Source organism: Uranotaenia lowii, chromosome 2 (genome assembly GCF_029784155.1).
Source record: "Uranotaenia lowii strain MFRU-FL chromosome 2, ASM2978415v1, whole genome shotgun sequence".
Taxonomy (NCBI): Eukaryota; Metazoa; Arthropoda; class Insecta; order Diptera; family Culicidae; genus Uranotaenia; species Uranotaenia lowii.
Genome location: NC_073692.1, coordinates 148935099 through 150088531, shown reverse-complemented (window position 1 = coordinate 150088531; position 1153433 = coordinate 148935099). Strand labels below are relative to the sequence as shown.

The following is a 1153433-nucleotide window of genomic DNA, read 5'->3' as shown; positions in this document are numbered from 1 at the left end:
GTGCCATCTTGGGCTGTGTGATCGCGCGAACTCATCGTTCAACAGAGCTGGTCCATTTAACAGGAAAACGGTAGCTGAACAACTACTATACCTTCTCAAGACACAGGGGAAAAAAAAGAACTCCCGGCTTATATTGCTAACGAGAAAATTGCAGTCTCAGGTGGTTTGCTACCGTTCTTTATTTACAGTGACACTTTGGAACGAGCTAACGTGTTTTCTCATCGCGGACGGGACAGTATAAATACTTGCTTGCTAGCTCCTTCAAGAAGACCCGTGCCGGCCATAAGAGTTTTGCCAAGGTAGCAGATGAGAAGATAATTGAGTCCTTGCGGAAACTTAAGTACCCCATTACGGAGCTTAGCCAGGTGCCAGTTGAAGGATGGCGATGGATTAGCTCGGAACGGAATGGAATGGACAAGTCTCTCGATAAATGCTGCGGATATTCGATGGAGCCGTTTGAAATCATATGCCGGATCTGTATTACCACTTGTGAAATTGATATTTGTGAATGACAAATTTAAATCTTATTATCAGCTTCAACAATAACCTTACCTTACAAAAACAACAACTCATCGATATTCCAATTTTTTTTTATCTTATTACCCTTAAAATTATAGTCTCCATATCCCGGTAACTTTAGCGTTCGCAACAAAAGCGCTAATCTGCTTATCGCTAGTTAGTCGGCTAATTTTTTGTTTGCGCTTAAATTTTGATGGTAAGATTTGATTGATCTAGCGAACATTCGCTTTTTTTTGTTTCGCTATTTGAAGACCGCTAACTCCCATATATTTGTATCAATCTCTCGAATTATAAGTGATAGAATTACCTTTTTGTCATTAATCAAGTAAAAGGGACATTTGGCATAATTCTGATTGCTAAATTGAATTCATTGGAGGAATGCGTATTGAAGCTAGAGAAAAGATTTATTAAGTTTCAATTGTCCCTCTTTTAGCACTTTTTTCGCAACATTTACAGAAGAAGATTTCAAGAAAATGTTTTAAACAATTTAAAACTATGCTAAACATATTCATTGAGCTTTTTTTTTTAAATTGGTTGATATACAAACACTTTTCACAATACAATTTTTTAAGAGATTTTTCAAATCAGTTCTTATAAAAATAAGGTGAAATCACCATAGAATGAATTGACATTGTTAAGTTGTTAAAATTTATTGAATCTTTTTGTAGAGAAATGAAACCAACTGTGTTATCTAACACAGTTGGTTTCATTTCTCTACAAAAAAAGTTTCGCTGACTGAATGTTTGAGTCAAGACCCATCTTTGGGTCACAGTTTAAAAATTTATTGAATCTTTCTTGTTAAGCACAAATAGAAATGGTATAAATGTTCAATTTTAACAATGCTCCTGCAAGTTCGAATAAGGGGAAATCTTTTGCTCTACACAGCAAAAATTATTTCCTGTAAAATTACGCAAATGTCCTGTAACAAAAAGGAGCAGGACATTTACCGTAATTTTACAGGTCGAAAAACAAATTACGTGACATTTAATTTTCAGTGTATAACTTTTTTACAGGACATTTGCTGTAATAATAAATGAATCTTCGTTAACTTTCAAGGAAAACAAATTAAAATTACAGGTTTTGTTAATAACAGGTTTATTTATTTTAAAGGTTGCAGTTTCAGTGACACGTAATAGTCAAAATTTTTTTCTGTGTAGTTATTGTTCGAATACTCGTTTTTTTTATTCGTAGAACACAGGGAGGTGATAAAACTCTTATCTTTGACAGGTTTGTTTTGCTCATGAAATTGTATGAAAATTCTATCACTTTATCGAGTTTTCAATGAAATACTTGAATCTTTATTTATTTCCCCTTGAGGAGTTGAAAAATACAAATGGGGAAGGGCGTGATAAAAGAAAATTTGATGTTTATTCAGGCCTTAATGTTGGTCAACGATTAATGGTTAGCCGCGTTGTTTCCCATGGAAGCAGAAAGGGAAACATCATCGTACAATAAGCATTCAGACAAGTGAAAATTAAATTCCATAGTTTGATCAAAAGGAGTTCATGTTGGAATCATTCAACTCATATGAAACTTTAGATTAGACGGACCAAGTGTGATTTTTTTTATGAGCATTTCAAAACCCAAACCCGTATTCAGACGGGATTTACTGTAAATCGGCATAAAACCAAAGCCAAACATTTAACCATGAGTTGTCAAATATTATAGCTTAGAGAAGCTTGAAAACCTCAGAAAACTGGAAATGGATCATTTTTTTAAAAAAAGATATTAATTTGGTACTTTCAGAAATTCTTGGACCATGTGTTTTTCGATCTTAAAAAATTATTGGCACTAAAGTATAAGAGAACAACCATTCTGGATTGATTTTTGGTGGAAAAATAATCCTAAGTAAGGTTAAAGAAATGAAATACAAACCACAACTAGTAGGTACAATATTTCATTTTCGTATAAGTTGAAATTTCTCAGTTATTTGTGGAAAAATTTGATTATAAGCCCGTCTAAATACCCAAGCAACCAAAAGTCCCTGAAACAGGTACAAAAACAGCTTACTCAGGCCCATCATTGATATGACGTACGTTCTATGCATCGGTTCAGATCACCTTCTCTTGATTATTTACTATGTTTTCAGTACGTGGTGCTGCCATGATACCACGCGCCGGATTCCAAACTCGACAAATTGCTCAATTGCTTCTCTCCTACTTTTCCTACATATATCGCATCTGAATGGTCACTCAAGTATCAAATTGCTTATTGAAACAAAAATTGATCGGCTCGGAGATCGAGCCCCGACCTTCGTGGTGAGAATCGAACACACTACCACAAGACGCCTAGACGTTGTTCTAACTGAAACTAAAACTTGAAGTAGTAATGTGATTATGAAAGCTTTTTTTGTTCCGTGGTAAATCCCGTTTTGCGCATTTTTGTGCCCTTTTTGTGACTTGAGTTCCTTACAACGTACATGAAGATCACTTTTGCAACTTTCAAGCTCATTAATGAGTATATAAAGTTCACTCATGGGAATTGGGCAAGATAATTCACATACAACGTAAATATTAATCACTATTGCAACTTTCAAGTTCATTATTGAGTACATAAAGTTCACTTAAGGGAATTGGGCAGTTGATTCTCTTTGTCAGCCAATATGTAACTTTCAATGCCTTAATTCAAGTAAATATGTGACTTTTGGTTGCTTGGGTTTGTTTCAAAATAAAGAAAAGTATGGTGGAAGTGTGTCAAAACTACTAACGAAACAGAAACTGGAACTACTCCTGAAAGTGACGTTCTTTAGTCCCTGTGGTTAAAGTTTTTGAGAAAATTGTCAAAAAAAAATTTCCTCATCGAAGAAGTTTTGCGTAGAAAAGAAGTTTCTGGTAATCATAAAAATACGCTTGTGTGAACGAAAAAAACGTTGGACTTTAAAGGGTTGAGCTCCCGATGAAATGTGTATTCAATATATTCCATGTATTTGTTAGGCTTCAGTCTAAAGACTAAAGTCCAAAGAATAAAATCTTCACTAGCCTTAACAAAATGTATAAGAATAAACTGAAATAAATCTGTTTTGGGTTTGTTCTCTGGAGATTTCAAGCTTTATTAAATACATTAACGTTGCTAATACAATGAGGTTGCCAGATGGCTCGGATTTGTCCAGGTTTTCCCGAAAATTTAATTTAAAACTTGGGAACAGTCCGGCCCGGCACGGTTGCCTGGATTTCATTGAGAAATGCCCGAATTTTGCCCCGGATTTATTCACTTCATTTGGCATATCCCACAAAAAAAACGAATAGTTTTGTAAATTTTTTTTAATTTGTGCCTAAAAAACGAATTTTTTTGACCAAGTTTTATAAAAATTATTATAAAAGTTTTTTTAAGCCTAAAACGATTTTTGTTGAGTAGTTTCTGGGTTTTTTGAAAAACTTTGCCCGGATATTGCCCGGATTTTAGTCGTCAACTTTGAAAATTACATGTCCGGATTTTGCAGGTTTTTATACAAAATTTCCTGGATTTGTCCTACCCGGATACGCGCTGATAAAATTCTAGCAACCTTATAATACACAAAATACTGGTATATTCTAATGCAGTTTAGATGAGACCAACATAAATCGTGACGATGGTATAAGGATTGTCCAGCTCGTGACAAATTCTATTTACTATACTGTTTGACATGTTTTGAAAAGCTGAATTTCACATCCGAATCAACGACTAAACCCTTTACCGATGATGGTTCTAGCAATGGTGCAGCTATTCTCGAAACGATACTCATGCAAGATGTTACTCATCTTCCGGGCAAAGATTATCACGATATATTTTGAGGCATTGACTCATTCGAAACAGTGATGAAAAGAAGGGGTCCCAAGTGACTCCCGCTGGCTCTCGCATTTCCTAGCTTCACGAACTGGACTTTTTCAGTTTGGTATCGACAAATCCACTCCTAGAAAGCACCGGTGATCCCATTTTTACGAAATACTGACAGGAGAGCTTTGAGCAACATTTTCTAAAGGTCCAGTCTAGCCTAGTTGCCCAGATTTCGTTTAAAAATGACGGGATTTGCCCCGGATTTCGCCAAATCAAACAAAAACCTCAAATTTGGTGAAACATTTTGTGTAGCCAAAATCAAATGTTGCCGAATTTTCAGCCATTTTCACACATTTTTTAATGATAATCTCTATCATGTTTTTGATGTATTAAGAACTGTGTTTTCTATAATGCTTGGTTTTCATTTTTTTAAACATTTTCTGTCATTTTAAGTCTTTTGTTTGTATTTGTTAAGATTATTAATAATTTTCGTCTTTTTCTGTTATTTTAGAGAGCTTCATATATTTTCTGAATTTTTGTATATGTTGTTGTGCATTATCTCCATTGAAGAACATATTTATGGTGTTTGTCTAAATTATATTGGTCCTTGCGAATACTATAAAGTAATGGTGTTTTAAAAATCCGTTACATTTTGGCGCATGTGCCAAAATCGGATGTTACCAAAATGGTATGAGGACAAAATCGAAAATTGCCTAAATAAACGGGGTCTGTATTTTTTTTTTTTTTTTGAGTCCCAAAACGGAAATAATTGAGTTTGTTTTATCAAATTAATCGGAGAGAGATAATACGTGGTTAAAAAATTCTGGCTTCCATATTCTAGAAGTTGTACCGTACCAACATGTACCGTAAAATAGAATTAACAGGGGAATAAAGAAAGATTTTTTTTACAGCCATTGTAAAAAAATTAGGATTTTAAATTTATTCCGGCCTCATCAGTAACAAAAAAATAGGCATTCAACAAAACAGCAATAAAATAGATTAAACACAGCTAGCATAAGTTATGTTTCTTGTGTTATAAAAAGGTCAATTGAGACAAATAGGAGAGAATAGGGATACTTGATCCCTTTTTCTTATTTTCATAATATTTTTTTTTATAATTTGCAGTTCGTCGTCTTTTGCATTTTTTAACAACGTGTAATTTCAAGTTTATATGTTGTTAAAGTTAAATCGATACATGTGCCCGTTATCGTGGGACTCAAAAAAGGGATTTTTTGAAAGTTAAAAAAGACTTGATCCTTCAATAAGGGTGCCCCATGCTTTGGCAAAAATCATACAACATCTAAAGATAAAAGTTCCATTGACTTTTTTTTGGCCATATAAGTTTTCATTTCACAGTTTATAAGTGTCAGACAAAAAAATCTAAAAGTTTGTCAACTACCCACTATTCATTGCATACTTAAAGGAGAAATTTTCTAATTTTTTGGATTACAGCACTTAATTGAGTCCTTTTTATTAGGAAATTAGGCTTGAACAAATATCAATTTCTTCTTTTGTCCCCCCCCCCCCCCCCATTCGAAATTTCCAAAATCCCGAAGGGGGGAATAAATAATGTTTGAAGTACTTTAAGTAAATTTCAAATAAAAATTAAAATATCTGAAAGATTACAAGACCAAGAACCAAATTTTGGTAGATGGAAATTAATTCACATTTTGTATTCTCGATTTTATTGAATTCGTGCTTTCGTGCAATTTATACCAATTTATTTGTTTTTCGCAATGTTTTTTACTGTCCCCCTCCCCCCTCGCGATGTTCTGGCTCCAAGTGACAAAAGAAAGATTTGAAATTTGTTTCGGCCTTATTGGATAAATATTAAAAGTTACGTGCTTGACAATGATAACCATACATTCAAACGAAAAATATATCTGTTTGGACTCAAGGGATCAAGTGAACCCATAACATACATTTTGGAATACTTTTTCTTAAAAAATTGAGAGTTTACTATTGCTTTGAAAATATGGTATTAAGAAGTTCATATAATACTCATACGATTGACATATTTGAATAAATATTTTTATTGTAATTTTTTCGTGTGCGAAACACTTGTAAAGTGAAAAAAGATCTTCTAAACACATTTTTTAGATTTTTTAAACAAAGTTCAATAACTCAAAAAAAAAATATTTTTTATAAATTTTGTTAAATAACAGGTTTGATATTTTGTTAAATTTGGCATATTTTTGGCCTTAGATCTATGTAAGACATTCCAGTTTCGAGATATAGCTAAGGAATTAACTCAAGGAATTCTCAGGGATCGATGAGATAAAACCCATGAAGATTTTTTCCATGTACAGTTTTCACCGTAGTAACGGAAAGTTACTTTATCTTAAATGTATTTAAAAATAAGTGTTAACAAGCAAGTCAGCAAATTTTCTCGCCTCCGGCGGAATTTAGTCTTAAATCACCCTTGGCTTAAGGCATTTCGATCTACGACACTATTCGACGTTTACGAATTGAAACTAACTTTGATTCTTAATTGCAATTCAATTAATCTTATGAACAGGAGCTCAAAGCTTGATATACAAAAACCCTACCTCTTAAGAATGGGTTTTTATGAGGAATTGTAACTAAAAAAGAACAGAGTTTGTGTTTTTTGTTCCTATAAATGCTCAACACAACACATAATTTACACAAGGCCACTGACGTGCAATGAATTCAAAAGGTAATTTCGACTAATTTGGGTACCCTGAATCTAAATATGCAATATTTCTATAAGCTTTTGTTATTGAAACGACTTTATAAGTTCAAAAGTATTTGAGAAATTTCTGCTCTTTTTTTTTCAAAAACTCAAATAAAAAAAATCATTTATAATTAAAGTTTAAAATATATTAGAGATGTACCGAATAGTGGTATTCGGCGAACGGCCGAATACCGAATATTGACCTTTTCAACTATTCGGCCGAACGAATACTCGGTCGAATATTCTATTGAGTTTTGAATGAAAAAAATTTTTTAGCGATTATTTCGATGGTTTCCATATTAACCCTCATGTTTTTTAGTCGACAATTTTTAACCAGATGATATAATCGGATGATGTATTACAAGATATTTTTAAGTAGGGGTCTTTCTGATTTTCCAAATGTCACCAATAACTAAAAATACATCATATGACTAGTCGCTTCAAAGGCGTTTATCCCCAAAGAGATTGAGTTCCTGTGAAATCTGGAACAAAACATTACGAAACAGGTGCCAAGCTATTTGAAATTGCTTCTTTGATATTGAATTAGATAAATAAAGGTCGAATTTGAGCAAGATATCTTCAAAATAGTTGTTGAAAAGGAAGATGATTTTTAACCTTAAGCATACCTACTTTCAACCACACGTATCCCCACGGTTATTTTTAAATTTTTATTTTAAATTTTTTAAATATTTTTAAATGTTTGAAAAATTCTTATTGGAGATATTGAAGAGAAATTTAAGTTTTTCATTTGATTTAGCAAATAATCTGAAAAAATTCGGGAATTTCAAACAATATCAGGACATCCTGGCCAAATTTGACTTTTCTGGTATCTTTACTGGACTTATGGACAAGCCTGAATATATCCTGAAAATTTGGAATAAACTAAAATAAAAATATAAAGCGATACTTGTCAGTATTCTCCTGTACGATCTACAGTGAAAGATACGCGGGTACACCTTAGATGTTTTGTTGAAACCATAAGTTTTTAATGATTGTGTAGCTTTAACAACATTTCTTTTAAATATTTTATACATTATACAAAATCATTTGAAAAATTTTGCACGTCTGTAGTAGATATTCGGCCTTTTCGGCCTTTCTGCAGTAATGTCAAAAATACTTTTGATGATATCTTTACATTTTTAAAATTATTGAAGTTTCCATTTTCAGATCATGAATCATTTTCATCATAATATTGTTCCTTAATTTGATTAGATATGATAAACAGATTAAGAATCAGATATTTATAAATATGTTGGTTTGTTGGTTTGTTCCATTTTTATTTAAACTGATACATTTTAAAAATCCTTATCATCAAAACTAAAAGGCTCAATTAAATTATGCAAAAGCTTATGATGAAACGTGTTTATTAAAGAAAAACCTTCGGAAATGTTTCAAAACACTTATAATTTTCATTTTCATATTTTGTTGAAATTTTCAAATTAATTTACCAAATTTTAAAGTACAGTTTTTCTTCAATTCTTCATTTAATTGCCGATTTTTTTAGTCAAACTATTTAAATTTTAGAAATATTTTAACATTTTTGTCTTTGTTTTTTTAATTATGAATGTTTGTGTACTTGACACATAGTACTTAAATCTAAATTTTCAATAAGAAAAAATAGTTTCAACCTTCTGTTCTTTCCAGGACACATTATTTTAATCAAAAGTGACAAAATACTTAGAGCTTGCAATCTTAAACTTTTAATTCTGCAGTTGAAAATTTAAAAACATTTTATTAATTTTTTTAAATATAAAATCGTGTGTTATGAATCATCAAATGATTTTCAAATTAATCTTAAAATGATTTAAAAAAGATTCGAAGAAGCAACTTTAAACTTAATTTTAATGCGAAATGATAACTAACTTTGTATTTGCTTTGTTCTTTCAATATTTACAACAAAACTTGGAACTCCTTATTATTAATTTTTAATAAGTTTTCATTGATTATTTGCTAAATGACTTATTTCCTAACATTTCCTTTTTAGTAAAAAACTGGAGGATTTTTTTTATAAAAAGATTTTATCTCTAACTTCTATCACTGGCACTTTTCAAATTATAATAAATATATTCTTCTTTTCATCAAATTAAATTAAACCATCAACCATTGAATAAACTCTCTAGAGTTTAAACTTAATTTTTTATTGTTTTTTTATCAGTCAGTGTGTGTGGTAATCGTGAGTGAGAATGGTTATCGTGATTGATACACGGTGTTAGAAATTCCATTCATTTTTATTGTTAATTTTTGGAATTGTTATTTTTTTTTTAGCTAAATTTGAATTTCGAAACCCCCCCCCCCCCCCCCATGAGTAGGTATGTTTAAAAACGGAAGAAAATGAACTTATATGTTGATTCCATAAGATGATGGCATCCTGCTATCGCTTCTTTAAAAAAAATTTTGAGTTCATTTGCCACTGGATTTGAGCATCACCGTTAATTTTTCTTTGAATATTACCGTGGATGATGGAACACGGTGGTCAATCCGGATAAAAAAAATTACAAAAAATGCTTTTAAGCGGAAAATAACGCACTGTGTCACATTTTAGCTAGCGGAAGATAAATCTTCAGATAAATCTCCTAAAGCCTTCTAAAGCAAATCGTTGACAGAAAAAGCTGCACTTGACATAATTTTTTTGAAAATAATCAGAAAAATGTACTGGTTTAAACTATTGTATGGCATTCCAATGAAAAATCGATGATATTTGGAATCAAAATTTACAAAAATTTGGGTTTGAAATGGTTAGTTACAGGGAAAAAACTGGTTGAAAATTGTTTTGGACCATAAACGAATAAATTTCGAATGGATCTCGATCCATCCGTAACAGGATTCAACATTAAACAGCGCCTCAAGCGGTGGGAATAGTAAACAATCATGTTAACCGATAGTTGCATGCAGCTTCGCTTACAAGCTTGCAAACAAAATAGCGCACAAGTTTGATATGCTTTATCAAAAGCTTTGGAAAAAAGCGCATTTCATAACGCTGGGTAAGAAAAACAAAACGCTTACCATGTTAACCCATTATGTGCCGTTTGCAGTTCTCGAAAGCTTTATTTCTAACGAGACTTTGGTGACCATTTGAAAATATCTGTTTGAGTATCCTTAATTTTTGTTTTCAGAAGGTAAGTGTTAGACATAAAATAGTAATAGGAACTAGGAAAAATCATCCAATAAAGACTTACGGAAATCTTCTTTAACTCTTAAAAAATCAATCGTTTGATATCTTGGTGAAATGTTAATTTGAATTTCAAGCTTCTCTTTTTGTGCCAAATATTATCATTGTATTTCCTACATTTCTGCTGTGTGTCTTTATATCTCACTAACCTTTTAGTCGAAGAATTCAAAGCTCAAACTCAAAAAAAGTATCACCTGCCGCGCCTTTGGATCGCTCCTTCAAATGCATCGCAACGATATGGTAAGACGATGCATGCCATACAACATTCTTTATGGCGATGGTTCAAGATTATTTCCTTGATCTTGAAGTTGTTGATAGAGCCTCTCAACAACACTCAGTTCAACACTATGAGCTGAAACGTAAAATGCGTTCTCAATCCGTCATCAATCTGTTAGCATGTTAGAGAACTGCGGAAAGATGTTAGTAGAAATACGTACACCTTCCCTCCGAGAAGAATAGAAGAGTTCGAAAATTGGTAGGAAATTTGGGTTCCAATCAAGGCTTCGTGAGGTCAAGCGTGAGGTACCTTTATGTAAATCGACAAGAAAGAAGCATGGAAATTGCAAGACATATTAAAGAAAAATTGTTGGATTTGAAAGCTTGAAAAGAGTGCTATGAATTAATTTATTGGATCAATCGAAATCTGGTATATTTAATTAACATGTCTTCTCTGGCGTCATTTTCTCAAGGATCTGGTTTTTGTTAGTTTAACTACTTAATTAGCATTTCAAAACAAATTCAACCTTTCTGAAGCTATTAACCTCGGAAGTTTTATTCAAAAATCTAAGATGATCGTTGTAAGTTAGCCTTACCCAACCCAAGTTTGTGAAATAAAAACACAATCAAATGACTCAACTAAACCTCAACGTCTAAGCCACCGAATGATCCACAAAAAGCTATTCAAAAAGGCAGCCGCAGATGAATACGGAAATTAATTGTTTTTTGACTTCTTCACCGTCAATGAGGAAACGCGTCACGCGAGCTCAACATCAATGGGCTATGCTAATTATGACGCTGTGAATAATTGTCCAAATCGCGCGGAACCAGAGCATGGCGCATTCAATTATTAGCCGAGTCGATTATTTAAAGATCTTTACAAAAACGTACCACCACCATCATCAGCCTGTATACAGCTGACCTGAGCGCGACTGATGTCTGTGTCGAGATGATGATTTGACTCGCGACTTGAGCTATGTTTGGAGACCTTGCCCGGAGTTGTCTGGAAAATCTGTACCCAGGTGATCTACCTGTCTGTCGCCTTTTGACCGCATCGTCGTTCTATCCGCTGATTCCAAAAAAAAAACCGGCCGGCTTTATGAAGTTGTATGCTTTAAGCGTATGCCTATATGGAACACACTCGCTCGATCACTTAATAGCACAAAGTTCTAAACATCGACTCATGTGCTGAGCTGATGATTTGTGAAGTCGAACAAGATACATCTACCTCCTTTTTTCATTCAGTTCTCTCAGAACTTCGTTGTCGGTGCTGTGTTTATTTTTGCAGGTCAACAGGTTGAATCCGGTTGACCCTTGTTGATGGAAAAGATTCGATCGCTGGCAACAGAGGTACTTATTACGAGTGGCTGCATGTCACAAGGCATGGGGATAGGGCCGGATTAAGCCACCGAAGGGCCGGGGCAATTTTTTTTCGGGGGGCCCCTATAATTCGACTTTTTTTTCGAATGCGTGAAAAAACCGGAGATGAGTTCAGTATACTGTCTTCAAATTGACATGTTGTTTGCGTAGAAGAAAGTTGTTTGTGGTATACTCAACTAAAAAATGATAATTAATCACGTTCAAACAATCCGGATGATTTAAGAAATTTCTCATAAATGATAGCTTTGATTTGAGCTGCGAAATGCAAAATTCAAATGTTATTTTTTAAAATACCCTTATCACCAAATAAAATTCTCTGATTAAGAAAAATGACCGGATAGATATTTTAAATGTTTTTAATTCCATCATTGATCGTCTGGTCTGTGTTTCATCGAGAAATATATACCTACTGACAATTGGGAAGTATCATGAAGACTTGAAACATAGAATACAAAATTCAAAAAAATAAACAAAATAATTAAATCCAAATCAGGATATATTCAGAACCATAATTCAGTGTCCCAAATCTAAATCATAAATTGAAATCAAGTTTTGAGAAACAAAATTTAAATTAAAGTTATAAAAAGAGACTCAGAGATACAATCAGAGTCAAAGCAGAAGTTGCACCATAAGTGTATTTAAAATTTGAAACACAAAAAAAAAAACATTTTATGACATGACATTAAAAACATGAGATGTTTATAAACATGATTCTCATGAGATAAAAAATTGTTATTGTGCATGCGACAAAACTTTTATTTGATGCCCTTAAAGCCAAAAATGATCGTTAAAAAAACGTTTCAAAATAGGTAGTGGTTAAATCAGATAAGGATTCCAATAGAGATTAGTACCTTAAACAAAGACCCTGAGTTCTCGAAGTTCAGAAAAACCAAGGGACAGAACTTCAGTAACTGAAGAAACAACACAAGAATTGAAAATCTCAATGAATTGAATCTGGAAAAAGAAACTCAACTATGGGATCGTTTTAATGATAACTTGAGAAAGATAATTTGGAAAATGGTATGCTGAATTCAGAATACTCATTAAGTAAATAATAAAATTTTGGTTAAATCAGTTGAAAATGTTTCTATACGAATTACAAGTCTAAGACAGAAATAAGGATGGAAATTCAATAAATAAACTCAGTACTGTCGATTGGTCCTATTTAAAGGTTTTTAATAGATTTTATTTTCAAAAAATGCGAGGAAAAAGGGTTGAGAATTTATAAACTAACGGAAATTTTAATAATAATGATTGAAAAATAGAAAAATTATAATAATGCGTGATATTAACTCCGATACTGCCAAGGTAAAATTCTTAAATGTTCTCTCTTAGCACTGTAAGCCAGTTTTGGCGAAATTACCTGCTATCTTAGTGCAGTAACAATAACGTAATAACAAATATTATAATTGTGCGAGATGTTTGTAAGTAATGAAAATGGGGAGATGTTTTTTCTTTATTTTACCTCTTCTGTTCAAAATATTTTTACTAGTATGATTCGAAAAAAAAAAAAGAAAATTTGTGGTGTTTTGCCTTATACTCTTCTTGATTTTTTCGATTTTGTTTTTCGAATTCGGTTTTGTCCTGATTTTGGGTTGAAAATTTAAAAATTCAATGCCAAGATTTTGATATTCTCAGCTTTCAAAATGCGCGAGAACTCCTTCACTACTTACTCTAGAGGGGCCCCCTTAACTTGTTTAAGAGAAAAACTATTCTAGACATTATTTCATTTCGATTTCATAAATTTGTAGTATTATGCTTAAAGTATTGTTAAACTTTTTTTCCCTCAGGAGGGCCCTTGAGCCGGGGGGCCCGGGGCAATCGCCCCTTTGAGTTGATTAATGTTTGCTTGAGTTCATTAGTGATTGAGTTCATTAGTGTTTGCTTGAAAATAAGTTCATTGTCATCATTTGTGAAATTTAAAAAGGACTCAACCCATTTTTTCGATTTCACCTTGTTATATGAAACTTCAGCATCTGTTATAAACAATTTTAAAACATCATTTGTTCTGTTAAGGAAACATTCCACTGCAGCTGCATATATTGCGTTATTGACTCGAAGTACTATCATTTGATATTTTTATGTCACTTAATGTTTTATACTGAATGCTATTTATCACGAGCATACACTTATCCTGGTTCCTAAGTTTTAAACATACAACTTCAAGATATGATCTTTAAACGCCTAAAACTGTTGTTATCTCTAATCTACCATGTTATTGAGTTTGAATTCACAAGACAGTATGGTCATAGAAGACAACCCAAGTAACACAGATAAGCCAATTGGTTTTTATGAGTTTTAATAATGTTTTATTAAGAATTTTCGATGGCATCCAATTTTTAAAACGGTTTTATTGAAACATAGGAAATGCTTCATTTATCATGTGTTTTAAAAGAGCCCTGAAAGTTTTGCTAAAACTTGAATAAAGCACATCTTAAGAGTGTTGTAAAAAAGTTGCAAAACTATTGCTAAAGATTCAAAAAACCCAAACTTTCCTGTTTTTATTAGAGCTTGGGTACCAGTTTTAATAATGCGCTCAATGCGCTTTTAAAACTAGCGTTCAAGCCAAATTGAAAAACTGTTTTATTGGAACATTGGATGTAGGCATGATAAAACTAAGTTACAGATGATTTGACAATCGAGAAGAACGTATACACGATTAAACTTTTTTACTTCTGTTTGAGATAGCATAACCTGTTTTGAAAGAATTATCACTCAAAATTGAGAAAAACGTGCTATCAAAATGATATGAAATAACACAGCTAAATTTATCTGAAAAATAAAAACAACTTTGTTTCTACCGCATTCAAATTTCAAAACAACCGCAAAGCAGTCAACATCATTATTCGCTCAATTCTTAGGGTTCGAATTAAAGCACACTGTTAATAAACGTTTTTTTGTGATTCGAAAAGAATAAATGTATTTGAAAATTAATTTACAAGTACGCCGAATAAACTACTTGTTTTATTTATCCATCCCTGTCTCTCAATGCGAAGTTAATCTATATTTACGTCATCCAATCAAGAGTTAACTAAATTCTTTCCGGATCAACCGGTATTGAAAAGTTCTAGAAGACTGCAGCCACCGGCTTCTCCTCAGCAAAGACGGAGAAATTGAGCTTCATTACAAGTGAAAATGCTCATTCTATACTTTCATTAGCCTCAACAAGTTTCAGATGATATAAATAGTCAGAATGAATGGCCGATCATTGAAAATTACAATTTATTTGAAGCGTAACGTAGTTCTGATTATCGTAAGCATCGTTTATCTGAAGCACGTTTTATCGCTTCCAATTGCAACAATAACCATTATAGTTTGATATGTTGCATAAATAAATGCATAAATCGTTAGCATACTGTTTGCAGAAAAGTTTTCCCATACAACTGTTTTAACAGTTTTTAACAGTTACATAACCTAACTACATATTCAAAGTACAATAATTTCGGGATTCACGATTCAGGCGATGTATTTTATAATTTCTATATTCATTTTCTAAACGTGCTATTGCGCTTCATCAAATCGTCGTTTGACGATTTAAGAAATCGTTTGGTTATAATCCTTAATTATACGGGTTATTATTAAGCTTGAAGGCCAGGCTTTTGATTACATAAAATAATGTATTCCTAAACAGTCTAAGATTATTTGACATCAATACCTTATTCTTATTTAAAGGTAATTGACCAGCCTCTAATCATAGTCAAAAGGAAAAAAAATGAAAAGTTTCATGAATGCCTTTTGCCAAGCAACAAATCGAAATGTTCTCAATTATTGCGACAAACTTATCTTACTCAAAAATGGATAAATCCATTATGAGCGTGTATTCCAGCTGTGGTTCAAGGTCTGTTAGAACCATTTTGAAACTGTTTGGTGAAATTGTTTTATTACAACATTTTTCAAACTGGTAAGAACAATTTTAAAACTTTTTTACAACTGCCTTATGATGCTCAAAATTAACTTACTGAACGCCATGTTGATTGTGAAATTGAATCGAATTTACTGACGCCATATTGCTGGAAATAATAATATAATACCTACTAAAAACTAGACATTTTCAACAAATTTGACAATGATTGCGGTACTATTTGTTGTGAAGGTAATGAATTTCAATGCAAAACAAAAATTGCATAATTTGAGCAAATGTAAATGTTACTTAAATTATTATTTTTAAATTAAAAATATTCTTAAAATTGTGTCAACCGTGATTTTCTTTGAGGCGCGCATATTTTTTGATGCTATTTTGTATATATTTCACCAGAAATCTGAGGTTGCAGGAAGTTGCATGATAAGACATTAAAAATAAAAATGGAAATATTTTTAAAATAATTCAAATGCAATCTCCACCAATCACCAAATGTTTGGGAGAAAAAGTGATAACACGAGAAAAAAACGGAAGAGAAAGCTCCCACAGTAGAGTATCTGTCAAATTTCACAGCTCCCACAGTAAAATTCCCATTAGATTCCACAGCTCCCACAGTAAAATTCCTATCAGATTCCATGACGTAGTTTTAAAACAGCTGTGGAAAGTCTTAAGAGAGCTCTGAAAGGTTTCTCAAGGCTTAGTCTATAAGGTCGAATAAAACTATTCTGTTGGTTGTTTTATTATAGCGTATAGAGTTAGCTTTAAAACCGTTAACAAAATAGGGCCTTTTTGGCCATATGTTAGTTTTAAAGTAGGTGTGCTAATAGCGTAGAATGCGCTTTGGCTTATTAAGTAGCTTAAGGAAATAGTCTTAAGCAAACTATTGAGGTTGGAACAAAACTTAAATTGTTACTTAGGAAAGATGATACTATGCTGAGACTTTCCGCCCAGGTACTAGAATTGCATTGGTTCGTTATTTAAAAAAAAAAAATGAAAAAACGTTAGTCTTAGTTATAATTTGAAATATTTTTTTCTGTTTGAACGATTTTTTTGAAAAAATGTATGAAATTATATTTAAAACTTATGTTTTTCTTATTCTTTGATCCTCATGTTTCTCTAAAATAATCCATCATCTCGGAAATTTGATTATTTTCAGTTACGGAGTGTACCAAGACAGAATCATAAGATTTTATCCCACCAAGTTTATAACCTATTTTGGTTGAATCGTGCCATAACGCAAAAACTGTGGTGGAGTAATTGGAAGACAAATATGATATGTTTTTTTTGCCGTAAGAGGACAGAAGGCTAAATTTGTCATAACTTTGATCAAATTAAAATTTTAGAGATATATTAAAATAAAGCTTCAGAAATAGCAAACGTAATAAAAAGAGCCTTTATTTGGAAAAAATTGGGTAATCGTATACAGCATAGATCTATCTGAATGTCACAATGGACTTGACAGAATGTCTCAAAAATTTGCAACATTATTAGGCAGCTAAGCTAAAAATTATATCAACATTCATTCATGCATTCAAAACTTATTCACAAAACAAAGTGTTGCATTTTTTTTCGAATACACTCGTTAAGTTTTGACTGATTCACACTTTACTCTTTTAGAGCTATGATAGGTCCAATTAAAGCTAGTCAACAATTTTACCTTTAATTGCATTTGCAAGTTCATATTACAGTCTTTACAATATAATAAACGGGAGTACTGTTTTTGTTTTAAGCGTTTAGGTAATTGTTGTTTGACCTTTGGTAAAAACTTCTAAAATCTCTTAAAAAATAGAAAGAATTTGTATTTGTGTTCTTCAAGAACTCAGACACCACTAGATCGTTTGATGTGAAATTTGGCATAATGTCGTGATGTTTCGAATCCCCATCATTTAAAGGAAGGAGGACTCTCACACAAAATAATCGAAAAATACGATAAAATTGATTATAATTTCAATCAATTGACAAGTGGTTTTCATCAAGTTTTGTGAAAATGCGTACATTTGAATGCTCGGATGATTTGTAGATCACAAAAATACTTACCTAACCTGAGGATCTTGCGCCGACTGTCCGATGCATTGGGCCAAGATCTTTTATCTTTTATCCATCTTCACTATTTGATAACATTTCAAAAATATGATTATCCGTCAATTGAAATAAAAAATTTCAAGTGATTTTTTTTTTAAATCAGTTGATATTTGAAGAAGATAAAGTTACTTTCCTACAACAGTAATGTATGCATTTTTAAATAATTTAACTTGTTACTAGAGTTACAAATCTAAGTATAGGAAGAATAAAACATGATAAATCTTACTCGTGTTAAGCTATATTCACATGCCAAATTTCAGCATGATCTATCCATGGGGAAGGATTGCCTTGAGCCTCAAGCGTAAATGCAAATTTAGGTATTTAGCTCGTGAGTAGCAAATACTACTTAATTTTCGTTTATAACTTTTATCTTTACTGGTCTATTCCTTTATCTGAATAATTTTTCAAAGCTTGACCGCAACAAGATTGAAATTAGAACGAAAAAGTTAAATTTACCCTGAACTAATAACGATCAGCTAAAGTCATGTATGTTATAGGGTGGTAGCCAAGGCTGGATTAAGGGGGAGGGAAGGGAAGAGAGAGGGGGGGGGGTAAAAAAGGGCAATTGCTGCAGGCCTCTCGGCTCAGGGGGTTGAAATGAAAAAATAACATAACTTCTATCACAACTACTTCATGTTTTAGGAGAGATACACTCTAATACATATAAGCTAAGGCGTCACTAGAGCAGTAATTGCAGAAGGATTTTTTTGAAAACCTGGCCAAATTTTTACATTTGGACTAAAATTTCGAAAAATTTAGATCTCAGTAATCTCAGTAATCTAGTAGAATAATCTCAGTAGAATCTAGTTATTTTTGGATAAAAAATTAAAAATAAAGTGGAGAGAACCCCGAAAACATCCCTTCTTTATGTAAATATGCAAGCCTTGTCCAAATAGTTCCGAATTCCAAGAAAGAAACAACTAAAAATTTATTTAAATTCAGGGAATTCGTCCAGAAAAATACGAACTTTTTTTTTTAAATTTCCCGGCAATTGGGCAAAACCGCAGTGTGCTTTACTTATCAACTTTACTTCGACAAATCGGGCATGTCCGAATAGTCGATAGAATGGTAAATGATGTAAGCATTCCACTTTCTCTTTATTATTGAATTATAACCACATGAATAACCAGCGATTCCAACAATACATTTTTTATGCCTTAAAGCATAAAATATTTCCTCCACATTTCAAAATTCAATTTTGTGGCTTTTATGGCGGTTGAAATAACTAGTATATTTAAGTTTTGTCGAAATTATATTGGGTAATGGTTAAAAAGTTCCCCAACCTCTATTTACGAAATGTCAGAATAGTTGTAATACCAAGAATTTTTTTTAAATGTGTTATTCAATATTCTCGTACGTTGTCAATGAAGAAATTGTTACTGAACGAAGAGTTAACTTTCTTTCAATTTAAACAGTCCCTCTTCTTCTTATAATTCATATTTTTAAATTCATAACGAACCAAGTAGAAGCCATGATTATCAATTATAATTTCGACTTCTGCACCCTAGCTAGAATTAGAATTCTAAACCTACCTCAAGTCAATCGATAGGTTACCTCACAATTCCGGTTTAATCGTACTCTACTATGTGTTTCAAGATTTACTCACATTACTCATGCAAGCCAGCTCGCTGGCTACTTCAGTTTAAATCATCGGTTTCGTACTCACATGCCGCAAAGGTGAGATTCTACCATCAGTCTGATATTTAGAATGCTAGTGATCATGAACTTCCTCCATCAATTGGTACCTCCAAAAAATGCCGACTACGAACTAGATAAAGTAAAAAAAAAGTCTGAAGATCCCAAACGAAGCATCGAGTTTATCGGAAACCAGACGTGATGGCGTGTCTTTAGGAAATGATTATGAGTTAGCTGATGTATGATGCATTCTCAATGGAATAATTCATATGGTAAAAAAAGAAGATCCGTCTTGAGTCGATCTTTATGTGTAGGTTCAATTGTGATTCGAAAAAAACCAGAATCAACAACGCGGGATGAACAACAGTCTGCTAAACAAAAAGTGTGTTTACCTTCCTTGTTATGTTTTCAATAAGCTTTCATTGATGATGATGCAATTTTATCCAATACAGAACTCTGGCAAGAGTGGTTTACCTAGTTCACTTCAAATATTTGCGGCTTGTTCTATATATCAGCTTAAACGACAAGATTAAAAAAATTGGAAAAATTTTGATTACATAACACTTTGCTTACAATTTCCTAGTAGAAATCACAAATTTATGCACATTTCAATTCAATGCATTTAAAGATGACTTATTTGAAAAATGTGAACATTAAATCAACGATTACCATACACATCATACACAACTTTAAGGCTAAAGATTTGTTGATGAACCAGTCAATGCAGGAACTAAATATTTAAATTTTTTGACAGTGAATGGGAAAACGGTAGAATCTACCTTTTTTGCTTAAGAAATTGGAAACATATTAACTCTTCGCTAGTTTTGAAGTTAAAATGTTAAATAATAAACCCTTCAGAGGATTTTCTCCGATCTCATCAGATGTTGCTTTTTGATTCTTCGGAAGTTTGACACCAAAATCCGAAAATTTGTGATATTTTGAAAATAAAATATTTTTTTATATCAAATGAATATTTTCGACCGTGATTGACCTTTAATTGTTAATTTGGCTATTTTTTTGGTCGAGGGATTCAATCAAAGAACTTATCTTTTGAAATTCCCGAAGTTTCAACCATTTTTGGTAGTCTTTTTCAAAGGAACTGGAATGTTTTTTTCATCATTAGGGCGTTAATACCATTTTTTCGCTTACTTCTACCGCTTTGCCATCTCCGGAAATGTTGTAGCCACAGAAAATTTTCTAGTAAGCATCATGTATAGGAATTTCATTTACCTTGCGTGAGATCAAAATATTCAAAAAAAATAAAAAAAGGGATGTTTTCAGAACAGCTATTTACGTCTTTCCATGCAAAATTTCAAATCAAATCCCGGGTACCTAAATCTTATTTTAAAAATCTGCAGAAACTCTGTCATTCGTTTTGATAAAAATGGAAACTTTTAAAGTATACAAGTATTTTTAAATTCAAGAATAATCTACCTATGAGCATCGAAGATAGTTTGAACATTAAAACTTTCAAGAAACTGATAATTGGATACATAAAACAGACTTTTTGAAACAATGACTAATCCTAAAAAGGATCATATGGAGATGATGGGAATCTGACGAAGAATCAGAAATAATATAGTACGATGATGGACATACGTAAGACGAATAAGTCGCACTGAAATAGAATAAATAATGTTTACAAAATTATCCATGCTTCAAAATGTCCCTCCCACTTCTAAAGAAGCGTATGGGGTGGTGGAAGGACCCAAAAGGGCACAGAATTTGTTGAAACTTTCTCACGAACTACCTTATTTTTACTCAATTGTTCAATTCAATTCAACTCCTTGTTTGTATGGTAGCCTCTCATCTATAAGGGATAGGGTCTATTTACTTCACAGAAATATTTCCCTTCTAGCTCCAAAAACTTCTCTACGCTTATTTTTCAGTAGCTTCCGAATTTATCCGAACACTGTGCAAACTAATGGCAAAATCATCGAAAAGATTCCGTTTTAAACCCGAACTGAGTGTTTAGAGGAGCCAGCCTTAATGTATGGATCGGATTTTCGAAAAGGGACTAAATTTAAAACAGTCAAAATCGAATCCATATAACTCTAACGAGCCTATAGTAAACAAAGAGTCGAAATGTCACGATTGGAATTTTCGATTTTCTGTCAGTGTCATTCCAATCGAGCAAAACTAAGCAGTCTTAAAGGCAGCCCTACAGCAGAGTTGCAAGCTTATTTTTTCAAAAGGGACCAGACTGCACCTTTTTGTATGTAGCCTCTTTATATAACACAATCCCCCTTATTCTGCGCCGCGCGTGAGGTGACGATAGTCGAGTCGAGTCGGAGTCGCGTGAGTCTTGTCACCTTATTCCCGAAACCGATGTGACAGGGCATACGATTTGTCACTCACGGTGACTACTAGATTAGGATAATAACTCAAAAAGTTAATTCTAAAAGACGTTTCTCACCTACAGCGACTACTGGAATCGGGTGACTCGACTATCGTCACCTCACGCGCGGCGCAGAATAAGGGGGAATATCTCAAGATAGATAATTTCTGGAGGATAACTCAAGAAAACACCCTTTCGGAGTGTCAGATCCTTGTTCGGAATTGAAAGCAGCGATTGTTGCATCTTGGTATGTGCAGTGGACTTTAACTCACGTTTTTGGACGTAAAGTAAAATTCGAAGTGCTATGTCAGTCAATGCCGAGAATATCGACTTGACCATTTCAAATTTAGCTAGATGTGTACTGAGGTTGTTCAAAAGGGATATGTTCCGGGATCAAAATCTAGAAGCTCTAAAATCGTTTCTTGTCCATTCACACTAAGGTTGTCAGAATTTCTTCAGCATGTATCCGGGCTGGTCAAATTTTGGCTTTTTAATCTATACACCTGGCAAAATCCAAGCATTTGATTTCAGAGTTGTCGACCAAGAATGCGGACCAATTTGGTCAAAATCCAGGAACTATTTACTCAATAAAACCCAAGAAAAAATACTAAAAAGCAATATTTTTTCATCAAAAGTTCCAAATAACCGTCCAGGATATTTTTTTTTTAAACTTTCTCAATAAATTTCGATTTACACGCATAAATAACATTTCACAACACAATTTGTATATTTTTATTTGATTTAGCAAATAAATTAAATAAATCCGGGCCAAACCCAGGATATTAACCAGGTCGGATGGTGATGTAAATTAAAAAAAGCATAATATATGACAATACTTTCAGTGCTAGTTGAATATTACACGCAAGTTAAATTAGTTTCGTGTAAAATAAAAATGACTTAAACTATAAAACCACTGGAAATAGGAAGAAAAACGTTCCAATAGGAATATCTTTTGATTACATTTTTGTAATAATGATTCAACAATAAAATTTTCTTATCTCTTTGTTTAAAAAAAATAAAACTATAACAACTATCATTTGTTTTGTTTAGCGACAAAGATTTTTTTCATCACACAAATTTTTTATTAGGAGTCATTTTCACACTTCCACTTTCTTCCCGAAGTACCGGATCCAAAATTGAGTAACGTGAAGATCTCCAGGAACCAACAAAATCGACTAACATACCCGCGGGGAAACAGCTTTAATAAAATACTCTGGTGCACGACTTGACATAATAATTTGTTGATATTTGTGTGTGCCTGTTTTGACAGTCTGCATTTTTACATAACACTATCACGTTCAGTGAATTGTAATATTAATTGAATTCAAATTCAATGTCCTTAAACCGAATCAATCAATTCCTATTAAATAGTCAGTTATAGAATGAAACACATCTTATCTGTCTGACGCTTATGGGTTTAAAACCCGATTAGATTGCCGATACCGGAAATCGAACCCAGTACGCCTGGCATACCGATACCAGACTCGTGCCTGTCTATCCGCTTGACCACATCAGCGCTAATTCTTATGTGATAGAAATTTTCATAAAATAATCGTAATCCTTGTCAATTAATATTTGTATCATTATAATTAAGTGCTGTTATGGATTCTACATTTTGTAGTCTGTAAATTTTCATTAATAAATCGCGTTCTACGTCATGTTATATTAAAAATTTTCAGTATGGTTAAGGATTCTAATTTTTTGTTGTATAGAAGTCTCTATGCCCAATTGCCGTTCATCATGCATCAATTATTTTTTCTAGCAAAACTGCAAAATCTATTTTTTTTTAACTAACATTTATGCACATGTAATATAATTGTTTGATTTTCCTCATCTACACCCTTAATCTTTTCTCCTGTGGTCAGAACGATTTCGTCCTGTATTTCAACAGCTTAAATTACAGAACGATTTCAGGACCACAAACAGCTCAGGAAAACAACTGTCAAATTCGCCTGTATTTTCGAAACGGTTATCCCCCGTAACTTGTAGGAACTTTTGAACTTTTCCTGCGAGCTCGAAACGACTTCATATTGGAATTTGTAGTGAATTCTGATACCCTTTCCTCTGGTTCGATTTTTTTTATGTTGAAATAAATTCCAATGCAATGTTTAAAAACTGAGACACAGTTATTGTAAAAACAAGTTCAATATACATATTTCAAGCAACTTTTTCTTCTTTTGTACCTTTTTCTTCGTTTGTACATGCTCACCTTTTTCGCACATTTCACCATTCTTCACTATCATAACACATAGACAATTTTTTCTGTAGGTAGAAAAAAGAAAGATTTCTATTATTTTCATTACCGGAAGCTGGATGCCAAAGAAACTTACCGATGCGCCTTGCGAACCATGAAATCTATATTCTTGCGCTCCGGGTCCATGTCAATATCAGCTATCTTAATAGATCGATCAAAACTCCCAAATCGGGGCGAAAACATACCGCATCAGCCGTAGAGTTTCTGCACGCAGTTCTGCGATAACTACGATCAAAATTTGGTGAAGGGAAATCACGTGTAAATCGGTGAAATCGTTTATTTAAAAAATCAAATTAAATTTCTTTTTCAAGTTTAATAAGTATAAAATTCAGGAAAAATATTCAGTTAGGCTTCCGCTTTTCCAAATCCGAATTGCCGGCCTTACGCTTAATCCCTTCCATCAGATTTTGTACAGCCACCTTGACCTTCTTCTTCGCCTCAGAAAGCCAGTTTGCCTTGAACTGCTGCTCGTCCTTAGCAGTTTTTTTGGTCTTCTTTAGGTTCCGCTTGACAATAGCCCAGTATTTCTCAATTGAGCGGAGCTCTGGCGTGTGGGGAGGGTTCTTGTCCTTGGGAACCACCTGCGCGTTGTTGGCGGCGTACCACTCCATGGCCTTTTGACCGTAATGGCAAGATGCCAAATCCGGCCAAAACAGTACGGAACAACCGTGTTTCTTCAGGAAAGGCAGCAGACGATTATTCAAATCCTCTTTCACGTAAATTTCTTGATTGACAGTCCCGGAAGCTATGAAAATGCTGCTTTGAAAGCCACAGGTAAAGATGGCTTGCCAAACCAGATATTTCTTCGCGAACCTTGACAGTTTCATGTGCTTGAAAATATCTGCTACCTTTCCCCTTTCTTTTGCCGTATAAAACTCCTGTCCCGGAAGCTGCTTGTAGTCGGAATCGCGCTTTGGCCGTCGTATTTTGTTTATCATCGCGATTTGGAGTCACTACCTTCTTGTAAGCCGATAGTCCAGCTCGTTTTTTGGCTCGATGCACGGTTGTAGACGATACACCCAGCTTATTTGCGGCATCTCCGAGAGAGAGGTTAGGGTTTCGCTTGAAACTACCGGCAACTCTCTTTGTCGTCTCAGCGGCTTCCGGTTTTCGATTTCCCCCCGATCCAGGCTTCCTGGCTGTCGACAAAAGTTCCCCAAACACTTTAATTACATTTGTAACGGTTGATTTGGCAACTTTTGGCGATTTTACCAGCTTTCCGTGCGAGTAGCTCGGATTTTCGCGATGCGCGAGCAAAATTTTGATACGCTGCTCTTCTTCCTTGGACGGCATTTTGACAACTGAAGAGTGAATTCCAAAATCAAAATAGGAGCAACATTCTACATACTCACCTTCAAAATGAGGGGTGTTCATTTTTTTACGACGAAATACGTCAAGTTGATATTGATCAAATTTTGACCGTATCACCCTTTAGGGTAAGAAATAAGGTTTATCAATCTCATTATGCATACTCGCAAGATTCTGATCGCTATTTTCATATTCCGGTCGACTGCCAACATATTTCTTGCAAGTAATCTTAAGTTATTATCTTTAATTACTGAACTCAGTTATTTATCTTTATTTTATTATTTCGTCATCCGAGAACAGTCTTTTTTTAATGCATTCTTTAGATCATTCGACCGTCATAAACTTGTTTAGTTTGATGAACGGTTTCTTTTAAAAGTAAACTGGTGCTTTCGTAATCGCTCCCACTGTGCTTCAACTGACCAATTCATTGAATGTTTTACTCCGCCACGAGTGTTAGTTCTGGTTTGTTGTTTGTATGCGATGTTGGAGCACCGTACCGGCTGGCTAATCGATTGATGCTTGATGCAGCCATACTGTGGCTACAAGCTCCAAGAGGGGAACATTTCCAACTTACTTCTCTCAGCTCAACTCAGCAGCAGCAGTGCAGTGGCGAGCGTCGTCGGGTAAACATCGCTTTTTCGTGGTGCAACGTGGTTGTTTGTTGTTCGGTCGAGCGCGTGCCGGCGTGAGTTGGATCGATTTTTTAAGTTTGTTGTTTTTGTTTGGAGCTAGCGCAAAAACAACAACATAACGACATCGGATGCGTAGTTGTGTTTGTTGAACAGTGTTGGTCGAATTTAATTAGTGGTTTTTGTCAAAATTATTCGTTATTTGCTTCGTGATATCCCAATTATGAGAAAATACCTTATAACAATGTGTACCGGAAACCGTCTGATTCCGGATATCTAGTTAATTATAACAACTTCTGAATTGAATTCTGGTCTTTGTGATATCCTAAAGAATGCTTATGCCACATCCTTTGTAATAGTCGACAATGGCAAACCCTTTATGTATCCACTCGACGGTGAGTTCCCCAGTCTAGCTTAAACTTGAGTTCGGTTCGCTACTGGGATTACACAATGGCGATCCTGCCATTTGTGATTTCTGTCTTCGATAGAGAATCGATACAAGAACCGGACATAACAAAAATGATACTCATTATGAAGTAACCTTTATTTGTATTTCTCAAACTATTTGACCAATACTGTAGACAAACACAGGCAACAACGTCAGTGCGGCTGATTCGTACGCCTCAACGCGACATTTGCGTAGTGTAGTTGGAGCCATCCACGAGGAGGCTTATAGATTAATGGTGTTTTTTTTCCACTGTTGTTTCAATTCTCTGTTTCCAAATGTTTACATGCGGTGAATTCCAGTAGTGAAATCAACAATCCCAACACCCCGCTAGGTATTGTGGTCGGTGTGGTCAGCTGACATTGACTGACGCTCTAGGTTCGGAAGTAATTACCAAAGAGAAGCCTCATCTCTGGACGCTAACGGTAGTGTCTCGAAGTTTTTTTTTGGCTCAGTGAGTCCGGGTTTTTTTTTTCGATTAGGAGCCAAGAAGAAGTGTTAATCTCGTCCGGATACCATGTGGCTTTCGGGGGCAACCCTCGGGTTGCTGCTGGTGGGTTTGGTAACAGTGCTACTCTGGCTGTACGACAACCTGAAATCTCTGGTGCAGATTGTGACGTCAGTGCTGGCTCCTTACTTTGTGCCAGCAGAAAATAAACCTCTTGCCGAACGTTTCGGTAAATGGGCAGGTGAGACATCGTATCGCGCGTTTGGATTTCCGGGGGCAGGACACGAACAAGCCGGTCATGCGTGACCGTTGCCCTGCATTTTGATTTCGGACGACCCAAATGGTGAAGTGGCTTGGTTGGTTGAGCTTTTGCTGGTGCTGGCGCACATGTTGGGTTTATTGTGATTGATGGGTATAAGTGAGGCGTTTGGAAGATTTGAAGGAAAATTTGGAGGCTTATGTGAGTCTGAGAGTCTTGTAGCAGTGAAGAAAGTTTTATGAAACCAGAGATGGTGAAAATCAAACTGCCAAACTTTCCCAAAATTTTATACGCTCAGGAGTGCTCAGTAATCAAGTTATTGGCCGTATAAAAAGCTTTTTAAAGGCAACTGAAATATGATTTACAATCAGGTTTGTGGTGTAAGCAGATTAATACAATCAACAATAATACATCTATTCCAAAGAGTTTTAATTTTATGAAAATATATTATCCCTGAAATCGGAGTCTAGTAAGGGTGTTCAGGGCGTCCTTAGTTGTTATGATCTCATTGTGTGATAAAATCGCTTTCCACGCATGACTTTTTTTTACGTCTGCTAGCAGTCGATGATAGTCGCTAGAGACTAAATCTAGTGATTTCGATAGATGTTCTAAAAATAAAATCATAAATATTGAATGAGCTGACTACAAGAAGTAAAAATCCATCCAAATAAAAAAAAAGTAGGGAATAGTGGTTTTACGTGGGTCATGGGAAAACGTGGACCATTCTAAATATCTCAGCTGTGTGTTGACATAAAAATCTCAATCCATCTGTTAACTTTGTCGCTCTGCGTAAGCATATATTGCTATACGTCAGGGATGAGCAACCCGCGGCCCGCGAGCTGCCTGTGGCCTGCGATACTCTTTTGTGCGGCCCGCGAAGCTTTTTTTTAAATTTTTATGCCTAAATTTTTTTTCTACTATGGGTTGTGTGGAAAATTTTTGTGAAAATCATTATATTCGTTTCAAGCATAAATAAAGTTGGAGGATAGATAATATGCTCAGCAGATATATTTTTTTGAACTATATATACTGGCAAAAAAATTTAAACCAAAACCTTGAGAAATATTTTTATTTCTGAATATTCACGAAAATTACGAAAGTTTAATAACAAAGCCTGGGTGGATGATTTTAGATTTTTTTAACAACATGAATCAGCTGTCATCAAAGTTGCCGACAAAAATTATTAGTTTTTGATAAAACAATAGATATCTGAAATTCTGATATTTTATAACAAACATCTATCAATTGAGTTATTTCACTTAAAATACACATTCCATACTAACAATGTCCAGAGGCCGGCATTAAAACGCTATTCGCTAATTAGTTTGCTACATTTTTGATTGAATATTTATTTTTTTACTTTATTTTTAGAGAATGATGGATGAACAAACTCCAATGCCTTGTGGAAAATAACATTGCTTGAATAATTGCATTTAGTGGAGTTTGAATATTCATTGCTTCACCAGAAGTCTCGTGAGAGAATAAATTTGTAAACATAAAAGTAGCGGACTAATAAGCGATTAGCGATTTATGGCCAGACACTAGAGAAGAAACATGTATCAGCATTCTTCCTTGACTGATTGCTTGTGGTCGAGTTTGTCTATCCGCTAGTACAAAAGTTTGGTGAAAAAAATAAGTAAAACTGAAAGTTATATAACAAAAACGGAGCTGATAAATTCGCGATTAGCGTTTTTATGCTGAACACAGCCAAAGTCATAATAAAGTTCTGGAAATCCTATCCTTTTGATGGTTAAATAAGATTGAAAATTATGAAAATCTTAAATATGTCAATTCTAGATTCAAGAATGTAATTTTGAAGATAGTTGCTCAAAAGTATATGAAATTGAACATTTTTTGTGATTTCGGCAACCTTGCTCAACATCTCAGTGCAATTATCCAATAAAGGGGTTTTTTCCCGTTTTTATTTAGGGAAAAAAATCTTGCTTCGAGGAGTCTAATTGTTGAAAAAATCACAGAAAATCAATTAGCGACGTTCAACGCTAAGAAAACGGTGATTTCTTATAATATATATTTTTAGTTATCACTGTGGTAAGCTCCAGAAGATTTTTAAATAGAACTGATGACAAATAATACCATTGGTTGTATACATGAATGTTCACCAACAAGTACTATTAAAAAATTAAGAGAATTTAAAAGTAACAAAGATTTAGTGATGTCCCTTTTCAATATCAGGTATTTAAAAATTCGTGTTGAAATTATGTTTTTAAACAAATGAATTCGTTTTATCTTCCCTTTTTCTGATTTGTTTTCGCCAAAAATTTTAAATTATAAAAAAACAACATGAAGCTCTGCTTATTTTATGAAAAAAAGTTATTTTAAATGAGTGCGGCTCGCCGACAATATTTCAAATTTAAATTTGGCCCGTTGGTTCAAAAGGTTGCTCACCCCTGCTATATATTGTTGACTTAAATATGCATCGTGCGCTTCTTTTATTTGACTAGCTTTAACAATTTACTTACATAACTAAACAAGCACCCGAAAATTCCATCTATAATGTATTGGATTTAGAATATTTTCGCTCAAAAAACTTGTTGATTCGCGAGAGCCGTGTAGAAGAATCATATCCATGGCAAAAAACCGCATAAAAAGAAGCCGTGTTATGAAAACTGAGCAAAATCAAACCGCGTAAAAAAAGACCTTAGTGTACAGTCTTATCTTGCTTTTTTACATGGAAAAGTAATTTTTCATTAATTATCAATAAGTCACTCAAACGCAACCAATTTGCGAATAATCTCTTGTGGGGAATCATGGGTCAAATAATGAGGGGTATCTTGGGCCCAGTGATGCCATTTTCTACCGTGACAGACGGAGAACGGAGAATAAAAAACCGCCGTGCGATAGACGCAACACACCCTGGGAAAATTTTTTGTTTCTTCCCACACATTATTCGCACACAGGTTTCTTGAGCAACTCACACCAAATTCCAATAGCTCTCTGTAACTTACATCTTAAGAGAGAATAGAGGATCTCAAAACCGATTTAGTAGAGTTTTTTTTATGGATGGACTGCTTCCATAATATGGCAACACTAATTTTGATTTATTTCATAAAAATATAAAAGGCATAGATTTTTATAAAACTTCAGCTTTGTCATTTGAAAATTATCAGTTTTTGCTGTATTTAGCATTTTGAATGAAATTATATGGAAATATTGCCATAAAAACATTACCCACAACATAAATGGGTGTATTGAATCCGCACGGTTTGAGGTTCAGCATTTTAGACAACAGTTATGATAAATTCGTTTTCTCGAAAACAGAAGGAGTTTTGAATATAAAAATTTCTCCAATGTATAGAAAACAGATGTCTGCTCATGTGTATACAAATATTGTAAACATAATCGATATAGTTTTTGATTAAATCAGTATTCTGCTTAGTAAAGCTTAGTTCTTTTAGAAATGGGACACTTTCATTTGCTAATAGCTCGTTAACTAGTTATTGGATATTAAAAATTTTGACAGCATTTTGTTGCCTGTAAAAAGTACTATTCGACCTATTTTTTTCAAAATTTAAAATTTACGCGTTTTTGAGATATGTACGATGCAAGAGAAAAAGAAAAAAATAATTTTGCACAGTTTCCTTGAAAATACGTCATTATCAAATTGATAGCTGACAAAACCGTTGATTATTCAAAGAATTACTGAGTTTTTGTGGTGGATAAGTATGCAAACACTGTCAATAATGTCCACAAAGTTCAAATCAAGCATTGGAGTGAAGCACATGATCGGCAACAACGGTTAAGGATCATCAAGGAAGTCAAGTCTCATACCAGCATTTTTAATTTTCAATGAATGAAAAACTAAGGGTAGATCGCTGAAATGTCCAAAACATTTTTCTCCGATAAGCTGATAGTGTTGCCTAGTGATGACTCATTGAAATCCAACCTCAAACATCTATTTTTTGATAGTTCCAAAGCTCTTAAGCTGTAAAACCGGTACCGAAAAAAAACGTTCAAAAATGTGGTAAAAAATAATCAAATTTGTTCATTTCGAAACAACTGTATCCACTTAAATGCTTCCAGTTTCCAGTTTCCAGAGAAGTATTGGACCAAAAAGTATCAGAAATTGAAGAAGGAGGGTGAAGCCACCTAAAATATAGATTTTACGAAGTATAAGTTGGAGAAACTGATCAATACCATGACTGAAAAAAGTGTGCGCCGGCCAATGGGAGATACCACGAATAAAGTAGAAATTTCTTTAACAAAAAACGGTAAATATTTTTTTTTCAAATTTTTTCATAAAAGATCATAACATAACCTTCTTTTTCTTCATAGAAAGTATTTCGTTCAAACGAATGGTTTTTTAGATACAGGCATTCGTAACTGTCCCATTTCTAAAAGAACTAAGCTTTAGGCGCATGTAGCCTGTTTCTCCCCTACAGCTAAAAATCTCTGCGATATGTTTCAGAGTATCTCTACCGAAAATCGAAAACCAAGCATGTCGGTGATTCTCGTTGTAGAAATTGCACGCCTACTTGAGCCACCTATATTTTGGTGTTTTTATCAAATTTATGACAAAAAATACGTTTATCTTAACTTTTAAATTAAATTTTTTAACGCCAAATGAAAAGTTATGAGAAACAATCTGTCAATTTTATTCAATGCAAAAGGGACGAACATTAATCTTTAAGAAGAAATTTTATCAAAGCGTTCGCAAGCCAGGTTTTTGAAACTATTCGATCATACAAAACCCTTATTTTTATTTCTTTACCTGAAATTCCTTCACAATAACTAAATGAAAAATGAAATTACAGTTCTGGGTCAACTCATAAACTTTGCATGTTAATTGATTTGATTTGATAACCAACGATTACTCACCATTTATCCAAATCCAAAAAAAATCCTTTTTTCAAAACAGTCAGAACTGGGGGAAAATAATTTGTAAAAACTTGAAAATAATTTGCTCAATGATACGTTGGAAATGTAGAAAACCATTCCTTTTATTTTTACATTTTATGTTTGATAATAAAGAAGTTATAGAGCAAAAAAAAATTGAATTTATGCTTTGTACCTGTAAATAATCACATTTTCACAAAGCGATTTCATAACATCAGTATTGATTTCATAACATCAGTATTGAATTTAAGCTGTTTTAGAAATGTTCATAAGTCTTGATGAAGTTGGTGGATGAAAGAAGGATTTTTTACCTAGCAAATCTAATGTTTCCTGAGGTTTGATTTTTCTAAATGTGTTCAGAAACAAGATTTTTTTTTAAGTTTTTGTTTAATAAGATGGCAAGGAATTGCCAACTCAAAAAACACCTTCTTGATCTTAATCTGGACATGTATACGATCCGAAGCTGGCAAACACAGTTCGCATTCAGACATGCGTAAACTTGCGTCGGAAAAAATCGTTCTGCTGATTTCTTCCGAGTTTACCGAACACAGAATGCGCGCGAACATTCGTTGTCCGACAAACCGAGCGAACAGTACCTCGCACCATCCTCTCACTCATTTCCAGAGATGCCAATGTGCCTGTTTTTTTCAGGATTTGCCTGATTTTTCGAGGCTCAGCCTGAAAACCTGATAAGCCATTGAGTTTCCCTGAATTTTCATTTTTAGAAAAGGGAATTGAAGGGAATTTTTCGATTGCTTGATTCAGTAGAATTATTCAACCAAGTAGGCTCACAACACATATCCCTTCCACAACACATGTCCCTACCACTTTTAGCCACGCCCCGCTGCGTTGTCCGATTGATGTGTTCGGTTGCCGAAGAAAGACGAGTTTGAATTTTGAATTTGCAGAACTATACGTTCGTCTTTTTGATGTTTCTGTTGATTGCGGTAAACTCGACCAAGTTTATCCGAAGCTCACTTACTGATGCTTTTCGAGTTGAACCTATCGAATCATTGCATTTTTTTTTCAAAGGAGTTTAACCCATTTAGGTCATTCTTCCTCGATCATTGCAGTTTGAGTGTAACGAAATAAAAGCGATCTGCAAATTTTGTATCATGATGATAGACTTAGAAGGTTATGAAAAACGCTCTAAGTTTACCTGATTTTGATGCACTCGAAAGTGATGCTAATCCATAGCACTAAGACCTTATGACAAATTCGAAATTTAAGAGTAAATTTACTAAAACGTTCATAAAAACATAATGTATTTTTGATTCGTGAGAAGTGAAACTAGCGTTGGATTGGAAGGACGTGTAAAATGTTTTATTTTCGTGGCAAAAAAATATATGTTTTTGAATTCTCGATTTCGATTTTAATTGAATTTTAAGTAGTATAGTAAGTGTAAGCAGCCCAGGGATGACCAAGCTTAGGAACCTGTTATCTTTTATGCGGTCGATTTCTCGAAAAAATCTTCATTGAGCAAAAGTTCAACACACAACCAAATTTTCTTTTATTATATTTTTTTCCTAAAAGTTATTAATTCATAAGTAATAATCATAAATTGACACAAACATTCTTGAATTTCACTACTAAACATTTTTATCATGTCATCATTAAGTACCATATTGAGAAATTTGCATTTTTATTATGTGACTTAGATTATGAATCTGATGGATCCTTTCCAAATGATTTTTAATTTCAATAAAACCAAGTTTACGTCATTTATTCAACTTTATAAGCAAATAATCAACGTTTAGGTGTATTTTCGAAAATATGAAATCTCAAAAATCCGAGCTTTGATTGCATTTCAATCTTAGCAAGATCATAAATCGTAAAATTCTATAAAATATTAAATATGTTGAAATATATGAACTCAACAAAAGTTTGTCAATTGCAAACGGACATGTAAAAAACAATATAGGAATATATGATAGATATTAGATATATATGTATATTTCCTTATACCACTTTTAATTCAATTCAATGTGAAGGGTAAATCATACTTCATTTACATCATAATAATACCTCTTTAATAAATTTTAGAATTTCATTTGGAAAAATTGAAAATTTGACGTAAAAATTAATAAAATCAAATCAAAACAAGAATTGAAGAGTAAAATTATAAAAGATCCTTTTTTTATAACATCACTTTCATAGTCCAGTGGTCGTCAACCTTTCGAGGCAAAAATAACAAATTTTCAAAATTTCTCAATTCGAAAGAGTCACACTATAGATTTTTTAAATAATACATATACTGCCGCTGGAAGCATAATTGTCACATGTTACATTTTGATATGTGCGGTATTTTGGTGTCTAGCGCCTCATTGCGAAGATTATTTTTATAATATTTAATAAAAATATGTTTTAGAGTGAATTTTATGTTTCTATCAAAGAACGGCAAACAAAAAACTTGAAATATGTCCTCTAGACACCAAAAAGTAAAAAATTTCAGAATGTAACATGTGACAATTATGCTTCCAACGGCAGTATAGTTCCGTTAAAAAAAGATTGAAATAACGTCTAACAGCGCTCACTTTTTCCTAATTTTACAAGCAAATGCATGACAACCCAGCAAACATGAAATCGCATCAGAACTGCATAGTAAAAAAGATCGTAAAAAATGTCGTCTGAAGTCAGTTTAAATCGGATATGATAGAAAGTTCGCCAAGTTTGTGAATTTTAAAATGATTTTGCTTTCACGTGGGATTCAAGTGAGAAAATCATCGTCATTTTCTCGCTACAACCAGAAGTGCATCCAGATGGCTAAAAATCAAATGGGTATTGAGTACCGTAAACTGGGGGAACTTTGATCACTTTTTTCATTCATTTTCGAATATTTTGGAAGGGGTTGCTCTTTCGTAATACCTCAAAGCTTTAAAACCCTAACTGAGGTGAGGAGTATTAAACATGATCATTGATTGCAGTTAATTGAAATGACATTGGTGGTTATAATTAAACGATTGTTACAAAACCAGATTTCGAGTTTCGGGGTAATTTTGATCACTCTGGTTTATACGTATCTCAACATCATCATATTTATTGTTTTGATGCCATTAAGCACACAAGGCTCAAAACATCGATAACTGTATTTTTTTGTTTGGACTCAATTGAATTTTTCAACGTTTTCTTTCAAAAACAAATATACTCGAAAGATGGACAACGTTGCTGCATACATTTAGGGGCAAAAACTATAAACCTTTCCTGATATTTTTTGGCTTCAAAAACAAATAAAATTTTACCTTCATGCAATTCCCCAAGTCCTCGTTCTATTCCCATGTTCTTTGTTTCTTCAAAATGAACCATTTGATAGGGGTTTTAGCCATTTTTTCTATTCGGGCTTTTTCATGGAAAATGACCGTTCGTTTTCATTATCCAAAAATTATCATCAAATGACTATAAAAAATACCACTTAAACTAAACCTAAACCAAGAAAAAATTTGAACTTTCACATAAAACAACCCATTTGCTCCTCAATGCTTAAATTTGATCAGGAGAGATGTTTGTTTGTAAGCCTTAAAAAAAACAGATTTTTTAAGATTTTAAAATGATATTTTAAGTAATATAAAAAATTGCCTAATAAAAACCAAATTTAGGTTAATGGTAACTCAATTTACAGGCTTTCAAACGTAGAAAACAGTTTGTAGATATTTTAACTTTATACATAGTTAATGATGATTATCTGAAAAAAAAATTCATGTTGATCAAAGTTACCCCGCTGATCAAAGTTCCCCCAGTTTACGGTACCTAATATTGACTAATGAGAGAACTGGAAAAAATTGTCGCTGGCAACGATTTGAAGGCTATAAGAGCAAAATCTTGTGCTCTCTTGCATTTTGTCCGATAGGTAAGTGTCAGATAACATCCAATTGGTGTAGTTTTCGTCGCTTAAGAAGAAATAAAATTTATGTTTCTATATTGCCTCCACCTTGAAAGATAAATTCTGTTTTCTCAACTATTATACGATCATTCTATAGTGTTTATGGTACGTATATCAAAACAGCATTGAATATAGCTACAAAAATGTTTGCAGGAAAACCGCCAAAATTAACTACTTCTTGCTTCAAGAATATGACAAAGATTTTTTATTATTGATAGAAATTGGGTTGCCAGATTTCATTTTATTCACCAAACTTCGTAAACTTTCAGATAACTGCCCATATATTATGAAATCTGTAATTTCTTTTCCAATGGTTTAGCTACAATTTTGCAAAACGAAAGTTCTAAATAAATGAGTTTTTTTTAACCTAGTTTTAAATTGAAAATTTTGGAATCCGATTTCCAGATATTGCCGGGTTTTTGGGTTGAAGTGCCCGAATTATCCCATCCTGTATACGTTTGAAGAAAAAAAAACTGGAAAGCTTATTTTTTAATCATATTTATCATGAGATACGAATATTGAAACAAGTTCAGTAGTATTAAAAAAGCTAATCCGGATCTTTTTTACCCTAACCGGCTATTTTCATCTTTTTTCAACCCAGAAAAAATACAGGAAATACACACTCTAAACATTTCGGGTTGCACGATTTCAAATACATTTTTCGTTAAGTTGTAGGTCGGAATGAAGCGCCGATGTGGTCTAGCGGATTGGCTGGCACGAGTCTGGAGATTTGTCAAACTTAAAAAAAAAAACCAAAATCTGAACCTGAAATAAATATTCGGTCTATTCGCTCAACTATACGGTAAGCCGAATACTCAGCTTAACGGTTTTTAGGCGATATTGGGCTTCGAATATACAGTATTTTCGGATAAATTCGTAGCATGGATAATGGGCAATTTAGTTTTCAGGTGTACACTTATGTGGTTCGAAAGATTTTTTCGCAGGGTAGAAAAAATCACTATAAAACTAAAACAATCTATTGAGAGAAATAAAAAATGAAACGAGTTATTATGATGCAATGTGTTTTTGGTAGTTAGCTTTGTACTGATTTTATACCTTAAACATCTTATTTGATTCATAACTTTGTTCCCATGGTATTGTTCTGGTCCCAGAGTGAATTTTTCTTGTCTTGGCTAGATCTTTCTAAGCATATTTTTTACATCGATGTACACCAGAAAACCAAATTTCCTATATTTTTGGCCATTATCCTTCGTAAACCGAAAAAAAATTTGAACAAAAAATAATGAAAAAATTAATCGAAAACGCTCACTGAAGAAGGTAAATAGTTGCTATCGAAATACCGGTATATGAACTTTTCATTTACCGTGGTTGAATTGAAAGGAATCTTTCGATTGCTTTGATTCAATGAAACTTCTTTTGTTCTTTTTCTAATGGCAAGATGACTTCTAAAGGAAAATAATCATGATCACTCTCAAAATTTCTGACCATTCGAATACTGCTGGGTAAAACGTACTCCACCTTACCATCGACTGTATCATTTCGTAAGGACATCATGCTTGTATCATTAATTACGGTATAAAGCGGCTGCCGGACGGGCGGTGTATTGTAAGCGTCAAGCTAGGCTGATCGTGTCCGATACGGTGAATTTGATTATCGATAGCTCTGCAAGCTTATAGTTACATATTGATTGTCCAGGGTTCTAACCATACAATGTATCACATTTCAAAGTAGGTAATAATTAAGGTTGAAGAAGTTGATGGTAACTGGGCTTAATTAAGTCGAGATGAGTCATACAATTAACTTGACAAAGAAGTAAGGACCTCAATCGGAAAATCCTTGAAGAAAATAAATTGATTTTTTCTGGTGAGTCCTGCTGTTTTAAACACAAAACCTTATGTTAATTTGTGTGTGGTTTACTTGGCCAACCAATTTTTCAATCAGCATGACCATTTAGTGGAACAAGTTGATAATTTCCGCTTCCCATTAGAACAGCCAAGTCAGCATGGCTGTTCTCAAATCAAAGATCTGATTGGAAATCGAAAATTAATTTTTCTATAAGGGAGGGAGACCGCCGACCACAAATAATGGAGCCCAACCAAGCCAAAACCACCATCTATTGGATTGTGTCGAAATCAGCTCAGCGTGGATAGTACTTAGCTACAATTATAATCAAAATTGTTCTTTTCCTTTTTGTTGGGGTATCACCGTAACGACAACAACCCAGTGATTACCGGCAGTACCGATGGCATCGGCAAGCAATACGCCTTCCAGTTGGCCGCCCGGGGTCTCAACATAGTGCTCATCTCACGGACCGCTGAGAAACTGATGGCCGTGGCGGCGGAAATCGAACAGCGGCACCAGGTGAAGACCAAGTGGATTGCGGCTGACTTTGGCCAGGGTCGACCCGTCTTCGAGAAGATACGGCAGGAGCTGGCCGGTGTCCCGGTGGGAATTCTAGGTAAGTGGCATGGGGTTTTTAATTTTGATATCTGAATAGTGTTTTGAGTATTTGGAGACATATTTTTTAAACATGTAATAGAGAACCTGTATCATAAGAGAAGCAACAAAACACAAAAGAGCTGTAAAAATCGATTCCCATCGATCCGAGCTTTCACACTAGAGCTTTTTGTTCTCAAGTTAAGAATGAAGCAAAGGAGAGTATTCATTCATAAATGAATATATGATATACGGAAAATAATAAAAAGGTAAAATTTACCTTTTTGCGAGGTGATTTTTTTCCACCCCTTTTTCGAGGTGAATTTTACCTTTTTTTCATTCACCTAGCAAAAAGGTAAATTTTACCTTTTTTCAATTCACCTAGCAAAATGGTAAATTTTACCTTTTTCCCATTCACCTAGCAAAAAAGTAAATAATATCGTTTTCCCATTCACTGATTTGAAAGGTAAATGCTTGTTGGTTTGGTTGGTTTCTTCAATAAAAATGAAAACAAAATTAATTGAAAAATTTATATTTATTTTATAAATAAATAGGGACAATTCATTATATTATTTTTTAAATATATCACCTTGTTAAAAAAAAATTATTGAGGTAAGTCCTTTTTTCGCCAGGCTCGTGGCAATTCGACTTCTCGTTCTTCCGCGCCATAATGGCGACTTATCCAGTCAGGTCCGGCTTTTCCGGAATGATATCTGGAGGATGACGTGAATACACCTCGAAGCTGGGACAATCTGAAACAAAAGCAAATTATTATGATGAGAACCAGCACAACTAAATAATTGCTAAGAAAACACTTACCACTCTGTTCCGATTTTTCCATATTGGCACGAAACAAAACTTCCCTTCTGAACGACAAAACAGCTTAACCTCAATAAACGGATTCGGCAAATTGATACTTTTGTTCGAGATGAATTGTACCGTTTTGTTTAGCTCAATCCAGGTCAATTTCACCTCGCTACGAGGTAAGTTTTACCTTATTTGGATTAACCTTTTTTCTAGGTGAATTATACTTTTTTATTGAGCTCAATTCAGGTGAACTTCACCTCGCTACGAGGTAAGATTTACCTTTTTAGGATTCACCTTTTTTCTCGGTGAATTGTACCTTTTTTCCAACCTCGATTCAGGTAAATTTTGCCTTGCTGTGAGGTGAGTTTCACCTCGAAGAGGTAGAAGTTACCTTTTTGGCTTTCACGAGCGTTCACCTTTGCTAACTCGGTAAATTTTACCTTTTTATTATTTTCCGTGTAAGGATTGTAGGAGGGTTGTATACACCAGTGGTTGTATTTGGTTGAGAATGAATTGATCAACCTTCTCTCGCTCAACGCTTTACTCGGAAGCAAAGGTTGCTTTGAGGCAGCGAAAACGACAAAACCGATGATGCATACGCTCTCAACATGGCCCGCCTTCACGAAGCAATATACATTCGAGGCAGCGAATCCAAAAAACCAAACGAATGTCTCTCACTCATCTCCTGTACATTCTTGAGGGAACCGAATTCAAAAGGCACAGCAAACCCGAGTCTCCTCGTTTGTGCCTGGATCGAATACCTGAGGTTTTTCTGCTGTTGCTATTATTGCACAGCAACCGCACGCAGGCAGCTAGTGTTTCGTCTCTTTTTCCTCCCCCCTCCTTGCTCCATACGTTGCGGACCCATGCAATGCAATAAGCTCGGTTGTTGTCGTTGTTGCCTCAACCTTTGCGGCGAGGATGAAGATGTTCTCCTCAACGCAGCTATCGGCTTGAGTCCATCAAATTCAATAACGTAAATGAGTATGTGTGCCTCGTCTTCTTCATGCATCATGTAGCAACCGAACGTTGAGAGAGTTCGTTCGTGGCAGCAAACGAATAGTGTCTCTCAGAGCAGATCCTCCTCATGGGGGGAGGTTTGAATGAATGTATATGTATCGTCTCCTGTATTCCTATGCGAGGCCTCAAAGGGTGTATTTTGAGAGCCTCTGATGAGAAAATTGGTGAGGATTTCAATCACTGGTATACACAGAAAGAAAACTGTTTGGATTTTATCCAAATTTAATTTGTTCGTACCCTAGTATTAAGATCCACCGAGAATCAAATGAACTGTTTTTTTTTGTTGTTGCATTTATTGAGCATTCACTTTAGAGCATGGGTGGCCAAACCTTGGCCAGTGGACCACATGTGGCCCGCGACTAACTTTTTGTGGCCTGCGAAGCTCTTTTTGGAAAAGCCATGTCCTAAAAATTGAACATTTTTCTGGCCTGCGCCCGCGTGTTGATAAATATATCTGAATCTCCACTAGATAAATTCAAAACAAAGATCTGAAAATCTCTTCAATGATGTATTAGCTAAAGGGGTTAAAGTGTATAATAACTTATTTCAAGGAAAAAAAACACGCTTTAAAATTGTTGTGTTTGGCCATTTTCCACACATTTAAACATTTGCTATTTTCTTTCGAAAGTAAAAGTATGCAAATATAGTTTAAAAAATCAGAAAAATTCACCAAATATATTTTGAAACATGAAGAATCGTTTGTCATTATTTACTCTGAATCGATCATTTTTGCACTTATATCCCTTCGGTTCTGAGGCCCTCAATTAATTTTACAAAAAAGGTTATTGTTAATGAACATAGATACAGCAATTACAATAACAATACTTAAATTATCAAAATAGTACGATATTTGACACATTCTCTGTATATTCTTGAATACTAGGTAAATAATTAAACGATTAAATGGAAATACGATTGATTCTGGTGATTGCATATCATTGCACAGTGGTGCAGAACATCAATCTAGCTGTACGAAATTAATAGCGCCCAGAGATGAAAAGATAGACATTTGATGTCTTCAGCAATATTGTTCAGTTTTACATGGAGCACATTCTAGTATCAAAATTTTTGCCGAGGGGTCCACCGATAGCGAGATTAAAATGCTAATTTTTTTGTTTTTCAAGTTAGAGCTTTGATGTCTTCAACAAAGTTGTTTATCTAATCAAAATATATATCTTTGTTGAAAATGTAAAAATCCTATCACATCACCTTCTGGAGTAACAGTCAAAGTGAAAAAATAACTTGAAAAAACAGTTTTTTGAACCTGACACGTTGTAGGTTGGATAAAATGGTTCGCGTTCTTGGAAACAAAGTTGTAACAAGCCACGATCTACAATTGTCTCATACTTTATGATGGGTTTAGAAGTTGCTCAAGCCCTATAGAAAGCATTTAGTGGTTTTTATTGGCAATTTTGGAAGGCTCGTCCATCAAACAGTGCACATTTTCGCAACAGCCTCTTTTTTGTGATTATTTTTTATGATAAGCGAAACCATTTCCATTTGAAATTAGCGAAAAAATCGGTGGAACTAGTGGAGATTTAAATGCTTGAAAATACACTTTTTATATAAATAATACATATTTTACTTATAGAAAAAACGTTGAAAACATTAAATTTATTGATAAAGTGTTTCAGTTTTCGTTTATTTATTTTGTTTTTTTGAAAGACATTTAAATTCAAATTTTCAAACCATTCAAACTCAAAAAACTTATCTGTTAAGTTTGGTAGAGCACTAAATAAGTATTTGATATCATATAATTGAATAATAGAACAGGTTTTGCCAGTACACAGTAGTGCTCTACTAAATTTAACATATAAGTTCCATTAATTTTTTTTAAGCTTTAAATGATTTGAAAAATCAAATTGAAATGTCTTATAATAAAATAAAATATATAAAAGAAAACTGCAACACTTTTTTAATAAACTTAATGTTTTCAACGTTTTTTCTATAAATCAAAAAGGCATTTAAAAAAAATAAAAGCTTTTTTTAATCATTCAAATCTCTACTAGTTCCACCGATTTTCTCGCTAACTTCAAATGGAAATGGTTTCGCTTATCATCAAAAATAATCACAGAAAAAAGGGTGTTGCGAAAATGTCCACTTTTCGATGAACGAGCCTTCCAAAATTGCCAATAAAAAACACTTAATGCTTTCTAAAGGGCTTCAGCAACTTCTAAACCCATCATTAAGTATGAGACAATTGTAGATCGTGGCTTGTTACAACTTTGTTTCGAAGACAGCGAACCATTTGATCTAACCTACAACGTGTCAGGTTCAAAAAACTGTTTTTTTCATGTGATTTTTTTCACTTTGACTGTAACTCCAGAAGGTGATGCGATAGGACTTTGACATATTCAACAAAGATATGTATTTAGGTTAGATAAACAACTTTGTTGAAGACATCAAAGCTCTAACTTGAAAACCAAAAAAGTAAGCATTTTAATCTCGCTATCGGTGGACTCCTCGGCAAAAATTTTGATACTAGAATGTGCTCCATGTAAAACTGAACAATATTGCTGAAGACATCAAATGTCTATCTTTTCATCCCTGGCCGCTAGTAATTTCGTACAGCTAGATTGATGTTCTGCACCACTGTGCATTGGTATGGAGAACATTTGAGGTCTAGTTTTGAAAGTTTTAATGTTGAGGAATTTTGATATTCCCAGAAAATCGTAAGATCGAATCAATATTGTTTTAAAATCGAATCATATCAACATCATAAATAAAATTATACTTTTACAAAAACTTCAACCATTCGTAACTTGAATTCTATTTCAAAACCTTGTTCATCCATCCATTTTTAATAACTTTTGCAAATTCTATGAATATCGAATGTTTGCTCTGTATTTTTTTCCAATTTGTTTTTGTTTGCGAAGTTTCAACAGAAAATTGTATATTCATGAAAATTAAATAAAATCCAAATAAATTTTAATTGGCAACTTGTATTTTTGTACATCAATAATGAAAAACTAGATGAAATATACAGTTTGATAGTAGAATTCAACTCGAACCGGTTTGGTACTGACAAAGCTCCCAGAAGAACGACGTATTTTTTGCAACGTTTTTACTTTAAAAAGGTTCAATGATCATTAAAAACTTAAATTCGTATTCATCCTGATTATAGAAGGCCTCCGCAATACACTTGTAAAATCTTGGTTTGAAAAGAGTTGTAGTTTGAAAAATCAAAATTATTTAAGTTGTAGATAGAGTTCGTTGAAAAAATTATTCTTTGAAATGTCAAAAGCTTTTGAACGTTACTTTTTTTTCAAAAATTTCACTCTGCGAAAATTTGTCTAACAATTTTTTTTTAAGGAGGACGGTGAATTTAAAATCTTCAAATTGATCTAATTTCCATTGCAGTCTCGTGATTTAACATTTCTGGGATGAATTAACCTAGGAGGTTTTAAATGTCTTGAAAAGATTGACGTACATATATAGGTTTTGAGAGATAATTCATTTCGTATTGCCTAATTTTTCTTCTATTTTTCAAATGTAAAAAAATTTGTTGAAATAAGCGAGTAATTTAAATGACTTTTTAAGATGAATTCATACTAAGATTGCCGGATTTTTTCAGTGCGTATCCGGATCGGACAAATCCGGGCTATTTTATCTTAAAACCTGGAAAAATCCGTGCATTTTTTTAATACTCCTGAACATTTAATTTTTTTGGCCCGCCAGTCAACTTCATTTCTGAAATTCGGCCCGCCTGTTGGAAATTTTGACCACCAAGGCTTCAGAGCTTAAAAATTGATCTAAATAACAGAGCTGAGGATTTTTTGATCAAAACTTTGGGCGTGTAGGGTAGGGTTACCATATCCCGTGACACCATAAAGCAAGTTTCTAGCAAATTTAGAGTATAAATTTGAGAAAACGTCAATTTAATAGCTTAACAATATATCGCAATAATGAAACACATTTTTATAAGGATTTTGGATAAAAATGGTGGCTCGGATAATGCGGAAGCTCGGATAAGCGTGCTGTACATATTTCGTGCTATCTGAGGTGGCACCGAGATATTTCAATTTAATCAAATACTGTTAATGTCTTGGAGGTTATGTGACTTACATGACAATAATGATTTTCTTTCAAAATATCTTAAATTTTGTGCATTTTAATTACTGTTTGCATACTCAAAAACGCTCATCTTGCTCACTGTTTAAAACGACTAAAAATGCATGTTTATTAAAATATAATGATAAAGTAATTTGATATAAGCTGTATTTTTCGTAGTTTTGCATAAGATATGAAAAACTTCATAAAATGGAGGAAAAACGTTGGTTTTTCTGATCAAATGTCTTTCAACAAAAAAAAGAGTACATAAGCTTTAATTTCACAAAAAAAGAATACATCCATTTTTCGTTCGAAAAAGAGTACATGTTCTCTTAAAAAAGTACGTAAGGTATCGCTTGTATAGGGATCTTACACAGTGCATTAGTGTATTAGTAAGGCGTCCGGCAGACAAAATCAACAGTTTCATGCAAAATGAATACGATTCGAAATAAGAAAGTAATTTTTTGAGTTAATTTATGAAAACTATCGCAAATTTTTCAATATACAGCACATTTTTGAGAAGCCCATGCAATTGTTCATATGTTTGCAAATTTGTTTTCTGATTTCGAGTCAGGTTCTTTGAATAACAAATGAAGATTCTGTACAGGATACGATCGTTTCCTAGGGAAGCAGAAGAAATATTGCAATCTTCTACAAAAGTTCTGGGAGAACCGTTAAAAGTGCCTTTCAAACATAATGGTTATTATTTTTTTTGTTCTGCGTGTTTACGCACTTCTACCCGATCAAACATTCGAATAATTGTTTCCACTTGATTCGTAATACACCTGTTAACACTTTTTTTTTTAGAGAAAATGTGCTTTCATTTAAGTTTAGAAAACATTCTAGTTGAAATTAGCTTTTATTTTAGCAATAATTTAACGGAAATTAGCTTTTGCCGCATATTAAAAGCATGGATGTGTGCCCAAAAGACCTCTTGTATGTGTGTGTAGCAAGAGCCCTATGGCCACCCAGATTGGTTCGATATTCATCCGTTCATCAGGAGGATCGGTTCGAAATACTGTTTTGGTCCAAATTCGCGCTCTTATGAAACACATTTCCGGACGACGGTCAAGACGGTCAAACTGGCCGATTTCGAACTAAAACCTAACCGAATCATCATAAAAACGTTTATTTTTGGCAGTGGACCCATGTACAGTAGACTGGCCCATAACAAAAAAAAAACTTTATATTCCACGCGGCACCCCCTAGGTTGGTGTATTTAGGTGAAAAAATGACTTTCTTAAAGTTTCAGGTCATTTGGAAGAAGCACGAGCTGGCGCAAAGGAATTGAAATTTGTATGGAGATTTTCGGCAAAATGTATGAAAAATCCACATACTTTCATTTTTTATATTCTGAAATATGTTTCCAGTATGCAAGAAAGCTCAGAATTTAGAATGTAGAAGATTGTGACACGATACGAGTTGACTGTGATGAGTTATCTGCAATTGAATGTGTGATTTTTTCGCATTTCATGATATATCGTGAACGGTGTGTAGGTGGATTATTAATACTAACTTGATCGCATTGTCACACAATGAGAATTACAGATTGAAAATTTGTGTCTTCGGCAAAGTTGTAGCTTATTTTATAACAAACATCTTTGCAAAAAGTTGAAAGAAAGGTTTGAAAAACTATAAACTGCTGCATTGTGCGGCGACGCGATAAAGTTAGTGCGATTATTAGCCCATACACCGTTTACGATATATCATGAAATGCGAAAAAAAAATCACACATTCAATTGCGGATAACTCATCACAGTCAACTCGTATCGCGTCACAATCTTCTACAAATTTGTTTGTCATTGTTTGAACTACAATTTCTGAAATTCTGAGCTTTCTAGCATAGTGGAAACATATTTTAGAACGCCAAGAGTGAAAGTATGTCGATTTGTCATACATTTTGCCGGAAATCTCCATACAAATTTCAAGTCTTTTGCGCCAGCTCGTGCTTTTTCCAAATGACCTGAAACTTTCAGAAAGTTATTTTTTCACCTAAATGCACCAATCTAGGGGGTGCCGCGTTGAAAAAAATGTTGTAAAAATCATCCCATACAAAGTTGGGCCAGTCTAATGTACAGGGGAGGGGATTTCATAAATACATGTTTTCTCATAAATAAATGGCAGTTTTATGTTTTTCAAACATTTAATTTGTACCTAGTTGATTATCTTCTCTGCAAGTTTATATGAGAGTTTGGTTGGTTTTGGTTAAAAAGTATCCGATGTAGAATGGTTTAACAAATAGTTTTACATTGAATTCTTTTGTTATATTAAAATTCTGTAATCTTCCATTCTTAGATTCAATCATTTCGTATCTTTACCGTTTTAAATATCCTAAAATTTCTGTAATCTTACTGAATTTTCTGTTAATGTTGTGTTTGTGGTAGTCATATAGTAAATAGAGACTAATAAAATTGAAAAGGGAAGATGAAGGGAAAATTGAAAAGGGAAGATGATTTGTCCCAGATCCGTAAACTCTAATCTCTATTCTGACTAAAGGCCTTGTTAATTTTTTCGTTAAATACTCTACAGGGCAAAAAAAAACGACGATTTTACTCTATGGTTCTCAAAATGAAAAAGCAACGATAAAGTTTTCGATTGCTCTAGTAAAAAGTTACACAAAACATTAATAATAAAAGTGATCGGTATTGCAACTAACGCAATACTAATTTCAATAAAAGATACATTAGCCTCATAGATTTTTAACTTTTATTAAAATTTGCGTTTTTTTATAAGGTTGAAGGTTTCCAACAATTGATAAAACAATTCCTCAACACACATTTAGAATTTAGTAAAGAATATCAAACTTTTGTTTGTGAATATTTAATCACTTTTGTGAATAGTTTTAAATATTGTATTTTGAGCATTAGTGCCAAAAGACAGTTGCATAATTTGGAACTTATTCAAAATACCCCTAAGCACTTGTTGAAACTGTTTGAAATAAAAGAAGATAAAAATTAAAAATAAATTGAATACTTAGTTTTGCATTTGGCTAGTGAAGTAGACAATGTGCAACTCGAGACCCCATACACCCAACCTTCGGGTAGTGGTCATATCACCTCTTGTCTGCAACTCCGATTCTCTACCTCCCCGTGGTACTAGCTGGGGTGCGAGCAACCTTAGCGGAGATCGGGTACCCAACCCCGGTGGATGCTTTGGTCGCATGCAGAATGAGTTAGGGGGCTTCGTACGCGTCTGTTCTCCATGTTAGGGGCGGCGTGCGGAGTGCAACAACGTCCTGGTGGTGTTCGGGACCCAAAACAGCAACATCACAACGGTCCTCCTGCGAGATAGTGGGGTTAGCTGCGGGCCTTGCGAGCCTGTGACTACTAAAAAACATAAGCAACGAATAACGAACAACAAATTTCGGATGGAAATCGGCAAAGACCCACGCGACGAAAAGGGACTAGCGATTGGAAACTTGGAACATGGAACTGCCGATCTCTAAATTTTGTGGGCAGTACCCACGTGCTCTCCAACGAATTGAAGAGCCGCAAATTCGACATCGTAGCACTGCAGGAGGTATGCTGGAAGGGCTCCACGGTACGAACGTACCCAGATGGTCGTGCCATCTGCCAGAGCTGCGGCAACACACACGAGCTTGGAACAGCTTTTATAGTGATGGGAAAGATGCAAAAGCGCGTGATCGGGTGGTGGCCGATCAACTCACGAATGTGCCGGTTGAGAACCAAGGGCCGGTTCTTCAACATCAGCATCATCAACGTGCACAGCCCTCACCTCGGAAGTACCGGTGACGACAAAGACGAATTCTACGCGCAGCTGGAGCGTGAATACGACCGTTGCCCAAAACATGATATCAAGATCGTCATCGGGGATTTCAATGCTCAGGTCGGCCAGGAGGAGGAATTTAAACCGACAATTGGAAGGTTCAGCGCGCACCAGCTGACCAACGAAAACGGCCTCAGACTCATTGATTTCGCCGCCTCCAAACGAATGGCCGTACGTAGTACCTTTTTTCAGCACCGCCTCCCACACAAGTACACCTGGAGATCACCGTACCAAACTCAATCACAGATCGACCACGTTTTGATCGACAGCCGGCACTTTTCGGACATCATCGACGTCAGATCCTGTCGGGGCGCCAACATCGAGTCGGACCATTATCTGGTGATGGTGAAGATGCGCCCAAAACTCTCCGTAGTGAACAACACGCGAAACCGGCGCCCGCCTCGGTTAAATATCGCGCGACTGAAGCAACCTGAGGTCGCGGCAGACTACGCGCAATCGGTCGAAGCAGCGCTGCCGGCAGAGGGCGAGCTTGACGAAGCCCCTCTCGAGGACTGTTGGGATACCATCAAAACAGCCATCAACAGTGCTGCGGAGAACGTCATCGGTTATGTGGAGCGATCTCGACGGAACGACTGGTTCGACGAGGAGTGTAGGAGGGTGATGGACGAAGAGAATGCCGCGCGGGCGGCAGTAGTGCAAAGAGGCACCCGTCGAAATGTGGAAAATCACCGACAGCGGAAGAGGCAGCGAGTCCGACTTTTCCAGGAGAAAAAGCGCCGCCTGGAGGAGGAGGAGCTCGAGGAGCTGGAGCAGCTGCATCGTTCCCAAGAAACACGAAAGTTCTATCAGAAACTCAACGCATCCCGCAAAGGCTTCGTGCCGCAAGCCGAAATGTGCCGGGATAAGGACGGGGGTATCCTGACGGACAATCGTGAGGTGATCAAAAGGTGGAAGCAGCACTTCGATGAACACCTGAACGGCTCACATGCAGGAGATCAAGACGGTGGGGGAAGGTACATCGCCGGCGTAGCCAACGACGAAGACGAGCCACTCCCAACGATGAGTGAAGTTAAGGAAGCCATTCGCCAGCTGAATAGAAACAAGTCGGCTGGGAAGGATGGCATCGCAGCTGAACACATCAAAATGGGCCCAGACAGGTTGGCCGATTGCCTACACCGGTTGATAGTCCGGATCTGGGACATAGAACAGCTACCGGAGGAGTGGAAGGAGGGGGTAATATGCCCCATCTACAAGAAGGGCGACAAATTGGACTGTGAGAACTACCGAGCGATCACTGTCCTCAATGCCGCCTACAAAGTGTTGTCCCGAATCCTACTCCGCCGCCTAACGCCACAAGCAAACAGATTCGTGGGAAGTCATCAGGCCGGCTTCATGGAGGGACGGTCTACGACGGACCAGATATTCACATTACGGCAAATCCTCCAAAAATGCCGTGAACACCAAGTCCCTACGCATCATCTATTCATCGACTTCAAAGCCGCATACGACACGATCGACCATAACGAGCTATGGAATATTATGGACGAGAACGGCTTTTCCGGGAAGCTGATCAGACTGATCAAGGCGACGATGGATGGAACGCAGGGCTGTGTACGGATTTCGGGTGAATTGTCGAGTTCATTTGAATCGCGTAGGGGACTTCGACAAGGTGATGGTCTATCCTGCATGATGATCAATGTGGTGCTAGAAGGTGTTATTCGACGAGCGGTGGGCGAAATGCGGGGCACGATTTTCAACAGATCCAGTCAACTTATCTGTTTTGCCGATGACATTGATACCATCTGCGGCGGTGGAAGACATCTACCGCAAACTGAAACGCGAAGCAGGAAGGATTGGGTTGATGATTAATACGTCCGAAGTACGAAGTACATGCTGGCCTGCGGATCCGAGACCGACCGAACCCGCTTGTCCAGTAATAACAAGGTCATGATCGACGGCGACGAGCTGGAGATAGTCGAAGACTTTGTCTATCTCGGCTCACTGGTGACCGCAGACAATGACACCAGCCGTGAGATCCGGAGGCGAATTATCAGCGGAAGTCGTGCCTACTATGGACTCCACAAGCAACTGCGGTCGAGAAGACTTTGCCCTCGTACGAAGTGTAACCTGTATATGACGCTTATTAGACCGGTTGTTCTCTACGGGCACGAGACATGGATATTGCTCGAGGAGGACCTGCGTACACTCGGAGTATTCGAGCGACGAGTGTTAAGAACCATCTTTGGCGGCGTACAGGAGAACGGAGTGTGGAGGCGAAGGATGAACCACGAGCTCGCGCGACTCTACGGCGAACCCAGTATCCAGAAGGTGGTGAAAGCTGGCCGGATACGCTGGGCTGGACATGTTGCGAGAATGCCGGACGACTGTCCTGCAAAACAGGTATTCGCTACGAATCCGGTAGGAACAAGACGAGCGGGGGCGCAACGAGCGAGGTGGTTAGACCAAGTGGAGCGTGATCTGGCGAACGTGGGGTGCCCGAGAAATTGGAGAACGGTTGCTATGAACCGAGTGAATTTTAGGAATTATGTTCGTCAAGTTATGTCGTGAGACGGAATACTATGTAAATAAAATAAATAAAGTTTTGCATTTATGAATTTTTAGATCTCAGACATCCTTGGTCGTTATATGTTTAAGGACTATCCCTTTCCTGTTATTTGCTGAATGTCCTGCATCTGATATCCCAGAACCTGTCAGTATCCCTTTAAGCCACTTCAAATGAATCGAATCATCCTTTACTGCGCTTGAAATTTGCAGGCTCCATTGTACTGTCAGCTTATTCTGTCTACTTTAAAGCGTAACTCTGTTAGTACAGGAAAAATTGAGATTATTTAGTCAGATAAATAGGTAATTTCGTAATAATTGTAAAGGCAAAACTAGAACGAACGTCAATTGTTGTTTAATTATTCTACGAAGAAACTTTAACCATTATCTCTTTGTTCAGGGTTATTCCGGAAGTCGGAGTCCCAGAAATCAAGTACTTCAAAAAATAAAACTGGTAATTTCACTTTGTTGATAAAAAAAAATCCACAAAAAATTCATCGTGGTCTTAAATTCACCATTGAAAATTTCCAAATGGCCCAAATGGTTAAGAAGTTTAAGGAGCCACCCTAGGATCCACACGAAGTCCAAACTAAGCATCAGAGTGGAACCCTTATGCTTTAATATGGTAAAAAGTCTATGGTTAATGGGAATAACTGAATGCAGACCCCTTAAATAATGCGATAAATCCATTTCCAACAGGCAAAAAGTGATGCCTGATTAGTAGACACCATGTAAATAAATAATAGTGAGCAGTTCAATAGATTGCAATCTGTGCAACCGATTTTTACGCAATGTGATTGATGTGTTCTGATGGACAAAGAAATGTATGTTAAAACCGGATTTAAGAGATCAAATTCTTCAAGATGCCTACTCTTGAAAAGGTTCCAACTAGATTCGAATTGCTTTTTCCAGGTGAGTTTGTGTGAAATAAAAAAAGTAAAAAGTAAGAGTATTTTTTGAAATCATTGATATTTTTTTAAATGTTTTTATATTAAATGTCATATTAACACGTTCATTTCCTCTATAGGAAGTTTCTCGATCAAATGGATAGTTTTTAAAATACACACGTTTGTAACTGCTCGGATTCTAAATGATCATAGCCTTATGTAGATAAAATCTACTCAGCGCAATTTTTTTTAGCAATACAAGCTCAACTGTGTAAGTGAACACGCTTAGCTCACCAAATCCTACACACCTGATGCTGCTATCTACCTATCGGCAGATATGATCGCTCTTTCTCTTCACCATGATGTGGTGGTATCACGGAGGGAAAAACGATCATATCTACTGATAAGTTTAGGGGAGTAGCATTCGAGCATCTGAGATTGTTCTGTTTGTTGTTTTATTTCTTTTTATCCTTACTCCTTGATTAGGCTTTCCAGATAGCCTACTTTGGTAGGAAATTTCTGTGCCGATTGGAACAAACTCTATGCCTATGCATTGCTATATTTTATACTAATCGTGAGAGAATAAAGATTAAAAAATATAAGGTTACGTGAAGTCGTTGTTATCGTGTAGGTTTCACAAAGAACATGTCTTTGTTCGATTAATCCCTAGTATAAAAGATTTCTGCAAAGGTACAAAGTACTCAAAACGGAAATAAGTGTGATTTCCGCTATGCGTAAGCTTGCGAAGAGCCGACTAATCAACAATGATTGTATGGTAAAATGACAAAAAAATCATAAAAATCACTTATGATTTTAATCGACATTGAACTCTACAATTGATAAAGACTTCTGATTGCATGGACGACCTAAACATAGCTTCACTAATCCGACACTAAATGCCGGAATTTTCGCTGAACCAAACTTGAACAATTAAATTCAAAGGTTTGTTGGGCGATAGTTGTCGAACTTGACCATGGCTTTTTTTTCTACATTGAACCGCCATTCTTCGTGCCAATTGCATTCTCCCATTCGGTAAAACAGGTTCTATGAGTGAGTCTTCATCCCCTCGGTTGGCTTCTTTTGTTCAATCGTGCGTTGATCACCCATCAGGTGGTGGTGTCTTGTGAGGAACAATTCGGGCCAATGACACCACCAGATTGATTTGCTACGTACAGGTGGGGTTGAATGTTATGAATGGCAATAAAAATAATGTTCCATTGATTAATCGGTCTAGATCGAGAACGAGGTGTAAAGTATATGGGAGCCTGTTTATGAATTCAAGCGCTAGGGTGATTGATTGACGTGGATTCAAAGTATTAGTTGGATTGTTTTTCCATTCATTAAAAGTTACGTTAAATTACTCTTTTCGAAATTGTTGTTTGTCAAAAAATTAAATGATGAAACTTAAACCGAAAATTGTCCCCCTATACCGTGACAACTGCTCGCCATCGATGACATAATCGGCAGTTATATATACTGATCGGAACATGGTCGGTCAACTACCTGTAGAGACAAACATCCATGATCTTTTCGACTGTTGTTTACCGATTTTTGATGTTTTGTTTTGCTTTGCTTTGCTTTTTTTTCCACCGTTCGCCATACAGTCAACAACGTCGGCACCAATGTGGACTTTCCGGACGATCTGGACCAGGTGTCGGAGGAGAAGCTGTGGGACATTATCAACATCAACATCGGTGCGGCCACCATGTTGACCCGAATGGTGCTACCGGAGATGAAGCAAAGGCGGCAGGGCGCAATCGTCAACATTTCCTCCGGCAGCGAACTGCAACCTTTGCCGTACATGACGGTTTATGCCGCCTCGAAGGTATGTTCCCAGGACTTTTATACCTACCTAATCTAGCTTCTCATTTAACCGGTTAAGATCAGCTGTCATCTTTGTGGTAGGATCGCCAAATCAATTAATTATTTCGCAAACATATTTTGTTGACAATTTAATTTGATAAGTCGACTTAGAAAATGATCGCTTGAAATTTATGATCACCTTCATCTTAACATTCACCTAGAACAGCGGTGTCAGCGATCGCTAACTAACTTAATAAATCTCGCTCGAATCGGTTAGAATTTAGGTCACAAAACAAGCTCATGCGAATCAGCTGCAAAGAAACCGTAAGCAAAAAAGTTCATATTTGCATACTTGCAGCCATGACATTTCATTCATCCCATCTGATCGAGCATATCGTATGTTTGAAATTTATCGCAAGTGAACCACACAGATATGCCGAAGTGGAAACCTGTTTCGGATCGTGTTCCTCACGGGTTTTCCTTCGCCCCAAGAACTAGAACCAATTGCTGCATCCAAAAGAATACGAACAATCAATGTCTAACATTTTTGTTGGTTTGTTTTCCTCCTTCTTCTCCTTCTTCGAAAACAGGCCTACATCCACAACTTCACACTGGCAATGCAGTACGAGCTGGAGCCGTTTGGCATAACGTGCCAACTGGTTAGTCCACTATTCGTCACCACCAAGGTGAGTAGAAGTATATGAGTATGGTTTTAATACACTGTTGTATGGTTTTACGATATGCGCTAAAGTAGTAGGCAGATGCGATTGTCAGCATACGATAATTAGGTGGCACAGTGAGATTCTTTAATTCTTTATTTTTTTTTTATTTCTGTCGGAAAGATAACAAAAATTATCAACAAAGTTTGAAATTCTATACCTTAACAACTACTGAACAAAATCTAACAAATTCAGTGTTATTGAGTCCTATAATGTTTATTGATTTATATTGGAGAATGAAGATTTGAGATAAAATTGATAACTAAAAATTTACCTCGCAAAGCAAATTATTATCACAAATAAGCTTTCTTAGGTGATACATATGCAATTCACCAAAAGTTCCATAATACAGGCTCTAAGAAATTTATTTAGCCTTGTTGAACGAATGAATAGCATTCTACTCAGCTTAAAATTTAAGTTCCTCGCAATGCTAAAAAGTGTGCAATGAAAAAAAATCAAATAAGTAAAGATAACTTAAGAAAAAAAAACTGAAATATTCAAAGTCATTTAAATTCTGCAAAATTGTTGGTAGTAATAGATTTGACTAAGCATTCCAGATTGCTTGGTATTATCTGAGCTAGGCCGGGTTTACAAAGAAAAAATAAGAAATATCCCGGTTGCCCAAATATCGAGGAAAATGCCCGGATTAATCAAAAAACAGGTGCAAACATTTTTCGACAATATAAAGTTTGAACTCAACACCGCTTCTGTGACTCAATCAAAAATATGTTTCATGTGTTAATTTTTCACTTTTTCTCTAGAATTTTCAAATATTGAAAAGTTAGGGGCTGAATATTCCTATTTGGATTATTCGAAATAAAAGTAGTATTAGATGTTGTTAACGCCAAAACCAACAGCGCGAGCCAGCAGAAAATCTTTCCCACTTTTACATCACAAGCAATTAATACTCTGTATCCCTGCCACACGCATCTTCAGTGATCATGTTGTGCGTGTATGCAATTAGTGTGGGCAAAGGAATGAGCGATAGTCGATCGTCTAGATTGGCTATTGTAAGCTGCTGTTAGCCAAAACAATAGTACCTAAGTTAGAAGCAATAAAGCACCGTGTCGAGCAGTCGTTTAGATATACAGTCCACTTCTATGTCTATCGTTGAGTGTTGGATCAATTAAGAATAAAATTGTTCCCTCGTGACCGTATCACAGTATCGCGTAGTGTCCAAAATTATCGTCCGAACATCCTAAACGTCTGGAAACTTCCGTGGGTTAACCGGACCAGCGAACTTTTGAGGATTGGCCTCAACATTTGATGTAAAAGTGGGAAAGATTTTCTGCTGGCTCGCGCTGTTGGTTTTGGCGTTAACATACCGCCCGCCTTGAGTTCACTCAATACAAAATACAAAAATTATAACGAAGTTCAGGATATCTAGTCGGATTCCTTCAGTTTCACCACTGACATCTTGGAGTTCGGCACCAGAGGTTGCTATAGACTTCTTAGGCAAGTCTTTGGACACGCTAGCGTTGCGCTGAATCAGCTGGTGATGGCGGCAGGTATGACTAGGTTGATTAATCACCGCAGGCACCTCTCAACGAACAATCAACCATAATCTGCGATGGACCATCAGATGCATGTGTGTTTCCTTCGTCATAAGCCATAGTACGCCCCTTTCGGGGGCTGATGATACTCAGAGTGTTCAGACAGTCGATATTCCAAGGCGTTCCTATAAATGAAGGAATCCGAGTGAGTTCCGCGCAAATTCCTAAAGCTTAGTTCTTTTAGAAATGGGACAGTTACGAATGCCTGTATCTCAAAAACCATTCTTTTGAACCAAATACTTTCTATGAAGAAAATGAAGGTAATGTTATGATATTTCATGAAAAAATTTGAAAAAAAATATTTACCGTTTTTTGTTAAAGAAATTTCTACTTTATTCTTGGTATCTCCCATTGGCCGGCGCACACTTTTTTCAGTCATGGTATTGATCAGTTTCTCCAACTTATACTTCGTAAAATCTATATTTTAGGTGGCTTCACCCTCCTTCTTCAATTTCTGATAATTTTTGGTCCAATACTTCTCTGGAAACTGGAAACTGGAAGCATTTAAGTGGATACAGTTGTTTCGAAATGAACAAATTTGATTATTTTTGACCACATTTTTGAACGTTTTTTTTTCGGTACCGGTTTTACAGCTTAAGAGCTTTGGAACTATCAAAAAATGGTTGTTTGAGGTTGGATTTCTATGAGTCATCACTAGGCAACACTTTCAGCTTATCGGAGAAAATTGTTTTGGATATTTCAGCGGTCTACCCTTAGTTTTTCGTTTATTGAAAATTAAAAATGCTGGTATGAGACTTGACTTCCCTGATGATCCTTAACCGTTGTTGCCGATCATTTTCTTCACTACAATGCTTGATTTGAACTTTGTGGACATTATTGACAGTGTTTGCATACTTATCCACCACAAAAACTCAGTAATTCTTTGAATAATCAACGGTTTTGTCAGCTATCAATTTGATAATGACGAACTTTAAAGGAAACTGTGCAAAATTATTTTTTTCTTTTTCTCTTACATCGTACATATCTCAAAAACGCGTAAATTTTAAATTTTGAAAAAAATAGGTCGAATAGTACTTTTTTACAGGCAACAAAATGCTGTCAAAATTTTTAATATCCAATAACTAGTTAACGAGCTATTAGCAAATGAAAGTGTCCCATTTCTAAAAGAACTAAGCTTTAGTATGGATGAACTTAACTTATGGTTCGGCCCCTGACAATTACGACAGAAAATGTCGCTAGCTGCCAAATGCCCTGTTGGGGCCAGATTACTTATAAATTCGATGAATTTCATACAGACGATGAATGTGTTGACCAGATTTCGTGGATCTCTGTTGAACGAAATAATATGACAGTTTCCTCTATTTTTTGAAAACGAAAAAAAACATAACTTTTGCTTCGCCCCCTGGCATTTACGGCTAATATGCCGCTCCTAGCCTTTTGCGCCCCTAATGGGGGCATACTTATCTGACGATGAAATTTGACCTCCATAAGCTCTTTGATCCGGTCTGGTCTCAGTGGATACATGGTTATAATGGACAACTTCGAGGAGAAATCATTCTGGTAATTTGAGCCAAACGTTGTTATACAAATCCTGTTGAAGGAGAAACACTGTAGGTTTCGCAAATAGAAACATAGGGTTAAACGTAACTTAACGCTTGGCCCCCTGGCAAAACAGCTGATGCGCTGCCAGTGCCAATAATGCCCCTCAAGGGGGCGTAAAATACTTATTTTAATCAGCTCAACCACGAATGAATGATGTACGAAATGATGGAGATAACGATGACGACGGCGTAGTTTTCAACATGTTGACAATTCTGAACAGCGAGAATGAACGGCGATGTACAACCCTGGCGGAGGAAAAACAATATAGGTTCCGCAAACAAACAGGTGGGATTGAACGTAACTGAATTATCGGCCCCCTGGCAATTACGGTAACATATGCCGCCAGTGCCAATAGTGCCCCTCACGGGGGCGTTAAATACTTTGTTTTATTACAACGGCTGATCAGAAATTGTAGCGATACTGGTTGATTGTTGAACTGTGTCTGACTGCATGGGGTTGTGGGTCCTTCCATCATTATCGTCGAATTCATGGATTTTGCATGCTTTCACATCTTTATGTTGAAATATTATCCATCGAAGAATCGAAAACTTGTAGAATTCCGACAGTTTGTCCTTAAAATTCAGCTTAAGCTGTTCATTTTTACAGGATTCATCACAAGAAAACTTTACTTTGTAAAGCTCTTGGAGAAACATGTTTACTATTGCAATTACTGCAGTCGTGCAAACATAATAATGAAGCAAATGGGCCGCAACCAACACCAAGACTACGTGAATCAGGTTTTTCATCATTACTATTCTTTTCGAGAATGGAGCAGCCAATTTGTCTCGATTAGCGGTTTTCTCGAGAACATCTCCATATGTTGACTCTTTCATCGGCAAGCAGCTTTTCGTTTGAGGAGACTCTAATGCACACAACTTCTTTAAATGATAGCGTTCTCCATCAGTGGAAACTTCGGGTGAGATGGCGCTGTAAGAAACAATTGGTGTTTCCGGAAGCTCTCCTGCTACGATCCATCCCAACTGCGTGTTTTGTAAAATAGGACCACTGTCGATGATCCTCATTTGCTCCGCTAACAATAAATCATAAAACGTGGAGACTCCTATGACCAGATCAACTGAGCGAGATTCATTGAACATGGGATCTGCCAGGTGGATAGATGACGGTAGTTTGCAGGTGCTTATATCAAAACTTTTTTGGGGCAAATCCACCGTGATTTGAGGCAAAACAAAGAATTTCATTTCGGCAATACAGTATGATGATGTGCTTGATTCAATACGGTCTTTAACAGACTCTGTTGATACGCAAATGGACCCTCCAACGCCTTTTACAGGCAAACTTTCTCGAAAACGTTTAAATTTCAACTTTTTCGAAAGATTCTCTGTCATCATGTTTATTTGAGACCCATTGTCTAACAATGCTCGGGCTAAAACTTTGTTTCCGCTGCTATTGACCAGCAAAACAACAGCAGTTGATAGAATTGCAGTGTGGGTGTGTCGTTGTGTACTGAGTAGAGCAGTAGTGTGGTGACTAACGGAGGGCGTGTTTGTGGGAGGTGGCTGTTGTGTAGATTGGGGGTTTTGGGATATTTGATTGCTATTCGTCCGAGACTGAGTATGTTGTGTATCAGGTTCACTGCATGATTGACCCTCATCCTGGAGAATTTTGGGCATTGCTCTGCTCTGTGCGGTCCATTCCTGCAGATGATGCACAATCTCTCCGAAGCAATGGTACTGTGACTGATGGGGGCACTGAGATGCGGTTGGTCATGATTTTCACTTCGACTGACAGTTGATTGTAGAATTGTACATTGGGTATCCAAGAAAACAACCATGGCTTCATAAGAAGGCACGGTTTTAGACGCATGGTGTGTCTCCCACATACGGTATGTTTTTGTGTCCAACTTTTGCGAGAGCATGAACGCCAAAAGAGTGCTCCAACTGTTGGTTTTCTGGCCCAGCTTCTCCAACTGTTGGAGGTTAGTTTTGAAAGTTGTCAGCAACGAATTCAACCCTTCAAAACTTTCCGTCCGCATGGCAGGTGCTGCAAAGAGTGCTCTCATATGCTCTTGAGCTATCAGCTTATGGTTCTCGTACTTCGATTCCAATGTGCTCCAAGCTAGACCGTAATTAATCGCTGATACTTGAATCTGATTGATCTGGAGCAGCGCATCATCTTTCAGGGAGGTTCGAAGGTAGTTGAATTTGTCCATTTCATTCAGTTGCGCGTTGTCGTGGATTAATGAACGAAAGTTGTCTCTGAAATTAATCCAGTCAGAAAGTTTCCCGGAGAAGGTTGGTAGTGTAAGCTCTGGATACTTTGTGTGACAAGGCAAAACTGAGTCGGAAACAGAGGATCTGCGTTGGACTGGTGGAGCAGGGATCGATTCAATCTTCGACATAAACTGTTGTTTTATTACAAAATACCGGTTAACGAATTCCTTGAAAACTTCCTTGTTTTCCTTATTACGGGTTTCTATTCTCATCGTACGTTCCTCGTCGTCGTTGTCGCCTTCGTCGTTCGTTAAATCCATATCTTCCCAAATAGATTCTATCTCAATCCGCACTGCACAAAACGTATCGTAGGCCTCTTCCAGTTTGATTAACCGTGGTTGCAGTGACCCTTTATCTCGAAGATCGTCGTACTCTTCTAAGAATTCTTCCAAATTTTCTAGTAAATTTTCTAAAATTCGTTCTTTCTTGGACAAACGTCGGAGATCGTCAGCCATTTTGAATCACTGGACACTTTTTACGAGCACTTAGTATAAAATCACTCCCGAGACCTCAAGCGTTGACGAATTGACTAGTGACGAAATATTAAATATTTAATGTATTTGATGTTTGAACGTATCAGTAGTTGCATCAGTCAATCATAAGCATTTCTTGCACTAAATGGCTGCTAAAAATTAATTTGAACATACACAATTGATGTTTGCAAACTATCAAAAGATGTTGCACATCTAGTAATTTCCAAAGTTGAGCAAATCCAAATATATCTAACTAATCATTCAAAATTCCTCCCCACATTCAAGCCACCTCGACCACTCAAAAATCATTCACACGCACACTCTATCTACTAGTACTTATCTGCTTTTGCTGAAACGTCCTCCAGTCGACGTAGAATCCTTCCAAAGATCTGCTTAAACTGCTGAACTGCACAGCTGTGAAATACAACGAATCCGTTCGCCGCTTTCAAGTTGCACTAATCGGGAATCTGGTTCAGGAACTTATCACTCACAGTTTTGAACACATTAATGTTTGTAAACGGCTCACGACAAGTTGGTTTATTTAAACCATCGAATGTTCAATCACTAAATTTGCACTCCAGCTGTCGACCACTTTATTTTCTTGGCTTCACAATACATATCAAAAGTGCCAAGTGAAGGAAACTCTTCTTCCGTGGTGATTTTCAAAATTGTTTGCCCGATATATATACTCAATGCCCTCAAGAGAACGAAATTTCCGTTCCGAAAACACAGCTTAATCGAACACTTTCTGCTTTTTACTAGCCGCCCGCCTAGGCTCCTCAAGCGCACTATATCACCAAGATTAGGGCAACCCAAGACAGCAAGCACTAAATCGGATCAACCCAAGCCACCCAGTCATGAACGGATCTTCACAAAATGGGGCAAACCCAAGCCAAGCCGCCTAACACAATTAGTTTCACAGGACAAAACGTTCACGCACAATAGAAGTCCGATCACAAACGCGCACGAAATTCGCGGTTAATCCGGTCGCTAAGGACCAAATGTTGAGGCCAATCCTCAAAAGTTCGCTGGTCCGGTTAACCCACGGAAGTTTCCAGACGTTTAGGATGTTCGGACGATAATTTTGGACACTACGCGATACTGTGATACGGTCACGAGGGAACAATTTTATTCTTAATTGATCCAACACTCAACGATAGACATAGAAGTGGACTGTATATCTAAACGACTGCTCGACACGGTGCTTTATTGCTTCTAACTTAGGTACTATTGTTTTGGCTAACAGCAGCTTACAATAGCCAATCTAGACGATCGACTATCGCTCATTCCTTTGCCCACACTAATTGCATACACGCACAACATGATCACTGAAGATGCGTGTGGCAGGGATACAGAGTATTAATTGCTTGTGATGTAAAAGTGGGAAAGATTTTCTGCTGGCTCGCGCTGTTGGTTTTGGCGTTAACAGATGTTATCCTGAAAAACCATACCAAACACGATAAAATACTTGAATTCAAAAAGAGATTTTAGACGCGCATATTTCTTTTGAACAAATAATATGTTAGATTTGTGTGCTACGAAGCAGATTGTGGATTAAGGGGTTGTGGGTTAAACCGAAAAACCATAACCCTAAAATCATCCCGATCGGAAAAATTATTTGATTTTTTGCACTATGTATCATGTTTAGGATTCTCGATTTCGATTTTTGTCCAATCTACTCATTGATTATAAATAATAATTTAAACGAAAATTTTATTTTATTTTATAAAACTCCAGATAAATTGCATCAAAACATGCGTATTAAATTCAAATTGTTCACTCATAAATTTATTCTCAAATCAAATAAAGAAATCAGTTCGATTTCTTCAACTGGGAAATCTATAATTTTCCCTCCGAAAATACCGGGCGAACCTTCAAAAAAATGCCCAAAAAAAGTAATCTGGGCAATATTACAATTCATTCTATCAAAAAAAAAAATGTTCGCAGATAACGCAACACATTTTGTAGGATTAAAGTACCAAGAAAATTGAATAGATCTCACCGGAATTTTTCAATATAAGCAGTTTTGCTTATGGTCCTTTCAGGCTTTCAGATTTTGAAATCGCTCCATCAAATTTCTATAACATCTTCCATCTGATTTCTGAACACTTTTCTATTTTCTATTTCTAAGTGTCCAAATGAATATAAAATTATGTTAAAAACTTTTGTTAAAAATTTCACTGGAGCCCAATTTTTCCCAAACTTCACCGTTAAAGCACATGCCTACTCTTCCATTTTATCCATAATTTTTTAAACTCATACGCAATAAAATATTAATTTACCAAATATGAAAAACCACAATATTAAGGCTATGATCATTTACAATCCGGGCAACTACAAACGCGGTTATTTTAAAAACTATTAGTTTATTCGAAAAACTTGAGAATTGTAGTGAGTCTCCTTACACTTTTTATCTATTTGGTCAAAAAATAAAATCAGAAAAAAATCAACAGTTCATGAGTTTTCAAGTCGGAAATGAAAAAATTCTTTCATGTTCATATTCGAGAAAGTTCGGTACCAATTCCCTTAGGAACCTTTATTCAGCGAAATTCGAACTTTGGCACGAGTTTAAGTAGATATGGGACTTTTGGTTGCTTGGGTTACAACGCTATCTACTTGACCACCCAGACGTACTAAAACTTGAATATGGATCGAGATTGTAAGTATCAAAATTGAACCGCTAAAATTCAATCAATTTATTTTAACTTTTCAAATTTAATTTATTTCCATTAGAATCATTGAATTTTCTCGAGGGTTTGGTAGAATTCGCTTTTTTGAGTTGAGCATAGAATAAGTTTTTTTTAGACAAATCGAAGGCTTTCTTCTAAAAATTGATTATTTGTCAAAATCAAAAATGTTAAATTGACCAGATTTTAAATCAAATTTGAAGATATCATCCCCATCGATAAAAATTGGTTCTCTTATCTATATATATAAAAAGCAATTTCTGTGGGTTTGTTTGTTTGTTTGTCCTCTATAGGCTCAGCCGTCTTAAGAGCTAGAGAGGTGAAATTTGGCATGGATGCTCATTAGGACCAGGAATGATGAAAAATGTTTTCAGAATTCCAGATGACCCTTTCTGAAGGGGGTCGTCCATACAAGACAAACATTGTTTTTGCGTTATTGGCGTTATTTTTCATCGGATCGTGATGAAAATTCGCACATGAGGGTTTTGAGAGATAGGAAATCGATTTCAGTTATTGAATTTTGGGTCCGGGGTCGGCAAAAGGGGTCGGCAAAAGGGGTTGTCCATATTAATTTTTCCATATATTTTTGTGATATTTATGTTAGTGTCCATCGGATTGAGATAGAAATATGCGCTCGGATGTTTTAAAGAACGGGCAATCGATTGCCGGTTTCAAATTTTGTGTAAGGGGCCAGCCAAAGGGGTCGTCCATATTAACTGTTCGCTATTTATGCGATATGGGCGTTATTATACATCGGAAACAGATGAAAATTGGTACATGAGATTTTTGAATGACGTTCAAACTATTTCAGGTATCAAATCCGATGTAAGGGACCGGCAAAAGGGGTCATCCATATTACTTTTTCAATTTTTTTGTGATATTGACGATATTATACATCGGATTGAGATGAAAATTTGCACATTGGAATAATTAAGGACGAACAATTGATTCCAATTATAAAATTTTGGGTTAGGAATCGGCCAAAGGGGTTGTCCATATTAACTATTCACCTTTTTTTAGGAATATTGACGTTATTATGTAATGGTTTGGTTTGAAAGTTTGCACACGGGAGTTTTGAGTGAGGAAGGAATAGAATTCAGAGATCAAAGTTCGTAAAAGAGGCAACCGATCTGCAATGATCGAGTCGAAATTTATATACGGGGGTTGGGACGGTCAATTGATTCCTGATTTCAATATTTGTATCAAATGACAAAAAAGAAAGTCTTCCATATTAACTGTTCAACTTGTTTTTGCATTCATAATATGAATTTTTATCGCATTGATATGAAAATTTTAGACGGGTTTTTTTGCACGGTCTATTGACTCCTGATTTCAAATTTAGTAGTACATAAACGACAGAAAAAGAGATAGTTCATATAATGTTTTCAACATTTTGCAATTATTCTTTAACAATGCATTTGGAAATGCATTTGTAAAATTAATACAAACTGTTCATAACATATTCCAAGTTTAAAGCGAAACGGAGTTCGTATGGGATCAGCTAGTTTGTTACTAAAGAATTCCTTATTCCAGATTTTCAGATAAATTTTCAAATCTGCCTTTGTAATACATAAAACTTCTTATGTAAAAAAAAACTTCAAGATGGTTAAGTAAAAAGTAATGAGAAACATTTCCTTGATTATTTGTTACTTCGTGCATTGCTCGAGCAAATATATAGGGTCAAGTGGGGTAATTATGAACACGGGGTAATTCCGAACAAGTGCCATACGCGCTGCTGTGGGGGATGAATTAAAACAAAAAGTTCCAAAAGTGGTAGTTTAACATAAAATTGATAGCTATAAGCTGTTTCCGATCTATTTTCAAATCCTTATGATATCATTTCAGAGGTTTTAAAAAACCATTACCTCGTGAAACGGAAATCGTTTTCGACAATGTTCAATGTTTTGAATATCTGATCTTAGGAAATCCAGCTGGAATGTTGTTATCACCTGTTTTACATCCAGTTTATGATGCTTTATCTTGATTTTGAAAATTTTTTGAAAAATTTTATTCGCACTGGTGCACAGATGAGTGTTCATATTTACCTCATAGTTTTCGTCCTATGGGGTAATTATGAACACACATTTCCTGACATTTCTTTGGCTTTTTGATGGTCAAATGTTTTATTCATCAACTTAGGGGGCCATTCATTTATTACCCAAGCATTTCCAGACCCCCTTCCCCCTCCTCCCCTTGTAAGAAATTTCTCACAAAACCCCCCCCCCCCCCTCCAGTAAAATCTTAACACAGGACCGTGAAGAAATCTTAGCCAGGAAAAATTAACACTCGGCATTCTATATCCCAGGAACTTACTGGACCAAATTTCATAAATTTCATAATTAAATTAGGTCCGCAATGTGTAAAGTTTTGAATTTTTGAGAAATTGATTTTTTTTCTTCCAAAAACGAAATTCGGATTTAGAAAAAAAGCTATGCCAGTTCTTTTCAGTCTTTGAAAAAATGTTTTGCACACAATTTTATCAAAACTTAATAAAACTTCAAGAGTGAAAAAAGTTTATAAAACAGAAATTTTGAAAAAAAACTAAATCAGCATCTAAACGAGTCTTAATTTTGTTTAAAAAATAGTGGTGAGAACTTGCTTTTAGTTGATAGAAAAAAATGCGGTCAAATATTTGCTCAGGTTTAGTAAGTGGTGCGTACGGATAGTAATACCGAAACCGAAAACCTGTATCCCAGGAACAGTTTTCTAACACCGAATAAAGGTTTTAAGTCCTTCCAAAACCAGTTTTTTGGTATTGATAAATAACAAGGTTATAAACTAGACTTGGAGAAATTTTTATTTTTTTATTTTATTATACTAAAAATAAAATTCATAATTTTCTAACAAAAGGTTTGCTGGTAGAGCTTTTATATATTAGCGCGCGAAATTTAACATTATTATTAACTTTCTCTGAAAATCTCTGTGGTCAACAGTAAAATATATGAAAAACCATGATAAATTTAATAGATGAATAAGTCCACAAAACAAAGATCAAAAAGATGAACTTTCTTGTATGTTTGGACAACGTGCTGCTATTGAGAGCATTAGAATTACAGCAAAGAATAATTGTTTATGAGTTACATTCGGATAACAAAGATCCAAAATCTATTTTCTTGCAGTATTATTTTTATACTAAGTTACTTTTTTCAATCTTTATTTGTTAGAATACATTTTTCTAAAATTTAGAACAAAATGAAAATCTTTTGTTTGAAGATTTTCTTTTTCAGTTTGGTGATGAAAACTTCTGCAGTAATAATTTTGTTTTGAGAAAATAGAGCTACTAATGTGAAATTTCGTACAGGTAATAAAAAAATTAATAAGTGTAAATATTTTTAAAAACAGTCGATCATATAGAATTGACAAGCCTTGCAAAATATGACTGTTCACTGATCCAAGAAGATTTTAATGGGTGGTTTTTGTGAAACAACCATCTTTCAAAAAAATTAGAATTTTCTGTATATGTATAGGCTTCAATTTCATGATATCTCGCACGTACGTGAAAAGCATAACCTACGACATTTAGGTGAAAACTTGATGTTTGCTGCGTAGGACATTTAAAACGGATGTAAAAACTATCGAGTAGCCTAACTCGCCTAAAATTTCACACGTATGGAGAGGTCCTATCAAAAAAAATGATCTGCAACGACATAAAGATATGAAAAAAAAAAAAGAAACCAACCAAAACGTAAAAGATGCAACAAAAAATTGAACTACCGAAACAAAAGATAGGAAGAATCAATACAAAAGAACTCTAAATAGCTATTTTTGCGTTGTTTTACCTCTAAATTTTGATTACATTTCTTTAACTTATAAGTTTTATACATGAATTGAATTCAGTTTTTATGAAACAATCCATTTTCTTATTACTGCTAATTATTTTCATTATTTGGTGTTGAATTGAGATTTTCTGACACCATATAAATCATATTGGACAAGTCTCGGGGTAAATATGAACAGCGTTCGGGGTAATTATGAACAGGTTTTGGGGTAATTATGAACATAATTTTTTAAGAAAAAAATCACCATACACTGCTTACTAGGTGTAAATGTAACGTATAAATACTGTTACTTTTCATAAATTTTATACCAAGTCCGTAATCCGTGTTCATAATTACCCCCTAGACAGGGGGGTAAATATGAACAGACGGGGTAATTATGAACAGACGTCTCAAGGACGTGGGTTGCGACCAAGAAAAAAAAAGTTGCTCTACAGAATGATGAAGAGCACGGAAACATTCAATATTGGCCGGTTTTCAGAATTTATGATAAGAAATAAACATATGGTGGCTGTGAGTGTGCCAAATGAAGAAATTTTGTTCATAATTACCCCACCTAACCCTAATAGACTAGCTGATCCTATACAAACTCCGTTTCGCTTTCAACTTGGAATATGTCATGAACAGTTTTTATGAGTGTCAATGGCCAAGCATTTTACAGGTGCTTTTCCGAATGCATTGTTTAGCAATAATTGCAAAAATGTTGGAAGATCACTTTTTCGTCGTTCGCAACTTATTTCGGTGGCCTCTGTGAAAAATTATTATGGACGTCCCTATTTGCCGCCCCGACCCAAAACCTGAAATAAACTAATCGTCCCTTGAAATTTCCATGTACAAAGTCTCATTTCAATCTGAATCAATTGGCCATCTTTCACAACACTCATGAGCAAATTTTCATCACAATCCAACGAAAAATATCGCCAAAACAATATCTGTCTTGTATGGACGACCCCCTTCAAAAGTGGTCATCCGAAAATCTGAGAACATTTTTCATCATTCCTGGTTCTAATGAGCAACCATGCCAAATTTCAGCTCTCTAGGTCTTAAGATGGTTGACCCTATAGAGGACAAACAAACATACAGAAATTGCTGTTTATATATATATCTATACTAGCTGATCCCATACGAACTCCGTTTCGCCTTCAACTTGGAATATATCATGAACAGTTTGTATGAAAGTTAATTGCCAAGCATTTTCCAGATTCATTGTTAAGTAATAATTGCAAAAATATTGGACGATCACTTCGTCTGTCATCTGCTACTAAATATGAAATCAGGAATCAAAAACCACGTGTATAAATTTCGCCTAAATCATTGCATAACAACGCAATTATTGCCAAAAATCTAAACCCCTTTGAGGGGCTCTCATATAAACTTTGATATCTGAAATCGATAAGGGCAACCCCTCAAAACTCCCGTGTGCAAATTTTCAAAGCAATCTATTGTATAATAACGTCAATATTGCTAAAAATAGTGAAAAATTAATTTATATGGACGACCCCTTTCGTCGACCCCTGGCAAAATATTTGACATCTGAGATCCATTGTCCGTCCCTGTGTGGAAATTTTCATCCCAATCCGATGTATAATAACGTCAATATTGCAAAAATATTGAAAGGTTCATATGGACGACCCCCTTTGCCGGCCCCTTAAACTGAATTGAATACCTGAAATCCATTGCTCATCTCTCAAAACTCTCGTGTACCAATTTTCGTCTGAATTCGATGTATAATAACGACAATATTGCATCAACAGTGAATAGTTAACATGGACGACCCCTTTGGCCGACCCCTCATTTTAGTTTGGATAAGTGAAATCATTTATTTTTCCCCAATAACTTCTATGTGCCAATTTTCATCCTGATCCAATGTATAAAAACGACAATATCACTAAGATACTGAAAATTTAATATGGACGACCCCTTTTGCCGGTCCCTTACAGTAAATTGGATTCCTCAAATCGATTGCACGTCACTCAAAACTATCGTGTACCAATTTTCATCTGAATACAATGCATAATAACGTCAATATCGCAAAAACAGCGAACAGTTAATATGGACGACCCCTTTGGCTGTCCCCTTACACAAAATTTGACACTTGAAATCGATTGCTCGTCTTTTATCACACTCATGTGCAAATTTTCAACACAATCCGACGAAAAATAACGTCAATATCGTGAAAACAATATTTGTCTTGTATGGACGACCCCCTTCAGAAGGGGTCATCCAAAAATCTGGAAAGATTTTTCATCCTTCCTGGTCCTAATGAGTATCCATGCCAAATTTCAGCTCTCTAGCCCTTAAGACGGCTGAGTCTATAGAGGACAAACAAACAAACAAACAAACAAACATACAGAAATTGCTTTTTATATATATAGACTAGCTGACCCGGTGTGCTTTGCTACACCTTCCAAAATTTATTAAAATTTGTGGTTCCTAGTTATTCAACTTTTCATTTTTTTTGCACAAAATTTTAATTTAAATTGAAAAATCATTGTGTTTCATCGAAATAAAATTGCAACCTTTTGATTTTAAAAACTTCATAATTTTTTTTTAAATCCATGTTTCGATCCTTTTCTCTGGATCTTTTTGCTTCATAAGTTTATAACTTATGCCAAAATATTTTGGTTATGGATCTTCGCTGTACCTTTTTATTATGGAGGGGCTCTCAACCTTTCATAGAACATTTTATGAATCAAAATAACGTCAAAGGACATTTATTTCACCCATTTGTTCTCGAATTATTATACAAATTGTGAGAGTGACCCCCTTGCCCATTCCTATATCCCTAATGGAAGGAAGGGGGGTCTCATAACAACAGAAAAAACACTTCTTGTATACAAATATGATCCCATGTCATATATGGCTCCCTTCTCTAAAATATCTCGAGATATTCAAAAAATGGATGACCCTCTCTCCACTTTATATATATACGATAAGGAGGCCTCAAACCATCGAAAAAACATTGCCCGTACACAAATATGCTCCCATGCAAATTTGGTTCCATTTTCTCGATTAGTTATAGAAATATTAAAAAAAATGTATGAGTGACCGATTTCCGACTTTTAATCGTTCCACTGAATAGAGGGATGGGTGTTAAACCATTGGAAAAACATTTCTTGTGTTCGAATACCTTCTCATGCTAAATTTGATTCCGTTTGCTTTATTAGTTGTCAAGTTATGATATAAAATTTGTATCGGAGCCCCTCTTCCAACCTATCAAACCTACCTGGAAGGTTAAGATCTAGATCAAACATTCCGTGTATTTAAATACACTCCCATGCTAAATTCTGTTCCATTTGCTCGATTGTATGTTTGTTCCCAAGTCATATTTGGGTCCATTAGTTAGATAAGTTCTTGATTAATGCATAACAATCGTTTGTGCCGTCTTCCCTATCAGGTATCAGAAAAGGGGTAGGCTTAAAGCGGCACGTTATCCAAACAAACGGGAAAATTGTGCCTACCCTTTTTTTCACAGATTTCATCATATACCTGAGAAACCTGAAAACCACAAAAGGATCCGAAAATAAATAAGTATTTAGGGCATAAAGCCGATCCACGTAGGGAAACCATTTCACGTATCCAAATGCTTTCCCATGCCAAAGTTGTTTCCATTTGCTCGATTAGTTCTCGAGTTGTGCGAAAAAATATATTAAGGGATCCCCCCCCCTCTCCTTCCAATCACCCCACTGGAAGGAGGCAGTAGTACCAAATATTCACAGAAACATTCCTTGTGCTCAAATTCCCTCCGGAACCAAATTTCGTCCCATTTGCTGGGTAAGTTCCCTTGTGATGAAACAAATTGTATGGGAGCACCGTCCACTCTTAAGATTTTTCGACTGTAAGAACGAAGGGTTCTCAAACTACCATAGACCCATTCCTCGTAATCAAATACCTTCCCACGCCAAATTTGGTTCTATTTGCTTGATTAGTTTTCCATTTATACTGAAAATTGTGAAGGAGGTCCCTCCCCATTTTCTATTTCCTCACTGGAAAGAGGGAGGGATACCAAATATTCATAGAACTATTTATCGTACCCAAACACCCTTCCAAGCCAAATTTGGTTTCATTTGCTCGAATAGTTTTCAAGTCATGCAATAAAAATGGTATGAAAGCCCCCCCCCCTTCTCCCTGTATCTCCACTGGAAGAAGGGAGGGGTCTGAAATAATCATAGAACCATTTCTCGTATTCCATTACCCTCCCATGCCAAAATTTGGTTCCATTAGCTTGATTAGTTCTCCAGTTCTGTACAAAACTGTAAGGTAGCCCCCCTCCCTTTCTATCTCCCCACTCGAAGGAGGGAGGGGTACCAAATATTTTTAGAAACATTCCTCGTACCCAAGTTCCCACCCGTACCAAGTTTGGTTTGATTTGCTTGATCAGTTCTCGAGTTATAAAGACTTGCTACTTTAAAATGAACGACCCCCTCCCCCCTTCCAAGAATAGGGAGGGTTCCCAAACTATTATAGGAACCTTCCCTGGCCTCCAATACCCTTATACGCCAAGTTTCACGCAAATCGGTTCAGTAGTTTTCGAGTCTATAGGGAACAGACAGAAAGACAGACATACAGAAATTCATTTTTATATATATCGACTAGCTGACCCGGTGTGCTTTGCTACACCTTTCCAAATCAAATGATATTTTCAAAAATTATTAAAAATTTTATTGTTTTATTGGTATTATTTTGAATCACATTATAACATAATTCATAAGCAACCGCTATAAAACGAATTGCAACACAAAGATAACTTAAACTAATATTCTGAATCTTGCTCTATAAATTTGTGTTAAAGATCTAATAATTTTAATCCGTCTGGAGGGTCTCTAATTAATCGTACGCAAACAATCCAACTTATTAAATATGGTTGTTTTTGCTTGATATGCTCTGGATTTATGCTAAACTGATAAAAGAGCCCCCCTGCCTTTCCCTTCACCCCCTGCTGAATGGAGGTCGTGATCTTTAATAATCATACCAATTTTTTTCGTTCCCAAAAATCCTCTTATATCAAATATAGTTCCATTGGTTAATAAGTTTTTATGCTTTAAAACAAAATTTATATGGAGCGCCTTCCTTTCTTTCCCTCTCTACTCTGTAAAGCGTAAGGGTCTAACAATCGTAGAAACATATTCTCGTAACCAAGTACCTTTCCATGCCATATTTGTTTCCATTTGTTGGCTTCGAAAGCATAAATTGAGAACTTATGCTAACAAAATTGTATTGAGCTCACCTTCCTTCTCCCATGTACCTACTCACTGAAAGGAAGATGGTGTGTCAAATAATCATAGAATCATACCAAAATGATTTTCCATGTTAAGTTTTGTCCATTTCTCGGATATTGTAAAAAAAAGTTAAATGTAGGCCTTCACTTCCCTTCCTATATATCCAATTTTATCATCCTTCTGCAAGAAAGGAATTGTTTCACATAGAAAAAGTATTTTCGTACTCAAATACTTTTTGATGCCAAATTTGATTTCATTTGCTCGATTAATTCTCAAGTAATGCAAAAAAAAATGTATGGAAGCCCCCCTTTCCCTCTTTATGTCTTTCCGCTGAAAAAAGGTGGGGCTTTAATTTATAATAGAAACATTTTTCGTATCCAAATACCCTCACATGCCAAATATAGATCCATTTGCTCGATCAGCTCTCCAGTTATAAAGAAAATTGTAAGAGCGACCTCTCCTTCACCTTTTCATCCACCTTTTTGAAGGAGTGAGGGATATCAAATATTCACAGGAGCATTTCTCGTACCCAAATATCGTTCCATGCCTAATTTGGTTCCATTTGCTGTTGTAGTTCTCGAGTTATGCAGTAAAAATTGTATGAAACTCCCCTCCCTCTTTCATTTCTCTTCGCTAGTAGAAGGAAGGGGTCTCAAACAATCATTAGAACTTGTCACGTTCCCAAATACCCGCCCATGCCAAGTTTGATTATATTTGCTTAATTAGTTTTTGAATTATGTAAAAATATATAAAAGAACCCCCCCCCCCATTTTAAATCTCCCTTCTGGAAAGAGGGAGGGGTCTCAAATAATCATAGACATATTTTTCGTATCCAAACACCCTTCCATGCCAAATTTGGTTCCATTTGCTTTATTAGTTTTTGAATTATGTAAAAAAATATTAAAGAGGGCCCCTCCCCCTTTCTACTGCCAAGATGGAGGGGTCTCAAATAATCATTGAAATATTTTTCGTATCCAAATACCTTCCCATGCCAAATTTGGATCCAATATCTTGATTAGTTCTCGAGTTATATGAAAAATTGTAAGGTAGCCCCCCTCCCCCCTTCCTATCACGCCACTGAAAGGAGGGAGGGGTACCAAATATTCATAGAAATATTTCTCGTTCCCAAATACCACCCCATGCCAAATATGATACCATTTGCTTGATGGGTTCTCGAGTTATGCAAAAAATTGTCTTTTGTTTGGGAGGCCCCTCCCCCCCTTAATGAGAGAGGGAGGGGTCTCAAACCACAATAGGAACCTTCCCCTGCCTCCAATACCCCCACCTGCCAAGTTTCACGCAAATCGGTTCAGTAGTTTCCGAGTCTATAGGGAACAGACAGACAGACAGACAGACAGACAGACAGACAGACAGACAGACAGACAGAAATTCATTTTTATATATATAGATATAGATACTAGCTGACCCGGTGTGCTTTGCTACACCTTTCAGAATCAAATGATATTTTCAGAAATCATTCAAATTTTTATTGTTTTTGGTATTATTTTAAATCAAATTATGACGAAATTAATAAGCAACCACTATAAAATGAGAGCTCCAGCTGGAGTTTCAAATTGCAACACAAACCATAACTTATATTCTGAATCTTGATTTATAAATTTGTTTTAAAGATCTGATAATTTTCATCTGTTTCCTTAAGTTTCGCCCAAAAAAGAAGGGTCCCAAATTAATCGTTCGCAAATAATCTAACTTATAAAGTATGGTTGTTTTTGCTTGATATGTTCTGGATCTATGCTAAAAAACTGATTAGAGAGCCCCCCCCCCCCCCTGTCCTTCCATTCACCCCCTGCTGAATGGAGATTGTAATCTTTAATAAACATTTTTTTCGTTCCCAAAAATCCTCTTATATCAAATATAGTTCCATTGGTTGATAAGTATTTAAGCTTTACAACAAAAATTGTATGGAGCCCCTTTCTTTCTTTCCCTCTCTACACTGTAAAGCATAAGAGTCTATAACAATCGTAGAAACATATCTCGTAACCAAGTACCTTTCCATGCCATATTTGTTTCCATTTGTTGGCTTCGTAAGCATAAATTTAGAACAAATGCTAACAAAATTGTATTGGGCTCACCTCCCTCCTCCCATGTACCTTCTCACTGAAAGGAAGATGATGTGTCAAATAATCATAGAGACATACCAAAATGATTTTCCATGTTAAGTATTGTCCATTTCTCGGATTTTGTAAAATAAAAGTTAAATGTAAGCTTCCCTCTTCCCTTTGTATATTCCATGCCATGCCAAATTTGGTTTTATTTAAGTAGTAATTTTTTGAGTTATGTATAAACTTGAAAGGGAGTACCATCCCCCTTTCCGTTCTCTTCTTTCAATAGAGGGGTGATAACTTAATATTCATAAAAGTATTTTTCGTACTCAATTACTTTTTGATGAAATTTTGTTTCATTTGCTCGATTAATTCTCGAGTTATGCAAAAAAAAATGGAAACCCCCCCTCTTCCTTTATATCTTACCGCTTAAAAGGTACGGCTTCAATTTATAATAGAAACATTTCTCGTATCCAAATACACTCACATGTCAAATATAGTTCAATTTGCTTGATCAGCTCTCCAGTTATACTGAAAATTGTAAGGGAGACCTCGCCTCCCCCTTTTCATCCACCTCTTCGAAAGAGTGAGGGATACCAAATATTCATAGAAGCATTTCTCGTACCCAAATATCGTTCCATGCCAAATTTGGTTCCATTTGCTGTTGTAGTTCTTGAGTTATGCAGTAAAAATTGTATAAAACTCCCCTCCCTCTTTTCTTCCTCCCCGCTGTAAGAAGGAATGGGTCTCAAACAATCATTAGAACATGTCACGTTCCCAAATAACCGCCCATGCCAAGTTTGGTTCCATTTGCTTCATTACTTTCTTAGTTATGTTGAAAACTATAGAAGAGGCCCCTCCCCCCTTTATATCTCTCTACTGGAAAGAGGGAGGGGTCTCAAATAATCATAGAAATATTTTTCGTATCCAAATACCCTCCCATGCCAAATTTGGTTCCATTTGCTTTATTAGTTTTTGAACTTAATAAAAAAATATGAAAGAGGCCCCTCCCCCTTTCAACTGGAAAGAGGGAGGGGTCTCAAATAATCATTGAAATATTTTTCGTATCCAAATACCTTCCCATGCCAAATTTGGATCCAATATCTTGATTAGTTCTCGAGTTATATGAAAAATTGTAAGGTAGCCCCCCTCCCCCCTTCCTATCACGCCACTGAAAGGAGGGAGGGGTACCAAATATTCATAGAAATATTTCTCGTTCCCAAATACCACCCCATGCCAAATATGATACCATTTGCTTGATGGGTTCTCGAGTTATGCAAAAAATTGTCTTTTGTTTGGGAGGCCCCTCCCCCCCTTAATGAGAGAGGGAGGGGTCTCAAACCACAATAGGAACCTTCCCCTGCCTCCAATACCCCCACCTGCCAAGTTTCACGCAAATCGGTTCAGTAGTTTCCGAGTCTATAGGGAACAGACAGACAGACAGACAGACAGACAGACAGACAGACAGACAGACAGACAGAAATTCATTTTTATATATATAGACTAGCTGACCCGGTGTGCTTTGCTACACCTTTCCAAATCAAATGATATTTTCAAAAATTATTAAAAATTTTATTGTTTTATTGGTATTATTTTGAATCACATTATAACATAATTCATAAGCAACCGCTATAAAACGAATTGCAACACAAAGATAACTTAAACTAATATTCTGAATCTTGCTCTATAAATTTGTGTTAAAGATCTAATAATTTTAATCCGTCTGGAGGGTCTCTAATTAATCGTACGCAAACAATCCAACTTATTAAATATGGTTGTTTTTGCTTGATATGCTCTGGATTTATGCTAAACTGATAAAAGAGCCCCCCTGCCTTTCCCTTCACCCCCTGCTGAATGGAGGTCGTGATCTTTAATAATCATACCAATTTTTTTCGTTCCCAAAAATCCTCTTATATCAAATATAGTTCCATTGGTTAATAAGTTTTTATGCTTTAAAACAAAATTTATATGGAGCGCCTTCCTTTCTTTCCCTCTCTACTCTGTAAAGCGTAAGGGTCTAACAATCGTAGAAACATATTCTCGTAACCAAGTACCTTTCCATGCCATATTTGTTTCCATTTGTTGGCTTCGAAAGCATAAATTGAGAACTTATGCTAACAAAATTGTATTGAGCTCACCTTCCTTCTCCCATGTACCTACTCACTGAAAGGAAGATGGTGTGTCAAATAATCATAGAATCATACCAAAATGATTTTCCATGTTAAGTTTTGTCCATTTCTCGGATATTGTAAAAAAAAGTTAAATGTAGGCCTTCACTTCCCTTCCTATATATCCAATTTTATCATCCTTCTGCAAGAAAGGAATTGTTTCACATAGAAAAAGTATTTTCGTACTCAAATACTTTTTGATGCCAAATTTGATTTCATTTGCTCGATTAATTCTCAAGTAATGCAAAAAAAAATGTATGGAAGCCCCCCTTTCCCTCTTTATGTCTTTCCGCTGAAAAAAGGTGGGGCTTTAATTTATAATAGAAACATTTTTCGTATCCAAATACCCTCACATGCCAAATATAGATCCATTTGCTCGATCAGCTCTCCAGTTATAAAGAAAATTGTAAGAGCGACCTCTCCTTCACCTTTTCATCCACCTTTTTGAAGGAGTGAGGGATATCAAATATTCACAGGAGCATTTCTCGTACCCAAATATCGTTCCATGCCTAATTTGGTTCCATTTGCTGTTGTAGTTCTCGAGTTATGCAGTAAAAATTGTATGAAACTCCCCTCCCTCTTTCATTTCTCTTCGCTAGTAGAAGGAAGGGGTCTCAAACAATCATTAGAACTTGTCACGTTCCCAAATACCCGCCCATGCCAAGTTTGATTATATTTGCTTAATTAGTTTTTGAATTATGTAAAAATATATAAAAGAACCCCCCCCCCCATTTTAAATCTCCCTTCTGGAAAGAGGGAGGGGTCTCAAATAATCATAGACATATTTTTCGTATCCAAACACCCTTCCATGCCAAATTTGGTTCCATTTGCTTTATTAGTTTTTGAATTATGTAAAAAAATATTAAAGAGGGCCCCTCCCCCTTTCTACTGCCAAGATGGAGGGGTCTCAAATAATCATTGAAATATTTTTCGTATCCAAATACCTTCCCATGCCAAATTTGGATCCAATATCTTGATTAGTTCTCGAGTTATATGAAAAATTGTAAGGTAGCCCCCCTCCCCCCTTCCTATCACGCCACTGAAAGGAGGGAGGGGTACCAAATATTCATAGAAATATTTCTCGTTCCCAAATACCACCCCATGCCAAATATGATACCATTTGCTTGATGGGTTCTCGAGTTATGCAAAAAATTGTCTTTTGTTTGGGAGGCCCCTCCCCCCCTTAATGAGAGAGGGAGGGGTCTCAAACCACAATAGGAACCTTCCCCTGCCTCCAATACCCCCACCTGCCAAGTTTCACGCAAATCGGTTCAGTAGTTTCCGAGTCTATAGGGAACAGACAGACAGACAGACAGACAGACAGACAGACAGACAGACAGACAGACAGAAATTCATTTTTATATATCTATATATATAAAAATGAATGTTTGTCTGTCTGTCTGTTCCCTATAGACTCGGAAACTACTGAACCGATCATCGTCAAAGTTGGCATCTGAGGGTTTTTGGGGCCTGGGGTGGTTTCTATAATAGTTAAAACCCCATCCGACTTAAGAGAGTGGGGGCTTCCATACAAAATTTGTAGTTTTTCGAATCAAATCAAAGTCATGACATCCATTTTCTCGAGATTTTTTTTTGCTTCGGACGGTTTGTTTTTTGTCTCTATGGTCGAGGCGTCGCGTGCAACCATGGCATAGCATACTGATCAGTGGGAATATTTAGGCGCGTATTTCTCAACCAAGCATATTTTCAATGCACGTGGTGGCGATATGAAGCCTTGATGTGATTTTTTTCTACTTGATTCCTTGCTCATTTGTACAGCACATAGTTATGAATGATGCCTAGATGTGACCCAGATTGACATTTTGCCGATCGATTTTTTTGCCAAAATCTGAAATTGAAAAGTCATGACATCCATGTTCAGAGTTTTCTTTCCTTTGAGGGGTTTGTTTTTCGTCTCTATGGTCAAGCAAACGTCGTCGCGAGTTTATTGATCGCTGGAAAAATTTAACAATAAGGCGCCTGTTTCTCAACCAAGTACCTATATTTCTTATGCACGTGGGGGTGATATGCAACCTAGATGTGTTTTTCTTGCTTAACTGTACACAGCACGTGGAAATAAATGACGCCTAGAGGTGACACGGATTGGTATTTTATCAATCGAATCAAAACCAATTGAAAGATTTGCAAAAATACTTCCATATTTAGTTCGTGTTAATGTAGGTAGCATTTGTTGTCTAAAAAATATAAATTTAGTTCTGATGCTAATGAAATAACGGTATGGCACTTTGCGGACAAATGAAAAAAAAAAACAGAAAGTAAAGAATTTACGTACGACTTTTTAACCCATTTGAATTATAGTGACAACTGTAATATGAATAAGATGTTTTCTACAGAGGTAGATCGGAATCATTTGGTTGAACATGTAAAAATGTACTTAACTGAAGTTTTATCAAGCGCCATTACATTTTAAATAATATCAAAAAAATACAATCCGACCCATGAACTGATCAAGAGCCTTTTCTTTTAATTAGATAAGATATGACTGAAGTGTGCATAAATAAGTGAAAGGTATCCGTGAAATAAACTGATTTTTAATGGCCAACAGTGAGGGAATTCATTTTCTGAAAGAATTTTCATTCAAGGATAACTAGAGAATGATCAAACGTTCAACTTTTCTCTGTTACAAAAAAAGGGTTTATGTGGTACATGACTGCATAAAAGAGACTTTCGATCAGCTTCTTTTTTGAAAAGTGAGACTTTCGAACTGATATTCACCTGGAAGCAACATTTTTATGAGAAATGTTTAGTATACCCTTAAAGTGTTAAAAACAACTTACACTTTGGGGCAAAAGAAAATGTCGAACTTTTAAGAAATTCATCTTCAAAATGATTCTATATTTTGAAAAGCCCAGAAGGGGTGTTTCGAATGTTGAAATTGAGCGGATATTTAAAATTCTTAAATGTCTTTGTAAATGAAGGTCATTTGCTTTGAGCAGAATTCGTTAAAAGTGGAGTAACAAATATAAATTTATACTGCAGGAATACTGCGTAATCAAAGAAACTTGATAAAACAAACAAACGTAAATACGTATTAAATCCATTTTTTTAAAGACATACACCGTCTAAGCCGATTCAGGCTTTACAGACTGCATAAATGACAAGGACAACTTAAGATTAACATATTTTAAAGCCATTACTCTGACGCATCTGAAAATAAGCTTTGCATTTACACTTGCCCCAATATACGGAGCAAATATTCACTTTGAAATTTGTTTTTGCCAACATTTTTGAATATTTGACTTTAAAAGAGAAAATAAAAATCGCTGAGAATTTGTTTAGTGATACAACTGATATATTTTTTTTTAATTCATATTTTTTTTGCTTTAATAAATTTATTTTAAAAAAAAATTGCACTGTATAAAATCGATAATGCTGTTTGAAAATGGTTATAAAAAATCCTTTTCATCAATTTTTTTTTTTAAATTTCTATAGCTTATTTTTTCAACTCGAAAAAATACACCATCTAAAGCTAATCAGGAGCAAGAAGTGCTCATAACACAGAATATTAGAAATATACTCAAAAAACTGTCCCGCTTTACGCTATTGACCTGTTTTCTAATTTCTATCTCCATAAAGTACAATAGGCAATAAATTCCAACATGCGAATCTTTTTCTTTCAATTAGAAATTTATGTAAACTCGAGTCGGTAAATCAGCCTACCTGCTTCAAGCAGTGGGGGACAAAATTGGAAAAGATGGAGGAGCTTTCATGGTAGTTTAAGATAAAGAGCTTTTCAAAGAAGAGACCATATTTTAAAAGAGGATTTTTTTCCTACGGATATTTGGCATAACTCAAAAATAGGTGTGACAAATGATTTTATGGAAATTCGTAACTTTCCACAATGTGAATTTAGGTGGAAAATCCATAAATTTTGACATTTTTTAAGTAATTGTGAAGACTTAAACAAAGTAACAATTTCAGATCTTGAAAAACAAATTTAGAAATCAAGTTTCAGTAAATAATATATACCGGAAATCCAGCTGCAGCTTTCATTTCAAAGTTGTTGGTTCTGAACTATAATGAGGTTTGATTTTAAAAAATGCTTACAAAAATCTGAATTTGAATAAATTTATACAAAATACATTTATTTTTGGAAGGTGTAGCAAAGCACACCGGGTCAGCTAGTAAAGATATAAAATAAGTAACAAACTAACCAGTCAGATGGTTTACTTAAATATTTGGTAGGAATTGCGATAAGCATTAACATTGTTAACGATTCGAGCTATCATTTTTAATGCAATTTTGTGTTTGCTGGGTAGCTTGTTTTCATGATGGCAAAAAATGATGTGTAAGAATAGGCAACACCAGTAATTGAAGACAAACTTCATTTCAAGCTAATTTGAAATTTCTGGACAAGTTTATATGCAAACATTTCTTCTCCCATACAAATTTCCACATAAAATTGAAACGCGTTGCGCTAACTTAGGAATTAACCTAATCATCTAAAATTTTACTCTGATGTTTGGTAACCCTAAAGGCATCGAAAAACAAATGGGAGCAAAAAGTCAACTTTTGCAACGGTCTAGTGAACAGCTTAATGTCGTGTAAAAGTACACAGAGATTTAAAATTTCAATTTTTTTTCGGGATATTGACAGTTTTCATGGAATATTCAGGATAAAGATATTATGCATCTTTTGAAAAGAAAAAAAAAACCCCTCTAATTACTACATATTTAAATTATAATAATTTAATAAATACCGTAAATAGGGAGAACTTTGATTACCCGGGCAATTTTGATCAATATGGACATAATTAACTAAGTCTGAAGTTAAAATTTCTGAAAACGGTTTTCTACATTTGAAAGCCTATACATTGAGTTTCAATTACGCTGAATTTGGATTGTAGTTGGAGATTTCTATATTGCTTGAAATGTAGTTTTAAAGTTTTAAAATATCTTTTTGTTCGAAGACTCACAAACAAAAAGCATTTAATAACAAATTGGTTGTTTTATATGAAAGTTCAACTTTATTCCTTCGTATAGGTAAAGTTTTAGAGTTGTTTTTATAGTTATTATATGATAATTTCGAATATTTTTTTTTGTTACGGTTATAGTCGTTTAACCATCTTTTATGGCATTCGCGACTTTATATCAACGTTGCAGTTGGCGGACAGTTACTGAAAATCTTATCCGGTACAACTGTATTCGATGTTTGCTCTTGGGCTCGAACTAACGGACATCGGCTGAAGAGGCAACTGACTTGCAAACTGAGTTATATCCCAAGGCCTTTTTCGGATATTTAAAAAACGAACATTTTCAATGAGAAAGTCTATGTAAAACAAATGGCTAAACCCGATATAATGATTAAGTTCCAATAAAAAAAAGAACATATAAAAGTAGGAGCACCTACAAAATTGCAAAAAGGTAGAATTTCATTTGAGCTTGAGGCCAAAAAATTCTGAGAAATGTTTATAATTATTGCCCCTAAATGTTTGCAGCAAAATGTTCCATCTTTTGTGTATATTTGCTAAAAAAAAGTGTGAAAAATTCAATGATTCCAAACAAAAATTTACAATTACTGTTTTTTAAGGCTTCTCTGCTTATTGGCATCAAAACAATCATTTTGAAGATGTTGAGATACGTTAAAACCTTTGTGATCAATGTTTCCCCGAAACATGAAATCTGGTATTGTAACAAACATTTAGTTCTAGCCACTAATGTCGTTTGAATATTCTGCTATCAATGATCATGCTTTATACACCTTACCTCAGTTAGTAATCTAAATTTTTTACGTGTTACAAAAAAGCAACCCCTTCCAAAATGTTCGAATATTGATTGAAAAAGTGATAAATGAGCCCCCAGTTTACGGTACTCAAAATCTGGTAAGCTTTGCGCAGTGGCGATTTCGTAAACAATGAAGTTCTACTGAGGTGCGATTATTGCTAGTTGAAAACTATATATATAATATTAGCTGACGGTAGATGTTAGAAAAGTTTTTAAAATGCAGATTCACAAGGAATACAAAAAAACACATTTTTTAACCGTCACCATCAAATTTCTTTGTTACAGATTTAAAAAAAAAATCCATACTGTGCCTATAAATTCCAACTTTGAAAAACGAATATCATACTTGTATACCGTTCCTGGTACAATTTTAACTCATGATTGATTGAAATGTTTGGTTATCGATCGAAAAATACTTTCTCAGATCAATCAAAGTTTGGTTGAACATTGAACTTCAACAGAGAGCAGGGCCGTAGGAAGAAACGACTCATGGGGGGGGTTTTATGACTGATTTTTACCTATGATTTTTTTCCCAACAATTCACGAATACAAAAAAAATCAAAACAAATTATGTTTGTATCTATATGATTATGAATTTTTAAGTACTCATTAATAGTTTTCATATTAAATCGTAACTTCAGAAAAGTGGTTCTTAGCCTAAGAGGTGAGCTAAATTTTTATAATGAAACTTTTAGCAACAAAATATGGAATTTGTTTTCAACGATGGTTAATATTTTTGAATTTGTTTAAGAGTCTGGTAGATCATAGTTATTTGATTTGAGCATTAAATAAGTTATTTTTAGGGAAGCTTTCAATTTCTTTTTAAAAAATATTCTATACTCAAAACAAACATGCTCAATCTTCCAAATTCTTTTGCAAGTTCCAAGATTCTAACCTTCGATGAAAATAAATCAAATTTTCCCAACAGACAGTAAGAGATAAAAAATATCGGGATTAAATTTGCTTGATGTAAACTTGAACTAAATTTATGATTTTATTTTGAAAATTGGCTTAAAAAACTGCAATATCAATGATGTTATACAATTCACCGAGAAAAAATAGGATTTGGTGCAGATATTTTAGGTAAAGATTGGGTACATATTTCTTATACAGCGAATATTTTTCATAAAGAATCAATTCCATATTGAAAATCGTAAGGATGATTTTTTTTTAAATATAATTTGGGATATTTTGCATAAAACAAAGCTTAGCAAATTAACTCAAATTCTACTTTATATTTATGATCTTTTCCGATTGATGATTCTCGGCGATCATTCGTAAAAAAAGGAAAATAAGGATCATTAGTAAGTGCTGTGATCAAGATAAAAAAAAAACGTTATATTTGTGATTTTATGATGAAAAACGCATTTACAAGCTTAATCTTTTTCTGAATTCTAATCCTGAATTCTGAACCTGATTTCAAAAACTGAACTTTGAATCTGTTTCCGAATTTCTATACGATTTCTGAAATGTGCAAAAAGTACTTTTTCCGAATCTTAATTCCAGATAAGAATTTTATGAGCCAAGTTTTAGAGCCCGCAATCATGAATCTATTATTTCAAATCTGAGTTCTGGTTTAATCCTAATTCATCATTTTTATGATTTATTTTTAATCTGTTTTGTAAATCTGAATTAGAATGTGAATTTCAAATTATGAATCTGAATCTAAGTTTTCAATTTTGGATCGCCACTTAAGGAGCTTTAAATGTTTAAATTTGGTGTTAGAATAAAGTTTAAAAACTACGAATTTGAATAAAAAACAAAAATTTTCTTTTCCTCATATTCTTATATCAAAACGTTGAAAATGCATACGATTTTCAAAACACATGATTTAAATTTGATGTGAAATGCAAAACCGAATTTGAACCAGGATTTCAAAACAGCTTTTTATTCCTAATTTCTTCTGATTATTCGGTCTAAAAATCAAGAATCCTAAACTTGATACAGAATCAGAAATACGAAATTATATGGAAATTCCATTTTGTTTATGGGAATATGAACCTCCAAAATGGGTTTAGTTAAAAAATTTATATTCAGACCTGAATTTCTATGCTAAGATTGCCAGATTGACCGATTTTAACGGTATTGACCTGGATAATGAATATAAAATTAGGAAAAAAAATCGGTTCGACTCGGTTGCCGGATTCCATTGGAAAAGCCAAGGTTTTGCCTGGATTTATTCTCATTCTCATTCTTGAATTGTTTTTTAATTTTTTTTATTTATGCGTCCAAAATTTTTGGAGCAAGGTAAAAAAAAAATTATAGAAGGTTTTTTCATGTTTTTTTTTCTTGATTGTCGATGAATAATTTCTGGGTTTTGACCAAAATTGGATATTGCACGAATTTTGGTCGACAATTTTGAAATCCAATACCCGGATTTTGCAAGGTTTTTATGTAAAACAGCACGGATTTGTCTGGCCCGGATACGTGATGGAAAAATTCTAGCAACCTTATCCTATGAACAATTGAGAAAATTTTGAGAAACTGTAGCTGAATTTTGAACTTGCGATGGGTTTTTGAGGTTTTGGCATTAGGTTTTAGTCTAGATTGTTACTCTTGAATAACTTAGCACTTGATTATAATTTGATTATGAATTTAAAATTTGGAGTGTAGAGTATAATACCTCGCTTGCTTTTTTGGACCCTCATGGGGGGGGGGGTTTAACCCCCAAAACCCCCCCCGTTCCTACGGCCATGACAGAGAGAAACATAAAAATCAATGAAAGGAAGAAAATAAGCCTACATCATCATTTCGACAATGATTCAACGTCACAACAATAGGATTTTTGGGTAAGAATTGTAGCAAAGAAGTAATCAGAACATTGGATTTTATTGACATGCGGTAGTTTAGATATTGATTTTGAAAAAAAGGCCAAGAATAATATTTAATCACCATTTAACAGTGTCCAGCGAAACGAAGTTTGAATGAGATAGATTTATATATATAAAAACAAATTGATCAATGCACTTTAGTTCACTGTGCAATATATTCGATAAATATCAATGGGTGTAAACAATCACCTTTGCATAAAGCAAACCCCCTGAGCAGATTTTATGAGTCAGTCCATAGACAGGCTGATTGATCCTCGAAGACTGATACCGGACAGTTCTCGGTCGAGGTCAAGGGGGGCTTGCTAATAGTTTTTCTAATGTGTGAGAGATGCTGCCATCTGATACTTATTGACCACTTACTTAATCGACACAGTTTCGGAGGGTGGCCAAGAGATCAATTTTCTCAGGAGTCACTGGCTTGGTTTAGTTTGGTGCTGTTTATATGTCTTTTGTAGCCACAGCTATAAAAATGTATGAGGGTGATGTTAAGTTTGCTTTTCGCTAAAGGATCCTGTTGGTTTAGACAAAATCTCATTTGTTTGTATATTCATACTTGATAGAAATTGAAATTGAAATAATAAGATTTATGCTTTTTTAAATAGAGCATTAAAAAAACAATTAACGAAGAGGACAAGTAAACAACTCATCAAAAAAACCGTAAATCATGAAACAATCTAAATAGCTCATGAGGTATGTATTGCAAAACGACATTGTTTATTCATTGCATAACAGTTAAGATAACTTTCTCTGCGTCGTAGAAAGTGTTTTATTTAGAGAATGGAAACTAGGCTAATGATTACTATGCAAATGTCTAGATAGTCTCAATTTTCCCATCATTAATTCAAGCTACAATTCAGACAGCGATAGACGATATGATGTCATGTCTTATTTGCTATTATTGAACAATAGTGAGAATGAATGAATTCAATAACGGTAAACGACATTTAGTTTTCCTTTTTTTTTCAATCATTCAAACAAGTTTCATCTTCCTATTGTTCTACATTAAATAGCCTGATGCTGTAAGAAATTTACAGTAATAATATGGAATAAAGACTGATCTTCAATTTCCATTTATTATGAGAAAATTTAATTTTGTTAGAGTTTTTTCAAAGTTGATAAACTGAACAAGAAAAAAAGAACATGCCAGTAAGCAATAAAATCCAATGGAAATAGTTTGTTCATTCGACCAGAGTAACTATATTTTTTTCAATGATGTATTTTTTTTTTCGAAGAGCTACGGGCTTTAGTCCGTAGAATGAACTGTACATGCGGCCACATACATATGTTATCTACGGTGTGATTGATTTTTTTTTTCATACTAACGCTTAGATCGGTGAATGCTCTTGAAGTTTATACATATGTAAAGTTCCAGCAAAGATAAAATTGAACAAGAATTTGATGTGTTTAGGTTTTTTTTCCTATCTACCCATAAACCTTTCGTGATGCATCACTCGCTCGCTTAACAGCAAAACGGCTGGCAACGATGTGGCATTTGGCTTTGAAGCCGTTTAATCAAGCCGTGGGAAGAATGAAACATCGCTTCTCGGTTAACAGTTTGTTTTTGCTTTGCTAATTGATGTTTCGGCTTAATAATATACCACGTTTGGCTCCGAGTGCCGGCAGATGAAATGTTGATGACAGCTTTCGACGAAACAATGCAAGTCCATTTTGAGATTCCGAGATGCCATTGAACGGTTTTGCAATGAGCTGAGGAAAAAAGCTCTTCTTTAGCTTTGTTGTCACTTTTTTATTTGATCTAAAGGTTTCTCGTGACCCTGTATAATAAGCAAGTAGCATGACATTCTGTTAACACATTAATGACCGCGGAGAAATCTAAGCCGAGACACCGTCGAGTTCGAAACTCTATATCTCAAAACTCCAAGGACCTTACTCCGAAAATATCTCGTATTTGGTATTTTTATTGGAAGTGATGCGAATATTTAGAAAAAAACTTTACTAATCAACTGAGCGTTTAGGATGGAATGGCAAAATTATTTCCACAACGAGGATTTAATAATTCCAGCCATAATCTGCCGCTTCTCTTAGTTAGGCTAAGGTTGCCAGAATTTTTTCAGCACGTGTCCGAGCCGGACAAATCCTGCAATTTTATACAAAAACCTGGCAAAATTCGAGCTTTTGATTTAAAGTTGACGATAAAAAATCCAGGCAACATCCGGGCAAACTTTGTCAAAATTCAGAAATAACTCAACAAAAATCAAGAAATAAAAACTGAAGGAATTTTTTTTTATCAAAACTCTTCGTCATGCCTCCAAAACCTGCTTTGATTTTTTTTATAAAACTTGCTCAAAACATTTTGTTTTGAAGGTATGTACAAATAAAAAAAATTTCAACAAAATTTGTTTATTTTTCGTTTTATTCGACAAATAAAAAAATAAATCCGAGCATTTTTCAATGAAATGCAGCAACAAGGCCGGGGCGGGCCGAACTGTATCCAATTGTTAGATTAAATATCCGGGCGAACCCGAATAAAACCGGGCAACCTGGAAACCTTAAGTTAGGCATATACTCACTCATACTATAGGATTACAATGATGTATTTATAATTCAAATTATTATTAATATTTTCTTTCACATTCGGATGTGAGCTTCGCGCTCTTATTTATACCAAATATATTTTTATTAAAATTGGGAATCGATAAATCTGCTTTACACCAATTTTCATTCATTTTTGAATTCATTTTCAAATTCTGTTTTAAATACATAACATGCCATAATAATGAAAATTTCAGATTAAAAATTAAAATTTTAGCATTAAAACAAATCAAATATTTCTATTGGAGGATTCAGTTGATGGTTCAAAAATTAGAATGATATCAATGAATTTTTGGGGATCGAATTAAAACTTTAACTTTCAAATGAATAATCTAAGACAAATTTTTAACCAAAAAGCCAGATGATATACAATATTGAGTTCACTTGAAAGATCTTCTTTGGATTTTATAAATTCAAATACAATTAGCAAAAAATCTAAATGTTTTTTCAGATACCAAGTTTTTATTTGACGAAATTAGAATCTGTTTCCCGTTTCCAAATTTAAGTTTTAAAATACACGACATCCTTTATGAATCATTGTTGAGCTTAAAGTTTAACAATTTCAAATAACGGAGTAAAGAAAATAATTCAGAATGAATAGCCCCAGATACTACCAACACATATTGATTATTATCCTGAACATTTTAAAATTTCATTACAGGATTTTGTTTTAGGTTCTGATTCGAGCTCATGAACGATTATAATGTGGAATGAAGGCTTAATTTCAATTTCAATTTAATACGGCAAAATACATATGAGCAATACTTATTTTTCAAAACATGGTAAAATGAATGCGATGAACTTTGTTATGTCCAGACCAAAGATGGACTATTTTTGGATGAAAAAGATATCTAGTCTAGTTATCGTCCAAAACTTTAAGGGGAGTTTTATTGGTCATCGATTAATTTTTACAATTTTTCCCGCATAAAAATTTTATCTAATATATAAAGATGAGTTGGACTATATATGTTTGTATGCACCTTATACAAATCCACACCGCTTAACCGATCAGCCTGAAATTTGGTACAGTTATGTGCTTGGACCATGGTAAGGTTTTAGTAATAGTTTTGAGTCCCTCCCACCTAAGAAAAGAGACCCTCCCATATAACTTTCGGTTTTATTCACACGAATCAAAAGTCATGGCACCCATTTTGTCAACCGACTTTTTTCCCCTTGGCGGGTTGTTTTCACCATCACCATGGGCCGGGCATTAGAAACGATCGTCCTGAGTTCACATGCAGTTGCTGGAAAGCAAATCGAAGCTAGCTAAGCTTTAAAGATTTGAATGGAGAAATTTTGGCGGGTGTTTTTTTTTACATTCTACTGGTACGAGATTTTTTTATGCAATAATGAGCTTTCATTTTGGATTGAAAATTACAACAAGCCTGTTAAGTATTTATTGACTAGAACTGAAATGGTTTTCAAAATGATGGGGGGCTTCGAGAGTCTCATTTCTTTTGGCGGGTTTATTTTCACCATCACCAAGAATCGACCATCCAGAGTTCACGTGTGCTGGACAACAAATTTAAGCCTGCTAAGGGAACATCCATAAATGACGTAGCATTTGGGGGGAGGGGAGGGGGTTTGACTTTGTGTGACGATGTGTGACGAGAGGGGGGGTAGGGGTTTGAAGTAAAGCTACGTAGCTTTAATTAAATATCGAAAAAAAAATCAAAATTGTTTTGAGTAATTTAAAAGAGGACACGAAGTGAAAGGACGATAGAGAGTGGGTGGAGGCAGTTGACATCGCAGATGCAATTAGTCCAGCCGAACAGACGATGGAGGACAGCTGCCCAACGATTTCATTGGAATCCAGAATGGAGATAATTTGGACCGACGTAACTGATTGAATACTTAAATACTAGCTATCCTGTTCGTTGAAAGGTAGCTTGATTTTTTTTTGACTGATTGATATGCTTTTTTAAAATTCCATTTATAACTTCTTTCCCTTATTTTATTTTTTATATTATTCCTACAAAATGCTGAGGGGCCGTTCAGGTTCCACATGGACAGACAAATGAGATTTTTGGCACCTTTCTCCCCCTCCGTGGACAAGCGTGGAAATTTGGCAAACCCCTACCCCCCTCCACAGATGTCCACGTGAACAGATTTGAGAATGTATTTTTTCTTAATCTAATTTGACCGTTAAAAAACACAACTTTTAGCCGTTTTGTTATTGAAATGGCTGATTTAAGCATTTCCTGATATAAAATAATTTTAAATTATCATATATATAACTTGCTTTTAAATGGCTACTAATTGTTGAAGCTTAAACTGGAAATCTGTGATATTTCGTTATTTTGATTTAAACATCTTAATATCTATTCATCTTTAGAAAATATTTTGGAAGTTAGTATTTCCACGTGGACATAACCCAAACCCCTATCCCCCTCTCCGTGGACAAGCGTGGATATTTTCATACCCCCCCCCCCCTTAAGGTGGCCACGTGGTATGTGAACAGCCCCTGATAATAAAAGTAAAAATTAAAAACCGATTTTTAAAAATTGGGGGGCGGGTTATTAAAGCTACGTTATTATCTAGGGGGGTCTATGACTTTGTGACGAAATGCTACGAGGGGGGAGGGGGGGTATAAAAACTCCAAAAAAGCTACGTCATTTATGGATGTTCCCTAATGATTAAAAATTTGATAGCAAAGTTTTTGGTGGACTTTTTTCGTCTACTGATGTTCGTAGCACAGGGCACAATCACGTGGTTCTTGGATGAAATAATAAGTCAACTTTTGGAATAAAAAAAATACTAATCGCCTGTTAGGAACATATTGATCAGAATAGTGGTTTTCAAAGTGGTCCTAACCGCCGCTGGGAGGCGTTGAGAGTCAACAAGAATATGCAGTGTGTGATGAATGGATACAATGATTTACCTTCATTATGAATTGACTTCTACAGTTGAATAACTTTTTGGAATAAAAACTAATGTTCCAGCTTTTAGGAACCAACCATTTTCATATCTTTGGAATTTCTCATAGGGAAAGAAACTAAATTAAGGGTAGTGAGTTGAATGCTGCAATCTCAATGCTTTGATTGCTGTCTAGGAATTTATTCAACAGGCAGGTTAGACAATTAAACGTGCATATTCTGGAAAAAATTGAAACCAAATCCAACGCATTAAACTTTTTAGTACTTAAATCCGAAGTTGTTATTTCATACAATTTAATTTCATCGGTCAATTTATAAATGTTGAGTTATTGTTGGTCATCAATGTGTTCAATTTTACCATCTAATATGAGAAAACTAGAGCCTTTAGAAGTGCAAATTCAAACGAATGAGTTCTATGTTTAAGTTTAAGTTTATTATTCGAAATTACGGTAGCCTCAAAGTTACATATAACTGTTGTACAAGGTCAAGGATTTTTAGGATTTTTACATTGATCACTCTTCAAGATAATTAATGTAAAAGTTGTGTCAAAGAAAAGAAAAATTGAAATGTAACTCAAATAAAATTGTCATAATGCTGTAAAATGGGTGATTTCGGTTCCGAGGTGATGTGTTTTTTGATAACTTAAAAACTATTAATGAAAATTTTAACATCTGAAACAACTTCTCATTCTCATCATAAGTACGAATTAAGCTCGAATACACTATTCTACGACAGATCATTCATTTCAAAAAGTGGGATAATCTTCAAAAGAGATCGTGTACATATGTTTACAAGCCTAAGATATTGGATTTTCATTAGAAAACACATGGACAAGAAAAAAAATACATTGTTAAAAAGACTAAATCTTTTCAGGCTTCCCAAAAAATTACGGGTTGATAAGGTCGCCAGAATTTTTCCGGACGTATCCAGACCGAAAAAATCTGGGTAATTTTCTATAACAATCCGCGTAGTTGTTTTCAAAATGTGTAACCAAAAATCCGGGCAATATCCGAGCAAATTTGGTCAAAACCACGGAATTATTCAGTAAAAATTAAGAAGAAAACACTTTTAATATTTTTTTTTCACCAAACCACTTCATCGAATGTATTTTAGACTTTCAAAACAAGTCTGGATAAAATTTGCCATAAAAAATTTCCTTTCTGAACGTTAAAATGAAAAATTAAAATGGAAAATCGGAGCATTTTAGAAACCTTAGTTTAAAATGTTGTTCGTGATTCGATGAATAGGCATTCAAGGGAAATTATTTTAGCTAATAACTAATAACCTAATAACTATTAGTTTTTCAATAATATGAAAACGATAAACTTTGTTAAAAATCAAATCAAAACTTTAAATAGGCTTACAAAACCACATGGTCAAACAAACATGGCCAAATTTGTTGAAATGATTAATTAAAAGCTTTCAAAATTTCGAAAAGTCAAATCAATTTTGACTTATATTTAATGTGAACCTGAGCAAGGCCGGGTAAATCAGCTAGTATTGTGATAAATGTAACCGTTGCATAGTGGTTCAAAACTCGAAAAATGTGATCATGGGCTTTTTGAAGGCTTAAATTCCAAATTAGCTTTGTTATATGTTCTACAATGTTTCATAGTTTTAAAATGCGCATATTTATCGTAATTTTTTCTGATCAATTCACCTACAAGTGAGATAATTTTTTGTAGTTATCAAAATTCGTTTAACTTTTTTCGAAGCGAGTTTTGAGACCAACTTTGTATGAGAGAGTTGTGATAATTGTAAAACTAAACAACTTCATTGAAGGTGTCAAGTCACTATTTTGAAGTAAAAGAGTACTTTTTGGGAGATTTCTCTTCAAAATTGCATCTTTTTATTGCTCAATATCTCTAAAAGTTGCAAACATACTAAAACAAAAATATAAACATAGAAAGGGCAAGCTTTCAATTTGCTAAAAAAAATGCAAATATTTACCAATCTACCATTTTCAAGTTAAATTATTTAGTAATTAAACCTCATGCATACAAATGAAACTATATGTCCATGAAAGTTGAAAGATATCCCTTTCTAATGTAATTTTTTGTCTTGGTATGTTTGCAACTTTTAGAGATATTGGACAATAAAAACATGCAATTCTGTACCTTTTAACATGAAAATAGCAACTTGACACCTTCAATGAAGTTGTTTAGTTTAACAATTGTCACAACTCTCTCATACAAAGGTGGTCTCAAAACTCGCTTCGAAAAAATTTGAAAGAATATTTCTTTTTTTGAGGTAAGTTTTTGAAAAATATGTCTTTCAATCATGTTGTTTCAAAAGATAGTGCTATGACGTCTTCTACAAAGTTTTTCAAAATATGATGATCTACAACTTTTTTGAAGACGTCACAGTGATCAAATGATAGATACAAAAAATAAAAAAAAATAACTCACTTGTAGATGAATTGATCAGGAAAAAATTTACAATTAAATATGCGCATTTTGAATGAATCATTGTGGATGTTATAAAGCTATTTTGACATTTAAATCTTTAAAAGCTCATGATCACGTTTTTCGAGTTTTAAACCACTGTGCGTTATGGTATTTTCCAAATTAAAAGAAATATTTAATAGGAAATAACATTGCAAATGATGTCAAATTGTTGTCAATGATTATTCTTTTATTGAATTTTCTTTTATCATCACTAATGTGCTTTTAAATCACACTATTATTCCAACTGTTTTTGTTTTCAGAACATTGTCATCCATAACAGTTTTAGGAGAGTCTGGAGCCAAATACCAGAAGTGGTATGAAAATGCCTCAAGAGCATTGATATTTTGGGTGTATCTTAATGAGTTTATGATTTTGGGAGCCAAGTCTTGCCAAGATAGCAGTTTTCAATTCATTGAAATTGGTTCGAGCTATCACACAGTGATTCACACGTAATGGATACATAGATAAGACCAACACTGTAACATTGTAAACATTTTTATGTCTGGATGTAAATATTTACGTTTTAAAATTTGACTTAAACAGAAATGTTTAATATCTGCAACCGCCTTTGGAACTGTTGTTTTTAATTTAAAAAGGTTTTCCAATATTACAAAATTTAAAAAAAAATATATGCAAGACAAAATACAATTATGGAAAAAGTTCGAATAAGGCAGCCGGTACTAAATACAGTTGAAAATAACTGGAAAGGTATACAAAATTGTGAAGTGACGGTAGCAAAAAAAAAACTATAGGATGTGAATAGAATCAAATATCCTTCAAAAATATCGGTAGCAAAAGATTCCATTATCACCTGCTTGGCTCCCACCATCGTTAGATGTACCTACAGTTCCGAATCAGCGAAGAATGTATTTTGTCGACGATAATCTGTCTTATGAGATCCAACCTTTTTACGATTCAGGACTTTTGCAGTACTATATGATTTTTATATCAAGTTTGGTAGGGAACTCCACGCTTTATTCCTACCCTTTTTGCAGTTTCTTTTGCGATATTTACCACATGGTTGGCCTGGCCGTGATTATCTTTGCAATGCATATTTAAATGTTACAGATACAACGCTGAAAGGATGCTTACATGATTTGGTGTTTTTGGTTGTTTCTGTTACTTTTTACACGTGCGTCAAAATGATTTATTCAACGAAGTTGTTCCCCACATTAAAATCCTAACGTCACAAAGTTTGTGTTGTTCCGCAGTGTCGCTAGAACTAATTACGATATTTTTTATTGAAAATTTTCACTTTTCCGTATGGTAAGCAATTTCTGGGTTTTGACAAAATTTGCCCGGATATTGCTCGGATTTTCGATTGACAGTTTTGAATCAAATGCCCGGATTTTGCCAAATTTCCAGATAAAATATCCCGGATTTGTCCAGCCCGGATACGTGCCCGAAAAATTCTGGCAATCTTACCTCAGAGTTATCCGCATGAGCTTAAACTTTGTTAGTAGGGGAGAGTGGGGATACTTGATCCCCTTTTCTTATTTTCACCATATCTTTTTGGAAAAATTTAGCAACTCGCCGTCTTTGACATTTTCTGGCAGCTTGTAACTTCAAGTTTCTCTGCTCCAAAAATTAGAACGATACTTGAACCCGTTGATGAACTAGAAGCATTTTCGTGGGAGTAAAAAAATTGCGATTTTTCTGAAGTTAGGGGAGACTTGATCCCCGATTGAAGGAGACTTGATCTTTTATTCAGGAACCCCTAATCCTTGTATAAAAATCAAACAAAACCCCAAGATAGAATGTTAATTGACTATTTTGGTCATGTTTGTTCTCATTTCACAATTTATAGCAGACATAAGAAGAAAATTCTAGAACTTTGTCCTAACGCTAAAAACATTGCATACTTAAAGGCGCTATTTTTCATAATTAAGAGAAAATTAATTATTTTTGCTCTTTTCTTCAGACAATTGTTTGATAAATATTAGTTTTAGGATAAATATTAGTAATTTCGTAATCAGCAATCATAACGATCAATTCAGAAGAAGAATATGCCGTTTGGAAGAGGGATCAATTGTACCCAACTCTAGGGGATCAATTGTACCCATAATAAACATTTTAGAAAACTTTTTCTGAAAAAAATTGAGAGTTTTCCATTGCTTTGAAAATATGGCATTATGAAGTTCATTTTACACTCGAACGATTGATACATTGGAACAAATATTTTTTTTCATAATTTTCCCATGTAAGGAACATTTTAAAGTGATAAAAGAAGATCTTCTAGTTACATTTTGTGAAATTTTTCAAACAAAGTTCAACTACTCAAACAATTATTTTGTCAAAATTTTTTAAACTACAAGCATTGTTATTTTGCTCATTTTGGCACATTTTTCTAGAACATTTGATCTTTGTAAGACATTCCAGTTTCGAGATATAGCTAAGGAATCAAGTATCCCCAGGGATCAAGTATCCTCATTCTCCCCTACTGTTTTATCATTGATTAGACCAAGATTGGGGTATGCAAGCTAGGTTTCAACGAAGTTGGTAAATAAGGCCCACCCTAATGTACAACATCAAGTTAAGCAAAATATAAAATTATAAGTCGTTGTTGGTTATTTCTTACAAATTTAAAATTTTCTGTAGTTTTGTTCTCATTTTCTTAGAACTGTTAATAAAACCAAAAAATAAAATTATTTTCTAACGTTTTGACTTTTTCCTCTTCCAGATGAACAACTTCTCCACCACGGTGATGGAGGGCGGTCTTTTCATCCCTGATGCCGAGTCTTACGCCAAATCTGCGGTGTTCACCCTGGGCAAGTCGAAGCAGACTACCGGCTACTGGACTCACGGAATTCAGTACTGTTTCATGCAGCTGGCCCCGGAGTGGGTCCGGATTATCATCGGAGGCATCATGAACAAGCGGTTCCGGAAGGAGTATTACCATAGTCAACGGCAGGTTCAATCTTCCACCGCTAAGGTGGAATAAAGCTTCTTGTAGGGAAAGAAATTAAAAGTTTAATTAATTGGAACCTTCACAGCAAACGATTTCGGGTTATAAAAACGTAACAATAATTTGACCAAAAGCATGTAACAGACTTGCTACATAACATCACATCAGTATATTTTCGGTTACCCTCATTTGAGCAGTTTTTGATCGAACGTTAACCCCTTATTTTTTGCTGTGTAATACAACTGTTCAGTTCGTACTAATGTTCAATTCCATGTTCATTGAACTGGAATGATGTCATGTGTCCGATGCATTTCAAATACCAGTTATAGCAGATTAGTATAAGTCAATGCGATTTTCCTGTGTATTCAGGGGAAAATATTTTTAATCACACTTAGATATACTCGGGTTAGCGAGATTATAATAAATTAGTTAATGAGAAATCCGTTTGAACCTATCTCTTTTGAAAGAAAGCCTCTTGATGAAATAATGAAATAATCTGAAAAATAAAAAAGCTTCAAATACTCGTTAAACTTTATGCAAAAAAGTGAAAGAAATTCTTACGCAAAATTAAAACATATACATAAATATATTAACAACTTTGAATATTCAAGCTAAAATTTCGAATCCTGTCTGCAGGTTTTCTTTCTTTTTACTTCAGTACAATTTGATCCTGACTTCAACACTTATGTACATCATCTTCTCAAAACATACAAGTTTTGTTCGACCATCGCGGTGTTTCTTGGAAAAAAGTTTTTTTTTTAATAGGCGTCAAAAGTTTTCGTGAAAATAACAGGTTAAAGGATCAAAACTAGTTAAAAATAGAGTGTAACATTCAACCAAACATGCTGTGACACATTACACTTATCACAAAATTTGTTGGACACATTTTCTAGTTCGTGTATAAAATTGGAGGTTAATGGGGTACGTTCTAAAATAAATTAATAACCTTGAAGAGGAATAAAAGCGCTACATATGTATTAATGTTAAGATCTGTGAAGTATGATTTATTGAAGTCGTTAAAACACAATTCGCTTATTATTCAGCTTTTTCTCTTTTTAAATAAACATGAAGTCAATGATTTAAATTAAAAAAAACTATCTTAATTTAATGATGAAATGCAAAGATTTCAAAATATTTTTTTAATTGGGGATCAGAACTTTCTGTTTGGTGACTTATCACTTGACAGGTGAATGCAAATATAACATCTATTGATTTACATAAATTTCAACACAACAGCCAACAATAATAATAAAATAAAAAACTGAGTAAACTATTGAAACTATTGAACTTAGGCCAGCTTAGAAGCTGAAAACATATTTTAATAATTTATTTTTACTAATCGAATATAGAAAATAAAGATTTTATCGAATGTCAACTTTTTATTACTTTTATTTCCACCGGCTTTTTGGGATCACCGCACTGTGCGTATCCCTTCATGTTTCTTAAATTTTGATAAATTTTACTAGGCATACTCAATACTAAGTTCGGCTGCCGAACTCGAATTTATCCTTTTTTTCGAGGGTAGCTTATTTTCAGGGAATTAAAGGATGATTAAAATTTGTTGTACCCGGATGTTGCTGTTTCGGTACATTGCATTGCAATTGCAGAGCAGTGGAAAGTTTTGACACTCCCAGTCAAAGAAAACTCCCGGATGTTACTTCCTACGGGAAGTAAACAACATCCGGAAGTTTCCGGACATTCCAAGCCGCTCACCGTATGATGACAATGACGGACAGAACTTTACGCTGACACGGTGAACATGCATTCCATTATGAAGTTCCTTCATAGTATTCCGGTAATTGTTCCGGAACGACCAAATTTTGCGACGTGTTCGTTGGTTGCTGTTCCATTTCGAACTGAACTCGCTAAGTGTTCAAAGAGAGTTCAATTTTTAGTTCATAAGGTCGAACTCAGCTTTGCTCCCTCGCCGAAGAAAAAAAAAGGATCAATTTTGAGTTCGCAGTTCGAACTCTACTTTGAACCATCGCAAGGAGGAAAAAGGGTACTTAACTTTAAGTTCAAAGAATCGAACTATGTTTTGAACCTCGGTCGTACTTAATTTTGAGTTAAAATAAAAAAGCGTGTACTTGACCCGCCAAACTTGACTGATTCTTGCTGCAAAAATTTGAAAAAAAATGTGAAAGATTTCTCACTATCGACAGAAGTTAGTTAGCTAGACTTCAGATTATTCATCAAATCTCGTACGATAACTATCATTTTCTATTCGTAGCGATTCCAAATTGGAATTGTTTGGTTTTTTAGATTTTTCGTCAATTTTTTACATTTAAAAATAGTTTTCAAACGAAAAAAATATTTTTCTGTTAACCAGTTTTTGAAAAACAATGTTTAGGTGTTAGAGACATTTCAAAGAAAAATTATCATTTTTCTTGCCCAATCTGATCCATTTTTTCCGATGTGTAAATTTTTAGTAATTTAGCATTTCTATATTGCCTTCGAGAATTCTCGGGATTTTTAGTCGTTTGCTGGAAATCGGGAATTTCCGGTATTTTGTATTTCCGGGAATTCCGCGTCGGGAATAAGCGCAGCGTGTTTTAGTTTTGTGTGGAAATTTGTATGGGAGAAGAAATTTTTGCATTTAAATTCATTCAGAAAATTCAAATAAGCTTGTAAGAAGTTTGTTTTTGATAATTGGTTTTGTCTATTTTTAAGCTTTATTTTTTGCTAACATGACAAGAAGCTAAATAATTCATGTATAAAGCTATATTTAATAAGGTTGCCAGATATTTTTCAGCACGTATCCAGGCCGAATACATCCGGGCTATTTTATCTCAAAACATGCAAAATCTGGGCATTTCATTACAAAATTGTCGACCAAAATCCGTGCAAAATCCGGATATATTTTGTCAAAAATTAAAAAAAAAAACAGAAAATAAAATCTTTTTTCATAATTATTTTACAGCAGATTTGAAATTGTATTTTAGGCTTTCAAAAAACCTTTCATGATTATTTTTAAGAAACTTGCTCAAAAAATTCCTTTTGATCGTAAAAATAAAAAAATTGCATTTTTTTAAGAAAATATTTCTTTTAATGGTATAAATTAAAAAAAAATCATTTTTTTTTAGTTTGATTTGACAATGAGAATGAGAATTAACTCGGGCAAAATTCGCGCTATTTCGAGGAAATCCTTGAATCCTTGACTTTTCCTAAATTTTATATGAAATATCCGGAAAAAATCGGATAAAACCGAGCAATCTGGCAACCTAAAGCTTTAACCATTTAAAAATTAAAAATCTGAATCCATTAATTTTATGAAATAATTGGCACAAAAATTTATGAAGCAGCGCAGTGATCTTGTGCTCACGTTTTTAGGAAACGGCCCTTTAGCTATTGATTGTTGAGTATTTAAACCACAGCCTAAGTGTTCAGCACGGTTTATGTAGGGGAGAGTGGGGTATCGTGAGCCATGGGGAAACGTGAGCCACTTTCAATATCTCAGATGTTTGTTGAGCTAAAAATCTCAAACCAACTGTCATCGTCGTCGCTTTGCGTGGGCATATATTCCTATATGTTGTTGACTGAAATACGCATCATATGCTTCTTTTATTTATCAAGCAAAAAAAAGTTAGAAAAATTTACTTACATAATTAAAAAACACTCGCTAATTTCCTCGATGGGGAACCTAAAGTGCAAATCAAAAATATGCTCATACGCTTATGATCTTAGTTTTGTCATGATCTTTCACGTGGAAAGGGAATTTTTGATGAAACATCAATAAGTCACACAAACGCAACCAATTTGCAAATCATAGCTTGTGGGGAATCGTGGGCCACACATCTTGAATCAGCTATATTTTTATGTTTTACTACACATTCAGAACTTAAAAAACGTTTTACCTATCTGCAAAGTTTTCTTATGCCAAATGAAAAGTTATGAAAAATATTTTGTCCATCCTATAAAAGAAATTTTGCCAAAACGTTCGCGAGCCAGATTTTGGAATCTATGCGATCATACACACCTCTCTTTTTTATTTCATCATCTGAAATTGCATTTAAATAACGAAATGAATTAAGAAATCACAGTTTTGGGTCAACCCATAAACTTTGCTTTTTATTTGGTCAATTTGGATTTGGTGGCCCACGATTCCCCACCATTTTTCAAAATCCAAAAAATATTGCTTTTTTTCAAACAGTCAGAATTTGGGGAAAATAACTTATTAAAATTTAAAAAAAAATACCTTATGATACCTTGAAAATGTAGAAAACCATACCATTTTTTATTTTCATTTTATCTTTTATAATGAAGAAGTTATGGAACAACGAAAAAAAGTGGCCCATGATTCCCCACTCTCCCATACAATTAAAAAATCAAACATAAATTTGATCACGATTTTCTGAAATAAAGGCATTCATCGAGTCTCATTATAACAAAATGGCTCATGCTTACCTTGTAAATTGAGTACATAATTCAAATTTTGAGCAAAGTAAATGAAAGGACTTTAATTTATAATATTTGAGACCAAGAAACAATTTATTAATTCCTTCTTTCATTTCAACCCAAAGTTTAAATAATCCACATGGAAATTAAGTCAAAAAATCATTGTTAAAAATCTTCCATCCTTTCTTGATGATTTTTAAAGTTTATACTTTCTCATGTGAATTGGTTGTTCAATTTTTAACTCGGAATCCACAAGGATTTTAAAGTGTTATATATAAATATATATATATATATATATATATATATATATAATATATAATAATATAATATAATATATATAATATAATATAATATATAATAATAATATATATAATATATATATAAATATATAAAAACGTATAACCTTTTGTTCTTCTTTCGGTTCTTCGCTCAAAGGCTTCTACTTAATTTCTGTAACTGGAAATTAAGAATTAAACATCAAAATAAATCTTGGAAAATGATCTCCAAACTTTATGTTTTGTTACGAATATATTCAAATGATCTAAAAAAAAATTAATTCAAAAATCTGAGGGAAATCTGACCTCTAGTTTTTGGAGATACCCTGTCCGCAAATTTTGGCCGATTTCGAAGATAAAAGGTTCATCGTAAGAGCACCTGTATCCGTGGTCCAAATAGCCGGTTTCACTCAAATTCCGACCCAAGCAACCACATCCGTGTTCCATTATACCATTTTAATCTCAACATTTTTTAAAACCGGTGTAAAGATTGCTAAGAGCACCGTGATCTATTCTTGGGTCTAATTTATACAAGAATTTGACCAACAAAATCAGACTCAATCTAGTGAAAAAATGGCAATCCCGTTAGTGATCTATTTACTGTCAATTTTTTTAGAACTGCGTCAAATTGAATTCAATTCTCATCAGTTTTGAAGGAATCCTTATACCGGTTCTAAAAAATGTTGAGATGAAAATGGTTTAATGGAACACGGATGTGGTTGCTTGGGTCGGAATTCGGGTCTAAACCGGCTATTTGGACCACGGATACAGGTGCTCTAAGGAACTAAGGAATAAGAGCACCTGTATCAGTGGTCTATTTTTGGGTCTTATTTGTACAAGAATTGGACCAACAAAATAGGATCCAATCCAGTGGAAAACTGGTAACACAACTCGTGGCCCATTAACTGTTAAACGGTTCATATAACTACGTGAAATTGTCATCATCAATTTTGGAGCAATACATATACCAGTTCTAAAACAAGTTGAGTAAAAACTTGTATAATGGATCTCGGATGCGGTTTCTTTGATCTGAATTTTGGACTAAAACGGCTGTTTGGACCACGTATATAGGTGCCCTAAGGAGATTTTGATCCAATTCGATGCAGGTCTAAGCCGTTTTAAAGTTAATGGAACACGAGTGGGGCTACCAGATTCTCACTGGATTCATTGTTATTTCGTTGATACAATTCTGAATAAATTAGGCTCAAGAATAAACAACAGATACAGGTGCTCTTATACCACTTTAAAAAATGAGTTGAAACTGGTGTAAAGGATCACCGGAGGGTTGCTTTGACCGGATTTTGAGGTTTAAACTGGCTGTTTTGCACACGGATACAGTTGCTTTAAAAAGTCAACAATACCCGCGGACTTCGATAAACTCCATTCGTTATTGGCAACATTCCATTTCGACAACATTTGATTTTGGTAACATCCACGTTGGCCGAAATCTAACGGATTTTTGGAACGACATTAACTTATAATTTTTGCTATAACAGGTCCAATGGAATTTAGACATTCATCATGAATACGTTTTTACGTTCTTAAATGGTGGTAAAATACAATACCAAAAAATTTAAAACTCAAAAATAACTTAAAATTTGAGAGTTTCATAAAATAGAAAAACGAATACAAAAACTAAAAATTACGAAAAATAAGTAAAAAATGATGGAAAATGACAATAAACAAACTAACATTATAAACAAAACGAGAAAAGTGCTAAATGCATCAAAACGTAGTAAGAAAAAGAACTGATGTGATATCCAAGATCTCCGTTGTTGGAAGTGAATGAATCAAAGGGGCTGGTACTACGCCTCCAGACCAGTCCAGGACCGTTGTACCCCCAGAGCATTATTGGATTTCAATTGTAATCTAGACTGGTTCTGAGTTCAGACCTTTAAAAAAGTACCAGTTTTTCATTTGGGTGAAGTTGTTCTTCTGAGCAGAGCGTAAAAAATTCACCGTCATCAGTCATAAAACTGTGACTGTGAAAAAGTTAAAGCAGTCGCATACATAACAGGCGCATTCAAATGAGTAACCAAGCAAACAATCTCGCCTCAACCTTCAGTCAAATGAAGCGTCGGAATAATCATTGTGGCCTTCAGTCCGTCGTCGGCTTTTTGACTGTGATGGGATATTGTTTAGATGAAAAAAAAAAAAACATTCCAAGACGACGCCGAAAAAGACAAGTACGTCATTAGTCGTGATCGTGGCTGAAACTAAATCCGAAAACAACGAACAACGTTTCCGTTTTTGGAGATCAGCCCAGGATAGTAGGGTATCGGGACATAATTTAGGGACTAGGAAAAATTCGACCTCGCTGCTTTTCGACTTTTTTTTTATTTGTGCAAAAAATTTGGCTTTCAAAGTGATCTAACATATATAAAAAATTCTAATGAAACATTTTAAATCTTCAATTGGTAGTATTAATAAAATCCGAATTTTATTTATTTTCGACTCTGGTAAATCTCCCAACTCATAAATACTTTGAACCTACGCCCGTTCACTCGTTTTGACGAACGTGGTTTGAAAAATAACAACCGTCACACGAACAGAAATCCAGGACGATAGTCAAGCTTTTCCAGTCCCTTGAAGCTTGACTTGTAATCAAATGAGATTTGAAACGTGATGATTAAGGAAAATCAGCAACCATGTAAACTATGATGTTTGAAAAATGTATGCTCTGCTTCTGAGTACCTATATTGATTAACTTTGATAGGACAAGTTCCAATTTTTATTTCTAAACATACCGTAATCCGGGATAATATTGATCACTTTTATCAATATATTTAAATTATTTTTTCTGTTAAGAGTAATGTGGCATGTTTTATATTTTTCAAACCAGTACTGGACTCCTATGAATGCAAAACGTGGATGAAGAATTTTTTTAGACTACTTTATTTTTGATTTAAAAATCTTTTTCGTCTCTGTTCAGATTTTGATGCTTTGAGGTGACATTGATTAGTCTCTATTCTGACTGTTTTAACAAGATTTTTTTATCATAAAGGATACAAAACATCTTCATAATATTTACATATGCTAGTTTATCAATCTAACCTTGATTTTTAATATTTTATTTTTAAAATTTTTACAATCGAAAAAGAACTATGATACTGCCTATATTTAGGGGCAAAAATTATAATAGTTGCTAAATAGTTTGAGCTTCAAGATACTAATGAAATTTAAGAGGAATAAAAGGTTGTACATTGATCCTTTGAAGTATCCTACTAAAAATCCTTCCTCCATTCCTCATTGACTACTAGGACGTGGCCGGCGCCGTTATTGATTATTTTCAAAGAGAGAGCATGAGTTGCATGAGTGCATTATGAATGTACTGCTAGTCCCAAGCACCATTCTTTTGGCTCTTGCGCAAAGCTGATGGCCTCGATCAATCACGGAGTAGCAACCATTGGTGAGGTAGAACTTGTTCTGCTTAGCCACGCCAGCGATCATGGAATTTGAAATGCGAAAGGTGAACAAAGTCTAATAAAAAAATGTTATCTGAAGTTTCGAATAAATGATCATATCTAAGCACTTCAAGCTCAATGATTTAAGGTGGATATGAGAAGTCAACTAAGCTAAGCTAAGCTAAGCTAAGATACTAATGAAATTTAAGTTTCACACATTCCCCTAGGCCCTCCCACTTTTTCCATTTTTATTATTTTTTCAAAGTTGATGGTTTGATAAGGTTCTTATCAATGTTTCCAATACGGGCTTACTCTCGGAAATTGTCCTTATTTTTTAAATATCAAAAATTTATCATTAAATGACTGTAAAAATAGCGCTATAACTGTTCATATACCGTCAACTGGGGCAACATGCAACAATTTTCAACTTCAAAGGCTTCTAAAATCTTAATGCTTACAGATAATCAAGAGGTATGATGCATCAAAAGTTTTAAGGTTGATGGGACACCAATTTTACGTAGTCAGAAAAATTATCGGTTTAACCAGTTATTTTTAAATTTACAAAAACATACGATTTTCACCCTACTAAGAAAAAGGGGTAAGTTGCAACAAACTCTGTAATTAATGAAATATCAAATGAGAACGTTTGAAAATTTATAGTTTTTGATACATTTGTGATGTCATGACGCATAAAGCACCAATTGCAGTAATTTTTGGTTTTGTTCGAATTGAATTTTACATTTTTTCTGTCAAAAATGTTTTTAAGAAAAGAGTGTTAATCTGCTGCATACATTGAGGGGTAAAAAATACTACAAAATATTATATTATCTTAAATCATGTAAATAAATCTTAGGATGGATGAAATTTTAATGATAACAAAAGCATAATGCAAAACAATCATATTCCAGCACATGGAAACGCGATTTATGAGATTTAGTTCTGATTTGCATTTTGTTGCATTTTGCCCCAGACGGCTAACTGAATTATAAAAATATTTATTTTAAAAAATTGGATATTGTCCGAAAAATATTTATACACCAACAGTGTTGGTATAGGGTAATGAAAGCAATATAAAGTTTGTAGGTGATATCGTTAACCCAATCCGTCATACTAGATAAAGTTTTTCAAGGCATCGAAAAATGTAAAAATTTGTACATCTATTACTCGATTTTTTAATTTTTTTATGGGAATCAAAAACTTTAAAAAACTCTTTCACGATGTTAAAAACTATGTCATCATCAATTTGTTATCATTCAATAATAACTTTATTACAGTATATTGAAATAAAAATTGAATAAGTGTTGTGGTATACAAATGTTGCATCTAACCCTGCTTTTGCATGATGCCCCGTTTGACGGTACACTGCCGGCCGGGTTTGGGATCACCCGCTGAAAAACATGCAAATTTTGATCGTTTATATCTCAGCCGTCTTAGGACATATTGCAAATCTTCTGATCTCATTTGAAAGATAATGAGCAATAGCTATTTCGGAGGTATTTTGCCCATGTATAATATTTTAGTTTTGCACCTAAAACTTAACCTAAACTTAGAGCATTTTCAAAAAATCGCACTCAATATTCAAAGCCGATCATCTTGGGATAGGGTGGACCAAATTTAAAAATTTCAGTTGCATTAGAATCCTTATTGTATACTCCTCAAAACACAATCAAAAAATTGTGTGCAAAAATTTAAGAATGTACTATTAATTAATAAAATAGACACTTAAGTTATCGTCCAAAAGTTTGGGATCACCCCTCAAATGAGATCAGAAGATTTGCAATATGTCCTAAGACGGCTGAGATATGAACGATCAAAATTTGCATGTTTTTTAGAGGGTGATCCCAAACTTTTGGCCGGCAGTGTACAAAGAAAAAAGTTGTTCTTTCACATTAAGCAACCCGTTTGCTTCTAAATGCTTTTTGGAATCATCAGGAGAGCTGTTTGTTTGCGGGCCTTGGAAAATATAGATATTTAAAGATTTTGAAATTGAATTTTTATTAATAGAAAAAAAAATTCCAATACAAACCAAATTTTGCCTATTTGATACTTAATTGATAGGCTTTCAAACCTATAAAACAGTTTTCAAAAACTCAAACTATAGACTGCGTTATTGATGATAATGTGAAAAACTTTATTGTTGGTCAAATTTAACCCGGTGATCAAAGTTACCCCGTTTTACGGTACTTGGTTTTACAGTTGGGTAATACTTTTATTGAAAATTCAAAATATTTCTCCACTGATGGTATAAACACTTGTTCATAAGTATTATTGCTACCTAGAAGCTTCTGAAGTTAACGCAAAAGATTTTTCAGTACTTAACGTTTGAATTTGATTTTTAATTCCGAGGATATCGGATGAAGTTATAAAAAATAGCTGGACGATAAATATATGTAGGTACATGATAAAGACCAATTTTTATTTATTTCAGACTTGTTTCAGTTTCCCCTAAGGGATAATCTCCAGTGATCTTAGAAAATAATCGCCAAACAATCGGTCTTTAATCGTATCGAGTATCCATAAGACTACCGCCAGCAGAGGAAAATAGTAAATCCAGAACTCAGTTACTTTCTGCCAGGTTGAAGAATTGTACAACAACGACGTATGTCTGTCACCGGATCCACCGATTGATAAATCTATCTTAATCGTCACTTCATCACTTCCGTTTTTAGTCCAAGCTTTCTGGTCCTCTTCCATATGAAAGTAGGCAGCATTAAGGTTTTCAATTTTCAGTACAATTTGTTCCGGAAGGAATTCATCAATGGTGGTGAAATTTTCCGTTGGGTAGTAATTGTGATCGAAATGTGATTTGATCGAGCGCATAAAAAATGGACATTGCAAATATTTCGATTGGACTGCCTTCAGGTGGCCTCGATGCTCTATGGTTCCGGATGTAAATGATTGGTGTGGAGAAGCTACTTTGTTCAAAGCCACTATGGTCGGTAATTTAAAGCTGCACTGGCTCTAGAATATAAATCGAGACAAAACCAACTAGAAATCAAAGGAAAATTTATGATTAGTGTTTGCATACCGTAACTTCTGCATCCAGGAAATAGTAGAATGTATAGAACATCAGTCCGGTGGAACCTTCCGGCAGATTGAAGCTTACCGATGCACTCAACCGATCGATTTTTCCATCCATGTCATCGTCGCTGCTGACTACCTAAAAGCAAAGGCAGTTGAACGTACACCTTCATTAATTGTCAATTAACATCGTCGATGAGAAAACAACAACGACAAATGGGAAACGATCGGCAAAATCAGCAATTATCTAGTCGTCACCCACGCTATGCCATTTGGAAAATCATTCATTCATCTACCTTTACCTACCTTTATCGCATTGCACTCTTGCCATTCCTCGGTCAGTGAATTGTACGACTCGAAAGAACTGCAGCTAATGATATCGGTACCTGGGGCTGATGACGTCTCAGCCGATCGGCCAACTTCCGCCAGCAGCAGATATCGGTAAGCGAAAGCGACATTGGGCTGCTCGTAGACCAACCGGAAGTGATCCCGCAGGGTGCTGGGATTGACTTCGAGAAGCAACCAAGCCGGTAGGATCAAGGCTAGTACGGTCAGCACGATGACGATGAGCGTAGAACAGGAGCACAACTGGTTCCGATAACGAACGTACACGAACTTCCGGTGCAAAGTAAAGAATTGCATTCTGGTTCCGGAATCGAGGCGATTGTTGCAACTAATTGGTTTGTTTTGAATTCGAAAACGGAGTACTGAAATATGTTTGGGGAATTGGTAACCATGGAGATACGGTTTATCAAGAATGACAGAAGCATGTTTGGGTGCATGTTTGGGTGATACAAGTAAACATTACCCACTTTACCACTTAGAGCAAGTTCACTGGTGTTGGGGAAAAGTGGTAGAAATTTTGACACTTTTTGTACATTTTGAAAATTTTACCATTTTACCATACAAACACATTTTCAAGAAATGTGGCCTTTAAGTTTTTTAACAATACGTGTTGTAGTTTCGCAAGCTGTGATGCAATAATAGCATTATTTCTATCACATACAGCTGAAATAGAAACGGTGCTGTACAAAACTACAACGCCCAAAGATCTTGAAAACATTTTTGCATGGTAAAATTTTCAAAATGTCAAAATTTCTACCACTTTTTCCCAACACCAGTAAATTTGCTCTTACTTATAAATATTACGCGGGGAAATTTCCCTTTGAAAAAAATAGTTTATTACACCAGGTTGATAGTTTCTGAGTTTTTGAAAGAAATACTCTATGGACAAAAAAGTTTATGGATTGTAAAGAATTATAATAACTAAATGGAACAATCCAAGGAAGAAAGAAAATTTAATCAAGGGGGGTGGGAAGGTTTGCTGACAAAATGTTTGTACCGTATTTTTTTTAACAATTGTTTGACTATGTGGGGCTTACTGATAATGGTGAGTATCATCTTTTATATGAACATTGAATTCTAGATTCTATTAAAAATACATATACGATTCAAATGTTCGTGGTCAAAATTGATGTAACACATCGGTGGCTTGGACAAAGTTTCTTGACTGTATTGGGCTATCTACGGATTGATTTGAATAAGGTACCTTTTTCTCCGCTAGTTGGCGCAAAAACGAACTTTTTACAGAAGCATGGTTTAATCTTCAAGGTGTTGATTTTGTCTTTCATATCAACTTTGTAGTACAATGTTACGCTCTACATTGTTTACTAACTTGGTAATAATAATTATTGAAAAAGCCTGAGAAAATTGTTTTGATTTACTAATTTTCGTTTTTCAGCTGTACAATACCTCAAAGTTCTACAGATATCGTTAAAAAAAGACTTAAAAGAGATATTCTAATGGAAAACTTATTCGTTTTTCAGATTTTTTTCTGAAATAATCGCAAAAAATAGGTAAAAATTTTAGGAGAGAGTGGGGTACCGTGGGCCACTTTTTTTCTTTGCTTCTATATTATAATACAGAAGTTTTTCGATTTTATCACTGTTCAATTTTATGAATACTCGCCAAATTCAAGCTCGATTTTATCACGGTTATGGTTTCTATTTTATCACGCTTTTTTAGAAAACATTCAGAAACCATTTCCACTGCCTTATATTTTGTTCAAAAGCGTAGAGAGTCTTTGTTCATGATATTTTTTATGGTTTATGTTATGGTATAGAGGTAGTCAATAATATGAAGATGCCATTGAACTGCATGCTTTAGCTGTATAGTGTTTTAAATCATCATTTGGATTTTTAAAACACTTATAATAATCGACATAAGTATTTTAACGTCACGCTAATGCTAGTGTTGTTGTTTCTTTGTTTTTGTTTATTTGAATGGGTGGCGTGCGCAATCCTGATTGGACAGCCTTTAGTATTGTCTGAATGGATAATTTTGGAAGATCAAAATGAAATTTTGCTTACTTTACCTTAAAATATGTAAAAAGGACTAAGATTTCTGTTTTTCTACATATGAAAAACAAAGGATTATCTGCCCATTAGCAAATTTTGAGAAACACACTTTAAAAGTCCAAGTTGAGCAAATTATAAAATATTTTTCGAAAAGGTAAATTTTTAAGTTAATAATAGGTGTGAAAATTAAAATATTGAAATTTGAAATTTGCTGAAGAAAATTTTTGGTGAATTGTTCTTTGAACTCTTTTTCAAAATCGGCACAAGGGAAAACGACTGTTTAATTTCCATAAAAACATAATAATTTACTTTGATTAGATGTTCACCATCAAATTGATATTCTACATGCTTTTATTTTAAAAAAATCTAAAATTTGCTAAAGAGAAGAATAATTTGAACTAGTAACGTTTTTTTGTGTTAAATAATCTTCGATAATATGAACATCTTATGTTCAAAATTTATTGATACAAAACGTTTTTATTGCTGAAATCATTATAAATTATTTATTAAAGACAATAAAAATACATTTTTCCACTTTAATTTTAAGTTTCGCCAAATTTACGGTTTCGCCATATTCACGGTGGATTTTTTTTGACCGTGATAAAATCGAAAAACTACTGTAAATAAAATGAAAAAGATATATGGTATGGTTTTTTACATTCTCAATGTGATCTGGAGGGTTGAAAAAACTTTCAGGGCATATTTCTCTTTTGAAATTTTACAAAAAATAAAATTTTATGACGTTAATTCACTCATTTGAGCTGTTGTAAATCAGCTGGATTCCAACCGAATTCAATTAAAGTTAAGTTTTTCAGAAGATCTTTTTTTTTGTTTTTCAATGTCAATGTTTTCTTGAAAAATGAATTCACACATTTGCGACTGATTTTGTTCGCTCTTTAAAACATTAACATTGAATATTTAAAATATCTTTTTTCAACACAATGTAGCATTTTTTTATTGGCTACAATATTTATTAAGAAAATATCAACAAAAAGATCAATCCATATATTTGAATTATTTATTTTATGAAAGTTGTCTACATTTACCTACACTTTTTCCAACAAAAAAAGATTTTCAAAATAATATCAAACATGTAAAAGAATTTTTTTTCTTTTCTTTAATAGATTTTGTGAGATTTTAATTATCAAAATTATTGAAAGTTATAGATTTTTTTAAACGCTAACGTATAAAAATCACTGGTATAAGCGCGTGGGATGTTTCAACAGGAAGTATGATTTCAGGCTCCAAAATCCGGCTAGAGAACAGAGAAGAATATGGTTCAAGACTAAGTTTCAAGTCTTATCGGGTATTTTTTCTTCAAAAGTAACTGACAGGTTATTGGGGGAAATAAGGGCATAATGACCACCATAAAAAGGATTCTAATTTGACCATGGAAAACAGCTATCACATGTGAGTTACTTCATTGTTTTGTATTCAGACACAAAAAATAAGCAAACTTTAAAAAGTAGATAAAATTGTTTTAAAAAGCATTTTTATTTTATTTTTTTTTTTTTTGCCAAGAGCTGAAAATCAGTCACTGTAAGGGCATAATGGATCAGTATGAGCACCATCAACCAGGGCACAATGAGCATTTTCTGCCGACGAACCCGATGATGTCAACTGATTAAAGAGCTACAACTCGACTTGGAGAATAATTAAAAACATTTTTCCTTCACATTTTGGAGAAATGTTTTTGTCGATACAATTGTTTGATGATTGCTAGTTAGAGCAATTCTTTACCCGTTTATTCATGTGCTTTTTTTGAAATATTTTGTAGTTTTTGACATTCAAAAAGACAACATATATGATTTACTCACTAAAAGAATACTTGTTTCAGAATTTTTAACATTGAAGTTCAAGAGTTGCTTTCGCCAAACCTGAGGGTTCTGCTGGTATCATAACAATTTTATATTTAAAAAAAACTACAATTCATTATCTTCAAATTATCTAAGAAACTATTTTCCGAGTTTGATAAAATCTCTTACAAATGTATCTTTTGACAGCAACTTTTAGAATTCTTTCAAAAACCAAACCTTCTTTGGAAAAGAAGCAGATTGAGTACATTCCCGCGATTCGTTTATTCACCTTCACCTTCCTGAAACAATTCATGCGCATGTTTTAGAGCATGTCCCTTAATAAAATTTACAATTTTGATGCGTTTATACATGACGGCATCCAAAACAGGTTCTTATTATCTGACCATAAGGGCCTTACGTTGGATCATCCAGTGAGTTATTTTAATATTAAAGTTTTTTATTACGTAAGAGGAATATGACACAGCATAACTGGAGCTCAAAGTGTGTAATTTTAATACCTCAATGGGAAATAATTCCATAATTCAATCACTGCAAAGGACGCGTCCAAGGGGGGTGGGGGAGGGGAGGGGTTTAGGGTCGAATTTCATATTTAAGAAAAAAGAGAACCAAAAATTTCCAACAAATAGAAAATTGATTTCTTAAACAATTTTCAAACTCATCACCATTGAATAACTCGAAAAATCTATAAATTTACTGATACGATTCAAAATAAACCAGAATAATAACACTAGTTAAAAAAATTCAAAAAAAAAAATCGTGAACTTCATCGACTGGCCCTCATCTTTTATGTAAAATCGGCCGCTTAATCTGAATATGAAATTCAAAAAAGTCTCAGTAGAACAGTTTTTGAATTATGCTTTAAATATGAAATTTTGGAAAAATAAAATAAGGACTGGTACTTATAATCCAACATCTAGGACTGCATAACGTTCATTTTTTTGTTCATATTAAAGGTGAATAAATTTGTTATCGATCGTCTGAACTTCATTGTTGCTTATGATCAGCAAATTTGTTGATATAAGTGAAATCGTGATAGAAAAACTAACGAAAAAAATTTTTTTTTGGAAAAAAATTAGTTTATCAACAGTTTTAGACTCGAAGGTAACTTGGCTTCGGCTTCGGTCATAAGAATCAGTGCACAGAAATAGAATACATCAAATATAACACCAGGTTTAAAAAGAGACTAAAACCGAATAAAAAAAGTCAGACCAGGTCAGAGATTAACCATGATTTTAAATTGTTTACCAAAATGATAAAAATTGTTAATTTTAATAATATTTATTTACATTTCTTTTCTTTGTTTTCAGTTGAAGAGTGGACTGAAAAATCCTCCTTAATTTGAAATAGGAATATTGAACCACAGTTTTTAAAGTTATTTATCGATAAGGAAATAAAATCATTTTGAACTTTAGAGAATTTATTAAAAACACATTGATGATGATGGAACTGAATTAATTTTTTTTTATTTCAGGAAGCGACGTAATTAAATCCTCTGGTACTCAGCGATATACTCTTTTTCAGTTTTAAAATTCTTTCAGTTACCAAATAAAAGGCTTAAAAAGATCATGTTGATTGAATTCGCAATACCAACTTTGTTTATTTAAAATACAAAATGTTCAATTCAGCCTCACTGACAGAGTACAGATTCAAAAATAAATGATTTCTTGGATGATCAAATACGGAATGAAGGAGGAAAAAAGGAATTTCAAGTTCTGTTGTTAATATTGAAGGCAAAAGGCAATACTAACTTACTAATTTTAATCACATTGCGCATTAAAATTAAACTGTGAAGTTGCAACTTCGAATAATTTAATAATAAAATCATGATCGATTAGAAAAATATTATTTAAAATAATAAAAATAATTGAAACGTTTTTTCAAAATGCAAAGTTATAGTTTGAAATTTCAAGCTCTGAATATTTTGTCATATTTAAAATTTAAATTTAAATTCTTCCTAGAACATTATGTTTTCAGACCACAAAAATCTAAAGTTGAAATATTTCTTAATTTTTATTGGAAAATTCAAAAAATAAACTTAATAATAAAATTTGGTAAATTTATTTGAAAATAAATATTAAATGAATGCTTTATCGGTAAAAGTAAAGCTTTTTTGTAAGAACATTTCAAGATTATGAAAATGAATTTTTACACGAGGAACTCATTGAGGACATGTGATTAAAATTCGGCCAAACGAATTCTACTCGCTCAATTCTATCAACCAATAATTTTCATACTTTTGAAATGTTACTTCTTGAAGAATGCAACTTTCACCGATAAGATCGATAAATTAAATTGAAAAACAAAATTACGGTGTTTCAACTTTTGAAAAATTTATATATAATATGAAGATGAAAAGGATATGTTTTCAACAATTAAGATTTTCTTTAAAAAAAAACGTCTGACCATTTCCAAAATTTTTTTATAGAATTTATTTGATCAATCAAGAGATAGCATAATAGAGCCTATGTTTTGATGATTGATTTAGTTGATATTGGTGTCTTGAACTTGAATCTGTTGTAATATTTTGTCTATAACCTCTCGTTTTGGCGATTTGAAGTTTATAAGTTCAAAAAAATCAATTTTAAGTGATATCAATCATTGATTGCTAATGAGCTCACTAATTCAGGCGAAAAAAAAACCGATTCTGAATTTATTTATTCAATTAAAGAAAAATATTTCATGGTGGTGATGATGAAAATTGATTAAAAAAAAGATTTGATTTTGTCACCTAATAATATTTGAAATCCAATGTAGTTTATGCTGTTTTGAAAATTCATCAAAAATCAATATTTTTTACAGAATTTGGAAAATAAACCAAATATAAAACTTCCATAACTTTTTTAGCAGTCAAAATGACTTGCGGTCATGGGGGAAGTTTATAAGAACCTTTATTTACATTTTTTTTTATACATATTTGAATAAAATCAGAAAAGTGCAGAATTTTCTAAAATAATTTTCAACCTATTTTCAAAAATTTCAGAGCTCAAAAATTCTACAAATTTGACTCTTGAATTCATTTCACCTCAGAGAAATGTAAATTTTGTGGCCTTGTGTAATTAACCAAAATTCTTTTGAATTTGGAATTGAGGATATAGAAATACAAGAAACACAAAATAAAATTGAGGCTGAAACTAGAGTTTATAAGATTATTTCAAATAAGCATTTAAAATCAATTTTAAGACAAGATAGGATTAACTTAAGGCTGCCAGAATTTTTTCAGCGCGTATCCTGGCCGAACAAACCGGGAAATGTTTCTATAAAAACCTGGCAAAATCCGGGCATTCGATTAAAATTGACGACCAATATCTGGGCATCTATTCTCAAACTTAGAAATTCCTCAACAAAATCAAGAAAAAAAATGAAAAAAAAAATGTTTTTCATTTAAACTCATCAAAAGATTTTTAACCGTATTATTGGCTTCTAAAACTTTTTTTTTCTGATTTTTTTCATAAAATTTGATCAATAAATTTCGTGATGGAGGTGTTTGTTGTTTTTTTTGTTTAATTTGCCAAATAAAGTGATAAAATCCTGGTGAAATTAAAATTTCGCCAAAAATGATAACAATACCAAAAATACACATTAATAATAATGAAATGGATTTTAATTCCTACCCTTAATTACCACACCACACAAACACAAAAAATATTAAATTTTACTGATAAAATGAAGCGAAACTTCCAAAACAAATCACAATGAAAGTTTAAAATCAAGATATTTTTGGAGAGTCATTGATATTTTTTCTTGAGTGATTATTTTTAAATTCTGGACTGGAAATTTGCTTCAAAATAATTTCCTAGTGGTCTAGTTTGAAAATTTTAAATATATATTCCCAAAACTCTGTTTTGAATGTAAAATCTGACATTTTTTAATAAATGTCAGACCAGGTTATAAATTAACCTTGATTGATTGATAGAAAAATGATAATAATTGTTATTTATTATTCAGCTCAATCAACATTTCTTTTCTACATTTTTAGCTGAAGGGTTGATCGAAAATTTTGAAAACAAAAATCGCGATTTGAAATGTGAATTTTTGATTAGGAAGAAAAACTTATGGTTTATGTTTTTAGAAAACCAAACAATAAAATTGAAAGTCAAACTTATCAAAAATGTTTCTAAAAATTTCAAAAGTTAGACTTTAAAGTTCGTTAAATTTATTTGAAAATTCATAAAAACTGCACTATAAAATTCGATAAATTCATTTGAAAAAATAAAACAAAATTAAAATTATAAAGATAAACCACCATTTAAGAAGGATTTTTTCCAATAAACACGTCTAACCATTATAAAAACTTACTTATAATAAAATTGATAACTCAAGGGAGCAGCATTTGGGTGCTAATGGTTTAATGTTTGAATTGGTAGATTTTAGCGTCCTAAACTCGAACCGTTTGTCAAATTTGTACTATCACATTTTGTTTTGGTGATATGGAGTTTTAAAATGTGATAGTTTAAAATGAAATCAAACATCGGATTCAGATCTTATTTATTATTCCTCATTTAATAAAGGAATGGTATTTCGATGATGATTAATATGCATGATCAAAAAAATTAGAATTCAACAGATTTTTTTTAATTCTGTCATAAGGTACAGGTTTCTTTGACATTACTGCATAAAGTTTTAAAAAAACTTGAATTCATCAAACAAATTTGTTGAAACCTGCAAAACGATTGGTTTTATGTTAAAAACATCAAAAATTCAATTTGGTTTTAAACTTGTTTGAAAATTCGTTGAATGAGGAAAAGTAAACAAATAGAAAACTTCTATTTATAACTTTTTTTTCTGAACTCGAAATTACCTGAAGTCCTGAGAAAAGTTGATAACTAATTTAAAACTTTTATTTTGAAATGTTATGGTTTTGTTTTAAAGTTTTGTCAAAAAAGTGCAAAATTTTCTTATATAATTTTTAAACTGTGACCCAGAGATGAGTCTTGACTCAATCATTCAGTCAGCAAAACTTTTTTGTAGGGAAATGAATCCAACTGTAAGTCGAAATTTCAGGGACTAGACTAGATGAAAATTAATGTTGAAAAACATGCGAAAAAATTCGCGTTGTCTAGGAACCCACATTCAAGTCCTACCGGGAGAAAAGGCGAATTTTTTCGCATGTTTTTCAACATTAATTTTCATCTAGTCTAGTCCCTGAAATTTCGACTTACAGTTGGATTCTTTTCCCTACAAAAAATATCTTAAATAATTTTAACCGATTTTCAAAAGTTATTTCAATATCGAAAGCTGATAGAAAAATTGCATATTTTGATTCAGGACACCCAAATTGGTCAAAATTACGTTTTAAATTCATTGCAGCTCTGAAAAATGAATATTTTGTGGCCTTGTGTAATTCATTAAAACCTTTTTAAATGTGATGGTGAGCATTGAGAAGAACAAGAAAAATAATTCATTGAAGCTGAAATTGGTTTCTTGAAGAATATTTCATATCAGCATAACCTTTGCAATGACATACACGTTTTTTTAAATCAAAATTTTGAATCATATGGTAGAGGATAGATATCTATTTGATTTTTGATTTTTTTGCTAGTTCTTTGGACCATCGTAAGAAATAAATGCCTGTTACATGGTTTCCAATTTGTCGATGTTTAAAATAAGTATTCGACATTTGATGAATTAATTTTGAATGGTTCGTTTAAAACTCTGTTCTTGTTTGGCTACACTTTTTATTAAAACCCCCCTCTAAAGACGAGGTAAGGTTTTTGAACGTCGAATTACGAGTTTTAATACAAAAGGGTTATTGAATTGATAATCAAAATTTGCAATTTGAAGTTAATTTCAATTCGTGAACGCCATAAAGTGTTGAGAAATAAAATTTCTCAGATCTGGGGTGATTTTGAACAAAATTTTGTCGGAGGTGAGCCAAATTTATGACATGCTTGCTAACACTTTTTATGATTAAGAAATTTCCCGATACTACAGTGAAAATTTTTTCTTGCAAAAATTCTCCATAGGGGGAGTAGGGGAGGGGGGTTTAAACCTCTAAAACTCCTCCGTTCGAACGGCCTTGGCATCGTGATTTAGTTTGCGAAACGGAAGCTCTGTCGTCTTTATTGTCATTTTTCCCTCTCATCACTAGGTTTTTGAAAGAACAAATGCTTTCTCTTAAAACTCAATGTTTTATTTTAAAAAATATCTTAACTTTTTTTTTGTATCAAAATAGTACAATAATTTTCCGTGTTGAATCTGGCTCATTTTTCCCACTTAGGAAGCGTACTTTATTTTAGAAATTTGTCTCTATGACTATCATTTCTTGGCACTTGGGAACGCTCGGAATTTGTATACTCCTTGTAATACCCGAGATGGGCACTCTATCTATGTTATTTATTTTTGGGTACAAGATAATAGTAGCATATATTTCAATTACAAATCCAAAATTTATCGTCGTCTGAGTTTATTTTATCTTATTATAATTTCTTCATGAAGCTTTTTAATTTTAGTAAGGAATTGCATTAAGATCCCTCAGTTATGGATCGCTCATTAAAATATAAAGTTTATTTTTCAAGAAAAATTACAAAGAAAAACCAATATCCTGAACAACGAATTATGTACCCTGTTTTCCACCAATGTTTGATTGCTGGATGCTCTTATTCAAATGAAGATCTTTTTGAGCAAGTGAATGTGTTTGAGAAGGTGCTGCAATTGAACTCCATTAGAAGGTTTTAAAATTTCGTCAGTCAACATGGAAAAAGGAAATCGAAAAACGAATTCAAATCAAAATTTATCATGATAAGTCTCTAGATCCAGTAAGTAAAATAGGAAAATAATAAAAATTATACTTCAACTTTTCAATATTAAAAACAACAACTCTTTCTTTGCGTGAAAACCCAGGGATTTTTTTTTGTTTAAAAAAAGGGATTTCAGTGCTTTGCTGTTGAAATCATTTCTCCAACATTTCATCTCATTACTAGAGCTTCAAACACTTTTAAACTTAATATATTTACAAAATATGACATAATTTAGTCGACACATTAGAACGTGAGCTAGAAAAGAGGCTGCAATGGCTGACCACTCTTGGCAGCATCCTGCTGCAGTCTGTTATCCTCCAGGATGATCGTTGTGTGGGGATAATAATCGAGCTGAACAAACAGATACCGATACTCATAGTCGCCTGAGTCGTTCTAAAAATATTTGTAGAAAATTAAGTTAGCTTATCAATCAAACTATTTTTAATTTTTGTTTACTATACCATTTTCTTTTCTAAATGTACGGTCGCTTTATTGCGGATTCCTTGCACGTAAAACTGCATCCGAATGTACTGAACTCCATCCCTGACGTAGGAAGTGTGGGCTACGTGATTCCGTCGGCCTCGCCGGCTTTCCTCTCCGAAGCCCTTGATCGGAGCTCCCAAAGCATCCTTAACTCGATTTTCGTGCTGAATCCTTTCCAGCGCTTCCGTGTAAATGTTGTTCGGGCTATTCGAGGAAAAAAGTTCCCTGAAAATGGCATAAAAAAGAATCCCGGTAACTCCAACGCCCAGCAGGATCACGCCCATGTAGCTGGCAGTTTTGGTGTTTTCCTTCACCCGCTCTCCGATTGGTCGAACATCGGTGGACACGTCGGTTCTTCCGGATCCGGTTGCCTCAGGGGACAGGCTGGAGGCCTCCTTCCGGTGCACTGCAGCATAGCTACGAATTGATTGCTTGGGAAATGGGATTCCGCTGCTGGATGCCAGCCGATACCAAATTGAGCTAGCCGTCGCGGGTGGCCACGTGGACGGAAGTCCATTTCTTAAAAGCAAAGGTCGCAGCGTCAGTAGCAAGGACATTCTGGAAATAGAAAATGAGACGGGAGGCGTGTTGAGGGGTTCTTGAATGATAACTATTTGCTACTTTAAGTTTTAAGTTGTTTTAAAAATGTGCTTTTTCAACAATTAGAAGATCAATAAAATTAGCAAGATATAATTATTCGTATACAGTTTCGTAAAATTTTAGAACTAGACATGCCTCTGGAGTGGAATACATAAATTAGGGTAATAAATAAATGCCTGTTGAGCAATTATTCAACTCAACATATAACTAGACATTGCGCTCTTTAGGTTGGAAACTCCTTGGAAAAAAGGGATAAAAATACCGAGCTTTTGTCGGTTCCATAAAGGAAGTCTAGACACGCGATTTTTCCATTGCCAGTTCCTTTTTTGTGCATAATCAGCAAAAGAAAAAAAAACTTTGACATCTGGACGTGATTTTCCGAAAGTTCTATACATACATTCTATACAACCCGCGGCGGAGGAAGAAATATGCAGATTATATCGATAAGTTATTTCTCACTAATTATGTTTATTTCTAGATATTCAAATCGACACAATGAGAGCAAGCTAAAAATAAAGTTTTATTTTTAGTCTCATCAAAAGTTGACTCCAGTTAAATGTCAGTAGCTTATTTTGTGATTTGTTTCTTAAGAATCTATTAACGACAGAAACAAATCTTGAAGGTGATGATTTTTTGAATGCATTTATGTAGGCTGGAATTGTAATCGAAATTTGTTAACCGGTTATCAGAATGTAGAAAATAGGTTTCAACAAAAGTCCTAATTCTGATCCAAATTTAAGTTGGCATCTGCATTCTGTAGTCTCGAATTGAAAAAAAAAGTTTGTGTCAAAAATATAAATTCTGTCGTTTTACCTTCTTTATGGCATTCGAGACCTAATCAACGTTGCAGTTGGCGGACAATTTTTGAAAAACTTATCCAGTACAACTGTGTTTGGTGTTTACTCTTAGGTTCGAACTCACAGACATCGGCTCCGGAGGCCTGCAAACTTAGCGATATCACAAGCCCAAACAATATGATATATGGTTTGATTTAGAAGGTATGAAATAACAATAGGTTTAATTTCCTTAAAAACAAACTTCTGAATTTCGAAAAAAAAATTTTCGAATTTTCGAGTAATTTTTAATGCATATTTTTTACTGAGTGATCTTCAAACAGACTTAAATTAAGAATCAACTTGTTGTGTCATTCAAATGAACAATAAAGTTGAGAGTATCTTAATTTGTAGTTGATACCAGTGAAAAAACTAACATTAACAATTAGGTAAATTAAACATTTTTTTCAAATAAAGTGTCAACTTTTGGTTCCTTTAATGGGTCTAAAACATTTTCGAAATGAGTCAAGCTCATTTCATCTATCATTACCAAACATTAAAAGGACTTATGTATGTCAACATAAGAGAAAAAAAAACCAGAAACATATAGGAATAACGATCGAATCAAGGATCGAAACATAAATAGCATTAACTATCGAATCAAGGATCAGATATGACCACTTATGGAACTTAAGTAATGTTAAAGTTCCATATTTTTGCCTATAACTGTTGCTCTTTGGAGGATTCTTGAACCGCCTCTAAAAAATGGTTCATTGAGTTGAAGTTGAACAATATATAAGGTTAAGGTTTTCGGTTTTTCAGCACGTGTCCAGGCCAAACAAATCCGGACTATTTTATACCAAAATCTGGCAAAACCCGGGCATTTGATTTCAAAATTGACGATAAAAAATCCGGGTAATAGTCGGGCAAATTTTATTTATTTATTTATTTATTTATTTGGTAACAAATCAACGGATCACATGTTGATCCCAATGATTAAATGGATACAAAACAAAATAATTAAAAATATAAAAAAAAGTTTACACAAACTACCTTGACCTAAACGCTATTAAAATTTTTCTTCTAAAGGAATCCCTCGATGTACCGAAATCAAAATGTTCAGAGTAACGGTTGAAAGTCTTGATCACACCGATCAATGCACTATTTGCCCCGTAGTTGTTTTGACGAAGGGGAGTGTAGAGCTGTAAATTCCTGTTCCGTAGTCCTTGAGGTCTGATACTAATGTTGATTGATTCCAATAGCGAAGGGCAGTCAATTTTCGTTGTCAGGATATCGGAGACAAACAAGGCCCGTGTGACAGCTCGACGGGCTTGTAGCGTGTCTAGGCTAATGAGGTTGCAGCGGTTCTCGTAGCTTGGAAGGTTGAACGGGTCAGACCAGTTCAAATGGCGTAGAGCATATCGCATAAACCGTCGTTGTAGAGCTTCGATCCGATCAGCGCCATTCTGGTAGAAAGGGCTCCAAACTGCCGATGCATATTCCAGGATGGAGCGAACGAGGCTGCAGTAGAGGCTTTTCAAGCAGTATACGTCTCTGAAGTCCTTCGTCACGCGGAAAATAAAGCCTAAACATTGAGAAGCTTTATCCACTATATAGTTTGTATGTGTCTTGAAGTCAAGTTTTTGATCAAGAATCACACCTAAATCTTTGATGTGGCTCACACGGGCAATTAAGTGGTCCGAAAGGAAATAATCGGCGGAAATGGGATGCCTTTTGCGCGAAAATGTTATGACGGAACATTTATTGCGGTTCAACGCCAGGCAATTGTTGTTGCACCAGGTAGCGAAAAGGTCGAATTGCCTTTGTAGTGCAGCAGTGTCTTCGGGGCCTTTGATTATGTTGAACAATTTCAGATCATCAGCATAGGCGAGTTTGGGTCCGTCGAGCAGTAGAAGTGCGTCATTAAAATAAATAAGGAACACAATCGGTCCTAGATGGCTCCCTTGTGGAACACCGGAAGTAGCAGGGAATTGTCTGGAATACGAATCCTTAGTTCGAACGGTCAGTTTCCTTCCGATCAGGTAGCTACGGAACCAATTCAATAGGCAACCACAGATTCCAAGACGTTCGAGTTTTGCAATAGCAAGTTCATGATTAACTTTGTCAAACGCGGCAGACAAATCTGTGTAGATTGCGTCGGTTTGGATACCCGCTGTAAAACTTTCTTGCACATAGGATGTAAAGTTCATTAAGTTCGTACTAGTTGAACGCTTGGGCATAAACCCATGTTGGTCATTGGAAAAATACTCCTTGCAGAATGAGAAAATGGGGTCCAGAATTACCAGTTCGAGTAATTTTGCAATTGCGCATAAGGCAGATATTCCTCTGTAGTTATTTATATCCCTTTTGTCACCTTTTTTGTGAACAGGAAACATATAAGCATCCTTCCACAGCGAAGGGTAAACTGCTCTGTCCAGCGAAGCTTGAAATATTCGTTTAATTGGAAACAATAAATGGGGCATAAGGCGTTTCAGAAATGTGGCAGGTATTCCGTCCGGTCCCGAGGAGAGAGAGTTTTTCATTTTTGCAGTTGCCTCTAAAATAGTTTCCTCTTCAATAGCAATCATGTTTAAAGATGCGTTTAGGGAAGGAACGTTTCGAACAGCGTTAGCTATTTGATCGGCAGAGATTAAACCAGTGGTAAAAACACTAGAAAATTTTTTAGCGAGCAGATTACATATACCGAGATCCGAACTTGCAGTTTCTCCCTCCAAGAACATGTTGGTTGGAAGTCCAAATTCTCTCCGCTGATCTTTAACATGTTTCCAGAACGATTTCGGACTATTCTTAAAGTTTCGTTGCAGTCGCGTCAGATAGTTCCTATAGCATCGGAAGCTAGCTTTTTTATACGCAGAATTAAGTTTACGGTAATGGTCTTTAGCGTCTTGTGTTTTGTGCCTATTATAGTAGCGGAAGGCTTTGCATTTTAAAGTTTTCATCTGGCGTAATTCTTTGGTGATCCAGGGAGCTCTTGAATTTTCATTCACCAAACGTTTCGGAACATGACGATCAATAGTGTAATTGATGACATGTGAAAAAGTTTCAGCCGCGGCATTGGGATCAGAAAGTGTAAGCTCGGATTCCCAGTCTACAGAGTCTAACACTTCAGAGATAGCTTGAAAGTCTGCGTTTTTAAAATCGAGAAAGAATGCAGCTGGTTTTCTAGACGAAATATCCAAGCCGGAAACTTCAATTGAGATGAGCAAAGCTGGATGATGACGAACCAATTTGACCAAAGGCACAGGAGCTAATTCAATTGTCGGCGTTCTAATTCCTTCATTCACGAAACATAGATCAAGCATACGTCCGTTTTCATTCTCGACGCTATTGATCTGACGGAGAGTGGCTGTGCTTAAGGAGTCAAAAATAGTTTCGGAGAATGCCGAAAATGAGGAACGAGCTGGGTCAGGATATAAAAATCCGCCTTGAGAGGGACACCATTTGATACCCGGTAAATTGAAATCACCGATGATTAATATGTCGTCTTCAGGTGAGGCAAGCGACGTGACGTTGGTGAGGCAGCTGGAAAACGAATCGGCAATACTCACATCTCGTGTACGATCCGGAGGTATATAGACCACACACACAAAGAGCTTCCGGTTACCGAGATCGAGGCGGACCCACACAATTTCCAGATCATCCCAGGAATTGTCGTCGATAGACACAGCTTGCAGGGTTGATTTGATGGCCAGTAAAACTCCGCCTCCGGTTGACTTCAGACTGTTACTGGGGCCACGATCGCAACGAAACACGACATAGTCAGAACTAAAAACCTGACTGGTGAAGGTCCTGGCGTTCAGCCATGTTTCGGTTAGGGCAATAACATCATGGCAGCAGCAGGAAGAGGCCAACAAATACTCATTACTCATTACTCAAATACTCATTTTGTCAAAATTCAGAAATTACTCAACCTAAATCAAGGAAAGAAATTAAAAAAAAAATGTCATCAAAACTCTTCGACAGATTTTAAATTGCATTAAAGGCTTCCTACCATTATGTTTTTATAAAACTTGCTCGAAAAACTTTGTGTTGAAGGCAAAATAACACAATTTGATTTCTTTCGTTTGATTTGCCAATAAAGTGAATAAATCCGGACAAAATCCGGGCATTTTTCAATGAAATCCGGACAACCGGGCATACCTCGTTTTTAGAATATTATTTTTTTTAAATAAGTGTAACCAAACAAGAATTTGAAACCAACCATTATTACCATTATTAGTTTCTTAATCTTCTAAATAATTTGGAACTTACTTTGATAAAATTGGATGCCCTTAATCAAAATGCGCAATTAGTTTTTAGGTAGACACCATGAAAGGAAATTCGACAATTTTTTGAAAAAAATTTAAAACTTTTACATTCAAAATTATAATAAACGTTTTCAATTGATTATCAACATTTCCTAAAACCGCAAGTAATTTTGACTTTTGCGAAAACAAGTCAGAGAAAATTTCAATTCGTTATATTTCCCCATTCTGTAAAATAAAACAATTTCCAAACTGAACATCTGATATTTGAAAAAGCAAAAATCAAATCATTTTGCAGGCTTGATCAAAAAGGTTAAATTAAATAAAAACTCCTTTAAAACTTTCTTCAGTAATGTCAGATTTACTCGTTATGATATCTTTCAAATTTTTAAAAACTGATGGACTATGCTATTTCTGATCATCATCATCATCATCATGATCAAAATAATTTTCCTTATTTTTAAGAATTATGAACGAATTTAGAGTCAGATTTTTTCTGTATTGTAGGTTTGTTAGTTCATCAGTTATGTCAGTTGCATTTTTAAACTTAAAAACTCGATATCATTAAACCAGAGGCGATAGACAAAATCTAAGTAAAGATTCTATTTCAGGATGCCAAAATTAACCAAATCAACACAGGCTCAATAATGCTGTATTCCTGAGTTATCAATAAGTTTCTACAAACAAGTTTTTGAAATAAAAAAGAAGTTTTTATTGAAAAATTTTCATCAAAAATGTTAAAAAATAACTTATCTTTTCATCTTCCTTTTTTGTTTATATTTTCAAATAAATGTATCGATTTTTAAAGCATGGTTTTTGTGGTAAAATAAATTGACCACATTTAACTGACAAACTCTTTTTTTTTTTTTTTAAATATCTCTAAAAAGTTTGTCAATGTTTTTTTATTCTGAATTTTTGTTTTCTGAAAACATTATTTTCTTTGAAGTTTGATTTGAAAAACACAGTTTCTACTTTTTGTCACTGTCAGGACCCAGTGTTTTAATAACGGCGGAAAAAACAGAGCTTTAAATTTAAAACTATATTTACGTTTAACTTATTAACTTATTAAAGTTAAACGTTTATATAGTTTTAAATGAATTTATTATTATTATTTGTTTATAATCATCTTGTTTGAATCGATCATGATTTTTAAGCTAATCTATGAAAAGTTCCAAAAATAATTCCAAGTAGCGACTTTAAAGCTTAATTTCAACACTTTTGAAGTGCTCTTTCAATGTGTACAACAAAACATGGAAATGTGTTTTCAATTTCTAAAAAATTTTTATTGACCATCCATTTCCCAACCTAAGCTTTGCCACTATAAACTTTCAATGATGAATTGAACATCTTGTATTATAAAACCATCCATTTCCCAACCTAAGCTTTGCCACTATTAACTTTCAATGATGAATTGAACATCTTGTATTATAAACACATAAAGATATTATTGTGAAATTAAAAAATCAACTTTTATATGAAGAATTTGATTTAATATATGACTTTTTCTTTTATTTTCTTCACTGACACTCTTGAAAAAAATTCTTATTTTTTTCAATGAATTCAATCATGAACTCTGTGCTTTGAATGAATTCTCTTGTTCAAAATAATTTTTTTCACCTCGAATATTCCCATTTCAAAAAATGGTTTAAATTTTTTTTTCAAAAATTTTTTTTCAAGGAAATTTTGCAATCAACCCTTCAATTAAAAATACATAAAAGAAATGTTTTTGCTAAATCAGCTTCCATCATGGTTAATTGCAGATCAGATCTGAAGTTCATTTAAGGATTCGGATTTAATTTTTATTGAAATTTGGTGTTATAATTTTGAATTCTATTTCTGTGCGCTAAATTGTTATATTCGAAATTTAAAATCCAACCAAATTTCTAGTTCTCCTTCTTCTTTCTGATTTGGAGCCTGAACTCCTTGGGGAGAGCTTATAACTGGATTATGTGCTTAAATTAAGGTTCAGAAAAAGCAACATAATTTTGAATTGTTTGTTGTGTATTTTTGTATTGTTATTATTTCTAGCTATATTTTAATTTCAAAACCCCTCTGCCCCCTTGGACGAGTCCTTCGAACGGGCCTGCTGCATGGTTAAGCTTGCCAGAATTTTTTCAACACGTATCCGGGCCTGACAAACCTGGCAAAATTTGGGCATTCAATTTAAAATTGACGACCAAAATTCCGGGCAAATTTTGCCATGATTCAGAAATTCCTCAACATAAATCAAGAAAAAAAAATAAATGAATTTTTTTTTTCATCAAAACTCATCGATAGATTTTTGACCCGTATTTTAGGCTTCCAAAAAACCTTTTATGATTATTTTAATAAAACCTTTTAAAAAAATCTCGTTTGGAAGGTGTTTGTTTTTTTTTGTTTAAATTGCCAAAAAAAGTAAATAAATCCGGGCAAAATCCGAGCATTTTTCAATGAAATCCGGACAACCGGGCCGGGCCGGGCTGTTCTTAAATTTAGTATTAAATATCCAGGCTAACCCGGATAAAACTGGGCAATCTGGCAACCATATGCATGGTAATCTTGAAAAACTCACTTAATTTCTTTCATATAACATTCATTTTATAAGGCAAATAAGCAAAATGATGGTGGAAATTGTTCGTGGTTACTAACTTTAGTCACTGTCTTTATGTTAAAACTATTGAAAATAAATGATATCAACAGTTATTTCAGATATTTGTAGATATCACTTATTCGGTCAAAGTTAGTGATTACTTATCAAAACCGCTTTATCATGTATAAAAATTATTTATATCTAACACAGAAAAATGACGTACAATCTTGAACAAAAAATCTTTAAAAAAGTGTGTAAAATTTCAAATGACATCCAAAATCTATTGCCGCCGTTCAAAAGTTACAGATCAGTTTTTGAAAAGGCATAATCGTAAATGAACCCATTAATAATTAAATTGATTCCGCTCTAAAATAGACGGGTTCAATTTATTGCAAGAAGCGCTACTTTTGACTGGACAGAATTTCACTCCTTTTATTTTTGCACTACTGAGGCAGTAAAAATAACTAAGAGGTTTGGAATAAATTTTTGCACTTCTTTATTGGTTATCGTTAGAAGACGAATCGGCTATTTCCAGTCAATTAGGAACATTCTTGACGATCAGTCTTATCGATCAGAATTGATTTTAGACATCCCAAAGCGGGTAACTTTCAAGCATCACTTTTGCATCCCATTGTTTAAAATTCAATACTTATAGCACTGACCACACTGACTTGACTCTTAGAACAAAAATTCGACCATTTTCTGTCTAATTTTTTGTTGTCAGCTTTTGCAGGTTCGCAATACCGACGGCAGTTGGCGAACCTGAAAAATTTGATAAAAAATGCCCTGTAGGAAAAATGGTCCTGTTTAGCCCGATTTTATCGTAGAAATTGCGTGTTTTATTTTTAAAGTTGGGTGGCATTTCCTAACTGGGATAGCATTTCTTCAAATCGATCGATGCGCACTCTGGAATCGACATTGCGTACTGTTGGAAAAATGATTTATTTTTTTTTTCTGGAAAAATTATCCAGAAAACGAAATCGAGTGTCCAGTCAGTATGGTCAGTACTTATAGCTTGCAGGAAATAGCGATTAACTTTTAAGGTATTTTTTCATTATGCCACGTGACGAAAGTATAACGAAACTTCAAAAAACGATTTTCTCGAAACATGCCAAACAATTCATACGACCTGTTCAAAACTGACCAAAATTTTGTTTTTTTTCTTTATTTGATTTTGACAGTTCTCTTTGGTGAGTTTGTAGACATCTGGTGGTCTAGCCAAAAAACAGAAATTGGTTAAAAACGGTCGTTCGAAATTTTACACCAGTTTCACGGGTTAGCTTGTACGTCTGTTCTTTGTGTCTCTAATGCAAAGCGCTAATCGCCAAACAAAGGTATTTTTTTCTCTTTATTCCTTAATTATGTTTTAATGCTTAAAAACTCAAAACGGCAGCGCGAATATAATAAGCTAAAAAGTAGAACCGAGGACTTCTAGACGAGCAATATGAAAACGCGTCCGCACGTGTTGGAGTACAAAATCAAAGGGAACTTTATTACGTCAACTGTGGTATAATGTGTTAACTGTCAGAGTGGTACAACAAAACTAGGGGTGATCAGTTGGATGAATACTACACTTTAATAAAAACTTAAGTTTTGATAACAATGTAAGTGATAATGACAAAATTTCTCGCATCTTAAGCTAGTTTTATTATTTTAACATTTTTCGATGCCGTAAAAAACTTTACCCAGTATGACGGATTGGCTAAATAGTATCATCTATAAACTCTTCACTGGTTTTCTCATCCTTTACCAACAATGTTGGTGTCACGAGAGTGTTATGAGACTCATGGCTTCGTGACTTGTAAAAAATACACCCTCTTTTAAGCAGTAGAACAGCTCAAAGTTAAAGAATATATTTTAATGAAATTATTATAATAATAGGAAGTGGAACTCACAATTTGGTGCTCTGAGCAATCTTCCGGGAAATAATATTTTTCGGGAAATAAACTTCGTTTATAGGAATCGACTATCTACCACGTTTTATAATGCAGTGATCTTTGGAGTCGCAAGGCTGAACGGTATACTTGTGGATATAACAGTTTGTGTAAACATATTTTTCGATTAATCACACAACTTTTTAAATAAATATTTTTATAATTCAGTTACCTGTCTGGGATAAAATGCACCAACATGCAAATCAAAGATACGCCTTTTAAATCTCGTTTCTAAATGCTGGGATATGATTGTTTTGCTTCACGCGTTTGTCAACAATGTCAACAAATTTCTATCATCCACACATTCATTTGTAAAATTTTGGCTATCGGAGTTTTTGTAGTATTTTTTACCTTTAAATGTATGCAGCATCCTTATATTCAGAAAAAAATTCTTAGAAATTTGTTGCTGAATTTTTGTGTTTTCTGGCTTAAATATTTTACTGCTCCTTTATATGTTAAGCTGAGAATAAAATAAGTGCAATTATCATCAAAATCCATGTTTGAAGATGAATTTTTTTTTAAATTTTATATTTTTTTCGGGAATTTAACAGCAAGCTGTCATTTAGCCCTATGAATTTGATCAATATTTATTCTTATTCTTATAGGAAATTACATAAACAAAAAGCCAAAAATGCTGAACAGTAGCATTTGTTATTCTAAGAACGACAACCTGTACATGTTTTACTTAATTTAAATTTAGCAAACCGAAATCTCTGTATCTAACTTATTCTATTGATTCATACCTTCAACTAAACAATGTTTTCAGTAACTTTTTATAAATATTCACTGTTTTCCGGCTTTGGAAGAGCACCAGCCATCGGTGTTTTTATTTTGCTCACGATTCGGTTGGACTAGATTTGACAGTTGATATTTGACTTGTATCCAATGTTTTGTGCAACTTTATAAACTTGTACGCAAGACAATTGTCTTTTTAAATAGACGGGTTCAATTTTGTATCCCTTGAAATTGCTCACACATAAAGAAAAACTTATCAATACTTTAACATTTCTTGAAATAAAAAAAAATCAGCTGAGGTTTTTCTGCCCATAAGATTTTCAAACTAACCTCTTATAATCCTAAAAAACGGCGTTTCAGTCAAACACAGGTGTCGTCAACCCAGGATATTCCGTCGCCTTTATTTGCCGTCTTCTTTGAAGTCTCAATGTTCGCACTTTAAAATCCGAATTAAGAATGACCTTTCCGCACGCGCGCTGTTCTTTTTAAAGGAAATTTGTTCGCGCATTTCGCTGAAAATATGAAACAATCTAAGCAATCCGTGCCTTCCGATTATCTCATTTTATCTGTCCGTCAGATGGTCCCAGAACAGAATCAAAATCCATGAATTTTTGGCTCTGCTCTTTTCACTGCCTAATCTGTATCCTTTACAATACTTCCCTTCTGTTCTCTTATTACAATTTTCATTTTGGTATCATAGTCTGACAGTGCTATAAGCTCCGAGGAAAAATATTTTGTTTTCTATATTTTCTGAAAACCAAATAGCCTCCAGAAAACTTTGGGCATTCAAAATTAAGGTCTTCGTACTCAGGTCTTCGTACTCAGGTGATAACTCAACATTTTAAAATTCCTACACAATTTCTTCATGCACTTTTCATAAACTTCTACCCTTATTTTAACGGAACTTTACTTCCGTTATTATCAGTTTTGATCTAGAGATTGAAGCACTAAGTGATTTGATAGCTGCTTGACTATCTGAACAGAAACAAATTGTTATAAGTCTTATTTTCTTTTAGAGTGCAATTTTAACTCCATACATAATGGCATATAGCTTAGCCTAAATCCCTGTACAACATCTTCCTTGAGGTTATGTTCTATATTTAACTCGTTACAGTAAAAAGATTCCTAAACCAGTATGACCGTTGGATAATGCACCGTCATGACAGTCAAGTTAAACGCACGAATGTTGTCAAACTTCATGTTTTGAACTTTTCAAGTTCGTCGAACGATCGAATTCCTTCAAATTTGCTTTGGCTGGAGGAGTGGGTGCAGTTCTATTCTGTACCAAAGCAAAACTTCAAATTTTTGACAAACATATATGACATTTACGTTGTTAATGCTTGGAAGCCCTTAAGATTGCATTGAAAACCGATATAGGGCCTATTTTGAGGCTTGTATCTTACAGTGCTTATTGACATTTCTTAATACTTTTTGTTGCTATTTGGCACTAAAGTGCTGTCATTTGCCCCTTTTTGGCTTATAACAGTGCTCAATGGTTTGCTGGGATGGCTTTAAAAGGAAACATTTTTACAACTCTTTTGGGTAGCCTTTACTCAGCCAAATGTGAACTGTGAATGCTTTAAATTGTCAATCTCAATACGATTTGACATAAAAAATAAACACAAAACAACGGTAAACAAAGAAAAAATCTGGTACCACGATCTACCATTCTGTTTTGCGCAATTTGACAGTTTCTCCCTCCATTCGCGGAGAAACAGAAGAAGAAAAAGAGCAAACAAAACAACAACAAACCTTCGCTCAACAAGCATTCGTTGAGAGAGCAAACACGAAGAGAGATGTGGAGCGAGAAAACAAAACGTTAAGAGAGAGCGACCCTCTTCAAAACAGGAGTAGAGAACGAAGCGATAATGATATCACGCACGCAATCGTCTATTTGCTTGCTGCTGAAGGAACGCCTCGAGTTTGAGTTAGAAGCAATCGTGAGAAACCCGTCGATTAGAACGGTTTGAACAGTGCTTTAGCGGCTTCAGAGCTGTCGGAAAACACAATTTTCTGTGTAGCTTCTTTATCTTCGTCGGTCGGAGAGAAAACGCGAACTGAGGAGAAACGAATTCGCGAGTCAAAAGGGAAGACGCGTTAAAGTGAGCACACGGTAGAAAGACAATTTAAACAGGGGAAAGACGGAATTAGATGATGCTAGTAGGTGACGGTGGAAAAGATGATGAAGCGTTTGGATAAGGAAAATTTGCACTAATTTTAGGTGGAAAAGTGAATTGAAAGGTGCGTTTTTTCGGTGTGAGTCGTGAATTGGAGGAGGAAGACACGGTTTTGGTGAAAATTTCAAAGTTTTCTTTGGCTGGTTTTGGATGTGATTTTCGAGTCGCGGTGGGCGAGTTTTCCACAGGCCAAACTCTCCTGACTGGGGTCGAGTATTATGGTGATGGTGGCGTTTCTGGAGTGTCGATATTATTGTTGGTTTTGACGGATGAAAATTGTGTGTAAATAAGACGAGGGCCGAGGAAATAAATCGATTTGGCGACAGATTGATTGCGGATAGGAGCCAAAATTTTAGTGGGAAATGTTCCAAGAATGGATGATTTGGGAACGTTCGATCTAGCAAGCGTTGGCTGAGGAAGAAACCTCATCCAGTATGTGAAGTGCTCGGTGTATTTTTTTTTCAACTTGCGCTCTGGTGCAGGCCAAGATTAGCCAGATGTGAGTGGTGGAGTGAAGATAAAGCTTAGTGTTTATCTGTGGCTTGGTGCTCGAGCTAGCTGAACAGTGTTACAGAAGCTGTGTAGGCCTACGCGAATTGCCTTTATTGGCGTAATTTATTTTCTTATCTCGACTTGTTTTTGTTTCGTTTATTTGAGTTGAGCTTGTGAGTATTTTTTTTTCTTTTTGTTCAACCGGATCATCTTGTTACACTCGACGGTGCGATCACAAAGAGTATCTGTCCGTGTAGAACTAGTGCGCTTCAGTCTCGAGCGAGCAGTCTTGGACAAAGCTGCTGTAGCCCATACGTGGGGGAAGAAGAAAAAAATAATCTCAGTGTTTTCCCTTGTAAGGGCTTGTGCATGACGAGTCGGCAACTCCCATTCGACAGCTGATTGCTTCCAACTACGGAAACTACAACGCAACACCTATGGGCTAGAGGACCCAAGTGCTTCCTGCAACATCTTTAAGCCGACCTGTTGTAAGGCTTAAGCAAAGATTACCTTCTACCCACCACAACGTCATCGCGCTCGCTTAGGAGGAGTCTGCGAGCAGCATGGATTGGATCATCAACGATGAGCTGGGCCTTACGGTTGGCCACGTCGTGGGCTACGTGTCCGCGGCCTTCATGGTCGTCGGAGGCGTTCTGCCGTACGTTCCTCAGTACAAACAGATCAAGCAGACCCAGGATCCGGAAGGGTTCTCGCTGCACGTCTGTCTGGCCCTGCTCATAGCCAACAGTCTGCGGATACTGTTCTGGTAAGTTTTGTGTTAATTTATTGCGCTGGCTTCGCGATGCGTTAATTAGTACTTAGGTCCAAGCGGGCTGCCAAGTAGCGGTAATCACGCTTCAATGATGATAGGCCTTTTTCCTAATGATAACGCTGATGCTGGTGCGCCTAGACTTTGTTTGATTGTGGCGTAAGAGGTATCTTTTGAAAATAAGTTTCAAAGGTCTTATTGATGTTATTCCAAAAATGTTTGAATTAAATTGGTTTCTTACGACTTTTCGGATGTTTACCCCTTTATGCTTTGTGCTCTAGTGACCATGAATAAACTCCCCATTAGCGTTGATAACGCGTGGAATTCATTATCACTCGTACGGGGCCAATAGTGCCACATTGTGCTATCGCTACCAGACTCAAACTGAATTCGGTAGAACTACTTGTGCTATAGAATCAGAAATATTTTGTAGCATTTTTAATTTTTCTTTGTTATTTAACTTCTGTAAATAAAAATCAGGATTCAGTGGCAAAATTCAGAACCGAAACAAGGAAACGTTAGTTATCCGATTTTTTTTAACATTTTGATTCACTTGATGTGATTTAAATAGTTGGAAATGAGATTGCATCCACAACCGAATGATTTGTTTTACATCTGTTGCATTCGTCTTTTACCACAAAAAAAAACTATTGTTATTATCATTTAAGTTATTTTTACACAATTCCAACGATTTTCAGATTGATTTTATTATGTTTTGATGCATTTAACACTTTTTTTGTTTCTTTATAATGTTTGTATTTTTATGTCTTATTTGCTTTCTTTGACATTCTTCAATAGTATTTTTCAAATCATTTTTGGTGTTTTGTTTTGTATTTTTTTAAATGAAATTTTCATCTTTTGGTCATTTTTGAGTAACTTTAATTTTTTTGGTTTTTGTTGTTGTATTTAATAAACACTATAGAACGTTAAAACATATTTATAGTGCTTTTCCAAATTATATTTGGTCATGTAAGAGCAAAAACTATAAGGTAATGTTCTTTCTAAAACCCATTCGATTTTGGCACATGTACCAAAATTGGATGTTGCCAAAATCGAATGTTGCCAAAAACGAACAGGTGAATTTAAAATCCATATCAAGCTCATTTGAATACTTTGCATGATGTTAAAGTAAAAGTTGAACATACATAGCTTAGGTTAAGCTGAATATTTATAATTTCTTCGCCAAAGAAAATCTTTAAAAAATTTCTTCAAGTTGTCAAGTTTTTTCATGACATTTCCCAGTTTTAGCTAATTTTTTCCATAATCCAGAAGTATGGGGCTAAATTCAACTGTAATTGATGTAGCCAAATTGATGATCCTGATGACATCAAGCGAACGTGTCCCCAGAATTTTAGGCTTCTCTAAAATTCAAAAATCTCATTTTATGTCTCATGTGATTCTTCAGTGTTGAATGAAATTCAGTACATTGTTGAATATTCATCAATGCTTGCTAGGGCATGGATTCCTAGAAAAAAAAATCTTTGTTTTAACCGGAATAGATCTGGGATAATGTGAATTCGTTAGAAATTATGAAGTAACAGTACATTTTAACTGGCAAGATCCGTTCAAGGATACTTTTGAAGTTGTCAAACAAAAATTAACAAAAATAAAACAACGGTGATTACCTAACTCTCAATAAAAAATGAAAATGTCCGTTTATAAAAATTTTAAATCATAAATTTGTTCAAAGACAAAAGGTTTACTTTTTTTTTAAATACATACGATGAAATTATAAAAATTATTGCTTGAGGGTGTAATGGTCAATTTGGTTATTGATAACAAGTAATTAATCTGTGATAAAGTTTCCAAATAGATTTCCATAATGTAAATTTTCATTCCTTCTCAATGCTGATTAAAGTAATTTTAATTTGATATTCTCAATTTCCAGAAAGAATTCCTCTTTCCAGATTTTTTTTTCTGTATGTATCCTGGGCGAGCAAATCCGGACATTGAGTTTTTAAATTTTATCGTAATATGCGGGAAGATACAGAAAAAATCTAAGTATTTGCCTGGGTAAGGCAAGAGAAAAGCTGAAAAGTAAACATACGGAAATTTTTTTTAACCAAGGCACATCAGCGGCGTTCAAATCGTATTTAACCATTCCAAAAAATGCATGCGAATATGTTTCGCTAAATCAAAATTAAATTGGATTTTTCTTAAAAATTGTGAATAATCCGGGAGAAAATCGGGCCTTTCCTCCGAGCAACCGGACCGGACCGGGCATTTTAAATTTTTTCTCTGACATCCGGGCATCCGAGCAAGCTCGGTTGAAACCGGGCAATCTGGAATGCTTATGATATATCTATATTCAGGTACATTAAATTAACGTTTTAAATTTAATTGAATACAATTTTTCAATATTTTACGAAATGGTTGATTAATTCAAATATTTTTGGAAATTCGGAATTTCGTAAACTGAACATTTTTCATGAATGGCAAAAAAGTGATTGCGATTGGGAGCGCTTAAAATATAAAATGTGTTGGTTAATAATAAAACAGAGTCTATCTAAGAACTGCTTTTTTGTAAATGATAAACTTTGATTTTTTGTTAGCTACAGCTCAACTGTGTTCGATTGATTCAAAAATTTACACGCGTTACGGGATCAAATAGTTTAATTTTTGTCTTCGTTTTTTAAAACAACAGTTATTCTTTGCATTTACAGTAATTGAAAATAAAAGCAAAAAATTATAAAATAAGGCTTTAAAAAAATTCAATTTTATAATTTGTTTCTTTTCGCTTGTTCATACAGCGGATGTAATTAAAAATTTGACTTATGAAAATCCATGTGTCAGGTCACAACACTCAATTATTGGTTAAGCATGATTTTAAAAATATTTTATTCAAAAATAAATATAAAGTATTTGCGCAGTGAGCTGAAGGGCTGCAGTTTGATATCCAAAGAACCGCATGCGAATTGCGAGCCGCAATTTACCTATCTATGATCAAATATAGTGGTTTTCAAACTTTTTTCACTCACCGCCCCCTTATGTTGGATTTCCTTGCTTAGCGCCCTTCTAAGCAAATTATGTAGATAACATTATCCACTACTCGTTGAAGTTCTCGAAAAAACTTACGCCTGAAGAATATATTCGCGTGGAGCAAGGCTCTAAATTTACTTTAACTCATAAAATTATGCTTTCAAGTATTATAGAATTCCAGAATTCATGTTTAAGATACAAATTTGTTTAATCAACTGTTGAAACTTGAATTATTTCTTCTCAACTTTTTTTTGACATTTAATATTTATTATATTTGAATATGCGGAAAATTCAGTAGAAAATAATCATTATTAAACCTTCATAAAGACCTTAAACTTGTTGTACTTTTGATGTTCAACTGAATAAGTAACCCAACTTTTGTTTTGAGATTCTGTACTTACAATTTTAAAGGCCAAAATATAACATCAATAGTTGTTTAAATTATGGTTGCCATATTGCCCAGCTTTATCTGGGTTTGCCCGAACATTTAATATAAAATTTGGGAACATTCCGGTCCAGCCCGGTTGACCGGATTTCATTTTTTGTTTGAAATTTTTAATAATTTATGCGTTACTGTCCGGATTTTGGTCGACAATTTTAAAATGAAATGACCACATTTTCCAGATTTCTAGGTAAAATTTCCCGGATCAGTCTAACTCGGAAACGTGCTGAAAAAATCCTGACAACCTTAGTCTATACCATATATGATTTTTTTTCCAAATTTCGTATTTTCTTGAAACTCCTTAACTTGCCTATAACCCTGAAAATGCATTGATTAGATTTGATGTTTCTTTCAGCCATTATGTGAAACGGCTGTAGGTGCATTTAACTCGATAGTAACATACAAGATCACTTTCTCCTACTGTACTAGTTTGGCATCATGATTTGCTATTTCAAAATCAATCCGTTGTTTTCGCCAACAAATCGTTCAAACAGTTCTTCACAAACATTGCAGAGAATATGTTCATATCGATTAAGTGCATAACGGTTTTATTTGAACTTTCGTACATGAACATTTAATATGGAGTCAAGTCATGAATATGGATAAGTTTTTGTTTCGAAATAGACAATAGGATTAAAAGCTTCCTTTAACTCAATCGTAGCCATGTTTTCTTTAAACTGTGGAGCTTCAAGAGTTTTTCCAGGAGTCCTTCGGGTTTCTTATGTAGCATTCTATAAAACCTTTCAAAAAAAATTTTTTTTTCGACGTGTACATAGATAAAGATTTAAAATACAATACAGCTTAAAAATATCATTCATTTTACAGTTCGTTGAAAATAAAGTAAAGATAAGTATTAAGATCTTTATTTGACGTTTTTATTTCAGAAACATGCTACAACATCGATATAGTTTGGAACACTTTGACTATGTCCAACATAAGGAACGCTCTAAAAAAAGTGATCCAAATTATGGACGTAGCAACTTTTTAAATTTTTACTTGAAAAAACGTGGTTTAAAAATTTTCATTACAAAAACCATGGTGATGAACAATCTGACATTTTCAAAAAAATTCGGTTGAAAAATTCAGCTTTAATCTTAAATTTGTAAAACTGTGCTTTTTTGAACACGCTAAGAACCCCCTTGCAATTGGGAGTTAGAAAACTTAATTGTATGTTTGATTAAAGTTCAGATGATTCGTTACATAATCAATTGTTTTGTAATTGTATTATTTTTTTTTTTTTTTTTTTTATAATATAAGTGTTTATTAAGGCCTCTTACTCAGAAAAGTTTTTATGTGCCGAGTGTATCCAGTTACATAATAATTTAGATAACAATTTTCATTTCTTATATTTAATATTGTTAGTAGGGGAGGAGGGAGCCGTAATAGTCGCGGCGACTCAACATTGTTATAAAACTCTAGTTTTGGGAAGGGATAGGTTATAAATTAAGGTTTCTCGAGATAACAGTTTTCATATGAGTTATCAGGCGGGTCACGGTGGTTATAGTTTCGAATGCTTCTGATTGCTGTCGTTAGTTGTCTATTGGCCAGCCATATTTTTGACAGCTCGAACTTGTTGTATCAGGCGTTTCTAATAATAGAATAAAGCAGAAGAAGTTAAGAAGTTGCAGAAATAAGGTGGATTAAATGACCAAGTTAGTTGACTTCAGAAATTTGTAGATAAGGAATAAATATTGAAGATCAAAGCTTGCCAAAACGTCTCGAATTGGAACCTCTGGTGGTCTACCTCGGGCCCTAAGGGTATCCAAAAGACAAGCCCTCGATCGACCATATGCCTCGCACGTCCAAACAACATGATCGATGTCGTGGTAGCCATTCCCACAAACACAAACATTGGTGCTAGCGAGTCCTATACGGAACAAGTGCGCGTCAAGCCGGTAGTGATTTGACATGAGCCGAGAAACTACGCGAATGAAATCGCGACTCAAGTTGAAATGCTTAAACCATGCCTTCGTCGGAACCTTAGGGATAATCGAATGGAGCCAGCGTCCCAGTGTGCCATTATGCCAACTAAACTGCCAATCATTAATCGCTAATTGGCGAGGTATTGAAAAATATTCAGTATAAGTTATTATCCTCTCAAAAAATTGCCCCTGTGAAGTGCCCATCTTAGCTAGTGAATCCGCTTTCTCATTACCCGGGATCGAGCAATGAGACGGGATCCACACTATGGTAATTCTGTACGAATTTTCAACCAAAGTGCTTAACACTCTAGCTATTTCCTTCAGGAAATAGGAGGAGCACTTTATCAGTTTCATTGATTTAATCGCCTCAACGGAGCTGAGACTGTCTGAGTAGATGAAATAGCGGTCTACGGGTAGTGACCGTATGTGTTCCAAAGCTATGTAAATCGCGGCTAACTCGGCAACGTAAACGGAGCATGGCTCTCGAAGCTTGAATGAAGCTTCAAAGCGCTCATTGTACACTGCGAAGCCAGTCGCACCGTCGATTCTAGAACCATCTGTGTAAAACATTGTTGTAGGATCAATTCCTCGTATTTTCGATTCGAAAATTGGATGGATAACGTGTGACCGGACGTGATCTGGAATCCCACGGATTTCATCGGTCATGGATAAATCGAATTTGATTAGGGAGCTGCTTGATGGGTAAAAGTTACTCGTATCTGTATTCAAAGAAGTTGTATTGATTTCTAGTTGAATAAATGTGTGGTAAATGTTCATAAATCGGGTTTGCGGGTTCGTGTTCAAAAGCCTTTCAAAATTTTCGATGACCAACGGGTTGATAGTCCCACTTCGAATAAGAAAGCGTAATGACAGATCAAAAAACCTATATTTCAAAGGCATTACTCCCGCCAGTACTTCGAGACTCATCGTATGTGTCGATTGCATGCAGCCCATGGCTATACGCAAACAACGATACTGTATACGTTCAAGTTTAATCAAATGGGATTTCGCGGCGGACCTAAAGCAAAAACTTCCGTATTCTATGACCGATAGTATCGTTGTTTGGTATAATCTAATGAGGTCTTGGGGATGAGCACCCCACCAGGTTCCAGTAATCGTTCGAAGAAAATTGATTCTATTTTGGCATTTTTGTGTCAAGTATCTGACATGTTTTCCCCAGAGGCATTTAGAGTCAAACCAGACACCTAAATATTTATAGGATAGTGATTGAGTTAGTGTTCTACCCATCATAAGGAGCTCTATTTGCGGAGGGGAATGCTTTCTTGAAAAAACAACTAGCTCAGATTTATTCGGAGAAAATTCTTAGATTCGACCCATTTATCTAACCTAAAGAGAATCATTTTTTCAAGCAATTTTCGTAGACATGAAAGCATAGCAATCGGCCTATATGAATTGTGATCGGAAATTGGTTTACCTGGTTTTTGTATGGCAATAACTTTCACTTGTCTCCAGTCATGCGGAACAATATTCAGCTCAACACACTTATTGAAATAATTCAATAAGCGCTTTTTTGCTGAAATGGGCAGATTTTTTAGCAAGTTGAATTTGATTTTGTCCATCCCAGGCGCTGTATTGTTGCAAGACAAGAGAGCAAGTGAAAATTCCATCATGGAGAATTTACCTGCTGCTAAGTCATTGTCCGAACAGGTACGATAAGTTTTCAAGGCTGGTACTGCATCCGGGCAGACCTTTTTTGCGAATTTTATTAGCCATCGACTCGAGTTTTCTTCGCTTTCGTTCGTTTGGGTATGGTTTCTCATATTTCGTGCCGTTTTCCAGAGAGTGGTCAAAGATGTTTCCCGAGATAATCCCTCTACGTACTGTCGCCAGTATCCGCGTTTTTTAGCCCTGATTAAATTTTTGAAAGTGCGTTCCAAGGCCAAATACCGTTGAAATTTTTCAAGTAATCCGAACCGACGATATTCGATAAACGCTTTATATTTTTTATTGTTCGCCAATGCGCATTCCTTATCCCACCACGGCGTTAGAAACATTCTCTGAGTCGAAATTGTGTCACTTATCGATTGGGCCCTAATAGCACAATCCGTTATCGTGTTTGTAATAAAATTATATTCGTCCTCCGGAGGAAATTCTTCTGTCAAATTAAAAGCTTCGTTTACTTCCGACGTATACTTTTTCCAATCAATATTTCTTGTAAGGTTGAAGGGAATATCAATTTCTTCGGGTTGTCTACGACCAGTGGTTATTGAAATATGAATTGGCAAATGATCGCTGCCATGAGGGTCTTGTATCACCTTCCATATACAATCCAGCGCCAAAGAAGAAGAAACTAATGAAATATCTAGAATACTATGCTGTGATTGCAATCCATTGATTCGAGTCACTTCACCCGTATTCAAAATACACATGTTAAAATCGTCACACAGTTCATATATCATTTCCGCTCGTTTGTCATCACATCGGCTCCCCCAGCCCATGCCATGAGAGTTGAAGTCCCCTAGAACTAGTCGGGGTTCCGGAAGAACAGAAACTATATCCGCTAGTTGGTGTCTGTTCACTCTGATATTCGGTGGGATGTAAATTGAGGCGAAACAGAGCTCCTTACCTTTTATTCTTGACTGGCATGACACGACTTCGATACCTGAAGGCATCTGATGTCGGATACGATAAAATGGAAAGCATTTTTTTATTCCTAAAAGAACTCCACCTCCTCTTTGAGATTCTCTATCCAGGCGTATAATATTGTGACTGTGAAAATTTAAGACTGTATCTGGAGAGAGCCACGTTTCGCACAATGCAAATACATCGCATTTAAAGTTTTGAACTAGAAATTTCAAAACATCTAATTTTGGAATTAAGCTTCTGCAGTTCCACTGCAGAATAGAGATCATTTCGTTACCGTTATTGGGTGAATTATCCATCGAAAGAAACAAAGTCATTGATGAGGGTCATGGTGAGAGCTTTTTTCTTCAAAAAATCTTTTAAAAGGGGAACAAACATATTAACTATTCTTCTCCATATTTCAGGTACTTTAAAAAAGTCTAGGATAAACGATACTATATCTGAAAATTTAATCTTACCATCATCAGAGAATGCGGGAAAGTTCTTTGAAGATGGATCGGAGGCAGCTTCGTCGGAAATTGTTGGATTTTTATGACTAAATGATGATTGTGGATTTGTATTTAAAAGGGGATTCTGGGGTTTTGGTTTTCCAGAAAGTGGAGGAAAGTCCTTTGGGGAAGGATAAAACCCTGTAGAATTATCAGCTGGTGTAACTGAAGGCCTATTTCCATTTAGAGGATTTTTAAAAATTTCGATGGCAGTCTTTTTTGGTTGTTTACAGATTGTATGTTTGCGTTTTGGAGCCTGTGGCGTCCTTCTATAGACCAATGGTTCAGTAGATGTACCTTCTACTGGATCCTCCCCTTCGGATTCAATTTCGTTTAAAAGGTTATACTGATTTTCCGAGATAACTGGTAAAGACTTAAGAACCATATCTCTGTAAGACAGTTTAGTTCTTGTTTTAAGTGATGCTTTGATTTTTTCCTGACGTTGTTTATACTTCGGGCATGCAGAGACCGGATGTGTTGAAACCCCGTCACAATAAAGGCATTTACTTTCTGTGGTTATTTCACAGGAGGTTTCGTTATGCTTCTCCTTGCATTTTGAACAGCGAGCTTGATTGCCACAGAAGGCAGCCGTATGACCTAACTGTTTACAATTGTTGCAGTGCATGACCGAAGGTATAAATAATCTTAAGGGTAAACGAACCTTCCCGATCGCGAGGTAGTCAGGTAGAGTAGTCCCTGAAAAAGTGACACAATACGAGTTTGACGGAGAAAGTTTGCGATTCTCTCCCTCACCAGATGCTGACTTAAGCTGACGCGCGTGCAACACTTTAACAACGGGAAGACCAGGGTCCTTGAATCGGCCGACCCCAATCTCCACCAGGTCATTGACGGTCAATCCCTCATCTGTCACGACGCCCTCTACCTCTACATCGCGAGCGGGAATGTATACGCGGTACTCAAGAGTAAATTTCTCGGAAGCAACAATGGCGTTTGCTTCCTTTAAGCTACCAACGACAACTCTCATTTTGTTACGACTCATCGATTGACAGCTGATTACGGAGGCAAATGATCGATCGAGGTCTCGCGATATGGAAACTATGTTAAGACGTTTCTCGTTTAATTTCGACCGGAAGTAGACCACCCATGGCCCCGTTGATTCGTTTTGATAAACCCGACAGCGAGGGAGAGTGATTGGTGTTTGAGGCTTATCACATTCCATTGAAGAGTGAGTAGGTGTACCAGAAGAGGAGGGAGCCAAATTCAATCCATTATTATTTTCAAAATGTTTGTTAGTTTCAGTTTCAGAAAGAGAGGGGTGTGAATTTGCAGAATCTACCATGTCCATTTCTTGTGAAGGAAAAGTGGGTGAAGGATATTCTTCGGTAACATTCCGGACATTACTTTTTTCCAAATTGGTAATAGAATCGATTTTAGAAAGAAGGGTGTAAGGATTTTCGGTTATTATATTTTCATCTTGCAGAAGATTAATGGGGGATGGAGGGTATTCAGATTCAGAGATCACTTCTTCAGAGATAATCTCTCCATGGCTTAGGGAGCCATCGTCTCCCTCACTGTCGTCATCCATTAGTTGAACAATTTTCCAACTAACAGGCTAAAAAGATAGATGAAATGTTTCTAGAAGTGTGAAAAGGGAAAAGGAGTCTCAAAATCCTGATTATTAAACCCAGGCACCAATAATAAAAACAACAAGAAAGAGAAAAATAAAATAAAAAGAAACTGATACTTATACTGCTGGTAACCCTGTACCAAGAACTTATTCGAGATCGAGCCAATCAAAAGTGTTCCTTTGTTCAAGGTTCCGTACTTAAGCCTTAGGCACCGATCGACTGCAACCGCCGTTGGCTTTGTTCGTCTCACGAAAAACCTGCTGCTGTTAATGGTTTCCAAACAATAGATCATAATCCAAGATGGGATGGGGCAGCGTATTATCCACGCTGGGAAAGGGCACTTTACTGCAATCTTCAATTCGGTTGAGTTTCACTTGCCGGTAAAACCAATTGGTGATAATACCACTCACGATTACGACACGGATAAACCCAGACGGAATACACATCCGGATATACCCGGGCTAACTTTTTCCGTACGATGATACTCGCGATGCACTTGCCAGAACAAAACAAAAGCACAACCGCTCACGGCGAGTGATACGAAACGAATCTCGTAATTGTATTAATTTGAAAATAACGTAACAAATAGTCAAAATCAAATGGTATCTTAACATCAGGCACACATGCCAAATTAGGCTCCACTATGTTTTTAACAGGACAAAATATACAGAACTAAATAAATTGTAAGACACGAACTCCATGAAAGTGTTAAACTGTCTCTAATTAAGCTAAAAATAAATAAATAAATAAATTATTAACAAAACTTTCAAGCCTGAATTCAAGTAATTATATTGATAATCAAATAAGCCATTTATAACCAAAAAGTATAAATCCAAAAGTCGTCAATTTTATGTTAAAACGCCAAACAAATCTTGATAGTTTTTCTTAAACTGGTTTTTATCGCCATATGTTTTTCATTGATTGAACACTACAACTCTCTGAAAAAATTATGGAAAAAGGACAAAATGAAATGTTTGAAGTGCGTCTTCTTGAAATTTGCTGTAGGCATTTAAAATTATTTCACATTTTTTTTAATCGATAAAACTTATAAGAGGTCAACGTTAGAAATGATATAGGCTAAGGTTTCCAAATTGCCCAATTTTATCCGGGTTTGCCCGGATATTTAAAATAAAATTTGGAAAACTTCCGGTCCGGCCCGGTTGCCCGGATTTTGCCCGTTTTTTTTCTCATTTTCATTCTTTTATCAAACTTCAAAAATACAAATTGTGTTATAATTTTTATTTATTTATGCGTCCGAACGAAATTTTAAAAAAAATTCATGAAAATTTAGGTGAAAATAATTTTTTTTTAATTTTTTTTCTTGATTTTTAATGAGAAATTTCTAGTTTTTGACGAAATTTGCCGGATTTCCAGGATTTTGGTCTACCATTTTGAAATCAAATGCCCGGATTTTGCCAGGTTTTCAGAAAAAAACCCGGTTTGTCCGGCCCGGACACATGCTGAAAAAATTCTGGCAACCTTAATATAGGTGCAATATTTCAATCAGTGTTTTCATACTTTCAGATGATAGAGAGGCAAATTTTAGTAACAAATGTAGCAGTGTGAGTGTTTTTTAAAAATATCTTTATTAGAGAGATGGTGGGGTAGATTATTTTGATTGCGTCATAAGCATTACAACATCAAATGTCACGAGTATATATCAATAATCTGGGATAGAAAGTAACCGCTAAGCTTTTATTCTGAAGTCAAAGAAAGTTAGCCCAAAGGTCGAATTTATGTCAACGTCCTTTATTGTATAGCGACATTTTTTTTGATGAAACAATTGCTTAAAGGTGTTAAATAACAATTTAGAAAACCTCTTTTCAGTAAAGAAAAAACCTTGAACAACTTGATTAAAGATTTTTTAAAGAAGAAATCCAATTTTGTTCTATGAAAAACCATATGTGATTTATCAAGCAAAATGTTTTTAGGCAAGTTTTTTATTTCATCATTTTTTTATCAACTTCGGTTAATTTTTTTTTACTCCAAAAAATCTATACAGAATCTTTTCTAAACTTAAGGTTACAAATTTATAACATTTTTTATTCAGAAGGAAAAACCAGATGAAAATGCTTTCTGAGACTTATTTAAAAAATGGTGATTTTTGGTAAAATGGTTCATTTTCTCGTTTTTATTTCTTTTTAAGCTTCTCTTAGCTATAGCAAATGCCACGTGCATGTCAAATAGCTGTCACTATTAAACAATTTTTTTTATCATTTTATACATTTTTAACGGTTGATAAATTTTGATTTTGTTTAAGAAACATTGGTTAACATATTTTCCTTGCAGAATTAAATCGTCTATTGGGTGAAAATGAATCTCAATTTCAAACCAGCACCATTTTTGATTGCATGAATTAATTCTGGGGAAATTTGGTAAAATATCAAATATTTTGAATGAAAATTTTCAAGAGTAGAGGGAATTTATTGAAGCAATTTTTTATTTCTCTTTTTAAGGGAAATAGCTGTTGACACATTCCACGCGCTTGTACCGCTCACAAGATATTTTTATCCGTTAGCGTTCGAAAAAATTCAAACTCGAACACAAAACCTACGAAAAAAGAGGTTTTATATAATTTAGAAAATTAATTTTTTCGTAGGAAAAATAAATAATAAATTAAAAGCCATTTAATACTGCTGCATTGTGTAGAAAAAAAGATTTTTTAATATCCAATGACGTTGTAGCAGAAAACAAGCAAAGTCCCAAATGAGTGAATTTACGTCACAAAAAAAGAAACCTTTTAACTGTACGAGATAACTTTTACCATGTTCAACAATAAAAAATGAGATAATTTTTTTTTTGAAAGTGATGAGACGATTCTGAAAAACAAAGTTTTATAGAGATCGGTTGGAAACTAGCTGAGCTACAACAGCGCGAATAAAAGAATTCACGTCAAAAAATAGATTTTTGTAAAATTTTATAAGGCAAATATGCTCTGAAAGCTGTGTTGACCTTTCAGATGGTGAGATTTTTACAAAATAAACATTATTTAGTAGATTTTTTAATTTTTGTTTTTTTTTTTTTCAAGAAAATAGAACAAACATATTGAAAAACGTTAGCTTTTTTTTAATCTTTAAATGAAGACTGAAAGAAACAGCAATTTTAACGTAAGATTGCTTAATACGGTTGCTATTCAAGTGCCAGTCAAAATAAGTAAAAATTTAGAAAAAAAATGGTTAGTTTTTGAATGTACAAGTCGGAATAACAAAATATTACTTTTAGAAGTGTACATAAAATTTAAAGGCTCTAAAGAATTGTTCAGAATAACTTGAAATTTCGTGAAGTTAATTCAGTCTACTACCCTGTTCTGTTTCAACTGAGTAAGTTCACGTCACAACTTTAAAGAGAGATTACTTTGTTCGTTGTATTTCAATCGAGATGCTGCGTACATCAAATTGTGAGTAATTGTTTTCACTCTAACTTATTTTAAGACACCGATATCTTATTTCCATAAAGAGAACAGGAAATCGAAGAGGTATGTACTAAAGTCAAAAATGAACAATTTTAGCGGGAATTCACGTCAAAAAATTAATCGATCACAACAAAAACAACTTAAACTTCAAGTTGATAACATTATATTCACTTTGAAGGAAATTTAATTTGGGACCATTTGTTACTATTTTTTTTCTTTTTCAAGTAAATTGGTTAACTTCTAGAATGATAACACTTCCGAAAAGTCCAGAAAAGCGATTTCATATCACGGTGGAATGTGTTTGTATCTTTTTCTATCAGTCATTAGTACAGTCTTCATTTTTTTTTGGAGCATTCGTTGGATAGTTGAACTAAATTGTGTTAAAATTTCATGAAAAAATGTCATGCCAGTCAGAGTCGGCAGCTTGTCAATTTTGGCAGAGTGTGTGCTGCTTCACGCAAATCCATTCATTTTTGAACGCAAAGGTTTTTTTTCTTGATTATTGCCTGAGGGTTCATGGTCTTGGGTAACATAAGTACTGTTGTTCACGGCGTTCTTAGACTTTTTAGTCCATTTGTTAAAATTTTAAACTTTGGAGCGACAGGGTGTTGCCTTTTGTAAGACACAGATATAACAAAACTTCAAGCCATTCAAATATTTAAGCTTTTATTTGAACTTGACCGTAAATATAATTTCTTGCATTTTTCTTCTTTGAAAAAAAATCGATGCGAAATTATTGCATCAAAAAACATCTATCTGATAACTGTTTCTGGCATTCTACCTACTGATGTTCCGTCTGCAATTTTATGTTCTTGGCACCACTTGGACGTTAATATCTGGTATGCCGTTATTAACGTCCAAGTTGTGCCATGGTGTTATGGTATTTTTTTAACCCTGATGTAAGGATGTTCTCATTTATATAGTTCCTTTGTTTGTAATACCAGTTGAAACTCAAATGTAAAATAAAAGTAATCCGGACACTTTAACTATTAATGTAGGACACAGATGATTAAAATTTATTTTTAGAACTTTTTTTATGCAAATTTTTACATTCAAGCTAATGGAATAACACTGACTAAAATCCATAAATATTAGATCAAAAGATATAGAGATTACAGTAATCCTCATATAGGGCAGTTTAGTTTTGCGTTTAATACTGATTTTCAGTTGAAATCAATTAATAACCCTTGCATTGCTCCGTTTCAATACTAAATTTGAAGACACCATAATTCCAAATTCAATTAAAGCAATAAATATAAGCAAAACTGTATTCAGACACGTTTGCCATTGGTCTTTTTTATTTTACATTTCATGTATGTTTTCTTTGAAACTTCAAAGGAGAAAAAAAAGTAATATTTTTCTTTAAAATGGATTAAATTATAGAAAAAGAATGAGCTACCTTTTAATTTATTTAGTGCTTAAAATACTCTGTCCCAAAATCAAAACAGATACCATTTAGCCCTTTTGAAAAGACAGTCAAATCAACGTGAGTCTACGGACGCAGAAAATAGTCCTCCAAATTGCAAATAGTCGGAAGCAAAGTAAAAGTCGAAGAATAAAAAAAAGTCTGAACAAAACCGAAGAAATTCTTTACCATTTGTGTGTCGTCGTCTTCTTGGAAGGAAGTTCGATACCAGCCAATATGCAAGGTGGACAAAACAACGAAACGAATCAACGAACGAGGGGTTCAAAAGAAGACTCGAAAGCACAAATGGTCAGGTGCACACTCGTATGCAGATCCACAAAATAGACCAAACGATTATTGAACGACGTGGATCGATTCAAGGGTCAAAGCACGTACAAATTTCGGATAATGGCAAGTGGGCTTGACAAATTGATGAAAAATTAAATCTGTTTTAATGACTTTGGAGTCCTAAAATCGGGAATCATTGTCTAAATACTTATAAAAATAACTTCATTATACTTATAATTTCGATATTAGATCGTAAATCATGTGAGAGTGAAATTGTTTCAACAGTAGATTTGAAATGGCATAAAGCACGTTTTATGACATTGAACCAATCCAATATGCAAAAAAAAGAAACCCAACCATTTGCCACATGGTTCAACAAGACTCCTGACGATAGTAGTAAGAACAAAACAACCTCGATTCAGACAACTGATTGGAACCAAACGGTGGACACAAACCTATAAGTAGCATTCTCAGCATGCTGTCTCAGGCCAAATCGTGTGGCAAAACACAATATTTGCACATTCGAAACGAAAAACCTCATTCAAGACGAACTGTTGTTTTTGTTTTTCTTGTTTACGGGTAGACCGACGACGATTGGATGGAAAGAAATGCCAAAATCCATACCCCACAAACAAAACTGACTTCGAGAAATTCGAACCGTAACCGTACATTGACGTTGGCCAAATTAATGGTTAACCAAAATTTCGGGATGTTGGCGTTAATGTGCGTGAATGAGTTAGGAATTTGAAATTTCACAGGGAACAAGGCGATGCGAACCGCATGTTAAACGATGATGAAGGAAATTTCGCAGGTGCTTAGCCTAAGATTGTAAGTTGAAGACAAAAAAAACACTATTTGACATGATCATATTTGGCATGTGACTATTGAAGCTATTTTTAGTTTTACTAACGAGTCATTTGGACCTGATATTATCAAATACCATTGATGATCAAAAAGTGTTAAAACATAACAATTCCTCCAAAGAGTTTACTAATCAAAACGATCAACTATTGAGCTATGGCGAGAAATTTGAAGGTGACAAAAGATAACAAACAAAACTATCTAACGCACTCCCCTTCATAGTTAGTCTGGGGCAGCATGCAGTCTTGATTTTTGATTGTCACCCACCATCATCCATTCAAGCTTCTTATCTAATCTGTTCAGCACACAGCAATCCAAACAGCCCCATTCAGTCCAGATATGATTTACAAATTACCACATCACTTGTTCGGTGATTTGTGATGTTTACAAACAAGACAGCGCGCCTGTATCTTTGCCGTCGTCGTCCAGATGTGATGGCAGCTGAAGGTTGTGGAATCAACTTGTTGAGAATACACTGTATCATTTGTGATTGTACAAGAACAGGGATGGAAATGGACGATCACGCTGCCATAATTTCTTCCTTACCTTTGATAATCATGAAATTCCAATACACAACACAACCAGTTGAAAGTTGAAAGTAACAAAAACAAAACAAAAAGAAACTGTCAAAAATATTCGATTCTTGTTCTCTTTAGATTAAAATGTAAATTAAAAAAGTAATCGAGGGACTACAGCAAACGAAGCTCTCATTGTAGAATGACAGCTTCGGATTATACAATCAACAGTCAGTGACAAACGTAAGTAACAAGTATAAATAGCCGTGTAAGGAAAAAGAGATAATTTCATCAAGCTTCAAAATCTATCTAATTTATCTAACCCTAATACTAACCTGCCCAGCGTTGTTGCTTTAACTATGTATGAGTTCATAAAGACGATTGTGCCATTTCGAAAACTGAGCGCTTTAAATGTTGACTTGAAACTTTTGGACAGCGCAATAGATGGCACTGTTTCAAGTCAATTTCACCGTATGGCGGGCCTCAAAAAACCTTTTTACTTTGCTGCTACTAGCCTGATTATAAAAAAAAAATCCTTTGTGCTATGGAATAAAAGATAATCAGCATCCTATTAAAAATCTCTCTTATAATTTGTTTAATGAGAAATTGCCAAAAAAAAGCTTAATATATTTGATCTCCGAAAAGATACGTCGAAAATCAAAAAATTAAATCAAGTTCTCTCTTTATTTGTATACAGGAGATAAGGGAATAAGAGTCAACTTAAAGTGAACGCTTATTTAACCATGGAAACAGCTAGAATATGTAGATATGTAACATCACTGTTTCGTGTTACGACACCAAAAAAGTATACTTCCTATCAAAATTTTGTTGGTTTTTGTCCCGCTGACTTTCTAGCAAAATTTGCAAACATTTATGTTGGATTCCAGCAATCCAAATTGCTTGAAACAAAAATAGAAGAAATAGTCAACACATTCGGCTGTTTTTGGTATCAAATTTATATTTCAATTCGAAATTGATAAGCAATAAAAAACAATTATTTTCTTCCATTTTTCAATTATGTTTATTCCCAGAACCATATGCTTTTTTTTTTAATATACCAAAACCGACTCTGGGGCGGAAGCTTTGTTCCAAAGTGTTAATCATTCGCCACCTGAAATAGAGTTTTGATTAGAATCTTTCATGAAATATCAACCTATCGAATAAAAACTCACCCTTGAGAAGATGTCTGGTTGCTAACATATAAAGAAAAATAGGAATAATTGTATAAATCTAATCAAAGTTCGTGAAATGACATCTCACCTTGCTTCAGCTTACGAAAACAAACAAACTCCAATTTGACAACTTGATTGCTGATAGTAAAATTTTGGGAAGTCACATGAACACAACCGAATGCTGAAAAATCTAGCAATTAGAAAACAGATTACTGGTTTCCAGGAAAAAAAGCTATTGCTGAACGTTTCCGCCAATTTTATTTGCTGAGAATCGAGGCAAAAATTTACTGTGTTTGCTCCATCAATCGGGGCACGATGCGCATTTCTACCGTAAAATCTAGCAGCGATATCGACTGAGTGAAGTCAAATCAATTATTGTTGTACAGCTTGAGATATTTCATCTGACGATTTCACCTAGTGGCAAGGTGTCGGCAATGTAACTCAGACGACTCGAGTTCAATTCCTGAAATATTTTTTTTCCATTTACCAATCATGATCGATGCATTTTGCACTAAAAGGTTAGTCTTATCATCCACCATAAAAAGCAACAACAAAAAATGTATGTCTGTTTGTAGAATACATATAATTCACATACACTCATACATTATTTTACTGTTGCTTTGTTTGGCAGATGATGCGAATCAGGCTCGTGCGAAAGACCCGTCTATGAGGGGGGTTTCTAAGTTCAAGTTTAGCTGCAAATAATAACAATATCGAAAATACACAATAAAAAAGAAAATTTGTTTCTTGAACCATTTTCTACTCATGACCATCACACAAACTCGAAAAAAAACATTACTGATACTATTCAAAATTAATCATAATAAGAGTTTCAAACCAATGTTATCCCCGGAAAATTATTAATTAATATTTTAAAATTATGTTTCTTATTCTAAACAAGAATTTTTAAGGGAATATTTTCGAAACACCAGAAAACGTATGCGAAACTTTTGATTAAAAACAGAATTCAAAGTTTCGAAATAAGAATCAGTGCAAAGTTTTTCAGATAAATTTTAAATAAGGTCAGAAATTAAATATGATTAAAAAAATTAAAGAAAAATTGTATTTATTGTTCATTATTAACCATTTTAATTTACATTTCTTTTTTAATTTTCAATTGATTGATGGTTCAATTGAAATGGGTTGATTCAAACTTTCTCCTGTTTTATCTCAATTTTAAAATAATATTCCATCACGATTTGAAATGTTAATTTTCTATAAGGCAAAAAACCATTTAGAACTTAAGAGAATTTATTTAAGAAACACATACATGATGATTTAATTGCATTTGATAAAAAAGATATTATTAAATTTTATTTCAATAGTGCTAGTGGTTAAAATCATAGAAAAAGATCTTTTTAATATTGATATCTTCCAGTTATCAAAATAAAAGGCTACAAAAGTTTGTTTTGATTTTCATTAAGTTATTATCGAGTCCAAAAAGATGAATTTAAACATTAAAAGTAAGTGAAACGTTTATAAATTTTCAACTGCAATCAATATTGAAAATTTTCAGTTCTGAGTATTTTGTCGTAGTCAATTGAAATATTGGGCCCTGGACTGGAATGGAAAAAAGGTAGAAACAAGGTTTTTCTTATTAAAAATCTAAATCAATAAGCTTCCAACGAGATGTTTGCAGAACACAAAAATAATGAGTTGAAAAACGAAGAAAATCTTATAAAAAATATTTCTAGAAATGCCTTAAGTTTGACTATAAAATTCTATAAATTAATAAGAAAATTTAAAAAATGTGAATTCAATTTATTGGTCACTAGCTGATTTTAGCCGGCCTTGCTCGGGTTCACATAACTTATAAATCAAAATGAGTCGTATGAATTGTTGAATTTGAATTTTGGAAGCTTTATATTCATCATTCTGAGAAATATGTTTGTATTTTTAAAGTTTTTTATGAGATTATTCACTGTGTTTATCGTTTTCACTGCGTTTATTCGTTTCATTTCGTCTTATGTTTTTTATCTTCAAATGATAATTTTTTTTGATTTTTTCCTACCTCCCATCTATTGAAAATCTCTTAATTTTCAAGATGGTTCCTTGTATAGGTTGTACTAGTGTACTACGATACAGGTTTAAGTTTTATTTGAAAGAAAAACATTTTTCTTTGGCCAGCCACACTCTCCCATACCAGAAAACTCATCTGAGTCCCCTGTTAATGGACACTCCAGTTCTCAACATGTCTGGCAACAAAAAATTTACAATTGAACGCGAGCAAAAATTTAAGTATGTTGAGAACACAAATATATTTAATGCTACGAAATGTTTATGTAGATCAAAGTATTATTCTAAAGAATGGATTTCAGTTGTAAATATGTTTCCTTTTAAGAGATCCTGATAGCTTAAAAATAACAAATCAGAAAAATATATATTTAAAACAACATTACACAATTGCTAATCAATAGTATCAAACAATGACAAATTAAAAAAAAAAGAAACACAAATTAAAAATACCACAAATAAAAAAAAACTGGCATGATGATTTTTTATTATAAGTTCAATGTTTCCTTAAGATGTTGAATTAGTTTCGTAGTTGTACATGTAGAAATTTCAAAATAAACTTCCAAATCTTCTTGAACTATGTAAGACACTCACTTTTCATGTTTTTAATTGTATGTTTTTTTTTCGCTTTTTTTCACAATGTTTTATGAGTACTTGTTCTTAAATGTTGAAAGTTCCACTAATAGATTTTTGAAGTTATCGAAAACGAATCATCTTAACCGAAGTTACCATTATAAAATTATGAAAAACGTTTATTTTGAGATTTATTTCAATGTTCCTATTCTTGGACACAATCATCCGATTAATTACTGTGAAGAGTGATCAATGGTAAAATTTTAAGATGTCATTTGTTTGAATTTGCAGTACCAAACGGTTGTATAATAAGTCTTCTCAAAATTGGATGTTAGAGTTGAACACGTTGATAACGGAATTTTAATCTAAAATTATAAATTGACCAATGAATATTAAATGTATAAAACTTAAAATCTCAGATTCAATTATCTTATCAATTTCCTAATCCCCCGTTTAAATTTCCCGATGACTATCAAAGCGTTGAAATCGAAGCTTTCAACTTTGAACTGTGTATCTTATCATTTTTTCTCTATAAGGGAGTCTTAAAAGATGAAAATAGTTTGTTCTTAAAACCTGAAATTTATAAAAATCTGTTCAATAGTTTTGCAGCACTCAGTCCAAATAGTTATTCAGCTGTAGAAGTCAATTCACTGTTCACTATTTAGTTCATTATTTATTCTTGTAGACTCTCGAAGCCCCCCCCCCCCCCCCCCGCACTTTGAAAACCACTGCAATTCTAGTCAATAAATACTTAACAGGCTTGTTGTATTTTTTAATCCAACATGTAAGCTCATTATGGCATTCAAAAATCTCGTACCAGTACCACATGCCTCCAGCAGTAGTCTGTACAAAAAAGGCCCGCCAAAATTTTCCCTTTGAAGTCTTTAATGCTAAGCAAGCTTTGATTTGCTTTCCAATACATGTGAACTCTGGACGGTCGTTTCTAATGCCCGGCCCATGGTGATGGTGAAAACAACCCGCCAAGAAGAAAAAAGTCGGTTGACAAAATGGGTGCCATGACTTTTGGTTCGTGTCAATTAAACCGAAAGTTGTATGGAAGGGTCCCTTTTCTTAGGTGGGAGGGGTTCAAAACTATAACTAAAACCTTACCATGGCTCAAACACATAACTGTATCAAATTTCAGGCTGATCGGTTAAGCGGTGTGGATTTGTATAAGGTGCATACAAACAAACAAACATATATAGTCCAACTCATCTTTATATATAAGAATATAGGTAAAAGTTATGTTGTTTGAGTTAGAACATTAGAAGATTATGAAAATGAAAATCCGTTATAAATATCTATTAATTGCTCCTAACTTTCTATTCATCTGTAATTTTCATTATCTTGAAATGTTCTTACTAAAAGAATATAACTTTCGCCGATAAGGTCGGTACATTAAATTCACAAAAATAACTAACGGTGATCAATTTTATCATGAGTTGAATATAATATGAAGATGAAAAAGAAAATTTTTTGGTGCCTATGTTTAAATGAACGATTTGTCAATCATTGAAATTATTTATTATGCTCTGTTTAATTAAGGAATAATATTTCCATGATGATGATGATTTTGCATGATTTTACAGTTTTTTTAATTTTCGAAAGACAAAATTTTAGTAAAATTCTACAGTTTTTTTTTAATTTGGAAAGACAAGTATTTCCGACATTACTGATGAAAGTTTAAAAAACAAGATTTTTTTTCATTTTATTTATAACAAATTCGTTGAAGTCTTCATTTTTTTTTTATTTTTGCTTTAAAAAAGTTAAGTTCAATTAAGTTAGGTAATACTTCTTTAAAAAAAAATCGTTAAAAATCTGTTATTTCACAGAGTTGGGAAAAGTAAACAAATAGAATACACTTTTTTCGCAGAGGTTTGGGAGAAAGTAAATAAATACCTTTATTTAACAGTTTTTTTGCTACTTTTGAAAGAATTGTCGGAAAAATGCAGAATTTTCTAAAATACTTTTTAACTTATTTTTAAAAGAATTAAAATTTTTCAAAACCCTTTCGAATGTGAAGTTGGAGAACAAGAAACACAAAACAAAATTGAGGCTCAATTTGGTTTCTTGAAAAAAATTTCATACTGTATTAAATTTGATATAAACGATTTTTTTAAGATGTGCGTATAATGAAACAATCAAAATAATCGATAATGGATGGTAAATGAAAAATGAAATTGCCAAGGTCAGGAATCAAGCTCGAGTTTTCTGATTGCCTCTCCAAAACTGTACCACAAGTCCAAATCGTCAGGTGAAATTTGTCTAGCTGTAGCTCTTTAATTGAGTTGACTTCAACGAGTTCAAATCGCTGCTAGATGGCAGAAAATGCTTACCGTGCCCCGATCAATAATGTTCTGTTCGCCTCGATTGAACTTATAAAAGTAAAAACGCATTTTAAAATTGGTTAAAGTGAAAATTCTTAATTTTAATGATAGTGAAACCCGCGGAACAGTGCCTAAGATCCTAAGAGCTTATTTACGGCGCTCAGAACTTATAATATTCTCGTCACTTGAGGATAGTTATATTCTTTAAAAAAAGGGAGATTTTTCTTTGCATTTTGTGCCAATTGATAACAGACACATTCCACGCGGTTGTACTGCTCAAAAATGATATTTTTCCGAAATCGAAGTTGTATGTACTAAAGTCAAAACTGATTCATTACAGCGTGAATTCACGTCACAAAAGTAATCGATCACAACAAAAACAACTTAAATTTTTTTTAATGACCAGTTATATTCATTTTGAAGAAAATTCAATTTGCGACCATTTCTTACAAATTTTTAATTTTCAAGTAAATTGGTTGTCTTCTAGAATGATAACAGTGCAGAAAAGTCCGGAAAAGCGATTTTTGATGGTATTTATTTAACGTATCTATACATTAATACGCAACAATTTTAGAAAGTTTTCAAAGATCATATAAGGCATATTTCTAAGATCACTAAAAACAGTCTTTGAGCATTTTATAATGAAGATTTTCACTTTAACTTTTCCGAAGACAAGAAATCGATGTGACTTTAAAAATTATCTTTATGATAAATTTTTGTTTAAAATATTTTCAGAATTTCGTCAGTTTTTCCCAGGTCTTGTAGAAATGTAGAATTGGGAATCATAAACGAAAAAAAAATTTTTATTGCGCGACCCTCAGTAAAGCTGATTATTGAATCAAAATATTTAATTTAAAAATATTTGTAATGTTCTACAGTTTCTACAAAAAGTGGATAGATTTTTTACGAAATTTATCTATTTTCAAAAGTTATTATAAAAAAACGAGCGTTGCTAGAAATTATGAGTTGCATATTTTGAACCAGCACTCCCAAACTAGTTAAAATAGGTCTTTAATTCTTTGAACTTCGGAATAATGTAAATTTTGTTGCCTTTTTGTTTAATAGTAAAGTATAAATTTGAATTCAATAAATTTGATAACAAATTTTTATTCAAACGCTTCTGTTGATTTGCGGTAAGGGAAATGCTCAGTTGAGAATTTTGTATGCTTTCTATTACATTTACGGTTATGCTAGACCTTAATTCGTCTTATTACATATCATAATGAAATTTTCATGTAGAATATACTCAGGTCTACTGTCCTACCACTAAGAGTGCCACTTCAAATGGCCGAGTTTTGAAATATTTGAACTTAAAACTTCTAAGCTAAAAAGTATTTAGTGTAAAATATAGTGGAAATTTCAATCAAGATTAAAAGTAGGGTTTCGTGGAAATTTTTTTTTCAGAATTCTGACGAACGTGAAAGTATTTTGTACAAAAACATTAGAGTCCAGACGCAAGCTAAGTGTTTTTTTATGTGTTTGAAAGCTGCTATTATTTTTATATATATGTTTAAGTAAGAATGAGAGTTGGGCACAGTGGGGTAATTTCTTTTCCAGATGTCTGAACATTATCTCCCGAGAATTTCAATTTCAAAATTTCATATTTTTAAGAACAATTTCATGCAATTTTTTTTTAATTTCCACTAGAATTTTTTTTTGTAAATCAATATTATTCAACACCAACTTTCCTTACCGATAAAATTGTAATAACAAACGCTGCTTTAATTTTAGATAAAGATTCTAGATCGGTATAATGCCTTGTTTCTGGAAAGCATAAATTTAAAATATTCTTCTGAAAATTCATAAAAGGGGTATTGCCAATCTTTTCTAAGGGCCTGCCCTTATGTGTGCTGTAGTGAGTTTGAAGGAAGTTTTTTTTTTATTTCGCGTTCTAAGTCCGATAAAAGTTCTGGTGGAATTGATAGTTGAAAAATGATTCTGTAAAAATAATAATGGAGTTAGACTTTTCCAGGTCATTTTTTTAATGTTGGGGAGATAAGGGCATAATCACCACCTTTAGGAAAACGCTTATTTAACCATAGAAAACAGCTGTAGTATGTGAATTACATCATTGTTTCGTGTCTAACACTAAAATAGTCTATTTCCTAATTGGCTTAAACTTGAAAAATTAGGTAAAGACGTTAAAAAATGCATTTTGATTTTTTTTGCCAAAAGCTGAAAACTAGTCACTGTAGGGGCATAATGAGAACCCGCCGTGGGACAGTATAAGCACCATTAATCGGGGCACGATGAACGTTTTTTGCCGGGGAATCTAGCAGCGAATTCAACCCGATGAAGTCAAGCGAGTCGTAGATTCATCAAACAAAGCAATAACAAAATAATCTAGGTCTGTTTGTAGAATACAAACAGTTCACTCACGCTCATAAATTATGTTCCTGGTGGTTTGTTTGGCGGATGATGCTACAATAAAAATAAATCGATCATGAATGGTAAATGGAAAAAATCACCTCAAACAGTAATCGAACAGTAGTCTTTTGATTACCTCTCCCACACCTTTCCAATAGGCCACAACGTCAGATGTAAACTAGTCAAGTTGTAGCTCTATAATTCAGTTGACTACATCGAGTTGAATTCGCTGCTTGATTATATGGCAGAAAACGCTCATTGTGTGTGTGTGTGTCAAAAAATTCAAGTAAAAACGTGTTTAAAAAATGATTAAAATAAAAAATCAGAAATTTTATGATGGTGAAATTTGAGAAACAATGTGTACGTCATGTTGAAGTGCGTTTATTATAGATCAAGATGATTTAAAGATCATAAGAGCTTATTTCGGGGTGCTCAAAAATTATAATATTTTCGTCACTTGAGAACCTAGCTGGTTTTTTTTAAATATCTCTGTAAAGACGGTAATGAAATTCCTTTTTTTTTGTGAAAAATGAATACTTTAGGAAGTACTAAACAAATCCTCATGAAAATTTATTTAAGAAAATACGAAGTTTTGTAGAAAAGAGGAGTGCTAATTATGCCCTGGGTGCTCGCTATGCCTTTATCTCCCCTAGGTTTCGCGTGAATGTTTGATTTATGATGATTGCTAAGTCAACAATGACTCAAAACTGGTCGGAAATGGGAAAAGATTAGGAATTTGTCATAATGTACGATAAAACCCTCGTGGAAATGAATTTGAAATTCAAAATTGAACTTTTAGACTGTTACATAAAACTTGACTCAGTAGTATTGATCTAAAGCTTGCAAAGTAATTGAAACTTAGATAAAGTAAGTTAAAAGAAATACTTCCGGTCTTTTCATCTTATTATGGAGCAACTCAGTTGAGACATTAAAAAACCAACTGTAAACAAACAATTTGACTAGGCTCGGGCCATAATCGTTCAGTTTATGAACCATATCATTAGTAGTTTGCCGGGATGATGCGAGCATTTCTTGCCATCAGCAAGTCGTACTTTTGTACATATGTAGGTCTAGCAAAGCTGTAGCTACTGGATATCCTCTGAGGTGTTTTCATCGTTTATTGACTAGGTCGTAAATCGGCTGCTCACAATAATACTTGCGGCTGTAAAACAAATTACCATTCATGTGCTTCATTTATTGCAGCTTATGGCGCATGCATGTGTGTTTGGCTGATCGGTTATAAGCATAATTGGGATTACTCTGAGAACAATTCTAAATTGAAGTTGATGGAATGATACCAACGTTTTTTCGATGAAATATATATGTAAGTTGATATTTTCATGACTTTCATAAAATGATTAAAGAGCTTCCCCCAAGTTTTAACAGAAAATAAGTAATTTGTCAAAACATAAGTGAACCTTTAAACAAATTTCAATTGATTCTTCCATCAAACGTGATCCTTTCATCACTGAAGCTTTCATTGTTGACCGGAGACAAATTGTGGCTAATTTAGCTACAATCAAGCATTCTATCGATGCGTCTCAGGAAATGCGGAACGCAAACTATTCAAATTATTTCTCTCCAGCTCCAGCTGGATGACTAATGATAGTAGATTTGAAAGGAATTTCATTGAGCAAAACAAAAGTACATCAATCTGGAAAGCATGATTTGGTTTGATATGGAACAGATAGAAATTTGAAAACTGGAACATTGAAACTGTTGTACAGTTTTAAGAATGATATTTATTATTTTTTTCTGCTATTTTTTTTTTTGCTTTTTTTTGTATCAGAAAATGGAAATTTACTGTTTAAGTAGGGACTTAAACCCTTGTAAATTTGGGGTAGACTTTCTTCACAAGACATAATTTTGTTTTATTAGAAAAACAGTTTTTATTTTCGTTTTGTTGTTATAAAAACTAGAAAACTATAAAAATCTTCAAATCACAAAGAAATGGAAAACTAGTTGCAGCAAACACCATTGACACCCAAGACAAGCATTCTCAATCAGAATCAACAAGCCATATCTACTGCCTACAAGCAAGGAATCGATTGGCGGAATCATAAAAATCGATTTGTGATTGAATCATTCAATTAGGCAGCGCATTTGACAGCTGCTTTGACCCCGATGATGATTTGTTTTATCGGTTTTGGTTTTATTGATAAGTGAAACATGCATTTTGTTTGGGTTTTGAACTGTTCAAGCTTGGCTATGACTTTTTTTTTCATTATAGACACTTCTCACATTAAGCTATTTGGGAAGCAAAATCTGATTCTAGATCTTGCAAAATATTCTGAATGATTCTGAAATTGATCTAAATTCGACTTAAATGGTCAAAAGATGGAAATTTGATTGGCCTACAGTATTAAAGATATAATACTTGGGCTTATGTTTATGATTAGGTAGATATTGAATTAGAATATCGCCAAAAATTAATGATATTTCTGTTTATGAATATAGAATCTGAATAATTTTTAAAAATTTCAAAAATTCAGAAAAATATTTCTTAAATTATACTTAAAAACGACCATGTAAGTACCTACTGCGTAGTGTAGACGAAATCCACTTCCATTTGCTTGTGCAAATATTTGCGCTCAAATGTTTGCTGCTGTCAAAAACAGAATGATTTTGTTTTGCTATAAGAGGGTTACATTTACATAAACGTTACAAAAACAACACAATCCAATATAGAAACGGAATCTGCTGTCATCTCTGCTCCAACTGCCCGTTCAGATTCTTAGCTTCTCGGTCAGAAACAGTGCAATAAAATGCATCTGATTGTCCATCAACATCGGAAGAACGTCGTTTTGCAATTTCTTGGCTCCTCTCTTCTCAGCCGGTGTCTGATTTGATTGACACACACTGACGTAAGTCAGAATGGTGCTGTGCTGTGGCTGTGATATGGAGATAACAATAAAAACAACTCAATGATTGAAGGAATTTAAGGTGTGCTCAGCTGTGTGAGCATTCTTTTCTGAAGTGAGGGCACGTGGGCAGAGCATTGTGTGCATACTGTAAACAGCAACTGTAAGATATCTGTACAATTTTTGAACAGTTTTCATATTCTGCCAGTCGAACTTGTAGATCGATGTGAAGAATGTGGAAACAAAGAAATTATTTTTTTTATCCAAAACAAACGAAAATTATTTAAAGTCTAGAAAACCCATAAAACAATGCTAAATTTAGCAATGACTGATCCATTCGGATGACACTGGTTTTCGGTCAAATCGACAGGTTTGGTTTAAAGCAATGCTGAAAATAATAGCTTTGAAGTAGCAGCAGCAACAGCGTAAAAAATGTATCATTTTTTTGCGTTTTACGATTCTTTGAACGTGTCTGGCTAGCGAGTGATTTGCGTATTACATTTCGGTTTCACATTTATTTTCTTTTTAAGACGCACAAAGGAAACCCCATGGTACGATTTTTTCAAACAATATTTTGAATTTTAAATTTGTATTTGTTTTATTTTGTTAAATATTGTTGTGAAATATTTCAATTTTTCGGTTCTGTTCAATGTACATTAGACCATAATTGAATAGAGATCCCATAGATAATACTTTTCAAAAATTTCAGACATGCTTATTTTATACTTCAACAATCACTCTGAAAAAATATCACACAAACTCCAAAAATAATAAGGCCGAAACAGATTTCAAACCCTTGTTTTGTCACTCGGAGTTGAAACACCGCGTGGGGGGGGGGGGGGGTGTATAATAAAAAGGAATGCAAAAAAAAATTAGAATAAATTGCACGAAAGCTTGTATGCAACAAAGTTGAATACTATATCATTGCACAAAACCTAAAAATGAATTTTTTTTATCGAAATATTCAATGAAATCAAGGATATAAAAGGTGAGAAAACTCCCATCTTTCACAATTTGTTTTTTGCTTTTGAAATCTCTTTGCTGAACTTTATTTATACCCCCTTTCATGGTTTTGGAAATTTCGAAGGGGGGTGGGGAGGGGGGTGGAAGGTAGAAGAAGAAAATATCAAAATTTCCAAAACAAATCACAAAAAAATGGATATTTTAGGGCAGTCATCGATAATTTTTTTAATATAATGTCCCTTATTCTAAACTAGAAATGTACATGTACTTAAAAATATCTTCTTAGTAGACTAGCTTAAAATTTTATAGAACTATTTAAAAAACACAGATTTAAAAAAAATCTTAATGCTAAATTTAGTCAAAAAATAATCATAACCGATTGTTTTTTTTTTTATTCATCTTCATGTACATTTCTTTTCATCATTTTTAACTGGAAGGTTGATTGAAAAATTTCGCTGCAGTGTTTGAGATTTGGAAAAATATAATAACGATTGAAGAACATCAAAATTCAGAATTGAAAAACATGGACAAACTTATCAGAAATATTTCCAAAAATTTAAATAGTTTGACTTGAAAATTCTGTGAATTTATTTAAAAATTATAGAAAAGCTTTACTAGGAAATTCGGAAAATTTATTTGAAATTAAATCCCACTATGAAGATTAAAAAGTGTGTGGTGGTAGATTCAACTCTATCTACATCTACCATTTCATAGTAGTTGGTCCATGCTGAACAAAAAATATGGGATGATAATGCTTCTAAAGAAATTCTACCCGCTCATTTTCATTTCTTCTAACTTTCTTACCATCTATAAAATTTCATAATCTAAAGATGTCCCTAATAAAAAGGACATCACTTTTCACCGATAAGGCCTATGAATTATGTAACAAACATACATTACTGTGATTAATCTCTTCATAAAATTGAACGAGATAATTTTTTTAACATTTTGTGAAAAAAATTCTCAATGAACACGTCTTATTATTATAAAAACATATTTATAGTTTTTAAGTGGTATCAGAACAGAAAATTTGGAAAGATATTATTACAAATATCTTTTGACAACTCAACAGAAAGATTTAAATCGTATTTAATTTGACAAATTTGTTTAAACCTGCAAAACGATAAGATTTATGCATTCAAAATAATCTTAAATTAATTTTGGTTTAAAACTTCTTTAAAAATACGTAAAATAAGAAAAAGTATACAAATACAAAACTTAGAATACTTCTTCACAGAACTCAACATTACTTGCAGTCTTTGAAGGTTGATAAATAATCTAAATTGATTCAAGGGAAGAATGCCACAGTATGGTAAATTCATGGAAAACAATGATCTAAACTTATAATTTTAAAATGTTACCTTTTGAATTCAATGCACTTCGGAAAAATGTAAATTTTGTTGCCTGTAATTTATCAAAACCTTTTTCGATATGATATTGAGCATTTAGAAGAATAAGAAAAACAAAACAAAATTGAGAATAAAGTTGGTTTCTTGAAGAATATTTCATATCAGCATTAAATTTGTAAAGACATTAGAAAAAATTTCAAATAAAATTGGATTAACAATTTGTTTTCCCTAATTCTATTCTATTCTCATCACAGAATCTGTGTAGCAGATCACAGAATTTTAGGAATATTCACAGATTTCACAGATTTTTTTCAATTTTGCATTTTTTTTACCAAAATTTTAATTTTTGAAGTCAACACACATTTTAAATTTCTAAACTTAAATTGGAAGAATATGAAAAGATTACTAAGGTTAAACGATTTCGCTCAAAACAATATATAAAAGATCCAATTTTTTATTAACATTCAATGAAACTTAAGCATGTAGCGTCAGTAGCGTCAGAAAACCATCACAGAATTTCTAGGTAAAATCACAGAAACTCAGAATTTTTTTCGCCATTACACAGTATTTTTAGGCCACCTTGAACGTGAGAGGTAAACGTATGTTGCAAGGTGGAGCTTTTCGATATATAAAATAAGTATTCGATGAAAAAATTTTGTAGTTAGAATGGTTTGTTTAAAGTTAAAATGGATCTTGTTTAGTCACATTTCTTAACAAACAGCCTTCTTAAGACCAGGTAAGGTTAAGGTTAATTAAAAATTAGTTTCTATTCGTGAACGTCTTATAGTGTCTTAAAATAAAATGTCTGAAGCCTGTCTCTTTTTAAAAATCCTGGAAATTCCCGAAACTGATATTTTTCCAAAATTTATCCGACCAAAATTTAAAAAAAAATGAGTGAGATTCAGCAAGGAAAATGAATACTCTACATAGATGTATGATTCAGACTGAAATATTTTTTTTAGTTTCAAGTCGTGTGCTGAAAAAATGAGTTTTTTATCGAGTTGCGTACACAATTTTAAGCGAAATCAAAAAATTCTCTTGAAAATCCATTAATCTACCAACAGGAGGCGCAAGAAGGTACATTTTGACTGTACATTTCGACATTAAAAACTTAGAATTTCCATTGCATAAACTGTGAACAGTAGAAAAATCATCGTCAGAGAAATGATACTATTTGCAACAAACAAGCAGATCTGATGATTTAATTACGAACTGCCTCTTATCGAAAGTGAGTAATCTTTCTTGATTTTGTCAAAGTTTTACAGCAAGAAGCACCAATTTGTTGGATTAAGTCTTGAACGTTTTAGTTTTTTTGAGTTCATATTTTTCTAAATACATTCATAGTTTTTTATATGTTTTCAAATAAAGTGCAGGGTACTATACTGTTAAATATGTTTTAACCGTCTACAGCATAAGTTATGGAAGAACTAATTTCATTGTGTTTATTATGCAATGGAGCTTAAAAACCTCCTTCTTTAATAATTCCCGGGATCCCGGGAATATGGTCTGTTTTTTCGATTTCTGGGAAATGGAAACTCCAAACGAAGAAGGCACGCGAAAGCTTAAAAGCCCTGTGTGATTACAAAAATTTCAATTTCAATTTTCAACGAATAAGAACACATAAAGGATCTCAATGAAACGTTATGTTTCCTAGGAGGGATTACTTTACTTCCTTTTACACATGCTATAACCACCAACCCACAGAAAGGGTGCTGTGTTTGCCGTGACCGGGATTCGATCTCAAGACCGTTGACTTAGAAGACTTGAAGGCTTTCCTCTACGCCACGGGCTGTGACTGCAGTGCCGTCGACTCAATTTATATGAATTTAAAAAGATTACAAAAGTTGAAGGTGTTGACGGATTATTCCAATCATCTCAAACTGATGATCTTTGTGATAGGAAGCTTTAAAGTTACTTCCAATTTACAGAAGCCTTTTTTAGAAATTTTTAAATACTTTTATGATGAAACTCGTTAATGCACCTAATCATTTTGTTTTTTTAAGGTTTTATTTATTTGTACTTAAACGTTAATGAAATTATTGTTTTTTTTTTCTCTGACCTGACGCCTAACATAAATTTAAGAAATTTGATGAATATCTATCCTATCCAAGACCCTGCGAACGAGGAGGGGGAAAGTTTAGGGGTTAAACATAAGGTTGCCAGATTGCCCGGTTTTATCCGGATATTCAATACTTAATTTAAGAACAGTCCGGCCTGATCCGGATGTCATTGTAAAATGCCCGGATTTTACCCGGATTTATTCACTTTATTTGGCAAATTCAACAAAAAAAAAAAAAAAAAAACAACAAACACCTTTTAAACGAAAATGCTTGAGCAAGTTTTATAAAAATAAACATGAAGATTTTTTGGAAGCCTGAAATACGGTTCGAAATTTATCGATGAGTTTTGATGAAAAAAAAATTTTTTTTTTTATTTTGTAGTGTGAGTTTTGACGAAACCCGTATATTGCCCGGATTTATGGTCGTCAGTTTAAAATCGAATGCCCGGATTTTTCCAGGTTTTTATAAAAAAAAATGCTCGGTTTTTTCGGCCCGGATACGTGCTGAAAAAATTCTGGCAACGTTTGTATAACACCCACTTCTCCCCACCAATGGCGATTTTTCCAAATCGAATTTTTAGTTCTAGAAATGAAACTACCGCAGAAGTGGGAAATTATTTGTTCCAGAAAGGTGTAAAAAAAGGTTTTATCAAACTTGTCAGAAAATTTGCTCCGGCGAAGTTTAATCCCATATCACTCTAAGACCTACAATCTGGACTTTTCATTTTGTGGTAAAATATGGTATTGTTAAATCATTGCAATTCTTTTATACGCATCGTCTGGGGTGACGATTTTGCTCGTTTATGAAAAAAAAGGTTTGCTACTGTGCCAGAGGAAAAAACAATTTCAATACCCCTAGCTTGCCCTAAAATGGTGTTTTTTTTTAAGTGTGTACAAGTTCAGAAATGAGACCAACTATTTTAACTTTAGTATTTTTTAGTATTATTCATGTGATTCTAATTAAATGCATCGACAACGTTGTATCCGTCTGACTAATGTTTAATACTAGAGGCAGTTTACGGAATGGCCAAAAATAAGCAGAAACCCCATCATTAATTTCGATTAATTTAAGAAATGAAAAATAAAAGATATTTGTCATGAAACGTATTTTTACGATTAACATAATTTTATGAGCAAGTTTTTTTATGTTAAGAGTTATGATAATTTATGAAAAAGTTTTTTAAAATTGAATAACATTTATATTCATATAAATCCTTCGAAAATGTTAAAATACTAATATTTTTATTCGTATTCGGCATTGATTTCCAAATAAATTTTTATAGTTATGTAGTCTGCTTTGCAATTCCAAATTTTTGATTTTTAAAAACAAAATGACATTTTAAATTTCAAATATTCCGAATTAGTCTGCAAAAAAATTAAAATTTCAAAAATATAGAATTAAGAACCGGGAAATCTCTTTTGTCGAATCGTTCATGATTTTATAATTCATTTATGAAAAATGAGGAAAATAATTCGGAAGACAAAGCGATTTTTAAGCTTAATTTTAATCTGCAATTTTTTATAAATTTGTGCATTCTTTGTACTTTCCATGTTTAAAACCAGATTTCGAATTATTTACCACCAGTTTTTAATTGCTTATTAAATTTCAATTTAATTTTTTTTAAAGCAGGTTTTTGTTTCAATATCAGTTGATGATGATTTGAACGAATATGATAAGTTTCACATAATAAATGTAGTAATCCGAAAAGAAAATATATGTACTTCATATTGATATCAGCATAATTTTATAAAGAAAATCAACTCTGACATCGATCACTGAACACTCCAAGAATAGGATAATCTTTTTTCCGTCCAATCTGAAATTGATTTCACAAGGCAACAAAATTCAGATTTTTCCTATATGCAAAGAATTTAAGAGCAAGTTTTGAAGAAATTTCACGGCGTTGATCCCAAATAAATATGCATTTTTTTTTCCTATCAGCACATTTTTCGAGAAAACTTTCAAAAATAGGTAAAATTCATTGAATACTTTATTCATTACGATGATTAAAAAAAAGTAAGTTTTAATTTCAATGATCAAGTTCCCCGAATACAGCGAGTTCTTTCGAATTCTGGGGAAACAGTAAGGTATTGAAGTTTTCTCTTTGTCCATTTTTCCGAATCCTGCATAATACATGAATTAGAAAGATTTTGAATATTTTAACCGAAGAAATTTTTAAGGTGTTTCAAAGGTTAGTCTTACCATTTTGTGTCTTCAACAGAGTTGCTGAATAAGATATCAAATACTTAAAGACTTTCTTGAGTGATGGCAGAAATAGTTTTTATCTTATCAATTAAAATGTCAAAACATTGTAGAATTTTATTTTTTCAAAGCGTTGTTTTTCGGAAAATAAAATATCTAGAGATAATATGTGTCCTTCATTAGCTGAAGAAATATAAATTGATTCAAAATCTGTATTTTTTCATGCAGGTTGTTAAGTTGATCAATTATTATCAAAGATTGATTTCACTCAAAACTGATGAAATTTTTTTCTTAAAAGAAATTTTCATAAAATTCTTTTTATTTCTGATGAAACTTGTATAATAAATTTCATGTTTTGCTCAGAAATTTCTGCATTTAGTTTTAATTCTGGTTTGTACGAAACTTAAATTTTGATCATTATTTTTTAAGCAATTTAACAAATTTTAACAAATTTTTAAGCAATTATTTTATATCTGAGAATAAGAAATTTTATTTTGTATATTTTTAAAAGAATTTTCAAAAATAAATATGGATTTGAAACATTGAGTCGTTTTTCAGTATTTATGGATTAACAAAATCATTTTTTAATTTCTGTTAATTTTTTTATGTTATTATTTTTATCTTTTTCTCAAATTTGAATGATGGTTTAAAGTTGCAAGATGGTTTTTGGATTTATTTTCCTTTTTTTTCATAAAGCGTTAATGACAGTGTTATCACTTAATTTGAAATTCGAAACCCCCCCCCCCCCCCCCCCCCCATTCGCACGGGCCTGATCTTTTCCCTGTATGGCAATTTTTTCGTTTAAAATTTTCTTGATCGGTCATTTTCCCGGAAAAATTATAAAATTGCCATTGTATTCTTGCGATCAAAATTAATAAAGAGGTAGTATAAGTCATGCTGTAAATTTCGTGTTGATCAGTTCAAATGACGCCCAACTTAAAGTGTACTGTTATCGACTTGATTCGTCAACAACAGTATAAGCCAACTTTTCGCCCACTAACCCTATAGTTGTCAGAAATAGAACTAGAAACAATATTTTCCCCCCGAAATCCACCAGTAACATAAACCAAATTGTGACCGCAGGCAGCGGGCGTGCTTCAGCTTGGAAGTCAATTGGTTTGGTTTTCCACTTTTTTCGCTGCCTCGTCCGTCCCCATCAGTCGGATTATGAAGGCCAAATCCCGGAAACAAACAAACCAAACTGTGAAAATCGATTTTTCCCGAAAAGCAAAAATCAGCGTCCACCCAGAAACGTTTCGATGGGTTTTTTTTTACCACTTCTTCCTTTGCTATTCCTGTTTCTATTGCCGAATGCATACATTATACACTTTTTGTGGGAGGGAAAATTTCGCTTTTCACGTTTTTCCTACCATGGATTGCTTCACTGGTGGCGTTGTAATTTGACAGCTTAGAAGTCAAGATTCATGTTTATTGATATTTTCGTTCAAAGGTCACGAAGTCAATGGTGTTGTGGGAGACATGTTGTATAATGAAGGTCGTGACAATGAATCTCAATGTAACGAACTTTGTTTAAGGTGAAAAAAGGTCTAGTTGAGAATTGTTAATTTTAAACTAAAAAAAAATGGCTGAAAGAAAAGTGTCATTATTTGGTTGCCACTAATTTCCTGCAGCCAGTTTTTTTTTCTATCAATTCAATTAAGCAAAACTTTGTTAAACCCGGATGCAAGTTGTCGTGTGATGTCATCTAATTTCCGTTTCAAGCATAAGAAATCGGCTTGAGGCAGTCTAGCCCAAAAATATGATAACATTGAGAAGACTCCTTTCGTGTTTACCGATAATGCTTTTAAAGCTATGACAACTTTTTGAGGGAACATCCTTTTAACACGTTCCTCACGAAAAGCTGATTAAACATTTAATTCAAAGCTTAGAATTATAATTTTTTTGATAAATAAAAAAACAAGTAAAAACATACAAGATGCAAAATTAATTCTATCACAATTTATGGATTCCCCCCTTCCGGAATGCCGATAGAAATTCTTTCTGCCTATAGCAGCAGCTGATAACGATATGAATCAGCATAAGTTGTTGTTGTTGTTGGTTTTCTTTTTCTTTTTTTTGCGACACGGAGGTTTATTCTAATCGATTCGTATCACCCAACCCAAAGCTTCGAGGGACCGGTTGTTGTGGTTAATCGAAAATTTTTGTCACGTTTCCCGTTTGAGAGCCGGTAACGATTTTTTTTGTGTGGTCTTATGCTTACAACTGTTTGTATTTATCATTGGCAAATATTTTGTTAAGCAATGTGAAATCACTTTTTTTTCAATCACTTTTATTATTCATATATTAATTTATTGATTGATGCGATAACAGACTTTATTGTTTATACAAAAATTTTCACGCATGATATCTCAAAAAAAATTTACTTACAGTCTTAAAAATTTTATACAGTGTCCAACGAGATAATTTCTAGGAAGTCCTGTGAGATAACCTTAATAATATTTTTTATTTTGAAGCAACACGAAATAGATTACAGTTTTAATAAAAGATGTTGACGGATTTATTTCTACTTGAGAAATTAAAAAAAAAAAAAATTAAACTGGAAAAAAGTATTCTACGTCTCCTTCATTCATTCATTATTTATTATTTTAATCTTCATTATTTTGCTGATGATTAAAGCCTTTTTTTAAAGATATATTTTCAGAATTTATGTTTATTTTATAGGTTATTGATATAACTGAGTTGGCAAGTCAGTTGCCTCCTAAGCCGATGTCCACGAGTTCGAGCCCAAAGCAATCCATGAAAAAATCTTAAATTTTTACAAAATTTATAAACACTAAAAAACAGAATTCTACAAAACATAACGATGCAATAATGACGAAAAATCATACAATACTTAACACAAAATTTTTCATCATGAAACAAGAAAACCAAATAAAAAAATATACGTCTGGCAAAAGGTGTAATAAAATGATAATTTTTTTTTTTTTTCAATATGACCAAATATAATACCAACATTCACTCATCATCCCTTCAAAAACATGAAAATTTTGGTGTGTTTTCGATAGAATGTTTAGGTTTAGTTTATATGACTAAACTTTTGCTTAACGCTCAGATATTTTCCAGAAACGGCACATAAAATTCAAACCCGATTATTTCACGGTGAGGTGGACTAAATTTAAAAATTCAAGTTGCATTCGAATCTTTTTTTCATACTTTAAAAACACATTTGGTTGATTTTGTGCATAAAAAATTGCAATGTACTTATAATAAATAGTATAGCTACTAAGGTTATCGTCCAAAAGTTTGGGATCACTCCGCAGTATGGTGTAACATCAAAAAATTTGAGGTCAGTCTTCCAAAACATGCATTTTTTTTCACGCGTATCTCTGTTATCAAACAGCGAATTGTTTATCTGGTAAGCTTATTTGGAAGCTAATAAATTGAACTTACTTTATGAACATTTAGTTGAAATTGTTTTGAAAACTAACTGCATTCGAACTTTAGCTAAAGTTCGATAATTTTTTTTTGATTTTCACCAAATAGTCCGACCGTTAAAAAAACATGTAAATTTATTTTGACCATAATTTTATAGTCTCAAAAGTTATTGCAGATTTGTTGGGGTTATTCGAAAATTTATGATCTGCACTTACGTAAAAGATAGTTATTGAAAGTATGAATCTTAAAAGCATATAATTCACGTTATCACAACTTCATACTGATAAATAAACTACTGTTCTAATCTGAGTAAGCGTTCTGATGATAATCATCTATGATATATTTATTAAGCTTAGCCTTCCAAATAAAGTGCAATGTATAAATAAGCTTACAAATAAGCCAATCCGATCGAGTCGGCTAGTTATTGTATTCAATTTGAGCTTATTTCTTTTTTTTTTTTTTTTTGTTTGCGCAAAATTAAATGTGTTCTGGTAGGTATGGAAAAATGATTTGAATGCAATTGAATTTCGAAATTTGGTCCACCCCACCCTGAGATGATCGGGTTTGAATTTTGAATGCAGTTTTTGGAAAATGTCCAAAATTCAAGGTTTGTTAAGGTAATATGAACTTCAAATTTGCTTTATGTCAAACACATTCAACAAGGTTTTGCGCATGATCTTTCGAATGATATCTATAGAATTGCAATATGTCATGAGATATCTGAGATATGACCGATCAAAATTTAAGGGGTGATCCCTAACTTATGGTCGGAAGGGGGGGTGGGGGGGGGGTAAGGGTAGGGAGGCAGCCAAATGGATCATAGTGAATTTCGCAAACTGACCATATACATTTTGTAGATTTGCCCAAAAAACTCAATCGGACTAGATTAAGGGGTGCCCCACAGTTTCGGGATTTTGACCCGCAAAAATCACCAAAGGGGGGAGCAATGCTAAGCGGGAAAATCGTATTTTTATTTTTATGCCAATCGACTTAAAAATGCATGAATCATAAAGATGTGGTACGAGTCATTCGATCTAAGTAGTCTGGCTGGTGCGGACGTGTTTTTTCGCTTTTACCTCAAAGTGTTTTTACTCCGCTTTTCAAAAGTTAAAAAAAATTGCAGTTTTTCCACTAGGAGTGGTTTTTTCTGGTTCGGTCGTCAATTGCCGAGCAGCACCAATTGGCACATATTAAGTTTTGCCACCATCATCAGCATCAAGACCATCGTCTTTAAGAACGTACGCTTTGTTAGCTCCACACATCCGGGCTGCGTACCGCCGGGGCACCCGATCCATCCGGATCTGAACACCGTCGTCATCGGGTAACGGAGGCACTGGTCACCACGACACTACTGGCGCAACACTACCAAAGTGTCAAGAGGAAGTCGTCATCGTTTGGGGTCCACTTCAGCGGAGCCATAGAAGGAACCCCACGAAGGAAACGAGGAATTCAAGTTTGTTCGTTCATTATTTATTGTCTCCCTTTCATTTCTCTTTTACTATTATTCTATCATTTTATCTATTCGAAATTATTATAGATTCGTTGATATTTTATTACGACAGACTATTTAGTCTCCGTAGTAAAATATGAGCGAAGGCGGGAGGTCAAACCCCGCAGTTTTGATGGATGTTTCGGAGAACTCTGTCAAAACTGCTGGGAAGTCCTCCCGACTCAGGGTCTACCCAGAGGACCCAACTTTTTCTGGTCCGTGGGTGGTTTATTTCCGGCCCAAATTGAAACCCTTGAATGTCATTCAGATAATGAAAGATCTGGCAAGATGGCCCTCCGTAACCGAAGTGTCTCGGGTCAGGCCAAACAAATTGCGTGTTGTTGTGGCAAATCGTAAGGCCACAAATGAAATTGTTGCTAGTGATTTTTTCCGATTAGAGTACCACGTTTTTGTTCCCTCTCGAAACGTAGAGATAGAGGGCGTGATCTCAGAAATGAGCCTGACGGCTGAATACATAATGTCTAAAGGGGTAGGCAAATTCAGAGGCCTTGATTCGACTTCGGTCAAAATCCTGGATTGCCGCCAACTCTCATTTGCCACCACTGAAAACGGAGATAAAAAGCATTCCGCGTCAGGCTCATTTCGGGTGACCTTCGAGGGTACCGCCCTCCCTCACTATGTTTTGTTAGAGGGAATGTTAAGGCTTCCCGTGCGGCTCTTTGTGCCTCGCCCAAAGAGCTGCAAAAAGTGCATCAAAATGGGACACACGGAGTCCCATTGCTGCAACAAGGCACGCTGCGCTCGTTGCGGGGAAACTCATGAGGAAGGAGCGTGCTCAGCAATAGAACAGAAATGTGTCTATTGCGGGGGCTCACCTCATGATATCTCTGTGTGCGAGGCATTTAAGAGTCGCTGGGATAAGGAGAGGCGCTCTTTAAAAGAACGATCCAATCGTTCATACGCTGCCATTTTAAAGAACGCTTCTCCCCGGTCCAACCTCAATCCAGTAATGTTTTTGCTGCTCTGCCAGTTGACGAGGTTGATACGGATTCATCTGATGAAGGGACTCCATTCGTCGTTCTAGAGAATTCCAGGAAGCGTACCAAAGGGCCTTCTGCCAAGATTAGAAGGAAAGTCTCCCCAGTTAGTTCTGCATTCAACTTTGGTAATAAATCAGCTGCTACAGATAAAGAAGTCCCTCCAGGATTCCGTATGAAAATAACATCTCTCAAAGACACATCAGCTGCAGGAACATCTCTTTCTTCTAACATTTCAAATTCAAAATCAACAAACTCTTCAGGGTTTTTCAAGTTCTCTGACATTATTTACAGTATTTTAACATTCTTTAAAGTTTCCGACTCTGTTAGAAGCATTTTTACATCGATGCTTCCCATTCTAAAGACACTATTTCAGCAATTGATGCAAACTTGGCCCCTTCTTTCAGCGTTTATCTCTCTTGATGACTAATTTAACACGAGAGGTCAGAGATATCACTGTTTTACAGTGGAATTGGCGTAGTCTCATTCCAAAACTTGATGTGTTCAATTATTTGCTTCACAAAACTAGTTGTGATATTTTTGCGTTGTCCGAAACTTGGCTTTCTTCTCAATCTAACATCTCATTCCACGATTTCAATATTATCCGTCTGGATCGTGACGATTCTTATGGAGGGGTGCTTTTGGGGATCAATAAGCGCCACTCCTTTTATAGAATTCACCTTCCATTATCAGGCGGAATTGAGGCTGTTGCTTGTCATACAACTATAAGAGGTAAGGACTTATGTGTTGTCAGTTTGTACTGGCCTCAGAGAGTTGCAGTGGATCGGAGTCACCTAGAGGACCTGTGCTCAGTACTACCTGAGCCAAGGTTGATCCTAGGTGATTTCAATTCTCATGGAACTGTCTGGGGAGAACAAGTTGACGATAGTCGTTCTACTCTTATCTATGACATTTGTGACAGTTTCAATTTAACAATTTTGAACACGGGTGAAAAAACACGAGTACCTAAACCTCCTGCAAGACAAAATGCAATTGACCTCCCACTCTGCTCAAATTCCCTATCATTTGATTGCCAGTGGGAGGTAATCCTTGATCCCAATGGTAGTGATCACTTGCCTATCAAAATAACAATCACCAATGGGGTCAACACTTCAAATTTAACAAATATGGCATATGACCTCACAAGACACATCGACTGGAAAAAGTACTCGGACACAATAGTTTCAGCTATCAATTCTATGGATGTGTTACCTCCGTTGGAGGAATACACTTTTATTTCTCATTTGATTTTTGATTGTGCGGTTGGTGCTCAAAACAATCCCATCCGAAATCCATCTGTTCGTCGAAGACCTCCCAATCCATGGTGGGACAGTCAGTGTTCCAAACTTTACAAAGACAAATCGAACGCCTTTAAAGTTTTTCGGAAACACGGAACCCTGGATAACTTCAACACGTATTTTTCTCTTGAGCAGCAACTTAAAAACCTGATCAAGGGGAAAAAACGTGCGCATTGGCGTAATTTTGTGGGAGGTTTATCGCGGGAAACATCCTTAAGCACTTTGTGGAATGTGGCACGGAGCATGCGTAATCGTTCTTCCACGAACGAAAATGAAGAACATTCGCATAAATGGATTTTCAATTTTGCACGGAAAATCTGTCCAGATTCCACCCCTGTGCAAAAAATCACTCGAAGTGTGTCTCCGAACAGATGCGATCTGGATTCCAGCTTTTCAATGATGGAATTCTCAATTGCTCTCCTTTCTTGTAACAATTCAGCTCCGGGAGTTGATAAAATAAAATTCAACTTGTTGAAAAACCTTCCGGATGCCGCCAAATTTCGCTTGTTAAATTTATTTAATCAATTCTTGGAACATAACATTGTTCCCGAAGATTGGCGACAAGTGAGAGTTATTGCCATCCAAAAGCCTGGGAAACCTGCGTCAGATTTCAATTCGTACCGTCCAATAGCGATGTTGTCTTGCATTCGTAAATTGATGGAGAAAATGATTTTGTTCCGATTGGATAAATGGGTGGAAACAAATGGTCTCCTTTCAGATACTCAATTTGGGTTTCGCAGGGGCAAAGGGACAAACGATTGTCTTGCTTTGCTGTCTTCAGAGATACAAATGGCGTACGCAAAACGTGAGCAAATGGCTTCAGTGTTTCTAGACATAAAGGGAGCTTTTGATTCAGTTTCAATAGAGGTTTTGTCAGACAAGCTGCACTCCCGAGGTCTGCCTCCTCTATTGAACAACATCTTATACAGCTTGCTTTGTGAGAAACATCTGAACTTTGCTCAGGGAGATATTGCAGTTAGAAGGATCTCTTACATGGGCCTTCCGCAGGGTTCATGTTTGAGTCCACTTTTGTACAACTTTTACGTAAGTGATATCGACAGTTGTCTCTCTGAAGGCTGCACTTTAAGACAATTTGCAGATGACGGCGTAGTATCTATAACAGGTGATACTGAATCCCATTTGTACAGGCCTTTACAAGATACTTTAAACAGATTGTCTTCCTGGGCTTTGGGGCTTGGGATTGAGTTCTCTCCACAGAAAACGGAGATGGTTGTTTTCTCTAAGAAACACAGACCTGCTCAACCTAAGCTTCAACTCCTAGGCAGAGCAATCACTCAATCGAGGTGTTTTAAGTATCTTGGGGTTTGGTTTGATTCCAAGTGTACCTGGAGAACCCCATTGAGTATCTGAAAGGAAAATGCCAGAAAAGGATAAATTTTCTCCGATCAATTACCGGCACCTGGTGGGGAGCCCACCCTGAAGATCTTATCAAATTGTACCGAACAACTATTCTCTCAGTGATGGAGTATGGCAGTTTCTGTTTCCAATCAGCTGCCAAAACACACCTCATTAAACTCGAGCGTATCCAATATCGTTGTCTTCGAATAGCGCTGGGTTGTATGCCCTCAACACACACCATGAGTCTCGAGGTTTTGGCAGGCGTACTCCCACTGAGAGATAGGTTTTATTCATTATCTCTCCGGTTCCTCATAAGGTGTGAGGTCATGAACCCATTGGTGATTGCAAATTTTGAAAAGCTACTGGAGCAAAATTTTCAAACTAGATATATGACTATATATCATGAATTCATGTCTATGCAAATTAATCCTTCATCGTTCTCCCCCATTCGTGATTTTCACCCTGATTACGACTCTTCTTCTGTCCAGTTTGATTTGTCCATGCAGCTTGAAATTCGTGGGATTCCGGAACTCCATCGTTCTGTTATTGTTCCCAGGATTTTTGAAGCAAAGTATGGACACGTCAATGCTGAAAAAATGTACTTTACTGATGGTTCTTTATTCGACGAGTGCTCTGGGTTTGGAGTTTTCAACCAAAGTTCTAGCGCTTCCTACAAACTTCAGTATCCATGCTCAGTGTATATCGCTGAACTAGCAGCTATACATTGGGCACTGGACAGTATAGCAGCAAGACCTACTGGACACTTCATCATTGTTACGGATAGCCTCAGCTCTGTTCAGGCTATTCGCTCATTAAGGCCCGGAAAACACTCACCGTACTTTCTTGAGAAGATACGGGTATCATTGAATACATTATCTAGACGCTGCTATTCCATCACCTTTGTTTGGGTGCCGTCTCATTGCTCAATAGTGGGCAATGAGAAGGCCGACTCGTTAGCAAAGATGGGTGCAGTTGAAGGTGAAATTTATCAGCGTCAAATCGCTTTCAGCGAATTTTACTTTTTGATCCGTAGAAACGCACTCGTCAACTGGCAGCGCAAATGGAACGAGGACGAGTTGGGTCGGTGGCTTCACTCGATTATCCCAAAGGTGAGCCTTAAACCATGGTTCAATAGATTGGACCTGAGTCGTGACTTTATTAAAACATTTTCCCGTCTCATGTCCAATCATTATTCCTTAGACGCGATACTCTATCGTGTGAATCTCGCTAGCAGCAATTTGTGTCGATGTGGTCAGGGTTACCATGACATCGAGCATATTGTTTGGTCGTGTGAGGACCATCTTACCGCCAGAGCAAATTTGATTGACTCCCTTCGGGCCCGAGGTAAACCAGCTTACGTTCCAGTGAGGGATGTGTTGGCTATGGTAGACCTAGACTATATGTTCGAAATATACTTTTATCTTAAATCTATCGATCTACGCGTTTAACTATCCCTTTCCTCTTTTTCCTTTTCTTTTTTGTCTATCATAGTTTTGAATAATGAACGACGAACTCAATATCTTGAATCCATAAAACGAATATATGGACAACAATACGAAAATCCCTGTTAATTAAACTTAAGCAACTGTTGTTCAAAAAATAATGGTCTCTCGGCTCCGTAAAACTAAGTAATTTGAGCCGTTTCAAATAAACGATTTGTAAAAAAAAAAAAAAAAAAGATGTGGTACTACCTAGAAGAAAAAAAAACTAGCCAAACACCGATTTTCCGAGAAACGGCCAGTTGTCCAAAAAACGTCATTTGGCATCAAAATTAAAATTTAGACTTTCCGATTTTTTTTGGTCTACCTTATTGTGATTTTTGAGGGTAAAAACCCCGAAACTTTGGGCGTTTTGACACCCCTAAATCAAGACCGATTTAGCTGAAATTTAACACATCTCAGTTTCTTGGACCAATCTACAGAATGTACATGACAGGTTTGCGAAATCTGACATGACCCATTTGGCTGTCACCCTTCTAAATTTACATATTCATGAAGCTTATCAAGTTTTCTATCCAACGCATCTCATTTCGACATTTCCAAGCTTACAGTTTGAAAGTTTCTGAGGAAAAACAAGCGCGACAATTTTTGAGAAAACAACTTTCGCAGTAAAATTGCTCGTCTGCCCTACATTTAGGAGTAATTTCATTTTAGAGACTTGTTGCAAATTAAATTGAACACCAATTTTTCTCGGATTGTTTCAAATAATGTAGGGGAAAACTGTGCGGAACGTATCAGTTAAGCATTAACGCTAATATCAGCGCTAAAAATGTATGAACCGAATTTAACGTTTACGACGATTCTCGTATTATTTTGCGTCTTACTTGTAAGAAAATAACGATAAAAACTCAATTTGATGATATTTTTGTTAAACACTCAACCAGCTAGAGATCGCACCGTGGCACCGGGGTTTTAAACTCGGAAAATGTGATTATGAGCTTTTTGAAGGCTTAAATGTAAAAATAAGTTGATTATGCGTTCATCAATATTTCATTATTTTAAAATGCGCATTATTTGCTGTAATTGTTTTCCTGACCAATTCACATGAAAGTGAGTTTTTTTTCTAAATATTGTAGATAATTTCATTTAAAAAAAAAACTTTGTTGAAGGTATCATAGCTCTATCTTTTGAAACAACAATTTTAAAGACTTTTTCAAAATCTAACCTCAAAAAACTAAAAGTTCGTTTAACGTTTTTCGTAACGAGTTTTGAGGCCTACTTTGTAAAATTATACGTTTATGAAAGTTGAAATTTTGCCAACTTACAGAGATATTGTAGCCTGAAAATATGCTATTTTTAAATGAAATCAATTGAAAAGTACCTTTAAACATCAATACTGTGGCCTTATAACGTCTAGATAGTTGTGCAATTTTACAATTTTCAAAACTCTCATACAAAGTAGGTCACGATTTTTTCGTTTTTCGAGATAAGATAAAAAAAATTAAAAACATGCTGGTCCAAAAGAAAGAGCTTTGATACCTTCAACAAGCTTTTATAAAACTTTTTTAAAGACACTATTGTGATTGGATGATTTCAAAAATTTAAAAAAAATTTACTATCATGTTAATCAATCAGGATTTTTTTAAACAAAATATTTTAATTTCAAAATAATGAAACATTGCAGAACACACCATAAACCTGTTTTGACATTTAAGCCTTCAAAAAGTCCATGATCACGTTTTTAGAGTTTTAAACCACTGTGCGTGGGGTAGAATGCCGAAACTAAATAGTGGACATAACGTACCATACCGGAAGGGTGGTCAGAAATAGAATAATGATTATATGGAATATAACGCTTGATACATCAAATGTTTAAATAGTTACAGGTTCATCGCATTTTTGTAACTAAGCATACTTTGGCAAAATCTTATTTGTTATTGCTATAGACAACGGAATTCAATTTCTTGGCTGCTATCGCGACAAATATGGCGGCGGATGAATTTTTCGAATCAAATATTGGTGTACCTTTATAATTCAAAAAGGACGAAATTTGATATAATTATGCATTCTTATCGTAATATGGGAGTGAGCAAAAAATAGAATGGTATTTCTCTTTTTCGACTCTTCTCATTCAAACTGCAATATCTCAGAAATTACGCTATGCTTTTTATTGAAATTTTGCAAAGTGATTGTCTGAAATTTTTAAAAGTTCTATCGATGGGATCAAAAGTTACGCGAGGTACAATATTTCAGGCATGGACCTAGAAATGCGATTTCGCTAGAATTTTGGACGATTCATGAGAACAATATCGTTTCTATCCACAAATCAGTCAAAAAATGTCTGGCAAAAGCGATGGAGAAAATGAAAAATAAAATAAACGATGAATTTGTGTTTTGAAATCAGAATTTCGCGATATTGTTTTGATTTTTCGGTTAAAATAGATTTACTGGTTGTTAAACATAAGATGGGATTTTCCTATGGAAACATTCGTCCAAAATTCTATAGAAATGGCATTTCTAGGTCCATGCCTGAAATATTGTACCTCGCGTAACTATATGGGATAGAACTTTAAAAAAAATTCAGACATACTAGCATTTCACTTCAACAATCACTCTGCAAAATTTCAATAAAAATTATAGCGTAATTTTTAAGATATTGCAGTTTGAATGAGAAGAGTTCCATAAGTTCGATTTTAGCAGAATTACTGTTTCTCAAGCCACACAAACTCCAGAAAGCTCAAATTTTGTGATATGATAGTGTGATAGTTTTTCTACCTAACGCAGAGAATTTGATCAAAAAATATCATCAGAGTAAAAAGATATGGAAGTTCAAAGTCGAAGTGACAGTGCGCGTGATCCAAATTTCTATACAATTATGAACGGTACTGTACGTAACTTTTGTAACTTTCACTCATGGGAATTGGACAAAACAAGTCACATACAAACTACATATTGATCACTTTTGAGACTTTCAAGTTCATTAATGGGTCCATAAAGTTCACTAAAGGCAGTTGATTCTCTTTGTCAGCCAATTTGTAACTTTCAATGCCTTTATTCAAGTAAATATTTGACTTTTGGTTGCATGGCGACGTACACAGGGGTAAAATATGAAATAGGCGGTCAAGACTAGTTTCTGCCGTTACTATGCTTTTTGGACCTATAGTGTCTTCGAGACAAACGATTAACATTTCAAGGGCTATGAAATAGATTTTGGAAAAATTGATTAATCCTCCTAGTAGTGAGTAAGAAAAACTAACATTTTAAATGTCCGTTTTAGAGCTATATTGTCTGAAAAAAGTTTTTAGCTCGTACCAATTCTAGCAACTTTGCCGAAAAGTTCTTTACTGTATCAATAATCATTTCAAGGTTATGGCAATTTAAAAAAAAATTCATCAATTATCAGTTTTTTCAACATTACTTTTTTGCGAGTTATTTTCATATAAAGTATGTTCAAGAGAGTTTTGAAGACAGTAAAGTTGCGCACTTTTGCTGAGTATACTGTATGAAAATTTTGAATTTTGAACGAGCTATTTTGAAAATACTTAACAAAAATAGTGGCCAAACCCAAAGTGGCCAATTATGATCTTCATAGTGTAAATGTCAATAGAAGTGAGCCAAAAAGGAAGTTTTTGTACAATCAGGCTGCAACGTGTAGGATTCCCAATAGTAGGCCTACTTGAACCACTTAGACTTAAGATGGTAGATGGGCTCAAATTAGTATAAAAACATCATTTTTGGCTCACTTCTATTGACATTTACACTATGAAGATCACAATTGGCCACTTTGAGTAGTATATTGTTTGAAAGGTGATACTTTTACGATTGCAAAACTGTCAAATGTGTAACCGAACTTGTCCGAACTCAGGAAATAGAACCATTAAAAAATTACTATTTTTGTTAGTATTTTTAAGATATTTAGTTCAAACTTGAAAATTTTTATATAGTATATTCAGCAAAAGTGTGCATCTTTACTTTCTCCAAAACTTTCTAGAACATATTTTATATGAAAATCACTCGCCAAAAATTTATGTTGAAAAAATGTGATAATTGATGATATTTTTTTTTACAAAAGTCAAAACTTTGAAACGATTATTGATAAAGTTAAGGCTTTTTGGCAAAATTGCTGGAATTGGTACGAGCAAAAAACTTTTTTCAGATAATATTGCTGCTATTAGTTTTAAATCGCTTTTCCATATTTTACCCCTGTGTGCGACGTAAGAATTTTGTGCAGCAACAACATGGGAAACGGGCAATTTGATGATGAAAAAATCATTAGTTTAATTGTATTAAGTCACAAGGAACCTTTTAAAAAATGTTTTAGTATACTTTTTCATCTGTTGATCTAATCAAATACAGTTTTTTCCAACGTTTTCAAAAACGGTTGATTAAGGAGGGATTGAAACAAGCATTTCCAAGAGTTTAGAAGAAATTACTAGAAAACTCACTGCAAATGAAGCCAAATTGAGTACTGTTTTTTTGGAAAAGCGTGACGTGATGACGAGACTTTGCGCAGGTGCATCTCATGAACGGCAAACAAATTTGGTGTACGTTATTTAGTAACTTTTTTGTAAATACAGAAAAATGTAAAATCCCCTTGAAATAATTTGCATTGGATATATTTTACGTCCTGGAGGTGAGTTTTGGAAGTATATTTTACAAAAATTGTTCAGGTTTTAATGGAGCTTTACTTTTTGAATCATCAAATTTAAAAACTGTGCATTTTCTAACGCGTGAAATTATCTTCTTCAATAAAACTAGAAAATTTTTGCTGTAGGTATTATTTGGAATATGCTATATGCGCATTTTGTAACGGTCGCCATAGAATCATTTACATACAATTTTTTTTTAGATATCGCTTCTCAATTCCTCTCTCAAACAAAAAGAGAATTATCACAAAAATGAATTCGAATGATTCAAACATTTTTTTATACAAACTTTAAAACTTTTATACCTCCAAAAATAAATCCATCCACCAGTAATTATGAGACACATGAAACCTGCGGCCAGTATCAAAAAATAAAGATAATCTGTTTTGAAGCGATTCCAAATAATGACCGACTCGTGCAGCTCTGGTCCCGACACCTGTTACAACAAATTGCAATCTCAGTCAGCGAATTGCAATTATTTCGGGCAGCCGCAAGCGCCTTTTCCGGCCATTCGGCCGCTGTTGCTCAGAAACCTCTCAAGCCGGAAAGGGTGACAAGATTAATTGAGCTCACTGAATGGCGGTTGCAAGCGTGGGTGGGTGGATGATCTACATTGCTGAGTAGGGAACACTTGAACACTTGGCTATCGTTCTGTTTTGAAGTGCGGGTTCTATGACATGCATCCGTTTAGTTAGATGATCTCATTATTTGCTTTAAGAGTTCTATTGAAAATGAATATTTATTACGATTGGATTGTTGAATATGTTAACAGGCAATACACTAAAAAAATTAGATCGTAGCTTAATGAATGTGATCTAAAATACTTCAAATCACCAAGAGAAATTCTTAGAGTTTTTGTTTTTTTTTTCAAATAACGAAACTCATGTTAAGGGGTTGCTGAAATTTCAACAAGTGACTTCCGTTCCCTGCCATGACATAATTTCGCTGTTGAATTAATCCCGGGAGGACGACGACCACAACTGTCAATTAGTTTGCAAATATCGCTTAGCAAGCCCCTAGCTGCCGTGTAATGTAACCTGTTAACCAAGAGTGTAATGTGATTAAACGAAACGAGATTGTAACATAGAAAGACTGGCTACGAATAGCTAGGCATTTTTTGTATTTTTTTTTTATTTTTGTCAGAGTTCGAGGATGTGTAGTATTTTATACACCGTCGTCGTTGTACCTCGGGAAAGTTGCCAAAATGGCTATTTGGCACGCAAAAGTCTGTGGGTTGTCTGCCGATTAGCAGCTGAGCCTCGAATTTACACGCAGATGGATATTTTTTGTAACATCAACATTTCCTTTTTTAATCTGGAATTAAGATGAGAAGGTTGATGAACTTCTATTAAGTAGTCAGATATGAAGGACGTTTCAGAATTAGTTTCAGAGGGCTGAAAAAAATTTTGGTTCTGGAGAGACTTGAAGGAAAACTTTGTGAAAATTTAGAAAACAGAAAAAAGATAGATTAAATGAAAATCAAATCAAACTAATCCAATTCAGAACAACTCGGGGAAGCACATTTTCTATGAATTCATGGATTTTTAAAACAAGAAAGTTTTTTTGTACAATAATACATCGTCGCGTATGCTGTAAATTACCATCACGGAAACGTGGAAATGGGAGTGGCATGTAGCCAAATTGCTCTCGGACAGTCACTCGGCGAAGAGATAGTGAATGAGCGCAAATTTGCCTGCTGCTTCCCATTCGAATTCCTTCTTTGACTGTCCATATTCAAAGATTATCGATGCCATCATTGGAACTACGCCACTATTTTTACGGTTCGTTCCGGTGACTCGGACGAGACAAAACAAACCTGTTGCTCTTCTATTCACTTTTTTCGAAGTGTTTGGTTTTCAATTGATACTTGGCTGCTGAAAGACAAACACTTCATGTTATATTTACAACCGTTAATATACATAACTTTCGACAGCATTCTGAATCACAATTCAAAAATCACTCAGTACAATACATACTCGTTACTCAATGGTTGGAACGAAGTATAGATTCAAACATAATCGTATTTCTCATGTTAAAATATTATTAGTCATGCATTTTATTATCTAAGTTAAAAAACAAAAAATGAAGAAGGGTGAACGTACCCGATCTTGGCCCCTAAGACATGGATGACGAGATTTTTCCAACGTTGCAGCCTTTTTGTCCTTTAAATGTTCTTCTACAAATATAATTGCTCACTAACATGGAGTGCTGTCAAAATATGTCTTGGCTGTAAAACTGTCGATTGTTTTCGGCAAATCCTTTAAAATTTTTGATAAAAGTGCTCCTGATTGTGGCTCCGTTCCAGATTATGGCCGTTTCTAAGTTCCTAAATGTGGTTTTCCTTTAAAAATACGTTCCTAAGCAACAACAAATCGATAAAAAATATTGAAGAGAGCACTGCAATGTATAAAATTGTTCCAAGGCCCCTACAATTTCTGTCGATCATAAAAATCTCTCGTGACTAAAACATGTAAGGTAACATAAATTTCAAAATTTCTTTAACTTCCCGAGCGAGTCAACGCAAGTCAACTGCTTACACTTTCCAAACGGAGAATTAATGTTCATTGTGATACGGAGCAACAATTGAGATCCGCGGAAAGATATAATAATCAATTGTGAAACGGCGAGAGCACATGGCGCTGTTTCGGGTGGGCGGCGTACATATTTAGATATAATCCAGTGTACATATGGTGGTTCTTGGCTTCTTAAACCAAGTTGATTGTCCCTGAATTAGTAGGGGGCACGTGAATACATCGTCGTCGTAGTTCTGACCGTGAAATTTTGTTACGGATCTTGGGAGTGGAATACCGTGCTTAGATAAATTGCTGCAAGATGCTTTAAGCAGAAATTTGATTTCTTCTCTTTGGGTTTTCTAATGTGGCATCAGAAGGTGTGTGTGTGTGTGTGTGTGTTTGCCCTCCATATGCTCAGCCGTCAGCCATCTTGAGACCATCTTGAGACCACGAATTTTCTCGAAAAATTTTTCACGAGGATCAGTTTTGTAATTTCTATACACATATTTTGTAAATTTATTTTTCGGCATATCGGTGAAAAGTAGTTCTGAAATTGATAAAGATGGATAGAGAAGTGAGGAGAAAATTTACAGATGTTGAAAAGAGCGAAAGAGCATTTTTGCGAGGAAACTTATTAACGTACACCATACTTTACCCTGCAACATTTCATTATTTAGGAGAAGTAGTACCGGGATAGAGGTGGCACTACCTTAACCTATACAATGAAATCTGGTTGGTCCGAAGTCTACATGTGGTGAACACGTATACTCCGGACGGGCTATACGTGTCCACCACATGTTGACTTCGGACCAACCAGATTTCATTGTATAGGTTAAGGTAGTGCCACCTCTATCCCGGTACTACTTCTCCTAAATAATGAAATGTTGCAGGGTAAAGTATGGTGTACGTTAATAAGTTTCCTCGCAAAAATGCTCTTTCGCTCTTTTCAACATCTGTAAATTTTCTCCTCACTTCTCTATCCATCTTTATCAAATTCAGAACTACTTTTCACCGATATGCCGAAAAATAAATTTACAAAATTAATTAACGGTGGTTAACTTCTCTCAAAAAATCTATACACATATGTAGGTATTAAATTTTTCAACAAAAAAATCTCCTTATCATCTTTACAGAAATTTAAATAAACCAACTGGTTTCTCAAGTGACGAAAATATTTAAATTTTTTAGCACTGCAAAATAAGCACTTATGGTCTTAAAATCATCTTGATCTATAATATACGCACTGCCACATGATGAACACATTGCTTCTGAATTTTAACCATCATTCGATTTTTGATTTTTTCACTTTAATCAATTTAAAACGCATTTTTACTTTAACTTGTTGACTCGGAGCGAACAGAGCACCATTGATCGTGGCACGATGAGCATTTTTTGCCGTAGAATCTTGCAGCAAATTGAACTCGATGAAGTCAACAGAATTATAAAGCTCCAGCTAGACTAGTTTACATCTGTCGATTTAGCCTACTGGCAAGGTGTCGGAAAGGCAATGTTCCGAAAATCAATCATTGTCGATTATCCATGCTTTACTGCACTCAGAGCCAAAAAATCGAAGCAGTCAATTTTTCCTTCTTCAACCAAATCATATAAACAATCATGCATGACAACGACGCTTCTGTATTTGAAACATTCCCTAAAAACATAATGAGGTAAAGAAAGACGCAGCCTATCAACAACGAACGTCTCGATGGTGATTGCCTTCCTTGACGGTTTTCAACCTTCTAGGATCACAACTGATATGTATCAGTTCTGAGCGATTACGTATAGGTTACAATCAACAAAATCATTACAAAGTAATCGCAATGAACTGTCCAGCATGTGCTACGACTTTTTTCTACATGTGGTCCTGGTATTTCTTCAGATTTTCCTTCTGAGACATTCATGATCGTCTATCAATAACGAACATTATGAACAATGATGCGAGGATAGGCGTTAGTGAATGATTGTGGGAACGACATTCAAAATTTATCATCAAGTATGTCGATCACCGTCGACTAGCCACGTGACGAATAGTAACGGTAGCCCCCGATGGGGCATTGTATATTTTTATGTATCTAGTTAGTGTTGATGTTCGACAAACATTCAACGGGTACGTTCACCACGTGCGTATCGTTTGATGGATCTACGAACATACATCAGGGTGGCCACCCATTCGGGAAAAGCGGGAAATGCGGGAAAAAGACGGGATTTGAAATCCAACGGGAAAAAGCGGGAAAAAGCCGGGAATTCTTTCGAAAAGTTGGGAATTTTGGCGTAGTGAAAGTCTGTTCAATGAAGTTTGGTCGAAATAGATCGAAACAAGTAGAAATGTATTGACAGTTGATCACCAGTTTTATTTCAATTGACTTCGATGAATTTTTCGAGGTCGAAACAGATCTTCCTGCTGAGTTTGATCGGTTTCGACTAGTTTCAACTTGCTTCATTGAACAACGGGAATAACCGTAACAAAATCGTCAATGCAGTATGCTCGCAATTCTCATTCGAGGTATATCGAATCAATAAAAGTAAAAAGTAGAGAGGAATCTGAAAAAAAACTATTGCAAAACGGAAGCGAGTGACAGAAAATAAGGCAAAGGAACTGGAGGCGAAAAAATTGAAGGTGTTATCTGACGCTCAGAAAAGGGCAAGCTTGATGGACGAAAAAATTAAAATACTTAAAAATATCTGAGAAAAAAAAGCGAAAAAACGATTATCACACAAATTTTAATTAATATAAGGTCCACTGGGGTAAGTGTGGACGGTTTTTCGTATAGTTCACCTTGAAAAAACCATTAAAAATAAGCAGTGGTTCAATTTTGATAAAGTTACGTTCAATTTGATGCAGAAAATGTTGTCCACAAACGCTCAAGAGATGAGCTTGATAGACGCAAAGCAAGAAAAGTTATCTTGTAAATCGTTGCTGGTGTTTTCACTTACCCTGCTTTATGGGGTAAGCGGGACGGTAGATTTTCCCCTTGATTTTTCAGGAAATTTTCAACATTTTTTTTTTCTTGGTTTAATACGTTACTTTATTGCTCGAACCGTCAAAAATTTAAAAAAAAACTTCATGGTTCTATTAGTAATGTATCTTTCAACGATTATTATGAGTGATTTATGTTGCAACACACGATTTTATCGAAAATATATTCATATTCCAGAACAAACAAGTACTTTACAGAACTTTTCATGATCCAAATGCAAAAAGCTGAATTGTATTGGATGAAGGAGAGGAAATTGAAAAAATGTGTAAACATCAAGTCTGTATAAAGCCCTTCCCACTTACCCCAGGTAGGGTTTGAAGACAAAATTTTAGTTTTTTGTAAATATGTTAATGTTAAACCGCTGTTTCTTTTCCTAACTGGTTGTTTCAAATGTAAGGATTGTTTCAATTTAGAGTTTTTCGTCAAGAGCCAGATAGTTTACGAGAAATTTGCCATTGAAAAAGATGCACATTAACTCGACATCGTAGTTAAAAATATAAAATTAACAAAAAGTCGCTGTAAACATCCGCTATTTTCGGAATCGTATTTCTTTTACAGTTTTTAGATAGATTACAAGTAAATTTAACATTCTGCATTCAAAGCTTGAAAAAATAGTGCACATTATTTTTTTTTAACATCCATCGTCCCCACTTACCCCGGTGTACCTTTTTATTTTTCTTTTATGAACAATCATATTTGTCCAACATTTTTGACTCGATTGAGGTAGTTTTAAAAATTGAATTGTAATTTAATTGGTAAAAACAACCGAAAAAAAATCATTGAAAGATCATTTACCACTGTAGGAATAAATATTCAAAAAAAAATCCGAATTTTGCTTGATTTTCTGTTTTACAAAAATCGGAAATTTCGTGAGACCATGCGGGAAAAAGACGGGGAAAATGCGGGAAATCAAAAATCTATCTTGAGTGGCCACCCTGATACATCGAACAATAAAACCGGAATAAATATCAATTTCTTCTTTTGTCACCCCCCCCCCCCCTTCCTTCAAAATTAAAAAAATAACCCGAAAGGGGGGATATATAAAGTTTGAATTATTTTATAGAAATTTCGGAAATTTTATCAAATATCGGAAAGATTACAAAAGCAAAAAGCAAATGGTGGAAGATGGGAGTTTTATCACCTTTTGTATGATTAATTTTATTGAATTTATCGATATAAAATTTCTTGATTTATGGGTTGTTCAATGATATGGTGAGCATTTTTATTGCATAAAAGTTTTCATGCAATTTATTACACTTTATTGGTTTTTTGCATTATTTTTATTATCATACCCCCCCCCCCCCCCCCCCCCCCCCTTGCGATGATCCATCTCCGAGTGACAAAAGAAGGATTTGAACGAGTCTTCTGATTGCTTCTCCGACACCTTACCAATAGGCTAGGTCGTCAGACTTTTTAAGTGTTTGAGAACGAAACAACAAGCATTATTGAACATGCAAGCATCCGGGTTAGTTTTATGTAAACAGGCAAAAGCCGGGCATTTAACTTCAAATTTTCCAATCCAAAAACCGGTTATAGCCGGGCTAATCTGTATGTTTAGGCACCGGAACACTTTCGGACGCGGTTAGAGAACCCGAAAACACTTTTTGATTGAACTGAATCAAACACTTTATTTTTCGGTACGATTTGGGGGGTAGTTTATTTGAGCGAAGTGTATAGCACGGCGGATTGGTTTGAACTGTTTGCTCTGCTATTAATAGCCTCAGTAGCGAATAAGAGAAACGAATATAAAACAAAAATCTTTCCTATTCATCCTACACTTATAAAGCAATAATTGGTAGTGGTTAATATATGGAGAGAAAACAAGCATAAACCTTTATCTGAGTGTTTTTTATGCTCTGTTGAACAGAGCTTATTTCTCCCGAAAGCTCTTTTAGATCTTTTTCGGGTGGGTCTAAATTCCCGTCCCGACTGTCATTGTCAATTTCTTTCCCTTACTACTACTACTACTGAGCGGTTTGTTTATACTCAAACATATGCCGCCCGCCTTGAAATCTCATTTCAAAACTAACGGTATTTGTTTACTCTCTGTTCTAGTTCTAACGGTACTTCTATGTCTATGATTATTCTTCGTTTCTGTGTAGTGAAGTGTGTAGTTAAAAGTGTAGTGTAGTTTCATCATGTACTGCTGCTGGGTTGCTGATGACTGGAACCGCTGGAGATGGGCAGAATTTCATCATTTGGAATGAATTGCGTGGATTTGGCCTCCTTTCCGGTGTTTGTTTAGGTGAGTACTAGTTGCAAAATCAGTGGAAGTGCAAATGCGTTGAACTTATTCCCTTTCTGCGGGGCCGGGAGTTGTTTTTTTTTTTTCTTAACAGTGACGATGCTGATGATTGTTGTTCTTCCTTTCGTTTTCAGCATCTCTTCTCTTTCAAGTGGGTGAACCAATGGAGTCAACCGAATTGTCCGGACCGTTCATCGATGCAAGCTTGGCTGGTGTTCTCCAGATTACTTCAGGATGGGGTGCGGAAGACCTGACTGGCCCCAGGAGTCAAAACAAATGGTAGATGGATGCGAAATGTGTACCCATTTGCCCGGTGAGTACAACAAATATAATTTGTTTACGTTCAGCGAGTCTCACAGAGAATTCTCGTAAACTTTGTAGACCTGGTGCTGATTGGACCGACGGGGAAGCCGCTGCAGTACATATTTCGGTAGCCTTAAATAGCTGGCGAACACTGGATTCGACTGGGACGTTTCTCCCAATCTGGATGCCTGACGAACTTGATTAGCTTGTGGCGGACCGGAAGTGATCTTGTTGACCAATTTGTGGCTGACGGACTGCGGTGTTCTTTGTGCGTTAGAAGTTGACCAGGTTAGCAATCGGTGAAGATGAATGTGAAATAGGTTCTACATGATTTTTTTTTTGTAGAGCTGCTGCTTAACGATGACCTGCTTTGTGGAACACAGACAAATGATTTCCGGAAGGTGGCTGTGAGGGATCTAGCTTGCTGCTAGTTTTCGTCGGTTGGTGTACTCCAAATGAACAACGGTGCTTCGATTCTTTCCGGTGGTGTATAAAGCTGAACCAGTTGGATGGCTGCTCACGGAGTTCGGTATAAACGGAATATCATGATCCGATGGCGGACCTTCGGGTACAGGAGGACCTAATCGTTGGGATGGGATGTCTGTACCGTTTCGAACCAACATCTGGTGTAGATTGGCAGCTCGACTCGTCTTTTTACCGATGGGTTTACCTGTGTGAGAGGGAAGGTGCTAAATTTTTGCTACTGTTTTTGAGAATATAGCACTTCCCTGGATGCGGAGGTGGAGGGCCTCCGCGCGCACCCTTACGACGTCTGAACTTTGTTCCTATGATGACATCCTCTTAAACTTCTTCGAGGAGCCTCTTAAGTTGACCGAATCTTTAAGGCATGCATGTCGAGGTTGAGTGTGCCAAACTGTAAACTCTTTTTCGAAAATCGAAACGCCTGGGGGGAAACTCCCTATTACAGAACTCCTAATACTGCCTTTCCATCAATGGTTTTCTTGATTATGATGCTTTAAAATGATTTGATTAGGGTTCTTCGGAAGATTTCATAGAGGACTTCGAGAAATATGGTTTATGAGTTTCAAATGATTAGGTGGGTAGGATGTCTTCAGACGATGGGATCTTCGATAAGGTAAGATTCTTCAAACAATATGGGAAAGTCTTAAAGCGATATGGGTGAACTTAAGACGTGATGGTTATGTTTCTTTCAACGGCTTAATGCTTCAAGCGATGGAGTACTTAATAAGGTTTGGTAGTTAGACGATAACTTTGAGTGATAGGGTAACTTCAAACGATAGGGTTTCTTCAAGCAATATGATTCAAAACGGTATGATGATGGTTCTTAAAATGACATGATTCAAGGCAAGACTCTTCAAACGACGTGGAGGAATTTCAAGCGATATGGTTACTTTAAGCAATGTGGGTGGCGAACTTAAACTTAGACCTTGTGCTTTAGATCTTGATTAATTATCATAGATGTTACTCGTGACAACTGAATGCTTTCGTTGTAGAGATTTCAGTGACAAACATTCTGACTCAATCATGCAACTTTCTTTTTGAATGACATTCAACTGGATTCATTCCCAATGACTTATCATATCTGACGCAATCGTATGGATCTATTTGACTGACACATAACTGACTCATTTTTGGGTAGGGTACTGACATAACATTCTGCTTTATTTCTGACTGTGGATTCTTAAATGGAATTCGTGCTCGTAACGCGGTGTGTTTCCAGCTCCTACAACCATGTGAGCTGCTTCTGCAGTTTCTTGAGAAACAAAAATCGGTGTGGGAAATGTTTTGAGGGGATTCAACCATACGACCTGACACAATCCAACCAAATACTGAGCTCTGAAGCGTGGGACCATTCTTCATGACTTTCCTTCGTTCATCCTTCAACAAATCTGTGAAGTACTCGGCGCCAATAATGACATCGATCCGCTTTGATTCGTGGAAGTAAGGATCAGCTAGCAAAGCGGAATCAGGAATTGACATGGGCGAAAGATCAAACGATGTTGTGGGTATTTGTAGCTCAAGTTTTGGCAAAACGAAGAACTGCATATTTTCTTTGAATCCCGAGATTTTTGGCGATCGTGGACAGACTTCAGCATATATTGACTTCGTCGAAACTGACCGAGTCGACCCAATACCCTGAACTGACAAAAATGCAGGCGCTTCGTTCAACTTCAGCTTTTTCGAAAACTCTTGAGACATTAGGCAGTGTTGCGAGCAAGAATCTAACAAGGCTCTAGCAATCTGAGCGGTACCGTAACAGTCCTTAATCTTTACAAGAGCGGTAGGGAGCAGAATATTCGAAGCGGACTTAACAGGTAGTGCAACGTAGTTTTGGCTTGTGCTTGGCGTTGGCGAATCGATTCGTGTGTTTGTATTTGGTGAATTTTGTGTTGCATTTTGTGTTTGAGTGTGTGTTTCCGTAACTATTGGCATGGTGTGACTTTGCTGTTGATAGGCTTGCTGTGGATAAATATAGGTATTTTCTTGATTAGAGGGTTGTGCAATTGACTGTTGACTGAGTCTCGGATTCAACGGATTTGGAACGGAGGATCGCGTAGCATGCAACATAGTGTGATGCCTTTGTTGACATAATCGGCAACTGCTACGAGTGCAGTTCGTCGCAAAATGTCCAGGCTGTAGACAATTTCGACAGACTCGACTTCGATTGGCTGCTTCAACACGTTCTGATATCTTCAATCGAAGGAATCTCTGACAGTGAAACGGTGAGTGCCATGCCTCGGTACAGAACGGGCATCGTGAATCCGATCGGGTGGTTGTATGGCAAACTGTTGATCTTGTCTGACGTGCTTCGGATGGTGGACTTCTTGCAGAGGTGATTGATTGTAGAACTGAGCAGTGACCTTGCAAGAACAGTAGCAGCTCTTCGTACGTTGCGACCTCCTTAGACCCGTAATGCGTCTCCCATTGGCGCAATGTTGCAGAATCTAGTCTAGCGCACAACATGTAGACTAGAATTGTACTCCAAGACTCCGTTGGCTCACCGATTTTCTGCAACATCATCAAGTTTTTCTCAAACTCGCTGATGAGGAAGTTCAGACCGTCGTAATTCTCTTTTTTAAGCGGTTCGAGGGCGAAGAGAGCGTCGAGATGAGCCTTGACAATTAGCTTTTTGTTTTCGTAGCGGACTTCTAACATTTTCCAGGCGACGTCGTAGTTTGCCTCTGACAGCTCGATGTTGTTGATTTCCTTCAGTGCATCACCTTGCAGAGAGGAACGGAGGTAAGTGAATTTGTCCATTTTCGTCAGATGCTCGTTGTCGTGAATGAGACTACGGAAAGAATCTCTAAACGTAACCCATTCTCTGATTGTTCCGCTGAAGGACGGCAAACGAATCTCTGGCAGCTTAACTCTGGACGTATTCCCTGACGCAGACTGACTCTGGCTGTTGCTGGTTGTGTTTACCCCTAAGGCATCCTTATCGCCTTGAAGTCTAAGGAGGTCACCTCGAATTGCAAAGTATCGGTCATCAAACTGCTGCAGAATTTTGTCATTCTCTTCTTCGCGCTGTTTTGCAATCTCCCCTTTGACTTCGCTGTCAGCATCTTTCTGCTCTTTCTCGGCTGCTTCGTCCAGCAACATTTCTATCTTGCTCCGTACTTCGAAAAATTCACTGTACACAGTATCAATCACTTGCAATCTTGAGCTTAACTGGCACCGATCACTATCGATCTGATAGGTTTGGATGAATCTATCAGTACCATCAAAAATCACATACAACTGCCGCTCACGTTTTTGCAAAGCCTTCAGCGTACTTCTCGACATTGCAACACTTTTTGTAATCTGACACAGGCTTCAAAATTTTGACGAATACAGACTTGTACCACCAGACAAGCTCTTAAACTGACACGTTGTTTCTGACACAGGCTTAATATCTGAAAATGTTCCAGACGATTTGAATTCAGACTCGATTTCTGACAAGATTTCTTCTGACTTAATTTCCGACAAGATTTCTGACAATATTCAGACAAGAATTCTGATGCTGGATGGTTTTAAGACTCAGATTCAATTTTGATAAGTTTCAGAAAAGTTTTCCGACAATATTCTCTTAAGAATTCCGACATAAACTGATTCAGACTTAATTCTGACAAATTTTGTAAGATTAACGACAATATTCACTTAAGAATTCCGACACAAACTAATTCAGACTTAATTCTGACAAGTTTCCTGACTCCAACTTAATCTCTTAAAGAAACTTGTATTTTCTGACAAACTCAGACTTAATTCTTCCGACACAAACTTAATTTCTGAAACAATCTTAAATTCTTAAACAAACTTGTGATTTTCCGACAAATTCCAACACCTTGGACCCAATCCGTCCAGTACTGAATTATTCTGACCAAAATATCTGACTTGCACCTTCTGTGCTTCTGACTTGCACCTTTATGTGCTCTGACATGCACCTTATGTGCTTCTGACTCAGGGTATATGCACTTAGTTTGATCAACTCAACGTTCCAACCGATCGCGACGCGAATTACCGAGACTATCAACCCGATATTGACAGCAGCGAGTGGGCACAACCAGTGAAAATTGCAAAGTAAGAAATGCCAATGATAAACCAAGACCAATTTATAGTTACGGACAGGGCACACAATTCATGCAACTAAAGAAACAATTCAAATTCAAATTCTTTATTAAAAGCACTCTGGCCTCATGCACCAAGCCTTCTTCAATACTTCCTGCTCAATGTTTTTCTGACTGCTGCTTCTCCAAATAAGTCTCGGCTATGCTCAGCTGTCGGGGGACCAGTATGCTGCTTCACGGATGGCAATCAGAATTCAGTGTTACTCCTCTACTTGGCTTCAGGTATCCGGTAACAATTGTTCCCACTTCGCGATGGCTGACACTGTAGTTCGATGCACTAAATTGCATCCAAGCCAAGCGGAGCTATGGCGATTAGCAAGCGTCCCAACTTTAATTGTTCGTGATCACTTAAGTCCAGCACTGCGATGGCGATTTCGTGAGCACAAAATGGTTCACACTTTGGTGCTCGGACGATCGGCGGTCTTCACTTAAAGTCCGACTTTTTGTGTTCCAGAACCACTTTCCGGACGGTCATCCGGCTCGAAGGACCAAATGTTTAGGCACCGGAACACTTTCGGACGCGGTTAGAGAACCCGAAAACACTTTTTGATTGAACTGAATCAAACACTTTATTTTTCGGTACGATTTGGGGGGTAGTTTATTTGAGCGAAGTGTATAGCACGGCGGATTGGTTTGAACTGTTTGTTCTGCTATTAATAGCCTCAGTAGCGAATAAGAGAAACGAATATAAAACAAAAATCTTTCCTATTCATCCTACACTTATAAAGCAATAATTGGTAGTGGTTAATATATGGAGAGAAAACAAGCATAAACCTTTATCTGAGTGTTTTTTATGCTCTGTTGAACAGAGCTTATTTCTCCCGAAAGCTCTTTTAGATCTTTTTCGGGTGGGTCTAAATTCCCGTCCCGACTGTCATTGTCAATTTCTTTCCCTTACTACTACTACTACTGAGCGGTTTGTTTATACTCAAACACTGTAGAAAATCCGAAAAAATGTTAAAAAACATGAAAGCACATTACATTTTAGATTTAGATCAGATTTAGATTTATTTATTTCATACATCAATTGTGGGTTTTGAAGAGGGTGTTATTTCAATAAACTTATATCCCACCTGGTAGATTGTCAAAAAAAAGCCTGTTAAAAGGATCCATACAAACCAGTTCCTTTCTTTAAAACTGCTCTCAACTAAAATATTTTCAACTCCAAAGGCTCAAGTATACAACGATGGAAATTCTTTTGAGTAACTCTCGGATTATGATCTTACGAAAATTGAAGTTATTTTTTAAAAAGTTCACTCATGTTCAAAAATCATCCCGCAATTTGAATACTATGCTAGGAATATACCCTGAGATATTGTGGCTCGAGATTAGTAAAAGTCGGACAAAAATATTTTAAAAGCTTGAAATTTATTGTGATAAAAGTATCCCTAGGAGAAAAATTGAACCACAATACCAACGAAAAAGTTATGGAAGCTCAAAGTTTAAATAGAGAGCGCTTGCACCTTATTTTCTGAACGGTACTGTATGTATCTGGCTATCAAAATTAAGGTTTGCAAAGTCTTAAAAATGTCCCACTTTTTTCGTGAAATGTCCTGCTTTTTTAGAAATTACATGGCAAGCCTACTATAAATTCTGTTAAGAATATTTGAACACGAAGGTTTTCTTTCCAACGGAAAATCGATCAGTTGTTTCAAATATCTTGAGGTCTTCAAAATACGCAAAAAGGTGTTTTCTATATTTTGTTACAATACCGAAATCCCGATTTCATTACCCCCACGTTGCATTTTAGGGTGAAAAATTTGGAAAGTGACAAAATTAAACTTAATTGACACTACTGCTTGTGCCCCACGATGTATGGCATGAAAAGTGGTCTTTCAATACCTCGCTAGGCACCCAGCAGTGGTGTCAATTGGATTTAGTGTTTATCAATGCTAAAAGACATACACCCGTTAAAGAGCTAATAACTTTTTTGTCTTAAAAGATACGAAGTTATGATATTTGACAAAGAAGTTCAGCGGAAAATTTCCTTGAAGAAATTTATAAATGGGCACAAAAACCATTAACAGGCTTTGCAAAAATTTTGCAAAAAATCATGGATGAGTTTTGGACCAAAACGAAGCTTTTAAGACCCCAGGGATTGAGAAATTCAAAAATGACCTCAAATCGACTCAGTCTATTGGTCCATATTAACACTGGTTTTGCGATATAATTGCTTAAATACATTGGATAAAGATTAAAACTTGGTACGTGGAAGTTTTAAGGAACGAGTGATTGTTTTCAAGAGTCGAATTTTGATTCAGAGGTCTGCGAAAGGGGTCATCCATATAAACTGTTAATTTTTTTTTTTGCGATATTTACGTTATTATGCATTGGATTGAGATGAAAATATCCACATAAAAGTTTTGAAGGACGCTTAATTGTTTCAGGTTTCAAATCTCGAATCAGGGGTCGGCAAAATGGTCGTCCATATTATCTGTTCACTGTTTTTGCTATATTGGGGGTTATTCTGCGAGTCCAGTGATGTGACTCACAAAATTTCACTTCTTTATCCTGACCCCAGGAAATGTTTCAGAGACGAAACTTTAGCATGAATGAGTTCCAAAAATCGATCTCAGCACATTTGTGCGGAAGCTTCTAGCCTAGAGTGGTTTCTTGAGTCGGCACAACGATGTGAAATTTTGCACATCGGATACATCGGATTATAATTAAAACTTGCACATGAGAGTTTTACAGCACATGTAATATTTTCGATTTTTTTTGCAATAACTACGATGTAAGACATCATATCGAGGCTAAAATTCAAACACGAGAGTGTTGCAGGACGAAAAATTGATTCCAGATTACAAACTTTCTATTAGACGACAGAAAAGGGGGTCGTCCACATTTCCTTTTTAATGTTTTTGCAATAAACGTGTTATTATGCATGAGATCCAGACAAAAATTCATTCACGATGTTTTACAAAACGGACAATTGATTTATGAATTCAAATTTTGAATCAGACGTCAGAAAAGAGGTTGTTCATATTAATTTTAAAATATTTTAGACATAATTTCGTTGTTATGCATCCGAAAAAAAATCGTACACGCATGTTCTTTTCGACTATCAATCAATTTCTAATTTTAAATTTACGTTTGGTAGACAAGCAACTAGGTCGCTTTCAAATTCTGTTTAGTATTTTAAGCAATTTTTCGTTAAAATGCGTCCTAATTACCAACCAAATACAAAATCATCAGCTTCAAAGTTAAAAGTGAAACGAAGTTCGTACGGAATCAGCTAGTAATCAATAAGAAAAACATTGCCTGCAACAAAATAATTGAATAACGCTTTAAGATTTAAATTTCAAAACCTGAGCTTGAAACTAAACCTTTCACTTGTTTTTATAACATTATATTTTTTTATGAACCGATAATGTTTTTTTTAAAGAATGTATGATTCGGAGCAAAATTCTTATTCAGAATAAGAAACATAATTTTGAATAATTTTGAATGGCTTTTCGAAAATACCATTGATTGGAAACTTTGATTCTGATTAATTTCGAATCGTATCAGTAGAGTTTAATTTTGTTTCGGGTAATGTGGGAATCATAAGTAGGAAGAAAAATAGTTGGTATAGAATTCAATTTCCTTATTTAAAGCGCATTTTGGGTATTGCTATTATTTCTAGCTAAATTGGAATTTTGAAAACTTTTTCCCATCCCCCGGATCATTCGCACGGGCCTGGCCCGAACCGCACTTTCTTAATGCGGAACGGTTGAAGCTTGAAACATAAAAATTTCTGACTTTTCTTTAAATCAGAAACTCTACAACTCCTCATTTTTGAGTTTTTTTTTTAATTGGGTTACCAAAGTCACCCAGCAAAAATAGGTTAATAAGCCGGTTAGGGTCAGACCCGGATTACTGTTTTAGATATAAAATCAATATTGAACCGGTTTCTATAAACTGTACCATTTTGAAACAATCCAAATGTCTGTTATGAGATGTTTTTTCAAAATTGTGTACATGTTTTTTTTGTCTTTGAAAACCGGCATTAATGTCAAAAAGTCTCTAAAAATATCTCTTTTGTCTTTCTCATTCGATTTAAATTATCGCAACATAGATATGTCTCACTTTATGGAATATCTCGAGAGCAAATTGATACATAATTTAAGTCTTGAATTAAAACTCCGTTTCTTAATTCAAAAATGTAGACGGACTTAAACAGTTGATTGTTTTATTCCAGGTATATTTTTGCACTACAATGTCAAAGCTGATATTTCCCTACTCTATAAACTGACACTATAAACTCGGCAAAGCAATTGCTCATAAATTGCTGCAGTCGTTCCACGAAACACTTCCTCCTTCGAAGGGTTTCCTGCTGTTGCTGCACATTTCTGCCGCTCTAACAGGATTCATTTTTTCAACTTTTTTTTTCTCTCCCCGTTTGCGCTCTTGCAGGTTTTCCAGCCGCTTCGAAATTCCCCTACTGGTCCAAAGTGTCGTTATGAACATAACCATGTTCATAATGATTCACCTGTGTGTGACAGTGCGGCGGAACAATGCCATCATGAGGACCCGGGAGCGAGTTTTTTCCGGTAAGTCAAACGCAATTTATTTTTATATGCAAAGGTTTCTGTACTTTTTTCGTTTTCTTTTTCTGTGGGTTTACTATGAGCACCCTCTTTTTTCTTTCTTTCTGTGTTGAGAGCACTTTTTCTTTCCTTTTGCTGGATGTGTTTTGCTGTTGTTAATAATATTATTTGCGTTTATATTCTACCTGCTTTTAGTTTGATTTTAACTTTCTTGTTTAAAATTTAAACTTTCATCGCATAAAGAAACTCATTTTTCGAAAGAAAATCGACTTAATCAAGTTCACTCAAGATTTTTTTTCTTGTTTCAGTCAGTGCATTGATGGTGATGCATTGAAATGGTTTGGGATATAGATTTCATAGCAAAAGCCGTTTAAGGATGTCCCTCAATCTTTGTTCCTCTGAGTTAATCACAACATCTATGAGATCTTATTGTAGTTCACTTCTTTGACGCAACTCACGCAAGCCTAGCTGGATCTAGAATCTGCTTTATTAATAAATCGTTACCCTTTATTCAAACAGTTGATATAGAGAGTAGAATTTTTTTTTTCGATTTGCTGGTCAATGTAGTTCCTGGTGCATTTTCGTTCCTTTAGTATCGCATTTTTCTCCATGGGCAAATAAGGTTTCATTTGATTATCAACTTGTCAAAAGATGATGCAAAACCAACACCCAAATAAGGCATTGAATTTAAAAAGTGAAAAAAAATCCAGAATAACTATAAGAATGAGTTCAGAATGAAATCAATATTTGGATTTGATTTTCCAAAGATAACAAAACAAGGCATCACCAAGGTTTCCTTATTTTCATCGAAAAGAAAAGAGAAATGAAAATAATATCATAGTTTTATGATCAATTTTCTATACGAAGCGTTTTTCGTACAAAATAAAAACCTTTGGAAAACACATTCTTAAAACTTTGAATTTACATATATAAGGAATTCCTTAGTAACAAAATAAAATCTTCAAATTTGCTTTAGTAACAAAATGATATCTTTAAATTTGCTAAAAAAAACTAGTGAACTTAGCTTATTTGATTTTGTTGAAAACTCAGATTTCAGTAGTGGAATAGAGTAATCATTTATTCGTTTTCGTCAGTCTTGTCCTAAAAGTACAAGCTATCACATTTACGATAGCTATTTATCACTCTTATACTGAAGTGAAATCCTCGATATTAGTGATTTCATTTTCGTGTGATATTCTGAGCTAACCATTCAGATAATCTAGCAATTCCGCTGAGCTACAGTGTGATGATGTAAAAAAATTTTGTCATCATTATCACCATCCTGTTATTCTCAGCAATCATTAATTGCGAATTGGAAATACCAAGAGGAACCAAAACAAACAACGTTTTTTTCTGCTAAAACTCTTTAAAATAAATGCAAACTCATTCCAAGTTTTAGATTTTAGTTTGAATTTTGGATTTTGAAAAAAACTTATTTTATCTTGATTATGAAATATGAATTTAGAATAATAATTTTAAATCTTTATTCTACACTGTACTCAGAATTTGAATAAAAGATTAATTTTCGAATTTCAATGCGGGTTCTGAAATAAAAAAAAACTATTCCAGAATTCTGTTTCCAAATATGCATTCCGATTTCAAGCCAAGATTTAAATTTGTTAAGGACTCTCAACCTGTAATTTAAATTTTAGTGTTATGGGTTTTAATCTGAATTTATTATTTAAAAAAAAAAGATTAATAATGCATGGATTTTGCAAAAGGTATAATTTTCTCCTTTTCAAAAATGAGATTTTAAAGAATTGACTATAAGAACTACGAATGAAAATCGAACAAAACCCAGGTGGTTTCTAATTTTGTTTATATATTTGGAAAATTAGTATCTTAAAATTGAAAACGCATGTGAGCTTCGAAAAACATGTACCCAATGTTGAATGAAATGCAAAACCAAATTTGAGCGATTACAAAACAGGGTTTCATCACGTTTTTAAAAGATGTATTGAGCCGAAAATCAAGAATCCAAAACTGGATGCAGAATCCGAAATATGAAAACTGAAATGCAATTAAGATTTTTAATAATATGGAACCAGAACCTCCGAAATGTGTTTAATATCATTTGAAATTTAATGATCAAAAACAAATTTTTATCAACAAGCGAAGAAATTAACTGAAGCAGAATTTTGAATCGGGATTAGTTTTCGAGGTTTAGGTATTATCTCTGAGTTAAGATTGTTACTCATTAATTAAAAGCCTTACTCAACATTAAAAATATGATACAGAATTTAATATTTAGAGTGTAGAGTAGAATACCTGGCTTGCTTTTCTTGACCCTCATGGGGGAGGGACATAAATTTTGGCATTGTTCCACTTTTATTCGGGCAAAATGATTCTTAATTTTACTTCCAAGGCATGATCGCAAATTACGGTATAACTTTGTCATAAAAGTCTGCTCGGGTCTGAAACCATAATGATGCCTCTTTAAGCAAACGTTTCATAACGATTTTTGAGGATATTATGATGCCAGTTCTAGGTATTATGTACTGCCAAAATTTGGCATCGATGTTCTTTCAAAATTCCTTTAAAAATGATGGCTAAACTAAAGGTATGAAAACACTTTCAGCTAAACCATAATTTGGTAAGTTTACCACCTTTATTCGGGAACAATAATATCGGATTTTGCTAAAAAGGCATGGAAGCAATGGAACTAATGAGTTTTCCTTCGAATGGCTTATAATCCTATTAACACAGATCAGATAACTTTGTGATGCAACGCGAAAGGCTTTATATTTTTTATTTACCTTCATTTAGAAAATTATCCACGCATACAACAGTTTTATATAGCGAAGAATGATACCAAATTTTAACTTTTAAGGCACGATAGCGAATTTAGGCATAACTTTGTCATAAAAGTCTTCTCGACTTTTATGACAAAGTTATGCCTAAATTAGCTATCATTCTGCTCGAATAAAGGTGGAACAATGGCAAAAAATTTAGATCTCACTTTACGGATACCTTAATAATCCCAAGTGTAGGTTCCCTTGAAACCTTAATGATGCCTTGTTTAGTCAACGTTTCAAAACTAATTTTTAGGGCATAGAGGTGCCACTTCATGGTAAGATTTCATGGCAAAATAGGCATCGTCGTGCTTTCAAAACTCATCGAAAAAGGATGGCTAAACTGATATAATAACACATTTAGTTTAACCAGTATCGTGCTCTCCGTGTATACTGTGTATACTTTTATTCTGGAACAATTATCGTCAAACGGGGCATCATGAAAGCAGTGTGAAATGCAACATTTCTATAACACCAGTTTTTTTTTAATAAAATAAAATAAGATTATCATTTTATGATAACAAAATAATAATGACACAGTTTCTCACATTGTGAGATATAAAAACGTGCAATAGTTGCACAAATTTTTACATTTTTCGATGCCGTAAAAAACTTTACCCAGTATGACGAATTGATCTAATGATATCACTTACAAATTTTTATAATCTTAAAGCAACACTGTTGGTGTAGAAATTTTCGGGCATTTCACCATTTTGCATGACAAATATTATGAAAATTATAAAATTTCGAACGTTTTCATTCGATTTTTCATTTAAAAGTTTGTTTTTTACAACTAACTTATTTTTCTTGGTAGTGTGAAAATCGCCTGTTTTTGTAAATTTAAAAACAACTGCACAGTGGTCCAGAAATGAAATTTAGCGGGAAACAATTATTTGCGCCCCCGCCTTAGGTTTAAGACATTTGGTGTCAAAGACAAAGTTATACAACTTTACAAAGCGCTACTTTTGGATGAAACAACTTTCGGGTGGTTCATAACACTCCTTAGATACGAAAATTAATTTTTGACTGTAATGAGATAGTGCTGTATAATGTTCAGCAATTATGTAGAACAATATAATTGATGAAACTTTGTTGAAAACTTTGAATGTCCATCTATTACCGTTTAGGTTTTATGATGGTTTTTCGTTTACAAGCTAGGGTGGTCCTATAAAAACTAGTTTTTTAGTTATAACTTTGTTGGGTATGAACTTATGAAAATTATGTGTTCGGCAAGTATTTAGCAAATTAGTATGCGCATCTTTGTCAGAAAACAGATATCAAATATCTGTTCTTGATTCGCAGTTATCATGAATTTTGTGTTCAAAAATGGCCGTTTTGTATGAGCCATAACTTCAAATGGAGCAAGCCAAAAAAATCAAACTTTGTTTAATTTGAAAGAACATGTTAAAATCTGAATTATATCAAAAAATTGAAGAGGTGTTTTTTGTTTAAAGCTTTTTATTTCCATTTGAACTTGACCAAAATTGCCATTTTTCATATAACAAAATAAAATACTTATGTGCTGCAACATGGAATTGCCTTCTTTGCGTTCGCGCCCTTTTTTTCCTGTTGGGGAGAGAGTCCACTGCGGCCATTAAGTTGATCTATTGTGGTTTACCCCGCGTTATTATTTTTACTTTGCTATGCTTCTTGACATCCCTGCACTATTGGTTGAAGTTGCAGTTGTTTACCAGTAGCACTACGAGCACACACATAACTAGGTAGGATCTCCAAGTGCAATCTAAGTTCCCTTGAAAAGATCCATCCACATTGCATGTGCTGCATCATTGAGGCGTACAATTCCAAGGTATACACGGCTAGCATTTCACTAACGCTAAAACCGCCAACCTTCATCATACTATGTGTGCCAGGTTATGTCACGACCGGGATTCGATCTCATGATCGTTGGCTTAGAAGACAAGAATGCTATCCTCTAGGCCACAATCTGCTGGTACCCTTAGTCAACAATTCAAATTTTTCACCACTACAAAAGCAGAGTTGCCTATTCAATGGCTTTTGTAAACATTTTGAATGACTAACATAGTCAGAGGGGTACAAATATAAAAAAAATGAGGAATTTTTAATATTAGGTAATTTAGGTAAAACCATAAACTAAAAAAATGAATGACAATCTACCCAACAAGAAAATTTTGATAATAATAATATGGTACAATCACAATTGTATTTTATCTTGATTGATGCGAAAGTTGTCAACGATTTGACTTGCACAAGTTCACAAGCGTGCTATATTGGCAACGGATCAGGAAAGGATTTAAATTTACCAGGCAAATCGCAAGACATCGCTAAGCCCGAAAATTACAAATGGGAATGTTCATGAAGGTTGCAGATCGTCTTTGTAAGTAAACCCCACTTGAGAGTCAGGAAAACCACAACACTGAATGTTCAGCTTTTGGAAAAGTTTTTCGTGTTTTTGACTCTTATCAACAGTAGCTCCGTTATAAACAAACAATCGTTTGAAGTATATGCTGATGAAACTCTGGTGCTATATAACAATGTATATAGCTGGTATCCTGTTTCTCCAACCGTACATAAATTGTTAGTGCAGCAGTAATTAAATATCATATGTTAACCATAGGCATGTATTCGGAAGAAGCTGGAGGAACAAGAAACAAAAGTTTACGAAGATTTCGAGAAAACCACTCCAGAAAGTTCGATCGTGTGGTTAGTCTGGAAGATGTTTTTTTAAAAGACTCCTCCTCCAATAGAAAATTTATAAAAATATTTAAAAATCAGCCTTCCTGAATGCAGCCATCATTTGATCCGTGACCCCTAATGCGTTTATTATTAGTTTCATTACATTCTAGCAATAAGTGTTTTTTTTTGTTTTCTATGAATTTCATGATTGTTCTCCCAAATTATTTTTTTTTTTCATTTTTAAAAAAGTTGTTCAGATTTGTTAACTATCGTGATATGATATAAATGTAACGATGTGTACGGTAATTCCTCACACAGTCGAACATAGTCAAAAATAATATAGAAATATTTTATGAAAAATGGCAATTTGGGTCAAGTTCAAATGGAAATAAAAAGCTTTAAACAAAAAACACCTCTTCAATTTTTTGATATAATGTAGATTTTAACACGTTCTTTCCAACTAAATAAAGTTTGATTTTTTTGGTTTGCTCCATTTGAAGTTATGGCTCATACAAAACGGCCAACATTTTTGAACACAAAATTCATGATAACTGCGAATCAAGAACAGATAATTGATATCTGTTTTCTGAAAAAGATGCGTATACTAATTTGCTAAATACTTGCCGAACACATAATTTTCATAAGTTCATACCCAACAAAGTTATAACAAAAAAAACTTGTTTTTATAGGACCACCCTAACTTGTACACGAAAAATCATCATAAAACATAAACGGTAATAGATAGATATTCAAAGTCTTCAACAAAGTTTCATCAATCATGTTGTTCTACATAAGGCCGGAACAAATTTCAAATCCTTCTTTTGTCACTCGGAGTTGGAACATCGCGAGGGGGGGGAGGGACAATAAAAAATAATGCGAAAAACAAATAAATTGAAATAAATTGCACGAAAGCTTGTATGCAACCAAATAACATACTATATTATTGCATAAAACCCATGAATCAAGTATTTTTTATCGAAAAATTCATTAAAATCAAGAATACAAAATGTGAATTAACTTCCATCTTTCAAAGTTTGATTCTTGGTCTTGTAATCTTTCGGATATTAGAGTTTTTATTTGAAATTAACTTAAAATACTTCAAACTTTATTTATTCCCCCCTTCAGGATTTCGGAAATTTCGAAGGGGGGGGGGGGGGGGTTGACAAAAGAAGAAATTGATATTTGTTCCAGCCTAATTGCTGAACATTATACAGCACTATCTCATTACAGTCAAAAATTAATATTCATATCTAAGGAATTTTATGAACCACCCGAAAGTTGTTTCATCCAAAAGTAGCGCTTTGTAAAGTTGTATAACTTTGTCTTGGACACCAAATGTCTAAAACCTAAGGCGGGAGCGCAAATCATTGTTTCCCGCTAAATTTCATTTCTGGACCACTGTGAACTGGTGTAACCTATATTTAATCTAACTAGATCATTTTGATTTACCATAAACCTTAATATTTTTGATGTGGACATTAAGATTTTAAAATCAATTGAAGTTGGAAAGTGTGTCATGATGTACACCGAATTTAACTAAAAAGGCCCTAATAAACCTGATTCTACGTCATATTTAATTGAATACCAAATCAAGCTTTCATTTTGATCTAACTTTTCTGAAAGTGAATGAAACCTCAAAAATGTCGTAGTAAAATTAACACGTTATCATGCTATCATTTTGTTATCGCTGCTTTAAATAATTATTCCAAATTATATTTGATATATCCGGGTTTACTCATAAATTCCTAAAGAATTAAAATTAAGTCCAATCTGGTTGGAATGTCCAGATATTGTAAAAAAATTCCAGGATTTGGATCGAGTGTATTCACATTTTTTGTTAAATCAAATAAAATCTCAAATTCCTCTTTAATGAGTTTATTTTTTTTTTTTTATTCGAAAACGATTTTTAAGATTTGTTTTAAAAACGAAGATTCTTTTTCAACTCTACTATACGACTTGAACGTTGCTGATGTAATACGATAATAAATTAAAATTTCAAGTTCCGTAAACTGGGGGAACTTTAATCACCTTTTTCATTTATTTTCGTATATTTTGGTAGGAATTGCTTTTTTGTAATACCTTAAAGTTTTAAAACACTTACTGAGGTGAGGAGGACAAAACATGATCATTGATTGCAGTTAAGTCAACCGACCTTGGTGGTTATAATTAAATGTTTGTCACAAAACCAGATTTCGAGTTTAGGGGTAACTCTAATCACTATGGTTTTTACGTATCTCAACATCTTCAAAATAATTGTGCCATTTAGCACAGAAGGCTTGAAACATCGATTACAGGCATTTTTCGTTTGGACTCAATTGAATTTTTCAACGTTTTCTTTCAAAAACAAATATACTCATAAGGTGGACAATGTTGCTACATACATTTAGGGGCAAGAATTATAAACATTTCTCAATATTTTTTGGTCTCAAAAACATATGAAATTTTACTTTCATACAATTCCCTAGGTCCTCCCACTATTTCTATGTTCATTTTTAATCAAAACTTGACCATTTGATAGGGTTTTAGCTTTTTTTTTTTCTATACGGGCTTTTTCATGGAAAATGACCGTTTTTTTTTAATATCCAAAAATAATCACCAAATGACCATAAAGATAACTCTTAAACTAAACCTAAACAAAGAAAAAAGTTGAACTTCCACATAAAACAACACATTTGCTCCTAATAGCTTAAATTTGATCAGGAGAGATGTTTGTTTGTGAGCCTTCAAAAAACCAGATATTTTAATATTTCAAAATTACATTTTAAGTCAAATCAAAAATCTCCTTATTAAAACCAAATTAAGCTTATTTATAACTCATTTTATAGGTTTTCAAACATAGTAAACAGTTTTCAGAAATGTTTACTATAAATTTAGTTAATGATGAAAATCTGCAGAAATTTAATGTTGATCAAAGTTACCCCAGTTTACGATAATTTATTCAAGAAACTTACACTTTGCTCTTATATGTATAAATTGAAACAATGCCTTGATTTTGTTCAAATATTGCTTATTTTTTCCCAAATTTATCAAGAAAATATCACTTTCAATTTCCCTGATTTGCGAGTAAGTGTTGTAGAAAGTTTGATATTCTTCAAGTTCAACAACTTTTTTTTAAAGATATTTATGTCTTTTTCAAATTCATCCTCCATGGTATTGCTTAGCATCTGTTTCGACATTAATTGTGCCAGATTTTTAGGAATAATTTTTTTTTGATAATGTTTTAAACAGTATCATTTTGAAAACCATTCGATCTTTCAAAGAAGGCCGCTGAAATTAAATTGAATTTGTAAAATCTGGGATACACTAGAATCCCTTTGTCAAAGAAGATGTTATGCATTGCACATCTTTAAAATAATTGAATCAAAATTATGAAGTGCATCTGGATAGAAAAAAATAATGGAAATTGAATTTGAACTAATCGAATCGCTTTTGTTTATCTCAATAATTCAACTGAATTTTCCACCGCATACTTTAAAAATTGAAAAGTCCGGTAATTTCGAGTGTCATTAAAAATTTCCTATTTCCAAAAACAAAAACGGTTTCAATTTTCTACCTTGTTGCTAAACTCCCTGACAATATATTCAACAATTCTTACAGAAAAATGGTTTCAATTTTTTTTAGCTACACTATGCTGTTATACTTTTTGAGTTTGTAAATTTATTTTTCTTGTTTCTACTGCATCGTATTGCGACTTTTGAATTGTGCATTATGAATTTCATTTTAATTTTCTATTTCGATTGCAACAAGTTTCCTTATTTAATTCATTTAGGAATCCAATTTAATTATCTATTCTAGATTAGAATAGAAATTTCTAAAGGCTGACTGAAATCTGAATGATTTTTTTTTATAATTTCAAATTTTAATTTAATTTTTTAAAATCCTCAGGGGAAGTTTTTTTACGGTCCTTAAACTTAAATTTTTCAAATTGTTAAGTAGAGCTTTGAGGTATTTTTTTTACTCATCCATCGGACCAGCAAACGCAAAATAAATTTTGTACAGCACTGAAGAAGCGTCCCGCTTTGATCGAAGAAATACTTTCATGAAATTGACTAGCTACTTGTGCAAATTGCGCAGCCTATTCTTCGCACCGGCATTTGTAAATGGCAGTGAATACTATCTCTCGAAAGAAAGAAAAACCTTAGAAACACTACCACTACAACATTACAATATTATGTTTCTTCCTCCCCCGTCCTTTTTCGATAAAATAAAATAAACCAAAAAAAAAACAGGAGATGAAACCCTGCTGGAATCAATCAATAGAACCATCAACAGCGATGAATATCACCAGCAACAGAATCAGCAAAACCACCACACCGTCAAGAGCGATGGTACAATTAGCAACCGAAGGATAACGGGGGAAGGAGCCACGGCCTGTTCCCTGTCCGGGGGAGCCCCGGGGCCACTGACGGAAGGGGGGACGACAGTCAAGCTGGCTCACAGCACTTCCATCGGGATTGGGGGAGGAGTTCCGCCGCAGCCACCTCCAATGAAGAAGTCACGATCTCGCCACTACATCATCGGTATGTAGGGTTGGTTTTTTCTGCCCCTGAACATCCTGCCACCCACACCCCCCTCGAATGTCTGCCTGTCTGCCACTGTCTTACAATTTGTAGTCATCTTATTTTCACCACAAACTTAACAACAGTCCACCCCCACGTTTCACTCTGTTAGATAAAAACATGGCATTTGATTCATCACCTTCACCAGAAACCTCCACCGGAAACGGATCTAAGCCGCCATTTCTCGAATGTCCTCCCAAGTGTATCACACCAATTAACCGCCAGCTGTGCGAACGACATTTGCTTCACCTCGTCTCGTCAAACATTCGTCTCATTGCGTCCTTCCGCTCGGTTATCATCCCTCCATTTTGTTTGTGTTCATTGAATTACGGACCACGCAGCATCGCAGCGCCACTAAACACCGGGAAAAAGTGTTCCATCTCATCACTCCACCCCCGTAATGCTTCCACCTCATCTCGCCGAGTCACGTGCCACGATCTGTGGTTCGCCATTTTTTCGCCATAATTCGCTTATCGAGTGGCAGCGTTTGAGAGATCGACTGCCATCATCTAATTTTCTTATATCTACCTGTTTGTCTATATGTATAAGCGTGCTTGTCGAATATTTCTTTTTTTTTTCATTACTATTTTATGCAGTGACATACCGTCCCACGCTAGATGACAGAATCCGAAAATTAAAGGAATTTAAAAATTTACTCGACTGGAAATGTGTCTTTCTGACCAACATGTTGGTCGAGAAAAAACCTTTTACCTATGGAATCACAATTATCTAGTGTAAACAAATTGAGTTTTTTACTTTGTCGAGTTTTAAACAAATGTTTCCAGTCCAGCTTATTCTGTAAAAAATAGACAATGTTTTCGTCATCCGCGTCCCATTTTTCGTTCAAGCTTGCTTGAGTATCGACGGTTAATAGTCCAGTTGATAATTGTTTGAAGTTTTCAATTTAAAAATATAAATAGATTTTATTTTAGCGTTTACCTTCTGCTTATGGAAAATATTTTTCAAAAAATACTTGCTAAATTGATGGAAACTATGCTTGTAACATTTGAAAATAGATATCTACGGAAGCCCTTCCTTTTTTAAAAGTCGGATGGATCTTCCAATACAGAAAATAACATCCCTTGTAAAATTTTCAATTGATTTCCACTATATTCTTAAGTTTCGACTTAATAAGATTGGAAATCCTCTACAACTTTTGGTTTCTGCTACTGCTACTTTGGAAGGGGGGAAGAAGGTTATTTCTACTAAATCATTTAAAAATATGAGACAGTACGAAGAATTTTTACGTGATATTAGTCCTTTCTTACTTCGGAAACAATTTTGTAGTAACATTCCATGAATATTACTTTTGAAATTCTGTTAACAGTAGCTTATTTTTTTTTAGGAATTCTCCTAACGAAGATTGGAAAAGCTTGTCAATTTCTTATACGAAAGTCTTCCAAGACATTTAAACTGCATTTGCACTGATGGTGGAATACACCATTAGCCATTTTAGAGTGGACTGCATAACTAAACACTATCGTTTCGTTCGTGATTATCGAACGATGAAATTGTCCAAACCATCTCGCTACAGCCCACTAACGGCAAAATTAAATAAGCCTTTATTCACGTGCTTGTTGATATTTGTTTTTCATACAAGCAAAGCTTACCAAAGTGCTCATTTCATTTTATAATTTCGTTTTGTCAATTATTGGACTGAATCCCTGATTCTATATTAAACAATGATTTTATATGGTGAAAGTTGTCATATTTGGAAATCAAAAGATATTTGGAAATCAAAACTGATTCATCAAGAACTGTCAAAATATTATGGCGCTACATATATGACGAAAACATTTCTTTTGTATTTAAGGTTTGCCTTTTCGAAAGTGTGAGCGGTTACCAATCGATGAATTTAATCATTTTATTTTTTTTTAATTTTTCCGCATTGAGAACATAATATTCTACATTAATTTTCAATTGAACTCCACCGTATAAACACTGAATAAAAATAAATGTAATAAGTGAATCATATTGTTATGAATTTTGTAAAATTGGTTGATGAACGGCTTTTCAGTCAATTTTTAAAATCAAAACGCTTGTTATTTATTACTGTCCAGACGTTTCGGCTATTTGTTGTAGCCTTCTTCAGTGGAAAACTGTAATTTTATTGTGAATTTAGTAACATTGTCATTTTGTTAGTGTTGTTTTGCAAATTTCTACTCACTAATTGTCAGGTTCGTTTCTTGTCTAGTTTCTATTGTAGCTAAAGACCAATGGTTGAATTTTCTGTGTGAAAACTGTAGAAATATGTTAGTTCACAAAATCGAATCTCTCCTATTTTTGAACTCACTGCTGCATCAGTAAGAACGCAACGCTTCACCATTTGACAGAACCTACGCGGCAGCGCTTTACTGATGGCGGATTTTATTTTGTGTATTGGTGTTATTGGTTTTATTTATGTCACTAACATTTGTTTTTATTTTGGATTTGGTGTTTTGAGTGTTCGTGAGACTTTGTAGAATGTTAGAGTATGTAGAGCTAAGATTGTTTACATCTGTCCTAAAGTTTAGTGTATTGGTGTTGGTGTAGATGTGGCACATTTCTAGTATCGGGAGAGAACTGGACCTTCGGCTTCTATCGATGATTTTGGCGTTGTCTAAGTCTATTGTGTGTGATTCGTCGATGATGTGAGCAATGAGAGCAGTGCAATTGTCACGCATGCTCTGCATTTCTGCATCGGTGCGGGTAATGCCTCTGTCGGATAGCTGCTCGTACTTTTTTAACGTTAGACTTGTGTCCAACGAGCCGTGTTTTTAAGCTGTTTTGGCTCATTCCTATATATTGTTTGGAGCAGCTATGACACGGGATGGAGTAAACGATGTTCGGCGTTTCGGATGGGGCAATCGGATCTTTGACTCTTGGCAGGCTTAGGGCAGGGCTTAGGAATATTCCCATCCGAAACGCCGAACATCGTTTACTCCATCCCGTGTCATAGCTGCTCCAAACAATATATAGGAATGAGCCGAAACAGCTTAAAAACACGGCTCGTTGAACACAAGTCTAATACACTAAACTTTAGGACAGATGTAAACAATCTTAGCTCTACATACTCTAACATTCTACAAAGTCTCACGAACACTCAAAACACCAAATCCAAAATAAAAACAAATGTTAGTGACATAAATAAAACCAATAACACCAATACACAAAATAAAATCCGCTATCAGTAAAGCGCTGCCGCGTAGTCTCTGTCAAATGGTGAAGCGTTGCGTTCTTACTGATGCAGCAGTGAGTTCAAAAATAGAAGAGATTCGATTTTGTGAACTAACATATTTCTACAGTTTTCACACAGAAAATTCAACCATTGGTCTTTAGCTACAGTAGAAACTAGACAAGAAACGAACCTGACAATTAGTGAGTAGAAATTTGCAAAACAACACTAACAAAATGACAATGTTACTAAATTCACAATAAAATTACAGTTTTCCACTGAAGAAGGCTACAACAAATAGCCGAAACGTCTGGACAGTAATAAATAACAATCGTTTTGATTTTAAAAATTGACTGAAAAGCCGTTCATCAACCAATTTTACAAAATTTTCACTCAGTCGAATATCAAAAACAATTGTTATGAATTTTTGTGAAAGTTTTCGATAATTTTGTAGATTCAATTGATCGGCCTAGCGGTGAAAAGTGATGTCTTTTTTAGTAGGGACATCTCAAGATTATGAAATTTTTTTTAGGTGGATAGAAGGTTAGATGAAATGAAAGAGGTTGAAAATGAGCGGGTAGAATTTATTTTGAAGCATACCATCACATATCAGATTTTTGTTCCTCACGGGCCTACTACACCGCTTGGCCGATCAATTAAATCTACAAATATAAATTACGGTGATTAATCCTTCATAAAAGTTTTCGATAATTATTCAAGTAGTGCCGTGTTCAACGTTCGTTTTCTATGGGAATACTCGCTTCATAGAAACCGAAAAGGACATTCATTACAAAAAATCATCTAGTTATGTCAAATGTTAAATGTTTCAATTTTGACTCTGCAGCGGAAATTCTCCAGTTTCTAGGATAAAAAATAAAATGGAAAAGTTTTCAATTGAATATATAATCTTTTGATATTAAAACTTGTTTGGGGTTTAAATGTAACAAAAAATTCTCATTAAGAAATTTCTTGAATGTTCTGATAAGCTTCATGAGTTGTATGTGCAAGTAGCTGGTAAGGATGCCACATTGCGAAAAGGGCTCATAAACTACCCTACAAATATTTTTGGTATCTAAATAACGTTTTATGCCATACTAAATTAAATATGAATAAAAACATGCCTCCATCATCATCATCTCGAGTCCACTTTGAAAAAATGGAGGGTGCCAAATGCCAAATTTGTTAACATTTGCTTGTTATGGAAATCCTCACTCTCTTTTTGCTAGAGGAAGGGGTCTCAAACTTCAATACTAATTTTGTGTCCACCTGCAAAGTTTCAAGTAAATTGGTTAACTGTACTACACTATACGAGCTACACTATACTATACTATACTATACTCTACTATACTATACTATACTATACTATACTATACTATACTATACTATACTATACTATACTATACTATACTATACTATACTATACTATACTATACTATACTATACTATACTATACTATACTATACTATACTATACTATACTATACTATACTATACTATACTATACTATACTATACTATACTATACTATACTATACTATACTATACTATACTATACTATACTATACTATACTATACTATACTATACTATACTATACTATACTAGGGTTATCATACGTACTCTTTTAAGAGTACGTACTCTTCTTTTTGTAAAATCTTGCGGAATGTACTTTTTTTTGCTGAAATGCATTTTATCAGAGAAACGAACTTATTTCTTCCAGATCTTAAGTTTTTGTTCATATAAATATGTACAAACAATTCGAAGGAAATGGATCATTTTATGCATTCATGGCACGGTACTACAGGTTTCTCTACTTTGTTGAGTTTTCCAAACGTTGAATGAAAATAGGAAGCATCACAAATCGATTTTACTCTAAATTTTTCGTTAAAAACAAGTTTGCTATTTCATCAGCAGTACTTTTCTTGAAGTTAAATACAAATGTTTCGAAAGTTTTTAAACCGCTTTTAAGAAAAGCTTCTCCCAGGCGTCAAAATAAAATGTTCAGAAAATCAGCGCCTTTGAATAGGCAATTAGCGCAAGAACAGTTGGCATAGAGCACAACAGCAATTTGAACTGTTTTTGAAATGCAACATTTTCTCATGTTTGCGATGTTTTTATCTCTATCTCTGTGGATAATCCAACGAACCTTTGACTTTTCAATAAAAATCTGCAAGAAAGTGAACAAAAACTGAAAACGGTAACTTTCAATTTGTAAAAGTATTTGTTGAAAAGTCATAATTGCCAGGTAAGTCACATAACTATTAGAATTTCCTGGTTTCTCCTGGTTCTCCTAAATATTATGAAATATGAATTCAACGTACTCTTTTTGGCGTTGAAGGATATAGTAACCCTAACTTAGACCAATGTTTAGCACTGCCGCTTCCGCAGGCGTGTCGGCGTCCACTTCGGATTTGGAAGCTTCCTCAGCTTTGTGCCGCTTCGGCCCCTTCATCCTCGTTGGTTTTTTTTGTGAAAAAATCGATTTTTTTAAACTTCCTGTTTGGATAAATATATTAATTTTTTTGGGAAATGGTGATTGTGGCAAAAAAAAATATGGATAATGGTTCATTTTTCTGTGAATTAGTTTATTCTGGTGAAAAAATTTCTGGGAAATTGTTCATTCTGAAATGAATGAAATGGAGAAATGGACTACTATATTCGTACCTGCAAAAGTTCCAGATAAGATTCATTGTAAGTAATTGGGTCATCTCGTTAGGTCAAAATTTGTTTATGTATCAAATTTAATTTATCTTATTTAATTGTTTTCTATATCTTTTTCTTAATTTTGAAATATTCTTGTTTTTTTTATCCCTGTTTTTTGAGTGCTGACGTGTTTGATTTGCATTCTATGTGGAATCGCTCTTTTTAGTATGATTCGACAAAATAAATCCTCTCGTTATTTTAGAGCTTGATTGTGTACCAAATTGCTTGAAAAAAATACTTTTCAACCGTTGGGAAAAAGAGAAAAAGACATACAAAATATCAAAATGATTGAAGATTTATTAAACTAGATTATATCATATTTGAATTATTTATCATTTTTTTTTATGCAAACTATAATGATCTAAGTCTTTATCGATATTCTGTACCTACCCAGGATGATCGACAATGTCATTGAATTTGACAAATCATTCAAAGCTTCTTGCCAAAAAGCGTTGTTTGATTGATCGGTTTTGCTGTTCCACTTGAATAGGTAATACACAATTTTCTCCCGACGGAAATGGAAAACATATTCCGGGAAAAGCGGCACCGCAAACACCTATCTTCTATTTGCCAATGATGTTGCTGCTAGAAATCAAAGCAGCAGATCCCAATTTAATGACCAACACAGGTAAATAATAAATGTGAGACGACGCTTTCCATCACTTGCCATGCGGGAATGTATACGGTCACTTGGGTTAAAGGGACTGGGACTGGTCTAAATTCGTCCTTAACGGACGACCCTGATTGCGTCCCGACGACAGCAATGTGTTATGCAACAAATTGGCCATAAAAAGGTTGTGCACAGACAGAGTTTTGACAAATAAAATGCCGTTTATCGTTACGGTGGTGATAACGATTTGAACACCTGTCAATCGGTGATTTAAGCATCCCTTACACGTTCGTCGCCATGCTCATTTTGGTAGTTTTGCTAGCCGGGCCCAAGGAAATTTTCAGAGAGAGAAAGCAAAGAGGGAGAACTTTCATATTTAAAACGTGTGGCGAAGCTGAGCGGTAAACTCAAGTAAGAGAGCGTCACCTGCTTTTTGATGTGACGGGGCCCCCCAGGAAATACACCCGTTTGCCGAATATGGGTGACGTGGCGACGAACGTGTTAAGATGAGGGAGACTGTGTTATTGTGTCCAATATTGGGAAATTTCTGTTCACAAATATTTATATGGATGATTTTGACAAAAACTCCCTAAAATTTATACATTTTGCAATCAAAGACAGTTATTTTCGGGACGAACCAAAACATGCATAAAAAAGACCCCAGGTTGTATCATATTTTGATGAAATCCCAGAGCTGTTGTTGACAAACGGATGGCCTTCATCAATGCGTAATCATCCTTCACTTGCTTCGTCAAATTTTCAATCCGTACCCACATATGCCGGTATAATGGAAAGCTATGCGTCACACATTTCCCAAAGCAAAACGAAATAAACAAGCCCATGTCCAAGAAAAAAGCATTGTTGGTAGGACGAAGCAAAGGACCCGTTACATATTCCTTTCGTCAAGGGACCAGATCCAAACAAAGATCAATCGACCATTAGTGTGTGACGACATTCCTAGAGTCGAAGAAAGCTGCCATTCCATATCGCGATGATATCTCAACGAAAGGATGAGTGAAAGGTCCCATTCCATTCAGTCTGGCTAGTTGAGCCCATAAGGGCCAACTCAAACAATAACAACAGCTGAGTAAATAAATAGCACCTCCAGCTTCAACCAACAACAAAAACATAACCATTATGGTGCTGACCGATTGGCTGAATCACGCAAACCGCGATTTTCCCCGGGAAACCACCAACGAACGAATATGGCGGCGGCTTTCCATCATGTTCCGATGTCGGCACTTTAGCCGAGCCTTTTTCCTTCATTAACCATTCAAACTTAGATTGGTTCAAGTTTTCGATATACATGCAAAAAGTGTGATATTGGAACGAATAAGTAGAACGGAGGTCGTAGAAAATTTTCGAATTTGATAAAAAAAACTCAACTTAATAAAAAAAAATAACGAAAATCAGATCGCTCTATTCAGAAACTTGAAGCAATCTATGATAACTATCATAAAAGGGGTGTGGTGCCGGACCAAATTGATGGACACTAATGGAAATCAATCATTGACAATTGGCTTTATTTATTTTTTTCTTGGAACCTACATGTAAATATGAAGTTAGCAAATGAAGAAATGTAACACTTTTTTTTTAAAAACTTTTTGAGATATATGGTAGAAAATGGTAAAAAGGAAACAGCCAACGAAATTTTAATTAGTGTTTCAGAGGAAAAACAATTTAAACTTGTACCACCATAACTAAAAAAAAATATTATACTGCGATAAAAATTAAATGGAAAAAAGGAAGAAGTGTTCCTATATGCCCCTATCGTGATGATGAGCTAGGATCAAAGTTGCCGAAATCACAGAAAAATCTGTAGTTTCACAGAGTTTTGAGCAAATTTTCATCACAGAATTTTCAAATGTTCACAGATTTCACAGAATTTTTGAATTAAAATGAATATCCAAAATTTTATTTTTTTTTCGGCTAATAAAAAATTTATATTTCTTACTTTTAATAAGAAAGGTATGATAAGATTTCTAATGTTAATTTTTTATTTTAACTAAAATGTAAAAAAGACACAATTTGTCATGAATTTTCAATGAAAATAATGGAAATAGCATCACAGAAAACCATCACAGAATTTTTGGGTAAAACCACAGAAATTCGAATTTTTTTTTCTCAATAACACAGAATTTTTTTTTCGGCAACCTTGGCTAGGATGGCAATGGATGAATAGGAAAAATTTAATGATTGAATTTTGATATCCGACCGTATACATTTTCGAGATTGGCCCAAAAAACTGATCTGTGCTACATTTCAGTTCAATCGGACTCCATGAGAAAAATCGAAATTTTGATTTCAATGCCAAGTGACTTGGAAATGCATAAAAAGTCGATATCTGGTCGAAATAATTTTTTTTTATCCAAAATCGACTTCGAGGAGGGGAGAAATCCAGAATATCGAAATACCAATTTTGATGCCAAATGACTAAGAATGCATGAAGCGTCGAGATCTAGTGTTATTTCGAAAAAAAAAACTTTTGATCAAAAATCGACTTACTGCTGTAACTTTGCGGAAAACCAACTAAGTCGCAGAAAGTCGATTCATGGCCAGAATTTTTTTTGGAAATAACATTAGATCTCGACGTTCCATGCAAGTCATTTGGCATCAAAATTGAAATTTGGTTTTTCTGGATTTCCTTTGGTCCTTTCTTTGATGTTTTTTTAATTTTTTTATGTCGATTTGTGAAAATATTTATATTTCGACCAGATTTCGACGTTTTATGCATTCGTGAGTCATTTGAAATCAAATTGAAATTCCGATTATCTGAACTTCTTTTGGTGTCCTCTTTTGGACTTTTTGAGTGTAAAAAATTGATGGTGATTTTTCAATTTTAAAGTCGATTTTCGACATGAAATTTATTTTCGAGATTACATCAGATTTCGGCGTATTATGCATTTTTAAGTCATTTGGCATCAGCATTTAAACTTAGATTTTGCCGATTTCCTTTGGTGTTCCTCTTTTGGCGTTTTTTAAGGGTAAAAAAAACGAAGCTTTGAGCGCTTTGGGGCACCCCCAAACCAAGTCCGACTGAGCTTAAATTTTGCACAGGGCAGTTTGTTGGTCCAATCCACAAAGTGTATACTGTCGGTTTTCGAAATTTAACATGACCCATTAAGCTGTCACCCTCATGGGCATACAGTCGTTCAACAAATGCTGATATCACTAGCTTACAGAATTTTGAAAAAGCCGTGAACTTTCTTAACCCAGCCATATTTCTAAGTGAAACGGGCGATTAGTCTGGAATTAAAATTAAAAAAAAAACCCGGTTAAACAGTTTTGGAGTTATGCTTCAAATACCAAATTTTTCAAAAAGACAAAAAAAATGCATTTACGTACATAGATCCAAATATCTTACTCTGCATAAGATCAATTCGAAATCTTTTCTTTTATTTACATGTTCACGATAAATACATTTACTATCTATCAATTGAACCTGGAAATACAATCTTTTAATTTCTGTTGTTCTTACTCCAATGCAGTCAAATCTCGAGATTTATCTTCAAACCTTCTATACTAAGATTAGTAATTCATAAGTACAAATAAGAAAACCGGGAATTTGGACTCAACACCGGGAAAATTGACAAAAGGTAAACGAAATTCAATTTTTGTTCCAGGATCAGGGATTCTACCCAAAATTCAAAATTCAGAATTAGAATTTAAGTTTCCAAGACAGAATTGACCAGTTCAAAAAATGTGTAAGAGGAATATCATAAGTTTTAAAATTTATTAACTAATCTGATGGATCTTCAATTACCCCTCTAAATTGAAAAAATAAAAACAAATCACAAATTTTACCGAAACCCAGAGCCTCGAAGAACAAGATGAGAAATTCAAAAATTCTTCTAATTTTTTTTCAAGTTTCGCACATCATAATTCATCAAAAAAACTATCAATCTTGTTAAAACAAACGAATCAAAATTGAATTTTTGTTAAAAATTTGGAAATTTTTAAAAGATGCTAATATTTTAATTTTCGAGTGTAAATGTTTGATTCAAAAGTTAAACTCAAGAACGCACGGAACGGTGTTTTTTGTAGCTTAATAATAACAAATTTGACATTGCTGAATTGAAAAAGAAACCATCTCCTATCAAACGCACTGTTTGATATAAAAATTCCCTCACGGGGTCCGAATCAATCATTTAAGTTGTGCTGATCATAATTTATCCAGAAAAAATCGAATAACACTTTCTAAAGCTTGGATGTGTTGAGATTCCTTTGAAAATTTGCGAAAATCGTGACAAAAATTATAACAAAATAGTCATATGAAATTTTTGTAACACTGTTTAGATTTTTTTAGCGAGTTTTTTTTATTATGGTGTGTTTATGTCGGTAGAAAACGCTAAGGAAATTCTTTAAAAATGTTAAAATGATTAAACATTGCATGGTACTTCACTTAACATATACATATTTGTGCTTCGAGTAAAGTATTTAAACAAAATAACAAAATATTGTGATAAAATTGATTACCTATTTTTACTTTTTTCTTTTCGATGGTACCAGGCAACAAAATTTACGTTTTTTGTTGAAGAGGGTTTAAGAGCTGATTTTGACTGATTTGAGGCCAAATATGCAGTTTGGTTTTTTTTTCTGCTAGCTGTAGGTTTTGAAATTCAAGGGTTAATTTATGAAATTTTTTAGTAACATTTAAGAACTTTTCTAAGTTACCTCAATCGAAGGTTTCAAATCAATGATGGACTTTCTCAAAGATCGCGAGAAGTTTAAACTTCTGAGAAAACTTAGGCGTCCTTTAAGTTTATTCATAACAGTATGGTAAAGTTTGAGAATTAAAAGATGTTTTGAATTTTTTTTAAATCAATATGAATCAAATATTTTTCCCAAAGCACAAGTCAAATTCGCAGTCTCCAACAAAGTGTTTAATGGAATTGAATCTGTGATACCAAATGCTCATAAATGGTCTTCAAAAATGTGTAAATTAGTTATATTTTTTCTATTGTATTTTTAACACTTCAGGATTTTTTTCATGTTTTGTTTCTCTGTAACTAGAAATGCTAAGAAATATATTTATCCTCTGTTAAATGACGGACAATAAATAGATTTCCAATCAGTTTTAGTTTTTTTTAAAGAGGGTTGTCGGTTTATTAGTTATCAATGATTGACTTAGCTCAAAACTAAGTAAAACCCAATATCACTTGATTTGATAGAATCTGACAAATGATTCGAATTCGAATTAATTTATAAAACAATGGCTTTTTTTTTATTGTGATCTGCCTTTTATAACTAAGCTTAAAGTTTAAAAAAATTTCAAAACCTTATTCGTACACTTTTCAAATTGGTTTTTGCATAAATCCTTAGAGATAGCCTTAGCTTACCATGTGTTTGCTAAAACTTATATGATTTTTCTCCCTGATACAGGGGTTTTTTTCCAATTAAACACTACAAAATATGATATAACTTTATCATTAAATGGAACAGTTATTTGTTCATAATTTAATCCCAAAATCCTGACTAAAAATATAAAAAAATATGCTGAACAATGAATTGTATCTTTTTTCACTGAAATCAAATCTACAGTTTTTTGCATAACAAAGCTAACCATCTACTGAATGAAGCATAGAAGCATTGAGAATTTTTGCTAATGCAAAAATATTTTGTTTTGAAAAAAAAAAATAGATTTGTGTAAATTATGTATGAAATCACTTTTTTTCAATCTATATATATAAAAATGAATTTCTGTCTGTCTGTCTGTCTGTCTGTCTGTCTGTCTGTCTGTCTGTTCCCTATAGACTCGGAAACTACTGAACCGATTTGCGTGAAACTTGCCAGGTGGGGGTGTTGGAGGCAGGGGAAGGTTCCTATTATGGTTTGGGACCCCTCCCTCTCTCATGAATGAGGGGAGGGCCCTCCCAAATAAAAGACATTTTTTTGCATAACTCGAGCACCCATCAAGCAAATGGTATCAAAATTGGCATGGGGTGGTATTTGGGTACATGGAATATTTTTTTGAATATTAGGTACCCCTCCCTCCTCTCAGTGGGGCGATAGGAAGGGGGGAGTGGGGCTACTTTACAATTTTTCAAATAACTCGAAAACTAATCAAGATATTGGGACCAAATTTGGCACGGGAAGGTATTTGAATACTAAAAATATTTCAATGATTATTTGAGACCCCTCCCTCTTTCCAGTAGAAAGGGGGAGGGTGCCTCTTTCATATTTTTTTACATAACTCAAAAACTAATAAGGCAAATGGAACCAAATTTGGCATGGGAGAGTATTTGGATACGAAAAATATTTCTATGATTATTTGCTACTCATCCCTCTTTCCTGTAGAGAGAAATAAAGGGAGGAGGGGCTTCTTTTATAATTTTTTACACAACTCAAATACTAATCAAGCAAATGGAACCAAATTTGGAATGGGCGGATAATTGGGAACGTGATATGTTCCAATGATTGTTTGAGACCCCTTCCTTCTTCCAGCGGGGAGAAAGGAAAGAGGGAGGGAAGTTCCATACAATTTTTATTGCATAACTCACGAACTACAACAGCAAATGGAACCAAATTTGGCATGGAACGATATTTGGGTACAAGAAATGCTTCTATGAATATATGGTATCCCTCAATCCTTCAAAGAGGTGAATGAAAAGGGGGAGGAAAGGTCTCCCTTACAATTTTCAGTATGACTGGAGAGTTGATCGAGCAAATTGAACCATATTTGGCATATGAGGGTATTTGGATACGAGAAATGTTTCTATCATAAATTGAAGCCCCACCTTTTTTAAGCGGAAATTTATAAAGAGGGAAAGGGGAGTTTCCATATAATTTTTTTTTGCATAACTCGAGAATTTATCGAGCAATTGAAACCAAATTTGGCATCAAAAAGTCTTTGAGTACGAAAAATACTTTTTCTATGTGAAACAATTCCTTTCTTGCCGTAGGGTGATAGAATTGGGAATATAGGAAAGGAAGAGGAGACTTACATTTAACTTTTTTTTTTTTACAAAATCCGAGAAATGGACAAACCTTAACATGGAGAATCATACCAAAGATTCTATGATTATCTGACACACCATCCTCCTTTCAGTGAGTAGGTAGTTCTCAATTTATGCTAACGAAGCCAACAAATGGGAACAAATGTAGCATGGAAATGTACTTCGTTACGAGATATGTTTCTACGATTGTTATAGATCCTTACGCTTTACAGTGTAGAGAGGGGAAGAAAGGAGGAGGCTCCATATAAATTTTGTTGTAAAGCTTAAAACTTATCAACCAATGGAACTATGTTTGATATAAGAGGATTTTTGGGAACGAAAAAATTAGGTACGATTATTAAAAATCACGACCACCATATAGCATGGGGTGAAGGTAAGGAGGGGGCTCTCTTATCAGTTTTTCAGCATAAATCCAGAACATATCAAGAAAAAACAACCGTATTGTATAAGTTAGATTGTTTGCGCACGATTAATTTGAGACCCTCCAGACAGATTCAAATTATCAGATCCTCAACACAAATTTATAGGGCAAGATTCAGAATATTTGTTTAAGTTATCTTTGTGTTGCAATTCGAAACTCCATCTGCAGCTCTCTTTTTATAGCGGTTGCTTATAAATTATGTTATAATTTGATTTAAAATAATGCCAATAAAACAATAAAAATTTGAATAATTTTTGAAAATATCACTTGATTTTGAAAGGTGTAGCAAAGCACACCGGGTCAGCTAGTTATAAATATATTTTTCATTTATTTTCCGAACTGAATCATGCTAGAAATATTTTGAAAAAAGTTCGAGACCATTGGTCGAGATTCGACCAGACCGAACTGAACGCCATCAGCATTTTTCCGAGTCACTCAAGTTTAATGTACAAATATTTTCAACTATAGACGTAGTCAGTAGAACTTAAAAACCAGAATCAATAGTTTATAATCCAAGGAATGCATTCCAGTGAATTAGTTTAGATTTTTCCGCTTCGCTTAAAAATAACATGAGTTTCAAAATTTGCAGTCTAAAAATATTTCCATGGCGCTCAGTTCGGTCTGGTCGAAGGCAGGCCATATATGCAGTAGAGGATTTTGAATTTTTTTTAAATCATTTATGGCCGCTGCAAAAATTCAATTGTGCCTTTTTAAATTTCTTTTGAAATTTGCCAATTCAATTTTAAATTTTAATTTTATCTTGAACCTAAAATTCGTGGGTCCTAAAGTGCGTTTTTTAAAAGTAGGTATAGCTACTTTAATTCAAGTTTTAATCAATTTAAACTGCAAAATTATAAATTACAATTTTACTACGCTATGAAAATCAAACATAAATGTTTCTTATTTTTATTGATTTACGATAATTAATTGAGAAATCATAATTTTGAATTCTTCATGCATTTTGTCTTACTATTAATTTCAAAATCAAAATTCCTTTATTTGAAATAAAAAAATACAATGGGTGAATCTGAATTGATTAAATGTTTTTAATTTTTCTTCATCTCAAACTTTGATATGCTGTTAAATAATCCCTAAAACTGTTAAATCAAGACGATGAAACTCGTTTTAATGGTTTTTAAAAGCTTACCCTTAATTAGTCATGAGTATTTTTTAGATTCACAAGGGTCCTACAATCTCATATTTACATATTTTTAGAAATTGGTAAAGTTATATAAAACGGTTTATTTTCAAGATCTTGATGATTGTTGGTATATTTAAACATCAAAGATAAGTTTGAATAACAATGCCTAAAAACAAGGGGTCATAATCACCCCATATTATGAAAAGCATGGGGAAATTATAAACATTCCTCTGGGAATCAGTGAGAAAATTTTTAGTAGAAATTTATATTTCTCTTGACGATGAATTTATTACTGAATGTAAAACAACATTTTACCTGAATTTACTGTGACGAAAGAGTTCTATGTATGAACAGAACAGTTTCGAATATTCTCAGAGACGTGGTTTTTGTGAGCTGTAGTAACACACTTAGTATTTGTAACTTATAAAAGATCAACCGGATGTCACATGTCCATTGATTCATTTAAAAGTCCTGACACACCAATTTATTTTTTTTAAATAACTTAAACACCCTTAACGATTTTGTGTAGGATGTTTTTTTTATCATTTAAAGAAAATGTGATGAAACCTTTAAAATAGAATCGAGTTCGTTTAAGTGTTCAATAATTTGAGTGTTATGAAACATCCAAATCAATGAAATACGTTGAAAATGTTGCTATATTCCGACGAAAATGGGCAAAACAAGTCTGGAAAACCTTGGATTTTTGACCGGGAAAACCTAGAAAAATACCGGGAATTTCAAAATGAAAATGTTTTGGTCACCCTGGTGTATAATGATAAAACTTAATTAGTGATCCATTGACTCTGGGCATATTTAATATTAAGAACTATCATAAAACATATTATCGCAATAGTAGTAGATGGGGGGGAGGAGGGGGCTCCGTTTGATTGCTATACTGACTTTTTGAAATTGAAGAAGACAAAAATACATATGTACATATATAGTTAGAAAATAAAGTGGACTGTTATTTAAATTAAGTAACGGTAGTGTTGATCATCCAGAGTCAGCGATTTCACTTTGTAGGGATGAGATGAAGGATATACAGAAAATAAATCAAATTTAATTATAAATAAAATAAAAAACTAGTTGTATTCGGCAACACTGAAGATAAATAAAATAAAAAAAAATTCTATTACAACATTTGCTATTTTGGCAACACTTGACAAACAAACAAAACAAAGTCAGTCATTCATCTATTCTTGTAAGCGACAGACGTGTTTAAGTGAATCTCTGAATTGAGATTCGTAAAATCACGACACACTTGTAGACAGATTCGTCTACAATTCTTTTTTGTGACAAAAGTTCGATGTGATATACTTCTGACTCAAAAGTTCCAGGCTGCCTTCTCGATATTATCCACCCATTAACACTTTACCCTTAATCTATCCCTGAAATTTTCACCCGTTACAGCCCCTGGAGTGTCAATTTGACACTCCTGCCTGACTAAAACCAATATATTTCTTTTGGTTGTCAACCGATTATTCCAATATTTACAGTTTTGGACCCCTTGTAACGTAACTCAATTTTTCAAACAATATCCCGCTACAACACTTCAATGTTCCGTTATTCAAAGTCTATGAAAAAAAATCAGAAAAAAATATGCTGCGGAGAAAAGATTGTTGATCAACTACGGAATGTTAAAAAATTTACTTGGTGTCCATGAAAGCTGAAGTTAAAAGCTATCGTGGCACATAAGAATATATTGAAAAAAAATCATGACCACAAAAATTGTAAAAAAAAAAGTTACGTAAAAACCGTACGTTGCAATCAATGAATCGTCAAAATTGTTTAAGTCACACCAGATAAATTCGGGAAATAGGATTGGAAAGTTGACGTAATTTATCACATATTTGCATTTTCAGATTTTCAAAATACGAAACACAGAATTTTTGACGAATTTTCAAAAGGAAATGCTTTTCGAACTCTCTAAATTTGCAATTTCTCTGATTTTCTAAGATTTAAGTTCATTTTTGCAATGGACGCTCCGCCCCTCAAGCGGAAACTTGCAGAACGCAACTCTATCTTCCTCTTCATAGTAATTGGCCCGTGCCGAACAAAAATTTAATATGTGATGATAATGCTTCTAAATAATTATACCCGCTCATTTTCACCATCTTTCATTTCTTCTAACTTTCTAACTATAAATTCATAATCTTAAGATGTTCTTACTGAAAAGGACATCACTTTTCACCGATCAGTCCGATAAATTAGGAAACAAACATAAATTACTGTGATATATCTCTTATTAGAAAATTGTTAAAACTTTAGCTAATTAACGTTTGTATTATCGAAATAATGTTAAATTTTTATCTCAATTTGTACATTATAGGTATTTCTCCAATTTGTAGAAAGAATTTTCAACTTAATTAATTTAACATCAATGATATTTTGTTTTGCTAGTCGGTTCTGTTCCCTCTTGAATAGATGAATCCCCGGCCAGTAATTCGGCAGCCATCGAAAGCAATGTTGCCAATGAGCAAAGTTCGATCAAGGATCAACCTGAAGAACGTAAGAAACCCGAAACAGTGGAAAAGTTTATCGGCGATGGTGAAACGTCAACTGCAACCGAAGCTGTTGGCCAAAAGGAAGGTTTCAAGAATGCAAAAACAACAACGAAGAGATCAAGCCGTAGTCGGTTGAAAGACAAAAACGAAGCTCAAACTGAATCCGAAACAGTGAACGAATCGGATGTCATTGCTGCGAATGGTGGCGCCCCGATGCTAAGTCTTGCCTTTGCTCAAAGCGTGTCCATCAGAGGTGAGTCAACGAAAGGAATTGTCTCTGAGAGTTTGTCTACGTCCTACGTCTTCTTTTCATCACTTTAAAGGCTCATTTTTATCAGATACTTCAGTTTGAATGATTCCTTGAAAAAGGCCCATAAAATTATCGAAACGTAGGGTTAAACTCAAATTCGCATTTTCTTTATTCATAGAGGATTTTAAACATTGCAGTCATTCGTCCTCTGTAGAGTTATAGTTGTTTTTCGGATAGAAATTTTCGGTTCATATTCAGCGTTGTTAAAATTGATAAGTTTTTCAGGACAGTTTTTGCAGCACTGGGTTTGAATAACAAGCTCTTAAAATCATCTTCCTGTTTCCAGTTTTTGATTTCTTTAATCAAACTAAAAGATTCTGTTTATTATTGACGTAACATGTTTACGGCTGTCAACAAAGCAAAAGTTCTTTCGAAGGTCATAGAGAAGCAAAAGTTTCCGACATCACCATTAAAACTTGGCAAATTATATGCGGAGTTCACCTATCACCAAGGATCACAAATGTCGAAGTTCAACCTGATGCGTCTTTTCCAGAATGCAATGAACGATAATCCCACAGCACAGGTTGATTAGCATATGGTTCGGTAAATAATTGCCACTGGACCGGAATCAATCCGGATAGCTGGTCTCTCGGATTCGGATGAATTGATTTGCCTTTCTTTTTATTCCTTGTCCACACCCAATCGAGGATTTGAATGGAAATAATTTTTCATCCTTTTTCTCTTTCTCCCTCGTCGGTACCGATCCCAAAATAAACAACTTCGATTAAAAGACAAACAAGGGTGGAATAAAAAGTTGAAGAATCTTGGCAAAATTGGGTCCGATTTTCGATTTTCGCGAAACTTTTGAACTGGAAAAGGGTACTGCACTTTTCTGAGAACCTTTTCGAAAATTAAAGGCATTCTTTTAAATTGTCTGTCTAAAAAAAAGCGAAATAAAACCTCTTACGATAAGCAAAGAGCCGAAAGTATCGCTGAAAAATTATCACCGTTAAAGGAAACTTCCTGCTCACAGAAACCGAGACAAGACAATTTATTCAAATCGGAAGACTATCTAAGCACCCAAAATTTCGAAAATTTGATCTGACTCTATTCTTAGGATTGAAATAAATCAAAAACAATCTAACTGCCACGCAATTGGCAAGGAGAGTAAGTGGCATTTCTAAATTTAAACTTGTCAACCAATCAAAACCGGGTATTGAATCAACTTTCACAAACTTCAAGGTGCAACATGCTGCCTCAAAACCGCGCGCTTTCACCACCGTCAGGTGGCGGTGTTGTCGCTCCTTTTACCGGAAGCTAACTTTGGCTTGGGTTTGTTTCTTCTCGGGTACCAGATACCTATGTATATGTCAGTGCTTTTCTAGCTATTCAGCCAACCGAAGTTGGTTCCGGGAAAATGCTTTTCTCGAAAAGGCTCAAAGGCAAGTGGGTTGGTGATATTGGTTTAAATTTAAATTTTACATCGCCTAAATGGAAGGAGATATGAATGGATCTGCTGATTTGCCGCCACAGCACCGTTTGGTGAAAATGTCAAGGTGAAGATGACATTTTAAAATATCAACTAAAACTCGAAATTGACAGTTTGAATTGGGTGAAGGATGAGTACGGATTAATTTACAATTGACCTTTTCCCTAGGAATTTTGACTGCTGAAAATGCATTTGCCAATCGATCCTTGAGTTGTAGTTTGTGTTGAAGACCAGCAAAAAAAAATTGTTTTTTTTTAAACTTTTCCATTTTGGACGAAATTAAAAAGAATTTTGAACAAGAGCAATAAAAAAAAACCAAAAATTCTAAAATAACAAAATTAACAAAAATTAAAAAAATGAAAAAAAGACAAAAATGACAAAAATGACAAAAATGAAAAAAATGACAAAAATGACAAAAATGACAAAAATGACAAAAATGACAAAAATGACAAAAATGACAAAAATGACAAAAATGACAAAAATGACAAAAATGACAAAAATGACAAAAATGACAAAAATGACAAAAATGACGAAAATGACGAAAATGACAAAAGTGACAAAAATGACAAAAAAATGACCAAGATGACAAAAATGACAAAAATGACAAAAATGACAAAAATGACAAAAATGACAAAAATGACAAAAATGACAAAAATGACAAAAATGACAAAAATGACAAAAATGACAAAAATGACAAAAATGACAAAAATGACAAAAATGACAAAAATGACAAAAATGACAAAAATGACAAAAATGACAAAAATGACAAAAATGACAAAAATGACAAAAATGACAAAAATGACAAAAATGACAAAAATGACAAAAATGACAAAAATGACAAAAATGACAAAAATGACAAAAATGACAAAAATGACAAAAATGACAAAAATGACAAAAATGACAAAAATGACAAAAATGACAAAAATGACAAAAATGACAAAAATGACAAAAATGACAAAAATGACAAAAATGACAAAAATGACAAAAATGACAAAAATGACAAAAATGACAAAAATGACAAAAATGACAAAAATGACAAAAATGACAAAAATGACAAAAATGACAAAAATGACAAAAATGACAAAAATGACAAAAATGACAAAAATGACAAAAATGACAAAAATGACAAAAATGACAAAAATGACAAAAATGACAAAAATGACAAAAATGACAAAAATGACAAAAATGACAAAAATGACAAAAATGACAAAAATGACAATAATGACAATAATGACAAAAATGACAAAAATGACAAAAATGACAAAAATGACAAAAATGACAAAAATGACAAAAATGACAAAAATGACAAAAATGACAAAAATGACAAAAATGACAAAAATGACAAAAATGACAAAAAATGACAAAAAATGACAAAAATGACAAAAATGACAAAAATGACAAAAATGACAAAAATGACAAAAATGACAAAAATGACAAAAATGACAAAAATGACAAAAATGACAAAAATGACAAAAATGACAAAAATGACAAAAATGACAAAAATGACAAAAATGACAAAAATGACAAAAATGACAAAAATGACAAAAATGACAAAAATGACAAAAATGACAAAAATGACAAAAATGACAAAAATGACAAAAATGACAAAAATGACAAAAATGACAAAAATGACAAAAATGACAAAAATGACAAAAATGACAAAAATGACAAAAATGACAAAAATGACAAAAATGACAAAAATGACAAAAATGACAAAAATGACAAAAATGACAAAAATGACAAAAATGTCAAAAATGACCAAAATGACAAAAATGACAAAAATGACAAAAATGACAAAAATGACAAAAATGACAAAAATGACAAAAATGACAAAAATGACAAAAATGACAAAAATGACAAAAATGACAAAAATGACAAAAATAACAAAAATGACAAAAATGACAAAAATGACAAAAATGACAAAAATGACAAAAATGACAAAAATGACAAAAATGACAAAAATGACAAAAATGACAAAAATGACAAAAATGACAAAAATGACAAAAATGACAAAAATGACAGAAACGACAAAAATGACAAAAATGAAAAAAAAAAATGACAAAAATTACAAAAAGGACAAAAATTACAAAAAACGACAAAAATGACAAAAATGACAAAAATGACAAAAATGACAAAAATGACAAAAATGGCAAAAATGACAAAAATGGCAAAAATGACAAAAATGACAAAAATGACAAAAATGCCAAAAATGACAAAAATGACAAAAATGACAAAAATGACAAAAATGACAAAAATGACAAAAATGACAAAAATGACAAAAATGACTAAAATGACAAAAATGACTAAACTGACAAAAATTAAAAAATGACAAAAATGACAAAAATGACAAAAAATGGCAAAAATGACAAAAATGACAAAAATGACAAAAATGACAAAAATGACAAAAATGACAAAAATGACAAAAATGACAAAAATGACAAAAATGACAAAAATGACAAAAATGACAAAAATGACAAAAATGACAAAAATGACAAAAATGACAAAATTGACAAAAATGACAAAAATGACAAAAATGACAAAAATGACAAAAATGACAAAAATGACAAAAATGACAAAAATGACAAAAATGACAAAAATGACAAAAATGACAAAAATGACAAAAATGACAAAAATGACAAAAATGACAAAAATGACAAAAATGACAAAAATGACAAAAATGTCAAAAATGACCAAAATGACAAAAATGACAAAAATGACAAAAATGACAAAAATGACAAAAATGACAAAAATGACAAAAATGACAAAAATGACAAAAATGACAAAAATGACAAAAATGACAAAAATGACAAAAATGACAAAAATGACAAAAATGACAAAAATGACAAAAATGACAAAAATGACAAAAATGACAAAAATGACAAAAATGACAAAAATTACAAAAATTACAAAAATTACAAAAATTACAAAAATGACAAAAATGACGAAAATAACAAAAATGACAAAAATGACAAAAATGGCAAAAATGACAAAAATTACACAAAAATTACACAAAAATGACACAAGAATGACACAAAAATTACACAAAAATGACACAAGAATGACACAAAAAACAAAAATGACACAAAATGACACAAAAATGAAACAAAAATGACACAAAAATGACACAAAAATGACACAACAATAACACAAAAATGACACAACAATGACACAACAATGACACAAAATGACACAAATGACACAAAAATGACACAAAAATGACACATAAATGACAAAAAAATGGCACAAAAATGACACAACCATGACATAAAAAATTCACAAAAATTACAGAAAAATGACACAAAAATTACACAAAAATGACACAAAAATTTCACAAAAATGACACATAAATGACACAAAATTTTCACAAAAATAACATAAAACTGACACAAAATAACACAAAAATGACACAAAAATTAAACAAAAAGTACATAAACATCACACAAAAATAACACAAAAATCACATAAAAATTACACAATACTGACACAAAACTGACACAAAAATGACACAAAAATGTCACAAAACTGACACAAAAATGTCACAAAAATGACACAAAAATGACTTAAAAATTACACAAAAATGACACAAAAATGATACAAAAATGAAACAAAAATAACACAAAAATTGACAAAAAAATAACACATAAATGTCAAAAAAATGACACAAAAATGACACAAAAATGACACAAAAATGACACAAAAATTACACCAAAATAACACAAAAATGTCACAAAAATGACACAAACATGACACAAAAATGACACAAAAATGACACAAAAATGACACAAAAAGACACAAAAATGACACAAAAATGACACAAAAATGACACAAACATGACAAAAAAATGAACAAATTACAAAAATTTAAAAATTACAACAATTTCAAAAATTACAAAAATTACAAAAATTACAAACATTACAAAAATTACAAAAAAAATGACACCAAAATGACACAGCAATGGCACAAAAATGACTCAAAAATTACACATAAATGACACAAAAATGACACTAAAGTGACACTCACATGACACAAAAATGACACAAAAATGACACAAAAATGACACAAAAATGACACAAAAATGACACAAAAATGACACAAAAATAACACAAATATTACACAAAATCTACACAAAAATGACACAAAAATGACACAAAAATTGCACAAAAATTACACAAAATGACACAAAAATTAAACAGAAATGACACAAAAATGACACCCAAAATACAAAAACATGACATAAAAATAAGACAAAAATGACACAAAAAATGACACAAAAATTAAACAATACTGACAGAAAAATGACACAAAAATGATGCACAAAAGACACAAAATTGACACAAAAATGACATAAAAGTGACACAAAAAAGACACAAAAATGACACAAAAATTACACAAAAATGTCACAAAAATGATACAAACATGACACAAAAATGACACAAAATTGACACAAAAATGACACAAACATGACACAAACATGACACAAAAATGAACAAATTACAAAAATTAAAAAATTACAAAATTTGAAAAATAACAAAAATAACGAAAATTACAAATTTTACAAAAATTACAAAAAAAAATGACACAGCAATGACACAAAAATGACTCAAAAATTACACAAAAATGACCCAAAAGTGACACTAAAGTGACACTCAAATGACACAAAAATGACACAAAAATTACACAAAAATGATACAAAAATTTCACAAAAATTACACAAATATTACACAAAAATAACACAAAAGTTACACAAAAATTACACAAAAATGACACAAAAATTACACAAATATTACACAAAATTTACACAAAAATTAAACAAAAATTACACAAAAATTATACAAAAATGACAAAAATGACTTAAAATGACAAAAAAAGACACAAAAATTACACAAAAATTACACAAAAATAACACAAAAATAACACAAAAATAACCCATAAATGTCACAAAAATGACACAAAACTGACACAAAAATGACACAAATGACAACAAACATGACACAAAAATTAACAAGTTACAAAAATTTCAAAATAACAAAATTTTCCATAATTTCTTAAATTAAAAAATAACAAATGCTGCAAAAATTACAAATATTACAAAAATTACAAAAAAAAAAAAATCAAAAATTACAAATATTACAAAAATTACAAAAAAAATCAAAAATGACAAAAAATTATAAAAACATTAAAAAAAAAACTTAAATAACAATAATTACAAAACTTACAATAAATTCAAAACAAAAATTTCAAAAAGATACATAAGTTTAAAAAATGACAAGAATTGCAAAAATTAATAAAATTACAAAAGGTACAAAACATTCAAAAATTTAAAAAATAACAAAATCACAAAAAAATTGGCAAAATGAAAATAATGACAAAAATTTCAAAAATTATTTTAAAAAAACAAAATAATTTGTAAATTTCAAAAATTACAAAAATAACAAAAATTTAAAAAATTACAAAAATAACAAAAGCAACAAATAAAACAAACAAAAAATCAAAATAACAAAAATTTAAAAAATATTACAAAAAATACAAAAACTACAAAAAAAAAACAAAAATAAAAAACAAAAAAAAAGAATTAAAAAATGAAACAAAAAATTTCAAAAATGAAAAAAAAACAGCAAAAATTACAATAAGTACAAAAATAAAAAATTTTACATATATTACAAAAATCCCAAATTACAAAAATTTATAAGAATAAAAAAAATTACAAAAACGACATATTACAAAAATAATTATGGAGGCAGATTGTGGTCGACGCCACAAAAATTAGAATATAAATTTTCTAGAAATTTTGGCTTATATTATGGCATTTTTAGCAATCAACTCTCCCACTCTTCCCCGAATTGCGTGCACTTACCGCTCTTCATTTCGTCGTCCCTGGAGGGATCTCCTCCGCCTCGGCCTCGCCGGTCCCACTGTGGGAATTTGCTCCGTGTGGATCACGCCTGCTCGACAACGCGTCGCCCCTGCAGTGACGCGGACGCGCCCCTGCGTAGCTGCTTCCTTGCCGGTTGCTATTCGCCCCGAACTGCGGTTGCCTCGGTTTGCAGCCACCTTTGCCGCCACCTGAATAGCACAACTGGTGCTGTTTGGCTTCAGCCACTCCACGCCACCTAACCGGGTTAGGCTCAGTAACCGCCATAGATAACTGGACGAAATTTACCTCTCACGTTAAAAATCCAAAAACGACCAAGTAATCGACAATAGGCTTACCTCAAGAACCACAACAAAGAACAGATGCATTATTTTTCCCTGAGGATGGTGCCAACAAGCACCGAAACGTCGGTTGAATAAAATCTTCATGTTCGGATTAGATAGACTGATTGGCTATTTATTAAATATACAAAAATAACGAATATTATATAAATTAAAAAATAACAAAAATTTCAAAAATTTCAAAGTGGTTTTGCATAATTTTGCTCATAAGCTCGATTTTTTATACCAGTACCCAAGTAACCAGAAATCACATAGCTGCTTAATCTTGTACGATTAAAGTTCATATTTGGCTGAATAAAAGATGCTCGAGGGAAATTAAAACCCGTTTTCCATAAGTGCTTAAAATTGGACTTCTGAACAAACATAAGAAGTATTAACAAATAGCATGAAACATTTTTATGCGTTCTAAGTACCTTTAAAAAAATCTGGACATCAATTTGGCTATGGTGCTTTGTTACGAACTTCTTACGGATTTTTTGGTTTCTTGCAGTACTTTATACGAACTTTTGGCGCCATACGGAACTTCAATAAAACATCAATGCGAATCAAGTAGTGTAAAATATTTTCAAATGATTTGTTTACATTCTTTAATGATTTTGGTTGAATTGAGCTTAAAGTCTCGCAAAAAAAGTTTTTTAATTGATACCATCAAGAAATGTTCCTGTTTTCCACAAATTATGCTGCTCTTCAGTTTTTTTTCCAAAACTTTTTTGAGGTGTTCCGATTAAAAGTTTCACAAAAATTTTAAATATTCAAATTTGCGTTAGTTGTACAAAAGAGTATTATTAGAAAAGCAACCTTGTTGTGTTTGTTTCTTATATTACTCGCCCAGAAATTTGTCTTTCCTTTTGTTATGGTAAAAAAGTCCCAAAAATCTTCATTACCGGAATGATTTAAACCCAAGATTGGAAATAAAAAGTAATGTTCTGGATTACAAAAAACGTGAAACTGAAAAAAACTCACGTTTGATAAAAATTCCTCCAGATTTGTTTTGCGAAAAGTTGATGCAACATTTGGAACACAAATATTCACATTTTTTTTTAAATTTATTCTTCTTTAAAATGGCGATAATTCAAAGTATAATCCCAAGCAACCAAAAGTCACATAATAAAATGAATGAAGGATTTGTAAGTTACATATTGATTGACAATGAGAATCAACTGCCCGATTCCGTTGAGTGAACTTTATGTACTCATTATTGAACTTGAAAGTTTCAAAAGGGATTTATATGTACGTTGTAAGAGACTTAAGTCATATGGAGGTCACAAAAGTGCTCAATCCGGGATTGACTAAGCCACAAAAAGTGCATTGAGGGGCTTTCAAAATCACAATACCACTTCGAGTTCTAGTTTCAGTTAAAACAACATCTAGTCGTAGTCTTGTGGTGCCGTGTTTGATTCTCACCACTAAGGTTGGGGTTCGATTCCCATGCCGGGCAAGTTTTTTTTTTCAATAAATAATTTGATACTTGAGTGACCATTCTGATGCGATACATGTAGGAAATGTAGGAAAAAGCAATTGAGTAATTTTTCGAGTTTAAAATCCGGCACGTGTCATCATGGCGGCGCCATTTACTGTACATAGTAGATAATCAAAAGAAGGTTATATGAACCAATGCCAAGGGTGCAATTGAGCTATAAAGAGAATTTTTTGCTCATTTTACGATTTTTTGGAAGATGAATTAAAAGGCCGCTGGAAGCTGAATGGAAGATCATTAAGACTTGTTTGGAACTTGAAAGTATCAATTAGAACTTAAATTTTGAGATTCAACTGTGAGGATTTTCTGGAAAGGGTGTGATGAGTAAAAAACGGTTGAGTTGTTTTGGTTTTATAATCACAACAGTAATCTGGGTCCTAGTGATTTTTTCAAGATACTTAAAATGAGAGATTGTAGAGTTTCTTATTTCAGGAAAAGTAAGAAAATTCTAGGCATTTAGCTTCAACCGTTCTAGAGATAGAGCTTCGAGAAGGTGGAGTTCTGATCATACAAACCCTAGCCCTAACTCAGGAGGGAGATGATTTAAATTTCAAATTCAAAAATTTCAATCCAGTTAAAAATCGGTATCGTGAAAATTTTGAAAAAATATATAAATAATTTTCAATGATCTAAAATTAATTCAAATAAAGTATGGATGAAAAAATGTTGTTTAAGTGAGTTAGATTAGTTTTTTTTAGAAAAATCTGGCTTAATAAATTCGTTCTCACAAGTTTTTTAAGGACATCAAAATAAAATTTCACTGGGCCAAAATCTCAAACTCAATACCTACTTATTTTGTATTGAATAAGAAAGGAAGGCTCCGCGAATGCATAAATTATGGGGAAAAACAGAAGCCTTGACTGACAGCAAACATGCCGAAAGTTTGAGCAAGAAATGTTTCGTCCGTGTTCCGTCTTTAGCTAGCAGACACTGGACTGGACATTTAGTGCCGAAAACATCACCATAAATTTATCTTCCATTTGATCCAACTTTCAGTAACCGACTCCGAGTTTGGCTTTCTTCCATGGAGCAGCAAAATAATATAAAATAACAGGAAACCCGGAAATGACATCGCACTGGCAAATGCTTTCAGTCTGCCACCTTTTGCAGCCAGCTAGTCAGCCATTTGGGTTTATTTTTTTCTCAGGACTGGGCTCTAATGGACAGTTTTTATTGCCGTTTCCGGTTTGGATTACCAGACTGCTAGAATAGTGTCACGGTGTGGGCAGCAACATGCAACGGCTGTCGATACAATTTTAGTTCCATTTCCGGGGGCACATTTGGGAATAATATTTGGCAGTAATAGTTTAACGAAATTGTACCCATGATAGCCTCAAGAGAATAGCTACATTAAAAAACCCCAGCGAAAATTCTATTAAACATTCCAAAAGTAACATATTTTTTCCGCCGTTTGTCATTTGAACCACTGTAAACAAACCGCTCCATCAGATTGTGATGACTGATGAAAGTAGATGCCCTTGCATTATCTGGTCATAAATTAATGTCATCAGTATGGAAAAAACTTGTCCGTTGCTATCGGTGGAAGCGCTCGGCGCTATAAATGGATAAAGTCAGCTTACGGACAAATTGCTCCGGCATTATGATTAGAGCCATTCGTTGACGCAATTTATCGTTTCACTGTTCCTTTTGACATCTGTTTTTTTTATCTACTGAAATTATTCTGTTACAGATGTTATGCAAACTGGCACCGATTTATCACACTATAAAGATTAAATAAAAGTCATCATCATTATCATCATCATCAAAATTAACAATTATCTGCTTTAAATCAGGTTTTAAAAAATTTCTAACATCTAGTATCAACGAAATGAAAAACAATATTTATGCTCAAGATATTTGTCAATCATAGCAGAATTTAGGTTATCTTTCACCTTATAGTCTAACATCACGTACATACTTGAGTTCTAACCGATTTTCAGTGTCCTTAATAATTGCAAATAAGTGGACATTCTTTGCGATATCGACGATGCATTTTTCTCGCTGATAGCACAGAAAATCCACTTGGGTACTTATCGTCTTTCGAACCGTGTCTTTTAATCGAAGAAGATAAACCTCCTTACAGACAAGTGGCTCTCATTTGTAGTTTTTATCTAGGTTACTCTCAAGTGGATTTTGAAGAAGTGTGATGGAATAAAAAAGGTGCATAAATTGAGATTTTCATAAAATCACTGCAATATTCAATCTAAGTCGGAAGCTCTCAAATATGTCGAGTTATAAAATTGGTTGTGGAAGCATAGCTATATGAAATAAGAATCAAGGGCTTAACTACCAGACCAAAAGGCACTCAAAAAGGCCGCCAGTAGGAGATGTTGAAGAATGAAGGCAAAATCAAGTTAAGCTGCCAATTTTGATTGAAATCAGAAAAGGCATGTGTTTGTGTTTATCACTCAAAAAGAAACAGGTTAAAATTAAAATGAAGCATGAACACTTGATCCTACCAATCAAAGGAAAACAAATTTTTCTGAAGTATCCACTTTTGAGGAAGAAAGTCGACAGCTTATGTGGGGATATTTTTTTTGAATTTTTATAACGACTGAATAAGACTGGAACAAATATTAATTTCTTCTTTTGTCACCCCCCTCCCCCTCTTTGAAAATTCCAAAACACTCGAAGAGGAAAAAAATGAAGTTTGAAGGATTCTATGTAAATTTCGAAGAATTTTCAAATATCCGAAAGATAATAAAAATAAATATAAAATTTTGGAAGATGGGTGTTATTTATTTTATTTTATTGATTTTTTCGATAAAATTTGTTTTTAAGGTTTTGTGCAATGAAGTAGTATGCATTATTTCTCACTATACTCTTCCTTCGCTTTCCTCGTGATATTCCATCTCCGAGAGACAAAAAAAAAAATTTTAAATTTGTACCGGCCTAAGGGAAATTTCGAATATTCTAAGAATTCTTCTGAAATTTCGATGTAAAGCCTCAATTGATTCTATACAAATTTTTCAAATTTTAGTATAGAAATTTGAATTAATTCCTACGTGTTTCAAAAAGGTGACATTTTTTTATAAGAAACCCTGAAAGGTCTCTTTTTCAATAACATATTCTGGCTATGTTAGCTGGATTTCAGAATGTGTGAAGATGTTTTAGAAGTGATTGAAGATTTTCGTGTAACCCGAGCAGATTTTGCTGCTAGAATCGATAGCATAATGCAACCAACATTTGAACGCTAAATAATAGTAGTTTTTGAATCAAAGCGCTCAAAACATTTCCTCTAATTCAACCACGGTAAAAGAAATCTTTCGTAAGCTTTGATTCAGTAAAATTAGTCCACCAAGTAGGCTCACAACCAGAGCCGACATTTTTCAAGCATCATAGTTGACATGGTTGCTGATTTTCCTTCATCGTCACGTTTCAAATCTCATTTGACAACTAGTCAAGCTTCAAGGGACTGGAAAAGCTTGACTATCGTCATGGATTTCTGTTCACGTGACGGATGTTATTTTTCAAACGACGGTTGTCAAGCAAGTTGACGGCGTCGGTTCAAAGTATTTTATGTATGATTCGCAAATTCTCGTGTATTTGGATTGCTTGTTGGGCGATTTGCCAGTGTCAAAAACAAATAAAATTCGGATTCAAAAAATACTACCAATTGCGGAATAACAATATTGTAAAGGAATTTTTATATAGATAATAATGAAAGGCAATTTTTTACGCATAGTCGATATTGTCCTTCTAGTCCCTAGCGAATTCTCATCGGTCGTGACAGTTGATCTTACGATCGAAAATGTCCCGGTCCCGAACTATCCTGGACTGATCTTCAAAAACGGAAACGATGATCGTTGTTTTCAGATTTTTTTCAGCCACGACCATAACGAAACTTGTGTTTTTCGGCGTCGTCTTAAGATGTTTTTTTTTTATCTTAACATTATTCCGTCACAGTCAAAAAGACGACGACGGGCTGAAGGCGACTATGATTATTCCGACGCTTCATTTGACTGAAGGTTGAGGCGAGATTGTTTGCTTGGTTACTCATTTGAAGGCGTCTGTCATGAATGCAACTGCTTTAACTTTTTCACAGTCACAGTTTTATGACTGATGACGGTGAATTTTGTATGCTATGCTCACAACAGATGTTTAAATATTTTTTTTAGATTCTTCTTCTCAGATGATAATTCAATCAGAAGTCATAAAATCAGGAGGCATAAAAATCTGGTCAGCAAAGTCAACAAAAAAATGGTAGAATAATTTGATGTGAGTTTTACCGCGAAAGCAAATAGAGTGTCCGTCCCGGGATTTCCCGGGCGGGAATTTCCGGGAATTTGAAAAATTCGGGAATTTCCGATTCCCGGGAATCTCAGTTTCATTCCCGGGAATTCCCGACATGTATGAAATTATTGCTCTGGAAATGCCTGGAAGCCTACGGAATCATTTTTATTGTTCTCTTTGAAAATGTAGTCATAAAAAATTCATTGAGAATATGCCGATTCCTGTGGCAGTAGACATTTTTCAGTCATTTGGTGTAATTTTTTTCATTCAATATATAAGTTTATAATGGTTATATGTATTTCATAGAACGAAAACCCACAACAGTTCGAAACATATATGAAAAATTACGCAACAGGTAGACAGATAGTGTTTTCTTGAAAGTAACATTCATGCACTTGTTTCCCATGTCAAACCCGTACACGCTGAGGCTAGATTGCACATATTTGAATTGGAATTTCCATTTTTACACATTTTTGATAAGTCATGTGTGTTGTTTTTGAGTTAAATAAATAATATACTGGTATAAATATCTCTACAATAAGAGTATTAACTGAAAGGGCCTTACTAGTTAGAGAAAAATATTCTTGCTTGACGCCATCATTAATCCAAGATGGCGGCTTCCGTTTTTATTTTCCAAAGCTGTAAATTACTGAGAATCTCATGAAACATTCACAATATGGGCATTGAATGGAAGGGCTAAACGATTATATGTAACTTTTTCAGCATTTTAAAGTTAATCGGAAGCCGCCATCTTGGGTTTCAAGATGCTGTCCAATAGCAAAATTTGACTTCTTCTAGCTTAGCCTTTACATCCTATTGTAGAGATTTCATGCGAATTTAGGTTATTTGCAGTAGTTTAAAGTTGAGTGGAAGCCGCCATCTTGGATTTCAAAATGGCGTTAGACGACGAAGGTTCGACTTAAACTCATGATATCATTCTTCTGGACATTCCAAACCAATCTCTTATTCATTTTATTCAAACAGTTTGTCCTCTTTTACTGTACTAATGTTAAACAACTATGAAATGAGGAACTTATCTTACACGTGTAATTGGTTGCCTTGCTAGAGAAATGTCAAATTTGAGCTATTTTTATGACTCTTCTAAAACCGTGAAAAAACTTTAGCCCTTATGGTCATAAAGCTTTTAAGCATTGAATTGACTAAATTGTTGGTTGCAATATGGAAAATGTTTCTCGGATAAATTTTTTAACTGAATTTTTTCCCATAAAAATAAATATTCCATTAAAATTTCCGTATTCTAATGATTTGACGAGGCGCATTATTTTTTAAATACTGTTTCATACTTATTTAACCTAAAATCTTGAAGGTAGTATAAAAGCTACTTACATTACTCTTTTGTTAACTAATTTAACCAGATTATGTATGTATGTTGATAATCCACCATGGGTATATGGATTCACCGTAGTTTGACCAAAGTATGGATTCATTTGTATTATTCAGACAACTCCTAACTTCATACCCGGCACCATGGCTTTCGTTTCGAAATTTAAATTAAAGTTTGCTTAATAAATGAGGAATGATTCTAAAAACCATTTTTTTAAATTATGACCATAATCCAAACTCGAAATTTTACTGTTACAATAAAAAATAAATCGGAATCAAAGTTTAAAATCCATGCTTTTTCGGTAAGTCATCAGTAAATTAATAAAAATGATGCTCCTTATCCTGAGTTAGATATTCGCTTAAAAGTAAATTTGAAACAAATAAATATGAAATAAATATTTTCAAAAAACCAGGAGACGTATCATAAATTCAAATTTTAATGCCTCGGATAAAGGAATCAACACACTGCAGTAGAATATCTACGTTACTTAAACACCATATTTAAAAAGAAATATGAACATTCCATATTCAAAAATTTTATTTCAGTTCAGATGATTAAAAATTTTTGAGGAAAATAATAATATTTTTTTTATTTATCAACAGTTTATTCATGTATACTTAAATTTGTTCAGAATTTTAGCTAAGTTAGGCAAAGTGTAATGAATAAATTGAGCCAAAAAAACTTCACTTCTATTTTTAGTCTTTCTCAAGATAAAATGTGTTGTTCATGTCCCTAAAAATCTCCACAACGATCTGCATCTAACATGTGTTAATACGTTCATTTTTTTTGACAAAATACATCAAAAGAAACAATTTAATGTCAGTAAAAAATGTTCCGAACATTTTATAAAGTTATATTCATTTACTTTCTCATAATTCAATTTCCAAAATAAAAAAAAATCGAAAAAACGCCCCTCTCTTCAACAACCGTAAGTCACATATCATTACTCAAATAAATATTTTAAAACCATATTTTTAAAATTTTTGGCGAACAAAAATGTTAAAAATTAGACTAAAAAACGTAGTTTTCATTTAACCTCTTGCAAAAACGGTTTTAAAGATGGAAAAGTCATTAAAAAATTAACATTAAAATGTTTATATTGATGAATATTTTAAAATAAATGAAATCAGTGGAAACGATTTAGAACTATTTTACTCCATGAGTGTCAAATTTACAGTCAGGGTCTGATAAGAAAGTTTTTTTCTGGGCTTTCAGGGAGCGTTCATGAAAAAAACTAATGATGCAAAATGAAAGATTTCATGAATTCATTAGAGGCCCCCGAAAAAATTGTTTTTTTTGATGCCCCAGAAAAGAGCTACAAGCCTTAAAACTTCAAATAATGTCAAATTGACACTCACGAGCGAATGAGGGTTAAAATCATGAAATAAGATTTTCAATAATAAGAATAGGTGGAAAGTTTACAAATTTTCATGTGCAGGTTGTATAGTTTAAATTTTCAAACTCTGAATGTTATGACACCGTCAATTGAAATTTTGGATCCTGGTAAGGACGAAAACTACAAAAATTGTTTTTCTCATTTAATATTTAGATTTATAGGCTTTCAAGAAGATCAATAAACTGTGGAACAAATAATGAGATATGTCGTTTTTCACTTGCCATAAGTGTGATACACTAGGAAGCATAATTCAAATGTTATAAATTGAAAAATGAATCTATATTCCACTAAATAAAACACAACACTCTCGGTAACTCAAAAACAGAATGTAGATGTTTGAGATTTTCTTACAGTCCTTTAATTGTTTATCGTCCTTCATTCAATCAAATTATAATATTCTAATTTAGGAGATACAATGATTTAAAAAAGGATTATTCTACAACTTTTAGAAATGTGAAAAGGTATCATAACAAGTTTGTCAATAATTATTAAAGGGAGTTTCTAAACGGTAGGTTAGCTTTATTTCACTATTTTTTTGAAGACTGAAAAATTGTTTGACTTTGCTTTCAAAAACATCTTGAATTTAAATTTGTTTAAAATTTCTCTAAAAATTCGTTAAAATTTCCATATTTTACAGAATAGGGAAAAGGGAATAAAAAAATATCAAAAATGCCTTTCACTGAGTTATAAATTACTCGCGATCCATGGAAAAATTGATTCAAAAACTATTTTCCAAAATTTTTGAAATATTTCCCAGTTTTGTCAAAAACACAGAAATTTCTTAAATTATTTTTACCCTTTTTCAAAAGTTATTTAAAACAAAAGCTGTTGGAACAAAAACCTAAATGCAAACATAGAATCAAAGCAGCTTTGGTCCAAATTACCTCCTAAATTGCATCTTCAAAAATGTGAATTTTGTAACTTTGTGTTATTTATGGAAACCATCTTGAATAAGAAGATGAGTATTTTGAAATTTGAAGAACAAGAAATTCAAAATAAAATTGAGGTTTGAATTTGTTTTTTGAAGACCATTTCATATCAGGATACTATTTTTGACGGTGTGACAGCGAGCCGATGCACCACGCTTGGTGGTCTACACGCGAATGCCGAGTCAGTCCCCGTCGGCTATACGAGTGTACTTTGCGAGTTGACCTTCACTAGAGTGCAGGCACACAAAGGTACTTTTAGTACTACGAGATTACATTAAATGTATGCTTCAAGTTTATGACATCACCACATCTCCCTTTTTCTACAAATAAACTTTTGTTTTTAAGAGTTAGAACATGTAATAAATATGATACCTAAGGATTTCCAATTATGATTTAGAATGTTAAGTTCATTCATTGTCGCTCATGATAGCAAGCTCGTATTTATCAATCTTACTTAATCTTTGATTTATTCGTTCTGTTCAACGTCGCGATACAAACGATTTTATGAATCATCTCACTATAGAAACGTTTTATATTTGTTTTCGTATGGTGTTCTATATTTTAAGATTTAATTATTTAAATCGCTTTTCAGAATGCTTCTGTTATTTTTCTAATTGAGTAATTTTAATAGGAGGACCTTCTATCTTCAGCCATCTCTTTCCTTTCCTTCCGATATCAAATCGTGATATTCAAAATTAAAACCAGAAGGATCGTGCCTGAATGATCCACAACTCCAAACTTACAAACCCTTACATCTTTTGTGTAGGATAACTTTGCCAGATCCCTTTGGAGCATTCGATTAAATTTGATGCTATTGATTTCGCAAAACTCGGTTGTTTAGTATTGTTGATCCCTACCGGACTTGTTCCGGAGCTACTTTACGGGATGGAAGTCATCCATCCGCACTGGCAAATCATCTTATAGGCTTCTCCCGGAGTTCCTCAATGGAGTCATTTAGTATCGATCCTTTCAATTCCTCGCTGACAAAAACGTTCATATGCCGATGAGCTGAACCATTTTCATATCATAAATGACCGAGCCGGCATGAATTTCTTACAACGATAATTCAACACTTATGATTAAGGTACAATACTGCTCCTGAATCGCTGTTAATGCTCGGCTATCTTATTTTTTTCGCAAGTGACACTTTTTTCATGGTGGTTACGTTTTTCAAAGACAAAATCATCGCCCGTTTTAACTATTTACACCAATGATCTGGGCGATTTGCTTCATTATAGGTTGGAGTTCAGGACTCACCCTAACTATCCCTTCTACAAACGATTTTTATTTCACATGACGAAAGTCTCAAAAGCCGTGTCATGTCTTTAAAATTAATCGCAGCATAAATCGTTGTTTTTTTTTTTTGAGTATGTACCATCTGTTTGGTGTCCTTTCTACCAGAACAAAGTTAAAGGAATCAAGGCTACCGAGTTGGATCCTACGTGAAATTAACTGTCGAGACCCGCTTCGCCGAACCATAGAAACCGCTGCCCCCTCATCGACCAACATACGCCTCAACTCGCAGGAAGTAGCAAGTAGCAGGAATGCTACTCGTGCTACAGATGTTGCGGATCTCCCTACGTCGAAAGTCAACCGCCCCGGGTCGTTGGAGACTGCCAGTGTGCGACCCCAAAGTTTAAGAACTCAGAACTCGCAGTTCTGTTACTCAACATCCAAGGGCTGACAATGCTTTTATCGGCGTTTAAGACAGTTTAATCGTTTCTCTCATCATCTCGTTTTTTCCCCCAAATCAGTTGTGTCAAATACAGTGTAGATTTTCACTTCAATTTGCAATGATCATTTGATTTGACAAAATCTTTAAATGAACTCCAGGGAAGACTATAACCTTCAGCTACCAGTATTATCATTCAACCATTAATAATTTAGTAAATCCTGATGTCTCGCCGAAGCCAATGAAATATTTCTTCATGGCTGTACCCACTTCTTTTTTTCTTTCGCACATAATAGACCTCTGAACCACATGCTTGGATGCTAGATGTCCTGATTTTTCTGTAAAGCACAGATCTTTGACCAACCATTCAGACATTACTTAAACACAGACTCTGCCCATATTCCTATAGGATCCTCTTGCTTGAGAAGTCATCCATACGTTCGCCGTCTCCAGGAAAACTCGGAACATTCCAATTGTCGAGTCACACAGCAGCAGACAAAACAGCAGACGAAGTGGGAGTCCCGGTAGATTGGAATATCGAAACTGGCGAACTTTGCCCTGAAAGCTTTTTTTTTAGTTTCCTTAAAATGCAGAGTTCATCGGCAATACCGTCGAAATTAAGCTTCCCTGAGGTCAAACAGATGGTCAGGAAAAAACGAGGCTAAAGTATGTCTGGTAATAAAGCGCCTTCCGGATCATAGCAGTTCTTGGATATCCCATGATCAATCTATGATCAATCCAGGATGTTTTTTTTTTATTTCGCATTTGTCTGCGAGACACATCAACAACGTCATAAGGCTTTTCCAACTTTCATTATGAATATCATAAATTATCTCAATTCTTTCTCAGCTCCTTATCAAACACACAACTCAATTCAATCATCCACAATGTGTTCCACTTCACATACAGATAAGATTTTGTTGAGTCCAATGGATGTTGATATACTCTCCAAAAGATCCAATGCCAGACCTTCTTGCCACAACGCCAAGACTTCTATTTTTCGTTAATTCGACATGAAATCTATAATTTCAAGTCAACCATTTTCCAATGGACACGTTCCACACAAAACTGGTTCTGAACAAAACCAATTTTCGAATTTCACTCAAAACAATTCTGAGTAAACTCTAACAGACTCTTCGCTCAAAGCCAATTCTGAGCAAACTTGTTTATTATCTTTACTCAAAACTGATTCTAAGTACATTCAACATCATTTTTACTGAAAGCTCTTTCTCAGTAAACTGAAACTCTTACATTTTTCACTCAAAGCTTATTCTGAGTAAACATTGATTGTACAGTTCTTTTTCAACTCAAAAATTTTTTGAGTAAATTTCCATAATTGTGTTTTCCACTCAAAACTGATTCTGGGTAACAACATCTATTTCACTTCAGTTGTCTTTTTTTTTTTTTTTTTTTTTTTTAATTTTTTATTGGCTTTACCTCTATAACATAACCGGCCAAGTGTTGATTACTGTTCTACTTACATGTCTATTTCACATTCAATTACAAAATTAGCTATCGTTTTATATAATTCAATGTCTTTCTTTTTTAGTATCAAATGAATATCGGGTGGAATTCCTTTTTTCATTAAAATTCGCCAAATAGGTCTACGAAGATTTTCAAATCTGCTGCATGCGAAGATAATGTGATCAGGATCTGCGATGGATTCGCCACAACTACACGAAGCATCCACCACCATTCCTAGTGAGATGAGCAGGGAGTCGTGAATGATTTGATATTAATTTGGAAAGGATTACAATTTGTCTGCGGTTGAGATCCAAGCTACTAAACCATGGTTGGAGCGAAACGTTAGAGATGATGCTGTGACAGAAACGTCCTTTAGTTCCTGAATTCCATTTTGCTTGCCATTTGTGCATTGTTGTACGCCGAATCGGAAACTGGATGTCGAATGATGTTAAAATATAATCTGCTGTACCACCATTGATGCACGCACTTTTCGCCTCTTGATCTGCCAACTCGTTCATTGGAATACCTCTGTGAGACGGAACCCATATCAGATGGATTTCGTACCCCATTCTTTGACCTTCAAGAATGGATTCTTTTATATCGTACCAAGCAACGGGATATTTTTGATTGATGTTGATTTTTTGCAGGCTCGTGAGACAACTCAAACTATCGGATAGGATAATATACTGAGCAACAGGAAGACTTACGATCATTTTCGCAGCATGCCTGATTGCCAGAAGCTCTGCCATATAAACGGATGCTTTACTGTCGAGTTTGATCCCTTCTGCAGGTGTTCCAAAGTTATTTACCACAGCATAACCTGTGCCTTGTATATCTTTCGACCCGTCAGTTGCCAAGATTTTCGCGTTGGCATACACTTCCAAGAGATAGTTTGACACCAAATCAGCTGCCGATGAGTTCTGGTGTTCTAAACATAACCGTTTAACAGTGAGATCAATGGATATTTTTGTTCTTACAACTTCACGGTTGAACATGTAGCATGGGAGATTATTTAGAGGCTGTTCAAGTGGAATGAATTCGTTAAGCATTCTTGTTGCGCGGTGTATTCCCGTAGCCACTAAGCCACCGTCCAAGATCGGTCTGGAATATTGTCGATGCCAAGACAGGAGTGACGCTCTTTTATTTACAAAACGCATGACCGCAAGTTCTCTTCTTTGTTGCAGCGGAATAATACCAGCCATCACTTCGAGTGAACCTGTGTGGGTGGTTTTTGTGGAGCCCAAACAGATTCGAATTCCTGCCCATTGTAGTCTATCCAAAATAATGGCTTCTTTTTGTGATAACTCCGTCATAAATATGGAACCGTATTCCAATATTGATCTCACACATGACTTAAAAATAACTAACAATGCTGCTGGATGTGCTCCCCATAACTGGCCCGATATGCTTCGTAAAAAGTTAAGATACGGAGCTGTACGTTTCTGTACCTCTCTAATATGACACGACCACGACAGATTTCGTGTGAGGTACATGCCGAGTAACCTCAGGGATCTGACGTATTCCAAAGTGCAACCGCCGATATTTATTTCTGGAGGATTATCGCATTGTTGTGTCGAGATCAGGAGGCACTTACATTTCGTCGGCGAAAGTTCTAACCCAAGGTCGAAAATATTTTCCACAACTATATCCACTGCCCTTTGGAGAGATTCGCAACTATGCTCCAGTGAGGTTCCTCTTACAGCAATTGTTGTGTCATCGGCGTAATTTACGGTTATCACATCAGGAGGGACACTGTTGATCAATCCACTGATCACAACATTAAAGCATAACGGACTTAGTGGAGATCCCTGAGGAAGGCCTTTCCACGTTGTCCTAGATATTGAATCTAATCCACTCGAAATGCACAAATTCCTTTCTTCAAACAGATGGAAGATACTTTTTACTAGACATTCAGGGACTGTTAATGAGCGTAATTCGCGGACCAGAACATTAATTTCCACGTTGTCGTAGGCGGCTTTGATATCGAGGCTACATATCACCACATGCTCTCTTCTTTTCAAAGCTAAGGAAGCTTCGTTAATCAGTGGAAACAACGCATCCATTGTGTCGTGATTTTCGCACTCCATCTCACCACATACAACACACTACTTCAGGTTTCCGGGGTTTTCGAATGTAACTAAAAACACAACCGTTCCTGTTAACAACGTTGTACAAACTGATTTATTTCTCTTTACTTTCCATCCACCACCGTTTTTCGTTCCGTTAAATTTCCCTTTCTACTAACGGCAGAATAGGGGCTCTCTTCCTCAGCCGTTTCTGTTCCCTTTTTTTGTTTCCTTTTCATCACAAACCAAATCACCTATCAGTGCTACTAGAAATTCTCTTATTTAAATTCTCAAATTTATTTTTTTTTTCTCTTTATGATTTCAACCACCAATCTATTTTCCTACATCCTCTCTCGCTCCTACTCTAATGAAAAATGTTATACAAAAACATGTTTTTAAATTTTTCAGGCTTTTTTATGGTCCTACTTGGTCGGTTTGTTAAGTTCCCTTGGGCTGTTATTGATGGATTGGCCGAATTATTATCATGCTCATTCAAAAAGGGTTGCACGCATTCCTCTTCCGCATCATGGTTTCCGTCTGCATTGTTTATTATTTCGTCGTTATCTCCTGAATATTCTGAACCTGAAATGAAGAAAAATTAATATCGGCATTTTATAGATTAATAATATGTCTTTTTAGAGTCGGTTATACTACCGTTTATCGAATCATCTTCGAAATCAACAGCTGCTGGTGGTACCATTTTAACATCTCGAACGTTTCTTTCGTATTGAACTCCTCTGTCACTACGAATGACCACCTTGGCCCCTGTTCGTTTTAAAACAACATACTTTTCTTTGGAAAATGATGGATCCATTTTACTCTTTCTCGGAATCAGCATAGCCACTGTATCGCCTTCCTGTATTTCGGATTCGATAGCTCCTCTGCGAGCATCTGCGTATTTCTTGCTGATTAACTTTGATACTGCGTCACGATCACGAATTTCTTGAAGGTCAGTTTTATTCTCTCTAGCTTCCCAGAGACACGGGAATACACCACGGTACTGCCATCCGACTAATAGTTCGAATGGAGTGATTCCGAGTCGTGCGTGAGGCTTTCTTGTGTTATGAACATGGACGTACTCGTACAAGGCAGATTTCCAAGACCTTCCTTCATCCTTAGCAGCAGCTAAAGCCTTTAGCACTCCCTGATTTTGTCTCTCTATAGAACCGTTTGACTGCGGGCATAGTGGGATCGACTTTCGCACCTTTACTCCTTTGTTCTGCCAATACTCTTTAAATTCATCGCTTTGAAATGGGGGACCATTGTCGCTTTGAAGGATGAGTGGTAGACCCCATTGATAGAAAATCTCCGAAAGGGCACGATTAGTAGACTTTGCATCTGTCTGTCTCATTTCCACGACACACAAATATCGCGAATACGTATCAACAAGCATCAATAGCTCTCCGTAACCAAAACCATTTATTGACAAGAAGTCGACTTGTAGAATCTCCCACGGCCCTTCTGGGAGATCGCGGCTTGATAATGGAATCGGAGGATTTCTGCGCGATAATATAAAACAAGTTTTACAGTTCTTTACGAAAACATCAATCGCCTTATTCATGTTGGGCCACCAAAAGTATTCCCGCATTATCCGTTTCATTGCGCTGATACCAATATGGCCTTGATGAGCAGAATTCAGGGCAGAGGTTCGCAGTTCTTCCGGAAGTATGATCTTATCGTTTCTGAACAAAGTTGCACCAACAGCTCGAATTTCTTTTGAATGAGCTTGGAATTGAAGCAGGCTTGGTGGCCATTTGTCGGTAATGATAGCGTTTCGAACATCCTTTAAGATTTCATCTAATTCGGATGCTTTTTCAATATCTTGCCATGAAATATCAATAGCACCAGCGTTAATTGAATAGAGTAAATGTTTATCGCTTGTCTCATCGAAGGGTTCGTCAACTTGTGTTTTATCAATTAACCTTGAGAGCGCATCGGCAACATTCGAATGACCGGGTACTCGCTTTATTTCAAAAGTGTACGACTGCAGCCTTAGCGCCCAGGCTTCTGCTCTCGAAATCGACCTTTTACCCATTTTGTGTGAGTGACCAAAAATAAACTCATTAGCCTCTGAGTCTGTTCTAACCGTAAAGAATTTGCCTGTTAAGTAATATGCAAATCTTTCTATTGCCCAAACAACAGCAAGTGACTCTCGCTGAGTTTGTGGGTATTTCATTTCTACATCTGTTAATGCTTTGGATGCACATGATATTATACGAGGTACATCCTTATCATTAAACTGAACTAAAACAGCTCCTAGGCCTGATGGGGAGGCGTCCACGAAGAGTTCAGTTTTATCCGATTCCATGAAGTAACCCAAGCGTACTATTTCTTGCAATGCTTCATTTTTGAGAAAGTTAAATTCGAATTCCTCCGCAGAAGTCCAATAGAAACGATCGGACTTGGCCAAAGTTCTAAGTTTTTCCGTTTTGTCCGCGCGATGAAGTATAAATCTTTCTGTAAAATTGACGAGGCCTAGAAAGCTTTTGACTTCCTGGTGTGTCTCAGGTCTGCGAAACTGTCTGACTGCTCGAAGTTTCTCGTCCTCAACTTTCATTCCATTTTTGGATAATACGAATCCTAGGAATTTTACTGACTCTTGTGCAAACACACATTTCGCCATATTTATGCGAACATTGTGATTTCTCAAACGTTGAAGAGTTTCCTTAAGGTTTTCGTCGTGCTCACACTTGGTTTTTCCATACACGAGGATATCATCCAAGTAATTCCGGGTTCCCTTACACTCTGCCAGAACAACTGTTTGTAATATCTCTTGGAACACATCGGGTGCGTTACAGAGACCGAATGGCAAACGCACGAATCGATACATACCATTACCCGCGAAAAAATTGGTCAGGTGCCTTGAATTACTGTGTAATTCCACGTGGAAAAAAGCGCTTGTAAGATCAATTGTCGAGAACCAACACGCTCCATTAAGATCCGCCAATATTGATTCTAGCGTGGGCATTTTGAAAGGGGTACGTAATATACATCGATTTGGTCCCCTCAGGTCCACGACTAGTCTTATGTCCGATTTTCCTTTGGGAACGACGAGAAGAGATGAACAAAAAGATTTGTCCATTTCTTGAGTAACCTCTTCAATTATTCCGGAAGAAAGTAAATCTTGAAGCCTACGAGATGTCTCTTCCTTGAAAGCCGGCGGGATACTGGTAAAAACGTTTCGTGTTGGAGGAAGACTCTTGTCGTATGAAAGTTCAACTGGCGGTACATTAAATTTGGGAAACTGCTCTGAAGACACTGTACGTATTTCACCAGGAAATTCTCTAACAGCATTAACATAATCTCTTGAGTTTGATATAGGTACTTGCAACCCCAATTGGAGGACGCTATATCGGAGAGCAGTACTTCTACCTAACAACGCTCGACCATTTTGAACCGCATAAAACTTTTCCATAAAATAAGGACGATCCTGAGAAATAGAAAACTCCGCTACGAATGAAGCGATCACAGGTATTTCGTTAGGCGAGGCGTATGCCTTTAAAGGTACATCTGAGCCCATTGAAATGGAAAACAAAGATTGTCTGGAATCACTGTGATTCATTAGAAACTTGAAGTTCGAGTCGCTGATTGTATTAACTTCTGCTCCAGAATCAATGAGAAAACTTATAGGTACTCCAGCAATATAACCAGTTATTATTTCATCTGTTTTCTCAAGTGCGAAACAACCAACAGAACCAACTCTTGATCCGACATTCTGAAATAATCAGTAACAAAAACCTTCAGAACAACAATTCGTCTTTATTTCATTTATTCCAATTCATGAAGGGGAAAAAATATAACAAAAAAAAAACAAATAACTGTTAGTTGTATCAATTCATTCTGCACTTACATTATCCTCAACAATCTTTTCATCTTCGTACATTGATACTGCAGCAATTTTCGGAATTTTCGACTGCGGTCCACCTGATTTATTAAAATCGGACCGCGAAGTAGATGACGATCCTGGGCAGACACGTTCAAGATGACCCTCTTCGTTACAACTTCTACAGACCTTGAACCGTGCAGAACATTCATGAGCCTCATGAAACTTGCTAGTACATCTCCAACAAGCATGATTCAACATAAAACCTTGAGACGTTTCAGGTGATGACCAATTCGTCCTATTATAAGCACTTCGCTGAAAATTAAGAGTCCGCATGTATCCGTTATTACCATCTATGCGATTATTCAAGGAGTGTCCTGGATTGGGTTGAGTCGACCGTATTCCTCCTCTGTTATAACGAAAGCCACCTCGATAACCTCCTCGATAACCACCTCTGTTGTTTCCAAACCCTGATCGTTGTGGCTGCTGCGTAATGGCCGCTACCTCGACTTGTTTTACCTGGTTGCTATGTGTAGCGTAAATACTTTCGTGCATCTTTTCTACCTCTATCGAGCGAACTTTGTCCAACAAATCGATGTAGCTGCCCCCTTTTCTTAAAATTTTCCTAGCAACCTCTCTGACCTTTGCATTTGTCGCATGGAACTGGATAACATCGGTAACGCTTTCAACCAATCTGTTCTCGTCGAAATCGCACACTTTTGCAGCCTCGATAATGCGTTTTACGTATTTGAAATCGGGTTCATCTTTGTTCTGTGTCATAGTACGTAGTTTTTCGCGTTGCATGAAAGCATACTCACGAGAGCCAAAATAGCTACACAAGCGATGCATTGCATTCGAATAAGGGGCGGTTGTGATATCAGGTGTATTAAAATTTGTTTTTGTGTTATCTAACACATCCAAGAGCTTTCGACCAGCCCTTATACGGAACACATTCATTTTTGTGAACTCATCGCTTATCCCGGTTAAAAGCATCGAAGATTCCAGATGATCTTTCCATTGATTGAAAGTCTTCTTATCAATTTCTCCATCATCAGAAACCGGTTTACATTCCGGGACGCTTAGCGAGGCGAAAGACAAGTTGTTAATAGATGAAGACAAGGAGAACGAAGCTTCATTAAAATTGTGTCCCTGATACTCTTCTCGCATTGTTGAATGTCTCGGTGTTGATGGTTCACCATGTGACTCGAGAAACATTTTATTACGACGACGAGCTTTCTTAAGCTTAGAGAGTAATTCATCTTTCTGTGTCTTTTCTGCTGCTAAAGCTTGTTCCAATCTGCGAATTTTCGATTTAGAATTTTTCTTTTCCCTATTTGGAGAGAGAGAAATACGAAAACATTCTAGTTGTAATATAATTGTTGAATGTTTATCAGCACAAGTGTAACTGAAACATATTCGATTGTGCAAAAAAAAATTTTTTTATATGTATTCGTAGAACAATACTTTTGCGAGTTTTTAACGGTTTCAAGCAGAAAATTTTTCTCTTTCAAAATATTTGATAAAATCTTACAATTTAAACATCTTCAAAACATTTAAAATCTTTTCTTTCAGTTACTACCACTATTTACAAAAATATTTTCAAAACTCTTGTTTAGCAAAGTATACTGCAACTTTTAAATTCATTCATTTTAACAATTTTGTCGCTCGAGACTTTTATTTGTAATTTTCAGTTGATATTATGCTAATAACCGTTATAGATGACAGTAGTTTCTCATTTCATTTGCCACTCGAGGCTTTTAGTCTATTAAAACTTTTTCTTTTTTTTATATATATATATATATTTTCAAAATATCATAAATGTTTATACCCGATTCTCACAGTAAATTTTTTCAACAGTTTGCCACTCGAGGCTTCTATTTAAAATTTTCTTGTTCTTATTGCCACTCGAGGCTTTATTTACTGCTGTTTTGATTTTATTTATCCTTTTAAATTAATATTTTCAAAACCCTTGTTTACAAAGATTACCGTTACTATTTGAAGCGTAATGCAAATCAAAATGCCTGTGCCTTGAAATTTTTAACACATTTCGCCACTCAAGGCCACTCTAGTCATTTATAACTTCAAAACTCTTGTTTCATAAAGATAACTGTTGCCACTCGAGGCTTCCAGTGAAACATAGATTTTAAATATCCTGCCTCTCGAGGCTTCTGTTTGTAATTTTTAGTTCATATTGCCACTCGAGGCTTCTAGTCAATTACAACTTAATTATCTAACATATTCTCGACACTCTTGTTTTTCAAGGATTATTATTGCCACTCGAGGCTTACAGAAGCAGCATAGTGCTGCCTCATTGAAAGTTTATTTTTCAATATAATTTTGCCACTCAAGGTTTTTTTATATTTGTAACTTTTTAGGTCATATTGCCACTCGAGGCCTTTAGTTTATTACAACTTATTTTTTTAATATATTATCAAAACTTTTGTACTTTTGCCACTCGAGGCTTGCAGTGAAGTAAAATCTGCATTTATTTTAACTATTTTGCCACTCGAGGCTTATATTTACAATTGTTCAGTTCATATTGCCACTCGAGGCTTTTAGTCAATTAATACTTTAAAAATTTAACATTTCACTCTGTTTTTCAAGATAACTATTGCCACTCGAGGCGTTTAGACAATTACAACTTTATCTATTTGAATATATTTTCAAAACTCTTGTACTGTTGCCACTCGAAGCTACTTACGGTGAAGTAAAATACTGCAAATTTTGCTAGATTTTAATTCATTTTAACTATTCTGCCACTCGAGGCTTTTAATAGTAATTTCTCATTTCACTCGAGGCTTTTAGTCAATTACAGCTTTCAATTTTTTTAAATAAATTCTCCTAACAATTGTTTTTCAAAGATAACTATTGCCACTCGAGGCTTACAGTAGAGCATAATACTGTTGAAGGAATTTTTTTTTTTTATTATATTTTGCCACTCGAGGCTTTTTTTCCATAACTTTCAAGTAATATTGCCACTCGGGGCTTTAAGTTAATTTCAAGTTGAAATTTTCAACTTAATTTTTTTAAAATATTTTCAAAACTCATTTAAAATTGCCACTCGAGGCTTACAGTGAAGTGAAATACTGCAACTACGATTTTAATTCATTTAAACTATTTTGCCACTCGAGGCATTTATTTGTAATTTTTCAGATTATATTTTTATATTTTGCCACTCGAGGCTTTTTATTCATAACTTTCAAGTAATATTGCCACTCGGGGCTTTAAGTTAATTTCAAGTTGAAATTTTCAACATTATTTTTTTTATATATTTTCAAAACTCATTTAAAATTGCCACTCGAGGCTTACAATGAAGTGAAATACTGCAACTACGATTTTTATTCATTTGAACTATTTTGCCACTCGAGGCAAAATATTTTTTTTGTTTTTGTATATTTTTAATATTTTTTTTTTAAATATTTTTTATATATTTTCAAAACTCATTTAAAATTGCCACTCGAGGCTTACAGTGAAGTGAAATACTGCAACTACGATTTTAATTCATTTGAACTATTTTGCCACTCGAGGCATTTATTTGTAATTTTTCAGATCATATTGCCATTCGAGGTTTTGTGTCAGATACAAATTCATTATTATTTTTGAATATAGTAACACAATTGTTTTTTTTTGTACTGATAATGGTTGCCACTCAAGGCTTACAGTACAGCAAAATTCTGCGCATTGAAAATTACGCCGTTTATTTTGCTTCTACAGACTTTTTATTTTCAATTTTTTTGTGTTCTAAATCGAGACTTTTTATAAATTGCATGTTTAATTTTTTTTTTTATCGCTTTTCAAAATTTTTCATGTTTTGAATTTCATGATATTTTGACTTCTTAATCCGTCTTAATAGTTCTCGCAAAAAGAAATCAACTAAATTCAAATTTCTATATTAATCATTTCTTGATCCGTCTTATTAGTTCTCGCAACAAGAAATCAAATTCATTTAAATTAATCTTTTGATTTCTCAATCCGTCTTATTAGTTCTCGCAAAGAGAAATCAAAATCATTCAAAAGTTAAAAAAAAGTTAAAGAAAATTATTTTTTGTCTGATTTCTTAATCCGTCTTATTAGTTCTCGCAAAAAGAAATCAAACTGAAATCAACTTTTACACTTACTGTAAAAAAATATTTTCATTTCCATAATTTTGTCAGCCTGAAAAGCAAAATTCGAATTTCAAAACTGAAATAAAAATTACAAAATGTTTCCATCATTTGATAAAATTGACCGTTATATTTTTCAATATGCCAATATCGAAGCACAACCGCCATCTTTGCTTCTTCTAGCACAAATAATCACTCATTTAACACATCAAATAATCACTGGTATCCAATTCATCTTATTTTCTTTATTGTCTGTAAGATTCCTAACCGTTGAATTATTTCTGATTCTCAATTTTTGCTTCTGATTCACAAATTTGTCTGCCAATCTATTTTTAACTTACCGCCATCTTTTCCAGCGCAAATTATCACTCGTTAAAAAGTTTGAAAAAACACTTCGCTCATCAATAATTTATTTCCAATTCGATTGTATGTGCACTATCTCGCTAAGAGCTACTTACATGTTGGGAGCTTTTGTTCCGCCACCGACGCTTGCGCCATTGTCGTGATTTTCGCACTCCATCTCACCACATACAACACACTACTTCAGGTTTCCGGGGTTTTCGAATGTAACTAAAAACACAACCGTTCCTGTTAACAACGTTGTACAAACTGATTTATTTCTCTTTACTTTCCATCCACCACCGTTTTTCGTTCCGTTAAATTTCCCTTTCTGCTAACGGCAGAATAGGGGCTCTCTTCCTCAGCCGTTTCTGTTCCCTTTTTTTGTTTCCTTTTCATCACAAACCAAATCACCTATCAGTGCTACTAGAAATTCTCTTATTTAAATTCTCAAATTTATTTTTTTTTTCTCTTTATGATTTCAACCACCAATCTATTTTCCTACACATTGTTCCTCGTCCTTTCCTAAAACCGTTGATAGCTGAAGGGAACAGGTTGTTGTTTTCGATGAAATGTTCTAGTCGATCTTTGATTATGAGTTCATACACTTTGCGAAAACATGAAGCTAACGCGATTGGACGAACAGCAGAAGGAGAAATCGGATCATGGCCACTTTTAGGAATCGGTACAATTTTATAGGTTTTCCAGCTTTCCGGAATTCTTCCTGAAGCAAAAATTTGGCAATAGATTTTTCGCAACTGACTAAGCGCCGCCCATGGGAGACGATTTATGACGGAATATGGAACACCATCCAAACCAGGAGCCGAATCTTTACCGGTTTTCAAAACAGCTTGAATATCCGATACTGAGAATGGAAAACCAGTTTGAGAGCAACACGAACATTGTAGAAAAACCGGGGGTGGATTTTTGGCAGATGAGGGAGCCAACTTGTCCAAAACATCGTTGGCCAAATTGTCCGAAATTCTGATGTTTTTTGATGGCTCTCCGCGTCCTTTGAACCTTCTGGCCATCCTCCATAAGGTTGTGAGGGACGTAGAACTATCACAGCTATCACAAAAATGTTGCCAACTTTTCCTCTTCTTCTCGCGTACCAAATTTCTGAACCTTCGTTCTGTATTAGCGTACCCTTCGTAAGCTTCGGTTGACAGTTCCCGTTTCCAAGCGCGGAAAGCAACTCTGGTGGCTTTCTTCGCTTCTGTTAGCTCTTCGTCCCAATAGGGTTGCGGTATTCGGCGGGTGTGGTTCGAGTTTACTGATGGGCAGGACCTGCGCAGTGCTTGCCAAATCAGCTGAAAGAAGACATCAAAGCTATCCGGTTCTCCATTTTCGACGAATGATTCCTCGAGGCTTCCGGCAAAACGTTCCCAGTCGATTTTTCGAACATTAATTCCAGAGTAGAATTTCATCGCGCATGTAATACTCGAATGAAAAACTATCGGAAAATGATCGCTTCCATTTGGTGAATCCAAAACCTCCCAGTCGAAGCACAAACTAAGGCTCGAAGAAACCAGCGTGATATCAATTGCGCCCCACGACCGGTTTACATCAAACCTAGTTGGCTGACCGTTGTTGAGAATGACGAGATGAGATGTTTCGATGGCTTGATGAAGACGGTCTCCACGTATGTTTCCATGCTCGCTTCCCCATAGGTGATGTTTTGCGTTAAAGTCTCCTCCAATGATGCACGGTTTCGGAACGGTTGATAAAAAATTTTCAAACTGAGTCTGCGATATGTTGGCTTGCGGGTGTATGTACACAGATACAATAGTGATCAACCCGGAGATGTATTTGATCTGGCAGGCAACGGCTTGAATATCCGCTGGCAGTGCAATAGGAAATGCTACGGGATTTAGTTCTGAACGAATCGCGATGGCTACGCCCATCGAGTTTCGTCTGTGATCTTTACGAAACATGGTGTGCTGCGGTAGATTAAAGTTTGTGTGACTGTCGAGATGTGTTTCACTCAAAAGCGAAATATTGATATTATGTGTATTTATGAGCTGGGTTAAGGATGAGCGTTTACTATTTATCCCTCTACAATTCCATTGTAGACATTGCAGAGGAACGGTGGTTGTTAAAGTGCTTGGTGTGGTCTTTTCATAATCTGAGATTAGCAAAATAGCCTTTCAATTTATCACTAACAACATCTGAAATTCTCTCCAAAACCATTTGTTGGATTTTTTGTCGAGTTTCAATATCTTCCTCAGGAACTTCCAGAGCATCTGCAACGATATCGATGACCTCAGTAGATTCAATCGTCGATCGGATCGAATCGCAAACCCCGTCAGAAATGTTAACTTCAAGTTGGGGAAGCTCATCGTCCGAATCGACATTATAACGACGTTTGCTGGAAGGATTAGATCCATTCTTGTCAACATTATTTGTTTGGCAAGCTACTGCCACGGTGGATATTGTTGTTGGTTGAGAGATGATAGGTAGTGAGTTTGATGAATCATTTGAATTTGTTCCACAAAACCAATCGACACGTCCTTGTGAAAAAGTGTCACGCCGCTCTTTATCGGTTTTCTTTTTTTGAATTATTTTCGGACATAGCTTGTGATCATTGGCCCGATGGGAGCCTAAACAGTTAACGCACTGTGGCTCACTATTTTCACACGCATGATCTTCGCCGCCCACTTGCTCCAAGCACTGATTGCAGCGTTTAGCACTCTTGCATCCTTTTTTGTCATGTCCCAAGCGCCAGCAGTTACCACACTGGCGGACAGGATAAATGTATTGCTTAACAGCATAAAGCACTCTATTTAACTCGATGTGAGTAGGTAAACTCTGCCCAGCGAAAGTAAAAATCACCGTAAACAGGGCTTCCTCTTTATCATCAGCCAATTTTCTAAGCACACGACGAGCATGAACTATCTCCGGGTTATCAACTTGATTCGACTTGCGTTTATCGTAAGCATTAGCAAACTTCAATTCTTCATCACAAATATCCGGCTCAATATAGGCTACCCCCAGACACTCCACCAGCCGTTGGGGGATAAAAAAACGCACTTCATTTGAGGTACCGATGCCTGCTATTTCATTAGCAGCATCCCTCGATCGCATCAAAATTTTCATTTTGGTTTTAGAAACCGGCATAGCACGAATAAAATCGTCACCAAATTTCTTCACCAGACTTTTAGCAATCTTCGCAGCAGATATATTCCCGACATTTGTTTCAGCCATAACGAGATATGGCCCAGCATAATTTTCGTGATATTTCCGTACTCGAACTTCATTTTTCGATGACCTTGGTGTATCGTTGTGGGTCATTGCACCGCTCGACAATAGAGTGTGGAAGGAGAGAAAAAAAATAAATTAGATTTCAATTCAGCTCACACACACGATGTGCAACGTACCGTAGTTCAAACGAGACTGCAGTTGTCTTTTTTTTTTTTACTACTCATAACCGCTGAACCTCTTCTAGTTTGAAATAATCATATTGCTATTTTTTTTTGTTAATATTGCGAAGATCTATTGTAGCCTATTTATAGTCTTGAATTATATATTTGATTTGAGATATGCGTATATCTATTAAAATACGATTTTGATTTTCTTAAATTGATACTACAGAAGAGCTGCCTGGAAATTATATAATTTAAGAAGCATAATCCTTGAAATCGTGTTCCTTTCCACATATTTTTCCAATAAAAGATAAGTCACTGTCAATTGTGAAATAATTGATGAAAGTAAAATGTAGATATACATACCCGCCCGGATGCTTGAATTTGAATTTTATCTACAGTCTGTTGTTGAGATTTTAGAATATTATCCCTGGATGCTCTTTAGACATAAAAACTCGAAATAGATTCACTCTATTCTTTTTTTATTCGTTTGCAATCCTCTGTTTGCTTTCTTTTTGTCTCCAGAATAGTTCCATTACGATCGATTCCGCAGTAGAAATGAATAACAACACAATTTTTATTTAAGATTAGTTGAAAATCATGCAGAGTTCAACACGACATAAATCAGGAACAAAAATACAATAACTAATTACATAAATCAACCCTATTTTCTACCGGTACCTATGCCGTTTTCGGTGCTATTCATTTTCGTCGAATTATGAACCCTGTTCATAACCATACTTTTTCATTTCTGACAATCAATCCTTCATATATAAATCCAATCATTTCTCACGCTTGTCAGACTTTTCAGTGATAAGATACTGCTTACTCGTAACTCGCTGATTGTGCTTTTCTTTTCAATTTTATCCAACATTTTTCAGAACACATTTTATTTTCAAATCGAATAACCACTTCACTCAAAACCAATTCTGAGTAAACCTCTCAACGTTTAATCACTTGAAATAAATTCTAAACAACCTTTCTAGACTTATCAAAGATAATTTCGTGTCAGACGTGTATACTTTTTTCCGCTTTATTTTTATCATTTTAAACCAATTTCTGAGCAATTAAGATCAAATATACTTGATCTTCTAATCTTAGCTTATAACGTATTCTGATCTAACAAAATCCAAACGAAATGATAATTATTTTTATTCACATCAATTTTTTAAAATTAAAAACCATTATTATCAATCTTTCATCCATCGAACTGATGCAATTATTGTTTTAAAGATGAGCACAAACCATACGCACAATACAACGCAAAAATATACCAACAGCAGATGTGATGCTCAGAACAGTTCTTTAACCGCCCTCAAAGCTAGACTTTACAATCATCAGCTCTTTATCCGATCCGATGTGAAAAAAAAATCAACCCACTTACGAATAAAAAAAAAATCTTCCGCTGGTCTATCACATCACACAGTTCATATGTGCACAACTACGTAACGGCACCCATTCCTCATCTCCCTCGCTCTCCCGCTATCGATCAACAATTGGTTGCAACACTTACCATGCGTGCGTCGATCGCGCAGGCTACCGCGGCAGCCGTTGTGTTTAGGCTAAGATGCGTGTGACCTTGAACTATGCAAACTATCGAAAGCACTTCCATGCAGAGGATTTTTTATTTCCTCCATGACATTCAATTAAATTACTCAACCTTCCTTTTTATAAAATGACCAACGCTTAAAAGGAAACAACACCACTCTTGATAAAGGAGCACTTTGCTCTAATTGATAACCAATTATTTTTGTAAAGATTTCACAATTATCACACTTAAGCAATGGAATCTTTTTGATCTCACAGAAATAACCACTCAATACGAATTCTTCAGTTGCACATAATAACACTCTAAGAATTTAATTCCGGGATCTTTTTTTACTTTTATTTTCAACTATCTCCCAGTTAAAGCGTTACTTTCCGTCACGAGGTAATAGCCAGCGCGCAATTCGGTTTCACTTCTTTTCGTCACACTTTTTTCCGTCGTCGCCACATGTGACAGCGAGCCGATGCACCACGCTTGGTGGTCTACACGCGAATGCCGAGTCAGTCCCCGTCGGCTATACGAGTGTACTTTGCGAGTTGACCTTCACTAGAGTGCAGGCACACAAAGGTACTTTTAGTACTACGAGATTACATTAAATGTATGCTTCAAGTTTATGACATCACCACAGACGGCATAATTTTTTAGAATCAAATCTATTGGTAAGAAATAAAGTCATGAATTCTTGGTTTTAGATTTTTTTTCCTAGTTTTGTTTAATATTAAAAGTAGTAAACATCTGTCGCATGACTCGCATATCAACTCGTTGATATGTAAAATAAGTATTCGCTGAAGGAGTTTGGAAGTTAAATCTTTAGTTTCAAATCATGAAATTGTTTAGTTACACTTCTTAATATAAACCCATTCTAAGACGAGTTAGGGGTTACAAAGGTCAAGATTTCACTTTCAATACGCATGTTTTGTGAAACTTCATTTCGAAATTTACAATTAAACATTTGACTTGGAAAAAATCTCCATAGAGGAGGTGCCCTTAAACCACAATAAATCAAGTGAAAATGGGTTGCATTTTTAATGTTTTTGGTTTTATTTTAATAGAAAAGGCATTCGAAAAAAATTGTAAGTCGATGTTTCCTAAATTAATTGTGCTATATTTCGATAACGAAGGGTTTAACTTTCACAAATAAGATTTTCTTGATTATTCTTCTCACTACAACAGTGCGCAGAAAACAAAATACATTTTATGTAGTTCTTAAAATGTTAAAATTCTACCTCTAAATTGGACACCCTATCGTCCAATTGATGAATAAATCATCACTGTTAATTGTTAAAAGATGTTCTTGATTAGATTTTTTTTTATCTAAAATCCATTATTTTCATGAAATTCCATCCGGACAAGGTATTGTTTGTAGCAATTTTCAATCTTTTAAGGAATTATTCATCTCACCTGCAGGGCTAAAGATTCGTCACTATTTAGTAACTTTGTCACTTCTTCTGAGCTGGTCACACACCAGTTGCTTTTTTTTAAAATTTGGTCATTGAAGTAACTATTTTTATTATTTTCTGACAAATGAATACTTTCAATCTTCAAAAGCTTCTGATTTTCTTTCAAAATTCCATTTTATCTTTATCTTTATAGAAGGGGAAAGAGCCCATATAAGTTTAAATTCAATCCAACAACTAATATGCGCGTGAAAACCCTCATCATTTTCATAAACAGATTAGAATTTTAATCCAAATGATACATTGAGCACTCGAAATTAACACACCTTACAATCCAGCAATATTCTGTACAGTTAATCTTAGGCCTAGATTAAGCTTTTCCAAAGCTCTTAGTGAAATTTTCATTTCAATGTGCCGCGAGATAAACAAAAATCAGAAACTGATTATACGCGATTGAACATTCTAAATATAGTGAATTTTAATAAAAATTTTAAAAACGTCGCTGATGAACTGGCAACAAAACACAGACTTCCGACAATCTAGTACTTTGTAGGAAATAAAGGATGATAATTTGAATTTCTCTTAAAGAAAATGGCATCACTTGGAATGCGCGTATGAATACCATAGAAAGAGAACTTGAGAAAGTGAGAGAAGTAAATTCTCTGAAACCTCATTCAGTTAAGCAAATTTGCAAAAGACGGACGCGCGAAATTTCAAGATAAAAAAAATAGATTTTGTTTTAGAAAGAAAACTATCGGCAGTGATTAAAATCACTACAATGGCGCAATTGGTAGGTGAGTTAATAGCGTAGGGGAGAGGCGGGCTATATGCGCATATTAAGGAAAGCACTCATTTTCTCACATATTCCAATAGATAAGAGTCTGAAAACTATATACACATGAGCGGACATCTGTTTTATATACGTTAGAGCCATTTTTTTGTGAAAATCTCTTACAGTTTTTGTGAAAATAATTTTAGTCAAGAAGTCAAAATAGCCGATTTCCGAAACTGGCGGGCTAAATGCGCATATTTATGTTTTTAGCTATATTTCATTAACAGTTGCAATATTTTGAAATTCTTTAATTGAAAATGGTAGAAACGGATGTTAAGCATACGTCAAGGCTGAAATTTTGGTGAAACTTTTTACATCACTAGTTCTTTTGCATAAAACATAGTTAGGTATGCTATATAACCATATTTCATGGTAATATTTTGTTCATATCGTATTTTTATCGGATCAATATGAAGTTCTTCTTTTTTCGCTGTAAGATCGTGATTTGAGTGTAGATTTGATGTTTCAATGATAAAAAGTAAAAAATTTATAAGACTAATTTATTTTTCTTGATATAGGCATTTAACCTGCCTTGATATGGGCATTCAGAACCTGTCTCTTATTCCAATATCTGATCATTTACAACCTTGCCAAAAGCTTCAATTTGTTGAATTCCCGATTTCCAGATGAATAAGAAAGAAAAACCATTAAAATTTTTGTTCACAGAATCTGTACGCACGATAATTAAAGTTCAATATATTATAACAAAACTGACAAAAATCTTGTTTGAATTTTTAAAATATTTTGGCTTCATATAAGAATCAAATTTCTTTATGCCCTGTTTCAATAGCATATTACCCTCAAACTACACTGATTAGATACGTTGAATCTCCAGCCATATCGCCAATCGGCTGTATGCGCATATTACCCAACATGCGCATTTAGGAACACTTCCCCCTAGTTTTTTTCGTCATGTAATACCTAACTGCAAAACACTCCCGTGAAAAAAATTATACAAATCGGTTTTGTGTTAGTGTGTATGTGAATTTTGTTCCTAAGACGTTTTACCGTGCAATGAAGTTAATAAGTGAATACAGGAAATATGCGTATCTATTTCCGCGACAATTGGATGGAAATATAACAAACGAAAGAAATTTTACTTATCAATGAATTGCAGATTCTGTTTCCCAGTGCTGAGCACAGAGTGCTCTCTTGAAAAATTCTGGCACGGAGTGCCCTGTGAAAAAGCATCAAATGAAGTACAGAGTACCTGCTTTTTGGATTCAAACTTAGCCTCAATTTGAACACTGTATTGGTGAAGCAAAACACCACAAACTTAAACAACTATCATCTAGAGTGAAATTTACGAAGCAAAAATGTACTAAAGACTATTTAAAAACTCTAAAAAAAAATTTTCATTTATTTGGTATCCTAGAAAATTTGATGTATTTATATTATCTTATATTAAATTCCGCATTTAAATGTTATAAACTCGTAAACCCACATTTCAAATCCAAGAAAAAAGTTATCTATTTAAACAAATATTTCACAAAGGCTAACCTTCCCTTTAAAATAAATTTAAAAATTGAAGAATGAGGGAATGATTTTTAAAATAAGACGAAATATAAACATTGTTACGCACGGATAATTGAATCATGAAAAAACGAATAATCTTTCTCGGTCCTTCTTGGTCGTATCATACTCTTCTATTAATTACGCTAAAAATGCATCATTTGTTAGAATATTCAGGCGCTAGTACTAAGAGTTCCGACAAAGGAAAGTGATTTTAATCACTGCCGATAGTTTTTTTTCTAAAAACAAAATCTATTTTTTTTTATCTTGAAATTTCGCGCGTCCGTCTTTTGCAAATTTGCTTAACTGAATGAGGTTTCAGAGAAATTACTTCTCTCACTTTCTCAAGTTCTCTTTCTATGGTATTCATACGCGCATTCCAAGTGATGCCATTTTCTTTAAGAGAAATTCAAATTATCATCCTTTATTTCCTACAGAATTCAAAAATACAAATGTTTTTAATAGTCAAACACTATTTCTCTAGTTTTAAGTCATAGATGGCAGCACTATCTTGCCATTTAACCAAATTCATGACCATTTTCGAATATCCGGGATTAATTAGGGAGTGCTGGATGATTTTGGTCAAGAAATAAATACATGTATCGTGTAAACGCTTTGGAAATTCTAAGATCACTAAATCCCATAAAAATTAGAATTTCATCAAGGTCACTAAAAGTAAATTCTTGTGACCGATTATCAGAATAAAGTTATACTTTGCGATGGAGCTTGATGGACCAGGCTAGCAGTATTAATAGTATGATTTGCAATTGAATCGGAAGTTGAGATGAGCAGGAATTTTGGACGGTTGTATATTTTAGTGCTGGTGATTCTTTTGCAAATCCGGAAAAGCTTTCTGCAGAGTGAATTTCCACAAAATTGTGATGGGAAAATACCTCAAAATGATGAATATGGGCCTAAATAAACCTGGAGAATCAAGATTGAGACTAAGTTTGGTTTTAACTACAAGATAGTGCTGCCATCTACGACTTGAAACTGGAAAAAGTGTGGTTTACTGTACAAAATCAAAGATTTTGATTTCCAACCTATTTTTTACTGATTCAAAATTAATCCCGAATGTTTGTTTCATCATTTCACGTCATTTTAATGAAGAAAGTAAGTAGTTTGGTAAAGAATAACAGCTTAAATATCAAATTCCTTAACGCTAGAGGAGCATCTCTTGAAACCCTCTATTAAAACCTTTGAAAACATTTGGAATTCTGGAAAACTCCTTAAAATGTAGTTATCTATTCAAATAATTCGTAGAAACATTATTATTCACTTTTACACAGTTAATTTTTAGAAATAATCATGTTTTTGTTGAAAAAACTCAAGTGGTTCTATTCTTATTTCGCACCCTTTTTTCACATTTTTGGTCCTCAACGCCAATTGCTACCACCAAAAAAAGTAAACTTATGCTTGATTTATCCGTTAAGCAATTCAGAACAAACTGTGGAAGAAAATTTTCGAAAATTTCAATCATTCATATTTTAACAAGCAAAACACATAGTGGTGCTATTCTTATTTCGCTCACTGTAGCTAAAAATGTGAAAAAGACAAATTAGACAAATTATTTAGGAGGTGTTTTGAGGTCTATTTTTTTTTGTTTTGGCTCAAAATGCATCCACTTTTTTGTAACTTGTAACTAAATGGTACGAAGGTCTTCGATAAACTTCTTCATTAGAAAAAAAAAACCATCCGAAGAGTTTGAAATTAACACAAAAGCGATAAAATGCTTTCCATAGTAAAAAGGAAAGATTATATTTGTTTTTCAAAACATAATTTTTAACTTTTCTATACAAACCTAACAGTTAAAATTAATTCACGATGAGTTATGAACCGAAACAAAATTTTTATCCTTTTTTTCCAATTTCAGGTCCTTAGTGATAGAAAATAAACTCAAAATTGGTTTAGTCTGTAGTCTTGTAGTACCATGTGATAAACTTTTTTTTTGCTGTCAAGAGCTCCCTTTTAAATTTGCAAATTGCTCATGAAATTATGGATTGAAATTTGTTAAGCCCCTATTAATGACATTTTTTACTTGATGGGGTTACTTATTTTGCCCTGATTTCATTTGAAAGTAACTATTTTCTCCTACTTTTTTGCCGTATGGTTCTTCTAGCCCTGCACCATCTTTAAAACCAAGCATGGTTTTGTTTTGATGAGCTCCTAAAGTGTTAGATTTAATATAAATTATAATTTTTTCATTAATTTGGTTTACAGGTTTTTTTAATTACTGTCAGAAAAAAAAACAACACTGAGGTAATTTTCTGAAGACCTGAAAAAACAAAGCCAGAATGTTTTGGAAGTATTTGATAGAAAACATTTATACAATTCAAACAAACCATAGTTTATGAAATCATTTGTTAATGAATTTTGATTCTACAATCAAAACAGAAATCCGAGTCTATCCGGCTAAAAGCCCTTTTTGCTGAAATATACCGGTGACTTAAAAAAAATAACAGTTTTGAGATATTCTCATTTTATAAAAACTCTGAACTTGCTAAGACATTCCAGAATTTAACCATCTCGTATCCGGGCCGGAAAATTTCGAGTGTTTTTTTTAATCTGGCAAAAACTGAGCGTTTGATTTCCAATTATCTAATCTAAAACCGGGAAATATTCGGGCAAAGCTCATCCACTATTCGTAACAACCAAGAGAAAGATATAAGACAGTCAGTTGAAACTTAAGTTTTTCGTCGAAGCCCATTAAATATTGTTCGATGCTTTCAAAATAAATGACAAATTAGTTTTGATGAAAAAAAAAACTCTGATAATTCGTTTTAGACCCAAACCAAAGCTTATCATTAATCAATTTGAATTTTCTGGTAAATTTTGTAAATAATGTGGAAAAATCCGGGCAATAACCGGGGATGTTCATGAAATCCGGTCATTCGGACCAGACCGGATTCATCTGCATTTGTTTCTAATATATCTGTCATGTTCGGATAATACCGGGCAACCCAGAGTGTTTTATCTTGCTCAACCAGTCTTCACAAGGTTTTTCTTGAACCCTTCCCAGAAGGAATGTTAAATATGAATTAATTGTCAAATGACATTTTTAAAGCTTTCGAAATATTTCTGCTGATTTTTGATTGACAGACAAAAACAGAGTCAAGAATTTTTTTCTGGCTACCTTCAAATAATTATTCATCCAATTTTCTCTAGGTATTCAGATTTTGACTCCACAAAAATGAAAATAAAACACGTAAGTAGTTATACTTTTTTTTGCCTTGTTTAATTGCACGCAGTTTTGCACACTCTCTGCTTGTTATTTTAAGGATACCATGTTCATCTTTCATCAAACTCCCAACAAATGAAAATGCATGTATTGTTTTAAAATAATCCATTTAAACTGATCCATATCCACAACTTCACTTTCTCCGCAGACTTTGACTCCCGGTATTTCTGGAACTGGACCGACTTCCAGTCCTACCTGGACTTCATGTTGGTGGTTTGGGTCGTCGGGGCGTTCGTCACCTACCTGATGCTGTCGGTGACCTGGTTCATGGAAACGATCGGCTTCCTTGCGGTGTTTACCGAGGCCATGCTGGGTAAGTCTTCCCGGAATAATGCAAAATTTAAATTTGTCGATTGATTTGGTTTTTTGGTGTTATTTTCAGGTGCGCCCCAGTTCCTGCGAAACTATAGGAATAAATCCACCCACGGCATGAGTATCTGCATGGTGATCATGTGGACGGCCGGTGATATGTTTAAGACTGGTTACTTTATCTTAAGGCACGCCCCGACGCAGTTCTGGATTTGCGGTACCCTGCAGGTGAGTTGGGGATAAGTTTCATCTGGGTTTAAGGATTGAAAGCTTATTAAAATTGTTCTTGTTGCAGGTCAGCTTGGATCTCGCCATCCTGCTGCAGGTGTACATCTATCGGAAAAATCCGCCCCGCAGCACCCACCGTGGAGACTAGCAGTTTGCCCCCCAAAATATTCAACAAAATGGCAACAATAACACCCTGAACCATAGCAGTTTCAACAACAACAACAATAACAGTAAACATACCAACAATTCGATAACCAAAATTAACTCCTACACTCAAACGATTCCGATTCCGCTGGCGGCCGGTCGTTATTCCGGCGGAGCGGCTGGCTTTCTGGGACATCCCGGTGCTCGGGTAATGGCCGCCTGTACGTCTTCCTCGCCAGCCGCTTCGTCGTTTTATAGTTCCGTTGTAAGTGGGCCAGGATCGGGACTTCCAGCCGTTGCAGTTCCGATGGTTCCACTGGAATGTGCTGTATCGCTGAAATCGGGAGCCTTGACACCACACCGTACGGTTACGGGACCGGGTAGGGAGAGAAGATTCCAGCATTCCAAGTCCCACTCGATTGGTGGCTCCAGAGATGGAACTCCGGTTAGAATAGTAGGGGGTGGAGTCAATCGGAGAAGCAACTCGGAACGATACGACCGGAGCAAGACGGCATCATTGCCGCTGCCCAGGAGGAGGCAGCTGGCTGTGAATGCCGGGAATGAGGAGGAAGAGGATGATGAACAGACCGAAGAACGTGATACAGTAGTGAGGGTAAGCGTGTTGAATGAGGATGTATATAACTTGAGTAATGCCGGAGATGTGTGTTCGTATGGAATGTCGGCCCGCCGAGAAGACGACTCTAACTGTACCTTAAACAGCAATAGCTACAAAGAGCAGTACATTTTGGGTAGTAGCTACTATAATAGTAACATTAATAGGCACTACGGCCAGGAGCGGTACGATTCCAAGCTGTTGAGTTCCAATGGGGAGCGAATCAAGAACGGCGAGGCCGAAGAGTATTTTGTGGAATCTCCTCCGGCAGCAATAGAGGAAAAGATTCAGCGGTTGGAGCCAAAACCACATCACTACGGAACCAATTCCAAAGCCCTCAAGGACATCTTATGACGACACGCAGCACTGGTCATGTGGCCAGTGCTGGATCACGATCAAATCGCCAGGCTGCAGGAGTACGAACATTCCAAACAGTCGGCGACTTCCACCATATCAAACAATGAATCTCGCACGATGCGTTCAGCGGAGACTCAAACCGAACTACTGGAATGTAGCGGTGATGAAGGGGCCAGCAGTGAAGATGCCGGAAGCTGCCTGGATGATGAGATGGAAGCAGTCATCCCTGGTTCGATGGAGGCAACCGAAAGCCGAGTGAGAATCTCCAACAGTTCCAACGAAGACGACGACGACGACAAAGATGAGCTGGACACGCTGGAAGACACGAAGTTGAAGAACATCAAGCGCCTAAATTGCGGCAATTTGTTCCACTTCAACAGACTGGAACTGCTAAACGAGCGATGCTCGGTGACCGTTGCAAGCCAGCAGATTAGCGATAGCAGCCGTAATCTTTGCGAACACGAAATGTACGTGGCCATCGACGAAGAGCTAGAGGCACCAAATTCTTTTGGTTCCATCGGAGAGGGAAAACGGACTAACACAGGAGATTCCAAAGGCAGTACGGTGATCTTCATCCAGGAAAGCCCAGAAGTCATATTATAGCAGTGGCATTTCTCTTTTTATTTGGCTACGATTGTTTATTTATCGATAGTGACACTATTGAAAAGAGAAAAATTATTGTTGATAGTATACTGTACCCTGTTGAAAGTCAAAGCTGAACGAGCGCGAGGAGTCAAAAGTACTTGTACAGAGGTGATCTATTTTTGTACCAAATACCAAACTAAGCAAAGAGTAACGTTTTAAACATTGTCCTAAAGAACTATTTAAGCAATCAATTAAAAATTGACTCTGATAGCTAAACAAAAACCGAATAAACAGTAACATGCGCTTCGTGATTTATACTCCAAGGAAACGAAAAATCTGAAACAAAATCCCAACTGAAACGATATCTGTACTCCTTTTCCTTCTAAAACTTTTAAAAAGATCAAACTTCTTCACACTACAACTCCACTCGAAACTCCACTCTTCTCACCTCTAGCCTAAAAAACCGAAATTGAACGAAATCTACTCCACGCTAAATCCACTAGCAACAAAATCATTTTATTTTGGATTAAGAAAAAAAAGTCGTAAAAACGATTAAACATCACAAAAACCACACACACAGATAAAGAGAATATTTTTGGGGGGTCCTTTGGTTTAAGCAATCAAATATCCTATAACATCAACCTAATTGTAGATAAGTAAAATAAAACTTAAATGAATAAAAAGCATAACCGTTTAGCGTTATGCCGGAAAAAAAACAAGAAAATAATAAAAAAGAAAAAAGGAAAAACTAATTCGAATCAGTCAAACGAATAATTTCAAATCCAAACAAACAAAATAAAAACGAGTAAGACTTATTGCCTATAACACACAGCCTTTACTAGTACGCTTTCAGTAAATTATTAGGAAAAATCGGAATGAATTGAAACCGACTAATTGTGTAAAATTGTATGATTTTCAATTTTCTCTAATTTTTAATTGTTTAGCGAATTGTCAATTGCTATGACCAATCTAGTCCCGCATTTCAAATCTAACTTCAAACAATGAAAATGGTTGTTTAAAAGTACACAAACTAAATTACGATTGAAGAAGAAATTCTGATTTAGTTTTTTTTTATGATTCGATCAGTTGAAAGTTTAATTCCTAAATGCGATTAAATGTTTGTACCAGAATTGATTAATCTGCTTTTGCAAATATGAGAAAGTGCTCAGCATAGCAAATTATTTTTGGATCATTTTTCTCCATTAAGGCAATGTTTTTATGATAAAATTTGGATTAAAAAAAATCATAAGGATCTAAATCGGTTCATTTACACTTCAGCTATAAATACACTCCATCGAAGTTAGGGCTTTACGGAAACGCATGAGTTGCATTTACAAACCTTTAAAACAGATGTTTGTTTAATTATAACAAATCAGCAATATAAAATTATGATAGTAGAGAGAAGCAGTTCTTCAAATTATTTTTTTATTTTTAAACTGTGACCCAGAGATGGGTCTTGACTCAAACAATGTTGTAGAGAAATGAATCCAACTGTAAGTTGAAATTTCAGGGACTAGACAAGATGAAAATTAACGTTGAAAAACATGCGAAAAAAAAGGCGAAAACAAGACGAATTTGTTTCACATGTTCTTCAACGTTAATTTTCATCTTGTCTAGTCCCTGAAATTTCAACTTAGAGTTGGATTCATTTCTCTACAAAAAATATTGTTTTATTTCCTAGAAAATCTGTTGTGTAAACTTTAAACTTAATATACCTTCCTTTTTGACGAAGCATTTTTTACACATGCAATCGAATTTGTCCAAATTGGAAATTTTAAAACTATTTTCTTTCAATTTTCACACCGCTGGTTTCTCTCCAGTGTTTGAACTAAGGCTTCCATGCTTGTTAACTTCTGTTATCTAACCATCTTTTAAGCAGTTATTTGTTTCATTTTTTGTAAACCACACTTACAAACATGAATAGAGAAATACAAAATCATAAGCAAAATTAGTTCAGCATGTCATAGCAGCAAATCTGAAGCGAGTAAAATGCACTAACAAACTAAAGCGTAATCAACAGGAACACACACATTAGCTTGGGAAATAGTTTATAGAAACAGTTACGGTGTAAATCATTCAAATTCAAAAGGAAAAACCAACTACTGGATTCACATTATCAGAACAACACTTAACAATCGGAGGATTTAACAAGTCGTCACACTTACACCAGAAATACCACTATATAGGCCTATTTAAAACAAGATGTAACACTAATAAAATGTAAACTGCAAATAGCTAAACAAGCTAACAAAATTGAAGAAAGAAAAAAAGACAAACCCGAAACTACCACTCACAAACTCTCATCTAAGACAGTAAAAGTGCCATTTCTCTGAACCAGGTTTATACAAACGCAAAAATAAAAATTCTAAAATCTACGTTTTCCATATTTTTCCCATGTGCAAATATGCGTTTATTAGCTAGCAGGTTTCTTTTGTAAAGTAAATCGATCGTTTGAGTTTGTCATAAACTTGAAAAAATAAAAACATTATGAGTGAAACAATTTACGTTAAGACCATTGAACGATGAGTTGCCTAATTTTTTACGTCCTGAAAATAAATATTCAAATAATAAATTTATTCAAATCCACAGAGCCAACGATGTTGGTTTTAGTGGATTCGGATAGAAAAAGAAAACAAGCAAACAAGCAAAACAATATATATTTTAAAACTTGAAATCAATGCATTAAAAAAACCATCAACGTCTTGGTGAACGAGAAGATAGATGAAAGCGTAAAAATGTGAATAAAAGCTAAACATGAGAATGAAAAACGAATTTTTTAAGTACATATTCTCAAGATGACAAATCCTTTGACAAACCCATTTTGCAGACCAGTTTTAATTTGATAACTAAAAAATTGAAAAGTATCATCAAACCTTACTTTTCATGAAAAATAAGATTGGATGATACTAGTAATTGCTTAGATACAGCTGCTGGTTCTTTCCTGAAAACCTTTTGAATCTAACGGTTTACAAAAAAAAGCGGTACACCTCAGGAGAAAATTAAAATGATAAATCTTATTTTATCAATAACTCGATAAGGCCACACTTCTTGGCCTTGTAGCATAGTGGAATTGATGTGAAATAGTTTAAAGCTGAGTTTTGAACCGGTCTCATTGTTTAAAACTGTTGAGAAATGTTTTCATTTTGATTCCCCAAATAGGATAAGATTTCCGCAGTGAAAATCGGGGGAAACGAAATAAACACATTTTTAAAAGGTTTTGAACATTAGGACCAGTTCAAAATCCAACTTTTAACTATTCCCCATCAATTTCACCATGATACAAATCCGAATTATGTCGCTTTTTTTGGAGTAATAGGCGAAATGAGATTTTTTTACATTTTTACCCCGCGACTTAAAGAGAAGTTGAAATCACCATGCGCCTCCATCATGACGAAAAGGATGAAAGCTTTGATAGAACTTTTTCGGTTCTGAAAGCTTCTGACTTTTTTTTCATCGCCAAACTGAGCGAGATTTGTAATATTGTTGTGTGGGGAAGCTCTACGTACTACGAATAGGCTTAGGGATGCGGTGAGATCGTATTGAAACACTTACGTTGGCGTATAAATGGCGATACGAATGTTCAAACAGCGGTCGATGCAGATTTAAGAAAAAAATTTAAGTCTGTATCTAATCGATTATCGTAACTTATTTTCATATGATCGCTTTTTAAAAATGTACATGAATTTTTGCCATTCAGGAAATCTTGTGATATCTGTAGGAATTTCAGATAGCGAACAGAATTTACGTTGCTTTGTATGGAGCTGTAGGTGAATATCACTTGAAGCGTTCGAGGATAGAATGTGAATAGGGATTCGTTCTGCTAATTCCAAATCCGAATAGATTTATGGAAAAATGAACGAAGTGATTTTCTATTTTTACAAAAAGTATGTTTTTATTTTCCAGAACAGGAGTCGCAGCAAGCCGTGCTCGAGACGGAGGTGTTTTTTTGCTGACGTCGTGTTGTTTCCATTTTTTTCGTGAATATGATGAATTTCATCTGTTTTTAGACTTGTGCTCCGATCGAAAATAATCCAGGAAAAATTGGAAGAAATATCGCAACTCAAAATCGCTACTCAAAATCGCTACTAAACTCGCTACTCAAACTCGCTACTCAAAATCGCTACTCAAACTTGCTACTCAAATCGCTACTCAAAATCGCTACTCAAACTTGCTACTCAAACTCGCTACTCAAAATCGCTACTCAAACTCGCTACTCAAAATCGCTACTCAAACTCGCTACTCAAACTCGCTACTCAAAATCGCTACTCAAAATCGTTATTCAAACTCGCTACTCAAAAACGCTACTCAAAATCGCTACTCAAACTCGCTACTCAAATTCGCTACTCAAATTCACTACTCAAATTCGTTACTCAAAATCGCTACTCAAAATCGCTACTCAAATTCGCTACTCAAACTCGCTATTCAAAATCGCTACTCAAACTCGCTACTCAAATTCGCTACTCGAACTCGCTACTCAAACTCGCTACTCAAACTCGCTACTCGAAATTGCTACTCAAACTCGCTGCTCAAACTAGCTACTCAAACTCGCTACTCAAACTCGCTACTCAAATTCGCTATTCAAACTCGCTACTCAAAATCGCTAATCAAAATCGCTGCTCAAACTCGCTACTCAAACTCGCTACTCAAAATCACTACTCAAAATCGCTACTCAAACTCGCTACTCGAACTCGCTACTCAAACTCGCTACAAAAACTCGCTACTCAAATCGCTACTCAAAATCGCTACTCAAACTCGCTACTCAAACTCGCTACTCAAACTCGCTACTCAAACTCGCTACTCAAAATCGCTACTCAAACTCGCTACTCAAAATTGCTACTCAAAATCGCTACTCAAACTCGCTACTCAAACTCGCTACTCAAACTCGCTACTCAAAGTCGCTACTTAAAATCGCTACTCAAACTCGCTACTCAAACTTGCAACTCAAAATTGCTACTCAAAATCGCTACTCAAACTCGCTACTCAAAATCGCTACTCAAACTAGCTATTCAAACTCGCTACTCAAAATCGCTACTCAAACTCGCTAATCAAACTCGATACTCAAAATTGCTACTCAAACTCGCAACTCAAACTCGCTACTCAAACTCGCTACTCAAACTCGCTACTCAAACTCGCTACTCAAACTCGCTACTCAAACTCGCTATTCAAAATCGCTACTCAAAATCGCTACTCAAACTCGCTACTCAAAATCGCAACTCAAACTCGCTACTCAAACTCGCTACTCAAACTCGCTATTCAAACTCGCTACTCAAAATCGCTACTCAAAATCGCTACTCAAACTCGCTACTCAAACTCGCTACTCAAACTCGCTACTCAAACTCGCTACTCAAAATCGCTACTCAAACTCGCTACTCAAAATCGCTACTCAAACTAGCTATTCAAACTCGCTACTCAAAATCGCTACTCAAACTCGCTAATCAAACTCGATACTCAAAATTGCTACTCAAACTCGCAACTCAAACTCGCTACTCAAACTCGCTACTCAAACTCGCTACTCAAACTCGCTACTCAAACTCGCTACTCAAACTCGCTACTCAAACTCGCTACTCAAACTCGCTACTCAAACTCGCTATTCAAAATCGCTACTCAAAATCGCTACTCAAACTCGCTACTCAAAATCGCAACTCAAACTCGCTACTCAAACTCGTTACTCAAACTCGCTACTCAAACTCGCTACTCAAAATCGCTACTCAAAATCGCTACTCAAACTCGCTACTCAAACTCGCTACTCAAACTCGCTACTCAAACTCGCTACTCAAACTCGCTACTCAAACTCGCTACTCAAACTCGCTACTCAAACTCGCTACTCAAACTCGCTACTCAAACTCGCTACTCAAACTCGCTACTCAAACTCGCTACTCAAACTCGCTACTCAAACTCGCTACTCAAACTCGCTACTCAAACTCGCTACTCAAACTTGCTACTCAAAGTATCTACTCAAAATCGCTACTCACAATCGCTTCTCAAACTCGCTACTCAAACTCGCTACTCAAACTCGCTACTCAAACTCGCTACTCAAACTCGCTACTAAAAATCGCTACTCAAAATCGCTACTCAAACTCGCTACTCAAACTCGCTACTCAAAATCGCTTCTCAAACTTGCTACTCAAAATCGCTACTCAAACTCGCTACTCAAACTCGCTACTCAAAATCGCTACTCAAACTCGCTATTCAAACTCGCTACTCAAACTCGCTATTCAAAATCGCTACTCAAACTCGCTACTCAAAATCGCTACTCAAACTCGCTACTCAAACTCGCTACTCAAACTCGCTACTCAAACTCGCTACTCAAACTCGCTACTCAAACTCGCTACTCAAACTCGCTACTCAAACTCGCTACTCAAACTCGCTACTCAAACTCGCTACTCAAACTCGCTACTCAAAATCGCTACTTAAAATCACTACTCAAACTCGCTACTCAAAATCGCTACTCAAACTCGCTACTCAAACTCGCTACTCAAACTCGCTACTCAAAATCGCTACTCAAAATCGCTACTCAAAATCGCTACTCAAACTCGCTACTCAAACTCGCTACCCAAAATTGCTACTAAAACTCGCTACTCAAAATCGCTACTCAAACTCGCTACTCAAACTCGCTACTCAAACTCGCTAATCAAACTCGCTACTCAAACTTGCTACTCAAACTCGCTACTCAAACTCGCTACTCAAACTCGCTACCCAAAATTGCTACTTAAACTCGCTACTCAAACTCGCTACTCAAACTCGCTACTCAAACTCGCTACTCAAACTCGCTACTCAAACTCGCTACCCAAAATTGCTACTTAAACTCGCTACTCAAAATCGCTATTCAAAATCGCTACTCAAACTCGCAACTCAAACTCGCTACTCAAACTCACTACTCAAACTCGCTACTCAAACTCGCTACTCAAAATCGCTACTCAAACTCGCTACTCAAACTCGCTACTCAAACTCGCTACTCAAACTTGCTACTCAAACTCACTACTCAAACTCGCTACTCAAACTCGCTACTCAAAATCGCTACTCAAACTCGCTACTCAAACTCGCTACCCAAAATTGCTACTTAAACTCGCTACTCAAAATCGCTATTCAAAATCGCTACTCAAACTCGCAACTCAAACTCGCTACTCAAACTCGCTACCCAAAATTGCTACTAAAACTCGCTACTCAAACTCGCTACTCAAACTCGCTACTCAAACTCGCTACTCAAAATCGCTACTCAAACTCGCTACTCAAACTCGCTACTCAAACTCGCTACTCAAAATCGCTACTTAAAATCACTACTCAAACTCGCTACTCAAAATCGCTACTCAAACTCGCTACTCATACTCGCTACTCAAACTCGCTACTCAAAATCGCTACTCAAAATCGCTACTCAAAATCGCTACTCAAACTCGCTACTCAAAATCGCTACTCAAACTCGCTACTCAAACTCGCTACTCAAACTCGCTACTCAAACTCGCTACTCAAACTCGCTACTCAAACTCGCTACTCAAACTCGCTACTCAAACTCGCTACTCAAACTCGCTACTCAAACTCGCTACTCAAACTCGCTACTCAAAATCGCTACTTGAAATCACTACTCAAACTCGCTACTCAAAATCGCTACTCAAACTCGCTACTCAAACTCGCTACTCAAACTCGCTACTCAAACTCGCTACTCAAACTCGCTACTCAAACTCGCTACTCAAACTCGCTACTCAAACTCGCTACCCAAAATTGCTACTTAAACTCGCTACTCAAAATCGCTATTCAAAATCGCTACTCAAACTCGCAACTCAAACTCGCTACTCAAACTCACTACTCAAACTCGCTACTCAAACTCGCTACTCAAAATCGCTACTCAAACTCGCTACTCAAACTCGCTACTCAAACTCGCTACTCAAACTTGCTACTCAAACTCACTACTCAAACTCGCTACTCAAACTCGCTACTCAAAATCGCTACTCAAACTCGCTACTCAAACTCGCTACCCAAAATTGCTACTTAAACTCGCTACTCAAAATCGCTATTCAAAATCGCTACTCAAACTCGCAACTCAAACTCGCTACTCAAACTCGCTACCCAAAATTGCTACTAAAACTCGCTACTCAAACTCGCTACTCAAACTCGCTACTCAAACTCGCTACTCAAAATCGCTACTCAAACTCGCTACTCAAACTCGCTACTCAAACTCGCTACTCAAAATCGCTACTTAAAATCACTACTCAAACTCGCTACTCAAAATCGCTACTCAAACTCACTACTCAAACTCGCTACTCAAACTCGCTACTCAAAATCGCTACTCAAAATCGCTACTCAAAATCGCTACTCAAACTCGCTACTCAAAATCGCTACTCAAACTCGCTACTCAAACTCGCTACTCAAACTCGCTACTCAAACTCGCTACTCAAACTCGCTACTCAAACTCGCTACTCAAACTCGCTACTCAAACTCGCTACTCAAACTCGCTACTCAAACTCGCTACTCAAACTCGCTACTCAAACTCGCTACTCAAAATCGCTACTTAAAATCACTACTCAAACTCGCTACTCAAAATCGCTACTCAAAATCGCTACTCAAACTCGCTACTCAAACTCGCTACTCAAACTCGCTACTCAAACTCGCTACTCAAAATCGCTACTCAAACTCGCTACTCAAAATCGCTACTCAAACTAGCTATTCAAACTCGCTACTCAAAATCGCTACTCAAACTCGCTAATCAAACTCGATACTCAAAATTGCTACTCAAACTCGCAACTCAAACTCGCTACTCAAACTCGCTACTCAAACTCGCTACTCAAATTCGCTACTCAAACTCGCTACTCAAACTCGCTACTCAAACTCGCTACTCAAACTCGCTACTCAAACTCGCTATTCAAAATCGCTACTCAAAATCGCTACTCAAACTCGCTACTCAAAATCGCAACTCAAACTCGCTACTCAAACTCGTTACTCAAACTCGCTACTCAAACTCGCTACTCAAAATCGCTACTCAAAATCGCTACTCAAACTCGCTACTCAAACTCGCTACTCAAACTCGCTACTCAAACTCGCTACTCAAACTCGCTACTCAAACTCGCTACTCAAACTCGCTACTCAAACTCGCTACTCAAACTCGCTACTCAAACTCGCTACTCAAACTCGCTACTCAAACTCGCTACTCAAACTCGCTACTCAAACTTGCTACTCAAAGTATCTACTCAAAATCGCTACTCACAATCGCTTCTCAAACTCGCTACTCAAACTCGCTACTCAAACTCGCTACTCAAACTCGCTACTCAAACTCGCTACTAAAAATCGCTACTCAAAATCGCTACTCAAACTCGCTACTCAAACTCGCTACCCAAAATTGCTACTAAAACTCGCTACTCAAAATCGCTACTCAAACTCGCTACTCAAACTCGCTACTCAAACTCGCTAATCAAACTCGCTACTCAAACTTGCTACTCAAACTCGCTACTCAAACTCGCTACTCAAACTCGCTACCCAAAATTGCTACTTAAACTCGCTACTCAAACTCGCTACTCAAACTCGCTACTCAAACTCGCTACTCAAACTCGCTACTCAAACTCGCTACCCAAAATTGCTACTTAAACTCGCTACTCAAAATCGCTATTCAAAATCGCTACTCAAACTCGCAACTCAAACTCGCTACTCAAACTCACTACTCAAACTCGCTACTCAAACTCGCTACTCAAAATCGCTACTCAAACTCGCTACTCAAACTCGCTACTCAAACTCGCTACTCAAACTTGCTACTCAAACTCACTACTCAAACTCGCTACTCAAACTCGCTACTCAAAATCGCTACTCAAACTCGCTACTCAAACTCGCTACCCAAAATTGCTACTTAAACTCGCTACTCAAAATCGCTATTCAAAATCGCTACTCAAACTCGCAACTCAAACTCGCTACTCAAACTCGCTACCCAAAATTGCTACTAAAACTCGCTACTCAAACTCGCTACTCAAACTCGCTACTCAAACTCGCTACTCAAAATCGCTACTCAAACTCGCTACTCAAACTCGCTACTCAAACTCGCTACTCAAAATCGCTACTTAAAATCACTACTCAAACTCGCTACTCAAAATCGCTACTCAAACTCGCTACTCAAACTCGCTACTCAAACTCGCTACTCAAAATCGCTACTCAAAATCGCTACTCAAAATCGCTACTCAAACTCGCTACTCAAAATCGCTACTCAAACTCGCTACTCAAACTCGCTACTCAAACTCGCTACTCAAACTCGCTACTCAAACTCGCTACTCAAACTCGCTACTCAAACTCGCTACTCAAACTCGCTACTCAAACTCGCTACTCAAACTCGCTACTCAAACTCGCTACTCAAAATCGCTACTTGAAATCACTACTCAAACTCGCTACTCAAAATCGCTACTCAAACTCGCTACTCAAACTCGCTACTCAAACTCGCTACTCAAAATCGCTACTCAAAATCGCTACTCAAACTCGCTACTCAAACTCGCTACTCAAACTCGCTACCCAAAATTGCTACTAAAACTCGCTACTCAAAATCGCTACTCAAACTCGCTACTCAAACTCGCTACTCAAACTCGCTAATCAAACTCGCTACTCAAACTTGCTACTCAAACTCGCTACTCAAACTCGCTACTCAAACTCGCTACCCAAAATTGCTACTTAAACTCGCTACTCAAACTCGCTACTCAAACTCGCTACTCAAACTCGCTACTCAAACTCGCTACTCAAACTCGCTACCCAAAATTGCTACTTAAACTCGCTACTCAAAATCGCTATTCAAAATCGCTACTCAAACTCGCAACTCAAACTCGCTACTCAAACTCACTACTCAAACTCGCTACTCAAACTCGCTACTCAAAATCGCTACTCAAACTCGCTACTCAAACTCGCTACTCAAACTCGCTACTCAAACTTGCTACTCAAACTCACTACTCAAACTCGCTACTCAAACTCGCTACTCAAAATCGCTACTCAAACTCGCTACTCAAACTCGCTACCCAAAATTGCTACTTAAACTCGCTACTCAAAATCGCTATTCAAAATCGCTACTCAAACTCGCAACTCAAACTCGCTACTCAAACTCGCTACCCAAAATTGCTACTAAAACTCGCTACTCAAACTCGCTACTCAAACTCGCTACTCAAACTCGCTACTCAAAATCGCTACTCAAACTCGCTACTCAAACTCGCTACTCAAACTCGCTACTCAAAATCGCTACTTAAAATCACTACTCAAACTCGCTACTCAAAATCGCTACTCAAACTCACTACTCAAACTCGCTACTCAAACTCGCTACTCAAAATCGCTACTCAAAATCGCTACTCAAAATCGCTACTCAAACTCGCTACTCAAAATCGCTACTCAAACTCGCTACTCAAACTCGCTACTCAAACTCGCTACTCAAACTCGCTACTCAAACTCGCTACTCAAACTCGCTACTCAAACTCGCTACTCAAACTCGCTACTCAAACTCGCTACTCAAACTCGCTACTCAAACTCGCTACTCAAACTCGCTACTCAAACTCGCTACTCAAACTCGCTACTCAAACTCGCTACTCAAACTCGCTACTCAAACTCGCTACTCAAACTCGCTACTCAAAATCGCTACTTGAAATCACTACTCAAACTCGCTACTCAAAATCGCTACTCAAACTCGCTACTCAAACTCGCTACTCAAACTCGCTACTCAAACTCGCTACTCAAACTCGCTACTCAAACTCGCTACTCAAACTCGCTACTCAAACTCGCTACTCAAACTCGCTACTCAAAATCGCTACTCAAACTCGCTACTCAAAATCGCTACTCAAACTAGCTATTCAAACTCGCTACTCAAAATCGCTACTCAAACTCGCTAATCAAACTCGATACTCAAAATTGCTACTCAAACTCGCAACTCAAACTCGCTACTCAAACTCGCTACTCAAACTCGCTACTCAAATTCGCTACTCAAACTCGCTACTCAAACTCGCTACTCAAACTCGCTACTCAAACTCGCTACTCAAACTCGCTATTCAAAATCGCTACTCAAAATCGCTACTCAAACTCGCTACTCAAAATCGCAACTCAAACTCGCTACTCAAACTCGCTACTCAAACTCGCTACTCAAACTCGCTACTCAAACTCGCTACTCAAAATCGCAACTCAAACTCGCTACTCAAACTCGCTACTCAAACTCGCTACTCAAACTCGCTACTCAAACTCGTTACTCAAAATCGCTACTCAAACTCGCTACTCAAAATCGCAACTCAAACTCGCTACTCAAACTCGCTACTCAAACTCGCTACTCAAACTCGCTACTCAAACTCGCTACTCAAACTCGCTACTCAAACTCGCTACTCAAACTTGCTACTCAAACTCACTACTCAAACTCGCTACTCAAACTCGCTACTCAAAATCGCTACTCAAACTCGCTACTCAAACTCGCTACCCAAAATTGCTACTTAAACTCGCTACTCAAAATCGCTATTCAAAATCGCTACTCAAACTCGCAACTCAAACTCGCTACTCAAACTCGCTACCCAAAATTGCTACTAAAACTCGCTACTCAAACTCGCTACTCAAACTCGCTACTCAAACTCGCTACTCAAAATCGCTACTCAAACTCGCTACTCAAACTCGCTACTCAAACTCGCTACTCAAAATCGCTACTTAAAATCACTACTCAAACTCGCTACTCAAAATCGCTACTCAAACTCACTACTCAAACTCGCTACTCAAACTCGCTACTCAAAATCGCTACTCAAAATCGCTACTCAAAATCGCTACTCAAACTCGCTACTCAAAATCGCTACTCAAACTCGCTACTCAAACTCGCTACTCAAACTCGCTACTCAAACTCGCTACTCAAACTCGCTACTCAAACTCGCTACTCAAACTCGCTACTCAAACTCGCTACTCAAACTCGCTACTCAAACTCGCTACTCAAACTCGCTACTCAAAATCGCTACTTAAAATCACTACTCAAACTCGCTACTCAAAATCGCTACTCAAAATCGCTACTCAAACTCGCTACTCAAACTCGCTACTCAAACTCGCTACTCAAACTCGCTACTCAAAATCGCTACTCAAACTCGCTACTCAAAATCGCTACTCAAACTAGCTATTCAAACTCGCTACTCAAAATCGCTACTCAAACTCGCTAATCAAACTCGATACTCAAAATTGCTACTCAAACTCGCAACTCAAACTCGCTACTCAAACTCGCTACTCAAACTCGCTACTCAAATTCGCTACTCAAACTCGCTACTCAAACTCGCTACTCAAACTCGCTACTCAAACTCGCTACTCAAACTCGCTATTCAAAATCGCTACTCAAAATCGCTACTCAAACTCGCTACTCAAAATCGCAACTCAAACTCGCTACTCAAACTCGTTACTCAAACTCGCTACTCAAACTCGCTACTCAAAATCGCTACTCAAAATCGCTACTCAAACTCGCTACTCAAACTCGCTACTCAAACTCGCTACTCAAACTCGCTACTCAAACTCGCTACTCAAACTCGCTACTCAAACTCGCTACTCAAACTCGCTACTCAAACTCGCTACTCAAACTCGCTACTCAAACTCGCTACTCAAACTCGCTACTCAAACTCGCTACTCAAACTTGCTACTCAAAGTATCTACTCAAAATCGCTACTCACAATCGCTTCTCAAACTCGCTACTCAAACTCGCTACTCAAACTCGCTACTCAAACTCGCTACTCAAACTCGCTACTAAAAATCGCTACTCAAAATCGCTACTCAAACTCGCTACTCAAACTCGCTACCCAAAATTGCTACTAAAACTCGCTACTCAAAATCGCTACTCAAACTCGCTACTCAAACTCGCTACTCAAACTCGCTAATCAAACTCGCTACTCAAACTTGCTACTCAAACTCGCTACTCAAACTCGCTACTCAAACTCGCTACCCAAAATTGCTACTTAAACTCGCTACTCAAACTCGCTACTCAAACTCGCTACTCAAACTCGCTACTCAAACTCGCTACTCAAACTCGCTACCCAAAATTGCTACTTAAACTCGCTACTCAAAATCGCTATTCAAAATCGCTACTCAAACTCGCAACTCAAACTCGCTACTCAAACTCACTACTCAAACTCGCTACTCAAACTCGCTACTCAAAATCGCTACTCAAACTCGCTACTCAAACTCGCTACTCAAACTCGCTACTCAAACTTGCTACTCAAACTCACTACTCAAACTCGCTACTCAAACTCGCTACTCAAAATCGCTACTCAAACTCGCTACTCAAACTCGCTACCCAAAATTGCTACTTAAACTCGCTACTCAAAATCGCTATTCAAAATCGCTACTCAAACTCGCAACTCAAACTCGCTACTCAAACTCGCTACCCAAAATTGCTACTAAAACTCGCTACTCAAACTCGCTACTCAAACTCGCTACTCAAACTCGCTACTCAAAATCGCTACTCAAACTCGCTACTCAAACTCGCTACTCAAACTCGCTACTCAAAATCGCTACTTAAAATCACTACTCAAACTCGCTACTCAAAATCGCTACTCAAACTCGCTACTCAAACTCGCTACTCAAACTCGCTACTCAAAATCGCTACTCAAAATCGCTACTCAAAATCGCTACTCAAACTCGCTACTCAAAATCGCTACTCAAACTCGCTACTCAAACTCGCTACTCAAACTCGCTACTCAAACTCGCTACTCAAACTCGCTACTCAAACTCGCTACTCAAACTCGCTACTCAAACTCGCTACTCAAACTCGCTACTCAAACTCGCTACTCAAACTCGCTACTCAAAATCGCTACTTGAAATCACTACTCAAACTCGCTACTCAAAATCGCTACTCAAACTCGCTACTCAAACTCGCTACTCAAACTCGCTACTCAAAATCGCTACTCAAAATCGCTACTCAAACTCGCTACTCAAACTCGCTACTCAAACTCGCTACCCAAAATTGCTACTAAAACTCGCTACTCAAAATCGCTACTCAAACTCGCTACTCAAACTCGCTACTCAAACTCGCTAATCAAACTCGCTACTCAAACTTGCTACTCAAACTCGCTACTCAAACTCGCTACTCAAACTCGCTACCCAAAATTGCTACTTAAACTCGCTACTCAAACTCGCTACTCAAACTCGCTACTCAAACTCGCTACTCAAACTCGCTACTCAAACTCGCTACTCAAACTCGCTACCCAAAATTGCTACTTAAACTCGCTACTCAAAATCGCTATTCAAAATCGCTACTCAAACTCGCAACTCAAACTCGCTACTCAAACTCACTACTCAAACTCGCTACTCAAACTCGCTACTCAAAATCGCTACTCAAACTCGCTACTCAAACTCGCTACTCAAACTCGCTACTCAAACTTGCTACTCAAACTCACTACTCAAACTCGCTACTCAAACTCGCTACTCAAAATCGCTACTCAAACTCGCTACTCAAACTCGCTACCCAAAATTGCTACTTAAACTCGCTACTCAAAATCGCTATTCAAAATCGCTACTCAAACTCGCAACTCAAACTCGCTACTCAAACTCGCTACCCAAAATTGCTACTAAAACTCGCTACTCAAACTCGCTACTCAAACTCGCTACTCAAACTCGCTACTCAAAATCGCTACTCAAACTCGCTACTCAAACTCGCTACTCAAACTCGCTACTCAAAATCGCTACTTAAAATCACTACTCAAACTCGCTACTCAAAATCGCTACTCAAACTCACTACTCAAACTCGCTACTCAAACTCGCTACTCAAAATCGCTACTCAAAATCGCTACTCAAAATCGCTACTCAAACTCGCTACTCAAAATCGCTACTCAAACTCGCTACTCAAACTCGCTACTCAAACTCGCTACTCAAACTCGCTACTCAAACTCGCTACTCAAACTCGCTACTCAAACTCGCTACTCAAACTCGCTACTCAAACTCGCTACTCAAACTCGCTACTCAAACTCGCTACTCAAACTCGCTACTCAAAATCGCTACTTAAAATCACTACTCAAACTCGCTACTCAAAATCGCTACTCAAAATCGCTACTCAAACTCGCTACTCAAACTCGCTACTCAAACTCGCTACTCAAACTCGCTACTCAAAATCGCTACTCAAACTCGCTACTCAAAATCGCTACTCAAACTAGCTATTCAAACTCGCTACTCAAAATCGCTACTCAAACTCGCTAATCAAACTCGATACTCAAAATTGCTACTCAAACTCGCAACTCAAACTCGCTACTCAAACTCGCTACTCAAACTCGCTACTCAAATTCGCTACTCAAACTCGCTACTCAAACTCGCTACTCAAACTCGCTACTCAAACTCGCTACTCAAACTCGCTATTCAAAATCGCTACTCAAAATCGCTACTCAAACTCGCTACTCAAAATCGCAACTCAAACTCGCTACTCAAACTCGTTACTCAAACTCGCTACTCAAACTCGCTACTCAAAATCGCTACTCAAAATCGCTACTCAAACTCGCTACTCAAACTCGCTACTCAAACTCGCTACTCAAACTCGCTACTCAAACTCGCTACTCAAACTCGCTACTCAAACTCGCTACTCAAACTCGCTACTCAAACTCGCTACTCAAACTCGCTACTCAAACTCGCTACTCAAACTCGCTACTCAAACTCGCTACTCAAACTTGCTACTCAAAGTATCTACTCAAAATCGCTACTCACAATCGCTTCTCAAACTCGCTACTCAAACTCGCTACTCAAACTCGCTACTCAAACTCGCTACTCAAACTCGCTACTAAAAATCGCTACTCAAAATCGCTACTCAAACTCGCTACTCAAACTCGCTACTCAAAATCGCTTCTCAAACTTGCTACTCAAAATCGCTACTCAAACTGGCTACTCAAACTCGCTACTCAAAATCGCTACTCAAACTCGCTATTCAAACTCGCTACTCAAACTCGCTATTCAAAATCGCTACTCAAACTCGCTACTCAAAATCGCTACTCAAACTCGCTACTCAAACTCGCTACTCAAACTCGCTACTCAAACTCGCTACTCAAACTCGCTACTCAAACTCGCTACTCAAACTCGCTACTCAAACTCGCTACTCAAACTCGCTACTCAAACTCGCTACTCAAACTCGCTACTCAAAATCGCTACTTAAAATCACTACTCAAACTCGCTACTCAAAATCGCTACTCAAACTCGCTACTCAAACTCGCTACTCAAACTCGCTACTCAAAATCGCTACTCAAAATCGCTACTCAAAATCGCTACTCAAACTCGCTACTCAAACTCGCTACCCAAAATTGCTACTAAAACTCGCTACTCAAAATCGCTACTCAAACTCGCTACTCAAACTCGCTACTCAAACTCGCTAATCAAACTCGCTACTCAAACTTGCTACTCAAACTCGCTACTCAAACTCGCTACTCAAACTCGCTACCCAAAATTGCTACTTAAACTCGCTACTCAAACTCGCTACTCAAACTCGCTACTCAAACTCGCTACTCAAACTCGCTACTCAAACTCGCTACCCAAAATTGCTACTTAAACTCGCTACTCAAAATCGCTATTCAAAATCGCTACTCAAACTCGCAACTCAAACTCGCTACTCAAACTCACTACTCAAACTCGCTACTCAAACTCGCTACTCAAAATCGCTACTCAAACTCGCTACTCAAACTCGCTACTCAAACTCGCTACTCAAACTTGCTACTCAAACTCACTACTCAAACTCGCTACTCAAACTCGCTACTCAAAATCGCTACTCAAACTCGCTACTCAAACTCGCTACCCAAAATTGCTACTTAAACTCGCTACTCAAAATCGCTATTCAAAATCGCTACTCAAACTCGCAACTCAAACTCGCTACTCAAACTCGCTACTCAAACTCGCTACTCAAACTCGCTACTCAAACTCGCTACCCAAAATTGCTACTTAAACTCGCTACTCAAAATCGCTATTCAAAATCGCTACTCAAACTCGCAACTCAAACTCGCTACTCAAACTCACTACTCAAACTCGCTACTCAAACTCGCTACTCAAAATCGCTACTCAAACTCGCTACTCAAACTCGCTACTCAAACTCGCTACCCAAAATTGCTACTTAAACTCGCTACTCAAACTCGCTACTCAAACTCGCTACTCAAACTCGCTACTCAAACTCGCTACTCAAACTCGCTACCCAAAATTGCTACTTAAACTCGCTACTCAAAATCGCTATTCAAAATCGCTACTCAAACTCGCAACTCAAACTCGCTACTCAAACTCACTACTCAAACTCGCTACTCAAACTCGCTACTCAAAATCGCTACTCAAACTCGCTACTCAAACTCGCTACTCAAACTCGCTACTCAAACTTGCTACTCAAACTCACTACTCAAACTCGCTACTCAAACTCGCTACTCAAAATCGCTACTCAAACTCGCTACTCAAACTCGCTACCCAAAATTGCTACTTAAACTCGCTACTCAAAATCGCTATTCAAAATCGCTACTCAAACTCGCAACTCAAACTCGCTACTCAAACTCGCTACCCAAAATTGCTACTTAAACTCGATACTCAAAATCGCTATTCAAAATCGCTACTCAAACTCGCTACTCAAAATCGCTACTCAAACTCGCTACTCAAACTCGCTACTCAAACTCGCTACTCAAAATCGCTACTTAAAATCACTACTCAAACTCGCTACTCAAAATCGCTACTCAAACTCGCTACTCAAACTCGCTACTCAAACTCGCTACTCAAAATCGCTACTCAAAATCGCTACTCAAAATCGCTACTCAAACTCGCTACTCAAAATCGCTACTCAAACTCGCTACTCAAACTCGCTACTCAAACTCGCTACTCAAACTCGCTACTCAAACTCGCTACTCAAACTCGCTACTCAAACTCGCTACTCAAACTCGCTACTCAAACTCGCTACTCAAAATCGCTACTTAAAATCACTACTCAAACTCGCTACTCAAAATCGCTACTCAAACTCGCTACTCAAACTCGCTACTCAAACTCGCTACTCAAAATCGCTACTCAAAATCGCTACTCAAACTCGCTACTCAAACTCGCTACTCAAACTCGCTACCCAAAATTGCTACTAAAACTCGCTACTCAAAATCGCTACTCAAACTCGCTACTCAAACTCGCTACTCAAACTCGCTAATCAAACTCGCTACTCAAACTTGCTACTCAAACTCGCTACTCAAACTCGCTACTCAAACTCGCTACCCAAAATTGCTACTTAAACTCGCTACTCAAACTCGCTACTCAAACTCGCTACTCAAACTCGCTACTCAAATTCGCTACTCAAACTCGCTACCCAAAATTGCTACTTAAACTCGCTACTCAAAATCGCTATTCAAAATCGCTACTCAAACTCGCAACTCAAACTCGCTACTCAAACTCACTACTCAAACTCGCTACTCAAACTCGCTACTCAAAATCGCTACTCAAACTCGCTACTCAAACTCGCTACTCAAACTCGCTACTCAAACTTGCTACTCAAACTCACTACTCAAACTCGCTACTCAAACTCGCTACTCAAAATCGCTACTCAAACTTGCTACTCAAACTCGCTACCCAAAATTGCTACTTAAACTCGCTACTCAAAATCGCTATTCAAAATCGCTACTCAAACTCGCAACTCAAACTCGCTACTCAAACTCGCTACCCAAAATTGCTACTAAAACTCGCTACTCAAACTCGCTACTCAAACTCGCTACTCAAACTCGCTACTCAAACTCGCTACTCAAAATCGCTACTCAAACTCGCTACTCAAACTCGCTACTCAAACTCGCTACTCAAAATCGCTACTTAAAATCACTACTCAAACTCGCTACTCAAAATCGCTACTCAAACTCACTACTCAAACTCGCTACTCAAACTCGCTACTCAAAATCGCTACTCAAAATCGCTACTCAAAATCGCTACTCAAACTCGCTACTCAAAATCGCTACTCAAACTCGCTACTCAAACTCGCTACTCAAACTCGCTACTCAAACTCGCTACTCAAACTCGCTACTCAAACTCGCTACTCAAACTCGCTACTCAAACTCGCTACTCAAACTCGCTACTCAAACTCGCTACTCAAACTCGCTACTCAAACTCGCTACTCAAACTCGCTACTCAAACTCGCTACTCAAAATCGCTACTTAAAATCACTACTCAAACTCGCTACTCAAAATCGCTACTCAAACTCGCTACTCAAACTCGCTACTCAAACTCGCTACTCAAAATCGCTACTTAAGATCACTACTCAAACTCGCTACTCAAAATCGCTACTCAAACTCGCTACTCAAACTCGCTACTCAAAATCACTACTCAAACTCGCTACTCAAACTCGCTACTCAAAATCGCTACTCAAACTCGCTACTCAAACTCGCTACTCAAACTTGCTACTCAAACTCGCTACTCAAACTCGCTACCCAAAATTGCTATTTAAACTCGCTTCTCAAACTCGCTACTCAAATTCGTTGCTCAAACTCGCTACTCAAAATCGCTACTCAAACTCGCTACTCAAACTCGCTACTCAAACTCGCTACTCGAAATCGCTACTCAAACTCGCTACTCAAAATCGCTACCCAAATTCGCTACTCAAACTCGCTACTCAAAATCGCTACTCAAAATCGCTACTCAAACTCGCTACTCAAACTCGCTACTCAAACTCGCTACTCAAATTCGCTACTCAAAATCGCTACTCAAACTTGCTTCTCAGAATCGCTACTCAAAATCGCTTCTCAAACTCGCTACTCAAACTCGCTACTCAAATTCGCTACTCAAAATCGCTACTCAAACTTGCTTCTCAGAATCGCTACTCAAAATCGCTACTCAAACTCGCTACTCAAACTCGCTACTCAAACTCGCTACTCAAAATCGCTACTTAAGATCACTACTCAAACTCGCTACTCAAAATCGCTACTCAAACTCGCTACTCAAACTCGCTACTCAAAATCACTACTCAAACTCGCTACTCAAACTTGCTACTCAAACTCGCTACTCAAACTCGCTACCCAAAATTGCTATTTAAACTCGCTTCTCAAACTCGCTACTCAAATTCGTTGCTCAAACTCGCTACTCAAAATCGCTACTCAAACTCGCTACTCAAACTCGCTACTCAAACTCGCTACTCGAAATCGCTACTCAAAATCGCTACTCAAACTCGCTACTCAAACTCGCTACCCAAATTCGCTACTCAAACTCGCTACTCAAAATCGCTACTCAAAATCGCTACTCAAACTCGCTACTCAAACTCGCTACTCAAACTCGCTACTCAAATTCGCTACTCAAAATCGCTACTCAAACTTGCTTCTCAGAATCGCTACTCAAAATCGCTTCTCAAACTCGCTACTCAAACTCGCTACTCAAAATCGCTACTCAAAATCGCTACTCAAACTTGCTTCTCAGAATCGCTACTCAAAATCGCTACTCAAACTCGCTACTCAAACTCGCTACTCAAACTCGCTACTCAAAATCGCTACTTAAGATCACTACTCAAACTCGCTACTCAAAATCGCTACTCAAACTCGCTACTCAAACTCGCTACTCAAAATCACTACTCAAACTCGCTACTCAAACTCGCTACTCAAAATCGCTACTCAAACTCGCTACTCAAACTCGCTACTCAAACTTGCTACTCAAACTCGCTACTCAAACTCGCTACCCAAAATTGCTATTTAAACTCGCTTCTCAAACTCGCTACTCAAATTCGTTGCTCAAACTCGCTACTCAAAATCGCTACTCAAACTCGCTACTCAAACTCGCTACTCAAACTCGCTACTCGAAATCGCTACTCAAAATCGCTACTCAAACTCGCTACTCAAACTCGCTACCCAAATTCGCTACTCAAACTCGCTACTCAAAATCGCTACTCAAAATCGCTACTCAAACTCGCTACTCAAACTCGCTACTCAAAATCGCTACTCAAAATCGCTACTCAAAATCGCTACTCAAACTTGCTTCTCAGAATCGCTACTCAAAATCGCTTCTCAAACTCGCTACTCAAACTCGCTACTCAAACTCGCTACTCAAAATCGCTACTCAAAATCGCTACTCAAAATCGCTACTCAAACTCGCTACTCAAACTCGCTACTCAAACTCGCTACTCAAACTTGCTACTCAAACTCGCTACTCAAACTCGCTACCCAAAATTGCTACTTAAACTCGCTACTCAAACTCGCTACTCAAATTCGTTGCTCAAACTCGCTACTCAAAATCGCTACTCAAACTCGCTACTCAAACTCGCTACTCAAACTCGCTACTCGAAATCGCTACTCAAAATCGCTACTCAAACTCGCTACTCAAACTCGCTACCCAAATTCGCTACTCAAACTCGCTACTCAAAATCGCTACTCAAAATCGCTACTCAAACTCGCTACTCAAACTCGCTACTCAAACTCGCTACTCAAATTCGCTACTCAAAATCGCTACTCAAACTTGCTTCTCAGAATCGCTACTCAAAATCGCTTCTCAAACTCGCTACTCAAACTCGCTACTCCAAATCGCTACTCAAAATCGCTACTCAAACTCGCTACTTAAACTCGCTACTCAAACTCGCTACTCAAACTCGCTACTCAAACTCGCTACTCAAAATCGCTACTCAAAATCGCTACTCAAACTCGCTACCCAACTCGCTACTCAAACTCGCTACTCAAACTCGCTACTCAAAATCGCTTTTAAAAATCGCTACTCAAACTCGCTACTCAAAATCGCTACTCAAAATCGCTACTCAAACTCGCTACTCAAACTCGCTACTCAAAATCGCTACTCAAAATCGCTACTCAAACTCGCTACTCAAAATCGCTACTCAAACTCGCTACTCAAAATCGCTATTCAAAATCGCTACTCAAACTCGCTACTTAAACTCGCTACTCAAACTCGCTACTCAAACTCGCTACTCAAATTCGCTACTCAAAATCGCTACTCAAAATCGCTACTCAAACTCGCTACCCAAAATCGCTACTCAAACTCGCTACTCAAACTCGCTACTCAAAATCGCTACTTAAAATCACTACTCAAACTCGCTACTCAAAATCGCTACTCAAACTCGCTACTCAAAATCGCTACTCAAAATCGCTACTCAAAATCGCTACTCAAACTCGCTACTCAAACTCGCTACTCAAACTTGCTACTCAAACTCGCTACTCAAACTCGCTACTCAAACTCGCTACTCAAAATCGCTTTTAAAAATCGCTACTCAAACTCGCTACTCAAAATCGCTACTCAAAATCGCTACTCCAACTCGCTACTCAAAATCGCTACTCAAAATCGCTACTCAAACTCGCTACTCAAACTCGCTACTCAAACTCGCTACTCAAAATCGCTACTCAAACTCGCTACTCAAAATCGCTACCCAAACTCGCTACGCAAACTCGCTACTCAAAATCGCTACTCAAACTCGCTGCTCAAAATCGCTACTCAAACTCGCTACTCAAACTCGCTACTCAAAATCGCTACTCAAAATCGCTACTCAAAATCGCTACTCAAAATCGCTACTCAAACTCGCTACTCAAACTCGCTAGTCAAACTCGCTACTCAAACTCGCTACCCAAACTCGCTACTCAAACTCGCTACTCAAAATCGCTACTCAAACTCGCTACTCAAACTCGCTACTCAAACTCGCTACTCAAACTTGCTTCTTTAGCTAGAATGAGAAGTCTAATGAAATAATCGCTTTTGTATTTTTATTAAAAACTCAACAAAATATTCGACCGTTATTTTTTGGCCGAATAGCTGAAAAGGTTAATACACGATCGTTGGCCGAACATCACTTTTTTGTATATCTCTATCTCGTATTAAGTTGGAATGCTTAAGATATTCATTATGTTCGCAGGAATCATATGCCTCCCCATATACCACTTTAGCTCCCGTTTTAATAGGTCGAGTTTTCTTAGTGAAACATCCAATTTTTTTTTTTTAATAACGGATAATTTCGGGTTTTCTTACCACGAGACAGTAATACAGTAATGCCGTCGTCAGTAATAGGTTCTTTAATTTTTTTTTGTTAATTTCGATTTTCGACAAACAGACATCAAACCGCTGAAGGCCAAACAATGCCGAATTGATGCTTTCAACAGAACATAATCCCAATTTAATTGAAATCGAACAGAAAAAGAAGTGAAGTAAAGTCAACTTCCGGTCAACAGTTTTTCCATCAATTTTATTGCCTCCCCAGGGGGGATTTCCCACGGGTTGGTGGGTGGAAGCCGAAGATAGACGCAGTAGAAAAAAATCCTACCATTTTAACAAACAAGCTGCTTTTCGGAAGCCAAAAGACGGGAGAAAGTTCGGCAAAAATATTATTCCTTTATTGTGTAAACTTTTCAGCGCCAAGTGGCTCGCAGCTAGTATGGATGCTGGGTGAAGAATACGAAAAAAGGCATCCTTGCATTTCCAATCGAATTCCAAAGAAGTTGAAAAATCCAACGAAAGAAATACTCACAAATCTGAGCCAATTTTCCTGCCAAAGAAGATAACAAACGCATTTCACTGTTTATGGTTTGTGTATGTTTTCCTCCATTCTTCGCCGAACGTTTCATCTTAAAATTGCGAATAGAAAACAGTCTGAAAGGAAACACTTTATATGCTTCCATTCGATTGTCGATTTTCCTGGCTTATTTTAATTGGAAGAGATTTACTGAAATTTACGGTCTGTAGAGTCAGGAGAGCTTTTAGAACTTTCAAAGCTGTTTATATCAGCTAAGAAATAAAAAAAAATGTAATTGAAATAAAAAAATACTGCTTCCCGGTGCCTTATTCAAGTTTATCTTCAGAATATATTTTCATCTTTTGATAATTTCATAAACAACTCAACCGCTGGGAAACCAAAAAAAAATTTCTTCTTTTCAAAACGCATAAACTTTTCCCTGAAGCCACTGCTGGGCTGCTGCATCATGCGCCCAGGTGCATTCGACGGTATGAAGAAAGCGAAATTTTTCCGGGAACATGCTTTCCCAATTGCTTTCGACTTCCGGCAGCGACTGGACTGCTAACTGGAACGAGGTAGATTCCGTGAAATACTTTTGCCATTCTCCTTCGGTAAGCAAAATCTCCAATTCACCGTGGCTGCCGGTCAAAAGTTATCGTTTTCCGTTTCCGTCTTGTGGCGGTTTGGCGAATTTGGTTGAATTGGCACAGCACAGCGTTCTTGTTATTGATGTTGGATTGTCTGCCGAATTTTCTTTTACTTGGATTGTGGTGCTCTTTAAGTTATGGTTTAGAACAGAAATTTATATTCAAACAACGTTCGCGATAAGACGAAAGCGTGGTTTGGATGATTTTTTCTAACAAAATTATTCTTACAATTTAAATTCCGACATTCGAATAAAAAGTATTGTTTTAAGGCTTTTATACTTCATGAACAATGAAATAAATTACATACATACGGGTTTTTTTAATATCATACAATTTGCACCGGGGGTCCTCAGTTTTTCCCAAAAATTTTCAATTTCAACTTGTTGGGGTTGGATTCGTATCGAAATTTATCTAAAATACATACAATTTCAATAATCTGTATAAAGAAAAAGATTTATGTCTGTCTGCCTGTCTGTGTGACTCCGAAACTACTGAGCCGATTTACTGGAAACTTTGCAGGTGGGTGCTTTTGAGGCCTGGAAAGGTTCCTTTTATGGTTTGAGACCCCTCCCTCGCCACTGGAAGGATGAATTTGGTCTCTCAAAGAAAAAAACAAATGTTAGCATAGCTCGAGAACTGATCAAGCAAATTAGACCAGATATTGGTATGGGAGGGTAGATTGGTACGAAGAATGCTTCTATGAATATTTTGTACCCCTCCCTCCTACCAGTTGGGAGATAGGAAGCGGGATGTTGGTAGCTTAATTTTTTTTATTATAACTCGAGTACTAATGAAGCAAATGGAACCTAATTTGGCATGGAAGGATATTGTGTAGGGACCACATGAATGTAGTTAGTTACCTAATATGAAAACTTGGAGGCCAAGACAGAATGTTTGTTAACTTGTCAGATATTTTGAAGTAGTAGGTCAATAAAGACGGCAATCCCAAATCATCAATTCTTGCTTATTACAAATCGGCATCCTACAATTGAAATATAAGAAATTATTCTATAACTACGCAGAACCCTCTCTTCTCCCAGTGGGGATAAAGGAAGTAAGAAGGGGGGTTTCATTGCCGTTTTTAATGCATAACATGAGAACTATTCGAGCAAACGGATCCAAATTTGGCTTGAAAGGATGCTTAGGTACGAGAAATGGTGCAATGTATGTTTGGTGCACCTCAATCCTTCCAGTAGAGAGAAGAAAGGGGGTTGCTTTACAATTTCAAGCATAACTGGAAAACTAATCAAGCAAATGGAACCAAATATGGTGTGAGAAGGTATATGAATACGAGAAATGTCACTATGATATTTTGAAAACTCTCTGTTCTTTCAGTGGGAAAATTCAAAGAAGAGAGGATGTTCCCATACAAAATTTAGTTTTATTCGAGAACTTATCGAGCAAGTTTAACCAAATTTGGCACGCTGAAAGGATTATTTGAGTACGAGGAATGTTTCTTTAAATATTTAGTACTACTGCTTCCTACCAGTGCAGTGGGGTGAAATAAAGGAGAGAGGGGGGCTCCTTAACAATTTTTCGCATAACTTTAGAGCTTATCGAGAAAATGGAGCCAAATTTGGCATGGGAGGGCATATGGATACGAGAAAAGGTTTTATGCTTATTTGAGACTTCTTTCTCCTTCAACTGGGTATAAAGGGAAGAGAGAAGCTTCCATACAATTTTTTTGCATAAACCAAGAATTTATCAAAAAAAAAAAAATGGAACCAAATTGAATGTGATAGGGTTTTTGATTACAAAAAAAAATGGGATCCCTACCTCTTTTCATCAGTTCCAGATCGGAAGGGGAAAAGGGGCTTTTATATAAGTTTGTGGCAAAAATCGTGTACTTATCAAGCAATAGAGACCATATAATATGAGAAAGGTTGTTTGCGTACGAATAATTTGAGATCCTCACTTTAATCTCGAAAACTTATCAGACAAATGGAGCGAAATGTGACGTTATTTAGAAACTAAAATTTTTTCTATTGTAGTTCGTAAGCTCTTCCTGGATTACAGGGGGGAATTTGTGAGGAATCCATACAAGTAAAACATACAGATCTTTGAAAACTAATTTAGAGATCTTGTTTCAGAAAATTAGATTAAATAATCCTTGTAGTGCAATTCGAAACTCTGCTCTACATCTACGTTTCAGTAGGGGAGAGTGGGGATACTTGATCCCCTTTTCTTATTTTCACCATATCTTTTTGGAAAAATTTAGCAACTCGCCGTCTTTGACATTTTCTGACAGCTTGTAACTTCAAGCTTCTATGCTCCTAAACTTAGAACGATACTTGAACCCGTTGATGAACTAGAAGCATTTTCGTGGGAGTAAAAAAATTGCGATTTTTCTGAAGTTAGGGGAGATTTGATCCCCTATTGAAGGAGACTTGATCTTTTATTCAAGAAGCCCTAATCCTTGTATAAAAATCAAACAAAACCCAACGATAGAATGTTAATTGACTATTTTGGTCATGTTTGTTCTCATTTCACAATTTATAGGAGACATAAGAAGAAAATTCTATAACTTTGTCTCAACGCTAATAACATTGCATACTTAAAGGCGCTATTTTTCATAATTAAGAGAAAATTAATTATTTTTGCTCTTTTCTTCAGACAATTGTTTGATAAATATTAGTTTTTGGATAAATATTAGTAATTTCGTAATCAGCAATCATAACGATCAATTCAGATGAAGAATATGCCGATTGGCAGGGGGACCAATTGTACCAAACTCTAGGGGATCAATTATACCCATAATCAACATTTTATAAAACTTTTTCTGAAAAAAGTTGAGAGTTTTCCATTGCTTTGAAAATATGGCATTATGAAGTTCATTTTACGCTCGAACGATTGATTTATTGGAACAAATATTTTTTTCATAATTTTCCCATGTAAGGAACATTTCAAAGTGATAAAAAAAGATCTTCAAGTTTCATTTTGTGAAATTTTTCAAACAAAGTTCAATAACTCAAAAAATTATTTTGTTAAATTTTTTTAAACTACAAGCATTGTTATTTTGCTCATTTTGGCACATTTTTCTAGAACATTTAATCTTTGTAAGACACTCCAGTTTCGAGATATAGCTAAGGAATCAAGTATCCCCAGGGATCAAGTATCCTCATTCTCCCCTACATATAACACTTTTTAACAGTCGATGACATATTTGGGGTCATATGCAGTGGAGGGTTATGTAAGCCATACACTCAGGCAAATTCTTATTATAATTTTCATAAGATGCATCTTATGAACCGCTTTTTAGAGTGTAAAACAATTTTTCATAAGAATCTTATGAAATTCTTTCAATTTTCATACAATTTTCTTATGAAAAATAGAAGAAACGGCATTGTGATAAAATAATGAACACATTCATTCATTCCATCAGTTTTTTCATCATCTAACAGTACGAAACAATCGCCAGTTTATAGTTATAAGTTTCCCTTCCAAGACAAATGTAATGGTCATCTCCGGAATGGTAAGTTCTATTTGAGGTTTTGATGTGAACGTTTAATATATTAGTAAACTAAAATAAATTTTTTGTTTAATTTTCAGCAATCTGATCGGCAAAAAACGCAACGTCGAAGATTGGGATGAGGCAGAAAACTTCGATGGAACCGTCTGTTGATGCGCTGCTGATGGTAGCCATGAATGATCTAATTACAAACAAATTTGGCAAACATAAAAATGAATGTTTTCAGCATGAAAAGCAACAACCTCTCACTACAGTATTATTATTATTATAAATTCTTTATTCAGTAACGTAAGATATTACATCTTTTTAAATGTTACATTTTGTGCGTTGATAGAAATCCTTGTGCTTTAGATCCGATTTCAAGATAAGTAGATAATTCAAACAATAATAAAAAAAAACTCAAACTAAATTAGTAAAGTGCTCAATCAATATTTTCTTAAAAACTGTAAACGAATTTTCTAACGTTAATGAATTGGGAAGTGCATTCCAACAGCTCACACCTCTAACAAAAAACGAATTGCTGTAAAGCTCTGATCTGTGACGAGGAATGACAAATTTTAATGCTCTCTAGAACTTCTTAGTTGAGATTATTTAATGTAAAGATATGTAGGCTTCTTACTATGGAACAAATTGAAAATAAATAAGCAACATCGAATTTTTGGGAAATTTTCAAAAGAACATCCAATCAAACGAATTTGCAAATGCGAAACATGGTCCATTCGGTTTAGGTTGAAAGCAAATCTCACGCAAGAATTCAGAGCAACACGAAGTTTGTTAAAAACCGCTTGAAAAACCTGAAACAGTAAAAAATAGCAGGTGATAAAATGGGGAAATATTGAAAAGTTGTATCTTCAAGTCAGTGTTCATAAAGATTTTGTGATGACGAAGGGTTCATAAAGAAAATTATATTTTTCCACACTGATGGAGAATATAAGAATCCCATTTGAAATTACTTTGTATTTTAAAACCTAAACTTACGGCTTCCGAGACAATAGTTACCGGAGTATTGCCAATTTTCGGAACTATTTGCATCGAATTATTTCTATTCAGCAAAACTGCATGTGATTTATTAACATTTAACGATAAAGCATTTCTAATTGACCAAGCATGTACTCTCGAGAGATCATCATTGATACGAACGTTAATGCACCGTTCTGACAAGTTTGTGCAGTCTTAATAAAGCTGAACATCATCTGCAAAAATATGTATTTGAAAGTTTTTCAGAATATTTGGAAGATCGTTTATGTACAGTGTAAAAAGAATGGGTCCAAGAATGGATCCCTGAGGAACTCCAGATATGATTGGAAGCGGCGTTGAATATTGAGCGTTATTAAGAACAGTTTGAAAACGATTAGTTAAATACGACTGTATCAACGGAATTGCTGAAATCCGAAACCAAAATTTTCTGAGAGTTTCCTGCAAAGGACAGCGTGATTAATCGTGTCAAATGCTTTTGAGAAATCTAGAAGAACCATAACAACAGGTTGAGACTTGTCGATGACTGAACCTATGTCGTCTAATACTTTTATCATAGCTGTTTTCGTGCTGTGTTTTTGTCTATAACCAGATTGGAAGGTAGTTACTAGTTCGTTTTGTGATACATAATCACAAATTTTGGCTTTTAAGATTTTTTCGAAAACTTTTGATAAAGCACAAAGAATACTTATAGGACGAAGATTGTCCAACGAGCTTAAATTATATATTTTCCAGAACTTAAAATTTTATTAAAAATATAGGTAATAGGTTTTAAAATGTCTGGAAGAATTCGTTTGATGAATCTAAAAGGAATTTCATCTAACCCGATTGCATCAGATTGGATATCGAAAATGTAGTTTAATACCTCATACTCTTGAACTTCATGAAGTGGTGTTCATCTTCATAATACATCCGTGTCATAAGACAATCTTATGAGTTTCAATAATGTTTCTTATAGCGCCACTTCATAAGAATATCTTGTGGAATACGGTGGTCGAGTGGTTAGCGTGGTAAGACGGTAATCGCTGGTCCACTGATGGCATGGGTTCGATTCCCATCTTGGTACTGGGCGTTGAATGTTAATCTTAAGTTGTCCACGTCATTTATTCAGTCTGTAAAGCCTAAATCGGCTAAGACGGTGTATGTGTTTTAAAAAAACCATAATAGCATTTTTCTGAGTGTTTATTAAGGTTTGTCAAGAAAGGTCAGAAATTTCTTAAATAATATTAAAATAATTAAATTTTTTCAGTAATGAAACTGATAGCAAAATTGCATATTCAGGGCACCGAATGTAGTCAAAATTAATGTTACCGCTACTTTGACCGCGCCCCTACAGCAACATCAGAATCCTGGTCGGTTCAACACTGACGTGCGTAGTGACAGCGAGCAGATGAAGAAAGACGTCAACGAGGATGACATTCGTGCTAGGAAACAAGACCATGTGAATTGTTAAGCAGCGAGATATTTGTACGAAAGTGTAATTTATACCCCTATCGAATCATCTTTGATATTCCAGTTTATTGATTTATTTACGATAGTGAGTAGGGTTACCATACCCTTCAACGCCAAAAAGAGTACATTGAAAACGTATTTCAAAATATTTAGGAGAAACGAGAGAAACCAAGAAATTTTAGTCCATTCAAATAGTTGCAATTACTAGTTGCTAGTTATGTGACCTATGACTTTTCAGAAGACCTTTTACAAATTGAAAGTTGCTAATTTTCTTGCAGATTTTTAGTGAAAAGCGGAAGGGTCGGGTTATTCGAAGAGATAGAGATCAAAACATCGCAAACATGAGAAAATGTTGTATTTCAAAAAGAGTTTAAATTGCTGTTGTGCTCTTCGCCAACTGTTTTGGGCGTTAATTACATATTCAAAGGCGCTGATTGCCTGCACAGTTTATTTCGACGCCTGGGAGAAGCTTTTCTCAAAAGTGGTTTTAAAGCTTTCGAATTTGTTGAATTTTAATTATAAGAAAATACTGCTTATTTCATCAGCAAGAAAACTTCTTTTTAAAGAAAAATTTAGATTTTAATCTCGATTTGTGATGCTTTCCATTTTAATTCATCGTTTGGAAAATTCAACAAAGTAGAAAAACTAAGTGCCGTGCCATGAATGCATAAAGTGTTGCATTTCTGTCCGACTTTTTGTACACACAGGAACACAAACTTAAGAACTGGAAGAAATAAGTTCGTTGCTCTAATAAAATGTATTTCAACCAAAAAAGAGTACAAACCGCAAGATTTCACAAAAAGAAGAGTACGCTCCTTTTTCGATCGAAAAAGAGTACATGTACTCTTAAAAGAGTACGTATGGTAACCCTAATAGTGAGTAGGAAAATTATTATTATTATTTACTTGATTTAACATCCATACATTATTTGCACAGATATTATCTTTCGTACGACCATAAGATTCGCAAGATATATTTAGATTTTGAGGACCGAAAGTATTGAGGTTAGCTAATGTAAGTGAACATTATACAACAAGTTTTGCCCATGATTACTGATGTGCTACAAATTTTCGGATTGCTCAAAAGAACCTCCGAAACTTCACCTCAACAATTACCTAAGTTTTAAATTCATTGCACCTCAGAAATAATGTTAATTTTGTGGCCTAGTATATATTATCAAAACCGTTTTTAAATGTGATGTTATGGATCGGAGAATTTCAAGAAATAATACTTAATTGAGGCTGAAATTGGTTTCTTGAAGATTATCAGCATAACCTTTGTAATAACATAAGCAATTTTTTAAGTCAAAATTTTTGGTAATAAAGTGGAGGATATAAGATTTTAGATTTGTTTTTCTAGTAAACGCCTGTTATCTACATGGTGTCCAATTTGTCGATGTATAAAATTAGTAGGGGGAAGTGTTCCTAAATGCGCATATTGGGTAATATGCGCATACAGCCGATTGACGATATGGCTTGAGATTCCACATATCTAATCAGTGCAGTTTGAGGGCAATTCGCTTTAGACACATGGCATGAAAATATTCAGTTGTTATAAAAAGTCAAAAAAATTCAAATCGTAAATATCTTGCGTATAGAATCTGTAAATAAAAATGTTCATGGTTTTTCTTTCTTATTCATCTGGAAATTGGAAATTCAACCAATTCAAGCTTTTGGAAAAGTTTATAATGATCATATATTGGAATAAGAGACAAGTTTTGAATGCCCATATCAGACAGATTGAATGCTTGTATTGGGAAAAAATAGATAGATAAGTCTTATAAATTTTTACCTGTAACATTAAATCAACGCCCGAGTCACAATCTAACAGTGAAAATAGAAGATCTTTATACTGATCTGATATAAATAAGATATGAACAAAATGTTACCATGAAATATGGCCATATGGCATACCTAACTATGTTTCATGCAAAAGAAATAGTGATAACTAAAATTTCGACAATATTTCAGCCTTGACGTATGTTTAACATGAGTTTCTTTTCTACCATTTTCAATTAAATAATATAAAAAAATTGCAAGCGTAAATAAAATATAGCTAAAAAAATAAGTAGATATGCGCATTTAGCCCGCCGTTTTCGGAAACCGGCTATTTTGACTACTTTTATTATAAAATTATTTTCACAAAAACTGTAAAAGATTTGAACAGAATAATTGCTCTAACGTATACAAAACAGATGTCCGCTCATATGCATATAGTTATTAAATTCCTATCTATTGGAATATTGGAGAAAATGAGTATTTTCCTTAAAATACGGATTCAGACCGCCTCTCCCCTACTCAATTCCTATCAGACATTTAGTCATCTGGATGCACTGCTGATTGCAGAGAGAACATGACGATGACTTTCTCACTTGAAGCCGCGCGGGCAAAACTATTTAAAAGTTTGCAAGCATGGCGGGCTTTCTATCATATCCGATTTAAACTGACTTTAGACGAAACTGTATACCATTTTTTCACAATGCAGTTGGAATTGCGATTCGCAAACTATTGTATATGACTTAAGTTATCATTTCTGTTACGATTTCATATTTGGTGGAAAATACTTTTCTCACAAAAATATGTATGTACTTTCACAGATTTTTTTCCGACAAAATGTACCTTTACTTCACAGTGTCCATTTTATCCAACCATTTCTTAAAGTGTGATTTGCATGCTTGTTTTAAATTGCTATAAAAACAGTCTTGATGAAGGAACTTTACTAATTCCAATGGTCAATGCGTTAGTAAACACCCTGTTCAGTCCGCAGAGCGGTCTGAAGAAAGAACGCGACGCGAAGAAGGAGAGCGGTCCGAAGAAGAGCGGTAAGAAACAACATCAGCCAATCAGCGAGCAGCGCGCGACCAGCCGAAGTTATAAAAAGCGTGGTCCCGCTGGTCGCGCAAGTTCAGTTTATTTCAACCACCAACACGAAAACATCTCGAGAGAGCAGCGAAGAGAGAAACTGAAGCGAGAGAGAACCTAACGGAGAAGAAACAGCAGCCGCAGGAACGGGCTGCTCGAATCATCGTCGTCGTGCTAGGACGGAGCCGATTGCGTCGAGAGAGCGAAACGGTGATCGCTCATAATGAGTGTTCGAGAAAGTTCTAGTGTTAATAAATGAAAGTAAAAGTTAAGTAAATAGAGAAATATGAAGTGCTAAGTTAAAGTGTTTTCTTCGTACTGCTGCTCCAGTTCCTTGCTTCCGGTTCTCTGTTGCCACACCCCAAATCGGCTCTTATCAGAGCCTATCGGAAAGAGTTTAGCTACTGTGGCAACCACCGATTTGTTTACCATTCCAGACAGCCTGTCCACCGACCTGCCTCCACTGGTTTGGCAACCACAGGGGTTGTCAAGTCAAGACCCGATCCCACAAGTGGAGCGGGCAGCCAGTGGTTGTTTTTCATGCCACCCACCGAGATACAGTCCACCCTCTCCACAACCTTAACTCCAATCTGCACGAAAACTCCGATGGAAAAGCAATATTCGATAATAGTATTAAACCGAGTGTAATATGTAAAAATAAGTTTAAACAAGCTGATATTGCCGCAGTCCGTGGCGTAGAGGGTAGCCTTCAAATCTTTCAAACCAATGTTCATGAGATCGAATCCTGGTCACGGCATTATACATGGTACAGTTTCTGTGGGATGGTGGTTTTAGCATTTGTAGGATGCTTGCCAGCATATCCACGGGAGATGTACAATTAGAGTTAAGTAAAAAGTAATCTCTTCGAGGAAACATCAAGGTTCATTGAGATCCTGTATGTGTTTGTGTTCGATAAAAAAACAAATATTCAAGCTGAATTTTGTCTTTTAAGTTAGACTAAATCAATTAATTAAGTTAAAAACACATGGACGATTTGATAGTTAAGTTCTAGAAGATTTTTTCTTAATGGAAACTCTGTTACAAGTACATTAACTGAACTTTCTGTACAAGCAAAGAATTATTTAAAACCACGTAAATATTTTTATTCTGTTTTTTTTTCTTTTTAAAATATTTTCTTTTTAATTAGCAGCGACAGTGATATGAAAAAAAAAAATATTTTTTTGTAGCAAATGCAAATTCCATACAATTATCTTTTTTTTTGGTTTTTTCTTATATCACAATATTCATAATAATAATTCACGTACAAATTCCATTGTAGTCGCTCACGGAACCAAAAAGCTCGTATACAGTTCCTCAAGGAACCAAAAAGTTCGTAGGAAGTTCATCGAATAGCACAACTGTTCGGACCGATTTTGAAACCACCTTTTGTAGCAGATTTTTATAAAGCAGCTCAAAACTGAAAATTTTATTATACATTATAAGGCACGTTAGTTTTAAGAAATCAAACTTACATTAGTAGTTTCAGGTGAAATACGATCCTGAACAATTCACTTTATCTGCTCTTCACATACAATTTTGATCTCACTGATATTCTCTGTAAGTAATCTAATATTTTAACCGTTTCAATATTCAATCGAAATAAACTCCTTACATTTTCCAATATCTCTTAATTTTAACTTCAAAAATTCCTGTTGGACTCTTAATTCACAATTTTAGGTGTAGGGTAGGTGTACCCTCCTCCGTCGTATTCCTCTGATTCGTCGCAATTCAAGAATACATGTTTTAGAGCCGAAAAATCACTTTCCACTTTAATTGGCTACTCACATGATAAACTTAAGCTTGTGAATTAATTTTCTTCACAAACTATTAACTGTGAGATACATCAATTATTTGAAAATTAGACTTTTTAAACTTCTTGCATTCAAACTACAATATCTCACATACGACCAAACGCTTTGCTCTACAGAATGGTCACTGAGAGATCCTTGAAAACTAAAACTAAAACTTCTCCAGTTTTCAGAAATTCTCTAAATGGGGATCAACTCGAGGAAAAAATTTCACTTCCCGGACCGAAAACCTCGATTTTTATTGGATCTTTACGATGCATGAAAAAACGATGCAAAAAATTTCCGTTGAAGGTCAAAATGACAAGAATGGAATGGAATGGATGAATGAATGGATCATTTAAACTTTGAAATAAGAGTGCATGAGTCTCTGGTTTGGATCTCAATACAAGTTTGATTAAAAAATCGGTAGATATGATTTTTTGTACATATAGTCGTTTAAAATTCAACAAAATCAAACCCGCTTATATTCTGATTTCTACCATATAAGTTTTAATACTTCACTCATGTTTGCTGCATTTTTATAAATTCTCAGTGAATTTTCAACAAAAGATGTTTTGTCGTTTTTGACATATTACAATTTGAATGAAAAAAGTCGAAAAGTTTAGTTTCAGATCCGCAGATTACTCTGCGTCATTTCCCAAAAATTTTAACCCAAACAAAAAATGTTAGAATAACAAAGCGTCAATTTCCGTAAAAAAAAAACATTTTTGCAAAAACTTTTATCGCTCGCAAAAAAAACTTGAATAGATGAGCTGAACCAGTCTAATGCGCATTACACGCATCAACGTGGCGTTGCTTTGTGTCGATATCCTTCACCAGGGTTCCCACATGCATAAGAATACACATGTTGACAACACACAAGTGTGATTCTGCCTCTCCTCAAATGTCTTACTATTCTGTCTCATTGCGTAGAAAAACATATAGTACTATTAAAAATGTTGATGTTCTTTAAATATATGCAGTTACTGTGTAAATTTGTGCCACGTAATTTGTGAAAAATATCTGTTTGAATGTTATAAAATCTTATTTTACAGATAAATCGTGGATCATGGCAGCCCAGTCCGTTGGAGAGTGTGTTGGTACAAAATACATTTGCAGGGTGGATTCAATTTTTAAGGTCTAATATTGTGCTGCCTGCAATTGCCTTAGCCAAGCAATGGTACCTAGCTACAAAAACGCTACCTTGGGATTTCTTGGCAAGTCCATTTTATTGCTACTTAGATCTTATTCGAACTTTGCAGTTATCATGCCCGGTTGATCCGTGCGAAGTAAATAATCGCATTTGTATGAACCGCAACCGCAAAATTTCAAATCAATCCCTCATGAGGGAGGAATAGTTTGAGACAATTTCGGTAGAATTGAATAGAAGGTATAATACTTTGCTGCCTGCAGATGCATTAGCCAAGCAATGGTAGACCTTTTTAGACTAAAGCTATCCTAGTTTCATAGCTTATTGCGACTGGTTACTCGAGAGAACTTCTGCTGTTATCCTGCGCGGTTGATCCGTTCGCTGTAAGCTGATGCTAATTGCATGAACCGCAACCGCAAAATTTTAAATGTATTTCTGAAGAGGGTGGAATAAATTGAGACAATTCCGGTCTCCTTGTACAACGGAATTAGGGACCTGGTACGACAATGGAGGAACTTGAATGAGAAAAATAAATCATAAATTGACTCAAAAGTACGTAATGGATTGATCTATTTCCTACATAGTTTCATAAAACAGTATTCGAAATATAGTTCAATGAATAAATATCAGTTTCAAATCAACATGGAAGGCAATTCTATTGAATTAATGAAAACAGCTTCCTTAAGCCGTTGTCTTAGGTACATTTACCCTAGTTTTATAAACTGGTTAACACGTTATTTTTGTTCCCGCTTTTTTGTTGATATTGGGTATTATTATATACAAACTCCTACTTCCCGCCTGCCGTTTGTCACATTTCCCAAGGGCTTGAAAATTTTGGCAAAATAAGTTAGAAATTGTGCCTATCTCTGAAGCAGTGGCGTCCACAACAACTGTCACTAATGACTTTCAACTGTTTATAAGCTCCTGGAACGTACATTAATGTTTCATGATACTTTTTTAGATCTTCCATGTTCGATCAAAGTTTGACAAAAAGCACTCGAGGTAAATTTTTCCGAGTACCATTTATTCAGCCAAATGTGAACTTCAAAAGGGCAATTGAAGTAGCAATGTGATTTTTGGTAACTTGGGTCCTTCCTGATCACCTTGAAGTGTTAAAATATCCATTAATTTTCGGTCAATAAAATCATATCTAGTAGTAAGTACTCAAGAGCGCATGGAAATTTTCAGCTTCATGTTCAAAAGATCAAATCCCGGTCATGACGACATAAAAAACTGTAATGATGCTGTAATATATTGAAAAAAAAACTTCATCAATAAGGCTATGATCATTTAGTATCCGGGCAGTTTGTAACGTGTGTATTTTAAAAACTATTCATTCGATAGAAAAACTTTGTATGGAGGAAATGAAGGTGTTAATATGACATTTAATATAAAAATATAAAAAAAAATATTTATCAATGATTTCAAGAAATACTCAAACTTTTTCATAAAATCTCTTTTTTATCTTTGCACACTTTTTTCAGTCATGTATTGATTTTTTTTTTACCACAGAAGTAAAACCTTTGCAAAATCATGATATTTTACACAAACTCACCTGGAAAAAGCAATTGGAATCTGGTTGGAACCTTTTCATGAGTAGGCATCTCGAAAAATTTGATCTTTTAAATCCGGTTTTAACATAAATTTTTTTATCCATCAGAACACATCTTTCATATTGCGCAAAAACCGGATGTACAGATTGCGATCTTTGAAACTGATCATTATTAGTTATTTACTTGGTGTCTACTAGTCAGATAACACTTTTTGCCTGCCTAAAATGGATTTTTTGCATTATGTAAGGAGTCTGCATTCAGTTATCCCCAATAACAATAGACTTTTTTCCATATTTAAGATCAAGGGTTGCACTCCGATGGTTGAGTTGAACTTCGTGTGGATCCTAGAGTGACTCCTTATACTTCTTAACCATTTGGTACGAAAAAAAAAATCAGAAAAAATCAACAGTTCATGAGCTTTCAAGTCAACAATGAAGAATTTTCGAGGCGCAAAATGCGTAAAAGGAGCAAATTTGTGCAAAATTAATTTTACCATGTCTTTTTGCATCGTAAATATCTCAAACACACGTAAACTTAAAAATCTATCAAAAATAGGCAAGATAGTCCTTTTCATAACCAACAAAACGCTACTAAAGTTTTGCATACTCGAGCTCAATTAACGTAGCTATCACCGAAATAAAGTGCCCGGATACTAAATGATCATAGCCTTAGATTATTCTGTCACAAATATATCTACCTTTAGCGTTGTCTAACAGTCATCTTTTTAAGTGAAAACCATATGAGAAATGTGCATCAACCTAATCAAATCAATCTAATTCGAAATTGGTGTGCTATTTTGCTGCTGCGCTTTGATTGCCCCTATGTGGTCTCTACCTAATCTGATGGCGTCAGGTAGGTATCCAAGCCTCTTCTGCACTTCCGAGAACCAGCTGCATCGGATCTACTGATTTCGTCGAGCACCAATCTCATCATTCTCAAATCGTAGGTTGGTATATTGGTAAACGAGCAGCCCGCTCCACACAAATCAACAATGATGACCCATAGCAATTTAGGAGCAGCCACTCTCCGGCAAACGAGGCCAATTTATGTGGGGTCCTTTCCGATTTGTGTGCGCTGAAAACGGTTTTCAAATGGCGGTACTTTCTGCGGTTCAATGCCACCACCCTCAGCCTTGGTGGTTGAAAGGTCAAATATATCTTTAAATCGATTGACAGTTTTTGTAAGTGCTTATACAAAAATTTTATTTTACATTCGATCCAGCTTGAAGGACCAAATTATCGAAAAAAAAAATATTTCGATTGCTTCATCTGCCTATTTATTTAGTCAAGAGGTTCAACAAAATAGCGGTTATAATTTTTGAAGTAAAATGAAACAAATTTTTGATTTTGTGAACGACTGCTTCAGACTTTTGAAAACTGATCTAATTTGTCAAACGGATTGAACGTTTGCAACTGGCAGCAATATAGAACAAACCCCGAGTATTTGAACAACCTATACCTATTGGCGGGATAAATTTGCGTTGGTTGGTAGTTGTATTTGAAACTGATGATGTTCCGGGTGAGTTTCCCAGGTGCCAAATGGGGGGACGTTTGTTTATAACTCAGCTGCCACCTCTCCCGAAAAATACTGTTGCGGTGGGGAAATGTGTGAGGCAGAGTAAGATAGCAACGGCGGCCCCAGCGCTTGTTTCAGATGATTGTTAATTGGGGAAACTGTTTCCCGGGTGCGTGAATTATTTATATCAATTAACGTCCCATAAAACTCAGCCTCGCGGTGGCAAACGATAATGTGCTCACCCGGAGGTCCTTTTTTGTTAGTTCCGGGAGCCGCGATAACGATGCTGTCGCTTGGCGCTAACCACGTGCCGAAACAGCCATCGTTGTCGTGCGTATTTATCAATTCATTGTGCGCTTTGCGGAAACAATGTTTTGTGGCCGGTTTGAACGTTTTTATTGCCAAAAAACGATATTCAATTGTGCTAAATCTCTTTTGGAGAAATTATACAGATTATTTTTTATGTTATGCGTTGATATTCGTTTGAGTGATCATATCACCTCTTAAAAATAAACATACATATATAGTCCAACTTATCTTTATATATTAGACTAGCTCATTTTACGCGGCCTTGCTCGGGTCCACATAACTTACTTAATGATCCCGCGCCGATCCTCCGGTGCATAGGGCCGTGGTAAAAGACCTCCACTGATGACGATCCGGAGCCAGCGTCTTCACCTGGTCCCAAACAAGATTCTCGTCGACAGTTCGGATTTCAGCGGCTAGGCTTCGCCGCCCCGAGTTTCTGGGTCTGCCTCTTCTTCGATGACCTTCTGGATTCCAATCTAGCGCCTCTCTGCAAATCTCGTTTTCATCTCTTCGCAGCGTGTGCCCAATCCATCTCCACTTACGTTCCCGAATCTCGATTTCTAGCGCCTTTTGATGACACCGGCGATGTAGTTCCTCATTCGAAATCCAGTTGCCAGGCCACCAAGCGCGGATGATATTCCGCAGGCAGCGGTTTACAAATACTTGCAGTTTTCGCGTCGTTACCACATATGTGCACCAAGTTTCGCACCCGTACAGCAATACGGATTTGACGTTTGAGTTGAAGATTCGGATTTTCGTTCGTAGAGAGATCTGGCTTGACCGCCAGATGTTTCGGAGACTCGCAAACGCAAATCGGGCCTTTCTGATCCGGGTTTCGATGTCTTTCCTGGTACCACCATCAGGCGTTATCTGGCTACCAAGCTACTGGAAGCACTCCACTTTCTCAACTTGTTGCCCAGCTACCATGAAACTGGAGGGATTTTCTGTGTTGATCTCCATCGACTTGGTCTTTCCGACATTGACTTTGAGACCTGCTGCCTTGGAACCTTCGGTGAGGTCGTCGAGTTTGCTCTGCATATCTGGTTGTGTTTGGGCGAGCAAAACAATATCGTCAGCCAGGTCAAGATCGTTCAGTTGCTCCATTGTTGAAGGATTCCACGGCAATCCTCGGTTCAGTGCACAGTCGATCGATCCAATCAGAATCTCATCCATTACGATTAGAAAAAGTAGCGGTGATAGAATACATCCTTGTCTCACTCCAGCAGTTACCGGGATTGGTTCGGACAAGACACCATCGTGCAAGACCTTGCACGAAAATGCCTCGTACTGTGCTTCGATGAGATGGACTAGTTTCTCTGGGACCCCTCGTCGCCTTAGAGCCGCCCAGATGTTTTCATGGTTAAGTCGGTCGAATGCTTTTTCGAAATCAACGAACACCAGCAGAAGAGAGTCCTGGAATTCGTTGATTTGTTCCAGTATTATTCTTAGCGTTGTGATGTGGTCCACACATGATCGTCCGGATCGGAATCCAGCTTGTTGCCGTCGGAGTGTAGCGTCGATTTCCTTCTGGATCCTGTTCAGGATCACTTTGCAGAGTACTTTGAGGGTTGTACAGATCAGCGTTATGCCTCGCCAGTTACCGCACTCTGTCAGGTCTCCTTTCTTCGGGACCTTTACGAGGATACCCTGCATCCAGTCGGCCGGGAATGTTGCAGTATCCCAGATGTCAGCGAAAAGACGGTGCAACATTTGTGCTGATAGGGCAGGGTCGGCTTTCAGCATTTCAGCAGGGATGCAATCGATCCCAGGTGCTTTGTTGGATTTCATGTTTTTGATTGCCGCTTCTATTTCAGCCAGCGAGGGCGCTTCCGTGTTGACGCCATTAATGCGACTTACTGTTGGCGCTTCGAGCTGCGGGTTTTGTTGGCCATCGCTATTCGTGACTCGGAAGAGTTGTTCGAAGTGCTCAGACCATCGTTTGAGCTGATCTGTTCGATCGGTCATTAACTGACCTGCTCGGTCTTTTAGCGGCATTCTTGCATTAGTCCTTGCACCACTGAGGCGGCGAGAAATGTCATAAAGTAATCGGATATCTCCATTGGCGGCGGCTCTTTCTCCCTCTTCAGCTAGGGAGTTTGTCCAGGCTCTCTTGTCTCGTCTACAAGCTCGTTTAACTGCCTTTTCCAGCTCCGCATATCGTAAGCGGGCGGCTGCTTTGGCTGACCTGGTACATGCCTGCTCAATTCCAACTTTTGCCTTTCTCCGATCATCAACCATCCTCCAAGTTTCATCCGACATCCATTCACTCCTTCGTCCACAAACTTTACCGAGAGTACCATGGCTCGTCGTGATAAAGGCATTCTTGATTCCACGCCACTGTTCTTCGACTATTCCGTCTGTCGGCAGCTCCGAGGCTCGGGATTCTAGCTGTTCAACGTATGCCCTTTTCACCTCTGAATTCTCCAACCGGCGGACGTCGTATCGACACCCGACTTTCTCCTCGCGCCGTTGGACACGCGCAACTCTCAGTCGTATCTCGCCAAGGACGAGGTGATGGTCAGATGCAATGTCTGCGCTTCGTTTGTTGCGGACATCAAGAAGGCTCCTTCTCCATTTTCGGCTGATGCAGATGTGGTCAATTTGATTTTCTGTTCGGCCATCTCGAGATACCCAAGTGACCTTATGTGCTGGTCGATGGGGGAAGAGCGATCCGCCGATCACCATGTTGTTGTTGCCAACAAATTCTACAAACAGCTCTGCGTTTTCGCTCATCTGTCCTAGGCCATGGCGCCCCATGATGCGCTCAAGGTCCTGATTGTCGGAGCCAATCTTTGCGTTGAAGTCGCCCAAATGGATTTGAATGTCACCCTTCGGAATTCTCTCAACCACGCTGTTCAGTTGACTGTCAAACTGCTCTTTCTCCTGCAAGTCGGCAACGTCAGTTGGGGCATAACACTGGACCATTGTAAGGTTTCTAACCCGTGTTCTGAATCTGGCTACGATTATTCTTTCGTTTATCGGTTCCCATCTAATGAGGGCCGCGTAGGCCTGCGGGCTTAACAGGAAACCAACTCCTCGTTCCCGAGTAGCATGTTCTCCTCGTATGCCAGAGTAAAGCAGGACTTGCCCGGATTGTGTCTTGTGTTCTCCAGTATTAGGCCAACGGACTTCGCTCTGTCCCAGAATTTCAAGCTTGAGGCGGCTAGCTTCTCTAGCAAGTTGTTCCAGTTTGCCTTGTTGGGCAAGGGTTAAAACATTCCAAGTTCCAATTCGTGTCCGTGTTTTCATGCTAAAAGTCGTCGCCAAAGTTCCAGGTCGGTCATTTCTTTCGGGTTCCGTAACAATTTTAGAATCGAGAGCAGTAGGTTGTTAGCCTAAAGTCCCTATCCCGCGATGGGGCTGCCATCTTGGACTTTGCTGGCGGGAGCCGCATTTCATAAGTTCAGCCGCTTGCTGCAAGGCAGACGCTGTTTGAGCCGCCCCTGACCTGGAGAACAGACGCTCGGTTGTTGTTGCACGCCGCCCCTGACTTGGAGAACAGACGCGTGGGGCCACCTTCTCAGTCTGCATGCGACCAAAGCATCCACCGGGGTTGGGTACCCGATCTCCGCTTTGGTTACTCGCATCCCAGCCGGCACCACGGGGAGGTAGAGATAGGAGTTGTGAATAAGAGGTGATATGACCACTATGGGGTCTCGTGTTGCACATTATCCACCGTTTACCAGCAAAAAAATATCAATAAGTATCAATAAATATGAGTCATTTGACTTTCAGAAATTTCGAAAGCTTTGTATTCATAATAATTTAAAACTTAGCCCTAATTTAGCTACGTAATTATTATTGTTTATTTTATTAGAGACCTTTTATCATAAATATGGCATAATAGTCCGAAAATACTAAAAAATAGCTGAATAAATTCATATTTTGTTCCGCATTCCAATTTTAACGATTAATCACATAATCGCTGTTTCATTTGATGACTCGTTGCTCAGGATTTTGCAAATATTAGGCCTTGTGATGTTTGTAAGTTTTGTTAGTTTTTTTTTTAGTTCTGATTGGTATTGTTTACAAAGCAAGAAAAAATCGTGTAATTTTAGACTGAAAACGATGCACGAAAACGGAACATCGTTTTTGATACAAAATTACATCATCAGCATCGAAAACGAAACAGCTTATAGCCGTGTAAAAATACACAGCGAAGTAGAATTTAATTTTTTTAATTCAGGATATTTGAAATTTTTATGAAATATTTAGATATTATGAGGCTTATAAAAAGAAATTACCCTGTTTACAAATATTAAACATTTATTTTCAAAAATCAGCTAATAAATAAATAAAAAGTACACATGCATTGATATTTTAACCCGTTCGCATCGCTGGGGGACCTAAGGGAATTCCTTTCTGGACCATCATGGTCCGGATTCACACGCCACTGCCGGGGCAGGATGGGTTTTTACTCACAAATGTCTCGGATTGTTCAGGCAAATTCTTCTCCATTGATATTCCGGATCCATGAAACTGCAAATCTGCCGTCGCTGTAATTAAGAATAAACTGATTAATTTCAATAACATCATTCGTTTTTTTTTCACTTTAGAAATTAAGGAGATGCAGGAGCTGCGTATTGGGATGGAGATACCCGGTTCCCGCATAATGACTCGACTGACAAATAGCGCAGACAAACAGTGTAATTCAGGTTTAAATTAAACATATATAATTTTACACTGTTTGTGATATAAATTTCATTGGCCGCTTGATTTCTACAACACGGAATGAAAAGTTATAGCGAAACAGTTTATTTCTATTCGCTTTTAGAAAAAAGATCAAAATTACATTAATTTGAGTAGAAAATTACATCATTTTTTAGTAAATCTTGTGAAAAAATCGATCATTCGTGTTTTAGATTCCGTATACTTAAAGACATTTTTTGCTGTATATTTAAAAAAAAAAACTAATAGTTATGAAGTTTGCTGATAGAAATTTAGAATAATTTCTTTATAATTTTTGACTTTGACTAAATATTTGAAACCACAATACTTGAATGGGTTGATCCTTGTTTTTTTTATCTTTGAATGATAACGATGTTTTTTTATTATCTTTTCCATGTGCTATCCAATGATAATCCACTATCTAAAGCTTGAAATAAACACATAATCTCGGAAGGAAAATCGCCCATTTGATAATGTCATGGAAAAGGTGTTATTTAAGAAATATTTCAATTTTACTATTCTTTGACACAACTATCCCATTAATTAAGTGATCGCAGTACTAAACGATTAAAATTTTCTCATAATTGGATGGTAGAAATAATGCTGTCATCAACAAAATGTAACTCAAAAGTTATAAAATGAGCTATGAAATTTAATTGTACAAAACGAAAAGTGCCAGATTCAATTTTCAATAAGTTTCATGCGTCGCATGTGACAATTCGACGTTTTTGATGCCAATCGTCATAATTTGATACGTTTCATTGAAATTCTTTGACGAAACATAAAGTTTATTTGAGAAATTTCAAAAAAAAATTCAAAGCCAAATTGTCTCACTGGGCCAAATGGACGTATAACAGTAACACTGAGACGATTGAATGTATTTGTCAAACTCAAGAAATAAACGAATTGTAACTTTGAAACGTCTAAATAGATTTTCACCAAATTTGGCATACGTTATAAATATTTTATGTAAGATTTTTTTTTTAATATTATTTATTTTAAAAATTTCAAATATTTATCAAAATTTGTAAATGATATATAGGTGTTTTTTTTTCTAAAGTATCATTTTTTCTATAAATGGTTGTTTTTATCACATAACTTTTCATGTCAATTTCAGAAAAAAAGACTATAAAGAGTTTTTTTTTATATTCATATTTATTTTAATACTATATAACTATTTATGTTTCTATTTATTTTTAATATTCCAATTGATTTTCATGAATTTGGATCAGCAAATATGTTCTATGATTTGATAAAAATCAGTGGAGTACCGTAAACTGGGGGAACATTGATAACCTTTTTAAATTCATTGTCGAATATTTTAGAAGCGGTTGCTTTTTTGTAACACATAAATGGGATGGGATGGGATGCGAACATACTCACTCACTGCTAGTGCCGATCGATTCCGAGGTCGATATAAGGACGCTCATGCTACTTCTACGAGATAACCGCTGTGTGGAGGTGATATACGCGATGACTGTGAGTTACATAGTTTTTTTCCCCTCTTGGCCAACCTATTCGTTACCAGCAACAATCTATGCTAACCCGCTTTGGTTTTTTTGGTTTTTAAACGCTTTTTTTAAATAATACTTTAAAGGAAACTAGCCCTTATTCTGTTGGTTACACGAATCGTCGTATTTGTTCCAAGTCGAATTGAACTAGGGAGAGTGCTCCTACTTTGGACCTAGAGCCTACTTTAGTCCTAAAATGCTGAAAATAGAAAATAATTCATTTTGCTGGCATAAAATAAAGATATTCCTATGCACACAATGAACTCTTATTCTTCCTGAACCCTACCATACCGTTTTTTGCCATTAAAAGTCTTTCTGATAAAATTTTCAACGTTTTTAAAAATGTACCTCTTCATCAGTGGTAAATCAGACAGCTCATTTAGTAGGGCGCGTATTGAGAAATTAGAGTGAATAAGGAAAAATCACGAATTTTTACTTTCCAAGCCAAAGTTTAGAGGGAAATTACTTTCACTGTGAAGAATATGAATCATACTACCCATTTTTCCAAAAATTCATGAAAATCAATGGAAAACTCGGAAAATTTGCAAAGGGTCCAAATATAGGAAACTTTCGACTTTGATGTTCCATGTTTAGACCTGACATCACCAAATCTTTGTATCAAAACCAACAAATCAACAATCTTGCGAATTTTTAATTGGGGCCTAATTCAGAATCAATATTGAATATTTCCAACATTTTTGCCAGATTTACGCAAATAAACCATAAGTGAGTAAACACAATCAAGTTTCAGCTATCGTTTTTTGCTGATAGAGCTGACGGGGAATAAAAGTGTTTGTGATATTCATAACAGAAATTTTAGTGTTTTAAATATTAAAAAGCTGTTATACTTTTTTATGATAGTAATTGATTTAAGTTTACATTTACAATAAATTTGTTTATTTATTTTCGAAAAATCAAACTTTTTATAGGAGTTTTAGTTCTATGTCCAATGAAAGGAACCGGTCCAGTACCAAAATAGGAACAGTAGGTTCAAAGTTGGAAATTTAAATCATCCATATCTTTGCAAATCTCTCAATAATGGCGAAACCCATGTTGAAAATCTTCATTGAAACTTGCAGATAAGATCATGACTTATAAATTAACTTCCTGAAGGATATAAATTTCCCGTCCATTCGTGAGAAAACCTTGATTATTTAAAAACCACCGCTTAATGGGTCCAAAGTAGGGCAACTAACCCTAGAGGCCCATTGATAGTAGCAGAATGAAATTGCTAAAAAATATAGTGATTAGATGTAGGGTCTGCTCTTGAATCCTTTTTGAATTCAGACTTAGAAATTTTTATTCTTTTTGATGGATAATGCCTCCACGAACTTCTCTGTTACCAGAACAGTTTTACAAAGCGAGCTTTTGAGTGATAAACTAATAAACTGATAACATATGCCACATGAATGTTCAAAGTTTATGCGCCCGGCGATTAAGCAAATTCCTCGAGCTAAAAAACATATTTACTCAAAGTAAGGTCGACATTATTTTTATGACTGAAACATGGTTGAGTGATGTTGTTAGTGACACAACGATAGTTATTGATGGTTTTAATATAATTCGTAATGATCGTAATAGGAATGGTAGTGAAATATATATATCTATATTGAAAAATCTCTTCGTAATGAAATAATTGAAAAATCTAATAATAGCAACGGCTTATCTCATGGTTATCCAACTGAATTTATCTTAACTAAATTACACTTGGGAGCAAACAAATTATTCTTTGGAGTCTACTATAATGCTTTAGATGTTGACTGCTCTGAAACATTGCAATATCATGTGCAGCAGTATTCCTTAACTTGCACCAATAGTTTTCTTATAGGAGACTTTAATACAGACATTATGAGAAAATCGCGTAGAATAGATTTTTTTAAAGATACAATTTCAAGTTTTTCATTTCATTGCATAAACTCAGAACCAACTTTTTTTTCACAATAATGGTTGTTCGCAATTGGATCTGATTCTCACTGATACACCTGATAAAATTAATCGTTTTAGCCAAATTTCAAATCCAGGTGTTTCACATCACGACATGATTTTTGCATCCCTTAACTTTGAAAAAAAAATTAAGAGCAAATGGGCTACTGGTATCGCGACTACAAGCATTATAACGCAAGTGAGCTTTTTGCAAATCTCTCCAATTTGCACTGGGATTCATTTTTTAGCATAAATGATTCCGATATGTTAGTGGAATTACTAAATAATTTCCTAACAGAAATACACGATCTATTCTTTCCCTTAAAATTCAAAAAGTTCCGTAATCATAGCTGGTTCAATAAGAACATACAAGTTGCAATGATTAATAGGGATCTGGCATACAGAACATGGAAGCGTTCTCGAAGTTTAGCCGATCGAAACCGTTATAAAGTTTTAAGAAACAAAGTGACCTCATTGATTTCGGATGCCAAACTTAATCGTTCCATAAATTTGAGTGTTCCTGCCAGAAAATTATGGAGTAACTTGAAAAGAATTGGTTTATATAATACGCTTCAATCTTCCACAAATTTTAGTTCCACTGCAATTGAAATCAATTCTTTTTTCACTTCGAACTTTACCATTAATAACAACGCAGCTCTGCGACTGCCTGATAACTCTAGAGGGTTCCGTTTTAGGATTGTGGAAGAATATGAAGTTGTCAATTCTGTATTTCAAATCAAATCCGATGCTGTGGGCATAGATAATATTCCGATAAAACTTATAAAAATCCTCCTGCACTCTTATATAACCATTATTAACTCATCTCTTCAACACCATTATTTTAACTTCGAAGTTTCCCGTTTTGTGGAAACGGGTGAAAGTTATACCTATTCCAAAAAAATCAAACGATATAGATATTACCAATTTGAGACCAATCAGCATTTTGAGCTCATTATCTAAGGTATTTGAAAAGCTTATTAAACAACAAATATATGATCATATTGGTGAACATTACTTTCTCAGTGAGTTCCAGTCCGGTTTCAGACCTAATCATAGCACTGAAACAGCGTTAATGAAAGTACACAATGATATAGCCCTTGCCTTGGATAAAAGAGGAAGCGCATTACTTCTGTTAATTGACTTCTCGAATAGGGTTAGGGTTGCGCACAACAAACTTGTTCAAAAACTGGTACATAATTACAATTTTTCAAAAGATGCGGCTGAATTGATTTTCTCGTACCTTCAAGGGCGCACGCAATCCGTTTATTTCAATGGAGTTTTTTCGGAATTCTCAGAAATTGATTCGGGGGCAAGACCACTTTTCATGCCAAACTTCGCTAGGTACCCAGCAGTGGTGTCAATAGAATTTCTTGTTTATCAAAGCCAAAAGACATACACCTGTTAAAGAGCTAATAACTTTTTTGTCGAAAAAGATACGAAGTTATGATATTCAACAAAGTTGGTCAGCGGAAAATTTCCTGTAAGAAATTTATAAATTGGCACGGCACAAAAACCATCAACAGGCTTGGTTCCACAGAAGAAACAAAAACGATGTTGATTTTTCAGTACAAAAAATTCAATTTTCCCATACAAACCTAAAAGTTCAAATTTACTCATGTAAACGTTACTTAAAAATTCTGCAAAAAATCGTGGATGAGTTTTGGAACAAAACGAAGCTTTTAAGACCCCAGGGTTTGAGAAATTCAAAAATGACTCCAAATCGACTCAGTCTAATGAACCATGATCTTTCTAAAATCCACGAGTGGGCTGTTGATAACCTTCTGCCTATTAATCCAGCAAAAACAAAAGCACTTTTCATCAACAAGTTAACGCCATCTGTCCTACCTCCTAAACTTTATTATGATGGACAAGAAATTTCGTTTGTAGACCACGCTGAAAACCTTGGTGTTATTTTTGAACAAAGTTTCTCTTGGGACCGCCAAATAATCTCCCAATGTGGTAAAATATTTGGATCTTTGAAAAAGCTCTACTTGACAACTAAACATTTGGATACCTCAACGAAACTCCGCCTATTTAAGTCTTTTATTTATCCTTTATTCATCTACGGTGATTTTCTTTATCAAAACTCTTCGGAGAGATCAATGAGAAGACTTCGCATTGCGCTGAATTATTGCGTCAGATATGTTTTTAATCTTACAAGATTCTCACACGTTTCATATCTTCAAAAAGATTTATTAGGATGTCGCTTTGAGAGATTTTATGCTTTCAGATCCGTTAATGTTATTCAAAGGATTCTATCCTCAGGCAAACCGGAGTATCTAAGATCTCTTCTTGTACCGATACGTAGTTCTCGAACAGGATGTTTCGTTATTCCCCGGCACAGTTCTGTTTACTATAGTAACTCGTTTTTCGTGAGAGGTATCGTCAACTGGAACGTTATTCCTTTCCATGTAAAATCTATTAGATCTAGGTCAGAGTTCAAGAGGGGTTTATTGGCAGGACTTGCAGATTAAGAACGACATAATCTTTAAAAAAACGAACGAACAAAAATTTAGCTAGGAAAACATACCAGTATAACACATTGTAACAAGTTGTAAGATTGTATCTTACGTTACATAATGGCAATAAATAAATAAATAAATAAATAAATAAATAAATAAATAAATAAATAAATAAATAAATAAATAAATAAATAAATAAATAAATAAATAAATAAATAAATAAATAAATAAAACAAAAGCTTATAAAATAATAACTGAGGTAAGCAGTATAAAGCATGATTATTGATAGCAGAATATTCAAACGACATGAGTGGCTACAACTAAATGTTTGTTACAATACCAGATTGCATGTTTTGGGGTTATTTTGATCACAATGGTTTTCACGTATTTCAAAATCTTCAAAATTATGTTTGATGCCATTTAGCACGGAAGGCTAAAACCATCAATTACAGTAATTTTTGTTTGGACTCAATTGAATTTTTCAACAATTTCTTTCAAAAACAAATATACTCGAAAAATGGACAATGTTACTACAAACATTCAGGGGCATAAATAATAAACATTTCTCAATATTGTTTGGCCTCAAAAACAAATGAAATTCTACTCTTACAATTCCTAGGTCCTCCCACTGTTCCCATGTTCTATTTTTTCTTCAAACTTAATCATTTGATAGGGCTTTTAACCATTTTTTCTATACATGCTTTCTCAACGAAAATGTTCTTTTTTTTAATATCCAAAAACTATCACAAAATAACCATGAAAATAACACTTAATCTTTACTTATATATAAAGGAAAAAAGTTAAACTTTCACATTAAACAAGCCATTTGCTTCTTAATGCTATTATTTTATCAGCAGAGGTGATTGTTTGTAAGTCTTCGAAAAAACAGATATTTTAAAACTTTAAAATTACATTTGAAGTAACATAAAAGTTTTCCAACAACAAACCAAATTTAGCCTATTTGAAACTCAATGTATAAGCTTTCAAACGTAGAAAACAGTTTTCAAATAATTTAACTTCAGATTTAGTTAATGATGATTTTCTGCAAAAATTTTATGTTGATCAAAGTTACCCGGATGATCCAATTTCCCCTAGTATTTGAGAAACCACGATTTAACCGTGTTTTAGAGTTATATCTGAAAACTCCAAACTGATAATACACAGAAAATTATATTGTTATTGCTTTAAAATGTTATAGGGATGTTTTGAATGAATTTTCGAGAAAACTGAATTTTAAGATTCAGTTAGAAATCGTGATCCTAAAGATTATTTGCTCTGAAGTCAAATTTGAAGAAAAGTGCTTCTACTGTTCGAAACCATTCTCCAAAATTTGCGAAAAATTATCAGCCCAATTTGCAATCTGTTGTAGCTTAAAAATGTGAGAATCTATCCCACATAAAGTTAGAGTGGAGTTATGTGGAGCTTTTTTAAAATCTCTAGTTAAAGTTCAATAATTTAATATATTTATCGTTTTTTGTGAATAAATGTAAAAACTATTAAAATAGTATATAAAAACTTTCAACTTCATCTAAAAAAAAATTTCATTCAATTAGGTGTAAATTATGCCAAGCAAAAGTATAAAAATTATTCAAAGCCAAATACATTCATGACTTCATTATATATTCGTTATTCCATGAAATCTATTTTTTGTGAAATTTTTAAACACCATTCAATCTATTCTTAGCATTTCTTTGAGAACTCTCTCATCTTCTTGGTTTCGTGTAGCCTGAATGTGCCGGAGCACGGTGGAATATATGGAAGGATACCGCTTCAAAAATCTACTTTCTGCCAGCTTTCTTGTGTTTTCGACCACTCCACTTTACTGACAAACTTCTCTGAAGACAGCAATATGCTTAAATGTGACCTTAAAAAGTTATAAGCAACGATCACGTTTTTCGTATTTTGGACCACTGTGCACTGTGCGGCGGCGTTCTTGTCACCTAAGATTCTTTTTTTACTGCAGAAGAAATTGCAAAGAAAACATACATACCTACTTCGAATTCTCTCAAGCTCTTTGATTGTTCTATTTAAAAAATAAGGAAATCTCTCTAAATCATCTCTTAACGCTAACGTTTCTACACTTTTGATATATAAATTATCACATAACCTTACTCTCGAAAAGTTATTCATAATTCCTATTCACAGATTGCTTCACTTCTGCATCCATTTGATCTCCCGGAAGCCAAAGAACGGCACCACCGTACCTATTTACATCCAACGAAGAGTGCTCTAGTATCCGAGGAGAGATCTCCGGAAAGACACATTGAACACGCATAATAATTCTTCCTTTCATAGAAAGGTCCTACTTTTCAGGTTGCAGCATTGAAACTAAACTGCAAATATTCGCCTCGGATTGAGCGCACCCGGGTTTGTACCCGTTAGCAAGATGTTTCCGTGTTTTGCACAAAGCGCCTTCGAGAGGATGGATGTAGAGAAGAACGGTGGCAAACATTTCCCGTTGTTTTTCCGGTTCGGTTGAGATTTGCAAGACTTTGAGGAGATTGGGAGGAATTGTAGAAATTGGATTGAAGGAAGGACGGAAGGACGGAAGAAATTTTCTTTCAGGTATGATGGTCACAAATCTTCCATTATGCACTAAGCGCCGGTTATTGTGTGATGTGAAGGATAGTTATTCTCTTACTTTGGCCCAAGGTATTTTCACAGTTGTTTCCTGCAGATCAAGGATGTGCGATTTTCTGCTGAAACAAAACAGATAAAAACCATCGTTGAATATTAGTGCACTTTAATTCCTTCTGAAATTTTTCACTGTACATGGGGGGTTATAATGTGTATAATGGTTAGAGAAAAATAAAGAAACTTCCATTTCGTGTCAAAAACACAAACTGATAAATGTTTCATAATATTTTAACAATTTACTTTTCAAAAATTATGCTTTATGGAGGAAGATCAAGATTTTAAAATTTTTAAATTCGATTGCCATTCGGCACTGTTGTTCAATAGTTTGCTATTTGTCATAACACCAATCAACCCAGCCAATAGAAGACGATAAACATTAATTTTATCAACTAGTTGAAACTTTCCCTCCAGGATCAAGTTTCGATACTGGCAGCTGTGTGTCTTTCAGAACTTATCAATTTAGTGTCTATTTTGTTAGTTTCAGAAGCAGCATCCGTTCTTGAAGGGAAACGAAAAAGAAGCTCTTCCTTGCTAGTGTTTCTTACTCAAGTTTAACCAAGGATGACGAATCCTCGCTCATCGAATACTCCGGAAAACTTTCTCCCATAGGGAGCGTTTCTAGTTATCTTGGTTCCTCTGCGTTCTATTATTTGCTTTCTTGCCGGTTTGGAGTTCTATTGGAGCGGAATTTTCCAAAAGTGTTTGGCATAATTTGATGAAAAACTTTTGCCATGAATATGAAGCGGAGTGTTGATTACTGATGATGCGGGATCATTTGGTGGTTTCAATTTCTGCACAACAATTTTAAGGCGCACCACCCTTAATCGGGCTCGATATGTTAGGATAATTTGGGTGGAATGGTTTGCGGCAAATAGAAAAATATGAGCATTTAATGGTGAATAATTAAAAATCAATGAAGAGGCAGTAATTATTGAGAAAAGAAATTTTAAGAAGAGATTATTCACCGTAATTTATGTTTATTTGCTTAATTTATCGGCCTTATCGGTGACAAGTGGTGTCCTTTTTAGTAGAGACATCTGAATATTATGAATTTTTTTATAGACGAATAGAAAGATAGAAGAATATTCACCGATAATGTCGATACACAATTAAGTAACAGTAATTTCAATTCAGTCAACGAATTTTTGATGGTCGCCAATTATGAAAAAAAATTATCACAAAAAAAAATCTATTACCCTGTTGTTATTTTCTCCTATTGATATATCGAATCGTCCAACATGAACTACAACAGTCATCGGTTCAACAATTGTTTGAATGAATCACAACTCGTTGAACCCAAACTGAAATGTACATTTGAATTATATTGAATCACTAACCACTGATCTGCCAGATATCAATCATTATAATTATCAATTTCTAGCTTAACCCTGTGTGTGTTGCAACACTTTCAAGAAAGCAAATTTTAAATCATACTTTCCTAATAAACCTTTAATCTTCTTTCCTTTAATGTGTAGCTTTATGTTTCTTATACGCATCACGTCCTTTAAAAACGATATCTATAAACCCTCTGATCAAGTTCGAAAATTCACTTCTAAACTGCTCCGAGTTAATCGTTTTGAATATTTTTATCTGCATCAGAGCCTTTATGCGTAGAATATGTTTGTTTGCTAAAGTAGGGTTTTTGTTAAGAAATCATTCAACCCGTTTTAAAATTTTGTTGATCTGAATACCAAAAACAAATTTTTATATATTATGTTTCAAGTTTGATTATATCAAAATAAACAATAAAAAAAAGATTTCCGATGATACAAAACCGAGTGAAAAGGATCAAATATGTTATAAGCGTGATTCGAATCTTACATCAATTGTTCAAATTTATCCCTGCTTAAATATTTATTAGAATTCTGAGTTTATATGTTCAAGACAATGCTAATTTTCAATTAAGTTTTGTTCAAAATTGAAGCTTTTTTTACAATTTTTTTTTTTTAATTTTATATTTGCCATAAATTAGTCTTTGAAACATTATGTATGGCGCTGCTTTGACCCATCCACTTCGAGTGACTTCATATAAAAAATGCTTGCCAAATTGCCCAGCTTTATCCGGGAGTGAATAAATATTAAATTTCAAAATTAAGGAAAAATTTGGTCTGTGTACATAGATTAAACAGACACACACAGTCAATCAGTCAGTCGGCGAGCAAGCAAGAAAGTCAAGTCAAGTTTGTCGTAGGGGAACTAGGTAAAAAATGCGCATAGTGGCCACCATCAGTATTTCACTAGTCATACATTTTTCAACATTTCTGAAAATGCCAGTTTGTTCGATTTACACTTTTATTCGTTTATAAACATTTGTGGACCTTCTAAGTTTTTCATATCACGTAAATTTGACGAAAAACAAAAACGAAAATTTTCAGGAGTTTTTTTTGCAATTTTTCAACTTTTCTCGTAAGGAATTACGACATCTAAAAGCAATAAAACACCTGTCATCTGTTCTAATGATTGACATGGGTCTTTAGATTCATGAAAATATAAAAAAAAATCAAATTTAATAATCATTTATATAATTTGAGCGATTTTAAATAACAATGTCGAGGCGGGGCAAAGCGCGCAATGTCCGGTTATCATTAAGCATGTTTCATATTTGTTCAAATTTATGTACAATTTTTATCACAATATAAATTTCTATTTTAAATTGAAAAACATAACTTAAATATAAACGGAAATATTGGAAATTCCTGAATTTCATAAAAATTTAATTACCATGTCACAAGATTCACACGATTGTCAGTATGTTTGGCAACACTACACGTAGCAATACATTTTAATCAAAAGAGCGAAAGAGAAAAAGAGCAAAAGAGCAAAGGAGCAAAAGAGTAAAAGAGCAAAAGAGCAAAAGAGCAAAAGAGCAAAAGAGCAAAAGAGCAAAAGAGCAAAAGAGCAAAAGAGCAAAAGAGCAAAAGAGCAAAAGAGCAAAAGAGCAAAAGAGCAAAAGAGCAAAAGAGCAAAAGAGCAAAAGAGCAAAAGAGCAAAAGAGCAAAAGAGCAAAAGAGCAAAAGAGCAAAAGAGCAAAAGAGCAAAAGAGCAAAAGAGCAAAAGAGCAAAAGAGCAAAAGAGCCAAAGAGCCAAAGAGCCAAAGAGCCAAAGAGCCAAAGAGCAGAAGAGCAAAAGAGCAGAAGAGATAAAGAGCAAAAGAGAGCAAAAAAAAAACAAAATAGAGCAATAGCTGAAAAGAGTAATAAAGAGCAAAAAACTTATAAAAAATGCTTAAAAGAGCACAAAAGAGCAAAAGAGCAAAAAAGAGCAACAAAATAACAAAAAAAATAAAAAAAGAGCAAAAAAGATCAAAGAAGAGTATAAAAGCAAAAACATAAAAAAAAATAAAACTATATTCAAAAAAAAGCAAAAATAGCAAAAAAGAGCAAAAAAAAATGCAAAACAGGGGTTACAAAGAACAAAAATAAACAGAAGATCAAAATAGCTAACAAGTGCAAATGAGAGCAAAAAAGAGTATAAAATAGCAAAAACTGAAAAAATTAGAAAAAATTATAAAATTGCAAAAAAAAGAACAAAAAAAACAAAAGAGCAAAAAAGCAAAATAGAGCAAAAAGGAGCAAGAAAGAGCAAAACAGTTCCAAAAGATCAGAAAAAACAAAAAAGGCTAAAAAGACCAACAAAGCAAACAAGAATAAAAAAGAACAAACAAGAGTAAAAAAGAGCAAAAAAAGATCAGAAAAGAGCAATAAAAACAGAAAAGACCAATAAAGAGCAAAAAAGTACAAAAAAAAAGTTGAAGAGGTTGTATATAACACACCGCCGCAAAGTTAACGTAGCATTACGACAGCCTATTTTGTACCTTACCGATGTATTTTTCGTATTAAATTATCACTTTGGAATAATGTTGGTCTATTTAAATTAAGTAGTCCTAAATGTGCGCTAAAACACTATGCAGTTGCATAACTAAACCGGTTCATGTCTTAGAGTTGTTTTGGCCCCGAAGTTATGTTAATAAGCAACGTATATCAGACGCCTGTGAGAAAAACTTTCTTCAAATTAGGAATTAAGAATCTACATATTTCTTTTAGCCAACGTTTGTTTGTCATTGATTTAAAAAAAAAATCCGATACATAAAAATACAAAAATTGGAACAGCAGTTGTTCATCTCAAAATTCAATAAAAATCTAACAAATCGATTGCTGATACAGTTCATACGAAATTTTTTTTTGGACATTTTTTTAGAACCAGTACAAAAGTCATTCAAGTAAAAGGTATTTTTAATCCAGAATACAAAATATTATTTTTACCTTGATAGAATCAGTCAAACTCGTGACATGAGAACCATCCTTAGCAAAGAAACACATAATGTTATACGCCTATGAGTAGGTAACGATTTCTTTAACATATAAATCAAACGATTGCGAGTACGCTAGTGTGCTGACATTTTAACACATGATACCGCTGTCTTTGATCAAAACGCTTGAATCAGTGCAGATCAGGGTTGCTAACGATTTGAAATTCCTAGGTTTTTCCCGGCATTCCCGGTTCGCTAGTAACCCTATAATATCGATGTGTTGTATGTAAATATTGTGCGTGTGGGCGAAGTGTGGTGTGTTATGTGTGTGCTGATTATGACAAGCAATAATCATCACACACTCCACACCCATAGAAGAGGTTGCAAAAATCCAATGCCTATTTAGCAAATCTCTGTGCCGATAATGCCCTGAAATGTGCACTGTGCCGAAGACGGTATGTTTGAAAAACCGTAACTGGCATAAGGACTCGGCTCCCAACTAAAATGATGCATGACCACTACATTCAAGCGAAACAAGAAAAACATTTTATGGGATTTCGTTCCTATTGGATAATTCATCCCAGAAACAAGAAAATAAAAATATAAACCACAGCGCCCGTAGGGAGAATTGAACTCAAATCACCCACCATATGGTCTAGCCAGACCGACATCTTAACCAGTGTACTATTTGAGCTTCATGCTGGACGAGGGATATTTGTCATAGGCATTATGCCACCGATCTTCTTCTTCTTCTTCTTCTTCGTTTTAGTTTTTTTGGCCAGAGAATGAAACTCTATAACACCACTTTTCACTTCATTCGATTTAGCGTACGCGGTTCATAGATATGTGTACAGTGTTGCCAATTTGAAATTTTAGATTTTGAATTTCGCTTTTTCTAGAAAGCTCAGAATTTCTTTCATTCGATTTTCGTCGAAATCTCGAATCAACTCGAGAAGGCTGCTGAATTTGTCCCAATCATAATAATTCCGTAGATGATTGTACTTTATGCAGTTTAGAATAGCATGTTCACTAGTGAAAGGTACTTCACAAAGATCACAGATTGATGTGTCTCGTACTCGCATTATTCCTAACCAATATGGTGAGAAATCGTGGCCACTTAAAAGACGATTCATTATTCGAACCTGAATATTATTCAGATTGGTATTCCAATACCAAGGCTTTTCATTATACGAAGATTGAAAACGATAGAACTTCGTTCCCTTATTTGTTATGGTTGCATATTCCTGGTACCATTCATTAATTGAATGAAACCATTCTTTTTTCGCTATGAGTGTCTTGTCACTCAGACGCAATTTGTTTATCATAACGCATGGACTCGATAATCCTTGCTTGGCTAATTGATCCGCTTTCTCGTTCCCGACTATTTGGATGTGTGCTGGTATCCATTGAATAGTCGTTCTTTTCAACTCAGCTAGCGTTAGTATCTGGTATGTCAACTCATCGAATTCATTCAATTCAAGGTGGCTTTTCAATATCATACATGATGCTTGTGAGTCTGTGAGAATCAGGTTTCTGGTTGTGGCTTCTAAATCTATATTTTCTAGTGCTGTTTTTATCGCAATCAGTTCAGCTGTAGTGATTGAGACTTCATTAGCCAATTGTATACTAATTTCTTTGTTGTTGTATAATTCAAAAACTCCTATTCCACACTTATCTTTGCTTTTTGAAGCATCCGTGAAAATTAAATTGTAGCAAGGGTATTGTGTGTTGAGCATGTTCGTAACTTCTTTTCTCATTACATCTGCTGACTGTTGCTTTTTTCTAATCTGTGTTTCTTTGATTTGTTCTTGGACTGTGACGGTGATTGGTTTATCATTATTTCTTCGCTGTATGTATATTTGTTGAAATTCATTTGCATTCTTAAGAAATACTTGTTCAAGGAAACTGTATTGTCTTTCCAAATTTCCTGTTCTACTTTCTAACGATTGTAGTTGTTGCGCTATTAAATCGTTTAGATAAATATGCTGTGTAATACGTTTTTTTGCAAGATAGATTCTCTTAAGGTGTAGTGGGCCTTCACCTGAGATGGCTGCCAAAGTATTTATAGGTGTCGACTTTGAACAACCAGTCGCGATTCTGAGGCATTGTCTGTTTGTCTCTTCTAGTTTGTTGATGTAAGTCTTATTTATTCCTCCGTAAATTGTCGAGCCATAATTTAGAAAGTTTCCATATAGAGCTTTATGGTATAGCATCATTACTCGCGGAGTAGCTCCACTTTTGATGCTTCCTATGATTTTAAGCATTTTTTGCCTTTCGTGTACTTTTTCAATAATTGTTTTTACGTGTGTGCCATATTTTAGGTTTTGGTCTAATATTATTCCCAGGTACTTATAATTCCTGACTGTTTCCAGTAATTCACCATTTATCTCAAGGTTTAGTGCTTTATCACTGTTTTTAAAAATCATTGCTTTAGTTTTTGAGCAATTGATAATTAGTCCTAGATTTGATGCTTTACTGACAAAAACATTTATTAGTTGTTGCATTTTTTCAATTGCTCGATTCTCATTTTTAAGTCTCACCAACTTGAAGAAGTCATCGGCGAATTGAAGGGTTAGTTCATTGGGGTCTAAGTTTGTTTCATGGAGGCTTGAGGTGTATATATTGAAAAGAGTTGGAGAGAGAACATCTCCTTGCGGTAATCCACTAGAAACTACGTGTTCCACTCGTCCTTCTTCCGTGTTGATAATAGTTTTTCTATTTATAAGAAAATTGTATATCCACGTAACAGTGTCTGGACTGAAGTTATTTTCTTTCATTATATCTCGTAGTTTATAGACATTGATAGAATTGAAAGCATTTTTAAAATCGAAAAATACTCCAATTACTGTCATCCCTTTTCTTTTGCTTTCCATAATGAAGTTTGTGGCATATGTAACGCAGTGTTCTGTTGACATATTTTTACGAAAACCGAAGGATGTTTCTGGGAGAATTTTAGATGTTTGTAATTTTTTGTTGATATCTTCTAGTACTACTGTGTTCAGAGTTTTAGTAATGGTAGAAATCAGAGCGATAGGCCTATAAGATGCTACTTCTTCTGCTGGTTTTTCTGGTTTCACTATAGGAATAATTTTTATTTCTTTCAAGTGTTCTTGAAGACATCCCTTTCTCCACATTTCATTCATACAATCTACGATTTTTGCTGTAGTTTTCCAATCCAAATGTCTCAGCATATCATAGGTTAGGTAATCAGTTCCTGGAGACGATCTTGCTGGTTTTTTTCCTATTATAGATGTCCATTTAGTTGTGTTAATAATGGCGGATCTGGTTCCTTCAGCGGGAGGAATATTGTTTTCTGTTCTACTATCTCCAAAGTTTAAAACCAAGAAATTATTAGCTAGCTGTTTGTTTTGTAGGATACAGTTATTATTTGGGTTTTTAGTTGGTAAGGTTTTCAGATTTTTGACTAGTTTCCAATTGTGTCTCATGTTTTGAGGATCAATTGAAGCTGATAGTTCTTGGAGTTTTTCCCTGATGTGTGTTATTTTTGCCTTTTGAAATTTTGCTGAGGTTTTCTTCCACTCTATTAAGTTTGTATTGTTACAACATTCATGGTATCTTTTTAGTGCATTTTGTTTTTCTGAATAGAGTTTTGTTAGATCATCGCTCCAATAGTATTTGGCTGAATGATCGCTTGTTTTTTTATTATTTGTCAGTATCACTTTAGCTTTTCCTGCTAGTTCTTGAAGATCTTCAAACTCCCAGTGTTCTATTTTTGCAATTTCCTCTCCTATTGATTTTCTGTCATAATACGTTTTAAGTTTTTTTTCCACTGAAGTTGGGCAGTTATTTTAACAAATAGATGACCACTTCCACCAAAGGATTTTTGTTGCGTTGACCATTTGATTGTGTTATATAAATTCGCAGAACAAAATGTTAGATCGATAGCACTAAAACGTTGATTATTAACACCAGGGATAAAAGTTTTTTCTCCATTATTAAGTAATAGTAGATTAGAATCAACTATAGCTTCATGTATAATTCTTCCTTTACCTTGAGTTGTTTCACAGCCCCATATTTCGTGGTGGCTGTTGAAATCCCCTCCTATAATCACTTTATTATAATTGTTTAATTCTTGTAATAAAGTTTCCATAGCGGTTTTCAATTCATCTATGTGAATACGAGGATTAACATACACAACAACTAGCACAATATCCAACTTGGTCATCTTAATACCTAATGTTTCAAATTTCTCAGTAGTCGTCAGATTTAGTTTAAAAAATGGGAATTGATCACAGATATAAATAGCCACTCCTCCATGAGAATCTTCTCGTGGAGAGAGTATGCTATGGTAGCCTCTTATGGTGTAACGATTTGAAGTGCTTTGATTCGGGTTCACCCAGATCTCCGATAATAAAGCTGCTTCATATTTGTTTGTGTTAAGCTCGTGTATTAATTCGTTCTTGTTTTTATAAAGACTTTGTATGTTTGTTTGAAGAATTTCAAATTTGGTCTCCATACTTGATTTTGTGTTATGGACCACCTTCTTGGTGGTCAGCAATGTTTTTCAGCTCCCCAACAATGCTGGCTGTGATCTCATCACCTGTTACTCCATGGTTTTTAAGAATTTCAGCTATTTTTTCAATTAAACAAGTGATCATAGCATCATACTCTTGTCGTTTTTCAGTTTTATTATTCATTTCTTGCCTAACTCTGTCTACCTCTGATGTTCGATGAATGTTTACTACTCTCTTGTTATTGTTTTCTTCTCTTTCCTCCTCAAGCCTCCTCTTTTTGAAAAAATCTCTTCTTGATAATCCTAACAAACTTGCTACTCCTGTCTCTTCTTCTTCAATTTCAATTGCTTTTGTTTTTCTGTTATTTAGTGTTGGTTTGTTTTTTTGGACAGTTTGTTTTGTTGTTGGAATTTTTCTAAGTGTTCCAAAATTAGTCGTGGAGTTCTTGGTTCCGTTGCTTACAACTTTTGCGAATGTATCTGCTAGAGCAGGATAATCTTCCGCATTTCTTAGTACATCAAAATGATTTTCTGTAGGAATGTAGAAAGATTCTCTAGCTTCTTGATATGTTAGATTACGTTTCGCCATTACTGTTTGAATTTCATTTTCCTTTTTTCGTCGGGGACAGTTCCTATCCGTAGTGTTGTGACCTTCTTGTTTACAGTGAAAGCAGTAAGTTGTCCTTGAGCATGGTTCATGGTCTTCCTTCATCTCTTCTGTACAGTTCTTGCATCTTGTGAATGAACTCTTGCAATTTTTTGACAAATGGTTGTACCTGAGACACTTAAAACAAATTACTGGACGTGGAATAAACGGATCAACACGGTTTATAACAGAATATAGACGTACCCACCTTGGCAACACATTACTTCTAAATACTATACCTACTCTATTGGTTGGAATTCTTTCGTCGTTCATTCTCCTGGTCATTCTAAACACTGATTCAACTTTCACATCACAGATTACATTTTCAAGAACTTCTTCCGGCGTGATTTCTGTTGGAATGTCAGATATTACTCCCGTTACCGTGACAAATTTTTTGGGAATGTACGCTTTATATCCTTTTAAAAGTAAGTTTTAGCAGTCTGCAAGACGATTAGCATCATGCATATTACCTACGTAGACATTAGCTTTGTTTCTTCCGGTTTTTTTTATGTCGTCAATGCATTTATCAAAGCCTATCTGGTTTAAAAGAATTCCTATTTGTAATCTGTTAATATGTTTTCTTTTGTCCAAGTCAGTGTTCTCGACAATCACCCTATATGGTCTACTATCTCCATCACAATAGTGGAATTTTTGGTAAACTTTTTTGATAGGTTCGGAACGAGTTAGTGGTTCGTTTTGACTTACGGTTTTTTGCTGGTTATCTGAATCCGATTTGTTGTTATTTACCATCTCTTCATCGTGTGGGATTTGCATATGATTGAGGTTATGTATTTTATCATCAGCAGCTGCCCCCACGGGGGCAGCGTTGTTTATATTCATTCCACTCAATAAATAAAATATTTTTGGGAACACCACAGTTTAAAATCAAAGATATATCTAATATCACAGATTAAAATGGGTTAATAAATAGAAACAGCACAAAACAGCTTAAAAACGTTGGCTAAAATTGGCAACACACATCTAGTCTATGCCACCGATCAATCACAAAAGAAACGCACGACAGTGGCTTCCCGGCGTTTGGCCTCCTTTCAAAGTATTCATTTGTCTTGCGATGGAAACGGGAAAGGGAACGGGAGTGAAGGAAACGGGAAACCCATTGAATGAGAACTGTGCTTTGCTTACTGCCTGCTATTACATACACACGCTACATATACACAGCTGCTAAAGCCGGGCAGCTTGGCCGGTGCTTGTTTGCCGGTGAATTGAAGGAATATATTCTTGTTGCTTTTGCTACATAGGCTGATGTCATGCTGAAACAACTAGCAACGCAACGCAACGCAACGTTCCAATAAGATTGCGTTGCATTGCATTGGTATGTCATGCTGGCGCGACCTGTCACTTAGAAATTCCCTACAAATCATTACTTCTCTACATCTGATAATGCATTGAATCGTCTCCTTTCTTTCGGGAGCCATCAAAAACTTATCAAATCACGACCCGGATTGCAAGAATGCCGAAATTTGAACAGACAAAATTCCTTGTTTTTTTGCCGGAACTAAGAATTCATGAAAATTTTCTCGCCGATTAAGATAGTTTTTAGTTTATTATCACAAGTTCGGACAGATCTTCGTACTATTGTGCTTAAAACCCGGAATCACTGCTTCAAATCGAGAAAAAACAATGTTCCTATTGGATTTCCTACTAGTCGCGCTACTAAACACATTGGCATCAGATTGGTCGCGCTACACAAAGCGACCAGTATGACAGGTCTTCGCGATTTCCATGGAGATCAAATGAGAGCTGGTTAGTCGTGTGAACGTTGCGTTGTAGGTCGCGTTGCTAGTTGCTTCAGCATGACATCAGCCATACACACGCACAGCTTAGCCGTGGTTGTTTGCCGACGAATTGAATTGAAGGAATGTTTTTTTGTTGCTTTAGCTACATTCACACGCACAGTGCTCGGTTCGCTGGCTGCCTGGTGTTGGCCGATATTTATTTCCATCCTTCTTCGTCTTGTGATGCGATAGGGAGGGACGTGAAAACGTTTTTATTTGGTTTCTTTCAGACATACGCAATTCGGTCGCTGTAGGAGGTTAGTGCCGGTGGATGCAAATCGAATCAGCACCAATCGCGTTATCTTCTTGTACCAATGATGCTATGTAATTGATTACACGCCATTGGCACAGGGGCTGAATTTTGGGTGCACAAGCAATCTATCGATGAGTTTTAATGAAAAAAATTTTTGGTCTTAAATTTGAAATTGAATGCCCGAATTTTGCCAAGTTTTTATGTAAAAATTGCCAGGTTTGTCCGGCCCGGATATGTGCTGAATAAATTCTGGCAACCTTATCTATGCTGTTGCGCCCGATACTGAATTGCTACACCCATAGAAGAGGTTGCAAAAATCCAATGCCTATTTAGCACATCTCTGTGCCGATAATGCGCTGAAATGTGCACTGTGCCGAAGATGATATGTTTGAATAACCGTAACTGGCATAAGGACTCGGCTCCCAACTAAAATGATGCATGACCACTACATTCAAGCAAAACAAGAAAAACATTTTATGGGATTTCGTTCCTATTGGATAATTCATCCCAGAAACAAGAAAATAAAAACATGAACCACAGCGGCGGTAGGGAGAATCGAACTCAAATCACTAACCAAATGGTCTTGCCAGACCGACATCTTAACCAGTGTACTATTTGAGCTTCTTGCAGGAAGAGGGATATTTGTCATAGGCATTCTGCCACCGATCAATCACAAAAGAAACGCACGACAGTGGCTTCCCGGCGTTTGGCCTCCTTTCAAGGTATTCATTTGTCTTGCGATGGAAACGGGAAAGGGAACGGGAGTGGAGGAAACGGGAAACCCATTGAATGAGAACTGTGCTTTGCTTACTGCCTGCTATTACATACACACGCTACATATACACAGCTGCTAAAGCCGGGCAGCTTGGCCGGTGCTTGTTTGCCGGTGAATTGAAGGAATATATTCTTGTTACTTTTGCTACATACATACGCACAGCTTAGCCGTGGTTGTTTGCCGGCGAATTGAATTGAAGGAATGTTTTTTTTGTTGTTGCTTTTACTGCATACACACGCACAGCTCGGCCGTGGTTGTTTGCCGACGAATTGAATTAGAAGGATGTTTTTGTTGTTGCTTTTGCTACATTCACACGCACAGTGCTCGGTTCGCTGGCTGCCTGGTGTTGGCCGGTATTTATTTCCATCCTTCTTCGTCTTGTGATGCGATAGGGAGGGACGTGAAAGCGTTTTTATTTTGTTTCTTTCAGACATACGCAATTCGGTTAACTTGGGAGATTAATGCCGGTGGGAGCAAATCGAATCAGCACCGATCGCGTTATCTTCTTGTACCAATGATGCTATGTAATTGACTACACGCCATTGGCACAGAGGCTGAATTTTGGGTGTAGTCGATATTGGTGTAGGTTTACCACTGGTGGGGTCCAAACACCGATCGAAGAGCAGTATACTCTATTTAGCTCGACGGGCAAACTTAAACTGAAACCGAGTCGACCGAAGAGCCCTTTCTTTTATACTTTTTATAGGTAGGGAAAAACAAAACCCATCAAAGCAGGCATTGGTGATGACGTCATAATCATTTGAATGTGATGTCCATTAATAAGGCGTTTTTCGTGACGCGAGATCCGTTCGCAAACTTCAATTTTCCCCCCCTTTAGTGTTGCCGTAAGACGTAATTCTACGTTAAAAAACATATGAGGCCCTTAGAGCCAAAGGGGTACAAGTGCATAAAACCTGATTTCGAGAAAAAAGCACTTGAACTTCGTTGTGATCCAGTAAATTCCATAGATATTTTTTATGAATTTTTTTCATGTGAATGATATTTCTAAATAAAAACAAAGCATTTAACAACATTTTCCCAAAAAACAACGTTTATTTGACGTTTATTGAGGCGATACATATTTTTTAAATTTGGTACTTATACCCCTTTGGCTCCAAACACATGCACTTATAAAGTCTGCTTCATTTAATATTGGAACAAATTCTTTTGCTCATTGTGGCGCTCCTAGTGGACGGATTTGGAAACTTTTTTCACCCACGTGTCGGGAAATTCATTACCTTTCACCATGTATTTATGTCATAACACCAAACGATAGCATTTTGTAAACAACCGCCATGGAAGCCGAACGGATAGATCAAATTGTGCACAGTTTTCTTACGAGTACGAGTACGAGAATTTCTTCGAAACAGCAATGAATAATTTTTTTAATTTTTTTTCATGACAGAGTAAAGAAAATGCTACATTTGTATGAAAAACAAATTATGAATTCGTTTATAAATGACTGAACTACACGCAATTGTTTGTGTTGCAATATTAAATGAAGCAGACTTTACATCCGTCGAACTTGGTCAGCACTTGGTCGTACAGCTTTCGAGCACGGATTCTGGCCACATTGTTCTGCTTCAGCGTCCGATTTGGCTGTTTGCTGGCTCGGAATGACCTTATTCCTTCCCGGAGACGAATTCGTCGCACCGTACTGTGAGCGGCCTGGAACTTATTGGCCAAATCGCGGTCTGAAAGATTGGGATTCCTCTTGACGGCCTTGATGACTTTCCCACGCAGTTTCCGGTCGACAGTTCCACTCCGACGCTTCGAATGCGGCTTCCGAGCCGTCGTCAATGTTTCCTTGTACTGCTTGATAACACGCCAGGCGGTATTTCTGGGCATTTTAAGCTGTTTAGCTAGCTTCGATGCCGACAACAATGGATTTTCAAGAAAACTGTGCACAATTTGATCTCTCCGTTCGGCTTCCGTGGCGGTTGTTTACAAAATGCTATCGTTTGGTGTTATGACATAAATACATAGTGAAAGGTAATGAATTTCCCGACACGTGGGTGAAAAAAGTTTCCAAATCCGTCCACTAGGAGCGCCACAATGAGCAAAAGAATTTGTTCCAATATTAAATGAAGCAGACTTTACCCCTTTGCCACCAAATAAATTCACTTATACCCCTTTGCCACCAACAAATTTTCACATCCAGGTTTTTGGATCTTATTGATATGGGTAAGAAACCATAAATATTCATTGCTACAAGAGTCAATTAGTTTTCGTATAAATATATTTTTTGTTGTTTGATGAGAAATATACTCTGGTACAGTAGGTAAAGAGATTTTATGGCTGAAGATCGACCTGGTCTTGGCAACTTCTACTAAATCTCTCCAAACAACGTTTTTCATCAAGATTAGTTTATAATAATTCGTGAAAGGTATTTTCCACTTAATTCCAATCACCACGTGTTTTGTACGTCTTTGCCTAATCAATTGGGTATTGGAATGGGACTTGCGGTCACTCTGAGTTGGTTTTTTACAGTAAATTAACGATAGGCGCTTCAATATTAACCCAATTATCTCGTACAAATACATTTTTTTTGTACTTTATAAGCCTTTAATCCGTGACACACTTCATATATCCAGAAATCAGGAATTTGTGATCCGCTAATTTGTTATTGAAATAGAAAAAATAATTAAATATATTAATTTTTTTTCTACTAGAATTATCACTAAATGCAATCAGATGAATCATAGTTGATGGTAAGTTTTTAAACATCATCAGCTATTCAAAAGAAAAGGGAATTACATTAATTATAAAATTTTTTGGTCCCGATGAAAAAACATTACTTTCATGAAATCAAGTTAGGGTTGGTGGCAAAGGGGTATAAGTACATCAGTTTAATGGACTTTGGAGGCAAAGGGGTATAAGTGCAGCACTTATACCCCTTTGGCTCCAAACAAAAAGGAAATTTCAGTTAGCACAATTTTTTCAACGAGATCTAAACATAACAAAATAGTGAAATAAAATTATGATTAAAATAGCATATGATGATTGACAGTCAAGGATTCGTTCTAGATGGTTATCTCGATTTTTTCCATTTTGTCACTTATACTCCTTTGGCTCCAAGGGCCTCATATAAAAGTACAAAACAGCAAAAAAGAGCAAAAAAGGACAAAATAGAAAAAAAGAGCAAAAATAATACAAAAATAGGAAAAAAGGGGCAAAAGAAGCAAGAACAGCTCATCAGAGAATAAAAGGACATAAATGAAGCAAAGAGTGCAAAAGATCAAAAGAGGAAAAAGGAGCAAAAGAAGATATGTGAGAACTGGATAAGCAAGAAGCCTCTATAAGAGCAAATTCACTGGTGTTAGGAAAAAATGGTAGAAATTTTGTCACTTTTAGCACATTTTGAAAATTTTCCCATGCAAATACATTTTCAAAATATGTGGCCTTCAAGTTATTACAAAAACGAATTTGTTTAAAATTCAATTGTGATTTTGACTCAAACTTCAATAGTGTATCAATGAGGTATTATGAAGAAAAATAGTGTTTCGAGTCAAAACTTTTGACCAAAATAATGTTTCTGTCAAGTCATCCTCGATAATAATTTAGGACGTTTTCGGTAGTCGGACGCATCCTTCGGTCCCGACAGTGTCCGACTAACGAGTGAGTAAATACTGTACTTGAAAAACCTAACATAAAACTGAAGTTGAGTTATGATTTTTTTTTCGATAAACGGCGATGTGGCAGCTAATTATAAAAATATAAACCATCGAAATATTAATCGTTTGTTACTCATATTTGAGTTCTATGAAGTAGAATATATTGATCGTTACTTAATTCCTAAGTTTCAAAATAATAAGTTCATTTTAATCAACCAATTCATCTCTTCTGAATAATAAAACGCAAGCGACTTGGTAAACTGAGGATGATTTTCAATTAAGCCTAGGAAAGCCCTGACCAAATAGTATTAAGACATTTCGACAGCAGCCTATCAAAACAGACTTTTCGAGCAAACGGAATACATAATTCGAACTTGATTTAATTGGTGACACATAATTTAGAGATTTACATACAGACAAAAAAGCCTTTTATATGTATAGGTGGGACATCTTTGATTCAAAGCCCGATTTCAACGAAGATAGGTCATTTTCATACAATATTAAGATTAAAAAGGCTAATTGAAATTTTTCTCTGAGTCCGGGTCAAAACAAGAATATTTGGGCTAGTTTTTCTTTATGGTATGCAAGGATTGACAACGGTTATACCTAAATAAACGCTTTCCCTTGAACCTGCAAGGGAACGGAAGTGGAGACGTGAGGACAGCCGTGCAACCAAAGCTATCTTAATCACTTGAACGTTTACGAAAGTTTTTCCATTTGAAATTCCATATCCGTCGTAACTCTGCAAAGCCCTCCGAACAGAAAGCACACGACGACACCCGACAGCGAACAAACGGGCGGGAGCTTCGAACGCACTCTGCTGATAAATTGTTGAAAATTGCTTCTCCCATCCATGGCTGGGCAAGTCCACCCCCATCTTTTCCCTTGCCCAATACTCATCCCAGCTTCTCTACAATGGTCCAGGATTCCGGGACCAGATTGACTAACTTTCAGCCGGAGGGATAAACAATAAATTTAATCGAGATTTGTGCACCGACAAAGTTTAAACTCGTTTCTCGAACACTTGAAGCGCTTCCTCGGATATCGGTGGTACTAGGTAGTATCCCTCATGTTTTGGACGGCGGAAAAGTGGTGGCTCCATAGATAGAATGGGGTGCAGGAATTTCCAACCGGACAGAATGTAGTACAGCTTGCCGGATGGTCGGATACACTGGTGTTCCGGGGATAGCGGGTTGCACTCAAAATATCGCGAAATGTAGGAATAAAAATTATCAAATGAAAACATTATAAAATATCTCAAGCAATCAATTAGTTTAAGAACTAACGTTCCATCAGTTATTTTCCCCAATTTTTAAAAATTTTGGTTTGTAAGTACTTCCATATTTTTCTCTGAGTATCTATAAACGATTTCAAAATCACGGCAAAATTTGAGTGCCAATCTTCTTTGATTCTCCGTTACAAATGCATCCCATTATTGAGGGAAGCCGGGCTGGCGAAGCTGAACGAAAGTGCCGGTTGGAATGTTATTTTAGTAGAAAAGTGCAACTATAGTGAAAATATTTTTTCATACTCAATAAAATATGGTTGTTCCGATAGCCTATTTGCTCCTTTACACTTTATTCACAGATAGAACAGCAGCAGCAGCAGAAGCAGCAACCTTTCGTGGGATAAGCTCTTTCGATCCCTTGGAGCATTCCGATGCAGCCAAGCTTTTGTGAAAGGGAAATTCCGTTCGATGCATTAACAACATGCAACAGGATGTTTTTGTTGTTGTTGAAAATTGACGGGTTTTTTTTACTTTTCTTTTTTCGGTTTTGAAAGCAAACTTTTACCAGTTATAGAACATAGAAACATGCAGCCTTGAAGTGCACGTATGAATAATTGAACAGAGTCGATATTACTGAAATGTATAACAAAAACGTTGGGTTGATAACGAGTAAAAAATAAATTTTTTATCTTGTATTCATATTGAAACACTTCAAACGGAAGCAAATTTACTACTAATTTTTTTTATTATTTAAGTTTTGTATTAGCTTTTCGGTCTTATCAGGTGTGCTTCATCCAACGTTTCGAATTATATTAATTTTTTATCAAGGATGCGAACATTCGTGTTATTGTCCAAAGCAGATGCACTCCTAAAGCGTCCATCAATCGTCCGGATTCTGAGTGACCAATATTCTGGTATCGGCCAGGGCGTCGGCGCCTACTCCGTCGTTGGGCACTCAGAATCCGGACGATTGATGAACGCTTTAGGAGTGCATCTGCTATTGACAATAACAAGAATGTCCGATTCCTTGATAAAGAATTAATATAATTCGAAACGTTGGATGAAGCACATATAAAAAGTGCTTTAATTGACCTGATAAGACCGAAAAGCCAATACATAACCTAAAAATTTATTCTTTAAAAATATAAACTTGCAGATTTCAGCACCACTGGATCCTTGAAATATCCGACACAGGTGAATAAAAATCAATAAATTTTATAAAAAAAATTAACAAATAAGTTTTTTTTTAAATCGGATTTTTGTTAATGATTTTTTTTAATCTAAATAGGATTTCTTCAATTTACTGCTTTTTGAGTGGAATACTTTAGCATCCAAAGTTCCTTTCATCATGTGATAAAGCTAAGTTGTTTAATTCAGTAAAAGTTGGGTATGAAATGTAAAAAATTTGTCCGTATTTCACTAATATTATTAACTATATAAACGCTCATAACGAACATTTTATAAGCTTGGATTGCAGCTAATATCTTTATTTTGTGCATTAATCCTTTCTCTTTTAAAATCAACAATTTTATTTCTCATACATATAACCGTTCGTGAGAAGTAAGTCTAACGGGGCATCATGCAATAGCAGGGTTAGATGCAAAATTTGTATACCACAACACTTATTAAATCCGAAAGAAATGACCGACCTGGAACTTTGGCGACGACTTTTAGCATGAAAACACGGACACGAATTGGAACTTGGAACGTTTTAACCCTTGCCCAACAAGGCAAACTGGAACAACTTGCTAGAGAGGCTAGCCGCCTCAAGCTTGAAATTCTGGGACTGAGCGAAGTCCGTTGGCCTAATACTCGAGAACACAAGACACAATCCGGGCAAGTTCTGCTTTACTCTGGCATACTAGTAGAACATGCTACTCGGAAACGAGGAGTTGGTTTCCTGTTAAGCCCGCAGGCCTACGCGGCCCTCATTAGATGGGAACCAATAAACGAAAGAATAATCGTAGCCAGATTCAGAACACGGGTTAGAAACCTTACAATCAATGGTCCAGTGTTATGCGCCAACTGACGTTGCCGATTTGCAGGAGAAAGAGCAGTTTTACAGTCAACTGAACAGCGTGGTAGAGAGAATTCCGAAGGGTGTTATTCAAATCCATTTGGGCGACTTCAAAGCAAAGATTGGCTCCGACAATCAAGACCTTGAGCACATCATGGGGCCTGGCCTGGCCTGGCCTAGGACAGATGAGCGAAAACGGAGAGCTGTTTGTAGAATTTTGTGGCAACAACAACATGGTGATCGGTAGATCGCTCTTCCCCCATCGACTAGCACATAAGGTCACTTGGGTATCTCGAGATGGCCGAACAGAAAATCAAATTGACCACATCTGCATCAGCCGAAAATGGAGAAGGAGCCTTCTTGATGTCCGCAATAAACGAAGCGCAGACATTGCATCTGACCATCACCTCGTCCTTGGTGAGATATGACTAAGAGTTGCGCGTGCCCAACGGCGCGAGGAGAAAGTCAGGTGTCGATACGACGTCCGCCGGTTGGAGAATCCAGAGGTGAAAAGGGCATACGTTGAACAGCTAGAATCCCGAGCCTCGGAGCTGCCGACAGACGGAACAGTCGAAGAACAGTGGTGTGGAATCAAGAATGCCTTTTATCACGACGAGCCATGGTACTCTCGGTAAAGTGTGTGGAAGAAGAAGTGAATGGATGTCGGATGAAACTTGGAGGATGGTCGATGATCGGAGAAAGGCGAAAGTCGGAATTGAGCAGGCATATACCGGGTCAGCCAAAGCTGCCGCCCGCTTACGATATGCGGAGCTGGAAAAGGCAGTTAAACGAGCTTGTAGACGAGACAAGAGAGCCTGGACAAACTCCCTAGCCGAAGAGGGGGAAAGAGCCGCTGCCAATGGAGATATCCGATTACTTTATGACAATTTTCGCCGCCTCAGTGGTGCAAGGACTAATGCAAGAATGCCGCTGAAAGACCGAGCAGGTCGGTTATTGACCGATCGAACAGATCAGCTCAAACGATGGACTGAGCACTTCGAACAACTCTTCCGAGTCACGAATAGCGATGGCCAACAGAATCCGCAGCTCGAAGCGTCAACAGTAAGTCGCATAAATGGCGTCAACTCGGAAGCGCCTTCGCTGGCTGAAATAGAAGCGGCAATCAAAAACATGAAATACAACAAAGCACCTGGGATCGATTGCATCCCTGCTGAAATGCTGAAAGCCGACCCTGCACTGTCAGCACAAATGTTGCACCGTCTTTTCGCTGACATTTGGGATACTGCAACATTCCCGGCCGACTGGATGCAGGGTATCCTCGTAAAGGTCCCGAAGAAAGGAGACCTGACAGAGTGCGGTAACTGGCGTGGCATAACGTTGATAGTACTCTGCAAGGTAATCCTGAACAGGATCCAGGAGAAAATCGACGCTACACTCCGATGGCAACAAGCTGGATTCCGATCCGGACGATCATGTGTGGACCACATCACAACGCTACGAATAATACTGGAACAAATCAACGAATTCCAGGACTCTCTTCTGCCGGTGTTCGTTGATTTCGAAAAAGCATTTGACCGACTTAACCATGAAAACATCTGGGCGGCTCTAAGGCGACGATGGGTCCCAGAGAAACTAGTCCATCTCATCGAAGCACAATACGAGGCATTTTCGTGCAAGGTCTTGCACGATGGTGTCTTGTCCGAACCAATCCCGGTAACTGCTGGAGTGAGACAAGGACGTTTTATCACCGCTACTTTTTCTAATCGTAATGGATGAAATTCTGACTGGATCGATCGACTGTGCACCGAACCGAGGATTGCCGTGGAAACCTTCAATTATGGAGCAACTGAACGACCTTGACCTGGCTGACAATATTGTTTTGCTCGCCCAAACACAACAAGACATGCAGAGCAAACTCGACGACCTCACCGAAAGTTTCAAGGCAGCAGGTCTCAAAGTCAATGTCGGAAAGACCAAGTCGATGTAGATCAACACAGCAAATCCCTCCAGTTTCATGGTAGCTGGGCAACAAGTTGAGAAAGTGGAGTGCTTCCAGTAGCTTGGTAGCCAGATAACGCCTGATGGTGGTACCAGGAAAGACATCGAAACCCGGATCAGAAAGGCCCGATTTGCGTTTGCGAGTCTCCGAAACATCTGGCGGTCACACCAGATCTCTCTACGAACAAAATCCGAATCTTCAACTCAAACGTCAAATCCGTATTGCTGTACGGGTGCGAAACTTGGTGCACATATGCGGTGACGACGCGAAAACTGCAAGTATTTGTAAATCGCTGCCTGCGGAATATCATCCGCGCTTGGTGGCCTGGCAACTGGATCTCAAATGAGGAACTACATCGCTGGTGTCATCAAAGGGCGCTAGAAATCGAGATTCGGAAACGTAAGTGGAGATGGATTGGGCACACGCTGCGGAAAGATGAAAACGAGATTTGCAGAGAGGCGCTAGATTGGAATCCAGAAGGACATCGAAGAAGAGGCAGACCCAGAAACTCGTGGCGGCGAAGCCTAGCCGCTGAAATCCGAACTGTCGACGAGAATCTTGTTTGGGACCAGGTGAAGACGCTGGCTCCGGATCGTCAACAGTGGAGGTCTTTTACCACGGCCCTATGCCCCGGGTTATCGGCGCGGGATCATTAAGTAAGTAAGTAGTACACTTATTAAATATTTTATTATTTTAATATAATATAATACAGTTATCATTTAATGGAAACAAAACGATGATTACAGGGTGGCCACTTGATTACAATTTGTAATTTTTCAAAAACCTAAAAATAATCAGTCTCAAAAGCTCTGTTCAACGGTATTCTGAACTACCAAAATAAATTGCGACGTTGTTAACAGATTAACCACAATATAGTTAATAAAAATTTCAACTTCGTAACTACCTTTACTGTTTTGGCACTGAGCTAGTACCTTTTACTATACCTAAATCTAAAATTCAAAAAACAAAGTTTGATTTTTTTTCTAAATACAAATAACAAATTACATAAGCATAACAGTTTTTCATGATAAAAAAAACACAAAAATGTCCGTTATGAATATCTTAAAAATTGTCACTCCCACTCAGCACTTTAAGCAGTTCAATAGTCAGATTTTTTTTGTGTGTTAAGTTGTAATTTATATGCACTTTGCTGACAAAAAGGGATCGAAGTGCTTAATAATTGATCTACATTATACGCTTATTTGGTGACGTTAGGTCTAAAAATCAATTAACATGATCTAAAGCAGTGGTTTTCAAAGTGGTTCCTTTCGCCCCCAGGGGGGCGTTTAGGGTTTTCAAGGGGGCGGTAAGCTAAGTTTTGGATTTTTGGGTGTGCGTTGGAAGGACTCAGGGGACGGTGAGATTATGCTGATCACTTAGATTTGAAATGACAGCAAGAAGTGATGAATAGATTGCAAACTAAACGCTTAATTTCTGCACGAGTTTAGACTGAACACCATAACTTAACGTTCTTCTTCAGCAAGGTTTATGAGAAAAATGATAAATATAAGAAAATGATTATCAATTCACAGGAAAAAACTGAAGTAACCACAAAGAAATTGTAACTTTAGTATTTAAAGAATATTTTTTTTCTTCGCCGGATTCAGTGGACTGTTTAACTATTTTTTTATAAAATTTGTTCTACAAATCAATTGACGCTTTCAGAAAAAGTTGATAATAAGTTTATTTTGAAATTGATTTTAAATTGCTCCCGAATGACCCCTCATTCAGCGAATTAATGCCAATAACAACATCAACTTCATTAGAACTCCACTAGAAATTACCTCTCTGTCATCTACCAGTATGAGAAAAATTATCGAAAATTTTCACTAGTACCACCTTGAATATAAACGTCCAATTAAAGGAGATAAGGGCATAATGGCCACCTTAAGGAAAACGCTTATTTAATCATAGAGAACAGCTATAATATGTGAATTACATCATTGTTTCGTGTTCAGACACTCAAAAAGTCTATTGCCTAATTGGATGAAACATGAAAAAGTAGATAAAAACGTTTAAAAATGCATTTTAAAATTTTTTGCCGGAAGCTGAAAACCAGTCACTGTAGGGGCATAATGAGAACCCCCTGGGGCAGTATAAGCACCATTAATCAGGGCACGATGAGCGTTTTCTGCAGGGGAATCTAGCAGCGAATTCGTCTCGATGAAGTCAACTGAATAATAGAGCTACAGCTTGACTTGTTTCATCTGACGATTTGGCCTATTTAGTAAGGTGTCGGAGAGGTAATCAGTAAACTCGAGTTCGATTCCTGGTTAAGGTGATTATTTTTTCATTTATCATTCATGATCGATGCATTTTGCACTAAACGGTGAGGCGTAGATTCATCAAACAAAGCATAACAAAATGATCTAGGTCTGTTTGTAGAATTCAAACAATTAACACATGCTCATACATTATGTTTCTGGTGTTTTGTTTGACGGATGATGCTTTGATGCTATTAGCCTATAATGTAGCAATAAAAAAAAATCAGTCATGAATGGTATGTGAAATAAAATCTCCTCGGTCAGGAATCGAACTCGAGTCTACTGATTACCTCTTCGACACCTTACCAATAGGCCAAATCGTCAGATGAAACAAATCAAGCTGTAGCTCTATAATTCAGTTGACTTCACCGAAATGAATTCGCTGTTAGATTATACGGCAGAAAATGTTCATCTTGCCCTGATTAATAGTGCTCTGTTCGCCTCAGGTAAAAAAATTTAAGTAAAAACGCGTTTTAAAATTAATTAAAGTGAAAAAACTAAAATTTTATGATGGTGAAAATTGAGAAGCAATGTGTAAATCATGTTGCAGTGCGTACATTTGAAATCAAGATGATACAGGTAGTACGAAATAAATCCTCATGAAAATTTGTTTAAGAAAATACGTACTTTTGTAGAAAAAAAGGAGTGCATATTATGCCCTGGGTGCTCGTTATGCCCTTATCTCCCCCACATAAATATTTATTCAAGTATGTTCATCAATGATGAGCAGCAAAAATTTCATTGCAACAGATAAAGATAAATATTTAACTCTAACAATTTTTCATATTTTTTTGCAATAAATGTAGTGAAGAACTCATCAGTCCTTCAAAGATCTGATTCGCAGAGGTATGATAAATTTTTATCTCAAATAAGAAAAAATATCAAAAATTTGGATTCAGATCAAATGTAAACCTAGTGAAATGTAAATTTTACAAAAAAAACATTTCATGTTAAATTGAGAATTTCAATTCAAAATTTATAGTTCATAATAATGCCATTTCAGAAGCAAAGTCTTAGGTATTAACAAATAAAAAATAACATTTGGAATTCATAGTCAAATTTAGGTTGAAAAATTTTAAATCCAAGTTTTAGACTTTTAAATCCGCATAGCCCATGACACCTTAGTAAAACCATTCCATAAAATTATTGAAAGTTAACTAGCAAAGCCTGCAAATACTTTTCAATGGATTCAGATTTTTTATTTTAAAATAGTTAACTTGTTTCATTAAATATTTAGCTTCTGCTCATGTTGCAAACAGTTAAGCTTCTTAATAGAAAAAAAACAATTATTAAACACAAACTTCATTTAAAGCTTCCTGGATACATGTATTTGCAAAATTTCGACTTCCATAGAAGTTTCCATACAAAATTGAAACGTGATGGGCTAATTCAGGAATCACCAAATCATCTAAAATTTTGCACAGATGCTTGATGACCGAGAAGGCATCGAAAAAACATATGAGCGCAAAAACGTCCATCTTTTCACCGGTCTAATTTACCTATTTGTATTCCTTATGAGGAACAATCTGAAAAGTTTCATGATGCCTGATTTTCCAAGTAAATTCAAAAAGTAATTTTCATGTTTTTTTTTTGTAGAGAAATGAATCCAACTGTGTTAGATGAAATTTCAGGGACTAGATAAGAGAAAAACGATGTTGAAAAACATGCGAAAAAAAATTCGCCTTGTCTCCCGGTAGGACTTGAACCCACATCTTGCGCCTCTCCGGGGCCCATGTATTAACATTCTACTACAGGAGACCAACCTGGCGTATGAATATTATACTGGTTGAGTGTCGATGTCTATCGGAATGAAGGGAATAGTTCTCCCATGTGATCATAATAATTTTTCTTGGTCTATTTTGATTATTTTGATTTTGATTATGATTATGATCACATGGGAGAACTATTCCCTTCATTCCGATAGACATCGACACTAAACCAGTATAATATTCATACGCCAGGTTGGTCTCCTGTAGTAGAATGTTAATACATGGGCCCCGGAGAGGCGCAAGATGTGGGTTCAAGTCCTACCGGGAGACAAGGCGAATTTTTTTTCGCATGTTTTTCAACATCGTTTTTCTCTTATCTAGTCCCTGAAATTTCATCTAACACAGTTGGATTCATTTCTCTACAAAAAAAAAAGTTTCGCTGACTGAATGTTTGAGTCAAGATAGAGTCAATATCTGGGTCGCAGTTTAAAAATAGTAATTTTCATTTAAACAAGAGTGGTTGAAAATAGAAGGCCTTTTTGAAGAAAAATCAGACCGTCCTTGGCTGAAAAGGAAATTTCAGCAAGATTTATACTGCTTAAAAAATTGTCTAAAGTAAAAATGAATGTTGTTTTAATTTAGTGTTTCGTCGAAGGATTAAAAGAATACCAGAAAATTGTATTTTATTTCTTTTGAAACCAATGATTTTTTTAATTGAATTATCAGCTTATATTGATAAGTTTGTAAAGTTCTAAAATTTAATTCATAATGGAATTAAAGAGAGGTCGATTTTATAATTTGATGCGTTTGTTATTCGGCAGTTCAGTCAAAAAAAATCAAAAACGATTTATTGTTTATTCCGACGTTTCGATGCTGTTTAGCATCATCTTCAGGGAACTCTAAAATATTATTTATTTCATTTTTAAGGGGGGGGGAGGGTCTAACGGGTATAAAAAATCACCATTTTCACGATTTATTTCTAGAGCTATCGTTCAAACAAATGTATTCAAATTTTTTGCATTATACAAAACATTGTTAAAAGAACATTTAGTAATTTTTTCGTAGAAAAATATTGAAAAATGAGCCGGTGACGGAGCACTTTCGAGGATGCCTTTTAAAAAACAGGATTTGCGGTGGACACTGTATCTCAGCACAGAATCATCTGAAGTCAAAAAATCAGAGCAAAATATTTTCAAAACATGTTTTTCTGGACCCCAACGTTTTTATTTAACTTAAAAATTTTTTTATAAAATTTTTGTGGCTGTTTGAAGTAAAAACTACGATTTTTCACGAAAAAATCCGCCATTCTTCACCTGTAAAATCTCCCCAAAGTAAAAAAAACAAAAAAGAAAAACGTTGGGGTCTGGTATTTTGTATGTAGAAACTATGTTCCAAATTTGAAAAGAATCGGATAAGTAGTTTTCAAATGACGATGTCCACGGACTTTAAAAATGTGCTTTCGAGAAAAACGCGTTTGAAGTTTCTGCTCTTGCTTTCTTGCAGTATTAGATAGGAGGAGATAAAGGCCTATAATTTCTATAGTTTTGCTTCAATTGACTTGAAAATTTGACACAACATTCTTGAAATGTTTTACATTAAGAAAATAAAAAATAAAAAAATCGATTTTTTTAAAGTGTTAGATCCTACCCCCCCTTAATCTTAAATATTTACATACAAATTTGATCTTGCTTACAATCGGATCGTTTCACGTAAAAACTGATTGCTTATGCGAAAAATTTTCGGTGTTGGAAGAAGCGAAAAGCAAAAAAAAAATGCAAAACCTCACATTTGTTGGTATTGCAGATTTTTTTAAATGTTGTTTTATTCAAACGGAATTTTCCAGGGCAAGATTCCCTATTCCTTGTTTGTTACTAATGCTACAAAACTCGCGAGCCATGGGAAAGTTTTCCTTTCAAAGCAGCTTGTATCAATAATTCACGCGCTTTAATATTCTGATTTTTGCTCAGTTCATTACAGCACTTAAACAGCCAGCATCGTTCGCCCCTTAAATGAGCCCACATTAAAAAGGAATTAATCAAATGAATTATGCAAGCCTCCCACTCAGCCACGGAAAAAAGCCTCCGGAATAACTTACGTTCATCTTTCATTTCTCCTCAAGCGTCTCGATTCCTGCCATTTCTACCACCCCAAACCCAGTCATGTTCCGGTATGTTTCCACTAATTTATGGTTATTTAACTTTCAGCTCGGGAGATTTGTCATTTTGTGTTTCTTCTTGAAGGTGGTGGTCTTTTTTTGTGTGTCGTTATATTTTTCCCTGCATCAACAAACGGTAAGGAGGAAAAGTTTTGCTTCACGCGAGCGTTCTTGAGAAGTACCACTTGAAGGCATCGCCACAACTTTCGTTTTCTTCGTTCACGCCAATTTAGTTGGAGTAGCACACAGGTGAGTTTTATGGGAAACGAAACGAAAAACCTCACTTCCAGGACTCCATAAAACATGCTGCTCGAAGTTTCTGTCGAAAATTTTGTTGAAAGTTTATGTTTTTATTAACAGTCGACCTTGTTCTGCCTCCAGGCTAAGAGCAAAACTTGACCAAAGACGTTTGGATGCAACTGAAAATATAATTCATCTTCAATGGTTAGACAGTCGGAAATAATATGAATGTTTTCTACAATTGTCGAAGCCTTTGAAACCGAGCGAGTGCAAAAGTGGTGGAGAGAAAATAAAAAGAAAATGATGATGAAAAACAACTCAAATGAAATTAGGAATTGTTACTCTAAAAACACTAAACCATTTTAACTGTACTCAACTATAATTCAACCTAATATTCTTATCGAGCCATTTAGTCATCCGCCTTTAAAAAGAAAACATCAATCATCTTATTTATTTCTTTTAAGTTTATATATATCTGGTAGAACTATCCTTCGTAAATCGTGTTATTTACAAAACAAGCAATACAACGTGGTTTGAGAAGGTGGAATGAGGGACTAGGACTAGGGACTTATCTTCCCTTCCCACGTTATTGAGATTTTTATCTGTAAATATTTCAGTTTTAAAATCTACAAAATTAGACTCCGAGCATTGTTTCACCATAGACTTTACAAATGTTGATTCAGCGTTGTCAATTGAGATTAAATATATTTCTAAAATTACCGTACCGTGCGGGGTGACAATAAGTCAAAAAATGATGTTTCTCAATTGTTTTTCCAATAACTTCCGTCATTCAACTCACAAAAAAAATTAAAAATGCAGAAATATTTGCAGATAGCAAAGGTGTAAGTGTGTAAAATATTGTTGACAAATATTTATTTTCGAAAGAGTTAAGGTCAAATGAAAATAGACGCATAGTCACCCCTTAGAGGGGGTACGTACTATAATAAAAAATGTTATTAAAAACAGTCAGAATTCAGGGATATTAATTTATTGAAAAAGTTTAAAAAAATTCCCAATAATACCATAAAAATGTAGAAAACCTTATTTTTTTCCTTTTATCTTTTAAAATAAAAAAGTTATGAAGCAAAGAAAAAGTGGCCCATGATACCCCACATTTCCCTATATTATTCAATTCCCCTGTTGTAAACATTAACATTTTTAATCTGTACTGTGTTTGAAAAAAAAAGTTTGAAGTTGTTTACATTATAACCTTAGCTTGACCCCTTGGCACCACTGTTCAACACATTTTGAACTGTGTTCAAACACTGTTCCTTGTTAAGCGAACCGTAATGCATGTATCAGACAGAAAAAGAACTTTGTCATGTGTTGATATTAGCTCCTACATGACAATTTTATGTGCTGTTGTTTGTTTAGCAATTCTCTATAGAACTTTCAAGAATTTAAGAATTTAAACTGAATATTTCTATCTTACCTCTTTCATTAAAAAAAATAACTCGGACGGCACTATAAAAATCTTAAAACTTAATTGAATGGAAGTTTCTAAGAGCAGAAATAACTTTTATTTGGCAACAAGAACTTTTGGACTAAACGAAAAAAAATCTTCTTAAAATAATATTTTCCCATTTATTTTGTATGAAGATAAATGCTTTATTTTTGCCTAAGATGGAAAAGTAGTAAGAGTAGCGAGAAAATAGTTGTAACGCCTCGAACAGAGCATTCTTTTTCCATACACAGAAACTGGCAACACTAGCAGATTTTACGTTCAATTTTCAGGAATATTATTTTAAAAAGAAAGTTTTTAGATTTCTGAGTTTGAAGCGTAAAATGAATTAATCAACATAAGATTTTCAACCATTTGCAAAATAAAGTTAGGGTTACCAGAAGTTAAGAGTCACCAATTGCAATGGAAATTAAAGTCAATGTTAAACTAAATTTGGATGGAGCTGTTTTTATTTGTTCAAATAAAATTTTTGGATTAAGTTAGGGTGTTTTCAATCTTGCAGCTTGTGGAGTTCGAACAAATGCATGCCAAGTTTCAAACGAGTGAACCACATCTGAGGCCACCGACACCATCTTAACCAGTCACTCGAAACCTTGCCGATCTCGTGGCATGTTTTTTGCTCCAGCAATCGAAATAACAAAAAAATTTCCAGTAAACTGTCGTGAAAATATCAAAATACTTCGTTTTCTCGGATCAATTCTTATGAACAATGTTTTGCTCTCCCTTAACAGAAGGAATGCAATTTTCACTGTAACTAAAAATCAGTTCTACATGTTTTAATTCTAATTTTTGCAAATCATGGCATCTGGTAACTATTAACTTCGGGTTGGCCTGTTTTCCTTTTTTGCAAATAATACAGAACCTGATGAAAATGATTTTCTGAGAACATATCAGTGCTCTCAGATAAATAATTTTCTTGTAAAAATAATATTACTGAAAATTGAACGGAAAATCTGTCAGACAGTGTTGCGAGTTTCTTTTGATGGAAAAAAGGAATGCTCTGTTTGATGCGTTATAATTAGTTTCTCGCTATTCCTACCACTTTGCTGTTTCGGGCAAAATTTTAGCCAGAGAATTTTCTTGTAGGCTTCATATTTTTAAATCGCATTGACATTGCTTGGGAGCAGGAGGTTTGAGAAAAACCAAAAAAAAATGTAATATTCTCTAAACAAATATTCGCGTTTTTTTTTTCAAAATTTAATATTATTTTTTTTTCAAAAATTCTGTTCTTCGTTTTGACCAAAAAGGAAACTTTTTGAACGGCAGGGTTTTTGAAATTTGAAAAAAGGTCCAAAACGACGCGCCCTATACATTATTTTGACAGTATTGCATTTCTTGTAAAAATGACTTTCGGGGCTATGTTTATTTTTTGGAATTCATAACTGACGCATTTCCGGGATATTAAAGATGCAAAAGAAAAACATTTGAAAACAATTATTGTGAATTGGCCGACGGGAACAAAAGTTATTGATGAAAAACTGGTTTTTGAAGTTCCTCCCGAGCAAAATGTCTCACAATCCTATACAAACTTCAGGCTCGTTGAGCGACCCCTTCCCGTGATCCGATCTGGCCCAAATTTGGCATGAGATCTTGTACTAGGCCTAGGATCAATTTTAGCCTGCAGCGCATAATTTTTTTCAAAAGTCGGGTCATTTGGGGCACACTAATGTACACATATATGTATAAATAAGTTCTTTTTCTACTAAAAAGTGCGGTGCTTTTTTACTTGAGTATAAAGTTCTACAAATCGATAGTGGATAGTTCAGTTGATATATCATCTGCTTTCCGAGTAAACGTCTATGCTTTCAAATTCAGGCGTAAACATCGAACGAAGTTGAATCTTTTCAATGCCTTCCGTTGTTAATAATGTGCGAATAACAAAAAGACGGTAAAACTACATAAATTGAAACAAAAACTAAATCAATGATGAAAAAGTTATCAGTATTACAAGCGTTTTTTTTTTTGTTTTTAAAAATGTCAAGATATTATCTTGATTCTTACCATACTTGCGATTGATTGTCATGACAAAACAAATGCTTAGATAAGGCTCTCATTAGGCAATTCAGTTTACATTTTATACAAATAAATCAATTTTGATATTATACATACTTGGTTTAATATACAATGTACAATTCATATGTAGGTATTCACTGATTTTTTATGGAAAACTCTTGAGCTTGAAATTTCTGGTTTGTGAAAAGAATTTCATTATATTTTAAAGCATTTTTTTAACTGTAAAAGTCACATACTCTTCGTTCCAAGATTGAGGAGATTTGAAAATTATTTAAAACCAATGAACCATTCTTCAAAATCCATTTTAGTACGAAATCAGTGTGCCATTACTTAAAGGGTGATACGGTCAAAATTTGGTCAAGGGAAAACGCGTGTAAATCGGTGAAATCGTTTATTCAAAAAATCAAATTTAATTTCTTTATTAAGATTTATTACTATAAAATTCAGGAAAAATATTCAGTTAGGCTTCCGCTTTTCCAAATCCGAATTGCTGGGCCTTACACTTAACCCCTGTCATCAGATTTTGTACAGCCACCTTGTCCACCTTCTTTGCCGCAGAAAGCCAGTTTGCCTTGAATTGCTGCTCGTCCTTAGCAGTTTTTTGGTCTTCTTTAGGTTCCTCTTGACAATAGCCCAGTATTTCTCAATTGGGCGGAGCTCTGGCGTGTTGGGAGGGTTCTTGTCCTTGGGAACCACCTGCACGTTGTTGGCGGCGTACCTCTCCATGGCCTTTTTACCGTAATGGCAAGATGCCAAATCCGGCCAAAACAGTACGGAACAACCGTGTTTCTTCAGGAAAGGCAGCAGACGTTTATTCAAACACTCTTTCACGTGAATTTCTTGGTTGACAGTCCCGGAAGCTATGAAAATGCTGCTTTTCAAGCCACAGGTACAGATGGCTTGGCAAACCAGATATTTCTTCACGAACATTGACAGTTTCATGTGCTTGAAAATATCTGCTACCTTCCCTCTTCCCTTTGCCGCATAAAACTCCTATCCCGGAAGCTGCTTGTAGTCGGCTTTGACGTAGGTTTCGTCGTCCATTACCACGCAGTCAAACTTTGTCAGCATCGTCGTGTACAGCCTCCGGGATCGCGCTTAGGCCTCGTATTTTGTTTACCATCACGATTTGGAGTCACTATTTTCTTGTACGCCGATAGTCCGGATCGGTTTTTGGCTCGATGCACGGTTGTAGACGATACACCCAGCTTATTTGCAGCATCTCGTCTTTCTCGTCTGAGCGGCTTCCGGTTTTCGATTTCCCCCGATCCAGACTTCCTGGCTGTCGACAATCGTTCCTCAAACACTTTAATTAATTACATTAGTAACGGTTGATTTGGCAACTTTTAGCGATTTTTCCAGCTTTGCGTGCGAGTAGCTCGGATTTTCGCGATGCGCGAGTAAAGCTTTGATACGCTGCTTTTCTTTCCTGGACGGCATTTTGACAACTGAAGAGTGAATTCCAAAACCAAAATAGGAGCAACATTCTACACACACACACACACCTTCAAAATGAGGGGTGTTCAGGTGTTTTAAATGCAAAATTTAAAGAAATACGTCAAGTTGATATTGACCAAATTTTGACCGTATCACTGTTTAAAACGTTGAACGTTAAAAAAAGCTGTTGGAAAAACTAATTAAAAATCGATCCGCGTTAAAAAACTTTAGCGTATTAGAAGAAAAAACTGGTCAATAACATAATTGAAAAAAGTTTGCCCCGGCCGGTGGGAGATGCCAGGAATATAGTAGAAATATTTTTTTATGAAAGCAATAGGTTTTAAATATTTTTTCATTAATTATCATGAGATTACTTTTATTTCCTTCTTTGAAAGAATTTAGATCGAACAATTGGTTTTTTAAGATACAAGAATTCTTTAATGTCCATTTCTTTATGTTCTGAACTTGACAATTGTATACAGTCGTTTCTGTATCCGACGACGTTTTGTTTTTTTTTTCCAATTTCAAGGGTTTATTTTGATAAATTAGATTTGAAAGCTTATATATTATGAATTTTTTTTACCGTTTCATGAACTCCATTTCTATTAGGAAGCAAATTAACCCGTTAAAACCATGAAATGCTATTCCAATATAGTAAAACTTTCGATTTTATTCATTGAAATTAGGTCATGACCCGTTCATTAACATAAAATTTTTCCTTCACGGCTACAAACTGTGCTCATCAATCCGTTAACTTTATGAGAGAGCTAAAAGTTTAATTCTTCATTGATGCGAGAAGCTAAAGATCCCGCAGCAATAATTTACTACACCGAATAAAGGCATCTCGGTAATTTTCCTTCAGGCAGCCAGGGATGATCCCTATTTATAGAAGGTGAAACCCAATGCAGTGGAAATCTAGTGGAATAGAATGGTTTCGCCCCGATTCCACCTTGCTCAATGAATCCTGTCTTAGATGTTACGAGTTTGCCCCTAGCTCGGTAAAGAAGCATTCGAGAGCTGATTTTTCTTTTGCTGTTAGTATGCTTCACTAAACGATCAGATTACTTCGAGCTACTGCTTTCATGGTGGTTCTTCCGAGATGCTCTCCTCTCGGTATGACGTCAGTTTCTGCTGGAAGAAACGACACGAATGAGCATCCTTTTTGGTACCTGAGAACGAAACTGTGAATCTGTGCTTTTAAAGATGGGAACGATAAAACTTTAATTGGAATAAAAATGTAGATAGCATTTCCGGTGCTGGAAATCCTGAATTACTATCAGATTTTAGCTCTATCAAATAGAATGATTAAATGTTACCAAGACGTGGCGTGTTATCTTAAAAAATGATTGAAATTAAAATGATGAAAAAAAAAATACAAGATATGTTTGCAGACGGTAATTTGCTATGGTATCTTTCCATCCAACTAGTCTATCAAATTACTCGCAGAAAAAACAAGCGGAAGTAATGGGAATTGCTTTCCAGCTGACATGGCCACAGTTGATTAGGCATTACTCTCCTAACCTAAGTTGATTCCAGAAGAACAACTTTGTCTTTGTGGGTTCCCGTGCCGGATCTGTTGGCAGCATATTTCTGCTCAAACTTGCTTCTTGGAACGAAAAAAAAATGCGAAATTGACACAAATAACGTTCATTCCGTTCTAGGCGCTGTTTTTCCGTTCATCTTTCAGAAAATCACATGATGATTTCTCTCATGTATCGGAAAAAAATTCTTTAGCTTGAAGGAATTTTGTGCTGCCCCTTTTCCGGAAACCACTTGTGCATCTGATGCGGAGTTGGTTTGTCTGTCATACGAAATCAGTTTTTTCATGGCCAACGAGTTACCCAGAAGTAGCAAGGAGAAAAGGAGGGAAAAAAACTTTGTTCCGCTTCCGGTATTGAGAGGAAAGGAAGATAGCACATCTCTTTCTTCTGTCAACGCTAGGAAAATTTACTTTGTATTCAACAAGCTTGAGCTTTGAGCAAAAAATCATATTCTATAGAATACAGTAATTTTAAATTCGTCTTAAAAATTGACTCAAGGATTGAAAACATTATTCTGTTGTTTTCATTCAATATTTAAATTTTTTCCTCTCATTATATTGGAATTTATCAAAAAATAAATGCGAATTTTACTTGAAAAATGCAAAGGTTTAAACGCTAGAAGCGTGGTGGAGAACTAAATTCACAAATAGAGGTTCGGTTCTTGAATAACGTCGATACATCTTTGGAATACGCAAGTTTTGAAAAAATGTTCAGTCTGTTTCGACACAACCTATTTAATCCATCTGTTCTATCTGGTCTGCAGTACACAGAAAAAAAAGAAATTACTGCAAGCATATGTATTTAACATTATGTCGACACAGGAACGTCTTGAGACAGCCCCCATTAGGTGCTCTTTTTTTCAAGCCTAAAACATTCCTGAGGATGATTTATACCAAAAACTCAATCTACATAGCTACCCTGGGGGATAATTTTCCGACGAGATAAACTTTCAGTTGTCAGAATCATCAGCGATTGATTTCAACATTCAGCCTAATTGAAATGAACCTCACATCTCACATCGACTTCCCCGAACAAATGGGGGAAAATGAAAAATAGCGAAAATAAAAACCACAATTTTCTACAACCCCGCACAAAGTTTGTGTGTGAAATGGTGTTTAATTGGTAGAAAAAGCTTCAAAAAACCCGGACAACCGGAAGTGAGGTTAGAGGGCAGACGGTCGGTGGCCAGTCATCTAACTAGCTCATAGCTCCCTCTCAATCCGGTTGGTGGTGTGTTTCCGGTGTTGTGGTTTCTGCGGTCGATGCAGCCAGCAGCGGACTATTCCAGAAAGGGTAGCATCAGAAAAAAAAACCTCCATCAACCACAACTGGCAGCTGCTGTGGGGTTTCGTTGTTTCGAATAAGTGAGTTTGTGTGTGTGTGTGAATGAGTGTGCTAGGTATGTGGGTGCAATTGATTGAGGTAAAAGGTTTCAACCAAGCAGCAATTAGAATTTCGGACAGGAGCTGATTCCTACTGAGAACATAATTACTCGGTCGAGGAAACATTAGGGACATGAAAAGTCATGTATGAACTTGATTTGAATAATTGTGGGATAATTGAGCGCTGAGAAAAAAAATTTTTTTTTTTTTGGCTTAGAATCAAAAAAAACTTTATCGGAAACCTACAAACAAACTACGCTATTTTCAAATGAAAATCGTAGTAAATAAAGTTTTTAGCGACCAATCCATGAACCTTTACCTGGTCTAGTGTGTCAATTTGACACTATGACCTGAATAGTTAGTTACTTTTTCAGAGACCTTAAAAAACGCTTTTTTCTTCTAGGATTCTCATGAGTTCATAATATTTTTAATTTTGAATATGAAAACCGAGCAAATAAAAATGTCTGCATTTCCATCGGTCAATATTTGCAAACGCACGCAAACTACAGGACAAATATCTTTGAAAAAGATAAGAACATGTTTTACGAACAACTTTGGAAGGTTAAGTTAGTTATTAAGAGATAAAACACTGTATTTAGAGTTCTAGAGTATCCATTTTACAATCCTGCCTGAAAATCAGTTTTTGGCTCTTTTCCCACCGATCTGTACAAAATTTAATAAATTGGAACCTGGGGGAACTGGGGCATCATGCACCACTTTTCAACTTTGTTCAGTCCGACAAACGGACTAAGAAGAGAGCGGGAGGAGAAGAACGCGAGATGAGCGCCAGCCAATCAGCGAGCAGCAGCCGACGCGACGAAGGTATAAAAACGCGCGCTCTCGCGCGTTGCATCATCAGTAATCATTCAATCACCATCGCGGCGACATCGAACCAGCAGAGTAACCGAAGAAGAAGGAAGAGAAGAGCCACCCAGCCCGGATGCCTTTTATCCAATCGACTCTTATCAGAACCCCCTTAAGAAGAGTTTAGTTGCGATCACTGTGGCGTCAGTGATCGACCGGCCTTGGCCCCCAGGCAGCCAGTCGGAGGACCTGTCTCCACTGGTGAAACAACCACCAGGGGTTGTCTAAAAGAGGCTCGCTCCCTCAGGGGGAGTGAATCCCATCAGTGGTTGTTTTGCCAAGCGCCGCTCCTACGGTCCAATGGATTTTCATGGGCACAACATGAAATGGTCCTTCGAACCGGATATAGAAGCCGGTACCTTCTGACGGAATACCTCCGTCATGAGGGTGTGGAGTGGATCGGGCAGCAGAGCAGGCGAGCGAAGCAGGAAGGAAGCAAGCATCAAAAAGTCAACGAGAACGAGCAAGTTGAGAAAACGAACTGGTACCAAATTCCACACCGAGGGCGAATTCGGTTCAGCTAGAACCCGATATAATCCAGAGGAAATAAGATCCGGCCAGGAATGATCTTCTTCAAGAGCATCATTAGCGACAGAGGAAGCCTAAAAGGAGTGGTGCTTCCACAGAACCCGTTAGATTCCATGTTCCAGATACATCGACGAACAATACCCACAAGCACAAGGTATTCCAACAACAAGTCATCACGAAGCGGTGTCTTTTCGAGGGCAACCAAGTTCCAGAAAGGTCAACGACAACCACCAACCGGGACAACTTCTCACTTTCCGGTGGGGAGTATGTTCAGTCCGACAAGCGGACGGAGAATAGACGCGAGAGTACCGCACCGAGAGAGCACGACGGCTGCTCTCACTGAAAGCGATATGAAAATTCTAGGCGGTTCCATCTGGCACTGAGTGTCTTGGGTTTTTTCGCTGCTTCGCTCCGACGCCTTTCTCCCGGGTCCAGCTGCCACAATCGGCTCTTTTCAGAGGCCCTCCATCTGAAAGAGTTTGGATCTCGGTCAACATCGAGATCCCCCCGAGCCTTGGCCGCCAGCCAGCGTCATGAGGACCTGCCTCCACTGATGGGACAACCATGCGTGGTTGTCTCTTAAGGTCCAATCGCACGAGGGGAGCGAACCATCAGTGGCAGTTTTCCCAAGCGCTCACATCGACCCGGCATTGGCCTCCAGGCAGACAGTCTGCGGACCTGCCTCCACTGCTTGGCAACCACCAGGGGTTGTCAAAGCCCAATCCCAGAAGGGGAAAGGGCATGTAGTGGTAGTTTCGCCAAGGCTGCTCCTCCCTACAGTCCAAATGCTTTTCATGGCCACAACAAACTTCAATAGCTTCTATATACTTAATGTCCACGGATAATCATACCGCGTATGCAAAATCCTGTGGTAACTTGTTATATCTTTGCTGTAATAAATAAAGTTTTTATTGGTGAAATTTACCTTTAAAATTAATTCGAATACTATCATTAGGCGGACGATATCTTGGCATGTTACGATTAACTCAAGGTTTACTGGTTATCAATTGTTAGGCTAATTTTCTCGTGAAATAAAAAAACCGGTGCAGCTCTCAGAGCCACTCTGTTATTTGTTTTTATTTTGCGGTGCTTATCATATAACCTCAAACCACTCGTTAACATAGACAACAATGTCTGTTTGCGAATTCATAAATTGTTCCGATCCTGAGAAAAACGCACGGGTCATAAAATGCAACGGGAAATGTAGGAAAACATTTCACATCTCATGCGCTCGTGTCTCGGGACCTCAACTCAAGGCTCACCAGGAAAACGACGGAATATTATGGCTGTGTTCTGATTGTAGGTTGCAACATTCAGATGAATTCCTGGAAAAGGTAGAAGTTAATAGGCAAACTATACTTGAGTTAGCCAAGAGACTTGATACCTACTTTGATGTCCTTGCAATGAAACTCGACACCAACTCCAAAATGATTACTGAGCTCGCCGCAGTCAACGCCTCCACAAATGCTATCAATGTTGAGTTGATGTCAGCACGCTCTTCACTACCGTCGCGCCCTGAAGATCCTTTTTCTGACATTCACGAGAGGGTTCGTGAGTCCCTAGATGCATCCATGGATCGACTGCTTCGAGTCAACAATTTGGATGATGAAGGTTGTCCTACCTCTCGCAAACGTAAAGCCAACTCAGTGAACGTCTCGCAGAATAAGCGCACTAGAAATGAAGAAATATGCGTCACACATATGGATTTGGGTTCCGACAATATTGATCCGTTACCTGCCACCGCTTCTTCTTCGTTCAGGCCTGCTTCAAGTACACTGCCTCTGCCCGAGAAGCCCAATTCTGCAAACAAAGACCGTTGCTTAGAAAGTGATCCGATTAATCCCTCATTCGATAGTCAACTCACTGAACTTCGATGTTCCTGATTTACTACAATCAAAGGAATACATCGTCATAAACGCTTTAACGGATTTTGGACTGCATCAAATAAACAATATTAAAAACTCCAACGGACGTCTGTTGGATCTAGCATTCTCTAGCGACTCTACCAGTTTCCAGTTATTCGAATCCCCGCAGCCACTTATGCGTGAGGATGCTCATCACCCTTCGTTCATAGTCTCATTTTGCTCGAACATGTTCAAAAATGTTGACGAGGGCAGCGATACAAGATATGATTTTAGAAACTGCAACTTTGACGAGCTCGATACTATCATTCAGCAAGTAAATTGGCCAACCATTTTAGCCACCAGTATGCTTGACGTAGACTCAACGACTGAAGCTTTTTACTCTTATATAAATGATATTTTGAGCAAAAACGTACCCGTGCGCCGTTGTCATACCTCCAAAAAATTTGAATGGTGGAATCGGGAGTTATCCAAATTTAAAAATCGTTTGAGAAAAGCTAAAAAACTATATAGACGCAACCCCACGGACGTGTCAAAGCAACATGTGAGAGCAACAGAGTTAGAGTACTTAAAACTAAAAGATACCAGTTACCATCGTTACCTAGCCGATATCCAACGTAAATTCAAAAATGATCCTTCATCTTTTTGGAGCTATGTAAGAAACAAACAAGGTAATTCTGGTCTTCCTCTGAATCTGTCGTATGGAAATCGTCAATCAACTGACATGACTGAGGCAGTTCAACTGTGCACAGAGTTTCTTAAAACCACTTTCGTTGATCACAAAAATAACGTTAGCACTCAACATTTGACTGCAGTAAAATCGTTTAATATCAGCATTCCCGAAATGAGAGTTAGCCCAAGCGACGTGACAAAGGCTCTTAAAGAAATAAACGAGCGAAAGGGAGCTGGACCAGATGGTCTCCCCCCGCTATTTATTAAACGATGCTGTAACTCTTTGGCACTCCCAGTAAGCATAATTTTTAATAAATCATTGGAATCATCAACCTTCCCAAAAGCCTGGAAAACTGCTGCAATAACACCTATCCATAAATCTGGGAATATTCACCTTGTAGAGAATTACCGTGGAATTTCTATATTGAATTGCTTGGCAAAGGTTTTCGAACTGTTGATCTTTAACGCAATGAGCACAGTTTCATCCCATATCATTGATGAATGTCAGCACGGTTTTAGAAAAAAGAGATCAACATTGTCAAACCTGATGGTTTATGTTCCCTTCGTTAGCAGTTCTTTGGCAAATAAGACGCAAGTGGATGCAATCTACGTGGACTTCTCAAAGGCTTTCGATCGACTACCTCACAAGCACCTGATTGATAAAATGGACAAAATGGGATTCCCAACTTGGCTGGTGAAATGGCTTGAATCATATCTTCAAGGCAGAACTGCTTTTGTCAGACAAGGTCACATCAAATCTCAAAATATGATGGTTCCATCCGGTGTTCCTCAAGGCAGCCATCTGGGTCCACTTTTGTTCAACCTCTTCATGAACGACCTTTGTGAACTTATCGATTCCGAATTAGTTTTCTATGCAGACGATCTCAAAATGTACCGCTCATTAGCTCACTACACAGACTGCCTGTCACTACAGCAGGACCTCGATAAGCTTATGCTTTGGTGCAAAGTGAATATGATGGAAGTGAATCTTAAAAAATGTAAGATTATTACGTTCACCAGAAGTAGGGTTGCAATTTCGCATCAATACACAGCTGATAACGTGTCTATTGAAAAAGTTGAGTCTATTCGAGATCTCGGTGTTATTGTAGATAAGTCACTATCATTCAAGGAACATTTAGCTGTAACGGTGGCAAAAGCAAAAACAGTCCTAGGATTTTTGGTCAGGAATACCAAAGGATTCAGTGACACTACAACTCTCAAAGCTTTATATTGCTCGCTTGTTCGCTGTGGATTGGAGTACAATATTCAAGTCTGGGCACCAAACACGATCGGAGGATTGAAGCTACTCGAGTCAGTTCAAAAGCGATTCCTGAGATACGCACTGCCTAACCTACCATGGAACGAACCTCAACGCCTACCACATTACCATGCTCGATGTGGAATTTTAAACATCGAACCGATTGGTTCACGTATTACACTACTTCGTCGTCTGTTTATATTCGACGTCATATCCGGTAATATTGATAGTGCTAGCCTCGTGGAAATGATACCGTTTCATGTACCTTCTCGTTCCTTACGGGGTTTTGAGCCTCTGAGATTGAACAACTATGGTAGGAACGAATTTTATAACCCGTTTGACATATCTTGTAAATTGTTCAACCAAGTGTATGTATATTTTGATTTCAATGTAAGTAAAGATAGTTTTAAGATAAGATTAAGTAATCAGTCTGTATGACATTAAATTGCCGTAGACAGTGACCAATAAATAAATAATAAATAACAGTATTAAGGTTGATGGACATCAAATTGACGTAGGCAGAAAAATTATTGAATTCAACAGTTATTTATAAATTTGCAAAACATTTGATTTACACCCTGCTCAATAAAAGGGGTAGGGTGCAACAAACTTTATTTTTAAAGGAAACAATTGAAATCGATTTAATATTTATAGATATTTATACACATACAGTTGCTTTCAAAAAAGAATGAAATCACTTCCAACTTTGACAAGTTGCCATTTCTCTCTCGGTTGATATTTTTTCATGAAATTTTCACACAATCTAGTTCAACTATCCAACTAACGCTCTGCGAAATTTGAAGTCTTTACAACGACTACAAACAAAGATACAGCTATTCCCGTAAAAAAAAGGAAATTTGGAGTTGCTTCACTAAATCGGCTGTATCTTAGACAATTTTCATTGAAAAATCTTGAAATTGATCAAAGAAAAGACCGAGAAAACATTTAAGACAATGTTTTCCATACAGACATCCGTCCAAAAAAGAATGAAATCGTGTTTTGGGCGGTAATGAACCTCATTTTCTACCCGGCACCATTTTTGATCGCGTTCATCGATTTTGACGAAACTTGGCCTGGTACTAGATCAAACATTTTTAAAATCTTTGGACCAAATTTCAAGATTTTTCAAAAAAAATTGTCAAAGATACAGCCGATTTAGTAAAGCAATTCCAAATTTCCCTTTTTTACGGGAATAGCTGTATCTTTGTTTGAAGTCATTGTAAAGACTTCAAATTTAGCAGTGCGTTAGTTGAATAGTTGAACTAGATTGTGTGAAAATTTCATGAAAAAATATCAACCGAGAGAGAAATGGCAGCTTGTCAAAGTTGGAAGTGAGTGCGTAGCTTCACGCGATTTTATTCTTTTTTGAACGCAACTGTATTTGTGATGTCATAGTGCATAAAGCACCAATTGCAGAATTTATTTTTTTTAAATTAAATTTTACGTTTTTTTTCTGTCAAAACGGTTTTCAAAGAAAAAAATACAGTGCTGCAAACATTTAGAGGTAAAAATTTCTACTAGCTAAAATCATAAAAATTAATGTTTGGATGGATGAAAATTTTAAATATACAAACGCGCGATGCAAAACAATCATTTTCCAGCATATGAAAACGAGATTTAAAAGGTTAATCTTTGATTTGCATTTGAGGCATTTTACTGCAAACTGAATTATGAAAAATTTTAGATTTGATAATAGTCCCAAAAATATTTTTACACATACAGTGTTGATGTAGGATAATAAAAGCAATAGGTCATTTAGCCAATCCGTCATACTGGGTGAAGTACAAATGTGTACATCTATTGCTGGATTTTTTTTATTTTCTATGAGAATCAAAAACTTGAATAAAAGTATCTCAGTGTGAGAAACTAAGTAATCACAGTTTGGACACTCTTTCGGGAAAGTCGGGAAATTTGGGAAAGACGGGATTTAAAATCCCTGTGGAAAAAGACGGAAATCACTCCAAGAAATCGGCATTTTTTTGTCAGCACTCAGTGAATATATTTCAGTTTTAATGCTCAAAGATAATCAAAAAATTGTGAAACCAACACTCAAACCATCTTTTTAAAAAATCAATTAGAAATTTTGAAAACTCAAAAGTGATAAAATTATTTAGTCCCATTGTAACCGACTTCGATGCAAGTTTAGATTTCTAGCTTCTAAATTATTAAACTTTTCCGTTTGTATTTCAGCAAGGTCTTGGATATGGCAACTTCCATCTCCTTTTTTGTTTAAGTGACGGAATGTCTTAGCTAAAATTCTGAAACTCAAATATTTAAGTACATACATAATTAAAATAACCAGTTATACACATGTGATTAAAATGCGTAGCATAGTTGCTAGAATTTCACATTTCGACCATTTAGTGAACTTTTCATCGAATATTTGGATCGGTTTCACGAGGCCGAACTGAGCGCCATCGCCCTGAGAAAATTTTGAAACATCAGATTTTGAATCTCTTTTACAATATCAAAAAAGCGGATATGATTGACGACAATTAATTTCTTGGGTTAAAAACTACTGATTCTGGTCAAAGCAATTTATAAATTTTATCTCTTGTAGGAAAGGTTTGTACATCGAACTCGAGCTTCTCGAAAAAATGCTTCTGAGATTTAGTTCGGCCATGTCGAGTTCCGGCAATTTGTCTTCCGGTTTAAAATATATTCAGCACAAATATTAAGAAGTAAGTAATGAAAGTTTTGGTACCGTTTAATCAACGATTGACTGCATTATCTTCCTACAATTTTTGATACTTTTCTGTCCAATACTTCTCTTTTAAAAGTAACTGAGGGCAATTTAGTGGATACAGCTGTTTCGAAATGAACAAAACTTGAATATTTTTTGAACCCCTTTAAAGCGTTTTTAATGGAATTTCTGCTGCCAAAATCTGACTATAACGAAGAAAAACCATCATAAGATTGAACTTAAAGTTTAATAAGTTAGTATAGATCGTACACACAAAATTTTCAAGGCCGAATATTAGCAAAATTTTGCTCGAATTTGACCAGCTAAAAACTTAGCAATCAATTTACCAATTTTTTGAATAAAATTTTAGCTAAACACAAAAAAGTGCCCTGACTAAATGTTTACTAATTTTATAGTAAAAAAATCATTACTCGCTAACATTTTAGCTAAAGACACATTCCAGCGTAACGTGAAATCGCTTTTACGGACTTTTCTGCACTGTTATCATTCTAGAAGTCAACCAATTTACTTGAAAATGAAAAAAAGTTGTAGCGAACGGTCGCAAATTTAATTTCCTTTAAAATGAATATGATTTGGTCATATTAAAATTTAAGTTATTTTTGTTGTGATCAATTACTTTTGTGACGTGAATTCACGTTATAATTAACCATTTCGGACTTTAGTATATACATCTTTGATATTCTGTTCTCGCTGTGGAAATAGAATATCGATGTCTTCAAATGAGTTGTTAAGAAAATAATTACCAACAACTTGATGTGCGGAACTTCTCGATTGAACAACAACGAACAAAGTTATGCTTATTTGAAGTTGTGACGTGAATTCACTCAGTTCTAACAGAACAGGGTAGTTGACTGAATTCACGTCACGAAATATATAGTCATACTGTGATTATACTGAACCATTCTTTGGAGTCTTCTAATTTTATGTACACTTTCAAAAACGATATTTTGTTGTTCCGATTTTTACAATCATAAATTTTCAGTACCTGCACCTAACTTTTTCCTTATTTTGATTGGCACTTGAATAGCAACATATTGAGTGTTGTTATGTTAAAATTAGTGCCGTCTTCATTTAAAGATTCATAAAAAAAAATATTTTTTTTTCAATCTTTTTGTATTTTTATTTGAAAATAATGAAATTATTAAAAAAAAAACAACTAAATTATGCTCGATTTGTAAAAATCCGACCATCTGGAGGGTCAAAACAGCTTTCAGAGCACATCTTTCTTCTTCTTCTAATATATAAAGATGAGTTGGACTATATATGTTTGTTTGTATGCACCTTATACAAATCGACACCGCTTAACCGATCAGCCTGAAATTTGGTTCAGAGATGCATTCGGACCAGGGTAAGGTTTTAGTAATAGTTCTGAGACCCTCCCACCTTAGAAAAGGGACCCTCCCATACAAATTTCGTTTTTATTCCCACAAATCGAAAGTCATGGCACCCATTTTGGCAACCGATTTTCGTTTCCTTTGGCGGGGTTATTTTTACCATCAACACCCCGGGCATTAGGAACGACCATACAGAGTTGAAAAGCAAATCAAAGCTTGCTAAGCATTAAAGATTTGAAAGAGGAAATTTTGGAGGGTGTTTTTTTCCTTCTACTGCTGAAAGCACGTGGTACCGGTACGGGATATTTGGATACAATAATACGGATATATTTTTGATTAAAAAATTCAACTAACCTGTTAAGTATATATTGACTATAGTTTTAGTGGTTTTAAAAGTGCTTGGGGTTTAGAGTCCAAAAGAAAAAAAATATACAGAAAATTGAACAGTAAATTGACTTTTTTAACCGAATATCTAATGTACCGAAACTAATGTACCGATTTTCATAAATTCCAGCTTTTAAGAACCAACTGTAATAGCGTCAGCACTAAATTTTTCTTCGACTTCCGACAAAGAAAAGTGAAGTACTAGATTGTCGGAAGTCTGTGTTTTGTTGCCAGTTCACCAGCGACGTTTCTAAAAATTTTATTTAAGTTCACAATATTTTCGTACTTTTAGAATCCCTCATAGAGAAAAAAAATAAGATTCAGAGTTAAAAGTTACAACGCTTTGATAGCCGTCGAGGGATTTGAAAACTGATCAGATTATTGAATCTGAGATTTTTAGTTTAATACATTTCAATTTCATAGGCACATTTATAACTTTAATGTTATTTTTGGCCATCAATGTGTTCAATTCTACCATACAATTTTAAGAAGGCTTACACTTCGAACAAATGAAATCTAAGAACTTAAACATTGACCACTCTTCACAATAATTATTGGGATGATTGTGCCCAAGAATAGAAATATAGGAATAAAACTCAAATAAAACCTTTTTCAACTTTTTCACTATAATGGTAACTTCGGATAAAATTATTTGTTTTCGATAACATTTATAAACTATTAAATAATGGAACTTTCAACATTTAAGAACAAGTATGTACTCATAAAACAGTGTAAAATTAAAAAGCGGAAAATCAAACATACATTTAAAAACGGAGAAAGTGAGCTTTCAACATGATTCAACAAGATTCGGAAGTCTTTTTAGAAATTACTAAGTAAATAAAAATTGAAGAAACCATTGTACAGATAACCATCTTGAAAAGTGGGATGATCTCCCTCCAAAAGAGATTTTTATTGGGGAATGGGAAAGATAAAACAACAATGTTATCATTTAAAGATAAAAATATAAGGCCAAATCTACTCAAGTTTCCTAAAACATGATGAGTGAAAAAATGTTTTTTGGGATACGATGAATAAAGGTTCAAGGGAAATTATTTTGATTATCAATTAATTAAAATCTCATAACTATATGTTTTCCAAGAATGAGGAAATAATAAAAACATTGAATAATCTCAATAAAACTTTAAAAAGACTATCAAAGCTAAAATAGCCAAACATGGGTCAAATTTAAAGCTTTCAAATTTTGAAAAGTCATACGACTCATTTTGATTTATATTTTATGTGAACCCGAGCAAAGCCGGCTAAATAGAAATAAAACTTAAATAGGTATTCCATTCTACGGGGAGATCTTGAAAAGAGGTCGTTAACATTTGTTTACAAACTTAATACTTTGAATTTTCACTAGATAACACATGGAAAAGATATAAAAAAAATGTTATCATTTGATGATAATAAAAAAGGTAATGCAATTCAAACTTCCTAAAATGGTGGGTGGAAAATAAGGTTGCCAGAATTTTTTTCCGGGCGCATCGGGATCCGACAAATCCAGCCAATTTTATCGAAAAACCTGGCAAAATCCAGCATTTGATTTCAAAATGTTCAAATATACAGGCAATTTTTTTCAAAACCGCGGAATTATTCAGTTTTAATAACAAAAAATATACTTGCAATATTTTTTTTTCAACAAATCACATCAGCAGATTTTAAGTTGTATATCAAGCTTCCAAACAAAAGTCATGATTATTTCTAAAACTTGCCATTGCAAACTTCTATTTGAACGTTAAAATGAAAAATTATAATAATTAAATCTCAGTTTAAGTTACGTTTTAAAAATGATGTGAATAAATCCGGGCAAAATCCGGGCTTTTTGCAACAAAATCCGGGAAACCGGGCCGGACCAGACTTACCTCAAGTTTTGAGTCTAATGTTCTAGCAAATCCGGATAAATGCGGGCAACCTAGCAACCTTGAATTGAAATGTTTTTTGTGATAGAAAGGATAAGCATTCAAGGGAAATTAGTTCAAATTTCCATTAGCAAACCTAAAAACTATTAGTTATTCAATAATATGAAAGCGATTAACTTTGCTAATAATCCCAATCAAAACTTAAAAAAAACTTACATGATCAAACATGGTCCAATTTGTTATGATGATGAACAGAAAACTTTCAAAATTTCAAAAAGTCAAACGACTCATTTTGATTTATTTTTTATGTGAACCCGAGCAAGGCCGGGTAAAATCAGCTAGTCTATATATATAAAAAGCAATTTCTGTATGTTTGTTTGTCCTCTATAGACTCAGCCGTCTCAAGAGCTAGAGGTCTGAAATTTGGCATGGATGCTCATTAGGACCAGGAATGATGAAAAATACTTTCAGATTTTCGGATGACCCCTTCTGAAGGGGGTCGTCCATACAAGTCAAATATTGTTTTCGCGGTATTGACGTTAATTTTCGTCGGACCGTGTTGAAAATTTGCACATGAATGTTTTGAAAGACGAGCAATTGATTTCAGGTGTCAAATTTTGTATAAGGGGTCGGCCAAAGGGGTCGTCCATATAAACTGTTCGCTGTTTTTGAAATATTGGCGTTATTAAACATCGTATTCAGCTGAAAATTGGTACACGATAGTTTTGAGTGACATGCAATCGATTTGAGGTATCAAATTCAGTGTAAAGGACCCGCAAAAGGGGTCGTCCATATCAACTTTTCAATATCTTAGTGATATTGACGTTTTTATACATCGGATTGGGGTGAAAATTTGCACATAGGAGTTATTAGGGACAAACAATTGATCTCACTTATCCAAATTAAAAACAGGGGTCTGCCCATAGTACATGGAAAATAACAGGTAGGCCATTGCGCTTAACCTCACTTGAAAGCTCCGTGTATGTACACAGCATGCTTGCATACCAACAAAAATAGTTATGAAAATTTGGCAGTTTTATATAGAATGGCAATCAAAATTATTAATTTCTCCGTCAATAGCCATTCGATTCCTTTGAAAAGGGCCTCAGATTAAAGATTGATTCTTCAGGCACATCGGAAACTATTTTTTGCTTTGGATTTTCGGATCTGAACCATAAATAATCAGCATTCAAAAGAAATTTTCATCACCGTCCCTCTTTTTTGAGGGCAAACAATTAAATATTTTCTTCTGTCTATGATCAAAATTTGATAAAGATGTAAAATACTTCATATTTCTGTGATAAAAAATCAATTTGTTTGAATTTTTGTTCAAACTGCACAAGAAAAAGACCACACAAGGAAAAATAATCACCAAATTTTAGTTTTAAATCAACCAAAAGCCCGTTGCATATTACTTTTAGCGATTTTGAAAAGCCAAATATTGTTCGTTGCATTAAAATGCATCAATTCATATTTTTCTAATAATTTTGATGATTGTCAATTTTAAGAAAAAATTGATTTTCTGAAAAATTCCATACATTTGCCAGTTTTTTCCATAACTATTTTTGGGGCCTCTTACCAATACGTTAAAAGAGAGCGGAATAGCCTACCTTGTATATTTCAAAGTACTATGGGGTCTGCCAAATTATCAATGGTCGTCCATATTAAATATTCACTGTTAATGCGATATTGTCGTTATTATATATCGGATTCAGATGAAAATTGGTACACGAGTGTTTTGAGGGACGAACAATGGATTTCAGGTTTTAAATTCAGTGTAAGGGGCCGACAAAGGGGGTCGTCCATATAAACCTTTCAATATTTTTGCAATATCGTCGTTATTTGACATAGGATTGGAATGAAAATTTGCACACGGTAGTTTTCGGGGACGGGTAATCGATTTCAGATGTCAAATGCTTTGCCAAGGGCCGACGAGAGGGATCGTCCATGTTAATCAATTTTTCACTGTTTTAGCCATATTGACGTTATTATGCAATGGATTTCTTTGAAAATTTGCACACGGGAGTTTTGAGGGAAAGGCAATTGATTTCAGATTTCAAAGATTGTATAAGAGGCCATCGAAAGGGGTTGAACTTTTTGGCAATAATTGCGTTGTTATGCAACGAACGAGTCAAAATTTATACACGGGGTTTTTTGGCAACTGATTTCTGATTTTAAATTTAGTAGCAGACGACAAAAAAAGTAATCGTCCAATATTTTTGCAATTATTACTTAACAATGAATTCGGAAGTGCATCTGGAAAATGTTCGGCAATTGACTGTCATACAAACTGTTCATGACAAATTATAAGTTTAAAACGAAACGGAGTTTGTATGGGATCAGCTAGTTTTTCATATAAAATTTAAAAAAAAATCAAATTTTGTGACGTGAATTCACTCATTCGCGCTGTTGTAACTCAGCTTGACTCCAACCTATTTCTATAAATTTTAGTGTTTTAGAATCGTCTTATCATTTTCAAAGAAAATCTCATTATTTAATTTCAAAAAAAGTCAGAGTTTTCTCGTAAAATTAAAAACTTCTCTTTTTTGTGACGTGAATTCACTCATTTGCGACTGTTTTTGTTCGCTTTTTAAACCAACTACATTGGATATAAACAAATTATTTTTTCTACAAAATGAAGCCGTGTTTTTTGGCTTCTGAACATACTAAAAATATTTTTAAAAAAAAATCCATCTATTAAAAGTAATGATTTTGTAAAAATTGTCGAAAACACCACTTTTTTCAACAAAAAAACTGATTTTCAAAATCATCTAAAACATGTGTAAAAAAACTGTTTTTTTTCCGTTGGTTCTGTGTGGTTTTAATTATCAAAATTATAGACAATTTTGAGATTTTTTGATACGCGAACGGATAAAAATCACTTTTGAGCGGTACAAGCGCGTGGAATGTGTCAAAAGGGTTGAACTGGCAAAAATTACTAGAATTTGAGTAAATTATGCATTTTAAAGGTTTTGGTTACGTTTTGTTAGAAATTGCATTGTGACATTAATTTGAAAATGAAAAGAATTCGGTTATTACTTTTTTAATTTACATATTTCCTATCCCTTATCCCCCCGAGCAAAACATTTTTGCTTCCGGTGCTTATACCAAGCGATAATAAAATTCTTCTTAAGAATCCAGCAGTGGTCGATGCATGTTGGCGTTAGGTGATGGAAGCTGAGGATCGAAATAAGAAGTTAGTTTGAATAATGCCATCGTTATTTTGAAAAAAAAATATAAAAAAAAAACAAAATAACTAATCAAAATGTTTTCAACAGATTGAAATAACATATAAAAATTTCAAGTCAACAATGAACTAAGATCACAATTTTAAGTATTGGATTATGGCATAAACTTCAGTGTAAGATTGAGATGTAGCATTCACTTTAACATGTCAGTTTCAGAGCTCGGTCAGAGGTAATTTAAATTTAAGTTGTCTGATTTTAATTTACATATCAGTTACTAAATCCATTTCATATTTCACAACTGATGCAATTTTCAAGTTACAAAATACCAACAAACATGCCTGAAGTCACTTTTAAAATTTTAATAATAATGAAAACTGAGCAAAAAAAAATAAAAACAATAATCACTACTAACAAGGCTTAAACAGTGCAACAAAAAACGAGAAAATGCCGGATTAAGATTTCAATCTCATAAATGTATAAAACTCTAGCTTAATAAAAAAAATCCACAAGAACCTTACCTGTTACTTGTTGTTGTGGTGGGTCCTCCTATGACATTCCCAATTTAAGATAAGAGCTGAATTTAGCTAATTCAACAATAGACATCAATGAACTGTGGGGGTAGTGGGACTTATCTCATCTGAAGGATTTTCCAAACCTTCACCGTCCTCATCTTGGAATATCCTTTCGACTCAGATCACAGCTCTCCCCACTGGGTGCGATCAATTTCATTCACGCCGATACCTTCCTGAAAAAAGAGGTTTAATTAAAATTTTGAAATTATCAATGAGTGGGATGTTATAATTTTAAAATATTTAATCGAATTGTAGCATGGACCTGAATTTGATTGCTCGAAACTCAGGTGTGTTAGTACGGTGCAATTATATTATTTAAAATTGATGCTTAGAACCTCAATTTTAAGTATAGAACAATGAAAAAATAGAAAATACTGTACTACTGTACTTGCTGCTTGTCTACACCAGTGAACCATTTGTATTTATTTAGTCCAAGTTCCACCAACATAATGAGTCAAGGTCTATCAATTATCAATCCTTAAAAATAAAAATAAATTGTTATATACTACATTTTATTCAAAGGAAACTGCCTACCTGATGTCCACAGTCTTGACGTTATTTATTAAACAATATTCCTCCGTCTTCTGAGACCCGGTGTTCAATTTCTTCATAGACCGAGGCTTCGGGAGTTTCTAGACCACATATTTCACCATCCGGCAGTTCGATCTGATGAGGTTCCGTAATTTCGTTCCTAAGCATTTTCAATTTCTGGTTGTCTACTTGCCGCAGAATCTTGGGTATGGTGTTGGCAATAGAAAATTGCTTCCAAAAAAAGATCCCGATCCATGGATGCATATTCGTTTTGCAGTCAATATTCGATGCTGTTGGAAATATCAGAAGTAAAATTTTCGCTTGTTTTTTCGGTTTATTCGTACCTTGGTACTTACCAAACTGAAATGCCAATTCCAAATGCCGAAAAATTATAATTTAAAGCCGTGGAGCGGGAATCGTCGAACCCGAACCATAAATTTTAAACCTGCGCGAAAATGCAGAATAAAAACAAAAATGAAATGAACTGACAGGTTCCCGCTTGTGTCACCCATCTAAACTTTCAGCACAAAAAGACCGCGGTTTGGGCACAGACTAATAGGTGGCGAAGGTTACATACAAGATAACTCTAAGTCTTTAAAAAACAATGTTTTTATTTTGAAAATTTTTGTTTTTTTCCACAGGAGCAGAATCTTGGCAAATCATTAAATTTTATACAAAACATCCAGCAAATACATACTATAATATGCTAGGGACCTTGCCATGAGCAGACATGGTTTAGGATTCAAACGCCGGAATTTTTTTGGAATAGGATTTTTCATAAGTTTTGTCGTTCATCAGAAATCATCTGTCACATAGCCTCGATACCGGCTATACAGCTTACGAGCTCTGGAAAAAGCAAAAATTTGTTACAAGTTAAGTTTGAAGTTTAGTTTGAGTTAATTTGAAGTTAAGTTTGAATGACTTATGAATAGGCAACAATTTCAGCTTATTGGAGAATTTTTTTTTTTTGACATTTCAGAAATCTACACTTAATTTTTCGCTTGTTCAATATTAAAAATGCTGGTATGAGACTTGACTTCCCTGATGACCTTTAACCGTAGTTGCCTGTTCGATAACTACACTAGAGTGGACTGTAAACACTCTTTTAAACCTTTCTTTAAAACTCTACTTCACTGCACTTGACTTTCCCACCGTGGGGGAATTAGTTTTTTTCTCCCTTCTATGGGGTTTCAGACGGGTTGTAAATCACGACGTTTTCGATTGGTGGTTGGAATAGAACTATGCTTTATTGCCGTTTGTTTACTTCTTCCAGGTCGGCTCTCTGAATATCGCTCTTATGCTCTGACAACGGTGTAGCAGTGAGACGTGAGAAATTGAGTAGTTAGAATAAATTCTGATTTCATAACATAACATGTGCTTCACTCCGATGCTTGATTTCTCTTGCATCGTAAATATCTAAAAAACGCCGGAATTCTTAATTTTGTTAAAAATAAGTCTCAATTTTGTAAAAAAAAGTACTTTTTAAAGTATCAAAATGCTGTCAATATTTTGAATATCCGATTACAAGTAAATAAGCTGTAAGCAAAAGAAAGTGTTCCATTTTTAAAAGAGCTAAGCTTTATATGCTAAAACATACATAATTCATCTGTGAAGGCATTAAGCATCTTATAATATTGAATGTGTACACGAACGGTAGCTAATATGGCTAATACGCTAATTTAACAAATAAAAAAATCTATAAATGAATCATAATAATAAATGAATCATAATTTAAAGCGATGAGAGAATTTTCCCCATTTCGTCATCTGGATTCAGTGAAGCAGAAAATTCCATTTTATATGCTCCTTATGATTTTCACCATAAAAAGACAATGCGTCTCCATCAGAGAATTCCTCCATCATCAAAACATCATAACGTACGAATGATACGAACTTTCCATAAATAACAGAGCCAGAATGCGAAATGAACACCATCAGCTGGTGATGAATCTTTAGTGGGCACCTTATGAAAAATGAAAGGAAATCACCACCCCAAACCGGTCTCCACTCGGAAACGACGATGGGGGCAAAACCATGGCCATGCTCAACCTTCAACGTGGTAGGCCGAGGGTGAGCGCCGAATTCATGGGCCAGCAGAGCAGCAAAACAACAACAAACAGTTCACCCGAACCAAAACGAAACGGAAAAGCGTCGTCGGCGTCGTCCCGGTGAATACCGACCTACAGTAGAGGACGATTCTGTTTTCCTCTGTTTTGATTGCGTTGGGGGGTTGGAAGAATTCACTCTGCTGGGTGGCGCCGTGACGCTCTAGTTCTGGCCTTTGGTTAATCACACTCGTTTGGCTCGTTGGTAACAACCAAATCAGTCCCACTCGAATCGTTGCCGTGTTTGGATCTGCTTGCAGCTGGATCAACCGTTTCGGCTCCCTCGTCCGCGCGTGAATAAACAGACGTTGCCGTGTGTTTTCGACGAACTGTTGTTTTTTATGTCTCGCTTCCTAGTTCTTGTATGATTGAAGTGGTGCGTCGTGGATATCCGGAGTTGTAGCACAACCAGGAATAGCTAGGCGTCCGTTGCTCGTCGTCGTTCGTCTCGGAGTGTCCTTGGGGAATTGGGAGCTGTTGTGCGTGCTGTGTGCTTATCCCATGTGTTCTGTTTTTGGGGAAACGGGAGACGAAAAGTGCGAGATCAGATACACGGAAAATTGAATTGATGGGTTCGAGTGGAATTGTTCCAGAATTTCGTCGTACAAGCTGCTAGCAGCCCTTTGTGTTTAAATCCTTTGATTACCAGCCAGCGATTTGCTGCTGCTGGAGCAAGAATCGATCGAAAACGTTGAAATATCTGCATCTGGGGAGACAAACGCGCGAGTCTGTGTCTGTGCTTGTTTGGTGCAAATTTCTGTTGTTTATTGGTTGTTGCAGTTCCGCGTTGATGTCGCCAACCACGGCGTTCGTTGCTTTGTCAGAGATTCACGACTTGTCTGAAAGCAGTGGAACGTGGAAAAGTGGAAGGGCTGGAGGACGTCTGCTTGCTTGGTGTAACTACATGACGCTGCTGTTTAGTGGCCCCTGTGTGTAGAGAAAGAATTAGCGGCTAGTTGTTGGTGGTACGCGCGCCGACCGACCGTACGTACGCGATACGCCTAACGCGTTAGCGCCAACCGCAGCAAAAACGAAGGTAAAAAAATCAGTTTGTAAACCATCCTTACCGACGCGTTTGCATTTCTTGGATCGGAATTGTGGACGCACTTTTAAAGCTGATCTGATATCTTGAACAAATAACCCTTTGATTACAATTTTTTACATGAAGATAAAAGGGTGACTAATTTGACAAGAATGAGATTCTACACTAACATGGGTTCAAACGTTACAAAGAAGGTAGGCCTTCAAACAAGCTTAACACTATCACGAATAATATCTGTCAATAACTGCGGAAATGTTTGACTTTTGGATGTGTTGTGGAAAAATCCATATGGTTTGAACATAGATAGAGGGAAAATCTGATCTGTTGCTTGGGAATGACATTTTTATGCCAATCTTTATTTAAAATTTCTTACACTAATTCATGAAAATTTGATGAGCTTGACAGTCAGAATTAATTTTTTCTAAGAATTTTGTTAAAGCTTATGCTTTTTGTTTGTGTTTGATATGACTTTGTAATAAAATTTATGAAACTAGTCTAACAGATAAAATCAAAGGTAAAAATTTTACCGTAAAATCACAGAAGACATAATTTATTTTGACGAAAAAAACATTTTTCTCAGCAACCTTTGTCTAAAGCCGATGACAGGAAGGTAATCGTATTCTCTTTGGCGCAATGTACATTTTAGCGAATTTTCGGCACATAGTTAGCTCAAATCGGCCATGAAATTTTGCAACCTCTTCTTTGAGTGTTGAGTGAGATGTGAGGTATTTGAAAAAGTGATAAGTAGCAGAAGATTTTATTAAATTACTGAAAAATTAAGCACAGTAAGCACTAACAAATTCGATGGTTTTCCTACGCACGGGTTCAGATTATCCCTAAGTTGGTGTTTTAGATTATTTGCAAGTTTTTGCTTAAAAGTGTCCATTTCAGCTTTTAAAGATTCTTTTATGAAACGTGATTGTAAGTGATTAGCAAAAGTAGCGATTGCAATACAAAAAAAAAATGCAATTTAGGAGTTGCTTTCAAATTATTTTCTTACTAGCTTATTTTACCCGGCCTTGCTCGGGTTCACAAACATATAAATCAAAATGAGTCGTTTGACTTTTTGAAAATTTGAAAGTTTTTAATTCATTATTGTAAGTTGTAAGTTTTTTAAAAGTTTTGATTGAGATTATTTACTGTGTTTATCGTTTTCATTTTATTGAAAAACTTATAGTTATGAGGTTTTCTTTAATAGAAACTTTAAATAATTTCCCGTGTATGCTTATTAATTCTATCACGAAAAACATTATTTATCCACCATTTTTTAAGACACTTGAATATAGGGAAGTATATTTTTTATTTTCAAATGAGAAAACTGTTTTTTTTTATCTTTCCCATCCCCCATCTAATGAAAATCCCACTTTTCAACATGGATGATCTCCCCGTTAAGTGGTATATATAAGTTTTATTTACTTAGAAACTATTATAGAAAAATCTTCCGAACCTCGTTGAAGGCTCACTTTTCATGTTCCCAATTGTATATGTATTTTTTCGCTGTTTTATTTCACAATGTTTTATGATATTTTTTTTTTTTTGAATGTTGAAATTTCTAGTAATAGCTTTTGAAGTAATCGAAAACAAATCATCTCAGATCAAATATCTCTCATTTTATAATGTTATGATAAAGGTTTTATTTGAGTTCTATTCAATTTTTTTTTGAACACAATTAGGCCGCAGCAAATTTCAAATCCATCTTTTGGCACTCGGAGTTGGAACATCGCGAGGGGGTGTTCATAATAAAACATAATGCTGAAAACATTAAATTGAAATAAATTGGCACGGAAGCTTGTATGCAACAAAATTTTATACCATATCATTGCACAAAACCTACACACTTAATCTTTTCTCCTGTGGTCGGAACGATTTTGTCCTGTATTTTCAACAGCTGAAATTACAGGACGATTTCAGGACAGAAAAATAGCTCAGGAAAATAACTGTCAAACTCATCTGTAGGTTCGAAACGATTTTCTCCTGAAGTTTGCAGTAAGCTTAGAAATTTTCCTGTAGGCTCGAGGCGGTTTCCTTTCTTTATATAAATGGAAATGAAGGATTTGTTCTAAAAAAATAGCTCTTTTTTATTCAAAAACATCAAATTCTATTTATAAGATTAATTTAAAAATTATCACTTCGTTGCTGTTCCTGATGTTGATTTTGCTTGACTGCTGTTTTGCCTGAAAATAAAATATGGAATGTTATTTTTCAGTCGGTTTATATTATTAAAAAAAATTACCTGCTTCTCAACCACACGATAATGTTGCTGATTCCAGTGGTTCTTTTGATGTTCAGCCATCAGGTTTTAGGGAATCTTGACCTTGGTGTTCTGCTCCAGCAACCCGGTTGGGCGTTGAATGCTGCGACCGGCCAATACCTCGAACTGCTTGGGATTACTTGGATCCTTAGGAACGAATGGCACCTTCCGCCTGGCTTATTGCAGCTCCCGCGATTCTCACTGATCGACTATTAATTAGCCGCAGGAGCAGGAAACTATACGGAGCAACACACATAGGCTAGAAAAAGATAAACTATAAAAAAGCGCGACAGAAAACGGTTGACAGCTGATGTTTCCCCGTGATACAGGGCAATTGCTGGAGTACCTGTGCATTCGTGGGAATGTTGTCCAGAATTTCAGGAGAAATGAAGCGTGCTGGGATTCGGAATGATTCCCATACGAACTTCGTATAATGTCAGCCATTTCCCTGTGGTTCGAAGAGTCATTATCCCGAGGAGGTAATTTGCAATCTTAGTGTGTGTATGAATTAAGAAGGTGAAATAACTCCAGTCTTTCCATTCCTTTTTGGGGTTGTAATCCTTAGGATATTTGATATTTTTTTTCAAAATTTACTTAAAACACTTCAAAATTTATTTGTTCCCCTCATTGGGTTTTTTTTGAAAATTTCGATGGGGGAGGGGGGTTGCAAAAGGGGAAATTGATTTTTGTTCCAGCTTTATCCCATTAATTATTGGGAACAGTGATCAATGTAAAGATTATTAGAATTGGATGGTAGAATTGAACACATTGATGACGAATAATAACTCAAATGTTATAGAATGGCCAATGAAATTTAATTGTATAAAATTTATATCCCTCAGATTTAACTATCTAATTAATTTTCTAATCCCCCGTTTCCCCGATGGCTATCAATGCGTTGAAATCACAGCCTTATAACTCTAAATCTGAAAAGGTAACTTTTCTTTTTCTATGGAAACTCCAGGAATTTTAAAGTTGTTGGTTCTAAAAAGCTGGAATTTATGAAAATCGGTTGATAAGTTTTCAGAACTCAGTCCAAATAGTTATTCAGCTAAAAAAGTAAATTCACTGTTCGCTATTTATGATTGAAGACTCTCAAAGCCGCCCCAAAGGGCACGGAGCACTTGAAAAGTTCTACAATTCGAGTGAAAATATTACTAACAGGCTAGTTGTATTTTTCAATCCAAAATGTAGGCTCATTATTGCATCAGAATATCTCGTACCAGTACCACGTGGTTTGAACAGAGGAAGGAATAATAACACCCGCCAAAATTCCCCCATTCAAATATTTAATGCTTAGCAACCTTTGATTTGCTTTAAGTACACGTGAACTCTGGATGGTCGTTTCTAATGCCCGGCTCATGGTGATGTTGAAAATAACCCCGCCAAAGGAAAAAAAATCGAATGACAAAATGGGTGCCATGACTTTTGATTCGTGAGAATAAAAACGAAAGTTGTATGGGAGGGTCCCTATTCTTAAGTGGGAGGGGCTCAAAACTATTACTAAAACCTTACCATGGTCTAACTACATCTCTGTACCAAATTTCAGTCTGATCGGTTAAGCGGTGTGAATTTGTATAAGGTGCTTACAAACAAACATATATAGTCCAACTCATCTTTATATATTAGAAGAAGAAGAAGAAGATTACAGGGAAATTATATTTTATTTTCTGAAAATAAAAACATGCGTTTAACGAATTAAAATCCATGTATTCTGTACGGTAATAATTAGAAAGTGAGCTCTAGTAGAAGGTGCGCTTCCAAAAAAGAATAAAAAAAACCTGAATTGATCATCTAACCATGTGTGGCCGTCCTACCCCCTAACTATTTTGAAAAGACATTAGGGCCTTGGCGCCAGAATGGTATAAGTTCATATAAGCTTATTTCGAGAAAAAAAAACGCTTTAATCGTTGTGTTTGGACATTTTCACATTTTGGACACATAACTATTCAATGTCGAACTTTCAAGTTCACACTTGGCTGAATAAAAGGTTTTCGGAAGAATTTCCCTTGAGTACTATTTTACGAACTTTGAACGACTATAGAAAGCTTATTAAAGTGTCATGAAACAATTATGTGCTTTCCAGGAGCTTAGATGTATATAATTGAAAGTCCATTTTTTCAATAGTGATTTTAATTGAACGTTCAGGTTCCATGCGGAACTTTTATGTTATTTCTACGAGAATAAACAATGCAGTTTTTTTCAGTGCTTTCGAATAAAAAAAAAACAAACTTGATGGTTCCTTAAGGGACTAAAATGGAATAGTTTTACAAGAATTATTATTATGAATAATTTTATGTCTTTTTATTCAATGGAAGATATCATCAAATTTCTGTAAAGTATTGCAGCGCTAATGTTAATACACCGCTAGAATTGGTATGAAAGTTACTTTCTGGTGAATAAAAACTTATAACGAAAATGTCGCGTTCATTAACTCAAAATCCAGTGCAAAGTTAAAATTTAGTCTTAAAAAATCTTAGAAATTGCAAATTGACAACAAGCTTGAAAAGCAGATACCTTTGAAAATTCGTCAAAAAATTCTGTGTTTCGTATTTTGAAAATCTAAAGATGCGTAAATGTCCCAAATTACATAAACTTTTCAATCCTCTATTCATAATTTATCTGGCGATTCATTGATTGAAAAGTACGGTTTTTACAGCACTTCAAGATTCTTTTTAACTAAAAGATTTTTTTTAGTATTTCATAGCTGATTGCTGATTTACAAACTTATCCGAAGCATGTTTTTTCGTTTTTTTTTTTCTTAGACTTTGAATAACGGAAAACTGAAGTGTTGTAGGTGAACAAAGTCTGAGAAACGGATTTGAGTTACGTTACGAAGTTTTTCAAAATCGATTGAGAACTAAAAGAGATATTGCGGTTTTAAGCGAAGAGTTCCAAATTGACACTCAAGGTCTGATTAGAGAATAGATTTTCCTGGGCTTTCAGAGTGCGTTCATAAATAAAATATGATGCAAAATTAATGATGTCTAGAATTCATTTTGGGGACCCCGAAGATTTTTTTTTCATTTGGATGCACCCTAATAAGGTTAAAAGCCACTGTTCCGTAACGTAGGTAACGTTAGGTAAGAATTAGGTTTGTTAGTATCTCCCAACCCTAATAACTACACTAGCGCAAGTATTACTAGCACAGGAGTTTTCCTTAGGACTATTTTACATAGATTGTTTCATTCGAAATACAGCCAGCAAATAGAGTACATCTTTCTTCCTTCAAATAAAGAGTTTTTCGTATAAGAAAATTGTTTCTCCAATAAATAGTTGAAGAAGAGCGAATTGTGTTTCCCCCTATATTGACCCGGAAAGCATTCCAATCATCGTGACCCGAAGTGATCAGTTAGTGGAGGTTAACGTCACAGGTGGAAAATTGGACATTGACCCAACAGCCACTAATATTCCAATATTGACACTCAAGATCGATTAAGAGTTTATAAAAAGTTTTTTTCACTGTCGCACTGCTAATTGGAAAAAAATGATTCAGAAAGAAAAAAAAAAGGAATGATAATATTCACGTGATTTTAAATAAAGGATGATACGGTCAAAATTTGGTCAAGGGAAAACGCGTGTAAATCGGTGGTCTCCTTTAGTTCCGCTTGACAATAGCCCAGTATTTCTCAATTGGGCGGAGCTCTGGCGTGTTGGGAGGGTTCTTGCTTGGGAACCACCTGCACGTTGTTGGCGACGTACCACTCCATGGCCTTTTTACCGTAATGGCAAGATGCCAAATCCGGCCAAAACAGTACGGAACAACCGTGTTTCTTCAGGAAAGGCAGCAGACGTTTATTCAAACACTCTTTCACGTAAATTTCTTGGTTGACAGTCTCGGAAGCTATGAAAATGCTGCTTTTCAAGCCACAGGTACAGATGGCTTGCCAAACCAGATATTTCATCGTGAACTTTGACAATTTCATGTGCTTGAAAATATCTGCTACCTTTCCCCTTCCTTTTTTCCTTAAAACTCCTGTCCCGGAAGCTGCTTGTAGTCGGCTTTGACGTAGGTTTCGTCGTTCATTACCACTCGGTCAAACTTCGTCAGCATCGTCGTGTATAGCCTCCGGAATCGCGCATTGGCCGTCGTATTTTGTTTATCATCGCGATTTGGAGTCACTACCTTCTTGTAAGTCGATAGTCCGGCTCGTTTTTTGGCTCGATGCACGGTTGTAGACGATCCACCCAGCTTATTTGCGGCATCTTGGAGAGAGAGCTTAGGGTTTCGCTTGAAACTACCGGCAACCCTCTTTGTCGTCTCAGCGGCTTCCGGTTTCGATTTCCCCTTGATCCAGGCTTCCTGGCTGTCGACAAACGTTCCCCAAACACTTTAATTACATTTGTAACGGTTAATTTGGCAACTTTTAGCGATTTTGCCAGCTTTGCGTGCGAGTAGCTCAGATTTTCGCGATGCGCGAGCAAAATTTTTAAACGCTGCTCTTCTTCCTTGGACGGCATTTTGACAACTGAAGAGTGAGTTCCAAAATAAAAATAGGAGCAACATTCTACACACACACACACACACACACACACACACACACACACACACACACACACACACACACACACACACACACACACACACACACAGGTTTTTTAAATGCAAAATTGAAAGAAATACGTCAAGTTGGTATTGACCAAATTTTGACCGTAGCACCCTTTAATATCGCAGTTCTAAGCTTATACATAACATACTTATACCAACAAGCTTGAATATTTGTATCATCAATTTATTCACATTTGTTTTATATATAACACTCATATGTACATAACATCCTTTATCTTGAGATACAGCATCCTGCACCTGCAGCTGGAGCATCGTCAGTACTAGAGTGTTTATTCCTGAGAATCGGGAATTCCCAAGAATCAAAAAAATTTGGGAATCCCTGAATCCCAGGAATCGATCGTTTATCTCGGGAAGTCCCGAACCTGAAAAAAATGTAAAACGTACAGCAGCTGATGTAGATAAAGATACACATATTCTGTACATATACTTCTAAAACTAATACGACTCCTTCAATTCATAACTTTTTTCTTTTTTGCTTGTGATACAGCTCAATTATTAAAGCTACCTCCATTCTGATGATTATTTGAGACCCCTACCTCCTTTATTCCATTGGGATGAGAGGAAGGGAGAAGTGAGGCTTCCATACATTTTTTTATTGCATAACTCGAGAAAAATTTAAAAAAATAAACCAAATTCTACACGGAAGGTTATTTGAGAACAAAAAAGTTTCTATCGATAATTGGTTTCACTTCCTCCTTCCGGTGGGGAGTTAGGAAAAGGACTTCTGTACCTTTTTTTGCATAACTTAAAAATTTATCAAGCAAATGGAACCTAATTTGGCATACGATTTTTTGAAAACCCTCCATTCTTCCTTTGGGGATATAGGAAGGAGTAGGGAGGCTCCAATACAATTATTTTCACAACTCGAGAACTTATCTAAGAAACTAAACCAAACTTCTTATGGAGAAGAATGTAAGATTGTTATAAACCCTTCTGCCTTGCAGGGAGAAGATTGTGGGGAAGGAGGGGTTTGCATACAATTTTGTTGTATTAATTAAGAACTTTTAAACTAATTGAACCAAATTGACTATGAAAGGGTTTTTGGGTACGAACAAATGGGTATGACAGTTAGAAATGACTACTTTTTTAAATGTGTGGGTGATGAGAAAGAGAGTGGGTCTACAAACAGCTTTCTCTTTGGCATAAATCGAGCACTTATTAATTAAATGAGACTATATTTTATAACAGAGGATATTTGCATACTTTTAATTTGATGCCCTTCCTATTTTCAACACAACAGGCCCATGCGAAGGACCCGTTCGTGAGGGGGTCCCGAAATTTGAATTTGATATGAAAAGAAATCAAAACCTAATTGAAAAAAAAAATTCAGATGATGTTGGAAAAAAACCGTGATTAAAAATTGATCTAAAAAAAAATAAAAATTGTTAGTTATTGATCAGCTTCATATTAATTTCTTTTCATCAGTTTCAATTGAAAGGTTTAAGTAACAACATGTTTCGATTCATCATTTAAAGTTCAAACTGACAATGTACAGTTAGGGTAATGAGTGATTACTTGAATGATCATTAGGAAACTGATAAAAAATAATACAAGAAAATCCTAGTATTGTTGTAAATAGCACGAAGTACATATATACAAAACATAAAAATTTAGCTCTATAGATGCTATTTCAAATTTCAGTTCAGAAGTTTTCAGACTGCTCATAGATTATTAAAAAAAAAAAAGATCGATCCAAGAAAAATGATTTAAAATAATAAAAATAAGTGAAACGTTTTATGTTTTCAAGCTCTGGTTTTGAAATTAATAAATTTAAGCTCTTCATATTTTGTCGCCTTCAATTGGAATATCGGGTTCTAGAAAGGACAAAATGAAAAATTCTTAATTGAAAAACAATGACAATTTTTTAACAAAAAAATTAATAAGTTTTAAAAAAAGGTCAATAAAACTAAAAAACGACTTCATGATACTCATGATAGTAAATAATTTTACAGCATACTTTGGAACCTATGTTTGAAAAACTTGGTAGATTTTGACTTCATGAACTCTAATCTTTTGTTTTTTCCTAAACCATTGTTTCAATTTTTTAAGGTTTCGTAAAAAAAATGCTAAAATTACTTAGTTGATTTTTTGTCTTTTTTCAAAAGCTATTCAACAAGCAAAAGCTAATAGAAAGAAACTAATAAGATATTTGAATAAAGTGCACCAAATTAAACATAACTAGTTCATAAATTTTTAGCACCTTGGACAAATGTGAATTTTGTAACGTTGTTAAAGTTATTTAAACTCGTTTTAATGTAAATTTGAGCATTGAGAAGAAAAATACTTTTTTTTAAATTGAGGCTGAAATTTGTTTCATGTAGAATATTTCATATTAGCATATAACTTGTGATGACAAAGACGATTTTTTTTATAGTCAAAAGGCTTCGAACTTGTGATGTATAAATTAAGTATTCGATGCATGAATTTTGAAGTTCAAATTGTTGGTATCAAATTCTGAACATTTTAGTTAATCTTCATAAAAACCCATTCTTAAGGTAGGGTTTTTGTGTCACAAGATTTGAGTTTCAATACAAATGGTTTATTGAATTGAATTTCGAATTTTACAATTAATGAGAAGTTTGAATTCGTGAATGTCATATACAAAGTGTCATCAAATCAAATGTCTTTGGCCAAGAGTGATTCAGGACTAAATTCCGCCGGAGGTCAGCCAATTTTTTGACATGTTTGTTTACACTTATTTTTGGACACATTTTGGGTTTAAGAAATTTCCGGTTACTAAAATACGTTCATTTCTTAATCTGAAAATTTTATTAAAAAAATTCCAAGGGGGGAGGGAGGGGGGGGGATTAAAACCCTAAAACCCCCTTCCGTTCGCACGGCTTTTAAACACAATGAGAAGAATTAGAATGGCCCGTTTTACAATATTCATCGTTAAGTATTTCTGATCCGGTCGAAATTATTGGCAAAAAAAAACTACATTTTTTGTGACAAATTTAGTCTGAGAATTTACGAGATGTAATCGATCCTATCTAACAAACTTCTATCGTTAATGACAATTTTTCTCAACTTTTTCAATTTTTTACAGCAAGAAGCAGTCAGTTTTGTAGGTTGATTTACTCATACACTTTGCTCATACTCATACATACAACCGGTTATAGCATGAATTATGAAAGAAGTTAATGTTCGGTGAAATTAATAGTATAAATATTTGATGATTTAAAAATACGATCAGGATAAAACATTGTTAATACCATAAACATATTTATGTTTGGTTTAATTTGTTTTCGTAGAGGGTTTTAATATTTTTATGCAATTTTCCCGGGAACCCGATTTTTGTTTAATTTTTCTTCCTTGTATTAACGTTTACATTGGTTTATGTTTTACTTGTGTTCAATATCTGGTACATGGTCAATAACTGGTGCTTCTATCCTATTTCATTTTGAAACGATTACTGCAATATGGAACGTTCAATAGTTGGCATTTTCGGTGATCCAATGATTGAACACTATAATTTGTAAAATTTCAGGGAAATACAGAAAATAGAGGCTGCCACATCTAAAACACTTATTTGAAAACCGTCATAACATTATCTTAGAATCAGGCCCGTGCGAAGGGCCCGTCCATGGGGGGGGGGGGGGGTTTCAAAATTCAAATTTGGCTTAAATAAAATAATAACAATACCAAAAATAAACAATAAAAAAGGAAAGGAATTTCTAACAACGCTTCTCACTCATGATTATGACACAAACTAAAAAAATGGACTGATAAGAAAAAACAAAATTTTCAAATTATATCACAATGCAATGGAAGTTTAAAATTTTCGGTACCTAAGTCATTGATAATTTATTTCAAAATGATGTTCTTTATTCCGAACTAGAAATTTGTTTCAAAAGAATTTCTAAGTAAATTTAAAATCATCGTTTCCAAAACGAGTCTGAATTCCCAAATAAATGCCCAAACTGGTGAAAACTGACCACGATTAGTTATTAGGAAAATGATAATAATTTTTAATTTTTATGCATCTTAATTAAAACTCTTTTCTTCATTTTCAACTGCAGGGTTGATAGAAAATTCCGCTGTAGTTTTTGAACAAAAAAATATTTAATCGCGATTTTAAATGTGAATTTTTGATAACTGGAAAAAATCTATTTTCAATTTTGGAGAATTTATTCAATGGTTGATAATTTAATTTAATTTGATAGAAAAAAAGAATATATTTATTTTTATTTATTTATTTGCCAGCGATAGAAGTCAGAAATAAAACCTTTTTTTTAGAAAAAATCCTACAGTTACCATATTGAAAGAACAAAACAAATACAAAGTTAGATAACATTTCGCATAAAAATTAAGTTTAAAGTTGCTACTTCGAATCATTATTCAAACTTTTTGAGATTAATTCAAAATTCATGATCGATTCATAAAAAACGATTTTATTTAAAAAATTAATGAAAAGTTTTTACATTTTCAATCGCAGGTTTAAAGGTATAAAATAACAAGGTCTAAATATTTTGTCACTTTTGATTGAAATATTGGGTCCTTGAAAGAACAGAAGGTTGAAATTATGATTTTCTTATTAAAAATTTATATTTAAGGGCTTATGTGTCCAGTACACAAAAGTTTAGAATTAAATCACAAAGACAAAATTGTTAAAATTATTTCTAAAATTTAAAAAGTTTGACTAAAAAATTCGGCAAGTCAATTGAAAAAGTCAAATGAAAGAAAAACTGTACTTTAAAATTTGATTTTTTTTTTGAAAACTTAAACAAAATACGAAAATGAAAAAAAATAAGAGTTTCTAAATGTTTAAGAAAGTTTTTTTTTAATAAACACGTTTCACCATAAGCTTTTACATAATTTAATTATTGATTCGGTAGCTTTTAGCGTACTTAACTCGGTTTTTTTTATCTAATTTGGTCCAACACTTTTAGTTTTGTTGATAGAGATTTAAAACTTATCAGTTTTATGTAAAATCAAACATTGATAACTGTTTAACCAACAACCCTACATATATGAAAAAAAATTAAAATGTCTCAAGCCAAAAGTGATTGAAGACAAAAATCCGCCGGAGGTGAGAAAAATTTCTGGCTTGCTTGTTAATACTTACTTTCAAATACATTTCAGATCATGTTATTTTTATGTAAATTTTTCTTGGAAAAAATCTTCATGGGGGGGGGGGGGGGGGTTAAACCCCTAAAACCCCCCCCCCCCCCCCCCGTTCGCACGGCCTTGCTTAGAATGTTATTTCTTTTTAATCCTATTTTTTCCCAATAAAAGAAGGCTGGTTCCTGCATTCAGTCAAAAAACCAAGCCAAAATTTGAACATATATTCAAGTTTCTGAGATTGTGGCTTAAAGAGTCCGAAATTCTTGATAAAAATTTGACCAGAGGTAGAAAAAGCTTCAACAGTGAAACAGCGAATTTTTTTCATTTTCCCACTGTATATTATTGTTTTAATAGGTTAGTGTTCAATATCTGGTACCTGTTCAATAACTTGTGCTTCATCTGTCGAGATTGCAAAAAAAAATTAATGTGTTTTTTTAAAGATGATTTGTGAATAAGCATTATATTTGCAAATTTTTCGATCAGTTTTAGTCATTTCTAAGGAACCAACCCTGCATAAATAATAATCCATTTCAATCAATTTGTCTCTGTTTTCAGGGTTCAAATACCTGCCAGTCGCTTGCCTGCCACACAGGCTTCCACGCTTCAAAGGAATTAAACAGCGCGCGTAATAAAGCAGAGAGTCGACACCGACAAGAGAGACGACTAAACCAAGTTCAAACCAAGTAGCAAATCACCAAGCAGCAGTAACAAGACTAGCAGCAGTTAGTAGGTACTTCTCGTGTGTAGGAATAGTAGTGCATGGACAACGCAGAAGACTCCGAAAATAAACACCCCGAAGTAACCAAACCAGTTCGGCGCGTAGTTTTTTTCTCTTGTTTTTTAAACAGCCCCCTCGCGAGATATTTACTGGCAGGCAGCCGACTAGTTAGACGGCCAAGGGAAAGGGCAGGGTAACTCGCTCGCACTTTGGCAGTGATCAGCTGTTTTTCAGGTTCTGTGTCCACACACCCTGGCATGCAAACTACTCTGGAATTGGCTCCTCGGCGACTGCTAGAGCAAAAAAAACAGAGAAAAGGGTAACTGACAGAAAGGGGAAACCGGCATAATCGACCGGGTAATTGGTGTGGAGCTAGAAGAAGTGCGCTTGCAAATCGATGTGCTTTGTCGATGTCGTGATTATCCTCTACACTGCCGTTCATAAAGCGTGGTTTCTGTAAGGTTTTAATAAAGTGCAAAGGGTAATATCGCGTCTAGTCTCGATCGTTCTGGCCAGCACAGTCCTACCTTCCTATTGACCAACCATCATCGGCTGAAGTCAGCTCGAGTGGTTTCTGATTGGTTGGCTGCTAAAGGCTCTCAAAAATGAGCTCTCTTATGAGCTAGCACTAGCAATAGCACCGGTAGTGGTCGATTTGTGGTACCTACTTGGTCAAGATAACAAGCGAACCAAGTGGTGGTCTTTCGACGAGAGGATGTTTTGAAACAGAAGCCGTCAAAGTGATTTTCAAAAGTGCTACCCAGGTGAGAAGAGAAAACTTGGAACGGATTTCGTTGGAGGTTGTTGACTGGCGCAGAGCGGATAATTGATAATAAGTTCATTCCTTCGCGTTGAAGGTAAGAATCGTCATAAGGCACATATGTTGATGGTAAAAGTTTATGATGTGGAACAAATTGTTGTAGTTTATAGATGGCTGATTTCGAGTTCTGTTTAATAGACCTATTAGCTTTAACATGATAATATTTGTTGTAAAAACTATTATTTTCAGCATTCCTTTTTCGAATTCTGCATCTAAATCTGAATACGGTCTCAATCAGGCGAACAACAGTGGAAAACCAGCCTTTAATTTATTATTTACAAAAAAAACAGACTCATTGAGCAAAATTATTATCTCGGTTCATCAGTTATTTATAATCTATTAATTACATTATTATTATTATTATTATCTAACTATTAGGTTCTAATATTATTTAATCAGATTGAAATGAAAGCATTACTTTGTCATACGATCTCGAATAATAACTAGTTATTTTTTGGGGCTAATGATGGTTTGTATAGTGGTTGAAAGATCTTAACATTTTCGGGAAAGGTGCTCCCAAACAAAATCTTACTACATGAGATATGACACAACTCTAACATTTTTCAGGCGATATTTATTAATATCAGTGCACAGCCAGGATTCGACACATCAAGATATTGTTTTGTACAGAATGACTTTCCCACATTTATAATGAAGGGAAGCGGTGTTTGATTCAAAATTATTAAAAATTAAGGGTGTCCCACCACAAGCAACACAGATTAAGACAAGCGGCTTTTTTGAGTTTTTTTTTATTGTTTTATGAAGACATTTCAATGGCATTTAATTTTCAAAACGGTTTTATTGTAACATAGGAAATGCTTCATTTATCGTGTGTTTTAAAAGAGCACTGAAGTTTTGCTAAAACTTGAATAAAACACTGTCTTAGAGTGTTGTAAAAAAGTTGCAAAAGTTTGTAAAGCTTCAATGAAGCACATACTTTCCTGTTTTATTAGGGCTTTGGTACCTGTTTCAATAAAGCACTCAAAGCGCTTTTAAAACGAGCGTTCAAGTCAAGTTTAAAAACTGTTTAATTGGAACATTGGATGAAGACTTGATAAAACTAAGTGACAGAGGATTTGACAATCGAGAAGAACGTTTACACGCTAAAACTTTTTTACTCATTTTTGAGACAGCTTAAACGGTTTTGAAATGATTTTTAGTGATGGCTTTGAGACAAACGGGCTCTCAAAATGATATAAATTAACACAGTTGAAGTCATCTGAAAAATATAAACAAAAAAAAACTTATCAATTCTTAGGGTTCGAATAAAAGCACACTGTGAATCAAGGTTGCCGAAAAGAATTCTGTGTTCTGACGAAAAAAGAAATCTGAATTTTTGTGATTTTTCCAAAAATTCTGTGACGATTTTCTGTGATGTTTTTTTTTCATTAATTTCATTCAAAAACCATGTCAAGTTGTGTCTTTTTTACATTTTACTTAAGAAAAATCAATTAACATTATCAATTTTATCTTGTTTCTCCAATTCAAAGACAATTATCCAAAATTTGAATTGACATAAAAAATTTATTTTGAGAAAACGTCCAAAATTTTAAAATTCTGTGAAATCTGTGAATATTCCAAAAATTCTGTGTTCTGTGACACAGATTCTGTGATGAAATTTGGCTCAAAATTCTGTGAAATTAAAGATTTTTCTGTGATTTCGGCAAGCTTGCTGTGAATGAAGGTTTTTTGTGATTCGATAAGAATAAATGTATTAGACAATTAATTTGTTTTTATATTTCGACAGTACTCACGACTAACAATTGCAATCGAATCCAGTGCAAATAGTGTTTAATCCTGAAGACATAGTCTTCAAAAAAAGCTTCATTCAATGACGAATCCTTCTATTTATCAATCTCTGTTCCACAACTCTCCCACCTTAAACAAAATTAAACAAATTTTAGAACTACGACAGTACGTTAATCATTGTAATAATTATCTGACAGTAGAGATTCTGTGATCAGAACAGTTTTTTTTTCGTTGAATCAACAATCAATCAACGGAACAATTGAGGATACGGAATTCTTAAACAAAAATTTGGATGTTATAAGCCATTAAAATCAAAAATATTGATTGAACTAACCGGTCATGAAAACTGCTGTTCCTTTTCTTTTAGGTCTCACATTCTTTCGATATTGATTCCATCTCTACGGCTTCAAATAAATAATAATTTAGATTTTCTCTGAAGCGGACGCAGTTAAATCACGTAGTTATCCAAAAATTCGTTTGACTTTTAATTATAATGAAAATGTACTCACACATGCACACTTCCCAATGATGCCTCAGCCCGAACTTCGAAATATGAGCTATCATCATTTTTTTTAAGGGCACACTTAAAATGAGATTTTTCCAGGAGTTTTATCGTTAAATATGCCAGGACTTTCATCGGTGCAAACTATTTACAATAGCATTTCCTAACCCGTTAGCATACTGTTTGCAGAAAAGTTTTTCTATTTAACTTTTTTAACAGTGACATTACCTAACATAAGGTTGACAGAATTTTTTCAGCACACATCCAGGCCGGAAAAACCGACCTATTTTTATCTAAAAACCTGGCGAAATCCTAGCATTTGATTTCAAAATAGAAATAACTCGTCAAAAATCAAAAGAAAAAGTTGTTAAAAAATGTATTTATCAAAATTTATAAACAGATTTTAAATCGTATTTGAAGCTTTCAAAAAACCTTTCATGATTATTTTTATGAAACTTTGTCAGAAATTTCGTTTTGGACGCAGCAATTTGGTTTAATAAGAATAAATCCGAATAAAATATCCGGGCGAACCGGAACAAACTTGGCAATCTGGCAACCTTAATGTAACAACATATTCAAAATTCAATCATTTTGGAATCAAACGATTCAGGTAATTTATTTTACAATTTCTATAATCGTTTGCTAAACTTTTTTTACGTTTTATCAAATCGTCATTTGACGATTTAAGAAATCGTTTGATTATAATCCTCATTTATGCTGGTTATTATTTAGCCAAGAGGCCAGGCTCTTGATTAAATGATCTATTCCAAAACAGTCTGAGATTATTTGATAACAATACTTACTTGATATTTAAAAAAAAAATAGTCAAATAGTCAAAAGGAAACAAAAAAAAATATGCATGAATGCTTTTTTTTCAAGCAACAAATCGAAATGATCTCATTTTTTGCGACAAACTTTTCTTACTCAAAAATGGATAAACTCATCATGAGCGTGTATTCCATTTAGAAAAACGCCAAACAAAACTGTGATTTGAGGTCTTTTAAAACGATTTTAAAACTGTGTATTGATATTGTTTTATTACAACATTTTTCTAACTGGCATAAAACAATTTGAAAAGTGTTTTACATCTGCTTTAAGATTTTCAATATTAGCTTGCAAATTGCCAGGTTGATTGTGAAATTAAATTCAAGTTACTGAAGACATCATTCTCTAAATAATATTGTAATACTAAAAACTAGACATTTTCAACAAATTTGATAATGTTTGCGGTACTAATTGTTGAAAAAGGTAATGAGTTTCGATGGAAAACAAAAATTGCATCATTTGAGAAAGTTAATAGGTTCCTTTAATTATTATTTTTTAACATAAAAAATGCTTAAAATGTGGTCAACCTAGATTTTCTTTGAGGCGCGTTTATGTTTTGATGCAATTTCGTATATATTTCACCAGAAATCTGAGGTTGCAGGAAGTTTCATGCTACGATATATTGAAAATGAAAATATTTTTATAACAGTTTTAAAAAAACATGTAACAGAAAGCTCCCACAGTAAAATTCCTATCAGATTCCATGACGCAGTTCTAAAGGGGCTGTGGGTAGTCTTAAGATAGCTCTGAAGGGTTTTTTAAGACTATGCCCATAAGGTCGAATAAAACTATTCTGTTTTATTATAGCTTTTATTATAGAATTAGCTTTAAAGACGTTAACAAAAGAGGGCCAACTAGTCCATATGTTAGCTTTAAAGTAGTTGTGCTTATGCATAGAATGCGCATTGGCTTACAAAGTAGCTTAAGGAAATAGTCTTAAGCAAGCTGTAAATTTTGGCATAAAACTTAAATTGTTACCTGGGACAACAAATTGTATCACTTTGCAAACGCTTTAGAAAATCACTCATTGGACATTATTGCTTGAAAATATGCACAAAGGAAGCTTAAAGTGTGTAGTTAACTAGTTATTTTTTATTTTTTCTGCATTTTGGAAAATAATAAACAAATATAGCCAATCAATGAGCAATGAGGCAAAATTATTTTGCGTAAATCTTCGAAAATTACTCAATTCTTGAAACGTGACATTCGAAATCAACTTGTATTCATGCTGCAATTTGATTGATTAAACGCTACTACATAGTTTTGTGCATCAACAGAAGAAGATTAGGGATCCGAATGGTGTTTTTCTATCAGTAGTTAGCACTTTTTTTTCTATCAGTAGCAAGTTCACTGGTGATGGGAAAAAGTGGTAGTAATTTTGACACTTACGGCACATTTTAAAAATTTTGTCATGCAAAAACATTTTCAAGATCTGTGGCTTTCAAGTTTTTAACGACACGTGTTGTATTTTCGCATGCTGTAGTGTGCTGAAATAGAAACACTGCTGTAAAAAAATACAACACGAAAAGATCTTGAAAACATTTTTGCATGGCAAAATTTTCAAAATATGCTAGAAGTGTCAAAATTTCTACCACTTTTTCCCAAAACGAGTGAATTTGCTCGAAGCACAAGCGAGTGTATACAATTTTAGGCAGAATCTCTATTCTTCGCTCAGAAAACTACAGAGCGGCTTCATACAAAGTTTTGATCAAATCTGTTTTCCAATTGTTTTTGTATTTTGGTGATATTTTATCAGATTAAAGATGGAATTTTACACAGATTTAATTTTTACGACATTCAATATGTATAACTTGCAATTTAAAGCAATTTTATCAAACTTCTGGATTAAAAACACTATTCGCAAAAAAAAACAGTTTAAAGTTTTAACTGCATCTACAATACTACTGGACCGATTTTCATCACAAATACATTTTTGGAATCTTCATAATAGCTTATTTGTTGTTATTATGTTTGGGGGCATCGTAAAATATCAGATAAAGTCGAAATAATGTTGGTTATTGACAAAAACTCGATTCACTGTAAAAATTACTTCTTAAGCTCTCTGCAACTGGATTTGCAATACTTGGTAATTTTAAAGTTGAAAATATGCTGTCAAGTGGTCTTTTCCACCATGAATTTTTTTTTATTCGTTCCACTTTTTTAAAGATGCTCTGAAGTTATAAGAAGCTATAAAAGTCACTTTTTATTCAAGAACATGAATTCTTTCGAAGCACTGGAACTAAGACCCATTGAAAAATACTGTGCTATTTTAAAGCAGGCACTTAGTCAAAGCGGTCAATTTTGTGGAAGAAATTACAAAAAAAAACTAGGTAACCGTATAAAAGAAGCTGCTTTCAGAAGCTCCGCATTTTTTTTTGTATAGTTGGGCTTAATGGACGTAAAGGTATTGAACTATAATCAAGTGAATATACCAAAAGATCACTAATGCTTTATTGTTCGTTGTCTGAAAGTATGGACAGAATCGGTCAATAAGATAATTTTTACAGCGTTTTTACTGTGATGCTATTTGAGGCTAGACACTTTTTAACTTAAAACTTTTATAATTTTCATAAAAAATTCATGAAATTCAAAAATGAAAAAAAATTAAAATCGCTATGTTGATTTGCAAAATCAAAGTACAATAAACTTTCAATTTTATTATGTAATATGACATAAATCTTTAAATTTTCAGGTAATTTTAACATTTTTTTTCCAACGAATATGTTGAATTGATTTTACTTCTTCATCAACTATACCTTATAACTGAATAATCTCTACGACTTTCAAAACGGGAGGATCCCATACAAAATCGGACAATTTTTAATACATTTTTTACAAACTTGAAACATAAACAAGTTTTGACATATCAAATATTTTTTCACTGAATTTTCAATCAAGATTGGGGTAGTCAGTTTAACCGCAATTTTTTTTTTTTGAAAATTTTGGTTTTCGTTATTTTGTTTATAAAAAAAAGTAATTGAATTCGTGAAGACGGTTCGAATAATTGCAGAAGGGGAGATAAGGGCAAAATAGCCACCTTAAGAAGGAAGCTTATTTAACCATAGAAAATAGTTGTAATATGTAAGATACATAATTGTTTTGTGATTAAACACCAAAAAGAGTCCACTTCCTAACTAGCTGAAACTAGAAACAGAAGATAAAAACGTTTAAAAATGCATTTAAAATTTATCTTTCCAAAAGCTAAAAAAATGTCATTGAACAGGTATAATGAGAACCTCTCTCCTGGGGCAGTATAAGCACCATTCATCGGGGCACGATGAGCGTTTTTTGCCGAAGAATCTAGCAGCTAATTCTACTCGATAAAGTCAACGAAATTTTAGAGCTACAGCTTGAAAAGTTTGCATCTAACGATTTAGCCTATTGGTTATGTTTCGGAGAGGTAATCAGAAGACTCGAGTTCGATTCCTGGTCGAGGAGATTTTTTTTTCCATTTACCATTTGCCGCAGCCCGCGGCCTAGAGGATAGCTTTCAATTCTTATAAGCCAGCGGGCATGAGATCGCTTCCCGGTCACGGTATACATAGTACACTTTCTGTGGGTTGGTGGTTTCAGCATTTGCAAGATGCTAGCCATCATATTCTCGAAAAATGTACGATTGGATTTAAGAAAAAGGAATTTCTTTGAGGAAACATCAAGTTCCATTGAGATACAGTATGGGTTTGTGTTCGTTATTAAAAAAAAGTCACTCAAACGCAACCAATTTGCAAATAATAGTTTGTGGGGAATCATGGGCCTCATAATGTGGGGTATTTTGCTATTTTCAACAAATTTGCTGAATGAAATTAAACTTTTTTTTACACTTTCTTTCATGAAGTTAGGAAAACTTGTTATGATACCATTGAAATTTTGAAAAATTGTAAAATTGAACTTTTTTTAGATCATTGTATCTATGTAATTACAGTATCCATTTCCTTTATTGACTGAACTTTTGAATAATTTGAAAAATTAAATTTCAATCTGAATTTCTATTTTTATACTCACGAACATCTTATTAAATGAATACTCTTTCTTTTGAATATTAAAAATTATGATTTTTTTCTTCAAACCTTAATATTGATTATCTTTTTTTTCTTAAAAACATATATTCAAACTTAAAAGTGATACCTATGTTGCCTATGAGGTTTTCCGCTACCTTACCATTCGGAAACATACCAATACCCAATCAAAAAATGTAACCACTGTTCATTTATCAGCTGAGCAATCAGTCATCTATCGAATTTTTCTCAGTTGTCCTGAGGTATTTACATTTGCATTTTTGCTTAGGTCTACATTCCGACGTTCATTTGCACATCGGCGTGCCACGATTTTGGTGCGTTTGTACTTAGTCTAGTTCCAGTTTTGTTAATGAATTCAACTGACTGGGGTTGGATAAACATTGCTTTACATTCCTGAGCTTCGCAAAACACCTCATCGCCAGTGTGTCACTAAATCATTTTTCCGGTTTCGGTACAATACATCCGCAACATTATTGAGGCCCAGCTCGAATTCCTCCGATGGACTCTCCATGGAAAGGATAGGAAAAAGGGAGGGAAACGCGTGTCGGTTGGCCAGATACTTATTCCCCCAAGTCAGGAAATTACTCAGCACGATGACAGGCGACAGCATTTACTCTAGCTTGATTCAGGTCCAGATAAACCGTTTTCCACAACACCACTGCAGCAGCAGAGGTTCCGACCGCGGTGCGAGACTCTGTGTTGTGGTTGATGCTTTTTCTGGATCTGAACCCCGTGAAAATCCACTCGATAATGACCAGAAACGGGAATGGTGAGCGAGACCCTTCCCGGCGCCTGCTCTTCAAACAGCGCTTCTTGTATCCGGAAACGATGATGCTGGGGGTGGTCAAAAAAGCACAATGACAACGTTTGAAGGGAGAAAAACACTGACTCAACAGCTTCTGCACATTGGTAGAAAATACGATTAAATTTTCAAGGATTCGAAATTAAAATTCTACATTATTAATATCCAAAGATAGTTTCGTTTCGATCTTTGCAGGTTAAAGTGGCAATACACGTATGGGAAAAGTTTCATGATCGAATTTTTAAAACTGACCATATACAGTGGTGTTCGAAATAATAGCAGCGCAAGTGAAGCGCATCGAATTATACTGCGTACTTGTATGAGTGTTGTCCTCTGCTAACATATGTTACGCACGTTAGTGTATTGATGAGTGATGAGTGCAACGCTCGACTATTTCGATGCACTACGCACTTGTTTACTTTATTCGGTTGCCATTTTGAAAACATATCGTTTTTGGGCTGTTCGAAAAAATAGCAGCACAGGTTTCAAAGTGCACTAAATCACTGCAGTTTTGAAGAAATTCATTATTTTCGATGTGAATTTGTTGTGGTAAGAAACATAAAGGTTCCATGATGAGTTTTGGTTGATTAGACATTACCAAAAATCTGCAATATTTCAGCAAAATGGGTCGCTCGAAACATTGTACGTTCGAAGAACGAAATCACATCAAACGACTGATTGCAAGCGGAAAAACATATCGTGAAGTTCAGGAACTGCTTAACTGTTCTGCGAAAAAGGTATACAATGCATTGCACTGGAAGGAAAAGGGTGAAACTCGTGGCAGGAAGCGAGCAACAGCTTCACGAACTGACCGGAAGATGATTCGGTTGGTGAAAATGCAACCACACATCTCATCAAGAGCACTGAAACAAGAGTTGGATCTTCCCATCAGTACCTCAACAGTAAGGAAACGTCTGATTGAAGCTGAATTGCAAGCTAGAAGCCCGAGGAAAGTTCCCCTACTAACTTCACGACATATTCATAACCGCTTGAACTTCGCCAACTCTCACGTCAATTGGCCCATCCAAAAATGGCGTAACATTTTGTGGACTGATGAAAGCAAAGTAGAGTTGTTTGGTTCCAGCGGTAGGCGAATGTTCGTCAGACGTCCTCCAGGTGCAGAATTCCAACCCCAGTACACCGTGAAAACGGTTAAACATGGTGGTGCCAAAATCATGGTGTGGGGATGTTTTTCGTACCACGGTGTTGGGCCCATCCATCGTATAGATGGTATCATGGACGCAGTTGGTTACGTGGAAATTCTGCAGAATATCATGCTACCATACGCAGAAGAGGAAATGCCCTTGAAATGGATCTTCCAACAGGACAATGACCCTAAACATACCAGCAGACGAGCAAAAGCGTGGTTCCGGGACAATAACATTGATGTGATGGATTGGCCGGCTCAATCGCCGGACCTCAATCCTATCGAAAATTTGTGGGGAGACATCAAAAAGGCAGTTTTCGAGGCAAAACCGACAAATGCAGAGCAACTATGGGTTGTAGTTCGCCGTGCATGGTCAGAAATACCTGTCATACGGTGCCAAAAGCTTGTGGACTCTATGTCACGCCGTTGCGCTGCAGTGATCAGAAATAACGGGTACACTACGAAGTATTGATGTCATAAATGACTTTCACATAGAGAAAGACTTGGTAGGAATTCATTATTTGTTTTTAAAAAATATTTTATTTCTTGCTGCTATTATTTCGAACAGGGCAAAAATTATTTTTTTATTATTCTCAGCCTGCAATTGATATTCTGATCCTAAATCTTTTGTATTTTTAATGTACCACTAATATGCTTACTAAACCAAGAGAGAATTGAAATAAAAGTGACAATACAGAAAAATGCCTAAATCATTTAAACAATTTCCGAGCCGCTGCTATTATTTCGAACACCACTGTATAAATGGAATTTATAAAACTAACCTGTGCAAAATGTCAGCCTAATTGGACCAGATTCACGGGTGCCTCAAAGAGCTCAAAGTTTCGGTTTTTTTTACCCTCAAAATCATCAAAAGGGGCCAAATGAAATTGAAAAAATTTAACTTTGTTGCTCAATGACTTGAAACGTCAGGATCTGGTGTTAAAACTCGAATAAAAATTCTGGAACTTAGTCGGTCATCCGAAAACCGGCAATCGTCCGAAAAAATAAGTCTCAGAAAGTTGAGTTTTGACCAAATTTTTTTTCAAGATTACACCAGATCTCGACGTGCCTTGCACTTCTAAGTCATTTGGCATCATAATTAATGTTTCGATTTTCCGGATTTCCAGATTTCCTTTCCAGATTTTTGAAACTTTGAAGTCGAACTTTGGAGTTGACAAAAAAAATTATATATGCATTTTTTAAGTAATTTGGCATAAAAATTTAAATTTCGAATTTTCCGATTTCCTTTGGCCCCCATTTGGTGATTTTTGAGAGTCAAAAAACTGAAACTTTGTCCGCTTCAAGGCACCCCTGAATCAAGTTCGATTGAGCCGACATTTTGCACTGGTCAGATTTTTGCGGCAATCTACAAAATGTATGTGGTCGGTTTTCAATTTCGACATGACTCATTTTGCTGCCACCCTGATATAGGTATACTGTTTTCTTCTTCAAAGAAATGTACCGTCTGAAAGCCAATTTTCTTATATGGCGACCGTCAAAAAACTATCTTGTAATGGCAGACCTTTAATACGACCTTTACTGATGAAATAACGATGTTTGCAATTTTCCTTTTTGTCAGAAACAAGCATTACCGCTAAATTACTTTGGAATGAATGCAAACTGCCACCCTAAAGTTCAATATGTATATGAATGTATGTATATCTACCACCCAGGTAGCAAGGCGCAGCCAGTAGCAGCGAGCAACTTTTACTATGAAATTTGTTCAAGATTCATCAATTTGATGAGCTCAAAAGCCTTTGAATGGACTGTTTCAAGGGATAAGAGATGTAAACAGAGGCATTCACATATCTAAAGGGGATAGGATTGAATTGTCTCCATCGAAAGGACATTTAGAACTTATCGAGCGTCTGAGTCGAGCCATTTCACCGCAAAGCAATCAACTGGGTGGGGAGACGGACCCGTCCTCAATCCACGATTCCGTGCTGGTGAGGTAGCCCAATGCTCTCCTCAAGAATCGCTTCAATCGGATGCCCGGATGTATCCCCCAATACCCCGAAATACAATAAATTTAATAAAATATTTTTATAAACAATAAAGATATAGAAATAAGATTACTACTTTAGGTACTACTACTACTACTTCTACTACTACTACCGTAAGATTGGTATATTGAGTCCATTTTTTTAGTCTTCAAATTTATATATATTAACATGCTTCACCTTTTTGACAGATTTCTTAAAGTATCGAATATAATTCATTATTCTTTAATTTTAATTGAACAGAAGAATTTCTCTCCAATAGCCACTCTCCCACTTGAACGTTATGTCTACTTTATAAAACAAGATTTTTTTTTCATTGCTATAAAATTTTATAAGGTTTGGTAATAATGTTTCTTTACCCACTGACAAACTATTTTCGCAAACTGAATTAATTTTCTTTGTATTTGGTACTCATTAAGGTGATACAACTTGTTCTTCTGCTTCGTCAAAAACTTCGGAATTTGAACTTATCCCAAAAAAAAAATATAAGTAAAATAGTAAAAAAAAACCTTACAAACAAAAGCTACAAAACAAAAAGAAGAACTCAAATTGGTTAAGATAAGTAGATGTTATGATGATATGATACTCAAGGCGATATCTGACACAATTTTGATCCCGTGATCTAAACTGCCACCCTAAAATTCAAATACCAAAAATAATTGCCAGTGTGACAGCGGCATAAAGAACAGAGGTGCCAGGTGGTTTCGTCAAAAATCAGGACAACGCGTACTTAACAATCAGGATTTTTCAGGACACCTCTTGATTCGTGAAAATAATGAGAATTTCTGCTTTGATTGCATATATAAAGGCGCAATACAGGTGCTGTAAACGCCTTGATTTATGCAACAACAGTACACAGCTAGTTGGCTGGCCGCTAGGTCATATCGAAAAACACCATTCAAATATCATCTGAACCGAAGATTATCATCTGTTAAATGAGTCTAACTATTTTATAACCTATTTATTCGATTTTATCATAGCTTAACTACAAATTCGTTCATATTTAAGAAGATTTTATGAAAATCAGGACAAATCAGGACAACTTGAGAGTTTTTGAAAAATCAGGACGGTCTCTCGAAAATCAGGACAAATCCTGATAAATCAGGACACCTGGCACCTCTGATAAAGAACACTACTGCTGGAATACTGGTCCATGGCGTGAGAAGCAACATATCTAGTACTTTCCAGATGAGTATTACTCGTATATTTGTCTTTTGGAAATCATTGCCAAACATGCACATTAGGGTGACAGCCAAATGACTATGTCGAATTTCATAAACCGACCATTAACATTTTGTAGATAGGCCCAAAACACTGACCTGTACCAATTTTTTTCCTCTACCAAACTTCAGCTTAATCTGCATTGGTTTCAGCATGCCTTAAAGCGGTCAATGTCTCGATTTTGTGGAAATCGTGAAAAAAAAAACCTTTTTTCCTGCCAGTGTGTGTGAAATGGATTCAACATGCTTAGACGACGTATTTATTAGATCAAACCTTATTCATCATAAGATGAATAAGAGAGAATGAGAAAAACACTCATTTAGATTGATTTCAAGTTTTTTTCATTTTTATTGATGAATGTTCTCAAAATGTTGACCTAACTCAGGGCCGTAGGAAGAAGCGAGTCAACGGGGTTTTTTGTGACAATTTTTTTTCTATAACATTTTTACTGGAGGAATGCTGCGTAACTAATAGTAAAAAATAAAAATGTACGACATTATTTTTTAGGTTTGAGATATTTTAAATTAAAAGTTGGTTATTTATTCTGAATCCTCAATTTTAAAAAAGTCCTTGAGGTTGCCAATTTTTTAATGAAGTTTCAAAAACTGGATAAGAGATTCAAAGGTTTCATTTTTAGTTTGAAACTTTATCATTTTCATGGAACCAATCAAATTTATTTCCAGCTGAATTTTCACTTGAAGATAAAGTACAAGTGTTTCACCAACAATAATTAATAATTAATAATAAAATTATTTCCTATTTAGAATCTTGTGAATATTTTTCAAACAAATTTTGAAATTTTGAATCCTGAATCAAAATTATGAAACCAAGAACTCCTGCTGTTTGAATCTTTAATAAAATTCTCTTATTGATATTTTAATCTTGATCATAAAGCTTAACTTTAAGCTGAATGTGAACCTGAGTTTTAAATTTTTTTATTCCGAGTTTGAAACCTGCCTTTCAAACATCAGTTCAAATCTGAATTCCGAATTTGAAAATGATCTATGAATCTTAGTTCCAGATAATAATTCCTAGATATTTATTCATTACTAACGCATTGGTAATTTGTATCAGAACCCTCAACCGGAAATCTCTCATTTGAATTTTTAATTTCTAGATTTCAATCTGAATTCTTTCGTCAGTTGATAATTCTTAATTCAACTTGTGAATTTTAATGAAAATTTCGAAAAATGACACTGTGACAATCCTAGATCACCATTATGAAACTTTCTCAAGTTCCGATTCTGTATAAGAGTTAAAAATAAAAATTTTAAATCCAAATCTTAAAAGCGGTTTATAATATCAAGTATTTTTCATCATATTCCGAAATGATGAGTTTCGCCTCCTTTTTGATGTATAAGAGATGTGAGGAAGAGATAACTTTGTATGGGGACCCCCCTTTCATAAAAGTGAGATTCTTGAAACTAATATACAAACCATCTCTGACCCAAAAAACCCTCGGATACCAAATTTCACTTCATTCCGACCGATCATTCATACGTGATGTTGTTACAAAGAAAACGACTCCATTTTTATATATAAGATGACTTAATTCATATTTGTGTTCGTATTTGCAAATAAAGTAAATCAATTCGGGTAAAGTCAGGGCAATCTGACAAGCTAAGTCTAATCTTATTGGAATTCGATATATGGAACTTGATTTCTATCAACGAAAGGTGCCGTGATATGCTGAAGTGACGTGCATCCGTTTTTGACGATTTTGACTTTTCGATTCTATTTTTTTGCGTTTTAATACAAGCTTTTTTTACTTTGATTTTTTTTCAAAAAAACCAAACCGTTTTTGAAATATTCTAGAAAAACGAAACGGCAAATCTGCTGCTTATACGCCGAAGTGACGTATATTCAATTATCTATGTTAGGAATACACGATAAAGAGATGTTACTTAAATAGTTTTTGAGTAATATTCTTTAAATTTTAAACACATGCTCATTTTAGCATAATTCAGTTCAAAACAAAAAAAAACTCTTCAACCTCAAAAAGGAGGAAGGGTTCTGTACGGACGCAGGATTCCGTTCTTAGTGTCCCAGGAATTGGGTCCCAAACGGCTGACGAAAACGAAGGAAGCAGGAAGCAACAATGGTCATCAATCGACCAGCGATGGCGGAGCAGAACAAAGACCGAGAACTAATGTACTTTCGGGTTGCAGAAAACACGTCCGTTGCGCGCGATTAGGTTTTCAAAGTGATCTTTATTGAAGCATAAATACATACATGTCACTTACGAGCTATTGTTTGAATTCACGATTCACTTTTTCGTCAAGATTTTTCTCACTCTTAGAACTATATGGTGTGAGTGTGCAGTGTTGTCAATTCAATGTTTTGTGTTGTGTGTTGTGTGAAATTGTGTTCGGTGAAATTCATGTTTTATGTGTACTATTTACAAGATATTTCTTCCCTTATAACTATTTCACTTAACATTCGTATTTTATAGCGTTTTTTCGTATTTCGTTTGTAATTCATTGATGTCTTCGTATTTTATTGTAATTAATTGTTGTGGACCGCTGTTCGTTGTGACTGCGCCGGAACATGCCGCCCCCCTTGAAATGTCCATTTCAAAAGCACCTCGATTGGAAGGAACGGCTGTCGATTTCGATGTTCACGATGCGTACTGCGATGTAGACCAGGATGACTACTCGTCGTTGTCGTCGTCGGAACCAATTTCGATGTTCGGAGCCAACAGTTGAGCAGCGGCCGGAAGTGTGGATGGAGCCTGAAGATCAACTGTGGGAGATGGTTGGTGAGTGCAGCTCGGAGCGGAAGGCTGACGCTCGGATTCCGTGACTGTGGAGGCTTCGCAATGTGGGAGCGGGCACATTTTGCGGATTGAGCAACGGCGGATTTGGTTTCCATCACACAGCACGTCTGCAACTCTGCCACACGCATCGTCGCCAACAATCGTCTTCAGGACTCGAGCGATAGGCCATTTCGTAGGAGGCAAGTTGTTGTCTTCGACCAGAACCATGTCACCGACGGCTAGATTCGGGTGTTTACCGGGCCATTTTTGGAGACGCTGTATAGTGGGCAGGTATTCTACGTACCAGCGATCCCAAAGCGTTTGGAGAACACGCTGTTGGTCTTGCCAGCGGGACAGGTAATTGGAGGGTAGTGAGGTAAGGTTTGGTTCGGGAAGAGCAAGGATTGGACCACCGATTAGGAAATGGCCTGGAGTTAGGGCCTCGAGGTCTGTGGGATCGTTGGAACGGGGAGTAAGCGGCCGGGAGTTGAGGCACGCTTCGATTTGTGCGACCGTAGTGGTCATTTCCTCTTGCGTCTGAAGGACATCAAGAGTCACGCGATGTAGGTGATGTTTCACGGACTTGACGCAAGCTTCCCACAACCCTCCAAAGGTGGGTGAGCGTGATGGGATGAAATGGAAAGCGATTCCCATTCGGGCTGTTGTTCTGGCAATCTCGGACTGATGCCGTTGCGACAGGAAGAGAACACGAAGTTCTTCCAGCTGGTTCTTGGCGCCGACGAAATTTGTGGCGTTGTCGCAGTAAATATCTGATGGACGTCGTCTCCGGGAGCAGAATCGTTTCAGTGCTGCGATGAAAGCGTCGGATGTGAGGCTCATTACCAGTTCGAGATGTGCGGCCTTGGTAACCATGCAAACGAAGACGCAAATATAGGATTTGATTGGGCCCTGTTTGCGAGGAGGTTTCAAGTACACTGGACCCATGAAATCAACTCCGGTACTGGTGAATGGAAGCGATGGTGTAACACGTACAGCAGGAAGATGTGCCATAACTTGCTGAGCGAATCTCGGTTTGTTGCGGAAACAGATGATGCATTGGTGGACTGTATTACGGGCTTTATTTGGACCATCTATTGGCCAGTAACGACGACAAACTGCTGCCAATAGATGCGAAGGTCCAGCGTGAAACGTTTCTTCATGGGCGTCGAGGAAGATAAGATCCGTGATGAAATGCTTCTTCGGAATGAGGAATGGATATTTTCGGTCGAATGGAATTGGAGCGTTTTTGAGGCGACCTCCCACACGAATCAACTGTTCATTTTGGTCCATGAACGGGCGAAGTTTCAGCAACGGAGATTTCTGCGAAACGGTCGAGCCTTGCCGTAAACGTTTGTGATCTTCAGCGAACTCTTCGAGCTGCACGCATTGCAGAAGTGACAGCTCTGCCGAACGAATCTCGGAAGGTGCCAGAAATCCCACGGTGCGTGCATGTTCCAATAATTTACAGTTGTTCATGAAACGCTTGCAAAGGGCGATGATTCGAAGTAGGCGGTAGTAGCTATCAAAATAGCCCAACGTTTCTCGGGTCCAGGACTCTTGGTGAGTGCAAACTGCGGAAATAGGAACGGATTTCCTTTTCTCGGTGTCTACTTCTGGCGGCGGCTGGGTTTTCCAGGAATACGCGGACGCAGGCCAATGTTGAGGAGGACGAAGCAGCCATTTTGGACCATTCCACCACAATTCATTGCCAACGATGGATTCTGGAGTCAAACCACGCGAAATGTGGTCAGCCGGATTGTCTTCAGTAGGCACATGCAGCCACGTAGCGGTCTCAGTTAACTGCTGAATCTGCGATACCCGATTGACGACGAAGGAATTCCAATTCGATGGATCGCGCGAAATCCAGTGCAGTGTGATTGTAGAATCTGACCACAGAAACCGGGGACATTGGAGTTGAAGGCTCTCCAGCAGTTGATTCTGTAGATTAGCCAAACGAAGACTAGCACACAACTCCAGACGTGCGAGGGTAGGTCTACGCTTCTCAGTTGGGGCAACCCTGGATTTTGCTGTCATCAGGCGGACAGTGACTGCACCCGATGCGGATATCGAACGAAGGTAGATGCAGGCACCGTATGCACTCAGCGAAGCATCAGCAAACCCATGAAGCTCTAAAGTGGCTAGCTTCTCCGTCAACACGAAGCGAGGAATCGAAAGCTGCGACAAAATCGGGAGCTGCGATGATATCTCCATCCACTGGTCGGAAATACTTGTGGGAACCGGATCATCCCAGCCTAACTGCATTTCCCAAAGGAGCTGGATCAGCATTTTCGCACGAACAATCACCGGACCAACTAACCCAAGCGGATCGAACAAGCTGCAGATATGCGACAGGATATTTCGCTTGGTCGAAGGGACGTCTGGCCATTCAGGAACTTTGAACAGAAGCTCATCGGAGGTAAGCTTCCAAAATAAGCCGAGTGCTTTGATTGGAGACGAACGATCAAGTTTCAAAACGGAGGCCTGTTCTCGAAGCTCTGCTGGAAACTGCTCAACTACTTCTGGAACATTGGATGCGTATTTACAGAGAGAAAAACCACAGGAATTCAGCATCAGAGACGTTTCTCGTATAGCTGTGACTGCTTCCTCCACTGTATCGAACCCACGCATAACGTCGTCAACGTAGAAACCTTGTTTGACTACGGGAACTGCTTTCGGAAAATTCTGGGCTTCATCGTCGGCTATTTGCTGCAGACATCGTGTTGCCAGGTACGGTGCGGTGGTGGTGCCATAGGTGACCGTCGTGAGCTCGTACGTACGAAGTGGTTCCGAAGAAGATTCACGCCAGAGAATCCGCTGATAAGCCCGATCTTCCTCTGCTACCCAGATTTGGCGGTACATTTTCGTCACGTCAGCTTTTACGACAACAGGATGCATCCGAAACCGTAGAATGATCGAAATCATGTCATCCTGAACAGTTGGACCCTTCAGCAGCAAGTCGTTGAGGCTAAAACCCGAAGTGGTTTTGCAGGAACCGTCGAACACTACTCGCAGCTTCGTAGAAGAACTGTCCGGCTTGAAAACAGCATGATGTGGCAAATAGAAATGGCGACCCGCAGCATCCTCGACAGCATCAACCAATTTCATATGTCCAAGCGCAAGATATTCGGACATAAACGAAGAATATTGTGCCTTGAGATCGGAATTCTGCTCAAGACGTTTTTCGAGGCAGTAGAATCGACGAGTGGCGATAGCACGCGAATTTCCCAGCTGACCGATAAGTTCCGGTTTTTTGGGCAGGCTAACGATGTAACGTCCGGAATCATCCCTGCGAGTTGTTGATTCGAAGTGGTTTTCACAAAGGCGCTCCTCAACTGACAACGTAGAATTTGTCTGGCACATTTCAAGTTCCCAAAATCTGCTAACGCTCTGCTCAAGATCGTGGAACGTCGACAGGTTACAATGGACCCGAACTTCATCAGCATTGGAACCGCTGTCGTGAAAACCGGATACGAGCCAACCAAACACCGAATTCTGGAGCATCGGTTTTCCGTCGCCAAGTTTGGAGTGACCGCTTCGCAAGAGCTCGAAGAAAACCCGTGCACCAATCACCATATCGATGGGACCACGCGTAGCAAACGATGGATCGGCGAGACGAATGTTCTCCGGAATGGCCCAGTCGTTAACATCGATGGTGCAAGTTGGAAGATCGCTGGTCACCTTATCCATCACAATAAACTCCAGCGGAACTCGGAAGTTGTTGAACCGTGAGGCAACCGTAGCGACAGTCGAAAACAGCGAAACTGCAGAAATATTTCCACCAATGCCAGCAATCTCTGTGTTCCCTGGAGTCTTCCGCGAATTCAGAATACGACGAAACCTTTCAGTCATGAGATTCGGCTGCGAAGCGCTGTCAAGCAGAACTCGAGCGAGGAACGAAGTACCCTTAGGACCGAGGACTTTGACAACAGCAGTGGCGAGAAATACTTGGTTCGAAGGGGAGAGGTCGAGACGTTTGGTCCCCGAGTGCGTATTGGCGGAGAGGCTGAGAGGAACAGGAAGCGAACTATCGACACCAGCGAAATTGGAAACGGAAGGCTGCTTCGGAACTTGATTTGTGCCGGATCCTCTTGCTTTATCCACATCTGGATTGTGTAGTAGCGTGTGATGTTTGGTTCCGCATACTCGGCAGGCTCCGTACTTCCAGGTAGCGAACGAATGCTTTCCAAAGAGGCAGTTGACACACAATCCAGATTTTTTCACGATCGCAGCACGTTGAGTAACCGGCATGTTTTTGAACTGCTCGCAGAAATACAAACGATGTCCCTTCCCGCACGCCGCACAGTTGTCGTTGGATTTGACGTCGGTAGCAGCATTCACGCTCTGGAGATTGGGTCTGGAGTCACGGACTGGTCGATCGGACTGCAAAGTTTCTAGCTCCATCACGTACTCACGGATAAAATTGATCAGGTCTTCGTAGGTTGGCATCTTTTTTTTATCCGCTGCTCGTTGCCACTCGCGAAGCGTGTTGTGATCCAGCCGCGCTGACACCATGTGCACCAGAAGTGAACTCCAGCCTTTCGTGTTCTCGCCCAGTTTCTCCAAAACTCCTAAGTTGTTCTCGAAGTCACCGACCAAACTTGTTAATTCCCGAGGACATTCCTTGCGCACCTTTTCCACTTTAAACAACGCCTCGATGTGACTGCGTACCAGGATGTTCAAGTTCTGGTACCGATCAGTCAACATTTTCAGCGCCACCGAATAGTTGTTACCCGTGACAGACATTTTCTCAACAAGTTTCAATGCCTCTCCTCGAAGAGTCGACTTGAGGTAGTGAAACTTCTGCACATCTGACAAGTCTGCATTGTTGTGCACTAGCGAATCGAACGTGTCGTAGTAAGAAAACCACCGTAAAATACTGCCACTGAATTCCGGCAGTTTGATATCCGGTAACTTCAGGGCCCGAAAAGAATGACCTGATGAACTTGACGATGGTGCTGGCGTGCGGGGTACCTCTAGCGATGCGTAAAACGCTTTAAGCGTGAAGTAATCCTCCTCGAAAGCAGCCATATCCTTTGCGAAATCTGTCCCAGTATTTTCCTCCTCCTCAAGGCTCTCAAGATTCAATGAGGCTTGGCAAAATTTCTTATAATTACTCTCAAGAGCATTTTTCCGAGCTAAAGCTTGCTCAACTTGCGTATCCGGGTCGAAATTTTGCATGAAATTCATGGCTCGTTCCATTGAATCTCGAGCCTGGCGATAAATCACCAAGTTTTTCTTAAACTCCACTTCTTTTTTCATCGCTTAGCGGAAAAAATTCAAAAAAAACCGCAAAATACCGAAAAAAAATTTTTTTTTTGTTTTCAAATATTTTCCAGTGGTACTGAGAGGGTTAAAATACCCGAAAAATCGATTATTGCAATCGATTCGCAAAAATTCAAAAATAAAAAAAACTTTCAAAAATATTTTTGAATTAGGCACTTTTTGTGCTACTGGGACTTGAAGGGTTAATAGTGAGCTCCAAATTGATCTTCTATGGCCTACAGCAATGGCCGACGAACAATGTTCGATGATAAAAAAAATATCCGAAATATGCACCAATTGTGCAAACTTTTTACTTGGAACCGTTTCCGGCGAAAGAATAGTGGGCATATGACTTACCGGACCGGTCCAACCTACGATTTGTTGTTGTTGTGAAATCGAAAAAATTTCACCCGGGAAGTTTCCGATGAAGTCCGAATTGTTCCGTTCAACGTCGAATATCGCGGGAAAACCTCAAGTACGCACTCGGGACCGATGACCAACCCCCCTGGAAGTCGAAAACGTAAGTAATTTCGTGTTAATTACCACAAAGTACTGGAACGATACTTCCTTTCAGGTATGCTGTTGGTTCCGCGGTGATTGATTGTTGCTGCTGCTAGTGCTGATGAGCAAATTAATTGCTTCTGCTGCTGCTAATCGAAGTGCACTTTCTGCTGCTGATGCTGATGGTGAATGCCGAAAATGATTCCCCAGGCCTGGCAGGTACGTGCGCGATTCAATCCGGGATGAAGGACCATGTACGGACGCAGGATTCCGTTCTTAGTGTCCCAGGAATTGGGTCCCAAACGGCTGACGAAAACGAAGGAAGCAGGAAGCAACAATGGTCATCAATCGACCAGCGATGGCGGAGCAGAACAAAGACCGAGAACTAATGTACTTTCGGGTTGCAGAAAACACGTCCGTTGCGCGCGATTAGGTTTTCAAAGTGATCTTTATTGAAGCATAAATACATACATGTCACTTACGAGCTATTGTTTGAATTCACGATTCACTTTTTCGTCAAGATTTTTCTCACTCTTAGAACTATATGGTGTGAGTGTGCAGTGTTGTCAATTCAATGTTTTGTGTTGTGTGTTGTGTGAAATTGTGTTCGGTGAAATTCATGTTTTATGTGTACTATTTACAAGATATTTCTTCCCTTATAACTATTTCACTTAACATTCGTATTTTATAGCGTTTTTTCGCATTTCGTTTGTAATTCATTGATGTCTTCGTATTTTATTGTAATTAATTGTTGTGGACCGCTGTTCGTTGTGACTGCGCCGGAACAGGTTCTCAAACAAAATAATGAAAAAATCTATGAGCAATGCGCGTTATTTTGTATAAAATTTGATAGGGTGGCTAAATAATCTTAAAATATTAAAAAATTATACTTCATATGGGCGAATCCCGTTTGTGGCCTTAAAACAAACATTTTTTTTGAACAAATTTTTTAATCGATATAATGTGCTTATGTGAGAATTTTGATTTCCGATGCAACATTATAGTATTTCGATTTTTATTTTTGAAATTTGAGAATTATAATGAAAACTTTTTCGATTGTTGAACGTGAAAAACTCGCGTTTAAAAACATCCATTCTAAATTTCAGCTCACTAGGTCACCTGCGCTCAGAATGCAGAATGCAACTATGGACAAACTTCACTTATTCGGATAATCGTTGAAAGAAAATCATCGTTTTTACGCCTAAGTAACTTATGAGTTGTTTAAGCAATTTTACACAAAGTTACTAGTTGTAATGCAAATTGCTAAATTTTTTAAATATCTTTACATAGATCATATACTGATCATATTCCATGGAAAGTTTTGAGAGTAATGAATAGTTAAGAAAAAGTGCTTTAATGCAGTATGCAATTTTGTAATTCTGCCTTGACTACTCTTTATATGTGAACAAAAGCTTTCTTCATTTAGGAATGAATACTTTTCGAAAATTTACCCACAAGAATGTTATCTCAATTTTGAGGCCTATTTTTTTATCTTAACTCTAATCGAAATGGAATCTTGGAATACAAATTTGTCATAATTGAAGTTTGAGAATAATCATATTTAAACGAAATCGGCTTGAAGAGACCAAAGTTATTGAAAAAATATTGATTTTTCATTTGTCTATATATATAAAAATGAATGTTTGTCTGTCTGTCTGTTCCCTATAGACTCGGAAACTACTGAACCGATCACCGTCAAAACTGGCATCTGAGGGTTTTTAAGGCCGGGGATGGTTTCTGTAATAGTCAAAACTCCATCCGACTTAAGGAAGGAGAGGCTTCCATACAAAATTTGTGATTTTTCGAAACAAATTAAAGTCATGACATCCATTTTATTGAGATTTTTTTTTCCTTTGGGCGGTTTGTTTTTCGTCTCTATGGTCGAGGCGTCGCCAGCCAACGACGCAAAAGGAAAGTAACCCAGACATAGCATACTGATCAGTAGGAATATTTTGGCGCGTATTTCTCAACCTGGGGTTTGTTTTTCGTCTCCATGGGCGATCAAACGTCGTCGCAAAAGGATAGTAACCAAAGCACACTGTTCATTGATTGCTGGAAAATTTATCAATAAGGCGCCTGTTTCTCAAACACGTGGGGCAATATGCAACCTATGTAGATGTGTTTTTTTTTCTTGCTTATTTGATTTGTACACAGCACGTGGTAATAAATGACGCCTAGATGTGACACGGATTTGTATTTTATCAATCGAATCAAAACCAATTGAAAGATTTGCAAAAATACTTCCATATTTAGTTCGTGTTAATGTAGGTAGCATTCGACTTTTCATTCAAGGAACATTAGAACATGTTCAAACGTTCAACTTTTTTTGTTAAAAAAAATTAAAAATTATGTTTTCTTCTAGAAATTGTTACTTCGGCCCAAATACACAACTGAAACGAATTTAGAAATGAAAATGGGAGCTTTTTATTTTAAAAAACTCTGAAAAAACCATCGTACTTTTTGCTTACATACCAATTCAAGTACGTACTTAACATGAAAAGTGTTTTTGTGTTACATGGCTGCATAAAAGAGACTTTTGATCCGCTTCGTTTTTGAAAAGCGAGACTTTAGAACTGATATTCAACTGGACGCAAAATTTTTAAGAGAAATTTTTAGTTTACCCTTAAAGTGTTAAATACAATATTCCCTTCTGTCAACTTACACGGTGGGGCGAGGGCAAACGTCGAACTTTTAAGAAATTCATCTTCAAAATGATTCAATATGTTGGAAAGACCAGAAGGGGTATTCCGAATGTTGAAACTGCAGCGGATATTGAAAATTCTTAGATGTCTTTGTAAACGAAGGTCATTCCCTTTGAACAGCATTCGTTAAAAGTAGAGTAACAAACATAAATTTATATTGCAGGAATACTGCAGATATATCAGTGAAACTTGATAGAACAAAAAACAGGAATTCGTATTAAATCCATTTTAAAGCCATTACTCTGACGCATCTGTAAATAAGCTTTGCATTGACATTTGTCCCAATATACGGTACAAATGTAAACTTAGAAATTGTTTTTTCCTACATTTTTGAATATTTGACTTTCAAAGAGAAAATAAAAGAAAACGCTGAGAACATATTTAGTGATGCAACTGATATTTTTTAAATATTTATATGTTTACCGTAGTAATTTTATTTAAAAAAAAAAGAAATTTGCACTGTATTTAATACATAACTAATTTAATATATTTTTCATTACCATGATAAGTGCTGTTTGGGTATCGAGCCGGTTAAATTTGCCTACCTTCTTCAAGAAGTGGGGGACAAAATTGAAAAAGATGGGAGAGCTCCCATGTAAATTTAAAATAAAGAGCTTTTCAAAGAAGGGACCATATTTAAAAAGGTTTTTTTGGGTACAGAGTACAAATTTCAGATCTTGAAAAACGAGTTTAGAGATCAGATTTCAGTAAATAATATAAACAATCTTTGAATTGCTATTCAGAACTGCAGCTGCAGCTCTAATTTCAAAGTTGTTGGTTCTGAAGTACGCTGAGGTTTGATTTAAAAAAATGCTGCAAATTTTTACAAATTACATTTATTTCCGGAAGGTGTAGCAAAGCACAACGGGTCAGCTAGTAGTTAATAATAATCAAATCAAAGCAAACAAATTTCAATTCTGTTCGCTTGTTTCATAGATTATATCCCACTGTCCATGAGCAAAAAACCGACCAGAATTTGATTGTCTTCCCCAACTTTCGATAAAGTCGATGTTGTCCTATCCTCTTACTAACAGCAGGATTCGCTTGACCACTTTTCATTTTTTGCTCATTCCATCACCTCGCCCTCTCCAAATATTCACCCACACAGTGTCACATCGTCCTATCGCCTCGCCTGTAGTCACCAGGATACCAGTTCCGATGAATCGGTTGGGAGTGGAACAGTGATTAAATTTATTTGCCCGGCTCGCTTCTCTTACTTCCATTCCGTCTACCGCAAATCCCTGTAAAAGGTCGGTCAGTCCACATTCATCTCTCTTTTATCGAAATGTTTGCCCCGGTGGCTTTCGGCAGATTCGACGGTTTCTCCGCTGCTTCGAAACGAACGTTGTGGTTAACCAGATTATCAGTCCGGGCTCTCTCTCTCTCTTTCCCTTAGTTTCCAGGAATGTTTCGGATTAACACTCTTGATTCTGAAGAGCTTATCAGTTTTTCAAGTTCCCTTTGGTGACTTTATTTGCTTTAAATTCCTCGTTTTGAAGAAATAAAAATCTTCTTACCTATAATTTTTTTTTAAATGCACACTAAACTTTTTTCAGGTGGTCTTTTTGATTTATCGATTTTATCCTATCATGATTTACATACTACATGTAAATTTATACCACATTTTTATTACCTTTTTCCAACTTATCGCATGAAAATCTACTGGGTACAATTGGATTGACCGGGCTAATTCAATCATCAATTTTCAGTGTGACAAAATTGTCTATTTATAAGAATCACCTATTCTACCGCACATCCCCATCCATATCATGAACCGAGCCGGGCTATCTACTGGCTTTCCGAATTCCGGCCTACCCTTACGTTTGGCTTAATTTATCATCGACAGGCCTAGTTGGTCGTAGAACCGAAAATGTTACGAGTATTGATTATCATTTATTTATTCAGCATATTCTCTCACCTCACACGAACTGCCATGCAGTGCCGGGTTTATTTGAATCTGCTTGGAAACCATTATTGATGGGGAAACTGAACAGACTTTGAATTTGTGGGATTTTTGGTTGTTTTTTAATATATAGGGATAAACTTTTGCTCGTATAAGAAGCTCTATACTCACCTCGTTTGAATGAAGACTTCAAAGCGCCATATGTTCAGTACACCAGTACAGTACAAATTTGCACAAATGCGATGATATTTGTTGAAAATCCATTTGCACCTTCTATGGCCCTTTTTTATTGAACGCGCAGACGATTTGTGGGAAATCGGTTGGGTTCGGAAATTCTTGCGCAACCACCCTTTTTTGCATGGTGCAGCTGATTTAACAAATTTTAGCCAGGGTAGAGGTTCATGTTCCTGGTTTGCCAGCAATCGCCTGGGGTAGCAGTTAATATGTTTGTAGCGATTGTGTGCAAGCTAGTGTCGTAGAATCATTGCATTTACACAAATGTTAACAAATTTGAAATTTATCATAATGCTTCTGCTTATGCTTATGCCCATGATACACTCACAGCCAGATCTTTTCAGCATCCCGGTGAGTAATAAAAGTACATGTACTGCTCATCTTGACTCGGCTGGGCCCACTGTGCGGTATTGGACGCAGAGACACCTGAAACGTAAGTAGAAAGAAACATGGAAAACAGTACCATTCCTTTTTCATGATTATTAACTGTTTGAAGTATTCACGTTGGAAGCACATTCGCTAAAATTTAATGTGCTCTTTGATGTTGGCCTTCGTGAGTTCGTCCTTCTATGGGTGGACATGAGGCTTTTCTGTACAGAAATCCAAAATATTGCAAAATAAATTGAATAAATCGATAAATTGCAATTTTGACGTAGGATAACGTCTTACGGCACCACTATAGGGGAACAAATTGAAACTCGCTCACAGATCTCGCGTCACGAAAACTTTCCAATTAACGGACATCTTTTCCAGATAATATTTCGGATCGTTTGTGTGTTGGTACACCAATGCCAATAAAGCGCAAATACGAATTTGTGCTCAAAAGGTTATAAATTCAACGGTCGAGCACATCACTAAGGCTACTACGAGAGAGAGGTGAATCTACCAAGCAAGCCTCTCTAATAAAATAAATTGAATTAAAATCACTAAGCCATTCATTCGCTACACCTAATGCTTATCACACAGCGATTCAAGCTAACGACGGTAGTTGAAGAAATTTTATGTTAAAAATATATATTTTTGAAAAATAAACGGCTCTTTTCAGGGCCTCCATGAAAATGGAAGTAAAAGCTGTCATGTTTTATCGAAACTATGAAAACAAATCTTAATCAATTACCATTCATGTAAGACTCTCATAGTAAAATGAAAGCATCCCCCGGTTCAGGAAGGACGTTTTTCACCAGCCACCTGAAGACGACTGCCGAAATGCAAGTAGCAGTAGTAAAATTTGCTTTATTTTTCTGTTTTATGGTTAGAATTTGATTTTGTATTTCTGTTGGTCAGCCTTAATGGCTCTACAACCCTGTATCTCTTTGTGATTTGTTTAAAGAATTAGATAACCTACTTTACTAATATATACATAATTTTATAACCTAGGAAGTAACCTAGACCGTGGCCTAGAGGATAACGTTTCAGTCTTCTAAGCCAGAGGATATGAGATCGAGTCTCGATCACAGCATACATAGTACTCTTTCTGTGGGCTGGTGGTGTTAGCAATAGTAAGATGCTAGCCATTGTACCCTTGAAATATGTAAGCTTTAGTTTTAAGTAGAATTTAGATCTCTTCAAAGAAACATGAAGTTTCACTGAGATCCTATTTGTGTGTGTTCGGTAAAAAATTCCAGCTCGCGAATAATCTGGTGTTCTGAATCTTGGCAAATTGCCTTGAACCTAAGGATAGTCTCACTGAATCTTTCGTCAAGGGGTTGGATTCCCAAGTAACCAAAAGTCTCATAGATACTTAATCCAGTGCATTAAAAGTTCACATTTGGCTGAGTAAAAGGTCCTCGAGAGAATTAAATATAAGTGCTTGAATCGGACTTCTGAACGAACATAAAAAGTCTAAAAAAGTAGCATAGATCATTTTTGTGCGTTCCAAGTACCTTTAAAAATCCAGGATTCAATTTGGACTATCGTGCTTCGTTACGAACTTCTTAAGAATTTTTTGGTTCCATGAAGAACTTCTTACGAACTTTTTGGATCCATGCAGAACTTTTTTTTTTTTTTTTTTACTTTTATTAGAGACTTTTTAAACACTGAGTGTTTATTCGAGTCTTTTAAAATACTTAAAACTAATTACATAAATATATTCTTACAACTACAATTATAAAACTATAAACTTTAATAACATTTTCATAATTTTTTTTATCAAACCACTTGTTTTAATAAAATTTAATAATTTTTCTTCTGCTTCTTCAGTATACGCCAATATATCTCCTATAGTTGATCCAATTTCACATTCCTTCCTTTCCAGCTCGTATATTCTGCAATCCACCAGAAGATGTTTCACAGTTTTCCTTTCTCCACAAACCTCACAATCCCCGCTACTTTTGTCAATTAGGAAGTGATGAGTTTCCCATGTGTGCCCAATTTTTAATCGTCGCAATGCCACTTCTTCTCGTCTAGATTTGGTAAAGTATTTCCAATGACTTGTTGTATTCCTTATTTATTTACATAGTATTCCGTCTCACGACATAACTTGACGAACATAATTCCTAAAATTCACTCGGTTCATAGCAACCGTTCTCCAATTTCTCGGGCACCCCACGTTCGCCAGATCACGCTCCACTTGGTCTAACCACCTCGCTCGTTGCGCCCCCGCTCGTCTTGTTCCTACCGGATTCGTAGCGAACACCTGTTTTGCAGGACAGTCGTCCGGCATTCTCGCAACATGTCCAGCCCAGCGTATCCGGCCAGCTTTCACCACCTTCTGGATACTGGGTTCGCCGTAGAGTCGCGCGAGCTCGTGGTTCATCCTTCGCCTCCACACTCCGTTCTCCTGTATGCCCCCAAAGATGGTTCTTAACACTCGTCGCTCGAATACTCCGAGTGTACGCAGGTCCTCCTCAAGCAATATCCATGTCTCGTGCCCGTAGAGAACAACCGGTCTAATAAGCGTCATATACAGGTTACACTTCGTGCGAGGGCTAAGTCTTCTCGACCGCAGTTGCTTGTGGAGTCCATAGTAGGCACGACTTCCGCTGATAATTCGCCTCCGGATCTCACGGCTGGTGTCATTGTCTGCGGTCACCAGTGAGCCGAGATAGACAAAGTCTTCGACTATCTCGAGCTCGTCGCCGTCGATCATGACCTGTTGTATTCCTTATCTCTCGTAATTTGTTTTGCGTTGTTCTAACCCATTCATCATTCCAAATTTCCCAGATTCTTCTTTTAATCTCTCTCAAGATATCTTGTTCAGGGGTAGACATAGGATGGACATCGAGACTCAAACCATTTTTAGCTGCGAGATCGGCCTGTTCATTCCCGTAAATACCTCTGTGACTAGGGACCCAACACAATTCGATAAGTGGATTTTCCCTAACAATTTTATTTATGATTTGGATCCACGGATGTCGAGAGTCACGTGATTCTAAGGCTAGCAAGACGCTAGCTGAATCAGTGAAGATGACATGCGGTAAGGTTGTTTTTTCTATTCTTTTTGATTCCAACATTATAGCGTACGCCTCTGCAGAAAAGATACTGAGGTAATTTGGGAGTGAAAAAGATTGGGAAATAGTATTGTGGGGATGAAAAATTCCTGCAGAAACCGAAGAGTCGTTTTTAGAACCATCAGTAAAGCATTTTATGTGATCTTTAAACTTGTGATTGGAAAGATTCTGGAAATGTTGTTGTACAATGAAATTTGATGAGTTTTTCTTTCGAAATTCTAGCATTTCCCAATTGATTCTCGCTGGTGACAAATTCCATTTTACGGGGTATTTCATACAGATTTGTGATGTTGGTAGAACCCAGTTTAATTTATTTTCAACGTCCTGTTTTTTTGTTATCAGAAATGGTGTGTTCATGACTCTTATAACATTATCATTTTCGACATTTTGAAATCTAATAAACATTTTTGCTATGTTGTAAAGCATTGTGTATTCGAAACTTAAAAGACCAGATTCAACCATGATACTATTTATGGGACTAGAACAGAAAGCTCCTATCGCTGTGCGAATGACTTTATTGTACATAACTTCGAGTTTTTTCAAAGAACCTTTATTACAAAATAACATTACAGGAATGCAAAAGAAAAGTCTACTAAAAACAATACTTTTTGAAATATTTATAATTACTTGAGATTGACCGCCAGTTTTAATGTTTGCAATTGCTCTGAGTATATTATATCGTTTATTACATATATTTACAGTGTCCTTCATAAAAGGAAGAAAATTCAAATTTGGTACGAGAGTTATTCCAAGCCATTTTACTTCTTCTACTTCTTTTAGCAAAGTTCCATTGATATCTAACAGATCTGGACTGGGACGATTTTGTTTCTTTGTAAAACGCATTACAACAGTTTTATCGGGAGAAATTTTATATCCTGAATGTTTTGACCAGTTTTCAATCTTCCTAAGAGCTTTTTGCATTTTTTTTCGCAACGTTTTTCCGTTTTTCCCAGACACATACAAAGCAATGTCATCTGCAAAAACCAATGCTTTTATATCACGAGGAATGTAATTGAAAACTTTATTGATTGCTATAAGAAAAAGATAAACACTCAAAACTGACCCTTGAGGAACACCGTTTTCTAGAGTTTTTGTGTCTGAGATGCAATTTCCAATGATGACCCGAAAAGTTCGATCCTCCAAAAAATTTTTAATAAATCGAAGCATGTTACCACCTATCTTCCAATCTTTCAGTTGTTTAAGAATCATAAAACGCCAAGATGTAAATGCCTTAGATATATCAAGAAAAACAGCATCTGTTATTTGATTTTTCCTAAAAGACTCTTTAATGTCGCCTATCAAAGTAAGTATGTGTTCCTCCATAGATTTTCCTTTTTGAAATGCAATTTGACGTGGATCAATTAACTTTCTTCGGTTTAATTCTGAAGCTAGACGAGATGAAACCATTCTTTCCATTACCTTTGAGGGACAAGCGTTTAAAGAGATTGGCCTAATATTTCTAGGGTCACTTTGTTTTTTGTTCGGTTTTGGGATAGGGACAATGAGAGATTCCTTCCAAATGCTAGGAAAACATCCTTCCTTCCACAATCGATTGTATTCCTTAAGAAGAGTGTGTTTAGCGTGATATGGTAAATGTTGGAGCATGGAGTAATTTATATCATCAGGGCCACAACTTTTCCCTTTGCCTTTATCTAAAGCGACCATGAGTTCATGAATAGAAAATGGGCAGTTATACAGTTCTTTTTCTGCAAAGTTACTGTTAATTGTTGTTTCTTGTTTATTTTTAAAAAGTAAAAAATCTTTTTCATATGCAGCGTTGCTAGAAGTAAATGCGAAAGACTCCGCAAGTGCATTTGCTATTTTTCTAGGGTCGTCGGTTAATCCGTCATTTGTTTCTATAATTGTTATTCTTGATGTTTTTTCAACACCCCGAAGAGCTCTGATTCGCCCCCACATTTCACACGGTAATGTATCGGCATTAAAAGAAGAAGTTAATGTTTCCCAGGATTCTTTTTTTGCCCTCCAAATTATTTTTTTGGTTTCAGATCTAACTTTTTTGAAATTTTCTAACAACAAGGGATAATTGGGATGATCGTGATCAATTTTTTTAATCGCTCGTAATGCTTTTCGTCGTCGTTTAATTGCTGAATGAACATCTTCGGACCACCAGGGAACTCTTTTCCTGGGAGAGATTTCAGATGTTCGAGGGATAGATTTTTTTGCGGCTTCAAAAATGACACTAGTTAATTCTTCAATGGATGCTGTACTACCTGCTGGAAGACTTTCATCTACTTCTTTTTCAAATGTACTCCAATCAGCTGCTTTAGTGATCCAATGACTACGCCTATAATTATTCGAAATTTCATTGCCTATTGAGATAGCTATGGGAAAGTGATCACTTCCAAATAAGTCGTCTAAAACATTCCAAGAAAATTCTACAATTTTTTCACCTTTTCCTATCGACAAATCAATGTGTGTAATATTACCAGTATTCATACAAAAATGCGTTCCATCCCCGTTATTTAAAACCAACAAATCGTTTTCAGTAATTATTTCAGAAATAATGCGTCCAGACCTGTTAGCTTCAGGACTTCCCCATTCCGGATGACAAGCGTTAAAGTCCCCCAAAATTAAGAAAGGTGTTGGTAAGGATTTTACGAGAGACGAGATTTCTGTTTTTTCCCAGTGTCCATTCCTGAGGTACAAAGATACAATACATATCTTAAAAGGATAGATAATTTGATCAGCGACGGCTTGAAGAAGTGTATTAAGTTTAAATTCAGTATGAGGTATATTTTGTGATACGGCAATTGCAACCCCACCCCATGTGGAATTGTAATCAACACCTTTTTTATTATAAACATTAAAACCGTTAATTTCGAAGTCTGTTTTATGATGAGTTTCTTGTAAAGCAATAAGTTTAGGATTAACATCAGCGATAAGATGATTAAGTTCATTCCGATGAGAGTTTAGACCATTTAAATTCCACTGAATTAAATTGAAGATAGAAGTCATGAATAGGAAAAAAATATATATTTTAAATTTTGTCAATATCAATAGCACTTTCATCGAACATGTCTGAGTCACTGCGAGAATCAATTGAAGGGCTGGATTTTCGGAGGTGTTTACTTGGTGGTTCTTTACTGTTTGGTGAGGAAGGGCTATTTAGTTGAGGGGGAGATTTTGTCGATCTACTTTTCTTAAGGGCTTTTTTTTCGTTCCTTTTATTTTTTGGAGATGGTTTTGTTTCGGGTACAGTAGTTTTCGACTCTAATTGAGGCCGAACCAGATTGGATTCTTTTTGTTTAGAGATTGAGTGGCTGGTTTCCGAAAGTTTAGCAGGAGTATCTTTAATGATAACGGGAGGGTCATTTGAAGTGAGGGGAGAAAGAGAAGATTCATTTTCACAATTGCATTTGCAACTACACTTGCGAACTGGGAGAGGAGAAAGTTGAGCTATATTTATTCGATTCGATATATTTTTTGAGGCATCGGCAAACGTTTTGTACTCTTCACGATCAGCAAAAATACGACGGGCAGAGGGGTAAGGGATATCATTGTCAATTTTTATTTTTACTATAGCAGCTTCGGATTTGAAGACGGGACAGATGGAAGAAGTTACTGGATGGGGGCCAGAACAATTCACGCACTCAGGTGGGAGAGTACAAACGTCGCCATGGAACCCTTTACCACAATTCCGATATTTTTTATGTTTTTGGCATTTATGAGCAACATGGCCATATTCTAAACAATTTGAACATCTAATTGGGCGGGGATAATAAGTACGAGTGGGTTTTTTTGTGAAACCTAGCTTGATGAAAGTCGGTGCAGTGTGTTGTCGAAGTGTAAGTATGATGCTGTCGGTGTTCACTAGTTTTTCACCTACCTTCCTCTTAATTCGTTCAACTTTTTCTACATGCTGATCTCGGAGTTCTTCCAAAATAGCCTGTTCATCTTCATTTTTCACTTCCGGAGCATAGATCACCACCTTGCAGAAGTTGAGTGTGGGATGCTCGAAGGTCTTGATGCGAGTGCCATCGGACAGTTGAGTGAGCTGCAGCAGTTTCTCGGTTTTTCTTGTTCCTCTCACTTTCAGGATGATTCGAGCGCCATTTTGTTCAGAACGTGAATCTTCGACATCACCAATAGCGTTAGTTATGGATCGATGGATTACAAAAGGTGAAATTTTAGCCAACGAAAAATCACTGATTGCACTTTCTACAACAACATAAGTAACTTCACCACGGTTTGGGATCAAAGATCCCAATGCAGGAAAGTCATCTCTTCTGCTGAAACCTCCAGCCGCCATAGCGACGAGGAGGTTGAATTTATATCACCAGCACTATTCTTTTGTTCTTTCTTATCAACTTGCAACGAATAAGACAAAAGAAGGAAAAATGAGATTGATAAAAGATTTCTTCGATAAGCTTGCGACTATCCGAAAAAGCGTCCGATCACAATGCTGGTTAGCCAAAGACTGAATGCAGAACTTGTTACGAACGTTTTGGTTCCATGAGGAACTTCTTAAGAACTTCAATGCAAACGTATACATTATTTACAAAAAAATAAAAGAATGGTAGGTTTTACTATCTCCGTCGGCGATTAGAACAAGAATGATGTTAGGAAAAGAACATTGGAATGGAAAAGTCCAGGTTCATAAGTAAATGATACTAAGGGAGTATTTTACTAAATCCAAAACAAATTTCTGCACCAGCTTTCCACAAATTCTTTACTTTTGAAACATTAATAATCCATAGTTTTGTTTTTGAGCCAAACAAACAAAAAAATCAAATTTTTATTCAAATTTTGTTTTCAAATTGTTTTCAATGATAGTATATATTCACACCGTATCATATTTTTTCATTTTCCTTAATTTACTTCATGGAGGAGCAGCTTTACAGAAGAAGCGGAGCGGCCTAAAGCAAGGTCTCCATTGGTTGGTAGGTACCGGGAGAAGCCCTCATATGAGAAAAACTTGAAACTATGCGACTTCTGATTTTTTTTCAGGCCCATTTTGAAGAACTTTGTTTTTTGATTTCATCCAACAAGAATCTAAAATAAAAAAAAAATATCGTTAGTGGCACAGAACAAATAAAACTCAATTTAAAAAACCATACTAATTCACGAGCTCAATATGGCTTTCCACTTGCTGTTGCAGAAAATTTAAACTTGGAAGAGCAGCACTTCATTATTGGTTCTTCTTTTTTAAACTAGAACTTGAAACAAAAAAGTAAGGCACACATTTTACAAAAAGCAAAATTAAACATTTAAAAACTTACGTTTAATCACGAACCATGCGAGTCCGTTTTGAAAATAAATGATGCATTATTTGATGGATGCAAATGTTTACATTTTAAAAACTAAGTCTACTCGGGAAAGGTGATAAACCAGAGTTAACTTTGAATAGAAGTTTTAGATAACATCAATCTAAGTATTGGCTATGGTACAGAGGTAGCATGTTCAGTTTTCACCAAAAAGGTTCAGGTTCAAATCTTCATGAAAATTGTTCAAGTAAGTATTAAATTCATTAAGAGTAACGGGAATAGTAGATATAATAAAAATGAAATGAATAGAATTTCAATGGGAGAGGGGGGTGTAAAGTAAATAACCCTACAATACTTTTTGAAAAAAAAAATCTTTTTATTAAAAATCTCATGCAATGGCTGAATAGCCTTCTACTCAGCTTTGATTTTGAGACTTTAAAGTATCAATAAGAACTTAAATTTTAAGCTGAGTAGAAGGCTATACAGCCCGAAAACAGGGCTGAGTAAGCTTTTAAGAGACCGTTTTATGGAACTTTTGGTTACTTGGGTTATGAACCTCGGATGTACGAGTCCTCGGGGGTGAGTTAAGGATAATACGGAGGAATTTGTTCTGGACTCGTTGGAGCTTAATGTGGTGTGTTAGCGCAGCTCCCCCAGACCGGCATACCGTATTAAATAACGGGAAGTACTATCTGCTTATAGACAGCAAGCTTGTTTTTCAAGGACAAGGTTTTTTTTTTCGTTTTATTAAAGAATATAACGATATCAGCAAAATGTTACATTTAGTGACGATTTTTTCAAAATGTTGTCTATAAATCTGCTTACTGTCCAATGTTACACCTAAGTATGTGACTTCATGAGACCACTCCACTAATGTGTAATTCATTTCAATTAAACATTCTTCATCCGGGATTGATTTTCGGGACTGTGAGTGTGGGAAAAGTATTAGGGGGAAGTGTTCCTAAATGCGCATGTTAGGTAATATGCGCATACAGCCGATTGACGATATGGCTAGAGATTCATCATATCTAATCAGTGCAGTTTGAGGGTAGTACGCTTTTAACAACACATGGCATGAAAAAATTAAATTGTTATATAAAGACGAAAAAATTTAAAAATTCAAACAAGATTTTTGTCAGTTTTGATATAATATATTGAATTTTAATTATCGTGCGTACAGATTCTGTGAACAAAAATTTTAATGGTTTTTCTTTCTTATTCATCTGGAAATCGGAAATTCAACAAATTGAAGCTTTTGGCAAAGTTGTAGATGATAAGATATTGGAATACGAGACAGGTTCTGAATGCCCATATCAAGGCAGGTTAAATGCCTATATCAAGAAAAATAGATTATTCTTATAAATTTTTTACTTCCTATCATTTAAACATTAAATCTACGCTCAAATCACGATCTTACAGCGAAAAAAGAAGAATTTCATACTGATCCGATAAAAATACAATATGAACAAAATATTACCATGAAATATGGCCATATGGCATACTTAACTATGTTTCATGCAAAAGAACTAGTGATGTAAAAAATTTCACCAAAATTTCAGCCTTGACGTATGTCTAACATCCGTTTCTACCATTTTCAATTAAATAATTTCAAAATATTGCGAGTGTAAATGAAATATAGCTTAAAACATAAATATGCGCATTTAGCCCGCCGGTTTCGGAAATCTGATATTTTGACTTCTTTTATTATAAAATTATTTTCACAAAAACTGTAAGAGATTTTAACAGAAAAATTGCTCTTACGTATAGAAAACAGATGTCCGCTCATGTGCATATAGTTTTCAGGCTCCTATCTATCGGAATATGGGAGAAAATGAGTGTTTTCCTTAATATGCGCATATTACCCGCCTCTCCCCTACTTGAGTTTTTGTAGCATTAATACATATCTTCCAACTTGTGAAGTAATCTGTGAGGACATCCAGGCTTCGCTGTAGCTTATTTTTAAGCGCTCGTATTATCCTGCCATTATGGATGACTGCGGTATCGTCAGCAACCGACGACAAAAATCCGTTTTTAGGACGTTGGGGTAAATCCGAAGTGAACAAATTAAAAACAAGTGGGCCTAGTAGGCTTTCCTGTGGGACACCAGCTGGAATATCTTGAGCCTCGGAGATATTTCTGTTCAGCGAAACTCGAAATGTCCTCCCCGACAGATAACTTCAAGACAGATGCTTTCAAGAATATTTTTTGACTGAGAAAAATAATATGTTTTGATGTGGGTGATTTGAAAACAAATTTTAATATTTTTGATTAAAATCAACACGACACGCTACAAATACAGTGACCAAAGACAGTGTTTTGTAATTCTACGCTACACTTGCGGTTGTGAATCGTAGACAACCCCTCAAACTTTTTTAATTACTTTACTGCGTATAATCAAACTACATGTTTCGGCTTATTGTGCACCATCATCTCTGGTCACTGACCTTGCATATAGCGTAAGGTTGCCAGAATTTTTTCCACTCTCATCCGGGCCTAGCAATTCCGGGCATTTTTTCAAAAAAACCAGGCAAAATCCGGGCATGGAATTCAATTTTTCAAATCCAAAAACCAGGCAAAAACCGGGCAAAATTTAGGTGTTATTATATATAGGGGAGATGAGGGCATAACGAGCACCCGAGGCATAATGAGAACTACGCTTTTCTACGAAAGTGCGTATTTTCTTAAATAAATTTTCATGAGGATTTGTTTCGTACTTCCTATAGTATTAAGTTTTCACAAAAAAAGGAATCTCCTTATCATCTTTACAGAGATATTTAAAAAAACTAGCTTGGTTCTCAAGTTACGAAAATATTATAATTTTTGAGCACCACGAAATAAGCTCTTATGATCTTAAAATAACCTTGATCTATAATGTACGCACTGCAACATGATGTTCACATTGTTTCTCAATTTTTACCATCATAAAATTTTTGATTTTTCACTTTTATCAATTTTAAAACACGTTTTTACTTAAATTTGTTGACTAGGGGCATATAGAGCACCATATTATCGAGGCATAATGAGCATTTTCTGCCGTAGAATCTAGCAGCGAATTAAAATTGATTTATAGCGCCACACCTTGACTAGTTTTCATCCGACAATTTAGCCTATTGGTAAGGTGTCGGAGAGGTAATCAAAAGACTAGAGTTAGATTTCTGTTCGAGGTGATTTTTTTCCATTCACAATTCATGATCGATTTTTTTATTGTTACATTATACGGCTAGAAACATCATCCTCCGAACAAAGCACATAATGTATGAGCGTGCGTGAATTGTTTGTATTCTACAATCAGACCTAGATTATTTTGTTATTGCTTTGTTTGATGAATCTACGACTCACCTGGCTTCATCGAATTGAATGCGCTGCTAGATTCCCCGGCAGAAAACGCACATCTTGTCCTGATTAATGGTGCTCATACTGCCTCAGGGGGGGTTCTCATTATGCCTCCACAGTGGCTGGTTTTCAGCGTTTGGCAAATTCTTTCAAAATGCATTTTTTAACGTTTTCATCTAGTTTTTCACGTTTCAGCCCGTTAGGGAATAGGCTTTTCAAGTGTCTGAACACGAAACAATAATGTAACCTCCATATTATAGCTATTTTCTATGGTTAAATAACCGTTTTCCTTAAGGTGGCCATTATGCCCCCATCTCCCCTAAAAGCAAAGAAAAAATGCAAAAAAAATGAAATTAATATTTTATTAATGTAATTGCAGACATCCAAAAAGTTTTTGGAACACTCAAATATTTAGAGGTTTATAAAAGTAAATCAGCGAAATTATTTGAATCAACCGTTGAAAATTTCCATACCGTTAATCGATTTTGCTGAAACTTACTCAAAAACTTTTTTTTTTTTTGGTTTCTTTGTGAAAATTGTGAAAAAATCCGGGCAATATCCGGACTTTTTTCACGATATCCGGGCAACCGGGCCGGACCGGACTTTCTCGAAATTTTGCATCAAATGTCCGGGCAAACTCGGATAAAACCGGGCAATCTGGCAAGCTTAATATAGCGCCTTAACTCGCTCTTGAAAGTAAATATTGAAAGCACAGAGAAAAAAAATAAAAACCGGCACAATATCTTTTGAAATCAACTCTTTCAAAAGAACCACTAATTCATGAAAAAATCACAAATTCACAATAAGAAACTACTCAATCTTCAAAAATTAATTTTTACCACGATGGAGCGAAAAAAACACATCGTACAAGATATGAAATTTATTATAAGAAGAAAAACCATTATTTCCACAAACATTATAAGAACAGTGTAGCACGCTATACTACATTGCATAACTCTTCAATCTACACTGCAAACAATTCTTAAAATAACATGCCGCATAAGGCTTATAAGGTCTTTGCCCAACAATGCAAGAGTAAAAAAATGAAACAAATTTTGTTTGTAGCTATAGGATTATTCTTTTTTTTTAATAACTTTTACATGAATAGATTTTGTATTGAGTCGTTACTTTAGAAAGTTGGTTCTAAACATAAAACATAAGCTATATTTTTGTAATGAAACCTTAAGTAACAAAATATGGAATTCGCTCTCATCGATGGTAAGAAACTTCAATTTTGTGTAAGAGTCTGGTAAATAAAACTTAATTGATTTGAGCATAAGATTAGTTTTTTCATGACAGCCTTCAATTTCTCAAAACAAACTTATTTTATACTCAATTCAGACAAACCCAATCTTTCTAAATCTTTTGCAAATTCAAAGATTTTAGGCTTTGATAAAAATAGGTCAAATTTCAATAAATGTAAGAGCTATAAATTTTCCGGATCAGATTTGCTCAAAATTTATGATTTTGATGATTTGAAATTTGGCTACTTAATACTGCAATGTAAATAAAGCAAATAAATATATAATTTTGTGCAGATTTCTATGGTGAACATCAGGTACGTAAGTCAATTCCTTAATGAAAATCCTTTGGATGATTTTAATAAATAAAATAAAGCTTTTTGCATAAAAAAAAATTTAAAAATTAACTCAAATGGGTTTTCAGCTAAATTGTGTGAACAAACTAATTGTGATTAACGATTTGAATTCTGGAAATTGAATTGACAAGGACATTTTTTAATTCATGAGCTCTTGAATTCCTGAACAATTAAATGTTTTTTTGTAAAACATATTTACTAGCTCAATTTTTCTGAATTTTTAATCTGAATTTTGAATCTGAATTCAAAAATTAAATATTGCATCCGTTTCCGAATTTCTACACAATTTCTTTAAAAAATGAACTTACCATCTGTTTCAAACGTTCAAAAATATGATTTCCAAATCATAATTCCAGATCAGAATTTAATGAGCCAAGCTTTAGAGTCCTCATTCATTTTTTTTTTTAATCTGTGTAGTGAATCTGATTTAAAATATGAATATGAGTTAAACTATGAACTTTGAATGATAAATTTGAATCTGAGCCATTTAGAAGCTTTAAATTTTTGAATTTTGTGTGAGAATTTAGTTAAAGAGCTTCGAATTTGATTTAAAAAAATATTATTAAAATATTGAAAATGCTTTTACTTTTTGAAAAACATGATTCAAATTAATATTAATTGCGAAACCAAATTTGAACTAGGCTTTCAAACAGGTTTTCATTTCTTATTTTTTATTATTACTCGCACTGGAAACATAAGAGTCCTTAACTGAATTCAAAATCCGAGAACCGAACATAGAAATACAATGTTGGTTATGGAAATATGGAACCAGAACCTCCAAAAGGGGTTGGTTTCAATTTTAAATTAAACTAGCTGATCCCATACGAACTCCGTTTCGCTTTCAACTTGGAATTTGTCATGAACAGTTTGTATGAAAGCCAATTGCCAAGCATTTTCCAGATGCACTTCTGAATTCATTGTTAAGTAATAATTGCAAAAATATTGGTCGATCACTTTGTCTGTTGTCAGCTACTAAATTTGAAATTAGAAATCCTTTGACCGTGCCAAAAAACCACGTATATACATTTCGATTCGATCATTGCATAACTACTCAATTATTGCCAAAAAGCTCAACCCCTTTCGGGGGCTCTTATGCAATGTTTGATGACTGACATCGATTGCCCTTTCCTCAAAACTCCCGTGTGCAAATTTTCAAAGCAATCCATTGTATAATAACGTAAATATTGCTAAAAACAGTGAAAAATTAATTAATATGGACGACCTCTTTCGTCGACCCCTGGCAAAACATTTGACATCTGAAATCGGTTGCTCGTCCCTGAAAACTACCGTGTGCAAATTTTCATCCCAATCCGATGTTAAATAACGACGATATTGCAAAAATATTGAATGGTTTATATGGACGACCCCCTTTGCCGGCCCCTTACACTGAATTTAATACCTGAAATCCATTGCTCATCTCTCAAAACTCTCGTGTACCAATTTTCGCCTGAATCCGATGTATAATAACGACAATATCGCATCAACAGTGAATAGTTTATATGGACGACCCCTTCGGCCGACCCCTGATTTTAGTTTGAATAAGTGAAATCAGTTGTTTGTCGCTAATAACCCCTATGTGCAAATTTTCATCCCAATCCGATGTATAAAAACGTCAATATCACTAAGATATAGAAAAGTTAATATGGACGACCCTTTTAGCCGGCCCCTTATACTGAATTTGATACCTCAAATCGATTGCACGTCACTCAAAACTATCGTGTACCAATTTTCATTTGAATACGATGTATAATAACGTCAATATCGCAAAAACAGCGAACAGTTAATATGGACGACCCCTTTGGCTGACCCCCTACACAAAATTTGACACCTGAAATCGATTGCTTGTCTTCCAAAACACTCATGTGCAATTTTTCAACACGATCCGACGAAAAGTAACGTCAATATCGCGAAAACAATATTTGTCTTCTATGGACGACCCCCTTCAGAAGGGGTCATCCGAAAATCTAAAAACATTTTTCATCCTTCCTGGTCCTAATGAGCATCCATGCCAAATTTCAGCTCTCTAGCCCTTAAGACGGCTGAGTCTATAGAGGACAAACAAACAAACAAACAAACAAACATACAGAAATTGTTTTTTATATATATAGATATGTAGACCTGAATTTCTATGAACGAGTGATAAAATTTTGAAAAACTGTTGCAGAATTTTGAACTCGAGGTAAGTGTTTGAGGTTTTTGCAATGTTTTTAGTCTGGATTGTTACTCTTGAAAACCCTTACTCGATTATCATAAAACTGCTCCGACACGCACACCTTCCATGATAGCTAGTAGTCTATATTGCCCAAAAAGCAGTGTTAACGAAAGAATATGGACACTTATTCTGAAATATTGCAAAATTGTTCATTTCAACGAATCCTTGAGAAATTAGAGCCTTACGCCTTGTCTTTAGAGCGCTGGTAAATATTTTCTAAAATAGATTTTGAAAATTTTGTAAAACTTTGAAGTGCCATTTTTAACTTAACTTACTCGACCGTTCTATGGTTTTGGCTTCAGTACCGTGTTTCTCAATACGTAGCTCGATTATAGGCTAGTGCCTTTCAATATGTCGCAGTTTGAGACATTTTTAATAATTTCGATATTTTTCAATAAATTTACCTTGGTGTAGCCATTGAACGGTGTATCTAAGTAGAAAAGTGATAAGACCACGAATCGCGCAAATGCAATGGGATGTTTCTCAGTTTAACACAAAATGAACCAGAAAAAAATGTTGTATTAATTTTTTAGTAAGTTTCTTCATTTATTGTGACTAATCTAAAAAAGTGCAGAGCGCTTCAAGCCGTAAATGCTTTTTTTTTTTCATTTTAATCGTCCTTCAGAAGCCATAATTCTTTTTTTTGATAGAGCTAGTAAAACCATTGATCTTTTATGTATAAGACATTTTTTTTTGCATAGTATCTTTAACCTTCCTTTTCGGTTAGGGACTATATTAAGGTTGCCAGATTGCCCGATTTTATCCCGGTTATTTAATACAAAATTTGGGAACTGTCCAGTAGACCGCTGCAAGCTTTGTATGGAAATTTCAAATTCTTAAATTTTTACACCTTCCATAACTTTTTTTGGTTTTTTTTGCTGCCAGAAATAGCAATAAAAATTTTGGAAGCGATCCATCCAGTCCTGAATTAGCGCAACAAGTTTTAATTTTGTATGGAAATTTGTATGGAAAATCAAAAATTTTTTATTAAAAAATCACCATAGATGTTCTGAAAGTTCCAAAAAATAAAACTTTGGATGAAAAATATTTCTTGATTCTTGCAGTACATTTCATGTGAACAAAGCACAAACCTAAATTGTACCCCAGGAAAGATATTTAATGATTTATAAAATGTTTGTTTTCAAAATTCATTTTTTTTATTATATCGTTTTTGACTGCTTGTTTGAAAGGTGTGTAACAGTAGGATGGAAATAAAAAATCTCAAAAAACTGCTTTGCATTGCCAGAGAATTTATTGACTTATAAAGCCTTTGCAAAAATATTTTATGCAGTTATTAACAGCTCTAGCAAGCAAAGTCTGCCATTTTTTGAATACTTTGCAATGGATTCAGATTTTTTATTTTGAAATGATTATAACTTTTTTCATGAAATTCTTTGCTGCTTGTCATGCAAACAAAAAATGGAGCTAAAGAATGGTCAAAACTAAAAATTAAAGACCGACTTCATTTCAAGCTAATTTGAATTTTCTGGACGATTTAATGGGCTAAAATTATTTCTTCCTTACAAATTTCCATACAAAATTGAAACGCGTTGCGCTAACTCAGGAATCAACCAAATCATCTCAAATTTTACAGTGATGCTTGGTGACCCAAAAGGCATCGAAAAAACATATGGGAGCAAAAAGTCATTTTTTGCAGCGGTCTACTGTCCAGCCTGGCCCAGTTGCTGGATTTTATTGAAAAATGCTCGTACTTTGCCCGGACTTTCACACTTACATTCAAACAAAAAAAAAAAAACAATTTGTGTTGTAAATTTTTTCTAGTAAGTTTTATAAAAACTATCACGAATGGTTTTTTGGAAGCCTAAAATACGATGAAATCGGCACTGTAATCTATTTACGAAATGATGATTATTTTATTTCATCCAACGTTTCGAGAATAGGTTGGTCTCATCCTAAGGGAAAACTACAAGGTTGTTCATATTTTGTTGAGTCAATGGATTTGAGCATAATCTGTTTTGTCCTACTTGCAATCTTCATTTATGTGGCTTTTGTGAAGACTATAATGTCTGGCACTGTTGTAGATTCTCCTGTTCGAACTGTTTGATTTGGGTAATTGGTATTTTTAAAATGTAGTTTTTAAACTAATCTTACCAATAATTAAAAATAATTATAAATTTAAAACTATCTCACAGAACTTTTCAACGACGATTTTGAAAGACTGAACAAACGGCTTTTTCAAAATGAAGTGTTTCTTGCGTTTGTCAGTTGGGTATCTGTTTGATTGTTGTCTGTTGATTGTGTTGGAGGGAGAGAATCTGTGTTTAGCTGTTTAGCCAAGTCAAAGATCCATAACCAAATGGGGAAAAAACCAACATCATCTACGAAATACTTTGTCAAAACGATTGTCCGCGTGTATACATCGGACATACCAAAAATAACCTTTATCAAAGACTTTCAGGCCACAAGTAACATAACCTTGTAGTTTTCCCTGACGATGAGACCAAATTAGTCTCGAAACGTTGGATGAAATAAATACAAAAAATTTTCTTTTTATTTTTTTTATTTTTCTTGAGCAGTTAGCTTAAAAATTGCCCGTATTTTTGGATGCCAAATTTGAAATCAAATGCCTGAATTTTGGTTTTTATACAAAATTTCCCGGATATATTCACAAAAAATCCTGGCAAACTTAGCCTATATCACCATAACTGCATCTTTTTGATGCGATATCTTTGGAACGGTTGAACCTTATAGATGATTTTTTTGACTTTTCTTAAAATAAAAAGCTCTACAATTTCTCATTTTAAAGTTTTCAATGAGGTTACCAGAGTCACCCAGAAAAGAAGGACAGTTTGCCGGTTTTGGTCATATAGATTACTGTTTTGGAACTGAAATCAAACCAACTCAACCGGTTTTCATAAACTGTACCATTTTGAAATTTTTCAAATGTCTGCTATCAGATAATTTTTGAAAATTTGAATCAAACTAAAATCCAAAAAGTTTTTGAAAAATGGGTGTTTTGCATCAGAGATAACTCATTTTGATGAAGTCGTATTGAAAAACTTTTGATTGATAGGAATTCAGTTAGATTGGAAGCTCATATTAAAATTATAAAAATGCTTGGTTCTACAGACCATAGCTTGTTGCTTGAATAATTCTTTAAAAATAAAAATGCAATGACTTCATGACTATAATTTCATGAGAATCATGAAGTTTTGACTGAAAACAAAAAAAAATGTTACTTTAATTTGTCGGCCTTAGCGGTGAAAAGTGATGTCCTTTTCAGTAGGGACATCTAAAGCTTATGAAATTTTATAGGTGGATAGAAGGTTAGATGAAAATGAAAGATGTTGAAAATGAGCGGGTAGAATTTTATTTAGAAGCATATCATCACATATCAAATTTTTGTTCCTCACGGGCCTACTACTATGAAGCAGTAGATACAGATAGAGTTGCATCTACCACCACACATTAGTAGGCCAAGCGTGGTCCGCCCCACAAGGGAAAACTTGCAGTGATATGCTTCTAAATAAAATTCTACCCGCTCATTTTCAACATCTTTCATTTTCATCTAACCTTCTATCCACCTATAAAATTTCATAAGCTTTAGATGTCCCTACTAAAAAGGACATCACTTTTCACCGCTAAGGCCGACAAATTAAAGTAACAAACAAACATTACGGTGGTTAATCTCTTCACAAAAAAAAATCTTTTTAACATTAATTTCTAATCGAAATTGATAAAATTATTTCGAAGAGTCTGATAAGATGACCGATACATTGTGCACAACTTTTCCAAAGCTTCAAATTCATTTAACAAATAATGTTATCAGAAATGAAAAAACGGCTCTTTGATTAGCTCAAGAATGAAGAATCAGCATATATGGTCCATTTCAAGTCGAAATTTGGCACACTGCACTCCGAAAATCTCTCATTGTGTGTTTGAAATTTTTTTTTTCATCAGCAGTTTTTAAACTCGTATTTTAGGCTTTCAAAAAACTTATAATGGTTATTTTAATAAAACTTGCTGAGAAATTTCATTTTGGACGCTTAAACCAAAAAATTACAACACAATTGATTGTTTTTTGTTTTGGCAAATAAAGTGCATAAATCCAGGAAAAAATTTTTTTTTCAATGCAACGCAAATGCAAATGCAAATATCCGGACAAACCCCTTTAAAACCGGGCAATCTGGAAATCTTTGATTAAATATAGCACGACCTTAGTAAAATAGCGCCACCTTTTTTGCCATTTTATCTTTTGGCTCTTATTACATGCCATCAAACTAATAACTAACTGTTTTCTTCATAATTTGATAGTTAACATGTAGACGATTCTAAAATGGTATAATTTATGAAAAACGGTTCAATAGTTTTTATGATACAGTCAAAATAGTAATCCGTGTCTATATGACCTTAACCGGCTGATTGTCTTTATTTTTAAATGTAAAGAGAGGTTAAAATAATTTTCAAACTGTGTTTCAATTACTTATTGTATAACATTTTGGCGTCTAGAACTCGAATCCTCCCCCTTCTACTTACATAAAATAATCTCGTGGATACACTCGGCAAAATGAAACAATCTAAGTAAAATGTCTTACTAAACAAACAAAAACATTTCAGATTTTATCTATCACCTCAGAAATGGTTAAATGCCATATCACCAAAACATTTGGCGTTTGAAAACTTCTGTGTAAAACTAATTATTGACGGTACTTTAAGACACCTTCAAATACACATTTACAATTTTTCATGTTAAAGATCGTTACTTCCAATTTCTTTTTAAATTTGATATGGTGGCTGAGAAAAATTTCAAAGCCTCTTGATGTGCTATTTTAAGATTTCCGTAGAACAATTATAGAGTTATGTTGCTTTGAATTATGGTTTCATTTCATTTACAAAATAGTCTAACATAACCTAACTCCAAAAATTCAATTGTTAGAAATCTGAAAAAATACATGAACCAAATGAAAATGAACAAAACTTTCAATTTTTGGGATGATCTGAAGACCTTCGATGCAAATTGTCAGATAATTAAAAAAAATTCCTTATGTGAGTTTGTAAACTGTTCTGTTCCCATATAAGTTGTGGGATATTTATAGTTCTAGTGGCTTCCAAAAATGCAAGAAATGCATGAAACGTTCCCAAAACCTTAAGAATATTGCTCCGAAAAACATCGCCCCGGCCTTCTTCAGCAGAGGCAGATGTTCGTTAAGGCAGCGCTCTATATTGACATCGAACGAAAGTGTGTGTGATAACAGGAAGGCGCGAAATGGTTTCGGTTCATGAAACTGCATGTAAACTTTCCGATAATGAGGGCCCACCGAACAAGAGTGCCAACAAATGTCAAACAAGTGTGGAATCGGATCGGATGCGCTCCGTTTCTTGTTTATCAGTTCCGATTTGCTGCAACCGGCCGGGCTCTTCGTTGTTGTTTTCGTTTGTTGATGAAGAAGAAAGTGGTACACTCAGCCGCCTGGAGTTATCGAAGTGTAACGCCAAACAAGCACCACGCTTCATAGATAAGGCTGGGAAGTGTAAACAGAGGGAGCTATTTGAAGAAGTTGTTTTGATGATGTCATTAAGATAAAAGAAAGGGAAGGTGAAGAGTTTTTTCTTGGAACAAAATAAAAATAGAAGACGACATAAGGGGGGATAGTACAGGATAATATTATATGAAGTGTCAAACAGCTTGAGCTAACAAAGTTGAAGAATAATAGGAAACATCATACCTTTCATGAGTCAAAAAGTGTTTTATCCAATTCAATAAAAATCATATAAAAATTCGAAAAAACAAATTTAGCATGGTTGAAAAATATCAGGGCTTAATCGCAAACCCTGTAAAAATTAGCGATTGCTAAATGTGCTTAAAAAAATTTCGATCATGCACTCAGGGCACTAATTGCTAACTACTATCTGAAAACCAATATTAAGGTTAACTGAAGTCCTCAAAAACAAAATAAGGTAATCAGTTGGGGTTCATAGTTGATATTAGTAATAATCATCCATTACTTTATTTAGATTTTTTCGCCTCACAAATTTTTGGGAATATCTTTCCGTTAGTTGTACAATAAGCTGATCTCGCGATAGAAGGTAAGCATAGTAATAAAAAAAAATTAATTAATCATTCAGGGCGGAGCAGCGCCATGTCAAAAAAAACCCCATCGCCGGATGAATGATTCTAAGCGCCCAGAACAGAATCACACATGTTCGATGGCATAAAAAAACAAGGTAACGCAAATCAAGTTCAACATTCAAGCCACGAACCGGCAGACATGCCATCAAGTAAGAACTGCGCACCAAATCTTGAGGCGCACACGCGCAACCAAGCAGTGAGCCGCTGACTTTAGTAATGGATGAGTGATATGAGCTTTTGCGCTGGCCCGACGAGTTGCGAGATGTCCTTGAAACTGAACTGAACTGTAAGACTGAAGGAGAAGAAAACCGAAGTTGAAAAAAATAACTTGAGCGGAAAGGTTGATGGGGTTCGATCTTCGAGCGATCCATCCCGTATGAACTTCTTAAGGTATTTTTTTTTTGTTTCGTTCATGGGAACATGGTTGAATCGGTTTGTTTTGGTTTAGGTTGCAAAATTTATTGCCGGTTGCCTTCCGGGTCTTGTGGGATTTTATATATTTTGTTAGTTTTACAAACCGGGCTCCATTTGACATTTGAAAGTATCTAAAGTGCGAATTTTGTCCGCTTATAGTATTGTATTGAAGAAGTTCTTGAAAAAAAACAAAGATTTTATCTAAGAAATGTTATAGAACAGGTTTGAAAGTATTCTCTTTATAAAAAAAAAAAAAAAAAAAATCAACAAAAACTGGAAGTTCATATCCAAATTCATAAGAATAACACACATTAGTGTTACTAATCTGAGGAATCACAAATAGACCAAAGATTCCTTCAAAAGTTATATTATAAATCGGACACCCTGTTTTGACGATATCTTATTCATTTATTGACAAAATGACATAGAGTTTTCTGTAAAACATTGCAAAACTAATCCAGAACAAGAAGAAAGTGAGATATTTAACCGAAAGTTTTAAACGATAAAATTGGTGCACTTTTCCTCGAACTCCCCTCATAGCTTTTTAAAAGTTTCCGGCTTGACTTTTCGGCTGACTTTTGTCCACATTTTCTTGAATTCGTCGATGGACTGTGCTTCTCTACCATCCTCCCGAAGATTGCGCTTGATGATTGCCCAGTAACGCTTTGAGTAGTTTGAGAGTAGCTGAAGCGTAGTGTGGGGAAGCAAGATCAGACTAAAACATTGGTGGGCTTGTATGATGATGATAAAGAGGAACAAGGCATTTTTCGATGCATTCCTTATTTTCACCATTGATGGTACTTGTTGTGAAATATGGCAAACTTTTTTTCTCCGCAAGAGCAGATATCTTGCCAAACAAGCACTTTTTTGCAAAACATTTCGATTTCAATGAATCGTTTATCATGAGGTACCTCCTTACCAACAATTGCGTTGAAAAATTGCGGCCCAGGAAGAGCGGCTGTGTTTAGTTTGCAATAAGTTTCATCGTCCATCAAAATGAACGGTTATTTTGCTTCTTCAAAATCGTATCCAGTCTCCGACATCGCTGCTTTGCTCGTTCGTGCTGTTCCGCGCTCCGTTTAGGATGCCTCTGCTTTCTGTAGGTCTTAATGTGGATCTTTCGTTTTATGTTTTGGACGGCCCCAACGGAAATTTTCAAAAGATTCCTTTTAATTCAACCACGGTAAAGGAAAAGTTCATATACCAGTATTTCGATAGCAACTTACTACCTTCTTCAGTGAACGTTTTCGATAACGTTCGAAAACGTTCACTGAAGAAGGTAGTAAGTTGCTATCGGAATACTGGTATATGAACTTTTCATTTACCGTGGTTGAATTAAAAGGAATCTTTCGATTGCTTTGATTCAGTTGAAACATTCAACCAAGTAGGCTTATACCACAACAGAGGAAATTTTCAGTTTCTTGGCAATTCTTCGAACAGAGTTGTGTTCATGTGACAACAAAAGCTTAACACATTTCTTCTCGATTTAGCTTAGCTTGATTGACTACTCACATCCACCTCAAATCATTGAACTCGAAACGCATCATAAAATATTCTATGTTGAAAATTAATCATTCAGATAATCATCAGCTTATAACTTCATAAGGTTTTTTATATTTACTTTTTTATGATCGGTATCGTTGCTAAAAAAAACACATTTCGAATTCCATGATCGTAGGCGTGGCTCAGTAGAACGAATTCCACATCGCCAATGGTTGCTACTCCGTGATTGACCGAGGCCATCAATTTTGTCCAGAGGTCAAAAGAACGGTGTCTGGGATTGACAACACATTCACAATGAACAAAACTGATGCTCTCTCTTTAAACATCAATAACGGCGCCGGCCACGTCCTAGTAGTTAATAGATAGTTTGGAAAAGAGAGAAAAGGATGAAAGAAATAATTTGTGCTTTAGGACCGAGGTCACCTCTGCATCCTAGCAAAAAATTTGGTTCGGAGATTTTGGGGGAAGGGATATGATCAGGAGACACTTTTGACTAGTGTAATCGATTATTTTAAATCCTACTTTTCTACGCTCTCAGCAATTGCTTAAATTTTAAAATAAACTTACTGTAAGTTTTGAATAACCTTTAAAGCAGTGAATTCCATTGAGTGTTTTTGTGTGTTGATTTCACATATTAATCCTGTGTAGATATTGAATTAAGTACTTGAATAAGATTGAACATTGTTTGTCGCAAGTGAATCAAGATTGTTTCTTCTGATTTTAGTTTATTTTTGTTTTGTTATGTATTCATCATTATACATACTTATAGCATTATGCATTCCGTGTTTATAGATGCCAATATTATCCAATCAAATTCAAGTAATTTAAAAAGAAAAATAAATATATTCTGCCTAAACTAATTTGAATGTCACTATCAGTTACAGATTTTGCCATTGGCTGATGAACATAGCAGAGCCACAACTGTGCCTTCAGTATGAGATGAAAATCATCTCAATCTGGTTTATTAAACTCCAGCGAAAATAGTGATACTTATTTCATTAAATACTAATTATTATACCATCAATTAAACTAACTTTGTGTGCACAAGAAATCATTTGTTCGGCTCTATACTCGAGTAAAATGTGTCATGTAAAATCTAAGTGAAATTGGAAGTTGCACAACTCGTGGATTCGGGGAGTTTTTTTTCCACATTTCGACAAAATTAATAACCTTAATAAAAAAAAATGATAACAAAGAAAAAAAAGAAAATCTATCATATATACATTTACAATTCAGATTGAGCTAGTTTTAATGTTATTTAATACAAGCACCAGTTTGTAAAAATGATTTCTTCAAAGCAAAATTAATTGTGTCAAATTACAGGTTAAAGTCCTGTAACAAACAAGCAACAACAACAAGCAACAGGATTCCCATTATTATTTAACACTTGATATGAATTATTTCATTAACGTTATATCAGAAGTTGTTTCTACTGATACAATTAGCACTTCTACTGAATTTATTACGAAATCTTCGAAAAATTTTTCCTTGGTAATAAAACTTTGTTTACTACTAGCTAAGAAATTAACGCAAAAAATTATTGATAGCTTAAAACTGTTAAAAAATAATTACAATTTTTTATCTTTTTTAGCCTTTAGTTCATTATTTTCTTTAAAGCACTAAAACTGCTTAAAAATACTTACAAAACTGAATTGGGTAAAAAACATAAACCATCATTTATGGGCTCGTATGCAGTATAGGGATAAGTACTATTTAAACTCAAATTATGTCAAAAATCTTATCAGAATATTTAATTATTCACCGATTAAATGATTATTAAATCTGTTACCTGTTAGCTGTAAGGAAAACTGTTTAGAGATTAGATTGTGTTTCGCAGCACAGAACTTTTTGATGTAAGTTGTTATGTGAATGATTTACGACACAATTTAATTGAATTCTTTAACATTTAATTAAACGATTTTCAAGTGATTTATAGTTTGAAACTTACTTATTTGTTCATCGAATGTTATGTTCTTTTTAAAGCTACTAGTCTTTGCAACCGACACAATCTTTTGATTTTACTTAAAGAAGTTTTTTCTATTCCAAACGCTAAAGACTATAAGTTCCACAGAAAATCGAGAGATAAAACAGTCTAGCGTTGATTAACCTCAAAATACAACAAATTCGATGAAATTTTAGAGTGCTCATTTTGTAAACACGACTGCTCAAAAAAATATATTTAAAAAAACAAGATTAAGATAATTCTCGTGAGCAAGTAACTCAAGAACCCTTCTTCAATCACTATCTAAAACACGCACAGATAAATCAATTTGAAATAAACTACAAAGTGTAGTTCGAGCTAAAAATTTAAATTTGTCATTTCTTTTTACGTCATAAAATACTTCGTCCAATTGTTCAGGAACATTTCGAATTCCTTAGAAATCCGGTACCTATCCCGCTTGCTTTCGCTTTTTCCTTTGTGTTGTTTCGCCATCAGCAAGATGTTTTTTTTGCGATTTTGTTTTTCTTTACTTTCTTTAAAGTTGACGTTTTTAGAGGGAAAGCGTAACGGACGTAACGTTTCACTTTCCGATGTTATCGTAACACCGCGACGAGGGTCATTCTAAAGAACTTGTTTTTTGTTCAAACCGTGGACAAACGTGGAATTGGTGATTTGGGAGCACTTGTTTTTTTCACCGAGGTACACCGTGAAAGCGGAACGATCAGAATTTCATACTCTGAACATTCAAATTATCAATTTATGCCATTTTTCATAAGCTTTTGAAGAAACTTTCATTCACAATCACTACAGAACACGTTGAGTCGCACTAGTATCACTACATTCAACCATTTATTCTCTTTTTAATCCGATAAAAACGATTTTCTCAACAATCGATAAATGAGCACCATTCGCGAGCATGGTTGCCAAACCCTCCTTCCAGCTTAACACATTTCTTCTCGATTTGTGGATTTACTGTGCCTCTTCTGGTTTCGGATCTTGGCAAATCTTCAAGAGTTTGGTGCTCTCTAAACTTCCTGATGATTTGATAAACCGCAGACCTCGATCGTTTCACAAGCTTTGCGATAGTCCATCTGAGCAGTACTTTTGAATTATAAAAACACGGGTTTCTTTAGCAATTCGTCCCATTTTACGAAATCCAGTAGCTTTCTCACAAAAAATATGTCAGTGCTTTGTCAACAAACTTTTATACACGATGAAACCAGTTTCATCAAATTTAGGTTAAACGTCAACTTTTTATACAATAAAAACTTCTTGACACAGATTAAACCAACTAGCATTTGAAAGTTGTGTGGTTTTATTATGGCATTTTTTGCAGTTCGTTTTATGAAAGTCAATAAAAATGCTTATATTTTAGTTTCACCACCAGTTTGGTAAACATTTTTTTTCTATGACATTTTTGCTCAAAAATGCATGAACTGAAAAAAATATAAATACCTACTTATTATTTTTAAATACTATTTGATTATTCAGTTTTTAGTTCGTTTTTCTAGTTAAACAGAAACTAGTTTTCCGTGGTTAAATACATCCTAAAATCTTTCAAATGATAATAAGGATTTGTATAAAGAATTTTTAGCACCATAATAGGAAACTAACTTTCATCGATGGTTGATATCTTAAGTTTGCATAAAAATCTGGTGAACTTAACTTCTGCCGCACGTATCCGGGCAGGGTAAATCCGAGCTATTTAATTTAAAACCTGGAAAAATTCGGACAATCAATTTTCAAATTTTCAAACCCAAGAACTATTCATAAAAATCAAGGGAAAAAAATTACTGATGTTTTCCGCAGAAAAACACAACCAGATTTTGAATCGTATTTAAGTCTCTCAAAAAATCTTTTATGTTAATTTTAATAAATCTAGCTTGTAAAATTTCATTTTTGGGCAACAAAATTGAAAGTTATAATGGTGATATTCATTTTTTTTATTATGCGATAAAATGTGAATAAATCCGGAGATAAATTGTTTTTTATAAACAAAATTTGGGCGGCTTTCCCTATTTTTTTTAAATAAAATATCCCGACAAGTCCGGATAAATCTAGCCCGCCGAATTTTGCTTATGTGATTTGAGCTTACATTTTTTTTTTCTAAAAAATCCTTCAATTTTGAATGAAAATTCTAAAATTAATCCAATTTTCAAATGTAAAAGTAAAAGACTAAAGTTTTAAAATACAAATCGGGTTTATGCAAACTCGATTTTAATTAAATTTTTTCGTATGAAATTTGGCTCTTGAAAATACTGCAGTATTAAAAATGTTGAGCAATACGCCAAAACATATGGAATTCCCAGAAATTTCTTGAAAAGAAGATACATGTATTTTTATCATCAATTAATTTTCATTAAATATCAATATATGTGGAAGGATTTTTTTGCAAAATAAACTATAATTCTACTAAATTCTACTGTCATTTTCAGTTAAATTGTGCAAACGAACTGACTTTGGGTAAATTCTAAAATCGAAGTTACAATCAAAATTATCATCCTGCAATCTCTTGTAATTTGAATTCTTACCGAAATAGTCATCTTGATAATTTGATTTCGATTGTGAAACTCATTTACGAGCCAAATCTGAATTTAGAACTTAAATTAAAAATTTGAATTGTCAACATGTTTCAGAATTTCAATACTATTTCTTAAACGTCCCAAAAAAAGGGTTTCTGATTTAAGAAATATGAGCCAATAATTAAAATCAGTTTCGTAGCCGTTAATCATGAATTCACAATATAAATTGGGATGTTTTGGGTTTCAATGATTATTGTTTATTTCAAAAACGTATTCCTTATCCGACTTACAAATCCTAATAAGCAATTATATCGCTATTTTGAAGCTTTGATATGTTTGGATTTATGCATAGTTATATAGTTTATGAGCTAAGAATCTGAATATGAAATAAGATCTAAATTTTTAGAACTTCTATTTTTTTTTCATATTCGGAAAATATTTACTAAATGTAAAAAATGCGTTTGAGTTTCAATTTAAGAATCGAATTATGTTTGAAATGTAAATCCAAATTTACACGACGATTTAAAACACAGCTTTTTATTACATTTTTTTATGGTGACTCGAACCGGAAACAAGAAACCTAAACTGGATACCTAATCCGAATTTTGAAAACTCAAATCACAATTTATATTTTGATAGTAAGAAACCAGAATGAAATTTAGTAATACGCAAAGAGTTACTACCCATAAGTGAGAAAATTTTGAAAATCTGTAGCTGAATTCTGAATCTGAGATTCGTTTTTGAGGTTTTAAAGTCAGTTTTGAGTCAAGATTGTTATTATCGAATAACCTTACTCCATTCCTACGAGCATGACCATCACTATATGGGTATTGGTTGAAAGGGCTAAACTAGAAGAAGCCTAATTTATGCATTCCGAAGCTATTTTTATATTCAAAATGGAGGTTTTCGCTCATTTTCCGATAAAGTAAGCAAATTTGTGCAACACTGTGAAACGAGAAGAAAATTCTTTCTCAAAGTCTTCTATGCTGCAAAGTTTTTAAGCTGATTATATTATTTTATTATATCGAAAAGGAAACAAGTTACTTTAGATATCTTTATTCGTCGCTCTTAAGTTGCTTCAATTTATGGTCCTAAAAATATCTGCATGTTTAAGCTTGCCAGATTGCCCGGTTTTATCCGGGTTTGCCCGGATATTTGATGCAAAATTTCGAGAAAGTCCGTTATGGCCCGGTTGCCCGAATATCGTGAAAAAAGTCCGGATATTGCCTGGATTTTTCCACAATTTTCACAAAGAAACCAAAAAAAAAAATCAAAGTTTTTGAGTAAGTTTCAGCAAAATCGATTAACGGTATGGAAATTTTCAACGGTTGTTTCAAATAATTTCGCTGATTTACTTTTATAAACCTTTAAATATTTAAGTGTTCCAAAAAGTTTTTGGAAGTCTGCAATTACATTAATAAAATATAAATTCCTTTTTTTTGCATTTTTTCTTTGCTTTTATATTTAATAACACCTAAATTTTGCCCGGTTTTTGCCCGGATTTCATATTTGAAAAATTGAAATCCATGCCCGGATTTAGCCAGGTTTTTTTTTACAAAATGCCCGGAATTGCTAGGCCCGGATGGGAGTGGAAAAAATTCTGGCAACCTTTGCCGCAATGTTTGTACATACGAAGGCAAATATTCAAGAAAAAATTGGAAAAAATAAGTTTGAGGATGAAATTTTTGTATTTATTGTTGACATGATTTTTAATTTGAGCTAAAGCATATTCCATTCGAATGAAAATGTTGATGAATGATTTTTTTTTTCAAATAGTCGCAATTTTGCAACAAACTTTTCTGTTTTGGATCAGCTTTCTATGTAGTTTCACTATAACGATAAGCCGACACGATTTTTGGAAAAAGACTCTTTCATCACGTTACACATTTCCAATTATTTTAGCTATTAACATTTCAGTGCAGCTCTGAGCTACATATATCACAATCCACCACCTTGGATATTGCTTTTTTTAAATGAGAATAACAATTATTGATTCAGCAGAATAACATAATTTTTATATGAGTAACACAACTGTTTGAAGCCGTTGCTTGGAGTCTTATAGAAGTTATGGCCAATTGAATATAAAAAAATTGAAGCTGTTAATTTATTTACATACGATATGTGCTAACCTAACAAGAACTTTTTTGCCCGCAGACAAATCATATTTAAAAAATTTTGCCGCCAGCTGAAAATGTTGGACACCCATGCTCTACTACAGGCCTAATTTTATCAAAATCAATCAACGCGATCAAAAATTAAAGTAGTTTAAATATTAGGGTGGTTCCGAGGTAACATGCGATTTTAAGATAAAATTTTGCCGGATTCTAAATAGAATATACTTATTAACATAATCTCACGACTTTTTTAGATGAAAACATAAAACGTGACAAAGCTTCAGCCATTTTTGTGAAAAACCTTAATTATCCATATTTTAATAAAATAAATGTGTCTATCTACCTAATAATACAAAATATTCAAAACTCAATGAATTAAGAAATTGTGTGAAAGTTTCATGAAAAAATATCATTTTTGAGACAAACGGCAGGTTGTGAAAATTGAAAGTTTGTACGCTGCTCTGTGCGGTTTCATTCTTTTTTGAACACAACTGTTTAAGCTGGCTCATAAACACGAGACTTGGTTACACAGAAGAAAGAAAAAAATGATGACTTTTTACTACACGATGTTAAAATTTTCTAACACCAACCTGAAAGTTAAAATTTAATCACAAAAAGCCGATCTACGCAAGAATGTCCCATTTGACTTTTGGGTAATTTTTTCTGGAAACTGTTTTTTATGCGTAATTTTTCGAATAAAGACACACAAAAAAGTACTCTCAAGAAGAACAGGTAGTGGATAGCCATTGGATGCTTCTTTCATTGGGTGCACAGAATAATAGCGAAAAAACCCTGAAAACCTACCTGGAAGCTTACGAAACCTGGAGCAAGGAATCACCGGATCAGCTGGGGCCCTGGATTGGTGTCGGAACAAATCCTAAACGTGGTAAATGAACCTACAGGAACAAGGTATTTACGCACATTTTTAACTGCCACAAACCTGCATTTACACCGCACAGTCTTCGTCTATTGTTTCTGATCTTTCTCGCACAACAACTGTCAACTCGTGAGACGTGAGTAAGCTTCCCATCGTGACCGTCGCGACGCTTTTCCGTCATTGATGATTCGTGCGACCGGTGCTGCTGTTTCAAAAGTTTTTTCGTTTCGCTGATAAGTTGAGAAACAATACCGAAATGAGTTTGAATGATGACGATGATGATAATGCAATCATTTGCTACGCTTGCGGTTTAACTGAAAAAGATCCGCAACGTACCATCGAATGCGTGTCATGTAATCGCTTTGTGCACTTTAGGTGCAAGCAAATCCGCGGAAATGCTATAGCTCAAGCTAGGAAAAAACCGTTTTTCTGCTCAACCGCATGTTTCGAGCAAAATTCACTACTGAAAACGCGACAACAAGGCGATTTTAACCAAATATTCGAGGAATTACGCTCTATTGCGCAGTCTGTTCGGGAGTCGCGACAGGAATCGGCAGGCGTACGCATTGCACTCGATCAATCTAGACTGCAAATTGCGGAGCTACTCGAGACAAACAAACACATCGAAGCCTCTCAGGATTTTCTAGCGGAGAAATTCGATTCGCTCAACAAGGGATTCGAAGATCTGAAGCTAGAACTGGTGTCGCTGAGGTCCGAAAACCAGGAATTGCGGATGGAAATCATATCATGCAAGGAACAAAATAGCAATTTGTCCGGTCGTATTGATGGTCTTGAGTTAGAGCTTGACCGCATGAATCGCAAGGAGCTTTCACGCAACGCAATTGTTCTCGGCATACCAACCACGGAAAAGGAAAATCCCCGTTCTCTCATTCTTAAGGCTGCAGAAGCTGTTGGCTGTAATATTGAAGTAAAAGATGTAATAAGTGCCAGACGTCTAATTAGAAATAAAAATACAAACCAAACCCCCCCGTTATTGGTCATGTTTAGTTCTGAAGAAATTAAAAATAATTTATTCGAGAAAAAGCGTGCTCACGGTGTTCTTAGGACATCAGCTGTTGGAAATCTGTACAAAAACTCCTCTCAATCCGTTACCATGCGAGACGAGCTGACAGCCTTCGGGAAGGAGCTTCTCAAGGAAGCAAAGAAAATGCAAGACGATATGGGAATAAAGATGGGAATAGAGATGGGAATAAGCAGGAACTCGTTAAAATGATGGAATCCAAAAAGCGTATCCTCAACCTTTCCAACAATTCTTCGTTTGCAATGTCATCACCAAAGCGTGCTTATTTCATAAATAACTTCTGATCTGAGCCAATTAATAAAAATAAATAAAATATGAATTTCACACCCATAAATAAGTTTTATTATTCTATAGAAGAATTAATTAAAAGCAGTAATTGCATCCAACAAAATCCTTTCAAACTGAAAATTCTACAATTGAATGTAAGGGGAATAAACAATCCAACCAAATTCGACGAAATAAAGATAGCCCTTAACCAGTTAACCGAAGAAATACACGTTATTGTTTTGGGAGAAACATGGTTAAAACCAGATCGTACACAACAAGCTAATTTGCCTGGGTATAAAGCCTCCTTTTCGTGTCGCGATGATACCAATGGGGGTGGTTTGGTCGTCTACGTGAAAGATGGAATTGATTGGGATGAAATAGACAACCAACACTCTTGTGGATATCATCATATCCACGTCCGTCTAAAAACCAAAGAAGATACATTGAACATTCACGCTATCTATAGGCCACCTTCAACTAGCTTATCAAACTTTTTCGTTAACTTGGAATCAATAATATCTACCTCCAGCCCAAGTGCTTCATGTCTTATTGTAGGAGATATGAATATTCCAACAAATCAGACTTCGAATCCTGACACATTAGAGTATCTGGAGCTCTTGAATAGTTATAATTTCCAAGTAACTAATACCGAAATAACAAGACCCGTAAGCACCAACATCCTAGATCATGTAATATGTTCTGAAAAGATCCAACCCAAGATTTCAAACGACACAGTTTTCTCGGAGATTAGTTACCATTGCATTATTATTTCTACGGTCGGACTACGTAAAAATGTATTCACACGTAAACTACAAAAAGTTGTTGTCCATACCATAAAATTAAGCGAGGAGTTTGTTGAAAAAGCCCAAAATCTACTAGCCAACTCTGCTGAGGAGCTACTATCAAAGGTACTCTCTCTATACCAGGAACTTAAGGCAAAACATTCGAAGACTATCGAAGTGAGAGCTCGAATTAGAGGTGTATGTCCTTGGATGACTGTAGATGTTTGGAAGTGGATAAAAATCAAGGACTCCCTTCTAGTAAGATGTAAAAGAAATCCGTCCGATCTTAGCATTCAAAACTTATTAAAACACACATCTAAGAAACTAAACCAGTGCAAACTAAATGCAAAAAGAGATTATTACAGCAATATCTTCAAGAATGCTACCAGCAGAAATACGTGGAAATGTTTAAATTCCTTATCCGGAAACCGACCCGAAGAAAAAGATAAACTGAAACTAATGGTAAATGGAAATCTCACGAGTCACGAACAGACTGTTGCTGACACCTTCAACTACTTCTTTAGCAACATAGGGCCCCAGCTAGCTTCAACTATCAATAGCCAGAGAAATACAAATCTTTTCGAAACCTTAGCTCAACTTCGTAATTCGATTTTCCTGGAACCAGCTACACAGCAAGAAGTGATTATCAAAATCAAAGAACTCGATTCTAATACAAGCGTTGGTCCCGACGGAATACCGGCATACTTCATCAAAAACCATCATATTTTTTTCTCAAAATTGATGCGGGATGTGTTCAACGAAAGTCTTGTCACCGGTAGATTCCCTGATTGTCTAAAAATAGCCAAAGTTGTGCCAATACACAAAACAGGGTCTAAATTCGACGTAAACAACTATCGACCAATCTCAATTCTGCCCTCTTTAAGTAAAATTTTAGAACAAATGTTGGTTACAAGGATTTCAAACTTTTTTCAAAGGCAAAGCATTCTATACAACTGCAAGTATGGATTTAGATCGGGCTCGAGTACAACAACAGCTACTTACGAGCTTTTTAACGATGTTTACGGAGCTCTAGACCAGAAAAAACACGTAGGACTGCTTTTTCTTGATTTGAAAAAAGCTTTCGACACCATAGACTACGAGATCCTGCTTGAAAAGCTAGCCTATTATGGCATACGCGGCAGACCTTTGGAATTGTTAAGAAGTTTCCTTACTGGTAGAAGTCAGTTTGTATCCATCAACGGAATTCGAAGCAGTATTCAACCGTTGCAAGTTGGAGTACCACAGGGAAGTAATCTCGGACCACTACTCTTTCTTGTGTATGTAAACGACCTGCCCAAACTAAATATTACCGGAAAGCACGATTGTTTGCTGACGATACGTCGCTGTTCTACACTGCCAACGAAGTCTCAACAATTATCAACAGCATGCAGAATGACATGGTTGTATTAAGCAGATATTTTAATGAAAATCTTCTGTCTCTGAACCTGCGAAAATCGAAATACATGATATTATCAACACCCAGGGGTACTGATGAATCGCATGAGGAACTAGTAGTTGAATCCATACCAATAGAAAAAGTCAATCACTTTACATATCTTGGCCTAGATATCGATTGTTAGCTGAAATGGAACTACCACATAGAGAAACTGCAAAAACAAATCAGTGCATCGTGTGGTTTATTGTGGAAAATTAAGAGCTTTGTCCCACGAAAACAGATGACCTTACTGTACCAAGCGTTCATACAATCAAAATTACAGTACCAAGTATTCATTTGGGGCGCTGCAGCCGTTACGCGTCTTAAAAAACTGCAAGCGGCTCTGAACCGCTGCCTAAAAGCTGTCTATAGCCGGCATAGAATGTATCCTACGAGAAACTTGTACTCTGAAGCCGACAACTCCATATTCCCAATCCAGGCTCTTAGAGAGCTTCAATCTATCTCAATAATCCACTCCCATCTAAATGACCAGCATGTACACCACAACATGGTATATGAGCAACCCGACCACGTGTTCGAGCTCCGTAATTCAGCCACCCTCTCCTTAACCAGGCCGCACAGTGAAATGTCAAGGAAACCATTTCCATACTATAGCAAGAATCTATATAACGCAATACCAAGGATCCTCAGAGGAGAAAGAAATCCGCAAAAATTTAAAAAGATGCTGAAAATGTACATCAGAGATAAAATCGATTCCTACTTTAATTAAATCTTGATGTTAGAACATCCAATAGTTTAAAACTGTGAGCTGTAGACGTCAAGAGCTTCCTCAACAGAGATTCATTCATCTCGCTGGAAGCAAAATCAATTTTTACCTCCCTTCATCCGAAAGTGGCATTATAGCCGCAAACATTCCCACCTCATCGGTTTAATAGATGTCTTGTCTCTTATTTATCTCATTTCTGCCAAATACCGCCGCCCCCAACCACCGCCTCCAACAACCGCCACCACCGAATAAAATTCCAGCCATAACAAGTGATTTGAAAAATTCAAGTGTTCAAGTGAAACGAAATTATTGTACACAAATTATTGTAAAAAATTGAAAAAATTGAAAAAAAAAGAAAATAAATAGTGATGAGGAGGTTTTGCGCCCACTGGAGAAGGAACATGAAAAAAGTTCCACTCCCGCGGGCTTTTCCCTGCTCATGTATAAAAAAAAAAACTCTTTGTTCTGAACTTCAAAAAATTTCAATAAGTTTTGAACCAAAACGAAACATTTTAAACCTCAGGCTCTGAAAATTCAAACTAAAGGGTGTTCCATTATGTCTAAGAACGATTATGATATAAGCCTTCTCATTGTGGATTACGTTTAAACAGCTGATTTCTGCTGAGTGTTGTTGTTTAGAGTTTAACTTAAAACTATGTGTATCTTGAGCTCCACTTTTCATAGCTTTCATGAAAATGAGAAGTATTTCTTCGGAAAAGCGCAAAAATATCGTGCACAAATGGTGTACTGTCCTCAAAATTTTGCTAAGTCAGTTGGCGAAAATGGAGGAAGTAAGCACATGAGCAGTCTGAAATTCGTAGAAAAAACTGTGCGATCCCCTGGGTCGGTGGGCAAAACTTTGGACCGGAACTGACTACTGACACAATGAATACAGCTGTTAACGTCCTATTGCCTGAACAGCCGTATTGTATTTGAGAAAACATGTGAAACCAGCAGATTCTATCGAAAACCTCGTAAATGACTGGAAAAAAATCCCAAAATCTTCGCAAATCAGTTTGTGGTAAAGCAATGAGCAGTCTTTGATAAAAAATTCGATCATTAAACTACGATTGACTAGAATATATATTTTTAGATTTATTCACTGTAAAGAAGCCTTTAGAGAACATAAAAGTAAAAAAAATTGAAATGGTTCGGATGATTCCTGAATAAGCGGAAGGCATTTCAATGTTGTATGGAAATTTGTATGGAGGAATTTTTGTATATTAAATCCACCAGAAAATTCAAATAGGCTGAAAATTAAGTATGTCTTTAATTACACATGTTTATAGCATTTTTGAATTTAGTAAGGTCATTTTAAATGTGAAATCGAGCGTTGAATCTGAAAATATAATTCAAAAAATTCTCAATAGAAGAGATTTTGAGTTATGCTACAAATATGAAATTTTAGAAAAATAAAAAATGTACTTGTACTTAGATTGAAATATCTCAAACTGCATAACAGAAATTCAAAATTTCTTTTTTGCACATCAAAGGTGAACAAATTTACTACCGATTATCTCAACACCATTTTTGCGCATCATCAACAGTATATCAACAATACATCATAAATGACTTTATAATAGAAAAAATTATAAAACACGCATTTTTTGGAGAAAATTTTGTTTCAGCGAAAGTTTTAGACTCGATGGAAACATTTGAAAAATCTTTGTTTTTCTTTTCACCTTAAATGTGAATTCAAAACAAAGATTTCAAGTGGTTAATCGGTTGGAAATTGAAGAAGTTATGGTTGTTTTTCCATAACAGTAAATTTTTAATTTTTTTTTATTATTTAACGAACTGCAGTATACTAATCATAGTATAAGAAGAATTAAACATGGTAAATCTCATTTGCTGCAACACAAAATTATTTATCAGCTTATCAGAAGATCACATGTCAAATTTCAGAAAGAACTGACCATGGGGAGGGGATGCGTCTGTCTCAAACTTGAATAGGATTTTAAGGTTTTATGCTCAGAAGAAGCAAAAAATACTGGTTTTTCATTTTAAACTTTATTCTTCACTAGCTGATTGTTTTTTTTTGATATATTTTATTAAAGCCTAAGTCGAGACAAATATTTCACTCGAAGACTGCAACACGATTGGACTTGAAACAAAAAAGTTTTTTCGGTTCTAAGATTGTCCGAAAATTCTCGTATAAATCGCAATGCGTAAAAAGTACTCAATAATCACTAATATCAACAAAACTGTTGATGATGCGCAAAAATGGTGTTTAGATAATCGATAGCAAATTTGTTCACCTTAAATATGCAAAAAAGAGGTTTCGAATTACTGTTATGCAATCCAAGACATTTCAATCTAAGTACAAGTACTCTTTTTTCAAAATTTCATATTTGGAGCATAACTCAAAACTTTTCTACTGTTTTTTTTGAATTTCATTTTCAGATTCAGCGCCCGATTTCACATTAAAAATATAGGTGGGTCAATAAAGTTCACATTTTTTTTTTAAATTTTGTAAACTAGTGTTATTGGTTTGACTTATTTTTAAGCTTCAATTTTTCATGGAAAAAGTTATAACCATGGAACACCCTATAAACGGCTAAAAATTCGCCAACAGTACCTACTAAATATTTTAGACATAATTTTATTTTTGAATGTTTTTTTTTTCTGAACCTGTTGCTAAACTTACTACTGACTTTGTCCAAAGACATTTGAAGAGCTTCACGGAGCTTCACGCGAAAGGTAACAACACTTGTATGAATAAAAATCAAATGAAATTCAATACGTTCTTCCCCAAGCCAAATAAAAAAAAACTCATAAGTCTCCCCAAATTTGAAAAGGATTACCCGCCCCTTCAAGGGTAAAGTTTTTCGCTCTAACAAACTCAGAAACAGAAATATCGAATATTTATTACCCACCTACAACGGGTTTCATTTCCACTCCCTGCCAGTTTTCGGGGGGCGAAACGAATTGTCTCCGCCACCCGCTCGGGAAAGGTAAACGCAATAAAGTTGTTCACCCCGTTTGGCGGGAAAATTTACGTTTTCTTTCCTACTGCCTTCGCTTCCAAACTGGCAATCCACAAATGGCGCTTCGAGCTTTCGAGCTGTGAGTAACGACTCACGGTTTTTACATTCGTATATTTGTAGGTAACCAGTTTGGTACCTGAAGATCCACCAGAATGAAGTAACGAAGAAAAAAAATACAATCATACAATATTTATAACCGTGTTCATATCCAATGTCACGCATATCGCACTCGTGAGCCCTTCCTACTTATGTTACCTTCTATCGTGCCTTCCCTCATACCTACCTAGAAGGTGTGCTGTGAGTGCGGGCTGCATTAAGGATTTGTGCCTGTCAAAGTGATAAAACAAAACTTTGGAGTACCTTCACCTTGACAAGATCCTTTGCACTCGTTCTTTAGTTGTCCTCCATGCCGCCAGGTGGATGGCTGGTTTATATTGGATTAAGTGCGGCTTGGATCCAACTTGGAACAACAGCGACTCGGAAAAATTTGTTACCATATTTCCTCCTTCGCTATCCGGAGCATACATTTTGTGGGGTTTATTCACCGTCGATGAATGAACTTACCAGAAAAAGGTATCAACAGTACCTATATTCACGTTGAAGAAGGCTTTGACATTTTTGGAATTCAATTGATTATTCAGTTACCTTTACTTGGAGATTTAATTTTTAAGGATATCAAGTAGAGAGCCTCAACCTTTTGTCTAACATATTATGCATTTGAATTCACCATGTCGTTTTCCTATGACCTAGGGGAGGTAAGGACATAAAGAGCACCCGGGGCATAAAATATGCACTCCTCTTTTCGCAGTACGTATTCTCTTAAATCAATTTTCATGAGGATTAGTTCCGTATTTCCTACAGTATTAATTTTTCAACGAAAAAGAAATATTCTTGTCATTTTTACAGAAATATTTGAGAAAAACCAACTTGGTTCTCAAGTGACGAATATATTATTATTTTTGAGCACTGGAAAATAAGCTTTTATGATCGTTAAATCATCTTATTCTATAATGTACGCATTGCAACATGATGAACACATTGTTTCTCAATTTACACCATCATTAAATTTTTTATTTTTCACTATAATCTATTTGTTGCGGATGATTCGGAACTGAAGAAATTAATCTCGATAGCAGTACTGTTTTGTACGCTTCAAAGCTACAAATATAAGATTTATTAGCGACTTACGGAAATGGATTTAAACTTTAATATAACCTACATTTTGGTCTTTCTTGAAGTACTTCGAATCAACCCTATTTGAGCCCGTTAGCACAGACTATCTGTATCTATATAGTATGCAAAATATGTGGATTTAGTGTAAATACCTTTAAAGGATCTGTGACTACTCACTGTCAATATTTGATGGACTACTGGTCCTGCAGATCCAAGGAAAATCACGGAGCACCGTACTAGCGTTGTGACTTAACCTACATTGATGAGATAACGGTGATGTTATTCTAATACATTCCTCGAATTACCACCTATCTCGTTTATGATTATGTATATTCTTACCAAGTTGGATTTATTAACAACTAGCAGATTTTACCCGGCCTTGCTCGGGTTCACATAAAATATAAATCAAAATGAGTCGTTTGAATTTTCAAAACTTTGGAAAATATTCATCATTATAAGAAATTTGTTAGTCTTTCTAAAGTTTTTATTGCGGTTATTCACTGTGTTTATCGTTTTCACTGCGCTTATTTGTTTCATTTCGTCTTATTTTTTATCTTCAAATGGTAAAATTGTTATTTATTTTTCCCATCCCCCCTCTAAAAAAAATCTCTTACTTTTCATGATAGTTCCCTGTACAATGGTATATTAAAGTTTTATTTACTGAAAAATTTCTTCATAGACTTCTGAATCTTGTGGAATCATGTTAATATTTAACCCATTTTTCAAGTTTTCAGTTGTATGTTTGCCTTTACCGCTTTTTAATTTCACACTGTTTTATGAGTATTTGTTCTTAAATGTTGAAAGTTCCACTAATAGTTTTTGGAAGTTTTCGAAAACAAATCATCTTAACTGAAGATACTATTATAATGTTAAGAAAAAGGTTTTATTTGAGTTTTATTTCAAAGTTTCTATTCTTGTTAAATCCAATGTTAATTTTTTTAGATGTCATTTGTTTAAATTCGCAGTTCTAAATGGTTTTACAATAAGTGTTTTCAAAATTGGAAAGTAGAATTGAACACATTGATAACCAAAAATAACTCAAAAATTATAAATTGGTCAATGAATTTCAAATGTAAACCTACTACTAAAAATCTCAGATTTAATTATCTGATCGCTTTTCTAATTCCCCGTTAAAATTCCCCAACGGCTATCAAAGCGTTGAAATCGAAGCCTTCAACTTTTTACTATAAATCTTATTATTTTTTCTTTCTCCCTGAGGAATTTCAAAAATATAAAAATAGTTTGTTCTTAAAAGCTGGAATTTATGAAAATCTGTTCAATAGTTTTTCAACACTCAGTCCAAATTGTTATTCAGCTGAAGAAGTCAGCTCACTGTTCACTATTCAGTTCACTGTATATTCTTGTAGACTCTCGAAGTCCCCCAGTACTTTGAAAACCACTTCAAGTCCTAGTCAATAAGTAAGTAATTAACAGGCTAGTTGTATCAATCCAAAATGTAAGCTCATTATTGCATCCAAAAATCTCGTACCAATACCACATGCTTTCAGCAGTAGCATGTACAAAAAAAAAACCCGCCAGAATTTTACCGTTCAAATTTTTAATGCTGAGCAAGCTTTGATTTGCTTTCCAGTACACGTGAACTCCTGGACGGTCGTTTCTAATGCCCGGCCCATGGTGATGGTGAAAATAACCCCGCCAAAGGAAAAAAAGCGGTTGCCAAAACGGGTGCCATGACTTTTGGTTCGTGTGAATAAAACCGAAAGTTGTATGGGAGGGTCCCTTTTCTTAGGTGGGAGGGGCTCATAACTATTACTAAAACCTTACCCTGGTTCAACTTCATCTCTGTACCAAATTTCAGGCTGATCGGTTCAGCGGTGTGGATTTGTATAAGGTGCATACAAACAAACAAACATATATAGTCCAACTCAACTTTATATATTAGATGCTTTCAAGCGGGAACTTTAAAGTGAAATCACTAAAGGAATGACTATAGTACTCGAACTACAATATTTCTCGATTCGCCTACTGCCTAACTGCAAGTCATTCAACAACAAACCGTGTTTAGAAAATGTTTATAAATATTAGAGGATGTCACTTGTGGGAGCTGCTGGGACTCACACCACTCACGTCGTCGAACCCAGGGGTATTTCTAACATTCTCCCGCCCGTGTAGTTCCGGAAGCTCCTGTGGACATGTTGACATGCCAGTCTGTGGTGTTTCGATGTCTAGTAGGGCCAAATTAGCTACTGATTTGATGCTCTCTCCGTTAGCTGTTCGCACCACAGCTCGACGTACTTGACCATCTGGAGCGGTGATAACACTAACCACGCGTGCTCGAATCCAACCGTTTCTTTTCTGTTCATTGACTACTATCACTAAATCACCCGCTTTCAAAGGTTTAGTTGGTGAAAACCACTTTGTGCGCCTGGTCAGCATTGGCAAGTATTCCTTGACCCACCTTACCCAAAATTTGTCCACCAGCGTTTGGGTTAGGTTCCAGCTGTCTCGTAAAACCCTATCTGTAACCATTAACGGCTTTTGAGGTTGATTGATGCCGATAATACCATACAGCAAAAAGTGGTTTGGAGTCAGGGCTTCCGATTCAGCGGCATCTAGAGGCACATAGGTGAGAGGTCTGGAATTAACGATTGATTCTGCTTCTAGTACCACTGTTTCTAACACTTCGTCGCTGGGATGTTGTGGGTGATCCGCTATAGCATCCATCGCTGTCTTCACTGACCTAACCATGCGTTCCCATGGACCCCCCATGTGAGGAGTGGCAGGAGGATTGAAGTACCATCGTGTTTGGGCATTAGTGAATACGCTGGCACAACCTTCGTGAGCATTTTTTATTTGGTCTTTTAGAAGATTATTCGCTCCTAGGAAGTTCGTACCATTATCTGTGTAGATGGTAGCTGGAGACCCTCTTCGTGCGATGAACCTGCGAATTGCCATTACACATGATTGAGTGGAAAGGCCGGACACAATTTCCAGATGCACTGCTCTTATTGTAAGGCACGTGAAAAGTGCCACCCAACGCTTGACCAAACTGCGGCCTTGTTTAACCATCTGTGGGCCAAAATAGTCTATACCAGTGTGCGTAAAGGGTTTAATGAAAGGAGTTAGGCGAACTGCCGGTAGAGGTGCCATAATTGGAGTTTTGGGAACAGCCTTTTTAATTCTACACATCTGGCATTCTTTACCAACGCGTTTCACTAACGTTCGCAAATGAGGGATTTGGAACCGCTGCCTCAACTCGTTAACCACCGTTTCATGATTCCCATGCAGGAAGCGACGATGGTAAAAATGTACAAGAAGATATGTTACACGATGTTCCTTAGGTAAAAATACCGGATATTTAGTTTCGTATGCTGCTTTCGGTGCCGCCCCAATTCGACTACTCATGCGCATCACATTATTTTCGTCCATAAACGGTGCCATCTGGTACAAAGAACTTCTCTTATTTATGCCTACCTTTTCTGTTCGGAGATCTTGAGATTGCTGTACTAAGTGATTATACTCTTCGGGATAAGCTTCCATTTGGACTTGTCGCCATAGGAAGTTTTCAGCGTTTTCAAGTTCTTCAGATTCGAGGACTCTAGCTTCGAGAGCTCCGGCATCACCTTTAAACCAAGAAATTATTCTAAAAAAATACGCCATAGCTCTCAGTAATCGGTTAAACTGTGAATACCGAGAATAGTCAATCTGTGGTTGAAAGACGTGAACATGATGCACGAATGTTGCTCGCATTTCTTCTTCAGGACTACTCGTTGGTAGAAATTTTGATGGCCATTCGCTCTCAGGTTTTCTCAAAAATTCGGGTCCAGTGAACCACCGGCTCTGAGGGTCAAAACTAGGCTCCGTTTTCCATTTCGTGGCTTCATCTGCTACGTTTAGTTTCGTCGGCACGTATCTCCATTCGTTGATTGAAGTCGTACGGAGAATCTCGCCAACTCTACACGCCACAAACTGGTGATATCGCCGACTATCCGATCGTAGCCACGACAATACCGTGGTCGAATCTGACCAAACGAATCTCTGGATAACTGGTAGAGTGAGTGCGTTCGTTACTTTTTGAATGAGACGACTTCCTTCCACGGCCGCTTGTAGTTCTAAGCGTGGTATGGAAAGTGGCTTCAAAGGAGCCACCTTCGTTCTTGCTGCTACGATTGCACATTTTCGAACACCTTCGTCAATAATACAAGCATAAACGACGCAGGAATATGCCGATTCGCTAGCGTCTACAAAGGCGTGAAGTTGTATTGCATTTAGAGAGGCGGGAGACGAGTTCTTAAAATAACATCGAGGAATATTTACTTGATTCAGTTGCATCAACTTATTGCTCCACTGAAACCAACTTTCTTGTAGTTCTACAGGTATAAATTCATCCCAGTCACAACCATATTTCCAGATCTCTTGCATCAAGATTCTGCCGTGGACAACGAAATGGGCTATCAGCCCCAAGGGATCGAATACGTCGGATCGGAGGTCGTCTAACGTCCATGTGTCGTATCGCTTCTATTTGCAACGAAGCATCAAAGGTGAAAACATCAGTCTGCGGTTTCCTGATGATACCCAACACTCGTTCAGACTTTTCAACGGTGCAGAGTCCTGGTTCAACACCTAGCACCTTTTGTTGTAAGTCTTCGACCTCACCCAATCGATCTAGGACCTCTTTTGAATTAGAGGCAAAGTTTCTTATCTCGAAACCCCCTCTAGAGTGAATCAATTTTACCTGGTTTACCAATTCCACAGCTTCATCTGGTGTATCTACGCTCTTCAAGTAATCATCCATATAGTGTTCTTTAATTATGTCTTCGGCAGCAAGTGGAAATTCATTTGCGTGTTCCATGGCATTTAGGTTCTTTACGTATTGGGCTATGCATGGAGAGCATGTTGCCCCAAACGTAGCTACATCCATAACATAGACTTGCGGTGGCTGCTGTGGATCTTCGCGGAACAGGAAACGTTGATATTGCTTATCAGAGTCTCGAATCCTGACTTGATGAAACATCTCCTTGATGTCGCCGGTAAAGGCGATGTTTCTCTGTCGAAACCTGATGAGGATATCCGGTAGAGAAGTCAGAAGATCGGGTCCTGTTAGTAAGGCATCATTGAACGACACGCCATGAGCTCGAGCAGCAGCATCCCATATTAAGCGGACCTTCTGGGGTTTCTTGGGATTTTGTACCACTCCTAGTGGAAGGTACCACGACTTTTCAGGGTCTGTTTCATGTAACTCTTCTGTTGATGCAAGGTGAGCATAGCCTTTCTCTAGGTATAGGTTTATTTGTTCTTTTACCTTTTGGCCCAGAAAGGAATTTTTAGCCAGACGACGTTCTAGTGCCTGCAATCTACGTTCGGCCATAGGGAAGCTGTTGGGAAACCGCTGTTCCGGGTGTTTAAATAACAAGCCAGCTTCGAACCTTCCGTCGACACGCCGTGTGGTTGCTTCTAAAATGGCCAAAGCCCGTTTGTCACATTCTGACAGCGGAGCTTTTGCTTTAGAATCCTCCAATTTGAGCAGCAGTTTTATCAACTCGTGCAGTTCGTGATCGCAATTTTCTGTGGCGCAATGTACATTAACGGTTTCGATCGCTTGTACGCCGTTCATCTGTCGGCCGAAAACACACCAACCTAGGCGTGTCTTTACTGCGATTGGGTCATTAGTACAGCCTTCTCGTGTTTTAAGCGATGTTAAAAGGGCGGCATGTTCAATACCTATTATCATCCTTGGCTTAGCATCTTTGTAACTAGTCACTGGCAAGCCTCTTAAATGTGGGTACGCTTTTTGCATAGTTTCATAGTCGAAGGTCTGAGATGGAAGAAGGAGGTCTGCTACTGTGCGAACATTGTTCATTTTAAACATTTTTTTCTTTCCCAGACCGGAAGCTGTCACTGAAATTCGTTGTGAACCTTTTTCCTCTCGCGATACATTGTTCGTCCAACTCAACCATAATGTCCCACGTTCTCCTTCAACTCCGAGGCTGGTCGCCACACTCGTCTCAAGTAATGTAGAAGATGAACCGTCATCCAGGAAGGCAATTATCTCGACTGACTTACCGTTGGCTTGTAATACAATGGGAAAATAGCGATAAAGTGAAAATGATAGGCTGGTATGGTGATGCGCAATAGTGACATGTGGAGAAGAACTTGGATTGGAGGCCGTCTGCGAGTGTAGTAAGGCGTGGTGGCGAATTCGACAACCGTTAATGCCACACTCATTCGCCGATCGACATGGCCATCTTTTATGGGGTATTAGACAAGTGCGACATAGCCTTTTCTCCTCGACGGCCTTCCTTCGCCCATCATAATCCAACCTTAGAAACGATTCGCATGTAGCTATTACGTGGTTTGGGTAGCCACAGAAAACACAACACTTCTTTGGCATTTCTTCTGCCGTATCACGAGCTGCATCTTCAAGAAGTGTATGTGCGTAAAGTGTTTGCCTATCCTTACCGGTTTTCTTCATACCCTCGTGTTTAGGTACAAAGCGTGGCATAATAACGTCGGTGGCTGTGTCTGCCAACTCGTTAGTAAAATGGCAAAATACTTCTAGGTTTACTGTAGTATACTGGCGCTTAAACCGAGACCACTCCATTTGCGTTTGTATTGGCATCTTCGACACGAGTTCCTGCAGTAAAGTTGGGTTACTAAGGTGCTCCAACAGGTTTGCAGTGATCATATGATCCACACTATTACGAACAGCCAGGCCAAAATTGATGATAGATTGTAGATTATCCTCTTTTGGTGGTGTAATCCTTCGAAGATCGTTCAGTAGTGCGTGAATAAGAATGTCTGGTCTACCAAATTGGCGTTTCAAAATATCCATCACTAGTGGTACGGACTCTGGAATCATGAGGCGACTTCTAACCGCTGCAAGAGCTGGTCCTCGCAAGCATCGCTGTAGCCTAGATAAGTTCTCCTCATCGGAAAAACCGCAACTTTTGGTACTGTTTTGAAAGGTGCCGTAGAAAAGTGGCCAGTCTTGTGGATCACCTTCAAAGTATGGCAGCTCACGTGGTATTACTTGTCGAGCAGCTAGTTGAGCAGCTGATGGCATTTTGTATTCGTTAGTGTTTCTCAAGTCTTTTTCCGTAGGCGGCGATGGGTCTAGATGGGTCGATGGAGGGTGAAAACTGCCTTCCCGATTCATATTACAACCATAACTAGGTAAACTGGGGTAGTTATTTACCGCTACGGGTTCTTGTTGTTGCTGACACGTTGCTAGTTGACCCAATGAAACTACAATAGACGAGATGTCTTGAACTATATCCGACGTCGGTTGGGCTGCTCGATTCGGTTTGGCGAAATACTCATTGTTTGAATTTAATGGGATCACATTCGGGCACGATACTGCGACGTTCGCCTTGTCATAACTCGGAATGCTGTTCGTCAACGAAACTGTGGGAGCATTCTCGATATAATCGTGAGACCTAGGCACGGCTCCAGTAACGTTCGTGCCGAATGTTGTCGCAGATGGAATAGATCCTCGGCATACGGCTGTCAGGATATTTGATTCAGCTCTAATCGCTGCTAAACGCGGGGGAAGCGGTCTAGGTGTACTGCGTAGAACCGGCTTGGAAACAAGTTTGTCCCTGAATTGTTCATGCCTTTCGTTCCTGATCATTTGGAGCATTGTTGTAGGTGATATTTCTGTCGAGGACCAACGAATCGTTGGCGGAAGATTCACCGCATGGGGAACTACCACAGGATTGTTTCCGAAACGTTGGCGTGAGGTGTGGAGGAAGAGAACGGGGTCGTCATATTTTGCGGATTGCAATCGGCCAACGTGTTATTTGGAGCATTGGATGTAGTGGTCCAAGACGGTTGAGCATTGCTAACAGGCTGCATCGGAAACTCCCAACCGGCTGGCATATTTTGCCTGTTATTCCCAGTGGTTCCACTTGCTAACCACTCCGAGACTTTCTCTCTGCTACTTCTGCTGACACTTCCGTCACCTGCTTCATTTGCTTCCTTCAACATTTCATATTTTTTCCGGATGTAATCCTCTTCCGCGTCAAATCGTTTCTTCCTGGCTTCTTCTTCTTCTGCTAAAGCTCTCATTCGCAGTTCATGCTGTTCCTTCAACATCATCAGGTCATAGTCGACTCGCGATCGACGTGTACAATTCGATCGAACTTCAGGGTCTCGTGTGCGTACATTTTCGTCAGCCGTTTTCGGTCTGCACACATGACATTTCCAAGTGCGGTCGGGGTTCTCTATCGAATCCGATACACCTGCGCATTCATAATGTGCCCAATTGTTGCACAAATCACATCCTACCATTCGTTCCGTGTCTGGCTTGTCACATTTTACACAATTGGATGCCGTGTTGTTAGTTGGATCTGCAGATGCCATGACAAAATCTTTGAAGATTGTTGCGGATGATTCGGAACTGAAGAAATTAATCTCGATAGCAGTACTGTTTTGTACGCTTCAAAGCTACAAATATAAGATTTATTAGCGACTTACGGAAATGGATTTAAACTTTAATATAACCTACATTTTGGTCTTTCTTGAAGTACTTCGAATCAACCCTATTTGAGCCCGTTAGCACAGACTATCTGTATCTATATAGTATGCAAAATATGTGGATTTAGTGTAAATACCTTTAAAGGATCTGTGACTACTCACTGTCAATATTTGATGGACTACTGGTCCTGCAGATCCAAGGAAAATCACGGAGCACCGTACTAGCGTTGTGACTTAACCTACATTGATGAGATAACGGTGATGTTATTCTAATACATTCCTCGAATTACCACCTATCTCGTTTATGATTATGTATATTCTTACCAAGTTGGATTTATTAACAATGCTTTCAAGCGGGAACTTTAAAGTGAAATCACTAAAGGAATGACTATAGTACTCGAACTACAATATTTCTCGATTCGCCTACTGCCTAACTGCAAGTCATTCAACAACAAACCGTGTTTAGAAAATGTTTATAAATATTAGAGGATGTCACTTGTGGGAGCTGCTGGGACTCACACCACTCACGTCGTCGAACCCAGGGGTATTTCTAACACTATTTTATAACACGTTTTTACTTTAACTTGTCGACTCGGGGCGTACAGAGCACAATTATACGGGGCACGATAAGCGTTTCTGCCGTAGCATCTAGCAGCAAAATCAACTCTATGTAGTTAACTGAATGATAGAGCTACAGCTTCACCAGTTTACATCTGGTCTATAAACGTTATTATCTACTTTTTCAAGTATAATCCAGTTATGAAATAGACGTTTTTAGTGTCTGAACACGAAACAATGATGTCAGTCACATATTATAGCTGTTTTCTATGGTTAAATAAGCGTCTTCCTCAAGGTTACCATTATGCCCTTATCTCCCTTATGTGAGTAAAAAATAAATAGTATGTGGCTGTTACTGATTACATGGAAACAATCTAATTGAAGAATAATACCTTATGGCCAAAGAATAAAACAAATATATTGTCAGAAATTTCCAATTCTAATGGATTCTCTTTAAATATCTATTGGGTCGTTCGAAAATGTCACAAACAGTAAATGACTATTTTACAAGATGGTAATACGATAAAAAATCAGCTATTGCTTTTCGTGTGGGTTTCTGGTTAATTATATTAATGAAAGATTTATGTCACTCAAACTGATAAATATTCAAAGAAGCCAACATTATTTCGCCAAAACTAAAAATAAGAGACGCTCAAACATTAGAATTCAGGATAATCAATTATTATCGAATATTATCACTGAAGAAACCTCCCATAAAATTTGTAATAAACTAGTTTTTGATATTGGAAAAACATTATTTTTTAACGATCGCCATAGGATATTCACACTCTTTTTTTATTTTTTTAGCAATTCCTCATGTCAAATTTATTGATCTTAGAATACTTATGCGTAGACCTACTGGTTATTTACCAGGTGACTTACGATGTAGGAAGGACGACATCATTGGGTTTTTCGGGAGGATGTGTTTGGTGACCTTTATTCTATGGTATATTTGCTCAAACAATGCACGATTAAAAATGTTTTTTTTTTGTTAAATCACGTACATAGTTCTTTTACAATAAAAGTTTGATGTATTACATATAAAATTTTGAAAATACATCCGAAATCCTAAAAAATGGTTTAACTTGATTTATATAACGAATCCTTTATTAACCAATTAGAGAATTCACAATCACCGATCGTTAAATTCGTTGAATTACCTCTAAAATCGTTTTTTTATCGATTATTTAAATGGTTTTCTGAACAATTTAGCTTTGTTTTATTTGAACAAAGAATAAGTTTTTATATATAAGAAAGCCTTCGATCTGTTAAAAAAAAACTTATTCTATACTCAAATCGAATAAGTTAAATCTCTCGAACTCTTGATCAAATTAAAAGATTTTAACCATTTATGAAGATGAATTACTTTTTCAAAAGTAATATTAATTGATTGAAGTTTTGCGGCTCAAGCTTGATACTTGCACTCTTGATCGAAATCCAAGTTTTAGTTTGAAATTTGGATCTCGATAAAACTGCAATAAATGATAATATTGATTTTTTACGGGATATAAGATGTTTCTTTATCCGCAAGTACTTTTCGTAAAAATTAATTGAAGTTTTAATTTAACTCACCTTTGCTTTGTTTTATTTGCATCAAAATCATCTTCAATTTGTTTAAAATCATACTTAAATTATTGTATGGAAATATTGTTACAAGTCATCTCTTCAGGGTTTCATCGGCCAAACATCTCTCATTAGAATTTAAAATCTTCGATTATCTGTATGAATTTTTTCTTCAGTTGTGTATTCGTAACTCAACTAGTGAATCTCAACTTAACTCAATCTCAAATTTCAAATGATAAAAATTTATTTTTTCAATACAGAACCACCATTATGGAGCTTTTAAAAGCTCCAATTCTACATAAGAACTAAAAGTAAAAATTTCAAATCTAATTCTTAAAACTGGATTGTTATTTTAAATATTTCCTTTTAATATATATACCGGAATAATGAGCTTCGAACATGAATAAAATGAATTATAATTTTGGTTTTAAATACAAATCCATGATTTGAATCAAGATTTTGTCCCAATGATGAACCGAACTAAAAATCAAGAATAATATACTGGATACAGATTTTACAATACAGTCACAGGAAACAAATTTCGATATAAAAAAAATTAGCCAAAGCGTCGGAAATGATTCAAACCTAAGTTCATCAGATATTTTTCCGTACTGATCCGGGCAGGGCAAATCAAGGTTATTTCATCTGAAAATATTGCAAAATTCGTGCATTCGAGTTTAATGTTTACAACCCAAAATCTGGGTAATATTCAGGAAAAATTACAATTTCTTCAATAGAATCATGAAAAAAGACTCGAAGAGATGTTTTTTTTGTCATCACACATCACCCAGCTTATTTGGATAAACTTTGTTAAAATATTCGGCTAGCGAAGTAGACAATGTGCAACTCGGAACCCCATACACCCAACCTTCGGGTAGTGGTCATATCACCTCTTGTCTGCAACTCCGATTCTCTACCTCCCCGTGGTGCTAGCTGGGGTGCGAGCAACCTTAGCGGAGATCGGGTACCCAACCCCGGTGGATGCTTTGGTCGCATGCAGACTGAGTTAGGGGGCTTCGTACGCGTCTGTTCTCCATGTCAGGGGCGGCGTGCGGAGTGCAACAGCGTCCTGGTGGTGTTCGGGACCCAAAACAGCAACATCACGACGGTCCTCCTGCGAGATAGTGGGGTTAGCTGCGGGCCTTGCGAGCCTGTGACTACAAAAAAACATAAGCAACGAACAACGAACAACAAATTTCGGATGGAAATCGGCAAAGACCCACGCGACGAAAAGGGACTAGCGATTGGAAACTTGGAACATGGAACTGCCGATCTCTAAATTTTGTGGGCAGTACCCACGTGCTCTCCAACGAATTGAAGAGCCGCAAATTCGACATCGTAGCGCTGCAGGAGGTATGCTGGAAGGGCTCCACGGTACGAACGTATCCAGATGGTCGTGCCATCTACCAGAGCTGCGGCAACACACACGAGCTTGGAACAGCTTTTATAGTGATGGGAAAGATGCAAAAGCGCGTGATCGGGTGGTGGCCGATCAACTCACGAATGTGCCGGTTGAGAATCAAGGGCCGGTTCTTCAACATCAGCATCATCAACGTGCACAGCCCTCACCTCGGAAGTACCGGTGACGACAAAGACGAATTCTACGCGCAGCTGGAGCGTGAATACGACCGTTGCCCAAAACATGATATCAAGATCGTCATCGGGGATTTCAATGCTCAGGTCGGCCAGGAGGAGGAATTCAAACCGACAATTGGAAGGTTCAGTGCACACCAGCTGACCAACGAAAACGGCCTCAGACTTATTGATTTCGCCGCCTCCAAACGAATGGCCGTACGTAGTACCTTTTTTCAGCACCGCCTCCCACACAAGTACACCTGGAGATCACCGTACCAAACTCAATCACAGATCGACCACGTTTTGATCGACAGCCGGCACTTCTCGGACATCATCGACGTCAGATCCTGTCGGGGCGCCAACATCGAGTCGGACCATTATCTGGTGATGGTGAAGATGCGCCCAAAACTCTCCGTAGTGAACAACATGCGAAACCGACGCCCGCCTCGGTTAAATATCGCGCGACTGAAGCAACCTGAGGTCGCGGTAGACTACGCGCAATCGGTCGAAGCAGCGCTGCCGGCAGAGGGCGAGCTTGACGAAGCCCCTCTCGAGGACTGTTGGGATACCATCAAAACAGCCATCAACAGTGCTGCGGAGAACGTCATCGGTTATGTGAAGCGATCTCGACGGAACGACTGGTTCGACGAGGAATGTAGGAGGGTGATGGACGAAGAGAATGCCGCGCGGGCGGCAGTAGTGCAGAGAGGCACCCGTCGAAATGTGGAAAATCACCGACAGCGGAAGAGGCAGCGAGTCCGACTTTTCCAGGAGAAAAAGCGCCGCCTGGATGAGGAGGAGCTCGAGGAGCTGGAGCAGCTGCATCGTTCCCAAGAAACACGAAAGTTCTATCAGAAACTCAACGCATCCCGCAAAGGCTTCGTGTCGCAAGCCGAAATGTGCCGGGACAAGGACGGGGGTATCCTGACGGACAATCGTGAGGTGATGAAAAGGTGGAAGCAGCACTTCGATGAACGGCGCACATGCAGGAGATCAAGACGGTGGGGGAAGGTACATCGCCGGCGTAGCCAACGACGAAGACGAGCCACTCCCAACGATGAGTGAAGTTAAGGAAGCCATTCGCCAGCTGAATAGAAACAAGTCGGCTGGGAAGGATGGCATCGCAGCTGAACTCATCAAAATGGGCCCGGAAAGGTTGGCCGATTGCCTACACCGGTTGATAATCCGGATCTGGGACATAGAACAGCTACCGGAGGAGTGGAAGGAAGGGGTAATATGCCCCATCTACAAGAAGGGCGACAAATTGGACTGTGAGAACTACCGAGCGATCACTGTCCTCAATGCCGCCTACAAAGTGTTGTCCCGAATCCTAATCCGCCGCCTAACGCCACAAGCAAACAGATTCGTGGGAAGTCATCAGGCCGGCTTTATGGAGGGACGGTCTACGACGGACCAGATATTCACATTACGGCAAATCCTTCAAAAATGCCGCGAACACCAAGTCCCTACGCACCATCTATTCATCGACTTCAAAGCCGCATACGACACGATCGACCGTAACGAGCTATGGAAAATCATGGACGAGAACGGCTTTTCCGGGAAGCTGATCAGACTGATCAAGGCAACGATGGATGGAACGCAGTGCTGTGTGCGGATTTCGGGTGAATTGTCGGATTCATTCGAATCTCGCAGGGGGCTTCGACAAGGTGATGGTCTATCCTGCATGATGTTCAACGTGGCGCTAGAAGGTGTTATTCGACAAGCGGTGGGCGAAATGCGGGGCACGATTTTCAACAGATCCAGTCAACTTATTTGCTTTGCCGATGACATTGATATAGTCGGCAGATCATCTGCGGCGGTGGAGGAGATCTACCGCAAACCGAAACGCGAAACAGGAAGGATTGGGTTGATGATTAATACGTCCAATACGAAGTACATGCTGGCCTGCGGATTCGAAACCGACCGAACCCGCTTGCCCAGTAATAACAAGGTCACGATCGACGGCGACGAGCTGGAGATAGTCGAAGACTTTGTCTATCTCGGCTCACTGGTGACCGCAGACAATGACACCAGCCGTGAGATCCGGAGGCGAATTATCAGCGGAAGTCGTGCCTACCATGGACTCCACAAGCAACTGCGGTCGAGAAGACTTAGCCTTCGCACGAAGTGTAACCTGTATATGACGCTCATTAGACCGGTTGTTCTCTACGGGCACGAGACATGGATATTGCTCGAGGAGGACCTGCGTACACTCGGAGTATTCGAGCGACGAGTGTTAAGAACCATCTTTGGCGGCGTACAGGAGAACGGAGTGTGGAGGCGAAGGATGAACCACGAGCTCGCGCGACTCTACGGCGAACCCAGTATCCAGAAGGTGGTGAAAGCTGGCCAAATACGCTGGGCAGGACATGTTGCGAGAATGCCGGACGACTGTCCTGCAAAACAGGTGTTCGCTACGAGGAACAAGACGAGCGGGGGCGCAACGAACGAGGTGGTTAGACCAAGTGGAGCGTGATCTGGCGAACGTGGGGTACCCGAGGAATTGGCGAACGGTTGCCATGGACCGAGTGAGTTTTAGGAATTATGTTCGTCAAGTTATGTCGTGAGACGATATACTATGTACTATGAAAATAAATAACGTTTTTGACGAGTTTCGTCGACCACCAGCTTACGAGCTCTGGAGCTACCATAAATTTGTCGTATGAGGTTAAGTTTTCATGACTGATTTCTAAGCATATCTTCCAGCCACTCAGAGATTCATTTTCTTAATTTAATAGATTCTTAATAGATTCTTTCAGTGATCTACACTCTACAAAGTACACCGTTTTTTGCTTATTCATAATTTAAAATGCTGCTTTGACTTCTCTGATGATCTTCAACCGTAGTTTCCGATCATGGTTTCACTATTACACTAGGTTTGAGCTTTGTGGACATTCTTTACAATGTTTTCATACTTTTTACATCTTAAGCATAGTAATTTTCGGTATATACAATTATTTTGCCAGCGCTCTATATCGTAATGACGAATTTTGTCGAAAACTGTGCACAATTATTTTTGTCTTCTTCTCTTGCACCATAAATATCTCAGAAATTCTTTAGTTTAAAATTTTGATAAAATTAGGCAGAAAAGAACTTTTACAGGCAACCCAACGCTGTCAAAATATTGCATGTCCGATCACTACCCAAGCAACCAAAAATTCCATAAAACAGGAACAAAAAAGCTTACTCAGTCCGATCATTGATATGAAGTACGTTCTATGCAGCTCAAAATTTTAGTTTTTATTGTTACTTTTCAGTTCTGAAACAATTCTCAATGACCTTCTTTTCAGCTTCCAGCGGCCTTTTAATTCAGCTTCCAAAAAATCGTAAAATTATCAAAAAATTTTCTATCTCAGTTGCACCCTTGGCATCGGTTCATATCATCTGCTCTTGTTTATTAACTATGTTCAGTACACGGTGCCGCCATAATGCCACGCACCGGTTTCCAAATTCAACTTATTGCGGTTTGCCGAGATTTATTCAATTTGCTGCTCAATTGTATCGTTCCTACATTTCCTACACATATAGCATCAGAATGGTCACTCAAGAAACAAATTACTTATAGAAAAAAAAAACTTACCCTTCTTGGGGATCGAACGCGACCTTCGTGGTGAGAATCGAACATGCTACCACAAGACCACGCATATCTTTTGTTCTAACTGAAACTAAAACTCGAAGTAGCATACCTGCAGGCGCACCCGCTCAACCAGACAGCCAGCCAGCCATGAAGAAAGCACCTCAATGTACTTTTTGAGACTTAGAAAATCCCGTTTTGAGCATTTGCTCTTTGTGTGACTTAAGTACCTTACAAAGTACATATAAATCACTTTTGCAACTTTCAAGTTCATCAATGAGTACATGTAGTTCACTCATAGGAATTGGGCTTAATAAGTCACATACTTGTTGGGAATTTTTCGACTGTACGTTGTTAATTTATAGTAATAGCCAAGCAGTACTTATAATCCGAACATAGAAATTTATTATTTGTCCAACGTTTCGGTGCTTGCTGGCACCATCTTCAGGGAAAAATAATGTATCTATCCTTTGTTAATTTACTTAAGATAAGTCTATCGTCACATTGCTGGTCGATTGGTAGTTTGCACATGGAAACGAGATTTTGGTCTATTATCTATGGCGGTCACAAGCTACTGTAGCTAACTTATTATTAAATATTATATGGAAACCCTCACGCTAAGCTCTCAGAATTAAGGTATTTGTAATTATTACCATAAATAATGATGAACCAACATAATTGAGGAAGAGGATCGAAAACACAAGTTTATAATAATGTATTTCTGAAAAGTTTCCATCGCCATTCCTCTGCGATTTGCGTAACTTAACCTAACCCGATGCTGTATTTTTTTTTATGGCATGAAGCATAAAACCGTCGATGCCACGATTCTGCCATATCGAAATATGTTCGTCGCGTGCCGTCGTTCGGGGAATCATAAAACATTTTATCAAACTACCACGTGAAGTGTCGAGTTGTTGCTGTTGCTGCCGCTCTGACTGGATGGCGGGCTGACTATAAGCATTATGAGGGCGGGGGTGATGTCGTTGTTTGGTGCGGATCGATGTTCTCTCAGGATTGTTGTCGGTGATTCGCGTGTTGTTTTGCCGATGTTTTCTTGGTTCTGAAATGAAAAGCTCATTTCCCGACATTTGAGTATAGTTCGATATTAATATTATAGTTTTTCTCAGTTGCTGCTCGATTGGCTGCCAACGATTTCCAGCTGTTGTCACTTGATGTGGAAAAAATATCTCGACCTTGACAACGTCGGCAATATTTTTCTGTAGTCACGCTTGGTAAACTTCATTTCACTACCTTATAAAAACGGTTAGAAACAATTATTTTGTGAATTATAAATCTCTACTGGGGTACAAAGGATGAAAGTTCAAATGACAGGAAAAAAATAAATGTAAAAACAGTAAATGAAAAACAGGATACAAATTGAAATACGAAAATTCGAAAAATAAAATTATAGACTTATTAAATTATCAATTTCATTTAAAATTTCTTGATTAAACGCCTTTATCACCCCCAAACTAAGTTGCGAGTGTGACAATTAAGTGTTTATTTGGAAGCCCAGTGAAGCCAAGCTACCGCAAAACAATTCCAATCATGGGTGATTGACTACGGGGTAAACAAGTTTAAAATTCACCGGTCATCGTCCGGTCGAACACCTTTCTGCCTTCCTTCCACCCATCCCAGATCAAACTTTGGTGGACTTTCTCACATCCGACATCCTCGTAATTCAATCAAACACCCACACATCGTCAGCCAACCCAGCTTGCCTGACGCCCCCTCATCAACGATATCGAAACGCGACCAAGACTCGATACAGCTCAAGGAATACTAACAAAAAGCGGCGGCGCCCGATACCGGACATACCTTGAGAGACTCATTCGTTACCGTCCTGTTGAAGGTCTTCCGCTCTTCCTCCTTCGGAGCTGCCGATGGTAAAGTACACAACTTTAGGAACGGTCTTCGCGATTCCACCTATTCCGGTCACTGATTTACCGCTTCCAGGGCTACCTACTTGCTCATTCCATCAATATGCTTAAGCTGATACTGTTGCTGTTATCATCCTGGCACCCTAGCTGATACTCCAACTAGACATGCAAACATTCCTCCGGCTGGAGCCGGGCGATACTTTGTCAATCCACCGGAAAAGCGGGAGAAGCTTATCGATACTTTACTCTAGCTGGAGTGACATGACGGTACTTTAATAGGAATGACAGTTTCACCGGACTGATCCACACTTGAGATGGGTTGTTTATAGCTTAAAGTAACTCAGGTTGAAATGAGATGGAATGACCCATTAGCAACATGGCGATGCTGGGCGCATTAACGGCAGTAATGCGCGCAAAAATTATCGGCTTTTCTTCGGAAACGAAGAGGTTTCTCCGAAGGCTCGAGCCAAATTTAGCTTGGCCTCTTTTTCCGAACAATAACCATCGGAGATGGACCACGGTAACAAGTTCGCGGCCTAAGAGGCATAAGATCTAAGTCGTCATTCGTTATACAGTCTTCAAAGCTTGTAATGTTTAGGAAAAAATGTGCATGGTCTTATTTAAACCAAGAATGATCTGATGCTATTAATCAATGTTATCAGGAGCGATCCTGAACAGGATCCGGTTTGAAGGACTAAAAAATGTTCCGGATCGTCTTAAATTAATCAAATGTTCTTCAAAGCGGATTGTAGCACTTAGAGAATGATCGGAGGAATACTAGAGTGCCCCAAATGACCCGACATTTGAATAAGTTATGCGCTGCAAGCTTAAATTGATCTTAGACCTTGTACAATAGACTGAGTCGATTTGGGGTCATTTTTGAATTTTTCAAACCCTGGGGTCTTAAATGCTTCGTCTTGGTCCAAAACTCATCCATGATTTTTTGCAGAATTTTAAAGTACCGTTTACATGAGTAAATTTGAACTTTTAGGTTTGAATATTTTGCTAATTTTCCGCTTAACAACTTTGTTGAAGACCGTAACTTCGTATCTTATTAGGCAAATAAGTTATTAGCTGTTTAACAGGAGTATGTATTTTCGCATCGATAAACAAAAAATTCAATTGACATCACTGCTGGAGCCTCGTGAAGAATTGCATAAAAAGTAGTCATGCAATACCTTGCTAGGCACCCAGCAGTAATGTCAATTGAATTTATTGTTTATCAATGCGAAAAGACATACCCCTGTAAAACAGCTAATAACTTTTTTGTCTAATAAAATTCAAAGTAACGGTCTTCAACAAAGATGTTCAGTGGGAAATTTCCATTAGAAATATATAAATTTGCACAAAAACCATCAGCTGACTCGGTTCTTCAGAAGAAACAAAAATGATGTTGATTTTAAGCTTTAAAGTTTAAATTTACTCCTGTAAACGTTACTTATAAATTCTACAAAAAATCATGGATGAGTTTGGACCAAGACGAAGCATTTTAGACCCCAGGGTTTGAAAAATTCAAAAATGACCCCAAATCGACTAAGTCTACTAGTACAAGGGCTCATGTCAAATTTGGGTCAGATCGGATTTCGGGAAGGGGTCGCTCAACGAGCCTAAAGTTTGTATGGGATTTTGGGACATTTTTTCGGGAGGAACACCAAAATTCAGTTTTTTATGAATCAATTTTGTCCCCTTAGGCCGATTTCTTGTGAAATCGGCTCTGATCTAGACCAGGGATAAGCAACCCGCGGCTCGCGGGCCGCATTTGGCCCGTGAGACCTTTTTGTGCAACCCGCGAAGCTTTTTTAAAATGTTTATGCCTTAACTTCTTCTACAATGGATCGATAGGAAATTTATATTACTTGATCAAATATGCACTTACCTGCATTTTCCTAACAATCATTCAGATTGTTAACCTTTTTTTCTAGCATTTTAAGCATTTATTATGTTCTGTTCAAGGCACAAAGGCAATATTGTTTATTGACATAACACAATATTGGTTTTTTTTATTCAGAATACATTTTTCCTGATTATTTAACTCCTACCACTTTGAAAACCAAAATGCTTTAAAGTGAGGAAGAGCAGCTAAAAATCGAAAGCTACACATGATCAAAGGAATTTCGAATTGCGTTAGCGGAGTTATTATTTTTGTTTCAAGCAAAAATAAAGTTGTATGACAAAAAAAATGTTCAGCAGAATTTTTTTTTCATTATTCTATCCAATTTGAAAAAAGCTTGTGCTGTAAGCATTCAAATACTGACAAAAAAAAAGTCAAAACTGAAATAATTGTTATTTCTAAATATTGACGAAAATTATGAAACTTCAATAATAAAGCCTGGGTGAACGTTTTTGGATTTTTTATCAACATGGATTAGCCGACAGCAATGAAGATCTGAAATTCTGTTAGTCGATCCAAAAGGTCTTTGGCGATTATCTGTGATGCTTTTTCAGAAATTTGATAGAACATTTTTAACAAACATCGATAAATTGAGTTATTTCACTAATAAATCACATTCCCATTACCAAAGTCATAATGTAGCATCAGAAATCCCATTCCAATTATACCTTAAAAATATGAAGAATTTAATATTTTTCTGCGATTTCAACAACCTAGCACAACTTCAATTTAAAAAACGAGATTTTTACCGTTTGGAGGAATCTATGCTTTGAGGACAAGTTTTAATTGTTGAAAAATAATCCCTGAAAGTCAATTAGCGAATCCCAACGCTAAAAAGACGGTGGTTTTTTTTTTAATATATATTTTTCACACTTTAGGTTATCACTGAGATAAGCTCCAGAAGATTTTTTAATGAAAGTTATGACGAATAGTACCATCGATTTCAACAATAACGTTGTAAAAACTATTGTTCATGAAGAAGAACTTTTAAAAACTTGAGAGAATTTATAAATGACAAAGAATAAGTTATTTAAAAAGTCGTGTTGAATTTCTGATGTTGAACACGTGAATTCGTTTTATCTTTCCTTTTTCAGATTGGTTTTCGCCAAAAACTTTCAGTTATAAGAAAATCGCGTCATTTTTTATAACAGAAAGTTTTTGGCGAAAACTAATCAGAAATAGGAAATCTGCTTATTCTAAAAAAAATTCATTTCAAGTGCGGCCCGCCGACAAGGTTTAACATTTAAATTTGCCCGTTGCTTCAAAAGGTTGCTCACCCCTGATCTAGACCATTTTCAGGGATATCTATAAATTAATTTCATTGAAATCATTTTTGTTAAACAAATTTGGCAATTCATCAACAACTCAGTCTATAATTTGAATTTTTGAAAACTGTTTTCTACATTTGAAAGCCTTTTTATTGAGTATCAAATAGGTAAAATTTGGTTTGTATTTTTTTATTAAATTTTGTATATTTATTAAATTTTTTCTGTTAGTAAAAATTTAATTTCAAAATCCTAAAATATCTTTGTTTTCTTAGGCTCGCAAAAAATAGCTCACCTGATAATACCAAAAAGCATTAAGAAGTAAACAGATTATTAAAAGTGAAAAAACTACTTTTTTTCTTTGTATATGTATATTTATAGAGCTATTTTTATGATCATTTAGTGATAAATTACCTAAATTTAAAAAATAAGGACATTTTTCAAGAGTAAGCCCTTATTGGACGAATGAATGGAAATCCTATCAAATGATTAACTTTGAAAAAAAAATTTAAATGGAAATAGTGCGAGGGCCTAGGGGAATGTGTGAAGGTAAAATTTCGTTTGTATTTTGAAGCTTAAACTATTTAGTAAACATTATAATGTTTGCCCCTAGATGTATGCAACATCATTGTTTTTTTTCGATTATAAATATTTTTAAAAGAAAACGTTAGAAAGCAAGGTAAAATTGATAAATTAGAATTTGTAAACAATCATGAAAATGTTTTGTATCCTCTATGATCAAGAAAACTCGTTAAAACCGTCAAAATGGAGACTGATCAATGTAACCCTAAAGCATCAATTCCAGATCAGCGACGAAATCGATTTTTGAATCAAATTTAAAGTAGTCCAAAAAATTTCCGCACCCATTTTTCACGTTCATAGGAGTCCATTACTGGTTTTAAAAATATGAAACATGCCACATTCCCCTTAACAGAACAAATGATCGAAAAATATTGAAAAAAGTGATCAATATTACCCCGGTACGGTTTTTTTTTTCCTTGTAGGGGAGAGCCCACTGCGACCAGTAGCTGATCTATTGTGGGATTTACCCCGCGTTACTATATGCTTTCAGGTTCACCTGCACTATTGATTGGAGTGACAGTTGATTGCTGACTAAGCATTTTATCCCAATCGGGTATAATATCAAAGATGTATGATATAACCTTCTTAGGGCTGATATGCAACCATATGTCTTGTGCGCTTATTAATACCGGTACGGTATGTAATTTGAAACTAATAAATATGCTTATAATATTAATTATGTATGTGATTGCATAGATGAATTGTAAGCATTTAAAATGAGTTTTTTATATTACTGTGGACTGTCTCCTTAACAGAAAATATGGATCATAGGAAATAAAGGAAATAAAAATCATTTATTTTTCGATCGGGAATGATTTATAGGTTATGTTCTGCTTTCGGTCTTTCGGTCAAGATTTACAACACTTTTTATGTGTTGTTCATCCAACGTTTCGAATAATTATTTATTCTTTTTCAAGGAATTTAATGCTTTATGTTTTATTTTAGTTCCTTGAAAAAGAATAAATATTAATTCGGGTGGGTGGAGAACACATAAAAAGTGTTGTAAATCTTGACCGAAAGACCGAAAGCCGAACATAACCTATAACAAAAATTATGGTTGAATCTTTTCAATAATCTAACAAAAATTCTTTAAACAGATTTTCAAGCAAACACAAATGAACTAAACTTGGATAACCAGTACAGTTTGGGAAACTTCATATTTAAAAAAAAAAAACTTTAAATTCGTTTTACCACGCAGTGCCATATGTTTTCTAAACATATTATAATGAGCAAAACAACTTAAATTTTTAATTAATACTAGCTGATTTTACCCGGCCTTGCTCGGGTTCATTTAAAATATAAATCAAAATGGGTCGTTGACATCTAGAAATTATAGTAGCTTTGTATTCATAATAATAAAAAAAATTGACCCATGTTTGGTCAAGTTAACTTTGTAAATTTTGTAAATCTTTTTAAAGCATTGATTGAGATTATTAACTGCGTTTATCGTGTTCATAATATTGAAAAGTTCATAGTTATGAGATTACAATTCCCTATGTATGCTTATTCATCCTATCACGAAAAACATGTTAACCCACCCTTTTTTTTATGGAGATTTAATAGATTTGGCCTTATTTTTTATCTTCAAATATTAAAACTGTTATTTTTTATCTTTCCGCTTTCCCATCTAATGAAAATCTTTACTGGAGTTTATACTACATTTCAAGATAGATGATCTCCCCGTACAATAGTATATTCACGTTTGATTTACTTAGAAATTTCTAAATAGACTTCTGAACCTTGTTGAAGACTCACTTTGAATGTCTCCAATTGCATGTGTCCTTTTTTTCAGTTTAATTTCACACTGTTTTATGATACTTTTTCCTGAATGTTGAAAGATCCACTAAAAGTTTTTTGAAGTTATCAAACTCAAATCATCTAGGAACCAAAATCGTTCATTTTATAACTTTCAAAGGTGATGGGAAATATTAGAGAAACATGAGATATCAAAGAAGTGAGAACATAAGCCGTAAATATAATAAATTTCTCGAAAAACATTCAACGGCTCACCGTAAAGAACTTGAACTCGCAATTTCCGCTTGTCCGCACTTCATGTTTCTCTAATACCGTCAACTGGGGCAACATGCAACACTTTTCAACTTCAATGGCTTCTAAAATCTTAATGCTTACAGATTATCATACCTCTTATACATCAAAAGTTTTAAGGTTGATGGGACACTAAACTGACGTAGTCAGAAAAAATATTGGTTTTACCAGTTATTTTTAAATTTACAAAAACATGCGATTTTCACCCAACTAAGAAAAAGGGGTAAGTTGCAACAAACTCTGTAATAAATGAAAAATCGAATGAAAACGTTTGAAAATTTAAAGTTTTTGATACATTTGTGATGTCATAACCCATAATGCACCAATTGCAGTAATTTTTGGTTTTGATCAAATTAAATTTTTCATTTTTTTCTGTCAAATTTTTTTTTTAAGTGAAAAGTGTTAATCTGCTGCATACACTTAGGGGTAAAAAATTCGACAAAATATTTTTTAGCTTAAATCATGAAAATAATTCTTAGGATGGATGAAATTTAAATGTTAATAAACGCATAATGCAAAACAATAACATCCCAGCATATGGAAATGCGATTTATAAGATTTAGTTCTGATTTGCATTTTGTTGCATTTTGCCCCAGACAGCTAACTGAATTATAAAAATATTTGTTTAAAAAAATTTAGTGATTTTCCGAAAAATATTTATACACCAACAGTGTTGGTGTAGGATAATGAAAGCAATATAAAGTTTGTAGGTTATATCATTAAGCCGATCCGTCATACTAGGTAAAGATTTTAACGACATCGAAAAATGTTAAAATTTGTACATTTATTGCTCAATTTTTTAAATTTTTTATGACAATCAAAAACTATAAAAAACTCCTTCACAATGTTAAAAACTATGTCATCATCAATTTGTTATCATTCAATGATAACTTTATCACAGTATATTGAAATAAAAATGGAATGAATGTTGTGGTATACAAATGTTGCATCTAACCCTGCTTTTGCATGTTGCCCCGTTTGACGGTACTTCCCATTACCTTTGAAAATGTGATCATGTTCATGTATGAAGATGTACCAAGAGAAATTCAAAACATAAGATTTCATTTTATAATGGTATGAAAAATCTTAGATCTATTTCAATTTGTCTATTCTTGGACACAATTATCCCATTCATTATTGAAAAGACTTGAAGAGTTGTCAATTTAACATCTCTTAGGTATCATTCGATTGAGGTTTTTTTAATGAATTTTTACCAATGAAATTGAATGGTATAAATCTAAAACCTCAGATTTTATTACATATTACATTATTCATCCATAATGTAAGCTCTTTATTTCATCCAAGAACCATGTGCTTGTGACCCGTGCTACGAACAGTAGAAAGAAAAAAACCCGCCAAGAATTGCGCAATGAATTTTTCTATCATCAGCAGGCTTTGATTAGCTATCCAGTACACGTGAACTCTGGATAGTCGTTTCTTACGCCCGGCCCATGGTGATGGTGAAAACGACCCGCCAAAGAAACGAAAATCGGCTGCCAAATGGGTGCCATGACTTTTGATTTGTGGAAATAAAAACGAAAGTTGTATGGGAGGGTCCCTTTTCTTAGGTGGGAGGGGCTCAGAACTATCACTAAAACCTTACCCTGGTCCAAATACATCTCTGTACCAAATTTCAGGCTGATCGGTTAAGCGGTGTGGATTTGTATAAGGTGCATACAAACATATATAGTCCAACTCATCTTTATATATTAGATAGACTTAATCGACAATTTTTTCATTATCCTTTCGAAAAAAATGGCATTTTTGCAATATAATAGGTATTTCTATCGTTTTCGAAAGTTTGATTCCGAATACCGATTTTTGGTTCTTTAAAATACCGATTTTAATGTGGCATCACTGCTTTTTTCATCACACGCACTCTCTCGAATGGTTGATTCTCTCATCTGCCAGCCCACACAACCAGCTCAGTTTCAGCTAACTCGTTTTGGTATATTTTTGGAGTTGAAAAAATGTAACCAAATATGAAAATTACTTGGAATCTGTTAAAAATAGCAGTATAATGTATATCATGGCAACAAAAAGAGGTGGCGCAAATGATGTTCACTTGACGAGAAGCGTTAAATCTTTTCAAGATACTTTGGCGCCAAAACAACATCGTTTGCAAGATTTTTTAAAGATTGAAAATTTTCAAGTTTTAAAAAGGTCGAAAGGTGGGAATTCTTAGACATAAAGCTTAGTTCATTTAGAAAAGGGACAGTTACGAATGCGTGTATCTCAATAACAATTCGTTTGATCGAAATACTTTCTATGAGGGAAAAGAAGGTAATCTTATGAAAAAAATTGAAAAAAATATTAACCGTTTTTTGTAGGAAAATTTTTCTACTTTACACTTGGTATCTTCCATCGGTCGGCGCATACTTTTTTAAGTCATGATATTGATCAGTTTTTCTAACTTTTACTTTGTTTAATATGAATTTAAGATGGCTGCGTACTCTTTCTTCAATTTCTGCTACTTTTTGGTCCAATTCTTATTTTTTGAAAGAAACTGAGAGAAATTTGGAAGCATCAGCTTTTTCGAAATTATCAAACTTGATAATTTTTGAGTCACCTAAAAGCGTTTTTAAAGGACTGACTGCTGACAAAATCAGACTATAACGAAGTAAAACCATCCAGAGATTGAACTTTAAGTACATATAATCGGTTAGTATAGAGTAAAGGAAACATGCAAGATTACTCTTTTACGGCTTTGAAACAGTGAAACCCGAAGTTTTCGTTTTGATTTTTGTTGTTTTTTATCACAGGAGCAGAATCTTGGTGAATCATTTCATTTTTTACAAAACAATCAGCAAATACATATTTTCATGTGCAAGGGAATTTACGTGTCAAAAAGTATCTGTGAATTTTCTGGATTTAGAATAATTAAAGTTCTACAACCTTAAACTAGACATATCGGAAAACTCAACCAGAACCAATTTGTGAATATTATTTTAAGTTTTTATAATTTCAGTTAACTAGATTCATTTTTAAGGAATTACATTTTGAGGACAATTGACAAATGCGAATAGTTATAATTAGGAACCCTTAAAAGAAGTGTTATGAAAAATGAATGGTCCAGTGCCAAAGCTAACAGACTTCGAGACTCCATAACTCAACGTTTCAATGGCCTGTGTCGGCAAGCGCCCGCACAAAACGACCGCTTGGAGCCGCCACTAGTTCCCTCTCAGTGGAGAGAGGGAATCAGTTGAAAGAGAGAAATTTTTATCCGTTTTGTTATGATATTGATTTTCCAATTTGATTTTACACGCTAAACTAAGAACACTTTATAAATTGATTTTTTTTTTGTTGCAAGGTCAAGAAATGAAACTCAAAATTCAGTTTGAGGAAGGTAAAACATTAAAATCTAATCACAAAACATAAATTTTCACGCATTTTCTTATCTGTATTAAAAAGAAAGTTTAATTTTTTTAGGGAATTCAATAAAAGGACCTTTTCAACATTCGTTTTTGCAAACACGGAGAAAAAAGTATAGTATTTCCAACAATAATCCACTTATATTCAATCATATTTCTGACTAATTCTCGGCTAACTATAAATATTAAATTTCCAACTATATATATAATAGATTACCAGATTGAATTTCTGCATTTAAAAACACCTGTAATAGATTCAACTGTACTGCTATGATTGATTTTTTGCATTTAACAGTAGAAATCATAGATTCAATTTTCATCGTATGATTGAGTTTGGGCATTTAACAATAACTATAGTGGATTTAATTTTATAGTATAATCTAGCCAAATGTTACTATGATTAATTGAATTATATGTCAATGATTGATTCAATAAGCGCAGCTATTGATATTGTAGATTCATGTTGTTTTTCCTTTCAAATCAAATTATATTTCTGGGTGATACCATGGAATTATTTATTGCTTAATCGAAAAAACTATTACATGTTTTAATTTATTAAAATTTAACCGCATCCATAAAGTTTCCCTTTAATAGGCTTCAGCAGCAGTATGTTGCACTTCTGGTTCTAACCTCATTTATTACTGGACCCTTCCAATCATCTGTTGTTTTTTTTTAGCAGCACCAGAAGACCATAATTCTTGGATCTTCTCTGTCAATGTTCCCCAGTAAATTTTCTTCGATTCACCACCAGCTTTCGGGGCCCATTTATCGGACTGGACGAAATAATCAAAACATGGGATGCGGTTCGAAAAAACATAGCTCCTTAACAGCAAATGATTTGGCCGCTAGCTGACCGTAAACGTCGTTACTTTCCTGGGAAAGTAGGAATCTTCTGAGAAGCCGGCATTTATTTTTGGCTGTGCTGACACATCCTCATTTTGAACCTGGGGTGTGGACCGCGCTTAATTTGTCCATTGCTGGCCCTCATTCTCGCTGCTCCTGACGGGGTATAGTCTAGAATCGAAGAAATGTTATTAGCCATCGTATCAAATTCAATCAAATAAAAAAAAACTTACCCGTCGTATTTGGCCATCTACACCAACAATCCACGGAGCCAGACATCGGGAACGATGAAGTTGCTAGAACCCTGGAGGCGTTTTAGTGGCAAGGAGCTTCCTGCTGCAACAAAACTTCCGCGCCGCCGGAATTTTTCTATTTTTTTTTTTCTTTTATGCTGGCTGTGAGCAAGGCGGGTAAAGCTGGAGGCACTCTGGCTGTGAGCACTGAGCAGGGATGGCAGGCAGGCTGTGGAAACACACTACACGCATATTTCATAATACTCTATGTTTGTTCAAAGTATAGCCACGATTGCGTTAGGCCTATTATCATTTTGTAGTTGAGTTTATTATATTTAAAGTTAGATGCGAAAAAATCAACTGCGCTTTGATGATTGGTATAATCAGCCGAAATAATTAGAACAACTGTCGTCTTTTTTCTCCGTGCAGTTTGAATAATCGTTTGTAAAAAGTTTTTTTACGCTTCAACAAATCGTCGTTTGACTATTACAGAAATCGTTTGATTACAATTCTTATTTATGCGGGTTGTGTTTTGAGCAAAAGTTTTTGAAAAAAGTTTGAAATGTGCTTTAAATTATCATAGCAGTCAGCGATTTACAGCTATTTGTATATAAGGAGCATAGCAACTCAAGTTGCTATGCACGTAGTAAATAAGTATCCTAGCAGTTCTGGTTGCTATGGTAATAATAAAAAACAACGGCTAGGGTATAAAAGCAACCAGCCTAGTATCATAAGTTGTCCTGTAATAAACCATCATCGAAAACGTAAAGACGTGTTTCTCAATAAAATTTAACACGTTGTATAACACGCACTTTTACTTTTGGCCTCAAAATTTCGGCAAAAAATTGCATGTTATACACCGTTAAATACGGAAACAATTTTTGATGAAAATATACTTTTACAGTGTCAATAAACGTAAGGATAATAAAACTTCAAAAAAAAAAGTGTCAATAAACTAGTCATCTTTTTTCCGTGGTATCTCAGTAAAAAGTTTGTACAAAATAAATATTAGTTCCGAACTTTTCTTTGAGGGTAGAGGGAAAATGAGCTTAAATCGTTACACATCTAGCGTGTGATACATGATGGAATCGAAGGGAAACATTTGAAAGATGATATTCCAGGCTGACGCGTACAATAATACCTTCTAGAACTGTTTTCATATTAATTTTTCACGTTTTTTTTTTTCACAAAAATCATAAATAATCCTTAAGCTTGTACTCTTTAATGTTCCCTGAAGGAAAAAAGGGATTAATTTTTAATGCGCAGTTCGAAGTCCGTTTTGAACCATCGCAAGGAAGAGAAGGGGTACTCAATTTTATGTTTATAGCATAGAACCATGTTTTGATCCACGGTCCAACTTAATTTTGAGTACCAAATCCGGAGCATGTATAATGCCATATTTGTGCATGGTGGTAAAAATGTTTGTTTATTTCGCAAAAATTCCGAAGCGTGTATGAAACGAAGAATAAAGCAAAACAAAAAAACGGATTGAAAGCAAAAGAGATGCCAATTTATTTAATTGAAACCCTTTTAGAATTTGAAAAATATTTTGTGAATTTAATATGCAAACCAGCCGGTTGATCAATATTAGTTGCTGCAACTAATCCTAACTCTCACTTTTTCGTGAGTCGTTGAGACATTTCTTAGGTATCTCAACAAAATCACACCGTTTTTAACTCGTTTTTAATACCAATATAGAACGCCGTCTTCTAGTGCCCTTCAGACATAATATTAACGCGCCAGAACCAAAGTTTACTTGTGAAGTCAGGTTTCCGAATTTACTTCTAACAATTTCAGTGATTTGCTGCCAGTTCACCAGTGACGTTTCTAGAAATTTGATTTCAAAGGACGATATTATAAGAAACCGTTAGAGCTTCGTTCCTTTAGGACATTAAATTTGAAGTTATATTGTTTTGTTTTAGAAAACAGCCGTACGGGTGTTTGGATTTTCAAAGTTATGTATTATCCATAAACTAACTAGAATTTTTGTTAAAGAATATTGGCGAAAAACATATTACATAATTGGTGCAAATTTGAAGCTTTTATCTGAGAAACTAGATATGATTTGCATGCATCGTAAGCGTAAATATAAAATAGATGACTGATCATCAATTCAATCCTTTTCTATTTAAGAGCAGCAAATATAGTTGTTCAAAATTGTTTAAAATACATCCAAATCCCTCTGATCGAGAATACTCATAAGTACCACGGATTTGTCAAGTCATAGCTTGAAATAAGCGATTACGCTTTGCTATAAACAGTAATAACAAAAAAAGCAATTCTTAGATGCACTTTATTCTTATATTAATGTGTTAAATTGAAAAAAAATTACGAAACACAAAAACATATCACAACTGGCAGCCCTGCTGGTACCAAGGAAAGAAAATCAAAACAAAAAATTTACTCTCTCACCGATAGTTTTACGCGATTTTAACAACTTTCACCACCTCGTTTGATATCAGCACCGGGTGCAAAAAATCCGGAAAATGTGCAGGAACCCTTGGAACTTTTCAAAAAGTGTGCCAGTATCGTCAAAAAAATTTAAAAAAGGTAACTCTCAATTTTTCCATACAAAATTTCATCGAAAGGAACCATTTTGATAAGCGCCATCCCTTAGTGGGAGTTGCAACTAGCTCTCAAAAAAACTCACCCCATTAAAAACCTCCAGAAACGTAGCAGAACGATAAAAAAATTCGTTTTAATTGGCCCCACAGCACATTGCCAACGTACCGAAAACCAAATCCTTCTTTCAATTTACTCAACCATTTTAATAAACTACCCTCCTCCTTAACAGTCTCATTTAAGTTTACTGAGCAAGGGGAGAAAGAGACGAAAAACCGGTGTGCGGGGTCAATTATCGTTCGATTTAATGGCTTCCCACGCACTTTTCCGGATATTTTTGTTCCAACACCAACGACGGCGGCCTAGTCATCGTCGACGCAAGGCGTCGGCGTCGTGGTCCTCCTCATCATCACCATCGCCATCAACAACCGACGACCGGCATCGCGTGCCAAAATGTGTAATTTCGCTCAAAACATACGGTTTCTTTCACTTTTCGTGCGAGACCCTTCGAGTGTGCCTTTTTAGGGCTCGACTCAAAGCCGAATCGAAAGAAATGGAGGGCGGAAGAGAAGGAAAAAATCCTAAAAATAATAAAACAGCAAATAATGGAAGAAAAATGAACACATTCTTCGGGGGTAATAATGCGAAACTTTGGGTCGTTGATGTCGGAAATGTAGAGGCTCCTATCGGTCCACAATTATTTTTCTCGCCCTCTTCGCTTAAGTTTGGAGCCGGGCTGATGTTCCATTTCTCTTGTAGCGTAACGTAAAATGAATGACGCCGGGTTTCTGGGTAATCTATATATATAAAAATGAATGTTTGTCTGTCTGTCTGTTCCCTATAGACTCGGAAACTACTGAACCGATCATCGTCAAAATTGGCATCTGAGGGTTTTTGATGCCGGGGATGGTTTCTGTAATAGTCAAAACTCCATCCGACTTAAGGGAAGGGGGGCTTCCATACAAAATTTGTAGTTTTTCGAAACAAATTGAAGTCATGACATCCATTTTCTTGAGATTTTTTTTTCCTTTGGGCGGTTTGTTTTTCGTCTCTATGGTCGAGGCGTCGCGAGCCAAAGGAAAGTAGCCCAGGCATAGCATACTGATCAGTAGGAATATTTTGGCGCGTATTTCTCAACCAAGCATATTTTCTTTGAGGGGTTTGTTTTTCGTCTCCATGGGCGAACAAACGTCGTCGCAAGAGGATAGTAACCAAAGCACACTGTTCATTGATTGCTGGAAAATTTAACAATAAGGCGCCTGTTTCTCAAACACGTGGGGGCGATATGCAACCTAGATGTGTTTTTTTCTTGCTTATTTGATTTGTACACAGCACGTGGTAATAAATGACGCCTAGATGTGACATGGATTGATATTTTATCAATCGAATCAAAACCATTTGAAAGATTTGCAAAAATACTTCAATATTTAGTTCGTGTTAATGTAGGCAGCATTCGACTTTTCATTCAAGGAACATCAGAACATGTTCAAACGTTCAACTTTTTCTGTTAAAAAAAAATTAAAAATTATGTTTTCTTCTAGAAATTGTTACTTCGGCCCAAATACACAGCTGAAACGAATCTAGAAATGAAAATGGGAGCTTTTTATTTTAAATAATTCTGAAAAAACCATCGTACTTTTTGCTTACATACCAATTTAAGTACGTACTTAACATGAAAAGTGTTTTTGTGTTACATGGCTGCATAAAAGAGACTTTTGATCCGCTTCGTTTTTGAAAAGCGAGACTTTAGTTAGAACTGATATTCAACTGGACGCAAAATTTTTAAAAGAAATTTTTAGTTTACACTTAAAGTGTTAAAAACAATATTCCCTTCTGTCAACTTACACGGTGGGGCAAGGGCAAACGTCGAACTTTTAAGAAATTCATTTTCAAAATGATTCAATATGTTGGAAAGACCAGAAGGGGTATTCCGAATGTTGAAAGTGCAGCGGATATTGAACAGCATTCGTTAAAAGTGGAGTAACCAACATAAGTTTATATTGCAGGAATACTGCAGATCGATCAGTGAAACTTGATAGAACAAAAAACAGGAATTCGTATTAAATCCATTTTAAAGCCATTACTCTGACGCATCTTAAAATAAGCTTTGCATTGACACTTGCCCCAATATACGAGACAAATGTAAACTTAGAAATTTGTTTTTGCCAACATTTTTGAATATTTGACTTTCAAAGAGAAAATTAAAAAAAACGCTGAGAACTTATTTAGTGATGCAACTGGTATTTTTTTAAATATTTATATGTTTACTGTAGTAAATTTATTTAAAAAAAAAGAAATTTACACTGTATTTAAAACATAACTAATTTAATATATTTTTCATTACCATGATAAGTGCTGTTTGGGTATCGAGCCGGTTAAATTTGCCTACCTTCTTCAAGCAGTGGGGGACAAAATTGAAAAAGATGGGAGAGCTCCCATGTAAATTTAAGATAAAGAGCTTTTCAAACAAGGGACCATATTTTAAAAGTTTTTTTGGGTACAGAGTACAAATTTCAGATCTTGATAAAAGAGTTTAGAGATCAAGTTTCAATAAATAATATATACCATCTTTGAATTGCAATTCAGAACTGCAGCTGCAGCTCTCATTTCAAAGTTATTGGTTCTGAAGTATGATGAGGTTTGATTTAAAAAAATGCTCTCTAAAATCTAAATTTGAATAAATTTTTACAAATTACATTTATTTCCGGAAGGTGTAGCAAAGCACAACGGGTCAGCTAGTATTTGATAAAAGAGCAATTTGTACGAGGTATGATTACTTTTGTGGCGTAAGTTCGGGTAAAGTTGTGAGAGGACGGAGCCCCAAATGTTTCCATTTTGCCCGAAAAATGGTGATGATGGAAGGGCGGTGTGATCTTTGCTAATGGAAATTGATTTACTTTTTCTGATACGAGAAATTAAAACGGAAATATAATTTTGATTATAATGTTCTATGTAAATGTGTTAAAATGGTCAACACTCGACCGTCACCTTGCTTGAGGTTAATGAAAATTTTTCAACAATTTTAGAATGAAAAACTTGTCGGATTTCACAGAAAAGCTGAGTCTTCAAATTACCAAACAAAACGTTACCTTACTGTGGTCATCCACATGGTTGCTAATAAATAATTATCATCAATATAAAAGTCTCAGAAACGTTTTGTTTAATTTATGATATTTTGACTCTGAAATCAAAATATTTATTAAAACATATTTTGAAACAGAATTTTCAATGAATCTCTGCAATAAAATTAATAAAAAAACAATACCGTAAAACGGGGTAACTTTGATCACCGGGGTAACTTTAACCATCAAACAAATTTTCCACATTATCATCAATAACTTATTCTATAGTATGAATTTTTGAAAATTGTTTTCTACGTTTGAAAGCTATTAATTGAGTAGCAAATAGGCAAAATTTGGTTTGTATTTGAAATGGTTTTCTGTTAGTAAAAATGTTATTTCTAAATCTTAAAACATCTATTTTTTCCGAGACTCGCCAACAAACAGCTCTCCTGATGATACCAAAAAAGTATTTAGAAGCAAACAGATGATTGAATGTGAAAGAACAACTTTTATTCTTTGTATATGTATAGTTATAGAGCTGTTTTTATGAGCATTTAATGATAATTTTTTTTTTTTTTTAAAGTAAGGACATTTTCCAAGAGTAAGCCCTTATTGGTCAAATGGATAGGAATCCTATCAAATGATTAACTTTAAAAAAAAAATGAATATGAAAATAGTGAGAGGGCCTAGGGGAATATGTGAAGGTAAAATTTCATTTGTATTTTGAAGCTAAAACTATGACCAATTATTACAATTTTTGCCGCTAGATGTATGCAGCATCATTGTTTTTCTTTCGATTATAAATGTTTTTAAAAGAAAACGTTTAAAAGCAAGGTGTAAATTGATAAATTAGAATTTGTTAATTGTTTTAGTGTTTTGTATTCTTTATGATCAAGAAATCTCGTTAAAACCGTCAAAATGAAGACTGATCAATGTAACCCCAAAGCATCAATTCCTGAACAGCGACGATATCGATTTTAGAATCAAATTTAAAGTAGTCCAACAAATTTCTGCAACCATGTTTTACGTCCATAGGAGTCCATTACTGGTTTTTAAAATGTGAGAAAACTTATATGAACGTAAGCTTTCCTTCGATTAAATTGGGAAACAGATAAAAAAAATACATAAAAAAATACTTGGGTATACCTTTTTTCGCCTATGACCTTAAATTTTCAATTTTTTTTTTTGTTGATTCTTAAGTTCATTACTTTTGGATTGCTACAAAAAGTCTTTGAATTTTCAGAAGAATATTGTTGAAGCCCCACAATAGACACCAAAGAGTCTTAAGAGAGTCTCGAAAGAGTCTTAAATTATGTCTCTAAAGAGTTTAATTGAAAACATCATCCAAAGATTGAAAAAAATGTCGAAGAAATCTTCAAAGAATGGGCTCAAATAAGTTTCAATCTTCTCTGGGAAAGTCTAAAAAGAGTCTCAAAAATTTCTAAAAAAAACACTCAGAACAGCCGTAAAAGTGTTTCTAAATTAAAGTGTCTCAAGAGTCCTGAAAGAACTGAGTCTCAGATGAGTTCTGAAATAGCCTCACAACAGTCAGAAAAATTTCGAAACAATCTTGAAAAAGTGAGAAAGTCTAAAAATTGCTCTTTAGAGTCTCTAAAGAATCTGAAAATAGCTTTTTTATCGGCTCAAAAGTTTCAAATAAAGTCAAAAGAAACTCAAAAAAGTATCAATGGGCTCCATAGACCCTCGAAATTCTCTCAGAGAGTCTCAACAAGAGTCAATAAAGTTTTAGATCAATTTAAAAACAGTTTCAGACCCATGTTAGGAGTCCTAAAAAGCCCTCAATCAGTTAATAAAAGGTTCACAAGAGTCTCGAAAGTCCTGAATGAGCGTCTGTTGGCTTTTAAAAGAGCTTTTAAGGTTGTTCTGAGAACAGTTTACAAAGAGTATCGAATCAATCTTAAAATAATTTCGATATAATCTCAAAAGAATCTGAAGAGAATCTCAGAAAGGTTCCATAAGAGCCTTTTTTCAATTTGGAAAACTATTTTACATTTCTAATTTCTGATTGAATAAAAAATTTCTCTTGTCTTAATGTTCGTTTTCAAACTTAAATTTGATAGTAAAACTTGTTTTTTTGATTTCCTATCAAATTAGAAAAAATATCTTAATTTCGTTTGGCCCTAGCTGACTTGTTCAACAATCTTTGCTTGGGTTTCAAAACCACACGATTTCATTCTTTAAATTTGATTAAATTAAATTTGTATTCAGACACGATAATTCTCTCTCACAGAGACGACTCATATCAGTCTAATTTTGAGATCAGGTTCTTGAGGTCCGAACCTGACCCCAAAATTTTAATAGTTATCTCAGATTTTTCCGTTATTGTTTAATGAAATCTGCAAGATTACGCTCAAGTTTGTCCCAATTTTCATTAAAACAAAAATTATATGAAGTTTTTTTTTTATCATTGTTCACTGTAGAATTACTTCAACTGAAAAGTGTTTTGATCCCTTGATAATTTAAGATTTATTAAAATATCTCAATTTCAATATAAATTGGGGCAAAATTTGCCTTTTTAACCCTCTAATACACAATTTTTTCGCTTATAAGTTTTTGAAAAAATCAGTTTCGAACTGAGTTCTACGAAAAAAAATATCTTTGAGGTAAATTTTTTACAATATTTACATAAATTGAAGAACCACAGGAGCCGAGGAACCTAGTTTTTTAAAAATATTTTTCGGTTGTAGTTTTAACCCACTTGAACGGTTATATGTAAAACTAGCTGACCCTGTAAACTTTGTTTCACCTTTAAATTAATAAATCGTATTGAATGTTAAACTTCATCTACACGTGCTTAACATCTTCGTGCTCTTGATTTTTTTACTTAAAGCATATAAAATTGTTCGATTTGTGTCCCATTTAAGTTGATTTTGTATAAGGCCCTCGTTTCATAATAAGTGATATTATTGAAACTATTATACAAACCATCTATGACTCGAAAAACCATAAGATACCAAACTTCACTTCACTCTGACCGTCCATTTATAAGTGATGGTAATACAGAGAAAACGCCTTCATGTTTATATTTAAGATTTTGAAGAATAACACCTTTATATTTTCATTTAATTAATTTAAATTGTTCTACGCATGACCTAGTTTTTTTAAGTTATGCGAAAAGTAAATTTGTACATTTTTGTCGATTTGTTGTCGTTTATTCTGAATTTCTGCCATAAGACGGGATTTATATTTCATCTCTTTAACCTGCTTAAGATTTTTAAATAAACTCAGAGTGGTTGTAACTGTTAGACTCAACTCACGATGAATTTTTAGATCGAAAAACACTTGGACCTTGGGCGACTTCTAACGCTAGCAAAGTTTGAGTTTTTCGAAAAATAGGTCTGATTTCATCTTTGTAAGTGAAATTTATCTTTGAATTTATTTTTCAAGATCTGAAATTTTTACTGTTTTATTGTAAGTTTCATGAGATTTAAATTATGCCAAAATGTATGTTTTTTTCGTATGGCTTCTGCACCTTCTTCCTCTTCTGAAGTGGGAAGAGCGCGACTTTCGTTAAAACATTGTTTGTATCTCAATAACGTCACATGCCACAGTTGGTTTCATTTGCTTGAAAAGTTTTCAAGTTATGCCATGCCAAGTAAAATAAAAAAAATGTCTCCTTTCCTACTCCACTTTAAAAGTAAGGAGGGTCTCAAATTATTCGTACGCAAACTTCCCCTCTTGTCAAAGATGGTACCTTTTGGATGGTTCGAGCACTTGCTCGATTTACGCCAAAAAAAAGCTGTATGTGGTCTTCCCCCCTTTCAATACCCCCTCCCTTTGGCCTCAACTCTCTACATGCACATCATAAAAAACACGATAAAGTGGAAAATCGTCAAAGAACATCCACATGTGGCATGGAGACTTGTATGGAAAAACATACGAAAATCAACTTTAAACTCCGATGGAAAATCCCAAATGTACCACCATAAAGAGTGATACGGTCAAAATTTGGTCAATATAAACTTGACGTATTTCTTTCAATTTTGCATTCAAAAAACCTGAACACCCCTCATTTTGAGGGTATGTGTGCGTAGAATGTTGCTTCTATTTTGATTTTGGAATTCACTCTTCAGTTGTCAAAATGCCGTCCAAGGAAGAAGAGCAGCGTATCAAAAGTTTGCTCGTGCATCGCGAAAATCCGCAAAGGTGGCCAAATGTCTAAAAGTTGCCAAATCAACCGTTTCAAATGTAATTAAAGTGTTTGGAGAACGTTTATCGACATCCAGGAAGTCTGGATCGCGATAAAATCGAAAACCGGAAGCAGCTGAGACGACAAAAAGAGTTGCCGGTAGTTTCAAGCTAAACCCTAACCTCTCTCTCCGAGATGCCGCAAATAAGCTGGGTGTATCGTCTACAACCGTGCATCGAGCCAAAAAAACGAACCGAGCTATCGATTTACAAGAAGGTAGTGACTCCAAATTGTGATGATAAACAAAATACGACGGCCAAAGCGCGATCCCGGAGGCTGTACACAACGATGCTGACGAAGTTTGACTGCGTGGTAATGGACGACGAAACCTACGTCAAAGCCGACTACAAGCAGCTTCCGGGACAGGAGTTTTATACAGCAAAAGGAAGGGGAAAGGTAGCAAATATTTTCAAGCGCATGAAACTGTCACAGTTCGCGATGAAATATCTGGTTTGGCAAGCCATCTTTACCTGTGGCTTGAAAAGCAGCATTTTCATAGCTTCCGGGACTGTCAACCAAGAAATTTACGTGAAAGAGTGTTTGAATAAACGTCTGCTGCCTTTCCTGAAGAAAAACGGTTGTTCCCTTACTGTTTTGGCCGGATTTGGCATCTTGTCATTACGGTTAAAAGGTACGCCGCCAACAACGTGCAGGTGCTTCCCAAGGACAAAAACCCTCCCAACACGCCAGAGCACCGCCCAATTGAGAAATACTGGGCTATTGTCAAGCGGAACCTTAAGAAGACAAAAAAAACGACTAAGGACGAGCAGCAATTCAAGGCAAACTGGCTTTCTGCGGCGAAGAAGGTGGACAAGGTGGCTGTACAAAATCTGATGGCAGGGGTTAAGCGTAAGGCCCGGCAATTCGGATTTGGAAAAGCGAAAGCCTAACTGAATATTTTTTCTGAATTTTTTACTTATTAACTTGAAAATGTAATTTCATTTGATTTTTTAAATAAACGATTTCACTGATTTACACGCGTTTTCCCTTGACCAAATTTTGACCGTATCACCCTTTATACATAGAAAAATTTCACATTGGCGAGGACTGGTAGAGCGAACAGTCCCAACTGCGATCATTGTCTGAATGTGGTAGAAACGTTGGAGCATAAATTTTCATCATGTACCCGAGTTAATCACCTATGGATCCACCTGAAGCTACAATGGACACCGTTTTAGGCAGAAATATTTCTTCCAACACGTTTGCATTTTCGGATCTAAAATTAATAAGTCGAGTATCAAAAAACAAAGCTCAAAAATTGTGTATTACCTAAGTAAACTTTGTGTTAGCGGGGAGAATGGTTTCCATACATTTTTTTACATAACTGGAGAACTAATCGAGCAAATGGAACCAAATTTGGCATAGGGGGTATTTGGGAACGAGAAATGTTTTACATGAGTATTTGAGAACCCTCCCTCCTTCAAATGGGGAAATAGATGAGGGGGAGGTGTTTTTCCTAACAGTGTTAAACATATCTGAAAAAACAAATCGAGTAAATGAAACCAAATTAATCATTGGATGGTATTAAGGTACTATAAACGTTTCCCTTTTCCTCCTTTGGTATCCCTTTCCTTTTCCAGTGGGGAGATATGGAGAGAGAGCGGGCTCCTGTACATTTTTTTTACAGAATTCGTAAACTATTCAAGCAATTGAATTACGAGAAATATTTCTATGAGTATTTGAGACCCCTCCCTTCATCTTTTGAGAAGATAGGAAGAGAGGAGTGAGGCTTCCATACAATTTTTAATACATATCTCGAGAACAATTCGAGCAAATGGAACCTAATTTGGCATGGAAGAGTATTTGAGAAAAAAAAAGTTCTCGATCGATATTTGGTACCACTTTCTCCTTCTAGTGGGGAGTAAGGAAAGGGCTCTTAACAGTTTATTACCCATCTTTAGAATTTATCAAGCAAATGGAACCAAATTTGGCATATGATATGATTTAGAATATGATACGAGAAATAGCTATATGATTTTTCGAAACCCCTCCAGCCTTCATTGGAGATATAGGAAGAGAGTAGGGAGGCTTAAGACCAATTTTTGCACATCTCGAAAACTTTTCTAAGAAATTGAACAAAACTTCATATTGGAAAGATTCTAAGGCTGTTACAAACCCTTCCGCCTCGCAGGGAGAGAAGAAGGATTTTCATATATTTTTATAAGTATCGCTTAAGGACTTATCAACCAATCGAACAAAACATGATATGAAATGATATGATTGATCATCAATGTATGGAATTTCTTTGGCTATTATTTTCAGACAAGGATACAAAGCTGGATTACCACTCATATTTGGGGGATTGTCCATTTGAGCAGAGAATGAAGCAGCAAAAGGTTATATCTCAGTTTGTATTTTTAAAGAGAAATTTATTTTGATATTTAAAAAAACACTAGTATTTAAAAATAATATTAAAAGCAGTGTTCCGAAAATCACTCAATTCTCATGAGAGTTACTGAAACGTTTTCAACAGCGAAACAAAACCTTAATTCTGTACCGACACGTGAAAAGAATATATCTCCATATATGGCGAATCGAGAAAAACGCGTTTAAAGTAAATATAATCTATTTCAAATCGCTAATTAAAAATTACTCGAAATGTTTGCATTTTATGAAAGTAAAACGATGTTTTGAAACATTCCCTATATATTAGAATAGAGGAATATCAATTTGTATGAAAAAACAACGCGCTATCGTAGATAGAATCTAGCTCACGTTTTATTTAGTTTCCCTTGTTCATACACCTTTTGCTATGTTTTCATTTCTAGCTTTAGTTTTAAGCTCGCGTTCATTTGCAACTATGTTTTTATGTTGAATAAAGTGTCAAATCTTTACCAACATAGAAAAAGGATCTATCTCCATAAATGGCGTATCGAGAAAAACACGTTTGAAAAAAATACAACCTATTTTAAATTCCTTATTAAAAATTACTTAAAAATTTGGCTTTTGATCAAAGAGAAACAATTTTTAAGAAGCATCCCCTATATGTTAGAATAGAGGAATATCAATTTTTATGAAAAACAACCCGCTATCGTAGATAGAACCTAGCTCACGTAATATTTTGTCTTAACTGTTTATACACCCTTTGCTATTTTCTTATTTTTAACTTTAGTTTTTAAGCTCGCATTCATTTGCAACTATGTTTTTATGTTTAATAAAGAGTCGAATTGATTATTTTGAGTTTGTTGGCGGAGTAGTAGCGAAAAGTTGTTCCGGAGTAAAGGATGTATATCCATGTGATGGCAGTTCTGGTTTAAGAATGTTTATAGATCCTTTACTCAAATTGAGTTTTCAATGTAACGGAATATTATATTCTCAAAAGGGTTTCACCGTTAAGTAGGGCAACTGTTGGCCTATCATGAGGTACTAAAAATGGTTTTTGTTTACTTTTGGAGATAGATCCTTTTCACGTGTTGGTACAGAGAGGAAGAATGACCTTAACGGGTTAAACTCCTATCAAAAAGAAAAAAAAAGTGTTGGTACAGAATTAACCGGTTGGTTTATCTCCCAGCGGGGCAAAGATTTTGTTCGACAGCGTTGCTCCGAGAATCATAGAAATAAGATTTGAAAGAGAGACGTTCCTTCTCCAGTTGGAATTCTCAACCGAGTGAGGAGCTATCTGATTTTCAGTTTCTTCTTTCAGTCAATAACTTTTCTTGCTCAATTACTCAATTACTCACTCACTCACTCGTTTACTGATCGATGATCGAATGCTGTCTGCCTGATACATCTTGCTTTGTTGTTGCTGTTGTTGGGGAGGACCAAAATAGCCATTCAATCACACAGGCAGTATGTATCTGCCGCTATGGCAGAAAGAACGCAGTCGGTATGAACCGATGCAAGGCCGCATTGATTGAGTTTGAGTAAGTGAGTGAGTGGATTTTCGAATTGGATCTTGTATCAGCAAGTGTCTCAATCACTTCTGATACACCAGGTAGTGAGCTTGAGAGATCAACTTCAATGTGAATCCGCTCTCGCTTTAGAATCTTGTTAATGTTGACCTCCCATTGTAGCTCTGCCGAATCTCTAGGGAACTACAGGCAGCAGCATTCGGCTTTGAATTTTTCCAACTAGAAACCTATCATGAGCGTTTCTTCCGAGTGATTTTCGGAACACTGAATAAAAGAAAAGAAAATGAAAGCTATTGTTCATAACAGTAGGGAAAAGGGATAATGTAGTAAGTAAGACTAAGAGAAGTGACAGAGTAATAGCTTATTGACGCTTTACGAGAATTCGCTATCATGAGTCAATAATTCGATTTCCGAAAATGTGTAATTCTCTGCTGTAATAAGTATTTCCGGTTTACCCAAATGTTGAATGCATTGTACGAGCGTGTAATAGAATGTAAACAAGATCATACAGTTGAGTGATTTTGAAAGCAAAAGTCACGTTTCCATTTGATATGAAATTCTGGTTGTGATTTGTGAAATTCGCGTTTTTATATTATTAAAATTTTTGGTTTTTGGAGTGTTTGGGTGAATTTGACAAGTGGTCACTACACCTGGCTTTTTAAGAATCTTGATATGAGCAACGTGTTACATTTGTAAATGGGCAAATGCAGGTTAGGACTACCATCGCCTTAAGGCAGGAAAAGGTTTTCCATAGAAACCCTTGTAGGGTATCGTCCCTATATGAATGAACCTATTCGCGAGGTTATTCCAGCTACTTGTGCATTTGGGACGCTGAGAACAGATGATAATTACCAATGCTTCGATGTTACAAAAGTATTAACACCAATCGGGGCTTAAATATCCACATAAGTTGATATGTTTTACGAATCTGTTTTCTCCGATTTATATCGATAGTGGTCTTAAGAAAATTTAAAAATGTAAATTATAGACAAAATTCTTACTGAATCCTTTGGGATCATCCAATCATTTTGAAAAGCTGATTGCGGCTGCCCAATATCCATTGCTACGGTTATGTTTGCAATCAGGATCACATAAGCACAAGATTGAAAGTCGTCAAAAGCTTTTTGAACTGAAGTCAGTTTTTGATAATCCGATATTCATAATGAAATATCGTCAGCGTAAGCTACTACTAAGTCCAAAGGGTTATTACAGATGGAATTACGTTTTTCAAGGAGAGGATGAATGTATATAAGAGATGCATACTGATAGGATCCCCCTGGCGGACAGAGCATTGAATATGGACAGTTTGGCTTAAATTTCCATTAACACGTTCGTCGCCACGTCACCCATATATGGGTGACGGCTCTCTTAAGCAAGGTTGCCGCTCAGTTCTGCCACGCGTTGTAAATCTGAAGCTCTCTCGCTTTACTTTCATGCTCTGAGATTTTTTTTGGGCGACGAACGTGTTAACAATAACACGAGAAGAAAAAAAGCACATAATTTTATTCAATAGAGATACAAAAAAGGGTTGAAGTGAATGTCCCTCATAATATTGAGAAGAAAACTTTTATTCACACGATCAAAAGCATGATCTAAGTCAAAGGAGATTACTTTAGCGGATTTTATTCGGCTGCTTATCTCGACGATTCTGTCTTTAATGTCAGTTACAGCTTCGAAAAAGTATATAGTATATCACTCAAAATATTGTTTCTGACATAACGTCAGAAAGTCGAAATTTAAAAGGGATATTGAGCGGAACGATTTTATTTTTTCATCTGTAGTTTTCTTTTCGGTCAATACTTTAACTCCATCTGGAAAATTTGGGTGAATATTTCCTCTTATGACTTCATTCGACATAGGATTTAGTTGGGCATGAATCACGTCAAAAATATGTAAGTACAGTTCTTTGGAGAGTCCATCGGATCCCGGGCATTTTCCACTCGCACTGCTTCTGATTTCAAAAAAATATTTCCTCAGTGCACTGATGATATAAATGTTACGATGTGTACGGTTATTCCTCACGCAGCCCAAAGTAGTCAAAAATAATATAGAAAGGTTATATGAAAAATGGCAATTTTGGTCAAGTTCAAATGTAAATAAAAAGCTTTAAACAAAAAACACCTCTCCAGTTTTTTGATATAATGTAGATTTTAACATGTTCTTTCAAACGAATTAAAGTTTGAATTTTTTGGTTTGCTCCATTTGAAGTTATGGCTCATACAAAACGGCCATTTTTGAACACAAAATTCATGATAACTGCGAATCAAAAGCAGATATTAGAAATCTGTTTACTACAAAAGATGCGCATAATGATTTGCTAAATACTTTGCGAACACATGATTTTGATAAGTTGATACCCAACAAATTTATAACAAAAAAACTTATTTTTGTAGGACCACCCTAACTTGTACACGAAAAATCATCATAAAACCTAAACGTTAATAGATAGACATTCAAAGTCTTGTACAAAGTTTCATCAATTATGTTGTTCTACATAATTGCTGAACATAATACAGCACTATCTCCTTACAGTAAAAAAATAATTTTCGTATCTAAGGAGTTTTATGAACCACCCTAAAAATGTTTCATTCAAAAGTAGCGCCTTGTGATGTTGTACAACTTTGTCTTGGACACCAAATGTCTTAAACCTAAGGCAAGAGCGCAAATAATTGTTTCCCGCTAAATTTCATTTCTGGACCACTGTGCAGTGGTAAATTCATTCGCAATGTCGTTATTTATAATCGATCCCGGTTTTCTTTTAACCTAGAGAGTTTGGTAGATCCTTATTAAGAAATCATTTAAGATTACGTTTTTTTAATTCATTATATGCTTTTTATGTCCATATTGCTAATTGGAATTCTTTCCATTTTTAATTACAGAAACTAAGAACGTGATAGTCATCGAGTGTGCTCAAGCTGGATACTATCGAGGTATGCATTTGTGACGTCTTCTACCGGAAAAACTATTCTCACTATTTATAGCTTCTAGAAGTAGTATCATATCCAGTGTACGTTGGTTATCTAATCTAGCTGAAAAAACCGATTACAAATTCATATCTAGCAAAACGTCATAATGTATTCCTTATTGAGCCATAAAGTAATTGCCTGAGGCCGTATGATCGGAATTGCCGGAACTCTATATCCACTTTGTCCTGTGCAGAGCCCCATATACGGACAATCTGCCATCTGCAGCCGGAATCTTTCAGGTCGAACCTAATCTGCTCCTCGAATGAAATCCTGTGGCCCCCGGAACCGATTACCATCACCATCAGGACCCGGCTATAAATATATCACTTATTGTTATAATTGGCCCGGCGCATATACAACAATTTGAACCGTAAACAAATGCACTAACGGTAGAGCTGGGCAAGTTTATTCCTGGTCATGTTCGCCCCATTTCACATGCAAATAGCCGGCTAAGCTTCGTTGTTGCAATCTACTCATAGCGCCCCCACTTTTCCTTCCCCAAACCAGATCGATGCTTTCATTTTCCTTTTCCCGAACGGAAAATACAGGTACCTAGGAGCACCTGGATAGGTTTCTATGCCAAAAGCAGCAAAACCAAACCAACCGATAGTGTCTTGTGATATTTTTATGTTTTTTTCGAGTTGGATAGAACCAATCCGGTAGGAACGATATCGTTCAACGTCCTCCAAGGTGCAATGTTTCAAATGAACCCATTTCCGGCTGCCCTCTGCTATGTGTAACTATCTCGTTTTCTGTTTTTCAGTGTAGGCGTGTGAACTGATCATGAGTTCAAGATTAGGAAGGTGGCTTCATTGGGAGTGCAACAATTAGTTGATAAACAGATTGCGAGTACAAATTATTTTTCAAGACAAAATATTAGTTGATATCAACTACGAAGCTTAAATTGCTATGGTACTTGTTAAAACCACATTTTTGACGTTGGTCATAGAAGAATAATCATCGTCACAATGAATTCTATTTTCAATATAACTAAACATGAACCAACTTTTTCATTAAATTCATCACAGCGCGCCCATGTTCCGGATCCGTTTGATAATTAATGACCTGCATCTAGTTGCGCAAAGATTGCTTCCGAGAATGAGCTGATCCGGGTTGGAAAAAACAGCAGCGGGAAAACTCGATTCGATCCCTTTGTCAAACACCGGAAGGTTTCCAGAAAACAAGCAATCGAGCTTCCCCAAACGGAGAAAAAACAAACCAACAACTCCTAGGAAAGCCAATGAATACGGACGACGGTGCTTCGATGGCCGTCAGATTGCATCCTGAAACATCCACATCGTACTTTGTACACGGAAGCTACATACCTGAAACCATGCATAGAAAAGTTGCAAATACATTGCCATGCATCCAACGAGCATGGCTGAGTGCATCCCTAAAAGTGTGCACACCGATTTTGCCGGACCATGAAACTGCATCAAACCCCATCAGTTTGGCTTGGCAGCACCCACCCGGGCAATCAGAATTCAAGTTCAATAATAAAACTAATTGGACCATCAGCTTGCGTGGTGGATACGGGAAAACATTCGTGTACGAGGGAGTCTTTTCTAGAAATAAAAATACATACCCACATCACAATGAAATGGCCGTCCTCCGTCGTCCGTTGCATGATCGTGTGCCACGGTCCGGTTGCTAAGGTCAGGCGGAAGTGTTGCCTGATGACCTTTTAATATTGGATTTTTTTTGTGACATTCACTGCCTTATCTAAATCTAGGGGAGATGATGGCATAATGGGCACCTTAAGGAAAATGCTTATTTAACCATAGAGAACAGCTGTAATATGTGAATTACATCATTGTTTCGTGTTCCGACACTCAAATAGTCTATTGTCTAATGGGATGAAACTTGAAAAAGTAGATAAAAACGTTTAAAAATGCATTTTAAAAAATTTTGCCGAAAGCTGAAAACCAGTCACTGTAGAGGCATAATGAGAAACCCCCCGAGGCAGTATGAGCACCATTAATGAAGGCATAATGAGCATTTTCTGCCGGGGAATCTAGCAGCGAATTCGACTCGATGAAGTCAATTGAGTAATAGAGCTACAGCTCAACTTGTATCGTCTGACGATTTGGCCTATTGGTTAGATGTCGGAGAGATAATCAGTAGGCTCGAGTTCGATTCCTGGTGGAGGTGATTTTTTTTTCTTCATTTATCATTTATGATCATGATTGCACTAAACGGTGAGGCGTAGATTCATCAAACAAAGCAAAAACAAAATAATCTAGGTCTGTTTGTAGAATTCAAAGAATTAACACATGTTCATACATTATGTTTCTGGTGTTTTGTTTGACGGATGATGCTTTGATGCTATTAGCCGTATAATGTAACAATAAAAAAAATCAATCATGAATGGTATGTGCAAAAAAAAATCCCCTCGGACAGGAATCGAACTCGAGTCTACTGATTACCTCTCCGAAATCTAACCAATAGGCCAAATCGTCAGACGATACAAGTTAAACTGTAGCTCTATTATTCAGTTGACTTCATCGAGTTGAATTCGCTGCTAGATTCTTCGGCAGAAAATGCTCAATATGCCTTCATTGAAAGTGCTCTGTTCGCCTCTAGTGAACAAATTAAAGTAAAAACGCGTTTTACAATTGATTAAAGTGAAAAATCAAAAACTTTATGATGCTAAAAATTTAGAAACAATGTGTAGATCATGTTGCAGTGCATACATTTCAGATCAAGATGATTTAAAGGTCATAAAAGCTTATTTGGTGGTGCTCAAAAATTATAATATTTTCGTCACTTGAGAACCTAGCTGGTTATTATTTAATATTTCTGTAAATATGAAAAGGATATTTCTTTTTTGGTGAAAATACTATAGGCAGTACGAAACAAGTCCTCATGAAAATTTGTTTAAGAAAATACGTACTTATGTAGAAAAATGGACTTCTCATTATGCCTCGGGTGCTCGTTATGCCCTCATCTCCCCTACCGCAAAATGCAGAGATGCATTTTGAAACTTTTTCGAACTATGTAAAACTACTACTACAACGACAACTTTAACAAAAAAAAATCAAAAGCTAAAAATAATATTTAAAAAAAAAATTAAAAAAAAACCTGAAAAAACAGAAATGCAGTTTTTGTGACTTAGTTAAATTTGAGCACTTTTGTATCCTTTTTGTGACTTGAGTCCCTTACAACGTACATAAAAATCACTTTTGCAACTCTTAAGTTCATTAACGAGTACATATAGTTCACTTATGGGAATTGAGCAAAATAAGTCACACATCACTTTGGTAACTTTCAAGTTCATTAATGAGCACAAAAATTTAATCTAAGGGAATTGGGCAGTTGATTCTCTTTGTCAGCCAATATGTAACTTTCAAAGTCTTCATTCAAGTAAATATGTGACTTTTGGTCGCTTGGGTAGATCACTGCGAAGAGTTAGTCATCATCCGAGGATGTCACCTTGAATCGATTACCGCCAAGCGTGGTTTCTTCCATATAATAACAAACGTCAGAGAGCACTTCTACATGAGTGTGGTCACGCCAGTATTGTTTAAATGGCCTGAAAATTCTCCTGTGTCATATTTTTAAACCTAGCATGGTTCATTCCGAACAAAGCCTTAGAATATTCAACATCCAAACACAGATTCAAGAAATACAATTAACTGTTTCTTGAGAGATAAACTCCAAGTCTATAATTGTAACCTTAAAAAAAAGTAATCCTTCTTCGCTTAATTGTAGCCTTTCTAACCGAAATGAGAATTGTATCTTATGAATATTATGAACGTGAAAAAGTTTAAATCTCTTTATATCCATAAACCATAAATTTCCATGCAACTCGACTGTAATGACTCACCATTTCTGGCACGATGGGTTTAGGTAGCTTGAGACATCCTCCAACAGTTTCTTGTCACTGACCATGTAGTGGGTGAATCGATCTGATCTTTCGCACAATCACTCGATTCGATGGCCTTCTTCCGACTTCAGTTTCGTCCGTGGGACAATCTTCCGAATACTGCCTGTCTGTGGAAGTGGGACCTGCAATGTTCTGCCTGTCTTCAAGGCTCCGGTTGCACGCGAAGGTGCCACCTTCAAAACTGCCTTCTTCGGGATTCCGCCGAAATACGGGTCATCACGCCTGCACTCGTAGCACTCATCTGCTTGCGACCTGCAACAGCTTCTTCGCATTTGGCAGTTGCTCTTGGTTTTTTGCCTTTCTTACAGAAAGGTATAGTTATCGGTCGATTTGGGAGATCCTTAATTATGGGTTTTAGATATACCTTTATAGGTACCTATCGAATCAGCTCGACGAGTTCAGACGATGTCAGTGTATTTGTATGTATTGGTGTGATTTTTTTATAAACTTTGTCACTACGTTTTTGCGAAACTGGGAAGTACAATAAAAATGACTTTTGTCTTAAAAAATTTGATTTTTTTCCCTCTTCAATGTATAAAAGAAAGAAAAAAAAAACAAAATAGTTTGAAAAATAAATTTTCATAGTAATTATCATCAAATCATCACTCCAAAAAACGTGTCAATTCGGCTTGCTAGCCACAACCAGCAATCACTAAAATCAAGATTATCGTATATATGACGTCAAATTATACGTGACGTCATAGATACGCGCTTGCTATCTAAAAGTATGAACCTGTCGATGTGTGGAAGGGAGAACAGACAGGCTTCGCTCCCACTCAGGTTTGATGTCATCGTGACAGAAACCGTGTGGGAGGAAGACGACAGTTCAAAATTTCCCGGCCAAAAGGTTGTATTTCATTTTTTCATTTAAATGGTTCAGTTTGAAACCGAACCATTTCAAAAAATTTCGGAACCGAAGCTCCGAAATATTTAACATAAAAATGGTTTTCACCAAGGGGTACGACCCCAAAATTAATAAAGTCGTTGATGAGTACGTCGTGCCCACACTGCATGGTACGAAAGTGATTGATACTTCAGCTTGCTCTGTGAAGGACAAAACGACGAAGGGGCGCGTGTGGGAGAACGAAGCACACCATATCAATTTCTTCACACGCTCATTTTCATTAACCATTTTATATGGTTACTTAATTAATTTTTTAATATTGTTGCTTTTGAATGAATTTTTGGAAAAACTGCAATCATGATGGTAGTTCTCATGTAAAAAATATTAAAAGGTTAAAAAAGTTCAGTGTAAAGTGTTAAAGTTAAAGTGTAAAGTGTATTAAATCGGGAGATCGTCTGGAAAAGGTGTATCAAATGTTTTTCGACTAATTTCAAGCAAAAAAGTTTCAAACTTCTTACCGCTAACTGTTATGGTAAAAGTGTTTCGAATTCTAACGCACCCAGGTATTCCGCCTCTACCATGGTCGTCTGTTAACATCGTCGTCTGTCATTTTGTCGCTCAGAGAAAAAATGAACCTCTGTGACTTGCAAGTACATCTGGAAAGTCACTCCAGGTTTGGCTCCCACCTGTCATGCTGGGATTTCTTTCCGGTACAATATTCAAACTTTAGTAGTATCAAAAACTTAAGAAATTCTTGCTGAAAAAATAATTATCATACATGGTGCTGGTTGTGGATGAAATAGCCTACCAACATTTTTCTACCGGATTCAAATCAGTCGTCCCCGTTTGGTAATCTGCATTGGGCTGTTTTGTACATTCTGCCAACTGCTTAATAGGTTTTGGTTTTTACTTTTCTAGCCACTGAAATAAGCTCTTTGCTTTTTTTATTTGCGTGCTCACAAATTTGCGTTGTTGCCAAAAAATTTTATACTGCCAATCGTGTTACTCGTTCATTGTTAACTTTTTTTGATCGTGCATATTCGAGAGTAACGTTTAGCATTAATTTGTTTGTTTTCAATGTTCACTTGGCTGAGCGTGCATATTCGAGAGTAACGCATGTAACGTGTTTACGTTTTGAAGAAAACATCAAAGTCCTGCATCACTAAACAGATTCATCTTTCGTCAAAATTGTCCGCGTTTGCCACAACAACCAGCAACCGGGAAAGCCACAGGAACAACTGAACTGAATGCCGACAAGATACTTGAAACTTTTGGGACAACGATCAATCAGAAGGCCCCCAACGAGCCCTGCAAAGCACTCACCGATCTATGGTTCCAGCAGCTCAGCAACTTCTGCCGTTAACGATCCAGTGGTCCTTCCCCTTGTGGGCGCAATAACAATCAACCGTGCATCACACTGGACTGCCGCTCCTCGCTCACACAGCACCTCAGGCATGTCACACACAGCGCGGAGTATGCCCAGTTTCTCCACAAAATCAGCAGACCTCTGTTCATCTGTACGCCAAACAACCACAAGGCGGCTGCACCGCACCTGTGCGAAGTATGACCAGGAAACTGAACTCAGCTGCACCACAATGTTTTTCCAATACGCAACCACTGTCGGTTCGTTCAGGCTTGCCCCAATCCAACAAAAATACTTATCGGTCCCTGTAGTAAATTCCCAAGCACTCAACCCTCCAAGTTTGCAACATCATTCCGTGCAGCACTGGACCACAAGGAGGCATGATAAACCAAGGTTCCCCCTGCTATTCCTGAATCGAAAAGGAATGCTCAATTCTGCGCTCGAAGGACTCGGCTGTAACAACTCTTCGAACTGCGCCATTCCGTGATGACAAGTGTAACAAACCCAGTTCTGCTATACACTTAACCTTCAACAGAACCAGATCAAGCTGCACTTGACTCCCAGTCATACCATGAAATTATAATGACATTTTTGGACAAAAGATACCACTGGTCAAATGATGAGCTCGAACTATCTATTCTTGAGTTAATTAATTGATGTTTTTATATTGTAATCTTTAATTTTATACTCATGTTCCTAATAGATTTTTAAAATATATTTTACTGATCATTGGACTCTATGCTAGAATTATTGATACTCTATTCTCGCTGTCTTCACTCCAACGTTTGTTCCCAGAGCAAACGCAAAATTATTTGAAACACATGGTTGGAGACCTTTTTTATACTGTAATCTTTAATTTTATATTCATGTTCTTAATCGATTTGAAAATATATTTTACCGATTTTTGTACTCTGTGTTAAAATCATTGATACTCTATTCTCGTTGTCTTCACTCCAAAGAGAAATTGTTTGATTATTTGAAACATATGGTTTGGGACCTTTTTGCCTTTCTTACAGAAAGGTATAGTTATCGGTCGATTTGGGAGATCCTTAATTATGGGTCTTAGATATACCTTTATAGGTACCTATCGAATCAGCTCGACGAGTTCAGACGATGTCAGTGTATTTGTATGTATTGGTGTGATTTTTTTATAAACTTTGTCACTACGTTTTTGCGAAACTGGGAAGTACAATAAAAATGATTTTTGTCTTAAAAAATTTGATTTTTTTCCCTCTTCAATGTATAAAAGAAAGAAAAAAAAACAAAATAGTTTGAAAAATAAATTTTCATAGTAATTATCATCAAATCATCACTCCAAAAAACGTGTCAATTCGGCTTGCTAGCCACAACCAGCAATCACTAAAATCAAGATTATCGTATATATGACGTCAAATTATACGTGACGTCATAGATACGCGCTTGCTATCTAAAAGTATGAACCTGTCGATGTGTGGAAGGGAGAACAGACAGGCTTCGCTCCCACTCAGGTTTGATGTCATCGTGACAGAAACCGTGTGGGAGGAAGACGACAGTTCAAAATTTCCCGGCCAAAGGTTGTAATTTATTTTTTCATTTAAATGGTTCAGTTTGAAACCGAACCATTTCAAAAAATTTCGGAACCGAAGCTCCGAAATAATTAACATAAAAATGGTTTTCACCAAGGGGTACGACCCCAAAATTAATGAAGTCGTTGATGAGTACGTCGTGCCCACACTGCATGGTACGAAAGTGATTGATACTTCAGGTTGCTCTGTGAAGGACAAAACGACGAAGGGGCGCGTGTGGGAGAACGAAGCACACCATATCAATTTCTTCACACGCTCATTTTCATTAACCATTTTATATGGTTACTTAATTAATTTTTTAATATTGTTGCTTTTGAATGAATTTTTGGAAAAACTGCAATCATGATGGAAGTTCTCATGTAAAAAATATTAAAAGGTTAAAAAAGTTGACATTGAGATATTTTTCCATTCGTTGCCATTTTCAAAGTGAAGAGCACGCACGTTGCCATTTTGAAGAAGCACGCATTTTATCGAGGAGTGAAAAAACATCGTTTTCGAAGCTCATTGAAGAGAAAACATTTTAACCAAGTTGGGCCATAGTGGTCTTAGGCATAAGTCGTGTAATATATGCACGCTTCTTTATTTTAACTCAAAATTAAGTACGACCGATGTTCAAAACATTGTTCGATTTTATGAACTTAAAGTTAAGCACTCTGTTACTTTGATTTATCGGCCTAGCGGTGAAAAGTGATGTCCTTTTTAGTAGGGACATCTAAAGATTATGAAATTTTTATATAGATGGATAGAAGGTTAGAGGAAATGAAAGATGGTGAAAATGAGCGGGTAGAATTTGTCTAGAAGCATTACCATCACATACCAAATTTTTGTTCCTCACGAGCCTACTACTATGAAGTGGTAGATACAGATAGAGTTGCATCTACCACCACACATTAGTAGGCTTAGCGTGGTCCGCCCCACAAGCGAGAACTTGTAGTGCGGACGAACAAAAAGATGGTATGTGATCGCTCAGATAAGCTCCCTTTAACTCAGAAACGCATCTATCGATGTTTAAGTCTTCTCAGTTTGTTATCTTCGCATTCGTTACATGCGGGGTTTGCATGCGAAACGGTACGGCTCGTGAGGAACAAAAATTTGGTATGTGATGGTAATGCTTCTAGACAAATTCTACCCACTCATTTTCACCATCTTTCATTTCCTCTAACCTTCTATCCATCTATATAAAAATTTCATAATCTTTAGATGTCCCTACTAAAAAGGACATCACTTTTCACCGCTAGGCCGATAAATCAAAGTAACAAACAAAAATTACGGTGGTTAATCTCTTCAAAAAATTAAATAACTTTGGCCAAAAAGAAATAAAAACACGACATCATAGCATCGGTGGTTGGTCACTATCAGACTATCGACCGTACCGTTTCGCATGCAAACCCCGCATGTAACGAATGCGAAGATAACAAACTGAGAAGACTTAAACATCGATAGATGCGTTTCTGAGTTAAAGGGAGCTTATCTGAGCGATCACATACCATCTTTTTGTTCGTCCGCACTACAAGTTCTCGCTTGTGGGGCGGACCACGCTAAGCCTACTAATGTGTGGTGGTAGATGCAACTCTATCTGTATCTACCACTTCATAGTAGTAGGCTCGTGAGGAACAAAAATTTGGTATGTGATGGTAATGCTTCTAGACAAATTCTACCCGCTCATTTTCACCATCTTTCATTTCCTCTAACCTTCTATCCATCTATATAAAAATTTCATAATCTTTAGATGTCCCTACTAAAAAGGACATCACTTTTCACCGCTAGGCCGATAAATCAAAGTAACAAACAAAAATTACGGTGGTTAATCTCTTCAAAAAATTAAATAACTTTGGCCAAAAAGAAATAAAAACACGACATCATAGCATCGGTGGTTGGTCACTATCAGACTATCGACCGTACCGTTTCGCATGCAAACCCCGCATGTAACGAATGCGAAGATAACAAACTGAGAAGACTTAAACATCGATAGATGCGTTTCTGAGTTAAAGGGAGCTTATCTGAGCGATCACATACCATCTTTTTGTTCGTCCGCACTACAAGTTCTCGCTTGTGGGGCGGACCACGCTAAGCCTACTAATGTGTGGTGGTAGATGCAACTCTATCTGTATCTACCACTTCATAGTAGTAGGCTCGTGAGGAACAAAAATTTGGTATGTGATGGTAATGCTTCTAGACAAATTCTACCCGCTCATTTTCACCATCTTTCATTTCCTCTAACCTTCTATCCATCTATATAAAAATTTCATAATCTTTAGATGTCCCTACTAAAAAGGACATCACTTTTCACCGCTAGGCCGATAAATCAAAGTAACAAACAAAAATTACGGTGGTTAATCTCTTCATAAAGTTAAGCACTCTTTTTCCTCCTTGCGATGGTTTAAAACGGAATTCGAACTGCGAATTCAAAATTCATCCTTTTTTTTCCTTCGGCGAGGGAGCAAAGCTGAGTTCGACCTTATGAACTAAAAATTGAACTCTCTTTGTTGGACTGAAAACACTTAGCGAGTTCAGTTCGAACCGGAACAGAAACCAACGAACACGTCGCAAAATTTTGTCGTTCCGGAACAATTACCGGAAGACTATGAAGGAACTTCATAACGGAATGCATGCTCACCGTGTCAGCGTGAAATTCTGTCCGTCATTGTTATCATACGGTGAGCGGCTTGGAATGTCCGGAAACTTCCGGATGTTGTGTACTTCCCGTAGGAAGTAACATCCGGAAGTTTTCTTTGACCGGGAGTGTCAAAACTTTTCACCGCTCCGTAATTGTACCGGATGCAATGCAATGTACCGGAACAGCAACATCTGGGTACAATAAATTTTTTTCATCCTTTAATTCCCTGAAAAAAAAAGCTACCCTCGAAAAAAAGGATAAATTCGAGTTCGGCTGCCGAACTTAGTATTGAGTATGCCTATCAGAACTTAGTTTTGCTATTGCCCAGTTGAACTCAAAGTTGAGGGCTGCCACCGAAGTGCTGTTTTGAACCAAAACTACTTAATTTTGAGTTTAAAAAAAGGAGCGTGAGTGCAAACAAAATAAAAATAACACTTTCTACGACAATACGACGGGTCGAATCCTTCAGGCATCTGGATGAAAAACATCATTTTCGGCAATCTAGTCTGCTGTCTGGATGTCTTCACCGAAATCGAACGTAAGTACATCAAATATTTATTAATGGTTCACATTCATGGTTTTCAACACATTCCTTTTTCTATTTGTAGGATTATCTTGATCGCTTTCAGCCAAAAAACAATCATTATCAGCTGCAAGCCTCTCCGGCACAGTCTAGTGAAGCCTCCCTGAAAGAGGTTCGAACTACCTTCATTCAACATCGCTCGCAGGCTTCCGAACAGGCACAGGACAAGAAATGCAGACTGGGTTGCAACATACAACACGGTGGCGAAGTGGTGCTAGAATTTATCGATTACAAGGCCCACTAGCGAGAGGATTGTGTTCGTTAGGTTCCATCCGAATGATGGGGAAAAGCTGTACCAGTAAAGGACGAATCACTCGATCTACTCCCGGGCGAAGCGGACAGTATCTTCAGCTACGAAAGCCTGCCGAAGAAGCACTAGTAAAAGTACATGTACGCAGCTCGATTTGTCCAGATAGTCCGGGTGATGACCCCGAACGACTACAGCGATCGGGCCAAGTTCCAGCTGATGGAAGCACACAAAAATTCGAAGCATGTTTTCGTAGTGGTAAAAATGTATTGAAAAATTAAATGAAAATTTAATTCAAAATTAATTTGATTTTTGATTTTGATTTTTACAGGGACAAAAATTGTAATATCCAATCATGAAAGAACGAACAGATAGCAACGGATCTACAGTGAAATCTCCGGAATGAGCTCTGCTTGCGAACGGCCGTACCAGTGACGTGTTGTATTCAAAATAATCATGACAGCGCCAATTTTCTCGACATTCAGTTCTCTTTTAGTGGCTCCGGAGGATCAGCCTTTGAAGTTGAACCGGTTCTTGATATTGTATTCGTTATTTTATATTCGCCTTGATAATTGATTCTGACCATTACACCTATGCGTGTAGACCAGGCCGACATTTCATTTACTAAACTAAAAATTGTAAAAATGAACATAGATACAAATTTAAAAATATATTTAACCGATCATTGGACTCTATGTTAGAATCATTGATACTCTATTCTTGCTGTCTTGACTCCATAGGTTATCCAGAGCAAATGTTGAATTATTTGAAACACATGGTTGGGAACCTTTTTCTTATATTGTAATCTTTAATTTTATAATCGTCTTCTTAATTGATTTTGATCGGTCTGTTTTTTTATGATCGATATACTTATGCGTTGATGATTATGATAAATGATAGATTCGAGAAAATGCGCTTCAAAGTTGGACAGGTGCTCAATTTTTCATATATTCTTTGTTTTTTATATAGTAATCTTTAATTATAAATTCATATTCCTAATTGATTTTGAAAATATATTTAACCCATCTTTGGACTCTATATCGGAATCGTTGATACTCTATTCTCGCCGTCTTCACTCAATAGGTTACCCAGAGCAATCGTTGAATTTTTGAAACATATGGTTGGGGACCTTTTTTTATATTGTAATTTTTAATTATAAATTCATGTTCCTAATGGATTTTGAAAATATATTTTACTGGTCATTGGACTGTTCCCAGAGTAAACGTTGAGTTATTTGAAAGAATGGTTGGGGACCTTTTTGCCTTTCTTACAGAAAGGTATAGTTATCGGTCGATTTGGGAGATCATTAATTATGGGTCTTAGATATACCTTTATAAGTACCTATCTAATCAGCTCGACGAGTTCTGATGATGTCTGTGTATTTATGTGTATTTGTGTGAATTTTTGTAAACTTTGTTCTCGACGTTTTTGTGAAACTGAGCAGTACAATAAAAATGATTTTTATCTTGAACAATTTGTTTTTTTTTTCTTCTACAACCTATAAAAGAAAGAAAAAATTACAAAATAGCTTGAAAAATTTTTTTTCATAGTAAATATCAAAAATCATCTCTCCAAAAAACGTGTCAATTTGGCTTGCTAGCCACAACCAGCAATCACTAAAATCAAGATTATCGTATATATGACGTCAAATTATACGTGACGTCATTGATACGCGCTTGCCATCTAAAAGTATGGATCTGTCGATGTGTGGAAGGGAGAACAGATTGGCTTCACTCCCACTCAGGTTCGATGTCATCGTGACAGGAACCGTGTGAGAGGAAGACAACAATTTTTCCATTTTAATGGTTCAGTTTGCAACCGAACCATTCCAAAAATTTCGGAACTGAAGCTCCGAATTATTAAACTTAAAAATGGTTTCCACCAAGGGGTACGACCCCGAAAGTAATGAAGTCGTTGATGAGTACGTCATGCCCACACTGCATGGTACGAAAGCGATAATAACTTCGCCCAACATTATATTCAGGCACAGATTCCTCTGAGAAGGGAAAAACAACACGGGTACGCGGACGATGTATGCACATCCTCTCATCTTCTCACGTGCCGTTCGTGCTTACGAAGCTTTTTCTTAAGCAGCAACGACAGGAGAGTATTTCGCCCGTGGAAGCAAATTAAATCCAATAAGACAAATGCTACTGAATCCTCTCGAGCTTTAAGCTCTCGGGCTTGTTTTTTTGTTCCCTTTTCTCTTCCTCTCTTCAGATCTAACGTTGCGTTGTTGTTGTTGGGGTTGGTGTCTAGAGAAAAACGATGACGGCTTGGAGGTCAATCACTTGCTGAAGCCAATGGAAGATGACAACCAAACAGTAGCGCCACCAAGCCCTCCATAGTAGAGTTTGAAGCATTTGGGATTTTTTTTGGAACATGCATATAATGCTAGAAAGCTTATAATTATTATTGACAAAGTTGAAGAAACAGGAAAGAACTCCGAATTAACCATTTTCGCCAGGTTGACCAAATACAAAAATGACAAAATTGACAAAATTGAAAAAAATTGACTAAATAGACCAATTTCACTATAAATATTGACGAAATTGACAAACTTGACATAATTCATTGATTTGACAAAATTAACTTAGTTGAAAAAATCATAAAATTGATAAAATGTATAAAATTGACAAAATCGGAAAATTGGCAGAATTGACCAAATTGACGATGACAAAATGGACAAAATTCACTGAATTGACAAAATTGACAAGATTGATAAAACTGACAAATTTAAAAAAATTGAAAAAAATTGACAAAATTGACAAAAATAACAATATTGACAAAAGAGATGACAAAATCGACAAAATTCATTAAATTGAAAAAATTTACAAGATTGATAAAATTGACAAAATTGAAAAAATAACTAAATTAACGATGACAAAATCGACAAAATTCACTAAATTGACAAAATTGACAAGATTGATAAAACTGACAAAAATCGACAATATTGACAAAATTGAAAAAAAATTGACCAAATTGACCAAATTGAAAAACTTGGCTTAATTCATTGATTTGACAAAATTCACATAGCTGAAAAAATCATAAAAATTGATAATATTTCTAAAATCGACAAAATCGAGAAAATTGGCAGAATTGACAAAATTGACTATGACAAAATCGACAAAATTCACTGAATTGACAAAATTGACAAGATTGATAAACTGACAAAAATCGACAAAAGTGACGAAACTGACCAAATTGACCAAAATGGCCAAATTGTCAAAATTCACAAAATTGACAAGGACAAAATCGACAAAATTCACTATATTTACAAAATTGACAAAATTGAAAAGATTGACAAAATTGACTGGCGAAATTTACAAAATTGACCCAATTGACTAAATTTTGACAAAATTTACAATATTTACAAATTGACAAAATTGACAAACTTGACAGAATCGAAGGAAATTGAAAAAAAAATTAAAAATCTGGCCAAATTGACAATGGCAAAATCGACGAAATGGACTTAATTGACAAAATTGGCAAAGCTGTCAAAATTGACAACATTGACAAGATTGACAAAATTGACTAATTTGATAAAACTGACAAAATTGACAAAATTGACAAAATTAACGAAACTGACCAAATTGACAAATTTGACAAAATTGACAAATTTGACAAAATTGACAGAATTTTCAAATTTGAAAAAGTTGTCAAAATCATGAAAATTGTTAAAATCGACAAATAAACAAAATCTAGAAAATTGGTTAAATTGATAAAATTTACTGAACTAACAGTGCTGACAAAATCATGAAAATTGATAAAATTGACATTATTGACAAAATTTAAAAAAAATGACCAAATTAACAAAATTAACGAAATAGACAAAATCAACAAAACAGAATAAAAATCTCAAAATAACAAAATTAAAAATACTACGCTTTCAAAATTTCAATATTTTTAATTTTCAAAATTTATTGTACCGATTTTATACATTTTGGTATCGTATTTTACTCTAGCATTTGAAATTTTATCCAATAATTTTATCTATGTATTTGTTTCATATACTTGAGAGGTTGAATTATTTGAAATACATGGTCAGGCATCTTTTTTCAAATTGTATTCTTAATTTTTATACCTCTTCCATTTTGAAGATATCATATGCTGTAACTCCAAAAGGAGTAAATTGAGTTAGATTATAATGTCATAAAAATGGAATCATACATGATATTCCAGAATCTAGTCATTCAAAAAGGTTAATTTATATGAAAATTATGATTATATAAAAATACTTTTATCCTAATAAAAACTTTGAATCTATATTTCCTAAATTCATTTTGGATTTATTGCGTATGAAATTCATTAATCATAATTCATAGTTCATTTTGTTTTACATGTACCCAAATATATTTTACAGGCTGTAAGAAAGGCTACAATCCACTGTAAAGTGTATTAAATCGGGTTTTTTATATTGTAATCTTTAATAAAAAATTCATGTTTCTAATTGATTTTGAAAATATACAATATACGGCTGGGGCTGAGTAAATGGCCTGAGCTTTGTACAAACAACACCATACACCATGCCGCAGAGGGTGGTTTGCACAAAATATTTCGATCTGGACGATTTTACTCAAACCGTTTGCGCGCTCATTCAAGCAGTGCCATACCTCCTGCTAGTCAGTTAGTGGTCCTAGTAAATCATTTGCAGTGTTTCATGGTAAATTTATTTGTTCAAAAATGTTTTTGAGTATGTTGACACTAATCACCAAGCAACGAGTAATTTCAAGTAAACATATTTAGTTTCAATTACTCATACCAATACATTCGATTACCATTCGAATTTTGATTTCTCCAATTGTTCGCTTAATTTAATATTGTGAAACGAATTCAAATCCATACGCAGAATACAAATTCAATTTACATTTTATAATTCATAATTTGGATTAAAAAACCAGCATCTAAATAGAATTCAAATTTGAATGCAGACTCACAATTCAGAATCACAGTTCAATTTAAAAAAATCATCATTCAGTTCAAAATAATATTAATATAATAATATCAGATTCAAATCTGATTTTGGAATTGTAATTCACAGTTGTGAATTCAAGTTCTGGTTTAAGATTCAAAATGTACATATTTCTGATAAAAAATAGAATAATTGAGGCCCTCAGGATCAGAGGGGTGCAAGTGCCAAAATCATCAGTTTTGAGTTAAGTATACCTAACGATTCCTTATGTTGCAATGTACATCCGGTGCAAAACTCAGATTTTTTATATTTTTTTTAACACTTGTTTGATTGAATTAAAACTGCTCGAATTCGAAAAATATATGAAAACTCGAGCACCTTCACAACTTTGAAGCGCGTTTTCTCGAAACTATCATTTAGGCACTTGTACCCCTCTGATCCCAAGCGCCTTAATTTGAATTTAGAATTTACCTCTACGTATTATAATGTCATGGGGCTAATTCATGAGATTTTATGATTTTATATTAAAATTAACGGGTTTCAAATTACATTTTCTGTTTTTAGAATTATATATTTGATTCCTATCTTTTCATGTTGTAGCTGCAGAATCAGATTCAAATGATTTTTAAATTGTGTAATCTAATCGAATCCGTTGATAATTTCAATAGATTACTTGTTTTAATTTTGTGTCAATATCAGTTGCCCGACCTATAACGGGTTTTGACGAACGGAGCTATAAGCTCGCGAGAATAAAGAGGCTACTTTGTACGTCCCGCAAGTCCAAATCAAGCTTTGCAGTCCGGATTTATAATGTTTCGGACAGATATCACATACTCGCGTATGTCGGCAAAGTTGCGGGCAGTAAACTGACACTGTACAGCTATCACTTATGCAACATGTTGTCATATTGTCTGTACATCTGTAAATCTCATGTCTCGCTGGGGTGAATGATGCTCGTTTGCCCCTGGTCCGCTGTATGGCCGTAAATTGCCACTGCTACCCCTTTCCCTGGTCAATATTTACTAGGCTTCGGGTGGCTGGTGGCAATGGTAGTTACAGTTGAGGCTCATTTTTGGTGCGGCTGACGACTGCGCAGTCAGAACAGGTGTGTCTGACTGTGTTGTTGTGGCTTGCTAAAAACTCCTAACGGAGGCAAAATTAGAAAGAATTAGAATATTGTAACTGGATGAAGTTCTGGTGAATGCTCAATGGTGCCGTGAAGACGATTGATGGGTGATCACGTTGCCAGGGATCCACAGGTTAATGAAAGTTCAGGATGCCGCGTCACGATTTGGCGTGGCTAGGCAGGCTGTCTACTGGCAGTAAAGAAACGACTGCATCTCTGATGAAATGCTGGACGACCAGTGTGTGGCGGGAGTTTGATATCATATCATGAGAGAATTATTCTCTAACATTATTACAACAAAAACAACTTTCTAAAAGCGCAATTTCAATTCAAAGTAACATTTCCATTAGTCGTTGAAATCGTATGTTTTTATAAACTGTTTTATATTTACATATACTTTAAAAATTTCGGTGTAGATTTCATACATCATAGAATTGGAAATTCAAACCCGTTTTGTTTATATAACCTTTCGAATTTTTTTCTGCGTGAACATAATTTTTTATCGGCAGTATGATAAGAGGGTTTGTAATCAGGAACAAAGATTCAGGTTCACAATTTAAATTCAGATAACAGATTCAGGATTCAGATTTAGAATTCATGTTCAGAATCTAGATTCAGAATAAAATCGAACTTGGTTCCTGCAACTGTTTGCTTCTTACTCTGTTAAAGAATTTAATTCATATTTACAATTTAGAATCGGGATTCAAAATTCAGAATTACCATCAGATGCAGACGCATAATTCAGAGTCACAGTCAAAATTCAAAAATCATCATCAATCCCGAATTTATATAAAAATGCATGAATTGAAATCCAAATGCATTTCAGTCATTTAGCATCAAAACTAAAATTTCGATTATCCAAATTTCCCCCCTATGGTAATATTCAAAATTTTAAAGTCGATTTTTGACAAAAACAGTTTTCGAAACAACATCACTTTGGTTGAATTTCACGAGCAAAAAGTGGTTTCTCGTATTTCTCGTTTCGAATCAACTACTAGATTTGCCATTTGGAAATGTTACGCGAGATTTGCAAACATCTCAATCGCCCACTCTTTCAAGCAAAAGCATGAATACACGCTAGAGCGAAAGCTATTTTATTTGGAAAGCAAGAAGGAGAGAACACCGAAACAAACCAAGTTATAGAAAATCGTATCGACTTTGAGAAAACGGAGTCTGGCGTGCGGAAAGGAAAATAAAAACAACGAAACAAATCTGGTTAAGTTGGCAGCTCCACCTGCATAACCTAATTAAACAGTTGGTATTTTCTAGCCGTGCTCAACCGATTGGCCACCAGCAACGAGCTGTTCGAAATTGGAAAAAACATCAAAAAAGGGGTTGAAACCGTGAGTATTTATTGAAACCAAATTTATATTTATTCCTGAACGGAAACTCTTTCTCTGACAGGACCCCTTCTTTTGATCGGTCTATTTTGAGCTCTCGAGATTCACCTTGTGCACTTTCGGTTCCGATATCCAAGAGGGCAACTCGCCACTTCCCTGTTGACTGAAAGCACATTCAGACGCCGCTACCAAGGAAAGCAAGTTTCGGCGCCCTCTTCCGGAGCACCCATAGATCGGAACCCCAGCAGGACCCTGGTGCTTACATGTTTGTGCCGATCTAAAGGAGTGAGCCATTCGAACCGAAGTCACCGGCCACCGCCTTTCATCCGCTGAGGGCACAACTGCCGGTTTTTTCGTATCTACTGGTGGTGGAACACGTTTTTTGAAGTCCCGTTTGTGGGATTAGCCAACTGCAGGAGGACAGTTTCGTTTCCCTAGGATCGATGCGGTGGTTCGAAGTACGAGAAGGGGTCACCGGTGCGGAAATACCCTCTCAATCGCTTGGCCAACAGATGACAAGGGAATGGAACACCAGAGATAGTCCACAGAATGGACAGGAACATCGAACGTCCTTCGGGCGCGCTGAAGTGCGCGGAATTGCAGCTGTTGTCAGCTGTATCACGCGTGCTAAAAGTGAATTGTGGTGTCCAATGTCAATGCCTGAAAGCAGTGTGGAGGACTGGATAGATCTGTCGTACTCAACGGCGGAAGTAACAGCCCACCCGATGTGGGAAGATGATACGGTGCGGCGAAGGGATTGGGCGAGACTCAAACAAGGTCTGCCAGCGCCTAATAAACGCCTGGAAGGTATGCAACCGGAGAACCGAAGCATCTAAGCAGAACCAACCGTAAGTCGTCGTAACTTTTATCAATATTTGGGGAAGAAATATATGGGTTTGTTTCGCAGTTCGGAACCTATCGATTGAAGTTAATCAACACTTCTGCTCGCAAAAGTTTGTAGATATTTTTTTGTGGCACCGACCAAACCAACCGTTGTTACACATCATTTCTAATTTTTTCAACGTGAACATATATTTATGTCAGCAGTAAAATAAGATGATTTATAATCGGAAGAAAAACATGAACTTAACATTTCATGTAATATTTAATTTGATGTAACACTCGGTATGATACATTGTAAAAGAATTTAGATTTGGGTTTTTAATAACACGAAACCATTTAACATTACATTACCATAACATCTTACCATAATGGCCTAAAATGGGTAATCACAAGAATTGTACACCGCATTCAATTTATTATTTATAAAAACAAAAATGTTCTGAATCTGTAAGAAAGGCTCTAATCCACTGTTAAGTGTATTAAATCGGGTTTTTAAGTTGATAACCAGATAACCTGGTTTACGGATTGTGTTCCAAGGCACGGTGAGCCACCGCGTCCTCCCCAGATTGCTACACTGGGTAAATGGGTTCAATAAGAAGACTCGTGATATATTCCGTGTATACCTCCTACTCCCTAAACTCCACCTGGTGCCGCAGACATAGTTCTGAACTCTCCTCTAGCGACTTGAGAACAGACATCTCCTCGCACCTCGAGGTTCCCTTATAAACCTCTCCTCTTCGCGACTCGAGACCCGACCTCCTATCATAAAGACTCGGGGTTGACCACACAAACCTTTCCCCCTGAAGACTCGAGGCCTGACCTCTCCTCTAACGACTCGAAGCCCGACCTCTTATCTTCAGGATTCAAGGTTAACATCTTTATGCTCGTCGTGTACTGATCGAGAGCCCGAGCGATTCGCAACGAAGACGTCATCCTACTCCGACGCGAATGGCTTCCCGGCGTCGGGAGCTACTCTACCCGTGGGTATTCCCGATCGTGTAACAACTCTTTCCCAACAATTTCCACTGCAAATAAGGTCAAGTCTTATACCCGCAGTTTTGGTTGTTGGTAACCGCACTACTCGGATACTCCCCGAAGGTGGAGCATCCTTCCCACGAACGCGGCGTACCCACGGCATTTGCTACGCAGAAGATGTTGCCTTATCTTTGTAGCTTCACGCCGTGAAGTCAGACGCACTCTACTCGACAGTCGATGGGGTCAGTCTACTCTTACCGTTGTTCGGTCTTCTTTTATCTCTTCGGCTGGCAACCCTAGGATTTTTGGCCCGCGACTTTTTCTGTCCGTCGTGTGCCAGATCGAGAGCTGCTTGTCCTGGACTCGTGCTTGTCACAACACACACATGAGGGACTTTGAACGTTACGACTCGGATGTTTCCCGACAGTGACGACATCCTACACCGACTCGAGAGGTTCGCCCGGCATCGAGAATATCTCTACCCGTGGGTATCTCCCAACAGTATTTTATTGTAGGTATTGTCTTATCCCGGTAGTTTTCCCGTAGGAAGCGGCACTAAATACTCGGATACTCCCCGGCTGTAGGGTATCCTACACATGTTCGCGGCACAGCTGCTCTTGGGTGACCAAGGAGGAGTGTTAACCACTCTAACGCACGCTTCTCCTGCCTCCTTACACTTAACGCAGACCATCATTGCTTGAGTTGATTAAGAGGAGAGGAGACCGGTTTTGCGCAGTGGTCACCCTTAACGTTAAAAACGCCTTCAACAGCGTCAGTTGGGCAGCGATTGCGTCGTCGCTCATTCGAATTAGGATTCCGGCATATATCTGCTGGATGGTGGAGTGTTACTTCCGAAATCGTAAACCACAGTATCTATATGACCAGTGAGGGACTGGAAACAGTGAGTGTCTTGGCAGGGGTTCCACAAGGATCGATACTTGGCCCGGTATTGTGGAACATCGTTTACTACGAACTGCTGAGACTGCGTCTCCCCACGAGAGTGAGACTCGTGGGATTTCACCGACGTTCTCCTGGCATCGGGCCCATCAACCGACGAGTTCCAGCTACTTGTCACAGTAGCGATTGAGAAGGTGGAAGGTTGGATGCGCTCCAAGAGCTTGCGTCTGGCTCACCACAAGACCGAGATGGTGCTGATCACCAACCTGATTTCAGCACAATCAGGGACGATTGCAGCTCGACCGTGCGCAATCGAATCCAAGCGTTCGATCAAGTACCTGGGGGTGATGATCGACGATCGACTGAGCTTTACGGCCCACATCGACTACGCCTGTAAAACAGCGGCAATGACAACAGCAGCCCTCTAACGGGCCATGTCATACAACTCGGCGATCCACTGCAGCAGAAGGAGGGTCCTGGTGGGTGTGACATCATCCATTTAGAGGTACGAAGCGGCAGCTTTGAGCAGGCAATGTAATCTGCAACAGTTCTGCAGGGTGCAGCCGCTGATGAACCTTTGAGTTATCAGCGCATACCGAACGGTATCCTCGGTAGCTGCCGATGTTGTGGCGGAGATCATGCCCATTTCGGTCTTGCTAGAGGAAGATATCTTCTGATACGAGCACAAGCACATGTCCGATGTGCGGAAACATGCCAGAGAGGCCTCGATGTTCAGCTTACAGCACCAGTGGGACGGCTCGGACGTGGCTGGTGGACCCATCGCTAACGTCGGATTTCGGATAGTTCTGAGACGTGGAGAGGTGGATTTCTGCATGACACAGTTCTTGACCGGTCACGGATGCTTCATTCAGTACCACCATGGCATGGGTTTGGACACGTGGCCAGCACCAGTTCGCGACCGGTGTAGGGTGACTCCTTCGTCGGGGAGCGTCTGTGTAGTGTGCGTCTGAACCTGGCAGTAAAGCATACAAAGATAAGCCTATACCTTCTGCGTATGCCGAGCTGCCTGGTACGTCGCGTGTGCGTGTAGGATCATTACTTGGGTGACTCTACGTCTCGCCTAGACCCAGTTTTTTTTACCGCTTTCAAGCTAAGACAGCGCGACTTGAAGTGCTCCTTTTTGGCACACCCCAAGCACTGACTGTCTCTCTTTGGAGCTATCGTTGTTGGCTCCTTTCGACGCTCACTCGGTCCACCTCGCTGCTGTTCTGGAGATGTTCTTAATCTAGAAATATCCTCTGGATGTCCACGATCGACCTAGAATTCAGCTCCTCTGTTAGCAGAACAGCTAGCGCTTCCTGAATGTTGCTGTAACCTGGAGTACCTATTCGATATTGACCCGAATTTTTTTTAATTGGAACACCATTGTTGAAGGACATTACCAGTTTGTCCATTGCAATGAACTCTTGTTCCATGCGCCTCCTAAACCTGGTGGCTCTGGCGACTTCTTTAATCTTTATTATTTTTTTTTAATTCCTTTATTTGAAACGCCTCATGCCTTTAGGCTTTAAGGAGCCAAACTAGTTTTGTATTTTTACAATGGGTATGCTTAGCTCAACACTTGTTTAGAAGACAAAGAAGGATAGAAAGGGAAATATGAAGAAGAGAAAAAGAATTATAGACGAAGATCAATAGCTTTTAGGAAAAGATATATTTCGAACATATAGTCCAAGTCCATCACAGCTAACACATCCCTTACTGGAACTTCAGGTGGTTTTCCTCGGGCCCGAAGGGAATCTATGAAATTCGATCTGGCGAAAAGGTGGTCCTCACACGACCAAACAATATGCTCGATGTCATGGTAACCTAGGACGCAACCGCATAAATTGCTGCCAGCAATGTTTATACGATAGAGTACCGCATTCAAGGAAAAATGATTGGACATGAGGCGGGAAAATATACGAATAAAATTCCGACTCTGGTTCAACCGATTAAACCAGGGTTTATGGCTTACCTTTGGGATAATCGAGTGGAACCACCGACCCTTGTCATCCTCGTCCCATTTGCGCTGCCAGTTGATAGGAGAGTTTCTCCGAGCCAAGAAGTAAAATTCGTTGAATACGATTTCACGCTGGTAAATGTTGCCTACCATCGCACCCACCTTTGCAAGGGAATCTGCCCTCTCATTGCCTACTATCGAGCAATGTGAGGGGACCCAGACAAAGGTGATGGAAAAGCAACGTCTTGATAAAGTAGTCAATATATAGCGTATCTTTTCGATGAAGTACGGCGTGAATTTTCCTGGTCTTATGGAGCGGATTGCTTCAACAGAGCTGAGACTATCAGTTATAATATAGTAGTGTTCCACAGGTCGAGCGGCGATACTATCCAGAGCGCAATGAATAGCAGCTAACTCTGCGATGTACACAGAACATGGTAAATCTTTATTTTAAATGATGGAAAATTGACTTTAAAGCATAACAGCCGAGTGTTTTTGCCTCCGTGAGTGGGTTTGTCCCACTAAAACCACCTTGGGCTTCGTGTGCCTGATGTGCTCCTTGGTTTCACCCTATGATACTACATCAAGGAGTGTCATACGAAGCCCAAGACCTTACTTTAGCTTGTTAAGTTAGGTTGACTTTCTCCTTCTCTCCATTCATCTTTTCACGGGATCCGTATCAGATTGCACATGATGTGCGAAATTTCGTCAATTTTACACGTTGCCATCAAAGCTTGTTGCGACACATTTTACTCACTACATTCTGAGCGTTTAATTTCCTACGCCTTGACATGAACCTGTGGCAAATAAAGAATACGTGTTCTGCCGATTCCTCCATATCTACACATTTCAAGCAATATGGTGAGCTGATGAGTTTAAACCGATAAAGGTATTTCTCAAAGCACCCATGGCCCGTAAGTAACTGCGTTAGGTAAAAGTTGACCTATCACCCTGGACATAAGCCGCGGCAAGCTAGCCAGACTGTTTAAAAGACGCCCCTGAACACTAAACGCGTAATATTTGCGAGATTCAAGTGCCAGGAGTATTTGGAGGAACGCCTCCGTCAAGTCTCTGGTTGACAAAAACTTTGCCCGGGGTAACCGGCTCAGAATCCGTCCAGGATGACGAAGCGGATACGCGTCTCGAACGGTTCTCTCAATGAGCTTCCTTACGTCAAGACAGAGGCGAATCTGACCAGATGGCTTTCAAATTGGTACTACATTCAGAGACCAATCCAAATTGGACTCCTCAATTATTCCTCTTGCTAAAAATTTGATCGATTTCAGCGAACAGTCCTTCCTATACGGTGTGCACACAAATCGGTAGTGTCCAGATAATCAGAGTCAGCTATTTTGAAAGCTCGTTTGACTTCTTCTAATGACACTAATTGCTCAAGGCTAAGCATGGCTTTTCAGAATCAGTCAGCTGTTTGACTGGACTTTTAGAAATTGCGGCGATTACTGGATATATCCCAAAACGTTCCCAAAAGTCAGTAATCCCACAAATGCAATCTTTTGTTAAAATAGGATCAACTAAGGTTTTCATGATTCTAGTTTTATTGTAGTATCTAAAAAAAGTAAAACTTCTCCGATGACTTCGAGTTTAGAGGCATCTGCTGTTCGTAGTTCTACACTTTCTGACAAGGAACGAATTTTAACACAATTCAAACGATCAAAAACTCTGGAGTTGATAAAAGTTAAGCTGCTGCCCGAATCAAGCGAAGCTTGAAGAGGAATGTCATATGTGGTTAAATCTATGTGTGGACGATTATCAAAGATGTTACTTATGGTGATCTTATGAATTTGTGGTTTCTCTTCTTCATGTTCAACAGTATGTCTTGGAATGTGAAATTTTTCTTAATTGGTTAAGTCCGGTAATAAATCGAATACTACAGTTTGCGTCTCTTGAAGTTCTTGCGGTTTCGATTGATTTTGATATTTGAATTCACTATTTACAAAGGTTTTTCAAGATCCCTCGGCGAGACACTTTTGTAACACCACTCAAAAAGTATCGCTACATTCATCACTGAATTTTTTATTCCGTCTTGGGTCCTATTCACCTAAAGTTTTTTAGCGATGGACACAAATTTCTCGTTCGTTACTGGCTCGATATCGTAGACTCGCGGGGCGTATGGGGCTATTGACCACTGTATCGGGCCATGCTGCGGAAAAAGATGCGCAACGACCTCCTTCGATTTTTCCAGACATTTTTCGGTCGGCGTTCGAGGTCCACCGAATTTCGGTAGTGCAACTCTATAGACTTGGCCCCATGGGTTGTCATCTACGCTCTGGCAGCTGCTCTGTAGCAGTTCTCTTTGCTTGGTAACTTCCTCCTGAAGGTCCTTCAAAGATGAGGAATCCACCTCCTCCGTTGATGTCCAGAGGGTTGGAAGATTCTGCCTTTCCGGACGCTGCTCCAGCTGCATCTTCCAGGCTGGAAAAATAACCAGAGAAGAGCCACCTGGCAAACCCTGCTGATGTTCAAGGTAGCTGCATGCCCGGCTTTGCCTGGGGTAGTTGCTAGCTCCCAAGAGTTGCATGACCACTAGCTTCCCCTACTTAGAGGTACCCTTAGAACTTTGAGGTCGACATCGATCTCCAAATAATAAAATGAAATAAAACGAACAGTGACAGCCAATTAACTACTGAACCCATAACCTGTTGTGATATCGAAAGCAATAGAATGCTTATTTGTTTCGAACAACTGATAAGAAAACCAATATCATTTAGTCCAAGCTAAAAAATTAATAATAATAAGTGATTGTTGTACACCCGGATTACTCATCCGTCATTCTGGCCAAATTGCACTTATAATGTCAAGCTTTTTCGACTGGCAACTGTAGAACACAGTAGAACACTACAAAATCTGATATAGCTCGCTACAAGCGCGCGGTTCGTCTTTCGGAATGATTGCCATAGTGTAAACAACGTAGGTGTAAACAACGTACCTATGTGGTTTGGTCATTGTGAGTGCTTTTAAACAGCTTTCGATAAATTTCATAATGTTTTTGCCGTGAAATATGTAACATACCCATTTAAATGTTTTTGGGTATTCAAAAAAAAACGCAATAACTGTCGATTAAACCAGCAACCCTGTTCAACAATTGTTGTTTTCAATTTCGCCCGGACCGGAAAACAATGTTTTTCGCTAGCCAGCCAGGTGCAATTGGGTTTCGCGGGGTTCATGTCGAAGGATGCACTAAATCAGTGTGAACTTGGTCCCCGGATTAGTGGGCTCATGAATACTGAATGTGTGTTTGTTGTCCTACCTGTAGTGACCGGACGCCTTCTTGTCAAACACATTTTCTTTTTTAATTTCACTGGACGATCTTCACTACATCCATTCTTCCAAAATCTATTTTCTCAACTGACTTCTTTTCTCACGGTTACCTTTTACCGATGCTCTCGCAAGAAGGTATTCACACACACACTCTTAATATATTCACTGACGCACATCAACAGAGGACTTTTAGACAGGTTTTATTCAAACTACCGTTTATTGGCGGCTCTCACGAACACACTCTCATCCCTGAACTTAACGAAAGCTCCAACCTTCCCAATTACGTTAGTCGTTTGCAGGTACACGTTTATTTGAATTCAATCAGCTGAACTTTTGTTGCTATTCAAATAATCTATTATTCCTATTCCCTACATCCGCCTCCTTGCCTACTCTCATATTTTAAATGTGTTCATATCAACAATCCAATTGTCAATCTTATTTTTTTTTGAGAATTTATAGTTTATGTTATAAGTTAGTTCCACGATTTATGCAACTGAACAGGTCGAGTTTTTTAAAAAATCTAAAACAAGTTGCATATCTTTGTCGAAAATAAAAGTACAATCATTTAAATTTAACAGAATCTATATTGTTTCTACATGTCATCCGCCTTTTTTTTTTTAATGTGTTAACAAACTAATATTGAACTGCCTTAGTGTTGGACCGGTATCGCAACACTGAGCTTCAACCACTTCGTGTTTTCCGAACTTAGCTTTCAAATTGTAACATTTTCAAAGTACTTATTGTGGAAGTATAGTGTAGGAAGCATTTTAACCAAGGGGTACAGCCCCGATATTATGTAGGAAGCATTTGAATGTAATAAAAATACACTAGAATATTTATGAAATTTCTATACTTTCTTATAAATTGGACAAAATTGGCGTGTAATTACTGATCGTGTACAGTTCTTACACGTGTTAGTATGATACAAATAATATCGAGGTAGGATCGAATTGATGGTAGTGGTGGTGTATCTGTGTTCGAGACCTATTCATTACATGGAATTGGTAGAAACGGTCTAGAAATTACTAATACTTATAAAAGGAAGCATTCATGATTGACTGACACGAACACCTTAATGCTTCAGTCTATTAACAAGCTTTGCGGAAAGAAGTTGCCGATTCTATGCTGGCAAAATAAAAGAATAGTTTCGGTTACCACACTTATCACTACAGAAAAGCGTGAAGCTTACGATGGTCTAAGGGCCGAACTGCAATGAACGAGAATATAAACTGGGACCAATCTCTGGATTGAAAATTTAACGCTTTAGTTATACATGCTTCAGTACATCCCACGAATATAGAGATTCCGTCATTCATTATATAAGGGTTATTATTTAGTTTTTTTTGCTTAACTCACCTATGTATTTACAGTTTAAAAATTTATCATTCTGTATTTTGTAAATATAATACTATTTTTTTTATTTCCGAGAAAAGTGTCTAATTACGTTACTTTTCGAACAGTAGAATTCGTGATCAGAGCTAAAATCTCATCACTAAACTTCCAAATTTTCCAAAACTCAATCATTTACTAACTTTTATATTTGAACTCTGACGGTTAATCTACAATTTACCATCTTCTAATTAGCTCTGAGCAAAAACATTTTGAATACCGAAAGATGATTACCATTAGGCTAACTATTTTTTTCGATGAATCTTTATTCGTATACTCCATTTTTTGAACATTCATATTTAAGTAAATTAAATAAAGTTTGGTTTTTAACAACAGGGAAAAGTAAATTATTCGATTATCATCGAACTACTATCGGTACTAGATATCTTTAAATTATTTATATACTATTTAATTTAAAAAATGTGTGTTTCTTATTATAAAATTTCATATTTAAATCTTGTAAATAAATGTTTTCAGTTGAAGCTTATTTATATTTTATCGAACCACCTTAAGTATAGATGATGTTTACCATCGGATAACGCTTCTGGTATATCAAGCCGTAACAGCCGTAACGTGAATGCAACACCCCTGCACACATTTCTGTCAACTTCTGTCAGTTTTCTAAAAAAAATTATTCAATTCTGAAAGAACCAGAGTGGAATATTTGATGCTGATAAATCAAGAAATTTACAAACCGTTCTGCTAGATAAAAACTGTAGCCTCGTCCTCAGCACTATGGGCTCCGTCAAGAAATGTTCCCGAAAACTGTCAGCTGAAGAATGTCTATCCCTATCCCTCAGAAGGTAGTACATTCTGTGATTATTTGGAGAAAACCACCAATGGATTACTTTTAGTGTCCTCATTCAACATTAAAAAGGCAATGTTAAATCAAGAATGTTAAATTATTGCTTGTGAACATAATAAGCTAATAAGCTAAGCTATTGTAAAATTAGATCTTAACACCAAATTCAGCTTACATTTCTGAACTGCGGCAGAACTCCCGAGGCCAAAGTTCCGTCACTAACCCTTGGAAAATAAATCCAAGTCTAACTCAACTTTGTATTTGAAGTCTTAAAACACTACTTATTTAATAGGATAAGATTCTGTTAGTTTCGAGAAAACATCAAATAGGATAACTCTTTCGAATCATTACAATAAAATTCGTGATCGAAAAAAACCTGACCATAAACTTTTCAAAATCAAGTTACTTCCAAATTGTAAATTAGGCTCCTATTTGAACTCTGACGGTCAAACTACAATTTATCATTATCTGCCGTAATCTTCTAATCAGTTCCAAAAAAAAATCATTCTGATATCCGAATGATGATAAATTTGCGTTCCAGAAAATTATATTTTTTGGTTGATACACCGTCGTATACCCAATCAAAAAAAAATCGTTTTTAAAAGTTTGAGAAAAAACGTGACTTCTAATTTACTGGTAATACAAATCTAGCTTTTCATATTTTCCATTTGTACCTGTAACTTCTAACACCATACACTGATAAAGTAATTATTATTTTGAAATCGGCCTTTACATCATTACATCGGCATTATATATCAATATCAATTCTTACGGTTCTTAATAATGGATTTGAATTTTATTTGAATTCATGGATTTAAAATTAATTAAATTTTTTCAAATATCATCTCAATATGATACTAGATAACTTAAGACAGAAACATATTATTTTATCTTTGAAATGAGATGTGTTTCTTATTATAAGAACATTTCATGATCAAATATTGTAATTTTTTGTTTTTTAAGCGTATTTAAAGTTTCCTGAACCACCTTAAATATAGATGATGTTTGCCCTGATCAAAAAACATTTCAAGTAGTAACGGGAGTAACAGCCGTAACGTGAATGAAACACCCCTACATGCATTTCTGTCATCCGTCCTGTTTGTTTTCTTAAAAAAATTGATTCATACTGAAAGAACTAGATTTGGTGGAAGATAGAGTGAAATGTTTGATGCTGCTTTATCACGAACCTTACCAACCATTCTGCTGGGCAAAAACTATGAGGCCTCGTCCGTGGTACCATGGTACTCGTCAAGAAATGTATCCGGAAACTGTTAGCTGGAAGAAGTCAGCCCCTATACCTCCGTGCATCCTGTGAGTATAGAGTTGTTTTTGACATTTCTCACGCACATTAACTGGCGTCTCACTGGCGTGTACGGACGAGAACGGGACAATTAACCTCCAAAAATTCCAGTGCAAAAATCGAGCAGCCGGTCGACGAACACGGTCGTTTTTGAGGTTAATGTTCCCAAAATGAAAAAGTGTTAGTGAAACGCCCTGAATTGCGACACGAATACTACTAGCGGCAAATAGGACTATTTGGAGAAAATCACCCTCGGAATACTTTCACTGGTCCTCCTTCCATCATTATCAGGGTTATTACTCAAATGTTATACTAGCTCAACTCAAGTCCTTTTTCTTGTAAACAGTGCAAGCAATTGCCAAACTAAATCAAACCATTCAATTCAATTATCATTCCTGAAGAACTACAGTAAAATTTGTGATCAAGGCCAGAATCCTATCAATAATCTTAGGAAAGTAAAAACAAGTCTATCTGCGGACTCATGAACTCCTTTTCAAATTCCGGGTCCTTAACTACAATTTTGTATTATTTGCACTACAGAAAATGAATAGTGTCACGTACCTATTAATATTTATTTCACAGTGCCGCTCATGCTTCTAAAGAAAATAAGGAATCTTTGAGATACACTTTAGTTTAGGTTTTAAGAATTTACTTGAGAAGTCAATTAAATGCCCTACAGTTAATGCAGATTGTGAATATAAATTCAAACTATCCTCGACCTTGTAAAAACAGTTGTATGTAACTTTGAGGCTTCCTATACTTTGATTTTAGTGAGTGAGTACTTCTCCGAATACCTCTCCCTATTGCAGGGGGAGTGACAGGTAGTATCCTCCCTAGGCATCCAATTCAATGCTAATTTAATAAAATGGTGTTCAAAACACATTTAGGTTATCTGACAATAAGTTAGCTCTTTGAGACTGTGCTTCAAACCTGAACAAATTTAATATGTTTATAATTTAAAAAAATTATTTCAATGTGTAGTATAACTATAGTTATTGTTCCAACTTTTCGTCAGTAGTTCTTTTATAAAAGTTAGTAAATGATTGAGTTTTGGAAAATTTGTTTATTTTATTAATTTTCGGTTGCATTAAATTTCAATATTCCAGACCCTTCTTCGGCAGAGTCCATAACTTTTCAACTATCAGTAAAATAAAACTTATCAAAATATAACTCACTTTTCTCTGTGATCTGCATTTCCACAACTTTCAATAAAACAAAACAAGTCTAAAACAGTTTGTTTTTTAAATCAAGCCATCTTTCTTCGACTCCTTTTGTTATAAGGTAATTTTAAATTAGTCTCCAGCCACACATATTCGATGTGAAACATGTTATTTAATATAATGCTTATTAGCTCTGGTATTTGCGGACCATCATACCCTTTCCGTTTTCAAAGCAGTCCATGTTAAATGTGTATTAATCACGCTATTTTTACTCATCTTGTCCGAATTGTCATTGGCAGAGCTTCAAGCTTCGTTTTCAAGGATTGATTTATCCTAAATCAATTTTCTTTAAATATTATTTTCTCGAGTCATCATACAGCTTTCGTTACCAAATGAATTGTTTTCCAACTTTGTAAGTCCTTTTTTTTATATTATTCTAAAATTCCGTTCAAATGTGTTCCCAGGTATAAATTTGAAGTTTATTACAACTGACTTTCAATTGTCGATTCTCTGGTCTTCTGATAGTAGGCTATCGTACATTTTTCATGTTTTAATATAAAATATCATTCAAAATACGTTTCAGTTCTTCATATGATTTCGCCAACCCTCCATAGGCAAAGTATAATATATGCTTCATTTAAAAAAAGAAAATTCCTATTTAAAATTTCTTTTTTTATATAACGATTTTTTCTCACCTTCTATCGGCAGAGCATGATATATTTTTAGTTTTCGAATAAAATCCATTCAAAAGTATTAAACTTTTTTTTCCTTTCTGCCTTCCATCGGCAAGGTATCGTACATTTTTCGCTTCATAATAAAATTCCATTAAAATTTGTTTCATCATCCAAATCCATTCAAAATGCTATTTACTTATTTTCTGTCTCTCTCTGCCCTTCTATCGGTAGAGTATCGAATATTTTCCGCTTCCAAATGAGATGTCCTTTAAATATTTGTTTCTTTTCTTTTGATAATTATTTTCTCTGATCTTCCGTCAGCAGAGCATTCAATATTTTCGTTTTCAAATAAAACTCATTCAAAATTAGTTCCACTTTTCTCTCTCTGACCTTCCATCGGTAGAGTATCATATTTTTCGATTCAAAATAAAATTCCCAATAAAATTTGTTTCTTCTCTTTTTTGCTTATTGATTTCTCTGACCTTTCGTCGGCAAAGCATCAAATAATTTCGTTTTTGAATAAAAAAATCCATTCAAAATACTATTTACTTATTTTCTTTCTCTCTCTGACCTTCCATCGGTAGAGTATCATATATTTTTCGCTTCAAAATAAAATTTCCATTAAAATGTCTCTTTTCTTCTTGTTTGTTATTTTCTCTGACCTTTCGTCGGCAGAGCATCAAATATTTTCGTTTTTAAATAAAAAAAATCCATTCGAAATTTATTTCAATTTTTTTCTCCCTCTGACCTTCCATCGGCAGAGTAATGTTTTTAGATCATTTTTCTCTCTGACCTTCCATCGGTAGAGTATCATATATTTTCGTTTCAAAATAATATTTTCACTAAAATTTGTTTCTGGTCTTTTTTGCTTATTATTTTCTCTGACCTTCCGTCGGCAGAGCTTCAAATATTTTCGTTTTTAAATAAAAAAAATTCATTCAAAATGCTATTTACTTATTTTCTTTCTCTCTCTGACCTTCCATCGGTAGAGTATCATATATTTTCGTTTCAAAATAAAATTTCCATTAAAATTTGTTTCTTCTCTTCTTGTTTGTTATTTTCTCTGACCTTCCGTCGGTAGGGCATAAAATATTTTCGTTTTCTAATAAAAAAATCCATTCCAAATTTATTTCAACTTTTTTTTCTCTGACCTTCCATCGGCAGAATAATGTTTTTAGATCTTTTTTCTCTCTGACCTTCCATCGGTAGAGTATCATATATTTTTCGTTTCAAAAATAAAATTTCCATTAAACATTTGTTTCTACTGTATTGATTTTTTTTCTCTGACCTTCCGTCGGCAGAGCATCAAATATTTTCGTTTTCAAATACAAAAAATTCATACAAAATTTGTTTAAACTTTTCTCCCTCTAACCTTCCATCGGCAGAGTAATTTCCATTGAAAATTTGTTTCAACTGTGTCACCTTTTTTTTAATAATAATTTGCCCTTACTTTCCGTCGGTAGAGCATCAATCAATTAATTGAATATAATAAATCCATCCAAATATCAATTTTTTTTTTTTGCCCTTCTCGGCAGAACAGTACGATTTCGATTTTAAGAACTCAAATTTAGTCTGCTTTTCTTTCAAATTAGGAGCGTTCAGCAGCTCTATTTCAAAATGGCGACACAATCCTTACTTGCAATTTGTAACACTTTCCAGCGTATATAGCAAAATAAACACTCCAAATCCTGATGATTTAATACTTACGGGCTGGGAGCGTATACCACGCCATTGTAGTGACCGGACGCCTTCTTGTCAAACACATTTTCTTTTTTAATTTCACTGGACGATCTTCACTACATCCATTCTTCCAAAATCTATTTTCTCAACTGACTTCTTTTCTCACGGTTACCTTTTACCGATGCTCTCGCAAGAAGGTATTCACACACACACTCTTAATATATTCACTGACGCACATCAACAGAGGACTTTTAGACAGGTTTTATTCAAACTACCGTTTATTGGCGGCTCTCACGAACACACTCTCATCCCTGAACTTAACGAAAGCTCCAACCTTCCCATTTACGTTAGTCGTTTGCAGGTACACGTTTATTTGAATTCAATCAGCTGAACTTTTGTTGCTATTCAAATGATCTATTATTCCTATTCCCTACACTACCCTGACCATTTCCGCATCTGCAATTATCGAACCAGAGCCGGTCGGTCACGACTTTTCGTTACATTCAACCGGTTGTAACTTGCCAGCTGGAAGTTTAATTAACCTCTACAAATATCGAACTCACAACCTACCGTTGATAGTTTTCGTTGCTGCACCGAAAGGGCAAAGCTCCACATAGGAAAACCCCTCTCAGTTGGCGAAAGAATTGGCGCTTAAATATTTTAAAACAAATGACCGGGAATCACGGATTTGACACGGAACCACCATATCGGATCGGAACAACAACTGAACGAGAAAGAATTTCCGAGCCGTTTACCAGACAGCATAGTTTTGTCGTCACGCACATGGCTGCCCTATTCGGGTTATTTTTTTTCGAAAGCTTCCTTTTAGTAGTTTTTCAACTCTTGTTCTCGGAATTTTCCATCCTACAATTTTCATTTGCCGCCAATCATTGCCGTGACGTGGCATGGAAATGGCGTTTGAACTTGCCACTTGGCCAAGGTCAGTGAAAATTTGTTCCGCCGACATCGCCTGTGAGAATCTGACGACTGGCAGACATGCAATGAGCAAACGTAGGGATGCATTTTCTTGCCCGGACAGTTTTGTTTCGTTTTCTTAACTTTTAGTTGATCCCTTCCGAAAGGCATTCCTCGATAAGGGAAAACATGCATTAAAGTAACACTTAGAAATTGAACTTCTTGAAAAGGTCGAGGACCGATGTCGCTTATTTACATTGTAGGAATGCAGTTCAATGATTAGATAATTAATTTGATGGATTTTTCATGTGGAAGAATCATATTTTTTTTATTTTCCATGCTTATTTCATTGAATCGGGTTTTATAAAAAGAATTCTCCTTAGTTTTTTTCCGTTTTTCCTCGATTTCAGGTTTTTATTCAAAGAAACACAAGCTCGTTATTTTTATTTTTTGTATTTAAACGGTGACACGTGCATGCTTGTTTTTTTCTCTATTTTTCATGCGTTTTCAATTGTAATTACAGTTGAAAAAATAATGAAGGTGCAAAAGGTGCCTATTTCATCAAAATATGTATTTAGCACCTTTAACTTCCCTTGTTTTCTCTATGCTTAATGTATTTTTAAAACGGATAAGCACGTGTAGATTAAGATAGGTTCTTTTTACTCCATATTAAAATCCCAGAAAAACAAACACAAAAAAAAATCTTTTTACTCCACTGCAAAATTATTGATTGTGTTTGGGATGACAAAAACTGTTAGTGTGTTATCAAATGAAGTCATAATACCAATATACCTCACTGTTAGCCTTCTCTACACACCTCATCAAGGACACACAAGTCAGCACCACCTACTGATGAAAGTTCGCACTAAAGTCACTGATGTACCACTATCACCACCACCAAATCAGACATCCGTCAGAACTGGTTCAGATCGTCGATGTTTAGGTTTATGATTTTCTCCCCATGATAGCGTCGCCCTGTTTTTGGAGTGTGACTGGCTTTTGATTTTTCCATTTTTATTTGAATTAATTTGTTCGTCATTTTACACTATACGATCGTCAAATTGGATACACGGAATTCTTTTAGAAACAATATTTTGAACGCGATTTTATTTTTTAAATTTTTTATTATTGATTTTTAAAAAATAAGACGATTTTGAACATTTTTCAAAACTGATCCTAGTCATTTCCGCTTTTTCCGAATCATTCTTGCGTGGTCAATGGATTTGGACGAAGCTTTTTGACTGTATCATGGGCCAAAATGGTTACATGGAGACCCTGCACAAAATCCGCAGAAACATACAATGTACAAAGCCGATTAATGAGTCTCCAATTTCATCTAGAATACTTTAAACTGGTCAACCAGGTTGGAAATGATAAATTTATAATCATAATTGGTGCTTTCACTAGAGAAGAATCCAGTGTATCCCAAGCAGGCAAAATTATACCCAACTTTGCTATCATGCCACGAAAGCAAACTTTGGTACCACTTTGCCCAAATAATGATGGTAGAATGCCAAAATGTGGGTCCAATTTCCATGAGTGGATACAAAATTATTCCAATTATTCAAATAACTCGTTTCACCGCCGTTTCAAAATGAATTTCGAGAGCGCAATGATGCCTCTTCTTGATGTCGAATTAGTCCAAAATTTCGAGAAAAGAAAATAAAAGCAGGAACATTGTACAACCTTTATTCGGATTAAATTATCCCAAATTTAACTAAAAACGCATGATCACTAAATTTGCTTAGTCATATTGGTGTGCTTGAAGCTTCCACTAATCTTCACTGTTCCTAAAGTAGACTGAAATATTCATGGTTTATTCAGCTTTTGCTTTTTTGTCAAAAAATTAGGACACCTTGAAGAGGCCTAGTTTTGCTATCCCTTAAATTAAAAACAAAATTGATTGACATAAATTTATAGTTTTCGACAATTGCGAATAACTTAACGATGTCAAGTTCTGTCATGAGATTTATTTTTTTTACTAAAATATGTTATCAGCTTCCTTTTTATACTCCATTTAGGTCTTAGCCTGCTGCAACAACAATTTAAAATATTAATTCTATAATTATGCTTAATTTGGCTGTCGCGAAAAAATCGAAAACAAAATATACTATCATTTTGCTATTGATACCTTATTAAGATCACACTATGCTATCGAATTGGGCATTTGGGCTAATTAACAACTGGAAATTTTTTTTTTTTGTGTGAGCAGGGAAAAGCCCCTGGGAGTGTAGCACTTTTCAAGCCACTTCTCCCAAAGGCATAAAACCTCCTCATCACTTCTTTATTCAATTTATTTTTTAATATTTTTTCATAATGGTGTTGTGACAATGTTTTTACAATTTTCATTTAAGTTTTGATCTGAGTGCAAATACTTTGTTACTAAATGGTTTCTGACGTGGGTGGCTGGTGGCGGAGGGTGGAGGCGGTGGTTTGTGGTGGCAGGAGGTGGCGGCTGGTGGCGAGAAGACAAGAAATTTTTGCATGGAATTAGTTTGGTTTTGATACGAATGGTGATTTGGAGAGTGATGAAGATACAGATGTTTTATGCGTTCCCAGCGAGAAGATTCTCTTTTAAGGGAACGCTGGCTCATAGGCTACCGGAAACCGGACTGTTGGTTTAATTCATTGAATGTAGGTTTCCAATAGAGCTCTCGTGTGTTTCTTGATGAGAGCTTTGAATTTGGTGATGCTCCTTTCTGCACGTATGTTTTCAGGCAGCTGGTTGTAACAAACCTTACCATAATAAGTGAAAGCTTTCTTAGCAAACTCAGTGGTGGGTTGACTGACATGCAGGATGCTTTGATTTCTCAGGGAATACCTGTGATCCGGGCGCTCGTAGCTTTGGTTATGGTGTGCAAGTGGGTTTTGTAGGTGGTTGTGGATTATGGAGGTTGCTTGTAGTTCCCTCAATGCATTTAGTGGTAAAGTAGATCCATCTGCTTCGGCATACAGATTCATTGTAGGATCTAATCTGGGACGCTTGTATACGGCTTTTAGACAACGGTTTTGAGCTGTCTGTAGAGGTTTAAGTCTAGTACGGGCAGCAGCTCCCCAGATGAATATTAGGTACTTAAGCTTGGATTGGACGTACGCGTGGTACATAATGGAGAGTTGTTTTACAGGTACGAAGCCATTGATTTTCCAAAACAGACCACATGCAGAGGTGACGTCGCTTTTTAATTTTTGTATGTGGTGTGTCCATTTTAACGCTGAATCAATAGTCAGTCCAAGATAGCTGTATTTCGTAACACGTTCGATTTTCTCGGAATTGACAATTAGTTCGCTTTGTTCTGCATCAGCCGTTCGGAAGGGGTTTAAAATCATGTGTTTCGTTTTGGATATATTTAAAGACAACATGTTCTCGCAGAAATATTCCTGAAGGATTCTTAGGTCCTCGACTTTATGCTGGATCATTACATTAAGGTTTTCTTCAGTATAAAGTAGGCAGGTATCATCGGCAAATAAAAATGGTTTTCCATGGAGATTTAGTTTAGGCAAGTCATTAATGTAGATGAGGAACAACAACGGGCCTAAATTACTGCCTTGAGGCACTCCAACTTTGAGAGGACAGAGATCGCTTTCAAATCCATTCAGCTTCACGTATTGCTTTCTATTCGAAAGAAAGCATTTTATAAGATCATGCGCAGGGCCGCGTATTCCATAGAAATCAAGTTTTTTTAAAAGAATCGCGTGATCAATAGTGTCAAATGCCTTTTTGAGATCCAGAAAAAGAAGACCATTTTTCTTTTTTGCCTCTATTGCATGATAAATATCGGCAAATAAATCGGAGATAGCTGTTGTGGTACTTGAGCCTAAGCGGAAACCGTATTGATACTCATATAATGAACTATTTTGTCGTAAAAAATCGGTAATTCGAGAACCCAACATTTTTTCGAAGAGTTTACTCAAAACTGGCAGGACTGATATTGGACGATAGTTGTTAGAATCTGTTTTTGATCCTTGTTTATGAACAGGTACAACTCTGGCATTCTTAAGGCAATCTGGGAATCTTCCATTTGAAAGGCTCTCGTTAAAAACGTCTCTCATTAAATCCGAGAATATTTGGAAATGTCGCTTGATAAAATGAACCGGAATTCCGTCGTATCCCACACTTTTATTGGATTCGAGATCTTTGATCAGCAGAATGAGTTCTTGTGTAGTTGCGGGTCGGAGAAATATTGAGTTTCGTATTGGCGTTAAAGTCTGAAACCTGTTAACATCACCTCGACTTGGGATCTTTGCGGCAAGCTAGGGTCCAATGTTGCTGAAAAACTCGTTAAATTTGTTTGCAACCAGTAGTTGATCCTCTATAAGGTTTCCATCGAAATTTAACTTTATTTCTTTGTTCACGTTTTTCGAAGTTCCTGCGAGTGTATTAAGGCATTTCCACATATTTTTTGAATTTGCGTTGCTAAATAGATTTCTGTAGAACTCTCTTTTAGTGTTTTCTTTCAGGACTTGAAGTTTTTTGGAAGTGTGCTGCAGTAGTTCACGGAGATAAATACTATTTGGATTTCTTTTGTATTTTCCAAGGATTTTGTCCTTCATTTTCATCCACTTCCAAATATCTAGCGTGATCCAGGGGCAGTACCCTTTAACATTCGCTTTTATTTTGTAAACTAATGAACATTCTTCTCTCAAACTCTTATAGCATTTATTGTGCAATATTGGGGTCAAAAACGTAAAATTGGTGGTTTTTATTCAGATGACATTTTTCCTCTTTGTTTAACTATCAAATGCAAAATGCATGAAAGCGGTGAAGTTTTTATTAGCTACACGCAAAAGAAAATTTGTTCGAGAAATTTGGTTAGTATATTTTCTAGTTTACATTATTTTCTTAATCAAATTTTGTAAAATAATTCTAAAAAATTCTTAAATCAAGAGTATAACTTTGACGATACAAGCTGAAAAATCTGTGAAATTATGGACTTTCTGTGATAACGACAACAACATCTCAAAAGAACGATTTTCTGCGAAGTTTTAAAATTAAACTTTTTTTGAACAGACGGTAAGGAAAATCAAGGGTTCGAGACCAAATTTAAACAGTGAAAAAAATTACAATAATCAATCACCGACAAGGGAACATCCAACCAAGGTTGCCGAAAAAAAATTCTGTGTTTTTGATTTTAAAAAAACGTTGACTTTCTGTGAATTTACCCAAAAATTCTGTGATGGTTTTCTGTGATGCAATTTTCTTTAATTTTATTGAAAATTCAAGATAAATTTAATCTTTTTTACATCAAAGTTGGGTTAAATCAATTGAAATAACCAATCTTATCATACTTTTTTAATTCAAAGTAAAAAACCTAAATTTTATATTTGCTAAAAAATATGATTTTGGAAATCCATTCAAAATTCAAAAATTCGGTGCAATCTGTGAATTTTTCTAAATTCTGTGTTCTGTGACACAGAATCTGTGATGAAAGTTTGCTCAAAATTCTGTAAAATAACAGACTTTTCTGTCATTTCGGCAACCTTGTATCCAACTTTAAAAAGGATTCGAAGACAGTTATTCCCAAAAAAATTTCTTACAAGGAGCTTGTTTTCAATGTTTTCGCTCCAGAAAATTTTCAAATGAAAATAATTTCAAAAAATAACGTTTAATTTTAAAACTTCCGTTAAACTATCCATAGAGCTTTGCCTATTATTGCGTATTAAATTTAATTTGGCCCGTTGGTTGAAAAGGTTGCTCACCGCTGATCTAGACGGTAGCAATTATGAAGATAAATTAAGAATATCAAAAACGTATTGAATAGTTTTTCTTTAAATAGCTCTGATCAAATTTATTAAAAATTTACTTAGTTTGTTACTTGGCTTCCAAAATCTATTCCTCATCTAAGGTACTTCGGAGCAGCTCGAATAAAAATTTCTCCCAAACAAAAAATGTAAAAAACTTTTTTTTCTTTTGCAGACGTTCATTAAAAAGGTTTTTTCTAAGGATAAAAAAGGATTTTTTCGAACTGTATTCCTTATCAGAGTGGCCACCCATTTGGGAAAGCATCCGGAAAATGCGAGAACCAGTCGGGAATTCCTTCAATAAATCAGGATTTTAGGTTCAATGTATAAATTTCAGTGTTATGAAGTGTTACAGTTTCTACATAAAGCGATACTGGAACCTTTTATATTTAAAACATGACGAAACGTCGAAAGGAAATTCCGAGAACTTAAATTGTTTCTAAGCTTGTGGACATTACTCAATGTAATTTCTGCTTTTATTTAAACATTTAATCAAAATTCGAGTTTTATTCACAATATCGCCTTCTTCAACAGTTTCAAGCTTAATTGCAAATCCACTATTGAAATCAAAATGCCCTTATAAAACAATAATTTCAGGTTGTTTGGAGAGCGAATAACTTTGAAAAAAGAATGTCGAATTCAGTAGAAAATAAATGATGAAATTCAATTTAAAAATATGATTTAAGAAAAAAAGATTCATATAACCATAACCATAAATCATAATAAAAGATTACGACTTTGGTGTTAAGGCTCAAAAATTCTTCTCCAAAATTCTATATCCAAGTTGAACCGTTAAAACGCAAGAAATAAAAACAACAATAAATTTATGGTTTGAGTAAGTGATTTATTTGCTTTATAAAGTTTTCAATGCCGAAAAGGGATAGTTAAAATTTTTGAATGCTGTTTTTACGTTTAATTTTAGTGCACTCCAAAAAAAATTTTCGATACAGCTTCCAGATGATATTTTAGAAATAATAAAAACTTAAATCTTTTATAAAATTTTTGATCTTCTATTTGATTATCAGAAATTAAAACATGAAGATTCTATTTCAGATTAAATATAAGTTTTTATAAAAATCCAGGAAAAAATGTTTTAAAAGCTTCATATCTCTGAAACAAATGCAGAATTTGAATTGAGATTCAAAAAATCAAATTGAAAATTCAATACCAGAAGTTTTTTTTGAGTTGGATTTTTTTTTATTGATGTTTTAACAATCATTTTGAAATATTTTCATAGCAATTGTTACACAAGGAAACAAAATTCACATATTCCGAGGTACAAAGATTTAAAGAGCTGATTTTAAAAAAATATGGGATGCAAAATCCAATTATGTATTTTGTTTTCTTTAAACTCTCGTGTTAACTTTTGACAAAAGACAAAAATGTTGTGCATAATTTTCTCCGTGTTTTTTGTATGGTATTTTAGGTGTTTAAGAGCATGAGTCAAAACTTGAAAACATTTATCGCTGTCCAGAATTGATTTATGAAAATTCTGCTATTTTTTTCAATAAGGAAAATTTATTGTTTTAGAGCAGCGGTCGGGGAACCGGGGTAAATTACCCCAAATGGGGTAAAAGTTATATTCTCGGGGGTATCAGTGAATATTTTGTGAGTGAAAAGCGTACATTTTCATTTTGAAATTTTATGAATGTGTTGGTTTTATTTCGAAAGTAAAGAATTTAGCGGCATATTCAGAACTGAATATTTCTCCTTGAAGCATTCAACACGCTTTGAGAGCTCGCCCAGTGTTTACGAATACGTTTTTTTTGCTCTTATCATGGGGTAATATCAACTTAAATAAAAATGTTTTAGGGTAATGATTCAAAATGTTCCCCGACCCCTGCTTTGGAGCTTAGTATCTCTGAATCAGGAATATTTTCCAAGAATCAGTATTGATCGGGACGATTTTCGATCACCGCTAGTTGTTATTATCGATTTTGGTTGAAATTTTTTGGTGAAAATTAAGTCAAACCCAAACAACTTCTTTACGTTTCGGCTTACTGTTTTGTTTCGGCCATCTTCAGCAAAACTGTATTTCATAAATTATACGTTGTGTAAAACTTTTATTCTAACAATTTTTTGTATAATATTCTATTTTTGAAATTTTATGAAATACAGTTTTTCTAAAGATGGCAGAAACAAAACAGTAAGCCGAAACGTAAAGAAGTTGTTTGGATTTGACTTAATTTTCACCGAAAAATATCAACAAAAATCGATAATAAGAATCTGTATTGTGTTGCATGTAGGTTTTCTTGTTAATCAGCTTTCAAAGATAAAGCTGATTAATTAAAAACATTCAAACTCTCACAAATGATTTGTATTTGGCGTGCCAGAATCTTAAAAACCATTTTTCGAAGCATATGCATAAAAATGTAAATATTGTAATTGTATTCCCCTTCTTCCCTCCCCCCAAGAGCAAACTGTAGGACCCCGTGAGCCCATATCATTTCCATCAAAGCCGCAAAAAGTTGTACACTGGCTAATGGGAACTATAAGGAACCCAAATTCGTTTAATACTGTTTTTGAAAACTTTGAAAAATAATCGGGGTAGAGAAAACAGTCATTTTTTGATTGAATATTTGAGTTTAAATAATATGATTATTTCCAAATAATTTTCTCTATACAAGTATATTATAGTATATTATATAACATTGGTATAGTATATTATATAACATTGGTGCTGAATATTTTATTTATTAAAATTGCACAATGTTTAACTAATATCCTGGTTGTTTTCATATTGTTAAAAAATCTGCTCATAAATGCAAAAAAGCGGAAATTATAATATTTTATAGGCGTTGAACAATATAGTCGATGAAAATGTGAGGTTAGGAAATTTCATGTCAGATATGCTAGATTGAATGTCATAAAATTCAAGCGTGTTATTCCCACCTGCATCAGAAAGCTGATCGAATGTTACAGAAACGCCAAAAACAACAATTCGAATGTTTAGAATGTTTATTTTTTCAAAATTTTGTAGAATAATTCACTTATAACTAACTTCCAACTAAAAAAATTACTTTATTATGTTATTGCACTAAACTTTTTTTCAATTCTTTTTTTAAATGCATTTTGTTTATTATAGCGTCTATGTTTCCACTTTGAGCATTGTATTTGTGCGATATTTGATTGAAAGGATGATGTTTTGCATAGTCCTTGCCCTAATGTTAAAAAAATTGATTTCTTAATGGACAAGAGGGTGCATAAAAATTGAGTACAGTAAATAATTCAGGACTGTATCTGTTCTTTGTGTTACAATTTCATTTATAAATGCAATTTTCGAAAATTCCGTACGTTTTTTTGAAAGGTTCTATCAATAGCAGTTTACAAAGAGATTCATAAGAAATGTGGGTCGTATTCGTAGAAAATGTTATTCAGTAGAAATTATTTTTGAACACATTCAAAACGTGGCTCAAATTTGCAAAAAGTGTTTGAACAACTGACTCTATGGTCTGAAATGTGCAAGTTTTCCAATATATCGAAAATTAATTCGTACAAAATGAACAGAAGCGATTAAATGAATATAAAGCTTTAAATAAATAACTATTAGTTAGATGGTGGATCTGCCACTGGTCGAAGTGGTCTAGTTTAGGACGTTTCGGCTTCTCAGTTAGTAAAAATATTATTCAAAATAGCTCATTTACTCAATGTCCGACATTCTGGCCATGATTTTGGCCATCATCAGGGAAAATAGAGTTGTGTACTGTTTAAACATGTTGGATTTTTAATGGCTGTGTTGATGATGAAATTATCCGAAACAGAATGAATAGTAAGTTTAACTCTAGATTTAACGATACTAACCACTTCTTGTGTCAATTTTAAAAATGCCCTGTCTCCGTACGATCATTTCTTTACTGTTATCACTGTTTTTTTTATTTTTATTACCTTTGGAGTCATCAAGCATCAGTGTGAAATATGAGATGATTTTATTGATTCTTGAAACTGTCTTTGTGTAGAAATTTGAATGGAAATATTTATTTGGAGAAGAGTCTTTGTAGTTTTTCAGTCGTCGAAAAATTTAGTTTTTCTTTGGAAATGTGATAGTAAAAAGAGAAAAGTGGATGTTTTCTTAAACAAATAGAATCTGTGAAGAGAAAGTGCTGATAAGTTTAGGCTTTAGAGTTTGCTAAGTGATAAAATTAATCATTTGGTTGTGCAGGGGAGAAAAAATTTCGGTTGTTCCACTTTCGAGCTATTCCTTAACGGTTGGAAAAAGTGCTCCCAAATTTGTGAGAAAATTTACGTTACATCGCCATCATTGCACGTTAAAATCTAAAACGTACTAATCACCCCTCGGTGTGACGTTACGCACATTTGGAAAATGGAACATAACGCCTTCAACCGCTCAAACGTCAACCTCGACGAAAGCGGATCAAAACAAAAAAAAAGATGTTTACGGCGACCTACTAGGGGAAAATAGGCAGCTCTTACAGATTATTCAGGACTTCATGTGGCCCCAGGAAGATACGGATCGAAGCTAAGTACCCAATTTGAATATTAAGAATAATTATGATATTTTAGTAATCATTTCTGGCATTGGGGTAAAATTGATTTCGGTAGTGCTTATGTTTGAAGGAAGGCCAAGTGTTTCACGATTTCAGATGGGTCAAAAATGCTGATTGAATCAATTTTACTTTAGTGCACTGTGTATCCACTTATTTGATTGGACTTTTTAATCGCTGCCCGGGTTTCCATAGGATGATTTATTGAGGGATTAAGTGTAAACTGTTGATGCTGTAAGTGGTGAAATGAATGTCATCTCAATGAAATGAATGCAACAAACATATCCCGAATTCCGCTATCCACACACACACACACACACACACACACACACACACACACACACACACACACACACACACACACACACACACACACACACACACACACACACACACACACACACACACACACACACACACACACACACACACACACACACACACACACACACACACACACACACACACACACACGCACACACGCACACACACACACACACACACACACACACACAATTTTCCAACGGTTGTCTATCAAAAAGATGAAACGAGAATTTTTCATTTTATCAGAAGGGTAGTTCAACGAAGTTATTTTCAGTCATAATCGTTTTATCATGCTTCGAAAATAGTTACTTTTGTTTTAGTATACATTTATACTTCGTGCTTTTAGTTTATTTTCAAGTTTTACTGATGTGAATCATCATGATTAGTTCTAGTAATATACTTAAATTTTATGTACTTTCATAAAAAATCTACATGTATTGCCATTGTAATTTAAAAACAAATTTCATCAAAACTCCTTATTTATAAGGAACAAAGCTCGAACATTTGTACTGCATAAAATCAGTCTTTTAGTAATCAAATGAAAATATCAAGAAAAAAAAATGTGTCAATAAAATTGAATATTCAATTGTTTAATTTAAAACAAATTTTTAAAGTAGGATTATTATTATTATTAATATTTATTAAAGACCCTTTAACAATTGTCATTCGGGTCAATGTAAAGTAGGATGGTTTTGAAATATCAATTAGGACTGATTATCAAATTATTCATTAGCAAACAGTTTTCGATATCTGCTTGGACAAACATCTTGAATATTTGTCAATAAACTGTATAGCACAACAAATTATGTATTTTTGAAAGAAGTTTGGAAAGGGTAAGCAAAAGTAGACTCAATATGAATTCTTTTGCCATTTTAAGAAGAAACACAAATTAACTCAAAATCAGTTTTGATCATTCTTCAGAAGTTTTATCATTGAATATTGACTTCAACAAAAAAGCTTGCTAGGTAGAAAATAGAAAAAGACAATTGAGGCAAATCTAAATATGTTTTAAATGAAATTTTCATTCGTTATTTCACTGTCCAATTATTATGCATTAGCCAGTAGGGATCGCAGATAGACCGTAGCTCATCCTATTTCGATGCAAAAGTATTTTTGTGATGTTCTATAAAGAGATACAAATAAGCAGTATTTGTGAAATATAATACTATTAAAGGGAACATTAGGAAAACAGGTTGAGAAAAGACAGATCCATGCACTCGTCAAAAGTGTTTCCAGATCTTATCCTTTAACCCACACTTCCCAACAAAATTAATTGCTAGGATGCAGAGGTGACCTCGGTCCTAAGGCGCAAATTTATGTCTTTCATCCCTTTCTCTATTTTTCCTTACTATCTATTGACTACTAGGACGTGGCCGGCGCCGTTATTGATGTTTTAAAAGAGAGAGCATCAGTTTTGTACATTGAGAATGATCCTATTCCCAAGAATCATTCTTTTGACCCTTGTGCACAATTGATGGCCTCGGTCAATCACGGAGTAGCAACTATTGGCGATGTGGAACTCGTTCTACTGAGCCACGCCTGCGATCATGGAATTCGAAATTATTCAATTTAGATAAAGAATTGCATTCAAAATATAAATATTGGATTAAATCAAAAACTGTGCACAATTTGTGTTTCACTGTTTCCTATGGCAAATTACAACAAATAGTTTCGAGTTCAATGATTTAAGGTGGATGTGAGTAGTCAATCAAGCTAAGCTAGCTAAGCTAAGCTAAATTTGAATGGAAATATTTATTTCTGCATATTAAGTACTTCATACAGATTCAAATATGCTTAAAAAAAATATCAGTTTAATTATTGATTTTGAACGTTTCTAAGCTTTACTTTTTTTATATTAATTGAAGTTGATTACCCCCTGGAATGAGTTAAAATTATTTCAAGATAAAGATCTTAATCCCATAAAGTGTAATTAAAATGGCAGGTTTTACTGGCTATCGTTTTCAATAATATCAAACAAACAAAATCATTGGCAATGCAATGAACCGAGCGATTTTATATTCTAATCCTACACCAACAAGCTTTCGAATAATTATTCAGTGAAAAAAACCCTGTTCTTGCTGATTTTTTCATCATGCGCATTGTATCTATTGATATGTTTTTCTTTTCATCCTATTTGGCAACTTATTTTATTTTAGACGATTAAAGGCTGCGGCTTTGGCGTATTGGTTAGAGTTCAAGTCATCTACGCTAAAGTTCATGAGATCGAATCCCGGTGAGGACATACATAGTACAATTTCTGTGGTCTGGTGGTTTTAGCATTTGTTAGATGCTAGCCATCATTACTTCGAAAGATGTGCGCTTAGAATTAAGGAAAGAAGATTCTCTTCAAAGAAATATAAAGTTTCACTGAGATCCTTTGTGTGTGTTCGTTTAAAAAAAATAATCAAAAAAGCTTCAGCATTTAAACATACTTTCTGGCCACTTAATAATCTCATATGATCTAATCAAATGACTTGGGCATAGGATTTTTATAGTGTCTTAAATGCATTTTACTCCACTTGATCTTCTCTCATTAAAAAAACAACAATTGTCATTGGCATGACTTTGACTTGACGTTAATTCAAGTCTTCTTTTATCGTCGAATCTGTCTATGTGTCGTTGATGACTTTGAAAATCATGTTGTTCGAAAACCGATTTCAATTAAAAGAAAAAAATGGAAAATTTATTTAGGCAAGATGGACCTTTCTGGTCCAAGCCGTCTTAGGACAACCACAAATAATAAAAAAAAAATTCTTAGAAATATCCTATTTGGAGTCATTAATATTTCAAACTGCCGTAGTTCCGCTTGAAATCCAACATGGTGGAAAATTAATTGAAAAGTTTGAAGGAATTTTATCAAGAATGTCCCCCAGGAGAAACGTAAATACAACAAACCTCCGGCCGAACTCATTTGCATTCCTCCAATTGCTATTTCAGGAAAGAAAAAAAAACTCACTGCTCCAATGCCAGCCAAACGAACCGACGCCGAAGCAAATAGAAAATCTATCCGGGTGGCTTACATTTGGCTTTCCAACTTTGTTGTGAAAATGGAACATGGAAAAAAAAGTGAACGTGAAGACAGCTTCCACCCATTTTCCCCATCCTCCACAGGAAATGGGACTGAAAAGTGGGAGGTTGGATGAAGCACCATAATTTATGTTTATTTTCTGCTGTAAAGTGATCAGGGTCGGTACTTTAACAGCTCCCACCGGACAATCCTGCGGTTAATTAAATGCGTTTGGAAGCACTTTATATCCCTAGGAAAGGTTCCTCTAGTTTATTGTTTCGATGGGGAGTAGTTAACTGGAAAATTACCGAGTAAATTAACAGAAATGAATGAGAACGGCTATTACTCCATGAAAAGATTTGTTGTACCCAAAATTTAAGATCATAACAACTTCATTTGACGGTTAAAAAAAGGAAAACAATTAAAAATTAATTTTGGTTAGTGTTAAGTTGCAAGGTGTTTTAAGATAAAAGATAATAGTCTTGCGAACGTTTCATAATTCTTCGCTTGGTTTTCCATTCAGCTGAAACTGTTCTGCTTTCAACTAAAACCAAAAATAATTTTCATGATAAAGTAAAATACATAAAATTTCTGGTTCTAAAAAAAATTAATATCAACCTTAATTACTGAGTTGTTTTCGAACAGAAAAGAAAAACAAAACACCGAGGGAAACCACAAATTGTTCAGAACCAGACTGCAAGTGTAATTAAAAGTGCGGCCCAAGCCTAACCTTACTCATTTCCACTCTGAAGGCAAACTGTCACGTCTATTTTCATTTTCATTTCCACGCCAAGAGTATAGCGTAACATCGTACCAGACTTTAGAGCGCCCGTTAAGGATATCTACCCAGGTTGTGGACATAATAAACGGAACCAAACGGGGCGGAAGATCAAAACCACCCTCTTTAATGACCTTGACAGTGAGTTTACTCTACAACAACGAGGAAAAACGGGAAAAACTGTCATAAATTTAAATCACATAATAGAGTAGAGCGTGTGGTTGTTTGTTGTTGCTGGTTGAAGGAAAGTAAAACAAACAAACGAACCCTTTTATGGTTTGTCTGGGCCTTTTCACGGAAAAAAGGAAACATGTTGTTGTCATTTCTGTGTAAACTCTAGTGGGGAGATAACTTGTCCCTTAGCCAGTGTTCCTACGTATCGTTTTCGTAGGGAAATGGGCAGAAAAACATGTCAGCTTCTTCATAAATAAATTCATGAATGGGTATCAAAAATATTTTAAGTTATACACGGGGGATATGTATCTACCATGTGAAAACACGTTAATGATTTCCAAAATTGTATTGAAATCCGGGATAATTGTTAAAAAAACCGTACTGAAACTTTGCTAATTACATTAAAATCACGAAGAGAGAGACATGAGACATCACTCATAAGATAAGAAGCATCAGGCGGGAGACTAGAGAAGTTAGAAGAAAGACGTGAGATGTGAAACGAAAGACGTGAGATGAGAGACGTTAGACGTTAAACGTTAGACGTGACATGTAAGACGAAAGACGAAAGACGAAAGACGAAAGACGAAAGACGAAAGACGAAAGACGAAAGACGAAAGACGAAAGACGAAAGACGAAAGACGAAAGACGAAAGACGAAAGACGAAAGACGAAAGACGAAAGACGAAAGACGAAAGACGAAAGACGAAAGACGAAAGACGAAAGACGAAAGCCGAAAGACGAAAGACGAAAGACGAAAGACGAAAGACGAAAGACGAAAGACGAAAGACGAAAGACGAAAGACGAAAGACGAAAGACGAAAGACGAAAGACGAAAGACGAAAGACGAAAGACGAAAGACGAAAGACGAAAGACGAAAGACGAAAGACGAAAGACGAAAGACGAAAGACGAAAGACGAAAGACGAAAGACGAAAGACGAAAGACGAAAGACGAAAGACGAAAGACGAAAGACGAAAGACGAAAGACGAAAGACGAAAGACGAAAGACGAAAGACGAAAGACGAAAGACGAAAGACGAAAGACGAAAGACGAAAGACGAAAGACGAAAGACGAAAGACGAAAGACGAAAGACGAAAGACGAAAGACGAAAGACGAAAGACGAAAGACGAAAGACGAAAGACGAAAGACGAAAGACGAAAGACGAAAGACGAAAGACGAAAGACGAAAGACGAAAGACGAAAGACGAAAGACGAAAGACGAAAGACGAAAGACGAAAGACGAAAGACGAAAGACGAAAGACGAAAGACGAAAGACGAAAGACGAAAGACGAAAGACGAAAGACGAAAGACGAAAGACGAAAGACGAAAGACGAAAGACGAAAGACAAAAGACGAAAGACGAAAGACAAAAGACGAAAGACGAAAGACGAAAGACGAAAGACGAAAGACGTGAGACGTGCGACGTGAGACGATAGACGTGCGACGTGCGACGTGAGACGTGGGACGTGAGACGTGGGACGTGAGACGTGAGACGTGAGACCTGAGACGTGAGACGTGAGACGTGAGACGTGAGACATGTGATTCGAGACATAGGAATTGGGACGAAAGCCTTGAAAAGTGAGGATAGATACGTGACATGTGAGAAGACATGAGACTTGGGAAGTGAGAAGCAAGACGGAGATATGAAGCGTAAGCCATGAGATGTCTTATGTCTCAACCTAAAGTCATTTAAAACAGTTTCGTGAAAGCTGATGTGTGCTGATGTACATCCTATTCATATCCTATTGCTTATACACTCGATATTTCATTTGGAATTTCACATTATCCCAAAGCCGCGGTTAAAGACAAACAAACTTTACTATCCATCCTCTCTGAAACCAAAATCGCAAATCACAGCGAAGCATAAGTCTCCGAAGCCCTAAAATCTAATACCATTCAATCGATTATCAATCATGAAATAAAATATTACGATCAATGTACCTTTTTCATGCATTTATCAACAAATCAAAACGTTTTAACGAGCACTGTTCATCATCATTACGCCATTTACTTTGCTAATACAGTTTAATGAACAAATACCTAATGGTGCAAAAGTCTACACGCATGGCCATTACCGGAATGATTGATAGCTCAATAACCAAGCCTCGGACAGCCGGAAGCCCCGACAGGAAAATAAACTAAAATAGAACACAATTTCATCATGAACACATACACAAACGTACAAACAATAGGGCACCGGAAAAGCCATCTTCCGCATCCTTTTTCCTCACACCAAAAACGTCCCTTTTCCTCCATAACGAACTACTCTGCACAATTAAAGAGCAAAAAATTATAGCTCATCCCTTTCGCTTATCACTGCCGAATAAATCTTCGGATATTTACGTCGCACAGATAAATTTATGATTTTTCTACCGCTACCCAAGCCCAAATTTATGATGATATGCTGGCCCCATAGATGCTGGACCTTTTTCGTCCCACCACTTTTCACCAACAAACCTAGCCTTCAATAGCAGGAAAAAAAACTACCGAAAATTCCATTCTTAGACCAAGGAAACCGAAGTACCAACCAAAATGAAAAGAAGAACACAGTCTATCCAAAAACCGTCGTCAACGCTTTGAAGATACACCGAACGAAATGGTTTTCCTTTTTTTCTCGTCTTCCTTGCAACTAAATTTACCCTCATCAGAGTCCTAAAATAGCTTCTTCCGATGCACACCGTAGCCCTCCACTCCTTTTCATTTCCGGAGGATCAGCAACAGTCATTGTGGTGTTGCAAAAACCATCCTCTTCCGGTTCGGATTTTCCAAAGTTTCCTTTCGGGTCTTTCACCAGCCAGCATAAAACAGTGGACAATAATCGGGAAACCGGGCCCTCCTAATCAGTTATTTTGATCTCGATTGTTCCACAACCGGTGTTTTGGAACATGAACGGGCTGCAAATATGGTGCCGAAATGGGCCTACAGTAACGGACAACATCAGAGGCTATATAGGCAATTGTATATTATTTGATTAAAAGAGAAAAAAATAATTTAATTTGTAGTCCCAGTTATTAAATTTCCGAATTGATTTGATAAAAAGAATAAAATATTCAATTTTGAATGCTCAAAATTATTTTTTTAAATATTGAAATTATACCAGTATTATGGTAACTAAGGCTAAAAAAATTTATTTTTTAAGTTGATTATAATAAAATAAGTGAAACCTTAATGAAGTTTCAAGCGCAGAATTAGTAGTTAAAAATTTCTAGCTATGAACATCGTGTCGCCGTCATTTGAAATATTGGTTCCTGGAAAAGACAAAATGTAGAAACTTGTAAAAAACTGGTTTGTCGCTCAACAGGAAATCTCCAGATTGCCAGATTGCCTACGACTAGAACGGACTTTTCCGGCGGCTGCTAACTGTGGAAGCTGCCTCTCGAAACGGTGATGCTATTCGAACTGAGCCGGGAGGTTGTGTGTGTGTGAGTGGAGGCGCAATCCTTAGAAGGGATGTTCTTCTATTTCGACGCAACAAGGGATGATCAAATATAAATGTTTGTGTACTTATATATATATTCATATATTGTATTTTAATCCATTCCTCACATTCCCCTTCTTCTCTATAAAAAAAAAAAAGGAATTGCTCTACGTTGTACAAGTTGATGTTTTTTTTTACCCTTTACATAATTTCAATAGTAGGGGAGAGTGGGGTATCGTGGGCCATGGGGAAACGTGGGCCACTTTTAATATCTCAGATGTACATATGTTGAGATAAAAATCTCAAACCAACTGTCATCGTCGTTGCTTTGCGTGAGCATATATTTCTATATATTGTTGACTGAAATACGCATCATATGCTTCTTTTATTTATCAAGCTAAAAAAAGTTAGAAAAATTTACTTACATAATTAAAAAAAACACCCGCCAATTTCATCGATGGAGAACCTAAAGTGCATAACAAAAATATGCTCATACGCTTATGATCTTAGTTTTGTCATGATCTTTCACGTGGAAAAGGAATTTTTAATGAAACATCAATAAGTCACACAAACGCAACCAATTTGCAAATCATAGCTTGTGGGGAATCGTGGGCCACACATCTTGAACCACCTATATTTTTATGTTTTTATACACATTCAGAACTTAAAGTACGATTATCCTATCTTTAAAGTTTTCTTATGCCAAATGCAGTGTTATGAAAATTTTTTGCCATCCTATATAAGAAATTTTGCCAAAACGTTCGCGAGCCAGGTTTTGGAATCTTTTCGATCATACACAGCTCTCTTTTTTATTTCATCATCTGAAATTGCTTTAAAATAACGAAATGAATTAGGAAATCGCAGTTTTGGGTCAACTCATAAACTTTACATGTTATTTGGTCAATTTAGATTTAGTGGCCCACGATTCCCCACCATTCTTCAAAATCCAAAAAATATTGCTTTTTTTAAAACAGTCAGAATTTGGGGAAAATAACTAATTAAAAATTTCAAAAAAATTACTTATGATACCTTGAAAATGTAGTAAACAATACCTTTTTTTATTTTTATTTTATCTTTTATAATAAAGAAGTTATGGAAAAACGAAAAAAAGTGGCCCATGATTCCCCACTCTCCCATACTATAATCACACTTGATTTCGTCGCAAAAACAAAAAGAGTTTTTTCCTTTCAAGTGTAATTTTTTTTTTATATCAAAGTCGTTCAAACTTAAACTGATTTTAACAACAATTATTAAACTCTAAGAATAAACTGTGAACATGAACAATATATGTGATAACGGCAATAACCCGAAATCGAAATTTTGTTTTCAATTCCGACTAAGTTTTTCTCAAAATTAATATTTTATCTATAGTTTGTCCACATCCTGAACAAGACAAAATTGATTGAGACTCCAAGGTCCATGGAAGCTCCACCAAACGCGATAAATTAGCCATAATAGATTGTTGGCAATAGTTCTTTCATGCAGCATTTCCCATAACAATCAAAATTATCGACGTTTCATAAAAATATCCCTAAATAAATAACTTACATTATTTTGCCTCAATAAAAACTTCTTATCTCAATTTTAAGTTCATTTGCAAAACTTATTTGTTATCCAGGCAAACTTGAGATCCAACAGGCTACCGTGTAAATTAGAGAAATTTAAACACCAGAAATTTGAGTTTATGTGTTTTCCGTGTATTTATGTAAACATATCATTTGGGTTGAAATCGTCCACTAGTAAATAAAATTTAATGTTCGAGTACCTGGTTCTACTTTACTTACGGATTCCGATATGGCCAGCGGAGGAAGTGCTTCCGGAACAGCAAAATGGAGCACCACTACCTTCAACTAAAAATCGAGCTAACTTGTTCATATTTGAGAGGCAACAGTTCAGAACTACAACGGTCAGTCGCAGAGTGTAACCGATATCCTACTAATTAATTCCTAAAGACATCGCCTAGTTTTAGTCTCATAGTAGTTGGTCCTAAACACTAAAAGCAACGGAACAGTTACTGCTTGGGACCTGTACGATCGCAACGATAACAGGATTTGGTTTTGATCGAAATGAATGTTTTGGACTCGGTAGAAAATCTTATTTGAGCTGTAGTGCAAAAACAAAATTAAATAATGAATTATTATTCTTTATCGAATTTTCGCTGTTCGGCTTAATCGCGAATGCTTGTGTTACAGAAACTTTTGGTGCTCGTGCGTTGAAAATCAAATGGTCAGATGATAACTGTTGGATTTTTCAATTTTAGTGTTCGACCAACCAATGCCAGGCGAATTTCTACAGCTGTATACCCGAGAAGGAACTGCTTCAGTTTGTACTATTTTAGCTAGGCTAGATTAAGTGGCTTAAACATTGGAACTAGGGGTTTTTTCTGTGCCGCCTCAATGCGGACAACTTCCATTTTTTCGAAACTTTGGGACAGTTCTCTCAGCGCGTAAGCCTGTTTAGCCAGTACAGCATCAGTGGGCAGTCAAACATGCTCTTTTCGCGCGACCCGAACTGGTTCGGAAATAGAATAGAAAATGGTTGTTGCTCCCAACCAAACCAACCGTGGCAGTAATAGGAAACAGCTATGAACAGCAATGTCAGTAAGTTTTCCTCATAAAGATCATTGAACAACGAATAAACATTTAATTTTTTCTTACTATGCTGCAATAAACTCAAAATCTTAAGTATTGATACTGTACCGACTTATAGATCGTCGATCCATCGTCAATATTTTCTATCAACTTCGAGTGAACAGTTTTGCAAACTTTGTTCATGTTATGAGTGTACACTGTGCTGCTACTTTATGATCGACTCGTTGATTCAGCGTTGATTGAAATGATTTAATACTTCACCCCGTTCTGTTGACCTGCTACTTGAATTATTCCTTTTCGAGAAAATTCATATCTTACTGGGGTAGTCTCTTACTCATGCCCAAACGTGTGTAAATAGGCGTTTTACTCTCCTACGACGTGTAAGTTTAAAACTGGTATTAATTTCATTCTTACGATGGCGTTTGTTTAAATGGCATTACGACTGACCTGAACCAAAGTCTAAGCAAACGCTCCTCAAATAGGTCTTCAATCTCTTAAGTGAATTAAAGCATCCTTCATGCATTACTGAAAAAAACTCTGCTATTGATTCCCGCCTTTTTCCTTCTAATAAAATCTACTGCGCATTTCATCATAGGGAAACATGAGCAGGTAATTTTATTGAACAATTACTGGATTAGCTGGCATATCATAAAAACATTTCAAGAAACTACGTGTCTTACTTAATTAAACCTTAGACAAATATGGTTTACTGGTGTCCTTCCTTTGGCTGACAAATTGATTCAAATTTCGACCTGGATTAGGATTGAAAAGAGAAGCTGGTGAGTTCAACCTTGACTAAACATATAGTTCGGAACAGGGGATCTTCGCCTACAACCAAAATGGTTATATGTTCTATCTCTGCTATAATTGACTTTTAGTCCTAAACTTGAATTACAGCTCCAAGAGGTGACCTTTGTCTAAACAATCACCGTCGATCTACGCCTAATCTGGACGAATAGTCCTGAACTGGCATCCTGCGCCTAAACTAGACATGAAGTCTTCGACTGAAATTCGAGCCATCTACTGGCGATCCTTGCCTCAAGTGGATTGATAACTCTAAACTGGCCTCGACTGGTGGCTTTACTGGACATTTAGTCTTCGACTGGACTTTGAGCCCTCGACTGACAATCTTCGCATAGACTGGACTTAAAGTCCTAAACTGGACATGAAGTTTCCGAGTGGCGACCTGCGCCTGGATATGAAGTTCTCGACTAGACTCCGAGTCCCCGACTGGCGATCTTCGCCTAAACTGTACATTAAGTCCTCGTCTGGACATCGAGTTCACGACTGGCGATTTACGCCTAGACTGGACTGAAAGTCCTAAACTGGACATAAAGTCCTCGACTGGACTCCGAGTCCCCGACTGGCGATCTTCGCCGAAACTGGACTGATAGTCCTAAACTGAACATAAAGTCCTCGATTGGACTCTGACTCCCCGACTGGCGACCTTCGCCTAAACTGTACATTAAGTCCTAAACTGGACGTTGAGTTCCCGACTCAACGCCTGAACGCCTTGTCTACGCCTGAACTGGACTGATAGTCCTAAACTACACATGACTCGACTGGACTTCAAGACACCGACTGGCGATCTTCGCCTAAACTGGACTGTTAGTCCTAAACTGGACATGAAGTCCTCGACTGGACTTCAAGTCCCCGACTGGCGATCTTCGCCTAAACTGGCGTCCTCCGCCTAAACTGGCGTCGTCCGCCTAAACTGGCGTCTTCCGCCTGAACTGGACATTAAGCCCTCGACTGGCGACCTGCGCCTATACTGGACATTGAGTCCTAGACTGGTGAAACCACCTAAGCTGAGCATTCAGTCTTTGCTGGCGATTTTCGCCTCATTGACAAGATTCAACGAATGCTCGGCTTTCGTACGACAAACTAACCGCTGGAAATCACGAACTAGCGTTTTTTATCAGAAACTTTCACTTGAATTAACTGGCGTTCCATCTAAAATAACAAAAGCAAAAACAATCGCGCCCGCACGTTTACTGTTCATCTATATTGTTGAATCAGGAATTAACACTCCAATTGAAAATTAAGCTTCGAGATAACTTTTTTTTGCTGAGCGCCATTTTGATTTTCTCTTGACAACTGGAGATTTCCTTCAAATTTAAACAAATGTTATCTTTTAACTTTGCCTTTGCTGGTGGGTCCTGTCACGGTCGCCAATGTAAAAAACTGGTTTGTCGCTCAACAGGAAATCTCCAGATTGCCAGATTGCCTACGACTAGAACGGACTTTTCCGGCGGCTGCTAACTGTGGAAGCTGCCTCTCGAAACGGTGATGCTATTCGAACTGAGCCGGGAGGTTGTGTGTGTGTGAGTGGAGGCGCAATCCTTAGAAGGGATGTTCTTCACTCAGAAATAAATAAAATATCAAACAGTTATATTTTAGGTATTTTCACATATCTCCCTCTTTACGCACACGGATATTTCTCATGGTGTAATTACTGGGATATTTCTCACTGGGAAATATTTCTGCGATTAAAATTTATGCATTGAGAAATGTTATGGAACGACATCTGGTGGTCAGAAATAAAAGTTTGAGCCGTAAAGTAAAGGCAAACGCTTAAAGCAGAAATAAACAGAAAAACCAAACGAAAATCGTTTGATTTTTGTTCATGTTCTATGGTCAATGTGCATAATTGACCATAGCATAAAAACATGTGCATTTCGCTGGTAATATTACTTACTGCAATTGAGTCCATCCTTTTTAAATATGATTCAGTTAAATATTTACAGAGAATGGAATCTGCATGCAGTCAAGTTGAAAAGCATTTAGCAACTGAAGAATCTAGCATGTGCTCATACCCGTTTAGTTGGGACTCAAACGCACAAAGCGTTTGTTTGAAGAAAATAATATATAATTTCTCGGTTATTAAATTTTATGCATTGGATCATTACACGCCAAGAAATTATTCGGATGCATAAATTTAAATATCTGAAATAGTTATTTTTTAATATTTCTGGATATTAATGACAGAGAAATATCGGAGTTATTGAAATATAATAATTTTCATATTTTTTTCATTTCTGAGTGTTCTATTTCGACGCAACAAGGGATGATCAAATATAAATGTTTGTGTACTTATATATATATTCATATATTGTATTTTAATCCGTTCCTCACAAAACTATGTTTTTCTTATTAAAAATTAAGATTTATGGGCTTCCAAGAAGATTATATTTTCAGAACACAATAAATCAGAAGGACTTTTTATTAATAAAAACGTCTCACCATTTCAAAAACTAAATTATAAGTTTTAATAGATATTTTAGCGGAACAGCATTTTGGTGATGTTTAATTGATTGAATTGGTAGGTTTTGGTGTCCTGAAATCGGATCTAACTAGCATCTCTAATTTTGTTGATATGAAGTTTATAAGTTTAGAAATGAATCAGTTACAATTTAAATTTTCGTTGAAAAAAAACTGAAGTGTTTATAATAAAACATTCAATTAAGGATTAATGTTTTGAAGATGATGGTGATGATGATGAATGATCTAAAAAATTCAAATTCACATCAGCAAGTACAGTTTTACAAATTTGTTACAGCCTACAAATCGATTTCATTTCTGCTTTTAAAAATATCTTTATTCAATTAGTTTGGATGTTCTTTAAAAATTCATTAAATTCTTGTATTTTACAAGAATGGGAAAATGTAGAAAAAAATGTACAAGAGTAAAAGTCTTTATTTTGAAAATTTTTTAAACGTTTTAAAGTTTCGTTCGAAAATGCAGAAAATTTGTTAAAAGAGTTTAACTTATTTTTATATTTTTTTCGAAAATTAAAGCTGATTTGAAAAACCATATTTGGATTCAGGACATCAAAATGAATCAAAATTATATCCTTTTTAATTGAATATCTGAAAAATGTCAATTGTGGTTATGGAAAAAAATTTGGCTCAAATTGGTTTCTTGAACAATGTTTCATATCAGCTCAAAATGTTAAGTGACATAAACGATCTCGTTTATATTCAAAGCGATTTGAAGAAAGATACTGAGTTTAATTTTTTTTTTTTTGCTCATTCGGTTGACTATCGTGACACCTGTCACATGAAATGGTTGGTTTCAATTTATGAACTGACTTAGTCACATTTCTCAATAAACCAAAAGAACCTCACCTCCCCCCTCTACCTCCCTTCGCACAGCCTTAAAACCGACCATATACTTTATGTAGATTTGCCCAAAAATCTGACCTGTGAAAATTTCATCTCAATCAGACTTGATTAAGGAACGCCTCAAAACTGTCAAAGTTTTGGTTTATTTTCACCATGAAAAAATACGGAAACCCTCAGTATCGAAATTTTAATTTTGATACTAAATGACTCAGAAATGCACAATCAAGTGTTGTCTCCAAAAAAATGTAGGTATGATAAGTCGGGAATGGATCAAGGTAGCCGACCTCACAGAAAAATCTGTAATTTCACAGAATTTTGAGAAAGTTTTCATCATAGAATCTGTTTCACAGATAACAAAATTTTGCAAAAAGAAAATCACAGAACTCACAGAATTTTGAAAAATCTGTTTATGTTTTTACTGTCAGGTACTCATATCAAATTTCAGGTTGATCAAATCTAACATCAAATCAATGTGTTCGTGGAACCCGAAAATGAGTAGAATGGAGAAGCCCGCTCATGAAGATGAGGTTTTTAGTAGTGGGCTGCAGTCATATGCTGTCAGTTGTACATAACGTTAGCGAACATCACGAACATCAAGATGGGAAGAGTCTTTTCCGGGAGGTCAACTTTATATAAGGCGCACCGCATTGGAAAAGGGCCTCTTTTTTTCTGCTATGGGACACACCAGAGACGTCAACCATCAAAACAAACTCGTGTTCATGTTGTGAATTTTTTGAGAAGAATTTAAGTGAAAGTTATTAGTAGTTAAATATAAGAAGTTAAATAATAAATCGGAAGTAATTTAAGAAATATATGTGTTTGAATACTTACCTGTTGCTTTGCTGATTTGTGCGAGAGAAACCTGAAAAGAAACCGTACTTACCGGCTTAAGACATCAACCAAGTTAGCCACCAAAGACATCACCATACTTACCTGCATTCTGGGATTCTACAACCTGTTTCGGATCGACGGATTTTACGAGGAGGTTGCGTGTAGCGGTACGACTACAATGTTTAACACAAAAAGAGATCAAATTTATCAATATGATAACAAGAATAACATTCATCAGTTTGAAAAGCTCATTTTTTTTTGTATAGCATTACTAATAACGTTTAAATTGTCACCGAATTTCGAGCCAAAAAAACACAGCTCGAGTTCTGTTGAAAATACAGATTTTTTTTTCGGCCACCTTGGAATGGAATGTTTTAGCTTGCACCTTTCAATCCAAAATATCAACTGGATTTTAATGAAACCGGAAACAATTGATAGATTGGTTGAACTGAATTAAGAACCGGGGTTTCCATTAACTGGTCATCGGATTCATTTTTTTAGTTCTTATCGCTTTTTTTTAAGTACTCTTTATTGTGGTAAGTGTTATTTTATTCCCAGGAATTGTTTTAATAATTATTCTGAGAAAAATAATAGTGCTCAAATATAATATTTAATTTGTACAAAATAGTCCTTTTTTTGTTTTAATTATGTAGCGGCCCACCACACTCTCCCACACCAAAAGGCTCGATAGAGCCCCCTGGTAATGGACGCTACTGTTCTCAGCACGTCTGGCAGCAAAAGCAGTTAAAGGGCTATACGCGAACAAAATTTTACTTATGCTGAGAACGCAATAATAGATAATTTAGTGCGGAGAAATGTGACGATACTAATTATACTAAAGTTTTTTTTTTAAATTTAAGCATGTTCATTCACACGTGCGGCGAGATGAAATGCTAGGTAGAAGAATCTCGCCGCACGTGTCAATGAACATACTTAAATTAATAAATTTATCGGCGATTAAAACTTATCATTAGTTAAACTAACTAACACCATAAATCTCAATGGAACGAGATTTCCTTTGAAGAGATCCATAAAGCCAGGGTTCTTCCCATTTTTCAAACATGATTAATTATGTTATGATTTGTTTTTTTTTTTAATTTTTCTTTTAAAGACGCACTTGTAAGAACTCAACAACAAAGCAATCGCTTTCACAAATCACAGCTAAATTTAAAAATTAATTTTTCAAGGATTATTTCAGCTCTGTTTGTGTAGAGCGTAATGTTCTGTTAATAATGTCATTTAGAAATGTTACAGTTACCAATGCGTGTATTTAAAAGACCATTTGTTTTTTTATATTTGATGATGATCCTAGGCTCAAGCCTTTTATCTGAATTTAAACTTAAAAATTAACATCGATCATAATTTTATGTAAAACACCTCTTAATACTATCTTTGATTTGGTTTCTGGACATATTAAGATTAATTTCCTCTACATGTGCTTTGTAAAGTGCCATCATCCTGTACATTGGTTCGTTTCTCGCTTAATTCTGTATCCTGTTTAAAAGCTGGAATGGCCTTACGCTGCGTAGGCTACTGCGTCCTTTATTGGGAGATATTTGCGAAAGCATGTACGGCGAATAAAATCTTCCACTTGTCAAATCCTTGAAAAATAATGCATCGTTTTATTTCCTGCGATTTTCTAGCGAATCCAATCCGACCAGCATGCACAGGGCTCGGTAATCCGGCATTTCATCTTGCCATCCAAGATTCCTCAGAGCGTATTTGAGAAATTTCTTTTGAACTCTTTCCAATCTGTTTACGTGGACATTGTAGTAGGGTTGCCAAACAACACTGGCGTACTCGATTGTAGTCCGAACTAAACTACATAAATTGAGACGATTGTGTAGGGGTCGTTCAACTCATGGCAGACTCTACTGATCATTCCAAACATAGAGTTAGCTTTGGCCACTACCTGCTCTATATGTTTCGTGAAATTCAGTTCTTTGTCTATCTCGACTCCAAGATCCTTTACACAGGTCTTTCTAGTGATAATCAAGCTGTTTTCAAGGCGATAATCATACATGATGTTTGTTAGCTTCCGAGAAAACGATATAACACTGCATTTTGAGGCGTTCAACTTCAATCCATAGGTTCTGCAACAGTCCGAAAAACGGTGCAGTGCGTTTTGCAGAGTCGAGCAATCCTTCAGGTTGCGAACAGGGAGAAACATTTTCAAATCATCAGCATATATCAGCACAAAAACGTCCTGCAGTACCTCGGGGAACTCGTTCATAACAGTGATGAAGAGAAGAGGTCTCAAGTGACTCCCTTGTGGCACACCACTGTTAACAGAGAATGCACCAGATCTGACATTCCCCAGCTTTACATATTGAATTCTTTCAATTAAGTATGAATGTATCCATTTAAGGCAAGTATTGGCAATTCCATTATTACTGAGCACGGATAGCAGTGAATTGATATCGATCACATCAAATTCTTTTGACATATCAGTATAAATAGCGTCGATTTGCAATCCTTGTATCATCCATATCGAAATTCTTGATACAAACTCCCCGAGATTTGTTATGGTTGATCGTTTTTTAAGAAAACCGTGTTGTACTTGCGACATTTTTCTTTCTAACCATGGATACATTTGGTCGTACACAATACTTTCGAAAAGCTTCGGTATGGCAGACAGAATTGCAACTCCTCGATAGTTTTCGACAGAGAGCTTGGAAGAGCTTTTATGGATCGGTACAATATGCGAGATCTTCCAAAACTTTGAAAATATTCCTTCTTGGAGTGAGTCAGAAAACAGGCGATGTAAGAGCAAACGCACCAATAAGTGAGTATACGCGGCCCGGTTTTGCTCATTTCAGCGGACCGGTTTTGGGATACACACTCTTTCGCGCACCGGGCGGAAGCATTGATTATTTTTAAATTTTGCATTGCACTGAGAAAACTTTTGCAGAAAACCTTGATAAAAAATTAAAACGGACCAAGTAAATTTTCGGAGCCGTGAGTTTTTCAATTTCGCATGCGGCGATTTGCTAGCTGGTTCCGGTTCTTCTCTATCTTGCGATTACTGGCGGCGGTTCGACTATTGGAATATTTTTAATTTAAATAATGGATGAGTTTGTGAGTTAAAATTTTACATATCAGAACAGCAAAAGATTGTTAAATTTAGTGATTTTATTTTAATTATATAAATTGAGTAAAGTTTTTTAAATCTTGAGGTTAAAGCAAAATGGCTCAAAAAAGGAAAAATTTTAGTATTTGTTCTTTTGCTCTATTTTCCTTTGCCTTTGCGTCTAAAAAGTTTGGTTTATCAAGGGACTGGATTCCGCTGGGGTTAGCTACTATCCGTGACCTTATAGTTGACATCCTGTAAAAACATGCCGCGTACAGCATCACCAGGGCCAAGCATCTTCAATCAACAAACAAACGGGTCCGGTGGCGGGTGCAGTCGGATCTGCGCCGGATAAAATGCGAAACTTCCAAGTACCGGATTGAAATCTCCGCCACCGAGCCACGGTAGCTGCCGCGAAGATTTCGATCCATGAAGCGGAATTATGCGGAAATCGCGATGGGTATCGAGGCTTCGGTTGGTCAGAATCAATCAACAATGTGTCAGTAGCGGCGGGGAATCATCTTCCAGTGGCTTTTTCACACCGGAGGTATTTCACGAGAGGCTACCGTTACGGAGAAGATCGACAATATGGAAAAAATATTACGCCGGAAACTTCTGTACTGGCGGAAGAGTGTGGAATAATGTTGCTGCTGTACATCGTTCTGCTGACCAAGGGTCTGGAGAGCGTTTCAAGCGAAGTAACTGATACATGTACCTGCGTTTCAATTTCTTTTTGTGCTCGAAATTCTTGTCGAAAGTTAACTGATCCGAATAAATAATGGAACAACCATAACAAATCTACCTATATAACCATGTAATTTCACTTCTATGTTCACACTATAGTGCTATCTTTCAATATTTTAACACTTGCCAATCAATCATACAGTTAAGTAAGATGTTTAAAGATTATCATAATGGAAATCTAGCAGCGTTTACGAAATCCAACTTGCTTAAAAGCTGCTGTAGAAAACAAGTGTTTCCTTTATCAGAGGTGTGGAATTTCATTGATGAAACTTAATTGATTTTTAGAAGGAGGTTGTTTTTATTTAAATTATTAAGTCTGACCTATCTTATCTGATTTTTTTCTTCGAGGAATCGTATATGAGCCACCGCACCCATCACGGTTTTGCTTTTGCAGCGCCGAAATCCTTGGGCCTTCTCTCACCGACTGATTTTTTACCTCTTCCGGCCGTGCACCTCACAGATTTCGCAAACCGTTTAGACGATTCGAACGCGTACCATTTTGCAAATTTCTCTGGCAATGAAATGTAAACAAACTCTACACGCTGAAAGTCGTTTGTTTAACTCAGCATTAAATGGTAGAATTTTTTCAGTGCATGTTTTCTCACGCCCCTTTCTAGTGAGCAAATTTGAGGATTTTGTCGGTCCCGACTGCAACGGCCCTATTTTTCTTACCCTCATACTAACCCCCGGTGCGGTATGAAAGTGATCAAACTCGTGAGCATTTTCACTTTGCTCGCGATTGCTGCGGATGCCCTAAGGGTTCTAGAAGTCCATTGACACACTTTTTAATGAGCGAATTCGGTATCCCGTCAGGACCACTGCCTTTGGATTCGTCGAGCATTAAAATTTTCCTTCTTAAATCTGTTATTGATACTGTTAGCTCAGGAAAAACTTCATCCGGAAAAACATATGTTTATTCAGTTTGAATATTATTCGAGCAGTATACATTTCGAAAACATTCGGCGAATAGTTCTGAAGCCTCTTTCAAATTATCTGCTTTTTTAGTTTTATACGAAATACTTTTTGAAGCTTACAAGCTCTTGAACTAGCTAAAATTTGTTGCTTGAGATTAGGTTTTAAGAGTCATAGCTAGGTTACACTTTTAACTTATCCGAGAAAAAATTGCACGACATTTCAGCGACTTACACTTAGTTTTTCGCCTATTAAAAATTAAAAACTCTGGAATGAGCCTCCAGACGACCCTTAACCGTAGTTGCGATCATGTGCTTCACTTCAACGCATGATTCGAACTTTGTGAACATTTTTGACAGTTTTTGCATACTTTTTGACCACTCACGCACAGAATATTGCCTGTTTGATAAGGCTGTTTTAAGGGGAGGCAAGTGAAGCAATTGCCCCGCCCCTCCCCCTTCCCTCCGAAGAAAATTTAAATTTAACATGACCTCAATCATACTGCTTTAAGTTCTAGAAAACTGGAAAAGAAAATGAAAATCAGATAAATGTTTAATATTACTAGTAGTAAGGCCCCCTTCAAATAACCTCTCGAATAGTTTCACTCTAATAAATATAAGTTTAGAGAGCCCCCAAGAGAAAGCATTGCAGAATTTTTCCCGCACTTTTTTGGCTGAACAAATAAGCACAAAAATTTACAATACCTGGCAATATCTGGGCATTTGATCTTGATCTTAAAATTTTCAACATAAATCCGGACAGATCTGAGCAAAATTCGGTGATAACTCTAAAAAAATCCATGACAAAATTAGTAAAACCACCTAAAACTTTTATTTTATTTTATCGAAACACGTCAGCAGCGAACAAATGTTGTTTCAAACTCCAAAAAAATTGAGCCTAATTTAGACCTGAGTTTACTTAATTTGTCCATTTTACTTTAAAAACCCGCGCATGATCGAACAAATCCTGGCAATCCTTTATCTTATTAATTGAATTAAGAAAATATTTCAAGAGTTTTTAGCGAATCTTGCATTGCATTCCGATTAGACAGTATTTTCATCTCATTCAAAAAATCAACGGCTTCTACGGGGGATACTTGAACTATTCTAAGATTTGTCAAAATAAAACAAAAATCAGTTTTAGAAAGAAAAATTGCAGAACTTTGAAAAAGTGAAGAAAGTATAGAAAAACATTTGAAATTCAAAGTTTTCCCGGTCTTTGTTTGGTATGAAATTCATAAAATTGGGCAATCTGGAATGCTCACTTTATAAGCATAAGTAGAAGCATGAATAATCCAAAGTTTATGTTAGATTTTTGAACATTATTGAAATTTGAGTTGATTTATACACTCTACACCCTTTTTATAAATAAAAAAAATAATAGTAACTGTTATTTCAACCCATAACATGATCGATATTTTTTGTTCTTTAAAGAAATGAAAGTAAATAAAAAATTTGGATTTGCAAAATTTGAAGGTAGTTCTTCAAAATTTTGCAATTCCTGCTGCTCTTATTGTTACTTTGATACTCAATTATGTAAGTATTTGAATTTCATGTGTCATTTGTCGAATTTTAGGAATAATGTTTGTCAATTTATGTTGCGAGGCGGAATGATATAAAAATAAATTGTTATTTGATAGTACAATTTTGTGGGTCTGAATGAAATTCAATTCAAGGTTTTGAATTTCACTGTCTGTATCTCCTTAGAATTTTAATTCAATTCTGTTGTTTTTTTTTTAAATTTTGGATACTTTGTCTAGAGTTCCTTGTTTTTACTTGTTACTTCCCAATGATAATGAAATGAAAAGAGTTTCAATATCTATCTTTAAAATTTTCTTATTTGGAGATTTATGGGTGATGATAGAGTTATAAAATAAATTGTGAATTGAATTTTGCATTGAACAGCTCTAATTAGCGATCGGTTGATTGATTCTTCCGCAACGTTTGCATGTGAAGGTTTGCCAATTATTGTTTGAAGATATCAGACATAATGGACATTCGAAAGCAATATAACGAACACTGTACTTTACAGTTTCTTTGTATGTTTAAAATATTATGTGTTCTCCGGGACAGCATATGAAAAAAATGATTCATAGCGGCCCTCTGTGAAAAATTTCTATTAATCTATTTGATCAAAAGACTGCATGCTGTAATTGAAAATCATCATTAACCTGTGAGGCAAGTTTTAATAAAGACGATCGAGTGTGTTTCCCCTTTTGATAGGAAATTCGCGGAGGGTATTTGCTTTTCTTTCAAGAGAAACATTTTACAAAGCTAAGATTAAACTCCGATTAATCTTGTTTGGGAGAGAGAAAGTATGGTCCGAGAGAGTAAAGGGAGGTTGTTTTATATGTACAACGGCTCTAACATTCAACTGGAATAAAACTTAACGAAAAATAATCCAAATATTCAATAAATTGGAAAAAAATTAGACAAAATCAAGTTTACAAAAAACAAGAATTTGATATTAGCTCTAGCCTAAAGAGCGATAAATGAAAATAGTTCCGGTTAGGTTTCTTTTTGAAAAACTTAACCGTAAATTTTAGAATTTCTAGAACAAGACTGAATGACTTTATCAGAATCGTATCCATCAAGCATTTGACCGTTACTGTGCCGAGCGAAGAATGTTCATCACTTTCATCTTTTTATTGCTTCCAAGTTTTCCACGTGATAAACTCATAAATTTTTGGCACTTTTTAACGTCTCTGGATTTTATTTCGTTTGTGTTTTTACTGTACAAACTCTTTATTGCTAACAATTGAATGCTTAGATTGTGAATCCAATTCCCAATCTCCCATATGAAAGAATTAGAAATTTAAGAAAAGGTTTGAGTTTTTGAACGCATTTTGCTCATTCAATTCATATTTTAACGGTAATTTTTGAAAACTTTTTAATCAATTACACACTATTTTTTCATGTTTCAAACATCCGGTTGAGATTTGTAGAAATTTGTTTCAACAGTTTTTCCACTTTCACTCGATTTTCACCATAAAATCGGCCATCATAGCCTTTAATGGAACTAAATTTTAGCCTGCATCTGATTCCGAGAAATAATTCCTATCCATAATGTACATAAATACAAATGCACCTGAAATCTCAAGGATTCAAACGACCCAAATGATGCTAAGCTTCGTACTAGGATTCGACTGTGTAGCACATGTATCAGACAGAATCGGATCGAATCATCTGATTCTGAATTTGTGTCGGTTTCGTAGAGCATCTCTTCGTATCTCGTTCCCATCTGAATGTAGGAAGCACCGTATCTTCAGAGATCTTGTCGGTTTTGGGTTTTATTTATGCATTTGTGGCTTGTTTGGCCAAGTGCAGCAGCATTTTCGCTAGCTCGAAGGAATTTCCTCCTTTTCCCGGGGAGAGGATGATGGGTGCGGTTTGTTTCACTTCATCGGAAATGGAAATTTAATGGCGCTATGCAAATGAGTGAATGAAGGGGCCACCTCCAGCCGAGAAAGGTAAGAGCAGCTTTTGAGAAATGGCAAGTGATATTCTCAATAATCTTTTAGATCATACGGGAGTTAAGGCTGTTGATTATTTTATGAGTGAGGTTCTCTGATACACAGAGTTCTGAAAACCCATCATTATTTGGGAAGTTTGCCCTGGATAGTAAATACATTTATCTTGATTGCAGAATCTAAAATGAGGCATTTTGTTTCAGGATTTTTTTTTTGTTTTATACAACACATTGATTGATTTTTTTTCAAATTCATGCATTTTTTACTGCTTTTAATCCTTTCTGTTTTTTCTAGTCAAGCTTCTGATTCAATTAACAAATGGTTATTTTTAATCCCAAATCATTGTTAACTCGCCTAAATTACGTGCAAATCCCGTGGTTTCCGAATGACCCTTTTCATCTGAAAAATAAAAATCAATTTGTGATTGCCCGTGAGTGAACTGCCTGTCATTTGCCAAACGTTTTTTCGATTGAGTTCTGATTTATTATGTACCCAAAGTTTTTGTTACGTCAATCGAATCTGCTGGTGGAAATCGGTTTTTGTGCGCACATATTGCTGCCACGTAATTTTTCCCATCAAAATCGTTGGTAATTTGTGTTTAATTGGGCTGTCAATTAGGGAGCTTTTTTCTCGTTTGATGTAACTGTCGAATTGTCACTAATTAAAATATTGCATCAACCGATGGGTAACGTTTTGGTATCAAAAATACATTCATGCCTCTGTCGTTTTCGGCAACCCACTCGAGAATTTGGTCTTGCCAATATTGAATGGGTTTTTTTTTTTCTTACTTTTAATAAAAATAAACCTTTGTTATTATTATTTACTCAATTTTCCGTCATCTTTTGATAATATTTAGTCATTTTTGTTATTTTCTATCATGTTTAAGACACATTTAAAACTTTTCTTATTATGTTTAGAATGTTTGTTATTTATATCAGAATTGTTATTTTTGTTATTTTGCATCTTTTTTAAGATATTTTTTGTCTTTTCTATTCTTTTGTTTGTTATTGTTTTTGAGTTTGTGATATTTTTATGTCTTTTGTCATTTTTAGTACTTTCTATTTTTTTCTAATTTTTTTTTTATTGTTGTTATATTTTATCAACATTCAAGAACATGTTATAGTGAAAATTATATGTTAATTTCGTTAAAAAAACCGTTCACATTGGTTCAATTGGTTGTTGACTAAATCGAATGTTGCACAAAACGAACGAGTCTGTACTTAAATCATTTTTTCAGGTTTTTTTTTAAATCTTTTTTTTTTTTTTTTGTATCAACTTATAACTATAAGTAAGTATTATTTCTTATCTTCTGAATATTTTTTTTCTGCCGCAGCAAACATCGTACAACAAGGTAACCAAACTGTGCAAAAACTGTGGTGGTAGATATCATTTTACGGACTGAGTTACTAAATCACAAAAAGTGTAAATTTTTTTGTTATATGAGTTTTTGATAATGAAATAAATTTGCTCTAAAGAGTACAATATTCCAAAACAAAAAACGCATTAATGTTACTTTCGACATTCATTGTGGGCCGTCAAAGTTAAGTTGTACTGAAACAAAATAAAATTGTTTCTCATTCTTACAAATGTTTTTAACTCCTAGTCAAGTTTTTTGAACAAGTGATTCAAAATTTAAAGATTTTCCAAAACTGTGAAACAGGAGCTTCAAGTTTATTTACTGATTGATGAATAATACATATAAATCATGGATCTAAAATAAACAGTTGGATTTTTATACTTATTTGATTTCAACTAATTTTTTATTAATATACATATAAATGAATTGTCTGTTCATATATAATCAGAAACTGAACCATCCTTAGTAAAACTTGGGTTGTAGCCGTTACGAGATCGGGGATGGCTTCCTTAATAGTTTCGGAACCTCCAACTTTTTTTAAGCCGTGGGAGAATAAAGTTTTGGATTAAACAAGTTGTGTTTCTTTTTTCCAAAAAAAAAGAGAATCAAAAATATACAGCTAGCGTTTTTGCAACTTTTTTATCGAAATAATAAAACTTCTTCAATCCATAACCTTTTTCTCCCATGGTAGATTTTTTTGACCCCAGTGTATCCCCATTTTTCACTTTTTTGTTCTCCATCCTACAAATTTTATTTCATTTCTGCATATCCTTCATCTTATTTCTTCATTCCTTCTCACCTCATTTCTCTAAAGAATATTTTATTAACTAACTTTTGTTTTTCTCTGACACAAAATTTTATTTTTTGAATATCCTTCATTTCAATTCTACATTCCATTCGGAACAAGAGCCTTTTTATCTTAAAATTTTATTTTATTTCTCCATATTCTTCATCCAATCCAAAAAATATTCTTAACAACATCCTTCCCAATCTGTGGTTTTCCTGTCGCTTTGTCTTTGTTTACCAGAGCTGCAGCAATCCGAAAACATTCTAAGCAACAGCCTTCCCAAACTGTGCTTTTTTTTCGCTCTGTCTCCGTTTAACAGAGCCGGAATAATGCAAAAGTACCCTCCCCCACCAGAAGGCCAAATCAAAACAAACAACCAGCGGCAACAGCCTTAAAATCTGTTCTTCTTAAACCAATTCCGTTTTTTCACCGGAAGGCCAAATCAACACAAACAATTAGTAGCAGCAGACTTAAACATCTGCACATCCTAAGTTAGTTTGGTTTTTCCATCGGATGGCCAAATCAAAGCAAACAATCAACAGCAACAGTCTTCAAGATCTGCGCTTCCTAAGCCAATCCTGTCTTTTTCGACCAGGAGGTCATACCAAAACAAATAATCATCAGGAGCTGCCTTAAAAACCTGCACTTACTAAGTCAATTCTGTTTTTTCTTCCACTTAAAGGCCAAATCAGAGAAAACAATCAGCAGCAGCCATAAAAATCTACGCTTTCTAAGCCAATCCGTCCTTTTCCACCGGAAGGCAAAAAAAATACAAACCATCAGCAGCAGCAGCCTTTAAAATCTTCCAAGTCAGTTTGGTCTTTTTCCACCGGAAGGCCAGCACAAAATATACAATCAGCAGCAAGAGTCTTAAAATTTGTGCTTCCTAAGCCAATTCTGTCTTTTTCCAACGTAAAGCCAATTCAAAATAAACAATCAGCAGCAGCAGCCTTTACAATCTTCGCTTTTCCATCATCTCCGATTCAAAGCCAATTCAAAATAAATAATCAGCAGCAGCAGCCTTTACAATCTTCGCTTTTCCATCATCTCCGTCTTATTTACCGGAGTCGGAACCATTTCTAAAAAATCTGAGCATCAGCTTTGCAAATCTGTGCTCCTCTTACAAACAACGCCGTTGTCGTGATTTTACGCTTTTTACGAATCTCAACTAAAAGATTCACTCAGACCCATCTATCATCCACAAGAATAGATCAATGACTGATCTTGTTTTGTTCGTTTTGAATAATATTGTCAAAATACCAATCGTTGCCATGAATATTACATTTCTTTTATTCAACTCCAGTGTTACCGAATTCAACTATTATTTTATGTTATACTTTAAACTAAATAAATCGCTTCTCGGCCTAAAGTCAAAGATCATAATTTACTTTAAAATTAACGACAAATTAGTCTAATTTTATTGAATCCAAAAACTTTCATTCTTGATCCAACGTTTCGGTTTTGGTTAACACCTTCCTTAGGGGTCCTGTGAGTAATGTGAAGTTAGTTTTAATAATTAGTGAAGTGTATAGTGCGTGTTGATTTTTTTTTTCTAGCGTTACATACAAAATTGTTGATTGTGAATTGCTTTAATAAAAGCGTGCTGTTCGGAAGTGTTGTGGTGATAAAATTAGGTTTTTGGTCGCCTTTTGTAATATTAAGCTCAACTTACATTCAAATTTGAAATTTAAAATTGTCTACCACTAAACCAAAATTAAGACATAAACGTGAAATTTTTTTTGAAATAGTTTCTTTTTGCGTTGTTTACTGGATATCGATATTTTTGACATGTTTTTTATCGGTCTTTTTGTAATTATGTTTGTGTAAGGTATCTGAAACGGATGAAATGATGGAGTTGAGATTTTGGACATCAGTTCACTGGTTGACTGTTTTTGTAGTATTGAAAATATGGCACATCTCGTAAAAATTGAGAGTGTGTTCGTTAAAACTTGAGTCTATTATATTTGTTTTCTCATTGTCAAAAGTGTGTCCTGTCTCTATTAAGTGTTCAACTAGAACTGTGTTGTCTTTCTCTTTCTGTTTTTCTGTAGTTATTGGTTTGTTTGTATTACCGTCTCGTTTCTTTTTTAGTAGCTTGATGTTACTCCGGTGGCCTGCGAGATGTTGATCGAGAGTAGTTTTGGTCCGGAACCTAACCCGATCAGGAGAGCATATCGAAATAATAACTCAAACATATCTCAACGAGATTTTTATAATTTTTTGAATAAAAATTTTGTTGTCTAAATTTGCGACTATTAGTTTCTTGAATCTGGGTAAAACATATCTTATTTTGATTGACATTCTTGAATAGGATTGAACTCACTTTCAACGATAAAGATTTTGTTTCAAACCGTTATAAAATACTATAATCGTATCTAATTTTGATAAGCATACAACTTTCTATGTAACACGGACATCGAAGTCGACGGCAAAAGCCGTACTTCAATGAGTTTCGATCAGATTCATAAATTGATTCCAATTTTGGGAAAGCAAAAATAGAGCATAGATTATGCAAATAATGTGGGTTGTTGACATTCTGCTAGCAATTTTTCTCGAAACATTCATATCTTGATGAGTTATGACTATGCTAGGTTTTGTTCTACCCAATATCAACCTATGTATGCGCTATCTGAACGAGATATAATCTTGATAGGAGCATATAAAAAACTGATATAATTTAACTATGATCGTATAGATTTTTTTTTATATAATTTGAAATATCCTACGAGTACTGAATCATAACTCATCCAGATAGGAAAAAAATCAAAATCAAAATATCTCATCTTGATATAATTTTGTTTTCCTCTTCTGATCGGGAATAGTGAGAAATCTATACAGCAGAGTGAAAGACCCAAAGAGTATTGGTGAAAACCCAATCATGAGGGAAAAACTAAATTATTTCAAGATGAGATATTTTGAGACTATTTTTTTCCTATCTAAATGAGTTATTATTCAGTACTCGTACTGCCGTTCTACGCAAGAATGTCCCATGTGACTTTTGGGTCATTTTCACTTTTTTGCTGGAAACGGTCTCTTTTAGTGTTAACTTTCGAATAAAAACACAAACAAGTATACTTTGTTCTGAACTTATACGAAATTTTCATCAAGGTGGTTGTCTCTATGTTGATAGTTCTACGCAAGAATGTCACACTAGAAAAAATTCAATGAAAAATGCTAATTTTATCAAAAAATTGTCTTAAGATGAGTTCAAACTGTTGAATTTTATGTTTTTCACTGAAAAGAACACTAAAATAGAGGGCAGAGGAGGAGCGAGAAGCCTTGAGTGTTTTATACAGAGAAATTTTCACTAAACACTTTTCGGTAGGCACTACTTACGAGATCCATACTCAACTATACATTTTTATAAACAAAGAGACAAAAAAATAAACTACGCAAGCTTTTAAATGATAGAAAAATTGTAGCCGTGTGACAGTTTTTCGTAGAACTAGCATCGGCATGCGTTCTGATTCTACGCAAAAGTGTCACACGGAGCATTTTTGGCTCTAATTTGTTGTTTTTTTTTGTAGGAAAGGTATTTTTTTTGGCAGAAAACATTGTAAAATGATTAACTTGAACTGTTCACTACGAAAAAACTGTCGGTGAATTTTTAGTTTGAGAGAAAAATTGGAAATATAGCTGATATTTCAATCGCGTTTTTCTCGTTTGCACGTTTTTCCACATGGGACAATCTTGCTTAGAACGGCAGCGTAGGATGTTAAAATATCTCAAATTATATAAAAAAATCTATGTGATCATAGCTTAAATATCAATTTAAGATATGCTCCTTTGAAGATTATATCTCATTCATAATATAATTGATATTGGACAGAACAAAACCTATCAAAATTATAACTTATCAAGATATGAGTGCTTCGTCAAAAATTTCAAGTGGAATGTCATTAAACCACGTTATATGCTAAAACTATGCTCCATTTTTTGTTTCCCAAAAATTGGATTCAATTTTATGAATCTGTTGAGCGAAACTCACTAATGCACGGTTTGGGCCGTTGACTTCGATGACCGTGTTTCATAAAAAGTTGCCCGTATATCAAAATATTATATAATCATTTTATTTTAGGACAATCCGGAAAAAAAATCTATCATTGAGAATAAGCTCAACCCCATACAAGTCTGTCAATCAGAATAAGATATAATTCAGATTGGAGAAACTTAAAATCGAAAATTAAGAGTACTTAATTATAACTGAATCAGATATAAATATCTTGGTGAGATACGTTTGAATTAATATTTTGATATGCTCTCCTGATCGGGAAGTCCAATGTAATATAATAGATCCCATGTGAGGATTCATGTTCCTATGTTTACTTCGGACTCATAAAAAATACTCTCGATCAACGTCTCGCAGGCCACCGTAGTAACATAGAAGGCAATCGAAAAACATATTTTTACCAATTTACAGTGAAACTCCACCACAACACATTCGGACGTACGTTTATGTTTTTTTAATTTTCTTTTTTTTTTATTGAAAGTCGTGAAAAACTAGGTTTTCTTACATTTTACTTTTGAAAAATTAGTCAGCGTCATTAATTTTATTATATTTTTCTTTCAAAGTGAGAAACTCAAAATATATATTGAAATTTGCTTGATTTTTTTTAAATTCTAGATTGTTCTGTGATTTTGGCAACCTTGATAAGAATTGATATATAACCAGAATTGGCATACATAGTTAGAAGATTGTTTTCAAAACACCTCTTTTTTGTAAAAGGATTCCAAATAACTTATTTGCAAATTTTTCTCGCTACTTTAAATTTTGAAATCTCATTCAAAAAAATTTTCTCTAAAAATAATCAGAATACAATCGATTCACATAATAAAAACACTTATGTATTGAAAGCTGTTAAGCAGATCTTTTTTAATATTTAAAGGTTTCATTCGTGATTTCATATCTAAGATGTCTAGGATATCTAAGATGAAAATTTAGCCCGGTATAACTGTGTTAGATGCTTACTTTTGGGCTCGAACTTATGAACAAGCAATCAATAATTCAACCAATTGAAATCCCTAGGTATAAGGAGAGAGAGTATTCGAAAAAAAAATGCATTTCGAATGCATGGATGGAAATTGATGAAATTTTCAGTGAAGCAACTTAGTAATGTAATGTGAACTTGTACTAAATTTGGAGAAAATCTGTCAAGTGGTTTTTGAGATAGCGACCGCTACTGATGATCATTGATAATTTTTTTTTTGGCAGAATCGGGAAAATCCAGAAAAGTTCCAGGGGAAGACCCAAAAACAGCTGGAAATCCACTATTCGACCAAAATTCACATATAAAATCGTTTAGAAGTCCTAGAAGATCCAATAGTGAGCTAAATGTGTATAAAAGTGAAGATGATTGATTTCATGAAGTGAAAGTAATGTGAGTGGTTATTTGAAGCTCAATCTGAAAATATGAATAGAGGAAGTGATAAAAAAAAAATATTTTTTCTGACTGGTTTATTACGCTGACTTACAAATAGGCCTGACTTAATTTTTGCGAAGAAAAAAAGCTGCCAACCGATAAAATATACAAAATACGGTGGTCAAATCGTGCACAAAATATTAGCATTATTTAAGGGAAGATATTTTGAAAAAATTTGTAACAGGCAGCAACACGAACTATTTAGCGAACCTGGAAGGATTCCAAACAAAAATTTTCCGTTGACAAGCCTCGCCTTTATTTCCTGGAGATAAACAAGGAGGACAAATAGAAGCACTTCAATAAGTACCACAAAGTTTATTCTCTGTTTTGGTTGGAACTGGAAACGTGCCATTTCGCAAAAACGGTGGTGCAGTGATTAAAAACCAAATATGTTGTTTTTGTGCCGAAGAAAGACAATCGGCTAAGTTTGTTATAACTAAGACCAAATTCAATATTTTGAGTTATTTTGAAATTCAAACTTCAGGAAACAGAAAGAATAGCATTGATTTCAAAAAAAATCTGGTTCATAGTATGCTTTAAATATGGCGTACTTGTTGCCCGAAATTTTAAGTCGAAAAATTTCTTCATTGGGTGCTATCTCGAAAATCACTTGACAGAACATTACAAAAATTTGCACATGTAGACGATACATTATCAGGTTACTTCTCTGAAATTTTTATTAATTTCCATCCATGCATTCAAAAGTTATTCACAAAACAAATACACTCCTTATCATAACTTCAATAACATTTTTTTTTGTTTTAGAAAATGTAATGGAAAATGTACTTTCCAAAAAAAAAGCATTCGAAGTAGGAAATAATTATTCTAGAAATTTTTATTGAGAATTCTTACAACAAAAAAAAAACATTTCAACTGGATGACAATTGCAATCACTCAAAAAAATGCATTCAAACTCTTAATTGTTAGAACATTTGCAAAAGATCAGCAATTGAATTGCATACTGGATCTAACTAAATCGAATTACTTCATCTTTGAAAATGCATAAAATGTCGTATAATGGTAAACGAATCCAAACAAAGGATGTAATAAACGAAGGTAAATTGAAGGGATGAAAGAAATTAAATAGAAACCCAATTTCAAATCCAAATTTTGAGGAAACCAAATTCAAATCAATTAGACATTTCAAATTAAGACATTCAAAATAGTTTGATTAGGAAAAATGTTAAATTTCATTTAAAAGAAAGTTTTTTTTAATCAAAATTATCTAAACATACTTTGATTACTGTTTCAAGGTGTCGCAAGGTCTGGTATAACTATCTTTAACACATTTATTTCATTTTAAAAATGAAGGAACAAATTTACAGGATTATTTTACAGTCATTACAGCCATAATTTTGTGAATTTAATACCATTTGAACAAGAATATACAATGATATGAACAAGTAATTTCTTAAACTAGAGTTTAAGAGACCAAATATGTTTTTATCAATGCATGTAGAAAATGCTTTAAGTTCAAAACCTTAATATACCGATTTGTCCACTTATTTTATCAGAAAAGATCAGCCCATGGGATAAAAAAAATCCAGTAGTAATTTCATCGAATTCATGTTGAAATTAGCTGTCATCATGGTTGTCCATTCCTCCCCGAGCGGCTTGAAAAGTGCAACTCAGTGAACTTTCCGTTCTGAAACACTTGCCCTGCTCTGTAAAGACGCCAGGCGCACATCCAATCTAGGAGCAGAGAAGGCTTCGCCAGGGTGAGAGCAAGAGAAAAAAATCATCACATTAAGTGTAGGGGAGCAGCGCTGAAGCAACTCAGTAGGTTTTGTTCGTTCCCAACAAGAAAAGGAAGAAGAAAAAGCAATATCGTTTCGTGCTGTTTGTTTGCCTACTGTGGTAGGAAGAGAAGGAAAAAATTGCACTTCAGTTGTGTGTTTCGGGATTTCTCCTTCACACACAGTAGCGTTGCTATTGGGGCACCGGTTTTGCTCAGCACTCGGCTTCGGTTGTACTCGGAAACGAGTGTAGAGCATTTCGGAAGGAAGTGTGATGCTCTACAAATCGTAGAAGATAACGGTGCGATTTACACAGCGCACTGTCTGATATGGGAAGTGCGGACCAACCATGGCTGTCATTTATATATACTGTATACTTATGGAAACGAAGTGGACCTTCGAGCAAAGTTAATCAATCCTGATTGACAGGTTGATAAAGAGGGGACCACAGCGCGCACAATCAGAATAGTAGTTGGTACTATTTTTTACCTACCAGTCTTTAACTGTTTTCAAAGCGGATTTCAGCGTTATCAAGTGCACAGAACAAAATGTGTCCTTAGGACAGCGATTTCATTCCAAGCTAGAATTTCCCAGCGCAGGACAAAACAGGACTCCACAGTAACAAGTGCACACCCCTTGCTGGATTCACTTTTCGTTCCGATCCTGTCACACCGATACCGTATCGTGATTGACACGAATATACCTACTTCAGTTGTGTTTGTGTGCTGTTGACGTATCCAGTTCGCTGCTGCAATTGACTGAAAATTGTGGTTTTGTCGTTTGTTTTAATTTTCGAATCGTTTTCTTTTGAAATGTCACCAAAATTAGGGGGTCAGAGCAGGGCAGCACAATATTTTGCTTCAATCAAAGAAACAATGGATGTATTTGATTGACTATTTGTCCTCGGAGGCAGATGGAAATTACTAAGTCCAATTTGATTTTCAAATTTTATTCATTTCAAAAGGATTCGAAGTTATCCCAGTTTGGAAACATATTTCTGTTGCAACCATTCAAACTAGGCCATCAATAGAATTGTTCAATGGACGATAACGATAAATTTCAAAAAGGTTTTGCCACATTGTTTAGAATGTTTTTTCCCCTTTTATAAAATTCAGCGCGAATTTGTTTCATATTCTTTGTCCTAAGAGGACAACACTATTTAGCAATCGAAAATTAATCATGCATATTTCAATTGTGGAAAAGTTGTGGCCCCGGAAATGTTCGCACAATTCGATGTGAAAGCGTTTGTTTTTGTCCTACGTGTTAGTATGACTGCTTTTAGGTTTAGCTTTGAAACAATCGAAAAATCCACCCCGGTTTTAGTCGAACGGCAGAGCAAATCTACACCATTTTAGGAAACACACAAAAGGTTCTCCATGTGTCACGAGTCACGAGAGATTGCAAATTGGTCGCTTTTAATTTATCGCTTCGAAAGCGATTTAAATAAATGATGAAAGTTGCATTTCCGTTTGTGCTTTCGACATTTTTTTTCCATTTTCTAAAAACGAGGACGGAAAAGTGATAAATAGCACACGCGGTGTTTTCCTATTATTATTCCGAACGGTTTTCCACGCCTGCTGTTGTTAAATCAAAAGGATCTTTCATAAAGATGGAATGCTATACCTTACAAGATATATTTAGTTCATGATGGATTTCTTCGGAAGTTTTACCACTGATGAAGTTTGAAGATAAAGATTATTCTTTCCTCGAATTCATATTGTTTGTTTAAATATCATTTATGCAAAGAAAAATAAATGCAAATTCCCAAAATTTATGAAACCACAAAAAATACGATTGCTTATAATGAAAATGATAATGAGAAATGAGAAATGAGAAACGAGAAATGAGAAATGAGAAATGAGAAATGAGAAATGAGAAATGAGAAATGAGAAATGAGAAATGAGAAATGAGAAATGAGAAATGAGAAATGAGAAATGAGAAATGAGAAATGAGAAATGAGAAATGAGAAATGAGAAATGAGAAATGAGAAATGAGAAATGAGAAATGAGAAATGAGAAATGAGAAATGAGAAATGAGAAATGAGAAATGAGAAATGAGAAATGAGAAATGAGAAATGAGAAATGAGAAATGAGAAATGAGAAATGAGAAATGAGAAATGAGAAATGAGAAATGAGAAATGAGAAATGAGAAATGAGAAATGAGAAATGAGAAATGAGAAATGAGAAATGAGAAATGAGAAATGAGAAATGAGAAATGAGAAATGAGAAATGAGAAATGAGAAATGAGAAATGAGAAATGAGAAATGAGAAATGAGAAATGAGAAATGAGAAATGAGAAATGAGAAATGAGAAATGAGAAATGAGAAATGAGAAATGAGAAATGAGAAATGAGAAATGAGAAATGAGAAATGAGAAATGAGAAATGAGAAATGAGAAATGAGAAATGAGAAATGAGAAATGAGAAATGAGAAATGAGAAATGAGAAATGAGAAATGAGAAATGAGAAATGAGAAATGAGAAATGAGAAATGAGAAATGAGAAATGAGAAATGAGAAATGAGAAATGAGAAATGAGAAATGAGAAATGAGAAATGAGAAATGAGAAATGAGAAATGAGAAATGAAAAAAAGAGAAATGAGAAATGAGAAATGAGAAATGAGAAATGAGAAATGAGAAATGAGAAATGAGAAATGAGAAATGAGAAATGAGAAATGAGAAATGAGAAATGAGAAATGAGAAATGAGAAATGAGAAATGAGAAATGAGAAATGAGAAATGAGAAATGAGAAATGAGAAATGAGAAATGAGAAATGAGAAATGAGAAATGAGAAATGAGAAATGAGAAATGAGAAATGAGAAATGAGAAATGAGAAATGAGAAATGAGAAATGAGAAATGAGAAATGAGAAATGAGAAATGAGAAATGAGAAATGAGAAATGAGAAATGAGAAATGAGAAATGAGAAATGAGAAATGAGAAATGAGAAATGAGAAATGAGAAATGAGAAATGAGAAATGAGAAATGAGAAATGAGAAATGAGAAATGAGAAATGAGAAATGAGAAATGAGAAATGAGAAATGAGAAATGAGAAATGAGAAATGAGAAATGAGAAATGAGAAATGAGAAATGAGAAATGAGAAATGAGAAATGAGAAATGAGAAATGAGAAATGAGAAATGAGAAATGAGAAATGAGAAATGAGAAATGAGAAATGAGAAATGAGAAATGAGAAATGAGAAATGAGAAATGAGAAATGAGAAATGGGAAATGGGAAATGAGAAATGAGAAATGAGAAATGAGAAATGAGAAATGGGGAATGAAAAATAAAAAATGAGAAAAGAAACGATTCGCGATCGGATAAAAATCACTTGTGAGCGGTAAAAAAGCGTAGAATATGTCTAATCCGCATTGCTCTTATTATTCAAATGAAAATTTGCCAACCTCCATTTCCTGTTCTGTTTACAAGAAGCTGTCAGGCAGAGCTCGAGTTGTCAATCTGACTTGGGGTAAACAAGTTCCAGCCTTCAGTAGTTAGTAGTTGGAATCACGCCAATAATCCTTAAGAGAGGGAGGCAATCAATAGTCTGCCTTTGACTGTTAGTTGCCGTTTTTTGATGTTGGTGTTTTTGCCCAAAGCAAAAGGTTAAACTCTTATGTTGGACAACAGCAACTGGTCTGGTAGGGTCGACTGATCAGGACAGGACCTGACAGGAGATTTGCCCAGTCGATTGGTATTGTCAAGTATAATGAATAAGAGTAGAATAAAAGTATTTCGACAGATATAACTAGTGAAAATACAGACATTTTTTCAAATGCAATATTCAAATCATCCTAAACATCCAAAGTTCAAAGTCCCAGCTATGGATTATATAAAGTTCAAATTTATTTTTTTCAAAATAAGTTTGATTCTCTTTTCCGAAAGATCCTGTTAAAATAAATTATTTGTTTCAAAGTTATAACACAGTCGGATTAATTTACATTTTATGCAGTATCCTTTTTCCAGAACCCAAAAGAATCCCCATCGATTGACCGATTGAAAAACTCCCATGGGAAGCATCAAATTTCCTTAACAACTTAGCGTATCCTTCCCTTGTTATGCAAACAAGTTCTTTTTTCACCGGGCGGCACGTAAATACCTACCTCCTTCTTCATAGTACTTCATAGTAGTGGGGGCTGGGATTTTTGTCAGCTTAAAGCTCGTTCTACTTTCCGCTGCCTGGCGTGGAGGAAAGAAAATGAAAAATTAATTTTACATTTTCTTTCAATCAAGACTGCGGGTTATTTTGCTTTCGGGAAAATACCTTTCAATTTTCTTTTTTGAAAGAAGGAAATAGCGAAAATTCCACCTTCAACTTTTAATTTATACTCCCGTTTTAGAAAACTCTATATTTTCAGCAGTAGCAGTCAAAAAGATTTAATACTTTAAAATGAGAAAAAGTCAACTGGAAGAAAACCAGCTATCTTTTATGATGGATAGCTGTCTTCGGGGCAAAATATTCCGCATTCCTGGCGTATCTTCCGTATGATTCGGTTTGCTTATGGTTGGTACTGGAACTGGTACTTACTTTGTGTCTTCTTCCGTTTCCGTTGAAACCGGTGACGTGCAGCTCAAACTTTTGCTCAAACTGATCATAACGATGATGGGCGGGTTGTTTCCGTACGGCTGTCAGCACCATCTTGCAACGACGCGCTGGGTGTGATGGTTTCCGATGGAATTCCATCGCAACTTTTGGATAACACGATTTGGTGACCAGTTCTCTACATTGTTTAAAATAATTCTTATTACTAACCAAATGACGTCAAAAGTTAAAATATCATTGTCCTTTTACTATATCCTCTTTAATAAGTTTTTAATTTTTCTTTTCAGGATTATTTTCCCGAAACCAGACCATTGAATTGAACAGGTAAGGCTGTCCTTAGAACTTTGTACCCAAAAGTTTAATTTTTTTTTCCATTTGGAATATGTTAAAGCATCAAACAATATCGATAAGCTTCAGAAAAAATGTAACTGCTGTGACATGTTGAATTTTTTTAATTATAACTTTATTTGTTAGGTTAGGAACTATTTTTAAAGATTCGCCTGTACTAAAAATACTACGAAAGTAAAATAAAATATTGTGTTAAAAATATTCAAGTAGGGTTTGTTAACCTTTGTGGACCCTTTAAGCAGTTGCTCATACATATATTTACCCATGTTTTTCTTATACATGAACGAGTGTATTGTGGTTTTAAGAAAACCCATTCCGTAGTTAATGGTATTATTTGCAAGTTTCAATGAGAATTTTCATCCTGAGTTTCGCCATTTTTGATAGATTTACAAGTATATGGGTGATTAAATTTCCTACTTTAAACCTACTGTTCCTGTTTTGGTACTAGACCTTTATAGGACCTATATCTAAAATGCCAGTAAAAATTTAGATTTTTTGAAAAAAAACATCAAAAACCTTATTAAATATTTTATTTAAAATAAAAAAACCATGAACTAATATCAGGGATTTTTAACGATTCAAATATGATTTCTGTTATGATTTTTTCAAACCTTTTCCTCATTAGCACATTTATCAGTAGCATAATAGTATGAAGATTTTTTTTGTGTATTTGTAGCACAGACAAACAGACAGGACACTCCATATCCATTCTTCACAAAACTAGCTGAGAATCTAGGCAATGGCACTACCAGATAGCTCTGCTTCACTTTTTCGGAAATCACAAATTTTCATCATGGTTTATTGTGTTATATAGTAAACAATCCCTTAACAACCAAAAACTTTTTCAAAACAAAAATCAAACTGGTGATGGAAAACTGGGTTTCTGCTCGAAAACTTAAAAAACATGGGTGGAATACTCCGTTCAATCATAAAAAAGAGAACGAATTCGTGAGATAATGGTCGTATTTCTGTTTTAATGAATTCATGTCATGTTGGGTAAATTCTGATTACATGAATCAAGTCTTTGTTATGAATGTAGCAATCTGGTGTAAAACAAAAAAATTAAAAATCAATTAAGATGAACTATCCTTTCATAACAGTAAATTCTGAATTTTTACTTTGGAAATCATTAAAAAAAATTCAGAAGTTTCGTATGAAATAAGAGCAAATTGCGCCACATTGTTATTCTTGACATCAATTCTTGAACACAGGAGGTTTACGGGGTGGTTTATTTCGTCTTCGAAAGTGAATCATGAAATTACAATTATCCTTCGCATAATTTGCAGAAATATTGTTTTGTTGGTCCAGAATATTAGATTGGAGATTACGCTTCAAAACTAAATGCCAAATTATCAAAGGTGACCACAATCCAGGCCCGTGCGAAGGTCCCGTCCATGGGGGGGGTTTTCGAAATTCAATTTTAGCTAAAAAAAAAACAATGCCAAAATGAACAATAAAAAAAGAAAGGAATTTCTAACACCGTTTCTCACTCATGATTACTATACAAATCAAAAACTTGATATTTTTACAAAATGATGTCTTTATTCTGAACTAGAAATTTGTTTCAAAAGAATTTCTATGGTTATTTAAAATAAACGTTTCCAAAACACAGTTTTAAAAAGAAATCTGAATTCTAAAATAAATGTAAAATCAGGTGAAAAACTAATTATGATTAGTTGTTAGAAAAATGATAATTATTCTTAAGTTTTATTCATCTTTATAAAAAAAAAATTCTTCGTTTTCAACCGAAAGGTTGATTGAAAAATTCCGTAGTATTTGAATTTGAACAAAAAATATTGAATCTCGATTAATAATGTGAACTTAAGATAACAGAAAAACTATTTTGAACTTTGAAGAATTTATTCAATGATTGATGGTTTAATTGAATTTGTTAAAAAATCGTATATATTTATTATTATTTGAAAAGAGCTAGTGAAATAATTCAGAGATAAAACCTATTTATATAAAAATCCTCCAGTTATCAAAATAAATGGCTTAAAAAGTTCATTTTTGAAGTTCAAAATAATAACTTTATGTTCAATTACACTTACAAGGAAATGTTGGGAAATGGAAAATTTCGTGAATGATCAATGAAAACTGATAAAAAATGAAAAAAAGGAGGATGAAACTATGTTTTTCTTATAAAAAATAAGATTTAAGGGCTCATGTATCAAGTACACAAAAATTCAGAATCAAAGACAAATTTGTTTAAATCATTTCTAAAATTTAAATAGTTTGACTAAAAAATTCGGAAAGTTAATTAAAGAATTTTAAAGAAGTGTACATTAGAATTTGGTAAATTTATTGGAAAATTTAAACAAAATATAAAAATGAAAAGATAAGTTTCTTTTAAAACATTTCAGGAGGTTTCTTTTAGTAAACACGTTTCACGATAAGAATTTACAAAATTTAATTGAGGACTCAAGGCAACAGCATTATGGTGCTTATTTTTAATGATTGATTTGGTAGATTTTAGCGTACTGAACTCAAATTTTTAATCAAATTTGGTCGAATACTTTTAGTTTTGGTGATAAGTAGGTTTGAAATGATTTGATAATAATTTGATGATAATTTGATTTGATAATTGATTTACTAAAAAACCAACATATATGAAAAAATCTTATGCTGATTCTGTTTATCATACTTCATTCAATTAAGGGATTATATTATGATGATAATGATGCATGTTTTAAAAAATCAAAATTCAACCATTTAAAAAAAATGGAAAGATATCATTATAAGTATTTTTGATATAACTACAGAAAATGTAAACAAAACTTGATTTCTTTTAACATATTTGTTGAAACCTACAAAAGGATTATTTGTATGCTGAAAAAATATGTAAAATTCATTTTGGTTTAAAACTTCTTAAAAATTTGATAAATGAGAAAAAATAATAAAACATAAAACCTATGTAACTTTTTACGCAGAACTCAAAATTATTTGAATTCTTAAGAAAAGTTAATAATTCATATAAAACTTTGATTTTTAAATGATATGTTTTAGATTTGATTTGTTGTATAAAAAGTGCAGAAATTTCTCAAATACAATTAGCTTGCTGATTGAAATAATGCATATTCATATTCAGGGTACCCAAATAGTCGAATCTAAATTACCCTTTTAATTCATTACACCTCAGAAAAGATATACATTTTTAAGGCCTTGTGTAAGTTATGTAATGTGCTGAGCATTTAGAAGAACAAAAACACGAAATAAAATTTAGTCCAAAATTGGTTTCTTGAAGCATAACATTTGTAATGAAATAAACGTTTCATTTTAATAAAAAAAATGGTTTGTTTAAAACTCTGTTCTTATTTAGTTAAACTTCTTAATAAAAACCCATTCTGAAGACGAGGTACGAGTTTTGTATGTCAAGTTTTGAGTTCCTATACAAAAGATTAATTGAACTGCAATTTAGAATCAAAGTAAGTTTTAATTTGTAAACGTCGAATAGTGTCGTAGATCGAAATGTTTCAAGCCAAGGGTGAAGACTAAATTCCGGCGAGAGAAGAGAGGCGAGGCGGAGGCGAGAAAAATTCTGACCCGATTGTTAACACTTATTTTCAAATAAATTTTAAGATCATGTAATTTTCCGTTACTATGGTGAAAATTTTACTTGGAAAAAATCTTCATGGGGGGGGGGGTTAAACCCCTAAACCCCCCCCCCCCCCCCCCCGTTCGCACGGCCTTGCCACAATCATTTTTATTTATCGAAATTTATTGGTAGGCAATGTCGGCAACAGATGGCAGTGTAATCGCTTTGCGAAAAATTGACCATATTTCGTTCAAAGACTGTCTGTTTGTCTGTGCCTGGAGCTTATTTATCTAAAGCTGAAAAAAAATGTTGAAAATGCTCAGTTCAGGTTCTTTATTATGCCCTTATGAAAATTGGCACCTAAATTGATTGGTTAATATTGAAAAAAAATTTGTCAGGCCTAAAATGGAACATCATGGCCGAAAGTGTTGTACTTTTTTTTATTTCAGGAAAAAATGATTAATCACAGCAATGGTAGTTTTCCTTTATAGTTAGGCTTGGCCTATTAAATAACGTGATTTATTCTTAATCTTTTTGAATTTCTCGTAATGCTTCCCACTAATTGAGCTGTCTGTTTTACCACTAAAGATTTATTAAAACGTTGAAAATTTATTTATTAGAATTACTTTTAATGGCGAATAGTTGTATGATGGCATAAAGGAAGAATGAGCGCTCATTTTTTGCATAGGGTGTCAGAAATATATGCCAACGATATGAGTTATTTCCGATTTTCAGCATGTTAGGACTAAAGTAGGCTCTAGGTTAAAAAAAAAGAAGTATTCGTCCTATTTCCATCTTATGGATCCTAAATGGGCCTCTCCAAAAATTTCTAAAAACAAGCTAACAAAGCTTCTTCTGATACTGTTTACGTTATGCTTGAAAACATTCAAATTGATTGGTCATAAAATGTTTACGCAAAATTTAATTTGTTTATAAACCATTTTGATTCTGTTTAAACATCTCTTTTTAATAATCCTCATTTTTAATTACATATCACAGGTACGCCACAGAATTTTTCTGATTTCTTATATCGCAATCGACTAAATTGAAACCAAAAAATTGCCTATAGAAAGCAATTTTTTAATTTCATTTCATTTTTTTTAAGTAAAAACCACCATCAAGCATTTCAAGGGTCAGAAAGTTCAAAATTCTAGGAGTAACGTTTGAAAAAAAATAGACATCTTTTGTTAAAACTAACTTTCACCGATTGATAAATTTAATGAAATCGACGTTGCGGATACACAGCATTCGTTTCTTGATTAAGGAGTGTATTCGAAAAAAAATGCATCTCTTTGTTATATGAATAAATTTTGAATGCATGGATTGGATATTAATTGATGAAATTTTCAGCGAAGTAACCTGGTAATGTAATGATAACCTATGAAAATTTTTGTGATATTCTGTCAAGTTGTTTTTGAGATAGCGTCCGATGAAATTTTTCTACTTTTATTTTGGGGCAATACGTGTGCCATCTAACATTAACACTTTAAACAACTTTTTTTTTTCAAATCAAGACTATTTTTGATAACGTTTGCGCACGATTTGACCACCGTATTTTGTTTATCACGTATAAACGGAACGGTAATTTTTGAAATGAGTAATAATTAAAAAAGAAAGATAAACAAGTTTCAGGAAGCAAATAGTTCAAAACTTTTAATGAATTTCAATTAGTTAAAGAAAACTAGAATCTTAACGAAAGTACATTATTAATAAATAGATCCAATGAAATTGAAAACGTTAAAACACTTTGTTCCAAGATTAAATTTCAATGTGAACAAAATCATCGCAAGTGTTCCTCTCCAAACAAGCGTCTGACCCACTGAGGTAGAAGTAGAGTAGTAGAGTGAATTGAAAGTGGAATTCTGGGTTCAGTTATTTTTCCGTTTAACCTTCCAAGAAAGAAGGAAGGTAAGTACCTTGCCCATGAACTTTTCCTCGACCGTATTACAGTGTCAGTCGGCCGTTCGGTAGGTTCATTGAGTATTGCTTGAAATATTGCGGCAAGCTTCTTCGCGATATCTTCAACGGAAAAGAAAATCCATCATCATTTCTTGTTTTGGGATATTTTCTCTCTTTTCTTTTCTTGGGAAGGTGGATAACTAAGTGAGAATACTACCTTTTTCGAAATAGATGGCAACAAACATATCATCGAATGCAGTTCTCTGTTTCCCGTTTCACTTTGTAGGGCTGAATTGTTGAGACAGACATGGAAATACTAGCATAATGTGGAGTTCATTTTAAGAGCAGCAGATACATGTATTGAGAAAATATTTTATTTCACTTTTAGATTTATTTATCTGGATTGAGTATTTCCACAGAGAACAGACGTAAAAGCTTACCTACGGAACTTGTATTAAAATTTCAACAACCTTTTTGAACCAATTTTGGTTTTTTGACTTGACCACCAGATGTCTCTAAACACTACAAAAAGAACTGTCAAAACTAAACTAAGAAAAAAACAAAACAATGAAACTCTAAATTACTCTTTTTTTTCTTTTTTAGAGATACAACTCAAAATAGCCGTTTTGTTATATTTTATGAATTGTTTTTGATTTTGAAATACAAAAAAAAAAGAAAACTTTATTTTCAGTCATTTATGCTATGATAATTCAATGTTTTTTTTTGAGTTTTGAAAGCTCTTTTTGATTCAGAATTTTGTTTTTTTTTTGTATTGTATGAAATTTCAAAAAAACAAAGCTAGTTGATTATACATGCGAACAGCAATTTTGGTGCCATTTCATCAAAACTTATTTTTTGAAGACCTCGCTGTCATGAATTCAAATCTTTTGTAGGATTTTATTTTCATTTTTTTTAACAGAAATCAAAACTTCTCGTGATCACAGGGCCGTAGAAAACATCATTAAATCTTTCAAATGGTAAGCTACATTTGTAAAGGGAATCCTTTAGTAACAAAATTGGAAGCTTTCTTTCATTGATGGTTGAATTATTTGAGTAAGCACGAAAATCTGGAAAACTTAGCTTAATTGAGATCTTCAGAATCGGAGGGAGAAATGTGGCAAAATCTATAGTTTTGAGTTAAGTTCACCAATCTATTCTTCTTATCTTAACCTACTTCTGGTGCAAAGCTAAGCTTTTTTTTTAAATAGTTTTTAAACACATTTTCGATTGAGCAAAAACTGCCCGAATTCAATAAATTTACGCACAATTATCATTTGGGCATTTATCTCCCTAGAATTCTGAGTGCCTTATTTGATTAGAACAAAGAAACCCTTTATTTTCTTTTGAAAAAAAAACAAATTCTTTGTTCCAATCAAATCTATCAAACACTTAAGCACATTAAAGAATTCCAACCATCAATCAAAACAAATAAATTTTTCAAATGAAAGAGAAATAGGGTGTGTGCTCCTACTTTGAACCTAGAGCCTACTTTAGTCCTAAAATGCCGAAAATTGTAAATAATTCATTTTGCTGGCATAGAATAAAGATATTTGTATGCACACAATGAACTCTTATTCTTCCTGAATCCTACCATACTATTTTTTGCCATTAAAAGTCTTTCTGATAAAATTTTCAACGTTTTTAAAAATGTACCTCCTCATCAGTGGTAAATCAGACAGCTGGGGCACGTATAAAGAAATTAGAGTGTTTAAGGAACAATCACGATTTTTTACTGTCCAAGCCAAAGTTTAAAAGAAAATTACTTTCACTGTGAAGAATATGAACCGTACTTCCTATTTTTCCTAAAATTTTTGAAAATCAATGGAAAACTCGGAAAAATTGCTCAGGGTCCAAATATAGCAAACTTTTGACTTTGATGTTCCATGTTTAGACCTGACATCACCAATACTTTGTATCAATACCAAGAAATCAACAGAGGTGCATTTTTATAATTGGGGCATAATTCAGAACCAATATTGAATATTTCTAACATTTTTTTGCCAGCTTTACGCAAATAAGCTACAAGAAAGTAAACACAAACAAGTTTCAGCTATTGTTATGCTGATAGAACTGTTGGGGAATATTTTTTTTGTGATATTCATAACAGAAATTTAAGTTTTTTTTATGTTAAAAAGCTGTTATACTTTTTTATGGTAATAATTTATTGAAAATAACATGTTCAATGAATTTGTTTATTTATTTTGGAAAAACATACTTTTTACAGGAATTCTAGCTCTAGGTCCAATGAAAGGAACCGGTCCAGTACCAAAATAGGAACAGTAGGTTAAAAATTGGATATTTTGATCATCTATATCTTTGCAAATCTCTCAATAACGGCGAAACCTATGTTGAAGATTTTCATTGAAACTTGCAGATAAGATCATGACTTATAAATGAATTTCCTGAAAGATATAAATTTCCCGCCCATTTATGAGAAAAACATGATTATTTAAAAACCACCGCTTAAAAGTTCCAAAGTAGGGCAACTAACCCTAGATAAAATCTTTGCGGTTTAGAACTGATTCTCGCAAACTCGATTCACATTGAAGATTTTAGTTTGAAATTTGGCTTTTTAAAAAAGGTGCACTTTCAATAATGTGATACAATAAAACTAATTTTACAATTTATTTCAAAGGAAGATTACAGGTTTTAAGAAAATATTTTTCATTAAAAATTTTTGTTGATAATTTTTTTTAAAACCCAAGATATTTCGTTAAACAAAACTTGCACAATAAACTCAAATCCTATTTTATATTTGTGATTTTCATCTGAATTACGGCTTAAATTGTGAACTAAACTATCATACAAAATTAAAAGTCTGCGATCCCTAACAATTTGGTTTTCTCAACAAAATAGTCGGCTTGTTTGTGATCTCATTTCTAAATCTTAATCTGAATTTTTAGTATTGGTTGTGAATCTGAATTCTGAACCTGAATTCAAATTTGAATTTTGGATCTGTTTCCGCTTTTCAATACGATTTCAAATAAGAGCAAATAATTGAAATTTATTTTAGATTCCCTCAATCATGAATGTATTAATAGAATTCAGATGCTTTGGGTTTTAATCTAAATTCATTATTTAATTTTTTTTTAATCCGATTTGCGAATCTGCATTAAAATATGAATTTCGATACATCAGATTCGCTGATTTGGATCGCTATTTTGAAGCTGAAACTGAAGTGTTGTTATGAATTGTGTATAAGAATGATGTTTAAGAGCTTCTAATCTGAACATGAAACGAAAACTCAGAATGGTTTCTTTTTTTTTCATATTCGGAAAATCATCATCTGAATGTTGGATATGCATATGAGTTCGAAAATCATGAACTTAGATTTGAATGGAATTCAAAACCAAAATTTTAACGATAATTTTAAAAGATTTTCATTTCCAAACTGGATACAGAATCTGAAATATAAAAACAGAAGTTCAATTTTTATTTAGAAAACATGGACCCAGAACCTGTGAAATTTGTTTAATCTCGTTTAAAAATTAATATTCAGAAACAATTGAGTAAAATTTTGAAAATCTGTTGCAGAAATCTTAACATAGGAATAGTTTTAGAGGTTTTGACATCAGATTGACTCACGATTTTTACTCTTGAATAACCTTCCTCAATAATCAAAATTTGATAAATAATTTAAAATTATGAGTGTAAAGTAGAAAACCTTGCCTTTTCTGGACCTTCATAAGGGAGGGGAGGGGGCTAACCACCAAACCCTCCTCCCTCCTCGTTCCTGCGTGGTCATCAAGTAATTCGATTGTTGACCTGAGTGAGAGCTATAATTCCAATAACAAAAAGTATATGTATATTTCGGTTCAGCGTTACCATATTAAAAAATCAGCCCCCAAATTTTGAAGATTTGAAAAAAAAATAGATTTGACCTGTATTATATGAACTTTGAACTCAAGTTATATTTGTAACTTTGCATTCCATGTTAAAAAAAATCAGGTATAAGAGGTATTTAGAATAGTAAAAATATCTTACTTCTGAATAAGTATGCAAATTAAGGAACATTGTGAGAATTTATCTAAGACGTTTAATTCAGAACCAAAATTTTCAAAACCTTACTTCATTAATGATTCTATAATATCTATAATAAATCATTGATAAGGTAAGGTGTTGTCGCTACGGAAAACAAATGCCACTTCTTATTAGTCGAAAATTATATTGACGCTTTTAAGCTGAAATTGTTGTAGGTTAAATTACTTAAATGTTTAAACGGGTAATCAAATCGAACTTACATTTTTAGCAACGGTTTTCCCGTTTGAAAGCAGACAATTATTACTTTCGAATCCTTTCTGGGTTCTATCCCTGTAGTTCTACTTCCTAACCTATAATTTCATAACGATTGGATTCAAGACAGAGCATTCGAAAGCTGGTATGAAATGATAACGCTACTATCCGGAATGTCCGAAATCCTTTGGGATAATACGAATAGGATTTAGAACGTGAATAATACTTCCAATTTACGAGTTTTTTCTATCGTACGGACTGGTTTTTTGTCGCACGTTAACCTAGAAATTTAAAGTGCTAGCCTTTAGCAAGTATGCCTTAAAAATTGGTTCACCGTACTTACAGTTGGTGCAACGTATAATTAAGAACTTCAACCAGTTCACTTTGAATGGGAATGGTAAATATCGACGAATTCTTACAGTACTTCAATTATAATTTTTCGCAGAACCACCTAGCTAACACACTTTTTCTCAAAAAACTCACTCCTCCTACTTCTTTCTACTTTACTTTCTTCACTCTTTCTACTCCTACTTTGCTCTCTTTTTCTATCATGACATTTCTAACTATCGGCCTGCTCACTCTGTTCGATGTTGTTCTCAGCGGCGGTAACGGCTGGGCGTGACGCCGCAACATAAGGTATTGGAAATTTGAGTTCTGAATTGAAAGTCTTGGATAAATTTTCACAATGTTACTGAATTTGCATATTTTAAATTTTGCTGATAAATTTTATAAAGTCCTTTTAGTTAGTGATTTGTGGAAATTTATCCATTAGATGAGGCTGAGGTTCAAACTTTGTGACGTTTTGACCAGAATAAGTTTACTTTATTATATTTACATTTGCCAATTTTTTTTTTCAATTTGGATGTGATCTCAAATATTTCTTTAAACATTTTCAGTTTCTTGTTAAGTATAATAATGATAGAGGATTTGTATCTTTTGCCTCATTTTTCTAGAAAATCTAAGTTAAGTGAAAATTCAAAAATTGTGATAGAAAATTATATGTTAAAATTAAGACCTCAAAAAATCCGGAAATTGATTTACAACGTAGTAATTTATCATTAAACTTTGAGCAGAACTACGTTTTAATTTTAAATAAGATTTTTTTGTTTTAATTTTCGAACGTTAATACACAATGTTAATTTAATGATGAATGTTGGTTAATCGCCGCGATGTATTGTTGTTGAATTTTATCCACGTTTTTCGGCGATTTTTACAAATCAAAAACTGTTTTTTACCAGTTGTCCAGACGTTTCGATCTACTTTGGCGTTCGCTTCTCTTCAGTGGACACTAAAATATATTCTAAATTACAATTTAATACTACAATTACAATTTTTTATTTCAAACTTACATATTACTGGCTTTCGTCCATACTAATTTGTTCTGGCTCAGTTTTTGTTTTGTTTTTTGTTTCCATGTGTGTGTCAGTGTCCGTGTAAATTTGGAAATGACGGAGTCGTATGCTGTTTTAAAATTACATGAATCTCTTTGTCTGTTTACAACATTGTTGGCCCCTCTTAGTTTTATGTAAAAAGTTTCTGTAGTTATTCTTGCGTTGTATCCTGCTACTCTTTCTAAAATTGTGGTATTTTCAAAATAAAAAATATGACCAGTTTCTAAGCTGTGTAGATATATGACCATGGTTGGTCCACACTTCTCAAATCCGACAGTGCGCTGTGTAAATCGCACCGTTATCTTCTACGATTTGTAGAGCACCACACTTCATTCCGAAATGCTCTACACTCGTTTCCGAGTACAGCCGAAGCCAAGTGCCGAGCAAAACCGGGGCCCCAATAGCAACACTCCTGTGTGAGCGAGAGAAATTCCGAAACACACAACTGAAGTGCATTTTTTTCCTTCTCTTCCTTTCACAGTAGGCAAACAAACAGCACGAAACGATATTGCTTCTTCTTCTTCCTTTTCTTGTTGGGAAAGAACCAAGCCTACTGAGTTGCTTTAGCGCTGCTCCCCTACACTTAATGTGATGATTTTTTTCTCTTGCTCTCACCCTGGCCAAGCATTCTCTGCTATTTGATTGGGTGTACGCTCGGCGTCTTAACAGAGCAGGGCAAGTGTTTCAGAACGAAAAGTTCACTGAGTTACATTTTTCAAGCCGCTCGGGGAGAAATGGACAACCATGTATATGACCATTTGAGAAAGAGTAGCAGGATACAACGCAAGAATAACTACAGAAACTTTTTACATAAAACTAAGAGGGGACAACAATGTTTTAAACAGACAACGAGATTCATGTAATTTTAAAACAGCATACGACCTCGTTATTTCCAAATTAACCCAGACACTGACACACAAATGTAAACGAATAACAAAACAAACTGAGCCAGAACAAATTATAATGGACGAAAGTCAGTAATTTGTAACTTGATGTTGATTTCAACAATTGTAATTGTAGTGTTAAATTGTTATTTAAAATATATTTTAGTGTTCACTGAAGAGGAGCGAACGCCAAAGAAGCTTGAAACTTCTGGACAACTGGTAAAAAACAGTTTTTAATTTATAAAACTCGCCGATAAACGTCGATAAAATTCAACAACAATGTTATTTTACTGAGATTTGAGAAACTTGCATACAAAACTTAATTATAATTTTTTCTCAATATCAAAAATAAAACCTAAAAACAAACTTTTTTTTAATTCTGAGTATGGAGTTTAGAACAAAATGTTTTAATTCATGCTTAATAGGACTCTGAATAAATTTTAAAAGTTTAATACATTATTTGACTCGGAGCTTTGACTTAAAAATCTAGTTCGATACAAGACGTTCAGTAAAGTTACATTTTTTTTTTTTTATTCTTAAAATTATTTTATTAAGGCAATTCACTTTTACAAAGTAGTATTATGCCGAGGGTCTGATTTGGTTTTAGAATTAGGAGGAGGTTGGAAGGGATTTTTGGATGAGGAGGAAGGGTTTGGGTAAGGAACACGATTTATTGCACTGGTCGATTTCCGATCCTCGGAATTGATGAGTGTATCGTTTTTTTGTTGAGGGTCATCTTCGGCCTCGTCACCAGAGGCGATTGGCGAAGCTTGAGGGGTTGATCTTTTGCGGGGCGGCGAAACGGTCAAATGGATAGCTGGAGTGATGCGTTCTATCGAGTGATGCTGATGAATTCGTTTTGTTGTTTGTTGTTGCTGTTGTTGGTCCTTCTGTTGGTTCGGTTCGGTCGGTGAAGTGTGTTTTTTCGGCTGCTGTTTCTTCCTTTGTTGGTTGAAGATTTCGTTGTGAGACTTCACAATTTCTGCGTAGCTGATGGTATTCGGTGATTGAACTATTCTACGAGCGGCGTCCAGTGTAATGTTTTGTTCCGTTTTTACTTTAAGAACAGCAGTTTCGTACACGTATACGGGGCAATTTCTGTCGAGCGGAGAGTGGTTTCCTTTACAATTTGCACAGAATTTAGTTTTGGCAGTGCACGATTCGCTGTTATGTGTGCCAGAGCAAACTATGCATGCCTTTTCTGCCAAACATTTGCTTTTTGGGTGTCCATATTTCAAACAAAGTCTGCATATTAAGGGCTGAGGATAGTAATGTCGAGTTCTCAAACGAATAAATCCGAAATTAATAAACTCCGGGACAACAGTCGAATTAATGGTAAGCACTAAAGTCGGGGTTTCAATAATTCCAGTCGTTGTTTTTTTCGTTATTCGTCTCACATCAATTATCTTTTGCGACGATAGCTCTTTTAAAAGTTCTTTTTCGGACATACCGTCGACCTCGCTGCATCTTACTACGAACTTTCTGCTGTTTAGCTCGGGATGACGGCCAATTTCAATTGGCGTGCCATCGATGAGCGAAGTAAGGGTAAATATCTTTCTGGCTTGATCTTTACTGCGAATCTTCAAAACGTACCAGTTTTTATTTCGCACAAAGTATCCACTTTCTATTTCACCCGCGTGCTGTTCAATCGATCGTCCGATGATGAACGGATTTTTCGGAAGTTCGAAACCATTTCTCGCTTTCAAAAAAAGGAAATATAATCTTCCGTGCACACCTTGAGGATCCATCCATTCCGGAATGGTCCTATCCGGATGATGTCCTGGGGAAGGACTCATCCCGCGGAGAACACACTTGTCAAACTATCTTTCATTCGAAGAAGAACAATAGCCTATCTATTGTGGTTTTCGAGCGCGTTATAGTACGTCCGATTCCACTGAAGGCAGAAGACAAACTGAAAAGTTACATTCAAAACCATTAAATTTTCTTTAGCACATTCTGCATAATGTTTATGATTTTTTTTTAAATTATCATCGTTAAATTTTGCACCAATCGAAAACTGGGAGTTTCCTTTTCATTTGAACCCAAATTAGAAATTTACATAAATTGGATCAGGGAAAGCCAAAGTGAAAAGCATTCACGGGGTTTTATTATGAAAAAAATGTCTTCCGCTTTTCTTCAAAATTTAGTTATTTATATTTTGAGCTAAGTTAGTGTTTCATGAATAAAAATTTAGACTAGGAAACATATTTGACTTTCTTCATACATTTAAGCCCAAATTTTAAATCATCCACCTGGTTACCAAATTATAATATCTATGTATGTAAGTATGTTTGACCCACCAGTGACTGACAGATCTTTCGATCTGAGTCGGTACGGGAAGTCTCGATCGCGCATTCAAATATTGTTCATCCTTAACTCATTAACAATAATTGCAGCACTACCAAGGGGTCCGTTACCACTGGCTTGGGACAGGTTTGACTCATCTCTCTACTTTCAAACTATTCCAAACAAATAAGGAATCCTGGAAAGGTACCTGAGTAACCTACTCGAGATTCCGAATTTGCCGAGATACTCCGGCTGGCTTGGACCCACAATCCATTGTATATCAGTTTTCCGTTCGTATGATGCCCTGTCCTACCTCCCACTAAACCCCAAAAATAGAGTTTAGCTATTTTTTATTCAAATAAGGAAGTTTGAAATTTAGAAAAGAATGGTAATATAAAAATCTCAAAACACTACGAAAAATAAGGAACGAGCTCACCAAACTCAACAGCATAAGAGCCGCGCCAACAACGGTGAAAGGTTTTTCATCTTCGATTTCTTGACTTCTAATAAGATTATTTTTCTGATGGCTCCTGATGATCGTTGGCTTCTTCCGAAGTTTTTCAAAATATTCTATTTTCTCGAATACTTCACTTCCTTTATCTCGATAACACACCGAATGCGGAACTTCAGCGACCATTCTGTCAACCCGACACACATCGCAGCAACATTGATTATCCAAATCCAAACCTTTCATCCTAACAGCTTTTCCAGACACATTAATCCCTTTCCCATAAATCACAGCCACGTAGCAAGCAACACTTTTAATGAAATAAATCTTATTTCACCGAGATTCCCGGAGCATCCGGTGACTTATCGGTATTTTCCGATTTTTATTAAACATGTTAAAAACTTCGACTTTTTTTGGTGCTTTTTTGGTGGGAATACTTTTGCCATTAATCGCTGAAATCATAGCAATACATCAAAAGTTCTACTCGTGTCGACAAAAACTTATTATTCCTGTAGCAGCAAGGTCACAATTTCTCAAATATTTTCCACCCAATTGGCACACAAACTGAACTTTCTTCAAAATTGTGAAAATATTTTTACTAAGAACTAAACGAAATCTTCTTCAAATCTCAAACCTCAGATAGTTGCTTATAAATTCGGTACTAAATGTTACATTTCCATTGATTGATTTCATTAGTTTCTTCATTAGAAATAATCCACAACCGTCCCAACAACTGTTCAAGCTTTCACAGATGGATCCGACAAATACAGATTTAAAAGACCTGGCTTATTTTTTTGTTCCCCAACCGTTACGTTTCTTCTCAAACTATCCGATAACTGCTTTTTGTAAAAAAAAAATGGACAATTTCACCATTAAAGGTGATTAAGAAAATAAAATTTTGACGAGCGAAAAAAACGCATGCATTGCCACCTGGTCACCAAAATAAAATATCTTTGTTGAAAATCTTTTATCTTTTTTTGATGATTTCTAGATTCATAAATCCAATATGAATTCAAGATTGTTAATTTTTTTTTAAAGGTACATGAACTGAACCTAATGTCCTTCATTGGTTTTTTTTCGGTCAATAGGAAAAAGATTACAAAATTCTCAACATAAACTGTGTTTTCAAAATGTTTAGTGGTTGATTTGATGTAATACATTAAATTAAAACATGAAAATCAGATTTTTAACGAATTTTTTATTTAATTTTTTTAAAGTTTACATTTATTTAAATAAATGTTTTTTTTTCAAATTTCCTAGATGAAATTGAAAAACGCATTTTTTGCATTTTTGGCTTTCTCCTGGAATATTTTTTTTCACTCTTATGAAAACGAAAAATTCCACCGTGTCATGAACAGAATTTATTGCATTAGCTTGAAACGCTAAATAATTGTTTCTCCATTTATTTGCCAAGGTTATACACATTTTCAAGACAAGTAACAAAGTTCTCAAGTAGGTGCCACTTATTTTTATAAGGCCGTAAGAAATTTGAAATCCATCTTTTGTCACTTGAAGTTGAAACATCACGAGAGGGAGAATAATTCAAATTTATTGAAATTTTCAACAAATTGGAAAAAAGAAAGGGAGATATTGTTGCATGCAACAAACTTGTGTACAATGTACATGGCACAAAATTAAAAAAACGAGATGAATTAGATCGAAAATTTAAAAAAAAAATCGTAAACAACAGGCGACATAATTCCCGTCTTCTCAACTGTTTGAATTTTCGATTAATTGAACACTCTACAATCAATTACTAAGTGGACAGAATACTATTATGTACTGGTCTTGGTACAATCAGTGAAGAGAAGTTTTTTAAATTTTCCAAATAAAATAAAATGGTTAATAAATTCTCAAAAAAAAAAATCAAAATGTTCTAGACCAATCGATGGAATATTTCAAATTCTTGCTCAAATGAAAGGGGAAAGTCCAAGATTTCGGATGGTGCTAAAATTAGCGATGCTAATTTTCAATTAATAAAATGGTTCCATCAGAGACACCGTGGTTCAGTATGAAAGATATAATAACATATATACCTACTTATTCTAGAAACTCATTTCTTCATATTAAAGAACAGTTCACAATTCACAATGTCACCTAGATAACATCAATTGACAAAATGGTATTTATTTTTCAACCCTTGTACAACCATAGTAGTACTCTTAGGCAAATAGCACAAAAAGAAAAAGAAAACCTCTAATAAAATTTCAAAAAAGCACGTCCCGACTGAAGAGATAGGAAGCGTAGTGAAGTTTAAAAATAAAACTGTTCCATTTATGCAAATTAGATTCGTTGGAAGTGCCTAACTCGGATCTCATCCACACCGGGCTAGAGACCGCCAAACCCAAAAAGTTGCTCCATAATGAACTGATGAAGATTATTAACGCCTGGCCAGGTCCTTACACACCTGGTTCTGCGGATTCATTTCCTGCTGGCTGGCCGATGCCTCTTTGTGAAGGTATAGCGCCAAAATCATCAACGTTGTTTCGCCACGAATTTGGCGAAGCGGTTTTAGCAACCAGACGCTTTGCCTGAATTCTGACTCTTCGGATCATCCTACCCCATGGGAAAACCACTTCGAATCAGCACGTTTCAAACCTTTCCACCCTCGCACCAGGGACAGAGGATCCGCTTCACTTTTATTTAAATTAACTTCTCCGGGATGCCTCGCGCGATGATGCAACCTTCCTCCATTCTAAAGGTATAGTGCCCTACCTGATGGTGGGAATAGCAATAAGGCAGAGAACCTCTCTTCTCAGTTTTCACTACCTTCAACGGCTGCGAGCAGCTTTATTTATTGGCCGGGTTCCGGAAATGGGTCATTGGTGGCAGCTGCCGTGCACTTCCGGTTGCAGCAACATAATGATGATGATGGAATTTCATCTCAACACAGGAAGCAATTCAGGTGTTATACATTAGGAAACTAGCTCACAGTTTCCGAAATTTGGTTTTTTTACTTGTTCTGGTAGAATGAATTCAGCGGCGTTTATTAAAAAAAAGCTGGTTGAAAATGATTTAAGGAAATGTTGACACACGACGTGGAACATTTATGATTTCGATATGATAGAATATCTTTGCTTAAGATGATTTTATATTAAGCTTCGAATAAGATGGGCAACAAGTCCACGCTTCGAAAATAATCAAATCTGCCCGAAAAGTTTCTTTTTTTATCGTATAGCGGATGCGTAAGAGACCGGCCGATATCATCCGTTGAAGACAAAAGTAACAAGTAGTGGATCAACACAATCATCTATCGAATCCCTTTGGTCCAGCGATATTGGAGTCCCTTGGTCCTGTTAACTAGAAACCCGCGGAGGGCTGTAGAGTGGTGGAACCGTGGGTGTAATTTCCTTTTCACTTCCTGTGGGCCTCTTCCGGTGGACAGACGCAACAGCAGACGGCCGCCGGCGGATGATGGTTCGCAAAAGCCTCGATAATTTGAATGTCGCCGTTCGTTTATGTTGTGACATACAGAAGACAGCACAACAATCTCATTTTAGGCGATCAGTAGAGTGGCTGTATTATCTGAATTTTTCTTTTTTTGTAAGAAGCAACATTCTGTTAGTCTATTTCAATTGTTTTCATTCTAAACATTTTTACACTAATAATTTGTTGCTAAAACACGTCCTATTCGACCTAACCCACGGACATCTTCCCATTTTCTTTCAGGATAAATTTCGAGGATAAAATCAAAGCCTTCTTAACGAAACTTAAGTTCGAGTATTTAGTTCTACAAACCTCCAACTATAACAAGCATCTTAAGCATTGAGCGTACAATATACAATAGGTAGGTACTTTCTGGAAACCCGCCATCGCCAATACAGTTTTGAGATATTGCATCCACGTGGATATTGCATCCCTCGATATTTCGAAAGCTTATAACCGCACGTGGAAAGAAGGAATTGTGAGACAACTTTGCATCTGGAAAATAGATGGAAAGCTAGGAAAATTCATTAAAAATTTCTAAACCGACCGCACATTCCAAGTGATTCCACTGTCGACAGTCAAAGACGAAGAAAATGGCGCCCCGCAAGGTTCTGTTTTCGCAATTACTTTATTTTTGATCCCGATGAGCTCCTTCATTAAAAACTAGCTGACCCGGTAAACTTCGTTTTACCTTCTTAAGTATAAATCGTAATAAATGTTTAATTTCATCTACACGTCCTTAACTGCATCGAGCTCGCGAATAGATTCTTATGAAAATCGAAACAAATAAAGTTGAATTTGTATTGGGACCACCTTCCATAAAAAGTGAGATCCTTGAAACTATTAAACAAACCATCTCTGACCCAAAAAACTCTCGGATACCAAATTTCACTTCATTCCGACCGACCATTCATACGTGATTTTGTTACAAAGAAAATGCCTCCATTTTTATATATAAGATCTTAACAAAGGGGTACACGTCTAAGTTTACCCGATCAGGAGGGGAAAACTAATTTATATCAAGATGAGATATTTTGATACTAATTTTTTCCTACCAAAATGAGTTATTATTCAGTACTCGTAGGATGTTAAAATATCTCAAATTATATCAAAAAATCTATGCGATCATAGCTAAAATATATCAATTTAAGATATGCTCCTTTCAATATTATATCTCATTCAGATAGCATAGTTTGATATTGGACAGAAAAAAAAACCTATCAAGATTATAACTTATCAAGATATGAGTGCTACGAGAAAAAAATTCAGTGGAATGTCAATAGACCACATAATATGCTAAAAATATGCTCCATTTTTGGTTTCCCAAAAATTGGATTAAATTTTATGGATCTGTTGAGTGAAACTCATTAATGCACGGTTTGGGCCCTTGACTTCGATGTCCGTGTTTCATAAAAAGTTGCACTTATATCAAAATATGATATATACAATTTATTTTAGGACAATCCGAAAACAAAAAATATCATTGGAAATGCGCTCAACCCCATTCAAGTCTGTCAATCAGAATCAGAAAGTGAACAACAAACCAATGGCTCCAGAGAAATGTCTCAGGAGCCATTTCTTCTCTAAAAACCTTGGAAGCTCAAAGTATCATTGAATAAGGTACTAAAACCACATAGAAAAGAGCCCAAAATTCTAGAAATCATTTTCGATAAAAGGATACTTAATCATTTCCGATAGGCGGATGAATTTTGTGGCACACTGCAAGAAAGTAAAGCAAGAAATTCGTAGCCGCTCACGTCTAATTGAAACGATACGTAAAAGGCGTACTGTGTTGAACCGCGACACAATTCTGGCTGTTAGCAATAGCGTAGTTACAAGTCAACTTCTGTACTGTATAGAAAATACCAGCCGCTTTTTGAATAAACTTATATCAATACTAGGCCCGATCTACAACAAAGTGATTCGAAATGCTAACGGATTGCTTCTAAGCTCTCCTACACTTTCCAGTTGTACAGAAGCTGGTGTTCTTCCTTTCCACCTTGCTGCCGCTCTTACTACCATCAAAAAGGCCATCAGTGCAGCAGAAAAATTTAGCAAAAATCAATTCATATTTCAAAACGCTCGAACAAAATTCAGAAAATACATCGGACTACATCTAACCAACACTGAGCGAGTTTTACGTCTTGGAGATCGACGATGGAACTGCCACAAGCTGAAGGTAAATTGGGAAATAAAAAATAAAATTTATGCAGGAGATGCCCCAAGAAAGGTCATCGCTTGTTATAACTCAATTGTAGAAAACAAGCTCCTAAATCACAAAAAACTTTATTCTGATGGATCTAAACTTAACGATAAAGTAGGAGCAGCTGTTTATAGCAGTACATTACAAATTTCTCAGAGTCTTTGAAATAAAAACGACGGGCTTTTCAGCAAAAGCTGCAACCATAGCGCTGGGTGAATTCCAAAATATAGGTAGCATGGCTAACGTAATGGAGATCCCAAAGAAACCTGAACCTTGCAAAGATAAAAGGGAAACTCGACAAATGGAATGATCGAACAGGAGCAAGGAAATACTACTAAGGCTATGATCATTTAGTATCCGGGCAGTTACAAACGTGTGTATTTTAAAAACTATTCATTTGATCGAAAAACTTTCTTTGGAGGAAATGAAGGTGTAAATATGACATTTAATGTAAAAATAAAAAAAAAATTATCAATGATTTCAAGAAATATTCTAACTTATTCATAAAATCTCTTTTTCATCTTTGCACACTTTTTTCAGCCATGTATTGATTTATTTTTTTACCACAGAAGCAAAACCTTTGCAAAATTATGATATTTAACACAAACTCATCTGGAAAAAGGAATTGGAATCTGGTTGGAACCTTTTCATGAGTAGGCATCTCGAAGAATTTATTTTCTTAAATCCGGTTTTAATATAAATTTTGTTGTCCATCACAACACATCTGTCATATTGCGTAAAAACCGGATGCTCAGATTGCGATCTTTGGAACTGATAATTATTAGTTATTTACTTGGTGTCTTCTAGTCAGGCAACACTTTTTGCCTGCCGGAAATGGATTTTTTGTATTATTTAAGGAGTCTGCATTCAGTTATCCCCAATAACCATAGAATTTTTACCATATTTAAGATCAAGGGTTGCACTCCGATGGTTGGTTTGAACTTCGTGTGGATCCTAGAGTGGCTCCTTATACTTCTTAACCATTTGGTTCGAAAAAAAAAATCAGAAAAAACCAACAGTTCATGAGCTTTCAAGTCAACAATGAAGAATTTTCGAGGCGCAAAATGCGTAAAAGGAGCAAATTTGCGCAAACTTATTTTTACCATGTCTTTTTGCATCGTAAATATCTCAAACACACGTTAACTTAAAAATCTATCAAAAATAGGCAAGATAGTCCTTTCAGTTCCTTTAGTCATAACTAACAAAATACTACTAAAGTTTTGCATATCCGAGCTCTATTAACGTAGCTATCACCGAAATAAAGTGCCCGGATACTAAATGATCATAGCCTTATCTAAACTTTGGGTGGGACACACTAGGTACACTCATTGACACTATATTTCCGGGGGACGATCAAGGATATGTGACTTAAGTGATTAATATATACTATATAAATATATAGGTATTAATATATACATATATTAATACATTTCCTGAAGCTCCATCTTCAAAATTATTCTAAATTTTTAATTTGGTCAAAGCTATGACAAACTTAGCAGATTGTCCTACTTCGACACAAAAACAACATGTTTGACTTTTTTGCTCTCCACGACAGTTTTTGCTGCCAGTTTTTGCATCACAGATCCAACCAAAACAGAGTATAAACTTTGTGGGACATATTTAAGTACTAAAGCTTAGTTCTTTTAGAAATGGGACAGTTACGAATGTGTGTATTTTACAAACGATTCATTTGATCGAAACTTTTTTCAGTCATTATATTGATCAGTTTTTTCCAATTTTTACTTCATCTAATCTGAATTCTATGTGGCTGCATCTTCCTCCTTCAATTTCTGCTACTTTTCAGTACAATACTTCTCTTTTAAAAGAAACTGAGGGCAATTTAGCGGATCCAATTGTGTTAAAATTTACTAAACTTGATTATTTTTGAGCCTCTTATAAGCCTTATTATGGAATTTCTGCTGGTAAATCCATACAAAAACGAAGTAAAACCATCCACAGATTAATATTAAAGTATAATCGGTTAGTATACATCGTAGGTTGCGAAGGGTACATACAAGATTACTCTTTTGAGGCTTTTAAAAATAACAAAAACCGAAGTTTTCGTTATGAAAATTGTCGTTTGTTTTCCACAGGAGCAGAATCTTAGTAAATCATTATATTTTGTACCAAAAAACCAACAAATACATACTTTGATATGCTAGGGACATTTCCACGAGCAGACATGTTATGAGATTCAAACGCTGGAAGTTGTTTGAAAAGAGGATTTTCATAAGTCCATCAGAAATCATCTGTCTCATTGCCTCGGTACCGGCTAATCAGCTTACGAGCTCTGGAACTAGCAAAAAAATGTTGTTTGAGGTTAGGTTGGCATGAATCATAACGAGGCAACCATTTCAGCTAATCGGAGGAAAAAATTTGCTGGACATTTCTGCGACACATTCTACACTTAATTTTTTGCTTATTAAAAAAAAATCCTGGTTTGAGACTCGACTTTCTTGATGGCCCTTAACCGTAGTTGGCGATCATGTGCTTAGGGGAAAGGTTTCCTAAATGGGCCTATCGGGTTAAATGACCCTACGACTGTTTGATGAAATGGCTGACTAGAAAGCTTATCTGACCAATGCATTTTGAGGGTGATACGCTTAGAACATAAGGCAAGAAAGAATTTTATAAGTTTACAAACTCAAAAAAATTTAAAAAATCATACAAGGTTTTGATTCATTTTGATGTAATATTTCGACTATTAAAAATTCTACGTAAAGAAGCTTTAAACAAAAACTAGGATGGTTTTTGTTTCTTACTCAAATGAACTTCAGAAATTTAACATATTTCAGCTTTTGTGGAGGTTTAATAATGATTAAATAGTGGAATAATAGAGTGTTTTTGTATGCCCCCATCATGTTTGTAACATGCCTCCATCCTAAAATAACAGGTAATTCATTCTAAAATAGAATAAATAAATGATTTTTATCATTAAACCTTCAAATCTAAGCTCTGAATAACATCTTAAGAGAGAATTGAAGATCAGATTTGATTAAGTTTTTCTCATGGAGGAACTGCCTCCATAGTATGGCAACCCTAACTTTTGTTTTATTCCATAAAATTATAGTAAACATAGATTTTTATAAAACTTCAGCTTTGTCGTACGGAAATTATTACTTTCTAGCAGTTTCAATTAAATTATACGGAAATATTGCCCAAAAAACAGAAATTTTGTTCAAAACATAAATAGGCGCATTCAGCCCGCACGGTTAGAGGTTTGGCATGTTAGACAACACTTATAATAAAATCATTTTTTTTGGAAACAGAAGAAAATTTTAACATAAAAATTACACCAATGTCCAATGTTTACGCCAGGTTGGTCTCCTATAGTAGGATGTTAATACATGGGCCCCGGAGAGGCGCAAGATGTGGGTTCAAGTCCTACCGGGAGACAAGGCGAATTTTTTTTCGCATGTTTTTCAACATCGATTTTCTCTTATCTAGTCCCTGAAACTTCATCTAACACAGTTGGATTCATTTCGCAACAAAAAAAATTTTTTTGACAGTGTTTGCAAATTTTTCCACCACTGACACACGGTAATTCTTTGAATAATCAACGGATTTATCAACTATCAACTTGATAATGATAGTTTTTGAAGTAAACTGTGCAAAATATTTCATCGTGCCATTCATCGTGTCCAGACCATAGCTATGAAACATTGACTGATTTTCAGCTTCCACAGATCGTCAGAATAAGACATCATTTTTTTTCAATTTTTGTCTGCTTGTTTAGCTCCTGAAAATACAGACGAAACTTAGAAATTTACGAATTGCTGTTGATAAATCCTTTTATATTCCTGATCTCCATGGAATAAATAATCTTCACTTTCAATGCTTCACTTTATGCTCACTGTAAGATCCTCTAGGACTCCTTAAACTCCTATGGTCGAATAGTTGATTTCAAGCTGTTTTTGGGACTCCCTTTGGAACTTTCCTGAATTATTCTCGAACCTGCTCGGAAAAAAATATCAATAAGTTTCTAAATTGAACGCTATCTTAAAAATTATTTATTTCCAAATTGTACAAAAGTATGCATAACACTACTAGGTAGCTTCACTAAAAATTTCAACAATTTCCATCCAGTGTTGTATTATTTATGAATAATCCTTACTCTAAGCCAGTGGTTTTCAAACTTTTTCCCTCACCGCCCCCTGTCTCAATATTTTGGGGCATATCGCCTAACTGAGAGTATTTTTAAACAAATTTGTTCCAAAATGCAGCGAAAATTAATAGCTTTGAGCCTTTCCACCGCTTCCATAAAGGCACTAAATGCAATCCTTGGGGCTGTAGAGACCTTTTTTAAAACCGCTGCTATAAACTGTTCTTAGGCCTTTTTTCAATAGCGGAACTATGATGTTAGGCTTCCGTAGCTTTGCTCAACTACTCAGATTGATCCAAAGAGTCAGGGCCTGATGAAATTTCACCATCTTTGGTTTAAAAAAAAACACTCACCTACCACCACGCTAACAACTGAACAACTGAAACCAAGGAACGGGTTCTTTCAGAGGTTTGTATGAGGTCCAGTATTAACTCGTTTTTTTATCGAAAAAGATCAATGGTGAAGTATCTCATATGCCAAGGTTTCTCAGGTCTCAAGTTATCTGTTCAATCCTCTAGGCTTCGTAAATATCTGAGCGATATACTTTTCTATGTTAAAAATGCCATCTCAATTCCCACAATGTAGCAACATAGGATCACTTATTTTTGTGCTTTTCAAAAATAAAGATACCTTTTTATACTAACCAAACCAACTCTAATCCAAACTATCGATATCATATGGTAACATCAACGGCATTGGAAGGCTCCAGGAAATGTTTCTAACTAATATTCAAAATGAAGATTTGAATATCCTCTTGGCTAGACGAAACAACAAATGCAGGTACCCGATCAGAAGAGCATAAAGGGTGCTCAAATCAAAAAGTGGTCAAACTTAATTGCGTGCAAATCAATTATTTGTTTACAACAAAGTATGTTTCTTTCGTTTTGAAGTTCAATCTGTATAAAAGACAGAAAAAATACTCAGTTAAGATTCTGGTCGACCTAGTTCAAATTGCCGAGACTTTCGTTTGACGCCTGCCATCACATTTTGTACAGTCACCTTATTCGCTTTCTTCGGTGCAGATTGCCAGTTTGCTTCGAACTGCTTCTCATTGCATACAGTTTTTGAGGTCTTCTTACGGTTTTTGCTAAACTATCGTCCAATATTTTTCGCTTCGGAGAAGTTCTGTGTTGAGAGGGTTCTTATGCTTGGGCACAACCTGAATGTTATTAGCAGGATACCACTTCATGAACTTTTTTCATAATGAAAGGATGCCAAATCCGGCTAAAACAGCACAAAAGGGTATTTGTTCAGGTAAAACAGCAAACACTTTTAAAGACACTCTTCCACGTAAATCTCCTGGTAAATGGAACCAGCTGCAACGAAAATGTCGCTTCACAAGCTTCATGCGCACTCTGGCTCTTGGCAAACTTTGATAGTTTAATATTCTTGAAAATGTCTGCCACATTTCCTCTTCCGGTTACTGTATAAAAGTCTTGTCCCGGAAGCTATCTGAAGTCTGCCTTGGCAGTCGTTCATTACCACGCAATCAAACTTTGTCAACAATGTCGTATACAGCTTTCGAGATCGTGTTTTAGCCGTAAGTTTTTGCTTATCGTTGCGAGTTGCAGTCACAACCTTCTTATAAATCGATATTCCAGATTGTATTAAGCTTCATGCACGTTTGTAGACCATATTCTCAACTTATTTGCGAAATCTCTAAAGGAAAGGTTGGGTTTGCGTTTGAATGTGCCACTCTTCTGTTCGTCACTGCGGTCCCCGGGTTCCAATTTTACCCAGATCCAGGTTTTTCCAGCTGTCGACAAACAATCCCCGAACACTTTCATTACTTTGGTGACGGTTGATTTGACTAAATTCAACGATTTCTGCGTCCCACATTTGCTATTTCTACGTGCGTGTTGCTTGAATTTCAACACATGTACAAAATTTTGATTTGTAGCTCCTCTTGCTTGGGTGTCATTTTGTTAACTAAAGTTATAATGTAAAAATCCAAAAAGAATCATCATTCTATACACACCTACAAAATGAGGAATGTTCAGGGTTTCAATATGAATGATTAAAAAAAAATCGGCGAATTTCAGTTGACTACTATTTGATCCAAACAGCCTTCTAAGCCTAATAGTTTCGAAACAAATTCACACATCTGATCTGAAACCACTCTATGCTATCGACCGGCATCGACCGACATCGACCGGCATGAATGCCTTCACGTAGCTAGATTGAGGATGAAAATGCAAACTTCGTTAGACGGCAAACTCATCGACAGCAGCAGCAGCATCCATTGAATTGAGAGGAGGAGGAAAAGCGCCAAGAACATGCAAGCAACTTGGTTGGAAGCCGAATGAATTCATTGCGAATCCCCATGCCATGGTAGGATGGCCCAGAAACCCCGCGAAGGCAGAGTCCTACAGCCCTACAACATTGATGTGGGCAAGAGAATGCCACGTGGCGCATGTTGGCGACAGGGCAGGATTCGGGAAATGGATGCTGCGAAGATTTAATTACACGCTTGCTTCCCACGGGGTTTCCAGGCGTCAGACAGGACGGGGGAAAATTGATGAAACTTCGAGAGCGTTCTCAATTTTAGCGGGAGCAGTTGATGAAAATTTGATACGTAAATGGTATTTGCCGACGACGACGCCGACGGATGCCCATCAAATTTCACGCTACAGATTAATTTCATTCAGAATCAATCTCGCTGGTTTGCTGGAGCGCGTTTTTGGGGAAGCTTCTTTCTTCTTCCGAATATTAATTTACCAAAATTTTCCCATCATCACGAAAATTTTGAAACTTTTTCAACTTCTTCAAAAAAAATATTGAAAAAAATTCCTATTGAGACAAAATTAAATGTCAAGTTTAAAATGAAAGCCTGTTACTCTGGTATTTTTAAGTTTTTAACACAGTTTCCCAACAGAAAAAAAAGTAATTTGAAGGTGCATAATAGCTCAAGTTTTCAGATATTGAAGGGGTGAGATTATATTTAAACATTTGAAATTTCGTCAATCAAAAATAAAAATTTTTTCCAAAATTTTTTTCTATATTTATTGATTAAAGTATATTTAGGTGGTGGCTCCAGAGAGTTACTCTTAATCTAAAAAACTATAAGTTGAATGATTCAATTTACTTTTGAATAGCTCGTTTCACTGGTACTTTTCCACTAGGAAACAACCCTTTGTTATTCATGAAAGTGATCCATTGAAATTTAAATTAAAGCAAACCCAATCTACTTGAGACCAATTCCCATAGATGAAGGTTCCTACTAGTTACCCGGGGGTGATATCGTTGTCCAAAATCCAGGAATAATATTGGGTACCGTTTATTCGGTGACTTTGTTTTTCCACCCTGGAAGCGTTTTCTTTTCCATTCCTGGATTTAAGCTCTGGAGGACCAAACCGGTCCTGGACAACCGAAAACGGTTTAAGATTCCATGCCTTAGGCTAGTGCTGTTGCTGCTGTAACTTACGATGTTGCATTATAAACTCTGAGCGGTGGGTTTGTGGTAAGGTGGTACAACCAAGACGATCCTTCCAAAATCCGACATGTTGCACAAACATATCCACCCTGTCTCTTGTTCGGAAGTGGGGTCACACATACACGCACATGGACCCAAACATACAAACATACATGGATAAGGAATTTGCGAGTTTAGTCCGGGCGAGTGTCTTTGGATGGATACGAAAAGCAAACCCTAGATATAAAGCTTAAAGCTCTCCGTTCTTCGGTCCATGTTTGAAGGTCCCTGGAGAAATTTGCCTTTGAATGTGTTCCGAATTGAGTCGTTTTCCACAGAAGAGTTTCACGTTGGATTAGACGACTGTGAATGTGAATGTTGATGGCTGTGTGCATGCTTTTCTGGAATCTTCCGACGAGCAGTATTTGTTTTATGATTTCCTGTGTGATATTGAAAGCGTTGAGCTGGATGAGGGATGCTGCTGGCTGACGATGATGACTTTGAAACACCAGTGCTAAATTATTCCTCAACTTGGGGATTAGAGTGAGAAGGAACGTCGTGTTTATAGCATTTGATAGGTCTAATTATTCTGTCATTTGGATTTAATTGCTATTATAATTAGTAGACAGCTTCGACAAGACAAATCCAAAAACCGAAAACATACGTAGATGCACTGTGCACCGGAAAGGCTTCATTAGGAAACAGTTTGAGAACAAAGTTGAAGTGATCCTTGAATTAACGATGATTGCAAGCTTCTGCAGGTTCCGATGCAATTAGGACTAAATCAGGTCAGTGGGATACATTTGAAGCCAATCACTCAACTGTAGAATTGGAATTGTGGGGAGCTAACACTTTATTTGAAATAACTATACTTAGAGCATTTTAATACTGGGCTTGGATTCCCAAAAGGCTCTGCATTTTTACAAAACTACACTATTATGTTAGAGTAATTATAATTGAGAAAAAAAAAACATACATTTCCAGGGCAAAATAGATTCTCGAAGCTAATTTAACCAGAATCATATTTAATCTACTAAAAATCATCAAATAGTCAAACTTTTATTTAAATTTGTTGTATAATACATCTATTCGACCGATGCAAAAATTAAAAAATATTGTATAACTGGGGTAGAAGTTATGTTTGAGTATTGGTGACATAATATGTACTGCATGAATCGAAGAATATTTTTCATCCAAAGATTAATTTTTTGGAACTTTAAGTACATACATCTCTGGCGATTTTTAAATGAAAAATTTTGATTTCCCATACAAATTTCCAAACCAAATTGAAACTCGTTGCGCTTCAGGACTGGATGGATCGCTTCCAAAATTTGTATTGCTTTTTCTGGCATCAAAAATAACCAAAACAAGTTATGGGAGGTATAAAAATTTGAGACTTTTCAATTTCCATACAAAGTTTTCAGCAGTCTAATATCTATAGATACAGATATTGAAGAAAACCAGCAGAGCAATAAAACTGGCAGCTAATAGCCATCAGTTAATCACAATTTATTAAAGCAATAATCGAAGCTTTGAAGCTTTTTATTTATGATGCAAATAAAACTGAGTAGAGCTTGAAATGGTCAAGACTGCATTAATTACAATACAAGTTTTAGGGAAAAATCTCAATGAGATGGAAACATTCCGATAATGAGTGATTGAATATCTTCAAATTCTTATTATAATAAAAACTTAGCTATAAAATATGTATTACTTAAAAGTCTTTTTTTAACTAGCTGGTAATGCTTAGTTTCTTCCAACTCAGTTGGTTGTGTTTTTTTAAATCCCTGAACGTTTAAAAATGAGGATTTCAAGAAAACAGTTCACTGAATATGTGTTTGATATCAATAACTTTCCACTCTCTGGAGCCACGATTGAATTACGTATGGAACAAAAATCAACAAAATTAATCGCACACGATTTATTCGTTAAAAATTGAAGGGTTTTATAAAAGCTGACTACGAAGCCCATAATGCCAAAATTTGCTCCAAGGGAAATAAAAACAGATACTAGTTGATTAAAAATAAATAAAGTACTGCAAAATCCACCAACAAGGCAAGTTTTTCGTTCAATTGAATGCTTAACTTTTTTTTATCCCTTTTTATTTTTAATTTTAATTTTATTAAGTTAAATCAACCGCTATTTTCAGGTTCAATTTTTTTTAAATTTATATATAGCTAAGTACAGTAACGTAGAAAGAACCGACTTATGGGCGGCGGAAGTACTCATTAAAAGTTTTCGTATTAAATCGTAACTCTAGAAAAGTGGTCTTTTACATAGAAGGTGAGCAAAATTTTTTAAATAAAATCTTAAGAAACGAAATATGGAATTAGCTTTCATCGATAATTAAAATCATTGAATTTGGTGGAGAGTCTGGTAGATCAAACTTTTATTATTTGAGCACAAAAATAAGTTCTTTTTAGGGTAGCATTCAATTTCTAAAAAGCTAAACTTATTCTATACTCAAATCAAACAAGCCCAATCTTCCAATCTCTTTTGCAAATTTCAAGATTCTTACCCTTGATGAAAATAAATGCAATTTTTCAAAAAAAAGGAAGATATATTTTTTTTTTTTTTTTTTTTGATTAAATTAGCTTGATGCAAACTTGCATCAAATTTATGATTTAAGTTTGAAATTTGGCTTGTAAAAAACAGCAATATTAGGTAATATAGTTAAACAATACACCGAGAAAATATAGAATTTTGTGCCGATTTTTTAAAAGAAGATCAGGTCTCTACATGTTTTTTTAACAGCAAATATTTTTCATCAATCCCATGGTGAAAATCCAGTTGATAATTTTTTTTGAATATAACTTGGAATTTTTGCCTAAAACAAAACTAAGAAAATTAACTCAAATTGTTCTTTATTTTTGTGATTTTCAACTTAATTGTGTGTACAAACTTATTTTGATTTAAAAATTTGAAGTCTGGAAATTTAATTGACAAGAAAATTTTCAAAAACATATTCTCTTGAATAACTCAACAATTTTGTACGTTGATTGTAAAACTCATTAAAAAGCAATAAGAATTTTCTGAAATTTTGATCTGCATTCTGAATCTGAATTCTGAACCTGAACTCAAAAATTGACCATTGAATCTGTTTGCATATTTCTATACGATATCTTAAATGAACATAAAGTTTGATTTCCGAATCTTAATTCCAGATCAGAATTTTACGAGCCAAATTTTAAAGCCTTCATTAACGATACTTTTATTTATATTTTTAAGTTCTTGTTATATCTTAATTCATTTCTTCGATTATGTTTTTATTCTTCATCTGTATTACATGTCTAAATAGAGATGTGAATTTCAAATGATGAATCTGAATACGAGATTTCAATTTAGGATCGCCATTTTCGAAGCTTCAATTTTCTCAATTTTGTGTAAGAATTAAGTTTAAGAACTTCGTATTATCATTCGAATTTTTTTCAAATTCTTTTTTTTTAAGTTCGGAAAACTATAATCAAAATAAAGAGAATGCATACGATCAAAATAAAATTATTGAAATTTGATATGAAATGCAAAACCAAATTTGAACCAGGATTTCAAAACAGCTTTTTATTTCAAATTATTTATGATTTCTTTAAACTGAAAAAAGAATTCTTAACTGGATACAGGATCCGAAATTTGAAAATAGAAATACAATTTTGGTAAAGAAATTTGGAACCAGAACCTCCGAAATGGGTATAATTTAATTTAAAATTTTATATGCAGAACTAAAATCCTATGGCCAAGTAAAAAAAAATTTAAAAAATTATAGAAAATTTTTTAACTTGGGATAAGTTTTTCAGGTTTAAGCAAAAGTTTTTAGTAGGGATTGCTATTCAAGAATAAATTTGCTCTTTCATAATTTTATCATAATTTGATCATGAATTTAGAGTCGTGAATATGAAGAAAAGTAGAATACTGCGCTTGCTTTTTTGAACCCTCATTGGGGGGTTTGTCCTCCAAAAATGATAAAAATTACAAAAATTACAAAAATCACAAATATGACAAAAATGAAAAAAATGATAAGGATGACAAAAATCACAAAAATCACAAAAATCAAAAAAATCACAAAAATCACAAAAATCACAAAAATCACAAAAATCACAAAAATCACAAAAATGACAAAAATGACAAAAATGACAAAACGACAAAAATGACAAAAATGACAAAAATGACAAAAATGACAAAAATGACAAAAATGACAAAAATGACAAAAATGACAAAAATGACAAAAATGACAAAAATGACAAAAATGACAAAAATGACAAAAATGACAAAAATGACAAAAATGACAAAAATGACAAAAATGACAAAAATGACAAAAATGACAAAAATGACAAAAATGACAAAAATGACAAAAATGACAAAAATGACAAAAATGAGAAAAATGACAAAAATGACAAAAATGACAAAAATGACAAAAATGACAAAAATGACAAAAATGACAAAAATGACAAAAATGACAAAAATGACAAAAATGACAAAAATGACAAAAATGACAAAAATGACAAAAATGACAAAAATGACAAAAATGACAAAAATGACAAAAATGACAAAAATGACAAAAATGACAAAAATGACAAAAATGACAAAAATGACAAAAATGACAAAAATGACAAAAATGACAAAAATGACAAAAATGACAAAAATGACAAAAATGACAAAAATGACAAAAATGACAAAAATGACAAAAATGACAAAAATGACAAAAATGACAAAAATGACAAAAATGACAAAAATGACAAAAATGACAAAAATGACAAAAATGACAAAAATGACAAAAATGACAAAAATGACAAAAATGACAAAAATGACAAAAATCACAAAAATCACCAAAATCACAAAAATCACAAAAATGACAAAAATCACAAAAATCACAAAAATTACAAAAATGACAAAAATGACAAAAATGACAAAAATGACAAAAATGACATAAATGACAAAAATGACAAAAATGACAAAAATGACAAAAATGACAAAAATGACAAAAATGACAAAAATGACAAAAATGACAAAAATGACAAAAAATGACAAAAATGACAAAAATGACAAAAATGACAAAAATGACAAAAATGACAAAAATGACAAAAATGACAAAAATGACAAAAATGACAAAAATGACAAAAACGACAAAAATGACAAAAATGACAAAAAGGATAAAAATGACAAAAATGACAAAAATGACAAAAATGACAAAAATGACAAAAATGACAAAAATGACAAAAATGACAAAAATGACAAAAATGACAAAAATGACAAAAATGACAAAAATGACAAAAATGACAAAAATGACAAAAATGACAAAAATGACAAAAATGACAAAAATGACAAAAATGACAAAAATGACAAAAATGACAAAAATGACAAAAATGACAAAAATGACAAAAATGACAAAAATGACAAAAATGACAAAAATGACAAAAATGACAAAAATGACAAAAATGACAAAAATGACAAAAATGACAAAAATGACAAAAATGACAAAAATGACAAAAATGACAAAAATGACAAAAATGACAAAAATGACAAAAATGACAAAAATGACAAAAATGACAAAAATGACAAAAATGACAAAAATGACAAAAATGACAAAAATGACAAAAATGACAAAAATGACAAAAATGACAAAAATGACAAAAATGACAAAAATGACAAAAATGACAAAAATGACAAAAATGACAAAAACGACAAAAATGACAAAAATGACAAAAATGACAAAAATGACAAAAATGACAAAAATGACAAAAATGACAAAAATGACAAAAATGACAAAAATGACAAAAATGACAAAAATGACAAAAATGACAAAAATGACAAAAATGACAAAATAACAAAAATGACAAAAATGACAAAAATGACAAAAATGACAAAAATGACAAAAATGACAAAAATGACAAAAATGACAAAAATGACAAAAATGACAAAAATGACAAAAATGACAAAAATGACAAAAATGACAAAAATGACAAAAATGACAAAAATGACAAAAATGACAAAAATGACAAAAATGACAAAAATGACAAAAATGACAAAAATGACAAAAATGACAAAAATGACAAAAATGACAAAAATGACAAAAATGACAAAAATGACAAAAATGACAAAAATGACAAAAATGACAAAAATGACAAAAATGACAAAAATGACAAAAATGACAAAAATGACAAAAATGACAAAAATGACAAAAATGACAAAAATGACAAAAATGACAAAAATGACAAAAATGACAAAAATGACAAAAATGACAAAAATGACAAATTTGACAAATTTGACAAATTTGACAAATTTGACAAATTTGACAAAATGGACAAAACTTTCAACGATGAACACCGTCAATGTATATTTTGATCTTTTTTTAACATCACCTGAAACTTTTCATGAAAAAGTATTGGTTTTCCACGTGCTTACTTCTTCAAATATTGTTTTAAAATTGAGAAAACCGGCCGTTTCTTTTTCGAGATAAAATATTGCATAAAACTTTTTAACGATTTAAAACACCCTTCAATCGTCATGTTTCAACACTATGCATTTTTCTAGCCTTAATGAACTGTTAAATAGCAGTTAAGGAGATCTGATGTTGTATTCTATCCACATTATCCCGAAACCTTATTTAATAAGCGTCGCGACGTTCACAGGCAATCGAGAATTCCGAAACTGGTAATACTCGATGGTTAATTGGATAGATTTAGCTTTTTTTAGTACAGATAATTATGTTTTGCTTATGAGTTTTGTATAGTTTATCTCTTTTTCCTTATACGGATTCCTACTTTTGTCCCATCAAACTATGATGATTATAAATAAAACACATTTGTATATTAAATTTTCTCAAGAATAAGGTCTCTTACGTCTAAAGGAACTCAGGTAATATCAGTCAGTATAGTTTATTGATAAAACATCCATTTTATAAGCCACAAAAGCAAGATAATAGTGGAAATTGTTTTTGGCTATTAACTTTGATCACTGACTGTACCTACTATTTTTTAAACAAAACTTCATCAAGCTCTCTTCTCCACATCTAGTCGGACTGGTTCATATGGTGTAATAATTTGAATATTTCGAAAATTTAGATGCATTGCAAGAGGATAACTCTCTGGAGCCACGATCCAGATTAAAACGTTCGTCGCCACGCTCATTTTGGTAGTTTTACTAGCCGGGCCCAAAAAATTTTCAGAGAGAGAAAGCAAAGAGGGAGAACTCCCATATTTGAAACGTGTGGCGAAGCTGAGCGGTAAACTCAAGAAAGAGAGCGTCACACGCTTTTTGATGTGACGGGGCCCCCCAGGAAATACACCCGTCACCCGAATATGGGTGCCGTGGCGACGAACGTGTTAAGACTTAGGATATCAAAATTCAATAAAATCTGTAAATTACAGATTTTTAAGCAAAATTAATCAATCAAAATCCTTCAAAGATCCTGCATTATAGATCACAAATTTTTAACCATTTGCACAAATTTTACAGTTTAATATAAGTTTAATTATTTTAAGAAGTTCTGATTATGCCAACTAAAGTATATTATACAGCAAGCTTGGTTAGGACTTTATAGAGGACATTCTAAAGCCTGTATATTCGATCATTCCCCAATATTTGATTAGCTGAAGTATTTAATGAAACACTTTCTCTTTAAGATTTTTTTTTTGTATTTGAACATTATACATTTCAACTGTGTGTTACAAAGCTCAAAATTTTAGAATTCTTATTTGAGAATAAAAATTGTCGGATAACTTATCAAAGTATTTGCTGTGCAACACTTAAAATGGATAAACATTTCCCTTTTTTCATTCAAATCAGTTGTGCAGCAAAACAAAAAAAAAAGTGACAGAAACAGAACAAAGATCTATGGACGTCAATTTTGACAAATTTAATGCCAACTGGAAAGATCTATTTGAAAAGACAAAATTGGATTCTCACGACAAAATGCACCACACATTCAAATAAGCTAGGTTTTCAACAGAACTCGCATTACTCGACCATGTTTCCAGTTGTGTTGCTTCCAAATATTTGAACGATAATTTTCCATCATATCGACTGGTGTGCTTTTATAACTCTTCTCAAATTTTCACAAAAAAAAACATTGGTAGGTAATCTCCAGTTGGGCTAACATGAAGCTCAAATTTGCATAACTTATAAGGAAATGTATCTACGGAGAATTTTCTCCTACTCCTACTCCACTGCAGCTGATTTTCAACTGCCATTCGCTTCTTTCGAAATCACATGGGCTTTAAAATTGTATCTCAAAACCCTGAGAAGAGGGGCCTTGGAGTCATCTTCAAGGTAGACCAATAAATTTGCACGTTCTTGTAAATTTCCTGCCACTTTTGGGAAAAAAGAGAAGTCTCATCTTTCGACGGCAACAGCACATGAAACATGCTCCCTGAGCAGTCGTGTGAATGTTGATGTTCTTCGAAAAAAAAATGGGAATGGAAACAAAATTTGCAAGAACAGAAACACACCAACAACAGTCTAAATTAGATTATTTGCTCGCTGTCATGATTTTATGATAAATTACGATCGGTACCTTCACACTCAGTCCTCGACGAAAGAAAGTCTGCTGCCATCCGGGCGGGCGAAAAGCTTTCCAAGAAACAAAAATGGAGAAGAAAAAAGGAAGCAAGCAAATTGGAATTTTCTTTTCGATTTGCAACCATGATTTCTCGCACCCGAACGACCTCTTCTTAAAGGCGATGTAACAACAGGTGGTGGCACCTTCAATGTCCTTAAAGCTGGCCCCCTGAACTCTCGATGCCACCCGGTCATGAATGGGGAGGAGAGTTCCAACAAATTCCAATCACGTTATCTACGGTTGCTAGTTAACAGCTCATGAAATGGATTTTGATTCCTTTGGCTGTTGGCTGCATTTATCCGGAAGGCTCTCGTTTTTCAACCAGTCAGTCGGAGTCGAACCACCGACCATTTTTTGGACCAGTTTAACCGGCTGCCGGATCACGTGCCATGATGCTGGCGATCTCGCCCTGACGGAAATATGAACCAGGCAGGAACACAGTTGTTATGCGTGGTGGGTTTTCCAGTGGCGAGAAAGCTGCTACCGGGGAGTAAATAATGATGTTGGTATTAGCGTTTCAGCATGGCGGATTGGGCGCCATTTGTGAGGTTGAACATGATATTTCGGTGGCATGGATGAAGTCGTACATTTTAGCTAGGGTGCTTATGTTCATTGGGATGAATGTATGCAATAGAGCGATGTTGAGCTCATTTTTGACAATATTCGTAAGAAGTAACCGAGATCCTAAAAAATATAACCAAATCTGGAAGCGCCTTCATTTCAAAAAGCTAATGTCCTAAAAAGTTGGAGATTTTTGCAGATAGTTCTACTAGAATTAAATGTGAAATAAACGGTGATACGGTCAAAATTTGGTCAATATCAACTTGGCGTATTTCTTGCAATTTTGCATTTAAAAAACCTGAACACCCCTCATTTTGAAGGTGTGTGTGTAGAATGTAGCTCCTATTTTGATTTTGGAATTCACTCTTCAGTTGTCAAAATGCCGTCCAAGGAAGAAGAGCAGCGTATCAAAATTTTGCTAGCGCATCGCGAAAATCCGGGCTACTCGCACGCAAAGCTGGCAAAATCGCTAGAAGTTGCCAAATCAACCGTTACCAATGTAATTAAAGTGTTTGGGGAACGTTTGTCGACAGCCAGGAAGTCTGGATCGGAGGAAAATCGAAATCCGGAAGCCGCTGAGACGACAAAGAGGGTTGCCGGTAGTTTCAAGCCAAACCCTAACCTCTCTCTCCGAGATGCCGCAAATAAGCTGGGTGTATCGTCTACAACCGTGCATCGAGCCAAAAAACAAGCCGGACTATCGACTTACAAGAAGGTAGTGACTACAAATCGCGATGATAAACAAAATACGACGGCCAAAGCGCGATCCCGGAGCTGGAGGCTGTACACGACGATGCTGACGAAGTTTGACTGCGTGGTAATGGACGACGAAACCTACGTCAAAGCCGACTACAAGCAGCTTCCGGGATAGGTGTTTTATACGGCAAAAGGCGGGGGAAAGGCAGCAGATATTTTCAAGCACATGAAACTGTCGAAGTTCGCGAAGAAATATCTGGTTTGGCAAGCCATCTGTACCTGTGGCTTGAAAAGCAGCACTTTCATAGCTTCCATAGCAACCAAGAAATTAACGTGAAAGAGTGTTTGGTTAAACGTGTGCTGCCTTTCCTGAAGAAACACGGGTTTTCCGTACTGTTTTGGCCGGATTTAGCATCTTGCCATTATGGTAAAAAGGCCATGGAGTGGTATGCCGCCAACAACGTGCACGTGATTCCCAAGGAAAAGAACCCTCCCAACATGCCAGAGCTCCGCCCAATTGAGAAATACTGGGCTATTGTCAAGCGGAACCTAAAGAAGACCAAAAAAACAGCTAAGGACGAGCAACAGTTCAAGGCAAACTTGCTTTCTGTGGCGAAGAAGGTGGACATGGTGGCTGTACAAAATCTGATGGCAGGGGTTAAGCGTAAGGCCCGGCAATTCGGATTTGGAAAAGCGGAAGCCTCACTGAATATTTTTCCTGAATTTTATACTGATTAAACTTGAAAAAGAAATTTATTTTGATTTTTTAAATAAACGATTTCACTGATTTACACGCGTTTTCCCTCGACCAAATTTTGACCGTATCACCCTTTAATCAGCGAGTCCCCTTTTTAAAAATCACTGTTTTCCGCAGGTTCCATAATCTCCTTATTCTCGTACCTTTAGAAATTTTCGTGGCGTTTGCAGCAGCTTGATAAAAACGCGTCGCTTCTCAACAACTGGTTGCTTCGATCCAATCATTAATTTCAAAAAGCAAATATCTTAAAAAGTTAGAGATTTTTGCAGATTGTTCTACTAGAATTAAATGTGAAATATATATTAATCCTATCCGTTAATCAAAATGCATCGGGACATAGTCGAAATAGTGTATAAGTGCTCATACGACCATAAAAAAAACAATTAATTGGATTGAAAAGTCACTTAAATCCTTGTTAAATGGATTCAGGAGTAAACAAAAAGTTTATAATTTTCTGAATCATAAGGACTTAGTCAGTCAGTTGTGGGGTTAAAAAAGACTTGTATTAATTGTTGTCCATACGTTTCTGCCATTTATGGTGGCCTTTTTCGGTGGGTATTTAACTCAAAATTTATTGTATTTTGTAATATTGTCAATTTGTAGGTTATATAAACATAGTTTCTACTCACCAGTTGTAAGGTTCATTTTACGTTAAATTTTTTGTTGTGATTGAATCTTTTAAGAGAAATCTTTTAAAAGTAGGGGAGAGTTAAGTATCATGGGCCACTTTTTTCATTTTGAAAAACTGTGAGGGAACGTGGGCCACTAAATCCAAATTGACAAGCTAACGGGCAAAGTTTATGATTTGACCAACTTGACAAAACTTTAGTTATTTAAAAGCAATTTCAGATGAGGAAATGATAAAGAGAGTTTTGTATGATCGAATAGTTCCTAAAACCTGGTTCGCGAACGTTTTGACATGATTCTATTCATAGGATTTATGTTTTTTCTCTATCGCATTAGAATACATGAAAAAAACATTTTTCATAACTCTTAGTTTGGCATAAGAAAACTTTACAGCTAGCAATGACGTATTTTAAATTCTGAATGTGTATAAAAACACCAAAATATAGGTGGCCCAAGATACCCCACTTAATGTGGCCCATGATTCCTCACAAGCTATGATTTGTAAGTACATTTTTAGGCTAGTTAAATTGAAGAAGCATATGATGCATACATAAGTCAATAATGATGTCATATGATGCGTACACAAGTTGGGATTTTTATCTCAACACACAGCTGAGATATTAAGAGTGGCCCACATTTCCACATGGCCCCCGTTACCCCACTCTCCCCTATGTTTTGTTAAAAGTTTTGAATGTTTCTTTTTAAAGACTCATTGCGTCGGACATTGAAATGCAACTCTTCACTATGAGATAAACAGTGCGGCAATAAATTCACTTATTGAGTTCAGATTGATGATTGTGGTTGATTAAAACTAAATATTAAGACTGTTCACTGTTCCTCTCATATCTTAGAAAGGTTAATTGAATCTTAAATTATCTCAAAATTATAATACATTTGAAATTAAATCAAAACAGATGGACATGACAATGCTCTGGTGCTAATAACTTTAATAATGACTTTTTTAATTTTAATGACAGTTGAAAATTATTTAGCAATTTTGCCAATACTGATCAAAATGTCGAAATTAAAGAATGTAGGCTTTTTTAAAATGATCATTTATCAATGGTTGTTTGAACATAAAATATTTATTTAATTTACATTTTAGGCGAGAAAAAACAAACTCTATGCTTCATATTTTCTTAATTTTTTTATTTAACTTTTAGTTTTTATTTTTGGTTTTATGTCGTATTACTTATCTTGAAAATAGTACCTACCATAAAAGTTTTAAACTATTTTTTGAGTTTCAATTGGTTCTCAAGCAAAAAATGTTCTATGATTTGCTCAATAATCAGATGAATATTTGAGAAACCGTAATTTAGTTAGGCTTCGGGAGTTATTTCTTATTGAAAAAATAACACAGATATTCAAACTGATAGTGCTTCAAAATATTAAAAGGATGTTTTATGAATGGATTTTGAGACAACTCAAGCTAGAGATCCAATTAATATCAATTTAGTTCGTGGTAGTGGTAGTGGTTCAACTCTTTGGAACATTTCTCCAAAAATGGCCAAAAAGGCAGTCCAATTTGCAATATTTTGAAGTCCAGAAAAGAGGGAATCTATTCAACGTTAAATTATAGTGAAGTTATGTGGAGTTTTTTTTAATTCTATTTGAAGTTAAAAAACTTTAAAAATGTATCGTTTTTTGGAACTGGATTTCATATAAAAAATTTCAACCTTATTCCAAAACACAAATTGTGTGAACTAAATATTCCTTTCCTATTGATACGATCACACATTTACAATTTATCATGGTATTTTGCAAAGAGGTACAAAAGCTTCGGTTCAAGCAGTGAACAGACATCCATCCGAAACCGTTTTTGGATCACTTTCGGATGGATCAAACTTGGTCCTAGTTTTTACATTTGGCGATGTTTTTAACTGTCCTACCACTACTATTGAGCGATGCAAGTTGTGACTGATTACACTCAAACAACATTTATTAGAGTCTTTAAATAATTTTGGAAAAACATAGCAAATGTTTCAACACAACTGTCTAGGTAATTTACTTCAAAAACGTTCTACACAAATGCTAAGCAAATCGCGAGTTGCTATGAGCTACTACGAAAAAGTTCTATTCAACCCCCCTTGGGGGTCCAGAAAAGCATGCGAAATATTCTATTTTAGCCTCAAAATTTTATCAATCATCAGATTTTGATGATTGGCTAAGGTTATTCAAGAATAACAATCATCACTTGAAATTGATGCCAAAGCCCCAAATAGTAATCTCGGGATCAGATTTTTTCTACAGATTTTCAAAATTTTCTCACTTGTTGGTAAAAAAAATTCGTCCCTGAATTTTAAATTTTCAATAAGTTTGAAAATATTCTGATTCCCTATTATCAAAATTAAAATTTTATTTTTGTTTTCATATTTCGGATTCTGTATCCAGTTAAGGTTTTTATCAATTACATAGAATCATCATGAGAAAAAAGATTTGATAAGGTATTTTAAAGTCGTGTTTAATCAATTAGTATTAAAGAAGATTTCTTCATATTTTTTCTTTAAATCATGCATTGTTTGAGCAAAAGCAGCATAGAAAAAATAAGTCACCGAACATGTTTTCTGCATGTTTTAAATTGTATGTGCCTTTTTTGCTCCTTATTTTCTCACTGTTTTATGATTAGTTTTTTTTTTAGATTTTGAATATAATTGTTTAGTACCAGATTAAATTTCTAAAAAATTTCATGAGTTGGATTTGATAATCTCCCGTTTAAATTCCTACTCGGCGATCGAAGCGTTGTAATCGCAGCCTTCAACTTAAGTATAACTATGAATTTAATTAATTAATCTTTCCCTGAAAAAATTATGCAGCTGAATAAGTCCATTCATTATGAATATGAATCATTACATCCATACTTTACACGCTGCATATTCTTGTAGACTCTCATCGTTCCCTAACGGCGTTACAAACTGCTTTGAAAACCACTGTTCTAGTCAATCAGAGGTGCCAGGTGTCTTGATAAATCATTATTAGTCCTAATTTCGGACAGCCCGTCCTGATTTTTCATTTGTTCTGATTTGTCCTGAGTTTTGAAAAATGATCTTTAAAATGTAGGTACTGAATTGTTCTGTTAAAAAAAGGATCTAATTTGTAATTGAACTTATAGTTTATTCATCAGGATATTGAACAAATCTGTGCTAAAATAGTTTTACTGATGATATTTTAGGTTGAGATGATATTTAAAAAGAAGTTTTGCCATGGACCGAGTGAATTTTAGGAATTATGTTCGTCAAGTTATGTCGTGAGACGGAATACTATGTAAATAAAAATAAATAATGATATTTAAAAAGTGTTTTTTCCAAAGAAACTACAAGCCAGCCCAAAATTCTGCACGCTTCAGTTTCATAAATTAAGGCGTCTACAGTACCTGTTTTTCATGCTTTTTTTCATGCAATTCAAGCAGAACTAATGGTGTCCTGAATAATCCCGATATTTTCCTCATGGTGTCCTGAGTTTTGACAAAATCACCATGCATCCCTATAGTCAAGGTATTCCTGTTCGGTACACGTGAACTACAAAGTGGTCGTGTGGTAAACGAAGAGACAAAAATTCAAAAAAACAGCAAAAGACTTGCCAAACTGAAAATTTTGGAATTGCGAAAGTGAAAATATGATTATCATTTGATTTAAATATTTGTGCCAATTAATTTTTTTTTAATTTACGGCTAATGTTAACAAATTACATGAGCAAATCATTGTTCAATACTTTCTTAACAATTTTATACAAAGAAAATGAGGAGCAGTAATGAAGTAATAAAATTGAGATCAACTTTGTCCGTTTACCCGAAACAACAGTCACAAGAAGTTTTCTTAAAAGCAATCTTGGGATAACACTGCAGCATGGTTGCTGTTTGTATAATTTTGAAAGAGATCATGGCGTCTCTTTGTTTACTATAATCTCTTTAGTCGATTCTGATGCCTTTCCATGGTGATGGTGAAAACAAACCCTGCCGAAGGAAACGAAAATCGGTTGACAAGATGGGTGCCATGATTTTTGGTTCGTGGAATAAAACCAAAGTTGGTCCCTTTTCTTAGGTGGGAATGGCTCTAAACTATTACTAAAACCTAACCCTTGTCCAAAACAAACCTGTACCCGGAGCATAGTACTTTGAAATATAGTACCCAGAGCGTAAAAACTTCACCGTCATCAGTCATTAAACTGTGACTTTGAAAAAATTAAAGCAGTCGCATTCATAACAGACGCCTTCAAATGAGTAACCAAGCAAACAAACTTTCCTCAACCTCCAGTCAAATGAAGCGTCGGAATAATCATAGTCGCCTCCAGTTCATCGCCGTCTTTTCGACTGTGACGAGATATTGTTTAGATTAAAAAAAAATCTAAGACGACGCCGAAAAGGACACGTTCATCATTAGTCATGCCATTTATGAAACTGAAACCCGTTACAGAGTTTCGGTTCAAATAGACATACAATGGAATTTAAACGTTTTCAACTTAGTTTCCGTTTTTGGAGATCAGTCCAGGGTAGTCAAAGCCCGGGATAAAATCGAACGAAATATCACTATCTCGACAAGGAGAACTCCGTAGGGACTATAAAGGACAAATCGACCTTGCGGCTGTACGATCCTTCTTTTATTTGTGCTTTTTATTTAGCCTTTCAAAAAGTTTAGTAGTATTGTTTAAATCTGAATTTCATTTGTTCTCGACACTGGCAATTATTCCAACAAGCAATCCATATAGGTAATCGATTTTTTTCGAATAATACACAAATGCTTTCGACCGACGCCGTCATCTTGCTTGACGACCGTCGTTTGAAAAATAACATGCGTCACGCGAATAGAAATCCATGACGATAGTCAAGCTTTTCCAGTCCCTTGAAGCATGACTAGTAGTAAAATGAGATCTGAAACGTGATGGTGAAAGAAAATCAGCAACCACGTCAACTATGATGTTGAAAAATTTATGATCTCAGGCTGTACCAAATTCCAAGCTAATCGATCGAGCGGTGTGGATTTGTATAATGTGCATTAGACCGCTGTAAAAAATGACTTTTTGCTCCCATATGTTTTTTCGATGCCTTTTGGGTCCCCAAGCATCAGTGTAAAATTTGAGATGATTTGGTTGATTCCTGAGTTAGCGCAACGCGTTTCAATTTTGTATGACAATTTGTATGGAAGAAGAAATTTTTGCACATTAAATCATCCAGAAAATTTAATTTAGCTTGAAATGAAATCGGTCTTTAATTTTTGGATTTGACTATTCTTAAGCTCATTTTTTGCTTACATGACAAGCAGCTAAGAATTTCATGAAAAAAGTTATAACCATTTCAAAATAAAAAATCTGAATCCATTAAAAAGTATTCGAAAATGGCAGACTTTGCTTGCTAGAACTGATAATAATTTCATGAAATGTAATGGCAAAGATTATATTAATCAATAAATTATCTGGCAATGCATAGCAGTTTTTTGAGATTTTTTACTTCCATCCTACTGTTACACAGCTTTCAAACAAGCAGTCAAAAACGATATAATTAAAATAATAAATTTTGAAAAAAAAAACTTTATCTCTCATTGAAAATCTTTTCTGGGGTACAATTAAGGTTTGTGCTTCGTTCGCAAGAAATGTTTTGCAAGATTCAAGAAACATTTTTCATCCAAAGTTATATTTTCCATACAAAATTAAAACTCATTGCGCTAATTTTGGACTGGATGGATCGCTTAAAAAAAATTATTGCTATTTCTGGCAGCAAAAACAACCAAAAAAAGTTATGGGAGGTGAAAAAATTTAAGAATTTGAAGTTTCCATACAAAGCTTGCAGCGGTCTAATGTGCATGCAAACAAACAAACAAACATCTTTATATATTAGATCAAAGAGCACATGTTTCGTTACACAAACACACTTTTTGTAGTTGTGATAAGTGGAAAACAACGCCACAAATAGTCTGAATTACATGGTATGATAAAATAAGGATCACATTCAACATTCGGGAAAACTTACACTACACCGTCTCACGACATAACTTGGAGAACAACATTTCTATTCACTCGGTCGATGGCAACCGTTCTCCAACTTCTGGGGCATACCACATTCGTCAAATCACGCTCCACTTGGTCTAACCACCTCACTCGTTGCGATCCTGCTCGTCTGGTGGTCTGCTCGTCGGATTTGTAGTGAACATCTGTTTTGCAAGATAGTCGTCCAGCATTCTCGCAACATGTCTTGCCCAGCGTATCCGGCCGTACAGTTGCTTCTCCTCGAGCAATATTCTTCAAAATAGTCATCTTTAATTTATTTATAATGATTTTATTAACGTACATAATGCGTGCGTAGCCCTTGTGAATTATGAAGAAAAAGGTGACTTCAGATAATGCTTTTTTTCAATTATTGTGCAAAAACTGACATAAGCATATGGTGGCTCCAGAGAGTCAAATTCCTAAAAAATTATTATGCATCATAATCTGCAGATGCTGATAATGATCAAAATCCATTCCAAAATGGGATGTTCCAACTCTTTATTTAGTTATTTCTGATATTTCTCTCGCACACCTTTTCAATGCATTGATAAGGAATGTAGAATAATCTTAAATTTTTTACAATTTTCGAAGGTGATGTAAAGTTTTAGAGAAACATGAAATATCAAAGAAAGAGAGAACAAAAGTCTAAATTGCATGATTTTCTTAAACTACAACGGCTCCGTTCCAAATTGCATGCCGAAAAATCTAAAGCATTTAAAGCCTTCCGAAAGCATGGTACACTCGACAACTTCCAATTGTATTCTTCCCTGGAAAATCAATTCAAAAAGTTGATCAAAGCTTAAAAACAGTCATATTGGCGTAATTTTGTGGGAGGTTTGTCACGAGAAACTTCCTTAAGTACATTGTGGAAAGTGGCACGACGCATGCGGAATCGTACTTCAACTAATGAAAGCGAGGAATATAGCCATGGTTGGATCTTCAATTTTGCAAGAAAAGTCTGCCCTGATTCAGCACCTGTGCAAAAAATTATTCGCAATGTGCCACCAGGTAGAAGTGAAATGGATTCTAACTTTTCGATGGTTGAGTTCTCACTTGCTCTCCTCTCTTGCAACAACTCAGCTCCGGGAGTTGATCAAATAAAATTTAACTTGTTGAAAAATCTTCCGGATGCTGCAAAGTTTCGCTTGTTAAATTTATTTAATCAATTTTTGGAGCATAACATAGTTCCCCAAGAATGGAGACAAGTGAGAGTTATAGCTATACAAAAGCCCGGAAAACCAGCATCCGATTTCAATTCCTATCGCCCTATAGCGATGTTGTCTTGTATACGGAAGTTGATGGAGAAAATGATCTTGTTTTGTTTTTATAAGTGGGTGGAAACAAATGGCCTCCTTTTTTTCAGATTTTGTTTTTCTTTTCAATTTAAAAACTAAATAAATATAATAACAATTCATCAATTTAATCACATTGATACTACTTGAATTAGTTCAGGATCATTTTTAGCTTTGGCTGTTATGCTATTACTCAAAGTTTTTTATAATTTATAAGAAACTCGAATGTTTGTTCTGATTAAATCACATTGCGACAAAAAATTTCACTTTCTTCTAAATATTTTTACTTTTTCTGATTACTTAAGTTCCACGAACTGATCTTCATTGGACGTGAACTCCATGGTTTTCGAATATTCTCCGGTTTAAGTTGGCCATCATCTGCTGGAACCGTCACTTTTTCCACTTCTCTCACCTCAATTTCCGAAGAGTCTCCTCCTCTGTTGGTCATCTTCATCTGCTTTGCCTTCGATTTGCTTCGAGTTACTCTGTCAATCGAGACACTCAACTGAGAGCTTAGTATTTCGACGACTCCATCATTTGGGTCCGAATCCGTTGTAGATATTTCGGAATCTGCCTGGACATACGTTTGAACACTATCACCCTTTCTCCCTTGTTTGCGCTCACGTTTACTTTTTACCACGATGAGTTCTTCCTGGTTAGGATCGACACTCATCTCGGTATCCGATTCCTCCTCACATTCCTCGATGGCTATCGACGATTTCGCCTCAGATGTCTCTTTTTGTGCACTAGCTTTATCATCGGTCGCCTGTTCCTTAGTAGTTATCCTCTCAGTGCTTTGATTGAGTGGTGTGAATTGGATCTCACTCTCGCAGCGCTAGATGATGGTTTTATTGTAGCTTTCCTGTTGCTGTTCGACAATTTCGGTCCGTTAGCAAGAACTGCACTGTAGGAACTCATGTGTGCTGTCTGAATTCTTTCGTTCACAGACTTTTTCTGAGAACAGCACGCCTTCAGATGCTCCGCACAACCACACAAGAAACATGTATTGATGATGCCCTCGTAAAACACGCGTGCTCGTAGGTTTCTGATCAACACGTTAGCTGGAATTTCAATGTTATCTTTAACCTCCAAATATACCGAGCGGACCGAGTTCCATATTGACCAACCTGTTTCTTCGGCATATTTTTCTCTGACCATCCTTATTATTTTACCAAACTTTCCCATAACTTGCGCAATCTCCGGATCCTCAATTTCTGAAGGAAGATTGAACAAACGAACATACCTCAAGATTGCATTGGCGGACGACAAAGATACCTGTGTGCTCTGTTGGCCTTCATATTCAAAATCTATTGTCAGGGGTAAATTTTTAAACGAGTTCCGCATATCCTCCTCTGATTTGAACTTAATTACGATTGATTGATCCGTTTTATCCTTATACATAGATGCCATTTTGGCCAAATGATCGTTACTTTCACTACTACAACGGGAGAGATCAGCAAGCTGATATCGCGCACAATAAAAACCTGGAATAGTCTTATCTCAATAACACGTCCGATTTATACGGCGATCAGAAGCAAACTGACTTTCAGATACTCAGTTTGGGTTTCGCAGGGGCAAAGGGACAAACGATTGTCTTGGTTTGCTGTCTTCAGAGATACAAATGGCATATGCAAAACGTGAACAAATGGCTTCAGTGTTTCTAGACATAAAGGGAGCTTTTGATGCAGTCTCAATAGAGGTTTTGTCAGACAAGTTGCACTCCCGGGGTCTGCCTCGTCTATTGAACAACATCTTATACAGCTTGCTTTGTGAGAAACAGCTGAATTTTGCTCATGGAGATATTGCAATAACAAGAACATCATACATGGGCCTACCTCAGGGCTCATGTTTAAGTCCTCTTTTGTATAACTTTTATGTAAGCGACATCGACAATTGCCTCTCTGAAGGCTGCACTCTAAGACAACTTGCAGATGACGGCGTAGTATCTGTAATAGGTAATACTGAGCCTCATCTGCACAGGCCTTTACAAGATACTTTAAACAGATTGTCTTCCTGGGCTGTGGAGCTTGGGATCGAGTTCTCCCCAGAGAAAACAGAGTTGGTGGTTTTCTCTAAAAAACATAGACCAGCTCAGTCAAAGCTCCAACTCCTAGGCAGAGCGATCACTCAATCGAGGTGTTCCAAGTATCTTGGGGTTTGGTTTGATTCCAAATGCACCTGGAGAGCTCATATTGAGTATTTGAAAGGAAAATGCCAGAAAAGAATCAATTTTCTCCGTTCAATTACCGGCACCTGGTGGGGAGCTCATCCGGAAGATCTGATCAAATTGTATCGAACAACTATTCTCTCAGTGTTGTAGTACGGCAGCTTTTGTTTCCAGTCAGCTGCCAAAACACACCTCATTAAACTCGAGCGTATCCAATATCGTTGTCTTCGAATAGCGCTGGGTTGTATGCCCTCAACACACACCATGAGTCTCGAGGTTTTGGCAGGCGTACTCCCACTGAGGGATAGGTTTTATTCATTATCTCTCCGGTTTCTCATCAGGTGTGAAGTCATGAACCCATTGGTGATTGCAAATTTTGAAAAGCTACTAGAGCAAAATCTTTAAACAAAATATATGACTATATATCATGAATTCATGTCTATGCAGGTTAATCCTTCGTCGTTCTCTCCCATTCTTGTTTTTCATCCTGATTGCGACTCTTCTTCTGTCCAGTTTGATATGTCCATGCAGCATGAAATCCGTGGGGTTCCGGAACAACATCGTACTCTTATTGTTCCAAGGATTTTTGATGCAAAATATGGACACGTCAGTGCTGATAAAATGTACTTTACTGATGGTTCCCTGATAGAAGAATGTACCGGGTTTGGAGTGTTTAATCAAATTACAAGTGTATCTTACAGTCTTCAATATCCATGCTCAGTGTATATTGCCGAATTAGCTGCCATACATTGGGCACTAGAAAGTATAGCCGCACGACCCGTTGAGCACTACTATATTGTTACGGATAGTCTCAGCTCCGTGGAGGCTATTCGTTCATTAAGACTCGGAAAGCACTCACCGTTCTTCCTTGAGAAGATACGGGTAACGTTGAGTGCTTTATCTAGACGCTGCTTTTGTATCACCTTTGTTTGGGTGCCATCACATTGCTCAATAGTGGGTAATGAGAAGGCAGACTCACTTGCAAAGGTGGGCGCGGTTGAAGGCGAAATTTATCAGCGTCAAATCGCCTTTGACGAATTTTACTATTTGGTCCGAAGAAACTCTCTAGTCAACTGGCAGCAAACATGGAACGAAGATGAGTTGGGTCGGTGGTTTCACTCGATTATCCCAAAGGTAAGCCTCAAACCCTGGTTCAATAGATTGAACCTGAGTCGGGATTTTATTAAAACATTTTCCCGTCTCATGTCCAATCATTGTTCCTTAGACGCGTTACTCTTTCGTGTGAATCTTGCTAGCAGCAATTTATGTAGATGTGGCCAAGGTTACCATGACATCGAGCATATTGTTTGGTCGTGTGAGGACCATCTTATCGCCAGAGCGAATTTGATTGATTCCCTTCGGGCTCGAGGTAAACCACCTAATGTTCCAGTGAGGGATGTGTTGGCTGCGGTAGACCTGGACTACATGTTTGAATTATACCTGTACCTTAAATCTATCGATCTCCGTGTTTAACTGTCATTTTCCCTTTTTATCTTCTTCCTTTTGACTATAGTAGTTTTAAATATTGAACTGTAAATACAAAAACTTAACTTCACATATTCGCTGATCTGGGCCGTTTCAAACTAAAAACAGTGTATAAAAACTTGGTGAATTAGATCTAAGCAAACTATGTTTTGTATACGAACAAGAAAAAGACACCTTGGCTCCGTTAAACTAAAAGGTTTGAGCCGTTTCAAATAAACGATTTATTAAAAAAAAAAAAAAACAACGGCTCCGTTCCGTCGATCCGGAAAATTCATGATATTTGCGGATTATGTTCTTTCTTGCTTTCATTGATATCCCATGTTTCTCTAAAACTTTCCATCACTTTCGAAAATTTGATAGTTATCAGGTACGAATATGTACCAAGACCATCTCAGAACATAGGATTTGACTTAAAAAATAGACTAGCAACTAGCAGAAACGCTAAGACGATATTGAGTAATTTTCAACCTTATTATAAATAACAATGACAATTGTTTTCATGTTTCCCTTTTTGTCTTTCTTTTACTCTAAAATAAAAGTGTTAAGCTAAGAAATAAATTTTAAACAAAACGAGTTAGGCTCCTTAGTATATTGGCTCCTTAGTGTATTGGAACATTAAAGTGAAAAATTTTATACAAACTTGTAGGTATATCATGGTTTGCATCTTTGACCTGTTTGACTTTTTCTTCCGCCGAATTCGAAATCATTTTTTTTTTTTTTTTTTCAAAGAAGAAACCAAGTGCTTCCAAGACCATTTCTTTTCCGTAAAGAAATGTGGCTATATCAATACAATCCTGCAGCCATCCAGCCAGCCAGCAAAAGCTCCGCACTGCGGCGCGGCGCTCGGATAAAATATCGTACGGCGAATGGAAAATAATAATTCATTGAAATCTCCCGAGGCGAGTTTTCTTCATCGAATCGTTCCAATCTCGCGGCGCGCCCTTTACGTACAACATCCTAACGATAGCTGCTCTTCTGAGTGCGTTCCTATATTTGTGGCCACTTGAGCGTGTGAGATTGTGCTCTCCGTTTTATGTGTTTGATAGCATTATAAATGAGGTACATTATCGTTCATGAGATACAACAACGTTTTTCACACTACTCATCGTGTCTCGTCTGTTTGCCACCTTCTGACCCCACGACGATTGCTTTCATCGATTCTATCTTTGGAATTGGCAAACTGTATCATATCGGGTATCAATGGGCATGTGGAGAGCTTTTCAATGGATCGATCAAAGCACTTCTTCCTGTTGAGTGATAAAATTTTTACTCTAACACCTCTGTCATTGTAGGAAAATTCCATTGATTAAGGTTATTTTTATTCGTCAAATTCTAACTTTTATCAGGCTTATTTTAACTTCGTTCTTCATTCTTCGTTCTTCGTTCTTCGTTCTTCGTTCTTCGTTCTTCGTTCTTCGTTCTTCGTTCTTCGTTCTTCGTTCTTCGTTCTTCGTTCTTCGTTCTTCGTTCTTCGTTCTTCGTTCTTCGTTCTTCGTTCTTCGTTCTTCGTTCTTCGTTCTTCGTTCTTCGTTCTTCGTTCTTCGTTCTTCGTTCTTCGTTCTTCGTTCTTCGTTCTTCGTTCTTCGTTCTTCGTTCTTCGTTCTTCGTTCTTCGTTGTTCGTTCTTCGTTCTTCGTTCTTCGTTCTTCGTTCTTCGTTCTTCGTTCTTCGTTCTTCGTTCTTCGTTCTTCGTTCTTCGTTCTTCGTTCTTCGTTCTTCGTTCTTCGTTCTTCGTTCTTCGTTCTTCGTTCTTCGTTCTTCGTTCTTCGTTCTTCGTTCTTCGTTCTTCGTTCTTCGTTCTTCGTTCTTCGTTCTTCGTTCTTCGTTCTTCGTTCTTCGTTCTTCGTTCTTCGTTCTTCGTTCTTCGTTCTTCGTTCTTCGTTCTTCGTTCTTCGTTCTTCGTTCTTCGTTCTTCGTTCTTCGTTCTTCGTTCTTCGTTCTTCGTTCTTCGTTCTTCGTTCTTCGTTCTTCGTTCTTCGTTCTACTATGTTTCAAGCTCTATATGATGTACTATGATTTTTAAATAACTTCAATAACTAGGAATTCGAACTACCCTGAGTCTGCTTGTTCCATTGCAAACTGCGAATCGAGTATATTTTCGTTTAAATGTTATGATAATCACAAGAAATCATAAATCAATAGCCAGTATTAATAGTTTGCCGCTAATCAACCAAATTATACATGCGTAATGTCAGACTTATCGTTTAGGAAGTGCTTTTGAAAATTTATGGCTCCGAAAACGCCATTAACAGTTATCTGTCCGCAAGTGGAAATTGAATAAAAACGACAAATCGAACCATCCACCTTTAGTTTCAACTGGTTTCAACCGGTTTCGGCTGGCTCTCGCAACAGGCAGAACTGTTATGTCGGGTGATTATTGTTTCTTTTTCATTATCAAAAAATAATAAATAATAAAAACCATCCCCCCGAATGCAAAACGGGCTTCGAGGTAGGCCGGGAAACAAGGTGAATTGGAAAATGTTCGCCATTTTCGAAATTGATAACCTCCCGGGTACCGGAAATCCTCCTGGCCTACCACATATTCTCGCGGGGGTCATAGAGCGGTGACAAGATAGATCCGGAAAAAAAGGAAAACAGGCGTGGGTGGAATTGAAAAATGGGAAAATGCGTACTGAAGCTGCTTTGCAAAAAAAAAAACGGTGGAAATATTAAATTCGCGTTTTATATTTCAACTGGCTGTGGTGGGCGAGAAATATAATCGGAAAACATGTTATCCGAGAATGAAGAGCATAGCACAGGGCGACAAATTTCGAATTGTGGAGAGTGTGCTGAACCTAAAAAAAACAGTATTTTTTCGACCCTCATAAATTAAAGATATAAATTCGAGTCTGTCGACAGGCTTAGTGACGATGGAAATAAAAGTAGGAAAACACATGGGTGCATTTCTTTTTTTCTCTCAGTTCAATGCCATTCTTGCGGAATATTGATAAATAATCAAAACGTTGTGTTGTTTATTGCCATTTTCAATATTGTGATTGCTCTAATTGTCTTTTAAAATACGTTCAACATTGAAAACATTTAAATAACAATTCTATTTTATTTCATTGCAGGTACGTTTGGAACATTTGAAATTTGCACCAGTACTGGAAGGCTAGTAAGTAGATAAATCTATATTGTTTTTTTAACAATGTTGTCAGGCATGCTGTGAACAGGAAGTGTTTTTAACCAGGGGGCTCAACGGAGCCTCTCGGTGTGGGGGAGTGTGGTGGACCGCATTATCTATAAAAAATAATAATAAAGGCTTATGTATATCTCCCATGTTTGATCAATACGGTAGCATATGATTATGATCCTACAAAATGTAAACCAACTGAAAAACGTTTATTTCTTTAAACTCTTTAAATTACAGGAATTTTACAAAAAAAAAAAGATATCCAAGTCTAGGATCCTTATCCGGATACTGATACTGATCCTGCTCCCAATTCTGATTTCAAGCTCGATCCTGATTTCAATTTTGATTCTGAATCTGGTTTTGAATTCGATCCTTACTCTGATCCCGTAGCCGATCTCAATCCTGATTTCAATACTAAAACGTGATCTCGGTTTCAATTATCGGACTATGATTTTGCTTCGAATGAATTGAAGATACCTCTTGTTTTCATAAAAGATGGAATAAAAGTTAGTACTGAAGTCTACATGGTCATCAGATGCATCATTCAGAATCAGATGCTTTCGTGGATTCGGGTCAACTTCCGTGAACCCTATGAAGAGATTAGATGAAGAATGTACAAAATAAAAAATACAAGTTAGGATAACAAATATAACAAAAATGTGGCAACACTGGAAAGAAGCAACGAAGTGTAAACAAAAAATCAAGTCAGCCAGATCTATTCTTGTGCGCGACAGACGTTTCAGAGTGAAACGGAATGGGTTGGCTTGGGAAGCGCAGTTTTCAAGGCTGCTTTTGCTGCAGGTTGTGTGTTTTGATTTTGCCTTCCGGTGTTAAAAGATGGATAGGCTTAGGAAGCGCAGATTTATTAAGGCCGCTGCTGCTGATTGGTTCTTTTGATTTGGCATTCTGCTGGAAAAAGATGGATTGGCTTGAGCCGAGCAGATTTCAAAGACTGCTGCTGCTGATTGTTTTGTTTTGTTTGGCTGAAAAACGATGGACTGGCTTAGGAAGCGCAGAATTTTAATGCAGCGGCTGATGTTTGTTTGTTTGATTTGGCCTTCTGTTGGCACATGACGGATTGGCTTAGCAAGCGCAGATTTTGCAAGGCTACTGCTGCTGATTATTTGTTTTGATTTGGCCTTCAGGTGGAAAAAGTCTAATTGGCTTAGGATGCGCAGATTTTCAAGGCTGCTGCTGCTTTGTGTATTTTAGTTTAACCTTCCGCTGGATAAAGACGGATTGGCTTAAACCCGCAGATTTTTGAGGCTGTTTCTACTGATGGTTTGTTCCTCCGGTTAGAAAGACCAAGAGACTGAAAAAGCAAGATTTGTCGAAGCTGCTGCGATTGTTTTTAGTAATTTTGAATCTGGTAGAAAGATGGATGGCTGAAAAATCACAGATTCTAGGATTGCTGCTGCAACTTTTTTTAGGTGTATTTTGACTCCGGTAAAAATCGAAAAAAATTCGTCGTTTTAATAGTTTTATGTAGAACTGAGGTGAGCAGAAATGTAGTGATAATATTGGGTATGAGAAGAGTAAAGATATTATTTTTAAATAACTTTGTTTCAAAATATGAAAGTTTTAATTTAAGATAAAAGGTGAGAAGGAATGTAGAGAATTCATGAAGAATGTACAAAATTAAAAATACTGAGTGAATCTCTTAATTGAGATTTATAAGAATCGTGAAATCACAACACCCAGGAATGTTGTTTTCCGACAAGATAAAGCTCATGCCATACCTCGAAACGAACCCAAACCTGACTGGAGGAGAATATGAAGTTTTAACCGAGAGACCTTTGGCCTCCTAGCAGCCCGAATATGTGATTTTGGCGAATGTTCAAATAAAGACCTTTCACCCACCCAAGTGTTGATTCTCTGAAGGCTTCCATCTCTGAGGCGTGGGCTTCAATGTCAGAGGCTTATATAGCGAAGGCATGCTCCCGACTCAGATCTCGCATGGAGAGCAAGGTTGCCGAAAAAAAATCTGTGTTTTTGAGAAAAATACTTCTGACTTTCTGTGATTTTACCCAAAAATTCTGTGATGGATTTCTGTGAAGCTATTTCTTTGAATTTCATAAAAAATTCATGATAAGCTGGGTATTTTTCACTATTTAGTTGGGCAAAATCAATTATCATTACCAATTTTATCATACTTTTCCGATTCAAGGTTAGAAATCTTAATTTTATACTATTCGAAAAAATTTTAATTTCGAAAATCCATTCAAAATTTAAAAATTATGTGAAATCTGTGAAAATTTCGAAATTCTGTGTTCTTTGGCACACACTCTGTGATGAAAATTTACTCAAAATTCTGTGAAATTACAGATTTTTCTGTGATTTCGGCAACCTTGATGGAGAGAGGAGTTGAAAAAGAAAGGGTGATTATAATTTTAATGGCATGTTCGGCGGAATGAAAAACTAGAGAGATTTTAATTCTATTGAAATTTGAAAGAAAGGTAGATAGACAGGCATTAGTGCGCCAATAGGAGAAAGCTTCGCAGCGAGAATCTGAAAAATGGCAACGCCGCTAGAACTGTTCTCGCATAAGGAAAACTCAGCAGGCCCATGGGTTGTTACGTTTTCGCTCGTTTGAAGTGTGCGTAAAAACACGCTCTCAAACCACTGGGCTCGCTATTAGGATATATTGACAGTTTTACACGAACACCACCTTAGCAGGAGGCCTCAGCCCTAACCTCAAACCATGGGAGAACAGATTAAATTTTTGAGAAAGGCGCATGATAAACGCGATTTTGCGGTACTAATATCGAAAAATTCGCCCTGTGGAAAAGCGACACACAGATGCTCGTGTTTTGATTTTTTTGGGTGTTCAGAGTTGCCAAGTGCATTGATATTTGGAAAATGATTATATTTTTTTGATTGCATTTTTATTGAAAAACGTTTTCATGAGTACTGACAATTTGCAACTTTCCCGTAGATTTCTATTAGAATATGAAATTAAACGCAGCATTAATCTGAAAACGATGTAGCGAATTATGAGAAAATATTATAAATAATCAGAGCATGCAGGCTATTATTTTCATAGTCAACATAGACGTGGCTTTCATTAATTTACTTTTTTTTTGTAACAGTGAATGATTTTACATTCGTTTAGAAGTTAGAAACAACTCTTTTTAATTTACCGAGAAGTACATGAAAAATATTTCAGGTGTTTTAAATTCACCGTGAAAATTCATTACCGAAAGATGGCTTATCTTCGTCTATTTAGAGACGCCCCGTAATGAATTCAAACGTTTAGCTGTTGATTGTTGAAAAAATTAATCAATTCAGAAATATTATAATTAGTTTAAAACAAACAAATACTGATTTAAGTAACGCACCTAGCATCACTGGTGAGGCCGTCAGCTCATCAAAGTTTGAGGTTATGGCTGAGGCCAATTTTTCGCCAATACTATCGCCCGTATATACCCTTATACATGGGAATTCTCTTTCTGAGTATCTCATGTATAGTTAGCTAGTGTAGAGCAAAGGCGGGACAATTCATGGAAGCTTTTCATCAACATGCCCTCTAGCCTAAAATTTCAACACCTTTCAAGCTTTCTCCTATTGGCTTGCTAATGCCTGTCTATCCACTTTCTTTCAAATTTCTATAAAATAAAATTCTCTCTAGTTTTTCATTCCGCCGAACATGTCATTAAAGTTATAATAATAAAAATTACGGCGATTAAAAACATATAACACACAGAAGAAAAGGTGCAAATCGATTGATTGTTTTTCAATATGTTCATCTCCTTGCTGCTTCCAATGAATAAAAAAAATTAAAATCAGTGTGACATCAAGAAAATTGCTTATGAACCTTGATGACAGATTTTTGAGTTTTTTCGGACCATACTGTAATCTTAAATGAGAACATAAATACTCTCCGAAAATTTTTAAGAAAATTTTAAATAAGAACATCCATATGTTTAATTCGAATCTTTTTTTTTCGGAAATTGGTTAAATTGGGACATACCTCCCTTAGGACAAAAAAAATATTTAAAGCTACTTTTTGTCTCCTTTAAAACCAATGGATTTCTTGATTCATTGGTTCTGAGTAAAAAGAAATATAATTTGCATTTTCAGTTTGAAAAAATGAAAAATCTACGGTTTACAAACAGAGTTTGGAAACACTCCAAGTTGTAAACTGCTATGGCTACAAGTTTGGAAGAAGTTTGGTGGTAGGTAAATGGCGAATCATTTTTTTCAAACATGATTTTGGTGATAAAATGGATATTATTTCAAACCACTTTGAAGGGTGATGATGTTGATCAAAAAAGCTTTTTGAAAATGGATGATAAAAAAACCTTTTCTACTGATTGTATTTCTTCAGCTTACATTTTCAGCACAAAAAAGAAAAAAAAATCTAATTGGAAGCTGGTTTGTTATGCTGCGTTTGGCAAAATAAAAGGGAAAAACTCTAAAAATTTACCCTATTCACCCGATTGACCGGTATTGAAAATTATTTTTTCCATATAGTACAATATGCAACAGATAAATCCCCATAAATTTTAAATTCGATTTAAATCTTAATGTGAACGTGAGCAAAACGAAATAAATCAGATTAATTAATAGTTTTCAATAAATCTAACATACATATTATCAACAAATAGTTATTTAAGCAACAAGTTGCAAAAAGTAGATAGAAAACTCGATATATTGAAAGACTCCTGCCGCTTTAAAAAGGGATGTTTTCTTTATTAATGGTTATTTTTTTTTTCATGAAGATCGCTCCTTTTAATTATTGGAGAGGGAGAAGGGCTCCTCCAACTTTCAAAACAAAACGCACAAATGAGAAGATCATTGATCAAAAGGTCGAAATATACGTTTTCCTTAAAGCTATTGAACTTCGTCTGTAATTCTTTTTATTTTCATATTTCCCTTTTTTTTATCTATCTATTTCCTTTTCTCTTCAAAAGTGGTGATCTAGACCTAAGCAAATTATTGTAGAAAATTGTTTCAAATAAAGAAATTACAAATAAAAAACTAGAAGCCCGGCTCATAAAAATAAATTCACTTTTGAACCATGTTAGTATTTAATTTTAAAAAAAAGTTTATTTTCAAAAGAATTGTTTAAGACTGATTGATTTTTTGATTTTTTGATTTGATTTTTTTTGACAATTCCAGTCTAATATAGTATTGATCAATAAACAGCAAGTTTACATCTTATTCGACGTTTTTTAATTATTAAATATCTGTAAATTATTTTTTTTACAGATCAATATTACATCCAGGCCCGTGCGAAGGGCCCGTCCATGGGGGGGGGGGGTTTCGAAATTCAAATTTAGCTAAAAATAATAACAATACCAAAAATAAACAATAAAAAAGGAAAAAAAATCTAACACCGTTTCTCACTCATGATTACGACACAAACTAAAAAAATGGACTGATAATAAAAATACAAATTTTCAAATCATACCACAATGGAAGTTTAAAATTTTCGGTAAGTCATTGATAATTCATTTCAAAATGATGTTCTTTATTCCGAACTAAAAATTTGTTTCAAAAGAATGTCAAAGCAAATTTAAAATAATCATTTCCAAAACACAGAGTTTAAAACAAATCTGATTTATCAAATAAATGTCCAAACAGATAAAAAAATAACCATGATTAGTTGTTAGGAAAAAGATAATAATGTTTTGTTTTCATTCATCTTAATTTAAATTCTTTTCTTCATTTTCAACTGAAGGGTTGATAGAAAAAATCCGCTGTAGTATTTGGAACAAAAAAAAATATTCCTGAGCAGATGTCCGCGAGTTCGAGCCCAAGAGTAAACATCGAACACAGTTGTACCGGATAAGTTTTTCAATAACGATCCGCCAACTGTAACGTTGATAAAGTCGCGAATGCCATAAAGATGGTAAAACGACTATAATCGAAACAAAAAAAATATTGAATCGCTATTTTAAATGTGAATTTTTGATAACTGAAAAAAATCAATTTTGAATTTTGGAGAATTTATTCTATGGTTGATGGTTTAATTAAGTTTGATAGAAAAAAGAATATATTTACTATTATTTGAAAGTACCAGTGATAGAAGTGATGAAACCTTTTTTATGAAAAAAAATTCTCCAGATATCAAAATAAACGACTTAAAAAGATCATTTTTGAAGTTCAAAATATTAACTTCATGTACAATTGTACTGACAAGGAATTGTTGGGAAATGGGTAATTTCGTATTTAATTAATGAACAATGAAAAATAATATAAATTTGAAGTTCCAAGTATTGTTGTTAATATTAAAAGAATAAAACAAATACAAAGTTAGTTAAAATTTCGCATTAAATTAAGTTTAAAGTAGCTACTTCGAATCATTTTCAAACCTTTTTAAAATTAATTTAAAATTCATGATCGATTCATAAAACACGATTTTATTCAAAAATAATCAATGTAAAGTTTTTTCATTTTTAATCGCAGGTTAAAAAGTTTAAAATTACGAGCTCTAAGTATTTTGTTACTTTTGCTTGAAATATTGGGTCCTGAAAAGAACATTAGGTAGAAATTAAGTTTTCTTATTAAAAATTTATATTTAAGGCTTATGTGTCAAGTACACAAAAATTCAGAATTGAATCACAAAGACAAAATTGCTAAAATTATTTCTTAAATTCGATTTATTTATTTGAAAATTTAAACAAAATATGAAAATAAAAAAAATTGTATTTTTATTTAGGAATTTTTTTTTAATAAACACGTTACACCAAAAGCTTTTACATAATTTAATTGATGATTCAAGACAACAGCATTTTGGTGTTTTTTTTTTCATGATTGATTCGGTAGATTTTAGCGCCCTAAACTCGATTTTTTTTATTAAATTTGGTCGAACACTTTTGTAATGAAATAAACCATTTTTTTTTTTATTTAAAAAATGGTTCGTCTCAAACTCTGTTCTTCTTTAGTTACACTTTTTAATAAAACCCCATTCTGAAAAGGTAGGCAGGTAGGGTTTCTGTAAGTTAAGTTTTGAGTTCCTATACAAAAGATTGATTTTATTAAGAATCAAAGTTAGTTTCAATTCGTATATGTCGAAAAGTGTCTGTGGTATCTTGATATAAATCGTCTTTGCGCTCCCACCATATAAATAGACAATATATGAGAGCCCAACTCAACCGACGATGTTGAGCAATCGATAGCACAACTGACCTTTGTAGAGTATAGCAAGCAATCAAGTCAGTTGTGCGGCAGTCTGGATTTGGATCTCAATAGGGTCCAGAACCGGGACTCCACAGTGTCGTAGATCAAAATATCTCAAGAGAGACGAACCAGCCAAAGGCTGAAAGTCTCTCTAATATAGACAAAAAAAATGTCTCAAGCCAAGGGAGATTCAAGACTTAATTCCGCCGGAGGCGAGAAAAATTTCTGACTTGCTTGTTTATACTTATTTTCAAACACATTTAAGATCAAGTAAGTTTTCGTCACAACGGTGAAAATTTTTCTTGGAAAAAATCTTCATGGGGGGGGGGTTAAACCCCTAAAACCCCCCCCGTTCGCACGGCCTTGATTACATCAGACTGAAATTGTCAGTCGAAAAATCTAAGAAAAGTTCATTTCAATCAAAATAGTTTTAGCCATTTTTTTAATAGAAAGGGTAGCAAGCACATCGGGTCAGCTAGTTAATTCATTTCTCGAAATTGACCAAAGTGTAACACAGTAAAAATTTTATTTTAACATAAACTATTCGATTTGAAATGGGAAACTTTTTACATTGTGCTAATGGCAACATGATGGCACAATTGTTCCGTATATTTTGATAACATACCGCTATCAAGCCTACCTCATTTCTGATATTTCGCTAAATTTCGGAACTTTTTGAAGAAAAAGATTAAAATTAGAAAATCGGTTCAAGTATCTTCCCTCTCCCCTTAATTTTAGTAACATAATCATAAAAATTCACCCAATACTTAGATTCAAGCATCAGTTCCTTGATTGATTTAATTTATTCAAAAGTGGTGACTGCAAATATGCATTAAGTTTTTTTCAATCAGCTCTCGTTTTTGAGATTAAAAGGTTAACTTTTAAAAGTTAACTCGTCTCCTCTATAAAGTTTGTACATAATTTTGACAAAATTGTAGAGTATTATTCAGAATATAAAAGCAAAGATTTTCAATCAATGCTTGACAAGCCAGGAGTATGGGAGAGTGGGGAATCATGGGCCACTTTTTTTCTTTGTTCCATAACTTCTTTATTATAAAAGATAAAATAAAAATAAAAAAAGGAATGGTTTTCTACATTTTCAAGGTGTCATAAGGTATTTTTCTAATTTTTTTAATAAGTTATTTTCCCCAAATTCTGACTGTTTGAAAAAAAGCAATATTTTTTGGATTTTGAAAAATGGCGGGGAATCGTGGGCCACCAAATCCAAATTAACCAAATAACATGCAAAGTTTATGAGTTGACTCAAAACTGTGATTTCCTAATTCATTTCGTTATTTAAAAGCAATTTCAGATGATGAAATAAAAAAGAGAGCTGTGTATGATCGCATAGATTCCAAAACCTGGCTCGCGAACGTTTTGCAAAATTTCTTATATAGTATGGACAAAATATTTTTCATAACTCTTCATTTGGCATAAGAAAACTTTGCAGATAGGTAAAACGTATTTAAAGTTCTGAATGTGTATAAAAACATAAAAATATAGATGATTCAAGATGTGTGGCCCACGATTCCCCACAAGCTTTGATTTGCAAATTGGTTGCGTTTGTGTGACTTATTGATGTTTCATAAAAAATTCCTTTTCCACGTGAAAGATCATGACAAAACTAAGATCATAAGCATTTGAGCATATTTCTGTTATGCACTTTAGGTTCCCCATCGATGAAATCAGCGGGTGTTTTTTTAATTATGTAAGTAAATTTTTCTTACTTTTTTTAGTTTGATAAATAAAAAAAGCATATGATGCGTATTTCAGTCAACAACATATAGGAATACATGCTCGCGCAAAACGACGACGATGACAGTTGGTTTGAGATTTTTATCTCAACACACATCTGAGATATTAAAAGTGGCCCACGTTTCCCCATGGCCCACGATACCCCACTCTCCCCTACTTTTGACTATTGAGAAAAAAGTTGCTGACGTTTTTACTTTTTTCCCGTGTTGTGAATTATACGGTTTTTCATTATGTCTAAGCACGATTTGAAATGAACAGTATAAACACAAATAAGGAGTTAATCCATTTTTATTTTCACTTTCATGTTTTCTATAGTCTTCTTTAACAGTAAAGTTATAAGATTTTATTCAGCACGTATCCGAGCTGGTCAAAACCGGGCTATCTTATTTAAAAACCTGGCGAAATTCGAGCATTTGACTTCATAACTGTTGACAAAAAAGCCGGGTAAATTTGGTCAAAACCCAGGAGTTACACGTTAAAACTCATTTAAAAAAACCTTTTAAAAATTTTCCTTCAAAACCCATAAAAATCGTATTTTAAACTTCCAAAAAACCTATTTTGATTATTGTTAAGTAACTAGCTCAAAAAATTTCGTTTCGATCACAAAAAAATACAACAAAATTGTTCTCTTTTGTTTGATTTGGCACATCCGGTCTAAATTTTCAATAAAGTACGGGCAACAGAGCCGGACCGGACTTTTCCCAAATTTTGATTTAAACATCCAGGCAAACTCGGATAAAACTGAGCAATCTGGCAACCTTATTTTAAAGTTAATCAATTAAGATTCAAGTCAATCGTAGGCTAGCGATCAGATTTTTGATCGCAGACTGCTCATAAGCTTCAGTACAAACTGATTTGGGATAATTTTGACCATTTTTCAAGTCTTTTGGGAAGTTTTCGATAGAATCTGCAGGCTTTACATGATCTTTTGCTTTTTATATGGCCATTTGTGCACGATATTTTTATACTTTTTCGGGAAAATTCTTCTCATTTTCAAGAAAATGATGAAAACTGGAGCTTAATATACACAGAGTTTTAAGCTAAACTGTAAACAACATCACACAGCAGAAATAATCTGTTTGAACATCATCCGGAATGGGCAGGGTTGTATCGAAATCGTGCTTAGACATAATGAGACACCCTATACTAAAATTTTGACAAATGTGTATGATCACTTAAAGGCTCAATGTCTTTTTTTTTCATTTTTTGGAAGGCCCAAGTAAAAATAATAGACATTTCTGAAAATTGAAGTAAAATTTCAATTCACATATTGTAATTTTATGTGATTCATTCTTATTTTTCTCCATCTAAACTTAATTAAAGATTCTGTCTGGTTGAGACTATTTGATTTTTGCAAATTTGTCATCCCTTGAAATTCAAAAGAAAATGAAGATTTCAAATTTGTAAACGCTCGCTGGTAATTTATAAGTTTTCTAAATCAAAGTAGTGACAATTTTTTTAAATTAAATATACATTTCATTACATTGTTTTTTATAAATTTGTAACCCAGGTGAATATTCTTAACCTTCCCATGCCGTTCGCAAAATATCCGTTTCGGGGAAATTTGAATTGTAGTTTGATTTCGTTCTCCTGGCTGTAAATGTTAACCGATTTTGATGATATTATATTCATTGTGTAGGTAATTTGTTCTTATTATTCAAAATTTTAAAATAAAGTCGATATGTATTACAAAGTTATCAGAAACTGGTTCAGAAAGTAAAAAGTCCGAAAAATCAATTTTATTTTTAAAATGCTCATAACTTTTGACAGCTTTTCTGTATTTCAGTGTTTCATTAATGTTTGAAATCGTCAAGAATCCATCTATCCGACAGTGTATAGATATATTGGGGTCCAATGAAAGTTTTGACCGCTATCTCAGATCTTCCGGTAGAAAAAAATCTAACTTTAAAAAAACGATATCCAATTTTTGCTTTGCTTAGCTGTATTTCATTTCCCTATCAACCGATTTTCAAAACTCAAATTTCAATTTTTTGACGTTTATTTGGTCATTATTTTCATAGAACATACTTGGTCTGTCAAAATTCCAAGTTCTTCAGTATATTGGAATGATGATAAAGAGATTTTAAATGTGCGCTTCGGGTCATATTGACCCGAACGGCATGGGAAGGTTAATATATGATAGACGCATAATAAAAAAAATATCAACAACACTTTAAGTAAAACAACAGATGTTACTTGATAATATTTAAGTAACAGCTGTTGAAGTTAAGAGCACCACTTTCTTCGGCCTTGGGCCTTAAAGTATTAATTCATCGAATACAGAATATTTATTTTAAATAGAAATTGCGAAGTCATCAGTAAAGATTTATTAAGCACCATATTTTGTCTGATGGACGCATTGATCAGCCATAGAAAATATTTTTTCATTTTATAAATTTTGTCTGCTTTTTCATGTTGTTTGAATTTGTAAAGCGAACTCTTAACATGACCGTACACTTCGAAAAAATTATTTTCTTTCTTCGTCAGATCGCTAATTTCACTAAACAGCGAATTCAAGCCCGGGCGTTAGTTGTTGAGCTTCTTAACTTTAAACCCGTCGCGAATGGCAGCTAATTTTCAGCTCAGACCCAACCCGGAGGCACCAGGGAAAGCACAAATATTCCCGAGAAGAAATTACGATGACACAGCTAGCGCGGTTAAATGAGGGACAGAAAGATAACACCCCTCGGTGGTGGAGCAAAGAACATTTTCTCGTTTCGTCTTCTAGCTATGTAGGTACTAATGAAAAAGAAGCTTTTCGAAAAAGCGGTAAGTAGTAGCAATGGAACAACAACAAAAAAATCATTAAAAGGTGTATCAGTTGGATGGAAAATTTTATCCTTCACTTGGTGACGTCGAGTCCTGGAAAAAGTGGAAAACGTGGTGTGTGGGTGTAAACTGCTGAATAAAAAGAAGGTGGCAACGGGCAGCAAATTAATTAACTACCGTTGCTACTTAAAAACACCCGCTCCCCGCTTCTCCAGCAGAATTTTCGTACCTTCTACAAACTGAGATCGTTTTGGTGCTCTAAACAGGCAAAATGGTGCTGCTGCCTAAAATTTCCATTCATGCTTATCTGCTTTGCGAGATCAGACCGACCTTCTGAGCCCTCCAAAAAGCTTTACCGTTTGAAAGTTGTTGCTTTCGTTTGGGATTCGCAGATATGTGCTTGGGAAATTTTTCCCGGCGATTCTCATCACGTTTTGCGCTTTGTTGTAATGAAATTGTCTGTTATACACGAGGATTGGATTAGTCAAGATAAATCATTTAATACGTTAATTTCAGCTCCTGGGAAGGAATACGTTTCGTTTCGTTTTTGAGTGAAGTTTCGTGTTTCTCTTGTAAAATATCTAAGATACATGATTCAGTATGCATTTTCATCTAAGGAAGATTTTTTTAGCAGGATTTTGATTTAGAGGACAAACAGTTTCACACTGAGTGGACATTCTTGTCTAACAGAGCTTTCGAATGTTGTTTCTTTAGTCATAAAACCACTGAAGAGATAACGCAAATACGCAGAGGCATACAGACTGATCAGACATAGAACGATTTGATTTGGGAATCCGAAAAAATCCAAGAACATTCCACTAAAACACTGTGATAAACTCTATCAAACGCCATTTCAAGATCTGTACTTACACTAGAAGGACCGGCAAATATTATATTTCTTTTTGGACTATTCTTTGTTATAAAATGGAAATATTTTTTTACGATAGTTGCACGGAATCACCTCATTTTTGCATAGTTGACGATTGAATATATTGTGTTATTGAATGTTTGAAATACCTAGTTATCAAAAATAATCATACACATTATTAATCTTAGTAGCAAATTATGTTCAATGGCTATGGGTGTTGATTATGGGTACACGACTTCACCTCAATTTTGTCATAGTAGAGATTTTTCAGCACCCATTGCTCAGAAGTTTTTCAATATATTGATAGTAAATTGTATCTGATGTTGTAGGTCTTAAAACAAGTTTTTTTAATTTTTTTCATAAGAGTGAATTTCTTTTGTAAATTCGAATAAATTCGAAAGAAAATTGGTGTTATATACACGATTGTTTAGGATGGGTGCACGGATTCACCATATTTTCATCATAGATTGGGCTTTTCGCTTATTTTTCAAACAGTATTTAGACTATTCATCACTCTGCCAAACAATAAACCATGTCTTAATATGTTTAAAAAAAAATCATATTTATTTAAAGATCCAACAGCATAAAATTGCATTTGAAATACCAATCATAAATATCTTATTTGCAAAGAAATAAGATTTATGACTGAACGAGAACCCTGAGTCGCAATCATTGACCACAAATTATGCGAAAAAAAATTACCTTCAGCATTTTATTAACATTTTTGATCTATTTTTTTTCTATTTTTACTGAAACGCGAACACTTATTTCACAAAATTTGATTCAAAATTATATTGTATTGTGCCGGAAGTTGATAATATAAGTGGAATTAAAAAAAATTCGTGACAAAATATCGCATGTCTTTTTTTATCTAAAAAAAGCATATTCCTGCTAGCAAAATATTAAACCATATTTTACCACCTTCCGAACTTTGAAGGCGGCTTATATAACGTGAATTCAGTGTTGAGGGTGTCTGGCGATCATTAAATATCATAAAACAGCTATTAGAACGGGCGTCTGGTTTTGAGTAATGGGTAGTGATGTAGTTTTCCAATATATACAAAGGTTACATTGGAAAACTACTTAAACTTATGTATTTTATTTGGGTGAATTCGCGGCCATTTCGTGAACTTATGTTGAAAAAAAATTTTTGGTAATTTTTTCAATTTTATAGCTTACATCTTTAAATATAAAATCAAGCAAAATTATGTTCCTGAAGACATATACCGGCAATTCATAACTATTATACTCATAATATTTGGTACAATTGATATTTATACCCTAAAATTACTCAAATTACTCGGATGGACGTGTTTTAAATTTGTAACCAAATGTTGATGGAATATTTGTCGATAATTGGACAACACAGTGATCAATCCGAGAACATTTTTCACAAATCTTGATGACTTCGCTTTGAAAATCAAAAATTTTGTAATGACAAACACATTTCTGCACAGCAACTATCCACTAGGGCTGATCGTTTCGAATGTAGATTGCATACCAAACCAAAACCGAGCGAAAATTATCTATCTTAGGTGAGTTATAGGACTGTGAATTTTACCCGCCATTTTGACTGGTCACGGTCCGAGTTTCCATGACGAAATTTATATCGCCTATTGAAAAAGCTAGTAAAATATAAAAATACACAAATTTGTAGAGATTTAAAAATCAAGAGTTGTATTTTTGCGTTTCTTTTCTCAAATTCTTTGTAGGACAAGATTGATTTTCCGTACAAGAAATTTTTTACGTCCTAGATTTTTCTTCGGAAACTGAGCAGAGCCTATCAGCAAATTTGGGTCTTGTAGTCTATATTAAGCATCAAAACAGAAAACTAATTTGGTTCAATGTACTAAAGATATAAGGCAACGCCGGATTATGGGAGGAACGATGGAGGGAGGGCGATTGCCCCGTGCCCCCCTACTCAAGTTAATAGATTTGGCTCTAGAAACTTATCAAAACTGGCAGATATTGATAAATCAAAATTTATGAAATCTAAAACTGGGACGGGGAACCCTTAAAATATAAATTAATTCACGATTTTTTACTCAGCGTACTGTGGTGAACGACTTTTTTCTTTCACAATCATATTCACTTTTTTTTCACACATACAACACAATATAATATAACCGAACCGCTATCGTCAAACATCGTTGAAAGAAAGAATCTGCTTCCAATTTTCAATGAATGCACGCTCAATTCATCCCGGTCATTCAAACTTGGAACTAACCTACACGATCCAGAATTAAACATCAAAGTTTTTAATTATTTTACCAAATACAAAGTCTTTAATAATTCAACCTTAATTCTATATTCTGCTAATTTTAATATCTCCTACTTCTATCCACCAAATTCGCTCCCTCCTTTACACTAAGAAATATAAATTTGATGTTTCTGAAATGTAAAGGAAACCATTTTTGATAGATTAATTTAATTCAAATATAATTAAGACTTGTCGTCTTGCAAGTCATCTTGTATATAATTTCATTCCAAAAACAATAGAGACTTGTCCTCTTGCAAGCCAACTTTTATTTAATTTTATTCAAAAGAATGGGGACTTGTCCTCTTGCAAGCCATCTTTTTTTTACTTCCAATCGAAAACAATAGGGTTTTGTCCTCTTGCCATCTTTTATTTACTTAAATTCAAAACAATGGGGACTTGTCCTCTTGCAAGCTATCTTTTGTTTATTTTCATTCAAAAACAATGGGGACTTGTTCTCTTGCAAGCCATCTTTTATTTATTTTCATTCAAAACAATGGGGACTTGTCCTCTTGCAAGCCATCTTTTATTTACTTTCATTCAAAAACAATGGGGACTTGTTCTCTTGCAAGCCATCTTTTATTTACTTTTATTCAGACAATGGGGACATGTCTTCTTGCAAGCCATCTTTTATTTAATTTTATTCAAAACCATGGGAACTTGTCCTCTTGCAAGCCATCTTTTATTTACTTTTATTCAGACAATGGGGACTTGTCTTCTTGCAAGCCATCTTTTATTTAATTTTATTGAAAACAATGGGGACTTGTCCTCTTGCAAGCCATCTTTATTCACTTTTTTTCAAAAACAATGGAGACTTGTCCTCTTGCTAGCCATCTTTTATTTACTTTTATTCAAAAACAATGGGGACTTGTCTTCTTGCAAGCCGTCTTTTATTTGATTTTATTCGAAACAATGGGGACTTGTCCTCTTGCAAGCCATCTTTAATTTAATTTTATTCAAAACAATGGGGACTTGTCCTCTTGCCAGCCATCTTTAAATTAATTTTATTCAAAACAATGGGGACTTGTCCTCTTGCATTAGCCACGTTTCAACTTAAATTCTCAACATTCTTGGAAGACTTTTCTTAAGGAAGCCATCTTTTGATTGCATATATTCAGTTTTTAAAAAAATACTTGGCCTCATCAAGGTATCCATTAATTTCAGATTCTCCTAATTCTACAGGACTGGTCCTTAGCAAGCCAAATTTAACATTTAATTGGGTAATATTAAATCTTTAATTCAATCATGCTGATATTTATTAATATTTTTAATGTTTTTTTTTTTTTTAGTTTTTATTATTGACTAGCTGACCCGTTGTGCTTTGCTACACCTTCCGGAAATAAATGTAAATGTATTCAAATTTAGATTTAAGAGAGCATTTTTTTGAATCAAACCTCATCATACTTCAGAACCAACAACTTTGAAATGAGAGCTGCAGCTGCAGTTCTGAATTACAATTCAAAGATGGTATTTATTATTTACTGAAACTTGATTTCTAAACTCGTTTTTCAAGATCTGAAATTTGTACTCTGTTCCCAAAAAAAACCTTTTTAAATATGGTCCCTTCTTTGAAAAGCTCTATATCTTAAATTTACATGAGAGCTTTCCTATCTTTTTCAATTTTGTCCCCCACTGCTTGAAGAAGGCAAATTTAACCGGCTCGATACCCAAACAGCACTTAAAAAAATATTAAATTAGTTATGGATCAAATACAGTGCAAATTTCTTTTTTTTTTAAATTAATTTACTACGGTAAACATATAAATATTAAAAAAAAAATATCAGTTGCATCACTTAATAACTTCTCAGCGGTTTTTTTTTAATTTTCTCTTTGAAAGTCAAATACTTCAAAATGTAGGCAAAAACAAATTTCTAAGTTTACATTTGTCCCGTATATTGGGGCAAGTGTTAATGCAAAGCTTATTTACAGATGCGTCAGAGTAATGGCTTTAAAATCGAATGCTGTTCAAAGGGAATGACCTTCATTTACAAAGACATTTAAGAATTTTCAATATCCGCTGCAGTTTCAACATTCGGAATACCCCTTCTGGTCTTTCCAACATATTGAATCATTTTGAAGATGAATTTCTTTAAAGTTCGACGTTTGCCCTTGCCCCACCGTAAAGTTGACAGAAGGGAATATTGTTTTTAACATTTTAAGGGTAAACTAAAAATTTCTCTTAAAAATTTTGCGTCCAGTTGAATATCAGTTCTAAAGTCTCGCTTTTCAAAAACGAAGCGGATCAAAAGTCTCTTTTATGCAGCCATGTAACACAAAAACACTTTTCATGTTAAGTACGTACTTGAATTGGTATGTAAGCAAAAAGTACGATAGTTTTTTCAGAATTATCTATATATATAAAAATGAATGTTTGTCTGTCTGTCTGTTCCCTATAGACTCGGAAACTACTGAACCGATCATCGTCAAAACTGGCATCTGAGGGTTTTTGAGGCCGGGGATGGTTTCTGTAATAGTAAAAACTCCATCCGACTTAAGGAAGGAGAGGCTTCCATACAAAATTTGTAGTTTTTTGAAACAAATTAAAGTCATGACATCCATTTTCTTGAGATTTTTTTTTCCTTTGGGCGGTTTGTTTTTCGTCTCTATGGTCGAGGCGTCGCAAAGCATACTGATCAGTAGGAATATTTTGGCGCGTATTTCTCAGCCTGGGGTTTGTTTTTCGTCTCCATGGGCGAGACAAACGTCGACGCAAGAGGATAGTAACCAAAGCACACTGTTCATTGATTGCTGGAAAATTTAACAATAAGGCGCCTGTTTCTCAAACACGTGGGGCGATATGCAACCTAGATGTGTTTTTTTCTTGCTTATTTGATTTGTACACAGCACGTGGTAATAAATGACGCCTAGATGTGACACGGATTGGTATTTTATCAATCGAATCAAAACCAATTGAAAGATTTGCAAAAATACTTCCATATTTAGTTCGTGTCAATGTAGGTAGCATTCGACTTTTCATTCAAGGAACATTAGAACATGTTCAAACGTTCAACTTTTTTTGTTAAAAAAAATTAAAAATTATGTTTTCTTCTAGAAATTGTTACTTCGGCCCAAATACACAACTGAAACGAATTTAGAAATGAAAATGGGAGCTTTTTATTTTAAATAATTCTGAAAAAAACCATCGTACTTTTTGCTTACATACCAGTTCAAGTACGTACTTAACATGAAAAGTGTTTTTGTGTTACATGTTAAAAACAAAGAGACTTTTGATCCGCTTCGTTTTTGAAAAGTGAGACTTTACAACTGATATTAAACTGGACGCAAAATTTTTAAGAGAAATTTGTAGTTTTCCCTAAAAGTGTTAAAAACAATATTCCCTTCTGTCAACTTACACGGTGGGGCGAGGGCAAACGTCGAACTTTTAAGAAATTCATCTTCAAAATGATTCAATATGTTGGAAAGACCAGAAGGGGTATTCCGAATGTTGAAACTGCAGCGGATATTGAAAATTCTTAAATGTCTTTGTAAATGAAGGCCATTCCCTTTGAACAGCATTCCTTAAAAGTGGAGTAACAAACATAAATTTATATTGCAGGAATACTGCAGATACATATATCAGTGAAACTTGATAGAACAAAAAACAGGAATTCGTATTAAAGCCATTACTCTGACGCATCTGTAAATAAGCTTTGCATTGACACTTGCCCCAATATACGGGACAAATGTAAACTTAAAAATTTGTTTTTGCCTACATTTTTGAATATTTGACTTTCAAAGAGAAAATTAAAAAAAACGCTGAGAACTTATTTAGTGATGCAACTGATATTTTTTTTAAATATTTATATGTTTACCGTAGTAAATTTATTTAATAAAAAAAGAAATTTGCACTGTATTGAATTCATAACTAATTCAATATATTTTTCATTACCATGATAAGTGCTGTTTGGGTAACGAGCCGGTTAAATTTGCCTACCTTCTTCAAGCAGTGGGGGACAAAATTGAAAAAGATGGGAGAGCTTCCATGTAAATTTAAGATAAAGAGCTTTTCGAAGAAGGGACCATATTTTAAAAAGTTTTTTTGGGTACAGAGTACAAATTTCAGATCTTGAAAAACGAGTTTAGAGATCAAGTTTCAGTAAATAATACATACCATCTTTGAATTGCTATTCAGAACAGAACTGCAGCTGCAGCTCTCATTTCAAAGTTGTTGGTTCTGAAGTATGATGAGGTTTGATTTAAAACAATGCTCTCTAAAATCTAAATTTTAATAAATTTTCACAAATTAAATGTATTTCCGGAAGGTGTAGCAAAGCACAACGGGTCAGCTAGTTTAAAATAAATAGCTCCCATTTTCATTTCTAAATTCGTTTCAGTTGTGTATTTGGGCCGAAGTAACAATTTCTAGAAGAAGACATATTTTTTTTATTTTTTTTAACAGAAAAAGTTGAACATTTGAACATGTTCTAATGTTCCTTGAATGAAAAGTCGAATGCTACCTACATTAACACGAACTAAATATGGAAGTATTTTTGCAAATCTTTCAATTGGTTTCGATTTGATTGATAAAATACCAATCCGTGTCACATCTAGGCGTCATTTTCTACCACGTGCTGTGTACAAATCAAATAAGCAAGAAAAAACACATCTAGGTTGCATATCGCCCCACGTGTTTGAGAAACAGGCGCCTTATTGTTAAATTTTCCAGCAATCAATGAACAGTGTGCTTTGGTTACTATCCTCTTGCGACGACGTTTGTTCGCCCATGGAGACGAAAAACAAACCCCTAATATGCTTGGTTGAGAAATACGCGCCAAAATATTCCTACTGATTAGTATGCTTTGCCTGGGTTACTTTCCTTTTGCGACGTTGGCGACGACGCCTCGACCATAGAGACGAAAAATAAACCGCCCAAAGGAAAAAAAATCTCAAGAAAATGGATGTCATGACTTTAATTTGTTTCGAAAAACTACAAATTTTGTATGGAAACCTCTCCTTCCTTAAGTCAGATGGAGTTTTGACTATTACAGAAACCATCCCCGGCCTCAAAAACCCTCAGATGCCATTTTTGACGGTGATCGGTTCAGTAGTTTCCGAGTCTATACACAGCAAAAAAAGTGTAGCGATATTACATCAAATACCTGCACATAACTTGAGTCGCAAATGGTACCTAATTTTACATTGTCTTGATGTACCCGGCTCTTTGGAGGCAATGAATATTTTTGTACCGCTGATCCATAAGGCCCAAATTTCCTAAAATAATAAAAATAATGCAATTTGTTTTTCAAGCAGAGGATTTGCTTATATTTTTAATAAATGTTGGAAGTACTTACAAGCCAAACAAATACAGCTGAGGTCCGTAATCCGTTTCTTCATTTTTGAAATGAAATCAAATTTGAACGTCAACAAAGGAAAACATTGACTACTTGATGCGATATCACATAGAAGGTTGTGATATTACACTTCACGACGTATTCACGTTGTGTACATCATTTAGATGTATTATTGCAACAGAAATACGTAATCTCCAGAAATTACATCGTCCATCGTTACATCTTTTTTTGCTGTGTAGGGAACAGACAGACAGACAAACATTCATTTTTATATATATAGATTTTTTTTATGACGCCTTTAAATTTTACCAAGCTCGCTGCCATGAATCCAGGTGCTCTGCTCAATCGCAATTGAACAATCTTTTGATAATTTTCTTTCAATAAGTGCTCAATGTATGTTATTGCCAAATTTATTTTATTTTAATAACCTTCCAAATATTTATATTTTTGTTTATAAATTAAATATTTAAAACATTAAGATAATGTTTGGTTACGTACAACTAATTTATTCATAATTTACCTTCTTATTATTATTTTTTATAAGTGTACTGATTCGATTAGTTTTCTTATTGCATCAAGCGATTCAAATATCCATTATTTAAAAAAGTTCCTTATTTTGTCACTTTATTTCTGCCATAGAAAGGCCCCGGATATTCGTGCAAAAATTAATACTTTAAAAATTTAAATGAATTATAAAAGTCCATTCCCGCGTACATTGCAAAAAAATTAACATACTTTATATAACCCAAATATTTGCATGGTTTCAACAGACTAAAGTTTTATTTTTATTATTATTATTTATTTTATTTTTTTTATTTTTTTTTTATTTAGTTCCGAAGAGCAAAACTTACTCCGGATTCGTAGAAACGTCAATTTCATTATAACCAAATTTTATTTTAAAATTCACTACTACCTAGGTAGTTCATTTTTTTTAACGAACATTACACCCACCACAATCAGATATAACATTGATATTTATTAAATGACAATCCTAGCCAAGCTCGATCTAAATTACGCCATGTTTCTTTGAAACAGCTATTCAGCCAAGACATATAATAGCGCCAGCAATAAATTTTACTTCGGAAGTTCGGACTTCCGACTTTCGAAAGACTTCCGACAAAGAAAAGTTAAGTACTAGATTGTCGGAAGTCTGTGTTTTGTTGCCAGTACACTAGCAACGTTTCTAAAAAAATTACTTAAATTCACAATAATATTAATAACCAACCCCATCTGGTATTGTTTACGTTGTAAACAATTTTATCAGATTAAATGTGACAAACCATTACTTTTAAATTCTCACAAGCTTAAAAAACGGTTAACGATAAACAGCAATTGCAAGATTAATTAAGAAGGTACGAATTATATTTAGCTACGTTGCATCTACAGTAAACTTATCAGCAGTCATCTGCAATCATCATTGCTATTGATCAATTCTGTAATTTGTTTTGATTAGGTCGTATGAGCCACTAGACATGTTTTGAGAAAATCGATGTTTAAGTTCCGAATCACATTTTCAATTCTTATTCTAATTATTGCTGAACAAATTTGTCTGCAAATTAGAAAGGAAACGTAAAAGAAGACGCAGAACATGCTGGTGTACTCGAAATTAGTGTTAATTAAATTATTTTTAATAAAGATGTACTTACGACTTAATGCATTTCTCGCTTGGCGTAAACGTCTTTCTGGTCAACCGATAAAATGGATTGTAAAAATTGATTTGCTTTGCACAAATCTCCTAAAATTATTTCGGAGTTGATTAGAGAAATGCTTGAGTCAATAATCTAATCCAATAAATCCACGTAAATCTTCTTCCGATGATATCTGGAATACTGCGTGGTGGAACTGGCAATTGGGAATCCACCAGGACATTACCGGGCATTTCCTGTGCGCCACTAGCCGTTCGAGTAATGTCTGCAGGCATCCATAGCTTTTAATTGTGTTGGTTTCCTCTGTAACGAAAATAATTGAAACTGGCTATTCAAAAATAAATTTTATAAACAATATATTCTACTCATTCGACAACAATTTGCAGTGTTTCACCATGCTAAAACGGATAATCTCACTCCTGTAGACAGTTTTGTTTTCACTTTATTATTATCACTTCCCGAAGCAATTTTCGTGACGATGCACAACGTCGTATAACGAACTCGCCACCTGTTTTTTTTTTGCGACGTTTTGCATCACGGCAAAGCAAAATGACGCAAAAACCAAACAGCACTCGAAAATGAGAAAGTCATTATACGGCTTAAATTTAAATCATCTTGGTAAAGTTATTCATTCATCAAATGAAACCAAGTTTTTATCAAACACAGAATGCATGATTGTTTATCAATCGTTTGCAGCCAATAACTCAGTTTTGTTGATATTGGATCATACGACCTAATCAAAACAAACTCTTGAATTGCGAATTGACCAAAGCAGGTGGAGAACCAAATCATACAAAGTTTTGGTTCTACTGGTTCTACTGCAATCGGCAGCAGTCTGTTCCTAATTCTACAGGATCCGAAATGGTGAATTTCAAGAATTATAAAGTGATGAAGTTTAAACTAACAAAAATATTCATCACTCCTTCGGAATAAACTTAATTAAATGGACAGATCTCACCATGAAACAACCATATCTGGGAGGAAATCTGTAAGCTATTCCGGCCTAATTCCCTGCCAATGTAGGTGCGTAATCTAATCCGGAAAATCGAGTCCGAATTATTCTTTTTTTTTTTTTTTCCTTTTTTATAGGAATTTAACCCATTAAGGTCATTCTTCCTCGATTCGTACGGTGTTTAACCCATTTGGGTCATTCTTCTCATTCATATTTTGTGATATAGATCTGTTTTGCGGAGGAAGTCCAATATAGGTTGGTCTCTTCCTGTGATCCGAATTATTCGATTCACTTCACTGTTAAGGGAAATTTCTGAAAACTTTCTCTGTTTTGAATTTTGCTGCTGAGAAAAACAGACCCTTTATCACCGCAGCAAAGCCTACTCCTTTTAATCGCTCTTTATAAAAATTATTAATTCATTTTCAAAACTGAGTTAGGATTTTAGTTTTTAAAATTTAAGACTTATTTTGAATACTTGTCTGGACCTGGATGACTGAATTTAGCTCTGGTACTGTTTTTTTTCTAACTCTTTATTGTTGAATTTTGCCTAATTTTTGTTTCTATTTTATCTTTTCACAGTTTCTGGTTTGAATTCTGGAGTCATGTTCTATATTCCAATATTGATTTCGAAGAATAAAAACAAATCCTTATTGTTCTTTTAATTTTGTCGACTTTTCAAATTCTATTTTATTAATTTGTAATTCGAATCAATCTTTCGAAGGTGATTGGGATTCGGCTCTTCAATTCTGAATTTTGTATAACAAGACTGATATTAATTTATGGTTTTATTATAGATTTTGAATCTTTATTAGGGAAAATTTTCATTACATTTTCGGGATTTTAACTGGGATTTTCTTATTTTAATTTTGAATTTTTAATGCTGGAGCCACTTGCTTTTTTAAATTCTTATTCTGTACATTCATTTGAGGCTTGAATTTTTGTTAACTAGAATATTTTTATATAGTATATTTTTATATAGTTTATTTTTAAAGGAGAATTTTGATTTTAATTTTGACTTCGAATTTTTCCACTAAAAATTATTGTGGCAATGAATCTTTAATCAAGATTGATCTCTCGGGTATCTGCAGCAAAAAATAGCTTGTTTAAAAAATAAACTATTTTTTTCTAAAATTCTACAAATATCTTTCATTTAAATGAAAAAAAAACATTGCGACCCCGAGCCCCCGAAGGATTAATCCGGCCCTGGTATAAGGGTTATGATTCCAGTTATTCTAGTAATTCTTTCGGTGGAACCAAAGAACTATTCTGATAACCGTTGAACAGGCTTATCCAATCATTTTTATTGGTTTCGAAATGAATCGAATAAATTTCGTACAATATTCCGTCTGACCAAGGCCTGACTGATTTTTGTCGAATTTCTGAAACTCGAACTCCACTGGAAATAAACAACTTAAAAAATGCTGTTTTTTAGGCAATTTCATATCTATATTAAAAACACGTAAAAATAATGAAACGAAAATTTTCTTAAATTTAATTTTTGCTTGCCTCGACTTTAATCTATATATATAAAAAGCAATTTCTGTATGTTTGTTTGTTTGTTTGTTTGTTTGTTTGTTTGTTTGTTTGTTTGTCCTCTATAGACTCAGCCGTCTTAAGAGCTAGAGAGCTGAAATTTGGCATGGATGTTCATTAGGACCAGGAAGGATGAAAAATGTTTTCAGATTTTTGGAAGACCCCTTCTGAAGGGGGTCGTCTATACAAGACAAATATTGTTTTCGCGATATTGACGTTATTTTTCGTCGGATTGTGTTGAAAATTTGCACATGAGTGTTTTGATAGACGAGCAATCGATTTCAGGTGTCAAATTTTGTGTAAGGGGACAGCCAAAGGGTCGTCCATATTAACTGTTCGCTGTTTTTGCGATATTGACGTTATTATACATCGTATTCAGATGAAAATTGGTACATGATAGTTTTGAGTGACGTGCAATCGATTGAAGGTATCAAATTTATTGTAAGGGGTCGGCAAAAGGGGTCGTCCATATTAAATTTTCAGTATCTTAGTGATATTGTCGTTTTTATACATCGGATTGGGATGAAAATTTGCACATAGGAGTTATTAGGGACAAATAACTGATTTCACTTATCCAAACTAAGATCAGGGGTCGGCCAAAGGGGTCGTCCATGTTAACTATTCACTGTTGATGCGATATTTTCGTTATTATACATCGGATTCAGACGAAAACTGGTACACGAGAGTTTTGAGGGATGAGCAATGGATTTTAGGTATTCAATTCAGTTTAAGGGGCCGGCAAAGGGGGACGTCCATATAAACCTTTCAATATTTTTGCAATATCGTCGTTATTATACATCGTATTGGGATGAAAATTTGCTCACGGTAGTTTTCAGGGACGGACAATCGATCTCAGATGTCAAATATTTTGCCAGGGGTTGACGGAAGGGGTCGTCCATATAAATTATTTTTTTCACTTTTTTAAGCAATATTGACGTTATTATAAAATGGATTGCTTTGAAAATTTGCACACGGGAGTTTTGAGGGAAGGGCAATCGATTTCAGATATCAAAGTTTATATAAGAGCCCCCGGGGTTAGCTTTTTGGCAATAATTGCGTTGTTATGCAGTGATTTAGTCGAAATTTATACACGTGGTTTGTGATTCCTGATTTCATATTTAGTTACAGACGACAGACAAAGTGATCGTCCAATATTTTTGCAATTATTACTTAACAATGAATCTGGAAAATGCTTGGCAATTGACTTTCATACAAACTGTTTATAACATATTCCAAGTTGAAAGCGAAACGGAGTTCGTATGGGATCAGCTAGTCTATATATATATAAAAAGCAATTTCTGTGGGTTTGTTTGTTTGTTTGTTTGTTTGTTTGTCCTCTATAGACTCAGCCGTCTTAAGAGCTAGAGAGCTAAAATTTGGCATGTATGTTCATTAGGACCAGGAATGATGAAAAATGTTTTCGGATTTTCGGATGACCCCTTCTGAAGGGGGTCGTCCATACAAGACAAATATTGTTTTCGCGATATTTACGTTATTGTTTGTCGGATTGTGATGAAAATTTGCACATGAGGGTTTTGAGAGATGACTAATCGATTCCAGGCATTGCATTTTGGGTCAGGGGTCGGCAAAAGGGGTCGTCCATATAGACTGTTTATTGTTTTTGCGATATTAGCGTTATTATACATCAGATTGAGATGAAACTTTGCACATACACGCAGAAAAAAGATTTTTTATTTCAAAGGAAAGTGCCGCAAAAACAAAGGATTTTTTCCTTCGATTTTGGGATAAATAAAAATTCCATTGGTTCAAGGACATTTTCCTTTGTTTCAAAGAATTTTTCTTTTGAAAAATCTTTGAGTCAAAATCTTAATGCTTTGAAACAAAAAACAGTTTCATTTGATGCAAAGTTGTTTTCGTTTGCTACAATGTAATTTAGATTTAGGTTTAAAAGGATTGGTTCATTGAAATATTTTCCTTTTATTCCAATTGGAAAAAATATTTTCTGTTGTTCAGATGTTCCAATTAGGAATTTTGAACAATAAAAAGAAACAATTTACATCTTAAATTCATTTTTATTACAAACTTAACACAAACACTGGTTCACTATAATGGAATTAACCGGTCCTAAATTTTGGCCTGAGGGCATTCTTCTTGGACCGCTCAATAAACTTCCGGAAGCAACTCCGGTCATCCAACTGGTGATTGCCGCTGAAGATCGGCCCGAAGATAATCAGACCGCTGGATTTTGAGCGGAATCAGCCGTGGTCCTGTAACAATGCAAAAGTTTATATAAAATCTTAAATATTCACTTTTTGACTAATGGATTAACACGCACTTACCATGGTATGCATTCCTCATCCTGAATCCTCCTAAATAGCTATCTCTGATTCACTAGTTTTGATTTTTAACACGACCGGCGAAACTTAATTCGAAATTCGGTACTTGCTCAATCCAAATTATCTTCAAAGTTTGAAGTTTTAACTTAAAGAAATTATTCCTTTCTGTTGAAAACATTTTTCTTTGGTTGAAAGAAAATTTACTTTGTTTTAAAAGACATATGCAATTGAAAAAATGTCTTTTGAATCAAAGAATTTGTTTAAAATCAAATTCCAAAATTATTCGGTTCAAAAAATTTATTCTTTCTTTCAAAAATTATTCATTTGAATCAGAACGAGAATTCATTGATTCAAAGAAAACAGGAGTTTGATTAAAAAAAACTGAGTGTTTTGAATCAAAGTCAGTTTTGTTTTGTTTCAAAATCCAAGTTTTCTCTGCGTGTAGTAGTTTTGAATGACGAGCAATCAATTCGAGATGCTTAATGCGGAGTCAGGGGTCGTCCAAAGGGGTCGTCCATATTAACTTCCAATATCTTAGTGATATTGACGTTCTCATACATCGGATTGGGGTGGAAATTTGCACATAGGAGTTATTAGGGACAAACAATAGATTTCACTTATCCAAATTATAGTCAGGGGTCGGCGAAAGGGGTCGTCCATATTAACAATTCACTGTTAATGCGATATTGTAGTTATAATTCAACGAATTCAAATGAAAATTGGCACATGAGAGTTTTGAGGGACGGGTAATCGATTACAGGTATTCAATTCAGTGTAAAGGGTCGGCAAAGGGGGTCGTCCTTATTAACCTTTCCATATTTTTGCAATATCGTCGTTATTATACATAAGATTGGGATGAAAATTTGCACACGGTAGTTTTCAGGGACGGGCAATCGATTTCAGATGTCAAATGTTTTGCCACGGGTCGACGAAAGTGGTCGCCCACATTGATTAAATTTCCATTGTTTTTGGCAATATTGATGTTATTATGCTATGGATTGCTTAGAAAATTTGCACACTGGAGTTTTGAGGGAAGGGTAATCGATTTCAGAAATCAAAGATTGTATAAGAGGTCACCTCAAAGGGTTTATTTTTTGGCAATAATTGCGTCGTTATGCATCGATCGAGTCGAATTTTATACACGGGGAATTTGGCCACGGTCAATTGATTCATGATTTCAAATTAAGTAGCAAACGTCAGAAAAGTGATCATCTAATATTTTTGCGATTATTACTAAACAATGTATTCGGAAGTGCAACTGGAAGATGCTTGGCAATTAAATTACATACAAACTGTTTATAACATATTCCAAGTTTAAAGCGAAACGGAGTTCGTATGGGATCAGCTAGTCGCTTTATAAAAAACGCGGAAAGATAAGCTTGAACTTATTTCTAGATCTGTAAATCCTTTAAGTAAAACTTCACTTAATTTTTTGAATAAAAATTGTCTATACATTAGTTTTTTCCAAGTAAATCGACCATCAAATTACTCTTTTTATGTCACAAAAAGTGTCTTGTAGGCAAGCCACTTCAATTATCACTCTTTTTTTCTCAACTCGTTGTTCTCAACTAATGAACAACTTAAACTGGAAAGTTACGCCAAAACTAAAGAGCAAGATAAGCAAAACTCGTTGTCAAGCAACACCCCCAACCCAAAACAGAAAGTACCCCCATCAAACCCACTTAAAATGGCTGCTTCCGATGAATAGAAAACCGAATGACGCTTTTAGCGTTTAATTACCAGGATACAAAAGGCGAAAATCTAACACCCGAGCGAGAACAAGGATCTTCGAAAGCGTTTTTAACGTTGTTGTTTCCTCCTCGTTTTTTTTTATTTCCTATGTTTTTGCTCCACGTCAGCTGTTACGGGAACAACCTTAATGGCGCGGTTGAGGGTGGATGTTATTTTCTCCCTTGATGCTGCTATCAAGTTGCCAACCTAGACAGAGGGGATAGAGAAAATATCGAGAGACACCACGTGTCTTGTCTGGCTGGCTCCGAAGCGGTGCCAAAAAATGTCGACTGCAATTAGTGCACTTCCGCAGATGACCGGATGCGCTGCCTCAGTAGAAAGTCACACAGTAAAGAGACACCGGGCTTTTTCTGCAAGTCTACAGCTTTTTTGTTAAGGTATAGGATACAAGATTTGGACGAAAGATTTTTTTATATCTTCACAACGTATAGTTTGTTGGATTATCTTTGAGAAACAAAAATCGTTCAACAAGAAATGTTTTCAATGATATGTTTATTTTCAAGCTTATCTGAAACATGACACTCGAAAACAAATTTCCTGCAATATTAAACCTTTTTTATGAACTGAATCTCAACATATGGCCAGCAACAAGGACACAGAAGAAGGAAAAAAGAATCATGGTCAACATATGGCTCTCGCAATTGGTGTTGTTTTTCGAAAACGTCACGTTTTCGCTAATGTTTTCACTTAGCCGTTTGTTGCTTCTTTTTGCCAGTGTATTTGTACCAGTCTCTCAAGTATGACTCGGATGTTGTTGAATGTATTTGGACAGTCAAGTGGGTGTAGTAATTATTTTCCGTAATGATGTTTGCGAGTCTGCTTTTGTAGCCTTTGCCAGCCAACCAGCCAGCCAGCCAAAAGGGATAAAGTTAGTCCTTGAGGATGGAACGGATACTTCTATTAAATTCATGAGAACCATAGCAATATCAACGCCGTCATTGCAAACGGGACAAATTGTTATTGTCCAGCGCCCATTTCACACAGCGAAAGTCGAGTAATAAATCATTATTTGCCGCCGGTAAACACCAGAAGCCACGCTCGATGTTCTGACTACTTAGGTGGAACTTCCAGTACCCTTCCTACACCTTCCATTGACAGGACAGGGATCCATTAAAGGGCTAAGCCGGGACTAATCCTGCTAATTGCTTTACCGAGCCGTCGACTTTAAAGCTCGGCTTGGACTGAACTTGGGTGGGTGGGAAGTTTTCTTCTTAACACAAAGGTGTTTTCCGGGTGATGTTATGGTTGTGCCATGCTTCATGATGCATCATCTTCAACTGAACTGAAGGACAGTGGATGCTAATGGCTTCCGGCATACATTGGTAGCAAGACACTACTGCACTGTCCTTCGGGTATAATTAAAACAATTTCATCGGTTGCAATTATAAGTACCTGTTTTTTTAATTGAATCATTTATTTGAAGGAAGTTTGCTCAAATTAGAATCATAGACTTTATATAAAGTAAAAAAATTCATAACATTAGTGCTGCATTGCTTCAAATATTTTTCGCATTTTTTTTAAATTATTTGAATTTTTTTTAACAAAATCTATGAGTATATACATTACACTTAAAACCCGGGAAGTGGCCAAGATAGTCAATTTCAATTTTTGGTACATACCGCAGACATTGAAACAGACCAGATTTTCTATTTTCAACCTATGAAAGTCATATAACCTAATCAATAAAAGGAATACGGTTGCCAATGCTTCCTAATGGACGACAAATCAAACTATAAAGCTGGGCATCAAGCAGATCTCAGATATAAAGAATTTTGTTTATCTGTCTCGCCTGAGTGTACTCTAGAAATGAGATGAAGGATATGCAGAAAAAAAATCAAATTTAATAAAAAATAAAATTAAAAAAAAGTTGGAAAGGTTGTATATTAGACACAACCATAAGATTTACGTAGAATTACGACATCTTTTTTCTATCGATTTTACGAAAATTTGATTAACGTTTTATTTCAAATTTGTCATTATTGAATAATATTGTCTTTCATATAAAATTTTCGAAAGTTTGTATAAACGAGAACTCAAAGGTTCAACAATAAGTAAATTATTAGTTATTCAATACTGATGTTATGAAATCGTTTTGGTACATCTTTGTACCTGAAAATAATCACATTTTCGTAGATGACGGAAAGAATTAAAGAAACATAAGCTATCAAAGAACGAAAGAACATAAGCCGTAAATGTCATGAATTTTTCGAAAAAGATACAACGGCTCACCGACAGGACTTGAACCTGCAGTCTCCGCTTCGGTACAACGGCGCGTTAGCCAATTCCACCACGGTGAACATGATGAAACCGGCGAACCCGAGCAATCGAGCTCTGCCGATCAACTGCTGGACCTTCTATCGAAAACACAATGTATATCCCGCATGTGATCTTTCCCGCTATTGATATCTCTTGTTTCTCTAACCCCACCCATCGACTCGGGATTTAAGCCGAGCGAGCACATGGTCGATTGCTTCGGGTTTGCCGCAACTTACGGTCAGATGTAGAAGCAAATCAGTGCTGCTCAAGGTTCCGAGCAGACCAGTTACACAGGGAGGTGTTGCTCTGTTGAAATCAATACTGATGTTATGAAATCGTTTTGGTACATCTTTGTACCTGAAAATAATCACATTTTCGTAGACCCGAAGCAATCGACCATGTGCTCGCTCGGCTTAAATCCCGAGTCGATGGGTGGGGTTAGAGAAACAAGAGATATCAATAGCGGGAAAGATCACATGCGGGATATACATTGTGTTTTCGATAGAAGGTCCAGCAGTTGATCGGCAGAGCTCGATTGCTCGGGTTCGCCGGTTTCATCATGTTCACCGTGGTGGAATTGGCTAACGCGCCGTTGTACCGAAGCGGAGACTGCAGGTTCAAGTCCTGTCGGTGAGCCGTTGTATCTTTTTCGAAAAATTCGTGACATTTACGGCTTATGTTCTTTCGTTCTTTGATAGCTTATGTTTCTTTAATTCTTTCCGTCATCTACGAAAATATTAGTTATTCTTATTCTGGTTTACGCAAATGTGAACCAGCCTGTGGCTGAAAACCTATCAAATAAAGACATAAAAAATCTGGTTCATTTATTTTTTTGATGCTATCGCAAGTGGCGTTTGTAGTCAACCTTAACCCATTAACATTGCAATATGTTAACCAAATAGTCACAAGCTCTAGCGTGACCCCCCTAAGCATTGTTATACTATCGCAAAATTGATAAAGCCAACCTGAGTAGAAATTGCATGTGTTAAGTTCAAAAGTTGCTGGGCAACTAATCGAATTCGCTCAAATTTTTATTTTATATGTCGAAAATATTGGAGCGTACCCAAAATAAAGGTATAGCGCAAAGCAGAATACCGAAAAAAGGACGAACACACGTGATGCAGAATATCGACGAACAAAAGCTTGCTTTGATCAGTTGGTTTTTCTCCCGGCTCAATCTGCCGGCCAAAAGTTGGGGATCACCTCTTAAAAACATGGAAACACACTTATCAAAACATATTTGTTAAACGTTGTGCTAATAAATTGTCTTGTACTTGAAATTATCAAAATAACTACTTAAGTTACAGACCAAAAATTTGGGATCATAACGCAGTATGATGTATTGGAAAAAAGTTTGAGTCTTCAAAAATATGCAATTTTATTACTTCTGTATCTCTGTTATCAAACAACGTATCGCTAATCTAATAAGCTTATTTGAAAGTTCATGAGTTGTACTTTGTTTGAGTCATGCTTCATGAAAACTTCAACTATAGGTTGATTATTTTCCAATAATTTTTACAAAAAATGTGACTGTTAGAAAAATCCCTTGAAATAGGTTTTGAACAAAACTTACGAGGTGCTGAGGATCTGTTTGCCTTAAAATATACTTTTTGCTCATGATCTTTTGAATGATAACAAAAGATGTGAAATATTTGTCAATTGGCTGAGATATTACTGAACAAAATTTTCATGTTTTGGAAGGGAGATCCCTAACTTTTGGTCGGCAGTGCACGAACGTATACCGGATATAATGAACCAAAATTGTCATGAAAATATTTGAAAAAATATTCAATGCAATGCTTAAAATCTCAATTTGTAGTCCAGAGAAGGACTCTTTTTTGGTTGTTGTTGGGCAGACGAACTGGCTTAGGAGCAGCAGCAGCAGCTTTCGTAGCCGCATTGGCTGCTTGCCCTCAGACAGTCAGACAGCGAGTCTCATGCGCAATCAACTGAATTATGCTTCTTGCAGCTTTTCATTTCACCTTTTTTCTGCTGACTTAGCTGGGGCTTCGGAGGGAGCTTTCGGTTGCTCGGCGTTTGTTGAGTGAGCGGCAGCTATAGAGCCGGGACTGTAGACACGAACGACAGCATCACCGAAATTTTTCTACGAATGAAGCTCGGCAGTTATATTTATAACTTTCCAAGCTCATATTCCTATATGCACTTCATTGATATTGGTGAACCAACACACAGCCGTAACAAAACATTGTTCGGAAAAGATGTCCGTCAAAGAGGCGTTTTTCGTGACGCGAGATCCGTTCGCGAATTTCCACTTGCACCCCTATAGTGTTGCCGTAAGACGTAATTCTACGTCAAAATAGTTGTGTTCGGCAACACTGAAGATAAATAAAATAAAATAAATTTCGATGGCAACGTTTGTTATTTTGGCAACCCTTGGCAAAACAAACAAAACAAGGACAGTTATTGATGTATTCTTGTAAGTGGTAGACGTGTCTAAGTGAATCTCTGAATTGAGATTCATAAGAATCGAAAAATAACGACAATGGCGTGGTAGTTAGGATAAGGAAAAAGAGTGCAGGTTGTCAACGCTGTTGCTACGAAAAAAAAAATTTGTTGATCCGGCCTCTCGTAGAAAGACAGATTGGCACAGGGAGCGCAGATTTTAAAAGCTGCTGCTGATTGTTTTGATTTGGTCATCCGGTGGAAAAATACGGAATTGGCTTAGGAAGCGCAGATTTTTAAGGCTGCCGCTGCTGACTGTTTGTTTTGGTTTGGTTTTCCGGCGGAAAAACGGAATTGACTAAGAAGGCTGCTGCCAGCTGATTGCTTATTATGATTTGACCTTCCGGGCGATAAAGACGGATTGGCTTTAGAAGCGCAAATTTTAGGGCTTTTGCTGCTGATTGTTTGTGTTGATTTGGCCTTCCGGTGAAAAAAAAATAGGAACTGGCTTAGGAAGCGTAGATTTTTAAGGCTACTGTTGTTGATTTTTTAAATTGATTTGGCCTTCCGGTGGAAAAGACGGAATTGGCTCATGAAGCGCGGTTTAAGGCAACTCCTGCTGATTTTTGTTATGATTTGGCCGTCCGGTGAAAAAGACGGATTTGGCCTAGGAAGCGCAGATTTTCAAGGCTGCTGATTTTTTATTTTGATTGGGCCTTCCGGTGGAAAAAGACGCAATGACTTTGGAAGCGCAGATTTTTAAGACTGTTGCTGCTGATTGTTTGTTTTGGTTTGGCTTTCCGGTGGAAAACAACGATATGAATTTGGAAGCGCAGATTTCCAGGCAGCTGCTGCTGATTGTTTGTGTTGATGTTGCCTTCCGGTGGAAAAAAAAATAGGAAGTGGCTTAGGAAGCGTAGATTTTTAAGGCTACTGTTGTTGATTTTTTATATTGATTTGGCCTTCCGGTGGAAAGGACGGAATTGGCTTATGAAGCGCGGATTTTTAAGGCAACTCCTGTTGATTGTTTGTTATGATTTGGCCGTCCGGAGAAAAAGACGGAATGGATTCGGAAGCGCAGATTACCAGGCAACTTCTGCTGATTTTTTACTCTGATTTGGCCTTCCGGTGGAAAAAGACGGAAAGGCTTTGGAAGCGCAGATTTTTAAGGCTCCTGCAGCTGAATGTTTATTTCGATTTGGTTGTCCAGTTAATAAAGTCGGAATTGGCTTAGGAAGCGCAAATGTAAGGCTGCTGCGGCTGATTGTTTGTTTTGGTTTGGTTTCCGATGGCTGCTGCAGCTGATTGTTTATTATGATTTGGTCTTCCGGGGGATAAAGGCGGATTGGCTTTAGAAGCGCAGATATTTAGGACTGTTGTTGCTGATTGTTCGTTTTGATTTGGCCTTTCGGTGGAAAAGGACGGAATTGGCTTTGGAAGCGCAGATTTTTAAGGTTGCTGCTGCTGATGTTTTATTTTGATTTGGCCTTTCGGTGGAAAAGGGCGAAATTGGCATAGGAAGCGCACATTTTTAAGGCTGCGGATTGTTTGTTTTGATTTGGCATTCCGGTGGAAAAAGACGGAATTTTCTTAAGAAGCGCAGGTTTTTAAGGCAGTTTTTGCTGATTGCTTGCTTTGATTTAGCCTTCCGTTGGATAAAGAAGAATAAGCTGAGGATGTGCAGATTTTTAAGGCTGCTGCTGCTGATTGTTTGTGTTCATTTAGCCTTCCAGTGGAAAACGACGCTGAAAACGACGAAATTGGCCTAGGAAGTGCAGATTTTTAAGGCAGCTTCGGCTGATTGTTTGTTTTGATTTTGCCTTCTGGTTGGGAAGGCTGTTTCTGAGAATACTTTCGAATTATTCCGGCTCTCGAAAACCGAGGCAAAGTGACAAGAAAAGCACAATTTAGGAAAGCTGTTGCTAAGAAAGATTTCGGATTGTTCCAGCTCAGGTAAACAAAAACAGAGTGACAGGAAAAGCACAGATTGGGAAGACTTTGGTGAAGAATATTTTCGGATTGGATGAAGAATAGCAAAAATTCAAAAAAAAATTAAGATTTTTCAATCTTTGCTGAGAATGGAATGTAGAATTCAGATGAGGGATATTTGAAAAATAAAATTTTGTATTTGTGAATAACAAAAGTCAGTAGATAAGTTATTATTTTTAGAAAAGAGTTGAAAAGGAATGTAGAGAAGAGCATATGCAGAAAATAAACGAAATTTTGTAAAAAATAAAATAAAATTATAGTTGTATTCGGCAACAGTGAAGATAGATTAAATAAAATAAATTTCTATGGCAACGTTAGCTTTTTTAGCAACAAAAAAAAGTCAGTCATTGATCAATTATTGTGAGTGACAGACGTGTCTGAGTGAATCTTTGAATTGAGATTCACAAGAAACGTAAACTCACGACATATTTCTATTAACTGTAACTAACTAACTGTAGACAGATCAAGCCAAATAATCATTCTAAATAGTGGAAATTGATGAAGACCAAAATCCGCTTCCTCATACTATTGTATAAAGTGAAGCGCATAGACCTGATTTGTTTTTTTTTTTATGTCTTTTTTATCATTTATTGTATAAAAAGAATTAGTTCATCTCGTCAGCTCTTACAGTGATTGACAGTTTAAATTGTTGAGTAACTGTATTCGAAGAAAATTCATGAGATACTTGTTATGAAAAAAATCTGAAAAATTTATTCAAACTAGGGTCAGTTGCCCTACTTTGGATCCTTTAAGCGATGGTTTTTATAAAGCCTTGTTTTTTTTAATAAACGGAAGGGAGTTTAATGCAAGTTCAAATGAGATTTTTGCAATTAGGTTTTGACGTTATAAGAAGTTTAACGAACAATCAGAATTTTCATCTTTGAACCTACTGTTCCTGTTTTGATACTGGACAGGTACCTATTTTTGGACCTAAATCTAAAACTCCTACAAAAAGTTTATGTTCCGCTTTACTTAAAATCAACAAGTTAATGAATATTTAGTTTGATTCAATGATTATCATGAAACATTATTTCAGTAGTAAACAATATTTTAAAAACACTATCAATTCCTGTTATGAATATCTTGAACATTTTCACTCCCAGTCAGCAATAGCAGCAGCACAATAATTATTACTTTTTGTGTCTTTTGGTAGTTTATTTGCATAAAGCTAACAAAAAATTTAAAAAAGGCTCAAAATAGATTCTAAATTATGTTTTAAAAAGAATCCGTGCCTTAATTGGTTGGTTAGTGTAGGAAAAAGATAGCGGCTCGAAGGACCACAAAATTTTCGGGGGAATCGTCTACCAAATCACTTAACCGGTTCGGAACGTTTGCGGGAATTCGTGGATGTGGTAACCGAACTTCACTTTGAGTTTCAACTCAATTAAAGACAACTCGCGACGGACTGTTTTCGAATGGTATTTATTCGGCGGAGGTTTAATTTCAACTGTGCTGCTGCTGGCTGCTTCAGTCAGCTGTTTTTGGCAAAACATACACTAATACCGACGCAACGGCAGAACTGTCAAGCCGTGCGATGTTTTTTGCTGGGGGTGTTCAAGCATTTTAGTGATTTTAATTTGTCGATATTTCTGCTATCTTTTTCCTACATATGCCGCCCGCCTTGAAATCTCATTTCAATGCATCTCGCTTACTCTAACGGTATATAAAACTAGTATGGTTTGTTTTGATAAGTGTTTCTTCGTGAAAACGGTACTTCTAAACTAGACTGAACTTATACAAACTAAAGATTTCTTCTGAACTGTTTTTGCCAATCTGGTGTGTGATACAATTCTACAGTATGTTCTTTCACGTGAATGAGATGTCCATTGGTGTGTGATGATTCTCGTTAGTTGCTGCCCATGAGCTAGATGTAGAGGTGTGGAGGAACTCGGTTTGCCGTGGTATAGGTGATCGAAAAAACGTAAACATTGTGTGTATTACACTGATGACGTCATAACATCATCGGGGCTGCACTGCGTAATACAGTTTACTAGAAAAGTTGTCAAATTAACATGATTAAAGTACTATAATACTAAAAATAGTGAACGCTCGTATAAAAGGTGAAACATATATCCTTGTTGAGTGAATTTCCCATCTCAAAATGAGTATTGAATGGCTTTTTTCAGCGTGATTCGGTTGTTACAGAACGCGTTTTTTTTTTACCGTGGATTGTTCCCTCGTCGTGGAATAACCATCTTAGAAGATATTGTTATCGAGGGCGATGACTTCAACTGATCCCCAAGTTTGCATTTCTCTGTAGAAATTCTTCGACTACTTGCTTCCGGTTCCTCACTTTAGCTCTGATGGATCGAGCAGACTCAGTTGGAGGGCAACGAACGGATGGCAAAGCTGAGAGAAAAAACGAAACATAAAGAATATTGCGATAATGGCCTAAGTTAGAAATACTTACCAGATTTTATAAGAACCCTCCTTGCGTTTTCCATATAAACATTGACCAACTCCGTCAATTCGAAATGCTGGGAGCACACGTATATGCCGGATCCATCCTTACGGCCACAGAACGCGAGCCATTTTTTGCGTACCGCGGGTTCCTTCGGTAGCTGATGAAAACTCACTGCTCTATTTTGCTTCTTAGCATTGACCTGCGAAATTTCGCAGGATTTTATTCAGCACTTGTCATTTTTTTTCATTTAAAAAATTTTATTTAAATCAAAAACTCTTCCGTAATTGCAACCCAAACAACTGTTATGACGTCATTGATGCGAATCAGACCGCATTGCATGCACACCAGTCTGAAGATACTGATGTATTTGTGACAGCATCAAAATATCTCCGCACCTTATGTAAAGCTCATGGAGTTGCTGCATGTTCAGGATCAGCTGATGGGAACGATGTGTACTGCAACCTGCATTGCCGATACGGTTACCAGAGGTGTGAAACTGAATTCACTCGAGTAAATTGATGATACTGATTGTTGAAAATTCTTCTGTTTTAGGTTGCGAAGAATGACCACGACTGTTGTTGCTCTGTTGCTGATGGATTTAACGTTGTAAATGAGCCCGATGAACCTCGTTTGACTGAACATGGAACTGCGTTGATGTTTATGCTGTTCTGCGATGCGATGCCATGTGTGATACGACTCGATGACGTGAAGATTGGTAACAGGATGACCTGGTAAGACGAAGTGCGCTTTTTAAACCGTTTTATTTTTAATTTGACAGAAAACTTGCCTGGTGCGGAGGCCAGCGGGCCTCCGCGGACTCCTCAGACGCTTCGTTTCCTGCCTTGCTGGTGTGTTCAACGGTTTGGTGTCGATGTGCGAGGTCTTCAGCCCGAGCTGCGCGTGATAATGCTGGCCAAGCCTGCCGGACGCTGCTCTGCTTGGACGAGAAGGTTGATTGGTACCTCTCAACCTTATTTTGCGATAGGCGCACTGCATCTGATGGAGGACAACCCTTATGCCGAACGTGCACACTATTGTGCTGGCGCTTAACGCCTCTGTAGGTGAAACCTTATGTTTCTTTCTGACACAGCCTTCACGTGAAACGTGCACCTTGTAGTGCTGGCGCTTAACGCCTCTGTTAGTGAAACCATGTGTTTCATTCTGACGTAAATTTTCTGACACAGTACTCAAACGACATATATCTGACAAAATCACATGCTTCATGCTTTTAAATCGGGCATAATTATTGTACATTCAATTAGGTCTTAATTGAATTTTGATTGGCAAACTGTATACTTTCAAGACTTCAAATACAAACTCAAAACTGACAAAATCTAACTCTGTTGTTCTTTCTCCGAGGTGACATTATTGTCACGAATTGGTAAGATGCATATCTTCGAAATGCCTCGTTGATAACTTCCAGATTGCGTTCGAACAGTTACAACTCTGACATTACCATCTGACCCAGGGTGAATTTCTGACACTCTTCCGATTGCCCATTGTAATGGCGGTAAATTGTCCTCTTTAAGAACTACCATCGTTCCGACCTTGATGTTATCTCGCTGTTTTGACCATTTCGTTCTGTTATGCAGATCAGACAAGTATTGAGTTGACCATCTTTTCCAAATTTGTTGGGCTGTTTTTTCCATTCTGTGCAATACATTTAAACGATTGTCTGGTACATCTTCCCAGTTCTGTTCTGGGGGAGCAGTGAGCGATTTTTGAACCAAAAAATGACCAGGAGTAAGCACTTCGAAATCGTTTGGATCGTTACTACACGGAGTGAGCGGACGTGAATTTAGAACTGCCTCAATTTGTACAACGACAGTCTGCAGTTCTTCTAGACCCAACGTGCGTGTACCAATAGTGCGCTTCAAAAGTGATTTGAACGACTTCACGGCTGACTCCCAAAGTCCACCAAAATTGGGTGATCGAGCTGGGATAAACTTAAATTCTATCCCCTGGTTTGCTGAGTGCTTTACAACCGATTCTTGGAAACTATTCTCGCTGAATAACTTGGAAAATTTCTGCCGTTATCACACATAATCAAACTTGGCGTGCTTCTTCGGCCACAAAACCGTTTGAAAGTGGCAAGAAACCCATCTGTTGACAAATCTGACGCAACTTCAAGATGCACAGCTTTCGTAACCAGACACACATAAATGGCTACAAATACCTTCACCGGGCGACATCGACGTTGGGGATAATTGACAAGGAATGGGCCGCAGTAATCTACTCCCACACGTTGAAAAACTGGGTTTTGAGTCACTCTTTCCGGGGGTAAATCAGCCATAAGCTGTTCTTGAATTTTGGGTCTAGCACGAAAACAACGTACGCAATTATGGATTACTGACCGAGCCAAACTGCCTGCATGAATTGGCCAAAACTTTTGACGAACTGTTGCGATCAACAGCTGCTGTCCAGCGTGAAACAACTTCTCATGGTAATACGACATGACTGATCTGGTAAGCGGATGTTTATAGTCCAATATAAACGGATGTTTTCTCGTTTCAGAGATTGCTGCATTCTCTAATCGACCACCGACACAAATTATTCCATTTATCATGCGTGGATTGAGAGACAGCAACTTTGAACTGACTGAAATCTGACGGTTATTCGACAAATCTGCATATTCTTTCGGAAAACTTTCTTTTTGGGACAATCTGACTAAGCACTGAAGGGCTTCTTCTAACTCTGATGCTGACAAATATCCGACTTTTCTGTTACTGTTGTTACACCTTTGCGCATTGAAGCGAAATCGCAAAAAGTACGCGGTCAACCGAATTGAATCTACAAGTGAGGCTCTGAATTCAAATATCTCATTGGTTGTCAAAGAATCAGCGACGGCAGTGACAGCTCCTCTCTCTTCGAGCATGGAACTGGGTATTTCTGGGCAAACTTGTTGAGGTTGAGGCCAATGCGATTCCTCCAATCGTAACCAACTGGGACCATGAAACCAAAGAGACTGATACTGTAACTGAGCGGGGGTCATTCCTCGCGATATGATATCTGCTGGGTTTTCTGTGCCTGCGACATGACTCCACACGCCCGACCGTGTAATGTGCTGGATTTCAGACACACGATTTGCCACAAAATTAGTCCATCTTGACGGTGAAGATGCTAGCCAACATTTAACTATCATCGAATCTGTCCAGAAAAAAGATTTGAAAGAAGACAGCTCCGTGCCTTTCACGAGCTTCTCAAACAGGTGAGCAAGCAGTAATGCAGACGATAACTCTAACCTTGGAATTGACTGACGTTTCTTCTTTTTCTGGAGATTCTCTAGAGGGGCAACTCGTGATTTTGAGGTCATCAAGTGAACAACAGTTTCTCCCGATTCTGACACAGTTCTGACATAAATACAGGCCCCATAGGCCTTCTCTGACGCATCACAAAATCCATGTATTTGTAATGAACTGACATTTTTACTGACACCCACCCATCGTGGTACTGACACATTATCTAACCCAATCAAATTTCTTCTGTATTCATCCCAAGCGCTCTTTAAATCTTCGGTAAGCTCATCATCCCATCCGCATTGAAGTTTCCAAAGTTCTTGAACGAAAATTTTTGCCTGAATAATCACAGGACCGACTAATCCCAATGGATCAAATAACTTGGAAACATCTGACAAAATTGACCATTTCGTAATGGGTGCTGAACTCTTCCAACTAGGGGTACTAAACCGAAAAACATCTGACTCTGGTTCCCATAACAATCCCAAAGTTTTCACCGGTGAGCTTGATGAATCAAGCTCCAAAACCGAACGTTCATCTCGAAGATTTTCAGGGATTTCTAAGAGTATTTCTGAGCTGTTCGAAACGTATTTTCGCAAAGACATACCTGCTGAGTCCATTAACTCTGACATTTCTTTGACTAACTGTACACCTTCTTCGATACTGTCAACTCCAGCAAGCATATCATCGACGTAGAAACAACGACTCAAAATCTTCGACGCTAAGGGATGAGTTTTAGAACCCTGATCGGCTAGGACTTGCAAACACTTTGTTGCCAAGTAAGGCGCTGACGCTGTTCCGTAAGTTACTGTTAACAACTCGTAAGTGCGAAGGGGTTGATCGGTGGAGTCTCGCCAAAGAATTCTCTGCAATTTTTGGTCTGATTTCTGAACTTGGATCATACGGTACATTTTGGCAATATCTGCCACAATCGCAAACTGACACAATCTGAATCGCAATACAATATCGATCAGCTCATCTTGTACAACCGGGCCAACCATAAGCGCATCATTTAAAGAAACTCCTGTCGACGACTTACAGGAAGCGTCGAAAACCACCCGTAACTTTGTCGTGGTGCTTTCGGGCTTAAGAACAGCGTGATGCGGCAAATAGTAGCAAACTTCATTTAACTGACATGAGCTGACGATAACTTCTGACATATGACCAAGACTCTGATATTCATGAATAAATTCAGAATACAACCTTTTCAGCTCAGAATCCATTGACAATCGTTTCTCCAAACTCAAAAACCGTTTCGTGGCGATAACTTTAGAATCTCCAATCCGATTCAAAAAACCTTCTTTTTTAGGCAAAGTTACAACAAACCTTCCTGACTCATCTCTGACAGTAGTATTCTTAAAAATCTCTTCACAAGCTGACTCTTCAATCGACTGAACGCTGCGAACATGACATGTTTCGAGCTCCCAAAAACGTGTAAGCTGATCTTGAATATCACCGACTGAACAAACATAAACTTCTGACTGAGAAACTGAATTTTGATTATTGGGCAATCTACCAGACACAATCCAACCAAAAATTGTATTCTGTAATGTGGGTCCGTTCTCTAACGGCTTCATTCTTCCATCTGACAGTAAATCCATATAAAATTCGGCTCCAATTATAACATCAATTGGACCAGACTCATAAAACCCAGGATCTGCTAAACAGGCCGAACTCGGCAGCGTAAGGATCGAAGGATCAAAAGCAGCAGTAGGTAGATCAACTGTCAACCTTGGCAGTACAAAAAATTGCATCCATTCTTTAAACTGTGAAATTCTGGGGGATCTGGAACCAACTTCTGCAGAAACTAACTTCGTAGAAACCATTTGAGAGGAGCCGATGCCTTGCACCGACAAAAACGTTGGAGTTTCATGAAACTTAAGCCGTCGAGAGAATTCACGTGTCATCAAACAATGCTGAGAACACGAATCTAGCAGCGCACGTGCCAGAAGTGTATTTCCAAAACGATCCTTGACACGGATCATCGCCGTGGACAGTAAAATATTACGAGACGGTGTAAACGGAAGTGCTACGTAATTCTGACTTGTGGTGGCTTGTGCGTTGTCTGGATTTGTGTTTGTGTTGTGTGAGTGGGTTTGTGCATGCTGTGTAGTGGTGTGCGCATGCTGTATTGGTCTTGAGTTGTGTTGTTGCTGTTGATTTATTGGCTGCGGTTGCGATTGAAACGGTATTTGTTGCGCCGAACGCGTTTGACTCTGCTGTCGGTATTGCGCCGAAAACTGCGGCTGTGGAACGGAGGATCTAGAATGTAACATACTGTGGTGCTTCTGCTGACAATGATGGCAAGAACCTCGTTCACAATTTCGGTAGAAGTGGCCTGGCATCAAACAATTCCGACACAACTTGTTGCGAATGGCAGCATCCATTCGCTCGGGAACCTTCATCCGTTGAAATTTGCCACACTGGAACGGTGAGTGCCATGGATCTGCACAGAACGGACAACGTGAAACTGATCTGATGGTTGTATTACAAACTGCTGATCTCGTCTGACGGGCTTCGGATGGTGGATTTCTTGCAGAGGTGATTGATTGGAGAACAGAGCAATGACCTTGCAGGAACAGTAGCAGCTCTTCGTACGTTGGGACCTCCTTAGACCCGTAATGCGTCTCCCATTGGCGCAATGTTGCAGAATCTAGCCTAGAACACAACATGTAGACTAATATTGTGCTCCAAGACTCCGTTGGCTCTCCGATTTTCTGCAACATCATCAAGTTTTTCTCGAACTCGCTGATGAGGAAGTTCAGACCGTCGTAATTCTCCTTTTTAAGCGGTTCGAGGGCGAAAAGAGCGTCGAGATGAGCCTTCACAATCAGCTTCTTATTTTCATAACGAACTTGCAAAGTTTTCCAGGCGACGTCGTAGTTTGCCTCTGAAAGCTCAATGTTGTTGATTTCCTTAAGTGCATCACCCTGTAGAGAGGAACGAAGGTATGTAAACTTATCCATTGACGTCAGATGCTCGTTGTCATGGATAAGGCTTCGAAAGGAATCCCGGAATGTAATCCACTCTCTTATTTTTCCACTGAAGGACGACAAACGTATCTCTGGCAGCTTTACTCTTGAAGTATTCCCTGACGCAGACTGACTCTGACTGTTGCTGGTTGTGTTCACACCTAAGGCATCCTTATCACCTTGGAGTCTAAGGAGGTCACCTCGGATGGCGAAGTATCGGTCATCGAATTGCTGTAGAACCTTGTCGTTTTCCTCTTCACGTTGCTTGGCAATCTCTCCTTTGACTTCGCTGTCAGCATCTTTCTGTTCTTTCTCATCCGCTTCATCCAGCAAAAGTTCAATTTTGCTCCGTATTTCAAAAAACTCACTGTACACAGTATCAATCACATGCAATCTCGAACTTAATTGACACCGATCACTATCAATCTGATAGGTTTGGATGAATCTATCCGTACCATCAAAAATGACATATAACTGCCGTTCACGTTTTAGCAAAGCCTTCAGCGTACTTTTAGACATTGCTACACTTTTAAATATCTGACACTGCACCAAATATGTTACACTGTACTAATTTTTCACTGACCGAATAATCAACTCGACGTTCCACAGTACCGCGACGAAAAACTGACAACTGGCAACCCTATTGACAGCAGCGAGGGGGAGGCAACCGATAGAGAACAGCAAAGTGAAATTATGCGGCGAAATCCTAGACCAATAACAGCGTACAAGGCTCACACCACATGCAACAAACCAAGACTTACTCACATGCAAAATCTTTATTTTTTTCTACTCAGGTAGGCCACATGCATCAAGCCACCAATCGTACACTTTACCAAACTCGTTTGATTAAAAACTTCTCCTGATCCGTTGTTAACAGCTGATCCAATTAATCACTCCAAACCATACAGCATTTATATGCAGCAGCAACCGCGATGGCGTTTCAGCGTCGTCTCTCCTGGGGCAGCGATGGCGAATACGGCGTCGAAAATGGTTCACACAATCCGTGAACAATAGCGCTTTCGATCCAACAATCGGCAATCCACGGGGCTTCCACAAATGTCCTTAATTCGGCTTCGAAGGACCAAAATGTTCTTACATGAACTTTGCACCGGTTCGGACACTTAGAAACTCGCGGATTCGAAATAAAACACTAAATTACTTCGATTTAGATTCGCGGCGGTTTATTATTGCGGAGGGTTTTGATTCGACGGTGGTTTAATTTGGACTGTGTTGCTGCTTGCTGCTGCTGTTTCAGTCAGCTGTTTTCGGCAACATAAACTAATACCAACGCAACTGCAGAACTGTCACGCCGTGCGATGTTTTTCGCTGGGGGTGCTCAAGCATTTTAACTTGTCGATATTTTCGCTATCTTTCTCTAACAGTTAGTATGGATACAAAACTTTTGGTGCAATCAGGTCTAAGTATGGAACAGTATGGTTGAAAATGTCCTATTTTCTTTTATTTGAGGAAAAATAGGTAGTATAGTCCAAATTCTTCACAGTAAAAGTGGTTTCTCTTTATCACTTGTGTGGGATATGAGAAAAGGAATAATGTCAAATGTAAAGTCAAACAATGCAACTGGCATCACTATTTGCCAGCATTGTAAGATCTGTCACGATTGATATATTTCTCGCTCTTATCCTCTCCTTCTCTCCAGCGGGGCTGGCAACATCAGTTCGTTCGTCGGTCGTGCGCCAGAACAGTCGCAAGCTTCTGCCAAGCTGCGAACGACAGAAGATACCTTGATCGGCCAAGCGGGAATACAGATTGTCGGTTCTCCACTAGACTCCGCAACGAGCCCCACATTTTGGCGACCGTGACAGGACAAGAAAATTACAGTTTGATTCCCCTTATCGTGAAAGTGAAAAAAATTTAATGTGAGTGTAAGACGCCAACGACGGGTTTTGAGAAAATGGCGGTCGGCAATATGAAAAAAAACTGCAAGTGACGAAACGATCCGTGGAGTGCGAGATTTTTGATAACTCTTGTTTAAGTTCGGCGGATACCGACTTAGGCTAGAGCAATCCGGCGGATACCGAGATATAAATTTACATAGTTCGGCGGATACCGACTATGGATAAAAAAAACCGGCGGATACCGGGATATAAATTCCCATAGCTCGGCGGATACCGGCTATGGATCGAAAACCGGCGGATACCGGTATACAAATTTACATAGTTCGGCGGATACCGACTATGTATCAAAACCGGCGGATACCGGTATTCAAATTCTCATAGTCCGGCGGATTCCGGCTATGGATAGAAAACCGGCGGATACCAGGATATAAATTCCCATAGTTCGGCGGATACCGACTATGGATTGAAGAAGCAACCGGCGGATACCGGTGAATGATACTTTTGGAAAAAACCACCGCATACCTTTGAATGAAAATAAATAGTACTGTGAATGGAAATTGAAAAAACTCCAATGATGCTGTGGAAATAGGATAAGGATAAAAATAATAATAAAAAGATCAAGAATAGTACAAAATATGCTAGTCAGCGGATACTGACTACGGATTTGAAACTTTTCAGACGGATACTGGATGACTTGTTGAAAAGCTAATCTCAGCTTAAATTCGGGGGATGCCGGACAAAAGATTCAGTTCTTGTTATACAAAAATAAAATGATTTTGAGTAAGAACTGGTTGTTAACAATATCGGAAATTGATTAAAATGGCTATTAACACCGATCGTTTTGGCAGATATCGGATTTAAGTGGATTGGAAACTCAAGGTGATCTTTGATTGTTTTTAATGTTCAAGATTGTGATTGATGGATTATTCAGAGAAATAAATGAGGATTTTTTTTTTGGAGTCTCATCAAAGCAAATACTGTTCCATCTCGTCCGTCGAGAAATATCGAATGATGAGTGAAATAGAGATGTATAAGAAATTGTTTGATTGAATTTTTTTATTGGACAACGATTCAATTTGAAAGATCAATGTCAGAAGTCGAGAAAAATACAAAAATAAATCAATTGACCTGAATCGCGTCGTTCTAGAAATCCAGTTTTGATGAAGCACTTAAAAATTGAGTATTGTGTTCCAAGCTATGTAGACAAAATTTAGACGATGAATTTTTAAATGATAAAATTGGCGCTATGATGATGGAGTCTAAAATCGGAGATTGAAATCTGAGTTGAAAAAAAGGGAAACATGAGTTTTATGTAAGCGTTTTAAAAAAAAAATAATAATAATAATAAAAATTATTTTTATGAATTCGAGTACGAAGTGCATGCCATATATCCGAAGCATGAGATTCACCCAGTGCCTGGAATTTGAAATCTGGTTTTGAGATGAAATTCTTACGTTTGAATTTTCCATTCATTGTTTTTTCAATCTCCCAGCTAAATCTGAATCAAGTGTTTTAAATTTCAGTCGTCTTGGAGATTGTAAAGCGTAGTTCTGGGGCATGAATAAGATGCGGAAAAAAATGAAGTTTCAATTTAAAAAAAATCATGAAGTATCAACTGTTATGCAAGCAGGTCTGGTGCAAACCTGGTCTTCAAATACTTTCACTCATATCACGAGAAGAGCAGAAGAGTGGGCGAAACAGAGTTTATGATGAACGAAACCACATTTCTCGACTACCAATATATTTCAAATTGGCCTACATCACTTCACAATTCATAACATGATCAATCAAATTTTCGATAATGTTTCAAGTGCCGACTCACATACCACAACGTGTTTGGATGGTGCTGATGGAAAGTTTCCGAGGTATGAAAATATCATATTGTTTAATAGAAAGTTACAATTCTCAAATGTTTCGAAAATTGGGTTTTAAATTAAATAATCTTATTTCTGACAAACGAATGTTGATGCTCGAACTGCTCACAAATCTGTGTGAAAAGGGGAAAAATATGCTCCCCAGGAGATAAAAATTGTTCATCGATTTTCTCTGGCGCAAGATATATCATTTGCATCAGAACGGGATATCTTAATACATGTAAAACGAGTTTCCTCCTTGCTGAACCAGTGCTGAGATATAAATTGCAAAACTGCTGAAGGATTGTGAAATTTTTCCTTTTATTGTAGTAGTGCGCCGTTACCATTTTCAAAACCTCTTGTATTATCAAATCGTACAAACCGCTGCTGCTGGAAACGTTGACATACTTGGGAAAATATTAGGTCGGAAAAGCCACTTTGCACCGGAAACCGGAAGGCAAATTTGAAATTCAAATCCATCGCTGCTTAGCGCACCCACGACGACGAGGAACAGACGAAAGGCTCCATCTTGTCTTGGTTTGATCCTTCCGTCGACGATGACGCTTCGCGGATACGAAAAGTGGCTTTTCACTTTGATGAGCCGATGAATAGTAGTGCTGTTCCGATTTCCTCCTAAAAAGGACCGAACCAGGGCAAGAAACGTAACGATGCCATTCTACAGGAATTGACAACCGTTCCTATACTTAATCTGAAGTGTCTGGGATTCGATGCCATGGCCAAGCAGTTTTTCGGAGAAAGGATATCTATCGTTTGTTTGCGAATCATTTGAAAATGAAATGTGGGTGGGGCGATGATTATACTCAAAAGCTGCCCGGGCCACCCACCGTGTCTATAATTTCGATTACGATTCGCATTGCCGCTTGCCTGGCAAAATCTGGCACGGCTACATGACACCTGGATTCGGGAAATCCGTTTCGAGAAGCCATAAGATTGAATGATATCCATTTCAACTCTGCTGAAGATAATGTTTAATGGTTTTCCAAGATGGGTATTACAGATTGTTATCAAATGGTAGCCATTCGAGTCATTCCGGGGAAAGCTATTTCGGTAGGATTGTTATTGTTTGATAAAACAAATTTTCTGGGATGTGGGAAGATCACTTTAACGGGTGCTGCAATTGTCACTCTCAAAGAATGACGAAAGTCCTTAACAACCTTCAAATTACCTCATTCGAAGTCGGAAAAGAGCAAACATTCGAACTTCTCCATCGGTAACAATATAATCCTTTATGAGGTTCAACCATGAAGAAGAACCTTTTATTTGCAAACACGATGCAAAGGATCCGAGTTGAAGTTTTGCAACGTGCGCTTCCTGTTTGCACTTCACACACATCAGACAGGCACTTCCGGATGGTTTTATGATGGCTTATTTGATATCACCTCTGCGAGGAACTTGTTATCTTCACCCACCCAGAGAGCTACATAGCTGCCAGATGCCATGGCATGGTTGTCAAGTTGATGTGTTAACTTGCACAACGTTGCAGATCCGTCCGTGACAAGAACAAGTTTCCGAGTTGTTATTTCATGTTTGATAAAGTTATGAAACTCATCTTCACGTGGCTTTATGTACGCTGCCTGGTGGGAATGAGAGAATTTTTTGGAACCAACAATGAAACTTTCAAAATCTACCACAATACAAATCTTAGTTTTTTTTTAATAAGCTGTAATGAATCTGTGCATCGGATCGTCATTACGAAAGGGATGAAATTTTTGTATTCGTCAGTTTTGTTGGTATGACAAGCTTGATATACCTTCTGAATAAATTAAGTTCCTAATGAACCTAACTGTAAATTAATGTAAATAAAGACTACAGATTCAGAGTACGTTAATGATGCAATATAGGTGTGTATATTGAGCAAATTCATGATTTTTAAATTAGCAGATGCATTTAGTGGATTCTTTAAATCCCATCGAATAATCAATAAAATGAACTCTCAACTACACAGCAAACAAATATGTAACGTTGGACGATGTAATTTCTGGAGATAATGTGCTTGATTTTTCAGCATTTGCCTGATTTTTGGGACTCATCCTGATAACCTGATGAGCTCCCATTTTTTCCTGATTTTCGGAAATAAGTCTGATTTCACCTGATTTTTTAGTTTTCACGGAAAATTAAACGTTTATAAGCAAAATTATGTATATTTTAATCCTAATCCGTCCTAGCGTGTCAATCTGACATTATTGGAAGTTTGATGACTTGTAACATTTTTCAGGCACACCCAAATACAAAAAAAATCTTAGACCACCATTGAATTTATGATATCTATATAACTACTTTTTATAGATGCTCACAGAAAGCTCTGACAAAAATAATCCTTTTAGGGACCTAAAGTATCAATTTAACACTCATTGCTTCAAAGCGCTATATGTCGCTTGTTCCTCGACCGTACAAATTCTATAATGTTTTCAGTTTTGAAAACCTTGGAACATAACTAATAAATGATAATCAGACAATTTTGAGTTACAATTATTTGTTAATGATGCAAGGTCGAAAAAAATCAGTCATCTATTGCTAAAAAAATTCACTCAGTGGCTGAAAAAGCTGATATTGAAAGCTATATGTTGTACATTTAGATGTATTTTCTTAAGATCCTAAAAATCGAACTTTTCAACCGACCAACCTCCATAATTATTTCAGTTTCTTTAGAAAAATTTTGAACGGATGATAAGAAATTAGAAATTTTTTACATATTTTGGCATTATTTGATGATAAGATTTTTTTTATAAGAATTTTCAAAGACAGCTGTTTTTTTAGTGAAGTAATTATGCTTCAATGTTTCACAAAAATATGTTATTCAGACTCAACTGTATCAATCAAGTATACAACTTCCCTATGCACTTAAATTTGTTGTTAAAATTCTTATTAAAATCTGATCGAGCTTTGAGCTCTAGTTCGACAATCTAGATGTATTGCGAAATCTGAACCGTAATATGAAATTTGGAATTCAAACACCATTTCTTAATCATGATTCGCAACAAATGAGACATTTTAGAACGCCAAATTTTGTTTATTTTCCAGCCATCTATAAATACAATGTTCATCCATTTTTTTTTGTCCTAACCGTAAAAAGCTCCTAATTCCGTAATGACGATCATATTTCTTCTAATTTCTTGTAAATTCGGTTGATGAATATCTTTTTTAAGGCACTATTTTCTCGCATGCTTGGATAAATAAATATAAATGGGGGTTTAGAAACCCAAAATTTATGATATAACAATGATCGATAACAGCACCTTTTTGTAGGAATGACTAGAATGTCATCAGTTTGATTTTTTCATGTAAACCTTATGGATCCAGATTCCCTAAATTTTGAGGAATAATGAGCTGTCCAACCTGTTGTGTGGTGTAATATCACAAATTTTCAAGGTGATATTGCATCAAGTAGGGTAATCCAATCTTTGTACCCTGACAATGACTTAAATTGTCAATATTTCAGCTGTTTTAGATCTTTTTCTCAAAATTAATACTGAATCATGTTCATTGGAATGTGTTGATACTTACGGTTTTCCGGACTCAAAGTTCCTCGCGGCCACGTGCGAGCAAAACCAAAACCGATTGTTTTGGTTTCGTCCTCTTTCGTCAATTCGCATATTGAGAACAATAGCGATTGACAGTTAATGATGGTCAATGATGATGAAAACAATATAAATGTTGTCATCATGCACGCTAAACTCAGCCAACACAGCAAGTGGTTATGAGTTACCCTGCAGTGTTGGCAGTTTATTCTGGGTGGTTAGCCCAGAATACGATAGTATTTAAAGAATGATTCTGAGTTGAGAATCACCTAGGTTAAGCGACAAGTATGTTATCGCTATAGGTCTAAGTTAGCTTATAAGGACTTGACGAACAGAAATGAATAAATGGTATCTCATTTCCAAACCAATTCCCTGTTGCTTAATCATTGAATTCAACCGAATGTTTTCTGATAAAATGAGATTTTTTATGATAATTTCTTCTGTAAAATATGCATCTAACATAAGTCTTTATTTTTTTTGCTTTTTCGCGCGGTTTTTGTGCTAATTGTTAAACAAAACCTAAAAATTCCTTCTACAGCAAATAAGGTTTTACGTGAGAACCAAACATTTTTCATATAGGTTTTTTTACGAAACGTTTGTTGGACAGTTTAAACACCATAATTTTGGAAAAATTACGATCCAATCATAACCAGAGAAAACATCGGATCGTGCAACAGTTGGTCCGCTCAATTTCTACCTGCCTTATTGGGAACATAAGTTAGCTTTAAGATTTGTATGGAAATTTCAAATTTATTACCTCCATAAACTTTGTTTGGTTGCTTTTAACTGCCACAAATTCCAATAAAAGTTTTGGAAGCAATAAGATTTTTGGAAACAATAAAATTTTTGAAAGCAATTTATTGAGTCCTGAATAAGCGCGACGTGTTTTGATTTTGTAAGGAGGTTTGTAGGAAATGAAAATTATCGCTTAAAAATCACCAGAGATGTACTAAAAGTAAAAAAAAAATATTTTTCTTATTATTGAAATATTTCTTGGTTTTTGCAATACATTTCATGTGAACAAAAACCAAACCTAAAACTATGGCCTTCGATGTCATACAAAAAATTCAAAATAAACATTTTTGCCTTTCTTTCAGAAAGGTATAGTTATCGGTCGATTTGGGAGATCCTTAATTTTGGGTCTTAGATATACCTTTATAGGTACCTATCGAATCAGCTCGACGAGTTCAGGCGATGTCAGTGTATTTGTGTGTGCTGGTGTGATTTTTTGTAAACATTGTCCACACGTTTTTGCGAAACTGGGAAGTACAATAAAAATGATTTTCGTCTTAAAAAATTTGATTTTTTTCCCTCTTCAATGTATAAAAGAAAGAAAAAAAACAAAATAGTTTGAAAATTTTTTTTTCATAGTAATTATCATCAAATCATCACTCAAAAAAACGTGTCAATTTGGCTTGCTAGCCACAACCAGCAATCACTAAAATGAAGATTATCGTGTATATGACGTCATATACACGATGGACGCGTTCGCTACACGCTATTCGCTACACGATGGGCGCACTCCACTCCCACTCATAATGTATTCATGACGACAAAACGAGCGGTAGAAAAGGGAGTAAGAATTAATATATCTTATCAATTTTAACTTTTTTACCAGCTCAGTGTTAACCGAACCGGTCGCAAAAATTTTGAAGCCGAAGCTTCAAAACCATATTGTAATAATATGGAGTTTCATAAAGGGGTACAACCCCGAATTGCCATATCAAACCGATGGGTGTAGGGTTCAACACCGCATTTTTCTGCAGCGATGGCTGGCTTCGATACGTCGAAGCAAGCGTGAATCTGTTAGATTATTTTGTAGTAAGTTTGAAAAAGGGCGAACGCACCAAATGTAAACAAACATAGCGTAACATTTCATTAGGGCGAAACTATCAGTTAGCTCGAAAAAAAAAACACTTTTGAAACTTCGGAACATCTAATCAAATCCTATTTCAAAAATCGACGCTATCTATTGGCCCTACCCGGATAAAAAAAATCCCATTTTAAATAGGCGTAATTTCGCGTTCAAAAGAAAATGCATCAACAAAAAGTTTCACCCAATTTAATTTTATCAACTGTTTTAAAGTTTAAAGTGACAGACGTGTTAATTCAAAATGTTGAATTCCCTGGACTTTAAAGTATTTCTGATTTTAAACTTAACTAAAAAAAAATCGGGTCCAATAGTGAGTTTCAGAATTCAGATTAAAATCCACAAATTCAGATGCAATCCAGCGCTAGACGATTTTCAAAACAAATTTACAAAACCGACATAATGGACAAAAATGTCAAAATAGTCAATTACTACAAAAATGACAATTGTTTAAATTTTCTTAAATTACAAAGTGTATCAAATTTACATAATTGATAAAATTGATAAAAATTACAAAATAGACAACATTCACAAACTTTAATCAAGTTTTAACAAGCCTGACATATTTCGCAAATATGGGAAAAATTGACCAAAATTGACCAATTTTGAATGGATTGACATAAATTATAACATTTACAAAATTGACAAAACTGGATAGATAAAATGAATATAAATCATAAAACTGAAAAAGTTTTCAAAATATGCAAAATTGACAGAATCAATATAGAAAAAAATTAAACAAATTTACCAAACTGACATAATTTACAAACATTTCAAAATAGTCTATAATTACAAAAATGACATGATTGTTAAAATCATCAAAAATTACAAATTGTACCAAACTTGCATAGTTGACAAAATTGAAAAAAAAAATGACAACATTCACAAACTTGATAACCTGACAAATTTTGCAAATATGGCAAAAAATGTGCCCTTTTCAAAAATCGACCTTACGTTGCGAATCATTCGTTGGCATACCCAGAATCCCATTATTTTCTTCCAATAAGATTCTATATTCCCTACCCAGAATGAGAGCAGCAGTGGTATAATTTTTTTCAAAAGGGCGTGCGGCCAAATGTTAACAATCAAATTGTCAGCTGGGTGAAAAAGTACCGTTTGAAGACTTACATTTTAAACCTAATTACTTTCAACGCGATTTTCTCGAAACAGCTTTCGTCCTTTCCAAAAATGAATCAATATAGAAATCAAAGTTTTTAGCATACCTATCAGGGGCATTCTTTCTTGTATACTTGTAAGAATGCCCCTGAAAGGTATGCTAAAATAATTTATACCGCTGCTGCTCTCATGCTGGTTAGGGAAAATAGAATCTTATTGGAAATAAAATAATGTGATACTAGGATCAACTGATCTAGCAGTAGCATGTATATTGACAAGTTAAAGTCAAAAATCAAAAATAAATATTTTAAATATTGTCGAGTATAAGTTTTTGCATCATTCAATTTCACTTGCCGTTCTAAATGTTCTAAATGTTGACAAAACTACCCAAGTGGACAAAATGGACAAAATTTACAAAATTTTCAAAATTTACAAAATTCACAAAATTTACAAAAGTTACAAAGTTTACAAAATTTACAAAATTTACAAAATTTACAAAATTTACAAAATTTACAAAATTTACAAAATTTACAAAATTTACTAAATTTACAAAATTTACAAAATTTATAAAATTGACAAAATTGACAAAACTAATAGAATTGACAAAATTGACAAAAATGATAAAATAGACATAATTGAAAATATTGACATTTCAAAGTTGTCAAAATGTTTAATATCTATTGTTAAATCGATAGATAATTGTAATCTACATTGAAGCATCGTATTTTAGTTTAGCAGTTGAAAATTTATTTAATTTTTTTTCCATTTATTCGCTTCCTTTTCTTGAGAGGTTGAATTATTTGAAACACATGGTTAGGAATCTTTTTTAAAAATTATACCCTTAATTTTTAGACCTCTTTTATTTTATAAATATAAGATCATAATGTCATAGAAACGGGATCATACAAGATATCCCAGAATTCAATCATTCAAAATTTTTCAATTAGTTTACAATTATGTTATTATTTATGTGAAAATTATAATTATTTCAAAATACCTTCATCCTTTAAAAAATTTAGAATCCTAATTTCTTAAATTCATTAAGGATTTACTACGTTCGAAATACTTCAATCATTACTCAGAATTTATAAATCGATCATTTTATTATTTTGTGTCATGTGTATCCAAATATAATTTTTAGACTGTAAGAAAGGCTACAATCCACTGTTAAGTGTATTAAATCGGGTTTTTAATTTTAGTGTTTTTGACTGCTAATTTGAAAACTGGTTAACCGTAGGATGAAAATAAAAAAAGGCAATAAACTGCTTTGCATGACCAATGAGTTGATTCATATAACCTTCTCAAAAACATGTCATGAAATTATTGAAAGCTCCAGCAAGCAAAGCTTCCATCTATACAATGCTTTTTAATGGATACTGATTTTTTATTTCGAAATTGCCATACAAAATTGAACAAATTCATTGCTTACATGCAACTGAAAAAGATCGGGTTGTCTTCTAATATGACATGTTTTTTGCTAAATAAATAGACATTTACTTTGGACTAGTAATTTTGGTTATTTCTGTGCTCTAAATAACTGTTTTCCACTCAGAATTTTCATATTTTTGGCACTCAGTGTGGATATACAATCAATCAACTTTTATTCAAGACACTTTATATTTCCATAAATATATTTTTCCTACCGTCAAATTTTAAAATTTTAATTTTGAGATTTTCAAGCTCGTTGGAAAACAAATGTATGTATGTATAAAAGTAGGGCAACTTGCAACGGCTGGAAAGTGTCAAAGGCACTAAATTGTTTTAGCTTTGAAGAACTACTTTTTTATCAGATTCATTTTGAAATCCTTTTTTTGACCATTTACTCAACATTTTCTGCAGGAATCTGAAAATTGTTCTGAAAAACCCCTGTTTATCAAATTTTGAGACGAAAACTGTGTTTCGTGCCAACAGCGAACCTCTTGATTTTGATTATAACAAGGTTGGAAAATAAAATAAAAAAAAAAAAAAAATAAAACCAAAGGTAGGAAGATCCGAAATAGTATGGGAGAGTGGGGAATCATGGGCCACTTTTTTTCGTTGACCCATAACTTCAATATTATAAAAGATAAAATGAAAATAGAAAATGGTATGGTTTTCTACATTTTCAAGGTATCATAAGGTATTTTTTTAAATTTTTTAATAAGTTGTTTTCCCCAAATTCTGACTGTTTGAAAAAATGCAATATTTTTTGGATTTTGAAAAATGGTGGGGAATCGGGGGCCACCAAATCCAAAATGACCAAATAACATCCAAAGTTTATGAGTTGACCCAAAATTGAGATTTCCTAATTCATTTCGTTATTTTAAAGCAATTTCAGATGATGAAATAAAAAAGAGAGCTGTGCATGATCGCATAGATTCCAAAACCTGGTTCGCGAACGTTTTGGTAATATTTATTACATAGGATGGACAAAATATTGTTCATAACTCTTCATTTGGCATAAGAAAACTTTGCAGATAAGTAAAACGTATTTTAAGTTCTGAATGTGCATAAAAACATAAAAATATAGGTGATTTAAGATGTGTGGCCCACGATTCCCCACAAGCTATGATTTGCAAATTGGTTGCGTTTGTGTGACTTATTGATGTTTCATCAAAAATTCCTTTTCCACGTGAAAGATCATGACAAAACTAAGATCATAAGCGTATGAGCATATTTTTGTAATACACTTTAGGTTCCCCATCGATGAAATTAGTGGGTGTTTTTCTAATTATGTAAGTAAATTTTTCTTACTTTTTTTAAGCTTGATAAATAAAAGATGCATATGATGCGTATTTCAGTCAACAACATATAGGAATACATGCTCACGCAAAGCGACGACGATGACAGTTGGTTTGAGATTTATATCTCAACACACATCTGAGATATCAAAAGTGGCCCACGTTTCCCCATGGCCCACGATACCCCACTCTCCCCTACTTATCTCATGTGCAATTTTCTCAGAAATTCAAATCTGCCAAATTCAGTTTTTCAGCCGGATAATTGTTGGGAAACATTTCAATGAGATATGAAGATTTTTCTTGAAGATTGGTGAAATGCTACAGAGTAAATATTCATTACAAATAATCCCAATTTCATGATAAAGATTTTTAAATAAATTTAATTTTTTAAAAGATGAATTTTTATACAGAATTGTATATCAGAATTCAGAATCAGAATTAAACAATCTGAAACTTCGGGAGTAGTAGAGTCCATTTTTAAGCTTTAAAGATATATTCATTATGTATAAATCAATCGACTTCCAAGTGAGTCCTTATGCAATAATTTTTTATATTCACAAACTCTTGATAAGGGTAAAGGGGGACAAAACTGATCGCGATCTTTTATTTTTCCACCTGTTAATAGGCACTTTAAAAAAATGAAATTCCTTTTATATTATCTAATGGAATTCCAATGACATAAAGTTTTATGTTGGTAGGGCATATATATTTAGAAAATAAAAGTTCAATACTGGGCAAATAAGATAAAACACCATTCCACTCAGATGGTTCAGGTTAAATTCAGCGGTTGATTTGAGTTTCTGAGAAAATTTCATGTGCGTGAATGCTAAATATTCCAGACTCCCAAACCGGCGGTTTCGTGTGATTTTGAGCAGAAACTTTACCATTGTGCATTGGACGGTTTATATGCAGATCCCCCCAAAAGAGGCCGTCTATAAATTGGATTGCATTTGAACTATATAGTTTTCAAAAAAGCTTCCATAACGAATATCAGGCTGAGCCAGGTTTTTAAAATGTGCAACCATTGGAAAAAAAAATCGGACAGCAATAAGGGGTGACATAAAATTTGCCTGTGCAACTATTGGGCACAAACAAGCTGTTTTGAATGATTTTTTAAATTTTTATGACCTTTTGTTGAACACTTGAACTTTTGGATCTTGTATACCAATTTTGTGTGAGTGCAATCGACAAAAATCGAGTGAATTCGGTTGAAATGACTAAAATTCAGCATGAAAACCAAAATCATGTGCTTAGCAATAATTGGTAAATCACTCAAGCCAATGTTTTCCTCAATTCACGTTCACATTTTATTCATTTCAAAAAGTAAGAAACGGATTAAGGATCTCAGCTGATATTGTTTACAATCCAAACACCAAATTACCAAAATTTAAAAAAAATGTAAGCATTTTTCGTTTTTAGGCAATTCGGTCCATTTGCATCAGCGATACAAAAAATATTAGATGGTTTCAAACAGCTGGATACTTGATGTACCCAACGATGTAATATTAAGAAACATTGAAGGAACTTTTTTTATCATACGACGGGTTTGCGCCGAGGGTCTTCAAATCATCGCCAAAATTGAAAATTGGGTTCATTTTTACGACTTCGAAACACATGTATTTTTTCAGATGTCTAAAATTTTAATTTTTCGAGCTAGATTTGGTTATCTTTTTTTTTGAAAATAAAATAAAATCATATTTCAAAGCTACAGAACTCTGTTATTTTTCAACGAAAATAATAGCTAGCCAGGTATATACACGGATGCCGGAATACCTGTAAGTAAACTAGTTCACCTGATTGACTCGTTCTTCCAAAATATACCTTACATCAACACACTCAATACTTTCATCCATAACAGTTCATACGAAGTCATGAGGTCCGGGTATGGTGTACGCGTTAAATTAGAGATTTGTCGAACTTAATAATCTAAAGAATGCACGTATACACCTACTTTTTTCGGTAGTGCCCCAGATTTGATCTGATAATGAAAAGTGGAACACTGAAGATTCTGTCAGTAGACTGAGTCGATTTGGGGTCATTTAGAAATTTCTCAAACCCTGGGGTCTCAAAAGCTTCGTCTTGGTCCAAAACTCATCCATGATTTTTTGCAAAATTTTTAAGTAACGTTTATATGAGTAAATTTCAACTTTTAGGTTTTTATGGGAAAATTGAATATTTTGTACTGAAAAATCAACATCATTTTGGTTTCTTCTGTGAACCGAGCCAACTGATGGTTTTTGTGCCAATTTATAAAATTCCCAAAGGAAATTTTCCGCTGAACAACTTTGTCGAAGATCGTAACTTCGTATTCTATTAGGAAAAAAAAAGTTATAAACTGTTTAACAGGGGTATGTTTTTTCGAATTGATTAACAGTTAATTCAATTGACATTTAGTTTATTCAAAACAACCAGCACAACTAAATGAAATCTAAGGAAACATTTATCGCCCTGTTCCGATTTTCACATAATTCGGGTGTACTTTACATCGCAACGAAGTAGGATTTACCATTTTTCGGAACAACCTTTTTTCTCAGTGTATTGTTTATTTTTTCCAGCTCGATTCATGTAAACTTTACCTCGTTGTTAGGCGAGTTTCCCTCCAAGAGATAGAAGCTACCTTTTTTCCACGAGCGTTCACCGGTTCCCGGTGAATCTTTCCTTTTTATTATTTTCCGTGCATTGAAGAGAGTAGAGTCATAAAACTTTTCTGAAAAAAAGTTCGCGTGATAAATATTTTAGTTAGTTTAGAGGAAAGTTTAGAGCAAAATGAAAAACCGGACGAAAACATCGTACTATCCTTATCACATTGGAAAGAAAAAAAATTACAGTACTGTTAATCGAAAATTTGTTTTAAAAAAGAAATTATATTGTGTATGTATGAATGTATGTATGTAGGTAATCCACCAAGGGTGCATGGATTCACCGAAGTTTTACCAAAGTATGAAACCTCTTCATTCTTTAGACTATCAAATCGGCATATCTCCAATGCATAGTGCATCATACCCCGCACCATGGCTTCGTGTCATTCGTTGTGGGTGAATGTATTTCGTGTCGCTGTTTGAGTTTATTCTGGAAGAATGTATCAATCACCTCCAAAACCAGTTAGAAATTTATAAAATCTACAATTTTATAAATTTTCACAGGTATTCCGACATCTGTGTATACCTGGTCAGTTTGCCGATGATTGATCGTTCTGATATATAGGCAGATATTTTTTATATATTTTCATTAACACTTTAAAATCTTACCTTGTAATCATACCTTTAATTTACCTTACCTGATACCTATATTTACTTTCCTAGAAAACTACCCAAAATTGGTTTCTTATTTCCACTTGATTTAATAGGAACTTTTTTCCTTTCCCGCGTAAACCACTAATCTAACATTTATTCACAAATTTCCCCGGAGTTTTCCTCTCTTCTTTTTCTGCAAAATCTAGAAGCAAATTTTTTTTTATTTCACACTTTTCGACTTTACCTTTTCCAAAATTAAAATTTTCGATGAATTTTATGGACTTCTTTTGTCACTAACAATTGCGAAAGGATATTTCATTTCAATTTTCGAACCATTTTGGAATCTTATCCCCACATTTTCTCATTGATCCATTGCGTCAACTTCACCAAAAATTTACCCTTTAATGATTGCTGAAAACAATGACTTTTTCCACAATGGATACTTTAACCAAGTTCATATAAAGGCTGCATTGCTTACTCCACATCTTAAATCCCTTTCCACATCACAAATCATCTTCGAATTGCTCGGAGCTTAGTCATACATTCGCTATCCAGACATTGTGCCTCAGTATTCAGCATTATCCGTAAATCACCATTCTTTGTTTTTTGCTTTTCCATACTTGCCCCACATAAAAACACTTGAATCACACGCAAGCACATTTCTTTCCGAAACTAAGCCAAACACTTTTCGTTCAAACCGTGAGTTGGTCAATGGTCATCCCAAATAGTATCACCAAAAACTGAGTTTTAAAAAAGAAATTATATTGTCTCCAAAAAAATCGAAAGGTAACGGAAACGCAATTTTTCATTAACCAACCAGCATCTGCAGTCAGTATGAGTTGCGGTCGGTCGAACGCGTGCCACCACGTGCCATATCCGCCAGACGCAATCCTGCCCAAAATCGGAATTGTCGCATCATTTTCTGGCCTGACGGAAACCACTTGGCCTTCTATGCATTGCTGTGCTGTGGCCCGGTGCACATGATTGTGCCGTTGCCGTTGTGTTATGTATGTGTCCTGGACTGCTCCAAGGCAGTTCATCAAAGCAATCTTCGCACCAGACCGAACAAATGATATCCCTTGGCCGTCCGTTGTCCGGTGTGGCTTGTTTCGACCGGCACCTAATCTTCGACGAATCCTGGTAGGGTGGGTCCAACGTTGGTTCTAAAATTATTTCCGCACATGTTCGGAGTTATTGTTCCCAGTTACTTAATCCAAGTTTATGGTTAGGATCAATATTTCTTACCAATCACATTAAGGGCTTGTTGTTTTGAAACACCTGGCCAGCATGACATTAGAAACATTTAGCAGAACCAATTCCTTTAGTGGATTACACTTATTGTCCAATTCCCTGTAAGCTTTCGCAACGCAACATGATTGTGCACAAACATCAGACGACCCCTAGAGGATGTTCCCTGTATACGTACAGTGCTGCTCTCTATGTGGACATAAAGCTGTTGTGGGTCAGCACAATGACAAGAAGAACAACAAAAACAAAAACAACAACATCGGACTGCAATGACTCGGCTCCTTTCTCCTGCAGGCTGAGGTCGGTCGTTCGGTGACGACTTGGGAAATGGCAATTCATTATTCTGCTTTAGTACTCGGTCAACCGAAGAACAACTGCAGTCTGGGGATTGCGCCATCTATATCTACCTAGTCTGGCCGGCAGACACTCAGAACTTCAGAAGAGGTGGGTGGATCACTGCTCACTTGCTCCTAAGTCCTATGGATGTGTGCAAGGGATATGTGAGAATGAACCTTGCTTGTCGTCGTATGAATGCGTTTGGGACCAACATGACCCGGTCCTAACCTTATGTATGTTTGCTGTCGCTCAAAGTGACGAATAATTGCTTTCTTTGTGCGGTGCAGGATTGCCGGAAGATTGATTTTCCCCAAAAAGCTGCCAAAGCTCGGCAAAGAAGTCCCTAAGCTAGTGGAATTTGAACCATTTTTGATCAGCCTAGTGACAAACCTAGGATTCAAATAACTTAAAAAACTATCCTTAAATAAAACTAATTATAAAGAAAACAAAGACTGCAACGATTTGCCTCTGAAGTTTATGATGATTTTTCGGTCATCTCTTCGATTTGTAAAAAATCTAGGATTCAAAAGTTAATGTTATCTGCTGCAGTTATCTATAAAACCTTCAACAAATAACAAAATTCAAATTAGAATAAGATTACAACTTTTATTTCCCGAATGAATTTTCCAACAAAAGCTGGAAATCAGCAGTTTTTTTTTGGATTCTTAATTAGATGTTCAATTTAAATTTCAATATTAAACCCGCATAGGAGTCATATTGGAAAATAGTAATTGGTTAATTTTTTTTTCAAGCGACATATATTCAAACTTTATTTCAAAATAATACATGGAGGTGGGGTAGCCGCTTTGGACATCTTTCTGCATCTGAAATAAAAATTTCACCGCCCGTTGCAAAATCAACAAAAAGACAAGCACTCTTCGCGAAACGAAATATTACTAGCAAAAATTTAAAAAAAAAACCGAGTTTGACAGATCGGTTTCTGGTTTTTCACCAATGCAAATCAAGTGCTGTAAAAATCAGCCATACGCAGAATATTTACTGGTTTCCAGAAAAAAATTGGATTCCAGGAGGTTTTCAGCATTTTTGTTTTCAATGGGAAATCAAGGTAAGAAATTTATTGTGTATGATAGAAAGAGTTTGGCGGTATTTAATAGTGAAAAAAATGAAGAATCCTTTAAACTGAAGACCATTGTGAAGATCAATATTTCATTTTCCAGTCGATAATATTGTCGAAAAATAGCGTAGTTTGAAAAAGTTTTTTGAAATACTATCTTGATTGTTATTCAGATTCCACCTGATGTATGTAAGAAAATGTTGATAAAATCTGCTCTGAGAAATGATAACCGAAAATTTAAAAAATAAATGAATCTTAACTTACTTTAAAATTCCTCCAAATCAGTGGAACCAATAATTGTTTCGTTAATCAGCAAAATTTATAGGATCAATTTGGGTGATAATCTTATCCAAACTAAAATGTCTGAATTTTAAAAATAAAAAATTGAAAACGGATTTAAGCGAATGTTGAAAGAAAACATCAAGTTCCACTAAGTTGATAGTTTTTGATAACAAGATCCTTCAATTGGTTTTCCAAACACAGACATCTCACGGTGTCTCTGTTGGAACGATTTTATTTATCAAAAATTAGCATCGCTAATTTTTGCACCATTTGAAAGCTGGGACTTTCCCCTTTCATTTGAGCCCAAATTTGAAATAATCCACCGGGGGGTCTAGAACATTTTATTTTTTTGAAGATTTTTTAACCTTTATAACGGTTTTTCCAAAGACAAAATCATACTAATCACTATGAAAACGCTCGTCTTACCTTTAGCGTAAATTCAACATTATATGTCAATAACATGATTCAACAGAAAATTTTCCTGGCTACAATTTTGTAGAAGACTTCAAAGTGATACAAATTGAGAGAAATGAGTTGGAATGTCACAAACAGAGTTATTATTGTTTCATTTGAAAAATCTAATAAAACTTCTCATCATTGATTGTACTAAGACCAGAAAAAGTATTCTACGAGCTTAGTTATTGGTTGTAGAGTATATAAATGTTCAAAACGGTTTATTTACATTCAAAAATGAATCTTTTACATTAAGTTGATCAGGATTATCTGAAGTTAAATAAGGTTGCCAGGTTGCCCGGTTTCATCAGGGTTTGCCTGGAACTTTCATGCAAAATTTGGGAACACTCCGGTCCAGCCTGGTTGCCCGGATTTAATTGAAAAAGCCATATTCTGCCCGGTTATATTCATTTTGTTTGGCAAATAGAACACAAAAATACACAAATTGTGTTGTAATTTTTTTTTATTTATACATTCAAAACAAAATTTTTTGAGCAAGTTTTGTAAAAATAATTATGAAAGATTTGAGAATTAAGGAAGTCTTAAATACGATTTTAAATCTGTCGATGAATTTTTATGAAAAAACATCTATTTCTTGATTTTTGTTGAGTAATTTCTGGGTTTTGACCAAATTTGCCCAGATATTACCTGGATTTTCGATCGCCAATTAAGAAATCAAATGTCCGAATTTTGACAGGTTTCATATAAAACTAGCTGATCTCGCTCGAACTTCGTTTCGCTTTAAACTTTAAAGCTAATGGTTTTGGTATTTGGTTGGTAATTGGGATGCATTTTCACGAAAAAAAATGCTTAAAATTCTAAACAGAATTTCAAGCGCCTATTTGCTTTTCTACCAAACGGGAATTTAGGAAATTTATTGACCGTCGAAAAAAACACCCGTGTACGATTTTTTGTCATTTTCAGATGCATAACAACGAAATTATGTCTAAATAATTTTTAATGGTAATTTGAATGACCCCTTTTCTGTCGTCTGATTCAAAATTTGAATTCATAATTCAATTGTCCGTTTTTTTTAAAACCCATGAATGAATTTTTGTCTGGATCTTAAACATAATTGAACAATTATTGCAAAAACATTAAACAGTAAATGTGGACGACCCCTTTTTCTATCGTCTAATAGAAAGTTTGTTATCAGGAATCGATTTCTCGCCCTGCAAAACTCTCGTGTTGAATTTTTGCCTCGATATGATGCCTAAAAACGTAGTTTTTGCAAAAAATCGAAAATATTATGGATGACCCCTTTTACTGATTCCTTGTCGAAATTTCACACGTGAAATCAATTGCATGTGCTGTGAAACTCTCATGTGCAAACTTTCATTTTAATCCGATGTATAATCAAGACAATGGAGCTTATCCTAAGAGTCACGTGACGTAATGTCCAAAATTTCACATCATTGTGCCGACTCCAGAAAACACCCAAGGCTAGAAATTTTAGCTCAAATGTCCTGTTATCGATTTTTTGGACCTCTTTCATACTAACGTTTCTTCTCTTCAAAAATTAAAGAAGTGAAATTTGGTGGGTCACATCACTCGACTCGCAGAATAACCCCCAATATAGGAACAGATAATATGGACGACCATTTTTGCCGTCCCCTTACTCGAGCTTTGAAACCTGAAACAATTAAGCATCCCTCAAAACTTCTATGTGGAAATTTTCATCTCAATAGAATGCATAATAACGTCAATACCGCAAAAACATTAAACAGTGTATATGGACGACACCTTTCGCAGACCTCTGAATAAAAATTTGACTCCTGAAATCAATTACTCGTTCCTTGAAACTCTCACGTACCAAGTTTCCATCTTAATCCAATGTATTTAAGCAAACAAAGTGTTAATATGGACGACCCCTTTGGCCGACCCCTTCTACAAAATTTGATAACTGGAATCGAATATCCGTTCCTTAAAATCCTTGTCTGAAAATTTTCATCTCAATCCAATGCATCGTGAAAACATAAAAAAGTTGATATGGAGGACCCCTTTGACCGACCCCTGACCCTGAGTTTAATACCTGGAATTGATTGTTCGTCCCTCAAAACACCCATGTGCCAATTTTTACATCAATCCAATGTATGATAACGTCAATATAGTTAAAACACTGAACAGTTCATATGGACGACCCCTTTTGCCGACTCCTGACACAAAATTCAATACCTAGAATCAATTTCTCATGTCTCAAAACCCCTATGTGCAAATTTTTGTCATAATCCCACGAAAAATAACGTCAATATCGCGAAAACAATATTTGTCTTGTATGGACGACCCCCTTCAGAAGGGGTCTCAGAAGGGGTCAGAAATCTGAAAACATTTTTCATCATTCCTGGTCCTAATGAGTATCCATGCCAAATTTCAGCTCTCTAGCTCTTAAGATGGCTGAGCCTATAGAGGACAAACAAACAAACAAACCCACAGAAATTGCTTTATATATATAGATTGCCCGGATTTGTCTGGCAATCTTAACCAAAGCACGCATCGATGTATTTTTATTTGTATAAACGAAACAGTTTAAAATTTTCAAATGGCTCACTGATCCTAGCAAAAATCAAATGAAGGAAAATTAAAGATTATCTGGAGAATATGGATGAGAATCCAAAGTCTGAAATAAGGGTCCATTATCATGATCTGGGCTCAGACACCGAGAGTAGAATGCAAATCGGATCAGGATAAGAATCAGTACATAAAGGATCAGATTCGAGGATCCAGAATCAGAAAATGCATAAGGATTTGGGCTCAGAAATAGCATTCGAAGAATAAGGAATCGGAATCACTATCAGGATTCGGAATTGCTTGGGATTACTTTCATAAACTACGATCATCGTTGAGGTTCCCGATCAAGGTTCACACTGCAAAAAAATATACATGCCACATACACCGCTATCAGTCGTAAATTATGGCGATGGGAAACAAGAAATTGAACCGATTACGAAGTAAATTGAAGCCATAGATAAAGTTAAAATGTAAAAATGCGTTATATTGATCGTTGAATTATTTGCAGTGAAACCATGCAAATTTACATGAGTATCTCTGTTGTGAAGAATCCGAGATCAGACACCGAGATTTGGATTCAAGATACAGGATCAAGACAAAGGTTAGAACCCATAATCTAGATTCAAGATGCAGATTAGAGAACAAAATCCAGGGACCTAAATTAAGCTTTCCATATTTTTTTATAAACATTTCCGGGCCTGGAAAATCCGTAAATTTTTAATCAAAAATCTTGCATCGGAATCGGGAATTCCCGGGAACAAAAAAACAGGAATTTCCATATCCCGGAAAACTATTTTAAAGTCCCGGGAATTCTCGAGCCCTTAAAATAGAGATAAATTTCCGAAAAAAAATTACACGACGAGAAAAAAATTGGTCGATTCAGCAAGAAAAATGATTGCTCTATTTTTATACCTGGTTTAGACTCAAATATTTTTCCTAAAAAGTTATAGAATCATTGAACTCTAATTAAATGTTTTTTCGCCCAAAATCCTATAAAAAAGTGAAAAACGAGATCGAATCTACAAAACTTAATCATTCCTATAAAGAAACACTATGAGAAGGATAGGACTGCTTTATTTTGCAACACTCATTATTCAGGATATCCGTTTCACAGAGTCAGTACTAATTAATTCACTTTGTTTTTTAATTCATATTTTTCTAAGTAGGTACACTGATAATTTCATTTGTATTATTCGAACTTTAATTATATTATATAAGTGCATCAGCAATTGCATCAGTTTGATATTATACCGTTTGTTTAGAGTGTCAATTTCCCGGTCATTTTAGCGTTCTCGGGAATCGGAAAATCTGACGATTCTTTACCAGGGCTTTTCGGGGTCCCGATAGAATTTAAATTGAAGATTTTAACACTCTACTGCATACGAAGCCTTATCTATAAGGTAATTAAAAATTTTAAGTCTAAACCATATACCAAGCCAGAACAATCATGTTCCATACTCAATCCTGATGTAAGTTGTTAGTAATTTAGCATCTTTCACTAGCTTCGGGAATTCCCATGATTTTTTAGCGTTTTTCGGGATTCGGAACATCCCGATTTTTATATTCCCGGAAATTCCCGGTCGGGAAATCCCGGATAGCACTCTTTACGTTCGTTATTTTATTCCTCTACTGTATGAATTAAGAACAAAGTTTATTTGTTTTGTGGATTGAAAAAACTTTGTTTATCAACACTTACAACTCAGATCTTTAAACCAATAAAAAAAAATTTATTTTATTGTTAAGTTGTTTGCATAGTGTAAAAACGGGAAATTTTTGATTTTTTTTTGGCTGATTGCATTTTTGAGGCACTGAAATAGTTTCAATTGATTTACAATACTGAAAAAGGCTTTGTTCTGATTTGTAGCCACTAAATGTTTGCTTTCGGATGGAATGTAGAAGCGCTAATTGATTAACGGAACACTTTTATTGTCTTCAACTGTTAGGTTACTTTATTATAAGTTTAAATGACTTGACTTAGACTGTTTTGACTTAATCTTTTATTATAGTTAGGAGCTATGTCTGATCACGACGATGGTTGCTTAGAACTGACTGTTTCATCAGCTGATCGGGTGCCGATCAGCTGTGTGGATCGAGAGCATTAGAAGATAAGCGCTCATTTCCTCTTACATAGAACTTCCCAGAGAATATTTGTTTGCTCTTTTTATGCTGTATCATTTTTGGGGCTTATTAAGGTGGTTCAAGTTAATGCGTTTACAGGCTTAACAAATGAAAAAAAAAACACAATTATATATGGTTTTTTATGCAGTAAAGGAAATCCCGGGACAAGGATAATTAGATTTCCCGATTTCCGGGAACGACAAAATGGTCGTGAAATAGACACTCTACCGAGAATTAATTTTTTTAACTTTCCAACAACAAAAAAACGGGCAATTCCGAGCAAACTTGGTCAATATCCAGGCTTTTTTGTCACTTAAAGTTCAAGATAATAGTTGAAAAATACAGCAACGAAAAATTATTTTATTTATTTATTGTTCACGGTCTTCGACAACTTAATATCATTCAGACTGATTTCTTAATCTATGCTTAAAACTATCTTTACTTATATTATAATCAAAACAAACAAAAACTTGATTAAACAATTTACACGATATATCAAATGGGTTGTAAAATTCGTTTCTTCCATAATTAATAGTTCTTAGAGGCTCAAAATTCCGTAGAGAGCGAGATGGGATTTTACATACATCTATTACATTATTGTTGAATTTTATCGACGTTTTTCGGCGAGTTTTACAAATTAAAAACTGTTTTTTACCAGTTGTCCAGACGTTTCGAGCTACTTTGGCGTTCGCTCCTCTTCAGTGGACACTAAAATATATTTTAAATTACAATTTAATACTACAATTACAATTTTTTGATTTTTAACTTACAAATTACTGGCTTTCGTCCATACTAATTTGTTCTGGCTCAGTTTGTTTTGTTTTTCGTTTACATTTGTGTGTCAGTGTCTGTGTTAATTTGGAAATGACGGGGTCGTATGCTGTTTTAAAATTACATGAATCTCGTTGTCTGTTTACAACATTGTTGTCTCCTCTTAGTTTTATGTAAACTGGCCAGATATCTAAGACAATTTGATATTAATGTTGCTTTCCAGCCATTAGACAAAATAAAAAATGTAATTTTCACGAAAACCAAAGATAAAATTCCAAAAAATAAAAACATTAATGTGGTCTACGAAATAAAATGTGGAAAGTGTAAGAAATCATATGTTGGTGAAACTAGCCAGTTTTTAGAAAAACGAATCAAACAACATCAAACAAATGTATCAACGAAACAAATGAGCACTGGTTTAGCACAACACAGCTTGAAAACTGGTCATATTTTTGATTTTGAAAACACCAAAATTTTAGAAAGAGTAGCAGGATACAACGCAAGAATAACTACAGAAACTTTTTACATAAAACTAAGAGGAGACAACAATGTTGTAAACAGACAACGAGATTCATGTAATTTTAAAACAGCATACGACCCCGTCATTTCCAAATTAACACAGACACTGACACACAAATGTAAACGAAAAACAAAACAAACTGAGCCAGAACAAATTAGTATGGACGAAAGCCAGTAATTTGTAAGTTAGAAATCAAAAAATTGTAATTGTAGTATTAAATTGTAATTTAAAATATATTTTAGTGTCCACTGAAGAGGAGCGAACGCCAAAGTAGCTCGAAACGTCTGGACAACTGGTAAAAAACAGTTTTTAATTTGTAAAACTCGCCGAAAAACGTCGATAAAATTCAACAACAATACATCGCGGCGATTAACCAACATTCATCTATTACATTAATGACGATAAAATCTTGTTTTATAATTCAAAAAATATTTGCAAGTTTATTTTGATGAAACGCACTTTAAAAATATTGTTTTTGACGAAAAAATAAATAACTATGTGATCTTAATAAAAGTTTTGGTTAGGTTCTTTTGATATTGTGGATAAATCTGGGCTTTTTTCCTCGATATCCGAGCTACCGAGCCAGATTTGGTTTTCCCGGTTTAAACCGGGAAATATGGAATGTCTAATCTGAAATCATTTTTGTTAATTTATATTTGGCATATCGGTGAAAATGTATATTCTTGGAGAAAGTATAGCTCCAGAATTCGGATTCACAAACTTACTACAATCAAACAGCTTGCTCTGGGACAATGAGAGACACAAGAAGTTTCAAGCTGTTCATAACAAAAAAGCCCATAGTTTACATTTTTACCTCCGATTCGAATGTTCTAGCTTTGACCTTTCCACTTACCGATACATACTATCATTTCTGTTTTGAAAATCTCTGCAAAGGATTATAATTTGCTTATAAGTATGCCATAAAAATATAACAAATCATCCAGATCCGGGATAAGGATCCAGTATCAGAATTACGATTAGGATTAGGATTTGGAACAGTATCAGAATAATTCGTTATCTTATTTTGATCGCCACTAAGATATATTCTTATTTAAGTTTATGGCATATCGGAATTCAAATTCATAATCATCATCAATACTCATGAGCAGGATCCGGAATTAGGATCCGAGATAATCGTCGTGATCCGTGATCCAGAGCTCAAATTTAGAATCAGGACCACAATCTAGGATTTCAAATAAAAATCCTAAGGAAGGAAGAAGGATTGCGATCAGGACCCAACATCGAAATTTAATGTTCCAGATCCAAAACCAGGATCAATAATCTTGAATCTGATTTGAAATCATTAAACAGGATACAGAATAACGATCCAAGGTAAGGATTTGAAATCAGGATTCAAAATTCATGATACAGGATCAGAATCCGGAATCATATTCAGGATCTAAGCTAACGATCAGAATCATGATTTAGCATCAGAATCAGAGTTCAAAATCTCGATCCAATATCAGAGTTATCATCATCAGATGTTGGAATAGGATAGGGATCTAGAAATGAAATTATTACTAAAATCTGAAGCATTATATGAAAAATTACACGAAATACCTTGACAAAAAACAGGTTGACAGATACCTTTAATATCATTAATATACGAAAATAAAAATAACACCACATATTATCCACTTTTGGGACCGATGAATAAAACTAAAAGCTTCTTATCGAAATAGCACTCCAAATTCGCTCCGATAAAAGCGAGCAGCCACTTCTGTCAGAATAACCAATTCCTAAGTCGAATTAAAGCTTGGCATCCTCTTTCCCCCAGGGGGAGCAAAAAAAGCGTATCAATTTTCTCTTCCATTCAACTGTTTTTTTTTTTCATTGACGAAGAAGATGACTGCAGACAAAGCACGAGCGAGATATAGAAAACACGAAACATGGAATGCAAGCTTACATTCCTGGTTCCAGCTTCCAGATCCTCGAAATGTTGCCAGCAAATGCCGTCTAAATCTGGCTCTCGGGGAGATGATTCAATTTCTGTACTTTGGAAAATCACCATCACCGTTGCTGTTATGTTACATTTTCTGAAAGTAATCCTTATCCTTCGTTATTTTGCTGCTTGCACCTTCAGCAAACACTTGTAACGTGAAATTTCTCATTCGGTTCCCCCATTCCAGTATCGTTGGTGTTACCTTAGATAAAACCCGATTTAATACACTTAACAGTGGATTGTAGCCTTTCTTACAGTCTAAAAATTATATTTGGATACACATGACACAAAATAATAAAATGATCGATTTATAAATTCTGAGTAATGATTGAAGTATTTCGAACGTAGTAAATCCTTAATGAATTTAAGAAATTAGGATTCTAAATTTTTTAAAGGATGAAGGTATTTTGAAATAATTATAATTTTCACATAAATAATAACATAATTGTAAACTAATTGAAAAATTTTGAATGATTGAATTCTGGGATATCTTGTATGATCCCGTTTCTATGACATTATGATCTTATATTTATAAAATAAAAGAGGTCTAAAAATTAAGGGTATAATTTTTAAAAAAGATTCCTAACCATGTGTTTCAAATAATTCAACCTCTCAAGAAAAGGAAGCGAATAAATGGAAAAAAAATTAAATAAATTTTCAACTGCTAAACTAAAATACGATGCTTCAATGTAGATTACAATTATCTATCGATTTAACAATAGATATTAAACATTTTGACAACTTTGAAATGTCAATATTTTCAATTATGTCTATTTTATCATTTTTGTCAATTTTGTCAATTCTATTAGTTTTGTCAATTTTGTCAATTTTATAAATTTTGTAAATTTTGTAAATTTAGTAAATTTTGTAAATTTTGTAAATTTTGTAAATTTTGTAAATTTTGTAAATTTTGTAAATTTTGTAAACTTTGTAACTTTTGTAAATTTTGTGAATTTTGTAAATTTTGAAAATTTTGTAAATTTTGTCCATTTTGTCCACTTGGGTAGTTTTGTCAACATTTAGAACATTTAGAACGGCAAGTGAAATTGAATGATGCAAAAACTTATACTCGACAATATTTAAAATATTTATTTTTGATTTTTGACTTTAACTTGTCAATATACATGCTACTGCTAGATCAGTTGATCCTAGTATCACATTATTTTATTTCCAATAAGATTCTATTTTCCCTAACCAGCATGAGAGCAGCAGCGGTATAAATTATTTTAGCATACCTTTCAGGGGCATTCTTACAAGTATACAAGAAAGAATTTTTTTTTTTTTTTTTATTTGGTTGGATTTTAACTTCTTCAAGTCATTCATCCCTCCCCCCCCCCTCCCACCCCTTCATACAAGAAAGAATGCCCCTGATAGGTATGCTAAAAACTTTGATTTCTATATTGATTCATTTTTGGAAAGGACGAAAGCTGTTTCGAGAAAATCGCGTTGAAAGTAATTAGGTTTAAAATGTAAGTCTTCAAACGGTACTTTTTCACCCAGCTGACAATTTGATTGTTAACATTTGGCCGCACGCCCTTTTGAAAAAAATTATACCACTGCTGCTCTCATTCTGGGTAGGGAATATAGAATCTTATTGGAAGAAAATAATGGGATTCTGGGTATGCCAACGAATGATTCGCAACGTAAGGTCGATTTTTGAAAAGGGCACATTTTTTGCCATATTTGCAAAATTTGTCAGGTTATCAAGTTTGTGAATGTTGTCATTTTTTTTTTCAATTTTGTCAACTATGCAAGTTTGGTACAATTTGTAATTTTTGATGATTTTAACAATCATGTCATTTTTGTAATTATAGACTATTTTGAAATGTTTGTAAATTATGTCAGTTTGGTAAATTTGTTTAATTTTTTTCTATATTGATTCTGTCAATTTTGCATATTTTGAAAACTTTTTCAGTTTTATGATTTATATTCATTTTATCTATCCAGTTTTGTCAATTTTGTAAATGTTATAATTTATGTCAATCCATTCAAAATTGGTCAATTTTGGTCAATTTTTCCCATATTTGCGAAATATGTCAGGCTTGTTAAAACTTGATTAAAGTTTGTGAATGTTGTCTATTTTGTAATTTTTATCAATTTTATCAATTATGTAAATTTGATACACTTTGTAATTTAAGAAAATTTAAACAATTGTCATTTTTGTAGTAATTGACTATTTTGACATTTTTGTCCATTATGTCGGTTTTGTAAATTTGTTTTGAAAATCGTCTAGCGCTGGATTGCATCTGAATTTGTGGATTTTAATCTGAATTCTGAAACTCACTATTGGACCCGATTTTTTTTTAGTTAAGTTTAAAATCATAAATACTTTAAAGTCCAGGGAATTCAACATTTTGAATTAACACGTCTGTCACTTTAAACTTTAAAACAGTTGATAAAATTAAATTGGGTGAAACTTTTTGTTGATGCATTTTCTTTTGAACGCGAAGTTACGCCTATTTAAAATGGGATTTTTTTTATCCGGGTAGGGCCAATAGATAGCGTCGATTTTTGAAATAGGATTTGATTAGATGTTCCGAAGTTTCAAAAGTGTTTTTTTTTTTCGAGCTAACTGATAGTTTCGCCCTAATGAAATGTTACGCTATGTTTGTTTACATTTGGTGCGTTCGCCCTTTTTCAAACTTACTACAAAATAATCTAACAGATTCACGCTTGCTTCGACGTATCGAAGCCAGCCATCGCTGCAGAAAAATGCGGTGTTGAACCCTACACCCATCGGTTTGATATGGCAATTCGGGGTTGTACCCCTTTATGAAACTCCATATTATTACAATATGGTTTTGAAGCTTCGGCTTCAAAATTTTTGCGACCGGTTCGGTTAACACTGAGCTGGTAAAAAAGTTAAAATTGATAAGATATATTAATTCTTACTCCCTTTTCTACCGCTCGTTTTGTCGTCATGAATACATTATGAGTGGGAGTGGAGTGCGCCCATCGTGTAGCGAATAGCGTGTAGCGAACGCGCCCATCGTGTATATGACGATAATACACGATAATCTTCATTTTAGTGATTGCTGGTTGTGGCTAGCAAGCCAAATTGACACGTTTTTTGGAGTGATGATTTGATGATAATTACTATGAAAAAAAATTTTTCAAACTATTTTGTTTTTTTTTTCTTTCTTTTATACATTGAAAAGGGAAAAAAATCAAATTTTTTAAGACGAAAATCATTTTTATTGTACTTCCCAGTTTCGCAAAAACGTGTGGACAATGTTTACAAAAAATCACACCAGCACACACAAATACACTGACATCGCCTGAACTCGTCGAGCTGATTCGATAGGTACCTATAAAGGTATATCTAAGACCCAAAATTAAGGATCTCCCAAATCGACCGATAACTATACCTTTCTGAAAGAAAGGCAAAAATGATGAGAGAAAAAAGAAATCATTTTGAGATGGAAGCGAGTCATTCGATTGCTTTCGTAAAGTTGCTTTTGGTGAAATGGGTTTTCAACAACATGACCTCCAGTTGAGTCAATGGGAGATCGGATTACATTTTTATACACTTTTAAATTGCATTTGAGGTACACTTCTAGATGATAAGTAAGACAATATTCATTCTGGATGGGAGTTGGATATGCCACTACAGAATTTCGATCGGTTCACCAGTATGGGTGAACTTAATTGTGCCTCTCGCTATTATTTCTTCCAGTTACTTAATTGATGCGGGAAAATGGCTCTAGAACGTACCTGTGAAGCTTTCTATAAAAAATGCTTTACAACACCTACAAATTTTCTTCCAATAAGGATCTGCATTATCCAAACGTTATTTAATTTCAATCTTTTATTCTTCCCTAAAGAATTTTCGTCATAACGTTCACCAAAATGCCATTTAACTAGCTTATCAGTATTAATCAAAATTAAAAAAAACATGCTACAAAAACTGAGCAAGAGCCTTTGCTGTATTTTTTCCTCTAGAACCTCGATTTGGGAATGAAACGTGATTTAAAAAAAATAACTGGAATTCATAGTGTAAAGTAGCCCAAGCCAACCTTCAAGGAAAAAAATTATGATAAATTCACATTTGACATGTCAGATCACCTAGGACGGATTTGAAAGGCTGATTAAAGAAAGATAAGTAACTTGGAACTAAAAGTCCCAAAATAAATTGAAGCCGCAAATTAATGAGTCTTTATCTATGTATAATTACCCTACATGAAATTTTCTTAGAATTTCAAATTCAAACAAAAATGACAAAAATTACAAAAATGACAAAAATGACAAAAATGACGAAAATGACAAAAATGACAAAAATGACAAAAATGACAAAAATGACAAAAATGACAAAAATGACAAAAATGACAAAAATGACAAAAATGACAAAAATGACAAAAATGACAAAAATGACAAAAATGACAAAAATGACAAAAATGACAAAAATGACAAAAATGACAAAAATGACAAAAATGACAAAAATGACAAAAATGACAAAAATGACAAAAATGACAAAAATGACAAAAATGACAAAAATGACAAAAATGACATAAATAACAAAAATGACAAAAATGATTGAAAATATCAAATTTATAATTTTATCTTTTTTTTAAAATTCGGTCAGGATCGTTTTTTGTGAATTTCGTCAGTTTTGTCAATGATGTTAATTTGCGAAATGGGTCAATTTAATCATTTATATAAATTTTGCATTTTTTTATTTTATTTATCAATTTTATACATTTTTGGATTTTTTTAGTTTTGCTAAAATTGTCTATTTTTATTGTTTTGTTTTAAATTTTCTTCAACCGGTAAATTTAAGGCTATGATCATTTAGTATCCGGGCACTTCATTTTGGTGATAGCTGCGTTAATAGACCTCGGATATGCAAAACTTTACTAGCGTTGTGTTGGTTATGAAAAGGACTATCTTGCCTATTTTTGATAGATTTTTAAGTTTACGTGTGTATGAGATATTTACTATGCAAAAAGACATGATAAAAATAATTTTGCCCAAATTTGCTCCTTTTGCGCATTTTGTGCCTCGAAAATTCTTCATTGTTGACTCGAAAGCTCATGAACTGTTGATTTTTTCTGATTTTTTTTTCGTACCAAATGGTTATTAAGTATAAGGAGCCACTCTAGGATCCACACGAAGTTCAAATTAACCATCGGAGTGCAACTCTTGATCTTAAATATGGTAAAAAGTTTATGGTTATTTGGCATAACTGAATGAAGACTCCCTAAATAATGCAAAAAATCCATTTCCGGCAGAGGCAAAAAGTGTTGCCTGACTAGTAGACACCAAGTAAATAACTAATAATGATCAGATCCAAAGATCGCAATCTGTGCATCCGGTTTTTACGCAATATGACAGATGTGTTCTGACGGACAAAAAAAATTATGTTAAAACCGGATTCAAGAGATCAATTTCTTCGAGATACCAACTCATGAAAAGGTTCCGACCAGATTCCAATTGCTTTTTCCAGGTGAGTTTGTGTAAAATATCATGATTTTGCAAAGGTTTTAGTTCTGTGGTGAAAAAAATAAATCAAAACATGACTGAAAAAAGTGTGCAAAGATAAAAAAGAGATTTTATGAAAAAGTTAGAGTATTTCTTGAAATCATTTATAAATATTTTTTTTATATTTTTAGTTTAAATGTCATATTAACACCTTCATTTCCTCCATAGAAAGTTTTTCGATCAAATGAATAGTTTTTAAAATACACACGTTTGTAACTGCCCGGATACTAAATGATCATAGCCTTAAACAAAAAATATAAATTTTAAAATTTTTCATAATAATCAAAATTTTAAAAACAATTGTTTATTCGACCGATTATTGGACCCTACTTTACAGCATCGTATTCACTTTACTTCAGGGCAAGGTGTTGAGGAAAAATACTATGTTTTTAAGAAAAAAAAAATTGACTTTCTGTAATTTTTACTCAAAAGTTCTGAGACAGTTTTTTTATGCTATTTCTATTAATTTCATTGAAAATTCATGATAAATTGGGTTTATTAACATTTTAGTTGGAAAAAATAAATTAACATTACCAATCTGATCATACTTTTCTTATTCAGAGTAAGAAATCTAAATTTTATATAGCCATAATAGAATAGCCATTATAGTAGCCTAAAAAATATAATTTTGGAAATCCATGAAAAATTTTAAAATCTGAAATCTGTGGATATTTCTAAATTTTATGATCTGTGACACAAATTCTGTGCTGAAAATTTGCTCAAAATTTTAATCATGACAATTCTCAAATACTTTTATCCTATTTACAATTTTTTGTTTCCGAATAATTTTGAATTTACTGCGTTAGAAAGTCTTTGATCTTAGTTTAATGATTCAAAACTTAAAAAACTATTAGGTATTTGTTAATGATTTTGATGACATGTTGTAACCACATTTAATAAACAGACTGCAAGAAAGGCTGCAATCCACTGTCAAGTGTATTGAATCAGGTTTTTTTTCTGGCAAAGCAATATTTAAATCTCTGAAATTAGTACCGTAAACTGGGCGAATTTTGATCAACATGAAATTTTTGCTGATAATCATCATTAACTAAGTCTGAAATTAAAATATCTAAAAAAAAGCCTTTAGATTGAGTTTAAAATAGGCTAAATTAGGTTTCTTGATAGAGATTTCTTTGATATTACTTAAAATGTAGTTTTAAAGTTTAAAAATATCTGTTTTTTTTCGAAGACTCACAAACAAACATCTCATCTGATAAAATGATAGTCATTAGAAGCAAATGTATTGTTTTATATGAAAGTTCAACTTTTTTCCTTTGTCTAGGTATAGTTTTAGAGTTATTTTTTGGTCATTCTATGATAATTTTTGGATATTTAAAAAAACGACATTTTCTATTAGAAAGCCTGTATAGAACAAGTGTCTAAAAACCATATCAAATGGCTAAGTTTGAATAAAAAAAGACATAGGAATAGTGGGAGGACTTAGATTTGCATAAAGATAAAATTTCATATGTTTTTGAGGTCAAAAAATATTAAGAAATGTTTATTATTCTTGCCCCTAAATGTATGCAGCAACATTGTCGATCTTTTGAGTATATTGGTTTTTTAAAGAAAACGTTGAAAATTTCAATTAAGTCCAAACAAAAAATTACTGTTACTGATGTTTTAAGCCTTCAGTGCTAATTGGCATAAAAACAATAATTTTGAAGATGTTGAGATTAAGATACTCAAAACCAAAGTGATCAAAGTTACCCCAAAACATGGAATCTGGTTTTGTAACAAACATTTAGTTATAGCCACTAATGTCGTTTAAAATATTCTGCTATCAATGATCATTCTTTATACTGCTTAATTCAGTAAGTATTTTAATTTTTTTTAGTGTTACAAAAAAGCAACTCCTTCCAAAATATTCGAAAATAAATAAAAAAAAGCGATCAATGCTCCCCCAGTTTACGGTACATATTGATGGATTTCTACCTTTTTGAGAACTCGAGCAAATCAGCTAGTCTGTTTGACAAAAATTACAAAACAGCATTACTTGTTTTTTTTTTTTTTTCAAATTTTGTCCAAGATCAGGTTGATATGAGGTTGCCAGAATTTTTTTCCACGCATATCCGGGTCAGACAAATCCGGGCTTTTTTTTTTAAACCGAGTAAAATACGGGCATTTGATTTATGAAAGAATGATCCTGGCTGCTAATCTTTCTTTAAAAAAAAATAATAAAAAAGGGCATTTGATTTCAATTTTTTTCCAGGCAATTCCTGGTAAATTTGGTCTAAACCCAGGAATTTAAAAAAAAATTAAGAAAAAAATGAAAAAAAAAATTCATTAAAACTTACCAGCAGATTTTCAGTTATGCTCAATGCATCGAAAAATCCTTCCATGATTATCTTTATAAAACTCGCTCTAAAAGTTCTAACGAAATTTATATTTTTTTGAATAAAGTAAACAAATCCAGGCCAAATCTAGACTTTTAACCACCAGGCACCAATGATTGAAGAGGTTATTTTGACTATCTGAGGGTAGCTGAATCCTAGTTTTTAATGAAATAATATGTTTCAATAAGAGATCTCGTTTTTGAAATATAAATAAAAAATGGAAACTGATGTTGAGTTTTAAGATAAAATACTTTCAAAATTTGTGCTTATTTTTACCTAAATTTTCAAATGATATTTTTTAAATTGACGTTATGAAACCAAAAAAATATGTTCGAAAACTGGGAGTAATTTTGCTTTTGCGAAAAATGTTACGCCTTTTCTTATATTGATTTACCATCGTTATCCGTTTCATTTTATCAGTAATTATATTTCTTTTAGAATTTCAGAGCTACCGAGTTTTCGTTTTGAAATTATTAAAATATTATGGATATTTTTTTATTGTTGATAATGCTTGAAATTCATTCGAAACTTTGATGGACATTACATTCCATTTTTTTTGCGAAACTCAGAAAGATACCTGGAAATGGATTAATTTATTCACTTTAATTTTTATTTATTATTTAAAGTTATTGGATTAAAAATGAAGTTCCTGAACACTCAACTTAAATCAGAGACTCCAGCAGGTAGTAAACGTATCTATTGCTGCACAGATGATTTAACCAGTTATCAAAAGAATGAAGGCAACTTCTTTAAAAAAAACCGACAAAAAACTGTATGAGACTGCACCAAATACCCGTAACATCATCAAAGGCAAGCTCGGCCTCAAAAGAAGAAAAACCGACTGCACGAAAACGCACGTTATTTGTCAGTTGTGCAGATGGATTGTAGTGATGAAAACTTTCGGTATTCCCCTGCCTGTCAGCTGAATATTCTGGGTTTGCTGCTTTTTTCGCATGAACCTTCCTTTGCAGCTCCTTTTTCCTGTCCCAGCAGAGCAATTTCGGCACGAAATACGGACCAGAGCGGAGTTTTACACAAATGTTGTTACTACCGGGCAGAGCCAAGCCATGTAATTGGGTAAAATCAACAGCACAACTGCACACAAAATAGAGCCGGGTTGGTGTCCTGGTTGAGTCATTCTCATCTGAGGGCATGGTACGACCAAGGATAGGGACAGGCATTCTGTGGAAGGTTCATGACCGACCACGTGATGACAGGATTTCGAATGAAACGTTCGAGGCGTCCAACTTTTGGTAACTTTACTGCCGGTACGTGCTTGAAATATTGGATTCGGTGGTTCCACAGCACAGTTAGAAAGAATTTGTTGCAGGAAAGATACGACGAAAGTTGGGTTTCCTCTTCGGTGACACTTGAAAATGCAATATAGAATCCGGGATTATGGCTCATTTGGACATGTTGATGAGTTTTATTGGTTCAATTTAGTGACATTCATAGGACTGAAAAGATGAATTAATTGATTCTCAATTGAAACCGCCAAATTTACTGGCCCAAATAATATTTTTCAAGTTACAATGCAAGAAATGAACAGGTCAAAGGAGCAAATTGAATCGCCTTAAGGCATAGGTCGGCAACCTATGGCTCGCATGAGGCTTTTTAGATCATTGCGCTCATATTGTGTATATTTTTAAATAAAATATTTATAATATCATGCCAAAGCAATGATAGTCTTGTGACCTGCCTGACACACGGATTTTCATAAGACTAGAAGGGAATTTTAAAATTGCATCCGCTGTAGGTACAAGCGGAAAGGACCAAATAGCAAAATAGCATTTTTGGAGCCTAATTTTATGCTTTTCATTGTTATTGAAGCATCAGCATAGAAATTAAGATTTAATTTATCACTGTCTATAAATGCAAAGAATAACTGTTATTTTAAAACCACTTAAATTTAAATTTAAACAACTTAAACTTAAATCATACTGCTTATTTCCAATATTTGTGTGTATTTTTGAATCAATCAAACTCAAAAGTTGAGCTGTTGCTAACAGCAAAATCAAAGTTTATCATTTATATAAAGGTAGTTCTTAGACAGCCTCTGTTTTGTTATTGAACAACGATATCCTCATCAAATTTTATATTTTAAGCAATCCACTTTTTGCCCTCTATGAAAATTATTCAGTTAAAATTTCCAAAATAGTATTTGAATTAATCAACCATTTCGAAAAATATCCACAATGTTCCGGGTTGTGGGAGGAGAAACGCCGCTTTGATAGTAGTTGAAAACAGCTTCAAACTGTGAATTTATTTGAGTGCAATTAGGTTTTATAAATTTTAGGATTTATCAAATTTAGATGAGTTACATTAAAGGTGTTTGTTAGATATTTATTTTCCCGACAACTGGAAGGGTCCTTTAACTGCAAACCTGGCCAAATGCTGTAATGATATGCCAAAGTTTCACTTACCGTACTTGCATGTGCATGACAAACTAACCTCAAAGTACACTTCTAAACTCTTTCAACCTGGATCAATTTAGAATACTACTTTTCAATATATATAGTAAATTAAGCACTAGAGAATGTAAATACAATTAGTTTTAGGTAGGATAATTAAAAATTTGCATGATTTTACCAAAGAAATAAAAGCTAGCTAGGAACTATGACTTTGTACTTTCATCTGGAACGGTTGGATGTACACTGCCGGCCAAAAATTTGGGATCACCCGCTAAAAAACATGCAAATTTGGATCGTTCATATCTCAGCCGTCTTAGGACATATTGCAAACCTTCTGGTCTCATTTGAAAAATAATGAGCAATAGCTATTTCGGAGGTATTTTGCCCAGAAATAATGTTTTCGTTTTGCACCTAAAACTTAACCTAAAGTTAGAACATTTTCAAAAAATCGCACTCAATATTCAAAGCCGATCATCTCGGGATAGGGTGGACCAAATTTCAAAATTTGAGTTACATTAGATTCCTTATTCTAAACTTCTCAAAACACAATCAAAAAATTTAGTGCAAAAATTTATGAATGCACTTTTAATCAATAAAATAGACACTTAAGTTATCGTCCAAAAGTTTTGGATCACCCCTCAAGTATGGTGTATCGGCCAAAAGTTTGGGATCATTCTTTTAAAAACATGCATTTTTATCTCATTCATATCTTTCTCATCTAACATCGTATTGCAGATCTTAAGGGTTCATTTTAAAGCTTAAGAATTGTTGTTTTTTCGTAAATTCATTCAAAAATTATATTTTAAATCGATATTCATAAAAAAAATTCAGAATCATAAGTGTAAATTTTCAAAAAAAACATTTGATTTCAGGTAAAGTTTTTATTGTTACCACTTTAAAATATAATTTTTGTATGAATTTATGAAAAAACAACAATTCCTTAGCTTCCAAATGAACCCTTCAGATCGGCAATACGATGATAGGTGAGAAAGATATGAATGAGATAAATTTGTATGTTTTTAAAAGAATGATCCCAAACATTTGGCCGATACATCATACTGAAGGGTGATCCCAAACTTTTGGACGATAACTTAAGTGTCTATTTTATTAGTTAAAAGTGTATTCTTAAATTTTTGCACTAAATTTTTTGATTGTGTTTTGAGAAGTATAGAATAGGGAATCTAATGCAACTCAAATTTTGAAATTTGGTCCACCCTATCCCGAGATGATCGGCTTTGAATATTGAGTGCGATTTTTTTGAAAATGTTCTAACTTTAGGTTAAGTTTTAGGTGCAAAACGAAAACATTATTTCTGGGCAAAGTACCTCCGAAATAGCTTTTGCTCCATATCTTTCAGATGAGATCAGAAGATTTGCAATATGTCCTAAGACGGCTGAGATATGAACGATCAAAATTTGCATGTTTTTTAGCGGGTGATCCCAAACTTTTGGCCAGCAGTGTACGTCTGTCACGGTCACGGAATTGCAGTAAGTGAGCTACGGTGAGAACGAAGCGTCGCTGCTGTGTTAGCAGTGCCCCCAGTTGCCAACACACAACTTTGACGCGTAACAACATAAAAACTATTGAAAAATCGTATCTTACTTATTTGAATTGAAAACGATAATTTTAATGGATCTGAATATAGATACCTAATTAGCATTCCAAATTACCAGGTTTGCCCACATTTCCAAAAAAATAGCAAAATGCCAGGTTCCGATGGTTGCCCGAAAATCGGGGAAAAAGGCCCAGAAATAAATCTGTTCGTCCTACTCAACTGAAGATAAAATTTTTAATTATTTAAATTTTGGTTAAATTCTACCTCATACTTCTGGATTTTGGAAAGCGAAAGCTTAATGTGGGAAATATCATAAAAAAGCTTGATAGTTTTAAGAAAAAAATTCCCCTTTACTTTGTTATTATAACAGCTTTTCTTTGCCGAAGAAATTATAAATATTGTGCTAATATAAATATTTTCAAATCTTTCACCTCAACATCATTCAAAATAGTCATTCAAGCTTTATATGGATTTGAAATTTTCTTGTTTCGAGTTTTGTCAACGTATCAAAATTGATATAAAATCAAACCATGTTAGAAGAGTTGACGATTCAGAGAAGAATCCATATACTTAATGGTAAACATAGAAAAATTCAAGAGTTGAGAAAAAAACTCTACTGCAGTGGTTTTCAAACTTTTTCGCTCACCGCCCCCTGGTTCTATATTTTGGAGCTCCTCGCCCTCCTAAGGTTACTTTGGAATCAATTTGTGCCGAAATGCAACAAAAATTGGCAGCTCTAAGACCTTCCACTGCCTCTTGTTGAGTCTCAACGAATCCTTTGGAGGAGAGGGGGGGATAAAGACCACTTTGAAAACCACTACTCTAATGGGTTTATGTAAATCTATTTTCGTAAAACTAATGTTCATTGATTTGATTTTTTTTATTGCAACAAAATCAATAAATCCTTAATGTAGCTCTTTCAAACCCTGAAATTTTGAAAATTTGAAGTTTTTGGCTCTTTCGACTCAAAAGGTTGCCGACCACTGCCTTAAGATCCTTTAGTTATCCAAACTTGTGATCTCGGTGATGTTAAAATAACTCCCAATTTAGTTAATGCTTCGGTTTACTTTATTAACCATTTTCAACCATCTTCAGAACTGTTTCAATAACGGAAAAAAATTAACTTCTTATCAATTAAAAAATTTAAAAAAATACCAGATTTCATGTTTCGGGGTAACTTTGATCACTATGGTTTTTCGGTATCTCAATATGTTCAAGATTATTGTTTTGATTTCATTTAGCACTTAAAACTTAAAAAACTTAAAACATCAATAACAGTAATTTTTTTGTTTTTACTCTATTAAATTTTTTAACGTTTTCTTTCAAAAACAAATATATCCAAAAGATGGACAATGTTGCTGCCTACATTTAGGTGCAAAAATTATTAACATTTCTCAATATTTTTTGGCCTCAAAAACAAATGAAATTTTACCTTCATGCAATTCCTTAGGTCCTTCCACTGTTCCTTTGTTCACTTTATTTTTATATTCGAACTTTATCATTTGACAAGGTTTTTTAGCCTTTGTTTCTTCCGGCTTTCTCATAGAAAATGTTCGTATTTTTAATATCCACAAATTATCGTAGAATTACCATAAAAATAACTCTAAAACTATACCTATACAAACGAAAATATGTAAACTTTCATAAAAAAAAAAAACAACCCATTTGAATCTAAATGCTATCATTTTATCAGGAGAGGCGTTTGTTTGTAAGTCTTCAAAAAAAAAACAGATATTTTTAAACTTTTAAACTACATTTTAAGTAATATAAAAAAATCTTCAACTACAAACCAAATTAAGCCTATTTAAAACTCAATTTATAGGATTTCAGAGCCAGCAGATTGTGGCCTAGAGGATAGCATCCTTGTCTTCTAAGCCAACGTTCATGAGATCGAATCCCAGTCATGACATAACCTGGCAGACATAGTATGTTGAAGGTTGGCGGTTTTAGCATTAGTGAAATGCTAGCCGTGTATACCTTGGAATTGTACGCCTCAATGATGCAGCACCTGCAGGTGGATGGATCTTTTCAAGGGAACTTGGATTGCACATGGAGATCCCACCTAGTTATGTGTGTGCTCGTAGACATATGGGATGAATCATCCAATAGGATGAAAATCCCTGAAAAAAAAGTGTGCTCGTAGTGCGACCGCAATACCTAACTGCAAATTCAACCAATGGAGCAGGGGTGTCAAGTAGCATGGCAGAGTAAAAATAATAACGCGAGGTAATACCACAATAGATCAACTTTTAATGGTCGCAGTGAACTCTCTTCTCAACAGGGTAAAAATAGGCTTTCAAACGTAGAAAACAGTTTTCAGATATTTTAATTTCAGACTTTGTTAATGATAATTATCTGCAAAAATTTCATGTTGATCAAAGTTACCCCAGCGATAAAGGTTTCCCCAGTTTACGGTACGTGGGTGGTATGGATTTACGAATTTTCCTTCGTTTATGGTGTTTAAAAGAGATCTAAATGTTTACATAGAAAAAAGCAAGTGCGTGTAATTATGAAAAATTGTCAATTGTTTTGAAAAATACTGGAGTTTTAATGAAATTCTTGAAAACATTTCAAACCTTATTTATTCTTAGATATTTTTAAAGCATTTGTTGTTTAAAAGTTAAAGTTAAAAAATGAGACATTACATTACATTTACACAAAACGTTGTATCTCTTCCACCAGTTCATTCATCCTAAATATGAATCCTTGATTTAATAGAGAGTTTGATAATCAATTGATTCGAAATCAGTCTACGTTTGGTATGTAGGTTGTTAGCTCATCAGTTTTCAAGTTATCAGTTATTTGTTTAAGTTAAAAATGATAAATTAAAAATAAAAACATCAACTAGCTAGATAGACTTAGATACTAATAACCACATGAAACCACATTACTCAGATTTTTTCTCTGCAGCTTTTAGTTGATAATTTATTATGTTGTGCAGTGTTCGGCATCGCTAACTGAAAAGTTAGTGGCGCTAATTAGATCGCTTATTAACACCACAAATGTTGCGTAAAAGTTCAGTTTAGTTTGAAAATTTTGAAATTAAATGCCCGGATTTTATCAGGTTTTAAGATAAAACAACCCGGAATTGCTTGGCCCCGGATGAACGTGGGAAAAATTCTGGAAACCATATGATAGACTTAACCTGACAATATATTCGGATTAAAGACGCCGAAATCTGTTATAAATAATAATAATCGGATAATCGAGTCCAGCCTACATTAGAATCCAATATTTGTAATAAACTTATATTTTCTGATCTGATTTTAACACACACCTATATCATATTGTAAATACACTCAGAATAATACAATTATACATATATGCCATAAGATTCTCTTCTAAAAAGGCGCCATAGGAAAAACCATTGAAATTCATATTATTGTCTTATGACGCGAATGAATTCTGCAGATGAACGTCAATGAGAGGTTGTTGTTTTTAAAAGAGGGTCTTGGAAAAACAGTATGTTTTACATTTCATTAGAATAGTACAAAACAATTGATGTTAAAAAATTTCATTCATTAATCATTAACATTATGGTCACCGTCAGCAGCATATCCCCAGGTCCAGAAAAATTGTTCAGCCGCAACCTTGGGATTTTTCCTGGTCAACGTTCTGAAGAGTTAACAGAAAAAAAAACAATTGGAATTAACAAATATGTTTTACGTTCAATAAAAAAATAAACTTCAATTAGGTATCTAATATATAAAGATGAGTTGGACTATATATGTTTGTTTGTATGCACCTTATACAAATCCACACCGCTTAACCGATCAGCCTGAAATTTGGTACAGTTATGTATTTGGACCATGGTAAGGTTTTAGTAATAGTTTTGAGCCCCTCCCATCTAAAAAAAGGGACCCTCCTATACAACTTTCGTTTTTTCTCCCACGAACCAAAAGTCATGGCACCATTTTGTCGACCGAACTTCGTTTTCTTTGGCGGGGTTGTTTTCACCACCCACATGGGCTGGGCGTTAGAAACGACCATCCAGAGTTCACGTGTACTGGATAGCAAATCAAAGCTTGCTGAGCATTAAGGATTTAAAAGAGGAAACTTTGGCGGTTTTTTTTGTCCTTCTACTGTTCAAAGCACGTGGATATATTTGGATGAAATAATGAGTCTACATTTTGCATTAAAAAATACAATAAACCTGTTAGAAATATATTAACTTGAATTGTAGTGGTTTTCAAAGTGCTCTCTACCGCCGCCAAGGGGATTTGAGAGACTACTAGAATGTACAGTGAACTGATCAGTGAACAATGAATTGTCTTCTTCAGCTGAATAACTATTAGGAATCAATGCTGAAAAACGAATGAACATTTTTTTTTAATAAATTCCAGCATCTAAGAATTAACATATTTTTGGAATCCCACACAAAGAAAGAAAAAATAATAAGATTCTGATAAAAATCGAAGCATTCAACTTGCTTCGATTTCAACGCGTTGATAGCCGTCGGGGAATTTAAGGGGGAAGTAGGGTCTAACACTTTAAAAAAATCGATTTTATTTTTTTTTATTTTCTTATTGTTAAACATTTTAAAAATTTTGTGTCAAATTTTCAAGTCAATCGAAGCAAAACTGTAGAAATTATAGGCTTTTATCTCCTCTTATCTAATACTGTAAGAATTCTAGAGCAGAAACTTCAAACGCGTTTTTCTCGAAAGCACATTTTTAAAGTCAGTGAGCATCATTTAAAGTCAAAGGACTTCACCGATTCTTTTCAAATTTGGAACATATTTTGTACATATAAAATACCAAACCCCAACGATTTTCTTTTTTTGTTTTTTTACTTTGGGGAGATTTTACAGATAAAAAAAAGCGGATTTTTTCTTAAAAAATCGTAGTTTTTACTTCAAACTGCCACAAAAAAAAAAATTTTATATTAAATAAAATCGTTGGGGTCCAGAAAAATATCTATTAAAAATATGTTTCTCCGATTTTTCGACTTCAGATGATTCTGTGCTGAGATACAGTGTCCACCGCAAATCCTGTTTTCTAGAAGGCATCCTCGAAAGTGCTCCGTCACCGGCTCATTTTTCAATATTTTTCTACGAAAAAAATACTAAATGTTCTTTTAACAATGCTTTGTATAATGCAAAAAATTTGAATACATTTGTTTGAACGATAGCTCTAAAAAATCGTGAAAATGGTGTTTTTTTTACCCGTTAGACCCTACTCCCCCCTTGAACGGGGAATTAGAAAATAGATGAGATATAAAAATATCTTGATGAAAATAGATAAGATAATAAATATGACAAATCTGAGATTTTTAGAATTATACAATTCAATTAAATTGGTCACTTTTGAATCATTTTTGGTCATCAATGTGTTCAATTCTATCATCCAATTTTGAGAAAACTTATGGTAGAACCGTTTAGTACTGCGAATTCAAACACATGATATCTAAGAATTTTAACAGTGATCACCCTTCACCCAAATTAATGGGTTGTTTGAGCCCAAGAATAGAAACATTGATATTTAATTTAAATAAAACCTTTCTCTCAACATTATAATGGTAACTTCAGGTTTAGAGATGATTTGTTTTTGATAACTTCAAAAAACTGTTTGTGGAACTTTCAGCATTTAAGGAAAAGTACTCATAAACTCAGATTCGGAAGTCTATTTAGAAATTTCTAAGCACAGAAACTTGAATATTCCATTGTACAGGACAATCGTTCATTTTGAAAAGAGGGATGAACTCCAAAAGAAATTTTTATTCGATGAGGGAAAGGAAAGATATAAGAAAAATTATCATTTGAAGATAAAACAATAAGGCCAAATCCATTCAAGCTTCCTTGAAAATGGTGGGGAAAAAAATGTTTTTCGTGATAGGATGAATAAGCATTCAAGGGAAATTATTTTGAATGCATTTAAATTCAAACCTCACACCTATAAGTTTTTCTTAAATATGGAAACTATAAACACAGTGAATAATCTCAAAAAAAACTTTAAAAAGACTAACAAACTTTACATGGCTAAACATGCGCCAAATTTTTAAATTATGACGAATATAAAGCTTCCAAAATTTTGAAAAGTCAAACGACTCATTTTGATTTATATTTTATGCGAACCCGAGCAAGGCCGGGTAAAATCAGCTAGTAACTTATAATTTCGAAGAATAAAATTAAAAACTTCACTATATAGTTTGACGATTAAAAAAACTGATGGAATGAATGTGTTTGATATTTTTTACAAGGCCGTTTCTTCAATTCATAAGAACTTCTTACGAAAATTGGAAGAATTTCATAACCCAAGTAACACCGATAGTTTCATTAAACTCCTCTAAAGAGACAACATACAAAGAGACGCAGTCTGATCCCTTTTGAAATATTAAGCTTGCAACCCTGCTGTAGGGCTGCCTTTAAGACTGCTTGGTTTTGCTCGATTGGCATGACACTGACAGAAAATCGAAAATTCCAATCGTGACATTTCGTCTCTTTGTTTACTATAGGCTCGTTAGACTCCTCAAGCCACTTGTAAAACGAAATCTATATCTAGTAGCCTGCTATAAAACTTTAAATGTTACTTGGGTAAGACTCTTATGAAAAAAAACTTTTTATACTCTAAAAGATGCTTCATAAGACGTATCTTATGAAAATTATAATAAGAATTTGCCTGAGTGTACTGGAAGAAGATTTGAAATTATTTACCGTGGTTGAATTAAAAGGAATCTTTCGATTGCTTTGATTCAATTATTTAGGTTTTTTAAAGGTTTGTTCAAGTGTCATATTCCATTTATGAAAATGCGATTCTGAAATGTCGCTCTTATGTTAGAGCTGTGTGTAAATTTGTGTAAATCGTGACTTTTTCTAAATGATAAACGTTTTTTCGTTTTTCTTCAGTCCTACTCAACTCCTTTAGTCCACGATTAGATTTAGTACCTAGATCTTTTTGGTGGTGGTTTCTAGAGCGCCGATGTGGTCTAGTGGATAGGCTGGCGCGAGTCTGGTATTGGTACGCCAGGCGTACTGGGTTCGATTCCCGGTATCGGCAAGAAAAACTTTTGGGTTCGAATCCCATAAGTGGCCGACAGGTAAGATGTGTTTCATTATATAACTGACTATATAATTGGAATATTCAATCAGTTGCCAGCTGGCCAGGTATATACACGGATGCCGGAATACCTGTAAGTATACTAGCCCACCTGATTGATTCGTTCTTCCAAAATATACCTACATCAACACACGCAATACATTCACCACATAACAGTTCATACGAAGCCATGGGGTCCGGGTATGGTGGCGCGCTGCATTGGAGATTTGTCGAACCTAATAATCTAAGGAATGTATGTGAACCCATACTTTGGCAGAAACTGCGGTGAATCTGTGCACCCATGGTGGATTACCAACATACAACATACAGATCTTTTTGGTGGTGGTTTTTGACATCCATACTAAGATAAGGCTTCTATTCTCTTCTTCAAACATTCGGAAAAATTGGGATTAAATATCTTCTGGAATAAATCTTCAAAGAAATGTTATATAACTGAAGGGATGGGAAGGAGGACTAAATCATGATCTATTCGTTAATCGCAAAATCATCACGCCTTAGATGATTCTTTAGTTAACGGAACCAAAAATTAGCTAGACTTTGTATCCGCTATCTCACGGAAAATTCAGCGAGAAAATTAATTCGCTGGCCAAAAGTTAGCGGATTGATAAGCAATTAGCAGATTAGCATACTTGTGTGATTATGTTTTTTATCACTCAATGACTTAGAATTAAACTTAGAAGAAGAAAAAATCTCGAGTCAAAAATATACTAAATCGTACTTACGTAATTAGTAAGCGGGCCTAAGTATCCAATATTTTTCCTGTTTTCTTTTCAAACAAATCTATTTAGCGCCAAAATAAAATCAAAAATATTGTAGAATCCTGATCTAGAGCTAATATTGGGGGGACAACAGTGCAAAACCCTTAACTCTTCATTTCATAAAGTAGGTAACAAATTCGCAAAAGTTTTCGTATTAAAAAAAATAAAAATGATTGAAAAAAAATGTCTTAATGTAAACATCATATTCAACTTTTCGAATTTATCTGCAAGAAAAAAAAATATAAATGGAAGGTTCAAGCTTCTCAGATACGAGAAAAAAGTAGTTTTTCGATTTAATCAATTCGATTTTTTTTATATTTGCCACATTCACGCTCGATTTTATCACGATTTTTCGATTTCATCACGGTTTTTTTAAATCATTTAGAAAACATTTCCAGGACCTCAATTTTCTTTTAAAAGCGTAGTGCGTCGTTTTTCATGATGTTCTGTTATGGTTTATGTTATGGTATAAAAATATTCAATAATATGAAAATGTCATTGAACTGCTTACTTCAGCTATATAGTTTATAAAATCGTAATTTGGATTTTAAAAACATTTGTAAAGAAAGGAAAGGATTATCTGCCCATAAAGCAAAATTCGAGAAACACACTTTAAAAGTCTAAGTTCAGCCAATTTCAAAACATTTTTCGAAAAGGCAAGCTTTTCAGTTAAACAAAGGTGTAAAGATGAACATATTGAAATTTGAAATAATATAATTTTTTGGTGCAGTTTACTTTAAATTTTTTCTCAAAATTGACAAAGAGATAAAGACCGTTAAATTTCCATAAAAACTAAATATTTCACTTTAATTAGATATACAATTTATATTCTATATGGGTTTATTTCAATAATAAAAATCTTAAAATTTATACAGACAAAAATAATTTGGAACTGAAATCGATCCTTAGTTTACTTAACACTTTGATAAATAAATCTCATGATCAAAATTTTTTGATTAAAAACGTTTTCACGACTGAAAACATTATAAATTATTGATTAAAGAATATAAGTATACATTTTTTCATTGTAATTTTTAGTTTCGCCACATTAATCCAAACTCAAGATTAAAATAGGTAGCAATTGTTTTCTTGAATATTAGAAGTGGAGCACCCTGCATCAGAAACTAAAAAGTTCCAAACTTAACCTACAAGATTTGAAACGACCAACGTCTTAAAAGTGGCTCATAAACCGATGGGAAATTTTCCCAACACAGTTCCCTACATATTTATGAACTGATTCCTGAAATGTCTGCCAGCTCGACATTTCTGGGGTTCCGGTTAGTTGTCCAGTCAGCCAGTAGTAGTATACCAGACAAATCCCACTCAATTTACATAATTTCTGTGAATTTAGAGTGCGGTGATGATACTGGCTGATGATTCGTTGCTGATGAAGTTATCACTATAATGCTTGTGTGGCTGGAAGATTCAAGTCCATTCTGAATAGTTAAATCAGCCAATCATTTTCGTGGGAAACAGGATTTTGAAAATACAATAAGCCACTTTGTACGAAGAATCAAAATAGCTACCTTATACAATTTAACAAGTTTTTCGGCTTTTCTTCACTTAATAACCGTGAATAGAAGATAGATTATGACATTCTGTGGTATATGTACGTTAGTGCTATTAACTGCCACTTCCAACTGCTCGCTGCATTTATAAACCTCACATAGATATGGAAATTCTGCAAAATATTTACCGAGCAAAAGGACACTTTCCGCGCCGAAGGTATTTCTTGAGAACCCGTACCTTGTATGCAGAGCACTTTCCAGGAAAAAGCTCAGCTTTTCAACTTTTGTGAGCACATTTTCGTTGGAAAGCGTTGCCGGTTCACTATGGAAACTAATTCCCGATGAAATGGGAAACTACCATACCTGAGCCGTTTTGTGGCTCGTCTACTAGCTCTTGGTAATGATGCTTATTTCGCTGGGTTTTTGTAGTGGGTGGAAATTTTCCACCCAGCAACATCAGCACCGTCAAAAGTTGATGAGAAAAGAAAACGCTCCGGCGTCGTCGTTGCGCAGATTTTTGGGGTGCCGGTCTGGGAGAAGCTTGTCGTCGGAAGCTTATTTTATTATATTTGATTTGGCCTGTCTTTTGGAAGGTTTCTTCCTGCTCTCTAGGAGTTATCTGATGACCCAACTGAACAACAACAACAATGACGACGACGATGCTTTTTCGCACATATGTTGTGTTGAAACACAGACACAGACCTTGTGTTTTTGGCAAGATTTATGGGGCTATTTGTGAGCTGAATAAAGGATCATCTGACGGCTCCAGAGAGGGAGAGCAACCGGAAAAACAGCACACTTACAATAACAGCCAGCAAATGTTCGGCTTTCGTAAACAGATTTACGAGGTGTAAAAATGGCTTTATGCTTCCCATCTTTTCCAAACAATAATGGGGAAAAATTCGGAATTATGAGGCTCAAGTATAAAGTGGTGCCATCAAATTTCAGCCCTCGTTTGGAGTCTTAAGCGGTTGAGTTGTGTCCGAATTTGTTTTCCAGGAAGGATTTATTGAGCTCCGTACCAGAAAGTCTTACTCTAAAACACGTATTATTGCAGCCGTTTGGGCGCGAGCTCATATTTTATTACCATTGCCCAAGTAGTACACCTTCTAGGAAACGTTCGTCTAAATGGAACTCTTAAATTTCAAATCACAACATTCACAGAATCATTCAAATCCAATAAATCACACACATAAAAAGAGCGTTCCTCCGAAAAAAACAGAAAGAAAATTGAATAAGCCTACAATCGGAAAAGTTTTCCCTTCTCTCTCTCTCCCGCAAAAATTATCGAAAGTCGACCACAACTGATGTTGGCCCAAAGTGAGGTTGACTTTTGTCTACCCGAAACCCCACAAGACAGACCCCGAAAACTCCAATTGACCTTTATCAACCGCATCCCTGTATTTCAGTTTCCCTTTTGTTTCGAAATAAGCCCGGGATGGAGATGTTGTGTTTGAGGGATTTGGAAAAGAATTAAGGGGTTTCCAACGAGGAAAGTTTATTTTATTGAGTTAAGAAAAGTACCTTCGAGCGACGCTTCGGCAGGCTCCGGGATATTGAATTAACTTCGGTTGGGATTCCATTCCGAACAAGAGGTTTTCCAAATTTGATATCTATGCGTTTTTCCTCCAACAATTAATCGACTTTTAAACTTATTAGAAAGGTTTGAAGGTTCAAAGGCACATTACAATTTTGTATGATTTTAAACTAATTGAATGATGTTATTGAGATTAAATTTTATTATATAAGTTGAACAACAATATGAAACCACCACAAAATAGTAGGCCATGCGTGGTTCGCCCCACAAGCAAAAACTTGCAGTGCGAACGAACAAAAAAGATGACATGTGCTCGCTCTTAAAAGCTCCAAATACAACCGAGACACATTTATGCAAGGTTGAGGTTTAAATTATAGTAATTTTCGTGTTCGTTACCTTTTCATTCGTTTGGTGTTTTATGTAAGTAAGTTAATTTATATATTTAATATTATTTCTTAATTTTAAAACGCTAAGTGTTCATTCGAGTCTCAAAAGAACTAAAAACTGTTTACAAAAACATCTTACAACTGAAACACTTTTAACATTTAAGAACAAAGAAATTTCGCTACGGTTCCTACGGTTCGTACGGTTCGTACGGTTCGTACGGTTCGTACGGTTCGTACGGTTCGCGACGGTTCGTACGGTTCCTACGGTTCGTACGGTTCCTATGGATCGTAAAGTTCGTACGGTTCCTACGGTTCGTACGGGTCCTACGGTTCGTACGGTTCCTCCAGATTGTACGGTTCGTACGGTTCCTACGGCTCGTAACGGTTCCTACGCCTCGTACGGTTCCAACGGTTTGTACGGTTCCCACGGTTCGTACGGTTCCTACAATTCCTACGGTTCGTACGGTTCGTACGGTTCCTATGGTTCGCTACTGTTCGCTGCGGTTCGTACGGTTTGTACGGTTCACTACGGTTCCTACGGTTCCTACGGTTCGTACGGATCCTAAGGTTCCCACGGTTCGAACGGTTCCTACGGTTCGCTACGGTTCGTACGGTTCCTACGGTTCCTACGGTTCCTACGGTTCGTACAGTTCGTACGGTTCGCTACAGTTTGTACGGTTCGTACGGTTCGTACGGTTCGTACGGTTCCTACGGTTCCTACGGTTCGCTACGGTTCGTACGGTTCCTACGGTTCCTACGGTTACCACGGTTCGTAAGGTTCGCTACGGTTCGCTACGGTTCGGACGGTTCCTACGGTTCGTACGGTTCCTACGGTTCGCTACGGTTCGTACGGTTCCTACGGTTCGCTACGGTTCGTACGGTTCCTACGGTTCGCTACGGTTCGTACGGTTCGTACGGTTCCTACGGTTCGCTACGGTTCGTACGGTTCCTACGAGTTGTACGGTTCCTACGGTTCGCTACGGTTCGTACGGTTCCTACGGATTGCTACGGATCGTACGGTTTGCTACGGTTCGTACGGTTCCTACGGTTCGTACGGTTCCTACGGTTCGTACGGTTCGTACGGTTCGCTACGGTTCGTACGGGTCCTACGGTTCCTACGGTTCCGACGGTTCGCTACGGTTCGTACGGTTCCTACGGTTCGTACGGTTCCTACGGTTCGCTACGGTTCGTACGGTTCCAACGATTCGTACGGTTCCTACGGTTCCTACGGTTCGCTACGGTTCGTACGGTTTTTACGGTTCGCTACGGTTCGCTACGGTTCGTACGGGTCCTACGGCTCGTACGGTTCCTACGGCTCGCTACGGTTCGTACGGTTCCTACGGTTCGCTACGGTTCGTACGGTTCGTTACGATTCGTACGGTTCCTACGGTTCGCTACGGTTCGTACGGTTCCTACGATTCGCTCCGGTCGCACGGTTCCTACGGTTCGCTACGGTTCGTATGGTTCGTACGGTTCGTACGGTTCCTATGATTCGCTTCGGTTCGCTACGGTTCGTACGGTTCCTACGGTTTGTACGGTTCCTACGGTTCGCTACGGTTCGTATGGTTCGCTACGGTTCGTACGGTTCCTTCGATTCGCTACGGTTCGCTACGGTTCGTACGGTTCGTACGGTTCCTACGGTTCCAAAGGTTCGTACGGTTGGCAACGGTTCGTTCGGTTCCTACGGTTCGTACGGTTCGCTACAGTTCGTACGGTTCGTACGGTTCCTACGGTTCCAACGGTTCCTACGGTTCGTACGGTTCGTACGGTTCCTACGGTTCGCAACGTTTCGTACGGTTCCTACGGTTTGCTACGGTTCGTACGGTTCCTACGGTTCGTACGATTCCTACGGTTCGCTAGGGTTCCTACGGTTCCTACGGTTCGCTACGGTTCGTACGGTTCCAACGGTTCGAACGGTTCCTACGGTTCGCTACGGTTCGTACGGTTCCCACGGTTCGTACGGTTCCAACGGTTAGTACGGTTCTTACGGTTCGCTACGGTTCGTACGGTTCCTACGGTTTGTACGGTTCCTACGGTTCGTACGGTTCCTACGGTTACTACGGTTCACACGGTTCCTACGGTTCGCTACGGTTCGTATGGTTCCTACGGTTCGCTACGGTTCGTATGGTTCGTACGGTTCGTACGGTTCCTATGATTCGCTTCGGTTCGCTACGGTTCGTTCGGTTCCTACGGTTTGTACGGTTCCTACGGTTCGCTACGGTTCGTATGGTTCGCTACGGTTCGTACGGTTCCTTCGATTCGCTACGGTTCGCTACGGTTCGTACGGTTCGTACGGTTCCTACGGTTCCAAAGGTTCGTACGGTTGGCAACGGTTCGTTCGGTTCCTACGGTTCGTACGGTTCGCTACAGTTCGTACGGTTCGTACGGTTCCTACGGTTCCAACGGTTCCTACGGTTCGTACGGTTCGTACGGTTCCTACGGTTCGCTACGGTTCGTATGGTTCGCTACGGTTCGTACGGTTCCTTCGATTCGCTACGGTTCGCTACGGTTCGTACGGTTCGTACGGTTCCTACGGTTCCAAAGGTTCGTACGGTTGGCAACGGTTCGTTCGGTTCCTACGGTTCGTACGGTTCGCTACAGTTCGTACGGTTCGTACGGTTCCTACGGTTCCAACGGTTCCTACGGTTCGTACGGTTCGTACGGTTCCTACGGTTCGCAACGTTTCGTACGGTTCCTACGGTTTGCTACGGTTCGTACGGTTCCTACGGTTCGTACGATTCCTACGGTTACTACGGTTCACACGGTTCCTACGGTTCGCTACGGTTCGTATGGTTCCTACGGTTCGCTACGGTTCGTATGGTTCGTACGGTTCGTACGGTTCCTATGATTCGCTTCGGTTCGCTACGGTTCGTACGGTTCGCTACGGTTCGTACGGGTCCTACGGTTCGTGCGGTTCCTACGGTTCGCTACGGTTCGTACAGTTCCTACGGTTCCTACGGTTCGTACTGTTCCTACGGTTCGCAACGTTTCGTACGGTTCCTACGGTTTGCTACGGTTCGTACGGTTCCTACGGTTCGTACGATTCCTACGGTTCGCTAGGGTTCGTACGGTTCCTACGGTTCGCAACGGTTCGTACGGTTCCTACGGTTCGCTACGGTTCGTACGGTTCCCACGGTTCGTACGGTTCCAACGGTTAGTACGGTTCTTACGGTTCGCTACGGTTCGTACGGTTCCTACGGTTTGTACGGTTCCTATGGTTCGTACGTTTCCTACGGTTACTACGGTTCGTACGGTTCCTACGGTTTTCTACGGTTCGTACGGTTCGTACGGTTCCTACGGTTAATACGGCTCGTACGGTTCCTACGGTTCGCTACGTTTCGTACGGTTCCAACGGTTCGAACGGTTCCTACGGTTCGCTACGGTTCGTACGGTTCCCACGGTTCGTACGGTTCCAACGGTTAGTACGGTTCTTACGGTTCGCTACGGTTCGTACGGTTCCTACGGTTTGTACGGTTCCTACGGTTCGTACGGTTCCTACGGTTACTACGGTTCACACGGTTCCTACGGTTCGCTACGGTTCGTATGCTTCCTACGGTTCGCTACGGTTCGTATGGTTCGTACGGTTCGTACGGTTCCTATGATTCGCTTCGGTTCGCTACGGTTCGTACGGTTCCTACGGTTTGTACGGTTCCTACGGTTCGCTACGGTTCGTATGGTTCGCTAAGGTTCGTACGGTTCCTTCGATTCGCTACGGTTCGCTACGGTTCGTACGGTTCGTACGGTTCCTACGGTTCCAAAGGTTCGTACGGTTGGCAACGGTTCGTTCGGTTCCTACGGTTCGTACGGTTCGCTACAGTTCGTACGGTTCGTACGGTTCCTACGGTTCCAACGGTTCCTACGGTTCGTACGGTTCGTACGGTTCCTACGGTTCGCAACGTTTCGTACGGTTCCTACGGTTTGCTACGGTTCGTACGGTTCCTACGGTTCGTACGATTCCTACGGTTCGCTAGGGTTCGTACGGTTCCTACGGTTCGCTACGGTTCGTACGGGTCCTACGGTTCGTGCGGTTCCTACGGTTCGCTACGGTTCGTACAGTTCCTACGGTTCCTACGGTTCGTACTGTTCCTACGGTTCGCAACGTTTCGTACGGTTCCTACGGTTTGCTACGGTTCGTACGGTTCCTACGGTTCGTACGATTCCTACGGTTCGCTAGGGTTCGTACGGTTCCTACGGTTCGCTACGGTTCGTACGGTTCCTACGGTTCGCTACGGTTCGTACGGTTCCTACAGTTCGTACGGTTCCTACGGTTCGCTGCGGTTCGTACGGTTCGTATGGTTCCTACGGCTCGCTGCGGTTCGTACGGTTCCTACGGTTCGCTACGGTTCGTACGGTCCAACGGTTCGCTACGGTTCCTACGGTTCACTGCGGTTCGTACGGTTCCTACTGTTCGCTACGGTTCGTACGTTTCCAACGGTTCCTACGGTTCGCTACGGTTCGCAACGGTTCCTACGGTTCGCTACGGTTCCAACAAATCGTACGGTTCCTACGGTTCGTACGGGTCCTACGGTTCGTACGGTTCCTACGGTTCGCAACGGTTCGTACGGTTCCTACGGTTCGCTGCGGTTCGTACGGTTTCTACGGTTCGCTACGGTTCGTACGGTTCCTACGGTTCGCTACGGTTCGTTCGGTTCGAACGGTTTGTACGGTTCCTACGGTTCGCTACGGTTCGTACGGTTCCTACGGTTCGTATGGTTTCTACGGTTCGCTACGGTTCGTACGGTTCCTACGGTTCACTGCGGTTCGTACGGTTCCTCAGTTCGCTACGGTTCGTGCGGTTCCTACGGTTCGCTATGGTTCGTATTGTTCCTACGGTTCGCAACGGTTCGTACGGTTCCTACGGTTCGCTACGGTTCGTACGGTTCCTACGGTTCGTACGGTTCCAACGGTTCCAACAGTTCGCTACGGTTCGTACGGTACGCTACGGTTCGCTACGGTTCCTACGGTTCGCTACGGTTCGTACGGTTCCTACGGTTCGCTACGGTTCGTACGGTTCCAACGGTTCGTACGGTTCCAACGGTTCGTACGGTTCCTACGGTTCGTACGGTTCCTACGGTTCGTACGGTTCCTACGGTTCGTACGGTTCGCTACGGATCGTACGGTTCGTACGGTTCCTACGGTTCCTACGGTTCCAATGGTTCCTACGGTTCGTACGGTTCGTACGGGTCCTACGGTTCGTACGGTTCCTACGGTTCGTACGGTTCCTACGGTTCCTACGGTTCGTACGGTTCCTACGGTTCGTACGGTTCCTACGGTTCGCTACGGTTCGTACGGTTCCTACGGTTCGCTACGGTTCGTACGGTTCGTACGGTTCGTACGGTTCCTACGGTTCGCTACGGTTCATACGGTTCCTACGGTTCGCTACGGTTCCTACGGTTCGCTACGGTTTGTACGGTTCGTACGGTTCCTACGGTTCCTACGGTTCGTACGGTTTTTACGGTTCGCTACGGTTCGTACTGTTCTAACGGTTCGCTACGGTTCGTACGGTTCCTACGGTTCGTACGGTTCCTACGGTTCGTACGGTTTCTACGGTTCGCTACGGTTCGTACGGTTCCTACGGTTCTTACTGTTCCTACGGTTCGCTACGGTTCGTAAGGTTCGTACGGTTCCTACGGTTCGCTACGGTTCGCTACGGTTCGTACGGTTCCTACGGTTCGCTACGGTTCGTACGGACCAACGGTTCGCTACGGTTCCTACGGTTCAATACGGTTCGTACGTTCGTACGGTTCCTACGGTTACTACGGTTCGCTACGGTTCGTACGGTTCCTACGGTTCGCACGGTTCCTACGGTTCGTACGGTTCCTACGGTTCGTACGGTTCCTACGGTTCCTAATGTTCCTACGGTTACTCCGGTTCGTACGCTTCCTACGGTTCGCTACGGTTCGTACGGTTCGCTACCGTTCGTACGGTTCCTTTGGTTCGTACGGTTGGCAATGGTTCGTACGGTTCCTACGGTTCGTACGGTTCCTATGGTTCGTACGGTTCGCTACGGTTCGTACGGTTCCTACGGTTCCTACGGTTCGTACGGTTCCAACGGTTCGCTACGGTTCGTACGGGTCCTACGGTTCGTACGGTTCCTAGGGTTCCTACGGTTCGTACGGTTCCTACGGTTCCTACGGTTCGTACGGTTCCTACGGTTCGCTACGGTTCGTACGGTTCCTACGATTTGCTACGGTTCGTACGGTTCCTAAGGTTCGTACGATTCCTACGGTTCGCTACTGTTCGTACGGTTCCTACGGTTCCTACGGTTCGTACGGGTCCTACGGTTCGTACGGTTCCTACGGTTCGCTACTGTTCGTACGGTTCCTACGGTTCGTTTTGTTCCTACGGTTCGCTACGGTTCGTACTGTTCCTACGGTTCGCTACGGTTCGTACGGTTCCTACGGTTCTTACGGTCCAACGGTTCGCTACGGTTCCTACGGTTCGCTACGGTTCGTATGGTTCCTACGGTTCGTACGGTTCCTACGATTACTACGGTTCGCTACGGTTCGTAAGGTTCCTACGGTTCGCTACGGTTCGTACGGTTCCTACGGTTACTACGGTTCGTACGGTTCCTACGGTTCGCTACGGTTCGTACGGTTCCAACGGTTCGTACGGTTCCTACGGTTCGCTACGGTTCGTACGGTTCCTACGGTTCGCTACGGTTCGTACGGTTCCTACGGTTCGCTACGGTTCGTACGGTTCCTACGGTTCGCTACGGTTCGTACGGTTCCTACGGTTCGCTACGGTTCGTACGGTTCCAACGGTTCCCTACGGTTCCTACGGTTCCTACGGTTCGTACGGTTTCTACGGTTCCTACGGTTCCTACGGTTCTTACGGTCCAACGGTTCGCTACGGTTCCTACGGTTCGCTACGGTTCGCTACGGTTCGTACGGTTCGCTACGGTTCGTACGGTTTCTACGGTTCGCTACGGTTCGTACGGTTCCTACGGTTCGCTACGGTTCGTACGGTTCCTACGGTTTGCTACGGTTCGTACGGTTCCTACGGTTCGCTACGGTTCGTACGGTTCCAACGGTTCCCTACGGTTCCTACGGTTCCTACGGTTCCTACGGTTCGTACGGTTGCTACGGTTCCTACGGTTCCTACGGTTCTTACGGTCCAACGGTTCGCTACGGTTTCTACGGTTCGCTACGGTTCGTACTGTTCCAACGGTTCCCTACGGTTCCTACGGTTCCTACGGTTCCTACGGTTCGTACTGTTCCTACGGTTCCTACGGTTCCTACGGTTCGCTACGGTTCGTACGGTTCCAACGGTTTTTACGGGTCCTACGGTTCGTACGGTTCCTACGGTTCCTACGGTTCGCTACGGTTCCTACGGTTCGTACGGTTCCTACGGTTCCTACGGTTCCTACGGTTCGTACGGTTCGTACGGTTCCTACGGTTCGCTACGGTTCTCTACGGTTCGTACGGTTCCAATGGTTCCTACGGTTCCTACGGTTCCTATGGTTCTTACGGTTCCCACGGTTCGCTACGGTTCGTACGGTTCCTACGGTTCGTACGGTTCGCTACGGTTCGCACGGTTCCAACGGTTCGTACGGTTCCTACGGTTACTACGGTTCGTACGCTTCCTACGGTTCGCTACGGTTCGTACGATTCCAACGGTTCGTACGGTTCCTACGATTCGCTACGGTTCGTACGGTTCCTATGGTTCGTACGGTTCGTAAAGTTACTACGGTTCCTACGGTTCGCTACGGTTCGTACGGTTCCAACGGTTCGTACGGTTCTTACGGTTTGCAACGGTTCGTACGATTCCAACGGTTCGTACGGTTCCTACGGTTCGTACGGTTCCCACGGTTCCTACGGTTTGCTACGGTTCGTACGGTTCCTACGGTTCGTACGGTTCCTACGGTTTGCTACGGTTCGTACGGTTCCAACGGTTCGTACGGTTCCTACGGTTCGTACGGTTCGTACGGTTCCTACGGTTCACTTCGGTTTGAACGGTTCGTACGGTTCCTACGGTTCCTACGGTTCCTACGGTTACTACGGTTCGCTACGGTTCCTACGGTTCGCTACGGTTCGAACGTTTCGCTACGGTTCGTACGGTTACTACGGTTCGTACGGTTCCTGCAGTTCGCTACGGTTCGTACGGTTCCAACGGTTCGTACGGTTCCTACGGTTCGCAACGGTTCGTACGGTTCCTACGGTTCGTACGGTTTCTACGGTTCCTACGGTTCATACGGTTCCTACGGTTCGCAACGGTTCGTACGGTTCCTACGGTTCGTACGGTTCCTACGGTTCCAACGGTTCGTACGGTTCCTACGGTTCGTACGGTTCCTACGGTTCGCTACGGTTCGTACGGTTCGCTGCGGTTCGTACGGTTCCTACGGTTCGCTACGGTTCGTACGGTTCCTACGGTTCGTACGGTTACTACGGTTCCTACGGTTCGCTACGGTTCGTACGGTTCCAACGGTTCGTACGATTCCTACGGTTACTACGGTTCACACGGTTCCTACGGTTCGCTACGGTTCGTATGGTTCCTACGGTTCGCTACGGTTCGTATGGTTCGTACGGTTCGTACGGTTCCTATGATTCGCTTCGGTTCGCTACGGTTCGTACGGTTCGCTACGGTTCGTACGGGTCCTACGGTTCGTGCGGTTCCTACGGTTCGCTACGGTTCGTACAGTTCCTACGGTTCCTACGGTTCGTACTGTTCCTACGGTTCGCAACGTTTCGTACGGTTCCTACGGTTTGCTACGGTTCGTACGGTTCCTACGGTTCGTACGATTCCTACGGTTCGCTAGGGTTCGTACGGTTCCTACGGTTCGCTACGGTTCGTACGGTTCCTACGGTTCGCTACGGTTCGTACGGTTCCCACGGTTCGTACGGTTCCAACGGTTAGTACGGTTCTTACGGTTCGCTACGGTTCGTACGGTTCCTACGGTTTGTACGGTTCCTATGGTTCGTACGTTTCCTACGGTTACTACGGTTCGTACGGTTCCTACGGTTTTCTACGGTTCGTACGGTTCGTACGGTTCCTACGGTTAATACGGCTCGTACGGTTCCTACGGTTCGCTACGTTTCGTACGGTTCCAACGGTTCGAACGGTTCCTACGGTTCGCTACGGTTCGTATGGTTCGTACGGTTCGTACGGTTCCTATGATTCGCTTCGGTTCGCTACGGTTCGTACGGTTCCTACGGTTTGTACGGTTCCTACGGTTCGCTACGGTTCGTATGGTTCGCTACGGTTCGTACGGTTCCTTCGATTCGCTACGGTTCGCTACGGTTCGTACGGTTCGTACGGTTCCTACGGTTCCAAAGGTTCGTACGGTTGGCAACGGTTCGTTCGGTTCCTACGGTTCGTACGGTTCGCTACAGTTCGTACGGTTCGTACGGTTCCTACGGTTCCAACGGTTCCTACGGTTCGTACGGTTCGTACGGTTCCTACGGTTCGCAACGTTTCGTACGGTTCCTACGGTTTGCTACGGTTCGTACGGTTCCTACGGTTCGTACGATTCCTACGGTTCGCTAGGGTTCGTACGGTTCCTACGGTTCGCTACGGTTCGTACGGGTCCTACGGTTCGTGCGGTTCCTACGGTTCGCTACGGTTCGTACAGTTCCTACGGTTCCTACGGTTCGTACTGTTCCTACGGTTCGCAACGTTTCGTACGGTTCCTACGGTTTGCTACGGTTCGTACGGTTCCTACGGTTCGTACGATTCCTACGGTTCGCTAGGGTTCGTACGGTTCCTACGGTTCGCTACGGTTCGTACGGTTCCTACGGTTCGCTACGGTTCGTACGGTTCCTACAGTTCGTACGGTTCCTACGGTTCGCTGCGGTTCGTACGGTTCGTATGGTTCCTACGGCTCGCTGCGGTTCGTACGGTTCCTACGGTTCGCTACGGTTCGTACGGTCCAACGGTTCGCTACGGTTCCTACGGTTCACTGCGGTTCGTACGGTTCCTACTGTTCGCTACGGTTCGTACGTTTCCAACGGTTCCTACGGTTCGCTACGGTTCGCAACGGTTCCTACGGTTCGCTACGGTTCCAACAAATCGTACGGTTCCTACGGTTCGTACGGGTCCTACGGTTCGTACGGTTCCTACGGTTCGCAACGGTTCGTACGGTTCCTACGGTTCGCTGCGGTTCGTACGGTTTCTACGGTTCGCTACGGTTCGTACGGTTCCTACGGTTCGCTACGGTTCGTTCGGTTCGAACGGTTTGTACGGTTCCTACGGTTCGCTACGGTTCGTACGGTTCCTACGGTTCGTATGGTTTCTACGGTTCGCTACGGTTCGTACGGTTCCTACGGTTCACTGCGGTTCGTACGGTTCCTCAGTTCGCTACGGTTCGTGCGGTTCCTACGGTTCGCTATGGTTCGTATGGTTCCTACGGTTCGCAACGGTTCGTACGGTTCCTACGGTTCGCTACGGTTCGTACGGTTCCTACGGTTCGTACGGTTCCAACGGTTCCAACAGTTCGCTACGGTTCGTACGGTACGCTACGGTTCGCTATGGTTCCTACGGTTCGCTACGGTTCGTACGGTTCCTACGGTTCGCTACGGTTCGTACGGTTCCAACGGTTCGTACGGTTCCAACGGTTCGTACGGTTCCTACGGTTCGTACGGTTCCTACGGTTCGTACGGTTCCTACGGTTCGTACGGTTCGCTACGGATCGTACGGTTCGTACGGTTCCTACGGTTCCTACGGTTCCAATGGTTCCTACGGTTCGTACGGGTCCTACGGTTCGTACGGTTCCTACGGTTCGTACGGTTCCTACGGTTCCTACGGTTCGTACGGTTCCTACGGTTCGTACGGTTCCTACGGTTCGCTACGGTTCGTACGGTTCCTACGGTTCGCTACGGTTCGTACGGTTCGTACGGTTCGTACGGTTCCTACGGTTCGCTACGGTTCATACGGTTCCTACGGTTCGCTACGGTTCCTACGGTTCGCTACGGTTCGTACGGTTCATACGGTTCCTACGGTTCGTACGGTTCCTACGGTTCGCTACGGTTCGTACTGTTCTAACGGTTCGCTACGGTTCGTACGGTTCCTACGGTTCGTACGGTTCCTACGGTTCGTACGGTTTCTACGGTTCGCTACGGTTCGTACGGTTCCTACGGTTCTTACTGTTCCTACGGTTCGCTACGGTTCGTAAGGTTCGTACGGTTCCTACGGTTCGCTACGGTTCGCTACGGTTCGTACGGTTCCAACGGTTCGCTACGGTTCGTACGGACCAACGGTTCGCTACGGTTCCTACGGTTCAATACGGTTCGTACGGTTCGTACGGTTCCTACGGTTACTACGGTTCGCTACGGTTCGTACGGTTCCTACGGTTCGCACGGTTCCTACGTTTCGTACGGTTCCTACGGTTCGTACGGTTCCTACGGTTCCAAATGTTCCTACGGTTACTCCGGTTCGTACGCTTCCTACGGTTCGCTACGGTTCGTACGGTTCGCTACCGTTCGTACGGTTCCTTTGGTTCGTACGGTTGGCAACGGTTCGTACGGTTCCTACGGTTCGTACGGTTCCAATGGTTCGTACGGTTCGCTACGGTTCGTACGGTTCCTACGGTTCCTACGGTTCGTACGGTTCCAACGGTTCGCTACGGTTCGTACGGGTCCTACGGTTCGTACGGTTCCTAGGGTTCCTACGGTTCGTACGGTTCCTACGGTTCCTACGGTTCGTACGGTTCCTACGGTTCGCTACGGTTCGTACGGTTCCTACGATTTGCTACGGTTCGTACGGTTCTTAAGGTTCGTACGATTCCTACGGTTCGCTACTGTTCGTACGGTTCCTACGGTTCCTACGGTTCGTACGGGTCCTACGGTTCGTACGGTTCCTACGGTTCGCTACTGTTCGTACGGTTCCTACGGTTCGTTTTGTTCCTACGGTTCGCTACGGTTCGTACGGTTCCTACGGTTCGCTACGGTTCGTACGGTTCCTACGGTTCTTACGGTCCAACGGTTCGCTACGGTTCCTACGGTTCGCTACGGTTCGTATGGTTCGATTACTACGGTTCGCTACGGTTCGTACGGTTCCTACGGTTCGCTACGGTTCGTACGGTTCCTACGGTTACTACGGTTCGTACGGTTCCTACGGTTCGCTACGGTTCGTACGGTTCCAACGGTTCGTACGGTTCCTACGGTTCGCTACGGTTCGTACGGTTCCTACGGTTCGCTACGGTTCGTACGGTTCCTACGGTTCGCTACGGTTCGTACGGTTCCTACGGTTCGCACGGTTCGTACGGTTCCTACGGTTCGCTACGGTTCGTACGGTTCCAACGGTTCCCTACGGTTCCTACGGTTCCTACGGTTCCTACGGTTCGTACGGTTTCTACGGTTCCTACGGTTCCTACGGTTCTTACGGTCCAACGGTTCGCTACGGTTCCTACGGTTCGCTACGGTTCGCTACGGTTCGTACGGTTCGCTACGGTTCGTACGGTTTCTACGGTTCGCTACGGTTCGTACGGTTCCTACGGTTCGCTACGGTTCGTACGGTTCCTACGGTTTGCTACGGTTCGTACGGTTCCTACGGTTCGCTACGGTTCGTACGGTTCCAACGGTTCCCTACGGTTCCTACGGTTCCTACGGTTCCTACGGTTCGTACGGTTTCTACGGTTCCTACGGTTCCTACGGTTCTTACGGTCCAACGGTTCGCTACGGTTCCTACGGTTCGCTACGGTTCGTACTGTTCCAACGGTTCCCTACGGTTCCTACGGTTCCTACGGTTCCTACGGTTCGTACTGTTCCTACGGTTCCTACGGTTCCTACGGTTCCTACGGTTCGCTACGGTTCGTACGGTTCCAACGGTTTTTACGGGTCCTACGGTTCGTACGGTTCCTACGGTTCCTACGGTTCGCTACGGTTCCTACGGTTCGTACGGTTCCTACGGTTCCTACGGTTCCTACGGTTCGTACGGTTCGTACGGTTCCTACGGTTCGCTACGGTTCGCTACGGTTCGTACGGTTCCAATGGTTCCTACGGTTCCTACGGTTCCTATGGTTCTTACGGTTCCCACGGTTCGCTACGGTTCGTACGGTTCCTACGGTTCGTACGGTTCGCTACGGTTCGTACGGTTCCAACGGTTCGTACGGTTCCTACGGTTACTACGGTTCGTACGCTTCCTACGGTTCGCTACGGTTCGTACGATTCCAACGGTTCGTACGGTTCCTACGATTCGCTACGGTTCGTACGGTTCCTATGGTTCGTACGGTTCGTAAAGTTACTACGGTTCCTACGGTTCGCTACGGTTCGTACGGTTCCAACGGTTCGTACGGTTCTTACGGTTTGCAACGGTTCGTACGGTTCCAACGGTTCGTACGGTTCCTACGGTTCGTACGGTTCCCACGGTTCCTACGGTTTGCTACGGTTCGTACGGTTCCTACGGTTCGTACGGTTCCTACGGTTTGCTACGGTTCGTACGGTTCCTACGGTTCGTACGGTTCCTACGGTTCGTACGGTTCCCACGGTTCCTACGGTTTGCTACGGTTCGTACGGTTCCAACGGTTCGTACGGTTCCTACGGTTCGTACGGTTCGTACGGTTCCTACGGTTCACTTCGGTTTGAACGGTTCGTACGGTTCCTACGGTTCCTACGGTTCCTACGGTTACTACGGTTCGCTACGGTTCCTACGGTTCGCTACGGTTCGAACGTTTCGCTACGGTTCGTACGGTTACTACGGTTCGTACGGTTCCTGCAGTTCGCTACGGTTCGTACGGTTCCAACGGTTCGTACGGTTCCTACGGTTCGCAACGGTTCGTACGGTTCCTACGGTTCGTACGGTTCCTACGGTTCCTACGGTTCGTACGGTTCCTACGGTTCGCAACGGTTCGTACGGTTCCTACGGTTCGTACGGTTCCTACGGTTCCAACGGTTCGTACGGTTCCTACGGTTCGTACGGTTCCTACGGTTCGCTACGGTTCGTACGGTTCGCTGCGGTTCGTACGGTTCCTACGGTTCGCTACGGTTCGTACGGTTCCTACGGTTCGTACGGTTACTACGGTTCCTTCGGTTCGCTACGGTTCGTACGGTTCCAACGGTTCGTACGGTTCTTACGGTTTGCAACGGTTTGTACGGTTCCAACGGTTCGTACGGATCCAACGGTTCGTACGGTTCCTACGGTTCCTACGGTTCGCTACGGTTCGTACGGTTCCTACGGCTCCTAATGGCTACTACGGTTCGTACGTTTTCTACAGTTCGCTACGGTTCGTACGGTTCCTACGGTTCGTACGGTACCTACGGTTCGCTACGGTTCCTACGGTTACTACGGTTCATACGGTTCCTACGGTTCGCTACGGTTCGTATGGTTCCTACGGTTCGCTACGGTTCGTATGGTTCGCTACGGTTCGTACGGTTCCTATGATTCGCTACGGTTCGCTACGGTTCGTACGGTTCCTACGGTTTGTACGGTTCCTACAATTCGTACGGTTCCTACGGCTACTACGGTTCGTACGGTTCCTACGGTTCGCTACGGTTCGTACGGTTCGTATGGTTCCTACGGTTCCTAGGGCTAGTACGGTTCCTACGGTTCGCTACGGTTCGTACGGTTCGCTACGATTCATACGGTTCCTACGGTTCGCTACGGTTCGTATGGCTCGCTACGGTTCGTACGGTTCCTACGATTTGCTACGGTTCGCTACGGTTCGTACGGTTCCTACGGTTCCTACGGTTCGAACGGTTGGCAACGGTTCGTACGGTTCCTACGGTTCGCTACGGTTCGTACGGTTCCTACGGTTGGTATAGTTCGTACGGTTCCTACGGTCCAACGGTTCCTACGGTTCGCTACGGTTCGTATGGTTCGTACGGTTCGTACGGTTCCTACGGTTTTTACGGTTCGCTACGGTTTGTACGGTTCCTACGGTTCGTACGGTTCCTACGGTTACTACGGTTCGCTACGGTTCGTACGGTTCCTATGGTTCATACGTTTCCTACGGTTCGCTACGGTTCGTACGGTTCCTACGATTTGCTACGGTTCGTACGGTTCCTACGGTTCGTACGGTTACTACGGTTCCTACGGTTCGCTACGGTTCGTACGGTTCCAACGGTTCGTACGATTCCTACGGTTACTACGGTTCACACGGTTCCTACGGTTCGCTACGGTTCGTATGGTTCCTACGGTTCGCTACGGTTCGTATGGTTCGTACGGTTCGTACGGTTCCTATGATTCGCTTCGGTTCGCTACGGTTCGTACGGTTCGCTACGGTTCGTACGGGTCCTACGGTTCGTGCGGTTCCTACGGTTCGCTACGGTTCGTACAGTTCCTACGGTTCCTACGGTTCGTACTGTTCCTACGGTTCGCAACGTTTCGTACGGTTCCTACGGTTTGCTACGGTTCGTACGGTTCCTACGGTTCGTACGATTCCTACGGTTCGCTAGGGTTCGTACGGTTCCTACGGTTCGCTACGGTTCGTACGGTTCCTACGGTTCGCTACGGTTCGTACGGTTCCCACGGTTCGTACGGTTCCAACGGTTAGTACGGTTCTTACGGTTCGCTACGGTTCGTACGGTTCCTACGGTTTGTACGGTTCCTATGGTTCGTACGTTTCCTACGGTTACTACGGTTCGTACGGTTCCTACGGTTTTCTACGGTTCGTACGGTTCGTACGGTTCCTACGGTTAATACGGCTCGTACGGTTCCTACGGTTCGCTACGTTTCGTACGGTTCCAACGGTTCGAACGGTTCCTACGGTTCGCTACGGTTCGTATGGTTCGTACGGTTCGTACGGTTCCTATGATTCGCTTCGGTTCGCTACGGTTCGTACGGTTCCTACGGTTTGTACGGTTCCTACGGTTCGCTACGGTTCGTATGGTTCGCTACGGTTCGTACGGTTCCTTCGATTCGCTACGGTTCGCTACGGTTCGTACGGTTCGTACGGTTCCTACGGTTCCAAAGGTTCGTACGGTTGGCAACGGTTCGTTCGGTTCCTACGGTTCGTACGGTTCGCTACAGTTCGTACGGTTCGTACGGTTCCTACGGTTCCAACGGTTCCTACGGTTCGTACGGTTCGTACGGTTCCTACGGTTCGCAACGTTTCGTACGGTTCCTACGGTTTGCTACGGTTCGTACGGTTCCTACGGTTCGTACGATTCCTACGGTTCGCTAGGGTTCGTACGGTTCCTACGGTTCGCTACGGTTCGTACGGGTCCTACGGTTCGTGCGGTTCCTACGGTTCGCTACGGTTCGTACAGTTCCTACGGTTCCTACGGTTCGTACTGTTCCTACGGTTCGCAACGTTTCGTACGGTTCCTACGGTTTGCTACGGTTCGTACGGTTCCTACGGTTCGTACGATTCCTACGGTTCGCTAGGGTTCGTACGGTTCCTACGGTTCGCTACGGTTCGTACGGTTCCTACGGTTCGCTACGGTTCGTACGGTTCCTACAGTTCGTACGGTTCCTACGGTTCGCTGCGGTTCGTACGGTTCGTATGGTTCCTACGGCTCGCTGCGGTTCGTACGGTTCCTACGGTTCGCTACGGTTCGTACGGTCCAACGGTTCGCTACGGTTCCTACGGTTCACTGCGGTTCGTACGGTTCCTACTGTTCGCTACGGTTCGTACGTTTCCAACGGTTCCTACGGTTCGCTACGGTTCGCAACGGTTCCTACGGTTCGCTACGGTTCCAACAAATCGTACGGTTCCTACGGTTCGTACGGGTCCTACGGTTCGTACGGTTCCTACGGTTCGCAACGGTTCGTACGGTTCCTACGGTTCGCTGCGGTTCGTACGGTTTCTACGGTTCGCTACGGTTCGTACGGTTCCTACGGTTCGCTACGGTTCGTTCGGTTCGAACGGTTTGTACGGTTCCTACGGTTCGCTACGGTTCGTACGGTTCCTACGGTTCGTATGGTTTCTACGGTTCGCTACGGTTCGTACGGTTCCTACGGTTCACTGCGGTTCGTACGGTTCCTCAGTTCGCTACGGTTCGTGCGGTTCCTACGGTTCGCTATGGTTCGTATGGTTCCTACGGTTCGCAACGGTTCGTACGGTTCCTACGGTTCGCTACGGTTCGTACGGTTCCTACGGTTCGTACGGTTCCAACGGTTCCAACAGTTCGCTACGGTTCGTACGGTACGCTACGGTTCGCTATGGTTCCTACGGTTCGCTACGGTTCGTACGGTTCCTACGGTTCGCTACGGTTCGTACGGTTCCAACGGTTCGTACGGTTCCAACGGTTCGTACGGTTCCTACGGTTCGTACGGTTCCTACGGTTCGTACGGTTCCTACGGTTCGTACGGTTCGCTACGGATCGTACGGTTCGTACGGTTCCTACGGTTCCTACGGTTCCAATGGTTCCTACGGTTCGTACGGGTCCTACGGTTCGTACGGTTCCTACGGTTCGTACGGTTCCTACGGTTCCTACGGTTCGTACGGTTCCTACGGTTCGTACGGTTCCTACGGTTCGCTACGGTTCGTACGGTTCCTACGGTTCGCTACGGTTCGTACGGTTCGTACGGTTCGTACGGTTCCTACGGTTCGCTACGGTTCATACGGTTCCTACGGTTCGCTACGGTTCCTACGGTTCGCTACGGTTCGTACGGTTCATACGGTTCCTACGGTTCATACGGTTCCTACGGTTCGCTACGGTTCGTACTGTTCTAACGGTTCGCTACGGTTCGTACGGTTCCTACGGTTCGTACGGTTCCTACGGTTCGTACGGTTTCTACGGTTCGCTACGGTTCGTACGGTTCCTACGGTTCTTACTGTTCCTACGGTTCGCTACGGTTCGTAAGGTTCGTACGGTTCCTACGGTTCGCTACGGTTCGCTACGGTTCGTACGGTTCCAACGGTTCGCTACGGTTCGTACGGACCAACGGTTCGCTACGGTTCCTACGGTTCAATACGGTTCGTACGGTTCGTACGGTTCCTACGGTTACTACGGTTCGCTACGGTTCGTACGGTTCCTACGGTTCGCACGGTTCCTAAGTTTCGTACGGTTCCTACGGTTCGTACGGTTCCTACGGTTCCAAATGTTCCTACGGTTACTCCGGTTCGTACGCTTCCTACGGTTCGCTACGGTTCGTACGGTTCGCTACCGTTCGTACGGTTCCTTTGGTTCGTACGGTTGGCAACGGTTCGTACGGTTCCTACGGTTCGTACGGTTCCAATGGTTCGTACGGTTCGCTACGGTTCGTACGGTTCCTACGGTTCCTACGGTTCGTACGGTTCCAACGGTTCGCTACGGTTCGTACGGGTCCTACGGTTCGTACGGTTCCTTGGGTTCCTACGGTTCGTACGGTTCCTACGGTTCCTACGGTTCGTACGGTTCCTACGGTTCGCTACGGTTCGTACGGTTCCTACGATTTGCTACGGTTCGTACGGTTCTTAAGGTTCGTACGATTCCTACGGTTCGCTACTGTTCGTACGGTTCCTACGGTTCCTACGGTTCGTACGGGTCCTACGGTTCGTACGGTTCCTACGGTTCGCTACTGTTCGTACGGTTCCTACGGTTCGTTTTGTTCCTACGGTTCGCTACGGTTCGTACGGTTCCTACGGTTCGCTACGGTTCGTACGGTTCCTACGGTTCTTACGGTCCAACGGTTCGCTACGGTTCCTACGGTTCGCTACGGTTCGTATGGTTCGATTACTACGGTTCGCTACGGTTCGTACGGTTCCTACGGTTCGCTACGGTTCGTACGGTTCCTACGGTTACTACGGTTCGTACGGTTCCTACGGTTCGCTACGGTTCGTACGGTTCCAACGGTTCGTACGGTTCCTACGGTTCGCTACGGTTCGTACGGTTCCTACGGTTCGCTACGGTTCGTACGGTTCCTACGGTTCGCTACGGTTCGTACGGTTCCTACGGTTCGCACGGTTCGTACGGTTCCTACGGTTCGCTACGGTTCGTACGGTTCCAACGGTTCCCTACGGTTCCTACGGTTCCTACGGTTCCTACGGTTCGTACGGTTTCTACGGTTCCTACGGTTCCTACGGTTCTTACGGTCCAACGGTTCGCTACGGTTCCTACGGTTCGCTACGGTTCGCTACGGTTCGTACGGTTCGCTACGGTTCGTACGGTTTCTACGGTTCGCTACGGTTCGTACGGTTCCTACGGTTCGCTACGGTTCGTACGGTTCCTACGGTTTGCTACGGTTCGTACGGTTCCTACGGTTCGCTACGGTTCGTACGGTTCCAACGGTTCCCTACGGTTCCTACGGTTCCTACGGTTCCTACGGTTCGTACGGTTTCTACGGTTCCTACGGTTCCTACGGTTCTTACGGTCCAACGGTTCGCTACGGTTCCTACGGTTCGCTACGGTTCGTACTGTTCCAACGGTTCCCTACGGTTCCTACGGTTCCTACGGTTCCTACGGTTCGTACTGTTCCTACGGTTCCTACGGTTCCTACGGTTCCTACGGTTCGCTACGGTTCGTACGGTTCCAACGGTTTTTACGGGTCCTACGGTTCGTACGGTTCCTACGGTTCCTACGGTTCGCTACGGTTCCTACGGTTCGTACGGTTCCTACGGTTCCTACGGTTCCTACGGTTCGTACGGTTCGTACGGTTCCTACGGTTCGCTACGGTTCGCTACGGTTCGTACGGTTCCAATGGTTCCTACGGTTCCTACGGTTCCTATGGTTCTTACGGTTCCCACGGTTCGCTACGGTTCGTACGGTTCCTACGGTTCGTACGGTTCGCTACGGTTCGTACGGTTCCAACGGTTCGTACGGTTCCTACGGTTACTACGGTTCGTACGCTTCCTACGGTTCGCTACGGTTCGTACGATTCCAACGGTTCGTACGGTTCCTACGATTCGCTACGGTTCGTACGGTTCCTATGGTTCGTACGGTTCGTAAAGTTACTACGGTTCCTACGGTTCGCTACGGTTCGTACGGTTCCAACGGTTCGTACGGTTCTTACGGTTTGCAACGGTTCGTACGGTTCCAACGGTTCGTACGGTTCCTACGGTTCGTACGGTTCCCACGGTTCCTACGGTTTGCTACGGTTCGTACGGTTCCTACGGTTCGTACGGTTCCTACGGTTTGCTACGGTTCGTACGGTTCCTACGGTTCGTACGGTTCCTACGGTTCGTACGGTTCCCACGGTTCCTACGGTTTGCTACGGTTCGTACGGTTCCAACGGTTCGTACGGTTCCTACGGTTCGTACGGTTCGTACGGTTCCTACGGTTCACTTCGGTTTGAACGGTTCGTACGGTTCCTACGGTTCCTACGGTTCCTACGGTTACTACGGTTCGCTACGGTTCCTACGGTTCGCTACGGTTCGAACGTTTCGCTACGGTTCGTACGGTTACTACGGTTCGTACGGTTCCTGCAGTTCGCTACGGTTCGTACGGTTCCAACGGTTCGTACGGTTCCTACGGTTCGCAACGGTTCGTACGGTTCCTACGGTTCGTACGGTTCCTACGGTTCCTACGGTTCGTACGGTTCCTACGGTTCGCAACGGTTCGTACGGTTCCTACGGTTCGTACGGTTCCTACGGTTCCAACGGTTCGTACGGTTCCTACGGTTCGTACGGTTCCTACGGTTCGCTACGGTTCGTACGGTTCGCTGCGGTTCGTACGGTTCCTACGGTTCGCTACGGTTCGTACGGTTCCTACGGTTCGTACGGTTACTACGGTTCCTTCGGTTCGCTACGGTTCGTACGGTTCCAACGGTTCGTACGGTTCTTACGGTTTGCAACGGTTTGTACGGTTCCAACGGTTCGTACGGATCCAACGGTTCGTACGGTTCCTACGGTTCCTACGGTTCGCTACGGTTCGTACGGTTCCTACGGCTCCTAATGGCTACTACGGTTCGTACGTTTTCTACAGTTCGCTACGGTTCGTACGGTTCCTACGGTTCGTACGGTTCCTACGGTTCGCTACGGTTCCTACGGTTACTACGGTTCATACGGTTCCTACGGTTCGCTACGGTTCGTATGGTTCCTACGGTTCGCTACGGTTCGTATGGTTCGCTACGGTTCGTACGGTTCCTATGATTCGCTACGGTTCGCTACGGTTCGTACGGTTCCTACGGTTTGTACGGTTCCTACAATTCGTACGGTTCCTACGGCTACTACGGTTCGTACGGTTCCTACGGTTCGCTACGGTTCGTACGGTTCGTATGGTTCCTACGGTTCCTAGGGCTAGTACGGTTCCTACGGTTCGCTACGGTTCGTACGGTTCGCTACGATTCATACGGTTCCTACGGTTCGCTACGGTTCGTATGGCTCGCTACGGTTCGTACGGTTCCTACGATTTGCTACGGTTCGCTACGGTTCGTACGGTTCCTACGGTTCCTACGGTTCGAACGGTTGGCAACGGTTCGTACGGTTCCTACGGTTCGCTACGGTTCGTACGGTTCCTACGGTTGGTATAGTTCGTACGGTTCGTACGGTCCAACGGTTCCTACGGTTCGCTACGGTTCGTATGGTTCGTACGGTTCGTACGGTTCCTACGGTTTTTACGGTTCGCTACGGTTTGTACGGTTCCTACGGTTCGTACGGTTCCTACGGTTACTACGGTTCGCTACGGTTCGTACGGTTCCTATGGTTCATACGTTTCCTACGGTTCGCTACGGTTCGTACGGTTCCTACGATTTGCTACGGTTCGTACGGTTCGTACGGTTCCTACGGTTACTACGGTTCGTACGGTTCCTACGGTTCGCTACGTTTCGTACGGTTCCTACGGTTTGAACGGTTCCTACGGTTCGCTACGGTTCATGCGGTTCCCACGGTTCGTACGGTTCCAACGGTTAGTACGGTTCTTACGGTTCGCTACGGTTCGTACGGTTCCTACGGTTTGTACGGTTCCTACGGTTCGTACGGTTCCTACGGTTACTACGGTTCATACGGTTCCTACGGTTCGCTACGGTTCGTATGGTTCCTACGGTTCGCTACGGTTCGTATGGTTCGTACGGTTCGTACGGTTCCTATGATTCGCTACGGTTCGCTACGGTTCGTACGGTTCCTACGGTTTGTACGGTTCCTACGGTTCCTACGGTTCGCTACGGTTCGTATGGTTCCTACGGTTCGCTACGGTTCGTATGGTTCGCTACGGTTCGTACGGTTCCTTCGATTCGCTACGGTTCGCTACGGTTCGCTACGGTTCGTACGGTTCCTACGGTTCGTACGGTTGGCAACGGTTCGTACGGTTCCTACGGTTCGTACGGTTCGCTACGGTTCGTACGGTTCGTACGGTTCCTACGGTTCCTACGGCTCCAACGGTTCCTACGGTTTGTACGGTTCGCTACGGTTCGTACCGTTCCTACGGTTCGTACGGTTCCTACGGTTCGCTACGGTTCGTACGGTTCCTAAGGTTCTTACGGTCCAACGGTTCGCTACGGTTCCTACGGTTCGCTACGGTTCGTACGGTTCCTACGGTTCTTACGGTCAAACGGTTCGCTACGGTTCCTACGGTTCCTACGGTTCGTTACGGTTCGTACGGTTCGTACGGTTCGTACGGTTCCTACGGTTACCACGGTTCGCTACGGTTCGTACGGTTCCTACGGTTCGTACGGTTCCTAGGTTCGTACGGTTCGTACGGTTCCTACGGTTCGCTACGGTTCGTACGGTTCCTACGGTTACTACGGTTCGTACGGTTCCTACGGTTCGCTACGGTTCGTACGGTTCCAACGGTTCGTACGGTTCCTACGGTTCGCTACGGTTCGTACGGTTTCTACGGTTCGCTACGGTTCGTACGGTTCCTACGGTTCGCTACGGTTCGTACGGTTCCTACGGTTCGCTACGGTTCGTACGGTTCCTACGGTTCGCTACGGTTCGTACGGTTCCAACGGTTCCCTACGGTTCCTACGGTTCCTACGGTTCCTACGGTTCCTACGGTTCGTACGGTTTCTACGGTTCCTACGGTTCCTACGGTTCTTACGGTCCAACGGTTCGCTACGGTTCTTACGGTTCGCTACGGTTCGTACGGTTCCTACGGTTCGTACGGTTCCTAGGGTTCCTACGGTTCGCTACGGTTCGTACGATTCCAACGGTTCGTACGGTTCCTACGATTCGCTACGGTTCGTACGGTTCCTACGGTTTGTACGGTTACTACGGTTCCTTCGGTTCGCTACGGTTCGTACTATTAAAACGGTTCTTACGGTTCTTACGGTTTGCAACGGTTCGTACGATTCCAACGGTTCGTACGGTTCCAACGGTTCGTACGGTTCGTACGGTTCCTACGGTTCCTACGGTTCGCTACGGTTCGTACGGTTCCTACGGTTCGTACGGTTCCTACGGTTCGCTACGGTTCGTACGGTTCCAACGGTTCGTACGGGTCCTACGGTTCGTACGGTTCGTACGGTTCCTACGGTTCCTACGGTTCGCTACGGTTCTTACGGTTCGTACGGTTCCTACGGTTCCTACGGTTCCTACGGTTACTACGGTTCGTACGGTTCCTACGGTTCGCTACGGTTCGCTACGGTCCCGAATAGACCAAGACCATGGTTCTACATTGTAATCACAATGGTTTTCGCCTTAACAATGAAAAACAATGTGAAATCTCAATCCCCTCAAAAAGTAAAATTAGTGTTTTATTGTGAAATTACCGTCAATATGGCGATCACTATGAAATATATGGTTAAAACATAATATTTCACTGTAAGTATTACCTAGATGGCTGGGACTTCAAGATGAGCGTGTATGGTTTATTATTGTCAAAGTGAAAATTGTCGACATTTTGACCAGACTTGAATCATTTATTTTCGGGCAATCCAGCTTATCCCGACAAGTTTTGACTTGTGCTGGATAGAAATTAGGCCTGATTGAACCGGAAGACGGTGGCAAAAACGCTGGTGACTATGGTGATTAATTTTGGTAACCATATTAAACTTAGAATCTAATTGAAAATCCCTTATTCTTTTCAGAACCTAAGGAGAGAAGATTTTCGCCGTTGGCCGTTGTACGTGACCCTCTTACTATGGCTGACTGGGACGATTTCTAGGAGTACAAACCGATTTCTAGGAGCACTCGTACATCCGGTGCCTGGAGCTAGAAGGTATAAGCCATTCCCCTGAGAATTATGAGGACCGCAGTACCGCCGTCACGGACAACAAATTAAAAAAAAAAAGGTTTAAGTGAGTACATCAGTGTATATAGTGTTTTTTAATTCAGAAAATAAATAATTGGAAAGCAAATGAAACATTTTAACTTTAATAAAATTAAACTATAAAAATGATGACAACCAAAAACAATTTAAAAAAATACCGCCATGAGCAAAGATTTTTATTTCACCGGGCAAACAATGGAAATAAACGGATTTTCATGGTTTTACCATGAAAAAATGGAAGCTGTTATAACCATGAACTTTATATTTTTTAGCTTTCTAATGTATGGGAAATCGCAATTTTTTTCATGGTCACGCTGCATAACAATACCCCTTTTTCATGGTTATTTTCGTCAAAACGATGAAATTTATGGTCGTAAACTATGAACTTCAATGTGTTTTCACGGTATTGTGGATCGTAAAAGTCATGGTGTAAACCATCACATTCATGGTATTGTGATTATAAACTTCGTGGTTTTTTCACGGTGCAAGTCTATTCGGGGTTCGTACGGTTCCAACGGTTCGCTACGGTTCGTACGGTTCCTATGGTTCGTACGGTTCCTACGGTTCGCTACGGTTCGTAAGGTTCCTACGGTTCCTACGGTTCGCTACGGTTCGTACGGTTCCAACGGTTCGTACGGTTCCTACGGTTACTACGGTTCGTACGCTTCCTACGGTTCGCTACGGTTCGTACGATTCCAACGGTTCGTACGGTTCCTACGATTCGCTACGGTTCGTACGGTTCCTATGGTTCGTACGGTTCGTAAAGTTACTACGATTCCTACGGTTCGCTACGGTTCGTACGGTTCCAATGGTTCGTACGGTTCTTACGGTTTGCAACGGTTCGTACGGTTCCTACGGTTCGCTACGGTTCGTACGGTTCCTACGGTTCCTACGGTTCGCTACGGTTCGTACGGTTCCAACGGTTCGTACGGTTCCTACGGTTACTACGGTTCGTACGCTTCCTACGGTTCGCTACGGTTCGTACGGTTCCAACGGTTCGTACGGTTCCTACGGTTCGTACGGTTCGTACGGTTCCTACGGTTCCTACGGTTCGCTACGGTTCGTACGGATCCTACGGTTCGTACGGTTCCTACGGTTTGCTACGGTTCGTACGGTTCCAATGGTTCGTACGGTTCCTACGGTTCGTACGTTTCCTACGGTTCCTACGGTTCGCTACGGTTTGTACGGTTCGTACGGTTCCTACGGTTCCTACGGTTCCTACGGTTACTACGGTTCGCTACGGTTCCTACGGTTCGCTACGGTTCGTACGGTTCGCTACGGTTCGTACGGTTACTACGGTTCGTACGGTTCCTGCAGTTCGCTACGGTTCGTACGGTTCCAACGGTTCCTACGGTTCCTACGGTTCGCAACGGTTTGTACGGTTCCTACGGTTCGTACGCTTCCTACGGTTCCTACGGTTCGTACGGTTCCTACGGTTCGCAACGGTTCGTACGGTTCCTACGGTTCGTACGGTTCCTACGGTTCCAACGGTTCGTACGGTTCCTACGGTTCGTACGGTTCGCTACGGTTCGTACGGTTCGCTACGATTCGTACGGTTCCTACGGTTCGCTACGGTTCGTATGGTTCGCTACGGTTCGCTACGGTTCCTACGGTTCGTACGGTTACTATGGTTCCTACGGTTCGCTACGGTTCGTACGGTTCCAACGGTTCGTACGGTTCTTACGGTTGGCAACGGTTTGTACGGTTCCAACGGTTCGTACGGTTCCAACGGTTCGTACGGTTCCTACGGTTCCTACGGTTCGCTACGGTTCGTACGGTTCCTACGGCTCCTAATGGCTACTACGGTTCGTACGGTTTCTACAGTTCGCTACGGTTCGTACGGTTCCTACGGTTCGTACGGTTCCTACGGTTCGCTACGGTTCGTACGGTTCCTACGGTTACTACGGTTCATTCGGTTCCTACGGTTCGCTACGGTTCGTATGGTTCCTACGGTTCGCTACGGTTCGTATGGTTCGCTACGGTTCGTACGGTTCCTATGATTCGCTACGGTTCGCTAAGGTTCGTACGGTTCCTACGGTTTGTACGGTTCCTACGGTTCGTACTGTTCCTACGGCTACTACGGTTCGTACGGTTTCTACGGTTCGCTACGGTTCGTACGGTTCATATGGTTCCTACGGTTCCTACGGCTCGTACGGTTCCTGCGGTTCGCTACGGTTCGTACGGTTCGCTACGATTCGTACGGTTCCTACGGTTCGCTACGGTTCGTATGGTTCGCTACGGTTCGTACGATTCCTACGATTCGCTACGGTTCGCTACGGTTCGTACGGTTCGTACGGTTCCTACGGTTCCTACGGTTCGTACGGTTACTATGGTTCGCTACGGTTCGTACGGTTTGTACGGTTCCTACGGCTTCTACGGTTCGTACGGTTTCTACAGTTCGCTACGGTTCGTACGGTTCCTACGGTTCGTACGGTTCGCTACGGTTCGTACGGTTCCAACGGTTCGTACGGTTCCTACGGTTACTACGGTTCGTACGCTTCCTACGGTTCGCTACGGTTCGTACGATTCCAACGGTTCGTACGGTTCCTACGATTCGCTACGGTTCGTACGGTTCCTATGGTTCGTACGGTTCGTAAAGTTACTACGGTTCCTACGGTTCGCTACGGTTCGTACGGTTCCAACGGTTCGTACGGTTCTTACGGTTTGCAACGGTTCGTACGGTTCCAACGGTTCGTACGGTTCCTACGGTTCGTACGGTTCCCACGGTTCCTACGGTTTGCTACGGTTCGTACGGTTCCTACGGTTCGTACGGTTCCTACGGTTTGCTACGGTTCGTACGGTTCCTACGGTTCGTACGGTTCCTACGGTTCGTACGGTTCCCACGGTTCCTACGGTTTGCTACGGTTCGTACGGTTCCAACGGTTCGTACGGTTCCTACGGTTCGTACGGTTCGTACGGTTCCTACGGTTCACTTCGGTTTGAACGGTTCGTACGGTTCCTACGGTTCCTACGGTTCCTACGGTTACTACGGTTCGCTACGGTTCCTACGGTTCGCTACGGTTCGAACGTTTCGCTACGGTTCGTACGGTTACTACGGTTCGTACGGTTCCTGCAGTTCGCTACGGTTCGTACGGTTCCAACGGTTCGTACGGTTCCTACGGTTCGCAACGGTTCGTACGGTTCCTACGGTTCGTACGGTTCCTACGGTTCCTACGGTTCGTACGGTTCCTACGGTTCGCAACGGTTCGTACGGTTCCTACGGTTCGTACGGTTCCTACGGTTCCAACGGTTCGTACGGTTCCTACGGTTCGTACGGTTCCTACGGTTCGCTACGGTTCGTACGGTTCGCTGCGGTTCGTACGGTTCCTACGGTTCGCTACGGTTCGTACGGTTCCTACGGTTCGTACGGTTACTACGGTTCCTTCGGTTCGCTACGGTTCGTACGGTTCCAACGGTTCGTACGGTTCTTACGGTTTGCAACGGTTTGTACGGTTCCAACGGTTCGTACGGATCCAACGGTTCGTACGGTTCCTACGGTTCCTACGGTTCGCTACGGTTCGTACGGTTCCTACGGCTCCTAATGGCTACTACGGTTCGTACGTTTTCTACAGTTCGCTACGGTTCGTACGGTTCCTACGGTTCGTACGGTTCCTACGGTTCGCTACGGTTCCTACGGTTACTACGGTTCATACGGTTCCTACGGTTCGCTACGGTTCGTATGGTTCCTACGGTTCGCTACGGTTCGTATGGTTCGCTACGGTTCGTACGGTTCCTATGATTCGCTACGGTTCGCTACGGTTCGTACGGTTCCTACGGTTTGTACGGTTCCTACAATTCGTACGGTTCCTACGGCTACTACGGTTCGTACGGTTCCTACGGTTCGCTACGGTTCGTACGGTTCGTATGGTTCCTACGGTTCCTAGGGCTAGTACGGTTCCTACGGTTCGCTACGGTTCGTACGGTTCGCTACGATTCATACGGTTCCTACGGTTCGCTACGGTTCGTATGGCTCGCTACGGTTCGTACGGTTCCTACGATTTGCTACGGTTCGCTACGGTTCGTACGGTTCCTACGGTTCCTACGGTTCGAACGGTTGGCAACGGTTCGTACGGTTCCTACGGTTCGCTACGGTTCGTACGGTTCCTACGGTTGGTATAGTTCGTACGGTTCCTACGGTCCAACGGTTCCTACGGTTCGCTACGGTTCGTATGGTTCGTACGGTTCGTACGGTTCCTACGGTTTTTACGGTTCGCTACGGTTTGTACGGTTCCTACGGTTCGTACGGTTCCTACGGTTACTACGGTTCGCTACGGTTCGTACGGTTCCTATGGTTCATACGTTTCCTACGGTTCGCTACGGTTCGTACGGTTCCTACGATTTGCTACGGTTCGTACGGTTCGTACGGTTCCTACGGTTACTACGGTTCGTACGGTTCCTACGGTTCGCTACGTTTCGTACGGTTCCTACGGTTTGAACGGTTCCTACGGTTCGCTACGGTTCATGCGGTTCCCACGGTTCGTACGGTTCCAACGGTTAGTACGGTTCTTACGGTTCGCTACGGTTCGTACGGTTCCTACGGTTTGTACGGTTCCTACGGTTCGTACGGTTCCTACGGTTACTACGGTTCATACGGTTCCTACGGTTCGCTACGGTTCGTATGGTTCCTACGGTTCGCTACGGTTCGTATGGTTCGTACGGTTCGTACGGTTCCTATGATTCGCTACGGTTCGCTACGGTTCGTACGGTTCCTACGGTTTGTACGGTTCCTACGGTTCCTACGGTTCGCTACGGTTCGTATGGTTCCTACGGTTCGCTACGGTTCGTATGGTTCGCTACGGTTCGTACGGTTCCTTCGATTCGCTACGGTTCGCTACGGTTCGCTACGGTTCGTACGGTTCCTACGGTTCGTACGGTTGGCAACGGTTCGTACGGTTCCTACGGTTCGTACGGTTCGCTACGGTTCGTACGGTTCGTACGGTTCCTACGGTTCCTACGGCTCCAACGGTTCCTACGGTTTGTACGGTTCGCTACGGTTCGTACCGTTCCTACGGTTCGTACGGTTCCTACGGTTCGCTACGGTTCGTACGGTTCCTAAGGTTCTTACGGTCCAACGGTTCGCTACGGTTCCTACGGTTCGCTACGGTTCGTACGGTTCCTACGGTTCTTACGGTCAAACGGTTCGCTACGGTTCCTACGGTTCCTACGGTTCGTTACGGTTCGTACGGTTCGTACGGTTCGTACGGTTCCTACGGTTACCACGGTTCGCTACGGTTCGTACGGTTCCTACGGTTCGTACGGTTCCTAGGTTCGTACGGTTCGTACGGTTCCTACGGTTCGCTACGGTTCGTACGGTTCCTACGGTTACTACGGTTCGTACGGTTCCTACGGTTCGCTACGGTTCGTACGGTTCCAACGGTTCGTACGGTTCCTACGGTTCGCTACGGTTCGTACGGTTTCTACGGTTCGCTACGGTTCGTACGGTTCCTACGGTTCGCTACGGTTCGTACGGTTCCTACGGTTCGCTACGGTTCGTACGGTTCCTACGGTTCGCTACGGTTCGTACGGTTCCAACGGTTCCCTACGGTTCCTACGGTTCCTACGGTTCCTACGGTTCCTACGGTTCGTACGGTTTCTACGGTTCCTACGGTTCCTACGGTTCTTACGGTCCAACGGTTCGCTACGGTTCTTACGGTTCGCTACGGTTCGTACGGTTCCTACGGTTCGTACGGTTCCTAGGGTTCCTACGGTTCGCTACGGTTCGTACGATTCCAACGGTTCGTACGGTTCCTACGATTCGCTACGGTTCGTACGGTTCCTACGGTTTGTACGGTTACTACGGTTCCTTCGGTTCGCTACGGTTCGTACTATTAAAACGGTTCTTACGGTTCTTACGGTTTGCAACGGTTCGTACGATTCCAACGGTTCGTACGGTTCCAACGGTTCGTACGGTTCGTACGGTTCCTACGGTTCCTACGGTTCGCTACGGTTCGTACGGTTCCTACGGTTCGTACGGTTCCTACGGTTCGCTACGGTTCGTACGGTTCCAACGGTTCGTACGGGTCCTACGGTTCGTACGGTTCGTACGGTTCCTACGGTTCCTACGGTTCGCTACGGTTCTTACGGTTCGTACGGTTCCTACGGTTCCTACGGTTCCTACGGTTACTACGGTTCGTACGGTTCCTACGGTTCGCTACGGTTCGCTACGGTCCCGAATAGACCAAGACCATGGTTCTACATTGTAATCACAATGGTTTTCGCCTTAACAATGAAAAACAATGTGAAATCTCAATCCCCTCAAAAAGTAAAATTAGTGTTTTATTGTGAAATTACCGTCAATATGGCGATCACTATGAAATATATGGTTAAAACATAATATTTCACTGTAAGTATTACCTAGATGGCTGGGACTTCAAGATGAGCGTGTATGGTTTATTATTGTCAAAGTGAAAATTGTCGACATTTTGACCAGACTTGAATCATTTATTTTCGGGCAATCCAGCTTATCCCGACAAGTTTTGACTTGTGCTGGATAGAAATTAGGCCTGATTGAACCGGAAGACGGTGGCAAAAACGCTGGTGACTATGGTGATTAATTTTGGTAACCATATTAAACTTAGAATCTAATTGAAAATCCCTTATTCTTTTCAGAACCTAAGGAGAGAAGATTTTCGCCGTTGGCCGTTGTACGTGACCCTCTTACTATGGCTGACTGGGACGATTTCTAGGAGTACAAACCGATTTCTAGGAGCACTCGTACATCCGGTGCCTGGAGCTAGAAGGTATAAGCCATTCCCCTGAGAATTATGAGGACCGCAGTACCGCCGTCACGGACAACAAATTAAAAAAAAAAAGGTTTAAGTGAGTACATCAGTGTATATAGTGTTTTTTAATTCAGAAAATAAATAATTGGAAAGCAAATGAAACATTTTAACTTTAATAAAATTAAACTATAAAAATGATGACAACCAAAAACAATTTAAAAAAATACCGCCATGAGCAAAGATTTTTATTTCACCGGGCAAACAATGGAAATAAACGGATTTTCATGGTTTTACCATGAAAAAATGGAAGCTGTTATAACCATGAACTTTATATTTTTTAGCTTTCTAATGTATGGGAAATCGCAATTTTTTTCATGGTCACGCTGCATAACAATACCCCTTTTTCATGGTTATTTTCGTCAAAACGATGAAATTTATGGTCGTAAACTATGAACTTCAATGTGTTTTCACGGTATTGTGGATCGTAAAAGTCATGGTGTAAACCATCACATTCATGGTATTGTGATTATAAACTTCGTGGTTTTTTCACGGTGCAAGTCTATTCGGGGTTCGTACGGTTCCAACGGTTCGCTACGGTTCGTACGGTTCCTATGGTTCGTACGGTTCCTACGGTTCGCTACGGTTCGTAAGGTTCCTACGGTTCCTACGGTTCGCTACGGTTCGTACGGTTCCAACGGTTCGTACGGTTCCTACGGTTACTACGGTTCGTACGCTTCCTACGGTTCGCTACGGTTCGTACGATTCCAACGGTTCGTACGGTTCCTACGATTCGCTACGGTTCGTACGGTTCCTATGGTTCGTACGGTTCGTAAAGTTACTACGATTCCTACGGTTCGCTACGGTTCGTACGGTTCCAATGGTTCGTACGGTTCTTACGGTTTGCAACGGTTCGTACGGTTCCTACGGTTCGCTACGGTTCGTACGGTTCCTACGGTTCCTACGGTTCGCTACGGTTCGTACGGTTCCAACGGTTCGTACGGTTCCTACGGTTACTACGGTTCGTACGCTTCCTACGGTTCGCTACGGTTCGTACGGTTCCAACGGTTCGTACGGTTCCTACGGTTCGTACGGTTCGTACGGTTCCTACGGTTCCTACGGTTCGCTACGGTTCGTACGGATCCTACGGTTCGTACGGTTCCTACGGTTTGCTACGGTTCGTACGGTTCCAATGGTTCGTACGGTTCCTACGGTTCGTACGTTTCCTACGGTTCCTACGGTTCGCTACGGTTTGTACGGTTCGTACGGTTCCTACGGTTCCTACGGTTCCTACGGTTACTACGGTTCGCTACGGTTCCTACGGTTCGCTACGGTTCGTACGGTTCGCTACGGTTCGTACGGTTACTACGGTTCGTACGGTTCCTGCAGTTCGCTACGGTTCGTACGGTTCCAACGGTTCCTACGGTTCCTACGGTTCGCAACGGTTTGTACGGTTCCTACGGTTCGTACGCTTCCTACGGTTCCTACGGTTCGTACGGTTCCTACGGTTCGCAACGGTTCGTACGGTTCCTACGGTTCGTACGGTTCCTACGGTTCCAACGGTTCGTACGGTTCCTACGGTTCGTACGGTTCGCTACGGTTCGTACGGTTCGCTACGATTCGTACGGTTCCTACGGTTCGCTACGGTTCGTATGGTTCGCTACGGTTCGCTACGGTTCCTACGGTTCGTACGGTTACTATGGTTCCTACGGTTCGCTACGGTTCGTACGGTTCCAACGGTTCGTACGGTTCTTACGGTTGGCAACGGTTTGTACGGTTCCAACGGTTCGTACGGTTCCAACGGTTCGTACGGTTCCTACGGTTCCTACGGTTCGCTACGGTTCGTACGGTTCCTACGGCTCCTAATGGCTACTACGGTTCGTACGGTTTCTACAGTTCGCTACGGTTCGTACGGTTCCTACGGTTCGTACGGTTCCTACGGTTCGCTACGGTTCGTACGGTTCCTACGGTTACTACGGTTCATTCGGTTCCTACGGTTCGCTACGGTTCGTATGGTTCCTACGGTTCGCTACGGTTCGTATGGTTCGCTACGGTTCGTACGGTTCCTATGATTCGCTACGGTTCGCTAAGGTTCGTACGGTTCCTACGGTTTGTACGGTTCCTACGGTTCGTACTGTTCCTACGGCTACTACGGTTCGTACGGTTTCTACGGTTCGCTACGGTTCGTACGGTTCATATGGTTCCTACGGTTCCTACGGCTCGTACGGTTCCTGCGGTTCGCTACGGTTCGTACGGTTCGCTACGATTCGTACGATTCCTACGGTTCGCTACGGTTCGTATGGTTCGCTACGGTTCGTACGATTCCTACGATTCGCTACGGTTCGCTACGGTTCGTACGGTTCGTACGGTTCCTACGGTTCCTACGGTTCGTACGGTTACTATGGTTCGCTACGGTTCGTACGGTTTGTACGGTTCCTACGGCTTCTACGGTTCGTACGGTTTCTACAGTTCGCTACGGTTCGTACGGTTCCTACGGTTCGTACGGTTCCTACGGTTCGTACGGTTCCTACGGTTCGCTACGGTTCGTACGGTTCCTACGGTTACTACGGTTCATACGGTTCCTACGGTTCGCTACGGTTCGTATGGTTCCTACGGTTCGCTACGGTTCGTATGGTTCGCTACAATTCGTACGGTTCCTACGGTTACTACGGTTCATACGGTTCCTATGGTTCGTACGTTTCCTATGGTTACTACGGTTCGTACGGTTCCTAAGGTTTTCTACGGTTCGTACGGTTCCTACGGTTACTACGGTTCGTACGGTTCCTACGGTTCGCTACGTTTCGTACGGTTCCAACGGTTCGAACGGTTCCTACGGTTCGCTACGGTTCGTACGGTTCCCACGGTTCGTACGGTTCCAACGGTTAGTACGGTTCTTACGGTTCGCTACGGTTCGTACGGTTCCTACGGTTTGTACGGTTCCAACGGTTCGTACGGTTCCTACGTTTACTTCGGTTCGTTCGATTCCTACGGTTCGCTACAGTTCGTATGGTTCGCTACGGTTCGTACGGTTCCTATGATTCGCTACGGTTCGCTACGGTTCGTACGGTTCCTACGGTTTGTACGGTTCCTACGGTTCGTACGGTTCCTACGGCTACTACGGATCGTACGGTTCCTACGGTTCGCTACGGTTCGTACGGTTCGTACGGTTCCTACGGTTCCTACGGCTTGTACGGTTCCTACGGTTCGCTACGGTTCGTACGGTTCGCTACGATTCGTACGGTTCCTACGGTTCGCTACGGTTCGTATGGTTCGCTACGGTTCGTACGGTTCCTACGATTCGCTACGGTTCGCTACGGTTCGCTACGGTTCGTACGGTTTCTACGGTTCCTACGGTTCGTACGGTTGGCAACAATTCGTACGGTTCCTACGGTTCGCTACGGTTCGTACGGTTCCTACGGTTCGTATAGTTCGTACGGTTCCTACGGTTCGCTACGGTTCGTATGGTTCGTACGGTTCCTACGGTTCGTACGGTTCTTACGGTTCGCTACGGTTCGTACGGTTCCTACGGTTCCTACGGTTTCTACGGTTCGCTACGGTTCGTACGGTTCCTACGGTTCGTACGGTTCCTACGGTTCGTACGGTTCCTACGGTTACTACGGTTCGTTACGGTTCGTACGGTTCCTATGGTTCGTACGTTTCCTACGGTTACTACGGTTCGTACGGTTCCTACGGTTTTCTACGGTTCGTACGGTTCGTACGGTTCGTACGGTTCGTACGGTTCCTACGGTTACTACGGTTCGTACGGTTCCAACGGTTCGCTACGTTTCGTACGGTTCCAACGGTTCGAACGGTTCCTACGGTTCGCTACAATTCGTACGGTTCCCACGGTTCGTACGGTTCCAACGGTTAGTACGGTTCTTACGGTTCGCTATGGTTCGTACGGTTCCTACGGTTCCTACGGTTCCTACGGCTCCAACGGTTCCTACGGTTCGTACGGTTCGTACGGGTCCTACGGTTCGTACGGTTCCTACGGTTCGTACGGTTCCTAGGGTTCCTACGGTTCGTACGGTTCCTACGGTTCCTACGGTTCGTACGGTTCCTACGGTTCGCTACGGTTCGTACGGTTCCTACGGTTCGTACGATTCCTACGGTTCCTACGGTTCGCTATGGTTCGTACGCTTCCTACGGTTCGCTACGGTTTCTACGGTTCGCTACGGTTCGTACGGTTTGTACGGTTCCTACGGTTCCTACGGTTCGTATGGTTCCTACGGTTCGCTACGGTTCGTACGGTTCCAACGGTTCGCTACGGTTCGTACAGGTCCTACGGTTCGTACGGTTTCTACGGTTCGCTACGGTTCGTACGATTCCAACGGTTCCTATGGTTCGTACTGTTCCTACGGTGCGCTACGGTTCGTACGGTTCTTACGGTTTGCAACGGTTTGTACGGTTCCAACGGTTCGTACGGTTCCAACGGTTCGTACGGTTCGTACGGTTCCTACGGTTCCTACGGTTCGCTACGGTTCGTACGGTTACTACGGCTCCTAATGGCTTCTACGGTTCGTACGGTTTCTACAGTTCGCTACGGTTCGTACGGTTCCTACGGTTCGTACGGTTCCTACGGTTCGCTACGGTTCGTACGGTTCGTACGGTTACTACGGTTCATACGGTTCCTACGGTTCGCTACGGTTCGTATGGTTCCTACGGTTCGCTACGGTTCGTATGGTTCGCTACGGTTCGTACGGTTCCTACGGTTACTACGGTTCGTACGGTTCCAACGGTTCGTACGGTTCGTACGGTTCCTACGGTTCCTACGGTTCGCTACGGTTCGTACGGTTCCTACGGCTCCTAATGGCTTCTACGGTTCGTACGGTTTCTACAGTTCGCTACGGTTCGTACGGTTCCTACGGTTCGTACGGTTCCTACGGTTCGCTACGGTTCGTACGGTTCCTACGGTTACTACGGTTCATACGGTTCCTACGGTTCGCTACGGTTCGTATGGTTCCTACGGTTCGCTACGGTTCGCTACGGTTCGCTACGGTTCGTATGGTTCGCTACGGTTCGTACGGTTCCTACGGTTACTACGGTTCATACGGTTCCTATGGTTCGTACGTTTCCTATGGTTACTACGGTTCGTACGGTTCCTAAGGTTTTCTACGGTTCGTACGGTTCGTTCGGTTCCTACGGTTACTACGGTTCGTACGGTTCCTACGGTTCGCTACGTTTCGTACGGTTCCAACGGTTCGAACGGTTCCTACGGTTCGCTACGGTTCGTACGGTTCCCACGGTTCGTACGGTTCCAACGGTTAGTACGGTTCTTACGGTTCGCTACGGTTCGTACGGTTCCTACGGTTTGTACGGTTCCTACGGTTCGTACGGTTCCTACGGTTACTACGGTTCATACGGTTCCTACGGTTCGTACGGTTTCTACGACTACTACGGTTCGTACGATTCTTACGGTTCGCTACAGTTCGTATGGTTCGCTACGGTTCGTACGGTTCCTATGATTCGCTACGGTTCGCTACGGTTCGTACGGTTCCTACGGTTTGTACGGTTCCTACGGTTCGTACGGTTCCTACGGCTACTACGGTTCGCTACGGTTCATACGGTTCCAACGGTTCGCTACGGTTCGTACGGGTCCTACGGTTCGTACGGTTTCTATGGTTCGCTACGGTTCGTACGATTCCAACGGTTCCTATGGTTCGTACTGTTCCTACGGTGCGCTACGGTTCGTACGGTTCTTACGGTTTGCAACGGTTTGTACGGTTCCAACGGTTCGTACGGTTCCAACGGTTCGTACGGTTCGTACGGTTCCTACGGTTCCTACGGTTCGCTACGGTTCGTACGGTTACTACGGCTCCTAATGGCTTCTACGGTTCGTACGGTTTCTACAGTTCGCTACGGTTCGTACGGTTCCTACGGTTCGTACGGTTCCTACGGTTCGCTACGGTTCGTACGGTTCGTACGGTTACTACGGTTCATACGGTTCCTACGGTTCGCTACGGTTCGTATGGTTCCTACGGTTCGCTACGGTTCGTATGGTTCGCTACGGTTCGTACGGTTCCTACGGTTACTACGGTTCATACGGTTCCTATGGTTCGTACGTTTCCTATGGTTACTACGGTTCGTACGGTTCCTAAGGTTTTCTACGGTTCGTACGGTTCGTACGGTTCCTACGGTTACTACGGTTCGTACGGTTCCTACGGTTGGCTACGTTTCGTACGGTTCCTACGGTTCGAACGGTTCCTACGGTTCGCTACGGTTCGTACGGTTCCCACGGTTCGTACGGTTCCAACGGTTAGTACGGTTCTTACGGTTCGCTACGGTTCGTACGGTTCCTACGGTTTGTACGGTTCCTACGGTTCGTACGGTTCCTACGGTTCGTACGATTCATACGGTTCCTACGGTTCGTACGGTTCCTACGGCTACTACGGTTCGTACGATTCCTACGGTTCGCTACGGTTCGTATGGTTCGCTACGGTTCGTACGGTTCCTATGATTCGCTACGGTTCGCTACGGTTCGTACGGTTCCTACGGTTTGTACGGTTCCTACGGTTCGTACGGTTCCTACGGCTACTACGGATCGTACGGTTCCTACGGTTCGCTACGGTTCGTACGGTTCGTATGGTTCGTACGGTTCCTACGGCTTGTACGGTTCCTACGGTTCGCTACGGTTCGTACGGTTCGCTACGATTCGTACGGTTCCTACGGTTCGCTACGGTTCGTATGGTTCGCTACGGTTTGTACGGTTCCTACGATTCGCTACGGTTCGCTACGATTCGCTACGGTTCGTACGGTTCCTACGGTTCCTACGGTTCGTACGGTTGGCAACGGTTCGTACGGTTCCTACGGTTCGCTAGGGTTCGTACGGTTCCTACGGTTCGCTACGGTTCGTATGGTTCGTACGGTTCCTACGGTTCGTACGGTTCTTACGGTTCGCTACGGTTCCTACGGTTCCTACGGTTCGTACGGTTCCTACGGTTTCTACGGTTCGCTACGGTTCGTACGGTTCCTACGGTTCGTACGGTTCCTACGGTTACTACGGTTCGCTACGGTTCGTACGGTTCCTATGGTTCGTACGTTTCCTACGGTTACTACAGTTCGTACGGTTCCTACGGTTTTCTACGGTTCGTACGGTTCGTACGGTTCGTACGGTTCCTACGGTTACTACGGTTCGTACGGTTCCTACGGTTCGCTACGTTTCGTACGGTTCCAACGGTTCGAACGGTTCCTACGGTTCGCTACAATTCGTACGGTTCCCACGGTTCGTACGGTTCCAACGGTTAGTACGGTTCTTACGGTTCGCTACGGTTCGTACGGTTCCTACGGTTCGTACGGTTCCTACGGTTCCTACGGTTCCTACGGTTCGCTACGGTTCGTACGGTTCCTACGATTCGTACGGTTCCTACGGTTACTACGGTTCGCTACGGTTCGTACGGTTCCTACGGTTCGTTCGTTTCCTACGGTTACTACGGTTCGTACGGTTCCTACGGTTCGCTACGGTTCGTACGGTTCCTACGTATTTTATGAAAATTTGTTAGATTAATATAATTATTTTATTTTCCTCTATATTCTAGCAACAAGATATCAGGTCAAGGGTGAGTTTTTATTGGACAGGTAGATATTCTTTAAAAGAATCTAATCAAAACTATTCTTACAGGTGGCGGATGATCAACACTTTGGCACAAAGCTGCCTCCCCAAAGCCGGTGTTATAGGATATTGAAAAAAATTATCGTGTTCATGTTCTGGGAATAAATAAATATATCCCATTATTAAAAAGTTGGGAGAAAATAATTGTTTTTATCGCTTATTTTATGTACAGCCAGTAATCAAAATTTAAATTTAAATTGAAATATAAATTTGATACTAAATACAGCTGGTTGTGTTGAAAGAAATAGCTGGTTTCCAGCAATCTAAATTGCTGATTTTCCAGCGATTTGAATTGCTGGAAATCAGCATTAACGTTTACTGTTTTTTCAGCAATATAAAATGCTAGAAATTTTGCTGGTAAGTCAGCGAGACAAACACCAGCAAAATTTTGCTGGTTTCCAACAAAAAAAAATTTGCTGTGTACGGTTCGCTACGGTTCGTACGGTTCCTATGGTTCGTACGTTTCCTACGGTTACTACGGTTCGTACGGTTCCTACGGTTTTCTACGGTTCGTACGGTTCGTACGGTTCGTACGGTTCCTACGGTTACTACGGTTCGTACGGTTCCTACGGTTCGCTACGTTTCGTACGGTTCCAACGGTTCGAACGGTTCCTACGGTTCGCTACAATTCGTACGGTTCCCACGGTTCGTACGGTTCCAACGGTTAGTACGGTTCTTACGGTTCGCTACGGTTCGTACGGTTCCTACGGTTCGTACGGTTCCTACGGTTCCTACGGTTCCTACGGTTCGCTACGGTTCGTACTGTTCCTACGATTCGTACGGTTCCTACGGTTACTACGGTTCGCTACGGTTCGTACGGTTCCTACGGTTCGTTCGTTTCCTACGGTTACTACGGTTCGTACGGTTCCTACGGTTCGCTACGGTTCGTACGGTTCCTACGGTTTGCTATGGTTCGTACGGTTCGTACGGTTCCTACGGTTACTACGGTTCGTACGGTTCCTACGGTTCGCTACGTTTCGTACGGTTCCAACGGTTCGAACGGTTCCTACGGTTCGCTACAATTCGTACGGTTCCCACGGTTCGTACGGTTCCAACGGTTACTACGGTTCTTACGGTTCGCTACGGTTCGTACGGTTCCTACGGTTCGTACGGTTCCTACGATTCCTACGGTTCGTACGGTTCGCTACGGTTCGTACGGTTCCAACGATTCGTACGGTTCCTACGGTTCCTACGGTTCGCTACGGTTCGTACGGTTCCTACGGCTCCTAATGGCTACTACGGTTCGTACGTTTTCTACAGTTCGCTACGGTTCGTACGGTTCCTACGGTTCGTACGGTTCCTACGGTTCGCTACTGTTCGTACGGTTCCTACGGTTCGCTACGGTTCGTATGGTTCGCTACGGTTCGTACGGTTCCTATGATTCGCTACGGTTCGCTACGGTTCGTACGGTTCCTACGGTTTGTACGGTTCCTACAATTCGTACGGTTCCTACGGCTACTACGGTTCGTACGGTTCGCTACGGTTCGTACGGTTCGTATGGTTCCTACGGTTCCTACGGTTCGTACGGTTGGCAACGGTTCGTACGGTTCCTACGGTTTGTACGGTTCCTACAATTCGTACGGTTCCTACGGCTACTATGGCTCGTACGGTTCCTACGGTTCGCTACGGTTCGTACGGTTCGCTACGATTCGTACGGTTCCTACGGTTCGCTACGGTTCGTATGGCTCGCTACGGTTCGTACGGTTCCTACGATTCGCTACGGTTCGCTACGGTTCGTACGGTTCCTACGGTTCCTACGGTTCGTACGGTTGGCAACGGTTCGTACGGTTCCTACGGTTCGCTACGGTTCCAACGGTTCCTACGATTCGTACGGTTCCAACGGTTCGTACGGTACTTACGGTTCGCTACGGTTCGTACGGTTCCTACGGTTCGTACGGTTCGTACGATTCCTACGGTTCGTACGGTTCGCTACGGATCCTACGGTTCGTACGGTTCCTACGGTTCGCTACGGTTAGTACGGTTCCTACGGTTCGCTACGGTTCGTACGGTTCGTATGGTTCCTACGGTTCCTACGGCTCGTACGGTTCCTACGGTTCGCTACGGTTCGTACAGTTCCTACGGTTCGCTACGGTTCGTATGGTTCGCTACGGTTCGTACGGTTCCTACGATTCCTACGGTTCCAACGGTTGGCAACGGTTCGTACGGTTCGTACGGTTCGCTACGGTTCGTACGGTTCCTACGGTTCGTATTGTTCGTACGGTTCCTACGGTTCGTACGGTTCCTACGGTTCGCTACGGTTCGCTACGGTTCGTATGGTTCGTACGGTTCCTACGGTTCGTACGGTTCTTTCGGTTCGCTACGGTTCGTACGGTTCCTACGGTTCGCTACGGTTCGTATGGTTCGCTACGGTTCGTAGGGTTCCTAAGATTCGCTACAGTTCGCTACGGTTCGCTACGGTTCCAACGGTTCCTACGGTTCGTACGGTTCCAACGGTTCGTAGGGTACTTACGGTTCGCTACGGTTCGTACGGTTCGTACGGTTCGTACGGTTCGTACGGTTCCTACGGTTCCTACGGTTCACTACGGTTCGTACGGTTCCTACGGTTCGTACGGTTCCTACGGTAACTACGGTTCGTACGCTTCCTACGGTTCGCTACGGTTCGTACGGTTCCTACGGTTTGCTACGGTTCGTACGGTCCGTACGGTTCCTACGGTTCCAACGGTTCCTACGGTTCCTACGGTTTGCTACGGTTCGTACGGTCCGTACGGTTCCTACGGTTCCAACGGTTCCTACGGTTCCTACGGTTCAATACGGTTCCTACGGTTCGCTACGGTTCGCTACGGTTCGTACGGTTCCTACGGTTTGTACGGTTCCTCCGGTTCATACGGTTCCTACGGTTCCTACGGTTCGTACGGTTCCTACGGGTCGTAAGGTTCCTACGGTTCGTAAGGTTCCTACGGTTCGCTACGGTTCCTACGGTTCGTACGGTTCCTACGGTTCGCTACGGTTCGTATGGTTCGTACGGTTCTTACGGTTCGTACGGTTCTTACGATTCGCTACGGTTCGCTACGGTTCCTACGGTTCGCTACGGTTCGTATGGTTCGCTACGGTTCGTACGGTTTCTACGATTCGCTACGGTTCGCTACGGTTAGTACGGTTCCTACGGTTTGTACGGTTCCTACGGTTCGTACGGTTCCTACGGTTCGTACGGTTCCTACGGTTCGCTACGGTTCATACGGTTCGTATAGTTCGTACGGTTCCTACGGTTCGTACGGTTCCTACGGTTCGCTACGGTTCGTATGGTTCGTACGGTTTCTACGGTTTGTTCGGTTCGTACGGTTCCTACGGTTTCTACGGTTCCTACGGTTCGTACGGTTCCTACGGTTACTACGGTTCGTACGGTTCCTACGGTTCGCTACGGTTCGTACGGTTCCTATGGTTCCTACGGTTCCTACGGCTCGTACGGTTCCTAAGGTTCGCTACGGTTCGTACGGTTCCTACGGTTCGTACGGTTCCTACGGTTCGCTACGGTTCGTATGGTTCGCTACGGTTCGTACGGTTCCTACGATTCGCTACGGTTCGCTACGGTTCGTACGGTTCGTACGGTTCCTACGGTTCCTACGGTTCCTACGGTTCCTACGGTTCCAACGGTTGGCAACGGTTCGTACGGTTCCTACGGGTGCTACGGTTCGTATGGTTCCTACGGTTCGTACAGTTCCTACGGTTCCTACGGTTCGTACGGTTCCTACGGTTTGCTACGGTTCGTACGGTTCGTTCGGTTCGTTCGGTTCGTTCGGTTCGTTCGGTTCGATACGGCTCCTACGTTTCGTGCGGTTCGTACGGCTCGTACGGTTCGTACAGTTCGTACGGTTTTTTCGGATCGCTACGATTCATACTTTTCGCTACAGTTCCTACGGTTCGCTACGGTTCCTACGGTTTGCTGCGGTTCGTACGATTCCCACGGTTCGCTACCTTTTGTACGGTTCCCACGGTTCCTACGGTTCCTACGTTTCGCTACTCGGTCAATATGGTCAGTCCTTGCTCATCAATCAAATAAATTTAATTCGATCAGGCTTGGTTATAGGAGATTTTTTTTTGTTCAAAACCCGTTTCTTTTTTAAGTTAGAATAATTCGATCGAATAGTTCCGTTAAGTTTAATGCTTTCCAACGCAGCCGTTTCACGTTTCTCGAATCTGTAAAATTTTCATAGCTTAGCTATGACATTGGATGAAGTTTTTTCATTTTTCAATTTCTTATGTTCTTGAAAATTATCATTTTCCTTATTTTTATACTTCTTTCTGGTCTATCCTCCATTGATATTTCAAAAAAAAAAAGAAGTAGATGTATTAATCGGGTCTTTTTGGTAGTCTCAATCGACGAAGAACTGTAAATGAGAAAGTTTTCTCCTTAAGCCAAAAAGACAGAAATATTTGCATAGGTATTTTAAACTTGAGCAAGAGCTTTAATTAAGCAAGCTAACACGAGCAAACTCCACGAGGAGGTACATCCACACAGGAAATTACCACATCAAACGGGTTCCCACATACCTCGACTGTATGTAGGATGTTGCCAAATCAACACAGAGATCTCTCAAAATGACACTTAGAAACATAACATACATGCAGACATACAAGTGTATTTCACTTTAGAAATACTTTGAACACCAGTCCTTCTATGTGGGTAGGATATAGACGAATTTGTTTCACGGAACACATCATAAGTAACATGTTTCGCTCCAGCCAGACAAAAGCATGGTTTTGGAATCCAGGCCACATTATATTTGGTGGGGCTGAGAAAATTGAGCCCTCAACATGATGAATTCCGAAAGTGGTAAGTTGGGTTTGGTTTCAACTGGAAAGATGTTCCATTTCTTGATTAAAAACAATTCGTCATTATCAGCAAGGATTGTAGTGAATTAGGAATGAAATCGTATCCAATTAGTTGAGCAATCAAAAGCTTGGGTTTTTTATCAATTTCAATTAATCAGTTATGAGCTTTAACATATTTAGATGCCGTTTAACGAGTTTTCCATAAAATACGAATAAATCCCTCCAAAGGGCCCTAATAATGTAATGCGCGTTCATTACGAACGTGTAGCTTCAAAAGCTTTCTCAACAAACAGGACCTGGGTAGAGATGCTAAATACTCATCCCGTATCCCGGTTGTATAAATTTGGGCTGATGCAAGGGAAAACAATTCACTTTCCATCGCCAGCCCCGGAACAGCTGTCGTCATTTGGCAATTTCCACCAGATTCTTCATACATCCTACATATGCACATAGCAAGTATTCGAGCAATGCATGTGGAAACTGTCTGACTGCCTACAACATAGCATAGCTAACAACCTAGAGCTAAAACCGAGAGAGAGTGAGCGTTTTTCATTGTCGTTCTGACAGGATGACTTCCATCCGAGGGGAACAGTTGCATCATATGCACCATAAGCGTTTGCCTGCAGCAGCACAATAGCTAGGATGCAGCGGGGCCAGTCGTCCTCAATCTCCTGTGAGAGTCAGTGTGTGTGCGTTCGTATGTGTGCACACTGTGTTCCCTCTTTCTCCTTAATGACAGTCACTGTGGCAGTAACGGACGAAACAAAGTGGGCATCTATCATTAATAGAAAATTTTAGAATAATTTGAAACTTCTCAAAAAATTATGCAAGGATTTGTTTGTGTCAATCGATGTTTTCTTTTTGAAAAAATGTGTGCAAACGAGCACGACTAACGTTTAGATACATGCTGTTTTCAGTTTCCACTACGATACTTCAGTTCAAAAGCCTCGGGTGAAGTAGAATATAATCAATCGAACAGAACAAAATTAGCATCATCATTGATTGCCTTTTTGTGATAATTAAATTAGCAAAAGATGCGGCATATGGCATTTGTCGTTAATGTAGACGGTGAAACAACTCAACTACATAAAATCAATTTATGGTCAGATTTTTCTGAAAATCAATTCGTAATAGGCTGAATTTATGAAATTTTTTTAAATAGAACTTGTGGAAAGTCGTCTTGAAAAAATTTAACTTTTGTGCTGGCTTAATAGGTCTATTTTATCTTTTTTTTAAATCTCAGATAAAAGAAATGAATAAAAAGATTGATTTTTCCACATTTTTCTATTTAAAAATATATCGGTTTGATGAAGTTTTTGTAAACAAGCTCAAACATCAAGTACAATACATATCAGTTGATGTAGTGAACTAGTGGCTCCAGAGAGTTGGCATGCTGTTATTAAACGTCGAATGATGGGCTCAGCCATTTCAAATTGTATTGAAAAAAAAAGTTACCGTCATAAACATAAAAAGGATGAAAAATTAACAATGTCTAACCAATCGAATGTTTCATATATTTTTTTAAATTGTTCTTGAAGCAAAGATGTCAAAAACGATAATTACGACCTTTTAAATTTTTAAACTTTATTATTTCTTGAGGCTGCTAGATTTCTTTAGTTTGTCGATCAAGAGATTATAGTTTTGGAAACCCCGTTACGTAACTCATATATGTTTCTCAAACAATTTTCAGCTACAACACTTCAATTTTCCGCTATTCAGAGTCTAAGAAAAAAATCCGAAAAAACATGATTCAGAATAATGACTGTAGTATCTTGAACCTTCAAGATCCGTGGTTAAACTAATAATGATCATTAGTTGACATAAGATAAACAGTATACAAATACCTGACTACTTAGATACTACATTCTCTCCCTTTTTCCATTCTTCAATTTTCAATTATTTCAGAGTACTTCACCTGACCTACCATTATTTTTTTAGTCTAGGCCACTTCCTCTAGTCTTGTTGTGGTTCCAGTGCAAAGTTGTAGCCTGTTTTTTTTTGGGATTGAATGCATTTTATTCAGATATTGCCCGAATCTATACCAAATCGCATTTTTCCTCGAATCAAATGGTGTCAAAAGGCACTTTAATATCACGCACGCGAAATATCCTCGAGAATTACTTCGCAGAAGTCCTAGTCTTAACTTTGTAGTCGTTCGTCCGATGGAAAAATTAAAATATTATTCAGTTCATAATCTCCTTCGTTTCATTTGTATTATTTCCTCTTTAGTTAGGCTTTACACTCGACTGCATGGTAAAAGAAATTACTACACTTTGGGCAGCCAGAAGCTCCCACAATTCGAGTACCTGATTTGCCTCCAGTCAAGGATTTATTCTTGACTGCATGGGAACATCATATGTTTCCACACTTTGGGCAACTGTTCCGAGAATTCTCCGTTTTAGCAGGTCTTGGCAACTGTTCGCACAATTCAAGAACCTTGCACTGTGTCTGAGGCACCTCCAGCCAGGATTTATTCTCGACTACATGGAAACATCATATTTTTCCACACTTTAGGCAACTGTCTCGAAAATTCCCGTTTTATCGGGTCTCGGAAACAGTTCCCACATCTCGAGAACCATGTGCTGTATCTGAGGTATTTTCGTAGCTTTACTGTATTTGCATACAAACTACGCAATACAACTGGCACCTCCAGCCTTTTCCATTTTCGACTGCATAGTAACATTTGTCACCATACTTTGGGTAGTTGCTTCGAAATTAACCCGTTTTACCGGGCTTCGCCAACAACTCCCACATTTCGAAAGTTCGTAAGGCTGTGTCTGAGGCACTTCCGGGTTTCGTAGCTTTACAGTTGTGCATAACCCACTACGTACTTATCGGCTCGAAAAATTGAAATGAATTTTTGTTACCATTGTCCTTTGACCGCAACACAAAATCTTGATATTCTTCTGAGGTTGAACTGCTGATGGCTTCCAGAAATGTTCAAAATAAGATTTCATTCTCGTCACCAATTTGTAGTATCTTGAACTTTCAAGATCCGTGGTTAAGCTAATAATGATCATTAGTTGATATAAGATACACAGTATACAAATACCTGACTACTTAGATACTACAATGACTATAGATAGCTCAGCTGAGGAATGCCCAATAAAATTTCACTTATTGTCCAAGAAAGCTGAAGCTAGAAGCTAAACGTTGCACATAAGGATATATTTATTCAATTTTTTAAAGATCATGACCACAAGAAATGTAAAAAAGTGACGTAAAAACCGTACTTTTCCATCAATGAATCGGCAAGATTGTTCAAGTCATACCAGATAAATTTTGAAATTCTTACGGTAACATTAGCGCTGCTATATTTTCCACAAATATGATAAATATAAAACCAAAAGTAATCCAGAAAAAATACCTTATTGGCGAATAAAATTCTTGACAGAAATCTCGCGTTATTATACTTAAAATCCAGTGCAAAGTTCAATTTGGGTCTAAGAAAATAGTTGAAATTGCAAATTAACACAAGGATTGAAAAACTGCTACCTTTTAAAATTCGTCAAAAATTTTGTGTTTCGTATTTTGAAAAACTAACAATGCAAAAATGTGCCAAATTACATCAACTTTCCAATCCTTTTTGCAAATTTCATCTGGTATATTTTAAACAATTTGTACGACTCATTGCATTGAAAAGTACGGTTATAACACCAATTTATTATATTTTTTGTGGTCATTACCTAAAATTTCAAAAAATATATCCTTATGTGCAACAAATAGCTTTTTATAGGAAATTATAAATTTTGTAATTATCGGTTGGGAAACAAGAGAGATATATTCGTTTTGGTTAGGAGTGTCAAATTGACACTCCAGGGGCTGTAACGGGTAAAAATTTTAGGGACGGATAAGGCATGAAGGCTGACCCACATAAAATTGCATCACCTGCAAACGATGTGAAAAACCACTCATTGAACATTTTTGCTTGAAAATTTGCACAAAAAATGCTTAAAATGTGTTGTTTATAAACTATTTTTTAAGTTTTAACAAAAACTGTTTTCCAATGATTTGTGCATGTTTGATGATATTAGATTATACATAAAATTTGACACATCTAACTTAAGGTGACAACCTGACAAGGTTACCCGGTTTTATCCGAGTTTGACCGGATATTTAATACAACATTTGGGAAAAGCCTGGTCCGGCCCGGTTTCCTAGATTTGTTTTCTTTATATGCCAAATCAAACAAAAAATGTGGTGCAATTTTTTTATTAATGCGTTAAACGAGTCTTTTGGAGCCATTTTTATTAAAAAAAAAAATCAAGAAAAGTGATTTTTTGGAAGCTTACAATATGATGAAAAATATTCTGATGAGTTTTTGCAATAAATTTTTTTCCCTTGATTTTTAGCTTGAATTTTGGTTGGATTTTTGGTCGACATGATTTTTAGCTTGAATTTTGATCGGATTTTTGGTCGACAATTATGAAATCAAATGCCCGAATTTCGCAAACTTTTTGAATGAAACAGCTCGGGTTCATCCGGCCCGGATACGTGTTGGAAAATTTTTGGCAACCTAAGTATAACCAGCATTTGTTAATGATTTAAGCAAACTCCTGGATCAAAAATACCATTCGCCAAAATTCGGTTGACAGTTTTGGCTGCATCTGTAAAACTACTGGACCGTTTTTAATCACTGAACAGCTTTTTTTTATTGATTTTTGTGATTGCGGGCATCGTAAAATTTTAGATAAATTCGAAATGATCCAATAATGATATTGGTTTTTAACAAAAACCCGAATTACTGTAAAAACTACTTCTAAAGCTCTTTGCAGCTGGATATGCATTCTCTGATCAGTTGAAAATTCAAAATAAGCTGTAGGGTAGTCTTCTGCACTCTTTCGACTTATATTTATTCGTTACACTATTCAAATGATGCCCTGAAGTGATGTGAAGCCAAAAAAGTCACTTTTGTGTCCAAGAACATAGATTCTTACAAAGCATCGAAACTAAGACCTATTGAAAAATACTGTGCTATTTTGAGGCAGGCACTCAGTGAGCGGCTCAAAGAGGTTAATTTGAAGGAAGAATTGACGAAAAATTAGGTTTCTGAACAAAAGCAGCTGCTTTCTGATGGTGCGCAAACTTTTTTTGGTTATAGTTGTTCCTTATTTGTTGGATTTTTATAGCGTTTTTACTGAGATGCAATTTTATGTAGGACACCATTTAGTAAAAAAATCAAAAGCAACCATTTAGTATCCACGGTTTTGTGGTTTTTAACATAAAAAATAATAAAAAGAACCCAAAAACTTATGTTTCACTAGCTATTTACAAGCTATGATAGTAAATAGCAAATAAAACACAAGTTTTTGGGTTCTTTTAAATATTTTTTATGTTGAAAAATACAAAAAAGTGAATAAATACTTAGTGGGTTATCAACAAGTCAGGGACTTACTGACGATGCTTGTCATTGTCAACCATTAGTTTGAAGATTCATTCAGCCAAGGGTTTCTTCAAACCTTCTCAACGAATATTTTAAACAAAGATTTTTTTTTCATAACTTATAAATTTCAAAGGACACTCCTGACTTATATCAAGCGTTCCAGATTGTTCAGTTTACCCCACGTGCTCAATTTCAAATTTGGGGACAATTCTCTCCGATTCCATTGCCCAAATTATTTTTTTTTATTCAAACAAAAAACTTATGTTGAGTATTTACATTTTTTTTTAATTCTTGTTTAAAATTATATTGGCATTTCGATTAAATTCACGAAGTTTCAAAAGCAAAATTCTTTGAAACGAATAAGAAACGAGATGCCAATAAAGTGACACGAGCAAATACCAATCTTTAAAAATTGAATAATAATAAGTCCGGAACAAATGTCTACTTTTTGTTTTGTCACCTTTGCCCTCCCCTTCGATTTTTTTCCGTAAATCACGATAGAAAGGCTTAAAACATTTTAATGAAAAAATTATTGAATTCTTCTGAAATTCACAAATTTGAACGAGCGAAACTCAAATTGTAGAAGATAGGAATTGTATCATTTTTCAAATTAAAGTTGTTTCAAATTTTCGGTTTTAAATATATCGGTATTAAGCGTTCGTGCAATGAAGATTGTATGCAAGTCTGTTCCATGCAAGCTTTAGTCCAATTTTTCCATGTTACTGAAAATATGGATTATTTTTAACTATCCTCCTCCTGTCCTCGTGATGTTTCAATTCCAAAGGACAAGAGAAGGATTTCATATTCGTTCTGGCCTAATGAATAAAAACAAACATCGAGGTAGTGGCTCCAGAGAGTATTTTTTAAATAACCATGTGATACCTAAAAGCTTCAGTTAGATCTTGATTGCGATATGCGTAGAGGATCAATAGCCACTAGATTTTGTTTTTTCATGGATGGATTTTTTTTGTGATGCATAAAGTTAAAACTATGGCTCCAGAGAATATAACTGAATAGAAATTTGAAGTAATTCTTGACTAATCATAATGCTCAAATAAAATAAAATATTCTTCAACGTCCTGTTGCCTATAAACGAAAGTCGAAAATAAAATGCTCCTATGAAAAATCAATGAACTTTCACTCTTTATGTTCTAAAATATGCCTCCAGTATGCTATTTAGAGCACAGAATTGCGGAATTTATTGTTTAAACAACGAGTACTAAATTTGTAGAAGATTCTAATAAGATATAAGTTGAATATGAGATTTCTTTGGGTTTTGTTGATTTTTCGTGTATGGTTAGTGGCCATTAAATTTGTTTACAAAATTAAAAAAATAGAAAATTTTTTGACTGCCCATGTTTCAATTGTAAAATTGGGCGCTGAAATTAGTAATGAAATTACAAAAATGTCTTAGAAGAACAGAATTTAAATCATGCTATTTTGCCGAATGAAAAAAAAACTTGCACATAAATCCAAATATCTAGGGCTACATATCATCTATTTCAAATCTTTTACCTTCATATTGAAGGTAAATAAACCTTCAAATTTTGAAAAGATGTTGATTGAAAAACCTGTGAGTTTATTGTTTTGAATTGATTCAAAATGTCCATAGTAAATAAAACTTTCATAATACAAAAATCTAGTCTTAAACCGTTATTAAAATTTAAATTATACATTAATGCATTTTATAAATTACATTCAATTTGAGAGCAATTGATTTTAAATTGATGATATGTAGCCCGAACTATTTGGATTTAAGTTATTAAGTTCATTTTTTCTTGTATCATAATATCATAATTGGAACATAACTCAAACCCTGATCTTCTAAAAAGAACTCTTTAAATTCATTTTTGAATTCAGCGCCCGATTTCACGTTAGAAACATGGGTAAGTCAATAAATTTAGGTTTTTTTACAATTTCTCTACAATCTTCTACATATTTGTACCTCAGTTGAAACCAACTATAAATTTTGCAATTCTAAGCTATGTATAAGCATACTCGAGGCATATTTTAGAATATAAATACATAAAGAACAGTAACATACATGCACAAAAATGTTTTTTTCTTTCAAGATTTAAATTTTATTTCGTCCGTAACTGTTCCTGTTTGGTAACAAACACCGGTCCCTGTAGTAGCACGTACCCATTTAACGATGAGGGTTTATGTTTTTTGTTCCTCTAAGCCCATCGACGAAATAATGCCGTATGAAACTGGGTTTTTTTTTTGTTTTTCCAATGCATTTCAGAATTTATGGGCAACCTCTCTAGGACTTTGACATTGATTCCGGCCGGCGGCGGCGTTGCATTGAACATTGCATTGCCTCGAAATTTTGACAATAATTCAACTATTGTCGTCGGGGGGGCTTAGTTAGGATTCGTGTGCACTTCAAATGGTATATGTGGGGGCGGGTGAAGCTTTCGGTATTATGTTTGAAGTAGCTAGTTGAACATTTTAGGTGGAAAAGGGTTTCGCTCGATTGAATAGATGTCATAGAACACTTGTTTCTAGTGTTTATTGGGATGAAAATTTGTTTTTATATTTTTTCACAAATGATTTGAGTGCCAATTTCGTACTGAAGATGTGAAATCATAAAAATAATGTTTCTCTCATTCAAAAAATATTTTTGTGTATCGTATGCCATACGAGATGATGTCCGTCAGTTTAAGATTGACTTGTTGAAAAATGTTAGCTCGAAGAAGATCCTTTCTGCTTCACATACTTAAAGTACGCATCGTTATCAATTTTTCACGACTTCAATTGCACCATGTCGTGTCTGCGTGGTTCGTAAATAACAAAAAAAAAACGACAAAAAATTAGTTTTAAGGTGAAAAAAAAATTTAAAAAATATATTTTGGAATTGATTTTTGGAAAAGAAATGGTTTTCTAAATTTGAAAAACTGTTTATCGTGGATATTTCATATATTCATGTATTGAGATAAACCCGTTAAAATATTTAAAACTATTAAATTAAAATTTGAAAAGCTCATAGGAAAAACATTTTTTTTTTTGAATTTCTTTTATGTGAAACAGCTCAATCCTGTAGGTTTAAGGAGCCACGGGCATTTTTTAATGTTTACATTTCTTTGATTAAACTAGGGTTAGTAACCAATAAGGAAAAAATATTAAAAACTAAACTGGGGTGGTTTTTGAAATCGACAATACCTACTATATATCGCAGAGAACTGCTCCTTCAGACGACTACAAAGATTTAAGTGTGCCCAGAATCCGGCTAATAGAGCGTACACTTCAAGGTAAAAAATATTTCCGGGTGCATGTGAAGGAAGATATCCATTCTTCATTCTTTGTGTACTGACTGTGAGTCACCTGAAGAGAATAATACCGATCCTTGTGCAAGAACCAACTCGTTCTACATACTTAGTAGGTACCTTAAGCCAGCTCTCAACGATTGACGTTAAAAGTTCTCGCTGTTTCTGTTTATGTTCTGTCATTCAGTCGGGTGCTCATCCGCTCTCATAATATGTGTTCTTGTTGAGAAAATTAGGAAAATTCAGTGAAACTAATAAGTCTTTTTTTTCTTTTCGTTTCAGGTAAATTCGAGTTACATGGAATTATATGTAAGTTTTCATTATTTTTTTCAAAGTATCTTGGTGAAATTTAATAAAACCAACAACAATAGTGTGAGAAATGAGAAATTTTTTTGAAGTTTTTGAAAAGTTCTATCAATGGGACATAAAGTTACGCAAGGTACATGATTTCTGGGTTGAACCAAAAACAATTAATGCAATATAATTTTGGACGATATTTGGGAACAATATCTTTTCACCCACAAATCAGTCAATTGATGTCTGACAAACACAACGAAAAAGAAACATGGAATACATGAATAATTCATTTTCGAATTGAAATCAGAATCAAACGGTATTTTTTTAAGTTTTCAATTGAACTAGATTTACTGGTTTTTTTTATTTTTGTAAATTCTTTATTTGAAACGGCTCGTACCTTTAGGCTTTAAGGAGCCAAACTCGTTTTGTTTGATTACAATTGTGTGCTTATATCTAGTTCACTTTTAAAGAAAAAAGAAGATAGATAGGGAAATATGAAAATAAAAAGAATTATAGACGAAGAGTAGATTTACTGGTTGTTGAACATAAAATATGATTTTCATGTTTAACCATTCATCCAAATTTCTACAGAAATCGCGTTGTTTTCATGTCCCAAATATAGTACCTCGCGTAACTTTTGACCCAATCGAAAGAAGTTTTCAGAAACTTCAGACACGCTAGCTTTATATTTTAACAACCACTCTGCAAAATTTCAATAATAGGCGTTGTGTTGTTTCTGAGATGTTGTAATTTGAATGGTAAACGCCCATGAAGTCGAATTTTAGTAGAACTACTGTACTGAATCTCAAGGCACACATACTTAAGAAAACTCAAATTTTGTGAAATAATAGTGTAGTACTAAATAGGGGGAAGTCGTCTACTACCGGACACTTAAGGTTTTTAAGTAATAACTTCCAAAATAGATTTTTGTAAATATTGGTTCCTCTACTGATTTGAAGAGTATCAATATTATGATCACTTAACTTTACTAGAAAAAAAAAATTTACAACATATTCATGTGGTAAGAGAAATCATTTTATGTTAGTTTTCACTCATTTTCAAATGTGTTGTCTATGGCCGGACACTACGAATTACTTTACCAAAGTTGTCACCAATGGCACAAAAACGTAGCAAAATGACTGAAATCACTTGCGCAGGTCTTGTGAGTATGTGTTTTCCAATACTGAACGTTCTATGAAGCCAGTCATAAAAGTTTTTTTGACAAACCAGAATGAAACATTTGTTTCGAAAAAACTAGAGAAAAATTGTCTATGACCGGACAGCAAAACTTAAAGTTTCTCAGAGGACCAAAATATTTTCGTTATTGAATCCTTATCTTCTGCTAACCATTTGAGGGTGCTAGAGAGATGAAAAAATGAAAGCTTCAAGTTAAAATTATCAATAATTTTGAATATTTTCATGTCCGGTCATAGACAACAATTTGGTGTCCGGTCATAGAGAAATCGCATTCTTTTAAATTTTCCTAATATTTCGTTTAAACTTCCGTTTTGCTATCTTCTATCTGCTGTAGTCGAAAGATAACCAATCAACGATGTCGTTCATGTGCAGTTAAAATTTCACAAGCCGAAAAAACTGACCACAATACAAATGCAAAATTTAGGCGTTTCTCTCCGTACTACTAGGCAAAAGCTTTAGATACCTATCATTGGTTTACCTTTTCAGATTGTACTACCCTATTTCTAACATCATATCAGGCTACTATTTACTTTATTTTCATGGCGTTAAAATATTATTAGGATATTGTGTTTTCGAAAAATCTATGTTGTCCGGCCATAGGCGATGTCCGGCCATAGACGACTTCCCCCTACATCTTACGCAGAAAATTTGAACTTAGTAGGCTGCGGCTGAAGAAAGACGACGCGTTATTTTCTGACAGTAAAAGTTCTAACAGTCCTCAAAATCTGAAGATTGAATTTAAAATATCAAGTGATAGGTCAATCTGGGCGGATTGAACCAGTTCAGTGACCATCAACACTTTCGGAGCATTCGAAAAGTTGACTCCCTTGCGGATACCAGGATGAGTTTTCCAGGGGGAATACTTCCTGATTGTAAATTGGCATTTTGAATATTTTTGGTTAGCCCGTTCCATTCTTTAGATTAGAGTCCTCAGATGATTTGATGAATCCGTTTCATTATACATACCGTAAAACGGGGTAACTTTAATCACCGGTGTATCTTTGACCAACAATAAATTTTTGCACATTATCATCAATAACTCAGTCTACAGTTTGAATTTTTGAAAACTGTTTTTTACGTTTGAAAGCCTATGATTTGAGTATTAAATAGACGAAATTTGGTTTGTATTTGAAATTTTTTCTGCTATTTCAAAATCTTAAAATATCTACTTTTTCCAAGGCTTGCAAACAAACAGCTCCCCTGATGAAACCAAAAAGCATTTAGAAGCAAACGGGTTGTTGAATATGAAAGAACTACTTTTTTTCTTTGTATTTGTGTAGTTATTTATTTATTTATTTATTTCACACACCGTCTTGGATTCAAATATCCTACAGACTGATCTTAATATCTAAGGTTCTTAATCCTATGTTTAAACATAGTTTTGGACACATTAAAATCAAACAAATTAGTCACAACATTAAAACATTGAAAACAGCTGGTCAGAGGATTATTCTGTCCGTAAGTAGTGCGGTGCATGCCTAGCGCTAAAAGTTGTCTACCTCGTAGATGTCTGGATGGTGCAAGAAAGCATACTTCATCAAGTAGAGCTGCATAATCCACGTTGCCGGTAACCAGATCAAACACAAAAAGCCGTTTTAGCTTTACACGTCTGGAAGAGAGGGTTTCTAAATTGATCAACACTCACCGACTCTCATAATCCGGAAGATTGATGGGGTCGTTCCACGGAAGTGACCTGAGAGCGTAACGACTGAATGATCGCTGAACTCTTTCGATTCGAAGACTCCAAGATGTATGGTAAGGAGCCCACACGCAAGCGGCGTACACCAATACACTTCTCACCAAGGAACAGTACACAGCTTTAAGAGTTTATACATCCTGAAAAGATTGTGAATTGCGCCTCACGAATCCAAGTACAGAGAAAGCCTTCGCTGCGATGGCACTGATATGGTCGCTGAACGTTAGTTTTTTATCTACGATGACGCCCAGATCGTTCATGGAGCTGACTTGATCGATGCTGCTACCGTTGATACTGTACTTGAAGCAGACATTGGACTGACGGCGACTAAAAGTTATGGACTTGCATTTTTTTATGTTCAACTGCATCCCATTCTCCAAGCACCACAGGAGAAGCTCGTCGATGTCAGATTGAAGAGCGTGGTAATCTAGAACCGATGAGATTATTTTGTAGATCTTAAGATCATCAGCATATAGCAGCATACAGGATTTCAGACGGAAAGCCAGATCGTTCACAAAAAGAACAAATATCAAAGGGCCTAGAATACTGCCTTGCGGGACACCTGAGGTCAAATAAAAAATACGCGAACGTGATGTATTGATCTTGACAAACGCTCTTCAATCGGTCAAATACGATTAAAGCCATTCGGTCATCCAATCGGGAAGACCCATGTGAACCAGCTTTTCAATGGCGAGTCTATAAGGAACTTTGTCGAAAGCCTTACTAAAGTCAAAGTAGACTGCATCCACTTGTCGACGCTTCTCGATTTCGGTTGATAGGAAGTTGGTGTAACACATCAGGTTTGACACTGTGGATCGCTTCCATACGAATCCGTGTTGATAGTCAGAGATCAAGTGACGAGTGGCGTTATAGAGCACCGAGTGAACCATGCTCTCAAAGACTTTGGCTATGCAACACAGGATTAAAATTCCTCGGTAATTTTCCACGGAATTACGACAACCGGATTTATGTATCGGAGTTATCGAGGCGATCTTCCATACCGTAGGAAACTTCCGTTCGTGAAGAGAACGATTGAAAAGCAGACAGATAGGCAGCTTCAATGATTCTGCGCATTTCCTCAAGAATACTGGTGGTAGTAGATCAGTTTCAGGATCTTTTTTGATGTTCAGCTTTTCCAGCTCGGATAGGACATCACGTTGCGTAAAGTTAAAGGATGGTAGCATAATGTCATGCGTAGGAATACCCTGTCTACTCGCATCAGAAAGCTCAGGTGAATTGGGATTGTTCACGCTGCTGAAGAAGTCGGCAAACAGATTGGCCGATTCCTCAATTGAATCTGCGGACAATTCGTCGTACTTCATTTGCTCAGGTATACAGTTGCTTGACTTGCGGTTCTTCACAATCGTCCAGAAACTAGATGGGTTGTCCTTCAAGTTTAATTCCATTCGGTCGATGTAGCTACGGAATGATGCGGCTTGGCAATCGTTGTATCGAGTTTCGAGTTGTCTTAGACTTTCTTTATCCTGTTGGGACTTGGAACGTAGAAAACGCTTTCGAGCCTTGCGTACAATATTTCGAAGATGACGAAGTTCAGAAGACCACCACGGAAGTTTGGTTGTGTTGAGACGTCTCCGCTTACGTGGGATGATCCTATTCATGACATCAAAAAGCTTTCCGTAAAACAGCACCGTTGCGTCATCCGTTGATTTGTCACCGAGTAACTCAAGCCAGTTGATCGAAGACAGACTTTGATTCAACACAGTATAGTCACACCTTGCAAAGTCGAGCTCTTATTCACCGTAGTTTGTTGGAGAGTGCGCGTCACAGTTATTATTAATGGTAACGCAGAGCACGTAAGGCTTGTGGTGTGCATCTGGTCTCAAAAGACTGGAAGGGGGTTCAATCACTTCAATGTCACAAGTGTCACTAACGAAAGCGAGATCAAGAATACGGTCATTTGCGTTCCGTAGAGAATTACCTTGTCTAAGTCCAGTAACCAACATCGTTTCGGTGAATGTTGACTCAGCTTCAGTCGATGCATTGGTGGGTATATAACAGTTTAGTTCCTCGTCATAAACCCAAACAAGTCCCGGTAGATTATAGTCCCCCAGAACAACGATTGTGTCGTTTTCGGAAGAAAAATTGCAAATCTCTTGAACAGCCGAAGCGTGCAAAGAGTAAACTTCAGCAGGAGAAGAAGGCCGTATGTAGATACCCCAAAGATAAATCGTGGACTCCGGGAGTTTTAAAGTGACAACCACTTGTTCCAAGGGGCTGGAATCACTCAGCGTGACCGATGAACAATGCAAAGACGACTTTACAGCAATTAGCACACCACCACCCCGAAGAAAGGAACTAGTTTGAGCGTTACGGTCACATCGAAATACTGAATAGTGCGAAGTGAGCTCGGAATTAAGAACGTCATGGCGTAGCCAAGTTTCCTTTAAAACGATTATGTCGTAATCGCAAGCAGCCGCGCTGAGATAGAAGTCGTTCGTTTTCGTTCTCATACCTCGGACGTTCTGGTATTATATTGTCAATTGACGCAGGGAAAGGGTGGAAGTCAGATGCACGGTGTGTTCTGTGTGTTCTGGAGGAGCAGTTGATGTGAGTCCGACAATGGTAGTACACCTGTCAGGCTGCGCGAGTCCACGCGAGTGCTGCGAGAAGAGAAATCATCAGGGCAGAACGTCGCTCTACAGCCATCAAACTCACCTGATAAAGGAGCTTGGGAGATCCCTAGACCAGGTTCACACGCAGGAGCGGGGCGACTTTGATGGCTGGAACCAGATGCATGATTCATAAAAAGACCGGGTACAAGCTCGACTGCGGTGGAGGGCCCAGGGACTCCCATAATACTTGGCTGCAGGCACCCCGCTGATGTTGAGCACGAAACAGTTGTTGTTGTATTGGCAAATTCATCTGTGGTATGCATGCTGAAAACCGGAAATACTTGAGGCAGGCGATTGGGATGATTGTTTGAATACTTGCCTGCGGGTGGGATTCAGAAGACCCCTTCCCGTTCCACAAAGACAGGACCGGGATGACTATGAAGGCTGGAACAAAATGAATGTAGAAATCGGCTGTTGATGATGGACGGCACGACTGTTTTGAGTGGGTAAGGGTCTTCCTTATGACTTCCGCAGGTGCATCCCGGTAGAGGTTCGGAGCAGGTAGGGCTAGTGGTTTCATTCTCATGAACATTGCTGGCATCGTGATACGACGATGAACATTCGCTGCAATCCGAAAGTGCATCAGGGAAAGGAACAGTCGAACTCAATAGATTTTGATACTTACCTGCGAGGAGATTGCGAAAGACCCCACCCATTTCCGCGAAAACAGGGCCGGGATGACTTTGATGGCAGGAGAGTGCTATTTTTATAGTCTTTTAGTGATAAATTTTCGATATTCAAAAAAGGGACATTTTCCAAGATTAAGCCCGTATTGGCCAAATGGACAGAAACTCTATCAAATGGTTAACTTTGAAGAAAAAACAAAAATGAAAATAGTAAGAGGGCCTAGAGGAATGTGTTAAGGAAAAATTTCATTTGAATTTTTTTAGCTCCAACTATTCAGCCATTTTTTTAATTTTTGCCCCTAAATGTATGCAACATAATAGTACATTTTTCAATTATAAATGTTTTTAAAAGAAAACGTTTAAAAGCAAGATAAAATTGATAAACTAGCATTTGTAAATATTACTAAGGTGTTGTGTATCCTTTATGATCTAGAAAACTCGTTAAAACCGTCAAAATAGAGACTGATCCATGTAACCCCAAAGCATCAAATTCAAAACAGAGACGAAATCGATTTTTTATTCAAATTTAAAGTGGTCTAATAAATTTCTACAATAATGTTTTACGTTCATTGGAGTAGAGTACTGATTTTAAAAATATGAAACATGCCAAGTTCCCCTTAACAGAAAAAAAGATCGAAAAATATTGAAAAAATTATCAATATTACCCCGGATTACGGTCCTTATTTTACATAATTTTGAATGATTTCTGGAAGATTTCACAGGAAATTTCCAGATTTTAGATACATTCGAGTGTCTTCGATTTACGAGAGTTGATAGCTGAGAACAAAATACGATTCTAAAATGTTGTGCATTGGATTGTTTAATTTTGATTTATTTTTGATAATACATTTTATAAGCGTAGTTTGACATTAAGGTGTTTTTATATCTTTTTTTGTTTTTTTTTTATTTCAAGCGGCCGCACACAGCGGTAAAATATGAAAAAAAAAACGATCTATATCCTTGACAAGGGAAAACAATTAGTTTTTTGCAAAATTGATTATTCCACCTAGCAGTGAGTTAGAAAAATAACTTTTTCAATGTTCGTTTTAGAGCTATATTGTCTTAAAAAAGATTTTAGCTTGTACCAATTCTGGCATCCTTGCCAAAGAAGTTATTACTGTATCAATAATCGTTTCAAAGTTATGACAATCAAGAAAATAAGTCATCAATTTTCCGTTTTTTCACATTTTGTGATTCTTCATATAAAATATGTTCTAGAGATTTCGAATTTAGAGTTCTGAACAGACTTGACATTCAGAACTAACTAAAGATTTAAAAAAAAGAATTTCGAATTAAAATTGAGATTATGAGTTCCGATTCAGATTTAGGATTCAGATTCGAATGCAGATTTAAGTTTCAGGATTCAGATTCATATTCAGATGTACATATACATGTTATTCTAAATTTGAGTTCTGAATATCATTTTTTTAATTAAAAAAAAATGGTTCCGAGTTCAGATTCACGATTTACATTCCGAATAAAAATCGGAATACATTCGCATTTAGAATTCTGAATCAGATATCAAATTAAAAATTCAGATTGAATATGACATTAAGATTTGGTTAGGCAAGACTTAGTGAAAATTTTGAATTTCTGTTTGGTGGCCCCTAAGTTTATGCTAGCTTTGAATAAATTGATAATAATGATTTTCATTTGTAAATATTCTTCCAAATTTCTATAGGAATCGCGTTGTATTCACGCCCCAAAATATTGTGCCTCGCGTAACTTTTGATCCCATCCCATGATAGAACTTTTCAGGCAAGCTTTATATTTTAACAACCATTCTGCAAAATTTCCATAATCGGCGGAATACATATTTTAATATTGCGTTCGCATTTAGAATTCTGATTCAGATATCAAATGAGAAATTCAGATTAAATATGACATCTAGATTCGGTTCGGCAATACTTATAGAAGATTCTGAATTTCTGTTTGGTGGCCTCTGTGGTTATGCTAGTTTTAAATAAATTGTTAAAAAAATTCCTTAGCGATAAAGTTTTCGTAGAACCAAAGTTGTTTGTATTCATGAAATAAACTTAGATTTAGAATTTGAATTCAGATTTCAGTACTTAGAATGTATATTTGATTACATACCTAAAACATACATTCAGAGCTCAAATTCAGAATAGGTGCAGTCGAAAAAGTAATGAAAATGAAGTTCTTTGGCCCTTTTGGTTATGCAATTTTTGAAAAAAAGCTCATCATTTTTACCAAGCGACTTCTGTGGATTTTTCAGAAAATAATAGATTTGAAAAAGTTCAGAATAAGAATTTATAAAGCAAATTCAGAACTCAGATATAAAATTTAGATTTTGAGTTCAAAAATAAGAATTCATTTTGAGATACAGATTCAGAATTCAAATTCAACGGTCAAATTTAGAACTCACCGTTCTTTTTAGAATTCAGATTAATAAATTGAGTCCGTCATGAGCGCGGTAGAAGCAAAGCCGAACCAGGCGTCGATAAAAAAAAAACTAAATCAGATTTTTATACCCTCTTAGTTTTAAGTTTCGAAATTAAGGTTCAAATTTCAGATTTAGATTTTTCCCAGATATTTTTTTATTGAATGACTTATTCAGCTGAGCTTCTATTTCAACTATGAATTCGAAACTAAAAAAAATCGATTCTATAAAATAACGAAGTTGATAGCAGATTTCAAATTTGATTTGATTTTATTTTTGAATTTTGAAAAAAAAAACAACTTAAAACGAAGAATTTAAATCAGAATCCAGATTTAACTTCTACATTCACTTTCAGATTTCGGATTCAGATTCGGAATTCGAATTCGGACATCAAATAATAATTTCTGATTTAATGTAAGATTCAGGTTCAGTTTAGCTAGGCTAGTTTAAGTTTTGAATTTCTGCTCGGAATTTAGATCAGGATTTCAAAATCAAATTCACATTCAGAGCCCAGATTCTGATTTAAAATTTATGAAGTCAGATTCAGAATTAGAATTAAGCTTGAGAAATCATATTAACTCTTTTAAATCCAATCCCAGATTCAGATACAGCTTCAAATTAAGAAGACAGATTCATAATTCAAATGTGGAACTTATATTCAAAATATAGATTAAGATTTTTCATTTTAAATATGAATTTTTAAATCATATTAAAATTTTAGAATCAAATCAATAAGTTGTTAATCATATCACTACCCTCTTATTCTGAACCATTTTTAAGCATGGTTGAGCTCTTAAAAGGTTTCATCTTAGGCTACGCTCCAACGCCAGCCATCAATATTGTAGTTGGTTTAATTTATCCAGTTGCAAAAAACACAAAAAATAGCAAGATTCGAACCAGCAGCGCGAGAGTTCCAAGCACTACTCCGACACCAGTTCAACATGTTTTTCAATGAAATTATTTAACTGTTTAAATGAACTCTTTAAATACAAGTTCGCTTTCCCTCTAAAAAAAGTACTGGGTATCATTTGTTTATATTGATTTTGGAGTTTTTTTTATCTTTTACTTATGAATTAGAAACACGGAATCTATCATTGTGTCATAAGTATCCAAAAAAAAACCCTATGTAAGAAAGGCTCCAATCCACTGTTAAGTGTATCAAATCAGTTTTTCTAATACATGTTACTTTATGCTGATAAGGACTGAGTTTATTAACATCGAAAAATTATGTCATGTCATAAAAAATTGAAAATTAGTGTTTGGATCTATGGAATGAGTTATTTTACAGCACAGGGACGGAAAGCGTTTTAAATTCTTGAATAAAAAGTTGTTACGATGCTGTTTCTCCACTAATGATCTTGAGCTCTTTTGAAATGGGCCTTGAGATCTGAAGGCAGGAATTTCATTAGGAGAATGAATTTTAAGTGGCCAGGCTACGTTGCTTGCCAAGGTGATATTCCATGCCATATTAACTCGACCTCCAATAACTTAGCGTGAGATTGGAAGAGGGATGGCGTACATAACAAATAATCACATGAGCTGCAATCACTTCCATCTGTACCGTTGAGCCGTCAACACGTACGCCGGAGCATCGTATCGTTGCTGTGTACCTGCAGGAACATTTTTACATTATTTATTTTTTCCTTACCTGTTTTTCAATCAGCACTTTTCAGTGCTAAAATTATTTCTATTTTCTTTTATTCATACTTTTCTCTTTTCTTTCCAGCATGGGGAAGTCTTCGGCCGGCTCAAGGGCCGGAAGAAAACGGATTGCTGAACCTAATCCAGGGCCATCTGCCAAAAAATTTGAAATTTCCAATTCATTCGATGTCCTTCATAACATCGGTGATGAGGAAATATTCATATTTAATTCTGATAAGAGTACTAAGAAACCTTCTTCTTATACTCTTAAAAATGAAAAGGTTCCACCAATTACGGTCACGATTTCTGACTTCAATGCCTTTCGAAAAGAAATCGTCACTTCCGTCAAGGATGTGAAGATTTCTTTTCAGATCGGTCGAAGGGGAACTGCTCGTATTTTGGCGGAATCTTTTAATGATTTTCAAAAAATTTTAAATTATTTGAATAATAAAAAATATCAATTTTTTACGTACGACACTAGAAGTGATCGTCCATTTAAAGTTGTACTTCGTGGTCTCACCGGCGATCAGACACCGGATGAGATCACAACTGAATTAAATTCTTTGTTAGGTTTTTCTCCAATTCAAGTAATTCAAATGAGGAAAAGAACCAACACGAATAATATCAGTAGTGTTGGTTTTGCTCCTGAACTTTATTTGATCCATTTTAAAAAGGATCAAGTTAATAATTTGCAAATTCTTGAAAAGGCTCGTCTTATGTTTCATTGTCGAGTCAAATTCGAACCTTTTCGAAAATCTTCAACCAATTTCCTTCAAAATATTACGCAATGTCGTCGTTGTCAAGCTTTTTGTCACGGCACTAAAAATTGTAGAATGAATGCCAGATGCATGCTTTGCGGCTCATTCGATCATGAAAAATCTAAATGCCTTTATGGTGGTGATAAACCAAAAACAGAATTTTTCAAGTGTGCAAATTGCGCAGGTAATCATTCCTCGAATTCGCTAGACTGTCCCATCAGGGCAAAAATTATTGCTTCTAGGAAAAATCCCAAAGTTTCCAGAAAAGTTTCTTCTCCTCCTTCCTCTTTTTCGTCTTCACACGTCGGGCCGGCAAACAACCTGCCTGTTCGCATTCAGCCTCGGTCTACATTGGAATCACGGCTGGGTAATACCCGAAGTGATTTTAATGTTACCTGTGCTGAATCTGCGCCACAGACTCGTTGTTTATCGTTCTCAGAGGTGGTTGAAAATGGGTTGCCCTCTCCAGGCATAACTAATAAAAATGGGAAAAAACCAAGTCTCAACGTTCATGCGAAGGCTTGGGAAAATCCCCGAAATTCAAATACTTGTTCTTCTCCTTCATTTTCTGATCCTAACAATTTTGTTGATTTGGGTGAGATTACTGAGGAAAAATTAAAATTTTTGCATCAAAATTTAATGGAAATGATGCAACTTATGTTGAAAGCAAATTCAATGTTTGAAGCTTTCCAAACTTCTTTTAATTATGCTAACAAAATTATTATGACTTTACGATTCCCTCATGGATCCAAATAGATGTTTAAATATTATGAATTGGAACGCTAGATCTTTGCTGGCTAACCAAGATGAATTCTTTTTATTTTTGAAAACTCAAAACATACATATTGCTGCCATCACTGAAACTTTTTTAAAGCCAGACATTAACTTGAAAAGCAATGCTTTCTTTAAAATTTTGCGAAATGATCGACTTGATCGACAAGGTGGGGGTGTAGCTATTGTCATCAATAGTCGTCTCAAATTTAGACTTCTTCCTTCTTTCAATACAAAAGTCTTAGAAACAATTGGAATTGAATTAGAAACTTCTATGGGGAAAATTATAATTATTGCCGCATATTTGCCTTTTCAATGCAGCGGTGAACAGAAAAATTTTTTGAAGGGAGATTTACAAAAACTCACCAGAAATAAATCTAAATTTTTTGTTATTGGTGACTTTAATGCAAAACACCGATCTTGGAATAATATTTCATCAAATTCAAATGGGAATATTTTATTTAACGACTGCTCTGCAGGTTATTATACTGTTGAATATCCTAATGGGCATACTTGTTTTTCTTCAATTAGAAATCCCTCCACAATTGATTTGGTTCTAACGGATTTAGGCGAGCATTGTAGTCAATTAGTTACTCATGCGGACCTCGATTCAGACCACCTTCCAGTAACTTTTTCTTTATCCCAAAGTCCCATTGAAAACCCTTTAAAATCAACTTTTAACTTTCAAAAAGCTGACTGGGAGCGATATAGGAATTTTATTGAACGTAATTTGAATGTAAACGTTCCACTGAATTCAATTGAAGATATTGATTTGGCTGTAGAAAATTTGACAACTTCAATAGTCAATGCTAAAGCCGCTTCAATACCCAAAGTTAAACATAAATTTAATCAACCTTTAATTGATGATGATCTTCAGTTTTTGATACGACTGAAAAACATTCGTCGACGCCAATATCAACGTACTAGGGATCCTTATTTGAAATTTATTTATTGCGACCTTCAAAAAGAGATCAAACGTCGTTTAAATTTCATTCGTAATGAAAATTTTGCCAAAGCAGTAGAGGACATAAAACCCTACTCAAAGCCATTTTGGAAATTAACTAAAATTCTGAAAAAGCCCCAGAAGCCAATTCCTACTTTGAAAGACGGGGATAAACTTCTTTTAACGAATGCAGAAAAAGCTCAAAAATTGGCCCAACAATTTGAGTCTGCTCATGATTTTAATTTAAACGTTGTAAGTCCAATTGATGCTCAAATTTCCCTTGAATTTGATGATATTCTTTCTAAGCAAAATGTATTTGAAAGTTCTTGTGAGACAAATATTGGTGAACTAAAATTGATTTGCAAAAAATTTAAAAATATGAAAGCCCCAGGGGAAGATGGGATTTTCTATATTCTTATTAAAAAGTTGCCTGAAAGCACTTTAAATTTTTTAGTTAAAATCTTCAATAAATGTTTTCACTTGGCTTATTTTCCCAATAAATGGAAAAATGCCAAAGTAACTCCAATTTTAAAGCCTGGAAAAAGTGCTTCAGAGCCTTCAAGTTATCGACCAATTAGTTTGCTCCCTTCTTTAAGTAAACTATTTGAGAGAGTTATTTTGAATAGAATGATGATTCACATTAATCAGAATTCTATTTTCCCTGATGAACAATTTGGTTTTCGTCATGGACATTCTACTACACATCAACTTTTGAGTGTAACTAATACGATTAACGCTAGCAAATCTGAAGGTTATTCAACTGGTGTTGCTCTTCTTGATATTGAAAAAGCTTTTGACAGTGTTTGGCACAAAGGTTTAGTAGCTAAATTAGCTCGATTTGATTTTCCTGTATATCTCACCAAAATTATACAAAATTATTTGACTAGCCGAACCTTACAAGTAAGCTATCAAAATTCATGCTCTGAAAGGACTCCCATTAGAGCTGGGGTCCCTCAGGGCAGTATACTTGGGCCAATTTTATACAATATTTTTACTTCTGATCTTCCTGATGTCCCAGAAGGAAAAGGTAGAAGATTATTTGCTGACGATACTTTGCTTTCAGCCAAAGGTCGAAATTTACGGGTGGTACGCAGTAGATTGCAACAAAATTTAAATTCCTTTTTGAATTACTTGAAAATGTGGAAAATTTCTCCTAACGCTTCCAAAACTCAACTTATTTTATTTCCCCATAAGCCAAGAGCTCAATTTTTAAAACCTAATGAAAATCATTCCATAACTTTTAATGGGGTTTCATTGGAATGGTCTGATCACGTGAAGTACTTGGGACTTTCACTTGATCGGAATCTTACTTTTAATAATCACATTGAAGATATTCAATCTAAATGTAATAAATACACTAAATCTCTTTATTCTCTCATCAACAGGAAATCCAGGTTGTGTCTGCGAAATAAGATGTTAATCTACAAACAAGTATTCCGACCAGCGATAATGTATGCAGTTCCGATTTGGTCTAGCTGCTGCGCGACGAGGAAGAAAGCCATCCAGAGGATTCAGAACAAGGTTCTGAAAATGATTTTGCGGCTTCCACCTTGGCACAGCACCGAAGATCTTCATCGGATTGCGGGCATTGAATCGATCGAAGAGATGGCCAACAAAATCATCTCTAACTTCAGAGGAAAATCGATGCAGTCTTCCATCGCAGAGATTCGTTCTCTTTATAACTAGTTTAATTTTAGGATAGTGTTTAGTTTTAAGTTTAAAATATTTTTGCCATTACAGGATGTTCTCCTACATTAAATACTTAATTGCGCTAAGCAAATTTAATTCTTATAAATAAATTTTTAATATCTAGTTATCTATAGGGCTCTGAACAGTTCAATATTGAGCTGAACACCTAATTTAATGAAATAATGTAATATAAATGTAATGATGAATTGATACAAATAAAGACATATTTAAAAAAAAAAAAACATGAGCTGCAATATCCTTTCTTAAATGGAATACACTGACTTGGCTGGCGTCGTTATTGATTCCTTCAAAGTAGGATATTCTCAAAATTGTACAGTGAGATTATGTTGGGAATAAAGTAACCTTTCATTTGGTGCATTGTTCAATGTTGATAACCTCCAATCAAATACGGAGAGAAATTAAGATCAAAAATCGTTTTTTTTTTTAAATTTATTAATTAGGTATATTCTTAGCTTAGCTTAGCTTAGCTTGATTGACTACTCACATCCACCTGAATCATTGTACCCGAAATGCTCTGTTAATTTTTTACAAAATGGAATTTATTGAAATGGTTTTTCCTGATTCTGGTTGTTATTTGATGATATGAACTTTGTTAATTGTTTTTTTTTTTAATAAATGCATTTCGAGCACCATGATCGCAGGCGTGGCTCAGTAGAAAGAATTCCACATCGCCAATGGTTGTTACTCCGTGATTGACCGAGGCTATCAATTTTGCGCAAAGGTCAAAAGAACGATGCTTGGGATTAGCGACTCACTCTCAATACACAAAACTGATACTCTCTCTTTAACCATCAATAACGGCGCCGGCCACGTCCTAGTAGTCAATTGATAGGTAGGAAAAAATTAGAAAGGGATGAAAGAATCAAATTTGTGCTTTAGGACCGAGGTCACCTCTGCATCCTAGCAAAAGAAATTGTTTTGGGAGTGTGGGATAAAGGATATGATCAGGAAACACTTTTGACAAGTGCGATGTAGTATATTTATTACCTGCTCAAACTGAAAGCCTTATTTGTTGTCATTATTTTTAATTTTTTCATTTTCTAACACGGCTCTTTTTTAAAGTAAAATATCAAAAAAAAACTTTTGCTTAGATTTCCTAGAACTATCTCGTATTTCCATCCATATATACATATAAAGATTATGCGGTGCTTAATTTCAATACATTAACTCCTCTGACCAAACTAGCTAGCTTTTCTAATTGCTTCATAAAACAATAATAAAATTCTACAACGACTTTATATTAAGGTTCCAGAACCAGTTAGAATGTTGAAGAAATAAAAGAACAAGAAAAGGACAAATTTAAAACCTGATATAAGAAGAATTAACATCATAGTCATTCTAACAACTTCTCAATTATTCTCTAATTTTGGCCTTTTGTTAGTTTACTCATTTGAAATTAAAGTTGTTTGATTGGATAAACAAACGTAATAAAATCATTGTACGCGGCGCCAAGAGCTAGAAGCACATACAAATTTGAATCTTTCTATCGAACCAGTTATTTCATGAGTTCTTCAACATAATAAAACTTTTAATGAGTGAAATTCTCAATACATACATGTAAGGTATTCAAAACAATTTAGTTATGCTTCCAAGAAAAATGAAGTTTGAAGTTATGTTCAAAATACTTGAATATAGCAATCTCTGCATAACAGAAAAAAAGACCCTTAATAAATGTATTCTTTCGTCGCTCTTTTTTATTGCTTTCGAAGGTACCAACCCTAAACAAAAATTCACATTATTTGAGTTTCAGAAGAATTCTCCTAAAAAACTGCATTCCTGAAACAGCTCCGAAATGTAAAAACCCCGTAAGTCTAGGGAGAAATCATTAACCCTAACACCGCTAGGTTTAAACTAAATCACTGACAATAAACCACTTCTACGGAAAAACTTTTTGAATACCCATAATTAGAAATTAACCCGGAGTTGATACTGCAGTCAAGCTAAAGTTTGCAAATAATCATCATTCAAAAATATAAAAAGAATACTTAGCTGAACATCCTTGAGGCATCCTATGAAAGTTGGTTAATCTTGATTCACATAATTGACCACTTTTCTCAATAAATCACAATTCAGCCAAAGAAATTAACAATTTAAACCGAAAATATGAAAGGTCTAGAATTTTTTTCTCACAAATTAAATACAACCGTCATCGACGGTCACAGTCACCGAGTCCAATTTATTAATTAGGTATATTCTATGGATTTTTTCAAAATATTGGTTATTGCTTCAAAGGGCAATGGATTTTGAGATTGAGAAAGGTAAAAAGGTTTGCAAAAAATTTAAAATATGATGTTAAAAATATTCCAAAATAAATTCGATATAAAATTTTCGATAAACATCTGGAGATTTCATTCCGAGATATCTCGTTTTAAGCTGTAAGATAAAATCTCAGAGAAAAATATTTGAAAAAAAAAATTAAAAAACATTCACCAAAATTCTTATGATTAATACAAAAAAACAGAACGATTCAAATACAGTGAGAAAAACATGAATAGTACAATTGGTGATGAGGATAAAAAATATGAAAAAAATGGTGCGTTCTGGGTAAAATTTGAATCAAAACATACAGGTTTGTTTTCAGAAACATCGTTTTTTTTCAGTAAATCACTTTGTTTCCAGTTTAAAGTTGAAGAATAACTGCACTTTCTTGCAGTTTAAAAAATAAAGGTTCAATACCGATTTGCCAGGTTTATTTAGGCCCATGTTCATCATTTCGACGTACTTTTCCAACACAGTTTTTTTGGAATTCCCGATGAAGGAAGCTTTTCTTCAAACCAAGTTTTAATCATTTTTAAAGCTTTTATCGATTTGCAATAACTTCTCAACGCAAAACTACACTAGCGCCAAAATTTCTGCTCATCTCAACTTCCGAGTCAATAATAAATCAAACCAATAATACTGCTAGCTATCTGGTCATTCAAGCTCCATTCGTAAGTAAATCATTATTCTAATTACCGGTTTAAAAGAAATCATTTTCTAGTGAGCTTGATGAAGTTCTGATTCTTTTCGAATTAGTGATCTTAGAATTTACAAGCCGTTCACGCGGTACCAAATGGTACCTACTTATTCTTTGACCAAAATCATCCAACACAGCTTGATAACACCTGGATAGTCGAAAACAGGTCTAAATTCCGTTAAGCAGCAAGTAAGTGCTGTTAGCTACAACGTGAAACTGTAAAATTTGTGTTTTACTGATAAACATCAAGCTCCAAGTATTTTTTTTATTTTGTTTTATTCAAGTAAATTTTAAATATTTTGAAGTGTGAGTCAAAATCTGGTTCAAGAAACAATAAAACTGCTTGAAGCAAGATTGACTTATAGTGTTTTCGTTTATTAGCAGTGGCAACCTAGTTATCCACGAGTTTTGCCCTAACTGCTGTTTTTGTGTTCGTTTATTAATTCAGAAGTCCACTAGAATTGCACGAGGTTTGAACCTCAAGCAGGCGGTTGCAACCCGTAGAAGTTGTCAGTGTTGGGGGTAAGCATAAGGTTGACTATAGCAACCATATATTTGCATCGTCCCGGGTGACGATTCTGTTTGTTTATTCAGAGAAAGTTTTGCCCCGCGCCAGTGCAGAAAAACGAAAACGGCATTAGATGAACTAATGGTGGCTCCAGAGATAGAAACACGAGAAGTTAAAACTTTTCTAAAACAAATGTCAAATAATTGTAAAAAAAAACTAGCTTCAAAAATGTTTTGTTTATTTCTATTCAGCGTTTGTTTTTCTCTTGAAAATATCAGAAAATAAACTTTAAACTATAAAATATTTCTAAATATTTGTTTAGATTTTTTTTTACCCGACATAAAAAAAATCGTTTAGTATTATATGACGAAACATATCAACCTTTTTTAACATCAAGACGGATTGAATTGGCCGTTCTCATTATAAAGCTAATATATTCATGGAACATTGACCAATCAGAAAAAATGCATAAAATCAACATTCTCGTTAAGTGTACACAACCAGCGCAGCTTCATCGACGGAAATCGACGGAAAAACCTCATCAAACACATGCAGCCGGGCAGATAGTGCACAGTCTTCCGGATCTACCGCTGGCGCTGAGTCCATAACACAGCCGGCGATAAATGGTGGAAAAAACGTTTTGCATAAATAATTTAAAGCCAACCGCGCCCAGCTCATCCATGCCATCCCTTCCCAGAATCTGGAAAACAACTGCAGAAAGTGAATCCCGTGTCAATTAATCTCCAGTCTCCAGCTTCAGGGATTTTGGGAAGCGACCAGGAAAAATAAAACGGAAATCATTTTCGATTTTTAACTTTCAATAAAGCGTTAAAATGAAGCTTCAATTGGGTTTACGGAATGATGGCGACAATTCGAGCGTCGATGAAATCGCTAAAATATGACATGTCACACACTCTAGCTAGTCTAGTTCAAAACATTGATTTGACATGGCCAACCCCGAACCGGAAAGAAAGTAAGTGTTGAGCTAGACAAATGGGCGGGAAATCTCTTCTACTCCGCCACAGTTGTCATTGTGCCATTTCATGCCGAGAAAAATGGCGCCGGCACCGGGCGGAGATAAAACTGGCGCCAGACTGATGATGCTAGCTCGATTACTGGTCGATGTTTCCATCCTTAAAACGTGATTAAGTTTGCAGAAACCTATGCTTTCAGGGTTTCTAAGACTTGAGACTTTTTTTTCTATCAAACTTATAATTTTCGGGACCGGATAAAAATTTTAAAACTTTCAAAATTTCAATTGAATGTTGATTTCCTCATTCACATTTACAGATTGAATAGACTTTTAAAATTAAAATTTAAAAAATCGATTTTCAAATTCCAAAACCTAAATCAAAAACCGGAAGGATTTTTTTTTATTGTTGCAAAACTAAAATCGGCACAATTTTGTTACGGTTTCCATTTGTTTGAAAACAGACACTAAAAGAACCTCTCTTCTGCTTTTGGTTAACCTCATCATCTGGTCTGGAGATGCATTTCCAGGCAAAGTCCTATTGGATGCAACCAGCCTGCATCCGTAACATTTCTTGGCTTGCCATTTTCCCAGATTGACTCCGCGATGGCGTCGTCTACGTCGTTCCGATTGCATAAATTTTCACCGGAGATTTTTTTTGTTCGTATTGTTGCCCCATTTCAACCCGCGTGGGTTTAAAACCTTTTGTTGCTGGTGCATGTTGTTGTTTTCGCAGTGGCAAGTTGCTTTCATCCTTGATTGGTTTTATGCAAATGCGTCCCGGTTCACTTGGAGTACTTTTTTTCTCCATTTTGGAATGGCTTCTTGCATTTTTAAACAGGTTGTTCAACATTATTAAAGGGAAAATTGAACTTAAACCAGTGTTTGAAATTTTCTGAAGTTTAATGGACCTTAGATTGATGACCTTAAAAGTATACAAGACCTTGAGATCTGTGTTGGCTCGCAATTCTGTGCCGGAAACTCTACGTTTACTTACCAAAACTGACTACTGATTGTTCAAGAGAATTCGCGCTAACCGGTTCACAAGACTTAATTTGGCATCACTTTCTCGTTTAGTTTCTGAGTTATTATGTTTATACATTGTATAAGTGACCCTCCCTTCCTTTCCAATCTCACACTGCCACTAGAAGAAGAAAGGGGTCTCAAACCATCAATGAAACATTTCTTGTAAGGTACACCGGGGTAAGTGGGGACGGTTTTTCGTATAGTTCAACTTTGAAAAATCATTAAAAAATCAGCAGTGGATCAATTTTGATAAAATCGTATTCAATGTGATTCAGAACATGTTGTTTACAAATGCTGAAGAGATGAGCTTGATAGAAGCAAATCGAGAAAAGTTATCACGTAAATAGTTATGGACTGTTGGTGTCTCCACTTACCCCGCTTTATGGGGTAAGTGGGGACGGTAGATTTTCCCTTTGATTTCTCAGGAAATTTTTAACAAATTTGTGTTTTCTTGGTTGAATACGTTACTTTATTGCTCGAACCGTCCAAAAATTTGAATAAATTTTATGGTAGTGATAATTGTGTGTAATTTATGTTGCAACACACGAGATCCGATTTTATCGAAAATATATGCTTATTCCGGAAAACACAAGTACCTTTCCCAACTTTTTATGATCCGAATGCTAAATAAAGCTAAAATGTATTGAATGAAGGAGAGAAAATTGAAAAAATATCTCAACATCAAGTATGTATAAAGCCGTCCTCACTTACCCCAGGTAGGGGTTGGATACAGCATTTTAGATTTTTGAAAATAAACTCTTTTTTCTTAATTTATAATCGTCGTTTCTTTTCCTAACTGGTTGTTCCTAATGTAAGGATTGTTTCAATGTAGAGTTTTCCGTCAAGAGCCAGCTAGTTTACGAGAAATTTGCGATTGAAAAAGATGCACATCAACTCCACATCGTAGTTAAAAATAGATAATTAACGAAAAGTCACCGTAAACATCCGTTATTGTCGGAACCGTATCTCTTTTACAGCTATTGGATGGATTACAAGTAAATTTAACCATATACATTAAAAGTTTGAAAAAATAGTTGACAGTATTGTTTTAATAGCCACCGTCCCACTTACCCCGCCTCACCACTTAAATACCCCGGTGTACCTTATACAATTATGCTCGCATGAAAAATTTGCTTCCCCTTAAAGCTCTCGATTTGTCAAAAATATTGTAAATCGATCTTCGTGTAGGAGAAAGTGGGGATACTTGATCCCTTTTTCTTGTTTTCATCATATCTTTTTGGAAAAATTTTGCAGATCGCCGTCTTTTGCATTTTCTAACAGCGTGGAATTTCAAGTTTATATGCAGCGAAAGTTTGATTGATACATAAACCTGTAGATAAACTAGAAGCGTTTTCGAGGACTAAAAATATTGGGATATTTTGAATGTTAAAGGAGATTCCTTATTTAAGGAGACTAGATCCTTTAATCAAGGCGCTAAGCTTTGTCCAAAATCATACAAAATTTAAATAATAACCAGGTAAAAGTTCCATTGAATTTTTTTTGGTCATATGAGTAAAAACTTTACTGTTTATAAGTGTCATATTTAACCAAAAAATAGGTGTATTTTTTGGTTATATTTTGAGCTCCAAAAATATTTAATCGGGGAAATCTTAATTTTTATTTCAAGACCAAATTACTTAAAAATGCAAAAACTGCAAGATTTGGTGTCATCTTCAACAAAAAAATTTTGCCAAAAAATAATTTCTGTGTTATAGTTGAGTTGTCTTTTAAAATAAATCACCAAACGCTTCTAACGACGTGTACCCATTTGAATGTTTGAAGGGTATCTTAAATCTAATTTTTCACTAGGGTGGTTGAGTCATTTGCAATAATGTCATAATAGTTAAATAATAGTTAAAAAAAATGGATTAAAAATTCAATATCAATGACAAACCCGCTGCCGAGCGGGTGTCCAGATCCACACGCAGTGCCATATGTGATGATTTTATCTGAAATCGAAAATGTGATACAATACCACACACAAGCACAAACAATTCGATTCGATATCTCGAATGCTGTTACCAATCACATCAACTACACCCACCAGTCTTCCATGATGATTATGAATGGATTTGCAAGGAAATGAATGATGCGAGGAAATTCCAGAAAGATCACCCTGATCTGATAGTAACAAAAGCTGACAAAGGTAAGCAGACTGTCGTCATGAAAACCAAAGATTATAAATCGAAAATAAATGATCTCGTAAGCGACTCCGAAACTTATATTGAATTACCGAAGGATCCGACAGCTAAAACACTAAAACGGATAAACACCTTGATCGATAATTGGATCAGTAATAAGTATATCGAACAACCCGTCGCGAGGAAACTGAAACTGTTTCACTTCAACCCTCCCAGGGCTTACGGTCTTCCAAAGACCCACAAGGAAGGGGTCCCGCTTCGGTTGATCGTCTCAACGATTGGGACAGCAACATATCGGATGGCAAAATTTCTGGCGAGCATTTTGAACGGAATCGTGGGCAAATCGAAATATCATGTGAACCACAGCTTCCAGTTCGCAGAAGAAGTACGCGAAATTGCCCCTCCATTGGAAACAGTTTTGTTTTCACTGGACGTTGTGTCGTTGTTCACAAATGTCCCAGTAGATATTGCTATTGAGTCGGTGGATTTGCGTTGGACAGAGGTAGCTGAACACACAGATATCGAGAAGAAGAGTTTCATTGAGATGCTGAAAACTGTTTAGAATCAAACTTTTTCCAACTCAATGGAAAAATTTTTGCACAAAAATTCGGTGTGCCGATGGGTAGCCCGTTAAGTCCGGTGATGGCCAATTGCACTGGAGAGGATCAAAAATGCTGCGCTAGACACCTTTCTCGTACAAAGTGTCGTCCCGGTGCTCTACAAGAGATACGAGGATGATTGTCTCGTGTGCGCAAAGGTGAACGAGCAGCAGCCCATAATGGAAGTGTTCAATAGTATGCATCAACGATTAAAGTTTACGATTGAACACGAAACGGATGGCAGAATCAAATTTCTGGATATGATCGTTCGACGGGAACAGCAAAGTTTTACAACAGAGTGGTTCCCGAAGGACGAGAAAGGCCGATACTTGGATTTTGTCTGAAGTCCATTTTCACACAAAATTAACACAGTGGTAGCATTAGTTGATAGAGCTTTAAAATTGTCTAATGTGAACTATAGAGAAGGAACACTAAGAACAGTACAGAATATTCTAAAGATAAATAACTATCCTCAACAACTTGTTACAAAAATTATAAAAGAACGAACCCACAAAATGCACAACAGTCTGAGTGAAACAAAAAATGAGCTACCCAAAAATTTTATTACAGCTCCATATTGTGCAGGTCTAGGTGAGAAACTAGCCAGATATTTTAAACAATACGATATTAATGTAGCCTTCCAATCTTTAAACAAAGTTAAGAACACTATTTTCACAAAAACTAAAGACAAAATTTCAAAAGATAAAACAGCAAATATGATTTATAACATAAAATGTGGAGGACGTGAAAAATCCTACATTGGAGAAACAAGTCAATTCTTACAAAAAAAATTGGAACAACATAAAAACGATGTTAAAAACAAAAAAATAGAAGGAACCGGACTTGCACAACATAGTATCGAGTACGGTCATGTTTTTGATTTTAAAAATACCAAAATTTTAGAAAAAGTCTCGAAGTACAACATCAGAATCTGTGCAGAAATGTTTCACATTAAAATTAGGGGCGACAACGACGTTGTTAACAAACAGAAAGAATCAATTAACTTCAAATCAGCCAATTTTGATGGCAGCCAATTTAAATATAAGAAATATTGACGTTTATGAAGAAATTGTAGTCTTGTACAATGTATATAATTGTAAAGTTGTTCATATTTTGAACGACATTCAAATCGTTTAGAGGCACTTACAGGAATTTGAGCAAACATATTATTGCTTTTACCTGGATTTTACAAGAAGTCTTTTTGAAATAAAATCAAAACAATAAAAGGGATAAGTGTTTTTTTTATAAATTTTTACTGGAATCGAAATGAATTGTAAATTAATTTGAATTTTGTCTAAGCATTTTTGAAGAAATAATCGATAAAATGTTCTGTACACGTTCGAAAAAATGAGAAAAAATCTCAACTAAGTAGCTATCTTGTCAAATGTTTTTTCCTGAACAGCCCTATCAAGTCATCAGATAAGGCAACCGAAAATTCATGAAATCAACTATTAACAATCCTTAAAAAATTCTCTCAATTCCCCTTCAAGAAAAAAATATATAATTTAAAGCCATCGGGCTTATAGTACCTATAGATTTTTTTTTTATTTTTTGTTTAATTCGCTGAGGTGAGCTCGAAAATTTATGAGAGGGGGCGGTGACTGAAAAAAGTTTGAAAACCACTACCTTGGACTCTCGCTCATGAAGGTTCGACTATATCTGCTAATTGAACTTAAAATAAGGTTAAATCACTGATTAACGGTAATGAATCAAAAGTTAGAATAAACCATTAAAATTTAGTAAAAATCACAATTACATCTTTGTTATTTTATTGTGAATTTTAATAAATACCATTGAAAATACTCAAAGCCTTGAGATTCAACTTGAATCTGTATGAAACGCTTGTGGTTATGATCACTAAATGACCTGTAACATAGTAACTTTTAATTATTAAAAAACACTATTGTGTTCACGATTCAACGTTGTTTTCAAAAGTTTTGATAAATAAAAGCTGAGGATTTTTCTGATGTGCGTCGTTGTTTTTCGAGTGACGCCATTTTTTCACTTTTCATAGAAAGATAATCAATATAATTTTCCGCAGCGTTTTCCCGTGATGCAATTTGAGTTGGGATTGTGTTTATGTGCGCGAACGAGAATGTTTTATAGCAAACTTTATATAATACGAAGATAATCACCGTTATTATTTTATATAAATTATTGTTTCAGCCTTATCGACGAATGCTTTATTTTTGTAACATAAATGATTCAAGATTTTCAAAATTAAAATTGGATTGAAGAAATGAAAAGGATTCGAAAATGACCGAGGTATATTATGTTCAGAAACAAACTCATCTTAAATTTAAACATAGTTAAATATTGGTAAAAAGTTGTTATTTGAAAATATGAAAAATCGAGATTAACGTCAATGAAAGCATCTTTTCATTAGTTGTAAGGCGCTATCAAAGCTCGAAATAGATTCTCATCAAACATATTGCTCTTTTCCCATTGCATTTTCGGATTCCGATTTCTTCGAAGTCATTCGCAGCTGCCGATGAAAGTTTCAATCTTCTTAAAAACTTGCTCGGGCGATTAGAAAAGCTAAAGAAGTGGAGCACCGATGATGGGAAGCAGAACTAAGAAAAAGAGCTTGGGGCCACAGAAAATTCACTTTTCCTTTCCCCAAGCTGCTCCACCATCGAGCACATCCTTAAATCATTGAATTGATTGATTCATTTGAACGCTTGGTGGTGGTTCATCGTCTCTCGCCATTGAAGACGAAAAGTCGTGCGAGTTTGCGAGAGGGTCTGGGCGAGTGTGTTTGTGTGAATGATTTCATTTGTCCCGAGGGTAAAATTTTAATGGAATCTTCTGGCTCCAACTCTCCAACTCGTCGAGTCGATAGATGGCTGGATGGAGATTTTCTTCGCCACAAAACGATGCTCGTGGCCAAGTGAAATGAAAAGATTTTCTCATTAAAATTCAAATAAAGTGCTCTTAATCGAATTCCGTCCGCTCATCACCCAGCAACGGTTTTTTGCTACTGGATTTGTCATTTGGTTGAGCAGCTTCAGGGATTTCAGATGCTTGACTTCGAGTTGTTTGATCTTATCAATCAAAAATCTTTTAAAAATCTGATAGTTCAAATGAAAAAGAAATGATTTTAATTATTTTTAAATACATATAAATTTTAACAAAAATTTCAAATGAGCCACGAATTTAAATCGAACATCCCTAATCGAAGACGTGTTTTTCAAACTCATTGAAAATTGATCATTCCTTTTCGATGCTTCACTCCATTCGATAAAAAACGCCGGAAACACGGAGGAAGGAAACAAATTATTCCCTTTCCAGAGTCTCGAAAGAAGCCGGTAGAGAGACAATTTCAATCAATGATTGATGATAAAAGCACACTGATTATCTGATGGGGTTTGGATTTTTCGGGGTTTTTTGTCGGCTAACCAAACTAAGCAGAAGTCACCGTTTTGTCTTGTGTTTCATTGATTTTTTGACACTGATGAGCCTTTAACTGGAGCTTGCTAATGTTGATAAATGAAGATGAATCCAGGTTTCTTTTATGTTTGAGAATCAAGTTTCTTTTCTTAGTTAACTATTAAACCAAGGCAAAGTAAATACTACTTACTGATTACTGATTAATATTCAAATTATTGCATATTACACTGTGCAATAGAATGCTGCAAAAATAACATTTTTTCCATATCTTTTTTCAGTGTCTTTTAGGTCACCAAGCATCAGTGTAAAATTTGAGATGATTTGGTGGATACTTTAATTGGCGTATCCCGTTTCATTTTTGTATGGAAATTTTAATGGAAGAAGAAATTTATGTTTATTAAATTATACAGAAAATTTAAATAAGCTTAAAATAACGTTTGTTAGTTAATGGTTTTGCCTATTTTGTAGCTTCACTTTTTGGTGAAATGAGTAGAAGCTAAGATTTTCATAGAAAAGTTATAACCATTTCAAAAAAAAATCAATGAAAAATATTAAAAATTGGCAGATTTTGCTGGCTAGAGCATTCACAAATTTCAAGAAATGTTTTTGTAAAGATTAAAAAGTCTATGAATTGATTGACTTAATATTGAAATATTTTTTTTTTTGCATAACATCGAATATCTTTTCTGGGATAAAAGTAAGGTTTCAGGTTTGTTTACATGAAATGTACTGCAAGAATCCAGATATATTAAAAACTCAATGAACTCAATTATTTTTTATAACTTTCAGTACATCTCTGACGATTTTTGAATGACAAATTTTGGTTTTCCAACCACATTTCCATCCAAAATTAAAATTTGTTGCGCTGATGAACTGGACTTAATGAATCGCTTCCAAAAATTTTATTGTTATTTGTGGCAGTAAAATCAACCAAAAAAAGTTATGGGAAGTGTAAAAATGTATAAACTTAAAATTTTCATGCATAGTTTGCAGCGGTCTACTGTAGCAATTTAATCCATTGAATTATCATCAATCACATCAACTAATAGATTACTTTTTTGCTTTCATTGGAAATTTTCACTTAAATCTACATAATCTATCTAAGAAAAATTTCAAAAAAAAATTCACGAACGTACAGGTATGGGGAAAAAAACTAAAATATGAAAAAACTTTAAATATAGGTTGAAATTTTTAGAACTTTTTGGCATTTTAAACTCAAAAATAAAGCTAAGTATTGACTGTTGTGATATACAGCGTAAGGATACTATTTCTACTGGAAACTGATAATTAAATCATCTTTATTCTCGTCACATTATGTACAAAGATCAGGTAAAAACAGTGATTAATATATATGCTTGGATTATCAATCCATCATGTTGGCAAAACTTCAATTAAGATTTCCAATCTGTTCAACTGGCAACAATTCCAGTGTACACTACACTGAAAATAATTTTCACTTAAAATATAAGTGACCTATGGAGTAAATTTTAGCCATACATAAATTAATATTAATTTTTAGTGACCGTTAAGTGAAAAATGTCTTAAGTGAGCGGTCAGGTAAATTGAAAGGGATCGAGCATGCACAATAAAAAAATGCACAATTAACATTAATAGACACAACCATCGTTTATTTTTTTTATAAATTAAAACGAACAAAAACAATTGCAATGATTGTCACGTAGATTTACGATTTCTAATGAAAATTGCAACTTTTTCGGTGAATCGCTGCAAGTTCCGAGTGACATTGTCAACAAGTTCTAAAAAAATATCATTGCTTCTAATCCAATAAATAACTATTTTGCTCTACTTATATGCTTCATTGAGTTCAATCGAATCCAAAGTATAAACAATGATTCCCAGTGTAGTTGACCGACGATAGAATTTCAAATGCCAGACACTTAAAATTCAAGTGATGAAAGACTAGATATTGGATCGTTCACTTAAAACTAAAGTCAGAGACAAGTGAAATAAACGTGAGCCACTTAAAAAAAAATCACTTGTCCCTTACTTTTAAGGTCATTCGCAAGTGACACATTCCACCGTGACGTGAAATCGCTTTTCCCGACTTTTCTGCACTGTTATCGTTCTAGAAGTCAACCAATTTACATGAAAATGAAAAAAAATGTAGCAAACGGTCGCAAATTGAATTTCCTTCAAAATGAATACAATTTGGTCATTTTAAAATTTAAGTTGTTTTTGTTGTGACTAATTACTTTTGTGACGTGAATTCACGCTAGAATTAACCATTTTGGACTTTAGTACATACATCCTTGAATTCCTGTTCTCTCTGTGGAAATAGAATATCAGTGTCTTCGAATGAGTTGTAAAGAAAATAATTACCCACAATTTGATGTACAGAACTTCTCGTTTGAACAACAACGAACGAAGTTATGCTGATTTAAAGTTGTGACGTGAATTCACTCAGTTCAAACAGAACAGGGTAGTTGACTGAATTCACGTCACGAAATATAAAGTTATACTGTGGTTATACTGAACCATTCTTTGGAGTCTTCAAATTTTTTGAAGACTTTCAAAAACGATATTTTGTTGTTCCGACTTTTACAATCATAAATTTTTAGTATCTGCACCTAACTTTTTCCTTATTTTGATTGGCACTTGAATAGCAACATATTGAGGGATCATATGTTAAAATAACTACTGTCTTTATTAAAAGATTCTCCAAAAAAAAAATTTTTATTTTTTTTTCAAACTTTTTGCATTTTTATTTGAAAATAATGAACTTATTAGAAAATCAACTAAATTATGCTCGATTTGTCAAAATCCGACCATCTGGAGGGTCAAAACAGCTTTCAGAGCACATTTTCATATAAAATTTAACGAAAAATCAAATTCACTCATTCGCGCTGTTGTAACTCAGCTAGATTCCAACCGATTTCTATAAATTTGAGTGTTTCAGAATCGTCTTATCATTTTTGAAGAAAATCTCATTTTTTTATTTAAAAAAAAGTCAGAGTTTTCTCGTAAAATTAAAAACTTCCCTTTTTTGTGACGTGAATTCACTCATTTGCGACTGTTTTTGTTCGCTTTTCAAACCAACTATATTGGATATAAACAAATTCTTTTTTCTACAAAATAAAGCCGTGTTTTTTGGCTTCTGAACATACTAAAAATATTTCCGATAAAAAATCATCCATATATTAAAATTAATGATTTTGTGAATGTTGTCAAAAACACCAATTTTTTCAACAAAAAAACTGATTTTCAAAATCATCTAACACATGTGAAAAAAAACTTTTTTCTCTTTTTTCGTTGGTTTCGTGTGATTTGAATTATCAAAACTATAGACAATTTTGAGATTTTTGGATACGCGAACGGATAAAAATCACTTTTGAGCGGTACAAGCGCGTGGAATGTGTCAAGTGTATTTTTAGTGTGAATTCGTCGATTCTTAAACAATAGCGAATCGACATTCTCGCTCCGACGTCTCTCTGTTGTCTCTGACATTTGAAACGCGGTTAGTCAGTCCGGATTAATCGTAGCGGTGTAAACATCGCTCATCGTACGATTGTTGCGAACATTAACAAATCTCAACATGATAAAAAAAAACCAATTAACAGTGAATTTAAAGTAGAGCATGGTTTTTTTTGGAGATTGTTGGTTTAAAACAAATTGTCTTTCTTCACAAGTGTCTTTTCCTAACAAAAAAATTTAGGGTTTATGTTTTGTGGACTCAAAAAATCTTTTTTCAGACACTGGATGGAGTTTTATAAATTTCCAAGAAATATTTTTTCCTAATAAATCATAGGAAATGGACAATTTTTTCAAAAGTATCAGTAGCAAACAGTAACCAAAATGAGCTATCAAGTCCAGAATGATAGCATAATTTAGTAGATATCGCAATTTTCTCGATGACAAAAGCAGGTTTTACTCAAGCATCAATATGTCGAAAGAAGATGCCAAGCCAATACCTAAATAACGCATTGAAACAAAAAAAATACTACAGTGAAACCTGGATAAGCGACAAACCATTATAAGTGAAAGAACTTGTCCGGTACCGTGATTTGTATACCACAAAACATCTATAAGCGAGAGTCAAAAATCTCTATAAGCGAGAGTTTATGTTTTGGATATACTGAGGAAATTTGAAAAATAAACAATTCCTAACTGAATTTTAGGTTTTAAACTGATTTCTAATACCAAACTGACAACGTAATATCAAGAGAAGCTCACGTTGTGGTATCAAAACATTGGTGCTGTACATTTACTCATGATATGACAGCAATCATGGTTCCAGACAGTTTCTGTAGCTTCAAGCAGCGAGAACAACAATCTTGCCATGCCATTATTATACCTACGGTTTATATTTTTTATTGTTCATTGTTGAAAAAGTCCAATCAATAAACTCTACCTTGCTATAAACTCGTTGAGATTAAATTAAAAATGATGCATTTTGAACATTAAATGGCGATTTTTTATCATAAACATAAAAATACAATTGCATTCGTGCGATTCTTGATATGATTTATTTAGTTATCATAAAAGGCATTATCATGCTCTTACGTACTTCGTTCAGTCCAAATACTTTCTGTTTCTTCCTGAGAAGGCATTTTGATTGGATTTAAGAAAACCTCTACAATAAAAAGGAAAACCTGGATAAGTGAGAAACCGCTTTAAGCGAGAAAAAAAAGTTCGGTCCTGTGGGACTCTCGCTTATCCTGGTTCGACTGTATTTGGTGTGATTTTTTTTTTAAGATAACAAAACAAGGCATCACCAAGGTTTCATTATTTTCATCGAGTAGAAAAGTGAGATAGAAATGATATCATGATCTGGTGTACCATCATTTGGTTTAAAATTGGCTAGAATGGCAAAACTAGGCATCATTTAGGTGACGAAAATTTGCTAATTTTGAATTGAGATCTTACTCACAGAAAATTGATTCCATACACATATAATATACGGCGTATTACAGGACACGACACTTAACGTTCTTACTAACATAAAAGAATTTAAAATTACCTTTTTTGTCGACCGGTTTCGGGCTCGATGTTGCCCATCTACAGGACGATGTCCGACTGGTTACTAAAAGGAAAAACACTAACACAGCTTCATACTACTGCATAGTATTCGTCGAAGGATGGTCAAATCATTTTTGGTTGGCCAAGTTGAAAAGTGGCGATATGATTGGCGGGTCGTCCTCGTTCATTAAAGGCCTCTCAGAAGTTGTTATAAACATAGATTCCCAGGCATTTAAATGTGACGCTTTGCGTATACATTTTTTGAATCTAACCTTTTTCCAATCTATAGAGTGGTTAGATTCCGATGCGTGGGCAGCTACGCTGGATTCGTTGGTTTTGTTGTTATCCACAGCGTTTTTATGTTCCAACGAATCCAGCGTAGCTGCCCACGCATCGGAATCTAACCACTCTATAGATTGGAAAAAGGTTAGATTCAAAAAATGTATACGCAAAGCGTCACATTTAAATGCCTGGGAATCTATGTTTATAACAACTTCTGAGAGGCCTTTAATGAACGAGGACGACCCGCCAATCATATCGCCACTTTTCAACTTGGCCAACCAAAAATGATTTGACCATCCTTCGACGAATACTATGCAGTAGTATGAAGCTGTGTTAGTGTTTTTCCTTTTAGTAACCAGTCGGACATCGTCCTGTAGATGGGCAACATCGAGCCCGAAACCGGTCGACAAAAAAGGTAATTTTAAATCCTTTTATGTTAGTAAGAACGTTAAGTGTCGTGTCCTGTAATACGCCGTATATTATATGTGTAGTATAAGTTCTTACGTTGGCACAAAACCACCAAAATGAGTAATTGATTCCATATTTTATTTAGTATGTAGTTTTAATTTATAGCAAAACAAAGCTCCGCTAAGGTTTCATTAATTATGTTTTCAAACTGAACCCAGAGTTGGGTCTTGACTCAAACATCCAGTCAGCGAAGCTTTCTTGTGAAGAAATTAATCCTACCGTGTAAAGGAATAGATAAGATTTTATTTTAATTGCACGTTTTTTAACCTCAAATTTGATCTAATCTGTTCCCTGAAATTTCAACTTACACAGTAGTGTTCATTTCTTCACAAGAAAAGTTTCTCTGACTGAATGTTTGAGTAAAGACCCATGTCTGGGACACAGTTTGAAAATAGAAATAAGATGGTGCCAGACACCGAACTTGACTGGATAACCAAATACGTCAAACGCATTAATTCCCATCAAAACTGACCACCCGTGACCACCAATATAAATCTTGCCTTGCTAAAAATCTCCAAATATGAGACCAACTACCATTAAATTAAATGATGGGAATAGAAATAAACAACGAAAAATCATGATGATCACATAGGAGCATAATTCTCTCACGCCAGGTTGTCTTCTCCTGAAGTAGAATGTTTATATATGGGCCCCGGAGAGGCGTAAGTTGTGGGTTCAAGTCCTACCGTGAGCCAAGGCGAATATTTTTCGCATTTTTTCAACCTCAAATTCCATTTAATATATTCCCTGAAATTTCAACTTACACAACAGGATTCATTTCTTCTCAAAAAAGGTGTCATTAATTTTAAAGAACGACACAAATACCACAGCTTTGCCAACTTTTGGTTTTATTGAGAGTTCAATGAAGCCTCGTTTTGCCAGCTTTTTGTAAAAGGGATTCAAAAGCACAATAATGCAAAATTTTGACTGTGAGTTATACCTAAATGGTATCATTGTGTCCGCAACATTGTGAATTTAAATAAAAATTTGAGAAACGTCGCTGGTGAACTGGCAACAAAACACAGTCTTCCGGCTATCTAGTACTTCACTTTCCTTTGTCGGAAGTCTTTCGGAAGTCGGAAGTCCGGACTTCCGAAGTAAAATTTAGTGCTGGCGCTATAATATTCGTTTTGAAATGTTGGCTAAACGAGGCATCATTAAAGTTTCATAAAAATCTACTCATGGCATGATTTAGGTATCCATTTATAACGAGAGAGAACAGAGACCAATTTTAATACCAAATTATTAATTAGGTATTTTTTGGCATAAAAGTCTACTCAGGATAATAGTTATTTATCAAGAGTTTGTGACTTATGTTTGTAGTATACCGTTGTTATTTTCTACAATTTTACCTTGACCTTGAAAAAAACTTTTCAAGCTGCTTGCAGCATTGAAACCGGGAAATTTTGTCAAAGGTTATCATTAAAGTGATTTGATTCCGGAATTCGGGTTTCTGGAACATAAGTCATATATATTCTTTATCTCTACGCAAAGTTTCAGCCAATGAGGTTAAACTTCTGTTAAAACTAAATCCAGGGCTTGTGAAACATTCAATATTTTTAAACAAAATCAAAAAATGCAACCATTTTTATAAACTTTACTTATCATAAAATAAAAATTCTATGGTATACAACATGACACATTCTTCTTTAGCAAAAAATTGTTGGGTTTCTTGAAGAGGATAATTCAACACCTTCAAAAATGTATAGTTTAATGATCCATGCAACCTTTAAATTAAGTGTCAAAAAATGGTGAAACTCCTTTGAAACTGAACATTTTTGGTAAAAAAAACTTCAAACTCACCTCCTGGACGTAAAACTGAACAAATTCAAATTCTTTAAATGCAGTTTTGTACTTTACTGAGTGTACAAAGAAAATGCCATAAAAAGTACTTCATATTTTTTACCAGGGAAAGTTTCTGTAGGGATGTTCGGCACATGTTTTTGCGTCGTCACGTCACGAAAAAGGAATTTTTGTTTAGTTTTCGTCGAAATCTTGGTAATAACTTTCCAAAAAACATCAGTTCTTGAAAATCTATTCATTCGTTCATGAGCTGCACCTGTGCAAAATTTCGTCTTCACGTCACGGTTTTCCAAAAATCAGTACTCAATACGGCTGCTATTGAAAAGAGTTTGATAGCAGCTTGTTTTGAATATTTCAAAGCTTTTGCTTTAACCCCTTCAAAATTCTACATTTTTACATCAACTTTGGCTATGATCAACAGAAATTTTTCCACATAATCATCAATAACGATGAAATTTCTCAAACCTGTTTTCTACGTTTAAAAATCTACATGTTGAGTTTCAAATTGGGAAAAACTTGGTTTGTTTTCGAAAATTTCAAACGAAGTAGGGGAGAGTGGGGTATCGTGGTCCATGGGGAAACGTGGGCCACTTTTAATATCTCAGATGTGTGTTGAGATAAAAATCTCAAACCAACTGTCATCGTCGTCGCTTTGCGTGAGCATATATTCCTATATGTAGTTGACTGAAATACGCATCATATGCTTCTTTTATTTATCAAGCTAAAAAAAGTTAGAAAAATTTACTTACATAATTAAAAAAACACCAGTTAATTTCATCAATGGGGAACCTAAAGTTCATAACAAAAATATGCTCATACGCTTATGATCATAGTTTTTTCATGATCTTTCACGTGGAAAAGGAATTTTTGATGAAACATCAATAAGTCACACAAACGCAATCAATTTGCAAAACATAGCTTGTGGGGAATCATGGGCCACACATCTTGAATCACCTATATTTTTATGTTTTTATACACATTCAGAACATAAAATACGTTTTACCTATCTGCAAAGTTTTCTTATGCCAAATGAAGATTTATGTAAAATATTTTGTCCATCCTATATAAGAAATTTGGCCAAAACGTTCGCGAACCAGGTTTTGGAATCTATGCGGTCATACACAGCTCTCTTTTTTATTTCATCATCTGAAATTGCTTTTAAATAACGAAATGAATTAAAATCACAGTTTTGGGTCAACTCATAAACTTTGCATGTTATTTGGTCAATTTGGATTTGGTGGCCCACGATTCCCCACCATTTTTCAAAATCCAAAAAATATTGCTTTTTTTCAAACAGTCAGAACTTGGGGAAAATAAATTATTAAAAATTTTAGAAAAATACCTTATGATACCTTGAAAATGTAGAAAACCATACCATTTTTCATTTTCATTGTATCTTTTATAATAAAGAAGTTATGGAACAACGAAAAAAAGTGGCCCATGATTCCCCACTCTCCCATACAAAATTTTCAAATATGTATTTTTTCAAAGGCTCGCAAATAAACACCCTTCCTGAATCAAGCTTAGAAGCTGCAGGTTGATTTATGTGGCAGTTCTACTTTTTTCCTTAGTAAGTTTATAGTTTTGGTGTAGATTTTGTTGTATTTTGAGGTAAATTTTTGATATTTAAAAAAAATAGGGACATTTTCCAAGAGTAAGCTAGTCTAGGACAAAAGGCTAGAAACCCTATCAATGGTAAAGTTTGAAAGAAAAAAAAGAGGAATAGTGGGAGGGCCTAGAGAATTGAACGAAGGCAAAATTTCATTTTTTTTTTGTAACTAAAACTTTATAAGTAATGTTAAAAATTAAGGCCTTTAATTTATGCAGAATCATTGTCCATCTTTCGATTTTAATTGTTGTTCGGCCTTGACACATGAAAGACCGTGGTGTTGTTTTTTTCTTGGACCGCGAAGAAATCTATACCAAGAAACGCCAAAATTCAGCATTTAATATCTCAGAATTTACTGGACCAGCGACAGCGATAAAAATCTAAAACAATCTCTAGAATATAGTTTTGGATAAACTGTAAGGGAGACGAGAAATTGTGCTTATGCGATTTTTTTCAAAAGTGTTATATGTGTGGTAAGGTTTTTACAATTATAAAATTTCCAAGAATAACAAAACTTGAGTCCAACAAAATTCTAAGCTTGAAAAAATGGAGAAATGTTATGGTCTGTGAATTAATTTTACGTTACCTCCAAGGATAAATAAATTGACGATCAAACATCATAGATAGGCTTATAATCTTAGAGTTCAAGCGTAGAAAGAAGTTTTTTTTTTAAATTGAAAACTGAAGATAACGGTAAAATGACTTTTTCAAGAAATAGGCAACCACACTCAAAAATCAAACTAATTTTTTGTTATTTTTCAGATCGATAGACAACTAGCTTTGGAAAATGGTTGACAAGTATCTTTTTTCAGGAACGCAAACTATTTAAAGAATTCAAAAAAAAAAGTATAGGAAACTATTCCGGTGAAGCTATCAAATGAAAGTAGAGAGCTAAATTTAATATTTTACTCAAGAGACAGGATAAACTTGTGAAAGTATATACTCCCACTAAAGGATCATTCAACACTCGACTGGTTCAGTTTTGTTCTTAAATCGAATAAAAAGCTTGGACACAGATAAATTTCCTGTTTTTTTTTTCAAAACATAAAAATTGTCAACTTATTATTTTATTGAAACAATACCTATCAAGCAACTTCTAAACAAACTATGCTAAATGATACTTCCATGCTTAAATCTTTTCTCAATTTCTGATCCATTCTAACAGAGTTGCCACGCACCACCGGACACGCTCTCCGGATAAAAATATCAAACAGAAGCTCAGGGCACATGCACAACTTTAAAAGAGCCTTATTTCCCTCGGATACTCCGGGGAACAACATTGGCCGGCCGAGGAGATCGAGAATAAATTGACTTTCCTGTTTCTAGTTTTTGAACTTTCGATTTCTGCGTTGAGACGATGTCGTCCAATGTTGGTCCATTTCAAACAGGAAGAACGTGTCCATACCGGCGGCCGTTTGCCTCAGCCCATTACCTCTCTCTGTATCTGTCTCTGATGGCCGATCTGGAAGGTTCCTTTTTTATCCTCTCGCTTTGTCCGATGCAATCAATTTGAAATGGCTCGATAACGTGGTCGCTTCCGGAAGCTCAATGGCAGACTCAAGAGCCCCCGGTTGAAGATGCTCTTCATTGGGAAGTAGTTAACCCTCCCATAAACTACTTTTAAATTTTCTAACAGCTTCTTTCACAAAAAGTCCTTTTGTTGAAGAATTCAAGAAACTAACCTTCTCAAATCATGTTTATTATTCAACTTCTAACAACAAACAAATGTTGAAGTCCTCAAAGGGTTATCCAATTGCTCGGACATGGACGGACGGCATAGAGAGATGATTCGAAACGTCTCCCCCGCACGCAGAAGGAAGCAAGTGTAGGTAAACGGACGTGCGTCATCGATGGGACTTCGAGTTCAACCGCATGTGATTCTAAGAGCTAAAAGGTTAATCGAAACGTCTAATGGGATGTGATGTCAGCAGAGAGAGACTTTTACCGGAAGAAAGTCGTTTAACATTCATACGTAGATCAGTGAGAGGCAAGAAAAAAAACTCTCGATTCAGAAAATAAAATTTATCCTTCATAATGACACTCTGCAGGATGAAATTAAACAAAAGTGTTCTAAAAGTTTATATATTCTTGAGAACTGAATAAATTCTATTGATCGAACAAGATTTTATCTACAGAACTACATACTCGTTTCCGTATAAGTAATATTCTGCTTTATTTTTCTAAGTTTTTTTTTGTTCATCAAACCAACTACGGATATTAACTAAAAAAGCTTTTACCTCAAACAACTGTCAGTTATCTATGATTATTAACCAAAAGCCTAATTTTTCCGAATTTTTGAATATCGATATTTGCATAATTTGGAATGGACTTGAAACGAAATGCAGATTATAGAAATGGTATGTATAGTGAAAAGTGAAAGAATCTCCAGGCCTCGTATGAAACTTAAAGTTGGTCTTATTACCGGCTATAAATCCTAAAATGTTGCTTGGGTTGTCACCCCCACGATGCATGGGATTTTTTTTACATACATATCTCTTAAAACACACTGTTTTGACCGATATTAATAAAAAAATTGAAAATCTAGTTACAGAAAGAGGATTAGGGTATGGCATTTGATTTTGAAAATTTTACTTGTTCCAATCCACTTCCGTTTAATAAAATTATAAACGACAACTGTAGCAATATCTCCGTTAATGATTATTTCAACCGAAGATGGTAACTATAAAATGATTTGGAAATAAAATGCGAGCGTTCAATTTTGGTAGCGAATATTGATAATGAAATTTATTTTTAACTCTCGATGCAAAAAAAAATTCAAGTGGACATCTTCAAAAAAAATTAAATATATTTAGTACAACAGTACGTAAAATTTAAAAAACAGAATCCATCACTCAAACTTTTGTTGGCCGGAATTTCTGAGGAAATGCAAACTACATGTATGCTGCAACAGGCATGAACAAATATTGGAAGACATTTAAGTAGAATTTGACGCTCTAGAATTCAGAAAGGATTTGAAATTTTTCAAACAATTTCATGAGAAACTACAGAGATGTAAACTAATGACACAAATGATCTACAAAAAACATAAATATGGATGTGAAATGGTTTGAATTGAGGTGACGAAAATTAGTGTTAGGAGTTCGCTAGTATAATCTCCTAGCGCTAGTACAGGTAGAAATTAGTTAGGCTCCGATTATAATTTGCAACACAGACTGCCTAAGAAAATTCTTTGTTATTTTGCGAAAAAAAATTCAAAATTTCTGTGATTTGACTTAGAAATTCTGGGATGGTTTTTGTGATGGAAATAGTATTTAATTCATTGAAAAGCCATGAAAAATTGGGTCTTTTTTAACTTTTTACATGAGAAAAATCAATTAAAACTAACAATTTTATCAAAATTTTCCAAAGCAAAGTGATAACCCAAAATAAATGTTAACAAAAAATTGTAATTTTTGAAATATGTACTGAATTTTTAAAAAATCTGTGAAACTTGTGAATGTTTCTAAAATTTTGTGTTTTGTGACACAGATTCTGTGATGAAAATTTGCCCAAAATTCTGTGAAATTAGTGATTTTTCTGTGTTTTCGGCAACCTTGCTTGCAACCCGTCTATTGGAAAGGTTTCACTAGAACGTAACGAAAATTTTTGGGGCTTGTGATATATATCAGTTGGCAATTCAGTTGCTTCCTGAGTCGATGTCCGTGAGTTCGTGCCCAAGAGTAAACATCGATCACAGTTGTACCGGATAAGTTTTTCAATGACTGTCCGCCAACTGCATCGTTGGTATAGGTCGCGAATGACATAAAGATGTTAAAACGATTTTAATCGAAACAAAAAAAAAAGTAACGAAAACTAGTGTTAGGAGTTCGCTAGTACAAGTTCGTAGCGCTAGTATCGGTAGAAATTTGTTTTTAACTTGCCACCTGTCTGGGTTAAAATTGGACCTGGGTTGGACTAAAAGGTGACGCGAATTATTGTGAGGAGTCGCTAATCCAAGCTTCTATCGTTGGTACCGCTGAAAATTGCCCAATTTTGCTTGCAACTTGTCTAGCAGAAGAGTTCGACTAAAAGGTGACGAAAATTAGTGTTAGATGTTCGCTATTACAAGCTAGTTCCGGTAAAAAATAATTTAGCTCCGATTAAACTTGCGACCTGTCTGGTGGAACTTATAGGTTTGACTTGTAGGCAGGCCTAACGGAAAAATGCACCAAGTACCATACTCCAGGCGCAAATTTATTTTGAACTTGCACGCAACCTTTCATTTGGGTTCAGCTTGAACACGAATAAATTAGTTATTGATGAGTTTGAGTATAGTGCACTCGTGAATGAAAAACCCTCTCACGGATGTTTAAATCGACAAAACTTGACGTATTTCTTTCAATTTTGCATTTAAAAAACCTGAACACACCTCATTTTGTAGGTGTGTGTGTGTGTGTAGAATGTTGCCCCTATTTTGATTTTAGAATTCACTCTTCATTTGTCAAAATGCCGTCCAAGGAAGAAGAGCAGCGTATCAAAATTTTGATCGCGCATCACGAAAATCCGAGCTACTCGCACGCAAAGCTGGCAAAATCGATAAAAGTTGCCAAATCAATCGTTACAAATGTAATTAAAGTGTTTGGGGAACGTTTGTCGACAGCCAGGAAGGCTGGATCGGGGGGAAATCGAAAACCGGTACCCACTGAGACGACAAAGAGAGTTGCCGGTAGTTTCAAGCAAAACCCTAACCTCTCTTTCCGAGATGCCGCAAATAAGCTGGGTGTATCGTCTACAACCGTGCATCGAGCCAAAAAACGAGCCGGACTATCGACAGACAAGAAGGTAGTGACTCCAAATCGCGATGATTAACAAAATACGACGGCCAAAGCGCGATCCCGGAGGCTGTACACGACGATGCTGACGAAGTTTGACTGCGTGGTAAAGGACGACGAAACCTACGTCAAAGCCGACTACAAGCAGCTTCCGGGACAGGAGTTTTATAAGGCAAAAGGAAGGAGAAAGGTAGCAGATATTTTCAAGCACATGAAACTGTCAAAGTTCGCGAAGAAAGCAAGCCATCTGTTCCTGTGCCTTGAAAAGCAGCATTTTCATAGCTTCCGGGACTGTCAACCAAGATATTTACGTGAAAGTGTGTTTGAATAAACGTCTGCTGCCTTTCCTGAAGAAACACGGTTGTTCCATACTGTTTTGGCCTGAATTGGCATCTTGCCATTACGGTAAAAAGACCATGGAGTGGTACGCCGCCAACAACGTGCAGGTGGTTCCCAAGGGCAAGAACCCTCCCAACACGCCAGAGCTCCGCCCAATTGAGAAACATTGGGCTATTGTCAAGCGGAACCTAAAGAAGACCAAAAAAACTGCTAAGGACGAGCAGCAGTTCAAGGCAAAATGGCTTTCTGCGGCGAAGAAGGTGGACAAGGTGGCTGTACAAAATCTGATTGCAGGGGTTAAGCGTAAGGCCGTATTTCCAACTGCATACTCATCACTAATAGCTTGTTATTGTATTTGTTTTTTTCGTTAGAACTTATGTATGATCATAGTGATCGTGCCTACAAACCAGACGTAACCCGCAAGGTGATTTTCTTCGGAAACGGTCTTGGTCATAAATTTTCTTTGTTATTTTTTGTCTGTTTGTTTGAAAAGGTGTGTGTGGATAATTTGTGTATTCGTGTGTACTTGTTGAAGTTCTTCGCATATAACAATCTTTTATTTGAGGATTTCCACTATGCGTCAGGGGAGTGCTAAGTTTGCCACACAAAATGACTCATTTTTAGCTCGCGAAACAAGAATTCGAAATGTGTTCTTCAACTTTGGGGGCTGACATCGTTCTTTTGCTTGCCAGAAGGCTCTATGCTAAATTTCATCTTATTTTTTAACTCTATGGGGTCGTATACGAAAATTTGACATCTAACCTCAAATAGCTAAAACCGTGTGTATAATTAGAGACTTATTCAAGCTCATTTTAAATCGAGATCATTGAAGGTTCAAGTGATTAGGGGGAAGACTGAAGGATAAAACAGAGATTGCGAATTGAAATGTCAAAAGCCACAAAACTTGAACTCTAGTGCATAGTGAACGAACTCGGGAATTACCATGCTGTTAATGACCACAATCAACACTCTGACAACCTCTGACCTTTTTATAATTTGTATGGGAAAGTATTCAGCTTACGTTACAAAACAATTCACTTTCAAATAAAGAAAAATCCTTCTAGATACATTCAGGAAGGTACGGGAGGATAACCCAATGTTGGAAAACGTTTTATTGGCAACTTTCCAGAGAAGCTCAGCATTTCTAATATCTGGATATAATCAATGACTGTAAACAAACAACGATAATGCTCCAGGGAATCATCCGGTATGTATGTATTGGCTCGAGCCAAGTAGACAAAGGAACTGACCTGAAATTTATCGGATCCCATTGCGAAAAGTAAATTTAGCTGTTTCTGTTTGGAAGATCTGTTTTCTCAAGCATTCTGCCGCTGGCTGGAAAGAAAAATAACTAGTAAGAAAAAGAAGTTAAAAAGAAAGCGCTACAGCCTTGAATTTACATAGTAGAGTGGCTTTTCCCCCGGACTCCATGTCAGTGGGAAATCGAGACATAGCAAATTTAACTTTCCCATAAAACATCATCATCAGGAGCAGCAGCAGAACAATGTGCAACATTTTCTTCCTTCTTCCTGGTATGTTTTTTTCCGACAACGCTAAAAAGTTAAATACGGAAATAAAACCGGGCCTAGACAGAGGCAGCGAGCAGTCAGCCAGTGACGAGTGAGTGGTGAATTTGTTTCTCCCCGGACAGACGTGGAGAAAACTGTTGGAAAAGTGCCTATATTCTAAAAAATACCGCAAACATCAGGCGCTTCTTCACGACACGACGACCTCAACAAACGACGGGACGGCAGGATCGCCAATGTGAAAAGTGAAAAGTATAGCACTACAGCTGTCAGGATCGGTGTAGCTTTTAATATCGAAACTTTGCCGCAGTTCTAAAAGTGAAGACTTTATGCGAGTTTGTGTTGATCGAAAGTTTCCGTTTAACGTAAAATTGAAAGGATGTTAAGTATCAGAAAATTGCATTGCGCCATGCATAAGGTACAGTGTCATCGAGGGTAGTCGGGCGAACCAAATCGAGAATCGGGCCAAACTACAGCTTTTTGCAACTCAAGCAGAAAAGAAACTTGTCGGTTGGGAAAACATTCCAGGTTCCAACGGAGAAAAAGATGTTGGATGTGCGAAAAAGTTGTTGAGCTGAGCTTTGGCTTTGGAGTCTGGAGGCAAATTATTCAAGCCGAGATGGTTTTGCTGTGCATTTCCTCAGGTTCAATGGAAACATTTCAAGCGTTGATGGTTTGAATTATCTTTTTATGAGAAGGATGTTTTTCGTTCCATAAATAGAATCTTATTAGTCATGCTTAGTTGGGATGCTCGGCATTTATGTGCTGAATGTTTTGTTATTTATGATATCAATTTGTTTAAAGATTATAACGAGAACACACAGCATACAACTTTTGAAACCCTTGTTTGAATTTTTTCAATGATAAAATAAACATGAAAAAATTACCATTCTAGAGAGCTGCACATGCATAATATAATCCCGGGCTGTTAAACACCTATAACATTAGTTCAGCACAAACGATTAACCTTCATCAAGCATGATAAGCTTCAACCCATTTGCATTTTCTCAACATAAGGTTTCTATAGCCTATGGTAGTAGGATGAATGAGAGTAAAAAAGTTTCCTGTTCGTATTTGCAGAGTTGTCTTACCTTCCGGAGCCTGCACGAGCAACGAATGGACACACACAATGAGTGTAATCCGGCAGGACATTTCAATTAAGCAAACAGTTTCCTGTCTCTCACTCTTTCTCTGGAGCCGTGTGCTTGAGTGTTTTCCTAGTGCTGATGGGATGTTTGTTGAAGCTTGATGCTGGAAAACAAACCAACAAACATGTAACGAATGCATTAGCATATAATGCGAACGGAAGGGCAACAGCTACGCATTGGATTATGATAACTGCTGGCAACAAACTTAATAAGGCGTTAAACATTGTGACCTGGGCAATGGCTATGAGAGAGTTACACAAGTTTTGGGAAAAAAAACTAATTGAAAATTCAAACTCGTTCTAGGTCGGTCGACAAGTCTGTTTGACAAAGAAAATCATTATCCAATATTGCATCTTGCATCCGTAACTTTGTTCAAACAGCCGTTAATTTTTAAGCTAACTCTCGGGAAAAACTAGTGAACCTTAGAGCAGGGCCGGATTAAGCCATTGGGGGGCCCGGGGCAATATTTCTCGGAGGGCCCCCATAATTCGATTTTTTCTTCAAATGCTATCCCAGATAATAAAAAACATTTGAAACGTGTAACAGAACTGGAGATGAGTTCAGTATATTATCTTCAAATAACCTTGTTGACTGCGAAAAAGATAGTTTTTGGTACCTTCGAATAAAAATTGTTAATTAATTAAATGCAAACATTGCGGAAGAGTTAAGAAATTAATAAAAAAAATAAAGCTCTTATTTGAGCTGAAAAATGCAATTATCATTTTTTAATAACCTTACGATAAGGGCCTTATCACCAACTAAAATTCTCTGATTAAGAAAAATGACCGGTTAGATATTTAAAAGGTTTTCATTTTATCATTGATCGTTTGGTTTGTGCTTCATCGAGAAATATTTACCTGATGACAATTGGGAATTATCATGAAGATTTGAAACATAGAATACAAAAGTCAAAAAAATTAACAAAATAATTAAATTCAAATTCCTTAGATATGCAGATAAAAGAATCTAAGAATTCCTGACTAAAAATCAGGATATATTTAGAACCACAATTCAGTGTATCAAATTTAAATCATAATTTCAAATCAAGTTTGAAGAAACAAAATATGAATAAAATAAAAGAAAAGATTCAAAGCTGCAATTAGAGCCAAAGCAGAAATTGCACCAAATGTGAATTTCAATTTTATATCTTTGAAACACAAAAAAAACGTTTTCATGGAATGTTTTTGAATATAATTCTCATCAGATAAAAAAAAATGTTATCGAATTGTTATTCTAACTGTGATGAAAGTTTCATTCGATGCCATCAACGCTAAAATGACCGATTGAAATAAAAATTCGGAATTGAGATTAAATGTTTAAAACACAGAATCAGTTATCATTGAAAAAAGTCAAATAAGGATTCCTAATGAGTTTAGTAGAAAGATCCAGAGTTCTCAAAATACAGGAAAACCATGAAACTGAACTTCATTAACTGAAGAAACAACGCAAGTCTTGAAATTCTCAATGAATTGGTTCTGGATATCGATAAGATTAAAATCATAACAATTTTCATGTTGAGAGAATCACTCAATGATATTAGCAACTGTACTAATCAATCGTTTTTATGGTAATTTGAGAATCATCATTTGAAAAATGATATGCTGAATTCAGGATATTTACTTCAGTTGATGATAAAATTTTGGTTAAATCAGTTGAAAATGATTCAAAACGAATTTTAAGTCTAAGATAGAAATTGGGATGGAAAATCAATAAAGAAACTCTGTACAGTCAATTGGTTCAATTAAAGCAACTACAGATTTTTTTAAGATTTTATTTTCCAAAATAGGGAGGGAAAAGGGAAAAGGGTTTAGAATTTTATAAACCAGCAGAAATGTTATTAATAATGATTGAAGGATGAAAAGTTTTTAACCCGGTATTACCCGGGTCAAATTCTGAAATCATAAAGACTTCAAGTTGAATTGAGTAAACGTGAATTTATTCATAAATTGAATCTTTAGAAAATTCCTGGCAAAAAATGTAAAAGATTAACCCAAGAAATCATAAGCACTAACGATTTGTCAAAATAGTATTCAACAAAAGCTTTAAAGCTTCTCTGTTCTCTTAACATTGTGAGCCAGTTTTGGAGAAATTAGCTGCTATTTTAGTGCAGTAAGCATTACTTGAAAAGTTAACGAAATAATATACATTATTATTGCACAAGACGTTTGCATGTGATCTTAAAAAAAATATTAAAAATTTTATTTTTAGAGTTATTGCACTTTGTTTAATAAATCTAACAAAATGTAACTTTTATATCTTTTTTAACCATTTTCAAATGTTTCCCACACGAAAAAATTATAATAGAAATATATATTCCAATATGTCAATCGTTTGATTATAATATGAATTTCAAAATTCCAAATTTTCAAAGCGAAGTAAACTCTAAATTTTTTTTAAGAAAAAGTTTTCCAGAGTGTATGTTTTGGGTTCATTTGATCCCTCGAGTCCAAAAAAAATGTATTTATCTTCTGAACGTTGATTATTGCTAAGTACGAAATTATTCATATTTATCCAATGACTTTCATTTATCCAATAATTTCCTGATAAAAAGAACTCAAAAAAGTGCTTTTATTTGAAAATGAGAAAATTCCGCCTTTAAGTATGCAAGAAATATACCGCCTCTACTCGCATAACAGTCTTATATAAATTTTCGTCTTTTTTATCTAATCTGACAGCTCGTCATTTTGAACATCTAGCTTCAACATAAAACAATAAAAAAAGAGATTTTGTTCTAGAAATTTCGAAAAAAAAATCAACTCGTGCCTGTCCCATATGGAATATACACTCATACCAGCCCTATATGTAAAATACCACAGATGTAGTCACTTGCTATGTATCTTTCGGTGGAATAATCTTTGATTTAGCGTTCGAAGTCATTTAACAAAGATTCAACCCAGTGGATGTCGAATAATACACACTAGTTTTAGAAGGCAGGCGAAAAATAAGGAAGGAATGTATTTCTGTGAGACAGGCCCGTGCGAAGGACCGGTCCATGGGGGGGGGGGGAGGGTTGGGGGTTTTCGAAATTTAAATTTAGCTAAAAATAATAAGAATACCAAAAATACAACAAGGAAATGAATTTCTAACATAATTTTCTTACTCATGATTATCACACAAACAAAGAAAAATGAATTTTACTAATAAACTATATCAAAATTTCAAAAAAATAAATGTAAATGAAAGTTTCAAACCAATAATATTTTTGGTAAGTCAATGATAAATTTTTCAAAATCATGTTCCTTATCCTGAACTAGGAATTAGCTTCAAAAAATTTCTAAGCAGACTAGTTATCAAATTTTAAATAAATATTTCTAAACCAGGGATTTCAAAACTGTCTGTATTCTTAAATAAACGTCAGATCAGGTAAAAAATAATCATGATAAATTGTTAGTGAAATGATATTCATTGTTATTTGTTATTCATATTAATTTATATTTCTTTTCTTCATTTTCAACTGAAGGGTAGATTGAACAATTCCGCTATATTGTTTAGCATTAAAAAAATCACGATTTGAAAAGTGATTTTTTTTATTACAAATAAAATTGATTTATGTTTATAGAACACAAAAACTCAGGATTAAAACATAGACAAACTTATCAAAAACACTTCTTAAAATTTAAATAGCTTGACTTAAAAATTCGGTAAGTTTATTAAAAAAAAATAAAAGAAAAGTACTACAATATTCGATATATTCATTTGAAAATTTAAACAAAATATTAAGTTGAAAAAGATAAGTTTTTACCTTTTAAGAAGATTTTTTTTTCAATAAACACGTCTTACCATTTTAAAAACTTATTTACAGAATTGAATTGAAAACTAAAAGGAACAGCATTTTGGTACTTATGTTTTAATGGTTGATTTGGTAGATTTAAGCGACCTGAACTCGAGTTTTTTTTTCAAATTTTGACTATCACATTTAGTTTTGATTATATGGAGTTTTATAGTGTGTCTGTTTAAGTGAAAAGTGATAACTGGTTGACTTTTGAACCTACATTTAAGAAGAAATCTGATATTTGATCAAATATTTGCAACCTGCAAAACGATTAGATTCATGCTTAAAAGAGTATCTTAAGTTCAATTTGTTTTAAAAATTGTTTCAAAATTCTTTAAATGAGGAAAAGTAAACAAATAGAAAACTACTACAACTTTATTCGCAGAACTCAAAATTATTTGAAGTGTTAAGGAAAGTTTGATGATTGATTCAAAACTTTTATGTTAAAATGTTATGTTTTTTTTTTCAAGTTTTGTTAAAAAAGCGCAGAACTTCCTTAAATAATTTTAACCTATTTAGAAAAGATATTTCAATAACTAAAGCTGATAGAAAAATTGCATATTTAGATTCAGGGCACATAAATAAGTTAAAATTACATACGTTTAAATTCATTGCACCTCGGAAAATGTTGCATATATGATTTTTTTAATCAAAATTTTGAGTAATGGGGTATGAAATATTAATTTTTAGATTTGATTTGCTTATTCTGTAGAGCATCGTAAGAGGTAAACGCCTGTTACATGGTTTCCATCTTAGCGATGTTTAATTAATTTAATTAGTTTCAATGCGTGAACGTATTATGTTGCCGTAAATTGGAATGTCTCTAGACTTGAGTGATTTATGAGAAAATTCCGCCGGAGGCGAGCCAAATTTCTGACTTGCTCGTTACCACTTATTTTTAAACACCTTTGAAGGTCAAGTAATATTCCGAACCTCCGCGAAAATTTAACTTGGAAAAAATCTTCATAGGGGGTCTCCTTCAACTTTCAAAATATCAGAATTTTTTAAGTCCCACGAAAACGCTTCTAGATCATCTACGAGTTTATTTCGGTATTTGTAATTTAAAAAACCGATAAAACCGGAAAAATCGGTATTTTTCAAAGCATTTCGAATTCATGAAAAAGTTTCGTCTAATTTCAGTATTAATGGCATGATGATCAGAATTTAAAACGCAAAAGGTTTAGCCACATTTTTGATTGAAAAATATGGTATTGTGTCTTTAAATTATCCCTTTGTCAGAAATCTATCATCATCCTCATGATAATCATAATATTTATCATCATCATTTCGTTGCTATAATTTTGCTCTGAGGTTGCAGAAATTATAGAAGTTTCATATAATTTTCAACGAATTTTAGTTCTGTACTCTGGAATACAGTATTCAGATATAGGAACATATTTTAAAAATTTGGTAAAAGTTATAGCCTTTCATGAAAATGATATACAAAATATATATATTTTGATTAACAAAAAGATTTTACGGTTAAAAAACTAACTAAATTGATTAGGCATAACACAAAATACTATGGCAAAGTTTCTGGTTGACTCACAGAATTACAGATTTTTGTTGTCCAAAATACGAATGTTTTCCCCGCAATCTAGGTCGTGATCGCATGCAGTTTGCCTTTCCAACATTAAAACGAACAAATAGAAATAGAAGTCTAAATCAAAATCCAGTCAAAATTTAACAATAAACATAATTGTTTGGATCTGATCCATACGCTTTTTATTATAATAGTGTTGCAAATTTATAAAACCTCTGTCACTACTTTGTCTGGTTAAAGGAAATTCTACAACAGCGTTAAAAATAAAAACAACAGAGTTCCATCTATTACCTGGAAAATATTGATAGATAGATAGATATATTTCTTACAAACATTTCAACATGTGTTTAACTGCTGACTCTGTTGAAGCATTTAATGTTTTAAATCAAAGATGGAAGTTTCTAATCAATTTTCAAGATTTTTGGTTTTAAATTTTGTATTCGTGAAAGCCCGGCACCGTTTAGAACAATTATGATAAACTTCGCCTGTTTAAAGATAAACATTTTTGCATCTTTTGACCAAATTCCAGTTTTTCAATGAAAAAGGAAGTGATAATTGTGGAGCAATCTTAAATTTTTTGTAGCTGTATCTTTTCTCCAGTCATTGTACACTTGTACAATTTTTAAATGTTGTGGAGCGTTAGTTCGATAGCTGAACTGAAATGTGTAAAGTTTTATGAAAAAATATCATCTAAATGAGAGATGGCAATGCTCTTTTGAACGCGACTATAGCTTTTATTCAAAAAGTTTCATCGACAAGTTTTAGCAATAATTAAATCTCACATAAACATTGCAGTTCGGTTTATGGAGCTTAGATTTTGAAGCTGATTGAAAAAAAAATTGAGTATTTGTACTCATACATATTTGGTATAAAAAAAACATTTAGCTGTGTCAATTTCATTTTGATGTCAAAGAATAATGAAAAATTTACCGGAAATACCGGTTTTTTACCGTCTCAATAGTCGGTATTGTAAAATGGACGGTTTAACCGGTTTCGGTAAAACCGGTTAGACCACCCTAGTTTATATATCGATCTATCTTTTGCAGCATATAAACTTGAAATAACATGCTGTCAGAAAATGCAAAAAACAGCGATCTACAAAATTGTTCCAAAAAGATATGATGAAAATAAGAAAAAGGGATCAAGTATCCCCATTCTCCCGTACATTTTTGTAATTTTAAATTCTGCGAAAAAAGTTATAGAGGTTATATATTTGTTAACTTTTTTTTAATTTAATGAATTTTTAGAGAACTGTTAAACCAAGTTGAATTTTAGATAATTCATAATAATAAGAATAATAAGGAAGGAAATAATAAGAAATAAGAAATAAGAAAGCTTAAATATAACCTCTTTTCCCGGTTCAACTAATGAAATCAAGTTTATTGTCAGAAACACTAGTAATAATATCTTTAAAAATTGGAAAATCGTAGAGTTTTACTTTTTTAGGTCATGCATCATTATTAATTGAATGAAGGAATAATGAATAATAAACAAATTCAGAATCAGATTTTTCTTGAATGTAGATTTGTTAATTAATCAGTTATCAACAATTGATTCCACTTACAACTTACACATTTTAAAACTTATAAACTACATATCACCCATACTAAAGGTGATAGAGCAAATTTGACGAAAGATACCAAATCAATCATTAAAACATTGACGTTTGACATGTTTATTGGAAAAAAAATCCTTCTTAAATGTTAAAAACTTATTTTTTCTATCTTCATATTTTGTTTTAATTTTCAGAAAAATTAACCGAGTTTCATAGTGCATTTTTTATTTTAATTAAATTTATTAAATTTCAAAGTCAAACTGTTTAAGTAATGAAATACTTCTAATAAGTTTTTCTTTGTTTTTCATTTCTAAGTTATTGTGTTCTGAAAACATAAGCCTTTAAATCCAAATTTTTAATTAGAAGTTTATATCTACTGTTCTTTCCAGGACACAATATTTCAATTGAAAGCGTCAAAATCTTCAGAGCACAAAATTTTAAACTTTAAAATTTGCTATAGAAATTTTTTAAGCTTTTCATTTATTTTTATTATATTAAATCATGTTTTTTAAGTTTATCTTTAAAAAGTTCGAAAAATGATTCGAAGTGGAAACTTTTAAGCTTAATTTTTATGCGCAAAGTTAATCAAATTTTTATTTGCTTTGTTTTTTCAATATTTACAACAAAACTTGGAATTCCTTATTTTTGTTACTAGTTTCTTATTGATCATTCGCGACATGACATGCATAAAGTTATCATTTTAAACTTCAAAAATATCCGTTTTTACCTTATATCAAGCTTGTTATCAATGAAAGAATTTTATTCATGAAAAAGATTTTATCTCTCACTTTTATCCCTGGCACTCTTGAAGTAATATTAAATATTTCCTTCTTCATATCAAATCAAATTGAATCATCAACTACATCATCATCAACCCATTTAAAATCGTGATAAATTTTTGTATTCAAATTCAAAATAATACAGTGGATTTTAGCAATCAACCCTCAACAGAAAATGTATTAAAGAAATGTAATTAAGATCAATACTAATGAACAATTAAATTATTCTCATTTTCTAACCAATTTTAATCATGTTTAATTTTTACCTGATTTGAATTTTTATTAAGAATTCATTTTTTTGTAAATCTACGTTTTGAATATATTTATTCCAAATTTGAAAACTAGTCAACTTAGATTTTATTTTAAAGCAAATTTCTAGTTCAGAATTCACATCGTTTTGAAAAAACAATCAATGACTTACTAGAAAAAGCAGTCGAATCATTCATAATGATTGGTTTTGGAAAATTTTGATTTAATTTATCAGTAGAAATTTTTACTTTTTGAATTTAACATGAATAATAACAATGAGCAATGAGCAAATGGGCTTAGGAATCAATTTCCTTATTTATTTTGTATATTTGGTGTTGTTATTATTTTTAGCTAAATTTAAATTTTGGAAAAAAGCCCCCAAACCCCACTCTCTCCCCCAATAGACGGGTTAATCGCACGGGCCTGATTGTCAGATTACTCGGTTTTATCCGGGTTTGCCTGGATATTTAATACAAAACTTAGAAACAGTTCGGCCCGACCCGATTGCTCAGATTTATTCACTTTATTTGCAAATCAAACTAAAAAAAAAACAAAGATTGTTGTAAATTTCTTTTTTATTTACCAAGTTTAATAAAAATAATCAAGAATGGAAACCTAAAATACAACTTAAAATCTGTCGATGAGTTTTAACGAAAAAAAAATTTTTTCTTGATTTTTGTTGAAAAATTTCAGGTTTTTGACAAAATATTCCCAGATATGGCCCTGATTTTTGGTCGCCAATTTTGAAATCAAATGCCCGGATTTTGCCAGGTTTTTATATAAAATTTCCCGGATTTTTGCGGCCCTTATACATGTTCAAAAAATTTTGCCAAACTTACTCTAAGCAAGGATAAATGCATATTCATCAAAGGTCATTCAAAGCCCCATGTTACACAGTTTTACGTACTTGTTTTAGGTACTTGCAGACATTCCTTAAATGCAAACCAAACTTTCAGAAGTTGATCTACTGAATTTAATTAAGCTGGTCTGTCGATTTTTTGACTAATGCTGTATTTTACAATGACTTTTTTATACACTCAGGCAAATTCATATTATAATTTTCAAAACATACGCCTTATGAAATGCCTTTTAGAGTGTAAAATTATAAATCATAAGAGCTTTATGAAATTTTTTCAAAGTTCTTATGTAAAATAGAAGAAGCGGCATTGTGATGAAGTAATGAACACATTCATTCTAAAAGTCATTTTTTCGACCGTTAACTGAAGTTGTGGAGTTATAAATTTTATTCTTCTAAATGGTAAAATGAATTTTTATGAAGAGGGTAAACACCGTAATTTATGTTTGTAACTTTTAATTGATCGGCCTCATAGTAGTTGGCGCGTGAGGAACAAAAATTTGAAATGTGATGATAATGCTTCTCAATAAATTCTACCCGCTCATTTTCAACATCTTTCATTTCATCTAACATTCTATCCATCTATAACATTTCATAATCATAGATGTCCCTACTAAAAAGAACATCACTTTGCACCGTTAAGGCAGATAAATTAAAAGTAACAAAGGTAAATGTCTTTTTTTTAATTATAAATTACTTGGACATTATAGTAAGAATTATACACAAATGTTTGTTGAAATATAATTTTACAACAACAAATTCAAGGGAACATTAATGTCAACCGAAAACAATGTCACAATGTATTGTAAAAATCAGATGACAAACAAGAGATTTATAGTTGTTTCAATCAGAAGGGTCAAATTGACACTCATCTCTTTTCCTCTTCTAACATCTAACTGGTGAAAATTTTGGGACGGATAAGGGAAGTCGAAAAAGATTTTTCCTTTTATTTATAAACTAATAAATTCAAAAAATTAGTATAAATATTTTAAAGTTCAAAATACTTCTCTCAATAAATTGGCTGTGAACGTTCAAGCAGCCAATCAATAAGATACAAGTTCAAATCCATCTGAATTGATAGAAATTCGGAGGGTTTTAACTTCAAAATGAACAAATAACGAGACTCCTCAAATATTTGTTTTCCTCAGCATCATCCACATATCGTAAATAAATAAACGCAAAAGCTTCCCAATCGAAACATCTATACGTATATCGATGATGTTGACTGCCATAGATGGAAAAATATTACCCTGATCTTCTCACCCCCACAATACTGTCACGTTCGTAAAACAGCATTACAAATTTTATTACAGCTTCACGGAATTGAATTTCAAGATGAAAACACCGGAACAAATATGGCCCGCAGTTTTTGAAGTGTACGTTATGGAATAATGAAAAATATTTCGAGTAAGTCAAGTAGAAATGATGAATATTTTTTTTCATTTTAGGTTCTTTCAATAAGAACAAATTCTAGACCATCGATTTATTGTGTGAATTCAAAAGTTTGCTTTTTATTTGTTATGGCAAAAAAATTTGCGGCATTAGTGCTAATAACATTTGATGCCATTTTGCCCATGAGCTTAACTTCACACATGAATTTTCATTATAACATGTGGGGTGATAATTTTATTAAACTAAATCATGGGGATCTCCAGCGGGTCCAGCCGGAAAAATCTGCAGCTCAGAAGGACAACTGGAAACCATTAATCCAATTTATGTCATTCACATGGCATAAATTTATCGGCTTCAGCAACAACAACAACAGCCGTCAACGTCCAGCATCCAAAAAGCCAGAAGTATCATGTTCGCTGCTGCTGCTGCTTTCTTTCCGAAAATGTTCGGCCCACAACCATTGACATTCGCCATGCCAGAACGATGACAATGCGCCCACATTTATGGAATGATTCTAGACTCAGTTTTCGAAAGAGCTTGTACAAGTTTTTAAGGTGGAGAGAAAAATTATATACAATTTTATTTTAAGATCTATAATTCTTCTTAAAACCATTGAAAACCCATTAAATCCATTGAAAGTTGTAATTTGACACGGCTTAGTGCGTAATCAGAACGAATCGCTCACCGTCATTCATAATCACTAAGCTGGGCTAGCTGGGAAGCTAACGCCAACCTGGGACCAGATTCCGGCCGAGGATCTGGTTACAGGAAAACATTGACACTGACACTGCTGCCATCATGATAGACGGTTGGCTTTTGTGTTTCCCCGGATGGTGGAGAATCTTCTTCTGACATTTGACCGACCGATCAACAACAACAACGCCAATGGTCTTACTTCAGTCCGAAACCACCACGCAGCAGAGAATTATGGTCTGGCAACAACGAGACAGACGAAGCTCTCTAATGAATTCGATACGTCAGGAACATATTTTCGGCAGGACCAAATAGTAGGTGTACGGGCCTTCTCATTCCGCCTGTCTGTCATCGTTTGTGCCGAAAATCGGAGTCGCGGTCGGAGGTCGTGTAAATATGTTGAACCAGCAAAAATCGCAATGTTATTCATGATAACCGGATAAATTTAGTGCGGATCACTGTGTTGTTATTCGAGAGATGAGCAATATAGTGCTCCCGTAGCAACTTTTGATTGGACCTCTGGTATTCCAGGTATCGATGATACAATAAGGGTGAATTCATCGAAAATATTAATACAAATGGGTTGCCAAAATGACGTAAAAACCCCAAACAAGTTTAAGCATAACATAATGATTTATAAGGCTCAAGGAACCTTACCTCTTTTGAAACGGGAAGGTCTCATACAAAATAAATAGGCTAAAACTCAAACTTTTTCAAGCAATTTCAACCGAATTTGTAATACAAACAAGTATGAGAAAGATATGTTATACTAAAATATACTAAATAGCATCAAGGGATTTCAAAACGGAAGGTGCCCATATAAAATAAATATGATAAACGATAATCGAATGAGATTTTTTATTTTAATGAATGACCAATCCCTCTTTCGATACCGGAAGGTTGCATACAGAATCAATATAAAACACTAATAAACTCAAAATTTCACAATATGATTTATTTTGATTATTGAAGATTTCTTCTCGCAAAATGGAAGGTCCCTTCTCACACCTGAATGAAACACGACAATATTCAAACATTTTCATGAATTTTCAAATTTGATGACGAGAAAATTTTATCAGAAAGGGATGCAAACAGGATGTCTTATACAAAATTCTACTCTTTTGACAAAATGGATTGATCTATTGTAATTTACGTACCCTCTCATTTTTTTAAACGTACAAACTATTTTCAAACCACATTTTATCTGTGTTAACTAACAGAAATAAAGTTCTGTTCTAGCTGAAAAAATCTGGAATCTCTAACTTTTTTACCAAATGATTTGTGTTACCATCCAACGAAGCATCATGCAAAAGCAGGGTTAGATGCAACATTTGTATACCACGACACTCATTCAATTTTTATTTCAATATGCTGTAATAAAGTTATCATTGAATGATAAAAAATTGATGATGACATAGTTTTTAACATCGTGAAAGAGTTTGTAAAAGTTTCTGATTCTCATAAAAAAATTAAAAAATCGAGCAATAAATGTACAAATTTTTACATTTTTTGATGCCGTAAAAAACTTTACTCAGTATGACGGATTGGCTTAATGATATCACCTACAAACTTTATATTGATTTCATCATATTATACCAACACTGTTGGTGTAAAAATATTTTTCGGCAATCACCAATTTTTTTAAATAAATATTTTTATAATTCACTTACCTGTCTGAGGCAAAATGCAACAAAATGCAAATCAGAACAAAACATCATAAATCTCGTTTCCATATGCTGGAATATGATTGTTTTGCATTATGCGTTTGTTAACATTGAAATTTCATTAATCCTAAGATTTATTTTCATGATTTAAGCTGATAGAATATTTGTAGTATTTTTACTCCTAAATGTATGCAGCAAATTATCACTTTTTCCTTAAAAATATTTTCGATTGACAAAATTAAAATTTAAAACAAATAATTACTGCAATTGGTGCTTTTTGCGTTATGACATCACGAATGTATCAAAAACTATAAATTTCAAACGTTTTCATATGATTTTTCATTAATAAGAGAGTTTCTTGCAACTAACCCCTTTTTCTTAGTAGGGTGAAAATCGCATGTTTTTTTAAATTTAAAAATAACTGTTAAAACCAATGATTTTTCTGACTACGTCAATTTGGTGTCCCATCAACCTTAAATTTTTTGATGTACAAGAGATATGATTGTCTGTAGGCATAAAGATTTCAGAAGCCATTGAAGTTGAAAAGTGTTGCGTGTTACCCCAGTTGACGGTACATACCAAATGTTTGCGATACATATCTAAGATCTATCTATTTGTTACACATGAAACTCCGGAGTTTTTGCTTCATAAATGAACCTTTACAATGATTGATTAAATTAAATTTATTTAATAATTTTGTTTTAGTCTGAAGCTTGTAGGGTTTACTATGATTCATATATTTCAACCATATTCATATGAATCATCTATTGTAAGGTAGCCAGATTACCCGGTTTTATCTGGGTTCGCCCGGATTTTTAATGCAAATTTTGGGAAAAGTCCGACTCGTCCCGGTTTTCCGAATTTGGTTAAAAAAAGCCCGGATTTTCCTTGGATTGATTCACATCATTTCGAAAATCAAACAAACAAAAATTGTGTAGTTATTTTTTTTTCTTTTCAACACCTTCGTAACTTTCCTCCTATGGTCTATCTATCTGTCTATCATTTCAAATCTATAGGGGAGAGTGGGGATACTTGATCCCCTTTTCTTATTTTCACCATATCTTTTTGGAAAAATTTAGCAACTCCCCGTCTTTGACATTTTCTGACAGCTTGTAACTTCAAGTTTCTATGCTCCAAAAATTAGAACGATACTTGAACCCGTTGATGAACTAGAAGCATTTTCGTGGGAGTAAAAAAATTGCGATTTTTCTGAAGTTAGGGGAGACTTGATCCCCTATTGAAGGAGACTTGATCTTTTATTCAGGAAGCCCTAATCCTTGTGTAATCAAACAAAACCCCAAGATAGAATGTTAATTGAATATTTTGGTCATGTTTGTTCTCATTTGACAATTTATGGCAGACATAAGAAGAAAACTCTATAACTTTGTCTCAACGCTCATAACATTGCATACTTAAAGGCGCTATTTTTTATAATTTAGAGAAAATTAATTATTTTTGCTTTTTTCTTCAGACAATTGTTTGATAAATATTAGTTTTTGGATAAATATTAGTAATTTCGTAATCAGCGATAATAGCGATCAATTCAGAAGAAGAATATGCCATTTGGGAGGGGGATCAATTGTACCCAACTCTAGGGGATCAATTGTACCCATAATCAACATTTTAGAAAACTTTTTCTGAAAAAAGTTGAGTGTTTTCCATTGCTTTGAAAATATGGCATTATGAAGTTCATTTTACGCTCGAACGATTGATGCATTGGAACAAATATTTTTTTCATAATTTTCCCTCGTAAGGAACATTTTAAAGTGATGAAAAAAGATCTTCAAGTTACATTTTGTGAAATTTTTCTAACAAAGTTCAATTACTCAAACAATTATTTTGTTGAAATTTTTTAAACTACAAGCATTGTTATTTTGCTCATTTTGGCACATTTTTCTAGAACATTTGATCTTTGTAAGACATTTCAGTTTCGAGATATAGCTAAGGAATCAAGTATCCCCAGGGATCAAGTATCCTCATTCTCCCCTAATACTCACCGATAAAGCCGCTCAAAATTTCCAAAAATTTACATTTATGTTAACTGAAATTTTGCTTCAGGGTGTACAGGGTAACTTGGATTGCTTTAGCCCTTGTTTTCTGATTAAGCTGTCGAAAAATCATTCAAGGCTCGGTAGGCTGTGCTTGAAAGTGACGGGAGTGTTTTTTTATGCAAGCAAATTTTATTTTTCCCAAATCAAGTAGAAAGCCGAAAATTGACCCAAAGACGGGTCTTTTAAAAATGATCATAAGAAGTGGCCTCAAAAAAAAAAGACAAATCTTCTTTCCGGAGAATCCCGGAAGCAGCTCGTAGCATTGTTCAGGGATTAAAAAGGAAAATTGCCTTGGTTGCCCCGCCCTCCATGTTATTTGAGAAATTGGTGAGTCCGTTCCTTTTTTATTATATCGCAGGTGTTTTTTTTTTTTTTGAAACTATTGGATTTGTTTTTTTTAATTTTAAGTAAAACCCTAAAACGAGATCCAGTATGTTATAATTTAGTTGAAGAAACATCTAGATCTAGTTTCAATCTTTTATAGCATTATGTTCTTAAAATATACATTTCATAGCTTGTTTTACTTCAGCATTGAACTCATTCTAAAGGGTCTGTTTTCAAATTCTGAAACCAGTTGAAACCATAACATCCATGATTGTGTAATAAGATAACACTGAGTCTTCAAAATGTTTTGAAAAATTTGCAATATTCTCCATCAGGGCCAAAGGAAGAACTGCCTCATGGAGAAGGTTTTGGGGACAATTTTTTTCTATAACATTTTTGCTTGAAAAAAAGGCAAGCATAAAGAATAGTTGAACAAGTATGTGTTACTAAGAGTATTCCATTATTCGGATTTGAGTTCTTTTATATCAATGTGTATTGTTCATTTTTTTTTATTAAAATTTCGAAAAGTTAATATTATAAATATTTTGCAATTTGGCTTTTTACAATTTTTCTAACTTTTTACTGCTGTTTTCTTCTCTTGCATTACTATTTCAAAAATTATATTTGTACTTTTTATTCAACATTTGATCATTTCATTGAAACGATCTTGATTGTTTGTATTTTCAATCAGTTTTAAAACTACCATTAGATATAAACTATTTCCGTAACCTCATTTGTTCCATAGACGATATTGATTTAGAACAATACTTCAACCTATCTCTAATTTCATCAACTTTAATTTGCTTCATTTTCGCTCTCGTCAAAACAGTTTGAGATACTGCACTTCCCTTCAATGCATCACGTTTCACGCCTTGGTCAGAATCTGCGGTAGAACCATCTGAAGTCTCCATGTCGCACAGTGCAGCGTCCCATAGACAAAAATCAAAAATTCGAAATTTTTATTTCACCAAATCAAGTAGGCGGTGCTTTTCATATATGTTTGAAGTGTGCTGCATGTGTATAAGTTACTAGCTGATTTTACCCGGCCTTGCTCGGGATCGCATAAAATATAAATCAAAATGAGTCGTTTGACTTTTCAAAATTTTGGAAGCTTTATATTCGTCATAATTAAAAAAATTGGCGCATGTTTAGCCATGTAAAGTTTGTTAGTCTTTTTAAAGTTTTTTTTTGAGATTATTCACTGTGTTTATCGTTTCCATATTTAAGAAAAACTTATAGGTGTGAGGTTTGAATTTAAATGCATTCAAAATAATTTCCCTTGAATGCTTATTCATCCTATCACGAAAAACATTTTTTCCCCACCATTTTCAAGGAAGCTTGAATGGATTTGGCCTTATTTTTTTATCTTCAAATGATAATTTTTCTTATATCTTTCCTTCCCCTCATCTAATAAAAATTTCTTTTGGAGTTCATCCCTCTTTCAAAATGAGCGATTTCCCTGTACAATGGAATATTCAAGTTTCTGTGCTTAGAAATTTCTAAAAAGACTTCCGAATCTGAGTTTATGAGTACTTTTCCTTAAATGCTGAAAGTTCCACAAACAGTTTTTTGAAGTTATCAAAAACAAATCATCTCTAAACCTGAAGTTACCATTATAGTGATGAGAGAAAAGTTTTATTTAAATTAAATATCAATGTTTCAATTCTTGGGCTCAAACAACCCATTAATTTGGGTGAAGGGTGATCACTGTTAAAATTCTTAGATATCATGTGTTTGAATTCGCTGTACTAAACGGTTCTACCATAAGTTTTCTCAAAATTGGATGATAGAATTGAACACATTGATGACCAAAAATGATTCAAAAGTGACCAATTTAATTGAATTGTATAATTCTAAAAATTTCAGATTTGTTATATTTATTATCTTATCTATTTTCATCAACATATTTTTATATCTCATCTATTTTCTAATTCCCCGTTTAAGGGGGGAGAAGGGTCTAACGGGTAAAAAAAAACACCATTTTCACGTTTTTTTAGAGCTATCGTTCAAACAAATGTATTCAAATTTTTTGCATTATACAAAGCATTGTTAAATGAACATTTAGTATTTTTTTCGTAGAAAAATATTGAAAAATGAGCCGGTGACGGAGCACTTTCGAGGATGCTTTTTAAAAAACAGGATTTGCGGTGGACACTGTATCTCAGCACAGAATCATCTGAAGTCAAAAAATCAGAAAAAATATTTTTAATAGATGTTTTTCTAGACCCCAACGTTTTTATTTAACTTAAAAATATTTTTATGAAATTTTTGTGGCTGTTTGAAGTAAAAACTACGATTTTTCACTTAAAAATCCGCCATTTTTCACCTGTAAAATCTCCCCAAAGTAAAAAAATCAAAAAAGAAAATCGTTATGGTTTGGTATTTTATATGTACAAAATATGTTCCAAATTTGAAAAGAATCGGTGAAGTAGTTGACGATGTCCACTGACTTTAAAAATGTGCTTTCGAGAAAAACGCGTTTGAAGTTTCCGCTCTAGAATTTTTACAGTATTAGATAAGAGGAGATAAAAGCCTATAATTTCTACAGTTTTGCTTCGATTGACTTAAAAATTTGACACAACATCCTTAAAATGTTTTACAATAAAAATAAAAATCGATTTTTTGAAAGTGTTAGACCCTCTTTCCCCCTTAAATTCCCCGACGGTTATCAACGCGTTGAAATCGAAGCATTCAACTTATAGATCAGAATCTTATTATTTTTTCTTTCTTTGTGTGGGATTCCAAAAATATGTTAATTCTTAGATGCTAGAATTTATTAAAAAATGTTCATTCGTTTTTCAGCATTGATTCCTAATAGTTATTCAGCTGAAGAAGACAATTCATTGTTCACTGATCAGTTCACTGTACATTCTTGTAGTCTCTCAAATAGCCGTCAAAGGGCGGTAGAGAGCACTTTGAAAACCACTACAATTCAAGTTGATATATTTCTAACAGGTTTATTGTATTTTTTAATGCGAAATGTAGACTCATTATTTCATCCAAATATATCCACGTGCTTTGAACAGTAGAAGAACAAAAAAAAACCGCCAAAGTTTCCCCTTTCAAATCCTTAATGCTCAGCAAGCATTGATTTGCTGTTCAGTACACGTGAACTCTGAATGGTCGTTTCTAATGCCTGGCCCATGGAGATGGTGAAAAAAACCCCGCCAAAGGAAACGAAAATTTGTTAGCAAAATGTGTGCCATGACTTTTGGTTTGTGTGAATAAAACCGAAAGTTGTATGGGAGGGTACCTTTTCTTAGGTGGGAGGGGCTCATAACTATTACTAAAACCTTACCCTGGTTCAATTACATCTCTGTGCCAAATTTCAGGCTGATCGGTTCAGCGGTGTGGATTTCTATAAGGTGCATACAAACAAACAAACATATATAGTCCAACTCATCTTTATATATTAGATCACTTGGGAGCACTTATATGCCTGTATCAGGCTTATATTGACAGATAGTTTCAACGCAGCTCGTGCACAATATTTTTTCAGAAAAAAATACTCAATTTAACTAATTTTTCTCTAATCTGTTAGTGACTTTTAATCGGTTAACCGCAATGGAAACTGAAGAAGCAAGTTAGTAGAAGATATTAAAGGGGTTATCTCTGTGATTTATTTCCATATATAAAAATATGAAGGTGTAATTTATAAGCGTACTTTATATTTAAAGAAAATGGACATTCAAACTTCAATTGGACATTACAAAAATATATACCAAAATACCTCTATGATTTTTTCTCCAGTTATCGTTTATAGTATCCTTTAAAAGCTCCAAGTGGTTTCAGCTGCCCGAAATTGCCCGTTTTACAGATATTTACGTTTTTCTAGATGATGTTTTGACTGTTGAAAATCACGATTTTTCACTAGTCTTGTTTTAAAGGGTGGTACAGACTGGCCGTTCCAAGCAAAAAGGTTGATTATTCAGTTTTCTTTCACCTCAGATATTGGAAATGAAGGGCAAAAATACTGCATTGGAAGAAATATCTCAATTTGTGCAAAAATCGTCGTTAAACACGTGTTTTTCGTGGCATTTTTGGTAAATGGCGTTTAAGCTACTTTTGCGTTCACGAAAAACAATGTTTTCGGAAGAAATTTCTATTTTGATCTGAATGACATATTGTTCAGAAGGTAAAATAATTTTGTATGATTTTTTATGCATATATGTATATGAGTCACTTTTGTGAACATTGTTTTAACATATGCCATTCATGCCAATAATAGCTCACATCATTTCCAACAACTTTCTATATGACATGTATGAGTAAAAGTGCCAAAAAACATCAGTTTTGATTTTTGTCCCGGTATCCCATACATTCAACGCACTGTGTGTCGCCAGCAACTTTCCGGCCCCGTTTGCGCCGTTCTTTTACGGTCTGAAATCCCTCCTCGTCAACTGTACAATCGTTTGCACAATCAGCTTTGCTATTTTTCTGAACTAGCGCGGCGTCCAAAACTTCAGCTCCAGGTGAGTTCGGGGCTTTCACGATTGTTGTGGTTTTCGAACCTTCTGTCGATGCCACTGGAGGCTGCATCTCCTCCGTTTTCCCGGTTCCTTAGACGTACTTCGATTATTGCTTTCGCCTTTATTCCTGTTTTTCAAATCACGAGCCAACGAACGATAAATTGGTTCGGTTTGAACATTTGCCGTCACCATGCTGTAAGATGGTCCGCCATGCGGTTGTTACCGCCCATTAACACTGACACGCTTGGGACAATTGACTTTTAAATGCTCATTACTGCCACAAATGAAACATTTATTGATCAAACCATCATAGAAAATTCGAGCTTGAAAATTTCGGACGATGATATATGACGGTTTTTTATACAAGGCCCTCAAACTGTAGGGTTAAACGACGATTTTTTTTTCCTATAACATTTTTGCTTGAAAAAAAGGCAAGCGTAAAGAATAGTTAAACAAGTATGTGTTACTAAGAGTATTTCATTATTCGGATTTGAGTTCTTTTATATCAATGTGTATTGTTCATTCAAATCATTACTTTCGAAAATAAATGTTCTAAATGTTTCCAGTTTTTAAAGCTATAAAAATAAATGAAGGATCTTGAAGGCTTCATTTGAAAGAACAACTTTGGTTAAAATGTATGCAATATTAAGGAATAAATGTAGAAGAATAAGTTTGGGATTGAAATTAGATTTATTTTCAATTCTTGTCAACTCGCTATTTTCAGATATTAGTTTTGATCTTTGATTTTTAAGTATCTACAATATAAATAGCCGCAGTCCGTGGCGTAGAGGATAGCCTTCAAGTCTACTAGGCCAGCGGGTATGAGATCGAATCCCGGTCACGCATACATATTTAGTACACTTTCTGTGGGTAGGTGGAGTTAGCATTTGTAAGATGCTAGCCGTCATATCCTCGAAAGATGTACGCTTAGAGTTAAGAAAAGGAATCTCTTCGAGGAAACATCAAGTTTCATTGAGATCCTGTAGATATGTGTTTGTATTCGTTTATATAAAAAAAAATGTTAAACACCATTATTGAAATATATTTCCAGCTGAATTTTCCTGAACCTGAAGATTATGTTATTTTATAAAAAAAAATGACATTTAGAATTCATTTCATTATTAAAATTCTGTGAGAAAAAATTTAAATTTAAATTAAAAATTTTCAAAGAACGCAATCTTGAAAATAAAATCAGATCTTTTTGGTTTTCACCTGTATTTTTATGTTTTTGGGAAATTTTGAATTATAATTCCGAATATAATTCTGCATTTTGAACCTGAAAAATTTTGAATGCCTAATTTGAAATCAATTTTTGAATCTAAATTCTAGACAAAACTTCCCAATATCCCAATTAAGAGCATTTTATAACAGAATTCTAAACCAGAAATCTCTTATTTGAATTTTGAATCTTTGATTTAATACATGAATTCTTTCAATATTTTCCTCAATTGTTTATTCGTAATTCAACTAGCGAATCTATGTGAAAATGTCGTACGATGAAACTTTGATAATTCAATTCTGGATCACCATTATAAGCTGTTTTAAGTTTCCAAATTCTGCATATGATTAGGAGTTTAAATTTCATATAATCCAAATCTTAAAATGGTTTGTAATTTTAAATTTTTTTTAATATTCCGGAATGATGAATTTCAAACAAATGATTCTTATTTCAGTTTCAAATGCAAAACCAAAATTCTAATCAGGATTTTGTCCCAACGATGAACCGAACTAATAAGTAAGAATAATAAGCTGGATACAGATTCTACAATCCGATCACAGGCCACAAGTTTTGATTTATAAAATTTTAAACCGAACATCGGAAATGACTCGAACCTAAGCTTACCATGGTATCTGCAGATATTATCCGTACTAATCCAGGCAGGGCAAATCTGGGCTATTATAAGTTAAAACCTTGCTAAATCCAGGTATTTGATTTCAAAGTTTACAACCCAATATCTGGGCAATACCCAGGAAAATTTGGAAATTTTTAAATAAAAAGCAAGAAATAGATACTTATAAAACTCGGAAAATAGATTTTTTATAATAACACAACACACAGTTTATTTTAATGAAATTTGTTCAAAAAATTGTTTTGGAAGCAAAGTACATAATTACAAAGCAAAGTTACATAATCACGCAATTTAAATGTTTCTTGATTTTGCAAATAAAGCGAAAAGATTCGGTAAAATCCAGGTAATCTGGCAACTGTTTATAAGTTGAGTAAATTTATCTTATTAAAAATTTTATATTTAGGACTAAGTTCTGTTAATTTTGTGCACCAACTTATTTCATTAATTACATTTGATAGCGTTAAGGTTAAGGCTTTCAATGGTTATCAACAATTGATAAATGTTTTGGAAACCTGGAGTAGAATTGTGGACCAGGGATAAGATTTCGAAGTTTTGGTCTTAATTCTAAGTCGAGACTGTTACTTTTGATTCACTATAATCGTTCATCAATATTTAACTAAGAATTTGAAATTTTGATTTAGGAGCAGAACATTTTGCTTGACATTTTTGAACCCTCATGGGGGAGGGTTTAATCACTCAAAAATTTCACTCTCTGGAGCCACTTAAAATCTTCTAAACTGTCCTGGTACAAGTACATATATTTTTTAATTCGAACAGGTCAATGCCTTATAAGATATTTTGCACAATTGAAATCTCATCCAACTTACTCTCGTTCAAAGCTTTGACGATTGCACTCTCTGGAGCCACTTGAAATCTTCTGAATATTCTTGATGAATTTAAGTTACCACTTATTTAATATCTCGAGCTAGCTAATTCTGAGCTGGATATTTAACACCATTGAAATCTCTCAAACTTATCGAAAAATAGTATTTATTTTGTTCTCAGTGTCACCGGCCACAATTTGAATAAATAGGTGCGTTAACACTTCTTTCAAAGTACATTCATAATTTCACTTTTATAACTCTTATAGTGGTTTTAAACGTTGCTCTCGGGTGAAGTTAGTTGATGACGGCAGGTGATGTTGATGGTTGGCGGCGGTGATTGATGAGGGTGATTGGTGGTGGCGGCTGGTGGTGGCGGTCGGAGGAGGCGGTCGGCGGAGGCGGTGTTAGTGGCGGAAACGAAATAAATTTAAACGGAATTGATCAAATTTTGAATAGCAATCTGTGGGGTGGCTGTTGCCTATTCAAAACAGGCGAATAAATGATTTCACAAATAAGATCTCTTGAAAACGAGGATGTCTTGGATGGATGGATGGATGTTCTTGTGTATGCTTCCACATTAGAAAATTAATTGATTGATTAACGAAGCGCACTAAATTTTAAAAGAACAGTTAAAAAAAACCAATAACCTTGAAGTATTTCTATGAATCTGATTCACAATAGTGTGTTCGCTGATTGACTGAATCAGCTGGATGTAGTAAATATAGTTATGGGTAAAAGTTAAGTAAGATAACTGTAGGTATGTCGGTACGGACATAAAAAGAAGGCTGTGGCATTTATGTTGTTACAGGCAGTGACAAGTAAATATTTTTATTGAATATTAACCAAAGCATCGACTCAAAAAAATTCAAAAAAACGTTGCAAAGCATCAGACGTCAAACGTAGGATAAATCGAATTGAAGAAAAAATAAACGTTTCTACGCACAAACGAATAAATTATGGCTACAACCATAAAAATAACATCACAACTAGCTGGAAAAACATTTCAGCAGTTACCATAACATGATTTCAACAACTTATAAATAATTCATGACCCGACTTGAACCAAAGAAATCTCAATGTTTTTCGTTTTTCCATTTTTTTTTTTTTCAGAACGTTTCACCAAAAACCACCAAGCTACTAACAACCTCGGCTGGAAACTTTTGAACCTCTTTTTCTGTTTCTGATTCGGTTTCAACAGAACCGAATCTCACCGGAAACGCGGAATCAAACGGAAATCTGTAAGAAAGGAGTAAAAACTTTACACTCCATTGAAAGCCCAGACGCCAAAGGAAAAAAACCGTTACACATAATCAAACGACAAAAAGTTTCCGATGATGCTTTTTTGTATTTACAGCAGCTCACATCAACTGTAGCTGAGTGCAAAAAGAAAGCATTTGGGTTTTTTTAGCCTTTGCCAGAATCCGGCAAGGAGTAAATCTGCTCTGCATTATAAAAATCTACTAAACCAGTAGTAAGTGCTTTTTTCTGGAAGAGTTTAAGCTCGGTTGGTGGTGATGTAGGAAAAAAACGAACAGACCCTGAAACTTCCAATCAGCGCACAAAGTTCTGTGGACTGCCGGTAGGAAGTTCCGAAGAAAAGAGTGAAAAAAACTCCAAAGGTACGAGAAGAGCGAAAAATTCAAGCTGACAATTGATCCCAACAAATCCGGTGGAAAAAAAAAGTTTCTGCCACACGTTTGAAACCGGAAGCCAGCGTACAAATAGCAGGAAGCAATAGGGTGGGGCGTTTTGCCTCCCGCAATCTTCAAAAGCGCCACGGGGGTGAAAATCTAAGATAATCTCGACAGAGTTCGACTGTCCCTCCGGTTTGAATGACGCTGCTGCTGTGTTTGGGGGGAAATAAATTGATTTTTCCTTCGCACACAAGTTCCCATCGTGACTTTGGCTTTCGGAACTGCTCGACATACTTACTACATACTACATGAGTTTGCCCCCGGCGGGAGTCCGCTCTCTGGAAGTGCCAACATCTTATGCTAGCACCCGTCAGGACCGAAAGGACTTTCGTCATCATTAGGAGTGGCAAAAAAAATCGAACAACTTTTTCCCGCCTCTCGGAATCGCCCTTGAGCACGTGCCGTCACTACTGGTAAGGAGCTTTCTATTTCGATTAACCGTATGGGTAAGTTTTGCTTCTTTAATTCTCTTAGGGGAGGAAATGGTACCAAAGAATATAGCATGGATTAAATTTATATTAATTAATAGTTTTTGGGCACTGGCTTTTGGAATATCTTTAAAGAACTCATATACCATCCATTTCTTTCGAGCTTAAAAAATTTAAAAGACAAATAGATGAGTGTTGTGTTGGGTTAAAAATAAAAGACGGACAATGTCTAGACATGGTTTTCAGTAGAAAACTCATGCAGTTTTCATCTTTTAATATTTTTTCTGAAAATTTAAGCCACTGCAATGACATCTTTCTTCCTCAAAACAGTATCATTTATAATATGGCTTTCGTTTGAAAGCGGTACAAATGTTTTTTTTTTTAAATTGACTTATTTTGATGAAATGGTGAAAAAATATCATAGTTTTCGCTCGCATACTGGATTCCTCATTACATGATTACAATTTCTATAACTTGTCTGCATCACATTGAACAAAAATGTATCATAATTGATCTACTGCTGATTTTTCAATAATTTTTCGAAGTTGAACTACATATATTTAAAACCGTTCTCACATACCCCAGTTTTAAGGTGCGTTTTGAAATAGAGAAAATTATTAAATTTGGAATTGTTATAGGAATATTTCACTGTGATTATTAGCTTGCAGGAAAATAATTATTCATAAAAAAAATCGGAAATTTATCAAAAAAGATCACAAAAGAAATCCTGAATATGGTGTCTGAAACTCAGAAGCAAATTTCATTTCTGGTTTTAATCTTAATCTGATCCTGGGTAAAATTTCATAAATTTAATTTGAACATCAACTGCTTGGTGGGGAGGGGGGTGTAGTCAGTGGCTATTTGTAAGAATAGTTAAATTTACATAATTTACATAATGGCTTTGATATTATGCTGATTTTAATAAATCTTGTTTAAAGGCGGGATTGGTTTTTAGTGGGTTGATTTTTTTTTTGTCTTTATTTAAGAGGTTTTCAGCCACAGGCTGGTTCACCTCTGGGGTTGATTAAATTAAATTTTAGATATTTTCATTATGCAAAAAATTAAAACTGGCATGCATTTATGTTGCCTGTTCAACTTGCTTTAAATATATAATTTGTAAACTTTTAAATGAGGTGTTCGATTTGTTTTTTTTTTGCGATAACATTTAAATAAATTTCAAATTTAATCTTCATGATATACTTCTATTGAAAGTCTCGAATTTGACAAAAAGCATTTCTAAAACCCCATTATTTTTGTTAAAAAAAGACAATCAAACTTACTAAACAATTTCAATAAAGATTATGTGTTTTAAATTTTTGATTAACAATTTACATGTTTTTACATTTTTTAACATGACAATCAACCAAAGAAAAAAAAAATAAAACTATTCCAAAAAAGAAATTGATTATAAAATATTAAGGATTCATAAATTCAAGTTAAAACGTTGAAACTCTAGAGCTTCTTGCAACAATAATTTTATTGTGAGTATTACAACTATTGTGATCATTTAAAGTTCACAGAGTCAAAAAGGGATAGTTAGTATTAAATATTATCGATGCTTAACGTCATTAAATTAGTGCTTAGGCGATTCATATTTAAATTAAGTTCCAGAGTTCTAAATACTAAAGAGCAACTATCTCGTAATCATTCGAATGTTTTCTTGCAAACGTGGTAATTACTCTACAGATCTTGGAGTGATTTTTGTGTAGCTCAGCTAGGTTTTAAAGTTATTGATATAAAAGATTTTTATTTAAAACCTTTGTTGAAGACTGCAAACATCATTACGATTTCAAATTTCTTTGAAATATCATCAAATTCCTGGATTTTCGTAGAACTGGAAAAGTCCAAAAGAAGTTTATGTAAATTTTATCAGTGGTCAAAATTATTCATAATCATCGAAAAAAATTACTACTAATTCAAAACATTTATTTTCCATATCTTCGTAACGTATAAATTCTTTGTTGCATTTTTTTTATTATTCGAAACGATTTTTTCCCGAAAGCTGATAACCAGCCACTGTAGGGGCATAACGAGAACCCCTTCCTGGGGCAGTATAAGCACCTTTAAACGGGACACGATAAGGGTTTTCTGCCCTATAATCTAGCAGCGTATTCAACTCGATGAAGTTAACTGAAGAATAGAGCTACAGCTTGACTTGTTTCAACTGGCGATTTGGTCTATTTGTAAGGTGTCGGAAAGGTTAACCATCTCGACCAGAGTTCAATTCCTGGTCGAGATGGTTTTTTGTCAAATACCATTCATGATTGATTTTTTTATTGTTGCATTATACGGCGTAGCATCATCCGCCAAACACTAGAAATATAAAGTATGAGCGTGTGTGAATTGTTTGAATTCTACAAACAAACCTGCATTATTTTGTTATTGCTTTGTTTGATGGATTTACGCCTCACCGTTTAGTGCAAAATACATCGATCATGAATGGTAAATGGAAAGAAAATCACCACGACCAGGAATCGAATTCAAATCTTTTGATTACCTCTCCGACACCTTACTAATAGGCCAAATCGCCAGATGAAACAAGTCAAGCTGTAGCTCTATTATTCAATTGACTTTGTGGTAAGTAGTGACTATTAGCTATAAGAAAACTATGGCCTTCTATATAAACAATCTCGGACGAAATCACAAAGATGGACCACGATGCATGGTTGAAATGACAGTGGAAGGAACGACGTTAACAGAATGTTGAGTGTCAGGTGCCGCGCGGCGGGAGTTTGTGATCTGTGCTGAAATGCGGAGTGAATACCGTCAACTGGGGCAACATGCAACAATTTTCAACTTCAATCGCTTCTAAAAAACTTATGTTTACAGTTAATCCTACCCCTTAAGCATCAACAGTTGTAAGGATGATGGGACATCAAATTGACGTTGTTAGAAAAATTATTGATTTCTTTAGTTATTTTTAATTTTCTATAAACATACGATTTTCACCCTCCTTAGAAAATGGGTTAACGTGCAACAAACTTTGTTTTTAATGAAAAATCTGATGAACACGTGTGAAAATTTATAGTTTTTAATATACTTGCGATGCATTGAAGACCATTACACATTGTAACACCCATTGCAGTAGTTTTTTGGTCTATGAAAACTAATTCTCATATTTTTTTTCTGAAACTAAGGATGCTGCATACATTTAGGGGTTAAATAATACTACGAACAAATCTAGAGTTTGTTTTGATTAGGTCGTATAAACCAATATAAACAAAATTGAATTATTAGCTGCAAACGATTGACAAACATGTCTTTTATCTTTGTTAGAAAATTGGTTTCATTTCATTATTAAATAACATTTACACAATTATTTGAATTTAGGACGAATAATAACTTTCTCATTTTTTAGTGTAATTTGGTTTTTGCGTCATTTTGCACTACCGTGTATTTGCCGTGATGCAAAAGGTCGCTAAAAACAATTCGGCAGATTGATTCTTACGACGTAATGCTTCGTCGCGACAAATTCTGTGCCAAGTGATCAAAGTGATGAAAATTCGCGTAAATATGAAAGAAAACTGTGTCCAGAAGTGATCATTATTGTTCTTATAGAGTACCATTAGCTCCACTTTTCACTGTGTCATTACAGAGGTAAACAAAATAATCAAAAGCTAAGGATGCTTTTTCATACTCCTCGAACGACCAGTAGGGCTTATGGTAGTGGTCAGATTTGTCCGGGTGGACTTCCGAAGGCCACAGTCCCACCGTGAAATATTTACAAAAGTAATCGATCAATGATTTCCGCTTACTAACTGGATTGGATTATTAATGAAAACCTTTCTTCAATCAACTTCGAATGAATAAGTGAAGATTTCGGCCAATCCAGTCAGTTTTGCTACTAAAATTATCGATTGATCAAAAGGACGTTTGCGCCTAAGGAGAAATGCAAAATGTCGTAAGTACATCTTCATTGATAAGCACTGAATTAATGCAAATTTCAAGTACATCATCATGTTCTGCGTTCCGTTTGACATTAAATTTCGCATTTGCAGGCGAATTTGACCAGTAATCATAAAATAAGAATTAAAAAGATGTTTCAGAACTTAAACATAGATTTTCTCAAAACATGCCAAGTGGTTCTTACGACCTAATCAAAACAAACTCTAGAAATCTTCAAGCTGAAATCATAAAAATAAATGTTTGGATGAATGAAATTTCAATATTTTAAAACTCGAGATGCTAAACATTCATATTCCAGCACATGGAAACAAGATTTACAATGTGTTTCTTTGATATGCACTTTGTTACATTTTACCCCAGACACCTAACTGAATTTTAAAAGTATTTATTTAAAAACATGAAGTGATTGTTCGAAAAATATTTTTACACCAACAGTGTTAGTATAGCATGAGGAAACCAGTAAAAAGTTTGTAGGTAATATTCTCAAGCCAATCCGTCATGCTGAGTAAAGTTTTTTACGGCATCGAAAAATGCAAAAATTTGTACATTTATTGCTCGATTTTTGAAATTTTATATGAAAATAAAAAACTTAAAAAAACTAGCTTAAGATGCGAAAAATTTTATCATCATCATTTTGTAATCATTAAAAGATTACTTTATTACAATACATTAAATTATTAATTGATTCAGTGTGGTGTTATATAAATGTTGCAACCAACTCCGCTGTTGCGTGATGCCCCGTTTGACGGTAGGGGGAAGTGTTCCTAAATGCGCATATTGGGTAATATGCGCATACAGCCGATTGACGATATGACTGGAGATTCATCATATCTAATTAGTGCAGTTTGAGGGTAATATGCTTTTAAAACATGGCATGAAGAAATTAAACTGTTATATAAAGTCGAAAAAATTTAAAAATTCAAACAAGATTTTTGTCAGTTTTGTTATAATATATTGAACTTTAATTATCGTGCGTACAGATTCTGTGAACAAAAATTTTAATGGGTTTTCTTTCTTATTTATTTGGAAATCGTAAATTGAACAAATTGAAGCTTTTTGCAAAGTTGTAAATGATAAGATATTGGAATAAGAGACAGGTTCTGAATGCCCATATCCAGGCAGGTTAAATGTCTATATCAAGAAAAATAGATTAGTCCTATAATTTTTTCACTTTTTATAATTGGAACATTAAATCTATGCTCAAATCACCATCTTACAGCGAAAAAAGAAGAACTTCATACTGTTCCGATAAAAATACGATATGAACAAAATATTACCATGAAATATGGCCATATGGCATACCTAACTATGGTTCATGCAAAAATACTAGTGATGTAAAAAATTTCACCAAAATTTCAGCCTTGACGTATGCTTGACATCCGTTTCTACCACTTTCAATTAAATATTATCAAAATATTGCAAGTGTTAATGAAATATAGCTAAAAACATAAATATGCGCATTTAGCCCGCCAGTTTCGGAAATCGGCTATTTTGACTTCTTTTATTATAAAATTATTTTCATAAAAACTGTAAGAGATTTTAACAGAAAAATTGCTCTAACGTATATAAAACAGATGTCCGCTCATGTGTATATAGTTTTCAGACTTCTATCTCTTGGAATATGGGAGAAAATAAGTGCTTTCCTTAATATGCGCATATAGCCCGCCTCTCCCCTACTTGGTGTCCGAGTGGAATACTATGTGTGAATGGAGGGTACCACAGACTTCATCGAGTTGAATTTGCTGCTAGATTCCCCGGCAGAAAACGCTCATCGTGCCCCGATTAATGGTGCTTATACTGCCCCAGGGAGGGGTTCTTGTTATGCCCCTACAGTGGCTGGTTTTCAGCTTTCGGAAAAAATTTTAAAATGCATTTTTAAACGTTATTATCTACTTTTTCAAGGTTCAGCCAATTAGGAAATAGCCTATTTTAGTGTTCGAACACGAAACAATGATGTAATTCACATATTATAGCTGTTCTCTATGGTTAAATAAGCGTTTTCCTTAAGGTGGCCATTATGCCCTTATCTCCTCTAATTAGGCCAAATTGAAAAAAAAAAACAAAATTGCGTTTTACATGAGTTTGATTAATTTACAGATTTTACATTAAAAATTTGGGTCAGTCGACGAAGTTCACGATTTGTTTAAAATTTTGTAAACAAGTGTAATCTGTAGTATGGTATTTTCAATGCCTAGTATTATCAATAATGGGAATATTGCTTGGTCAGGTCATATACTAGCCCATCAACTTTTCGTTCAAATATCATAGTAAAGCATAGTCATTGCCAATAATAGATGTTTCCAATTCCTGTATTTGGGAACACAACAAAGTAGTTAAAAAATCAAATATAAAAATGTTTCATATTGTTGTTATATCGGGAGTTAAAAACGTACGAGAAAGTGGAAGCTATGTTGTGTAGAAATAATTGCCATATTCTTGATTTTTGTATTTTCTTATCACTTGACATAATATTGTAATAATAAATATCTTTAATCATTTAATTTGAAATGAGCTTCAAATAAAAAAAATGAAGGCAAACGGAGAGTGCTGAACACCAACTTCATAATATATCAAGCCGTTAAAATTTATAAAAATAATTAAGATTTGAAATTTTCCGCAAAACAATAAGTATTCAACTTTTTTTTTATGACGAGTCAGAAAATAAGAAATAATTTGTTATTTATATATGCTATAATCCTACTCGTTGAGAAATTTCTAGCAAAAATCAAAAATTCTCATAAACTCATTTTATTACAAAAACAGATCAAATAAAAAATTATAAATATAATGAACATTACATGTATAAAGATATTTTTTTCACAATTTGTTTACTTGAAACGGCCCGTAGCTATAAGTTTTAAGGAGCCAAACTCATAAAGATAAATATATACCTAACTACTTATTCTCATAACAGGTAATATTACATTAAAAATATGATACGTATACCGTATCCGTTTTCTACACTTACTCAGTTTTGCACTTACCATACAAAAACGAACCTTAATCGTCGTCAGTGTATTGTTATCTCACTCACACGCTCATTCGCAACATTTACAGAATATGTCCACTAGCCACTTTCAGTTCAAATCAAAATTGGTCCACTACTGATTTTTTGAAGTTGAACTAGGATGAAAAATTACCCACACTTATCTCAGTGTAGCTTACATTACATTTTTTAAATATTTTTCTTGAAAAGCCGATAAAATTTCAAAGCGTTTTGATGAGCTTTTTCATTATTGCTGTTGAAAAATGACCGAGTTATGTAACTTTGAAAAACGATTTTATTAATCTTACCAAATCTAACTCGAAAAATAAATATTTAAAAAATCGGAAAATTCATATGTTCTCAAGATGTGAAAATAAACTAGATTTCAAATTTAAGGGACGTTTTGAAGACCCCCGGCGCAAACCCGTCAGATAATAAAAATCCCAAAAAAGTTGAAAGTTTTGATTATTACCTGATTAACTTGTTATAAGCGTTCTTAGAAAATCTATGTAAGCTGTATATAGATCTGAAATCAGTTTTCATAACATATTTCTGCAACTCCGCACTAAAATGTTTGTTTTTCGTCACATAGTTTGGTTTTGAGAAGGCCTGATTTTTCTTCCAAAAAAAAAACAATGTCGAAAATTAGTATGGGAGAGTGGGGAATCATGGGCCACTTTTTTTCGTTGTTCCATAACATCTTTATTATAAAAGATTAAATGAAAATAAAAAATGGTATGGTTTTCTGCATTTTCAAGGTATCATAAGGCATTTTTTATAATTTTTAATAAGTTATTTTCCCCAAATTCTGACTGTTTGAAAAATGCAATATTTTTTGGATTTTGAAAAATGATGGGGAATCGTGGGCCACCAAATCCAAATTGACCAAATAACATGCAAAGCTTATGAGTTGACCCAAAACTGTGACTTCCTTATTCATTTCGTTATTTAAAGCAATTTCAGATGATGAAATAAAAAAGAGAGCTGTGTATGATCGCATAGATTCCAAAACCTGGCTCGCGAACGTTTTGGCAAAATTTCTTATATAGGATGGACAAAATATTTTTCATAACCCTTCATTTGGCATAAGAACACCTTACAGATAGGAAAAACGTATTTTAAGTTCTAAATGTGTATAAAAACATAAAAATATAGGTGATCAAGATGTGTGGCCCACGATTCCCCACAAGCTATGATTTGCAAATTGGTTGCGTTTGTGTGACTTATTGATGTTTCATCAAAAATTCCTTTTCCACGTGAAAGATCATGACAAAACTAAGATCCTAAGCGTATGAGCATATTTTTTTTATGCATTTAAGGTTCCCCATCGATGAAATTAGCGGGTGTTTTTTTAATTATGTAAGTAAATTTTTCTAACTTTTTTTAGCTTGATAAATAAAAAAAGCATATGATGCATATTTCAGTCAACAACATATAGAAATATATGCTCACGCAAAGCGACGACGTTGACAGTTGGTTTGAGATTTTTATCTCTACACACATCTGAGATATTAAAAGTGGCCCACGTTTCCCCATGGCTCACGATACCCCACTCTCCCCTACCTTTTGAAACAGTTCTTAAAACTATTTTAGAAGGAAAAAAACTTTTTTTTTTTTAAGTTGAAAAACTAGACTGAGGGTATTTGGCGGCATAGCAACACATTGGTATGTGTGTGTATGGATTGAACCCACACTTGGTCACCCCACACGAGCGTGTACGCGAGTCAGTCAGTCAGTCAGCGAGTGCGAACGGATGAGCGAGCTAAGCACGACAGCGCGTAGTTGTCCCGGCCAGACACGGTCAAGTGATCCGGTGGTTCCACTACGGAAGGCTAAACCGGTCTGCACATTTGGCGACCGTGGCAGGTATTTGCCAATCAAATTGTGTTTTGTTACAAAGTTTGGAAAAAAAATCGAGCCGAATAAAAACAAACATCGACAAAGTTACACACGCTTAGAAAATTCTACCAAAAGTTGAAAAAAATTAAGGAGTTTTGATATTTAAAGTCCAAAAGTGAATCAGACTTTATTTCAAATGTGATGAAATGCTGTTCAAAAAAGAAAATATAAAGAAAAATAAATGAAAAACAGGTAAATTCTTTAAAATGAAATCATCAGCTAGCGTATTCGGAAGACTGTTTGGTGATATAATAATATTCAAGCGAGTTGAGAGGACAGCTTAAAAGAAATTGAAAAAACACCAATAAGCGAGTTGAGAGGACAGCTTGGTGATCAAGCGGGTTGAGAGGACAGCTTGATAGAAATTGAATAACACCAATAAGCGAGTTGAGAGGACAGCTTGGTGGTCAAGCGGGTTGAGAGGACAGCTTGATAGAAATTGAATAACACCAATAAGCGAGTTGAGAGGACAGCTTGGTGATCAAGCGGGTTGAGAGGACAGCTTGATAGAAATTGAATAACACCAATAAGCGAGTTGAGAGGACAGCTTGGTGGTCAAGCGGGTTGAGAGGACAGCTTGATAGAAATTGGAAAAAAACACCAATAAGCGAGTTGAGAGGACAGCTTGGTGATCAAGCGCGTTGAGAGGACAGCTTGACAGAAATTGGAGAAAAAACACCAACAGCTTAATAGAAATTGAAAAACACTAATAAGCGAGTTGAGAGGACAGCTTGAAATAAATGAAAAAAACGAAAGTAGTTGAGATGACGCTAATCAAGCAGATTGAGAGGAAAGCTCAATATTTATTTTTAAAAAATCATTGAATTGAGGGGACAGTTTATAGAGATGGAAAACTCAAGTGTGATGTGAGGACTGCTTGAAAGAAATTACTTTTGAAAGTCTATGGATTTTATTGAAGTGAAGGACAGCTTTCAAAAAGTTATTGAAAGATCACGATAAAACAAGAAAAAATTGGTGAAAATAAAATATTAAGTTATGGAGAGAAATAACTTTGAAAAAAAAACATGATATCATGTAGAGTGGTAGAAATTTATCATTAAAATCAATAAGAGTCACAAACTACGAAGCAACGGTATCACTCAGTTTTTTCCGAAGCAATGCCTACGGAAATAATGAGAAATAAAGTTGCGTAAATACAGGTGTATCCAAAATAAGTCCGTTACCCTAGTAGTTAAAATGTTTCATTTTAACCAAGTAGACTGAATGGCCAGAAACTTTGGCAATTAGTGTTGACATGACAGTTTGAGATAAGAAAGAATATGGAGCGTATCAAGATAAGAATACTTTGCAAAAATAATTTTAAATATTAAGTGAATTGAGAGAAAAACCTTAAATCTGGAAGCGGATATGGATAAAAGGACAAAAACAGATGTGAAAAGGAAGCTGCAACATTGTGTCGGATTCATGTCAAACGAATCGTTAGAAAATCTTGATATAGGAATACATCATAAGGTGAATCCGATAGAACAATTCGAAATTTTATAGTGAATTTAATATGATTTGAACCGCTTTAACGATTAGATAGAACACTTCAAGCAGTTTTAAACTTAAAAAGAAGAGAAGAAACCGCTAACCGCAGAAACATGGATGAGCTTGGTCTATACTCTAAAAGCCCAAACATAGCGAGTTAAGAATGTCTCTTGAAATGAAAAAATACGAATCAATCTAAACATTTTATTTGTATACAATAGAAGGGGCTAAAAGGGCAGCTTGTTGAAAATTAACTTACTGATATTTGAATTTATAAATACAATATGCTTGGAGAGCGAGCAATTGTACTTTGCAAGAACGAGATCAAAATTTCCTGAAACGGCGTATTTTATCTAAAATAAATTGCATAGGAAAAATATGTCACGATAGCAACAAAAGCTTCCCAATATTTGTTGATTTTTTCCCTCATAAAGATGAACGAATCCGTGTATTAAACAAACTAAAAGATTGTTGTATTAGAACTAAACAATACAACAATTATCGAGCGACAAGGTTTAAGATCATTATGATCCAATTGGCGTGTGATCCTAGATTATGCTTGCAAAATTTTCTTGTGCTTAGATTCTTTTATGGTCAAGCTTGTTGCATATCAAACGACAAATATTTTAGCTATCAGGGTTTTTTTTTTTAATTTGTTTGGGATAGGAAGGGTATGTGTGTATGGATTGAACCCACACTTGGTCACCCCACACGAGCGTGTACGCGAGTCAGTCAGTCAGTCAGCGAGTGCGAACGGATGAGCGAGCTAAGCACGACAGCGCGTAGTTGTCCCGGCCAGACACGGTCAAGTGATCCGGTGGTTCCACTACGGAAGGCTAAACCGGTCTGCACAGTATGCAACTCGTTTTTTTCAGCACACGAAGTAATTTTCAACTTGGCTAGCTTTATTTACTGGATAAATTTACGACTCATGCTGAAAAAATCCACTATTTTCAACTTGTTGCATAAATAACTATTTGTAATATCGTCATCATTAGTTCGTACACAGCAGATAACCAATTTTTTCGTTAATCTCCAACCGTCGGTACCATTTTCTCCTCACAGTTCTACCTATTCACTCAACTCACATACGTGATGTGTATATTTCCAGGCCGGATTCCAAGTGGTAAAAGGACCAACATAAAACCACCCACCGAGTTAGGAGGAAAAGGATACCCGCCTATTTTTCTGCCGCCCAGCTAGTAACATACATATATCGGCTACCTACAAATGACGACGGATCAAATGGGAAACCAATAGGCACTTGTCGAGCAGAAAAGCGAAACCCGCAAAAAAGGTGGCACCAGCAGCTGCCCTAGGACTTGATATAAGGGAAACATATCGCCTAGGGTTGGGCAACACCCATTTAAATGGTATTTTCTTTGCAAACAAAAACACGGAACAGCTTCAGAAAAAACAACGGAGGTCAGAGGAAAAGTGGTAGCGAGAGAAGGTGATGATTGAAATAGGTGTTCCCTGTTTACGGAAGACTTCTCACGTGTTTTAGGATAACTAAAGACTTGAGGGACAAATTGCTCAACTGCCCGACTATAGGTAGCAGTTTGAAAACCCCCAATTAGGATCAACGCAAAAGAATTTCTTACTTTTTATTGAGACTTTTTTCGAACTAGCATCCATTAACATTTAACGCTTACAACCTGTCGGTACCCCCGTAGTAAAGAGAAACGAAACAATGTCGTCCCGATCGAAAGACAAAGTTGCGGCAGCGATTCGGAAGTTCTTTAAAAGTTCCGACAGTAAAAAGGACAAATCTCAGAAAGATAAAGAAGCCAGCGGGAGCGGAGGAAGTGGGGTGAGTGGCAATAACGCAGCTGTAGAGACGGCAGCACCATCGATACCTGTGACGGGGACGACGGCACCGGAAGTACACCCGATGCTTCATCCGGCGGTGACGCTGGCCGTGGCAGGGGCTATCATCCCGAGCGGAAGTCTCATTGGAAGTACCGAGGCGAGCAGTCGACATAGTACCAATAATAGTGGAAGCACCCATCTTGGTGGAAGCAGTACCAACAGTAATAGCAGTAGCACCGGTACGAGTAAAGTCAGTGGCACCGACAGTCCGCTGCGGAGGTTGAGATGGTAAGTCAATCAGTTTACACAAATACACATTTTATTTATTAAAAAAAAAAAACAAGGAAATCCAATAAGGCTCTGAAAATTTGAGGTTGTTCAGAAAAAATAACATATTTTTCGATAAACTTTTACAATGTCAAATCAGCTAAAGGGCGAACACGAAATTATTGCGACACCGAAAATGTCATGCCAATTTTCTTATAATGTTTAGAATCAAACCAGAATTTATGGTAGTTTTATACATATGTATATTTAATTCAAAAATCAATAGAAAAGTTCATCGATGGAGTCTTGAGTGTAAAATTTAACGCATTTTCGCTTGATGCCCTCCCTCAAAGTCTTTACAGTGTCATCCGTTACCAGATTCTCAGTTTTTCCATGTTCTTAACATGTCCTTCTCGTCTTTGACTGTGTTCTTGTTCTTACAAAGTTTCCGCTTCATTATTGCCCAGTATTTGCTCCATCAGGCGCATTCCGGACTGTTTAGCGGGTTGTACTCCATTTACCCGAAAACCATTGCCCAGAATGAAAAATCCCCAGAATCCCAATCGCCAGAAAGAACCATTCCCCAGAATTTTTTTCCCCAGACGAACCATTCCCCAGAAAAATTTTCGCCAGAATGTACCATTTCCCAGAAAAAAAGGAATTGTTACAAAAAAATGGGGTTTCATAACTTTATTCTTTTGCGGCAAGGCCGCAACCAACGAGGATGAAGGGGCTGAGGCGGCACAAAGCCGCCGAAGCTCCCAAATCCGAGGAGGCCGCCGACCCGCTGTCGGAAGCGGCGGCCCTGAGACATTGGTCTGCGTGAAAGCTACGAGTGATCCCTTAGCCCCGTCCGCCACGCGACAGCGTGAAGGACAAAACGTCTTTCAAGTTCGAACGCGCAGCGTGAGGAGTCGGATACCAAAACGGTTTTTAAAGGACCATGGTAAGCATTGAATCAATGAAAGTACCCAAAGCATAAACAAAGCACAATATTGGTTCTAAAATAAATTTAGTTGGAAAATTTCAAAGTCGTAGTTTCATTTAAAAAATCATTTTCAAAAAATTAATTTCGAATCATATGAAATTTTCAAGAATTCATTAGAAAAAAAAACAAATTAAAATACTAGGGGAAAAAATTTGGGCTTTGTGCCATCCTGGTAAATGTTCCATTCTGGGGAAAAAAATTCTGGGAAATGGTCCATTCTGGGAAAAAAAATTCTGGTAAATGGTGCATTCTGGGGATTTGTTTTCTGGGAAATTTTTCATTCTGGGGTTTGATTTCGGGTATTTGTCATTCTGGGAAAAATTCATTCTGGGATACAATCGTTTAGCGGGTTTATGTCCTTTGGAATAATATGAACAGAATTGGTCTCATATCACTCCAGGACACTTTTAGAATAGTGGAAAGATGCCAAATTTGGCCAAAATAACGGGGGTTCGACGTGCTGCTGCATGAATGGCAAAGGCATTTTATTCTTCTTAAATTTGTCGTCCACATCGAACTTGCTCTTGCCGGTGAAAAACTCCAACTTCGGAATTTGCTTAAAATCGGCTTTTATACACGTTTCGACGTCCATCACATAGCAGGCATATTTTGTCAGCATCTTCTCGTAGAGCTCCCGTGCCCGAGTTTTAGCCGTCGATTGTTTTGTACCTTGGACAAAGCTCTGCGATATGCCGATCTTTTTAGCCAAATGACGGCTTGAGATGTTGGGATTTGGTTTAATCATCCACTTCATCTTTCCATCCGTCTTTTTGTTCTGCGGTCCCGGTTTGTTCAACCGCTCCTGAGCCGCTTCAACACTTCAACACATCAATGGGAAAGTGCCTAAAAATTTATTTATTTTTATCAATGGTAAAAAAGTTATGCCCTGTTGAATGTGTCGTCATAATTTCGTGTTCGCCCTTGGATTGGATTTTACAGAACATTACGAAAAAATACCGTTCGTTGGATACAAATTGACAGTACATATTTCGACCAAAACTATTTTTACGAATTTCTAAAGCTGGTTTATGTTTATCCATCCCGTCAAAAACTAGTTAAGGCAAATAGAAATTTGCTGCAGTATTTTTTTACTTTTCGGAAAAAAACTGAGCACTTTTTTGAAAAGAGTTAAATAGTTTAAGGTAAAAACTCGTGCCGGAACCAAACAAAATTTAAAAAAAAACTATTGTTTTATTGGTAAGGCATGCTCAGTTTGGTAAAATTTGTGAACCTAATCAATGCTAAACTCTCTTAAAGACTTAAAAAAAAGTTTTAAGAATGAGCATTCTAATAAAATAAAATTTTTACTTGCTCACTGGTCGGTGGTTAATCAGACCAACTTGACGTTTAAGCGCTTTTTTCTGTTTTTCCAGCCCTGGATCAAAAACTCTCATGTATTTAGTTTAAGGTTTTATCCGGGAATACCCGGATATTCAATACAAAATTTGGGAAAAGTCCGGTCCGACCCAGTTGCTCTGATTACATTAAAAAATATCAAGATATCAAGAGACGGCCGTTAGGGAAACAGGCGGCAAAACAAGTTTTTTTTAAGATGGCTGAAGCTCAGTAGGCCGAAACGTAAAAAAAAACAGCAGTTTTAATTTCGTCCTAAATCAATCACCGAAAAATTATCAATCAAAGAAAACCATAGAAAAGTGCGGTAATCAAAACCAAAAACAAACGAATTAAAAAATAGCCCGAGTTTTGGCTGGTTTCATTCACTTCATTTGCAAAATCGAACAAAAAAAAAAATTGAGTTGTATAAATCTTTTAATTATGCGTCCAAGGTTAAATTTTTTTAAGCAAATTTTATAGAAAGAATCATGAAAGGTTTTTTTTTATTATTTTCTTATATTCTGCTGATGGGCACTGATGGAAACAAAATAATTTCCGAGTTTTTTCTTGATTTGTTGAGTTTTTTTGGGTTTTGACCAAATTTGCCCGAATATTGGCCGCATATTTGATTGACAATTTTGAAATGATATGCCCGGATTTTGCCAAGTTTTTAGATAAAATAGCCCGGATTTGTTCGGTCCGGAGACGTGTTGAAAAAATCATGGTAATCTTAATTTAGTTTTACTAAGCTTACCAGATTGCCCTTTTTATCTCGACTTGCCCGGATATCTGACTTAAATTCAAGAAATAGTCCGGTCCCCCGGTTGCCCGGATTTCTTTGAAAAAAGTTTTGATTGGGTTATTTATTTTTGCGTCCAAAAACGAATTATTTGAGCAGGTTTTGAGTTTGAGGAAATAACCATGAACAGTTTTTTTGGAAGCCTAAAATTCGATTTAAAATTTGCTGATGTGTTTTTATGGAACAAATATTTCAAGTGTTTATTTTTCTTGATTTCTATAGAATAATTCCCTGGTTTGGTCGAGTTTGCCCGGATGTTTCCCGAATTTTCGCTTGACAATTTTTAAATCAAATGTTCGGTTTTTGTCAGGTTTTTGGATAAAATTGCAAGGATTTGCCCGGTCCGAATGCGCTTTTAAAAAAAACTCTGGCAACCTTAGGTTATACACATTAAATGTTCGGTGAATATCACCGATCGTATCATCGTCGAATTCCGAGTTGGAGTTGAGGTACTTAAGAAAGCAGACCTTCCTATACAAAATAATTCAGGTAAAGTTTTCATCACTCTCAGCTGATCTTCACATCGACGAGCAGCAGCATTTTTTGGTTCAACGAGCGTTCACCTTTTTATCTCGGTAAATTTAACCTTTTTATTATTTTCCGTGGATGTATGCAGTTAATATCCCAAATAACCAAAAGTTCCATGAAACTAATTCCTCAAGACTTACTCAGAACGCTCTACAGCTTAAAATTCTTTCCAGTCTCATATGGTCGGGATTCAACCAGACCGAACTGAACGCCATAAACTCTCATTATATATCTCACTTGGTCATTTTACTATCACACTCTCAGTGAACTTTGACGCAACACAATTTTGCCATTTCCACTGTCTGCAACATTGAAATTTTGTAATAAAATTTAAAAAAAAATTGAAAAAAAAATTCTGATTTTCATTGGATAGGTACTCTTTTTCAAATCAGCGTTCAGTTCGGTCTATTCGAATCCCGACCATCTGCAAGCTGAAATTAGAGTAAGGTTGCCAGATTGCCCGATTTTATCCGGGTTTGCCCGTTTTTATCCGGGTTTGCCCGGATATTTAAGAACAGTCCGGCCCGGCCCGGTCGCCCGGATTTCATTGAAAAATGCCCGGATTTTGCCCGGATTTATTCACATTATTTGGCAGATTTAACAAAAAAATATCAACAAACACCTCCAAACGAAATTTTTTGAACATTTTTTATAAAAATAATCATAAAAGTTTTATTGGAAGCCTAAAATACGGATCAAAATCAATCGATGAGTTTTGATGAAAAATAAAAAAAAATTTCTTGATTTTTTTTTGAGGAATTTCTGAGTTTTGACAAAATTTGCCAGGATATTGCCCGGATTGATGGTCGTCAAATTGTAATCGAATGCCCTGATTTTTCCAGGGTTTTATATAAAAATTTCTCGGTTTGCCTGGCCTAGGTACGTGCTGAAAAAATTCTGGCAACCTAGGATTAGAGCCTTCCGGTGAACTAATGTAAACAAACAAATTTTAAGAAATGTTATTTCTATTACTGAATTTTAATTTCTAGAGTTTCGTTGCAATTGGCGGACAGTTATGGTAAAACTTATCCGGTAGCATGTTTGATGTTTACTCTTGGGCTCGGATACGCGGACATCAGCTCAGAAGGCAACTGAGTTGCCAACTGAGCTATATTACAAGCCCAATTTCTAGAGTGTTTTTTCATTTCAATATCAATCAGGTTTTTTTTTAATTTTTTTTAAAGTTTAATGAAAATGATCCTATACTTACTCTGAGGCAAACTTACTAGTAATTTCAGCCACAATTCTTCGTTATAAGAGTTAAATCAAAATCAAAGCCTTCCAAATCTCAATGTACTGATAACTTGAAATTTTTCATCGGTTCTAAGAGATGAATTTGAAAAAGCAGGTGAGTCAAATTGTTAAAACAGCATTTGCTGCATCGAAATTCCAAATTGGTGCCGTATAGAACTTGAAAGGTTAATAACCGTTGAATGCAAACCACGTCGATTTCCGATGTGAGAAAGGCACATACATCGCACGAACGTTGCCCAATTACTTGTTTTGAACTTTTAAAGTTTGTACAGAGTTCAGAATAAGAGAAAAAAATGTTTTTATATCACATCATATATTTTTTATCACATTGAAGAAACCCCTATTAAAATTTAACGTTATCACATGCAGTTTCCGATTTCTCCATGAGGAAATAACATACAAAATTGGCAAAAATATGTTTTGTAAGGTTTTTATTAGAGTTTTGGGGGAAAATACAAAAAAAAAATTAATTAGAACCATGCTTCATTGGCAATTCACAAGGCTTCCAACAACCAGAAAAAATATAGTATGGGAGAGTGGGGAATCATGGGCCACTTTTTTTCGTTGTTCCATAGCTTCTTCATAGTAAAAGATAAAATGAAAATAAAAAATAGTATGGTTTTCTACATTTTCAAGGTATTATAAGGATTTTTTTTGTAATTTTTTATAAGTTATTTTCCCCAAATTCTGACTGTTTAAAAAAAAGCAATATTTTTTGGATTTTGAAAAATGGTGGGGAATCGTGGGCCACCAAATCCAAATTGACCAAATAACATGCAAATTTTATGAGTTGACCCAAAACTGTGATTTCCTAATTCATTTCGTTATTTTAAAGCAATTTCAGATGATGAAATAAAAAAGAGAGCTGTGTATGGTCGCATAGATTCCAAAACCTGGCTCGCGAACGTTTTGGCAAAAATTTTTATATAGGATGGACAAAATATTTTTCACAACTCTTCATTTGGCATAAGAAAACTTTACAGATAGGAAAAACGTATTTGAAGTTCTAAATGTGTATAAAAACATAAAAATATAGGTGGTTCAAAATGTGTGGCCCACGATTCTCCACAAGCTATGATATTGCAAATTGGTTTCGTTTGTGTGACTTATTGATAATTCATCAAAAATTCCTTTTCCACGTGAAAGATCATGACAAAACTAAGATCATAAGCGTATGAGCATATTTTTGTTATGCACTTTAGGTTCCCCATCGATGAAATTAGCGGGTATTTTTTTAATTATGTAAGTAATTTTTTCTAACTTTTTTTAGCTTGATAAATTAAAGAAGCATATGATGCGTATTTCAGTCAACAACAAATAAAAATATATGCTCACGCAAAGCGACGACGATGACAGTTGGTTTGAGATTTTTATCTCAGCACACATCTGAGATATTAAAAGTGGCCCACGTTTCCCCATGGCCCACGATACCTCACTCTCCCCTACGCTCAGCTATGATCATGACTATTCTTAAAGCGTGTACTCCTGGATCAAAATTCTTTAGATTTATCTAAAACATTTGACCCTCTTTTGAAAAAATTGAGGCTTGTCTAAAAGAGTCGGTCGTGTCGGAGTTAATAGAACAATAATTGAAACTATATTGTGGCCTTACTCAAATCAATATTTAATAACAGATACCCTTTGAACATTTTGCGCGAGATTAGATGCCAATAAGTACTATAGTGTGTTAATTAAAGCGAAGCTTCAGATCAACTATTGGTGGTTAAGTAATCAAATTAGGATAAAAGTATAACAAACCAAAAACTTCTTCTGACTGCATAACAAAAACCGGACCCATAACTAAATAAACAAAAGAGTGCACTAATGAACCGATAGCATCAGGTTTGCTAGAGAACCAGAAAATCCGGGAATATCTGGAAAAACTTCATCGCGTCACCGGAAAACCGGGAATTTCGGCACCTCATCGGGAAAATTGTCGTGTTTGATTTATTTCAACAGAATTTCAAAAATATTTTTTATATTATTTCTTTTTTTTTCTTAATTTAAGAGTAGCTTTTGACAGCATCGACAGCATTTATCTCATAAATGCTTATTTACGATCATTAGTAAACAAACGATGTTGGAATCGCTTTTTTAACTAAATGCGGAAAAATATGAGATATCTCATTTTTTCGTTCTCCGCTAGAGTACTACACTTATCATAACTCAAATGTTGTAAATTTAATAATTTTTAATAATGAATCTATTATTTATCGACAAAACTTAACACAAACTTAACTACAGTCGAACCTGGATAAGTGAGAGTCTAAAGAACTGAACTTTTATTCTCGCTTACAGATGTTTCTAACTTAACCAGGTTCTATTTTATAGAGGGTCATTAACGTACATATCCATTTGGGTAAGTGATCTAGAAATGCAACTGTTGAATGTGTATTTAATAAAAAATCTATCGAAACCAGTTGATGCATCAGTTTGAAGTTTTCTCGAGTAAGTGTCAATATGGAACAATGGATATTTCTTTTTTTAAAACCATTTATCATGTTTGTACCAAAACTTCAATATAAAAGTGGTATTTTCTCTCACTCTCACTAAAAGAGGTTTTGTGCTTTAAAAAGCTTGGAACTTGGTGTTTTCTCTCACTCATAAAGATTTCTCGCTTATCCAGGTTCGACTGTACCAGTTTTAGTTTTTAACGTCAAATGATTCAGTGTTTGATATAGTACATATTTCATAAAAATATTTTATGCTAAAAGCAAATAATTTGGCAGCGTAAAACGTTTTTTAAGCAAAGTCACACCTTTTTTCACCAGAAAAGATATTGGTTTTTCAATGTTGTTGTTGTGTATTTCGTTGAATTGGCCTGAAGAACGAAGCATTATATAGATAGTAAATGCTTAATTTTTAATTCTTCCTACGTTAAACTTTTGCTTAATGTTTCTAGCGCTAGAATGTCGTATGTAAAAATTGTATCGAAAACAAAATAGTATCTTACATTCAAACGATCAAAGTTCAGCCCTCTCTTATGCACGATTTTCTTTATGTTTACGAATCTTTATTTCAAATGACTAAAGTTATTCATTGTTTTGTATTAAAAAAACAACATTTTTTTCTAAAACATGTCTTTGGATTTGTACAACAAAGTTTAACTGCATTAAGGAAATTTCAAGTTTTGTGAGACAAATCCTCATTCAAATTGACAAGTTGATTTGTTATTATGTGTCGATGTAGTTTTTACATATTTCTATACAAAATACACATTTTTATCTAGAACTCTATAAATATCCTAGAATATTTCACAGTGACTAAGATCAATGGACCCGAAATTATTTTTACAAAATTGTTGAAATTGTTGAGCAAAACAACGAATAAACGCTAATTCGTTAGATTCGTTACAAAAAAATCACCAAAACCTGTCAATTTGATAAATAAAGACTATATGTTTAAAGACGCCGAGGTATTTGTCAGGATTTCTTGCCGTTTAACAAGTTGGGATACAATTTTTAGAAATTTGAGGCCCTTTAAATTGTTTTTTTTTGTTCACCATGATTTTATATTAAAAAAAATGAGTATGGGAAAATTATCATTTATAATTGATAAAAAAAAACCGGAGAAAAACCGGAAAAAACTTTGTAATTTCAAAACGGAAAATTGCTAGCAACCCTGTAGCATTAATAACGGTGAGGCTCGGGTTACCGGAACTAGGTTTTCTGGGTTCAAATGCATGCATTTATTCTATTTATTTTGAAGCAATTATTATTTCTCCCTCGGATCACTTATAGAACCGTTAAACGATTTATTTCATTTTAATTATAATATTTCTGACGTGTTTTGAGATTCTTGACATCTTCGATTTAGGTCTATAAGCAGTTCTTTCTGAACGATTGAAAAAAATCACGAATTTTGACGATCTCTGGAGCCCCGACTACATTAATACAACTTATATTCCAACTTTCAGATTCACATGAGAATAGTTCTTGTTGAACTGCTTAACGCATCCAGCGGCTGATTACGAGAACGCAAATGGAAAAATGAAACTTTCTCTGGCAGCCTCAGATACTCTCTGGAGCCACGATTTTCGCACTTTATCGTTTGAAGCCACCATGATTTTTCGAGTTATTCATTACAGGGCTTATACGTTTTATAGGCGCTTTTTTACTGGGGATCCTTTTTTTACAACTTTTCTGGCCTCTTTGAGATGGTGAGTGCTTTTCAACCGACAATTGCTCTTGTCGATGTCTTTTGAAGGCATATGGAGGATCAAACTGATGAAAAATTTGAAATATCTGGAGAAACTTATGTGTCCATCTTAGCAACTTTTTATTCAAAACGTTTGTTCCTCAAGCCGTTTGACCGAAATTATCTGATTCTTTTTTTCAGATGCCTTAAGAAAAGCCTTAAAGCGGTTGGTGCTTAGAAATGTCAACAAACTGTTCCTTTGTTGCTAGCTCAACCAAAATCGTCACTGCAATGCATTCTATCTAACGGAATACCCCTCAATGTATACAATGAATTCCAATGTATAATTGTTCAATAATTGGAACACTAGCTGTTCAATAATTGAATCATCGTGATCAATGATTGAGACTTGAACGATGGGTTTAAAACATATTTCAGCGAAAAAATCATACCGATTCGAAGCTGCGAAACAGGGGCGAGATTATGGAACTCGAAACAATCGAGTTTCGTTCGATTCGACCAACTTTGGCATTACCGATCTCGATTCGAATGGAACGTTTCGAGATGATCTACTACCCGATTTACTCGAAATCTAATACGTTAAAATTTAGAACTCGAACGAGATTCGTAATACTGATTCTAATTCGATTCGAGTTCAACTCGAAACGGGTAACTCGAATCGAATAGGGTTCATAATTTCACCCCAGGTATAAGCTTCACTATAAAAATTGTATTCGACAAATCTTCCCTAATTTTTTATGGCCTCAAATTCACTGAATCCCAAACCATGGTGTTCAATATATAGTGTTCTTACCCTACTTAATCAAAATAAAAATATATTTTTTTTTTATACAAAATCGCTTATAGTTTTTTTCCAAACAAAATTAATTTAGGTATATTTACATCTAAAAAAACTTAAAACGCAAAGAAACAGAATTTTTGATGCCTATATTTTATTACTTGATTATAAAAGATTTTAGCGCCCTGAATTTGAATCTTTCGTCAGATTTTGTTAATCAGTTCTAGTTTTTGCGATACAATGTCATGATGAGTAACGATTCTCTCTCTTGCAGCGTTGCTCCTGTCAATAACACTGTTGTGAGCGTTCCTGTGCCGAAACCTATAGATACCACCATCAGAACCAGACGACTGATGAAGGAGCTGAAAGAAATCGAGCGGATACAACATTCCCGATCAGATCCCTACTTCACGGTAAATTGATAGCATAAAACTTGGCTCTGGAACTTTTCTTAAGATTATCATCTCGTTCCCATCCAAAGGTCGAACTGGTCAACGACAACCTATACGAGTGGTACGCCCGACTCTATCGAATAGATCCGGACTCTCCGCTGGCCGAGGATCTGGTCGAGCTGGAGATTCCCTTCATCCAGCTGCACCTGGTGTTTCCGGACAATTTCCCCTTCGCGCCACCGTTCATGCGAGTGGTGGAACCGCGCATCGAGAAGGGCTTCGTGATGGAGGGTGGAGCCATCTGTATGGAACTGTTGACGCCACGTGGTTGGGCCAGTGCCTACACGGTTGAGGCCGTACTAATGCAGTTCGCTGCCTCGCTGGTCAAAGGACAGGGGCGAGTTTCGCGGAAACCGAAAACTTCCAAAGATTTCAGCAGGTGAGTTGAGCGGAGGCTAAACGAGTTTATTCTAATTGCAGCGAGAAGGATGCTTTTCTAAAAATTGTTTTAATCGTAAATTTCCAGACACAATCTGTTAACAAAATTGACTCATTCAATTCAAATAGTTTTCAAGTCGAAGGAAAAATATTTTTGACATCGAACATCAAATTATGAGTTCTTTTCTGTTTTTTTTAGGAGAACTGCCGAGGAAGCCTTCCGTTCGCTAGTCAAAACGCACGAAAAGTACGGATGGGTAACGCCTGCCCTCAACGATGGTTAGACGTTGGAAGGACGACTTTGCCCTCATGTAAATTATATAAACACGGTGCTGCAGCTTGATGTTCTCTTAATTGAATTCGCCATGTTCCGGAATTGACGATGATAAATTTGATTATTAAGTTATGTACTTCAACGTTTACTTCGAGGACGTCGTCAACTCAAATTTCAATAATAACTTAGATAATTAATGTTAACGATGTAAATTTAAATTGAACCAAATAAGAGCTGGAAAATTCGTCTACAGTTACGTTTCAGAGGTTTACTAATTCAGGAAACATTACTTTAGTTCAAAAATAGGGGGGAAATCGACGTCTCCAAATATTGTGCTCAAGAACCGAAAAAAAATGTGTGGATTGCTTCTAACTAACAACACTTACTCAAAACTCGCCATTCTTAACCGTATAATTGGTGTTAACTCTTAAAACGAGATGTGCATATTTCAATTAAGGACATAGATCGACCGTTCATAGTTATTAAAAAAGGGTAATCGAATCAATCTCACATAAAGTACCACGATGAACCATTTGTAAAAAAGGAAAAAAAACTGATCTCAATGCATTTTCTGACTTTGTATCAAAATCACTCGTTGTATCATCGTTAATAAAAAAGAAAAGTTAGGAGTTTTTTTATTCATTTTCAGCAAACACGAGTGTCGTGCACGCATATAATGAAATTTCCGAAAGCCAACACTGAGGTACATTTTGCATTTAGCAACGAATTCACAACTCAAATTCCCTATTAAATTTAGTTTAAATCTATTGTATATGTTCACATAAAATTTTCAATTGAAAAAGTCCACATGCACTAGGAGAGCATTGGATCCGAAATCATTCGGATTGTGATATTTGAGGAATTTAAATTGATTTTATAATTATAAAGAAAATTAAAAAAAAAAAACAAACAAAACAACATACGTAGTCTTACCGAAAATTAAGACATTTATTTACAGCATCATGACTCGATATCCATTGTATTGATGAAGCGTATTTTTGCGCGAGAAAAACTTATGTGAGCAAAGAAACACAGAAAAAAAAACTTTAAAAGTATGTTGACTAGAAATTGATTAGCCGTTATAGAAAAATATGTTGGAAAAACCTCGAAACAAACTCTCAACTGATTTGGGCGGGCACACGCAAACACACTCACTAGCCAAATCAAAGATATAATAGAACAAAACAGATTTGTAAACATATGTACTTGCAGAAGGAAAGTAGCGTAGAATAAACCAAATATTGTAGCCAGGCCGAGTTTTCTTCTCTCTGTTCTTCGAAGCTCCGAGGTAAAATTTGTTGATATTTTTGAAAACAGTCTAAAGGCAAACAAAAAAGAATGATGACATATTAACAGCCAGTTAATGAATGTCTTGGATGTTGATATAATATTAAATTCATTTTGGAGTGAAATGGTGGCTCCAGAGAGTGAACAGACCTATTACAGCATCTAGGTAAGTAGGCCACCACGCTTGGTGCTAGTATAACCACGATCCATTGGTACAAAATAGGAATATCAACTTTGTGAGAACTATGGAAGTGCTATGGAAGAAAAAAGGGCCCCTTTAGAGGTACCGTAAACTGGGGGAACATTGATCACTTTTTTTTATTCATTTCCGAATATTTTGGAGGAGGTTTTTTTTTCCTTAATTCAAGAGACTTTCAGACTTTGGCTGGTTCGTCTCTGGAAGGGGTTCCATTTTTGTTACACTCAAAAGTTTTAAAATACTTACTGAGGTAAGTATTTTAAAGCATGATCATTGATAGCAGAATATTCAAACGACATTAATGGCTATAGCTTAAGGTTTGTTACAAAACCAGATTTCATTTTTCGAGGTAACTTTGATCACTAAGGTTTAAAAGTATCTCAACGTCTTCAAAATTATTGTCTTGATGCCAATAAGCAAAGAAAGCTTAAAACATCAATAACAGTAATTTTTTGTTTGGACTCAATTGAATTTTTTAACGTTTCTTTCAAAATCAAATATACTCAAAAGATAGACAATATTGCTGCATACATTTAGGGGCAAAAAATATAAACATTTCTCAATATTTTTTGGCCTCAAAAACAAATGAAATTTTTCCATCATGCAATTCTCTAGGTCTTCCCACTGTCCCTATGTTCTTTTTTTATTGAAACTTAACCATTTGATAGGGGTTTAAGCCATTTATTCTATACAGGCTTTCTCATAGAAAATGTCCGTTTTATTAATATCCAAAAATTTTAATATAATGACCATAAAAATAACTCTAAGACTATACCTATAAAGGAAAAAAGTCAAACTTTCATATAAAACAACCCATTTGCTTCTAAAGGCTAAGCTTTTTCAGGAGAGGTGTTTGTTTGTCAGTCTCCAAAAACAGATACTTTAAAACATTAAAACTACATTTTAAGGAATATAAAAAAATCTCCTACTATAAACAAAATTTAGCCTGTTTATTTTATTTTTTATTTACATAGTATTCCGTCTCACGACATAACTATACATACCTATACATAACTATACATACGTATATATATATACGTATACGTTTACAAAAATACCACTACAAATAGGAATAGTTATGAGATTTCCATCTTTTAAGAAAATGAAACAAAGTAATCGGGTTCAAAAAGTGAATAGGTGTATTCCAATTAAAATTTGGCTTTATAATCAACTGGCTTGTTATTGAAACATATTTTGATTTGCTTCAGGCGATTGATTTTGTTGGCGTTTTGGTAAGGAGGGTATCAATACTTTAAAAATAAAATATATTGTAGTGTTTTTTTAAATCCAGAACCAATCAGCAATGTCCAAGTGCCACGCTCCAGGTTGTTTGTGTAGTGTTAAAGGGTGATACGGTCAAAATTTTGTCAAGGGAAAACGCGTGTGAATCGGTGAAATCGTTTATTTAAAAAATCAAATTAAATTTCTTTTTCAAGTTTAATTCGTATAACATTCAGGAAAAATATTCAGTTAGGTTTCCGCATTTCCAAATCCGAATTGCCGGGCCTTACGCTTAACCCCTGCCATCAGATTTTGTACAGCCACCTTGCCCACCTTCTTCGCCGCAGAAAGCCAGTTTACCTTGAACTGCTGCTCGTCCTTAGCAGTTTTTTTGATCTTCTTTAGGTTCCGCTTGACAATAGCCCTGTATTTCTCAATTGTTCTTGTTCTTGGGAACCACCTGCACGTTGTTGGCGGCGTACCACTCCATGGCCTTTTTACCGTAATGGCAAGATGCCAAACAACCGTGTTTCTTCAGGAAAGGTAGCAGACTTTTATTCAAACACTCTTTCACGTAAATTTCTTGGTTGACAGTCATGGAAACAATGAAAAATGCTGCTTTTCAAGCCACAGGTACAGATGGCTTGCCAAACCAGATATTACTTCGCAAAATTTGACAGTTTCATGTGCTTGAAAATATCTGCTGCCTTTCCCCTTCCTTTTGCCGTATAAAACTCCTGTCCGGGAAGCTGCTTGTAGTCGGCTTTGACGTAGGTTTCGTCGTCCATTATCACGCAGTCGAACTTCGTCAGCATCGTCGTGTACAGCCTCCGGGATCGCGCTTTGGCCGTCGTATTTTGTTTATCATCGCGATTTGGAGTCACTACCGTCTTGTAAGCCGATAGTCCGGCTCGTTTTTGGCTCGATGCACGGTTGTAGACGATACACCCAGCTTATTGCGGCATCTCGGAGAGATAGGTTAGGGTTTCGCTTGAAACTACCGGCAACTCTCTTTGTCGTCTCAACGGCTTCCGGTTTTCGATTTCCCCCGATCCAGACTTCCTGGCTGTCGACAAACGTTCCCCAAACACTTTGATTACATTTGTAACGGTTGATTTGGCAATTTTTAGCGATTTTGCCAGCTTTGCGTGCGAGTAGCTCGGATTTTCGCGATGCGCGAGCAAAATTTTGATGCGCTGCTCTTCTTCCTTGGAAGGGATTTTGACAACTGAAGAGTGAATTCCAAAATCAAAATAGGAGCAACATTCTACACACACACCTTCAAAATGAGGGGTGTTTAGGTTTTTTAAATGCAAAATTGAAAGAAATATGTCAAGTTGATATTGACCAAATTTTGACCGTATCACCCTTTAACAGCACACGAAGGAATTCCGTGCTACCACGTATTTCCTTTCATCGGTTCCCATTAAACAGAACAATCTGGATACGATGGTGTCGTAACCGACCGGATTGTCGTATCCCAAAACATAGATTGTTTCCCTCTTTCAGACGCTTTTCCATCTTCCGGCTCCTAGCTTTAATTTTATTTTATTTTTTGCAATTATTCAAAATGACGTCCATGCTTCAATACAACTCTCTACAAACTGACGACTTCCTATCCTTTCCTCTCATTCATACTCTCTTGAACTTCCATCTATGAGACTATGGGATAGGTTATTCTCATTTGAAATTGTGCGTTTATGGCTGCGTACATTTTACACAGTGGGACAACATCGCTTTTTATTTCTTATTTTATTGTTAGTATCTCAGTTGTCTAAGTCTAATCTCTTCATTTACTATCCATTACCTATATTCTCTACATTCGCCTTCACCCCTACGGTAAATGATGTTATTTGACCGATTTTTCTATAAACTATTATACAATTCTCAAAAAATTATTAACTTATTAACATTATCATCCATCACATGAACATACATTATAATTGTATTCTTACCTGTGTTCTTACTTATTTTTATTTTTATGTAACACTTCCATAACTAATTGTTTTGCCAACAGAACCTTTTAAAAAAATTAACGTATTCCTATTGAATATTACACGCAGAAAAAGAACGGGGGATGGTTTCAATAAAACGGTTTTGTTATTTTATTTTACTTTTCCAAAGCATTTTTTCCAGTGATTTCCATGAAAAAGTCGAATGAAGTTAGTAAAAAAATTTTGTTATTTGCACACTCACATTTTTTATTATTTAAAAATAAAATTTGGTTTAATTTTAAACAAAAATAGATTTATTTCAATGAAAGTGTAGCTTCAAAACGATAACTACAAAACTGAAAAAAGAAAAAAAAAAAAGGAAATTTTCAGAACAACAGTGATAAAATCATCGGAGGGCGCCTGGCCATGGCCCTGGCGAAGTATTTTTTCGAAAAAAAACGGCATGTCTATCATAGTGTTCATCGGCTAGCAGCTATCAAGGTAGGTTTCGAAATTTTCAAAAAGCCAGAAAACTGTCCATACCCGTCCACGAGAACAAAGTAATTCTACTGCAAAGTGAAATTAATTATTCCAACTTTTTTTTTTCAGATGCTATGGCCCGAGATAGCCACCGAAAAATTCCCGATGCACGTTCCGGACTCTGAAATTTGGACGACCGGCATGGCATGATGTTTTTTTTTTAATCAAAGGTTTGTTTATTAAGGCGTTTATGGCATGGTGATTCCGAAAATAAATAAATTTAAATTATATTCGTGTTTCCATTCTTTAATTTCCGATAATTCCACAAAAAAAAACAAATTAAAAACCATTTTAATTTTAATTGGAAAAACTGAATTCCTTAAAACCTAAAGATTGTAGTTAATGTGATGCACATTTTGTTCATACTTTCGAATCAATGCATTTTTTTGTGTTTTACCCAAAATTTTATTATTTTGATGAGAATCATGGATCATTTTCAAAAAGGGTGTATTTTATTTTAAATCAAACGATAAGTTTAAATTGAATCGATATTTTTAATCAGTGTGACCAGAAATATATTTGTGCTTTTTCCCAACCAAAATTTTTATTATTTTTGGTCGAAAGCTTATTGTTTCTAAAATAAATTTTTCTGCGTGTATCTACGAACTTTTTTTTTTGAATATATGGAACTGCAAGTTTAAGGATTAAAAATGTTCATCAATTGAAAGTTCTACATTAATTTCACAAAATCATTTGTTTAATTTTCTTTCTTATTTTCAATTTCTTGTTTGAGAATGCAGCTGACGCTCCTGATTCCTGCGGATTGTGCATTTTTTTTTTCAAATTCTCGATAAACTTCATAAATATGTCTCAACCGACTTTTTTTTTTTTTTGCTTTTCGTCTAAATGTAGCTGCACGCTCTCAAAATAAGAATGTTGAATTGGACCCTTTAAGATCGACTGTAACAAACCAGTAGCTCCCTTTCATCTACCTGATTCATTGCTTTGTAGTCTTACTAAATTAATTTCCTGAAATTTTTTTCCATTGATATTTTACGTCGTACAAATTTATTGGCCGAAATTATCTACGCCTAAGTAAACTTAATTGAATTGGACCCTTTTATCTCGACTGTTACAACCCAACATTTCCTTTTTAATTACCTGATTTATTGCTTTGTAGCCTTACCAATTTAATTTTCTGGGGTTTTTTTTATATTTTACGTCATTCAAATATATTTACCAAATTTATATACGCCTAAGTAACTTTAAACTATTATCTCATTAATTTCCATTCAAGTTTTTTCAGTGAACCGTCCTCTTAGTTTGTTTTTTTTTTTAACTCAGCAGCATTGCAATTTAAGAAAATTTCATATCTGTATTATAGAACTTATCTAACAATGAGACATATTTATCATTCATTCATTAATTTGGGAATTATAGAATAGTAATTTTTTGACGGCAAACGAGATTATGCCTCTTTTTTGCATAGTTTTATCGCTCGTCCTATTTTAGTATACACGGTATAACATGATAAGGTTAATAGCCGAAATTTAAATTATTAGGCTTTTTCATGTACAGTTATTTCTCTTAATCGTGGACTCAAATGAAAGCGTAACGATCAACTGTTTATTTCATACTTTTTGTTTTTGGGTTCACGCTACTGTTATTTACAACCTTCTCAAAATACATCCCTGAAGTAAGAGTCAAGCTGATCATTTTTACGAATTCCCCTCTCATTCTACATGTTAATATCAAAGGAAAAAAAAAACTTGTTGAACGCAAGATTTCACAATAAGATTTTCCTAAAAGCCGAAAAACTGTAACAGAAATACTTTTGTTAATTCTGTCTTGCTGAAAGCACGTTTCCTGATAAAACATGAAAAAATATTTCCATCTCTGCTCAACAGCGATACTACGATTGTGGAACCATGGTTTATTCTAAACCTGTAGCACTGAATGTTACGAAAGAACCGAAAGAACGAGATTTGTTTTGCTAACCAAAACCATATATGCCAACCTAAACATGACGTCATCTGCGTTGTTACTACTATAAGCGCATATTGCGCGTTACATCACCTCTTCTTGTATCTCGCGGAGTGAGCTATTCTAGTACTACTTTACAATGCATGACATATTTGTCAACAACTAATTTTCATTCATGAATTTGCTTCATTACATTGTTCAATAGCGGAGAATAAATGATTAGAAACCTTTCGAAAAATTTTACCGGAAATACGCTAAAATCCTTTTCAATGTGTGTTAAATGCTTCATGAACTTAAGGCAGCTGGATTTCGTTCTAATAAAATACTGTAAGTATATTTATTTTGGTTAATTTTCTATTCCGAACATCGTCAGCCGGATCGATAATTCGTTCGTAAAATAAAATCATTCGGCTTGATTATAAGAGTACTTTCATGTGTAATAATTCTCGAGAATAGATAAACAGCGCTTTAATCTTTGGAGTGCATTATTTTTAATTTTTTTTAAATCAGTTAATTGAAAAACACGAATCAATCTACACATTATTTTGTAACAATCTTTCACTTGTCTTTTCTTTTAGTTGACGAAATATCTAGTAAAGAAATTTTATTTTCCTTATTTTTTATTTAATTTTTTTTTTTATTTTATGACTGTGCATTGAAATACATAGTTGAGATTCTTAACTTAAGAAGCATGCTCTCTACTTTCACACAATGAGGTGTAATTTCTTGATCGTCAGTAGTACGATGCTTTATTGATACTACGCTGCTGAATGGAGAACCACGGTTTTCCCCAAATCGGATGAGTTGTTTACTATAATGTTGCTTCAATGTATGTTTACCTACTATGTGCATCATTCATATTCACAATTAGATTTACAAATTTCACATTAAAGGAACTATCATTCCATAATCTCAAATCTGATAGGTACAACAGAATACTAGATTCAACATAAAAAACCTTTTCCTTATTTTTTTTTGATGCGGGATTATAAATCAGACCTCAAGCCAAAATTTCATTGTGCTTCGTTCTCACTAAGACTTTCGAAATCGTGTCATGCCAGATAAAATTCAAATCTTAGACGATCCACATTGGATACTATGCTATTCGATTACAATTTGGTTTTCACGCCTTCGATCTGATTTAGGATTTCCAGCTTCGATATCTGATCAATGAAATTACTGATAATTCTCAAAATGGTCACATCAATCTAATTATATCCAGCATTAATTTCTAGTTCAGAATTCAAGTTAAATTATTCCTTTAACTGTAAGAAACTTGGTAGCATGCAACTCTTCCATAATTTATTTATACGAAGTGATTGATTTTATGCTATTGGAAGTTCGAATTAAGAGGATTACTAATTTTATAAGCTAACTGCTAGATCAAAACTTATCCTGCAGACTAGGGAAACACTAAGCGATATTTCGTCCTAGTAAATTCAGGGTTCACCCTAAGTTAACTTCTTCGATTTGAACCAGCTTTTTTTTAAAGTCTCTTTTTCTCCTATGTAAGAACCAGATTGAAATTGAAGATATTATAATTATTGCTGTATCATTTTTATGCTCATTCCTTGTTACAGAAAATATCCTATCTTAGTTTAATGGTTTTTAAATATGCTCAGGCCCATTTTATTTCAAATTTATTTCTAATAAATCACGAAAATGATATGCTTTAAATATCTTGAAGACTCATCCTCAATAATTCTTTTATTTTGTTTCCTTCATGATACACAGATTATTGAGATCAAATCATGAACTAGGATTTTTAGCAAAGACTCACTTATTTTTAATTATATGTCTGTACCTTGCTTTTCACGGAACTTCATAATAATTAGCATCAACGTTTTTCCACAGGAATGCAGTTTTTTTAATAAATATCACCTCACATCTCAAGTCCTTCTCTGTCCAAGGGCTATGTTTGAATTTATTCCAGATTTAGGTTTTTTGCCTTTCTAACAGAAAGGTTTGGTTATCGGTCGATTTGAGAGATCATTAATTATGGGTCTTAGACATACCTTTATAGGTACCTATCGACTCAGCTCGACGAGTTCTGTTGATGTCCGTGGATTTGTATGTGCCATTTTAAAAATGTCTAGAACGTTTTTGCGAAACTGGGCTGCACAATTAAAATGATTTTAGTCTCAAAAGAATGCATTTTTTTTTCTACACAACCCTTTCAAAAACGGGAAAAAAACAAAATAGTTGAAACCGTTTTCTTTACCAAATACATATCATACTTATTATGGCATAAAAAAAAGTTGCTAGTGGCGCCTCGAAGCAGCAGCACCAGCAATCATTTATAAATTGAAGATAATCAAAATAAAAAAATAATATTTTTATTAACTCGAGAATTGAACCAAAACCCTTCAGATCCCAAGTTGCAAGCGCTATCCAATAAACCATCGGCACGCTTGATTGAAAGCGGCTCAAACTCAAATAGGTAAAAGGCATTACTAAGACGCACCGTGGTCTGGGCAGTTTCTCAGTCTGCTGGGGCAAATACGGCAACAGTGTTTATATCTTACACTTCTTGCTTTTCAATGCAGCAAATGGCGGATGGGCGTTTCCTTCAGAGTCCGCCATGCCTATAGACATTATAATTTCATTTATGAAATTATAGTGTCTAAAGCCATGCCGGGTGTCAACAAAATGCAGAGCCGTACAGGAAACTGCGTTGGGGGGGAATTTATATGAAGATCTTATGACCCTCGTTTTTTTTACTCGTGTTGAAGAATGAATTTATGTTTTTTTTTTCATTTCTACATACTCATACATAATTTAGATTCAATTTCAGATGCAGAATTCAGATTCAGTTTTCAAATTCAGGATACAGGTTTAGGAATCAGAATTCAGGATTCAAAATTCAGAATTCAAAATTCAGATTCAGAACTCATATTCAGATTCAGAATTTAGATTCAGAATTCAGATTCAGAATTCAGATTAAGAATTCAGATTCAGAATTCAGATTCAGAATTCAGATTCAGAATTCAGATTCAGAATTCAGATTCAGAATTCAGATTCAGAATTCAGATTCAGAATTCAGATTCAGAATTCAGATTCAGAATTCAGATTCAGAATTCAGATTCAGAATTCAGATTCAGAATTCAGATTCAGAATTCAGATTCAGAATTCAGATTCAGAATTCAGATTCAGAATTCAGATTCAGAATTCAGATTCAGAATTCAGATTCAGAATTCAGATTCAGAATTCAGATTCAGAATTCAGATTCAGAATTCAGATTCAGAATTCAGATTCAGAATTCAGATTCAGAATTCAGATTCAGAATTCAGATTCAGAATTCAGATTCAGAATTCAGATTCAGAATTCAGATTCAGAATTCAGATTCAGAATTCAGATTCAGAATTCAGATTCAGAATTCAGATTCAGAATTCAGATTCAGATTCAGAATTCAGATTCAGAATTCAGATTCAGAATTCAGATTCAGAATTCAGATTCAGAATTCAGATTCAGAATTCAGATTCAGAATTCAGAATCAGAATTCAGATTCAGAATTCAGATTCAGAATTCAGATTCAGAATTCAGATTCAGAATTTTTGTAAATTTATTTTCGGCATATCGGTGAAAAATTTAGATTCATGGAGAAAGAATATCAGAATTAAAAATTGATGAAGCTGGATGTTGCGAGGTAAAGTATGGTGTACGTTAATAAATTTTCCTTGCAAAAATGTTCTTTCGCTCTTTTCATCATCCGTAAAATTTCTCCTCACTTTATCAATTTTCAATTCTGGAATTGTTTCTCCAAGAATACCAATTTGCACAGTTTTTGATAAATTTGCGATGACTTAAAGATCATTACGCATGAAAACACGATTTTGTTTTGTGAAAACTTTTTTTCACAATTTTTCTGAAATTAAGTTTGCTGCATACTTTTAGGGGTAAAACCATACTATTAAAAGTTGTAAAATCCGAAATCATAAAAAAAAATTTGGATGAAAGAAATTTCAATGTTGAAAACCGTGTGATGCAAAACAATCAAAATGAGATTTACAAGATTAAGAATTCAGATTCAGAATTCAGATTCAGAATTCAGATTCAGAATTCAGATTCAGAATTCAGATTCAGAATTCAGATTCAGAATTCAGATTCAGAATTCAGATTCAGAATTCAGATTCAGAATTCAGATTCAGAATTCAGATTCAGAATTCAGATTCAGAATTCAGATTCAGAATTCAGATTCAGAATTCAGATTCAGAATTCAGATTCAGAATTCAGATCCAGAATTCAGATTCAGAATTCATATTCAGAATTCAGATTCAGAATTCAGATTCAGAATTCCGATTCAGAATTCAGATTCAGAATTCAGATTCAGAATTCAGATTCAGAATTCAGATTCAGAATTCAGATTCAGAATTCAGATTCAGAATTCAGATTCAGAATTCAGATTCAGAATTCAGATTCAGAATTCAGATTCAGAATTTAGATTCAGAATTCAGATTCAGAATTCAGATTCAGAATTCAGATTCAGAATTCAGATTCAGAATTCAGATTCAGAATTCAGATTCAGAATTAAGATTCAGAATTCAGATTCAGAATTCAGAATTCAGATTCAGAATTCAGATTCAGAATTCAGATTCAGAACTCAGATTCAGAATTCAGATTCAGAATTCAGATTCAGAATTCAGATTCAGAATTCAGATTCAGAATTCAGATTCAGAATACAGATTTAGAATTCAAATTCAGAGTTCAGATTCAGAATTCAGATTGAGAATTCAGATTTAGAATTCTGATTAAGAATTTGGATTAAAGATCAACCTGGAATTTGAAATTGGAACTTATATTCAAATATTAGACTAAGTGTTGTAACTCAAAATTCAAACTTTAGAATCAGAATAAGATTTCAGATTTAGTTAACATAATGAGATTAATCATTTAATAGTCATATTACTTTCCCCTCCTTTTGTGGGAATTTTTCCTCTATGCATGGTTGAGCTCTAAAAAAGGTATCATGCTAGGGCACGCGTCACGGCTATCCATCAATATTGTAGTTGGTTTTACTTATTCAGTAAAAAAAAAGCATAAAAAAACAGTAAGATTCGAACCGTGACCAGCAACGTGAAAGTTCTGGTTGCTACCACGGCACCATTTCAGCGTGTTATAAATCTTGGAAATTCTACTGTTTAAATACCATTCTTTCCATACATAAAATGAGCTCCTTACATACCAGTTCGCTTTTCCCCAAAAAAACGTATCAGGCATCATTTTTTTATATTGAGATTGGAATTTTTCGTGTTTGAATATCTGAAATCATACTTATATGATTCAGAGGGAAGGAATCTATCATGTATATTCTATATTATTTTATATATTTCCAAATATAATTTAAACTCTGTTAGAAAGGCTCCAATCCACTGTTAAGTGTATTAAATCGGGTTTTTTTATTTGGAATGCAACTGAAATGTTTGTTTCTGATCTCAATGTCAGTTGCTTGTTTCAGACTTTAACTTTAATTTCTTCTCTAGCCGAACCTATTTGATTCATGCTCAATTTTAAATCTTATATTTTATTTAGGATAAAATTGACGTTTCAAGTTTTTTAATTTTTTTTACGTAGGTAATACGTGATGTTTCATTCCCAAGTTTACTTCTTTATAAATTTTTTTTAGGTTGTTCACTTTCAGCTATACAATTTAAGGTTTTCCAATGGTATTAAGAGCAGAGCTTTTTCTTTTACTTAATATTATCGATATAAGCTGAAGTTAGTATCTCAAAAGAAGCATTATTGGTAATAATTATCTATTTTCAATAATATACTTTTTTTTTCTGGAGGATGCTGTTAAATAATTACTCTCGATTCAGATAACCTTCTCAAAGCTTTCGTCTTTCCAGAGATTGTTATAGACCTCACAAAGTATATTGGTGATAATAGTCTATGATTGCCTATGATTGACTTCCCGGGGGCTTATATTATCAGTTAAGTTTTTTTAACGATTTCATTCGCTAACTTCTCAAAGCTTGCATTATCATAAGGACAATAATAGGCAGCTTAGAGCTAAGCTCACTTTCTAAGACTTCGTCTTTCCAGGGATTAAAATTGACTTCCCAATGCATTTTTGTGACTACATAGTCTATGTAGACCTCACAGGGACTTATATAATCAGTTCGGTTTTCTTTTCTTTAAATGATTTCATTTGCTAACTCAAAGCTTGAATTATCATAAGTACAATACTAGGCCTCTCAGAGCTAAATTAACTTCCTAAGACTTCGTATTCCCAGAGACTACAATTGACATCATAGAGTCTATAGTTGACCTCACAGGATCTATGATTGTCCTCCCAGGGACTTATATTAATTGTTCAGTTCCTTTTTTTTGTTCATTCGCTTTTATAATTACCAGCTTCTTAAAGCTTGAATTATCTAAGAACAGTAATAAGCCTCTCAGAGCTAAGTTAGCTTTTTTAAGACTTCATATTCTCAGGGACTAAGATTGACCTCACAGGGTACATATGTAGCAACATAGTCTATGGTTGACCTCACAGGTCCTATTATTCACCTCACAGGGACTTGAAGAATCGTTCAATTTTTTTTTTGAAAACTGCAATGATTTCATTCGCAAATATAACTATCAGCAGAACTACTAATTGATTTGCTTACTATAGCAAAAATGATCACAAGCTTCTCAGAGCTAGGCTTTCACGAAGACAGTAACCTTTCAGAGCCTTTTTTCAAAATAAACTTACTTTTTACTCGGTGTTCCCTGTTTGGCCAAGGTCAATGAATAATTTCCTTCCGGGTAGTATAATTTATTAAATATCTAAGCCCTTATTTAAAAATTCATTTTTCTATTATCGTGATCCGCTATGGTAATGCATTTATTTAGCATTACTTTACACTTAATAACTTCAAATCATTCAATGATTTTATTTGATATTTTTTTCTCGTAAATATGTCATGTCTTTGGAGACTTTCATCACGCTCAAGCGGAGTTCAATTATATTAACTCATCTATTTGTTAATTTATCAAAAATACTCTTAGTGGCTGTTATACGCAGAGAATAGTTGTTCTATTGAGACTTAAAAAAACTACATCTTTTAATCAAAATTAATATAAGTACATATAAACCTTTTCGTGTATTTACTTTTTGCTCGTTCAACGTGATTTCCTCTTAAGGGACTTTTGTTCACCCTTAAGAGACTTTGTTATTTAAATATGCAAACCATGATTACTCCTAGAGGACTTTTCTAATCATTATGAGATTTCTGTTTTAGATTTTTATTTTTAGAATTATCACCACCCCTAGGGACTACTAGCCCGAGAGGACCTCTTCGTATTTTTCAACTTCTTCTACCCTTTGGGGACTCTGATAACCCCAGTGGGACTTTTATTATTATTTTAATTAAGCGGAGCTTTTAATTATTGGTTAAGGAACGTGATTTACTCTATAGGGACTTTTGTTCACCCTTAAGAGACTTTGTTATTAAAAAATGCAAAAACTGACTAACCCCTAGGGGACTTTTCTAACCCCTACGGGACTTTTTTTTTTTAGAAATAACCTTACCCCTAGGGACTTACTAACCCTAGAGGACTATTTTTTTTTAACAACCTCTTTTACCCTTTGGGGACTCTAATAACCCCAGCGGGACTTTATTATTATTATTGTGAAAAGAAATAACAACCCAAAGGGACTTTAGTCAACCCTCAAAAGGACTTTTTTTTTTAAATTTTTCATAAATCATCTTTAGTAGGACTTTAGTAACCACAACGTTGCTTTTCATTATTGGTTCAAAAATAACACCACCTTTAGGGACTATTATTTACCCTAAAGCACTCAGTATTATAGTATTATACATGAATTTCTTTTTATTTTCATATCTTCTGTGACGAATGATTTCTTCTCATTTAATGCTCACTATTACACTTTCAACCACTTTCTTTTAACGGGACTCTTTTCAAAAATTGTTGAAGATTAATTCTAAAAAAAAAAATTTTTAAAAGAATTTTGCTAAACTAAAGTTTTTTTTTTAAGGTTTTTTTTCTCACTACAGAAGACTTTTTCATCCCAAATGAATATTTTGTTTCAAGTTCTAAATTACAATTGTTTTGTTCCAATCAATTTCTCGATACAATACTCAATGTTTTAATGATCAATTTAATTCACTTACTGTGAACACATTTTTTTGTCATTAGCAGATTGCGATTTGTCAAAAACTCACATGCCTCCAACTTAATTTCTGCCATCATTCTCACACCAAAGTTAGTTTTCACCTACAAAGTTTATCAAAACCCGTAGCAACATTCCGCATCATAGCCGCCATTTTATAAACTTTCAAAATCCAGCTTCTCAAATCTCTTATAAGAATACATACCGTTTCTTGGGAGCGTGGGACCGCGCCATTGTCGTAACCGACCGGATTGTTGTATCCCAAAACATAGATTGTTTCCCTCTTTCAGACGCTTTTCCATCTTCCGGCTCCTAGCTTTAATTTTATTTTATTTTTTGCAATTATTCAAAATGACGTCCATGCTTCAATACAACTCTCTACAAACTGACGACTTCCTATCCTTTCCTCTCATTCATACTCTCTTGAACTTCCATCTATGAGACTATGGGATAGGTTATTCTCATTTGAAATTGTGCGTTTATGGCTGCGTACATTTTACACAGTGGGACAACATCGCTTTTTATTTCTTATTTTATTGTTAGTATCTCAGTTGTCTAAGTCTAATCTCTTCATTTACTATCCATTACCTATATTCTCTACAGATGGCTGAATTTTTTTAATCAGAGCTACAATCTGGATACAAAAAAAAACTTATTTATTTGCTCAAGACACTTCAGCCCCAGTTCGTTCAGCTGCGACGGGCAGAAAAGGCGCCAATTGAATCTTGATGGTAAGGCATATGAATTTATTGTTTTAATTTTGAGTTGATTGAGTTTTTTTTATTTGATTAACACCATACCCCCTCTTTTCACTTTTATGAAAAACATGATATAGCTTTGCCTACAATAAGCAGGCGTGGTCCTATGGGGGGGGTGATCGGGGTGATCACCCCCCCAAGCGGCAAAAATCCGTTACAAAATACCCGCAAAACTCGAATTTCTATAAAAAGTTGGAACTTTTCTTAGTAGATGTGCTTTCAAATTTTAAAAATTTTCCACTCCGTGGGGGTGTTTACTCAACAAAAAAGTTAATTTATCACTTAAAAGGCTCAATATTGAAGAAAGTCGGTCCACCAAACTTAAGCAGCTGTAACTTAGGATTCCCTGGAACAAATTATACCAAATAACTTTTGTTGATAAGTTACTCAACAAAAGTGTGTTGTTGAGTGTTGATTTGGAATTTTCTATTAATAAAATGTAGGGACAACTTTTTTTTAAATTGTCACTAATTTCCCTCATAGGCCTCAATTAACACAAGCAAATCGCAACAAATTTTAGTATTTGCTACAAATTCAGAGCTTCTGAATTCTTGATTTTGTTTTGAATTTTAATTTGGAAAATTCATATAGGGGGGTGAAAATGGTTATAACGCTGAAATACTTCAAACATTTGTTCTGCTTTCATCATATATTTATTGCCTTCAATTGCAAAATAAAAATCAGGTTCCGAATCACAGTAAAGATTCTCTTTCGCGAGAATTTTTCCCCTTCTACTAATCCACCATTCAAATACGAATTATAAACTGAAAATTAATAACCTATATTATGAAATTCAAAAACAAAAATTTAAATTTTAGAGCTGATTTTATTTAATTTTGTTTTAAATGTATCACATCAAACATTCATATTATGGATGACTGTGAAAAAAATACAAGTACTGCCAAACAGAAATCGAATTTAAAATATTCAAAGTAAGAGTTTAAATTTCAAAAAAAAATCCTCTCAAGAGATTTCAGCAACAATCAATCGAAGAAAGAGATTGCGTTTTATGACTTTTGCGTTTCCTATGAGTTTTTAGTGCCAAAAAGGAACAACAAAGTATTTATATCAGCTGTTTCAGAAATTGGTGTTGGAGATAGAGATTCAAATTCATCTCTAGAACCCAAAATCTGCATTCAAAACTATAACACAAGAAAACGAAATTCACATTTTCCGAAATGCAAAGAATTTGAAAAAAAATTGATTACAACTTATTTAGAAGCTCTAAATGCAAATTTGTATTATTTTATCAGCTCTTTTTTCCGGTATAAATTTTGAAAATACAAGGCTCATTGGAGAAATTTGTGCACTTTTTAGCAAAAGTTCAAAATATCAAAAAAGTTGAGAAAAAAAGTTATTAACTTAATGATCATTTTTCATAAAGACTGTGAGTTATTTACCATAAGAAAATATAATAGAAGTAAGTATCTTTCCCCATTTTGTAAAATACCAAAATTATCAAGACGAAATCTGTATTGTTTTTTCTAGGAATTTGTTACTTTTTAGCATTCTTCCCTCGGACCTGCATCGTTGAATGAATAAAGGATAATGAAAAGATTTAACATATTTTTTGTTGTTCAGGTTAGTTACTTCATCAATTATCATTGACCGATTTCACTATGGAACTGCTAAGTTTTAAAATTACTCAATGCCAGAAAATAAGAAGGGAAAAAATCGAGTTTGAGACGCAAAAAGCTTCCAAAATCAATTTGCCACGGTTTAGTTTTTCCCTTGTGAACTAAAAGTATCCCCTTACCATTCCACTATTTTTTCGGCCACAAGGCATTCTATCATGCAAAACAGTCAGAAGATCTTTTAGTGATTTTTAACCAACACTCCTGGATGTCTAGATCTACAGCAATTATGTCACCGATACTGCTTTCAGCTCATCTACACAATAATATTGAAATTTTTAGTTAAAATTTAGCTTAAGGTTTGATATTCTTAATCTGAAAGCTTGGCTATTTCAATATCAAATGATTGAGACTGTTCACTAAAGAAGAGTGTTTACATTCAGAATTAACCCTTCATTTCATAATTTTCTTTATAATTAAAAATTATTTAAAAATTGGTAATTATGTGAAGGTGAACAAAGATTAATAACTTTTCTTTGTAATTTATTTGTTGTAATACAATGAAAGTTGAAAATTTTGGATGAAAACTTTAAATTCAAGAGCAAATCAAATAAAATTCGGTTCCAGAATTTAGAAACTGATTTTGATAATCGGGTTTTTCTACTTAATTTATATTTAAAGTATTGATTTTATATATTGTGTTTCCAAATTTGAAAATTATAATACTAAATTTCCAAATCACGATTCAGTAAAATACCCCAATGAAGAATGCAATGCCCGTTAGCTATGTTTGTTCATTTGTTTATCGGGCTTATCGGTGAAAAGTAAAATTCTTCCGATAAATTATAAAATACCAGAGCGCTAATATTTAGAAGCTCAGGAAAAAAATTAAAAAATTAAAAAATTATAACTTGATTTTTTTTTTCTACGTGTGCATACCCCCCCCCCCCCCTCCCAAGAGCCGACTCTAGGACCGCCCCTGACAATAAGACATCCATGATCCTAGACAATTTCTTCGAGAAGAACACCCGACTAGGCTAGGACACATGATCCCGGTTACACAGTTGTCGATGCAGTGCTCAACAATTCAGCTACTGTAACAGAGTTTAACGATTCAGGGTTCTCAACGGATATTCCTTCACCAATAACATTATGTACCAGTGTCCAATCCGAAGAAACCGCGATGTGGAAGGAAAGAGAGAAAGAGTTGCTCTACATAATCGAACATCTCAATTCCAAAATTTTGTAAACAGACGTGAAACATGCAGAGAAAGTTGGACTACTGCAGCGTAATGTGGATGAAAAAACATGTATCATCCAAGAATTAAGAAGACAACTGAAAAACTTGGAGATAAAAAAACAAGGAACATCAAAAATATATTCACGAATTGAAATCAAAAATGGATACTCTTCGGAAAACCATTACAGACATTCGGAAAGTTCATTCAACACAGGTTGTTGAAAAAGCTTCAGCCATGCTTATTCAGAAGTTTACTAAAAGCCAAGTCGACTTAATGCTTGGTTTAAAATCCCGAGTCGTGTGAACAAATGAGGAATTGTCCCAAGGTTTCACCTTACAATACTTCAGTGCTCCAGGATACGATTTTGCTATCCAAAAGCTACACTTCCCCTTACCAACACTAAGTTGTTTAAGGTCGTATGTAGCAAAAATGGACATGCGCCAAGGGTTTCTAAATGAAGTGTTGCCGATGATGAAAGCGAAACCTCAAAATTTAACCGAAAGCAATAAAGTATGTGTCCTTCTATATGATGAAAGCTGGATATTATGTTGTGGCAGCTGTGTCCGATTGTAGAAGTGCAAATACTGCAATTTGGTCTGCTGCGTTTGCCTCCAATAACGACCACATATTAATCATCCTTCAACAAATCATCAATTAAGTTTATTTGTTTATTTATTTTATGAAAATTTTTGGACCCAAAATTTATTTAAAATCAAATCTTTTGAAATTGAACTATTTTCAAAGATCGCGCTTGCTGAACCTCTAAACATGATTTTTTTTAGTCGGCCTCATACAAAAGTTTGTTCTGCTCATCCTTAATTCACTATTTGGAGGGTGAGCCACACTATTGACTACATTCAGAGCCAAAAAATCAAAGCAGTCAATTTTTCCTTCTTCAACCAAATCATATAAACAATCATGCATGACAACGGCGCTCCTGTATTTGTAATACTTTTGCAAAACATAATATGGTAACGAAGGAAGCAGACTATTAGTTTCGGAACGTCTCGATGATGATTTGCTTCCTTGATGACTTTCAACCGTTTAGGATCACAACTGATATGTATCAGTTTTGAGCGATCTATGGGGGCTAATCAGATGATTTTTTTTTCGCTTTGCGTAGAAGGACAAAATCATAACCGCATGTGCTACGGCTTTTTTAAACATGTGGTCCGGGTAGTTCTTCAGATTTTTCCTCCTGAAACATTCATGATAGTCTATCAATAACGAACATTATAACCAATGATGCGACGTTCGGGAATGATTGAGGGAGTGACGTTCAAAATTTATCACCAAGTATGTCAATCACCGTTGATTAGACACGTGACGAATAGCAACGGTAACCCCCGATGGGGCATAGTATATTTTTTGCTATCAAGTTAGTGTTGATTTTCGACATATATTCAACGAGTACTTTTACCAGGTGCGTATCACAGCACTCGGAGGTATCAGTATTCTAGCTTGAAACGAATGCTGAATCCTGATTGATTTTCCGAACATTGACTCCCCTACCACTTTGCATCTTCCACAAATTGTCAGCCTTATTAAAAACTAGATGTAAATATTTTTAATTATTTCTCCTTATTCTTCCAGGCAAGACTTGTCAACGAAAAATTTCTAGCAGGAGGTATGCCAGATGTTCGCTAAAAAAATGGTTTTGTAAATGTCGATTTCATATTTCACCCATCTAGCTGTCCAACTAATCAGCTATGGTTAGACCGCCATTTTTTTCCGGTGGACAGTTTTTAAATCTTGTCATCATGAAGTCTGGCCTGTTTTCAGTTGATAAAATCTATCACACTTTTTACTTTGATGGAATCAATCATCCTTACTTTCTTCAAATTTTAACTTCCTACGACTCTTAGAACGTTTTATAATATGAACTTTGGTCGAATAGTTGATCTCCAGCTGTTTCGGAGTCTCTCAGAAGCACTCTCCTGGATTTCTTACGAACCGGCCCAAACATTTTGGTCAATGAACTTATTCTGGTAATTTCACTGAAAATGTCCATCCATGCATTCAAAAGAAAGTTTTGCATCGAATTCACTCGTTAGTAACCAAATTATGGCAGATCTAGGATAAATTTGAATAGTTGCGTTGTTTGTTAAATTGTAACTTTGAAGTAATGAAAAAAAATTGTAATCAAATTTGAACTTTATGCAGATTATAATTATAACAATTATGTCAACGAGTGATAAAATGGTGGCTCCAGAGAGTAAGATATTTTATTATTTGGTTAGGGAATATGTTTAAATGTCGTACTCACTATTAAACTGCCCCTATTCGCATATGAGTCCCATGTATAAAAACCGCAAACCGAGAAAAACGCTTGTAAAATTTGAAACTTGTTTTCATAAAAACAATCGTATAAATCGTTTGTTGGCAAAACCTATCAATACTTCGGATAGAGAACACTTCAAAGAATACTTCTGTTCACTTTTTTTTTATAATTCTTTATTTGAAACGGCTCATACCTTCAGGTTTTAAGGAGCCAAACTCGTTCTTGTTTTTACAATTGTTTGCTTAGCTTAACACTTTGAGTTTAAAGAAAAAGATGATAGAAAGGGAAATATGAAAATAAAAAGAATTATAGACGGAGATCGATAGCTTTTAGAAAAAGGTAAATTTCGAACATGTAGTCCAAGTCTAGCACAGCTAGCACGTCTCTCACTGGAACGTTAGGTGGTTTTCCTCGGGCCCGAAGGAAGTCTAATAAATTCGTTCTGGCGACAAGATGGACCTCACACGACCAGACAATATGCTCGATGTCATGGTAACCTTGGCCGCAACTACACAAATTGCTGCCAGCAATGTCAAAACGATAGAGTACCGCGTCTAAGGAATAATGATTGGACATGAGACGGGAAAATATACAAATAAAATCCCGACTCAAGTTCAATCTATTAAACCAGGGTTTAAGGCTTACCTTTGGGATAATCGAGTGAAGCTACCGATCCAACTCACCCTCGTCCCATTTGCGCTGCTAGTTGACAAGAGAATTTCTCCTAACTAAAAAGAAAAACTCGTTGAAGACGATCTCACGCTGATACGTGTCGCCTTCTGTCGCCCCCACCTTTGCCAGAGAGTCTACCTTCTCATTACCCACTATCGAGCAATGGGAGGGAACCCAAACAAAGGTGATGGAGAAGCGACGTCTTGTTAAAGCACTCAAAATATCCCGTATCTTCTCAAGGAAGAACGGTGAGTGCTTTCCCGGTCTAATTGAGCGGATTGCTTCAACAGAGCTGAGACTATCTGTTACGATATAGTAGTGTCCCGCAGGCCGTGAAGCGATGGTGTCCAAAGCCCAAAAAATTGCTGCTAACTCTGCTATATACACAGAGCATGGTGACTGGAGATTATAAGATGCGCTGAACATTTCGTTGAACACTCCAAATCCTGTTGATTCCTCTATAAGTGAACCATCGGTAAAGTACATTTTATCAGCATCGACGTGTCTATATTTAGCATCGAAAATTCTGGGAATCAGAAGTGGGCGGTGGGAGTCCGGTATTCCACGAATTTCTTGCTGAATAGACAAATCAAACTGGACAGAAGAGTTGTCGTAGTCTGGGATGTAAACACGAGTTGGAGAATACGAAGAAGGATTTACCTGCATGGACATGAAGACATGGTATATAGACATAAATCTGGTTTGAAAATTTTGCTCAAGTAGTCTTTCGAAATTTACAATCACCAATGGGTTCAAGACCTCACACCTGATGAGGAATCGGAGTGATAATAAATTAAATCGATCTTTTAGTGGGAGTATTCCTGCCAAAACTTCAAGACTCATGTTGTGCGTTGAGGGCATACAACCCAAAGCGATGCGAAGACAACGGTATTGGATACGCTCGAGTTTTATGAGATGAGTTTTGGCAGCCGACTGGAAACAGAAGCTACCATATTCCATCACTGAGAGAATAGTTGTTCGATACAATTTTAAAAGATCATCTGGGTGAGCTCCCCACCAGGTGCCAGTGATTGATCGGAGAAAATTGATTCTTTGTTGGCATTTTCCTTTCAGATACTCAATTTGGGCTCTCCAGGTGCACTTGGAATCAAACCAAACCCCAAGATACTTAAAACACCTCGATTGAATGATCGTCCTGCCTAGGAGTTGAAGCTTAGGCTGAGCAGGTCTACGTTTCTTAGAGAAAACAACCATCTCCGTTTTCTGTGGAGAAAACTCAATCCCAAGCCCCAAAGCCCAGGTTGACAATCTGTCTAAAGTTTCTTGTAAAGGTCTGTGCAGATGAGACTCAGTAGATCCTGTTACAGATACCACGCCGTCATCTGCAAGTTGTCTTAGAGTGCAGCCTTCAGAGAGACAACTGTCGATGTCACTTACGTAAAAGTTGTACAAAAGTGGACTCAAACATGAACCCTGCGGGAGGCCCATGTAAGAGGTTCTTCTAACTGCAATATCACCGTGAGCAAAATTCAGATGTTTCTCACAAAACAAGCTGTATAAGATGTTGTTCAATAGAGGAGGCAGACCTCGAGAGTGCAACTTGTCTGACAACACCTCTATTGAGACTGCATCAAAAGCTCCCTTGATGTCTAGAAACACTGAAGCCATTTGCTCACGTTTTGCGTACGCCATTTGTATCTCTGAAGACAGCAAAGCAAGACAATCGTTTGTTCCCTTGCCCCTTCGAAATCCAAATTGAGTATTTGAAAGGAGGCCATTTGTTTCTACCCATTTATCCAAACGAAACAAAATCATTTTCTCCATCAATTTCCGAATGCAAGACAACATCGCTATTGGACGGTATGAATTAAAATCGGACGCAGGTTTCCCAGGTTTTCGGATAGCAATAACTCTCACTTGTCTCCAATCTTCGGGAACAATGTTATGCTCCAAGAATTGATTAAATAAATTCAACAAGCGAAATTTGGCGGCATCCGGAAGGTTTTTCAACTAGTTGAATTTTATTTTATCAATTCCCGGAGCTGTGTTGTTACAAGAAAGGAGAGCAAGTGAGAATTCTACCATCGAAAAGCCGCAATCTAGATCGCATCTATTCGGCGGCACACTTCTTATGATTTTTTGCACAGGTGTGGAATCTGGACAAATTTTCCGCGCGAAATTAAATATCCATTTATGCTAATGTTCTTCACTTTCGTTCGTGGAAGAACGATTACGCATGCTCCGTGCTACATTCCATAGAGTGCTTAAGGATGTTTCCCGCGACAACCCTCCCACAAAATTACGCCAATGCGCACGTTTTTTCCCCTTGATCAGGTTTTTAAATTGCTGCTCAAGGGAAAAATACGTGTTAAAGTTATCCAGGGTTCCGTGTTTTCGAAAAACTTTAAAGGCGTTCGATTTGTCCTTGTAAACTTTGGTACACTGACTGTCCCACCATGGGTTGGGAGGCCTTCGACGAACAGATGGATCTAGGATGGGTTTCGTTTGAGCACCAACCGCACAATCGAAAATCAAACGAGAAATAAAGTTATATTCCTCCAACGGAGGTAAAACCTCCATGGAGTTGATAGCTGAATTAATTGCGTCCGAAAACTTTTTCCAGTCGATGTGTCTTGTGAGATCATATTCCATATTTGTTGAATTTGAAGTATTGATCCCATTGGTGATTGTAATTTTGATAGGTAAGTGGTCACTACCATTGGGATCAGGGATTACCTTCCACTGGCAATCCAATGATAGTGAATTTGAGCAGAGTGAGAGGTCAATTGCACTTTGTCTTGCAGGAGGTTTAGGCACCCGTGTTTTTTCACCCGTGTTCAAAACTGTTAAATTGAAACTGTCACAAATGCCATAAATAAGATAAGAACGTCTATCATCAATTTGCTCCCCCCAAACAGTTCCATGAGAATTAAAGTCACCCAGGATCAACCTTGGCTCAGGAAGCACTGAGCACAGGTCCTCTAGATGACTTTGATTCAATGTAACTCTCTGAGGCCAGTACAAACTCACAATGCATAAATCCTTACCTCTTATAGTTGTATGACATGCAACAGCTTCAATTCCTCCTGTCAATGGGAGGTGGATTCTGTAAAAGGAGTGACGCTTGTTGATCCCCAAAAGCACCCCTCCATAAGAATCGTTGCGATCAAAACGAATAATGTTAAAGTCGTGGAATGGAATATCTATTTGAGAAGAGAGCCATGTTTCAGAAAGGGCAAAAATATCGCAACTAGTTTCATGAAGAAGATGTTTGAACGGATCCAGTTTAGGGATTAAACTACGACAATTCCACTGCAACACAGTGATATCTCCGACCTCTCGGCTTAAATTATCCATCGAGAGAGATAAACACTGAAAGAAGGGGTCAAGTTTGCATCAATTGCTTCAAAAGTGTCTTTACTATAGGGAGCATTGTAGTAACAATGCCTCTTACGGATTCAGATACGTTTAAGAAAAAGAAAATTCCATTAATTATGTCAGAAAGTTTGAAAAGTCCTGGCTGGGAGACTGATTCTGACAAAATCGCGTTAGTAGTTGGAGTACTCGCTGCAGCTGAAGGCCCCGCTTGTGATGTGAAATTTGATGGTGAAAAATTCGTTCGGAATCCAAGAGGAACTGGTTTTTCTTTTTTTGGTGCTACTGACTTTTTAGTGGCGCTGATAGGAGAACTTATAGTAGGGATTTTGTTTGGAATTTTGGAGGACTTTGAAGCTGTTTTGGCACGTTTCCGGGAGTTGGCCACAAAAACGAAAGGGGTCTCTTCATCAGTACCCGAATAGAAAAACATTGTGAAAAAACCATGAATTTCATTTTCACCATACCATGGATTTCATAGTAGAAACCATTAAACTCATGGTATATGAAACTATGAATGTACTGTCAAAGTTAACGTTTTTGACTGTGCAATTCATGGTTATGGCAAAATTAACCATGAAAAAAGGGGGTTGTTAAGCAACTTAACAATGAAAAAATTAACTTTTTTCCATACATTTTGAAACACAATACGATAATGTTTATGGTCATTACACCTTCCAATTTTGATCTAGAAGACAATGCAATTCATTGTTATTCATTGAATTTTCATCTTTTGATTTTCAATAAAATACAACGTTTTTTCATCTTTTATTCTATTTTCGAAACCTTGAAATTTTATGGTTTTCTTTAATTTAATTCCATTTTAAAATAATAAAATTCATTTAAAAAACACAGAAAACAGTAATAATATATAAGATCCCAAATTGAGACAGAATTTTCTTTCGTACATATATATAGTCAAATCTTTCATTGGTTTTTTTATAAAACTTGTTAGGATTCCAGTAGCATCACAATCTCTTCGTTATTATTATTCCGCAATTCTTTGACACAATCACAAATAAAGTTGGCCGCACATTACCGGTTTCTGGTATTCTTTGCATGGTTAACTACCCAAGTCGGAACATCTGCAAGTGATCGTCCTCAACGTAAAATGCTTCGTTTTCCAGTGCTTCGTTTTCCACTCCATCCTGTCAATTTGTTCGTTTCATGGTGGCCTTTCTCTGGACCTGCTATTAAACGCAACACCTTTGCTCTCACCTTTAGCTAGAGCCGCGGAACTGCCTTTCATGTCAGCTCCTAGGAAACTAAAATTAAGGATAAAAAAGCGCTTAATTAGTCTAAAAAGGAACTCACCCTTGCACGATTTCCACGAAGAACGCAGAAGCCCATTTTCGGCGCCTCGTTTTTCACTGCTATCTCCGACAATAAGCTCGTTTTCCATGACCAGTGGCTTTCCTATTGCCCTGGTGTTGGACACAAAGTACTGCAGTTTTCGTCCCATCATTCTTAGTCTGTCTGTTGAAAAAAATTTCACATTTATTCTTGAATGTTACTCTCCACTCGGTGCCCATGTCTACCATAATTATTACTACGGTAATCGACCAGATAATCCTTTACGGCACTTGGCCAGCCCGACCACAGCTTTCAAACGATTGAATAGCGGTATAAACAGAAATATATTCAAATTAGACCGATTTCACTATTTTCGACCGTGACTAGAACGTTCAACAACGTTTTGAATCGTTTGCTTACACGAAAAACTGTAAATATGTAAAACAACTTTGAAAATAATGGTTTTTTACTGTGACCATAAAATATACGGTGATTTCAAAATATCAAGTGGTAGATTAAGATTTAGATATTATGATGAAGTTTATTGTTCAATTGAAAATCATTGTTCTGTTATATTAATACCACGGTCTTGGCTATTCGGGTAGTGTCCTCGTTGTCAACTGGCAGCACTGAAAAAATGTTACTTAACTGAGGTTGAGTAGGGGGAGAAGCGCTTTTTAAAATAGCGGCGTAAGAACGATTGGATCGTTCTTTTAAAGAGCGCCTCTCTTTATCCCAGCGACTCTTAAATGCCTGGCATACAGAGATATCATGAGGTGAGCCCCCGCAATAGACACATTTCTGTTCTATTGCTGAGCACGCTCCTTCCTCATGAATCCCTGCGCAACGAGGGCACCGTGCCTTGTTACAACAATGGGACTCGGTGTGTCCCATTTTAATGCACTTTTTGCAACTCATTGGGCGAGGCACAAAGAGTCGCACAGGAAGCCTCAACATTCCGTCGATCAAAACGTAGTGAGGGAGGGCGGTACCTGCGAAAGTTACGCGAAATGAGGCTGCAGGCGAGTACTTTTTAACTCCATTCACAACGTCGGCAGTTTTAAGTTGGCGGCAATCCAAGATTTCGACCGAAGTCGAATCAAGGCCTTTAAACTTACCAACGCCGTTGGACTTAACGTACTCTGCCTTCAGGCTCATTTCCGTTATCACGCCCTCGATCTCGACGTTTCGAGACGGAACAAAAACATGGTACTCCAGGTTAATGAACTTGCTGGCAACAATTTCATTTGCGCCTTTCCGGTCAGCCACTACAACGCGCAACTTGTCTGATCGCACCTTTGAAATACTGGTCACGGAGGGCCACCTCGCCAGATCTTTGGTGATCTGTACCACGTTAAGACGTTTACCATTAGGTTTGGGCCGGATGAAAACCACCCAAGGCCCAGTAAAAGATGAACCGTCTGTGTAGGTTCGGAGTCGGGGTGCTCTACTCTCAACCGTGGTTGACAAAGAACTAACACTCATCGAAGAATGGGAAACATTTGACGGACCAGCATCACCTGAATCCTCCAAATACTCCTCATACTCGTAGGTGACATCCTCATCATCCTCAACTGAGGAATTCAACTCCCCGCCATCGTTCATATTTTCTCACGAGAACACGAGTGCCCCCGTTTTGAAAATATAAACGAAGCAAACAATGATCGAATAAAGGGAAACAAATAGAGAAGAAAAAGTGAAAAAAGAATAAAAGAAACTCACAAGCTTTTGCACTTTGTTAATACAGATGTTTTCACCAGCCACGTGGTCCTCCGTCGGAACAAGATGGAGACGTCAATCGGATCAAATGCTCGACCGTCCTGTGTTTACCCGGGTGCGGCAATCAGAACCGGATCCCCCGAGTTACCGCCCTGACGATGTCCAAATTCCGAATTTGATGGGCGAACAGGAAGGCGCCTTCCGAAGATGAATATGGCCTTGATGGAGATGGTGATGGCAAAAAAAAACCTGCTGCAGCGAACCAAATTGGCGTTTGCACACCTGTGCCAGCCGGCTCCGTTGATGAACCTCGGCAATTAACGACCGAGCCAGCAGGAAGAAATCACTCCGCGTGGAAAACTGCAGTTAGGAACACAGCACTTTTGATATCTTGAAATGATTTCAACAAAACACACAGGCAGAAAAAAATGCGTCTGCACTGGGCGAGCTACTGCGATCGAATCCCTTCTGTTCACTTTTGCGCTGATACTAACTAATAATAACGGAGAAATTTCAATAAAACACTCATGTGACTCATATGCGAATATTCTTAACCCTCGAACAGAGATTATTTGCAAATGAGTCTCTGGTGCTAAAGTTATCGGCAAGTGGCAAGTACTTTTCTAACATATTTTTTTTCATTTGTTTACCATTCTTTATGATGACAGAAGAAAGTTATCGAAAGATATTGATTCCAAACTGATTTCAATCAAGGTTTATTCGCCAAGTGGGATGTGTTTTCCAGTGTTTTTCCAAAACTTTGTTTTCATTCCTGTGAAATTTATGCAAATTTATCATCCTCATCCTCATCATTTAATTCAATGTGTGTTACGGATACGTAGATAACAACGACCAAAAGTCTGCTGGATTCAAGACAAAGAAGGAGATTTCTCCCGGGAACATCTTCCTAGGTAATAAACGAAAACAGTGGTATTGTTATTGTTGTGCATATAGAAAAAAGTTTGTTATTTTATTACCGAAACAACACTTCAAGTACGACCCACCCGATCACACATTAGATCGTCGAAATTACCCACGAAGGAACCATCCTGACCGAAGACTGATCTATTAAGCGTTGTTCATCGGTTGATTTTTGTCGAAAAAATAATTTTGGTTACCAGTTACTTATTAATGTTTTTTGTGACTGAGAACCAAGTTTCTTCGGAATCATTTCGATACTATACGTTCAATTTTTATGTAAATTAATGTTTTAAGCATTAAATTATCGATGTACTTCAGTTTCTATCTATTCTTTCCTTCAATTGTAAGATCTGGCGCTGAATTTTGATCATGGGACTCATATGCGAATATTTTTCACATGGGACACATCAGGGGTAATATTTTTTTCGAAATTTTGAGAACAAACTTCGAACAAAAACTTGTTTTATAGGTAAATTGGAGCACAAAAAAGCGTTTTCCATCGATAACTCAAAAACGATGAAAATGCACATGGGACTCATATGCGAATAAGGGCAGTAAAGTTCAATAAAATTCCCGAAGAGCCTTTTTATCTTGGAGAATAAAACGTGGCTCCAGAGAGTGATTTGCCGAAAAAAAAAAATAAGTTCCAGTGTTTAAAATCCCAAAAAAAAACAAAAATTCTAGTGACCTGACGGTAAATGTTTTTAAATTCTAAACCGAACTTATACCCGACAACGCGGAATTCACGATAAACAAATTTTTCCGATGCTGCGATACGTTTAGAGAATCTTCTATTTAGAAAAACTCCTCAGAAAGTTCAGTACCTTGATATGAAGTTAAGCTCTTTTTAATTGAAAAAACAGGCTTATAAAGAGATTCGGCACATCTGAATGAAGAATAACAAATTTAAACAAGTAAAACATGTTACAATTTATAATATTTAAAAAATATTCCACTAATAATCCATCTATAGAGAGGGTACGAAAAAATGCGTTGGGTATACGATTTATTACGATCGTGGCTCCAGAGAGTGAAGATTTCTTTGTTTCAAAAAGTGTTACCAGGCAGTCAACAGTCCTGCCGAATGACCCATATTGTGTGTCTCAAACAGATAATTTTTGGTTAAGATTATCACGCAGCCAGGTAAACCAACCAGTTTCGGTATCCAAATGAAAGAACTCCTTTGTTTAAATTTATTCTGTATTATCTTTTATTATCACTTTTCGTTATTTATGAACTCCTAGTATGGGGATTAGACTAAATTCATTCACATACCCAAAAGATAGAACGATATTTTCTTAATTCACGTTTTCGCTCGTCGCACACGTTTGACTATCGGTTTTGTTTTTATTCACCGTATGAATTTGCGTGTCGTAAATAAGCAACTTTAAATCAATGTATAGAAACACGGTGTCACTATAATGTTCAGCTTATTGATCATACACGTGTTGGTAGAATTTTATTGGATTGGATTGAATTTTTTTTTTTTTTTCTTCAGAAAATCTTATGATAGACAAACAGATCGTACAGTACAGTTATTGCTTTTCTCTCTAACAGGATTGAACCATCCGGGATTTCCGTGCTACTTAGTAACATTCGATAGAAGGAGCTATTGCTAAACTTGTTTTTTTTTCTCTCTGTGTGTGTGTCTATTTTATTTGCTTTATTTATATCATGCCGCTTACGCAACTGCTGCTACATATAAGTGCAAACTACTATGTTGAAGGAAGATCCTTTACAATGCGTTTTGGTTATTTGGTATGGTTTGATTTCGCACGACTGAGGAAAAGTTGTGCTCTCGTGTTATTTTTTTTCTAGATTTTTGTGGAACGATCTAGCGCAGATACATGTTGTTTTTTTTTTGTTTTTGTAACAGAACTGTTCAAAATCTTTAGTGATTTTAAGATATGTATTCATTTCAACTACAATGCATCCATAGCAGAACTCTCGAATAATTATAAAATTGTTCCAGTGTTTCAACTAGTTGTTAAATGAAATTGTGCGAAACGGAATAAATTATAGCACTGATGGCAATTATTTCTTGATACTATTCTGTATACGTTATAGAACAAGCAATCGAAAAATATGTACGCGTACAAAAAAAAGTTTTTTTTCTATCTTTTTAAAAAAGATATTGGAGATTAAGCTAATTCAAGCTTACACAAACATGTTAAGAAAGACGATGTTTATTTTTAAATTTGAATTCGCTCGATAGATGAAACACTAGAACACTTTCTTTTGCTTTTGCGAAAAATATGTTTTCTAAGTTTCACTCTTCAATTAGAAGTGTACAATGAAAAAGAAATCGATATCGGCACAACATGTTCGTTCTGTTTTATGAGGAACTTGAAAAGTTCGAAAAAGAAAATCTTACTTGCTACTGTACAAATCGGTAGATAAAAAAGAAAAAAAATAGATTTGGAAAAACTATGGCGATTTTCCTAAGCGTGTTGGCTAATATTATATGATTAAAGAAATGCATGGTCCGGAAAGGGAAGGTTAGATTTCTGCTATTTCTATATTGTTGGCTATAAAAGCGCTAGCAGATGGATTTGCACTTCCTCCACCTGCACTAAATGCCATGGGACACAGAGAGCTACTGCTTTCACTATTATTATCGGTACTATTTGCATTACTGATACTGCAGGTGCTCAAGCGGCTGTGACTTTGGCCGATTCCACTGCTGCTACTGTCCAGCAGTTCCGATTCCGATTGGCAGTGGCTTTCGCTAGGCAGCGCTGGCCGAGTCGTGGTCGTTTTGTGCAACACTTCTTCCATCATCGCCTCGGATGATTCTGACGTCAGCATACTCGTGGTACTGGTGCTGCTGGCAATCACATTCAAGTCGGTTATGTCCTCATCACAATCGATTTTGACTCCTGCAGAAGAACTTTCCACCATGGGAGCAACCTGGGCAGTTCTGCTTTTCCCAATCATGCTAGAATCCTCTTCCAGCAGTGGATGATGACCGCTGCTACTGCTCACTCCACAGTCCATCATCATGAGCGACGACGATGAGGACGTGGACAGTGGTGGCGAATCGGTATGCAGCGGATGTGCCAAGCTACAGGATAACCCCACTGGCGGACCACCGAGCATACTAGTATTGCCATTACTGCCGACACCGCTGCTCAGCTTGGTTACGAAGAATTTTGGCGTGATTCGACCACTGCTGCTCGCGTTATTGCTTCCATTTTCAAACGATGCGGTCGACGAATCCGGACTGGGACAGATGGGAGAAGGTGACGGTGTTTGGCACACGGGAGATGATCCCCTGTAAAAAAAATGATATTGAGATTTGTAATACAGAAGCTAAATTTTTCGTAGAATGTATAGATTTGTTATTTTCTTTTCTTCCAATACCCAATTGGCAAGCTATGTAACAGAGATTAAGCCAAACAGATGTGGTAAATTTAAGAAAAAAAATAAATCTTTTCATACACTGATTTTCATCATCTCTTACCTTTCCGGGTTGAATATCTTTTTCAGTGGTGGTGGCGAATAGCAACTGCTTCCGTTGTGATCATCCAAGTCGAATTTTCGCTTTACTGACGAGCTCAACGGGCTCGGCCGGATGGTACAAGGCGACATTGACCGCCTGGTGACATACTTTCGCGTTGGCGATGGTGAACTAGTTGGATACTGTAGACCTAGACCACCGCGACTAAAAGAAAATACAAGGTACAAGTCAGAAAAGTTTTCCTCATTAATTCACAAGGAGCCTTCAGGGTTTCAACCCACCTGGTTGGGGAAGGACTAGAGCAGTAGGTCGTTCCAACGGATGGAAGAGCCACGTGCAGAGGATTGGCAAGATCCTCGTTATGTTTGTTGATTCCACCGGAGCCCGACCCGAAGGACCAATTCTCGGTGACCAGCGTTAGATCCTCATAGCTTTGGGACATTTGCATGGCCGAATGTATTTCCCGTTCATGGTTGACTTCACGGCTGTTGGTTACATCGGCCGACTCCTCCTGGCGCAGCTGGGATATTCGGGGCGTTAACCTTGGGCCCGGGGTGCAGCTACCGGAACGGCTTGGACTAGAACTGCCATTGGATATGACGGCCAGAGGGCTGAAGCTGGCCGAGAATCGACGGGCCCTCGGTGCAAAGATGTTAGAAAACGAAGTCGGCGGAGGGTCCCTGGAAAATTGAAAATAAATGAACTATTTCGTTTCCATGATTTATAAAATTTAAGACGTATTGAAAGTAACAACACATCAAAGAGTTGAAAACTCAAGACCCACCAAGCATTTTAACCCATTTTTTACAATAAGTAAGGCAATTAAAACAAGAGGGTTTGGTAGTTATTTTTCTTCTTTCCTTGACATTTTAATACGTATCTCAAAATCGTTTGAGCTTGATAAATTTCTACAAACTAAAACCAGACACTTCAAGTTATTCAACAAGGTCAAGGTTGCAATATTCGGATCAGTGGTTGAAAAGTTATAGCTGTTTGAATTCTATAGAAGAATACGAGATATGTATCTCGTGTTTGGTAAGTACCTATGTGTTATAATTTTGTATTAAGGTACACCGGGGTAAGTGTGGACGCGGGGTAAGTGTGGACGATGGCTATAAAAACAATACTGTGCACTATTTTTTTCAAACTTTTGATGCAGAATGTTCAATTTACTTGTAATCTATCCACTGTGAACTGTGAAAAAGATACGATTCAGACAATAACAGATGTATACAGCGACTTTTTCGGAATTTTCTATTTTCAACTACGATGTCGAGTTGATGAGCATCTTTTTCAATTGCAAATTTCTTCTAAACTAGCTGGCTCTCGATGAAAAACTCTACATTGAAACAATCTTTACATTCCAAACAACCAGTTAGGAAAAGAAACGGCGGTTAAAAATTATGAAAAAAGAGTTTTTTTACAAAAAACTAAAATTTTGTCTCCAACCCCTACCTGGGGTAAGTGTGGACGGCTTTAAAAAGACTTAATGTTTACACATTTTTTCAATTTTCTGTCCTTCATCTTTTATGAGTTGTATTATTTAGCTATATTTAGCATTCGGATCATGAAAATTTGAGTAAAGTACTTATTTGTTCTGTGTTTTTGATAAAATCGGATCTCGTGTGTTGTAACATAAATTACACACTATAATTATAGTATCATGAACATTTTTCAAAATTTTGGACGGTTCGAGCAATAAAGTAACGTATTCAACCAAGAAAACACAATTTTTTTGAAAATTTCCTGAGAAATCAAAGGGAAAATCTACCGTCCACACTTACCCCATAAAGCGGGGTAAGTGAAGACACCAGCCGTCCATAACGATTTACGTGATAACTTTTTTTGCTTTGCTTCTATCGAGCTCATCTCTTCAGCTTTTGTAAACAACATGTTCTGCATCACATTGAACGTCAATTTATCAAAAGTGTTCCACTGCTGATTTTTTAATATTTTTTTAAAGTTGAACTATACGAAAACCCGTCCACACTTACCCCGGTGTACCTTACATATTTGTTTCTTAGATCAATATTATGGCCATTTTCAATTAAGTATTTAAATCAATATTCATGTCATGATAGCATGATAAGTTGTAAATGTAGCATGATTAGTTGTAAATGTAACGTTTGCTCAATAGCCAGTTGCCTTTCTGAAAATCAGCTGTACAAACTCTACATACCTTAGCACGGGTGAATGTGACCCGGCCAGCAAACTGGAGGTGCTGGAAGACATTGCATTGACATTGTGCGGCGAATGACTTCGCTGGTGTTGACTGTGTCCGCTCAGGGTTAGAGAACTTCCGATGATACCAGAACCACTTCCGCTTCCTGGTATGCCGGGAATGCTGGCCGGCGAATTTGATAACGACGTTGGCCGTTGGTGGGTTAATTGCTGATGGTTTTGATTGGCAGCAGATTGCTGTTGTTGTTGTTGATGTTGTAGGGTGGTACCGTTTCCGGTGGTTGGACCGGTTGATGGTTCACCCGTTGACTGTGATTGTCCTTCATCCATGGGAACAACAGACTGCTGTTGCTGTTGCTGCTGATGAATTTGATGATGATGGACTCCAACGGTGGCTGTTGGGAGTAGATTGTTGATTTGTGGTGCACTAGAGCATCTTTTCAGGGAATTTGGCGAATCCACATCCATTTCGACGTTAAAAAGATCTCATTCGTGGTCAGTTTTACTGTTCTTAAATAAAGTCCACTGAGACGAGTATTGAAATTGTTCACCAGTTCGCTCACTCTCAGAATAGAAAACGGGGCAGAATCCCACCTCACAAAGGGCACCTTCGAAAGTCTTTTTGCCCCCAAAGCTCGAGAAAGATCAACTAAACAAGTCCCAAATCGATTCCTGACATTTTCACCATGCAAATGGCACCGAACTGAACGCGATTTCAACGCTGAAAATGCACTTTTCCGGCTCGGAAACACGCCTTTATCTGCACGAGAAATCAAACATGGAGAACTTTTTCACTTGAGCACTAATTTCTCGACCAGATCTGGGGCTCGCGCGAACGATTTGTTGCCTGCCTTTTGCCTTTGCACTAGCTGGCTGGGCACAGAGAGGAATCGAAAAATGTCGATCCCTCAGCAGCCGAACTGTCAGATTTGAAACTTGAAATACCTTCGTAAACAAACGGAATTTAATGTCGAATTTCCTTATTCAAAGTACGATAAAGTTAATAAATGTTTTTAATTCAATGTAGAATACATTAGGAAATAACGTTGACACCAAAATTCATAATAATGGAGAATTTTTCGCTGATTTACCAGATTAAAATTCAAAATTGAACAACGTTTCCGTTTTTCTGAAACCTTTGTTGACGTTTTTACGAATCTCGCCCGAGAGGTGCTTCGATGCTATTTTGGAAACTGGCATACAAATTGTTTTTTTTAAATTTCCTTTCATTTCATTTGTGACACAGATAATATGAGCGAGACTTGCTGCAATTTTCTATTTTTTGTAAGAGCAAGTCCAATGGTGTTGAGAAAAAGTGGTAGGAATTTTGACGTCTGTAGCACAGATGGGAATTTTTCTATCGTGAAATATAGACCAAAAAGGTTGGCCGTGATAGAATGCGAAAGTACACTCAGCCGAAAAAAGAACTTTAAATTTACCTGGATTTTCACGTAGCCACTCGTTACGTGAATTTTTGCCTGGTTTACGTGAAGCCCTTAGCAGTTAATAAAAAATCACTTGATCCTTATATGAAATTCCCACAGTTAAGTGCTGCCAAAACAAAGACACATTCGATTTACGTGAGAATCCAGTGATCCGCCTAGTACAGAGGGATTTGGTGCATTTTATATTCATGTCAGCTCCTACACTCAGAAATAAATAAAATATCAAACAATTAATTTTTAGGTATTTTCACGTTTCTCCCTCTTTACGCACACGGATATTTCTCATGGTGTAATTACTGGGATATTTCTCACTGAGAAATATTTCGGCGATTAAAATTTATGCATTGAGAAATGGGATGATTGTTATGGAAGCGACATCTGGTGGTCAGAAAAAAAAGTTTGAGCCGGGACGTAAAGGCAAACGCTTAAAGCAGAAATAATCAGAAAAAGCAAACGAAAATCGTTTGATTTTCGTATAAGTTCTATGGTCAATGTGCATTATTGACCATAGCATACAAAACAAATGCACTTTCCCTTTAAAAATTCTTTTCTGCTATAGATTCCATCCTTTTCAAAGATGATTCACAAATTCGAAAAGAATAGAATCTGCATGCAGTCAAGTTGAGCGGCATTTTGCAACTGAAGAATCTAGCACGTGCTCATACCCGTTGAGTTGGGACTCAAACGCACAAATTACAAAGCGTTTGTTTGAACAAAATAATATTTCGGTTATTAAATTTTATGCATTGGATCATTACACGCCAAGAAATTATTCGGGTGCATAAATTTAAATAACTGGAATTGTTATTTTTTAATATTTCTGGATATTAATGTCAGTCAAATGTCAGAGTAATTAAAACATAATATTTTTAATATTTTTTAAATTTCTGAGTGTAGGAAACTAAAATTAAGGATAAAAAAGCGCTTAATTAGTCTAAAAAGGAACTCACCCTTGCACGATTTCCACGAAGAACGCAGAAGCCCATTTTCGGCGCCTCGTTTTTCACTGCTATCTCCGACAGTTTTCCATGACCAGTGGCTTTCCTATTGCCCTGGTGTTGGACACAAAGTACTGCAGTTTTCGTCCCATCATTCTTAGTCTGTCTGTTGAAAAAAATTTCACATTTCGGTATCGAATTTTGAATACGGCGAATGCGCCAACTGTAAACAAATCCAGATAGTCACATAAATGCGTTAAACTATTCATTTTACATCCGAAAATATGATCTCCTTTCAATTTTTCTTATTTTAGTGAAGTTAAATTTAATTTTTTAAATAAGGCGAATAGCTTTTTTTTATGAGTGTGTAATCCCACAGTTCATTCGCCCATTTCCCCTCGAAATTTTGTCGCGAACAAAAGGGCCAATAGTTATCTCGAGATGGAAAAAGGGCATTGAAGTTTTCGAAAAAAAAAATTCCAGGACGAGGAGATGCACAAATCAGTATTTATAAGATCGTTGAATGTGCTAATGTGTTAACGTGATCATTTGGACCCGCTTTCAAGCCGAAATTTGCTTGAATATTGCTTCTTTAATGAGTGATCCAAAAGGCGAATAGTCATTCTGCAATTCAAAAGGGCACTCCAATTTGGCGAATGAACAAAATGAGAGCACCAGTCTGTGGTAAAAGGGCCCACAGTTATATTTATTAATTTTTTGTGGTAATTAGTACGGAAAAGCTAAATTTATCGATCGGGTGTTGAAATTAAACCAATTTGAAAGCATTTTAGCGACTTCTTTAGGAAAATGATTGTACGCAGCTAAATAGGAAATTGATTTTATTTTCTGAAACTTGGAATGCGTTTTTCTCAAAACAAAGGTCTTGGCGCATTCGCCGTATTCAAAATTTGATACCGATTTATTCTTGAATGTTACTCTCCACTCGGTGCCCATGTCTACCATAATTATTACTACGGTAATCGACCAGATAATCCTTTACGGCACTTGGCCAGCCCGACCACAGCTTTCAAACGATTGAATAGCGGTATAAACAGAAATATATTCAAATTAGACCGATTTCACTATTTTCGACCGTGACTAGAACGTTCAACAACGTTTTGAATCGTTTGCTTACACGAAAAACTGTAAATATGTAAAACAACTTTGAAAATAATGGTTTTTTACTGTGACCATAAAATATACGGTGATTTCAAAATATCAAGTGGTAGATTAAGATTTAGATATTATGATGAAGTTTATTGTTCAATTGAAAATCATTGTTCTGTTATATTAATACCACGGTCTTGGCTATTCGGGATATGTTATGTTCACGTAAACCTGAATTGCTCATTCACGTAAAATCTGTGTGAAAGAATACCAGTTCTCAATATGGCGCGGATCCGACAGTTTGTGCACTGACCATACTGACTGGACACTCGATTTCGTTTTCTGGATAATTTTTCCAGAAAAAAAAACAAAAAAAATCATTTTTCCAACAGTACGCAATGTCGATTCCAGAGTGCGCATCGATCGATTTGAAGAAATGCTATCCCAGTTAGGAAATGCCACCCAACTTTAAAAATAAAACACGCAATTTCTACGATAAAATCGGGCTAAACAGGACCATTTTTCCTACAGGGCATTTTTTGTCAAATTTTTCAGGTTCGCCACCTGCCGTCGGTATTGCGAACCTGCAAAAGCTGACAACAAAAAATTAGACAGAAAATGGTTGAATTTTTGTTCTAAGAGTCAAGTCAGTGTGGTCAGTGGTTTGTGCATAAAGACGAAAAAAAAACCTGAGTGTTGGAGAAGCTGATGTTCATTTTGTAAGTAATTGGAATTTTTTTGTTTGGTTGCTATCTACACAGAGAACAGACATCGAGCCCCGAACAAAAATGAGTTGAAAACGTGTGTGAGAATACCAACCTAAGTTTCAAACCATATTCGTAAGTGGACTAACATACATAAGATGTCGCTACCAGTACACATATTTTTCCATTTTTCGACACGCTTAGAAATTAATACTCATAGCTTATCTCAAATGAGGTCATTGCAATATATGAGAGTAACACAACTTTTTACAACATAAATTTTAAGAACAACTTGATTTTAAAAAAATGCAAATCATATTTTAATCATATTTAATCGCTGTCATATGTCCCAGCATATGCCCCATATTGTTCAATCAATATTGACGCTGAATTGAAAGTTGAATTCCAAGTTTTAAAGTATGTCTGTCAGTAAATAGTTTTCTGGAACAGAGAATGTGAACATTAATGCTATAATTGTTAATTATGGGTCGGAATTCGGTTGATGTTATCTTGTAACTCATGTGTAACTCAGTTATTAATTTTTCATTTGTGCTGATTACTAACCCTGAGTTACAAGTCCTCATGTATCGTTCTCAGGTAACATCAACCATAATATCGAGCCATAATTTACAATTATAACATTTATGTTCACATTTTCTGTTCTAGAAAACTGTTAACTGATAGTAAAATCCCAACACATACTTTAACACTTAGAATTCAACTTTCAATTCAGCGCCAAAATTGTTTGATTGGTGCATATGACAGCGTTCAAGTGTGATTGAAATATGATTTGCATTTTTTTTCTTAAATTATGATGTTTTAAAATTTATTACACCAAAATTTGTGTTAGTGTCATACATTGCACTGGCCTCATTTGAGATAAGCTATGAGTATTAATTTCTAAGCGTGTCGAAAAAATGAAAATAAAAATAGGTGTACCGGTAGCGACATCTTATGGATGTTAGTCCACTTACGAATTTGGTTTGAAACTAAGGTTGGTATTCAAACACACGTGTTGAGCTCCAGCTCGACAGTGGAAATTAAAAATGCATATGTTATGCGAGTGCAAGTGTTACATTATTTTGTCGAATAAAAAGTTTACTTTTGAAATCAAAACATTTTCATTTAAAACATCCGAAAAACCTCCCTACGTTAAACGAATTCATAACCACATTCGATCTACGTTGATCTCACATACAACTCATATGAAAATTACGTGAATTCTGCTTGCTGCGCGAGCTCTATTCAAATCTTTTAATTCAAATCTTCTATCAATCATTCAAATCAATGCTCGAAGCATATGCAATATTGATCGTTTCGACAATTTTAAATTATCTATTGATAAATTAGGACATAGGGTGGTATGAAAAAAACTTAGTAATTGCTTTTGCTAAACTGAATCGAGCAGTCGAGCAGTCGCTTAAAGCAATTGCTTCGGTTGTTATGAATAAAGTTTTTTTTGACAGCTGTTTTCTCGGTCAGGAGCTTTTACTTTTAGAACAAGCTAGTTTGGTATGAATAAAGCTCAAATCTGAAGCAATTGCTCGACAAATCTCATAGCAATTGCTTTATTTTCTAAGCATGCTCGGTAGCAGACTTTTCCTATAAAAAATTCTTTAATAACGTCATGAACTTATCAAATTAGCAATATTTCACTTCAAAACAATTCAAAAAGGTATTTTCAACATGGATAAAGAAAAGTCGAAGTGATAACCCAACTTTTTTCATATTCATGTCGTTGTATAAAATCATTCGTGTAAGATGACAATAAACAAATCAATTAGTAAATATTTCAAATTAAAAAAAATCCGGCTATAGTGGAAGAAGTCCCAATTGACTCAAAGTAAGAAATAAATTGTAATAATTTAAAACATTATACAGATCTCTCATTTTTATATAATTTTTTATAATCCTAAGATTAAAAAAAATCTAAATTCAAATGCGCGCCTATTGCATATTTTTTTTATACATCGGATTATCCCGATCCGAATACATGTGGGAGAGCTTATGATAAATATTAGAGCTAGGCCATTTTTTGTTTGACAATATTCGAATATGTATTCATTTTTCTTTAAACATCAACATACGAGCACGCATTAACAAAAAAATCCGGCCGTTCTTACACGCACCACCCGCTTCGTCGACTTCAAGGCTACTTTAGCCGTACTTTTCAATTTTCTGATCGTCTTCTTTCATTTTACTGTAGAAAACTTCAGATTCTGCTGGTTGGATAGCTCTATTTTTCGAAGCAAAAGCTATGTTCTAAGACTTTAGTACACATCCGCTAAGCAAATGTTTATTCATACCAAACTAAGCAAATGCTTTGGACTTTTGCTTTGATTGATTTCGAGCTAAGTAAAAGCTACCGAAGCAATTGCTAAACCTTATTCATACCACTAATAAACCTGACATTATTATTATAGGTGAAACATGGATAAAAAATACCCTCACACAGCTTTACCAAATCGATGGCTATAATAGTATTTTTTCGTGTAGAAGTAGAGGTGTTGGTGAAGGTTTAGCGATCTATGTTTCTAAAAATATCAACTTTGAAGTTATTGAGTCTGATGAGTGTATTTGCGACATTTCAAGTTTTCATTTCATTCAGATTAAAATCAGTTTAAATAAATTTCAACCATTATTAGTATCTTGCTACTACAGACCACCTAACGATTATACCTTCAATAGATTTTTGCAACATTTAGAAAACAATTTAAATTCCGCAAACAACTATCCACATCTTGTTCTGGGTGACATAAATATTGACACTCTCCATTCGTCTGATAAACTGAATGATTATTGCAATACATTAATGTGCTATGGTTTTGTTGTGTCTAATATTTTCATAACTCGCCCTTCAAGCAAGACACTTCTTGATCATGTTTGTTATAACCTTCTTGATAAATTACCTATCTTTAACGACACCATATTTAATTCCGAAAGTGACCATAATTTTATTTACACTCACTTTCCTTTAACGCTAGACAGACAACACAAAGAAAAGTTTAAATATAAAACCGATTTTCAAAGAATGAATCAACTTCTTACAATGCGTTTTTCACCTGCTTATATGAGTCATTTTGAGGAGCCGAACCAATTCTATGATTACTTTTCCACAACAGTCTTGAAAACTTTACACGAATGTACTGCCCCTACTTTCATAACAGTCCCATATGCAAAAACAAGCAAGCGAGAAAATCAGCTTTTTCTGTTTTGGAATATATTTTTTAATTATCACCATTTCTTTCAGCATAAACGAAAATCGTTTGATGGAATGTGTTCTAGGTTGTCATAATATATCGTAAGACCTGAAATTTTAGAAATTGGGCCATCGGTAACGTCGGGAGCACCATTTTATTCGTTATGGGACTGTTATGCGAGCATATCTGAGACCTTTTTCAAATCTACTCGCATAACAGTCCCATACAGAATATGTTTTGCTAACCAAGCTACTTTCTAAAACTTAAATTTGATCGTTTTTGAACTTCTAAATGCAGTTATCAGAAAAAGAAACACACTTTTGGAAAAATATCGTGAATTCTACATTGTAAGTTGCCTCTTTTTACGATTTTGAGTGCATTTTTTGCTCTGGAAGACATTTCTTCCTTCTTACTGACCTGCCTTCGAGAACTAGTGTGCATAATGCGACATCAAGTGAGTTCAAATTTTTATTAAGTGATTCGAAGCAATAAATCAAAGACTATTTCGCCGAAAGAAGCATTGAACAGTAATCAAATCCGTGATATTTCACATATGGGACTGTTATGCGGGTATATTTCATATGGGACAATCACAAGTTGATATTTTTTTCAAAATTTCTAGAACAAAATCTCTTTTTTTATTGTTTTATATTGTAGCCCTATGTCCAAAATGACAAAAAGTCATGTTAGATGAAAAATGACGAAAATTCATATGGGACTGTTATGCGAGTAGGGGCAGTGTACCAAAAAATTTAAAATAAAATCTTCCTCAGAAAAACTCACTCCATGGATGTCGGATCAACTACTGAAACTTATAAATTGGAACAAAAACGTGAGGGATAAGAGAAGGAAGTGTTTAAAAAAAGGGAAGTCAGTTGATCATCTAAATGTGAAGATACATGACTTAGACAACAGGATTAAAATTTATTCGCAAACTTTGAAACAGAACTATTACACAAACAAATTTGCAAATTCCAAAAATTCAAAAGAAACATGGAAAAACATAAATGAAGTGCTGGGTCGTGTTGCAAAATCATCATTAGTGAATGAAATTCATGATTTAGATTCTAACACTATAATTACAAATAAGCAGTTGATTTCCAATGAATTCAATAAATATTTTTCATCGATTGGGCACATTATGGCTTCTAAACATACATCAAACAGCACAGACTCAATAAATAAATACAATACTTTAAATTTTAATAGCAGTACAATATTTTTGGAACCTACAGATGAGATGGAAATAACTAGTTTGATCAAATCATTTTCAAATAATACGAGCGCTGGACATGATAATATAAGTGTTTATCTGCTAAAAGCCATAGTTGATGTTATCAGTCCAGTTTTAAGTAATATTTTTAACCTTTGTATACAAAATGGAATATACCCCACTAATTTAAAAATAGCTAAAGTAACCCCAGTTTACAAATCAGGCAATCCATCACTGTGCAATAATTATAGACCAATCTCAGTTCTCCCTACGATCAACAAAGTTTTTGAAAAAATACTTTCTAAACGATTGATTTCTTTTTTAAATAACAATTCTTTCTTTTATTCAATGCAATACGGTTTCAGAGAGAAATCTTCTACAACCAACGCTGTGATTGAACTCACTAACAGCATTCAATTAAGCCTCGACAAAAAAGAAAATGTTCTTGGGTTATTCCTAGACTTATCCAAAGCGTTTGATACTGTGAACCGAGATATTCTTTTGGAAAAACTTTTCTCTGCTGGAGTTCGCGGTACAGCCTTAGATTTATTTAAAAGTTATTTGACAAACCGATCGCAATACGTCAGCTTGAATACCCACCGTAGCTCAACACTATCTATTAATATTGGTGTTCCACAAGGATCTGTTTTAGGACCACTATTTTTTATTATCTACCTCAACGATATGGCTCTTTTACCTTTAAAAGGGGAATTAAGACTCTTTGCTGATGACTCATCGACTTTTTACCATAGTGATAGTCATACTACTAACGATTTAAATGTATGCAGCGACCTGACTCTGCTAAGTGATTACTTCCGTATTAATAAACTGACACTTAATCTTGACAAATCCAACATATTAAGTTTCAAATCTAGTTTTCGTTCTTTGTCGAATTCCTTACTTATTACCAAATCTACATTTCCAAGTGTTAAAGTTGTCAAAGAATGTAAATACCTTGGTATTATTCTCGATGAACATTTAAGTTGGAACCAACATATTAGTCACTTATTATCAAAATTAAATAGAGTAACGGGCATTGTATGTAAAATTAGAAGAAGAGTACCAACTGATGTATTAATAGCAATTTATCATTCACTTTTTCATTCGTTACTGACATACTTGGTGTCAACCTGGGGCAATGCTTGCAATAGTCAGATCAACAAAGTCCAAATCACACAGAACAGAATCCTACGCCTTATATACAATCTTCCTGCCCGCAGTCACACTGCTGATCTTTACAATAGTAACAATAATATAATTCCAGTTAGAGGTTTATACTTAATTCAAATTTGTAGCTTCATTTTTCAAAGTCTTACTCAAAGTACTCACTGCAATATAACTTTCAATCGCACCAACCATCAATACCTCACACGCAATAGAAACTTAATCGATCGGCCTACTATCGTATCAACAATTGGTGAACGCTCTCTCTCATTTCGTGGTGTTAAGTTTTTCAATTATTTTGAGGAAAGATGTGGACCTTTCAATAATAATGTTCAGTTAAAAAAGCAATTAAAGATATTCTTATTACAAACTCATTTAGTATCAACACTACTTAAATCTTATGATATTTTGACCTTATAATTTTGCTTACTCTGAAATTCAATTATCAAGAAGAATGTTTGTTAAATGTTATTTTAAATTTTGTTTTGTTTTGTTTGTGTAAATATTTTACTTTATAATTATTAAATTCTGAAACCATTAATAAAAACATTTTAGTTGAAGATAGATTTTTTAGGGTTTAGCTAGCATAGGATATACTCCTAAAACGGTGTAACCAGTGGAGTATAAATTAAAAAATGTAAATGTTTGTATATAAAACTGAATAAAGAAACTAAACTAAACTAAACTATTTGCTACCTGAAATTCACATAGGTTCCACGTGATTTTCATGGTGGCAAAAATCTATGTACATTTTCACGTAGCGTTCATGTGAAAAATTTTTTCGGTGTATAAAATTGAAAGCCCATCGACCTCAAGCTCTCATTCATGGATCTCTTGAAAGTGAGCTCGTTCGTGAAGATCCTTTCGCTACAGGAATCCGACCTCGGGATCATCAGCGCCAACGTCTTCGAAGGAACGAACCTCGTCGATACGCTAAACAAACTAGCAAGAATGATGCAATCCAACATCACCCACTGGCACCACATCAGGACGCTCATATCCCGCAATTCATGGACATAATTATTGTTTTCAAATAAAGATACAAAGTGAAAGCTTAATGAATTAAAATTTCATGATGACAATGATGCAAATAGTAAATAAAAACAAATTTCTACATGACGGCAATTCGTTCGAAATCGTACTAATTTTCATCTGGTTTTTGACCGAAACCGAACCGATTTTTGTTCAAAATCGAACCGACTCGGTCCGAAATCGGACCAATTTGGTTCGAAATCGAACTCATTTCCGTCCGGAATCGGTCGGGATGAAATCCGAAAACGAACTGATTGTTTTGACAGCTCACTCGCAAAAACTTATCGTCGTCAGGAAAGTTGTTTCACCAGGGCACTGAATTCGTCGGAAATCGGTTGGATTTCTCGTCAGAATTCTAACCGATTCACGGGTTGAACGGTTCGAAATCCTACCGATTTTGGGCCGATTTTTCGATCCGGGCAGTAATGCCATGCAAGACAATTTGCTTTTCAGTAATTTTACTGACTTTTTGTATTTTGAAATCACCGTTTGAAATTTGAAATCAAATTCATTTTACTTGATCATTAACTTGAAATAGTAGTGCCAATATGAAAATTTTATAATTTAGATGAATGAATAAGTATTGTTTAAGTTATAATGCATCCCAATATTAAACTGTATTCTGCAGAATTAGGAGTTTTGTATTGGAGGGCATTTGATTACACAAGTTGATAAAATTTGAACTCTTTCTAAAACTTTCATTTTCAAAGTGATAATTAAGTAAGTGACAAATAAAAAGTATAGATATTTCAGACACAAGCTGAATTTTACTCCCGATACGACGCCTTACGTTTGATATGATTGACACTTGTCGAATCAACAGCGAGGGTTCCGTTTTCTAAAGATGATGGATCCATTAAAGACGGCGTTCCGAACTTGTTACCGGACATTCCGACGGAATATCTTTTTCAAATAAAAAAGCGAAACAATTTCCTACTCCCGAAAATCGCTCAAACAAAACATGCAAACAGTATTTATTTATTCACCCAGCTATCTGGCATCTCTGCGCCTCAAAATGTATTCGATTGGCAAGGGCATGAAAAAAAATAGGCTGTAAGTTTTAAAGAGTTGATTAACTTCATTGCAATTCGTATCAATTTAAGTGATAAAAGATTAAAAAAAAGAAAATATCACTTTATGTTTAAATCCTGAAATTGCTCAATTTCCTTTATTTTCCCCTCAACTGAGGTTTTGAGCATAAGATAGATGGCAGCACCTAAGCGTTTCATGCACGAATACTGTATTGCAACGCCGACTCTATCACTCGGTTCGGTGTTGCAAAATATCGTGTTTTTCTATCACCCTCAGCCAAAAAGTGTTATACGATACAAATTTTGCAGCGCGAAACTGTTAGAATATCAGATTTTCCCAACACCGGTGTACGGCAAAAGTGTTGTGATGTGATGTCAACCATCAAAATTTCCATCTCCATCTCAACCAGTGAACTTGCTCTAAGTTATATATATATATAAATAAATTTCAAATTGTCAAAATTGTCAATATTTAATATTCTCTTCAAAAGGCCATTAAAGAAAAAATCAAAATAACGCACACAATATTTGGGATAGCAATGTCTTCACAAGATTTCTCTAAATTTGCCTTTTTCTCTTGCTATATCGATCTTGGATTCCTTTTATTTTAATTTTTTCTTTATGACTCTCGTTTTTTCATAAAAAAATAGGACTAAGCTACAAGTTAAAAAAAATGCGAGAAAAAATTATATAAATGAATGAATTCCTATTAAAATTAATTAAAAAAAACGAAAGCGAATTTGGCTCTTGAAAACCTCAAAATATTAGCCGTTTCAAACTAAGAAATACTTAACGAAAAAAAAATCTCAATAACATTAAATTTACAATTAGCTGATCCGAATGACAATTCTTAAAGGATTTTTAATAAATATTCACCCTTATTCTCGTTTTCGATCGAATGACATTCGTTCGAAAGTTTTGCTATTTCGTATTCTTGTTTTCGTTCGAACGAACGCGAACAGTTCGATTTTTCGAACATAGTTCGAACGAACAAAATGTAGCATTCCCGTTTTCGATCGAACGTATTTTTCATACTGCCAAACAAACGCAAGTCTTGTGCTGCGAACGGCTGGCGTTTAATGCAAAAATGTACGAAATTTAGAGGCAATCAAAAAATTGAGAGGAAATGAAACTAAAAAAATGAATGAAATTCATTCGACCGATCTTATTTCTACCAACGATAATTTTTTTTTTTTTTTTTTTTTTGTTTCGATTATAGTCGTTTTACCATCTTTATGGCATTCGCGACTTTATCAACGTTACAGTTGGCGGATCGTTATTGAAAAACTTATCCGGTACAACTGTGTTCGATGTTTTACTCTTGGGCTCGAACTCGCGGACATCGGCTCAGGAGACAACAGACTTGCCAACTGAGCTATATCACAAGCCCTAACGATAAAAAATGGAAAACATTTTTGAGATTGGCTGTGGATTCAAAAGGTGAAAAAAATTTGTAAAATTTCTCATGAACAATTAAAAAAAAACAACATTGAAAACAACATTTTTTCTAAACTCAAATAAATCAGTTTTATTTCATTTTTTCCTTTTCATATCGGACCTGCAGAGTTCAGTTATGATTTTTATCCTTTGACGGGGCAGATTTTTAAAAGCAGCAGCGACTGCACTCTCACAACCGACTGGTACCCGCTTCGGCTCGTTTAAAAATTGAAATTTGAAACATTCCAAAAATCGATTGGTTGCGGCTGCTGCTGTTGAAGAATTTTTTGCCGGTTCAAATCCGTTTGTTAAAAAACTTTCTTGTAAAGGTATACCGGGACACTAGCTCCGATTCTTCAGCATAGCTGCGATTTCACTGGAGGCGATTAATTCGCCTGACCGGAATGCGGGGACCGACCCGACCGGATTGGTACTTCGACTTACCCAAGAATTTTCAATTCGATCTGGTCCAGTTATGATGATGCACCGTCACGACTAGTCAAAATTTCACAAATTTACAAAAATAAACAGTTGTTTACCTCAAGTTGTCATGGTGAGAATTGTGATTTTGACACATGTCTTGACTTCGAAATTTCTAATTCGATCTGGTAACACCAACATCGAACGTATCGCATTCGAACGAAAACTAGAATAGCTTTTTCGAATTCGATCGAAAGTATCCGTTCGAACGAACGACAGATACGTCGTAAACGAGAATAAGGGTGATTAATAATAATAATGATCAAATTTACAATGAAAATTTCTTTATAAATCAATCTGGAATAAATTAGGCGTTTTGTTGAAGGTAAAGCTTTAGTTCGCATTAGATCCTTGAACAACTCTTGAAATTTGGTATCCTGAAAAATGACGAAGTCACGTGGACCCTCTATCCAATGTCATCACCCTTATTCTTGTTTTCGATCGAATGACATTCGTTCGAAAGTTTAGCAATTTCGCATTCTTGTTTTCGTTCGAACGAATGAGAACCGTTCGATCTTTCGAACATCGTTCGTACGAACAAAACATTGTATTCTCGTTTTCGAACGAACGTATTTTTTGTATGGACTGACAAACGCGAGTCTGATGCTGCGAATGATTATCGTTTAAAGCAATTAGTGAAATTTAGCACCAATTATAAAATACAAAAGTGGTTCAAAATTACCTATGTATTTTCGGCAAATTTGAGCAGAAATGAAGAATTAGAGGGTACTTGAACTAACCATAAATAAATTCGATCCCTACCGAATTGAGCCAACAAATCTGGAAACCTTTACCAATGTATAACGCCGATTGTAGAGTTTAAAATTTGATTTATTTTTCGGGATCTATGTTACAAAATTGTATCTTTGATTCAAAAATGACAAAATTTTCTAGACTAAAAAAATCACTTTTTATTTCTAATATCGCAATTCAACATCGATTTTCAATCTCCTACGGTGGGGCAACTTTCTAGCAGCAACAGCGATAGCACCACCTCCACCGACTGATATCGGCTCCGACTTATTGATCTTCTTGCAATCACCCAAAAACGCTTCCATATCAACTGTTTTGGCAGCTACTTTTGATGATTTTGTTGACCAGCCAGATCCGTTCGTAGAAAAATTTACTTTTTGTCCTTTTCCGTGGGCCGTTTGCTTGGTTGCTTACCGTACTCTCCGGTCCATTCGCCAAATTTCACAAAATCGCAAAGATTTACATTTGATTGGTGGCAGACGAGAAATGTCATTTTGATACAGCAGGGCTGCTTAGAAATTTCGAAATTCATCTGGTAACACCAATTTCGTACGTATGGCGTTCGAACGAAAACAAGAATACCATTTTCGAATTCGATCGAAAGTATCCGTTCGAACGAACGAAAGATACGCCGTAAACAAGAATAAGGGTGATATTTTGAATTTAAGGTGGTTTTATAAGAAATATAGGAAATTTTAAAGGGTATTGAAACAGCGCTGAAAGCTTTAAACCGTATTTTGCTATTTCGAGATTTTTTTTATATAGGGGCTTAGGTACTCTGCGACTCGAATGACATGACTTAGGAAATTTCATATAATTTTGCTGGCTTAAATAGCCTCTCTAGCTCAGAAATTTTCATTCAGATGAGCTGTTATTAGTCTTCGGAGCTTATCAATACTCAGAATTCTTTCCTGAAGCAATTTCTGGAGTCGGGACGAAGAAATGAAATTTCGTGAAACTTTAGTGCAATATGAGCGAGACATCTGTTTTTGATAACCTATGGTCATTTTTATTCTTAAAGGATTTTAAAAATAGAAAATTATCGATGTCATCATGGGAGTTTAATTCAGGCCCTCCAGGATCAGAGGGGTGCAAGTGCCAAATTAATCAATTTTGAGTTAATATACCTAACGATTCTTTATGATTCAATGTTCATCTGGTGCAAATCTCAATTTTTTTTATAATTTTTGAACACTTTTTTTAATGGGACTAAAACTGCCCGAATTCGAAAAATATATGACAAACGAGCACCTACACAACTTTGAAGCGCATTTTTTCGAAACTATCATTTAGGCACTTGCACCCCTCTGATCCCAAGCGCCTCAATTAGAAAACCCTTTCTTTTGAAAACATGGCAGTTTTTGCACGTTTCTGCCTGAAAAACAGCATCTCCAAGCTCCGCACAATAAATCTATGAGCAAACGAAAACTATGATTTATTCATGAGGTTTATTGTTTACTTCTAATTAAACAACTTCATTGTCGTCCATTCGGAATATTAAAATCTACACAATAATTGAATGTTAAAATCAGCAAACCTATCAATATTAGTAGGGAAAAATGCCTCTTAACTCAAAATACCAGGCCACTCGGCATGCACAATTGCTTCTGTAATCCTTGCTCCTAGTCTTTGCACATTTGAGCACTCATCACAGCCAGCGGTTCGAGCTCCTTGGCCTGCATCAAATCGAACTCTTGTATGAAGTAGTAGAAATGCTTATAGCACGTGTTGACATGCGCTTCCTGTTGATTATTAAAATAATTTCGAAAAATTGGATTTGATACAAATGGTCACCAAAACTCACCGCCCCAATACTGACGATCCGATCGAAGTGATGGATATACACATGCACGAATACCCTGAACAATCGGGCCAATATTTTTTTGCACAGTGTGGGGAAAGATCGTGGAAAGGGAACGTCCGACGAGACCGGGAACAGCGATTCGTTGTTAATTTGATTCTCGATCCAATCCATTAGCAACGAGATGTATCGGGGTGCCGGCAATTGGGTAGGTTTCTTGAAAACTTCTCCATCCGCCCACAGATACTCGTACTTGGAACCGCCGCTCATTGTCGGACAGGTCGTTTCATTACAGTACTCGGAAACGATCCCATAAATCAGATTAATTCGGTTGAAAAAGTCTACCACATGTACCGCCAACCAATCGTTCATGCTTTCGCCGGCTGGTAGTCTGACTACATCCCTCAGATTGATACCGGACTGTAGACTGGCGTGCGCCTGTTTGTGTAACGAGTATCGAATCGTTCCTTGCGTGAACCGTTTCTTCGGGCGAAACGTCTGAAAGATAAAGTGGACGTAAAATTTTGGATGTTGCTATTGTACATCAATTCGAAGTTGAACAATGTTTTGAAATCAATGAATTGCAAGATTTACAAACATGATTTTGAACACTGAAAATTTGGTAATATAGATAAATTCGTCCTCAATATGACAACGCAAATTACCTTCTCACGTTGGAAAAACTCGAAAAATCCATTCAAAGCCATTATTTTCTGCAACTTCCGGTGCTGGTGCGACGGACCAAGGTTCCTAAATCGATCAACGTACTCCGGTTCGTCGTCGTAGGTGCGGATGCTGGTGTTCATTCCTCGTAACCGAAACGGAGCAGATCCTTATTTGGAGTAGGCAAATCGACCCATATTGGGCGGTTTGCAGCGCAGATGATGAGTTTTCCTTTCGATCCCGATCCGATGGATGGACACAACAACAAATATAGACCAATGACGCAAGACTTGCTGCAGCAAGGTGACGCTGAAAAAATGGATAAACGTAAATAGTGCCACTTTGACCGAAACGCTTAGCAGCTATTAGTGGGGATTATTCTGTGCCGCAGAGCCGAGGACGTTGAGTGGTTCCGATTAACCGAGCTAGTGCGGAAGCCACACAAGTGTCCTGAAGTGAAACTGCGACTCGTTTTTACCCAGGTTCCAAAAGTAAACAAAAGATAGCTTGAGAATTTGCACTGCGCGGTTATCGCCAGCCAGCTGCTGCTAAACCGAAAAAGATAAAACGCGACGAATTTCCCGATAAAAAGGGATCCTGAAAACAACAAAAATGTCAAAAAATGCTGCACAGAGAGATGTGAGCCGTGACTACACGATGAAGAAATTAAACTCATATGGCACCTTATAGTTAACACATAACAGAGATTTATTAAACAAATTCATTCAAATTTAATGGTTCGAGCCAGCTCTGGAAAACAGAAAAAAAAATTAAAAACATCGCTCAAGGGACATATTAGTATGTTTAAATTACGTACCAGTGAATGGGTAACAAAATTTATTTATTGAAAATTATCATTATAATTTTTTTTAAGTCTTTAACGAAGTTTTTCATTAACAGGTCTGCAAATTTTATCAAACTGAGGATACTTTATACTTACATAAAACAATACATTCGTTGATTTTGTTCGGTTCCGGCGTGAACTTTTATCTCGCATCGCATTTGAATCCTTTTACCATAATCAACACAATGCACCTCCTACATGCTGCTGGGTAGTAACAAAAAATTACTAATCCATGTCATGCTTTCTGAACAAATGCTATGAAGCTTTTAAAACATTATTTTTCGATGTACTTGAAATAGCAGGTTTTATTTTGTTATTATTGCGAATTTTTGTCCCATGATTTCGGCATACATTGAAACTATTTCAACGATTCACACAATTCGCTAGAACGATAAGTTTATTTCACATCCAAACATTTGCTTAGTAATAGACGTTTTAATTGCCCCCACCAGTATACACTAGCAGGAATTATTGCTATTCATAAAAAAAAATAAATTAAACATTAGCTTTGCGCGACCATTTCATGGTGGCAACATAAAATTGTCTTTTCTGTTTAGAGATAGCACGTCACTGGTAACGAATAAATAGATTTGATTGCTGAATCATTGAACTAAATGCTGAAACCGTAATTATGAAACGATAAAACTTAATAGTAAATTATTATTATAAATGCAGATTACCAGTAATGGTGGTAGAGAATTGTCGAATATGTAGGAAATACCTAACGCGAACAGTTATCGAGCTTAATTCAATACATACCCTTGGAATATCCTGTAAGCAATTTTCTTAGCCTAAATGAACCTTGACATAGTTGAGTATCGTTGTTCGGGTTCCAGTACCGAATATCTGTACAGCCTTTTTGAAGTTTTCCACGATTGCAACCGATTCAGCGTCGATCTGAAATTCACCCTCGCACTTGGACTCGATCACCAGCAAATCCACCAGATAGAAGCAGGCAACCACGTACTCCGGGCTCATCATGCCGAAGCGATGTTCGCGGATTTCGATGAATTCCTGCGCTAGCTTTTTCAGCGTTTTGAGGCACCGTTCGTCCAGCCCCGAAAACGGTAAGTACTGAATGAAGATCATGTGCGCCAGGGTGATCTTCGATTCGTGATACTCCGTGAGGAAGAGCTTGCACTTATTGTAGGCGTCCATGGCGTCTTCAAAGTCTTCGTAGGATGCTTTTGGAGAAAAGATTAATTAAAAGTTTAATTATGGGCTGGTTTTGAAATTTCGTGAAAAACTTACTATCCATATCACTTGACATGCCACCAGCAATAAGTTGAAAGCACGAGCAGTCGATTATTCTCTTGCACATCGGACACTTGATATCCTTTTCGAAGGGGTCAGCATTTTGCTGAAGCAGAAATGTTTTGGCACATTTCTTGAATGGGCATTTGTATTGTTCGTAAATGTCCTACAATAAATAAATTTCAGTTAGTTCACCTTCAGAAAATTTTTAATAAAAAAAATCCTACATAGCCACTATCGTCAGCTTCCACACATTTGAGGCATTTGCACTCGAAGCAATACTGTTGCTGCAAAGCTGGCCTACGTTCGTGCTTTCCCATCACCTTATAGTTGGGACCGTAGCAGTTGAAAATTTCTCCCCCCTCTGGAATGTCTTCGGTGGCGTATACTGTGAGTGCCTTTTTGCTGAAACAGTTGCGAATGTTCGGATCGCAGCTGTGATTGAACATGCTGATCTGCGGGAAAATGCCGGTGAAAACACGGGCACTTTCAAAGTACCGATGTAGAAATCCGGCCTTAATATTAAAACTATCCGCTTCCAGACAATTGTTTTCCGATGCTACACTACCCCGCAACTCACTGATGGCGTGCCCGTTCGATACCAGCTGACCAATATGCCGAAAGATGACTGCGCCGACGTAGAGAGACCAGTTTTCCTTAGACATGAGATTTATGCGATCTCCTAGTTCCTTGTAGAATTTTGTGAAATCGCTCAGGTAGATTGAGAGCATGTATGCGGTCTAAAATATGTTAATGTGATGTAATTAAGAATTTAATGTATCCAACTACACAAAAGGTTAAAGATCTTACCAACGAATACTGAATCATATCGATGACATCCATTTTTTCGAAGTTTGTCACCAGCCGAAACACCTTTCCGTAGGGATACTTGGGGTGATCAGTTTTTGCTCTGTCTCGCACAGCCTTAAACATGATCTCTGGTGTGAATTCTTCTTCACTATCCAAATAAACGCTGGTACTAGATTCCCACCCATCCAAGAAGCTTCTGATACCAAGATGAGCAATGCCGATCAGGTACCAAAGATGTTTTTCGTAACCGGGACATTCATACTGGTGAATCGCGTCGTGCTCTAGCCGACAGGTTATGCTACAGTAACAGGCTCGTCCACATACCGCGCATCTTTAAATAAGGTGGAATTGAAATTTAGCAAATTTTATAGAACACAGATTCCTATTAACTTACGGAAATGGAATGATATTGACTTCACCACAATGTTGACAGTCAAAGGGCGGCAGTTCCGATCGGTTGCGAGCATCATATACAGGGACAAATGAGACGGCTTCTTCTCGTACTATAGGAGCACCTTTGTGGATTGAGTCTTTCGTAACTATGAATCGACCGACACTTTCTTCGTATTTCCTGGGAACATGGAAACATTATTTTAAAATATTTTTGACTATTTTGTTCCAAATTACTTACTCTTTTAACTCAGGAAAAGATAGATCTCCATCTTCGGCCGGAATTTCTGAGATAGCTATCATTTCGACCAATTTCAAGAGTTTTTGATCTACAAATAAAGTTTTTCTAATATTTCTAAACCATTAGAAAAATGTAATAACTTACATCGTTCCAGCTCAAAACTCATCATTTCCTGTTCCTCGCCCAGCTTTCCGATCTTTTCCAGCACTCGTTCTAATCGTTCTCGGTCACGCATTTGTAGCGAACATTCTGCTTGGCGGAAAAGTACCCGCATCCGGTTCTCAACCGGATAGCCTCCTTCGAGTGCCAGCTGACAATCTTGAAATGCATCTGGAAACCGTTTCAAGCTCATAAGCACGATAGCCCGGTTGGCATGGGCAAGTGCCTGCGCTATCGTATTGGGTGGTGCTGCGAATATTGCTTTACTGTATGCCTCCAGGGCCACGTGAGGACTCTTGCGGGTACGGAATATTTTGTTACCATTCTCCCGGTAAAGGTGGGACTTTTCTTCGTTGCTGTCCCGCACCGCCGGCAATTTTTTCAACCACGTTCGACATACTTTCCTGAAGATTAAATGAATTTTGAATGTACAATAAAATATGGGTTTCCAGGACTTACTGATGTAAAAATATGAAAATTATGGTTTGTTTCATCTAACTTTAAATCTAATGTAATTATTTGTAAATTTTACAAAAAAATTATATTGTATTTGTTAATGGGATTGAATAGTTTTTGTACAATCTACCCAATGATTCTTGATAATACCACATGAAATTTTCTATACCTTATCCGTCTGAACCAAACATTATCTGTGCTCCTTCTAAAGACCCTTCATCGAAAGAGAAAAGAAAACCACACAAAACGGTAAATCTTACCTAATCTCGGGAATGCTTTCCAGTTTCCGGATAACGTCCACCTCCCCGTCGAATTTTCCAATCTTCTCGACTAGCCCGTACGTTTGGACAATGTTTCCTACCGTTAGGTCCCAACCATTTTCCATTTTTCACTGGTTTTTTAAGCCGCGGAAAATTGCCACACGATTTTCTCGCGCACCGACTTTGGGATCCAAAAAATGTTACCCTTCTTCGTTTGCTTCTTAGCTCGGTTTCCTTCCCGTACGAAAGAAACCCACAACAAAAGTGAAGAAAATGTCAAAATTTCAAATCTTATTGGAAGTTGTTTTCGGCTCTCGTCCTATCGAACGGTCTTTCCCTCGTCGCTGTATGCCAAATGTCGGACGAAGAAAATGCAACAACAGCTGTCAAACGGAATGAAAGTGCAGCTGCTGTTTTTGTGCTTGCTCTTTGCTCGAACGGACTCAATGCGGCATTAATTTCTGTGCGTAAAGTTAATCAAATATTTCAACTACGAGCCAAAGATCAAAAGGTATTTGCACATTTTTCGACTTGGCAAACAGTTTCTAACCATCAGTCTTTTAACATCAATTAGGTCCCGGAATTCATCCGCAGAGGCACCAGCAAAAATGTCCTTCAACTTTTCGGCATTCAGCTACATAGTGGCCCTGATAATCGATGCATTTCTGATCTTTTTCTCAATCTTTCATGTGATCGCCTTCGACGAGCTGAAGACGGATTACAAAAACCCGATAGACCAGTGTAACTCCCTGAACCCGGTAAGTAGGCTATAAATAGATCCATAACTTTGCGGTATTATTAGTTTTCTTTTGTATGCTTAATTTTTGATAGTTGGTCCTGCCGGAATATGCGCTTCATTTGCTGTTTAATCTTTTGTTCCTGTTTGCCGGAGAATGGTTCTCGTTGGCCATCAACATCCCGTTGATCGCCTACCACATATGGAGGTAAGTTGGAATGATAATTTGGGAATTTTCCAGAAATTATTAATTCAATCCGTTTCCCTTGACCCATTTTTTGAGTTTAAATTGAAATCAGAAAATTAACACTGGTTCAAAGATTCATGATTTCTTGAAGTTAAAATCCATCCAAATAAAAAAATGATTTCAACTAATCGAAATTTAGAATCATACTGGATACTACACACAATTTAAAATTTAGGAACATTTTCAACATTAACTTTTGTCTTTATTTTTCCTTTCCCATGGCTATGAATTAACATTCTTCTTTTAATGTTGTTCAGGAGGTGATCTGTTTTCATTTAATACTAGGTTAAGGGAACCCGTCAATTTGACGGGATTATCTTCTTCCCCTCTCGAGTCCTGTGGACATTTCCACGACCTACATTGGAAAATCTCTGATGATTTAACTAAAGGTACAATGATGTAGGTAGGGTAGGCTTGCCAGATACTTTTAGAAAAAAGCGGGACATTTCACGACAAAAAAGCGGGACATTTAAGAAGCTAAAAGAGCTAAATTGTATTGCCAAACTTATACGTATAACATCAGCCAATGTTATTCATAGAAAATACACTAAGGTTTTTTACAAACGCGGATTGGTTTTGCTGAGTTTTTCTTACATGACTTCTATTTACACGGTTTTTTGCCATAAACACGTCTATTTTCCACGGTTCTCGAAAATAAACACGATATTTGAGAGAAATATTTCAAGTCCTACATATCAACGGCAGATTTAAGAAAGCATGAAAAACCTTTGTGCAATAGCAAATATATTTCAAATTTGTTTTAAAAATTTGAAAAAACTAAAGAAAACTTTCATCATTGACTTTGACATTCACTTTGGAAAACTGAGTCGAAAAAAAGGTGTATAAAAGGCAGTTAAACTAAGTTTCTGTCGAAAAATTGAGACCCATAATCATTTTGAAGCAACTTGAACAATATTTTGTTCAAACCAAAGTTATTAATATTGCACTGGCTAAACGTGCTCCAAGAACACTTAACTGAATCAGTATTTTATTGTATCTTTAGGGCTATTAAGCATAATACTGAATAATTGTCTTATGTAAACTTTGAAAATTTGATGCTTATTTTGAAATTTTTTTCATTCGAAGTATTCGAATGATTTTTTGTGTTGAACAAATGGATTGAAATTGAAGATAAAGTTGGATTTTTTCCAGTGTAAGTCAGTGAATTTTGTAAAAAAATTCCATGAATTAAAAGCGGGACATTTTGAGGAAAAAGCGGAACTGCGGAACAAACAACAAAAAAGCGGGACGGATGGCAACCCTAAGGTAGGGGGAACTTGTCTATGGCTGGACAACATTGATTTTTCGAAAAATGCATTATCCTAAAAATGTTTTCACACCATTAAAAGTAAAAAGCAGCTTTAGATATATGGTATTTGGGATATGGTAATCCAATCTGTAAAGATAAACCAATAATGATAGGCATCGAAAGCTTTTTTTCAGTAGAACGGAAAGGATCGCCTAAACTTTGAATTTGTATTGTGTGGTCAGTTTTTTCGGCTTGTTAAATGTGAATTGCACATAAACGTCATCGTTGGTTGGTTTTCTTTCGACTTAGATATTAGATTACAAAACAAAAGTTCAAACGAAATATTAGGAAAATAAAAAGAAAAGCGATTTGTCTATGACCGAATACGTTCGGACACCATATTGTTGTCTGTGTCCAGAGAAGAAAATTTCCAAAATAAAACATGATTCCAACTTAAACTTTTAATTCTTCATCTTTATAAGCATCCTCAAATGATTAGCAGAAGTAGGATTGTTCGATCTTCGGGAAAAGATCGATCTCCAAGATCGATTCAGATGAACGGTTCTGGGATCGATCCATCTGAAAAATCGGAGCTTGAAGATCGATCTCCGATTAATCGATCTTTTCCATTTGTAACAAGAGGGAACTGTTTTTTATTAAAAATATGCAAAAAAGGTGCAAAATTTGTATAATCCTTCTACATACGGAAAGGAAAAAAATCAAGCGCTTTTATGTAAAGTGAATCGGAATGAGTGTTTTAAAACAACACTAGTAAAATTCGAATATCTTGGAAACGTTTTGATATTTCTAAGTAATGTAATGACAATAAATATCTTAGAGTTTAATAGAAATTATTTCAAGGAATTTTGATTGAGATGTTTAAGTGTTAATGTGAGATCTCGAACAAAATATGCGGAAAAAACAAAAATCACATTTATTTCTTTTTTGGGAAAAAGTAATTTTTTGAAAAATCGCTTTCATTTCTTAAGATAAGCAAATTTTAGCGAATTTTTTAATTCTAATCAATCACAAACACTATGCTGCACCTAATTCACTACATTTGAAAATAGTTTTCCAAAATGTTCGGCACCAAAAATTAATATGCAATTTGAAACGTCCGGCTATAGACAACACTTTTGGAAATGAGTGGCAACTAACAAAAAAAGATTTCTCTTACCACATGAATAGGTTTTTCCAATATATTTCAGTGACTATAATGTTGATACTCTCCAAATCAGTAGAGGAACCGATATTTACAAAAATATATCTTTGAAGTTATTGCTTAAAACCTTACGAGATTTTTAACTAAATGTTTTGGCAAAAGTTCGAAAAAGATTTAAAAAATACCAACAAAAAATTTCTAGAATCAGCTGTAAAAATAACTACAAAATTTACAAAAGTACTTTTAGAAAGGTCTACAGAAAATAAAAAAGGTAAAATTTAACGAGAGGCAGGGGTAATTTTTGTCCACTCTTTGTTTCGAGGTTAATTTTACCTTTTTTCCATTAACCTAGCAAAAAGGTAAATTTTACCTTTTTGGGATTCACTGATCAAAAAGGTTCATTCTACCGGTCACTCATTCACTGGCTGAAAAGGTAAATGCTAGCTGTTCTGGCTTATCATCAAATAATAAAAATGGAACAAATTCATTCTAAATTTGATTTTTAATTAGATTTTTTTTTTGTTTTGGGGATCTATGTTTGAAATAAAGTTCTTCTTTTCGACGATCCTGCTCGGTCAATTCCTTTTTTTTCCTGGTATGTGTCGTTTTGTCGGATGAAAACACTTTTGCTTCCTCTCGGTCGTCAACGCTGCTTTATTTGTGTCCCTCCGTGCAACCATGGCCGCTGAATCCGTATGAATTGGTTAGCACATTTAGCAAACACTTCGAAGCTCACTGGGCCAATCTTTTTTTTATAATTATTCACATTAAACAAATTTTACCATCATTTATGTGCTGTACAGCACTTGGGCAGTGGAAACTAGAGATCTGTACTACTTGCTGGTAGAACTTGGAATACTTTATTGCACTTCACCTAACTGTCCTTCATACAAAAACCATCCCCATGGTTACTTTACTAATTGTTTATTAACTATGTGTATGTTGTTATTTGTCCCATCGATTGCTACGATGAGACAAATCTCAACAGTCCTTCTGAACACATTCGCAGTCCCCTTACTGCCTTCGGTGGCTCCTTCTAAAGATTTGGCTGCTCCTCTCCAGCGCACGCACCAGACCTCATTCGTAGTATTCATTACACGACGCTCTCGCCCCTGTTGCAGCTCGACGACCTTCCATCTGACTTCTGGTCTCGACTCCCTTGCTGCGGCTCGAAGCTTTCTCCTTCGCCTCGACGCCTTCCCTGAGGCCTGCTCCCGGAGACCTTCCGTGGTACCTCGCTCGGGAGTCTACCAGTGACTCCTGGTTAGACGACCACCACCTGGTTCCTGACTTGACGACGTTCCATGATACCGACCCGCCAACCTTGCATGGCTTTCGGTACGGCGACCTACCAGTGAATCTAGCCCGACGAGTGCTTCGTTGTCTCAGCCCAGCGACCTTCCATGGCACCGGTTCGACGATCTCCCAGGGGCTCCGGTTCAACGACCTTGTTGGTTCCGGCTATTATTTTCGCCCGACGCTTCACCAATGGCACGGCGACATTCCACTGACTCTCGACTGGCCGACCTTCCAAGGATTCGACCAAACGACCTTCCATGGCACCTGTTCTACGACATCCCGTGTTTCCTGGCTTGTCGACATCTACCTGGCTTCCCGATTCTATGATCTTCCATTGGCTCCTGGTCCGACAACCTTCCACGGTCTCCGGCTCGCCTCCATATGGCTCTGCATCGACGATCTTCCAGAGGCTCTGGTTTCTGCCTCGATGACCTCCCAATGGTTCCCTGTTCATTGCCCTCCCGGGCTTCGGCTCGTTGTCCTTCCCTCTTGGCACTGTTGATGCCGCTTCTCCTCCTTTTCACTAGTGTCCACTAGTCCATTTACAGAGACTAAATAAATGACCAGCGTATCCGTTTATACGGGTTGGATAATTTATTTTTTTTCCTTCCTTCGTTTTTCCCTCGGTACCTTTTTTCCAACCTCGATTGAGGTAAATTTTACCTAACTGAGAGGTGAGTTTCACCTCGAAGAGGTAGAAGTTACCTTTTTGACTTCCACGAGCGTTCACCTTGCTATCTCGGTAAATTTTACCTTTTTATTATTTTCCGTGTTTGTAATGTTATCGATTCAAATTTTTAAAATTTTGCTTAATTTATTCATTTCCAATGCGTCGTATCTCTGGAACTAGAATGTTTATCCAAAATCTGATGCTTTGAATGAATAGAGGATAAACAATAGGTTCAAAATCAGTTGTTTCCAAAGTATTTATTTTGCATGTAGATTTGTTAGTTCACCAGTTATCAATAATTGATTTGGCTGAAAACTGATGAATCAAAACGTTCAATTGCCATATCACCTAAATAAGAGGTGGTAGACAAAATCTGAGCGATGAGACACTAAAATCTTAGAGACACTGGCTCAAATACTATATGACTAATATGACTAGAAACGGTTGCACAGATCTCGCAGGTCGGAAATTGTTAATAGCGAATAATCTATAAAGCCTTTCATGTTAGTTTTTTAACCTGAAAAAACTAGGGTAAAATTGTCTCTAGCTGTACGATATTGATAGTTAACTGGTCCTGATTCTGTGCATTTCTGAAAATGGCTAACAATAAATTCAATTTCAAAACTGATGAACGAGTACTCTGAATACATTCTGTTTGTAAAATTGACACTTTTTCTCTTCAACTTCAGAAATCGATATGAGAAAATGCGCAACATTAAGATCTACTCAGAATTGGGGCCGGTCAGCTTAATTTTTGACAAAAATTTCCAAAGAACATAAGATACGGTTAATCTAGTTTAATTTTACAAAATTAAAAAAAGATCGATAAAATACTCGATATTTCATCCAATGTATGTAACACCCCTCTCAGATACAAGAATCGCCCGGTCATGTCCGGACCAGGTCTGTACGACCCAACCAGCATCATGAATGCCGATGTCCTGGCCAAGTGCCAACGGGAAGGCTGGATCAAACTGGCCGTTTATCTGCTGTCGTTCTTCTACTATTTGTATGGGTAAGACTCAAAACCGCCTTTTGATACCAACTGGTTTTTTTAAAATAATCATTCGTTTCACTTCGTTCTACAGCATGATCTACTCACTTATATCGACGTAAGTCTATTTTAAATACATTACCGAACTGTAACTCAAATCGAGAAAGTCAATCGAAAGGACCCACTGAAGGGACAAGTTTGGAGAAAGGGGAGCTAGTGCGACGAGCAATGTGAAAATTTTGGTGGCTTTAATATCATATTGAAGACTTGATCATCCCACACTGGGGATTATCATTAATCATTTCCATCCTAGGTTTGGACTTGTAAGAAATTTTTTGTTTAATTTTCATATTTTTTTTTTCGTTTGTCCGCCTTCGTCGTATTTGTTCAGTTATGTATCCAGTTGATTGACTACCAAATGTCCAACTATCGATTTTCCTTTGTGTAAAATTGTATTTATTGAAGAGGAAAACTATTGAGTCAAGACCATAACCATACAATCGTTTTGCGTTTCACCATCACCATTTAATATCAGGTATAAGTAATAGTCCCTAATTCGAATAGATTACATTGAACGAGTATTTGTGGAATAAAATGATTTGTACTGTCAAAGATGTTAACTGTCGTATTTTAAGAAAGAAACAAGTCCTGAACTCCTATTAAGTAATTATCTCATATAGCTTATCTTAACATGTAGACATACCTACATAATTCAAGAGATAGGGCTACTATAGGCAGATAAGATCTCTGAAGATTCATCCATTGGAATGCAAAGGTATTTATTTGTCGACGCACTAAGCATGTAAACATACTAAATCATTACCCCATTCTGACAATCTATCATATCGCACTCTACTTACACACGGGTTGACTGAAAATCGTGCACGTTACCGATTACGTAAACGGAAATGTTCCTCGATGTTAACAGCTGGTGAGTATAATGATGACCAAAGCCATTGAGAAAAGGCGCTCAAGAATGCGTTATATGGTGTTGGGTATAATGATGATGACGGTTACTTTTTGCTAGAACAATTAATACCTTGCTGATTTGTATTGAAAAAATAACTAAGCAGTACAATACCGTTTACGGCTCTAAACAAGTCTGTTAAGTATGATGATTAATCGTCGGAACCCATAGAAGACAATTAGCTAGAACAACTATAGGGGTAAGATCGAAGCGTAAAAAGGGAAGCTGCAAACTGTAAGTTTGAAGTCTTGGCTAAATTTTCGAACTCAGAAATCTCTGAAATATATATACACAGAAAATTTTTTTGACTATTACGTGTCACTGAAAACTGCAACCTTTAAAATAAATCCCCTGTAATTAACAAAACCTGTAATTTGTAATGTCTTCATTCAATTCGTGCTCGATAGTGGGTTTCATCAATGGTTACAGTTCACTATCGAGCACGAATTGAATGGAGAAATCAAGTTTCTCGATACAATTTTGCGCCGAGAAGGAAATGGCATCACAACGGAATGGTTCCCAAAAAACGAAAAAGGCCGCTATCTACACTTTAATTCGTTAAAAAGAATACTGTCATTGCTTTAGTAGACAGGGCAATAAGGTTATCGCACGCAAAATATAGGGAAAACACTTAATACAGTTAGAAACATTTTGAACCTAAACAACTATCCACAATATTTTGTTACGAGTATTGTTAAAGAACGAACACATAAAATTTACAATACTTTTAGTATAACCAATAGAAATTCAAGCAAATTTGTAACAATCCCGTATTTTTCAGGATTAGGGGAAAAGCTTTCAAGGTACTTATGGCAATTTGACATTAATGTCGCCTTCCAGCCTTTAGATAAAATTAAAAATCTGATCCTCACAAAAACTAAGGACAACATCCCCAAAACCAAAAATACCAATGTCGTGTATGAAATTAATTGTGGTAAATGTAACAAATCATACATAGGTGAAACTAGTCAGTTTTTGGAAAAAAAAAGATTAAAACAACATAAAACAAATGTATCTACAAAACAATTTAGCACTGGACTAGCACAATACAGTTTGCAAAACACAGTTTGGAAACTGGTCACCTTTTCGACTTCGACAATACAAACATTTTAGAAAAAGTTACAGGCTATAATGCAAGAATCACAGCTGAAACTTTTTACATTAAGATTAGAGGTGACAACAATGTAGTCAATAGGCAAATAGACTCCTGTAATTTTAAGACAGCTTACGACTGTGTAATTAAAAAATTGTCACAAACACTAACATACAAATGTAAACGAAAATCAAAACAAAATGTCCCGAATCAAACTAGTATAGACGAAGGCCAGTTGTTTGTAAGATTTCAAATATTGATAATTTAGATAAAAATTCATTGTTTAAAATATAATTTTAGTGTCCACTGAAGAGGAGCGAAAGCCATAGTCGCTCGAAACGTCTGGACAACTGGTAATAACGTTTTTGATTCTAAAATCCGCCGAAAAACGTCGATGATTTAAATCACAAAATTACGGTAAATGTCCTGCTCCTTTTTGTTACAGGACATTTGCGTAATCTTACAGGAAATAATTTTTGCTGTGTATAAACATAGTCGGAAACTAACAAGTTTTTTCAGTAAACTCTAAAAGTATTCAACTGGACTTCAGTCTCTGTATTCTTTTTTTGGAAAAAAAATCAGTCTCTAAGGAAAGGTTAGATTTTCAGACAATTTAATCCTTGGTCTTCTACAAACTTCTTCAGCATAGCCTCGTACGCGTTGGCTTAGGAAACCGGTGATTCCGGTTCAAATTATGCACAGTGCTGTCGGCAATTTTTCAACATTTTTCACCACAAACTTTATTTCAACTCCTGTGAAAATATAATCTCTCCTAATTGACATTTTTGTTGAATATTTTTACATTTTGGGGAAAAATTTCTTCGTCGAACTTCCAAATCCTACTTAAACATTATGTTAATTAACCCAAAAATCATATTTTGGTGTGCAAGCGCTCAAAATTTCGACTTCATCCCCTAAAAAACATATGATAGAAGATCCAAGGAAATTGGAAAGTTTAATTTTGTTTGTAAATGACTTCACTATAAATTTAACACTAAACGTACCGGAGAGGTCAAATGGCATTATTTAAACTTCAAACGGCTATAACTTCTATTACATGTTGTTTTTTCGCAAATTTTTCTACATGACTATTTTTATTGTAATAATTACCATTGTAATAATTTTTTCAAAGTTTGTAGATTTCGAAAAAACGTATGTGGTTCACCTATTAATACAGCCGGGGGTCTCAAATGACTCCTAATACCTCTTCCACTAAAACTCTCTTGTTTCTCAACCGATTTTTACAAAATGTATGGTTTTGGAAAGCTTGTAACGTGACTCGTGTATCTTATCATATTCAGCTACAATTTTTTATTTGAAAGTTATTCAAAGTCGAAGAATTTTTTTTGGAAAACATGCTTCGGGACAAAGGCTGTAAGTCAGTTATTAAAGTGCTCGAAAAAAATCACTTAGTGCCTGAGAAAGCTGAAATTAGAAGCTATATGATGCACTTTAGACTGTTCCAAATTTGTATGAGAATTTTCAAGCTTGTGAGATGTTATGCGAGGAGGCTTAAATTGATCTTAGGCCTAGTACAAGGTCTCATGCTTAATTTGGGCCAGGTCTGATCACGGGAAGGGGTCGCTCAACGAGCCTAAAGTTTGTATTTTGTTCGGGAAAAACATGAAAATCCAGTTTTTCATTAATAACTAGCCTAAACGCCTAAACTATGACCAAAATTTCAACCCAAGACTGCATTTCGATTTGACTAATAATAATAAAGTTATTAAATTTCAAAAAAATGGGGTAACTTTTTTTTAGGTTTAGGTCAAAATGTTCGATGCAGTGTCTCTCATTAATGGTGATGAATATCACTCTTAAAAAAGATAACAAATTTTTGAAGCTTAATAACTTTTGTGTCTTAACTTGAATCGAAATGCAGTATTCGGAGGAAATATTTGTCATATTTTAGGCTTCAAGAAAACCCGTTTATTTATGAAAAACTGGATTTTCGTGTTCCTCCCGAACTAAATGTCCCAAAATCCCATACAAACTTACGGCTAGTTGAGCGAGCCCTTCCCGTGATCCGATCTGGCCTAAATTTGGCATGAGACCTTGTACTAGACCTAGAATCAATTTAAGCCTGCAGCGCATAACTTCTTCTAATGTCGGATCATTTGGGGCACTCTAATGCACATATGGAATTTTTTTTTAAATTTCTTAAGATCGTGGCCACAAAAATGTAAAAAAATTGTATGAAAACCGTATTTTTTAATGAATCAGCCGCCAAAGCTGTTCTAGTCAGAATAGAAATTTTTTTAAATGTGAATTGGAAAGTTGACATAATTGACATTTTGGCGTCTTTAGATCTATAAAACACGAAACACATAATTTTTGACGACTATTCAAAGGAAGCTGTTTTTCGAACTTTTTATAAATCTGCATTTTATGTTAACGTGAGGTTATGGCAATCCGGTTCTAGTGATGTAATTACATTTGGCGATGCGGTGCTTAACAAAAATATGATATATGAAATTCAGAATTTTAGAAAGTCATCGTAAACCTGTCAATTTGCTGCTACGTTTTAATAGCCGTCGAAGTATTTGTCATGATTTCATATCGATCAACAAGTTTTGGGAAAATTTTGTTAGAAATTTTAGTGCTTTACATTGATTTTTTTTATTCACCATGATTTTCTATTTAACCGGGAAAAAAACCACAGGCATGAACTTTTCAAAGTCGAAGAAATTTTTTTTGCGAATGCCAATGAACCGCCTTAGTGGTGCAAGGACAAATACAATGATGCCGCTGAAAGACCGAGCAGGTCAGCTGTTGACAGATTGAACAGATCAGCTCAAACGTTGCATTTTGAACAACTCTTCCGAGTCACAAATAGCGATGACCAACAGAACCCGCAGCTTGAAGCGCTAACAGTAAGTCGCATAAATGGCGTCAACTCGGAAGCGCCCTCGCTGGCTAAAATAGAAGCGGCAATCAAAGACATGAAATTCAACAAAGCGCCTGCCTCGTCAACACAAATGTTGCCCCGTCTTTTCGCTGACATTTAGGATACTGCAACATTCCCGGCCGACTGGATGCCTTGTAAATGTCCCGAAGAAAGGAGACCTGACCAAGTGCTGAAACTGGCGTGGAATAACTTTGATCTGTACAACTCTCAAAGTACTCTGCAAAGTGATCCTGAACAGGATCCAGGAGAAAATCGACGTTCGGCTCCGACTCCGACGGCAACAAGCTGGATTAAGATCCGGACGATCATGTGTGGACCACATCACAACGCTACGAATAATACTGGAACAAATCAACGAATTCTAGGACTCTCTCCTGCTGGTGTTCGTTGATTTCGAAAAAGCATTTGACCAACAGAACCACGAAACATCTGGGCGGCTCTAAGGCGACGAGGGCTCCCAGAGAAACTAGTCCATCTCAGCGATGTACAATACGAGGCATTTTAGGTCCTGCACGACGGTGTCTTGTCTGATACAATCGATTGACTGTAGACCAAATCGAGGGTTGCCGTGGAATCCTTCGACAATGGAGCAGCTGAACGACCTGAACCTGGCAGACGATATTGTTTTGCTCACTAAAAGACAACAGGACATGCAGAGCAAACTCGACGACCTCACCGAAAGCTCCAAGGCAGCAGGTCTCAAAATCAATGTCGTAAAGACTTAGTCGATGGAAATCAACACAGTAAATCCTTCCAATTTCGTGGTAGCTGGACAACAGGTTGAGAAAGTGGTGTGGTTCCAGTATATTGGTAGCCAGATTACCCCTGATGGTGATACTAGAAAAGACATCGAAATCCGGATCAGAAAGGCCCGATTTGCGTTTGCGAGTCTCCGGAACATCTGGCGGTCACGCCAGATATCTCTACGAGTGAAAATCCGAATCTTCAACTCAAACGTCAAATCCTTATTGTTGTACGGGTGTGAAACTTGGTGCACATATGCGGTGATGACGCAAAAACTGCAAGTATTTTTGAATCGCTGCCTGCGGAACATCCGCGCTTGGTGGCCTGGCAATTGGATCTCAAACGTGGAACTTCATCGCCGGTGTTATCAAAAGGCGCTGGAAATTGAGATTCGGTAACGCAAGTGGAGATGGATTGGGCACACGCTGCGATGAGATAAGAACGAGATTTGCAGAGAGGCGCTTGAATGGATCCCAGAGGGACATCGAAGGAGAGGCAGGCCCAGAAGCTCGTTGAAATTTTTTCGACATAATTTATTGGACTCGATGCAGCATGAGACAGAAATAGACTTTTTGCTTCCATGTGTTTCTTCAATGCCTTTTGGATCATCAAGCATCAGTGAAACGAATAAAAAGAACTATCTATACACTTACCAGCAAATCAAAATTCAAAAATCAGAACTTGTTATATGAAATCACTATTTTTAGTTATGTCAGTACTTGTTTGATATTTTTTGAGTAAAGACCAATTTGAAAAAAATGGAATGAAAAATAGAGCTTACTACACTTCCATTAAAATTTAGAAACATTAAAGTTTTCATAAAGTACAAACGTTCCTAAGGACATTGAAATTGAATTAAATATATAACTTTAACTCATCATTAGATACATCTGGCAGTTACTCCAAAAGTAAAGGGATTTTCTTTCAAAACAGAACTAAACAGACAGGTTGCTTGCTATACATAAATAGTTTACTTACATAATAATACTAAAAAAAAGCTGGTCATAAAATACAACCCTGCCCCACCCTACGCACAACTGCTCAAATGTTTGTCATATTTAAAAAGTTTTGCATCTAACAGATGTCATCTTTGCGTTGGACTGGCAGCAATTCATAAGTTTACAGTACACTTTTCTTTCAAAATCGTCGGATTTCAACAACTGGTTTTGTTTTATTTCGTAGCTTTTTGTTTTGTTCGGTTTCAATTTTTACAACACTACTTAGTACAGACTAGTTTGCCACATTTTCTAACAAAGCACATATGTATGTATTTAGGTATTCAAGCAATAGCTCCGGCCGGTAGATTTTTTATATGATGTTTTCAAAAATACAATGGATTTAAAAAAATATCTCCTAAGACGGACGTTTGTGGAACACAACTTACATTCTAGCGGTTTTGTGATGTTGCTGTTCTTAGAAATTTGATTCGTTTCACATTTTTAAGTTTATTTTCTATACATACTAAGTATACACCTACTCAAAATACACAGGGCTTTGTTCAACTTAATCTCTAGAATCTTTTTTAAAGCATATTCTATTCGTATCGAGGGATAAAACATTTATACAATAAACTTAACGAGAGTACGGACAAGATAATCGGAAATACTAACTGGTAACTGATGGTGCATGCGTGTAAAACTGCAATTTTGGGGTCGGTCACTTATAAATAATAAAGAAAATATTTATACAATGTAATCATTCAGTTAAATATCTATATGAAAAAAGTAAAACAGTACTCGAGTACGGAGAATAAGTTGAAAGGAGAAAGAACTGACTGTAAAATCTGCATTTCGAGTGCATTGCTTCAGGTTTTGGGTTTGAATGTCCTCCTCCACACCTTGCGAAACGGGCAGGCCCGGTTGTTGTTTAACATCCGTGTAGGTAGGATTTATTGAGTCGAGGACCAAGCAGAGCGAGTGTTGTTTGGTAATAGGTTTCAGTTTTGTTGATGCGCAAATCGGCCCGCGAACAACAACTCTCAACTCAATCCCGAAATGGTAGGGAGTCCTTCTTTGGTTATCTTGTCTGGACCGGATTTGGTTCGGTTTGGTTTGATTCAAGCAGAATCCACACAATAAAATTCATCAAATAGGTGAACAAAAACTTGAGTTATAATTGAACGTAGTTTTAAAAAAATTCAATTTTCTTGGTCACATTTCAACACCTAAATAATCATCGTAGCAATCTATTTTGTGGAAGTTGAGGAAACACAATCAGGCGTGTTAATCAAGGCGAAAGTGCTGTTTTTCCGAGGACTTTCATCCTATGGGATGATTCATCTCGTATAAAAGAGCTGCCCCTCAAACATTTTTGTAGTTATATTCTTATGCTGTTTTGATATACGCTCCATATCTATTATAGAATGATCGTACGAACGTAAAAAAAAGCGTTTACCTATCAAAGTGGAGGCAATTTAGATACATAAATTTCATTTCTTTCTAAACCGATGAAAACTACACCAATTGGGCGTTATCCGACACCTTATTCGTGCCTATCGGAAGAATGCAAGAGAGCACAAGATTTTGCTCTCACAGCCTTGAAATAGTTGCCAGCGACAATATTTTCCAGATCTCTCATTGGTCAATATGACTCGATTCCCATCTGATTTTTAGCCATCATACGGATACACTGCTGATTGCAGAGAGAACACGACGATGATTCTCTCACTTGAAGTCCGCGCGGGAGCAAAATCATTTAAAAATTTACAAACATGGCGAACTTTCTATCTTATGCCTATTCAATCAAAACTGACTCCAGACGACATTTATACGATCTATTCACTATGCAGTTGGAATTACGATTCGCAACATCATTGTAAACGACTTTAGTTATCATTTCTGATACGATTTCATGTTTGCTGGGTAAAGGCCTTCAGAATAAAAATTGTAGATCTTTTACACAAGGAAACAGCATTCTTGGTTCCTGTGTTTTAAAACTAATTAAGTGTGTTTTCCAAATTTTCAGTGTGTAGCCTGTAGCTTTCTTGAATGTAAACATTGTGTCTAGCTGTCATTTATCGCTCTTGAAGTTTTCGTTTCGTGTTTCGTGTTCAAAATTGGAAGTCATTGGTTGCAAAATGCCCAAAAAAGCACAAATACCGATCAGCATCCGAAATTTGATAGTTGAACATCACAAAACCGGCAAAAGCTACCGTAATATTGCCGATATTGTCCAGCTTAATAAAGACACGGTTGCTAGGATTGTTCAGGTGTACAAACAGCGTGGTTCAATCTCACCAGCTAAGCGATCGGGGCGTCCTTCAAAGACTACAGGCCGAATTGACAGAACTATCGTGAAGAAGGCAGAGCTGGACCGGGGACTATCAGCTCCGAAAATTTCGAAACAGATTGAAAGCGAATTTTCCATTTAACTGACATCACAATCCGTGCGAAATCGTCTTCATAAGAAAGGTCTTAAGGGCAGAGTAGCGCTTAAGAAGCCATGGTTGTCCGCAAAAAATATAAAAAAAAGATTGAAGTGGGCCTTGGACCACATTTCATGGACCAGTGATGACTGGAATAAGGTGATTTGGTCAGATGAGTCGAAAGTAATGCTATTTGGGTCTGATGGTATCACACGAAAAAGGCGGCGAACCGGTGGAAGTTTGAAAAAGGAGTGTTTGCGGCCTACAGTCAAGCATTGCGGTGGAGCGTTACTCAACATACATTGCATAACTTTGATTTTCATTTACAGGTAGAGTCATGGTGTGGGGATCTATAGCTACATCCGGCGTTGGAGAACTTGAATTCATCGATGGAATCATGACCAAGGAGGTTTATTTGGATATTTTGAGACGGAAACTACCAGCGTCTGCACAAAAGCTTAAGTTGGGGCGCAGATATATGTACGTTCCAACAAGACGGAGATCCGAAACACACCTCAAAGCTGGTTTCGCAATGGTTCAAAGAAAAGCGTATCAAAATTATGGAGTGGCCAGCACAGTATCCCGACCTTAATCCGATCGAGCATCTCTGGTCAATTTTGAAAATTAAGGTTCAGGAGCAAAAACCAACAAGCATCCAGCAATTGCGGCAGGTAATCTCAACTAGAGTGTCCATTTCCCGGTCATTTTCCCTTTCCCGGGAATCGGGAAATCTGGTGGCCTATTTCCCGGGAATTCCCGGGATCCCGGGAAGCATTCAAAAACTTGTAAAATATATGCACTTCTATTCAAATATACATAGCTTATCGAACTTTTCGTGCATACAAGACCATAATTTGTTCGATAAATTGATAAATTAAAAACGAACTATGAAATAACCTAAATAAGTCAAATGAAGAATTTATCCAAGCAATTAGGGGTTGATAAAAAAAAATGTTTTTACTTGTTTGATTATTCCAACCATTTTTCTTCCAACTTAACATATTTGCTCATCATATTAAAAAAATCGATGGTTTTGAAATTCATCTAACTTTCAAAGCCAAGAAAACAAGTGCATGAATGTTACTTTCGAGAAAACACAATCTGTCTACCTGCTGCGCGATTTTTCATATATTTTTCAAACTGTTGTGGGTTTTCGTTCGATAAATACGGTGTGGAAATACATATATCTAATCTTTCTAAACTTATCTATTTTAATATAAAAAATAGCACTAAATGGCTGCAAAATGTCTACTGCCACAGGAATCGGCATATTATCAATGATTTTGTATGACTACAACTTCAAAAAGAACAATAAGAATTATTCCGGAGGCTTTCAGGCTTTTCCAGAGAAATAATTTCATTCATGTCGGGAATTCCACAGGAATGCCACAGGAATCGGCATATTATCAATGATTTTGTATGACTACAACTTCAAAAAGAACAATAAGAATTATTCCGGAGGCTTTCAGGCTTTTCCAGAGAAATAATTTCATTCATGTCGGGAATTCCCGGGAATGAAACTACGTTTCCCGGGAATCGGGAATTCCCGAATTTTTCAAATTCCCGGGAATTCCCGCCCGGGAAATCCCGGGACGGACACTCTAATCTCAACTGAATGGGACAAAATCACCCCGGAAACAACTGCTAAGCATGTTAAATCGATGCCACGACGTTGTCAAGCAGTTATTGAAGCCAAAGGAGGTCACACGAAGTACAAAGGCTACGTGAGCCAGAGGGGTGGATAAACTTTTTTTGCGTTATTTTTTTTAACATCATATCTCAAATGCAACAGAATATGTTTTTTATTTGGAACTTGAATGAATTGACTTTGTTTTAACATAAACAATAATAAACTGAACAACAATTACCTGTGTTTTAATTTTCCGTAGGGTTTTTTGGAATACATCGAGTTTTTCGCTGGGGGTGGATAAACTTTTTTGCATACTGTATGTAAAATCTTTCATCCTATTTAAGAATAAAGAATAGATTAGATATCAGGTTCAGAATTAAGACTCAGAATAAAAATCCGAATCAAGAATCTTAATCCAAATTCTTAATCCCAATTTAGAATATTTAGAAGTCTGGTTTAGAACTCAAATAACAAAATCCAGAATGAGAATTCAGATTCAGAAATCAGATGAAGAAGTCAGATTCAGAATCAGGAGTTAGAATTAAGAATTCAGATTTAAAATTCAGACTCAGACTTCAGATTCAGAATTCATATTTAGAATTCAGTTTCAAAATGAATTAGGACTTAGAATTCAGATTCATAATTTAGATTCGAAACTCAAATTTAAATCAGAAATTCAGTTTTAGTTTCTGAACTATGATTTAAAAAAAGGAATGCTCGGATTTCCCGATCCACGGAAACGCAAAAATGGTCGGGAAATTGACACTCTATTTAAGACGTACCATAGTTCTGAAATGTGAAATACAAATCTTTTCCCCGGAAGTTCTTCGAAAAGATTCCTAAATTTTTGTTTACGTCATAAAGAGGTCATTGTAATGCAGTTTTGCTCTTTAATCATTCGGGATGAGTGACCATGTTGAAGTACTCTTAGAGTTGTTCTTAATTTTTAATATCCTATACATTGTGAAAGACTGAGAAGAAAATACTTGATGATGGTGTTAAAATCACTTCTTTCAAAATTTTCATGACTGTATGTTTACACTAAACCTCAATTCCTTCAGGTAGTTCGATCCCAAAAACTGATCATACAACTGCTGAAAAATTCAATAAAAAACCAGTCAGTTGAGGATCACCCTGGCTCGGGGCACATTCTTATCTCCTTACTCCACACGATTGTGGATTAAAATTGTTGGCGTAGGTCGCTCGCAAAAATTGATCGCTACATGCAACATCTCTCGGTTCTGCGGAAGGTTTCTCGAAGCAGGGGTCCCCAAAATGAGGACGAATGCTTTTTTTCGACCAAAGTTATGCACAACTACAACAACAACACTGGACGTGACCCAAAAAACAACTGGAAACAGTGGGATCCTGGAGGAGGAACACAAGTTTGGCACTTGAATTCTAGTTACTTTTAAACTGTTCATCACGCGTATCGTTTACGCTTCAAAAGCTCACACGTTTTCGCTACGCAAACGGTTGCCCTTTGCTTTATTTTTTTCTAATCATTAGGGATGCTATTTCTTCTCGGATTTTAGGAAATAATCTAAAAAGGCAAAAATGTCGCTCTTTCTGTGACATATCTTCACGGTTGTTTTTTCCCCTTCTTCAATGCTTCGCTTCGGGACTTTTTGGGGGGCTCAAAAACTTGCCGGACTTGCTTGTTTCTTATAACGGTTTGTATGGAATGTCTCTCATCAATCCAAACGCTGCTCTGCGCTGTGCTGTTTACGCCTCACTTTCATACAGACACATTCTACCTTTTTGCGTATTCGTCGTCGCCGGGGCTTTTTTATTCTGCTGTTGTTGTTCCTCGGTTCCTTAAATCTGTGTCGATTGATTACACCTTTTTTTTTTGTCTCTTTCCGTGGGAGGGAATTTCTTTCTTTGCGCGATTCCTGTCTGCGCCTTTCTCTTTTCGGGTCAGTCTATGGCCGGACACGGTTGGACAGTTTTTGGACCTTCTACCTTTGGAAAACGGGCTTGGATATTCCCTTATCATTCGTTGTCGTCTCTGGGTTTTCAGAGCTGGATATCATTATATTTTTCCTTGCTGGATTCATCTTGCTTCAAACAGGTTCTTTCTTCCGAAAGTGGTTACGCGACAAGGGTCAACAGAAATAATCCACGTAGCGGGGTTCCACCGTGATTGCAGCTAATGGCTTATTGGTTTTGTATAGGCTTCCTTTCTGTTGCTCTCAGATAGTCGCAGGTAACCGGAAGGTGACCTGATTCTTTAGCCATTATGATGTCCTTGGCCTGGAGTGAAATCAGCTACATATCTGCAATGACACGGAGAAGAGAAACCCGAAGCCGTTAATGGGATTATCTTTATGAGTCAATCGTAATGGTCGTCATTCTGTAAGACGACTGTAGTTAATATAGCTTCAATGGATGTTACTTTTCCACTTGAGGTTTCTTGCAATAAGGGCGGAAAAAGGTATGTGTTTGGACAAAACTTTCCTAAAGGACGCAGTTATGGAATTAGAGAAACAATTAAGGTGATTTTAGGATCACTCAGAGATAAATACACCCAATTAATAGGTTTTCAAATTTTAATGCCAACCGGAGAAACAAGAGACGAAAAAAGCAAAAAAAAATTAAAAATACCAAGAAGATTTTTTACAGTTTTGTTAAAATATTTTGAACTTTAGTAATCGAACTTACACAATCTGCAAACAAGAATGATAATGGTTTTTCTTTCTAATTCATCTGAAAATCAGAAACTCATCAAGTAAAAGCTTGTACCAAAACATAAATGATAAGATTTTAAAATAATAAACAGGCTTTTAAATACCTAAAGGGTAATCGGTCAAAATTTGGTCAATATCAACTTGACGAATTTCTTTCAATTTTGCATTTAAAAAACCTGAACACCCCTCATTTTGAAGGTGTGTGTGTGTGTAGAATGTTGCTCCTATTTTGATTTTGGAATTCACTTTTCAGTTGTGAAAATGCCGTCTAAGGAAGAAGAGCAGCGTATCAAAATTTTGCTAGCGCATCGCGAAAATCCGAGCTACTCGCACGCAAAACTGGCAAAATCGCTAGAAGTTGCCAAATCAACCGTTACAAATGTAATTTAAGTGTTTGGGGAACGTTTGTCGACAGCCAGGAAGTCTGGATCGGGGAGAAATCGAAAACCGGAAGCCGCTGAGACGACAAAGAGAGTTGCCGGTAGTTTCAAGCGAAACCCTAACCTTTCTCTCCGAGATGCCGCAAATAAGCTGGGTGTATCGTCCACAACCGTGCATCGAGCCAAAAACGAGCCGAACTATCGACTTTCAAGAAGGTAGTGACTCCAAATCGCGATGATAAACAAAATACGACGACCAAAGCGCGATCCCGGAGGCTGTACACGACGATGCTGACGAAGTTTGACTGCGTGGTAATGGACGACAAAACCTACGTCAAAGCCGACTACAAGCATCTTCCGGGACAGGAGATTTATACGGCCAAAGGAAGGGGAAAGGTAGCAGATATTTTCAAGCACATGAAACTGTCAAAGTTCGCGAAGAAATATCTGGTTTGGCTAGCCATCTGTACCTGTGGCTTGAAAAGCAGCATTTTCATAGCTTCCGGGACTGTCAACCAAGAAATTTACGTGAAAGAGTGTTTGAATAAACGTCTGCTGCCTTTCCTGAAGAAACACGGTTGTTCTGTACTGTTTTGGCCGGATTTGGCATCTTGCCATTACGGTAAACTGGCCGTGGAGTGATACGCCGCCAACAACGTGCAGGTGGTTCCCAAGGACAAGAACCCTCCCAACACGCCAGAGCTCCGCCCAATTAAGAAATACTGGACTATTGTCAAGCGGAACCTAAAGAAGACAAAAAAAAACTGCTAAGGACGAGCAGCAGTTCAAAGCAAACTGGCTTTCTGCGGCGAAGAAGGTGGACGAGGTGGCTGTACAAAATCTGATGGCAGGGGTTAAGCGTAAGGCCCAATAATTCGGATTTGGAAAAACGGAAGCCTAACTGAATATTTTCCTGAATTTTATACTAATTAAACTTGAAAAAGAAATTTAATTTGGTTTTTAAATAAACGATTTCACGGATTTACACGCGCTTTCCCTTGACCAAATTTTAACCGTATCACTCTTTATATCAGACAGGTTAAATACCTCTATCAAGAGAAAATAGATTAGTTATGTACATTTTTAACTTTTTATCATTGAAACACTAAATCTACGCTCTTATTAAAATCTTACAGAGAAAATAGAAGAATTTCATACTGATAAAAAATTATATGAACAAAATTTATCATGAAATATGGCCATATATCATCCCTAACTATGTTTTATGCAAAGGAACTGATGATATCTAAAACTTCGCCAAAAGTTCAACCTTGATGTGTGCCTAACATCAGTTTCTCCCATCTTCAATTAAATTATTCGAAAATACTGCTATTGGAACTGAAATATAGCTTGGAACATAAATATGCGCATTTAGCCCACCCGGTTTTGGAAATCCACTATTTTGACTAGGGGAGAAACGGGCTATATGCGCCTATTAAGCAGAATGCTGATTTAATCAAATATTACATCAAATATTGTCAATTTCATGAATTTTTAAACTATCATGTGCTAAAAGTTGAAAAGGGACTATATGAAAAAAGGACCAACATCAGAGTTCAGTTACTTTAAATTATTTCTACCAAAAAATTAACTTTCATACGCACCGTTGTCGTCTTTAACAAACTACGCAGATTACACCAATTTAGACCTCCGTGCAATTTTCCAATAATTCAAAAAACGACCGAAATGCATGATTTATTTGTTCCACTTACATCCTTGTACCCGAATGTACAGAATGCATTCTGTTTTCTGTTCGTTTCTTTTCATTTGTTGATCGGTCAATTTTCGTTATTAAACTCCTTGGTTCGCATTTCATAATAATTTTCGCCAAAACAATAACGATTATGCCGTTTGGAAATGTGATTCGAAAATCAGAAGCGAGCAACGGCTGATTTGTCTATGTGTGCGTCAGTGCAAAAATATTTCTGCATGGAAATTATTTGCGCAGGAGTCTAAATAGGTGCAATTTACGCAATATGTGTACAAAAACTATATACACAATAGCAGACATCTATACATTTTCTATACATTGGAGTAATTTTTATGTTTTAAATGTTATGTTTATGGCAATATTTCCGTATAATTTCAATGGAATTTCTAGAAAGTGATAACTTTCGTGCGACATAGCTGAAGTTTTATTAAAATCTATTTCTTTTAAAATGTTATACAATAATTATTGTACGTCTCGGTGGTCGAGTGGTTAGCGTGGTATGACAGTAATCGCTGGTCCACTGATGACATGGGTTCGATTCCCATCTCGGTACTGGGTGTTAAATGTTAATCTTAAGTTGTCCACGTCATTTATTCAGTCTGTAAAGCCTTAATCGGCTAAGACGGTGTATGTCTTTTTATAATGTTACACTGAAACCAAATCCACTCTTAAAATACACATGATTTTTCACTTAAAAACAAGGATCCAGTGATTTTCTTCCATTCAAGTGAGACATATACATTTCACTTGGCAGTCACTTAAATTTCAAGTGAATTCATCCACATTCACTTTATTCGTCACTTGGATTTGAAGTGAGAAAAAATATTCACTTCCCCATCACTTGAATTTCAAGTGAATGTCGGGTCGGTTGTGTTTATTTTCCGAGTTCAAAATGGCAAATTTTAAAGCGTTTAAAGCTTAGGCTGGATTTGGATTTTCCCAATTCTGTACTAGGCGATTTTGGCGGTAGTTTGTGTTAAACGTGATGTAAGGTAAAGTTATTTAAAGGTGTTATCATGTTTCAGCTTGTGGGTTGAACTGGGCAGATTTTCTGGTTTGCAGCAGGGAAGATTTAGAAGTCGCACTATCCGCAGTAACCGATCTGCCTTTGGATTACGATGGAATTTTCCAAGCAATAAATTTATGGCGAAAGCGTAATGTAAGTATTTGAAATCGAAGTAGTGTTCTATAAATGTTCTTTTATTTTAAAAAAAACGAGAGATAATTAACTAGAAACTTACTTAGAAATTCACATAAATTTCATTCTTACGTCATAGTGTAATTCACTTGACCGGTCACTTTAGTGAATTCACTTGACCCATCACTTAAAATTCAAATGAAATTACGTATGGCGAGAATTTACTACAGATGTCACTTATTTTTTAAGTGAAAATTATTTTGGGTGTATACAATAAAACAAAAGTTAGGGTTGCCATAGAATGGAGGCTGTTCATCCATAAAAAAAAAACTTTACCAAATTGGTTTTAAGATCTTGAATTCTCTCTTAAGATGTTATTAGAGCTTAGATTCAAAATTTCATTGATAAAAATCATTTATTTATTCCATTCAACCTGTTATTCTAGCATAGAGGCGTTTTACAAACATGTTGGAGACATACAAAAACACTCTCTTATTCCACTTTCTGATCATGATGAATCCATCATAAAAGCTTGAATTTGTTTTACTAGTTCATTTGAATAAGAAACAAAAACCACCCAAGTTTCGTTCTGAGCTTCTCTACGTATAACTTTTAAAAGTAAAAATCTTACATCAAAACATATCAAAAACTTGTATGAATTTTTAAATTTTTTGAGTTAGTCAATTAAAAAAATTCTTTCTTCCCTTATTTTCAAAGCGTATCACCTCAAAATGCATTGAATAGATATGTCAGCCATTTCTTCTCTTTTATTATAAAATCATTTTCTCAAAAACTGTAAGATGTCCGCTCATGTGCGTAAAGTTTTCAGACTCCTAGCTTTTGGAATATACGAAATTCCGTCGAAAAGTGAGAATCGAAAATAATTTTTATATATGTCAATAACGTTGAAATATCGAGAACACATGAATCTAGCGAAGACTGGATTCAACGTGTAAGAAAAAATCTCCCATCAAAAAGCGCATAAAGAGTGTATTCGAAAAAAAATGCAACACTTTGTTTTGTGAATAACTTTTGAGTGCGTGTATTATAAAAAAAAATCAGTGAAACTACCTTGTAATGTAGTGTATACGTGTATAAAATTTGGTGACAATCTGTCAAGTGATTTTAGAGATATCGTCCAATACAAAAGCTCAATGACAGAATCTCTTGGGCAGAATCGGAAAAATCCAGGAGAGTTCCAGTGGGAGAACCAAAAACAGCTGGAAATCAATTATTCAACCAAAGCTCATTTGATGAATCGTAGAGAATCTTAAAGTGAGTTGAAGTTTGATAAACGTAAAGATGGTTTAGGTTAGGTTTCATCAAGCACAATTCTAGCCTAACATTTCATAACAGCGAAACTTGCAGTTAGCTCGAAACGAGAAAAACGCGTTTGAAATTTTGGAACATGCAATCAAATCCTATTTAAAAAATCAACCACTTTTTGTTCAATAAAATAAAAAAACGTGCATTATATTCACTGATTGTTCGTTGGTTATCAAAAACTTTAACTATTTTCACTCGATTTCAGAGATTTTCGAGTTTCGCCTTTTTGTTTTCGATTCCAGTTACGCCTGCAAGTTTCGCCCGTGATTGGCCGTTTTTGTTTGGTTTTGGTGCTACCCGCAAAAACTAATTAGGCCGTTTTGTCACACACGATCAACTCAGTTACGCCTACTGGCCCTACACGAATAGAAAAATAAACCCCATTTTGAATAGGCGTAACTTCACGTTCCAACGAAAATGGATCTACAGGAAGTTTCGCCCAATTGAATTTTATCAACTTTTTGAAAGTTTTAAGTGATTTTAAGATGAAACCGCGTTTATTAGGTACAGTGCAACCGCGTACATCCGGAATGACCGTTAACTCGATTTGTTTACATTTGGCAGTTTCGCCTTTTTGAAATGTTACGCTAGAATTCAAAAATTTCTGACCTAGCTGCTACAAGGTGAAAAAGCTGCCCACCTTAAAATAAACAAAATACTCCGGTCAAATCGAACGCATAATATTTGGACCGTTTGCGGGGCGAATCTTTGAATAATTTCGCAAAGGACAGCAAAACCAACTTTTTAGAAGGCACCTGGCAGGTTTTAAGCCAGAAACTTTTTGTTGGCAATTTCCGGATGGATGTTCCGAAGAAAAACAAGGAGAAAAAAAATTAAAAATTTGATGTCTAGTACTTGAGGAGACTGATGGTTTGTTGAAGGACTGAGTTTTTACAGATTAATCATGTTTGATTCAAAGGTTTAATTGTAGCCATCGCCATTACTATAGAATTTGATAGAATTTGTAGAATTAACATTATAGACGGATAAAAAATATGAAAAACTGCTGATGTATTGAAAGAAAAGCTTCAAGCATAAAATGAAGATATGTGTTTCTTTTCATATATGAATGAAAACCTGAATTGCATTTCAAGAACAGCAAACGTATTTTTAATCAATTCAGTAAAATATCGATTTAATAATGTTTTACACCTCAAATCGAAAGTCGATTTTAGATTTTTATGCTTCGAAAGATGAATTCCTTTAGTTCTTTTTCGCCTTCAACTTGAGAATAATTGCAATCTATTCATTGTTGGACTCATCTTGCATATCGCTCCAAATAATAGGCCGAATCAGATTGGATAGCGATCAAGCACAGGATTAGCTGTTTGTTAAAAGCATGGGTTTTCCGCCAAAGACAACGGAAACTTATCTAATCGTTTCGATACATAGAACTGTGTTATACGTCATTTAATTGGAATTTTCGTTTTCTTCTTCTGGGTGGGGGACCCCAGCAAGTTTAAACAGTTTTTATTTCCTTTATGAACTGTTGAACCAATTGTTGAAAAAGAAAAAATGTGTGTCAAAATGATTCCACAAAAATAACATCAAACTTTGATTTTTGTACTCACATTAATTCATTTTCAAATCTTAATGGTTCTTATTCCTTGATTGTTTGTTTATCATTTGGTAAAAGCCCACTTTGAGATGACAAATCTAAATTAATTTAAATCAATGTTAATTATGAATACCACTGTTTTAAGAGTCGCCCATGGTACAAAGGTATAGTGTTCAGCTTTCAGTAGGAGGGTTCATGTTTAAATCTCCAAGTTTGCAAGTTTCCAAAGTGAGTATGAAATAAATTTAGAGAAGAGATGTGAAATAAACCTTTAAACCATGTTTGAGAGTTAATACACCCATAGAAGAGGTTGCAAAAATCCAATGCCTATTTAGCAAATCTCTGTGCCGATAATGCGCTGAAATGTGCACTGTGCCGAAGACGGTATGTTTGAAAAACCGTAACTGGCATAAGGACTCGGCTCCCAACCAAAATGATGACCACTACATTCAAGCGAAACAAGAAAAACATTTTATGGGATTTCCTTCCTATTGGATAATTCATTCCAGAAACAAGAAAATAAAAATTAAAACCACAGCGCTGTAGTGAGAATCGAACTCACATCACCAAATGTATTGTCTTGCCAGTCCGACATTCTAACCAGTGTACTATTCGAGCTTCATGCAGGACGAGGTATATTTGTCATAGGCTTTCTGTTACCGATCAATCACAAAAAACGTACAACGGCGGCTTCCCGGCGTTTGGCCTCCTTTCAATGCATTCCTTTGTCTTAAGATGGAAACGGGAAAGGGAACGGGAGTGAAGGAACGGGAAACCCATTGAATGAGAACTGTGCTTTGCTTACTGCCTGCTATTACATACACACGCTACATATACACAGCTGCTAAAGCCGGGCAGCTTGGCCGGTGTTGTTTGCCGGTGAATTGAAGGAATGTTTTTGTTGTTGCTTTTGCTACATGCACACGCACAGCTTAGCCGTGTTTGCCGGTTGATTGAATTAGAAGGATGTTTTTGTTGTTGCTTTTGCTACATTCACTCGCACAGTGCTCGGTTCGCTGGCTGCCTGGTGTTGGCCTGTATTTATTTCCATCCTTCTTCGGCTTGTGATGCGATGGGGAGGGACGCGAAAACGTTTTTATTTTGTTTCATTCAGACATACGCAATTCGGTTGCGCTGGGAGGTTAATGCCGGTGGGCGCAAATCGAATCAGTGCCGGTCGCGTTATCTTCTTGTACCAATGATGCTATGAAATTGACTACACGCCATTGGCACAGAGGCTGAATTTTGGGTGTAGATTTCAAAATAAGTAAAAAGTTTCGAAAGCTTTTTTTTTTTTCATTTTTTTTTTGTTTTATTGAAAGTTTCATGCAAAGGCTGAAAAGCCTTCTACTCAGCTTTGATTATAAAACTTGAAAGTGTGCTAAATTTTCAGCTGAACAGAATGCTAAACAGCACTCGCGCAGAGCTGAGTAAGCATTTAAGAACCTGTTTTTTTGGGTATTAGCAACTCAAAAGTGATAAAATTATGGCTTCAGTCCAATTGTTACCGAGAAATAGTGTGTAGAAACATGAGATTTTTCCGTTAGAACTTATTTTTTGTTTATCTAACGGAAAGTCTTAGTCAAAACTGTATGATAAGTTTGATTGGCCGATAAATTTATTAATTTAAGTAAGATATATTAGGATATATTCTTACTTAAGTTTTAGCATATCGGCAAATTCTAATTATAATTAGAGAGTAGTCAAGACAAAAATGAAAATTGATAGGTAGAATGGTCAAAGCTAGAGTGCTTTGGGTAGAAGAAACGAGTAGATGTTGAAAATGTGAGCTAAGGGCTTTGTGTTATCAACAGCTTTCAACTATTTATATGATTCTTTGTCCAAGCACCAGCTAGTTGTTTGTAGTAAGTGACCAAGAAGCCACATTGCTACTCGCATCCTAGGTTTTCTTAAAGCTTAAACATATTTCATCCGAAGACTGCATTTCGATTTAAGTTAAGATAAAAAAGTTATTAAGCATGAAAAATGAGCTATCTTTTTAGGGGTTAAATTCATCACTGTTAATGAGGCACTGCTGCGAACAGTTTAACGTAACATTAACAGTGATGAATATCACCCTTAAAAAAGTAAGCCCATTGTGGAAGTCTGATAACTTTTTATCTTAACTTGAACCGAAATGCAGTCTCCGGATGAAACATTTGTCATAATTTAGGATTTGAAAAAACCATATTAAAAGAAATCGGCCGAAAGGGCCAAATTTATTGATGAAAAAATGGATTTTCATGTTCCTCCCGAATAAAATTTCTCAAAAACCCACAAAAACTTCAGGCTCATTGAGCGACCCCTTCCCGTCAACCGATCTGGCCAAAATTTGGCATGGGACTACTAGGCCTTAGATCAATTTTAGCCTGCAGCGCATAACATTTCACAATTTTGAAATTTCCCATACAAATTTGGAGCAGTCTATTGCTCATCCATGCTTTAAACAATTTCAAATAAAAATAGTTAGAAAGCTCCGAAAAAGATGGAATCCCTCTGAATACGTTGGATTCAAACAACTTTTTGAAGTACCTCTACTTGACATTTGGACACTTCAATATATTCTTTCTCCGTGTCGAAATTTTTGTTGTCATTTTTGGTTGAATTCGAATAACAAAAATCCTTGACACCGGCCTTAGCAAATTAATAATTCATCCTAAATAAATACGAGACGATGTTTTAGCATTTTAATCATTTCTAGTTCAAAATGGTTTCTTAACACATTGCGGACCAAATATGAGATATCTTGTTTTTTTTTCGATTGACGCGTATGCGCTTCACTGAGCAACACAACTCAAATGTGAATGAAGGAACTTTATTCAACATAAATGTATACAACACTTTCAATAACGTAACTCAAAGCTACAAATTTGGTCCAGTCGTTTCTGAGATCGAAGATGCTAAATTTGGTGTTTTCGGGCTTAGATATTTCCTAATGTTTTAACGCTTAATGTTTAAACACATTACATATACATTATTACACACAAGTTTAAATGAATAGAGCTATGAATTTTGAAAATGTTATGTTGAAAGAAAAACTTGCGCGGGAACGTAATCATAGTATCATACATTTTTACGATCGCTTTTTCACCTATTGTACTCGTGATGTATGCTGCTAACGTTCGGAAAATTTCTATTTCATGTGATATTGCGCGATTTACTTATTTGTTCCCGCCACAAATGCACACCCAACATTAAACCAGCTCCAAAAGTTTAAAAATATCCCTGGAATGTGGAAGCAGTACAAGTCACACAAAAAAGAAGCAGACACAACCAGGCAGTGGCCAGGGCAAAAAACAACCAAAAAAAAAACGCTCATAAAACTGATGCAGAATCCGTGGCCGGTATCGTGTGTGCGCGTCTAGTACAAATTACCTAGTGTTTTTTACACTGAGTTGGGCAGTTGCGGGGGTGCACTCTGTAGAATCTGGCCGGTTGCCGCCGATAGGCTGGGACAACGCCGACAACCACAACAACAACAAAAACATCAACAACGGCGACGTCTGGTGTGTGACATGCGCAGATCGATTGCCGAGGGCTGCAGCAATATGGCAGCCATCGTTTGATTGAGCATATAACTCGCATAAGTGTCCCATGGAATCCCTCATAAAACAATTTCTAAAAAAAATTGGAGGCTGCGCTCGTATGTTTTCGAGTTGACATGGAGTGTGGTCATTCATTTTTTTCCACTCAACTCACAAAGATTGATTCAACGGCGTGGGGGATGTCTTCCAGTGTTGGAAAAATAAAGTGCAATTACCTGCTCCGTTTGATCGGGCAGCCATGTGTAATGTGTGATGTCAGCAGCATGGCCAAAACTTTGTGTGTGGGAAAAAAGAAAATATCTTTCTCGAACTGAGCAAACGAGTCGGAAAATATTTAGCGCGCCGATAGCATATATGGACATACCAGAGTTCGGGTTTTTGGAGCGAGGGGAAAACGTGTTCAACCGGCTCACAGATTCTGGTTACCGTTGTTGGCCCGGGTATGAATATCTTTTGATTTTATTATTTTCTCCTATTCCTCGGCCGGCCCGTCAGGCCGTTGTCGTCTTTCTGGCGTACAGTGACTTTGGAATTACTCTTTGGATGGAAATGTGCAAAAATAAACTTTATCGTATCGCGAATTTTTGGCGAAGCTAGGGTTGGCCAGCCCGTGGAACATTAACTGGGTAATAAACGAGACAGACATTAATTGAACATTTTTATGATTTTTATGTGAAAATATTTGCAGATAACAGTGTTATAAATATTGGGTAAATTTGACATTCTTGATCATGGAAAGTGATGGTCTGTCTGTCTGCCTGTCTGTCAAAATGATCAAATTGCTTGTATCAATGTTTTTTGGTGAACAAATTCTTTCTTTATTTGAATATAGGATTAAGGCCAAAAGGACCATCAGAATTTACAAACTTTCAATGAGAAAGCCATTTTTGTATTCGAACGGTGTCCTTCGAAACTCGCCTTGGAACGATTTGATGAAGATATGTTTTTATGATATAGACTGTTCTAGAAATTATAACTATACCTTATGTTAACGGTAATTTTGAATCGTTTTTTTTCGAATTCTACTGGCTGCGTCCTTTTGTTTACACATTTCTGTACGTGATAACATTAAAAAAATATTTGATTTGTTATTACATTTCAAAATTCGTGGTCTTACTCAGGAGAAGAGAAAATAGTATCGTACAACTGGTCTACTGTGAGTGGAATCTCATTGAGAAAATTGGTCAAAGAAGAGGATGTGAGCGTCGGAGCAGTACGGACAGATTTCAAAAAATATAGTGAACATTGTATATTTGAAGATGAACGAAGGAGTGGTCGAAAATCTGGTCCTGTAAGTCCTGCTATCGACAAAAAGTCAGGGATGCTTACAAACAGAAACCATCGGCTGTCGTTCGGGATGTTGCGAGAAAAGTCGGGGCCAGAGATGCCAATGTGCCTGATTTTTCAGGATTTGCCTGATTTTTCAGGATTTGTCTGATTTTTGAAGGTCCTGCCTGATAACGTGATAAGTCAAGTTTTTTTCCCAGATTTTTGAAATTAAGCCTGATTTTGCCTATTTTTTTGGTTTTCACATAAAATTTGTACATATCCGTTCAAAACTCAATATAAATTCAGTGCTTGCTCGTCGTCACTCCAAACTTGAACTCAATAACTTCACACTCTATTGGATTCAAATCTTCTATCAATGTTTTATAGCCAGTTTTAGAAGATTCTGGCGTCCTCAACTCGAAATTTTTGTCAGATTTTGCCTATCGCATCCAGTTTTGCTGATCAGGCGTTTAAAAAAATATAGTTTTTTGATAATCAATCAATAAGATCTTTTATCATCTATAATAAATAATTCAACCATTGCTGTTTTGTTCCATTTGGCACATTTTTCTAGAACATTTGATCTTTGTACGACATTCCAGTTTGGAGATATAGCTAAAGAATCAAGTACCCCCAGGGATCAAGTATCCTCATTCTCCCCTACAGTGTTGGGTAAAGGGTTTCCACAATAAAATTGCCACACTATGAATTTGCTCTTTTTTTTTTTAAAGAGGGTAGGATTTAATGAAAATTTAGGTGGATTTAGTTAATAATGCATTGTTTACATCCTGTAAGTTTTAAAGTTTTGTGAGCAAAACCTCGCGGAAATGGAGTCGGAAGAACAGCTCGTGCGTGATAAAATCTTACGCATTCATCATGAGAACAAGGATCTCTCGCATCGTTCCATCGCTAAAATGTTAGGAATCGCAAATTCCACGGTGTTGCGAGTGATTAAGCGGTTCGAGGAACGATTGGCCACCGATCGGAAGCCCAGAAGTGAATGAAAAAGTATTCCGTACAACACCAAAAATCACAACCGCGTAGTTGGGGCCTTCAACCCGAACGCCTCCGTTTGGGATGTGGCTAAGAAGCTGTACCTAAGCCGAAGTTTTGTCCAGAAGGCCAAAACGAAGACCGGGCTTCGAACGTTTAAGGTACAAAAGGTCCCTAATCGCGACGAGAAGCAGAAAAAATCCGCCAAAACCCGTGCCAGGAAGTTGTACCTCAACATGCTGACGAAAGTAGAATGATGCATCATGGACGACGAGACATATATGAAGGCCGACTTCAAACAGATCCCCGGCAACCTGTTTTTCACGGCCAAGGATAAGTTCAGCGTTCCGTAGCATGTTCGAACTCAGATGATGCCCAAATTTGCGAATAAATTCGTGGTTTGGCAAGCCATCTGCACGTGCAGGAAGCGTGGACACGATGAACGGACATGTGTACGTGTGTAGAACGACATGTGTGTAGAACGGACATGTGAAAGAGGCCAACAATCTTCTGGCCGGATTATGAGGCCAAATCTGGCCAGAACTCCAAGGACGTGCTGAAGTGGTATGCGGACAATAAGATCAATTTGGTGCCGAAAATGTTCAGCCCTCCCAACACTCCGGAGCTCCGCCTCATCAAGAAGTGCTGGGCGATTATGAAGTAGCACCTTCTTAAACGAAGGTAGTGAAGACAGTCCAGGAATTGAAGATAGTATGGGTTTACATGCCAAAAACGGTTGATTCACAGGTTGTGCAGAATCTTATGGCTAGGGTTAAGGCCAAGGTGCGGGCATTTACGTATGGACTGTTAGTAAAATACGAGTAAAATGGTAAAATGAAGTTTAATAGTTATTTTTCAATCCTTGAAAATTTGATGGCAATCGGATGAAAACTCGAATTTTTGGAATCAATTTTGTGTGTGGCAATTTCATCGTGGACACCCTTTAGGTCCCAAATGTGTAAATAAAATAAATAAAATTTAAGAAAACAGTATTTTTTATTATTTTGAAAGTGTGCTTATAATTTCTGGAGCAGTCTTTATCGACTAGATTTGAGAAATGTTTTTTTTTATATAATTCTTACCTTTCACTGCATTGATATTCTCAGTCCTTCCAGTGTCCAGCAGCAGATCGCTCAAAATTCCTGCTCGGAAATACGACATTCATTGGATTGAATATTATTAACACGTTCGCCAGCATTTCGATGCGTTCGCTTTTCCTTGTTCTCGAGCGTCATCATAAGTAACGATAACAATTGAACTAATCATCCCGATCATAAGCCGCCCCTAAATGTCCTAACGACACGTGGCTTAATTTCAAGTAACTTTAACTAAAACTAAATATAGAGAAAGGTTTTCAGGCTTGTCTTCCCAGACAGAACGATAGTGAGAATACATTTGTCTCGATTTAAATAATTACAGCTGAACTAGATATAGTAAAGATTGAAAAAAATATATAACCATTGGCACTAGCGCGCATTTCTAATCGTCTCATCACTTTCCGGACATATCTCACTCACTATTGGAAAGAATCTCGCGCGCACTTTGTAAAGGTAACGCAACTGTCTTGAACTATTCACGCACATTTTTCTACGCATTCAAACAAGAATTCAGTAATCACACACGTTGATGGCACCGGCTGGCTGGCTGGCTGGATGGCTGTCGGGAAATGAAATTGCGTCACCCCGGGATCTGCTGGAACTCGCACCCTAGGCAGAGATGGATGAATGGATGGACAGAAATAAACCTGTCGCAAAGATGCGACATGTTTAGGATGATGACTGTAGAGTTCGCAACTTGAATCCACCTTCTCCAGTCTAGTTCCGGGTGGGTGGTTTAGTTAGACCATGTAGCGGAATGGCGCTGACAGCGGGGAATGACCGTCACCCATCCCGTAGTAGTAGATTCCTGCGCTCATGGGGTAAGAGGGTGTGGCCGAGCCTAGTACTGCCTGACCTGGAACAAGGATAGAGACTAAGATAATTTTGAATTATAAATACAGTTAACACACACACGGGCGGGGTTTTAGTTTTGGGAGATTTGTTTTATCTTGCTTTTTCGAGCGTGGGCACGATTAGGCTGAAAGTAGGGAAAAGTTGGATGCAAAATATATTATATTTAGTGCTAGAGTTATTAACATACAGAACACAAAACACAACAACAATGAAAAAACGCAACACACATGTTCTAATCTCAGACAAAGATCAGCGATTCTGATGACTCGATTACCACCGCCATTCGAAACCAAAAACCGTTATTGAAGGGAAAGGATATAAATTAATTGGACTGCGGCAATATACTGAGTCGATTTGAGGTCATTTTTGAATTTCTCAAATCCTGGGGTCTTAAAAGCTTCTTTTCGATTCAAAACTCATCCATGATTTTTTGCATAATTTTTGAGTCACGTTTTCATGAGTAAATTTGAACTTTTAGGTATGTATGGGAAATTGAAATTGAAGAGTTTGTACTGAAAAATCAACATCATTTTTTTTTCTTGTGCAGAACTGAAACTACTAATGGTTTTTGTGCAAATTTTTAAACTCTCTGAAGAAAACTCCGCTGAACAACTTTATCGAAGACCGTAATTTCGTATCTTACTAGAAACATAAACTATTAGGTGGTATGTCATTTGGTATTGATAGACAATAAATTCAATTGGCATCGCTGCTGGGTGCCTAGCGAGGTATTGCATGCTGCATGACTACTTTTCATGCAATACTTCTTAAGGCATCAGCAGTGATGTCAATTCAATTTATTGTTTTTCTATTCCAAAAGACATACCGCTGTTAAACAGCTTATAACAGTTTGGCCTAATATGATATTAAGAAGTTATGGTCTTCGACAAAGTTGTTCAGCTCCTTTTCCTTCCATTTCCTTTTGAGAATTTATAAATTGGCACAAAAACCATTAACAGGCTCGGTTCCACATAAGACACGTTAATGATATTAATTTTGCAGTACTAAATATTAAATTTTCCCATACAAATTTAAAATCTGAAATATACTCATGTAAACGTGACTTAAAAATTATGCAAAAACTCATGGATGAGGTTTGAACCACGGAGAAGCTTCTAAGACCACATGGTTTGAGAAATTCAAAATTGACCCCAAATTGACTCGGTCTACTGCGGCAAATGACCGACAGGAGATGGTAGCTGATCTAATAATAAACGTATAGAATATGGAAAAAGAAAAATTGTCGTTTGAAGGTCCTAAAATAAAAGGAGGTCTGAAAGGAGGCAAATTTTAAGGATTTGACAACATGTATTCAGCTGTCCAGACAGGTTTCTCAACGTGGGGCATCAGCAGGCACAGTTAGGAACATAAAACAAACTTGACGCGTTTTTTTAGCATTTAGTCTTTATTTGAAGTTTTCGTTGTTTTATTTTATCTTTAACTTATGTTTTGACCTATGAGGGAAATAATGGCAAGACTAGACGAGACGTTTACGCGTGGTTTGAAAAGATAAGTAAAGTAAAATCTACTTGATGGATAACTCGTGGGGGATGTGAGACACTTGAAAAATATGATAATTATTAATTAGCTAAATAAAAATGTTATTTTCTAAAAAAAGACCCGGCCAAACTGCTGAAAATTTGAATACAGTAAACACTTACAAATCCGATGGTTTTTCGAAGTACAGAGTAAGATGATCCCTACGTAAGTGTTCTTCGTTTGATAGATATATCTTTTATAAGAAGGAGGGGTTGCAAAACAAAAAGGTGCAATTCCTGCCCTGGGGAGAGGTTTTTGAAGCTGCTTAAAAGTTAACTTTTTTTCACCATATCGAAACGAAATGTTATTTTCTTAAAAATCATGAATTTTAAAAATTAAAATTCAAGTGGCAGAATAGGAAATGATGTCTAAAATAAGTTGCGTTTCGCAAAAGCTGAAGGTGCACATCTTGCCACGTGTGGCAATCATGCCCTTCTCATGCCCTTAGATAGAGTATTTTGATTAAATTCGATCAGTTGGCTTGTTTCGAATGAGAAGATATGGATATTTTAGAAGAGTTTAATGTCTAACGTTTCTTCGAATGTTCCAGCATTCAACTGTGGAATTTTCTTTCATTTTTAGAGAAATTTAGTTTAGTTTAGTTTAGCTTAGTTTAGAAAAAAAATTGAAAAAATGAAGCGAATATAACTTTGTTATTTCGCAACTACATTTAACAACGATTAGCTAGGATTAGGAAATTCGAAGGTCCCACTATAATCGCGATAATCAAATACGCTATAATGTCAGGAATGAGCAACATGCGGCCCTCGAGACATCTTTGTGCAGCCCCGAAACTTTTTTTTAAATTGAATTAATTTTTCCACTTCTTTCTACGAAACATTGTTCTTTATCATCAAATATCATAATAAAATACTTTACCAAAAACAATTGATTTGTCGGAGAATTGCTTAAATAATATCTCAAGGAGTTTCACTACAAGTCAAGGGATGCTCCTTAGAGTATAAATTGCAGATTTTTCCCGCATTTATTTATGTGGGCTGACTAAATAAATATAATTGTTTCCCAAAATCTGGGCATTTGAATTTTTTCAACGTTTAATCCAAATAAAGTATGAATCAGTGATTATTTATAAGAAATTCGAATAGAAACCATTTATCTAAAGCTAGCTCGAAAAAGTGATCAACTTTAATTCAATTGTTTTTTTAGTTACGTAAATTAAGTCAGCAGAATATATATATATATATATATATATATATATATATATATATATATATATATATATATATATATATATATATATATATATATATATATATATATATATATATATATATATATATATATATATATATATATATATATATATATATATATATATATATATATATATATATATATATATATATATATATATATATATATATATATATATATATATATACATATATATATATATATATATATATATATATATATATATATATATATATATATATATATATATATATATATATATATATACATATATATATATATATATATATATATATATATATATATATATATATATATATATATATATATATATATATATATATATACATATATATATATATATATATATATATATATATATATATATATATATATATATATATATATATATATATATATATATATATATATAGGATACAGTCTAGTACGTAGTATGCTTTACCTATCCACTTAACTTGGAAACCCCGGACTTCTCCGAATAAATCCGGGGAATCTGGAATGCTTACCTTTCCATATACAGTGAGCGAAATAAGAATAGCACTACTATGTGTTTTGCTTGCTAAAATATGAATGTTTGAAAATCACCAAAATTTTGTTTTATAATTTGTTTTGAATTGTTTAACGGATAAATCAAGCATAAGTTTACTTTTTTTTAACGTTGCAATTGGCGTTGAGGGCCAAAACTATGGAAAAAGGGAGCGAAATAAGAATAGCACCACTTGTGTTTTTTCAACAAAAACAAGATTATTTCTAAAAATTTACTGTGTAAAAGTGAATAATAATGCTTCTACGAATTATTTGAATAGGTAAATGCATTTTAAAGAGTTTTCTAGAACTCCAAAAATTTTCAAAGGTTTTGAAAGGGGGTTTTAAGAGATGCTCCTCTAGAACTAAGGAATTTGATATTTGAGCTGTAATTCTTTACCAAACTACTTACTTTCTTCATTAAAATGACATGAAATGATGAATCAAACATTATCGGTTTATTTTAAATCAGAAAAAACAGGTTGGAATTCATAAACTTAGATTTTTTTTCAATAAACATCACATTTTCCAGTTTCAAGTCATAGATGGCAGCACTATCTTGTCGTTAAAACCAAATTAAGTCTCAATATTGGTTTATTTAGGCCTATATTCATCATTTTGAGGTAGTTTTCCAACACAGTTTTGTTGGAGTTCACGCTACAGAACTCTTTTGCGGATTTGAAAAAAAAACATCAGCACAAGAATATAACACCGCAAAAATTCCTGCTCATCTCAACTTCCGATTCAATTTCAAATCATACGAATAATACTGCTAGTTATCTGGTTCATCAAGCTCCATCGGAAAGTACAAAATTATTCTGATTATCGGTCCAAGAAATTCACTTTTACGAATCCTTGATGAAATTCTTATTTTGTGATATTGTGATCTTAGAATTTCCAAGTCGGTCACACGGTACCAAGTACTTATTTCTTGACCAAAATCATCCAGCACACCTGAATTAATCCCAGATATTCGAAAATGGGCATCAATTCGGTTTAATTTCAAGATAGTGCTGCCATCTATGACTTAAAACTAGAGAAATAGCGTTTGACTATTTTAAAACATTTTTTTTTTGAATTTCAAGCCTGTTTTTTTATTCAAGTTCAGCATCAAATCTATGTTTCGTCAATTTGCATTATACTTATGAATGATAATGAAGAAATAAAGCAGTTTGATAAAGTGTTATAGCTCAAGTATCAATATCCTTAGTTCTCATCTCTTAAAACCCCTTTTTAAAACCTTTGAAAATCTTTGAAATTCTAGAAAACTCCTTAAAATACGGTTATCTATTCAAATAATTCGTAGAAGAATTATTATTCACTTTTACACAGTAAATTTTTAGAAATAATCTTGTTTTTGTTGAAAAAACACAAGTGGTGCTATTCTTATTTCGCACCCTTTTTCCATAGTTTTGGTCCTCAACGCCAATTGCAACGTCCAAAAAAAGTAAACTTATGCTTGATTTATCCGTTAAACAATTCAAAACAATTTATAGAAGAAAATATTGGTGATCTTCAATCATTCATATTTTAGCAAGCAAAACACATAGTGGTGCTATTCTTATTTCGCTCACTGTATAATATATCATTTTCTGTTAACAATTCAATAAAGAACATATTTGAGGAAGTTCCAGTGAATTAAACGTTATGTTTTGAATATGAAAAACTTTTCTACATTTAAATAAAAACGAAATGGCTTTTAACTGGCGGCTAGAATAACTTTTCTCAGCTTTGTCAACATTTTAATTAAAAACAGTAATTATAACTTCTTGAAAGAACATTTGCAGTACAGGATAGGTGAAATCGAGAAAAACATCCCAGATTTTTATGAGGCACAAATTTCTCGCATTAAGTACAAAGATATATCGCTTTTACTTGAAGCATTTGCATTATTTGTGAGGAATTTTATAAACATGCAATTTATGGATAGGTGCATGTTTACTTAATCTAATTAGAAGTCTTTATAATAAACATTCCAGATTTTTTATTCTGGGTAATATTCGGGTATGATTGAAATAAAAAAAAACGGGATATCTGGAATAATTTTTTTAATAAAACCGAATTAATTAAATTTTTGATTAAACCGAAGTTTTTTGCATTTGATTTACAGATACTTTTATTTTGAAATAATCTTCTCCTGAAGTAAAAATCCTTAGTTCAGCATATCATTTTACAATTTACCATTTTCAATTTTCAATTTCCTTAGCTGAATACCACACTCCTCCACACCAAATGGCTCGATTTAAGCCCCTTGGTAATGGGGGTTCTCAGCTTGTCTGGCAGCAAAAAAAAAAAGGAAAATCTGAATAAGTAAAAACGCTAGCAAATTTTAACAATGATCAGAACTTCAAAAATGATATGAAGTACGAGAGACTGTAATGAGGAAAGATAACAATATTTGATTAAAATGATTCTGAGTGGAAGAATACACCTTTTAAGAGATCAATTATTGATCTAATGAAACATTCCACGTGCTTGTACCGCTCACAAGTGATTTTTATCCGTTAGCGTATCAAAAAAAAATCGAACTTGTCAATAATGTTGATAATTCAAATCACACAAAACGAATAAAAAAAGAGCAAACAATTTTTTTACATGTTTTATATAATTTTGAAAATCAAATTTTATTGTAAAAAGTGTAAATGTTGACAACTTTCACAAAATAATTAATTAAAATCTATGGATTGATTTTTTTATACGTTTTGAAGCCAACAAATACTGCTTCATTGTATAGCAAAGAAATTGGTTTATATCCAATGGGGTCCTTTTTAAAAAGCGAACAAAAACAGTCGCATATGAGAGAATTCACGTCACAGAAAAGGAAACTCAATTTTACGGGAAAATTTTAACATTGAATATTTCTCTGTTTTTAATCTTATCTTCTTCCAGGGCTCACAATAGAAATTCAATTCATTGAGATTTTCAACTCTTGTGTTGTTTCTTGAGTTTCAAGGTTTCTCTGAAAACTCGAGATCTTGAGATCAATTTTACTCTCAATTTGACTCTCGGTGTATCTTTGTTTGAATATTTCCAGAACAGAGATATTATGTTGGTTATTGAGTTATTGAACAAATAACGCATAGAGTTTTTCATTGGACAGCTGTAATCTAAGTTTTCATTCTCGATGATGTGGTTAAATATAACTCTTCCGCAATGTTTGCGCGTGATGTATTAACAATTATTGTTTGCAGATATCAGAAACTACCTTCTAAGCCTTCATTATGATTGTTTGAAGGTAAAATACTGAACTCATATCCGGTTCTTTTGTTTGTTTAAAATATTATGTATTCTATGGGATGGTATTATGGTATATGAAGAAAATCGATTGATAGGGGCCCCCGATGGCTTTAGCCGGCGCTGGATAGGAAGTGACATGAACACATTTTTATTTTGTTTTCTTCAGTCATACGCAATGCGGTTGCGCTAGGAGATTAATGTCATTGCCCCTAGCTCGAATCTTCAACCAATCGTTTCAGCAACGTAAGTTTCCTGACATGTGGAAAAATTCGTTCATGTTTCCGGTCTTTAAGAATGGCGAACGTCGTAACGTGAAACAATATCGTGGCATTACCAGTTTGTCAGCAGGATCAAAATTATTTGAAATAATTGTAAGTGATCCCGAGCAGACTTTGATGCCTGAATCGATAGCAAACAGTAACCGAAATATGCTATCAATGCCAAAATGATAGCATAATTTGGAGCCGAATTTTTCCCGAAGCCAAAATGTGGTTTTGTTGAAGCATCGGTTGTACTCCATTTACCCGAAAACCATTGCCCAGAATGAAAAATCCCCAGAATTCCAATCGCCAGAAAGAACCATTCCCCAGAATTTTTTTCCCCAGACGAACCATTCCCCAGAAAAATTTTCACCAGAATGTACCATTTCCCAGAAATTTTTTCACCAGAATGAACCATGTACCAGAAATTTTTTCGCCAGAAGGACCATTTCCCAGAAAATTGAAAACATTTATCCTTACTAGAAATTATTCAAAAAAAAGGAATTGTTACAAAAAAAAATTGGGTTTTATAACTTTATTCTTTTGCGGCAAGGCCGCAACCAACGAGGATGAAGGGGCTGAGGCGGCACAAAGCCGCCGAAGCTCCCAAATCCGAGGAGGCCGCCGACCCGCCGTCGGAAGCGGCGGCCCTAAGACATTGGTCTAGGTCTGCCGGGGCTTCCTAGGTCTGCGTGAAAGCTAGGGGTGATCCTTTAGCCCCGTCCGCCACGCGACAGCGTGAAGGACAAAACGTCTTTCAAGTTCGAACGCGTAGCGTGAGGAGTCGGATACCAAAACGGTTTTTTAAAGGACCATGGTAAGCATTGAATCAATTAAAGTACCCAAACCATAAATATAGCACAATTTTGGTTCTAAAATAAATTTAGTTGGAAAATTTCAAAGTCGTAGTTTCATTTAAAAAATCAATTTCGAATCATATGAAATATTTAAGAATTCATTTGAAAAAAAAAAAAACAAATAAAAATACTAGGGGAAAAAATCTGGGATTTGTGCGATTCTGGTAAATGTTCCATTCTGGGGAAAAAAATTCTGGGAAATGGTCCATTCTGGGAAAAAAATTTCTGGTAAATGGTGCATTCTGGGGAATTTTTTTCTGGGAAATGGTTCATTCTGGGGTTTGATTTCGGGTATTTGTCATTCTGGTAAAAATTCATTCTGGGCAATGGTTTTCGGGTAAATGGGATACAATCGAAGCATCAATATGTTACAGGAGGATATCAAAACAATACCTAAATAAGGCATTGTATTGTAAAAATGGGAAAAATGTAATCTCAAATCACACATCAAGACTCTTAATTCGCATCATAATAACTAATAAATGCTTATTTGATAAAGTACAATCAAAGTGAATGAAATTTACAATCTTTCGAATGATTATAAACTTTAAACATGGTGATGTAATTTTTTTTATCGTGCAACTGATGTAAACCAGTGTTCTGAATATCACTCATTTTCAATGAATGTTTCTGATTGCCCTTCGCACCTGAACGTACAGCGGTCGGGTTTCGTTATTGATTGCTACTGGACCTACCCGATCATCGATCGTTCAATTCATCGCTAAAATACAGATCACCTCGCACGATGCTTGCTGTCAAAACAGTGCAGCACCATCATCAAATTGGAATCTCACCAATGCGCAATGCATATGGCGAATCTTGTTGGTCTTCGATCAGGAGTGAATGGATCAGGCAGTGAGTGAGTGATACATGAAGCCGATCATTAGCGTATTTTGTTTGATTTGATATACAGCAAATTAATAAATTTATTTGTTGTTATAAAGTTTTTTAACATCAGTAGGATTAAAATTAAAATTGTAGTTGTGTTTGTGAGGGAAAGATGTTCACTTTCGCCGTGTTTTAAAATTTTTACAAGTACTTTTATTAAACTGTCGTCCGTCACGTTAAAACTACTGAGAATTTATGGTGCCCCGCACAACTGTTTGATTTTTCTCGTCCTGCAAAAAATAATTTTGAATTTCATATAATTCAGGCAGATACTGAGTGAGCTACATTCAGAATGGATCAGTTTGTATCTCAATCATCTCCGATATGCGATGTTTGCTAAACCGATAATTCTGAATGATGCGACTCGGTTTGCATAGCTGATAGGAGCGCTGATCGAGATTGCATACCAGCCAGGCGAAGCAGTTGCGAGAGGCGCTATCCCATTATACAATCAGAATGTTTCCAACAGGAAACGCATCCTGAGTGTTTGTTTTGATTGATATTCGGAACACTGATGTAAACATCACAGTGTTTTTTTTCTTCGCGGCCGAACTGCAGGCAACTTGAAATTGGAAACACGCGTGTGTTTCAACCGGAAAAGTAAGAAACTGTTGTTTAATCGTGTGTTTAAAGATTTAGTTTCCTTTAAAGATGGACAAACTTTGATTTTTGTGGTTCTATGGTCTGATGCTAAAATATAAGGTATGAAAATTAAGGTTATAAAACTTATTTTGCGCTGATATTTTATTAATTTTCAGCAAGATCAACAACAAAGGGCGCTTGTCACGGCCAAAACTATCAGCAAAAACTGGAATGAAGCTGTTTTCCCATGATAATTTTGTCGCTGAAAAATGCAATTTATTGAGCTGCTCCGAACCCGCCGGAATCACCGGAAGGTGCAATCCAATGAGATCCGAGCTATTTATTTTAGGAGGTGGAAAAGCCCGGATCTAGATGCTGGAAATATCAACGATTCAACTTTCGGCTCAGTTTCATTCTCAATACGCATCACGGGCATACTCCCGGTCACCAGAACTTGAAGCTCGTCCGTCTACTGAAGTAGATTAATGACTTCGTCATGTACCATCCTATCCTATCCAGATCGTCGTTGACTTCGAGAGCGAATTTTGAACCGGTCACAAACTGCAATGTGTCTAAGATCTGGTGAACTACAGTAGCAACTTCTACATCACCGCAACCACCACTGTTTTGAAAAGTCACCTCTTTTGACTGTGATATTCGGGAGGTGAAGATGAATTGAATTTCCTGCTACATTGCAAGGTAAATGAAATATCTTAACATTTAAAATTCTATTTCCTCAGAGACAACTTGGCAAAACTCTTTTTGAAATTTAAAAAAGGCCTTTAAATCAGGGTTTTTGGGAGTTCATTTTTTATGCCTCTTAATCAAAAAAAAAATCATACCTTAGCTATATGTAGACTATTTTAAGGCGCATATTTTGAAGCAAATTTACCTTTCGCAATTCGCTAGACTGTCCCATTTACATTATCATCGTTTTTTTTCAGATCATCTCAAAAAGCGTTCTCATTCCGTTAGTTTTTGAATGTACTAATTCCTTTTTTTCCAACAAACAATTAATTGGCCCATATCGAATATATGTAACTGCGAAGTTGTCCCGTATGTTTATTAAGACAAAATATTCGCAACTACCGATAATTTTGCAAATACATATAGTATAGCATTTATTTATAATAAATTATGACGGGATTAAGTTAGTTGTCAAAATGAATGCTTAAATCCCTAAACATGTCTCTTTATACCTCTTTTTTATGGCCGTACAGTGAATCCTCAAATTCGTTTTCTCGATTCGATGTTTTACAAATAAGACAGTCTAGCGAATAGCGGTTGTGACTTTCACTCGACATTTTAGTCATCATCACATAAATTTAGGCGGAATTCTGTCGCTTGTCGCCTGCTAATATAAAACTTGTAGATTCATTCACAAATTGCGTGAGCACGTAGGAGGAGAAATAGTTTTAGCTTTTTCTCACGGTGTCCCACAAGAGTGACCTGTAGGTATTCCACAAAATTATAACTTAAGAAATCATACACAAAAACAACATCATCATCATTCGAAACTTCTTTTGCCAGTTTATATTGTATAAAACTAAACTTATAAGAGCAACTGTACTGAGGATAATATTTCATTTAGACATTCAAGACGCAATTCAATTGCCGACTTTAAGGCGGCTTTGACTTCGGTATGCAAGAAAACATACTAAAAGGTAAAATTGTAACAATTTTGCTACAATGCCTTGTAAAAACGATTAATATGTTATTACTGACACGAATGCCAAAGCGTTGGTAAAGTGTCACAAATAAACAAAAAAAAAAAGATTAATATGTTATTACGATTTTCTGAATCCTCGTTTTTGCGCAAAATTGTTCAATATAAATTTTTATTAGTGAAAGTATTTCATGTTTTATTCAACTAAAATAAATTTACCTAAAATATTCAACATTTACAAACATATGTACCAAGAGACACAGGAAGGCAACTTAAAACGCCTTCATGTAGGCAAGGAAATTATTTTGGGAATTGGTTTTTTTTGTTTGTGAAGAATTAGCAATTCCACTTTGGACATGATGGTTTTTGAAGGCAATTTTAATTTTGATGCGAAGATTGATACATAAATTAAGGCGATTAATAAAATTGAACCGAGATTGGCTAGTAAAATCAAGAACAAAAATCGAAAAATTTTAAATATTGCCTTTGGGAAAATTGCACAAAGTTTTACTATCATGCTCTGTTATAGAAATTTAGGCATAATTAGGTATTATAGGTAGGCATAAAAGTGATCGGGTAAGGTTTCAATGAAACCTAAAATTATACCAAATTCTGCTATCATGCTTTGTTAGCAAAATTTTGTATCATTTTGCCCTAATAAGGGTGAAACAATGCCCCAATTTTGATCCCATTTTTCATACACGGATTGCAGCCGAATTTCGTTTGTATTGAAAGATCACTGACACCTCGTTGAGCTAGCGTTTTGAAAATTATTTTGAAGGCACACCGATGCCAAATTTTAGATCTTATCGAAGCCTAAAATTGGCATCATTGTGCTCTCAAAACGTGTTCTTAGATGGTGGTTAAACAAGGTATCATTAAGGTTTCAGTGAAACCTACAGTTGGTATAATTGTGGTATCGGCATATGAAAAGTGAGACCCAAATTTTGGCATTGTACCACCTTTATTCGGGCAAAATGATACCTCATTTTACTGTCAAGGCATGATAGCAAAATTAGGTATAATTTTGCCATAAAAGTCTGCTCGGGATGCCCTTTTACGCGCCTCATCGCAGTATATAGCCATCGAACAGCACGGGTTCATGCCAGGCAGATCAGTTTCTTCGAATCTTTTGGAATACACATCTTTTTGTTTGAACCAGTTGGAAAAGAAAAAAACAAGTAGACGCGGTATACACTGACATCAAAGCTGCATTCGACACAATTGATCATGGAATTCTTCTAGCTAAGCTGGCCAAGCTTGGAATCCATAACAACATGATTGTCTGGCTGAACTCATTCCTTACTGAGCGATGTATAAGAATAAAGCTTGGCAATAGCATATCTTTTCCCTTCACGAATCAATCTGGCGTTCCTCAAGGAAGTAACTTGGGACCTCTATTGTTTGCGCTATTTTTTAATGATCTTATTCTCAGCTTAGACGACGGAACCAAAATTGGATACGCTGATGATTTAAAAATATTTGTTCCTGTTGAAACTTCTGCTGATTGCGTTCGCCTTCAAGTGCTGTTGCATCGTTTCGGAGATTGGTGTAAACTAAACAAACTGTCCGTTAGTGTTTCGAAATGCACTGTCATAACATTCCATCGAGGTAAAACGCCACTTCTTTACGATTATAACATCGGCAACCAGATTTTGAACCGGGTTTCTGAGGTAAATGACCTTGGAGTAATACTTGATTCGCAACTCACGTTTAACAGTCAACGCTCTTCAGTCATCAACAAAGCTAATCGTCAACTCGGATTCATCACCAAAGTAGCACGTGATTTCACAGATCCTCTATGCTTAAAGTCTCTGTACTGCGCCCTCGTCAGGTCAGTGATTGAACATGCTTCCATTGTCTGGGCTCCTTACCAGTTAAGTTGGATTCTGCGAATAGAGCGTGTTCAGAAGCGGTTTATCAGATTCGCTTTGAGGCACCTGCCCTGGCGCCATCCCGAAGATCTTCCTGCTTATCCAGACCGATGTCAGCTCTTGGGTCTCGATACTCTCGGATGCCGCCGAAAGACCCAACAGGCCGCATACATCGCAAAAATAATGAACGGAGAAGTGCAATCGCCTAAGCTGCTAAGTTTGATAAACTTCAGTGCCCCATCGAGAAATCTACGATCTAATTCGTTACTCGCAAGTCAAATTCACCGAACTTCGTACGGCTTCAATGAGCCATTAAGTGCAATGATGCGTTTGTTCCGGGATACTGAACAACTATACCAGTTTGGAGAACCTTCTAGTCGTTTTGTTCGTCGTATACGCCAATCCAGATTTTTTAATCCAATTTGACCGTGTTTTTACTATTCATTTAAACTTTCATGTTCGATGAATTAATAAAAAATAAATAAAATAAATAAATAAATAAATAAATGCTGGCTGTCTCAAATCGAATCATCGCCACTGGCGTACACATCTTATGCCAATGGCGTTGAAATATTGCGAACTCATGATTAGAGAAAAGGCTGAATTTCGGGTGAAGGAAATCAAATGAAAGCCTCTGTAGCTTTCGATATCCAAAAAAAAACGACAGATTTTACTCTCAAATTGAAAACCTACTTGCTTCAGTATTAGATCGTAGGGACAAAATTCACTAAATTCAAATATATTGCTTAACTGCATTGAATCATCCAGTGTTTCCTCATATTGATGATGAAACAAATTCTGAGCGAATGGCATATATCGTTAATTAAATTAAGGTTGGGCCAGTTTTGCTCTTGCTTAGCCATATTAAAGAATCTTAAACGAAGATTTCGAATCTGATAATCTCAATTGAATCTAGCCAAAGAACCTGTAGTCTCTAGTTTGTTTTATTGCCCTATCACCAGCTGCGATCTGTGCAGCTTATATTGTGTGCTTATGCTTCAGTTCCTCTCCAATACGAATGGATTAGGTCATCGAATGAAATCATTTTATGGCTAACGGTTTTCGGCCATGGTTTTTTAATGTGTCACAAACCAAAAAGGGTGCAATTTTAAGATTGTTGAAATTCTGAGACGAAGTAGAGTTAGGGATGGAATTATGCAGATTTGTGGGTATTCTATCCGCAGCATATCTTTTTTGTATATCATAGAAGTTGTAAAGATTTGTCGAATAAGGAGAACTGAAAACTTTCTTCAATAATAATTTGAACATATTCATTGATCCCACAAAAAATGAGTGTTCATCAGCATAAGTTGTTGTCAAATATGCAGATTTCTATCATTAGATTTTGTAAGATACATTTATGGCCTCCAAATTTTGTGGGAAATGCTAGAGTTTACTTTCAAGAAAGTTCCAGTTAAGTTTAAACAATATAAAAATTAAAATGTAATGAGCCTTAATTTTACTCAGCTCCATCTTTAAGTGGGTACCTTCAAATTATGACAAATTTAAAATCAACCAAAGTAATGCAACCGCCGCCCCTTAACCCGTTTTTGAACTCCCACGCAACAGCTTTGAACCCACAGATCTCTTTCTCTCACTCTAACAGGCCGGTGAAGAGTTTTAACAGCTCTTTTGAATTAAAATAAATTGAAACGCGTACATCGTGATGACAGATAGCCTCAAGCCCTGCCGGCGCACCGCTCAGCGATACAGGCAGAGAGATACACAAATCAACAAATCCACTTTTCCGCTGGCTGCATACGTATGTAGATACCTACATAGTGTGTTGTGTGTGCACCATAAAATCTAAACAAATGGATTTCCTACGCATTCCGCCTCATATGTGCTGGGAGCTGCAGCTCTGCGCAAAACTATAACTTTCTGTCGATGCAGCACGTGTCGTTTGTATAAAATTTAAAATCAAACTGCTGTTTTTTCCATCATGAAAATAATCCCATAGACACAGATTAAAAATATAACCATAAGAGGTTATTATTAACAGGCATGTTAAGACCACTAGCTGTAGCTTAAAGATAAGAAAAAAAATCCTTTAATGAAGAAGGTTACTGGAACATTGATGTTTGGTTACTTTCCAGGATATAAACTTGGATAAACGCCGTGTTTTAGTTGCCTGTATTTAAAAATGTGTAATTTTGTTCATAATTACCTCAGTTGACCTTATGAACGGATAATCAAATTATCAAGCTTGGTTCTTTTAAGTCGTTGATATAAGGTGACTGCTCCTACTTCGGACCTAGAGCCTACTTTAGTCCTAAAATGCCGAAAATTGTAAATAATTAATTTTGCTAGCATAGGATAAAGACACAACTATGCACACAATGAACTCTTATTCTTCCTGAATCCTAATATACCGCTTTTTGCCATAAAATGTCTTTCTTATAAAATTTTCAACGTTTTTAAAAAATATACCTTCTAATCAGTGGTAATTCAGACAGCTCACATAGTGGGGAGCGGTTTGAGAAATCAGAGTGAATAAGGAAAAAACACTTTTTTTTAATGTCCAAGCTAAAGTTAAAAGGGAAATTACTTTCACTGTAAAGAATATGAACCAAACAATCTATTTTTCCTAAAATAAATGAAAATCATAGGAAAACCCGGAAAATTTGTGAAGGGTCCAAAAAAAGAAGACTTTTGACTTTGACTTCCATTTTTAGACCGGAAATCACCAAAACTTTGTTTTAATACTAACAAATCAACAAAGGTGCGATTTTCTAATTGAGGCATAATTGAGAACCAATATTGAAAATTTTTAACATTTTTTGTAAGTTTTACGCAAATAAACAACATGTATCTAAGTAAAAACAAATAAGTTTCAGATATTGTTCTGCTGATAGAGCTAACGGAGAGGGGAAGATATTCATAACAGAAATTTAAGTGTTTTCAATCGGTAAAAATCTGTAATAATTGTTTTTGATAATATTTGATTGAAGATTACATTTTTAATGAATTTGTTAATTTATTTTCGAAAAATCATACGAACCAGTTGAGTAAGAAAATTGGAACAGTAGGTTCAAAAATGGAAATTTCGCTCATCCATATCTTTGCAATATTTCAATAACGGTAAAACCTATGTTAAAAATTTTCATTGAAACTTGCAGATTAGATCACAAACTATAAATAAATTTCCTGAAAAATATAAACCTCACGCCCATTTATGAGAAAATATGAATATTTAAAAACCACCAAGAAGGGCAACTAACCCTATATTCGATTGGATTTGATATCAAATGTTAGATTCCTTCTTATTGAGTGGAATAGTTGTCATTCCGATTTTATCAGTTCTTCGAACAAATTCGAATGAATTTGACGCGCATTTTCACAAATTTAGTCATCTAAATTTATCTATGCGTATATACCGTGTTTACATAGAAGGAAAAATAATAACAAAAAAATAAGGAAAAATGTTCGAGTTTGAAATGAATTTTTTTAATTTTAATTTAAATTCAGTATGCGAAATCAACGATCTTATGAATTTCACGGAGCTTTGTTTTTCAGATAAAGTTTTAAGATCGATTGAAAGTTCAGCCTAGTGTAGAGTTGACATCTTTTCTTCCTAAAAGGCGGAACATCTCAAGAGCAAAGCGTAATACGACTGAAGAAGCAGAAAAATTATTATAAAATTACTCACTATGAAATTACTAAACCACATTATTAACTGTTTCATATAAGGAAATTTTATAGGATACATACAGGTGCATATATTATTTTTTAAGTGCAAACTTAAGTTATCATATGCATTTGTTTGACGCAAAAAAGAGACAAATTATGAAAGATTAGTAAACATTTCATATCTCAACCATTTTCTTAATTGAAAATTAAGAACAGTTTCTATTAAAAATTCGCCGTTCAAAAACTCTGAAAAAATATGTATTTGTCAGTAGAGAGTGAGAAAATGGCCCTAAATCAATAGAATTGAAAGTTTCGCAGTCTGGTTGTAGCAATGGCCTGATAAATCTTGGTTGGATATTGGTTTAATCGAGTGAAACTCGTGAATATTGGTTTAATCGAGTGAAACTGTTTGAATATAGTAAGCTACAATTAGGAAGTTGTTCCAACATTTCTCTCGAGCATAATATCAAGTATTTCAAGTGCAGGTTTTATAACGCAGGGCTAGGAGTTGATCACTTTTTAGTAACTTTGTCACTTTTTTTAAGCCGGTCACTTACAAGATATTTTTTTTTTAATTTTTAAAGTCACTATTTTAACAACTTCTTCACAATGACTATATTTTACCTATAAACATTTTTTCAATTTTTTTAATTATACATTGATTCGATTATCCGTAATTCCCTTATATTTATTTTTAAGACTCAATTATTCATTCATAAAAGACGTGATTCTATCATTGTTTATATTTCGTCTTGTTCTATTAAGACTTATTTAAGGTTTCTCTAATTTTTTAATTTATCTTAATGTAAAAATTGTTTTTTTTTATTATTTTTATGTTTTTATGTTTTTTTTCTCGGATTTGGAACGAAGGCTTGTGAGCATATAACTTAAAAATGTGGAATTCAATACTCAAGAATATGAATACATCCCATTTTTCTAGGGCAAACTAAGAATCTTTATACCTAAAATTATAAAAAAAAATTCTAGGATAATGAATGTTTATAGCATGTTTCAAAAATAAATATTTCTATTTGTTAAAGTCAAAATATATTTTTGATTTTACATTCCACTTTAGTGAATTTATTTTGAGCTAGGCATACTCATCTTAGAGCGTTTGAATATAGGTCTGAATTCTTATATTTTAACAATTTTATGGCTTTGCGAAAGCTTGAATTTGTTAAATTTATTGTTCTCTATTCAACTGAAATTTAAAATGCATTATTACTTGCTTTATCAGCCCTATGCATCGGTCAATCGGCGCCGGACCTTTAGGTGGGTATTGCTTTATCAAATTTGTTTGAGTTTTCATATTTTTCAAAGGGTACTTATTTCCTTTAAAACATGCATGCCATGTTAGACTGAGTAGATTTTGAGTCTTCTTTGAATAACTCAGGTCTTCAGATCTAAAACTTTTTGCTTAGATTCTAAATGCATGAACTATCTTGTAACAAGTAACTAAATGATAGGAAGTTAAAGTCTTCAACAAAGTTGATCAGCAGAAAATTTTATTTGAAGAGTTCCAAAGTAGAAAGAATGATTATGTTTGTTTTTATGACCAAAATTTCAAATTTCACTATGAATATCTAAAAATTTTGCAAAAATATAAATGAGTTTTAAACCAAAACAAACCTTTTTAGACATCAGGACCTGAGAAATTAATAAATTACCCAAAACTAACTCAATCTGATGCCATGTGCCTTTCGATAAAATGTATTTTCTTGTTTGTCAGAAGCTTCTAAACTCTTTTTCTGTTTTTAAACGAACAGAATTGACTATTTGGTTATTCATTTTATTGGAAGCCTCTATTGATGTAATTTTCAACTTAATATGGTCACTAATTTTGCCATAGTTCACATAAATCGTCAATATCAGACAAACCACCTCTCACCTGGATAGAATTGAAAACATCAGAGCACGAGTTTTCTCTACTAAGGAGAGTATTCGAAAGAAAAAAAATGCAACACTTCGTTTTGTGAATAGCTTTTTAATGCATGGATGAAAATTGATGAGATGTTCAGCGAAGTTACCTGGTAATGTAATGTTTTCATATGCAAATTTTTGTGATGTTATAACAAATTGTTTTTTAAATAGCGTCCGATGAAGAAATTTTAGACTTTAATTTTACTATGATCCAACATTTTCCAAAGTAGGCGATTTTTATTGGCGATTTGCAGCTCGAAACGACTCTCAGAGGGCCCTGCGATCAAAAGGGTGATATTATGGATTGAAACGTCAAGACACATAGTATTTTTTCAAAACAAACGAGAAAATTCCAAAATTTTGGTGTTAAGAGAACAATTAATCAAGATTGGATTACTGAATAAGGTAAGAAAAAGTGAACTACGTAATCTTTCATACTTTTCAAAGTCGGATTTATTTTATTTAATATATGTTATTTTTTAGGTTTTTGAAAACTGTGTTGTTCCAAATTGTAACAGCTAGGAAAATCTACCAGGAAGAACCATCTTGCAAAACCATCATTATCATGGAATAGTTGAATTTAACAAACCCGAGTTTAAGATGTAAAAGTTCAACCAAGCGATGTTTAGATGTTTGTTAAAATTATTCAATCCAGAATTTTAAAACAATATTCTAGAAATAAAAATCCGAATCCGTGTTCACACATTACTAAATAAATATATTAAAAATTTCTATCAAAAAAAATCGTTTCCGTTGAAATCGAATACAAAAACGACATGAAATATATTGCACCAAATCCAAAAAAATAAACTGTACAAAATAAAGTTTCCTAGAGAAGGAAACTACAATGAAGTTTTTCGAGAAGAAGCCTCTAGTTTCTGTTTTATTTATTTAATTTATTTTAATATAGAGAAAAACAAGGAATGAATCATCCGTGAGGATGAATATCCCGGATAAAAGAAAATAGCATAGAGAAAATCGTTTTGAAAACAAGCATTTTACTGGAATATTCTTCCATCCATCGGAGATTGAACTGAAACGCCCAAGAGGGACTTGCAGAGGGATTTGCAATTGAATGGTTTCAGCAACAGAAAAATTGAATGTAGTTTGGAAACATATTTGAACTGGAATTTATCACAATTTGTTCGGACATGATCCTCAACGTAGTGAAAAAAAAATCACAAAAATCTATTCCTATCAAAACAGCTGAAGAGCTCGAAAGTGAAATCAAAAATGAATTTAGTAGAGAAAATACCGAAAAACTCAGTTTGCTTATGCAAGAAATATTACAATAAGTAAGTTAATGATTTTCTTGTCTAATCCAATCATTTTTACTGTCCGAAAGTTGGCAGTTCCCGGAAAAAAATTAATTTCGAAAACAACTTGTATTTACCGCCATGTAAAAAAACAGCTATCATCACCCTTTTGTTAGTTCCGTTACTGAAATCTAGTTAGCGCTGCATGTCAAAAAGTTTTGCTGCAAATCGCCAATAACGTTTGCTGTAACCTTCAAAATAACTCAAAATTTTGAATTTGATAGAAGTTATTACTAATTTAGTCGATTGTCTTTCTACGGCACAAAATCAACATATTCGACTTCACTCCGCCACCGTTTTTGCGTAATGGCACAATTCCAGATCCAACTTAAACAGAGTATAAACTTTGTGGGACCTATTGAAGAGCTTCTCAAAGAAAACGATCGTATTTGGAGGCAGTCTTCTTTGTATTTTTAGCCATTTATCCTGCCAATCGTTATAAAAAACTGGGTAACTTGTAGTTTCCGCAGATGATTAGTCTGCTGAATTTGTTATTCTTGTTTATTTCCGGGGAATAAAGACGAGATTTGTCAACGAGAAGTTTCTAGTTGGAAACCTGCCAGGTGACCGCTAATGAGTTCGTTTTGCTGTCCATTACGAAATTTTTCAAAATATCTCCCCACAAGCAATCCAAATATTTTGCGCCCGATTTGACCACCGTATTTTGTTTAATTTACCGGTGGGCAGCTTTTCTACCTTGTAGAAATGGAGTCAAGTCCATTTATAAGTCAGTTAGACGAACGTGTCAGAAAAAATTGACTCTTTTTATTACTTCCGCATTAATATTTTCGGATTGAGCTAGAAAAAACCTCTTACTTTATGGAATCAACAATCTTCACTTTTATTTAAATTTTAGCTCACTATTGGCTCAACTAGGCCTTCTTTAACGACTTAACATGTGATCTTTGGTCGAATAGTTAATTTACAGCTGTTTTTGGGTCTCTCACTCGGACTTTGCTGGATTTTTTTCGATCCTGCCCAAAAAATTTTGCCAATGAACTTAAGTATTGGACTATCTCAAAAACCATTTGACAGATTGTCGCCAAATTTTGTGCAAGTACACATTACGTTACTAGCTAGGTTCACTGAAAATGTCATTAATTTCCATCCATGCATTCAAAAGATATTCACGAAACAAAGTGTTGCATTTTTTTCGAATACATTCCTTACGCTCCTTTGAAACATCGTGATCTTTCAGAAGACCTGAAGCAGTTCGATCATTTGGTCTGAAATCGTGTATCGAGTCAGGTGTGTGTTTAGTTTTTCGAATAGTAGAAGGTAAAACGAGAAGTGTTTTTTTCATGGGAATGGGATTAGTAATTGATTGAGGTCTAGATTTTAGGAGCATAAAACAGGCTGTGGACCAAAGAAAAGGGTCACTTAAAGTTACCAGAAAAGCGATGAAAAGATTTAAGTTTGTAGGAGGGAATCGTGCAAATTATAATCCCTTATGGTTTTTATCAAAACGTTTCCCTGTTAGAAGGAGGCGACAAGCACCAGAAGAACGCAACAAACAAACACTTTCCCCTGGCCGAACGGTCAAAGTGATTAACACCAGAAACTCTCCCAGCAAACATGAGTTCGAATCCTCGATATTGAATATACTTTTTTGTGAAGAAATGTTCATTTTTTAAGGTTTTTTTCTCCGAAGCGTTATCTTTTATTGAGAGCTTTCCTGTTTAGGCATTAAGGTTTTTCTGTGGACTCCAGTTGTTTTCAATTCCCTATAATTGAAAGTCGGCAGACGCTCAACTGCAGATGCTAAACGGTGATGTCAAATCTTCTTTACCGAGCTGATCTATGTTGCTGACAAATTTAAGTTTCTAATGTTTTTTGAATTTTTACCGGAGCACTTGATGCCTTTGGCAGAGTACTTTTAAATTTTTATACTTTGAAGTTACGAAAACGTCGATAACTTCGGAGTGTAAACAATCCCAAACAAAAAAAAATCCAATTTTTAATTTTTTAGGGAATGATTTTTTCAGGAGAAGAGTAGCAGAACAAGGAAAAACTCGCCCTTTAGACCATTAAGCCGTTAGCAAAAACTGCGCGTTTTTCCAAGGATAGGCCTCACCTTACAAGAACTGTAGAAAATCTACAAGAAAAAAGTGGACATGTTGAGTAAATAGCGGGACACTGGGATATTTAAAAATAGCGGGCATCTCCAATAGGCTCAACCTTCAAATAATAGATTTGGGTATGGAGAACAAACTTTTGTATGGGGCTAACTAATAAAAATCGTGATTAATAGAGGTTCGCGATCTTTTAAAAAAGTCTACTTTTCAAAGATTCAATTTAAAAAAAAATCTGGGTTCTAAAATTTTCACAAAGTTCATATAGGGTAAATGTACCCAATCTTGGCCCCTAAGGCATGGTTGACTAGATTTCCCATGATTGTAGTCTTCCTGTAATGTGTACCTTCAAAAGTCCTTCGACAAATATGATTGCTTACTAGCCTGAAATGCAGTAAAAATATGTCTTTGCTTGAAAGCGGTTGATAATTTGAGATAAACCTGATCAAACTTTTGATTGAAATGCTCCTTATTGTAGCCCCCGCGCCGAATTTTGGCCTTTTATGAGTTCCTTAAATTGGCCAACTCTAGGAAAAACTTGCCTCACTAACACAACAACAGCCCCCACGAATTCATTGAAAATATACCGAAAGGAAGCACATCGATGTTCTGTATTGTTTTCAAAAAGTCGAAAGTACGAAATGTCAATAATTTTTTATAATCGATATCTGCATGTAGAATTATAATCTTACGTAAAAAAGCTTTACTTGTTTATTTCAGGTATTGTGTGTTTATAATTTCTATTATAAGTTCCAAACTATTGCATTGGTTACCATAAATATGTTCATTAATCATCCTGCTGATGCACAGTGATGTATAATAAAAAACAATCTTGGTCAAAATATTATTTTTGATTTCACATGAAATTGCAAACAATAAAAATTCAAGTTCGTTACAACTTAGTATTTTCACATTGCAGTGCAATTATTTTTTTTTTAAATAAACATAATATTTAGAGTATCATAACAAAAACAGTATGCAGCAAATGTTCATCTCCAATACAAATCAAATAAAATCAAAAAACGTTAAACCTCATTTCCAAATGGTTTTTTTTGGGGTATGGATATGGTAACTTCAACATTGAGATCCAAGATATCAATTCGGATTCGATTCCGGTAAATTAATTTATTGAGAGGTAAATTTGATTGAGAAGAAAAGTTCTCGAAATTTACCATAAAAGAACAGCTCAAATTGTAGCATTATAATTCCAATAAGATGCCAAATACGCTTGAGTCGGCTTGAGAGATAAATAAATTGATTATAGTTCAAAATACATTCATGATATTTTTAATTTATTTCAATCATTCATTTTACTTGCGGCCGGCTTTTCAATTTCCAGACCATTGTGCACCGTCGGCCGACGAACGGCCGCCGGCTGCAGACTGCCTGCTGATGTCGTTTTCACACATACATGCATACTTCTATTTGTGGAATTGAATGCCAAGATTAGGCAAAAAATATGTTTATATTTTCTTGAATTCTAGATAGAAAATGTACGTTGTTTGGAGTCAGTTATAATTTTAGATTTTTTGCCATGTTTTGCTGCAAACAACGGAAATTTTTAGTGATTTTTCCATACGGAAGTGTGTTTTTAAAATCAATCCGAAGATGGCAGATGCACTAGCAAGGTAGGTTCATTTAAGATTTTTTACGAAGATTCTCATTTTATTTGCAATTTGTCATGCGCAAAAAAAATATTACGCAGTCATTTGGATTCAATTGTGGACAAATGCTATGCAGAATGTTTCCATATGCGATTTCCTTTTATATTTATTTTTTTTTCATTTTTAGGCGTATGTTTGACATGAAAATCACCAAAATGCATTTTGGCATGCCAAGATTAGGAGCATGCCAAGTTAAGGCTCACTTACCCTATTATATATTTTTTACATGCAAAATTTTGTTCTCCACACCCAAATATATCATCTGGTGGTTGAACCCTCAAATTTCCAGACATTATGCAATTTTGGGACACTCTAAAGCTGAATGTGACTCAAATCATGAAACAAATTAAAAAATCAGAGGCTTTGCAGACTCAATTTGCTTATTCACCTGTAAAATCTAACCCAAAATGGAATACGATTTTCGAGAAAAAGATAGAAATAATGTCTTACTTTCTTATATATTATTTTGAATACTATCGTTTTAAACCCTTTAACCCATATAATCCCATATTTGGTATTGACGTTTTTTTTTACATTTTTTCAGCTTAATTCAGTATTGTAAATTATTTCAAACTATTTTAATGCATCAATCATACACATAGCAATTTGAGAACCTTCAAATATATTGAATAAAATATCACATTTCTTACACTGTTTTGTCAATTAAAACTTTAGCAAGAACGATTTCGTTTTCGGCATCAATTTTTTAATAAGATGTCACCAGAAGATTCATGAAATGTAGATTTGACTTCAGAAACATAAAAGATTTTCGTGTGAACATTGCTTCAAATATTAAATTAAAACTTGATATTTAAAAAAAAACATTGTCATGTCTATTTAATATTGCAACAAAAATATGCAATTCGAAATGCTTTTACTGAATTTTATCTGTAATTATTAAATTTGAGAACTAAAAAGAGCAATCCGAGAGTTTCGAATAACAATTATTAAGACTCATCATAATCATTTTGGAACTTGTTCTCTATAACTAGTTCCGGAGACTTTATTTAGAATAAAACCTCAAAATGTAGTGTGGTTAAATTTCAAAATCTATCATCGTTTACACTGACATCTTCTTCGATTGGAATTTCTTATGAGAAAAAAAAAACAGATTTGCTAAATCCATTTCACATGTATTGCCATTCCATATATTACTCGACACGCCCTACACTTCCCAAACGATTCCCCACCCAGTTACAACAAACTTCCGCCCAACGCGCACGCGCCATCTGTCGCTAGCGATTGCGATGCATCAACTAACGGCCCCAGCCCAAAGCAGGGTCTACATTTGTGTGGGTGGATGGGTGTTTGTTGTTGGCTCATGCTTTCCTATGGATGCAGTTAGCTAGTTTTCCCTCAGATTGCACAACAACGATGGTCCAAAAACAACACACCTTCAGCTTCGTCGCGTTCCAAAATCCGGTTGCCCTTGCCCGGTTCTGCGCACCGGTTATTTGGGAAGAGGACAGGAGGGCGTCCGGCGGATCTCCGAGGACGTACGATCGAGCTCAGATATGTATGTAGGTTTGAGTGGGAAGCTGCAATGCTACCTACCTGGTGTCTTTCACACTAAGTAGTTAAGCCAAACATTCGTCTAAGATATAAATATTCCTATTCAATCGTCAATCTTCAAAGACTTTAAGTTTGGAATATAGTCAACAAAAAGTTGAACAAAAAAAATTAAAGGGCGACCTGATTGCGAAAGAAGTGTCATGCACTTTAAGTAGCCCGACCAGTGACAAGCATCGACTCTGGGTGGATTAGTTAATTGGAATGTAATTAGCCGCATCTGGTGGGTAGGTAACTAACTCTATCTATTGGTGGGTGAGCCAACACTCGAGGCTAGGGCTTGTTTTATCGAGCAGCAGCAGGTGATTTGAATACTGATTTCGACTGGAGGCAGAACAACTGCGAAAATTATTATGGTCGCAAAATTGAACGTTTACCAAGACTTATTCTTCGGCGAATACAATCGATTTTCAATCGACACAATTCGAATGAATTTTTTGGATGATTAAAGATTTACTGGTACTTTCAACTCATTTTTCCATTACGGATACTTGAGACTGTTGCCTTAACATTTTCTCGTAAATGTTTAAGGTTATTTTTTTTTCTTCGAACAAGCTCATGGGAGTTAAACGTTTTCAACAACATAAACATGCCCGTCACGGCTCAACGTCTTTATGTCGCTTCTTTTTCCAATGAATACATTATGCTTGCGACATTATCAGAGAAACGTGAAGTGACAGTGTCTTTCATTACCATTTGCCCTCTAATTTTTTTGTCCACTTCTTCTATACACTCTTCAAAATTGATTTGAACTTGATTAGTTTTTTAATTGAATTCTAAGTCCGTTGTGATTTTTACTATAAATTTATGCTCCTTTTTTGCAGCTAAAAAAGTATGTAGAATTTTCTAATTCTGGTCATACCGTTTTCAAATCTCAGCACCTCGTTCGTTGAGTGGCACAAAAATCATAGTGCAGAAAATTTATAAGGCCTGTCAAACGTATCTTTTCCCTATGTTTCAACTAACTTGTGCTTCAAGTAATTTCTAACTGGCATACTTTTGTGCGCAGGTAGATTGTCGTTTGTAGGACCCTAACGATGATTTGGTTATTCTTATACGCTTAAACAAGACAAGACATTTACTGTGTCATCACGCGTACGGCCATCTCCAATCTTGCTAATTTATGTTGCCCATCGTAGGTACGCTTTGATCTGCCGAAAACACCTGTCCGGAAGCGTCAGAAGGGGTGAAATTAAACTTTTTTGAAAGTGCTAAAATGCTTTGCCTATTTAATCATCTTTACTGAGGACAATCTAGCTTATGATAATTTAATGAAGGTTTTATGTGGTTTTATTTTACTTGTGGTGTTGATTTTCGACACGCCATGGACAAAAAAATCCACAATCTCGCAATAGTCTGTTACAACAATACCTCATGGAATTTTATAATTAGGTACTCTATAGATAACTATTTAAAAAATAGGAAGTACGTTGTAAAAAGAGTGTCAAGCATATTTAAGTTCACCTTTTTTGAAAGAAGCAATTGGCGTCGAGGACCAAAAATATGAAAGAGGGTGCGAAATAAAAATAGTACTTCTTGTGTTTTTCAACAAAAATCAAGATTATTACTAAAAATTACAGTGTAAAAATGAATAATAATACTTATACAAACAAATTGAATAGATAACTGCATTTTCAAGCATTTTCTAGTATTCCAAAGGTTTTAAAGAGGATTTTAAAATATCACTAAGGATTTTTATATTTGAGCTATAATTCTTTATCAAACAGCTTAATTTTTTCATCGACATTCATTAACATGACGTAAAATGATGAAACATAGATTCTAGGCTGAATTTGAATAAAAAAACAGGCTTCTCATTAAAAAACACAAATGTTTTTTAGACAGTCAAACACTATTTCTCTAGTTTCAAGTCATAGATGGTAGTACTATCTTCTGTTAAATGGAATTGAGACCCATTTTCGACTTTCCGGTACTTTTATAGAGTAAACTTGATGTTTCTATCAAATAACGGCAAACAAAAATTTGGAAATAAGTCCTCTAGACACCAGTAGAAAAATTCAAAATGTAACATGTGACAATTATGCTTCCAACGACAGTAAATGCCTTGAAAATTCTAAGATCACTAAATCATAAAATTAGAATAAGGCATTTCCCGACTTGTCAATCGAACAGCTGATTTCACATGTTTACAAATTTTCGGCACCTGGTGGTAGGGTAAAAATAACAACAACACTACGCATGTTCAATGGCCGGATAGTAACGAGAAAATTAGCAGTGCAATAGTAATGGTTATGCAAAATACTTATTTTTTTAAACTATCTAAAACTAAATAATTGTAGAGATGAAATACTTTGAAGGTAATGTTGATGTTATGTAATGTAAATTTGAAAAAAATAATTTCTTTTGAAGAAATAATTGAACAGTGCTAATCTTCCAAGTTTAAAATAGCGAACATTTTCATTTTTCAAAACAAAAACAAAAAGCTACTCTACCACCATCTTTCTCATGAAATGCTCTATTTCATGAAGGTCACTAAAAATTAATTTCAAGGACCGGTAATCAGAATGTTGTTGTACTTTCCGTTGGAGCTTGATGGATCAGACGGCTAGCAGTATTATTGGTATGATTTGTAATTGAATCGGAAGCTCGGAAAAGCAGGAAATTTGGCGATGGTATATTCTTGTGCAGGTGATTTTTTTTTTTGCAAATCTGGAAAAGCTTTTTGCACCGTAAACTCCAACCCAAAAGGATTTTTTCAAACTTCTTCGAAATGATGAAATGGACCAAATTAAACCCGGGAAAACAAAATTGGGACTTAATTTGTTTTTATTTGCAAGATAGTGCTGCCATCTACGACTTGAAACTGGAAAAAGTGTGGTTAACTGAATAGAAACAATGTTTTTGAATTCCAAACTGTTTTTCTGGATCAAAACTAACCCAAAATGTTTGTTTTGTCATTTCACGCCGAAGAAATTAAGCAGTTTGGAAAAGTATTTTAGTTCAAATATCAAATTCCTTAGTACTAGAAGAGCATCTCTTAAAACCTCTTTAAAACCTTTGGAATGCTGAAAAATGTCTTAAAATGCAAGGATCTATTCAAATAGTTTGTAGAAGTATTATCATCAACATTTACACAGTAATGTGGTTTTTGTAGGAAAACATAACTTGTACTGTTCTTATAAAGCACGTTACACTTGCTGTACTGTAGTCTAAGTTAACTTAGATAAAGATGTTTAAACAGTTTTATTTTCATATCTCTTGAAAATATGTACATATCTATATCAAAAATTCATTTATAATAATCAATTAATTAGATAATTTTAGCTTTACCTGAATTATTGTAATAATTGACGTAGTGGTAAATTACTGGCTCACGTATTGCAAATATCAAATGTAGAGCACTACATATTATTGTTTATTATTGTTTATTATAATTAAGTTCATCGAACATAAATGTTTAAATGAATATGTTTAGTTACAATCTAATTAGTAAAACAATTTGGACTGACGAATTCGACGAATAAATCGGCTGGATGATTCTTCAAACTGATGCAGGTGCTCAGCATCCTGAAACATACGCATCATTGCACTGAGTGGTTCATTGTAGCCATAAGATGTTCGGTGGATTTGATGTGACAGCAACGAATTAGATCGCAGAGTTCGCGACGGGGCACTGAGGTTTATCATTCTTAGAAGATTTGACGATTGAACTTCTCCATTCATAATCTTAACAATGAAAGAAGCCTGTTGAGTCTTTCGGCGACATGCGAGAGTTTCGAGACCCAAAAGCTGACACCGATCCGAATATGCTGGAAGATCTTCGGGATGACGCCAAGGCAGGTGTCGCAAGGCGAATCTGACAAACCGCTTCTGCACACGTTCAATCCTCAAAATCCAACTTAGTTGATACGGAGCCCAGACCACAGCAGCATGCTCAGTTATAGATCTGACGAGGGCACAGTACAGTGATTTCAAGCACAAAGGATCTTTGAATTCACGTGACACTTTGGTGATGAAGCCGAGCTGACGATTCGCTTTGTTGATAACTGAAGAGCGTTGGTTGTTGAAAGTGAGCTGCGCATCGAGGATCACGCCAAGATCATCCACTTCAAAGACCCTTTTCAAAAACTGGCTGCCGATACTATAGTCATAAGGGATCGGTGTTTTATTCCGATGAAAAGTTATTACAGAGCATTTTGAGACACTGACTGTTAGTTTGTTCAGTCTACACCATTCATCAAACTGGTTCAGCAGAGATTGAAGGCGAATGCAATCAGCAGTACATTCCACTGGCAGAAATATTTTAAGGTCATCAGCGTAACCAATTTTCGTTCCGTCTTCTAGGCTAGTAATCAGATCGTTAAAAAATAGCGCAAATAATAATGGCCCCAAATTACTCCCTTGGGGGACGCCAGATCGATTGGTAAAAGGATATGAAATGCTTGTGCCGTACTTGATCCTTATGCAGCGCTCGGTGAGAAAGGATTTCAGCCAAGCAATCATGTTGTCATGAATGCCAAGCTTGGCAAGCTTAGCGAGCAAAATCTTATGGTCAATCGCGTCAAAAGCAGCTTTGATATCTGTATACACAGCATCGACTTGTTTTTTGTTTTCTAACTGATTGAGGCAAAACGACGTGTATTCTATGAGGTTAGTACTCACCGATCTACCAGGCATGAAACCATGCTGTTCAGGGGCGATGTACTGCGATGAGGCGCGTAAAAGAGCTTGGCCAACAATTATTTCAAAGAGCTTAGACCCTGCAGACAAACTGGTAATACCACGATATTGCTTAACATCTCGACGATCGCCGTTTTTGAACACCGGAAACATGAACGAATTTTTCCATTTGTCTGGAAATTTTCGTTGCTGGAATGATCTGTTGTAGATCCTAGCCAGAGGCAAGGAAAGAGCTTCGATGCAGCGACGATAGATAACAGCTGGAATCCCATCAGGTCCAGGAGCAAATGAGCTTTTTAGTTTTTTCGCAGCGCGCTCAATAAGATCTTGATTAATTTCAAAAGTGTTCAAGTCAAAAGCATCGACAGGTACATGATTGATAAAAATATAAAAAATATAAATATAAAAATTTATGAAAAAAATTATCTGTTGCCAAGAATTTAGAAAAAAAAACACTGACTAAATGACCATTTTTCCAACAATTGGATTAATTTAAATTTCATCAATATTCCTACTATTAATGTTTATGATTTCTGTTTTGGGAAACTGTTTACTGATAGTAAAAACCCAGCACAAAAAATCAGTTTAACTTATTTGTACGGGCTAATGAAAAATATAGGGCTAATACTGACAGATAGCGATTAAAGTGAAATTAAAATAAGATGCGCATTTTTTAAACCATGATGTAATTCGTAAAAGAAATCAGAAGTTTGTACTCACAAAAAATATGAAAGTTACTGTGTCCTATATAATGCTGGCCTGCTTTGATATGAGCTATAAGCAAGGCTGATAAATTTCAGTCAATTTCGTTCGACCCGACCAACGTCTAGTAGTCAATGTTATCGAAAGAATATCAAAGTCATTTACGAGTTGAATGACCAAGCTACAATGTCGGTCAGGCAGCAATGTCAATACTGAATGACATTTTTGTACTCCACTCGCATCACACATACGATCATCTTTCTTTTTCATTTTCTGGCTGTTTTGGGAAGGGTTTAACGTTATAAATTGCGCAACAGTTGAAAAAATGTAGCTGTGGGCCGTAGGAAGAAAAAAGTCGCAGCAAGCATGATGTCGTTCATTCAACTTGGTCATGACATTGTAAGCTTATGTCGCTGACCAAAAATCAGTATCGCATGACATAGACATGCAAAGCAGTATCAAAGTCGGCTGACAATGGCTGTCTGACACTGATAATTTGCAGCTCTGGCTATAAGTATTAATTTCTGAGCGTGTATTAAAAATAGAAAAATATGTGTACTGGTAGCGACATCTTATGGATGTATGACCATTGACCACCTACGATTTTGATTTGAAACTTCTGTTGGTATTTTCACACACGGTTTAAGCTTCAGCTCGAACTCTGTTCTCTGTGATACAAGGACAATCAGTCGGTTAGGGTCTTATAGACCCGGATTACTATTTTCGCTGTATCTTCAAAATTCACCGATTTACATAAATGATACCATTTTGGAATCGTCTACATGTTCAGGTTCACTATATCTATTTATTAATTTCTCAAGAAAAATTGTTATTATTTGGTGGCTGTGGAGATTAAGCCGGAAGACAGAATGGCCAAAAAAAAAGATGGCGTTTTTCAACAAAGGTCGTGACTATTCCGTTCAAATAATGAAATTTTACTATGTCAACTAGATCATGGCTGAATTGAAGATTTAGTCAAAGTTGAAAAAGGTTTTTGGTTTCCTATATCATACGCCATGAATAAAAATTTAAGATAAACTGAAAAATCAGTGCCTTTTTCTTGAAACCCATTTTTTACTGAATTATATGCAAATATTCATAAAAATGGGTAGGGTAAATGATCTTGAGCGGAACTAATTGGCTCAATTCGACGCAACTCGGAACAGTTGATCAAGCGGTATGGCTATAGGTTATATCCGAACAAAAAAATTTTGAGATCAGCGGATAGATCTTGGTTTCTGCTTTCTAATGATGATTTTTAGAATATTTTAGAGTAAAACCTAATAACTCTAGAGCTGTTTTACTGAAGTAAGAATTCTGGTCTTGAGCGGAACCACGCTGATCTTGAGGGGAACTAAAATATGATCTTGAGCGGAACCATTTTCTTCTGTCAACATCTTTAATAGCTCTTATTTCTAATACTTGTGTAACTGTGAAAACTTCAATTAAATTTCATCTTTGAAGATTTTAAAGTTCAAAAATTAAAGTTTTTACGTTAAAAAATGAAACTTAGCGTTCCAAAGCTGTTCTCAAAATATCCGTTCAAATGTATTTCTTGCTTAAAAAAGTCCAATTTTCACTTTGATTCACTGTATCCTATTTTGAAATAATCGATTCTCTAAACTCAAGATTTAGTTTTTTTTAATCTAAACAAATTAAATTCGTTAGTATATTTGATTGATTTTTTGAATGTGTGTGTGTTTAGGATCATACTGCCCCGAACAACTTTTAAAGGCTACGACAAAGTTAGTAATACAAAAGAAGATGCCTTAAAATACAGATTTGGCAAAAAAACTGTACATTGCTCTAAATCAACGTTTTTGAGAAAAAATCTGATATTTTTTATTCCCTAATCCCTTAATTCCTTTAATTTTATTGGAAATTCATGATAAATTGGGCCATTTTTATATTTTAGTTGAGAAGTTTACGTTGAAAATCTTTTCATACTTTTTCTTTTATATTTTAGTTGCGAAAAATCAGTTAACGTTGAAAATTTTTTCATACTTTTCTAATTCAAAGTAAGAAACCTTTATTTTATATTGACCAAAAAAAATTATAATTATGGAAATCCATTCGAAATTTAAAAAAAATCTGTGAAATCTGTAAATATTTCAAAATATCGTGTTCTGTGAAACAGATGCTGTGATAAAAGTTTCCTCAAAATTCTGTGAAATAACAGATTTTACTCTGATTTCGGCAACCTTGCTCTAAGCAACTTATTCATAGAATAAAGTTTATAATAAACTCCAGTTTCGTATGAATCACGTTAATATTTATTTATATTCAAAATTTATGGAAACATTAATTATTTAGCTCAATTGATAAAACAATTATTTCTCAAACCGATTTCCAGTTCGAGCTCAAGTGTAAAGTCAAACACAAGGGAATCGGATAGGTTTCCAATACCCGGCCACCAATTGAATCGTGGAGTATTATAAAATAGCTAACCCGGTGTGCTTTGCTACACTTTGTAAAACTGAAGGAATGTGTGTAAAAAACAATTTGAATTTTTTTTATTTGATAGTTTATCGTTTTCAATTGGAATGTGAACATCTAAAACAATCTCTTTAAAAGAAAGCTACTTCATGAAGTACGACTAGTAATGGTAATGAAGATTGTTCTTATTCTGAAAGTTTTCGAATTATGCCAAAAATATGTATGAAAGCCTTTCTCCTCCTTCTCGTCATCTCTCTGAAAGAAAGATTCAAAAACACATTTCTTGTACCCCAAAAATTAAACTTTTGGTGTGCCTAGTTTAGCACGCTGCAGCTGTGACACCAATTAATAAGTTTTTGTTCTATTCGAACTTAATTTTACATCTTTTTTCCCGAAAGCTGATATAATAAGAAATATACAAAGTTGCTTCATACATTCAGGGGTAAAAAACTGCGTGTGAGACATTAAGCGTAAGGCAGCGCACCTAGCGGTTTATTTCGGAAGCTAGTAGTTCCGCTCAAAATCAAAGATGGTTCCACTCAAGATCATATTTTACTTTTAAAAACTATGCTATAAATTGATATTCTGATGGAAAACTTGTTACAAAAACCCGAATAATGCTTTTTTATGAGTTTTTCTACCATTTTATTAATTGAGAATCAGTTCACAATGGTCAGGGGTGACATAAATTGACGTTCAAAGTCAGCGTAGATTGATGAAAATTGCAGCAGAAATGCGTATGTTTTTAAATCTTCTAATAATATTATTTCAGTTAATAAATTTTTGCAAAAATGACAATACTTGTATGAAAAGATCTTGAAAAAGTGTTTTTTCAACAAATTGGTAAGATTAATAAACAATCATTGCATAGATCTTAGGAAAAGTAAATGGTTCCGCTCAAGATCAGATTTTGACTAGTTCCGCTCAAGATCATTTACCCTATCAACCCAATTGATTTATTTTGAAAAATATCAAAGTTGATGATAAATTACTTTTTTTTTTGCGTTTTTATATCACATTTAGAACCATGAAAAACACAATGAGAGATTTCCGGAGTACGCTGTAACTTATTTCGACATAAAATGGACCAAACATGCATTTTTCATATTCTTTAGCTAATAAAAGGGTCGTTTTTTATTTCTTATTATACTATTTTATGAAGAAATTTAAATTTTCAGAGTAGTTCTACCGAGTGCAACGAAAAGCAAAAATCGATATACCTCACATTTGTTCCCCAATATGATGAAATTCTATGATTACGCATTCAAATTGGTCACCCTATCAGTCTCTTCAAAAAAATTTATCACTTTCGATAAGAAATCAATGTAATTCAACAGAAAAGCATTTTTTTTTCAATCAAAATTTCATGGTTCTCATGGAATTATTGTTAACCATCATAGTTAAAAAACTTTCCATGAACTTTTGAAATATCCAGCTGTGGTCTGTAAAACCAAGAACTTTTATTGTTCAAATATGAACTCAGAATCTATCTGAAATCATATCTATCAAAAGTTTTTCAATACGACTTAAGCAAAACGAGTTATATTTGTTGCGTATCACTCATTTTCAAGGACTTTTTTAAACCGGTTCAGTAGTTTTGATTTTATATCCACCTGACCCTTTTTTGCTGGGTGAGTCTGTTAACCCTAATCAATAACCTAAAAATGAGAATGCTTATGCTTATGATTCGTACACAGCCAGATCTTGTTAGCATCCCGGTAAATAGTAAAAATAGATTTACTATTCATCTTATCTAGATCGGGCCCACTGTGCAGTATTGGACGCAAAGATATCTGGAACATGAGGAGGAAGTAACTCCCTCCTTCAAAAATCTAAAAATGAGAATATGTAGAACTCCTCATTTTAGGAACAGCCAGAAAATTTCATGTTCCTATCCAGCATTACCTTTCCTGTGATATCGCATCAAAAAAGGTAAAGTTCGGGTCATATAGACCCTAACTGCAAAGGAGGATTAAACTTGCTAAAACTATTTTTAAGGAAATCCTAACAAACATCACCGTTATCGGAATAGCCGGAATAGTTTGAAGTATTAAAAACTTTAAGTTCTCACACACTTTTACGTTTAACATTAAAAAAAAAATGTTCTGATTAAAAAATCCTGATGAACATATTTATTTTTGTGTTTTAAAATCGGGAAGATCATAAAATCTTAAGCGAAAAAATCGGAAAAACGGGAATTTGAAAATGGAAACACGCTAGCTAACTTGAAACCGTCCCATAGTCCCATAGTGCACGGGAGAGAAGCGGAAAGCCAAAGAAGCTCGAGACTTTTGAACCAATTGCTAGGAAAGCCGTAGAAACAAAAAATAACCATATTTTAGTTTAAACTTTATGCTGTTTTTCTTAAAACATGTTATTTTTTATTATTTTCAAGGTAATTTTGTTATTTTTTAAACAATATTCGACACAAATCAACACCACATATCCGGTAACTCAAAGATACTAAATTTGTAGAATTTCGTCCTATGGTTTCTGAGATATAAAATACCGAATTTCGGAATTTTGAAACAATAATCATACTTAAAGTGTTAATGGGTGGATAACACGGGGGACTGCGATAAAGAGAGAAGAAAACTAATTGTGCAGCCAATGAATAAGATTGTGATAAATTGTATCCAATTGTGCGGGAAAATGAGTAAATTTAGGTTAAAATGAGAGAAACTAGTGGACCAGATTGCTACGAATTGTTTCAAATTGTGCAGTTATTGTGAAATTTTGATCGTTACCATTTCAAATACATAGAATTCTTTCGAGAAAGCGGTTCAAAACTTTTGAGTCAGAAGTTGGTGACCGCGAGCTATTGCTACAAAAAAAACGTAGACGAATCTGTCTTCAAGTGAAATCGCCTGCTCTAGATGATCAACACTGTTGATTTTACAGTAAAAATATTTTATTTCGGCTCTACGTGTCGATAAATCGGTACCGTAACCTAATGTAATTAACAGTCCACTTTATTTTCCAATAATGTATACGTACATATTTTTGTCTCTATAATTTCAAATAGTCAGTATGTCAAACGTAAATCATTCGAAGTGCAACTATTTGAGAGCACAAATTTGTAGAAATGAAATAAATTTGTTCAAATTTCTCTGGTTTTTAATAACCAAAATAAGATTCAATGCGATCAGACGACGTCTTTCATCTTAAGGAGTGTTTTCGAGAAAAAAAAAATGCAAAACTTTGTTTTGTTAATAACTTCTGCATGCAAGAATGAAAATTGATGGAATATAGTTTTTTGGCAAAATCATGAAAAATTCAAGAAAGTCACAGTTTTAGACTCAAAAACAGCTGAAAATCAAATATTCGACTAAAATTCATATCGTTTAAGGAGTCCTAGAGTATCTAAAAGTGTGTTAATTCATTCTTATGTTCACTACTCATCAAGTAAAGATGATTGATTCCATGATGGTAGGGAATATTATATACAACCTATAGCGCAAATCAAAAATTTCGATTTGAGAAGTGACAATTTTCACTAGATCATCTGGTTGACTAATAAACACGCCTGACTTCATTTCTGCAAAAAAAAAGCTGTCCGTCCTAGAAATAAACAAAATACGGTTGTCAAATCGTGCGCAAAATATTGGAACCGCAAGCGAAGAGATATTTTGAAAAATTACGTGAAGGACAACAAAACGAACTCTTTAGCGGGCACCAAGCAAGTTTCCAGTAAGAAACTGTTCTCTGATAAGTCTTGCCGGGATGTTCCGGAGATGAACAAGGAGAAAAAAATTGAAAAATTTGATATCTAGCACTTGAGGGCGGTGACGGTTTGTGAAATCAGTCAGTGTTACATAACTGTTGACACTGAATGGCTAAAAATGAAGGTTGCATCCAAATGCGACCCTTTTCCCTGAATAACACTTCCATAGATCTTACAAAATTGATACTATGTTTTGATTGGATCTGGAATAGTGCAATTACTCGAAAACAGAGGTTTATGTTGTTTTTATGTCGAAGGAGGACAATCTGCTTCAATTGTCATAACTTCGATCAAATTGAAAGTTTTGAGTAGTTTTGAAAGTCAAGCTTCATAAAACAAAAAAGATTGATAAAAACCCTAAATTTGGAAAAAAAATATGGTTCATAGTATGGACCACATGGCGCCCAAATATTAAAGTCGAAGAACTTCTTCATTTGACGCTATCTCAAAAACCACTCGACAGAATGTCACAAAAATTTTCACACATAAACATTACATAATTCGGTAGTTTCTCTGAAAATTTCATCTATTTTTATCAAGAGTTATTCACAAAACAAAGTGTTGCATTTTTTTCGAATACACTCCTTGAAACATTGAGGACCGCGAAGAAATCGAAGCCGAAAAACATCGATATTCGCATTTCATATCTCAGAATCCACTTAATCAATTTCTTCAAACTAATGATAAACTATGATTTACTGTAATCGTAATGTTGTGTTTGATTTTCTAGAATATAGTATCATAATTCAATTTATAACATTTGAGTTATGCTTCAGTTTGTAGCAGAGTAGCAGCAAGCGAAAAAGGAAATATCTTGTATTTGGTCCGCAATGTGTTAACAACGAAATTTTTCGAGATAATCTTTACAAAATGAGAAAATGTACCAATATGGAACAGTAGAATCTCCAAGGACCTTCTGGAGGTCAACCCAACCCACTATTTGCAACTTCTTATGAAATGGCATGTGTGGGTGTGAGTCAGAGAGCTTTGAAATGATTCAAAAGAACCGGCTTAACTGTGATGCTTTCGAATCGAATCGACAAGTAGGAAGGTAGGCAGGCTGATATGTAGACACATATGTATCAGCAGGTCTAGCGACTTAGTCAGCCAGGCAGCAGCGGCTGGGATTCATTCGATTTAACCAAATTAGTATTCCGAAGGAAACTAATTGATCAGCGAGATCGGAAGCTATTTGTGGCACTATTTTCAGAAAGGTCGCAAACGACAGAAACGCAATAGCTAATTAGTCAGGTGGTGGTGATACAAACAAATTTCCAAAGACTGCACCTTAATGCATGTGTTTCGTATCAACGTTAGAAAAATACCATTTGGATACCGATGTGCGATCTTTTGAATGTGCGGTGTGAAGATAGTTTTGGCTCGATCGTCGCGCCCAGTCCACCCGGATCGTGTCAAACGAAAATGGGAAGCGGGCGTGGGAGAAACCTACTTTGGCGGCATCACACCATGGCCAAGGAACGAACGATTATTGTTTCTACCGAGCGGATGAACGAAACGAAAAAATAATACTATGGTCATTAACCGAACTTTTGCGCCGCGTTTCGGCTCCGCCTGTAGTGGACGACAGTCGGCAAATTGTAAGTTTTCTTCTCCGAAAATCGGGGCCTTTCGATTGTTTGTTCGAAAAATATACAAACGACATCGCAGACGCACCAGAGTGGGTTTTCGGTCGTTTATTGTTTGACGAATATGGCGATATCTTCGATTATCATCGGCTGGATCTTTCGTCCTCTCGGAACCGGACCCGGGTTGATCGCTCTGAATGACGACGTTTGACGACACACCGCATGGATCGCATCGAGGATTATTTAGTAATAATTCGCCAAATCGTTAAAAAAGAACCAGGGAAGCTAGCCGAACGCACGAGGGTTGACTTTTTGGAGCGGCTTTAATGATCTCGCCTGCTAGGCAGCTCTCGTGTTAGGTAGGAGATAGGTACAGCTTTGTGACTCATCTAAATAAGAACGAGTCCGCTGAATGGGCGGATGATTCAAGTCTATTCCGGCTGGATAAATGTTATTGGAAGGTTAACTTTTTTTTAGGTTGATACTAACATACAGTCGCTAAAATCTGTATTTAACTTCAGTTGATTGATTTTTAATAGTTTATCTTCATTTTAATTACTTTCCGACCTAGATAATCTACGTGTATTCAGTTTTTAGTTTTTTCAGTATCTGGACAATTATTTAAGTTTTCCGTAAATATTTTCTAATTTTAAAAGACCTGATTAGGAATATTCGTATTGCCTTTTTATAACATTTAAATTCGTTCAATAATTATGCAATAATGAGCCGAGCCACCTAAATTTTGTTCTCAAGCAGCGTTTTATGTAACAAACGGGATGAAAACGCTCTAAAAGGTATTCATCTGTATAAAGCGTTTAAAAAAACTGAACACCATTACTTTAACCTCATCTAACAAAACAAGAATCAAATCCATGGTTATTTTCATCATCTTTTGGTTTTAGATGCATTTTCCCCAGTAAATTTGGTCGTTGATTGTAGAATCGTTAGGGAAGAATGTAGAGACTTGATCCCTGGGACGACCTAGCTACACCCATAGAAGAGGTTGCAAAAATCCAATGCCTTTTTAGCACATCTCTGTGCCGATAATGCTCTGAAATGTGCACTGTGCCGAAGACGGTATGTTTGAAAAACCGTAACTGGCATAAGGACTCGGCTCCCAACCAAAATGATGACCACTACATTCAAGCGAAACAAGAAAAACATTTTATGGGATTTCCTTCCTATTGGATAATTCATCCCAGAAACAAGAAAATAAAAATTAAAACCACAGCGCTGTAGTGAGAATCGAACTCACATCACCAATTGTAGCGTCTTGCCAGTCTGACATTCTAACCAGTGTACTATTCGAGCTTCATGCAGGACGAGGTATATTTGTCATAGGCTTTCTGTTACCGATCAATCATAAAAAACGTACAACGGCGGCTTCCCGGCGTTTGGCCTCCTTTCAATGCATTCCTTTGTCTTAAGATGGAAACGGGAAAGGGAACGGGAGTGAAGGAACGGGAAACCCATTGAATGAGAACTGTGCTTTGCTTACTGCCTGCTATTACATACACACGCTACATATACACAGCTGCTAAAGCCGGGCAGCTTGGCCGGTGTTGTTTGCCGGTAAATTGAAGGAATGTTTTTGTTGTTGCTTTTGCTACATACACACGCACAGCTTAGCCGTGTTTGCCGGTTGATTGAATTAGAAGGATGTTTTTGTTGTTGCTTTTGCTACATTCACACGCACAGTGCTCGGTTCGCTGGCTGCCTGGTGTTGGTCGGTATTTATTTCCATCCTTCTTCGGCTTGTGATGCGATTGGGAGGGACGCGAAAACGTTTTTATTTTGTTTCATTCAGACATACGCAATTCGGTTACGCTGGGAGGTTAATGCCGGTGGGCGCAAATCGAATCAGTGCCGGTCGCGTTATCTTCTTGTACCAATGATGCTATGAAATTGACTACACGCCATTGGCACAGAGGCTGAATTTTGGGTGTATGTCTAAAACCGGAATATCTTACAAAGTTCACATGTTCTAAGAAAATGTGCCAATGAAGCAAAACAACTATGCTATTGGCTCATATAATTTTAACAAATTATTTTTTTTAGTTATTGAGCTTTGTTTGAAAAATATAACAAAATGTCAGTTATAGATCTTATTTCATCAACTTCAAAATGTTTCTCACATGAAAAAGTTATAACTAAATATTTATTTCAGTATGTCAATCGTAAGAGTGTTTTATAAACTGAATACCTAATTCCTAATTGATTTTATCTTAAAATTTGAAACTAGTGGTTTTAATAAATCTTTTGAAATTCCCTTTTTCAGACACCTCTGAATTCTAAAATGAGATCTAATATTACCAAACATAGTAAACGGACATTTTATCTTTCGATTTTGTTTAATTTTTACTCTCCTGAATAAAGGATCAGGTCTCCTTTATCTTTAAAAACATCACTATTTTTTTCGTTCCACGAAATGCACGCTGTCAGAAAATGCAAAAAACGGCAGGTTCTTAAATTTTCAAAAAAGATATATTGAAAACATGTAAATGGTATAAAGTCTCCCCATTCTCTCCTATATATAATTGATACGAAGCCAAATTTTCAATTTTTTCTTTTGAATCTTCTTCGGAATATTGCATTGATTCGGCTAGATCGCTTTCTTACGTTGAAGATATACAGTCCTGCCTTTTTTGTCCGTTGGACGAACTTCGAATTTGTTTTACATCTGTTTAGGGAGGTAGGTATTTGGAGAGCATTAAAAACAACCATCCAGAGCTCATGTGCACTGGATAGCAGTCAAAGCTTGGAAGTTACCGAGAGTTAGCTGAGTGGAATCCCAATACTGCTCTCAGGATGTTCTGAGGAGTTTCTTGTGAATGGAAGTGAAATCAAACGATTTCAGTAAAATTTTGATTGAAACGTTGCTTTCCGATATCAATAATATTGTTCAGTTTTTTGCGTACTCAATGGAATGGAAAGCAGATGTTTTAGGTTGAAGTAGTGATTTAGTTATAAAGCTGTGTAGCTTTGAAGTAATTTTTTTGGGAAAAAAAATGTCCAGAAGGTGCCCGAATAAAAGATAAAAGCTAATTAATAGCTGAGGTTGAAATTTTACTTTGAAAAGGCATTTAAAAACATTCGTTCCGCGAGTTGGTGTCAAAGGATTAGATGAAACGCGCTGCGATTACTGCGATTGGCAGTATTTTTTTTTGCTGAAGAGAAAAAAATTGTCTAAGTAAATCATTCAGATATGTTTCGTTCGTAGTATTATTTTTTTTGAATCCAAAGTTTTCTTAAAGCGTCTCGTTTTATCCACTGACACGGGAGCAAACTTTTTTTTCTTAATAAGCAAAAAAAGGGACGATGCAAATATATGATTGCTACACTCACCCCCCTCACCCCCAACACTCACAACTTCTACGGGTTGTAGCCGCCTGCTTGAGGTTCAAACCTCGGGCAAAACTGGTGGATTTCTGAATTAATAAACAAACGCAATGACAGCAGTTAGGGCAAAACTCATGGATAACTAGGTTGCCTCTGCTAATAAACGAAATCGGTATTAGTGTTTTTCGATATGTTTCTGTTTGTTATTTCATGTTCACTTTAAAAAATATGGTTTTTTTTCATTGTTTGAGTAAGTTAAGATTTTACTAACACTAATTTTCAGCCAACTGCATATTTATAATTTAATAAATGACCTACTAGACTTCTAATAGGTATAATTTTTCTTTTTCACCACAAAACCATTGAAAAGTGTTTATTTTGGAAGGTTTTGTGTCTGCATAAATAGGTATTTTCTTTTATTTTTCAACTTTATTTTCAAGAGCGAGTAAATGCGCTATACCCAGCGCCAAAACTTGATGTTTAACTTATTAAACAAATTAAAAAACTTTTTAAACAAAATGTAAAAAATAACAGCTAAATTGACAAATACAGTAAAATTTTCAATTGTTAAGCCAAAAAAAAACTCATTTCCAGCCACCTGATAAGATAATTCCGGTATCCATGATTGTATCCAATCCCGCTGGCAAATCCCGTCAAGGAATCAGTAAAACCATACAATTCCAATTCTGAAAAATTTACGAGATTTACTGAATAACCTGAAGTTTAACTAAATCAATATTTTATTGGATTATATAATTGCTAGGTAATTCAATTTTCATGTTCTAAACTAGTTGAACAAGTTTTACAATACCTACTACTCCTTGAAAATTTTAAAAATACATATTAGGCCCTCAGAGCAATGGGAGTATAAGTAAAAAAGTTATCGATTTTGAACTAATCATTCTAAACGATTTTTTCGTATTACAAACTATGATTGGTTTTTTCCAAATTTTTAGAACTTTATTTGCATACTTTTACGTTTGAACGAAAAATACAAATTTTTTGAAAAAATATGAAAAATGGCCAAATACCACAACTTAAAAGTATGTTTAAGCTTCTATGCACTTATACCTTGCCTCATTTGGATAAGGTTTCGAATGCAGTAGAGTGTTGAAATATTATTTTTTTAATTTTTCCCGGGATCCCGAGAATTCCCGAGATAGTCAGTTTTCCAGATTCCCGGGAATTCATCAGTCAGATCCACGCAATCGAAAGTTATATCTATAACACAAAACACAGCGTTGTGTTTGTCGAGTACATTTCTTAAATTTTGTGGCAGTATTGTTTTGAAAGATTTTTTGCATCATTCTATTTAAAATATGTTCAAGGACAACATACATCCATCTATTCAGACCTACCTTTGTATAAAAATTAACGTTTGGCAACTCAAACAATTTATAAGTGATTTTTGTAAATAATTTAGGGATAAGTTCAAGTTGTGTTGTAGTAAGATGATTTATAGTATTAAAGTCCGCTTTCCATTTTTGAAAAGAATACCCACACAAAATCATCATTAAATAGTATAAAAATCTACAAATGTTGGTGAATTTAATCAAAACTGGTGTAAAAATTAGATTTGGCAAGATGAAATTATTCATTATATTGTACTATCTTTCTTCTTTTTGTAGAAGAGGTTTCAAATAGGTAAAAAACTATATGTCACTCTAATATGTGTTGTGAGCCTACTTGGTTGAATCATTCAACAGCAGTGATTTTTAAGCTTTTCACCCACCGCACCTCACGATATTTAAGGGCTGACCACCCCTAGAAGTATTTTTAAACGAATTTGTAAAATTTTGGATTTTTTTTTGTGACGTCACAAAAACGAATGTATCGAAAATTTATATGCGAATGGCAGAAATTTCAAAGAAAAACACGTTCCAGAATGAAAATGAATTCCAATTTCATTTTGATTGTGTTGCAAGGTCTCTATTTCACTATTTTATGATTTTTTTTTGTTCTTTGAAGATTGCATTATGTTTTTTTCTTATTTTATTAATGCATGCTATGTCATCTTGAAGCTAAAACGTGCAAATATGAAGAAAAATTCAACTTTAAAAAGGTCTATCTAGTAGTCATTGAGTTTTCAACTGATTGTCATGATTTTTATCCAACCGGTTTACCATATACAATTCTTATGTAGAACAATTAACATCAATTAATGATTATTAACTCGAATTACTAAAATACCACTAAATGATTGTGGTTTTGTATAAAAATTTGTGACATTTTCATTTGAACATTTTCAACATTTGAGTAGGGAAAATCCACAATTTTTTCGAACTTCGATGGTCTATTTTATATCAAAATTTCTCGAAAATTCAACTTTTTTTGTACCGCTCTTGAAGGGCAAGAATCATTCTAGAACAACAAGTTTCAAAAGTGGAAAATTTCCAGCAAATTGTTCGAATTATCAACGAAAATGGTAAATTTTCTAATAAATTAACAGATTTTTCGTGATTGTTACGATACGACACAGTCTGTATCAATACTCAAACTTAGTTCTTTTAGAAATGGGACATTCCTTTTGCTAATAGTTCGTTTAGTAGTTATCGGACATTCAAAATTAAGACAGCATTTTGTTGCCTGTGAAAATTACTATACGACCTATTTTTTTTTTAAATTTAAAAATTACGCGTTTTTGAGATATTTACGATGCAAGTAAAAAAAGAAAAAAATCAAATTGATAGCTGACAAAACCGTTGATTACACTAGTTTACAAAATTTTAAAAAAATCGTGAACTTGATTAACTGACCGACATTTTTAATGTGAAATCGGGCGCTGAATCCGAAAATGAAATTCAAAAAAATCTCAGTAGAACCGTTTTTGAGTTATGCTCATAATATGAAATTTCGAAAAAATTAAAAAAGTTCTTGTACTTAGATTGAAATATCTCGGACGGCATAACAGTAATTTGAAATCCCTCTTCTGCATATTTAAGATAAATAAGTTTTCTATCGATCATCTGAACATTGTTTTTGCATTTGACCAACTGTATTGCTGATATTAGTGACTTTATGAGAAAAAAAATTATAAAAAACGCATTTTTTCAGAAATTTTTTTATTTCAACGAAAATTTTAGACACGATGATAGCATTTAAAAAATCTGACTTTCTTTTGCGCTTAAATGTAAATTTAAAACAAAGATTTCAAGTGGTTATTTATCAAGATCGGTTGAAAATTGAAGAAGTTATGGCTACTTTACCATAACTGAAATTTTTGGAGTTTTTAATAATTTAATGAACCGCAGTACACTTATCATAGTATAGGAAGAATGAAACATGATCAATCTCACTCGCTCCAAGTCAAAATTATTTAAAAGCTTACCAGAAGGTCACATGCCAAGTTTCAGGAAGATCTGACCATAAGGAGGGGTTGCTTAAGTCTCAAACGTGAATAAAATTTTGAGGTATTTTGCCCGGAAGGAACGAAAAATACTGGTTTTTCATCAATAACTTTTTTCATCACAAGCTGATTGTTTTTTATGGTTGATTTTATTCAAGCTTAAGTTGAGACAAATATTTCATCCGAAGACTGTAACTCGATTGGATTTGAAACAGAAAAGTTATTGCAATTCAAAGGCTGCAAATATTGTCCAACACTCAATGAGTACTTTTTACGCATTGCGTTTTATACGACAATTTTCGACCAAAATACAATCTTTGAACCGCAATAACTTTTCTGTTTCAAATCCAATCCAGTTACAGTCTTCGGGTGAAATATTTGTCTCGACTTAGGCTTTTATAAAATCAACCATAAAAAACAATCAGCAAGTGATTAAAAAAGTTATTGATGAAAAACCAGTATTTTTCGTTCCTTCCGGGCAAAATACCTCAAAATTTTATTCACGTTTGAAACTTAAGCAACCCCTCCCTCTGGTCAGATCTTCCTGAAACTTGGCATGTGACCTTCTGGTAAGCTAATGAATAATTTTGACTTGGAGCGAGTGAGATTAATCTTGTTTCATTCTTCCAATACTATGATAAGTGTACTGCGGTTCATTAAATTATTAAAAACTACAAAAAATACTATTATGGTAAAGTAGCCATAACTTCTTCAATTTTCAACCGATTTTGATAAATAACCACTTGAAATCTTTGTTTTGAATTGACATTTAAGTGCAAAAGAAAGTCAGATTTTTTAAATGCTATCATCGCGTCTAAAACATTCGTTGAAACAAAATTTTCTCTGAAAAAATGCGTTTTTTATAATTTTTTTTCTCATAAAGTCACTAATATCAACAATACTGTTGGTCAAACGAAAAAACAATGTTCAGATGATCGATAGAAAACTTATTCATCTTCAATATGAAAAAGAGGGATTTCAAATTACTGTTATGCCGTCCGAGATATTTTAATCTAAGTACAAAGACTTTTTTAATTTTTTCGAAACTTCATATTTGGAGCATAACTCAAAAACGGTTCTACTGAGATTTTTTTGAATTTCATTTTCGGATTCAGCGCCCGATTTCACATTGGAAATGACCTTCAGTTTACTGAGTTCAAAAATGCTGTAAACTTGTGTTATTCATAGTATTACTGTGTGTGAGTGGTGGAAAAGTATGCAAACACTGTCAAAAATGTCCATAAAGTTCAAATCAAGCATTGAAGTGAAGTACATGATCGGCAACTACTGTTAAGGTTCATCAGGGGAGTCAAAACTCATCTTCAATTTTCAATAAGCGAAAAACTAAGGGTAGATCGTTGAAATGTCCAAAAAAATTTCCGATAAGCTGATTAGTGTTGCCGATAAGTGTTGCCTAGTAATGAGTCCTTCAAACCAAACTGCAAGTTTTATTAATTTCAAAACAGTTGTATTCACTAAATTACACTCTGTTCCTTTTAAAAGAGAAGTAGTGAGCCGAAAATTTGCAGAAATTGAAGAAGGAGGATGCAGCCACCTAAAATACAGATTAGACGACTGTCCCATTTCTAAAACAACTAAGCTTTTTGTACCCAATTTTATGCAGATTTTTAAATTGTTTGCTTAATTTTTACCGTTTGGAAGTTATTTTCATCGAGGTTACTCTATAAACGTGTTTTGATATAATGAATTTATTAATTGTATTGGTAGTTGGTAGATAAGCTTTGGAATAATTTGATCATTTTAATGTATTTCTCGAACTTTTTTTGAAAAGAGGAGCTTTCATTCCAAATCACTCTGCATGCGATCAGAAATAAATCAAAATATGATCTTATTTTCAATGTTGATAAAAAAAACCAAAATACTGAAAGCTTTAATATTGAAAAGTTTTTTTTTAAGAATTTTTCTTAATGTGATGAAGGTGTCATTGTATAGCAAAGCGCACCGGTTCTGCCAGTATTTCATAAAACCTGTTTTTTCCACCACAATTTGATTACAAAATAATTTAGAGCTTAAATTTGAGAATTAATTTGTCTTAGAAGATTGAAATCCAAAGGAGGTAGTATAGATTTTAACAGACTAAAAATTTTCAATTATAAATCCGATTCAAATTCTTAGTTTAATTCTTATTTCTTACTGATTTTTTTTATAAAATAATGGTCATTGATCCAATTTTAAATTGGCTAAATCGATCCCACACCGCTCAAAGATGGCTGTCAACCACAACTGCAAGCGTCTAATTCGAGCTTCCTGATTTGGTCATATGACTGACGATTTGCTGCTGCTTCTGCTCGTGGAACTGTCTCGAAGTGGTTCTTTTTTACGCAACAACCTGGAACCTGGCCAAATACGGCGGCAGGGTCTTTCAATATGGGGCCATCAAACAAAATGCGGGGGTGCTATGATTTATCACCCTACTTATCTCGGACTCCAAAGAGTGGGGGGACGATTTCAATCGACGCTTTGTAAATTCATTGCAAAACATTTTTTTTAGAGTATATCCACCGAACTGGGCGCCTCGTTTTAGGTTTTTTTTCGAAATGACTATTCCAATTCAAACGTTACAAACAAAAATTGAATCCTACGTATGAGGGGACAACGTTTCCCGGTTTCTTTTGGCTTTCGGGGCTAATGTGTGGGAATCTTTACAATGCGTTTCCGTCACGCAGTCGTGTCGGTTTAGATTTTCGCTTTCCAAGATCGAGTGGGTGGGTGGCGACTTTGTGGCGCACGCATTTGGGACCTACGCTGAATAAGATGTTTGCGTTGCGCGGGCCTAAGCCACATGTGAATACCTAGTGGGAGACACCGAGTTAAGGGGCCAGCCAGCCGCGTGACAACTCTTGATTGTGTATGCAAGGTAGGTACGGTTTCCTGTCTCTCGGCTCAACTAAATATGCTCTTGGTAGGGCCAACTTTTGTGGTGGGTATAGGAGGAGCTTTGTTTTTTTGCCTCTTGCTGCCGCGGTTTTCGCTAGTTGAATTTCTAATCCCATTCAGCCAGACAATGCTGCATGTTTCGAAACCCATGCCTCGAGGTTGTGAGATCAAATCTGTGAATAACGTGTCAGAATGTTTGAAAAAGGTTTTTCTTCTTTCAGTTTCTGAACCTTACATGCAAACCTTACTAAAACCATATTCTTTGAAAGAATTTTTATTAAGATGCTGTTGAGGGATACAAACAATACGATCACAAGCTTCTGTCAGATACTATGTCATTCGTTTTCTGACAGCAAATTACCTACTCACTAAGCCATATAATTTAAACCAGATTCTGTAAACATTGTTGAATTTTTTGACACGGCATAACCAATTTGTCCGGCTGTCTCTCACAAGAGAGATTGGTCAAACAAACATTGCGATCCAAAAGATAGTATCTTGAGGAGGAACAAACAATTTTTTTTGGCACGAATGCTACGACAATAAAAGTGAAGGTGTATTTTCTAAACGTTAAATGTTGACCTATTGTCCCAAACGTTTGAATAAGTCTACAATTGAGAAAGTACGTCAAATTACCTATCTTACGACAAAGTGTCTAACTGCACCAGTATTGCACAGTAATCCTGTAATGTTATCCGGTAAGCTGATTTGGAAGCTAATGAGTTGAACTTGCTTTATGGATATTTAGTTGAAATATTTTTGAAGACTAACTGCGTTAGAATTTTCGCTAAAGTTTCATCATTTTCTTATGAAATTCACCAAATAGTCCGACAGTTAAAAAAACATATGCAAATTTGTTTTGACCATAACTTAGTTGTTTTTTAAAGTTATTGCAGATCGGAATGGTGTATTGCAAGCTATATGCAAGCTATATGCAAGCTCATAAATTGCACTTAATTTATAAGGTTTTGCTCAAAAAATATATCTCAAATGATTATCATAAGAACGTTAACCAAATTACGAACATTAGTTTTGAAATGAGTATGAAGTTTTGATAGCATAATTCTTATGATTTTAAGATTTTTACTTTTAATAACTATTTCACAAGTAAGAGCCGGTCATATGCTTTCAAATAAGTTAATCCGATCTGCAATAACTTGTAAAATAATTAGGTTATGGTCAAAACAAATCTGCATTTTTTTAACTTTCGGACTATTTGGTGAATATAATCAGAAAATGATGAAACTTTAGCTAAAGCTCTAAAGCAGTTAGTCTTAAAAAGTATTTCAACCAAATATTCATAAAGCAAGTCCAACTCATTAGCTGCCAAATCAGCTTACCAGATAAACAATACGTTGTTTGATAAAAGAGATACGCGTGAAATATAAATAGAAAACTGATCCCAAAATTTTGGCCATTGCATCATACTATGGGGTGACCGGTGATCACAAACTTTTGAACGCTGACTTGAGTAGCTATTTTAATATATTTTAAGTACATTGCAATTTTTTTTGCACAAAATTAAACAAATGCTTTTTAATGTACGAAAAAAGGATTCGAGTGCAACTCAAATTTTGAAATTTGGTCCACCTCACCCTGAAATGATCGGGTTCGAATTTTAAGTTCTGTTTTAGAAAATTTCTCAACTTTAAGCCAAATTTGAGTCATACAAACTCAATATTACATTTGTCAAATACATTTAAAGAAGGTTTTGCTCACGATCTCTTGAATGAGATCAAAAGAATTCCAATATGTAATAAGATGGTTGAGATATGGCCGATCAAAATTTTCATGTTTTCGAGGAGGTGATCTCAAACTTCTGGCCGGCAGTGTATGTAGTATCTAACACAATATTGAATTGACTATGAAATTAAATTATTACAATTTAAACGTCTCAATTTTTCAAACACATGAACATTCCTGATTCGATCGGATGTTTTGAAATTGTTGCATCAACTAATTTTGTTGTTGATTGTAGAAATTTTTTTGATAAGAATTCAAATGAACTGAAATTATAATTTTTTTTTTAAATCAGTTTCTTAGCTAGCAAAAAACCTGAAAATAACGAAATGGTTAAAGGGTCTCAAATAAATATTAATAGGATTTATAATAAGTTCATTAACTAACAGACTGTTCCAGTATGCACCTTCGAAGGAATTCTGTTCAAAAATCAGCGAAGGTTTTCAAGATTGATAATCAGAGCGTAATTTCAGAAGTATGAGAAAAACGATAGACTTGTTCTATTGTTCTATATTTCGAAAAAAAAAATCTTGTAGTTAGTTACAAATATCTCAGACTGCATAAAATTTATTTGAAGTCTCTTTTTTGTTCTTCAATACGTTGAAGATGAATAAAGAGATTTCAAATAATTGTTATGCAATCCGAGATATTTAAATCTAAGTAAAAGAACTTTTTTTTCGAAAATTTCATACTTGGAGTATAACTCAAAAACTGTTCTACTGTCATATTCCTTTTTAGTGCCTGATTTCACATTAAAAGTGATCTTCAGCTTACTGTGTCATCAAGTCAAAAGTGCAAAAGTACATATAATAAAACGAAAGAATAATTCTCTAGTTCGGATTTAAATAACGTTCGAGTTTTGTTAATCAACCACAATTGCTTCGTTTCTAATAAAATTTGGGGATATAATGTGTATAATACCCAAAAACCACACTGATGCAATGGAGGCAAGAATAAGAAGACATCCCAAGCAACCAAAAGTCCCAATCTACTTAAACGCGTTCCTAAGAAGTTAGAATTTCGCTGAACAAAGGTTCCAAAGGGAATTGGTACCGAATTTTCTCGATTGCGAGCATGAAAGTTACAAAATGTTCCTTTAATAGCCTTTTTGTGACACGTCCATCGCAGCACTCAGTGTTAAAGTTACAAATAGGGCCTCAAATAGCCTTCCTTGGACTTTAAGTTCCAAAAAGTTTCTTGAATAGCCTTTCTGTGACATGTTAATCACTTCCATTCAGTATAAAAGTTACAAATTGGGTCTCAAATAGCCTTTCATGGGCTTCAAGGTCCACTAAGTTCCTTAAATAGCCTGGTGTCTTCGCTGCTGGCTAGGGAAGCTTATTACCACTTCGAGTTTAAGCTGCTGGCAAGGCAACATCTAGGCAACAGCGTGGCACCGTGTTTGGCTATCATATCGTATGGTCGCGGTTCAAATCTTGTATCAGGACTAATTTTTTTCATTAGGTGTATCAGAAATGGCGTGCGGGACGGCATGTGCCAAACAATGTAAAAAAACAAAGCAATTGAGTCAGATGAATTGAGATGATGGGAGCAATTAAGATGGATGACGAGAAACCGGCAGCACCACATGGGCTGGTGGTGACCGAAGTAAGAGAAGAAAGAATAGATTTTTTTTTGTTTTTGCTGATTAAAAGATGACTTGTGAGCTGAACAGAAGGCCGTTCAAATCTGTAATGGAATTTCAAAGTTTTAATAAGCACTTAACTTAACTAGACTTTTGGTTACTTGGGATATGATCAGAGAACGAAATTCAAAATAGAACAGACGTAGGACTTTGTAAGCTAACAGTAGCCACACCATGGCCGTAGGAACGGGGGGTGTTTTGGGGGTTAAACCCCCCCTCCCCCCCATGAGGGCCCAAAAATGTCAAGCAAAATGTTCTTCTCTAAATTCATAATAAAATATCGATGAACGACTCAAGTTAATCAAGAGTAACATTCTGGACTCAGAACTAAGACCAAAACCTCGGAATCTTATCCCAGGTCCACAATTCTACTATAAATTTTCAAAAAATTTCTCACTTGTTAATAGAATCTTAAAGACTGTACTCCAAAAACGCTATCAGAACTTATTCACATAATAAGTTGGTGTAGTCCTTAGTCTCTTATATCGATTTTCGATAAGATTAGACTCACTAAGCTTGCCTGATTGCCCGGATTTTGCTAGAATTTTTTAACTTATTTGCAAACACAAAAAAAAGTTTAAATTGCGTGATAACAATTTTGCCCGGATAAGTGTAGAAAATATCTGGTGAGCTTAGGTTTGAATAACTACCGACGCTCTGGTACCATTTTTCATAAATCTTGACCGGATTGAATCCAGTTTATAGTTCTTGATTTTGATGTTGGTTCATAAATGGGACAAAATCATGATCCGATTCTTGGTTTTGCATTTAAAATATTCATTTGATTTGTTCGAAACTCATTATTCCAGAATTTTATAAAAATATTAAAAATAACAAACCATTTTTAAAATAAGGATTTTTACTCTTAATTCTTATGTAGAATTGAAACTTTCAAAATTCGTATTCAGGATCAAAATGCAGAGTTGAGATTTGGAATTAAAATTCAAAATTTCCCAAGAAAAAACACAAAACAAGTAAAACCACTGTTATAAAACAAGATCTAAATTCATTTTCTAAATTGTTCCTCGAAAAATCTAAGTTTCAACTTTTCAAAGGATTTCAATATTGAAATAAATTATAAATGATTATTTAATGTTGATAAAATAACTTGTACTTCATCTTCGGGTTCGAAAAAAATATTTTATTTGATTGTTGTTACCAATTATTTATACTGTAGATACTTAAAAAAAATTAAACTAAATTCTGAATGTATTGAGTTTACAAAAGTTAAAAATAAATCTGTTTTGAATCTCAAATAAGTTTCTTTTTCAAATATAGCCTCCAAGATCCCTCACTCATTTTTTTTTAATTAAAAAAAACTTATCACTTTTAGAACTTATTTCCGAAAGAAATGATTTGAAATGAATGACTATTAATATATAAGAACTTAAACCCGAATAATGAGATACTTTTAGTATCACTTTTTTTTAACTATTCTTGATTTTTCAAAGAAAAATGTTCTAGGAAATATTTTGTCACCAAAACCCCCCCTATGAGGCAGTTGTTCCTGCAGCCCTGAGTCACACTATATCCTCCATAATAGGTAAAGTTTGGAGTATTTAGGAAGCTACAGAGTATTTAGGAGGCATACATTTTCTACTAGCTACAAAATGTCAAATATTTAGCTAGCATCGCTAATAGTAAACAACAAACTAATGAATTGAAAAAAAAAATAGAAGAAAAGTTTGAATCTCGACTAAATACTTAAAATTACATCGTTCCTGTACCTATATTTAGCACAATTAACGCACGTAACTTTTGACCGAACAATTGCATTTTTTCGTAATTCTATTGCATATTTTCTAAATATCCTGAATAATTAAAAAAGTTGGATATTATCTTTAACACTTTGTGCTGAATTCCCAGCAAACCTTTAATTCTGCTACTTGTTGTATTAATAACCAATTTTTTAATGGCCTTTTGGTGGGTGGTTGTGGGTCAAAATTTTACTACACTAACTCTTATTGACCATAATTAATGAATAACTATCAACACTACTGACATCAAATTTTATTTTTAATGTGTTGTTTCAGTAGAATTCCTGCAAAATCTTTGTTCTAACCAATGTCTGGACGAAGGTTTGAAAATCTAAATTCACAGACAAATTCTTGGCACCTAGCTCAAGATCTGCTGCTCTAGCCTAGCGCAGTACAGTAGTCGGCAACATTTTGAGTCGAAAGAGCCAAAAACTTCGAATTTCCAAAATTTCAGAGTTTGAAATATCCACATTGAAGATTTATTGTTTTGGTTTCTAATGAAAAAAATGTCAGATTGATTAACAATAGTTTCACGAAAATAACTTTAAACCCATTAGAACAGAGGTTTCAAAGTGGTCCCTACAGCCCCCAGGGGGGCGTTGAGAGCTTACAAGGGGCGGTGTGGAAGGTCTCAGAGTTGCCAATTTTGTTGCATTTCGGAACAAATCCGTTCCAAAATATTCTTAGGAGGGCGGTGAGCTCCAAAATATAGAGATAGGGAGCGGTAAGCGAAAAAGTTTGAAAACCACCTACCAGTTTTTTTAATTCAAAGCCATTGATTTTTCTCTTAAATCTGTATCTGATTAACATTAAGTACATGGACTCTCTTCTGGTTAGAAGAGTTGACTTCTAACATTTTTAAAACGTTGGCAAATATTGAGTCAAGGAAATTGTAAAATCCATATAAAGCTTAAATGAATACTTTGCGTGATGTTTAAGTGAAAAATTTGAAAATATTTATATAAGCAGAAAATTTATAATTTCTCCGACCAAGAAAAGCTTTTAAAATAACAAAGTAAAAGGAAACCATTTTTTTTAATTATCTAGCTTTTTTATGACATTTCTCAGATTTAGTTAATCCTTTCCTAAATCCAGAAGAATGGGGTGAAATTCAACCCACATTTATATAGCCAAAAATTTAAATCTTCAGTTGAGTAGGCTTTGCCGATTTTTTATACGTATCCAGGCTGGGCTAATCCGGACATTGGGTGATATACGAGCAAATTCAGCCAAAATGTACGAGACATGGATATTGCTCGAGGAGGACCTGTGTACACTCGGAGTATTCGAGCGACGAGTGTTAAGAACCATCTTTGGCGGCGTACAGGAGAACGGAGTGTGGAGGCGAAGGATGAACCACGAGCTCGCGCGACTCTACGGCGAACCCAGTATCCAGAAGGTGGTGAAAGCTGGCCGGATACGCTGGGCTGGACATGTTGCGAGAATGCCGGACGACTGTCCTGCAAAACAGGTGTTCGCTACGAATCCGGTAGGAACAAGACGAGCGGGGGCGCAACGAGCGAGGTGGTTAGACCAAGTGGAGCGTGATCTGGCGAACGTGGGGTGCCCGAGAAATTGGAGAACGGTTGCTATGAACCGAGTGAATTTTAGGAATTATGTTCGTCAAGTTATGTCGTGAGACGGAATACTATGTAAATAATAAAAAAATAAAATAAGTACGTGTTTTTTCATAAAAGGCAAAAGAAATGCTGAAAAATAAACACACGAAAAATGCTTTTCGACAAGGGCACATCAGTGGCATTCAAATTATATCTCACAACTTAAAAAAATCATGGGAATGTATTTTGCTTAAAAAAGATAAAAAATTAAAATTTTGTAAAAATATAATCCTGAAAAAAAACCGGGTCTTTTTCCTCGATATCCAGACAACGAACCGAACCTGGCGTTTCCCATTTTTTTTTCTTTGAAAATCTAGTCAAGCCCGCCTAAAACCGGGCAATCTGGAATGCTAATGATGTGTCTTCATTCAGATGCATTAAAATTATCGATTTCAATCCAAATAAATAAGATAGGATTAATGTCAATATACCAATATTTTGATGTTGTTACGCGTGAAAGTTGTAAATGTTTTTCAAAATGGTTGATTAATCCTAATACTATTTTGGAAATATCAACTGATAAATTTACATGGAGGGCAAAAAAGGGATTGCGAGTGTTTAAGATATAAAATTTGATGACGGTTGCATTGTTTGATAACAAAACATAGGAAGAACTACTTGTTTTTGTTTATGATAAACTTTAGTAATAAGTAATTTGATTTAAGCTTTTGTCGTTATAACACAACAATTATTCTTTGTATTTAAGGTTAATGATTCATGAAATATCTCAAGAATTCACAGAAAACTGATGCAAAAGTTATCAAAACAACTCTGAAATTTGTATTTTAAATACATAATATGTTATCCAAGCTACAAATATTCTAAATGGAAAGAAGTTGTGCCTAGTTTATGTCAGTTTTTGTATTTTTTCGGAATTAAACTCTTTGTTTACATTTAGTTTCATACGACGTAATGAAAGCTTACGCGAGAAATCTTGATCTGTTTGCTGATGCTTCGAAAATGAAAATCCGTTTGCCATGTCTCAAGACTCAATTGTAGCTTAAGCATGATTTTCTAAATATTTTAATCAAAAAATATACATGGTATTAGCGCAGGGAGCCGGCACTTGCGGATCTTTGGCCTAGCTAGGGGCATTCAAGTACTACGTCACGCAATTTTCGATCATTTTTAACACCTTTTCCCCCTACGTATCACATCCGTCTTAGATTTTCTATCAAAAATCCACAAAACGTAGCAAAACTGTTATACCGGTTGTACTTCATTTACCCGAAAACAATTGCAAAAAATGAAAAATATCGAGGATTTCAATCGTCGGAAAGAGCTATTTTTCATAATTTTTATATCCATTCTTCAGAAAGTTTTTCAATTTATCATTTCCAAGAAATGTTTCCACCAGACGGACCATTTCCCAGAAAAAATTAATGTAATTTAATGTACCAAACTAGAATTAAAACAAAAATCATTTTTTTTCCAGAAAACATGGATTTTCAAAATATTATTCCTTAGCGGCAAAAAAATCATTTTGAAAATTGTTATGTCGAAACATAAGAAATTTAAAAAAATATGTTACATTTAACAACAGAAAAATGAAAAACAAAGAAACTGAAAGACAAAAAATTGGGATTTGTGCCATTCTAGAAAATGTTCTTAAAAATCTGGTAGGTAAATGATGCATTCAGGAAAAAATATTTTTCTGGGAATTGGTTCATTCTGACGTTTGATTTCGGGTATTTGTCACTCTGGGGAAAAATCTTTGTTGACAAAAGTTTTCGGATAAGTGGGATTCAATCGCCACTTCAGACCAGAATTCTAAAATCTCCTTATTTCGACACAGTCTAATGCGCAGTCGTTTCCAAACTCCGGAGCAGTTTACTTCACATATGTATCTTCATTAAACATTGGAAACATTTAAAAACGTATTTTTATACCTACAATTGGCCTGAAACGAATATGTGACAAAAATACATTCTAAAGAAATCATCTAGAAAAAGGAATCAGGAAATTAAGATTCATCTTGACACCCAAAGAGCAACACGTTGAGAATCTTTCCAGTGACTTCAGCAGCAGCAGCAGCAGGGGGTTAATGCTCACAGTGTTTCCATAATTAGGTATTCATCGTTAGGCACGAACACGAAGAAAGAGAGTGTTGATATGGGTTTTAAATATGTGAGGAGTTTGTTAAGAAACATTTGATTTCTGTAGAATTTGGAAAACATTATTGTTTTTTTTTTCGGTAAAACGATTATTACTGGTGAACGCAACGATGTGAAGTTAAAAACGAGTTAAGACCACTGTTTGGTATTTTTTCTTGCTTTTGGTGGGTACACGAGTTTTAATAACAAGGGAAAATAGTAAACGATGAATAACTTGTTGATTAGGCACATTAGTCAAGAAGGTCGTGAAATTAAACACTAGTTGGTGAGTTTGGTTTTTAATAGATTTGTTTTATTATACTTATTAATTCAGTTGATTACTGGTTTTTTTATATAAAGTTTTCAACACATGAAGTACGGCTTTGGGGGGATTGGGAGTTACAATAAATATAGGTATATTAACTATATATATTAAGATCCTTTCTCCTAAGCGCTTAATTCTAAGTACTTTCTGACATTCTGCAATATTACTGTTGCTTTAATACCTACATTGTTTTACTTATAATCATGGTTGTATTCTCGTTTCGATTTGACTAATTAGAATGGCTTTAAGTGTATGATTAACAATTAGTACATGCCTTGAAATCTTTTTTTTTTTTGTTTGTTGGTTTGTTTTTAATAATTTCTTGTCTAGAGCACGATGAAATGCATTCATTTCACTGTTAAGCACATTTAGAGAGACACATTTTGCGCCACCATTGGGCTTGTTATGTACGCCTAGGTTTAATGGTTTGATGTCAATGTTACAATATACTGACTGTATAGTATGGCTGCAAGTGAGCTTTACATTCAGAATCTCAAGCATTACATTTGCCGCTCTCTGGCCTTTGATCTGTTAACCTGGTTTTTTGAGCCGGTTGTTGTTGTTGTTTTTCCCCACAAGCATAATCTCGTTCAATGACCTACAACGAATGGGTGTCTGTTTTCTATCCTTTTTTCCACACCGTGAGTGCATAACATTCCTGTGATTAATGTATGTTATGCATATGTGTTTGTGTACGTTTGTTTGTTTGATGAGTCCGTTTGGATGGAATAAGTCGGGTCTCACTAACTACTTTAGTGAAGGATGAGAATGAGAAGGAGCATGCAAGATGGGGTACAGAAGCAGGTTAGCAAATTAATGTCGAGACAGACGTGAGTACAGATTAATGGCTTTTTCCCTCCCGCAAAGTGACTCAACAATCGAAGCTGTCGCCTGTTAGGTAGTTAGCCTTACGGATTTTAATTTTGCTTTGCTTTCGAACATTTTTTTCAAACGTCGTAGTCGTCGCCGCGTCGTGAAGTTTGTTTTCTCGTCGTCGAGTCGAGGTGACTTGCGTTGAATGTGTGAATAACGCATTGAGCAGAGGAGGAAAACGAAAACTTCTATCGGCTCAGCTAATTGCAACTGCACATGCGAAAACCGATTTTCCGATACCGACTAACAGGTGATTTATGAAAACTGTCAGCAAAATTCGTATTCCCTTTTTGGACTGGACACAAGCAAGAAAACAAACTCTCGGATGACGGTAGATTCGAATTTGTACTTCGTTTGCGGTCCAAAGGTTCAGGTATTCATTTACCACAGCTTGTTATTTACGATTAATGTTAATATCGACGAAGCTCAACTCAGCTACTGCTACTGCTGAAACTGGCTGGTGCAACATTATGAAGGCAGGAAAAGGGAAACATAAAAATATGCTTTTGATCACAACAACTGCGCATCGATCTTTGAGATTGGTGCAAGATTTTTTTTACAGGTATCAGCTTGATTGGCTGCTATCTCTTTTGATGGAACACGTGTACAGCGCGATAGGGATAAATTGAAAGATTGATCATAAATAACATTTCATTATTATTCATTCGAGACTTTACGAGTGAATGTGTTCAAAACCAATTTTTGTTAACTATAAAACTTCCGTCTGACCTATGAATAGCTATGAAATTTGAATAAAACATTCAGATATCCAATTATCGGAACCCGTTGCAGGTTTAAATTGAACATTTTACTACCAAGTGTCAAGACAATTTTCAGGAAAATTCAAACCACAAGAAGGAAATGCGCAACGAGCCTAAAGTTTGTGAGGTATTATGAGAAATATTCTTCGAGAGAAACATGTTTATGGCATTGAATGGCGAAAACTTGTTTTTTTTTTTAACAAGTTTAGGTTATGTGAGTGATTCAGAAGCTTCTTAAAATAGCTACACGTCTTACCACCATTTTTAGTCTAGTTCCCTTTAAATATCTTCAAGAAACATAACTTTTTTTAATGCAATCCAACGCAACACAAATGGCTAGAATCATGAACTGTTTGTTTGAATGATAGTATTTCAAGTTGAGAATTTCCTTCACATAAGTATTGCGTTTTTTTCTTTACCCTTTTGAATTTTGGGCAACTTTCAACCTGTTTATTAAAATTTTGCCAACACTACATTATAGGAAATCAATAGAAAAATCCCACATGTCATGATAAAACCACGGTCATTAAAATACGCAATGAAGTAATTAACATTGACAGATCGGATCACCTATTTACCCCCCTTGGATAAAATATTAACATTCCTGCTAAAACTATCAAAGGAAGTCAAGAATTTATTGCATGAATAAATTTATGCTAAATGACATCATAAAGCTGAACTTTCCTTCCAATGTGGCAAGTTATCAATAAATTGAGGTACCTACTACTTGCGTAGATAGTTTTTTTTCAAATCCAAAATAACAAAAAAAATCAATAAAAAAAAAATATTAAAGGATTTCTTCTGTTCTGTTCTTCTGAAATTTGTATAATCCTTTTTTTCTCCTTTTTTCATAGGAATTTCACCCATTAGATCACATCGCATAGAAATAAGACACACACTTTCATTGAAGTTTGTTTCATTTTGTTGAGATTCGTTTCATCGAAGCAATCGATAATGAGATAAATAACAACACACACATGATATTTGTTTATCATCAGTAATCATTAAAAAGTCTAAAGTCAACATAAAGAGGCGTCATCTTATCTAGTGAGCCCGCATATAAGAGAAGCGACATCTGATTCCTCTTAAAATGAAATAACTGGCCACATCGCCGAAAGCTTGGACGAAAAGATCCTCAGCATTGTTTTGTTGCTCAATGTTCAAGCTCCAATATGAACGCTTAGTAAATCCAACAAACATTGAAATTGATGCCCGGAGGATCGCGATAAACGGTATGAATGACTTGAATTTTGTTAACAAACACATCGTTTTCTTACTAAGAACCAGATCCCGGAAACGTTGTACAATCCGTTTAAGCTTTTTTCTTCAGATTTGAGCTTTCATCTCCCATGCTCTCAAGGAAAAAAATGCTTAAATCTGAGGAAAAAAGCTTAGAAACGAGATTCACCAGCACTTATTTAGAAGATGTTGGTCACACGATACAGAGACAAATCGTGTAACGTTGCCGGGATCTGCTAAGAACACGAACCACCAGAGTAGTGAATAAAATTGCGCCTAATTATAAATTCATATGAAGAGTTGTAAAATTATTTTCTTGAACCACAACAGCAATCACAATACTCTACTTGGTTGAGTTTTCAATTAGAAAGCGAAAAGCTCCACGACAAAAGCTCGGATTGATTGGAATCTATTTTGACAGTTCTCTTGTATCGATAGGAATTTTGTTTTCCAGACGACGCTTCTCTTACATGTAGGTTCACTAATCTTATCCATTAGAAAAATCCATATATAGCAACTATGTGGTCAGATCTGTCAGACGCAAGCAACATTGCCACCACAGATAAACAGACAAAATACTCTCCGCGAACCTGTAATCGTAACGCTTCGGAGCTTGGAAATACCGCCGCTAGATAGCTATGCTATACATTTTTGAAAATAAAAATTTCAAACATGGTAGCCGATAGTTACTGTTTATTTTAGCGTGATAACCAGAATCTCTTTGAAAAATCAAGTGATGTAGAAAAAACTTGTTGTTCAGTTGTTAGAGTTCAAAAAAAGAAACTTCCGATAGCTGTTCGGAAGCCTCGAAAAACTTTACCAGCTGAACGGATTCAGAAGTTGATAGTTGCATTCTGTATCCAAATAGTGATATACTGAAGATTTGCAAAAAAATCCTCCCAGGGACAGCACCGTCGGCGTGTAGAAGCGATTTCCAAGCAGGTCCCCAGGTTATGGGCCCAGCCCTAGTGGAAAGAAGAACAAGCGAAATCAAGATTGGACAGTCAACTAGCCAGGAATCCGAAGGAAGAAAAACGAGCCGAAGTCTGGTTGGTAGGTGGTTGGGTCGGATCCATTGGAAGCCGACCAGAAGGAATCCATTGGAAGCAACCCGGAATCCATTCGTCGTGCCATTGGTGAGGTGTCGGACCAAAAGAAGAGCGTCGAGCCGGAACTAAGCAAAGTCGTCGGACTGAAGCCACGCCTACCACAGAAGGTCATCGGGCTAAGGCCACGACTTGGTCGCTGGGCCAAAATCATTGGTAGCCATGGAAGGTTGGCGGACCAGTACCGAGGAAGGTAGTCAAGTCAGGAACCAAGTGGTGGTCGTCGAGCCAAAAGCCACTGGAGGACTTACGAGCGAGGTATCACAGAAGGTCGTATATTCGGACCGGAAAGTTAAGTAAAGGCCGTCGGACTGGAACAACTGGGAGGCATCCGGCCTCAGGGAAGCCTTGGAGGCAGAAGGAAAGCTTCGAGCCGATGTAAGGCGTCGAAACGCAGGAAAAGCTTCGAGGCGCAGATAACTTGTCGAGACCAGAAGTCAACTGGAAGGTCGTCGGATCAGGGACCATGGAAGGTCTCTAGACCAGGAGCCAATTAGAAACTTCTCGGACCTGGAAGCCAGTTGTAGGTCGTCGAAGCAATATGGAATATCCCAAAAGCCACTAGAAGATGGTCTAGCCGGAAGGTCCAGAGCGAGCGTTGAAGAAGCAGAGGCAGTTAGAAGAGTATTGAGGAAGAGTATAAAGATTCGTCTCATCGTAGCAATCGATGATAAGAAAAATAACAACACACGCATGATGGTTATTCAGCAGTGTTCGGCACAAAAGCGCTAAACCGCTAATCGCTAATTAGTCCGCTAACATTTTGTTATCGGTTTAATTTTACCGCTAAATTTTGATCAAGCTAGCGAATTAGAAAGTTCTGCTAATTGAAGAGCGCTATCTCTCATATATTTGTTGAAAACTCACGAAAGATTACTGATAGAAGTATACGTTTTGTCGTAATATGAATTGTCAAATGCTGTTAACAATTCAACCTGTTTTTTGGTTTCTAGTGTTAAGTTTGAAAATGTTGTTTACGTACACGTTTATTAAAGCACTGACTTGAGTTCTCACAAAAATTGGACCAAGATGAAATCTGAGACAAAACTGGCAACCACAATCTTGTTCCGTTAACTGTAAAACGCTTTAGAACTGCCTCAATTTGGGTTCAAATCTCATAAGTTTTGGACCAATACTTAAACAAGTTCTAAAAAAAGTTGAGTTGAAAATGGTATAATGTGCGGTGCTGTTGCTTTGGTCGAGTTAGGGTCTAAACCGGCTGATTGGTTTAAAAATGGCTAGTAAAATGTGTACCATAAATCTTGATTTAACATGAAATTCAAAAAATATACATAACTTGGTAAACAGTTAGCGATTAGCGAATAGCGCTTCAAGCTCGATGCGATAACTTTTTCAGCTCATTTAGCGGTTTTGATTAGCGATCGCTAACTTTGCATGCGTTAGCGATTTAATTAGCGGCGCTAATCAGTTAGCGATGCCGAACACTGTTATTCAGCATCGGTAAAGTTATGGAATGTAACCATGGGGATGGGTCCTTATAAATAGGATGATAATAGAGAAACAAAAGAATTCCAAGTTTTTTTTTAAACGAACACAAACACATACAGGATCTCAATTAAACTTGATGTTTCCTCGAAGAGATTCCTTTTTTCTTAACTCAAAGCGTACCTCTTTCGAGAAAATGATGGCTAGCATCTTACAAATTCTAAAACCACAAACCCACAGAAAGTGTACTATGTATGCCGCGACCGTGATTCGATCTCATGCCCGCTGGCTTAGAAGACTTGAAGACTATCCTCTACGCCACGGGTTGCGATTACGAAAGCCTCTCTTTTCCACTGTCTAAGTATTGCTTCAAAAATTTTGCCACCTCTCGAACATCAAATAAAAAAAGGAACCAGATTTGATATGTGAGATTTCTAGGGTACGAATTTTTTTTCTATCCTGATTTGAGACCCTTGTTTACAAATGAGACACAAAATTCTGCATAACTCGTGAACCCATCAAGCAAATGAAATAAAATGTGATGTGTGAGCGCGTGAAAAATTCCAAATTTCTGGGATTTAACCCAAAAGTTCTGTGATGGTTTTTGTGACACTATTTCCTTAAGTTGCATTGAAAATTAAAGAAAAATTTAGTCTTTTTACATTTTAATTGAGCAAAATGAACCAACTTACCAACCAACCTAATGTTATAACATATTTCCAATCTATACTTAGAAATTTATATTGACATCAAAATTCGGAAACACGTTCAAAATTTATAAAATCTGTGGAATCTGTGAAAATTTCCAAAATTCTGTGTTCTGTAACACGGATTCTGTGATGAATATTTTCCCAAAATTCTGTGAAATTACAGATTTTTCTGTGGTTTCGGCAAACTTGGTGGGAATTCTTACGTACGAGAAATGTTTTGATAATGATTAGAAAGCCCTTCCTCTTAAAGAAAGATGTTGGGCTCTCAAACAAATAAATAAACAAATTTAAAAACATTGGACATCTTAGGAAAATCTGAAAATAAACCTTATGAAAATGTAAAAATTTGTCGTTTTGTAACCTGGTGTTGTAGCCATTTTGTTCCTAGATTGCTTTATCTAGCCGCCGACCGTGGCCTAGAGGATAGCGTTCAAGTCTTCTAAGCCAGAGGTCATGAGATCATGTCTTGGTCACGGCAAACATAGTACTCATTCTGTGGGTTGGTGGTGTTAGCATTAGTAAAATGCTAGCCATTATATCCTTGAAAGATGTACGCTTAGTCTTAAGTAGAATTTAGATCTCTTCAAAGAAACATGAAGTTTCACTGAGATCCTATATGTGTGTGTTCGTTTTTTTCATCTGATCTTCATAAGATCTAAAACGTCTCAAAAATTTGTAAACAAATTTATGGTTGAATAGTTTATTCCTGAAATATCAAACAGGTTTAAAATAAACTTCAGAGCTTTGATAATTCGGAACCAGATTAAAGATCACATAAGAATTTTGTCACCTTACAAGTTCTTCGCGAAACTGACATTTGGATTTATTCTCTTGAGAACAACGTCAAACTTATTGCCAAAAAAGTAATTTAATTTAATTTCATTAATTTAATTTAATTTAATTTAATATGCTCAAACTCGACGGCTGCAGTTGTCATGCACCACCGAACATATTAATTCTTCAATAAAATCTTGGTGTCGTCGGATGGGGTTGTTAAAATTTGAATCATTTCCCTCACACACGACGATATCAGCCGAATCATATCCAATTTTCTGTCGAAAATATGTTGCTGCATGATGCCATACTTTTCTGTACCGAAATTGTCACCTTCGAATGGAAAAAGAAGAAAATCTCGCACTATTGCCAGAAGATAAGCAAACAAGTGTCAAGAATGAAGTGACCAGCTGCTGGATTAATATCTTTTTTTTTTGGATTCATTTTGAAATTTGTTCAGCATTGATTTATGGTGCATTCTAATCGTTTGAGGAGCCCACATTTTTGTACTGTAATTTTCAATAGGGTTGAGGATTTGATAGATAATCGATCTTAAAAGCTGGTCACCCTGCCCAAAATGCTGGACAAGTGAAGAGAGCAGAAAGACGACGACGGCGGCGCGGAATAGCGAGGTGATGGCATTTATGTAAATGAAGATGTTTGCTTTTTAGATCTGTTCGATTTTCAAGAGGGTGGAGAAACCTGTTCTATTAACGGCGAATGAGCCACCAGCAAACAACAAGCCTACAACCGGAAAGATGCTTTGCTTAGGTTGAGTTGGATTGGTGGTACTCGAAGATGTTGCGTTGACGTTTTCGTCTGATTTCGCTGACTCTTCTTGGCGATATCGGCAATCAATGGAGGACATTTTATTTTCTGATTCACTTTTCAGGAAGAAGTTTCACACCAGTTTGACCCACACGATATCAAATGTCATATTATATTTATTAACGCGGTTCAATCTAAAAAAATCAACAATGTTTTAAAGTTGTTGAAGGGAAGGGAAGGAAGTTTTCCTGATGTAAAGAACTCAAACCGAACGTCATATGCGATCGAACTAAGATTCCCTCCGATGCCAACAACCTCCTGGCAATGAAGCTTGATCGTCAGACCGCACACAGGCTCAATTCATCAATGGTCCATTTCTCCACCAGTCGATTGAAAGCCGACTAACTCGACAACAGCGCGTGTCAATGAAACGTCATAAACCGTTTTTCATTCCAGCAATGGGATACAGCTCCATCTATCCACAACCTTATTTATTGCTGCTTGAAAGCAATTTAAACTTGAGTCTTTGAGTCAAAGCATCACACATTGTCACGTCACTTATTTATAAGCCATATTCACTATACCATGCATTGGTCGCGAGTCGGGGAATCGAGCGTCGAAACTTATTAGATGTCAGTTGCCGTATCATTAGGTGTTTGCGATCGTGCGGCGCAACTCAAATAGCCTAAGCATCTCGCACTTTGCACCTCTCGTCTCCAGCAGCCTCCTCCAGAAAAAAACCTCATCCGGTCATCGCATTGGAGGGCGTCCGACGCGTCGTCCGTCAGTTTTTATTGTCAAAGTTAAAGACATAAATAAATATATGTTGTCATAATAATAATAGCAAACCAATACTCGGAACTGTAAGATGACGCCCGCCAACCAAGTACCCGGCACTAAAACGTTCAATTTTAAGGCTGGTACGCATCATCCGGTTGATACCTATAGGTTGATTCTGGCCCGCGCGTCCCGGTCTATTCTTGCCGGGTGAATCGTTGTGCCCATTTGTACCAACACAGTTGCATATGGAGCGCTTCGTCGCTTCAATATGCATCTCCACTCCACCAATAGTTAGTGGTTGTTTGCGTTGTGCTGGAAATTTCGAACCCGAGTCATCGGGAGGCGTTTCCGAGAGTCTGATAACTAGAAGGCAAAAGTGACGAAGCTGTTTCTGGCTGTCTGGAAGTACAGATGTTATCTGTAAACCCAAATTCATAGATGTAGGATCTAAGATTCAGAAATTCAAAATTATTCAATGGCTAATTTTGCGAACTGAAATTGCATATTGATACTTGTTTGTGTCATTTCTAGAAAACTACTCCAGAAACTGACACTACAAAGGTGACAACAAACTCTTACCTCAAAAAGGCAGTCACCTTCTTGGTTAGCTTAACCTTATTTTTCTTGTTTTTGGAACTGTCCGACCGTCCGATAAAATATCAGGTTGGAATGACAAATATTGAATTATGAAGAATTTTGAAGAAAACCATAGATAAGTGATAAGTCGTAGATGAATAATTCTTCGAAATTATCGAAGAAACAAAAATCAGAGCAGCAATCTTATTTACCGGAGGAACAACAATCAGAGCAGCAGCCTTAACAATCTGCGCTTTTAAAGCCTCTCCGATTTGTTTACTAGAGCAACAACAATTAGAGTAGCAACTTGAACAATCTGCGCTTTTATAGCCTCTCCAATTTGTTTACTAGCGGAACAATAATAAGAGTAGCAACTTGAACAATCTGCTCTGCATCTCAGCCTCTCCGGCTTGTTGCCGGAGAAACAAAAGTCAGAGCCACAGTCCTAACAATCTGCGCTTTCAACCCTATCCATTTTATTTACCGGAACAACAAAAATCATAGCAGCAGCCTTAAAAATCTGAGCTTTTCCAGCCTCTCCGTCTTTTTTACCGGAGAAACAATAATCAGATCAGCAGCCTTAACAATCTGCGCTTCTCCAGCCTCTCCGTTTTATTAACCGGAGGAACCACAATCAGAGCAGCAGCCTGAACAATCTGCGCTTTTCCGTCTTGTTTACCGGAGGAACAAACAACCAGAACGTCTCATTTACCGGAGGAACAACAATCAGAGTAGCAGCCTTAACAATCTGCGCTTTTTCAGTCTTTCCGTCTTATTTACCGGAAGAATAAACAATTAGAGTAGCAGCCTTAAAAATCTGCGCTATTCCAGCATCTCCGTCTTGTTTACCGGAGGAACAACAACCAGAGCAGCAACCTTTACAATCTGCGCTTTTCCAGCCTCTCCGTCTTGTTTACCGGAGGAACAACAATTAGATTAGCAGCCTTTACAATCTGCGCTTTTCCAGTCTCTCGATCTTGTTTACCGGAACAACAAGCATAGCAGTATCCATAACATTCTGCGCTTTTCTAGGCTCTCCGTCTTGTTTACCGGAGGAACAACAACCAGAGCAGCAGCCTTTACAATCTGCGTTTTTCCAGCCTCTCGGTCTTTGTTACCGGAGGAACAACAAGCATAGCAGCATCCATAACATTCTGCGCTTTTTCAGCCTCTCCGTCTTGTTTACCGGAGGAACAACAATAAGAGTAGCAGCCTTTACAATCTGCGCTATTCCAGCCTCCCGGTCTTATTTACCGGAGGAACAAACAACCAGAACAGCAGCCTTCAAAATCTGCGCTTATCCATTCTCTCTGCCTTATTTATCGGAGGAACAAACAATCATAGCGCCTATTCAGTGTTTCCGTCTAATTTGCCGGAGGAACAACAATCAGAGTAGCAGCCTTAACAATCTGCGCGTTTTCAGTCTTTCCGTCTTATTTACCGGAAGAACAAACAATTAGAGTAGCAGCATCAAAAATCTGCGCTTTTCCAGCCTCTCCGTCTTGTTTACCGGAGGAACAACAACCAGAGCAACTGCCTTCACAATCTGCGCTTTTCCTGTCTCCTTCTTATTTACCGCAGGAATAACAACCAGAGCAGCAGCCTTAACAATCTGCGCTTTTCCAGCCTCCGGAGATACAAAAATCATAGCAGCAGGCTCAACAATCTGCGCTTTTCCAGCATCTCCATTTTTTTTTTCGGAGGAACAACAATTATAGCAGCAGGCTCTACAATCTGAGCTTTTGCAGCCTCTCCGTCTTATTTACCGGAGGAACAAAAATCAGAGCAACAGCCTCAACAATCTGCTTTTTTTCAGTCTCTCCGCCTTGTTTACCGGAGGAAGAACAACTATAGCAGTAGCTTTAACAATCTGAGGTTTTCCAGCCTCTCCGTCTTATTTACCGGAGGAACAAACAATCATAACAGCAGACTTAACAAACTGAGCTTTTCCTCTCCGTCTTGTTTACCGGAGGAGCAACAACCAGAGTAGAAACCTCAACAATCTGTGTTCATCAAACCAACAAAGCCATTGTCGTGAATTCATAATAATTCCGAATCTCTATTCAAAATTCTCCTAAACATGTTTGTCCTTCACAAGATTAAACCAATGATTGACTTGTGTTTTTGTTTACACTTTGCTGCTTCTCTTCCAGTTTTTTTTTGTTTCGATTATAGTCGTTTTACCAACTTTATGGCATTCGCGACTTTATCAACGTTACAGTTGGCGGATCGTTATTGAAAAACTTATCCGGTACAACTGTGTTCGATGTTTACTCTTGGGCTCGAACTTGCCGACATTGGCTCGGGAGACAACAGACTTGCCAACTGAGCTATATCACAAGCCCGATTTCTCTTCCAGTGATGCCACATATGTATTTTCCTAATTATCATATTTTTTCATTAGTATATTCTTTATCTCATCACTATAACTTGATTCCCCAACTGTATCTTACCAAAATTTCTACAAAGATCAAATGTTCAAGAAAATTTGCCTAGAGATTTTTTTTAAATCATAGTTTTCAGAGAGTTTTCTGCTTTTATAGTTTGTTACCTCAATCACGAAGAGGAGGCCATGATTTGTTGGCAACGGATGCGTTTTATTTTCCTTCCGTCGGGGAATTTTTTTTTAATATTTTAGTGGTTAAATTTATTCAAAACTTGAGAAAAAAATTGAAATATCGTACTTCCTTGTGTCCAATGTGTCAATTGATAAAAGTGAGCGTCAGGAAAGTAACAGTCTCCCTCGGCGAAGTAAAGACTTTGAGCATCGTTTTCCTTAGGCGCTGTGTAGAGCGGGAATCCGTCAAGAGCTGACTGGAATGTTGAATCGATCAACGACTATCAGAGCCCAAATTGATGAGTTCGTTCCATGATAATTATTATAGATAAACTTGAAAAAAAAAACAAAATGAATATTATTGGAAATTTCTCATGGAAATCTCCAAATTTTCAATACATTTAAGTATTTAAGATTTCTAAGAATAGTTGGCTTTAAAAAGGTTGTACGTTCCAGAATTATCTCGATCAGCTTTTTTTTCCGAAACGTAGTCTCTTCAATCAATTGATTTTGAATAAATTAATTGAAATAATCTTTTTGATCCTTATGCGCGTGTGTGAAAAAAATTTGGCTAATACTTTCTTTTATATTTACCATGCAATCTTTGGAAAGGGTTAAACTCCAAAGATTGCATAGATGTTACAATAACGTTCTTTCTTTTAATTTTGCTTTCCAAAAGCTAGAAATTACGCTATATCCATTGTCGAGGACCAGGGATGGGGAGCAAAGAAATTCAAAATTAATATGTACCTACTAAAATTTTGAATTTCTTTGCAAAATAACACCATTCCTACTCACATAACAAATATTCATCGGGAATCAAGAAATATGGCTGAACAAAAGTCAATGGAAGCCTTATCTATTGATTTGGCTTGATTTTCCGGGAGTACACACCATCATAGAACTTTGGTATTACATGTTGTTAGAAACTCTAAAGGACGGGGGAGGGGGGAGGGGGGATCAAGTCACCTCACTCTCCCCTAGAGCTGAAAATTTGAAAATTGCTTACAAAGTATGTAATTCAAAAACTTCGTCAAGAGAAAATTTGGCTTTATTTTATCCCATATCTTGAAATTCTAAATTTATTCGACATATTTAAATTTTGGTCTAAAAAGAACTTGTTGCTGTGGGATCCTTCCTGAGCAAAAATATCTTGTTGACGGTGAAAATTTGTAAATTTCTGAATAAAATATAAACATATTTTCAACATTTTGTTCACAAATTCGCCGTAGAGGAACTGGCTAGAAACCTCCCTTACTAGGATGAATCTTATCAATAAAAATTACATCAGTAACTGATGATCTTTAATTACAAGAATCTTCAAAAAATAACAAAGATAGTAGGACTTCTTACAGTTTTCTACGTAGTTTAAGTCGCATTGTGAATAAATCTGAAAATGAATCTTATTTCGTTTCGAATTCAAGACGTAAAATTTGTTTAAAATCAATTATCTAAACAGAAGCACCCAATGTGCTGTTACCCTACGTTGTTTTTCCGTACCTTACTTTAAAAAAATCTGGTTTGGGCCCACATGTCCTTTAATATTCTTCGACGTAATGCAAAATTCTGCTTTTTTAGTTTGTTCAAAATAGGATAAAATCCTCATATAAAAACAAAAAAACTAAATTCGGCCAAACACGCTGGTCGGTGACTTCTGGTCTTCTTTAAGTCAATTCCTGTTCCTGTTCCTTAGCTTCCAGAAGACTAAGATACTTCGATCAGGGTTGGCTCCTTCAGAAAATGAAAGTTATTTATTTTTCCAGTTTTTATCAAATTTCAGTCGGAGCTGACGAGGCGGTTGGAATATTCTAGAGCAATTTGGCTGATGGGAATTTTTTTCTATTATCTGTCAATTTGCGCCGGGGGTCTTTAGATCTTTCTCAAAATTTTAATTATTGTTCATTTTACCACTTAAAAATACATGTATTTTTTCAGATTACTAAAATTTTTATTTTTCGAATTAGATTCCATATTTCAAAGCTACATAACTCTGTTATTGTTCAACCGAAATCATCAAACCGCATTGAAATTTTATCAGCTATCCAATTAAAATATTCAAATTTTTAGTAATGACCTTCAACATAAAAAATTGTAAATAAGCTTAAAATCTGTCTAAAATTACCATGTGCATCACCGAATATTGTGAAAAAATACTATTGTATAGCCGACATCTCCTTTAAGAGTTCTGAAGGAAATAATGAAAACATATCTCTTTTTTTGCATCGAAAACAAACAATTGTCCAATATGTGAACTCATATATGGAGGTAGCGCGAGCTTCTTACATCATAGGAACAAAAATACTTATAAAAGCAGGTTGATAACACTATTTTGCGTGCTTTGTAGAGTATTTGCAGCAAAACTGACTTCAAATTCCGTTGATATCTGTTGGTGCTTTGAAGTCGTAAAAATGAATACAATTTTCAATCTTAGGGATGATCTGAAGACCCCTGGCGCAAACCCGTCAGAAAATACCACGATCCTAACCCGTTTTCGGGTTAAGGTAAACAAACCAGCTCAAAATTAAGAGTGGCATATGTGCTGGAGCTGCATGAATTCGTTTTTTTTTAGTGGACCCAGCAAAGATCATAGCCTTTGAATTAAGTTACTTTAGAAGAAAATTGTTCGTGCAGGAAAAATGACTTTTGCAAACTGCTCTTTATTTTATAAGGATTTTTATCATCCATGCAAAGGCTGACGTCAAATTTTACATCCTTCTTTGATTTTTTTGAATAACTTTTTTTTTAATTTTTTAGAGTAGTAAAAACATTGTATTCAGCAATGGTGTCACAATTTTGTACAAGTTTTAACAATTTGAGCTGTTAAACTTTCAGAGGTGCAAGAAATCGTAATGATTTTGGGGACAATCAAGGTTGAGGAAAAACTTTTGAATTTTACCTTAAGGGGGGGGGGGGGGGGGGGGTAGGGTCTAACGGGTATAAAAAAACACCATTTTCACGATTTTTTTCTAGAGCTATCGTTCAAACAAATGTATTCAATTTTTTTGCATTATACAAAGCATTATTAAAAGAACATTTAATAATTTTTTCGTAGAAAAATTATGAAAAATGAGCCGGTGACGGAGCACTTTCGAGAATGCCTTTTAGCAAACAGGATTTGCGGTGGACACTGTATCTCAACACAGAATCATCTGAAGTCAAAAAATCAGAGCGAAATATTTTTAATAGATGTTTTTCTGGACCCCAACGTTTTTATTTAACTTAAAAATATTTTTATGAAATTTTTGTGACTGTTTGAAGTAAAAACTACGATTTTTCACTTAAAAATCCGCCATTTTTCACCTGTAAAATCTCCCCAAAGTAAAAAAATCGAAAAAGAAAACGTTGGGGTCTGGTATTTTATATGTAGAAAATATGTTCCAAATTTGAAAAGAATTGGATAAGTAGTTTTCAAATGACGATGTCCACGGACTTTAAAAATGTGCTTTCGAGAAAAACGCGTTTGAAGTTTCTGCTCTTGCTTTCTTGCAGTATTAGATATGAGGAGATAAAGGCCTATAACTTCTACAGTTTTGCTTCAATTGACTTGAAAATTTGACACAACATTCTTGAAATGTTTTACAATAAGAAAATAAAAAAAATAAAAAAAATCGATTTTTTGAAAGTGTTAGACCCTACCCCCCCTTAAAGACATTCTCCCAATCCACTCGATTCTGACAAATCAGAGGGACGCCATCGACGTCCCTCCTCCACCCTCATCGCGTCACCGATCCTCCACCCGGATCGAAGACGCCTGTCATGGCTATAAATAATTTCGTGGTTTCACTTGCGCGGCGGACTCCGGACATACGGGAAACCCAACGACGACGCGATGCTACGTCGTCTCCGCATCGAATTGCGGAGAAGAAATGTCTTTTTCTGTTTCTGTTTTCGGAAATGTGCGCCGATTTCGCTCTGTCGACTGATAATATACAAACATGGATGCTGTGCTGCTGCATCACTCGCATACAAAGGTTTCGCGGTTTTTGCTTGCCCCTTTAAGAGTAAACCGAATCCACCAGCAGCACATGACGAAAGCAGAGAATATATATTGCTGATGATGGTATTGCGAGTTGCCGGATGAACCATTGCCAATCCAGGCGAAAATACGCGTCTCGTCGACTGTCCGACTCTTTTCTATGCATGTTGTGCTGCCACTAGTTCGCCCCAATGACTGTTTTAACTTTTTTTTATGAAACTTGTACCTTCCCATAATATCGTCAACAACTTGCCTTCCCCCCGCTCGATGACTTTGTTGGATTGGGGAATGTGACAGCAGCGAATTGTATTGTCTCTTGGGGGTTACTTTCACCTCATCATCAGCTTTCGTGTTTTATTTTCATTTTTGTACGCCGAGTAGCCAAACCGGATTACCTATACTGGCGAACTGTTTTGATTCGGACAAGCGACCTTAGCAATTTAGCTTTGTCAAAACCATATACAAATCTTAAGAAATTTGAATAAAAAATATTCAAGAAATATTTTTTGATAAACATTTGATTAACGATTTTTTTTAATTTGATTCACGCAAAACATCACCTCTTAACATGTGTGTGCGTGCGTTTGTATGTGACAAGGTATTGCAAACATATGCTGGTAACTTGTATATTCAGAGCAGAGCACATACAGAAAAAAAAAGAAAAAGTACGCCTCACTCCAGCAGCTCTCGAGTCGGTTAGTCAGTCGGCCGGTCAGAAAGTCAAGTTGACCTGAAAACGGATCATTGTTCGAGAATGATGCTGCATCGGGGTGGAGTGCGCAAAAAAAAGCATTCCACCACTCTGAAAGGGCGCATCTCGCTTCTATGCCAAACAGCGCCGTGCCATGACGCCGCCTTTGTGCCGATTACAACAAAATGTTTGTTTTAAATGGTCGATAGTGTTGTGAATTTTGTTTTTTTTTTCAAACCACCGACACATAGGGGGAAGTGTTCCTAAATGCGCATGTTGGGTAATATGCGCATACAGCCGATAAGCGATATGGCAGGAGATTTAACGTATCTAATTAGTGCAGTTTGAGGGTAATACGCTATTGAAACATGGCATTAAGAAATTTGATTGTTATATAATGCCAACAAAATTTAAAAATTCAAACAAGATTTCTGTCAGTTTTGTTATAATATATTGAACTTCAATTATCGTGCGTACAGATTCTGTGAACAAAAATTTCAATGGTTTTTCTTTCTTATTCATCTGGAAATCGCAAATTCAACAAACTGAAGCTTTTGGCAAGGTTGTAAATGATAAGATATTTGAATAAGAGACAGGTTCTGAATGCCCATATCAAGGCAGGTTAAATGCCTGTATCAAGAAAAATAGATTAGTCTTATAAATATTTAACTTTTTATCATTTAAACATTAAATCTACGCTCAAATCACAATCTTACAGCGAAAAAAGAAGAACTTCATACTGATCCGATAAAAATACGATATGAACAAAATATTACCATGAAATATGGCCATATGGCATTCCTAACTATGTTTCATGCAAAAGAACTAGGGATGTAAAAAATTTCACCAAAATTTCAGCCTTGACGTATGCCTAACATCCGTTCCTACCATTTTCAATTAAATAATGATAACTTATTGCAAGTGTTAATGAAATATAGCTAAAAACATAAATATGCGCATTTAGCCCGCCAGTTTCGGAAATCGGCTATTTTGACTACTTTTATTATAAAATTATTTTCACAAAAACTGTAAGAGATTTTAACAGAAAAATTGCTCTAACGTATATAAAACAGATGTCCGCTCATGTACATATAGTTTTCAGACTTCTATCTATTGGAATATGGGAGAAAATGATTGCTTTCCTTAATATGCGCATATAGCCCGCCTCTCCCCTACTTTGCTCTCTTCCAATGAGTGTTGTTTTACCAATACGTTTGAAGTGGAATTGTATTATGAGGAGCACATCTCAAGCCCAATGAAGGGGCGATGAGCTTGATTGGATGAAATATAATGAGGGGTTTTGGACCCTGTAAATATTTTACTATTTCATCCTGAACTTCTGAACCAGTTGTTAATCGCAAATAAAAAGTTCTCCAAAAAATGTAACTACTACTCACTATCAACAAAATTGAAATTACTTTACCTCATCCTTAAATCGTAACTTCTGAACATAGCGACGTAACATACTCGCCAAATTTCGAAAACCGACCATATAAATTTTGTAGATTGGCCTAAAAAACTGACCGAGTGCCAAATTTCAGCTCAATCGGACTTGCCTCAAAGCGCTCAAAGTTTCGGGTTTTGACACTCAAATATTACCACAGAGGGGACCAAAGGACATAAAAAAATTGAAATTTTAATTTTGATGCCAAATGACTTAAAAATGCATAAAACGTCGAAATATGATGTTATCTTTATTTTATTTTGTCAAAAATCGACTTTAAAACTTGAAAAATCCCCAAATGGTGGAACATAGGAAATTCGGAAAACCTAAATTTTAATTTTAATCCCAAATGACTTAGAAATGCATGAAACGTCGAGATCTGGTGTTATATCGAAAAAAAAGTATTGGTTAAAAGTCGACTTTCTTTCTGGGACTTTTAGAAAATCGGTCAGAAAACAATTATTTTTCGAGATAACACCTGATCTTGACATTTAATTTTATTTTCAAGTCATTTGTCAAGTCAAGTCATGATTTTTGAGGGTCAAAAATCGAAACTTTGAAAGCTTTGCGGCACCCCCAAATCAAGTCCTATTCGGGATGCCAGATGAATTTTTGACGATTTGTAATTAATTTGGAATCTTTTTTCTATGGCTTTCTCCTTCAGAGATCTCTAAAAAAAGTATAATTATTTAGGTCTACTTCTAATTTTTTTTAAAACCATTTTTCGAAAAAATATTGATAACCACTAAGCGGTAAATTGAGTGATAAAAAACTGGCGTTTCCTTGCCATTGAAAACACACCGTATTTTTGTAGTTTTTGAATGAAAAAGTGTTTTTTCACAAAAAATTACATTCAAAATAAATGTTGAAGATATTTGTAAGCTAAATTTATGAAAGTTCTATTTTGGAAAGCATTTATAACAAGGAAAAAAAACTGGTTGAAAATAGGATTTTATCCTGTTTTCTGTTATCCAAAGTAACAAATTCGAAGGTTTTTTTTTATGGAATCAACCGAGTGTTTGAGTTGTTTATCGTACTGGAAGAAGATTAAAAACTATTTATATATATTTTTAATAGATTTATTCAAGTGCCGTATTTCGTTTATTGAAAATGCACTTCACGAACGCTTATTTGTGGCCCGCGAAGCTTTGATCAGCTTCAATGTTATGAAATGAGAATTATACTTACAAAACAGAGCAAGGTCGAATCTTTTTCAAAATTTCGGTCATTGAAATGGGGATGCAATAATGATTCCCTATTTTGGAGGCAGTCAAAATTCGCTTCATTTGTCTTGAAAATCCGTGAGAACTATTCAACGTTTAACTTTATTCAACAGTTTGACACAAAGGTCTGACAACGAATTTCTAGATTTTGGAAAACATCGTCTGCTATTTTATATAACTAACAACACCATTTTCCGTTAACGTAAGCTTTTAGGAAGAATCATTACAAATGGAACGAAGAAGAATGACCTTAATGGGTTAAATTCCTATAAAAAAGAAAAAAAATTACAAATGGAACATTGTGAAATGTGCTATGATACCCATTTAACCCTCTGATAGCGAAGCTTATTTTTGCGCCGAAATATTCAGAGCAGCTTAAAACTTACAACTTTTGTTCTACGAAAGACTTCAAAGATGAGAAAAAAAATTTGACATTTTTTTCATAAACTGCATAACCACAGGGGTTAGAAACTTAAGTTTCAGTGCTTCTTAGTGTTGTAGTTTTTGCACAATTTATTCGATTTTCTTAAAATTTTGAAAAATATTACGACTGACACACAACATTATTATAAAGAATTTTTGTAAAAATTATACCACAAATAACTGAGATATTGCACTTAAAAAACTTAAAATGTAAATATTGTACATATTATTCGTATCTAATGTTGCGTTTTTGCGTTTAAATTTTTTTCCAGGATGCCAATAATTTGTTAAAACATATAATTTTGCTAATCATCTTTTTAGATCGAAAATCACATGGACCAAGAATTTCGAAAGCGACCAAAATGATAATTTAAGGAAAAATAGGTCTATTTCCCGTTTTCTCATGTTTTTAAGGTGTTAGGTACTGCTACCTTTTGACAATTGCTATTAAAAATTTTTCATTAATATGAATTGCTAGATAAACATACTTCCAAACATTTTGCGTAAGTTAGAATCATAGTTTCCTAAAACATCAGGATGTATGCAAATTTTCAGTCGATTTCCAAAATTAACAAGCTTTTGTCAGAACATTTTATGCCATTTATTCCAAAGCAAATTTAGAATTAAACGCCGATTGAATGATTAAATGACCACCCCCAAATAATAAGGGAGAACGAGGGCAGTTAAAATCACCATTTTTTGGGACAATGATTTTAACGGTAAGCTCACACAGTTTTGACAATTGAACGACCGTTTTTTATGTAGAGCACTAAAATTTAAGAGCATTCTTTTGTTCTGTATCGACTCATATTTAGCTAAAATGACACTTAATGACGTTTCGAAATAGTGTTTATATGTCGTAATCGTCTGAAAAAAGGCGAAATTATTAGACTTTCAAATTGGATTGACGTGAACAAATTTGAAGCTCATCAAAGTTTAAACATTATTTTCGAAATTGCTAATTTGTTTCTATACTATCTAGAGAATTTCAATTAAATATAGTTCATTGAGTGCTGGAAAATGTTGTTAGATTATTAATTGTTAGATTACAAAATCTGTAGAAATTATAGCATTTTCAAAAAAAAAAAAATCTAAAAAAAGATTTGTATTGTTTTTAAATTTTTCTGCATTCGGATATCTAATACATTCATTGGAATAGTGTAAAAGTAATATCATTATTCTTTTTAAAATCTTCGATATTTTTACAATTTTTTAATTTGTTTTTATATTTTGAACGAAATAAAATTAAAAGATATTCATAAAAAATAAAATTTAAAAAAAACTTGCTAAATTATTTTTTGGCCCGCAGACAAATATAATTTCTAAAATTTGGCCCGCTGGCTGAAAATCTTTGACACCCATGCTCTAACCATGGGTGGCCAAACCATGGCCCGCGAGCCACATTTGGCCCTCAGCTGTCTTTTTGTGGCCCGAGAATCTATTTTTGCAATTTCCATGTTCTCAGAATTGAATGTTTTTCATGGTTAATATATCGTTTGAAAAAATGTACATAAATCTTCATCAACTTTCATCGAAATGAAATTCGGAGGAATCTCCTTGTTTTGATATGATGTAATTCAACAAAATTGTTACCGTCACTGAAGAGGATTAATTACAATTCCAATAAGAAAAATTTCAATTCTCAAAGTTGTACAATATTTCACAGGAGAACAGCATTTTTGCTGCCTATGTTTCAAAAACTGATTTTACAAGATTATGGCGTCCTGAATATAAACCATTTGTCAGATTTTTTCTATCACTTCTAGATTTAGTGATATAACGTGTGAAAAATTTAAAAATGATCAGTTTTGAGTAAAATCGATCGTTGATAACTAACAAATAAATTAATTAATTTAACTCATTTAACAACTTTGTTGCAGACTGTGACACGATTAGACTTATGCTTAATATCAAAGACTCAAATTGTTTTTTTTTTAATTCCGTTTAATTTACTGTATTTTTGCAGGATTAGGAAAAATTGGCAGAAAGATAACAACTGTAACTTTTTTCTTTTTTGGAAAAATTATACGCGGTCTTTGGAAAAGTTTTTCATTTAATCCAGTTGAAGGCAGTTCAGTTTGCCAAAAAAGTGCACAAATTAATTAAATGATTTAAAAGAGTTATCTCTAAAACAAGATTTAATAGAAAAAACTAATTGCAGTGGAATCAAATTAGTGAAAATTAGCTCTTAAACGCACTGCACCTCGGACAAATGTAAATTTGTTGCTTTGTGGTATCTGTACTTTCCATCACATATGTATTCGGAAATTTTTTCCGATTGTTTTTGGTTATTTCATACCATATTGGCTTTTGAAGTGGTCTCCGCAGTTCTTTGAGCGTTGTGAACTTTCGAGCGGACTTACCTTCAATGTTGGGGAGGAAAACAGATTACATCAAACTTTAAAAATTCTCCGAACCAAATTCACATCAAAATCAGAATATTAAAAAAAAAATATTTTAAAAACATCGAATCCATCAAAATTTTACCAACATTTGCTTATTACATATTCAAAAACTCAAAACTCCGGTACGTAAGTATTTAAAATTTGTTTTTTTTTGCTTAACTTCAAAAGCAAATGATATAATAATAAAAATTGAACCAAATTTAAATAGCTTGGTAACATGTTCTTGAAAATTTTATAAAATTCATTTGATGTTTATATATGACTGGATGGACTTTCCCGATACACAAATGATATCAAAAATTTTTATTATGAAAACTTTCGCTGAAATTTTATATTTCTTTCTGTGATAAAAAAAAAGGGTAAATTTGGAAATTCAACTCGAGGAAACAAGAGTTCAGGAAGCAAGCATATACAAAAAATCTTGATTTTAATAGGGTATTCTGTTTTATTTCTTCATTAATATTTCAAAACTGAGAAAAGCTTAATTTAAAAGTATAAAGCTTAATTTTAAATAATAAGTAAGTGATTGACAATACCAATCAAAAAATTGAAATTTCTTGAACAAATATAAGAAACTCAATTTTAAAAATAGAAAAACAAAAGCATATTTCTGTGACAGATGAAGATCGGCAGGTTGACATTTTCCAGCCATAGCCAGTAATCACTTGAAAAACCAAACAAATAATTATAAGCCTGTAAAGCCCAAGAAACGATGACTCTGACTGCTTATAAATTTGATGCTGCTTAGAGTTGACCTTATCTGTCGGACGTCGAAGGCACCATCCCATCATGAGTGAAGTAGAGAGCAATCGTCTTCATTCGACGACATGGTGGAGCAAGAATTATGTTTGCAGATGCAATTAACAAGATGTGTGTGCGGCCTACGTCCTACACACGAAGAAGCGTAGCGAATGTTTACATTGCAATTACACAAGCTCCCACAACGTCACTGGGCGACTGTTTTTAATTCACGTAACATCATCAGTTGAAACCTTTCATACATTTATGACGATTGTTTTTCGAATTATTGATAAGAAAGCCCTTTTAAATAGAACAAGCATCTTCTTGAAAGGTTAGGCCGACATAGGCAAATAAAATTTCCGATTACTGAGGGCTTATTTCTTGAAATACAACCTATTCTTGCGAAATTCTCGAGGCACACTGTATTAAAACTTCAATTATCAAAAATCAGGCTGACTATATTTAATCATACTTCTCTGTGTACTGAAAAAATAACGTAACTACATATGTATACCTAGTATTCCATGTTAAAAAAATAAGTAAAACACAACAGAAATTAATGACGATTTCGATAAAGCTGACATAAAACATTGACTAATAATAGTCTTCCGTACCCACAAAAACGCAATGATCGTTAAATACATTAAACAAATTAGAAACAAGACACTAGTAGTTCAGCAAATGCAAAACACGGTGCAGGATCACATTCACAATACCAACAGCAAACCCTTCGGCAATACCGCAAGGAAGCTTTCGACGCATTGCAATACGAGCTGGTTAGTTCCGGTCCTGTAAGTGATGAAGGAGACGGCGCACGGAGGATTATTCCTTTCGAACAAAACACAACCAACAACCGGAAGATTACAGCAGCGAGCAGCTTCTCAGATGAGGGGAGCCGAAAGCACACAGGTAAATCTCGAAACGATCACATTTTTGTTTGGTGATGAATGAACAAATTTTAGGATGGAAGGCATTCTGGGGGTTCGAACGAAGGTGCAAAGAAGTTATTTAAGTATTGGATGATTTCGTTGTTGTTAAAAACAAGTGGCAACAATTTTTCGAAGTTAACATAAAATAGAAAAATGAGATATTTGAACGTAAGATATAATACTGGTTGGTTCCACTTTTTGTTTGATTGCGCCCAGATGGATAAAATTTGAATTCTTTTTTTTGTTGTTGATTGATTGAAAGATGAGATAGCTAAGAATTAAGAATGGGTGAGTATATTTTGTGATTAAATAAAAAGTACGGGTTATTTTTGTTAAGTCATAACTTTATTAGATTATTCGCTAAAAGTGCACTTTAATTATTAATCTAAGAAACGTTAATAATGATAAAAGATAGCAGATATTAATAATAACGAGTTGAGTTTCATAATTGATTTGCATTTTCTTTTGTTTATTAATATTCGGTCATCCTCTTCTGTTAGGCGAATTAGAAGTTATTTAGTTTCGGGAAGCTAGACAAACGACTGGTTGGCGTTACTGTGATTTTTTAAGGTTTAACTAATCCAAGAGGCTGGTATTAATAATCCAAATAATTAGCATGATACAAGGTTAATGAGAGGTCAAATTTTAACAAATCCTTACTTTTCCATCATTCTACGTCTGGTTTAAGTGCACGAAATGGAACAATTGGTGTTTGTTTTACATCTAAATTATTAATTGCATGTTACTGATATAGTTAACTCTATTCAGCGCATATCATCAGCCCTATCCACAGTTAGACAGGCACGATCATTCACTTTCAACAACATTTTGGGAAGCTTATTTTTGTTAAGTCGATTGAGTTCTGCTTTCGATTGCATACAAATCACTTCTTCGAGAGTTGGATCTTAATGGTACTGTGAGCAGCAACTGTAGCAGCTCTGGGATTCAGAGCTTAGGTATTTTGTTTTGCTTTTGCTTTTCTCATTCGATTAATTTCGAGCAAGCAGACGGATACATGGTAGCATTTCGTATTAATAAAAGAAGTAGAAGGTTATTAATCAAGAGATTGTGATAGCACTATTAATAACAATATGAATAAGAATAAAAGAGATTGTTTTCTAGTTTTGTTTGAAAAATGAGTTATTATTGAATTCTTGTTTTGTTTGTTGTTTTTATGCTTATTTGCACTTTCCTTCGACTTTTTTGTTACTTTTCCTTATTTTGTTTCTTTGCTAGTTACGTTATTGTTTTATTTGCAATTTCATATGCAATTGTTTGTTTTTTTTTTCTTGTTAATACGTTAATATATATAAAATAGATTTCCTCTCATCTGGCTAAAAATAGTTTTGCTTGATTTTCTGCTCAACTTCTGCCCACTTGAACGCACTATACATTAAGTATAAGTTAAGGCTAACAGTTAAAAACACATTTAATAATTAATAATTTCCGAGATTACGTGTTACTTCTGTCCCAGTCCAACTGCACATCTTTTTTTCCGCAGACTTGAGGACATAATTTCCTTCTAGAATCGAGGATTCAAACTTGGGTGTATATGTTTGCGTGTGTTTCATGTTCAAAAACTCCCTCTGGGTAAATATTAAGTGTAAAAATCTCTCGCTTGCTTGGATCAGCATTTCATGTTTAGTTTAAAAATAAACAGCGGTTTGTTTAGCACACTGAATTCTCTGCACGGAACTGACTCGCGCAGCCTACTGCCTACTACCTATTGTGCTGTTTTTTCTTCATTCAATCGTCCTCGTCCAAACTGTGCGGCGGTGCTCGTTTTGTCCCAACTCCGCAGGAGTTTAACGACGCCTATTTGTCGGAACTGACTCGGATTACGAAGTCTCCTTAAGGCCTAATAATTTGCACATTTTTTTTAGTTTTGTTCTATATAAGTATAATAATATGGTTTTACTTGCAATAAATCTTAAGTGTTTCACTCTCATCTAAAAGAAAAAAATCGAATACTTTAAATCAGAACGACCTGCACTAATCAGCGTGCGCCTCGACTGAGCAACACAAAACTTCAAACGATAGATAAGCCAAGGCACTCTTTGTTTTGCTCTAGTTTTCGTTCTATCATTTTTGTTTGTGTTATTTTTCATTATTGTCTGTTATAGTTATAGTCTCTTCGTCCACGCTCAGCGGGTTCAGAGCTGGGATATGTACGAGAACGACGACGACGACAAGCTCGTGTTGTGTGGCTCTAAAATATTATTACATTTCGAGACTTTTCATGGCACCAAGAGTTTAATACGCGCGACGACGCAACGAGAACTAATGAATATGCAGTTTTGGGGTTTTGTTGTTTTCTGTTTCCTTTTCGGGTTTTCAGCAAGCTTTCCAATCTTTCCTCAACTGATTCTTCCTTCTATCGGTGGCTTTTGGCTTCTGAATTTTGACTAAAGTTTTTCCTGTCTCCTATCTGGATAATGGCTTGTGGTGTGCTCTGTTATTGTGTTGCTTAAGGGAAGTGGGTAATAATATCAAACGGGGATCTCAGGAGGTTGAGGACAACGTTTCTCAGACTTAACTGGCTCATCTGAACGAAGAATAAATGGGAAAAATGGCTGCATTAAACAGACTCTTCAATCTGAATCAACGGTACATCACCTTGAGCTAATTTCTCAACCTAAGTAGCATATGTAGATAATTGTCCAGCAGCTAGATAGCTGATAAGATTCGACCAACTTTTAGCTAGATAGGCTGTAAGATTCCTATCTGTTTCCGAAGAAAAAAATGTTGGAACAACTGCTGAGGGCCGTGAATGAACACCTGATTCATTTTAAATGTGAGATTCTTGGGTCGGTGGTAAATTAATGAAAAAAACAACCATTCAAGTAAGAGTGATAAACCTTAACAAGGATGGCTTTAATGTTCCAATAATCAAGGTAGGCTCTGGTTAAAAAATTAATTTGTCTCCACACAGGGCTACACTGCTTCCCTATTTTATCTGTGAAATCTATCTTTAGCTTGTTTTTTTTTAAGAAATTAAATGTTAAAGTAAAAAAATATGCATGCCTCAATAGTTGCCTAAGTTTTCTGTTTAATTTGGTTTATTTTAGTTTCTGAGATTTACAGTCGAAGAGATTAGTGTTTGAGAAACGTCGATTCCTAGGAGATCGGGTGAGGGTAGGATGAAAGGATCAGGATCAGCCGCACTTTTGCTGGGTGTTAGGTGGTGGAATACTGGACATTCATCGATCTTGCTTCCGCGTTTATGAGGTTGTGTGTGTGTGGGGGTGTAGTTTATGTTTTTTTTTCTGTTAATTCAGGGTGTGTTTTCAATTAATTATCACTGAAGAATGTCGGAATAGGATGATCGTCGATGATGTATTTTTTTTAAATTAATTGTGTAAAGTAGAGAAAGAGTGGTTGCAGTTTTTGGACTTCCGTTACTGATCGAATCGAATGCTTGTTTAAATTTAGATCGTTATTGACAATTGGTTGTTTTGTTTTATTAGATTTCTAATCGCTTCGCTAGAGTTATGATTCAGATGTAAGATCTTCTATATTAATAGATGTGAGTGCAGTTTTATGTAACTATTTCAGAATTAACAATGATTAAAAACAAAAAAGTTATTAAAAATAGAGTTATATATATCATAGAAATATATAAATTATGTGTGTTTTTATGCGTGTTTGTTGATTATTGCCCCTTTGCCCGGTTTTAGTAAGGATGTTCTCGAGGCGCGAAATGCCTTCTTTGAGTTTTGATTGCACCTACACTGTGATCGGCGTATTCCGTGAGCAGCGGGTTTCCGGCGGCCAGGGCAGCATAGCTGGCAGCGTAGTCGGCGTACGGTGCCGTGGCGTATATCAGTCCGGTGGTGTGATCGATGGTTGTTGGCGCCGATCCGGTGATGAGACTGGCACCGGTCGTTGGCACTGAGATTCGTGGGGACAGGATGAGTGGGGCGCCTAGCGGATTTGTTGCATTCCGTGCTGCTGCGGCCAGATGGTTCGGTGCAAGTCCGGTGAGGGCGGCAGGATTCATTAGCCTTTGCTCGGCGGCTGCCAACTGTTTCCAGCCATCGTAGGCCGATTCGAAGCTCAGTTCGGCGGGGGCATTCTTGGTGGTAGAATCCCGATACGTTCCGTTGATGATGGCCAATTCCATGAGTTGTCGCTTTTTGAGTTCATCCTCACCTTCGGCGTGTGGAACTAGCAGCTTCTTGACTTCATCGAGCGCACGTTTGATTTTAGCCGAAGCGCGGTTTTCTGTGTCTTCAACGGTAATGAGCACATGCAAATCGTCGGACAGGTGTTCCCAGTTTGGCTTACCGCGGTTGGCTTCTTCTTTTTTCTTGTCACGCATCGAGCCCTTCCCCCGAACCATGATTTTGCAACCCGTTTCCTGTTCGAGCTGCTTGGCGGTCATACCTCGCGGACCAAGAATGCGTCCGACGAAGTTGAAGTCTGGATGTTCTTTCACTGGCACGTAGACCTTCTCGTTCAATGTCACTGCTTCGCCCTCAGGCTCCGGAAGCTTCAGAGGTTCTTTCGTAACTCCGTTGATCTGGAACAGTGAGGCACGAACCTTCGAAATCTCTTCGTCCAGCAGTCGCTCAACATGGTTGAACACATTCGGAAACGCGGCCAGCTGTTTCCGATCTTTCAGTAACTGTGCCAAATAGTCCGCAATGCTCTGCGTCGACTGGGAGTGGTCCGAGTTGCCACTGTTGCTATACGTACTCATTTTGACTGACTGACTGATCTCTGGGGGTCAAGTTTGGTTCCACTAACAACACACTTCTCTCAATGATCACGGTCTGACTTTTTTGCGTGGTACAAACTCCGATTCAACTCGGTGTCTTTGCAATGTGCACTACAATAGAGATAGAGAAGATAGTTTAAATTTAGGCCTGCAGTTTACTTTTTACCAGAGCTCAAACAACCTGAATAGCACACAACTGGGATCTAGTTCTAGAACCTATGGACGACTTTTCATCTCTCTGGGCAATTCTACGATCATCAATAATAATACTCGGCGCGGTCGTTACGAATTGAAGAACACTATTCTCACACTCGTTTTTGTACTAGTGTACGTATCGGAATTCCAATGAATCAACTTGTTGTAAACTCGCTACGCTTCTCTTCAGGTTGCGTGCGTGTGACACATTCGTTTTGATTTCTCTTGTTTTCTTCCCTCACTCGGTTCCCGTACTTTTAACTTTAGTAAGAACTAAAAAACCAAAAAATTCTTAAAACCAAAAACACCAACACTCGCGTTTCGTTTCTCCGGGTCTACGGGGGTTTGGAAGCTCTTCACCAACACACTCCTTGCGGTTAACTGGAGGAGGCTTATGATTCTTTTTTTTCTTTTCCAAGACTACACACTCTCTGTAGCGAACCCGTGTGTTCTACAGACACCCAACAAGAGGGAACGACTCTTCTTTTTCCAAGTTTCTCCCAACACTGACGATGAGTAGCGGAAAGTCGAGGGGCGGCGCCCTGAAGTCGTCGAGGTTCTACGCGACGACGATGGCCTAAAGAAAACTGTAGCTGCGCAGAGGCTATCCGCGAACAGCGAGAGCACACAATCTGTTTCGGAATTTTCAACAAATGGTCACTTAGCAAACCGCTACAAGACAAAATTCGACACCGTACTACGTGGCCACTATTAAAAAGTTCACCGATCTCCCGGACAGGTCACAAAGTCCATCCAAAATCGCCCGTTTTCCAAAAATTCACAACTTTTCGCCAACAGTTCGATACCAGCCAAAGGCAAAACGACCCTGTACTAGTTAGATTACTTAAGTACAATTCGCAGCTGCAGAGATGCGCGATGATACACGAGAAGAAAATTTGTGTACCCACCAACCACACGGAGCAGACAGACTCTTCTCACTTGCTTTATTTTCACACTGTACAGAGGAAAATCTTTCTACCCGTCGCATTTACGGACTACGAGGCAAAGCTATAACGACGACGACTGTTCCGGCGTACGGTTGAGTTGACAATAACCGTACGGAACTAGGCCCGGAGAGCCGAGAGTCACGGCACGGCCACATACTTGACGACGACGACCATCATCATCATCCCATTCCATCACCATCATCATCGAAAGCCGTCCTCTGCTGAAACGAAAAGACAGATCAAATTGCGGGGGCAAGGTGAGAGAAGCTGACTGACTGACTGACCCTTTGCTAGTGTAGAGACTGGTCCAATGACGATGACGATGATGGCCAGAACAACTTGCGTTGGTGTAACTGCACTTGGCTTAACCAATACCAACTCAGTCTGTTCTCAGCGCTTAGCCATCAAGTTACCGTAAAATGTAGATTGTTTGAAATATGGTTCGATCAAGTAGTCGTTGGAAAACCAAAACATTTATTATTTACATTTTCAACCTCGTTGATCAAAAGTTTACAACGTGTGTTATTCCATACTTTAATTATAAACTGTGTGAACCACCTTATCGAAGGAACAAGCCAAGCACCCGCATATTAAAGAGAGCGAAGTCCCACCCCCTAACGGTAATCGGCATAAATCGATTGCTCACACTCAGCTGCATCGAAGGCGAAGCAACCAAAAGGAGAAGAAAAAAACGAACCCACACACTTTCAGCGATCCCAATTTGGAGAGCCATTCAATACGAGCAGCCTACACACGATCGCAAAGCGGGCGGGAGCAACAAGCAGCATCAGCATCAGCAGCAGAAGCAACAACAACAACGAACAGTCATCATCAACCGGGAGCGAAGCGGCCGGACGACCCGAACCAAACGATGAATGAGCGAGGAAAATCGAGTAAGTCTACCTACACTTCTTTTCCAACCCATACCCACACAAACGCAAACGCTGATGACTACACTTCTTGCCTGCTTACCGCTGCTTACCCATAGTACCGTTTGTTGAGCGAGTTCGGAGTTCGGACAGTAACGTTATCCTCTCGCGCAGCTCAAACCGCTTGGCTGGCTTAGCTGAGCGAGAGAAGCCGGTTTTGTAGGAGTGAAGAGAGTGCGAGACGTTAGCTTGTTTTTAATGTTTTTATGAATCATTCTTGAAACTTTGAGCGAGGAAGAGCTGGATTTGGCTAAGGCTCTCAGTGTTTCGGAACGTTGTTCTCTCCTATGCTTCAAAGCATCGTCCACGGTGAGCTAGCGTGATAGTGTGGTCCAACAAAATCCTTTCTTCCTTTCTTGCTTAACAGTCAGGAAAAAATTCTTAACATTTTCAGATAAATGATAACATTTAAACGTTCATTCATTAACTAGATCTTCGAAAAATTCGTTCTTTCTTCGAATCGAGATGGTCAAGAAAAACTGTGAAAATTTCGACGCAAACCATTATATTCATAACTTTGAACATTTTGGAAACTCATGTTTGTTCAGTACACTTGTTCGTTTTCAACCTTTTCAACACTTTAACACCATATTTCACAAAAAGAAAGTGCAATCTTGTTCAAGTTTATGAGTCCTAAATTTAGTTTTTTCTAGTAATTTAAGTTTTGACTTAAAAATAGTTAGTGTACCCGAAACTTGTAGATTGACATTTTGCAAACAAGCTCCGGAAGAAAACATTTTCAAGTTCTTGTTTTAAGTCAAATGAAGCATTTAACCTTGTACCGCATTATTATTGATGACCGTTTAATACTTCACTTCAAACTACGCAATTCCACTTAATTTTTTGTAAAAATGAATATTGATACTCACAATTTTCGGTCCTGGAAAACAAACGCCGCTCGTCGTGCTGCTGAAACAAAATACCGTTTGTTTTGGTTTTGCCGGTTTGGCGACCGTCTATTGTTCTATTACCGCATTACATTGGTCATTGATCATCGTTAGTACGATGATGATGACATTATAACGGTTTCAATCCGTGATGCCAATGGTCAGCATTTTTAACGTTTTTGAAGTTCTGACGCAGATTTCTGAGATGTATTTTTAATAATATCTTTTCGAATTATGGGATTTGGAGACTTCGAATGTAATTGAATGGTTAATCCATTTTCATTACTGAGAATAGACATCGATAGCAAGATTTTAGTTAGTCATTTAATATTGAAGTTTAAGTCAAAGTAGTCAGTAGATGGTGTAAGAATATTTCTCATAACAGCCATACTGCCGTTATTCGCATATGAGTCTCATATGCATTTGCGTCCAAGAACTAGTTTTTGTTCAAAATTTGTTCCCGAAGTTTCGAAAATATGTGATTCATATGCCCATATTATGCGTAATTCTAATAGAACACCTGGACACATAACCGGATACCACAATTTTGATAAAAACAACAAAGTTCTAAATTAATGTACAATTTTTTTTTATGGGAATCTAGTTAAAAAAAAAAATCACAAAAGAAAAATTTTGGTCTTTTTTCGACTCGTGGTTTCGAAGTTATTCAAGAAAAACAAGCGTGACGACTGGCGAGAAAATGACTTCTAAAAAAAAATCGCAGAAGTCAAATTTCTTGTCTCTCTTATACTGCCGTTCTACGCAAGAATGTCCCATGTGACTTTTGGGTCATTTTCACTTTTTTGCTGGAAACAGTCTCTTTTAATGTTAACTTTCGAATAAAAACACAAACAAGTATACTTTGTTCTGAACTTATACGAAATTTTCATCAAGGTGGTTGTCTCTATGTTGATAGTTCTACGCAAGAATGTCACACTAGAGAAAATTCTATGAAAAATGCAAATTTTATCAAAAAATTGTCTTAAGATGAGTTCAAACTGTTGAATTTAATGTTATTCACTGAAAACAACACTAAAATAAAGGGCAGAGGAGGAGCGAGAAGCCTTGAGTGTTTTATTCAGAGAAATTTTCACTAAACACTTTTCGGTAGGCACTACTTACAAGATCCATACTCAACTATACATTTTTATAAACAAAGAGGAACGTGTTTCTCAAATTACGATTTAGCATGAGTTTTTAGCAAACAAATAAACTACGCAAGCTTTTAAAATGATAGAAAAATTGTAGCCGTGTGACAGTTTTTCGTAGAACTAGCACCGGCATGCGTTCTGATTCTACGCAAAAGTGTCACACGGAGCATTTTTGGCTCTAATTTGCTGTTTTTTTGTAGGAAATGTAATTTTTTGGCAGAAAACATTGTAAAATGATTAACTTGAACTGTTCACTACGAAAAAACTATCGGTGAATTTTTAGTTTAAGAGAAAAATTGGAAATATAGCTGATATTTCAATCGCGTTTTTCTCGTTTGCACGTTTTTCCACATGGGACAATCTTGCTTAGAACGGCAGTATATTTAATAAAAAAAAACTATATTGGTAGTAATGGATTTTCTCACAAACTACTGATACTCTTCGAAAAGCTCTCGCCAATATCTTGATGATCACAAAGTTTGACAGTTTTTCTAATAGTAAGTAAACAGAAAATTAATCAAATGTACCTTTTTTGAGACGTGACGCCGCAAAAAAACGTGTACCAGCACCCCTATAGCAACTACCCCGGGTAAAAAAATATTGATTTATATACTTACTGTATTTGACAATCATTTTACAATTTTTCAAAAATCGACCAATAAAAAGAACTTTACTATCTAGTGAATGAACGTTCATTCCGGAAGAACTTCTTTCGGTATTTTTTTATTCAACTTCAATCTGCGAATCTATAATTTTACGTGCGAGAAAAGGTTGATAAAAGGTGATTTTCGTATTTTGTATTCTAGGTAGTTAAAAACACAATTGAGTTCGGAGCTCAAAGGAATCTTTCGCGATAAATGTCATTTCATAAATAAACATAATACACTTGTTGTTGGACTGAATTTTTTTTTAACTTATTAATCATCTATTTTTCCTTAGCTTCTATCAGTGCAAGATAATCACAAAGAAATCATTTTGTTTTTTCTCATTTTGCAACTCCACATTTGAAATACAAATATTTGAAATAAGTTTTTCAATTTAATTGCTGTGAACTTAGATCTGATTTTAAAACATTGACATTTTTATTATTCTGTTATATTTCTCAGAAAAATGCTTCGAAAACATCATGTTGTCTTTATCAATTCTGAAATTCATATCTCATCGTGAATTGTGGTCGAAGAATTTGATTTCTAAATCTAAATTTATTCTTCATTTATTTCAAAAATCTTAATTTTAAACTTAATTCCATCTGAAACGAATGACATGAAATTTTAATCATTTGTTGAGAATATCAAGAAATTTGCCTCAAAAAGCTATGAATAAAATTAAAAAAGATATATTTTTATTACTTGAAGGGCACTATATATTAACAATTTTTCAAAACATGTTCTATAAATAATTTAAAATTATGAAATGAAGGATAAATTTTCAAACAATCAAACGACACGATTTGATTAAGTGTGAAAAAACGTTTAGCAAAAGTCGTTAGGTTATGTAATTGTTAAAAACTGTTTAAACGCTTATATGGAAGAACTGTTCTACAAACAATTAAGATAACATCCGACAACCGCACAAGGAAAACGTATTCAGACTATCGAACTATTATTATTATTATTATAGATAGAGATTATAGAGTTCTCTTTTAACTGGACAGTAATGATAATAGTTGTCAAACGATTTAAAATAATGTACTGTTCGTAAATTTGTACAAAAATACTGTAATACTAACAGTCAGTTAAGAATAAAAAAAACGCTAGTGAGTATGCTACCAATGAAATATAACGATACAAATATTTTTGTTAAATTTCTTTATTCATTGTTATAAATTTTATCATTTGCACTTGCACTTTCAAAATATCGGAATACATCAGGTTTCCTTCGCAAAATCCACCGGCCATCCTTCGAAAAATTAGTTCCTCAATCATGGTTATTTTTCTCTTTACGGAGCTAAAAATGCAAAACGATTATGAACAATTATGAACAACTTATGAATACATGCCTTAATGTTCAAATCTTACCTTAATTGACTGATTTCCGGAGAAATTCATCTTCAAAAAGAGCTCAATTTATTTTCGCTGTAATGAGGAGAAATGTTGAACTAAAATGGCCAACTTGAACATGTGCTCTCAATATTTGCTTAGCTCTGATAAATTACAAATGTTTAATGATTAATAATGAAAATTATACGATTTATGTTAAAGTTTTTCTGAGAGAACAAATTAGAATGTACATAGAACAAGCCTGTACCATTTTGACAGAAGGCATGAATGCTACAGATAACGGTTCGAGATCATTTTTACGATTATTTATAAAACTAAGGGGCCATTCAAATATTACGTAACGCAATTTTCGGTTATTTTCGACCCCCCCACCTCGCTACGTAACACATTTTTATCAGTTTTTCTATCAAAAATTCACAAACCGTAACAAACTGCTATACCCCCTCCCTCCCTAAAGGTGCTACGTAATATTTGAATGGTCCCTGAAGTAAATCGTTGAATGGTATCATTCACCTTTTCAGAAACCATCACTTTATCACATTAACGTTCATGAAACGTCGTTGTTGAAGTAAAGTTTAAAATAAAAGCTAAAGTCTGCTTCATTTAATATTGGAACAAATTCTTTTACTCATTGTGGCGCTCCTAGTGGACGGATTTGGAAACTTTTTTCACCCACGTGTCGGGAAATTCATTACCTTTCACCATGTATTTATGTCATAACACCAAACGATAGCATTTTGTGAACAACCGCCATGGAAGCCGAACGGAGAGATCAAATTGTGCACAGTTTTCTTGAAAATCCATTGTTGGCATCGAAGCTAGCTAAACAGCTTAAAATGCCCAGAAATACCGTATGGCGTGTTATCAAGCAGTACAAGGAAACATTGACGACGGCTCGGAAGCCGCATTCGAAGCGTCGGAGTGGAACTGTCGACCGGAAACTGCGTGGGAAAGTCATCAAGGCCGTCAAGAGGAATCCCAATCTTTCAGACCGCGATTTGGCCAATAAGTTCCGGGCTGCTCACAGTACGGTGCGACGAATTCGTCTCCGGGAAGGAATAAGGTCATTCCGAGCCAGCAAACAGCCAAATCGGATGCTGAAGCAGAACAATGTGGCCAGAACCCGTGCTCGAAAGCTGTACGACCAAGTGCTGACCAAGTTCGACGGATATATTCTGATGGACGATGAGACCTACGTGAAGGCGGACTTTGGGCAAATCCCAGGTCAAAAATTTTATTTGGCGACGGCTCGGGGGGATGTACCTGCAAAATTTAAGTTCGTGTTTGCGGATAAATTCGCCCGCAAGTACATGATTTGGCAGGGGATATGCAGTTGTGGACAGAAAACCAAAGTCTTTCTCACTGACAAGACAATGACATCAGAAGTCTACAAAAAAGAGTGCCTACAGAAACGGATTCTGCCGTTTATTCGTGCCCACGACCGTCCAGTAATGTTTTGGCCGGACCTCGCAAGCTGCCATTACAGCAAAACGGTTATGGAATGGTACGCAACGAACGGGGTCAGCGTAATACCGAAGGACCTCAACCCCCCAAACTGCCCCCAGTTCCGGCCGATAGAGAAATACTGGGCAATCACGAAGCGGAGGCTTAAGGCAAAGGGAAAACTTGTTAGGAACATGACTCAAATGAAGAACTGGTGGAATCAAATCGCCAAAACGGTGGACGAAAAGGGTGTGCGCCGCCTAATGTGCCGTATTACGGGAAAAGTACGAGAATTTCTTCGAAACAGCAATGAATAATTTTTTTAATTTTTTTTTATGAAAGAGCAAAGAAAATGCTACATTTGTATGAAAAACAAATTATGAATTCGTTAATAAATGACTGAACTACACGCAATTGTTTGTGTTCCAATATTAAATGAAGCAGACTTTACGTTTACAAAGACCATCAATATAAAACGGTAGATAAATCGTATAAATTGTTTAAGATATAGATTTTTTAGTATGCATCATAAATCACATTGCTGCAAAAAAGATTAAAAGCTGATTTTGGTTGATTTAGGATACACTGTGTGCATTTTTTTTAAACTCGAAAAGGTTACAAAGACATTGTAAATAACGGTTTGGTTAAATGATCAATCTTTTCGATGACTGCGTGTAATTCAGACTTCTGAGAAAAAGTTACACAAGTTTTCCCTTGGTTTTTTTTCACAGTTCTATGAATAAACAGAAATTTGACCTAATTCCTAACAAACTTTAAACCAAAATAAATCTCAGATATTTTTTAAAACAAAACGCTAAGCAGTCTTTTACAATTATGTAAAAAAAAATCTTCAATATCAAGAAATTAAAAACGCCCTTTTGTAAAGCAAAAAAAGTTACATCATTTTCAAGTAAGTTTTCTAAAAATTGTCGAATTACATTGTCGAAATTTCTATCTAAATCATTTATTTTTGAAATGAGAAAATTATAGGCAAAATCTTGATGGTTCATGAAATGAAGGATAATAAATATATTATAATCAATTTTTAGTTTTTACAGCCTAGGTTTATTATTTCATTTAGCTGCGATATATTCAGAAAAAATTGCTATATTTTAAAATTATACGAGCCATAGCACCAAAACCAGATGAGATGGACCAAATCTGACGGAATATTCAAATTCATTTATTAATTCATTTATTGAAACATATGTACCAAAATTACTGTTCTCTAATGTAGAAAGTTGATACTATTCTTTAATGTAGAGTCTTGATCAATTGCAAATGCAATAACCAACTTTTTTTTTGTTGAATCCGGAACTGGATAATAACTTTTAGTTAAAAATATCATGATGGGAGTCATCTAAAAACAATATTGACGATTTGATTGGTGTGGACCTTTAAACTCAGCCGAGTTTGGATAAAAAATCAATATGTGATTTTTTATATTACGTTTAATGACATTTTAATATTTGAACTTAAAACGTACACGCGCATATTAACTTCATGATATAATTCATTTCCGAGTATCAAACTAACTTTTCAATGATGACTGATAATGAATTCAAAATTTGAAATCAAAATTCTATTCTTTTTTTTTAATTTATTTACTCGCTTTTATTCTGAAATCAAAGATTTGTTACAAAATTTTGAATTTATTATGAATTCAAGTTTTTTTTTCGATCTTGAAACTATTTAAAACTATAAAAAACCTTATTGGCTTAGTTCGATTACAATTGGCAACAATGATTTTTATTAATTGTTTGATTCGATTGACTTAAAATATATGTAAGGTACACCAGAGCAAGTTCAAACGAAGCTCTTATCCTCCATCAAAAATGATCCAAAATTAGCATCTTATCCAAAAATAGTTGAACGTGAATTTTTCATCAGTTTTATACTCGTTTGATGAATGATAATTAATTTTTTTTTAATTTTAATTTTTGGCATTTTAGCGAATTATGAAATTTAAAGTAAAATTGTTAGGCTTGGATTGATCAATGGAAGATAAATCTTTTAAACTAGGATTTTCAATTTTTTGGAATGATTCTTTGGCATGAAAAAAAATCAATTAGATCGGTTACATGACATCACGACTTCAATCACTCACATATCAATTACTATTTTATCGAGAAATAAACTTTGAATATCAAAATGTAATGCTTTAGAGTGTGAATCAATTAATATATCTTTTAAATCTGTACGCTATTTACATTAACTTTTATACAAGACTAGCAAGCCCGGTAAACTTCGTCTTACCATATTCAACTTGGAGTCCATTTTCCATTTTTCCTAGTTTTTTTTTTATATTTCTCTCCTTTCCCTTTACTCGAATCGTCCCGCTTAATTCTATCAAAATAAATCCTAAGAGTTTAACTCAAATCTACGGGTTTTTTAAAATCCACTTTTTGTTACTTGTTCCATAAATAACTGTATGTTGATAATATATATGTTTCATTTGTTGTATTCCATTTAGTAGATTTATTCCGTTTTTTTCGAGTTCACATTAAGGTTTAAACCGAAATAAAAAGTTTCTCATTTATTGGAATAGATTGCGTATGAATCATTTTCAAAGTAGAATTTTGAATGTCGGGACAATTTTTGGATTTTTTGCCGAATATTTTGCCTAACGCAGCGCTTTCATCTCCCAATAAGCTTTGGATTTAGAGCTGAAGAAATAAAAAAACATAAGAAAAGATTTGTTACTACTCATTTTCAAACAGCTTTTTATTCACCATCCTCATTCTTCGAAGTAGTTGTAGTTAAAATCCATATTTTCACCAAAATCATGTTCAAAAAAGTTTCACCTAATACTAAACTTATAGACTTTACACATTTAAATTTTAAGTGTTCCCAAACAGCACTTGTCATGACATGAAATCTGTCTATTTTGTATACAGCAAATTGCTTTTTTTATTTATTCAAGCAAAAAATGCAAATTAACTCCTTTGAACTTAATCCCAATGAATCAAAGAAAGGATTGGTTTTGAAAAGAGGAAAAAATATGTTTAGATATGTTCACCCATTATTTTAAAGATTCTAATTGAAGCATTTCGATGTTCTGATTCAAAATTTCCTGAACATTGTTGATGGTGATCTGCGATTTCATTTAGGATTATGTAATATTTTTAAAACTTTATAACATTTAATTGAAAAGCAGATTTTTTTAAATTAATCAGATCGAAAAGAAATAATCTGTTCAGGCTTTGTTGGTTTCATGAGTTCATTTTGTTTCTTGGAAATTATCATAAATTAAGGTGTCTTTTTAAGCGTAAGTCATAATTTTCAAAAATAAAACACAGAGGCAAATGCAAATGGATATCACCACAGTTCAACTTTCATATTTTCTGAAAAAATTTATATTTTCAAAAAAAAAAATTAGTTATGTTGACAAAATGAAATATCGAAGTATACATTTGTCCCATTTATTGAGGCAAGTGAAAACACATAGGTCTTTTTCAGATGCGTCAGTGAAAAGAATTTAAAATGAATTCAGTACTTGTTCTTGTTTGTCTGTTTTATCAACTGTTCAACCAAAAGACCTTGATTTACAAAGGCCTTTATAATTATTTTGAATATCCGCTTCAGATTCAACACTCGGGATATCCTTTCTGACCATTTAGGAGATAAAAACCTCAAAGGGTAGATGTTTCATTGCTAAATGGCGCGTTTTCACTTATTTCACGTAAGAAATTACAGGAATTATTATTATTTTTAACACTTTCAGGTCATATTGAAAGTTCATCATAAAAATCTGCTGCCCCTGGAATATCAATCACAAAAAAACTTTTCAACCAAAAAGTAAATCAAAAGTCTCTTCTATGTAGCCAAAATATGTAAAACAAAAACACACTTTTCACGTTAAGAACGTGCTTGAATTGTGTATAAACAAACAGCAAACAGTTTTGTGGTGATTTTTTTTTGTTTCGATTATAGTCGTTTTGCCATCTTTATGGAATTCGCGACTGTGTTCGATGTTTACTCTTGGGCTCGAACTCGCGGACATCGGCTCAGGAGACAACAGACTTGCCAACTGAGCTTTATCACAAGCCCTTTTTTGGTGAATGATTTAAAAAAAAAGAGCTGAGTTTATTAAACCATATTGTTTTTTTTGGGCCCAACAATTTTTAGATAAAGAAATAATGTATACATTTTTTGTAAAAGTTGAAAGTGTGCACTTGCTCTAGTCTACTTTCTTAGTTGAAAATTTTTCCGGAAAATTCATATCCTCACTTTTTGTTATTAAAAAGTAGATTATTTGATTGATGACTTCAATATACGTTTGCAGAAAATCAAAAAGTTCATTCGGCCTTTAAAAACTTCAATCCTATCTAATCTTTTTCAAAGGATAGACTCTTGTTCAGTTAAACGTTCAGTTGGATTGTTCGAAATTGAATGTAAAGCTTCCCAATTTCTTTTTTTCAAACGTCCGCAAAGTGTCATAACATTATTTCATATGCATCATTACCAAATTCATATTTTTTGGACAACAATTTACTACTTAAATTAACACGAATTAAAAATGGTTTAATTATTTAAAATGATTTATCTATATGGTTTTGATTCGATCGATAAAATATCAATCCGTGTCACATCAAGGCGTCATTTATTACCATGTGCTGTGTAGAAATAAGCATGGAAAAAACCTATCTAGGTTGCATATCACCCCCACGTGCATAAGAAATATAAGTACTTGGTTGAGAAAAAGGCGCCTTACTTTTAAATTTTTCCAGCGATCAATGAACAGTATGCTTTAGTTACTATTATCTTGCAACGGCATTTGCTCGCGACGCCTCGCCTATGGAAACGAATAACAAACCCCTCAAAGAAAAGAAAATCTCTAAAATTGGATGCCTGACTTTTCAATTTCAGATTTTGGCAAAACATAATTTTTATGTTTTATTCGATCGGCAAAATGTCAATCTGAGTCACGTCTATAGGCATCATTCATAACCAACCATGTGCTGTAGAAATGAGCTAGGAATCAAGAAGAAAAAAAAATCACATCAAGGCTTCATATCGCCACCACTTGCATTGAAAATATGCTTGGTTGAGAAATACGCGCCAAAATATTCTCACTGATCAGTATGCTATGCCATGGTTACTATCCTCTCGCGACATACACTGCCGGCCAAAAGTTCACCCGCTAAAAAACATGCAAATTTTGATCGTTCATATCTCAGCCGTCTAAGGACATATTGCAAATCTTCTGATCTCATTTGAAAGATAATGAGCAATAGCTATTTTGGAGGTATTTTGCCCATAAATAATGTTTAAGTTTTGCACCTAAAACTTAACCTAAAGTTAGAACATTTTCAAAAAATCGCACTCAATAATCAAAGCCAATCATCTCGCGATAGGGTGGACCAAATTTCAAAATTTGAGTTGCATTAGAATCCTTATTCTATACTTCTCAAAACACAATCAATAAATTTTGTGCAAAAATTTAAGAATGTACTTTTAATTAATAAAATAGACACTTAAGTTATCGTCCAAAAGTTTGGGATCACCCCTCAGTATGGTGTATCGGCCAAAAACATGCAAATTTATCTCATTCATATCTTTCTCATCAAACATCGTATTGCAGATCTGAAGGGTGCATTTGAAAGCTTAGGACTTGTTGTTTTTTCATAAATTCATACAAAAATTATATTTTAAAGTGATAACCATAAAAAATTACTTGAAATTATTTGTTTTTTGAAAATTCACACTTATGATTGTGAATTTTTTATGGTTATGGATTTAAAATATAATTTTTTAATGAATTTATGAAAAAATCTACAATTCCTAAGCTTTCAAATGCACTCTTTAGATCTGCAATACGATGTTAGATGAGAAAGATATGAATGAGATAAATTTGCATGTTTTTAAAAGAATGATCCCAAACTTTTGGCCGATACACCATACTAGGGGTGACCCCAAGCTTTTGGACGATAACTTAAGTGTCTATTTTATTATTTAAAAGTATATTCTTGAATTTTTGCACAAAATTTTTTGATTGTGTTTTGAGAAGTATAGAATAAGGATTCTAATGCAAATCAAATTTTGAAATTTGGTCCACCCTATCCCAAGATGATCGGCTTTGAATATTGAGTGCGATTTTTTGAAAATGTTCTAACTTTAGGTTAAGTTTTAGGTGCAAAACTTAAACATTATTTATGGGCAAAATATCTCCGATATAGCTATTGCTCATTATCTTTCAAATGAGATCAGAAGATTTGCAATATGTCCTAAGACGGCTGAGATATGAACGATCAAAATTTGCATGTTTTTAAGCGGGTGATCCCAAACTTTTGGCCGGCAGTGTATGTTCGCGACGCCTCGACCATGGAGACGAAAAACAAACGGCCCAAAGTAAAGAAAACCTCGAAAAAAATGGATGCCATGACTTTAATTTGATTCAAATACATAACTACAAATTTAATTATTGCAGACAATTTATGCGACTTTTTGTCATTTTTATTCAGTATAAACCGATTCGCATGGCTACAGAATATTCTAAAAATGATTTCTTTCGAATCGTTTGGGTCATTTCGGAGGAGTAGTACTACAAACTACGTTACAAGAGAATTTTATATAATAGATATATTAAAAAATAGTGGATCTTAAACAGAAATTTTAATGGAGAGTGAAAAGAAATTAAATAGTTATAGAAAAATGTGAGCTAGGTGATTTGGACGTCTTTAAACTGCTCGTGTGATATCTGAATAAAAATGCATTTTCTTTAATGAAATTATGTAGTCTTTCTTACGCTTTCTATCAAAATCGGGACCGGCAATTAAAAGTGTATCAAGAAATTTAGAACTGAAATTCATTTGAAGATGATCATAAGAAAAAAAATACAAATAGATTTCCTTTATTTCAATTCTTTATTCTCATCTTGTTTCACAGGCAAAAGAAAAATGATTTTAAAATGTTGTTGCCTCTGTATGTTATAAATGTGCATTTTCAATTTGGAAATTTTATAAAAAAAATAATCGAAAATTGAATGTTATTAACTCTTTAAAACCCGTTTTTAGACGGGGTTTACTGCAATCGGCATTAAGCCCAAGCCAATACTTATTTTAACTTACTTTTTGCCCAGAATAATTCATAATATGTTAATCTAACACTCCACTAATGAGAACTTTTGACAAGCAGTTGTTAAAAGCTACATTTAAGAAAATCTTAAAATGAGATATTTTGATAAAATAGATCCATTTTGGTCGCGTCAGAAGAACTTGGTTCATTTATTTTTCGATCTATAATGGTTACTGGCAGTTAGGTCTTAAATCTTCAAACATTCTGGTTTTGCTTTTTTAAAAAAAAAAGTGATCCAAGGTTAGGTATAGAAAAGAATATATAAAACATGTCTACAGGCGGTTATTGAAAAAACGACAACAAATCGACTAATTGGTTAATTGGTTGCTATCGAAAAAGTACTGAAATTAAGTTATTTAGCTTATGTGGTTATGAAATCTTTAAACCAAAGAGTAAAAATTGATAAAATTGTTCGTTGAACGAAAGCGGTATGTTATCATAAGAGTAAACGTCTGAGGCTTTTTCGGTGAAAAGAATTGAGTTTAGAGGTTTAACATTAAATAATAGTTACCATGTTATCACATGGAGTTAGTCTGAATGAGCGCTAGTTTGAACGTTTCTACATCGTAGAAATGTTTAAAATGAAGAGCCCGCTCAATGTCCTTTAGATGAGAATCAAAGAAGGAATTTTGTTCTTCGGCTACCAAAAACATTGTAAGAAATCGAATCTTTTATAATTATCCTTATTAAACCATCGTTTGACCTAATGGTTTTTATAAAATCTCTGCTAAGCAGTGCTTTGATAAGCAATAATATTTCGAGTTTTTGTGAAGGCCATTGATAGTTTCAATATTTTTTCAAGATAGTTTCAATATGTTTTCAATATTTTTTGTAAAATTCATCATCTGAGTAAGGATCACGTAGAAAAATGTAGATGTTTTTTCTTTTAAAACTGTTATGAGTTAACAAGACTGCTTGCAAAAGTCAAGCAAGGAAAATTGTCATGTATGAAAAACTTGAAGAAGCATTGAATAATCATAAACATTAGCTGACACCTCTAAGTTTTGCAAAATGTTCAGTCATTTTATTACTTGTGTGGGCGGAAAATTTCCGAGATTTTTAATATTGTTAAATACGTGCGATGTACCTATATATATATTAAATCTGATTTTCCATATGCTTTCAATTTCACGAGGAAAACAATCCTCATGCTTTTCTTATTCGTTGATCTTCTGTTCTGTTTTTCTACAGTACAATTGCATGATTAGAATTATTCTATCTGTGGACTCTCTCACTCGAAGGAGATCATCAGCTTCGAATATGTTTGATTACTTATGTTGCAGAGAATCGAAAAAGTTCTCTCAATGATCATTGGTCATCAAGCTCGATGATGTTCGTAGACTCAAATATCGGTGTGGAGAGTAGAGAGAGTAACTTATGTTGTTCAGAATGTTCTCTGAGTGGAGCTGGTGTGAAAATAGGAGGAAACTCTGCACGCTATCTGTAGAATTTAACGAATTGAATTTTTTTAAATTATTGCCATATGAAATTCATATGTTCAACGATTTTTACCAGATACAATTTTTTTAATTTCTCAAATTTGATCAATGAATATTTCACCAAAAACAGTTACGGGTAGACTTTTTTCCCCTCTTCATTTCCAGATTTTTCCCAGCTCCCTGAACCACGCAGAGTTAAGTCAAAGTCCAAAGTATGTAGGGTGTTTACATCTGGGTTACAGAAATAAAACTATGCCTCACGGAATGTACACAACACAACGAATGCGTTATTCTCAATCACACAATGCCCGTATGGGGTCGTCTGTTGCTGACAACGACGACGACGACGACGATGCCGCTGTTGCTCGTTGAAGCATAATAATGTTGAACTGTTTATGGCTTGGTTCCAGCATGCTGGCACATACATTTGTAGATATTTTCGATGCTCTGCTCTTCGCTATTCGATCCCCCTCAGAGCGCGGCTTCTTTGCATACCGCCGTAGGTGGAAAAACTGAAGTCGCGAAGGCATCCCTTCGGAAGCAACGACGCGATCTGAGATATCTGGATCTTCAAGTTGAGGCCAAGCTGCCGAAGACAAGGCCAGGCTTCCCGCAAAAATGTTTGGTAAAGAACTTTTACTGAGCTGTGTATGTGTGTTGGAGTCTGGAAAATCTGGTTTTTCAGCTGGAACACTTTGGTTGTCCGATATGTTATTGTAGGTGGGTTCTGTTTTATGTTTTTGGAACCAGTGGAAATTTAAGTCGAACATCAATACGCAAGAAAAACGCTCTCGAAAATCAACCTCAAAAACTAATATCAAAATAAAACGTTTTTTCCTTATTCAGTTACAAACCAAACCAAAATTTCAGATCTTCTCCTTCTTAAAAAAAAAACAAGCTCGATCACTTGAAGAGAGGGAGTCCCTTTAAATATTATTTCGCTTTCCCACAACAACCGCTCCTACAGGTTGAATTCAGTTGCATCAGGTTAATGCGAATGTAGAAGGGACGAGCTGCGCCTTTGACGTAACCTTCGTCGTCGTCCTCCACTCGGTATATCCCTATCGCCGTCGCTTTCAGGCATTTATTTACACCTGAGTTTTGCTTTGTTATGCTGTGAATCAGTTTTCCCAATGTTTTCAGTTCCCTTCTCTGTAGAGCATATTTACGATCACCGCGTTTCTATATTTAACTTTCGATTTCGACCCTCGGTTTCATTATTTACCTGTTGCAGCAGAGGGTTCTGCTGTGCGATCGTTCTTGCCGAAGGCGGGAGCAGCGGGAGGGTGGTGTAAGTGAATTCAAAAGGTTTTTCTTTCGATCCGGAAATAATAATACAGAATAAATTAGGGCTGTGCCTGTGGGAACCTACCAATTCCAGATTGTCCCAGATTTCGTTATTGTGGCTTTATTTGAACAAAATAGGGAATTATCAAAGGGACTTTGCTATGATTATTCGATTAGGTTGGAAGAAAAAAGAAAGGATGCATTACTCAAAGCAGTGCAGTGATTTTAAAAGTGCTGTATTTAAAACTACACATTTGTTTTATCAAATCTTTCAAAAACTTATGCTTTGTGGTAAAATATTTACGAATAAAACTATCTATTCTGAACCACAATTTTGACAATTTAGACTTTGAAAAATCAAATGCTTAGCAATTTTGAAGTAATGTTGGTTGATCGTTTTGTTTTTTTTTTCATGGCGACCGTCAGAAAAAAATGGTTAAACATTCTCAAGCCCGTATAAAGGACACCTCCGCGGGGGGAGGGGTGGGACTATGAAGGGTTTTAAAGTTCAAATTTAGCTACAAATAATAGCAAAATTTCAAAAATTCACAATACATACGATAAGTGATTCAAAAACTATTCAAAATTATGTTCCTTTTCCTGAATTAGTAATTTGGTTGTACTTTAAGCTTCGGACATAAGAATCAGTGAAAAGAAATATATAAAAAAAATGAAACACCAGATTGGTGTTGACTGGTTTAGCGTAACTATAATACTAGGTTATTTATATTCATCTTAATTTGCATTCGCTTTCTTTATTTTTAATTGAAGGGTTGATTGAAAAATGACACTGTGAAATATGAATTTTGGTGAAAAAAAAAACCATTTTGAACTTAAAACAATTTACTCAAAACACACAGTTGACGATTTAATTTTATTTTATTTAAAAAAAAATTAAACTTATTTCAAGAACGTCAGTGATAAAAGTCAGAGATAAAATCATATTTTTTATTTAAATTCTTCTTTAAAATGTTGATTTTTAAAATTCATAATAAAAGTAATTATAATATCGATAATACAACATATCCAATTCATCATTGAAAGCTTATAGTGACAAAGTTTAAGTGAGGAATAGGGTGAAATGATCAATAAGAGCCTGATAGGAATAGATAAAAGGAATTCCATGTTTTGCTGTAAACATTGAAAGAGCACTTCAAAAGCGTTGACATTTAGCTTAATCTTCTAATTTTTGGAACTTTTCATAGATAAATTGAAAAATCAAGATCGATTCAAAAAAGATAATTTAAAATAATAAAAAAAGTGAATGGAGAAGCTGTGTTTCTCTTGTTAAAATTCAAAGAAGATTATGTTTTCAGAGAACAAAAATTCATAAAAAAATAATAAATCGTAAAATTAAACTAGTTTAATCTTTCAAAACTTCAAAACTATGCTATAAAATTCGGTAAGTTTACTTGTAAATACAAACAAAATATGCGGACAATAAAGATTCGTTTTTTAACATGTACAAAAAAAAATAATGTTGAGTTAAATACATAATAAATAACTGATAAACTAACATATCTATGTGAAAGAAAAAAAATTGGATTCTGAATTTTTCTTTTATACTTAATTAATTAAGGAAAAGGAGAAGTAGGCTTTGTTCGTTGGTTGACGGGTGTGTTTTTTTTAAGCAGAAAAATCTAAAACAGAGAAAATGTAAATTTGTCATTCTAACAAGAAAAGAATCCATTTATGCGGACCCAAAACTTCAGGATTGTATGAGGTTCCTGAATTGGAATGGAATTAAGCCGATCTAACCGCAAAAACCTGATCCTTGAGTTCTGGGATTGCTTTCCGGAGAAGTGTTTCCTAGGTCCTCATTGCGCAGAAATGGTCGTTACGATTTTGAAGGCAAAAAACCGCGTTCATGAGGAATAGGTTCGAACCAATCGAAAAAATAAACGAAAGAGTGAAAGCAAGCAGGATCGGTAGCGGATGTCAATCTCAAATGATGTCTAACGGATCCGCAATCTTTCTGAACAATTGGACGAAGCTAAGTATTGAAATAATTAAAATATAAATATCTTTTTTTTAATTTTCAGCTCGAGGATTAGTAGTTAATTGACACACAGATAAAACTTCTACCTATTCATAGAAGTGGTTGAAGAAATATTTTTGAATAATTTGCCCACGAGAGTTATGAAAATTTCGTTTTTCAAAGTATTTAAAGCACAAAAACACAAAAATGTTATCTAAGTTTTTATACATATTTCTAGATCAATCATGATGGTATGTTTCATTTCGGGATTTTCTGTGAAACTTATTAGGTCTTTAGCGTTTCAAGTAATGTTGAAAAATTCCGTCAAATCAAAAGATTGTGTAGGCCAAAGACTAGTACATTTTAAAAGGACATTATATTATTCAGTAAACATAGAAAGAAAGTTTCAAAATATGAAACATTTAAGAATCTTTGAAATCTATTTGAAGAATTTACGTAGGTGATAAAAATCTTATAAAATCAATTTAAAAAAAAAATGCTCTGAGCTATACGAACTTCAGTCTCAAACAATCTCGCTGGCCTTGAAAGTGACAGTGTTTGTAATTAGTAAATTGGGAAATATTTTATATTTTGGCATGATTTCTTATATTTATAGGCTTATTATTGTGATTATTGTATAGCTTGAATAGAACCACACGGAAGATTTCTTGCAAGGGACTTTCATCTCTGGATTCACTTGTGACAAACAAATTAAAATGTTTTCCAGATTCTTGATACATACCCAGAATTAATTTTTTTGATTATGTGAGGGTGTTTAAATAAAAATATTGAATGAAATTGACTAACAACAAAACTCAGGTGAAACAAATACCTAAGTCAAATAAACAAATAAAAGCTTACTCAATGGCAAATGGCTTTGCAGTTAATAAAAATAAAAATTCTAACAAATAGTTTGTTTATTTCAAAATCAAGGCTATTGATAAGAGCGTCAAAAACAGGTTAAAATATTCGATTACACAAGTCAAAAGTGTCTCCTGATCATATCCTTTCACCCAAATCTCCGAACAATTTTTTTGCTAGGATGCAGAGGTGACCTCTGTCCTGAAGCACGAATTATTTCTTTCATCCCTTTCTTTCTTTCCAAACTATCAATTGACTACTAGGACGTGGCCGGCGCCGTTATTGATGATTAAAGAGAGAGCATCAGTTTTGGGCATTGTGAATGTGCTGTCAGTCCCAGACACCATTCATTTGACCTTTGAACAAAATTGGTGGCCTCGTTCAATCACGGAGTAGCAACCATTGGCGATGTGGAATTCGTTCTACTGAGCCACGCCAGCAATCATGGTGTTCGAAATGCAGAAATAATAATAATCTTCTTCAAGATATGTTTCCAAAACATGGTCAATTAAAAAAATGAGGTACCATAAAGAGAACAGAGCTTTTTTTTCTCAAAGCAGAAGCATTTCGGATTCAATCATTTAAGGTGGATGTGAGTAGTCAATCAAGCTAAGCTAAGCTAGCTATGCTTAATTAATTAAGGAAAAAATATTTTGATGAAGATGATGATGAGTGAAAGTTAATTTCAACAGCTTCTAAAAACACAGACTGATATCGTAACCAATATTTCTGACATTTCTTTGATTATTGCTTTTAAAAATATCGAAAATTCATTTTTGGTTGAAACCTCTTTTAAAAACCGTTGTAATTTTCTTATTTTACTGAATGGGGGAGAGAAATCAAATAGACTACTTCTCTTACTTTTTTTTGCAGAAGTCAAAATTACTTGCCCTTAATAATAAAAAAATTACTTGCGGTTTTAGAAATACATAGTTGATGATTAATTCAAAACCTGTATTTAAAAATTTGTTGTAATGGTTTCTATTTTTGTCATAAAGTGTTGAATTTTCTAAAATGATTTTTACCTATTTTTTAAAGTTATTTAAAAAAAACAAATGCTGATAGAGGAAAAAACCAATTATATATTTGGATTCAAGGCACCAAATTTAATGAGAATTATCTCTTACGAAAGTCAAAGGCAAGAATGCGAAATTGGAACAACGATGGGCGATATTTTGGCATACACCCAAGAAGCAGAACAAAAACTAATAAAATTTATAAAATCAAGTGGTCTTATCAACAAATTGAGATTTGGGTTTATCACCACGATTGTTTGTTCTTCGAAATTATCGACGTTTTTTGGTGAATTTGGACAACTGGTAAATCTGTTTTATTAATATTAAAACTCACCGAAAAACGTCGATAATTTCGAAGAATATCAACAAATTATAAAAATCTGAATATTGTGTTAGTTTTAAGGCTTTATGTAATTAATTTTAAATATTTTATAAGTATAACCTCGAATGAAAACTAAGTGTTTAAAAAGTCTCAAATAAAATCTCTTAAGCTTTTGCACCTCGGAAAAATGTGAATTTTGAGGCATTGTGTAATCTTTAAAAACCCTTATGAATGTGGAGTTGAGTGTTAATTAGAAAAAGAAACACAAAATAAAATTGAGGCTGAAATTGGTTGCTTTAAGAATACTTAATATAAGCAGAAAATTTGTTTTGAAAATTTGAAATTTGTAATAATGGTTGGCTTTAAATTCTGAACTTGTTTGGTTACACTTTTTAATAAAAACTTATTCTAAAGACTAGGTAGGATTTTTTGTGTCAAGATTTGAGTTTCAATACAGAAGGTTTATTAACACTAGAAGGACCGCAAAATGGATTTTCCTATTCGGGCCGTGACCAGTCAAAATGACTGGTAAAGGGGAAATTTTTTCTATCATAATATTTTAAACTTTTTTCCTTTGAAATTGTTTTGTTATTCATTCGATATCATTTTTGTTATAAAATGGAAATAATTTTTCACCATGGGTGCACGGAATCACCTCATTTTGGCATAGTTGACGAATGCGTGTATGTCATAAAATGAATACTTCAAATAATTACCAACAAATTAAAACACATTATCAATCTAATTATGAAATCATGTTAGACGGCTATGGATATTGACCATGGGTGCACGGTTTCACTTCAATTTTGTTTTAGTAGATGTTTTCTAGCATCCATCGCTCTGAAATTTTTCAACACATTGCCTATAAATTATACCTGATATTGTAGGTTTTGAAGCATATTTTTTCTATAAATAGAGCAATTTACCATGGGTGCACGGATTCACCGCTATTCATCCAAAATCAATTTTTTAGCATGGTAAAGGTAAAGAATAAAGACTTTTGTAGATTCAAATAAAAATTTGTGTTATATACATGGTTTTTCACTATGGGTGCACGGATTCACCGCATTTTAATCAAATATTGACTTATAAATCTTAACTAAACCAAAGTCGAAACCATGTCTTTCATGTTCAGACATAATGATTTAAATAACGATTTTTATTTAAAGTTCTGTTTCCTGGAAAAGAAATATTTCAATTTTATCTTGAAATTATAAATTTATTTATTTTTTATTACAAAACAGGTTTTTGCAATCGTACATTTATCTGATAAGATCTGATCAACATCCAAGAAATTGGAAAACGCTTACCATGGACCGAGTGAGTTTTAGGGATTATATGCATCAAGTTATGTCGTGGGACGGAAATCAGTAAAAATAAAAATAATGAATCATGATTTGTTTATCCTTAAAAGCTTTTAAATTGACGAATATTGCATTTCAAATACCTATCATGTCTAACTCAAAAATATGTTGTGTTCTGAAGCAAGTTGAAAACTATTTCACTCTATATAATTTACAACGGTGAATTTGCAGCCATTCCGTGCACCCATATTGAAATATCTGCATCCGATGTGGTCTATCAGATAGGCTGGCGAGAGTCTGGAATAGGTATGCCAGGCGTACTGGGTTCGATTCCTTGTATCGGCAAGAAAATTCTTGGGTTCAACCCCCATAAGTTGCCGACAGGTAAGATGTGTTTCCTCTTATAATAAGAATGTTCAATCAGTTGCCAGCTGGCCAGGTATATACACGGGTGCCGGAATACTTGTAAGTGAACTTGCATTGGAATTGAACTTGCATTGGAATGCAAGTGAATACATACTTGGGCAGAAACTGCGGCGAATCCGTGCACCCATGGTGGATAACCAACATATAAGAATATATCGTGCACCCATGTTGAAATATCATTTTTATTATTCAGTTTCATAGCTGACGTCTTCAAATTTGAATAAATAAGTACTCAATTCATAATAATTTTACTCATTCTAGTTTAGTATAAAACATATTTATCACCTAGAACTACTCGATTACTCGAATGGACATCTATTAAATCTAACATAACTTTTACAAATCTTGATGAAATTTTGCCAAATTTTGACAGAAAGTTCGATTATAGTTGAGCAACAATACAGACCAAAAAAATTGGGAGTCAAGTGCTTGAAGCGCCGCACAGCGGCCAATCCGATAACTTTTTCTTCAAATCTTCACGACTTCGCATCGAAAATCAATAATTTCATAACGAATGACACACTTATGCCCACCATAAATCAACTAGGACTCATTGTCTTGAATGTAGCTTGCAAATGAAACCAAAAGCAAGCGCAAAATTTTTATCTTGTTTGAGTTATAGGGTTGTGAATTTTACCAGTCACTACTACTCGCTTACTAAAAGAGCTAGTGAAATAAAAAATACACAGTTTTGTAGAGATTCAAAATTCATGAAAAGTCGTATTTTTTGCGATTTTTTAAAGCGAAGTATGCAAAAGATATTCAACAAAGTGTCCAACCAGTCATTTCGACTGGTGCGGTCGTTCTAGTGTTAAATTGCAATCCGAAACTTACAATTAAAAATTAGTATTAATGTGAATACGTGTAAAAGTGTCTTGAAGAAATGCCTTAGGCTTTGAGTGGTTTAGGACTAATTTTTTGACATGTTTATTACAACTTTCTTTAGACGTTGCGTTTTTTTCGGTTATTTTTTCGCGATAAACAAATTTGTTCATCCGAAAGTTAATAGCATTCAGAAAATCAGAAAGCTTTTTCATTCCTCATCTATGAGAAGCCGGTTGATGAAGGCCCTCTAAATATGTATCGCAGCACCTTTTTCAAAGAACGATATCCATCGTGAACTCAGCAAGTTTTTTTTATATCACCTTTTCCTGCAAATTTTCAACTTTTCACGTAAGGAATTACGGCATCTAAACGCAAAAAAAAATTACTGTCATCTGTTTAAACCCCTAAAGGAAGGATTCTTGCTCTTCAAGATAGATAAGAAATAGTAGATTTTCGAGTATTTTTTCCCTAAAATAGACCATTGAAGTTCGAAAAAATTATGGCATGTTTTGTTTTCCGTGCGCAAAGTGTCATGGCGGCCAATTGTTCAAGCAAAAATGAAAATTTCAAATATTTCAATAAATAGACTTTCGAGGAATGCGTATACCAAAGAAGTTTTTTATCAAATAGGATCGTTTTAGTTTTTGATCAAGGTAGTGATGAAGTTCCATGTTTTTTTTTGCAATTATTTCCTGTTTTTCATTTGCACCCTATGTGTTGTCATCTTCCCAATGGAGCACATATGATCCACTTCTAAACCCAAATTTATCAAAAGGATCATTAAAGTAGGCTCAAATTATGCATCTTTTGTTCAAGAACTTCAGCTGTAAATCAATATTTCTATTTTTAAAACGTAAAAAACCTTGTGGGAAGGAAAGGGTTAAGTTATTTTCATTGTGATTGTGATAAAATCAGAATTTATTTTATGGAATTTGGTTTAAATACATTTGAATTTTAGGAAGCATTATGAACGATTTTTTTTTAATAGATACATTTTTATCAACGAATCATTTTGTGTGAATTGAGAAATCACTACTGCCATATTTCCTTTTTAAGCAGCGCATTATTCATCGCAAGCATCGGGTGTAGGAGTCAATTTTTAAGGTGTGTATGTGCGTTCGTTTCCCCCGTTTAAAAGGGCCCTGTGCCCGTATATCGGCACCCGAAGCAACTGTGGGTAGATGACTCTTGTTTTGATTCCGGCGTCTTTTCCAGTAACTTTTCACCCTCCCGTTTTCCAGCTCACCAGCATTAATTTTTGTGTTGCCTTTCCTTCCGCGAGTTCCCGCATCGCCATCAGATGATCTCTCTGAGGAGATATTTGAGCCCTCCTGCCTGATATTATATGTATTCGAATTCCATCATTCCCGGCAAGGGTAGCGTTTGAATGATTCTTGTTCGGTTTATTTTTTTTTATTTTCTGCTGTTTCCGATCGGTCATCTGAGTTGCATTGTGAAATACTTTACCACTCCTTTGCCAGGTTATTGTTAGAAAATAGTGTCCAATTGACTAATACAAATGTTCGTATGCGTTACTAATCGTAAGATTCAATCAGAAATCTTTCCGTGACCGATTTGCCAATCTTCCATACCAAGCATTACAATAATGTGGCACTAATCTAACATAGGTAGGTTAGGTTGGTAGGTGTACAAACCTTCCACTCAGAAACTCACAACTGATTGATAGTGGATGGATGCCAACTTGGCCTAATCGAATGAACGTTAATAACAAACAGATGCGCTCGATTTCGACTTTAAAAGGGCGAATGCGTGAACACATGGCTCATGGCACAAACGTGACTTATTACAATGACGAACGAACGAAGGAACGAACAAATGAATGAGCGATCGAGTGGCTCCGAGGGTCTTGCGCCTTGCGACACCCTAAGCCGGGAAAAAGAGGTCAAAGATGCTGTTTCCGAGATTTCACTCGGTCGAGTAATATTTATGCATCCATGGCTCTGTTCCATGGGATGGGGGTACATACTTTACTTGAGTATTTCTACTACACACAGATGATGTGTGCGGTTGGTTGATCTCTCCTCTGTGCGCATTGACTGTTGCTGCGTTGTCTTGTCTTCTAGATGGCCCGAAGAAATGCATGCTCTTCTCTGCACTCTTCAGTGGAGGCAAAAAACAACAAATGAAAACGAAAAACAGCAAGTCCTTGGCCATATGTATGCTGCTGCATCATCCTCCTGGGGTGTTCTGATGAATTCCACTACAAAATGAAGCTACTGAATGTGCGGAGGAACGAATGAAGATGATCTTTCGGTGCACGGTTTGTTGTCGATAATGACTGAAAGTATGAAGGTTGCGGTTTGTCTTCAAGTACGTTCGAGTGTACCTACATGGGCGAGGAAAATCCGCTTAATCAACTGGTCATTCTAGAAAAAGATGTTGCATGGTTACTTTTGAGAAGACTAAAAAAAATCTGCATTTGAAATTTTGGTCACTATGAAATTTATTCTTTAAACATTGTTTTTTTTTTAAGTAGATATTCAGGAGGCCAGAGCCGAGAAAACTGATGAAACCGGGGAAAAAACATTCGTATCGGAGAACTGGGAAAACTGGGAATTTAAAGCAATAGGAGATAAATTCAAAACTAAAATTCTTATCTAAATCATATGGAAATATCATCATTAGTATCCAAAATTTGTTTCTTAGAAGCATTATGAAGTCTTTTTTTTTCCTATTGGATGAAGCGGAAAACTGTACTGAACGCACCAGTTAAGCATAAACGCTATTTACAATGCTAGCAATGACCTAAGAACCAAATTGAAAGTTTAAGACGATCCAGGGATCTTATGGACGTCTTACTAAAAAAATAAAACCTCGATTTTGTTGATATTTTCGTAAAAAAAACTGAAACAGCTGAAAAATACACCGTGGAGTAGAACGCCAAAACTAGTGGATAGAACGCACCAAACCGAAAGGGTGGACGAAAATGGAATAATGATTAGGTATATGGATAATGATTGTAACACCAAATGTTTAGTAGCAATGTATTTTTATAAACTAACCGTACTTTGGCAAAAAATCATTTGTTATTGCTATACATTTGTTACTACAAAATAAAACTAAACAACTAGAAATGAACTTTATGTCAGTACACTTATTATCATTATCCAATCAACTTTCATGGGTAATGCTGTGCTTACTTTTTTAATTTAATCGAAAAAACACATATTTTGACGAATTTGTGTAACATGCCAATGTATAACCTTGATTTTTGTTTTCAATATACATATTGTAAATTCAAGTTAGGAGTCAGCCTACATAGCTCCTGCCAACTTTAGATGGTTCCAAATCAGCAAAGAATGTGTCCTGTTGATGATATCTATCTCTATACGCAGTAGTTTTTCAATTTTATCACTGTTCGATTTTTCTATTCTCGCTAAATTCACGCTCGATTTGATCACGGTTATTGTTTCAATTTTATCACGTTGTTTTTCGAAATCGTTCGGAAATCATTTGCCATTTTTATTTCGAGTTTCGTCAAATTCACGGTCTTGCCATTCTCACGGTGAATTAAGCGTGATAAAATCGAAAACTACTGTATATAAAAATGAATGTTTGTCTGTCTGTCTGTTCCCTATAGACTCGGAAACTACTGAACCGATCATCGACAAAGTTGGTAAAGGGTGATGCGGTCAAAATTTGGTCAATATCAACTCGACGTATTTCTTTCAATTTTGCATTTAAAAAACTTGAACACCCCTCATTTTGAAGGTGTGTGTGTGTAGAATGTTGCTCCTATTTTTATTTTGGAATTCACTCTTCAGTTGTCAAAATGCCGTCCAAGAAAGAAGAGCAGCGTATCAAAATTTTAGTCGCGCATCGCGAAAATCCGAGTTTCTCGCACGCAAAGCTGGCAAAATCGCTAAAAGTTGCCAAATCAACCGTTACAAATGTAATAAAAGTGTTTGGGGAACGTTTGTCGACAGCCAGGAAGTCTAGATTGGGGGGAAATCGAAAACCGGATGCTGCTGAGACGGCAAAGAGAGTTGCCGGTAGTTTCAAGCGAAACCCTAACGTCTCTCTCCGAGATGCCGCAAATAAGCTTGGTGTATCGTCTACAACCGTGCGTCGGGCCAAAAAACGAGCCGGACTATCAACTTACAAGAAGGTAGTGACTCCAAATCGCGATGATAAACAAAATACGACGGCCAAAGCGCGATCCCGGAGGCTGTACACGACGATGCTGACGAAGTTTGACTGCGTGGTAATGGACGACGAAACCTACGTCAAAGCCGACTACAAGCAGCTTCCGGGACAGGAGTTTTATACGGCAAAAGGAAGGGGAAAGGTAGCAGATATTTTCAAGCACATGAAACTGTCAAAGTTCACGAAGAAATATCTGGTTTGGCAAGCCATCTGTTCCTGTGGCTTGAAAAGCAGCATTTTCATAGCTTCCGAGACCGTCAACCAAGAAATTTACGTGAAAGAGTGTTTGAATAAACGTCTGCTGCCTTTCCTGAAAAACACGGTTGTTCCGTACTGTTTTGGCCGGATTTGGCATCTTGCCATTACGGTAAAAAGGCCATGGAGTGGTACGCCGCCAACAACGTGCAGGTTGTTCCCAAGGACAAGAACCCTCCCAACACGCCAGAGCTCTGCCCAATTGAGAAATTCTGGGCTATTGTCAAGCGGAACCTGAAGAAGACCAAAAAAACTGCTAAGGACGAGCAGACTATGGTTTCAGTCGAACATCTTAAATGTATCCGTGTATCTTTCACTGTAGATCATACGGGAGAATGCTGAAAAGTATCGCTGAATACTTTGATTATCGTTTATTTCAGAATTTCTTGAAATATCCAGGCTTGCTCATGAATGCAATAAAGTATCCGAAATAAGTTAAAAATGGCCGGGATGCCCGGCTTTATTCAAATTATTTGCTAAATCATAAAAAACTCTAATTTCTCTTTGAAAATATCAAGATATTTTTTTCAAATTTTTTTTAAATTTTTGTTTAATCCTTAGATACGATTTACTGCTACTGCCGGTCAATGAAAACTTTAGAATTTCCATTTTTTTTCTCACTTTTCTATTGTATGTTTTTGGCATAGATTTTGTTCAGATTTGTCCTTTCTTTAAATAAAAAAAAATGCCCTGAATTGCTCGACCGGGTGCTTTGTGGTTTTCTCAATGTTGAAGATCTTTGTTCTTTTTAACAAATATTTTGAAGATGTCTTGCTCATATTAGACTTTCATCTAATTCGATATCAAATAAGCAATTTCAAATTGCTTGGCAATTGTTTCGACGTTTTGTGTCCCAGTTATTGGTGATGGTGACATTTTTTAAATCAGAAACCCCTACTTGAAAAAGATCTTGTAAATCATCAGATTTTATAATCTATTTGAAAAAAAATCGACTCAAGAACATGAGGGGCATTAAGATAAAATAAATAGAAGGATATTGTAATGATCGCTTTTTTATTTTTATTAAAAACCCAACAGAATATTCGGCCAAATATTCGTTTGGCCGAATAGTTGAAAAGGTTAATATTCGGTATTCGGCCGTTCGCCGAATACCACTATTCGGTACATCTCTCGTTGAGACTCAAGACAATCTCAGATGCCATGAAAAATAGTTCGCTCTTTAATAATGTTGAAATTTAATTTAAAAAAAGTTTATATTAATTAAAATAACTTTAACTAACTTATTTTTTTCCATGAAAGGGATAGCAAAGCACACCGGGTAAGCTAGTATGTATGTAAGTATGTAGATGATCCACCATGGGTGCACGGATTCATCGCAGTTTCGCCAACGTATGTGCTAAAGTGCATTCTTTAGACTATTAGTTCGGCAAATCTTCCATGCAAATCAGCACATACCCGACACCATGGCTTCGTGTGCACTGTCCTGTAATGAGTGTGTTTCGTGTATATGTATGTCTTATTTGTAGAACGAACAATCAGTTTCGCATCCGTATAAAATTCATAACATTTTCAGTTTTATGAACCTACGACAGGTATTCCAAATTCGTGTATATACCTGCCCAGCTGGCCAATGATTGGACGTTCTTATATAATATATTCAATAAATGAAATAGTTGTACAGTAAAATAATTTTACCTATTAACCAATCTTACCTCAGAACACTCGAAGCTTATCTGTAGCTTTAACCGACCTTATCCAATAGCATAACAATGTTCATATCCAATCATGTTCATGTCCATCCTTGTCTATATATATAAAAATGAATGTTTGTCTGTCTGTCTGTTCCCTATAGACTCGGAAACTGCTGAACCGATCATCGTCAAAACTGGCATCTGAGGGTTTTTGAGTCCGGGGATGGTTTTTGTAATAGTCAAAACTCCATCCGACTTAAGGAAGGAGAGGCTTCCATACAAAATTTGTAGTTTTTCGAAACAAATTAAAGTCATGACATCCATTTTCTTGAGATTTTTTTTTCCTTTGGGCGGTTTGTTTTTCGTCTCTATGGTCGAGGCGTCGAGCCAACGTCGCAAAAGGATAGTAACCCAGGCATAGCATACTGATCAGTAGGAATATTTTGGCGCGTATTTCTCAACCTGGGGTTTGTTTTTCGTCTCCATGGGCGAGCAAACGTCGACGCAAGAGGATAGTAACCAAAGCACACTGTTCATTGATTGCTCGAAAATTTAACAATAAGGCGCCTGTTTCTCAAACACGTGGGGCGATATGCAACCTAGATGTGTTTTTTCTTGCTTATTTGATTTGTACACAGCACGTGGTAATAAATGACGCCTAGATGTGACACGGATTGGTATTTTATCAATCGAATCAAAACCAATTGAAAGATTTGCAAAAATACTTCCATATTTAGTTCGTGTTAATGTAGGTAGCATTCGACTTTTTATTCAAGGAATATGAGAACACGTTCAAACGTTCCACTTTTTCTGTTAAAAAAAATTAAAAATTATGTTTTCTTCTAGAAATTGTTACTGCGGCCCAAATACACAACTGAAACGAATTTAGAAATGAATTTTAAATAATTCTGAAAAAAAAACCATCGTACTTTTTGCTTACATACCAATTCAAGTACGTACTTAACATGAAAAGTGTTTTTGTGTTACATGGCTGCATAAAAGAGACTTTTGATCCGCTTCGTTTTTGAAAAGCGAGACCTTAGAACTGATATTCAACGGGACGCAAAATTTTTAAGAGAAATTTGTAGTTTACCCTTAAAGTGTTAAAAACAATATTCCCTTCTATCAACTTACACGGTGGGGCAAGGGCAAACGTCGAACTTTTAAGAAATTCATCTTCAAAATGATTTAATATGTTGGAAAGACCTGAAGGGGTATTCTGAATGTTGAAACTGCAGCGGATATTGAAAATTCTTAAATGTCTTTGTAAATGAAGGTCATTCCTTTTGAACAGCATTCTTTAAAAATGGAGTAACAAACATAAATTTATATTGCAAGAATACTGCAGATATATCAGTGAAACTTGATAGAACAAAAATCAGGAATTCGTATTAAATCCATTTTAAGGCCATTACTCTGACGCATCTGTAAATAAGCTTTGCATTGACACTTGCCCCAATATACGGGACAAATGTAAACTTAGAAATTTGTTTTTGCCTACAATTTTGAATGTTTGATTTTCAAAGAGAAAATAAAAAAAAACGCTGAAAACTTATTTAGTGATGCAATTGATATTTTTTTTTATATTTATATGTTTACCGTAGAAAATTTATTAAAAAAAAAGAAATTTGCACTTTATTTAATACATAACTAATTTAATATATTTTTCATTTCCATGATAGGTGCTGTTTGGGTATCGAGCCGGTTAAATTTGTCTACCTTCTTCAAGCAGTGGGGGACAAAATTGAAAAAGATGGGAGAGCTCCCATGTAAATTTAAGATAAAGAGCTTTTCCAAGAAGGGACCATATTTAAAAAGGTTTTTTTGGGTACAGAGTACAAATTTTAGATCTTTAAAAACGAGTTTAGAGATCAAGTTTCAGTAAATAATATATACCATCTTTGAATTGCTATTCAGAACTGCAGCTGCAGCTCTCATTTCAAAGTTGTTGGTTCTGAAGTATGATGAGGTTTAATTTCAAACAATGCTCTCTAAAATATAAATTTTAATAAATTTTTAAAAATTACATTTATTTCCGGAAGGTGTAGCAAAGCACAACGGGTCAGCTAGTACTAAATAAACAGTGAACTAAGTAGGCCTTGTAACTACTTAAACCATACCTCCCTACCAGCGATGTTGCCTATCTTTTGCAATCTACCCCGAACTGAGTGACTTCTTTTCATTTCTTCTTCTCACCTTGATAATCAAGAAGATATTTTTAACGAAGATTTATTTCATAAATTAATTATTCATAAATTAAAAATGCATTTTTTGATCAGCCAGCTTTCAATATGTCACCTGAACCACTTCATTTTCCTGCACGGAAATGATCCCCTCCCCCACAAACTATGTTTTCGTATTTTGTTCAGCTTTCTCTCTCACAAAGCAAAAACCTGACGCTTTTTCCAGTTAAGGGTTTAAACACGTTCCCAAGAAATAAATTAAGCAACACACACAATTAAGCCCATACACATTTCAATCTAAATTTTCCGCCAAAATAGTGGCCATCGTCACATATACCTTAAATTTTACACTTTGTTCCTCTAATTTTTCAGTGAAATGCCAATCTCACCCTAAATTTTGAGTCATCTTCTCAACGTAATAAACCTTTTAACTATTTGGAGCAGAATAGCTAACTTTTCACGATTTAATTAATTTGATCTCGTTTTTTACATCGAAAAAGATTCCGCTTCATTGATGCACACTTTAATCAACTATTTTTTTTTGTTGTTTTTGATAGGAGTTTAAATTTAATCAACTATGTTGGCACTTCTTTTTTGTCACTTTTATAAGAGAAAACATCTTCAATAAATGTTTCTATGTTTCGAATAATTTATCTTTAATTAACAAAGGACCGGAAGCAACGTTGAGAAAAAAAACCACACAGCTAGTTATTTTGACCATTTTTAGCAATTGAAGGTAAAGAACAAAACTTGCAAAGCACACCGGGTCAGCTAGTAGTACATAAAGCATTAGACTGAGTTGATTTGAGGACATTTTTGAATTTCTTAAACCCTGGGGTCTAAAAAGCTTCGTCTTGGTCCAAAACTCATCCATGATTTTTTGCAGAATTTTTAAGTAACGTTTACATGAGTAAATTTGAACTTTAAGGTTTGCATGGGGGTTCCTGTGAGACAAATATTGATGAACTTAAATTGATTTTCAAAAAATTTAAAAATATGAAAGCTCCGGGGGAAGATGGGATTTTCTATATTCTTATAAAAAAGTTGCCTGAAAGCACTTTAAATTTTTTAGTTAAAATTTTTAATAAATGTTTTCACTTGGCTTATTTTCCCAATAAATGGAAAAAGGCCAAAGTAACTCCAATTTTAAAACCTGGAAAAAGTGCTTCAGAGCCTTCTAGTTATCGACCAATTAGTTTGCTTCCATCTTTAAGTAAACTATTTGAGAGAGTTATTTTGAATAGAATGATGATTCACATTAATCAGAATTCTATTTTCCCTGATGAACAATTTGGTTTTCGTCATGGGCATTCTACTACACATCAACTTTTGAGTGTAACTAATATGATTAACGCTAGCAAATCTGAAGGTTATTCAACTGGTGTTGCTCTTCTAGATATTGAAAAAGCTTTTGACAGTGTTTGGCACAAAGGTTTAGTAGCTAAATTAGCTCGATTTGATTTTCCTGTATATCTCACCAAAATTATTCAAAATTATTTGACTAGCCGAACCTTACAAGTAAGCTATCAAAATTCATGCTCTGAAAGGACACCCATTAGAGCTGGTGTCCCTCAGGGTAGTATACTTGGGCCAATTTTATACAATATTTTTACTTCTGATCTTCCTGAAGTACCAGAAGGAAAAGGTAGAAGATTATTTGCTGATGATACTTTGCTTTCAGCCAAAGGTCGAAATTTACGGGTGGTACGCAGTAGATTGCAACAAAATTTAAATTCCTTTTTGAATTACTTGAAAATGTGGAAAATTTCTCCTAACGCTTCCAAAACTCAACTTATTTTATTTCCCCATAAGCCAAGAGCTCAATTTTTAAAACCTAATGAAAATCATTCCATAACTTTTAATGGGGTTTCATTAGAATGGTCTGACCACGTGAAGTACTTGGGACTCACACTTGATCGGAATCTTACTTTTAAAAATCACATTGAAGATATTCAATCTAAATGTAATAAATACACTAAATCTCTTTATTCCCTCATCAACAGGAAATCCCGTTTGTGCCTGAAGAATAAGATGCTTATTTATAAGCAGGTATTCCGACCAGCGATAATGTATGCAGTTCCGATTTGGTCTAGCTGCTGCGCGACGAGGAAGAAAGCCATCCAGAGGATTCAGAACAAGGTTCTGAAAATGATTTTGCGGCTTCCGCCTTGGCACAGCACCGAAGATCATCATCGGATTGCGGGCATTGAATCGATCGAAGAGATGGCCAACAAAATCATCTCCAACTTTAGAGGCAAATCGATGCAGTCTTCCATCGCAGAGACTCGTTCTCTCTACAATTAGTTTAGTTTTAGGATAGTTTTAGTTCTTAGTTGTAAGTTTAAAATATTTTTGACATTACAGGATGTTCTCCTACAAAAAATACTTGATTGTGCTCAGCAAATATAGGCCTAATAAATAAATTTTAGTCATTAGTAAACTATAGGGCTCTGGACAGTTCATTATTGAACTGAACACCTAATGTAATGTAATAATGTAATATAAATGTAATGATGAATTGGTACGAATAAAGACATATTTAAAAAAAAAAAAGTTTTGGATGGGAAAATTTAATATTTTGTACTGAAAAATCAACATCATTTTTTATTCTTGTGTGGAACGGAGCCAGCTGACAGTTGTTGCGCCAATTTATAAAATTCCGAAAGGAAATTTTCCACTGAACAACTAGATTACGTTGAAAAGAAAAATGAAGGACGCAAGTCTTTCATTTTCCAGAATGTTTGTTGGTGAAAAAAGTAAAAGAAGAAGAATACATATTGTAAATTCAAGTTTCTACAAATATTTCCTTCAAACACAACGCCTGAAACACTTTTGCATATTTACAATCAATTACTAAGTCTACAGTGTTTAAATTACGGAAAAAGGAAAAGTATAATGTTTAAGACCCTTGGCGGATTATTTAGCATTTAGGCTTAAATGAAAGAAGAAAGAAACTATGTTGAATAAGCTATGAGTTTTTCGAAAAATTAAATTGTTCTACCAGAGACCTTATGTCTATTTTGTAAATCAAAAAAAAAATTATAATTTTTTTAAAGATTTTCGATGTTCGGTCATAAATTTACCAAACAGCGAGAACTCCCCATCATATTTAAAGCATAAAGATGACTGCACACAAGCGTATCATGCTGCACCCAAAATATGTTTATCTAAAGTTGATGCATTTTTTCCTCCGCAAGCTAATAATTGCCGCCATAATTTAGACTCGTCGATAACAATGGAACTTTCATCACTTCACTGAGCATCGACATTGTGCTCTTCAAATTACACGCAAACTGGGGGAATAAAATGCTGCTCAAGCTCAAGCAAGAGGGAGAGAATTCATTCCCGGCCCCTCTTGGCATCACACACGAGTGATGCGATGTGATACTGTTCCGATTGTTTTCCCATGATCGCGTTCCAGTAGTGCTGCTGTTGCTTTTGAATGCCAGCATAAATCCAATATGCTTTTGCCACCGCTATGCGCCTCTACGCCTTTTTATGCTCATGTGATAATAATGCACCATCGATGTCGGTCTCAGAATGACTTTGACTTCTACGCGCTTTTTCCCAGTTTCTCTGCGTTTGGTGTGGCACCCACTTTTTTATTTGTTTCTAGACGTTCACACACTAGCATAAAACACCCAGTTTTATGTAAAGTTTTCGAGCCTTCGGTAGATTTAGAATAAATCATTGGACATTGAATAATGTCGCAGTACTGTTGTGTGTGGCATAATTTATGCTTTAGCCACAGCTCGAGTTCAACGCAGCAGCGACAACGAAAAACTGATTGATATGCGGGACGACGCACCTACATCTCGTACCTTCATACTCTTGGTGGTTTCTCTGGAAATGGGTTGAGCGTTGTTTTTCCTCTGTTGATTTGATTTTTTTTTGCGTCATTGGTAGGCCCTTCAGTGTAGAACGTCTCACAGAATGGGGCTTGTCACGGTCACTGGATCATCGGGCGAGGCATGAGTGGCCTGATGCCTAATCAACGTCGTTGCCGGGCGAAATCCAAACTTTGGTTAACATTTTCCTTTACAATTGGCAAAACATAATGTATCTTATTGTGAAATCTGGCTCATGAATCTTTGTTATTCAGATATCAATACCATTGATGTAGTTTTTTGAGATCGAAAAGAAGAAACCCAAAAGTATTACAGCCCAAGAAAAAATTTTATTCTACTTTCTTCACAGCTTCTTGAAAGCTAGCGTATAATAGTTATTTATGCAATAAATTTGAAAAAAGTTTGTTTTTTCAGCACGAATTAAAATTTATATAACGAGGCTTGCCGAGCATCCAGCATGAGCAGCTGTGCCTGACCTTCTTCCAGGTATGTACAGAGCATTGATGTCGATATGCTAAAGCGTTTTTACTTGTATGCCCAATTGCGTCCCGGTGAATTATAGTTTTCCCGGTTTTTCTTAATTATTAAAAAATGAAAAATGCCCGAAACAACCGGAGATTAGAGTCATGCCTCAGAAATCGCTAAAATTTTGAAATTTCTATTGCCAATATACTGGTCATTGTTTCAGGCGTTTATCAGAATCTATACTATATACTATACGTTCCCAAATCTCGATTTCTAACGCCTTCTGATGACACCGGCGATCCCCTTTTGAGATCCAGGTCACCAAGTGCGGATGATATTCCGCAGGCAGCGGTTTACAAATAATTGCAGTTTTCGCGTCGTCACCGCATACATATGTGCATCAAATTTCACACCCGTACTACAACCATACGGATTTGACGTTTGAGTTGAAAATTTTGATTTTCGTTCGTAGAGAAATCTGGCGTGACCGCCAGATGTTCCAGAGACTCGCAAACGCAAATCGGGCTTTTCTGATCCGGGTTCCGATGTCTTTTTTGTTACCACCATCAGGCGTTATCTGGCTATTAAGATACTGGAAGCACTCCACTTTCTCAACCTGTTGCCCAGCTACACGAAATTGATTTCCATCGACTTGGTCTTTTGGCTAGCAGATCAATATCGTCAGCCAGGTCAAGGTCGTTCAGTTGCTTCATTGCCGAAGCATCGGCAAGCCTCGGTTTGGTCTACAGTCAATCGATCCAGTCAAGATCTCATCCATTACGATGAAAAAAACCAGCGGTAATAAAATACATCCCTGTCTCACTCCAACAGTTTCCAGGAATTCCTTCCAACAAAAAAACCTTCGCAGAAAAAAATGTATTGGGCTTCGACTGTAGGCCCGGGGAATTTAAAGTACCCACCCCTCGAAGCACTTTCCGAAAAATTATCAATTTAAAATTTTGATGTTCAAAAACAGTATAGAAAAGTACAACTTTTCCAGACTGATCTCAGTAATTTCTATTTTTTACTACTAATTAACCATAGAACTAATTAAATGACGTTTCAAACTACCGTCCAATCTCGACGCTCCCAGTCTTGAAAAAAATCCTGGAAAAACTTCTCGCCACTAGAATAAGTGAGTTCCTATTGAGGTACGCCCTTATAAGCCCACGCCAATATGGATCCCGAAAGAGATGCAGTACAGCAACTATTGAGCTCCTGGAAGACGTATATGATGACCTGGATAATCGGTGCTGTGGTCCATGTCTGTTGCAAAAATTAGAATGGCATGGTGTACAAAGGCCAGTCCCATCAGTTAATCGAAAGCTACATAACAGCTCGACAGCAATTCGTGTCTCTGAAAGGATACTCGAGTAGCAAAAGGTTTATTACAACGCACGGGAGTACCACAAGGAAGTAACCTAGGCTGATGTTTCTAGTTTAAATCAACGATCTTCCACAACTGAACCAAAGTTAGGCTCTCTGCCGATGACACCTTAATTTCAGATAGTCATTCCAACACCCTCTAGATAGTGGAATGGATTGGTAACGACCTGCAAGTCCTTCAGCAATATTTCGACTGTAACCTGCTTTCGCTGAACCTATAAAAACATCGTATATGTTGTTCAGCTCCGGTTGTTGCTCCATATTTACTACAGCTGCCATTAATCCGTATAGGCAATACGAAATTTCAACAAGTGCGCCTGATCAAATATCTTGGATTACTTCTGGACGATACCCCAAGCTGGTCAACGCATATAGACCAACTTAAACAAACACTCGCTCCGGTGTGTGGTGCAATATGGAGAATATCAGCGTTTATTCCTACTCACTGAAAAACGTTTATTTTGCGCTGTTTCACTCGATATTACAATACCTTAGTATCGCTGTGGAGCAAAGCATGTATAAAAAGCCTAATCCAACCAAACCAACCAAAAATTGCGACTCGAAATTATGACGTCTAACCGTTTCTCCAGAATAGCAAATCATCTCCGCCTATTCCGAATAAGAACGGAAAACGGGAAAAAAAGAATCCTAGCTACTTTTTAAGTAAACTCGACAACAACCTACTAGAGATCATGAAACAGTCTTCAACGCCCTCGCGAAAATTTTCATCCCACACCACTTTTTAATCTCATCTTTTTCATTCTCGCCCCTCATCCTATAGCCCACCGCCGCCCAACCGCCAATTCCGAACATGCTTTTTCTGAAATATTTGAAAAACATTCGGGAATGGAGGGGAAAACAGCCATAACCACATTTTCCGATGCGTACGACGGCTCAAATAGCCTTAATTTGATTCTTCGAAAAAAAATTCACACAAGTAAGGTCTCATTTGGTTCAAAGTTTTCATAATTTATTGAAAAATATAGGGGAATCCAGGGTAAAATCAGCCATAACTTCATAATCGGATGCGTGCGGTGGCTCAAACAGCCTTCATTCGATTCATAAAAAAAACAAACTACAGTTTTATTTGATCCAAAATCTTCCATTCCGAACAAGCTTTTTCTGAACTAAATTAAAAATGTTGGCAAATTGAGGGTGCAAATTTTCGAAAATTTTCCGATGCGTGAGGTAGCTCTAACAGCCTTCACTGGACTCTTTGGAAAAAAACACACATGAAAAGTCTTATTTGGTTAAAAAAAAACCAAGTCAGAACATGCGTTTTTCTGAATTGATTGAAAAAAATGTAGGGAAATTGAGGGTAAAAAGAGCCATTACTATATTTTCCGATGCGTGCGCTTGTTCAAACAGCCTTCATTCGATTCCTTTAAAAAAAAAACAATCAATTTCATTACAATTAGATCAAAATTTACAATTCCGAACATGCTTTTTCAGCTATATTAAAAATGTAGAGGAATTGAGAGTAAAAACAGCCATAACTCCATTTAACTGTGCGGTGGCTCAAACAGCCTTCATTCGATTCCTCGGAAGAAATCACACAAGATAGGTCTCATTTGGTACAAAATTTCCAAGTCCGAACTTATGGATTGTTTACAAAATATGAATTGTTCACAAAATATAGGGAAATTAGGGGTTAAAAAGGGACTATAGGGTAACGGACCAATTTTGGACCGCTTCGGGAAGTGGCTATACTATGTTCTGAAATAAAAATGTGTATGTTACAATTTTTGACTGCTTTATCCGTTCATTCCAACGATCAAGGCTATATCTATCGAAACATATCGTTGTTATTTGCAATGTAAAAAGATTTAAGCCAAAAAACTCGTTTCTTTGAGCATTACACTGGTCGGTATTTTAGATCACCAGGTTTCTATTTTTGACCACCCTTTGCACCTATTTTGGACCACCCTTAATTCGAATCAGTTTTTTTTTCTAAATTTTGCTATACTTTCGACAGCAATTGATGCGCAATTATAACAATAATTCAGTTAATCTTTACCTTTCTTATTCTGGTAGTCAAGTTTCGTTTGTTCACGTTAATTCATTCCTGAACTAACTTTTTAAAATTTTTCCCGAGCCTCTATTTAGGTACACTTGTTTGTTAAATAATTCCTACTACAAACATTTGTTTTTTTTTTCAACAACTTCTTATGCTTTTAAACAGCAGTTTGCGATAATAATAGAGAAAAGTTCCCCAGTATATAGTGTGTTTCAAATGTATCGAAAAAAAAAACTGACAGAACACTGCAATCTCGACGGAATTTGTTCTGCAGTGTTTAATACTGACCAGTTGACTTATGTATCTTTAGGATCAATTTTTAGTACACAAAGCTCCTTCCAGCGACCCAGTGATAAGTCTGACATCATCAACTCCGCAACACCAATTGATGCATTTTGACTTCCAAAACCTCAGTGGATTTGGTTTGGCTTCAGTTCTGTAGAATACATAGTTTAAAAAAAGAATAAAATATACGAGAATTATGCGATCTTTTTAACCATCTAAAAGCCAGATTTTTTTTCGCTTTAAAATTCACATAAATTCAGTTTTGAAACAACTTTTGTTCTACGAAAAAAGTTATCGTTGGACTAAATTCTTCAACATTTTTTTTTAGAAATTGTATAACCTCAGGGGTTGAAAAACTATATTTTTAGTAGTTTTTGGCTTGTAATTTTCACACATTTTAACAATTTTTTTCCTTAGTTTTGAATCATGTTAAGACTATCTCATAGCTATGGTAAAATATATTATTTCTTTAAATTGTTTTACTATGAACCAAGATATTTCAATTGTTACAGATATTAAAATCTTTTACATATTTGCGAATTATTGTTGTTTTTTTCTCAACTCCTACTTTAGACGGGGTTTATATTTCGTCAATTCTACCTAACTATTGAAGCTACATTGCATGTAGGTTCACTGTAACCAATTTTTTTTTCTCGAAAATCAACCCTGTATGGTTGAAGATTTTTGACAGAACTGTCAATAATTTTTCAAGAAGCATAAAAAATGGTGCATTGCCATTAATGTGGATTGTAAGATTAAAGTAGTTGAAAGCATAGTGCACCAAAAGTAAGGTAAAACAGGGATTGGCTTGGTTTTATACCGATTGAGGTGAATCCCGTCTAAGGCGGGTTTGGGCTTTACACGGAGAAAAATATATAGATTTATCAGCGATATTACGCGTCTACATGAACAATGAACATAAATATGATTGTTTGGTTCTGACCCGAAAATACATTCAAGCCAACCATCTGAATATACGTTGCCACGAATGGATAAATGGCTGATTTAGCGATCGCATCAGCTTCGAGAATCCAACAGGAATTTTAAGTCAATCATTCGTATGGATGTTTTAACTGTAATACTGCTCCCCATGAACGTTGGGAATTGTAGATTCAAATGTTAATTAAAATTAATTTGAGCATTGTTTTTCCTTTTTATTTTTTAAAAGACACGTGTAGTTTATTGACTCATATATTATATCAGTTACATTATTTAATTGATGCTGCTGCTCCGCCGTTTCCAGAAGGAAAATTTTCAGGGCTTGCTCGGAAAACGCCACCATGGCCTTGAACAAAAATTAAAAAAACAATCGTTAAGAACAAAATAGCTTTTTTTTTGAATAAGAGAACATTAAAAATATTAAAAAAATATCGAATAACTTACGTGATAACATTGATTTGGAGACATTTTGGGGGATTTTGTTATTTGCCTTTGCCTCGGCCTACCGGGATCAAAATATGCGCGCTGCCAAGTGCCACTGATATGTCCAAGCGGATTAATCTGAAACTTAATACCACTGTTAGTAGAACAAATAATTGTACACAACAACTTACATTTTCGCTTTCTGATGTGTGTTCGCCAAAAAATAACTTCTACCATCTTCTGTTTTTGTGACATTCTTAAACTAATTTTTAGTATCTTTAAGTTGACCTGAATAAAATAGCTAAATCCACCATATGTTAGTCATATTAGCGATAAGCAGATGAGAAATCCTCGATAGCCAAAACAACCTCTACAGCAACGCTAGTTTATTCGTAGTCATGATGTAGATTCAGCAATATTATGGGTTCAACCAAAAATCAGTGATATGGAAGAGCCAACCATACGAATTTTGATAACAACCTGTAGAGTTTTTTATCCGTGTAGGGAGTTAATTAAATAAAATAATGCCAAAATTCCAAATTTTATATATATCAAACGATTGAACTAGTGTGCATTATAGGGTAACGGACTTATTTTGTACCAGAGGACCAATTTTAGACCACCTTATCTAGCTCTCTTATGAAACAAAAGATCATGAATTTTTTTAGCAAATATTGTTGAAGCCTGGGCACTTAATGTATTGCACTAGTTTTTTTTTCATTATTAGTTGCTTTATAAGAAAGATAGACAAGGTGGTCCAAAATAGGTCCCCTGGTTCAAAATAAGTCCGTTACCCTACTTTTCATTTCGCCGTACAACGTTTTATTACGTTCATGAACATTTAACAGCAAGTTCAACAGGTTATCTTGGGTGGTCTGACTAAGTCCCTAAGGAATTAAGTAGGACCTATTTTCGACATGGGTCAAATTGCTACTGAAACAAGTTTTTTTGGTTCTTTGAACGTGCAAACTAGTTTTCAAGTGTTTTTTTATGGCTGTGAATATGTTTGTCTAAATCAGCTTATTTAGAAGGAATCTTAGATATGATTAGAATCAAAAGAAGTAGGTTTAACTATATTTGATCAAAATTTTCATGGTTGACATGATTTATGAAAGAAAAATTGGAAAAAAGCTGCAAGGTGGTCCAAAATAAGTACTCGGTCCAAAATAAGTCCGTTACCCTATCTCCATTCATAAGCTGCGTCATCTGACACTATGTCCAATCGATTTTCCGGATATTGTCACTAAAGGAAAGTATATTTTTACAGATTGGGTTCGTGTAGGAGAAAATATATCTTCGATAACAGAAATTTTTTGTTTGGACTCTATTGAATTTTTCAACGTTATCTTTCAAAAACGTTGTTCTTTTTTTTATTGAAACTTAACCATTTGGTAGGGTTTTTAGCCATTTGTTCTATGCAGGCTTACTCATAGAAAATGTCCGTTTTTTTTTAAATATCCAAAAATTATAATAGAATGGCCATAAAAATAACTCTAAAACTATACCTATACAAAGGAAAAAAGTTAAACTTTCATATAAAACAACACATTTTCTTCTAAATGCTATCATTTTATCAGGAGAGGTGTTTGGTTGAAATTCTTCGAAAAAACAGATATTTTAAAACTTTAAAACTACATTTAAAGTAATATAAAAAATCTTAAACTACAAACCAAATTTAGCCTTTTATAAACTCAATTCATAGGCTTTCAAAAGTAGAAAACAGTTTTCAGATATTTTAACTTCAGACTTAAATTATTGATGATTATCTGCAAAAATTTCATGTTGATCAAAGTTCCCCCAGTTTACAGTAAACGAAACGATTTGGGCCGATTTTCTTGAGAACTTCGTAAATTTTAAGCTATCTTACTGTATTTACAAGAATCGTTACCTCGAGCGAAATGATTGCATTCTTAGTGTGTAAGTAATTTTCTGACTGAATAAACATATCCTTCAGATGACATTCCACAATTATTCACATTTCAATCATACTGTGCGATTTTTTAAGGTTTTGTTTTAATAAGAATTTTTTGCATTAGAGTAATGGATGATAAGTTGCTTTATTAGAGAGCTAGACAAGGTGGTCCAAAATAAATCCGTTACTCTAGGTGGGGCGGTTATTCCTCGGGCTTAAAAATTGCTAATCTTGCCTGTAGGAATCAAGCATAAGCAGCCTGAATATGCTATTTGCAGAAACAAGTAAAACTTAATTATATTATTTTGAATTTCTATGATATTCTAGGTAAATGAATTTTTGCGCAAATCAACAAATTTTGGTGAATTGGAAAATAATTACGTACGTTGTACAATTCTAGGTTAATTAGGTAGTTTTGTTGAAACAATTGGCTCAACATTAAAGCTTACCCATACTTCGTTTCACTATAGACATAAAAATAGCCGATAATTTTTTTTGTGATTTTACTGCCGTTGGACGCATAATTGTCACATGTGACATTTCGACGTTTTTAACTTTTTGATGCCAGTCGTCATAATTTGATACGTATTATTGAAATTCTTTGTCGAAACATAAAGTTTATTCTAGAAATTTCGAGAAAAATTCAAAGTCAATTTGTCACACTGGGACAAATGGAGGCATAACTGTCACACTGAGACGATTGGACGCATATTTGTCACACTCAATAAATGAATGTGTTATAAATTTGGAACGTCTTAAAAGATTGTCATCAAACTTGGCATACGTGTCCCTGATAGTCGGGAGGGGATCGCAGAAATATAAAGAGGGGGAAGGGTCACTGTTTTCGCGACATCCCAGCCCCAGCATGTGCAAGAAAAACACTGCAAACTGCTTCGGGTTCGTTGCTGGCGCTTGGAAGAGTGCATGCAAACAAACCCGCTTCACAACATTAGTCAAATATTAACTCTTCCGGCGCCGTGGAACTGTAATCCACAATTGTCCAGGATGGCCGTATGTGATTGTCGGTGGTTTTAGTAGACAATTTCTTCTTTGGTTTTGCTTTGAGTTTATTATTTTGACCTACCTCGTAAAATACCGGAGATGTCTGTTTTTTTAATGTTTACGAACTATTCCGCCAGAGTTACTTCATCCGGAACTTGTCTCAGGACCTGTCCTCGCATCTCGCATCTGTTGCGACATTTTCAGCACGGCAACTGACAGTTAGTTGAAGAAATGTTGCTTCCTGTACAGTGAGTGAGCTGCCGCAAATTGCTCTCCGTGCCGTTTTATTGTTCGAACCCGTTAAGCACTACATATGTATCACCAAATATGTACGCTTTCAAATAATCCGATTCAGACCTGATTTTTTTTTAATTTAAGCTTCCATTCACGAACAAAACACAAGAGCCACACACGAAGTTCCAAACCAAACAACTACTGAGAAAATGTTCGTGGTGTGACAAATATGCGTCCATTTTTCGACTATTCATAAGATTTCGCGGCATAAATGTCACACAAGGATTTTCATTGCAAAAACACTTCATTTTCGAAAAATTTGATCGAGGCTCATATGATAGGAGTGTACTTAAGAGATCTACGGCATTAAAGTCAACAAAAATTGTGAAACTGTGCGATAACAGCAAAGTGCTTTTGTGAAACTTTGATTGCGTTTTTCTCGCTTTGCCTTTTTGTAACATGTGACAATTATGCTTCCAACGGCAGTTTATGAGTTTGTTATTGTTTCACATTTATTTTATAAGGTTATTTCCTTTTGAAACTCAATTGCAACTTGTAAGGCGTCACAAAGCGTAACAAAGCTCCCATGTGTTGCAAAAACAATTAAGAGTCGAGCTTTCTGATTTGTTTTCTCGAAATTCAGAACGTCTTTCGTGAGATTTCTGTCCCGATAATGACTAAACCGACCTACCGCGGTTCGAAGGCAGGCTATCAAAAGCCGCGGTGCCGCGGATCAACAAAGGAAACCGCAGATAGTCGATACTTACACCAACATGTATGTAAATATACGCGATCCCTCACGGTGCCACCAAATGCATTGGACATAAACGCTGTCCGATGTGGGGTAGGTATCTCTCTCGCCTCCTCGCTCGGTGCAACATTGCATTCCACGAGTTCCTCCTTTTGATTACAAATCCCCGCTTCAACCATCCGACGACGACGACGGCCGGATGGCATGGGAGGGCAAATCCATTTGTGGCACCCCCTGCTCTGTTTTGCAACCAGTCTCTTTGCTTTAAAAGTGAAAATCCACATAAATTGAATACAGGCGCATGTTTAATTGTCAGCAGATGACGCCATCGAGATGTACTATTTAAATAATGATGAATACGCGCAGCAGCGGTTAACAGCACATTGTCGCAAAGTAACGCGCAAAGTGGTTTGACCGAGGAGGTGTGGGACTGGCCGATGACTCTTTGAGAAAACGTTAAACGAGGGTGGCTTAAACTGTGTCTGCCTTTTTCAAATTGAAAATAAAGGAACAACTGGGTACATCTTGAAGCGCCCTATTCAAAGTGGTCAATATGCTTTGGCTTGGGGTTGTGAGGTGCCAGTTTTTGTCAGCAAAGAAGTCATTGTTTATTCATTCATATCTACTTAGCAAAAGCCGCCCAGGCAGAGGTCTTCTTTGGTGGCTTTAAACATATCTTTTCGTTTGAAAAGTTGATACTAGACGAAGCTTAAATTATTCGGCCATAAAGGCATATCACATAGCAAATCTGCTTTGGAGAAGAAAACGTGCATGTATCTTTATGTTGTAGGGATAAACAGCAGTGTGAAAAGGGTTCAAATGCTCAGTTTATAAAATTATCCCGCAGAACAATATGAAAAAATATTGTATATTCGTATAACATTGTATAAAGCGGGCATTTGCTCAAGCCATTTGTGTAGTCTATGGCCCTCTTAAGAGAATGGTATGAGTACATGAGATACCTGTAAGCACAGAGAACAGACGTACAAGCTTGCCCACGAAACTCCAACGCCCTTTTTTAACCAATTTTTGTTTTTCGGCTGGGCCACTACACCAAAGAGAACTCTCAAAACAAAACTGAGAAAACAATAACAAAATTTAAGTCAGTTTCAAACAGTTCGTATGAGCTACTTGACATGTTAATAGAAATCGCTGTTGGAGTTTCGTAACACATTCGTCACATTCCATAAAAAAAATGTATCCTAAAATTTATCCGCTATTTTCTTCAAACTTGCAACTTTTAAACAATGGGATGCAAATGAGATTCGTGAACGAAACCCTCTTTGACATGCCTAAAATCAATACTGCTGGGTGAAAATGATCGTCAAGAATGTTCTTATTTGACTGGACCTAGCCGATGCTTTCCTGACTTCTTTTTTTTCGATTATAGTCGTTTTACCATGTTTATGGCATTCGCGACTTTATCAACGTTGCAGTTGGCGGATCGTTATTGAAAAACTATCCGGTACAACTGTGTTCGATGTTTACTCTAGGGCTCGAACTCACGGACATCGGCTCAGGAGACAACAGACTTGCCAACTGAGCTATATCACAAGCCTTTCCTGACTTCGATAACCGTTCAAGAAATGCGAAAGCTTGATCCAAAAGTTATCAGTTATTCTCTGCCGCAGTAGTACTAAAATAAAAAAGTAAAATTTTGTCAAGCTAAAAGTTACTCTAATTGCATTTATCAGTGTGAGTGTGGGAGCAGATCAAACCACATTGAGCAAGTATGGAGAACAGTGTACTTTCGCGTACTTTCGCAGATTCCAAGGATTACTACAAACGGCATCCTTCGGCATCAGTACGGGATGTAACCTCATCGACTAACGTTATGCGTGCCAAAAAGATATTTGAACTTCAAACCCATCGGAAGCAGAAGCATCCAAAAAGGTGTACCAAACAGGCTGAATCTGTGAAACCGAGGGCTTGGAAACTCTACGACAAACTTCTGACCAAGAAATAGGGTTGTGTTATCATGGATGATTTATTAATACACACACATACAGGATCTCAGTGAAACCACAGAGAACAGACGTACAAGCTCGAACAAAAAATCGTCAAAAAAGTGTGTAAAATTTCAAATGCTTTCACCCAAAAAATACGTTAGAAATTGACTACAAACAGTGCCATCTATTGCGCCGTTCAAAAGTTATAAATCAACTTTAAAGTGCCCAGTTTTCAAAAAGGCGTAATCGTATATGAACTCCAATGTCTCAGTAAAATGGACGGCTTTAATGTATTAATTGCTAAATAAATGAAATCAGAGTTACTTTTTAACTGGGCGAAATTAAACTTTCTTTATTTTTGCACCATATGACAGTTAAGATAACTAACAGCTTCAGTTTAAGTTTACGCACTTCTTGAACAGTAATTTATGTAAGAAAATGCATCATCTATGTCCAGTCAAATACAAGAACATTCTTGACGATCAGTCTTACCCAGCAGTAGTGATTCTAGGCATTTCAAAGCGGGTGATTTTCACATATCACTTAAGCATCCAGCTGTTTAAAACTATGTATTTCTAACAAATTTGAAGGAAAAAGATAATATCTAACTTTTATGATTTTTTTTTTTTCATGCAACATGGTGAACGTTCGTTAATCAAGTTTCGAACGAAACTTCAACAGCGATTTTCTTGAAGCATGCTGAGCAGCACATCAGAGATGTTAAAATCGCGAGTCTTCATACTCGCACTTTGCCCTTCTTTGCAGAACGATTTTATTTCGTTAAACTCAAACTGCAATGATGCTATCGATAGTTCAATTCGGAAAGCATCAGGAAGAAAGCTTCGGGTAAACTCGGCAGGAGTAAACAGCAATCGGGGGAAACATCAGCGAAACGAACGTACAGTTCTGAAAAAATCGTTTTCGTTCGGCAGCCGAACACATCAATCGGACAACGCATGGGGGCGTGGCTAAAAGTGATAGATACAAGGGAACGGGAAACGAGCGAGAGAAGGGTGCGAGGAATGTTAACTCGGTCCGTCGGGCAACGATCGCTCGTGTGCATTCGTGTACGGTCAGCTTCGTTCTGTTGTTTCGTTGTTGTGATTTTATTCCTGCGAGGCATGGAAAACATCAATGCAAAACTGTTTTCTTCGTTTTGTGCACATTGATGTGATGATTGGAACGAAGATACAATCAATCTGCAAATAGCAAGTTAAACTCGGAAGAAATCAGCCGAATGATTCTTTCCGAGGCGAGTTTACGCATCTCTGCAGCACATACGACCTAAAGAAAACTGACTGAAACTTAGCCAGCTTTGTTTTGACAGTTCTCTTTGGTGTGTTTGGAGACATCTGGTGGCCCAGCCAAAAGACAAAAATTGGTTCAAAAAGGGTGTTGGGATTTTTACACAACTTTCGTGGGCTAGCTTGTATGTCTGTTCTCTGTAGTGAAACTTCATGTTTCTTTGAAGAGATCTAATTTGCTTAACCCTAAGTTTTACATCTTTCAAGGATATTATGGCTAGCATCTTACAAATGCTAAAACCACCAGGCCACAGAAAAAGTACCATGTGTGCCGTGATCGGGATTCGATCTCATAGACTCTGGCTTAGAAGACTGGAACGCTATCCTCAAGGCCACAGCCGGTGAGAAAATGATTAAACCTGCATTAAACTCGACTATAAAACTCTGCCCGGACCAATATTATACCTCATCGAAGGGAAGTGATGTTCCTGCATCTGTGAAAGCCATTTACACTGAAAAATTAGGAAGAAGGTTATGGTGTGGCAAGCTATATGTGAACTCGGTAAAATGGCATGAATGGCAAAGTTAACGTGCAATAATGTTTACAAAAAAGGTTGCATGCCTAATCAAACAGCATAATAATCCTACAATCTTTTGGACTGATCTCGCTTCGTGCGACTACTCTAAGGATGCATTTAAGTGGTGTGAAGTCAACAAGGTGACATGTTTACCGAAAGACATTTTTTTTATTAGTTGATCACCCAGGTGGTAAATCATTTTCAAAGATTGCATTTCAAGGCACGACGAGCGACCGAGTCCCCCCAGTATGCTACTCTGGGTCCATCCAGGATCCGACGGTAGGGATCGAGCGATGGGTCCACTGGCCACGTTCCGAGCTGTCCCACTGGTGCTGCCAGTTGGACATCAAGGTCTCTCTGGCATGTTTCCGCACATCGGGCATGTTCCTGTACTCGTAGCAGAAGATATCTTCCTCTCGCAAGACCTAGATAGGCATGACCCCCGCCACAACATCAGCAGCTATCGAGAACACCGTTCGGTATGCGCTGATTACTCGCAGGTTCATCAGCCGCTGCTCACTGCAGAGCTTTGGCAGGTGTCACTGCCTGCTCAAGGTTGCCGCTTCGTACCGCAAAATGGAAGAGGTCACACTCGCCAGGACCATCCTTCTGCTGCAGCGGATCGCCGAGTTATTCGACATAGCCCGTGTCGCCATTGCCGCTCTTTTACAGGCGTAGTCGACGTGGACCGTAAGGCTCAGCCGGTCGTCGATCATCACCCCCAGGTACCTGATCGCACCCTTGGATTCGATTGCGCACGGTCCAGCTGCAATTGTCCCTGATTGTGCTGAAATCAGGTTGGTGATCAGCACCATCTCGGTCTTGTGGAGAGCCAGACGCAAGTTCTTCGAGCGCATCCAACTTTCCACCTTCTCAATAGCCACTGTGGCGAGTAGCTGGACCTCTTCGGTTGATGGGCCCGATGCCAGGAGAACCACGTCATCGGCGAATCCCGTAAATCTCACACCCGTGGGGAGACGCAGTCTCAGCAGTTCATCGTAGACAATGTTCCACAATACCGGGCCAAGTATCGATCCTTGTGGAACCCCTGCCGAGACTCTCACTGTTTCCAGTCTCTTGCTGGTCATATACTGTAGTTGGTGGTTACGGAAGTCATACAGATATATGCCGGAATCCTCAGATGAATGAGCGACGACGCAATCGCTGCCCAACTGACGCTGTTGAAGACGTTCTTCACGTTAAGGGTGACCACTGCGCAAAACCGGTCTCCTCTCCTCTTCTTCAGTCTGGCTTCGTCTGCCCCTTCGATGACTCGTCGAATGGCATCCTATCTACTGCGACCTTTCCGAAAACCGAACTGTTTATCGGATAGGCCGTTCGCACTTTCGGTGTAGAGCTGGATCCTGCTCTGTACCACCTTCTCTAACACCTTTCCAGCAGTATCCAGGAGGCAATATGCTGATGGGTCACCTGGCGGCTTGCCCGGCCTTCCTGCGACATTAGGGATGCCATCCAAACCTGGATCTTTGGTCAACTGAAGAGACTTAGCGATGTCGCGCAGTTCCTCCAGCGAAATCTGCTCCTCTTCACTGTTAACTTCCCCGTGCTGTCGGACACGATTCCTGTGGCGCACCTCCGCTCCGCGTCTTGTCCATGACAATCCTGTAAGCGTCGCCCCAGGGGTTGTCATTGGCGTCCTCGCAGAGTTTCCTGAATCGTGCCTTTTTGCTCGCCTTGATTGCCCTGCAGAAGGCTTTCTTCGCTCCACTCTCGCTGACAGGGACCTCGCTCTCTGCATATGTCGCCTAGCCCGTAGGCAGCTAGTACGCAGGTCCGCGATTTCCGTCGTCTACTAGTAGACGGGTTGCCGAGTGTCCTTCCGCTTGGCCCTCCTTGTTATCGCAGCGTCACATGCGCGTGCGAAGACCCTCGTCAGGTTTTCCGCTGACAGATTTTCCAAGTTCAGCTTCCAGTCGAATCGTGTTGTCTTCCAGAAGCGTGCACCTGTTGTCGTACTTCTTCAAAAGACATGAACCCACCAAACTGTCCAGAGGTTCGTCCAATCGAAACTTTCTTGGCTACGACGAATGCAAATCTGAGGAATTACATAAAACCAGCGGACAGTGTTGAAAAATTCAAGAAAGATTGGCCTAAAGTGGTAAAAATAGTCAAAATAAGCACTGTGCAGAAGCTGATGAGTAGTGTTAAGAGATAATAAGGAAATTTGCTTATCCTACGAAAACTAATGCTGAATGAATTATAAATCGATAACAAAAACACTATTTTGCAGTTTGTTTGAGAATAAAATGTTTTTTTATAAAATCATTGTCTCTTTTATTTAAGAAAGGAAGTGTATTTATCATTTTCGGAACAGTCAATACGTTCATTATTTTTTCACCATGCCGCTTTTTGTATTTTTCATAAGAACTTCCTATGAATGTTGGTAGAATTTCATAAGACTCTTATGAAAAATAAGCTTTCACTCCTATAAGCAATTCATAAAACGTATCTTATGAACATTATAACAAGAATTTGTCTGAGTGTTCCAAAAAAAAGGTGTATGAAAATATTAATATCGGCTTGAGCAGATAAATGTTTTTTTTTCGGTATTTTTGATTTACATACAATAGTTTTTTTGTAAACATTACGGGGCTTCCCTGAGAAAAAAGGAAAAAAAAACATTACGGGGCCGGAACAAATTTGTAATCCTTCTTTTGTCACTTGGAGTTGAAACATCCCGAGAGGGAGGGAAAATAATTCGAATTTTTTATAAATTGAAACAAATAGGATACATACATTGCATACGTTAATTGATTATTACGAACAATCAAAAGTAGGAAGCCTTCCGACGACACCTCTGAACCAGCACATACTGGTACATCTCATCGGAATGAGGTTGCGACAGGGTTAGAAGAAATCGAAACCGCGACCGAACGCCAACCTCCCACGATACAATGGGATCTATTGAGCAATTGCAAATCTCTCGAAAGCTAGCGCTCGTTTGTGCTGCGCCCCCACACTCATCATTCGTCGATAGTGACGGCGCAGCACCGCACCACCTCTCATTCGCCCCAACAAAGTCATACAAGCTGCCCACCTCCAATCCAGCAACCAACAACAACAAAAAAAGGCGCCAACACGTGAGAAGTGAGGCAGCAGAAATTATTCTCCACATCTGCGAGCAAGACCCCGAATTGCCCCCCAACGATGGCTGCCATCGGGATGGACCTTTTTCGAGTGCCAAGAATTGGCAATGAATTTGCCGGAACTTTCATTGGCACGCGTGAAATTGACTCCGGTCGACGTCAACGGGCGTCGAAACGTTTGCATAGGACAGGAAAAAAAACAATGGCCCATGATGGCTGGCCTACGTGTTTTCATGATTTGGTCTTGGTGTTCGATGAATCTCAAATGCATTACGCTGAACTAATTCAATTTGCTTGGCTTCAAAAGCTGATGATGGAAGCATGACGTTTTGGCTTACCTTTATGCCACCATATGGTTGAACGCATATTTCTTTTTATTCCAAGAGAGTTTGATGAGTTAGTAACGTCGAAGGTTCTTTTCATACATAATCAAGAAGTGTCACAAAGAAACAAATGATCTGTTTCATTGGAAACAGTTTAAATTAGTCGAAGACAGAGTATAATCCAAACGATTACGCAACAGGGAAAACACATTGATAACAAAGGCAAAAATCATACACGATAAACTGAAATTGAATATTCATTTACCCGCTGAAAAGTTCTGGAAGAATTTAAAAAGTTTTGGCTTAAACAATTCAAAGAAATCTCCAGTTTCTACAGCCTTTTCTGCAACAGAAGCGAATAAAAAATTTTGTTCCAATTTTCCACCCAATGCTAATAACGAAGAAATTTATATTCCCGGTAGTTCAAATGCTTCCCTGAGAATTGATACTTATTGAAAGTCACCTACAACTGAGGTGTATGTTTAGTAGAGATGTAGTAATATTCGACGCCGAATACCACCCAAAAACCGTTAAGCCGAATATTCGGCTCACCAAACAGTTGAGTTTAGTATTCGTCCGGATAGGCCGAATATCTATTGTTGAAATTTATACAATAACAGCCAGTTTGATTGCGTTTTTATTATAAAACTTTCTCGTGACAGCATGAATAAAAAGAATGTATCAACCTGCAGTTAAAACAAATATATTGCCTAGACGAGACAATTTCTTCATGTGCTTCCGGTTGCAAGAAATTACCCTGAACACCAATCGATAGTTGCATTAACTCTTCATTTCATGATTTTTTATTTTTTATCGAAAAAATTCACAATAGTGCGCAATGATGAATACATGAAGGGAAAAATAATGAAAAATATTATTTTCACATATTCCGGTTATTTAGCAAAAATATTAATTGTTGCAAATTTGCAACAACATGAAACGGTTACACCTTTTTGTTCTTCACACTATTTAGACAACTGGAAATAAATGCTTATTCCTAATTTCTTTTGCATTTATCGTAGTTTTTGCGCAGGAACTTCGCCAATCTAGATTTTTGGACACCGTGAAAGTTGAGAATTTAGCTGGGAGTAGTTATGTATGTTGGTTTATCCACCATGGATGCACGGATTCACCGCAGTTTCTGCTCACATGCATTATTGGACCGACCCCATGGCTTCGTATGAACTGTTATGGTGTGAAGTATTGTGTTAATGTAGGTATATTTTGGAAGAACGAGTCAATCAGGTTACTTAGAGGTATTCCGGCATCCGTGTATATACTTGGCCAGCTGGCAGCTGGTTAAACATTCATATAATCAGTTATAAGAGGAAACACATCTTACCTGTCGGCCACTTATGGGATTCGAACCCAAAAGTTTTCTCGCCGATACCGGGAATCGAACCCAGCCTGGAACATCGGAACCAGCCTCGCACCAGCTTATCCACTTGACCACAAAGACTCTCGAGAAATTAGCTAGGAGTAGTTATACGATAATATACCACCTACTGAGGAACTTATTCCTTACGTTTGCTTGAAGGTGTTAAATGGAAAGCTTCTTACCTATACAACTTTTCTGGTCATAACCAGAACAAATCAACACAAATCAATTCCGAAAACGTATTTAAATTGGTTCCGATAAAGATTCTTAATCTTAAATTATACTATAACTATATGCCAGTTTTAATAAATAAACTTGAGTATTGAAGAGCAAAGTCTCAATTTAGTTTTGAAGGAATGATCCAATTACAAATTACATTAAACTATTAAATATCATTTGTTGGCAAAACTAAAGGAACAATGATGATTTCTTCGGAATGAGCATTAGAATATGGAACATGATTCTAAGATTAGAATTCAGACTTGAAATCAGTTTAAGAATAAAATAGAAATAAAAATAAAACAAAATTCAATAACAAAAAGTTTCAAATTAAAATCCATTTCCAGAGCTTCCAGGAAAAGGTTGAATAGTAGATATAAATAAAGAGCATTTTTCGTCGATTCATTATAACAAACGGCTCATACTTTAGTAAAAAATAATGAGCATTGTAATTTTCAATCAAATCATTCATTCATCTCTAAGAAAAAAAGCAAAAAAAAACTTCAAACCTCGGTTATCGAATGTTGGCAGATAGTACTGAATTTTCAAGTGGAAAAATGAAAAAAAGTATACGTTGATTAGATTTTTAAACCGTTTATCTAAACTCTAAACTCTAAACTCTTTATCTAAAGCCCCGTACTTGAATTTGAATCATGATCAATATTGTAGAACTTTTGAAAATAAGTGTATGGTTATTTTGCAAGTTATGAAGGCATCTGACAATTTTTTTGATCAAAATATGTATTTGTTATACCAATGGGCCGTGGAAAAAATCAAAATAATGTGTTTTACATACGCTTAATTACAAATCCTAAATTTAAGTTAATTATTCGGACCCGTCCTAGTTTAAGATTTTAATAATATTTGTCTAGTTTTGTGAACGGTTTAGAGCAAAAATTTTATTTTTTCCCCTCGGGGGACCTCTTTATCCAGGGGGGGGGGGGGGGTCAATTTCCCTTATTTCCCCCCCCCTCTGTTAATACAGCCTTAACATGATAATAAATCATTAATAACGAAAACACTTTCACCGGGAAACGAATACACTGTTTAAACGATGCCAGTTTCGAAAACACACTATGGAACCCATATAACTAGCTAGGGTACTACCGTTGCATGATGTTGCAAATTTGCAACAATTAATGAAAACCCATTATATCAGAGAAAAAACAAAAAAAAAAATTCTTAAATTTTGTCTATTATGTGAATTACTTTAGTGGGAATACGAAAATATATTTTTTTGCATCGAAAAAAATTTTCAATATGAATTACACTAGGGCAAAAATTTGAAAAATAAGGCTTTTTCCACATTCCATATTTTTCAGATTCAAGTAGGTTTTTTTTGTACCTTTAAAAACTGAAAGTAATTTTTTTTTAATTGAACGTGATCTTGAAGTTAGAAATATTATTCCAATCGAAAAAAAAAAAATTGACTTTTTAGCTAAATGTGAAATTTAGAACAGTTTTAATTAATTGTTGCAAATTTGTAGCTTTATGAAACGAAGGGTTAAACTGAAGAATCGGAATCAATTTTTTTTCTGGAAATTTTATTTTATATTTTTGATTTTTTTTTTGTCCTAAACTGATTCTGATTGAATATCCTTTTTTAAATTATTCCAGAATCAAAGCTATGAAACTGCGATAGCTTGTAATTTTAATCTATATTAAAAGATTATTCGAAAAACGCATTCATTGCAGTACCGAAAGTTTTGATGCGACTGTCATTGCTGTATCTACTTTTTAACTGCATCGAAAATTATAAAAAGAAAGGATGCTTGTATGTACCCCACGAAAATATCAACGTCTGTCATAAACGGCAGCTTCATTTACAGCGCATCATAAGCGAACCACCTAATTTCTAAATAGCAAATCGGTTAAAAATAGCCGAATGTCTTCAACGTGTAGCTAGATGGGAGGACCATAAAATCATACCAAGCGTGCTTTATGACAGCACCGAAGGTGGGTTCCCAGGCTAATGGCAAATGATACGAAGTGCAATCATTGTACGCAAATATTTGCGTTTTGTAGAATAGCAAAACAGTCGTGTTTTTAATTTAAAAAGAAAAAAAAATATTTTTTAAAACTCTTGATTCAGAGATCATAAATAAATTAGGGTAAAATAAGATTAAACACTTATTTTTTGGAGAGATATTTTTGTGATGAATGTCCAAACAACAACAACAACAACAACAAAAGAGGTGTATTAGAAAAAAATCCAACACTCAACTTTGTAGCGCCTGCGTCTTCTTAGGACCAAACTGCTGGAATTGGTTGCTATGCGGGACCGTAGAAAGGACGAATCTATGATGCCTCGATCTATTTTCAGGAAGAATTTTAAATCGTTTATGCGGAAGAAGTGAAGTAGGCGTGTGCCAAGAAAGACGTGTTTTTCTCATCTGCCAGATTCAAACTTGGAAAATTTTGAAATTTCAGTGGAAAAAGTCAATTATTTACCGGAAAATGGTTTCCAATTGCCTCACATCAAGTTTCACTTGGATTCGCGGCTCCGGAAGATCCTAATGGATGGCCTGCAAGAAGAGCATCTGTCCGTTCGGCAGGAGGTACATGGAAAATAGGAGTCCAAGGTGATCTGAGCATCAAATTTTCGAGGATACAAAGCTAAGTTTTCAGTTCTTCTCTTGTTTATTTTATTAAATTTTTAAAATACTACTGAACAACTTTTAAATAGGGTAAATGATCTTGAGCGGAACTAGTCAAAATCTGATCTTGAGCGGAACCATTTACTTTTTCTAAGTTCTAGGCAATGATTGTTTATGAATCTCACCAAATTGTTGAAAAAACACTTTTTCAAGATCTTTTCATACAAGCATTGACATTTTTGCTAAAATTTATTAACTGAAATAATGTTATTAGAAGATTTAAAAACATACCCATTTCTGCTGCAATTTTCATCAATCTACGCTGACTTTGAAGGTCAATTTATGTCACCCTTGACCGTTGTAAACTAATTCTCAATGATTAAAATGGTAGAAAAACTCATAAAAAAGCATTATTCGGGTTTTTCTAACAAGTTTTCCATCAGAATATCAAATAATAGCGCATTTTTTAAAAGTAAAATATGATCTTGAGCGGAACCATCTTTGATCTTGAGCGGAACTACTAGCTTCCGAAAAAAACCGCTAGGTGCGCTGCCTTTTGCCTAATGTCTCACACGCAGTTTTTACCCCTGAACGTATGCAGCACATTTGTATATTTCTTATTCTATCAGCTTTAGGGAAAGAAAAAATGTAAAATTAAGTTCGAATAGAACAAAAACTAATAAGTTGGTGTCACAGCGTACCAAACTAGGCACACAAAAAGTTTAATTTTTAGAGGTGTGAAATGTGTTTTTGAATCTTTCTTTCAGAGGGACGACGAGAAGGAGGAGAAAGGCTTTCATACATATTTTTTTGGCATAATTCGAGAACTAATGAAGCCAATAAAGTTAAGTCATTTTTCAGAATAAGAATCAATCTTCATTGCTATTACAATTCGTACTTTATGAAGTAACTTTCTTTTAAAGAGATTGTTTTAGATGTTCACATTCCAATTGAAAACGATATACTATCTAATAAACAAAAATTCAAATTGTTTTTTTATACACATTCTTTTAGTTTTACAAAGTGTAGCAAAGCACACCGGGTTAGCTTTTTTTATAATACTTCACGATTCAATTGGTGGCCTGGTATTGAAAACCTATCCGATTTCCTTGTGTTTGACCTTACACTTGAGCTCGAACTGGAAATTGGTTTGAGAAATAATTGTTTTATCAATTAAGATAAATAATTAAAGTTTCAATAAATTTTTAATATCAATAAATGTTAACGTGATTCATAAGAAACTGGAATTTATTATGAACTTTATTCTTTAATAAGTTGCTTACAGGAAGGTTGCCGAAATCACAGAAAAATCTGTTATTTCACAAAATTTTGAGGAAACTTTTATCACAGCATCTGTGTCACAGAGCACGATATTTTGAAATATTTACAGATTTCACATTTTTTTTTAGTTTCGAATGGATTTCAATAATTATAATTTTTTTTTTTTTTTTTTGGTCAATACAAAATTAAGGTTTCTCACTTTAAATTGGAAAAGTATGAAAAGATTTTCAACGTAAACTGATTTTTCCCAACTAATATATAAAAATGACTCAATTTAGCATGAATTTCTAATAAAATTGAAGGAATTAAGGGAATAAGGATTTTAAAAAAATAAGAGTTTTTTCTTAAAAACATTGATTAAGAACAATGTACAGTTTTTTTGCCAAATCTGTAGTCATCTGCTTTTGTATTACTAACTTTGTCATTACCTTCAAAAGTTGTTCGGGGCAGTATGATCTTAAACACGCACATTCAAAAAATCAGTCAAATGTACTAACGAATTTAATTTTTGAGATTAAAAAAACTAAAATTTGAGTTTAGAGAATCGATTTTTCTCAAAATAAGATACAGAGCATCAAAGGTAAAATAGGACTTTTTTTAAGCAAGAAATATATTTGAACGGATATTTTGAGAACAGCTTTGAAACGCTAAGTTTTTTTTCACGTAAAAACATTAATTTTTGAACTTAAAAATTTGCAAAGATGAAATTTAATCGAAGTTTTCACAGTCAAACAAGTATTAGGAATAAGAGCTATTAAAGATGTTGACAGAAGAAAATGGTTCCGCTCAAGATCATATTTTAGTTCCGCTCAAGATCAGCGTGGTTCCGCTCAAGATCAGAATTCTTACTTCAGTAAAACAGCTCTAAAATTATTAGGATTTACTCCAAAATATTCTAAAAATCATCATTAGAAAGCAGAAACCAAGATCTATCCGCTGAACTGAAATTTTTTTTGTTCGGATATAAACCAAAGCCATACCGCTTGATCAACTGTTCCGAGTTGCGTCGAATTGAGCCAATTAGTTCCGCTCAAGATCATTTACCCTACGTTTCGATGAATTAGGTGCCTTAAAATGGCACAATGTTTGGGATTCTGGGGTCCAACCTTCAAACGATTTCTTAGGTTGTTAAAACATACTTTTATATAGCGCTTCAAAAAATGGTGGTCACAGTGGTACGATTTTTGAAAAAGGCCATTTTTCCTATCGAAATTCTCAGATCTTGAAAAGGAATCAAACATGTGTCTCATATGTTTTTAAATTTCGTTTATAGTGAAAGATTTGATTTTAAAACAATTTGGGACTGTTCTGGACTCCCAATGTATGTATAATTTTTTAAATAATGCATTTTTATAACTTTTTTGTAATTTTTTTTATCTAATCCACAAACAAGTGTACTATAGATGAAGGTTTTCAATCAACAACGAATTCAAAGATGCGCGATGTTATGAAGTGCCTTTCGACTTATGGGTTTTCTCACTTTCTTTTTCCCTTATACCTGGTCTTATGATGTTCTGACTATCTGAATTTGTAAATTGTTAACTTTTTTATTTCTGACTTGCAGATTTTTTGTTTTTTTTGTTGAAAAACTTTGCCCTTTCAAAAATTTGTTGAAGCTGTCCTTAAAAATTTTAAATCTTTGAAAGTTGGTCATTGCATCGTAGAATGAAGTGATATTTTTTGTGGTTTGGCCGAAGTGATTTTGTAACCAGATTTCCGCAAAATCCAGGGTTTACAAAATTAAAATAATATATATATACGTAAAAATAATCCAGGTAGATGTGACCACATTTGTGAGCTTATTTTTCTTTTTAAAATATTTACTTATGTACATAATCTAATTTATTGAAAAGTTGGTTAGTTTCAGTCAAAAGAAATATTTGAAAATCATTTAAAAACAATTGTTAAATAAATACTGAACTTTATGCTTTCTCAAAAACGTATCTTTTGCCAAAAACGAATGAAATGGGATGAAATTTGGTTTTTAATTCGAAATTATTATTAGAGGAGATTCAGATGGATCAATACATTTTTTTAGTTAAGGTAACATTAGAAAGTCACGGAAGTCTAATATAAAAAGTCAAAATGGGTATTAATTTTCAACGTAAAATTTGTGCATCACGACTTGCAATTCTCATATGAAATTTCATTTTCAGTATTTATTCATTAAAAACGTTAACAATATCAGTTAACTTCAAATATTATGCATTTTTTGTTTTTAATTTTAATCGTGAGAAAAAAAAATATCACTTTTACAAGAAAACCAAGTAGCTTAAGGACTTAGGAGCGCAGGTTTTAATGAAGTGGTTCATCACTTAGGTGATTTCCTAGCCACATTACCCTTACCCCCTAAAAACTCAGCGTGAGATTTGTGGAGGGATGGCGTACAGCCGGTCTCCGCAAAACAAATCATCACATGTGCTGCACTTCCCTTCCTCTTATCGACTACACGGACTTGGCCGGCGTCGTTATTGGTTCATATTAAAGTCTGAAATTCTCAAAACTGTACAGTGAGATTGTGTTGCTTGATCCCAGCAATCTTTCACTTGGTTCTATGAGCAATGTTGATTATTTCGAACCAATCACGGAGTGCAACCATTATGCCATTGGCTAAAAGGAGCCGAAGGTGGACCGTAGTTGATAACAAGCTCAAGCTCAAGCTCAAGAATTTTAAATCGTTTATGCGGTGCCGATTCTCTAGTAGATCCAAGTCCAATAGATGATATAAGCTCTCATACTCTGGAATTTGCTCTCTCCAACCAAGATTCCTTACCGCAAATTTCACAAACCGTTTCTGGACAGCTACTAATCGGTTTATATGTACTTGGAAGCAAAATCAAACTTCGATCTTGTTAAATAAACAAGATACGGTGGTCAAATCGTGCACGAAATATTTGGACATAAGTGGACACCTGGCAGGTTTCCAGCCAGATAATTTTCGTTGATAAACAAGGAACACCAGATTGAAAAATTTGATGCTGAAAATCATTCAGTGTTACTTAACGATTGACAATAAAGGGATAAATGCAAAAATGACAACGATCCGAAAGCCTCAAGCCAATCTTTGAAGTGGAACTGTCAACCGGAAGCTGCGTGGTAAGATTTTGAAGAGGAACTCCAATCTGTCAGACCGTGATTTGGCCAAAAAATTCGGTGCTGCCCAAAGTACCGAGTGGAGAACTCTATTCCGGGAAGGAATCAAGTCGTATCGAGCTAGCAAACAACCAAATCGAACCATGAAACAGAATAGTGTGGCTAATATATTACCAAATGTACTACCATCACGTTCACTCGACAACGAAGCTCCATCACTTTCGAGTACAAAATGTCATCGATTAACTTGAATCGCACATTGGTCGTCAAAGACCTCGGTACCACTTTAGATAACAAGCTCAACTTCTCCCAGCATATTTTCACGACAGTAGTCAAAAGTTTCGCGGTTCTTGGCTTCATACGACTGAACACGCAGTTTTTAAGCGACTTCCACAGTCTTAAATCATTGTATTCTGCTCTTGTGCGTAGCATTCTCGCATTTGGAGTGCAAATTTGAGCACCATATCAGGCGTTGCAATCGAAAAAAATATAAAGAATACAACGATGCTTCGTCAGATACGCTCTATGCCAGCTAGCTTGGAACGACGCCCTTGAACTTCCACCTTACAAACAACGTTGCTTGCTACTGAATCTACGGACGCTGGCATCAAGTGGCGTATTCTTGCGACTTTCTTCCATTTAGAATATTTCTAGTCTGGACTACATATTCTATATGTCAGATAAAAATTTTAAAGTTGTTTTGATAACTTTTGCAGCAGTTTTCTGTGAATTCTTGAGATGTTTCATACGACATAAAGAAAGCTCACGCGAGATTTGAAAATTTGATTCCTTATCAAATCATGGATTTGATAATATGTAGAAACACTATCATGCAGTGTAATTCATTTGAAGTTCATTTTCTAAGATTTTTCACATATGTTATTTCACGCAACGCAAATCCTCAACGGCCTTTCTCCTAAACTCCACTCAGATATTTTCTTCTCCAAAAGGTTTATTGGACCGCTTCGACATCCACTTTGACAATAACACAGAATATGTTGTATCTTCCTGAATAAGGCACCTCCTTCAAACATTACTTACAAGATCTCTCTAATCCAGATTGTTCTAAATTTCTATTTCCAAAAATAAATATTCATAAGCATTAACATTGGCCCTTACACTGAATTCCAGGAGTCGCTTTAGGTGGGGAATGTCACTTTGGATTAACTTTGCACACAAAATTTCCGGGGCCGAAATTACGCAAAATTTTGCTCAAATTTGACCTGCTAAAATTTCAGCAAACAAGGCAAAAATAAACCACCAGAATGTTTCACTAAAATATTTGCAAAAACCGGTGAAAAATACCGTGCAGAATTTGAACCTACAAAATTTACTACTATTTCTCTGAAACACAGGGAGGGTATCATATTTCCAATAATATACACAAATCGTTTCACCTTCACTAATTTATTTTTGTTTTTTTTTTCTAAATTTACCCATCACTTTACAACACTTTGTCACTTCAATTTATAGAACTTTTTACGGTGGGTGGGCCAGGTTGCTCCGGATGTGAAATGCTACCGTCAATTTCCGGATGTTTCCACCACTGGCCTTTTGGCCGCGAAAGTTCCGTTCTGCCAGGAATTGAGAACCGCCCACCCAGCAAACATTTATGAAGGTATAACGCAGGAACAACAGAATTATTCAAACAAATATAACAGATGAAAAGATTGTATTAAACTTACTAAAATAGCATATAGCTACAAAAGTGGAGGCGATATATCTACAATGACAAGATTCCAACGATTCGATTTTCCAAAAAAAAAGCAAAATAAACGAAATAACAAATGTCCTCGACCGAGATTTAAACTCCAGTCCTCCGAATTCGCAGTCCGGTATCTTACCACGATGCCAACTCATCAGTTGATTTGGTACACGCTGTAGCTCTATAGGTGAGATTTTCTTTTACGAACCGGTCAAAGGAAGAAACCGCACTGACCGAAATCGAGCTATAAGCTTTATTGGAAATTCTAGTGTTTTTGCACTAAAGGAAAATCCAATACTTTTTACTATTTGACGGTCGAAATCGGGGTGATTCATTTTATAGGAATTTTCAATGAATTTCAAAGTGCGCCAGGATGATTTGATTTATAATTTAAAAAAGTAAAATTAATAGTTCATAGATTCCATAAAATATGCCGTTGTTCAATTTATTCTGAAATTAATTTGTTTTTATTCACTGCAGCGTAAATGAGAAACATTATGGAGCTTGATTAAACATATTTATTGTTATAACTTACCGAAACTTTCCGTTCCAATCAATTGGCCATGTACATTTGGTGAACATTCCGGACTCGGTTCTATTGTTCTCAGCAGTACTGTTCCAGTTTAAGGATTCCACACGTCATTCCAAGCTCCGTTAATATGTTGTCACCTGCAATCAATATTTATTGAAAATTACTATTCGTTGAGGAACCTTAATTTATTTAAACTTACCGATTAAAAACTTCTCATAATCGCGAAGATCTGTTCAACTAGAATCGGTGGCAGGTCCGGAAGTACTTCTGGTTCCTAAAGAGTCTCGCGGGCCGGAAATGGAATGAAGGAACAGCGAGCGGTATTCATCAGATTTTTCAAATTGTAGCTTAATAATTATTATTATTCTCAAGTTAATGTGTGTTAAATATGATGAACCTCCAGTGAGCTTTTTCCGGATCATAATCATGCATTAGCTGGAAAAAATAAATTCATTGAAAAAACAAATTATAATTTAATTTAGAAGCTATGTTTACTTACGACGAGTTTTAACATTCTTGAGGAAATTTTTTATCACTAGCTGTTTGATTATTCGCTGCATAAGGATTTTCCGATTCCGCACCACCCTGATGAACAAACTGGGGTCATAAATACACCAGACGTCCTGTTTAAATTCATTTTACGTTTGCCGGCTGCTGGTTTACTTACTCTGAGTCTGAACAGGTATCGAAAACTCAACGAACAAATCTACTGGATTTCCCAATACATTTCAAAAACTGTTGAAAGTTCTTAAGATTTATTGGATTTTCTAGTATCTTTCACCGGATACTGCCCGATATCGACGAACTGGTAGAAAGTATTAGATTTTGATATAATTTTCAATGAATTTACCGATAGTTTCTATTAGACATAGTATTGGTAATTTTTATTAAAATGATCTTATACATTTTATAGCCCGATTTGGTTCAGTGCGGAGAGAGTGTCAATTTAAGGACCGCCCATTTATCGTAAATCAGTTCACTCAAATCGTAAATGTCGAATTGGCATATTCTCAACTTTTTGGAGACATATTTACGAATTGATTAAACTGCTATCCGATTCAATTTTTTTTTGGGCAAAGCTTGTCGTAAATGAATGATAAAAAATCACTCAATACCAACGTGATTACGATAGTTATTGAAAATTTCTTAATATTCGATTTGGATTATCATTTCTATTACGATTTCATGTTAGCTGGGCAGACATTTTGTGGCATATTGATGCTTTTCCTTACTGGCAGCGGCAACCTGGTTGAAAAACAAAATCATTTTCAAATTAAAACCGTGAAATCTGTCTGTTTCTAGATTTATTCTTACCTGCATGCCTTAATTATCGATTCGGTCACCATTCCATTGTCCACTTGATCAAACACTACGCTGGAATTGATTTTTATTAAGAACGCTCATTGTTTTTCTTAGCGGCTGCCGCAAAAAAAATAAAGCTGATATTAAACTTAGTTTTTACTAAAATCAAGCCAAATACGCTTTTTGCTATCGTGTTAGTAAAACGAACTCAATTGCTCATGGAAGTATTTTTGCTTTGTTGAAGCTCAGAAATTTTGTGTGTGGAATTGAACTTCTGTCACTTCATTTACATCGACCATCGGAATAGGGTGTTTAGAGCTAGGAGACGGTAAGGTGACTCGACTATCGTCAACTCACGCGCGGCGCAGAATAAGGGCCATTATTGGTCCCCTTGGCTGAAAAAATTAAGTGATGTGTTGGAAATAACATACTGATCTGAACAAATCTCTGAAATAAGACTGATAGGCTCTCGATAGCGGAATCTTCAGAACTTTCCAGTCAACTGGTGGCTCTTTCATTACCAGCCCGATTACCTCATTCGCCGAAATAGAAAATAAGGTCGTCTGGATTAAAAAACTTCAAAAATAACAACAGGAACCAAGAAGTTTTCATTTGTTGCTACCTGAAAACTTGTTTGGTTTATTATTGAATTGAAACGATGTTGAAAAACGGAAAACTACTCTTTAATTCGATTGCAGTGGCGACATTGCATAGCTCCTTAAGAGCTTTGCAAAAAAATAAAAACCGAGTGTCCCGTCTGTTTGTCTGTGCGTTACCAGCAGCCTATATTACTGCCAGAAAGAACACTAAGGTTTTTATCGAGAATTTATTTTGCTGAGTTATTCCCACATGGCTGCTAATTACCAGATTTTTTACCATAAGAACAAATTAATACGTTATTTGAGAGAAAAAAATCAAGTCCTGCATATGAACGATGAATTTGATACCGCGTAAAAATAATTTGTGCATTTTTACTTCTGAGAGAAACGTTTTAGAAGTTTTCTTATTGTTTATGTATCTAAATTTTGCAAAATATGGGAATTTCAAAGACATTTTTAGGAATTAATTTATTCTGAGACATTTCTTAAACCATACGTCCAATCGTTTTGCAGTCTTCAACTAAATTCTTAAAAAAGTTAACATTTTTAATATCAATTTTTTTTAGCAGTGTCAGAAATGTTACCCTTTTAATTTCTTAAAACTGTAGAATTTAATTTTTCAAAGCGATGTATCTCTGAATCTAAAATATCTAGACCAAATCTGAATGTTTGATTGGATGGAGGATAATAAAAGGTATCAAAATCCGTTTTTGTTTTTCATTTAGATTTATTGTTCATCAGTTATCAATGATCGATTTTACCCTAAATTGATCAATTTTAAAAGTTCCAAATGCCATATCACTAAAGTAAGAGATAATAAACAAAATCGAACAAAAGATTCGAATTCCAAACGCCAAAATCATCCAAAAACAATTATTGAAAGATAGGCATAAAAAAATGCTGTTCTCTAGCAAAACCATTTAAAGGAACTTAAAGTTATTTACATTGCATTGATTGAACGTGGTCCAAGAACGTTTACCTAGCTGAATTTGAATCTTATTGTAACTTTAAAGTTATGCAGTGTCGTCTTATACAAACTATGAAAATTCTACTTATATTGAGAGAAAAGACGTTTTTAAAAGATTTTCCTTGTTGTACCAATCAATGAATTGAAATTGAAGCTAAAGTTTGATTTTTTTGTTTGCTGTGTTTGTCAGTGAACTTTGTAAAAGTTTTTTAAGAAAAAAAGCGGGACATTTTGAGGAAAAGCATGGACGGCGAGACATTCAGCAAAAAAGCGGGACACTTTTGCGGGACGGATGGCAACCCTACTTGAGATGTATGTTGTGTTAGATTTAATGAAGTTGCTAGTGAATTTGATTTTAATAATTCGAAATCTGTTTTCAAATATAGAATAGGATTGTTCAATCTTTGTAAATAGTTGGAAGCATCTTCAAAGATTGTAAAATAAATAAACAATAATTAAAAAATACGTGCTCAGAAGCCTAACCAGGTGCTGATCAAGTTTGACGGGCGCCTTCTAACGGAACCTATGTCAAATTTAAGTTGATTTTTGGGAATGAAACGACTTTGTCAGTCAATTGAGGGAATAAATACTAGTAAATGTTGTTAGTGTCTAATAGACAATAGTTAAAATTTTTCATTTTTATTCCCACAATTGACAGAAGAAGCCGTTTTAATCTCAAAATTTAAAAAATACAGTCGAAAAACAATATCTTAATTAAAGTTGATGAACTTATTTATTGGACGCTATCTCAAAAATCACTTGACAGAACGTCACAAAAATTTGCACATGTAAACATTACTTAGCAGCTTCACTGAACATTTCATCAATTTTTATCCATGAATTTAAAAATTATTGCCAAAACATCGTGATGCATTTTTTTTCGAACATACTCCTTTGTCTCATGTCTTCGAAGATTCATATTGGCTGAACAAAAAGATGATAAAAAGTATTTTAAGCGTATTTTACGCGATTGGTAAAAGTGAAAGTAGTAAAAAATAATGCTTTTTTCTGGAGTATCATCGCTTCAAGAAATAATCCAAATTTAAGCAGATGAAACATTAGGAAACCGTTTTAATGTCTTTTATCGGATGCTATAAGTAACCAAGAAGTGCACTCATCTACAAGCAGTCACTTTAAATTAGGAAATTTTATTATTTTCCACAAATTCTATGTGGGAAGCTCAAATGGTTCGGCTTAGAAACTTGTTGTGATCACCTAACATCGTAGATAGAAGACAAACAATGACAGCATGCGTGGTAGAACTTGTTTCAAGAACCTCACCACCTGATCTCATTCAAACTAAATATTCATTCACAAAACTCCGCCAGCAAAGAACGGCGGCAGCAGCAGCAGCAGCAAGGTTGTTTTTTTCCTCACTCATTCAATAAAATATTCGTCACTCTATGCGAAAATTACGTTGGCGCTGTGCCGGTTGAGATCATATGGCAGGGTGGGTATAAGCAAGTAGTAAGGTAAAACTTGATGAATAAAGAAAAAAATAACAAGCTAAGGTAGTAAAAAAATTAAATCCACACATTCGCAACACGACATGTTGGGGCGTATTTGGCTCCATATCCATTCATGAATAAGGCAACTAGCTAGCTGGTGGGCAAGTTACCTTGAGGCTCGGAACGATCGATTCTGCCCACATCTTCCCGTCCACTTCTGGCTGGAGCGCGCAAATTGAGCTATCTGGTCCGGCAATCCGTTGACTCATTTTGGAATCGATTCGACGAATGCAGCCAAAAGTGTCACCTTGTTGTGGTTGAGACTTTTCCATTTCTTGGCCCCTGGCCTGAGCAAAGTGTATGGGCTTAGAAATTAATGCGTTTCCCTGCGTTATAATAGGTACGGTGGCCTGAAAACAACCTTTGAAGTTGTGGGCTGACTGAAATGTGAGGTCCCAGTTTCATATGGGTGGAATTCTTGAACCCTTTTCTATGACATACAAGGCCCTTTGGTTGTGCAATGATAATGTGTAGGTTTTCAATACAGTTGATACGAGACGCAAAAGGTATGCATTTGAACCCACTAGAACGCTCATACAGGTATTTGACAAGAACAAGATTTGTGGCTCTACAGTTTTGAATTGGTTTCAACATAAATCCTCATTCGTTAGATTAAAATACATTCTATTCAGAACTTAATAAACATCAGCATACAGCAATCATCTTTCGAAATGCTCTGCAAGTTTTCCATTCTCGGTACAGCATACATTTGAACATATGCAGCCGGTAGGTTCGTTTTTCCTCACTGACCTATTTTTGGAAACTCACATCTGTATGGTGTTCTGTTTGTTTCCATTTCCCGAGATATTCCTCGAAGCAAGCAACAGTCAGAGCCAAGTGGAAAACCCCTACTAATTTAAAGCTTGGTTTTTACGTTTGAATGTTTGTGGAACATATGGTTCTAACATGACGTTAGAAATTCGTAAGAGAAATTTTTTTTTCAAGGTTTAATAATTTTCCAGTTCTATCGTAAAAATACTTTAAAATTAGTAGACAATTGTTTTTTTATGAATTAGAAATTGAAAATTTACCTTCTCTTCGTAGATTCCTTTTCAATACAGGATGACAACGTCATAATTAGGTCATCAATGTTATAAAAAGGTTCCCATTTTTTCTAATGACAGCAAAGATCCCGGTGAAATAAAAAAGCATCCGATGAAGATGATCTATAGAGAGCAGCTTGATGGATACATTTTGTCTGCGGAATTGATGAGCGTGAGTAAATAAAACATCTCTACACGCCACAAATAGCTTTGCGGTATGACTACTCGAATTTAAGCGCATTCGTAAAAAAGGTGGCGGCATCGGCAGCAAGCAACATCGTCGATGCTCTTCCGGTGATGTCAATTTGTAAGATTTTTATTCTCACTTCCGTTCAATTACCGATGGATGACTGGCTGGCAGCAGCATATGCATGTAGCAAAGCGTCTGCCTCCCTGCCAATATGGAACAACAAATGTGATTCTAATTTAAGACTCGAAGTGATGTTTCGGAGAGCATTCGACAGCTGCAAAACATGTCAATTTTTTTTAAGTCTTGGTTTGGACAAGGCAATAAGCCTGGAAAGGGGTTAGCTGGACGAAATACCAGTTGTTGCCGTAGGTTATTTTAAATTTTACGCTGACAACAATTGTTGTAATCGTTCTTTTCTAACAGTTTTTCTTAGTTTTAAATAGAGATGTACGCACCCGCGGTCCTATTGAGGGGAGGTTGATCGGGGTGATCAGGCGGCAAAAATACCCGAAAACGCTCGAATTTCTATAGAAACATAGAGCTTTTCCTAGTTTATGTACTTTCGAATTTTCAAAATTTTCCACTCCGGGGAAGTTTCTATTATACAAAAGAGATTATTTATCAATTAAAGTTGAAAAAAAAATCGGCCTTCCAAATTCAAACAGCTTAATCTTGCAATTTCCTGGACCGAATTTAACCAAATTACTTTTGTTGAGTTGCTTAGAGTGTTGAATTTGAGAGGTAACCTTTTTTTGGATACTTTGAAGTAATCTTCGTTTTTAAATTCCTCCTTGGTTTATTTTTTATAGCTAGTTTGATTTTTACAGCATACATCTCAAAAGTCATAAATTTTCTCTTTAATTAAAAACAGCGAAACTTTCACAACAGTTTCAATGAATTCCAGAATATAAAAAAAATAAAAAAATATTTAACAAATCGACCTGAAGGAATAAAAAATCAGCTCAGATCGAACGGGTACGGCTTTCAAGAACTGGTAAAAGTTTCATTTTCCTCCCGCACACATAGAACAAGTTTTCTTGATAAGATAGGGTTCCCATCCGTCCCGCAAAAGCGGGACATGTCCCGCCGTCCCGCTTTTTCCTCAAAATGTCCCGCTTTTTTCATTGAAAGTTTTACAAAATTCACTGACAACATAAAACATCTTTCGAATCGACTTTTTTTTCTCAAAATAAGCAACTTAACACAAAAAAAATCGAATACGTCTTTTTTCTCAAAAAAAGCATAAATTTTTCAGAGTTTACAAAAAAATACTGAATAGCTCCAAAGCTACAGTAAAGTTCTTGGAGCAGGTTCAACAAATGCAATGTAAATAACTTTGGTTTGAAGAAAATAATGTATAAGAAGCTTCCAAATTATTAAAGATTTTTTTTTCGACAGACTTTTAGTTTAATTAGCTATTATAAACCACTTTTTTGACTCAACTGTCCAAGGTATATAATGATGGAAGCTTTCTTGAGTTTTCAAATTTTTAAACAAATTTAGAATAGATTTGCTTTTGCACAAAGGTTTTTTACGCGATATTAAATCCGCGATATCAAATAACGTGTTAATTTGCGAAAACCGTGGAAAAATTACCGTGCTTATGGCAGAAAACCGTGTAAATAAAAGTCATGTAAGAAAAACTGAAGGAGTCAATCCGTGTTAAAAAATACCTTAGTGTACTTTCTATAAAAAAAACTTTGGGTGATAGTTTGCGTATAAGTTTTGCAATACAAATAAGCTTTTTAAAGAGTTTCTTAAATGTCCCGCTTTTTTCGGCTGTGTCCCGCTTTTTTGTCGTGAAATGTCCCGCTTTTTTCTGAAAGTATCTGGCAAGCCTATGATAAGATATTTATTTAGGAAAGTTTTTACAAGGAAAAGAGTTTTGTTTGTATTTGTCCCATATTTGCAAGTTTAACAATGATTTATAATTTTCATCAAGAATTTCCTTCCTTAAACAGAAAAAAATACATAATTATGGTTATTTAGTAAGAATTGGTATCGCAAAATTTGGCAAAATTATAACATAACTGTAGTTTCAAAATAAAAAGATATTACATATTTGAAATTTGATAACTTATTTAAAAATTAAAGCACTCATATCAATACTACTTTCACTACGGTTTACAAAGTATTCAAGCTTTCATAGCAAAATTATGTCTGAATCAAATGAAATCTTGTACAATTTACCATCAATTAAAAATGAGTAATGAAACTCAAATTGAATAACATTATGAAATTCAAAAATCATAATTTTAATTTTTAGATTTAATATCATGCAGACGCAGAAATTAAATACAGGGTTTTTTTGGATTTTAGTGCTATATCTCCTAAACTAGAGATGATATATACAATCTGATAATAAAATTGAGTTCAGGAAACAAAAGCCTTCCACAATCGGGTTTCGAAAGATAGGCATAAAAAAAGTGCCTTTGTTTTAATTTATCCTTTGTGATTTTAAACTATCCCGTTAGAGCAAGTTCACTGGTCCACTGGGAAAAAGTGGTAGAAATTTTGACACTTGTGGCACATATTGAAAACTTTAATATGGTAAAACATTTTCAAGATAATCAATTCAGTTCGTTAAGTTTTTATTACAACACGTGTTCTATTTTCGCATACTGTGATGCAAAAATATTTTGATTTCTATCGCATACGGCTGAAATATAAACAGTGCTGTAAAATAATACAACGCTCAAAGATCTTGAAATCATTTTTGCATGGTGAAATTTTCAAAATGTGCGACAAGTGTCCAAATTTCTACCACTTTTTCCCAACACTAGTGAACTTGCTCTTATATTCTATTTTCTCGGAAAGATCGCAATAGCTCTAGATTAACATTCGAAAATTCTTGATTTCATGTTTGATCAATAAAGCTGAATTTCAAGTTTCACGCCAATTACACAATAATAATTAAAATTTAACTTGATGAAATCTGTTTCTAATTGCTATTACTGCTATTTTAATTGCTTATTGATTAAAACTTTTTATTAAAGGCTAGTGAAAACTATTAAAAATTAATAATTCATTTTAAGATTTTTATTATTATATTAAAAAATCATACATCATTACATACTACATAAAGAAAAAAAAGGTTTTCAAATCATTTGTTTAAATTTTTTTTGGACTTGGTAGGCTTTGGCTGTGCAGGACAGGAGTATTTGTTTCGGCTGTAATTTTTTCTGACATTTCAATAGGAAAAAATAAAATGCGATATAAAGCTAAGAGCAAGTTCACTGATGTTGGGAAAAAGTGGTAGAAATTTTGACATTTTGAAAATCTTACCATGCAAAAATGTTTTCAAGATCTTTGGGCGTTGTATTTTTTACAGCACTGTTTCTATTTCAGCCGTATGGGATAGAAATATTGCAATTTTTGCACCACAGCATGCGAAACTACAACACGTGTTGTTAAAAAACTTGAAGGCTACAGATCTTGAAAATGTTTTTGCATGACAAAATTTTCAAAATGTGCAAAAAGTGACAAAATTTCTACCACTTTTTCCCAACACCAGTGAACTTGCTCTAAATAACTCCCAAAATACTATCGAAACGAGGGAACTTCTACTGCCATTCCGGAGGACGTTTAGGACCAGATATTCATGAGATGATAAAGCGGTTTCCGGAAGTAGTTTGAACCCGTAATTGATGAGATCTAGCCTTTTAAAAAAAACAATATTTTCGTCTAGCTCTCAAATTGAAGGACATGCAGACTTATATTTTCTCTTTATTTGCTGTCGAAAAGGAACCATCAAACGGAGACGAGTTTTAGAATATTTTTAATACAGTGGAATTTGAGGGATGTAAAATAAGGCTTTTGATTGGGAACTGATGAGATTTTAGATTGTGGCTATAAGTTTGAAGAAGTAGGTTTTATTCGAATCAAAATTGATTATTAATTCTCTTCAATCCTTGAAAATTCGTTGCCAGTAATGTCTAAAATTATTTTTGTCAATTAAGTCAGGATAGGGCGTTGCACACACTAGGTTATTCTTCTTGGAATTTTATCCATTAGAGCAGGGGTTTTTAGATCGTGCTTTTAAAAGTGCTCCGAGACACGTACGCAACGAAAATCATACACCAACCTTGAAAAACTTTGATTTTCTAATCGTTTCATTTTTATCGAAGCATAAAAAAAATCAAAGGGCTCATATAGTACGAGCGAATAAATTTGGTTTACTTTATTTTTACTGGGGTCTAAAGCTCAAGGCAAAGAATGGTGGGTTGTCAAAATGCACTGCTTTGATCGAACCAGGCTTCGGACGCTCCTCAGAGCCCTACAAGAGCGGTGTAACTTTCTGCTCCGCTCTTTAAATGATGTTGCGAGCGGAGTAAGAGTGGTGAATAGGATCAGAGTGACGATGCACACAGAGAGCGTTTTTTGTCACTCAAACAACACTGAAAATTGAAATGAGTACTCTATAAGTGCGTCTCCCAAAGAGCACTCTGAAAGTGTACACTAAGTGCGTCCAAGTAATGAATTGATGATGTTGTTCGCTTTGGTTCGTTTTTTGCTGTGTTTTCCGAAGATAAATCAAATAAATAATAATGTCAAATCGGGATTAATGAATCTAATACACTTTGGTTAAAAAATTGGCATTAAATTAAAAGCTTTTTTTTTACCTTCTAAAATCCTTATTGACTATCCAGACCAGCGGCAATCTCTTCACGATTAGGTCCGAATTCGCAACTTTCAAAAACGCCAAATTGCGATTTTTTTCATTTTTAGATTTCGTTCATTTAATTGCGGGATGACCTGCATCAATTTTAAATTTGTTTATATACTTCCGTGTGCGTTGCAACACATCATATTATGATAGGCTTGCCAGATACTTTCAGAAAAAAGCGGGACATTTCACGACAAAAAAGCGGGACATAGCCGAAAAAAGCGGGACATTTTAGAAACTCTTAGAAAAGCATGATTTTATAGCAAACTTATATTTACGTATTTATACCATAAGCCAAAGTTGTTCATAGAAAGTACACTAAACTCAAATTTTCTTACATGACTGCTATTTACATAATTTTTAGCCATATCTTTTTTTTTTTCTATGGTTCTCACGGATCAAAACACGTTATTTGAGATAAAATATTTCGAGTCGTACATGTAATCGACAGATTTGACACCTAAAATAAAAACTGACTGACTTTAGTTAAAAAATTGAAATTTTGAAATTGAAATAATACCCAAAATTCAAAGTATGCAATCTCCTGCAATTTGTAATCTGATTTTTGAATGTTTATTTTGTATCTGAATTCTGAACCTGTATATATGAATTCAGGTTCAGGATTCAACATTAATATTCAAAACTAAGATTACCCTCATGAATAAGTAAACACTACCAAGTTTACAAATTATGAAATTGAATTCGGGATTTTTTTCCGAGTTTCAATACGATTTCTGCTGTTAAAAAATATCTGCTGTTAAAAATCGAATTTTGAATTCAGATTTCAGATCAATATTTTTATTACAAGCCAAGAATTGAAGCTTGTTTCAGAGCCCTCAATTATCAATCCAGAATTTTATATTTGATGTCTTAGGTTTCATTCTGAATTCATTATATCATTTTTTATATTTTTAATCTGAATAAAAATATGAACTTAGAATGAAGAATTTAATTTAAAGTTTTCAATTGTTGATTGACATTTTGAAATTTTGGATTTTGCAAAAGAATTAAGTTTAAGAACTTCGAATCTGAACATGAAACAAAAACTCATGATAATTTCTAAAGCTATGATCATTTAGAGTCCGGGCACTTCATTTCGGCGATACCTGCATTCCTCGATTTCGGATATGCAAAATTTTGGCAGCGTTGTGTTGGTCATGAATAGTACTATCTTTTCTATTTTTTCCAGATGTCTGAATTACGTGTATTTGTGAAATTTAAAAATATTTTTACACAATCACCGCGAAAATCTTTCTTTGTCGATTTGAAAACTCATGCTTTTTCAGATTTTTTTGGCTCAATTAGATCATAATTATAAGAAGACTCACTAGAATGCTTACGTTTTCTGATCAAACGAATAGTTTTTAAAAACACGTTTTTGTAACCGCCTGAATTTCAGATGATCTTAGCCTTAATTATGTGTTTTTTTCACATTCGGAAATAATGTATTGCATATAAGTTACAAAAATTATGGATCAAATTTTTGATGAAATAGAAACTGAAAATCAAGAATCCTAAACCAGATACTTAGTGCGAAATATGAAAACAAAAATACAATTTAGATTTTGGTTAAAGAGAACCTAAACCCTGAATGATTTTATGATATTAAAATTAAGTATTCAGAAATGAATTTCTATCATCAAGTGAGAAAATTTTGGAAATCTATGGCAGAATTCTTCATACATTGGTTTAACGTGCTCCAAGCACGCTACACTGAATTAGAATCTTACTGTAATGCTAAGAACTTTAGAGTTATTCAGTTTTGTCTTATATTAATAAGGAAAAATGCTGCTTATTTTGAAAAAAAAAAAGATGTATTTGAAAGATTTCTATGTTGAACCAATAAATCTAAATTGAGACTAAAGTTTGATTTTTTCCAGTGTAAGTCTGTGAACTTTGTAAAAAATTTCCAAGAAAAAAAGCGGGACATTTTGAGAAAAAAGCGGGACAGCGGGACATTCAACAAAAAAGTGGGACATGTCCCGCATTTGCGGGACGGATGGCAACCCTATATTATGAATTCCATTCAAATTAAATAATGAAAAAAGTCTTGAAATTAAACTTCAACTTAAAATCATTTGAACTTTGAGAAAATCGAAAAAGGTGGTTCGATTTGAACTGCAAGGCAGCCAAGAAACTGATTACTGCTATTGCATAAATCAAGGCGTTTTCAGCACCTGGATTCCGCCTTTGTTTATGCAATATAAGCAGAGCTGCTTATGATTTCCATGAATCAAGAGATCTCATGAAAAATTCTGATTTTTTTCTGTGAATGATCCTGATTTTTTACGAATCAACCTCGCAACCCTGAATTTTGTTAAGATGTAAACGATCAATTACTTTACATTATAATAATTTCATAAAACCCTTGGAATATGAACCTCTGCACGACTGCTTGCGAGCTGTGCTTTCTGTGCGTCTTTATTTTTGTTACGAAAGGATGGGCGGTTGCCTAAAACACACTTAACTTCCCTCAGTGTTAACATTAAGAGTACAGTCTGAGAGCGACACTTACGGAGCACACATCACTCATGTAAGTGAGTGTCGAACATTTATTTTCCGGGAAGCTTGAGCAAAGTGTGTGTGGTTTGCCGCTCACAAGAGTGTGAGTTCCACACCTCTTTGTGAAGCTTTGCTCTTGCACTTATGAGCGACACCTCAGGAGCCGTCCGAAGCCTGCAAAGAACTAAGTAATAGATTAGGTTAATAGGTTGCACATTTAGATTCTTTCACTTGTCAAAGGTGTTTCCAGATCATATCCCTCTGAACCCACACTCCCGAACATTTTTTTTTGCTAGGATGCAGAGGTGACCTCGGTCCTAATGCACACAATTATGTCTTTCATTCTTTTCTCTATTTTTCCTACCTATCTATTGACTACTAGGACGTGGTCGGCGCCGTTATTGAGGTTTCAAGAAGAGAACATCTGTTTTGCCCATTGAGAATGAGCTAGTAATCCCAAGTACCATTTTTTTGACCCCTGAACAAAATTGATGGCCTCGGTCAATTACGGAGTAGCAACCATTGGCGATGTGGAGTTCGTTCTACTTAGCCACGCCAGCGATCGTGGGGTTCAAAATGCTATAATTTATTGTTCTTTGAACTGTTTCATTAAGCCTTCCTTACAATACACGACTGGAAAAAATTCAATGCTCCGAAAAATAAACCAGCTTTGATAGTTGAGAAGCATTTTGGATTCGATGATATAAGATGGATGTGAGTAGTCAATCAAGCTAAGTTAAGCTAAGCCAAATTATTTGTTTCAAATTTGATGCTATTTGATTCGTTTCTGTTGAAATATAATTAAATTACAAGGTCCTTCAAAGACCTGAATTTGAAATGAGAGTCATAAAAAAAATTTACACAGGTAAAAATTCAAGATAACTTAAATTAAAGGAAATTAAAGGAATTTAATAGATTCGAAGGTTTTTGTATAAAAAGATTTATAAGTTGTATAAGAGGATATCAAAACAAGTACTCTTTGAGAAAATTTGTAAAAAGTTTTTTTTTATTTTTGTTTAATTTCATATTTTCCAAAATTACTCTGATTTTGTTCAATTTGAAGGACGAGGAACAGTGTTTTCATTTGCAACTGCCCAACCTCTTCCACATCAATTCTCAACCTCTCTTTCTGATTTTTTTCAAACTATTAACTTTATTATGTTTATGGTGGGCAACTTTTTTACCATGTGAAAATGAAGTCAGGCCTGTTTATTAGTCAGCTGGACGAACCAGTCAGAAAAATTCATGTTTCTTTATCACTTCCGCTATTGACATTTTTGGATTGCGCTTGATAAAACCTCTCACATATTTACCTTAACTTCATGGAATCAATCATATTCACTTTTATTCAACATATTTAAACGATTTACTACATGAATTTTGGTAGGATAATGATTTCCAGCTGTTTTTGTGCCTCCAACTCGGACTTTTCTGGATTTTTCTCGATCCTACACAAAAAAAATGTCTATAAGCTTCCGTATTGGACGCTATCTTAACAACCACTTGGCAGATTGTAATTAAATTTTTTGCACGTACACATTACATCAAATACTATGTAGCTTCACGTAAAATTTTATCAATTTCGATTCATAATTTCAAAAGTTATTTCCAAATATATACTTTTTATAAGCAGCATACGATGCATTCACAGGTCAACAACATATGGGAAAAAATGCTTTTACGCAGCGACGACGATGATAGTTGGATTAAGATCCGAGATATTGGGGGTCCACCTCGACCCATAGGCAACGATAGCCCACTCTCGCCAATCTAATTTTTCTTACATGCTATTTTTACATTAAATTTTATAGTCTCCCAATACCGCGTTATACCTAGTTTCTTCACAGATTTTATCAATAAATCCAAAAAATAAAAAACTTTTGGTATGGATTTACACCTTTTTGAGAGCTCGAGCAAGGCCGGGTTAATCAGCTAGTATTAAATATACTTTTGATTTGATTTCACTATAGCGGTTTAATCGAGGGATGGCAATAGAGAGAGAATTTTTTGCATTTGGAATGGTAATGATCAAAATTCCACAACTGTTAAACAAATTGCAACAAATCGCACATCTTCTCTCTTTCTGAGCACTGGTTTCTCTCATTTTAACTCAAAACTTCTCATTTTCCCCCACAAATTGCCACAAATTACCATAATTTCAATCATTGACTGTACAACTTGTGTGATCATTGATGTATCTTCTCCCTTTATCTCAGTCCCCCGGGTTAACTCTCATAACTTTCTCCAAAGAGTAAGAAATCCAATATATGATCTTGTATTTACATGATAGATTACAATGTACGACTTTTTATTTTTTATTTGTTGAATTTTACTTGAACCTAACCTTCAAACTCTTGTATAAGGTAGTATGAATAACAATGTTCAGAACATTTATGCAAAAGTTAAAATTTGTTGAAAAAAATTCCTTTGAATCTCCTTATTTAGCCAGATATCGTACAACATCAACTCTCAAAATATATTGAAAAATAAATTCACATCAGACGGGGTATGATTCTTGTTGAATTGATAAAAGGCTAACGCATATAGAATTCAAGAGATCAGTGCATTGTAAGAAATAAGGAAAATATTTCTATTTATTGCTTGAACTTTTTTCTCGTTCGAAAGTATAAATAATAACTTTAGAATAAACATAATTTTTCAAGCGCCTTAAATCGTTTGATGAAATACCAAACACAATAGTCTGGCCCGCATACCATATCTCAAATCTACATACAAACCACGTGTCTGGCACGTTCATCGTGAAAGTCGCGTGGGAAGACCGTCGAAACCGAACGACTCCTGCTGTGAAATTTGTCTACCGGATGATGCCCCAGGCTGGCACACACGCGTAATGGCACGCGTGTCAACTATGTATCTACACAGCAAATTTTTTTTTGCTGGAAACCAGCAAAATTTTGCTGGTTTTTGTCCCGCTGACTTTCCAGCAAAATTTCCAGCAATTTAAATTGCTGGAAAAAACAGCAAACATTAATGCTGGTTTCCAGCAATTCAAATTGCTGGAAAATCAGTAATCCAGATTGCTGGAAACCAGCTATTTCTTTCAACACAACCGGCTGTATTTAGTATCAAATTTATATTTCAATTCAAATTTAAATTTTGATTACTGGCTGTACATAAAATGAGCAATAAAAACAATTATTTTCTCCCAATTTTTAATAAAGGGATACATTTATTTCCAGAAACACGATTTTTTTTCAATACTCTATATATAGCATCGACTTTGGGGAGGCAGCTTTGTGCCAAAGTGTTGATCATCCGCCACCTGTAAGAATAATTTTGATTAGAATCTTTTATAGAATATCTACCTGTCTTATAAAAACTCACCCTTGACTTGATATCTTGTTGCTAGAATATAGAGGAAAATAAAATAAATATATTAATCTAACCAAATTTCATAAAATAGAGTCTCACCTTGCTTCAGCGTACGGAAACAAACAGACTCCAATTTGACAACTCGATTGCTGATTTTCCAGCAAACTAAATCAATTGCTGGAAAGTCCTGCAATTTGTAAACCGATTGCTGATTTTTCAGCAAAAATGACAAGAACACAATCGAATGCTGAAAAATCCAGCAATTCGAAAACCGATTGCTGGTTTCCAGCAAAAATTTGGATTGCTGAACGTTTCCAGCAAATTTTTTTGCTGGAAATCTAGGCAAAAATTTACAGTGTATGTAGTTCAGCGGCCAGCATCCGCAAACTATACAAATATTGCTCGTTCCTCGTCTTCGAGAGTCGTCTTCTATACACACCACATCACGCCACCCATCACCTATCAAAAATCGTCCCACGTACCTTTAAACCTCCTAGAGATACTCGGAAAAGTTATTTTGAATATAATTTATTTCATATTCTGCAATTTGGTTCGCTTTCAAACTCATTCATTATGGCGTGATTTGTGACACGTCATTTACCTTCGTCCCGAGAGCTGTGCCGTGTGATGTTCCTCATCCTGCCAGAGCTGTTCCGCATTGGTCTACCTGAAGTGGGCCAATTTGGACCAGATCGTTTGACGGTGAAAAATAAGCTCCTCTCTTGAGCCCAGAGGTCAGTCCATCAAATTCGGCGTCGTCGTCTTCGTCCGTCGACGCGAGATCTTAACGATTGCGTACCCTGCTGCTGCTGTTAAAATGCTAAAAAGGCACCTCCTCCCACATATGAACATAGGTTTGGCGGGAAGGTGGGCTGCTTGAAAAAAGTATAAACTAGTGAAATGAGCGGATTTTTGGTTTCAGTTTTGATCGCAAATAAAATAGATTCATCTGGCTTTGGTCAGCCAGCATGCTTCACACACAAAATTTTCGAGGCCAGAATTTAGCAAAAATTTGCTCAAATTTGACCAGCTAAAAACTTAGCAAAAAAATTAGCAATATTTTTTAACTATAATTTTAGCAAACGAGAAAAAAAGATAGCCGCCGTAATTTTTACTCAATTTTTTAGCAAAAACCGGAAGAAAAGATCGCCCGGATCTGAAATTTCAAAATTCATTGTTTTTTCTCTGGAGAATCAGGGAGAACGTTCGATTATGAAATAGAATTCACAAATTTACTTCACTTTCAATTTATTTTTAATTTTTTTTTTTAAATTTAATTTCACGTTCGATCAACGGAAATTCCGGTTCCAGCGGGCGAAACTTCAAGCCATTTTCATCGACGAATGCACCAGAGTGTGTGCCGGATGCAGCTCGTTGAAATTCCAGCTGTGGTCCCCTTTATTTCTGGTCTGATGGGGGTTTTGTGTTGCAGTTGTTACCTGAAAGAAAAACAAACAATTTTGGATTTAAAAATCGGAAAATTTGTACAATTTATAATTCGCCCTTACCTGTACGCATCCGGTGTCGATTTGGTTAGTATTTTGTTGTTGACTTAGCCACCACTAGAACCACTAGCATCGAACTTTCGGAACCGCGCACAATCATGTCTGTTTGTTATTTTTCTTAAAACCCGCGGCGGCTGTTGTCTGTGCACAAAGCGGCTAGAAAACCTTTGTTTTGCTAAAGTCAAGCAAAATGAACTTTCTAATTGCTAAAATCAAGTAAATTTAGCTTTTTGCTAACTCAACAGTAAAAAAATATTTTTGCTAACGGAAAGTAACAGCGAAATTTTGCTAAGTGGAGCCCCGAAAGTTTTGTGTGCACGCTCCCACCAACATCAGTGGAAAGATGGACAAAAATAAGCGTGGATCGTGTGTGTTTACTCTTTTTTTTTTATTGCTTACATTAAATCCGAAAATCCGTTCACATTTTACGTACTGGGTACATAGCAGGTATACGAAATGTTTAATACCTTGACGCGAGCTGGTAAATAAGTACTCAAAATAGCACACCTTTTTCGATAATCAAATTGAGCCGCATGTGGCTTTGCAAATGCCTCAATGCTCTTGAAACGACATGAATTGAGTCAATAAAATATCCCGAAGACATGATTTTGGTCCATGATTTTTTTTTTCATGGTACCCAGATGTAAACCCAGTATTGTTTATTTTGAATGAAATAATAAAACATTGATGAATTGTTATTTAAGTTGAAGTGTAATAAATTGGAAGCTATTTTCAGAAGAGATTGTTTGAATTTCTATAAACATCATAAAAAACTATTTCTTCCTTTTGATACGACTGGTATATGTAAGATAGATCTGGAACAGAAAAAAGTTAGAAAATCTTCAAAAAAGCGAAAACACTAGTTTTCAAAATTTGAAAAAAAAATCGTGAACCTTATTTACCGACTCGTTTTTGTTTAAAAATCTAAGTTGAGCAGTTTATGAGCTGTGCTTCAATTATGAAATTTTACTAAAAGAAAAAAAAAAAGAGCTCTAAAAAAAATCCAAATATCTCGAACTAAAAATCATAACTTTGAAATTTCCTTTTACTCATTTTGAAGGTGAATAAATGTGCTATCGATCATCTGAACTTAACTTTTTTGTGAAATTAGCAATTTTTTAGATGTTTGTGAATGTATGCTAACAAAAACATCAGCAAATCTATCAATTTTATCCACGATTTTAAAATCGGTTGAAAATTGTAAATAGAAGTTATGTTTGTGTTACTGTAACAATGAGCGCTTGTTTTTCTAATAATAATAAAGAACCCTGGTATACAGTAAAGTTACTAAACTTATTATAGGAAAAATAAAGCATAATCTTGTGATATTTAGGCTAAAATTGATTATTGGCTTTCCAAAAAGTCACGTACCAGGTTTGAGCAAGATCTGATTACAGGAAAAGTTTGCATTGAGCCTTCAATGTGAATGGGATTTTGAGACAAATCAAGAAAAAAATGGGTTTTCATTGATAACTTTTTTCTTTATTGGCAGATTGCTTTTAGGGATAAAATTTCTCAAAGCCTAAATCAAGACAAATATTTTATCCCAAGACCGCATCATGATCGGTGTTATGACGAAAAAGTTATCGCAGTTCAAAGTTTGCATAAAGTTACTAAGTGGCATCTACACGAAAAATAATAAAAAGGTAAAATTTATCAAGATAGCTAGGAGAATGCTTGTGAACACCAAAAAAGTAACTTCTACCTTTTCTAGTTGAAACTCACCTCAAAGCGAGATAAATTCTATCTGAATGGAATCACCAAGAAAAAAGCAAAAACTGTTTGCTGGAGTCATTTATTTTTAAGTAAGGCAGTTGTTCTAGATTTCCAAAACAATACTTATAAATTAAAAGTCCATGTCTGTCTAAAATAAATAACAAATTTTGAATGCATTTTAATTTTTTTTTTATTTATGAACCAGCCAAAGCAGGTACTAAACATCTACCTTTTTAGCAAGTGAATGCTGAGTGAATCTCAAAAGGTAAAATTTACTTTTTTATTTGTATATTTATTTAAATTTCATCTGACTGTGGTGTCTTAATGAATAATAAAATAGAAACAACAGAAACAGGGAACCGGAATAATTCACCTTTTTCTCAGGTGAATGAAAAATGGTAAACTTTACCTAGAAAGAGGAGTGTATTTATTTATTTATTTATGTTAATGCCTTTGATAATCACCATACAGACATATCTTAAACTTAACACAACTTATGTTCTAAGACTACGAATAATATTTTTAAAGACATCTTTGGACTGGTGAAAATTAAAAACGCTTGACACTTCGTTAAAAACACGACAACAATTATACAAGGGGTGGTTTTGTGCAAAAACGGTGCGACTGAGTGGTATCCACAAAAAATTCTGTTGTCGAAGTCTTCTCGTTGGTGCGTGAATGTGGATGTTTTGTAGCAGTTGTGGGCAGTCTATGTTATTCATTAACAGGTCAAAGACAAACATTCTTTGAATGTATGTCCGCCTGCAACGAAGGGTTTCGAGGGATAATAAAGTGCATCGCTCTACGTACGGTGGTAGTCTAACGGCATCATTCCATGGCAGTCGTCGGAGTGCATATCTTAAAAACTTCTTTTGAACCCTTTCAATCCTTTCGATTTGTACTTCCTGATAAGGTGTCCAGACTATCACGGCATACTCCAATACACTACGAACCAGGGCACAGAAAATCGCTTTGAGGCAGTAAATATCTTCAAAATCAGCTGTGTTTCTCCGGATGAAACCAAAGATGGCAAAAGCTTTTGCGGCTATGTGTTCCGTAAAAGTCAGTTTGTGATCAAACACTACGCCCAAATCTTTTATGGAAGTCACTCTCTCCATTTCTTCTGTGTCCATGGTGTGAGCAAAGCGGATGTGCTCTCTTGATCTATGGAAAGTTATACATTTACACTTATTCGAGTTAGCTATCATCCCATGTGACCTGCACCAGTCCGAGAGTATCAAGATGTCAGCTTGAAGTGCTGCACAATCCACAAGTGATCCAATAATTCGGTATATTTTAAGGTCGTCTGCGTACATTAACTTCGAAGATTTGAGTATCCAAGCAAGGTCGTTCACGAAGAGTATAAAAATGAGTGGGCCTAAGTGGCTTCCCTGAGGGACGCCGGACGGAACTTCGAATGGCTGAGATCTGATTCCTCGTAAGTTCACAAATGCTTGGCGTTTCGTCAGGTAAGAGTACAGCCACGATGTGGACCACGACGGGAAACCAAAACGTGCGATTTTTTTAATTGCGAGCTCGTGCGGTACTTTGTCGAATGCTTTAGAAAAGTCCACGTAAATAGCGTCAACTTGTTGTTTTTTGCTCATAGCCGAATGCAGTGTACTAGAATAGCACAACAAGTTGGAAACAGTCGATCTTTTCTGCACAAACCCGTGTTGATATTCTGATATTATCGGTTTAGCGGCGTTGTACAGTCTTCCATACATAATTGTTTCGAAAACCTTTGATAAACAGCAGAGTATTGAGATCGGTCTGTAATTTGTCACATCATGTAAATTTCCTGATTTGTGAATAGGAGTTACAGCAGCCATTTTCCAAACACTAGGAAAAACACCATCAGTAAGCGATCGATTGAAAATTATCCGTAATGGCTCGGCGATCGAAGTGGCAATGTTCAGTATGAGAAACGGAGGAATACCGTCTGGTCCGGGACCTTTTGAAGGATCAATGGCTTTTAAGGCAGACAAAACTTCATGTTGGGTGAGAATTGGCTGAGGTAAAATGACGTCAAAGCTGGGCAATGATTCAAGGTATTCGTTAGAGGCAGGCGGTGATTGTGAAGTGTGGACGCTCTTAAAGAATTCAGCGAACAGATTCGCGGATTCGGCAGTACTTTCAGAGGAATGACCTTCAAAAGTAACTCGCGATGGAAAGCTGTTGGAGTGACGTCGAGATTTGACAAACTTCCAGAAATCTGACGGATTATTTTTCATTTCTCTCTCCATATTACGGATGTATCGCTTGAAAACAGTATTACGTAGCTCGGAGTATTCGCCTTCCTTTGTTGCAAGCTCGGTTCTGTTCGCATCAGTTTTATTTCTGAAGTATTTTTTGCGCAACTTGCGTAGTTTATTTCTACAGCGACGAAGCTCAGCATTCCACCATGGTTGCTTGTACTGCTGGTATCGGAGCTGGCGTTTTCTTGGAGTGTGAAGCGCGACTGTCCTTAGCAAGTGTTCGTAAAAAACGGAAACAGCATCGTCAGGGCTAAGACTGCCTAGAAGGTGCAGCCAATCGGTAGATGCTAGGGCTTCAATAACGGGTACAGAATTACATCTTCTGAAGTCAAGATCGATACGATGGATATCGTTGTCGGTTATGGCATTATCATCGGGGCAGTCGATAAGAATCCCATAAGGTCTGTGATGAATGAAAAATCAGAAACTCGATAAATTTTACTTTTTTATTACGTTCCGTGTATATAAAGTAATATACGCAATGCGTGGGATGACAAGGTGCGACCAAAATACAATCTTTGAAGTGCAATATCTTTTTTATAACCCCAATCGTTATGCGGTTTTCGGATGAAATATTTGTCTCATTTGAAACATTAAGAAAATTACACATGAAAAGCAATCGGCCGGGAAAAATGTTATTAATGTTATTAATGAAAAACCAGTTGTTTTATCCTTTTACGAGCAAAATGTCTCAGAATCCCATTCAAACTGATGGTTTGATCAACTTAACCGTACTTAGATTAGTAACTTTACTGTACACGATGGTTCTTCAATACTATCTAGAAAAACGACCACTAATTGTTACAGTAACACAATCACAACTTCTAGAATTTTTAACCGATTTTAATAAATAATGTCTTGAATTTTTTGTTTAAAACTGACATTCAAAGTCCACAAAATTTTTAACAATATTCAAATCGAGATTTTAATCATTCATTTACAAATATCTACAATACTGTTATTTTACACTAAAGTGAAGTTGAGATTCAGCTTTAATATGATAAATAGAAATTTTAAATTGTTGTTTTACTGTCCAAGATATTTGGATAAAAGTTTCAGCACTTTTTTCTCATAGAAAAATTTCATAATTGGAACGGAAGTAGGCGATGGTTTGTTGGTATCGCACGTGTTTTTTTTTCGTTCCGTCGCGGTGAAAATAAAATTTTTGAAGTTTATTTAGCTTCTTATTGTAAAATTGTGATTGTTTCTGGAAAAAGTGGATAATGCATAGTGATCAATAATTGCATGTTCAATTAATTGTGTCCGACCCGATTCTCCGTTGATTTCGTTCACCTCGTGACATCGTTGAATGATTCGCTACGAGAGGAAATACACATGCTACTTCAACAATTGGTGAGTTCGTTCCATTATAATTCTCATTGATTTGTTGTGAACTGATGTTGTAATCAAGGAATTTCTTCCTGAGAATTTTCAGGAGAAAATTAAATTTGAAAATTCTGAAACCCCGCTTATTGATTTATGAAGAGATATGAGGTGATCCCCTTCAATTTCCGGGGAGCGCAGAGAAATTTGTTTTTCTATTTCAACCTACTTTCTCAATTTAAGAAGTACAATGTTCTAAACATTTTCGGGTTTCGTTTATAAAGTTGTGTTAGAATTACTATTATGATTTGATAACAAGTGACTGGTAAAAAGTGAGATACGCATAAGAATTACGTCAGAAATCAACGTAAAATAAGGGATTTCTTCCAATTATGTTGTGCCTTGGAACCCGACAGTTTGTTATTGTTCTCGTTTTAGAAATCATATTCCAGGTTTAAAATTCCCGATATTTACCTAAGTTTCACTGGCGGTAAATTATTGAATGATATAAATTTATTTGTTATGATTTTTATCTATGACGACACATTGTAATTGTTCTGATACTGAGTCAGTTATGGATTTGTACTTTCACAATTATTTCGCAAAAACTTTTGGAAGAGCTGATTCCAAAAAATTTTGTGGTGCTACTAATTTTTTCTCTATTCTTCCAATATTTATTTTCAAGAGCGAGTAAAGGCGCTATACCCAAGGTCGATGACCAGAGATGATGGTGCACAATAATCCGGAACATGTAGTTTGATTAAACTTTTAGTAAAGTAATTTTAAATATGCAATTTAATTATTAATTGATTCAATTTATGCTGCAATGTTTAGGATTTCTGTGCAGAAAAACCTCATTTCCATTCACAGTGGAACTAATTCACATGGGCCACCATCAAGGAGCACAGTAAATGTACTTTTACTACTCACCGGGAGGCTGACAAGATTTGGCTGTGTATGTAAGCAAAATTTCATAATTGGAGCAAAATTCAAAAACGTTCTTCTGAGATGTTTTGAATTTTATTTTTGGATTGAGCGGGCAATGTTACACTAGAAATATGGGTCAGTTAATGAAGTTCAACTTTTTTTTAAAGATGTTAACTAGTGTTTTTACTCTTGTGAAAAAGTAACGCAAGCTTCCTTTTTTACCCCTTCTGGTTATCTAATTGTATTTTGAAGATAAATATGATAAAAATAAACAGAAGACACAACCTGGTTTTTGAGCATCAGTACAAACAGATTGTGGTCTTTCATAAATCAAAATCATCAGTATTAAAAAACTAAGAACCGACTATTACGCCAGAAATATTCGTGATCTTTAGTCTCCATTTCACTGAAAGCTGGATTTCGTGCAATGTTTTGCATTCGCAATTATGCATACAAAGTTTGATCAAAATACACACCGCATGTAAAAAAACTACAAAATTAACAAATGTCGCAGTTATGAATGCGGCCAGGAAAGTAGGCCATGAGTTAATGAGGGCCACCTCAATATCTCGGAAATGTGATTCACATGGATTTTTAATAACATATCAACAAATAGCATTTAATTTGGACAGTTCCTCTCATTTTAAAAACTAAAAAAATACATTTTTATAAACAACTTGAAGCAAAACCATTTTTTTAAATAAATAATATTGCCTAATGAATCGCTAGAAACGTAGAATACCAAAAAATTTGCGATTTTCGTTATATCTTAAAAAAAAGATTAAAATTTAAAAAAAATGTCTGAAAATACCCCATCCAAATATAACAGAAAATCTCTTTAATTGAGATATTAAAAAAAAAAACACTCAAAATACCTATAAAACTAGAACATTTAGCAATACCTTAAACCTGGTTTAAATAAGGGATAGTTAAAGTGATTCAAAATCAATTTTTACTATCGATTTATGTTTTTTTCGTTCATAATTTCTAACCGACTGATTACACTCAAAACTTTTTATCTTTCAATCGCTTTATCCTTTAAACTAGAAATTTAGATTGGAATTCCAGAAGTCAAATTCCTTAAAAATAAGTTTTACAACTCAGACCCCAATATTTTTTTTCTAGATTTAAGGCGAATATAAGTATTCAATGACACTGAAGCTGAGTCAAAAAAAATGCCTTTTCCCTGTTCTATTAATGAAATATTTGATTTATATTATTTCGAATAACGCATTGTAATGATTTTTCATGGTGCTTGGATCGACCAAAACGTTTTTTGAGGAGCATTTAAAATTAGCTAAAATAAGTCCAAGAACCCCGAAAACAAACCATTAAAGCGAATGTTTTGTGATAAAACCATCAAAACAAATGACATAAAACTCTCCCAACCTTTTTCTCACATCGGTCCCAAGAAACGAAAACAGCAAAGTTGAAGGAACATCCTTTGCCGCTGCCCTGTACCTACTTACAGTATGACCCATAAAAAAGCGAAATTTTTGAGCAATCCGTTTTGGGTTGTTTGTTGACGAATTTTGAGGATTTTTTTTGTGTGTGTGTACCTATTAGTTCTAACCTTCATCTGTCAATTGACGTAAACAATGCAGTTTTACAGTAATGTACGCTATAACGGAAAGATGTACATTAAGGAGATAGTGTCAAGTCCACGGAACCCGGGTAGTGGAAGGCCACGGTCTGCACGCACTGTAAAAGTGGCAAATTTGTCAAAACGAAAATGAAGCGAAATACAGTAAGATCAAGAGGATCAGAGAGGCTGGCTAAGGAAGCGAATATCTCGAATTATTCCATTCAACGATTGGCCAAAGTTGACTTCAATGCATCATCAAAAACAAGAGCAAAGCACCATTTGATAACAGAGTGAATCAAATCAGTGCGACTCGAGCGCTAGAAGCCATTTATGTCTAAATTGCAGAAGAAGCAGCTGGTCGTCTTATTTTAAGACGAGGAACTTTTTAGGATTAATCCAGTGTTCAATTCACGTACGGATCATTATTTATTTACATAGTATTCCGTCTCACGACATAACATGCCGAACATAATTCCTAAAATTCACTCGGTCCATGGCGACCGTTCTCCAATTTCTCGGGCACCCCAAGTTCGCCAGATCACGCTCCACTTGGTCTAACCACCTCGCTCGTTGCGCCCCCGCTCGTCTTGTTCCTACCGGATTCGTAGCGAACAACTGTTTTGCAGAACAGTCGTCCGGCATTCTCGCAACATGTCCCGCCCAGCGTATCCGGCCAGCCTTCACCACCTTCTGGATACTGGGTTCGCCGTAGAGTCGCGCGAGCTCGTGGTTCATCCTTCGCCTCCACACTCCGTTCTCCTGTACGCCGCCAAAGATGGTTCTTAACACTCGTCGCTCGAATACTCCGAGTGTACGCAGGTCCTCCTCGAGCAATATCCATGTCTCGTGCCTGTAGAGAACAACCGGTCTAATGAGCGTCATATACAGGTTACACTTCGTGCGAGGACTAAGTCTTTTAAGTGATAATTCGCCTCCGGATCTCACGGCTGGTGTCATTGTCTGCGGTCACCAGTGAGCCGAGATAGACAAAGTCTTCGACTATCTCCAGCTCGTCGCCGTCGATCATGACCTTGTTATTACTGGACAAGCGGGTTCGGTCGGTCTCAGTATATTCAACCCATGCAGGTTAAGGATGTTCCATAGAATGGGAAACTCAAGATTACTACCAAGCTTCACGCCGGAGCGGTTGCTTCGAATGAACTGAAGACTTTTTTTTCATAAAAGCTGTAGTTAAAATTAATACTGAAGTCAGAAGCTTCCGTTGATTTGGGCAAACTTCGGTGAACCCGAGAATGTTGTTCTTCAACTAGAGAACCCACGTCATATCTCGAAACGGACCAAACCTGGCTGGAATAGAACATGAAGTTTTGGTCGAAAGATCTTTGACCTCCAAACAGTCCAGATTAAAACTCCCTCGACTATTTGATATGGGCGTATGTTCAAGCGAAGGTCTGTGGATCCTCTCACCACATCCCCTCGATTCTCTGAAGGCTTCCATCGCTGAAATGTGGGCTTCAATGTTAGAGACTTATATTGCGAAGGTATGCTCTCGATTCAGAATCATGTTAACAAGAAAGTGTTTTGAACCTTGATGACTGTTTTTCGCATTTTTATGGGTCCTTCTGTCTAATGGAACGAAATATAGAGCAGAATCAAAATCAAATCAGAAAACTGAGAAAAAAAAGCGCGGGTGGATCACGCATCATGGGGAAACCAATCTCTGTAGGTACCTCTGCACCGTACAGAGAGAAAGTCGTTCCTACGACACGACGACGCTATACATATAAACAGTTGGCTACATCCCCGATGCGTAACGTCCGTCGTGTCACTGCAGCAACAGCAACAGCAGCAGGAGTACACAACACGCAGCGGGCACACCTCGGCTAAATTTAGCGACACCTTAAAATAAAATCTCAAACTTGCCATGCCATGCTGCTTGCCATCATCGAGAACATCATATGTGTAAACAGACACCTTCTATCCTGTCCTGTGCCGGCCTAAGATGCCAGGCCAGGAAAGTCCACACAAATTGAAGGAAACAGCACGCGCTCCGTGCCACCGATCGGCGATGATTGTCGTTGGCTGAGATGTGCGCGTGAATCATCGCTGAAAGGTGCTCGTTAGGGTGGCAGAAAATGTTATGCCGGAAAAAACCTTTTACATTTACTTTAGGGTGCAAATTTCATTATACAAATCTCTCTAACTTCTCAATAAAATTTTTCATTTACAAGATTGAAGAAAAGTTATGAAAAAAATCTTCTTATCTTTTTAAGATTGATATTGAGGTTATTCAAAAATGCACTAAAAAAAACTTTGATACTTTTTCAAAACCTTTATTCAGCAAATGTGCAACTTTTAAAGTAGGAATTCTCTGAAACAGTCATTACAGTAACATTTGCTGCTGATATGATTCGTTGGAACAAGCAAATTCACTCGAAACCCAGCTTGCTTACCCAGATTTGTGCAGCAAATGATCGCGTGTAACCATGTGTTTATCCAAAATAAAATTGCTTCTATCACTCCTGAACCTACGAATATGCGCACCATCCTACACGATAATTAAGTAAGAAAATATCTCTTTGTTTGCCATTGGTGGAACCGCTTCATACGGCCACACAAAATAACAATAACGTGTTTTTTGCTGTATGTTTTCATTTGCCCTTCCAATAAATGTAATATAATCCAATGACCGAAAGTGGTCGTTCTCAATGAATGGCTGTCGAATCGAAGTGGAGGCGCGCGCCTAAACAACTTTTGATGCCAATTATACCGACCTACCGAGAACGATTTGGTCTTCGGTTTGCTGCAGCAGCGCGTGGTCGTCGGATGGTGGCCATAAAGTTTGGACTAGTTTTTTTTTCTCTCCTCTGATCCGGTGGAGTTGTAACGCTGTCTCTACTTTGTCGGATTGGTTAGAGTTCGCGGTCTGTAAGATGATACCACAGATGGCACATTGAAGATCAAGCGTCATTATTCCACAGAAAAATATGCAACCTATGTGAGGTTTTTGTGAAAAACATTAGAGCATCAAAGTTCGAGATAAATTGTGTCGAATAAAACGGTGAAAAAAGAAATATCAATACTCATTCTTCAATCCTTCATTTTGATTGAACAATTCTTATACTTTCTTCCTGTCTTTTAAGATAAACAGATTGAACATAGCAGTCAAAATCAGCTAAAGAGATGAATTGTCACAATATTCAAAAACATCAATGTAACTAAGATTTTTAATTATGAATTGTCGAATTTTTAGATCAAAATTCGAATGACCGGAGGTTTTTTTTAAATTTATTATCTTTTTATTACAGTAAGGCCCAAACTTTAAAAACTGTGTCTCGAAATTTCAAACAATCCACAATGGGACGTCCCCATACCAGCAAGTGGACAACATTTATTAAAAATATTGATGATGCTTTCTGCTTGTTAAATGATCAAAACTAGTTGTCTTAGATCTTTTTTTGACATTTAACGATCAAATTTTTAAAGTTGCACGATTTATGCATGAAAACCTCCCATAGTGCATTAATCAAAAATCTGAATACTTTACCACTTTCAAGGCGCTCTTAATCTCTTCATTGCAGGTGACCGCAACTTAACTCTCCAAAACTTGTCAGCACATACCTAAAACTTGAATAAAATCAAGATTTCAGCCGAGACATTTGAACACGAAAAAAAGATCGCGTTCAAAAACTTTGAAATTTCGAATATCTTCTTTTTTTTCATGCTTTTTTTTCTGAACTCAAAGTCGCACAAACCTTTATGTTTTGGAAAGCTTGATAAAAAACGTTTCTAACTCTCTTAATTTTTTTTGAATATTCCACATCAAATTGTATCACTTTACAAACACTGTAGAAAAAAACTCAGCAAATAACTGGGTGTTTTTGCTTGAAAATTTGCACAAAGATAGATGAAAGTGTAGGAAGTTGTCAGTCAGCTGATTTCGTTAGCTGTTGTGAAATATTTTGTGTCTGGTGATTAAATAAATTAGAAGTATTTCAACCTTTTTGTGAGAAAACGAATTGCATTGAGATTTTATTTAATTTAGCTTTGTCTTCTTGGATAAGTGATAAATATGCTTCTGATTATGAATAACGAATTAATTTTTGTTTTTCATTTATTGGTAGCAATGACTTTGGATGCAAGTTCCCTGTCATTGGACCTGATGACGATCGCTCGTTTTAAGGACTGTCCGGATAAGATGTTCAACAGAACACCATTAACGCCACAATGGTAAATTATTTTTCATTAATATAGGGGAGAGATATCATTGGCCCCTTTTTTTCTTGGCTTCATAATTTTTTTTATTATAAAAGATAAAAAGAATAAAAATAATGGAAAGGTTTTCTTCATTTTAAAGGTATCATTAAGCATTTTTTAAATTTTTAAATAAAAAATTTAAAAAAAATATTTATATTTCCCGAGTTCTGACTATTTTAAAAAAGTGGGCCACCAAATCCAAATTGACCAGATGACGTGCAAAGTTTATGAGTTGACCCAAAACTGAAATTTCATAACTCATTTAGATATTTTAAAGCAATTTCAGATGATGAAATAAAAAAGAGAGTGCTGTATAATCGAATAGTTCCTTATTCCTGACTCACCAACGTTTCGCCAAAATTCCTTATATAGGATTTATGTTTGTCTCTATCGCATTGAAAAAAATCGACAAAATATTTACAACCCATTATTTGACATAATATACCCCAAAAAATGTGCCTCACGATTCCCCACAAGCTATGATTTCAAATTGGAAGCGTTTGTGTCACGTATTGATGTTTCATCAAAAATTCTTTTTCCGCGTGAAAGAAAATGCCAAAACTAAGATCATAAGCGTATGAGCATATTTTTGTTATGTACTGTAGGTCTGCCACGGATATAATTTGCGGGTGCTTGTTTAATTATGTAAGTACATTTTTCTAGGCTAGTTCTATAAAAGAAGCATATGATACGTGCATAGGTCAACAACACAACAAGCGACGACGATGACAGTTGGATTGAGATTTTTATCTCAACACACAGCTGAGATATTTAGAGTGGCTCACGTTACCCCACTCTCCCCTAATTAATTTTTCATTATTGTGATTTTTTCTATTTGCAGGATTCCACGAAGCAAGCTGTACAGAAACTTGTGATAAAATATGGTGTTAATAAAGTTTTTTTTATAATGAAACTTGCTTTCAGTACAATCATGTTTAGTATGACAAAAATACAAAGCAAAAAAAAACTACATAGGTTTCAATCCTAAACTAAAAGTTTTCTCAGTAGCTTTCACAAACACACCGCGTTGAACCAACTAAAAATTCACGTCAATTATAGGTAAGTTCCATTAAGCACGAATTCTTCTAGCGATGCGTTTACAAATTGATTTCGTAGCATCAACACAAAAATCAATAGAATAAAAATTATATAGTTTTTCACGTAGTCACTACGTGCAGATTTTTTTCCATGTATGCATGAAATCTAAATATTTCTATAATTGAAATTCATTTGAAAACTAATAGTTTGAGGCAAAGACAACTTGCATAAATTTTCAGTTTGTAAACGTTTGAAGTTAAGTGTAAGGAAGGAATGTGATGGCTACATAATTACCCGGTGGCTCCAGAGAGTAAGTTACCATGCGTTGACAAATAGTAGTAAAACATTTTGTTTGCAGTTATAAGCATGTTCATCAAATGTAAATGTAGAATATATGTATGTATGTATGTATGAGGAGAATCCACTAGTTTTCGATTTGTCTGCTGACCCGTGTCAGTACGGAAAATCTCGATCGCACATTTAAATATCCATACTTAATTCACAAACAATATTTGCAGTACTACCAAGGGGTCTGTTACCACTGGTTTGGGATAGGTTTGAATCACCAAACTCTCTTCCAACTTTTTGAAACAAATAAAGAATTATTAAAAGATACCCTAGTACCCTTCGATTTCCAAAGTTGCCGAGATACTCCAGCTGGCTTGAACCCACAATCCATTATTGCATTTTAGTCTTTCGTTCGTTTAATTATCTATCAAATCCCTCACTGATCCCCTTTAATAGAAATAAGCTGTTTTTAATACTCATTATCTTACCTTATAACATTTTCAACGAAATAAATTTTTTTTGGAAGAAATAAAATGTAAAACAAGAAGATACTGAATTTTCCGGATATTGATGAACGCAACAATTTGTGATTTTTTTTTAATTTTTTTTCCAATCACAGCAACCACCGTTATCCATATAAATGATAACTAGGGGAAAGTGTTCCTAAATGAGCCTAGCGGATTAAATGCACTTATGGCCATTTGACGGAATGGCTGACAACACAACATATCTTATCAAAGCATTTTGAGTGGAATACTCCTTTCGCAGAAGGCATGAAAGAATTTTTGAATTTTCTAACAAATTAAAATTAAAATTCATACAAGGTTTTGATACATTTTGATGTAATATTTTGACTTGTAAAAATTATACGTAAAAAAGGTCATAACAAAACTTTGGGTGATTTTTGTTGCCATTCAAATGAACTTAAAAGGAAAAACAAATTTAAGCTTTTATGAAGGTTTCATAATGATTATAAAGTGAAATAATAGAGGGTTTTTGTATGCGCCCATTATGTAAGATTTTAGAATTGAAGATCTCGAAACAAATTTGATAAAGTTTATCTTACGGATGAGCTGCCTTCATAATATGGCAACCCTAACTTTTGTTTTATTCCAAAAAAAAACTATAAAACACATAGATTTTTTATAAAACTTCAGCTTTGTCATATGAAAGTTAACAGTTTCTAGCATTTTCAATGAAATTATACGGAAATAGGGCCAGAAAAACTGAAATTTTGCCCAAAACATAAATAGGCATATTTGGCCTTCACACGGCTTGAGGTTCGGCATTTTAGACAACCGATATAATAGAATTTAAACTGAAGGAGATTTCAACATAAAAATTTCTCCAATGTATAGAAAACAGATGTCTGCAATGTGTGTATAGTTTTTTTTTACACATATTCGATGTAATATTTAAATTAATCAGTAAATATTCTGCTTAACGGGCGCATATAGCCTGTTCTCCCCTAACGTCCAACATGCGTTAAAATGGTGCTCCTCCAGTCGACATCTTTGTTAATAATTCCCAGCTCCAGATTAGCTCACAATTCACGTTTTCGTCAAATTTACTTCTTCGAGAAACCACAATTTCTCAAATTTTTTTATTCCTCTTTGAATAATCAACTCCGAATTATTATCAATTTTTTCACAAAACCAGACAGTCACAAAACGGCGTCCGACAGATAAAACTATCCACCACGTTATCACTATTGGTATTCCCGGTTGAACAGCACGAAAAAATTACGATAATTTGTTTAAATTTGATAATATAGGTAAAATTTTCAGCTTCGAAAAAACACGTCTGTCACGTTCAACCAACGCCTACTCTCCTATGTACGTATTTTAATGCTATAAAGATGTAGATAATTGGCTGTCTTGAGATCTTTTTGTATTGTTGAGGCAGGGCCTAAAGCAGAAATATTGTGGCTCCAGAGATCAACGAGGTAATTTTGTTCCGCTACAAATTTGAACAGTTGCTCCTATATATTTTTTCATTGCCCAAAGAAAACCGAGTTACAAGAATCAGTGTTGAATGAGCGTTGAAAATTAAATCCTGATTCATCCGACATTTGAATAAGCATTAAATTACCACGTGAAAAGTAAAATATGTAGCTAAACTAATTTGAACCATGAAGGTTGAGTGCTCCTACTTTGGACTTAGAGCCTACTTTAGTCCTGAAATGCCGACAATTGTAAATAATTTATTTTGCTAGCATAGAATAAAGCTATCTCTATGCACGCGATGAACTCTTATTCTTCCTGAATCCTACCATAATACTTTTTGCCATAAAAAGTCTTTCTGATAAAATGCAACGTTTTAAAAAAAGGGTTCCTCCTCATTAGTGGTAAATAAAACAGCGCCAGTAGTGGAACGCGTTTTGAGAAAATAGAGCGAATGAGGAAAAATCAATTTTTTTTACTGTCCAAGCCAAAGTTCAAAGAAAAACTACTTTCACTGTGAAGAAAATGAACAATATGTACTACCTATGTATGCTAAAATAAATGAAAATCATTTAAAAACCCGGAAAATTTGTTTAGGGTCCATTAATAGGAGACTTTGACACTTTGATGTTCCATTTTTAAACCTGACATCACCAAAACTTTGTTTCAATACCAACAAATCAACAAAGGTACGAATTTTCAATTGGTGCGTAATGCTGTAATACTTGTTTATGATAATATTTTATTGTATATTACATTTTTAATGAGTTTTGTTTATATATTTTTTAAAACGATACTTTTAATAGGAACTTTAGTTCTAGGTCCAATGAACGGTACCATTTCAGTACCAAAATAGGAACAGTAGGTTGAAAGTTGGAAATTTTGATCATGCATATCTTTGCCAATCTCTCAATAACGGTGAAACCTATGTTGAAAATTCTCATTAAAACTTGCAGATAAGATCATGAACTATAAATAAATTTTCTAAAAGGTATAAACCTTCCGTCCATTTATGAGAAAAACATGATTATTCAAAAAACCACCGCTTAAAGGGTCCAAAGTAGGGCAAAAAATATTAATCCAACCCAATAATATGAAGTATGACTCAAAGAAATATTGTTTATTTGAAAGTTCATACAGTAATACTCATAAAAAAAATGCGAAAATTTATCATCAAGGTTCAAAAACACTTTCTGGATGAATAAAAAATGATTTCAAAGCATTTTTTATTCATCCTTGCAAAGCATTTTTTATTCATCCTTGCATGTAGAAAAACATATTAATCGGGAGCATACCTTCGAAATATAAACCTTTGACATTGAAGCCCACGCATCAGAGATAGAAGCCTTCAGAGAATCGTAACTTGAGTGAGGGGAACCAAAGGCCTTTGCTTGAACATGCTCATATCAGGGAGACAAGGGGTCAAAATCTGGACTGCTCAGAGGCCAAAGCTCCTTAGGTTAAAGCTTCATATTTTCCTCCAGTCGGGTTAGGGTCCGTTTCAATGTATGACAGGGGTGGCCAAGATTTTCAACAGGCGGGCCAAATTTAAGTACTGAGACTTGCTTGCGGGCCACGCAACAAATTTTTCTTTAGTAGGGTAGAAGCACTAGTTATTGAACAGGTACCAGATATTGAACACTAGTAAAACACTAATCAATTAAAACAATAACACACAGTAGGAAAATTAATTAAATATTGTTGAGCAACCGTTGAAGCATTTTCTGCCTCTGTTCAATTTTTTATCAAGAATTTCGGACTCTTAAAGCTACAATCTCCAAAACTAAAATATGTTATCAAATTTTAGCTTGGTTTTTCGGCTGGATGAAGAAAACAGCATATTTTTGATTGGAAGAAAAATTGGATTAAGCCAAGTGAACGTCTAAATTAGTAATATTATTGTTTTCAACTAAGTCTTTTTGAATGATTTCTGGAAGAGTGGCAGTCTTTATTATTCCTATTTTCTCAAAATTTAACAAATTGAGGTGTTCAATCATTGGATCACAGAAAACGCCAATGTTTCAATTGTTGAACGTTCAATCTTGCAGTACTCGTTTCGTAATGAAATGCATGCACCAGTTATTGAACAAACAGCGGTTGGTGTTTGGAAACATAAACAAACTGTTTCCTGGTTGCTAGCTCAACAAAATCGCCCCTGCAAGGCATATTATCAAGCGAAATACCCCTAAATATATACAATGATATTCAATGTTTACGTGTTCAATAATTAGAACATTGCCTGTTCAATAATTAGAACATTGCCTGTTCAATATTTGAATCATTGTGTTCAATCATTGGGACAAAAATAATTTTTAATTAAATAGCTTATATGATAATTTCAAAACATATTTCCGCGAAAAAAATATATCGATTCGAAGCTGAGAAAAAAAAAAATCTAAATTTTATCCGAAAACCTTTCGTTATTATTTATTGGCCACAAGTGCGTTGAATCCCAAGGATGGTGTTCAATACATAGTGTTCTTACCCTATTAAATGCAAACAAATTTCAGTGGGTTACATAAAGTATAAATTAAACCAAATATTTTTTTACATGTTTTAAAAGCAAAGATTTTTGAGAATAAGTACAGATTTTTACCAGTGCTTTTTTATTTGATCAAAACATAAATTTTAAAGTGTTTAATATACTCTAAACGAGCTAACAGACATAATTATAACTTCCAATTCAGACATAATACATGTATTATGAATTCAATTCAATTTTCTCGACAATACTTCACACACAGCGTTTTAAGAGATTTAAAACTTTCTGGGCTTATTCATTCCATAAGGATCACTCTGCAGAACGGGATTGCTAAAAACAAAATACCCTTCCTAAGGTTTTCGCATATCAGATGTAATTTTCTTATGAAAAGAGCTCTTCCGTGTTATATTCTTGTGTAGTTCTTTGGGAAACTTTCAAATTTCTCTTGGGATGCATGGTATTTGGTAAACTGGAATTTAACATTTTCCGGGACACTCTTAGCCTTCAAGGGTGAAATATACCAATCCGTACGTGAATTGGACATCGGATCAATCGAAAAAAGTTTCTCTTTTGAGAACACGACGATTAGTTGCATTTTCTTCAACTTAGACATAAATCTCTTCGAAAGCTCAAGTCCGCAGTGAAAATATTATAACGCTCAAGTCGAAGTGCTTTACTTTAATCTGTTATTAAATGGTGCTTTGCACTTGCCCTTGAAGGTGAATTTAAGTCACTTTTTACTAATCGGTGCATGGAAGAATTCGAGATACTCCCGTATATGGTACAACTGCATTATGTCATTGCCGGATGGAGTTTGGCGCAAATACACTCATAAAAAAATATCCTCAAAAATCGTCAAAAACAACCAAAAGCTGAGTTCTAGAAATTGTCGCTTTTTTTATGGGTCATTGTTTAGAACCGCCCCTGACGGCTTCAGCGATAGCATAAGATTTTCTCTTGGGGTTTAAATAAAAACTCACTCATTCACAATATTACAAAAATAGACTTAGTGGACTGTATTTTTGAGTTAATTATTACAATAAAGTGGACTTCGACACAATCTGACTACAGCCTACATGGCCCCTGACCCATTCTGGGTCTCTTACACTCGCTTCAAGGACCTCTAACACAGGCCACTCGGGCCGCTTACTTATGATCCTTACTGAAGGACAGCTGGTCGGAAAAAGAGTTCTAACCAAGGACTAACTTTGTCTCGACCTTGATGGATCATCTTCGGTACCGGTGATACCCGTCAACAGCATGGCGATGGGTGGTTCAAATAGAGCTTTTCGTTCCAGAATAGTCATACGGTACATCTTATTGTTCTAATGCTCTACTGTTTAGTTATTCAGTAGTTATTTAAACAGACTTTTTTCAATTCTTGCATAATTCATAAAGTAGAGGGTTGAGATGGAAGAAATAATCATCATTCTCAGTTGAAACAAAAACAAAGATGAGCGCTCCCAATAAAGCTTTTAATGCAAAGCAACACTAAGCCAAATATTTGCTATGGAGATTAAGCTAAAGATAGAAACATTGATGCTACCTTGAACAGTGTACATATATTAAAACAACCTGTTTTTGAACGCACCCTTTATTCACATTGTCAACACTTTTGTACAGTTTTTTTCTAGTTGTTTGAAACCCGCAGCTTCTTCAGCGTTATGATATGACCATGAAAAGACCGCCCTGCCAGCCCGAGGAAGACCACACACTCACATGCCTCTAGTGGAGCCTAGAAGATTTATTGTTGTCAATTTAAAGCGATATGGTAATTTATTTCACGCAAATTGAATTACCTCGGCAGATGCGGCGATTTTTAAGTCTTATGATGATGATGGTCATGTCGCAACGCCGCAGACGCATCAATGATGTGTTAAAATTCAAACAGAAATTACCACTCCCGGAACACACGCGACGCCCCATCTTCACAGACAACATCAGCGTCGTTCGATGCCACAATTTGCGAATTCAAGACTGTTGAAGCGCATGAAGAAGACAGGTGCCTTAGCGCTAAATCACAAAAATTAAATACATTAGCCAATGGCGCCCACTAATGAGAATGTGCTGTGTATGATGGGTTATGTCACATGTGTTTGCAGATTAGATTAAACTGTTGATAAAAAGAAAAAGAGAGTCGAAATTCAAATCAGCGAACAACGTTCCAGGGAATTTTTCTTAAAAAAAACATTAAGATAACGGCCGTTGTTCAACCTAGCGAACTTGCAAAGATAGAGAAAAACTCCCAAAAATCCATCCGCGCAACGCGCCCCTTAAATCAATTATGTAAATACACATCAAAGAGGTGTAGTATGAATTCGACCTGCTTCTTCGTCACCATCATTCAACAGCCGATGATCGTGTTTGATCCCGCCGCCTTCGCACTTCAAGCAGCGCAAACGCCAGATAGGCGATAGAGTAGGTAAATTTAAATTTGTTGCACTGTTGATCTTGTCATCTTAGAAAACCCACGATGACGGGTACCGCGCCACGGAAATCATAGGATCACTTGAAGTACCTACATACCTGGTGCGCCAACACTTATATGGCAAGGTGATCAAGAACTTCTACCTACCGGATATTTATGCATATGCAATGCTTATGGCAGATTAATTATTTTTGATTTGAGTAGAATGACCCATTGGTCGAGTTTAAATTGTTACAAAGCTCTTTGATGAATTTGAAAAAAATCATTTTGTACCTAAGATATTAACCCTGTCACCAACTTTGCCCAGGGGCCTTTATGCACTTCTACTAAGCTGATGACCAGTTCGTCTTGAAGTTTAACATGTTATACATGTTACCTTGAACAGAAATGTCTTCTTTTACCAGTCAGCATACTATTAAGCACACTTTTGCCAAATTTTTCCATTTCATCAGTCGAATCCACTGTTGACGAAATCAATAGACTGGTCAAAATTGGACCAAAAAGTATCTAACGGGTTTCGTTTTTTTAAGTCAATTAACAAAAGTGTAAATTTCAGTGGCTACAAGAATTAACATAGACTGTAAAAATTCCAAAAATGTGTGGAAAAAATTTTTTATGTTCGAAAAATCGTGCAGCCTTACCATTTGATAAAATCCAATTTGTAGAAAATTGTTATATAATCTCTGAAAGGCTTTTAAAATAAATTGAGACGATTTCCATATTGATTAAAAAAAATCCATTTTAAAGACATAAATTCAAACGAAACGCAGCTTTGGGAAATTGAATTTAATGTAATAGTGATGCTGCACGATCTTTTAAACAAAAAAAGTCATTTTTTCCATACAAATTCCCATGCAATCTTTGATTTTTTTACTACCTAGAGGGTGATACGGTCAAAATTTGGTCAATATCAACTTGACGTATTTCTTTCAATTTTGCATTTAAAAAACCTGAACACCCCTCATTTTGAAGGTGTGTGTGTGTAGAATGTTGCTCCTATTTTGATTTTGGAATTCACTCTTCAGTTGTCAAAATGCCGTCCAAGGAAGGAGAGCAGCGTATCAAAATTTTGCTCGCGCATCGCGAAAATCCGGGCCACTCGCACGCAAAGCTGGCAAAATCGCTAAAAGTTGCCAAATCAACCGTTACAAATGTAATTAAACTGTTTGGGGAACGTTTGTCGACAGCCAGGAAGTCTAAATCGGGGGGAAATCGAAAACCGGAAGCCGCTGAGACGACAAAGACAGTTGCCGGTAGTTTCAAGCGAAACTACTAACCTCTCTCTCCGAGATGCCGCAAATAAGCTGGGTGTATCGTCTACAACCGTGCATCGAGCAAAAAAACGAGCCGGACTATCGACTGACAAGAAGGTAGTGACTCCAAATCGCAATGATAAACAAAATAGGACGGCCAAAGCGCGATCCCGGAGGCTGTTCAAGACGATGCTGACGAAGTTTGACTGCGTGGTAATGGACGACGAAACCTACGTCAAAGCCGACTACAAGCAGCTTCCGGGACAGGAGTTTTATACGGAAAAAGGAAGGGGAAAGGTAGCAGATATTTTCAAGCACATGAAACTGTCAAAGTTCGCGAAGAAATATCTGGTTTGGCAAGCCATCTGTACCTGTGGCTTTAAAAGCAGCATTTTCATAGCTTCCGGGACTGTCAACCAAGAAATTTACGTGAAAGAGTGTTTGAATAAACGTCTGCTGCCTTTCCTAAAGAAACACGGTTGTTCCGTACTGTTTTGGTCGGATTTGGCATCTTGCCATTACGGTAAAATGGCCATGGAATGGTACGCCGCCAACAACGTGCAGGTGAACATTCCCAAGGACAAGAACCCTCCCAACACGTCAGAGCTCCGCTCAATTAAGAAATACTGGGCTATTGTCAAGCGGAACCGTACAAAGACCAAAAAAACTGCTAAGGACGTGCAGCAGTTCAAGGCAAACTGGCTTTCTGCGGCGAAGAAGGTGGACAAGTTGGCTGTACAAAATCTGATGGCAGGGGTTAAACGTAAGACCCGGCAATTCGGATTTGGAAAAGCGGAAGCCTAACTGAATATTTTTCCTATATTTTAAACTAATTAAACTTGAGATAGAAATTTAATTTGTTTTTTTAAATAAACGATTTCACCAATTTACACGCGTTTTCCCTTGACCAAATTTTGACCGTATCCCCCTTTACAGCTAATATCAAATCCGAGAGCCACCCAAATTTGCACAATTGTTATTGGGATCAAAAGAACCCAAAACCGTTTAAGAATTTTTATTTCTAATTTTGGCCAGTGCAATAGTCAACTTTAGTGTAAAAGTGAGGTATCCGAATGGAATTTGGTGTTATATTACTTTGATTAAGCTCAAAGCTTTTAATTTTACGAAATGATTCATGTCAATAAAAAGCCCCAAAACTCAAATATTCTACCTCGTTTCTTGAGATGTTTTTCTTAAGAAGTGTAAATAAGTTCCGATTTCGAATCAAACCATTTTAACTTAACAATTCTTTTTATATAATTTAACGCATTGGAAAGGTTATAGCCAGGTGACGGATATTTACTTTTTGAGACAGTCAAGAGAGTGAGCAACATTTGCAGCAATGAGTAAATCAAAATCTCAACATTAGTTATTTCATTTCCAATCACCTTGATCAGTTAAAATATTAAGATAAAAAATCCACGTAAAGACAAGTTTCCCGATGATACAAAATATTTTTCACAAACCGAATTTTAGTCTAAACCGTTTGTTGTGATTTCGTTCATCTCAATGTTCATTTCCACATTTAAGAAGTTTTTGGTAAATTGTCAATTTAATTTCATGAATGAGTTTTAATTGAAATAATTTCCTTCTAAAATGCTTCAAAACTTATCATGTTGACCTTCATATTCTTTAAAATGATTTTCAAATAAATTTACCAAGTTTCAAAGCCCGTTATTAAGTTTTACTGAATGTATTTCAAAATGTTTCAAATTTTTGTGTTAGGAAACAGGTCCGTCCCTGGGGTTTTTTTCGAAATATAAATTTAGCTATTGATAATAACACTACCAAAAATGCATAACAAATAAGGAAATTGATTTCTAAAATCTTTTTATAATTATAGTTGAAATTAATCCACAAATAACTGAGATAACTGAAAAAAATTTGCAATTTTTTTTTGTTTGATTTGCCAAATAAAGTGAATAAATTCTGGCAAAATCCAGGCATTTTTAATGACAACCGGGCCGGGGCAGACTGTTCTCAAATGTTGTATCAAATATCCGGGCAAAACCGGATAAAACCGGGCAATTTAGCAACCCTATTTTAACTCTAAGAATCAGCTGCAAATAATTTGATAGCGCCGATTTGGTCTAGCGGATAGGCTGGCGCGAGTCTGGTATTGGTATGCCAGGCGTACTGGGTTCGATTCCCGGTATCGGCAGAAAAAACTTTTGGGTTCGATTCCCATAAGTTGCCGACAGGTAAGATGTGTTTCATTCTATAACTGACTATATAATAGGAATGTTGATCAGTTGCCAGCTGGTCAGGTATATACACGGATGCCGGAATACCTGTAAGTAAACTAGCCCACCTGATTGATTCGTTCTTCCAAAATATACCTACATCAACACAATACATTCACTCCATAACAGTTCATACGGGGTCCGGGTATGATGGGGCGCTGCATTGGAGATTTGTGGAACATAATAATCTAAAGAATGCATGTGAGCACATACTTTGGCAGAAACTGCGGTGAATCCGTGCACCCATGGTGGATTACCAACATACATACATACATAGAATCAGCTGCAAATAATTTGAGATCGAAAAACACATCGATCAAAAAATACTTTCATTTTAAGTTTTCTCATATTTGGTTAGTTTCACGAATGTTTTTAAAAAAATTCTTGCAATGGAGAGGTATTAGGCAAAAATATATGCGTAGTATCATTACATCCTACACAGTAAATGAAAATTACCGAACTCGTAAAGTTTTTTCACCGAAATCCGAACATGTGGAACCCGGTAATTCGTTAGGAATTTTTTTTTTTTCATAGCAAAAAAGAGACAGCTGTCTAATATTGCAGACCTTTTTCGGTAAAAAACTACTGAAACTCGTTTGAAATCATTTGTCAAATTATTAACATTTGTCAACTGGACAGCTCGTTTAAATACCGAATAACCTGGTAGTATTTACCAAAATACTTGTACCTAGTTATTGCCGGAATATCACGTGCTATTACCGAAACACCGTAATTTTTTGTACCAAAAAACTGCAAAAATTCGGGATACATATTGAACTGAAAAGAAGTAGCCAGGTGCTGAACCGTCAGCACGTGTTTTTTTCGCGCGATAAAATTTCTATCAAATTTATTTTAAAAATTTTTATAGTTTCGAAGATTTCTGTAACAGAAATTATGGTGATCGCTAGGAGTATGTGAAAAAAGTATTTGTGACTAGTTGGGGGCTTGGTTTGAATACAGGGGCTGATCGGAGTGCCAAGAGAAACGAGCGAGGTTTTGTTTGCTCTGCTTTGCAATTATGGGAGAAAGTGCGAACATATTGATTCGTTTATGGAGATGAGAAGCAGTACTGAATTCAAGAACAAGCTCGAAATAATGAAGATTGAATTTGGGTTCCGATGCTGGATTTCGTGATAATTGCGATATTTTAAATATTGGTGGAAAAAGCACTGCTGAAGAAAATCGATTTGAACTAAGAAAGGATGGAGTGGTAGTGTCCTCCCTTTTTCGAATGGGAAATATAGAAAAAGGATGTGAGTGCAATGGTTTACTTAAATTTTTACTTGAATCGAATGACGATGGTGAATAACTTGGAACGAGTTGTTTCTTTTTTCTGCACCGGTACCCAAAATGTCGTTTTTGTCACGGCTTACTTTGACCTGGAAGATTACTAAATATGCTGAACAAAGATAAGTATCCTTGATATCTAATTTCCGTTGATGATATTGTAAATTTTATAAAATGTCAATGATTACATTATTAAATGTATAGTAGCTTAACTCTATTACTGGGGATAAGTGGGGGGTAGGACAGGACATCAAACGATCGGAAAACTGATATACGATGGATTGTGGGTTCAAGCCAGCCGGAGTATCTCGGCAAATTTGAAATCATGAGTAGGTCACTTTGGTACCTTTTCAAGATCTTGATTTGTTGCGA

At 35.8% G+C, this 1153433-nt stretch overlaps 16 protein-coding genes, 2 long non-coding RNA genes and 1 pseudogene across 31 annotated transcripts; 6 read left to right on the top strand and 13 right to left on the bottom strand.

Annotated features, from left to right (window-relative positions):
- Nucleotides 1-25754: 25754 nt before the first annotated feature.
- LOC129743958 (inactive hydroxysteroid dehydrogenase-like protein 1) lies at nt 25755-95241 on the top strand. 3 transcript variants are annotated; one of them, XM_055736209.1, is made up of 6 exons: nt 25755-25893; nt 26585-26971; nt 37906-38139; nt 52795-53015; nt 53584-53679; nt 94577-95241. In XM_055736209.1, the coding sequence occupies exons 2-6, from the start codon at nt 26800-26802 to the stop codon at nt 94835-94837; spliced, it is 984 nt and encodes a 327-aa protein (XP_055592184.1). In that variant the 5' UTR covers nt 25755-25893; nt 26585-26799; the 3' UTR covers nt 94838-95241. The 3 variants fall into 3 exon arrangements, with proteins under 3 accessions (XP_055592184.1, XP_055592185.1, XP_055592186.1); XM_055736210.1 differs by having other exon boundaries at nt 25793-25893; nt 26588-26971; XM_055736211.1 differs by having other exon boundaries at nt 25834-25915.
- LOC129750239 (U4 spliceosomal RNA) lies at nt 81291-81408 on the top strand (annotated as a pseudogene).
- Nucleotides 95242-105306: 10065 nt separating the features above from the next.
- On the bottom strand, nt 105307-106624 carry LOC129743959 (uncharacterized). The gene is made up of 3 exons (XM_055736212.1): nt 106203-106624; nt 105904-106035; nt 105307-105836 (listed from the first exon to the last, which is right to left on the bottom strand). The coding sequence occupies exons 1-3, from the start codon at nt 106536-106538 to the stop codon at nt 105321-105323; spliced, it is 984 nt and encodes a 327-aa protein (XP_055592187.1). The 5' UTR covers nt 106539-106624; the 3' UTR covers nt 105307-105320.
- A 10319-nt stretch (nt 106625-116943) lies between these two features.
- Nucleotides 116944-128281, bottom strand: LOC129743961 (mitochondrial import inner membrane translocase subunit Tim21). Of its 2 annotated transcripts, none has more exons than XM_055736218.1 (3): nt 128175-128281; nt 117269-117848; nt 116944-117200 (listed from the first exon to the last, which is right to left on the bottom strand). In XM_055736218.1, the coding sequence occupies exons 2-3, from the start codon at nt 117845-117847 to the stop codon at nt 117063-117065; spliced, it is 717 nt and encodes a 238-aa protein (XP_055592193.1). In that variant the 5' UTR covers nt 117848; nt 128175-128281; the 3' UTR covers nt 116944-117062. The 2 variants fall into 2 exon arrangements, with proteins under 2 accessions (XP_055592193.1, XP_055592192.1); XM_055736217.1 differs by lacking the exon at nt 128175-128281 and adding an exon at nt 122233-122387.
- A 1808-nt stretch (nt 128282-130089) lies between these two features.
- On the top strand, nt 130090-272355 carry LOC129743957 (solute carrier family 66 member 2). 2 transcript variants are annotated; one of them, XM_055736206.1, is made up of 6 exons: nt 130090-131601; nt 197642-197778; nt 207452-207742; nt 268101-268265; nt 268335-268489; nt 268557-272355. In XM_055736206.1, the coding sequence occupies exons 1-6, from the start codon at nt 131399-131401 to the stop codon at nt 268635-268637; spliced, it is 1032 nt and encodes a 343-aa protein (XP_055592181.1). In that variant the 5' UTR covers nt 130090-131398; the 3' UTR covers nt 268638-272355. The 2 variants fall into 2 exon arrangements, with proteins under 2 accessions (XP_055592181.1, XP_055592182.1); XM_055736207.1 differs by lacking the exon at nt 207452-207742.
- LOC129743956 (uncharacterized protein K02A2.6-like) lies at nt 247996-249932 on the bottom strand. The gene is made up of 2 exons (XM_055736205.1): nt 248455-249932; nt 247996-248382 (listed from the first exon to the last, which is right to left on the bottom strand). Exons 1-2 carry the CDS (start codon nt 249833-249835, stop codon nt 248165-248167), a joined length of 1599 nt encoding a protein of 532 aa, XP_055592180.1. The 5' UTR covers nt 249836-249932; the 3' UTR covers nt 247996-248164.
- Nucleotides 272356-376748: 104393 nt separating the features above from the next.
- LOC129743960 (ubiquitin-conjugating enzyme E2Q-like protein CG4502) lies at nt 376749-873602 on the top strand. 3 transcript variants are annotated; one of them, XM_055736215.1, is made up of 9 exons: nt 376749-377552; nt 389999-391018; nt 500674-500724; nt 582917-582953; nt 848035-849031; nt 860440-861428; nt 871522-871660; nt 871729-872078; nt 872277-873602. In XM_055736215.1, the coding sequence occupies exons 6-9, from the start codon at nt 861022-861024 to the stop codon at nt 872359-872361; spliced, it is 981 nt and encodes a 326-aa protein (XP_055592190.1). In that variant the 5' UTR covers nt 376749-377552; nt 389999-391018; nt 500674-500724; nt 582917-582953; nt 848035-849031; nt 860440-861021; the 3' UTR covers nt 872362-873602. The 3 variants fall into 3 exon arrangements, with proteins under 3 accessions (XP_055592190.1, XP_055592189.1, XP_055592191.1); XM_055736214.1 differs by having other exon boundaries at nt 848035-849064; XM_055736216.1 differs by lacking the exons at nt 376749-377552; nt 389999-391018; nt 500674-500724; nt 582917-582953 and adding an exon at nt 847802-847823 and having other exon boundaries at nt 848035-849064.
- LOC129741963 (uncharacterized) lies at nt 405894-411257 on the bottom strand. Its single transcript, XM_055733797.1, has one exon. The coding sequence runs from the start codon at nt 411255-411257 to the stop codon at nt 405894-405896; it is 5364 nt and encodes a 1787-aa protein (XP_055589772.1).
- LOC129741962 (uncharacterized) lies at nt 458345-459694 on the bottom strand. Its single transcript, XM_055733796.1, has one exon. The coding sequence runs from the start codon at nt 459692-459694 to the stop codon at nt 458345-458347; it is 1350 nt and encodes a 449-aa protein (XP_055589771.1).
- LOC129741961 (uncharacterized) lies at nt 460647-463892 on the bottom strand. The gene has a single exon (XM_055733795.1). It carries the CDS (start codon nt 463890-463892, stop codon nt 460647-460649), a length of 3246 nt encoding a protein of 1081 aa, XP_055589770.1.
- Nucleotides 673886-680064, bottom strand: LOC129741960 (uncharacterized). The gene is made up of 3 exons (XM_055733794.1): nt 677181-680064; nt 674125-674333; nt 673886-674065 (listed from the first exon to the last, which is right to left on the bottom strand). The coding sequence occupies exons 1-3, from the start codon at nt 680062-680064 to the stop codon at nt 673886-673888; spliced, it is 3273 nt and encodes a 1090-aa protein (XP_055589769.1).
- A 24791-nt stretch (nt 873603-898393) lies between the features above and the next one.
- On the bottom strand, nt 898394-901037 carry LOC129748240 (uncharacterized). 4 transcript variants are annotated; one of them, XM_055742766.1, is made up of 3 exons: nt 900943-901037; nt 898751-900808; nt 898394-898701 (listed from the first exon to the last, which is right to left on the bottom strand). In XM_055742766.1, exon 2 carries the CDS (start codon nt 900332-900334, stop codon nt 899300-899302), a length of 1035 nt encoding a protein of 344 aa, XP_055598741.1. In that variant the 5' UTR covers nt 900335-900808; nt 900943-901037; the 3' UTR covers nt 898394-898701; nt 898751-899299. The 4 variants fall into 4 exon arrangements, with proteins under 4 accessions (XP_055598741.1, XP_055598743.1, XP_055598744.1 ...); XM_055742768.1 differs by having other exon boundaries at nt 898751-898912; nt 898975-900965; XM_055742769.1 differs by having other exon boundaries at nt 898751-898912; nt 898987-900965.
- A 1533-nt stretch (nt 901038-902570) lies between these two features.
- LOC129747867 (AF4/FMR2 family member lilli) lies at nt 902571-908154 on the bottom strand. The gene is made up of 4 exons (XM_055742245.1): nt 907009-908154; nt 905111-905509; nt 904833-905033; nt 902571-904643 (listed from the first exon to the last, which is right to left on the bottom strand). Exons 1-4 carry the CDS (start codon nt 907476-907478, stop codon nt 903869-903871), a joined length of 1845 nt encoding a protein of 614 aa, XP_055598220.1. The 5' UTR covers nt 907479-908154; the 3' UTR covers nt 902571-903868.
- A 14789-nt stretch (nt 908155-922943) lies between these two features.
- Nucleotides 922944-924608, bottom strand: LOC129745048 (MOB kinase activator-like 3). Its single transcript, XM_055737871.1, has 4 exons — nt 924457-924608; nt 923981-924287; nt 923319-923813; nt 922944-923256 (listed from the first exon to the last, which is right to left on the bottom strand). Exons 2-4 carry the CDS (start codon nt 924119-924121, stop codon nt 923137-923139), a joined length of 756 nt encoding a protein of 251 aa, XP_055593846.1. The 5' UTR covers nt 924122-924287; nt 924457-924608; the 3' UTR covers nt 922944-923136.
- On the top strand, nt 923611-926867 carry LOC129745050 (uncharacterized). The gene is made up of 3 exons (XR_008737066.1): nt 923611-924805; nt 924879-925889; nt 926619-926867. It is a non-coding gene; the product is annotated as an uncharacterized LOC129745050 (long non-coding RNA).
- LOC129745046 (SET and MYND domain-containing protein 4) lies at nt 925132-928617 on the bottom strand. Its single transcript, XM_055737870.1, has 8 exons — nt 928393-928617; nt 927662-928080; nt 927518-927605; nt 927281-927457; nt 926887-927217; nt 926304-926816; nt 926074-926242; nt 925132-926006 (listed from the first exon to the last, which is right to left on the bottom strand). The coding sequence occupies exons 1-8, from the start codon at nt 928515-928517 to the stop codon at nt 925609-925611; spliced, it is 2220 nt and encodes a 739-aa protein (XP_055593845.1). The 5' UTR covers nt 928518-928617; the 3' UTR covers nt 925132-925608.
- A 152-nt stretch (nt 928618-928769) lies between these two features.
- Nucleotides 928770-935361, top strand: LOC129745049 (protein cornichon). Its single transcript, XM_055737872.1, has 5 exons — nt 928770-928903; nt 928967-929150; nt 929224-929336; nt 934627-934770; nt 934844-935361. The coding sequence occupies exons 2-5, from the start codon at nt 929001-929003 to the stop codon at nt 934869-934871; spliced, it is 435 nt and encodes a 144-aa protein (XP_055593847.1). The 5' UTR covers nt 928770-928903; nt 928967-929000; the 3' UTR covers nt 934872-935361.
- A 6048-nt stretch (nt 935362-941409) lies between these two features.
- Nucleotides 941410-1049910, bottom strand: LOC129748809 (protein held out wings). Of its 5 annotated transcripts, none has more exons than XM_055743564.1 (3): nt 1045856-1048097; nt 961148-962036; nt 941410-947734 (listed from the first exon to the last, which is right to left on the bottom strand). In XM_055743564.1, the coding sequence occupies exons 1-2, from the start codon at nt 1046825-1046827 to the stop codon at nt 962004-962006; spliced, it is 1005 nt and encodes a 334-aa protein (XP_055599539.1). In that variant the 5' UTR covers nt 1046828-1048097; the 3' UTR covers nt 941410-947734; nt 961148-962003. The 5 variants fall into 5 exon arrangements, with proteins under 5 accessions (XP_055599539.1, XP_055599540.1, XP_055599538.1 ...); XM_055743565.1 differs by having other exon boundaries at nt 961148-962018; XM_055743563.1 differs by lacking the exons at nt 941410-947734; nt 961148-962036 and adding an exon at nt 1049786-1049910 and having other exon boundaries at nt 1041726-1046956.
- A 60556-nt stretch (nt 1049911-1110466) lies between these two features.
- LOC129748921 (uncharacterized) lies at nt 1110467-1111382 on the bottom strand. The gene is made up of 3 exons (XR_008737865.1): nt 1110957-1111382; nt 1110657-1110892; nt 1110467-1110594 (listed from the first exon to the last, which is right to left on the bottom strand). It is a non-coding gene; the product is annotated as an uncharacterized LOC129748921 (long non-coding RNA).
- Between the last annotated feature and the right edge of the window lie 42051 nt (nt 1111383-1153433).

Bases quoted from the DNA above. Each gene is read 5' to 3' on its own strand.
- LOC129743960 (XM_055736215.1), top strand. From the start codon at position 861,022: ATGTCGTCCCGATCGAAAGACAAAGTTGCGGCAGCGATTCGGAAGTTC. The intron at 861,429-871,521 runs GTAAGTCAATCA...TCTCTCTTGCAG, and splicing joins CCGCTGCGGAGGTTGAGATG to CGTTGCTCCTGTCAATAACA. The intron at 872,079-872,276 runs GTGAGTTGAGCG...TGTTTTTTTTAG, and splicing joins ACTTCCAAAGATTTCAGCAG to GAGAACTGCCGAGGAAGCCT.
- LOC129745049 (XM_055737872.1), top strand. From the start codon at position 929,001: ATGTCCTTCAACTTTTCGGCATTCAGCTACATAGTGGCCCTGATAATC. The intron at 929,337-934,626 runs GTAAGTTGGAAT...CACCCCTCTCAG, and splicing joins ATCGCCTACCACATATGGAG to ATACAAGAATCGCCCGGTCA. The intron at 934,771-934,843 runs GTAAGACTCAAA...TTCGTTCTACAG, and splicing joins TTCTTCTACTATTTGTATGG to CATGATCTACTCACTTATAT.
- LOC129747867 (XM_055742245.1), bottom strand. From the start codon at position 907,478: ATGGATGTGGATTCGCCAAATTCCCTGAAAAGATGCTCTAGTGCACCA. The intron at 905,034-905,110 runs GTGGGTTGAAAC...ATTTTCTTTTAG, and splicing joins TCTAGTCCTTCCCCAACCAG to TCGCGGTGGTCTAGGTCTAC. The intron at 904,644-904,832 runs GTAAGAGATGAT...TTTTTTTTACAG, and splicing joins AAGATATTCAACCCGGAAAG to GGGATCATCTCCCGTGTGCC.
- LOC129743957 (XM_055736206.1), top strand. From the start codon at position 131,399: ATGGATTGGATCATCAACGATGAGCTGGGCCTTACGGTTGGCCACGTC. The intron at 197,779-207,451 runs GTAAGTCAAACG...AAAAAAAAACAG, and splicing joins CCGGGAGCGAGTTTTTTCCG to GAGATGAAACCCTGCTGGAA. The intron at 207,743-268,100 runs GTATGTAGGGTT...CTTTCTCCGCAG, and splicing joins ATCTCGCCACTACATCATCG to ACTTTGACTCCCGGTATTTC.
- LOC129741962 (XM_055733796.1), bottom strand. From the start codon at position 459,694: ATGGCACCGTTTATGGACGAAAATAATGTGATGCGCATGAGTAGTCGA.
- LOC129743958 (XM_055736209.1), top strand. From the start codon at position 26,800: ATGTGGCTTTCGGGGGCAACCCTCGGGTTGCTGCTGGTGGGTTTGGTA. The intron at 26,972-37,905 runs GTGAGACATCGT...ACAACAACCCAG, and splicing joins ACGTTTCGGTAAATGGGCAG to TGATTACCGGCAGTACCGAT. The intron at 53,680-94,576 runs GTGAGTAGAAGT...TTCCTCTTCCAG, and splicing joins CACTATTCGTCACCACCAAG to ATGAACAACTTCTCCACCAC.
- LOC129743956 (XM_055736205.1), bottom strand. From the start codon at position 249,835: ATGGGTAAAAGGTCGATTTCGAGAGCAGAAGCCTGGGCGCTAAGGCTG. The intron at 248,383-248,454 runs GTAGTATAACCG...TCTTCATTTCAG, and splicing joins CGAAGATGATTCGATAAACG to GTTCAGAATATTCAGGAGAT.
- LOC129748809 (XM_055743563.1), bottom strand. From the start codon at position 1,046,827: ATGAGTACGTATAGCAACAGTGGCAACTCGGACCACTCCCAGTCGACG.
- LOC129741960 (XM_055733794.1), bottom strand. From the start codon at position 680,064: ATGTCTAAAAGTACGCTGAAGGCTTTGCTAAAACGTGAACGGCAGTTA. The intron at 674,334-677,180 runs GTATGTCTTTGC...GTCCTCCATCAG, and splicing joins AGAGTTAATGGACTCAGCAG to ATGCAGTGCGCCTATCGCAA. The intron at 674,066-674,124 runs GCAAGTTTTCTG...TCGTCTTACCAG, and splicing joins CCCGCTGGCCTCCGCACCAG to GTCATCCTGTTACCAATCTT.
- LOC129743961 (XM_055736217.1), bottom strand. From the start codon at position 122,324: ATGATCTGGAAATTGTGTGGGTCCGCCTCGATCTCGGTAACCGGAAGC. The intron at 117,849-122,232 runs GTGAGTATTGCC...TTCTATTTCCAG, and splicing joins CTCCGGATCGTACACGAGAT to AATGTCCTTGCTACTGACGC. The intron at 117,201-117,268 runs GTATAGTAAACA...AAATATTTTTAG, and splicing joins TACATTTAGAAAAGAAAATG to AACGACTCAGGCGACTATGA.
- LOC129743959 (XM_055736212.1), bottom strand. From the start codon at position 106,538: ATGCAATTCTTTACTTTGCACCGGAAGTTCGTGTACGTTCGTTATCGG. The intron at 106,036-106,202 runs GTAGGTAAAGGT...CTTTGCTTTTAG, and splicing joins AAGAGTGCAATGCGATAAAG to GTAGTCAGCAGCGACGATGA. The intron at 105,837-105,903 runs GTATGCAAACAC...TTTATATTCTAG, and splicing joins TCCTGGATGCAGAAGTTACG to AGCCAGTGCAGCTTTAAATT.
- LOC129741961 (XM_055733795.1), bottom strand. From the start codon at position 463,892: ATGCTCCAAATGATCAGGAACGAAAGGCATGAACAATTCAGGGACAAA.
- LOC129741963 (XM_055733797.1), bottom strand. From the start codon at position 411,257: ATGAAAAAAGAAGTGGAGTTTAAGAAAAACTTGGTGATTTATCGCCAG.
- LOC129745048 (XM_055737871.1), bottom strand. From the start codon at position 924,121: ATGAACACCAGCATCCGCACCTACGACGACGAACCGGAGTACGTTGAT. The intron at 923,814-923,980 runs GTAATTTGCGTT...TTTATCTTTCAG, and splicing joins AGTTTTTCCAACGTGAGAAG to ACGTTTCGCCCGAAGAAACG. The intron at 923,257-923,318 runs GTGAGTTTTGGT...AATAATCAACAG, and splicing joins GGATCGTCAGTATTGGGGCG to GAAGCGCATGTCAACACGTG.
- LOC129745046 (XM_055737870.1), bottom strand. From the start codon at position 928,517: ATGGAAAATGGTTGGGACCTAACGGTAGGAAACATTGTCCAAACGTAC. The intron at 927,218-927,280 runs GTAAGTTAATAG...CCTTATTTAAAG, and splicing joins GTCAATATCATTCCATTTCC to ATGCGCGGTATGTGGACGAG. The intron at 926,007-926,073 runs GTAAGTTTTTCA...TTTCTCCAAAAG, and splicing joins CATGTCAAGTGATATGGATA to CATCCTACGAAGACTTTGAA.
- LOC129748240 (XM_055742766.1), bottom strand. From the start codon at position 900,334: ATGAACGATGGCGGGGAGTTGAATTCCTCAGTTGAGGATGATGAGGAT.